Source organism: Rhinatrema bivittatum, chromosome 3 (genome assembly GCF_901001135.1).
Source record: "Rhinatrema bivittatum chromosome 3, aRhiBiv1.1, whole genome shotgun sequence".
Taxonomy (NCBI): domain Eukaryota; kingdom Metazoa; phylum Chordata; class Amphibia; order Gymnophiona; family Rhinatrematidae; genus Rhinatrema; species Rhinatrema bivittatum.
The window spans coordinates 394,316,546-395,469,978 of record NC_042617.1 but is presented as its reverse complement, the minus strand read 5'-3'; the positions used below and the strand labels follow the sequence as shown (position 1 = coordinate 395,469,978).

Sequence of the window (1,153,433 nt, the reverse complement as noted above, 5' to 3'; positions counted from 1 at the left end):
AGCAAAGCACTATGTATCCTCCATAAGAGAGAAATCCAAATGCAAGCTGTAACAATCTATAAGAAGAAATGCATCCCTCTGATTTGTTCTCTTGCTTTGTCAGTCTGATTTCCTTGACAACATATCCCAGTTTTTCTCTGACCTCAAACATTAGTCATAGCCATCAAGGCTGGTTGCTTTGGAAACTCCCACATTACCTGCCCAGCCTCAGTCTCTATCTTTCCAATGTAGCCAATGCTTTCCAATGGGAAATGTAAACAAATGAAACAAATGACATATGTTTAATTTCTAGGACTTGCTATTTTGTTTTTTGGGGAAAACAAATCAAATGAATCCAACATATTCATCATGGATCAGCCATTTGTTTTAAGCAAATGCACATCCCTAGTGTATATGTGAGTGAGAGATTAGGAACCTAGAGGTGTGAGAGAGGATTGGGTGTGTCTGTATGCCTGTGTGAGAGGGTGGGCCTATGTGCAGGGGTAAGTGTACGTTCAAGAGAGTGAGAGAGCCATGTATGTGTGTGTGTGAACGGGACAGAGAGAAAAGGAAAGAGAGAGAGAGAGAGCGAGTGCAAGAGAGAGGTACCCTGCATAAGGGTAGGTGAGTGTGTGTAATTTTTTTTGAAGGTGTAAATAAACATGTGCATAAAGGTGAGCCAGTTGATATAGTGTATCTGGATTTCCAGAAAGCATTTGACAAAGTCCTTCTGAGAGAATTCTTAGCAAATTACAATAGGATGGGGGTAATAGAGATGTGAATCGGAACCGGAATCCGAACCGATTCCGGTTCCGATTCACATGTGGGGGGTTTTTCATCGGGCCTGATCGCGGTTTTGTTTATCGGCTGCGCCCGAGCCGATAAACAAAAAACCCACCCGACCCTTTAAAACTAATCCCTTTGCTTCCTCCACTCTCCCGACCCCCAAAAACATTTTACAGGTACCTGGTGGTCCAGTGGGGGTCCCGGGAGCGATCTCCTGCTCTCGGGCCGTCGGCTGCCACTAATAAAAATGGTGCCAATGGCCTTTGCCCTTACCATGTGACAGGGTATCCGTGCCATTGGCCGGCCCCTGTCACATGGAGCGAGCACTGGATGGCCAGCGCCATCTTTAAAAATGGCGCGGGCCATCCAGTGCTCCTACCAGGTACCTGTAAAATGTTTTTTGGGGGGTCGGGAGGGTGGGGGAAGCAAAGGGATTAGTTTTAAAGGGTCGGGGTGGGTTTAGGGGTTATTTTTGTGTGCCACCCGCCCTCCCCCAAAACGATAAGAGAACCCCCACGATCAATATCGTGGGGTTTTTCTATCATTTCGGGGGAATCCCCGATTTCTGACGATTTTGAAAATATCGACGATATTTTCAATCGTCCGAAGCCCAATTCACATCCCTATTGGGTAGTGACCTATTGTGAATTGACAACTGGTTAAAAGATAGAAAACAGAGAGTAGGGTTAAATGTTAAATTTTCCCAATGTTAAAAGGTGAATAGTGGAGTGCCCCAAGGATCTGTTCTGGGACCACTGCTTTTTAATATATTTATAAATGACCTGGAAATGGGAACAAGTGAGATGATGAAATTTGCCAATGACACAAAATTATTTAAAGTTGTTAAATCACAAGTGAATTGTGAGAAATTGCAAGTTGTCCTTGCAAAACTGGGAGACTGGGCATGCAAATGGCAAATTAAATTTAATGTGGAAAAATGCAAAGTGATAAACTTAGGGAAGAGTAGCCCAAATTATAGCTATTCAATAAAAGGTTCCACATTAGGAGTTACCATTCAGGAAAAGGATCTATATGTCATCGTTGCTCATACATTGAAATCTTCTGCTTAGTGTACAGCAGCAGCAGCCAAGAAAGTAAATAGAATGTTAGGGATTATTAGGAAAGGAAAAGAGAATAAAACAGAGAATATCATAATGCCTCTGTATTGCTTCCCTGATATGACCTCATTTTGTGTGCAGTTCTGGTTACCACATCTCAAAAAAGATATAGCAGAATTAGAAAAGGGTCACGAAGGGCAACCAAAATGATAAAGGGGATGGAACAATTCCCTTATAAGGAATGGCTACAGAAGTTAGGACTCTTTAGCTTGGAGAAGAGATTGCTGAGGGGAGATATGATAGAGGTCTATTAAATAATGAGTAGAATGGAATGAGTAATCAGTTGTTTACTCTTTCAAAAAGTACCATGAGACACACAATGAAGGTACTAGGTAATACATTTAAAACTAATAAGTAAAAAATATATATATATTTTTTTACTCAACAAATAATTAAGCTCTGGAACTCATTGCTAAGGATATGGAGAAAGAAATTAGCATAGCTGTGTTTAAAATGGTTTGGACAAGTTCCTGGAGAAAAATTCCATAAATGATTATTACAGTGGAGTTGGAAATATCCACGGTTTATTTGTGTGATAAGCAGCATCATATCTATCTACCCCTTGGGATCTGGCCAGGTATTTTTGACATGGATTGGCTACTATTGAAAACAGGATACTGGGCTTGATGGACCCTTGATCTGAGACAGTATGGCAAGTTTTATGTTCTTATAATATGTATGTGTGAGAGAGCGAAGAAGCCTGTATAAGGGTGTGTTGTTGTGTGAGAGAAAAAGTGAGCCTATGTAAGGTGTGTGTGTGTGTGTGTGTGTGTGTAAAACAGAGAGAAAGAGAAGGAGCCTGTGTGAGGAGGTGTATTTGCGAGAGAGAGAGAGCCTATGTGAGAGTGGTGTGTGTGCGAGAAGAACAGAGGGAAACTGTGTTTGGGAGTATGTGTCTGTGTGTGTGTGCGTGTGTGTGAGATAGTGAGAGAGACAGAGGTATAATGGGCCAGATTTTCAAAGGGATATGCGCGTACCCCCCGAGAACCTGCCCAAAGTTCCCCCTGCACGTGCCAAGCCTATGTTGAGTAGGCTTGGCGGCGCGCACAAGCCCCGGAACGCACGTAAGTCCCAGGGCTTTCCTGGGGGGGGGGGGGGTGTCGGGGGGGTGTCGCAGCAGTGTGGCATTTGGGGGTGGGGCCGCGGGCATGGTTCCAGCCCGGGGCATTTCGGGGGGCATGGCCGAGGCCTCCAAAACGGCTCCTGGGCCTGGGAATCGCGAGCCAGCCGGCCCTGTGCGCACAAATTACACCTGCCTCGAGCAGGCGTAACTTGTGCAACAAAGGTAGGGGAGGTTTAGGTAGGGCTGGGGGGGTGGGTTAGGTAGGGAAGGGAGGGGAAGGTGTGGGGGGTGGAGGGAACGGAGGCAGGCTGCGCGGCTCGGCGCGTGCAGGCTGCCGATTTTGCACAGCTTTGCGTGCGCCATCCCGGATTTTAACAGATATGCGGAGCTACGCGCGTATCTATTAAAATCCTGCATACTCTTGTTTGCGCCTGGTGCGTGAACAAAAGTACACGTGTGCGCAAATTTGTAAAATCTACCCCAGTGTGAGTGTATGTGTGTGCAGCAGAGAGAGAGAGAGATCCAGTATGAGGGGCTGAATGAGAGAGTGGTCAATCTCTGGGAGCGGCAGGCTAAGGGGTGGAGATAAAATGAAGGGATTGTGTGTAGAGAGGATTGGGAGAGATAGTGGAACGTGTAGGCTTGAAGCCTGTGAGGGAAGAGAGAAAGGAGTCTGTCCAGGGGAATAAGGAAAGAGGTGAAAGGGATACTCTTAAATTATACTTTTAGAGAAATTCTGCATTTTGAATAATAATTTTTCTGCATTGGATTTTACATTTACTATTTTAACCAACATAATGGACTGGATTTTAAAAGCTCTACGCGTGTAAATCTAGTGGATTTACGCATGTAGAGTGGCTTATGCGCACAGGGCCTATTTTTATAAAGGCCCGGTGATGCACGTAAAGCCCCGGGACGCGTCTAAGTCCCGGGTATGTCTGAAAATCTACCCCAATGTATGCAGGTTTTTACATTTTTGTGTGCAGAATTCCCTAATATGAGGAGCATATTAAGATGGAGGGAGGGGGATGTGATAGCTGACAGGGTGCTGCTCATGCTCGCAATATTCTCTGTGATAGTAACACTTTCCTGCACTAAATCCACACTGTGCCTCTTTTCTATTGTTTGTGTTTTTGCACGCTACCACCAGTATCTCCTTCATGTAAATGGGATTCTAGGACCAGAGGGCAAGATGCCCTTTCACTTATGGATCACATTCTGTCAGTCTCTTGCACCTGCAGGAAGTTCACAAACTGCAACACCTCTACTTCCATTACCTCTTGCTCACAGAAACCCTCTAACTCCACCCCCCCCCCCTCACGAATAGGGTGGCATTTTTGGCACGCAGATCTTCTGTGCCGTCTTTGAAGGGCTTCAGAATTTCTATCAGCAGCCTCATCACTTACCCAATCATAATACCCCAGGGGATGATCCATACTTATCTTTTGTTTCCAGAGACAGATTAAGGGAGGAGGAATAGCCTAGTGGTTAGAGCAGTGGGCTACAAGCCAGGAGACCAGCGTTCAAGTCCCACTGTCTCTCCTTGTTACATTGGGTAAGTGACTTTACCCTCCATTGCCTCAGCTACAAAATCTTAGATTGTAAGCCCTCTGGGGATAGAGAAATACCTACAGTACCTGAATGTAAACCAATGTGATATCTCAGATTGAATGTTGGTATATAAAATAATAAATAAATAAAATCACAAAGAGATGTATGCTGCTCCCCACTATCCTCTGCATATCAGATAGGTGAAATTCCAGCAGGTGTCAACATCTTATAGAGAAGCTGCCACCTTTCACACTATGATGAAAAAGCCCTTCCATTTTCCTGCACCTCTCTATCATGTCCTTCAGGGCAGAATCCCTTTGTCCTTAAGCCCCTAAGGTGTTCCTCACTGCCAGGTGCAGCAAGTGGGCAAAGCAATGGATACTCTGATAGGTCCCATCTTCCACTGACCTTATCCTATTTTTCTACTATCTATCACACAAAAGTTTGCCTTAAGACTCCTGCCTCCTTGATCTAACTGCCAGCCCTCCAGCATCTGGCTGCTAGGATTTTGCATGCGACATGTGGGCTCTCTATCACCTGGTCTGCAGCACAGCCCTTCCTGCACCCTGATGCTTGGTCCCCAGTTGAGCTGCTGCCTGCCCCTGCTTTTAGTCAGCTCCCACTAGGGTGCCATCAGGGAGAGGTAAACATGTGTAGCATTTATGCTGGTCCAGATATCGCTGGTGAAATGCTCGCTATTCCCCTCTGCCTTGGCCAGCTGAGCCTGCATGTGACAATAGCATTGATTGTACAGGGTGGGGATAACCTTCTTATTAAATGTAGTCCTGGAGGGCACTTTGTAATTGAGGACTAATAAGTGCAGCAGATGCTTAAATCCTAGGTTCCCCTCTTTTCTGCAGGGGGGTGATCATCAAGGGCAATCTTTTCCTCGAAGCACCTCATCACTACTTTGGATGCTGCCTGCCTCTTGCCCCAGGGTAGTGATATAGAACCCTCTATAATGGTTTGCCTCTGCAGACACAGGGCAGGGAGCTCATGGCCTGCCACCTGACTGATGGAAGGGGACGTGAGGTTAGCTTGAGGAAAAGTCTTACCTTTTTTCCAACCCTTTGTTACCGTTTCAGCTTTGAGAGGCAATGGGCATTCCCAGGCTAGTTCTGCTGCCCTCCCCTTGTGCCAGTGCTAGTTGGTGGTGTTTCTCTAGGTGATGCTGCATAACAGCATTTGTCAGGTGCCCCAGTACCTTCCCTTGACTAATGGTATTATTGCAGTGAATACAATGAGGAAAATCCATGTCCTCCTGAACTCTAGGCCTTTCTTGTGCAATCACCTCTCTGCATCCTTGGAGTTGCTGCTGCTGGCACTGGAAATGAGATTGAGAGCTAACTGTGAATTAAAAAGAAGGAGGGCATCACTCACACTCTTTACCTGAACTCCCTGCTCTTCCTGGGAGTTGTTCTCATCACCATCAGTATCATCTACCTTCCCCACCTCCTCACCGGAGGTTAAGACACTACTGAATAAAGCTCCCAAATTATCTTTTGCTACTATCTCTATAATATCTACTTATTCAGAGGATCCCAGACATGATTCTTCCTTAGAATTAGTTCTTGAAAATATTGTTTCTATTACCTCAGAAGCAGGAACCATGGATGGGTATGCTGCTGGCTTTGGGCTTGAGCCAACTTCCAGTCCTGGCTTTCTGTGGCTAAAAAAGTATATTTTAAATTTAGGTGTAGGACTGCCTTTTCACTCATTGCTACTATTACTGCTTGTATTTCTCATAAGCTGGGCTGCTTCTGCAGCAATATCTAATCATTGGCCCCTGCCATTCCATCCTCTCCCCTTTCTTTGCAGCTGCATGATAGAATATTAGAATTTGAAGTGGTTGCTGGAGGTTTTGATATCATAATAGATTTTATGATACTGTACCAGCCCTCACAAGTACCACTCTAGTAATGAGTGTGTCTCTTCCACATACTCAATCAAGTTTACATATTGAGTTCACTTCAGTACTTAGCAAGTACTGCCAACTGCCAAACAGAGTTAGCAGCTTGCTAGTGTACAAAACAGGTCTTTGTCTCCTTGAGCTATCACTTAAAGTGTGTGCAAAAATGTCTCTGTCACACACAGACACATATACATTGTATGTCTGTGTACTGCTGATTGACTACTTTTGGAAACACAAAAAAAACTATTAGAAAGTTAACCAAGAAGGCTGACCATGCTGAGCTTTTCTTCAATCTGTATGCAGTGCACTCTGCTCATTTGTGCTGCATCAGACCATAAAGGTAATGATAGCACCACAAATTTATAGTAATTATTATTGGAACCTCCAACATTACATGCACAGTATTTATGAATCTATTAATTACTCAGTCTATAGTTGATCAGAGTTTATTTTAATCAGAGCATGGACTCATTCAGTTTGTCTAACAGAGGTTTTATTGAGAGTTTATCAATTAACATATAATTGATTGATATGATGATCATTTAGGTGACTTAGAAAGTTTAGAGGCAATTTCACAGTGTCTAAAGTAGCAATACAATTTATTGACTGCAAGTTTACATATATTTAATTCAGAGCAATCACAATTATCTATCCCAAACTAAATATAACTTCAGACTCAGCTAAAGTTGAAGTTTGTTCTGTTACTATTAGAGATGTGCAGCAGGGACGGATTCGTCCCATTCTTGTATTCATATTCGTTGGGACCCAAATCCGTTGTATCCATTCTCGGGGGACCCTGATCCATTCATTAGCTACATATGTATTTGTTTCCCCCCAAAAAAAGCCCATCCCAACCCTTTAAATTTAATTAACTACAACCCCCCACCCTCCTGACCCCCCCCCCAAGACTTGCCAAAGTCCCTGGTGGTCCAGCGTGGGTCCTGGAGTGATCTCCTGCACTCGGGCCGTTGGCTGCCAGTAGGAGCAATGGATGGCTGGCGCCATCTTGTGCTCCTACCATGTGACAGGGGCCGACCAATGGCACCGGTAGCCCCTGTGACATAGTAAGGGAAAAGGCTAACGGCTCCATTTTGAATACCATCAGCCAACGGCCCAAGTGCAGGAGATCACTCCAGGACCCCCGCTGGACCACCAGGGACTTTTGGCAAGTCTTGGGGGGTCAGGAGGGTGGGAGTTTATTCGTTAGTGATACATTGTATTTGTGGGGGTTTGCCATATGTTTCATGACCCCCACGAATACAACGAATATGGCATATACATTGTGGATTGCCAATACGTTGCAAACGAATGTACACCCCTAGTTTCTATGCTGGTAAATCACAGCTGAAGGAGATGGGTAGTTTCTATCTCTGTGAAGGCATCTATATCTGTACTCTTCTGTGCTGGTCTGGAGGCTTAGCTGAGTGCAAGCATCAGGTCAGCATCTCTTCACTCTAGAGATCAGGCAGGGATATAGGCAGATTTCTCCTGCTGTCAAGGGCATTGTCCTTGGCATTCGGGTGTGACTCCTCTAATGGTCAGGTCCCTGATGGACTTCTTGAAGGTGGGAATCTTAGTGGGACTCTTTTACTCTTTTGTTTCACTCACTTTTATGGCAGTGAATTTGCATAGTGCATGCACAGTTAATGCATATGGATGAAAGCCAAGCACAGCTCTCTGATTCGTATTTTTATACCTTTTGTCATTAGAAAGAAGAATCATCCAATCAGTATCAAAGCTCTTTGTTCCAAGCAGAGCTAAGGTAGACAGTGTGACGGAAGTGCCAAGGATATATATTACAATCTGGGCATTCATTTCTGCAGGCCTGTGTTCTAAACCTCAGTACATATAGGAGAATGTCCATAATGCTTTGTTGTTCTTCCACTTTCTTTTGTTTAGAGAGAATAAAGTCAAGATGTGTCCAGAAAATGTTGGTCTGAATTATCCCTACATCATCCCCCCTTTTAAGAAATTGATGTGTTGGCAAAGGAATGCATTGCTTTTTAAACTGATTAAGGTATATCTGTTCAAGTTTTAGTCAATCATCAACATCCAAGGAGATTCAAGTACAGTAATAAAGTCCCCAACTTTCAAGTGGTTTTTGAAGAAAATAACTTTTAATTTGACTTTTAAAATGGCAACTCCATTGCTCATCTATCAGAACAAACACAGTTCTCAATAGGATCCCCTCGTTACGGACCCGTGTTTCGCCAAACCCGGCTGCGTCGGGAGGGACAGTAAACATCTCCTTGGATGTTGATGATTTAATATTTGGACTGAAATCCTTGGCTCCTTTCTTTGTGTTTTGTATTTCTCAAGTTTTAGTTGAGCAATATTAACCCATTACGTCCCAGTGTCCTATTTAGAGGACTCCTTCTTATAAATTTGGACTTAATGGATTACCACTGTGCACCACAAATACTTGACTTCATATAAAATATGAAGTAAAATATTGTCAGTACTGAATATGAGGTAGGATATTCAAGTATAAACAATAGATAGACATAATCTCTTATGTAAGGCAGTACATAGATTTAACATACTAATGTATTCAAATTCCTAAGTATTAACTAAGATTATATATCATTAAATATTACCAAGAATCATTTAATTTAATGGAAATTAACTAAACACATGTGCATTCATGTGTCTCAAGTCAAAATATTAAACCTATTTTTGATGAGAATGATTATCATGATGAATAGAACAATCACCATAAAGATGAGAGGTGAAACATAAATGAAGATGATATTTTCATCTCTAAATTGTAATTGTAATCAGTTCAGTACTATCTTTTCAGTGACAGTTCACTGCTGTGAAAGTCTTTATAATTCTGAAGATACACCAAGTTTCAGTTAAGAAGATTTCATGTCTTTGGAACATATCTACATTTTTCAGCTCAGTAGGAAGACGATCTGGTTTCAAAGAATATAATGATGCCCCCCCACAGTACCTATAAAATCTCTTGCTGCTGTAATTAAGGAAATACTTCTCAGTAGAAGATCTTACTGAAACTGTGGGCCGGATTTTAAAATCCGTAAGGTGATTTACGCGCGTAACCGACCTTAACGAGCCGGGCCTATTTTTAAAAAGGCCCAGCGACGTGCTTAAAGCCCCGGGACACGTATAAGTCCTTTTGCGCCTGCCCAGAGGCAGGCGCAAAAGGTAAATAAAAATTTGGGGGGAGGCTAGAGTAGGGCTAGGGAGAAAAGATTAGGGGAAGGGGTGGGAAGGTGAGGTTAGGGGGAAGGGAACAGGGGAAGGCAGCGTGGCTTGGCGCACGGAAGGTGCACGATTGTGCACCCCCTTGCGCGCGCCGACCTGCAGGTTCACACAAGTTATAAAATTGGGTGTACATGTGTGCGTGCCAGGCAACACACGCACATGTACGCCCACTCGAGCCTTTTTTAAAATCTGCCTCATTATGTTTTAAGAAATTATAATCCTTTCGTGGGGTACTAATGTGTTATAAGGGTCTTTTGGGCTTTTATGCAGGATTTTCTGGTTGACACTACATCTGTTGCAGGTAAATATAATATACATGCTGTTGTGATATTCTTACTTCAAAAGACTGTACTTTGAGTGTGTTTTTTAAGGTAAAATCTTTTATTATAAATGTATAATTTGAAATTGTGTGTGGAGAGGGCCATGGTAGGGGGAAGGCTGTAAGATTCACTTAGGGTGTCTAATACCCTTGCATTGACCCTTATTAGTAAAAGAATACAAATTAAATGTTAAAAAAAAACAGAATAAGGAGGGGCCAGCCCAATAATTGTTTACACAGGGCTGCAGAAAAGTTACCATTGGCCCTGCATGGCAGTGCCATGTGGTGACGCATTGGCGGGGTTCCCATCCCTCCCTGGTGAAGAGACCTCATGCGGTGGTGTCATGTGGTGATGCACTGGTGGTTGATGGGGGGGGAGAAGTGGGGGAGAAAGAGGGGGGGCCCCACAGGGGAGACAACACTGAACACTTTGTGAAAGGAATATAAGATTTTCATAAATAAATAAATTGGCCCCCGGTTGCCAGAGACCCTCGCTACACCTCTGAACAAGGGAAAGCATGATTCTTGTAAACATGTAAGCACTGGTTCAGAGCCTCCTCGAAGGGCAAAAGCAGCTACAGGAAAGTGTCCTGAATACCAATATCTCTGGTCAAACCCCTGTGGAAAATAGGAAGAAGACAGGACTGTATAACTGCCAGTTTGGATACAGTAAAATCAGGACTGGATGCAGGACAGCTGGAAGTGGAGAAAGTGCTACAGCTAACCAAGTCACCTGTCTGTTCTACTCTTAAAGGGACAATGCTTCAGGGGAAGCTGGAAGCAGCATACCAACTGACATTAACCAGGTCCTGAAGGACAAGAGTCTCCTGAGAAGCATACAACAGGACAAGAGAGTGCCATAGGAACCAGATGATCCTGGAATCACACAGAACCCAGGTTACAGTCTGCCCAGTGGAGATAAAGAGGGAAGTAGAATGAGAACAATAGCTCATTAAGTCTTTTGACTACAACACTACCCTTCTGAGAGACTATTCCACAGAGAGCTCAAAGCAGCAGTGGGGCTGAAGCCCAAACATAGCCTGAATGGCAAGGGCCTGCAGATGAGTCCCAGAGGAACGATCTGGCAGTACCAGAGTTAAAAATACTGGGAAGCTCATGGTGGAGCTTCATGGCTGGCCCTGGGAGAAGGCGGCATGGACTGCCCAGAGGGGGGCAGTGCCAGGTGACCAGCTGCATACAGCACTGATTGGCCTGAGGGAGGTGCTCAGAGGAACCGGGTACAGGTGCTGCAGATGGAGGTGCCATCATGGGGCTGGATGTAGAAGTTACAAGGAGACCTGAGAGAGGAACTACAGGAAAACCTAGATGCCTGCATTGGGAAGGAGTGCCAGAGGTCAGGGAATCTACAGGAAATGACTAACCTACAAGAGAGCCCTGAGAAAGGAAATGTGGAGACCCCAGAGAGAGTGACCATGGAGATCCCAGCAAGATGGGCTGCCGAGGAGCCAGGACATGGCATTACAGAAAAGGATCTCAAAGTAGTACAAGAATTACAAACCCGAGTGGTTGGTTTACAGGCAAAGCTGGAAACAGAGAAACAATTGCACTACCAAGCAGAGGAGATCCTCAGGATGGACCTGGAAGTGATGGCATTAAAATTAAATAGCTGCCAGTAGACCAGAGATGACCATGCAGCACTCAAGGATCAGATCTCCATGTTGACCTCCTAGGACACAGTCGCTGGTCTGGAGGCACAGTTGGCAGATGTAACCAGGAAGCAAGAGAACAGCCAGTTGGAAAAGGAGCAGCTCTTACAGAATATAGGCCATTTGAAGGTGATCCTCATTGCACCAGAGCAGCATTAAAAGGAAACTGCTACCCTGGAAGTAACATGGTACAATTTCAGAGACACCTGAAGGATCTCGTATGGAGTTGTGGCCAAGAGCAAGCCAAGACATGGGATCTGGAGGTCGCCAATGCTGAGCTTCAGACCCATGAGCAGAAGGTAACCCTTATTGAGAATAGGGCTCAAAAGAGAGAAGAGGCAACCCAGCAGACGTGTGTATAGCTGGCAGAAACATATACAGTGCTGGCACAACAGCTAGCAGTCTTGCAGCACCAGACCACCACAGAGTACATAAATGTACAAGAACAAAAGGAGAAGCAGGCATCTTCAGGGTATGATGCTCTATCTGAAATAGAATAAAGAACTAGCACTCTGATCATTAGTGTCAATAACATCATGTGCAAAATCTTGATCCACAAACTTATTGGAATGGCAGGGTCTAAGCTGATTAATGTGGACTCCTTTTTGAATATCTTCAGCTTCAATAATTTTCTTAATTCGAATAAGATATGTAACAGGTGAAGCTTTATTCATAATAAAAGACAAACTTTTCCATCTTTCTTTCTTTTGCTTTATTTTTACCGAAATTGTAGTAAAAAAAAAAAAAGACTTTGTTATGAATTTCATATTCTTTAGCGTTGGTCCTTAAATCACAGTAGGCTTGTCTACCTCTATTGCTCACTTCTGCATTCTTTTGGACAAAAGCAAACATGATTTGCAAATGTTGTCTCAAAGGATTGACATATTCAAGTGCAATGGTTGCACTTGTCAAATTAGCATCATGTGCCCTGCAAAGCAGATGCATTGGCAAATCATTTTCTCTGCCTGTCATTATTTCAAAGGTGACCTGAAGAATGATGTGGGCTGGCTCTCATTGCCATAGCAATTTAATGCTCTAATTCTTACCTCAGGAAGACACACTTCTTTCACACAATGATGATGATGATGATGATTCTTTCTCTGTTTATTTGTCTTAAGGACTGAGAATAATAAGATACCAGAGTAACATCAATATCAGCATGTTGATTAGGCTTAGATCTTAGTCTACATCTAAGAGGATAAAATAGGTGTCTTCTCTCACACTATAAATTTACATCCCTCAACATATGGTTAGGATACTTTATTAATCTCTTCATCATATGCAAACTGACGGTGTAGCTCTTACATTTTTGGTTTTAAATCCAATTCAGAATTTAAATCAGATTTCTCAATAGCAATAATGATAAATAAATCAGCTAAATTGAGAATCAAAGTGTTTGAAACTCTGGTAATATCTCACATCAAGCATCCACTTTGAAGTATGAGTGTCCAGGATCTTATTTGGCAATTGAAAATAAATCTGGAGGGTTTTCTGTCACTTCCCAAACCAAGGGTCGGTGACATTTGTTAATGCCTAAAATATTAGAGTACTTCTGCTCTTAATAAAAGGATATTTCTTTTCAACCTCAGCTAGAATTTTGCATTTGTTATAACTTTTTTATCAGCATTTTTATACAACGTCACAACACTTATGCATTCCTGAGACTCAGTTTTAAGAAAAACTCCTTGTTGCCCTCTGAACAGGCAAAATAAAGGCCTTGTTCAGAATGTTCTTCATCTCATTCATAGCTATTTATTGGTCAGATTTCTCCTTGTCGTGCTACTTCCTTCCTGAGAAGCTTGACCAATGGACATGGGATCTCTGAATTCTGCATCTAAGCAATGCTTTGTGCAAATTATTAGAGTCATCAAAAGAATTTACAATCAAATTCAATTTACAAAATGTACGTTCCTTTCCAATTATGGAAGGTTAATTTCAATTATTGTTAAGCTATAACTAATCTCTATGCCCCCATTCCTTTCTTAAAAGATGGGCCATACAGGACTGTTATTGTTATTCTCTTTACTAATTCCACTGTCTACTAAACTTTTTTTTTTAGAATTTTTTGCCCTGATTCATAGGAAGCCAAAGACCTTAAAGCACCATATACAATTAACTTACCATTAGGATTTCTAGGCTCTTGAGTGATATGCAAATCAGTCAGTCCATATACTCAGTCAATGCATATGGTTGAGGGCTAAGCACAACTTGGAGTTTTGCACTTTTTTTTTTTTGTTTTAAAATAAAAGTGAAGGGTACATGTTAACATAGAGAACTGCATAATCTTAGACTGTTAGAAATAAGAGCCCACCAATCAGTATCAAAGCTCTTTGTTACAAGCAGAGCTAAGGTAGACAGTGTGGCAGCAGTGTCAGAGATATGTTTTACAATCTGGGCATTATTTCCTCCGGGCCTGTGTTCTCAATCCCAGCACATATAGGAGAATGTCTATAATGCTTGGCTGTTCTTCTTCCAGTTTTTTGGTTCAGAGTGAATAGGCTCTCTTAAGATACACTCAGAAAATGTTGGTCTGAATAATCCCTACAACAGATGGTGAGAAAAGAAATCAGTCTTCACTGGCTGGCTCTGCTTTAATCTCCAGTCCTACCCTGACCCAGTAAACAGACAGAAAGCTCTGCCTCTGTCTCGCTGTCACAATAACAGGGGGATTTTCAAAGCCCGGCGCGCACTAATAGCTAGAGATGTGAATCGTTTTCCATATCGTCTTAACGATAGAAATCGTGTGGCAGGAGAAGAAAATCGTGTTTGGCACGATTATTTCGTTGAAAAATCGTTAAAAATCGTTTTTTTCCGATTAGTGCGCACTAACTCAAAATGATACAAATAGACACTTTCCAGGTCACTGAAGGTCAGTTAGGAATGAATATGTGTTCCTATTGGCTGGCAGCCCTCTTATCTATTGATGTTTCCCGTCGATAGCAGGGCTGAATTAGCCATGCTGTCATGGGATCTGTCCATCAGGCCCAGAGGGCGGAGCTTGATAAAGCAGAGGTTAGACTTTTAGTCCCTCTGCGGCTGCGCGTGGGTTCCCGCGCAGGAAGTACAGATTCTCCTCAGTCTGTTCTTTCCGCGCGCCAGAACGCACGCGGAGCTTGTAATGTCTACAAAAATGTCGTCAAAATCGGGATTTAAACGCTGCCGATGCGGCAGAGTGATGGCAAAAACGGACGGTCATGACCGCTGCTATCGCTGCCTCGGCATTAACCATAAACCAAAAGAATGCGAATTTTGTGCAAAAATGTCGCCTCGGGCGCTACGACAAAGAGCTTACCGCATTCAAGAGTTAATTACTACCTCTGATCCTTCAGAGGTTCAGTCCTCACCGGGACCGGTGAAGACCAACCAACAAAAGAAGAAAAGACCCACTTCGTGTGATAACGTCTCGGATAACGGTCAGAGCCCAAAAAACCAAAGAGGCCGGTCACCTATCCGAAATCCGCAACCGTCCACTTCCAGGCATGCCAAACATGGCGCAGACCGCGCCACCCGACCAAGTAAGTCGGCACATGGCAATGTGCGCCATACTAAGGCGCAGGACAAGACAGCGTCAGCGGCTGCGGCGCAGGACAAGAAAAAATTAAAGGCGCATAGGCATTCTACGGCGCGGTCAGCGCCTCGAACCCTCACTGCGCAGCCGGTACCGTTTGTGGACCTAACGAAGACAGCGCATCATTCGGCACAGTCGGCGCACACTGCGCAGCAACCTCCTGCGCAGGCGCTGTTAACATCTGCGCAGACGGCGCCACAGACACCTTCTCCGGCGCAGTCCTCTTCACATTACACTTCGGCGCGACCGGCGCTGCATTTAGATTCGGCGCAGACGGCGCCCTGTCCATCTACTGCGCCATCAGCGTTACCTCCTGTTGGCTTAACGGCACAGCAGGATCTTTCTATTTCCACTGAATCTGACAAAATAATACGGGGGATGGATATTCCTGGGAAAGATTCCACCCGCAGACTAAGAGTAACAGAGAAGTCCCATAGGAGGGATTGGTACTCTCTTTCCGGAAAGTCCATATCTGAGGACACTACACATGGAGTAAAATCTCTCAAAGTCCATCGCAAACGGAAAGCGTCATTCATCTCATTCCGCTAACTCTTCTGGCTCTCATCCTCCTTCCAAAACTTCGTCTCATACACGGAAAAGAAGTCGTAGTCCAGTTCTTCGGACTCATCAACACCGTGCAGAAACTCATACTCATCATGCCCCTTCTGATATGAGAATCTCTGGAGCCAGTAAAGAAAAATTTTCTTCCTCGACTTCGTCATCTCGCTCTAAGTCTATTACCAAGTCAACAACTTCTGTTTCTGTTTCTCAACGCTCTCTCTCTAGAAGCAGATCTCTTACCCCGGTTTCTAAATCGCCTCCGAGCCAACCGGAAACCGTGCGAATCAAAGGCCGACAATGCCATCTCACGCTAAAGAAGCGTTTTTCCAGCTGTCACAGTCTTTGACTGGCTTCTATGAAACCATAGAATCCGCATTTATGATGCCTGCTCAGAATGAACCAGCACCGGCTATATCAGCATCTCCAGTAAAAACTGCTTCTCATCAGCGGCGATTACAGTCTCCAGTTTCAAGTCACAGTCTATCACCTTCGTCTAGACACCATACACATCGTGGTTCTCCTTCGCTGTCCCCATCTCTTTCACCGTCCTCTTCAACGGGGTTCCCTTCCGACCCATTGGATGTACCTTCTGAACCGTATTCTCCACCAGAGGATCTTACATATCCAAGGTTTTTGGAGAAGATAGGAAAGATTCTAAACTTACCATTGCAGAAGGAAGTGGACCCTCGGGCTGAAACCCTTGGTCTCCTTCGTATTTTTGAGACTCCCGGTGAACCTCTGGCTATACCGCCACATGAATTGCTTCACCAAGTTCTGTTAAAATCATGGGAAACTCCTCAATCCATTACATCTGTTTCGAGAAAATCGGACCTAAAATTTCGTATAAAGAAAGAACCACCTTATGCACTTCCACAGCTTCCACATGACTCCATTGTGGTAGAGTCCGCTATGCAGCGGTTTCGGAAAATGAGAACTCACGCTTCCTACCCGCCAAATAAAGATAACCGCTATCTAGATGAAGTTGGAAGAAAGCTTTTTCAAAATTCAATGTTGAGTACTAGGATATTGAACCACCAGTTTTACATGGTTCAATATCTTTATGAGTGTATCCAGGCGACTAAAGGTCTCTTGACCACTTCAGCCACTACTACCCCTCAGACCCTCCATGATATGGAGGAGTGCACCCGGCATTTATTACGCTCCATATATGAAGGCATGGAGACTTCCTCGAGAGCGTCCGCAATTTCCATAGCGGCTAGACGTACCGCATGGCTTCGCTCCAGTTCCATAAGAGAAGATGTCCATCACAAATTGGCGAATCTTCCGTGTGTTGGAGATAATCTATTTGGCACCAAACTCCAGGAAACGGTGGGGAAGCTAAAAGATGAGGCACTCGCGGTACAGTCTCTACAGTCTTCTGCTTCAACTCAGTACCCCAGGCGCAATTTTCAATCTAGTCGCCGTTCAAACTATAACCGCAGACCTTATAGGTCTTACCAACCCTATAGACCTCCTACCTATCCGGCCTACCAGAGGCCACAGCAACAGTCTCAACAACCTCAACAGCCACGACGAGGACGCCCTCGTAACCAACGTTCTCAACCACAATCTTCCACTACAACTACGAAACCTGCACAGGCTTTTTGATTTGGCAGCCACCACTTTCCCTCCATGCTCCTCCGGGCAGGATTCAAACTTGTTTTCCCAAATGGCAATCCATTACATCCGACCAATGGGTATTGCAGATAGTACAAACCGGTTATCAGTTACAATTTCAACACAGACCGAACCTCCCGGTTCTTCCCCTACCTCGGTCTCCGAGTTCAGAAACTCAACTGCAGTTAGAAATCTCCTCTCTCCTTCAAATGCGAGCCATCAACAAACTTTCACAAGCACAGATCAACCAGGGATTTATTCCCCATATTTCCTTGTGCCAAAGAAGACGGGAGGACATCGCCCCATTCTAGACTTGAGAGAGCTCAACAAATTTCTTGTGAAAGAGAAGTTCAAGATGGTATCCTTAAAGACCATTCTCCCCTTACTGCAACCCAACGATTGGATGTGTTCCATCGACCTCAAAGATGCTTACACTCACATTCCAATCCATCCAGAGTCCTGGAAATACCTATGTTTCAAACATCGGAGCATACATTATCAATACAAAGTACTCCCCTTCGGCCTTTCAGCGGCCCCCAGAGTATTCACCAAGTGCATGGTGGTAGTGGTGGCTCATCTTCGAAAGCGTGGAATAACGATTTTTCCATATCTAGACGACTGGCTCGTAGTAGCCTCTTCCAAGGACGCTTTACTCAGTCAGCTTCAAGTGATAATACCCTTTCTACAGGAACTCGGACTGGTAGTGAATTTTTCAAAGTCCCATCTCCAGCCGACACAGAAATTAACTTTCATAGGGGCGCAACTCGACACCACTCGTTGCAGAGCTTATCTTCCACAGGAGAGGCAACTTCTCTTCAAACCTCTCCTCCTCCATCTCTGCGGGATTCGTTCATCGACAGCGAGACAATTGTTAGTAGTCTTGGGTCATATGGCGGCAGCCAACTTCATGGTGCCCAACACCAGGCTCCACATGCGCCATCTTCAGTGGGGGTTGAAGCGTCAATGGAAACAACACGCCCAACCACTTACACGCATGATCACAATTACTGCAGCCATGCGACAAGACATTTTATGGTGGATGAAACCCACTGTTCTAAACAAAGGGGCGTTATTTCGCACGCACACTCACGACTTAGTTCTAACTACAGACGCCTCAAGAAAAGGTTGGGGAGCGCATCTGGACATATACGAGACACAAGGTCTCTGGACTCCGTCCGAACGCGAACTTCAAATCAATTTGTTGGAACTCAGAGCCATCAGGAAAGCGCTTTTAGCATTTCAGAGTTACTTACAAGGCCACAGAGTAATGATTTATACGGACAATCAGGTGGCCATGTTTTATATCAACAAACAGGGAGGGACGGGATCCTGGACCCTTTGCAGAGAAACGTTGTTGATATTTCAGCATGCTCATCTCCATTGCATTCATCTACAAGCAACATATCTACCGGGAGTGGACAACACGAGAGCCGACAGATTGAGCCGAGTATTCCACCCTCACGAGTGGACTCTGCATATGGAAGTCGCCCGACATGTATTCACACAGTGGGGAACCCCCACAATAGACCTCTTCGCTACGGAAACCAATACACGGGTTCCACGTTTTTTGCTCCCTTCGGCCAAGCCACTACAGGGAAGCGCAGGATGCGTTCCTGCTGTCATGGTCGCACGGTCTCCTGTACGCATTTCCGCCCATCCCTCTCATTTCCAAGACCATTCAGAAATGTATAGAGGACAAGGCCTTTCTGATACTAATAGCTCCTGCGTGGCCTCGTCAACCGTGGTACAGTTTTCTACTCCACCTGTCGCAGCAGCCTCCCATTCATCTCCCACAACGTTCCGATCTTCTAGCTCAAGATCAGGGAACATTGCTACACCCCATGCATGCCTCTCTGCATTTGACAGCATGGCTATTGAACGGAGCTATTTCACCGATTACAACGTCTCTGAACGAGCACAACTCATTCTTTTAGAATCCAGGAGGCTATCGACCAGACGTAATTATAATTATAAATGGAAACGTTATGCTGTTTGGTGTACAAACAATGGGTTACATCCAAAAGATTGCCCTCCAGACAAACTGCTGGACTATTTATGTACGCTTTTTGACACTGGGCTTGCTGCCTCTTCAATTCGGGTACATCTCAGTGCCATAGCAGCTTACCATACGTTGTGTAACAACGCAAGTATCTCCACTCACCCACTCCTTTCACGTTTCATCAGGGGACTCTATCGCATACGTCCACCTACATCCAAACCACTCATACCATGGGACATTAACACGGTTTTGGAACGTCTAATGCTTCCCCCATTTGAACCAATGGAATTAGCACATCCCAAATACTTAACCTGGAAGGTAGTCTTTCTTGTAGCCGTAACATCGGCGAGAAGGGTGAGTGAGTTACAAGCATTGGTACACTACTTTCCTTACTTTCAGTCTCATCCACACAAAGTAGTGCTCAGGACACACCCCTCCTTTTTACCAAAAGTGGTCTTGTCTTTTCACCTTAACCAAACCATTGAGCTTCCAACCTTTTTTTCCACCACCTCATACCAATGATAGGGAAAAGCTGCTTCATACCCTGGACTGCAAACGAGTACTACAGTGTTATCTTTCCAGAACACAAGCAGTATCGAGACCTTCACAATTGTTCCTTTCCTTTGACCCTAAAGCACCGGGTCTGCCGGTCTCTAAGCGGACCATTTCTAGTTGGATTGTACAGTGCATTCAGTTTTGCTATAGATCTAGCAATATACCACTGTCCTCCACTCCTAACGCTCATCAAGTCAGAGCTTGGTCCACCTCATGGGCTCATCTTAACAATGTCCACCCAACGGATATCTGCAAAGCAGCAACGTGGACTACTCTCCACACATTCACTGCTCATTACTGCCTCCATCAGCAAACCACTCAGGACGCAAAGCTGGGGCAGGCTGTACTCCATTCCTTATCATCTGATCCTCAAGGACTGCCACTATGATCTGATCACGAACAGTTACCACTTATATCAACCGTGATCGGGAGCTTTGGACTCCCATGACAGCATGGCTAATTCAGCCCTGCTATCGACGGGAAAAGCAAGTTTGCTTACCGTAAACGGTGTTTCCGTAGATAGCAGGATGAATTAGCCATGCTGACCCACCCTCCTCCCTGGCAGTCCATGTGTCTTCAACTACCTTAGCTTAATCACAGACTGAGGAGAATCTGTACTTCCTGCGCGGGAACCCACGCGCAGCCGCAGAGGGACTAAAAGTCTAACCTCTGCTTTATCAAGCTCCGCCCTCTGGGCCTGATGGACAGATCCCATGACAGCATGGCTAATTCATCCTGCTATCTACGGAAACACCGTTTACGGTAAGCAAACTTGCTTTACCAAGGTTACCACTGAGGTGATGGTTGGGGGGATGGGAAATGGAACTGGAAACTAACGAACACCAACAGAAAATGAAACAAAGTGTTCACACTTCCCAGGTCAGTAAAGGTCACTTAGGAATGAATATGTATTCCTATTGGCTGGCTGTGCTCTTATCTATTGATGTTACCAAGGCTAACACTGAGGTAATGGTTGGGGGGATGTGAAATGGAAACAGTTGGAAGCTTGACAAAAAAAGTAATGTAATGATCAGCACTCACGTGACTAGAACTTGTTTGTTTATTATTTTTGTTAGCAGGCACCTGAAATGCTAGTGCATGTTGAATTTGCCAATCACTGTGCATTTTAGAAAGGTGGTCCTGGCTGGAACTGTACACAGTTCAAATATATGTAATGGATTGTTGGTAAGTGTATTTTTTAAGTAGCCACACTGGCACAAGTATGTTTACTTTTCCTCCTACTTAACTCACTAGCTCAGCTTTGTAAGAAGGGCTTCTCTGCTTGAGTGAGGGTCAGGCAGCTCCCCCCTGTCTGTGAAGCCAGCCTCTCACTAGTAATGCAGGGAGGGAGCTGTCTCAGACTTCACCATCCTCCCACCCCCCCCCCCCCTCACCCACACACCATTCACTAGCTGGGACATGGGGGAAGTCAGGAGTGAGGGTCAGGCAGCTCCCCCCTGTCTGTGAAGCCAGCCTCTCACTAGTAATGCAGGGAGGGAGCTGTCTCAGACTTCACCATCCCCCCCCCCCCCCTCACCCACACACCATTCACTAGCTGGGACATGGGGGAAGTCAGGAGTGAGGGTCAGGCAGCTCCCCCCTGTCTGTGAAGCCAGCCTCTCACTAGTAATGCAGGGAGGGAGCTGTCTCAGACTTCACCATCCTCCTCCCCCCCCCCTCACCCACACACCATTCACAAGCTGGGACATGGGGGAAGTCAGGAGTGAGGGTCAGGCAGCTCCCCCCTGTCTGTGAAGCCAGCCTCTCACTAGTAATGCAGGGAGGGAGCTGTCTCAGACTTCACCATCCTCCCCCCCCCCCTCACCCACACACCATTCACTAGCTGGGACATGGGGGAAGTCAGGAGTGAGGGTCAGGCAGCTCCCCCCTGTCTGTGAAGCCAGCCTCTCACTAGTAATGCAGGGAGGGAGCTGTCTCAGACTGGTATCAGGGTTAGGGCACTGTGTGCAGGAAGATCACAACACTCCTGGTATTAATAGGGATAGGGCACTGTAAGAGATGACTGTAGTAGATTGAATAAAGATCTGATGTTTCTGCTCTCCTCACACCAAACAAAAACAACACACAAGCAGAGAAGCCCTTCTTAGAAAGCTGAGCTAGTGAGTTAAGTAGGAGGAAAAGTAAACATACTTGTGCCAGTGTGGCTACTTAAAAAATACACTTACCAACAATCAATCTACCTTATAAATGGCCTGTGACCGACGGCCCGCAAATGCGCAGTAGAGCGCAGCTCTACTGCGCATGTGCGGGCAAGGATGTCGATCAGAAAAAAAAAATGGCGGTGGGGCCGCAGGAGCGGGAGGAGAAGCAGCGGCGCCGCGCGCGCGCGGTGCCGCTGCTTCTCCTCCCCAGATCTGCCGGCAGATCTCGGGGGGGGGGGTGTCACTCCCGCGCCCCCCCCACCGAGATCTGCCGGCAGATCTCGGGGGGGGGGGTGTCACTCCCGCGTCCCCCCCCCCCGAGATCTGCCGGCAGGAGCGGGAGGAGTTAATGGAGCCGGGTGAGGGTTGCGGGAAGTCGCGCTTACGGCGCCGGGAGGAAATGGAGGTGGGTGAAGGGAGGGAGAGGGGGACTGAGTGAGTGGGAGGGAGGGAGGGAGAGGGGGACTGAGTGAGTGGGAGGGAGGGAGAGGGGGGACTGAGTGGGAGGGAGTGAGGGAGAGGGGGGACTGAGTGAGAGGAGAGGGAGGGTGGAGAGGAGTGGGTGGGGGAGGGGGGTGGTGAAGAGTGAGGGGAGAGAGAATGAGGGGGAGGTGAGAGACAGAGGGATGTAGCCCGTTTTAACGGGCTTTACGGCTTGTTACATATATTTGAACTGTGTACAGTTCCAGCCAGGACCACCTTTCTAAAATGCACAGTGATTGGCAAATTCAACATGCACTAGCATTTCAGGTGCCTGCTAACAAAAATAATAAACAAACAAGTTCTAGTCACGTGAGTGCTGATCATTACATTACTTTTTTGTCAAGCTTCCAACTGTTTCCATTTCACATCCCCCCAACCATTACCTCAGTGTTAGCCTTGGTAACATCAATAGATAAGAGCACAGCCAGCCAATAGGAATACATACATACATATTCATTCCTAAGTGACCTTTACTGACCTGGGAAGTGTGAACACTTTGTTTCATTTTCTGTTGGTGTTCGTTAGTTTCCAGTTCCATTTCCCATCCCCCCAACCATCACCTCAGTGGTAACCTTGGTAACATCAATAGATAAGAGGGCAGCCAGCCAATAGGAACACACATTCATTCCTAACTGACCTTCAGTGACCTGGAAAGTGTTTATTTGTATCATTTTCAGTTAGTGCGCACTAAATCGAGTTAGTGCACACTAACACGATTTAACGATTTTTAACGATAAATCGTTAGAATTTCTATTGTATCGTGTTCTATAACGATTTAAGACGATATTAACATTATCGGACGATAATTTTAATCGTTGAAAAACGATTCACATCCCTACTAATAGCCATTTTGCGCCGTCCCAGTGAAGCGCGTGCCGGCAGCCAGCCAGCACGCGCAACTTACTTCTGCTCAAAGGAGCAGGTAAGCTTTGAAACAAAAAAAAAATAGGGTAGGTAGGGTCAGTTTAGGGGTCAGGATGGAGAGGGGGAAAGGGAGGAAGGTGAGTTAGGGGAATAGGGACATTCCCTCCCAGTCCTCTCCTTAATTGGACTGGGAGGGAACTGGGCAAAGGCCCGATCGCATCATCGCGCGTGAGTTAAAATATCCGCCCCCCCCATGTGCTCGAGTGGGCACGTGCGTGCTCTGATACAAAATCGGGTACACATGTGCATGCAGCAACGCGCGCATATTATAAAATCGGTGCGTCCATGGGCGTGCGCCAGAAACCGCACGCCCATGGACGCCTGTGCAGGCCTTAAAAATGTACCCCCTAAGTAAGAGCTCTTAACTGCAGTAGTGAAGATTTGAAAAAGCCCTTTTCCAATGCCAATGCCTTCTTTTTAAATGCTTAGCTTTTCTTCCACTCTAAGAGACCTTTTGTGTGCACAATCAGTCTGGACAAAATCCAACAGAGCAAATAGAGTTTCTTTGTGGGAAGACATTGGTTTAACTTATCCAGATGACTATTCTAGTTAAAAAAAAAAATGCTTCACTTTAACTGGTCCTCCATCCTGTGAGTTTCCCTAAGTCTCCTGCCCTGGCACCAGCCTGACTCCTATGTTGCTATAGTTATAGTTTATCACTGCATCTTTCTGACTAGAGAAGTTCTGAATATTCCATAGTCTTGAATGGTAAACAAAAGTGAATGAGACAATATTTTTTGTTTAAAATTTGTGGGGACCCTCCATTCATTTTATGGGTCCACAAATGAAAAAATATATATATAATTTATGCATTTTATTCATTTGTTTCAAATCAGTGCCCATCCCTAATAAATTGACTAGTGTAGATAATAGATAAGAATGTTTAAAAATCAGTCTAAATCTTTCTGTAACTGGGTGAGTATAAGATATGTGTTTCTCTACCAATCATTTCCTGAAGGGACACCTAATTGGTATGGTTATCAGGATATCTTAAATGAATATGCCTGAAACAGATTGGCATACACTGGGGGGTAGATTTTAAAAAAGTGCACCTTCGCGTACTTTTGTTGGCGCATCAGGCGCAAACAAAAGTACGCTGGATTTTAGTAGATACGCGCGTAGCCGCGCGTATCCACTAAAATCCTGGATCGGCGCGCGCAAGGCTGCCGATTTCGTGTAGCCGGCGAGCGCCGAGCCGCGCAGCTTGCCGCCATTCCCTCCAAGGCCGCTCTGAAATCGGAGCGGCCTCGGAGGGAACTCGCTTTCACCCTCCCCTCACCTTCCCCTCCCTTCCTCTATCTAACCCACCCCCCCGGCCCTATCTAGACCCCCCCTACCTTTGTCGGGGGATTTACGCCTCCCGGAGGGAGAAGTAAATCCCCGCGCGCCAGCGGGCCGCTAGCGTGCCGAGACGCAACCTGGGGGCGGTTCCGAAGGGCGCAGCCACGCCCCCAGACTGCCCCAGGCTGAAACCACGCCCCCGGCCCCCCCCCCCCCCCAAACGCCGCGTCCCGCCCCCAAAACGCTGCGCCGATCTAGAGTCCCCAGTAGAGACATGCTTCGGGTTGGTATATCGTGTCGGGTTTTGTTTTGGGGCCCCCCGCGGGAATTTCTTTTTTTCCGCGGTTCGGGGGTTTTTTTTCGGGGCCCCGATTTTTGGGTTAGTGCGCACTAATGGGAGTTAGTGCATGCTAACTCCCCATTAGTGCGCACTAACTATGCCACTATGCTAACGGAAGTTAGCGCACACTAACCCGAAAATGAATTATTTCTGAAATTTCGGAAAAAATGCAATCGCTTTTTTTGGTTCTCCCGAACCATTCCAAATTAGGCAATTTTGTTGAAATCGCCTAATTTGGGAAAAACGATTGCACATCCCTAGTTCCCAGGAGGACAGGTATCCCTTGGTTGGGCAGAACACCCCTTCTAAATGGCCAAAAATATTAGGCTACTGTTTCTGCACAGAGAGATAAATTCTCTCTCTCTCTCCCCAGGAATTTTGAAGCACAGGATTTCTTCCAGAATGTTAGACTTTGCTGTTATGCACAGTTAGTTGATTTCCCGGTCTTTATTGTTTCTGATACATTTCTTTTATCTTCTGTTTTGATCACCGATGGGAGAGATCCCCTGAACCAGGACTTTCTGTGCTTCGGTCAGGAAGGAAGGAAGGGCAGTCAGAACCTCCTCCTGGTGCTTCCTTGCTGCAGGTGACCACCTCTTCAGAGGGAGGTCTTCCCTAACCTGCACAACCCCAGGCACAGAGTTCCCCATTCCCTGGGCCCAAGAGGTACACAGGCTCTCGTAAGGATCCTACTACTTAAAATATTAAATTCCAATAAATGTACCCAGGGGGGAAAAAAATCCAAAACTGTTAGGGAGTGGACTGGAAAGGAAAAAACCCCTTCTGACCCTGATCAGGCCCACCAAGCAGGGCTTGCCTGTCTTTTTGTTGCCCTGTAAAGCAACAAAAGCTAAGCACCTTATCTACTCCTGAGCTCTTGCAAACTGAAAGGTACTGCCTGCCCAGTTCTAGCCAGAGCACTGTTTATCAGGGGGCCAGCCATTTCAGACCACGTGGAGGGAGGAGCTGTATTTGAATGGAAACTCCCTCATATACCATTCTGTGCTGAGCTGGCTGACATCTAAGAACCCAGAGCTCACTGGTAGCATGACAGTGGTGTCTGCTATATTTATATTCTGCTTTTTCAGGTACTTCAGAGTGGTTCTATAGTGGCTGTATTGCGACAGAAATGTTATCACTTAAAAACATGTGACAAAAAATTGCACCACATAGGGGACTTTTAATAGTATGTAAAACTCAACACTAACTGGCATAAGTAGGTGCACTTAAAGTTATGACTGTATTTTCAAAACTGTGCAGTGGAAGCTACACTGTTTAAATAATAGCATGTATCTCTGCCACAAAAGTATACATGAATATTTTAATATGTACACATATTTTATGCAGGGACATACATAGTTTGTATATCTATTTTATAAAAATATATACATATATTTTATGCCCAAAATAATTTTCATATGTGAAATGAATAACTCAATTTATGCATGGAGGCAGACATTTTATAAAGTAGTCTGATGTATATGCATATCTCACTTATAAAAATATTTATTTGTACATGCACCATCAAGTACCAGTTGACCCAGACCCCACCACCAGTTCACCCACATCCTCCATCACTTGCTCCATACTCCGACCCAAAAATTGCAGCCATAAGAGACTTCCCCCTAGATTCATCATTCTGCTATAGCTATTCACCAACCAACCTCATTCCCTTTGCGTAGAAAGTCTTCAACACCCACTCTTCAAGGGAACCCCTTGATATGTGGTAATGTGTGGTGGCTATATTTAAGAACAACCACTTTGTGATTGTCCCATCCAATAGCCCCATGTTTTACTCTTTATTTTTTACTCAATATATTTTATTCTTTTTGAATGTCCAATTTTTTGCTTCATACTTCTCCCCGGCTGCCTATCCGACCCACCCTGTATTTTTTCTTTTTTTTTGTACTTATCTAGAATACCGCCATTGCTGCCGCTTCTATGGGTTCGAATCCGCCTGCCCGACATTGGCCATGTTTCGGCAATGCGTTGCCTGCTCACTTTAAGAGAATTGGTCGCACACAAATAGTAAGCATTATAAGCTTGAATAGTGGTATGAATATAGTTTTATTACACAGTGAATTGAACTGAATTTTATTTTATTCTTTTAAGACAAAAGAGGTGCTTCTTTAGTTGTGGACCAGTTTTACGGACACAGTAGAAATCTCTCCTGCAGTCTCTGAAGCAGGCAACGCATTGCCGAAACATGGCCAATGTTGGGCAGGCGGATCCGAACCCATAGAAGCGGCAGCAATGGCGGTATTCTAGATAAGTACAAAAAAAGAAAAAATACAGGGTGGGTCGAATAGGCCGCCGGGGAGAAGTATGAAGCAAAAAAACAGACATACAAAAAGTATAAAATAAATTGAGTAAAAAATAAAGAGTAAAACACGGGCTATTGGATGGGATAATCACAAAGTGGTTGCTCTTAAATTACCACATAGCTATAGCTATAAATATGCACCTACCACATTACCACATACCTATAGCTATAGCAGAATGATTTGTCGTAAAAAATAGGGGGCAGAGAAGCGATAGCGGGCAGCCAGCTGCATCATCGTGGTGTGGTTTTGCCTGCTGCAGTGTGGCTGGCCACAGTGCACACTATCACCCCCATAGCACCATGGGAAAAGCTGTAGTTATTTCCTGCAGTGCTACTGGCAATAATGTGAAAAACATTATCGCCCTCAGCTTTGCCAGGAGAGAACGCTGCCCAAACTCCGCCCATACTCCTCCTTTTCCCCTAATTTGAATAATACCACCACGATACCTGCACATCGTAAAATAATGAATGATCCTGTAAAAGCATTTGAGCATGTTTGATGATGTATGCACATACTCATCTTACAAAGCACAGGAGTCTGCTCCAGAATAGTTTTGAATTGCCCTCTTTCTCCAAGCATACTTTTCTGCATTGCGGTATAAATATGCACCTACTTACCACCTTCTGAGAATTTGCTTACATAAGAACATAAGAAAATGCCATACTGGGTCAGACCAAGGGTCCATCAAGCCAAGCATCCTGTTTCCAACAGTGGCCAATCCAGGCCATAAGAACCTGGCAACTACCCAAAAACTAATGGGCGGATTTTAAAAGCCCTGCTCGCGTAAATCCGGGCGGATTTACGCGAGCAGGGCCTTGCGCGCCGGCACGCCTATTTTCCATAGGCCGCCGGCGCGCGCAGAACCCTGGGATGCGCGTAGGTCCCGGGGTTTTTGGAAGGGGGCGTGTCGGGGGCGGGACCCGATGACGCAGCGTTTTGGGGCGGGGCGCGGCATTTCGGGGGCGGGACCGGGGGCATGGTGCCGGCCCGGGGGCATGGTCCAGGCCTTCGGACCAGCCCCCGGGTCGGAGCACGGCGCGCCAGCAGTCCGCTGCCGTGCGTAGATTTACGTCTGCTTCTCGCAGGCGTAAATCTACGGACAAAGGTAAGGGGGGGGTTTAGATAGGGCTGGGGGGGTGGGTTAGGTAGAGGAAAGGAGGGGAAGGTGAGGGGAGGGCGAAAGAGAGTTCCCTCCGAGGACGCTCCGATTTTGGAGCGGCCTCGTAGGGAACGGAGGCAGGCTGCGCGGCTCGGCGCATGCCAGCTGCCCAAAATCGGCAGCCTTGCGCGCGCCGATCCAGGATTTTAGAGGATACGCGCGGCTATGCGCGTATCTTATAAAATCCAGCATACTTTTGTTTGCTCCTGCTGCGCAAACAAAAGTACGCGATCGAGCTTTCTTTAAAAATCTACCCCTCAGTCTATTCCATGTTACCATTGCTAATGGCAGTGGCTATTCTCTAAGTGAACTTAATAGCAGGTAATGGACTTCTCCCCCAAGAACTTATCCAATCCTTTTTTAAACACAGCTATACTAACTGCACTAACCACATCCTCTGGCAACAAATTCCAGAGTTTAATTGTGCGTTGAGTAAAAAAGAACTTTCTCCGATTAGTTTTAAATGTGCCCCATGCTAACTTCATGGAGTGCCCCCTAGTCTTTCTACTATCCGAAAGAGTAAATAACCGATTCACATCTACCCGTTCTAGACCTCTCATGATTTTAAACACCTCTATCATATCCCCCCTCAGTCGTCTCTTCTCCAAGCTGAAAAGTCCTAACCTCTTTAGTCTTTCCTCATAGGGGAGCTGTTCCATTCCCCTTATCATTTTGGTAGCCCTTCTCTGTACCTTCTCCATCGCAATTATATCTTTTTTGAGATGCGGCGACCAGAATTGTATACAGTATTCAAGGTGCGGTCTCACCATGGAGCGATACAGAGGCATTGACATTTTCCGTTTTATTCACCATTCCCTTTCTAATAATTCCCAACATTCTGTTTGCTTTTTTGACTGCCGCAGCACACTGTACCGACGATTTCAATGTGTTATCCACTATGACACCTAGATCTCTTTCTTGGGTTGTAGCACCTAATATGGAACCCAACATTGTGTAATTATAGCATGGGTTATTTTTCCCTATATGCATCACCTTGCACTTATCCACATTAAATTTCATCTGCCATTTGGATGCCCAATTTTCTAGTCTCACAAGGTCTTCCTGCAATTTATCACAATCTGCTTGTGATTTAGCTACTCTGAACAATTTTGTGTCATCTGCAAATTTGATTATCTCACTCGTCGTATTTCTTTCCAGATCATTTATAAATATATTGAAAAGTAAGGGTCCCAATACAGATCCCTGAGGCACTCCACTGTCCACTCCCTTCCACTGAGAAAATTGCCCATTTAATCCTACTCTCTGTTTCCTGTCTTTTAGCCAGTTTGCAATCCACGAAAGGACATCGCCACCTATCCCATGACTTTTTACTTTTCCTAGAAGCCTGGTCATGCAAAGGCAACATATATTTTCCTAGATGCTTGGTCATGCAAAGGCAACATATATTTGTATATGGTGATTTCAAACACATAAACCCCACGTACGTCCTTGAAAATTCACCCCTCAGACTTCACCACTATGTGGGGTAATTGAAAATTACCTTCATACTGTCCAAGATAGTCTTTTAGGAATGATCCAAAAAAATATCCAGCATATAATAAAGAGCACAATACTAACTATGAATAAGCCATGTGAAAATCTAGTGTCACAATGAAATGTATGATTGTTGAAATCCGCACGGCTTTGATGAGTTTATATAATGTGAACAGTGAAGTTTCTGAATGTTCATTATTTTGATTTTTTTACTTTGACTTTTTCAGAAATGTATAAAAAGCATTGAAGGCAACTCCCAGAGGCAGCAGGTCTGGGTGAAACACTCAGCATCGGAACAATACAAAATCAATTTGGGATTCCACAAAAATTGATTGTGATAAAGCCAAGTGTACTTTCTTAACAAGTTTATTTGACATTTGAGTAAATCATTTGGCAGAGTCTAACTAGTAGCATTTGTTTCTCAATTTATGGATATACAAACAAGTAGATTTTAAAAGCATGGCTCATGCAAAAATGGCCCCATACATGCTTATAGGGGCCACGAGCGAGCAACGTGAATTTTAAGGAATTGGGAAGTACACTTGTATGTAGCTGTGTACATTTCAAGAATAAGGAGGCAGAAAATGGGCAGGGCAAAGACTTAGATGCGTAACCCCAAATTTTTACATTGGCTGAACATGGCAACATGTGCCATGTTACCTGTATAACTTTACCACTGGTCCTGATGAGGTGCAAGTCTGGATATTTTGAGCCAGAGGGGTCCTGAACATCAGGGAGAGAGAGGGAGAGGGAGAAGGAGAGAGAATCTGACACTCTATATATCTCTCACTGTAAGAGGGGTATTTTCAACTCAGGTTGGGTATTGGGGGGAGCAGTGTTGCATTGGTCTGCCTAGGGCACAACCACACCCCCCAAAACCCACCCTGAGTTGAATGTGTCCCTTTTACAGTGGGAGATATATAGAGTGTCAGATTGTTTCTCTGTCTCTCACTCCCTCTCCCCTCCCATTATGGTCTAATGTGCGATTACCCGCAGAAAAGCTGCATACATATGTGCAGCAGGGATATTTTAAATGATACAAGTGTACTTATATACACGATATAAAATTAAGCAATATCTTCACTCGCATGCCTAATAAGTGTGTTTATGGGTGCACGCTCGCTCCTTTTAAAATTTACCTGAAACTGCCAAGCAGCAAAATAGCTATATAAACAAAAATTATAAAAACCATAAAAATTAAAACAAAAAATGCTGCTTTTATTAAATATGAACTAATGATTTTACACCTTGTAACCATTTTAAAAGTGGTACTGCTTGCAATCTAGCATCTGAAGTCTTTTTCCTTTGCATTTAAAAGCACAAGTTATATGAACATGGATAGAATTTTTCACATGGTTTATTCAGAATGGGCCGGATTTTCAGCCTGGCGTGCACAAATCTATGCCCGATCTTACAACATGCGCACGCAGCCGTGCGCATGTTATAAAATCCAAGGTTGGTGCACACAAGGGAATGCACATTTGTGCACACCGAGCCCTAGGGGAACCCCGATGGCTTTCTCTGTTCCCTCCGAGGCCACTCCAAAATCCGAGCGGCCTCGGAGGATACTTTCCATCCGCCCCCCACCTTCCCCTACCTAACCCACCCCCCAGCCCTACCTAAACCACCCTGACCTTTGTTTTTAAAGTTGCACCTGCCTCTGGGCAGGAGTAGATTGTGCGCGCCGGCCAAGTGCCAGCACGCGATCCCCCGGCACGGCCGCTGTGCCAGAGGTCTCAGTCCCTCTCCCACCCCGCCCACACCCCGCCCCTTTTTTCAAGTCCCAGGACATACACATGTCCCGGAGCTTGCGCGCATCGCCGGGCCTATGCAAAATAAGCTCGGTGCGCGTATGAGCGAGTATTCGCGGTTGCGAGCATAACCATTTTAAAATCTGCCCCAATTAGAATTGTGCTTTTTATTATATGCTGGGTATTTTTTTGGATCATTCTCAAATATATCTCGGCTTTTGTTTCTGAGATTTTTTAGGAACCACATAGAAAGCTGGTGTTTATATGGTATTATTCAGCAAGATTCCAACAAGCATAACCTATGATCCTGGGAACTCCCTAACACATATACACAAGATGCCTGCAGCATTAAAAGCAGACTTCTCCTATCACAGAGGATTCCACTTATGCATACGAGCAGATTCTCTGTCTCCAGCAAATGAGAAGAGTTTAAAAAATAGTCCTTTGACTTGGGGCAAGAACAAAGATAAAAATTCCAAGTTACCCATCTCTTAATTACGTCTCCAATTCAAATTTGTTAAACAAAACAAAAATTAAAATAAGGTGGACATCCCATTCAATTTATTTCTTCTATACCACTAAACCAGGCATCAGGGCCTGCTTAAACATGGACAGTTTTCTCAAATTGAGAACTTAGAAAATGTTCATAGCAAAATGTATTGGGCAAATTCAATAAATACAGATGGTGATACCTACTACTACTACTACTACTACTTAACAATTCTATAGTTCTACATGACATACACAGTGCTTTACAAACATGCAAAAAGACAATCCCTGCTCAATAGAGCTTACAATCTAATAAGACAAACATACAGGACAAGAGAATTGGAGTATAAAGCAAGACAATGCTTAAAAAGAAAAGAAAGTTAGTTAACAAAACTAAAAGCAGACAATCGGGCATAAGATTTAAAAGCGGTTTTAAAAAGGTGGGTCTTTAGATGGGATTTAAACATGGCAAGAGAGGGAGCATGATGCATCCAGCTCAGGAAGACTATTTTAAGCACACGGCGCAGCCAGGTGGAAAGCACGGAGTGTGGAATTGGCAGTAGAGGAGAAGTGCACAGATAGGAGTTCACGAGGAAGGGTGTAGAAAGAGATAAGAGAGGAGAGTAGTGAGATGCTGCAGAGTGAAGGCATATGTAGGTGAAAAAGAGGAGCTTGAATTGTATGTGGGAGTGGATAGGGAGCCAATGCAGTGACTTCAGAAGAGGAGTTATGTGCGCATAGCAACTTTGGCGAAAGATAAGTCATGCAGTTGAATTTAGGACAGATTACAGAGGAGAGATATGGGTTACCAGGAGACCTGTGAGGAGCAAGTTGCAATAATCTACGAGGGAGGAGATGAGTGGGTAAGGGTTCTGGTAGTGTGTTTAGAAAGGAAAGGATGGATTTTGGCAATTTTATAAAGAAAGAAACAACACGTATTAGCAGTGTTTTGGGTATGCGTAGAGAAGGAGAGAGAGAGAGAGAGGAGTCGAAGAAGATTCCAAAGTAATGGGCTGATAGGATTGGGATGATCTCAGTGTTATGCACAGAAACAAAGAAAGGAGGAAGTGGGGAGGTGGGTTTGGGGGGAAAGATAAGGAGCTCCATCTTTGCCATGTTGAATTCAAGGTGTCGGCGGGACATCTAGGCAGCAATATCAGTCAAGCAGGCCAAGATCTGAGACTGGATTTTTGGTGAAATTTCTGGTGTACAAAAGTAGATCTGGGAGTTGTCAACATAAAAATGGAATTAAACGTCATGAGAGGAAATTAGAGAACCAAGGAAATTAATAGATAGTGAGAAGAGAATAGGGCCCAGGATGGAGCCCTTAGGCACCCCAGTTGATAGTGGAATGGTAGTAGAGGAGGAACCACCAGGGGGAAAAGTGTGATTGGAGAGGTAAGAAGAGAACCAAAACAGGACAGAGTCCTGAAATCCAAGCGAGGACAAAGTATCAAGGAGTAGAGGCTGATCAACTGTATCAAAAGTAGCAAACAGGTCAAAGAGGGTAAAGACAGAGTAAAGACCTTTGGCTTTAGCCAAAATCAGGTCATTGTAAACTCTGGCAAGGGCTGTTTCAGTTGAATGTAGAGGGAGAAAACCAGACTGGAAAGTATCAAGAATGGCTTGAGATGTAAGAAAGTCAAGGCATCAGCAGTGAACAGCATTTTCAAGTAGTTTGGAGGAAAAGGCAAATGGGAGATGGGATGATAATTGGGAGGACAAGTAGGAACCAGTGAGGGTTTTTTTAAGGAGTGGTATGATTACAGCTCAGTAGAAGAGGACCAGAAGGATCATCTGCATACTATTGCCAGCATGCCCTGGGAGAGGAGTCCAGAAGTCACTGCAAGCGATCCAGGGATTGAATTCCACAGCCCCAGCTTCCAGAGGCCCCGCACCTTTGCGGTATAAGAGGACTGGAAGGCTCATCGACATACTGCTCCCAGCATCCCCTGGGAGAGGATTCCAGAGGTCACCGCAAGCAATCCAGGGATTGAATTCCACAGCCCCAGCTTCCAGAGGTCCCACACCCTTTACGGTAGAAGAGGTCCAGAAGCGTGTACTGTTTTCTCAAATCCTTCAATTCTTTGAGTGAAGATCAATTTAATGGTGGTTAAAGAGGATTGGTAAGTATTAGAGATGTGCTTCGTGTTTTGCTACCGGATCGTTTTTTGACTCGGATACTTCGTGGTAAAGTTCGGTTTTTATCGTTTAGATTTTTTGAAAAAAAAAAAATAAATAAACGGGGAAAACCGAAACCGGGCCAAAAAACGACGCGGGAAAACAAAGCTAAAAAAAAAACCCACCTCACACATTTAAATTAATTTTAATACATTAAATACACCCCCCCATCCCGATCCCTCCCCAAGACTTACCAACATCCCTGGTGGTCCAGCGGGGTCCCGGGTGCCATTTGTCCCTTCGTGGCATGCCCAGTGTGCTAGTGCTAGCCACACTCAAAATGGTGCCGAATAGCCTCTGAACTACTATGTCACAGGGGCTACCGGCGCCATTGCTCAGCCCCTGTCACATGGTAGGAGAACCGACCAATGCGCCGAAAGCCCCTGTGACATAGTATGGGCAAAGGCTATCGGCGCCATTTTGATTATTGGCAGCCGACGACGACATCGCTCCAGGACCCCCGCTGGACCCCCAGGGATTATTGGCAAGCCTTGGGGGGGTCAGGAGGCCCCCCCAAGCTGGCCAAAAAGCTTTCCAATAATCCCAAACCGCTGCTTTGGCACTGACAGTCGGCAGCGCAAAAATGTTGGGTTTTGAAGCTGCACTAACCCAGCGTTTTTGCGCCACCGACTGTCAGTGCCAAAGCAGCGGTATGAATAGATCACTATCGCGCATGTAAGTACGTCTTTTTAAACTATTTGTCACAACTTCAAGTTAGATATTTAGCTCGAGAGTTTTCATGGGCAAATTTTTCATTTCATGCAATGTTAGCCTGAGAGAGGAAGAAGCATTCTGACCAAGAAGAAATAATTATTGCTACATTTTCAGCGTTAGCACAACACTCAAGTGAAGGAGCAAATCTTGCCATCACCTTTGGAGTGAGTCTTTGATTATCTATACGATGCCATTCCAAACATAGATGTATTTTTACATCATGATAAAGACTGTATGACTTTGAATATCGTTCAAAGTCATACAGTCGTTCCAAAGTCATACAGTCGTTCAAAGTCATACAGTCGTTCCAAAGTCATACAGTCGTTCCAAGTATATTTTTCACAGCTGAGACATACAGGTACATTCCATGCTTAAAAGTTACTCCCTGATGAAGAGGATTTACTCGAAACACTGCACTGTTGGGATTACAACACTTATCACATGAAGTTTTGTATACAGCATCTTGGTGTCGCAACTGTGAGTCCTGATTGGTATAACATTTGATTTTGTATACCATTGCAGCTGATCTTCACCGGACTACCAAGTTAGCCATTAGAATTATAGACTGAGCATCTTGTACACTCTGGGGTTTACCAATGATTACAACCTTTCTCTAACAACCACTAAGTTGGAGCTAGAGTCTTGTGAGTAGCCTATTAGGCATTTCGATATAACCTACTATTGGCACTCTATGAGGTTTCCCCAGTTCAAACATATACAATCTACTCATAATTAAGCTAGACTTTGAATATATTTTTGTTGATTACATAAGTGTCTGGCACTATCTGGATCATTTTTTTGAGTATTAATACAAACCATTCCTGAAGCATGTCTTTCACATCCATGGTCTCCCGAAAGAGATTATACCAAACCAAGGACCACAGTTTGTCGCAAGATACTGGCCCTCCTTATGTAAGAAGTTTGACATCACATGGAATTTCACGTCAGCCTATCAGCCCCAGGCCATCGAACAAGCAGAAAGAACCAGTCAGACCCTGAAGACCTTCCTCCGTTCATATGTGAATGATCAACAGAACAATTGGTCCGATCTGCTGCCCTGGGCCGAGTTGTCGCATAATACTCATATCTCTGCTGCTACTGAAATATCGCCATTGTCCATGGTGTTTGGCCGACAACCACGTTTACTGCTGCCAGTACCCCTCTCTGTTCCATCACCAGCTGCTCAATTCACAGCTCACACTATTCATCATGTGTGGAACCAAGTGAAGGAACGTCTCAACCAGGCTGCTGAACGTTCCAAGCACACCTCAGATGCCTTCAGATGACCCGCTCCACTCTTCCAACCTGGCCAGAAAGTGTGGCTAAGCACCCGACACATAAGGCTGCGACTCCCTTCACATTGTCTGTCACTGAAGTACATTGGTTCATTCCCGGTACTCCGAAGAATGGGAGTGGTTTCTTACCAGCTGCAATTTCCACGTGCCATGGGTATTCACAATACCTTCCACATCTCCCTGCTGAAGCCACTAGTCCTCTCCTGACCCTCTCGCAGAGATCCCTTGCCTCCTCAGATCTCCACAGAACCAGACTCCACCCTCCAGGTAAGAGAAGTCCTTGACATCCGTCGGCGTCGCGGTTGATGGGAATAGCTCTTAGCCTGGGAGTGTTAAGGGGCCGAGGAGAATTCATGGGAGCCGTCCCATAACATCCTGGACAAAGAGCTCCTCAGGGCCTTCCACAGGGTTCACCCTCAGAAACCTCGCCCGCGGAGAGGAAGGCCTAGAAGAGGGGGTACTGTTGAACGCCCCTTCCGAGCTTGGCCTGCACACCAGTCTGCTCACCTTTCCAACTCCTCAGCAGGTCCCGGGTCGGCCTCCCCAGCAGCAGCTGCAAGATCCTCCAGGCCTCGGCGTTCCGCGGCGGTGGTCATCGGGCCTTCCTCATCGCACCAGGCCTCACGGCGGGGCTCGGCGTCCTCCATGGCATCAGCCCCACCCCATGGCATTTGCGTGGACCGCACGGTGCTTTATAGGGCCAGGGGCGAGACCTAGCTCCATGGCGCGCCCTCATTGAACGCAGTACTAAAGGATAAACACTGTGGATCCATAAATTCATGAGGCCGCCAATGAAGAGTGGGGGACTCGCCAGAATGATGGCTACTGCCTGGAAACAATACCCTTATTCAATAAACATATACATGGTTACTGTGACTCCAACATCACTCTAAGCTTCAACAGCAAGAGGAAATATGGGAAAAAGGATTTGCTCTCACAAAGAGGGGAGTAGCTGGCTTGTTACGGCGGTTACTACCCCAAACCAAATAAGCCTGATACTTCACTTTCAATGCATATCCAGCATAGTTCTCTGCTTCAACGGCAGGGCTGAAGAAAAACTGATACTTCACACATCCAGCAGAGCTCTCTACTTCAACGGCAGGGGAGAAGAAAAAAGGGTTCGCAGTCACAAAGCGGGGAGTAGCTGGCTTGTTACGGTGGTTACTACCCCAAACCAAATGTGCCTGATACTTCACTTTCGATGCATATCCAGCATGGCTCTCTGCTTCAACGGCATGGGAGAAAGACTGATACATCACGCATTTCCAGCATAGCTCTCTGCTTCAACGGCAGGGGAAAAGAAAAACAACCAATAAGGGCTGTATAACATAGTCTGGGTAAAACAAATAAGCATGGGTGTAGCTTGCTTATTGCGGCGGTTACTACCCCTACTACCCCTAACTAATCAAGCTAGACATTTCACTTGGATGCAGCTCCATCACTGCTCTCTACATTAATGGTGGGGGTGGAAGGGAAATAGAACCAAGAGCTAAGAGAAACAGATAAGTATGAGAGAAAAAATGTGTGAGGCTTGCTGGGCAGACTGGATGGGCCGTTTGGTCTTCTTCTGCCGTCATTTCTATGTTTCTATATGTTTCTAAGTGCCTCCCTGCACTTCCTTGCCTTGGCAATTGGGTCAACACTGTGTGTGTACTAATTTGCCTCCATGTCTCATCGCCTGTTCCAGTCTCGTTCCAGTCTTGTTCCCGTGTCCTTCTGTTCCAGCGACCTCCTGTTCCAGCATCCGTCCGTTCCTACTTTCCCCCAGGTAGTACCTCTTGGACTGACTCTCTGGTACTGACCTCTGCCTGTTTGTGACTATGCGGATTGCTGCCCGGATACTGACCTCTGCCTGTCTACTCGACCACATCTGACCTCTGGGACGTTACCTCTGCTTTGGCTGACTACTCTCGGAATGACCTTTGGAACTTGACTTTTGCTTTGGCTGACTACTCTCAGACTGACCTTTGGAACTTGACCTCTGCTATTCCTGACCATGCCTCCTAGCCTTGTCATCTCAGACACTGTTCTGGCCCTCTCTGGTCCTCCAGACCTCCAGTCTTGATGTCGACCGTGCACCATTGATCTTGGTGGGCATACCATTGAAATTCCTTTCTGGGAGACCCTGTGAGGCCCACCTAAGTCCAAGCGGCCCGGGTCCCCAAGGGCTCCACCCGGAGGGACCGCGGGCTTCCAGTGGTGAAGCTCCAGCTAGCCTCTGTCTCCTCCTGTGCTCCACCTCCTGGTGGCAGGTGCTTCTGGGTCCGACCAGGGAGCTTATCAACACTGCTTCAGAACAAGGGTCCACCTCCAGGCACAACATTATCTTCCCTAAGAGCCCCTTTAACCCCTCGGTCATCTAATGTCCAACCAACTCCCTCACAGGTTTCTTGCTTCGAATATATTTTAAAAAGTTTTTATTATGAATTTTTGCCTTTATGGCCAACTTCATTTCAAATTCTCTCTTCGCCTGTCTTATCAATGTTTTACACTTAACTTGACAATGCTTATGTTTTATCCTCTTTTCTTCAGATGGATCCTTCTTCCAGTTTTTGAAGGATGTTTTTTTGGCTAAAATAGCCTCTTTAGCATTTAACATACAATGATCTGAAACACACAGCAGCAAAAGAGGGATATTACAGCTTGCACAATAAAACAGATAGAAATGCACTCCATCTCACATTCAAACTAGATATCTGAGGTCAACATTTTCACTGTTCCCAACCTCATAACTAACTGGTCAGACTCATCTTCAGTATTAAATTACAATTCATCCTCTTTGAGATAGACCTACTATACCACAAGTTTCATGTCTTGTTCTACCTCTTGTGATTTCCACTCGTTGGCTTCCACATGTTCTTTGTGCAGTTAAGGCAGTTGAATGAAGCACACATGTGAAGCATGCAGCACACCTAAAAAAAGCACTTTTATCACTTGCAGAGGAATCTGGAACAAATGCTTCCTGTATGATTCACATGTTGAAAATATGAAAGTATGTTATCAGGAAACAACTTCCCTGATTTTAGCGCTCTTCAGAGCAGGCAAACAGATGCAGAAATTAAATGAACAATCAGAGCAAAATAGGAACAGACTTTATCACCCACAATACAAATACAAGATGGATAAAACATAATTTGCATAATGACTTACTTCCCTAACAACTATTCATGTAAGCACACATTCACTCCCATGCTTACCAGGCAGAACTCTGTAATCCACCTTTACTAATGCACTTATCTAGCTAGTTCTGTGGCTGAATATCTGGCTAAAAATACCATTCAAAATCTAAGTTGGTAGATGTAGGTCTGGTATTTGCCTGGTTGGGAATACCCAGCTCAATTTAGCCAGTTAGAATTGAATATTGCACTAACCAGATAAAATTAAAATACTTCCCCAAGGCGATGGCCTTCTTTTTAGTTGGCTAAATTTATGCAACTTGTAATTTTACCTGCACAAATTCATCAAAACAGGATAACTACTGCATCACAATTTTAACATTTAAATGTGAGAAAGGGGAGGGGTTAAGGCGAGGTAAAAAAACTTTTTGATGCCAGTACCACTGCATATTATTGCCAGCAGTAGTGCTGGAATTAATTAATTAATTAATTAATTAATTACACCTTTCCCATTGGCGCTATGGAGGGTGAAAATGCACTGCTGCGATGCATCCGCCAGCTCACTATTGCCCATCCACCCACTTTTTTTTTGCAACTCATCATGGCGCCGGCCATCCAGTGCTCCTACCATGTGACAGGGACCGGCCAATGGCACGGATACCCTCTCACATGGTAAGGGCAAAGGGCCATTGGCGCCATTTTTTTTTAGTGCAGCTGATGGCCTGGGAACGGGAGATCGCTCCCCGCGGCCCCCCTGGACCACCAGGTATGTGTAAAAAGTTTTGGGGGGGGGGGGTTGGGAGAGTGGGGGAGGCTAAGGGGGTAATTTTAAAGGGTCGGGGTGGGTTGGTTTTTTTTTTTAATCGGCGCGGGCCTCACTAAAACAAAATTAGTGATGTGAATCGGAACCGATCCCAATTCACATCTCTAACGATCAGATTCCCCCCCCCCCCCCCCGAACCCGATCGTTAAAACGATCGGGCACACAATTCACATCCCTAGTAATAGCAGTGGCTATTTTCTAAGTCAATTTAATTAATAGCAGGTAATGGACTTCTCCTCCAAGAACTTATCCAATCCTTTTTGAACCCAGCTACACTAACTGCACTAACCACATCCTCTGGCAACAAATTCCAGAGCTTTATTGTGCATTGAGTGAAAAAGAATTTTCTCCGATTAGTCTTAAATGTGCTACTTGCTAACTTCATGGAATGTTCCCTAGTCCTTCTATTATTCGAAAGTGTAAATAACCGATTCACATCTACTCATTCAAGACCTCTCATGATCTTAAAGACCTCTATCATATCCCCCCCCTCAGCTGTCTCTTCTCCAAGCTGAACAGCCCTAACCTCTTCAGCCTTTCCTCATAAGGGAGCTGTTCCATCCCCTTTATCATTTTGGTTGCCCTTCTCTGTACCTTCTCCATCGCAACTATATCTTTTTTGAGATGCGGCGACCAGAATTGTACACAGTATTCCTGGTGCAGTCTCACAAGGCCTGTATGTGGCTTTTGAGAACTGGAGTTGGCCACCATTAGATTAATGCATCAAGGACAAATCTGTCTTAGGTCTTGCTGAAGAAAGTCTCATCCAGCCTTCTGGTTTTCTTACACAGGCTAGTCACTGAAAAGTAAATCCTAATATGAGCATCAGCTGTCTGAAATAGTCAAGGGCTTTTAAAGTACTGTACTCTATTGTGGAACACTTATGTTCTTTTTGAAGTCTCTCATAATACTGCCATCATTGTTGTTTTACTAATTGCCTGACTGCTTAATTGAGAAGACAGCTTCAACACAGCAGGAGCACTGCAGGGTTCATATTACTGGGGTATAAAAGATGTACCCTGGCGATCCCCCACCCTATCTCAGTTTACTCAGTCTGTTTTATGTATTCCTTATTCTAACTTTGTGATAATTATAGTGGAGGGAGAATAGAACAGGATATGATCATAATATAGTCGATGTGGCCTATCTGTTAAGCTAGCAAGTGTCTCATGACTTTAAGGTTTGTAAGTTCAGGTAATTTAACAGCTCTTTTATTATTTGCATTTACATATACTAGTGAAAGATCAACCAAAGGCTGTCTTATGGTGGAGGGCACCGACCGACCAGTTTCTATCCCACATACTAGAAATAATAGGTAATGGATGCATGGCTGCCTTAGGGGTTGAAGGAGTGCCCAATTAAGTTCTCTGCCTCAGGCAAACAGCTATAGCAGGTGCTTTTTTAACTACTAGGTATATTATTTTCATTTCTAGTATTGCACATGCTTTGCATGGCAACATCTTTTATACTTAATTTTTTTTCAGCCTTAAAATCTTGAAGCCAGGTGGGTGTCATATATTTGAATAGAAAAGTTGAGACCATTTCAATAATAGCCTACTTATCAGGATAATTCTCTGTGGGTCATGCAAGAGATATCTGTACAGATTCCTTTTCATAAATAATTGTTGCTTGTAAAATTAAATGTTTTCACCAGTGGTGAAACCCCTATCCTGAAATAGCAAGCTAAACATGCTGCAGATCAGGTGATTCTTTGCAAATTTAGCTCATAGCTAATCCATCTTATTTTCGAGACAATAAAAATAAATTTTCTCAATCCAGATTCTTTCCAGCTATTTGTTAAGAAGTGAGGAGCACAGGTGCAGTCGTGGACTTTAAGGGAATCTAAATCATATCATGACCAGCAATTTAGTATTGTGTCTGAAGAGAAAGGTTTCCAATCAGTATGTCCTTCCTGCAATGATTCATGGATTAGAAAAACAGATTGTGGAAAAAAAAAAAGCAGTAAACTCAAGATGAATAAAACCAGTAGCTGTATGAAGAGTTAGAACATAGAGATAGGAAAACAGATAAACATCTTTGGCAGGAAAACAGATTGCAAGACATGTTAGAAAAACAAAAGTGTGCTGGTCACAGGTCAGTCCTTGCAAGGCAAAATGACATGAGATAGATGAAGTGCATGGCTTGGGAGGAGATGTAGACATTTAGGGGTGAATTTTCAAAGCCATTTATGTGCATAAAAGACAGTTTTATGTGAATAAATGGCTGTTAGAAAATAGCCTAGAGTTCTTTGCATATAAAGGTATAGACATTACCCCAATTTTGTGCATTCTTTTATATACATTGGGAGAAGGCATTCGGAGGTGAGGGAGGAGAAACAGAGTTGACACTTCCCGCATACCTTTTTATTTTCAAAAGCATGCACTTAATAGACACAAATTACATCCTAGATAGCACAGGCACAACTCTGTGCAGGTGATTTTATGCACATAAGTTAGCTTTGAAAATTTGTAATGATGTTTTAATGCAAAAGTTACACACAGACTTTACACCTGCACAGTTATAAAATTGCCCTCATAAAGTTATACACAATACAAGATAAATGTTTTCAATGAGGTATAATGGTTTATATTATTCATTTAAAAGCAAGATTGGGGCTGAACTTACCGTAACTTCTTTAAGAATTGCACTATTCCATTTGCTATTACAAATCCTAATAGATGTTTACTTATTTTTCCAATACAAATTTTATAGCCACTTGCAATTGTACAAAATACATGTAGGCAATTTTCTTTAAAAAGGGAACATTTGCACACAGAAAAGTAATATAAAAACTCCTAACAAATGACAACAAAATGCAAGCTATATAAATAGAACAATAAAAGTAAAGACATATTTTTATTTTATGTTTTTACTTCGGCATTTATACAGTATTCTATATCAAATTACATAGAGGTACATGAAGTCCATGACCCAAAAAGGTTACAGTTCAAGTGGGCTCACTATCACAAACAGTATCATTCTAATACATGCTTTATTTTCTCATGTTCATAACTGGCTTTCATTTTAGATGTAGCACAGTTTAGGGCACATACAATTTCACCGGTTACTGCCAAAGGGATGTCCCAGCTTTTTCATAGGCTACTGGGTTCTGTAGAAAGTTGGTTGAGCAGTTGTACTGGACTGTGCTCATGGTGATTTCTTTATTGGAAAGGGAGAGATTATTATTGTTATCATCATTATTTATATTGTGCATATCAGATATATGCAGCACTGTACAGAGAAATATAAGAGACAGTCTCTTCTTCATGGAGCTTACATTCTACTTCCTTCTTTGGCTGAATAATTTTAAGTCCCTAAGTGTCGGGTTTCTACTCTGGATTATGAGGCAATTGATTAACTTCACATCAGATGAATCTAAACCCTGCAAATGTGCTCAATCCAAACTGGATTGGTAGTTCCAACATAAAAAATAGGGTTTCTTCAACAAAAGTCAAACCTAGGCAAAATTCACAAACAGATTACACATTGTTAGCAACAAACACATCTTATCACAAAGAGTTCATCTCCTGGCAAAAGCAGTACAGGTCATGAAAACAGCATTTTCCAAATAGTACCATTATTAGGGTACAACAACAGATGAGATTTTCCATGAACTAGATTATTCTGTTACATTACATTACATACTGCATTTATATGTCACCATATTCCAATAAGGACTAAGTGCAGCTTACAGCATCAGTAAAATGTATACAATAAAAACAGCTTAACAAAATTCAAACCTTAATCAAATTCAGTAAAAATGTAATGTTATGAATGTCCAACAAATAATAATCTCAATCCCCACCTGCTTAATCACAAGGCATAGGAGTATTTATTATTATTTCTTAATCGCTTATCTTGGGGCTCTAGGTAATATTCAATAAAACTGTGGAATTTTAACACAAGAACATAATTATACAAAATCAAATAAAAAAGGACCAATACCCCATAATTAATAACCCTCATCCAAAGCACCCTCACCTGACAAAGCCTTTGAACCTTTGCTATTCCAGTTACCAGTTGGGCAATCCCCTATAAGTCACCCCTTTGGGAGTGACCCACTTAAATGTAACCCATCCTTAACACAGGTTCAACTCTTCTACCTTGCCCCAATTTTTACATTGCTGGGAGGTGGGGGGTGGTGGGTAGGGCCATCAGGACCAGGGGTAGACTACCCAAAAATGAAGGGCTTATCTGAAGGAAGCAGAGGAGGATGATGCTAGCTGGAAACTGGCATCGCTTCATGAGAATATCTGCTGCTTAGATGGTCATTGTAGGAGCCCAAGAATACACTGACTCTTCTATACCACTGTTGGTTCTGATATTGCCAGGGGGTGGTGCCAATAGGACGAGATCCTGAACTGCATGAGGAAGGAAGAGCTTGACTGTATGGGATCTGCTTTGAAATGCCAAAAAGATAAATTAAATAAGTAAATAAATGGCATGGATTAAAAATTCATAAATAAATACATTTGTGATTGCAGGTCAAAATGTTGCCTGTAAACTGGTTATTTCTTGGCAGATGAAATTTGTTAGTCTGTAATGACAGATAATAATACCATGCTCATCTCTGTTCCTATTATTCAGGGGCAGGAGAAGGTGAATCAGGGGAGGATGGTATCAGCCAGGGAGGGCCAGGGGCACTAGAAGTAGAGCACCCAAAAGCAGCACAGTGCTACTCCCTTATTCCCTCTGAGCAGTGTTTTTAGTAGATATCTGGAAAAAGTACCAATTCAAAGCTGCGCTACTCCTGGAGCTGCAAGGGAGGGAGGGCAAGCTGTGATGTGGCTGAGTAGGCAGTACTCGGGCTGGAGGGGAGGGCAATTCATAAGGCCTCTGGGGAATTTACACAGATGACAGCTAATAAATCACATAAGGCTGTGAGTGGAATAATCAAGGGTTAAGATTTAAAAGCAGCCTCAAAAGGATGGGTTTTTAGAATGGATTTCAACATGGTTAGGGAGGGAGTATGACAAAATAATTCAGCAAGACTATTCTAAGCATTCGGTGCAGCAAGTTAGAAAGCTCAGAGTTTGGAGCTGGTGATGAAGGAGAAGGGCATAGATATGAGTGACTTGTCCAATGAGCAGAAATCACAAGGAAGGGTATACAAAGAGATAATAGAAGAAAGATAGCGAGGAGCTTCAAAGTGAAGGCTTTTGTAAGTGAGAAAGAAGAGCTTGAAGTATGTGAAAGTAGATAGAGAGTCAATGTCGTGGCTTGAGAAGAAGGTGTAGCAACATTGGTGAAAGATAAGTCTTGCAGCTCAATTTTAGATAGATTATAGTGAAGAGAAATGGTTCACTAGGAGACTTGAGAAGCAAGTTGCAGTTGTCTAAGCAGGATAAGATGGGAAAATAGATAAGGGATCTAGTAATGTGTTCAGAAAGAAATGGACAGATTTTGATGATGTTATAGAGAAAGACATGACAAATTTTATCATTGTTAGGATGTGGGTAGAGAAGGAGAGCGAGGAGTTGAAAATGATCCAAAGTTGATAGGCTGAGGAGAGTGGGAGGATGACAGTGTTAACAATAAAAATATAAAAAGAGAAATTGGTTTTGAGGAAAGATAAAGAGTTATGTATTGGCTAAGTTGAGTTTAAGGTAGCAGTGGGACATCCTGACACCAATGTCAGACAAGCAGGCTGAGATCTAGGACCAGATTCGTTATTACATTTCTGCTGTAGAGAGGTAGATCTGGAAGTCATCAGTATACAAAGTTACCAAAAACCAAGGGAATTAGTCCACAGAGAAAAGAGGGTTCAGAACAGAACTCGGAGGTACACCAGTTCATAGTGGGATGGCAGTAGAAGAGTATCCACTAGAGGATACATTAAAAGGGTGATGGGAGAAGTAACAAGAGAGCCAAGATAGAACAGAGTCCTGAAATCCACATGAAAACAGAGTATCAATGTGTAGGTGGTAATCAACAGTCTCAAAAGCAGCAGATAGGTCAAGGAGGATAAGGATTAAGTAAAGGCATTTGGTTTTTTTCAAAAATGGGTCATTGGAAATTTTGATAAGGGCTATTTCTATGGAATGTAGAGATAGCAAAAACCAAACTGAAGTGAATGCTTTAAGATTAAAGAAAGTCAAAAGAGTAGAAGTGAACAAAACATTTGAGTAGTTTTGATGTGAATGGGAAGAGGGAGATGGGATGATAGCAGGACAGGTATGGTCCAGTGAGAGCTTTTTTTAAGGAGCCATGTAATCATAGCATGTATGAAGGTAGCGAGAACAGTTGCAGTAGAAGGTAATGTATTAAAAATGTGAAAGATGGAAGGGATGATTGTAGGGGAAACAGAAATGAGAAGCTAGGTGGGAATGGGATCAGTGGAACAAGCAGTGGGTTTGGAAGAGGAGGGAAGATGATCACTTTCCTCAACTATGATTTCAGAAAAGGATGAGAGGGTGGCAGGGACCAGAGGAAGGTGAGAGGAATGAGGTGGAGGAGAGAGACAGGGAGATGAAAATGAATTTTGTGAATTTAGTCATGGAAGTATTCAGTCATACTCTGGGTAGAGATGGGGTGTGAGTGGTAAAGGCAGTTTGAGGAAGGAATTGAGTGTGGCAAAGAGACAGCAAGGGTTGGGAGCAAGAGTGTTTCTCAGATGATCATAGTAATCTTGCTGTGCAAGAGTAATAGCAGACTGGAAGGAGGTCTGCATGAATTTTAAATATATAAAGTTGACTTAGGCGCATGATTTTAGCCAAAGACCCTTTGAAGAGTGGGCAAAGGAACATAGGAGTTAAATTCTCTGGATAGGACAAGGCTGGGGTTTTGGTGCCTTATAGTACAGCAAGGGGAGGGGCAAGAATGTTTAAAGCAGAAGAGAGTATAATGTTGCCAGAAGAAAGTGGGAAGAGGAGGTAGCCTGTGACTGGAAGTGTTTGCAGCAGCCTTCCCAAGATACAGTTCCCTTTTTCAGCCGATCAGATGCTCCCAGGGATGTTAATGCAACCACTTTGTTGGACAAAAAAATCAAGGACACAAATCTGGGGTTCTTTTAATTTAGTTTACAGCTAGCAAAGTGGGCCTTCACTAGTGATCCACTGTGCTGGAAACTCTTTCCCATTGTGAATCTAATTGTGAATACAGGGAGTCGAATGAAATAGTACACTGCATGAAAAGAGAGATTTCAAAACTGCCTGACTATATTTCTCTACATCTCCTTTCACTAATTAGAGAGTGTTACCTTCCAACTTCAATATACACACTTGAACTGTTTGTTACCATATTTACAAGGAAACGTATCAGGCAACGACTGTGGTGAATTTTCTGGATTTCAGGCTTGAAATCCTTAATTAGATTATGCTAACTGCCATTATAAGGATTGAGATTGTAGATTTTAGGCCTAGCTAGTAACAGTTAAAATGCAGAAGTACTGAAAATGATGTAGCTACAGCATGCTAGGAATTATATATTAATATAATCTTTAGTAGCAAAAGCCTAACCATATATGGAGGAAGTTAAAGTAATTTATTCCAAAAAGTAATGATAATTTCTTAGGAAAAATGTAAGCTTATGCATAGGTATTAGTTGCATGGAATTGTGTATACGATTCTTGGGAATTAGTGAACATTGATGAAATATCGTACATATTCATGTAGCGTTTGATAGGCTGAACATTGATTTGTTCAGTGCTTATTATTACTGTCTTAAGGTCATTTATAAGATGTGAAATATTAATGTGTCACTCAGCGCTCTGGATACGTATACTGTCTAAACATGCATAATCATATAATAAAATAAGGAAGCATGCTAATTGCCTTATGTTCTTTAGTGATGAAAGATTTGTCTTTATAGCTATTGAATGGGTACAAAGAGAGGTGCACAAGGCCAGGCCTCAGGTAAGTCCTGTTCAAGGGATTTTCCACACTACACCAGAATTCAATTTCTTCCATGGAGACTAGAGTTCAAGTTCTATCTTTCACTTCCTTAATGAGAGGAGTTTCATGAGCACTCAATATGAAGGCATTTGTACAGTGATCCTCCTGGATGTTTTGTCCAACAGAGTGGTTGCATTTGCCTCCCTGGCAGCATTTGAACAGCTTAAAAAGGGAGATGGATTTTGAGAAGACTGCCTCAAACCCTTCAACAAACTGCTGCAATACTTCCATTCACAGACTACTGTCTCTTCCCACTTTCTGGAGCATGATCAGTTCACGTGTCACCAGTATCTGTCCCTACACAGTTCACTGCAACATGTCAGAATAGCCAGCAACAGGAATTTACATATGTATTCTAAATTGGCAGAGAATGCTGATCTAACATAGGAAGGTACTCACTGGTATAGAACTGGGAGGGCATGATAGCAAACATTCTTGATAGAGTAAGAAAATGGACTGATTAAGTAGTACAATGAAACCTTATTATACTGAACCTGTTATGGTAAATTACTGGATAAAAGCTTTTTTGGAAGTGCCTTATCCATTCAGTGTTTTAGTGGAGGAAAAAGCCTTGTTACTGTGTACAATTTCATTCCTATAATGAATATTCTCTGGAGAGAACAGGCTAATTTTAGTAGAAATGATTCTAAATTCAAGTTTCATTTGGTCTTGTTCCAAATACAGGGTTTATTTCCCAATAAAATCATAAAAGGATATAAAAATGTGATTTTAGGAATATTACTTTACATTATTCACTCCAACATTTATCAGACATGCTATGGTCATGATGGAGACATAAAATAAAGGGAGAACCTGCATCCCTTCTTTAATGAATTTTAGATAGCATTTTACTCCCACACTATGCATTTCTGTTGCACTGTGAAGGAAGGGAGCGCTAGGGGTGCTCCCCGGTGCGGGATGAGGAGTGTGTGCAAAGGGCCATCCCGATGGCCCTTTGCCCTTATCATATGACAGGGTATCCGTGCCATTGGCCGGTCCCTGTCACATGGTAGGAGCAATGGATGGCCGGCACCATCTTTAAAAATGGCGCGGGCCATCCAGTGCACCTACCATGTGACAGGGGCCGACCAATGGCACCGATAGCCCCTGTCACATGGTAAGAGAAAAGGGCCATCGGCGCCATTTTGATTAGTGGCAGCCGACAACCTGAGCATGGGAGAATGCTCCTGGGACCCCCGCTGGACCACCAGGTATTTAAAAATTGGGGGGGGGGGGGGTCCGGAGGGTGGGGGGATACTAACAAACTCATTTTAAAGAGTCGGCTGTATTTTTTGGTTATCGGCTTGGGCGCAGCAGATAAAAAATACCCGATCAGACTGCAAGATAAAAATTTCACGATGTGAATTGGCCCTTTGCCCTTAGCATATGACAGGGTATCCGTGCCATTGGCCGGTCCCTGTCACATGGTAGGAGCAATGGATGGCCGGCGCCATCTTTAAAAATGGCGCGGGCCATCCAGTGCACCTACCATGTGACAGGGGCCGACCAATGGCACCGATAGCCCCTGTCACATGGTAAGAGCAAAGGGCCATCGGTGCCATTTTGATTAGTGGCAGCCGACAGCCTGAGCATGGGAGAATGCTCCTGGGACCCCCGCTGGACCACCAGGTATTTAAAAATTTGGGGGGGGTCCGGACAGTGGGGGGATACTAACAAACTCATTTTAAAGGGTCAGGTTGTGTTTTTAGGTTGTGTCCTTTCTTCCCACCTCACCCCCCCACCCCCATAACGATAAGAAAACCCACTAAATTAATCGTGGGGTTTCCTTTTGCTATCGGGGACCCCCAGATATCTGACGATATTAGATATATTGGACGATATTTTCAATCGTCAGATAAACGATTCACATCCCTATTACTTTGCATACAAATTGCTAAGATCAATAAAAGAGGAAGTACAACTGGCTTCAGCTGATTGCACAGTATTACACATTTTTCTTGTAAGATTTTAACACAGAATTCAGCAGAGGTATATAAAGCTAAATTAGAGGCCTCCGGGAAATCCCTTTACGGCCTTTCCCTTAGGATTTTCTACAGGGTTCATAGGGAAGGTGTGGAGATTTGCATTAGTTGTAATGTGGCTTGATGTTTACTTTTTGATCTTTACTTTTTATTTTAATTTTTTCTTCTTTCAGTTTTTTTTATATGTCTGCAGTTCCATTCTCCAGTAAAGCTTCTTTGTTGTTTTGTGCAGGTTTATTACTGGAATATGAATAATGCTTTGAATGTTGTAACTTGTTCTCCACTTAGAATGCTAGATAATTGTAGGTAACAAATGTTTTGCATAAATAAATAAACATAGTGGCAGATCCAGGCTGTGGAGCCACCTTTATATGATTGCCACTGGGGCCAGCTAAGCTGTAGTATTTTACCACCGAGGAAATACTGTGGAATTCAAAAAAGCTGCAGTACAGAATATTACAGCTTAGTGAATCCCCCAGTATTTACTAGACAATGACCTCTACCAGACAGAATGATCCATTGAATATGGAGTAAATAGAGTTAGCTTCAGAGTATGATTAGTTCCTCCATGTGGGGGCAGTAAATGGTGAGCCTCTAGCCAATATAAATCCATTCCACCATTTTACTGTGTGGAATTTTCATTTGACCCTCCTAGGAAGCATGTCCCAGTGCTGCTCCCTTTATGGTTGTTTTCCCTAGGAAAGGACTCTGGGTTCTCAGGGACTGAGATCTTAGCAAAGATAGGAGACAATGAACCTTTGCCTACGTTTTACCATGATTTTGGAAACCTGTTTGTAAGGAAGAAGTTTTTCCACCCTTTCTGCATCTTGTTTGGTTTTCCTTTTCTCGAGCAAGATATGTATTTTTTTTATGTTAATTCAGTACCCTAGGGCAGGGGTGACCAAACTGGGGGGGCAGACCCCCCTGAAGGAGGAGTCTTGAATAATCCTAATGGGAGGCACACTGGCTGTCCAATCAGGGAAGGAAATAAATGGCTGCAGTGCAAGCTCAGGAGGGAAGAAGCTGCTAGAATGTATTCCATGTCTTAGCCATGTGTTGTTGTAGGTTAAGCAGAAACAACAAAAAAAAACAATTTACCAGTCAATACTAATAGTACAAGTTTCTGGGTAGTGTACAGGTTACATATGAAATCTCAGGATCTTCACTTCTTATCAAACAAGAACAGCACAATAATCTCTCTCAGATAAGTATCTAATATCAACATAAGAACATAAGAAAATGCCATACTGGGTCAGACCAAGGGTCCATCAAGCCCAGCATCCTGTTTCCAACAGTGGCCAATCCAGGCCATAAGAACCTGGCAAGTACCCAAAAACTAAGTCTATTCCATGTAACCACTGCTAATGGCAGTGGCTATTCTCTAAGTGAACTTAATAGCAGGTAATGGACTTCTCTTCCAAGAACTTATCCAATATCTACAGTATTCAACCAATAACCATCCTTTACAGTTTACTGAAGTATTGGCAAAAGTGTATGAATTAATGTGAACCCAAGGATTTGATATTTTTATATTTTTCCTTCTCAGTTTCCACCAAACAAAATCAATGTTACCAAATTTCAACCAATGTAAAGATAGTGCTCACTGCAAGAACAGTAAGCAATTTTCCTTTGTCCTTTCTTTCTATGGCTTACTTATATGCTTGTTTTCTTCGTTAATGTCTGTCATTTTCCTCTCTTTCTCTATGCTTTGTGTTTTTGTGTCCCAGTGAGTGCACCCATGTATCTATTTCAGACAAAAGCGTAGTCCTTTCCTTCCAGTGGCTTGGAAGCCATTGGTTAGCAGTTAAAGCTGGTGCTGCTGAACTCCTGAGGGTGACCTTTGTCTCCACTGCCTCTTGCTTCCTGCGGCGCTCAGTAGCCTTGGAGCACACGGTCCTCAGATCATGTTCCTCTTCTGCAGAAAGAAAATTCTTCCCTATGCTTTAAATATAAAACAACAACATGTAACTGGCTGTACCATCAATGAAATCTTCCATAAGTGCTAATATTTTTCTCAGTGTGTGACTTCACCATCTAATTGAAATTGCTTGTCATAGGGAGAAAATAAAAAAAATAATTTCAGCAAGTCCTATCTACTTGATGCAGAGGGATCAGCAAACTGGATCAGTGAAGCTCTTGAAAGGAAACACATCACGGTCTCTTATTCCTTCAAATCCAGCTCCAATATCATGGACACTACTAGAGCTGCAGTGCTGCTTACTCAATTAATAAAGTCTTAAATTCAGAGCACTGGGTAGCAATGTCTCAGTTTACACAGTGACTCGGAGGAGAAATATTATTGTGTCTGAGTCCCAAATGTCTTCACTTTACCTGGACTCAATATAAAGTCTGATAACTCCTCACTCGTTCACTTGGTACTGGTAAAACAGATCAGCAAACTGTTTTACCTTTCTCAGGCAGAATATCGTCAGATTGATTCTCACTTCCAACTGCTTATCGACATTCATATACAGTTTTCCTTTTGTGCTTGGCTATGCTGGGACTAAAAATCTATGTTCCCAGCAGTTCTTATACTTTTAACTATCACCCTTCAATGCTTTAAAACTAAGTTTTCACTATACCTTATTCCAATTTTTAAAACATTCTCTTTAAGCTCTCGCCAAACACATATAAGTGCCCCATACTGCAAACTCCTCCTGGCAAATAGCAGCCTCTCTAGTCAGCAGCATAACAAGTCTCTGCATCTGAACTGTGTCCTTGAGGCTCTCTCTTTTTTTCCTTCTAGAGGTCTCAACATACCTCTGACATCATAGAAGAGTCTCAGATTTAAAACCGTTCATCCTCTCCAATGTTATCACTGTCCAGCTTCCCCATAGCATGGCACAGGTGCCAGCCACCGGTGTTAAATTCAGATTGCTTTTCAAAATAAGAGTGCTGCCCAGAAATCCTAGAAGCTGGTCACTGTACCTCCCTTAATGGTAACCCTCCATTGCTTGTTCATCTCTAAAAGACCATGAGGAAAGCCCGTGATGTTTTGAAAGGCTGTAATTGATCACAGCACTTTATAGGGCAAAACCAGAACTGGATCCCTGTTGCATCTGGAGTGCTGTCTCATGGAATTATCTGGAAACCAAAACCTTACAAAACCCACCCTGGCACAGTTTGGGGAACATGTCCAGTATCACTCCTGCCTGAAACAAGTAGTTTAAAATACTTTTTCAGAAGCTACTCTATTGTGGGGTTTCCATGTCTCCCAATGTATCCCCCAGCAGTCTCCTACTTGCCTATCCTAAGTACTGCTGAGCCATCCCAGAATCCCATGCATGCCCCAATGCAACCCAGAATCCCATGCATGCCCCAATGCAGCCCAGTGTATCCAAGGAAGCTTTCAATCCAGTAAACAATGTTCTTAAATGCTAGCATCCTCTCTACTCTGGAATCTTATCTTAATTTCCTGCTGGTTGTTGACAACTGAAAAGAAATGCTGGATAATTCTCTTGCACTGACATTCAGTCTTACAGCAAATAAATATTTTCTTTTTTTTTTTCTATTTCTATTTGTGGTCCTGTCCACATAGAACATTTTTTTTTTAATTTCCAGCCATTAACATTGTGATGTATGGCCTAGGTTGATATGGAGTGTATATCTCTGTGGTTTTTCTGGTGTGCTTTGGTCTTGGTCTACTCTAATCTGCTTTTGTCTCACTCTGTGTCTGGGTGTGGTGTATCTGCTGGTGTTTGGGTGTATTGAGCCTATGCCTCTCTCTGTGTGTCTGTGGTGTGCGTGGGTCTGTCTTCTGTCTGGTAGTGGTGTGTCTTTGTTTTTTGTCTACGTGTGGTATGTCTACATCACTGTTCCTGTCTGGATGTTGGGTTTCTATTGCTCTGTGGCGTATCTATATCTCTTTGTGTCTGTGAGGGTATGGGGTAATCGTGTTCGTCTGTGTGTGGGGTCTCCTGTCTAGGTATCTGTTTCACTTTCTGTTAGTCTGGGTATGGGTCTGTATGGGTCTGGGTCTGTATTTGTCTAAGTATGAGGTATATGATTCTTTTTGTGTCCATCTGCATATGGAGTGTCTGCCTCTCTGTGCCAGTGTGTGTGTGGGTGTATATATATATGTATGTGTGTGTGTGAGATTACTCCTTTAAACAACTTGAAGAAAACCAAACTGGAAGCTTTGAGCCACTGATTGGCAAGGTGACTGCTTAGTGAATACCCTTAACATATGTGTGTGTGTGTGTGCGCGCGTGTATATGTGTATGTATTAGGTGCGTGCATTCGTTTTGAACTTATATGTAAAACGCTACTTTTTTTTTTTTTTAAACTTAAAAAAGTGATGAGGCGAAAACGATCGGATTTCCAACTTATTCAACATAGCTATGTTGAATACGTTGGAAATCGCGATCGTTGATCCTAAATAAAAATTTAAACCCCTCACCCTCCTTAATCCCCCCCAAGACTTACCAAAACTCCCTGGTGGTCCAGCGGGGAGTCAGGAAGCCATTCCTCTATTCCTTTGCGAGGAGCACGTGACGTCCGCGTCACGTCGGAGTGACGCGGCCATCACGTGGTCCACCGCGGTTCCGCTCCCGGACCCCTCGTTGGACACAAACGAAACTTTTGGCCAGCTTGGGGGGGCCTCCTGACCTCCCCAAGCTGTCCAAAAGTTCCTCAAGAAGGAATAAATCTACATTAATTCCCAGGGAGGAGGAGTATGAACATAGAGAACAAAACCAGTGGAACCACTAATGGAGACCACAACAATCTCAAGGAATAGACTTAGTTTTTGGGTACTTGTCAGGTTCTTATGGCCTGGATTGGCCACTGTTGGAAACAGGATGCTGGGCTTGATGGACCCTTGGTCTGACCCAGTATGACATGTTCTTATGTTCTTAAGGAGATTTACATAGTTAAAGAAGGAGTCGGAAGAGTGCCTTTCAGCTACTGCAATACAATCAAGAGGAGTAATGCAGAGCAACAGGAATAAAAGGTTTGAAATTGGGACTTAACAATGACATTTAGATTGGGACACACTCTATCAACCATTTCAAAGGAATCTTAAAGCTGCTACTTATATAAAAACAGATTAGATCTAAATGATGAGAATTAGCTTTAATCATCCAAATAAGTGACTTATTAGAGAAGAGTCACACATTTATTATAAGCCTAAATTGTTTAGCTGGACAATGTAACTATTACAAGCTGTAAAGAAACTATCAATTTATAGCAACCATCAGTACAACTGGGTTGAAAACTTCCTCTCGAGTCCAGCATGATTGCTGGACTCGAGATGATTATTACTGCTGTGGAAACGAGGGCAAGTCAATGTGTGAGAAAGATCTACACAACTCTAAGGGCCTAGGAAGAGATCATCCTCCCTCCCCCAATCAAGGAATCATGGACACTCGGTTTGCAGAACTTGAGAAACAAATAGAAACATTTTAAACTTGAGTTAAGGTGTGGCCCTTGGGGTCTTCTGGTGGGACCCTTCCAAGGGTTAACATTTGTTATTAACAACAAATGAAGACATTTTCAGATTGCTATGAATGAAGCTAACCAAAAATAGTCTCCTACGAAAATACCCAAAATTATTATTATTTTCTATTCATTGCATTTTAAAAAAAAAAGATAACAAAAAATGAACCTCTGATGGGACCAATCCTCAGTATTGGGCCCAGTACTGAGGTCCGGTCCTGTTACCAAGACCTAGGAGGGTGCTAGGGCCCGCAATGAGGGCTGGTCCTGGGCCTAAGCCTGGCCCTCAGTGATGGTCCAAGTAACGTGGCCTGGTGCTAAGGCCAGGGACTGGCTCTGGGTCCAGCACCGCTGGGAGCTCAGCCATGAGGCCTGGTCTCTGATCCAAGTACTAGGTCTGGGGTTTAGCCCTAAGGCCTGATCCATTCACTGAGACCTAGGCCTAGTGCAGATACATGATCCCATTGAGGAGACCTGGCCCTGATACCAGGGCCTAGGACCTATGCTGGGTCCTGACCCTGAGGCCAGGTGCCATTGCTGAAGCCTAGGCCAGGGCTCAAGGCTGAATTCTGGTCCTTTTGCTGAGGCCTAGCCCTGAGACATGGTTTTATCACTGACATCAGGGACTTGTGCTAGGACCTGACCCTGAGGCCTGGTCTCATCACCTAAGTATGTGACAGGCCTGGCTCTGAAGTCTGGTCTCAGCCCAAGACCTAGGTCCAGGCCTCCTGATATTTTCTTCAGAAATAATGCTGTCAGCTTGAAGGAAGGTACCAGAATGAAGTCAAAGCAGGATCTTCCTCTGGAGTAAAAGGCACCATTTAGAAGTAGAGCCATAGAAATGTATAGGTCTTTGGACTGGGCCCCAGTACTGCAAACAGGCTTCAGTGCCAGGCCTCAGTATTGGGATCTGGCCTCAGTTCTAGATCCCGGCACCAGGACCAGGCCTCAGCATCAGGACCAGACAGCAGTTCTGGCCTGGCCTATGTCTTGGCACCAGGACTAAGTCTCTGACCTGGGCCCTGTCCATTTTTGGCTCAGGATGGCCCATCCAGAATTGCCAGAAGCCTGTTTGTTTCTGTTTTGGTTTTTTTTTAGCGGTTCAGATTTATTTTGTTTTGTGGCTGGGGGTTCTAGTTTAATTTTTTTTTTCAGTTTAGTGAATGAACAGAACTGAAAAACATTAAACAAACCAAATATAAACACAAAACAGGAAACCAAATATGAATCAAACTGAAAGTTTTGGGCCTGCACATCTGAATTATTTCCCTTTCTGGAATAAATATCACAGCTTAGTACATACCTACAGTATCTCAATTTAATTTACTTTGAACTGTCACAAAAGGCAAAATATAAATTAAAAAATATTTAATGCTGCTTCAGTCATTTCCCTCAATGTCTTCTCTTCAGTGATTATGTTATATTTGATTATGTTATGTTTACTATTGCCAAGTGACCCCACCACCATAACCCTTGCATAAGATCCTGCATCTCTAGAATAGCCTTCCTTCTCATTGATCCCATTACCCGCTGCTCCATGAAGCACTCATTTATGGTATCTAGAAACTTTACCTCCTTAGCATGTCCCATGCTAATTGTAATTTCCAATTATTATTATATTACCTAATTTGTTAGTTTTTCTAATTTCTGTTAGCATTTCACTGTCTGTTGTTCTCTTCATCCTAGCATGGCAGATGGTAGTATACCCCTAGTACAATGTAACAAAGCAGAAAAATAAAAGCCGCATGCCAATAAATCTGAATCACAATCATAGGTACTAGATCTTTAAGTTCCATTCACTAGATTTATTCAATCATTCAGTGCATGAACAATTTATATGTATTTTCATTTTGTTATGATAACATTCCATTTTAGTAAAAGGAATCAGAAAATGTTAATTGATTCACTTCCCAAAACAATTCTAAGCCTTTGGGGATTACCATTATGATTTTTTGTTGTTAGCTTTAGTGAACAGTGGGCAATCCAAGTCACAACTACCTGGCAAGAACTGATTTCTCTCTATGGTAGATCTCTAAAATGTGTTAGCTGCATATCCTCATGTTTCTAAAATTATTTGTTTATTTATAAGCATATGATATTCCACTTTTTTAAAGGTAGGCCCAAGGCAGATCACATAAAGTAACAGGTATTGAGTACATAAGTAATGGATACATACAGATATGATAGTCAGATATGAGGCAATTGCAGATAAATATATAAGAAGTGAGGTACATTGGGCAGAAATAAGAGTGCATTGGTTATAAATTGCGTATACATATTTAAGAAGTAAGTTAAACACCAGCAATGTGAGTGATATTAAGAACCAGCTGGACAGAGGTAGCCTAGAAACATGTGAACCATGTGGTTAGGAAGACTTCCGGTGGTCAGGAATGAAAGGATGGAGTCAAGGGGAAGGCCTGGTTACACAGACAAGCTTTGACTTTTTAATTTGTTCAAAGGGGCAGAGTAACTGAATACACAAAGTCTTGTGCATGTTAGTCTAGCTGAATCCAGTGGAAACGAGAAAAGAAAGACCTACTGGGATGATTGAAGTTCCCTTATGGGAGTGTAGAAGAGAGACGTTAGGAAAGAGATTCAGGGACCAGTTGATTCACACATTTGAAGACAAAGAAAAGTGTTTAACATTTTTGTCAGGGGTTCCAGATTCCGGGAAACCAACATGGGGAGCAGCATGGGACTACAAGGCACGACTTGGGGCAAGACAAGGACTGGTCTTCGGCTTAGCCAATCCCCCCCCCTGCAGGTTGACCTCTCGGGTTCTAGGGGCTGGTAAGTCTCTGCAGTGGCAGTACATCATGGTAATGAGTCCACACAGGCTGGAACTTGCTTAGGCACAGCAAGGCCAGACAGGCAAGGCTTGAAGAAGGCAAGGCCTAAATGAGGCAAGGCTGAAAGCAAGGCTTGGACGAGGCAGGCAAGGCTCAGCAGGTGGGACAAGGCAGGCAAGGTTGGGCAGACAAGGCAAGACTTGGTACTGGACAGGTTCTGGAATTAGACAAGACACAAGGTGAGACAAGTAAAGGACAGGACTCTGGTATAGGCAGGATTGGACAGCATACTGGAACAAACAGGACAAGACCGACAAGACAGGCTAGAGCAGGATTTGGACATGGCAGACAAGGATAACAAGGAACAAAGAACATACAAACCCAAAGGCAGGAAACATTCAAGCCCAAAGGCAGGATTACAGACAGAGTAGGCCCAAAGGCCTCAAGGCAAGATGCAAGACAGGATAGGCCTGAGGGTCTCAAAGCAAGGCAAAGAGCTAGAAGGCCACAAGGTAAGAAGTTATGAAGGCCAAAAGGCAAGGCAATAATGTCATCTATTTAACTGAAGACTGGAAAGTTGTCAATGTAATGCCAATTTTTAAAAAGGGATCAAGGGGTGATCCAGGAAACTACAGACCAGTGAGTCTGACATCTGTGCCAGGCAAAATGGTAGAAACTATCATAAAGAACACAATTGCTGAACACATAGATAATCATAGTTTAATGGGACAAACCAACATGTATTTAGCCAAGGGAAATCTTGCCTCACAAATTTGCCTCATATTTTGAAGACATAAATAAATATGTGGATAAAGGTGAGCCAGTTGATATAGTGTATCTGGATTTCCAGAAAGCATTTGACAAAGTCCCTTCTGAGAGACTTCTTAGGAATTTAGAAAGTCATGGGATAAGTGGCAGTGTCCTATTGTGGATTGCCAACTAGTTAAAAGATAGAAAACAGAGAATAGGGCTAAATGATAAATTTTCCGAAAGGAAAAAGGTGAATAGTGGAGTGTCCCACGGATCTGTTCTGGGACCGATGCCTTTTAATATATTTATAAATGACATGGAAATGGGAAAAACAAATGAGGTGATCAGATTTGCCGATGACACAATATTATTCGAAGTTGTCAAATCACAAGAGGATTGTGAGAAATTGTAAGAGGACATTGCAAAACTGGAGACTGAACATGCAAATGGCAAATGAAATTTAATGTTTTGCACTTAGAGTAACCCAAATTATAGCTATAAAATGCAAGGTTCCAGTTAGTAATCACTACTCAGGAGAAATATCTAGATGTCATCATTGAAAATACATTGAAATCTTCTGCTCAGTGTGCAGCAGCAGCCAAGAAAGCAAATAGAATGCTTGGGATTTTTAGGAAAGGAATGGAGAATAAAATAAAGAATATCATAATGTCTCTGTATCATTCCGTGCTGTGACCTCATCTTGAGTATTGCATTCAATTCTGGTCACCACATCTCAAGAAAGATATAGCAGAATTAGAAAAGGTACAGAGAAGGGTGACTAAGATGCTACAGGTGATGGAACAATTCCCCTATGAAGAAAGGCTAAAGAGGTTAGGGCTATTCAGCTTGGAGAAGAGATACTGAGAGGAGATACGCTAGAGGGCTATCAAATAATGAGTAGAATGGAACGAGTAAACATTAATAGATTTTTTACTCTTCCGAAAAGTACAAAGACCAGGAGACACACAATGAAGTTACTGGGTGATACATTTAAAATTAATAAGAGAAAATATTTTTTTACTCAATGCATAATTAAGCTCTGGAATTCATTGCCAGAGGATGTGGTGAAAGCTATTAGTATAGATGAGCTTAAAAAAGGTTTGGACAAGTTACATAAGAATATAATATATGCCATACTGGGTCAGATGAAGGGTCCATCAAACCTAGTATCCTGTTTCCAACAGTGGCCAATCCAAGTCACAAGTACCTGGCAAGAACCTAATTACCGTAATACAGTTTATGGATTTTTCTTGGAGGAAAAGTTCATTAACAATTATTAAGGGAGAGTTGCAGAAATCCACTGCTTATTCTTGGGATAAGTAGCTTGAAATCTATCTACCCCTTGGGATCCTGCCAGGTACTTGAGACCTGTCTTGACCACTTTTAGAAACAGGATACTGGGCTTGATGGACCCTTGGTCTGACCCAGTAAGGCAAGCCTTATGTTCTTATGTACTTAAGAATGAAGGTTGGGTCAGAGAACCAAGTGAGACACCATGAGAAGACAAGGCTACTATGGCAAGACAGGTTTATATAGGGCAGAGAGGAGGTGTTTAGTAAGACTAGAGGTGAGGCTTACTGAGGGCCTCTGCTGGTGGGGAGGCATCACTGCAGGCTACTCAGCAAGTGAAATCCTAACAATTTTATCGTGCTCTCAACCAGATGCAAGTATAACTGATGAAAAATTGGCATAACATGGTCAGTGGATTTGGCCCCTACCAAAAATTGAACTTCCATGTTCTGTAAAACTTGGAGTTATTTTTCTAAAATGGAATGGAGCTGCCTAACTCCCCAAACAAGTAATCTTTACACTATTTCCTCGTCGCTGTCTGAGAAGAAAGAAAATCCTAACCTGATTAGTAGACCCTGAAATGATTGAGTGATAAGAAAAGTACTGCATCTATTTTACAGACTCCCTACTTCGAATAAGGAAATTGACCTTTACAAATGTTATTTTACCATTCAATTTTAAGTCAGTTGAAATAATTACAATTTGCTTCCTGCATGAAGAAACCAAACTCTTTCATGTATATTAGAATTTTTCATTACTGTTGAACTGATTTACAGGCATATTGCCATGGAACAAACATTATGCAAACTCATAGCTTAAATATATATAGAAAACTTACTCCAATTTTTAAAACAATTAAAAAATATAGTTTGTACAAAAACACTTCTATTGAATGCTTATTTTAATGCAATTGAGTGAAAAAGCAGGAGAATATTTACTAGCAATACAGTCTGTTTAATTTGTAAGAATTGTTCCTCCATTAGACTGCCACAGAGAAGTTACTTATTACTGCAATTGTCTTGACTTTGTTATGCAAGCTGTGTTTAGCTTTTTTTTCATTCCATTGCTTAAATGCTTACACACCCCTGCTAGCATCAATGGATTAGAATAGCTACTTGAGTCAGTGTGGTTGTTTTGCTTTCTGAGCAACATATTCAAGGGATTTTTAGGGTTTTTGTTTTTTTTTTAGAAATCCAGAAAACTGCAACTTTCTACTTTAGAACATCTCCACATTTCCCGTTATGTCTTTTCTCCCAGTACAAATTAATACTACAAATTAGATTTATGATTACTGATCATGCATCTCATCTAAACAGACAGTGAAACACTTCTGACTGAGATTTCTTTATACCTTTCTAACCTCTTAAATATTCATGTCTGACTGCTGCAGCTATTAACCTGTGGGCCTTCATCTTGAAAGGTAGAATACCAACACAGATCTTGTCCCTATTGTTTTCCCCAAATATACCATATTTGCCGGCGTATAGGACGCAGTGGCATATAAGACGCACCCCCTTTTTTATACATATTTTTAAGGAAAAAAATAATTTTCTATATAATTTTATGTTAAACTGACTTATAATCAGACCTTTGGGGCACTAAATCAACAACGTCCGGTGGGGGGGAGTGATGTGCCACCCGATTCGGAGAGCGGTTCTGCAGGTCCTATGCGCCTGTAATCAAAATTACTAACAGCGTCCGGTGGGGGTGGGTGGGAGTGTTGCGGTGGCGTCGGGGAGCGAGGGTGCGCCGCCCGATTGGCTGGTGCTGGGCAAAAGGGGTTTGCCAAAGCGCAGCTTCCCCAATCAAAATCAACAGCATCAGCTGAGAGGAGGGTGGGGTGGGGAGGAGCAGCTCAGGTCAGGAGCAGTCCTCTCTCAATCTCTCCTTCCAGTTACTGATTGGACCTCTCTTTCTCTCTCTCTCTCTCTCTCTCATTATTCCCCAGTTTGTTCTCCAGTTCTCTCTCTCTCTCTCTCTCCCTCCTTTCCCCGTTTGACTGCTGGACCAGCCCTTCCTCTATCATGTTTGATCCCTGATTCTCTTTCCTGCTCCCATTCTTTTAATCACTCATTTCATGGATCTAACCAAATCTGATTCTCCCAAAGGCAGCAGGTTTGGCCCTCGCTTCCCGCCCGATTGGCCGGTTTAGGGCAAAAGGGGTTGGCCGAAGCGCGGCTTCCCCAATCAAAATCAGCAGCATCAGCTGGGGAAGCCGCGCTTCGGCCAACCCCTTTTGCCCTGCACCGGCCAATTGGGTGGCGCGCCCTCGCTTCCCGACACCACCACGTCATCACTCCCCCCCCCACAAGATGCTGTAAATTTTGATTACTGGCGCATAGGACGCACTCCTTATTTTTCACCTATTTTCAGGGGAAAAAAGTGTGTCCTATATACCGGCAAATACGGTACATATTAGAGATGTGCATGCACTTGAAACAAATAGTAATCTGAAACAAAACAGGGCATTTTCATTTTGTTTCATTTAAAACAAAAGAAATAGACAGTGCCCCTAAACATAATGGGGCAGATTTTTAAAAAATACGCGAGCGTGTACTTTTGTTCGTGCACCAGGCGCGAACAAAAGTATGCTGGATTTTATAAGATACGCGCATAGCCGCGCGTATCTTATAAAATCTGAGGTCGGCGCGCGCAAGGGGGTGCACATTTGTTCAACCTGCGCACGCTGAGCCCAGCGTGAGCTGCATGTTCCCTCCGAGGCCGCTCCGATTTTGGAGCGGCCTCGGAGGGAACTTTTCTTCGCCCTCCCCCCACCTTCCCCTCCCTTCCCCTACCTAACCCACCCCCCCCCCCCCCGGTCCTATCTAAACCCCCCTTAACTTTGCACGCATCGCCGGCAGCCCCGCTCCGTCCTCCGGTCCCGAGGGCTGGTCCGGAGGCCTCGACAACGCCCCCGGGCCGGCGCCATGCCCCCGGGCCCACCCCCGAAACGCCGGGGCATGCTCCCGAAACGCTACGTCGTTTCGGGAACGCCTCCGGACATGTCCCTCCCTCCCCTTTTCGAAAGCCCCGGGACTTACGCACGTCCCGGGGCTTTAGGCGCGCCGGTGCGCAAGGGCCCTGCACGCGTAAATCCGGAAGGATTTACGCGTGCGGGCCTTTTAAAATCCGCCCCAATGAATATTTTAGTTAGCATTCAATTTTGGATCCAATTCAACTCTATGGCGCAGTAAAATTTCAGAGGTGGTAGGTTTTACTAAAGGTAAGTCACTGAAGCCAGACAGAATGGAGTCAGAGAGGGAATGGACAAGGAAGGAGCAGTACAAATCAAGATCAGGCATTTTTTTTTCAAGCATCCTATCTCATCTGACACCTGCATGGATTGACAATCTTTAACTTGAAGTAAGCAAACTGCAACTATGAAGTCATCATTTTGTTCCCTCATTTCTTTACTGAATTTTAGACACAGAGATTGAGTTTCTAAAGTTCTTTATCAGAGACAAAAAAAAGTTAAAAAATAGATTTAGAAAGAAAAGGAAAGAAAATAAAGCATGATGGACTATGCTGTTAACTGTTGTCACAGGGTACTGTATAAGAGAAGATACTGCAATTTGATATATCTGTTCACTATTTCGGAGTTACTGCAACATTGAACAGACATAAGTAAGAGTATGTCTCTCTCTATGTGCACATTGCAGCACAGAGAAAGATCTGTTTTTATTTTAACAGCTACAGTGTGTATCTGACCAGTAACCACCACTGCATTGACCATGAAGAATACCAGCCTTTCTTTTCTTTATTCTCTCTGACTTTCTGTGTGAGGTAGAAGGAGTTAGTCTACATTAACTACAATGTATGTGTGTGTGTGTCTTTTTGCTCAACCTAATCATTTTCTAGTGTAATTCAACATAGTCATAGACAGCAAGTAGATTGCATGTGGCACATTTTGTAACAAAAAGAGTCTAAGAGCTATTATGATGTATGTCTGTACACCACACTAGTACTTGTGTACAGTACTACAGTAAATTCATTTTACTGTAACTAATATATATTTACTGTAACACCAAAAAGAACTCTAGCCATATTAGGGAATGAGCGACTGTGTCAAATCACATCAAGCCACAGGGAACCAAAGGAAAACATGACGCAATTAGTAACAATAATGGTAACGTGAACAAATGTTCCTCGAAAAGGAACAAGAATTAGCACAATTAACACTACTGATGATGATAGCAGTAAGAAGACTGGAATGCCTCTGCCCAAGATACTTTTTTTTTAAGCAGGAAGAAACAACAGACAGTTGAGAATTAGCTCAGACATCTGCCACCTACTATTAAAAATGTGCAGGAAAAATAAATGTGATTTTGTTTTTTTGGAGCAGGGGAGTCCCCGGGTATCAGTTTAATGTTTATTTTTTTTCTGTCCTCAAGACTGGACAAATTTGCCTAACAAGAACCTGGGAAAACTAAATCAAAAAGAACCAATCAATATCTTCATTTAAACCCCTATGGCTAAATTGGAAATGCATCATACAGTGGGAAATTGTATTGGTATTGCTTTATTAAAAAACAAATATACAATATATTTGTTCACACACAACAAAAAAAGAAAACTGTGCAAAAATTCACCATACTATACCATATAGACAATATTGTCTGAATTATAAAAAGATTTCTATGGATATTATGTTTTATTGTATTTTTTTTATTTTATTGATATTTTATTTTATATTAACATTCAATAAAAAATTGAATGAAAAAGCTAGCTCATACACATCTGCATCACTGGCATCAAGGCAAATAGGGTTTTTAATCATTACTAGCAAAGAAACATCCACAGGAGACCGAGAAGGGGAGAGAGTGAGCGTCCTGTGTGTGTGTCTGGAGGAGTCTGGAGGCCTGTCGGGGCTGGAGCATTTTGGGAGCACCGATGAGGTGGGCCGAGGACACACCCCCGACTGACAGCACCAGCGTGCGACATCAGAGGAGGCTCAAAAACCGCCTCCCAAAGTCCCTTCCCCAGGAGACCAGGAAGGGGAGAGAGTGAGTGTCCTGTGTGCGTGTCTGGAGAAGGAGTCTGGAGGCCTGTCGGGGCTGGAGTGTTTTAGGAGCACCAACGAGGTGGGCCGAGGACACACCCCCGAGTGACGCCACCGGCATGTGACATCAGAGGAGGCTCAAAAACGTTCTCCCTGCAGCGTGTTGTCACCGCCGGTGCAGCTTTGGTTTTGACATCTTTGGTTTTGTTACATCTAAGAAGCTCCTGTACTCTTCTCGTCTCCACCAGGGGGAATTCAAGAAAAAGATGATCCAACTCAGCTAAGTACCTTTGTTTTATGGATTTATTTATTTCTTAAAGTTATGCCTCACTCGGGCCACAAATGTAGTGCTAAAGAGAGGCCTACAGTGGAAGGTACTGTAGTGAGTCCAGTGTCGGGACCAATGGATGCCACATTTGGAAGGGGAGTCTTAATTCCGGGTGAAACATCACTTGAAGGGTTACAGGAAGGCATGGTACCCCTTCGTGACTTAGAGATCTCATTTTCCCCGGATCAAAGAGCACCCCCCTGAAAATCCTGCAATGGTAAGATCAGAATCATTTAAGGACACTCCGTCGCTTCTTGATGAGAGTAGCGAACGAGGTGGTGGACTAGGAACAACTTTGATTCCAATTGCAGGAGAGACCAATGTGGTTACTATTTCAGAGGGAAATGTTATAGAGGGTTTGATGTCGCCCCAGGAAGCTATTCAAGGTTGTGATGATGCTGGAATTTTGAATTGGGTCTTACAATTGGCAAATGGAATATTGCCAATTGTAAGACCCCCTGTATTTTCTCTAGAAGTTATATGGGAAACCCTAGTGGTTTTAAATAAGAATGTTACTTTGCAATTGAAACCTATGGTTAACAATATAGAAAAATTGGAATCCAGGGTTAATAAGATAATTTTTGATGATAAAAAGAGTGATCAGGCAATAGAGACTACTTCTTGTGAATTAAAAAGGTTAAGTAACCAAAATGAGTTGATAATAAAAGAAAATCAATATTTGTCTAGGAAGATGGAGAATCTTGAAAACCAAATGTGAAGTAGAAACTTGAGGCTGTAAACTTTCCAAAGTTTCAAAAGAAATGTGGAACAAATTTGCTTAAGAATTTCTGAAAATTCCCCAACAAGCGCTGCCTCCTCTTACTCGAATTTACTATATTCCTGCTTGGAAAATTACGTCTGAGAAAAAACAAGAATTTCAGTCAATAACACCATTAAATGTTACTGAAATTTTGGAGTCCACAAACTTAGAAATGGCTCAGAAAGCCACTTTGATTATTTCCTTTTTACTAAATTCAGATAAAGAGTGGGTCCAAAAGCTATTTTTCAGAAATATTAAAAAGAAATTCTGTCAGTTGAATGTTAGAATTTTTCCTGATGTCACTAAAGACACTCAAAGGAGAAGGAAAGAATTTTTTAATTTAAAACCTAAACTTTTGCAAATGGGAGCATTGTTTAAATTAAAATTTCCATGCAAATGTTGTATTACATATCAGACTGTAAAGTATTGTGATAAAGTTTATCACAGATAAGGATATTGAACAAAATTTAGGAGCTGCAACTCCTCAAAAATATAACTCGAAATAGCTCTAAAAGATGGAAATAGGCTATCCTAGTAACATCGTCTGTTATTTCTTAAGAATATTGTGTGAATAATAGGCCTTTAAAATGTTACCTTTTGAATTTCCCCCTATTTAGAGGACTTGGAACCTAAATATGGTATTGACAATGATTCTTATTGTTAACTCTCTATATACATATTTCTGTATGGCCTAGATGTCTATCAAGGTATTCTTGATTATATTGTTAAAAATTTGAGAAATAAAAAATGAAAAAAAAAAAAAAAGAAACACCCAAAAAAGTGATCATCAAAAAACATACTTCCAGGCTGTGAATCATTTTTACTAAAATATACAACTAAAAGTGAATTTTAAGAGTTGTGCCTATAAAAATTAGCACATGCAAGTTCCGCATATTGGCATAAGTGCTCTTGTATAAACCTCAAACATATAAAAAAGGGGCAAGCTAGGGGTGGGCCATGGCCAACATTAATACATATTAGTTGCTATTTTATAACCCGTGAAAGTGATGCACGTATGGCTATTGCCTGCATGTATTTACAACTGCTAATTATTTGGGGTAAGTGAGATAAAAAATCTTTATGGACAAATACTGACTGGGTGTCAGGTGTGTATAAACTAAGGGGGGAGTTCAGGCTGAAGAACCAAGGAGATCTTGATGACCTAGAAACAGACTGGGTAAACTGATAGACTAATTAGTTTAATTTGTAAATTCCTTCATGTCATGTGCACATGTTATAAAATGTAATTTAAAAATAAACATGAGTTACTTTTCTTCATGTAAATGATTAAAATTAGGAACACAAATACGCACACATAGCAGATGTCAGCCACATACCCGAATAAATCTTAAAAACACTTCTTAGATGGATAAGTAAGATTGAGAAATTACTACTTACTGGATTATTTCCTTTTCTTTAGACCAGCCAGATGAATTCAGAACCAGTGGGTTATACACTTACCAACAGATGGACCAAAGCTGACATCACAGTATATATACTAGAGATGTGCATTCTTTTATCAAGAATTAGGCAAGTTCAACGAAATTGCCTAATTCTTGGGCCTCTCAGGCCATTGGGCCTGCCAGGAATCAAAATGGCGCTGGTGGCCCTTTGCCCTTACCATGTGACAGGGGCTACCAGTGCCATTGGTCGGCCCCTGTCACATGGAAGGAGCAATGAATGGCCCACACCATTTTCTAAGATGCTGTACAAACATAGTTGTAATGGAGAAGGTACAAAGAAGGGCAACCAAAATGATGAAGGGCAACCAAAATGATAAAGGGGATGGAACAACTCCCCTATGAGGAAAGGCTGAAGAGGTTAGGGCTGTTCAGCTTGGAGAAGAGATGGCTGAGGGGGGATATGATAGAGGTCTTTAAGATCATGAGAGGTCTTGAACGAGTAGATGTGACTCGGTTATTTACACTTTCAAATAATAGAAGGACTAGGGGGCATTCCATGAAGTTAGCAAGTAGCACATTTAAGACTAATCGGAGAAAATTCTTTTTCACTCAACGCACAATAAAGCTCTGGAATTTGTTGCCAGAGGATGTGGTTAGTGCAGTTAGTGTAGCTGGTTTCAAAAAAGGTTTGGATAAGTTCTTGGAGGAGAAGTCCATTAACGGTTATTAATCAAGTTTACTTAGGGAATAGCCACTGCTATTAATTGCATCAGTAGCATGGGATCTTCTTAGTATTTGGATAATTGCCAGGTTCTTGTGGCCTGGTTTGGCTTCTGTTGGAAACAGGATGCTGGGCTTGATGGACCCTTGGTCTGACCCAGCATGGCAATTTCTTATGTTCTTAAACATGCCCAATCTGTCCAGGAAACTAGCAGACCTAAGTCCTGTGGGAGGACTCTTCTTAGGTCTAACTGCACCCTCTCCTCCACTCTCTCTTCCAGTCTCCTTGATATGCGGACCACTTGAATTTCAGATTCTTGCTCTAGTGGACTCCGGGGCAGGAGGAAATTTTATACTAAAACGTCTAGTGGAACATCTGAGGATCCCCACCACTACCATGACGTCTCCGCTACTACTATTCTCTATCAATGGAGAGCCTTTACCGGGTGAAGTAACCCTACTTTCTGAACCAGTAAGCTTAAGGACAGGCACTCTTCATACAGAGACCATTTTCTTCTTTGTGCTAGAGAAGGCTATGCAAACCCTAGTTTTGGGGTTACCGTGGCTGCAAAAGCACATGCCCCAATTCAACTGGGCTACTCTGGAGCTTTCATGTTTGGGTCCAGATTGTCATGGCAAATGCCTGAAGGAAGTCTCTCCTATACCCTGCATGCCATTGACCCCATTGTTGCCTGGGATGCCGCCTCAATACGCATCTTTTCAGGATGTATTTTCTAAAGAAGCCGCTGATGTACTACCTCCACACAGATCCTATGACTGTGCTATCAACTTGAAACCGAATACTGAACCATCCAAGGGAAGGGTCTATCCCCTCTCTGTGGTAGAAAATAAAGCGATGTCTGAATATATCCAAGAAAATCTTCAAAAGGGTTTCATAAGGCCATCCAAGTCACCTGCTGGGGCAGGCTTCTTCTTTGTGGGGAAAAAGGATGGAACCTTACGTCCATGCATTGATTATCATGGCCTAAACGAGATCACAGTCAAAGACCGCTATCCCTTACCACTCATTTCAGAACTATTTGACAGACTACAGCGGGCCAAGATATTCTCCAAACTTGATCTTAAAGGAGCATACAACCTTGTTCATATTCATTCAGTCTCTCTGCTTCAACGGCAGGGGAGAAAGACCGATACTTCACGCATATCCAGCATAGCTCTCTGCTTCAACAACAGGGGGAATGAAGAAAAGTGGATCTATATACAGACAACAACCAATAAGGACTGAATTACATAGTCTGGGTAAACAAATAAGCATGGGTGTAGCTTGCTTATTGCAGCAGTTACTACCCCTAACTAATTAAGCTAGATATTTCACTTAGATGTAGTTCCAACACTGCTCTCTACTTTAATTTATTTATTTAACATTTTTTATATACCAAGGTTCTAGAGACAAAATCACTAAGCACTTCGGTTTACAGACAACAGTTGAAATGACTGATGTGAGTCTTACAGAGAACAGGAGATAAGAACTGGGATATAAAACAATTAACTCGTAATGACAAAATCCTTAAGTAACAGAGTTAGTAAAGATTGGTAGTAAAACATGTAACAGGTGATTAAGTGCGACTAGAATATTATAAGATTAAATCTATGGTTGTTTGGCAGTGAAATAAATAAATAAATAAATAAACAAACAAGATAATTTGCATCAGAAGTGTAGGAAGGATTACGACTGAATTAGGCGTAGGCTAGGGTGAAGAGCCAAGTCTTTAGTCTTTTTTTGAAAGTAATTGGACAATGTTCAAGTCTAAGTTCTGAAGGGAGAGAGTTCCAATGATTCGGGCCGACTGTGGAGAAGGCTCTTTTATTTGAGAATGATTTGATTGGAGGTACTTTTAGAGAGCCTTTTTGGGCAGCTCTCAATGGGCGGGAAGATGAATATAATTGTAAAGGGAATCTGAGTTCAAGAGGGGATGATTTGTAGATGGATTTGTGTATGATAGAACAAGATTTATAGAGAATTCTATATTTTATAGGGAGCCAGTGGAGATACTTTAAAATTGGCGTGATGTGGTCTCTTTTGTTTGCTTTTGTTAGAATCCTGGCTGTGGCATTTTGTAGCATTTGTAGAGGTTTAAGGGAAGTCACTGGGAGACCAATTAAAAGGACATTGCAATAGTTAATTTTAGAAAATATAAAAAATTTAATGGTGGGGGTGGAAGGGAAATAGAACCAAATAGTTACTAAGTACCAAGAGAAACAGATAAGTATGAGAAAAAAAAAGCGTGAAGCTTGCTGGGCAGACTGGATGGGCCGTTTGGTCTTCTTCTGCCGTCATTTCTATGTTTCTATGAATGGAAGACAGTGTTTAATACCAGGGATGGACACTTTGAGTACTTAGTGATGCCCTTCGGCTTGTGCAACACCCAGTTGTCTTCCAAACCATGATGAACAACATCTTGCGTGACCTACTCTACCAATGTGTCATTGTATACCTAGATGACATCCTGATATTCTCTCAAGACCTGAATACCTACAAGGAGGATGTCAAGAAGGTTTTACAGAGCCTGTGGGAGAATCGTCTATACGCAAAGCTGTCCAAATGCGAATTCCACAAGGAATCTGTACCTTTCTTAGGGTACATAGTATCTAACAAAGGGTTCCAGATGGATCCTCAAAAGCTTGAGATCATTCAGAAATGGACTGAACCCACTGGTCTAAAGGCTCTTAGACGATTTCTGGGATTCACTAATTATTACAGAACCTTCATTAAGAATTACTCCTCACTAACTGTGCCATTAACAGCTCTGACAAAGAAAGGTGCCAATGTTGCCAATTAGTCTGTAGAGGCTATCACCGCATTTCAAAAGCTGAAGGATGCTTTCTCTACAAAGCCATGTCTCCACATCCAGATCCTGCACACCCCTTCATCGTGGAGGATGACACCTCAGATATTGGCGTAGGGGCTGTGCTAAGTCAGACCAGTGACTCCAAGATCCTCCGCCCATGTTCCTTTTTCTCCAGACGCTTCACGCCAGCAGAAAGAAATTATGGAATTGGGGATAAAGAGCTACTGGCGATAAAGATGGCGTTCGAGGAGCGGCGTCCCTGGCTTGAAGGCACTCAACATCAAATCACAGTTTTTACAGATCATAAAAACCTAGAATACCTTTGCCATGCCCAGCGCCTCAACCATAGACAGGTGAGATGGTCCCTATTCTTTAACAGGTTTGATTTAGTCTTGAAATATCGACCTGGAGATAAAAACATCAGAGCGGATGCCCTATCACACTCCTTCATATCTGAAGATGTATCTGATGCTCCGCAACACATCATTGACCCAGAGAGTCAATTCTTTCTGCTACTCACCCAGTGCCCTTGGGCAAGACTATTGTGCCTAACAACCTAAGGAAGAAACTATTAGCATGGGCTCATGACTCTAAATTGGCTGGATATCCCAGTCAACGGAGAACGCTGGCAAAGCTTCAACAATACTACTGGTGGCTGTCTATGAAGGAAGACACCTTTGCCTACGTAGCAGCCTGTACCAACTGTGCCAGACAGAAACCTCCGCCCGGACGTCATTGGGGCCAGCTTCAACCTCTGCCAGTGCCAGATGAGCCATGGACTCACATCACCACGGACTTTGTGGTGGACTTACCACTCTCTGGAGGCAATAATACCATCTGGGTAACAGTGGATCATTTCTCAAAGATGGCTCTCTTTGTAGCGCTTCCTGGCTTACAACTGCTAGTGAACTTGCAAAGCTTTTCAGCAGTCACATTTTTCGCCTGTACAGCATGCCGAAACACATCATTTCAGATAGAGGTGTACAATTCACAGCCAAATTCTGGAAGGCTCTGTATAAAAAGTGTGATATCACTCTCGACTTTACTTCATCTTACCATCCTCAATCAAATGGCCAAACTGAGAGGATGAACCGTACCCTCAAGCAGTTCCTCCATGCCTACGTTAGTTCACGTCAGAATGACTGGGCTGAACTGTTACCATGGGCCGAGTTTTCCATCAACTCCCATCCAGCAACATCTACTGGATCAACACCATTCGAAGTGGTATATTTATTTATTTATTTAGTAGTTTTTTATACCGACATTCATGATACAGATCATATCATATCGGTTTACAAGGAACATGGGGTAGTAACAATAACCTTAACATAGAAGAAGAAGAGGCAAAAAAGTTACAATAAAACAAGGGTAATGGAACTGAGAGAATGAAGAGGCCAGAAGAAGAAAGGTAACTCGGACGACTATGGACTATAGACGACTACCTTCACCACCTTTGCCACTTCCACTATCAGTGTCATCCCCGGCAGCTCAAGCTACTGCCGATGCGATTCAACAACTTTGGAAGAAGACCAAGGAGATGCTCATCAAAGCTGGAACCCTAGCTTTGATTAGCATAAAAGGGGTTATAAAGCCCATCACTGCAAGGCTCCTGATTTCAAGCCTGGTGATAAAGTCTGGCTGTCTACAAAACACCTTAGACTTAAACTACCATCAGCTCACTTCGCTCCATGCTATGTCGGACCATTTCCCATCCTCCGACGTCTGGGCAATCTCTCCTACAGTCTCAGACTTCCCCCAGCAATGAAGATCCATAATGTGTTTCACGTCTCTCTATTGAAACCGCTCATTCTCAACAAATTCAGCACCAAGACACCAGATCCCCCTCCTGTTGACGCAGAAGAGGACCTCCGTGCGGAAAAACGATTCACGGTAGGAGATCGTTCTGGACCCCCGCTGGACTTTTGGCAAGTCTTGTGGGGGTCAGGAGGCCCCCCAAGCTGGCCAAAAGTCCCTGGGGGTCCAGCGGGGGTCCGGGAGCGATCTCCTATGCTCCTGACATCGGGGGACAAAAAAACAAAATGGCGCCAGTGGGAGAGATCCAGAGATGCCCAGTCAAATTGGGATTAGTGCACTTGCAGCCAAGGTAACCCCAGGACGATAGGGTGCATAGCCCTCTCTAGTACAAAGAAGGAAATTGATTCTGTGTGGAGAGCCCCCATGCGAAGAGTGACTGGTGCAGTTTCGCAAGCCACGTTCCCTGGTAAGGGCTCCCCTCGAATGGAGGATAGCAGTAGTGGATCTTTCAACTTGATGAGGAGAATTTTCAAGTCTTCCACTAGACGTCAGAGAATGAAGGTGCCTCCTCCCCCTGAGTCCACTAGGGTAGGAGTCTGAACCGTGATCGGTCCATAGGTCAAAGAGACTGGAGGAGAGAGCGGAGGACATGTCGCACTATGGCCTAAGAACAGTCCTCCTGCAGGACTTAGGCCCGTCCGTTTTCCGGACGAATGGAGCATGTAGAAACATTATGGCCGGGTTGACCACAGTACTTACAAAGTCCGCGCTTCTTCCGAAATCTTCTCTCCTTTGAAGTCAAGCATCCATGACCAAGTTGCATAGGTTCATCTGAATCAACAGCAGGGATTACTGGAACCATCCGAGGTGTAGGGACAGCACTGGCCTGTTTCAACCTGGGTAACATCCTAGGCCGGAGTTCCTTCACCTTGACCCGGAGTCGTTGATCAATACGAGTAGCTAAGGCTATTAATTCATCCAGTGAGTCAGGTGTTTGGTAAATGGCCAGCTCGTCTTTCAAATGGTTATCCAGGCCCCTGCAGCAGAGAGTCTTGAGACTTCTGGGGTCCCAGCAAAGTTCTGACACAAGAGCTTTGAACTCTATGGCAAATTCAGCAAATGATCTGCTGCCTTGCTTCAAGTCCACTAAAGCAGAACTGGCTACAGTCATTCGAGCAGGGTCATTGAAAACGGATTTAAACAAGTCCATAAATCCTTCTATGTCCTGCAAAATAGAATCCTTGCGTTCCCACAAGGTAGATGCCCACGACAAAGCCCTACCATCCAAGTATGAGAGGATATAGGTAGTCTTGGAGAGAGCTGTTGGGAATAAAGACGGCTGTAAGGCAAAGAGCATGCAGCACTGGTTCAAAAAGCCCCGGGTCTTCTGGATTTCTCCGGAAAAGCGAATTGGAGCCGCCAGTGGTACAGCAGTCTTCAAAGTTACCTCTGGTGACTGACCTTCTTGGTTGGAGGTTGTGCCTTGAACCTTGTGTGTGTAGTTGATGAAACGCTGAAGTAAGCTTCTCAAAAGCGTCTTGCTGCTCCACAATGCGTTGGGCCAGGCCCAGTATGGCCTGCAAAGCACTGAGTTTTGCCGGATCCATGGAGTTAGCAATCTGTTCAGGATCTGATGCTAGGAGTTAGCAATCTGTTATTTTCTGTTATTTATTTAGGAGAGTAGTGGGTGGATCCTTCGGCCAGTGGCAGATGACCACGCCCCCGGGACCACGGGTCAGGCTCAAAGTTAGGAGACAAACACACACTAGTTATTTTATTTAGACAGAATACTGAACTACCAGAGATGGCAGTAGTGAGCTGGTAAGCCCAGCTGGGCTATAGTCCTTCAGATACTGGAACAGCGATCCCTGGAGGCTGGGCTGAAGAGAGACTGAAAATATAGTGAGTAGGCAGGGTATGCAGAAGGTAACACTCACACAACGTCCCAATGAAGCCCAGGAGCTGGAAAGTATAGGCCCTCGAGGAGCGAGTACCTGGTTCCAGGGAAAGCTCAGAGAGAAAGATGGTAACTCACTGATGTAGCTGATATAGTTGGTAGTGATGACTTCCAGGCAGAAGAGTATACGAAGCAAGTCTGGGATCAGGGCCCTCAAGAAGCGAGTACCGGTTCCAGACTGTCGCCTGAAAAAAACAAAGAGAGAGCGAGGCACCCAAGGAGCGGGTACCTCTGGTAAGTCCGAGGAGGCAGAGTAGCTTAGGTAGCGAAACCCTTGCTAACTCGATGTGTTAGCAAATTCTGAGACCTTAAATACCGTCTGGGTGAAGTCATCTTCGGGGGACGCCCCCGAGGTTCGCGCCAATGCCGGTACTTCAATCTTGGCCATGCCGCGCGCGCCCCTAGGCCTCCTGGAAATATGGCGGTTGCAGTGTTGAGCCAGTCTGGGAATGCCCGAGGACAAGTGGCAGGAGAAGTCTGCGGCAGCCAATCTTCCCGCGGAGGGAGAGGGAGGCGCCAGAGAGGTAAGGAGGGTGGAGAGAGGGCGTCGGCCACCAATGGACACAACACTGGGCCAATCTGGTGCCACCAAAAGCACCATCCTTCTGTGACTCTCAACCCTCCGAACCATTCTGCCTAACAGAGGCTATAGGGGAAATGTATGCAGCAATTTGTCCTCCGGTCATTCCTGCACAAAAGCATTGATGCCTATTGTCGTTGGATCTTTCCTGTGCCTGAAGAATTGAGGAACCTTTGCATTGTGCAAAGTTGCCAGCAGGTCCAGAAACATAAGGCCCTAACAATCCACTATCAGCTGAAATGCCTCGTCTGACAGTACCCATTCTCCTGGGTCTAGTCTGTGCCTGCGAGAAAGTCTGCTCTTATACTGTCTTTTCCTGCAATGTGCGAGGCTGAGATCTTCTGAAGATGCACTTCTGCCCATTACATAAGTTGGTCTATTTCCTGTGAACTTTACTGGCTCTTGTTTCCTCCCTGCCAATTGATGTAAGCCACTGTCATTGCATTTTCCAACATTATTCAGGCCACTCAACCCTACAACCTGTCGCCGAACTGTAAGCATGTCAACCGGACCACCCAGGCTTCCAGCTGATTGATGCTCAAGAGAGCCTCTTCTGCACTCCAGCATCCTTGCGCTGTCAGCTCCTGACAGTGAACACTCCAACCCAGGAGGCTCACATCAGTCATGAGTTCTAGCCAGTCCAGTGATTTTAGGGAAACCCCCTTTCTTAGCGATCCGCTTGTAACCACCACTATAGTTGAGAGCAGATCTCCATCAGCAGGTTGTGCTGAATCAAATAGTCCTGAGACTGTGGGTTCCAATGAGACAGCAGAGAGTGCTGAAGAGGACACATATGCACCCTTGCCCATGGCACCACTTCCAGAGTTGCCGCTATCAAATCGAGCACCTGTAAATAGGACCACACTGTCAGGCATATTAGGTTCATCAACATTCACACCTGTGCCAACAACTTCTGAATATGACCCTCTGGCAGGAAAGTGCTTCCCTGCTTCGTGTCAAAACAAATATGCTTGTATATATGTGGATGTCTCTTCGTGTGTGTGTGTGTGTGTGGAGGATCCTTTGTATGTGTCTGGGTGCCAGTGCCTATGTGTGTCTGCCTGATTGTGTGTGTGTGTGTGTGTGTGTGTATGTGTGTATATTTAGGAAACCCTTGCTTTCCCTAACTAAAAGGAGTGTACCATTAAGCTGGGGAGGATTCTGTACATAAATAAGTGAGAGAGGTTTGGATTTTACTCCCCTATGTGGGAACATGCAGAAAGTGTGTGCTAGCTGCTTATCATCCCAAAGCACCTGCTATCCTTATGGATTTTAATTTGGAGTTTGTTGAGTACGAGCTATAAGGCTCCTGTCTTCTAATTTTTCTTTCTAAGTTATGGAGAAGGAATAAGGAAGTTCCCATTTAGGGCCAGCTCCCTGTTTGGCCTGTCACCAGTAATTAAGATGTTTTTGGATGCTTTTGTTGTGCTCGGGGGTGGACCCTTGTCCTGGAGCAGTGGAGAATGGCTCCCTGATAGGGACCAGGAAGCACCTGCCCCCAGGGGGTGGAGCACTGGAGGAGACAGAGGCTAGGATGAGCTTCACCACTGGAAGCCCGAGGTCCCCCCGGGAGAAGCCCATAGGGACCTGGGCCACTTGGACTTAGGTGGGCCTCGCAGGGTCTCCTGGAGAGATGGAAGTCCGGCGTGCCCACAGACAGGAGAAGAGCGTGGTCAGGTTTGAGAATGGAGGTCAGATGGAGCAGGAAGGACCAGAACAGCATAGGTGACGACAAGGCTAGGAACAGAGCCAGAATCCGGAGATGTGGTCAAGCAGGCAGAGGTCAGAATCCAGGAGTCAGTCCGAGGAGTGGTCAACAAAGCAGGGGTCAGGTTCTGGAGGTCAGATGAGGTCACAGGCAGGCCAAGAAGGTCAGAAGGCAGGCAGCAAGCAGGCAGGTCAAGGAACAGGCCGAGGTCAGAAGGCAGGCTGCAGGCAGGCAGGTCAAGGAGCAAGCCGAGGTCAGTACCAGTGAGACAGTCCGGAGGTACTACCTGGGGAGGCGGACAGATGAACAGGAACAGGAGGACGCTGGAGAACTAGGATGCAGGAACAAGGCAGGAACAAGACTGGAAAGAAGGATCCTGGAACGAGACTTGGAACAAGACTGGAACAAGGTTCAGACGCAGTGACAATCTAGCAAGACACTAACCCGATTGCCAAGGCAAGGAAGTACAGGCAGGGACTTCCTTATATCAGGGAATCAATCAGGGTGCGCCACAGAGCTAGGACCCACCTCTGGCCCTACAAGAGGCTGGGCGGTCCGCGCACGCGTGTAGGGGCATGGCCAACGCCACCGAGGTAGCCAAGCTCCAGCATGAGGCCTGGTGTGCAGTGGAAGGCCCAGCGACCACCGCTGCAGAATGCCAAGGCCTTGAAGAGCTTGCAGATGCCGCTAGGGAGGCGAACCCGGGACCTCCCGTGGAACCAGAGAAGTGAGCAGGCCCGTGTACGGGCTGGATGCGGATGGAGTGCGTAACAGCTTTTAAGCCAATTTTTGAGAATTCCCTGTGAGAGCCCATCCCCCTTGTCGCAGTAGATTGGGGCATACTTGTATTCAAGGCTGGATGTGGAGGAAGGAAGACCTGTTTGTGCTATGTCTCCTAACAAGCATACACCGTGATAGTGGTCTGCTGCAGAGGAAAAATATTTTTGCATTATCTGTTTTGAACTATCTCCTCTCTTGTGAGGCTTGGAAGTTTTCACACCCTTTCAGCTTCTTGCTTCATTTTTCCCCTTTGGGTTTCAAATAATATTTTTGTCCTCTTGGTGCTGATAACCCAAGGTACCTGGAGTCAGTATCCTAAACATATTGAAGAGAGAGCCTTTCCCTCAGAGAGACACAGAAGAGGTAAAAAGAACATTTAAAGAAAGGGATCCCAGTAAAGAGGACAGCTAGAGGAAATAAAGAAGATAAAAACTGAAGGTAACAAGAACTTTGTTTCTACTGGGGGTAGTCAATTACAGGAGAGAGAAGTGCCCGCCTGGCGTGACATAAGTAAAAAGAATTCTGGAAAATACAAGGGAAAGTAAAGTGACCTTCAGGAGCTGCGTAGGGAGTTAAAAGGATTTGTAAAAGGATTTCTGGAAGAGTATTAAATCTGGGACTGAGTTCTGATTCAATATTGGAACTGTGAAAGCATTCTAACCACCTCCAGTGGGAAGAGTCGAGTAGAAACAAATTGGGAAGTCAAAGAAGGTTAAACTACCCTTAATCTGCATAATCTGAGGTGTTTAAGGAATTGGATACAAGGAGGAATTCAGTGTAAATATAGAGACTACCAAGAAGTGGAGACACAAGTTTATTCTATCTATCTGCTGTCTTATTATTTATTGCTGCTAAAGAAGCAAATGAGAGAAATGTAAATATTATTAATTCATCTGAATAAACCTTCAGTAAAGAAGTTGGAAACCACCAATCCTCTGCTGTGTGTTTATTGCATGCTGGGACTGTATAATTATTTATGCTGTGAAGTAAGGGACAGAGATAGGACTTGAATTGCAAAAGGAACTGGGTATAAGAGCTATTATTTGACCTCAAAAATTGGAAGTCTTAGGTTAAAGCTATCAGGTAGGGAGAAGGAGATGAATATAGAAGAAGAGGTGTTGTGTAGAAAGGGTCCAGAGCACATAGAAAGACATGGTTTGATGGAACACAGTCAACATGGATTTACCCAAGGGAAGTCTTGCCTCACAAATCTGCTTCATTTTTTTGAAGGGGTTAATAAACTCTTGGATAAAGGTGAACCGGTAGATGTAGTGTATTTGGATTTTCAGAAGGCGTTTGACAAAGTCCCTCATGAAAGGCTTCTACGAAAACTAAAAAGTCATGGGATAGGAGACTATGTCCTTTCATGGATTACAAACTGGTTAAAAGACAGGAAACAGAGAGTAGGATTAAATGGACAATTTTCTCAGTGGAAGGGAGTGGGCAGTGCAGTGCCTCAGGGATCTGTATTGGGACCCTTACATTTCAATATATTTATAAATGATCTGGAAAGGAATATGATGAGTGAGGTTATCACATTTGCAGATGATAAAAAAATTATTCAAAGTAGTTAAATCACAAGCAGATTATGATACATCGTAAAAGGACCTTGCAAGACTGGAAGATTGGGCATCCAAATGGCAGATGAAATTTAATGTGGAAAACTGCAAGGTGTTGCATATAGGGAAAAATAACCCTTGCTGTAGTTACACAATGTTAGGTTCCATATTAGGAGCTATCACCCAGGAAAAAGATCTAGGAATCATAGTGGATAATACTTTGAAATCGTCAGCTCAGTGTGCTGCAGCAGTCAAAAAATCAAACAGAATGTTTGGAATTATTAGGAAGGGAATGGTTAACAAAATGGAAAATGTCATAATGCCTCTGTATCATTCCATGGTGAGACCGCACTTTGAGTACTGTGTACAATTCTGGTCACCACATCTCAAAAAAGATATAGTTGCGATGGAGAAGGGCGACCAAAAAGATAAAGGGGATGGAACAGCTCCCCTATGAGGAAAGGCTAAGAAGGTTAGGGCTGTTCAGCTTGGAGAAGAGACAGCTGAGGGTGGAAATGACAGAGGTCTTTAAAATCATGAGTGGTCTTGAATGAGTAGATGTGAATCGCTTATTTACACTTTCGGATAATAGGAAGACTAACAGTCACTCCATGAAGTTAGCAAATAACACATTTAAGACTAATCAGAGAAAATTCTTTTTCACTCAATGCACAATTATGCTCTGGAATTTGTTGCCAGAGGATGTGGTTAGTGCAGTTAGTATAGCTGGGTTTAAAAATGGTTTGAATAAGTTCTTGGAGGAGAAGTCCATTAACTGCTATTAATCAAGTTGACCTAGGGAATGGCCTCTGCTATTACTGGCATCATTAGCATGGCATCGTCTTGGTGTTTGGGTACTTACCAGGTTCTTGTGGCCTGGTTTGGCCTCTGTTGGAAACAGGATGCTGGGCTTGATGGACCCTTGGTTTGACCCAGCATAGCAATGTCTTATGTTCTTATGTTCTCCATTTTCTATGTGCCCCTGGGTACCAAGTAAAAGGATCAGTCCCACCCAGGGCTTACATGTACATTTGGGGGAGCCTGTGTGTGGGTGTCTGTGGATGTGTGTGTGTGTGTGTGTGTGTGTGAGTGTATGTGTGTATGTGTGTGCCTGGCTTCCTGTGTGTGTGTGTGTGTGTGTATGTGTGTGCCTGCCTTCCTGTGTGTGTGTGTGTGTTTGCGTGTGTGTTTTGCAGAGCTCCTGTACAGGGGCGGATTCCCGCTTACGACCGGCCCGGGGATTCACTGCCCAGGCCGGCCCAGGAGATACCACGTGGTCTGCCGTGGACGGCTCTTGTCACAGCCGCACTCAGCAGACCATGTGACTAGAGCGACCGGACCACTGGGGGATGCCCGATCCTCAAATAGGACAATCCGCCCCTGCCCCTGTAAGTATATGTGTGTGTGTGTGTGTGTGTGTGTGTGTATCTATCTGTATATTTGTTATGTGTGTGTGTGTCTGCCTCTTATTGGCTTCCTCTGTGTGTGTTTGTGGTTTGCAGAACCCCCATATGTATATGTGTGCACCAGACTGTGCTTGTATCTGGAATCCTGAGACACAGGTTTTAGCAGACAGAGCAGATTGTCTTTGTGCAGTGTAACTTCCACTATTCAGGGCACTATCTGGTGTCCACAGACAGACACAAAAGTGTAACAAGCACAAGCCTTGTAATTATTATTATTAAAAAGAAAATGAAAAACAAAAATAAAGCCTATCAAATACAACAACATATCAATAAATGAAAAACAGACACCACGAGAAAATCGCCGTCTACAATTTGCCCAAATGTTGTTATCTCTGTGTACAGTCTTCATTTAGCAATCCTTGTTGACAGATTTCATTTCAATTTTTTCAATAAATAAATAGCAAAATATGAAACATAGAAAGAGAAATATGAGTCATAGAAGCATAAACAAAAAATAACCCAAATTGTAAACCTTAGTACAAACGTTTACAAAATCCCCATCTTTCTACATTGCCTGGTTATTGATGTAGGTGGTGGAGGGCAGGACACTTTTTTAGCCATGAATCCCATCCCCAAATATGTTATAGGCAGTGCTACTATCATTTTATAATTTCTGTGGGAATTTCTTTATTTCATGTTGAGATTTTTTTTTTCAATGAGTCATTGCACTTGATTATCAAGAGGGTTATTTGGTGTTAGCATTTAGCACTTTATAATTACAATACTTAAGAAATATCATGTACAAGAGATTTTATGTCTCATATCCTAGCCTAATGATTTAGAAGGTTAAATTAAATTTGAAGCAGCATATTAGTTTATGGATGTATCCGTTCAGCAAACAGCCTGATTGTAGGGGCAGATGGGGACGGGTTCCTGGCTGCCTGAGATAACCTGAGTGCCTGGCCTAGTCTTGCACTGTCACAGTGATGTGCAGTGGGTGACAGTTAGAGGTAGGCTCATTATGGATGTGGGGAGGGAGTCTCCCTGGTTCTGTGTAGATTCAAGCCATGCTAGGGAGCTTTCTGGATTCCTGATTGGCCTGGGCATCCAGGGGGAGCATGGAGTGGATTGATCCCTTGGAGGATATATTAAAGCATAGGGAGACTGTTTTCACTGTTTTGTCACTGGTTCAGGCTGCGACCCCCCTATCGTACTCATAATTTGATTTTGGGGTATATTGCTGTCATAGCTGATGGGGTCTGGTAGATTACCTGAAAGGAGCTAGTTTACAGAGTGGTGTCGGTGGTCCATGTTTGGAAACCCTGGATGGGTTGGGGGATTTGCGAGTAGTTGCACCCTGGGGGGATTCTTGCTCGGCTGTGGCAGTGGCCATGCATGGAGGTGGCTTAGAGCTGCCAGATGTGGCAAATGCCTTTTGGGCCAGGATGAATTAAGGTGACATGCGTCCATAGGCAGAGTGGGGGATGGAAATTTCTCTTCCCTCTCCTCCCTGCGGGGAGGATGATTCCTTCTGCCAAAATCACCTTCTCCTTCCTTCCTCACCTCCAAGTCAGCACATAAAGATGAAGAAAATGCAATGCAGAGCCTTCAGCAGCCCTTGCACGCTGATGGAACCTGCGGTGCTCTGTCCCTTGCACAGGCTTCTATGGTAATAGGAAGTTCGTGCAAGAGGAGGGTGTGGGGCTCTGAAGGATCTGTCAACAAGCAAGAGCTGTTGAAGTCTCCTTCTTTAGGCACACTAGAGAGATAGAGTGTCGCAGCTTCAGGCTCCAATTAAAGCATACCAGTGGCAGTGACACTCCAGTGCCTATAAGAATTTGGTGCCAGAGGCAGTTGCCTATATTGCCTATACTTATAGCTTTGCCTGACTGGGGTACAGGTGAAGGTTTCAGTTGTTGTTAATGCTTGGATACCAGTTATATATCATTGGTCAATAATCCTACAGAGTTTGGATTCCCTTACCGTTTTGTCAGTCTGTTATTTAGTGCTAATGGTTTTTGTAAAGGGTGTGGAAAAAGCCAGAGAGTCCTGGCTGCCCATATTATGATTGTATTAACATGGACAATCAGGACTGTCTGGTAGTTACACAATTTGAGACAAGTCAATGGAGAACTCCAAAGCATACAATTTTGGATAGCAAGGGCCATACCTTTATTTGACAATGATAAAAACACATAACAGAAACTGCCACAATTTGGGCCACTGACACGTCCCAGCTGGGGTCCTCATTCACGTGCGATGGCTCTCATTACACCCACACCACTGTTATCCAAGGAAACAACACCCACATTGTACAGGTGGCTTACCAAGGTATCAGTGTTGTCTGCTGCCAACGAGCCAAGAGAGATCCACAATAATTAATGGCTCATGTAACCTGCTCCCTTTATAAAGCTATGATATTCAATAATAGTATGAAGGAATAATAAAATAATAAGCAAAGTAAGAGGCTAAGTGGGAAGGATTGGAAAGTGCTTTAGAAAGTAAAAGAAGGGGGAGCACCATCGCTCTTACTTCATCCCCCACATCGAGAGCACATACTCCCAAACAAGACTCTCTACAACTAACAACCAACCAGAGTGGGAATCCATTCACTGCATGGTTTAACCATGCAGGACAATAGGCACCACACAGTGCCTTCCTTCTTCCTCTAGCCACCTAGCAGGGGCCTAGGGGGCAGAGGCCTGGCCAAGCGCCATGTTATCTCTGTCAGCTGCAGATCCAGCCAGACTGTCACACAAAATTGAACAGTTACATGGAGATTTTTGAAATGAAATTTGAATGTGCACATTAGATGCATTGTAGAGTGACAACAAATAGCTGGGCATGGTTTATATTAATGTTGGTCAAATCCAGGGCCGGTGCAAGGTATTAGGCACCGTAGGTGAATCTTCTGTTTTGCGCCCGCCCAGGCCCCAGCTCTGGCCCTGACTTCATTCACTCAGACAGGCCCCTCCTCTCTTACACACACTTGGGGTCCTTGTCTCATTTACATATGTACACAGGCTCCCTCCCTCTCTCTCACTAATATCATTGCTCTCTCATACACACACAATCCCTCTTACTCACATACACAAATAGAGGCACCACTCGGGGCCCGCCTTGACTCTGCTTCACTTGGCTGTAAGTGGAATAGACTGTTGTGGAGATGGAATCTTGGCCCGAGGTGGTTTTGGCGCCACTCATGGGGGAAACCCCTATGGGTTCCCACCATTGGGAGGTAAGTCCAAACAGGAAGCGGAGGCCAACTGGAGCTTCGTCAATACCAGTCCTCGTTCCCCGCAGGTTGAGCTCTTGGGAACCGGGGCCGGCTGGAGTTAGGTGGGCATCCACGTGGTTGATCCCGGCGAGAGAGTCCAAGGCAGGGTGCCAGGAAGCAGCAGAGATGCAGGATTCAAAGGGAAAAGCTGGATCCAAAATCTGGACAGACTGGAGCAGAGGCAATGCAGTTGGAGACAGGATCAAGTCCAGACTGCAAGTCAGGCAGAGCTGAAGACGAGGCCATGTTCCAAAGTCTGGACAGACTAAAGCAGGCAGTTGGGAACAAGGTTAAGTCCGGACTACAAGTTAGGCAGAAGTCTAAGACAAGGCCAGGTTCAAGCAAGGGTCAGAGCATGCGGCCAAAGACAAGGTCAGGTTCAAGCAGAAGTTAGGGCAGGTGGCTGAAGACAAGGTCAGGTTCAAGCAGAAGCCAGGGCAGGCAGCTGAAGACAAGGTCAGGTACGAGCGAGAGTCAAAGCCAGGGAGATCCATCCAAAGGGTAGAAGGAACAGGAAGTTGGAACAGGTACTGGAGCAGGAACAGAAACACGTAATGGAACAGGAACACACAGCAATGAAGCACACAACAGGAAGTGTGGAGACCTGTTGCCAAGGGAAAGTCTGAGTGGCAGGAACCGCCTTATATATGGAGGCTGAATAACGTCAACATCCGGAACCATGGGAGGCTTTCCCATCGCGGTCCCTTTAAAACCAGGGAAGGCGGACACGCCAAAAACTAAGAGGTGGCAGCGTCTCCCCGCGATGCACATGGGGAGACCCGACCGGTACCAGAGGAGACTGCAGTAACATTGTAGGGGCCTGGGAGCACAGGCGGAGCATGAGCGCATAGGTGGCTGCCTACTGCTGCCAGGGAAGACGGGCCAGGTCCGGGACCCAGGCGTCGGGAGTGAGTGAAGTCAGCCACAGGCCTGCCACGGCTGGGAATCGCAACATAGACTCCACTTGTGGCCCACCATGTCTCTACTCCTGTCAGACATGAGTGGGATGGGCTCTGCTCACAGCCCCACATGGCTGCTCTATGCCAACTCCTAAAGTTTGGTGCCCTAGGCAACCACCTAGTTTGCCTATTGGGACATGCTGGGCCCTGGTCAAATCCATATTTAAATAGAAATCCAAGCATCTTTCTCAATCTGAACTTATAAAATCTGCAAAATAATAAATAAATAAAATAAACTTCATAGAGGCAGAAGAACTTCATGAGACAGAATTTGGAGCATGCTGGATAAGTAAAAAAAAAATTCTATTACATGAGCAATTTAAGATGAAGGGTTAATGCATTTTTCATGCCAAAAGCAGGAACAATAATCTAGAACAGCAGCAACTCTCAGGCCCTAATATGGCTTACATTTCTTTCGTAGTTTATCCAGTTCTGTAAGAGACAGGTATCAAGATTTTTTTTCACACTTGCAGCTAACTTTGGATTTGGTCTGCCCTTTTGTTTTTCTAAAGATTAGCTTATCATGGCAAATTCTTTTTTCAAGATTCATGCTTATGGCTGTTTTCTCTAATTCTTTATATGCTTACTGTATTTTTTGGTAATATTTTGCTTCTTTGGTTTATTGTTTGCACAGTTTTTGTTGCTTCTAGATTTGCTAGCAGGGAATTGCAAACATCTACTATCCTCTCATTAAAGACGTTTTTGCCACTGAATCTTCTATCTTCCAGCTTCATAACATGACACCTTGACCTTGACTTTCTTTCTCTATAGAAAATGCTACAATCTTGTGTTTTATTGAGACCTATTAAATAACTTAATTTTTCTATCATATCCCTTTCTTCTTATTATTATTCACCAATCACAATAACTGCAAAATCAATCTCTCTCACAAAATATTACCATGGTCTGATCACTAGCTAATAAAGGCCGAAGTATCTCTCCTCACCACACAACAAACAAACACTCACAATAATTAATCTTTTAAGTATCGAAAAAGATAGAACCTGAAACATTCAAAGAAACCATTGAGTTTGAACATGATATCACTTCCTCATCTTTTGACTCCTGGGACAAAATCATCAATGACATAGCCGATACCCTATGCCCAATCCAGGAAAAAATGTTCCAAAACGTTGGCTACACAACTAAACAAAATAAACCTTGGTATAGCGAAAAACTAAGACATGCTAAACATGAGAAAATCTGAAAAGCAATGGAGAGAAAAACCACTTGATGGTAGGTCTAGAAAAATACTCAATGCACAATTAAACTCTGGAATTTGTTGCCAGAGGATGTGGTTAGTGCAGTTAGTGTAGCTGGGTTTAAAAAAGGTTTGCATAAGTTCTTGGAGGAGAAGTCCATTACCTGCTATTAATCAAGTTGACTTAGAAAATAGCCACTGCTATTACTAGCATCAGTAGTGTGGAATATACTACGTTTTTGGGTTCTTGCTAGGTACTTGAGGCCTGGATTGGCCACTGTTGGAAACATGATGCTGGGCTTGATGGACTCTTGGTCTGACCCAGTATGGCAATTTCTTATGTTCTTATGTACTGTGTGGTGAAATACTGCTTGTTTACATGATGAAACTTTTAAATATGTGATTTGATCATGACCTAAACATGACTGTTCATTTGTATAAGGTCAACAACAAAACAGTGGCCCTTCCTGGAGCACATCTTTTGTATTGTGGAGTCTATCACCACAAGTGTCCCACCTACCCTCCCTGCTTTAACAGGACTCTGCCCAGTTGTTATTATGGAGGAGGTAGTGATTCAGTGCATTCCATTCATCAGTTGTGCCCTATTGAAGCCAAAAACCCCATCTGAGGGACATGTTCCACCCGTTATGGGCACAACCTCCAATGTGCTGGTAATTACACTCATGATGAGTATATTCCTTCCCCCATGTTCCTTCTTGCCAAGCACAGGGCTGCTCAGTGTTGGGCCTCCCTGTTGTCACCAGGGGAAGCATCTCCAAAAATGTACTTTGCCACTTCTAAGGTAATAGTAAATGACAGCAGGTTATCTGTTTATAACACTGGGGAGCAGTAAAGACTATTTCCTTCAATACTACCACTCAACTTTCCTTTCAATATGTTGTTTCTCTGTTTTCCATGAACAAACATCCTCAGAATTGGCTTACTTCTAAGAGAAGATGGCAGGCTTTGCTGGACTTTCAAGTGGATGACAACCCCTTTCATTGCATTTGAAGGACATTTTTTCCTGGTTTAGGAATTTTTGAGCTTGAAAATACTTTAAAAAATCTTTCTGCCACTAAGGAAGTCACTATGAATGAGACAATGAAAATTGTAGGATTAATGCAACAAGTAATCAAGTATCTTAAAGAAGTAGTTCTACATAATTGAATGGCTTTAGAAATGTTACTTTCTGACAAAGGCGGGGTCTGTCAATGTATTAACTCTTCTTGCTGCTCCTATATTAATAATGATGAGAGCATTAGAAACCACATGCAGGCCATAGATTCTTTACTATCACGTTTAACTCACTTTACTAACACTGAAAACCCCTCCTGGGACTTAGGGAGACTCTTGGGAATCTGGGGTCAAAGATTATTAATGATGCTTAACACTGCGATTATATTTCTTCTCGTCTTGTGTATATCAGTTTAATGTATATTAATGCTATGTAAAAGAAGAATCCATAAAATAATGATCTCAGCAACTCTTGCAGTGCCCCAGAACATTTCCCTAGATGAACAGTTTGGTAAAGTATGGACTATTAGTGACCATATGTTTGATGCCCTTTAGTCCTAAATTCACCTTTCACTATTCTGGGCCCCAAGGAGTGACTGAAGTAGTTAAAATGGTTAAGATCCTTTTTCAATAGAAAAAAATATCAATGTAAAATAAAATGTTGACTCAAGCATTTACAAATTGTGGTATCCAGAAAACATCAATAACATGGTACAAAGATAAGAACAAATTTATCATTTCCTCTGTGTGATTAAGGAAGGCTATGAACCTAACCTCCCTGTAAATGTTTTCAAGGTATGTTTAGTTTTACCAGAGTGGAGTTAAAAATGTACACATCATCAGCCTTTTCATCTTTAATTAAAATGTTTATCTTAATATTTTATCTTGGTAAGAAAGTATATTTAAATGTTGCAATTACCAGGTCAATTCGGAGTCAGCCAGTATTGCTTGCTGGCTTCCCATGCGTTTATGAATCAATAAAAGATTAATTTAAAAGAACTTCCAGTCTCTTGCTCATTGTGGTGTTTGTAACTTTTTTTTATAACATCAGCTATGGTAGCAGAAGTAAGAGCATGATTTTAAACAATTTTTGTGGGTGTTATGACAGAAAGTTTTAGACCGGCTTTCTAAATCTTGTAAACATTATAGCTCACCAACAGATCTTTGCTGACTGGAAAAAACAAAGATGTGGGAGATCCACCAGTGATCAAAGTGTCCTGCACTTGCAACAAAGATGTGGAAGGTAAACACAGAAGTTGCAAATGGGCTTTAAGACAAGAGGATGTGGGAGATTTGAGATGGAGGCATGAACTGTGGCTTTGGAAATAAACACGCACACACACATTCTTTATCATAAAGGTATATTCAATTCGCTCATATGTTCAATAGTGCACTGTGTTATTAAAAAGTTGGCAAGGCAGAAACTAAGAAGTGTTTGAGATAGACTGTGTCTCGAGTGGGTCATAAGCGTATTGGTGTTGGCAGGGTATAACATAGAGATATTGGGGCTTTGTAAGAGGATATAAATATGGTTATGAATCTGATCAAGTCTGTCAAAAATGCAGACCTCCAGATGGCTCTATGCCAACTATTTAGGCCCAATGTCGATAAGTATCAAATGAGGATTATTGATTGCATAATCTGTAAAGTAGAACACACCTCATTTTTTAAAACAGTGCAGTGATGTTCTTGTATCTTTTTGCAGAAAAGAAAACTTTTGTAGACATTTGAAGCGACACAAGATGTATTTTGAGAAAACAACAATACTATGAATATATAGAACTCCATAAGCAGTTTTTGTAATTTGTGTGTGTGTTTTGAAATTATCCCTTATAAAGAATGATATAAACATGTTTAACAAAATCTGTGGGCAGCATGCTCCTTACTTTTTTTTTTTTTTGTAAAAGATGTAAATAGAAAACAAATTAGACTTTTCCTTGACTCTGTTACTAAAGATAAAACATGCTTACAGATGGAAAAATAGACTAATATTCTCTGTGTATTTTTTTTTATAAAAAATGTGTATTTTATGTGATAAGCAATAAATATAACAATTTAATTCTCTGACTTCATTACAAAATATTATAATTTGTGTTAAGATTCGTAAGTGTGCGGACCCATGGCCCGAGATGCGAGTTGTTGCTACCTGTGGGGAGGAGCCCCACAGGTCCGCACCATCGGGAGGCAAGGTATAGGCATAGCAGGGAGCTCTGGGCACAGTGATGGAGAGGTCCCCAGGAATCAGGAGGTTACCCCAGCAGGATGGCTGGCTGGAGGCAATACCTGGGCTGAGACCAGGTATTGCTGGAGGCAATACCTGGTCTCAGGTATTGCTGGAGGCAATACCTGAGACCAGGCACCTCCCTGGAGGAGGTGCCAGTAGTCTGGAGACTACTGGCACCTCCCTGGAGACTACGGGCACCTCCCTGGAGGAGGTGCCAGTAGTCTGGCACCTCCTCCAGGGAGGAGGTGCCAGACTACTGAGCGGAAGGCACAAGACTAGCCATGCAGGAGGTTCCCCGGGAAGGCAGCCCTGAGGGGCAGAGATTGTGTAGCTTAGAGAGCATTTATGCAAACACACAGGCCAACCCGCGGGGCAGGAAAGCCTGAGCCAGATCTCTGCTGCAGATGTAGGCAGTGTGCTGGAGTGTGGGAAAATACCGGCAGTCTAGAGTAGACGTAACCCCGAGGAGCAGCGGCTGAGAGCACAACCCCAAGGAGCAGGGGAAGTTCTGAGAGTCTCTTGATACTTGTAGGCATGGCCCCGAGGAGCGGGGAGGCACAGACAGTCTTATGTAGAACACAGGCGCAGCCCCGAGGAACGGGGAAGCCCTGTCATGGAACTCACAGGTTGCCGCGGTGCTCCAGGGAGAATTCCGTGCAGTAGAAAGCTTTGCAGGATAGAACCCAGGAGCCACAGAGCCAGCCCGAGGAGTGGGGTAGGCCAGGGGAGCGATTCCCCATAGGGGCACACACTGACCCTCGAGGAGCGGGTGCCAGACAGGGTCCAGGAGCAAAGGCTAGGCAGTATAGTCTCAGGAACACAAAGGCAGGAGATGCAGACACGTACGGAACTTGCTGCCAAGTTGGCTAGCTGGGGGCGAAGTTGGAACTTAAATTCAGTAGTCCCGTGATGTCATCAAACAGGGACGCCCCAAGGTTCTAGCCGAATAAGCTTCAAAGGCAAGGCCGGTGATGTGCGCACGCACCTAGGAAGGCCCAAAGTTGTAGAGGGTGGTAGTGGCATCCATGCCACCATGAGGAGTCCCGGGGAACGCAGCGGTGTAGACTTGCCCATGCCGCGAGCAGACCAGAGGAGGGTAGGAGAGAGTGGTGCAAGAATTAACTACATGCGGTCGCAGCCGTCTGTGACCAACAGGCATAACAATTTGGCTCTCTATGTCTTACACAATTCAGTTTGTTGCAAAAGATGTGAATAGAAAACTAATGGGCGAAAGCACGCAAAACAGGCAGTGTAAACAGCACACACAAATTAAATATACAACAAAGAAATAATGTGTGGCAAACTATTTACTGGTCAATATCATTTACAGTACATTTTTTAATAAGTGCATACAATCACAGATATGTCACAAGGTTTTTGAATTGGATATACATTTATAAAACAATGGTACTCACATGCTGTCTCACACACATATACACACACTGACACGCACACACAGGATCTCAAACACATTTGCTTGCTCACTCACTCTCCCTCTTCCCCCACCAAACTAGCAATAGCAGCAGTCTCCTTCAATTCCTGCCTTAGCAACGGCAGCAGCAGCCTCCTCCACTTCCAGCCCTTGCGGCCTAGAGAAAAGAATCCCATCCGCCACGGGGGCTGACGCTCCTCTTATGCTCTGCGCTGCACTGCTCTTCTTTAGGCCCTGCCTCTCTTCTTTGAGCCGATGCTGCACGCACTAGCATGGTCTCTTCTTCCCATGTGCATGACGGTGGCACACCACTTCCTCTTCTGGGCTGTGGGGGGCAGGAAGAAGAGACCATGCTGGCGCCGCTGACTTCAGCTGTCCTGCCGGATTCCACCCGGGATATCAGCATTTTAAGCCCGAGTGGAAGATGATTCCCTATTTTGCTGGGGCAAGGGGAACAGCTGGGTCAGCGGGAGATGGGGAAGTGTAGTGACACACCTGCATGTGCTTGGTGACACACTGGTGTTTCGCAACATACCAGTTGAAAACCGCCGGTCTGGAGTTCCTGGTCTTTGATCATATAAATCATCAGCATGAATTAACTGGGAGAATTATCACACTGGAGCATGTTGTTGCATCTTTGAAATCTGTCAATGCTTCTCCCAGAATCTATAAAAGATTTTAGCTATTCTGGGGGGAAAAAATGTAGTTAACTTTCATTATAGCATTTAATTAAGCACTTGTTTGGGCATGTCAGCAGAAAAGTAGCTTCTAGGGCCCAGGCCTCGTGGCACAAAGTCAGAAACTCCTTTCTTCTCTTTTGAGTAGCTCTGTATGGGTCACAGACCCATAAACTGAGTCTTGAAGATCCCAATGTAGCTCTTCCTAAGAAAGCTTAAATCATATTCAGAAAGAGAGAGAGAGACAATACCAATGCCACCCTTTCTGAAATTTCTGAGTTGAAGTTTCCAAAAAAGCTGACAAATCTAAGGTTTCTGTAAGGGGTTGTCTATTACCAGAAGTTTAAAAGCGGGAACTGAGTCTGATGGAAATGACAATATTTCTAGGAAATCTCCTCTGAAAGTGGGGAAATTAAGGAACCGAAGATTTAAATGTCTCAGTCTTTTCTCAATAAATTCCACCCTCCTGTCTTCAAGCGTCCATATTTTGTGTCCTGGTTAGGTGTCAGTATGAATGTAAGCAGGGTTTTTCATGCTTTTGTAGTTTCTTTCTACTGTTATCTTATGTTTTTGTATATCGCCTTTTACTTTTATCTTCTCCCTTCTAAATTAGTGCACATATGAGATGATTATTTGTTTCCTCATAAGTTTAAAAATGTTTCTTTTTGTAACATAATTCATCATGTTTCTGCACAAACTTCATGCTTTGTAGAATATCTGTATAAAATTCAATACATATAAAGTAAAAAAAAACCTAACAAAACTGGAACAACTGGAAATGATTTCTAGTAGAAAATCAGCCTCCTGAGTCGTTAGATAACCACCCGTGTCAGCCACATTTATGAATACTGCCATTACATGTTTTGAAGTCCCTCTAGTGGCACACTGGCGACAAGCAGAATATGAGATTACTGATTTACATTTTTTATTTATGAGAAGGTCTTTTGGTAGCCATGAGGTGGCAACCATAATAGTTTGCTGCTCCAGTGTGAGCAGCCCTGGATTTTTAGATTGCAGTCTCTTTATCCTGATGTTCTAAATCATGATATTCAATGGTTTCCTGTTTTTCTTTTTATTATTAGCAGGTGTAACTGGACGACAAACCTCAGAGTGTGTGTTTATGGTTATATTTTCCAAAAATACTTTTTTGTGATTTCAAATAATATGTCCTTGTTGTACTGTGTGCAGTCAGAATGGCTAGAGAATAGACGCAAGCTAGGCTCTGGCTGGATATTCATGAACTTTTATTAATTCATAACTGAAAACCAACTCTGCATGCAATATCTTCATAGCTTACAAACAAAGAAGCAGTATCACAAATTACAATCTCTTGGTCTGGGCCTTTCTTAAGATTCCTCCTGTTTTCCTGGGGGCCTCCTGTTTTCTCCTGGGCCTGACTAGATATACACCTTCCCAGGGGTCTCCTCCCAGTCCAGGATTCGCTGGTGTCTGGGGCTTAAATCGGATCCGGGCCCTTGAGATATTCTGGGATTTTCTTGTGATCACCCCTTCACATATCCTCCCACTCAGCTCAAACTTCTTAGGTTGGGTGCTTCTCCTTACTAACAGGCCGATACAGTACAGTGCGCTCCGGTGGAGCCACTGTTAACCCACATTTGGACGCGCGTTTTCGACGCACTAGCTTTACCCCTTATTCAGTAAGGGGTAATAGCGTGTCGAAAATGCGCTTCCAACCCCCCGAGACTAATAGCACCCGCAACATGCAATATATAATGTAGATAACACGGCACTGGACAATGTCATTCAGATACACAGAGCACAACGGACAACCAGAACAGCAAGTAAAGTAAATCTAGTCATTCATTCACTCTCAGTCGCCAAATTATCCGCAACAAGAAACAGAGCCATATCTATTGCTGGGCCAAAATTATGGAACTCTCTACCAGAACACCTGAGCTCTCAAAGCAACTTTAAATCCTTCAAAAAAAGAGCTCAAAACATGGTTATTCCCGCAAACACGCAAGGATGGCATTGGCTAACATCAATCAACAAATATAATATAATTACATACCTCATCGGGTATGCAATTAGCTATCTTAAAGATAGAACTATGAACACATTAATAGAATCTTGCAGAATACATATAACACACTGAGCTCTACCCTGATTCGATCCCACCCATTTGCCCCCTACCCTGGATAATGTATAATGTCGATCACATCTTTCAATCAGATAGAGGAATTTTGTTTAGTCGTTTAAGTTAATTTAATTGAAAAACTTTTCCCCTTCTTTGCTTGTTGTTTTTCTTTTTTCATCAGATCAGATTCTGTTAGATGTTATATTTTGGTGTTTTTATTTGTAACAAGGAATACGCATGTCTTTCTCACGTTTTTCGAGTTCACACACTGTACTATGTAATGGTTGTTGATGATGTAAACCGGAGTGAAGGCAACTAGCTATACTTCGGTATAAAAAAAAAGCGTAAATAAATAAAATAAATAAATATCAAAAGCTTTGCTGAAATCCAAGTAGATAACATTGAGCCCTCTTCCTCAATTGTATTCTTTAGTCACCCAATCAAAAAAAAAAACCAATTAGATTTGTCTGACAGGATCTTCCCCTGGTGAATCCATGCTGCCTGGGGTCCATAAATCCTCCTGACTGTAGATAGTTCATAATCCTTTCCTTCAGCAGAGTCTCCATTAATTTTTCCACCACTGAAGTAAGGCTAACCATTCTCTAGTTTCCAGCCTCCTCTCTGCTCCCACTCTTGTGAAGCGGGACCACCACCATTCTTCTCCAATCTTGCGGTTTCCAGAGATCTATTGAATAGGTCCTTTAGCAGACCTGCCAGCACATTCCTGAGCTACCTCAGCATCCTGGTATGTATTTCATCTTGCCCCATTGCTTTGTCCACTTTCAGTTTTCCTAGCTCCTAGACATTCTCTTCTGTAAATGGAGTTTCTTCTACCCCAGTCCCATTTACAGTCTTGCTAACTATCGATGGTCCTTCTCGAAGGTCTTCTTTAGTGAACACTGAACTGAAGTATTTGTTTAATATTTCAGCCATTTCTTTGTCTCTCTCCTCACTTTGATCATTGTCACCTTGCAATTTCACTATACCACTTTGGACCTTTCTCCTTTCTCTGTATCTGAAAAATGTTTTGTCACCTCGCTTTATCTCTTTGGCAATCCTTTCTTCTGCCTGACTTTTTGCTTTCTTGATTTCTTTCTTCAACTCCCTCAGTTTCACCAGATATTCTTCCCTGAGTTCCTTTTTTTAGATCCTTTATATTTCCTAAAAAGCTGTTCTTTTTGCTTTTATTTTATCAGCTACCTTCGTTGAGAACCAAATTGGTTTCTTATTTCTCTTGCTTTTGTTTACTTTTCTAATGTATAGATTTGTTGCCTTTGTAATAGCTCCTTTTAGTTTGTCCCACTGTTGTTCCACCTCTTTCATTTTCTCCCAGTCTTCTAGTTCTACCTGCAGGTACATCCTCATTTTGACAAAGTCTGTATTTTTTAGGGATGTGAATCGTTTTCCATATCGTCTTAACGATAGAAATCGTGTGGCAGGGCAAGAAAATCGTGTTAGGCACGATTTTTTAGTTAAAAAATCGTTAAAAATCGTTTTTTCCGATTAGTGCGCACTAACTCGAGTTAGTGCGCACTAACGGGAGTTAGTGCGCACTAACGGAGAGTTAGTGCGCACTAACTGAAAATGATACAATTTGACACTTTTCAGGTCAGTTAAGGTCAGTTTAGGAATGAATATGTATTCCTATTGGCTGCCCTCTTATTTATTCATGTTACCAAGCTTCCCACTGACAGTATATGGGGGATGGGAAATGGAAACAGTTGGTAGCTTGACAAAACAAGTAATGTGATCAGTCAATGTGACTAGAACTTGTGCCCTAACCCTGATACCAGGGGTATTGTGATCTTCCTGCACACAGTGCCCTATTCCTGATACCGGGGGTGTTGGGATCTTCTTGCACACATCCCGGTATCAGGGATAGGGCACTGCATGCAGGAAGATCACAACACCCCTGGTATTAGGGATAGGGCACTGCGTGCAGGAAGATCACAACACTCCTGGTATTAATAGGGATAGGGCACTGCATGCAGGAAGATCACAACACCCCTGGTATCAGGGATAGGGCACTGTGTGCAGGAAGATCACCCCGGAGGAGTGAGGGTCAGGCAGCTCCCCCCTGTCTGTGAAGCCAGCCTCTCACTAGTAATGCAGGGAGGGAGCTGTCTCAGACTTCACCATCCTCCTCCCCCCCCCCCCTCACCCACACACCATTCACTAGCTGGGACATGGGGGAAGTCAGGAGTGAGGGTCAGGCAGCTCCCCCCTGTCTGTGAAGCCAGCCTCTCACTAGTAATGCAGGGAGGGAGCTGTCTCAGACTTCACCATCCTCCCCCCCCTCACCCACACACCATTCACTAGCTGGGACATGGGGGAAGTCAGGAGTGAGAGTCAGGCAGCTCCCCCCTGTCTGTGAAGCCAGCCTCTCACTAGTAATGCAGGGAGGGAGCTGTCTCAGACTTCACCATCCTCCCCCCCCTCACCCACACACCATTCACTAGCTGGGACATGGGGGAAGTCAGGAGTGAGGGTCAGGCAGCTCCCCCCTGTCTGTGAAGCCAGCCTCTCACTAGTAATGCAGGGAGGGAGCTGTCTCAGACTTCACCATCCTCCCCCCCCCCCCCACCCCCACACCCTTCACTAGCTGGGACATGGGGGAAGTCAGGAGTGAGGGTCAGGCAGCTCCCCCCTGTCTGTGAAGCCAGCCTCTCACTAGTAATGCAGGGAGGGAGCTGTCTCAGACTTCACCATCCTCCTCCCCCCCCCCTCACCCACACACCATTCACTAGCTGGGACATGGGGGAAGTCAGGAGTGAGGGTCCGGCAGCTCCCCCCCTGTCTGTGAAGCCAGCCTCTCACTAGTAATGCAGGGAGGGAGCTGTCTCAGACTTCACCATCCTCCCCCCCCTCACCCACACACCATTCACTAGCTGGGACATGGGGGAAGTCAGGAGTGAGGGTCAGGCAGCTCCCCCCTGTCTGTGAAGCCAGCCTCTCACTAGTAATGCAGGGAGGGAGCTGTCTCAGACTTCACCATCCTCCCCCCCCCCCCTCACCCACACACCATTCACTAGCTGGGACATGGGGGAAGTCAGGAGTGAGGGTCAGGCAGCTCCCCCCTGTCTGTGAAGCCAGCCTCTCACTAGTAATGCAGGGAGGGAGCTGTCTCAGACTTCACCATCCTCCCCCCCCCTCACCCACACACCATTCACTAGCTGGGACATGGGGGAAGTCAGGAGTGAGGGTCAGGCAGCTCCCCCCTGTCTGTGAAGCCAGCCTCTCACTAGTAATGCAGGGAGGGAGCTGTCTCAGACTTCACCATCCTCCCCCCCCCCCTCACCCACACACCATTCACTAGCTGGGACATGGGGGAAGTCAGGAGTGAGGGTCAGGCAGCTCCCCCCTGTCTGTGAAGCCAGCCTCTCACTAGTAATGCAGGGAGGGAGCTGTCTCAGACTTCACCATCCCCCCCCCCTCACCCACACACCATTCACTAGCTGGGACATGTGGGAAGTCAGGAGTGAGGGTCAGGCAGCTCCCCCCTGTCTGTGAAGCCAGCCTCTCACTAGTAATGCAGGGAGGGAGCTGTCTCAGACTGGTATCAGGGTTAGGGCACTGTGTGCAGGAAGATCACAACACCCCTGGTGCCAGGGTTAGGGCACTGTGTGCAGGAAAATCACTTAAAATCTACACTTACCAACAATCAATTACATATATTTGAACTGTGTACAGTTCCAGCCAGGACCACCTTTCTAAAATGCACAGTGATTGGCAAATTCAACATGCACTAGCATTTCAGGTGCCTGCTAACAAAAATAATAAACAAACAAGTTCTAGTCACGTGAGTGCTGATCATTACATTACTTTTTTTGTCAAGCTTCCAGCTGTTTCCATTTCACATCCCCTCAACCATTACCTCAGTGTTAGCCTTGGTAACATCAATAGATAAGAGCACAGCCAGCCAATAGGAATACATATTCATTCCTAAGTGACCTTTACTGACCTGGGAAGTGTGAACACTTTGTTTCATTTTCTGTTGGTGTTCGTTAGTTTCCAGTTCCATTTCCCATCCCCCCAACCATCACCTCAGTGGTAACCTTGGTAACATCAATAGATAAGAGGGCAGCCAGCCAATAGGAACACATATTCATTCCTAACTGACCTTCAGTGACCTGGAAAGTGTTTATTTGTATCATTTTCAGTTAGTGCGCACTAAATCGAGTTAGTGCGCACTAACTGGGAGTTAGTGCGCACTAACTCCCCTTAGTGCGCACTAACACGATTTAACGATTTTTAACGATAAATCGTTAGAATTTCTATTGTATCGTGTTCTATAACGATTTAAGACGATATTAACATTATCGGACGATAATTTTAATCGTTGAAAAACGATTCACATCCCTAGTATTTTTTAAATTCAAAACTCGGGTCTTTGTGTGACTTCTCTGTAACCTATTTGTGATATCAAACCATATTGTTTGATGATCACTGGTGCTGAGGTGGGCACCCTCCTGGACATTAGAGACATTATCCCTGGTAGTGAGCACTAGGTCGAGTATAACTCCCTCCCTCATGGGTTCCATTATCATTTGTTTGAACAGAACTCCCTGCAGAACATCCACTATCTCTCTACTTCTGGTAGTTTTGCAAAAGGAATTCTCCAGTCTACATCTGACAGATTAAAATCTCCAATAATCAATACTTCTCCTTCTTTCCCACCTTTTGGATGTCTTTGACCAGATCTCTGTCTAGTTCTTCCGTTTGAGTCAGAGGCCTGTAAACTACTCCAGAAAAACTGGATATGCCATCATCTTGTTTTAGGATGGCCCATAATGCTTCTTCTCTACCCCACCTTCCTTGCAGTTCAGTTGCTTGTATATTGCTTTTAATGTAAAGAGCTACTCCTTCCCCTTTTCTGTCCTCTCTGTCCTTCCTTAACAAGTTTTAGCCATGTATGGCCATATCCCAATCATGAGAATTCATGAACCATGTCTCCGAAACCGCAACAATGTCCAAGTCCTCCTCTATCATAAGGGCCTGCAGGTATGGGATTTTATTGTCCAAGCTCTGAGCATTAGTAGTCATAGCTTTCTCATTTTTTCCCTTGATTTGTTATACTTCTTAGATACCTTTTCTGCTTTTTTGAGCTGATTGATTTTATTTTCTCCTCCCACTTCTTGTATTGCTTAGGAGTGACATGTTAATTTCATTGAGTATCTCCTGTTACCCCCATTCTTTAGTTTAAATGTCTAATATATGATCTAATTTCTCCCTTAGCATCCTCCTTTCTGCTACAGACAAATGCAGGCCATCCTTACCATATAGCCTTTTACTGCTCCATACATGACCTCAGCCTTTAATGTATTCAAAACCACTTAGGGGCAGATTTTATAAATCTGAGTACGCGGGATTTCAATAGATACGCGCGTAGCCGCGTGTATCCATTAAAATCCGGGGTCGGTGTGCACAAGGCTGCCCAAAATCGGCAGCCTGCGCGCGCTGAGCCACGCAGCCTACCTCCGTTCCTTCCGAGGCCGCTCCGAAATCGGAGCGGCCTCGGAGGGAACTTTCCTTCGCCCTCCCCTCACCTTCCCCTCACCTTCCCCTCCCTTCCCCTACCTAACCCCCCCCCCCCCCCGGCCCTATCTAAACCTCCCCCCTACCTCTATCCCGAAAGTTACGCCTGCTTCCAGCAGGCATAACTTTACGCACACCGGGCCGGCTGCCTCGCTCCATGTTCCGGTCCGGGGGCTGGTCCAGGGCCGCTGTCACGCCCCCGGAATGCCCCGGGCTGGAACCACACCCCCGGACATGCCCCCAAAACGCTGCATCGCTCCCAACACGCTCCCGACACGCCCCTCCATGCAAGTCCCGGGACTTACGCGCACCACCGAGCCTATGCAAAATAGGCTCGGCGCGCGCAGGGGGGGTTTGGGGTAGGTTTTCAGGGGGTACGCACATATCTTACACACGTACCCCTTTGAAAATCTACCCTTTTCTGTATACCAGGTTTTGAGCCAGAAATTGAAATTATCTATATGGCATAGCTTCTCATTTCCCTTTCCATGAACAGGTAATACTTCTGAAAAAGCAATAGTCTTTGCAGGGTGTCTAATCATGTTTCTTAGATTTTGGAAATCTTTTTGTACTTCAGGGATACCATTTCTATTGAGGTCATTGGTCCCCAGATGGATAATAACACTGATATCAAAGTTCCTACTTTCCTCTTCAATGACTTGGTCTATCGGTTTGCATTTCTACTTGCTGAGGAACCTAGAAGGCATTTAACAGTTTCACCATCAAAATGTTCTTAACTGTGACACCATCAAAATGTGCTCCCAAATTGGTTCTTCTCCTGTGTGTTTTTTAAATGTAAAGACAGTATAAATTGGCAGTGCTGTGAACCAAAGGATGGAGACAGGGCTTAATTGCAAAGAAGCAGGGTATAAGAGCTATTGTTTGTCCCTACAACTGGGAGCCTGGCCTCAGAGACTAAAGTTATCCATGAAGCAAGGGAAAGGTATATAGAGACTATAAAGTACATATTTTATTCTTTCTATGTGCCCCTGGGTGCCAAGTAAAGGATCCATCTTGCCCAGAGGTTATACCTGCATTAAATACTTAACGTGAGTAAATGGCTTTTGAAAATGTCTACAATAGTATGTTACATTTACATATGTAACTCCTTTGAAAACTCACTTGAAATTATTGTATTTTGTAGAATACAGGCTGAAATACATTTCTGTTTTTACTGTATTTCTTTGGTGTTGCACTGCATGCATCACCAGAAAAATAAAAACAAAAAAGCATTTTCTCTTGTATTATACAAAATACAACGATATCAGAGTCGCACATTCCCAAAGTTGACATACTCCATTTAATAAGCTGGCTTCTTGGGGGTCTCCATTTCAGTTTTTGCTTGCATGTTTAATTTACTTATTCCATATTTGTTGAGGATATGTCTGTGCTCTGTGTGTGTATGACACAGGGCAGATGTTCTACTAGTGTGTGGTTTCTTAAAAAGGATCTGTAGCAAACCATATTTTGTTTTTCCAGTAGCATATGGATTCTTTTCTAGTACATGTTGCCTTTTCATAGGTAGAATTGTCACCCTTTGTGTCCTGGGATTTAGTGCTATTTTGGTAAGGCAGGTTTGCTATATTGGTTCTGAATGGCAGGGTTTTGTGCTGCATCACAAAGTGCCTGGTAGTAAAGAGAGTATGTTTGATGTTATTGAGATGACACCAAAATTTGAATATTTTGTTTTATATGGTGAGTTGTAGGGAAAACCTTCTAATTCTATTCTGCACTCATTGTTGGAGGAGTTTCTGGGACATGAAGTATGTTTACTGAGCTCAAGTTGCAGGGTTTACACTGGGGTTTTTCCCATCCTATATAGACCCCAGACTTCATTAGTACTGCCTGATGTAATCGGGGGAGGGAAAGCAGAAAGGCAGTGTGATGGCACCAGCAGTACCTGGGAGTAGCAAAAATCTAAATTTGTCACTAGGAGGGGGAAGGTTTAGGAGAATGATCAGCTAGGGATCCAAGGGGTGTGGGTAGGAGTGAACCCTTAAAAGGCTATGGACAGTGAAGTGAAGTCAGAATTTTCACTGGGGGAGGTAGCACCAATTTCACTTTTTGCACAAGAAACCCATTAGTCTAGAGCCAGTCCTGACAGAGAAGCTCCCTTCAGAGCAGTTAAAAAAAATATTAGGACTTAGCACCCATATTGATTGTGTGTTCTTAACTCCTGGGAAAGGCCTGAGATGAAGTTACATTCTTTTGTTCCCTTTGTTATAGTATTCCTTGATCAGTTTGCAGAGCTCTTTGTGAACATTTGATCAAATGCTGCATTAATCTAGTTTTCACTTTACTTGATAACAATAGGATTCTTTTGTAAAGCTTTATTTCAATTCCAGTTTGTTTCCTAGACTGTCTTTTTATGACCTTGTATCCATTAAGGATGTTTAGCTATTGCTAAAATATGTTTTGTTACTTTAATTGCCTCACTTCACTTTTCATCTTTTCTTTAAAATGAACTTAGTTTTTCAAGTTTCCTCTGGATGCATGCTGTCTCAGTGTATTTTAGCAGGCATCATGCCTGATAAACAGAATAGGGAGGGTTTTTTTTTTTTTTTATAGCTTTACATTATGTTGTTCTCTTAACTAATCAATGTTTGCCCACTTACTGAGATTGAAAAATCTCCAGTGGTGATTAAAACTTGTTTTCAACATAAACTGCTTTGACTGAGAGGACATTTTATTCTCATATCCATGAACTTCAGTGCTACATAGATTCATGCTAGTAGGCTTACTTTTATTTTGGTTGATGCTAATTGCTACAAACTTATCTGGTGCTTGATGTATTTGTCCAGCAATGCATTCCTAGGCAACAAAACTCTATTACAAATTACAAAATGGCAGCAGTAAGTACCTGCCATAGTGATTGACATACTTGAGAAAAAACTGCAATGGCTTGCTGTTACTTTCTGCAGCCCAGAGCACCTGATCTTCCCTGGAGTTTGCCACCCAGGTAACAGCCAGGCCTATCCCTGCTTCCAAGATCTGACAAGTTCAGGCTCTTCCAGGGCAGTGCTTCTGGGGAAAAGGGTAGTATATATGTTAACATTCTTTTACAATATAAAATAGGTCCAAAATGGTGCAATCGATTAATAACATCTTTTGCACTGATAGCTTGCATAAGAGTTATACTGCTTATGAATAGGGATGTGCATTGGGTACCCAATCATTTGCGTTTTCGGGTTCGTGTGGCCGCGGGAAAATCTCGTTTTCCCGCGGATCGGCATTTTTTTTTTTGTAAAAATCATTTTTCGGCTTAGTGCGCGCTAACGGGAGTTATTTTTTGTTACTTTTTGTTATTTTTGTTAGTGTGCGCTAACTCCCGTTAGTGCCCTAACCCTGATACTGGGAGTGTTGTGATCTTCCTGCATGCAGTGCCCTATCCCTGATACCGGGGGTGTTGTGATCTTCCTGCACGCAGTGCCGTATCCCTGATACCGGGAGTGTTGTGATCTTCCTGCACGCAGTGCCCTAACCCTGATACCGGGAGTGTATCTTGTGCTTTATGGCTTCGTGAAGCCAGCCCACATTTTCAGAAATCCCACCCCAGACTCCTCCCCAATCCCTTCCCTTTCAAAAATTTGCATTGCACCATGTGTTATGATGCTTAGGGGTAGATTTTCTAAATCTACGCACACGCGAACAAATGTACGCCGGATTTTATAAGATACGCGTGTAGCTGCACGTATCTTATAAAATCTGGGGTCGGCACGCGCAAGGGGAGTGGCCTTGTAGGGAAATTTCCTTCTACCCTACCCCCGCACCTTCCCCTCCCTTCCCCTACCTAACCACCTCCCCCGGCCCTATCTAAACCTTCCCCCTACCTTTGTTGCTAAAGTTACGCCGGCTGGAGGCAGGTGTAACTCTGCGTGCGCCAGCGGGCTGCTGGCGCGCCATCACCCGACCCAGGGGCTGGTCCGGAGGCCTCGACCACACCCCGAGCCGGTGCCACACCCCTGACACGCCCCCGGAACGCCCCAAAATTTGCACCGCCCACCCAACACACCCCGACACGCCCCCTTGCGAAGCCCCGGGACTTACGCACATCCCGGGGCTTGTGCGTGCTGCTGAGCCTATGCAAAATAGGCTCAGCACACACAGGGGGGTTTTAAAAGGGTTACGTGTGTACCTTTTGCACGTAACCCTTTTAAAATCTGGCCCTTAGCTCATGCGTTAAGGCATTTTCACACGCAAAAATGCTAAAATCATGGAAAAACTGGTAAACACCCAACTATCCAACTACCTAGAGGACCACAGTATTCTGTCCCCAAACCAATATGGTTTTCGCAAAGCCGCAAGCACCGAAACGCTACTAATTTCACTCATGGACTACCTACTCTCTGGTATTGATAAAGGCCAAGCATATTTACTAATCCTCCTTGACTTCTCGGCGGCCTTTGACACCGTCAACCAAGCCCTTCTTCTAAAACAGCTGGCTAACATTGGTTTAACAGGTGCCACACTAAACTGGTTCAAAACATTTCTAGAAAACAGAGGATACAGAGTCAAAATTCATAATAAAGAATCCCAATACCACCCTTCTAATAGAGGAGTGCCGCAAGGATCATCACTTTCACCCACCCTTTTCAATGTCTACCTGCTACCACTCTGCCAACTACTTACAAAATTAAGCCTGAAACATTTCCTTTTTGCAGATGACGTACAGATCGTAATCCCTATAAAAGAATCAATCTAAAAAACAATGGAATACTGGGACAGCTGCCTATTAGAAATTAAACTTCTCCTCAACAGTCTAAACCTTGTACTCAATGCTTCGAAAACAGAATTCCTGCTCATATCACCGGAAAACAATAACACACTTCCTAAACCACCCACACTCCTTCAAACAACCCACGTAAGAGACTTAGGAGCCATCCTAGACAATCGTCTCAACCTCAAAACATTCATTAACCAAACCACCAAAGATTGCTTCTACAAATTACATATCCTGAAAAGAATAAAACCGCTGTTTCACACTCAGGACTTCAGAACAATCTTGCAAGCAATAATCTTTTCCAAACTAGATTATTGCAACTCATTACTATTAGGCCTCCCAGCTTCTTACACCAAACCTTTACAAATGGTTCAGAACTCTGCAGCCAGAGTCCTTACAAATTCCAGGAAAATTGACCACATTTCACCTATTCTCAAAAACCTTCATTGGCTTCCGATCCACTATAGAATCATGTACAAAACCATTAACATCATTTACAAAACTATCAACCAACACACGCAACTCGACCTACAAATAGCACTTAAAAAATTCACCTCCGCCAGGCCTATCAGGGAACACTACAAAGAGTCACTCCAAATTCCAAAGGCCAAAACCTACCAACATAAATCCTTGAGTCTCAGAGCCTTCTCATCAGCAGGTCCAGCTCTCTGGAACTCGATCCCACCTGATTTGAGACAAGAGCCATGCTCTTTAACATTTAGGAAAAGACTAAAAACTTGGCTTTTCAAAAAAGCATTTCCAAGCCTTGAATAAAACCTCCTCTCACTAGCACTAACTCGTATGCAATAATGGAATGTAAACACGAATCAACCAACCTCAAACCCTCTCTCACTAATTCCTGCTGAATATTTATCATACTATTACCATTCACAACTGTGTCATATTTATTCATTTGATTACCTATGTACCGTTTTATAGTCTTATTTTTTCACTTGCTATTTGATTTCACTATGTACCTTTTTATAGTCTTATTTTTTCACTTGCTATTCTAATGTATCAATAGGCTGAAATGTAAATATTGTGCTGTTCAATTTCTCCCCTTCCATCCCAAGTTTATTTTCCTTGTTTTTTGTAACTTTCCCTCTCCCTTTTTCTGATTCACTGTATTTAAAGTTCAAGGTTCTTATTGAAAATATTGTTTTTTACGTTACGTTATGCTTTACACTCCTTGTTATTTGTAAACCGGGTTGATGTGATGCCTATCATGAAACTCGGTATAACAAAAACAATAAATAAATAAATAAATAAATAAATAAATAATGCATGCAAAAATACCATAACGTGATTTGATAAATTACCCTTAAACTTTAGTAGTGAAAGCTCTTCCATAAGCATTTCAGGCAAAATTTTCCAAAGCTGAGGTCCTTGTACACAAAGCAATTTTTCCCAAAATTCATCTAAATGAATTTGCTTAAATGTTTACACCATATCTTTTAAAAGATTTTTTTTTAATTGACTTACCATATTTCTCCTGTCATAAAAAATCAAAACATAGTGAAATACATCTTGACATACTCTGCTCCCTTTTCAAGGGGGTGGGAGCAACTTGATAGAGGAAACCCATCTCTTTTTCAAAAAATCTTGTCCAATCAAAAAATGACACATCATTTACATTTATTAAATGGAGAGCACTGGCAAATCAGAAGTCATAGTTGCAATCTTTAGGTAGTGCAAGATGATTCACAAAAAATGTCCCCTCTCAATACAAAATGGGTTCTAAACATTTTAAAATATGTATCCATTTTTGTTCTCTCTGAACCAACAATTTCCCTTGGTCAACTCCACATGGATGTTTAGAGACCTTATCTACTGCAAAAAATTGAAAATCTACAAACTTGTGATTTATTGCAAGACCAGGTTTAATTAATGGTGCTGCCACTCGTCTAGTTTTGTAACAGTTCCAATGCTCCAATATGCGTATGTGCAAACGTCTAACAGTTTTGCCAACATACATTTTTTTCGCAAGGGCATGTTGTTATGTATATAATATAGGTGAAAATATAGTTAGTGAAATCTTTTAAGACATACTTATTTCCTGTGAAGGGATTAATGAACTCCTTTTTGGTAGCAGTTACTTCACATGCGCATTTCTTTTTTAATATATTATTTACTTAATTTGTACTGTGTCTATCCTCCCTTCTCCTTGTGGACTTAGTTATGGGATTTTGTGAGTTATTTGTTTTATAGTTATTTTTTTCCTTGGTAACAATCTTAACATTTTCCCTTTGTTTCTGTAAGCATTTATTGCTTGTAAAAGTTTTGAAAAATGAATAAAGGGTAAAATAAAGTTCTTTAACAAAAAAATATCTCAATTTGAAATTGGAAATGTGCATGGACCTCTTTCTTAGCTGATTTTTAAGAAACTCAGCTTTTATCCACATGAATTTAAGCTAACCTAATGAAGACTATTTCTCAGTCATAGCCAATGATATTCAATCTCACTATTAACATCGATCTTAAATTTCAATGCACACTCTAAAGTAAAAAATCAGAAATTCTCTTATCTAATCAATACTCCAGTACCAATAGTACCAAACTTGCTCAGATCCAGATATCCCATCTCTAACCAGCAATCCAACAATAGTGACTGACAACTAAATTACTCCAGATTTCTTTATTTAATAGCATTTAGCAATCGCTTTACAGATGAAAATTGCTCAAAGTGATATACAAATTAAAATTCAAAAAATACAGTAAAACACAATTTCCAACACATATCTTCCAACACAGTCTCACATTCTGAAGCCTATCCATTGTTCTTACATCTTCCCTCGGATGTTAAAAAAACATACCTGAAGTTGACATCTCATGTTTTCAGTTTCTTACAGAACTTTAACAAGTCACATTCCTTTCTCAACTCCAAGACTTGGAATAGCTGCTGAAAAAGATCTATTTTTGTAGACGAAGCTGACAAAACCTTTTTACAGAAGGTAGTTGCAATTGGTGTTTCCCCACTTACCACAGATTCCTCCCTGCTTCATACCACTTTAATCTGTTCTTCAATTGAGAAGGACAATTACCTCTTAAGGTCTTCAATACCATCATCAAGCTTTTAAATTTACAATGAGCCATGATAGGTAACCAATGTATTCTTGCAAGCATTCATTGAGAACTACCTGTAATGATATAGGCCACCATATTCTGGATCAACTGAAACTTGTGAATCTCCCTGCCTGGCAATCCTAAATAAACTGCACTACAGTAGTCAACATGGAAAAGCACCAAGGCATATGTAACTGTTTTTAAAGCTGAAAATTCCAAATATGGTTTCAATTGTTTCACCATTTTCAATTTAAAATAAACATTTTGAGCCACTTGTGCAACTTGCTTTTCCATATTCAACTTGGTATCAAGACTACATCTAGTGATTTCACTACTTCTTTAGGAATCAAAGTAATCCCATTCAACTATGCCACCTGCTAAGAGTTCCCTTCCCTGATTGCAACAAGTTAGTCTTAGAAGAGTTAAAAACCAGATTATTTTCCTGCAACCAGTTCACAATAGTTTGCAAGCAAAAATTTACATTAAAAAAAAATAACCAGGTTTCTATGGCTCTTCAAAAAGCCATGAAGACAACTATATGGGATCTACCTGGCTTTGATATTTTGTTATTATAAGCAGAATATAAATGTTTAAAAAAATATAAACATGGTATTTAAAGGGCCTTAAAACCCTGATTATTTTCCAATCTGTTGTAATGTAGTTCCCAGTCACTATTGTTGGATTATGCTAAATATTGATTGAATATCAAACAAATAGAGCAGTCTCACTTCAAGTCTGGCAGCTCCATGGAAGAGCAAGCACACCTAGATGGAAAGCCTCAGTCTGGAATGGCAGAAATGATCTTGTAGCTAAGACCATGTGTTGCAGTATCTTCTCGCACTGAGGATGTGTCTCCAAGGGTCTGTGCCCAGGAGGGAAGAGTTAGTACGGCAATTGTAGATGGTGAATCAATCATTAGGAATGTAGATAGCTGTATGGCTGGTGGGCATGAGAATTGCTTGCTAACTTGTCTGGCCTGGTGTGAAGGTGATAGACCTCACTCATCACTTAAATAGGATTTTAAAAGGTGCTGGGGCAGAGCTGGCTGTCATGGTAAATGTGGACATCAATGACACAGGAAGGCTCTGAAACTCAAATTTAGACTTTTAGGTAAAAAGTTTAAATCCTGAACCTTCAGGGTAGCATTCTCAGAAATATTTTCCATTCCATGCACAGTACTCCAAAGGCAGACAGATTTCTGGAGTCTCAATGCATGGAAGAGGAGACGGCAAAGGGCAGAGGCTTTAGATTTGTTAGGAAAAGGGCAACACTTTGGGCAAGGGGAAAATCTATTCTGAAAGGCTGGGCTCTACCTTAACCATGTTAGTGCTGCTGGCACTAACATTTAAAAAGGAGATAGAGCTGCTTTTATACTAAACCCTGGAGAAAGCTGACAGTCACTCATGAGTGAATGGCTCAGAGTGAAGAATCTTCAAAGCATAGAGGTATAATGGGGAAGTTAGAAAAAAAAAAAAAAGTTCTGATAGAACCTGGTATATTTAAGTAAGAGCAGATAGTGCTGAATGATTCCAAACTATTCATCTCAAGTGCCAGACAGGTTGTGAATAACAATAAAAATCACACTTTGAATTGTCTGTATGCAAATGCCAGAAGTCTAAAAAATAAGATTGGAGAGTTGGAATGTGTGGTGCTGAAGAAAGATTTAAACAAAATAAGCATCTTAGAGACCTAGGAGAAGGAGAATAACTAATGGAAAACTGTAATATCAGGGTAAAAATTAATCAAATTGATAGATCAGCTAAAATTGGTGGAGGATAGAAAATTAGAAAAGTGAACAAATTAGGCAAGACAATAATAATGGGAGATTTCAACTACTCCAGTACTGATTGGGTAAATGTGTCATTGAGACATTTACGGGACCAAAAGTTAAAACAGATGTTCAAGGAATTAAAGCTAAATTAATTATTTGATATTTACTGAGGAGGGTGTTCGGGACCTACCTATGCCATAAAAATTCTTTGCAGATGATGATTCAGAGGAAGGTGAACTGAGAAGATGTATTTGAGTTAACTGACAAACTAAAGAGTAGCAACTCACTGGGACCAGATGGGAAGTCAAAAATTAAATTACAGACTTATTACTAGCAATCTCAAAATCAGCTATGGTATCTGAGGACTGGAGGGTGGTTAACCTAATGCCCAATTTTAAAAAGGCGTAATCCAGGAAATTACAGACCAGTGAGACTTACACTGGTGCTGGGCAAAATGATAAAAATTATTCAGAAGAACAAAATTATTGGCCATGTAGATACATACAGACTAATGGGCAACATAGATTTGGCAAAGGGAAATCTTGCCATTCAAATCTGTTAAATTCTTTTGAAGGGGTTAACAAGCATGTTGAAAAGCTCAAATCAGTTGATATAATGTATCTGGATTTTCCAATTTTCTGAAGGCATTTGACAAATGGGTAGATTTTAAAATGGCCACACATGTACCTACAAACACACATATTTTGCTGTGTGAAAAATACGTGCTATTTTATAACCCATTGGGCAGATTTTAAACCCCTGCACGCATAAAAAATGGGGGTTATGCATGTGGCCGGGCCCCTTTGAAAATGCGCACAGTGCGTGTAAGGCCTAGCCATATGCATAACCCCCATTATGCGCCGAAGTGCTGGGCCCAAAGAAAGAGGTGGTCTGGGGGGGGGGGTGGGGAGGGGTGAGACTGGAGGCGGCCGGTGCAGTAGCCATTTGCCGCAGTGCCAGGGAAGTGAGCACCGGCAGCCTGCCGGCATGCGCAAGTTGCTACTGCTCTTGAAGGGAGCAAAAGGTAAATTAAAAATTGGGGATTACTAGGATAGGGATGGGGGCAGGGAGGAGAGGAAAAGAGGAAGGAAGGTCAGTTAGGTAGATTGGAAAGTTCCCTCCCAGTCCGCTCCTTAATTGGAGCGGACTGGGAGCACCTGGGAGCAGCCCGATCTTGTTGCCGCACATACGTTTATAAAATTAGGCAACCCTGTGTGTGCCAACCATGGATTTTATAACATGTGCATGCATGTTATAAAACTGGCACGCCCATGTGTGCATGCACCTTTTAAAATCTACTCCTATGCATGTAGGTTATAAAATACTATTTATCTGCAAAGCTGTACACATGCTGCAGCTCCTTGTTAGGTGCAGGAGTCTGGGAGGGAGAGAAAGAGAGGCAGGCTCTTACTAGGGCTCAGTCTGATACTCTTTATATGGAACATTGTAAAGGGGCACTTTGATTTGGAGTGGGTTTTCAGGAGGTGGGTTGGGTTTAGAGGGTGGTGTTACAGACACATTCAGAGGTATCTGTTGTAAAATTGACATCATTAAAGAATTTTTGACCTTATAAGTGATGAAAATTCTAAAAAGAGAAGTTGATTTGCACACTATAGTCTCTGCTAGCTGCATTATACAAATCAAATCCTTTTCATCACTTATAAGGACAAAATTTCTTTAATGAGTCAATTTTACAATGGATACTTCTGAATGTGCCTATAGCACCACTCCCCTAAGCCCAACCTACTGTTGCGCTGGAGGTGGACCCTTGGCCTGGCGCAGGATTGGTACGGCCCTCAGGGAGGTCCCTGAGGGTGCTTGCCGCCAGGAGGTGGCCAATGCTTCGAGAAATTGTTGCTGCTCCTGGACACATGTAGCCAGGCCTGGTATAGCCTGCAAGGCAGAGGACTCCGCCAGAGTCTGGAGGTGGACCCTTGGCCTGGCACAGGATTGGTACGGCCCTCAGGGAGGTCCCCGAGGGCGCCTGCCGCCAGAAGGCAGAGCACATGAGGAGACAAAGGCAAGCTGGAGCTTCACCAATAACAGTCCGGGAGTTCTGCAGGTTGAGCCCTTGGGTACCCAGACCGCCTGGGCTTAGGTGGGCCTCAGAGGGTCTCCTGGATAGGTAGCAGAGAGGTGTGCCCACCAAGAGCAAGGATGCGTGGCTAGTGAAGAACAGCTGAGCTAGGCCGGAACAGAGGGTACCGGAGATCACTGGAAGGGAACAGGAAATGAAGGTCCTCCAGACAGGAAAGGCAGCACCTAGTGGGCTAGCTTGTAGAAGGCTGTGGGCAGCGTCAGAGCAGGCAGACCTGGTGGTCACAGGGGAAGCGAAGAGAGTGTCCGATTGAAGTGCAAGTGTCAAAGCCAGGGTATCTGTCCGAGGGTGGTCAGCCAAAGCAAGGGTCAGTTCCAGGTGTCAGTTCGAGCGTGGTCAGTGGCGAGCAGAGGTCAGTTCCAGGTATCAGTCCGAGTGTGGTCAGTAGCAAGAAGAGTTCAGGTCCAGGTATCAGTCCGAGCATGTTCAATGGTGAGCAGAGGTCAGTTCCAGGCAGCGGTCTAAATGTGGTCAGTGGCGAGCAGACATCAATACCGGGTATCAGTCCAAACGTGGTCAGAGGCAAGCTGAGGTCAGCACTGTGAATCAGTCCGAGAAGGTACAACCTGGGAAGCGGAGTAGGAATCAGGAACAGATGCTGGCACACAGGAAGGACCATGGGAACACAGATGCAGGAACACTTGAACAAGCACAGGAACAAACACTGGAACACAGGAACGCAGTAACACTGGAACAAGGACAGGAATACTGGAACAAGCACAGGATCAAGGAAGCAGCAACACAGGATGGCAACTAGCTTCTCACGAATGAGACGACCCCTTTGCCAAGGCAAGGAACTGGAGCCTGAGTCCTGCCTTTTATGCAGGGCTCAGATGACGTCATCATCGCGCGCCGCGGAAGAGTTTCCTGCGTTTGGCCCTTTAAAGGGCCGGGTGATCCACGCACATTCCTAGTGGCGAACCTGACGCCGACCAGGATGCCGAGCCCTACCGTGAGGAGCAGTGCGAGGTCGAAGGCCCCGAGGGGCCTGGAGACATCGTGGGATGGCTGCTGCTGCGAGGGAGGAAGGACCAGGCCTCACGGAGGGGAGCCCGAGGTGAGCAGGCTCAGCTGTGGCACCAGCGCGGCCGGGATGCACAACACCTACCTCCCAAAAACTCACCCCAAATAAAAGTGCCCCCTTACAATGGTCCATATATAAAGTATCAGACTGAGCCCTAGAAAGAGTCTCTCTCTCTCTCCTGCAACTAATATTGTGGTGTGTATAACACGTGCTAGTCCTGCCTCTGGAATTCCCTTTTCCATCTACTTTTTCAGGATTTTTGGAGTAAGGCTTGAAAATAAGCCCTACTCCAAAAATAAGCCTTAGTTATAGGTGGATGCGCGGTTGCACCCCAAGACTTGCCTGACACACCCCCCCCCAAAGACTTACCGAAAGTCCTTGGGGGTAGACTGAAACCCAGGGGGGGGGGGGGTAGATGGGGCATGTAAAAAAAAAAACCCAAAAAACCCCAAACCCACCCCAACCCTTCAAATTTAATTCATTGCAACCCTCCCAACCCCCCTTCCCCCCAAAAAAAAAAAAACTGGCCGAAATTCCCTGGTGGTCCAGCGGGGGTCCCGGGAATGATCTCCCGCTCTCGGGCCATTGACTGCCAGTAATCAAAATGGCACCGATAGCCCTTTGCCCTTCCCATATGACAGGCTATCTGTGCCATTGGTGCCATTGGCCGGCCTCTGTCACATGGTAGGAGCATGGTAGGATGAAATTTCCTGTGGCGGGCTGATAACGAAGGCCGAACCAAAAGGTTCGGCTGAAAACTGAATCTGATTGGTGAATGAAAGAGGAGGCGGGCTTAGCCTTGTCCTCATTCACCAATCATGGAAAAAAAATAAGACATCCCTTGAAAATAAGCCCTAACCATTTTTTCGGAGCTAAAAAAGAATATAAGACCTGTCTTATTATCAGAGAAACACGGTACTAAAGGATAGGAAAAAGAGGATTAAATGGTCGTTTCTCTCAATGAAGAAACGTACTGGGTCCAATGCTTTTTTATATTTAAATAAATGATCTGGAAAAAGGAGTGAAGAGTGAGGTGATCAGATTCACAGATGACACCAAATTATTCAAACTTCTTTGATCACAAGCCAATTGTGTGAAATTGTAAGAGGACCTTGTGAGACTGGGGGATTGGGCATCTAAATAACAGATGAAATTTAATATGGATAAGTGCACACGATGCATATAGGGCAGAATAATCCAAACTATGCATACACAATGCTGGGTTCCATATTAGATTTCACCACACAGGAAAAAAATCTTGGAATTATTGTGGACAATAATATGAAATCCTTTGTCCAGTGCACAGTGGCCAAAAAAGCAAATAGAATGTTAAGTATTACTGGGAAAGTAATGGAACATAAAACAGAGGATATCACATTGCCTCTGTATCGATCTATTTAACTGCATCTTGAGTATCGTGTGCTGTTCTGCTCTCCCTATCTCAATAGCAGAGCTAGAAAAGATAGAGAAGAGTAACCAGAAGGATTAAAGGGGATGGAACACCACCATTAAAAGGAAAAGCAAACCAGATTAGGGTTTTTCAGCCTGAAGAGGAGATGGCTGAAAGTAGATATGATAGAAGACTATAAAATCTTGAGTAGGGTGGAACAGGTAAACAAGAATCAGTTATTTACCCCTTTAAATTGTACTAGGACTAGGTGATACTCCATGAAGCTAAAAGATTGCACATTTAAACAAATCGGAGAAAGTTGTTTTTTGGTTTTTTTTTTACTGCATGCACAAACTGTAAAACTTGTTGCCAGAGAATGCATTGACAGTAGTTAGAGTAGCTGGATTTAAAAAGAGTTTAGACAGATTCCTGGTGAAAAAGTCCATTACAAGAAAAATCACTCAATCATTTTATTCGTTTCTTGCCTGTCATTCATTTTTATATTATGGAAAAGTCCATAAACCATTATTAGACATGTACACTCAGGAAAGTCACTGCTTAAGCCTGGTTATGAGCAAGGATTGGAACTCTTCTTTCAGATCCTAATTGGGTAGTTCTGATCTGAATGGCTACTGTCAGAGACAGGATGCTGAGCTTGATCCATGTTCTTACTTTCTCATCTCCATCCTGATCCTTTATTGGACTCACTCTCTGATAGAAATGTGAATCGTATCCTCGATAGTCTTAACGATCGATTTCGGCTGGGAGGGGGAGGGAATCGTATCATCGCCGTTTGGGTGTTTAGAGTATCGTTAAAATCGTGACCCGGCACACTAAAACCCCCTAAAACCCACCCCCGACCCTTTAAATTAAATCCCCCACCCTCCCGAACCCCCCCCCCCCCCCAAAATGCCTTAAATTACCTGGGGGTCCAGCGGCACACTAAAACACCCTAAAACCCACCCCCGGCACACTAAAACCCCCTAAAACCCACCCCGACTCTTTAAATTAAATCCCCCACCCCAAATGCCTTAAATTACCTGGGGGTCCGTAGCGGCGGTCCGTAGTTTAAATTATCCCCGGGTCCGTAGCTAAATCGGGGGAAGGGGGAGAGCAGGAAATCCGGCACACTAAATCGTGGTGTCTTCAGCCGGCGCCATTTTGCAAAATGGCCGCCGCAAAATGGCGGCAGCCATAGACCAATACGATTCGACGCAGGAGGTCATTCCGGACCCCCGCTGGACTTTTGGCAAGTCTTGTGGGGGTCAGGAGGCCCCCCCCCCAAGCTGGCCAAACTTTCCTGGGGGTCCAGCGGGGGCCCTGGAGCGATCTCCTGCCGCGAATCGTTTCCGTACGGAAAATGGCGCCGGCAGGAGATCGACTGCAGGAGGTCGTTCAGCGAGGGTTCCCGCTGAACGACCTCCTGCAGTCGATCTCCTGTCAGCGCCATTTTCCGTACGGAAACGATTCGCGGCAGGAGATCGCTCCAGGGCCCCCGCTGGACCCCCAGGAAATTTTGGCCAGCTTGGGGGGGCCTCCTGACCCCCACAAGACTTGCCAAAAGTCCAGCGGGGGTCCGGAACGACCTCCTGCGTCGAATCGTATTGGTCTATGGCCGCCGCCATTTTGCGGCAGCCATTTTGCAAAATGGCGCCGGCTGAAGACACCACGATTTAGTGCGCCGGATTTCCTGCTCTCCCCCTTCCCCCGATTTAGCTACGGACCCGGGGGTAATTTAAGCTACGGACCCCCAGGTAATTTAAGGCATTTGGGGTGGGGGATTTAATTTAAAGGGTCGGGGTGGGTTTTAGGGGGTTTTAGTGTGCCGGGGGTGGGTTTTAGGGTGTTTTAGTGTGCCGCTGGACCCCCAGGTAATTTAAGGCATTTGGGGGGGGGGGTTCGGGAGGGTGGGGGATTTAATTTAAAGGGTTGGGGGTGGGTTTTAGGGGGTTTTAGTGTGCCGGTTTTCCTGCCCTCCCCCTTCCCCTGATTTACGATTTTTTGACGATAAATCGGGGGAATTGGTATTGTATCGTGGCCCTAACGATTTTTGACGATTTAAAATATATCGGACGATATTTTAAATCGTCAAAAAACGATTCACATCCCTACTCTCTGATCCTATCTGGCCTTACAGAACTCCTCCTGGCTCTCCAGAACCCCCCAATCATTCTTTTATGAGATTTTTCTCTAGTCAATCTCCTGCAGAAAAACCATTCTGCTTCTTAAACTTGTAGCCATGCCCATCAGGCATATAATTACATTTCAGATGCTGCAGGCCAGGTTATTAAATAATCTTGATTTGGCAAGCTCTACCTAAATTATCTAAAAATGTATTAGTGAAGTTGCTAGAAAAGGCAGGATGGTGATAGTCTAGCTTGTCAAGAGAAAGCATTACAGCAGCCAAAGAGTGACAAGAACATATAATTAAACCTGCAAGCATAGGGGAGTTAAAGTTTTACAAAATCATAATGACTATAGAAGTGAAGTAATGATATAGCTTTCAGATAGGAACTGCTATAAGACATTGGACACTTATAAGAAACTGTGAGATTCAATTATAACCACTATATGAAGTAATTGGACTGAAGAAGATACAGCAGAATTTCTTGCTCAGAGTCATCCATAAAGACCTAAATAGCCAAGGCTTGGCTATTCACCCAGGCCTTTCCCTACGGTAGCTGGCTCATTAAGAATATTAATGTTTTTCCCATTCTTGCTCCTTATGCCATACAATGGCACTCTGTGCTAACTATATTATCCATGAGACCAAACCTGGTACAAAATAGATTATCAAATGTTCATAAATAAGCAAATAACAAGCCACATGAAATACTAGTTTCAGCTGTAAATTCAATTTGCCAACTATTTTCATGATTTCTAGCTTTTTTTTTTTTTTTTTTTTAATTAAAAAGTGTATTGTTATTCCATTAAATGGCTGTCTGTGATAATTGTCTATTAATGTGAAGTGCTATACTTGGAAGTGGAAGATGAGGGGAGGGATTTCATAATTGCCTGTTTTAGAAAAAGACCCTGGATCAGAAATGCCCCAAAAGGTTCATTTTCTTGTCCCTTCCCCCAATAACCCAATCCCCAAGGACAGCCTTGCTGGGGATTGTGGTGAGGGGGTAGGGCCAGATAGGGACAATAAGTGAGAAGAGCAAGTAGGTGCTCACTTTCTTGCCTCTCATCACTGTGGAATACCAAGCTGCCTGCTGGAGATAGGGGGATAGACAAGGGAAGTCCAAGTATGTTTCTTCCTTTTAGATACCATAGTTTGGGAGCAGGCAGGGTGCACATGGCAAGGATGTTTTAGGTGCTGCTGGGACCTCCTTCCTTGGGAAACAGATGTAACTGCTGTAATGGTTCAACCCAGATTCTAGTTCCAGAGGCCATATCTCAATTTACAGGTTTAAGCAGCTCACTTTCAGATGGTTAAAGATATTATTGCAGGATTCCCTTTGCATTGAACATTTTTAATTCCCAGTTACAAGTTCTTGTATATAGTAGAGATGTGAATCGTGTCCTCGATCGTCTTAACGATCAATTTCGGCTGGGAGGGGGAGGGAATCGTATTGTTGCCGTTTGGGGGGGTAAAATATCGTGAAAAATCGTGAAAAATCGTAAAAAATCGAAAAAACGTAAAATCACAAAACCGGCACATTAAAACCCCCTAAAACCCACCCCCGACCCTTTAAATTAAATCCCCCACCCTCCCGAACCCCCCCCCAAATGACTTAAATAACCTGCGGGTCCAGCGGCGGTCCGGAACGGCAGCGGTCCGGAACGGGCTCCTGCTACTGAATCTTGTTGTCTTCGGCCGGCGCCATTTTCCAAAATGGCGCCGAAAAATGGCGGCGGCCATAGATGAACACGATTGGACGGCAGGAGGTCCTTCCGGACCCCCGCTGGACTTTTGGCAAGTCTTGTGGGGGTCAGGAGGCCCCCCCCCCAGCTGGCCAAAAGTTCCTGGAGGTCCAGCGGGGGTCAGGGAGCGATTTCCCGCCGCGAATCGTTTTTGTACGGAAAATGGCGCCGGCAGGAGATCGACTGCAGGAGGTCGTTCAGCGAGGCGCCGGAACCCTCGCTGAACGACCTCCTGCAGTCGATCTCCTGCCGGCGCCATTTTCCGTACGAAAACGATTCGCGGCGGGAAATCACTCCCTGACCCCCGCTGGACCTCCAGGAACTTTTGGCCAGCTTGGGGGGGGGCCTCCTGACCCCCACAAGACTTGCCAAAAGTCGAGCGGGGGTCCGGAAGGACCTCCTGCCGTCCAATCGTGTTCGTCTATGGCCGCCGCCATTTTTCGGCGCCATTTTGGAAAATGGCGCCGGCCGAAGACAACAAGATTCAGTAGCAGGAGCCCGTTCCGGACCGCTGCCGTTCCGGACCGCCGCTGGACCCGCAGGTTATTTAAGTCATTTGGGGGGGGGTTCGGGAGGGTGGGGGATTTAATTTAAAGGGTCGGGGGTGGGTTTTAGGGGGTTTTAGTGTGCCGGCTCACGATTCTAACGATTTATAACGATAAATCGTTAGAATCTCTATTGTATTGTGTTCCATAACGGTTTAAGACGATATTAAAATTATCGGACGATAATTTTAATCGTCCTAAAACGATTCACATCCCTAGTATATAGCAGTGTTGATAACAGCACAGACAAGCATTGAAGTCACTATGCAAGGAAAACCCTGAAGGCTTTGATGGTTTCCAACAATAATTTTACTGATAAGTTGTAAAATGATGAAATAAAGTTCTTTACAGCTGATTGGTTCACTTTTAGATGGCTTAAGTGCTTTTAAATAAATGTGTGGCTTCTTTAAAGTCTTGTGAAAGTTCAAGATGTTAAAACCAATTAATACTGTCTTTAAGTTTGGAATTTCTTCTCTCATATGGGAGGTGAAGAATGGAATTTCTTCCCTCATATGGGAAGTGAAGTATCGAAGATAGTATTCATTTCATCAGCAGAGCACAACTACGGATTCGGGAACAGAGAACTTCTTGCAATCAAGCTTGTCCTAGAAGAGTGGCGTCATTGACTAGACGATGCTTAGCAAAGTGTTACTATATATATGGATCATAAGAATCTGGAGCACCTTCATCACACTTAACGACTAAATGCATGACAGGCTCATTGGTCTCTGTTTTTTGCATATTTTGATTTTGAGCTAAGGTATGGCATCTGGGATTCAATACCAAGAAATGCAGAGACATTCACTGTATTTGATGGGGGGCAAAGGGCTGATGTGCATGGAGCTGGAGAGAGACCTTGGGGTGATAGTGTCTAGGGATGTGCAGACTAAAAGTTTATGTTCATAAGTCCATAAGTCGAAAGGGGGGGGGTCAATTTCGGTCAATATGGACATATGGAGAATTCCATAAGTTGAGTCTATGTCCATACGTGCAAATAAAAATTTAAACCCCTCACCCTCCTTAATCCCCCCCCCCCCAAGACTTACCAAAACTCCCTGGTGGTCCAGCGGGGAGTCAGGACGCCATTTCTGAACTCCTTTGCGAGGAGCACGTGACGTCAGCGTCACGTGATTCCCCGCGCGTTCGCTCCGGGACCCTGGTTGCAGCCAAAAGAGGCCACCCTCCATTCTGGGCCCCCGCAAGAAGTGAACACCATCTTAAATAATAAAAAAAGAAACGGAACTATCATCAGGAGGTGAGGGGAAATGGGTGACTGCGCTGTGTGACCATGCCCCTCCCCCGACGTCAACTCTTTGTGCTTCATTTACTATTTTTTCTTTTACGTTTTCTGTTAAGTAAACTTTTTTCAAGTTCCTACCTTATGCCTTTGTTAACAATTTTATTATAAATGTTCTCTGTATTTGACTATGGAAATATTTTTTCCTGCTTTTTCTGTTTTATGTAAACCAGTATGATTTGCATTTTAATGTAAGAATGTCGGTATATAAAAATTATAAATAAATAAATAAATAAATAAATAAATAAAAAAGGTTTTATTATGAGTTTTTGCCTCTATGGCCAACTTCATTTCAAATTCTTTCTTCGCCTGTCTTATCAATGTTTTACACTTAACTTGACAATGCTTATATTTTATCCTATTTTCTTCAGATGGATCTTTCTTCCAGTTTTTGAAGATTTTTTTTGGCTAAAATAACCTCTTTCCCCTCACCCTTTAACCATGACGGTAATCATTTTGCCTTCCTTCCACCTTTCTTAATGTGTGGAATACATATGGACTGCGCCTCTAGGATTGTATTTTTAAACAATGTCCAAGCCTGTTGAACACTTTTAACCTTTGCAGCTGCACCTTTCAGTTTTTTTCTAACTATTTTCCTCATTTTATCAAAGTTTCCCTTTTGAAAGTTTAGTGTTAGAGCTGCAGATTTACTTATTGTCCCCTCTTCCAGTTATTTGTTTAAATTTGATCATGTTATGATCACTGTTGCCAAGTGGCCCCACCACAGTTACTTCTCTCACCAAATCCTGCATTCCACTAAGAATTAAATCTAAAATAGCTCCCTCTCTTGTTGGTTCCTGAACCAATTGCTCCATGAAGCAATCATTTATTACATCTAGGAACATTATGTCTCTAGAAAGTCCTGATGTTTCATTTACCCAGTCAATATTTGGGTAATTGAAATCTCCCATTATTATTGCACTGCCAAATTGGTTTGCTTCCCTGATTTCTCTTAGCATTTCATCATCTGTCTGGCCATTTTGTCCAGGTGGACGGTAGTATACTCCTATCACTATACTCTTACCCAACACACATGGGATATCTACCCATATAGATTCTACTGAGCATTTAGTCTCTTGTATGATCTTTATCCTGTTGGTCTCTATACCCTCCCGGACATAAAGTGCCACACCCCCACCAAGTTGATCCACCCTATCATTGTGATATAATTTGTACCCTGATATAGCACTGTCCCATTGATTATCCTCATTCCACCAAGTCTCTGTGATGTCAATTATGTAAATCTCATCATTTATTGATTAAAGAGAGGAATCAATCCTTGGTGTGCATTTAGTGTACTGCACACTGAGTGCATATATAGGAATATTTTTTTAAAGACTCAGAGAGGTCCATCAAATATAGTGCATTTAAATCAGAAGCTAACATGCATTATGTGCCAAGTACCCTGACCATCTTACCCCACAGTGTAATGCAGTATCCACCACACTTCTGAGATGAAGATCATGGCAATTTAAAATGGCCACATTAAACAGAACATTTTATTTACTTCTACCTCACATTTTGTACTGCTCATCTTTAGCAGCTCCAAGTTATGTACAACAAGATAAAACAACAAATATTACCTGTTAAAGAGCAATTAAATGCCAAAAGTTAAAACACAAACAAACACATTAATGAATTAAAAAGGTTTTAAACTTTAAAAAACAGTAAAGAATATTGGGGAATCAGCAAATAAATACAGGATTAGACAGAAATTATTAGGGATGTGCAGAGCAAAAGTTTAAGTTCATATGTCCATATGTCCAAAGGGGGTCCCATTTGCGGTCAATATGGACATAAACAGAATTCAATGAGTTGAGTATATGTCCATATGTGCAAATAAAAATTTAAACCCCTCACCCTCCTTAATCCCCCCCCCCCCCAAGACTTACCACAACTCCCTGGTGGTCCAGCGGGGTCAGGACGCCATTTCTGACCAACTTTGCAAGGAGCACGTGATGTCGGCGTCACGTCGGAGTGACGCGGCGTCACGTGATTCCCCGCGGGTTCGCGCCGGAACGCTCGTTCGGCCCAAAAGGAACTTTTGGTCAGCTTGGGGGGGCCTCCTGACACCCCCAAGCTGGCCAAAAGTTCCTTTTGGGCCGAACGAGGGTGCCGGAGGGAACTCGCGGGGAATCACGTGACGTCGGCGTGACGCGGCGTCACGTGATTCCCCGTGAGTTCCCTCCGGCACCCTCGTTCGGCGTGAACCCGCGGGGAATCACGTGACGCCGCGTCACTCCGACGTGGCGCCGATGTCACGTGCTCCTCGGAAAGGCTTTCAGAAATGGCGTCCTCACTCCTCGCTGGATCACCAGGGAGTTGTGGTAAGTCTTTGGGGGGGGATTAAGGAAGGTGAGGGGTTTAAATTTTTATTTTGGATCAACAATCGCGATTTCCAACTTATTCAACATAGCTATGTTGAATAAGTTGGAAATCCGATCGTTTATGTCTTATCACTTTTTTAAGTTAAAAAAAAAAATAAGTAGCGTTTTACATTTATGTTCAATACGAATGCACACCCCTAGAAATTATACTAATAGGCATCTCAGGATGAAAATGCTGTGGAAAATAACCATGTTTTACAGTGTTTCTGGAATATCAGATAATCTGAAATTAATCTAAGGTATTTAGTATGGGATTCCAAATTTTTTGAATTACTGCTGAAAAAACCTCTTGCAAGTCTCAGCTAGTTTAATCTCAGTAGCAGACAGGAGATCTTTGCTCAAATGCAACAATCTCCTGGGAACGTAAATGGGCAAGTGTCCAACCAAGGAAGATATTGTTTTTCTGGTAAATAGCTTTATGAACTAAAGCCAGAGCTTTGAACATACGTCTAGACTATATAGGCAGCCAATGAAGATTTTGCAAAACAGGGCTAATGTGATCTCTGGTTTTAGTCCCAGACAGCAAACGAGCTGCAGTATTCTGTAGCAGTTGAAACCTCTGCAGCTGCTGTTTCGGCAAGCCCGGTGCTGCATAATACAGGCAAAAGTACCTCAGAGATGAAGGTGAATGAAGCATGGGAGTAGCAGGCTGTACTGGAGGGGCCAGAACAGGTGCCATGGAGATTGGATAGATGGCCATATCCTGAAGATAGTTGTCCATCTTGTTAAGTTGATCTTGCTGCTTTTGGCATTAGTAAGCTAACCTGGCAATGGCAGAAGACTGGGATGAGTCTGCCGAGCTCATGACCACAGCAAACTGTGATGAGCGGCATGAGAGTGAGCCCTTGTTGCAGTGGGATAGTTGATGCAGCCTCATAAGCAAACCTATGAGGCTTACGCTGACAGCTGGTGAATGCACCCTGGTGCAGGATAGACTGGATCTTTCCCTATACCAGTCACCTCCCCACAGGTTGGGCCCTTGGGTTCTGATGGCCGGCAGGACAGTTGTGTCCCTAGGGTAGTGGAGTGAGCAAGAGTCCAGAGACTCACCGGGGTCAGGACAGGCAGCAGACTGGAGAGACCAGGAATAGGCCAATGGTCGGGGCAGGCAGCAAACAACTGTAGAGAGAGTACGATGCAAGAGGTCAGGTCTAGGCAGCAGGCAAGAGTAGTCAGGTCCAATGCAAGAGGTCAGGTCCAGGGGGTCAGGCCAAGGATGGACAAATACACACAGTAGACACTGGACGAGGCAGACTGGGTAAGCCAAGGCTGGATGAGAGAGGCTAGAGCACAAGAACACAGAAACAAACAGGTACTCAAGACAACCAGAAACACAGGAGTCTAGAAGCATTGCTACTAGGAAGGATACCTATTGTTGAGGCGAGGTAATGCTGCGGGGCCTCTGCTTAAATAGCTGGTCAGGGTTGTTGTCATCAGGAGGTGTCACTCAGTGTTTCCCACTGTGGGGGTCTGTTTTATATGCATACACACCTAAGGGGAGGCGGTGGCCTGGATGGAATGGCAGTATCAGCTGAATTCTGCCATGAATGGAGAGCTGCGGCAGCATTGGGCAGCAATTGGGGTGAGTGTGGTGGCTCATGGGGCAATCCTATGAGCCTCCAAACATAATAGCAGGCTTTGAAGCATGCATGTATCTTTGCAGTTAGGAAAATGTATCCCATTATGTATATGTGAATTTATAATAGTTGGCTAGTGTTTAAAGCAGCAGGCTGCAAACTATAGAAGCCAGGTTTCAAATCCAACTGACACGCCTTGCAACCTTAGACAATTTGCTTTATCCTCCATTGCCTCAGGTACAAACTTAAATTGAAAGCCTTTTCAGTTAAGGGAAAATATCTACAGTACCTATCTCCCTAATGTTTGATGCCTGGCATGTGTAAAATCCTGGGGATATGCGCGTGGCTGGGCCATGCGCACACCAAGAGTATTTTAGAAATGGCCCAGCCACGTGCGTATCCCCCTTACGTGCAGAAGTGCTGGGACAGCGAAAAAGGGTGGGTCGGGGTGGGGGAGTAACGGGACGGGGTGGGGAACAACTGGGACAGCGGCCATTAGACCCTGTCCTGGGGAAGCATGCGCTGGCAGCTGGCTGGTGCGCCAAAGTTACTTCAGCTCAGACGGAGCAGAAAATAACAAAACAAAAAAATGTTGCCTAGCTAGGTAGGGATTAGGGGTCAGAGAGGAGAGGAGAAGAGAAGAGAGGAGAGGGGAAAAGGTAGGAAGGTTAGGTAGGGGGCTAGGAAAGTTCTCTCCCAGTCCGCTTCTTAATTGGAGTGTACTAGTAGGGAAATGGGGGTAGGCCTACCCGTGTCGCTGCACGTTGTTTTTTTAAATGCTCCCCCCCCCCCGCACGCGAGTTACGACCCACCCGCATATGCGCACACAGATATTAAAATTTGTTGCACATGTGCGTGGGGAACCACTTTTTATAACATGCGTGCATGTTATAAAATCGGTGCATCCATGGATGTGCGCCGGGAACTGCGCACACATGGACGCCCACACGGACTTTAGAAAATTGACCCCTATATTTATATCTTTAATTCGTTTTGAAGTGCCTGAAAGGCAGAATATAAATCAAACATATAAATAAACACTGCCCTCAATAAATGTTTTCTCAGAAGCCAGAATTTCATGAACTTCCACTGCAGAAAAATCATTTGGGTACATATTTTAAACCTGCACCTCCAACTAATCCTACTATTGAAGCAGCAAGAACTGAAAACAGAGACAAGTAAAAATGTTCACATTTAAGAAATGTCAAAAGTAAAATGAAATCCTTCTGTGAAATAAATGCCATGCATCAACAGTTATAAATTGTTTAAGCATAACACAAAGTATGATGCTCAAACTTAATCCAAACTACAGTTTTATATTCAAGAAATCATATTCTTTCACATCTTAGGTTGCCACACAACATATTGCTTTTGTCAATAGATCTAGCACTCACATAACTCTATTGATATATGATGGACATTGTCTGACATCTGCCACTTCCTCACCTCCCTGTAGCCCATCAACTATGAGTGCTGCTCTGGTGGCTCACCGTTATTCCCAGCCCTCCAGTGTTTGAGCTAGGAAATAAAGCAAAGCATTGGACATAGAAGAAGAAACAAAGGGTCTCCAAATATCATTCTAACAGCACCAGTAAGGATATTTAGTAAAAGAGAAGTGGGGCATTTTAGAAGAGATAAGAGCTGAGGAATAAATATACAGTATTTCTAATGATAATATAAAAGTAAAAAAAAAAGGAATAAAGAGAAAAAAGAAATTGGCAGCAAAGTAGGTAAGGTACAGGAAAATTATCTTAGGGAGATGAAGAACCAAAAGTGGGGAAGAGGATAGAGCAAGAAGAGAGAAAAAGGAAATGGCCAGAAAGGAATAGGAAGATAAATGAATCTGAGATAAAGAGGGTGGCCAGGAAGAATTTGTGAAGACCAAAATAGCAAGAAGGGGGGAAAAAAAAAAGAGAAATAGGAGAGGTCAGAGAACAATGCAGATAAAGTCAAAGACTTGAGAGAAAGTCAAAGATTTTCTGGTGAATATATTTTCCTTTCCATTATAAATAAAAAAATATGAGGAAAGGTCTATAAAAACTTCTGACAGTCTACACTGATTGCCAAAATAAACCCTTTTCAAATTATTTCAATCACAAAGAGAGAGTAGTGACCAATATTTTCGTCAATTTTAGTATGTAAAATTTTGAAGGGAGGACAGGGCTCACTTTCCTTGTGTCCATACACTGGCAGACTTTTTTTCTGTGCTCATCAGTTGGTCTCAGCAAGATCCCGCACTGTGCAGAGACTGTCCTCAAGCAATGGGCAGACTAACAAGTGTTGCCTCACACAGGGGCCAATGCAAAAACAAAGCGCGGAAAGTGGGCACTGAAAAGTCAGCACCCGCTTTCTTAACGTGTGCATGGTGCCCGCAAGGGGGGCACCATGCTATATTATAATTAGGGGGTCGTGTTAGCAAGGAGGCACTAGGGTCGCTTACAACCCTGCAGTTACCAGCGGTCTGCCAGTTATGAACACCGACGTCGATAAACTCGGCATCGTTTTTCATAACTGCAGTCCACCAGTTATGAAAACCGACACAGAGTTTTTCGGCTCCAGGATCCAGGCAGGTGTTAATAACTGAGCGATAAATGTGTATCTGAGACGCACATTTATTTTTTTGCATTTGGAATGAATAATAGTCTCATTCACATGCATTTGCATGAGAAGAGCGCTATCCCATTCACTCCGCGTCAGATGCGCGTTAAATATGCGCTAATCCCCTTATTGTATTAGGGGGTGGATTAGCGCTTATTTAACCCATGTCCGACTGCGGGTTATACAGTGCACTCGGCTGAGCGCACTGTATTGCACTGGACCCACAGTGATTACAGGTGTCAGGTCTGGTAGAGCATGCTCATTTTGCCAGACTGGATCTTGGGTATGAAAGTGATTTAGGGCATTCCAGGAAGTCCACTCTTCCTCTGTCCTTGCATGAAGGTGCTCAGTTGCTCTAATACCCATGTTAATCCTAGCAGCAAGATATCCAAGTCACACCTGTCAAATTTCATGGGCAGTCCCAGGTGTAGTGCTAATTACTTCTGATGTCACAGAAACAGTTTTTGCACAACTTCAGTCTTTTTTTTTTGGTCATTGTGTTATTGCACAAAAGAAGTCTAGTATTCTGTTTGCCTAGCCACAACTCTTTGCATATTGGGCAGCACTATTCTGGCAAGATTGTTTGGTTTAAGGCAGTCAGGACTTGCTTGAGACATAAAGTTCCTGGATGTAATAAATGACTGCTTCATGGAGCAATTGGTTCAGGAACCTACAAGAGAGGGAGCTATTTAGATTTAATTCTAAGTGGAACGCAAGATTTGGTGAAAAGAAGTAACTGTGGTGGGGCCACTTGGCAACAGTGATCATAACATGATCAAATTTAAACTAATAACTGGAAGGGGGACAATAAGTAAATCTGCAGCTCTAACACTAATTTTAAAAGGGAAACTTTGATAAAATGAGGAAAATAGTTAGAAAAAAAACTGAAAGGTGCAGCTGCAAAGGTTAAAAGTGTTCAACAGGCTTGGACATTGTTTAAAAATACAATCCTAGAGGCGCAGTCCATATGTATTCCGCGCATTAAGAAAGGTGGAAGGAAGGCAAAACGATTACCGTCATGGTTAAAAGGTGAGGTGAAAGAGGCTATTTTAGCCAAAAAAACATCCTTCAAAAATTGGAAGAAGGATCCATCTGAAGAAAATAGGATAAAACATAAGCATTGTCAAGGTAAGTGTAAAACATTGATAAGACAGGCAAAGAGGAGAATTTGAAATGAAGTTGGCCATAGAGGCAAAAACTCATAATAAAAACTTTTTAAAATATATCCAAAGCAAGAAACCTGTGAGGGAGTCGGTTGGACCATTAGATGACAGAGGGGTTAAAGGGGCTCTTAGGGAAGATAAGGCCATTGCAGAAAGACTAAATGAATTCTTTGCCTCCGTGTTTACTAATGAGGATGTTGGGGAGATACCAGTTCCGGAGATGGTTTTCAGGGGTGATGAGTCAGACAAACTGAACGAAATCACTGTGAACCTGGAAGATGTAGTAGGCCAGATTGACAAACTAAAGAGTAGCAAATCACCTGGACCGGATGGTATGCATCCTAGGGTTCTGAAGGAACTAAAAAATGAAATTTCTGATCTATTAGTTAAAATTTGTAACCTATCATTAAAATCATCCATTGTACCTGAAGACTGGAGGGTGGCCAATGTAACCCCAATAATTAAAAAAGGCTCCAGGGGCGATCCGGGTAATTATAGACCAGTGAGCCTGACTTCAGTGCCGGGAAAAATAGTGGAAACTATTCTCAAGATCAAAATTGTAGAGCATATAGAAAGACATGATTTAATGGGACACAGTCAACATGGATTTACCCAAGGGAAGTCTTGCCTAGCAAATCTGCTTCATTTTTTTGAAGGGGTTAATAAACATGTGGATAAAGGTGAACCGATAGATGTAGTGTATTTGGATGTTCAGAAGGCGTTTGACAAATTCCCTCATGAGAGGCTTCTACGAAAACTAAAAAGTCATGGGATAGGAGGCGATGTCCTTTCGTGGATTACAAACTGGTTAAAAGACAGGAAACAGAGAGTAGGATTAAATGGTCAATATTCTCAGTGGAAAAGGGTAAACAGTGGAGTACCTCAGGGATCTGTATTGGGACCGGTGCTTTTCAACATATATATAAATGATCTGGAAAGGAATACGACGAGTGAGGTTATCAAATTTGCGGATGATACAAAATTATTCAGAGTAGTTAAATCACAGGCAGACTGTGATATATTACAGGAGGACCTTGCAAGACTGGAAGATTGGGCATCCAAATGGCAGATGAAATTTAATGTGGACAAGTGCAAGGTGATGCCCATAGGGAAAAATAACCCTTGCTGTAGTTACACGATGTTAGGTTCCATGTTAGGAGCTACAATCCAGGAAAAAGATCTAGGCATCATAGTAGATAATACTTTAAAATCATCGGCTCAGTGTGCTGCAGCAGTCAAAAAAGCAAACAGAATGTTAGGAATTATTAGGAAGGGAATGGTTAATAGAACGGAAAATGTCATAATGCCTCTGTATCGCTCCATGGTGAGACCGCACCTTGAATACTGTGTACAATTCTGGTCGCCGCATCTCAAAAAAGATATAGTTGCGATGGAGAAGGTACAGAGAAGGGCAACCAGAATGATAAAGGGGATGGAACAGCTCCCCTATGAGGAAAGGCTGAAGAGGTTAGGGCTGTTCAGCTTGGAGAAGAGACGGCTGAGGGGGGATACGATAGAGATCTTTAAGATCATGAGAGGTCTTGGACGAGTAGATGTGACTCGGTTATTTACACTTTCGAATAATAGAAGGACTAGGGGGTATTCCATGAAGTTAGCAAGTAACACATTTAAGACTAATCGGAGAAAATTCTTTTTCACTCAACGCACAATAAAGCTCTGGAATTTGTTGCCAGAGAAGGTTGTTAGTGCAGTTAGTGTAGCTGGGTTCAAAAAAGGTTTGGATAAGTTCTTGGAGGAGAAGTCCATTAATGGCTATTAATCAATTATACTTAGGGAATAGCCACTGCTATTAATTGCATCAGTAGCATGGGTTCTTCTTAGTGTTTGGGTAATTGCCAGGTTCTTGTGGCCTGGTTTTTGGCCTCTGTTGGAAACAGGATGCTGGGCTTGATGGACCCTTGGTCTGTCCCAGCATGGCAATTTCTTATGTTCTTATGTTCTTAACTGTCATTCAGAACCAAGTTGCATGGGTACAGCATTCCTGTACTGGGGAAACATATGCAGCACTACAGTAACAAAGGCACTACAGTAACAGGGCAAGCACATCTGTTCTGATCATAGCTGAGTGTATTCCCCATTTTGAGTTTGGAAGCTTGTAGATATTATTGTTTTGCTGCTGCTGCTACTACTACCTATCACTTCTATAGCACTACTTGACATATACAGCACTGTGCAAATACACAACAGACACAGTCCATTCTCAGCGGAGCTTACAGTCTAATCAAGACAAATATACAGGGCAAAAGACACTATGGGAATTTCATTTATTAAGAAAAGCCTTAAATCAATCAGGCTGTAAGAATGATAACTATAATGCTGACCTAGCTTCTTTTTTTTCTATGTAGATTTTGAAGAAAGTATGCAATCCAGAGTCACTCCAGGTGTACTGAATTTGTGAATCAGATGTATGCCATTCCAGTTGATGTTCCAGTTCCTTATTTGAATCACGATTGTGCAGGTGCAAGAGTCTAACCTGTATGCAAAGTTGATTAATGAGAGAAGTAAAACAGTCTGGCTAATGCAACTGTTACAGTTTGACCCTGGGTGAAGTCCCCTATTTCCAGGTCATCTGCATAAATAAATATGCTAGTCTTCAAATAAATTAGTTGAACATTATAAGGTGAATTTTAAAAGTCCAGCACGCACATCAATTGGGGGATGCGCACACTAGTCAGGCTGGTGCATGCCAACTGAATTTTAAAAGCCGCCAAGATGCGCGCTTATCTCCTGCAGTGTGCACATCAAACGTTTTCAAAAAGGGGCATGGCTTGGGCTTGGTCTGGGTGAAGCATGGGCATTTGGTGGCATAGCCAAGAGATGTGTGTGTAAATACTTATGCTCCTGGGTGTCCACCCAGGTCCAGTAAAGAGTAAGTATATTTCTGCTAGGGACAAGGTGTAAGTTAAAAATAAACAGAGCCATTTCTCAGGGGTTTAAAGGGGCTGGAGTAACTGGGGGGAGTGCAGACTATCAAACCGGGGGGGGGGGGGGGGGTTGGAGGACCTAGCTGTTAACTAGGTGAACTGGTGGGTGACTTGGTGAAACTGGCAATGACGTGGAAAGGCACCCCTTTTAAAATTCTCTGACTTACGCAGTAGAAGCAGGATTTATGTGCCTACTCAAATGCCCACTTAAAATTGAGCATACATATGAGTGCCATTAGATTATTTTATAACATGTGCACATATACTCACACAAATTATAAAATGGCCACATTTCTGGGTGTGCCAATGTACGTGCCAAAGAACGCCCAGGGGCCAATTTGAACATTACCTTCCTTGTGCATATTAAAAAATGAGTGGTGCCAATGCATTTTCATTTTATAGGCCATTCCATTGTAGAAGCTAGTTTTCCTCCACATTCAGCTTAGAAGCAGTGTATTTTTGGTAATTGGATCATACAGACCAGCTGATAGTTCTTTATCATGTCATTGATTTGACAATGAAAATGACACATGTGATTTGGTATTTCTCAAAGCCATCTTCAGTGTACTTGCCTGCACTTTGACTTGCTTGGCCAAAGGTTAGCTTGTTCAGGGATGAGTTGCTTTTGTAAAATGGATACAAGCTTATTCAAAATGAGGCACTCAAAGTTTGTAGAGGTAGCAAAGTAAGGAAGTAAACCAAAAGCTCACTGGTTCCACGGAGTCCATTTATAAAAACACAACAATGTGCTTGTCTTCAGACTTTCGGTAGATGATCTTGCACAGTATTCTTTCACAGTGATGAAAACATTTCAGAAACCAGTTGATTCTTGCTGGTCCATGTGTTTTAATTTGTTCAGTGTGGATGTTGACAAGGTCTTTGGAAGGGCTCTTGTGACACAGTCTTTGCCATTTTCTGTGTAATCACAACAGTCTACTGTTTGTTCTTGCCAGCCTTGCCAGTCCTTCCGATCACCCATCCAGCTAGGTGCCACTGCCTCCTCCACTGTTCTTATTACTAGTAGCTGTTGCAGCTATTTGCTTGCTAATTGATAGTGTTGCCCCTGCAGTCTCATACCTCTCCCTGCCTTCTTTGCCAATAGCAACAATGATAACATAATAGATGATAGACGATAAAGACAAATTGGCCCAGCATCCAGTCTGCTTAGTTGTCCTTCTTCTCTGTTCATTATCTACCACTTTAACATAGTAACATACTATTGAGGGCAGAAAAAGATCAAATAGTCCATCCAGTCTGCCCAGCAAGTTTCTTATGGTAGTAAATGCCGCTCTGTGCAGGTTATCCCCATGTGTTTGTTAAAGGTAATAACTGCCTCTCCATGCAGGCTTCTCTGCATGCATACATTTCCATATACTAACCAACAGCAGCTCTTTCTCCAAGTGTTTTATACAAAATGTTAACCCTGTTTTACTATTGCCCTCTCTATCTGTCCCAAGCATGTATAAATTCAATTTCAGTGCTGGTCTCTACCACATAGTATTGCTATTAGAATTGCAACAATATCTGCAGCCTTCTTGCATCCCAGAGTGACCATTCTGTCACTCTCTGCCCATTGATTTGTATTCTCCCTCTTTGATCATACCCTCATTCCCCCTCCCTCATTTCTTCTACTTATTACTTCCTACCTGTTCATATCACTGCACTCTGGGGCTGATGCAATACAATGTCCTCAGCTGTGTGCACTGTTTAACTCGTAGTTGGATGCGGGTTGTATAGGTGCTACCTACTCCCCTTATGCAAGGGGATTAGCGCCAACACAACATGTGTCCAATGCGCAGCAAAACTAATAGCGCTCATCACAGTCTAACTTCTGTTTGTTCACTGCCTTACTGATTAGGGATGTGAATCGTTTTTTGACGATTTAAAATATCGTCCGATATATTTTAAATCGTCAAAAAATCGTTAGGGCCACGATACAATACCAATTCCCCCGATTTATCGTTAAAAAATCGTAAATCGGGGGAAGGGGGAGGGCAGGAAAACCGGCACACTAAAATCCCCTAAAACCCACCCCGACCCTTTAAATTAAATCCCCCACCCTCCCGAACCCCCCCCCCCCAATGCTTTAAATTACCTGGGGATCCGGCGGTGGTCCAGAACGGCGGCGGTCCGGAACGGCCCCCTCAATAGAATCGTGTTGTCTTCAGCCGGCGCCATTTTTCAAAATGGCCGCCGCAAAATGGCGGCGGCCATAGACAAAAACGATTCGACGGAGGAGGTCGTTCCGGACCCCCGCTGGACTTTTGGCAAGTCTTGTGGGGGTCAGGAGGCCCCCCCAAGCTGGCCAAAAGTTTCCTGGGAGTCCAGCGGGGTTCCGGGAGCGATTTCTTGCCGCAAATCGTTTTCGTACGGAAAATGGCGCCGGCAGGAGATCGACTGCAGGAGGTCGTTCAGCGGGGGTTCCGGACCACCGCTGAACGACCTCCTGCACTCGATCTCCTGCCGGCGCCATTTTCTGTACGAAAACGATTCGCGGCAAGAAATCGCTCCCGGAACCCCGCTGGACTCCCAGGAAACTTTTGGCCAGCTTGGGGGGGCCTCCTGACCCCCACGAGACTTGCCAAAAGTCCAGCGGGGGTCTGGAACGACCTCCTCCGTCGAATCGTTTTTGTCTATGGCCGCCGCCATTTTGCGGCGGCCATTTTGAAAAATGGCGCCGGCTGAAGACAACACGATTCTATTGAGGGGGCCGTTCCAGACCGCCGCCGTTCTGGACCACCGCCGGATCCCCAGGTAATTTAAAGCATTTGGGGGGGGGTTCGGGAGGGTGGGGGATTTAATTTAAAGGGTCGGGGTGGGTTTTAGGGGGGTTTAGTGTGCCGGCTCACGATTTTAACGATTTTTCACGATAGTTTACACACCCAAACGGCAACAATACGATTCCCTCCCCCTCCCAGCCGAAATCGATCGTTAAGACGATCGAGGACACGATTCACATCTCTATTACTGATTATTAAAAGCACAAATACACAAACACACTAAATAATATTCCCTAATAGTTAACTTCACCCCATTACTTTTAAAAAATAAAATGTCCCAAGCAAAACTTACTGATTCCTTTCAGCCACCAGCAAGGTAATCCTCTTCTCTAAGTGCTCCCACTGGATTGTGGGTTACTGAGCTCTTCCCTTGCAATATACATTGTGCTTCTAAGGTAAATTAATGCAAAACAATCCCTTTGGAGATTTACACTATAGTTAGTTGTCCTGAGAGTCTCACTGCTGTTCTCATTAACAAATGATGGTACCTATATGCATCACCTTGCACTTGTCCACATTAAATTTCATCTGCCATTTGGATGCCCAGTCTTCCAGCCTCACAAGGTTCTCCTGCAGTTTATCACAATCCGCTTGAAATTTAACTCTTCATAATTTTGTGTCATTCACAAATTTGATCACTTCACTCACCATACCCCTTTCCAGACCATTTATAAATATATTAAAAAGCACCAGTCCAAGTACAGATCCCTGAGGCACTCCACTATTTAACTTTTTTCACTGTGAAATCAGACCATTTAATCCTATTCTCTGTTTCCTGTCTTTTCCCCAGTTTGCAATAGGGATGTGAATCGTTTTCCATATCGTCTTAACGATAGAAATCGTGTGGCAGGGCAAGAAAATCGTGTTAGGCACGATTTTTTAGTTAAAAAATCGTTAAAAATCGTTTTTTCCGATTAGTGCGCACTAACCCGAGTTAGTGCGCACTAACGGGAGTTAGTGCGCACTAACGGAGAGTTAGTGCGCACTAACTGAAAATGATACAATTTGACACTTTTCAGGTCAGTTAAGGTCAGTTTAGGAATGAATATGTATTCCTATTGGCTGCCCTCTTATTTATTCATGTTACCAAGCTTCCCACTGACAGTATATGGGGGATGAGAAATGGAAACAGTTGGTAGCTTGACAAAACAAGTAATGTGATCAGTCAATGTGACTAGAACTTGTGCCCTAACCCTGATACCAGGGGTATTGTGATCTTCCTGCACACAGTGCCCTATTCCTGATACCGGGGGTGTTGGGATCTTCTTGCACACATCCCGGTATCAGGGATAGGGCACTGCATGCAGGAAGATCACAACACTCCTAGTATCAGGAATAGGGCACTGTGTGCAGGAAGATCACAACACCCCTGGTATTAGGGATAGGGCACTGGTGCAGGAAGATCACAACACTCCTGGTATTAATAGGGATAGGGCACTGCATGCAGGAAGATCACAACACCCCTGGTATCAGGGATAGGGCACTGTGTGCAGGAAGATCATAATACCCCGGAGGAGTGAGGGTCAGGCAGCTCCCCCCCTGTCTGTGAAGCCAGCCTCTCACTAGTAATGCAGGGAGGGAGCTGTCTCAGACTTCACCATCCTCCTCCCCCCCCCCTTTACCCACACACCATTCACTAGCTGGGACATGGGGGAAGTCAGGAGTGAGGGTCAGGCAGCTCCCCCCTGTCTGTGAAGCCAGCCTCTCACTAGTAATGCAGGGAGGGAGCTGTCTCAGACTTCACCATCCTCCCCCCCCCCCCTCACCCACACACCATTCACTAGCTGGGACATGGGGGAAGTCAGGAGTGAGGGTCCGGCAGCTCCCCCCTGTCTGTGAAGCCAGCCTCTCACTAGTAATGCAGGGAGGGAGCTGTCTCAGACTTCACCATCCTCCCCCCCCCTCACCCACACACCATTCACTAGCTGGGACATGGGGGAAGTCAGGAGTGAGGGTCCGGCAGCTCCCCCCTGTCTGTGAAGCCAGCCTCTCACTAGTAATGCAGGGAGGGAGCTGTCTCAGACTTCACCATCCTCCCCCCCCCCCTCACCCACACACCATTCACTAGCTGGGACATGGGGGAAGTCAGGAGTGAGGGTCAGGCAGCTCCCCCCTGTCTGTGAAGCCAGCCTCTCACTAGTAATGCAGGGAGGGAGCTGTCTCAGACTTCACCATCCTCCTCCCCCTCCCTCACCCACACACCATTCACTAGCTGGGACATGGGGGAAGTCAGGAGTGAGGGTCAGGCAGCTCCCCCCTGTCTGTGAAGCCAGCCTCTCACTAGTAATGCAGGGAGGGAGCTGTCTCAGACTTCACCATCCTCCTCCCCCCCCCCCCCTCACCCACACACCATTCACTAGCTGGGACATGGGGGAAGTCAGGAGTGAGGGTCAGGCAGCTCCCCCCTGTCTGTGAAGCCAGCCTCTCACTAGCAATGCAGGGAGGGAGCTGTCTCAGACTTCACCATCCTCCCCCCCCCCCCTCACCCACACACCATTCACTAGCTGGGACATGGGGGAAGTCAGGAGTGAGGGTCAGGCAGCTCCCCCCTGTCTGTGAAGCCAGCCTCTCACTAGTAATGCAGGGAGGGAGCTGTCTCAGACTTCACCATCCTCCCCCCCCCCTCACCCACACACCATTCACTAGCTGGGACATGGGGGAAGTCAGGAGTGAGGGTCAGGCAGCTCCCCCCTGTCTGTGAAGCCAGCCTCTCACTAGTAATGCAGGGAGGGAGCTGTCTCAGACTTCACCATCCTCCCCCCCCCTCACCCACACACCATTCACTAGCTGGGACATGGGGGAAGTCAGGAGTGAGGGTCAGGCAGCTCCCCCCTGTCTGTGAAGCCAGCCTCTCACTAGTAATGCAGGGAGGGAGCTGTCTCAGACTGGTATCAGGGTTAGGGCACTGTGTGCAGGAAGATCACAACACCCCTGGTGCCAGGGTTAGGGCACTGTGTGCAGGAAAATCACTTAAAATCTACACTTACCAACAATCAATTACATATATTTGAACTGTGTACAGTTCCAGCCAGGACCACCTTTCTAAAATGCACAGTGATTGGCAAATTCAACATGCACTAGCATTTCAGGTGCCTGCTAACAAAAATAATAAACAAACAAGTTCTAGTCACGTGAGTGCTGATCATTACATTACTTTTTTTGTCAAGCTTCCAACTGTTTCCATTTCACATCCCCCCAACCATTACCTCAGTGTTAGCCTTGGTAACATCAATAGATAAGAGCACAGCCAGCCAATAGGAATACATATTCATTCCTAAGTGACCTTTACTGACCTGGGAAGTGTGAACACTTTGTTTCATTTTCTGTTGGTGTTCGTTAGTTTCCAGTTCCATTTCCCATCCCCCCAACCATCACCTCAGTGGTAACCTTGGTAACATCAATAGATAAGAGGGCAGCCAGCCAATAGGAACACATATTCATTCCTAACTGACCTTCAGTGACCTGGAAAGTGTTTATTTGTATCATTTTCAGTTAGTGCGTACTAAATCGAGTTAGTGCGCACTAACAGGGAGTTAGTGCGCACTAACACGATTTAACGATTTTTAACGATAAATCGTTAGAATTTCTATTGTATCGTGTTCTATAATGATTTAAGACGATATTAACATTATCGGACGATAATTTTAATCGTTGAAAAACGATTCACATCCCTAGTTTGCAATCCACAAAAAGACATCGCCTCGTATCCCCTGACATTTTAGCTTTCTTAGAAGCTTTTCATGAGGGACTTTGTTGAATGCTTATGAAAATCCAAATACTAGGGGTGTGCATTCGTTTTGAACTTAAATGTAAAACACAACTTTTTTTTTTTTTAACTTAAAAAAGTGATGAGGCGAAAATGATCGGATTTCCAACTTATTCAACATAGCTATGTTGAATATGTTGGAAATCGCGATTGTTGATCCTAAATAAAAATTTAAACCCCTCACCCTCCTTAATCCCCCCCCCCCCAAGACTTACCAAAACTCCCTGGTGGTCCAGCGGGGAGTCAGGACGCCATTTCTGAACTCCTTTCCTTTTGGGTGCAATGAGGGTCCCGGAGCGAACGCGCGGGGAATCACGTGACGCCGCGTCACTCCGATGTGACGCCGACGTCACGTGCTCCTCGCAAAGGAGTTCAGAAATGGCATCCTGACTCCCCGCTGGACCACCAGGGAGTTTAGGTAAGTCTTGGGGGGGGGGATTAAGGAGGGTGAGGGGTTTAAATTTTTATTTGCACGTATGGACATAGACTCAACTTATGGAATTCTCCATATGTCCATATTGACCGAAATTGACCCCCCCTTTCGACTTATGGACTTATGAACATAAACTTTTGGTCTGCACATCCCTACCAAATACACCACAGCTACTGGTTCACCTTTATCCACATGTTTACTCACCCCTTCAAAAAAATGTAGGAGAATTTTGAAGCAAGACTTCCTTTGGGTAAATCTATGATGCCTGTCTCCCATTAAACCATGTCTATCTAAATGTTCTGTGATTTTATTCTTTATGTTTTCTAAAATTTAATTTATACTCATTTTATTATATGTTCCAAAATCAACCTATACCGCTTAACATTTTTAAATTGTACCACTATTTTATTTGTGATTATTAATTTGCTCATGTAAACTGATGTGATGGCTCCCCCAAATGACAGTATATAAAATAAATAAATAAATAAATAAATATTACAGTCTCCATGATTTTTCCCAGCACTGAAGTCAGGTTCACCAGCTATAGTTTCCTGGATCAACCCTGGAGCCTTTTTTAAATATCAGGATTACATTGGCTACCTTCCAGTCTTCAGGTACAATGGATGATGTAAAGGATAAGTTACAAATTAATTGCAATAGGTCTGAAATTTCATTTTTTAGTTCTTTCAGAACCCTGGAGTGTATACCATCCAATCCAGGTGATTTACTATTTTTCAGTTTGTCAATATGGCCCACTACATATTCCAGGTTCACCATAATTTTGTTGTGCCCATCGGGCGCAGACGGCTGCGACCTCTATCGCTCACCCTTCTTCTGACCAACCGTGTGCCTTTTAGGAAGATGGCTGCCTCCACTTCTTCACACCAACCCCTCCGGCATCCCTGGTCCAGCATGGGCGATTGCGTTTGCCATCTTTCTCCAAGAGTCACCTAGGGCACGTGCGCGCAGCCCTGTCTTTTATGTGCGTCATGGCAGGAACCTTGGGGGCGTCCCCACCGCATGACATCACAAGCTCAGGATATTTAAACCCATTTCACAATTCCAGCTACAAATTAGCAAGGAATACTCCATGTTGATCTCTCTATGTTACCAGACGCTTCCGCTCCGTGTACCTCCACCTCTGTACAACTTAGGTACCCGCTTCTTAGGGGCCTTGCCTTGATCCTGTCTACCCTTCGGGGTCATCTACCAACAAGGACGCCTAAGGTACCTGCTCCTAGGGGGCCTTGCTCTGCTCTGGTCTACCCTTCGGGGTTCTCTACCTACTACTAGGACACCTAAGGTACCCGCTTCTTGGAGGCCTGATTCCGTCCCGGACCTCCACTCCTTGGGGGTTCCCTTCTACTGCAATTACCAGCATCAGAGTGAGTACTTCCGCTTCTATTCTATCGTTGCGCTGTCTCAGCTCTCTCTCTATACAGATCCTCAGTCTCCGCATCATACCGGCCTTTCCATCCAGGCCTAGACTCACGGCCTACCCCGCTTCACGGAACATCGCCGGACCCATCTCCCTCTCAGGACCTGATGAGACTGTATATTGCCTATCCACTCTGCAGTTCGCAGACGGAGCATCACCATCAGAGATCTCCTCTTCTGGCTGGGATAATTACCCATTCCTCGGGTTACCATCTACGTTGCAGTATAATAAAGTTCTATCTCCTCTGTGTACATCTCTGCCTGGAGCTAGCCTATCGCTGCAAGTCCCCGCAGAGCTCCACCATGTGGGAGGAGTCACCTCTTACAGCGACCAAGAGCCCATGCCTTTATATCCAAAATACAACAGATTTGGTTCAGTTCATATGAATTGTCACCCTTTAAACTGTCTCTGGCATGGATATCTCCCCAACATCCTCTTCAGTAAACACCGAAGCAAATAATTTATTTAGTCTTTCCGCAATGGTCTTACCTTCCCTAAGTGCTCATTTAACTCTTCTATCATCTAACCATCCAACCGACTCCCTCACAGGCTTTCTGCTTCAGATATATTTTTAAAAGTTTTTATTATGAATTTTTGCCTTTACAGCCAACTTCTTTTCAAATTCTCTCTTAGTCTGTCTTATCAATGTCTTACAATTAACTTGCCAATGCTTATGCTTTATCTTATTTTCTTCAGATGGATCCTTCTTCCAAGTTTTGAATGAAGATCTTTTGGCTAAAATGGCTTCTTTCACCTCACTTTTTAACCATGCTGGCAATCGTTTGACCTCCTTCCACCTTTCTTAATGAAAGGAATACATCTGGACAGTGCTTTTATGATGGTATTTTTTAACAATGTCCATGCCTATTGCACATTCTTAGCCTTTGTAGCTGTACCTTTCAGTTTTTTTTTAAACTCATTTTCTCATTTGATCAAAGTTTATTTTTGGAAATTTAGTGTTAGAGCCATGAATGTACTTACTGACTCCCTTCCAGTCATTAATTCAAATGTGATCATGTTATGATCACCATTGCCAAGTGGCCCCATCACTTATCTCTCTCACCAAATCCTGTGGTCCACTGATAATTAGATATAAAATTGTTCCCTCTCTTGTCAGTTCCTGAACCAGTTTCTCCGTAAAACTGTCATTTATTGCATCCAGGAACTTCATCTCTCTAGCATGACCTGATGTTACATTTACCCAGTCAATTTTGCGATAATTGAAATCTCCCATTATTAATGTACTACCAATTTGGTTAGCTTCTCTAATTGCTCTTACTATTTCACTGTCCATCTCATCATTTTCACCAGGTGGACAGTAGTATTCTCCTATTGCTGTATTCTTCCATAACACACAAGGGATTTCTACCCATAAAGATTTAATTGTGCATTTAGTCAACTGCAGGATCTTTATCCTATTGGAATTTATGCCATCCCGGATATAAAGCGCCACCCTGCCACCAAGTTGCTCCTCTCTATCATTGCGATATAATTTGTACCCCAGTATAGTACTATCCCATTGGTTATCCTCCTTCCACCATGTCTCTGAGATGCCAATTAAGTCTATGTCATCATTCACTGCTATATACTCTAACACTCCCATCTTACTTCTCAGACTTCTGGCTTTAGCATACAAACATTTCAAAGTGTGTTTTTTGTTTGTGTTAACATTCTTCTTTTCAGTTGTCAGGGATAATTTGGAATCTTTTAGCTCAGGTGATTCCTTACTTATAGGCACTTGGACTACTTTTCTTATTATTGGAACCTCACTGTTGGGATGCCCCAACTCTAATGCTTCATTAGTATCCTTTGAAGATACCTCCCTCCAAACCATGCGCTGCTGAGTGACTGTTGGCTTTTCCCTTTGTTCTAGTTTAAAAGCTGCTCTATCTCTTTTTTAAAAGTTAGCCCCAGCAGCCTGGCTCCACCCTGGTTAAGGTGGTGCCAATCCCTTTGGAAAAGACTCCTCCTTCCCCAAAAGATTCCCCAGTTATTTACAAAACTGAATCCCTCTTCCTTGCACCATCGTCTCATTCATGCATTGAGACTCCGGAGCTCTGCCTGCCTCAGGGGACCTGTGCATGGAACAGGGAACATTTCAGAGAATGCTACCCTGGAGGTTCTGGATTTAAGCTTTCTACCTAAGAGCCTAAATTTGGCTTCCAGAACCTCCCTCCCACATTTCCCAATGTCATTGGTGCCCACATGTACCACGACAGTCGGCTCCTCCCCAGCACTGCCTAAATCCTATCTAGGTAACAGTCCCTAAGAACCTCCCCTATCTTCAAGGACAGGTTAAATAGAGTTACAAGGAGTTTGATCAGCACATTCTTAAACAGTTTAAATATCCTGGGATGTACACCATCAGGCCCTGTGTCTTTTTCCAGCCTCACTTGTATAGAATCTTAAATTATCTCCTCCTCTTTAATTTAGTTTGCAATAAGTTCACATTTATCAATGCCGTTTCCTGTCTTAATTCCTTTGCCTTCCCTTTCTTCCATAAATACTGAAAAACATGCCAAGGATTTTTTCATTTTGTTGGCCCTCATCTTCACAAATCCCACTTTATCTTTTTACCTTACCTTCTCCCTTATATGGGCACTTTTTAAAATGTCTGCATTGCTTTTAGGCCCACTAATACTTTATACCTACAGAGCTGCATCTGATGCTTCCCTCTGAAAATGTGATGGTGGGGTGGGTGTGCGCCCTTTATGCTGTGGCACAGTTGACATAGCCTCATAGGTAAACCAATGAGGCCTATGCCGACAGCTGACAAATGTGCCAGGAAGTGGTACAGGCTGGAGCTTTGCCTATAATAGCTACCTCTCCCACAGGTTGAGCCTTGGGTTCTGGCAGCTGGAAGAATTTAGGTAAGTCCCAAGGGCGATACAGAGAGCAAGAGTCTAAGGGCATGCCTTGGTCAGGATAGGCCAAGGATCAGGGAAGGTAGCAAGCAAGCGTAGTCAGGTGCAATACAAAAGGTCAGGTCCAGGTGGCAGGCAAATGAGATCAGGTCCAAAGCAAGTGATTAGTATCAGGAAGTCATGCCAAGGATGGACAAAGACACACAAGAGACATTGGATGCGACAGCTGGGCAGGATAAGGCTAGGTGAGACGGGCAAGGCAGGACAAGACTGGATGAGATAGACTGGGCTAGGCAAGGCAGGCTGGGCAAGACTGAAGGACAGGAATGCAAGAACAAGGACCAGGAATGAAGTTACCTGAGGAAATCATTTGAAAAATGTCCTCTGTATCTCTAAAGAAGTTTATCTCCTCCTTTTCTTCATTGGGCAATGCTCTTATCTATTTATTTTGAAAAAGTATATACTACATTATCACCCTTTCTAGATAGTTTGTCTTCAGTTTGGGCCTTTTGTTTTCTAGCCAACTTTCCTGCCTCCATTTCTTTTCACTGATAAAACTGCCTGTGGATTTCTATTTTCATTCTATGAATGATGACCTCTTTGCTCTTATCAATTTTAGAACCTCTTTAGAGAATCATACAAGCCTTTCTCCTTTTCCCTTTGTAATCCCACCTTGCACAGAAATGTGTTACTTTTTTAATGTATCCTTTTATTACTGATTAAAATTCCTCAAACCCTTCAGTTTTCAGATTTCCAATTGGACCTAGCCAACATTATGACTTATCATCAAGTCACCCTCCTGAAGTCCAAAACCTATTTTAGTATGGTTTACTTTAAATTAGGTTTAATACTGAATCACACAGTAAAGTGAAAACTAGTACTAAATTTTCCCTTAACTTGCACTCAATGTAATTTTCCCTATCTGACACTATCCGATCCAACACAGAATGCCTTCAAGTGGGCTTTTCCACTTGTTGCCTGAGGAGTGTCCCTCGTATGGCTTCTTAGACTTCCCCACTCCTAGTTGACATTGCAGTGGTTAGGTTCCAGTCCACATCAGGTAAACTGAAGTTACCTACAAGGGGACCTCCCCTTTCCAGGTAATCCCGATGATGCCTGTTATATCTGAAACTACTTCCTTTCTCTGTGCTGAAGGTCTGTTTAATACCCTGTCTCACTCAGAATTTCTTGCAGTTCTTTCCAGGGCAAACCCAAAGTAATTTGGCTTCTCCCTTACCTTCTATATTTTAGTGGCTATTATTGTATTCCTAATAGAGCTACTCCTACCTACCTTTTATCTACTCTGTCTCTTCTCAAGCGATTATAGCCAGGGATGGCCACATCTGAGGTCAATATTCAGAAATGCAATGTGTAGACAAGCTATCTAGCTAAAGTTAGTCAGATAACTTATGATAAATATTCAATGGGACAAGTCTCCTGCTGAATTTACTTAGTTAAATTTATATGTGTAAGTTTGCCCAGATAACTTTAAACCTAACCGGCTATATTTGAAAATAATTATTTAGGTTTAAAGTTTAGCTGTTAAGTACAAAAGAAAACCCTTAAGGGCCAGCAGGTCCAATCCCTACCCTCCCAAACTCCCAAAGTAAGTAAAAATTATATTGTGGTATAGCATCCAATGGCCTTCAGCCCCCCAAAAAAATGAAAACAAACTGCAGGATTGCAGGCCATAGCAACCATAGCACCCCCCTCCCCCGCATATGAAAATCCTAGGCCTGCCTCTCTGCCCTCTCCTAATCCCCACAGCATGAATCCTACCCACCCGCAACTTCCAAAATCCCCATGGCTGCTGGGAGCATTTTACATTCATTATGGGACAGATTTTCAAACCTGCACGCAGGCGCAGATTTGTTCGCGCAACCCGGCGCAAACAAATCTGCGCCTGATTTTATAACATGCGCGCGCGCAGCCTTGCGCATGTTATAAAATCCAGGGTCGGCGCGCGCAAGGGAGTACACAATTGTGCAACTTGCGCACGCCGAGCCGCACAGCCTGCCTCCGTTCCCTCCGAGGCCACTCCAAAATCGGAGCGGCCTCGGAGGGAACTTTCCTTCTGCCCCCCCCCCCCGCATCTTCCCCTCCCTTCCCATACCTAACCCGCCCCCCAGCCCTACTTAGAACCCCCCCTTACCTTTGTTGGTGTGCGTTACGCCTGCCAGGAGGCAGGCGTAACGCACACCGGTCGACGGCCGGCCCGCGATCCCGGGCACAGCGACAAATGGCCACTATGCCTGGAGGCTCAGGCCATGCCCCACCCCCTAGATCGCCCCGGACCGCCCACGTCCCACCCCTTTTGGCAAGCCCCAGGACATACACGCGTCCTGGGGCTTGCGCGTGCCGCCGAACCTATGCAAAATAGGCTCGGTGCGCGCAGGGGGAGTTTTTAAGGGTTACGCACATAACCCTTTTAAAATCCACCCCACTGCTCTCAACGGCATCCAGTGCTGTTTTGTTATCTATAAATTTGATCACCTCATTCATAGTTCCCTTTTCCATCATTTGATTGATATTGCACTCTGCATAAATGTCAAACCCTAAGAGTTCTGAGCTATGATGAAAAGATGCATCACTTATTTTTAAAATCTCCATTTTATGTATTTAATAATTTATTTATTTATTTGAGTTTTTTCTATACCGGCATTCGTGATAAGTATCACATCATGCCGGTTTACAATAAACGGGTGTGTGATAATAAGTTACAATAAAAAAGAACAAATAACAAGTGCTGAGCAAAAATAATTGCAGTTACAATAAAACAGGGAAATGTACAACTAGGAGCAGAGAAAGGCGATGGGAATTTAACAGAATACATTTACCAAACTTTAACAAAAACATTTACAGAATTTATGGCAATTGCAGGGTTGTGTCATTTGCAATGTTATAATTTTCTGCATAAGGGTAGTGACTGTAAATTGGTTAGTAGTGAGTTAAGAATTCATTCATTGTCCGGATATCATATCATATCATATCATTGCAATAATAATATTGCACTAGGTCACTAGGATACTGTATTGAGTTTATAACAAATGTACATATGGTTATATCTGAGGCAAACTTCAACAGGAAATCAGCCAAGCAGTTGACATGGACAGGGGATTATGTGGCAGGGAAGGAGAAAAATTGATAGAGGGACTGGAGGAATGCATGGCAGACAGGGAGAAAGAGTGAAAGCACCAAAACCTGAAGATCAATTAGCTGTTATTTTAAGGCAGCAAATGCAAGAATAGCTCTGCACCAAGTAACTGGTTGAGACCCTGGCATAATCCCTAGTTGTAACTATACTTTTCCTTATACATGGGCCAATGTCAAGGTGAGACCACTAACTACACTAACATTTTATTTTATTTGTAAAACACTTTATTAATTCAATTCCAATAAAAAATATTCATAAACTTGCATCCCATATCAAGCTTAATTTAAAGTGCATAATAGATCAAGCTTCAATATATAAATGTCAAGTGCAATTCAAAAAATGTTAATACAAGTGGATCAAATTACCTAAGAAAATTAATAAATCCATAAGTACATGAATAAAACTAATCATTCTTACCATACAATCTCCTCTATCCCATTATAACTGAAACTGTGCACCCCTATTGTGCATTAATCTCTCATGTGTAATATAATGAGCGATAAATCTAATCATTTTACTTCTCGATAGAATACTAATCTATGATCCTTGATCTATCATTACAACATCTCATCTATATTCTTACCGTTACTTTCCCAAGGTCACATAATACTGCAGCTTCTACTATTGCTTAAGCATTATAATCTTGCTGTAAAAAGACTTGGAGTATTTTATTCTTACCTAAACAAACCTATAACTTCCATCTTGTTTCTTTCTAAAATATATAAAAGCTTCTTCAGGACATAAGCCGTCAGAATTTAGCATACTATTCATACAACTAAAATGGTTTCTCTTAACACTCCAAATATCAAAATGCCTTTTTTAGTCAAAGTTACATAAATGGACCCTTTCTACTAAATAGTTTTCACAAAAGGGAGAAAAGCTTTAGTGCATAGACACCATTTTGATGTTAGCATTTTCTGAAATGAAGGGGTGGTTAATAGGAATTAAACAGTCAAGAATGAACATGTTAGAGATTCAACCCACCTTTTTTCTGTCATCTACCTTATAAATGGCCTGTGACCGACGGCCCGCAAATGCGCAGTAGAGCGCAGCTCTACTGCGCATGTGCGGGCAAGGACGTCGGTCAGAAAAAAAAAATGGCGGTGGGGCCGCAGGAGCGGGAGGAGAAGCAGCAGCGGCGCCGCGCGCGCGCGGTGCCGCTACTTCTCCTCCCCAGATCTGCCGGCAGATCTCGGGGGGGTCACTGCCGCGCGCGCGGGAGTGACCCCCCCCCCCCCCCCGAGATCTGCCGGCAGGAGCGGGAGGAGTTAATGGAGCCGGGTGAGGGTTGCGGGAAGTCGCGCTTACGGCGCCGGGAGGAAATGGAGGTGGGTGAAGGGAGGGACTGAGTGGGAGGGAGGGAGAGGGGGGACTGAGTGAGTGGGAGGGAGGGGGGACTGAGTGGGAGGGAGTGAGGGAGAGGAGGGAGTGAGGGAGAGGGGGGACTGAGTGAGAGGAGAGGGAGGGTGGAGAGGAGTGGGTGGGGGAGGGGGGTGGTGAAGAGTGAGGGGAGAGAGAATGAGGGGGGAGGTGAGAGACAGAGGGATGTAGCCTGTTTTAACGGGCTTTACGGCTTGTTATTATATATATTGGATGTTTACCAACCTGGTTTTCACAGGAAGCATAGCACAAAACATTTTAGTGTCATTGCTTGATGATCTCTGTAGAGAGCTAGATAGAAAGAAATGTATAATTGTTATTCTTTTAGATTTGTCCGCCACCTTCGATATTATCAAGCATAAATTATGGTTAGACTAGTTGAAAATAGTACCCTTTGATGGTAAGGTGCTGCATTGGTTTCACTCTTTTTTAACTGTTTGAACCAAAAAGTGTCTTTGGGTAAATTCCATACATCTCCAAGGTTATCATCCTAGGGTTTCCACCAAGCCTCAATACTATACCCATATCGTTGTAAATACATATCTGACTCCACTTTCTCAAGTGTCTTGTGTGTAATATTTTATTTTTGCAAATGATAATCAGATCTTCTTTCTTTTACCAATAAGTGTTTAGAAGAAAAAGAAAGGAATAATTTCTGTTTAAAAAGGATCAGTGATTGGTGTTTACACTGGAAGTTAAAAATGAATACCAGGAAAATTGAGTTTTGGTGAGTGGAAACAAAGATCCAGACCCAGAGCTAGATATATGTTTGGATGGTGACCATTTTACTGTAACAAGAATACATAAGTTAGGGGTACTGCTAGAATTCTATTGAAGTTCGAAATCCCATGTTTCAGCAACTATACAGTCAAAGTTTATTCAGGTCCATAAAATATATCAATTGAGATCTTTTCTGTCTCCCCACATTCTGGCTACAATGGTCCAACCTACAGTCATTTCTAGACTGGACTATTGTAATGCAGGGTTGGTAGGGATTCAAATGAAGCTGTCAAAGAGAGTATAGCTGATTCAAAATATAGCAGAAAAAATGGTGGCAGGTTTGTGCTATACTGATTATGATAAAGAAAAGTTGGAAAAATGATATTGGCTTCCAATAAAATTTGTGTTATATTTAATATTCTCATGCTAGTTTTTAAATCATTGCATGTTGGGACCTAGTTATTTGGCTGACAGATTGCCAAGCTAAATCTAGGATATATGCGAAGGTTATCCCCAAAACAGTTGCTACATATTCCTGGGAAATGTGATGTCCAGCAGGAATTTACCAGTAAGACTAGCTGCTTCCTGTCTATGGAACAGTCAGCAGATGAGATTTGAACATAAAGACTCTAACTTTTAATCCAGCGTGCGAGCACACATGTGAGCATTCACCTGCCCATGCCGAGGGACACGGCTATTTTATAACATACGCACATATATACGTGTATGTTATAAAATAGCCTGGCTGCTTGCACAATTGTGCCTAATTTTAAGTGGACGTGCACCTGTGTGTGCAAAAGCCATTTCTACCGCGTAAGTGGGGAAATTTTAAAAGGGACGTGCGCTGACACCATTGCCTGCTTTACCAGTTCCTCCCCAGTTTGCACAGTTACCAGATAGGTCCTCCAAACTCCCCTGGTTTGATAGACTGTACACCACCCAGTTCCCCAGACCCTTTTCGCCTCTCCAAAATTGCTTGTTAGGTTTTTTTTTTTTTTTTACTTATACATCATCCATAGCAGAAGTAAAGTTATGCGGCAGGGGATCTCAGTGCACATCAGATCATGTAAGTATTTACATGCAAATTTCTAGGTCAAGTCTTGAAAAGCCCATGTACTGCCCCTTTTGAGAAGTTCTGAAATGTGCACACTGCAGGAGATACACACATATCTGGATGGCTTTTAAAATCTGTTTGGCTCGTGCCAGCCTGACATATTCTCACATTCCCTAATTTCAACACGTGGCAGGCTTTTAAAATTCAGCTTTAAATGACCTTGACTATGTCAAATATTGGAAAAAGGTTTAAACCTGTTTATTCTATGCTGTATTTAAATAGAAACACAGCGGTCACTGGTGAAAGCTATGAGTTATGTGCATAAAACCCAAGCTTTAAATATTCTGTAGGCAATTTTCAAAAGTTTTAAATGTGCTCCATAAAGCTGAATTTTCAAAACAGTTTCCACACATAAATAGGCTTTTGAAAATTGCTAGAATTTATGCACTCAACTCCTTTGAAAACTAGGGGTGTGAATCGTGTGATCGATCGTCTTAATGATCGATTTTGGCTGGGTGGGGGGGGGGACGACGTAAATCTTATCGTCGTGTTTTGGTTTTTTTTTTTTTAAATCGTTAAAAATCGTAAATTGGGGGAGGGTGGGAAAACCGGCACACCAAAAAAACCCTAAAACTCACCCCAAACCTTTAAAACAAATCCCCCACCCTCACGAACCTCCCCAAAATGTGTTAAATTACCTGGGGTCCAGTGGGGGGTCCCGACGCGATCTCCAGCTCTCTGGCCACTGCTGCATTGAGAAATGGCGCCGGTGGCCCTTTGCCCTTATGTGACAGGGCAAAGGTAGCGCCGGCGCCATTTTGGTTCCAGATTCCCGACGTCACGCATGCAGGAGATCACCCCCGGACCCCCGCTGGACCCCCACAAGACTTGCCAAAAGTCCAGTCGCCCGTATGACATAGTGAGGGCAAAGGTAGCGCCGGCGCCATTTTGAAGATTGGCAATACGGCCCGCGTGCAGGAGGTCGCTCCCAGACCCCCGCTGGACTTTTGGCAAGTCTTGTGGGGGTCAGGAGACCCCCACAAGTTGGCCAAATGTCCCTGGGGGTCCAGCGGGTGTCCAGGGGCGATCTCCTGCATGCGTGACGTCAGGAGATGTGAGTGGAGGTAGAATTGACAGGCAGGCATGTTAGTAAGTTATACATTTTGCTGTGGAAAAAAATTGCCAATTCATTTGCCTTTGCTTGTGCCTGTTTGTCTGGGATGCATGGGGTAGTGGTTTTAGTGAGCTCTGATACATAGGAGAATAGAGCCTTAGGATCAAAGATGAAGTCATGTATTCTGTGACCGTAGAAATCTTTTTTTGCTCGGTGAGTGGCGTTTCTGTAAATTTGTAAGGTAGATTTGTAAGCATTTAGTGTGCTCGGGCACAGGGTCTTGCACCATTTGTTTTCTCTTTGTCTGAGGTTTCGCTTAAGTTCTCTGAGTTCGTCAGAGAACCATGGTTATTTCCTGTTAGGCGTCTGTTTGATTCTTCTGGTTGCCTGAGGGCATACTTTGTTCACTATTGATTCTGTGATACTAAACCATGAGCGGAGTGCCGAGTTGGGGTCAGAGACTTCTAGATTGTGGAGTTCCTTTGTTAGATGCTCGCTGAGGACTTCTGAGGAGCAGGATCTCCTGTAGTGAACTGTTGATTGAGTGGGTTGTGTTTTGGGATTTTCCTTGCTTGTGAGGGAGATGGTAATCAGAGAGTGGTCGGACCAGGGAACTGGAGTGCATTCGGGGGGGGGGGGGGGGGGGGGGGGGGGGGGGGGGGTAGAAGGTGAAAAACTGGAGTTGATGAAGATCAGATCAAGAATATGCCCTGCTTTGTGGGTGGGTTTGTTGATGATTTGTGTGAAGCCCATAGCCTTGAGAGAGGTGAGGAATGCTTCACAGTTAGTAGAGAGTGGGATCGAATCGACATGGAGGTTGAAGTCCCCTAATATCAAAGCGGGGGCATCTAGGTTGATATGTTTGGCAATGATTTCAACTATGGGAGAGGCATCTGAGTGTAGAAGACCAGGTGGGGTGTATATAAGGAGGATTTGCAGATGGTCAGATTTAAACAGGCCTAGTTCTAATTTAGAGGCTAACTTAATTGGTTGGAGGGAAAGTTTAAGTTCCTTTTTGGCTCCTAGGAGCAATCTGCCGCCTCTTTTTTTCTGTCTGGGAAGAGAGAAGATGTCATATTGATGAGTGGGTAGTTGGTTTGTCAGGGCTGCATCTGTCTGTTTAAGCCAGGTTTCTGTTATGGCGCAGATGTCTGGGTTTGCTTCGAGGAGATAATCATTTAGAATGTGTGATTTTTTTGTGATTGATTGAGCATTAAAAAGAGATACTGAGAATAGTGCAAGACCCAGTAGTTGGGTTAAAGGTGAGACCATGATCGGTGCGTGTCCGGAGTAGTGTGAGAGATTTTTCCCTGGTAATGGTGCTGTGGTGGAGGATGGGAATTGGGTATCCTTGAGTCATGTTCTGCTTGTGTTCAGGCTAGTCTGGGCTTTGGATGAGCTTCTGTTTGTTGGAACGGAGGGGTTAGGGCGAGAATCCTGTGGGGTTGAAATTGGAGGTGTAAGGAACTGGGTGTCCTGGTGGACTGGGCGAGGCTACGAGATGATAGAGTGTCCTTGGTCTGAAGTAGACTGGATAACTGCGGGGCATCCTTCTGCTGAGAAGGGGCGATGGATGAATAATGGTGGAGTTTTCGAATGCTGAAGGGTGAGCGCCTGTCTGCTGAGTGAGGGAGGTGAGTGATAGGTGGGTGTCCGTCAGTCTATGTTATCTGTCAGTCTGTAGAATGAGTCCGCTGAGTGCTGGTCTGTAGAGTGAGTCCATTGAGTGCTGGTCTGTAGAGTGAGTCCGCTGAGTGCTGGTCTGTAGAGTGAGTCCGCTGAGTGCTGGTCTGTAGAGTGAATCCGCTGAGTGAGTCTGCTAAGTGTTGATCTGCTGAATGAAGGAGCAAGGATGAATGAATGCAGAATGGTTGTTTGATGGTGAGATATGGAGTGGCTAAGCCTGGGTGCAAGACTGTGCTGCCGGTTTGAAGAGATAGGTGCCTTGCTAGGTAAACATGTGGTTCGTTTATCACCAGAAAATCGGAAACAACAACGAAATTTCCTAATTCGTTGTGGTTTCGGAGACCCCGAAACCCGAAAAGAATTTTCCCCGAATTTCGGGGAAATTTCGTTTTTCGGGTTTGCATGGGGAGAGGGACACTTTTTATTTTTTTTTTAAATTAAAAACCACCCCAAACATTTAAATAAACTATAATACAACACCCCCCCCCCCAAATCCCGATCCCTCCCCAAGACTTACTAAGTACATCCCTGGTGGTCCAGCGCGGTCCCCGGGTTCCATTTGCCCTCCGTGCCCGTGCTAATTCAAGCCGTGCTCTTTAAAATGGTGCCGAATAGCCTCTGAACCACCATGTCACAGGGGCTACCGGCGCCATTGGTCAGCCCCTGTCACATGGCCATCGGCGCCATCTTGTGCTCCTGTCATGTGACTGGAGCTGACCAATGGCGCCGAAAGCCTCTGTGACATAGTATGGGCAAAGGCTATCGGCGCCATTTTGATTACTGGCAGCCGACAACGAAATCTCTTTCGGACCCCCGCTGGACCCCCAGGGATTATTGGCAAGCCTTGGGGACCCCCAGGGATTATTGGCAAGCCCCTGGACTCCCAGGGATTATTGGCAAGCCAGGGGACCCCCGCTGGACCCCCAATAATCCCTGGGGGTTCAGCGGGGGTCCGAAAGCGATTTCGTTGTCGGCTGCCAGTAATCAAAATGGCACTGATAGCCTTTGCCCATACTATGTCACAGAGGCTTTCGGCGCCATTGGTCAGCTCCAGTCACATGACAGGAGCACAAGATGGCGCCGATGGCCATGTGACAGGGGCTGACTAATGGCGCCGGTAGCCCCTGTGACATGGTAGTTCAGAGGCTATTCGGCACCATTTTAAAGAGCACGGCTTGAATTAGCACGGGCACGGAGGGCAAATGGAACCCGGGGACCGCGCTGGACCACCAGGGATGTACTTAGTAAGTCTTGGGGAGGGATCGGGATGGGGGTAGTTTGTATTTATGTAGAAAACGGATTTTAAATGCTTGGGGTGGGTTTTTTTTTAAGTTTCCTTTGCCGTTTCGTTTTTTGGCCCGGTTTCGGGTTTCCTCGTTTCGTTTTTCAAAAAACGGAACGAGAAAACCCAAAATTTACCACGAGGTATCCGAGTCAAAAAACGACCCGGCAGAAAAAAATGAACCACATCTCTATTGCTAGGTGGTGTTCTGGTGCGCACGAAAGGGCGCACAAAGGGGAAGGCCCCTTTGTGCGCCCCTTCGTTTTCACAGTGGAGATAGGTAAATGATGGAGTGCTTCATGTATCTGTACTTGGACTTGTGCTTTTTAATATATTTATAAATGATTTGGAAAGGGGAATGATGAGTGAGGTGATCAAATCTGCAGATGACAAAATTATTCAAAGTTAAATCACAAGCGGATAGTGATAAATTACAGGAAGACCTTGTGAGATTGGAAGATTGGGCGTCCAAATGGCAGATGAAAGTTAATGCAAACAAATGCAAGATGATACATTTAGGGAAAAATAACCCATGCTGTAGTTACACAATGTTAGGCTTTATTTCAGGAGTTACCATCCAGGAAAAATATGTAGTTGTCATAGTGGACAATACATTGAAATCGTCTGCTCAGTGAACTGTGGTGGTCAAAAAAGTAAACAGAATGTTAGGAATTATTAGGAAGGGAATGGTGAATAAAATGAGAATGTCATAATGCCTCTCTCTCCAAGGTGAGGCCACATGATGAGTACTGTGTTCAATTCTGGATGCAGCATCTCAAAAAATATATGGATGTACTGGAGAAGTAAAGGGGAAGGGCAACCAAAATGTTAAAGGGGATGAACAGTTCCCCTGTGAGAAAAGGTTAAAAAAGGTTAGGGCTGTTCAGCTTGGAGAAGATATAGCTGAAGGGGGATATGATGGAAGTCTACAAAATAATGAGGACTAGAATGGGTAAATGTGAATTGGTTGTTAACTCTTTCAGATAATAGAAGGATTAAGGGGCAATCCATGAAGTTAACAAGTAGCAAATTTAAAAGAAATTGGAGAAAATTCTTTTTCACTCAATGCACAATTAAGCTCTGGAATTTGTTGCAAAAGGATGTAGTTATGGCAGTTAGCATAGCTGGGTTTAAAAAAAAAAGTTTGGACAATTTCCTGGAGGGGAAGTCCATAAACTATTAAATTAATTTAGAGAATAGTCATAGCTTATTACCTGCATTAGTAGCATGGGTTCTAGTTATTTGTTATTATGTAAACTGATATGATGTGTATTTTAATGTCGGTATAGAAAAGCTGTTAAATAAATAAATGTTTGGGTACTTGACAGGTACTTGTATCCTGGATTGACCACTGTTAGAAACAGGTTGCTGGTCTTGATGGACCCTTTGTCTGACCCAGTAAGGCAATGTCTTATGTTCTTAACCTTTGGATCACTTGATACCATTTTGGATTCTGGTGCCAGTAGGACAGGAGAGTCTGGATATTGCTCCTACCCAATTCAGAATCAGGAGCACCAGCAGGGTTAGGGGCATGGGGGGGGGGGGGGGGTGGTAGCAGAGGTGAGCTTTTTTGTATCTTGAATGGAGGACAAGATTTTAAAGCCGAGGGTTGGAGCTACCTGAAGCGGGGAAACAGTAATATGCTGGAGGTGTGAAGGGGGAAATAGGAAAATGCTTTTTCAGTGTTATTTGGTGCTGGGGTTTTTTTTTATCATCTGTGGTGGTAGGGGAATTGACTCAGGTAAACTACACAGAGAGTGTACTATACTCCCCACATAATATCAACATCCAAATACATACATATAGTGGTAGATCAATATTATCAAAATTACTATCAACTAACTTCTAAAATTATTTTTTAATATTCAGACTATTTAATATCAAATTATTCCAATACAAATTACTTTTATTAATCAGTATATATTGTTTTGAATACAAAAATTTTATATAATCAATGTTACTAAACAAATATATATTGTTACATAATCTTAAATCCATACTATCACTCATACAGAAGATATAAACATTTTATAAACATTTTATTCTTCACATATCAAATCACTCATACAACACACCACATTCACACATCACCATACAACCACTACTCAAAACATCATTAAAATGATAATAAAAATCCCCCACTAATATTCTTATATCCCCACAATTGGTCTTCTATACCAAATATTATAATATTCTTTCTCATTGCATATATCCCTCCTTTTCACTCCTTACTGCGTCCCAAAAAGGTCCCTTGTTTCACCCCACAGGCTTCAAGGGATATCAATCCAAACTTTCAGACAATTCAAAAATTCAAGGGGATAACACAAACAAAATCACAATGCAACACAAGGATCATGCTCTTCAACAGCACATAACCGAGTGATTGATAATTACCAAATGAACCGTATCGATAACACATTTTTTCAATGTTCTTCATATACTAACTGATAGCCATTTCACAGGCCTATTTTAACTCCATGCTCTTCATCCATGTTGGTGGAGCCTGAACTGAACCTCTTCATGTGCTTGTTTGGAGTGAAGAATAGAGAAAAATGCATAAGGAGATAGATGGATATTTGATCCTTTTGGTGTTGTAAAATTGGGGGAATGTATGTGTTTAGTTAGAAGACCGTTTCGGATAAGAAGGAATAATGGAGGACAAAGTGAATAGGAAATAGAGCATGGAGTTAAAATCGGCCTGTGAAATGGTTATCAGATAGATTATGAAGAACATTGAAAAAATTTGTGTTATCAATATGGTTCATTTGGTAATTAGTCACACGGTTATGTGCTTTTGAAGAAAATGATCCTTGTATCGCATTGAAGATTTTGATTGAGTTATCCCCTTGAATTTTTGAATTGTCTGAAAGTTTGGATTGATAGCTCCTGAAGAAGCCCATGGGGTGAAACAAGGGACCATGTCAGGACACAATAAGGAGTGAAAAGTTGGAATATAATAAGGAGTGTGTTAGGAGCGCGGAGGCACGGTCCTATCTCAAGGGGAGTTGTGAGCCCTTGAATCTCGGCACAACTCAGGGAGGAGCCCCAAGACACACTGCGAGAGGTGAGCAGGTACGAGTATGGGCAGAGCAAGAACAAGGCTGGCTCAGCCCTCCACTGGACCTACATGCACCAATGAGACCCAGCAATGCAATGCTGGTCTCTGGAGTAGCCCTCCAGCCACGGTAGCCCTTCCGAACCTGACGCTTAGGAACGATGAGTGCATGAGACCAGACGGAGGCTGAGGACAGGAACTAGATGAGACATAGATACTTGGAACTTGGATGAGATGAGGATACTTGGAACTCAGACGAGATGAGGACTCTTGGAACTTGGAACACGAGGACACTTGGAACTTGAACTTGGAAGGCACTGCCCCTCAGGGTGCCCTACACAGCCCAATGTGGGCTGGTCACGGAACACCCTTTCCCACTGCGTGCCCTACACAATCTGCAAAGGCAGATCGCGGACCACGCGGAGAGTGGAATATGTGCAGGACTGAGGCTCAGGATGAAAGGGGAACCCAGGCAGCTCTCAGAGAACGGTCCAGCCGGAACAAGGCTCCAATGACCGGAAATGGACACCGGATCAATATGGATTTACTCCCAACTGGAGGCGAGGTCTGTTGGGAGAGACTAGGCTTGAACCCAGAGCTAGGCACTAGTGGTTACATCAGGATCAGGACTTGGAATTCAGAACTTGGAAACAATAGGTTTAGGACTCAGAACTTGGATTCATGAGGATCCAGACTGGAACATAGAACATCAGGGCATTTGGACATGGAAGATCAGATACCTCTGGACTAGGAACAACTGGCCTTGGAACATCAGGACTTGGACGAGGCACATATAGACTTCTAGACATCAGGACTTCTGGACAAAGAACTTCAGGACTCCTGGACGAGGAACATCAGGACGAGGAACTTACAATGAAGGAGCTCCAATGAGGGTTGAGACCAGGAACATCAGACAGAGAAAATCAAGAACATCAAGAACATGGAACACGAAGCCATCTGGACAGAAGCAGACCACGGAGTTGACCGGAGAAGAGGAGACATGGACAGCCATGGAATCTGATTTGAAGGCCCCAAGAAACAGGAACTGAGCCCTTTTAAAGGACTGAAGCAAGAAATTGACTGGAGCTGACATCTGGTGGGGCCATGGACTTTTCCTGCTGCTGGCCCTTTAAATAAGTTGAAGAGGCTCACACTGGTGCCTAGGGGAGCCCAGAAGTGAGGCAGCAACCTGCTGCAAAGGCAGGCAATGATGGCGGCATCCTGCCGCATGAAGAGCAGGGCCCGGTGGCGGAACTAGGCTGCAAAGAGAAAACTCGTTGACTGCTTTCTTTTGCATGATGTGGGATCAGTGGCAGTGGCTTCTTGCCTCTAAGGTGGAGGCTTCCTGGTGGCGGCACTAGGCCGCGAAGGTGGAGTCAGCAGCAGCTTCAGGGCCGCACAGAACGTTGGTGCTCTCCTTGCTGCGAAGAGCGTCATCGTCGGGTGGAACAGTGGTGATGTCAGCTGGGCTGCAAGGAGCAGTGCCGTCAGGCAATGGTGAGTGGAGGGCCTGCTTGTGGAATGGGCTCCGTGAGCAGGATCATAACAGAGTGAAGGATGATTATAACATTTGGGATAGAAGACCAATTGTGGGGATAGAAAAATATTAGTGGGGGATTTTTATCATCATTTTAATGATGTTTTGAGTGGTGGTTGTATGGTGATGTGTGAATGTGGTGTGTTGTATGAGTGATTTGATATGTGAAGAATAATATGTTTATAAAATGTTTATATCTTCTATATTAGTGTGACAGTATGGATTTGGTATGTATTTGTTTAGTAACATTGATTATATAACAAATTTTATTGAAAACATAATATATATGATTAATAAAAAGTATTTTGGATTGGAATAATTTGATATTCAATAATTAGTCTGAATGTTAAAAAATATTTTTAGAATTTAGATGACAGCAATTTTGATAATCTTGATCTACCCCTATATGTATGTATTTGGACATAGGGGAACTGATACATAGCACTTGAGACAAGTGCCCTTCTGGAAGGTTTATGGACACAAGGGATCTGAGAGCATTGGTAGGCATATTATCCTGTGAATGGTCTCTGGGAAAGTTAACTACACATTTTATGAAGTAAGGAAACATGTGGATTGCAAAGTGTATCACTATGTGCTTTATTCTGCTGTAATATTCATTTCTATTTTGTATGCATTGGGCCAGCTTTTATTTTTAAGATTAGCAATGCTTATGTGAGTGCTGTTGATATTTTGCACTATTGCGGTTTGAATGAATATTAAACATCAAATTTGGAGATTAATGTGCATTACTTGTTGTTGTGGCTTAGTAAAGAGGCAGTGTTCTTATCAGAACTTTTAAATAAAATTGTAATCACAAAAGAAGATATATAATTACTAATAGAGCTGTGTGAAAAATTCAGGATTAAACTCAAACCAAGAAAACAAACCGGTAGCCGATCCAAGATGGCTGTCAGCAATGAAACACGTAGATGGATCGGTGTAAAAGATTTTTATTGAAGCTTGCCCGACTCTGGCCGAGTTTCGCTCAAAGAGCTGCCTCAGGGGCTTACAAGCCACATGAATTGGCTTAAAACAACGCAGAGTGAAATCAAGAGGAGGTTCCTTAGGTTTCAAAGCAGAGCTTTAAAGAGATCAGTATTGTATACCAAATAATGAAGACATACTGAAGAAAAAAGCTCGCAACATCAGCGCTCAACAGCAGGTTCTCACAAATTTGCACCAATCCATCTACGTGTTTAAACTCAAACCAGGCAGAATTCAGATTGTTTCAAGTTTGTAAGATTTTTCAAAATTTCTCTGGAATTATAGGAGCAATTAATTTGTTAAACTATAAGATACAGATTTTTCAACAGATCTGAAGAAATTTATCAAAATTTTGATGCCCTGTATTTGATACCCTTTCAAAAAAGTGTTAATCATTTAGAGAAAATCATTAATTGGCTAATGGGAATTCACCAAATTTTGCTATTCTCTGATAGAATCACTTACCCTAACTGGTGTCCATGCTGCTGAGAGGTTAAAGACTTCATAAATAGCTACTGAGCAGAGGTCTCAGTCATCTGTACATTATCACTGGTAGTTTGGTTACTGGTCACATAGTCAAAACTGCATGCTTATTCAGTCTTTTTCATAATAGTACACATACATTGAATAGATTTATTGGAGCACAATCATTTGTTTCTCGTAGTTTTCTTAATGTGTGATCACTATGGCCTAGTGTAGTGAGTTATTAGTTAGAAAGGAAAATTAGTTCTTACCTGTTAATTTTCGTTCCTGTAGTACCACGGATCAGTCCAGACAGTGGGTTGAGCCTCCTTTCCAGCAGGTGGAGACAGACTAAAACGTGCAGGATGCCCTATATCAGGACAGAGCCTATCCTCTCACCCTTCAGTATAACGTATGTCAAAGCATAAAACAATAAACCCAAGAATAGGATCAAGCAAGTAACCAAAAAGCTCAACGGAGCAACCATAGACTAATGTAGAAGCATGGTATACCTATACGCTCTTGCATAAACTTGGTATAAAATAACCACCAAGGCTTCCAGTGTAAATGCTCAGTAATCTTGCACCAAGGAAAATATGAAAATCTGCAGACCTGCAAGAAAACAAGCTTCAAGAGGACAGAAGACAGACAGGGAAGGTGGTACTACAGGAACGAAAATTAACAGGTAAGAACTAATTTTCCTTTCCTGTACGTACCCGGATCAGTCCAGACAGTGGGATGTACCAAAGCTTCCCTAAACTGGGTGGGACCGAGACAGTCCTGCTCAAAGCATTTGCCGCCCAAATGAACCGAACACCAGGGCGTGGACATCCAGACGGTAATGCCGAGCAAAAGTGTGCAGAGACGTCCAAGTGGCAGCCCTGCAAATCTCCTGCGGGGAGACAGACTGACTCTCCGCCCACGAAGTAGCCTGAGAATGGAGAGAATGGGCTTTCAGACCCTCAGGAAGTGGACGACCCTGACAAAGATATGCCGAGGAAATGGCTTCTTTCAACCACCGCGCAATCGTGGTCTTAGAAGCCTGTTTACCCCGGTTGGGACCACTCCAAAGGACGAAGAGATGGTCTGATATGTGGAAGTCATTGGTGACTTGAAGATAATGAAGCAAGACTTGCTTGACATCCAGCTGATGGAGGGCGCCCCCAGCCGTACCCGCAATCTCCTCCGTAGAGAACGCGGGGAGTTCTACCGACTGGTTGATGTGAAAGGCGGAGACAACCTTAGGCAAGAAGGAAGGAACTGTCCTGAGAGAGACCCCGGAATCAGAAAAACGCAAGAAGGGCTCCCGACAGGACAGCGCCTGAAGCTCGGAAATACGACGAGCAGAGGAAATAGAGACTAGAAAGACAGTCTTAAGAGTAAGATCCTTGAGCATAGCGTAGCAAAGAGGCTCAAAGGGAGCCGCACAGAGAGCATGAAGGACCAGGTTGAGACTCCAAGATGGATACGTGGCCCGGGAGGGGGGGCGGAGGTGTCTAACACCCCTCAGGAAATGAATCACGTCCGGGTGAGCAGCTAAGGCATGACCGTCCACCCTACCCAGGAGAGAGCCGAGTGCAGAGACTTGAACGCGTAAGGAACTGATGGAGATACCCTTAGAAAGACCCTTCTGAAGAAAAGAAAGAACTAAAGGGATCGAGGCAGAGCGCGCCGGGACACCCACCTCTGTACATGCGGACTCAAAGACCTTCCAGATGTGCACATAGGCCAGAGAAGTCGACTGCTTCCGGGCTCGCAGCAGGGTGGAGATGACCTCCTCCCTATAACCTTTGCACCTCAGGCAACGCCGTTCAAAAGCCAGGCCGCTAGACAGAAGCGATCGGCCTGGTCGAAAAATACAGGCCCCTGCCGGAGGAGATGAGGGAGATGATTGAGGCGCAGGGGCCCGTCCACCGCTAGATTGATGAGATCCACGAACCACGGCCTTCACGGCCACTCGGGAGCGACGAGAATCACCGGACCCCGGTGGAGTTCGATTCTCCTGAGAATCTTTCCTACCAGAGGCCACGGGGGAAACACGTACAGAAGGACATCCGCTGGCCAAGGGAGAGCCAGAGCATCCACGCCCTCTGCGCCGTGCTCCCGCTAGCGGCTGAAGAACAGATTGGCCTTGGCATTGCGCAGAGTTGCCATGAGGTCGAGATGAGGAGGACCCCACCTGTCCACTATCAGAGCCATGGCCGTGTCCGAGAGCTCCCACTCTCCCAGATCGAGCGACTGCCGGCTGAGGAAGTCGGCTTGAACATTGTCTTTTCCGGCGATGTGAGAGGCCGCAAGGCACTGTAGGTGACGCTCCGCCCAGGCGAAGAGGCGGCTGGCTTCTAAGGCTACCAGGGGACTGCGAGTGCCCCCTTGGCGATTGATGTAGGCGACTGTGGTGGAGTTGTCGGACAGGACTCGTACCGCCTTGCCGCGGATCCGGGGAAGGAACTCCTGAAGGGCCAGGCGGACCGCCAAAGTTTCTAGTCGATTGATGTGCCAGCACGACTGAGTCTGGGACCATGTTCCCTGGGTGGACTGAGAAAGGCAGACTGCACCCCAGCCCAACAGGCTGGCGTCCGTGGTTACTATCATCCACTGTGGAGCTTGAAGAGGCATCCCTTGCAGGAGATGAGGAAGAGACAGCCACCACTGTAATTTGTCGGTAGTAGACTCCAAGAACGGAAGGACTACGTGGAACTGCTCCGACATTGGTTGCCAATGAGACAGCAAAGCTTTCTGTAACAGATGCATATGAGCAAAGGCCCAGGGGACCAGATCTATGGTAGAAGTCATGGAGCCCAGGACTTGGAGATAATCCCAGGCTGTCGGGGAAGATAGCGCAATCAGATCCTGGACCTGATCGAACAGCTTGAGGGCTCGCGCCCGAGGTAAGAATACCTTGCCTACTCGGGTGTCGAAGTGTGCTCCCAGAAATTCCAACTCATGGGAAGGCTGAAGCTTGCTCTTGGAAAAGTTCACTATCCACCCGAGAGAGGCAAGGAGCTCTAAGACGCGATCTACCGCCCGCCGGCAAGAGGTCTCCGACTTGGCCCTGATGAGCCAATCATCCAGATAGGGATAAACGAGAATCCCCTCCCGGCGCAAGGCCGCTGCCACTACTACCATAACCTTTGTGAAGGTGCGAGGAGCGGTCGCGAGGCCGAAGGGGAGAGCTCAAAACTGGAAGTCCTGGTTGAGAATGTGGAATCGGAGATACTTCTGGTAGTCGCGGTGGATGGGAATATGAAAATATTCTTCTGCGAGATCGAGGGAAGCAAGGAACTCTCCGGGACAGACCGCCGCAATGACAGCCCATAGGGTTTCCATGCGGAAGTGGGGGATCTTGAGGGCCCGATTGACCCTCTTGAGGTCCAGGATTGGGCGGAAGGACCAGTCCTTTTTTGGCACGGTGAAGTAAATAGAATACTGGCCGGTGCCAATTTCCCTTTTTGGGACTGGGACCACCAGATCCAGAAGCTTGGAGAGAGTCTGGACCACCACGTTCCTCTTGGCCCGGCCGCAAGGGGAGAACAGAAAGATCTGGAAGTTCCCTGACAAGGTCGAAAGCGTACCCATCTCTGATAATGTCGAGGACCCACTGATCCGACGTGATTTTGACCCATTCCTCGAAAAACAGGGAGAGGCGTCCGCCGAGGTAAGGGACTGAGGAGTGGGTCGGCTGAACTTCATTGCGTGGCAGGTTTAGCAGTGGTACGCACGGGCTGGCCCTCGCGAAAAGGCCGCCTGCCACGAAAGGACTGCGACCAGGACTGCGCATGAGAAGACCCCCTCGCAGCACCACCCCGCCCGCGAGAAGCGGAGCAACATTGACCCCTGAAGCAAAAGCGATAGTCCGCGAAGGACTGAGAAGACTTAGGGCGGTCCTCTGGAAGCTTATGGACCTTGTCGTCAGCCAAGGAGTGCATAAGCTTGTCGAGGTCCTCGCCAAAGAGCATCTTACCTTTGAAGGAAAGCGTGCCCAGCTGGGTCTTCGAGGACTGATCAGCCGACCAGTGGCGTAGCCAAAGGAGCCTCCGGGCAGCCACTGCCGAAACCATCACCTTCGCCTGCACACGGACCAAATCGTAGAGGGCGTCTGACACGTAAGCGATTACCGCCTCCAGACGTTCGGCTTGTTCTGCCTCACCTGGCGGAAGCTCCCGGGCGCAGAGTAACTGTTGGACCCACTGGAGGCCCGCCCGCATCATGAGACTGCTACAGCAAGACACCCGAACCCCGAGGGCTAGGACGACAAAGATGCGCTTCAGGTGAGCCTCCAGCTTACGATCTTGTGAATCTTTCAAGGCCGTGGAACCTTCCACTGGAATCGTGGTGTGCTTGGCCACTGCAGAAACATAAGAATCCACCGATGGATATCGCAACAGCTCCAAGCCCTCTTCCGGGAGGGGATAGAGCTTATCCATCGCACGCCCCACCCGGAGCGCACCCTCAGGAGCCTCCCATTCCCGCAGGATAAGGAGCATGGGGTGGAAGGGAAAGGCCGAGGCCTGAGCCTAGAGCCCTCCCAAAACCGGGTTCATATCCTTAGGGAGTGAGGCCATGAGATTATCCATGGAGGGACTTTCCAGACCCAGCTCCTCCAAAACAAAAGGGAGGAGGGGCTTTAACTCCTCCTTACGAAAAAGACGAAGGGCTCTGGGGTCATCCCCCTCTGGGGGGGGGGGGGGCAACCGCTGAATCCAAGGAAGCAGCGGGGTCCGAGGACTCGGGAGACACCAGGGGGGGGGGGGGGGGGAGGGGGGCACCCCCAGGACCACCCGCACTCGAACTGGTCCCTGAGGCTCTGCGGCCAGTCCAGTGGTCAACGGCGCTGAACGAGGGATTTTTTGGTGGGGGGGGGGCAAGGGGGGGCTTTCATCCAGCTCATGCAGGCTAGCTAGATAAGATTTGTGCATGAGGAGGATGAAATTCACGGAAAAAGGGACCCTGGATTTGCCGGGGGGGGGGGGGGTGAGGGAAGGTCAGGACCCCCTTCCTGGGGACCCGTGGGGGCCAAATCAGGGGTTAAATCAAAAAGATCTGGCCCCCCAGCCCCAGGGAGCACTGAAATCGGCCCCGATGAAAAATCCAAGATGGCGGCCGTTGCCGGGCTCTGCCGACCCGGGAAAGGCCTAGCCATGCCGGGAGGAGTGGAGCCCCGAGCTAAATTTGCTTGTCCTGCCGAGGAGGGACCTTCCCCACCCGGCAGGCAAGCAGTGCAGAAGCCCTGAGGCGAAAAACGCGAAGAGGACAGCCCACAAGAAAGACAGGCTGTCAGCCGGGACATAGCTAAACCTCAGCTGAAAAAAAAAAAAAGTTGAAAAAAAGCTTGACAGCCTGCACAGCAGGAGAGAGCAGGCGGGAAACCTGATGCCTTCTGCTTCTCTGACTGCCGGTTCTAGCCCTACTCTGACCAGAAAAAAATAAAAAAAGCTGGTCAACTGCTGCAAATAAGTTAGAGGTAGGTGAGTACCTGCAACTTATTGAAAGTTTAACATTTTAACTCTTTTTTTTTTTTTTTTTTACTGAGCGCAGCAGCGGTTTCAAAACCCTCTCGGCAGCCAGAGGGGGAACGAGGCCCAGAGAGCGTCGGTCCCCACACCTGGAAGCATCCATGGACTCAGGACTACGCAGGGAACCCCCTCCAGCAAAAGGGGACAAGCCCCCCTGAGTCGGGCAAGAGCTGGGAGACGGACGTCTCCCACACAAAAAACAGAAAAGCACTAAAGGCGGCAGAAATTTCCTTCAGAGATCCTTTTTTTTTTTTTTTTTTTTTTTAAACAAGAACCAAAAGAAGTACTTGCTTGAGCCTAAAGAGAAAGAAGAGGTTGACTAGCCTACAGCAGAGAACCGAAGGGGAGATGCTGCACCTGCTGGAGACAGACGAATACTGAAGGGTGAGAGGATAGGCTCTGTCCTGATATAGGGCATCCTGCAAGTTTTAGTCTGTCTCCACCTGCTGGAAAGGAGGCTCAACCCACTGTCTGGACTGATCCGGGTATGTACAGGAAATAAGTAATCATCAGATCTGCATTTACTGTTCACTCTAATTTTGCATAGAGAATTATTTTTGCTATTGTTGGGTATAGTTTAGCCCATTAATATATGCTATTGTAATGGCTACCAGAAATAATTTGGTCCTGAGTACATGCTAAGCAGAGACCATAGGAACTGGATACAAATCTTGTAGGCATGGATCAATGGCACACAGTTGATTCAGAATCTTCTTTTACACTAACAGTAGATCATGAAGTGTCGTGGAGAACCTCAAGAAGATGACTGCAGCAGGGTAGCAATACTGCCATTGCCTTTTTCATGAAAAATAAATGCACAAAGACTGACGGATACTATACTTAATTCTAAAGCTATGGTTTTGGATTTTGGGAAGCCCAAATCCAAGATGAAGAATGACAGCATTGAGAATTTGAAGAGCTGAAGGGTATGGAAGAATTTTGGGTCAGCAACAAAATGGAGCATTGGAAATGTATCAAATCACTGTGAAAGGCAGAGTAACAAACATAAAAATAGAACAAGACTGATATGGTTCCCTGAGGATGTTTTGGAAATGGTAAGAACAAAGAGGCTAGCATTCAAAAATTATAAAACACATAAGGAGGACAAACAGAATTATTAGGAAAAACAAAGGAAAGCAGGGAGTGCAGTTAGAAAAACAGAGACCTAAAAGGAAGGGAAAATTGTCAAATTGACAAAAAGAGATAAATCCTTTAGATACAGTATATAACAGTGAGGTGAAAAACAAAAAGGGGGATAGATAAAAAAGGGAGAAAAGGGGATTTGCAAAGGAGGGGACTTGAACAAGACAGAAATCTTAGCTTTTGCTTAGTCTTTACAGAAGAAGGAGAAGTCGATGGATCTAAGGTGGAAAACAACATTGATAAATGTGATACAGTTACAAACCAAATTACAGAGGATAAGGAACATACACAAACAAAAGTGAAAGGACACACAACTCATTGGTGAATACCATAGAAGCTCAGGAATATACTCATTACACATCTTGCAGCTCTATTTAACTTTTCCTAGAAGACGAGGGAGGATTAAAGGGAGCAGATGAAGTCCAACAACAGAGGACAGGGAGGAGGCGAGCAACTACAAATTTATTAGTCTAACTTCAGTAGAGGGCAAAACTAACATAAAAGATAAGACACCCCCTTTATGCAAGTAGATTACAGATCATCAGGCAGCATAGTTTCACAAAGGGAAGATCCTGTCAGACAAATCTGAATGGGTTCTTTAATGAGGCAAAAAAACAGTGATGGATTAGGGAGGTGCAGGGTACATTGCTTATCTCTAAGGCTTTTGACACTGTTCCACATAGAAGACTGGTAAGCAAGCCAGTATGCAAATAGACCAAAACGTTGTAAATTAGGCGAGAAAGTGATTGAGAAACAGGGTGCAAAGAATGGTAATAAATTGTGAAGGCAAAGATCAGTGAGGCACCGCAGCCTTTAGTACTAGGACCAATTCCTTTCAATATCTTTATTAATGACATTACTGAGGAACCGATTGGAAAAATATGCAAGTTTATAAATTAACAGAATAGACACAGGGAAAAGCTGGAAAAAAAAATGAAAGGATCTGATAAAAACTAGAAGAATGGTCAAGGGTCAATTTACTCAAAAAGAGTAAATTTATACATTTGGGACATAAAATTGTCTATTATCAGGATGACAACTGTCAAACGAAAAAGATCTAGAAGTGATAATTTTTTGACCACCAAGTAGCCAGTTAATGTAATAAAGCAACTGAGAAAGCTAATAGTATGCATGTAGCATATATATATATAAAATCAGCAAGAAAAAGGAGGCAATATTGCTACTTCGAGTACTGTGTTCAGTTCTGGAAGCCAATCATACGTCCCTAAGGACATTGAGAGTTTGAAAGCAGTTCAGAAAAAGGCTACTATAATGACAAGGCCTACAATACAAGTGCTACAAAGATTTATGACACTGAAAATATACATGCTAAAGGAAAGGAGGAGATATGACAGAAATATTTAAATATTTGTCAGGCTTCAACAAAATAAAGGATATTTAAATTTTCCATAGAAAAGGAAAGTCAAGGTCAAAGGTTAATGATCAGAAGTTGTAAGGAGGAAGGTTCAAAAGAAAATGAGAAAATACTTCTTTACTGAAAAGATAGTAGATATTGACACCAACCTACGAGCAGAGATGGTGCAAACCAGTTCTGTGGCAGAATTCAAGCATGCTTGAGAGAGATACAGAACAGTGGCTATGAGGTTGTATTACAAACAACACACCCTTCTCTATCTCCAAGGTGATAAGGAGAAAATAATTTACGGATGAAGGAAACATTAGATAATGACATTATATGGAGCATTCGAGTGGAAACTAGTAGACTATAATTCTCCAAAAAACCCCAGTGGGTCAAAGCCAGCAGATTGGTGGTGGCGGGTAATAACTAGCTAGAGCCTAAGCAACTGGATGTGTGTGTATGAGCCTCAGTTTTGTTTGCTGTAAGACAAGGAAAAAAGTGGAAAGTCTGGGGTTAAGTGGAAATGTGTACAGTTGTCTACCCAGGATAAGAAACAACAAAAAGTGACTTGGATAAGGAATGAAATCTAACAAGCTGTCAAGCTTCTACTGCAGGCAGTTGTGATATACACATAGCTATGTGGACAGGAATAAATGGGCAGACTGGATGGGTCAATTGGTCTTTAAACTACATAGGAGATGTTGGAAGATTTCTTACTGTGTTATGAAATATCAGACTCACAAACCAGAATGGCTGCTGAACAGCACTTTTTCTAGAAATCCCACTATTAACTCTGACTTTATGGGTGCTGAACAGGTTTTAAGCAAAAAGAAGACAGAAACTAACAGCACATTTAAATCAAATTGGAAAAAAAATATAGTTCTTGGAGAAGTTCATTAACTGCTATTAATCAAGTTTACTTAGGGAATAGCCACTGCTATTAATTGCATCAGTAGCATGGGATCTTCTTGGTGTTTGGGTACTTGCCAGGTTCTTGTGGCCCGATTTGGCCTCTGTTGGAAACAGGATGCTGGACTTGATGGACCCTTCGTCTGACCCAGCATGGCAATTTCTTATGTTCTTATTTTTTTTACTTAACTTGTAGAATTTGTTGCTGGAGGATATGGTAAAGGCATCTAGCATAGTATGGTTTAAGAGGAGATTCAATAAGTTTCTGGAGGAAAAGTCCATATACCATTATTAATCAGATATACTTTTGTAAGAAACAGCTTATCCTGAAAAGTTGTTGCTTTCCTAAGTCTATCTAGCTAATAAACAAGCTCTTCAAGGAACTTCTCCAATATTCTTCTAAACTGAACTATACTGTTTGACCAGCAACAAATTCCACAGCTTGAGTAAAAAAAATATGTTTTTCCAATTTGATTTAAATATGCTGTAAGTTTCATGAAGTGTTCCTTAGTATTTGAAGGTAAATAAACATCCCCTATTTACCGGTTCCACCACACTCTTAATTTAATAAACCTTTATCATATTACCTCTCAGTTGACTTCTCCATTCTAAAGAGCTCTAACTGATTAGCTTTTCTTCATAAAGGAGCCATTCCATATGCTCTGGTATTTTTGTTACCCTTTTCTGTTTCTTTTCTATCTCTGCTTTATTTTCCTTGATATGTGACAACCAGAACTATATAGAGTAACAAAGGTGTAGTTGCACCATTAATTGATAAAGAGGAATTATGATATCCTCTCTTTATTCTCCATTCCTTTCTGAATCATTTCTAACATTATATTTGCCTGTGACTACTGCACACATTGAGCTGAGGACTTGAATGTATTGTCCTCAATGACTCCAAGATTCTTTCCTTGGGTGGTTATTCCTAATATGAAGCTCAGTATTGTGTACCTATTGTTAGGATTAGGTTTTCCAATTTACATCTCTTTACATTTGTCCATATAAAATTTAATCTGCCATTCAGATGCTCAGTTCTTTAGTCGCACAGGTTCCATCTGCAGTTTCTCACAATCCAGTCATGTTTTAATAATATTAAATAATTCTCTGTCATCTGAAAATTTGATCAACTCACTAATTGCTCTCTTTTTCAGATATTTTATGAATATGTTGAATAGCACACATCCCAAAACAGACCCTGTACCTTAACTGATAATGGCAATAAACTCTTTATGAATATTTGGACATTCTCTATTATCCTGTAATTAAGGATATACATAGAAACATTTTTCAGTTTGGTTCATTCATTTGGTTTGGATCCCACAATTTTATTTGATCAGTCATTCATAAGAACATAAGAAAATGCCATACTGGGTCAGACCAAGGGTCCATCAAGCCCAGCATCCTGTTTCCAACAGTGGCCAATCCAGGCCATAAGAACCTGGCAAGTACCCAAAAACTAAGTCTATTCCATGTTACCATTGCTAATGTCAGTGGCTATTCTCTAGGTGAACTTAATAGCAGGTAATGGACTTCTCCTCCAAGAACTTATCCAATCCTTTTTTAAACACAGCTATACTAACTGCACTGACCACATCCTCTGGTAACAAATTCCAGAGTTTAATTGTGCGTTGAGTAAAAAAGAACTTTCTCCGATTAGTTTTAAATGTGCCCCATGCTAACTTCATGGAGTGCCCCCTAGTCTTTCTACTGTCCGAAAGAATAAATAACCGATTCACATCTACCCGTTCTAGACCTCTCATGATTTTAAACACCTCTATTATATCCCCCCTCAGTCATCTCTTCTCCAAGCTGAAAAGTCCTAACCTCTTTAGTCTTTCCTCGTAGGGAAGTTGTTCCATTCCCCTTATCATTTTGGTAGCCCTTCTCTGTACCTTCTCCATCACAATTATATCTTTTTTGAGATGCGGCGACCAGAATTGTACACAGTATTCAAGGTGCGGTCTCACCATGGAGGGATACAGCGATTCATTTTTCATTAAAGTGAATTGGGTAAGCAATGCATCTTATTTTGGCTCTAAAATAGGGTTTCTGTCCATGTTTAATGAAATTTACAGGTAGGTGTCTACAGCAGAGGTAACAGTGCTACAAGACACCAACAGTGGGGAAAAGTGAGACAAACAGAGGCATGAATACCCCATGGCATTGTGAGAGGGGCATAGCAGTTACAAAAACACACCAAGACTCCAAAATAAGGGCAAAGGGCACTTAAAATAGTAGCATGAGGAATCAGAGGCATCAAACAAGAGATAAAGGGCACCAATAATAGTGGCATATAGAACCCAAGGCACTAAAAGAGGGACAAAGGGCACCAATAACAGTGGTATCAACACTCCAAAGCACTAAAAGAAAAGTAAAACAGCAACAATAGTGGTATGTACACCCCAAGGCACCATAAGAACACATAATCATCATTTTCCACTGCTCTGGTCATGTTCCTGCCATCTATAACAAAAAACCCAGTGTTGGTTATGTGTTTCCAGGCTAGGCACCAGCACTCCATCACCACCCTTATCACCATTAAAATATAGTTTGAGTTATGGCTCTCATTTATCACTAGGATGAGTACAGACCACTTGCATCTTGCTGGACCTCCCCCTCCCCATTGCTGATGCCTGCTCTTGCCTCATCTAGCTGCCAGCAATGTACCATCAGGGGAGGTAAGCATATGCAGAGTTCTTCCTTCCATCTTGGCCAGCTACACCTATACCTAAGATTTGCACTGAAAATATAGTGTGGTGATCATCTCCCTATTGAATGTTGTCCTGGAGGGTATTTTGTAATTGATGGCTATGAGATGCAGCAGCTGCTTAAATCTCATGTTTTCCACCATATGAAGTTGTTTCGCCATCCAGAGCAATCATTTCCCTCATGCACCACCTTTGAGGCTGGTTGACTTTTACGCTTAGTACAGTGACGTGAAACATCATCTCATCCACTCCACGGTAGCTTGCTACTGCTGAAGTAGACATGGGTCTCCTTGCTTGCCACTTCATTTGGGGGAGAGGCCAATAGTCAGCTTGGGGGATGGACGTATGCTTTTCTGTGGCTTTACTATTGCTTCCCAGATTGGAAGATGAGGTCTCTAGACTAGTACCAACAGCGTCCCTTAAAACCAGTAATAATGGATGCTGTTTTTCAAATGATACTTCAGACCATTGTTTGAAAGATGGCCTAGTACTTTCCTGATAGCTTTTTGACAGTGAATGATAGGTTACAGATTTTTATTAATAGATCTGAAATTACTCAAAGTTGTTAAATCACAAGAGGATTGTGAGAAATTGCAAGAGGACCTAGCAAAACTGGGAGACTGGACATACAGATGGCAAATTCAGTTTAATATGGACAAGTGCAAAGTGATGCACTCAGGGAAGACTAACCTAAATTATAGCTACAGAATGCAAGGTTCCACATTAGGAGTCACCATTCAGGAAAAGGATCTAGGCATCATCATTGATGATATGTTGAAATCTTCTGTTCAGTGTGCGGCAGCAGCCAAGAAAGCTAATAAAATGCTAGGAATTATTTGGAAAGAAATGGAGAATAAAACACAGAATATCATAATGCCTCTGCATTGCTCCATGGTGCAACCTCATCTTGAGTTTTGTGTTTAGTTCTGGTCACCACAATTCAAAAAAGATATAGCAAAATTAGAAAAGGTACAGAGAAGGGTGACCAAAATGATAAAGGGGATGAAACAATTCCCCTGTGAGGAAAGACTAAAGAGATTAGGATTCTTCAAGCCTGGAGAAAAGACAGCTGAGGGGAATGAATGAGTATACAGTCAGTTGTTTACTCTTTCGAAGAGTACAAAGTCTAGGAGACATACAATGAAGTTATTAGATGATACACTTAAAACTAATAAGAGAAAATAGTTTTTTTACTCAATACATAATTTAGCCCTGGAATTCATTTCCAGAGGATGTGGTGAAAGCTATTAGTGTAGATACATTTAAAAAAGGTTTGGACAAGTTCCTTGAGAAAAAGTCTATAAACCATAATTAAGGTGGAGTTGCAAAAATCCATTTCTTTATCCTTGGGATAAGCAGCATTGAATCTATCTACCCCTGGATTGTCCACTGTTGAAAACAGGATACTGGGCTCAATGTCCTTTGGTCTGACCCAGTATGGCAAATCTTATTTACTTATGAACCAATAGTAACTAGGCTCCCCAAAGTTTTAGGAAGACTAGTTGCTAGTGTACTATCCACTGAGCGGCTGCAGAAGTCAGCAAATGATACTGTTGGAGCCAAGAGTACCCCCTAGAAAGAGCAGGAAGTTGATATTGTGAAAAATGCCCCTGCATTTTCCTTCCTGGTGCACCTTAAACCCCAGCTCCAGCAGGAAGTACCCAAGGATCCTGAGAGAGTGGAATTCCACAATACATCAAAAGTGTGGAGGGAACGTTACAATCCTGGACCATCAACATTTTATTAGCTTTCTTGGCTGCTGCCGCACACTGAACAGAAGATTTCAACATATCATCAACGATGATGCCTAGATCCTTTTCCTGAATGGTGACTCCTAATGTGGAAACTTGCATTGTGTAGCTATAATTTAGGTTAGTCTTCCCTGAGTGCATCACTTTGCACTTGTCCATATTAAACTGAATTTGCCATCTGCATGTCCAGTCTCCCAGTTTTGCTAGGTCCTCTTGCAATTTTTCACAATCCTCTTGTGATTTAACAACTTTGAGTAATTTCAGATCTATTAATAAAAATCTGTAACCTATCATTAAAATCATCCATTGTACCTGAAGACTGAAGGGTGGCTATTGTAGGCCCTTTTTAAATATCAACATAGCGTAATCCTGAAAGTTATCAATGATGGTTTAATTGTGAAGCATTATTATATGAGCAGTATATAAAATAATTGGAAAGGACAGAACATAGAGCCTGTTGAGAGAATCTAATTGTTGCATGGAGTCATGGGATTTCACCAGAAACAGCTGATATGCAATGACTAATTCCACCTGGCTAAAGTGAGGACTATATTTCAAAAATGCCCATTTTGTAAGACTGTCAACTAGAATCAAATGAGAAGAGAAGAGTGACAGAATGGAAATGGAACGTGTTCAACAGCAAATTGTCTCTGCAAGGCTTATTTGTGGCAACCCAGTAATAATTGTAACATAAGCAATAAAAAAAATCTAACAAACTGAAAAATATCATTAAAAAAAAAGAAATATGCAATTTATCTGTTATGAGGTTTTAACGAATGCTTAAAGAGTGAATGTAGAAATGTAAAAATATGACTAACAAGAACTATAAAGATTATATGGCATTAAAAACTCATAGCTGTAACATTTTATATTAGTTTAATATAAAAAGGAAAATGATTCAACAATTATACCAATGATTCACTTCATATAATCATTTTAAGAACCTTGATAAACAAAATAACAATGGCTATTTTGATTATATTTTGTGTAGGAAAGAAAATTATTAGTTACAAATCCCACAAATATGTAGCACTTTTTCAGGAGTAGAAACAATTACAATAAATGTAATTAGTGCTTTGTTGTTACTAGCACTTACATGATTCAGATTTATAAATGCCATATCCCAAGTGACCAACTAATCTATGTTATTACAAATAAGGGCACATGCAATAAAAACTCCCAGTGGTTTTAGGATTCATCTCTAGCAGAAATAAAAGATCAGGGTCTGTGATAGTACCAAGCAATTACATGACTATCAAAGAAATAGAAAAGACAATTTTTCAGTCTATAACCTGCATAGCTATGGACAAAAGAGGCTGAATGGGGGTCTCATGAGTTCTCCTTTAATCTGGTGCTGCCCAATGCAGAGGAAATGGAACAAATGCTACAAATTTAATCCATCAGAAAACTGGATGCATTCCATATATATCACTGATATTAACAGAAAATCTTAGTGAATGGATAGCCAACATCATATTTCTGGGTGCGAGAGTATAAAAGAGCAGGTGTTGATGGGTAATGGATGAGGCATTTCTCTGCAGCTATAAAATGTAACAATTTGTTTTTGAACTTTGTGCTGAGTATGTAGAAGTCCATACTATTTATTGAAAAGGTACATAAAAGTTTATAACGCCGAGGATAACAGCTTCTATATGAGTACTAGAATATTCAATATTTAGATATTGTGGTTGCTCCTGTTGTAATTTTTGATAAATTTAATACAAATATGTGGAGAAAAAAGTCTATAATGCACTGTACTGATTTAAACTTGTTAACATTCAACACAAGTCAAGACAACACAAAGAACATACAAGAAACAAACCCTAAAATTAGGTATCTTACTAAAGTTAGGAAAAATAAACAGTGATATTAAAGCTCAAGAAACAGAATAGATATACTTTTAGATTTTGTTTTTTTTTAGAAAGACTTGTAATCACTCATGCTGCGAGGTTCAACTGGCAATTCATTCCAAAGACCTAGGTTTGTCACTGAGAAAGCTCAGCAACAACTTAGAGATGTATTTTCTTAAATGAAAGTAAGTACAACAACTGTTTATCGGTGGACTAAGGTGACTGAATAAGGGTATACATAAGGACATCAGATTTACCATAATGAGTCAGACCAAGGGTCCATCTAGCTCAGTATCCTGTTTCCAACAGTGGCCAATCCATGTCACAAATACTTAACAGGATCTCAAAAGGTAACTAGATTCCTTGATGCTTATCCCAGGGATAACACTGGATTTCCCAGAGTCCACCTTAATAATGGTTTATGGACTTTTCTTACTGGAACTTGTCTAAACCTTTTTTAAACCCAGCAACACGCACAGCTTTCACCACAAGCTCTGGCAACAAATTCCAGAGATTATAGGGGTAGATTTTCAGACGAGCGCGAACAGCCTACTTTTGTTTGCGCTCCAGGCGCAAACAAAAGTACGCTGGATTTTAGTAGATACGCGCGTAGTCGCGCGTATCGGCTAAAATCCTGGATCGGCGCGCGCAAGGCTATCGATTTCGTATAGCCTGCGCGCGCCGAGCCGCGCTGCCTACCCCCGTTCCCTCCTAGGCCGCTCCGAAATCGGAGCGGCCTAGAAGGGAACTTTCCTTTGCCCTCCCCTCACCTTCCCCTCCCTTCCCCTACCTAACCCACCCGCCCGGCCCTGTCTAAACCCCCATCCTACCTTTGTCGGGGGATTTACGCCTCCCGGAGGGAGGCGTAAATCCCCGCGCGCCAGCGGGCCTCCTGCGCGCCGGGCCGCCCCCAAAACGCTGCGCGCTCCGGCCCCGCCTCCCGACACGCCCACTCCGAAAACCCCGGGACTTACGCGAGTCCCGGGGTTCTGCGCGCGCCGGTGAGCCTATGTAAAATAGGCTCACTGGCGCGCAGGGCCCTGCTCGCGTAAATCCGCCCGGTTTGGGGCGGATTTACGCGAGCAGGGCTCTGAAAATCCGCCCCTATATGTTGAGTAAAAAATATTTTCTCTATTTGTTTTAAATGTACTACCTAGTAACTGCATTGTATGTCCCCTAGTCTTTGCACTTTTTAAAAGAGCAAACAACCGATTTGTGTTCACCCATTCTATCCCACTCATTATTTTATAGACCTTTATCATATCTCCCCTCAGACATCTCTTCTCAAAGCTGAAGAGCTTTAACCTCTTTACCCTTTAACTCAAAGGGGAATCATTCCATCACTTTTATCATGTTGGTCATCCTCTGTATCTTTTCTAATTCTGCTATATCCTTTTTGGGTTAGGATGACCAGTACTGTAACTCAATACTCAAGATGAGATTGCACCATTAAGTGATGTAGAGTCATTAAGATATTCTATTATTTTCCATTCCTTTCCTAATAATTCCAAGCACTCTATTTGCTTTCTTGGCTGAGCAGAGAATTTCAACATCTGACCCATGATGACACCTAGATCTTTTTCTTGACTGGTGACTCCTAATGTGGAATCTTGCATTGTGTAGCTTTACTTTGGGTGCTCTTCCTCCCAAGTGCATCACTTTGCACTTGTCCACATTAAATGTAATCTGTCATTTGCATGCCCAGTCTGCCAATCTTGTAACGTCCTCTTACAATTTTTCATAATTCTCTGGTGATTTAACAAATTTGAATAACTGTCATCTGCAAATCTGATAATCTCATTTGTTCCCAGTTCCAAGTCATTTATAAATATGTTAAAAAGCAGTGGTCCCAGAATAGATCCCTAGAGCATTACTATTCACCTTTCTCCATTGAGAAAATTTGCCATTTAGCCCTATTCTCTGTTTTCTATCTTTTAACCAATTTCCAATCCACAATAGGACATTGCCTCCTAACCTATGATAATTTAATTTCCTCAGAAGTCTCTTATGAGGGACTTCGTGACATGCTTTTTGGAAATCTAGATATACTATAAACTGGCTTACTTTTATCCTTTTATCCACTTTTATTCATGACTTCATAAAATATAGCAGATTGTGAAGCAAGACTTCCCTTGGCTAAATCCATGTTGAATTTATCCTTTTAAATTATGACTATATGTTAGTAATTTATATGTTATATGTAATTTAGTAATTTATATGTTAGTAACTATATGTTAGTAAAGAGAATCTCATTCAGCACACAAGGGCATCCCTGGGTGAGCTGCAGGGTGCATACACATCGCCTTTCAAGGGAAGCCATGCAGGTAAAGATATGGGCAGGGGAGGGAGAAAGAATACAATTTGGGGCGAGGGAGAGACTCCTTTCCTCCCCCTCCCCCACACCACAGTAACTCATGGTACTGTAGTCCTAGTTGGGGAAGAGTCTGACTGAGCAGGAAACCCAAAGGGGCAAGAAAAAGCTGCCAGAACTGATCCCCCTCCCTCCCCCCCCCCCCATGACCTTCTCTGTAATTCCAGTCCCAAGACTGAAAGAATCTGATTGGTTGGAATATAGAATGGCAAGCCCACAGAAACTAATTTAAGAGAGAATGTGATGGGAAACATACAGAAAAGGAATGATGGCCTGGTGACACTGGGCATGAAAGTTGTAATGCAAGCTTCTGCACTCCAGCGACCATGAGCGGTGCCTTTGAAATACTCTCTCATAAAATTCACTCTGGAGGTTTACATCCCCATTCATGAATAGCAGGGTCTGCATGAACCCACGCTCCCTTCTGCTTGAAACAATCCCCTCCCTGCAAAGGCAGAAAATGCCCAGAACAGCTGGAGGCGATTATTACTGATTGATAATAAATATTAAAATAGCATTGATAGAGCTCTTGTGCATCATTTTCCATATTACAGAATTCCTTCCACTGGACCGACATAAGAACTATTCAGCCAGGATAGCATAAGAGCTTTTCAGACCACTTATCAGTCAAAAAGACCTACAAAAGTTATCTGCAAAATTAGGTAAAGGTAATAAAACAAAGCAAGGTTCGGCAGGTCGGGCCTTGAACTGGTGCCCTGCCTCTCAAGCCAACTGGTACCATAAACTGAACCCATGGAGCTGAAATCCCTGAGCTGTTGTGAGCCTCTTGAAGGAAATTGGACTTGTTATAAAGAACCTGAGGACTGTCTTACTAGCAACGGTAACATGGGATCTTCTTGGTTTTTGGGTACTTGCCAGGTTCTTATGGCCTGGATTGGCCACTGTTGGAAACAGGATGCTGGGCTTGATCTGACCCAGTATGGCATGTTCCCCTGCCCCCCTCGTCCATGCCTCTAGCCCCTTGACCCCCCCCCTCCCTTTTAGCATCACCTCCATCTCCATTAATCAGTTGCCTTAAAACACTGCTTTGGTTTGATCACCTACTAATTGATTTAAAAACTGCTGGTTCGCTTGTTCGTTTGTTTGTTGATCACCTACCAAGTCGTTCACCTAGTCACTATTTACTAGTTTTCTACTCTGTAGCAGCGCTATGTTTAAGCTATTTCCATTTCTTACAGTTGTCCTGAATTCATCACCTTGTTTTATGTAACTTTTTCTCCTTATATCGTTGGTTTTCCCTTGTTTTGCTGTAAACCGGTACGATAAGATATTTATCTTGAGTATCGGTATATTAAAAGATTCTAAATAAATAAATAAATAAATAATTTTGTTCTTTATGATAGTTTCTACCATTTTACCCAGTACTAATATCAAGCTCACGGGTCTGTAGTTTCCTGGACCACTTCGGAACCCTTTAAAAATTGGCGTTACATTAAGAATCCTCCAATCTTCAAGTACTGTAGATAATTCTAAATATAGTTTACAAATGACTAATAGTATGTCTGCTATTTCATTTTTCAGTTCTTTCAACACCATTTGGTACAGATGATTTGCTTCTTTTTAGTTTGTCAATTTGCCTTATTACATTTTCCAGGTTCATCGAGATTTGTTTCAGTGAATTGTCACCTTTAAATATCATTTCTGGCAAGGGTACCTCCCTTATATCTTCCTCAGTACGGACTGAAGCAAATAATTTATTTAGTCTCTCCCCTAAAGCCGTGTCTTCCCTAAATGCCCCTTTTACTTCTTAATCATCTATTGGTCCAACTAACTCCCTCACAGGCTTTTTGCTTTGAATGAACATGAAATGGTTTTTATTATGAGTTTTAGCTTTCATGGCAAGCGTCTTTTCAAATTCTTTCTTTGCCTTTCTTATCAGTGCTTTGCATCTAATTTGCCAGTACTTATGCTATTTCCTGTATTCTTCATGTGGATCCCCTTTCCAGGTTTTAAAATATGTTCTTTTACTTATAATAAGTCTGCCTCACCTCAGTTTTTCACAATGTCGGTAGTTGTTTAGTCTTATTTCCAGTTGTTGTAATGCATGGAATACATCAGGTCTAGGCTTCTAAGATGGTATTTTTAAACAAGGTCCATGTCTGCTGGACTTAGGCATCATCGTTGATAATATATTAAAATCTTCTGTTCAGTGTGTGGCAGCAGCCAAGAAAGCTAATAAAATGCTAGGAATTATTCAGAAAGAAATGGAGAATAAAACAGAGAATATAATAATGCCTCTGTACTGCTCCATGGTGTAACCTCATCTTGCATTTTGTGTGCAGTTCTGGTCACCACATCTCAAAAAAGATATAGAAGAATTAGAAAAGGTACAGAGAAGGGCAACCAAAATGATAAAGGGTATGGAACAATTCCCCTATGAGAAAAGGCTAAAGAGGTTAGGATTCTTCAGCCTGAAGAAGATTCTGCTGAGGGGAGATATGATAGAGGTCCATAAAATAATGAGTGGAGTGGAATGAGTATACATTAATACAATTATTTACTCTTTCATAGAGTACAACGGCTAGGGGACACACAATGAAGTTATTAGGTGATACACTTAAAACTAATAAGAGAAAATATTTTTTTACTCAACATATAATTTAGCTCTAGAATTCGTTGTCAGAGGATGTGGTGAAAGCTATTAGTGTAGTTGCATTTAAAAAAGGTTTGAACAAGTTCCTGGAGGAAAAGTCCATAAACGTTTATTAAGGTGATGTTGCAGAAATCCACTTCTTATCCCTTGGATAAGCAGCATGGAATCTATCTACCCCTGGATTGGCCACTATTGAAAACAGGATACTAGACTTGATGGACCTTTGGTCTGACCAAGTATGGCATATCTTATGTATTTATGAACGAAGAGTGTGAAAAATGTCCCTGGCCTTTTCTTTCCTATTGCACCTTAAACCCCAATCCCAGCTCTAGCAGAAGCACCCAAGGATCCTGAGAGGGAGAGTTGAAACTCACAAAACATCAAAGGTGTGGAGGCACTTTACAATCCTGGAGCACCAACATTTTCAGAATACATTCACTGTCAAAAAGCTATAAGGAAAACACTAGGCCATCTTTCAAACAGTGGTATGCAGTATCATTTGAAAACAGCATCCATTAGTATTGGTTTTAGGGTAGGCTGTTGGTACTAGTTTGGACACCTCATCTGTCAGAGAAGCAGTAGGAAAGCCTCAGAAAAGAGGAAGTCCATCTTCCAAGCTAAGTCTTGGCCTCTTCCCCAAATAAAGTGTCAGGCAAGCAGACCCATGCCTACATCAGCAGCAGCAAACTACTATGGAGTAGATGAGATGATGCTCCACATAATTGTACTAAGGGTAAGAGGACTTTTAACCTTTTAACACCTTACAGTTTTTATTAAGCATTTTCCTCATTTTATCAGTCTTCCCTTTTGAAAGTTAAATGTTATTGCAGGAAATATCTTTAGTGTCCAGCCTCCAGTTATTCAGTGAAATTTGATCATGTTATGACTACATTGGCTCCAAAACTGTTCTCTCATATTTGTGTTCCATTAAGGACTAGGTCTAAAATAACCCCCTCTCTTGTTGGTCATTTCTTTCATCTAGGAACATCATCTTCTTAGCATGTCCTGATGTGACATTTATCCAATCAATCCTGGGGTAATTGAAGTCACCCATTATTACTGTTCTGATTTGTGTTAGCTTCCTTAATTTCTGTTAGCATTTCATTGGCTGTCTATTCGTTCTGGCCAGGCAGACAATACACCCCCAATGCTATTTTATTCCTCTTTTCACATGAAATTTCTATCCATAGGGATTCTACAGTGCATGTTGCTTCCTGCAGAACTTTTGTCCTGTTTGAATATCTTCTTTAATATATAGCGTCACCCTTCCATCAATTTGATCCATCATATCATTCTCTTTTAATAGTTTTCCTGTATACTTGTGTTAATGTATTCTGCCTTGAGGCGACTGTTTTAATGTATTTCCGCCCTGGAGGCGACTGTTCAGTTCCTTGTAAACCGGTGCGATATGTATTCTTTACAGGAACATCGGTATATAAAAATGAAAAATAAATAAATAAATAAATATCATTATGGTATAATTTGTACCTTGGTACCATAGTGTTCCATTGGTTATCTTCCTTCCACTAGGTCTCTGAGATGGCAATTGTGGCGAAACAGGGATTTTGCATGCTTTGTAATTTATTGTTCTGCCCTGTGACACTTTTCCCCGGAGAGCACATTTCCAGTATGCTGGCCTGCAAGTGGTATTTGACCTCTGCACTATAGTTCAAGCATAGGCTTTGGATGCTGCCTTGACTGAAAGAAGCTTGATTAGCATACACATCCCAGCAGCTTTGAGTACATGTAACACTGAAACACCCTGCAGTGCTATTGGGTAGAATACTGTTAATACTGTGTGCTCTCATTGGCCCTCAGAGAACGCACCCTGGGGGTTCTGGAACTCTTCAGTCTTGGCTGGGAATACAGAAGGAACATCTGTTTGCTGAGGTCCTGTTCAGCTTTTGTGGATAGCCTTTTTCTTGACCACACCAGGCATCAGTGTAGTGAAAAGTTTTTGGCTAGTTTCTACTGTTTAATCCTTGTTTTACCTGTTTCTGTTTGCTGGTTAAATCTTTTATCCATTCACTGTTCCCAGTTTTTCTTAAAAAGCTTATTAGTTTGATAGCTCTGCCTATCTTGGACTAATAATCCTAGAATCATGTGTATTTGGTCTGCTGGTGTTTTTCTAGGAACTGTATGATGCTCGTGTTGTGTGGGGTTCCAGTGTCCCTAGAAATCACCAGGGGATAGCTCATATGCGGGCAACTCTCGTAGAGGCAAGCAGGAATCCAGGTGGCAAGTGAGAGGTTGCCAATGTAGGAGCATTTGTGCAGGTGGGCCTGTGCGGTACTTGGCAGGACCTTCCAAGTGGCCACAGGGTTACCTGCATGGATTTTAGGGGTGGTGCTGCATCATTACATGATAGATCTCTGTTCTTTTCTGCTGAGAACAGTGGGATTATCAGGCTCAGTGCGCAGGGTGATTAGATCTATGACCATCCTGATTCAGAAAACATACAAATAACCAAATCTTGGCATTGCTGGAAAGAACTGTAAATGTACCACTAATGGAGGGGATGGGGATGGGGGATGGGGGATCCCCCCCCCCCCGCCATCTAAAACACACCATTATTCAACCAGTTATTTTAAAGCAATCTTACCTGGATCCCAAATGTTGTGGTAGCTATTGTTCATATTTAACACTATCGTTTCTTGGAAAGCTGACTGATAGGATAGTTTCCTCTAAGCTTCAGAGTTTCCTTGAAAGAGATGGAGGTCTCAAATCTTTCCAAATGAAATTCTGGGTGGGTTTCAGCATTGAGATAGCACAAAACATCTAATAAACCAAGGAGGACTAAGTAGATCAGGATTTGTAATTATTGATGACTGTCTTGAATTTGTTGAGTGCTTTTAACACCATAGGCTACACAATTCTATTTAAGAGATGTCTGTATTTGGGAATTGATGGTGCAGTCCTTCAGTGGTTCAGATTCTTATCTGAGCAATTGCAGAAATGACCTGCTTAGGCAGATTAATAGTCCATTCAGCCCAACATCCTGTCTCTAATACTGGCCAGTTAGGGTAAATTGGATGTTGTAACTCTGCTTGTAAAATTTCAAAGTGTTTTCCAGAAGGACTAGAGATCATTTTGCTGACCGGTAGGTATCTCCTAACTTGGATCCAGCATTGTGTCCCCATAATTAGGAAATTTTTTTACCTGTGTTCACCACTTTGAATTTATACAAATTAAATTTCATCTGCTATTTAAATGCCAAGTCCCCCAGAAATTCTTCACAATTTGTGTTTTAACAACTTTAATAATTTAGTGTCATCTACAAATCTGACCATTTCATTCATTGATCTCTTTTCCACATCATTTATGTAATATTAATAAGTACTGATCCCAGAACAGATCCTTGGGACACTCCACTATTTACCTCTCACCATTGGGAAAACTGACCATTTAGTCCAACTCTATTTCATTTTAACTAGCTACTAATCCAAATTAGGACATTAAACCTATCCCATTACTTTTTAATTTCCTATGGAGTCTCATGAGTGATTGATATATAAAAGTCTTTTGAAAATCCAGATATACTTGCCCTTATCTACATGTTTATTTAAAATTTTAAAACATTTAATAGATGGTAAGGCAAAACCTCATTTATTTGCTCAATCCATGTTGGTTCTTCCTGATTAAATCATGTTAATCCTTATATCCTCTAATTCTGTTTGAGAGAATAGCATTTATCATTTTGCCTGGCACCAATGTCAAGTTTGTTGATCTATAGTTTCCCAGATCATCCCTGAAACTTTTTTTTTTTTAAACTGGCATTAAATTGACCACTCTCCAGTCTTCAGGCACACTAGTAGATTTTAATGATAGCTTATAGATTGCTAATAACAGGTCTGCAATTTCATATTTGAATTCTTTTGAACTCTTGGGTGAATACTATCAGGTCCTGGTGATTTTTTAATGTTTAGTTTGACAAGTTGCTCTATTATATCTTCTGGTTTCTCAGTTATTTGCTTCAATTCGTCTGGACAATCATTTTCAAAAATTGTTTCTGGTGATCTCCAACATCCTCATCAATATAGACTGAAACATAACATTCATTTAGATTTCCTGCTATGGTCTTATCTTCCCTGAGTGCCCCTTTTACCTTCAGTCTATCTAGTGGTCCATTTGACCATCTCACAGGTTTCTTGCTTTTGAAGTACTTGGAAAAGATTTTTATTATTTTTGCCTCAAGTTTTTTCTCAAATACTTTATTGGCCTGCCTTATTAATCTTATATATATCTAATTTATGAGCATTCCCCTTTTCCTCATTTGTATAGATCTTCCATTTTTTAAAAGACATTTTTGCTTTTGTCTTTAATAGTTTTTCTTCTCACCATTTTACCATATTTGTAGTCATTTGATCTTCCTTTGACCTTTTGTTTTAATGTGTGGAGTACATTTTATATGGGCTTCCAAGATGCTATTTTTAAGCAATGACCTGCTAATTATAATCGCAAGATAGAGAAAAATATAAATATGCAATTTTATAAAAACACCTCCTGAAATATGCAGATACCAATACTGTTCCCAGGATATAAACAATCTTGAAAGGTGATACTGAATGCTCATAGGAAATTATTCAATACAGAGCAGGACCTTCATATGTTTGGGCAAAGTAAATCGCTATTAGTTTGATGGCAACCTCTGTTAGCTCAATGTGTAATCATTGGTCCCCCTTTCATTTTTTTTTAATTTAAGAGCTTTTCCATTTCTTATAACAAGAACTTTGTAATCTGGTACTTTTATGCAATTTTAAAGTTGAAATCATGTTGATTACCAATTTAAATTTTACAGGTAATACATTTAATATCAAATAAGGTAATTATTAATCCACATAATTAACCATGTACCAAAAATATAGGAAATATAGGTAATATGGGCTAACCAGAAATTTGAGCGCCAAATAAGAAAATAGTTTATTCCAAACAAATGGTAATGCCGATGGGATATATTGCTTTTCCCTTTACGCTGAGCCAGCAATGGAATCACCTTGGTGGTGGCTTTCTACAAAAACTCTTAGCTGGTCAGGGTCGAAAAATACATATTTTTCATTCTGGTAAATTAAACATTTACAAGGGTATCGAAGATCACATTTTGCACCCAATTGTATCACAGCAGGTCTCATAGAGAGAAATATATTTCTCCTTATCTGTGAATCTTTTACTAAATCTGGGTATATGCACACTTTCTGGCCGAAGAATAATACTTGCCAATTTCTAAAAAATTGCTTCAAAACATTATTTCGGTCTATTAAGAAGGCAAATGATACCAACAAAGGCCGTCTTTGTGTAATATTCTCTTCATCGTGAGATAACTCAAGAATCCTTGAAATATCTAAGGGAAGAGACACCTGTGCTGGCTCTTCCTGTGGAACAATATTTCCTTGAGTGGACAGAGGGAGATAATAAATCTTCGTTATTACCGGCAATGCGGCCTCGGGGATTTTTAACACTTGCAACATGTATTTCTTAAATAGATCCAATGGAGGTATATAATTTACCAGTGGAAAATTAAGGACTCTCAAATTATGTACCCTCATAGTGTTTTCCAATTTCTTGCTGTGCATTGACTCAGTCTTTACTAAGTTCTGTTGAACTTTTCAACTGTTGTAACTCTCTGTCCCATATCTTCCAATTTTAGATTAAAGGTTGTAATCAAGTTAGTATTTACCAGTACTTGGTTTTTTATCTCAAGTACTGTCTGAGATAGGGATTGTAAAGAACTCTCAATAGATTTTAATACAGCCCAGGTACCTTCATATGTTTTATAATCCAAACTACTTTGACCTCTTCCAGCTCCCAGAGAATTAAGTGAGGCCCTCTCCACCCTCTTACTACTGCCTGCTCCTTGCCTCTGTACCTGGTCAGATTTTATTTTAAACTCAGTAGATCTTACCACAACTGGTGTGACACGGTCGACTTTCTCCTCTGCTTTCAGAGGGCACATCACTCCCAGAATTTGAGGCTCCTCATTCCCTCCTGAGAACATCTGCCATTGTGACTGGTCCGGTGCTCCCATCATTTCACCCGGGGGTCCTCCTTCCTGTGCTGGTCTCTCGAAGCTCTCAAAGCGTGGAGCAGCTGGTCTGCTCGGCTCGCCAGGACTGAGGGAGGTATCCAAAGCCAAAGGGGAGGGTGCTCGCTCCAACTCATCTCCCCCAGCAGCTACGTCCCGTGGCATTGAAGCATTATCCGCAGTGAAGAAGCTCTCGATATTTAATTGCAAAGGGTCCAAAATGGGAGAACAGTCATCCTGCAAGTTTTGCCTCTCTCTTCATATGAGGCATCGAGGTAATTATAATTTGTGAAGAAAAATAAATGCAATTCTAAGGTAAATTCCAAAGAGAGCGACCCAACTGCTTCCTACAAGGCAGCCATCTTGGATCAGCCCATAACATGTGGAGGCTTAGAAAGGATAGGCAACAGAACCTATAGCATATCAGAGATGGAAGTGTCTTGGATAAGTTCCAGGTTGCTGTGAAGTCAAAACAAAACCGCATGCCCTTTTGGCACGCATGGCTTCGGCGATGCGCCAGTGGCTGTGCCATGTCGTGGGAGGGCCGGTTTTAAGGCCCCACGCTGGTCCCTCCCTGATGACGTCAGGACCAGGAAACGCCTGCAGAAGTCACATCGGGGCCGGGATTCGCTCCTCACCCCCTCGGATTGGCCTCCGCTGCAGCTGTCAGACTCTTTCTTTTCTCCACCTCCTTTTGGTCCCCCTTTCATTGTCACTTTTTGCTTTTTTATGCAATTAAAAATGAGTACTTTTCTCTCAATGTGCCATGAAAATCAATTTCTTTTCAAACAGTGTCAATGAATTCTTGGCATCAAAACTTGAAAACAGCTGGATAGACAGTTACTACATTAATACTACTATTGCCAACCAAAACTATACTGTATAACCCTGGCAAGGACCACATTTCAGAACCAAAATTCCTGTATCAGGGAGATATGGATACAGTGTGTTATAATCCAATATGTTTAAAGAAAATAAGCAATTCACAGTCAAGAGGATTAGCATTTTAAATAAATGCTCCCAAGACTTCATGTTATTACTATTAGAACAAATTCAAGTGGAGACAATTACTATACAAGAGGCTATTTCATCATTATTTCATCAACAGAGACAAAAATCTAATCTTTAGAATCAAGTGAAAAGTATGATACATCTTTGCAGTTGGCAGGTGAAATTACAGAGCAATTCGAAATAAAACAAATGCAAGATGAATAAATTTCACAGAGATGAGGCAGATTACAAGAATAATATGATTTACCTATAGCTAGGCAATGAGACCGCACAGTCCATATGGGAAAAAATATTTTTTTATGAAGATTCTTTCAGCAGTGATGATGAAAGAGATAATAACAGAAGTCTTTTGTTTAGACTGTGATCGGCCAATGAGAGGCCAATACAGATCATGCAGCAGAAAATCATCCATGAACAACATCTCCAAGATCTTGGAGCACATCTGAATCAAAGACATGGGAAGGCCCACAGACATGGACCAGAACAAAACCACTCCTTCAATCATAAATTAATCTGGTGGGTTTTTGTCTAATACTCAAATATCAGTGTTAAACAAAGGTCTGGGATTTGTTCCCACATAGCACAGATAGGGGTAGATTTTTTAAAAAAGCGCGTTCGCGTACTTTTGTTGGCGCACCAGGCGCAAACAAAAGTACGCTGGATTTTATAAGATACGCACGTATCTTATAAAATCCTGGATCGGCGCGCGCAAGGCTGCCGATTTTGGGCAGCCGGCGTGCGCTGAGCCGCGCAGCCTGCCTCCGTTTCCTCCGAGGCCGCTCCAAAATCGGAGCGTCCTTGGAGGGAACTTTCTTTCGCCCTCCCCTCACCTTCCCCTACCTAACCCACCCCCTCGGCCCTATCTAAACCCCCCCTACCTTTATCCATGGATTTACGCCTCCCAGAGGGAGACGAAAATCCACAAGCGCCGAGACCCAACCCGGGGGCAGTTCCGGAGGGCGAGGCCACTCCCCCGGAACGCCCCGGGCCGAAACCACGCCCCCAGGCCCGCCCCCCGAAACACCACATCCCGCCCCCAAAACGCCGCCTCGTTCGGCCCTGCCCCCGACACGCCCCCTTCAGAAAACCTCGGGACCTACGCGCGTCCCGGGGCTCTGCGCGCGCCGGCGGCCTATGCAAAATAGGCGCGCCGGCGCGCAAGGCCCTGCTCGTGTAAATCCGGGCGGATTTACACGAGCAGGGCTTTTAAAATCCGCCCGATATATTTTTTCAGTTTTTTTTGTATAATACAGCTCAAGTTAATTTTCATTGGACACCCTGCTGCAGCAGATGCTTTGATGACCATACACATATTTTTAGAACCTGGTGCTGGGAGATTTGGAGATTTAGAGATTTTGGAATGAAAATCCACATGCTTATTTTCTAATGTAACTAGAGGAACAAATTGCTATTAAATAATCAACCACAAATTCAAAAATAGTAATCAAACAGGCTGAAAAGGGTGGGGCCGTTGTCATGACAAAGTTACACTGAAGAAGCACAGAGGCAATTATCAGATTCCAAATACTGTAAAAAATTACAAAATGACTCTACAGTTGAAATACGAAAGGAGATACAAGAATTGTTACACACTACTTTAAAATTTCTTACTAAGAGTTGACTTTTTTACAAAGCAGTCAACCCATGGTTCCACACCTGTATTTAGTTCTCAAAGTTCACAAACCCAATGACAGCACCACAAAGCAGACCAATGGTGTCAGCTCATGGGTCACTTTTTGAACCCATAGCCATTTTCATGGACATTTTTTTTAATATTATGCTTAAATATCTTTATTATTATTAGCAACAAACATAACTGTGAACAAGGAACTGCATATAGACAATATGCACACTGGGAAAACAAAATAACGCCTACAAACTACAAACAAGACTAACAATGTACATTGCAACAAACTTTCAGCACTCCCCCCCCCCCCTACATACTCTATTGTGATACATAAGACAAAGATCCTCACTAAATAGGTCATGCATAATTTTGACCAATCATCCTTACACCTTGAGGAGTGTGCTGGGGTTTCCGTATGTGTGTGAGTTCAGTCCCAGCCCTGCCCACCTCATTTTTCTTTCTGCCTTTTCCTCACCGCATGCAGATTTTATCTTTATCCCTTAGCAGGCCAACCTTTAAAGCACTAATTTCTTGGTCTGATCTGTTCTCGCCTTGGCCTAGCCTGGTCACTGAGGTGTTTGGAGTATCAAGGGCTATTGGTTTGATTCAGCTATATATATATATATATATAAAATGTTTTTAAACTATAAATATTCTAAAATTCATTACATTTTTTTTCCCTTTCCTCTCCTCTTTATTTTAAGGTCGGGGGTCCGTGTTGCTGAGTGATTGCACCCAATAACTATTTTTACATTTTACAGCTCTAGCAGTCGTATCCAGTCAAGTGCCGCTTGGAACACTCACTCCACTATACAGGATGGCGCCAAGAAGATCGGGAAGAAAAAGCAGACCAAGCCACCCGAGCGGAAGGGTAGGCTACACTAACGGTGTTGCTGGGGATGCTCAAGCCTTACAGGAGGAACAGCACAAAACCATACAACACAGAATTCGTACATGAAGCACAGTAAGAAGCCGAAGTAGAGGAAGAAACCAAAGTAGAGAAAGAAGCCGAGCGGTCATGGGAGTTAATCGTAATGAGGCAGAAAAACAGCAGGTTGTTACATTACAACCACAGGACGTGGTGGAAACACCTTCGTCCGTCACTGCTGCTGACACCACTGTCTCGGTACCGCAGCCCCTCACTGTGGGGACAGGAACCGCTACTGCTTCACTGCACGGTGCTCATAAAATCGTTCAACCTCGGGCTGGCAGGAGTGAAGAAGTGCTTCCTGCAGCCATTCATTCCTTGCACAAATGGAGTCTACTTTGGATCGAGAAACACACAGACACAGATACAGAAGATATTCGCCATGGGACAAAGAAGATGAAGGCTGGTATACGAGGTCACCATGGGATAGCGACATCCAGTACATGCTTCCAGATTGGGACTATGAAGACAGGTGGCGGGAAGGAAGCCATCTATGAGGCAGGAGCAGACGACGCTTTGACCAGCCTCCTTGGTGGTATTGGCAGGCGTCACAGAAGGCACCATCACGAGAGGGAGTTTACCCGCCGGCTGTCTCTGTCTCCCGATCACTACCCATTAAGAAGAACAACTGAGTGCTACATCGGCGACATACCTACAGCCCATACCTTACAGCCCTACTATTGCAGCTTAGGCAGCGGAAGGAGTCGACTCGACCTAACATTCACAATGATGCATCAGGAGGTTGGGGTTTTGGAGCCATTTATCAAAATGCATGGTGCGCGGAGAGATGGCCCGAAACTTGGATATCACAAGGCCTTACAAAGAATATAACCTTTCTGGAACTCTTTCCTATCTGGGTGACACTGGTTCTCTGGAGCAAAATGTTACGAAATAAACACATTATTTTTTGGTGTGATAACCAGGCAGTTGTGCAGGTTTTAAATTCACAATCAGTCAAGTGCCCGATGGTGGTCAATCTACTAAGGGAAATAGTTTTAGAAGCCTTACATAATAACACCATGCTGCGCGCTAGACATGTGCCGGGAATATGTAATGTCGCTGCGGATTCCCTATCCCGTGCTAAATTTCCTTTGTTTCGTAAGCAGGTACCAACAGCGGACGAACTGGGAACTCCAATGCCAGTGTGCTTATGGAACCATTGGACAGCAACTACACAGGACTTAATTCGCAGATCTGTAGCACCATCCACTTGGAACTCGTACTGCTGAGGCTACGAGGTCATGGCCTCCTTCTTAAGGGAGATCAGGTAGCATCAAGGCCCAATAAGCGAGGACCTGATGGTTAGATACATCACCTCTTCAAAGGACGCCGGAGTAACAAAAAACACAGTAAAACAACGCATGGCCGGTTTGGCTTTCTTTACAAAAGCACGTGGTTGGGGCGATCCCACCAAATCATTCATTATCAAGGAAATGATGACCGGATGGGCACGAAAATCTGGTACAACCAAGGACAGCAGGCATCCCATCACACACAGCATGCTCCGGACATTATGGACACAGTTATCATCTATCTGCTGTTCTGCATTCGAAACAGTACTTTTTCGCCTAGCATTCTCATTGGCATTCTTTGGGGCATTCGGGGGGGGGGGGGGGGGGTGCCCACAGCATCAGGCTGCCTTGCTTGGTCCATGCGGCGGGCAGCAGCATAAGTACACTGCCGGCTCGGGTATCCTATAAAGTTATAATGTTATGTTTAAAAAACTAAAAGCTGCGGCCATTTAATACCAAGGACAGAGTCTGCGTGATTACGACCGAAAATAGGTATTAGGGTATGGGTCAGGTAAATGGAGTTTGTACGACGAACAAAGGAGCAAGTGGCAGCTGCTAACGTTATATTACAACCTAACAAGTTGTTAAAATAAAATGTGATCCTAGTCCAAAAATGAGAGATTGGGGCAACTCCAATATGTATGAGTAAGGGAACCCTTATCCAATGTACATTTCAAACAATTTGCAGTGGGAGCGAGATCAGCTTTAAAAGCCATTTATCGGTAGAAGAATGCCCTATGCAAAAATTTAAATTGCATTACCTGTAAATAATTATTAGTAGACAAACTATTCACTGCCCTATAAACAAGCCAACAGATTGTTGCATGTTAATTGAAAACCACTCTCCAATCTCCACCAGTCCAAAACTTAGTGACCCACCCTTCCTGATCCAGTTGCTGTAGACCCTTATTAATTAGTGAAAGAGAAATCTTCCTATGTTCAGAGTGAAAAAAAAGTTCTATTTTATCTATCACCAGATCTTCGGTACTTAAGGAATGGATATAATAGCATAATTGCAGGTACCAAAAAAAGTCTGAATCCCTTAACCCAAAACAGGTTTGTAATATTTGAAAAGATAAAATATTACTTTCGCCTGTCAACAGACATTGGAGCTGTGTTATACCCCTCTGTTTCCAGTATAAAAAACATCTGGAGAAAGACCCTGGATGGAAGCTCAAATTCCCCTGAATAGGTAAGAAAGGGGTAGAAGTTACAGAAATCTTCAACTTCTTCATAAAGGATTTCCATGCCCAACGCAAAGGAGTCACCAACACATGTTTGGCCAAATCAGAAGGAAGGCGGGCTGTGGGAGCATCTAAAGCATATCTCCAATATAGATTATGTGCGAGCATTTATTACTTGCAATACATTTGAAAATTGAACCAACATATAGCTAATCCCTAACCACTCGTAACAGACTAGCCAAATTGTAACCCATCATATCAGGGAGACCTAAAACACCCTACCTCCAAATTCTTCAACCTTGGAAGTGCTATTCTAGATGTTTTCCCTGCCCAGATAAAGTTAATGAGTATCCTATCCAAGGCTTTTACATTGGCAAGAGATGGACAGGTAAAATTTACAATACATTCAACTATTTAGGGAACACAACCATCTTAAAAAGATTCACCCCCCCCCCCCAAAGATAATGGAAGATTCTGCCAAACAACTAATTTATCTTTGGTGCCAGTAAGAAGGGGGAGGATGTTAAAAGCATGCAATTGATTCAATTGTAAAGGGATAATAATTCCCACATAGCAAAAGGAACCTTTGGTCAAATATTTTGCAGCTGGTATTCAATGTCAAAGAGTGCAGAAGTGCTTCTGGGGTACATTAAGCCAAAAGAGCTGTATGTTATGGTGAAAGACTAATGTACATGGACTAGGAGAGGGACCTTGGGGTAATAGTGTCTGGTGATCTGAAGACAGCAAAGCAATGCGACAAGGCAATAGTTAAAGCCAGAAGAATGCTGTGCTGCAGAAAGAGGAATAACCAGTAGGGAAAAAGGAGGTAATAATGCCTTGTACAGGATCTTTATGAGTCCTCACCTGGAGTACTGTGTTTAGTTCTGGATCCCGTATCTAAAAAAAGATAAGGACAGGTATGGATGTGGTCGAGAAAAGAGCGATCACAATGGTGTGGGGTCTGTAAAGGATCTAAATGTGTATACCCTCGAAGAGAGGATGTGCAAGGGAGATATGACACAGACCTTCAGATACCTGAAAGATTTTAATGATGTATGAACTTCAAACCTTTTCCATTGGAAAGAAAACTGTAGAATTAGGGTCACAATACAAAACTCCAGGGGAGACAACTCAGAGCAAGCATTAGGAAATATTTCTACACAAAGAGTATGGTACATGCCTGGAATGCATTCTGGAAGAGGTGGTGAAAATAAAAATAGTACATGAATTCAAAAGGGCCCTTAACAGAAGGCACAGAGATTACTACCCTTAAGCAATTGATGCTTGCGATGAAATGCAACATTGCTGTTTGCTTTGGCAGTGGAAAAAGGGAAATTGATTCAGATGACAGCCAACACTGAGCTCCGACTTTTATGGTCTGGGGTACTGATACACAGACATTAAGGGATTTACAGAACTGCTTCTACAGCCAAGTCGAAAAGCAAAGCATGTTCAAGCAACATTGTATGAATTATCAAGAAGGCTGCTCACCCCATAAATATGTTGCTAGCAGTAATTTTGTTATAGATATGATCGTTGCTTGGTTTTGATTGTAAATATTACTACTCTTAACATAAGGCTTGGGGGTAAACTACACGGAGTGTCAATTACTACCATATGAAACTTGTGGGTCTTTTTCTGCTGTCATTACTATGTTACTATAAAGAACAGATAAGAACATAAGAAATTGCCATGCTGGGTCAGACCAAGGGTCTATCAAGCCCAGCATCCTGTTTCCAATAGAGGCCAAACCAGGCCACAAGAACCTGGCAATTACCCAAACACTAAGAAGATCCCATGCTACTGATGCAATTAATAGGAGGGGCTATTACCTAAGTAAACTTGATTAATAGCCCTTAATGGACTTCTCCTCCAAGAACTTATCCAAACCTTTTTTGAATCCAGCTACACTAACTGCACTAACCACATCCTCTGGCAATAAAATTCCAGAGCTTTATTGTGTTGAGTGAAAAATGTTTTTCTCCGATTAGTCTTAAATGTGCTACTTGCTAACTTCACGGAATGCCCACTAGTCCTTCTATTATTTGAAAGTGTAAATAACCGATTAACATCTACTCGTTCAAGACCTCTCATGATCTTAAAGACCTCTATCATATCCCCCCTCAGCCATCTCTTCTCCAAGCTTAACAGCCCTAACCTCTTCAGCCTTTCCTCAAAGGGGAGCTGTTCCATCCCCTTTATCATTTTGGTTGCCCTTCTCTGTACCTTCTCCATTGCAACTATATCTTTTTTGAGATGCGGTGACCAGAACTGTACACAGTATTCAAGGTGCGGTCTCACCATGGAGCGATATAGAGGCATTATGACATTTTCCATTTTATTAACCATTCCCTTCCTAAGAATTCCTAACATTGTTTGCTTTTTTGACTGCTGCAACCCACTGAGCTGACTATTTTAAAGTATTATCCACTATGATGCCTAGATTTTTTCCTGGGTGGTAGCTCGTAATATGGAACCTAACATCATGTAACTATAGCAAGGGTTATTTTTCCCTATATGCAACACTTTGCACTTATCCACATTAAATTTCATCTGCCATTTGGTTGCCCAATCTTCCAGTCTTGCATGGTCCTCCTGTAATGTATCACAATCTGCTTGTGATTTAACTACTCTGAATAATTTTGTATCATCCGCAAATTTGATAACCTCACTCGTCGTATTCCTTTCCAGATCATTTATATATATATTGAAAAGGACCGGTCGAAGTACAGATCCCTGAGGCACTCCACTGTTTACCCTTTTCCACTGAGAAAATTGACCATTTAATCCTACTCTCTGTTTCCTGTCTTTTAACCAGTTTGTAATCCACGAAAGGGCATCGCCTCCTAACCCATGACTTTTTAGTTTTCTTAGAAGCCTCTCATGAGGGACTTTGTCAAAAGCCTTCTGAAAATCCAAATATGCTACATCTACCGGTTCACCTTTATCCATGTTTATTAACCCCTTCAAAAAAATGAAGCAAATTTGTTAAGCAAGACTTCCCTTGGGTAAATCCATGTTGACTGTGTTCCATTAAACCATGTCTATGGTTTAATAGTTTCCACTATTTTTCCCGGCACTGAAGTCAGGCTCACTGGTCTATATTTAGATTTAGATTTTTTTTTATATTCCACTTTTCAAACTTTTTTCAGCATTTCAAAGCGGATTACATTCAGGTACTGTAGGTATTTCCCTATCCCCAGAGGGCTTACAATCTAAGTTTCTACCTGAGGCAATGGAGGGTAAAGTGACTTGCCCAAGGTCACAAGGAGTGAGAATAGGACTTGAACCCTGGTCTCCTGGTTCATAGCCTGCTACTCGAACCACTAGGCTACTCCTCCTCTAGTTACATTGGCCAGGTACAATGGATAAACTGCCAAATTTAGACAAGTAAATCTCTTATAAACTAGCAACTTACATGCGTAAATGTTGGCCTCTTCTGTGCTGCCCTTTTATTTTACACACATAGACTTACTTGTGCACCCTTATGTATGTTGTAGGTTTCTAAAATGGCATATATGTAACTATATGATATTTACACGTGTATTTGCTGACTTTTATGTGCACAACTTTTAAAAATTTAGGTTTAAGAGATGTTGGCCTTTGGAATTTCAAAGACTTATTTGAAGTGGTTTGCCCCAGGAAGAGCTATGATATCTGCTCAACAAGCATAGTTAAAAATTCCTTCCTTCCTCAAAAGTCTTAGACCTCACTAAATCCAGGATTAGAGCTTTTTATTCAGTAACCTGCCCCCCCCCTGGAACTCTTTGTCGTTATATGTCACAAAAGATAATTATTTAGTCTTTAAAAGATGCTTGAAAAAAGGATATTCACTTTCTTGAAATTGTTTCTTCTTTTATTGTATCCTGCTGTTATAGTTAAGACCATTTATTACTTGATATTGTCTTTGAAGTTACTGACTGATTTTGAGGTAACTGATGGATTAAAACTTAAGATTGTATTTTTATTAATATACTCATTGTTATGGAGCCTGTTCTATTTATCAGGTTAGTGATTTGATTAAAATCTTTTAGGTTTTTATATTTATTAATATACTACTGCTACTCATCTGCTATTACTTCTGTTTGTATTGTGAATGGGAGTTTGTTTTGTCTATTTTTACTGCATTATTTTAAAATCAGATTTAATGTTGCTTATGCTATATTAATTTTATGTACATTTTATGTGATTCTGATTTACTATAGCAGCAAAGTATTTATTTATGCTACTTTATGTTCTGTTTTTATATTATACACCATTCTTGAGCGTCGCCACAGAAAAAGCACTGAAAAAATTCATAAATTAAATTCTTTTTTAACCCTGCAGTTTATAATACACTATTCTCCACAAATGTCATTACCTAAAGCATCAATACTTTTTGGCAGCCTTAAGGTTTAAGGGCATCTTCTCTTAAGGACACTCTCAGTATTTTCTCATTGGATGAGAGGGACCAGAATAGCAGCAGAAATTATCTTTTTGCTTTCCCTAGGCCTGAACACCTCTGTAACCACACCAAAGCCCAACTGGTTCCAACCAATGGGTAATCCAAATCTTGAACCCACATACCATAACACTACAAGCTGAGCCATGGGGCTACTGCATTTCCTTTTTTTTTTTTTTTTTTTTTTTAAATACAGATGTTGAACTATATAAAGAGGAAGATCAGTGATGTAATTTTGATCACAATTAATTTCACTTCTTATAAGCAATGTTATATTTTTAATTTGAAAATGACTTTACAGACTCAAATGTTATCAATAGCTTAAAAAATAAACACCAGGTTGAAAAATTGTTAGTCATTGCAATAAGAATATTAGATTCTGTTACATGCAAGTTTCTACCTCACAACGAAAGACCTTATTTACATGAGAAACAAATGTAATTTAACTTCAAAGAAAAAATATTCTGAATATTTTTACTTTGAATCATTGTATATATCAGAAAGCTGTAGTGTTTGTAAGAAATTTTCCATACAACCAGTATATTTATATATATATATATATATATATATATATATATATATATATATATATATATATATATACAGCATATTATTTAAAATCCTTATTGCAATAAACTATTACTATAGTTGAAATTCTTCAATTATCTGATTTTTTTAAATCAGCATTCTTAATCAAATCTGAAAGTAAGCAAATGTGCAAGGTATTTAAATATAATTGGTACTTATACATGAAATACAATTTAAAGTTTATTTTGAACTCTTAGAACAAACGCCTGCCAGTTATAACAGATATAAGGTTACACATATGGAAGCTCCTCATCACTTATGTCTGAATCATCTTCGTTCAACTCTCCTTCAATGACTGATTTCTTTCCTTTGCAACAGGATACAATTAATCCGATTAAGAAGATCTGTGAATTCAAATCATTAGGATACATGTTAGATCTGTTATATAAAAATAAATAAAAAAAGTAGACAGAACATTCAGTCCAACACATATGAAGAGGTGGTAGCAAAATGAAGAGGTTTATCAATATCAGCAGAATTCCTCAATCATTACAGGCCACACTTTGGATATTTTTGTAAAGAAAAGATTGTAGCAATCTCTGAATAACAGTTCCAAAGATTGTGTGTTAATAATACACATTTTAGATGAGGAAAAAAGCAGAAACTCATAATATGTAACACATTGTTTTTGGCTAATATAGACAATTCCAAAAAGATTCATTAAAAATAAAACTGTACTCACTAAGGTGAATTATAAAAGCCCAATGTGTGCCAAAACTGGAAGATATGCAAATTATGTTGGGCCGAGTGGATTTTAAAAGCCGCCCGAGTACATGCATATTTCCCGCTGAGCACACAAATGAAAAGTTCCAAAAAAAGGGTGGAGGCGTGGGTATGGTCTGGGTGGGGTATGGGCATTCCCGGATTTTAACTTCAAATTAGGGCGTAAATACATAAGTGCACAGGTGCATGCTGGGGTATCCTGCCATGTAACTTTACTTCAGCTGGCAAGTTAAGTTGTAAAACAAAAAAACATTAACACATCGGCAGGATTTTAAGTGTCCGGGCAAACAGGGGAGAAGAGAGGCTATTAAACTAGGGGGCTTTGGAAGTCCTATTCCTTAGCTAGGCAAACTGGGAATGGACTGGTATAACTGGTAATGGCGTTGGCACATGTGTCTTTTAAAATCCCACATGTAGTAGAAGTGACATTTGTGCATGTCCATTTAAAAATTGTGCACACAGGTGCATGCTTTCAGGCTATTTTACAACATGCGTGCATATACACTTAATTGTATTAAGTGTATATGCACGCATTAATCTACCCACGATCACAATCCTGCCAAACCATGCTTGATGATCTATCCTCTCTAAAACTCACCCAGCAAGTATCAAACCCAACTCACAAAGCTGGTCACACCCTGGATCTGATATTCACAAATGACTTCCTATCAAACACATCAATATCTTACACTCCAGTCCCATGGTCAGACCACTACCTACTACATTGCAAGACTCAAGCAAACCTTAACAACATGGAGAAAATGAATCAAAGATGCACCTTTAAATACCAACCACCCTTCCAACCAGAAACATTACTACAAGAACTCGGAAAACAGCTCACAAATCTTGATCTTTCCAACATAAACAATGCCATCCAATCATGGCACCAACTCACAGATGATACCGCCAACAACATAAACCCGGAAAGAACAAAACAGATCAACAACAAAAGAGAAAGAGCAAACCCATGGTTCAACAATCAACTGAAAGACACCAAATCCATACCAAGGAAAAAAGAAAAAGAATGGAGAAAAAACAAATGCCCACTAACACTGGAAAGATACCGCACATAGCTGGCGATTTACAAAAAAATGATTAACAAAACCAAACGAGACTACTATAGTAAAAAAATTAAAAACTCAGCAAACACCACCAAATCACTCTTCAACATAGTAAACAACCTTATATCAAACAACAACAGTTCCATACCTCAAACCAAAAACCTAAGCCAAGATCTTGCTCTGTTTTTCAAAATCAAAATAAGCAAGATAACCAAAAACTTCAACAGTAACACAAACCTGGATGACCAACTAACCTATAAAAACCTGATTCCATGGCCAACATTCGATCCCATCTCAACAACCGAAATAGAGAAACTTCTCAGAAACCTAAACCCAGCACGCCATGAACTCGACTCAATACAGATTCGTACCCTCAAGGAAATAGCACATATCATTTCCCCACCCATTACTGCCATAATAAATAAATCTCTCGAAGAAGGCAAACTTCCAGATAAATTAAAAGTGGCAACAATCAGACCCATAATTAAGAAAAAACACCTCAGCCCAGATGACCTCAACAACTACCCCTCCTCGCCAAACTAACTGAGAAAGCTGCACTCAAACAGCTCAATGACCACCTCAAAACCAACAACATCTTACACCCTTCTCAACACGGTTTCAGAAAAAATCGTAGCACAGAAACCTTACTACTCAACCTGACTCATATTCAACAGCCAAGACTATTGCAACTCCCTACTGATAGGACTACCCAAGTACACCATTCGGCCACTCCAACTGCTACAGAACGCAGCAGCTAGAATCTTAACCGATCACAAAAGATCTGATCATATAACTCCACTACTAAAAAGCCTACACTGGCTACCAATAGAAAAGAGAATAGACTATAAAACTCTAGCCGTATTACACAGCTCAATCCACAACAATGAAAACACAAGCCTAAATAACATCATCCAGAAACTCGTCTCCCAACGCAACACAAGAGCAACAAATTACATCTCGACATACCATCAATTTCAACTGCCAAACACACCCTAGTAAGAAACAGAGCCATATTCATAGCAGGCCCTCACCTCTGGAACTCACTTCCAGAAAACCTGAGACTACAAAATAACACGAAAACATTTTAAAAAGATCTCAAAACATGGCTCTTCAGACAAGTCTTCAAAGATGGAATTGGCTAGTCACCCATACCACACTAATCACCACTTACAACAAGTATCACCCATTCTGTTACAGACAATTGAACTTTATAAATATTTAATTAAACCATCCATTACAAATATCTAATCCTTATAACGGACTGACAAACACTTCCCCACCAACGATGGAATTAACTTGACACTAGGACAACAGATAACATGAACACATAAGCATCTGTTGTTTTACCCTAAGCCATATTATGCCTCAATCAGTTATTCATCAGATCATGCTGTTGTATAAGTGATCAAATCATGCTGTAATATAAGTTATTCCATTTTTATGTAACGCAAAGCGCAAAGTTATACCAGTTGACTATTCATGTTTTTTTTCTGTTTTACATCTAAAATTGTAATATGTTGTTTCAAATGTAAACCGGAGTGAAGGCAGCTAGCTAAACTTCGGTATATAAAAATGTACAAATAAATAAATAAAATAAATAAAATAATTGCTATAAAATGGCTGCATCCAGGCGCACACCTCTTTAAAAGTTACCATCACTGTTGCTGCGCAGTGCTTCAAAAGCATATATCAAGAGTCCCCAAACTTGGTGCTCCTGGGCCGCAACCTAGTCGGGTTTTCAGGATTTTATCAATGAATATGTGTGAGTTCTATCTGCATGTATTGTAGCTGTTGTATGCAGATAGATCTAATACATATTCAATGCAGAAATCACAAGACAGCAACTGAGTTGTGGCCATTGAGGACGGAACTTCGATACCCTTGGTATATACTATGAGAAATGGGAATGCTATGAAAATAGCATTCATATCCTACCCTCATCCCCTGTAGGAGGAAATCAAAATCACTCCACAAAAGTGACACAAATGGGTGGGATTTATGGTGCATGCATACTGGGTTTGGATGGGAAAGCCACCTTCTGTTGTCCTCCTACAACAGAGATAGGAAACATCAGTGCTGGGGTGCCACAAACAGGTCTGGTGTTCTGGATATCCAAAATGATTATGAATGAGATTTGTTGGTATGCAAATATATCTCATGCATATTCACTGTGGATGACCTGAAAACCAGGCCTGTCTATGACACTCCAGGATCAGCACTGCCTAAGACTGCCCTACAGTGAACTGACACTATGAGGTCTGCGGTATAGCTGGACATGGGGGAAAGAATAAAAATGGGGGAACTTCTGGACAGTTGTAAATAGCAGAGTTGCTTACCTGTAACAGGTGTTCTCCCAGGACATCAGGATGTTAGTCCTCATAGATGGGTGACATCATCAGATGGAGCCCTGTCATGGAACACTTTTGCCAAAGTTTCTAGAACTTTGACTGGCACACTGAGCATGCCCAGCATGCCACCAACCTCATGGCCAGACGGGGACCCCCTTCAGTCTTGTTTTATAGCAGAAAAGTACGAGCGAAAAATAAAAACAAAATGTAGACGAACCCAACCTCGCTGGGTGGCGGGTGGGTTTCATGAGGACTAACATCCTGCTGTCCTGGGAGAACACCTGTTACAGGTAAGCAACTCTGCTTTCTTCCAGGACAAGCAGGATGGTAGTCCTCACAGATGGGTGAAGAGCAAGCTGCAGGCTGCTCCCGGAACATCATGGGAAAACAGATACCCAATAACGTGCAACAAGCACAACAACAGGGGTGCTGTTGGCAACAACGGGGGAAGCCTGATCATACTGGGCCCTAGGTGGGAAGAGTTGGGTTCTAACACTGGAAACAGATTATGGAGGACAAACTGGTCAAAGACACTGTCCTGTCGACAATTCTTGTCCAGACAGTAATGGGCTGCTAAGGTGTGGAGGGAGCACCACGTCGCGGCCCTGCAGATTTCGGCAATAGGGACTGCCTGGACATCTGCTATTGACGTTGTCATGGCCCTCACTGAATGCGCTTTCACTCAGCCCTCGAGCGGAAGGCCTGCTTGCTGGTAGCAGAAAGCAATACAATCTGCCAACCAGTTAGACAAGGTCTGCTTGCCTAACCGCAAGTCCGAGTCTATTTTTTTCAAAGGAGTCAAAGAGCTGGGTGGACTGCCTGTGGGCTGTGGTGTGGTCTAGATAAAAAGCGAGAGCATGCTTGCAGTCCAAGGTATGCAGAGTCCGCTCACCTGGATGAGGAGTGTGGCCTCGGGAAAAAGGTGGGCAATACGATGGATTGATTTAGGTGGAAGTCAGCCACTACCTAAGGCAGGAACTTAGGGTGAGTGCGTAGTACCACCCTGTCATGGAAGAATCTCGTGTAAGGCCACCAGGGCCTGCAGCTCACTGACTGCGAGCAGAAGTAACCGCCACTAGGAAGATGTCCTTCCAGGTGAGGTGCTTCAACTTGCAGGAGCACAGGGGCTCAAACGTAGACCGCATGAGCCACGCCAGCACTATGCTGAGGTCCCAGGCCACAACCTGGGGATGTAGTGAAGGCTTCAGTTGTAGTAAGCCTCTCATGAAGCGCCCCACTAAAAGCTGCAGCGATATTGGAGTGTCGCCCACTCTATAATAGTAGTAGGCGCGAATGGCACTCAGATGTACCCAGATTGAGGTAGTCTGTAAACTAGACTCCGAGAGGCACCAGAGGTAGTCCACAAGTCTAGGAGTGGGGCAAGAGAAGGAGTCAAGACCCTCCTCCATGCACCAGGATGAGAACTGCCTCTTCTTTGCTTGGTATGACTTCCGTGTGGGAAGTTTACACGAAGCTACTAGGACTGCGAGACATCACCAAAAAGGTTGAGGGACCATATTATTAGCCTTTCAACATCCATGCTGTTAGGGACAGTGACTGGAGGTTCTGGTGGTGTAGCCTGCCCTGATCCTGCATGATGAGGTCGGGCAAGGTGCCCAGGTGAATGTGCTCCTGGACAGCGGTCACAGAGAATGGGAAACCAGACCTGACATGCCAATGCGGGGCTATGAGGATCATGGAACCTCGGTCCTGCTGTAGCTTCACGAGAGTTTTGCCTATTAGTGGAATTGGAGGGTACGCATATAGGAGGCCCGCACTCCAGGAGTGGGTGAAGGCATCTGCGGTTGGTCTCCTTTGGTCCCCATGTAGAGAGCAGAATCTTTCCACCTTGTGGTTCTGCGAGGACGCAAAGAGATCTACATCCAACTGACCCCACTGGCGGAAGATCCTGTCCATTACACAGGGGTTCAGAGACCATTTGGGCTGGAATGTCCAGCTGAGGCGGTCTGCTACCACATTCTCGGTGCCCGCCAGGTAGATGGCCTGCAGCAGCATGGAAGCGACAGGGCCCAGGCCCAAATCTGCGCCGCCTCTTGGCAGAGGAGATAAGAGCCTGTGCCCCCTTTTGTTCACATACCATATAGTTAACCTGGTTGTCCATCTGGATCAAGATGACCTTGTTGGACAGGCAATCCTGGAATGCATAGCGGGCATATTACATCGCCCAGATTTCCAGGAAGTTTATCTAGCAGGCCGCCTCGGCTCTCGACCATACCCTCTGTAATTGGAGGCCATTGACATGGGTTCCCCAGCCTAGGTTGGAGGCGTCCGTGGTCAAGGCTACCTGATCTGGGGGCTGAAAGGGATGTCCCTTGCTCAAACTGGATTCCTGCAGCCACCAGGCGAGGGAGAGCTGGAGTGGGTTGGTTATATGGACTATTGTCGAGAATTTCTGAGTGGCTCAGGGTCCATTGCGTGACCCTCATGGCTAAGCGGGCCACTGGGGTGATGTGCACTGATGATGGCATATGACCCAACAACTTCAGAAGCAGGTGGGCAGAGGCTGTCCGCCGGCAATGGATGGATCCGGCCAGCTTGGCCAGGATGGCTATGCATTCGCTGGGAAGGAATGCCTTGGCCACCGTGGTGTCCAGGTCTGCTCCTATGAAGGTCAGTCGCTGGGACGACATCAGCTGGGATTTTGGGTAGTTTACGAGGTAATCCAGTGACTGGAGGAGGCTTAACGCCACATTGAGGGACTGAAGAGCTCCCTCTTTCGACGAACTCTTGATGAGCCAATCATCCAGATATGGGAACACATGTACCCTATTCCAGCACAAACGTGCTCCCACCACCGCCAGGCACTTTTTGAAGACCCGGGGCGCGGAGGCTAGACTGAAGGGGAGAACCCTGTACTGGAAGTGTCGATGGCCTACTACAAAGCACAGATATTTGCGATGAGGTGGAAAAATCGTAATGTACACGTAAGCGTCCTGTAGATCCAGAGAGCAGAGCCATTCCCCTTGATTCAGAAGCGGAAGTATATTGTTAAGGGCCCTATATCACCACATGCATTTATTTGAAAGTTATCCTCAATGTGTTATTGGGTCACAGAACTGCAATGTTTCCTGATGTATCAAAACCTACCCAGGTAAAAAGCAGGATGAGACGTCTTTGGTAAGATTTCCTTATAAATGTGAAATAAAGTTAGAAGTTAACAAGTATATGTTCTATGACACCAATCAGTTAAATTTATTTCTACAAGCAAGGACTAGATCCATAGAGGTAAATCTGATTTATGTATATAGTCTTACAGATTTATATTTTCTTGGTTTTTTTTTCTATCTGAAATAAATTTTGGGTCTCTATGGGAGTGAGGGATTTTGTTTCTCTTTTCATTTTTGATCTGTTTTTGTATTTTTTCCCACTAGTACCAAATATGCTTCTTGCACAAACTATTGTGTTTTTGCATTTTTGTAAAGTTATGAATAAAAAACAGAAAGAAAATATCTTGAACACATCTATTTTGTGCTGGAATCTGGGAGTGCTTGTATCTGATGATCTTAAGGTGATCAAAAAGGTGGATATAGTGTTTGCAAAAACCAAAAATATGCTTGGCTGTACAGGGAGAGGAAAGGGCAGCAGACAAAGGGAAGTGATATTTCCTCTGTATATGTGATGATGAGATCTCATTTGGAATAATGTGTACAATTCTGGAAACTGCACCTTCAAAAGGATATACAGTAAACCAGCTGGAGCTGAAGGTGGCTACTAAAAGGGTCAGTGATCTTCATTCTAAAGTCTATGGAGACAGACAAAGATCTACACATGTATACCCTAGAGGAAAGATGAGATAAGACAGATAGCGACATTTAAATATTTCAAAGATTTCCAAGCATAGGAGGCTAGCCTCTTTCAACAGAAAAGGAGGCTCTAGAACAAGAGGGTAGACACAGGAGTAAATCTTAGGAAATATTTCTTTACAGAAAGGGTAGTAGAAGCATGGCACAGCTTCCTAGTGCAGGTGGTGGAGACAAAAATGGTATCAGACTTCATAAAAGCATGGGATAAATATAAGAAATTGTAACAGCGTGAGCAGTCTTTAGCTTGCTGGAGGGCAGAGTAGGCTGAACTCTGGCTATTTTTCTACAGACGTTTATTATTTACAGGCAAATTAAACAAGCAAAAGCCTGTTTACATCAGCAGTGCTGGCAAGAAAAATGTAGTAGTTTACAGAAACATAATTTCATCAGAGTTCTAGCCTTTTTCTCCTCTCATCTGGGTTCTTTTTTTTTCTTCTGGGCCCTGGCATCTTATCCCTCTCCCTAGAGGAAACACACTGCAACCAGAATTCCCTTTTGGCTTTCTTAAGGTGGACCAGACTAAATGCTCAGTCCTGGGCTTTTTAAGGATGGTCTAACATACACTTCTTTACAAGATCTCTGAGGGAGTGATAATTGTAAGCTAAATTAGTTGGGTGGATAGGCAGACTAGATAGGCCATACAGTTTTTTTCTGACATTATGTTTCTATGTCACCAGTTCGGAAGTTTTTTGGTCCAACATCATCTGTGGAAGAAGTACAAAAGAAGTAGATTGTTTATTGTGCTTCTCAGGCTCTTAGCAGCAGTACCTGCGTCACATGGCTGGGCTGGAATGCAAAAGCTGCCATTGCAGCAGGAGGGAGGAGGAAGCTGGGTTGACTGCAGCCTGTCTCCCACCACTGGGAGCTTGGAGTCAGCTGGCCTGATGCTCAACAATAGAAAAGCAAGAGCAGGGCGATTGCAGCCTGCTCCCTAGGGAGCCTGTACCTCCACTGCAGCAGTAGAGAGAAAAGGCAGTGATCATAACCCTGGGACCCACTGCACCACTACCAGATCAGGGAAGAGGAACCAGGCCCATCTTGGACCTAGAAGCTAATGCACTGCTGCTGGAGTAGGAAAGAGAAAATCCAGCCAATGGTGGCCCTGGGAAGCCTGCACCCCTGCTGCCAAAGGGAAAGAAGTAAAGCTGGGGTGGGGGTGGGGGGGGAGGGGAACGGGACGGGACAGCACTAATATCATCAGGCTGGTAGGGATCCTGTTAGGAGGAAAAGAGACAGGTAGCCAGAGGCTTTGGCAGGAGAAGGGAGGAGGGGGCAGAGGAGGGAGGAGAGAGAGAGAGAGAAAGAGAGAGAGAACGCAGGTAGATACTGTTATTATTCCTGTTTTCCTTGCCCTCCCCCACTCCTTTTATTTTAGACAATCACCCCCAGTTTGGAATCTCCAACCATCAATCTTAGAAGATGTTCTATCCACATAGCCACAGAGTTCCACTCTTATAATAGATGTATTGAATTAAATTACATTATGTTGTCTTATACTTAAAATTTAATTCATGCTTTCACAAGTTTTTTTTTTTAACCTTACTATCATTATATAAAATTAATATGCATCTCAGTAATTGTGGTGGATCCTCCTCAACTCTGCATCTACAGTACAGACTTTGAAGGAAGTCACCTATTCTAAACAACTGTCAGTTTATTATCTCTATTAATTGGTTTCTTTCTATTTCACTCTTATTAGCCACTGCTTGATCATAAACAATTATATTTCAGACATTCTGGCAGCATTCTGGCAGGAAAAGCCTTTTGAACTGGATTAGGCATAGCAATTATACTACTGATAGAAGCAGCAAGCCACTGAATCTTTAGTGCAGGAGCATCTTCATTGGCTACTTTACCCCCTAGGATTTTAATGAGACTGAAGCAGTCTCTCCATAAGAGAGAATACTATCCCTTCTTTCCCCTTATATTTTGCCTTTTGTTTTTTTTTTTTTAATAAACAGCTACATCTGTTCTAGAACATATCTAGTTAAAATAAGAGCTATAAAACCATGGGTTTCCCTATTTTGGCAAATGAAATCTAACTATAGATTATATTTTATACCATAAATATTTTTTTGTCTTTTGGCAAATGAAATCTAACTATAGATTATATTTTATACCATAAATATTTTTTTGTCTTTTCATAAATTTAAAGCATTTCTGGCAGCTTGTGAACGCTCTGGAGTCTCTTTGGCAGCTGCCATTTTGGAGAAAGGTGGAAGATCTGGCTTTGAACTTTTTGCGCCACTGGAAATTGCGAAGACCGTATCAATCTTGTGCTACTTGCTGTCTGATGTGATAAAGACAATATAGGAAACAAAATCTACAAAAAAAAAATAGCCAAATAAAAATCAAACAAGGACTCTGATCTAGAAATAGTAACTGGAGTAGAGTATCTATGTGGCCATCCATCTATGCCCTAGCCATGCCCCTACTGTGACCATTTTTACATTATTATAGTTTACATCTATTTATTAATCATGTATTTGGTATGAATTTTATTTTATTGATATTAATGTATTATACTCTATTCATATGTAATACCAACAACTGTCTTTTGGTTTACTTAAATCCTGCTGCCAATACTGGCACACTCTTGCATTTTCTGTTGTGGTTTTGCCTCTCGCTCATGTGGTCTTCAATATGAGAAATGCTACAGAAAAATAAATAAAATTGTATGATCTAATTTTCATTTGTAAGTATAGTACCTTCTATTTAAGTGGAAGATATGTACTCAGGGCAAGGTCGAGGTTTGATTTTCAGTTGTTTAGAATGTGTGACCATGTTGGCAATTTGACATTTTTCAAAAGATTAGAGGTTCTAGAATGCTGTCAGGTTCTGTACTCAGATTGGATGATTTTTTCTTCATTAAACACCATTAAAATCTATAACAATCAGCAATATACAGAAATAGTTATTTTCCAAATTATTGCAAGGGCAGAAACAAAATTAAATCTGCTTGCAGGCATTTTCAAATCTGGTGATATCAGAGATATAAATGATTAAAGCAGTATTTAGTTTAACAAACTTTCAAGATCCTTAGAAAAGGTCACATTCACTTTCATTTTATAAATGAGTAAAATCAAAATTAAATGCTTGGTATTAATCAAATAGGCTTAAAAAGTTTCCAGTTTATTAATGTAACATTAAAAAATTCTAACAATTATGTTAAAAATAATGAAATAGGATAGGTTAACAGCAGCAGCTTTTCTGAACCTCTTTGAAGTCTACAATATCAGTAACAAAACTTGCTTAGTGCAAAGTATACATTATTTTATTTTTACTTTAAAGTGAGGATACAACTAATGGCCATTTGTTAATGCAACTATTTTCTTCTCCTGGAAGTTTCCCCCTGCTCTTTTGGACTTCCAGGTCAGTTGCAACAGTCTCTGCTGTGCTACGTAACATGAACCTTCATCACAACAATTCACATTTTTGTTTGCCCTGTTTTATATCACCTGCAATGTATTTAGCCAAGTCACTGCACAGCAGTCCATGGCCTGGGGGCCTCACACTACCAGAGCATTGTTGGAACCCAGCAAAAGTGGCCTCTACATCTGACCAATAAGTGTTTCTCTTAAATGATCAGTAGAACTCCCTTCCTGCAGGGGTTGTGAACACTTTGCAGCATTCCCAGCTGACCCGGGGAATGGAAGATCTGATTCAGAAACTGAACCTAAGTCCTAAAGGAGTTGATGTTGACGCAAGAACAGCTGACAGTGAAATCTGGCACCGACTAAAAACTGGGGTCTGTCTAAATTGCTTATTTAAACTATTGCTTGCTGAGAGGAAAATGTGTTTGCTTAGAAGTCTATTTTCTGTGTATGAATTTTGCTTCATTGAGTATGCTTTGAGATTATTTTCTTTTGTGTTTCTTTGTTTGTTTTTTCCCCCATCTACCTACCCACTCCATCCCAAATCTATACTTACTTATAAGGATTGCCTACTTAGGAAGCATGTAAAAAATTAAATAATTGGGACCAACTAGTACTTTGGACAAATAAATATAAAATAAATCACTCAAACTTGGTATATTGAATACTGCCCATATAAGAGATTTTGGGAAAGTAATTGTTCACAATAGAAATGAGTCAGTGACATCACACAGAGCAGAATATTATAGCAACAGAATAGCAGGGCTTATGAAGTAAGGAGGAGATACGATGGCTTAGTCTGGAAAGAAGGAAGAAGAAATGGATAGATTTAAACAAACATCCAAACAGAAATAGTATCAACTTACACACCACAATTGTATCTCACTTATTCAACGATGATGACCATCATACAGGGCACATCTTTGTCAAAGTTGAGAGATGAAATCTTCAATAAATCTAACTACTTCCAGGCCTTCCATTCCCTCTGGCAGGCCCAGCAGGTGAACATTATTTCTTCTTCTCAAATAATTGGCGCATTACAGCTCAGCAATGGGCTTACGGTCTCTCTCAGCAGCAAGCATTTCATCCTCCAAAAGAGAAACTCTATTCTCCACCTCCTCCACATGCTGATGAAAAGAGGTAAGTTGAGTCAATATTGAACAGATCCTGTTTAAATGTATGAACTGCCTCATTATTAACCTTTGGAATTTCCTTTAAACTGAGAAACTCGGCCATGATATGGGCTAAGAGCTCTGGAGCTCTTAGCCCATACCATGGCAGCTGCCATTTTGGAGAGAGATGGAAGATCTGGCTTTGAACATTTTACGCCACTGGTCAAACATATGCTCTGTATGATGGTCATCATCGTTGAATAAGTGAGATACAATTGTGGTGTGTAAGTTGATACTATTTCTGTTTGGATGTTCATTGATTAACTACCGCCTTTTGATTTTTAGAGTCACGTAGTTTTTGATACATCTAGATTTAATTAAAGACATTCATAAAATTACTATGAAAGGGAAGTGCTATTGCTAGGGGATTTTAATTTTCTGGATGTTGATTGCGACATCTTGGCAGAGGAGTCATTTAGAAGCAGGGAGATCCTGGATTGCCTGCAGGAAGAACTGTTTAGGGAACTAATAATTGAACCAACATGCAAGGGGACTATACTAGCCCTGGTACTTACAAATGGGGAAAGTGTTTCTGATGTCATAGCTGAGTATCACCTAGGATCCAGTGATCACTAGATGGAGCAGTTCAGCATTAAAACATAGGCAGAGGTGATTTATTAAATGATGAGGGTCCTATAATTCAGGAAAACTAACATTTAAGATGGAGGAGTATCTCACTGAGTCATTAACTGAATTGGTTAAATTAGGAGAAGCAGAAGAACAGTTTGCAAAACTGAAAGGAAATGCTATAAGGGCAACAAAGTTTTAGGTTAGGAAATTAACTAAAGATAAGAGGGGAAAAAAGGCCACTGTAGATTTCTACTGTAAAGAACAATTGGTTTCCTTACCAGAAACAATATACCATATTTTTCGCTCCATAAGACGCACTTTTTTTCCCCCAAAGGTGGGGGGAAAATGTATGTGCGTCTTATGGAGCGAATATAAAAAAAAAACCAAACAAAAATCTAACAAACACCCCTCCCCCCCCCAACTCCCCCAAGACCTGCCGACTTAATTTCCTACAACCCCCCCCCCCAAGACCTGACAAATTAATTTCCTGCAACCCCCCACCCTCCTGACCCCCCAAGACCTGCCAAACGTCCCTGGTGGTCCAGCGGGGGTCCGGGAATGCTCTCCTGGGCGTGGGCCGTCGGCTGCCAGTAAACAAAATGGCGCCGACGGCCCTATGCCCTCACTAGGTCACTGAGACCGACCGCTGCTATTGGTCGGTCTCAGTGACATAGTGAGGGCATAGGGCCGTCGGCGCCATTTTGTTTACTGGCAGCCGACGGCCCTATGCCCTCACTATGTCACTGAGACCGATCGCTGCTATTGGTCGGTCTCAGTGACATAGAGAGGGCATAGGGCCGTCGGCTGCCAGTAAACAAAATGGCGCCGACGGCCCTATGCCCTCACTATGTCACTGAGACCGACCAATAGCAGCGGTCGGTCTCAGTGACATAGTGAGGGCATAGGGCCGTCGGCGCCATTTTGTTTACTGGCAGCCGACGGCTCACGCCCAGGAGATCGTTCCCGGACCGCTCCTGGACCCCCGCTGGACCACCAGGGACGTTTGGCAGGTCTTGGGGGGGTCAGGAGGGTGGGGGGTTGCAGGAAATTAATTCGGCAGGTCTTGGGGGGGTCAGGGGGGTGGAGGTTGTTAATTTAAAGGGTTGGGATGGGGGGGGGGGGGTTTGGGGGTTCCCACAGAAAGAAAAATTTTCTGATCTGGGGAGTGGACCGAAATGGCCCTCCCCAGACCCGAAAACAAAATGGGGAGAAAAAAAAAAACTATGCACTCCCCTAATTTGCTCCATAAGACGCCCAGACGCAGAGCCGGTTTAGCACAATTTTATTTTTTTTAAATTTTCCCCCTCTGAATCCTAGGTGCGTCTTATGGTCAGGTGCGTCTTATGGAGCGAAAAATACGGTATTAACAAATATGAGGAAGTTTAAAAAGAGTGTTAGTGAAAAGAGATTTGGGATTTATTCCCCCATGTGGGGAGTCATAGATGGTGTATTCTAGCTGTTTATTATACTCAAACACCATCAATCCTTGGAGATTTTAGTTTGGCTTTCCTGAAGGCAGGAGCTCTCTTGTCCCCTGTTCTTTATTTTTTCTAATGTATTGTATATTTTCCCTTTTGGTGGGTGAGCTGTTCAACCTGACTTGCTTGTAGCTGTATTACTCCTGTTAATCCATTTTTGGGAGGCTTCTATTTATTTATGAGACTCTTGAGTGAACGGTGCGCACAGAGGATTAGAGTATCCCTGGGTATGGTTAAATCAAGAGAAGGGAAGATTCAGACTGTATGCTAAAACTTCTCCAGGATTTGGACCTGTTGCAATGAAGTCTCATGCTTTAGTTGATTTTTCTGCCAGTAACTATCTCCTTATTTGGAGGCAAGGAAGTTTTTCCAGCTTTCTTGCTCATTTTCCCAGTTTTAGAGTTAAAGATTATGGTTTTCCCACTTGGAGCTGATTGAGCTAAGTAACAGGGATTCAATTTCCTTTATATTGGGAAGAGGAGTTTTTCACATAGGAAAAGCCAGAAGACTTCACTTTTTTCAACTAAAAAGTGAAGTCCTGTCCCTGGTAGAGGGAAGGAGCTGAAGGAATTAAGAACTGTATATGCTGCTGACTCAAGTGAGAGGTACTTGAGGAGAGTGATCAACTCGTATATAAATAGAGATAAAGTCATTAAGAATACTTGAGGAACGATATGAGAATTGGGACCTACGTTCTGATAAAGCATTTGGGATTTTGTTCTAACTACTCCACAGTGGGGAGAAAGCAGCAATAATAATGGAAATTGAGAGGAGGATTGTACTATCTTCAGTCTGAGTAAGTAGAGTAAGTGGAGTAACCGGGAAGAGAAAAATATCAAGCGTTAAGAAGTGTGCTTCCAAGGAATTAAGAGACTTTGCTAGAAGAGTGAGGTCTCAAGTTTATTCTTCTTCTTTCTGCTGTCCGATTTTTTGACTTTAAATGCTAAATTGAGTACTGTAATTATTCTTCAGTCATCAAATCAACTATCAGTAATGAAGTTGGAAACCGGACTGCTTCTTCATGTGCTTTTTGGATTTAAAAGACTGTGATTATTGTTAGTGATGTTTACAAGGATGGAAAGGGGCTTGTATTGGGACTACTGTAAAAAGAACACAGGAGCTCTGGAACTCAGAATGTAATTGCTATCCATGGAGAAACAGACAGCTGAGTGCAGAAAGGGTTCATCTTGCTGAGGTAACCCTAAAAACGTAGCAGAAAAGGTTAGAGAACAAAGGAAAGGGAAAATAGGTTAGTGTTCATAAGCCACAAGAGATCACAGAAAGAGGAAGCCAGGCAACACTATCTAGAGAAGCTGGTAAAGTAGTAAGAAGAGTGAAGAAAAATAGGAGAAAAAATAGCTAATACAGTAAGTGTAACAAGACTTTAAAAAAAATATATTAATGATAGGAGGAAGTGTAAAAATGGAAATGCAAGACTCAAAGATGAAGGGGTAATATGTAGAGGTTGATAAGGGGAAAATGGAATTGCTTAACAAAAATTTCTGCTTAGTGTTCACTGAGGAAGGGCTTGGAGTAGGACAACAGATATCTGCCACAAGTACAAACAGAATTGCGGTGGAACTCAAACAATTTCTGAAGGCTGTGTTCAAAAACTATAATGCTTTTTAACATTTATATTGCTCCTCTCTGCAAGCTGTTAGCAAGTCCGGACATCAGTGTCAGGTTATATGTGAATGACATCTAGTTTTTTATTCCAATCAATAAATCTTTTGACAAAGCTCTAAACTAGGGATCCTCAGATCTGAAGAGCTTAGGATCTCGGTTAACTGAGCATAAACTCTACTCCTGGGGGAATTCTGCGCTACTGCGGAATGTAGAATTTGCGCAGAATTCCTCCTTCACGCAGATTTCTTCCCTCACCGCAGTTCCCACAGATTTTAGCGCTGCTGCGCAGATTTTGGCGCCGCCACACAGTTCCTCCCTCGCTGCCTTCACCGGAAATGGATAAAAAAGAACCGGAAGCATGCTGCGCACGGACATCGGCCAATCCGGGACAGCGACGTCAGGTGGCACATGGAGAGTGGGGGCATTGCATCACAGCATGGCACCGGCAGCTCGAGGTAAGCAAGCAAGGAGGAGAAGAGGGAGAGAGAGAAGGGAGGGGAACAGAGGAGAGGGGGAAAGAGAAAGAGAGAAGGGAGAAGAGAGAAGAGAGAAGGGAAAAGAAAAGGGGAAGAGAAGGGGAAGGGGGAAGAGAAAGAAGGGGAAAAGAGGAGGAGAAGAGGAAGAGAGAGAGAAGGGAGGGGAAGTCAGGTGGCGCACGGAGAGTGGGGGCATCGCAGCACGGCACCAGTGGTTCGAGGTAAGCAAGGAGGAGAAGAGGGAGGGAGAGAGAGAAGGGTGGGGAACAGAGGGGGAGGGTGGAAGGGAGAAGGGGAAAGGAAAGAGGGGAAGAAAGGAGAGGGGAAAAGAGAGGGGAAAAAGAAGGAGAGAGAGAGAGAAGGGAGGGGAAGTCAGGTGGAGATGGGCGGGTGTGTGTGTGTGTGTGTGTGAGTGTGTGTGCGTGAGAGAGAGAGAAAGAGAGTTGTATGTGGGGAGACAGAACATGTGTGTGACAGATGGCATGTGAGAGAAAGAATATATCTGATATCATGTAAGAGAGACAGTGAGCATGGATACGCAGGTGGAGAGGTTAGCAACAACTGCAGCAGTCCCTGCCAGCTTGGCTCATCTGCCAGCAGCAGGAATTGGCTCTTCTGCCAGCAGTATCAAGTTGCCAGGGACTGGACTGCACTGAAATGCAGAAGAACTTGCAAAAAATATTGTGTTATTTTGAAAAATAAATGTGCAGAATTTTGCAGAATTCAGAAAATGTGTGCGCAGAATTTTCAGGTGATATAAGGAGATATTCCGTTTCCGACGCATTGAGGACTAGGTTTAGGCTGGTGAGGAGGTGTTTGATTTCTAATAAGCAACTATCCCAGTATTCCATTATTATCGAGATTGATTCTTTTATAGGGATCACAATCTGTATGTCGTCTGCGAAGAGGAAGTTTTTCAGGCTTAATTTTGTGAGTAGTTGACAAAGTGGTAGAAGGTAGACATTAAAAAGCGTGGGTGAAAGCGATGAACCTTGCGGCACCCCTCTGGTGGAGGGGTGATATTGGGATTCTGTATTATGAATTTTGACCCTATATCCTTTGTTTTCCAGGAAGGTTTTGAACCATGTTAGTGAAGCACCTGTCACTCCTATATTTGCCAGCTGTTTTAGAAAGAGGTAATGGTTGACGGTGTCAAAGGCCGCCGAGAAGTCGAGGAGGATTAGTAAAAATGCTTTGCCTTTATCGATTCCGGAGAGAAGGAAGTCTGTGAGGGAGAGAAGTAGTGTTTCTGTGCTTGCAGCTTTGCGAAAACCATATTGGTTTGGTCTTTAAAACAACATATTCAGGGTGATTGGTGATCACCTTAAATAAGGCAAGGTATGATAGTAGTTTACTTCTATTATAACTTTTGCTAGCCTGATCTCATTCTCACCCCTAGATAATTATCGCACTATGCGCTCTGCATAGGTAGCGTATCGTGGGGTGTGTCAAAGTTTTTGCACCCTGCGATACTTACAATTCGCTTCTCGCAAAGTGCCCTGCAGGCTATTATGGGGGGGGGGGGGGGGGGGGAGGGAGAGAGAGACTCTTTATAAGATCTTCATAGTCAAGTATTTATATAACTATAGAAGGGCCACCTAATAACTCGAGGTGAGGTTTTGGTGGCTGTTTTGGGCCAATTTGACATGCAGAGTGAGACATATAAACAGCACAGTACACCTCGGTGAAGATTTGACGTCTTTTGGAGTGAGTAAAGTCTCACAAAGATGAGATTTCTACAATGTTCTCTCGCCCTAGCTTGATGGACGTCAAATGTACTGTGCTGTTCGTAGGTCTCACTATCAGGTCGATCCAGTAAAGTGTGCTCCGTCGGAGCGCACTGTCACCCTGCTCTGGACGCATGTTTTCCCTTACCCCTTATTCAGTAAGGGGAGGAAAACACGCGGCCCACCCGCGGCACCTAATAGCGCCCTCAACATGCAAATGCATGTTGATGGCCCTATTAGGTATTCCCGAGCGATCCAGTAAGTAAAATGTGCAGCCAAGCCGCACATTTTACTCTAAGAAATTAGCGCCGCCCAAAGGTCGGCGCTAATTTCTTCCGGCGCCAGGGAAGTGCACAGAAAAGCAGTAAAAACTGCTTTTCTGTGCACCCTCCGACTTAATATCATAGCGATATTAAGTCGGAGGTCCCCAAAAGTAAAAAAAAAAATAAAAAAATTTTGAATTCGGCCCGCGGCTGTCGGGCCGAAAACCGGACGCTCAATTTTGCCGGCGTCCGGTTTCCGAGCCCGTGGCTGTCAGCGGGCTCGAGAACAGACGCCGGCAAAATTGAGCGTCGGCTGTCAAACCCGCTGACAGCCGCCGCTCCAGGCCAAAAGGAGGCGCTAGGGACGCGCTAGTGTCCCTAGCGCCTCCTTTTCCTCGTTTGCACCGCGTGGCCTAATTTAAATACTGGATCGCGCGCACCGGCGAGGGGCCGGTGCGCGCGCCGGGAGAGCGGGCGTTAGTCCGCTCTCCCACGGACTTTACTGGATCGGGCTGTATGAAAGTCAAACTGGCCCCAAAACAACCACCAAAGCCTCACCTCGAGTTATTAGCTGGCTCTCCTATAGTGAGTTGAATACTGTGAAGGCATCCCAAGAGGCTCTCTCTCTCTGCTCCACTCCTCTCCCCTCTCCAAGTCCAGAAATGGCCGAAATGCAATTTGCAATCTTTATCACAAATTGCGTTACAGCCGTTTTGGGCATATTGCACAGCTTAACGCCAGGGAAAAAGGTGTAGTTATTTCCGGCATTAAAAACGTGCAGTAGCATGCATTATGCTATCGCAGTGTGTGATACTGCCCCTCATTTTCATTAATCCCACCCAAACCTCTCCCCCAATCCCACCCCGATGAAAAAGTTACATTTGAGCAATGTGATATCATTAATATCACATGCGTTATGGCATTATCCTGGGCGTTAATGCCACAATGCATCTTGAATAATGACTTTATTAGTTAGTACATTACTAAGAAAAGCTGCACAATGAGTTCTGAGAAACAAGAGCAACATCAGATTTCTATACATTTTAAAGAATAAGAGATGGGAACAATTTTGTAGTCCAGACTATATGTACATTTCCTGTGTAACTATTAAATATTGGTAATCTGTTCAAGTTCTGAACTTGTCTACTAAAATCAGTAAAACTCGATCTTCCCATCCATTGCTTTCTATACTTGAAGCTTTAGTATTGCATAAATTATAGGAATTTTTTCTCCAAACTTCTTCTAACTCAATGTAACACAATCCAGCTTTCCTGCGACCCACTGAAATGACTTTGAAAATAAAGGGTAAATAATGGACTCATTTTCTAAGAGACACAAAATAGAGAAATCCCCTTCTAGTCCCAAGGGCTTTAAATAGATGTATAAGGCCCGATTTTAAAAGGGCCATGCACGTAAATTTTGAGGATTTTACAATGGGCCCGGCCACGTAACTCTTGCTACTGGTTGAAGAGCCAGGCCTGCTGAAAGGGGCGGGGCCAGGGGGCATGGTCTGGCGGGGAGGGCTGGGACAGTACCATTAGACGTTGTCCTGGGGAAGCGCGTGCTGGCAGCCAGCTGGCACGCGGGCTTTAATTCTTCTCTCGAGGAGTAGTAAGTATAAAAATAAAAAAATTGGGGCTACGTAGGGTTAGGTTAGGGGTTGGGGAGGAGAGGGGAAGAAGGAGGAAGGATAGGATTAGGGTTAGGGAAGTTCCCTCCTAGTCCGCTACTTATTTGGAGAGGACTGGGAGGGAACTGGGGACTGGCTGATCACGTCTCATGCGTAGGTTATAAAATGCCCCCCCCATGCGTGCATGAGTCGCAGGCTGCCCGCACATGCCCACGCGGATTTAAAAATCCGGAACGCATGTGCGCGTGGCCATCAAATTTTAGAACATGCGTGGGCTTAGGTTTTTAGTATCCTCTTATTTAATATCCATATAGTGCTCTGGTGGAAGTTAAATACAAATTACTTTGATCTCATTTGAAAAACACCTCTATTGGCCCAAAGTGCTTATACAAACAAAATCTTTAAATAAAAAATACTCACGCCAATAAAAATCCAGTTACCAAAATAATAGGCAGCACTGAAGAACCAAAATTTATGAAGGAACAAGTACGTCCGAGTAATAGTGCACTGATCTAAAACAGAAAGTAAAGGATTGTTAGGGATCTACCAAAATGGAAACTTGATATAATTGTTTGCTAAACAATCAATAAGCAATCCAAATACATTTATTATGGAACAGTAAGAAAAAGTCAGATATGGGGTGTGCTATAATAATGAAATCACACTTCATAAAAATAAAATTTTTAAAAATAATGTAATAATCACATATTCCTCTTAGGGACTGTCAGAACAGAAAGTCAGTCACAACCCACACAAATTAAATACTAAAGAATAAATCAAGTGACATTCATTCTTTGTTATTTATTAACTCAAATTAAGAAAGTTTCAAATCTCTGCTTAGTTAAATTGTCCTCCCTATAACTTTAAATATACAAATATTTCCCATTTCATTCTGTGGTTATATGATTAGCACTATCCTATTAAACCTAAATAGCATCAAACTCTTAAAAGTCTAGTTGTACTGAATACCTATTAATAAATTCCACATTAACTTCTAAAGGCCATACAGTTTAGCAGTTTAAGGAATTTGTCAAACAAGCCTCTCTCCCTTTAATAATTAAAATAAAATGCAGACAGCAATCCAGCAGCGGGATGAGGGTATTCAGTCTTTTGCACTGGTTGCAAAGAGCTCCTCGCTCTCAGAGGATCAGTAAGGTTAATTGTGACTAATGGCAGACCTGGAAAAGCTGAGGCAGTCAGAAATGTATATAGAGGACATCAGAAACAAATTAGAGTGGTCCAATCTGCACTCGGACAGTTCAGGTGCTGCTTTGTAGAAGCAAGGCCACCAGGAAGGAGAACATCATTTGGAGTGGCAGGATGTGATACTGTAGCTGGGACCTGCATTCAAGGTGATGTGTACCTTCTTGCATTGAGGATGCATTACCAGGTATATATGTCCAGGAGGGAATGGATTGGAGAATTTTATCATTAGAAATGTAAATAGCTGAGTGGCTGAGGAGGGAGATGAGCTCAATCATAACCAGAATGGAACTCAGCTGCTGGCCCTAACAATTAAAAAGGAGATAGGCTACCTTTACACCATATCATGGGGGGAAAGCTGACAGACAATTAGAAACACAAGGTTCAGAGTGAGGTATTCTCAAAGGATACTGTTAAAATAGGGCAAGTAGAGTATCCGGATAGAAAGCATATTGAAAAAGCTGAGGCAGCTCAGGTGAATTTAAAGAGCAGACAAACATGAATGATCCCAAATGATGTGAATCCATTGCTTATAAGCAAGTTTTAATTAGGAATAAAAAGAATCCATTTAGGTGCCTATATATGCAAATGCAAAAAGTCTAAAAAATAAGATTACAGCATTAAAATATACAGCATTAAATGAAGATATAAACATAGGCATCTCAGAGTCCAGGTAGAAAGAGGATAACTAGGGGGATCCACTGATACCAGGGAACAAAATATATTGAAATCACAGAGCAGATCAAACTGGTGGAAGGGTGAAATATGTTAAGGATGGCATAGAATCAAGTAACAAAAATTTTGCAGAAAATTAATTTCACTCTGGAATCTCTCTAGATACAAACTCTATGAATGATGGAAAAGTATATCAGTGGGGATATGCCATCCTTCACCTAAACAAGCTGGTGAAAAAGACAGTGAAAAAGTAACAGAGATTAGACAGTCTACCAAAATTAGAAACCTACTAATAATGAGGGATTTCAATTACCTACATATTGACTGCATGCATATTTAATCAGATCATGCTAAGGAGATTAAATTTATAGAAGCCGTAAGGTGACATTATTTCATACTTATTTCCTTTCCTTGAGTCCTGCCAGACCAGTCAAGACGTTGTAGGTTACAGTCTCCTACCAGGAAACGGAAGCAGACAAGTAGTTTCATTTTTTTATTGAATTTTTCAATATTTACAAAATAGTAAACATTATACAGTGCATAGATTAATAAAGCAAAATTGACAAATAACTTTTCCATTCAATATGGATTAATAAAGCAAATTTAAATATATAACTTTTCCATACAATATGGAATTACATCATAGACTCATATCTACTGTTCCAAGAAATCCTGAGGGGATTTCTTGCCAGGTTCTTATGGCCTGGATTGGCCACTGTTGGAAACAGGATGCTGGGCTTGATGGACCCTTGGTCTGACCCAGTATGGCATTTTCTTATGTTCTTATGTTCTTATAAAGGCGGTGTTAGAAGAAAAATTTTACATTTATTTTCAAAATAATGGTACGTCACATGAATGTAGCAAGACTCTTTTAATCTGCAACGATGTACACCAGGACACTAGGGGTTAGCTGGTTCTAGAAACTTCTGCAATTGAATGGGTTCAAGAAAAATATACTTTGCATTTTGGTGTCTTATAATGCATTTACTAGGATACCTAAGGCTAAAACTAGCCCCCCTCGCCATTACTTCGGGCCTGAAAGACAAGAACTTCTTTCACCTTTCTTGGGTTATGCAAGAGATATCTGGAATAATCCAGATCTTTTTCCCATAATATGATTCTGTTTGATTCCACAAAAACCTCTTCATGATCATATCTCTATCGGTAACAAAAGTAGAAGAAAAAAATGTCTTTTTTAACTTCAGATTCCAGCGATAGTTCCAAGATTTGAGTCAAATTCAATTGATTATCTTCCTCTTGAGCCATATTTTCTTTAAGTTTTCCTCCTTTTTCTGGCAAATAATAAACTCTGGAAATCACAAGGAGCCCTTCCATTGGTATTTTTTTTTTTAACATTCCACCATCTATGACATTTCAAAGTGGATTACATTCTGGTACTGTAGGCATTCCCTGTTCCCAGAAAGCATACTGTCTATGTTTATATTTGAAGCAATGGAGGGGGAAGTGAACTGCCCAAGGTCACAGGAAGTGTCAGAGGGATTTGAATCGTAGCTTCCCTGGTTTGAAACATGCTGCTCTAATCATTATATAATCTGGTGCAGATTTGGAATTAATCAGTAGACTCTTGCCAAAGCTAATAAAAACTAATAAACGTATCAAAAACACATTTACTTTACCTTCCGTTAGGCAATATATCACTTTGCTCATGCCCAATAATCACTAACATGAAACACTCCTAATGGAGTGGAGTACAAGCACAAATCAATCTCTCCCAAACAATTTTATTATGATTTAGAAAAATATCAAAAAAAAGCATTCATATTACATCAACCATTCAAAAAAATATACATTATATACTCAAGTATTTTTCACCCCAAGTATTATTTAAAAACATTCCCAATCATACTCATACACCCAAACACACTCTGTTCATTCATAAAACATGTTCAAAATTAAACAATCCTTAAGTTGATGTATAATACTGCTCCTCCTTGGATCAATTCTCATGTTTATAAATATTTAAGATTACTCAGATCTGCAAATTGTGGTTTGATAAGAGATACCTTCACCAAAACTAGTACACCTGTCTGAGACACTTGGTAGGGCTATTTCAGTCACAGGTCCATATGTAATCCTTTGCCTGAATCTCTTCATTTTTTATTGGACTTATCACTATTTAAGAAAGCACACAAAATCATCTCTTTTGTTAAGTATTTAAAGTGACAGAATAATGCTTCTCTTCAAGGTTAGACCTTCTGGGTCACTCTTGTACATTCTTTGCTGGTAATGGAATTTTACATCTGCAGCTACATCATGTTTCTCTTTTATTTTACTACTGTTTACCATTTATCTTATTTGTATGTAAGAAATATTATTCATGATTTAGTGTACCTTGCTTCAACCCTCAGAGAATGCAAGTAATACATTTTTTAAATAAGTTTGTACCTGAGGCAATGGAATGTAAAGTGACTTGTGCTAGGAAATAAGGAGTGACAGTAGGACTTTAACCCTAGCTTCCTTGGGTCACAGCCTGCTCATCTAACCATTAGGATATTCCTCCATTTGATAGATGCTTTGGAAGCCACTTCTCCCTTCTGAATTCCATTGAACGAGCTGACTTCCGGAAAGGATAAGTGATGTTCAGGAAGTGTAAAAGTGATGGACAAACATCTAAAAAGTGCAGGTCCTCTTTCAGCCTTGCACATTCTGAAGATTAAAATGAAGGCAGGAAAATTGACTAGTGCGGATGAAATTCCAAAACTAAATTAGGTAAGAAGGATGGAACTTGACATATCATGACCTTTTCCTTAAAAACAGCAAATATGATAGTGCCCAACTCTCTGAAATTCTTCTGGCTGAACAGATAGCCAGGCTCACTGCCTTCAGAGACAGATCCTTTATGGAAGCGGTTTTCATGGGCTCAAAAGGTAACAATGATATGGCCTGCAGGATCAAATCAAGATTCCATGGAGAAATGAATGGATGCCGAGGAGGTTGGACATGCTTCACTTACTTGAAGAGACAAACTGCATCTGGGTGAGCCAGAATCCCTCATACTAACCCTTGATAACAGGATAATGCTGCCACCTGAATCTTAAGGGGATTTAGGGCAAATCATTTTCCAAACCTTCCTGCAGAAATTCAAGGACAGTAAACATGGTGCCTTGAATAGGGAAGACCCCTTATCCTGGAATCAAGGCATCATTTTTTCTTCAAACTCTAATATAAGCTAGGGGCATAGAATCACATTTTTTCCTTCTTCCTCAGGTATAGTTTAATGGGACAAAACCAACATGGATATGGCAAAAGGAACTCTTACCTCACAAATTTGCTACATTGTTTTGAGGGTGCAAATAAACATGTGGCTAAAGGTGAAATAGTTGATATAGTGTATCTAGATTTCCAGCAAACATTTTACAAAGTCCCTCATGAGAGACTACTTAGGAAATTAAAAAGTCATGGGATTGGGGGCAATGTCCTATTGTGAATTATAACTGGTTTAAAGAGAGAAACCAGACAGTAGAGCTAAATGGTACTTTTTACCACTGGAGAAAGCTGAATAGTGGAGTGAGCCAGGTTTTGGGACCATGCTTTTTAATATAATTATGAATGACTTAGAAATGGAAACAATAACTGAGGTGATCAAATTTGCAGATGACACAAAATTATTCAAATTTGTTAAATCACAAGAGGACTGTGAGAAATTGCAAGAGAACCTTGCAAAACTGGGAGAATGGGCATGTAAATGGAAAATGAAATTTAATGTGGACAAGGGCCCAGTAATACACTTAGGGGCGGATTTTCAGAGCCCTGCTCGCGTAAATCCGCCCAAAACCGGGCGGATTTACGCGAGCAGGGCCCTGCGCGCCGGGAAGCCTATTTTACATAGGCCTCCTGGCGCACGCAGAGCCCCGGGACTCGCGTAAGTCCCGGGGTTCTCGGAGGGGGCGTGTCGGGGGCGGGGCCCGGTCGTCGCGGCGTTTCGGGGGCGTGTCGGCAGCGTTTTGGGGGCGGGTACGGGGGCGTGGCTACGGCCCGGGGGCGTGGCCGCGCCCTCCGTACCCGCCCCCAGGTCGCGGCCCAGCGCGCAGGAGGCCCGCTGGCGCGCGGGGATTTACGTCTCCCTCCGGGAGGCGTAAATCCCCCGACAAAGGTAAGGGGGGGTTTAGACAGGGCCGGGCGGGTGGGTTAGGTAGGGGAAGGGAGGGAAGGTGAGGGGAGGGCAAAGGAAAGTTCCCTCCGAGGCCGCTCCGATTTCGGAGCGGCCTTGGAGGGAACGGGGTAGGCAGCGCGGCTCGGCGCGCGCCGGCTATACAAAATCAATAGCCTTGCGCGCGCCGATCCAGGGATTTTAGTGGATACGCGCGGCTCCGCGCGTATCTACTAAAATCAGGCGTACTTTTGCTTGAGTCTGATGCGCAAGCAAAAGTAGGCCTATTCGCGCTTTTTGAAAATCTACCCCTTAGGGAAGAGTAACCCAAATAATGGTTCCACATTGTAAGGTTCCACATTATGAGTCATCACTCAGGAAAAGGATCCAGGTATCATTGATGAAAATATGTAGCAATCTTCTGCTCATTGTGCAGTAGCAGCCAACAAAGAAAATAGAATGCTAGGGATTATTAGGAAAGGAATGGAGAATAAAACAGAGGATATCATAATGCCACTGTATCGCTCCATGGTGTGACCTCATCGAGAGTACTGTGTGCAGTTCTGGTCACATCTCAAAAAAGATATAGCAGAATTGGAAAAGGAACAGAGAAGGCCAACCAAAAAGATAAAGGGGATGGAACAATTCCCCAGTGAAGAAAGGCTAAAGAGGTTAGGACTCTTCAGCTTTAAGAAGAGACAGCTGATGGGAGATATGATAGAGGTCTATAAAATAATGAATGGAATGGAACGAGTAAATGTTAATGAGTTGTCTACTCTTTCAAAAAGTATAAAGACCAGAGGACACACAATGAAGTTACTAGGTAATAAATTTAAAACTAATAGGAGAAAATATTTTTTTTACTCAATGCATAACTAAGATCTGGAATTCGCTGCCAGAGGATATGGTGAAAGTTATTAGTGTAGCTGTGTTTATAAAAGGTTTGGACAAGTTCCTAGAGGAAAAGTCAATTAAACATAGATATGGAAATTAAGATAGATTTGCAGAAATCCGCTGCTTAATCTTGGATAAGAAGCTTGCAATCTATCTACCCCTTGAGATCCTGCCAGGTACTTGTGACCTGGATTGGCCACTGTTGGAAACAGACTTGATGGACCCTTTGGTCTGACCCAGATTGGCAACTCTTATATTGTTATGAGCCCAAGGACTCCAAGACCTGAGGCAACCTTTGAGTTTCTTCCTAACTCTCCTCCATGAACTTTGCTCTGATCAGCCCATCATCCAGACAGGGGTAAAGTAACTTCCTTCCCTGTGGAGAAAGGCTGCCACAACCACTATGATCTTGGTGAAGATCCATGAAGTAGTGACCAGACTAGAAGTCAATACTGCTCCAGAATTACAACTCTTAAAAACTTCTGGCGTTCTTCTGTGATAGACATGTGCAGGTATACTTTTGACAGACCCAAAGCAGTCAGAAATTCTCTCTTTTTTACTGTTATAATTACTAAATGCAGAGTTTCTATGCAAAAATGGGAAACTTCAGAGGCTGACTTCCATATTTTAAATTCTGAGTCTGAAGGATGGCGCCTTCCGTCTTTGGAACCATGTAGCAGATAGAGTAACAACCTCTATCTGCCCAGGAGGGCACTGGGACCAGCTGAACAGGTCAAGCATTTCCTTGATTGGGCTATCTGAATCTATGTTAGGAAGCCTCTGAGACTTGGAACCTTCAAAGTCCTTCATTCATGTTTTCATATCCTTACTAAACCATGGATGTCCCTTAAGGGCAACATGCTAAGATGAACCTTGGATGCTGAATCTAGTTCCTTCACTATAATCACCTTCTGTAGCCCTGTTTTTAGCAGAGGCCCATATAAAATTATATAAGGCATCCACTAGGAGGGCTGATCCAGACTTCCCTTCTCGCTATTTCTCAAAAGAAAGCTGAGACAACTCCTCCTCAGATCCTACATGCATTGCTGAATCCACTTAATCAGTGCCCTATCCATGTAACAGCCACATATTACCATCTGCAGAAAGAGGCTGGCAATAACAAAAGATTGCTTCAACCTAAATTCAATCTTCCTATCCTGAGAGTCTTTAGCACTGAAACACCTTCCACTGAGTTTGTAGTCTTATGGATCACTGTCGCAACTGGGGCATTCACTCTGGGCATACGGGACTAATGATACTTCTCTACCTGTTGCAGAGGATACAGCTTACCCACGACTGTCTTTCCCATTGTCAATACTGCACCTGGTATCTCCCACTCTTCCTTAATCATATTCTGAATGGCAGAATGAAATGGAAACACCTTAAGTGACATTATCTTTCCTGTGTCACTTCATTTATCGGTTCCTGTGAGAGTTTCAGGGATTCCTTTACCTGAAAAGTATAAGAACCAAGCTTTCCTTCCTAAAAACCTCTCTGAAAAGTTCTTTCTCTGAATCAGTTCTCCTCTTCTGGGAGGACACTGGGATAATTTTGTGTGTGAGTGGATGGGGGGTGGGTGGGAACTGAGATACAGCTAGAGCTCCTGGTCCAGAAACAATTTGGGCTTTTTTGGCATAAGCACTGACCAGGATGGGACTGCAAGGAAACTAAGGAAGGTCAGACAAAGATTCCCCTCCCTGCCAACTTGTTTCTTCTTGGCCCAAAAGAACTGATAAGTCACTGACAAACGCAGGCAAAAGTTCTTGTTCCTCAGGAGGCACTGCTGCAGAGTCAACAGGCTGCAATGGCCCTAGAGGAGCTGGCAGGAAATCACTGAGGCAGTGGAAATCATGGCAGAAGCAGTCTGATGAAAAAGAGAACAGCTTGGGAAACATGGTTGTTGGCCCCCATCCAATAGATTACTTTCTGCTCCTGCTGGCCCATCACAAGACTCACCTTCATACCTAAGAGTGGAGTCTTTCCACTCTTAGTAGGCATCAGGGAAGAGCCTCCTCTTAGTCACAGACTGTGCAAAAGAAGCCAGCTCTGGCACCAGCTCCCATACAGCCAGCTTTCCTCCATCTATATGACTTACTTTGCAGCTTCCAGAAGGCAACAGAATCACTGTTAAGGGCAAAGGAGTTTGTTAAAGGCAGGCTGGTTAACTGGAGCTCTGCACAACTTCCTCTCTCTCTCTTTTTTTTTTTTTTTTAAAACAAGCTTATGTTGCAGCACTCAAATGCTAAGGAGAGGGGGAGAAAAGAAAGGAATTTACTGCCTGAATCCAATTTTCTGGAACTCTAAACCCAGAACCAAGGGTTAGTTCCTAGAGGGCAGGAAGAACATCCAGACTTGACTGTTGTCCAAATGAAAACACTAAACTCAGGCCCTTGCTCAACTAAAAGAAGAACAGCCCGAAAGCCATCGCTTTAGGTGCACCACTGTTTCTTGCTCCACCAGAACAGCTCTCCTTTCATCTGCTGGAGGCAGAGAATCACTAACTAAATCCATTGCTGTACCAGATTATACAAGGAAGGATGAGCTCAGAGTGAAACTTTGTTCTCTGTCTCCATCTGCTGGTAGGAGAGCACAATCCATACATCTGAACTTGTCTGGCAAGTTGAAGAGGAAATTATATGGAGCAGCTGCTCCTGAAACTGATGAAAGAGGGAGTTATTTTAGATTTAGGGGCGGATTTTAAAAGGGTTACATGTGTAATATACGTGCGTAACCCTTTTAAACCGCTCCTGCGCGCGCTAAGCCTATTTTGCATAGGCTCAGTGACGGGCGCATGTCCAGGGGCTCGAAAAAAGGGGTGGGGCATGGGCAGTCCGGGGGCATGGCCAGAGGCCTCCAAAGCAAGGTCATAATAGTAGAGCAGCCACTTGGAAATAGAAATCATGATGCAAACAAATTGGCATTATCACAGGAGGAAAAATAAGCAATAAGACTTCTGTATTAAAATTTAACTTAAAAAAAGATAAGACTATGATAAAATAAAGAAAGCAATTAGAAGGAAACTAAAAAGAGCAGTTGCAAGGATAAAACATCTTTACAAAGCATGGAGATTGATTTAAAACTTAGATAATGGTTTTAAAGCTCAGATAAAATGTAGTCCACAACTTTAAAAAAGTTGAAAAATAAGCAGAATGGCTAAGTGGTGCTGTGGAAGAGGCTATTAAAATCAAACAGGCATCCTAAAAAATGAAAAGCAGGGCCTAATGAGGAAAATAAGAATGAACAAAAGCCCTAGTGAGTGAGATGTAAAACACTAAGGCAAACACTAAGGCATGCCATTAGAAATGTTGAGGTGAAACTTGTCAAAGAGGCAAATGCTAACACCACAAATGCCTATGAGGAAGTAAGGTGAACTATTATATAACCAAAGGGCAATAAGGGCACTCAGGGAGAATAAAACCATAGCAGAAAAATAAAATGAATTGTTTGCTTTGGTCACCATTGCAGAGGATGTTGAGAAAATATCCATGCAGGAACCATGCTTTGTAGGTGACTATTCAGAGAAATTAAAATAAATCTCTACCAATCTGGAGGTGGTAATAGATGAAAATAACAAATTACCAGGTCCTGATGATGTTCACTTTAGAGTTCTGAAGGAACTTAGAGAACTGTGGACATGTTACTGGGAATCTGTAAACTATCATTAAAACCTGTCACTGTACCTGATGACTAGAGGGTAGTCAATGCAATGCCAATTTTTTTAAAAGCACTCTGGGGCGATTTAGGAAACTACAAACAAGAAAGCCTGATGTCAGTACTAGGTAAAATCAAGGAAGCTACTGTTAATAAAAAACATTACTAGACATATAGATAAGCATGATTTAATGGGGAAAACCAGCATGGATTCAGTGGAAAAAAAATTCATCAAAAATATATAACAATCAATAAGTAAAGGTAAGCCATTCCTTACTAACTTACTAAAAGGTTTTAAAGTTATAAACAAGCATATGGATTATGGAAAACCAGTTTTTATTATTATAGTATATATGGATTTTCAGAAGGCATTTGATGGAGTTCTTCGTGAGAATCTCATTGGGAAATTAAAATGTTATAGGATAGGTAGCAATGTATTAATTGTAGATTGGTAACTGGTTAAACGATGGAAACTGAAGAGTAGGCCTACATTTTCCTAATGGGAGAGGTAAATAGCAAAGTGCATCAGGGATCTATAGTAAGACCAACATTGTTTAAGTTATTCATTAGTGATCTGGAGAAGGAATCAATGAGGACATCAAATTTGCAGCTGACACAAAATTCCTCCTAGTCTGCTTATATTTTAATTATTTTATTAAAACATAAAATAACTGAGGAATTACAGGGGACCCCCGTGAGACTGGGACATTAGGCATTTAAATGGCACTGAAATGTAATCTCAACAAATACAAATTGATAACAGGGAAATAAATACATATATACAATACTGATTTTCACAGAAATCATTACTTAGGAAAAGAATTGAGTCACTATTGATAGTACATTGAAATACTCAGCCCAATATGTAGCGCATCAAGGAAAAAATAATATTAGGAATAATTTGGAATAAAACAGATTATAATAATTACTCTTTATAAATCTTTGGGTGCTATTATGCCTAGAGTACCATGTGCAGTTCTGATCACCACATCTCAAAAAGAATATTGGAGAACTAGAAAAGATTCACAGAAAGGTTACAAAAAGATTAGAAGTAAGGTCTCTTCAGCTGGTGAAGTGATAACAGAGGAGATCAGATACAGGTTTATAAATTATGAGTGGTGTGGCATAAGGTAATAGGAAATGGTATTTACCCTTTTATGTAGTACTAGGACTGAGGGACAGTCTATGAAACTGACTGACAGCAGATTTAAAACAAAGTTAAGTCAATGCACAATTAAGCTGTAGAATTTTCTATTGGAAGATGTGGTCAAAGTTAATATAAGCTGAGTTTAAAAAGAGTTTGGAAAGGTTTCTGGAGGAGAGAGTTATTAATACTTATTAGCCAGATAGACTTGGGGAATCACTATCTCTTATTTCTGGGAGCAAACAAGAAATAAACTTCTCCATTAAGGTCTACAAAGAACTTCCTAGTGACCCAAACAGACCACTGTTAGAGACAGGGTGTTCGGCTCATGAACCACTGGTCTGACCTAGCAAGGCACTTATGTTTGTTTTTTTTTAATTTGTGGTGTAAAAGAGAAACACACAAGATCAGTAAAGCCATGCAGGACAATGATTGGCAGAAGGTAAGATATTATGCTGAATAAGCACAATAATTTCTATTTATGTGGCCCCCTTGGTCTGGACTATGAAGTATTTGATGTTAATTATATTGATGCTGTAAACCGTTATGATTGTTATGCAGAATATCGGTATAATATAAATAATATAAATAAATAAATACCCCTAAACTTGGGCGGGGGTATCACATGAGAAATTATATCTACTAATATGATTTATCTTCGGGTTCGTAGCCTGAGTGGGGGATAAGTCAGGGTTTTGGTATCCCTGCTTTAGAGGGTAAGGGACTTATTGTAAGTCTGAGATCTTCCAAATGTAATGAAGTGGGCTTCAAATGGATATGACTATCTTCTTCATCTGAAAACGGCATGAAATCAATCACGTCCCGAGCAGCAATTTAAAAGTGGTGTTTCGGTTTTCCCTCCTTTAGGGAAAACCGAAACATTGGCTGATGTCGGGGTTTTGTTCTGTGCACCACAGAGCATTTTTGTTACATCTATATGGGACATGATAGTGAACACTGTTGTTTCTCCCAATTATTGATTTTTTAAATGCAAAGGTTAAAAATATAAAAAGAATATTTTCTACCATAGTTTCTTACTTTCTCTTCAAAACGTTTCCTTGGGTGGATGATAGAGTTGACCGGGCAACCAGCCCAGAGGTGGTCTTACACTGGCTTCCCGGCTTGCTTTTTAGATATTTGGTGTTCTTATATCCTGTTTGTGTTTTGATGTGTTGGCCATAAAACATGAGTCGTCCCAAGTTGATGGTTGCCTTGAAAGCAACTATTTAACAGGAAACCTGCATTCTACCAGAGGAGAGTAGACTATGGTGTGAATAGGCTGCACAGAACTGCTTCTCCAAAGTTACTCTCTCCCCAGGACATGCTGTCCTGACAATAATGGGATGTAAAGGTATGCACAGTTGACCAAGGAGCAGCTTTGCATATGTTTTAAATGGAAGTGGCCCACTAATGAGCCACTAAAGTTGCCTTGGCCGATGACTTGACAGAGTTTGTAATCTGTAAGCCAGCTGGAACATAACAGAACACTATATAGTCCACTAGTCAATTAGACAGATTTCTTCTGGCAATCTATTGGTATCAAAGAACATGAATAGCTGAGAAAGTTGATGGTGAGGCCAAGTCTCCTCAAGTAATAAGCTGGGACTTTCCTACAATCCAATGAATGAAGAGCCTGTTCTCCTTTGTGTGCATGTGGTCTCAAAGATGTTAGTAGCACAATAGCATGGCTAATGTGGAATGCAGAAACCACGTTCATGAAGGAATTTAGAGTATGTTCATAAAGCAACCCTATTGTGAAAAAAACTGTAGACATGGTGAATACGAAAGCAGAGTCTGCAATTCGTTTACTTTTTGTGCCAATGTGTCTGCCACAAGATACAACACTTTCCAGTTTAGAAACTTCAAATTCATTGACTCAAAAGTTTCAAAGAGAGGTTTCTTTAGTTGAGCCAGGACCATGCTGAGGTCCCAAGATAATGGAAGTTTACTGACTGGAGCTATGGAATGCAACATTCTCTTTATGAATTTAGATACTAAAGATTGGAGCATTGTCCATTTGCTGATAATTCACAATGATGCAGACATGCACTGAAAATGTGCTAAGGCCTGAGGACAAGAGAAAGTATTTCTCTTGGGTCACAGGAGAAAGGATCCAGTTGGCTGATCCCTCATGTAAAGAAGTTCTTCTACTTGAAATTATAGGATTTTCTGTTTAAAAGTTTCCTGGCTGAAGTCAGCACATCCTTCACCCTACTTAGGAAAAAGAGAGGAGGAGACTACTATATGTTCAACATCCATGCTGTGAGGGCCAGTGGTGGTAGATTTGATGGCAGAATCTGCAGGCCTCCTGGGGGATTTGAGTCAAACCCTCTCATGGGAATTAGAGGCAGAAATGATAAATGGAGGAGGTATGACTACTATTATCTTGGCCAGGTCAGGGCTATGAAGATCACATTTTCCCTTGTCCTGAAGGATGTTCTGGACAGTCCTAGCAATGGGAGGAATTGGCAGGTATGCATAGAGTAGACTTATGATCCAGTTTAGCACAAAAGCCTCGGAAACTAGTCTGAAATTGCTTGGATGCATAGTGATAAGCTTCTTGACCTGCCAGGTGTCCTCTTGAGACACACTAGTCAATTACTAGTATTCTCTAATGATGGAATAAGTCGTTCATGACCTTTTCATTCAAGTACTATTCATGTAGTTGTACAACTCTGCTGTGATGGTCTACCATGCTCTGTAGATAGATCGCCTGGAGATGTGCATTATCATGACCAGCCAATGACTAGATTCAGAGAGCCTCCTTGCATCAGGCATACAAAGCGTGTACCTCCTTGTTTAATATAGAACATGTCCTCTTGATTTTCTGTCTGGATCAAGATTCTCTTGCCTGAGAGTTTATGGGAGAAAGCCCTTGGTGCATATTGGATGGCTCGTAGCTCTAGAAGTTTGATTTCCAGGTGATACTTCACTCAAATTCATGTCTCTTGGATCCATGCATTAGTGTGCACTCCCCAAGCACTGGAAGTATTGTTAGACTGGGTCACTTTATGCAGGGTGATGTGTGGAGAGAGACTTGGTACCAGAATCACCACTGGAGGAATGTTTACATCTCAGAAGTTACTAATATTTGGTGGGAAAATGGCTGGAACAGTTGATCCCACTGGCAGAGGTCCCACTGAAGACCACACACATGAAGATGAGTCATAGGAACCACATTTACCACCATTGCCATGTGACCTAGGTCGACAAGGACTGACATTGCTGATGTCCAGTTCTGTTGTAGAAGGGACTTCATGAGGCCTTTCAAAACCCCGGCTTTTTTTTTTACAGGTAAAAATGTCTTCTCCTGAAGATCTTTCTAGGCACCATGAATTGGATCCTCTAGGATGGGATCAAGTTGGACTTTGAGAAACTGACCAGAAATTCCAGGCAATGGAGAAACTGGACTGCCATTTATTTATTTTAGATTTTTAAATTCATGTGGAAGGACTCGAGTATGCACATCCCCTCCCTCCTCAGAGACAGACTCATCACCAACTAGTCAAGAGGGATTGCTTATTGCTGAACCTTCATCTGCTGGTTAAGTTTAATTGCTGAGAAAGAACACTTAAATATGGAGAAAAAATGTCTTAAAGGGTTATATAATTACTGTCTGTATATATTGTTTGCTTATTTTTAAGGTTACATTTTATTTATTTGCTAGTTTTAATTGTGTTAGAGAAAAACCGTGGATTAATTCTGTGAGCAGGCAGGAGACTATTACCTTGGTGTGACAGGAGGTGATCCTGTAGCTAAGACATGCCCTCTAGGTGATGCTTTATCCTCTCACACAGAGGATGTGTTTCTAGGGGTCCATGACAAGGATGCTGCTGCTGTAGATTATTTATCATTAGAAAAGTAGACAGCTGGGTGGCTGGGGGGCATGAGGATCTCTTGATAACTTGCCCACCTAGTGTGAAGGTGGCTGACCACATAAGCCACCTAGATAAGCTTTTAGACAGTGCTGGGAAGGAACAAACTATCATAGTACAAATGGGTACCAATGACATAGGAAGGTGCAGGAGAGAGTTTTAAGAGGCTATAGACTCTTAGGAAACTGAAATCCACATCAGAAGTGCTCTCTATTCTACACATAGAACCTCAGAGGCATGCTGAGATCTAGCATCAAAATGCATGGACGTAACATGCAGGGAAGAGGGCATTAGAATTTTTAGGAACTGGGAAAAATTTTGGGGAAGAAGAAGTCTAATACAATGGGACAGGCCCCACTTAATCAGAGTAGAACCAAGCTACTGGTGCTAACTTTAAAAAGGAAATGGAGCAGCTTTTAAACTAGAATGTGGGAGAAAGCAGACAGTCACTCAGCAATACATGGTTCAGTCGGAGGTATCTTCAAAGGATATTAGTAAATCAAGTAAGTTATAATGCCCTGACAGAGATGAAGTTGTAAAAACTGACCAAGCCCACATGCATTTAAAAACAGAGTATACAGATAAAAACAATTTCAGACCGCTCGTCTTTTCTGACAAGTAGGTTGCAGGTATAAATAAAACCAGAAATACAAATAAACCTACTTTAAAATGTCTGCATGAGAACATTAGAAATCTGACAAACAAGATGAGAGAATGTATGGCATTAAAGAAGGATATAGACATAATAGGCATCTCAGAGCCCTGGTGGAAGGAAGATAACCAATGGGGCACTGTGATACCAGAATACAAATTATATTGGCATGATAGGGCACTTAAAATAGGTGGAGGTATGACACTATGTGTTAAGGATGATAGAGTCAAGCAGGATACAAGTATCGCAGGAAAGAAATTGCATTCTGGAATCCTTATACATAGAAATTGAAAGGGTAAAACGGAAGAGAATAGTAGTGGCAATATACTACCGTCTGTCAGGCTAGGATGAGGAAACAAATTAAAAATGCTAACAGATTAGTCTGGCCAGTAAATAAGCAATACAATAATAATAGGAGACTTCAATTACTCAAGTACTGATTGGGTAAATGTCACATTAGGACATGCAAGGGAGGTAACGTTTCTACATGTCTTCAATGACTGCTTCATGCAGCAGCTGGTCACAGAATAAACATTAGAGCTAGTCTTCCATGTAATGCAGAATGTGGTGCAAAAGATAAGATGGTGGATCTGGTAACAGTGACTGAAGTGTAATTGAGGTGTGAATTCTAAGGAGGTGTAATACTAAGGAATACATAATCACTGGGGTATGAATACTAAGGAAAACAACTTCAGTAACATTAAAAAAATACAATAAGGGAGACTATGATAAAAAGAGGAAATCTTAGAAAAAATCTGAAAGGAGTAATTCACAATGTTAAAAAAAACTGCAGGAGGTGTGGATACTGTTTACAATTACCATCTTGAGGCTCAGAAAAAGTGTATTGCATGCATTAAAATGGTAAAAAGAAAGCCAAAAAACTGTCAGAGTGATTTAATAGTGAGGTAAAAAAGGCAATTAAGGCCGAAAGAACAACTTCCAAAAAATGGAAAGCAGACCCAAATGAGGAAAATAGGGAAGGAGCATTAGCATTTGTAAAGTTAGATGTAAAATTATAATAAAACATCAAGAGAAAATTTGGAAAGAAGCTTGCAATAGAGATAAAGCCAAGTAATAAAAACGTTTTCAAGTATATTCAAAGCAAAAAGCCAGCAAGAGAGTCAGTTGGACTGCTAGATGACTGGGGGGTAAAAAGGAAGCTCATGGAGGACAAGGAAATAGCAGAAAAACTACATTAATTCTTTGCTGCTGTCTTTACTGAGAAGAATGTTGGGGCCATACCCACACTGGATGGTGATGACTTTTTGCGACAAATAATCATTGTGAAGTGGGAAGATTTAAAAATTTTGCGGGCATAAAAGAGACTTTTATGCCCGCAAAATTCATAATTTCTCCTTTGACGCCAAAGCATTGTTCTCCTACATCTAAGAGCTCACAAAACCCACTTCTTCAGTCATCCCCGATGATCAAGCCCAATCTAGGTGCTCAGAACTTGCACAATTTTTCAAAAATAAAATCCTCGATCTAATAGCCCCTCTGGCATCCTCAAATTCAGAACCATCTTCACACTACACTCCCTCCTTAAGCCAGAAAGTAAACCTAGAATCTTTCGAACCGACCACTTCGCTTGAAATTGAATCTATTCTCAAAAAGATGAAACCCTCCACTCATCCGATGGACTCCATTCCTTCTAAACTACTGCTCACCATCCCAAACACCATCTCTAAGCCACTAGCAGAGATTATCAACTGCTCGCTAGCTCAAGGATTAGTACCGGATGCGCTGAAACTAGCCACCCTCAAACCACTACTCAAGAAACCCAACCTGAACCCAATGGACCCGGCCAATTTTCGCCCCATTGCTAACCTACCGTTTGTCGCCAAACTCATGGAGAAAATAGTTAAACAACTCTTGGAATACCTAGAGGAAAACAAGATTCTAACACCAGCCCAATTCAGATTCCGCAAATCTCTCAATACGGAATCCCTTCTAATCTCGCTGACAGACAGCACCCTCACAGGCCTTGAAAAAAAGACCCCCTACCTTTTGGCACTTCTCGATATATCTGCAGCATTTGACATGGTGAAGCACTCCATCCTCATCAACTGGCTCTCAGACATAGATATATCAGGAACAGCCCTTTACTGGTTCAAGTCATTCCTCGACAATAGGAATTTCAAGGTTAGAATAAGCAATAAAGATTCTCACCCTGTCAAATCCACACTGGGAGTCCCTCAAGGATCCTCTCTCTCCCCCACCTTATTTAACATTTATCTTCTCCCCCTCTGTCAACTTCTCACAAGTCTAAAGGTTACGCACTTCATCTACGCTGATGACGTCCAGATTCTGATACCAGTCACAGAATCAATCTCTAACACCCTCAATTTCTGGAATAGTTGTCTATAGTCCATAAACACCCTCCTCACCAGCCTTAATTTAGTACTCAATACTTCAAAAACTGAACTTATGCTTATCACTCATGATGACAATGCTCAGGCGGTCAACAACCTCAACTCACCCCAAACGACCTCCACCACTCAAGTAAGAGTCCTTGGCGTAATTATAGACAACCGGCTGAACTTAAAAAAATTCATCAATAATACAACAAAAGAATGTTTCCACAAACTACATATATTAAAAAAAGCTGAAACCTCTCCTCCATTTTCAAGACTTTCGAACAGTTCTCCAAGCAATCTTATTCTCAAAAATAGATTACTGCAACTCCCTGCTAATCGGCCTTCCAGGTATCACCACCAAACCATTACAAATGTTACAGAATTCCGCTGCCAGGATCTTAACCAATTCCAGCAGAGTAGAACACATCACACCTATTCTTAAGAACCTACACTGGCTCCCCATTAAATCTAGAATCCTGTACAAAGTTCTAACCATGATCCATAAGACCATTCACTCCCAAACCTCGCTAGAACTAAACTGCCCTCTTCGTCATCACTCATCATCCAGACCGATCAGAACCAGGTATTTAGGCACCCTTTATGCACCACCCGCAAAGTCATTGCTCAAGAAACGTGCATTCTCGACAGCCGGTCCCATACACTGGAACACTCTCCCCACGGACCTTCACCTAGAACCTTGTCTGCAGACGTTTAAGAAAAAGCTTAAGACTTGGCTTTTCACAAAAGCCTTCACAACCCCAATACCTCAGCTTTGATTGCTACCCTCAGTTATTCATTCATTTCTTTATCTTGTGCTAGATTACTCTCGGACCATGGTCTCGGGTTAGAATTTCTGTGGCAAATGCCCAATTGTCTATCTGTTTACTGGTATAATCTTATGCTCTTATGTTTTCATATAATGCTTTTACTATGTTCGATGTAATGCTAACTTTGGTTCTCTACAATCCTTATTATGTACTCCATGTTCCATATATATCCCTTATGTTCATTGTAATTTCTAACATTAGTTCTCTGTAAACCGACGTGATATGTACTATTACATGAACATAAGTATATAAAAGCCTTTAAATAAACAAACAAATAAATAAATAAATCAAATTGCAGACTAAAAAAATGAATATACCTGCCTGACATTAGAGGGAGGCTCCACTCCCTGTCAGAAGAGGTGCCCTACTCGAAGCCCGCAGGAATGCTATGTTAGCACTGCTGTCTCTGCCCTTGCCTGTGCTGCTTCCTCACGCTGACTCTGCTTGCCTGCTTTGCTTCTGTACTAAGTGCGCTCCATTTTGTTTCATCAGGTCAGTGCTGTGATTTAGCTGAGATAATCTGCGTTCCCTGCCTGACGGTGCGCGGCTAGTACCCTACTAAAAAGGGGCGTGCCTCTCAAAAGAACATGACTAAGTAGAATGCTCCTTTGTGTGTGCTTGGGCAGTTCGTGATTTATTGGATTTTCCAGGCTTGGCTTATTCGCTTATTTGTTTAGCTCTGCCTTTTTGTAGCCCTTTCTATGAAGTGAGTTTTGTATTTAATCTCAATATATGGAGCTTTTTGGATAATGGGTTTAAATCCTCTCTGGTTTTAATTAAAAATCTGCTTTTTTACTTCTGGAGTCCTGCGAGTCCTCTTTTTGTGATCATTCATGGGAGGGGGGAATGTATTCCTGTGGTGTTGGGAAGAGGACAGTATGAGTCTCTCCCTGCCTGCTTTTCCAGCTTTGGGAACATACTCAAACATAGCTCAGCAGTTATTCAGGTGCCACTGAATAATCTTAACCCCAGAAGAACTAGTATTGGTAGCCTTTCACTATGTCACATTAATGGACAAGCTATTCACTGCAAAATTCCAATACTGATTGATCTAATCCAAGACTATTCTTTGGATCTTCTATGCATTACTAGGTCTTAGTTCCTTCCCTCAGATACTGTTTTACTAAATTCTTTAAGCTTACCAGATTATGAGGTCTTTTCCAAACCATGAATTAATAGATGGGGAGGTGTTCTTTTGGTGGAAACCAAAGAATCATTGGGGCTAAGGGTCTCAGCACTTGAGATTGCGGTTCCTCTAGAACTGCTTTATTTAGCTTCATCAAAAAAATGGGGCATTTGTCTTACTAATTGCTCTCTAGGATTTTTACTGTCCAAATGTTCCCCTTTTTTCGACTTTTTGCTTGCAGCAAATTTAGATACAAAAAATGTTATAATCTTTGGGAACTTCAATGTTCATGGTGATGCCACCTCCCTCTTGTCAGAGTGTGACTACTGTTTTCCATTTATACAATCTTTGGACTGGTCGCAATTAATTCACTCACAAGTTAGGATATATGTTAGGTCTGACTTTTACAAAGGAAGAATGGATTACAAGCAGCCCTTACAAATGTCATATCTAGTCATGCAACCCAGTTCCCTGGTCAGAAAACTATTAGATTTTTCTTTTGTGATTTTTCTGTTCCAAGCCATGATTTGCACATTGCAGTCCGGACTTTAGTGTTACTTGACATCCACATATTGAAGCAGGCCATTTATGTGAACAATAGGTTCCACTGTTTCATATACAAGCCCATGCTGATGTGCGGAGATTAGTAGATGACTGACGGTCGTCTTCATATTCGGTTCTTGACACCCTGGCTCCAAAGAAACTGTATCATTTTTCTTGTAGGAACAAAGTTCCTTGGTATTCTCTTGAGTTAAGTTTAAAAAGAGAGGTAATGTGTACAGAATGTATCTGGAGGAAAAAAGTTCGCTAAAAATCTGAACCTTTACTAGTCTAAACTGGCTGCCTCTAGAAGTTCCACTGATTATGATAAGAAAGGTATTTCACGTACAATCTTGGCTTCAGGCTCCACCCTCATGAATTGTTCTCAGTAGTTCACTCTTTTGTGCAAATACCAAAGGGGGGCCCTCTTATTTTGAGTCCTCAAATTTCAGTGAAGATCTAGCACTTTTTTCCCCACCAAAAAATAAAACCAAATCTGTATCACTATCTTCACTGGATCATAGATGGAGTACGTTTTTCCTTCCTCCCACAGCAGAAATCTTTTCTATTCTGGCCTCACTGAAGGATAATCTATGCCTGTTTAATACATGTTCGACTGCTCTAATTAAGATACTGAGATCAGATCTAGGGGACTATATTAATTCTATAGTACATGCTTCCTTGCCTGAAGGCTTCTTACCATCAGTATTAAAGTCTGTAGTTGTCCATCCTATCATTAAGAAATCAGGCACTGATCTTTCAGGCTTTAATAATTATTGGCTCGTCTTTTTAGTTCTAGCTCATTACCGTTGGATACAGGTGTTCCTCAGGGTTCCTCTCTTTTCCCTGCTCTTTATAATTTTATGTTACCTCTGTACTGTTCGTTTCAGCTTGATATTAATTTTAAATTGTTTGCGGACATCATACAGTTTTTCTTCCCCATAAGGATTTCCTTAGTGCAGTATTTGATAAGGTTCCATTTGCTTTTCTCACATTAGTAGATAGCTTTCTGATAATAATGTAGCCCTGAATTTTAATAAGTCGGAGATTTTGTTACTCTCTCATTTGAAACTGGACAATTTTCCAGATAGATAGTTATTTAATGGTATTACTATTCCTATCAGATCTGATGCTAGAGACCTGGGTATTTTGATAGACTCCATGCTTTCTTTACATTCCCATATACAATCTTTGGTTAGGGTTTCTTTCCATAAACTCCACCTTTTATGCTCCACTAAGCCATTCTTAAGTGTCTCAGATTTTCACTGATTTTTTAAGCCATTAAGGGTCTTGCTCCCTCTTGTTTTCTGCAACCAGTTTTCTACCATCCTCCTCGCGATTTGTGCTCGGAAGATCGTAGATTGATGATCCCTACACATAAGTCCATTCGTTTAGCTGAGTCATGTTCTCATATTTCCAGCATCACAGGAATAGTCTCCCAGAACCACTAAAAATGGAATATGACCTATTATATTTTAGAAAGATGTTAAAAATGTATCTTTTCTCTAAAGCTTTCCCTACCTAGTTATCTCAAGGAATTATAGCATGCCTTACTATGGTTGATGACTAGCAATATTTTGCTGTTGTGTTTAAGATTCTGTAATCTATTTGCTTTTTTAATTAAATTTTTGTTTAGTCTAGTCACTGTATTAGTTTGTATTGTTTTTAATTTTACTGTGTATTTATTATGTATGTAATTATTGTTACCCACTAAAGTCTGAGGATTAGCGGACTACAAATTTGTAAAGTAAATAAATAAATCACTGAGACCTTATATTATTCACCTCAAAGTTTGGAAGGAACTCAAACATGAAATTGCAGATTTGTTTGTGGTGATTTGCAACCTATCATTTAAAACTGCCAAGATACCTGAAGATTGGAGGGAAGCCAATGTGATGCCAGTTTTTAAAGGGCTTGAGGGTTTTTCTGAGAAATTATAGGCTGAGGAGCCTGATGTCAGTGCCGGGCAAAATGGTCAAAGCTTTTCTTAAAACCAAAATTATTGACCACATAAATAGACATGATTTAATAGAAAAGAATCAAAGTTTTTGGAAAGGGAAGTCTAGCCTTACCAATTTACTAGATATTTTGAGGGTGTAAATAAACATGCAGGCAAAGGTAAGCCAGTTGATATAATGCATTTGGATATTCAGAAGGCATTTGATGAAGTCCCTTATCAGAGATTCCTTAAGAAATTTGGAGGTTGCCCAAGTTTTTAACCTGGTATATTGCACTTTTCAGTTTTTTTTCTAATGTCCTTATTTTAGCATAGTCTTTTTATTTTAATAATTAAATACTACTGCAATAGTTTTCCTTAGTATTCACCCTCTAGTGATATCAAATGTTATTGCAACATGATCATGTTGCCAAGTGAATTCACCACCAGGTCCTAATACTCAGGTAATTAAAGTCTCCCATTAATATTATTGACCATTTTACTAGCCAAGCTAATCTCTGTTAGCATTTTGCAGTCTGTTTCTTCATCTTGGCCAGCTGGGCAGTAAAGCATCCCCACTGCTATACTCTTTCCTTTTATCCTTGGAATTTCTATCCTTAAGGATTCCAGAATGCAATTTTTTTCCTGCAAAACTTTTAGCCTGCTTGACTTTAGGCCATCCTCAAGATATAGTGCCACTTCTCCAGCAATTTTATCTGCCCTGTCATGTCAATATAATTTACACCCTGGTATCAGTGTCCCATTGGTTATCCTCCTTCTACCAGGTCTCCAAGATACTTATTTTCCATTATCTTCCTTTAGTGCCATATATTATAGCTCTCCAGTTTTATTTTGCAGATTTCTGGCATTTGCATACAAATATTTTAAAGTAGTTTTATTTGTATTTCTATTTTTATATGTACCCACAACCTGCTTATTAACAGAAGATACAGGCAGTTTGGAGTTATTTTTATTTGCGTGCTCTGTATTTAAATACATCTGAAATTTTCAGCTTTTATAACCACCTATCAAGACATTCTAACTTACTTGATTTACCAGTATCCTTTGAAGATACAGTAACTGCCTTTGAACCATGCACTGCTGAGTGACTGCTGGTTTTTTCCCCATATTCTAGTTTAAAAGCTGCTCTTTCTCCTTTTTGAAACTTATTGCCAGTAGCCTGGTTCCACTTTGGTTAAGGTGGAACTCATCCCTGCGAAGGCTGATTGGAAATGAAATGCAACCAATGCAGGATATGTATGGGCAGGCTCCTATCTAGGGTATGCTGTTACAACTTGCTACCAGACAAGAAGACACTAGATGATATCTCCAGATTCAAGAGTTCAGGGTTCATCAGCTGGACAACAGAGAAACAGTCACATGTTTGATTTGGAACATAAAAAAATACATTTCTGTGATACCAAGGGGTGAACAACAACACTTGGTATACTATAACTCCCATAAAGGCTGGTACAGACAACAGCAGAGTCCGGCTGACTACTAGGGAAGTACCTATACTGGCGCCCTTAATTACGGAGCTAGAGGAAATAATGTTTTTTCAATTATTTTGAAGTGTTTTCCCTTACAAAGTTTTACTGTCTGGGTTCTTTTAGTTCTCCTCCTTCTTTTACTGCAGCATAAAACTTAAAGATGCACCTACATTATGGTTCAGTGAATCACATACAGCAATAGATCAACAAACTATAAAGATGCAAATGTGCAAGTTGTATAAATGTACAGGACTATATCATATAAGCAGGACTTCATAAAACACTGTTCAACTGTTCTCAATATAAAACAATTCTTAACACACCAATAAAACTAAGAATATTTTACATAGTTCAGTTGAGAGCTAAAATTATTAAGATCTGACTTTTTTGATTAGATTTTTATTGATTTAATATATGCATTTATAGCTTAATACATTAACAGAAAAGATTATTCATATATTTGGAGTACATCATCATTATCAGGCAGTTGTCAGAAAATATCTAGTTCAGAATTTTAATTCTGAATCTGAGGAGAATATTTTTTAACTCATTAGTCTTTTTTACTACTGTGATATTATGTAATTAAATTGGAAATTGTTGTGGTAACCCTTACTAGAATCTCATAGAAATATGAGTCAAAGAATAAATACTAATAATACAAAACAAATATGGAGTGTGAAGGATGACTACAGGCCAGAAATCTAGGTCCGAGGAAAGTGCCTGCTGCCAGCTGGGCCCGAGCCCTTCTCTCAACCATGATGCCAGAGACTCCACCCACTTTATCAACGGGGTGGGATTATTTAAGATGCTGTGCTACTGTACCTGATTTCATCTACAAGTTGATCATTAACCGAGCTGGAGAAGAGTGAGTGTGTGTTTGGGGGGGGGGGGGGGGGGGGGGGGGGGGAGGGGCTCCTGGAGTGTGAAGGACTGCTGGCCAAAAATCTGGGTCCAAGGAGAGTGCCCGAAGCTAACTGGATCCGAGCCCCTCCCTTGATCGTGATGCCAGAGACTCCTCCCACTTTACCAATGATGTGGGACTATTTCAGATGCTATGCTACTTGATAGTGGCATGCTGCTGTGGCATGCTGAAGGGGTACACTAAAGGGAAACTCCCCTCAATGAACTCCTTGGTGAGATTTGGTGTGTTTTATGCTTTATTTGAGCCATCTATTTTAAAAATTTTGGGAGAAAGCTAGAATGTGTTTGGGGGAATATGGGTTATTTACTATCACTGGGATGGGAGGTATAAGAATAATTATAAGATTGTAGAGGTAAAGGTGAGGAAATAGAAAAAGTGGATGAGGGAGGTTCATGTGGATAAGGGCCTGTGGAAGATAGGAGGACAATGTGGACAGGAGTAGGAGGTGAATATGTTGCTGAATGTAAGATTTCTGGGAAGGAAAACCCTTTATTTACATGATTTGATTCTAGAAAAGGCACTGGTTTTGTTTTTGCTACTGAACCTTGGTTTTCTGAGGATTCTAATGCTCTTTTAGCTGAGGTTTGTCCGCCTGGTTATCAGATATAGGTAGAGGTAGGAAGTAGGTAGAGGTGGTGGGATAGCTGCTATAGTATGATGAAAGTGGGTTATTGAACAGTTATTTTTATGATCTATTTTAGATTGTGAATACGTATTAGTTATAGGAAGGAGGGATCAGGTGGGAATTTTGTAGATATATTCTCCACTGGGTTTTAATATGAGTAAGAAAGAGGATCTTATTGAATTTATAAGGGAGGTAGACTACATTTTTCAAATGTAGTTGATGTGGGTGATTTTAACTTACACACAAATGGTAAGTCTTGTAGGCTTACAGTTCGTGCATTTTCCAACTATAAGCGGGGTCCATGTTTTGGATTTAGTTATTGTTCCAGGTAATATGATAAAGATAGGAAACTCAGTAGTAAAGATGGGGGGAAGAATTATATAGTCAGATCATAAAGTTATTGAATTTTGGATTAATGTAGGGGGAGAGTATTTCAGATGAAGGGGTTTATGGTTTATTGGTTTTTTATATACCGTCACATCAGTAAAACCTTCACAACAGTGTACAATAGAATAAAAGCAAGGAAATACAATAAATAGTAATAATAGCTAAAATAATAACAAGGATTGTAGGAGGATGGGTGGGTAAAAATAGATACTGATTATTTTTTGTTAGATGGAGGGAATCTGGGTTTAATGGGGAGGAGGGGTCAGTTTGAACATTAGATAGAAAGATTCATTAAATGAAGTTCATTAGGTAAGGGTTTTGGTAAGATATCAAAACATTCTGCCCCTTGGTTTTCTAAAACGTTATGGTCATTTCGGAGAGGCGCTCAGAAGTTGGAAAACATTTGAATAAAATCATATCCCCCTCAGCTATCTCCAAGTTGAACATCCCTAACTTCTTTAACCTTTCCTCATAGGAAAAATGTTCCTTCCCCTTTTTTATTTTGGTCACCTTTTCTCTGTACCTTTTTCAGTTTAACTATATGATTTTTGAGATGCAGCGATCAGAATTGCACACAGTACTCTAGGTATGGTCAGAGAGGTATTATAACATTTTCCGTTTTATTCTCCATTCCTTTCCTAATAATTAACATAGTGTTTGCTTTTTTGATTGCTGCCACACTATGAGTCAAGATTTTCAAAGTATTCTTTTCACGATGAATCCCAGAACCTTTTTCTCGGTGGTAACTCCTAATATGGAGGCTAACATTAGGGTGGATTTTAATCTGCCCGCGTGTGTAAAATCTGGAAATTATGTGCGTGGCTGGGCAAATTTTCCAAGAGGCCCAGCCATGCGCATAAAGGCTGGTACACACACAAGTGCCGGGCTTTCTGGAAGGGGCGGGCCCGGGGCAAGCCAGGACAGTGCTATTTATGGCTGTCCCAAAGATTCGTGTACTTACTGCAGCTCGGGAGCTGAAGTTGTCAAAGTTAAAAAAAAAAAAATAAAAAAAAAGGAAAAAGGTAGGGTTTAGGGGGTGGGGAGGAGAGGAGAGAAGAGGGGAAGAGAGAGGGAGTATAAGGTAGGGAAGTTCCCTCCCAGTCCGTTCCTTATTGGGGAAGGCCTGAATGCATTGCCACATGGTAATTGCAAAAATCCCCCCTCTCCCCAGCGCGTGCCATTCGCCCATATGCACACGGATTATAAAATCCGGCACGTGGCCCATGTATTTTCCACCATTCGCGCGCCGGCATGCTTATGGTAGAAAGTTGACGCGTCCATGTGCATGCGCCAGGAAGCGTGCTCACATGGATGTGGTGTGCACATGTGGAAAATCTAACCCCATTGTGTACCTACAGTTTGGGTTAGTTTTCTCCATGTGCTTCACTTTGCACTTGTCCACAATAAACTTCATCTGCCATATGGATGCCCAATTTTCCAGTCTTGCAAGGTCTTCCTGCAATTTCTCCAAATCCGCTTGTGATTTCACTAGAAAATAATTTTGTATCATCTGCAAATTTGATCACCTCGCTTGTTTCATTTTAAAGGTAATTTATAAATAAATATATTAAAAAGCACTGATCCCAGTATAGATCACTGAGGTACTAAATTGTCTACTTTTCTCCAGTGAGAAAAATGATCATTTATTCCTACATTGTTTTGTATCTTTTAAGCAGTTTTAAACCAGGACATTGCCAACTATGCCATACTTTTTTTTTCTCAGGAGAGTTTGATAAACGTCTTCTGAAAATCCAAATACACTATATTCACATTTATTAATCCCTTTAAAAAAAAGGTAGTAGATTTTGTGAGGCAAAGCTTCCCATGTGTAATTCCATGCTGTTTGTTTCTACTGGGCAGGCTCCAGGCCTCAATGTGGTCTGTGCATATTTGCTTAATGTGGGCAGCATGACTCTGTAGTCGTTTCTGGGGGTTTGACTGTTGGCTCCAAAGTGCGCTATACGCAAGTCTTGGCCATGTTACAGCTGCTTTTGGTATATGTATGCTCCAGTTGCCTCTCGCTTCCTCTATATATGAGCTTGTGCCCGCAGCATTGATAGGCAGCACCAGCAACGTGCAGAGTCAATTCTGTGCTCTAGCTAAATGCTGTTGCTGTGAGAGGGCTTACGGCCTGATTTCAAAAGCTTGCGTGCTTAAGATTGGGGGGTTATGTGTATGGCTGGGCCTTGCACACACTGCACACATTTTACAAAGGACCCGGCCACATATGTAACCCCCCGTTACGCGCCAAAGTGCACAGTCCAAAGAAAGGGGTGGGCCAGTGGGTGTGGTCTGGGTGGGGAGGGGCGAGGCGGGGGTGGGGTGGGGGGGAAGCATGCGCCGGCAGTCGGCTGGCAAGTGGAAGTTACGTCTTCTCTAGAGGAGCAATAAGTACAAAAATAAAAAATTTGAAAATAGTTAGGGTAGGTTTAGGGGGCGAGGCGGAAAGGGAGAAAAGATAGGGTTAGGCTTAGGGAAGTTCTCTCCCAGTCTACTCCTTGTTTGGAGTGGACTGGGAAGGAATTGGGGACCGGCCAATCGCATCACCATATGTAGGTTATAAAATTCCCCCTCCCTGCACGAGCAAGTCGCCTGCACCTGTACTCGCGGATTTTAAAATTGGCGTGCCCATGCTCGCGATGCAGGCGCACTCCTCTTAAAATCAACTTTTTATTGAGCAAATGCATGGGTGCTCTCGGCAAAGCCTATAATGATTTTTTGGGAATTTTATTGCAAAAAAACTTTTGGTTGCCTGGTTAATCCAAGTGTATATGTGGAATTAAAGGTTAATAAGCGCTATAAGCAAGGATTTTTTATTGGTCTAATTTATTATATCTATGATAGGCTTCATCGGGAATTTTTGCACATTGCTGAAATTTTTCTTTTCTATCCAGAAATATAGCTGGGATGGCATAAGATGAATTAGCAGATATTATAAAAAGATGAGAGAAAGATGATTTTGAAGTGTGACTGAGAGGCAGGAACCAGACTCTGCAAATTATACATATAAAATTTTTTTTACAGGCATCAAACAGCAGGGCAAATTAAAGTAAATCTTTGATAAAAAGCTCCTACAGAAAATTTGGTAAATTAGCAGAAGTTCAAAAGTTGTGAACAGCTATGCCTATCATCATAGCTTCAGCCTCAGGATATTGCTACATATACTCATTTCATAATGTGTCACCCTGCCTGCTGTCTTATCTTTTCAATGCTTATTTACAGTTGAGAGTGTTTACAAAAGGACTGGAGATAGGCAGATGTGGGTTCTCATCACAAAAATGAAAGTAGGATGACTTTGGGAACTACAGACCAATTAGATTGACCTCTGTGGAAACTAATTAATTGAACTGGTACAAAAACAGAAAGCAGTGCAGTTTTTAGAATTCTATGATTACAGGATCAGAGTAGCATGCTTTTACAAGATGTAGGTCTTGGCAGACAAATCTAATCAATTTCTTTAAGTAGGTGACCATAGAGTTAGATCAAGGTTGGGGGCTAGATATAATAGACTTGGATTTCAACAAAGCCTTTGATATGGTTTTGCATAGACGACTTATAAACATTTTAGGTATAGGTCCTAAAATGACTTACAAGATAGAAACTGATTGAGTGGGAAGAACAAAAAGCTAGTGGTAAACGGAGCTCATTCTAAGTGGTGTGCTGCACTGAATCAGCCCTCGGTCTGACTCTCTTCAACATTTTTGTTAGTGATATTGAGGAAGGGCTATTGGAAAAGTTTGCCTTTTATTGAATGATAGTAAAATCTTCAACAGGGTAGACTTTACTAGATTTCAGATCATATTGTTCATACCTTCCAGAGTAAACAACCTGGAAGATGTAGAAAACATGAGGCGGGATCTAGTGAAACTTGAACAATGATCTAGAGTCTAGCAGTTAAGATTTAATGCTATAAGATCCAGGGATGTACATTTGGATTGCAAAAATCCAAGAAGCAATACAATATAAGGGGTGACGTTCTTCTGTAAATCTGATGTTCTTAAGATGTCCAAACAAGTAGACCAAGGTGACAGCAAAAGCAAAGAGAATGCTGGATGCATATGAAGAGGAATAGCCAAGAGGAAAAAGGAGATAATATTGCCTCTTGATAAGTCTCTGGTAAGACCTCATTTAGAGTACTATGTACAATTCAGGAGGGATACAAACTGATTACAGTTGGTCCAGAGAACAGCTACTAAAATGGTCAGAGGGCTTTATCACAAAGCATATGGGGCAGATTTAAAGATCTAAATATATATGTCCAGGAGAAAAGGAGGGAAAGGGAAGTTATGACAGACACATTCAAAATGTATGTGCGAGGAAAAATATTTGTTTCGTGGGCAACAATTAATTTCATTAGTTTCAAAATGAAAATAAAAATTTGCCATTAAAGTAAATGGGGGAAGCACTCATCAATTCTAATGAAGCTTTGTGGAAAGATATCAGAAGGTGGAAAGAATTCAAAGGCACCTAGACTACAGCAAGATCCTCAAGGTACCAAATACTGGGTATAGCAGTAATGCTGAGTGGAACACAGGTTCCTAAGGTGAAGGATAAGGGGTATAACAGAAAGACAGAGTGGTATGGGAGATGTTATCTATCTTCCTGTTAAATAAACAATAAGAGGAGGAAGGACATAAAAGGTTTCATAACATCCAAATGGTTCAAAAACCAAGGTTTTATTAAATGTAAGCAAGCAAATTATTCAGTGTGTCAGCATCGAGCTAGAATGTTCATGGCAAAAAATCAAAGACCCCCGACATGGGCTGTGTTTCATGAAGACTGTTTTGGGAGGGAGCCTAATAAAACAATAAAGGTCAAAATACAAACAGTCTCATAAATGGATATATATATATATATATATATATATATATATATATATATATATCTCTGAAATACAGGCAAACAACATGTGAAAATTATTCTTCAGCTTAAAGCTTACTCAAGAGGTTGTAAGACACTGGAATGAAATTAAGAGTTAAAATGAAGCAGCATTAAAATCTGAAATAAGAGACAATATAATGTAAGTATCCTAGAAACATATAGGGGCAGATTTTAAAAGGTACGCGCGGGTGTCCATGTGCACGTGCTACCTGGCACACAAACATGGATGCCTGATTTTATAGCATGCGCGCGCATGTTATAAAATTGGGAGTCGGTGCGGGCAAGGGGGTGCACATTAAGTGCAACTTGCGAGTGCGACGCCGGCGGCCTTTCCCGTTCCCTTCCAGGCTACTCCAATATCAGAGCGGCCTGGGAGGGAACTTCCCAACCCTCTAATCTAACCTTCCTACCCCTTCTCCTAAACTTCCTATCCCCTAGCCCTATCCTAAACACCCCCCCCCCCCCCCCCCCCACGACCTTTATCTTATCTTTTGTGCCTGCCTCTGGGCAGGAGCAGGTTGCGCGTCAGCAGGCTGCCAGCATGCGATTCCCTGGCACAGCAGCAAATGGCCGCTGTACCAGGACCCTCTGACCCCACCCTGCCCCCCCGGACCGCCATGCCCTACCCCCTCCCCTTTTCCGAAGCCCCGGGATTTACTCGCATCCTGAGGCTTTATGCGCATGGCCGGGCCTTTTAAAAATAGACCCGTCGCGCATAAACCCGGAGGATTTACGCACGTAGGGTTTTTAAAATCCGGGCCATAGTGTAAATGCCTAAAAATCACATATTTGACTATTAAAATATCTATATTATATGGCCTTTCATAGAAAAAAGGTTATAAGGCTTACCCCCAATTGCATGGTTCACCCAGGGAAGGTAAGAATCACTAACAATCTCATAGAGACCTAACCGACTCTAAAAAGAAGAGAGGAAACGTCAGTTAAACCAGTCTTCTAAAGGTATTTACAAGAGTGTCCATAAATGCACTAAGCTTACCAAGAATCAAAACTGGGTGGACGAGATGACACTGACAGAATTTGCAAAGGGATAGAAGACAAAGAAAATGTTTTATAGGAAAAAAAATGGCACGAAACAAAGATCATATGATGAATGACATGAACTGCCACATTCCCAAAGATCCGCCCCATAGGATGACATCAGCAGAGAGTTCCCTTAGGGGGAATAATCAACAATGTAAGCTTGTGGGCAAGCCACTAAAGAAAGCACGGTATAGCACATGTAAAGACATAGCAGTTCAATTTTATCAAATCGGGTCCAAAAGAGAAACACCCAGGAAAAGAGAAAGGATTCTAGACCCGGTTAAAAGCAGTGTTTAAATGGAATGGTTAAGAATGGATTTCTTTCTTTAATGATGAAAAAATATAAATGCAAAAGTAGGAGACCCGATCAAAAAAGGTTAAGATTAAAAAACAAAAAATAAAAAAACAAAAATATGTATAGAAAGACCCCAAAAATGAATCACTGTGCAAAAAATTACATACAAACATTTTTCAATAAATGTGTTTCAAAAAAGTGCAGACCAATCAATGCTCACATTTAAACCATAAGGGAAAATGGTGTTGAGCATATTAATCCATTTTTGCTCCCGTTGAAGAAGTGTTCAGGAAAAGTTACCACCATGGGGAGAGGGGTGACAAATGTCTGCCACAAAAAAAAAAAATACAGATCCTCAAAAGAATGATGGAAATCGTGCCATGTTTGACAAGGAGGGCATTCTCTTTTTGATGTCTTAGATATGAGCAGTTTTCAAAAATGTGTGTCGATCTTACATAAGGTTTTACCTACATATAAAAGTAGACATAATGATATACACAAACATATACATTAAAATCATCCATTGTACCTGAAGACTGGAGGGTGGCCAATGTAACCCCAATATTTAAAAAAGGCTCCAGGGGCGATCCGGGGTAACTATAGACCAGTGAGCCTGACTTCTTAAGATCAAAATCGAAGAGCATATAGAAAGACATGGTGTAATGGAACTCAGTCAACATAGATTTACCCAAGGGAAGTCTTGCCTAACAAATCTGCTCCATTTTTTTGAAGGGGTTAATAAACATGTGGATAAAGGTGAACCGGTAGATGTAGTGTATTTGGATTTTCAGAAGGCGTTTGACAAAGTCCCTCATAAGAGGCTTCTAAGAAAATGAAAAAGTCATGGGATAGGAGGCGATGTCCTTTCGTGGATTACAAAATGGTTAAAGACAGGAAACAGACAGTAGGATTAAATGGTAAATTTTCTCAGTGGAAAAGTGTAAACAGTGGAGTGCCTCAGAGATCTGTACTTGGACCGGTGCTTTTCAACAAAGATATAAATGATCTGGAAAGGAATACGATGAGTGAGGTTATCAAATTTGCAGATGATACAAAATTATTCAGAGTAGTTAAATCACAAGCGGATTGTGATACATTACAGGAGGACCTTGCAAGACTGGAAGATTGGGTATCCAAATCGCAGATGAAATTTAATGTGGACAAGTGCAAAGTGTTGCATATAGGGAAAAATAACCCTTGCTGTAGTTACACGATGTTAGGTTCCATATTAGGAGCTACCACCTAGGAAAAAGATCTAGGCATCATAGTGGATAATACTTTAAAATCGTCGGCTCAGTGTGCTGCAGCAGTCAAAAAAGCAAACCATGTTAGGGATTATTAGGAAAGGAATGGTTAATAAAACGGAAAATGTCATAATATCGCTCCATGGTGAGACCGCACCTGGAATACTGTGTACAATTCTGGTCGCCGCATCTCAAAAAAGATATAGTTGCAATGGAGTAGGTACAGAGAAGGGCAACTGAAATGATAAAGGGGAAGGAACAGCTCCCCTATGAGGAAAGGCTGAAGAGGTTAGGGCTGTTCAGCTTGGAGAAGAGACGGCTGAGGGGGATATGATAGAGGTCTTTAAGATCATGAGAGGTCTTGAACGAGCAGATGTGAATTGGTTATTTACACTTTCGAATAATAGAATGACTAGGGGGCATTCCATGAAGGTAGCAAGTAGCATATTTAAGACTAATTTGAGAAAAAACTTTTTCACTCAATGCACAATAAAGCTCTGGAATTTGTTGCCAGAGGATGTGGTTAGTACAGTTAGTGTAGCTGGGTTTAAAAAAGGTTTGGATAAGTTCTTGGAGAAGTCCATTAACGGTTATTAATTAAATTTACTTAGGGAATAGCCACTGCTTTAATTGCATCAGTAGCATGGGATTTTCTTAGTGTTTGGGTAATTGTCAGGTTCTTGTGGCCTGGTTGGCCTCTGTTGGAAACAGGATGCTGGGCTTGATGGACCCTTGGTCTGACCCAGCAAGGCAATTTCTTATGATCTTATGTTCTAATCAGAGTTAAACCGTAAAGAAAACAGTCACTGGAGTTTGGATCTGTAAATACAGTCAAAGTGAGTGAATATGGAATAATGACACAAACATGTTGGCTAGCTGGGGAGTAGGACATCACACAGGTGACCACATCATAAGTGGACAGAGGGGATTAACAAACAGTAAGTCACGATTGACATGGAGCACACGTTTGAAAGCCCTCTTGATGGATTTAGCAGAGTTACCTCATTGTAGAAAATTTTAGGACACGGTATGTGCTTGGGTGATGTCTTCTGCACAGGTGGAGAATCGCCAATGTAGACAGAAAAACTGTCCAATGGGAACATTATCCAGTATATGACAGGGGTGACAGCTGCTGTACATGGGTAGCGTGTTCCTATCTGTCAGTTTCCTGTAGATGGAAGTAGAAAAACTTCCTCGTGGAATGAAACTTTGAGATCCAAGAAAGATACACTATGAGGGTAGATAATGGCTGAAAACTGAAGGTGTTGATTCTGTGAAATGAGCCAATTTAAAAACATGTAGAATTGAATCTCAGTGCCTTCCCAAATGAGAAAAGTATCAATATATTGCAGCCATAAATTGATCAGTGACCAAAAAGGGGAGGGATATAAAACAGTCTCTAAGTCAGTGACGTAAAGACACATAGTGGATCCCATAGCTCTACCCTTCACCTGTTGGTACATAGTACAGTCAAAAGAAAAAAGTTTAGAATAAGAGCAATGTGAGTGAAAGTCACCAAAAAGGGTATCAAAGGTGGCGGAACATCTGCACAGGTAGCAAGGGCAGATTGGATGATTGCAATAGCCTCAGTTTGTGGGATATTAGTGTATATTAGTTCCCTTAGCCAAATCATAGCTACATGATTCGGCTCACTTCATCACTTTAATTGATCATTACCAAACTTTACTACTCTGCTTTTACTGGTTACTATGGACGTTGAACCTTTATACACTAATCCTTTATAAAGCAAATAATGTCAAGGCAAGAGAAAGAGAATTAGTGGGAAAAAAATGACCTGTAATTTTCCAGGTAAATATCAGGTTTGATCTTGTTAAGAACATAAGAACGCAAGAAATTGCCATGCTGGGTCAGACCAAGGGTCCATCAAGCCTAGCATCCTGTTTCCAACAGAGGCCAAACCAGGCCACAAGAACCTGGCAATTACCCAAACACTAAGATCATCCCATGCTACTGATGCAATTAAAGCAGTGGCTATTCCCTAAGTAAATTTGATTAATAACCGTTAATGGACTTCTCCAATAACTTATCCAAACCTTTTTTGAACCCAGCTACACTAACTGTACTAACCACATCCTCTGGCAACAAATTCCAGAGCTTTATTGTGCATTTTCCTGGGGAAAAAATAAACTAAAAACAAAAAATGAAGTTTGCTTTATATTCCTGTGGTTCCAGGTATGATCTGAAGGGATGGGAGTACTGGGATAGACTTGGGAGTAATCTAAGGAAATATTTATTTACAGATATGGTGGTAGACACATGGAACTGTCTCCTTGTGGAAGATGTGGAGACCAGGATAATATCAGAATTCAAGAGAGCATAGGATAAACACAGAGGATCTCTGAGGATAAGAAAGTGATTATAAAGCTAAGAAAGATGTGGATGAGCAGACTAGATGGCCTATATGGTCTATCTGCCATCATATTCCACTTTTCTACATTCAGCTGAGCGGTATGGAAGAAGACAGCGCATTCGCTTAGCCTTTGTGTGTTACCTTAAGAACATAAGATTGACCATACTGGGTCACAGCAAAGATCCATCAAGCTGATTAATCTGTTTCCAACAGTGGCCAAAAGAGGTCACAAGTACATGGCAGGATCCCAAATAGGTCGATAGAATCCACCTTAATAATAGTTTATGGACTTTTCTTCTAGGAACTTGTCCAAACCTTTTTTAAACCCAGCAACAAATTTTAATTATGCGCTGAGTAAAAAAATATTCTATTTATCTTAAATGTATTATCTAGTAACTTCACTGAATTTCCCTTAGTCTTTGTACTTTTAGAAATTTGTATTTACCCATTCCACTCCACTCATTTTATAGACTTCTATCACATCTCCCTTCAGCTGTCTCTTCTCCAAGCTGAAGAGCCCTAACTTCTTCAATCTTTTCTCATAAGGGAATTGTTCCATCCCCTTTACCATTTTGGTCACCCTTGTCTGTATCTTTTATAATTCTGTTATATCTTTTTTGAGATGTGGTGGCCAGAATTGCACACAGTATTCATGGTGTAGTCTCACCTTATCCAGTGACAGCCTGTATCTTTTGCATACAGCTGGTTTTGGTCAGTTCCTTCGGCTAGGGCTGGCTGGTAATGTTGATGGAAGCCCTGATACTGAATCACCTGCCTGAGTTAAGATTAAGAATATACCTGTGAGGAAAAGGGTGGTGGGGGTGTAGCAATGTCTAGTCCCCTTTGATTGATATGCTGGAGTATTATTAGTATTTTAGAAGCCTGTCTAATATGCTTGCCTTATACATAATAAACACAGATGAGCTATTACAAGGATACAGCAAACTCACCATCCAACTTAATTATAAAATTCATAGCCCACTTATCACTAGTCCCAAGCAGAGTACAACTTCATATATATAATAAAACACAACATAAACATAACCAAAACCAAATACTAAAAAGTAATCAAAAAAACTGCTAAAATCAACAGATACAAACCTATAATTATATTCTGTTAGTACTGAGCTTAAAAATGCTGCTATAAAAGCTACCCACTAAAGGTTTGTTTGAATAAAAATCCCTTAATCTTTTTACTGAATGCTTTAATACGGACTTCAGATCACATGTTGTCCGGTAAGGTATTCCATAATTCTGGCCCAGCAACCACAAAGATTCATTCCCCTGTCTCACACAATCATAATTGTCTTAGTGACAGAACCTCAAGCAAATGTTTCCTTTATCTCAAAGGGCATAAGGGAGTGTGTATACCTTCACAGAAGCACTAATCCAAGCTGGAACTGTAGAGTATAAAATCTTAAAAACTAAAATGAGAAGCTTAAACTTCATGCACCATATCACTGGTAGCCAACATAAAAATAATAGAACTGGGTTGATATGTTGACCGTTTTGGGCTTTTTAACAGTAAGGCGATTAATAAATGTAATAAATAAATAAATGCCTAACACTGACTATGAAATTTGCAGCTGTATTTCAAGCTATTTGAAGGGCACATATAATAGAAGACCAAGAAGGACCGAACTGCGATAATCAAGACTATTTAGTATTGCTGCATGAATAACTGCTCAAAAATCATCTGTTCAAATGGACTTAATCTCCACATGATACACAATTTACAGAAAATATTCTGTTAAACTTTTGATATATGTGGTTTGAAAGTTAAAGCCGTATCAAATACATCTCTGAGGTTCCTTACTTGGGCCTTCACTTGACCTTCAATTTCAATTCTCCTAGGAATATACATTTTTTAAAAACTTGCTAATATCATAATTTCCATTTTTTTAAGATTTAATGCCAACTTGCTCACGGTTAACTAATTCCTTATCTTACTGATTACCATCTGTATCCTAGAAATAAACACTATTGAGTCTTCAATAGGCAAAACAAATTGGATGTTGTTTGCATGTAATTTAAAGTCAAGGTCCATATCAGCAGATGATAAATAGGCTTCAAATAAAAGTTAAAAGTGTAGACAACAGGGCTGCTCCCTGCAGTTCACCAGTTGAGAGTGGAAACCATATAGAAAAACTATCAGCAATAATCACTTCGCTGGAATCTATCATTTAGAAATGATCAACACCAATTATAAACCTTTCCCTGTATCCTGAGATTGGCCAGCCATGCCAACATTCTCTCATAATCTGTATTAAGGCTCCTGAGAGATCTAAAATAAATAAATAAATAAATAAATGGGAGGCATGATGGCCACGGAGTAGGTCAGCACGGATCGCTCGAGGAGAGGCATTTACCTTTATACTTAATTTACTAGAAAAAAAAAAGCCTCACATTAAAAGAAAGGGAAGGTTAAGAGGGGTAAATGGCAACTCACCCTCTACGGACCCCCGACAGCCCCATATCGAGCGATTCTTTGCGGGAGCTATAACCTCATCACCAGAGAGTTTGGTCGCTGGGGGAGTGGCGTTGGAGTGCACGTCATCCCCTCTGACCTATGACACCACCTTGAGCCCTGGAGAGCCGAGCAGGCCCGCGCACCCAGGGAACATCGACGTACCTTCCTGCGTCTCGGAAGCAGCAACAAGGATTTTTCTGGTGATGGCTCAGAGTGAAGGAGGCACTGCTGCCCGAAATGAGAGCCTGGGAGAGATCTGTGGGCTGGAAGAAGCAAGAAGCTTGCGCCCTGGAAGAGCCATGGAAGGGACAACTCCGGATCTTTCATTGAAAGAACAGCTAGCAACAGGAATAACATCTTCTGTGCAAGGTACTGTGAGGAGTGTGAGCGACTGTAAATAAGCAGGAGAAAGCCATTTAAGGGCCTTAACTGCGGGCTTTACAATAGAAAAACCGGGAAATATAACTCTAGAGGGGATATGGTCAGTCCTGAAATCGACAGAGCATTCTATTAAAGCACTATCTCAAGTTACGCTAGAAACAAGGAACCAATCAATATTGAATAATAATCTGATTTCAACCTTTGGTAAACAAGTAGAAGATTTGAAGAAGATTACCAATTCTGAAAATATTCAACAAAAATTAATTGTTTCTGAGAAGATTACGAATAGAAGACTAGAAGGTGTGGAAAACGCTCTTAGGGCACACAACTTAAGATGTTAAATTTTCCAGTGGCAAGACTGATTTCTCGACTAGAACTCTTTAAATCTTATATGCAACAAGTATTAAAGATCCCAGACACAGCCTTGCCAGTAATTGTCAAAGTTTATTACTTACAACAGAGAGTCCAGGTAAAAGAACAGGAACCTGTGGGGATTCAAACACCAACTCTGGATATAACCAATTTATTGGAAATGACTTTGGACACAGAGATAATTCAAAGAAAACCTTTACTGATTTCCTTTGCTTTCCTCTCTGACCGTAACAATATCATGAGACTTTTCTTTAGAAATAAACAGGCAGTTTTCTACGGTTGCCTAATTTAGATTTATCCTGATGTCATTAAAGTGACTCAAAGAGGGGCAAGATGGCTGCCGGGACGTAAGACCGCAAGAAACGCTGGAGGGAAAGCTGCCGAAATTTTTCCTTTTACTTCCTAATTCTTCTTAAAAAGAATAATGCCACATACCAAACGAAAGGGCTGCCTAAGAGATGAGAATATTGGCTCACCATCAGAAGACCCGCGACAGCCACATATCTCCGGATTCTTTGCGGGTGCACAACTGACAATCCCGGAAAGCCTGGTCACTGGGGGTACGGCTCTGAAGCATGAACTGTCCCCCTTGACCCTGGATCACTGCGGAAACCCGCTCACCCTGGGGACATCGTAATACCTAGCCCGGCCTTGGCGAAGGCAGGAGCAGCCATGGCAATGGCCTGGGACAGAACATCTGAAGCCAAATGGGTAGGAGCCATGAGTGCCAGTGAGGTACAACTGCTGGGGGAAGTAAGCCCAGGAGAAGGAGAAATGGAGAGTCCTGCATTGGCTTCCTCGCCATTTGTGCCAGAGATTGCTATCCTACCATTGACTTCAGGAATCGGGGTGAGTGGGGGAACTGTGGAAGATGAGGGGATGAAACAGCTGAGAGTGCTCTCTCTTTCCCCATTAACTGTTAGACCTGATGCAATATCCTTGGACGGGATCTAGACAATGCTTAGCGCTATTGAGAGTTCCATTAAATACCATCTGTGGCAACAGTGGAGATTAAAAATCAAGCAATTAAAAATAATAATTTAATAACTACTTTCATGACTAAAATGGAAGAAGTGGATAAACGAATGACATCCATTGAAAATAAACAAGTTAAATTGATAGAATCTGAATCTGTTACTGCTAAAAGGTTGGAATCAATAGAAAACTCTTTAAGAGCCCATAATCTCCGGATCTTGAACTTCCCTGTTGTGAGATTGATTTCTCCATTGGAACTGTTTAAAACATATATGAAGCAAGTTCTAAAGATTCCGGAGTCTGCCTTGCCAGTTGTTGTAAAAGCTTTTTACCTTCAGCAAAATGTACAAAATGAAGAACAAGATTACCCTTTGGATGTGTCGAATATATTAGAAATGTCATCAGAACTACAGGTTAATCTAAGAAAGCCTATGCTAGTGTCTTTTGCTTTTCTTTCTGAAAGAAATCATGTAATGCATTTGTTCTTTAGGAACAGACAATCTTCCTTTTATGGTAATCCCATATGGATATTTCCTGATGTTATTAAATCCACCCAGGCAAGCAGAAAGGAATTTCTCAGGTTGCGACCTGAGGTCTTGAAATTGGGAGCTCGGTTTGTCATGAAGTACCCCTGCAAGGCATGAATCAGATATCTGAATGTAAATTATGTTTTTCCTGACCCTAAGCAATTGAGAACATTTTTAGCAGGGCGGTCCCCTATTATAACTTCCACAGGCCCGGTGTGAAATAGTATAAGAAGTGGTAGCAACTCGGCGAGCTTATCATTATGTTTAATATAAATATATATTGAATGTAAAGCTCCTTTCTGCCCCCTAATTACTATTGTTTTTCTTATAATTAAATGTCATACCATATGAAATGAATAATATTTACTTTATTGTGTTTTTTTTTTTCTTTTATGACTGATTTTTCTGTGTAGGAAGTTTTTTTTCCTGGTAAAATTTCAAAATAAAGAATTTAAAGTGACCTAAACATGTCGTAAAGATTTTCTTAGGGTGCGTGCTGAGGTTCTTCAACTAGGAGCTAAGGTAGTTTTATTTTAAAATATCCATGCAAGTGTTGTGTGAGACATCTAAATGTTAATTATATATTTCAGGAGCCCGAGCAGCTTAGAGCTTTCTTAGTGGCATGTACCCAAGAAGCTTCCAATACAGGCCCGGCATAAGATATAAGTTTGGTTATAGCACCACTCGACGTACATAATTTTCCGTTATATATTACTATTAATTTTTGGCACCCCTATTACTGCCTCCCTAAAATTTTTATAATTTAGAAGTTGAAAATATATTCATATTGGATTATTGATATATTCCATTTACTTTGTTTTATTCTTCTGTAAAACATCGAATTTACTGTACAAGAGATGTATTCTTGGGAAAATTTTCAAAATTTGAAAATAAAGAATTAAAAATAAATAAATAGATAAATAAATATCTGCCCAATATCAAACCTCTAAAACATTTATCAACACTTGCTAATAAAAAGGTTTTGGTGCTATGACCCTAACCTAACCCAAACTGAAGTTGCTCAAGCAGCTCATGATTGGATAAATATCTTTCAACTGCTTTAATCACTTTAGTTAAAATAGGTAAAGAGAAAAGAGGGCGGTAGTTAGCAAGATTTGCTGGATTTAAAGAAGATTTTTTTCAACAGTGGTCTGATATTTTCAAGCTTCAAATTTGCTGGCAAATGTCCTTCTATTAATGAGAAAATTACTTCTGAGGCTAAAGCACCCCCTAGCTCATTACAGATATATTTCAAAATAGCTGTAGGACAAGGATTTAAAGAACAGGATGAGGTGTTGAACTGAGTAGCATTTTGAAGAATCTCTAAGTGAGACACTACCTCAAATTCATTCCATTTTGCATGTGTGTCATACTGAGCCTCTTTCTTAGTTATTAGATGGAAAGCTTGGTGAAATCATTTTACTTTCTCACAAAAGAAGCTAGGAAATTACTCACATGTAATCTTTGGATCTATATGCTTATTTCTCCATAATGTGTCTGCGGCTGAATTAACATATTTACAATAAAAGAAATAGCAAGTTTCCAGCTTTTCTAATGTAAAGTAATCTTTCTTTACCAAGACTATCAAATTGCGGAATTCAGTGATCTGGTAAGAATACACCACCACATCAGTATCAGACCACAATTTCCTCCAATGTCTCTCCGCTTTGCATAATTGATTTTTTTTTTCTTGATTTCATTAAACTATGTCACTACCTGAGTTCATACCATTTCCTTCTCCTTAAGAAGTACTACTATTTCTTATGCTTGTAGCAGGGTATTTTGCCAGGCCAGAACTATGGCCTTAACAGGAATGGAAACATAGGGAACAGGACTGAGTAGAGAGCTTCCAATGAGGACCTTGTGGCATGCATTGTCTTATTTCTTCTACTGTTATGGCAGCTAAAGATTCTAGTAGGTGTGGGGGTAGGAGAGGGATTCTGAGCAAATACAATTCACACACTGATCAGTCCCCATGATGGGGTACCTAAGCCATTGGAGGAGTGGGAGATTAGTAGGGGAGGAAAGCCAGTTGTGCTTAAGTAAAAGAGGTTAGGGGGAGCTCCTTCACCCTTTTCATGGCTGGGGAATAGATCTATGATCATAGTGCCATGGCCAGGGTTATGTGTCATCTAGGTTGCAAGGCCATGATGTGGAGATAGGCTGATTACTTCCCCTGCGTGTCCTAGAGGATTGGCAGTATTGGTTGAATAGAGTAAGCTGCCCAGTGATATGGGCTAAGTTGTATCCCAGTAGGAAAGAAGCCTTGCCTGCACGAGTTGGACACATGGAGTCTGGAGATTCACTTCCTTGATTAAGGAATAGATGCCCCTTGTGAGACCTGAGGCCTTGCTTGTTTAGGGCAGGCTAACAGATCCATAACATCACCACTCCCCTCACCCAAATGCTATTGTGGTTGTGCACATGCATAAGTTGGGAGGCTTTGGATATGTAGACTAGATTCCATTGTCAAGGCTTCAATAAAGTTGTTTCCATATAATTTTTGACTCAGATTCAGCAGTCTCTGTATTTATTGTATGTTCAGCCAAGTGTATTGGGTGGGAAGGCTCAAACAGGTCATGGTTGCCCTGGTTACTACAAATAATTGCCATTGTAAATATAGTTAGTCTTTAGCAGCACAAAATGTCACCTGCAGAACATTAAAATAAGAATGGAAATTAGCAGATTTAAAATGAATCTATAGTATGCTTTCATATCAGTGTAATAGAAATGATTTAAGCAATGTCAAAATGATTTAAGCTATACTAATTTTAATTATGACTCATACTATACCTACAGTCGCCTAGCAACTAATGATAAAACGGTCTATGGATGGATTGACTGAGTTCTTCATTTGAAAGGGCATTAGATTTTTTTTTTTTCTAAGAGAAGATGACAACATTCCTAGATACATTTTACCTCCTTTAATACAATTATGATTATAATTAAGCAAAGTGCTGGACTGATTTAATTGTTGTAATGCATGTCATTATGCTTTTTCTTTAACAATTACAAAACTAGCCATGAGAATATTAGATAACAGTGTTGGGCTATAACTAAATTTCAAGCATTATTTTCATACACTATATTGATTGAGATCAAAATACAAAATTCTAAGACAATAGTACATTAATGTAAATGTGAACCACAACAGAGTACATTCAGCCACAGAAACTTCTGAAAATTTTTGACTTCAGTACAATATACACAGACAAGCAAGTTCATACAACAATACTGAAAATAATAATGTTTATTTTTTTTTTTATGTTCAAAAAGAATATGCAAGATTTTCAGGCATGGATGAATCTTTTACAAAGCAGCATTCTTCTTCCAGGCTATAGAGTTTATTTGAGTTCAGTAACTGTGTCAATAAGTTCTGGATTCTAACAATGGTATTTCAAACTTACTATTAAACTTGTTTTGTTTCAAACTTACTATTAAACTTGTTTTGTCACTCTCACTTAAGATGTATCCTGTATTTAATTAGCGTTAGTCATGCAGGCCTTTCTGAAAATCTGATCAGAAAATATTCCATTATAAATTAAAAGCATCCTTATGTCTTCAGTTTACTGTTATTGATACATTAGTTAATTTGTTGCATTCAACCTATAAGACATTAAGAGGTCAATATTCAAAGGCATATACGTGGTAACTCATAAGTTATCTGACTAAATGGCAATTATTTGAATACTGAGCCACTTATCTGGCAAAATTTTAGCCATGTAAGTTATTATCCAGTTAAAATTTAGCTGGATAAAGAGAGATGCTATGGGGTGCGGTAACGTTATCCAGCTAAGTTAGCCAAACAATTTTAGAACTCCTTTAGGGGCCAATGCAATACAGTGCGCTCAGCCAAGCGCACTGTTAACTTGCAGTCGGTCACAGGTATAATAGGTGCTAATCAATCCCCTAATGTAATAAGGAGATTAGCTCATATTCAAGATTAGCTCATATTCAACGTGCGTCCAATGCGGAGTGAATCTAATAGCACTCGTCACATGCAAAATCCATGTGAATGAGGCTATTAGGAATTCACTCCAGATGCAAAAAAAATAATATGCATCTCGGACGCACATTTAACTGTCATCTATTAACACCTGCCTGGAGCAGGCGTTAAAAGCTGAGTGCATCAAAAACAAGTACAGAAAAGCAGAAAAAACTGCTTTTCTGTACAGCCTCCTACTTAATATCATTGTGATATTAATATTGTTGTTATATTAAGTAGAATGAAAAATTAAAGAAACAAAAAAAGTAAAAAAAAAAAAAAAAGACAGTCGGGATCAGGAAACAGCGGTCGACTGACAAGCGTTTGCTTCCTGAACCCTCGGTGTCGGTTTTCCTTACCGGTGGATAGCAGAGTCATGAAAACCGACGCTGATAAACCCAGTGTCAATTTTCGTGACTGCCGTCCGTCGGTAAGGAAAATCGACGCAAAGTCGGTGTCTGTTTTCCTTGCTGGCAGACGGCCGAATCACGAAAACTGCTTGGGTTCTCATTAGCAAGGAAGCACAAGCGACCCTAGCGCCTTCTTGCTAACGCAACCCCCTAAAATTTAAATATTGCATGGCGCCCACCTGGGGCGCATTAAGAGAGCGGGCGCTGACTGTTCAGCGCCCGTTTTCTACGCCAATTTATTGCATCGGCCCCTTAGAGTGGGCCTAACATTACCCAGCCTCATGTGTGAATCTCAGAAGTTTAAGATGTAAGGACAGGGCCATCCCCACCCTGGTTCCATCAAAATGTTACAGATTAACACCTTGTACCTCCCCCACCCCAACCCTAGCCCTCCCACTCTCCAGATACCTTTTACATTCAAAATCTTCTTTCCGGATTGCAATACGCTGATACAATGATCCTGGGCCGATACTTTCTTCGTTGCTATACAGCAATGCAGAAAGCAGAAGCCAGCATTGCTATATAATAAAAAAAAAAAAAAAGTGTCGCCCAGGATCACAATAGCAGCCTATCACAATCTGGGTTGAACATTTTTAATTTATATGGTACTGGGAGGGTAGAAGGGTTAGGATTGGGGTGGAGTTAGCAAGTAGCACATTTAAGACTAATCAGAGTTAGCAGGTAGCACATTTAAGACTAAGCAGAGAAAATTGTTCTTCACTCAATGCACAATTAAGCTCTGAAATTTGTTGCCAGAGGATGTGGTTAGTGCAGTTAGTGTAGCTGGGTTTAAAAAAGGTTTGGATAAGTTCTTGGAGGAGAAGTCCATTAACTGCTATTAATCAAGTTGACTTAGGGAATGGCTCTGCTATTACTGGCATCAGTAGAATGGGATTTTCTTGGTGATTGTTTCCCCTAGTTGTCCTATTATCCGAAAGTGTAAATAACCGATTCACATCTATTAAACGCCCACAATATCCACTGCCCAGGAAATAAAAGGGCAACTGATACTTACAAAAGGAAATATGCTGCACAGAGAAAACAAAAGGACAGAAAGAAACACTAATAAAAGGATACACAACGATAAGAAAAGATAGTCTGAATAGTTTTCGGAAAAGACAAACAACTGTCTTTTGCTCCAAAATCAGAGGACAAAAAAAGAAAATGACCTCTCTCTGGTTTTAGTTAATTTAATCTTGAATGGAGAGGTAACTGCTAACAATGCTTCCTTAGTAGTGCATAAACTCAAGTAGGAGCATAAACCTGGTTCCTCAAATGGGCAAGGTATCATGTTATTTAACAATTTAATAACAATGGTTCAGGTTTTAAAGAGAGACCGCTGACAGGTACCCAATGAAGACTTTTTCAAATCATGGTGATCAAAAGGTTTAGACCCCAATAAGATGTGGGCTGCCACATTCTGGACTAATTGCATTTTTTAAAGATTCTTTGTTCTTGATAGGCCTACATAAAGAGAGTTACAATAATCTAGACATGAGGACAGAAAGTTATGGATAACAGATTTCACTAGATACTTCAGAAATGGACAAATTTGTCACACTTGATGTAATAGAAAAGATAGTTGAAAACCAGGAAAGAGTAGCAATATAAACGTGTTTTCAGTGAACCTAAGGAAAGATAATTGTTGAGGATGAATCATGTGTAACAGCAGATTTGCTGGTTATGGAGTAAAATTTTATAGTTCTGCAGAGAAGGGGAGTAAGCAGTAGAATGAGATTAGAAGTACAGATCTGCTGCTGATGTTAAACAAGGGGTAGAAATTATGACAGAAATAAGACAAGAGTGTGCACTCGAAGAGTCAGCCTAAATAAGGAGGACTCGAAGGAGACACTTGGTGACAGAACTGATAAGGAGAGAGCCTTCAGAAGAAAATTTGGAGGATAGATACAATAGTAGAATGTTGAAGATTTGGGGTCTGGAATTGGATGGGAAGTCACAATTTCAATACTCCTAGGGAATAACATTCACTTGGTTTCAATAATCTCTGAAAGGCAGAAGAGGACTGGACCAAGCAATTTTGTCCTCTAGTGATATGTGTTTTGGGATTCCCCAGGTGTCCATTCTGTCCCCCATTTCATTTAATATTTTTATGCCACCTCTGGGGAAGATCCTTTTAAGATTTGAATAAAAAGGAATATATATATATGTGTGTAAAGTGGCATCATTGTTCTGATCCAAAGAACCTCAGTTTTGTAGCTTTTAAGTTTGAGTTTATTCCTTTTTATTCAAGTAAAAATCTCACAAAGGTCCTGATTCAGAAAAACAACAGCATATCGGTCATCTGGACAAAATGAATATGCCAACTGGATGTGATCGGTAGAAATTTGATAATGAAACTGTTGTATAATGGAACTGCAGTTGTCCCTCTTACAGGTACTGAATGCAGGTTTGAGGAAGGGGGGAAGGGAGTAGAGCAGTGATTGAGAAATTGGTTTGGGAGAGGACAAGAGCAGGAGAATAAGAGGAAGAGCAAGGGAGGACCAGGGACTGGGCAGGAGAGCCCAGTCTGTTGAGAGAATTTCTATGGATGCAGAACTGGTGGTGCAGTATATTTGTTGACTTTCTGTCTTCCTCCTTAGATTCCAGTCGTCACTCCCATATCTACATAGAAGAATTGATTGAATGATACTATCAAATAATTTTGATATTTGATTTATATTCTGCCATTCAAAAACTTCAAAGTGGATTACAATCAGGAACGGTAGGTATTTCTCTGTCTCCAGAGGGCTTTTTATCATAGTTAATTATCAAAATCATGGGGGTGGGGGAACAGAATAAACCTATGGGCCCATGCTCCGGATCTTTTAAATACTTAGCAACCCCACTGGTGTCAGCTGACTATGAGAGCCCTTTCCACTTTTTTTATATGACATCTTTGAACAATAATTGTTTTTGAATATTTTATTTTGTGTAAGTTTCTTTTGGACACCCTACTCTATGTTTATGTAAGCCTGCAAATGCCATTTTCTAAAATGGTCAGCAATCATCTTTCTGCAGCACCTAATTCATTAAGTATGGCACCCATTGCATTAAAATGTATGTCAAACAATACTTTTGGGGCATAACATATGTAAGTAACATAACATAAGCATAAGAAAGCCAATGGTAACATTCCCAAAGTTGCATCTGTGAAATATTTAATGCTATACAAAAAGGAAACAAAACATGTGAATAAGAAAGAAAACAGCATCCAAAATGACATTAGATATTTAGATGGTATTTTCAAAGGCATTTTCTTGGGTAAAACTGTTTTTCATCTCAAAATGGGCACTTTGAAAACAGTTTACCCTCTCTATGCCAAAAGGTACACACATGGGAGTAATTTTCAAAAGGAGTTACGAGAGTAAATGTAACTACTATTGTAGCAATTTTGAAAAGCCATTTAACTTGAGTAAAGTGTACTTACATGAGTAAATCCTACGGACAAGTCAATAGCAAATATTGTAGCAATTTTCAAACACTCACTTACTTGACTAAAGTGCATTTACTCTAATAAATCCAGTTTTACTCAAGTGCCTGTACATGAGTACTTTTAAGCACAGAGAAAGGAGGTCTTTCTGGTGATGGAGTCAGGGAATGTTTAGCATATGTGTGTGTATGTGTATAAAGTTTCCATGGAAAAAGTATCCCTACAAACAGGTGCAGGTCTGTGCATACACTTTTTCCAACCTAATTTTCCTTTCAAAATTTATGTAAATACTACAAATAAAAAGAACCAAAACACTTTACATTTCTTTATAGTTTGAAAGTTGCCCATTCAGTGGTGACTTTGGTTCCTGACTAGTTTAACTATTTTCTTTTTTTTCTGTTTCACACCTATGGTCATTGGGCTTGATCAAGTACAAGTTGAAGCCTTGAATTTCCCCACTTAAGATGCTGTTATAGGGCCAATTTACAGATGTATATCCCGCTGAGTTGGTAGAGTTGCTCCCTCTGAATCGCAAGACCCCATGACGACAAATTTCCTCTGCATCATACACATTATCTGCCTCTGATCTTTTACCTCCCAGTAAGGCCCTGCATTACTGTGTACAGGCAGCAAACCTGAAGAAGCAGTATCAGAAACTGAGAAAGCAACTACAGATTCCCTAACTGGTGTCTGCAGGAGACACGAAACCCATAAAGGTCCAAGATTCTTTGAGTTTCTTAACATTTGGGTGAGTTCCTAATGATGATTCTATTGCTATAACTTCGGTGGAGGCTTTTTTTTTTGTAGAGGTCATTGCACTTTCTATATTTGAAGGCAGCACTTGTTCCCAATGTCATACTCAAGGAGATGGTGGGAGGCTTAGAAGCAAAAGTGGATGCCTGACAAGCATCGAGATTATTCGAGAAAACATGGTTAAGCTGGAAAAGTAAATTGAGGACATAAAGACATTCAAAGCAGTATTAAAAAATAATTTGGCTACTATAATAAGATTGTAAAGTATATAAAATGCTTTTTTAAAGTGCAAACTATTTTGGGTCTGGACCGGTTTAAATACTCTTTTGATGAATGCCTGAAAATCCCCAAGAAAGGGCTGCCATCCATTGCTAAAGTTTATTATCTTTCACTACAGAATTTCCCTTAAGTGGAAAAAAACACCTTCTGTGACACAACGCTTAGAAACTTCTCTGAAGAGTGCTTCAAAAAGCAACACTTATGATATCTTTTGTATTAGAACTTGATAAGGACTGGATGATGTATCTTTTTTCACAATTTTAACTAAAACATTTATGGGTTTTAAAGTAAGACTGTACCCAAATGTTTCTCATCTAACACAATAATAAAGAAAAAAAAAGACTCTGGTCCTATTCCTGGATTAATAAAATTGGGACAAATGTAAGATCAAGCACAATGGTTTATAATGTATGTTTTGGGATCCACAGCCATTTTCTGATTTTGTTTCTAGAACAAATCATAACTGTTTTATCTGAGTGATACTCGTGAGATTAGTTCTCTGCATGTAGCAGGAGCAAAAGGGCTTAAACATTCTCTCTTTTCTATATGGCATTTTAGCCTAGCAACATGAGATGGTGGCTGTAATATTGGTTAATTAAAGAATAAGGTTTTTTTTCCCTTTATCATGGCTTTTCTTCCCTCCATTTAAGGATTTATTCTTAGACCTCAGTAAACATAATCTTTATTTGCTTTGACTTGTCTCTGTTGGTGTAACGTCCTGTCCATAGCAGACCCCAGAGGCGACACTTACCTTCCCTTCATTCTAACATGGCTTCCAGCACCATGCTCCATTCTGTGGACCTGATTTAAGACAAGTCAGCTACTCCTGAGCCTTCCTGTGGCACCCACTGATGACATCACCAGGCATATAAGGCAGCTCAGTGCAACAGACCAATGCCTCAATAGGTCCCCTTTTGGTTCCCTCTGCCTAGGTGCTTTCAGCATCCTAGACTCCTGTTCCTGCTTGCCTGCCTATCTTCCTCTTCGTATTCCTGCTCCCACTCCTTTCTTCAGCTCCTGCCTCATCTGCCCTGCTCCTTGCCTGTCCAGTTTCCTTTTACCCTTGGACTGACTTCCTAGTGCTGACCTGGCCTGACCTTCATCTCTGCTCTGATTGCTGTCTGCCCTGACCTTGGCCCATTCTTCACCTCTGCTTGTACTCAGCCTGCCCTGACATCAGCTTGCTTTTGTCTTTGTCTGCTCACCACGAGCCCTGAACTCACTTGGTACCCTGCAGTCTGACCTCTATTGTCCCAGATCACAGCTTGAGTTATGTCAGCCACTGCCAGTTGAGGTCTAATCTGTCCCTGTATCTGCTGGGCCATGGCTAGCCAGCAGTCCGTGGGCTCACTTTACTGGAATATGACAGTTATTTCTGTAGTTTGCCGATTTCTCATATGGATGAATAATAGTTTTGTATATGGATACTGAAAACTGAATATACATAAAATATAATTATTTGATAAAGCTTATATTCTACAGCTGCCAATAAAATTGTCCAGTGTGAATCACAATATAAAACATACAAAATACAACATATTAAACAAATACTCATAAAAGCATACAGGAGGAATAGTATTCAGTATAACAAAGGTATTCCATGCTGATTAGCTAATATATTCAGAAGTTTTGTAGTATACGTATGAAATACATATATTTTTAAAATACTACTAAATAGATTTCATAGAAAATGCCTTTTGCTATTCAGGCCTCAATACAAAGGCAAAACAGTAATGAGGAGATGATTTTTTTCATCTCAGATGCAGAACATGGTAACAACATAGCAACTGAGTGGCATTCATTTGGAGTAAAAGGGCTGCATTAAGGACATTACCATTCTCTTCGGAAGTACTTTTATGTATTCCAAATGTGTCAGAGGCCAGGTTGCTGGGTACTGGAGAAAGGGCTTTTTCCATTATTGCCTACTGTCTGTGAAATGCATTGAGGAGAATCACTCCTACCAAAATTTAAGAGATTTCAAAAAAGGCTTAAATTCAAGTTTTTTTTAAGAAGGAATTTGAGCCTGGTTAATTCAAGTTTATATATATATATTTTTTATGATGTACATTGCCTTGGGCAACAGTTTCATTGTTAGTGCGACTTATAAATACTGAAATAAATAAATACTGCCTTCTGCATTTTATGTCAGAAAATTCTGTCTGGTGTGAAAACAGTCAAACTGGTAGTAAAAGAATTCAGGAGGGTCCCGACATTTGGAAGGGCGTTATTACCATAGTAACAGCAAATACTACAGATAAAGACAAAATGCCTAGTAAGTGACTTATGGTAGTAGCTGCCATGCTGTGCAAGTTACTCATATGCAAAGATGTTATACCTAAAGTTAACATAGGTTACCCATTTTCTTCATTATCAACCTCAAGCCTTTAGGGATCCACAATGTTTATCCCACACCCTTTTAAAATAAATTTACTGTTCTCATTCTTAACACCCTCTTTTGAGAAGGAATTCCAGGTGACCATCACCTTCTCTGTGAAGAAATATTTCCTGGTGTTGGTTCTTAGTTGTCCCCCTTGGAGTTTCATATCATTTATTTATTTTATTTATTTAGGAAATTTATATACCGATGAACGTTGGGAACATCTCATCGGTTTACATTAAAACAAAATTATAGCCAACTGAGCTTTACATAGAAGTTGGAACTTGGAACCAAATGTAAATGGTAACAGAACAGATAATTATATACAAAACAGGATCAACAGTTAACTTATGGGGGGCATTAACTGAGATGGGAGCAATAAAGTATAAATTATGTATAAATTATAAATTATAAGTATAAATTATATATCATGACCCCCTCGTTGTATGCTTTCTTTTCCAATGGAAAACGTTTGATGTTTGCGCATCAATACCTTTCAGGTATCTGAAGGTCTACATCATATCTCCCCTGCTCTGCTTCTCCTCTAAGGTATAGATATATAGATCCTTCAGTCTCTTCTCATAGATATTCTAAAACAGATTCCACTTCTTTTGCACCTTTTCTATCTTGTCTCGAGCCCCTTTCTGATACAGTCTCCAGAAATGAACACAGTACTCCAGATGAGGCCTCACCAAGGACCTGTACAAGGGCAATATAACCTCCTTTTTCCTGCTGATTATTCCTCTCTCTATGCAGTCCAACATCCTTCTGACTTTAGCTACCACCTTGTCACATTGCTTTGCTGCCTTCAGATTACCAAACACAATCAACCCAAGGTCACTCTTCCAGTCCATACACAATCTTTTGCCCCCATCACATACATCTCTTTTGGATTACTGTATCCCAACTGCACGACTTTGCACTTCTCGACATTGAATCTCAGCTGCCAAATCTTTGACCACTCTTCAAGTTTACTTAAATCGCTTTTCGTTCTATCCCAACTGGGTTAAATTAATAGAAAGTATACTGTTTGTCTACTGTATTAATAACTAGTGTCACAAAATATATAATTTCAGGACCTCCCCATCCCACATAACTACTAGGACTTGCCACAGGGAAGAAAAAAATCAATAAAATGATAGCTAGATCCCAGCAGCCTCTTTCTTCCCATTTCTTCATCTAGACCTGAGGGATCATAGAGCTAATTACCTGCGGTACAAATAGGGGTGGGGCTTGATGTCATTTTTGGGATATCTCAATAACTACTGGGACCTGTTACAGAAGTGAGCCCAGAGGGATCTCTTCCGTAGTCTCTAGAAAGTTACATTTCTTCCTATATTCTATAGTATTTGACTGGGTTACATACTGTGATATGTGCAATTAACATAGATGGGATGAGGTCACAAAATCATCTAGGGTAACATGCTATTGAACGATATGGAGAAACAGGAGATAGAAAGTTAAAAAGATGCCTTGGCACCATAGAACTAAATGGCCTGCTCATTGCAATCATACCTCAGAATAAACCCTAGCCTCTGCGACTTATCCTATAGTGTTCTCTAAGGATGCCTACCTCCTTTAAACGTATTTTTGTTAAACATTATTAATGGTAAAATCCCTATGGTCTAAGGCAGCGATTCTGAACCGGCGTGTTGCGGCTCCCGATATCCCACTGCCCCACTTGTGCTTCCCTTCTCCCCAGGGGCGAGGCCGAAGAGCGGAGAGATGCTGTGCGCCGCTGCCGGAGGCGAGGCCAGCGGGGCTGAAGAGTGGAAAAACCCTGCGTGCCGCTGGAGGCAGCTGGAGAGATGTTCCATGCCACTGGAGGCCAGGCCAGCGGCAGCTAATAAGCCGAGGCCAGGATTATTGTGCCAAATAATGAGAAGAGGCTCCATGTGAGCTTGTGTGTGTATGAGTGGCAGCTTTGTATACCTGTGTGCTTGAGTAAGAGCTTGTGTGAGTGTGGTACAATGGGTGCGTGAGTGGCAGCTTTGTGGGTTGTGGTAGAATGGGAGCAAGAGCATGTGTGAGTGAATGAGAGCTTGTACATAAGAACATGCCATACTGGGTCAGACCAAGGGTCCATCAAGCCCAGCATCCTGTTTCCAACAGTGGCCAACGCAAGTCATAAGAACCTGGCAAGTACCCCAAAACTAGTCTATTCCATGTTACTGTTGCTAGTAATAGCAGTGGCTATTTTCTTAGTCAAATTATTTAATAGCAGATAATGGACTTCTCCTCCAAGAAATTATCCAATCCTTTTTTTAAACACAGCTATACTAACTGCACTAACCACATCCTCTGGCAACACATTCCAGAGTTTAATTGTGCGTTGAGTGAAAAAGAACTTTCTCCAATTAGTTTTAAATGTGCCACATGCTAACTTCATGGAGTGCCCCCTAGACTTTCTATTATCTGAAAGAGTAAATAACCGATTCACATCTACCTGTTCTAGAACTCTCATGATTTTAAACACCTCTATCATATCCCCCCCCCTCAGCCGTCTCTTCTCCTAGCTGAAAAGTCCTAACCTCTTTAGTCTTTTCTCATAGGGGAGCTGTTCCATTCCCCTTATCATTTTGGTTGCCCTTCTCTGAACCTTCTCCATCGCAATTATATCTTTTTTGAGATGCGGCGACCAGAATTGTACACAGTATTCAAGGTGTGGTCTCACCATGGAGCGATACAGAGGCATTATGACATTTTCGGTTTTATTCACCATTCCCTTTCTAATAATTCCCAACATTCTGTTTACTTTTTTGATTGCCGCAGCACACTGAACCGATGATTTCAATGTGTTATCCACTATGACGCCTAGATCTCTTTCTTGGGTGGTAGCACCTAATATGGAACCTAACATTGTGTAACTATAGCATGGGTTATTTTTCCCTCTATGCATCACCTTACACTTATCCACATTAAAATTTCATCTGCCATTTCGATGCCCAATTTTCCAGTCTCACAAGGTCTTCCTGCAATTTATCACAATCTGCTTGTGATTTAACTACTCTGAACAATTTTGTATCATCTGCAAATTCGATTACCTCACTCGTCGTATTTCTTTCCAGATCATTTATAAATATATTGAAAAGTAAGGGGCCCAATATAGATCCCTGAGGCACTCCACTGCCCACTCCCTTCCACTGAGAAAATTGTTCATTTAATCCTAATCTCTGTTTCCTATCTTTTAGCCTCTCATGAGAAGCCTCTCATGAGAAGCTTCTCATGAGGAACTTTGTCAAATGCCTTCTGAAAATCCAAGTACACTACATCTACCGGTTCACCTTTATCCACGTTTATTAACTCCTTCAAAAAAGTGAAGCAGATTTGTGAGGCAAGACTTGCCTTGGGTAAAGCCATGCTGACTTTATTCCATTAAACCATGTCTTTCTATATGTTCTGTGATTTTGATATTTAGAACATTTTCCACTATTTTTTCCTGGCACTGAAGTCAGGCTAACCAGTCTGTAGTTTCCCAGATCCCCCCTGGAGCCTTTTTTAAATATTGGGGTTACATTAGCTATCCTCCAGTCTTCAGGTACAATGGATGATTTTAATGATAGGTTACAAATTTTTACTAATAGGTCTGAAATTTCATTTTTAGTTCCTTCAGAACTCTGGGGTGTATACCATCTGGTCCAGGTGATTTACTATTCTTCAGTTTGTCAATCAGGCCTACCACATCTTCTAGGTTCACTGTATTTTTGTTCAGTCCATCTGAATCATTACCCGTGAAAAACCATCTCCAGTATGGGTACCCTCCCCAACATCCTCTTCAGCAAAGCAAAGAAATCATTTAATCTTTCTGCGATGGCCTTATCTTCTCTAAGTGCCCCTTTAACCCCTCGATCATCTACCCGGTCCAACTGACTCCCTCACAGCTTTTTTTCTTCGGATATATTTTAAAAAGTTTTACTGTGAGTTTTTGCATCTACGGCCAACTTCTTTTCAAATTCTCTCTTAGCCTGGCTTATCAATGTCTTACATTTAACTTGCCAACACTTATGCATTATCCTATTTTCTTCTGTTGGATCCTTCTTCCAATTTTTGAATGAAGATCTTTTGGATAAAATAGCTACTTTCACCTCCTCTTTTAACCATGCCGGTAATCATTTTGCCTTCTTTCCACCTCTCTTAATGTGTGGAATACATCTGGACTGTGCTTCTAGGATGGTATATTTTAAAAATGACCACGCCTCTTGCACACTTTTTACCTTTGTAGCTGCTCCTTTCAGTTTTTTTCTAACTATTTTTCTCATTTTCTCAAAGTTTCCTTTTGAAAGTTTAGCACGAGAGCCATGGATTTGCTTACTGTCCCCCTTCCAGTCATCAATTCAAATTTGATCATATTATGATTACTACTGCCAAGCGGCCCCACCACCGTTACCTCTCTCACCAAATCCTGTGCTCCACTGAGAATTAGATCTAAAATTGCTCCCTCTCTTGTCGGTTCCTAAACCAATTGCTCCATAAAAATGTAATTTATATTCCATCCAGGAACTTTATATCTTTAGCATGTCCCGATGAAACATTACCCAGTCAATATTGGGGTAATTGAAATCTCCTATTACCCGCACTACCAATTTGGTTAGCTTCCCTAATTTCAATTAGCATTTCACTGTCAGTCTCACCATCTTGACCAGGTGGACGGTAGTATCTCCCTATCACTATAGTCTTCCCCAACACACAAGGGATTTCTACTCATAAAGATTCAATTGTGCATTCAGTCTCAAGTAGGATGTTTATCCTGTTGGACTCTATGCCATCCCAGACATAAAGCACTACACTGCCTCCCGGTTGCTCCTCTCTGTCATTGCAATATAATTTGTACCCCGGTATAGCACTGTCCCATTGGTTGTCCTCCTTCCACCATGTCTCTGAGATGCTAATTAAGTCTATGTCATCATTCACTGCTATACATTCTAATTCTCCCATCTTACTTCTAAGACTTCTGGAATTAGCATACAAACATTTCAAAGTGTGTTTTTTGTTTGAATTTTCATTCTGCTTTTTAATTGATAGGGATAAGTTAGAATTTTTTTCAGCTCAGGTGAATTTTTAGTTACAAGCATTTGGACTACTTTTCTTATTGGAACCTGTCGGGATGCCCTAATTCTAATGCATCATTAGTATCTTTTGAAGATACCTCTCTCCAAACCATGCGCTGCTGAGCGACTGTCTGCTTTCCCCTTTATTCTAGTTTAAAAGCTGCTCTATCCCCTTTTTAAAGGTTAGAGCCAGCAGTCTGGTTACACCCTGGTTAAGGTGGAGCCCATCCCTTCGGAAGAGACTCCCCCTTCCCCAAAACGTTCCCCGGTTCCTTACAAAACTGAATCCCTCTTCCTTGTACCATCGTCTCATCCACACATTGAGACTCCAGAGCTCTGCCTGCCTCTGGGGACCTGCGTGTGGAACAGGGAACATTTTAGAGAATGCTACCCTGGAGGTTCTGGATTTAAGCTTTTTACCTAAGAGCCTAAATTTGGCTTTCAGAACTTCCCTCCCACATTTTCTTATGTCGTTGGTACCCACATGTACCACGACAGCCGGCTCCTCCCCAGCACTGTCTAAAATCCTATCTAGAAGACTCATGATATCCGCCTCCTTCACACCAGTTAGGCATGCTACCAGGCGATCCTCAAGCCCACCAGCTACTCAGTTGTCTACATTCCTAATGATCGATTTATGACGGCTGACCTAACCCTTCCCTCCTGGGCAGTAGACCTTGGGGAGATATCCTCAGTGTGAAAGGACAATGCACCACCTGGAGAGCAGGTCCTTGCTACAGGATCCTTTCCTGCTGCACCAGGTTGATGCTCTCCAACCGTGAGACCTTTTTCCTCCAAGGCAGCACCAAGGCTGCCAGTCTAAGTTGGGACTTGGCTACTATGTCCCTGAAGGTCTCTTTTATAAAGCTCTCTCTGAGAGAGCATGTATGTGATCGAGAGAGAGAGACAGACTGGTCAGCGAGGTGATTGGTTTGTTTGTGTGGGAGAGACAGCGGACTGGGTCAGGGAGGGTGACTGGTGTGTGTGTGGGAGAGACAGAGACTGGTCAGGGAGGTGACTGGTATGAGTGTGGGAGAGACAGAGTCTGGTCAGGGAGGTGACGTGGGGGAGAGACAGAGACTGGTCAGGGAGGTGACTGGTGTGTGTGTGTGTGTGGGAGACAGAGACTGGTCAGGGAGGTGACTGGTATGAGTGTGGGAGAGGCAGAGTCTGGTCAGGGAGGTGACTGGTGTGTGTGTGGGAGAGACAGAGTCTGGTCAGGGAGGTGACTGGGGTGTGAGTGAGGAAGAGAGACGAGTTACAGAAGTTACTGGTCTGTGTGAGACTGAGACTGTGTGTGAGTGACTGTTTGTGGGCCCTAAGAAAGAGGACTGTGAGGACAGAGTTTCAGCAGCCACTGCTGCTTCTGGTGAGTTCTATTGGCCTGCAAGGGAAAGGAGTAGGAGAGTTTGCTGGAGGGTAAATAAAGGTGGCTTTTTAAGTGTATTTTCTTGATTGACTGCCATTTTAATATTGGGTATTATGTGATGTGTCTGCTGTTTAAGTATTTTATTGATATTTTTACATATTTTATAACTTTTATGAGTTTTTAATTTTTGAATGCTATTCTGTTCATTAGCTGTTTCTTAACATTTATTAGTATAGTTTTACAATTATTTCTGAGTGGGGGATATGTAGCAGCTTGGCTTGCTCTGTTTTCCTAATAGGAGGTGTATTAGTGTTTGGGGTCTGGTAAAATATTTATAGTGTTGCCTTTTCATAGACAGGGTTGTTACGTTTGAGTGTGTTCCATAATACAGGTTTAACTTTGTGCGGGTTACTTGGGTGCATTATTATGTTAGGTGCTATATTTCTCTTTCCATTTCTTCAGGTTTGCACTGCATGCAGAGTGGCTGTTTTGGTTTTCCATTCCAGTTTGTCTCCATAATTCAAATTTTTGGTCTTTCTGTACTTGGTGAAGGTCAGTTCTGAGTGTGTGACTGAGGGTGAAGTATTTTACTAGCATGCAGGCACTTGTATCAATCTTATTTGTTATGTTTTCTCAATAGGACATGCATTAGTGGTAAATTACTGGCCGGCACAATGCTCCTCCTTATGAAAAGACAGTAAAGAGAGTTTGTTTTGCTTTTACTGAGATGTCATCAGAACCAGAATATCTTTTTTTGTATGGGTGAGTTGTACGGGTAATGCCCTAGTTCTGTTCTGTACCCATTGTTGGGGGTCGAGGGGGTTCCTGAGGATGCAGAATGTGTATTTACATTTTGCCCTGTTGATGGTCACATGTTCAGTATGTCATGCATGTGAGAACCATCTGTCAGGTATGTCCCAGCTGAAAATGGTTGAGGTCAGTAAACCAAATGTCAGTCCAGCGGCAATGGAAAAATGGGCAAGGCTGGTAGGAGGCAAGGACTGGAACAGAAGAAGGAACGTGGCTAAGCAGGTAGGTAGAAAGACAAACAGGAACAGGAGGCAGGATCAAGAATGATGAAAACACCTTGGCAGAGGAATCCACCATAGGACCTGTTGCTAAAGCACTGGTCTGTTGCACTGAGCTCCTTACATGCCTGGGAGGTGCTGATGTCAGCGGGTACCACAGGACCAGGTATGTCATGTGACCAGCTGAGGAAGGAGCTTCAGCAGTATCGGTGATGTAGGCAAAATAAAGTTGATAATTGTTCTTCTTTGACAGTTGAGATTTTGTATAAATTTTGAACCTTTCCAGTAAAATGAGGGAGTTCTTCAACAATCCAAGGTATGAAGAGTTTGTTTAGTTTTCCTGGAATGAGGTTTTAGAAAAAATGTTGGTAGTACTATTCAAATGTTGGACTGATTGAAATGAAACTAAGGAACTTAGAATAAGTTCTCAATGCTATCATATTTTTGAAAACTGGGTATATAGGGTTCATGTACAATAAAGTCTAATGATAGCTCATTTTGGGAGCTGAGATTACTGCTATTAAAAACAAGCAATTTCCAGGAAAGTTAATTTACCATCAATCAGAGGTTCAAAATGGAGGGCACATTTGAGAAAATACCATGTTGAGATCCATTAAGCAAGGAAGTCTTAATAAGAGGAGGAAGATAGATACATTTAATGATTTCTCTCTACTATGGGACGGTGAAAGGCAGACAGACTTTCTAAATATTAGTGGTACACTTTAATAGCACTTAAGTGAACTCTGACAGAATTAGTCTTTAATCTTGATATAGAGAGACTGGGCAGATACTTAAGTATTGTTGTAGTCAAGCATTTGAACAGAACCTCTTTCTGAGATGTACACTAAATAGAAAACTTTCTCCATTTAAAGTTGCAGAAATGTCTGGTACCTTCTTGCTGCTCAAATTAACTCTCTTACCTCTAAAGATAAGGGCATCACCTGCACTAATTCACTTTCAATTGACTGAAGATTGGTGTGAAGAAGAAACTTGACACCGAATTGTGTCCAGATAGTTGGGAATATTTGTAGTCAAATTGGTTGAGAAATTGCTAGTCTTTGAAGCTACAGAAATTAAACCTAACATAGCCAAAAAGGGGCTATTAGAATCATCTCCCCTTTGTCTTTTCTTAATTTGAATAATGTTTTGGATATGAGAAATTTTGGTGGAAAAGCAAATTATCTTAAGAAGCTAACAACCTGTAATGATGAGAGTCCACTGCTGTGTAAAAATTGAAGCCTTCCAGTCACTGGAAGAGCTGCTAGGGAAAAGGAGGGATGATAACTAGTAGGCAAAATTACACCTCGACTTTTGCAAGGACTGTTGAAATAGATCTCTGTTGAGTACTACCCCTCACATAAGGTCTGCTTTTTTCCTGTTATTGGAGCTACTGGTGCTGGGCTCATTGCCTGTGAAAGGCTAGATTTGGAACCTCCTGTAGTGAATTAGTATTGTTCTTCTGGTTCTGCAGTGATCCTTAATAAGTCCACTGACTATCTTTGTTCCCAAATAAGTTACATCCAAAACAAAGGGCAATCACCATATCATAACACATCTTTCAGAGACCTGAGGCTTTCAGCAAAAAGTGAGTCACCTGATTATCTTGATGCTATATAAAAAATGTCATAAAGCTAATCTAATGACATATTTTGTATATTGTCTGCTTCATGGAGATGAGACACAAACTTGTATGTCTGAGTGAGGACTATCTGCATCTCAACTTTTGTATAATGTTTGTACAGATAATAGCCATTTGGAATTGATATGTCAAAATTCTGCACTGTATATTGCTGATTGAACATTCTTTCTCCCAGTAACATTTAGTTGTTTAGCTCTTTTTCCAGTGGAGTACTAGCATGTGTTCTAGATGTCATTGCTTTCTTTAAGGCAGATTCCACCACTATAGATTCATGGGAAAGAGGACCTGGACTTAGCTGAGACCTTATTTTTGGGTGTATTTTTCTGCTATGTGAGGTGTGGAGAAAAGGTGTCTACCATATTTTAGTTTGGAGACTGTCGCGCCAGAGGAATCACACTCAGACTCTGCTGTAACTTCAGTTTGTTTATTTATACACTGAACACAATCAACACAGTCAGGATTAGCAAACACAGTTGCAAAACACAGACTAACTTCTCTAGTCTCAGCTAACCAGGGCCCTTCCAGAAGTCTGCCTGTTCTCCACTCCTCACATTTTTGGAGCAGAAAGACAGTGATCTAAAACACCGCAGTACCCTTCCCACCCCTGAAGAAGCCATCGAAACACACATCATGTCGGGTTGGGCTGGGTGTTCTCCTCAAACTGTCAAGATAAGTGCAAATTAACTCTGCCTTCTGCATAATTAAGATTGCTTCAAATAACGTGGTTACCGATTATAAATGATGGTGAAGCATAGTCGCTAAATGTTTCCGAATGACATGCAAAACACTATACAAACATACTGCACACCCTAATCTTGAGGCATTCTAAATAAAGCCCAAGTGAAATATATGAGGTATCCACAACAAAGCATACTCATACATTCAAGCTTCTTTTATGGGGTGTTTTCTTATTAATAATTATTTGAACATACAACCGCTTTAAAACACAGTTTTGGTTGTTTAGTGTTCTCCACTCTCAGCAAGTTACACACTAAGCACTTCCCAGAAGTCTGCCCACCTTCACAATCTCTCTTAGCACTTCCAGAAGTCTGCCTATCTGCTCCCAAGAGAGGTCTGGAGCTCCCACTCTCAGACAGGACCTGGAGCTCTTGAATCCCAGATCCATGGAGGCCTATCCTCTCCCCACTGGCTCAGCACTTATCCTCCATTGTACTGGGCATGCCCTCTAAGCACCGCCTGCCCAGTAGGGTCCCACCCATAGCCATTCTCCTTCTAGGGGATTTAAAGGGGCCAAGCTCCCAGCCTGGTCCTGCACATGCTCACAAGGGGACACTAGGGTGCTGCCTCACAGAGAGCTTGAAATGTTTTATATGTTGGGACAATAATAGCTTGCTTAAGTGCCTATATATATATTTCAAAATGTCTGGGAAGTCTTCATTTGGTAGTACTTCTACCTCTAACTTGACCGGAATAGTTCTCCTAGCAGGCTTTGGGGAAGAGTCTGATAGCAGCTTTATTGACTTCTCAAAAGAATAGTAGGATTCCTAAAAGAAATAAGAATCAATGTCAGAATTGGAGATTTAAGAGACTGTTCCCTTGATAAGAGTTTATCCCTTGAGGATTTAAAACTGTGAAACTTTTCCTGATGGCTCTTAAGGAATTTTCTGATATGGTGGAATAGGAGATTGTGATTCCAATTTCGTACAAAACTATTCTAAAACAGGCCCCTTGAGAGAAGGAGGTGGAGGAGTGGATGGAATCTTTAATAAATTATGAATAAACTCCTATTATAATTTCTGCATGAAAGGATTGTATTCACATGCAGGAGGCTGAAGAGTCACTAAAGAGGTGTTGACTCTGGTAACAAGACTGGCGGAGTATGCTTACTAGTAAAAGGATGTGGTGTGGTTCCACCACTGTGTATCATAGTTTTGACACTGAAATGTTTCAGGGTCATAATCTTCGGCACTGAGGCAATTGATGTCAATGTTGCAGAGATGCCAGTAGAGGTGCTACGTTTCCTCGACATTCTTGGTGCTGAAGGGTATATTTCTTTCATTTTTCTACTTTGTTTGTGAGCCTGGGGCATTGTGGCTTCAGCACTAGAGAGACTATGAGCTTTTCTTTTCGGTACTGGTCTCTCAGAACATTTCCTTCCTTTAAAGTCAGACAGAGAGGATAGCTGACACTTCAGTTTGAGTTCCCCATAGGATAGTGCTTGAAAGGACATCATTCTGCACACTTGTTCATATCATCAGGGGAGTGCAGGTAGCAAAGACATATCTCATGTAAATCAAGGTTAGATATCTTATGTTTTAACTTTGAGCATAATTTGATGAATTTCTTCCTTGACATGATGGACAATAGCAAAAAATAAACTATTCATTTTTTTTAAGCAGTTCACTAACAAAATAAAACCCTAAAAAGCAACAAAGAAAACAAAATGCAAGACAAAAAATACAGATAGTGGCTGAACTGAGATGAAGAAAAATGACTGAGACTTGTACATCAGCAACAGTAGTATGGGAATGCACATGAATGTTCAGAATGATTTCTGGGTCTTCTTGAGCTCTGAGAAACCACATTTCATGTCAGCACCATCCAGTGATGTCAAAAACTTATGTGACTGAATTTAGCCCTGCTTGTCCATGAAGAACAGCAATAATGAGAACAAGAGGCTGGAGAGCCCTGATCCAGGTTGTTTTAGTCCTGAGGAGCTCAGCTAAAGTACAATGCACAGGAAGTGCAGGCAAGCAGACAGTATCTTTGTTAAAATGGCAGCCAATAGGGCACATGACCAGCTAAGCAAAGAGCATGAGACTAAACATGAATATGTTCATGTATATTCCATAAACACAGGTTTTGAGTTTACATCATTAGATAGTAGCCACTTTGCAACAGAAACACATCTTAGCAAGGAATAAGAAAAAAGTAGGTTGTCGCCTTGGTTCGAAGGATGCTTAATGACTGCTAAGCAGCTAATTTGGCTATGTATTTACCATCTTAGCTTCTTTGGGCATCTAGCTCATTCGAAACCAGTGCTGAGACCTGGACCAAGTGTCTTCCTTTGTAATTACCTCAAGAACCCTTTGTCCAGCCACTAAGGTATTGCCACTGTCTGACTGACTCCCTTCCACCAGGGGCTGTGAACACTGCCTCTAATGCATTCCAGTCTGAGATGACCCATGAACATAAGATATGCCATAATGGGTCAGGAAAAGGAAGATCAGAACTGGAAATCAAATTCCGGTGTCTCCATATATGATACTACAGAGCATTCCACTGAGTCTGACCACAGCTCCTCTAAGGCCCAGGCTGGTGACTCCAGGTGCCACTTTATGGGCACCTAGGATTTTTGCAACTTTGGTTATGGCAACGTGAAGGACTGGATAATGTGAAATTAATGAGAAATTACAACTTATCTAATAATTTCCTTTTCTTTAGGATAGACAGTGGAATCTAGAACCAGTGGGTTATGCACTTCTACCAGCGGATGGAGATGGAACAAAGCTGACATCACAGTATATATACCCCTGCCGTGACATTAGCCTGCCAGTATTCTCTAAAAAGCCAACTGTGGACAGACTAACAAAAACTTGATTAATAACAGACAACCACTCTGGTATTCAGTCAACAGGAAACATGAAGCTCAGACAAGGAATTTATTAACACTAATCTAGGGACCGGATTAACACTTAACAGTAACCTCTGGAACACATATCCACACAGGATGACCATAGCGCGTTCATTCAGCAGCCAAGGGTGGGAAACTAGATTCATATGTCTATTGTAAAGAAAAGGAATTTATCAGGTAAGTAGTAATTTCTCATTTCTTAGTGTTAAGACAAATGAATCCAGAACCAGTAGGATGTACCCAAGTTACTCCCAAATAGGGCGGGAGGCTGCCTGCGGTCCAGTCAAAGTGCATGTGCAAAGGCTGCATCCTCCCGGGCCTGCACATCCAGATGATAATACCTGGAGTGGGTGTATAAGGAGGACCATGTCGCAGCTCAGCAAATGATGAGACAACAATCTAATCTCTGCCCATGACACTGCCTGAGCCCTAACCTGACTAGGCAATGGCTGTTCAGCATCCCCATATGCAGCTGTGACTACCTCCTTAATCCAACGAGCTACTGTAGCCTGCAAAGCCAGCTCTCCCTGTTTAATACCACCATGGAGAACAAACAGGCAATCAATTTTCCTGAGAGGTCTAGAAACCTCCAGATACCTCACGATATGCCTTTTAACATCTAAGGGCCACAACAGGCGACATTCCTCTGCATCTCTTTCTCTATCCAGAGAAGGCAGGGAAATGGACTGATTTAAATGAAAATCTGAGACCACTTTTGCCAAAAAGGAAAGAATAATACACAGCTGAATCACCCCTGGAGTCACTCAGAGGAATGGCTCCCAGCAAGACAAGGCCTGCAGCTCAGATATTCTACATAAGAACATAAGAAAATGCCATACTGGGTCAGACCAAGGGTCCATCAAGCCCAGCATCCTGTTTCCAACAGTGGCCAATCCAGGCCATAAGAACCTGGCAAGTACCCAAAAACTAAGTCTATTCCATGTAACCATTGCTAATGGCAGTGGCTATTCTCTAAGTGAACTTAATAGCAGGTAATGGACTTCTCCTCCAAGAACTTATCCAATCCTTTTTTAAACACAGCTATACTAACTGCACGAACCACATTCTCTGGCAACAAATTCCAGAGTTTAATTGTGCGTTGAGTAAAAAAGAACTTTCTCCGATTAGTTTTAAATGTGCCCCATGCTAACTTCATGGAGTGTCCCCTAGTCTTTCTACTATCCGAAAGAGTAAATAACCGATTCACATCTACCCGTTCTAGACCTCTCATGATTTTAAACACCTCTATCATATCCCCCCCTCAGTCGTCTCTTCTCCAAGCTGAAAAGTCCTAACCTCTTTAGTCTTTCCTCATAGGGGAGTTGTTCCATTCTCCTTATCATTTTGGTAGCCCTTCTCTGTACCTTCTCCATCGCAATTATATCTTTTTTGAGATGCGGCGACCAGAATTGTACACAGTATTCAAGGTGTGGTCTCACCATGGAGCGATACAGAGGCATTATGACATTTTCCGTTTTATTCATCATTCCTTTTCTAATAATTCCCAACATTCTGTTTGCTTTTTTGACTGCCGCAGCACACTGAACCGACGATTTCAATGTGTTATCCACTATGACACCTAGATCTCTTTCTTGGGTTGTAGCACCTAATATGGAACCCAACATCGTGTAATTATAGCATGGGTTATTTTTCCCTATATGCATCACCTTGCACTTATCCACATTAAATTTCATCTGCCATTTGGATGCCCAATTTTCCAGTCTCACAAGGTCTTCCTGCAATTTATCACAATCTGCTTGTGATTTAACTACTCTGAACAATTTTGTGTCATCTGCAAATTTGATTATCTCACTCGTCGCATTTCTTTCCAGATCATTTATAAATATATTGAACAGTAAGGGTCCCAATACAGATCCCTGAGGCACTCCACTGTCCACTCCCTTCCACTGAGAAAATTGCCCATTTAATCCTATTCTCTGTTTCCTGTCTTTTAGCCAGTTTGCAATCCACGAAAGGACATCGCCACCTATCCCATGACTTTTTACTTTTCCTAGAAGCCTCTCATGAGGAACTTTGTCAAACGCCTTCTGAAAATCCAAGTATACTATATCTACCGGTTCACCTTTATCCACATGTTTATTAACTCCTTCAAAAAAGTGAAGCAGATTTGTGAGGCAAGACTTGCCCTAGGTAAAGCCATGCTGACTTTGTTCCATTAAACCATGTCTTTCTATATGTTCTGTGATTTGATGTTTAGAACACTTTCCACTATTTTTCCTGGCACTGAAGTCAGGCTAACCGGTCTGTAGTTTCCCGGATCGCCCCTGGAGCCCTTTTTAAATATTGGGGTTACATTTGCTATCCTCCAGTCTTCAGGTACAATGGATGATTTTAATGATAAGTTACAAATTTTTACTAATAGGTCTGAAATTTCATTTTTTAGTTCCTTCAGAACTCTGAGGTGTATACCATCCGGTCCAGGTGATTTACTACTCTTCAGTTTGTCAATCAGGCCTACCACATCTTCTAGGTTCACCGTGATTTGATTCAGTCCATCTGAATCATTACCCATGAAAACCTTCTCCATTACGGGTACCTCCCCAACATCCTCTTCAGTAAACACCGAAGCAAAGAAATCATTTAATCTTTCCGCGATGGCCTTATCTTCTCTAAGTGCCCCTTTAACCCCTCGATCATCTAACGGTCCAACTGACTCCCTCACAGGCTTTCTGCTTCGGATATATTTAAAAAAGTTTTTACTGTGAGTTTTTGCCTCTACAGCCAACTTCTTTTCAAATTCTCTCTTAGCCTGTCTTATCAATGTCTTACATTTAACTTGCCAATGTTTATGCTTTGTCCTATTTTCTTCTGTTGGATCCTTCTTCCAATTTTTGAATGAAGATCTTTTGGCTAAAATAGCTTCTTTCACCTCCCCTTTTAACCATGCCGGTAATCGTTTTGCCTTCTTTCCACCTTTCTTAATGTGTGGAATACATCTGGACTGTGCTTCTAGAATGGTATTTTTTAACAATGACCATGCATCTTGGACATTTTTTACTTTTGTAGCTGCTCCTTTCAGTTTTTTTCTAACAATTTTTCTCATTTTATCAAAGTTTCCCTTTTGAAAGTTTAGCACGAGAGCCTTGGATTTGCACACTGTTCCTTTTCCAGTCATTAAATCAAATTTGATCATATTATGATCACTATTGCCAAGCGGCCCCACCACCATTACCTCTCTCACCAAGTCCTGTGCTCCACTGAGAATTAGATCTAAAATTGCTCCCTCTCTCGTCGGTTCCTGAACCAATTGCTCCATAAAGCTATCATTTATTCCATCCAGGAACGTTATCTCTCTAGCGTGACCCGATGATACATTTACCCAGTCTATATTGGGGTAATTGAAGTCTCCCATTATTACTGCACTACCAATTTGGTTAGCTTCCCTAATTTCTCTTAGCATTTCACTGTCCATCTCACCATCTTGACCAGGTGGACGGTAGTATACCCCTATCACTGTAGTCTTCCCTGATACACAAGGGATTTCTACCCATAAAGATTCAATTTTGTATTTAGTCTCATGCAGGATGTTTATCCTGTTGGACTCTATGCCATCCCGGACATAAAGCGCCACACCTCCTCCCGACTGCTCCTCTCTGTCATTGCGATATAATTTGTACCCCGGTATAGCACTGTCCCATTGGTTATCCTCTTTCCACCATGTCTCTGAGATGCCAATTAAGTCTATGTCATCATTTACTGCTATACATTCTAATTCTCCCATCTTACTTCTTAGACTTCTGGCATTAGCATACAAACATTTCAAAGTTTGTTTTTTGTTTGTATTTTTATTCTGCTTTTTAATTGATAGGGATAAGTTATAATTTTTTAGCTCAGGTGAGTTTTTAGTTACAGGCACTTGGACTACTTTTCTAATTATTGGAACCTCACTTTCAGGATGCCCTAATTCTAATGCATCATTAGTATCCTTTAAAGATACATGTCTCCGAACCATGCACTGCTGAGCGACTGTCGGCTTTCCCCTTTGTTCTAGTTTAAAAGCTGCTCTATCTCCACTAGAAACACCGTTTTCAAGGTCAGTAACCAAAAGGTGAGGCTACGCATCAGACAAAACGTTGGGCCCGTTAAGAAATCCAAAACCAGATTAAGACTCCACAAAGAAACTGGTAACTGCAAGGAAGGATGAAGATGTTTCACTCCTTTCAGAAAGCAGGCCACATCTGGATGAGCCAAGAAGGGTCCACTATTCACCTGACCCCTGAAACAGGCAAGAGCCACTACCTGCACCTTTAAGGAATTAAGGGCCAACTTTTTATTCAACCTACTCTGCAAGAATTCCAAAATGAGCCGTATCTTAACCGAATGAGGAAGAACCCCATGATCTTCATAGCAAGACTCAAAAACAGGCCAAACCTGCATATAGGCTAAGGAACTGGAGAACTTTCTTGCTCGTAGCAAGGTGGCAATCATTGCAGTAGAATATCCACGCTTCAGCTGAGGGGGGAGAGGGCACATACCGTCACTGCTGCATTCAGCTTCCTGCACCCATTGCCTTTCAGCTGTTTAAACAGCTAAGTCCATGCTGGCTGAAAAAAACAGCAACTGGACTAAGGCACTCATCTGAGGGACCATGGAAATCACTTCAGAAATTCTCAACTGAGGAGGGACCATTTGGCATCACCGCAGGAGAGCAGGGCAAACTAATTTTTATTCTTTTTTTGCCTTCTGAAACTTAAAGTAATACCCAATAGGGAGATGTATGTCCACCATCTGCTGAAGACAGAGAATACTAGCAGGCTGATGTAACTGCAAAAATATAAATATATATATATATATATGTGTGTGTGTGTGTCCAAAATTATATAAATCTGTGCTCAGGTCAGTATATATATATATACTGTGATGTCAGCTTAGCTCTGTCTCCATCTTCTGGTAGAGGTGCATAACCCACTCGTTCTGGATCCATCTGTCTAGAAACTGAAAATTACAATGGATGTTCCTATTATCAAAATTCTGCAAGGTAATGCTGCTTTATCCAGAGGCAACAGAGATATGGAAAAGTGGTGGCAGTAGAAAAGCATATTAAAAAATTAGACTAGGCTTATAGTTTATGAGGGAAAAAACACTAGTATCAAGTGCTGAGACAGAAGGGAAACTGACAGTGGAATTTATACCTGCTTCCATCCATGAACAGCTAAGTAACTGTATGTAGTTTAGTTTTTAGCTGATTGAAATCACTATCTAAATAAATATACAGTACTGCATCTCCAATAACATTTAGGATGATTTTTAAAGGGTTTAGAAGCCTAACTTTGGGAGCTAGAAGTCTAAATTTGCACCTTCTAAAACTGATTAGTGCTGGGTGCCTAAATGTAGATGCCTACTTTTACTAGGAGACTAAAAATGGTTGGCTATAGAGGCAGATTTAATGGAAGGGGGGGGGGGGGGGGGAGTTAGGACCTGAGCACACATTTTTCAACACTAAGCATCTTATTTAGGATCCTAAATTTAAGAACATGAATTACAATCCTAAATTTAGGACTCTAAGTATTAGGGTCTTACATTTAGGTACTTTTTCAGCTGAAAACTTAGGCCCTGAGTTCAGCTAAAATAGGCACCTAATAGGCTCAGCTTTTTTATATATATATATCTGCTTCGTCATTTTTAATCATCACATGCCATCTTAACAATCTGCTTTTGCTTAAGCATTAAAAACCATGAAAAATAAGGTTTTCAAGCAAAGTGAAAAATACCAAACTTCTATGTCTTCCAATGCAGGCTATATTGAATAATGAGTCTCTGATGCCCTAGCAACAGATAATGAGCCTTTACTGCAGAGCAGCAAGCACCTGCTTGCCAAGATGTTACTATCCTTGGTTTCTTCCTAGCTACAAATGTATCATTCACCCGCCTTCCAACAAAATAGTTGAGTATCCTGAATACTAAAAGTGAAAATAAATCCCCAAATGCAATTTTCACTAAGCTGAAGTTCACCATAAACAGTAATACACTGTTTATAATGTATGCTTTCTTTAAAGAAAAATGAAAAATAAAAAAAAATCTGAAATGCAGAGCTCTATGTTAATGTATGAAAGCAGTAAAAAAAAATATAGTTTTAACTGTCATATCTTCTATTGTGCCAGCTGTGGGAAAGATCAAAACAAATTTGCAGAGTGTGTTTTATATATTCTTTGAGCAACATTATCAATATTGGGCAGAATTTGCCTAGTATGTATTACTACTCATGTTTCCTTCTTTTAAAATTGATGACAATTTTTCATAAAGATGAAAAAAGAACAGATATGAAAGCTTCAGGTTTACTATGTTATGTTGTACTATTTCTTTTCAATAAATGTATCACAGGCCCTGATAGGACTTGAAATTTTGGTCTGGGCTATATTGGATATAAACAGGGTGAAACTAATGGCTACACAACCAAACCCTGTTAATACAAAGTAGTGAAAAATGGGAAGAATGCAAAATTATATAGTAACATAGTAATGACAGCAGATAAAGACCAATTGGTCCATCCAGTCTGCCCAGAAATTTGCTTATGGTAGAGTAAGTGCTACTCTGTGCAGGTTACGCCCATGCATTCTTTAAGAGTACCGTAGCAACTTCCACTTCCTCATGCAGAAATATTGCACTACTTCCCTTTCTTCATTTCCAATCTCAAACATTTAGGGATCTGCAGTGTTGTCCCATGCCCTTTTGAATTAATTTACTATTCTTGTCTTCACCACCTCTTTTAGGAGGGCATTCCAGGCATTTACTACCCTCTCCATGAAGAATATTTACTAGAGCATCTTTCCTATCAGAATTTTCCAAAATATTTATTATTTGTACATATAACGTTCAAACCTATAGTTACTCAGGTTCAGAACCATTTGTCAGTTGCTCTATATTTCTATGCTTTTCTCTGCGTGCCCCTGACCCTCACCTTATTAATCCCTGTTAAATGTAATTTCCAAGCTTTTGTTATGATGTAAACAGATGTGATGTACACACTAACACCGGTATAGAAAAGGTTGTAAATAAATAAATAAATAATTTTTAAAAAAAGCACAGAGTGAGAAAAAAGGCTGACATAGAAAAATAGAGTCGCTTACCTGTTCGAGGACAGCAGGATGTCAATCCTTACACGAGTCCTCACACATGGGTGACATCATCGGGTAGAGCCCAGTATGGAACTTCGATCTCAAAGATTCTAGAGCTTTCAAACATGCTCTACTGAATATGAGCAGCAGTAGTTATCACCCTGCTCCCTAGGCAGAGACCCTTGGTTCATGATATAACTAATACAAGGAAAACCAACTCCCAATGGAGGCGGATGGATTTTGTTCAGGGTGACAACCTCTTGTCCTCTGAGAACACCTGTTACAGGTAAGCAACTCTGCTTTCCCAGAGATCAAGCAGGATGGCAATCCTCACATAAGGGTGATTCCCAATCTATAGGCTTCCCATGCAGAACAAAGCAGGGAACCCTACAGTGCTGAAAGTTCCACTTTTCTCCCTTTTACCTGTAAGCAAACAACTCCAAAATGGAAAACGTTGGGTTCTAAAAAAGAAAACCATAGAACAGACAGGCATAAAACCCTGATTCATAGCAAAGGCACCTAAGGCAGGGGCATGATACAAATACAGGAAGAAGCATAATTTGCCTCACGGAAATATTACAGTCAGGGTTTCGGATCAGTGAACCATGAGAAGCAAAGTAGGTCTAGATCCTCTTATATACAGGAAAAGGCCTAGAGAATCAACCAAGAGAAAAACTCTTGGACAAATACTGCACAATTCCTTTGGTGTCACAAGACAACCGAAAAAAAATCAACTGGCACCAGAGAGCCTTCCAGAAAGAAATTGTGGTCCACTAGTATCTGAAGGACAGAATGCATTTGCAGAATCATGCCCATTGATTGGCTGAGAGGTACAATGGGCAGAAATCCCAAGCAACTATTGAAAGAAGCAGCAACAGCATCAGGGACTGTAGCATACCTGCCAAAGTACCAGACTGATCTGACCACCCAGGTCAGACATCAAGAGTGTCAGGGGATGAAAAGCAATCCCTGAAATGGGATCTCTAGTCCAAACCCCTGAGCAAGGAATTAAGCTAGGACTGAAGCTCACCCACACAGTCAAGGGTAGGCCTATCCATCCTGTCAGCAGGAAGGAACTTTGGTCAACCCAGTGAAGTATGAAAAGCTAAAGACAGTACTGGCCAGAAACTGGTGAAATAACAGGGAAAAGGTGGTGAACTGTTCCCTGCTGGTGTACACTAAAATATATCACAAATGCCCTAACTTTTCTTCCCCACCTCCCGACATTAGGACTGGAAGTTGGAAGGAGCGAAGAACACAAGGAGACAGTCTCCACGGCTACAGGGATAAGAGAAGCTGCTAGGCTGTATATCCCAACCCCAACTCAACAATTCACTGCTGAGTCCAGTAGGGCATTGTCCCCCGAGGTAGACCTCTCAGCTTGATAGGAACAGACAAAACAGAGCTAATCTCCTGAGGAAGAAATCCAGAAATTCTTCATTAATAGATAGAAAACAGGGATGCCGCGCAGTGCAAACCCTGTAGAAACAAGATTTCTTCAGTGTCCTGGAAGCCCGAAGGGTAATAGAGCAGGATCAGTCTGATCTGGAAAAGACTGCCCATGAACCTAAACCTAAGGCCATGATTACATTATATGCCCCCAGGAATCACGCAGTCCAGGAAGTGGGAATGATGGTTGTGTAAACCAGGAACCCCCTGCCCGAGACAGGGTTATCCCGATGAGGGAAGTATAGCTTGCAAGCCACACACAACAAAAGTGTAGGCACACTCCATTGCGGGGTCCATCATTCCCTAACACATGCAACTCTAGATATGGGGCGAGAGCTTGAAAGGTATATTCTGCCAAGCGGGGATGCAAATGGACCAGAACCCAACTTCGATGAATAGGATTCCACATGCAGAGTGACTTGCAAGAGAGCATCCATGAAAACGCACATTTTGCTCAGCAGATATCAAAAAGGTGACTCCTTCCTGCATGGGAGAAACTTCTACTTTTCAGCAGGGAGCTGTCCAGAAGGGGAAACCCTGAGTACAATGGGGAAATCGAATCTGGAATAGCTCCCTTGCGAAATAAACCTGCTGTGCCTTAAGATGACCTAGGAAGAGTGGTATCCGCTCGACTTGCTCGCAGATCCCATGGAGAACAGAAAGTGATGTTGCCAGCAGAAACAGTGAAATCCCTTTTTCCTGGAAACAGAACGAGGGCTGCCCCTTGTAGGGGTGGACAACCAGGCATCCAAGGCGGGGAACCCATAATGATCACCTCTGGAAATTAGATTAGGCAGGACAATGGTATGGAGAGTTGTGTTGTAAACCAACATGTCCTCCCTAATCCAATACCTTCTCTCTGTTCTGTATATATTTTATCCATCTCTTGTACATTATTTGATGCATCTGATGAAGTGGACTCTTTCCTCGAAAGCTCATGCTTTAATAAATTGTCTATAAGGTGCTACTCGACTCCTGTCATTTTGCTCCTACACCACTCAGCTACTCAGCTAATCCCTCTGAAGATTTGCAAGAAAACAGAACTAGAAATTTGCCATGAATGAATGAAAAGTAAACAACCATAGTTGGAGTGGTGGGAGCTTTCAATGCTGGGGAAGTCCACAGCTGATCTGGATTATAGCTCCTTAAAGGTTTCAGGCACCAGATATGAACAGCAAAGTCCTACAATGTTGAGCTCCCTATCGCAATTAAGATGGGACACCAGGGAATCCAAAAGCAAACACTCCATTGCCATCACAATCAATGTCATGAGTCCAGTGGGTCTCAATGCACACACATAGTGACAGCAGCTAGCAATATATCTGTGGTAATAGGATAGCATAGCAATCTGGGCTGAGAGGCAGATGAGCCTGCCCAGCATAATGCTGTTCATCACACCAGCTATCCTTAGACCAATATAATCTACTTGCTGTCATCAGCACCCATGCTATACAAGACTACAATCATAAATGAGGTTGCTTTGTGAGGCCAACGATGGTGATCCATATTACCTCAACCAATGTTAGTGTCCCTTTTGGCAAAAGGAACACACCAAAGAAAAAATTAATGCATGTACCTTTAACAATTCAGAAAGCAACCCCCTCAAGTGCCGGCTGGCCTTCCTTAGGACCTGGATCTCACACACAAATGTCTTTTTTTGCACGCGCCAGCTAGACCAACAGCAGCTCTAGTTCATGAGAATCAGAGACGTAGCAGGTACTCAAACAACAGTTAGCTAAGGTAGTAAATAATATAAGGTCTCCCTTGGTGTCAAGTGGCATCCAGTACTGGAAGTTCTAAATGTGGAACAGGCCCAAAGCAGGCATATGCTAAGATAGAATGCACCCTCAAACAAGAAAACCTACCAACTGAAGACAGCTTGAATTTTTTCAGCATGACCAGAGTGCTGGCAAACAGGAATAAACTAGGCAGTGAACAATGCAAGAGGTCCCTAGGCATTTAGAAGTCTCTCATATAAGAACATATGAAGAACATTCCACAACACACATGCACTGAAATATAATGCAGTTCAAACTGGGAACCAACCAGCAGAAAGTGATCAGTAAGCTCCAGGAGCATCCATGCTCCCAATCTCAATCTGCCTTGGTCATCAGGTGCCCCACAGGATCAGTCACATTGCCAAATAAGAATTGCATCAGAGAACTGTCTGCCAGTATGAAGTTATGTACTAATGACTCATTGGGCAGGAGAGAATATGAACCAGCCTGAACCTAAGTGCCCTCCACTAAGGCATGAAAGCCATGCTGCAGAAGAATGGAGCAGAGTGGAGGATAGCAGGCTTTGAACCAGGGTTCAAATCCCACTACTGCTCCTTGAGGCCTTGGGCAAGTCACTTTACCCTCTGTTGCAACCCCGGAGGTTCTGGATTTCAATTTCCTATACAAGAGCCTAAATTTAAGTTTATAGAAACTTCCTCCTGCACCTTACTATGTCATTGGTACCCTCATGCATCATTACAACCAGCTCCTCTCTATGTCGGCGTGCACCTTTCTATGTAATTGACAGCACTTTTTAAAAATCTTATCTAGGTGGTGCATGATGTCCCCTACCTTCGCACTAGGCAGGCAAATTACCAAGCAATCCTCATGCCCAACAGCCACCCTATCTACTTTCCTAATGATTGAATCATCCACAACGGCTGTCCTAACCTTTCCCTCCTAGATACAGATCCCTGGAGAGACATCCTTGGTATGTGAGGATAAAGCATCACTTGAAGGGCAGGTCCTAGCTACAGGATCACTTCCTGTCACATCAAGGTGATGATCTCCTGTCAAGAAACTTTGCTCCTCCAAAGTAGCAGAAGGGCTGCTAGACTGGAGTTGGGATCGATCTACTATACCTCTGAAGGTCTCCTCTATATACTTCTCTATCTGACTTAGCTCCTCCAGGTCTGCCACTCTGGCCTCCTAAGATCAGATTGCATCTCAGAGTCAAGAGCTCTTTCCACTGGGTATACATATATGACAAACACCCAAATGGAAGGAGTCCTCCAACAGCACACTAGTGCAGTCCAATTGGTTCCTATGTGATCCAGAGCCTTCTTTCCAATGTAAGAGACTCATTTCATCTGTATTTATTCCTTGGAGGCAACAAGGGTAGGGTTGGGGGTATGCAACAACCTGCATAATCTGTCAGAGCAGTGCTGCAATGGATACCCACCTGCATGTGGAATAGTACAGCCAAACAACACTGGGTCTAGATGCCCTGAGCAACACAGAGCCCATGTGGCTAAACAAAGTCAACCAATGTTTCCTATAGAACAGCAACCCTAAGATAATCCAAGATGGCAACATGCTAGATCTTGATCACTACCTCTCCTATTTGTTGTTTCCTTTTTTTTTAAATTTTGGAGTCTCTTTTTTCTTATCTGGTTCATTGGAAAGAAGAGGAAGGTTAGATCCTGGGTTGTTCCACCTAGACCCATAGGTCCATGGGCTATTGGTCCTATCCATTCCTTTGTAGTTGCAGCATTAACTCAGACGTCTACACCCCGACTCCCTGTGGCTGGGCAGCCTAGATGAGAGGACTCCTTGGCAGGTTCAGCTTTGATTCATCACCAGACTTTGACTTGTCATCCATTATGAAGGGGTATTTCACACTGGAGCAGAATGCATCAAAGGGCTCTGGGTGTTATGGTGCATTTTAATTATTCTGGCCAGCAGATGCAAGGTGGAAGAGAGTGGCCTGGAGCCAACTTGGCAATGGAGAAAGATCATTGTTGTTAGGTAATATAAGGAACAAGGGGATGGCTATATAGGCAGTTAACAAAATACTTCAGAGGCTGAAGTTTTACCTAAGATTCATTATTCCCTCAGGTATGGGTTCAAATTTGGATTTTCCTGGAACTTCTGAGTTGGAGAAACCTCCTATATTTACTGTGGATGAACTCTGGAAGGTCATCCCCACAATGGGAAAAGAGTTATCAGGACAGACTTCTCAATTTGTGGGATAGAATGATGATTTAAAAAATAGAGGAGACATTTCAAAACCAGTATAAACAATATCAGGCTAAGATGGAAGAAGCAGAGAAGAGCTGTAAGAAAGTTGAAGAGCTTGTAACAGCTGCTATTAAAGAAATTCAGTAGTTGCGTAAGAAGGTTAAGAACTTGGAAAACTTGGTACAGAGAAAAACCTTAAGGTTTTTAAATTTTCTCAAGCTTTCCTCAATGACTCCAATAAATACATTTAGGTAGTATCTCAAGGATTGCTTATAATTTTCTGTTGAATTTATTCCACTAGTTTATAGGATTTTTTCATGTCCCTCCATTTTGGAAAGCTGAAGCTCCTTTTGAGGACTTGGCTATTCTTGAGTACACACTGGAAAGCCTGAATTTTTCCTTTGATTAAAAGAGATGAGTATCATCCTACTCTACTTTGGTTGTTAATTTTGCTTTGGAATCTGATGCAGAGCTTGTCCTTCAATTATTCTTTAGGTTTAAAGATAAGCTACTTTACAGTTCTAGAAGTAAGTTCTTTCCGGATTTATCTAGAAAAACCCAGAAGAGGCAGGCTTTTTTGATGTATTAGCTGAAGGTATTACAGATTGGTACTATTTTTTTTTTTTTTTTAAATATCCATGCAAATGCCTTCTAAATTATCAGGTGGTGAGATGCATACTTTTTGAATCATGTCAGCTTACCATGTTTGTCTGTCATAGGCTGCTATCAAACAGCTCTGATATAACTTGCCTGTGATGAATATACTATGAATAGAGTCTTTTTGTTTCGCCTTTATTTCCTTATGTATCTCCTTTTAGATGAAGTAATCGGATCCTATGATGCGGATTATAGCACTCTTAACAATAGCAATGTTTGGTTTAGAGGTTTTCTCTTTTTCCTTATTTACATTGGTTAAGTTCTGCTTTTATGTACAAGATTATTTTCGTGCATATTTTGCAAATATTAGTAAACAAACAAAAAAAAAAAAAAAAAGGAAGGGCTACCCCTGCATCACCCTAGCTAACTGCTGTTGCTCCGTGCTAACAGTCCCATGGGAGGACCCCAAGCAGCGACAGCCAGAGAGTCACAACAAAGAACAACTCATCCTCTTCTAATATTCCATGCAAGAAAAAAACAGTAAAATAGGTGCATTGCTGCTGGGCTGGGGGGCAGGAGGTTGGATGGGGAAGCAGGAACCCAAAGACCAAGAAAGCAGAGGGTGGTGGCTAGAAGACATCAATAAAGGGAGTGCAGCAATCCACTCCATATCACACCCAAGCTAGAACAAGGTCAGAGCCAATCCTGCAGAAATCCAACAAAACTCATCTCTTTATTCAATTTTTTTGGGATCCAGTCCAGCCACAGAATGCACTCCAGCAGTAGCTCCATTAGCAGATAATGCACAAGAATGGCTTCAGGAGCCAAACAGTTTACAGCACCTGAAAGCAATATCACCTACCTCAAGAATGAACTGTAGTGACCAGGAACACTAACCTAACCCAGCATCAATGTTCAGAATACAAGCAGGGGGAGGGAGAGGGGAGAAAGCCAAAATTGGGCCTGGTGCCAGAGAGGCAGCAACAAAGACCCCCACACTTCCATGGCCAGAGACTTACGGTGACAGAATCATCCCTGCCCGGCAAGGCACACATCTGGGCCTGGGACATCAGGCAGTGTTGCATCTGGTGACAGCACCAATGGAAGGAGTACAAAGAACAATATCAGGCCATTCCCCACAAACAGTTGAAGTAGCAGTAGAGGATCCCTTTCCACTTTCAAACTGGACTTCCCCCATACCCAAAGAAAATATCATGGTGGTGGCAGAGCTGGCCCAATAGGGACAGTCCTGCTCTCCACTAACAGCCACAGCCGCAGCTGCAGCAGAAGCCCCAACTCCTTTTAGTCTGGTCTCCCAATGTCCCGGGATAGGTCATAGCAGTGGAAGACAATGACTATGACTTTGGAGGTACTCACCAAGCCAGAAACTTGCAGACTCTCACTTTTGGAAGCGCCACCACAGTGGCATCTTGCTCTGCATCTCTGCCATAACAGTGTTGCTTCATTATTTCTGGATAGGAGCTTTGGCGTCGGTGAAGGGGTGTTAGTGGATTGATAAACTGGACTGGATCCAAACAGGAAGAGTATGGTGTGCCCATGTTATTATACACCTCAGAGAAAACTGAAAAGGACTTGAAGCATTCTGCGATAGAAGAGGAAATTAGAGCAATTTCTTTGCTAGGGAAAATAATCCATTATGGCAGATGGAGTAGATATGGAAAGAATAGAGGTTTATGTGCTTAAAACATTTCTTTACATTATATTGCTATCATTTCTGCATATAAAGAGTTGGTTTTCAGTTTATATCTATAGTCGCCTGCAATTCACTGGTTTCCAAGTATAACACAAATGGCTGCAAACCTTCTTCCTGTAGTATCCCAAAATAACTCAGCAATCTAGTTTTCATTTATCAGTTACACTTACAGTGGGTATAATTTCATGTGCCAGACTCTCAACACTGCCTGATCTTATAGGTAGAAGCAATTTTTTTTTCATCCCACTATCAGCAATATCTCAAGTCTTAGAAAAGTTCCCAAGCTAACGTCACTGCATTTTGTTCCTTCCGCAGCTGCACAGGCCAAGTACACTTATACTGTTTAAAATATTTGCAATTATGTAGTTTATATAGTTTTAAAGAACAGACTGTATACCCACCAACTAATAACTGTAGCTTAATTGAGTATTTAATGTAAACTAAATACCAATTACTTATTCCTTCAAAGTATTATATATCATTTTGCAGGATAAGGTCCTGGATGCGAAATATAAGTGGAATAAAATAGGGTAGGAGAAAATATAATAGTATTTGTTCATGACCATCTACTGTCTGGTTTAAATAATGATCTCTCTCTTGTAAAGTATTCTGGGAAGACATATCTTACTCAGCAAGGATCTTTTAGATTTGAAAGGTAACAACTCATATACACCGTCATTTATTATTTTGTATTAGTGCCCTAACACATGCAATAAATAACGTAATGCGCATTAGTATGCAAAAGCAATATTTGATATGCAAGTGGGAGGAGTTTGGGCAGAGTTAATGGAAATAAGCTATTCCTAATGTCAAATGTGATAGAGTAACGCACAGCAACGCGGGTTTTAATGCCAGAAATAACTACACCTTTTATCTGTACGTTGTACCTGCAATAGCTGTGCGTTACCAGGAAAAGTTTTTTTTTTATTGCATATGCTGAGAGAGAAAGAGAGAGAGACTTTGCACAGGCATCAATGTCATTTTATTTATACCACTGTAGGAGGGGGCACTTTTAACTCAGAGTGGGGTTTGGGGGGTGGGGTAGTTTTTTTTTTTTGGGGGGGGGGGGTTACATACATAGGAGGTACGAACAAGAAAGTACACATCACTGATGATTTTCTGTCATTTCAATGGATGAAAGGTACAAGAAGAGTTGATTTGTACAATGTACTCTCTACCTAGCTTGTTGCACTCTCTACCTAGATAGCTTGAATAGGAAAGTACACATCACTGATGATATTCTGTCATTTCAATTGATGAAAGGTACAAGAGGAGTTGTGTGACTTTCCTCACTCCAAATCATGTAAAATCTTCACTGATGTGTACTCTTCTGTTCGAACATCTCGCTGTGCATGTAAAACTGGCCCCAAAACCCTAGACCACCACCAAAAACTCACCTCAAGTTCCCAGCTGGCCCTCCTATAATAGTTGACCACTGTGTGTGCCACCCCAGAGGCTCTCTCTCTACTCCACTCCTCTCCCTGCCCAAAAATTTCCAAAATGGAATTTGTGATCAATATCACAAATTCTGTTTCAAGCATATCGCACAGCTTAACGCCAGGAAAAAAAAGTGTAATTATTTCTGGCGTTAAAAACATGCGATAGCGTGCATTACACTATCGCACGCTGCAATAATGCCCCTTATTTTCATTGATCCTGCCCAAACCCCAACCCAATCCCTCCCCTTTTGACTAACTTACAAAAATTTGCATTTGCGCCGCGTATTGCGATAAATATCGCATGCGTTATGGTGTTATCGCAAGTGTTAGAGCCCTAACACCCGCAATAATGCATTTTGATAAATGACCCTGTTAGTTTGGACTTTGAAGTTTATTATCCTTTACTGACTTTTGTAAGAAGTGAACAGGATTTCTCTCGCTTCACACATCTTTCTGGTTTATTGCTTTATATGTGAATTATTTACTCCACCCATCTTTTGCATTCTTAAATGAATGAATTAAATAAATGAACCTGTAAAGTCTTTAGAAAGAAAATGGCTTCTAATCTTTCATTCATCCATTGTTCTGTTCTTCTCCTATGCCCTGTATTTGGTCTTCCTGCACTTGCTTTGTTAATCCATATAGGTTTGGTCCTGAAAAATAACTATTTACAGAATTATCCAAAGATGTTGTACATGGAGTTAGAAATAGAAAGCCTTGATTCTCTCTTTAGATTTGATTTATGTAGTTTCAAAAGCTCATTATCTTTGGATAATTCTTCTGTAGTGGCAATAAAAATACCACAGCCCATTCCATGTGTTATTTTACATTCCATGATTTCCTACTGTGTAACTTTCTGCAAATGTAAATATATAGCTTTTGATAACATTTACTCCTTTAATGATGCCAAAATAATTCTGTTAAAATTTTGAAAAGTCAGAATTTTTGGGAGTCTTTTCATAGTGTGTTTTGCCCAAGCCTCACTGAAGAGCACCCTTGAGACTGACTTCTACATAGCTTAGCTGGTACTTCTAAAATGCTTTTCTTATGATCCACTTTCTTGAGTTCTATGTATTCCAGTGAGTTCTTTATATTGCAGTGAGTTCTTTGTAATTTAGTGAATTCTATGTATTTCCGTGAGTTCTCTGTAAACAGATATGATGTACCTATGAATACCGGTATAAAAAAAGCCTTTAAATAAATAAATAAATCATTCACAAGCAGCACTTCAACTTCTTATGCAAGGTCTTGAAACACAAAAAGGGTTATATGTAGAATATTAGCAACATTAGAAGCACTTTAAAATATACCGTAAAGGTCTTTGACATCAAAGCCACTGTCGGCATGCTGAAATGCACAGGCAAAAAAATTATAGAAACATTTTTTTCCCATTATTTTTGCTCAGTAGAATGGATTATTGCAATGAGTATAACTAGAAACATAATATAATACTACAGGCTCTTTTATCATAACTACATGGTGAGTTAATCATTATTCAGCAACCTCGTCTCACAAAATGAATTTATTCCTGGAAAGAAGAAAAGAATAAGAGGCGGAGGAATGGTACCCTATCATGCATGCAACCCCTGTGAGCCCAGGGGTATTTCTCATTCTCACCACTGCCAGTTAGCAGCAACCCCTCCCTGGCAGGAGTTTCAGGCAGCCATGAGCAGGGGATCGTATCTGTAGGATCAGTTTGTTAACTTGGTGAAACATTCACAGTGGGGTATTGACTTCTTGGAAAGATAAGTAAAATTTGTAAAAGAGAACAGATATTGAGCATAACTATGTACAATTGAGAAAACAGTTTTATGAGTGAAATAACAGAAGGATTGTGGGGAAATGTTTATCTTTTTGCTGATGATACCAAAATCTCTAACATGTTGGACATCCAGGAATGTGTGGAAAACATGAGGAGGAATCTAGCGATGCTTGTCCCCCGACATCACGAGAGCAGGAGATCGCTCCCGGACCCCTGCTGGACCCCCAGGGACTTTTGGCCAGCTTGGGGGGGCGTCCTGACCCTCACAAGACTTGCCAAAAGTCCAGCGGGGGTCCGGGAGCGATCTCCTGCGCTCGTGACGTCGGGGGGCAGGAACCAAAATGGCGCCGGCGCTATTTTGCAATACGGCTATACGACTGGCGCCATTTTGCAATACGGCAACGAGTGCAGGAGGTCGCTCCCGGACCCCCGCTGAACTTTTGGCAAGTCTTGTGGGGGGGTCAGGAGGCCCCCCCAAGCTGGCCAAAAGTCCCTGGGGGTCCGGGAGCGATCTCCTGCGCTCGTGACGTCGGGGGACAGGAACCAAAATGGCGCCGGCGCTACCTTTGCCCTGTCATATGACAAGGCAAAGGTAGCGCCGGCGCCATTTCTATTAACGCAGCCGTGGCCAGAGAGTGGAAGATCACACCGGGGACCCCCCCACTGGATCCCAGGTAATTTAAAACATTTTGGGGGGGTTTGGGAGGGTGAGGGATTTATTTTAAAGGGTCGGGGTGGGTTTTAGGGTTGTTTTAGTGTGCCGGTTTTCCCGCCCTCCCCCTTCCCCCGATTTACGATTTTTGATGATAAATCGGGGGAATTCCTATTGTATCGCGCCTCTAACGATTTTTTACGATTTAAAATATATCGGACGATATTTTAAATCGTCAAAAAATGATTCACATCCCTAACCTTCTCCATCACAACTATATCTTTCTTGAGATACGGCGACCAGAATTGTACACAGTATGCAAAGTGCAGTCTTCACCATGGAGCGATACAGAGGCATTATGATATTTTCCGTTTTATTAACCATTCCCTTCCTAATAATTCCTAACATTTTACTTGCTTTTTTGGCTGCTGCAGCACACTGAGCCGACGCTTTCAAAGTATTATCCACTATGATGCCTAGATCTTTTTCCTGGGTGGTAGCTCTTAATATGGAACCTAACAAAGTGTAACTACAGCAAGGACGATTTTTCCCTACATGCAACACCTTGCACTTGTCCACATTAAATTTCATTTGCCATTTGGATGTTCAATCTTCCAGTCTTGCAAGGTCCTCCTGTAATGTATCACAATCCACTTGTGATTTAACTACTCTGAATAATTTTGTACCATCTGCAAATTTAATAACCTCACTTGTCGAATTCCTTTCCAGATCATTTATATATATATATTGAAAAGCACCAGTCAAAGTACAGATCCCTGAGGCACTCCACTGTTTACCCTTTTCCACTGAGAAAATTGACCATTTAATCCTACTCTGTTTCCTGCCTTTTAACCAGTTTGTAATCCATGAAAGGACATCACTTCCTATCCCATGATTTTTTAGTTTTCTTAGAAGCCTCTCATGAGGGACTTTGTGAAACACCTTCTGAAAATCCAAATACACTACATCTACCAGTTCACCTTTATCCACGTTTATTAACCCCTTCAAAAAAGTGAAGCAGATTTGTGAGGCAAGTCTTCCCTTGGGTAAATCCATGTTGACTGTGTTCCATTAAACCATGTCTTTCTATATACTCTACAATTTTGATCTTTAGAACTCTTTCTACTATTTTTCCTGGCACTGAAGTCAGGCTAACTGGTCTGTAGTTTCCCGGATCACCCCTGGAGCCCTTTTTAAATATTGGTGTTACATTAGCTACCCTCCAGTCTTCAGGTACAATGGATGATTTTAATGATAGGTTACAAATTTTAACTAATAGATCAGAAATTTCGTTTTTGAGTTCCTTCAGAACCCTGGGGTGTATACCATCCGGTTCAGGTGATTTGCTACTCTTTAGTTTGTCAATCTGGCCTACTACATCTTCCAGGTTCACAGTGATTTGGTTCAGTTCGTCTGACTCATTACCCTTGAAAACCATCTCCGGAACTGGTATAGCAAATGTTGCTTACCTGTAACAGGTGTTCTCACAGGACAGCAGGATGTTAGTCCTCACATATGGGTATCATCATCAGGATGGAGCCCAATCAAGGAAAACTTCTGTCAAAGTTTCCAGAACTTTGACTGGCCCCTACTGGGCATGCCCAGCATGGCACTAACCCTGCAGCCAGCAGGGGTCCCCCTTCAGTCTTATTTGAAAGCTACAGGCAGTGCCGAAAAATAAAATAATAAAATGTTACGAACCCAACACTGCGGGGCGGCGGGCGGGTTTCGTGAGGACTAACATCCTGCTGTCCTGTGAGAACACCTGTTACAGGTAAGCAACATTTGCTTTCTCATAGGACAAGCAGGATGGTAGTCCTCACATATGGGTGAGTACTGAGCTGAGGATGTCCGAACATGCACCAATTGTACCCAAAGAACCGGGGTGGAATTTGGTAGAGGGCATCCTGAACCCCAAAGGGCAGACGGAAGGGTGTTGGTTCATCACGTTGTAAACAGGTTACGAAGGACAGACTGGCCAAAGATGGAATCTTGTCTTCCGGCTTTGTCCAAGCAATAGTGGGCTGCAAAGGTGTGGAGAGAACTCCAGGTGGCAGCCCTGCAAATGTCAGGAAGTGGCACCGATCGTAGGTATACTACTGAAGTCGCCATGGCCCTCACAGAGTGTGCTTTAACACGGTCTTGAAATGGAATGCCCGCTTGCTGATAGCAGAAGGATATGCAGTCCGCCAACCAGGAGGAGAGAGTCTGCTTACCCACAGGCTTCCCCAACTTGTTAGGATGGAAAGAGATGAACAATTGAGTGCTTTCCCTGTGGGCAGCTGTATGGTCTAGGTAGAACGCTAGAGCCCGTTTAGTGTCAAGGGTATGCAGAGCCTGTTCTCCTGGATTGGCATGGGGCCTGGGGAAAAAGGTAGGTAGTATGATGGATTGATTGAGATGAAAATCCGAAACTACCTTAGGTAAGAATTTAGGGTGAGTGCGGAGTACCGCCTGGTCCTGCAGAAGTTTAGTGTAAGACGGATAGGTAACTATAGCCTGCAATTCACTAAATCTGCGAGCTGAAGTGATAGCCAAAAGGAAAATTACTTTCCATGTGAGATATCAAAGTTCACAAGAGCGAAGAGGCTCGAATGGTGGTTTCATGAGCCGACCCAGAACGAGATTAAGGTCCCAAGAAGGGGCCGGAGGATGTAGTGGAGGCTTGATGTGGAGCATGCCCTTCAAAAAACGTGTTACAAGGGGGTTGTACTGATATAGGGACAACCCCAACACCTTTATGGAAGGCGGCTTCTGCACTGACATGCATTCTGATGGAAGAAGTCCTGACTCTGATAGATGCCAGAGATAGTCCAGAAACTTCGGGATTGGATAGGAAAAGGGGTCAAGGGACCGAGAAGAGCACCATGACGTGAACCTTTTCCATTTTTAAGAGTAAGCTTTTCTCGTGGAAGGCTTCCATGAAGCAATCAAGACACGAGAAACTGGTTCAGAAAGGTTAAGTGGCTGAAGGATTAACCTTTCAACATCCATGTTGTCAGGGACAAGGCTTGAAGATTAGGATGGCGTAGGCACCCGTCGTTTTGAGTGATCAGAAGCGGGTCCTTTCCCAAGGGAATGTACTTGCGGATGGAGAGATCCTGAAGTATTGGAAACCACACTTGGCGAGGCCAGTGAGGTGCTGTCAGGATCATGGTTCTCTTGTCCTGGCGTAACTTCACGAGAGTCTTCGAGAGAAGAGGAAGTGGAGGGAATGCGTAGAGCAGACCGGATGCCCATGAGAGGGAGAATGCGTTTCTGGGTTGAGAGTGTTTGCTGCGAATGATAGAGCAGTAGTTCTCCACTTTACGGTTTTGTGGGGACGCAAAGAGGTCTATCCGAGGATATCCACATTGTTGGAAGATGGAGTTCGCAACTGAGGGGTTGAGAGACCACTCGTGTGGTTGAAAGACACGACTCTTCTTGTCTGCCAGCACATTGTCCACTCCCGGCAAGTAGGTGGCCCTGAGGTACATCAAATGGCAGAGAGCTTCCGCCCAAATATGCGCAGCTTCCTGACACAGAAGGAAGGAGCCCGTGCCTCCCCGCTTGTTGATGTACCACATGGCCACCTGGTTGTCCGTCTGAATCAGGATAACTTGATTTGAGAGGCGATCCTGAAATGCCCTGAGAGCATATCTGATTGCTCGAAGTTCCAGGAAATTTATTTGGTGTTTGACTTCCTCTGGAGACCAAGATCCTTGTATCTGCAGATCGGCCACGTAGGCTCCCCATCCGAGGTTGGAAGCGACGGTGGTGAGAGTCATTTGAGGGTCTGGAGCCTGGAAGGGCAAGCCCTGGAGGAGATTGATCTGATTTTTCCACCAGGCGAGAGACAGACGGAGTGAGTCGGTGACATGGACAACGGTCGACAGGGGCTGAAAGGATTGAGTCCACTGAGACCTCAGAGTCCAGTGCATGAGCCTCATGGCCAAGCGGGCCATTGGTGTGACATGGACTGAAGACGCCATGTGTCCCAGGAGGACGAGAAATTGGTGTGCAGTCATGGAGTGCTGAGACTGCACCTGGTGAGCAAGAGACACAAGATTCAGTGCTCGTTGTCAAGGCAGGAAAGCATTTGCCTGCAAGGTGTCTAAGTCTGCCCCAATGGACGATAAGGTTTGAGATGGGACTAAGTAGGATTTGTCGTAGTTGACGAGAAATCCTAATGAAATTAGAGTGTGTAAGGTTGGATTGAAGGACGACAGAGCAGCTTGCTGAGTGGGAGCCCTGATTAACCAATCATCCAGGTAGGGGTAGACGTGAACACCTTGGGTTCTGAGGAAGGCTGCGACGACTACGAGGCATTTTGTAAAGACTCGTGGCGCAGACGCTAGGCCGAATGGAAGCACTTGATATTGATAGTGCTTGGGGCCTACTAAAAACCTCAGGTATTTGCGATGAGCTGGAGTTATCACAATATGAGTGTATGCTTCCTGGAGGTCCAAAGAGCAGAGTCAGTCTCCTCTTTGTAGAAGCGTGCCCAAGGTGACCATCTTGAACTTTTCTCGCTGGAGGTACTTGTTGAGGGCACGTAGGTCTAGAATAGGATGAATGCCTCCCGATTTTTTAGGGATTAGAAAGTACCGGGAATAGAACCCTAGGCAGAGCTGAGAGTACGGTATGGGTTCTATTGCTTTGGACTGGAGAAGGAGGGAGACCTCTTGATCCAGAAGAATGGTGTTATCAGATGTTCTCCATGTCGGTAGAGGTGGGGAGTCCGGAGGCACGGAGAGAAAGTTCAGATGGTAACCCTGAGCAATTATTGCCAATACCCATTGGTCTGAGGTGATTGAGTGCCATATGTTGAGGAAGTGGCACAATAGACCTCCTACTGGTATGTGAGGCAGAGGAATCTGGCTGCTGCTCTCTAGGTGGAAGTCAAAAACCTGAAGCAGGCCCTGGTTGAGGAGCTGCTTGTGGTTTTTGTTTATGTGTTTGATGACACTGCGATTTTTGATAAGGTCTCGTGGCACGGGATCTGGTTGGTGGTGGGTAGGACTTCTTCGGGCAGAAGGACGACTTCTTAGAGTCCTTCCTGAAGGGCTGTTTTGAAGAGAAGTCGGAAGGCATCAGAGAGAGCTGTCTTAGGGTCTCATGATGGTCCTTTAGTTCTGCCACCGTCCATTGAATCTGTTCACCAAACAGATTATCTCCGACACAAGGCAGGACAGATAACCTGTCTTGAACTTCCGGGTGAAGGTCAGAAGACTTGAGCCAGGCCCACCTTCTCATCGAAATAGCAGCTGCAGATACTCTAGTAGAATTATCAAAGATGTCATAAGATGTTCTGATCTCATGTTTGCCTGCCTTAAAACCCTTATTTACTAGGGTTTGAAATTGTTCTTGAAATTTCTGAGGCAGGGAGTCCGAGGAGTCCGAGAAGTCCTGTATCTGCTTAAAAATGACTGTGTTATATTGGGTCATATAAAGCTGATAGGCGGCAATCTGAGAGATGAGCATGGACCCTTGGAAGACTAGGTGACCGATAGCATCTAGGAACTTCTGTTCCTTGCCAGGTGGAACAGAAGAGTGAGGACTCGACCTTTTTGCTCTCTTCTGTGCAGACTCCACCACTACAGAGTGGTGATGTAATTGTGATTTCTGAAAGCCTGGAGCTGACTGCACCAAATAGGTAGTGTCAGCTACCTGTGGACTGGAGGAATGGAACCAGGATGTTCCCAGTTGTTCTTCAGGAAATCCAGAAGAACCTGGTGGATAGGGATAGAGGTGATTACTTTAGGGGCATCCAGGAATTGGAGCAACTCCATCATCTGGTGCCTATCATCTTGTTCAGTCTGTAATTGGAAGGGAACCAATTCAGACATTTCCTTCACAAAATTTATAAAGGAGAGGTCCTCTGAAGGAGAACACTTTCTATATTCAGTGGGTGAAGGTGGTGAAGGTAAATCATTGGTGTCTGGAGAGGAATCATCAGTCCAGGTATCATAAGGATCAGCACCTGTCCCTCTAGGAACTAGAGGGGGACGGGATGGTGGGATACCTGAAGGTCCTGGTCTAGGCTCCGAAGGAATTGAAGGAATTATCGGAGGCACCGATGAAGGCATCGAAGGCACTGGCATAGGCATGGAGGGCATCGATGGATGGCTTGATGGCACCGATGGTTGAATTGGTGGCGAGGGACATATTGGCATCGATGGCTGAGGCAGAACTCCTGATGGAGGAATGCAGAATGGTGTTTCTCCTCCCGATGGCACTGGAGCCATCGGAGACCCGGGATCCATCAGTGGAAAAGCGGCCATGAGCGGTGCCAGCACTGCCGGAATCGGGTCGATGATCGGTTCCGCAATCGGTACCCGTTGTCGTGCCGGAGGAACCCAAAGTCGTTGCATCACCTTGTCGATGGCCTCCTGAACCATCCAGTCCACTTCTTCTCGGAGACCTGGAGCAAGCAGCCCCGGCTCCGGAACAGAAGAGGGAGGCAGAGGCATAGCCGGAGGGACCACTATTAAATGCGGAGGCGCGGCTCCCGATCCCCTGTCGGGTGAGGGTTGCCTCAGTGACCCGGTCGCAGAAACGGTCGGTGCCATTTCTGGACAGGATTTCTTCGACAGTGGCTTGGACAATGGCGAGGTCAATGATTTCGCTCCCTCGATGGTCCGAGACTTAGGTGTCTGTGATGTTTGTCCCTGTGATCCCCTCAATCTTGAAGAGGAGTAGAGGGTGTCGATGGCAGAGAAGTCGTCGATGCCGGGCGGTCACCGGCCAGTGGTCGATGCTGGCACGAAGTTGACGGTGCCGGGTCTGACGACATCGATGCAATGGACGGAGTCAGGGTTTGAGCACCGAAGAGAAGTTCCATCTTCTCCATTCTGGCCTTGCGACCTTTTGGTGTCATTAGGGCATATTTGGTGCAGGTCAAGACATCGTGCTCGCGTCCTAGACACATTACACAGACTTTATGGGGGTCTGCGATAGACATGGTGCGGGTACAGTCCGGGCACTGATGGAACCCCGACGCCATGGAAAAAATCGAGCCGCGGTATGGTCGACGGACAGTAGGCCGCGAGGGCCAAACTCGACGGAAAACGGGTAAAAACTTACCGGAGTACCGCGGTCTGAAAAAAGTTAGAAGAGGGACCTCTGTGGGGCAAATTAACTTTTAGTAATTCCGTGAGGAAAATTCCTGTCAGGAATCTCTTCAGAGCTCCTTTACCGTGAGGCTACTGCTGCGCGGAAAAAAGAAGACTGAAGGGGGACCCCTGCTGGCTGCAGGGTTAGTGCCTTGCTGGGCATGCCCAGTAGGGGGCCAGACAAAGTTCTGGAAACTTTGACAGAAGTTTTCCGTGATTGGGCTCCATCCTGATGTCACCCTTATGTGAGGACTACCATCCTGCTTATCCTGTGAGAATCATCATTCAATTTAGACTCAGTCAATTCTTTTACCAATTTCCCTTTATACTCCTTGTTCAGCTCTTATAACAGTGTGAAGATTTATCTTGTCTGGTGGTGTACCAGCTGAAGTAGACACTTCAAACTTCTCTCCAAGAGGCTCGGAGTTCATTTGACTAATACTGGCTTTTTTTGTACTTGTATTTACAAATTTCTTCAAAATTTTATCTGTGAAGTTCAACAAGCTGAAGTAGTAGTTGGATGATCCGCAGAACCAGAGGGAAGAGAGCTCTTCTCTCAGGGCAATCTGAACAAGTCTGATAAAATATTATGGGATAAATTTTCAAAGAGATATACGTTTAAGTAACCTTAACTCACATACCTGCTATTTTATAAACATATGCACATATTTTTGCTTTCGCGTGCATATCTACATATGTAAAAAAAGGGGCAGTCTAGGGATATTCCAGGGCAGGGCCAATATTTACACGTGTAAGATGCTATTTTATAAGAGATTTAAGTGAGTATATGTGGTAAAATACTTAGGAAAAGTATGCACATTCAATACATTAAGAACATAAGAACATTGAAATATGTTCTTTCAATGCATTGCATATATTCATGCATACATATATATGTGTATATGTTGGGGGTGAAGATGTGCATGTTTTATAATCTGTGCATACATGATACTTGCAGGATATAAAATACTGTAGTACTCTGCACGGCCAGATACACACGTATACGAGGCCGCACGGAGTTGTTTGAAAGTTATCTCCTTCCAATGCCTCCAAGGTTGTCTGCACAAGCAGCTCTGACCAGTCTAATGCAGAGCTGTGGATGTGGTCAGTGTGACTAATGTTGGCAGCAGTGACCTCAGTGCTGAGATCATGGTTTCTTGCTCATATGTGTCTTCTGAAGCCATGTGCTCTGCTTCAAATTCAATATTCACTGACGTGGGCTTCAACAGATGCGACATAATGTATATTACTTGTTATCAAGCTGTTATCGGGGTCTCCATTGACTTTCCCTAACAAAGCTCCCATTAACCTTCATCATGTTTTCACTTGCAAATCCAAGGGAATTATATATTTCATTCAATGCCCCCTGTTCACTACTTTATATTCGGAAGAGTTTTTGTTCTGACAGAGGATGATTGAACACCGGAGCTGTATCAATAACAAACACATTGAAGCCCTAATTGTTGAACCTTGTATCAATTTTCAACATTCTACTGAGTCCTTGACATGGGCATTTTGGACATTGTATTACCATTGATTCGACGGGTAACTTAGAATTACAGTTACTGCACCATGAACAAAAATGGATCTTCATGTTAAAAACCGTTGTTCCACAGGGTTTAAATCACTTTTTTAGAGATTCATACAAATTACTTAGTGTGGTCATCACTTGCTTGATTATTCATCTCACGTCATGTGTTTATTTCTGCGAATTTGCTCATTTATGTTTTGTCAGTCCTTGTTGCAAGTCTCCTGAAGAAGATTTAATTTGAAACATCGATGTCTGAATTTGCTTTTTTGATAAAAGTCTACATGTCAAGTCGAATCATCTATAGGATAAAAGCATTTTTGCGACTGACAATGGCGGCATGTTTTGTTTAACTTGATTTAAAAAGTTGTATGACACTAGCAGCACTTTTTTGGACACCTTGTTTTAAAAAAGAAAAAAAAAAAACAGTGGCAAATGATGACAGGGGTGGAGTAGTTCACTTTTTAAAAAAATCATGATAGTGAAGCTCCATGTTTGATACTCCTAAAAATATTTATTTTTGTCTCGTTAAATATTTGCTGAATTAGTTTCTCGCTTATTTATTTGATATTATTGATATGTTGTTCAGACACCACTTATTACAATTATAAAATATTCAGTAACAGTTTCCAGTACTTACCTATAGTAAATCTAGCTGCTAGCAGCATCTGCATAATCAATTATTTAGCAGTGGAGACCACAACATCCGACAAGCTCAAAATACATCATTCTAGAGTTTATTCAATTCTGAGTATCACTATTTTTATATTTCGATTACTTCTCTCTCAAAATAGTGAAAATATTGGCAAATCCATCACATATAAATGTGCATCCCTCATAGCTCACAACTTCTCTACAACATATGCATGAGGGCTAAGTTAAAAAAAAAAAAAAAGATATATGTTTGATGCAATAGCCTAACCATTAATTCTGTTCTCTTTCAGCACATCAACACGTTATACACTTCTTACCTGATATAGACTCAGTCCATGTCTGTTAAGTGTATTAAGCGCAATGCAATCTATTTCTGTAACAACATTTTAAGCTGCATTCACCTGAAGTAGCAGACATAATGCATTGTTAAGTTGAGGAAATTATTGCCTGTTTTTATCACAATTGCAGAGAGAATTTTCTACCAAGTTTGCTCAGCACCCTACCCACTGCTTTTAAACACATTAAAATATTATCTAACTGCTCATATAGCATGCAAATCTCTCAAAATTCCATATAAAGTAATTAAATGTTCAAAAGGATAGGGACCATACCCACCATAGGTATTTTATTCCAATTTTGCACCAATGCATTGTACTGGCTCAAACAGTACAAGCCAGTATTTCAGAATTGTTCTTTGTAGGCGAGATGGAAGTTGACTTTGGAAAATGCCCATAGTAATCTTTACCATGTTCTAAATAGAAATGAATAAAATGCCTCAATCATGACTTCCTATTCACCACACTAACAGATTAGAAGAACTATATGTATGCAGTAGCTAGAGTCATCACCAACACACAGAAATCCTCCCATATAACCCCTATTCTCAAAGACCTCCACTGGCTCCCCATCCCCTCACGGATCCTTTATAAAACCTTATCTATCATACATATATCCATACACTGCCATAATACCAATTGGCTTGACGAACCTTTCCACCTCACACACTCCAATCGCCCAACGAGGACCATTAATAAAGGTTCCCTCTCTCAAAAAGGCTCATCTCACCACAAGAGATCGTGCTATTTCCATTGCTGGCCCTAAGCACTGGAACTCACTCCCTACAACACTGAGCGACTGGAACCCTGCACCTCCAAATTCAAGAAGAAACTAAAGACATGGCTTTTCAGACAGGCCTACCCGGAGTAGACCCTGCCCCCCCCCCCACCCACAGGCAACCCATTTATCTACCTCTGAGTACGATTCTGATATGAGCCTCGACCTTCAAACTTGCATATAATATTGTATATAAGTTGATTCTTTTATATCGCATATTATATTGTATATACCTTGGTACAAAGCTTTTTCTCCTTATACCCTAATGTATTATTTTATTAGTTGTGTTATATTTTCCACTCTGCCTTGCGTTAAATCTTGTTGTCTCCCTCTTCCCCGTCCCCGCTTCTGTTTTTTGTATTTTCCATCTGGCAGTTCCAATGTAAACCGGTATGATGTTGTACACTAATGTCGGTATATAAAAGCTATAAATAAATAAATAAATATGTAAAAACATAGGAGGCTTTTCAGTCTTTCAAATAAGGAAAGCTCAGTTGCTTTTCAATCTTAAGCAAACAAGCCTTGCTGCATAGTAGTAACAATTATGACTGGGAAACATCATCCCTCCTTTGTTTCTGGGCATCCACAAAGAATTTTGTTTAATCTGAGGAACTTTACTTTTGCAAATAAAATTGATTACAGCATTAATTTCTTTTAATACTATTCTGAGCTTTTTATTTTTATTTTTTGAAGAGGTAAGAGGGGCAGAACATTAATTTTTCTACATATTAACCTTGCCAGAGATCATCATTGACAAATCTGAAGTCATTAAATTGGTTTTAATTTGGGTAATTACTGGCACATAATTAAGTCTGTCTAACTCCTTCAAACATCTAGTGATGTTGATTCAGATATGCAAGCCAAGACTCTGAATACAGCTATAAAAATTTGAAGATAGGAGAACAGTACTCTAAATTGGAGGTGGGTGGGTAACGTGATTGATTGTTCTGCTGTTATTAGAGAATGGCAATTACATGTAAACAATTTAATTTTATATAATAGCAAACAGTGAGCATACACATGGGACTAGCTATATAAGGGTAAACTTCAAATAAAAAGGAGAAAGGCAAGGAAGCTGTCAAAGCACAAAAACACAGAAAAATATGTTTTATAGAATGAAAATTCGATTTCTGCAAAACCATACATTTGGAGTGGAGAAATTCAAGGGAGCATTGCACAATATAGTGGGGATAAGAGGGGAGCACAAATGTTGACATGAGGGCCTTCATCTTCACCATGAACAGTGTGCTGGGGGCCTTCATCTTCATGCATGCCGGGGTCTCCTCTGCCATTTTTGTGCGGAATTTGGCATTTCTGCGCAGAAAATGGCAATTCTGTGGGGGGAATTCTGCGCTCCGCAGTAGCACAGAATTCCACCAGGACTATATGCATCAGAACTCCTTCTCTTGAGCAATAACCACTATTCCTTCCCCATCTAGGAGCTGTTAAATACTGACTCCACAGCATCCCCAGCTGAAGTAGGGAGTAGAAGACCTGTCTTGAGGATTGAACTAGGGACTTTCCACATAGTGGTGTACAGCACTGCCTCTGAATTAAAAGGCTGGCTCCATGTTCCATATTTTTATTCAAAAGTTTACATTTAGTGGGATATCTGAGGGCAAAAATGATCCTCAACTTATAAACCCCTGTACACAAAAACATTTTCAAGGGAGGTGAGAAGTTGGGTGCTTGAGGAAGGCTCCTGATAACTGAGGTCTGTGTTTTGACTATATTACTATTTCTAATTTTTTTTTCTGCTTTATAGGGAACAAAAATGGTATAACCAGGAAGAAAACCACAGAGACTTGTGCTGTTGGGCAGCTGCGACAGGCTTCAATTCTAGAGATTTTGTTGGCTCTGTCCCTAAATTCATCAGGAGTCTATTGCCAGGGCGGATGAAGTAATGACTGATCGGCTGGACTTTGAGGCTTCATTGAGCTTTGGTGAGCAATCTGCACTGTTGCTTCCTTTCTGCAATACCGGGCTGTTGATGTGTGAGTGAACCTGTGAATCTCTGGATCTGAGAGCCAGGCATGATGACTGGGGATGCACACGTTCTAAGCATTGTGAAAAAAGAATTTTATTGGCTTGGAGCAGCCATTGCAGAACATTATTGGTGGTGTGGGAAACTAGGGCTGTTTTCTCACTGGGTGCTACAATTGCTTTGGAGACCATAGATTGAGTAACGGGGGTGAAGAGTTCTATTCCTTTTGAGGTATACTATCTGTAGCTATCTTTGGGGTATTGGTGAGGGCTTCTTTGGTGAAACATTCCAAAATTACTTTGGATACTATATGGAATGCATTGAGTTCTTATACAGCAATCCAATTACTAGCTGATACTACTTTAGACCAGTACTTTCTAACCTTTTCAAGTCCAAGGCATATCTACATTTACAAAAATGTTGTGTGGCACATTCACCACACAACAGGCAGTAGGGCTGAGAGGACATGGAGATGACGTATATGGCCAAAAGACAACCTAGGGAAGCACTGAAAGCGCCATTAGTCTCTTAAAAATTGTAAAACAAAGGGAGAAAGGGGGCAAAGATGTATGTGACCCTATCACAATGGACCAACTCCCTCTATAAACAAGTACAGGATAAGGGAGAAGTCAGTGTGGTGTGGGCAGCTGGCTAAGTTAGTTACCTTGGCTGTCGCTTGTGGCTACTACAGCTCTTTCACTGCTCTTGCTCCCAGCATCCAGAGTAAATCACATCCAGTGCCCATTGCATGCTTTCCCTACCTCTCTCAGCCTGGGGATTGGACAGAGTCTGTAAGGACTCAAAGGAGGAAGTTCAAAATGGGGAAGATGAGAAAGCGCTGCACAAAGCACTCCAGAATCAAGCTGTAGCAAGGAAGAGGCATGCATTATTAAACATGCACTCAGAAAGGAGCTCCTATATATTTAAATGCTACTATCTGTGTCTCTTGTTGCTGCAAGGTGCTAAAGAACAGAGTCCAGGTGCTGGCCTAGATCTGAGCATAAGGTAATGATGAGCTTTCTGTGGCACACCTGATTAGGTCTGAAGGCACACTGGTTGGGAAACACTGCTTTAGACATTCATTCTAGAATGCAGTCCCAGGAGAAAAAAATCTGATTCTTAATGGGAAGGTTGGAGAAGTATGAACAGACTGTTGAGCAAGTAATATCTATGCAAGCAAGTTTCATTCGGGAAAAAAATGCAATATATCAGAGATTGTAAAAAGTATAAAGTTCTAAGTTTTTAAATCTGAGCATTTTGAATTTTCAAAAGTCACCTCTATCTCAAAGGGAATTATTTGAAACATATATGAAAGATACTGAAGATTCCTGAAGGTAAGTTACCATCAGCCAGCAAAATCATTTTTTTAATGTTTTTTAATGTTGATGGGGCAGTAGGTAGTTTTAAAAGTGCTCCTGCAAACTTTTCCCTTGATAGTTTAGATTTGCCAAATCTAAGGAGGGGGAATCTAGTGACATGTTTCATTCTAGGATTATCAATTGATACTGAGACAATCTTTTGAATTGTCAAGCTGCATTTTTTGGTTCCAGATTTTGGATTTTTCCAGACCTGTGTCATAACACATAGGAGCGAAGAAAACAATTTCTGAACATATGCCAAGAGATCGTGATTTTAGGTGCTGAGGAGATAATTTTCAAAAGATTTTAATCACAGAACTCCTTTGAAATTTCAATGAATTTTCAAATGGTTTTATGTGTATCAATGTACTTTAAGTGCATAAATGGTCTTTTGAAAATTGCTACAATATATGCTACTTTTACGCATGTAAGTAACTCTTTTGAAAATTCACTCCTAAGTGTATTATTAAAGTTTTCTTGCAAATGTACCATTTTATATTCTGGAGTTAGATGTAGTTTTGAGCCCTCACAACTGAGGGATTTGTTTGGATAAGAAGAAATTGGATGTTCCTACTGAATCTTATGTGTTTCATCTTAAATAGCCTTGAGTTTGGCAGATTATATCTCTCCATTTTAGTTTACTTATTTGGGTTTTTCCTTATTACTTGTCCCATAGTTTTCTCTTGGTTTTTTTGCCTCCTTTTGTGGATCTCTATATAATGAAGAAATTACTTACCTAATAATTTTGTTTTCCTTAGTGTAGACTGATGGACTCATGACTAGTGGATTTATGCTCCCCTGCCAGCAGATGGAGATGGAGCAAGCTGACCTCACAGTATATATAGCCCTGCAGTGACCCCAGCCTGCCAGTATTCTCTTCAAAAGCAACTGTGGACAGACTAGCAAAAACTTGATTAAAAATATGATTAAAAACTGGTAACCAGAACTGTATTCAACCAACCATAAACACCGAACTCATGTAAGAATCTAGGCACCTCAAGCTAGGGACTGAATGAACACTTACCAGAATTTTTTGGGATCCAGAGCCCCACACAGGAGGACCATTGACACACTCATGCAGCAGCCAAGGTCAGGAAACTGAGACCATCTGTCTACACTAAGGAAAACAAAATTATCAGGTAAGTAATTTCTCCATTTCCTAGTGTGTAGTCAGATGGACTCAGGATCAATGGGATTTATTTATTTATTTATTTATTTATTTATTTATTTAGGGTTTTTATATACCGACTTTCTTGATATATATATGTCAAATCAAGTCGGTTTCCATATAACACAACTATCGCCGGGGGGCGTTACATTAAACAATAAACATAGTATTGAACAGAGAACGTGTATCGTTACATTAAACAATCAATAAGGTCGTTATATTAAACAGTAAACATAGTATTGAACAGAGAACGTGTAGGGTTACTTTAAACAATCAATAAGGTCCTGATGGTCCTGAGGGTATTAGGTTGGCGGTGGACTTTATATTGTGCTATTTTGTTCTTTGTCCTGTGTCGAAGTGTTCCTGCGATTCCGGAAAGGCTTGCCGGAAGAGCCATGTTTTAAGGTTTTTCTTAAAGGTTAAATGGCAAGTTTCGAGTCGAAGATCTGGCGGACGTGAGTTCCAAAGGGTGGGCCCGGCTGTGGAGAGTGCTCGTTTGGCTAGCGAGGTTTTAATCGGGGGAGTGTGTAGAGAACCTTTGTAGTTATATCTGATAGGTCTTTTTGATGTGCGAAGGCGGAATTGCGAGGTAAGATTTAGGTGGGCGATTCCCATAATATCTTTGTGGATCATTGATAGTGTCTTGAAGGTGATTCTAGCTTTTATTGGAAGCCAGTGAAGGTAGTGCAGAATTGGAGTGATGTGGTCTCTTCTGTAGGAGTTGGTGAGTAGCCTCGCCGCAGCGTTTTGTACCATCTGTAGAGGTTTTATGGATGATAGCGGAAGACCTAACAGGAGGGAACTGCAGTAGTCTAACTTGGACAATATTAAAGACTGGACTACTAAGCGGAAGTCATAGAAGTGAAGGAGTGGTTTAAGATTTTTTAATACTTGTAATTTGAAGTAACATTCCTTAGTTGTGTTGTGGATGAAAGATTTAAGGTTGAATTGATTGTCAAAGCGCACCCCTAAGTCTCTGACTGAAAGTGAGTGGTTGATAGGTGGATTTATGGATTGTGTAGAGCTTTGGACGTTGAAGAGTGTGTGGTTTTCGTCGGGCGAGATGAGGATTTCTGTTTTATTTGTGTTGAGTATAAGGTTGAGGCTGGATAACAAGGAATTGATGGATAGTAGGCAATTGTTCCAATGCGCCCAGGTTTTTTGGAGAGATTCTGTGATGGGAAGAAGTATCTGAATGTCGTCGGCGAAGATATAGTGTTTTAGCTTGAGGCTGGAGAGTAGGTGGCAGAGCGGAAGCAGGTAGATGTTAAAAAGGGTAGGGGAGAGTGAAGAACCTTGAGGTACTCCTCTGATTGATTTGATAGGAAGTGATTCTACATTATTTATCTTGACTTTGTAGTATCTATTTTCTAGGAATGAGTGAAACCAACTGTGAGCTTCTCCTTGGATTCCTATGTCCGAAAGCCGCTCGAGGAGGATTTCATGATTTACGGTGTCAAATGCGGCGGATAAGTCAAGAAGAGCGAGGAGGTACGATTGTTTTCTTTCAAGGTTGAGGAGGATAGTGTCAGATAGTGAAGTTAATAGAGCTTTTGTGTTTTGTGATTTCCTGAATCCAAATTGTAAGGGGGAGAGGATGTTATTCTCCTCTAGGTAATCAGACAGTTGTTTGACGACAAATCTCTCCATTACTCTTGAGATTAGAGGCAGGTTGGCTATCGGGCGGAAGTTAGCAGGGTCTGTTGTTGGCAAGTTAGGTTTTTTTAGTAATGGTTTAAGAATGGCTATTTTCAGTTGTTCTGGGACCTTTCCTTGGGTTAAAAAACAATTAATGATGTTTGCTAATGCTTTGGAGATGGTGTTGGGAGTCGATAATAATAGATTGGAAGGAATAGTGTCCAGTGGGTGAGAAGATGGTTTAAGTTTATTGAGGATGATTTCAATTTCCAGGGATGATGGGGTCTCGAATGATGATAAGCTGCATTTTTTGTTGTGAGTCGGAGTGCTGGTGGGTGTAAAAGTCCGAGGTTGGGAAGAAATTTACCTAGCGGTGCTATAGGGAGTTGTTGTTGTCAGCTGTTGGGTGGTGATTGGTTTGAGGAGATTTGTGATCTTGTTGTCGAAGTAGATTGCTAATTCCAATGCTTTGTCAGCTGCTTGTTCGTCCGGGATGGTTGGAGGAGAGGGTTTTGTAAGGGATGATACAAATGAGAATAAGGCTTTAGAGTCGAATACGAAGTTGTGGATTTTTTTTGCAAAAAAGTCTTTTTTTGCCTTGAGAATTGCTAGTCTGTATGTGTTGAGGTGGGATTTGTAGATTAGACTCGTGTTGGTGGATGGAGATTTGCGCCAGGTGTTTTCCTTTTTCCTAAGTTCTTGTTTAAGAGTTTTTAGAGTCGGAGTGTATCACGGGTGTCTATTGGCTTGCGGTGGTTTCAGAGTTTTGGTGATGGTAGGGCAGGATAGATCTGCGACCTCCTTTGTTATCTTAAGCCAGGAGTTGATCGCTGATGAGGCGTCTGAGAGGTCCAGGCGGTCAAGTTCTTTAGAGAGCACTTTGTTAAGAATGTCAATGGTGCAAGGTTTCCTGTAGTGAATAGTAGTTGCTAGGAAGCTAAGACGAGGCTGGTCTTTGATTTGAAGTTCCGCAGAGATGAAATAATGGTCAGACCAAGGAACTGGGACACAAGTGGGGTTGTTTGTCGAAGTTATGCCATTGTTGAGAAAGATAAGGTCTAGCGTGTGACCCGCTTTGTGCGTGGGATCTTTGATGATCTGGTTAAAGCCAAGGTGTTTAAGTGCTGTGAGGAGGATGTCGCAATTATGGGTTAAACTAGTGCTGTTTACATGTAGGTTGAAGTCACCCAAAAGTATAGCTGGTTTGCCCTGTTTGAAGTGTTTGGTAGTGAGTTCAATTAATGGTGAGGGGTCAGTATCTAAAGTACCTGGAGGTGAATATACTAGAGCTATTTGTAGATAGTCTGAATTGAAAAAGGCGATTTCAGTATTGTTTATTGTGATGGAAAATTGTAGTGAGATCCCTAGGCTCTTTTTGGAGGCAAGCAGGATCCCTCCACCTTTTTTTTGATTCTGGGGATAGAATGTAAGTCATAGAGGTTGTTAGGGAGTTGGTTCAATAGGACTGAGTCAGTGGGTCTCAGCCATGTTTCTGTAATGGCACAAATGTCGGGGTTGTCATCAGACAGGTGATCGTTGAGAAGGTGGATTTTTTTTGTGATTGATTGTGCGTTGAACAATGTGAGCGTAAAAAGGGCTAGTCCCAGTGTTTGGGAGATGGGAGAGATCATGATTGGAATCAATCTCTGTTGCCGGATGCCTAGAGTCCTGGGTTTATTGGGTATATGTTGGTGATTGTATAGGATAGTAGGTATAGAAAAAGGGGGCATGATGCGTTGTTAGTGAGTGATATAGAATCCTTGTGAAAGTTCAGTGGATGATGAAGGTAAGGTAGTGTCTGGTATGTTACGGCTTAGGAGCCTGTAGGCAAGTTTGTTAGCTATAACAATAATAGGAGTGTTGCTTGAAGAGAATGGGTGAGGTAGGTGCCTGATCAAAGATGGTTGCGTGGTTGCTGGATGGAATATGAATGAGAGGTTGCCATATCAAGGAGGATTGGGTGGCTTGTTTGAAAAGAGCTAGATTATGGCTGTTTGATGAAGGACGAAAGAGTGGCTACGTGAAGTTGTTGGAAGACAGGTGATTGGGTGGTTGTTAGATGACGATGAATGATTGGCTGCGGGAGGAAGAAGAATTAGTGGCTGCTGGGTGACGAATAAAAGGGTGGTTTCCGTGTGGCGGTGGAGAGCTTTACTTGGACCTGCGATTTTATTAGTAAGAGTGTATATCGGTGACTGCAGGCGTTTGTAGTAATAAATACGTACCCAAGCTATTCCCCAACAGGGTGGGAGGCTGCCTGTGCTCCAGTCAACACCACAAGTGCAAAGATTGCATCCTCCTGGGCCTGCACATCCAGATGATAAAACCTGAAAAAGTGTGTAAGGAGGTCTATGTCACAGCTCGGCAGATATTGACAGGAGACAACAGACTAACCTCCACTTATGACTCTGCCTGAGCCCTAGTGGAAAAATCCCTGAGTAGGCAACAGCTTTTCAGCATCCACATAATTAGCTGTGATCACCTCCATAATTCAACGAGCTATGGTAGCCTGTGAAGCTGGAGCGCCCTGCTTACTCCCGCCATGGAGAACAAACAGGAGATCCATCTTTCAAAAAGACTCAGACCTCCAGATACTGCACGACAAGTAGCTTGACATCCAAGGAGCGCAAGAGACAAAACTCCTCTGCATCCTGGACCTTTATCCAGGGATGACAAAGAGATGGACTGATTCAAATGAAAGTCCAAGACTACCTTGGGCAAGAAGGATGGAACAGTACACAGCAGTAACGCCCCCAGAGTCACCCAAAGAAATGGCTCCCAGCAAGACAAGGCCTGCAGCCCAGAAATTTGATGTGCAGAACATATAGCCTCCAGGAATACAGTCTTCAAGGTCAACAACAGTAAGGAAAGGCTACACAGAGGTTGGAACGTAGAGTCCGCCAAAAAATCCAGCACTAAATTAAGACTCTACAATGGAACCAGTAACCTCAAGGGAGGCCTAAGATGCTACAATCCCTTCAAAAAATGGGCCACATCAGGATGAGACAACAATGAAATACCATTCACCGGGACTCTGAAACAGGCAAGAGCTGCAACCAGCACCTTCAAGGAATTAAGGGCCAATCCTTTATTGAATTCATCCTGCAAAAAATCCAGAATGAGAGGGATCTTAACTGAACGAGGAAGAACAGCCCGTTCCTCACACCAGGCCTCAATAACTCTCCAAACCCACACATAAGCCAAGGAAATGGAGAATCTGTGAGCGCGGAGTAAAGTAGTAATCACCGCAGAGCAATAACCATGTTTTAACAGGCGAGTCCTCTCAAGGGCCAAACCGTAAGACAGAATAGAGTCGGATCCTTATAAAGAACCTGTTCTTGCTGTAACAGATCCATGTGCAGTGGAAGACGAAGAGGGGCCTCCACCAGGAGTCATCGCAAATCCACATACCATGGATGCCTGGGCCGGGCCAGACCAGCACCATCAGGAGTATTAGCTCCCTGAGGCCTTTGATCTTGCAAATTATCTTGCCCAGAAAGGGTCATGGAGGAAAGGCATAAAGCAATCTGTCTTCTGGCTAGACCTGTACAAGAGCTTCTATTCCCAGGGGCCATGGATCTCTCCTGCAACTGTACAATTCAAGGAACCTTCACATTTTGAGAAGTCGCCAGCAAATCTAGAAACGTAAGGCCCTAGAAATCCACAATCAGCTGAAACGCCTTAGCTGACAACACCCAGGCTCTCCCTGCTAAAAAAAAGCCCACTCTTACAATGGCTTTTCCTACAATGGGAGAGGCCAAGATCATCTCCAGATGACCTTCCACTCATTCCATCAGCTGGTCTATTTTCCTGCGACACTTGCTGACTCTTGGTTCCTCCCTGGCGATTGATATAGGCAACTGTCGTTACATTATCTGACATCACGCGGATCGCTTGATCCCACAGCCTGTGGCTGAACTGCAAGCATGCCAGCCGTACTGCCTGGTCTTCCAGGCTATTTATGTTCAGTATGATTCTTTGGCATTCCAACGCCCCTGGGACGTTAATTCCAGACAGTGAGCCCCCCACTACCATGGAGACTCAAATCTGCTGTGAGTACCAACCAGGTAAGAGAGGACAAGGGAATGCCCTTTCTTATAAGATCCTCCTGCAACCACCACTGGAGGCGGGAGCAAATTTCCATTGGCAAGTGGAGCCAAACCGCATAGTCCTGAGACTGTGGTTCCAACAAGACAGCAGACAGCGCTGAAGAGGTCGCATATGCGCCCTTGCCCATGGCACCACTTGCAGGGTAGCCATCAAACTGAATACCTGTAGGTAGGAACATACCATCAACATATTTTGTTCATCAACTGACACAACTGAGACCTCGATTTCTGGATCCAAACTTCCGGTAGGAAAACTCTGTCCAGTTCCGTGTTGAATTGGACCCCCAGATACTTCAAGGCCTGGGAGGGCGGAAGATTGCTCTTGGTAAAGTTCATCATCCAACCGAGCTCCTGCAATAAGGAGATCACCTTGTGTGTCACCAGGCAGCTCTCTTCCTGAGACTTGGCTAAAATCAGCCAGTTGTCCAAATATGGGTGCACCAGGACTCCTTATTTTTGCAAGGCCGCCACTACTACCACCATAACCTTGGAAAATGTTCTGGGAGCAGTGGCTAGACCAAAGGCAGAACCCGAAACTGATAATGGCATCCCAAAACTGCAAAGTATAGAAAGGTTTGGTGTTCCAATCAATTGGGAATATGAAGGTAAACCTCTGACAGATCCAAGGAGGTCAGAAATTCCAGCGACTGCACCGCCATTATCACAGAACATAAGGTTCCTATGCAAAAATGAGTCACCTTCAAATGACAGTTGACCCTCTTGATATTCAGGATGGAACATAAGGAGACCTCCTCCTTGGGTACAACAAAATAAATGGAATATTGCCCCATACTTTCTTAAGATGTGGGCACTGGAACCCCACAGCCCTCAGTCTGAGGAGCCTGTGAAGCTTGAACTCCACTGCCTGCTTCTTCTGCAGGGGGGACACCATGAACACATTCCTGAGGAATACTGCAAAACTCCAGGGCATACCCTTCTCGAATCACATCCATGACCCACTGGTCTGATGTGATCTCGACCTACCTCTGATAGGAGAGAGAGAAATGTCCCCATATTTCCTGTTCCACTGCTCTCTTGGACAGTGAGAGACCAAAGAACTGAGACCTACTGAAAGGCTGAGTTCACTGAAAATTCATCCCTCTGTAGGGATGAAAATGCCTGGAACCCCGGAGATGACCCCTCATAACAAAGGGGCACTATAACTGCTTTTTATCCTCTGGCAAGTGAGGCACCGGAGACTCACCCCACTTACTGACCAGTTTCTCCAACTCACTCCCAAACAAGAATGAGCCTTTAAAGGGCAACTTGGTAAAAGTTCTTTGGAGGCTGCATCAGCTGACCAATTTTGCGACCGAAGCCACTCCTCTGGCCAAGGTCTGGACCAAATCACAGCCTGCATCTGCTAAAATGGCAGTAGCGGGCTCCATAACCACTCTGGAATTCCCTCCAGACTCAACCTCCTGAGAGAAAAGCAGACAAGACCTCGCCACTAGTGCACAACAGGAGGCAATCTGTAAATTCATTGCCACTGCCTCAAAGGCTTGCTAAGAATAGCCTCAATCCTTCTATTATGTACATCCTTTAAGACTGCTCCACCCACTACGGGAATAATTGTCCGCTTAGAGATGGTACATACCAGTGCATCCACTTTGAAAAACCACAAACGCTCTCTCACAGCCAGATCCAGGAGGTATAGGCCTTCCAATGTCCGACCCCCTTTAAAATTTGCCTGTGGGGCATCCCATTCCAGAGCAATTCCTGTATGGTTTACATCACAGGGAAAAAACAAGAGGCTTTACACAAGGAAACCAAAATGGAATTCTTTCTCGGCTCTGACATAGCATCCAAACCAGGTACACCCAGTTGCTTCAATGTCTGGGAAATCATCTCTATGAAAGAACCGCAATATGGTTCAACACAGTTCCAGCTCTAGAGGAATATCCCCATCTTCCAGTGAATCATGATCAACCTCATAATCAGTGCCATCCGGATTCCTGTTGGGAACACCCACAGGCGTCGAGGCGAGTCTCTGAGCTTAAGCATAGGACTGGAAGAGGGAGGAGCAACTGGCTGAGGGTCCGACTGGATAAGAATGTGGGAAATGAAGGTCTGTGCCTGAAGAAAGAATTGTAAGCCTTGAAAAAATTCCACTCAAGAAAAATTACTTTCTAAGGCATCAGACTTGCTTCTGTTTGTCCCCCCAGCAATGTTCCCTCTAAGCTGCGCAATTGCGCGGCCGCGCATAAGTTAAATTCCTGCCGCGCAAATGTTTTTATCTGCCGCGCAAAAAAAAATAAAGTATAAATTTACGGATTTCAAAATTGTAACGAGTTTCAGTAAGAATAAACGTGTAATGGTGCTACAAAAAATTTCTTAGCGACAGCGCATTAGTCATACTTTCGTTGATTTCCGTTTCCTGTTGATTGTGTGGTGAACGGCGTTCACGAGAAAGGGTATAGGCAGACAGAAGATAGCGGAAAATTATGTCAAAACGTGAATTCAAAGACGGAAGAAACGATAAACGTTTTACTAAGAAAGCGAGATTGAACTTTAAAGTCGAATGGCTCAAAGAATATGTAGAAGCCGATATGCTGGAGTACGCCGGCAAACAGCGAACGATTCTTGGAAATATTTTTAAGTTCAACTCTGAGAACTCTGTGGTCTGCGACATCTGCAAACAGGCGAATGCCCATTGTGCTTTCGCCCAAGGAAAACAGTGGGACGAATGGAAACTGGATTATTTAAAGCAACATCTACTCCAGAAAGCTCACGTTCAGTCTGTCGATTTGCTAAGAAGTCAGCGTCGGGGAACACTTCGGGCATTGCTGAAGGAAACTACTGAAGAAAAGAAGACAAAAACTGAAATTTCTGAAAGAAAGTCTGCTTCCAGTGAGGAGGTAAAAATTCTAATTGATAATGTCCTCCTTGCCATAAAATTGAATTCTTCGATGCTATCTGTTCAGGAAATTCACAATCACATTGGAAAATATGTAAAAATACCAGAATCTTGGAGAAGTAAAAATTATGCGTTTGAATTTCTAGAGTGCATAAACTCAGTAATACAAAGAGATATGATAAATGATTGGCGCCAGTCGTCATGCCACACTCATAATTGATGAGAGTACAGACATTACCGTGACAAAAATGTTAATTCTTTATGTAAAATTTCGAAAAGAAGATGAATCTGCTTACTGTACTTATTTTGCTGGAATTCTGAAGCTGACAGAATGTAACAATGCAGCTATTGTGACAGCCATTACCAATTTCTACCAAGAGAACAATCTTGACTTGAGCAAAATGGTAATGTTCACATCAGACGGGGCTTCTGTGATGCTCGGGAAATATAATGGTGTTGCTGCAATACTTCGATGATCTAACAAACATTTGCTTGAGCAACATTGCGTGGCACACAGAGAGGATTTAGGGCTTGATGATGCTTGGAAGCATGACGCTGTGTTGAAAGATATAGAAACTCTAATGCGAACAGTTTACACGATTTTTAGTCGGTCATCTGTGAAGAAGTCCAGGTTTGACGAACTTTGTCAGGCATCAGAACATGATGCAGTTGCATTCAGGCCCCTTAATGAAGTCAGGTGGTTGTCTCGACATTTTGCTGTGAATGCCTTAGTCAAGAACTACGATATGCTGATTCAATATTGCAGAGAACGGATAGAAGAAGACGATGACCCAATACACAGATACTGCTTAGACAAGTTGACAAAACCTGAGTATCATGTTACCATCTTTACTTTAAATGATGTATTAGGAGAGTTGGCAGAGTTGTGTAGACATCTTCAGAGGAGCAATCTAACAACTGCAGAGGCGTTCCAGATGACAAAAGCCAAAATAATGAAACTTCGATTACAGTATCTTGGTGACACCATTCATTTCTCAGGGGAAGTTCGTAATGTTATAGCAACGTATCCTTCTGTCAACACCACTGCTGTCATCCATTTCATAGAACGTGTCTGTGATCACTTTAGCAGTAGATTTCCTGAAGATGAACTTGGCGAATGGTCAGTGTTTGATAAAGATTCCTTTGCATCTGTTGAAAATGTTAAGAATTTTTTATTTGGTTCTGACAAAATTGAAATACTGGCAGCTAGATACTGCACCTTGCTAAACAAGCCAGAAGTTGTTCTTAAGAAGAATTTTGTTGCTCAGTATGTGGACTTTAAATTCATCATGAGTGAAAAATTGGCACAAGGTGCACTGAAGAATTTTGAGGACATGATTGTTTATATTAGGCAGCAGGATGGGTTTTCTGACTTAGGCCAATTGCTTGACATTTGTGGAACTTTCCAGGCATCTAGCGCAGATTGTGAGAGAGGTTTCAGTCTCATGAATCAGATTAAAACAAAGACCAGAAATCGGCTAGAAGTCAGCCATCTGGACAACCTCATTAGGATAAAACTATATTTAATGTCAGGACAAGCAGTTAATTTGGACGATGTGTATTCATTTTGGAAGAACTGCAAAGGACGACAAAATACTTCTACAGTTGATGTAATGTAATGTTTTCTCTTTCAGCTTTCTGCAAGGATCATAGGTTGAGAAATTTTGCACAATAAAATTGACATGTGAAAGTTTTGCACATTTGTTTCAATTTTTGCACACATGCCACCAAACCTTAGAGGGAACATTGCTAGCAGCAGGTATAAAATTGCTCAAAAAAACTGCCTAATGTACTTGCGTGATTCTCTCATAAAATAGCAATTTCCGCATGTACAACAGCACCGGGACCATCACCACGCCGTTTCCCTCCTTGGCAGCTGACCACACCCTCAGCGCGACGTCAGCAGGGGAGCCAAGGAGGCCATTAGTGCAGGCACCAGACCAGATAGTGAGGTCAGAACCGCGAATGGGACCTTGCTCTCCTGCTGCCCAACCCCCAAAGAAGGAGACACAGCGCTCCCCAGCTCACTAGCATTACTCGATGGCTCTCTCCACCCTGCTCAACAGCACCGGGACCATCACTACGCCGCTTCCCTCCTCGGCAGCTGACCTCGCCCTCAGCATGACGTCAGCAGGAGAGCCGAGGAGGCCATTAGCGCAGGTGCCAGACCGAAGGTGCACGATAAAGGGGCACCCCCTTTGTGCACCTTTCAGTGCAAACCTTATGAACAAACCCCAACCCTCTCTAGTTGTCATCCAGAATACTATCAGAAATGGCAAATCACCTGATCCCAATTTGCCACAGCAATGGCATCTATAAAAAAAAAATCAAGACACACGAACTCCTCTCAAAGCTGAACCACAAAAACCAAAGATAAGACTTGAACGCCACCTCATAAACCTTACACACAACTCGTCAAGTTTTTATAGTAACTACATATTACTTTCTTTCCTACTTTTTAATGCACAATCCATCGTAAAAACAAAATCCCAATACTCAAATTAATTGATGATTCAAAACCAGATTTCATAGCAATCACAGAAACATGGATCAAAAACACAGACTCTGTTTTAATCAACCAAAGTGACAACCCAAAATATACAACTTTCTCAATACCCAGAACAAAAAAGGTGGAGGTCTACTGCTAATCGCAAAAAAACCCCAAAACAACCTATAGCTGAAACTACTTCCAACAAACTTATACCCACCTTACGAAATCACACTATTCGACTCTCCAAAGATGCAAATCTGCCTCATCTACTGCCCCCCTGGTTTACTGGACCTTAACTGCTCTCCACTAATAGAATTATTTCTGTCCAATATTACACTAAACAAACCAATTATAATTCTAGGCGACTTCAACATCCACACAGACACTCTCCCCCATTCACACATGTGTGAGACAATCATTGATGCACTGTCAACTTTAGGACTTAAGCAAATCATCACTGGACCAACACACAAAGCTGGTCACACCCTCGACCTGGTCTTTATTAACACCAAACACATGGTCAACATACAATACAAATGTAACTAAAATTCCTTGGTCAGATCACTACCTGATCCACTCATACATGACCTGAAACTTTAACCCTACAACGAAAAAAATGACTCAATAATACTCACCTACCGCCTCCCTTTCAATATCAAAACTCTTCAACAAAAACTACAACTTGAACTATCAAACATAGATCTATCCAATGCTGAAAATGACACAACCTCCTGGCTCCATATTACCAAATCAATTTCCAATGAGATAAACCCCACCATCAAAAAGACAAAGAAAAACCCACAACATCAGAATCAATGGTACAACCAAAATATTAGAAATGCCAAACGGGAACTCAGGAAAAAAGAGAAAGCATGGCACAAGAATAAATTAACATTTCTAACTGCTTACCGAACCCACTTAGCACACTATAAAAAACTCATTAACAATACAAAAAAAGAATTCTACTCAAACAAAATCAACAATTTCCAACACAATCCCAAAATGCTATTCTCCATTGTTCAAAACCTTACTAAAACCCCAAATGAACAGAAAACATCATTTACCGGAAACAAATGCAATGAGTTTGTGGAATTCTTCAATGAGAAAATTAATAAACTAATCAGAAACAACCTCAATAATACTCACAATATCAAGATGCAAAAGAAAGATAGACCGAACTGGCTGAACTTCGACCCAGCCTCATCACTGGAAATTCAGTCAATCATCAAAAAAATGAATCTAGTCAACCCACCCCCTTGACACCATCCCAATAACAACGTTAAAAACCATTGAAACTAGCGTAAGCAAATTGGTAACCGAGATCGTTAACCTATCACTCACAGAAGGAACGTACCCAGACTGCTTAAAATCAGCAGTAATTAAACCCATCATAAAAAAGAAAAACCTTGATCCGGACAACCCACTAAACTATCACCCTATATCTAACTTATCATTCACTGCCAAGATCATCGAAAAGGTTGACCACTCACAACTTACCAAAAACCTAGAAAAGAACATCATCCTATATCCAGCCCAGTTTGGTTTCAGGAAATACCTAAGCAGTGAATCACTACTCCTGTCACTAAATGACACCAAAGAAACAAAACAGAAACCGATCCAATATTGGAAATAGCGAGCAAACGAAGAGGAAGATCGGTAAACACCAAGGAGTTTATTATTGTAATAAAAAGTCCGACTCAGGCCGAGTTTCGCTCTATTTGGAGCTGCTTCAGGGGCTACATAGAAACAAATAAAACCACTATAAAAAAACAAACATATATAAACAGATATAAACATACACATATACAACCATGCTGAAAAATAATTAAAAAATAAGAAAAAATATATAAAGAATGTTGAATAAAACTGAACAACAAAGGACAACCTTTGAATTAACAGGTGTGATAGGATAAATGGTACAGAATTGATTCAAATTTAGCCAATGACTGAAAGACTAAATATAAACTGGTCAACTAGTGACCATATATTTAAAAGAACAGCAGTTTGTCAAAACAGGGGTGGTATATTTCTTAGCCAATCTATTTGACTGGTGTGATAAGCCAAGTGATGCAGAATTGATTTTAACTTTGCTTTTGATTGGATGGTCATCTAGAAGTCCTGTATTTTGAAAACAGCTTACTGTATATATTGTTGAGCTCTTAAAAAACAAAGCAGGATTTGGTGTATTAGTGTTAAGACATGACCTCCCATTATTCAACATTAATCTCCCATTTAAAAAAATTCCAAAAACAAAACAAAACCAAAAAACAACAATATCTATAATTGATACCTATATAAAATATATCATAATGAAATAAAAATAAAAATAAGGACCATGATTCAGCAATATAAAAATCTTTAATTTAACTACCTGTTAAATAATGAAAGCGATGTTTGCAGCACTCATGTGGATGCAATGTCCTTAAAATCCATGTGTTATGTTTTTTTCTTTGTTTTTTTAAGAGCTTTTTAACATAACACATGGATTTTAAGGACATGGTCCTTATTTCTATTTTTATTTTATTATGATATATTTTATATAGGTATTAATTATAGATATTGTTTTTAATTTTATTTTTAAATGTTTATATATGTTACTAAATGACACCATCCTCAGAGGTTTTGAAAATGGACGACAAAGCTACCTACTAATCCTCCTAGACCTATCAGCAGCATTTGACACGGTAAACCACACAATACTTCTTGACTGTCTAACGGAGATAGGATTAACTGAAAAAATGCTACTATGGTTCTCATCTTACCTATCAAACAGATGTTACCAGGTAATAACGAATAATACTCTTTCTAAAAAAATAAATCTAAACTCTGGAGTCCCCCAAGGCTCCGCCCTGCCCGCAACCCTTTTTAACATTTACCTACTTCCAATATACCACTTCCTAGCTGGACTTGGCCTGACTCACTTTCTCTATGCGGATGGCATCCAAATACTAATCCCAAATTCAAAATACATTGGATGAAACCTATAAAAAAACCAGCCATAAATCTCTCTGAAATCAAACAACTGTTAACACACATGAAACTCATAATTAACTTCGAAAAGACAAATAATATTCCTGGAAAGAAATCTAACCAATCACCTTTACCACCTCTTAATCTTGAGAAACATAAGACATCAATTTCCCCGGTCACGCATGCTCGCAACCTTGGAATCATCATTGACACAGAATCACATCACAACTAAAATAAGACACGGATACCACAAATTATTAACGTTGATATGTTTAAAACCATTTCTAACACCAAATGACTTCAGATCGGTACTACAATTACTCATATTCTCCAACTTGGACTATTGTAACTCCTTACTATTTGGACTACCGCTTTCCAGCATTCATCCACTCCAAATCCTACAAAACACAGCTGCCAGAATCTTAACAGGCACAAACGAACATATAACGCCAATTCTCATATCCCTACACTGGCTTCCAATAAAATTCCAAATAGAATACAAAATCCTGAGCATTATACACAAACTAATACATGATGAACAAACCGACTGGCTAAATGCAAATCTCAGACTCCATACAACACAGCGAAATCTCCGCTCAACCAACAAAGGCCTCCTGACAATTCCAGTGGTTCGAACCACACAACTAACCTCAACTTGAGAAAGGGCCACCTCTCTCGCCAGCCCCAAACTGTGGAACACACTTCCAACCGAATTGAGACTACAACCCGACCTGAAAACATTCAAGAAAGATTTAAAAACCTGGTTATTCACCAAAGCCTATCAAAACACCCAATGACATTCAAGCATCCCCCTCACAATATACCCCACTAAAGGACCTCACCAGCATCATTTCTCTCAGCCAGGACAATAGCTATTACCACCCTTATCATATTCTTACTACAATGCATACATCTAATTATAACTTGTATTTCATCGCTATTATACTGCCTTGATTACTTCCAATTATAACTGCTATCTTACGTGTATTATAATGTCTGTATCACTTCTCCAACATGTTCTACTCCTGTTCTACTCCGATCGAAACTTGTAAACCGTTATGATGGCGAAAATGAATGACGGTATATAAAACTCAATAAATAAATAAATAAACCTCTTGGCCCTGCCCCAGAATATCCCAGACTGACTCTTTTTACGCAAATAAATGTGTACATGAAACTGAAAATGTGTGTATTTTTATATTTACAAAATAGAATGCAAGCTATTTATGAGCCTAACTCCTCTCCTCAGCAGAAAAAGGGAGATATTGCATCTGTATAGGTCCCTGGTGAGACCTCACTTGGAAAACTGTGTCAATTCTGGAGGCTGCACTTTCAAAAGGATCACAGTGAGACCCGTCCCCTTGTGATGTCATCCAGCCCAGCGTCGAGCCCTTTGTGCACCCCTTCGTGCAACCCTTGGTGCTACCTTTTTTCGTTTTTTTTTCTTTTTAACTTCTATGTTTCTTCCACTTTTGTTTACTTTTCTCTTTTTTCATAGTTGTTATCCCTTGTTAACAATTTTCATTGTTTTTTTTTTTTCATTTTTTATTTTTCTTTTATTTCATTACAAATTTAACAGAATTTATAACATATACAAACAAAGAACCATTACCAATGATAATCATTTTATAAACTCTCTTGTATAAATCAAAAATTTAAAAAGCAATTTAGAACCTCAGGAGCTGAAAACAGAGCATACTAAGAAAAAAAAAATTTATGATTAATGCAGTTTCTATCTTTTATAGTCCTCAAAAAGAATTTAAACATTATCCATCTCACTCTTACATTTATCTATAAATGCTCTTAACTGGATCGGCTCATAGAAAATGTACTTGTTATCTTTATATGTAAACATACATTTACATGGATATCTAATGGCTAATTGAATCCCCAATACTTTAACTTCTTGTATCTTACCCACAAATTGTTTTCTTCTAATCTGAGTGTCTTTTGTGACATCTGGATAAATCCATATTTTATGTCCTAAATATTTTTTTTCACGATTACGAAGAAACAATTTCAAAATTAAATCCCTATCTATTTCATGAACAAAGGACACTAACAGAGTTCCCGTGTATTCAATTTGATCTTCATAAGGAGTCTCTAAAAATACTGTCAGCTCCGATTCTAAGTTTACTTCTAGGCCTCTAGTGCCTATCTTATTCTCTTTATTAGGAGCATAGTAGATCTTTGAAAAAGAAGGAACTGTCTCAGGTGAAATTAGAAGTATATCTATTAAATATTTCTTGAATTGTTCCCTCGGCGAAATTAATTTCACACAGGGGAAATTCAATATTCTCAAATTGAGATATCGCAATTTGTTTTCAATTTTTTCATAATTTCTTCTCATTAATTCATCTGATTTTATTAGATTTACCTGAACTTCTTTAACTGTTACCAATTGATCTGTAATCTCATTCAATTTTTTCTCATGTAAATTTGCCCGGGAATCAATGCTGTGTACTTTGTTTTGAGACAGATTAATAGCTTTTGTTAAAGATGATATTGATTTTTCCATTGTCATCAGAGCTTTCCATATAGAATCTAGTGTTATCACATCTGGTTGAACAATTTTCTCTACAGTGAGATCAGGTAACGCTACTCCTTCTTGGCAAACCTCTGAAATCTTTTGGATTTCCTTTGCCAAGTTACCTTCAGACTCTTCTGATGATACCCCAATTCCCATGGAAGTCTTTTCAGGTTCTCCTTCTGCGTTCAGAGACCCACTAGCATTTAGCTGTTTCCCCTGAACAGTTCCTTGAAAATATCCCAAGGTAGGGTGCAAAGGCGTTTGAGGAGCTCCGGGGCTTAAGGAGGTCTGATTGTCCTGGAGAGTAAGGTTATGCTCCTCACCTATACCCTCAGCGGACTTAGCACCCGGTGTTGAAACTGCGGCCGGGGTAAAAAAACCTTCAATTAATTGCTGCATGGGGACTGCCTGCGTAGGAGCAGAGGAATCCACACGCAGGCGTCCCTTGCGCTTAGTATGCGGCATATCAAACTTAAGAAAAAAAAAAGGACCTACCAACCAAGCCTCAAGAAGCTCCTTTGGTCCTATGGAGACCGGATTCATGAGGAAATGTTATAAGATCTTCTTTTCCTCTCCACCAACTCGAAACCAAGTCGAAATTAAGTCAAGCACCCCTTTAACGGCATGTGGCTTAAACGACGCGCCGGCGGACGCTCGCGCCGCAGCAGCATCGTTTTTATACAGCAGTCAGGTCCCTGAGAAGTGACATCAGCAGAAGTGGGGGAGGGTCCGTTGGGGCCGGGAACCTCACCCCCGGCAAGAAGGTCTTTTTTCCTCTCCTCTCCAGTCTCAAAATAATCACAGCAGCAGCATTTTTATACAGCAGTCAGGTCCCTGAGAAGTGACGTCAGGTCTGTTGGGGCCGGGAACCTCACCCCCGGTAAGAAGGTCTTTTTTCCTCTCCTCTCTAGTCTCCATTTTCATAGTTATTAATGTTAAATGTATTTGACAAAGGTAACGTTTTTCCTGTATCTCCTGTTTTAATGTAAACCGGTATGATTTGTATATTATACAAGAATGTCAGTATATAAAAATTAAAAATAAATAAATAAACAAAATAAATAAATAAAAATTTACCTAACAACCGTCCCCGACTCTGCTCAACATCCTCCAAATACATTTACCTTTGATGGACAATCCATACCTATAAAAAAACCACGCAAGAAACCTTGGCATAACTGTAGACTCTAAACTATCTTTATCAAAACACATTTCAGAAACTGTTAAAAAATCATTTTTCAAAATACACATGCTTAAAAAACTCAAACCATTACTATCATCTGATTTTCGAACTGTAACACAAGCCTTAATACTATCGAACCTAGACTACTGCAATGAATTATACATCAGACTACCTTTATCCTCACTACACCCACTCCAGCTTATTCAAAATGCCACTGCCAGATTAATATTCAACCTGCCAAAAAAAGAACACATTACTCCCATATTGCAACACTTACACTGGCTTCCCATAACTCATCGCATAAAATACAAAATCTTGACCACTATTCATAATTTGCTTTACAACCCCAATTCTGTATGGATCTGCTCTATGTTACATATATACAAACCGACAAGACAACTCCGATCAACAGACAAATGTTTATTGGAAATTCCGTCAGTCAGGACAACCAGTTTAGCACTGACAAGGAAAAGAGCTTTCTCAGTCATTGGCCCAACTTTGTGAAACTCCATACCAGACTTTATCCGGATGACATCCAACCGAAATGACTTTAAAAAGATGCTCAAAACCTTTTTATTTAACGACGCCTACAAATACAGTATTTGAACCTAACTCAACACAATTTTGAACCTAACCTAACATTTCTTTGACACCTGCTATTCTTAACAAGTATTATTGTTTTATTTTGTATGTAAATCCCTTTTGTTTTTATTATGTATGTAAGTCTGTAAACCGCCTAGACGGACACGTAAGTGCCCTTATGTGCGGTATATAAAAAACTTTTAAATAAATAAATAAAAATAAGTAACTGTACTTCCTCTTAATTTTTTAAATATTGGATAGTAATGGTTTTTTTTTTCAAATCAAACTGCATACCACAATATCTCAATAGCAACATTTGTATAGACCACACAAACCTTGTCAGTCACTCCTACAATAGTAATTCCTCAAAAGCCACTGTAGCCCCAGATTCTACAAAGTAAGCTCCAGAGTCTGTACACCTATGGTGATTTTCTCATTGCTTCCACAAACGGCTCAGTATTTAGGGAAATGTCAACAATACAAGGGAGCCTTAGCAGAGAGAGATGCTCCTAATCCCACTGAACTCATTGACAGCTCAGTGGTGATGTCTGCTGCTATAGAGGGATTTCACACACACAGATCACAGCTATTCTCATCAAGTACCATAGGCCCTGCTATTACTGCTGAACTTGCTGATCAGAGTATTTGCCTCTAGTCTTTTCTGCTAATGACTTCTGAAAGAAGAAGCTATCCATTGGGCTGAGAGCATACTCAGAAAGATCCATGGTCCATGTTTGCATTTGGAGATAATGTCCACAAAGAAAAGCAAGAGAGTCAATCTCCTAGACAAGAAGAGAATGAAAAAAAGAGAGAATGGAATACCAAATGGACCTCTGAAGGTATGACCTTCTGTTATATGCCCGCAGTCTTCTTGTTTCCCCTTTCTTATGTAACTAATAATGTACTCAATCTGCCACTTGAATAAAGTGTATAGAAAGAATTAACACAAAATATATTGTACTATTCAGGCAACAAATACCAAAATTAAATAATTTAATTCTATATGTAAAGGTCTTATACATCTCCAGTTCTAATTTTTTTTATTCACTGCAGAAAATTTAAAAAATGCTTCTGAAATTTGGGCAAAAATAGTACTCACTTATCTACATCTGAGTGTGTGGTCCAATTGAATAGTAGGGATATGCTTTTCATTTTCAAACATGAAAATATCAATGAAACAAGTAGTTTCATATTTGAAAACAAAAGAAAAAAATGCTAATAGAATTTTGTATTAGTTTTGCTTTCTTTTCTGTGCATTAAATCTGTGTAAACTCCTTCTCTCCCACCTCTAAATGACATGAATAAGTTTTTGGGGCCCATAAACCTCTACTGCATAGATTCTTAGACTAATGCATAGAATAATTAATAGAGTTGTGCATCAATTATCATGTGTTTCTGTAAATTCTTTATGTGCATATAATTTGATTTTATACATATTAAATATAATCTACATGTATAAAATTCAATTTTATATATGCTGTCAGCTAGTGCCCCTAGTATTCCACTATTTACTTATGTGGCCCAGGCTAGACATCTGGTCCATCTTAAATTCCTCAAGGAGAGTAGGCTCTATGGGTGGGATCCTGTGGGGCAGGTGGGACTCAGAGAGCAGAACCAGAGACTGGGGAATAAGAGCTGGGGATCCAGGTGGGGATTACCAGACCAGGCTCAGGTCTCCAGGAGGAAGGCAAATTCTGTACGTAATACTGTCCAAACACTGAGCTGAGATGAAGCAGTACAAACTGTAAATAGAAAGAGTACACTGCCTGAAGGAAAAGGCAGTCTACTGTTGTGTATATGATTGAAGCCTTAAATAAAAATTATGTTTTAAGAAAGGCTGGAGTCAGACTTGCTTTGACTCCAGGCCTGTGGGTATCACCGCTCATTCCCAAATATGGTGTCATGCACAGATTTTTTTTCTAAAGATGTGACACCCCTCCCCAAGAAAATGTCTGTCTGGAGTAAAGAAATAGTTATAAAGAAGACCTGTGTTTCTAAACATGGTGACCCAGGGTCCTGTGGCTCTAAAACAAGGCACCGAAGGAAAACCAAAAATGTAAAGTTTCAAGTAGAGAGGAAACTGAATGGGCCTGGTTGCAGGAACAGCTAAGGAAGTGGTAGGTTTGTACCGGCTAACAGGAGAAGCCCCGCTGGAGGAAGATAGGGATTAAAAGTAATTTAGTTAATGTTGGTTATGCATGTTTTTTTTTTGTTTTTACTTTTTGGCCTTGAAAAAAAGAAAAGAGTGTGGAACACTGGTGCAGCAAGGCTTTGCTGAACAGGGTGTGGCCCTGGAAAGGCTGACAGAGTGGGCTGTGAGTGCGGTGAATGGAAACAGGACGGTACCTTCTTCCAGCAAACAAGCTACTCTGCAGGGAAAGAGTGCAACCATGTACATCTGGCTGGTAGGATTTTCCAGCTCTCCAGAGCCAGAGGGAAGAAAGAACTTGAGGCTGGAGGTATGAGTACTTGAGAGGTAAGCCGAGGATGGAAAACCAGAAAGCCTGCACCCAGGTGCTCTGGCTGGGCAGGGATATGGATGGGTGCAGATGGTGGCAGAGATAAGTGATTGCAGCAGAGATTGACCAGGTGCTCAGTGAGTTCTGGCAATGCACCCTAGGAGGAGAGGCTAAGGTGAGCCCAGAAGGGGGTAGCACTGAGAAACCAGACGATGGCACTATAGGTGGTCCTGATCATGCCCAAACACTACCAGGAGTCCCGAAACACCTCCCTTAGAAAGCCCCGAGAAGGGGGCAGAGAGCCTTAGGGAGGGCGACACAGACTGCCCAGAAGGAGACAGTATTGAATGGCCAGTTGGCAACAGCGCCGATCGGCCAGAAGGAGGTGCTACAGGAGGGTCTGGAGGAAGACAATGTAGGGTGCCCAAACACTGCTGGGAGCAGACAGCCAACTCCCATGAGAAGCCCAGAGAGAGAGAGAGAGGGCATGGAAATGCAAGAAATGCCATGGAGAGCCCACAGGATGGTGCTATGGAGAACTCAGAGAGTGAGGCTGCAGAGGAGCCAGCGACCGGCATGGGTGAGTGGCCAGAATGTACAAAGGTGGAAATTGTGGAGAGCCCAGGGAGAGGTGCTTCAGAATATACAGAGGAGGAAACTGTGGAGAGCCCAGAGGGAGGTGCTTCAGAGAACCTGGAGGAAGAGACCACGTAGAGCCCAAGGGATGCTCTGTGGAGATTCCAGCAATTGAATACAGAGGAGCTAAGGAGAGGCTCTACATCAGAGATACAAGTTGCCAGAAAGAATCAGCACTTGTGGTTCCCTAGTCAATCCATAAAGCTCTATTGGGGTGGAATTCAAACTCGGAGCCAGCAAAGGACTGGGGATGTGTATTGTGTGAACAGCACACTGGGTGGTGGTCGTGATGTTGTCGAGGGTAACCCTAAGGAGATAGGTGTGAACTAGGTCCCAGTTCCCAAGCACAGCTGGTGGGAATCCAGAGAAAGGTAATGGAATGTCATGGACTCTACTAGATGGGATCCATGAGGGAGAAGGGACACTTGGTTAGCCAGGTCCAAGCTGAATGGAGGGGTATGTGAGAAAGTGCCCCTAGTGTTCCCTATTTACTTGTGCAGAACCAGGCTAGACACCTGGTCTACCTTAAATTTCTTAAGGAGAGTACGCTCTATGGGTGAGATCCTGCAGGGTAGGTGGGGCTCAGAGGGTGTAACCAGATACTGGAGAATAAGAGTTGGGATCCAGGTGGGGATAACCAGACCAGAACACTGAGCTGAGATGAAGCAGTACAAACTGTGAGTATGAAGTTAAAGGCAGACTACTGTTATGTATATAATGGAAGCTGTGAATTAAGATTATGTTTTAAGAAAGGCTAGAGTAAGACTAGTTTTGTCTTAAGGCCTTTGGGAATCACTGCTTGTTCCCACATATGCACAATTCAGTATATGCATTAACTACTAATCAAATGAAATGAACAGAAAAAATGTAACAAAAATGGACACATTGAAAGAATAAACTGAACCGAAAATGTTTTATGTGCACATACCTAATAATTAATATGTTAAGTCTAATTATCTAAATATATTTGCTTGTCTATATGCTAATACTCTATGGCATATCCGCAAGTGGAGTTAACAAAATAATGTTGATTGTGAGTATTCTGATTAGGAAAAGGTAGGCTGAATGAAGATAATACTTGCATTTACAAAGCTAAAAAGAATCTATATGGAAAAAGTAGAGTTAACTAAAATTGTTACTGAAAGTGCTTAGTGGGAAAAATATAATTTAAACAAAAAAAACTATACAATAAGGGAAAATGCTATTAGTAGTAGCTAAACTCGTAAGATAAACAAATTCAGCAGTTTTTAAAAACTGCATTGCTAAACCTGAAAAATATCTTGTAAGCTAAAGTCACTGTACTGAATCATTATTTAGATCAATATAGTGTAAACCAAATCTTGCTTGCTTCAGTAAACTGGAATATCTATTATGGAAATAAAGTTAATGAGAGTTTGACTGTAACCTTATTCTTCAAAGCACAGTGATATGGACAAAACATCAGAGATGTGAACAGGAATAAAAATACAACTCTACTTTCAGAGTTAATCAGGAACAAGTGATGGCTAAAGTCACCAAGCAATGTTATGTTATTTTTAAAATATATTATGATCTGTGAAACAGACATAAAACTGCCATTATGAAAACAATCATGATGCATATACACACATTCATTCATATTTGCAAACGCGCATAAGTTGCTTCACAATACTATAAACCAACAGGTATTTAGAATGAGAAACTCTATTTACAATATTTTTTGACTGCCTATCAAAAATTCCTAAGTGGTTTACATCAAATACAAAAAAGCAAAGAAGGAGCGCTACTGCATGCAATCAATCAAATCAATCAGGCAAATGTGGGGGACCCGTTCTGAACCTTTCCATTGTACAACACTGTGGAGTTTGCCATCTTAAAATAACAACACTTATCTAAAATTATGTGTGGACATTGAATTTTTCTGCACATTTACATCAAATACATCCATAAATGAATTAAAAACATTACAACACATTGAATATTTCATATAGATACATTTTGGCCTTCATGTACTTATATTTAATTATTTCTTGCCCATTATTTTAATAATACTGATGTAAGCTGTTGAATGTATATGCACAAGGTCAAAATTAGGAAGGGTCAATTGCCAGGTAGCCTGAAGCCAATATTTTCTTTGTAGGACCAAAGTGTTAGGCAGATCTGCTGGCTCAAAGGAACATTGATCTTTTCTTTCAGATCTGGCAATACACAGAATATTCTTTGTGCCTTCTACTGCTTTTCTTTTAGTTCACTTATTCTTTTCCTACTATTAATTAGTGGAGTTAAAGCTGGACTGTTAACTATTGGCACTGTGACATTATATGTGCTGCTCTGGACCAAAATGTTTAGTTTTTCATTAGGCCAATACGGCAACCTCATCTTCTGGCTTAAAGAAAAAGTAGTTTCCCCACAAAAAAAAACAAAACCTTGCAAAACTAAGTAAAGATGTTTAAAGATAATTAATTGGTTTATATTCAGTAAATTTACAATCCATTACATTATAATGAATTACTTTATAATTACCATTTTTACAATTTAGATTATATGCATTTTAATTTCTCTTCACAGTCTGAAGAAGTAAAGGTTTTTTTTCTTCTAACTCATCATGCCTTAATGTAGCACTACCATTATACTTCATATCTCATGAAATGGATTTTCCTATTTGATCATATTCAAATACACACTCACTCATACTTACCATTCACATGGCAGATTGTTACTCAGAATCAGAATAGGTCAGCAGTGAGTAGGGGAGAGTAAATGAGGTGTGGTTAATTATTCTGTATCTTGTGTTAACATAATGGAATGGACAAACGATATGAAAATAAGTTAATCTTTTCTTGGACTGGCAGTGTCAACAATGGCATTTGGAGGCAGAAGATGCTGACATTAGTTCTCTGTGGCTCCTTTCTTCTTCTTGTGAACTACCCACATGTTGCATTGAGATTGCTTAGCAACAATTTCACTGTTCACAAGTACTGAACTTTTGATCATTCAACCATTCTTTTCTATGTTATCAAATGTCCAGTAGAGGTGAGTATAAATTTCTCTAACTGATCCACACCACCATAAATTAGGAATACATGAAATTCTCTAATCTCAATCAGATGTGTGATGGATATTTTTGGATTCTGTGAAATTTTAAGTTTCTGTTATTTTGATAAAAGAGGCAAAAGCATGCTAAAATTATTTGGTGATAGAGGTTACCTAAAATAATTGTGGTAGTAACATTTCCAAAATGATTTGAGATATAATGGTATTCAAAGGGGCTGTGGGGCTTATGTATGCCATAGTTGCACTCTTTAATAAAGACAAAGGTCACTAATGTGTTTGCCATCTTGAAGAAAAAAAATTACTTTAAATCTTAATTTCCATCATGTAACATACATTTAACCTAGAATGGCATCTTAAGGAGATCCAAGAAAATATGATACTCTTCAAGAATTGTTTAAAACATTTTGGTAAACCATTTTAAAGCAAATTTCAATCAGAAATGAGCAAACCATAAGACTATGAGAGATTCTTCATGTTTATAAAAAGGGCTTTGAGTCCGTCAATTACTATGGTAACTAATTTTTAGAGAAGTTCATATCTGAGGCATTCCCAAAAAACTCATAGATGGATCTATGAAAATATCCATATGTTTTTAAAGGAAATATGAATGTAGATACATATTTTGAGTTTGTTTATTGGGTAAAGGTAGATAGTGCTATACATTACCTATATTTTAACTTTTAAAATATATATAAGAGCTATACATTGTCAGAGAAGAACTTGAACAGAGGCAACTTCTAAGTCTGGTACAATATCTTGTCTTGCAGCTTTAATGCAAAAATGTGTTAAAAAAAATTCTACTCTTGTAGTGCTAGTTAAATATTAAGCTAAATACATTTTTCTTATAACCAAAAAATAATCTGAACTGCAACATGAGTAACATTAAAGATTCATCAGTTGATGGTATTCTATTAAGTAGAGATGGTTCGCATAAATACTCCAGCCTACATTAGGCCCCATAACTCTTACTTTATGTTGTTAACCCCAGTTACTTTTATCCAAGTTCATTCTACCTGTTTATTGTAAGACATCCTCTTGTCATGGTTATTGTTTAGAATGTAAACTGATTTGATTAGTAATTCTGTTACTGGAAAATCGGTATATAAAAGTGCTAAATAAATAAATAAAAATAAATCACTGTCTTAATTCCAAATTATTTATTTGTTTTGTGATGCAATTTCATTCTGGTGCTGGAATTCGCCGTAAAGCAGCACTTGGAAAAAACCTGAAGCAACTGACCTTCTTTTCAGACAAGACATTCAAAATCATTGATGCAAAATCAAAGTACAAGAAATTTTTGTCACAATTAAAGATAATCTGAAGAACAAAATGTGACCAAATGGTTCATCAAAGAATAGAAATGACAGACTCACAGGGGATTTGAAGAGAAAACAAAATAAAATTACTGCAAATCTAATGAAACCTGGAGGATCAGAAAGGTTATGAGACACAAGACAGCTGAAATATTAGGGAAAAAAAATCTGCCATAAAAATCTTCTGAAGATTAGCAGGGCACCACTATTCTTTATTATTTTAAATAATTTCTATACCACCTTCCCGCACCAAACTGGAACACCCGAAACACCAGGAAGGTCTATTTTAGCTGAATGAAAGAGAGTCATCTTTGTAGGGTCACAACAGGGCAGACACAACTTTATGTGCTCAAATTGTTTTAATAATCTGAAGAAAGTTCTGGGAAGCATTCTATCGTCACCAAGCTTGATGATACCCACACAAATCATTGGTCATTCCACTTGATTTTAGAGACTTTGAAAATCTTACCAAAATAACAGAGCTGTTGACTAATTGCAACAATTTAAGATCAACACTATGGATGCTAAAGGGTCTCAGCTTAAATGTGTAACTCTCATTGAAGAAAATGGTTTCTATTAATTACTTTGAAATGGGTGATTTCTCAGTGATGTTACAGTATTTTGTGTCTCAGACCTGGGCAGTTTTATCCTCATTTACTGATTTAAGTTAAGAATGTTTTTCATTAGTAAAATCTTTAGTTAACGAAAAAAAAAAAAGTCTTTATCTTATGCCACTCAAAAATCAAAAAAGCAAATGGTCCAAAAATCTGGAATATAGTAACAAGCTATCAATCATCATATCATAACACAGAACAGATAAGGGAGACTTTCATACTCAATTTACTCAAAAGTAAGTCGTGAAGCATTAATATGAGGGTACGTGCCAAGTGTACAGTCCTTCAACATCAGGTCGAGTGCCTGGAGTATCCCTTACCCCAGAGTGTATGCAGTGGTTGGGTGCCCTCACCCCTTCTTCCCCTTCTCCCACGGTGGGGGAAATTACGCAGGAAGTAGGTTGCCTGATGACAAAGTCAGTTCAGCTTCTTAAAGGAATGCTTTCCCTGTGCTCCTCCTTTTCCTGGGAGCCGGCGTTTGAGAGTAGAACGACGGGATTCACGATGCAGGTGACCTAATTCTTTGCTGTGTCTTGCCCATTTAGGTTTTTGCGCTGTTGGAGAGATGTAGTGGTTGCTGCATGTGGTGTGTTGGATTGGTGCGGCTCTGCATGCAGGAGTATCCCCCTGTTTCTGTGGCCGGGGCAATCTGCTTCGGCGGTTAGTCTTGGAGGCGATTCGTCAAAAAGCATATCACTCAACAAGATCACTTCGGGTGGCTTCATTGTGCAATCAAGGTGTGTCATGTCAGAAGAGCCAGCTGTTACATGGGGGCGGCATCCGGTATCACAGCAAATACACAGCATGGCAGATTCCTAGCCCCGTCGACTTCATTTCAGCGTGAGGAGCCAACTGAGGAAAAGGAAAAGAGGAGGTAAGTGGCACGCCACTAGGGATTCCCCGTCACATGTTCCCGAGGGGATGCGAGAGCCTTTGAAGACACAAATTCAGCCTTGCTCGGAGTTATAGCGTCAGTTGCAGGCAGCTTTGGTCATCCCAGTCCAGGCAAACTACCACAGAGTCCATACTCTGGGTGAGGCTTCATCTCAGGGCATTCATTGGGCGAAGTGTTCAACCTGGCATCCTATCCTACCCATGCAACAGATGCCACAGCCGACTGGCACCTGGAGTATGACCATCCATCCCAGCAAGGTCTCCTTGGTCATACCAGGGAATCCACAGCATTGGGGCCTCATCATGCATCCTGGCTACTTTTTTGCTGGTCCATACTCTGACCCTCCTCAATCCTGGGTTTACTGGTCATCTCTCATGCCTGGGCAATATCAACCTGTCACCAATGGGACTCTTCAAGTAAGTGGGTCCATTCCAGTAGCTTAGGTCACAAGCGGTCGAGGGATGGCACCACCACAGGATGAAACAGAGCATCAGTTGCTTGCATCTATGTGATCTTCAACACACAATGAAGCCCCACAGTCACAAAGTGAAGAGGGTCAGTTGGCAGCAAACACAGAAGCTGGCACTGTGTCAGGAGACAACATGAATGATACAGGCGCTGGAGCAAAACGGGATGAATCACAGATGGTGATGCCAATTCTAATACGGGGATGGCTGATGCAAAGTCATGCAATCAGAAAGTAAAGTTTAAGTGCAAAAATAGGTCCAAATCAAGTTCTGACAGCTCTTCTAATTCCTCTGACTCTGAGCGTTCATCCAATGATGAAGCAAACAAGTCTTCAGAAAACAGAACCGAGGCATCTAGGGGCCTCCCTGCATTAACGACTATCTTAGCTGTGGGAAAGCGTACCTAGGGCCCAGCGGAAGAACATTAGGAAGAGAACATATATTGTTTAAAAATATGGAAAGGAGAAGGAGAGGGGAAAGAAGAAGAGCAATAAAAAGAGATGAACCGCAGGAATCAGGATAAGGGGGTCCATGGTAATATAATTAATTGGGCACAGGCTTTTTTTGTGGAGGACCAATGTTATTGATTAGGACATTCCCACGTAGAACAGTCCAATGTTGAGTTATTTTGATATTATTCTTAAGACCTACAAGGAATACGATGGTTGGGCTTGGTTAAACTATGACATATGTTTCAGGGACAAAATGGAAGAGAATTTTGTCATGTCATGGGGTGCCCAGGACACAGGACTATGGCTGAAACAGATGACAGGAATGGCTGCAGATATGGGAGCCTCTACAAGGTCTACCATAGGCCAGGCCAGGCCAGCAAGCATTACAGGTAATGGGGCAGACATCTAGGGGTAGCAATAACAATACTTGCTGGAGATACAATAAATCTTCTTGCAATTTCGAGGATTGTAAGTTTAAATGTGCCTGTTCGATATGCTCTGCTCCACACTCAGAAAGTAGATCTCAAAAGAAAGAACACTGCAAGGAGTACTGCCAAGTTGAGATGAGTCTTTTCAATTTGCAAGGATCACCATCCCTGGTAATTCTCAATGCCATAAGGGCTTGGCCTGAAAGTTATCCAAAAGAAGCAGGCACAAAAATGGAGAGATGGTTTTGGAGATAGGTTCATCACCCCTTTTCAAGAGCCCATCGGCAGCAGAGCATACGGCAGTGCTCCTTCTGTGGGGAGGCATGCGGATATTATTCAACAAAACTTCAACATTGAATTGGCAATGGGTGGGATAGCAGGCCCTTTCAAGGTCCCACTATTCAGAGAAATGATGCTGTTGCCTTTGGCAGTGGTCCCTAAAAAGAACTTGGTTAATTCAGGCTCATACAGTGTCATACCTACAAGGCACATTTGTTAATGACCATTTTGCCTGCTAATGAACGTACAGTTCAATATGCTTTTATGATGGCATGATAGCAATATTGCAGAAGTGAGGTCAAGGGGCACAGACGGCAACCCCCAGAGATTGAATCTGCTTTCCGACTATTGCCTATACATCCATGCAGATTCCCTTTCTTGGGATGTCGTTTTTGGTCACATGTAGTATTTCAACAAATGTATGCCCATTAGCTGTGCCCGTTTCATGTGACCACTTTGAGTTCCTTATTTCCTTTTGCACTGGTTGCAGTAAAGAAAACACGATTAAAGAATATCATACAATATGTAGATGACTTTTGGTTCATTGGGACCATGCAATTCCCGGGCATGCTCCCTATTGCTATGCTCATTCCAGGAGGTAGCAGGGGAGTTTGGCAATGCTGCTGGCTCATGACAGTATCGAATGCCCAACTACATTGATTACATTTTGGGAATTGAGCGCGACTCAGTGGGGACAGTGTTAAGGCTTCCTCTCGACAGGTGGCAGAAGTTATGATCCATGTGGCATCAGGCACTGTTGGTCACAAAGTTGAAGTTAGCCAGTGTACAGTCCCGGGCGGATTTTAAAAGCCCTGCTCGCGTAAATCTCGCGTAAAGATGAACATGCCATACTGGGTCAGTCCAAGGGTCCATCAAGCCCAGCATCCTGTTTCCAACAGTGGCCAATCCAGGCCATAAGAACCTGGCAAGTACCCAAAAACTAAGTCTATTCCATGTTACCATTGCTAGTAATAGCAGTGGCTATTTTCTAAGTCAACTTAATTAATAGCAGGTAATGGACTTCTCCTCCAAGAACTTATCCAATCCTTTATTAAACACAGCTATACTAACTGCACTAACCACAATCTCTGGCAACAAATTCCAGAGTTTAATTGTGCGTTGAGTGAAAAAGAACTTTCTCCAATTAGTTTTAAATGTGCCTCACGTTAACTTCATGGAGTGACCCCTAGTCTTTCTATTACCCAAAAGAGTAAATAACCAATTCACATCTATCCGTTCTAGACCTCTCATGATTTTAAACACCTCTATCATATCCCCCCTCAGCCGTCTCTTCTCCAAGCTGAAAAGTCCTAACCTCTTTAGTCTTTCCTCATAGGGGAGCTGTTCCATTCCCCTTATTTTGGTAGCCCTTCTCTGTACCTTCTTCATCGCAATTATATCGTTTTTGAGATTCGGCGACCAGAATTGTACACAGTATTTAAGGTGCGGTCTCACCATGGAGCGATACAGAGGCATTATGATATTTTCCGTTTTATTCACCATTCCCTTTGTAATAATTCCCAACATTCTGTTTGCTTTTTTGACTGCCGCAGTACACTGAACCGACGATTTCAAGGTGTTATCCACTATGACGCCTAGATCTCTTTCTTGGATTGTAGCACCTAATATGGAACCTAACATTGTATAAGTATAGCATGGGCTATTTTTCCCTATATGCATCACCTTGCACTTATCCACATTAAATTTCATCTGCCATGTGGATGCCCAATTTTCCAGTCTCACAAGGTCTTCCTGCAATTTATCACAATCTGCTTGTGATTTAACCACTCTGAACAATTTTGCGTCATCTGCAAATTTCATTATCTCACTCGTCGTATTTCTTTCCAGATCATTTATAAATATATTGAAAAGTAAGGGTCCCAATACAGATCCCTGAAGCACTCCACTGCCCACTCCCTTCCACTGAGAAAATTGTCCATTTAATCCTACTCTCTGTTTCCTGTCTTTTAGCCAGTTTGTAATCCACGAAAGGTCATCACCTCCTATCCCATGACTTTTTACTTTTCCTAGAAGTCTCTCATGAGGAACTTTGTCAAACGCCTTCTGAAAATCCAAGTACATGAAGGAATTAACTTCCTTGTTTCCAAAAATGTTTGCTTTGGTCTAAACTTATTCCTTGGGTAACAGTGGGGCCATAAAAAAGGTGAACTGTCAGGTCGGCATTTGGGTGCAAAAGTTGGGGGGGGGGGGGGGGGTGTCGCAAGATCTTGCACAAATGGGCGGACAATCCATGCGAAGTTCATAATTAGTCACTCAGAATATATTTGCCTGACAGGTTATATTTTCAATAATACGCTGCAGGAAGTTTTGAAAATCCTTTTTGCTAGAGTCTGAGGCCACAGCTAGAGGCTGAGGGGCATAAAGCAAGTGCTATTACCTCATGCAGTGGCAAGCTACACGAGCCAGTGGGCTGATTTACAATAGCCCGGGTGGCTCCCTTCCTTGAAAAAAAAAAAAACAAAGCAGGGTCGGGCAGGATGGCTGTCTTGCTTGGCTAATGGCGGACACCATGGGGTTTGATAAGGTTTGTGTCTGAGGTAATTAGATGGCTCATGTATTGAGGAGGCTTGTTTATAATGTTTTTAATAAAGCTGCAGCCTTATAAATCTAGCTGTCTCTACAATCGTTTGTGGGAGTTGGGTCTTGAAGTCGGGGATGGAGCTGGGCATTTATAGCGGCTCCCAATGTTATTGAGCTTTTTTCATGATAATCAGTCTCCACATAAGATAGGGTTTTGTTTTGTTTTTTTTAGGAATTTTCCAAAAATTGCATTTAAAAATAGTACTTAAAAGAAAGTGTACAACACCTGACACTGGCCGTGCTTCATGATCTGCCTCAGGGGTGTAATAACACAGATTACTGGTGTTTTTTTTCACCCAAACTGGCTGTTGGATGAAAAGAATGTCAATACATTTAAAGAATATACAATTTTTCAAAATATTTCTTGTTTAAATAAAACCTAATTTGGCAAAACAATAAAAAAAATTACAAACATGACTGAACAGTGGAAATTTATGGAAAGTTTAGTGTAATATTTAATTGCTAAGAAAATAACCTAATTTTATGCTGGATCGCAATCTCAGACAAATTTGGGAAGGTTTTGAAAGGTCTGTTGACTCTTCATATCCATATGGTCGCCACCTTAAAAGGATTATATTTTAACTTATGCTGTTTTAGCCATATAGCAATTGCAGTTAAATAAGAATTTAATGAGGATCAGTCTTCTGGTTTATCAAGCTTAGTGAAAGCAATGAGCTGGATGTCATCTGCATATAAACTACTAATAGCATGCTTCTGAATTACAGTGGTTAGTGCTGCCAGATACAGATTAAAATTGTAGCTAAAACAGAGCTCCACAGAACACCAAAAAGCAATGGTTTAAAAGCAAATTTAATTTGATTGAATTTACCTTGAAGTTCTGATTTGTTAAATAAGAATGAAACCATTTTATTTATTTATTTAAAAAAAATACAAATCCATTGTTCATGACAATCCCTCCATAGCCCAAATCTTGTAAGCACTGCAGCATTAAAGTCAGATTGATCAAATTGAAAGCTGCATGCATGACAAGAAAGTGGATCAACAATGGAGTTTTCTTGCACTATAGGTTAGCAAATAAAGTTAGGTTGTATGGAAGGGAGCATAAACAGATGACATTCTATTTAGATCCAAATAATAACAAACATTCACAGAGGGCCCGCTTTACTAAGTCTAATATTCTAAGAGAAAAAAAAATCTTAGAAAATTTAGAATAAAAGGGGAAGGCACTCAGATTAGACTGTAATTCAGTCAAATACAGCAGTTGTACTCTATACTTGTTATTCTTTGTTCACTCAGCAGAGTTGGTGGAGTAATTTTGTATCACTACAGATAAGAATTTCAGAAATAATGAACTCACTCTTATTAATTTTTAAAAATTATGTGGACTTACCTTCAGGAGCATCTGCATCACAGACTTTGGGCAAAAAAATTGTGGCATTCCTCTGCTGGGCGTTTGCAAGTGTCTCATTGCTCTAATAGAAAAAAAGAGCAGATGCAATGGTAAAAATTCAATTTTAAAGAAACTGATACAATTTTAAGAAACATACAAAAGGATCAAATGGTCCATCTAGTCTGCCCAGCAAGATTATGGTAGTATCTGCTGCGCCGTGCAGGTTACCCCCATGCTTATTAGTTTCCCAAACCGAAAAAATCAGGGCCCTCAGTTACTGTGTGAATCCAATTCCCTTTTTCCCCTGGCACTGAAGCAGAGAGCACTGATGGAGTTGCATTAACAGTGCGTAGGCTTATTGGTTAAGGGTAGTAAATGCCGCAACAGCAAGTTACCTCTATGCACTCTTTTCTTCATTTCTATTCTCTAGTTTTAGGGATCCACAGTGTTCGTCCCATGCCCCTTTGAATTCTTGCACTTTTTCATCTTCACCACCTGCTCTGGAAGGGCATTCCAGACATCCACCACCCTCTCCGTGAAGAAATATTTCCTGATATTGGTTCTGAGTCGCCCTCCCTGAAGTTTCATTTTGTGATCCATAGTTCTATTGATTGCTTTCCAATGGAAAAGGTTTGATGATTGTGCGTTATTAAAACCTTTCAGGTATCTGAAGGTCTGTATCATATCTCCCATGCACCTCCTCTCTTGCAGGGTATACATATTCAGATCCTTCAGCCTCTCCTCATAGTTCTTGCCATGCAGACCCCACATCATTCTGGTCGCTTTTCTCTGGATTGCCTCCATCCTGTCTATCTCCCCTTCAGATATGGACTCCAGAACCGAAAACAGTATTCCAAATGAGGCCTACCTAAGGACCTGTACAAGGGCATTATTCACCTCCTTTTTCATACTGGTTATTCCTCTCTGTCTATGCAGCCCAGCATTCTTCTGGCTTTAGGTATCACCTTGTATAATTGTTTCACCATCTTCAGATCTCCAGACACTGTTACCCAAAGATCTTTCTCTTGATCTGTGCACTTCAGTCTTACATCCCCCATCACATATGTCTCTTTTGGATTACCGCACCCCAGATGCATGACTCTGCACGTCTTGGCTTTGAATACCAGCTGCCAAATCTTCGACCACTCTTCCAGCTTTCTTAAATCACTTTTCATTCTCTCTACTCCTTCAGGTATGTGCACTATTTCAGATCTTAATATCATCCGCAAATAGGCAAATTTTACCTTCTATCCCTTCCGCAATGTCACTCACAAAGATATTGAACAGAACCGGTCCCAACACCAATCCCTGTGGCACTCCACTTAACATGGTTCTCTCTTCAGATTAGGTTCCATTTACCATAACTCTGTCTCCTATCAGTCAACCAGTTTATAATCCATGCCACTACCTTGGCGCTCACTCCCAAACTTCTTGTTTTATTCACAAGTCTCCTATGCGGGACTATATCAAAAGCTTTGCTGAAATCCAAATAGATCACATCTAGTATTCTCTCTCAATCCAATTCTCTAATCACCCAATCAAAGAAATCAAATAGATTTATCTGACAGGCCCTTCCCCTGGTGAATCCATGCTGCCTGGGGTCCATCAATCCTCCTGTCTGTAGATAGTTCACTATCCTTTCCTTCAACAGAGTCTCCATTAATTTTCCCACCACTGAAGTGAGGCTAACTGGTCTATATTTTCCAGCCTCCTCTCTGCTACTATTCTTGTGAAGCGGGACCACCACTGCTCTTCTCCAATCCCACAGCACCACTCCTGTTTCCAGGGATCTATTGAATAGATTTATTTATTTATGCGACTTTTATATACCGTGTCACAGAATACAAAATTGTTTCTTTACGGTTTACATGATAAAATTCAATAAAAAGCAATTAGAAACAGGAATAAATTCAGTAAAAATTCAATAAAAATTAAAGATAGTATGATAATTAAAATCTATACATTAAAACAAGATAAAATATAGTTAAGAAAATAAAAAGAATCCTCGGATAATTTCTGTCTTAGCTAAAACTCTCTAGTTTCGATTTCAAATGCTTGCTGAAAGCACCATGTTTTTAGATCTTTCTTGAATTTTTTCAGGTTGTCCTGCACTCTAAGTTCTACTGGTAAACTGTTCCACAGTTTTGGCCCTGCAATCGAAATAGCCCAGTCCCTCACTTCGCTAAAATGTGCAGATCTTACTGTAGGCACTGACAATAATCCTTTGTTTGCTGACCTTAGTTCTCGTTGGGGCACGTGAAGTTTGATAGTTGAGTTCAGCCAGTCAGTTTTTTCTCCGTAAATAATCTTGTGAATCATACATAAAGTTTTATGTTTGATTCTATACTCAATTGGTAACCAATGTAATGATTTTAGGACTGGCGTAATATGATCTCTTTTTCTTGTATTTGTTAAAATTCTTGCTGCAACATTCTGAATCACCTGTAGGGGTCACATAGTTGTTTTTGGAAGTCCTAACATAGTCAAGTTGCAATAATCAAGCCCTGAGAACAATAACATTTGTACAACATATCTAAAATTATTTTGAGAGAGAAGCGGTTTTAAACGTTTCAACAATCTTAATTTATTAAAACCTTCCTTAACTTTTTTGGATATGTGGGTTTTAAAATTTAATTCATAGTCAACAATAAGACCTAGGTTTCTAGTAGTATCTGTTAATTTATAACAAGTCAAATCATCGAGGTTGATTATTTTTTCTCTTGACTGACATTTTTTCTGTCAAGCACCATAAAAACAGACTTGTCTAAGTTTAAAACCAATTTCATTTGTACAAGCAGTTGGCCAATAATATTTAAGTACATATCTATCAATTTGAAAGTAGATTCGATATTGCATTCTATCGGATCCTTTAGCGGACCCACCAGTACATCTCTGAGCTCTGTCAGTATCCTGGGGTGTATCTCATCCTGCCCCAGGTAACTGAGAAAATACAGCTGGAAAAAGCAGAGTTGCTTACCTGTAACAGGTGTTCTCCAAGGACAGCAGCATGTTAGTCCTCACATATGGGTGATATCATCAGGATGGAGCCCTATCATGGAACACTTTTGTCAAAGTTTCTAGAACTTTGACTGGCACACTCAGCATGCCCAGCATGCCACTAACCCTGCATCCAGCAGGGGTCCCCCTTCAGTCTCATTTGTAGCAAAAAGTATGAGCGGAAAATAAAATAAGAAAACGTAAGCGAATCCAACTCCGTGGGGTGGCGGGTGGGTTTCATGAGGACTAACATCCTGCTGTCCTGGGAGAACACCTGTTACAGGTAAGCAACTCTGCTTTCTCCCAGAACAAGCAGGATGGTAGTCCTCACATACGGGTGAATAGCGAGCTACAGGATGCACGAGTAGAGTGAACCAAAAGCACCCAATGACGTGCAACAGGCATAACAACAGGGGTGGTTTTGGGTATGAGAGCAGCCAGAATTTCACAGTGGGTCGCAGGAAGGAAGTTGGGTTATTAGACTGGAAACAAATTATGTAGGACAGACTGGCCAAAGATGGAATCCTGCCTGCCAGCCTTGTCGAGACAATGATGAGCTGCAAAGGTGTGGAAAGAACACCAACTGACAGCTCTACAGGTGTCAGCAAGAGGTACAGAATGGAGATGGGCTACTGACGTTGCCACGGTACTTACGGAATGCGCTTTCACGCGTCCCTGGTAGCAGAAGGTAATACAGTCCGCCAGCCAGGTGGAAAGGGTCTGCTTGTCCACCGGAACTCCCAGTTTAGTCTTATCAAAGGAGATAAAAAGTTGGGTGGATTTCCTATGGGCTGTAGTGCGGTCCAAATAAAAAGCGAGTGCATGTTTACAGTCCCAGGAAGGCAGGGCCCGCTCATCTGGGTGTGAGTGAGGTTTTGGATAAAATGTGGGTAGTAGTATGGATTGATTTAAATGGAAATCGGACATTACCTTTGGCAAAAATTTAGGGTGAGTGCAGAGTACCACACGATCGAGGAGAAAGTTTGTATAAGGTTGGTATGTTACCAGTGCCTGTAGCTCACAGACTGGGAGCTGATGTCAAAGCAAGTGAAAAGAGCACTTTCCAAGTGAGATGACGTAGCTCGCAGGAGTGCAGGGGCTCGAGCGGAGGTCGCATGAGCCGTGCTGGTCCATGCCAGAACCAGAAGACACAGTGGAGTGCTTCAGTTGTAGCAAGCCTCTTAAAGCACCCTACAAGGCGTTGCACCGAGATCGGGGCATCTCCTATACCTTTGTGGTAGGCGGCTATGGCGCTGACATGCATTCGGATGGAGGAAGTTTGTAGGCCAGACTCCGAGCGGTACCAGAGGTAGTCCAGAAAGTTTGTTGTGGGGCAGGAAAAGGGATCTATTTCCTTTGTCATGCATCATAAGGAGAATCTTTTCCATTTGGAACAATAAGATTTCCTAGTAGAAGGCTTTCGTGAGGCTATGAGGACATGGGACACGTTGTCAGAAAGGTTAAGGGATTGTAGTATCAACCTCTCAACATCCATGCTGTCAGAGACAGGGAATGGAGATTCAGATTACGCAACAGCCCGTTGTTCTGTGTTATTAGAGTTGGATCTGTGCCCAGGCGAATTGGTTGCTGTAGTGAGAGGTCGCATAGGATGGGAAACCAAACTTGACGCAGCCAGTGAGGGGCAATGAGGATCATTGTGCCCCGGTCCTGCCGCAACTTCACGAGAGTCTTGCTGATGAGTGGAAGTGGAGGGTAGGCATATAGAAAACCCGTTATCCATGAGTGGGCGAAGGTATCCCTTGGTGGTGTCTTGTGCTGCGGTGTAGAGAGTAGAAATTGTCCACTTTGCGGTTGTGAATTGATGCAAAGAGGTCTATGTGCGGACCCCACTGGTGGAAAATTCGGTTCGCTACAGTGGGATCTAGGGACCATTCGTGGGGATGAAAGGTCCAGCTGAGATTCTCCACGTCTGCCAGTAGGTTGCTCTCAGCAGCATGGAGTGGGAGAGAGCTCAGGCCCAGTCCTGCACAGACTCCCGGCATAGCAGGTAAGAGCCTGTGCCTCCTTGCTTGTTGAGGTACCAAATCGCTACCTGGTTGTCTGTTTGAATTAGGATTACCTTGTTGGACAGGCAATCCTGAAAAGCGAATAGGGCATACCATATCGCCCAGAGCGCCAGAAAATTTATCCGGTGCTTTGCTTCCGCTATGGGAGCCCATGCTGACATGGGCTCCCCAACTGAGGTTGGAAGCATCTGTTGTCAGTGTAATCTGAGGTTCCAGAGATTGAAAAGGAAGTCCTATCTGAAGACTGGACTCCTGTATCCACCAAGCTAGTTAGAAACGAAGCTGGCTGGTGACGTGGACAATGTTGGACACATGTTGATATGATTGGGACCACTGGGACTTTAAAGTCCATTGTGTTATTCTCATGGCTAGACGAGCCATTGGAGTAACGTAAACCAAGGACGCTTTGTGATCTAGTAAGGTTAGTAGATGACTAGCTGTGGTGGTTCGGCGAGTTTTTACTGCTTTGGCCAAGTTTGATAATGTGAGTGCTCGGTCCTTTGGGAGGAATGCTTTGGCTTGAATGATGTTTAAATCTGCTCCGATGAAGGAGAGGGTACATGATGGAGTCAGATTTGACTTGGGATAAGAACATAAGAACATGCCATACTGGGTCAGACCAAGGGTCCATCAAGCCCAGCATCCTGTTTCCAACAGTGGCCAATCCAGGCCATAAGAACTTGGCAAGTACCCAAAAACTAAGTCTATTCCATGTTACCATTGCTAGTAATAGCAGTGGCTATTTTCTAAGTCAACTTAATTAATAACAGGTAATGGACTTCTCCTGCTCCACTCCCCCACTCCCTGTTTTTTGTAATTTCCTCCTTTCTCAAGTTTATTGTAAACCGGTGTGATGTGCTTGCACGAACACCGGTATATTAAAAGCTGTTAAAATAAGAACTTATCCAATCCTTTTTTAAACACAGCTATACTAACTGCACTAAACACATCCTCTGGCAACAAATTCCAGAGTTTAATTGTGCGTTGAGTAAAAAAGAACTTTCTCCGATTAGTTTTAAATGTGCTACATGCTAAATTCATGGAGTGCTCCCTAGTCTTTCTATTATCCGAAAGAGTAAATAACCGATTCACATCTACCCGTTCTAGACCTCTCATGATTTTAAACACCTCTATCATACCCCCCCCTCCCCCAGCCATCTCTTCTCCAAGCTGAAAAGTCCTAACCTCTTTAGTCTTTCATCATAGGGGAGCTGTTCCATTCCCCTTATCATTTTGGTAGCCCTTCTCTGTACTTTCTCCATCACAACTATATCTGTTTTGAGATGCGGCGACCAGAATTGTACACAGTATTCAAGGTGCGGTCTCACCATGGAGCGATACAGAGGCATTGACATTTTCCGTTTTATTCCTATTCACTTTCTAATAATTCCCAACATTCTGTTTGCTTTTTTGACTGCCGCAGCACACTGAACCGACGATTTCAATGTATTATCCACTATGACGCCTAGATCTCTTTCTTGGGTTGTAGCACCTAATATGGAACCCAACATTGTGTAATTATAGCATGGGTTATTTTTCCCTATATGCATCACCTTGCACTTATCCACATTAAATTTCATCTGCCATTTGGATGCCCAATTTTCCAGTCTCACAAGGTCTTCCTGCAATTTATCACAATCTGTTTGTGATTTAACTACTCTGAACAATTTTGTGTCATCTGCAAATTTGATTATCTCACTCGTCATATTTCTTTCCAGATCATTTATAAATATATTGAAAAGTAAGGGTCCCAATACAGATTCCTGAGGCACTCCATTGCCCACTCCCTTCTACTGAGAAAATTGTCCATTTAATCCTACTCTCTGTTTCCTGTCTTTTAGCCAGTTTGCAATCCATGAAAGGACATCGCCACCTATCCCATGACCTTTTACTTTTCCTAGAAGGCTCTCATGAGGAACTTTGTCAAACGCCTTCTGAAAATCCATGTATACTACATCTACCGGTTTACCTTTATCCACATATTTATTAACTCCTTCAAAAAAGTGAAGCAGATTTGTGAGGCAAGACTTGCTTTGGGTAAAGCCATGCTGACTTTGTTCCATTAAACCATGTCTTTCTGTGTGTTCTGTGATTTTGATGTTTAGAACACTTTCCACTATTTTTCCTGGCACTGAAGTCAGGCTAACCGGTCTGTAGTTTCCTGGATTGCCCCTGGAGCCCTTTTTAAATATTGGGGTAACATTTGCTATCCTCCAGTCTTGGCTCCCGGCACCGTTGTAGTTGGTGAATGCCTCAGTGTCCCGAGTCCAGAGGAGGATGGGGGATCCTCTCCCCGGAACTTTTTGGTCGGTGGTTCCATCGATGTCGATAGTTTGTTGGTGCCCATTCCTAAAAACGGGTCTCGTTGATGTCGATGCTTTTCTCGGTGCTCGGCCCGGTCATTCTCCGGTGCCAAGGACGACGATGTGGAGGCCTTTGAACGAGACAATGCCGGTGACGGCCGTTCACTGATGTCCCGATGCTGAGACGTCGATGGAGATGGAATTGATGATGACGAAGGCTTCCAGCTCGGAGCACTTTTGGTCGACGTAGAGGGAGATGAGCGCTTAGTTTTGAAAGGTGTTCCATTTTTTCTAACCGGGTGCGGCACCCTTTCAGTGTCATTTGGGCACAATTGGTACACAGATGGACGTCGTGGGAAGGCCCCAAGCATAAGACGCAAACATCATGGGGGTCTGTAAAGGACATAGTCCTTTACAGACCCCCATGATGTTCCGAAAACTGGTTGCCATTTTTAAAAAAAAATAAATGTGGCGTGCGTCGGTGTATGTCGGGCACCAGTAGGAGCACCGTAGGGAACCGACCGCGAAGAACGAGGTAAAAAAAACTTACCGGCGTCAGTGGTGGTCGACGGTCGATGGGGGACCCTGGGATGGGAAAAATATTTTGAAATTTTAAAGAAATTCCGTGAGGAAAAAAGTTGTGATAAATTCTCACAGAGCTCCTGAGAGCCGCGAGGCAACTGCTGTGCGGAAAAAAAAGAGACTGCTGGATGCAGAGTTAGTGACATGTTCGGCATGTTCAGGGTGCCAGTCAAAGTTCTAGAAACTTTGACAAAAGTTCCATGATAGGGTTCCATCCTGATTATGTCACCCATACGTGAGGACTACAATCCTGCTTGTCCTGGGAGAATGTGGGCATTGATCCCACTGCCTCTCGCATGCAAAGTGAGTGCTCTGTCATTTGAGCTAATTCCACTCAGAGCTGTTTGTATAAATTAACATGTAAAGAGCTGCTCGTACAAATTAACATGTCTCAAGAGAAAAAGTTTTCATTTTCTTTTTACCATCACAATCTCATTTTAGACATTCAGACATGAACTATATTTTTTTCAAGGAACTCCCCTCCCCCTTTGCAAACACCACCAAGATAGATGACTTTTATAGCATGGATCTTTTAATCCCTATATTCCAAGGCAGAAACTAAATTATGTAGTCACTATCAAAGTTATTTTTGATATGAAGCAGTATAAACAATTATTACAAACTAACAAAGTATTATAATTTCATAGCAAAAAAGCTACTCAATATCAAAATCATCTTAGAAATTTTGCCTCTTTTAAACTAAACAAAAGCTAAACTATATAGTACAAAATATGCATGAAAGACAATACAGTTAAAGCTACTACAATCACAATAAAGCTATGGAATTTGCTCTCAGAGGATATAGTTGAAGCATTTACCATAGCTTAATTTTAAAAGAGTTTGAACAAGTTCCTGGGAGAAAAGTCTAGAAAGAATTATTAGCCAAGTATACTTGGGGAAAGCCACTGCTTATTACAGGCAGTGAGCAACAAGAAATAGATTTACTCATTGGGATCTGCTGGGTGATTTCAAGAGATTCAGTTTGATCACCATCAGAAACAGGATACAGGCCTTGATGGATCTTTGATCTGACCCAGCATGGCAATTTTTATGTTCTTAAGTAGTACATATCAGAGCTTCCCAAACCTATCGTGGGGACCCCACAGCCAGTTGGATTTTCAGGAGATCCACAATGAATTTGCAAGAGATAAATTTGCAAATCATGGAGACTTAGTATATGCAAATTTATCTCATGCATATTCATTGTGGATCTCCTGAAAATCCGACTGGCTGTGGGGTCCCCAAGACAGGTTTTGGAAGTCCTAGTATAGATGCAATGGCTTACAGAATTCAAGCAGCAATGCTTTTGCATTGTTCTGTTGATTGGTATATACAGTTTCATGGAATATGGCAATATATTACATTAAAAAATCATTTCTCTCTAACTATTCCAGTATGAAAAGTCAGTAAGGAGATTGATCGCCATTTCCTCCTCACAAAAGAGCTGGAATAACTTGTGAGTAATACTTTTCAAATTCAGTTTCAGATTACAATTTTGAAACAAAGCGACTTGCATTGCTTGGTAGTTAGAGTATCAAACAGAGCATTCGGGATCCTTCTGCCATGACTCCACCGCAAGAATTACAGGCAATCCATTAAATTGCTTTGAATAAATAGGCTGCAGCTTTATTATAGTCAATAAAGATAACATAAACCCAGTGCTGAGCCTCAACCTAACATGTCACCCCTCACCCTCGTGGGGAAGGTCCTGTAACTGGCCTATACCAGGTGCAGTCACCAGTACTGTCCATACGACGTATCCTCCCTGGCCACTTTTGTGGCTTTTACTCTGAGCTATATGTGAGTATCATCTAATTTCTACCAATGCAGTTCTTTTCCAAGGCCTTGCCCCTATTGCCCTGGGCCGCTAAGCTGCAGGATGCTCATTGCACACTGGCCACCAAGACTGCCTCCCCTTTTACATTCTCCAGAGGCTCAGATACCCAAGGCAATCCCCTTTTTTAGGGGGGGGGGGGGGGGCGGCACACGCTTCCTGGAAAATGGCACACCCCCAAACAATTTGTTACGACCTAATTAAACGTGAGGCCCCCAAAAAACCTTTCATACAGCATTCAGAAATAACAGCTTGCCCAGTTCTGACAGAATTACCCCATTCCCTTTTGGAGAGGTTGGTACAGGAAACTACCACCTACTTATGCCGCAAGCAGCGCCCACCCAGCAGAATCACCACTTTGTGAACCTGTCTAGAACGGATTGCGGCATCCAGGGAGAAATCAGTGCCAAGTAGCATAATCACTGATTTTAAAAGTTGCTGGCACGTGGCATCTTTACCCACATCATTCCTACCAAGCTGAATCACTAGTTCGTCAAGGTAGTCTGCCAGTCACTGCTGAAAAAATTGAACCAGCTCTGCCCACCACATCCCAGCTTGCCAAATCACAGAGTCCTTGATGTCTGCTCGTCACTCGAACTGCGACCCTGCAGCCAACTGAGTTATTCAGTTTCTTTGCCCTGCACATGGAGTGTCCAAGAAACCATACAGTCCGATATTTTTCTCGGCATCTGGGAAAAGGAAACACAAAACCATTAACAATAGGCCTTGGGTTGGTCACGTATGCCGATGTCCTAGGGAGAACGTGCTCTCTCTTAGCTCTGGGTGCTGTGCCCCTGCATCTACCGTCATCGCTTACCTTTTAATGTGAACCCAAGCACCGAACTTGTTGGACAAACCCGGTTCATGACGATTGCTCATTTTATGAACAAGACTTCGCCATCGATGGCTTCCCGGGGAGGTAAAAAAGAAAAAGAGAAGGACAAGCTGAAGGCTGCGGATCCTAAAATGGCAGTGAGCATCGGCGAGGCAGGGCCTTCTCCGGGGACACCCCTCACTGTGGATGTTTTAAAACAAACTTTAGATGCAAAGCTGGATGACAAGTTGGCCGGGATAGTCCAACAATTAACAGAGGTAAAATTGGCGCTGTTAGAAATTGGACCGAGAATCAACCAGTTAGAAGGGAGGGTGGCAGAAATGGAGGATCGGGCGACCGTGATGGATGGAACTGTTAGCACTCACTTGATAACTTTAAAAAACTGCCAAGAAAAGCTGGAAGATATAGAAAACCGGCTTCGGAGGGACAATCTCTACTTTCTGGGATTGCTGGAGGTACTGGATGAAAAAGGCCTAGGGGCTTTTTTAGAGGACTGGCTACCGGAGGCGGTAGGGCTGGCAGATCTGAATGGGGAAATACATGTTGAAAGGGCGCACAGATTGGGGATTCGCCACCCCTCGGACCTGAGGCCGAGAATCGCGATTGGAAAGATATTGAACTCAGCAGTCAAGCAACGTATATGGCTTGCCTATCGGAAATGTCCAGAGGTCCTCTATCAAGGCCACAAGATAAGGATCACACAGGACTACTCGGTCCTTGTGTCGTAGCAGCGCAGAAAATTCTCTTCAGCGTGTTCTAAATTGTTTGAGCAGAAGATCAAATTCGCCCTTCAGTTCCCCGCTGTACTAAAAATCTGGCGAGAAGGTAAACTCCAAAGCTTCACGGACCCGGAGGAAGCACAGAAGTTTCTACAGGCCCCAGCTGTCTGATTACTCCAGCTTTATAAGAAGGCTTGGATTTTTTTTTTTTTTTTTTTTTTTTTTTTTTTTTTTTTTTTACAGTGGGGGTTGCCGGCATCTTGTTTCAAGCCACTATCTTTTGCCCGGACTAGGGGTGCTGGATTACCCAAAGGACTGTGTTCTCGATTTTCTTTTCTTCCTTTAATGGGAGAATTCCTAACGGAACAGCTGGCCTAACTGCACTGGGCTCCAGCTCTTCTGGAGGTCGGACGGGTAGGCACATGGACTATTCAGGGTATTAATGGATGGGCTATGTAATCTGCTATGGGGCCGCCCTGGCATCCGTAGGAACCTACAAGTGGGACACAAGCCTGCACACGTGTGAATTCTTGCCTCCCTCCCAGGCGTCGGGCGATGTTGTTTAGACTCGGGAAGGCTGGAGAGTGGAACTGCACCTTGGATCCTTAGTAACCTCTAAATAAAGACACAAACCTTGACTGCTGCAGGGGAAGAGCACCCAAGCGCTCTGTAAGGGTGACCTCTCGATTTGTTCCTCTAACCCGTGGAGGAGGGACAGGTCGCTTGTCAATAGTTAAGTTGGTCTTAGGGAAAACAGGAAAGGGGGGAGGGGCTGAGGGAGGGATGAGGGGAAGATAGGGAGGGGGGGTCAACTGTGATGGGATATGGTGGTATGTTTGGTGTGTGTGGATGGCTGCGGAAGCGAGGGTGTCTGTGACATTGGGAGGTGAGAATCGGGTTCATGAACCTGACTTGACAAAAGGCGGAATACAACACATTCAGGGGGAGGGGACGCTGGGACCTCCTTCCTCTTAGACACATTCCATTGTTTATTGGCTGTATAACACTATTTCTACTTAGATGACGAAGCTTATATCCTGGAATGTCCGCGGGTTGGGTTCCCCTATTAAATGTAAAAAGGTTCTTACCCATTTAAGAAGATTGCGGGGAGATATAGTGTGTCTTCAAGAAACCCATCTGAATGATAAGAAAAACCTTAAATTAAAGTGCTACTGGGTAGCATAATGCCCAGCATGTTACTGATCCTCAACTGTATTGGGAAGCGGGGAAGGCTGATCTTAGAGGCGAGATTATAGGCTATACTAGTGCATGGTACAAGCATATAAATAAGGAGGTTCTACACCTGGACTCCCTTATAAACCAGGCACGTCGTACCATGTTACAATCCCCCTACAGATGAGAATAAGAAGTCCTATTCTAGCATCCTCAATCAGCTTAATACTGTGCTTCATTTACGGGCAGGTACAGTGTTACAGGTTGCCCAACATAATTACTTTAAATTTGGTAATAAAGTTGGAAGACCACTAGCCAATTTGGTCCAGCCGCTAGATCCCGGTCCACGATACATCATATGCGTACCCGACAAGGGCAACAAGTGTCTAATATCACTGATGTTTGTAAGGTATTTCACACCTTCTATGGTACCCTATACAAAGCGGATCCTGAGCCGCCCCCTAGCAATAAGCAGGAATTCTTTGCGGACCTTTCATTACCAAAAATTACCTCCTCCCAGAGAGAATTTTTAAATTGCCCTATACAATCCTATGAGGTGGTACAAACTATTAATAAAATGCCATTTGGAAAATCACCTGGACCAGTCGGGTTCTCCTATGATTTTTACAAGATGCTCCGAGTACAAGTCGCTGCTCCATTAACAGATTTCTATATTGATGGTCTGACTAAGGACTCCTTCCTGAAGACATTTAATAGCGCTCACATTATAGTACTTCCTAAACCCGGAAAAAAAGACTCGGAGAAACCCGAATCCTACAGACCGATATCCTTCCTCAATAGTGATCTTAAAATATTAGCTAAGGTCTTAGCAAATAGACTCAATCTAATCCTCCCCAATTAACTTTGGCCCAACAAGTAGGTTTTGTTAAAGGACGTACCGCCACGAGTCACATACTGAAACTAATATCAGCAATGCGGTTTTGTCAACAACAGGGAACCCCAGCAATGGCCATCGGATTCGACTCTGAGAAGGCTTTCGACAGGGTATCATGGCCATACACGTTCTCAGTGTTGTACAAATATGGTTTTGAGGGTGCATTTCTACAGTATATTCAGCTAAGTCCAGTATAATAGTGAACAATGTATGTTCTGACGTGGTTTCTATCCAGCGAGGAGTCTGTCAAGGTTGCCCGCTGTCTCCACTCCTGTATATCCTTACTATAGACCCATTATTATGCAAGATCATGGCGGATGAGGAGGTGCAGGGGTTCGAGAGAGCACAATATCGGTTTAAAGTGGCAGCCTTTCCTGATGATGTTCTTGTGTTTTTGACGAATCCCGCTACATCACTGGTGCCCCTACTGTCTATCCAGGAGAGGTTTGGCTCTTTTACAGAGCTCAAAATTAACAGGGAAAAATCTGAGGCCATGGATATTATGAATAATGTTCAATCTACCTGGAGAGGCGGGTTCCCACTTAGATGGGCTACTAATGACATTAAATATTTGGGGGTTAGAATCCCGGTTTCACTTGACACTCTATACCACATAAATATTACACCGAAAGTTAAATACACCCAAGAGGTTCTGACGCAATGGCAAAAATTACAGCTATCCCTGAAAGGCCGAATACACCTATAATCATCCTGCCTAAATGGCTATATATTTTACAGATGCTGCCCATCCGTCTCTCTCCCAGCGATCTTCAATGTATTGATAAAACCCTTAGACAGTTTTTATGGGGAGGTAAGAAGGCCCGCATTCCTCTCCGATTATTAAAAACAACTATTAAAGCAGGAGGATTAGGTTGCCCCAATTTAACTCAATATAATTTAGCATGTAACTTATGTTTTATTCTTGACTGGATTTTTGACACCTCCCATTACGTACCTAACCACCTTCCCTACTGCCTGGTACGGGTTACAATCTCTAAATTCCCTCTTGCATATGGACATGTGGAAACTCCCTTTATACTTAAAAGATCACATCCTAGTAGTGACTTGCAGAAAAACATGGACCCAACTCTGCAAAATACTTAAACAACCCTTAGGTGTGACACCTTTGCTACCCATGGTTAACAAACCACTTTTTCCACGGGGGGGCATCCCCTTTTTAGCGGTGGCGGGGCAGGGGCCTTCGGTACTTATACCAACTGCTTCACCCTCAAACGGGGGAACTATATAGTTTCGCTGATTTGCAAAGCCAATTCTCGATACCCCATGAGGCTTTCTATGCCTTCTTGCAAATTAGACATTTTATGCAGAACCACTCCGCACACTGGTGGACGCTTAGTAGTACTAATGCTTTAGGGTCACTGTTTTCATGCACCTCCCCGAAAGGACTGAAGATATCCTTTTTTTTTTTTTTTTTTACAGGGAATTGGAGGTTTGCTGTTCAGAGGACCAACCCTTGAAGGCGCTCTTTACTAAATGGACTCAGTGGTCTGCGTTTACGCTAATATATGAGGTTTTCATGCGGGCTCTCTCTTATGTCCAGTCCATTACAACCAATGAAGACCTCAGGGAAACCCAGTACAAATTTTTATGGCAAGGGTTTATCTCCCCAGCGCTTGCTTACAAACTTCAGATTTGTGGAGAGTCCCCGGGTTCATATCATCATGTTTTTTGGGAATGTAAACACATACACCAATTCTGGCAAGATATACAAGAGTTTTGCATATCTCTCTAGAAATGTAATATTACTCTGGACCCCACTTTGTGGCTGTTTGGTACTCAGACATCTCTGTATGTCACCAAAATCGCTCACCTGTCCCTGTTTATAGCTAAAGCGACAGTGGTGGGAAAAAAAGCAATTTTAACTCATTGGCTGGAGGATCAAGCCCCGACTAAAGACCTTTGGTTTAAACAGATGTTGTGCCTTTGTACGCATGAGCTCTATATCTTATACCACCAACAGCCTTGCAAAACAGCAGATGACGCAAAGGTTTGGGCCCCCTTTTTACAATATCTACAACCCAGTCCTTTGGTCTCTGGAGGGGAGCCCTGAGGGAGCAGCAATAAAACCCAAATTAACCTATTTCGGTGAGTTTGATCACCCTTATGTCACCCTACACCATGCATCACATGACCCGCCTTGCGGTAGTTTACCGAAATTCACCAGTCTATTACCACTGGCTTGTAGCTGATACCTTGTTGGTACTTTGCTTCTATTATTAGCCTGCTAAGTTAACCTCAGCACCACTTCCAATTTTTATGCCAGCATTACTCTTACTCATCCATGGGGGGGGGGGGAAGGGGGGATGGGGGAGTTCTTGTATGGTATTTTATTGAGTTTTATTGCACTGTGTTTTATTTTATTATTATATAGTGTTTTCTTATTTTATTTTCTGATAACCTTACCGGGTTATTTGGTTAGCAGTCCCTACCACTCACATGGGAGCGTTTGCTATAGGTAGATCAGCATGGTAGTTTGGTTCTACTTCAGTGTTCTCGATAGAAATTTATGTTACAAGCTTCCATGATAATTCACGGATAACATGTTTGTTCCCATTCTTATGTTGGATTGAAGTATTATTGTACTGTCATACAGTGTAACATATTCTTTTTATGTTCAAGTTATTTATGGAAAATTCAAATAAAAATAACAAAAAAACAAAAAACCCCCCAAAAAACAATAGGTCTTGGGGCCTCTGTGCACGTCATCCTCGCACCTTATATAAGAGATGTATGCAGTGAACCATCATTGTCCAAATGCTGAATTACCTTGACAGTTAAGCCAGAGGCTATGGCACTGCTGGGTGCTCCGATTCGAAAGATTTGAGTGCCATATTGACTAGGCTGCAAACCCACAACCTCCAGGATCTGCTTATGGACAGCCATGAACTGGAAGCTGCTGAGACTACATAAATTTTCATGCACTAGGAAGTTATGCCCTTTGACAGGTCGCAGTGAGAGATAAGCCACCACATTGACAACTGGGCATGTTGACAGATCCTGAAACGCCATCAGGAAGAGGCGCTGATCCCTACCACTCTAGTCTGTCTTAGAATGCTGAATTCATAAGCTCAAAACATTACCAGTGACTTATTCTATGAAAAGGGGCAAGCCCCCTAAGTCGGTGACTCTGGAGGTGCTTGCTACGAGCTCTCCCAGCTACAAGGGCACAAAAAATGCTATAGTGGACGTCATCTGGAAAATCACCACCTTGTATAATGAGCCCACAACTCCCTAGAGTATATGTCAAATACGGGTGAGCAAAGTGTGAGTAATTGGATGTGGCCCATCAATTCAGGGACCTTCCTCATGCAACCACCCAATCATTGCACACTGACACCATAAATGAGGCTGTAAGAATAGGCCAATTTCTAACTTTCACAAAGAAGGTTAAACTCCAGAAGGGATTTCACGTTACTCCTAAAGACATGGGCTCTCATCCTCCAGGATATATTGCATGCCCCAAACTCTACCAGTTACGATGGAGGTCACAGCTTCAAATCCCCAAGTATAGGTAGAAAGGGTGATGGACCACCGCAGCATGTCCCATGCATCCTCACTTCAAAGGCCCACAGATATTCCAGTATGGGCTTTCCTCTCTGATCCACTTCTGGTGCCAGTTCCTGGAACTTGGACCACTGACAACGGGAAAGAGAATCAGAAATCTCATTATGAGTACCAGGCAAATGATGCACCCTGTCAGTAATATTCAATCGCAAATAAACAAGCATAAATTCATGGAGAAGTTCACACACCATGGGCATTTCGAAGACTGTGATTGAACTGTCCCAACAATTGTGGCATTGTCGCTCCAGAACATCAATCTCCTATTGCTTAAATAGTTACTCCAAATGTGTAGAGCTACCATGACTGGAAGTAACTCCAGGAAAGTGATGTTCCATGTGACATCACATTCAGCCCAATCTAGAGGCTACTTATCGGTGCACAAGGCCCCACAAATACATATAGCAAATCCAATGGCCACAGCCATATCTAAGAAGAGTCTCAGTCACTGTTGGTGTTGCGACCGTCGCTGCCCGACGTCTCCACTCCGCCAACCTTTCCTCTTTGGAGACTCCCTCTTTGCTTGATGGAAGTTTGGCTGCCGCGGCGTCATTTTGCCAACCTCCTCCAGCGTTACCGGACCGGCTAGACGCTGCCTTCCGCCATGTTCTCCTGAGGCCTAAGGGTGAGGCCCCGACTCAAGTACCAGCTGTGGCGCGAACCTCAGGGGCGTCCTCCTGAGATGACATCATCATCACCAGATATTTAAGGTCTCTTGTTTTGCTAGCTATTCGAGTTAGCAAAGGGATTCCTACCTAGCTGCTTCCAGGTATCACTGCGGATGGGATTCGCTCTCTGCATACCCTGCTACTCTGCCTCCTTGGACTTTACCAGGGGTACCCGCTCCTTGGAGGCCTTGCTCTCTCTCTTGCTTTTCAGGTCGCAGTCTGGAACCGGTACTCGCTCCTCGGGGCCCACGTTCCCGGACCTACTACTGAATATAACTTCTGCCAGGAAGTCACCGCTGCCTACAACACCAGTGAGTTACCATCTCTCTCTCAGAGCTTTCCCTGGAACCAGGTACTCGCTCCTCGAGGGCCTACTTCATTCCAGCTCCTGGGCTGTTCCAAGAGACTATTGTGTGAGTGTTACCATCAAGGTTCGGTTCCTGAACTTTGCCTACTCACTATCTCAGTTTCTCCACAGCTCGGCCATCCTGGGATCGCTGTTCCAGTGCCTGAGGGACTACAGCCCAGCCAGGCTCTTCCAGCTCACTACTGCCACCTCTGGTCAACCTCTAAAACAGTTTAATAAAAGAACTAAGTGTGTATCTGTCTCCCAACTCTGACCCTGACCGGTGGTCCCTCTCAGGATCTTCCCCCGTGGGCATGGTCATCTGCCACAGGCCCAAGGATCCACCCACAATTATCACAAATAATAACAGTTGGACACCAGTAGGGGTAGCCAAATTGCCACTCCACTGAAACTCCCAAGAAACAAGACTAGATCCTTTCTAATGGCCCTGCCAATGTGAATGTTGTAATGGGTCTTCCTGAACACCAGACTTGGACAAAATGAAACACCTAAGAAAAACCCACCCCATCATGATCACCCTGATGGCAAAGGCCAAGCTGCCTATCAGAGACTACATTTGCTTCAGTGTGGCCTTAAGCCTCTGAAGGACATCCTCCAAAGTGGGCAGGGCCTCGAGGTAACAGACACTTTCAACCTCTTTAAAATTTGGGAGCACCACTCGGATCCACCAGGGCCCATGAAGAGGAAATCATCAAGATAATGAATTACATTGTTCAGTCCGGCACGCTGCTCAATTATCCAGGGCAGGAATGTGCTGAACATTTTGAAGCAAACACATGAGACAGAGAAACCAATCGGCATGCACCTATCAAAATAGTAAACTGCTTCGAAATGAAACCTCAATGGAGGAAGCAATTTGGATGCACTGGCAAAAGGCTGATTCGATGTCTGCCTTCACCATGAGTGCGACTCGGCCGCAGTTCCTTAGCAGCGACAAAGTGCAATCAAAGGAGGCGTACTGAACCATGAATTCTTTCTGTGGGATAAAGGAATTCAGAAACGCCACTTCTGAATAAGATAGGCCGTGAATCAACCTATATTTTTTCAGTTCCTTTTTAGGGATTATTAGCTACGGGGAAGCAATCATGAAAGGGAAGGTCCTGGCACAGATTGGGCCACACATGCAGCCTTCTGAATTTCATTTTGCAATTTGACCCTTATTTATTTATTACATCTTTTATTCTGCATAATCCTTTACAATTAGTGTGGGTGACAGCTGCCAGGCGGCACATCTAACTGGGCTTTGGGGGGATGGGGCTATTGACTGGCCTGCCATAAGAAATCTTAAAGTCATCACAAAACCCTTCCAACAACATGGTGGTGTAGGCCTCCAGATATTTGGAAAGCCATGTTTCCATGACTTCCCATCTAACCAGTGTAGGGGCCCTCAGGATTAGTTGACTACTTTCTGGCACTGTTCCCGCCCTTCCACAGGCATTTAGCAAATTGGTGAGAAGTCGCACACCTTGTACACATCTGAATGAAACGGCAGTTGGTGAGTTGTTTGATTGTATCACCAGCAAATATTCAAAGGTGCTGTGTTTCCTTTAACCTGTGGATACAGCTGGCTGCACCCTGTAAGGGGCACTTCTCCTGCCCCATCTATGGGCTTTAAGGTCTTGAGCATGCCTAGCTCTGTGAGTCAGACACAAATTGGTATCCAGAGTCTTCCAAATGGCTTAAGGATTACCGGCCATTTTTCCTTAAGGACTTAATCACAATTAAGCTATGTATAGCCCTCATATTGTTTGGTAGGCACCAAGTATTGCATCCATATATGATCATAAAGTTAAACTCTGAGAGATATCAACTCTGCAGACCATGGTAGCTAACGTGCGGAGGACCGGATCCAGTTAACCATGTCCAGTTAAAGCTGGCCTCATAGATTCCTCTTCTCACCTTCTCTAGTGGCATGTTTGGCCCTGCTTCCTATGGCCCTAAAGCAGACAGAACATATCTATGTAATGGTGCCTCCTAACTCTGTGGTGCAGGGATCTGGGAATGGTATCCCACAGCCTGGGATAATCGGATGGACCGATTTGCTCATCTGAACACTGCCCCTGAAGAGAAGATCCCCGTGTTGAACAAGAACTAGAGGAGCTACGAGTACAAGATCTGGAGGAGCACATCCTAGCCCTCCGCCTGTGTTGACTCAAGAGTCTCGGGCACACTGTTACATAGAAACATAGAAATGACGGCAGAAGAAGACCAAATGGCCCATCCAGTCTGCCCAGCAAGCTTCACACATTTTTTCTCTCATACTTATCTATTTCTCTTAGCTCTTGGTTCTATTTCCCTTCCTCCCCCACCATTAATGTAGAGAGCAGTGATGGAGCTGCATCCAAGTGAAATATCTAGCTTGATTAGTTAGGGGTAGTAGGGGTAGTAACTGCCGCAATAAGCAAGCTACACCCATGCTCATTTGTTTTTTCCAAGATTATGTTATACAGCCCTTATTGGTTGTTTTTCTTCTCCCCTGCCGTTGAAGCAGAGAGCTATGCTGGATATGCATCGAAAGTGAAGTATCAGGCACATTTGGTTTGGGGTAGTAACCGCCGTAACAAGCCAGCTACTCCCCGCTTTGTGAGTGCGAACCCTTTTTTTTCTTCTCCCCTGCCGTTGAAGCGGAGAGCTCTGCTGGATGTGTGAAGTATCAGTTTTTCTTCTCCCCTGCCGTTGAAGCAGAGAACTATGCTGGATATGCATTGAAAGTGAAGTATCAGGCTTATTTGGTTTGGGGTAGTAACCGCCGTAACAAGCCAGCTACTCCCGTCTTTGTGAGTGCAAATCCTTTTTTCCACATTTCCTCTTGCTGTTGAAGCTTAGAGCGATGTTGGAGTCACAGTAACCATGTGTATGTTTATTGAATAAAGGTATTGTCTCCAGGCAGTAGCCATCATTCTGGCGAGTCACCCACACTTCATTGGCGGCCTCTTGACTTTATGGATCCACAGTGTTTATCCCACGCCCCTTTGAAGTCCTTTACAGTTCTGGTTTTCACCACTTCCTCCGGAAGGGCATTCCAGGCATCCACCACCCTCTCCGTGAAGAAATACTTCCTGACATTGGTTCTGAATCTTCCTCCCTGGAGCTTCAAATCGTGACCCCTGGTTCTGCTGATTTTTTTCTTATGGTAAAGGTTTGTCGTTGCCTTTGGATCATTAAAACCTTTCAAGTATCTGAAAGTCTGTATCATATCACCTCTGCTCCTCCTTTCCTCCAGGGTGTACATATTTAGATTCTTCAATCTCTCCTCGTACGTCATCCGATGAAGATCCTCCACCTTCCTGGTCGCCCTTCTCTGTACCGCTTCCATCTTGTCTTTGTCTTTTTGTAGATACGGTCTCCAGAACTGAACACAGTACTCCAGGTGAGGCCTCACCAAGGACCTGTACAAGGGAATAATCACTTCCCTTTTCTTACTCGATATTCCTCTCTCTATGCAGCCCAGCATTCTTCTGGCTTTTGCTATCGCCTTGTCGCATTGTTTCGCAGACTTCATATCATTAGACACTATCACCCCAAGGTCCCTCTCCTGCTCCGTGCACATCAGCCTTTCCCCCCCCATCGAATACAGTTCATTCGGATTTCCACTCCCCATATGCATGACTTTGCACTTCTTGGCATTGAATCTCAGCTGCCATATCTTCGACCACTCTTCCAGTTTCCTTAGATCCCGTCTCATTCTCTCCACTCCTTCCGGCGTGTCCACTCTGTTGCAGAGGACTGGCCATTCGACACTTGAACTCCTGGGTTGCTGGCCGCAGGTGAATCCACGGGTGGTCCAGAGTTCCTCTCCAGTGGGGGAGGGGTAGCTTGCAGACCTACTTGCAACAATGCCGGTGTCATGGCAGAGTTGTATGGGCACCTGCTGTGCTCTTCCCCACCAACATGGGACCGTTCCCTTTTCGCTGTCGACAATGGAGCCAGCATTGAAAAGGAAGGAGAGAGAATTGAGGCCGGGGTAGCTCCATGATGGGACTAGGAGTCGCTCCCACTCTGGTCTCCAGACACCAGTCAGGACTGCCTCGAGCAATTGTCCAGAAAGGCATGGCGATCGTGATAAATCCTGTGAGCACAGCAACGGCAGCTATGCTTCTCCCCATGTCTGAGGTGTTGTCAATAATCACAATCCCAGCATGCCCTCGGAGAGGTGTGCCACCCATGGGCATGGGAGTCGGAGTACCGGTTGTAACAGTGCCACCTCCTTTCATTGTACCTGGAACAATGCCCCCCCCCCCCCCCCCCCATGTCATTTGGAATGAGTCCATAGAGAATGGTGTTCATATTCGTCCGGAGAACAGGAGTTGCTATACCGCCAGGGCTGGGCAGGACATTGAACTAGACCCTATCTGCTGCCTTGACAATCGAAGCCTATATAGGGTCTCCTAGACTACCTGGGGAAGTCATCTGTGGAGGTGTGTAGGACCTCTGTCATGTAACTGTCCACTGATGTACCCCTTTCTAGCGGGAACATCAGCTAGTGACCTATCCCGCCAGGTGGGGGCCCTCCCGGTGAGCACTGACTAGAAGAGATGATTCCATGCTGCTCACACTGAGATTGCTGTCTCCCTGCTGAGCCACAGTTTGATTACTAAAGTGGGGGATAAGAGGCATTAGGCACCAACCCACCCTTTGGAGGCTGTCCCCTGAGATGCTAATGGTTGCTAGACAATTGCCTGTCCGTGAAGGCACGCTTCTCACTCCCGGCCTATGCTGCCCCCACTTGCTCCAGAGGCTGTGTCCCTGCCCTACCTCGCCAACACGTGCATTAGGCCACTGATGGTCAGAAGCACCCACTCGCTTTGCAGGGTTAGGGTTGGGACATTCCTAGCTCACATCTACCCCACTGCGAGGGCAGGCCACTCTAACGGAGCTGCCAAGTCTTGTGTGGGGGCAAGACAGGCCCAAACTATGGCAATTGACCCATGAGACATTCGCAAGGAGCTGCAATGGCAGAGGAAAGAGATACCTATGTCTGCACTCCAACCTCCTTTGACCAAGGTCCTCTACTGATGAAGATCTACTCAACCAGTGAAGGACAGCTCCTGCATTATGTATATATATGTGTATTGATAATGTACCCACACATTTTCTGTCTCTTTCTCTCTCTCCCCCCTTTTAATTTTTTTTAATATATAAAAGCCCTGTACTGCCTAGAGCAGGCCCAGGGTCCTCCCAGTCGATCCCTGCTTTGATTATAAATCTTGTCCCTTTTTTTATTTTTTTGAGTAGCCATATGCAACTGGAGACACTCAGTGCCTTTAAGAGGCCTGGCACAGAAGCTCCATGCTGTTGCAACATATGGTCAAAACTCTTGCAGAGCGAGGACGCAAAGATGCCGCTGCTGGCTGGGACAAGAGACAGTGATCAAAAAGGGGAGGACAGAGTTCCTCTCCCTTTAATCGCTGCTCTGGCACCTCTTCCTCCACCCAGGCAAATGGCCAATCATGTGCATTTGTCAGCCAGCCTGCTATGGCATCACATATGGCAGCACGGCATGCCAGGATCGACCCAGAAGTCACCCTGTGGTCTGGATGCCATGTGCATGAGGGGAAGGAAGGAGGAGAGCTCCCCCCCACTGCATGCCCCAAAGAGCCACCTCACTCCCTGCCCTATCGACCCTGGGGATCTCATTGAGTGGGCACAGGGAAGGGAGGAGGGTGTGGGGAAAGAGGTGGTGTAATGTTATCAGCGGCATCCGTGCACCACGGCTGCCTCTATATATTCCTAATTGGAGAATATGGTCCTTGGTAGCTAATCACTAGAGGGCTCACTCCTGTCACCAAGAGATCAGAGTTACTTCCCCACCCAAATGGGGCCAGGCATGAAAGGACAGACTGAGAAGGGGGAAGAGGAAATAGGAGACTGGGAGAAAGAATCCCACAGAGAAGTTGTACCAAAATGTTTTTGAAACTAACAAGCTTAGCTTAACTCATTGCAGTGAGGGAACTGGCAATGCAAAAATCAGAGTTACTTACCTGTAACAGATTCTCCAAGAACAGCAAGATGTCAGTTCTCACAAAAGCGTGACATCATCCAAAGGAGCCCAGCTCAAAACATTTATGTCTAAACTTTCTCAAACTTGGACTGTGACCTACTGGACATGTGCAGCATGCCATGATACCACGAGTCCATGCGGGGGGTCCCTTGAGTCTAGCATAAATTAGGAGAGGTCAACTCCAAGGGCAAGCAGGTGGGTATATCGTGAGGAACATCATCTTGCAGTCCTCGGAGAACACCTGTTAAATGTATGCAATTCTGCTTTCTCTAAGGACAAGCAGAATGGCAATCCTTACAAGTGAAGAACCTTTAGCTACAGAGTGCCCCAAATGAAAAAGGGGAAACCAAAACAGTGCCAATGTGTACAACATGTATGTTTTTTTGGTGGCAATAGGCCTTTTGTCTTTAAAGCTTTCTTGTAAAAGGGTAGCCTGGAACAAAAACAATGGGACCTAGGAGGCATGGAGTTGGATCCCACACCTCAAAGATTTTCTGCAGAACAGACTGCCCGAACTTACTGATGCATCCATCAGGAATCCCTATCTAAGAAATAGTATTTATTTATTTTAAAGCATTTATAACCTGTAGTTCAAAGCCACTTGCTTCCTGCAAGGAACATGAAAACATTCATAATAATCAAACATTCAGTTACATAAAAAATGCACAACAGATAGCATGAGACCTTAAAATCACATTAAAACACATATAATCAAAATTCCTAGCTTTTTATATTCCACTTTTCAGCACTTTTATATTCCACTTTTCAGCACTTCAAAGTGGATTATATCTAAAATTATGAAGTTCCAAAGGCCCCGTGAAGAACATTTTCAATTTCTTCCTCAAAGTCAGGGATTCTTACCTCAATTTGTCTGGAAGTGTATTCCAGAGAGTCAATTCAGAAACTGAAAAAGGCAGAGACCTTTGCTTAAATGTGCTTGTCTCACTGATGGAACCTGTAGCCTAATGGCCCCTAATGAGTGAAAATTACAAGAAGGAACATAAACCTAATTTAGCTTTCTCAAAAGCTCAAGGCCTTGATTGTGTATTGCATGATGGATTATACACAAATTTTAAATTTCACACACCAAGGTATTGGTAGCCAATAAAGAGTTTTAAGAACAGGCACAACATGTGCTTGGTACAGGATTTGCAAGACTAGCCTTGCAGCCACATTTTGAGTTACTTTCAGTACATAAAATAAGAGAACTAGAGCTATCACAGTATAAAGCATTACAGTAATCAAGATCTGGCATTACCAAGGCGTGTATCACTGCTTAAAAATCATTAGTGGACAGCAGTGATCTCAATCTCTTCACAATTTTTAAATTGAAGAAAGCCGTGTAAGCAATAGCTCCCGCCTGTGTTTTCATAGTAAGGTTTTGATCAAGCATTATACTCAGTTTTCATACTACACTCTGCAATGGGGAGCATACATTCACCCAATTTAATCAGGCCACTGTTGAGGTTTATGGCTGTCTGACTTATATGTATTGTCTCTGTGTTAGTGATGTTAAATAAATTATCTTTGAACCATTCCAGAATTCTAACCAAACAAGTTGCTGCCTTTAAGGAAGCAAGTTGCCCAAAGGATCAAACTTAGGCAAGAATAGCTGAATGTTATCAGCATATACTATAAAACCAATAACTAGAGAAGTTAACAGCTGGCAGACTGGAAGCAAAAAAATATTAAATAGAACCACTTAAAGACAATCCCTGCTGCACTCTGGGTGTCAAGGGCCCTTTGTGACAACTGTGAGCCACTTTTACTTGCTGTGTACAAGCAGCTAAAAAAATATAATCCACTTGACTATCATAGGATCAATTCCTATCTTATGAAGGTGTTGGAGGATCAGCATATGGTTAGCTATATCGAATTCTGAAGAAACATCAAGAGAAATCACTAGCATTGCGTACCCCTTACTCAAATGGACCATGTACGTATTTAATAAAGAGACTAGAAGTGTCTTAGTTCTGTGGTTTTTCTGAAAGCCAATTGGCACTTGCTGCACATCTGGACTGTCTCCTGACATAGAAGGTATAATCCTGTTCCCCCCTGCTTGTTGTTGTAGAATATTGCAAATTAATTGTCCATCTGGACCGGGATAACTTTGTTGGCCAACCAATCTCTGAAAGCCTTCAGAGCATACCAGTGCCCATAACACTAGCAAATATGTCAGAGGAAGCTTTTCTAAGCAGACCAAATTCCCTGAGTGCAGAGCCCCACCCCAGTTTAGAAAGATTCATGGTTAGAACAATTTAGACTGGAGGAATCTGAAAGTGAATGCTCCTAGCCAGATTGCAATTGATCCGCCACCAGGACAGGGATCCCATGAGAAACTGCATAATACAAATGCTTCTCAGAGATCCTGAGTGTTTTGAAGCCACTGTGATCTGAGGATCCATTAGGCTCTCCTAATATGGAAAGTGTCTAACCACTTCAACATGCTCCATGCTGATGCCTACTGACTCACTTGAATCCCTTCCACTGCACATATCAACACAACAACCCTCTGTTTTGAAAGGGAGGCTCATGCCTGAGTCATGTCTAGCAGTGCTCTAATAAATTCCAATTGAGATGACAGGCTTAAGTGGGACTCGGAGTAGTTTATGATGAACCATAGTAACTCCAAAGCCCGGATGGTTCTGCGTATTGATTCTGTAGCACCAGCCTAAGTCGTGCTCTGACCCACTCAATCATCAGACAGAGTAACAGATGAACCCCGAGTTTGCACAGATGCACGGCCTCCACAGCAAGACATTTTGTGAAGACATTTGGAGTTCATGCTTGGCTGAAAGGCAGCACATGATACTGAAGGTGACAATCCCCTACAACTCAGAGCTATTTTCTGTGACCTGGAAATCTCTCTACTTGGGTGCAAGCATCCTTGAGATTGGTAAAACATAGCCAGTCCCCTTTTTACAAAAGGAGAATTACGGTGCCCGGGGACAACCATTTTGAACTTTTCCTTTTTCAGAAAATTTCTCAAAGCTCTTAGGTCTAAGATTGAGCAGAGTCTTCCTATTTTCTAAGGAAGCAGGAAATACTTGGAGTAGAATCTTTGCCCTCTTTCCCTTAGTGGAACAGAATCAACCACATTGGTCTCTAAGAGGGAGGAAAATTCCTTTTGTAACAATTCCTGATGCAGAAACGTCCCACAAGCAATGTCTGGAGGGCAAGTTGGAGGGACACCCAAGAGATGTAATTTGAACTCTTTTTTGCTGCTGCGGACCCACAAATCTGAAGTTACACTGGGACAATGATTACATAAAACATCAGCTAGCCTTCAACAGAAGATCATTTGGTACAGATACCAAGATCTGGGTTATGCTCTGTGTTCCAATCAGAACCCCATCCCAGATTTTGACTGTGTTACTGGGAGTGGCTTCAGGGTCATCTGTTGCCTTAGATGGGTGCAAAAGGCCTGCTGTGTATGGGATTGAGGAGGTAGAGAAAAATGCTTCCTCAGATGGAAGGAGTGTCTCATTGGCCCCCATATTTAGGTACCTCCAGACAGAGGAAGGCAGATCTGGCATGACTGTGGAGAGACATTGAAGCATTGTACAGTGCTCATGGATCTGCACCACTACTTTCTTCATTTAAAGCCCCAGTTATTTAAACATTAATCAAACACAACTTGAAAACTAGAAGCAATAATGTAAGAAGTTGAGAACAATGTAAGTAACTTTTCTTTAAACAGAACTGGTGACAGACAAAATGATAAAATGACACTTAAAAAAAAGACAAATCATTAAGTTGGTGATCCCAATATTTCAAATCTCAGACTTCATATTAATTTCAGATATACATAACTTGAAGCATTTCAACTAAAGATTTAAATGATTTATTTCAAACAAAAATGGTCTCACCTGTACTAAGTACTTCTGACTTCCATACATCACATACTGAGGTGCAAGACTATAGATCATATAATTAGTATGTAGAACAATCAACAGAAGTATCATGCAGAGAAAAAGAAGTGCTTGGGGACGAGTTCGACCTCTTCTAATCTTGTATAACTACAAATGTAAAAAAAAAAAAAAAAAATACATATAAAAATATTAACAGATGACAATTTTGTGCATGACAGCAAATCTGAGTTCTCCATCAAAGATAAAACATTTTTACTATATGACTTTATTAGTGTCCATTTTACAGATTAGTGTCAAAAATCTCTCATTCAGTGAAGAATTTTATTTTTATTTATTTTATTTAAGGTTTTTTTATACCGGCATTCAAGAACTCGTTCTCATCATGTCGGTTTACAGAAAACAGGGGTGCAAAAATATAACCAAAAACATAAATAAACATGGAGAAGAGAAGCAGTTACAATTAACAAGGGTTCATGAACTGGGACTATAAGAAATAAAAGAGATAGATGAGGATAATTATATACAAGTGTACAATGTAAATAAGGAGTCCTCTATAAATACAAGAGAACAAAATAAATATGGAGTCCACTATTATTATTATATATTATATATATTATTATTATATATTATTATATTATTATTATTATATTATTATATTATATAAATATTATATAAATATATTATTATATTATATAATTATATAAATATATTATTATATTATTATTATTATTATATTATTAGTATATATTATTATTATATACTAAGAATGCCATAGTATAAGCAAAGTACACCCTTTTTTGAAATGCAGTAATATCATATTTTCTTTATTGGATACGACTTTAAACCAGGAAGGCCCTACACTCTTGGCTATAGGTAGGTGTTTCTTGGAAAAAATCAATTCCTTAGATTTTTTTTTTTTTAATTTACTGGGAGTTTTGATAAATTTGACATCATCTGCTGGAGTCTAAACATCTCTGATATTAGTTGGCCCTAAAAAATATCCAGCAGGAATTTCTTGATTCAACAAACTTAACTTTCATGAATCTTGGAGAAAACAATTTATTGAATGATAAACTTCTAAACTAAGAGTATCAAAATTCAGTCATATATTACTTAATCTGAAAGACCTGTTGCATCAAGTTCAATTAATTTCTTCCTTAAAACCTAGGAAAAATCAGAAGAAAACTCCAAATCTGAAATAAGCTGAAAATCTATGTGATCTGATTTCAATCTTAGATGATTCCTTCATCCTTACTCCTTGGCTTTTGTACCAAAACATGTACATGTTGAGCATTTGTATTTTTTTTTTTTTATTGTTATGTAACCCCCTTTTTAGGTGAAATACTCCTAGGGGCACACAATCTTATTTATATTTTCTGGGGCTGCTCCAGCTAGCTATTCATTCCCACACTGACTCTTGCTTATGGCCTAGATCAGCGATTCTCAACCGGTGTGTCGCGACACACTAGTGTGTCGCCAACCACCGGCTGGTGTGTCGCGTGCTCCCGGTCTCTCCCGCTGCTTTTTCTTCCCTGCTGCAGTTGCCGCCGGGCTATCAGAACGTTCAAGCCCAGCGGGAACGGCAGCGGTGCTAGAAGAAGCTCTGGCACCCGTGGCTGACCTTTTTATCTTCCCGTGCCCCCCCCCCCCCCCCCCGTGACCTGGAATAGGAAGTGATACGCGGTGCGCGGGAAGGAGAAAGAGCCGGCCCGTGCCGCGTGGAAAAGTAGCAACGGCGGCAGCAGCAGCAGCAGCATTTGAAGCAGCCGGAAAGGAGACAGCAGCATGAGCCTCCCGCGGCCGATGGGATTCTTCTTTCTTGGCCTGCGGGGGCTGGAGGAGGAGGCTGCTGCAGCTACCATTTGTGCTCGGGGGGGAGGAGGAAGTGAATGAGAGAAAGAGAGAGAAGCAGCCAGCCAGCTTGTGTGTAAGTGAGAGAATGTATTTGATTGAGAGACTGTGTGTGATTGAAACTGGTCAGAGAGCTGATGTGTGTGCATATGTGAGAAACAATGAAAGTGACTGCTCAAGGAGATGACTGATGTGTATGTGAGAGTGTGAGACAGTCAGGGATGTGACTGATGTGTGTGTGTGAGAGAGAGAAAAAGCATGGAAGTGAGAAATCTGGGTATGTGAGAAAGCATGGGAGTAAGAAGCCTGATTATGTGAGAGCGAGCATGGGAGTGGGAAGCCTGTGTGTGTGTGCATGCATGAGCGAGAGACTGGTTGGTAAGGTGACTGTGTGTGAGAGAAAGAGACTGGTGTGTGTGAATGTGAGAGAAAGCATGTGTGATTCAGGGAATGAGAAGCCTGTGCAGTGGAGAGCGAGCATGGAAATGAGAGAGAGACTGGTGTGTGTGTGTGTATGTGTGTGTAACAGAGAGAAATTGATTATGGGAATGAGAAGCCTGTGCATGTGAAGAGAGTGAGCATGGGAGTGAGAAACCTGGGTGTGTGTGAGACACAGCCTGGGAGGGAGAAGCCTGTATATGTAAGACAGAACATGGAAATGGGAAGCCTGTGTGTGTGTATGCATGAAAGAGATCAGGTGACTGGTGTGTGTGTGTGTGTGTGAGAGAGAGAGAGAAAGAAAGTGATTATGGGAATGAGAAGCCTGTGCATGTGAAGAGTGAGCATGGGAGTGAGAAACCTGGGTGTGTGTGAGACAGCATGGGAGTGAGAAGCCTGTATATCTGAAAGAGAACATGGGAGTGGGAAGCCTGTGTGTGTGTATGCATGAGAAAGATCAGGTGACTGGTGTGTGTCTGTGAGAGAAATAAAGTGATTATGAGAGTGATAAGCCCGTACATGTAAGTAGAACACAGGAGTGGGAAGCCTGTGTGTGTGTATGGCATGAGAGAAACTGTTCAGGAAGGTGACTGGTGTGTGTGTCAAAGACTGTTTGGGAGATGATTGGTGTGTGAGAGACAGAAACTGGTCATGGGGGCATGACTAGTATGGTGTGTGTGTGAGAGACATGGGACTAAGGAAGAGGACCATGAGTATAGAGCTTAGCCTCTACTGCTGCTTCTGCTGTGTGCTATGGCCTGCATGGAAGAGGAGTAGGAGAGCTGCTGGAGGGAGTAAGTAAAGGTGGCTTTTTAAGTTTATTTTTCTTGATTGACTGCCATTTTAATTATTTAATATTATGTGATGTGTCTGCTTTTTTCGAAATATTTTATTGGTGTTTGGAGAATTTTTAATAGTTTTTATGAGTTTTTAATTGTTGGATGTTATTCTGTTCATAGCTGTTTTGAAACATTTATTCTGCTTATTAGTATAGTTTTACAATTATTTCTGTGTGGGGATCTATAGCTGCTTGCTAGTTCTGTTTTCCTAATAAGAGGTGTATTGGTTTTTAGGGCCTGATTTAATATTTGTAGTGTTGCCTTTTCATAGATAGGGTTGCTCCTGTTTGAGTGTATTCCATAATACAGGTGTAACTGTGTGCAGATTAGTTTATGTGCATTACTACAGATCCTGGGAGTATGTTAGGTCGGTTCTGTGTCTGTTACCGAGATGATATATTTTACTAGCATGTAAGCGTTTTATCAGTCTTTGTTGTGTTTTCTCAAGAGGACATGCATTGGTGGTAAACTGCTGTCTTTTCATAAGTAGGGCTATTGAGCCTGGAAGTAGAAGGAGTTTGAGTTGCTGTTACTGCGATGACACCAGAACATCTTTTTTGTAGGGTGAGTTGTACGGGGAATGTCATAATTTTGCTTTACATCCATTATTGTGGGTCAGGGGGGTTCCCGTGGATGCAAACTGTACTTTTACATCTAGCCCCGTGACGATCATGGGTCAGTGTGTCAAGCATGTGAGAACCATCTGTCAGGTGTGTCCCGACAGAAAAAAGGTTGAGAACCACTGGCCTAGATGATGAAAGATGGTTGCCAGTGTGTATGTTGTACTTTAGATGCTTTCCATGAGGTGAGAGACTGAAAGAATTAGACAGGACCAAGTCTAGATGTTAAAATAAAGTTTACCGATTCTTAACATCAAATTAAAGTCTATTGTATAAAATGATTTGTGTACATCTGACTGTAGTTACAGGGTTTCTGTGTAGGTAGATGTCCTTATTACAGATCTCTGGGAAGAGCCCATTGTGATTTTAAATGCTCTTACTCTTCAACGGCTGGGCTGTGGGACAAATCCCATATTAAGAAACCTTCTCTCCCGTGGACACCCAGCCTGTCTTATTTCCTTGGGGGGAAATTTGGATGGGATCTCCTTCTCTCCCTCTTCCTTGGATTCAGTTTTTCATTTTTCTTCTAGGCTACGCCCAGCACTGAAATCCTTGTGGAGAAGGGGGATCCAAAAAACCTTTCTACTACTCTTGTTACCAAAATTACTATAAGTCTTTATTTGGATAGCTTCTCTGCCTTCATTGTCTCTCGCAGCAGGATCCATCACTGGTGTAGTGAGTGGAGTAGGCTACAGTCGTTGGTCTCTTGAAGACAGCCCCTTGCCCCAAAGGGGTATCAGGCTTAAAAGGTCTATCTCCTTCTGGCAGGGAGTGCGGTATCTCTTCTAAAAGAAAACTCTTTTGGGCAAGGCTGGGAGGCCCTACCAGAGTATGGAAAAAATACATGTCTCTGCAGCTGCTCTCTCTAACTGACCCCCCAAGTGTTAAAATGGCTGGGCTAAACAGCACTTAGTTATCCAAACAGAATCTCCAGGTGGCAGGGTCTGAAGGATGTGGATGGCTCCCTTTCTATGTGTGTTCTAAAGACAGGTTATACAGGGATAGTGGCCAGATCAGATAGGGGTGCCAGTTATATCACATGAAGTGGTGAGTTTGACATATACTATTTTTTCTTTTAAGGTAGCTTATAAAATGCAGTTACTTACTTGTTCTTCAGGGGCAGAAGGGTGAGAGTCCATACACACAAAGCTCTTAAAAGCTTTGAGCATGCCCTACTGGGCATGTGCAGTCCTGACCATTCTCCTACATCCTATGTAGGGGTCCCCTCAGTCCATGATAAAGATAAGACTTGGAGAAACCAACTCCAAGGGAAGGCAGGAGAAGATATTCTCCTGTCCTCAAAGAATACCTACTATGGGTAAGTAGATTTATTTTCTCTTAGCAGTCATTACACATGGCAAATCCCAAGTTGTAGGCTGCCCCAAACAATTAAAAGAAAAAACAAAACTCAAGACAATGCCAACGGTCAGACTATTTTTGGTGGCAACAGGCCATCTTAACACTTTTTTTTTTAATGGTAGACAGCATCCAAATAACAGCACTAAAAGAGATGGAGTTGGGTTTTACACCACAAAGACTCCATAGGACAGACTGGCAAAATGCCATCATGTTGGAAGCCAGTGCTGAAAAAGAAGTAAGATGCAAACATGCAAAAAGAATTCCGTGCAACAGCTTTTCAGACCTCCTCGATGGAAGCAGATCTCAGGTGGGCTATCAACACTGGCATGGCTCTAAAACTTGGTCTATCAGATCCAGACTTACCTGTAAATAACATACATATATGTAATCTATTAGCCAAACAGAAGTAAAGTGCTTGGCTATAGCCAATCCAAACTTATTGAAGTCAAACAAAACAAAAAGCTGGGTGGACTATCTGATGGCTTTCCTTCACACCATAGAAGGCTACATTTCCCTTATAATCTAGACCACACTGCTCATTTACATTTATGGACTCCGACATAAATGTAGGCAGAAAACAGGATACATGTTTAGAAATGCTATCATGAAAAAATCTGTATAAAAGCAAATATGCTATTAGGGCCTAGAGCTCACCAACTCTGCAAGCCATAGTGACTGCATTAAATATATTTATTTATTTAGGAACACAAATCACCTTACAGATTACATTAAATCTCTCAAAGTGATGTACATCGGACTGGAAGAACTATTTAATGAGCCATTAAACTGTTAGAAACAGGGCAAACCAGTGGTGTAGTCAGAAATGAATTTTTTAAGGTCCCAAGGTTAACATGGGTGGGCAGTTGACATTAGGTCTATGCACTACTAGTAGTATTCTTATCGATAAATAATGCCTTACAGTGCACCTGACAATGGATTTCTTTTCTTTTTTTTTTGACAAAATCATTTTTATTTCCAGGATCTGCAAATCAGGACCACTGAGTAAACAATAAGGCAACTACAACAACATTACAACTACAACCAGTACTCAGGTGCCACGACCCGCATGTACCCTTCATTTTTATTTTCTACAACTGCAAGACTTTGGCAGCAACCACACAGTCCCACCTTCATTTATAACCACCACATGCATCAACAGTCAACACCCCTTTAGCCCCTTCCCCCCCCCCCCCCACTCGGGAGTCCAGATAATGGAGACCTGTGCAGGCCCCAGACAAAGTGCACCAGTAGTGTCCATCTACAACCGGAAAAAGGGAGAGGGTGCAGCAATCGATGACGGAAATCATTGCCAGGCTTTCTGGTATCCAGTGGATAATAGGTAGTTTTGTACAACCTTGGGTAGTAAAGAGAAACAGGCGGACCAATATTCGCAATAGGGATTAACATGTGGGCGAGTAGTTGTAAGAACGGCTAACCTCTCCATTTCCATAGCTGAGGCAAGTCGAAAGTACCAGGCTTGAAGTGTGGGACATGTAGCAGTCTCGATCCACGTAGGTAATATCGTGTGGCATGCAAGAAGGATGGCGGTTCACTCAAATTTGTCCATTGCCACGTCAGACACAGTCACATTTCCCCATACGCCAGACAAGAGAAGGCGGCCAGACCGTCTGAGATTGACCTTGAGACACTGCAATGATTGCGAGGACCCCGTCCCAGAATACCTTCTGAAGGGGATACCATAATCACTAGTCAGAGAGGCAAAGTCAACCACTGTAGGTGAGTCCTTTTGGTAGAAGTGGAAAAGAAATGGTAATCCTCTTTGTAGCCAATCAAATATTGCTTGGTAATCCTGTCCTGGTACAAAGTTCCTGTTGCCTAGGAGCAGAAGCAGTAGGGAGGTCGTCCCGACAAGTCGCCCCTGAGCCCGAAGCCATCTCCAAGCTAAACGGCAGGGCCGTACAAGTCTCATGGAAACGTCCAGGTTGCGAAGCGCTGCGGTGTCATCTTGTAACAGAAATAAGGGGGCCCAGGGGGCGGTCATATTAGTTATCAGTCCATCCTCACAGTAGGCGTATTGATCAAGTATCCACTCCCCCACAAACTGGAGTTGGCAAGCTACATTCTACAGGCGGAAGTCAGGCAAACCCAGTCCCCACGTATCCCTGGAATACATCATAATTGGATATCTCAACTGAGTCTTTCCCCCCGCCCAAAGAAACTTCTGAAAAGTTTGCTGTAACCAAATGACATCACTGTTTTTCAGCCAACAGGGGAGCATATGGAGTTTATAGAGCAATTTGGGTACAATTGCCATCTTAAGGAGGGCACACCGTCCAAAGAACGAAAGGGGCAGAGGGTGCCAAGCCTTTAATTGGGCTCCCAGGCTGGTCAAGGTGCTTTTTATGTTGAGGGAATAAAACTCCGTCAAATCTCTTGGGATTCATACCCCCAGATATTTGATTTTACCGGGCGCCCAAGTAAAGGGAAACTCACCAGGCCATGTACGCGGCAGCTGGGAGTCAAGCGAAAGGGCCTCTGATTTGGAAAAGTTTATAGTGAGCCCTGCAAGCTCCTTGAAGTGAGCAAAACTTTGAAGGATAGCTGGAACACTCAGTCGAGGCTTGCCCACAAACAACAGAATATCTTCTGCGAACATCGCTAATTTCATTTGATGTTTCCCAATACGGAGTCCCCAAAACTCTCTGTCCTGTCGAAGATGAATAGCTAGGTGTTCCAGGGCTAGTACAAACAAAAGGGGGGGACAAGGGACAGCCCTGGTGCACCCCACAGTGGAGAGAAACTATTCTGTCAATGTACCATTAATAAGGATCTTGGCACTGGGAGCAGCATATATAAGGCCTTTAACCAGGTAAGAAAGTTCCCCTGCAAGCCAGTTGTGCAGACTCCAGAAGAGATACTCCCAGGAGAGAGTCGAAAGCCTTTTTGGCATCAAGATTCAAAATGAGGGCTTCGACTTGTGAGTGGTAGCTCAGGGCCGCAATCAGTCTCCAGACGTTTTTAACCCCCTAGTCCCCGCACAAAACCGGTTTGATCAGAGTGTATAAGGGTAGGGAGAATCACGTTCAGCCGGGCTGCTAACACGGCCGCAAATATTTTTAAAGCATTATTTATCAGGGAGATGGGGCGATAGGATCCCACTTCTTGGAGATCTTTCCCGGGCTTAGGGAGAAGTATAATGGTGGACTGATTTTCTACTGCATTTATCGCATGCCCCGAAAGTAAACCATTTAGGTATTGCCCTAGAACTGGGAGCACTGGGAACTTCAGAATCTTATAAAATTCGGGGCCCAAGCCATCATTTCCCGCCACCTTTCCAGGCTTCAGTCCATGAATAATCGCATGGAGTTCACTATCTCAAATAGGTCGTTTCAACAACAGCTGGTGGTCTCTTGTTAGTTTGGGCCAGGAAAAGTTTTGAAAAAACAGTGAGGATGCTTCTAAATTGCTAGGTTTTGCCCCATACAAGCCCCAGTAGTATTTTAAAAATCTCTCAGCAATGGCTGACACCATAGTTTTAGGAACTCTCCCCTTGTCCTTTATACTGGTAATAATTGTCTTTTGTCCCCTCGCTTTAATTAACCATGCCAGAAGCTTACTGGGCTGGTTACCGTGTTGGTAAAGTTGAAATTTATAGTAACAGAGGGACTTGGAGGCCCTCTGGTGCAACAGTATGTTCAGTGTCTCCCTAATGCCATCAACTATCTGTTTGGTGGAGGCCGACAAGGATTACATGTGCTGTAATTGGGCCTGTTTAAGTTCTGCAGTTAGGGTCAATATATCGTTATGTTTTTTGTTTTGGGTTGCTACATAAGCAATAATGGCTCCCCTCATAACCGCCTTCTCAGCATCCCAACGCACAGACGGAGACACACCCGGTTGCGAGTTATTATGTACATATTCTTCCCATTGCTCTTTTAAATATTGATGAAACCCTCTATCCAACATGAGGCCCAGGGGCATGTGCCAAGAGAAGGGCAGTTTAGGCAGAGGTCTAATACCAATGCTTACCGAAACCGGTGCATGATCTGATAAGGCTACCGCGCCGATGGTAGCTGCTTTCGCTCTGGGGAAGAGGGAGTCAGATCTCAAGAAGTAATCTAACCAGGAGTAGGAATTGTGAGGGTGTGAAAAAAAGGTATAGTCCCACTCCCCCGGGTGGAGGGCCCTCCAAATATCCATCAAGCCCAATTTTTTACAGACAAAGTTGACTCCCAGATTGTGATCATGACGGTCTATAACCTTGGGGGGGAGATTACAATCCTCCTGCTTATTCGGCACAATGTTAAAGTCGCCTCCGAGTAACAGGGCGTAATGAGAAAGCTCGGCCAAGATCCATATCAAGAGAGCATAAAAGTCATGGGAGTATACATTTGGCGCATATATGTTGTAAAGAGCTATCCATTGTTGATGGCACGTCCTTGTGACAATAATATACCTGCCTTCATCATCATGCCACACTTTGTCCACTTGAAAGGGTAATTGTTTGTGGAGCAGAATAGCCACACCCCGCTTCCGTGAAGAGTAGGAGGAAAAAAAACATTGTCCTACCCACTCTCTGCACAGCTTAGCGTGTTCTGTGCTTGTCAGGTGAGTCTCCTGGAGAAACACCACCTGAGAACCAAGTCTCTTAAAGGCCATTAATAATTTCTCTCTCTTAATAGGGGAGTGGATACCATCCACATTCAAGGAAGTAAATTTTATAGTAGCCATCAAAGTCAATCAGGCAGGGAGAGGTCTCCCCGAGGCAGATTGTGGGAAAAATTTTAACCAAAATGTCCCTGCGGCTCCCCAGCCTGAGCCGCCAGGATCAAAAGGGGTAGTAAGCACAGGCGGGGATGAAAATTCAAGCACAAATGCATTGCAAAACATTACAGTATGTACTCCTCCCAAGCCCCCCTGCCCCCCACTTCCCATCCCGTCCCCCACAGCCATATACACATGTACCACACATACATCCTCTCAAACCAGCCATACATACCAGTCAGCTCCAAGAGGCACAGGCCACAAGCACTCCCCACTTAATAGGAAGCGCCGACCGCTTTCTCTGACCCCCTGCCATGACAGATCATAGGCAACAGAAAAGGCACAATAACATAAGAGTGTAACCATTGAGTCCTGATAGACAACTGAGAAGTGGGTGATGTACTCCAGTACACCCCTGCAAATAATAAAGGCCCATGCCTTAACAAGCGAGGTCCTGACCAATTCCCTGGGCCTTATGAGTCTCGGTCGCTCTCCGTCCCCGGGCTCAGGGGGGAAAAAACCCCAAAATTATTCCCCTTGGCCGGGGGGAGGAGATTCAAAAGCCAGTTAAAGGAACCAGAGCTACATCTGTTATGTAACAGAGCAGTAGGGACCCCATTCCAACTTTGCTTGTTTGGGCTGTTGTGAATCATAGGTTCTGCACCCTGCGCTTTCAGCATCTCCAGACCGGAGAAGTAAGAATCTCATTGTGGGGCCTTCGGTGGCAGAATGGACAGAAAGTAAGTAGCTTGCTGGTGAAGAACAGTGTCCGATTTGCGTGTTGTATGTGCAGCTTAGCCGGTTAAAGCAGTGTGAAGGTGATGCCGCGTTTATGGAGTTCCATGCACGCCGGGGCCATTGTTTTGCATTGTGCAGTTACCGCGGCTGAGAAATCATTGAAGAGAAGTATTCTGCTGCCCAGGCACTCAAGGGCAGGATGTTTCCTGTATTCTCTCATGAGCTGGACCTTGTGAAGCCAATTAAGGATGCGGGCCATTACAGGGCGTGGTCACCCGCCAACTTCGCGTGACTGTCCCATCCTGTGGGCCCGCTTGCACTGCAGCGGTCCCATTAGCTGCGCCAGACCCAATTTATTTGGGAGCCATTCCTCCAAAAACACATAAATTTCACTGTCAGACACAGATTCCGGCAGTCCCACTATTCTGATGTTATTGCAGCGATTCCTATTTTCTTGATCCTTGATCAGCTCTAACAAGGTAGCTTGTTGGCTAATCAAAAACTGTACCTGTTATTCCGTGGCCACGAGGCGATCATCCTGCTCCCTCACATGCTGCTCCACTCTGTCCAGCCGTTTTGCCTGGCCTTCCACCGCAGCCTTAACGTAGTCCATGGCGGTTTGTATCTTGATTAATCTTTCGTCAAGAGCCGTGGAGACTCTCGACGAGATCTGAAGCAGCATGTCCTCAGAGATGATGCCAGCTGTTTCAGGTTGTCAGCCCTAGTCGCCATCTTAGGTGCGTGGCTTCGCCGCTCCGTGATGGTGCTGGCGTGCCGAGGGCGCATACCGCGCTCCCCGGCATCAAATTAGCCCACAAATATGGCGTTTTGGATCTACGGGTAAGAGGACCATGGTAGGCTGCGATTGGGGAGCTAAAATTTTGCTGAGATGAGAGGGGATTTGGGGACAGGGGCCACGGAGCTCGCTTTTCAAGCTTCCACAGCGGATGACGTCATCCCTGGAAGTCCAACACAATGGATTTCTAAGTAGCTTTATCATGAGTAAAGCTTCAAAATATTTTAATTCTATTAAGAGCACTTACCAGCATTAAAAATACCTTATTAATCTATATTAATTTATTTTATATTTATTTCAGTTTAGAAATACATATCATGTAAAAAGCAAACAAAGAACACTGAACAGAAATATCAGTTCCAATCATGTAATAAAACAAAGTGTATTCTTTTATGAATCCTTTTTCAAAAAATACAGAGCATATCGTAACTACAATAGAACAGCACTAATCATAATCATCATCATAAGAACTTAAGATTGGTAATAGGTGTAGCACAGAACTAGGACATGCAAAAAAAAATACATTAAATTCTGGTGCCACCTCAGGGAGAGCAAAACAAACTCCCTTCAATGCTAAACATTTTGTGAAGACAGACAAATCCTTACAAAAAAATAAAATAAAATAAAAACCAGTCATGTCTAGAACCTTGCCATACCATACCATGCCAGCAGTACCTCTCAGGATTCAAACAGCAGCAACCTTATCTATAGAAAGGCAGCAAAGGCAAGCATTACACCATGCCCTACAACACTAATATACCACCTAGTGGGTAAACAGAACAAGTATAACAGCTACAAATCCCTACAGAGAAACTGCACGCTAGCCAAAATACTGCACTTCTGTCACACATGGACAACACAGACAGACCCTTACTCAATATAGAATAAGGGACTACAAATTAGAAACAAGCACACAGACAAAACTGAAACAGAAGGCCTGAGAGACCAGACCAAACATTGAAGAAACAGCATAATAAAAATGATACGAAATCCATTCCCAAAGATGGTATATGTCAATAAATTATTTTTTTTATCTTTGTTATATGATCTTATTTTTCTAATCGGTTGGTCCCAGGCTCTTGGTTACCCCTTGTTTGTCTTTTCCTAATTCCTTTTTCATGGTCTCTTTTATTGTATTTCTTCTGTCTCCTCTTGTCTTCTTTCCTTCCTCCTTCATATTTATTTATTTATTTAAAGTTTTTCTATACCGGCATTCGTGATACAATCACATCATGCCAGTTTACATATAACAGGGGGTATAAAAACAGAAACAAAGAACATGTGCATAGAAAACTGTAAAGTTACATTAAAACAGGGTTTATCAAACTGGGGGAAGAAAGAGTAAGATGAACTGTACAATAATGGGATTAGTTATTTACATTATATTGTAGTGTCTCATTGAAGTTAAAGCTGTGCTTCAGTTAGGATCTGGGAAGGTTTGTTTAAACAGCCAAGTCTTAAGCCTTTTTCTGAAAGTTAGTAGGCAAGGTTCTTGTCTCAGATCTGAGGGAATAGAATTCCATATCGAGGGACCGGCTGTGGAGAAAGCCCGGTCTCTAAAAGTTAGATGGTGTGTGGATTTGGTTTGGGGAACGATTAGTGATCCTCATACACACACACAGACTCTCTCTCTCACATGCTTCCACTCTTGTATGCTCTCTCACATGTAGGTTCCCACTCCTCCCCCCCTCCACACAGACTCTTGCTCTCACATGCTGTTTTTCTCATGCAGGCTCCAATTCCTGCTCACAGACGCCCACAATCTCTATTACATTGTCTCACACACAGGTTCACATTCCCACACAAACACACAGGCACTCACAAGCTCTCTCTCATATACACAGGGTCTCACTCCCACACACACAGAGGCTCCCAATCTCAATGCTCTCTTTCCAATGCAGGCTCCCACTTTCACACACATATACACACACACACACAGGGTCTCACACCCACATGCTGTCTCTCTCTCTCAAAAACATTTTCTCCACTCCCACATGCTGTCTCATACACACATATCACTTCCCCCCCAGAAAGCCTCCCATTCACTCACAAACACAAAACCCAGGCAGTCTTGCCATCGGGAGCAGAAGGGGAAGTTGTACTGCTGCTCCTCCTCGTGTGCCGGCCTCTGCGCTATACAAAACTCTTGCGTCTAGCACTTTCTCTTTGCTAATCTTGTGCATTGCGAGATTAGCATAGAGCATGTGCTAGATACAAGAGCTTTGAATTCTGTAGTGCCAGCGTATGTGGTGACGCAGTCAAACCCATTCTCGGCGTTCTCTTTTCGGCCATTGGGGAGATGGGGTCCAGCAGCTGCCTCTCAGGCCTCATTCTCTTCCCAGATGCTGGGGGATGGGAACCACTGGTGGCCTCGTGGGCCTCCTTCTCTCCATCGCAAGTGGGACAGGGTCCACCAGATGCTTCCCAGGCCACCTCCCCACTTTCGCCGCTGCTCTGCTGACTCTCCACACCTGGAAGCACAGGGGCCCTGTGACAAGGGCCTCTCTTCTCAGGCCACAGGGTAATGCTAAGTGGGTGGGCTTGAACTCAAAGCGGGTGGGTCATGGCCCACCCAGACCCACCCATGGCTATGCCACTGGGACAAACAAAACAATGCAGTCATGTTGGTTAGCACTGTGACAGAGTAGGTGGACACCTGAGTTCTGATGCCTTTTATTCAAGTTTCAGTTGATATTTCATCAACATAGACAGGTCACCAATCAGAAATAGATTATAGAGTGATTGGGGTAATACCAAACCAAACAAAATCATGGAAGCTACATAACATTCTGGTGAATGGATTTGCTGGTCAAACAGAGTGAATGAGACTAAATTCCCTATGATAAGGGTCCTAGCTGTAGGATTGGAGTTTTTGATTGGACTGAAGGAAGGACTGGTTGAACAGTCATGAAGGGCTCTAGCTGATAAGATTGGTGTTATTTTGGATCAGACTGAAGGAAGGTCTGATTGAACAATCATATTTTAGATTTCTTCCAGAAGGTGGGGTAGCATGTTTCAAGGCGAATGGGCTGTGGAATCTCATTCCAGAGTTTGAGAGCATTATAGCTAAAGGTTTTCTGTCTAGTGCTGGACAGTTCTGCAGTAGTCAAAGGAGGGAAGACAAGAAGGGCCATCTGTGAAGAGCATAATTCTCTAGAAGGGGTGTAGGGCATCAGGAGCTGTGAGAGATATTCTGGGTCAAGTTTGTTCACATATTTGAAGGTGAAGCAGAGAATCTTAAATTTTAGCCTGGCTTTCAAGGGGAGTCAAAATAGTCATATAGGATGGCCTTAAGTTTTGGCACCCATCAAGAGTCTGGCAGAGGTGTTTTGTATGTACTGTAAACATTGCATGTTGGTCTTTGAGATACCAATTAATAGGGCACTGCAATAATCTAGTTGACGGGCAATTAAAGTATGGATGATTGAAACTAAGTTATTGCAATTGAGGTAATGGTGTAGTTGTCTAATCTGGCAGAGATGCAGGTCAGCTGCTTTTCTTTCTAGAGTCCAGAGGCTTGAAAGGTGCTTTTAGGTACCACAACGAGGTCCCATAACACAGCAGGAGATGGAAGGCTTCAGCTGAATCAAACCTGCATATAGTGGACAACTAAAGGCTGTACGGAGATGGATTTACCTTCTATATGGCGGTGATTAATGCCAATCGCTTGGAGATGAAAACTTATTAGCTGGTTCACAAACCCAACTAAGAGAGAAGTAGAAGGTCCTCAAAGCTTTTAAAAAGGAGATAGAGCAGCTTTTAAACTAGAACAAGGGGGAAAACAGACAGTCACTCAACAATGCATGGTTCGGAGGAATGTAACTTTAAAGGATACTAATGAAACAGGAGAGTTAGGGTATCCAGACAGAGAGTTTCCAATAAAAGCAAACATGGTCCATGTGCCTATATGTCAAAAATTCACCTGAGCTAAAGATTTCCAAATTATCCCTAACAACTGAAGAGCAGGCTGTTAATACAAACAAAAAAAACACACTTTGAAATGTCTGTATGCCAATGCCAAAAGTCTAAGAAGTAAGATGGGAGAGTTAGAGTGTTAAGTAGTAAATGATGAGATTGACATACTTGGCATCACAGAGACCTGGTGGAAGGAGGATAACCAATGGGACAGTGCTATATCAGGGTACAAATTATATCGCAATGACAGGGAGGATCAACTTGATTGGGGTGGGCAAAGACATTAATAAAAAATAAAAAGTAAGAATATGGATATTTTTTAAGAAAAATGGCTAATTGAAATTAAGAGAAGAAAAATAAAGGTTTTTTGCCACCCTCTTTTTTGAATACTATGTTAATGAAGGTGAATGACTGAGAAGATCAGTTGGTTCTCTTCCATATACAACATCTGGTTTGCTGACACCTTAATTTAGGCTTTTCGATTTGTGGATCATGTGATTTTCTAGATTCCCCCTTTTTTGGAAGATTTCAATTACCCCAATATTGTCTGGGTAAATGTAACATCAGGACTTGCTAGAGACAAAGTTGCTGGATGTAATAAATGACTGCTTCATGGGGCAATTGGTTCAGACACCAACGAGAGGGGGAACTATTTTAGATTTAATTCTTAGTGGAACACAGGATTTGGTGAGAGAGGAAACTTGGCAATAGTGATCATAACATGATCAAATTTAAACTAATAACTGAAAGGGGAACAATAGGTAAATCTACTCTAACACTAAATTTTCAAAAGGGAAATTTTGATAAAATGAAGAAAAAAGTTAGAAAAAAACTGAAAAGTGCAGGTGCAAAGGTTAAAAATATTCAACAGCCATGGACATTGTTTAAAACTACATTCCTAGATGCGCAGACCAGATGTATTCCATGCTTTAAGAAAGGTGGAAGGAAGGCAAAATGATTACCGGCATGGTTAAAAGGTGAGGTGAAAGAGGCTATTTTAGCCAAAAAAACATCCTTCAAAAACTGGAAGAAGGATCCATTTGAAGAATATAGGATAAAGAATAAGCATTGTCAAGTTAAGTGTAAAACATTGATAAGACAGGCAACGAGAGAATTTGAAATGAAGTTGGCTGTAAAGGAAAAAACTCATAAGAAAAACTTTAAATATATCCGAAGCAAGAAACCTGTGAGGGAGTCGGTTGGACCGTTAGATGACTGAGGGGTTAAAGGGGATCTTAGGGAAGATAAGGCCATTGCAGAAAGACTAAATTATTTCTTTGCTTCCGTGTTTACTAATGAGGGTGTTGGAGAGATACCAGTTCCGGAGATGGTTTTCAATGGTGAGAGTCAGACAAACTGAACCAAATCACTATAAACCTGGAAGATGTAGTAGGCCAGATTGACAAATTAAAGAGTAACAAATCACCTGGACCAGATGGTATGCATCCTAGGGTACTTAAGGAACTCAAAAATGAAATTTCTGATCAATTAGTTAAAATATGTAACCTATCATTAAAATCATCCATTGTACCTGAAGACTGGAGGGAGGCCAATGTAACACCAATATTTAAAAAGGGCTCCAGGGGCATCCGGGAAACTATAGACCAGTGAGCCTGACTTCAATGCTGGGAAAAATAGTGGAAACTATTCTAAAGATCAAAATTGTAGATCATATAGAAAGACATGGTTTAACTGAACTCAGCCAACATGGATTTACCCAAGGGAAGTCTTGCCTAACAAATCTGCTTCATTTTTTTGAAGGGGTTAATAAACATTTACATAAAGGTGAACCAGTAGATGTAGTGTATTTGGATTTTCAGAAGGCGTTTGACAAAGTCCCTCATGAGAGGCTTCTAAGAAAACTAAAAAGTCATGGGTAGGAGGTGATGTCCTTTTGTGGATCACAAACTGGTTAAAAGACAGGAAACAGAGTAGGATTTATTGGTCAATTTTCTCAGTGGAAAAGGGTAAACAGTGGAGTACCTCAGGGATCTGCACTTGGACCGGTGCTTTTCAATATATTTATAAATGATCTGGAAAAGAATGACGAGTGAGGTTATCAAATTTGCAGATGATACAAAATTATTCAGAGTAGTTAAATCACAAGCGGTTTGTGATATATTACAGGAGGACCTTGCAAGACTGGAAGACTGAGCATCCAAATGGCAGATAAAATTTAATGTGGACAAGTGCAAGGTGCTGCATATAGGGAAAAATAACCCTTGCTGTAGTTACACAATGTTAGGTTCCATATTAGGAGCTACCATCCAGGAAAAAGATCTAGGCATCATAGTGGAAAATATTTTGAAATAGTCAGCTCAGTATCCTGCAGAGGTCAAAAAAGCAAACAATGTTAGGAATTATTAGGAAGGGAATGGTTAATAAAACGGAAAATGTCATACTGCCTCTTTATCGCTCCATGGTGAGACCGCATCTTGAATACTGTGTACAATTCTGGTCACCGCATCTCAAAAAAGATATAGTTGCAATCGGGAAGGTAAAGAGAAGGGCGACCAAAATGATAAAGGGGATGGAACAGCTCCCCTGTGAGGAAAGGCTGAAGAGATTAGGGCTATTCAGCTTGGAGAAGAGACGGCTGAGGGGGGATATGATAGAGGTCTTTAAGATCATGAGAGGTCTTGAACGAGTAGATGTGACTTGGTTATTTACACTTTCGGATAATAGAAGGACTAGGGGGCATTCCATGAAGTTAGCAAGTAGCACATTTAAGACGAATCGGAGAAAATTATTTTTCACTCAATGCACAATTAAGCTCTGGAATTTGTTGCCAGAGGATGTGGTTAGTGCAGTTAGTGTAGCTGGGTTCAAAAAAGGTTTGGATAGGTTCTTGCATGAGAAGTCCAATAACTGCTATTAATCAAGTTGACTTAGAAAATAGCCACTGCTATTACTAGCATCAGTAGATTGGGATAGAGTTAGTTTTTGGCTACTTGCCAGGTACTTATAGCCTGGATTGGCCACTGTTGGAAACAGTATGCTGGGCTTGATGGACCCTTGGTCTGACCCAGTATGGCATGTTCTTATGTTTTTAGACAAAAACAATATTCAGAGTGATGAGAAGGGTTTTCTTCTGAATCTGGTCCTGGGGTAGTTAACTAGATTTTGTGTTTCAGCAAAATTCCAAGCAAGTCCAAGCTAATGTGAGGTGTTATGTTTGTTCCTAATCTGTTAAACTCTAATCATCATAAGCATATTGTATGGTAAGGATTTTAATATAAACTCCTTGTCTGAGATGGCTAAATTGTTAGTATTCCTAATGGTAAATCTAAATGCCTTACAATAAGTTTTCTTATCTGAGACAAACAGTACTTTTAGAATCTCTGGCCTATTCGGGTCACATGTAAAGGTAAAATAAGTGATAACTTTCTGTAACATTCTCTGGCCAGGGCAGAAGAGAAAAAATGTCAGCACATAAGTTGCAGCTTAAGCTTACAAACCCTTACCAGATGAATTTGATCAATTTCTTTGACTGGGTGATCAGAGAGTCGGAACAATGGATAGTGTTAGACGTAGTGTACTTGTATGTCAGTAAGGCCTTAGACATGGATCATACAGAAGACTTACAAATAAATTTAACGCCCTTGGTATGGAACCTAGAGTGACTAGGTTAGAAATTGGATGAGTGGAAGACAACAAAAGGTAGTGGTAAATGGAATTTACTTGGAGGAGAGGGTATTTCTAATGGCGTGTGTCAGAGATTAGTCCTGGGACCAGTTATTTTCAACAGTTGGTCCTTTTGCCAATAATATCAAAATCTGCAACAGGGCAGACAGCAGGAAAGTATGGGAAAACAAAGCTCGAGTCATGGTCGAGAGACTGGCAGCTAAAATTTAGTGCTAAAAATGCAGTTATGCATTTAGGATGCAAAAATTCAAGTGAGAAGAATAGTATTGAAGATGAAATTCTTCTAAGCACAAAAGAGTGGGATCTGGGGGTGATTGCATTTGATGATTTTAAGGTAGCCAAACAGGTGGATAAAGTGACATCAAAAGCCAGAAAGAAGCTTGGATGCAAAGGGAAAAAGAATGGTCAGCAGAAAAAGGGAAATGATATTGCCCCTGTATAGGTCCATACTGTGAATATTTCTAAGACCGTAACTTCAAAAGAATATAAACTGATTGGAGTTGATACTGTCTGTGGCTACTAAAATGATGAGTGTGGCCTTTGCCCTAAAGCTTATGAAGACAGACAAAGATCTAAACATGTATACCTTGGAAGAAAGGCAAGATAGGCAACCTATGATAGAGACATTTAAATATCACAAAGGCTTCCATGCACAGGAGACTAACCTCTTTGAACAGGATGGAGGCTCTAGAATGAGGGCTCATGGAATGAGGGTGAAAGGAGTAATCTTTAAAAAATGTCATACACAGAGAGTAGTTGATGCATGAAACAGCCTTCCAGTGGAGGTGGAAGAGATAAAAACAGTATCTAAATGCAAGAAAGCATGGGATAAATATAGGAGATCTTTGGGGAGTAATGAGAATTATAAGGGCTACATGAATTGGATGGATGGGCAGGCTAGATGGGCCATATGGACATTTTCTGCTGTCATGTTTCTATGTTGCTAAGAAACCAAACATTTAGTCAAGAAATAAGATCACTATCCTAAATAGCTGTGATATCTTAGCTCATTATCCCATTACCTCAACTACCCTTAAACAAGAAAAAAAGAATCAAGAAATTATATCCCTCAAAAGGTTTTCCAACTGAGAAGAGCTAAAACAAGTGCGCTTGTTTCTGTGAAAATTGACTAAACATTTGCATGATAATTTCAAAAAGAAAGTGGCATCAATTGCCATCACTTGAGCTCCCCTCTCATGAAAAATCTTCCTCCTACATGGAGTAGCCTGTGCCAGACCAGGGAACATCATCACCTTTTGACCACAAACATTTTTAAACTTAAAATATAGCCACAGAACCAGTTTTTTGTCCATTTTGGAGCAGGAGGAAACAAATAGATATGCCCTAATAGCAATCTCATCCAGCAAGGATTCCAAATAAGGTGACACATACAAGATACCCATAGTTGAAATACTGTCTAATGCCCTGTCTTCCAAATTCTCATTCAACACTTCAAATTGCATTATATTGTATCTGGATACCTGAGTGGCATCCACATTTGCAATTTGGAAAACTTCCCTCAGATATTTATTGGAAAGTTCTAGAGGTGACAACAGTCTAGTCTTAGGAAAGTTAAAGCAGTATAGCTTCTTGGCCCTGGAACATTTTCCAATGCTTCTAATTTGATGTTAAATACCAAATTATCCTTAATGTGTGTCAAGCTCTTCCTATTGGCTCAGATTCTGGTTCATGCCTACTGGGAGGTTTTCAGTGAGAGGCTTTCTGAGAGAAAGAAGAAAGTTGCCTCTCATCTAACCCGTTCCTTCAAAAGGCATTTCCTTTTTACCATACATATAGATACAATAAGTGCACACAATAAGTGTACTTAAATTTTCCAGTACAATTCCTACAACAGCTATTTCAACTCTAGAGTTAGTGCTCTGAACCTGAGATCAATCTCTCTTCCCTCTCACTCAAGACTGAAATCAGTAAGTTATATGTTTTGATTACCTGTCTGAATAAAACACTGTTGGAATTTAGCGAAGGTATCTTCATTGAAGATTCACTACCTATTTTAGTTGAATGATTAGTAGTGCATGAGTGCTGTGAGATCATTGACTAATGCTACCTCTAAAGCACTCCCAGCTCTGGCTGGCCTGGGAAGCAGAAAGCCTAATCTGGAAATCAAATACAACCAAAAAGTAGTTGAACTTGGAAGCTGGGTTAGGTCAGAGGCGGGGGTGGGGGATAATGTACATTTTTGCATTTTCATAACTACAAATATTTTCAAGGTAAAAAGCAGCCACAGTATTAGGTGGTAAAAATCTGTTCAGGAACATTTTCCCTATGCAATTTTCAGAAGGAAACTATGCTTGTATTTTCTCTTTGAGAACTATAACAAACTTAATGGAGGGTTTTTTAGAAAAATGCCCTTATAAATCTGAGATCAACTATTATATGCTCTGGTCACAGGAATGCAGTTATTTTCTACTAAGTTGGATTCTGCATGTCATTTTCTACCAAGTTGGATTCTGCCATGTCAGCACATACTGGGCAAGTTGATCACAGGAACTTACATTTCTTACCCAGATTGCTATTCAAAGTTCACATTTTAATTTGTGTTTTTTGTAGCTATGTTACAGTTGGTTTCTCAAAAGCAGGACAAAGACACAAGTTCCTATTGAAATGAACCCAGGAGCAGTGAGAATGAGAAGCAACATAAGAAAGCATGAGGAGTGGTCAAAGGCTTTCCAGCTAGCAATCAATGCCAAGAAGTGCAGGGTTATGAATATGGGATACAGTAATCCAAAGGAGCTATATATATGATTAGAAGCAGAAAACTGATGTGCATGGACCAGAAGAGACCCTTTGGGGTGATGGTGTCTGATGATCTGAAGATAGCAAAGCAATGTGACAAGGCAGTGACTAAGGCCAGAGGTATGACAGGCTGCTTAGAGAGGAGCATAGCCAGCAGGAAAAAGGAAGTGCTAGGTCATTGGTGATCATATCTCAAAAAGGATAGGGGCAGGATGGAAGTGGTCCAGAGAAAGACAACCAAAATAGTGTAGGGTCTACACCGAATGTCTTGAGATGAGATTTTAGGACCTAAATATGTATATGCTGGAGGAGAAGAGAGACAGGGAAAATAGGATGCTAACTTTTAAATACCTGAAAGGTATTAAGATGTACAACAATCAGACCTCTTCTGATAGAAAGGATGCTGAAGAAAATGGAGTGATATGAAATTTCAAGGGGTTAGAACTCAGGAAAATTGTCAGAAAATATTCTCTCATAGAAAGGGTAGTGGATTCATTGAATGCCCTCCCAAAAGGGAAGAGAATGGTAATGGAATTCAAAAGGGCATGGGATAAACACAGAGTGTCCCTAGTAGTTAGCAGATGGAAATGAATAGAGTATTTTTGTTGACTTTAGATGTAACATTTCTGTATGGGGGCACAGAGCAGCCATTACTACCCTTAACTAAAGACATGGGGATAACCTGCATGGAAAAGCAGTCATTACCCTTAACTTGCTAGACAGACTGGCTGGATTGTAGGGAGATATCCCATGTTTTACCACTGAAAACACCACATATGAATCATAAGAACCAAAGAAGTATGCAGTCAAATACTGACAGGTCCCAAAAGCACTGTCACAGCTCAAGGAAATAAACTTTAGCCAGATGAACTTAAAAAAAAAAAACAAAAACAAACAAAAAACCCCCAAAAAACAACTTTACACTGAAGAATACTTTATCCAGATCTGCCTGTTTGTAAGTGCCTGTGTAAATAAAAAGACGACAGAGAGACAATGTAACAGCTTAAGCTCATAAGCAGGAGTCATGGACTGGCCAAGCAAGTTCAGAGGTCAGAAAGATCCCCACCCTTGGAAGAAGAGGGGCCAGTCTGAGATGGAGAAAAACACTCTGGCATAACAGCTTGGCACACAGACGTGGCAGTACCTCCCCCCCCACGAAGAAATAGGGAGGGGGAAGAGACCTGCAACGAGTGACCCCTGAGAGCGAAATCAGAAAAGTGATCCTGAAACCAGAGAAGGGACCCCTGAAAGAAAGGGAACCAGAAGAGTGAAAAGGGGAGTCTGAAGCAGACAAGCACCCCCTGCTATCGAGGAGGGAGAAGACTAGGTGTGGCCAGGAGACTGGGGAGAGGAGACTAGAGAGAGACGACACCCTGCTCAGGTGTGATGAGTAACACAGAGTCTGAGATGGTGAGGAGCAAGAGCAAGCCCCAGACAGCTCGGCAAGTGCCAGAGCCTGAACAAGTCTCCTTCCCAAATCACTACCAGCTCTGCTGGGTACCAAGCCCAGGAAGCAAGTCTCCTTCCCTGCACATATTCTCCAGACCTTCATCCAGCATCTGCTTCAGAGATGAACAGAGGGATATCGCCTGAAATTGGGATCAGGAGTAAGTTAGCCATATCTATTACTATATCAAGCAGACTAAGGTTTATGGCATGTTGGTACTACCCATGGTACAGAACTTTCTTTAGGCATAACTGGTGCTTAGTGGCCAGGATGTTTGAGATGGGAATTGTTATTTTAAGAAATGCTAAATCCTGACAAATCTGATAAATAAAAGTCTATTTCTGAGGAGAACATGTTTTTTTTTCCTGAGCTTAGGACTGTGAAGTGGCGGGTGAACTGGAAGTGTCCAGTAGCAGACAGGTCCCTGCACCCTAAACTTGCTTACAGGACCATTTGGTTCTTTATCTGTCAACATTAATATGTTACTATATTGGGCTTCCATTTGCATGGACATTTATAATCTACATAGTCGTTACACTAACAGTCCTTTTCCAGGTGACAGAAGGCGATTCACTCTGGAATCTAGTATACTGCATCCTAGATCTGGCCAATAGGTGTCATTATTTAGCAACAGCTAAGATTCAGGTAACTTGGGGCTTTAAAGGCTGCTTTCACAGCATCCCCACCCCCAGTTGGCCTGGAAAGATAGGCAGGCCTGGGAATCAAATGCAGGTTTTCTGCATCATAGTAAACAGCAATGCTACAGAGTCATTAAAAAACAATTTTTGATTGTTAGCGAAAAGAAAAAGAAGATAATTTAAGTGGTCATCTTTGCTGGTGACAACACTTCTACCATATGTTTTGACATAATATGGAACTTTATGTTAGTATATTATTCATATTATGCAATTCATTAATCTTCTGCACCAGTACTTATATCTAGAATAAAGGAACATGTATGTTTCTATAAAATGCTATATAAATAAAAAAAAAACACACAAAATTAATGTACATACCCTTATCCAAAAGAACCATATTCCCATGTTTCGAATCCCTGCCATTGAAGTGAAGATGAAATATATTATAATTGTTGTAATTAAGACACAATCGAGAGGAAAAATCTGAAAGACAATATACATATTAAAATACTTGTTTGAAAAGGAAATGAAAAAATCAATTTGTAAAAGAGATATTAAGTAATGACAATGCATGTTAGCACACTGAGCTTAACTTAAAGTTTGTGAATTAAAAATATTTAGTTAAAATTTATATGTTTGTGAATAGAAATATTTAATTATGTAAAAAACAATTGTAGCTCAAATACCCTATTGTATTAGGAGAAAGCTTTATATCTCAACTTTCTGTTCCTTTTTAGAATTATCTTGCATCAAAACTACATATGCATGATCATCATTATCTCTTTCCCAGTAAGTAGAATAGTTTCCCTTATTAGCACCCTGAAATGGACAGATGAACTTCTGCATCCTAGCAAATGAACTAAAGGAAATAAACCAAAAATGTTTCCCCACATTGGCTCATTTAAACATGTTCAAAAGTGCTTACATATACCATCACTATTAGAAGTCCATGCGAAGCATGACAGGATTAAAGAAAATAAAAAATCTCTATTATCTGGATGAGAAAAAAATTAGTACAGTTAAGTTCTAGAGGTTGTTCTGCAGGATTTTGAAAAGAATAAGCATTTTTTCCTATGAATCTGTGTATATAAACTGTTGGGTGTATATATGAGGTAAGATGATTGTAATGTAGACAAATGGTTTGGGGTTCTTGTCCTTAGTTCAAGCTATCATACAATAAGCATGCTCTGTTCAAATCTGAATGCTCTTGATATCAGGAGAATGACTCTGCATATCAGTATGGGGATAATGGGCAGCATGGATATTATAATGAAGCTGATAATGCAATTCCAAGTAGAGGTGGACATAACTCTCACTCAAAAGGAGTTTATTTCGTTTTACTAGGGTACCCAGGGCTTTCAAACTGTCTTACATATTTTAAACAATTATTTTTATTTGCTGAAGCTAATATATAGAAACACAGAAATATAGAAAGAGTGGCAGAAAAAGACCAAATGGTGCATCCATTCTGCCCAGCAAGTGTATGGTAGTATCTGTTGTGCCATGCAGATTACTCCCATACTTATCAGTTTCCCCAGACAGGAAAAGTCAGGGCTCTTGTTGGTCGTTGTCGGAATCCAATTCCCCATTATTTCTTGCTGTTGAAGCAGAGAGCAATGTTGGAGTTGCATCAAAAGTTTAAGGTTATTGGTTAAGGGACGTAACAGCTGCATTAGCAAGTTACCCCCATGCTTGTTTCCCAGACCGTAAAAGTTGGGGTCCTTGTTGGTTGCTCTCTGAATCCAATTCCCCCTTTCCCCCTGCCGTTGAAGCAGAGAGCAATGATGGAATTGTATCAACAGTATGAAGGCTTATTGATTAAGGGTAGTAACTACCGTACCAGCAAATTACCCCACCCAAGCACTGTTTCCTTCTTTTCTATTCTCTAGCCTTTAGGGATCCACAGTGCTCCTTTGAATTCTTTCACTATTTTTGTCTTCATCACCTCCTCTGGAAGGGCATTCCAGGCATCCCTCATCATCTCTGTGAAGAAATATTTCCTGACATTGGTTCAGAGTCGTCCTCCCTGGAGTTTCATTTTGTGACCCCTAGTTCTACTGATTTCTTTCCAATGGAAAAGGTTTGTGGATTATGCATCATTAAAACCTTTCAGGTATCAAAGTCTGTATCATATTTCCCCTGCACCTCCTCTCTTCAAGGGTATACATATGTAGATCTTTCAACCTCTCCTCATAACTCATTTGATGGAGACCCCCCCCCCCCACCATTTTTGTTGCCCTTCTCTGGACCGCCTCCATCCTGCCTCTCTGTCCCATTTTAGATACAGTCTGCAGAAATGAATATCTTTCTGTCTGAAATTTTTCTGAGTCCCTAATAGGTAAACCAAGCCCTTAAGTTATCAAAAATGGCATCTCACATATTGTATTACCTGTATCATTCTCTATGGACATACTAGATATGTCAAATAATATGTGATCCCTTGGGCCCTACTGATTACAGGGTCCTCTACTACACAAAAGAAAACCAAACACTGCTGCAATTGTTTTCTGCTATTCCTGATTCTAGTTCTGTGGCTTTTTTGAATGAAACTTGATCCCAATAAGGAAAACAAACTAATTTGACTTAGAAATGGAGACAAAATGTTGCTGCTTAGCTTCATAGAGAGGAAAGCAATTTGTAAACTCTTATTTATTATTTGAATAAGAAATTCACACAAGGTGAGCTACAACATATTGGAATGCCAGTATACAAGCAGAGATCAGTAGCGCTTAGCAATATTGGTCTGAAGAAGGTGCATAGTAAGGACTAAACTTGAAATAAAGAAACAATGACCAACAAAAGGTTGTTGCATCAAGTTCAGGACACTCAAAATGGTGCCTGGCATTTTATCACAGTCAGTTTAATTCAGTGCATGTGGGGGGGGGGGGGGGGCAGGATTCAGCTGCTTTCTAGGGTTGAGGAAAACATGGTATGGCATTAAAGGCCTAGTTGGAAGAGTCAGGCTTTTACTTGATTCCTGAAGTGTGAATTAGACATGTATTTGGTAAATCTATTCTAGGAGAAAGTTCCTTACTCCCCAAAAAGATGTATTCTATTTATGTCTTCTGTGGACAAAGTTATGGATGCTCCAAATAAGGATCTCAATAGCTGAAAGCAGTCTTTCTTTCAAGTCAATAAGTTTGCTTCCTCTAAGTACTTTGTAAATCAGTGTTGAGGTCTTGGATTTGGAAATTTGTTTTTTTATTTACCCACCTTTTCCAAATACAAGCTCACACAGATTATAGTTCAGGTACCATAGTTATTTCCCTATCTAAGTGGACTTACAACCTAAGGTGTACTTGAGGCACTGGAGGTGAAGTTACTTGCCCAAGGAACATCTATGGAAGAATCAATATTTGAACCATGTCTTCTATGGTTCTAAGCCCACTGGTCTAACCACAAGGCTTCTCCTTCACCTTGTTTTTTTTTTGTTTCCATTACTTGAATTTGGATCTATTGCCAGAGTATTTTGTGAAGAACAGGTGTGATATGATCATGCAGCCTGCATCATTCTACAGGTCATGTAGTATAATTTTATATTATCTGGAGTTTGTAGAGGACCTTATCGGTTAGACCCTTATATAGTATGCTAAAGTAATCCAGCTGTGAAATGACTGTAGCATGGAATACTGAGATTAGGTTCATCTTCTTGATGAGGGTATAGTCTTCGTATGTTACATAATTGAAAGAGACAGCTCTGTTGTTGGCACTAGTGAGAGAGCATGGTTAATTCTGAGTCCAGCAAGAATTTGAGTCTCTTTGCCTTTTTTAGCGGGATCTCATATGTTCTGAATAGGATTGTCAAATCAGGATCTTATCCATGCAGGATTTTTATCCAGAGAACCTCCATTTTCTAGAGATTCAGATGGAATTTCTTGTTAATCCATTCTTGGATAGCTGTGAGGCATGTATTTAGTTTTCTTTTCTTTTTATAACTGTTGATGGATCCATTTCTATTGGTAGTACAAGCTGGACATCATCTACATAGATGTAGGCTTTTATATCAAAGATTCAGATCAACTGTGCTAGAGATCACAGGTATATGTTGAAAACTACTGGTGACAGTATGGAGCCCTGAAAAACCCCACATTTTAACATACAGGATGCTGAAGAAGTGTCAGCTAAAAGTAGATTGCTATCTGTCAGACAGAAATGAGTAGAAAGCAAAATTGCTTACCTTGTAATAGGTGTTATCCCAGGACAGCAGGATGTAGTCCTCACATATGGGTGACATCACTAACTGAGCCCTAGTGTGGGAAAACTTTCTGTCAAAGTTTCTAGAAACTTTTGACTGGCCCAGTGAGGCCACTGAGCATGCCCAGCATGCTATGATATTCTCTGCTACAGGTGTCTCTCTTCAGTCTCGTATTGTAGCAATGAGCTTTAGCAAAAAATAAAATAATAAATTATGAGGCCCAACTCCGCAGGGTGGCAGGTGAGTTCTGTGAGGACTACATCTGCTGTCCTGGGATAACACCTATTACAAGGTAAGCAATTTTGCTTTATCCCAGGACAAGCAGGATGCTAGTCCTCACATATGGGTGATTAGCAAGCTATAGGCTGAGTCATTTTGTAGTAAATAACTACTGAAGCATTATTGTTGAAATGAGTCAGCCGAAGATCACAGCAGGTCGGATGTAGAAGGAGTTGAGTTTAAACTGGAAACAAGTTTTTTAAGACAGATTGTCCAGAGGTTGAATCTTGTCGTCCTTGTTTATCTAAACAGTAATGAGCTGCAAAGGTGTGAAGAGAACTCCATGTTGCTGCTTTACATATGTCAAGTATTGGCACTGAGCGATAGTGTGCCACTGAGGTTGACATTGCTCTTACTGAATGTGCTTTTACTCGCCCTTGGAGAGGAAGGCCTGCCTTCTCATAACAAAATTGTATGCAATCTGCTAGCCAGTTGGATAGAGTATGTTTACCCACTGCTTTGCCTGGCTTGTTTGGGTCATAAGATACAAAGAGTTGATTGGATTTCCTGTGGACTGCAGTGCAGTTTAAGTAGAAAGATAGAGCACGCTTGCAATCCAAGGTATGTAAGGCCCTTTTTCTCCTTGATGAGAATGAGGCCTTGGAAAGAATGTCGGTAAAACAATGGATTGGTTCAAGTGGAATTCCATAACTACCTTGGGAAGGAATTTTAGATGTGTACGAAGTACCACTCTATCATGTAGAAAATTTGTATAGGGTGAGTATGTAACAAGTGCTTGTAACTCACTAACCCTTCTAGCTGATGTAATGGCTATGAGGAAGATAGTCTTCCATGTGAGAAATTTAATATCACAGGAATCTATGAGTTCAAAGAGAGAACGCATGAGTCTTGATAAAACCAAATTTAGATCCCATTGTGTGACTGGAGGTCTAATTGGTGGGAGGAGGATAACTAATAGGACAGTGTTAAACTTGGGTTTAAATTATATTGCAATGATGGAAATCATCTAATTGGTGCTGATGGAGGTGGGGGTGGGAAGTGGTGACTATTATAAGGATGCCATAGAGTCCAACAGGATAAAGATTTTGCAAGAATCTAAATGCAAAGTACAATCTTTATAGAAGTAAATACCATAGGAAAGAGTATAGCAGTAGGGATATATTACTGTCCACCTGGCCAAAATGAACAGATGAATGATGAAATGCAAATGGAAATTAAGGAAGCTAACAAATTTGGCAGCATAGTAATAATAACAGATTTCATTTATCCCAATATTGATTGGGTAAATGTGACATCAGGACATGATAGGCAGGTAAAGTTTCTAGATGAAATTTGTAACCTATCATTAAAATCATCTATTGTATCTGAAGACTGGAGGATGGCCAATGTGACGCCGATCTATAGAAATGTCTCCAGGAGTGATCGGAAAACTATGGACTGGTGATCCTCACTTCAGTGCTGGGAAAATTATTCTATTTATTATTATTATTATTATTAAATTATTATTTATGTTTATTTATGTTTATTTATGTTTTCTCAAATTAACTATGTTCAATGTAAACCGCCAAATGTTCAATGTAAACCGTTAAATGAAGCGATAGTTACGGTTCCTTAGCGATAGTTTTGGTTCCTTGTAAACCGGGGTGATATATATACTATACAGGAACCCCGGTATATAAATTCTTTAAATAAATAAATAAAATAAAGAATAAAATCACAGAACATATAGAAAGGCATGGTTTAACAGGATACAGCCAGAATGAATTTACAGAAGGGAAGTCTTGCCTCACCTATCTGCCCATATTTTTTTTTTTATGGGGTTAATGAACATGTGGATAATGGTGAGTCGGTGGATATAGTGTATTTGGATTTTCAGAAGGCATTTGACAAGTTCACCAGTCAGACACTCCTAAGAAAAATAAAAAGTCATGGGATAGGAGGCAATGTCCTGTGAAGTAATGCAAACAGATTTAAAAAAGGAAACGAGAATAGAAACAAATAGTCATTTTTCTCAGTGGAGAAAGGTAAATAGTGGAATACTTCAGGGATTTGTTCTGGAACTGGTGATTTTTTAATGTATTTAAAAATGATCCAGAAAAGGGACCATGAGTGAGATGATCAAACTTCCAAGTAGGACAAAATTATTTCAAATAGTGAATTCGTAGGAAGACCTTGCAAGTCTGGTACACTGGGTAACCAAATGGCAGATGAAATTTAATGTGGACAAATGCGAAGCAATGCAAATAGGGAAAAGTAACCCACACTGTAGTTACATGATGTTAGGTTCCAAATTAGGAGCTACAACTCAGGAAAAGGATCTGGGCATCATCATAGGCACAACCGTCTCAGGTGCGACTGCCTCTTCTTGCTTACCTATAATTAAGCCCATCCCTCTCCAATTTTTTGTTGTATTTGTAAGAGGCAACAGTCGGTCCATTATTCGAAAAGAAGATCTTTTTTAGATGGATATGGCCACAGATTAGGTCACTGCATACAATTAAATTACTAAACAATTAGTAACATTCATTCAATTACAAAAACATCAATTTATTTTTATTTATTTATTTATTTTATATTCCACTTTTCGGAACCTCAAAGTGTACATCAAGGTGGATTACATTCAGGTACTATTACTAATATATTCTTAATCCCCTGGGGTGACCACACCCTTGCCTGCTGAATTTTCAGAAAATACTCCATAAAATCCTGCTATTGCAATATAGCGCCACTGTGGACTCGGGGCCATTGAAGCCGTGCTCCAACTCACAAGTGCTCTATAGTATCATGCTACAGCAATGCAGTGCCATTGGGGGACACAGTGCCATCAAAGCCTTGCCCCTCATGTTATCCAGCAATTCAGTCCCGATTACCGACGAACTTCTCTGCGATGCAACAAAGACCTGCTCTGTAAAAGAGTAGGTATCACTCATTAAACATGGGTGATGCAATTTTGGGTGATATGCAGGCCCATCCAGGACGTCGAACCTGAGGACTTGACAGGCAACTCATCTCGTTGTCACCTACCGATGCAACGTAGAAGCAAGAATACCATGCTACTTGGTAATCTCTACCCAGTCAGCTTTCAAGACTGGCACATGTTTTGCGCATCCCGAATCGTGGTCAAGCTCCACCACAAGCCCATGGTAGTGACACCTAACTTGCCATGGGCACACACCAACCTAGCTGTGGCCATTTCTTACAACTACTAATGTTGCCTACAGTTTTAACAACCCTAGATGCTCGTTCAATAACTTGCAGGCCGATACAGAAAAACCCATGGGAGAGCCGGCGAGCGCCCGCACTCCTGGGTGCGGGATTCAGAAAAAAAAAATGTAAATGAGGGCCCGCGGTAAAAGGAGGCACTAGGGACACTAGTGCGTCCCTAGCGCCTCCTTTCTGACAGAAGTGGCAGCTGTCAGTGGGTTTGACAGCCGACGCTCAATTTTACCGATGTCTGTTTTCGAATCCGCTGACAGCCATGGGTTCGGAAAACGGACACCAGCAAAATTGAGCGTCTGTCTTCCAACCCATGGGCCCCTGGCAGATTTTTTAATTTTTTTTTTAATTTTAAATGTTTTTATTTTTATTTTAGGGGCCTCTGACTTAATATCGCTATGATATTAAGTTGGAGGGTGTACAGAAAAGCAGTTTTTTCTGCTTTTCTGTACACTGTCCCAGTGTTGGGCGAAATTAACGCCTGCCTTTGGCGTTAATTTCTGAAAGTAAAATGTGCAGCTTTTTTTTTTTTAATTCTTTATCTCGTTTAACAAATTACATACTATAATTTGTGTATAGGAAATACATGGATATAAAAGGAAAAGAAAAAAAAAAGAGTATTTAACATAGCTAGAACACAATACTATATTACAAACTTTATATCCATTTAACCAAAAATCATTTTAAACAAGGAGAGATCCTATGTAAATAATGAGAGAGAATTATCACTAACATTAAATTCAAGGAAAAGCCCCAACACATAATTCCAGCATTTACATTTAATTTGACACTGTTATAGGGGTTAGAATCGTGGACTTTTTCGCCTCAAGAAAAACTCTTAGTTGCTCTGCTGAGAAAAATATATAAAATTCTGGTCCCTTTTTCAATACACATTTACAGGGAAACTTTAACGTGTAGGAAAAACCTAAATCAATCGCAGCTTAACGTAGGGTTAAAAAACTTCTACGTTTTGCTTGCGTTGTAGGGGCCAGATCTAGAAAAATTTTTACTGTCGCACTCATAAATTGCACAGGAAATAATTGAAAATACTTTTTCATAATAGTTTGAATATCCAACCTAGTAATAAAAGACACTAGTAAAGTAGCTCTATCCATTATTTCAATAGATGAGCTTTCTAGAATTTCAGTCAGGTTTTCTTGCAAATTCAGCCTAATAGATGGTGTCCTAGATTTAGGTAAAAAGTAACATTATTGATAGAAGGCATATTTTCCTGGGTGAAGCCTAATATTTCTTGAAAGAATGTCTTTAATGTTGTGAACGGTATTTCTCCCAATCCCTTGGGGAAATTTAAAATCCTTAGGTTTAAATGTCTATTGCTGTTCTCCAGGGTCTCCAGCCTTCTATCTAGTGCTTCCCTGTCTTTGACTGTTACAGCCTTAAAATTCATGTTTTCAGTGTCTTTTCCTTCCAGAACAGAAACCTTATGAGTTAATACATTTACTTGAGTTTGAATTTCTGTTGTAACTTGATTATTTTGAGAGATCGAGTGGTCCAGTTTCATATTTAACGTATTAACTGCAGTCATAAGTCCAGCTATTAAATCCCATATAGTGTCAAGCGTGACTACTTCAGGGCGTATCGGGACTGCTAGGGGTGTGAATTCAGGGGGGTTTCCTCGTAGCAGCTGCAGGTTTTCTGCTGGGAGTCTCCCCCCCACAGCTCCTATCTCCAACCGAGTACCTGATGTTGCAGCGTTGTTATTCACTTCACCCGGTGCCGTTCCTCCTTGCACCGGAGCTTCAGTCACAGATCCCTTCTCTGCAGGTGACCCGGATGTGGTGCTCTCGAACTGTGGTCCGGGGTAGGACAGCAACCCAGCTCTGGAGGTGGGCGCTTGCCTCAGGTCTGGGCTCAACAAAGTCCCCTCTGGCATCAGCAGTCCTCTCTCCCCTGCTGATACAATGGGCTCCTCAACTCGCGGGGTTTCTGCTGGTGAGCTCAGAAACAGTGTTATCTCCTGCTGCATTATCCATGATACTTCTAAGGCTGTCAAGTACATACGCTAGAGACTAGACCAGAGGTATGTACAAAATACCCTTTAAAATCACTTGCAGGAATGAGAAGATTAATCTCGAGCTAACCCCATGCTGCACAAGTTATGTCGTCATTCTGTGAACAATACTGACCCGATTTTAAAAGAGCCACGCGTGTGGCTGGGCCTTGCGCCTGCTGCACGCATTTTAGAATGGGCCTGGCCACACGCATAACCCCCCATTACACGCAGAAGTGCTGGCCATGAAAAAGGGACAGGCCGGGGGGCATGGTATGGGTAGGGAGGGATAGGGAGGGGTGGGGCAGAGGGCGGGCCAGGACAGTGCTATTAGCCGCAGACCCAGGGAAGTGCGTGCTAGCAGTTAGCCGGCGCATGGAACTTACTACTGTTCAAAGGAGCAAGGTAAGTTAAAAAAAAAAAAAAAAAGGTTACTTAGGGTAAGTTTAGGAGTCAGGGAGGAGAGGAGAAGAGGAGGGAAGGGTAGGATTACGGATAGGAAAGTTCCCTCCCAGTCTGCTCCTTAATTGGAAAATGGGAGAGGCCTGACTGCATCGCCACCTATATATATATTTTTTTTTTTAAAGTCGACACTTGCATGTTATAAAATAGCCGTGTCCATATGTGCAGGCCAGGAACACAGCGTACCATGGATGCGCACACATTTTTTTAAATCTATCTTTATATGAAATATCATACTTGGACAACACTGGTCATTTACTGAGGTAAGAGAAAAGAAAATCCAGCATGTAAAAGCTACTATTACTATAGGCCTTCACAAAATACCCTTATAGGGAAATACTATATGCGCCAGTTCTGGGCAGGTACAATGCTATCCTGAGAAACACCTGACCAGCTAGCATTTCCCTGTCCTCCTCCATAGCAATACCCACCTAAGATAGAGGCACAAGAATATGCAATCTTCTTTCGGCCAGGATAGGTCATGAGGCTAGTCAAGTCACACATACTGCCAATAGGACTAGTGCGGGAGCCTGAAGACCCAAATGCCCAAAATCCAATAAAATAACTAACTGCTCATCTCATACCCTTGCCAGAGCCCCAGCCAATATATGAATAAAGGCTAGTGGGGTGGGGGGGGGGGTGTCCTATATAACTGCCAGGGGTGAATCACAGTGGGTTACAGATTTCTAGATGCCCTAGATAATCTGCTAAAAAAAAGGAAAGCACACAATGAAAAAATGTTGACATGCAAGTCCTGGAGCGTAGAAGGTATCAGGGATAGTAAGGATCACCTATACCCAGCAACTCAGATCATCAAGCATATATGAAGGCAGGGTATCAAGTCAAGGTATTTGACTGCAAGTGCATGCCTATCTAAATCTAGCAAAGAACAAGGTAATTGGACAACTCTTAACGATAGGACCCAAATGCGCTGTCAAAGAACAGCCCAGCCACAGGCGCACCAATGCTGGGCCCGCTGTAGGAACCTTTTCTTACAGATTTCCTGCAGACTAAAGGTCATTCTAAGGGGGCCTGATTAAGAAGCATTGCCATGCATGCTATGATATGTTTGTATACATTATATCATGAGAACTCAAAAGGAATATAAATAAGGACATTAACTAGCAAGAAGAGCTGCCAACCAATGAATGCTCTCTCAGCCCCCAGCATGGTTACTTGCAGATTGAAGTGAATGCAAAGTCCATAATGAGCTTTAATAGTGACCTGTGGTTATTCTTTCTCTTGCTATGTTCTATATAAGCCACTAATGCAGAGCTTTCCAAACTTTTCATGTTGGTGACACACTTTTTAGACAAACATAATTTCACAACACGGTAATTCAGTCTACTAGTAAACCAGAGGTTAAAGGTTAAACGAACGAAACATATTTTGACATTTTATGTATGTTTCCTTAAATATATACATAAATAAAATGTTTCACGACACAACCTATCTCATGAAAACCTTAAATTTATATTAAAAATATATATTCCAAGATTCATGTTATTGTTATAATTTATGAGAAACAATAATAAAACAAATTGTCTGTCCCCCACACACTCATCTCTCTCCTCCCCCCAGCACATGTCTGGCCCCCACACACTCATATCTCTCCCCCTCAAGCACATGTCTGTCCCCCCAGCACTTTTGCCCCCCACTCACTCATCTCTCTCCCCCCAGCACATGTCTGGCCCCCACACTCATGTACCTCGTCTTTTTGATTGTTGCCAGTTAAGTGCTTCACTCCCTTCCATGATCACCAGACACTGCTGCTTGCAGTCAGTACTCCTCATGGCCAGGCCTCATCGGCAGCAGCAGCCAATGCAAGGATGGCTGGGCTCGTTCCACCCACCAAGCCCCCCCAAAAAACGCGATTGACAGCAAAAATCACCCAATAATAAGCAACCCATAAACTGAAAAAAAAAAGTGAATCTCTTGGAAAAAAAAAGCCCAAACTCGCATCAGAGTTGACCAGGCTTGCGCGACACACCTGCACACTGCAGGCGACACACTAACGTGTCCCGACACACAGTTTGGAAAGCTCTGCACTAATGAGTCAGTATTTGCAGATACATACCAATAATACAATACAGATCAGTTAAGACTTTTTCAGAATCGTAGACATTTTAGTTGTGGGGGTTTCTGAAGATACACAGACAATTAAAACTAGCTGTGACAAACAGAACTAATGAGAGGAAGGTGTGGAGGCCATTGTCTAGACCAATTTTTAAAAACACTTTTGACCTCTAATAGTTTGATAGCTTTCTGAACACTTCATATGGGAGGGGGAATAGCCTAGTGTTTAGAGCAGTGGACTGTGAACCAGGAGACCAGGGTTCGAGTCCTGCTGTCGCTCCTTGTGACCTTGGGCAAGTCACTTTACCCTCCATTGCCTCAGGTACAAAACTTAAGATTGTAAGTTCTCTGGGGATAGGGAAATACCTACAGTACCTGAATGTAAACCGGTGTGATATCTCAATTGAGATCGAATGTCGGTATAAAAAATAATAAATAAATAAAATAAATAAATATGCAAGGCAATTTCAATAATATTTTCCTGAAAAAACAATGAAGTTGAATGAAAAGACAAAAAAAAAAAAGCTTTTCAAAGCAAAATTAATGGTGGCATGGCCATATTTAAGATACTGGATCTCATTAACCTCCATTTGCTACCAGTGACCTGTCAAATTAATATTGATAAGCTTCTAGAACATAACCATAAGTGGTTTCAGTTTCTCAAATATTTAAAGAAAACCTTAACTCAGATACTGTAATACAAATATAAATACAATTCATGGATTATAATACCCTTTTTTCTCATCTCTTTAAAATAATTTTTTATTACAGAAAAGTTTTTGTTATATTAAAAATAATTTTTGGATTGCATGACACATACACACCCATCTAATTATTCAAAATTACTTGAATACTAACCGTCTGTAGAACAGGTAAAAGCATATTCAATGGGTTTGTCAAGTTGGTCCCAAAGATTATAAATCCAGAACGCATGCCAGTTGAGTGAAGAGCTTTATCCAGGCTGTAAGAAATTAGGAGGACAAACCAAGTTAAATGTGGTATATTAATATTCTGTACAATTTACATTACAGTTTAAGTTTCTAGCAATGGAAATAAACGATCTATGTAAATAATGAAAGCCTACTTTTAATAGACATTCAAATAACAATGTGGCTTTAATTTAATGCCTAACTCAAGCTTAAAGTGATTAAATAGGCAGTTTTAACAATTTGGGGCAGGAAGAATGCAGACTGGTAGGAAAAGGGCTAGGTAGGAGTTCTTTAGGTTCACTTGAATAAAGGGAGATCTAAAGTTTAAAAGAAGGGCAAAAACTTTATCCTATGAGTTAGGTATCCAACAGGTAGCCCCATTCACCTTACCTTGATTACAGGAAGATACCAAATACTGGAAGCCCTTGTAAACTAATTTGCAAGAAATATTAAGTAGTCTTTACAATGGAAATATATTAGAGGCTGACAAATGAATACAAGCCAAGTAATCTGAAGAAAGGGAAACACAGGCAAAATGTACCCAGGTAAAAGACAGGTAGATTGTCACAGTGAGAAGTAGCACAGTGAAGGGGTAATGTAAGTGAAAACAAAATTAATTTGCTAAGTTTAGTAAAAAAAAAAAAAAAAAAAAAAAAGAGGTTCTGGATATTTGGGAAAAGCTGTATCCAAAATATAGTTCAGACCCGTAAAAGATATGAAAGAGCCTGCATAGTATTGATCCTGGAGTAGGTAAATACAATTGGAAGTTAAAGTAGGCAACTAGCAGGAACAGCAGTTGTCTACAGTTGCAAGCTCACTACCATACACAGGAGGATGAAGCTTAATTTAAAACTTTTTCAAAGGAAAATCTAGAATTGATACAAACCTTTAACTTGGTACTGAAAAGGTTTAATCTTGTGAGCAATGTTTAGTTTTCATGAGCTGTATCTTAGCCAGTGGGATTTTTTTTTAAAGCCCTTAAAAGTAAAGAACGAATCAGCCAAATATCTTATGCCGACACGCCCAAATCCTTCAGTAGGGCAGAAAAACTCTGAGATTGTGCATGTGGCCGGGCCCTGCGCGCACCGTACACTTTTTCAAAAGTGCTCAGCCTCACATGTAACTCCCGATATGTGCCGGGCCAACTAAAAGGGGCGGGGACCGGCTGGGACACTGGCCATTAGGAAGATATTTCTGCTCCAAAGGAGCAGTAAAGCAGAGTTGCTTACCTGTAACAGGTGTTCTCCCAGGACAGCAGGATGTAGTCCTCACATATGGGTGATATCAGCAGAAGAAGCCCTGTCATGGAACACTTTTGTCAGTTTCTAGAACTTTGACTAGCACACTGAGCATGCCCAGTATGCCACTAACCCTGCAGCCAGCAGGGGTCCCCCTTCAGTCTTGTTTGTAGCAAAAGTATGAGCAAAAAATAAAATAATAAAACGTAAGTGAACCCAAATCCACGGGGTGGCGGGCGGGTTTCGTGAGAACTAAATCCTGCTCTCCTGGGAGAACAACTGTTACAGGTAAGCAACTCTGCTTTCTCCCAGGACAAGCAGGATGGAAGTCCTCACATATGGATGAATAGCAAGCTACAGGCTGAGTCATATGTATGAGGCCAAACAGCATCGAACATCTGCAATAGGCATAACAACTGGGGTGCTGTTGGCAAGGATGAGGCAGCCTGAAATTCACAGCGGGTCGAGGTAGGAGGAGTTGGGTTCCTACACTGGGAACAAATTTCTTAGGACGGACTGGCCAAAGACGGAATCCTGTCGCCCAGCCTTGTCCAGGCAGTAGTGAGCTGCGAAGGTGTGGTGAGTGCTCCATGTCGCAGCTCTGCAGATGTCAGCAATTGGTACTGTAAGGTACTGTGCTACTGACGTTGCCATTGCTCTGACTGAGTGTGCCTTCACTCGTCCCTGTAGTAGAAGGTCTGCTTGCAGGTAACAGAATGCGATGCAGTATGCCAACCAATTTGCTTGCACACCGCATTCCCAAGTTTGTTCTTATCAAAAGAGACAAAGAGTTGGGTGGACTTCCAGTGGGCTGTAGTGTGGTCTAAGTAAAATGCAAGAGCACGCTTACAGTCCAAGGTGTGGAGAGCTCGCTCACCTGGGTGAGCGTGAGGTCTTGGAAAGAAAGTGGGCAAGACTATGGACTGATTTAAATGGAAATCAGTTACCACCTTGGGAAGGAATTTAGGGTGAGTGCAGAGAACCACCCGGTCATGGAGGAACCTTGTGTAGGGTGAGTAGGTCACAAGGGCCTGTAACTCATCCACTCTGTGAGCAGATGTGATGGCTACTAGGAAAACAACTTTCCATGTAAGGTATCTGAGTTTGCAGGCGTGCAAGGGCTCAAAAGGAGTGTGCATGAGCCATGCAAGTAAGACATTGAGGTCCCATGCCACGACTGGTGTAGAGGAGGTTTAAGCTGTACTAAGCCTCTTAAGAACACGGGGGCCCATGGAGGCTTGGTGCCCAGCAGCGGTGGGGAACGCCTAGAGATCCTGGGGTCCAGAGGAGTATGGGGTTTCCTCTCCCAGGGCCCTCTTCGCAGGCAGCTCGACTGAAGTCGATGCCACTGCGGTATCGGTGCCAGCACCGGTAAAGGACGCCTGGTGCCGGTGTCTATGTTTCCCTCGGTGCTCGGTCCAGTCTTTCCCCAGCACCGAGGACGATGACGCCGATGTCCTTGATGGAGTCTGTGATGGACGGTCACCCTGTCCACGGTACTCCTGGCGAATCATCTCAGAGGTCGATGGACCCTCCACCGTCAGTGGCGTTTGAACTGGCGTCGATGGAGCAGTCTGTTTTTAAGCAAACAACTGCTTCATTTTGTCCAGTTGAGCATGATGGCCTTTGGGGGTCATTTGTGCACAACTAGGGTATCGAGGAACGCCGTGCAAGGGGCCTAAGCACAAAACACATACTTCATGCGGGTCCGTTATAGACATGATCCTCAGATACTCGGGACATTTTCTAAACCTGGTCGCCATGTTAAAATTTGGCGGGCACGTGGTCGATGACCATCGGGCACCAAAGCGGTAAGCCACCAGGAACAGTCCACAAGAACCAGAAAAAACACTTACCTAGTGTTGGAGGGAACGGAGCGCAATGGGGGACCTCGCTGAGGGATTTTTTTGAGAAGAAACTTCAGATAGTTCCATGAGGAAAGTTGTGAGAAATTTCTCACAGAGCTCCTAAACCGCGAGGCAACTGCGGCATGGAAAAAAAAAGAGACTGAAGGGGGACCCCTGCTGGCTGCAGGGTTAGTGGCATGCTAGGCATGCTCAGAGTGCCAGTCAAAGTTCTAGAAACTTTGACAAAATTGTTCCGTGACAGGGCTCCATCTGATGATGTCACCCATATGTGAGGACTACCATCCTGCTTGTCCTGGGAGAAAGATGAAAACAAAAAAACAGGGGATAGTTAAGTTTAGTTTAGCAGTCGAGGAGGAGAGAGGAAAAGGGAGGAATGGTAGGTAGGATTATAAGAAAGTTCCCTCCCAGTCCGCTCCTTAATTGGCATGGACTGCGAGGAAACTGGGCAAAGGCCCGATTGCGTTGCTGCGCATACTTTAGAAAACTCCCCCCACACTTGAGTCGTGGGCCGTCCGCACATGCGTGCGCATATATTAAAATCTGGCGCCCATGTGTGCATGGATATCATATTTTAAAACATGCTATAAAATAGCATGTCCGTGTGTGTGCGCCGGGAACTGCGCACACATGGATGCGTGTGCCTTTTACAATCGACCCCTTAGAGTTTTCGTGTGTGTTTCTTTACCTCCATCCCACTCACTCGGAGCTCATCTTTTAATTTATAGGCAGGAAACACTCACATTGAAAATCAATCAGCCTTTTATCTAAAACACAGGATTGCCCCTAGCCTTATCAAGAGTTTATTCCATTGCAGGTCACTACCAGATTAATAGTGAATATAACAAATTTAAAGGACTTATTTTCTCATTTCTACTCCCTTAGCAATCTAAACTTAAGAACTTAACAAAATTAAGATGAAGGCAGCAATCCAGCAGTAAGAGAAGGACCTTCCAGTCTTCTGTATCAAATGTCACATGTACGATTTTTCTTCTTCCCCAACAGTGAGCGGTTGTGTATTTGTATATGGTAAATTGAGTTCCTGGCTTTCAGAGAACAAGTCTGATCTCTGGAGGCTAGAGTGGCGGAGATAAGGCAGAGAAGTTTATAGATGAGGCTTTCAGGGACTTAGTAGCCAAGTCTAACTCATCGGCAAGCCCTGGAGCTGACTTGGAAGAGGAAGGTCTCACAGTCGGAGAACATTAACCTGGTGTAGCAGGAAGTGATCCTGTAGAAAGGCCCTGTTCTCCAGGTGACAATGTCCTCGCGCACCAAGGATGTGTCTCCCAGGGCTACTGCCCAGGAGGGAAGGGTTAGGTCAACTGTCATAATGTTAAGATTACTTACCTGGTAACCTCCTTTTCCCTTAGTCTATGCAGATGGACTCAAAACAAATGGGTATAGTGTGCTCGTGCTAGCAGTTGGAGACGGATCTGACGTCAGCACGGGTACATATACCCCCACAGGAAGTGAAGCAATTCAGTAATCTTCCTTGCAAAGCTATTATAGCTATATGTGTACTGACCGATCGATTAATCAACAGGATTACCCTGACCAATTGATGGTAGCTGGAGACCGCCAGTGTTCTCAACCGGAAGGCGTCGACACTCGGCAGGGTGGAAGCACTATTATAAACAAAACATGGCTTACCGTGAGTCAGCGAATCCCCATGTATACTGGCAGCCGGGCAGGATGCTGAGTCCATCTGCATACACTAAGGAAAAGGAGATTACCAGGTAAGTAATCTTAACATTTCCTAGTGTGTAGCAGATAGACTCAAAACAAATGGGATGTACAAAAGCTACTCCCGGACTGGGCGGGAGGCTGCCCGAGGACCGTGTAGGATCGCCCTCACAAATGCTGTGTCCTCCCTGGCCTGAACGTCCAGACGGTAGAATCTGGAGAAGGTATGGAGGGAGGACCATGTCGCCGCTTTACATATCTCTGCAGGCGACAGCAGCTTAGCTTCTGCCCAAGAGGCTGATTGTGCTCTGGTAGAGTGAGCCTTGACCAGTAGAGGTGGTGGTTTTCCTGCCTCTACGTAGGCTGCCTTGATAACTTCTTTAATCCAGCGGGCGATGGTCGGCCGTGAGGCCGCTTCCCCTTGCTTCTTCCCGCTGTGCAGGACGAACAGGTGGTCCGTCTTTTGTACTGCTTCTGACATTTCCAGGTATCTGGACAGTAGTCTGCCGATGTCGAGATGGCGTAGTATTCGACCTTCTTCCGATTTCTTCAAACCTTCCGTGGTAGGCAAGGATATGGTTTGGTTGAGGTGAAAGTGTGAGACCACCTTAGGTAAAAAGGAGGGAACTGTGCGAAGATGGATAGCCTCTGGAGTGATTCTGAGAAATGGATCACGACAGGATAGTGCTTGTAGCTCTGAGATGCGACACGCTGAACACACAGCCAAGCAAGAACACCATCTTCAAGGTCAATAACCGGAGCGACAGGCCTCGAAGTGGCCTGAAGGCTGATCCCACTAGAAATTCCAACACTAGGTTGAGGTTCCACAAGGGCACTGGCCACTTCAGTGGCGGGCGAATGTGCTTGACTCCTTTCAGGAAACGTGAAACGTCTGGGTGCTGGGCAATGGATTTGCCGTCACGTCTGGGACCGTAGCAAGACAGCGCTGCTACCTGTACCTTGATGGAGCTGAGGGACAGACCCTTCTGAAGTCCATCTTGTAGAAAGTCCAGGATGAGAGGAATCTTAGCGGCATGTTAATTGGTGCCGTGAGAATCGCACCAGGCTTCAAAAACTCTCCAGATCCTGATATATGTAAGTGATGTGGAGAACTTGCGTGCTCGGAGGAGTGTATCTATCACCGGCTCCGAGTATCCCCTTTTCTTCAGTCTAGCCCTCTCAATGGCCAGACCGTAAGAGAGAATTGAGCTGGATCCTTGTGGAGAATGGGGCCTTGCTGTAGCAGGTCCCGGTATGGAGGCAGAGGAAGAGGATTCCCTGCCAGTAGTCTTCTCGGCCAGTCCGGGGCCACTAGACGAACTAGGCCTCTGTGTCGCTGAATCCTGTGAACAATGGCGCCCAGCAGGGGCCATGGAGGAAAGGCGTATAGCAGGATCCCCTGAGGCCACGGCTGTACCAGGGCATCGATCCCCTGAGCCCGAGGATCTCGCCTGCGGCTGAAATATCTGGGAACTTGAGCGTTGGACCTGTCTGCAAGTAGGTCCATGGCTGGCGTCCCCCATCGATCCACAATTATCTGAAACACTGTGGGTGACAGTTGCCACTCCCAGGGTTTAGGCTTTCTCTGCTGAGGAAGTCTGCCGTCGTGTTGTCCTTCCCGGCAATGTGGACGGCGGAGATGTCCTGGAGATTTGCTTCTGCCCAAATCATCAGGGGAGTTATTTCCAGGGACACTTGTTGGCTTCTGGTTCTGCCCTGTTGGTTGATGTATGCCACCGTGGTGGCGTTGTCTGACATCACTCTGACTGCTCTGTTGCGAAGTCTGTGGGCAAATCGCAGGCATGCTAGCCTGACTGCCCGTGCCTCTAGTCGGTTGATATTCCACCTTGACACTTCTCTGGTCCACCGTCCCTGGGCGGTGAGCTCCTCGCAGTGCGCTCCCCATCCGTTCAGGCTGGCATCTGTGGTGAGCAGAATCCAGGTTGGGGAGGACATTCTTGACCCCCGGCTCAAATGGCCAGGCCGTAACCACCAGCGTAGTTGATTCCGCACTCTGGCTGGTAGAGGCAGGTGTATGGTGTAGTCCTGTGATCGCGGACTCCATCGAGATAGAAGGGCGCGTTGCAATGGTCTCATATGAGCCCGCGCCCATGGCACCACCTGCAGCGTGGATGCCGTGAGGCCGAGGACTTGTAGATAATCCCGAGCCGTGGGCTGGCTGGCGCTCAGCAGGACTTGCAGATGATTCCGGAGTTTTGACTGTCTCTTGGAGGTCAGGCTGACCTTGTCTTCTTGGGTGATGAATTGGACCCCAGGGTATTCCAGCAACTGAGATGGCTGTAGGGAACTCTTCTTTATGTTGGCTACCCACCCTAGGCTTTCCAGAAGAGCTATAACTCTGTTGTTTGCCCGGTGACTCTCCTCCGGCGACTTTGCCCTGATCAGCCAATTGTCCAGGTAGGGATGGACGAGGATTCCTTCCTTCCTGAGTGCCGCTGCCACTACTACTATTACCTTGGTAAAGATCCACGGCACGGTGGCTAACCCGAAGGGTAAAGCCCGAAACTGGAAGTGCTGATTTAGGACTTTGAAGCGTAACTAGCGCTGGTGATCCTGATGGATTGGGATATGCAGGTAGGCTTCTGACAGATCTAGGGAGGTGAGGAACTCCCCTGGCTATACTGAGTTCTTGACAGACCGTAGAGTTTCCATGCGAAAGCTGGGGACCCGTAGGTGTCGATTGACTGACTTGAGGTCCAAGACGGGCCTGAAGGTGCCCTCTTTCTTAAATAAATGGAATAATGCCCAGAAGTTACCTCTTCCACAGGTACTGGGAATATGGCTTTTAGGGCCAGGAGCCTCTGTAAGGTCACTTCTAGTGCCGCTGTCTTGAGTGGTGAACAAGGAGATTCCACAAACTTGTTCGGCGGAAGCCGAAAGAAATCCAGGTAATATCCTTCCCGGATGATAGCGAGGACCCACTGGTCCGAAGTGATCTCGACCCACCTGCGGTAGAAGAGGGTTAGCCTGCCCCCTATGACTGCTACCCTCGGATGGGTCGGCTGATTGTCATTGTGGGTTACGGCCAGGGCCAGAACCTGGGCCGGTTCTCTTCTTGGTGTGCTTAGCCCGAAAGGGCTGATTCCTGGCCTGAGAACGAGGTGCTTGATAGCGAGACCTGTAAGGGTTGAAGCGCTGCGAGTTTCTACCTCTGGATGGTCTGGAAACAGGACGCTGGCTCCTCCTTGACCTGTCTTCTGGTAGACGGGGTAACGGAGAGGCACCCCATTTAGTAGCCCAATTCTCAAGTTCGCTGCCGAACAGTAGTGAACCCTTAAAGGGCATTCTTGTGAGTCGAGTCTTGGAGGACGAGTCGGCAGCCCAATTACGTAGCCAAAGCTGTCTCCTGGCTGCCACGGAGGAGGACACTCCCTTTGCTGCCTCGGACGAGGTCGGAGGCTGCGTCTGTGAGAAATGCGAGAGCCGATTCCATGTCTTCTCCCGGAGTGTTGTTTCTTGCCTGTGATAAACAGGAGCGCGTCACCACGGTGCAGCAAGTCGCGATTCGAAGGGACATGGCTGCTACCCTCAAAAGCTTGTTTCAAAATGGTGTCCATGCGTCAGTCATGTGCATCCTTGAGGGCCGCTCCCCCCTCCACCGGAATGGTGGTGCATTTCACGATTGCATTAATTATGGAGTCTACCTTGGGGCACGTCAGCAATTCCTTGGATGTCTGATCTAGAGGGTACATGCCTGACAAGGCCCGACCCCCTTTGAATGAGGCCTCCGGTGGCTTCCATTCTAGCTCGATTAGCTGCTGTGCTGCTTGTAGGAGGGGAAAGTGGTGAGCTGTTTGGCGCAGGCCCTCTAGCAGAGGGCTCTGTACAGGAATCCCTGAGGGGTCCTGGCCCAGAATGGCCAGCTCCAATAAGCATTGTGAGACCAGGCCTGGCAGATCTTCTCTCCGAAAGAAGCGTCTCATGGTCCAATATGGTTCTATCTCCGAGGGAAGTTCATTCTCTTCGGGGGGCTCCTCACTTACCTGTGAATAATCTGAATCCTCATGATTGGGGCTGTCGGGTGGTGAGTGACTGCTCCTAGGTCTCGAGGGTCCAGGGGCTGGATCAACCGGGACGGAAAGACCCATCCGAGGAGCAGACTGCATCTGGACAAAGGCGTGAATCCCCTTGAATAATTCCACCCAGGAAAGCGAAGCCAGATCTGGCCGCAGGGGTACCAGGTCTCTCGGATTCCCTGGCTGCTCGCCGCAGCCTGCGAAGTCCGGTGTGGTCCCCGAGGAACCGCTAGGCTGGGACCGGTCTTGTCCTGGAACCGCCATGGCTTCCTCACATTGGGCACATAGGGAGTCTGCCTCCTCGCTCTGTGTAGCTCTAAGGTTGCATGCTGAGCAGAGGCTTAGAGCGTTCATGCCTGATTCTGGGGGTGCCGGCTCTGCAGACGCAGAGGCATTCTTATGCTCCATTTGCTTTAAATGCGGTGGCGTCCTACAATTTGTGCCTAACACGGGCGCTCAACAGCATGCGCCTAGAACGGGCGTCTTATCGATGTGCGCCTACAATGGGCGTCTTATAAACAGTGCGCCTGTGAACGGGCGTCTTATAAACAGTGCGCCTATAAACGGGGGTCTTATACACAGTGCGCCTATAGCAGGCGTCGTATAAACAGTGCGCCTATGAACGGGCGTCTTATAAATGTGCGCCTATGAACGGGCGTCTTATAAGCAGTGCGCCTATGAACGGGTGTCTTATAAATGTGCGCCTATGAACGGGGCGTCTACTAAATGTGCGCCTATAGCAGGAGTCTTATAAACGTGCGCCTATAGCGGGCGTCTTATAAACGTGCGCCTATAAACGGGAGTCTCAGCCTAACAATATGCGCCTATCGCGTGCGCCAACAACATGCGCCTATCGCGTGCGCCAACAACATGCGCCTATCGCGTGCGCCAACAACATGCGCCTATCGCGTGCGCCAACAACATGCGCCTATCACGTGAGCACTTAATTAGAAAAGAGAAGTAGGCAGGCAAAAATGGCGACCCTCCCAGGCGGGCGGCCTCGTAGGCAGGCCCAGTCAGTCCACACTTCCTCGGAGACCAAGTAAAGATGTTCGCCTTACCTTGTCTTCGGCGCTTCCCGGCTGCGACCCGGGCGATCTCCGGCTGCGGGGGGAGAGGGGAATACCTTCACCGCCGCGCTTAAGGAAGTGCACCCGCTGCCTCTAGGCTGCGCCCGAACTGCTCGGGGGCAAAGTCGACGCCGAGACCGAGGCTGCCTCTAGGCCACGCCCGAACCGCTCGGGGGCCAAGCCGCACCCGAGCCCTTCTCACTCGGGGGCTGGATCCCTGCTGCGAACCGGCCACCGGACCGAGGTTCCTACCTCTGAGGGACCACGGAAGTCAGCTCGGGAAACTCAACTGGGCGAGTGACCGCCTGGTATCACCACAGGAGTGCGGGGCTCGTCTTCAGTAGATTTCTTCTATGAATTTAGTCGATAGAATTTGGAAACACGCTCAGCGAGCGTGGGTAGCTCCAAACTGCTTTGGAGACGGAAATTACTGAATTGCTTCACTTCCTGTGGGGGTATATGTACCCGTGCTGACGTCAGATCCGTCTCCAACTGCTAGCACAAGCACACTATACCCATTTGTTTTGAGTCCATCTGCTACACGTTAGGAAATTGGTGATTTGATTATTAGGAACACCGATAGCTGGGTGCTGGTGGGCACAAGGATCACCTAGTAACATGCCTGCCTGGGTCGAAGGTGGCAGACCTCACATGCCACCAATATACGAGTTTAGACAGTGCTGGAGAGTAGCCATCTGTCGTGGTACATATGGGCACCAACGACATAGGAAAATGTGGTAGGGAGGTTCCGGAAGCCAAATGTAGGCTCTTAAGTTGAAAGCTTTTAAACTAGAACAAAGGGGAAAGCTGACAGTCGATTAGTAGTGCATGGTTCGGAGGAAGGTATTTTTGAGGGTACTAATGAAGCAGGAAAATTAGGACATCCCAACAGAGATGTTCCAATAAAAGCAAAAGTAGTTCATGTGTCTTTAAGTAAAGAATCACCTGAGCTAAAAACTTCCAAATTATGCTTGTCAACTGAAAAGCAGGTTAATGCAAAAAAAACAAAAACAAAACAAAAAAAAAAACCACACACTTTGAAATGTCTGTATGCCAATGCCAGAAGTCGAAGAAGTAAGATGGGAGAGTTAGAGTGTATAGCAGTGAATGAGAGAGACTTAATTGGCATCTCAGAGACATGGTGGAAAGAGAGTAACCAAAAGGATAGAGAGGATCATCTTGATGGGATGGTGGCATTTTATGTCTGGGATGGCAGAGTACAACAGGATAAGGATTCTGCAAGAGACTAAATGCACAATAGAATTTTTATGGATAGAAATCCCATGTGTGTTATGGAAGAGAATAACGATAGGAATATACTACCATCCACTTGGCCAAAATGATGATACGGCGAGTGAAATGCGAAGAGAAATTAGGGCAACTAACCAAATTGGTAGTGCAGTAATAATGGGAGATTTCAATTACCTAGTAATCAAACAATGGGAACACAACTATCAATATTATAAATAGCCTCCATGAAGGTGTCAGCAAGCCAGTCGCTGTGTTCATAATCAAAACCAGCTGGTCTTCTCTATCATCCACCTTCACACAAATTTATTTCAAAACTATTTTTTTCTAAGTTTTTTTGTATATTTTTTGCTTTTTATATAAAAAAAAATCCCAATCCAGGAATTTTCAAACACAGCGACTGGCTTGCTGACACCTTCATGGAGGATATTTATAATATTGATAGTTGTGTTCCCATTGTTTGATTACTAGATTATTGCTTGGGTAACCTAGCTGACTATTTTCTATTGTTGATTTCAATTATGCCAATATTGACTGGGTAAATGTAACAGCACATACTGGAGAGATAAAGTTCCTGGATGGAATAAATGACAGCTTTATGTAGCAATTATTTCAGGCATCAATGAGAGAGGGAGTTATATAAGATCTAATTCTTAGTGGAGCACAGGATTTGGTGAGATGGGCAGTGGCAGTGGGGGTTGCTTGGCAATAGTGATCATAACATGATCAAATTTGAATTAATGCCTGGAAGGGGATAGAAAACACTACACTTTCATAAGGGAAACTTTGAGAAAATGAGAAAAAAGGTAAAAAACTGAAAGGTGTAGCTACAAAGTTTAAGAGTGTACAACAAACGTGGACATTGTTAAAAAATACAATCTTAGAAGTGCAGTCCAGAAGTATTCCATGCCTTAAGAAAGGAATGACTAAAAGGTTAGGTGTAAAGGCTGTTTTAGCCAAAAGACCTTCCTTCAAAATTGAAGAAGGATCCATCTGAATAAAATAGAGAAAAAGCATAAGCCCTGGCAAGTTAAATGTAAAACATTGATAAGACAAGCTAAAAAAGAATTTGAAAAGAAGTTGGCTATATAGACATCATATAATAAAAGATTTTCTAAATATATCCGAAGTAGGAAGTCTGTTAAGGGAGTTGGTTGGACAGTTAGATGATCAAGGGATTAAAGGGGTATTTAGGGAAGATAAGGCCATTGTGAATAGACTAAAGGAAATCTTTGGTGCTTACTGAAGAGGATGTTGGGGACATACCATTCCAGAGATGGTTTTCAAGGGTGACTATTCAGATGAACTGACCCAAATATGGTGAACCTGGGAGATGTAGTAGACCAGATTGGTAATCTGAAAAATAGCAAACCACCTAGACTGGATGGTATGAATGACATTTCAGACCTATTATAAGCAATTTGTAACCCATCATTAAAATCATCCATAATACCTGAAGACTGGAGGGTGGCCCATGTAACAGCTATGCAAAAAGGGCTCCAGAGATGATCCGGGAAACTATGAACTGCTGAGTCTGACCTTCAGTGTTGGGTAAAATCGTGAAAACTATTCTAAACATCAAAATCACAGAACATATAGATAGACATGATTTAATGGGACACAGGTAGCATGGATTTACCCAAGAGAAGTCTTGCCTCACAAATTTGCTACATTTTTTTTTTGAAGGGGTGAATAAGCATGTGGATAAAGATGAACTGGTAGATGTGGTTTATTTAGATTTTCAGAAGGCGTATCACAAAGTTCCTCATGAGAGGCTTCTAAAAAAGCTAAAAGTCATGGGATAGGAGAAGAAGTCCTTTTGTGGATTGCAAACTAATTAAAAGACAAGAACCAGAGAGCAGGATTAAATGGTCTGTTTTCAAAATGGAGAAATGTAAACAGTGGAGTGCCTCTGGGATCTGCATTTGGACTGATGCTTTTTAACAATATAAATTATCTGGAAAGAAGTACAATGGAGTGAGGTGTTCAAATTTGCAGATAGCACAAAATTATTTAGAGTCGTTAAATTGCAAGCAGATTTGAGATTCATTGCAGGAGGACTTTGCGAGACTGGAAGATTGGGTGCCCAAATGGCAGGTGAAATATAATGTTGACAAGTGCAAGGTGATGCATGTAGGCAAAAATAAACCATGCTGTAACTACATGGTTTTAGGTTCCATTTTAGGAATTACCACCTGGGAAAAAGATCTGAGTGTCAGTTGATATTTCATTGAAATCATTGGCTCTGTGAGCAGTGGCAGACAGAAAAGCAAAGAACATTAGGAATTATTAAGAAGGGAAAGGCAAATAAAATGGAGGATGTCATAATGCCTCTATCATTCAATGATCAGACCGCACCTTGAATATGTGTGTGAAGTTCTGGTCGCTGCATCTCAAAAAAGATATAGTTGCACTGGAGAAGGTAGGGAGTAGGGTGGTCAAAATGATGAAGGACATGGCATGCCTCTCCTATGAGGAAACGCTAAAGAGCTTAGAGATGTTCAGCCTGGAGAAGAGATGGCTAAGGCGGGATATAAAAAAGGTCTACAAAATAATGAAAGGACTTGAATAGATAAATGTGAAATGGTTATTTACTCTTTCAGTTAATACAAGGACTATGGGCACTCCCATAAAGTTAGCAAATAGCATATTGAAAACAAATTAATCGATAGGGAATAACCATTGCTTGTTGCCGGCATTAGCAGCATGGGATCTATTTAATGTTTGAGTATTTGCCAGGTAGTTGTGACTTGTATTGGCCACTGTTGGAGACAGGATACTGGGTTTGATGGACCCTTGGTCTGACCCAGTATAGCATGTTATGTTCTTATGATGGGGACTAGGTATACCATTTTCCAATTGAGGAACTTTAAGCAAGCTGATGGTTCAAAGGGCCATTTCTTTTGTTGTGCAAATTGAGGTCCCATGGCACCAGTGGCTTGGTGACCAGAGGTCTTGTATGCTATAAGCTTTTCATGAAATTTGACACTATATGATGTGTGGATATCAGGTTGCTATCCACATGAATATTTTAACTTGCAATGGCACTGAGATGTACTTTGACTGATGAACTGAGACCCAAGGGGAAAAGGAAGAATACGTACTGAAGCAACTCCCTCGGCTCGGAAGCAAACGAGTCTAACGAACTTGCTTAACATCAAGATGAAAATCTTTTTCATTTAAAAATAAGCTCTTCTTGTTGAAGGCTTTCTGATGGAGTTTACAATATCCTCATTGTTTGGATAATGAACTGATATGATTAGCAAGCATTCAATAACCATGTTATCAAGCTGAGAGAGGAAAGATTTGAATGATATAGATAACCCTCCTCCTGAGTTAAAGTCGGATTGGATTAGAGAGGGACTGGTGGACCTACTTACAACCAGTCTAGGTACAAGAATATTTTATTGGGCCATGCTCTAGAAATGAGGATCAAGTGTGCCCGATCCTTGAGCACTTTGTGCACTGTTCTGGACACCAATGGAAGTGGTACACAGTAGATTAACATCCCATTTTAGAAGAAAATCATCTGGAGCTGATCTGAACTTTCTTTGAAGAATGCAGCAGAATCTTTCTACTTTCCTGTTGTCCTTTAATATGAACAAATCGATCAACGGATGACTGCAGAGAGTAAACATCTTGTTTGATCTTGTGACCACTCATGGGGACAAAACGCTCTGCTGAGGCGATACACCAGCGTGTTGGAGATTCCTGTAAGGTAAGTTGCTTATAACAAGGTTTTGTGACTGCAGACCTATTCCCAAATTCTCATGGATTCTTGGTAGCAAATTCATGACTCTATTCTCTCTGAACATTGCTATTTGATTGTCAGTTTGGGTTATAATTCTCTTTCCCTGAAATGTAAAAAAGCTGTCATTGATTGTCCAATCGCTTGTAGTTCTAGAAGATTGATTTGAAACAGACATTCTGTTGATGACCAGGTTCCATGTGTATGCCCAACCCAACAGACACAGCAGTTTCTAGTGTCACTTGATGAGGTAAAAGCTGAAGAGGGCTCCCATATACCAGATATCTGGATCTAGCTACCACTGGAGAGACCCCTTCATTTCTGCTGATGCCTTCACTGGGAACAAGGGCTGAAACAACTGATCCCACTGATTGAACAGTTCCTACTGGAGAATCTGCATGGTCAGGTGGGTCATTGGTATCACATATACTGTCGCCATGTGACCCAGAACAACCAACATCTATTTGGCTAGAACTTGATCCTTGTGTAGAATACTTTGAATCAAAGCTTGATAGCAGCATGCTCGCTCCGACAAAAGGAATACTCTCTCTTCCAGAATGTCTCTCCATATCCCTATGAATTTGATTCTTTGAGAAAGGACAAGGCTTGATTTGGTGAAGAACTGCAGAAAATGAAGAAGCTGGATTGTCTTCTGCAGGAAATCCAACTCCCTTGCTTGGGAAAGCCTGGTCACTAGCCAGTCCGGGTAGGCTAAGATAAATCCCCCCCTAACGATAAAGTTAAGGTAGTAGCAGCGCAGGCATTTGGTGAGTATGCTGGGGGGTGCTGAAAGTGAAGGACCTTATATTGGTAATGACAGATCCCTGAGGCACTCCACTGTTTACCCTTTGCCACTGAGAAAATTGACCATTTAATCCTACTCTGTGTTTCCTGTCTTTTAACTAGTTTGTAATCCACAAAAGGAGATCGGCTCCTATCCCATGACTTTTTAAGTTTTCTTAGAAGCCTCTCATGAGGGACTTTGTCAAACGCCTTCTGAAAATCCAAATACACTACATCTACTGGTTCACTTTTATTCACATGTTTATTAACCCCTTCAAAAAAATGAAGATTTGTTAGGCAAGACCTCCCTTGGGTAAATCCATGTTGGCTGAGTTCAATTAAACCATATCTTTCTATATGATCTATGAGTTTGATCTTTAGAATAGTTTCCACTATTTTTCCCAGCACTGAAGTCAGGCTCACTGGTCTATAGTTTCCCGGATCGCCTGTGGAGCCCTTTTTAAATATTGGGGTTACATTGGCCACCCTCCAATCTTCAGGTACAATGGATGATTTTAATGATAGGTTACAAATTTTAATTAATAGATCAGAAATTTCATTTTTTAGTTCCTTCAGTACCCCAGGATACATACCATCTGATCCAGGTGATTTGCTACTCTTTAGTTTGTCAATCTGGCCTACTACGTTTTCCAGTAGCAGAGATATATAGGTATGAGAGTATATGCAGTCTTCAGATCCAAGGCACAAATCCTTTAATGAAAAAGCAGGATCAAGTGGAAGGAGTTAATTTTGAACTTGTGTTAACAAGCTCTTGTTCAGACTTTATAAATTCAGGATAGGTTTAAATCTCTCTGACTTTTTAGGGACAAGGAAATAGGACTAGAACTCCTTGCCATGTTGATTGGGAGGGAAAGGTTCTCTCTCTCACTGAGAAGTGACTTCACTTCGATATGGAGCTGGGTCAAGTGAGATGGATCGGGATTGAAGGTCTAAAAATGGTACAGCAGAATCCACAATTCTGTAGAGTCAACAGCCCTTGGTAATCTTCTACCACTTCTCCAGGTAAAGGTGAATCTTCCTCCCTACTGGAGGGGGTCAAAGCTAGAGGATCAAGGCCTGTGAAAAACTAGGCCCAGGCTTTTACTGGGCTGGTTGCATCTTTGGCTGTCAACTGTCATGATTATGTCCACTAGCTGGAAGCTGTCACTGTGGAAGCACATATACCACTAAAATTGGAAGAAGCATTTCTATAAGTAGGAGTGCTTAAAAGCAAAAGGATGCCTTAAAGACGACAGTTGGTGAGGAACCCATCGAGAGAAGCTGGATAGCAACATGCTGCTCCTTAACTTGGGCAATTGTTTCTGAGCTTTTCTCCATAGAGATTCTCCCCAGAACGAGGTACATCAGCTAACTTGTCCTACATGTCCTCTCACAGACTACCGACTCTTAACCAAGCCATTTGGTATACTCCTATGGACGTTGCCAAGGAATGAATGCAGAGCAGAGATAAGTACATTCACGCTTCTCTGAGTCTCAAAAGGATTTTAGCTTCTTGACACTATGTAGAATTGGTGGGCTGCAAGGCAGATAACTAAGCATAGAGCTCTGAAAAACTTGTAACCAAAGTCGAGGGTCCTTACATGATGGGGTGTTGGAGAAAATCCTCATATTCTTTGCCTATTTTAATGCCGATTCTATTACCACTGACTTGTGCGGTAGTTGGACCATGCCAAACCTCGGGGTTTGCTAAACTTTGTATTTATGTTTCAGCTTCCTGGCTACTGGGGGGGGGGGGGTGTGGGAGGTGGCAGGATGCTCCCTCATTCTTATTTACATAGGATTAAATCCACCAGGATAACTCTGGGCTTGGAAATAGTTTCAAGGATTCTGAGAAACTATGAGTTCAGCACAGGGGTCCTTACCCTTGCGGATATTGATTCCTAAAGCCTTTCCCAACTAGTCCAAGAATTTGGAATATGAGAGTTCCTTCTCTGGAAGGGTATCTCCCCAACATCCTCTTCAGCTAAGCAAAGCAAAGCAAAGAAATCATTTAATCTTTCTGCGATGCCCTTATCTTCTCTCTAAGTACCCCTTTAACCCTTTCATCATCTAACAGTCCAAATGACTCCCTTGCAGGCTTTCTGCTTCGGATATATTTTTTAAAGATTTTACTGTGAGTTTTTGCCTTTACGGCCAACTTCTTTTCAAATTCTCTTAGCCTGTCTTATCAATGTCTTACATTTAACTTAGCAACGCTTATGTTTTATCCTATTTTCTTCTGTTGGATCCTTCTTTCAATTTTTGAATGAAGGTCTTTTGGCTAAAATAGCCTTTTTCACCTCACTGTTTAACCATGCCAGTAATCGTTTTGCCTTCCTTTCACCTTTCATAATGTGTAGAACATATCTGGACTGTGCTTCAAGGATGGTATTTTTTTTTTTTTTCACAGTGTCCAAGCCTCTTGCCCACTTTTTACCTTTGTTGTTGTTCCTTTCAGTTTTTTTCTATTTTTCTCATTTAATCAAAGTTTCCCTTTTGAAGGTTTAGCACGAGAGCCATGGATTTGCTTACTGTCCCTCTTTCTAGTCATTAATTCAAATTTGATCGTATTATGATCACTATTGCCAAGTGGCCCCACCACCGTTAGTTCTCTCACCAAATCTCGTGCTCCACTGAGAATTAGATCTAAAATTGCTCCCTCTCTCTTTGGATCCTGAATCAATTGCTCTATAAAACTGTTATTTATTCCATCCAGGAACTTTATCTCTCTAGCATGTCCCGATATTACATTTACCCAGTCAATACTTTTCTCTTGCTTTTCTTTACTTTTCTAACATATAGATTAGTTGTGTTGGTAAATGCTCCTTTTAGTTTGGCCCACTGCTGCTCTACATCTCATTTTCTCCCAGCCTTCTAGTTCTTCCTCCAGAACTGCAAAACTCTGGTCTTCATGCAACTTCTCTATGTCCAATAACATTTCCACAATAGTGAAAAAATAATTTTATAAAATACATGTTAAAGAAACAAACTGTTACCATTTCCAAATGATTTTTGCATAGTTCTCCAAACACTGATTTTAAGAGGACTTGATTACTGTAACTCCCTGCTTCTAGGTCTTCCTGACATTGCCATCCATCTGTTACAAATAGTTCAAAATACTGCCGTCCGTCTTATTTCCAACACAATGCACAGAGACCATATTACCCCCATTCTCCAGACTCTTCACTGGCTTCCAATAAAACAATGTATCAATTTTAAAGTGTTAATTATCCATAATCTAATCTACAATCCTTCTGTTTGGCTTTGTTCTACCCTAAGATTATACCAACTGTCACGACAATTACGATCCCAAATAGATGTCTCCTAGAAATCCCCTCAATCAAAACAGCCAGAATGGATTTAATGAGAAAACGAGCTCTCTCAGTGGCAAGTCCCATTCTTTGGAACTTACTTCCCGACTTTCTCTGTTTAATATCCAACATAACCGAATTTTAAAAAGCTGAAAAAACCTACTTATGTTCCTCCGTCTACAATGCATCAACGAACTTTTCACTGCACTTAAGTTTATTTCAATTACTGTCAACTATTTTTTGTTTTATTTGTTCATTTTTTATAACTATTTGATTTGTAAAGTTTATATTGTGTATAAAGTTTTTTAATTATTACTTTGGTTAGATTAAATCAATGTATTTTTCACTGTTTTTAATGTGAACCTCTTAGACCTTATGAATATTTGTATAAGCAGTATAAAAAACAATTTAAATAAATAAAATAAAATCAAAACAAACAAGATTCAAATAAATGCATGATGGCATCAGCAACATCAGGCATTGTATGTCATTGAAAGCTGAGCATCTTTAAGACCACCAATTGTTTGAGAACTATATTTTTCTGAAAGCCAACAGACCTTAACAACATTGAGATTTGACAGGGTGCATTCAAGGAATTTGAAAGTCAGTCTTCCTGTGAGCTAATTTGTAAGGTTAAGACATGTATGTACATCTAGGGTGGAATTTCAGAATTTGGCCTGTACTATGGATGACCCCTTAGCCACCAGAGGTTATCTGAGAGCTGTCATTCAGAAAGCATATTTATCTGCAAAATATTGCTATCAAGATCAGTTATTTTTACCATGATAATTAGGTGAAATATGGGCAGCTATATTACACCATTACCATATATATTATAACTTTATCCTGAACTCTCTGAATCCTCCAGGTTAGCCTATAAGCATGGAATCAATTTTAGAGATAGACTTATTAGATCAGAGTTCAGTCAACATGGAGGAGATGTGGTGGTTTCTGGACAACATCATTCTGTGACACTTGCACAGTGTGTTGTGTATATCTTTGCAAACAGCATTAGTTTCTGTACCTTTGGTGAGATACAATATTAAATTATACTACAACTCTGATTTTAAGACATCAGGGTAGTTTATATTATTTTATGTGCAATGTAAGCACAGGAGTTGTATCAAGAATCAGTGCAACACAGCTCCTTTAGTATCCCACTGCATGGAATTTAGCTACTCTTTTAATGAGTTAAGATTCTGCGTTCTAGATATTTTATTTCCTAATTGCCATGGTGGTGATTTTTCAGCTAAATGTTTCAGGAGAAACAATTTTGGATACATCGATTAAAAACTATAACTCCAGTGGGTTTATATCTGGAATCTGACATCCTGCTTTTTATGAATATATGCTGATGGGTGAATTTTTTGGACTCACCAATGTTAGGAATTATTAAGAAAGGAATGATTAACAAAATGGAAAATGTCATAATGTCTCTTTCGCTCCATGGCGATACCGCACCTTGACTACTGTGTACAATTCTAGTCACCACATCTCAAAAAAGATATAGCTGCGATAGAAAAGGTACAGAGAAGGGCGACCAAAATGATAAAGGGGATGAAACAGCTCCCCCATGAGGAAAGGCTGAAGAGGTTAGGGCTGTTCAGCTTGGAGAAGAAATGGCTGAGGGGGATAAGATAGAGGTCTTTAAAATAAAGAGAGGTCTTGAATGAGTAGATGTGAATCAGTTATTTACACTTTCGGTAATAGAAGGACTAGGGAGCACTCCATGAAGTTAGCAAGTAGCACATTTAAGACTAATCGGAGAAAATTCATTTTCACTCAACGCACAATTGAACTCTGGAATTTGTTGCCAGAGGATGTGGTTACTGCAGTTAGTGTAGCTGGGTTTAAAAAAAGGTTTGGATAAGTTCTTGGAGGAGAAGTCCATTAACTGCTATTAATCAAATTGACTTAGGGAATGGCCTCTACTATTACTGGCATCAGTAGCATGGGATCTTCTTAGTGTTGGGGTACTTGCTAGGTTCTTGTGGCCTGGTTTGGCCTCTGTTGGAAACAGGATGCTGGGCTTGATGGAACTCTTGGTCTGTCCCAGCATGGCAATTTCTTATGTTCTTATGTTCCAGTGTGTTTAAATGTGGAATTGGATTTACTCTGTTTCTATGAACAAATGACTGACAGATGATTCTTTTTGAATTTAACATTTGATGTATTTTTCAGCTTTCAATGATATACAACGCTGGACATCAATGATCTTACCATGCACTTATTTGAACCCTGAGTTTGTTGATGTGGAATATAAACTCTGAACGATGTAGAGTGAGATGCTGCTGTCAAATTTGAGCACCATATCCAGATAATTTTTTTTTTAAATTTAATCTCCTGATGCAATTATGTACACAAAACATCGGCTGATGTTGGGAATTGTCTTTGAAGTTTGAAGATTCAATTATTTAGGAATATTTGCTCTGAAGTTTGAGGAGTCATTCATTTTTATTGTTACACTTAATTGCATTAAAAAGAAACCCTAAAATAGGCTTGCTGACACCTTTTTCTAAAACTCTAGAGACCAATGCTGATGCATTGAAATGATTAATTTTGTATACCTTTCTCTGGTTTGTTTGGATAGAGTCACTAATTTTACATCAGCTGTGGCATCCTCGTATCTTAACAAGTTACTGATTTGTGAAGGGGCAGTTGGTTTTCCATATACTAGCAATAAAAATCTGCAGCTGGAGGTACTAGGTGCACGTGACTGAATTAAGAGCTAGAATTTTTAAAATATCTCGTTTTTAATAACTAAGCTGAAAAGAAAGCTAATTTTTGTTTTTCCTTCCTCTTCTGCTTTCATCATATCTATCTTCTTGTTCTTTTCCCATTTCTATTTTCCCATTCCATTTTTTGTCTCCAAACTAGACATGTCAGAGTCCTGGTAGAAGAAGGGTAACCAACGAGACACTGATACCAGGGAACAAATTATATCAATATGACAGGGTAGATAAAATTGGTGGAACCATGTCACTATATCTGAAGGATGGGATAGATCAAGCAGGATAAAACTTTTGCGGGAAAACAAACTGCTCTCTTGAATTCATATGGATGGAAATTCCAAGGGTAACAGGAAAGAATATAGAAGTGGGAATACTTTGTCAGCCTGGCCAAGATGAAGAGACAGACTGTAAAATACTAAAATATTAGACTGGCTAGTAAAATAGGCAATACAATAATAATGGAAGACTTCAATTTCCCAAGTTCTGATTGGATGAATGTCACATTGGGACATGCAAGAGAGGATTAGGATTGAGGGAGTAGGGCTCTGGCATTGGCACCAATGGGGCTGGTGGTCTGATACCCCTGAGGGCTCAGAGCACAGCCAATTGAACCCTGTGATCCAGTTCCTCCTCAACAGTTGCCATGGGTAAAGCAGGGTGGAGGAGGGGCAAGCGCTTCCAGATCGCCCTCGAAACGAGGGGGATTGGTGCCTGAGAACAGACATGGGCATCGGTGGGGAGTGACTCAGACTCCTGGGCTCGATCGAGGGTGAAGCCTCGTCTCTGCGGGGCCGCTTTGGGGGCAACACAGCCGATGCTGGTGCCTTCCCAGAACTGTTGCCATGCACCAATGGCGACCAATGATGGTGCTTCCTCAATCTCCCACGGTGCTCGGCCCGGTCTTTTTCCCCAGCGCCGAGGAGGGTCAGGAATCTGACGTACTGGAACGTGAGGACACAGACAACGGTCGATCCCCGGCACCACTCTCTGGAGTGGGGATGGACACTGATGGCTTGGTATCCAAGGGATCCCTCCAACCCCATGGCATCCGGTCGCAGAACAGGCAACCCTGGATATTGTGTGATGCCCCAGACAAAGAATATAAACTTTATGCGGATCAGTCAAAGACACGGCCTGCAGGCATTGAGTGAAACTCTGAGAAAAAGAGAAGAGCTCCACAACTGTGAGGCAACAGCACAGCAGAAAGAAACAGAAGGGGAACCCTGCATGGCGGCACGGATCATGGCATGCTGGGCATGCTCAGTGTGCCAGTCAAAGTTCTAGAAACTTTGACCAAAGTTTTCCATACCTGGCTCCATCTGATGAAGTCACCCATGTGAGAGGTTTACCATCCTGCTTGTCCTAGGAGAATGGGCCATTCCTTCATCACTCAAGTGGAAAGTCGGGCCAAGTAAGGAAAATTTGGCCAAGACTTAGGAATATCTGAAAGAGGATGGACAGTCAGATGGTTAGGGCAAGAAGGCATGCGTTGGCATCAATTATTGCCCTTGCTGCAGTCACAGAAGGAAATCCGTGTTTCACCGGCCCTCATTATTGTCCATTTAGGAATTAATGACCTTGGTAAAGGTACTGAATTGTCATTATTGAACATCATCAGTGACGATCTGGGTCATTTGTCTGCAAATTGGCCTGGCATGGTTATATGCTGGTCTGAGATCATTCACTGCGATAGGAAGGCAGGAAGCGGTTGGTGAGGGTATTACCATGGTAAACAACCGTCAGGCAGCCAAGGCGGTGTGCACAAAAGGGGGCTATCACAGTCACGAACGAGCAGATGTTCAATGCCAGGACCTATACCACAAGGACGGTGTCGATCTATCCAACCTGGGTAACAATTTATTCCTACAAACGTTACGGAGGGAGGTTCTTTATTTGGTTGAAAAGCCAAAGCATGTTTGGGGGAGGTTTTCGCCTAATGCAGTCATCTCATAATATGATCGTCCTGCATCCAGTGAAAAGCTGCTATGGTGGGTGGTCGAGTCCAGAATTATAGGACAAATGGGGTGGAGATAGGTAGCAAGGAAGTTGACAATATAATGGTGGCTTCGGTCACTGACCACAGAAACTGACCAGATGCCAAAAGAAAGATGTGGGCCTTGAGATTGGCCAGGCCCTAACATTTACAGTGGCAACTTACAAAGGCCTTTCTGGGGAGATAACATCCAACAAGGCTTGCAGGGACATGAGACCTTGGAGAGATCTGTTAGGGAGGATGTGAAGGCGCATAGCAGTGGGCACCTACTCTACAAGGAGTGTAGACAGGCTAGCAGGACTCAGCTCCCAATTAGATCTCCATGTTAGGGTATGCAATAAATGTCTATTGCCATTACATCCAATTCAGTAATGTTATGGTTATTTGTGTTATGTTATGTTAATGTTTCATGAGAAGGCAGGAGAAGGGGAGGGAATCCCGGGGGGGGGGGGGGGGGGGGGGGGTATCGACTACCCCAGTTAATGCCAATGTAGCCATGTTTCACAGAACAGTAGCTGTTTAGGGCATATTTGCACAGACTGCAAACTTTCAAGCGTCTTCCTGGCACATAATCTATTTAGGATGATTTAAGATACAAACACGTTTAAATTAGAAATTAATTTTAAAAATATTTTTTTTCCCACAGTGATGGCAGCTAAAGCCCATTTTTTAAACAGTTTAAAATTACCATCCTTGAAGCCCAGACAAAATGTATTCTGAGCATTAAAAATGTTGAAAGAAAACCAAACAACTGCTGGTATGATTTAATTGTGAAAAAGGCAGTTAAAATCAAAAGGGCATCATTCAAAAAATGGAAAACAGATCCAAATGAGGAAAATAGGAAACAGCATAAGCACTGGCCAGTTAAATGTAAAAAAGTAATTATGGACAAGAGAGAGATAAAAAGAAACTTGTCCATAGAGGTAAAAGCAAGTAATACAATGTTTTCAAGTACATTTGGTCAGTTGGACCACTAGATAACTGAAGGGTAAAAGAAGTGGTCAGGGAGGACAAGGCAACAGAAAATAATTTAAATAAATTATTTTCCTCTATCTTTACTGAGGAGGATGTCAGGGTCATATCCACATCAAATACACTTTTTTTTTTTTATGATGACGATGACTAAGCGACAAGATGGAATTATTGTAAAACTGGAAGATGTAATAACTCAATTTGGCAGACTCAAGAATAACAAATCACCGGGACTGGATGGTATTCATCCCAGAGTTCAGAAACAACTAAAAAATAAAATTGTAGACATTTTTTATGGCGATTTGCAATCTATCATTTAAAACAGCCACAGTGCCAGAAGACTGGAAGGTAGCCAAGGTGACAACTTTTAAAAACGGTTCCAAGGGTGATCTGGAAAACTTCAGAATGGCAAGCCTGATATCTGTGCCAGGCAAAATGGTCAAAACTATACTTAAAACAAAATTACTGACCACATAGACAGAAATGTTTTAATGAGAGAGAGTGTCAACAGGATTTTTTCAATAGGAAGCCATGCCTTACCAACTTACTAGATTTATTTTTTTGAGAGTGCAGAAAAAGGTAAGCTGTTTGAAATAGAATATTTGGATTTTCAGAAGGCATTTGACAAAGCCCCTCATGAGGGACTCCTCAAAAAATTGGGAGGGCATGGGATCAGAAACAATGTTCTATTGTGGATTTGTAACTGGATAAAAGACAGGAAATAGAGGGTAGGACTTAATGGTCAGTTTTCAGAATGGAAAAGGGTTGTTAGTAGAGTGCCCCGGGGTGTGTTTTGGGACCTGTGCTATTTAGGATATTCATAAATGATCTAGATAAATGGACGAGTGAGGTGACCAAATTTGCAGATGACAAAATTGTTTTGAGTTGTTAAAACCACAGCGGATTATGAAGAACTGCAGAAAAGAAAATTACTTCTTACCTGCTAATTTTCGTTCCTGTAGTACTAGGATCAGTCCAGACGGTGGGTTATGTCCCCCGTCCAGCAGATGGAGTCAGAGTAAAACCTCGAGGGTGCTGGTATATAAGCTGGTGCACCCTCCTAGATCCTCAATATCGAGAATATCAAAGCCAAGCCAGAAAACTGGACAGACCAAGGATGATGGATCAAGCATAAACTCAACAAAAAGATTGAAACTGTGAACAAATTTATGCAACATGCAATGAGAACTGTCAAACATAACACCACACAAAAGACAACTGCCCCCGAGAGGGAAGGAGCAGCGAACAGAAGGACAGTAGAGAATAGTCGAGCAGGTTCACACCGGGTGGGCGTCTGGACTGATCCTAGTACTACAGGAACGAAAATTAGCAGGTAAGAAGTAATTTTCTTTTCCCTGTACGTACAGGATCAGTCCAGACGGTGGGATGTACCAAAACTTCCCTACACCGGGTGGGTCCCTGAGAACCCTGCTCGAAGTACCCTGTCCCCAAAAGAACCAGACTCCGTCACCGGTACATGGAGTCGGTAGTGTCTGGAAAAAGTGTGGAGAGACTTCCAAGTTGCCGCCCGGCAGATTTCTTGTATGGAGACGAGCTGAGACTCTGCATGGGAAGTGGCCTGGGCTCGCAACGAATGCGCCTTGAGACCCACCGGAGGATCCTTCCCGGAACCAATGTAAGCAGCAGCCACCGCCTCCTTGAGCCAGCGCGCGATGGTAGTCTTGGACGCCTGTCGGCCCTTTCTAGCTCCAGACCAGAGGACAAAGAGATGGTCGAAGAGTCGAAAGTCATTCGTCACCTCCAAATAGCGAAGAAGCGCTCGTTTGACGTCCAGGCACCGAAGCGCCGCAGGGGCGTCCCCTGGGAAGGCTGGAAGTTCCACCACCTGGTTCATGTGAAACGAGGAAACCGTCCGCAGAGAAATCCCAGAGTCCGTGAACCGCAGGAAGGGCTCCCTGCACGACAGCGCCTGAAGCTCTGAGATACGCCTCGCCGAGGCTATTGCAACCAGGAAAATCACTTTAAGGTGACGTCCTTGATGGAAGCGTGACGCAAAGGCTCGAAGGGGAGCCCACCCAGGGCTCTCAGCACCAAGTTGAGATTCCAGGAGGAACAGAGAGGACGCACCGGCGGCCGCAAGTGCTTAACTCCCCTGAGGAACCGGGATATATCCGGATGAGACTATGGATCCGGCCTGCCGGAGGCGCGAGCCAAGGACGCACTCGGAGCGAATTGTAGGAAAGACCCTTTTCCAGCCCGTCCTGCAAAAACGCCAGGATGTGATGGCGGGAAGCTGCGGTCGCAAGGGCCCCCCGCGCCGAGCACCAAACTTCAAAGACCTTCCAGACCCTCACATAGGCGACCGACGTTGAAGCCTTACGCGCCTTGAGGAGTCTGTCCACCACGGGAATAGCGTAGCCCTTGTTCAGGAGAGCCCTCCTCTCAAAAGCCACGCCGCAAGACAGAAGGGTTCCGCCTGTTCCAAAAATACTGGGCCCTGATGCAGAAGACGTGGAAGGTGCGCGAGTCAGAGTGGACTGTCCACCGACACGCCGAGCAGATCTGCGAACCATGGACGCCGCGGCCATTCCGGAGCCACTATGATGACCTGACCGTGGTGCCGCTCCACCCTCCGTATCACCTTTCCCACCAGTGGCCAGGGGGGAAAGACAAAGTAGAATCTGAGTGGGCCAGGGGAGAGCCAGAGCATAGACGCCTTCCGCGCCGCGCTCCCTTCTGCGGCTGAAGAAACGAGGAGCTTTTGCGTTGGCGGCGGACGCCATGAGATCCATCGCCGGCGTCCCCCACCGGCGGGAGATGAGCGACATCGCCTCGTCGGAGAGAGACCACTCCCCCGGATCCAACGCTTGACGACTCAGAAAGTCTGCTTGAATGTTGTCCACCCCGGCAATGTGGGATGCCGCCAGTTGATCCAGGAAACGCTCCGCCCACGCCATCAGGCGCGCGGCCTCCCACGCGACAAGGCGGCTCCTGGTGCCCCCTTGTCGGTTGATGTACGCCACCGTCGTCGCATTGTCTGAGAGGACTCGAATCGCTCGCCCCCTGATCAGAGGCAGGAACTGCACAAGGGCTAGATGAACCGCCCTGGTCTCCAGGCGGTTGATTGACCAGGTAGACTGATCCCCTGTCCACCTGCCCTGAGCCGAGCTCCGGAGACACACTGCTCCCCAACCGGACAGACTGGCATCGGTAGTGACCACTACCCAGTCCGGCGTTTCCAGGGAACATCCTTGAGCTAGGTTTCTGGGGTCCAGCCACCACCTCAGGCTGGACCTGGCGGCCGGGGGAAGCGGGAGAATCGCCTGGTAGTCCTGAGAGACTGGTTTCCATCTCGAGAGCAAGGACATTTGCAGAGGCCGCAGGTGTGCAAAGGCCCAGGGCACCAAGCTGATCGCAAACGCCATGGAACCCAGGACTTGGAGATAATCCCACGCCGTGTGTGTCTGAAGAGAAGCAAACCGGATGATTTGATCCCGCAGAGATTGAGCCTTGTCCTGACGCAGGAAGACCTTGCCCAGAGCCGTGTCGAACCGCGCTCCCAGGAAATCCAACTGTTGGGCTGGCCGCAGGCTGCTCTTGCTGAAGTTCACCACCCAGCCAAGGGACTGAAGGAAAGACACCACTCTGTCGACCGCCGCCCGTCCCTGCGACAGAGACTTCGCACGAATGAGCCAGTCGTCCAAGTAAGGGTGAACCAAAATGCCTTCCTTCCGAGCGCGGCCGCTACCACCACCATAATCTTCGTGAAGGTTCTGGGCGTGGTCGCCAGGCCGAAGGGCAGCGCCTGGAACTGAAAATGTTGACCCAAGATTTTGAAACGAAGGAATCTGTGATGGGCCGGATGGATAGGGATATGTAGATAAGCTTCCGTGAGGTCGAGGGAAGCTAAGAACTCCCCTTGATGCACCGCCACAATGACAGAGCGGAGTGTTTCCATGCGAAACTTGGAGACCCGGAGCACCTTGTTGATTTCCTTGAGGTCCAGAATGGGACGAAAGGCTCCGTCCTTTTTGGGAACCATGAAGTAAATCGAATAATGCCCCGAGCCCACCTCTCCTAAGGGGACGGGCGAGATGGCTCTCAGGGTCAGCAGCCTGTCCAGCGTGTGCTGCACCCCCTGGCGCTTGAGACTTGACCCGCAGGGGGAGAAGACGAACCGATCCCTGGGAGCCCGCACAAATTCCAACACGTAACCGTCTCTTAGGATATCCAGGACCCATTGGTCCGTGGTGATGTTGGTCCATTCCTCGCGAAACAAAGCGATGCGACCTCCAATCCGGGGCAGCGAGGAGTGGACTGGCCTGGCATCATTGTGAAGGCTTGCCTGAGGCTCCCTGTGCCGAGGAGTCCCTGGCAGGTCTGCGACCCCGAAAGGGCCGCGTCCACGTTTGCGACCTGGTGGAAGGTGTCCTAGGGCTCTGCGTCCTGGAGCCTCGGTAACGCCTCTGGGCGCGGTAGCGATTCCTGGAAGTTCCAGAGTACGAACGAAAACCACGCTGCCGGTCCTCAGGCAACCTGTGGACCGAATTTTCCCCAGGGTCTTGATGATCTGATCGAGGTCTTCTCCAAAGAGAAACCTGCCCTTGAAGGGCAGAGCTCCCAGACTCGCCTTGGAGGAGGCGTCCACCGCCCAGTTCCTGAGCCACAGGAGTCTCCTGGCCGAGACGGCCGAGGCCATGGTCCTTGCCAGGACCCTCAGCAGGTCGTGCAGAGTATTCGCCCCGTAAGCAATGACCGCCTCCAGACGGTCCGCCTGGGCTGCCTCCTCGGGCGGTAACTGTTGAGAGGTGAGGAGCTGTTGAACCCATCGAAGCCCGGCTCTCTGAGTCAGCGAACCGCAGATAGCCACCCGGACCCCCAGCGCCGAGACTTCGAAGATCTTCTTGAGGGCGACCTCCAGCTTTCTATCCAAAATATCTCGCAGCGCGGTGCCCCCTGTGACCGGGATGGTAGTTCTCTTGGTGACGGCGGACACCGCTGAATCAACCTTGGGGACCCTGAGGAGGTCCAGGAAGTCCCCCGGTAGAGGATAGAGCTTGTCCATCGCCCTGCCGACCCGAAGGGACGCCTCCGGGTTATCCCACTCTCTCACCAGAAGATGGAGAAATGAATCATGAATGGGAAATGTCTTCGCTATGGGGCGCAGGCCTGCCAAGACAGGGTCACCCTTGGAGGTAGCCGAGGCTACGGAAGGAGCCGGGGGTCCCGGGGGTTCCACGGGAGGGTCGAGGTCCAACTCCTTGAGAACGTGGGGAATGAGATCCGCCAATTCTTCTTTGCGAAAGATGCGAAGGACCCGCGGATCATCGCATTCCAGGTGCGCTGTTAAGCCCAAATCGTCATCCACCTGTGACACTGGGTCGCCCCCCAGGTTCGGCGAGGGTGACGGGCCCCCCAGGGAGAGAGAGGTATACTCAGAGGCAACCTGGTGCCGCCGCATACGGTCCCCGGTACCGAAGTCATAGCGCCCGAGGGCCTGGGGGCCTTGGCGGGGGGAGGAGAGAGAACTGCCCCCCCCTGAGGGCTCAGGCTCTGTAAATAAGCCTGGTGCATAAGCACCACAAAGTCCGCTGAAAAACTGAGCGGACCCGCCGAGGGAGGGGGCAGGGGGTCTCTGGGGAGTCCGGACGTGGAAGGCAGAGGCCCCGAATCTGAGGTCGGGGGGGCGGACGGCAAGAAATCTTCAGTGGGCTCCTCCGCGTCCGAGTCCGCGCTGCATTCCAGGTCTAAGATGGCCGCCGCTCCCGCCAAAGACGGGGGCGGGGCTAGCCCTCGAGGCCCGCGGCGTTCCGGGCGCGGCGGCGAGATTGTCGGCGGGGCGGCGCTTGTCTCCCCCCCAGGGAGACAACGGCCGCATGGACCGTCCCTCGAGGTGCCCTGGCCCGGGCCGCCGCAGGACGGACAGCGCGCGTGTTGCATCGTGCGAGGCCGAAGTCGGGCGCAGCACGCCGGGAGAAGCCCCCCCCCTGGGAAAGCCTGAGATTGCGGCGCGGGAAGAGCGGGCTCGCCGTGCCCTCAGAAACCCGTCCAAAAACCCTCAACCAAAGGGGCGGCAGGGGAATGGGACCTCCGTGCCGCCTGCGGCCCCGGGGAATGAAGCGTCGCAGGGCCGCGGGGGAGGTGAGACGCCGCAAAGGGAAGGAGGGGAGAGGCTGGCCCCACCAGCATCCACCTCTGAATGCGCCCAAACCTGCGCTGAAAGAAAAGGAACACAAGCAAAGAAAACTACCCCCAAGCTTACCCCTGAAGATCACAAGAAGAGGAGGTAACTAAACGAGGTAAGAGGCAGTCCTGATGGCAGGATGATCAGGGGAGCCAAGAAAAAAACCCGGCTCCCTTCTGACAGGAACAAATTTTTTTATTTTTTTTTTTTAAATAACTTGATCCATCAATGAAAGAGAGAAGAATAAAAAGTATATATATAGCGTAATAAACACTAATTAGGGGAAACAACGAGATCCCCTCCTCACATCTGCTGGAGTCAGAGAGATACTGAGGATCTAGGAGGGTGCACCAGCTTATATACCAGCACCCTCGAAGTTTTACTCTGACTCCATCTGCTGGACGGGGGACATAACCCACCGTCTGGACTGATCCTGTACGTACAGGGAAGGACCTTTGAAACCAGACTTCTAAATTGCAGATGCCATTTAAAGCGGACAAGTGAAAAGTATTGGATGTAGGAAAAAATAATTCCAAATACAGGTACACAATACTGGATTATGTATTAGGAGTCACCACTCAGGAAAAGGACCTCTGAATCCTTATGGACTATACCTTGAACTATTCTGCTTATTCTGCAGCAGTGATGAAAAAGATAAATGAAGTGTTAGGAATAATCTGGAAATGAATAGAGAACAAAACTGAGAATATCATAATGCTCTTGTATAAATTCATGGTGTGACTGCATCTTGAGTATTGTGTGCAGTTCTTATCACCCCATCTCAAAAAAAGATATAGGAGACATAGAAAAAGTACAAAAAGTGATGAAAAGGGAAGAGTTCCCTTAGGAAGAAAGGCTAAGCAGATTAGGACTCTTTAATTTTGAAGAGAGACAACAGAGGGAATATGATAGGGAATTATAAAATCCTGAGTAGGAAGGAACTGGTAAATAGTGAATGGTTATTTACCTTTCAAAAAACAGTAGGACTAGGGAACATTCCATGAAACTAGCAACCAGCAGAATTAAAACAAATTGTAGGAAGTATTTCTTCACTCAAGCTATGGAATCTGTTTCCAAAGGATGTGTGTGTGGGGGGGTGGGGGGGGGGGCGGGCGGTTTCAAAAGAGGATTGGACAAGTCCCTGAAGGAAAAGTCCATAAACAGTTATTAGCTAGGTAGACTTGGGAAAACCAGCACTTACTGCTGGGAGTGAGATACAAGAAACAGATCAATTATTGGGGTTCTGATAGGTACTTGTGACCTGGACTGGCCACTTTAGGAGACGGAATGATGGGCTTGATGGAACTTGGTCTTACCCAGCATGGCATTTCTTAAGTTCTTATCTTTCTCAATAACTGTATCCCCTGTTTCAGCCACATCTAAACTTCTCCTGCTTTTCCCCACTCTTGCTTTTCTCATTTGTCACTCCTTCTACCATATCTCCATCTCTCCTTTTGTCTCAGTCTTCAGCTATTGCTTAGCCCAGTTCTCCATTCCAATCTCTCAATCCCAAAAGTCTTACTTACCCTTCTTTGCCTCTATAATACTCCCATCACTCTTCAACTCCACATCACCCTCTCTTACCTACCCATCCCAACCTCTTTCCATCATGTCCAAGTATGAATCTTTTTGAGGTGGGGGCAGAAAGAATAAAGGGATAAACATTATTAAGGGAGAAGGCATTTGCTACCTATATTAAAATCTAGAAAATGCCACAATATGAAAGTATTCTTATGTGAATCGCCTGCTATGGCAGAGGAAAAGCACTGTCCTTCCCCATTATTACTATTCTTGTCTCCTCATCTTTACCACTTCCATGACTGCTATCCTCTATGGTGCACCATTCTAAGTTTTACAGAATAAAACAGTTCTTGGGGGGGGGGGGGGAGGGAGAGCTCACTGTAATAAGACATGCTTACAGCAAGAGAAGTTCCACAGGCTTAGTTATTCACTTGATACAAATGAAGAAATGCAGAGTAACTACACTGAATTACAAAAACAACAAAAGCAAAACATCTTCTGTTTTTTTGCTTTCCTTGTTTCCTTTAGTTTATTTGTTAAACCATATTTTATGCGATTTAAGAGAAGAGAGAATTATGCTCTTTCATAGCAAATACTACTCCTGCTGAGCCCTGGGAATTGCCCTATATTACTACAGAGTGCACATTTATGCTCAATTACAAATGTGTGCATATATAGAAGGGGGCAGCTGTCACATATGAGTGATATGCTAAAAGTCTCAATGGCAGCATTAGTTCAGCATATGCTGAGGAGTACACAAAAGAGAATTTAGCTGATATTTATTCTTTAAGATTAAAATAAAGAGAGAGCCTTGCCATGAATCTCCTGCTACAAATCAATATATTGCATTTTAAGACCTACTGGTTAAATTGGAAAGGCAGAACGTCATCTCAGAAAAATGTTGCTCAGTTATCCATTCACTACTCAGCTTCATCTTTATTCGATCTAGGGTTATTACATTAAAATAAATAGCAAAGGCATTTAGCAAATTTTCATTTTTATTAGGAAAATTATACTACAGAACATCTTATAAGCAAAACAGGCAACTACTAAGATGAACAGATAATAATAGGTTTTATCTCAGAAAATATATAAGCTACAATATTTGGGCAACTGATTAAGAAAACAGATATTGCAGTGTACTTACTTTGACAGGAAGAGAGAAACCGTGAACAGCAGTGCCACAAGAATGAAAAATATTCCCCATACAATCTGAAACACAAATTACAATACAGTGGCCAAAAAATGCTATATAAAGGTAATATAGGTACACACCCTGCCTACAAACCATTAAGCCTGATTTTTCCATACTTATCTTTTAATTCTTTATCTACAGAAAAAGAATGTTAACCAGACCTATCATATATAATTCTGACAAATTAATTTTCAGCTAAACTAATCTATGGACTTCCCACTGATTAATAATTTATGAAAAATAGTATATTCTTGAATATAATGGGGGAGATAACATGCTGCCTCTTTTGGACAATAGGATGACTGGGCTATACTCCACAACAAATGGTAAAAATGATTGAAGGGGTCAAACTTCAAAAGCTAGTAGCTGGGAAATCTAACAAAAAGGATGGTGGTATGAGCAAGAATAGGTGAAAACAGCTTCAGTAGAGAAGGTTGGGGCAACTGGGCAGGCAAATAGTCTTAATCCTTTGATAGCTACTATTGTTATTATTTTTTTTAATTATATTAATTTTAATGACGGCGCTGCGCCAAAAGCACTTCCCCTTTTACACTTAAGGGGAAGAATTGACAGCCGATTTAAACACTTGTGGTAGGCACAGATCTAACAAAATGAGGAGATATTCAATGGGAAAGCTAAATTATAATATCCCACAGCAGACTTAGTGCGAGCTAAACCCAAAATGAATTTTCCCCGAAATTTCAGGAAAAACTCATTCGAGTTTCAGGCTCCCCGAACTGGGACAGATTAGACAATTTTGTTGAAATTGCCTAATTCGTCCTAGACGAAAGCACATCCCTATTTAACTATTTTTGGTGGTAAAAATGTTTTTATCACCGCTCTCGGGCAGCATAACTGAAAACAACTCACTATACAAATTTCTTAGGATGTGTCACTTAAGAGGCATATGAAGACTTCAGATACAGACACAGTCATTTTTCAAATTGCGTTAGGGCCTCAATGAGCGATAATAGGCTGTAATGCATGTTATATCGTGTATATGGTGCAATATCGCCCGATAGTGCACTATTGCAGCAATATTGCAAACTATACACGATATTTTGCATGTCCCTGTCCAGATACCCTCCCCTATTACAACTGTTTTCTTTGCATGCAATTTGCATGAATGAATATTACAAACGCATGTAATGAAGGTCATTATTTATTTATTTATTTATTTGAGTCTTTTCTATACCGGCATTCGCGAAGGGAATCGCATCATGCCGGTTTACAAATAACAAGGAGTGAACAACAATAAAGTGATAAAAAACATTAACAAGTGCTAAAAGAAGGGAAAATTGCAGTTACAATAAAACAGGGACATATTTCAACTTGGAAAAGAAGAAAAGGAGATAGTAATTTAACAGTGAAGAATAACTGGGAAAGCCTGCCAGTTTAAAAGGGATTGTACCATTGATGGGATTGTCAAAACTGTTTATTATCCTGAAGGGTGTTCTGAGTTAATTATATTGATTTTGGGTTTGATTGTTGTCTGGAAAGGCTTTCATAAACTAGGCAATTCTATGCAAATATAAATAATATATATAATATAAACTAGGCAATTCTATGCAAATATCTTATCACAGCCGCGATTCTATGCAAATATCTTATCACAGCCGCGATAAAATAACATCACCTCCCTGGCATGTGTTAGATGTGCGATGGGAGGCCTGGACCCTAACATAGGTCCCAAGGTTCCAGCCGCACATTTAACGCGGCAAGGAAAAAAAAATTAAAAAACACAGCCAAATGGGAGGGTTGAGCGAGGGGTCATTCCTGACCGCCATTCAAGGCGGCCCCAACTACACAAAAAGAAAAAGTAGACAGTAAGCGCATGGTAGGTGACAGCTCCCCTCCCCCGATACCTCTCAATATTCATCTTCAAACCCCTCTCCCCAGCCCATGTGAGCTGAGTCCGATCCCTGGACCTTACCCCTGTCAAATAGTTGGGGTAAGGTGAGGTGGGTGCCAGTTTGGAAAATGGCAATGACCGGGATGGGTGGTTATCAGGAGGGTCAGAGGGGAGTTGGTCTTTGGCAATCAGGGGGTCAGGACGAGGGGGGATTTGTTTTGGCTATCAGGGGGTCAGGGGGAAGGAGAACTGGTCTTTGGTTATCAGGGGGAAGGGGGCTGAGGATGTAAGGGGTTGGGGAAGTGGTCTTTGGCTATTGGGGGTCACTGGGTGGAGGGATTGGTCTTTGGCTTTTGGGGGAGTCAGGAGTGGGGGGGCTTAGTATATTGGGGAGTCAGGGGGAGGGGGGATTGGTCTTTGGCTTTCGTGGGTCTGGGGAGGGGAGAGGGAGAGGGAGGGAGCTGAGGATATCGGGAGTAAGGGGGAGGTAGGCTGAGGATATCAGGGGTCAGGAGGAGGGGGCTAAGGATATCGGGGGTCAGGGGGAGGGGTGATTTGTAGATGGATATCAGTGGGGACAGGGGAATGGGGTGCCATCAGCCCCATCATGTGCTTACTATCAATGTTAGTTTTCTTTTCGGGGAGTCTGTGCTGACTTGACTGGTGGCCCCAGGTTGAAACAGGGTCAGGAATGACCTCCACTCAACCTCCCCATTTGGCCACTTTTCTTTTTTTTTTTCAGTGGACAGTGACCCTTTAAAACTATGATGGTCCCATGAGGTTGGGGCCGCCATCACATTAAAGGGCCACTTTAATTTTGTGTCACAGTGTTTGGCCGCGACACAAAAGAACAAGCCATGGAGCCACGATGCGTTTTCGAAGGAGGGGCCTCACTATCATAGTGACAACCCCCCCCCTCCCCCGATAGTGGGACGCCTCCTGCAAAGACACATAGCAATTTGATTAATCTAGGCCTTAGACTGTAAGCTCTCTGAGGATAGGGAAATACCTACAGAACCTGAATATAATCCACTGTGAAGTACTGAAAAGCAGACTTCAACTAAATAAGATGAAAAATAAAACAGCCTTGCACCCAATCAACTTTTGGCTTAGGATCACATTTTTCTACATAAAAAAAAACATACTTGTGTTTAACAATCATAAAGATACATTATATATCAAAATATATAATCATGGATCAGAAAGGTTGGATAAAATCTCTAAGTTATATTTTTTATGCAAAGCTCCTGATCTCCTGCAGTAGCTCAAGAGTAGATTCTGCAGCATACTTGAAAGTGATTTACTACATTTTCTAAATTATATATTTTCTGTTCAAAAATACATTTGCCATTCTTTGTGTGCTCCTGGAAAGTGTGTCCTTTCTTCAATATATCTATCCTTTATTAATTTCAATTCTCACTTTTTTCTCTCTTTACTATATATGTATTCTTTCTTCTCTAGCTTACTGCAATGTTAAGCACTATAAATTACAACCTCTCTCTCTTGCTCATGTACCATTTTCATCTCTCACCTTCCTGTTTCTCCTCCACTTTTTGGCACTTCAGTTTTGATTCTTCTCCATCCCTGCATCAGTTTCCTCTTTTCCCCTTATAGTTTCTTTTCTGAGCTCCTTACCTAGTCTATCCTGTTGAACTTTTTCCACAGTTTAGCATATCCTGCGCTCTTTCTTCTCTTTTTCCTTCCCACGACTTTCCTCTCATTTTACCCACACCCCAGTCTTTCATCATCCAGATTTCACACTACCTCCCATATTACCTGGTGGCGATCATAGGAGCTGTAAACCCCGCTTCAGCACCCACCCAATGGTAGCACTATGGCACATAACATGCATACATGTATTAGAAGCTTAATATTCAGTGATGCACAAAGAATTTACCAAAAAAACACCAAAGTAAGCAATTGTTAATGAGACAGTCATAGAAATAATGAGCTTGCTAACTAACATTCACTTAGTAGCGGTTACCCAGTGTTTAATCATAGGTCTCAAACAATATAATCTTTTTCATTTTTATATAATTGTCATCATTTTTATGTAAGTTTTTGCATATAAAATCTTCTTGCGTCAATAAGAGAAGTAGACACATCTTTACAGTTTTTACAGCAAGAGTCCATTAGAAGAGTCATTCAGAAGCATGCTGTGTGCATGGAGTCTGTGAAGCTGTGCTGCTCTGTGAGAAAATTATTAGACTGTTAATTTTTTTTAGCCTAATGGCTATCTGAACAAGTCACCACTGCAAAAGAAGGCAAAACGAAACATGAATCATGTCGGGCTTGTAGTGGGCTGTTTCTGCATGGTTCTTCTAATGGACTCTTGCTGTAAAACTATGAAGATAAGTGTCAACGTCTCTTACTGACACAAGAAGATTTCATATGCAAAAACTTACATAAAAATGAAAAAAAATTATGATTAAAAAGTTGAGCTAGGGACGTACTCTCAACCTAGGTGCTACCAAGCTAGGGCAAGAGTATATTGTAGAAATCTCATCTTTGTGTACCGTTTCTCATTCCAAATCATATCAAATCTTCACTGATGTGTACTGTGCTGTTTGATCATCTGACTATGCATAGAAATCTGCCCCACAAACCCTAGACCACCACCAAAACCTCACCTCGAGTTACTAGATGACCGTCCTATAGTGGTATAAATAGATGACTAATATGTGTAATAAATATCACAAATCCCATTTCAGGCATATCACACAGCTTAACACCAGGAAAAAAAGGTGTAATTTCTGGCTTTAAAATGTGCAATTACATGCATTACGCTATCACATGCAATGTTAAACATCCCTCATTTTCATAAATCCCACCCAAACTCCTCCCCTTTGACTAAATTTTCAGAATTTGCATGCGCATTGCGAAAAATAACGTATGCATTATGGCGTTATTGCCCTAACACATTTTGATGAATGACCCTGTTGGTTAGATATAGATAGGCAAGGTTTAATGTGACAAAGTCAACATGGATTTAGCCAAGGGAAGTCTTGCCTCACCAATCTGTTACTTTTTTGGAGAGCATAAATAAACATGTGGATAAAGGTGAGCCAGCTGATATAGTGTACCTCGATTTCCTGAAAGCGATTGACAAATTCCCTCATGACAGCCTTCTCAGGAAATTAAAAAGTCATAGGATGGGGGCAGTGCTCTATTGTGGATCGCAAACTGGTAAAAAATAGAAAACAGAGAGTAGGGCTAAACAGTAAATTTTACAATGGAGAAAGGTGAAAAGTGCAGTGCCCCAGGGATCTATTCTGGGACCACTGCTTTTTAATATATTAACAAATGACCTGGAAATGGGGACATCGGGTGAAGTGAACAAACTTGCCGATGACACCAAATTATTCAAGAGGTCTGTGAGAAATTGCAAGAGAATTTTGAAAAACTGGGAGACTGGGCATGCAAAGGGAAAATAAAATTTAGTATGGGCAAGTGCAAAGTGATGCACTTAGGGAAGAGTAACCCAAATTATAGCTATATAATGTAAGGTTCCAAATTAGGATTCACCATTCAGGAAAAAGGATCTAGGTGTCATCATTGATAATACGTTGAAATTTTCTCCTCCGTGTGTAGCAGCAGCCAAGAAAGCAAATGGAATGCTAGAAATTATTAGAAAATGAATGGAAAATAAAATAGAGACTATCATAATGTCTCTGTATTGCTTCATGGTATGATCTCATCTTGAATATTGTGTGCGCAGTTCTCTTCACCACATCTCAAAAAAGATATAGCAGAATTAGAAAAGGTACAGAGAAAGGCAACCAGAATGATAAAGGTGATGGAACAATTCCCCTATGAAGAAGAGACAGCTGAGGGGAGATATGATAGATGTCTATAAAATAATTAGCGGACTGGAATGAGTTAGTGTTAATCGGTTTACTCTTTCAAAAAGTACAAAAACTAGGGGACACAAAGAAGTTACTAGGTGATACATTTAAAACTTATTAGAGAAAATATTTTGTACTCAATGCATAATTAAGCTCTGGAATTTGTTGCCAGAGGATGTGGTGGCAGCTCTTAGTGTAGCTGCATTTAAAAAAGGTTTGGACAAGTTTCTGGAGGAAAAGTCCATAAACAATTATTAAGGTGGACCTGGGGAAATACACTGCTTATCCTTGGGATACGTAGCATGGAGTCTTATCTACCCCCTGGGTTCCTGCCAGGTATTTGTGACCTGGATTGACCACTGTTGGAAACAGGATCCTGGCCGAGTCCGACAGTATGGAGAGGAAGTTTAGATGGTAACCTTGAGCTACGACCGACTGGACCCACTGATCCGTGGTGATCTTGAACCACATGGTGGTGAAGTGGCAGAGTCGGCCGCCGACCGGCAGGGATGGTAGAGGGGGAAGATGACAATCGCTCTCTAGCGGGGAGTCAAAACCCCGAGGCAGGACCAGGTTGCGCAGGTGGCTGTGCCTTCTGAGGCCTGGGTTGTCGAGGTGGAGGCTTTTGATAGCGTCTAGATGGACTAGACCGAGCTGGTGAATGGTGGTATCTTCGTGCTTTGTAAGCAGTTCTTTTCGCCTCTCTCCTGAATGGCCATTTAGAAGAGGTAGAGAAGTCAGTATGTACAGCAGAAAGCTGCCACAGCGTCTCATTATGATCCTTGAGTTGAGCGACAGTTTCTTGGATCGTCTCAAACAGATTATCCCCCGGTCAGGGGAGGTCTGCTAAGTGGTCTTGTACCTCTGGGCGCAAATCCAAGGATTTCAACCAGGCCCACCTCCTTGCACTTATCCCGGCCGCTGATAACCTGGAAGCTGTATCAAAGATGTCATAAGCTGATCAAACCTCATGCTTACCTGCATCGAAGCCCTTTATTTATTTATTTTATTGTGGAGTTCAGTTGGTCTTGGAACTGATCCCGGAGAGACTCAGAAAATTCCTGTAATTGCTTGAACAAATTCCTGTTGTATTGGGTCATATAAAGTTGATAGGACGCAATACGAGAGATTAACATAGTGCCATGGAACACTCTACGTCCAGAAGCATCGAGGAATTTTTGTTCCTTCCCAAGAGGTGCCAAAGAATTAGGCCGTGTTCTCCTGGCCTTCTTCTGGGCAGATTCCACCACCACCATCGAATGATGGGATAACTGAGTTTTTTGGAAACCAGGTGCCGACTGGACCAAATAGGTAGCATCAGTCTTACGGTTGACCGGAGGGACCGTACCTGGGTACTCCCAGTTGCGCTGCACAAGATCAAGCAGGACATCATGAACCGGGATGGACATTATTTCTTTCGGTGCGTCGGCGAACTGAAAGACTTCCAGCATTTTGTGCCTGGAGATTTCTTCAGTTTGAAGGGAAAAAGGTATAGTCTCTGACATTTCCTTAATAAAATTAATGAAGGAGAGGTCCTTTGGTAGAGACCTGCATCTTTCGTCGGGCGGAGAAGGCTCAGACAGGATATCACCAGTATCTTGGGAATCGGAAGAGTCATCGAACCACGGTTGGTAAGGTCGATCTCCAGGACCCAATGGTGGCTCAGATGGCAGAAAAGGACCTTCTCCGGCTGGAGGAGGTCAGGGCACCGAAGGGTATGTGTGCCGGCATCGGTGGCCTTGGGGCTGGCATCGATGAAGAACGAAGGGGCCCCTGAAGGCATCAGTGACCTCGGGGGCGCCTCGGTGGGAATGCTTCAGAAGGCCCTGGAACTGGGTCCGGCATCGATGGATCCTCCTCGTCCGAAGAGAGATGAATGGGTGTCGAAGGATCGAGCAGTATCAGTGTTTTCCTCGGTGCTGATGGCAGAGTACCGATGAGGACATCCAGCCTGTCGAGGAGTGGAGCAAGCATCGGTGGCATCGGTTCCGGAGTTGGCGCGGGAACCGGCATTGGCGTTGATGGCTTCCATCGACGCCAACTGCACCATCCGGTGCAAATCCTCATGGAATGCTGGTGCAGCTAACACCAGGTCCAGAGTAGGAGGCATGGATGGCATCGCTGGAGGGTTCACCGGTCCCAGTGGAGTCTCATTTGCCATTTCCCTCATGGCTTCTATGGTTCCCCCCACCCATTTAGTTAGACTAAAGATGTAAGCTGTGTTGCATTTTTGGAGTATTGTATTTTCTTCATAGTAATCTTTTCTTGTATCAAGGTATCATTGTAAAAGTTGAAATAAATTAAAAATTAAATTGAAAAATAGAAAAAAGCAAACACATACTCAGAGGGTACTATAGCCAGTGGAAAAAGGCTTTGTGAGCTGACAAAACTAAATTTGAAGCTTTTGGCCTAAATGCAAAGCATTACATTCGGCACAAATCCAACATAGCATATCGCCACAGAGAATATAATTCCTACAGTAAAGATTGGTGGTGTTGGCAGCATCATGTTATGGGGAAACTTATCAACAGGGATTGGGGCACTTGGTAGCATAGAATAAGCAATGAATTGCAAAATGTACAGAAAAGGCCTTGAGAAAAAAAATCTGCTGTCCTCTGCAAGAAACCTGAAACTGGGATGAAGTACACAGTCAAAATTACACTGGAGTAGCTATGGAACAAAAAAGGTATATGTCTGAGTGGCCCAATCAGAGCTGCAACCTCAATTCAATCAAAAAGCTGAGGTATAATTTGAAGATTCCTATCTATCAAAGATCCACATGGAAGTTGACAGAGTTTGAATAGTTTTGTAAAGAAAGGTGGTCTCATATTGACCAATCAAAGTGTGTAAAGCTAGTAGAGATCTATCCCAACAGATTCACAGTTGTAATTGCTGCCAAATGTGATTCTGCCAAGTACTGACACAAGGAAGTGGAAACTTATACAATTGATGGATTTCAATTTTATATTTTAGATACGTATATGTTTTGTCCACCAATAAAACATTTTTGGCCCTGAAAGACATGTTAATGAGAGGAAAAAAATCCTCATTTAAACACAGCAAGTCTGATGCACTGATACAATGCGATGTGAAAAATGTTCAAGGAGATGTAGACTTTTGATAGTCGCTGTATGCCAGGAGATATTTACTGCTTATAAAGCTACATGATTAGTTGGAAGCAACAATGCTGCATTAACATTTCACTTTCTATTGGTATCAAGGATGTATGCTGTTTTCAGAGAAGAAACCTAATAACTATTTAAAACATTAAAAAAAAATCATCTGTCAAGTTGCTGATCTAGTGGTCATTGCCCGTGTAAATTAAACATCTAAAGGGTATATTTTGTTTTCACTGTTTTAGGCTTTCTGCACAGTGAGGTTTAAGTTTCTGTTACAGCCACATCTCAAAGATGGTTTTGAAGCATACCGTGCAGTAAAATATTTTATAATTGCATTCTAAAGCTTGATCAATGTTATATTAAAATAAAATCCCAGATGCTTTATGAAGTTTCAGGTCAAGCTGAGTAACTTCAATCACTTGAAAAGTAATACTGCAGAACAACAAGACATGCCCTCAGGTGCAGGAATATAGCTATAAAACTGGACAGTGTTTCTTACATATTTTAGCATACATTTCAACAGCCATTCAAAAACCTGAGTTCCATTGTGTTTCAAATTAACGTCATAATGGGGCTTTTTCTGTAACCCCATACCAAACAAAATTGAAAATGTAAAATTAACACTGTTTGATTTAAATATGAAATTTACAATTAGGCAACTTGATCTGAGATGGTGTTTTTTCATGCAACTAAACAAAAAACAGCTATCAAACAGTAAGATATAACAAAGTACTGTACTAAGAAATCTAAATACATATATCTATTCATTAATAATCATTGGGTCATGCTGTACCATTATTGGATGAATACCTGTTTATTTATTTTATTTATTTAAATTCTTTTACTATACCGATACTCAAGAATTGTTGAAGAATTGTCCAATTCTGACACTAAAGTCAGCATGCATTTCATAAATCAGATATTTTAGAGTTTTCTGCACAGAGTTCTGTTTCTTTGCACAGAGAAGTAGCTGTGCCAAGAAAGACAGAAATTCCTTGCTGGTTGTCGATGCCAGGGAGGCTTCAGAAGTGATGGGATTGCAACATTCTGTACCAAGATGGTATCATTGCAGGCTAAACTGATGTCAATGCCAAGGATGCTTTTGTGCCAAAGTGGATCTCTTTTTTCCCTTGAAAGAGACTTGTGCTTCATAGCAGTGAGTTTGTATTTAGGGACTGGTTCTTCAGCTCAACATTTTCTCTTCTGCACAGGTGGAGTTTGAGGAAAACAAATACTGCTTAAGTTTAAACTCCCTGTACTTTATGGCCCTAGGGGATATATGAGCACAGGGAACAAAACTAGGTACCTTATAGGATGGTCCTAAGCAACAGTCATGAAGGCCCAAAACACATTTTAAAAGAACACGAGGCATCTCCTTATCTCCTTAAGTCTGGCATCTTTGCTAGCCATGGAAAAAAGGGATGATGTGAAATCAAACTCAGTTTTGGATTTTTATAGCTTTATTTATTTATTTATTTATTTAATGTCTTTTTTATACCGATAGCCGTTCACACATCGTATCGGTTTACAATTAAACAGGAACCATTGGGCAGAACCCTTACATATAACATTGCAAACAGGTTAACTTTTGGGCAGGGCCCTTACATAAAACTGAGAACAGCAAAATCACTATATACATATCATCAAAACTATATACAATAGATAAGTACATAAATAGCCGAGTCAAAGTACAAAATCGATAGGCATACAACGTAATCCGAGAATTAAATCATAAGTCGCGTATCAGATTCTAGGAGAATCACTTCTTATTTAATCAGTAGGGATTTATGTAATGGGAGGTGATGTGTGGTAAGCTTGCTGGAAGAGCCATGTTTTCAGTTTTTTTTTTTTAAAGTGGGTGTGTATGATTCCAGGCGTATATCAGGAGGCAGGGAGTTCCATATAGAGGGGCCGGCTAGGGAGAAAGCTCTGTTTATAGTGGATGATAATTTGAAAGATTTGATAGGTTGTGCACGTAGGGTTCCTTGGAGGGCAGTACGTGTGGGTCTATTCGAGGTACGGGATACTTTCTTAACTAAAACAATTTTTTTTTTAACTCGCAAAACAAATGAACTGAAGAGGATAACGAAAGGACTAGAAAAAAAATGAATAAACCATTCCCCAAAACAGTGAAAAGCAGCTGTGAGTGACAGTAAATCACATCCTTTAACCCAAGTAGAAAAAGGAAGATTAAGACGAATCGTGACAGACATTGTGTGGAAATCCCCGTGCATACTCAAAGATCTTCACAATCTTCCTGAGCTCTGAGAGAGCTCTTTCAGGCACAGTGCCATCAGATGTCATCACCCACTTGTAGAACTGATTATGTCCTGCTTGTCCATAGAGAAAATATGGTCTGTGACAGAAAAGTTGGATAAATGTCACCCATGTGTATAACCATAGTGAACTGCTTACTTTTAAAGTGAGCTTAGCTACCAACTTCAAATAAATTGTCCCTCATTACTACACCAGAGAACTAGTGATTTTTTTATTTTTTTTTTTGCTTGTAAACTGAAGGAGCGTTACTGCTGTTGAACACTGTATATAAAGATGCAGTGCTGTAAGAGAGGAAGGAATTAGCTATGAGATTATAATAAAGACCATGGGGGAATCCAGTTGTCACTCACAAACAAAAATGCCTGTAAGGGATTTAGTTGAACCATTAGATGACTGAGGAGTAAAATGGGCAATAGGGGATAACAAGCCATAGCAGACAGACTAAATTAATTCTCTGCTTCAGTCTTGACTGAGGAAGATGTAAGGGAGATACCTATGCCAGAAATTATATTTAAAGGTGGCAATTCAGATTAACTGAAACAAATCTCAGTGAAATTGGAAGTAATATGCAAACTGGCAAACCAAAGAGTAGAAATCACCTAGACCAGATATCATACATCCCAGTGTACTGAAAGAACTAAGAAATGAAATTGCAGACCTGCTATTAATTTGTAAACCATCATTAAAATTTGTCTATGGACCTGAAGATTGGAGGGTGGACAAGGTAACAATTTTTAAAAAGAGTTCAAGGGGTGATTTTCAATTTTCATTAAAACTTAATATCCCGCTTGATCAAACATGATACCCAAGCAAATCCAGGAAACTTACAGACCAATGAACCTGATGTCAATGTTGAGGAAAAATAGTTGAAACTATTAAAATGAATAACATTAAGAAAATATAGCTAGTCATAGTTTAATGGGGAAATCCAACATGCATTCAGCCAAGAGAAGACTTTCCTCACCAATGTGCTACATTTTTTTTGAAGGCATGAACAAATAGATTAATAAATGTGAGGCAATTGATATAATATATATGGATTTTCAGAAAGCGTTAGACAAAGTACCTCATGAGAGGCTCTTGAGAAAATTAAAGTCAGGGGATAGGAGGAAACATCCTATTGTGGACTAGTTACTGGATAAAGGACAGAAAACAGAGAGAAGGGCTAAATGGACAATTATCCCAATGGAGAATGGTGAATAATGTATTATTACAGGAATCTGTTCTGAGGACCACAGCTTTTTTCCATATTTAAAAATGACCTGGAAATGGTTACAAATGAGGTGATTAAATTTGCAGATGACATAAAATTATTCAAAGTAATTACAATTCTCACAAGAGGATTGCATAAAATTACAAGAGGAAGTTGTGAGACTGGGCATCCAAATGGCAGTTGAAAATTAATGTGGACAAGGGCAAAGTGATGCACACAGGGAAGAGCAATCCAAATTATAGCTACACAATGCAAAAAAGATTCATCATCCAGGGATAGAATCCAGGCATCATCATGGATAATATGTTGAAATCCTCTGCTAGGTGTGCAGCAGAGGCAAAAAAAGCAAACAGAATACTAGGAATTATTATAATAGGAAAGGAGAATAAGAACATAAGAAATTGCCATACAGGGTCAGACCAAGGGTCCATCAAGCCCAGCATCCTGTTTCCAGGATGTTGGGGAAGTACCCTTACTGGAGAAGGTTTTCATGGGAAATGATTCAGATGGACTAAACCAAATCATGGTGAACCTAGAAGATGTGGTAGACCTGATTGACAAACTTAAGAGTAGTAAATCACCTGGACCGGATGGTATACACCCCAGCGTTCTGAAGGAACTAAAAAATGAAATTTCAGACCTATTAGTAAAAATTTGTAACTTATCATTAAAATCATCCATTGTACCTGAAGACTGGAGGACAGCTAATGTAACCCCAATATTTAAAAAGGTCTCCAGGGGTGATCTAGGAAGCTACAGACCGGTTAGCCTGACTTCAGTGCCAGGAAAAATAGTGGAAAGTGTTCTAAACATCAAAATCACAGAACATATAGAAAGACATGGTTTAATTAAACAAATTCAGCATGGCTTTACCCAAGGCAAGTCTTGCTTCACAAATCTGCTTCACTTTTTTGAAGGAGTTAATAAACATGTGGATAAAGGTTAACCTGTAGATGTAGTGTACTTGGATTTTCAGAAGGCATTTGACAAAGTTCCTCATGAGAGGCTTCTAGGAAAAATAAAAAGTCATGGGATAGGTGGCAATGTCCTTTCGTGGATTACAAACTGGCTAAAAGACAGGAAACAGAGTAGGATTAAATGGACAATTTTCTCAGTGGAAGGGTGTGGGCAGTGGAGTGCCTCAGGGATCTGTACTGGGACCCTTACTTTTCAATCTATATAAATAAAAATGTTAAATAGTTTGTACGTCGTCGCTAATCTCGCCAACCGCTTAACCGAATGCATTCAAATTTGCACACAACATTCACTTCCGATACGGGAAGGATCTTATACACTTACATTACATATAGGTCACACCTGTGACAGGTAATATAAGTTTAAAAACTGCTTACACAAAACAGCGATATCTGGTGGCCATCAGCGCAAGCGCAACCTCTTACACCTTTCACACACCACACCCCATCCCCACACAGGGCTATTGTCTTTCATTCACACTCCCTCATAACACACAGAAATCCACACTCATCACACCACTCACCCCCACCCACACGCCTGCCAATGTCACTTTCTTCACCCACACTCCCAAAACGCACCAAAACACAAATTCCTGCCCTCTACATTGGGAAGCCACGCATTTCACATACAATCCGAATTTAAATTAAAGTACCCTCTTCCACCCACTGCACTCCGATCACACACTACACCTGAAACAAGTCCGTGCTTCTCCGCCGGCACCACAGGAATAGTCCGGGACACATCGCATTCAGTAGGGCCGTCGGATGCCAGCAACCAAAATGGCGCCGGCGGACCTTGCCCTTACTATGCTGTACAGAGACAACAATGACGTCGGTACACCATGTGACATAGTAAGGACAAGAGCCCGTCGGCGCCATATCCTCAGCGGACATTTGCCCTTACTAGGTCAGGAATCCTGACGCACCACTTTCACCGGTGAAGTTTTGCGACATGGCAGCCGGCGAAACAAACCCTAGCACACACCCTCGCCACCGGCTGGCAGTTTACACAGGTAGCCGGGGAGGAGCATGGTGGGGGACCGTTCTTATTTTCCGCCGCACGTTTTTCACAGGGGGGGGCACTCATTTTCCACATCTCCCGAGAGGGGGGCTGTAGCGTGGGTTGCTCTATTTCGCCGGGTTGGGGGGGGGGGGGGCAGGAAGATGTGCTTGCATAAACTATTCTTTGCTGGTGCTGTTCATTTGGGGTTAAAAAAAAAAAAAAACACTAACTGTAACCTTTACTGCTCTGTTCTGTTTTTTCAACTTAACCAGGCTCAGCCACAGCAACGCGTGGCAGGGTTCAGCTAGTATATTTATAAATGATCTGGAAAGAAATACGACAAGTGAGGTAATCAAATTTGCAGATGATACAAAATTGTTCAGAGTAGTTAAATCACAAGCAGATTGTGATAAATTGCAGGAAGATCTTGTGAGGCTGAAAAATTGGGCATCAAAATGGCAGATGAAATTTAATGTGGACAAGTGCAAGGTGATGCATATAGGGAAAAATAACCTATGCTATAGTTACACAATGATGGTTCCATATTAGATGCTACAACCCAAGAAAGAGATCTAGGCGTCATAGTGGATAACACACTGAAATCGTCGGTTCAGTGTGCTGCAGCTGTCAAAAAAGCAAATAGAATGTTGGGAATTACTAGAAAGGGAATGGTGAATAAAATGGAGAATGTTATAATGCCTCTGTATCGCTCCATGGTGAGACCGCACCTTGAATACTGTGTACAATTTTGGTCGCCGTATCTAAAAAAAGATATAACTGCGATGGAGAAGGTACAGAGAAGGGCGACCAAAATGATAAAGGGGATGGAACAGCTCCCCTATGAGGAAAGACTAAAGAGGTTAGGACTTTTCAGCTTGGAGAAGAGACGGCTGAGTGGGGATATGATAGAGGTGTTTAAAATCATGAGAGGTCTAGAACAGGTAGATGTGAATCTTTTTTTACTCTTTCGGATAATAGAAAGACTAGGGGGCACTCCATGAAGTTAGCATGTGGCACATTTAAAACTAATCGGAGAAATTTCTTTTCCACTCAACGCACAATTAAATTCTGGAATTTGTTGCCAGAAGATGTGGATAGTCCAGTTAGTATAGCTGTGTTTAAAAAAGTATTGGATAAGTTATTGGAGAAGAGGTCCATTACCTGCTATTAATTAAGTTGAATTGGATAGTAGCCACTGCTAGGAGGTAGCATGGAATAGACTTGGTTTTTGGGTGCTTGCCAGGTTCTTGTGGCCTGGATTGGCCACTGTTGGAAACAGGATGCTGGGCTTAATGGACTCTTGGTCTGACCCAGTATGGCATGTTCTTATGTTCTTATACCAACAAATTTAAAGAACTCATGTTTACACATTTCTACTCCCTTAGCAACCTAAACTTAACTAAGAAATCAACAAAATTAAGATGAAGGCAGCAATCCAGCAAAAAGAGGAGGGGCCTTCCAATTGTCTGCATCGTAAGTCAATTGGGACATTCCGTAAGAAGTAGACCAATTTAGAAAATCATCCATGCTTGACCTCCTTCAAACTGAATACAATTTTGTGTGGATGTTTGCTAGGGCCTCAAACAAAACTATGCAAAACTTTTCAGCTGGATTTCTACTGGTTCAAGAGCTAGAGGCAGCTGAACGAAGGTCACTCAGAGTACTGAGCTCCGCGCAACACAAAATGGCCACTTTGTCTGGACACTGCAGCCAAACAACCCATTAGGAGCCTGAAAATTCATTGTTTATTACAACCTCTGGTGATAATTTCCTATGCAAAGTTTGGAACCTACCATGAGCTTGTCATCCTTTTTATGGAACAGCAAACCACATGAAAAATATTACAAAAGAAATTTAAGGCCTAATTTGACTCCCCATTGCTCCTGATATATACTTTAATTCAGGCCATAACTGGATCAGAAATCACGGCCCATGACGAAAATCTAGGTTTTGCAGCCAACTGGAAGCAAAGACATAGTTACATAATATATGATGTCAACATTTTATGCAAATTTGACAATTTTTGGGTGGAAATATCTGTAGTTTTATTTCTTTTCTTTCTAAAGGCATTTGAAAGAGTACCCTTTTTCCTACAAAAGTCACCCTGTTTCATCTTGGACACAGCATTGCTTTGGTCAGAATTGCAGTCCCAAAGACAAGTAACATTTGCATGTGTGAATGCACTATGTTAAAAAGAGCCATCTTTGGCACCCTACTGTGAAACATGCAAATGAGCTAGAGATGTGAAATTTTACAATGCAGCTCAGTTACGATCCATGCTAGGAGTTACCACTCAGGGAAAAGATCTAGGATCATAGTGAATAATACATTGAAACTGTCAGCTCAGTGTGCTACAATAGTCAAATAAGCAAACAGAATGTTAGGAATCATTAGGAAGGGAATGGTGAATAAAACAGAAAATTTCATAATGCCTCTGTGTCACTCCATTGTGAGACCACACCTTAAGTACTGTGTACAATTCTGGTCGAGCATCTCAAAAAAGGTATAGTTGCACTGGAGAAGGTACAGAGAAGGATGACCAAAATGATAAAGGGGCTGGAACAGCTCCCCTATGAGGAAACACTAAAGAGGTTAGGGCTGTTCGGCTTGGAGAAGAGATGGCTGAGGGGAGATATGATAGAGGTGTTTAAAATCATGAGGGGTCTAGAACGAGTAAATGTGAATCGATTATTTACTCTTTCAGATAATAGAAAGACTAGGGAACACTCCATGAAATTAGCATCTGGCACATTTAAAACTAATCGGAGAAAGTTCTTTTTCAAACACCACACAATTAAAGTCTGGAATTTGTTGCCAGAGGATGTGGTTAGTGCAGTTAGTGTAGCTATGTTTAAAAAAGGATTGGATAAGTTCTTGGAGAAGTCCATTACCTGCTATTAATTAAGTTGACTTAGAAAATAGACACTGCTATTACTAGCAACAGGAATATGGAATAGACTTAGTTTTTGGGTATGTGCCAGGTTCTTATGGCCTGGATTGACCGCAGTTGGAAACAGGATGCTGGGCTTGATGGACCCTTGGTCTGACCCATGGCATGTTCTTATTCCCTATTGATTAACAGCAGCTCCCCCAGTAACTTATCCAAATCTTTTTTAAACTCAGCTACACTAGCTGTCTTAACCACATAAGACATACCATACTGAATCAGACCAAGATAATACGTTTATGTAAAAAAGTGAATAAAAGAGAAGAAGGGAAATAGACATGGTTCTTTAAAGAGGTGACAAAAATTAAAGACAAAGATCAGCATTGAAAAAGTACAAAGGAACACAAAGAGGCTCACAAAGAAGAATATCTGGTAGAGCTGAAAAAGGACAAGAAAAGTAATAAGGCTGGAAAAAGCTGAAGGGGGAGGGGAAGAGTCAAAATGGCAGACTGACTCTGGCTGTGTTTGCTTGACCTGTGCACTCTAGAGAATTTCTACTTTTTCTAGTGTTTTTCAGCCTTTTTTTCTTCTACTATGCCTCTTATAACACAAAGGCAAACTTCATGTTTTTCACAAAGTTACCTCAACTTTGTTGGTATTGCAGAAGCTGCACACATATCTGGCAGCAGAGATGGGTCCCTCCGTTGTCGAGGGTGGCTTGAGAGAGGACTCCTTGGCTGTATAAGATGTTTCACTCTCTCCTAACTCTGTTCTACCTTTCTTAAGTGGAATTCCGGTTCATATGGTAACCTCTGCACTTTGATTACACAGAGGATCAGACCAAGGAGACTGTGGAAGGTGTGATTGGAGTTTCAGAGTGTTCCATTTCTGAGAGGAATGTTGAGAGGCTGGAGGTGATGAATATTTCAGTGTTATATGAAGAACATTTTTCTGTATTGTTGTTCTTGGAACCTAAATTTCCTTCAATTTCTCAGAAGCATAGTTACCAATCTCCCCCTCCCCCACCGGGTTAAACTACCCATCATAACTCTAGACTTTATATGGACAGTTTTGGCTCAATTAAACTCTATTACTAACACCAATTATGATGATAATAAATTGAACGATTACATTAAAAATCTCCAAAGAAGCTGGGAAATATGCAACATTTACCAATTTAAAGAAAGATTTGAGGGGGGGCGCTCTTGAGCAGCGAGAAGATGGCTGCCTAATCTCTCAACTCCATGGGATTCTCTTAAGTTGATTTCTAAATATTATTAAATTATCGATGTAATTCGCTTGGAGAAGTTTTTCCCCCGACTCGAGAATGGCTACAGCTAAATCTGGGAAAATCGAGGCGGCATTCGCTGCTTCTGCCGGCACCAAATGATCAAAGCAGGATCTGCCGTCGCCTGACAAAGTCCCATTACCAAAAATGATGGCGTTGGCAGATCTAGTCTTAGCGGAATTGAAGCAGCTAAAAGATTTAATTCAACTCAACACTGAATCGACTACCACCATTCGCACTGATCTACAATCGATGGCCTCTCAAATGTCCTCATTTCAGATGAGATTGGACGACGTGGAATCTCAAATTTCTTCCTTGCTAATAACTACTGCGCCATTACCGCGCCTAACCCAAGATATAGAAGGCCGTCAATTCGCCGTGGAGGACTTGTCGAATCGAAACCGGAGGAACAATATTCGAATTTTGGGTATATCAGAAGGAGCAGAAGGTACCAACATAATGGAATTTGTTACTAAATTGATTCCGTCTGCTCTTCAACTCACCTTTGCTCAGCCTCTTGAGATCGAGAGGGCTCATAGAGTCCCTTCTCATCTTCTTCGGAATTCCAAATACCCCCTGGCCTATAGTTCTCAAAATTCCACGATACGCTCAAGTTCTGGATATTTTGTCCGTGGCGCGCTCTCAAGCTCCGATTAAATACCAGAGCTCCACGATCCTCTACGTGCCGGATCTCGCTAAGTCAACAGCAGAGAGAAGGAAGGCTTTTTTGGCGCTTAGGCCCCGACTGCAAGCTCTTGGAGCGCAGTATGGCATTCTCTATCCAGCCCAAATGAAAATCACATGTAATAACCAAACCAAACTTTTCCATCAGCTAAAGGATGCCGAGGCTTTCATTCTCTTACAAGAGGAAAATTCTGGTATGGTTACGTGACTATACTATACAAATATATTTGGTATTTTACTTTATATGGTACTGATAATGCCTGATCTCTCTCGATATCGATCCTATGCCTCATCATACGGTTCAGACTTAATATTTTCCCAAGATACTTATTTTTCCCCGAGGACTTGCATGCTTAAGGGATATATTTCTCCGTTAATGTATAGTTCACCGAAGTTTGATGATTTATCCTCATGTTATGTGTTATGCATATACTGATATCTCATGTATGCTGAGAATCTGGAGCCACTTGTCTTTCTAGAGGCTCTTGATATCCCAGACCAGACTTGCAGGTCTTGTTTGGCTTCGGCTCAGTAGGTTTTTCTCTCTCTCTGATTCACTTATATATTGTTCTGGTATGTATTCACTCTTCTTTCTTTTGGCTTTCTCTCTCTTCTCTTTTCTACTTTCTATTTCTGTGGCCGCTACGCTTCATTATGGTGTTACCTCTCTAGAGACATGTGTTGAGGTTACGATTGCAGATCTTTTTTTTTTTTTTACAATATCTCTCATGGCTAATATTACTGCTAATTTAATACTGGTCTCATTGAAAGTCAATGGCTTTTCTCATCCAATCAAGCGTAGGAAAGTACTTACATATTTACAATCGCTGCATGCGGATATTGCTCTTATACAAGAGACCCACCTCAGTGCCACAGAATCTCAAACTGAAACAGCAATGGGTTGGTCAGGTTTTCTTTAGCCCTGCGATTCACAAGAAGCGTGATACTGCTATTCTACTGCATAAGAAATTAAATGCTCAGATTCTACAACAATCTGCTGATCCAGAAGGGAGATGGAATCTTCTTCAAATTTCTTTGCAAGAGGACAATCTCACTATTCTCAATTAATATGCACCTAACCAGGATGATCCAGGCTTCTTTCACTCTACATTTGCACATCTGCTTTCTACAGATTATTCATCATGTGTCATAAAAGGAGACTTCAACCAAACACTTGATCCTCTTTTGGATACAAAATCTTCATGTAAGCCTTATCTCTCTAAATCAACCTTGGCTCTGAGACATCTGATTAGCTCCTTCGGTCTCACTGATGCATGGAGAGTGCTACATCCCACTACTTTGGATTATACTTTCTACTCGCAATCTCACTCCTCCTATTCGAGGATTGACTATTTTTTGACCTCTAATAATGTGGTATCTCGGATACAAAAGGCAACCATTTGTCCCATTCTTATCTCAGATCACGCGGCTACAGATCAGCATTACGACCACATCCACCACCAACCCTTAGTGGAGTTTCAACTCCTCATTATTAACTGATCCGGCATCTGTTCCATTTCTACAAACCAAAATTCAGGAATATTTTCAGTTCAACAAGACTCCAGACATTTCCTCCGCCATGCTGTGGGCGGCCTTTAAAGCCACCATTTGTGGTGAAGTACTTAGTTATGCTATCCGTTCTAAAAAGCAACAAAAAGCGAATCTTCAATCCCTATCCCAGGAAGTTGTATCTCTGGAAACCATGCATATCAAGAACCCTACTCCGCTCACGTATAATGCTCTTATCAAAGCCAGATATAACTACAACCAGCTTTTGAGTTCCCAAGTGAAGGTGGCTCTTTTTCGTACCAAGGCCTTATATTACGCTGAAAATAACAAGAGTGGCCACCTGCTATCTACATTGCTTAAAAAACGACAAGAAAAAAAGCGCATAACCAAGATATCCACTGATCATGGGGACAATGTTGACTAAAGACACAGACATATTACAGGCCTTCCGAGCTTTCTATGCTGCTCTTTATCAATCGGAAACCACTCAACCCTCAGAAGCCATTCTACAGTTTCTGTCCACCCTGCCTCAAATCACCACTTCAGATACTCAAAAAGCTCAGCGGAATGCTTCAATCACCACTTCTGAAATCAACTCAGCTATCTCATCTCTATCCTCTGGTAAAGCACCCGGCCCTGATGGCTTCATAACAGACTTTTATCAAGCTTTCAAACAGGATATTACCCCACAATTGCAAGATTTTTATTCTTCTCTCATTATTTCCAGAAGCCTCTTCAACCTTTACTGAACCTGTGTGGTGGTGATTCCTAAGCCAGGGAAAGATGATACCAAAATTGCCAATTACCATCCCATTTCTCTTTTCAATACTGACTACAAGATTTTTGCAAAAATTCTAGCCAACAGTCTCTCTCATATTATGCCTTCTCTTATACACAATGACCAATCTGGTTTTATCAAAAACCGATTGATATCCAATAATTCCCGACTCTTCCTCCATTTATACCACACTGTATGCTCTGCTGAAATCCCTGCTGTGGCTGTAGTCCCGGACGCTGAAAAAGCCTTCGATCGTGTCGAATGGCCTTTATTTCAGGTTCTACAGTGGTATGGCATTGACTCCCTTTTTCTTTCATGGATCCAATATATATAATATTACTCTCAGACAGTATTTTTATATGTTAATAACTGTTCCTCTCAGCCTTTTTCATTATTTAGAAGAACTAGACAAGGTTGCCCCCTTTCGCCACTTCTTTTCAACCTGGCTTTGGAACCACTACTATCAGCGCTCAGAAAAGACCCTACTATTAATGGTATTACAATTGGCTCGAATACTTTTAAACTTTCGGCACATGCCGATGATGTTCTCTCCCTAATCTTTTTAACCTTCTCTCTCGCTATACAAAATTAACTGGCACAAAACAGAACTTCTTCCTCTTAACTATAGAGGTGCTTTGATTGATACCTCTCAGTATCAGATCCAGAAAGTAACCAATGGGCTTAAATACCTGGGTGTCCATTTTTACACTTGTCCAGCAGACACTATTACTCACAATGAAATTAAGATATTAAATCTTCTGAGGTCCATCACACTTCAATGGTCTCCCCTACATCTCACTTCGTGGGGAAGATTAGACACCATCAAAATGGTACTTGCCCCCAAAATTACTTATATTCTCTCCATGCTTCCCACTCTTTTTTCTAAGGATTTTTACGTTCATGTGGATAGGCTCCTTACAGTATTTCTCTGGAAGGGAAAGACTCCTAAGATATCCTTAAAAAAACTTAAAGCAAATAAACAAGGAGGTATTAATTTCCCTGATTTCTATACATATCATAGAGTCTTTATTTTACAACAAGGATATCACTATTTTCCTCTGCCTCACAGCAACTCTGATCCCCCAAGATGGATCACTATAGAACACCATTTACTACATCCATATCCATTGGAAGTATTTCCTGGTTTATTACTGAAACCCTCTCATTCTGAATCCCCGATTCTGAGTTCCTTACATATAGTGTTAAAAGATCTAGAAGCGCTGCTGGAGATTATCTAAACTGGCCCCCTTATGGCAAAATCCCTCCATTTGCATAGCTAATAAGGTCATTAACTGGCCTATTTGGCAAAATAGAAATATTTGGACTATACAAGATGTGACTCATGCCGACTCTATTCTATCATTTGAACAACTGCAGGAATGGTACGTCTTACCCCCCACCCAATTTTATGCCTGGTTACAACTATGTAAAGTTCTTCATACTATGGGATTTATTAATAACACTTCCAATAACTCTCCTTATCTTTTGGATGTTTATTTAGAATTTGGTCCAAAAGGTCATTTAGCATCGTATTTTTATAAGCTATTTCAACATCTCAATGGTTCTAATCTCCTCCAAGCACTTCATAATGTCTGGATATCTGAACTGGATGAAATTCCATTTAGAGAAGCTTGACAACACATCTGGAAAGTTTCTGTTCGTATCTCCCTATCCAGCTTAACTCAATCCTCCTTCTTTATCATGCATAGGGCTGTTTGGACCCCATGGAAACTGCTTAGAGCGGGTCTTACCCCTTCGCATGCATGTTGGACCTGCTCTCTGCCTAAGGCTACCCTGCATCATCATCTTTTTTCATGTCCATGCCTTTTGGCAACAAATATGGTCTACTACATTAAAAATTCTACCTATCACCTTACCTATATCGTATGCAATTGTTATTTTAAAAGGAGCCTCTCCACATCTTTCACTTACGGTTTCCCAATGCAAAAATCTGGATTTTTTTTTATTTTTTTTTTTACTGACGGTTGCCCAATTTAATATCTTATCTAACTGGAAACATGGTGACCTGTTATCAGAACTAAAATGTTAATATTCTTTCTTTAATTTCCTCCCCTTTCAGTTCCTAGTTATTTTTCCTTGTTTTTTGTAACTTTCTCACATCCTAAATATTGTTATAATGTTTTTATTTGTTAAGTTTCTTATTATATTTGATGTCAAATTGGGAAATGTTTCTACCATGTTACTCTCTGCGGTTATTCACATTGTTAATTGTAAACCGGGTTGATGTGATTCATATCATGAAACTCGGTATAATAAAAATAATAAATAAATAAATAAATAAATAACCTTTGGAAGAACTCAGTTAATTTATACTGCAAATACGAAAAGGCTATGGCTATTAAATATAATAGACTTTCTTCTTGGTCTCAAGTTTGGAAGCCCTTGACTAATTATATCATTTCCTTATAATATATTCCTCTTAAGCAGATCATCTCTACACCTTGTTATAGGCCCTCTCTTTGTCTTTTCTTTTTCTCCTCTTATTTTCTGCTCTTTCTTCTCTGATCTCTCTTCTTTCCTCTTTTTCCCCTCCTCATTTCTTACTCTTCTCACCTTTTTCTTTTGTTTATGAATCTGTACAACTTGATGGCAACATATCTTTTAACCAATGTTACCGTTTACTTTTTGTATTATGCAAGTTGGATATTCTGTATTTATTGGTGTTTTTGTCACAAGTTGTATTGTATATTGCATTGCTCTCCATTGTACTTTTCTGTTTAATCTCTCTTAACACATTAATAAAAAAATAGAAACAAAAAAAAAGAAAAGAAAGATTTGAAACAGGTTGATAGAGGCCTTAAAGAGATTAAAATGTGTAATCTCTCTCTGCTTAAAGATAAAATGATAGCACATAGGGTGTATGGAATTTTTAGAGAATGCGGTATATTTGTTAAATCTGTGTTCCTTAATTTCTCCAAAATGTCTTCATTATACTGGTCTACAGCCAAAATGCTTCCGAAATGAATGTAGTGAAACTTTATTAAATTTGGATCACTAAGAATGAAAATGATGCTTAAAAATGTTGACTGGCTTAGTTTTCAAAATATGCCACTGGGTCAGTATAAACTACCTTTGACTTGGGAATTGTGGAGGATATGTGAGTTAAGAAGAGAAAGGATCTCAAATTAAACCAGAAATGACTAATATACATTTTTGACTGAATCTGTGAATAAATCGAAGACTGGGTTTGCATGGCAAGGAAAAGACAGCATGGAAAGCCTTCATTTAGTGAAAATAAATTTTCTCGGAAACAGAAAACCTCTTCAAGGCATAGAAAAGCTTTCACTACAACATGTCACTTAAAGATACATTTTTTGCACTTTCATCTAGATTTTTTTCCACCAAACTATAGAGCAGCGACAGTAATGAGCACGGTGAGCAATTTCACTAGGACATTGCAGCAATGGAAAGAAGGGCAAATGGAGTCCATCAATGCTTGTAGACTATTGCTGGACAGTGACAAGAGATGTTCCATTTAATGAATACAAGAAACACGCCAAGAAGAGCCAAGTAGCCAATGAATACATATACATACACAATAGTTTTTTGCCTTTTGTTTCATAGTACACTTTAAAAAATTAAATCAGCAGAAGGATTATAGAAATAAAGTGTTACATAAACAGGACAGGTGAAATATTATGCAGCCATAAATACACGGAAAGTTCTACATTTACAATTTATGATTAAAGCTATCATCTAAGCACTATCTATGCAATAGACAGAAGTAAAATGTAAAATTTAAATATCATGGCAATAGTAGACAATCAGCTGATTTAATTGTCATATTTGAATTCAGCACATCAGCATCAATAATAAACGGTACATTTTATCGCTGAAGCAGATGATTTCTAAAAATGTGTATACCAGTGTTATCTCCTTTGGAGATTTTTTGAGAAGTATTTATCTGACATGCAGTTAAAGTCTTCAGAAGAAAGTCCTGCTGTGAATGAGATTTACTTTTTGCCTATGAAGAAGAGCTCCTTATTTGATGTTGAAACCTCTCATGCCCTGTATGGGGCTAATGTGGATATGGATTTTTTTTGTTCGAGATCCAGGAGAATGTGGAATCCATAAGAATTATTCTGTTGGTTTTTTTCATATTTAGGAAGGACGTAATGTGCTATTCTCAAAGGGATAACAAAATATTTATGAGGAAATGTATCTGGATTTATCCAAATATGACTAAAAATACTTAAGAAAGATGAAAAATGTTTTGTCTGTGCAGCAGAAAACTAGATCTCTTGGGTCCTCTTTCCTCTTATGTTATATCCCTAATAAATGCTTGGCTTGCTATGTTCAAGTTAATTATGTCTTTTTTGTTCCCATACAATTGTGATCCTCCTTGGATATGAAGAAAATTAGTAGTGGCTCTATGGGTGGGGACAGGAATGGTTGCTTTCGCTGATGCATTCTCTTCTTTTTTCCTTATTCCATGTCCCGTCCCCCCCCCCCCCCCCAAACATGTTCTCCCATATATATTTTCCTCCTTTCTTATGATTTGTGGGCTACGTTGAGATTTTTTTACTTTTTCTGTTTATAAATTTTCATAAGATTTATTTTTCAAAATCTTGCCTTTCTTTTATCAAGTTTTTACGTGATGAAATATTTTGAAATGAAATAAATATAAAGTATTAAAGTTAAAAAAAAAAAAAAAGCTTGAGTGGAAGAAAGTGTCACCAAAGAGGTAACGCGAGGTGACAACATATTTTTCACATATATCAAAAAGAGGAGGAAGGCCAGAGGTAGTATAAGTGTGAAAGAAGAAAAGGGTCATTGTGTGGAGAAAGATGAAGAAAGCAGAAACATTAAACAAAAAATTTCATTTTGGTGTTCACTAAAGACCTTGAGGAAGGACCATTGTTGGTTGGTAAGAGCATAAATGGGCTTGAGGTAGATACCACTCTATTTAAGGAAGAGTATGTTTAGGTGGAACTAGAGCAATAAGGCCATGGGATGAGATACATCTCAGGATACTAAAATATCTCAGGATGTGCAGAAGGTGCTCTTTGGAAATAAGAGTGGTTCTGCAAGCTTGGAGAAGGGTGGTTGTATTCCCAACTTCACAAAAAAATGATAGCAGGGAAGAGCCTGGAAACTACAGGTCAGTTATCCTTTCCTCAATGGTGGAAAAATAATGGAGATGCTTCTAAAAGAAGGATACTGAACTATCTTCAATGCAATAGGTTGCATGATCTAAGACAACATTGTTTTACTAGAGGAAAATTATGTCAGACATATCTGAATGACTTTTTTAATTGGGTGACTAGAAAATTAGACCAAGGAAGAGTATTTGATCTGATTTATCTGGATTTCAGTAAAGCTTTTGATACTGTTTCACACAGGAAGCTCATGAATAAAATGGGAAGCCTAGAAGTGGGTCCCAAGATGGTGGAGTGGATCAGAAACTGGTTGACTGACAGATGACAGTGAGTAGTCCAAAATCGAACCTACTCTGAAGAGGAAAAAGTGATATACAGAGTGCCTCAGGGATCAGTTCTGGGACCAGTTCTGTTCAATATCTTTGTGAGCGGTATTGCAGAAAGGTTAGAAGGAAATTTTTCTCTTTTTTCAGATGACTAAGATCTGCAACAGAATGGACACACCTGAAGAAGCAGAAAAAACGAACAGTGATCTAAGCAAGGTTGAGGCATGGTCGAAGGTTTAGCAGTTGGGATTCAATGCCAAGAATAGGAAAATTAGTTTCTTACCTGATAATTTTTGTTCCTGTAGTACCAAGGATCAGTCCAGACTGCTGGGTTATGCCTCCCCTCCAGCAGATGGAGTCAGAGAAAAGCTGAAAAGCACCCCCTAGATATACTGGTGTGCCACCTGCTATCCCTCAGTATATGCGATATCAAAGCAGAAGGAACTAAATAAACACCCTTCTTTTTTTTTTTTTAAACCCACTGACCTGATCAAGCAGTAACATCCTTGAAAGACAGAAAACAACCCTGTCACCCTATACAGTAGATTAGAACCCAACTCAAAACAACTTACCGTTAAAACTGTCTAAACACTTGTAAGTATAACCTGTAAGAGTAGATCACTGCCACAGAAAAACACGAGTGGACTCTCAGAAATCAGACTTGGGCAGGCGTCTGGACTGATCCTTAGTACTACAGGAACGAAAATTATCAGGTAAGAAACTAATTTTCCTTTCCCTGTACGTACCAGGATCAGTCCAAACTGCTGGGTTGTACCCGAGCCGCCTTAAATGGGGTGGGACCCCAAGAGTCCTGCTCAAATTACTCTGCTCCCAAAGGACTCAGTCGACGGACCACGAACAACCAAGCTATAATGCCTCGCAAAAGTATGCAAGGATTTCCAGGTGGCCGCCCTGCAAATCTCCTGGGAAGAAACAAACTGGCTATCAGCCCACGAAGTCGCCTGAGAACGTAGAGAGTGAGCCTTCAGTCCCATCAGGAACAGCCTTACCGCAACCAATGTATGTGAATGCGATTGCGTTCTTCAACCATCGGGTGATAGTTGCCTTGGATGCCTGAAGGCCCTTTTTGGGGCCATTCCACAAGACAAACAGGTGATCCGATCTCCGAAACTCATTAGTCACCTCCAAATACCTCAGGAGTACATGACGGACATCCAAACGCCTCAAGTCCCGACCTTGAGTAGACTGGAGCTCCTCCTCCGAAAAAGAAGGCAATTCCACCATCTGATTAACATGAAAGGCCGAAACCACCTTTAGCAAGAAGGAAGGTACTGTGCGTAAGGAGACTCCCGACTCAGAAATAGGTAAGAAAGGTTCCCTGCATGAAAGAGCCTGCAGTTCCGAAACACGACGCGCTGACGAAATGGCCACTGGGAATACAGTCTTGAGAGTTAAATCCTTCAACGAGGTCCTCTTAAGAGGCTCAAAAGGGGCCGCGCATAGACCACGGAGTACTAAGTTCAAGTTCCAGGAAGGACAGGGAACCCTCACAGGAGGACGCAAGTTCCTAACTCCACGCAAAAAACGAGCAACATCCGGGTGACACGCAAGAGAGAAACCTTCAACCTTACCTCTCAAGCAACCCAGAGCCGCTACTTGAACCCTAAGCGAACTGTAGGCCAACCCTTTCTTCAAACCCTCCTGCAAAAACTTAAGAATATGTCCCACAGAAGACCGTCGTGGCGAGATCTGTAAGTCACCACACCATGAGTCAAAAACCTTCCATACTCTAGCATACGTAAGCGTAGTCGAAGATCTGCGCGCCTGAAGGAGAGTGGAAATGATCGCGTCCAGATAACCTTTCTTCCTCAACTGCCTCCGCTCATAAGCCAAGCCGCCAGACAAAAGCGATCCGCCAGATTGAAAAATACCGGACCCTGACGAAGGAGATTCGGAAGATGACCTAGCCGCAATGGCCCGTCCACTGCCAGATTGACGAGATCCGCGAACCACGGACGCCGCGGCCACTCCGGAGCCACGAGAATCACTGGCCCCCGATGGGATTCTATGCACCTTAACACTTTTCCCACTAGGGGCCACGGAGGAAACACATATAGGAGGATGTGAAGAGGCCATGGAAGCACCAGTGCATCCACGCCTTCCGAACCATGCTCTCGCCTTCAGCTGAAGAAATGCGCCGCCTTTGCATTTAGCCAAGTCGGCATCAAGTCCAAGTGCGGAACCCCCCAACGCTGGGTTATAAGATACATCGCCTCGGCCGACAGCTCCCACTCCCCTGGGTCTAGGTGTTGCCGACTGAGGTAATCTGCCTGAACGTTGTCCACGCCCGCAATATGGGTGGCCGCTATGCGGGATAAATGACGTTCCGCCCAGGCCATCAACAATGCCGCCTCGGCCGCCACCGGACAACTTCTTATGCCTCCTTGCCGATTTATATAAGCCACCGTGGTTGCGTTGTCCGACAGAACTTGCACCGCTTGACCGCGTAACATCGTGAGGAGGTGACGCAAAGCCAGACATATCGCTCTGGTCTCCAGACGATTGATGGACCAAGTGGCCTGGTGAGTATACCATGTCCCCTGCACCGCACGGGACTGACAAACCGCCCCCCAGCCGGATAGGCTGGCATCCGTCGTTACTACTATCCAAGACGGAGGCTCTATGTCCACTCCTTGCAGAAGATGGTCCGGGGTTAGCCACCAAGTGAGACTGGACCGGGCCGGCTCCAGCAATGGTAACCCCAGGTCGTAATCCTCAGACCTGGGATCCCAACGAGATAGAAGCGCTCTTTGTAAAGGCCGCATATGCACAAGAGCCCACGGTACCATCTCCAGAGTAGATACCATATGTCCAATGACCTGTAAATAATCCCAGGCCGTAGGTAACGGGAGATCCATCAAGTTCCGCACCTGTGTCATTAGATTGACCATTCGTTGACGTGGCAGAAATACCTTGCCCACCAAGGTATCAAATTGGGCGCCCAAGAACTCCAACTGTTGGGTCGGTTCTAGCCGGCTCTTCGTGAAGTTGACTACCCAACCTAACGACTGAAGTTGCTGCACTACCAACCGAACCGTCCGCTTGCACAATGCTTCCGACTTCGCCCAGATGAGCCAATCGTCGAAATAGGGATGGACCAGTACTCCTTGACGGCGTAGGAAAGCAGCTACGACCACGAGAACCTTGGTGAACACCCTTGGAGCAGTCGCTAACCCGAACGAAAGGGCACAAAACTGGTAATGGTTTCCCAGCACCATGAACCTCAGGTATCTCTGATGACCCTCTCGGATTCCAATGTGAAGATACGCCTCGGTCAGATCCAAAGAAGCCAAAAATTCTCCCTTGTGGACGGCCGCAATAACAGACCGCAGCGTCTCCATGCGAAAATGAGGAAAGCGTAAAGCCTTGTTTACGCGCTTCAAATCCAAGATTGGCCTAAACGCGCCTTCCTTCTTTGGAACCACGAAATATATGAAATACCGACCAGTCCTGTGCTCGGCCGGTGGAACCGGCAATACCGCCCCCAGTATCCGCAATCGGTCCAAGGTTTGGGCGATAACCCGCTGCTTTTCCGGAGGACCACATGGCGATGTCATAAAAAGATCCCGGAGGGGACGAGCAAAATCCAACTCGTAACCGTGCCGAACCACGTCGAGGACCCATTGATCTGAAGTTATCTTGACCCATTCCTCCCAAAACCGGGACAATCGTCCCCCCGATGAACGGAAAGGAGGAATGGGTCTGCGCGCCTTCATTGAGCAATCTTGTTGGGGACAAAACCTTGCGAGGATCCCAAATGCTGAGGCCGCCTGCCGCGAAAGGAAGGAGTCCAGGACTGGGACCTTGTCGCCTGCTGTTTTTGGGAAAAGGAACCACCCCTCCCCATATGGAACCATCGCTGACCCCGAAACCGAGCTCTGGAATTCCCGAAGGATCTAGGACTGACGGGGCTTATCCTCCGGCAACTTATAAACTTTATTGTCGCCCAGGTCCTTAATGAGCTGATCCAGCTCGTCTCCAAACAACAACTTACCCTTGAAGGGAAAAGAACCTAAACGTGCCTTAGAGGAGGCATCCGCCGACCAGCGACGGAGCCAAAGCAGCCGTCTGGCGGAAACTGCAGAAGACATAATGCGAGCAGAGGTCCGCAGCAAATCATATAAAGCATCCGCTATATAGGCGACCGCAGCCTCCACGCAGTTGGCCTGTTCCGCTTCGCCCAGTTGAAGCTCCTGTGTTGTAAGCAGTTGCTGGACCCAACGCAGATTGGCCCTCTGCACGAGACTGCTACAAGCCGCCGCCCGGACCCCTAATGCCGCAACATCAAAGATGCGCTTCAATAAGATCTCCAACTTCCGATCTTGGAGATCCTTCAACGCTATCCCCACCGTGACGGGGATGGTAGTGTGCTTAACCACGGCCGTGACCGCCGAATCCACCGAGGGGGTCCTGAGAAGATCCAAGGATTCCGCCGGCAAGGGATACAGCTTGTCCATAGCCCTAACCTCCAATGAGGCTTCTGGAAGCTCCCATTCCTTAGACACAATCTGAAACACCTTGGGATGGAAGGGAAAAGTTTGTGGGGGGGCCCGTAGGCCCACCATAGCTACATCCCCTGTGGAAGTGTCAGCTTCCTGGTGCGGAGCCGTGATTTCCAACTCCTTCAAGACATGAAGGATTAAGAAGCTTAACTCGTCCTTACCGAACAATCTAAGGACCTGGGGGTCATCTCCTTCCACAGGTCCCTGCCCGTCAGCAACATCCACTCCGGGCGCACCCAGAGAACCCGGAGCGAGGTCCGGCGCCTCTGGCACCCCCCTGCAGACGAGGGCAACGAGCCACAGCTTTCCCCCGATCCAAAACTGCCTTGGGAATCTTTGGTGGAGAGGGACCTTCCGCCTCCCAACCTGCTTCTGCCTCTAAAAAAGCTTTGTGCATTAGCAGCACAAACTTAAGAGGAAAAAGGGACCGATCTTTTCAAATTGTCCCCCGCGGGCCGGGAGGGAGGGGGGGCCCGATGAGACTCCGAATCGGGCATGCTCTGCGGGCTTAAATCAGGTGGCGAAGGAGGAGGGGAGACTTCCTCCTCCGATGCTGATTCCTCTGTCTGCCGCGTGTCCAAGATGGCCGCCGCCCCCCTCTCTATGGGAGGTGGGGCTGAAGATCGGGAGCCCGGCACTCTTCTTTGCCGCGCCGAAGAGGGGAGAGAAGACCCGCTGCGAGCAGCGCTCGGCCCCCGAGAGGGTCCCTCACCCCGGGAAGACATCGGGAGCAGAGACCCTCTCGGGAGAGTCGCGCCCCCGCCCCCCCACAGGCCGTGCAGGCCGAAGATCACGGCATCCAGAGACCGGCCGATGCAGCAGCAGAAAAAAGCGCGCCAAAAATGAGCAGGTAAGTTCCCTTACAGCAGTCACGTGCCAGGTGAACCAGCCACCCCCTCCGGAGTCCTCAGTATCAGGCATGGCAGGCCGGGGCTGCAATACAAAGCTCACTGCCTGTCCCCAACAGGGTTTAAGTGGCCCTGTTTTATTTCCTCCTTTTTTTTTTTTTTTACAAGAGAAAAAATCCAAGCCCCCCCTTCAGAGAATTAACCTCTGGAATAGTGGGGGGAGGGTGACCGGCCCACCGGTAAGCTCTCCCCCAGCCTACTGGGACACACTAATTCCGGGAAAGTCAGCAGGCAATGCCCTCTATGCCTGCCAACAAACTTGCCTCCACGCTGCGCTGAGAATACACACACATAAATTAAACATACATCTTATTTTTTTTTTTTTTTTACATGAACAATCCCAAATAAGGGAGAAACCAGTTGATCTAGTCAGCGAAAAATTAAATAGGTAAAAACCTGGAGATTCCCAGAAAACAAACCTAACCAGAAGAGGACCGCAGGTTATGCCTCTCAATCTGCTGGAGTCAGAGAAAATACTGAGGGATCGCAGGTGGCACACCAGTATATCTAAGGGGTGCTTTTCAGCTTTTCTCTGACTCCATCTGCTGGAGGGGAGGCACAACCCAGGAGTCTGGACTGATCCTGGTACGTACAGGGAATGCAGTGTTATGCATTTAGGGTATAGAAATCCAAAGGAGCTGTATGTAATGAGGAGGTGGAAAAAGTCTGGTGTGTATAGACAATGAGAGAACTCTGGGTGAGAGGGTCTGGTAATCTGAAGGTGGTAAGCAATGTGACAAGGCAATGGCTAAGGCCAGAAGAATGCTGGGCTGCAAAGAGAGAGCATAACCAGCAGGTAAAAGGATGTGATAATCCCCTCTGTACAGGTTTTGATGAGGCCTCATCTGGAGTACTGTATTCAGTTCTGGAGACCATATGTCAAAAAGGTTAGACACAGGATGGAAGCAGTCCAGAGAAAGGCAACCAAAATGGGGTGGGGTCTGAATCAAAAGGGTTATGAGATGAGATTGAAGGACTAAATATGTATACAATGGAGGAGAAGAGAGACAGGAGTGATATGGATACAGACTCTTAAATATATGAAAGGTGTTAATAATGTACAAGAATAAAATTACTTTTGATGGAAAGAAAACTGTAGAACAAGGGATCATAATATGAAGCTCCAAGGGGGGGGTGGGGTGGGGGGTTGAGTCAAGACCAATATCAGGAAGAATTTTTTCCACAGAAATGGTAGTAGATGCATGGAATACCTTCCCAGAAGAGCTACTGAGGACAAGGACAGTAATGGAAATCAAAAGAGCATGGGTTAAATAGAGAAGATTCCTAGTGGCTAAGTGATGGAGATGAAGAAAAGGGTAACCCATGTCGACTGAGGTAATCTATACAGAGCAATAATTATCCTAACAGGGAAAAAAAAAGATTGCTGGACAGACTGGATGGTCCACTTGGGACTTTTTCTGCCAAAATTTACTATGTTATTATGTATATTACCTCATCTGTTTAAACCAGTACACATACTGCACCATTCACACAAGCCTTCTAACGGCATTCATGTGCTATTTCACCACTGTCAACCTAAGCAGTTTGAACTGGCAAACTAGATTTAAAAAGCTCTATTGTCCAATCCACTGAGCATTTCCATTCCCTCTCCTAGATTTCTTTCATTAATTATATTTTAGACTAACCCACATTTTCACCCATCATCAAACTGAATCTTAAAATATCTTATCATACAGAGGAGAAAATATAAATGCAATAAAAAACCAAACATGATAGGTAAGTTTCCAAGAAAAATGATATTTTACAAAAAAAAAAAATGTGAATTATAAATCCAAACTAATATTTAATAGAATAACATAATTCAGGTTTATTTGACTTTATAATCAGCAGTCATTTGTGGCATAATTTGCTTAATAACAGCTTCTACATTTCATTATGACCAACAGTGTAGTGTGGTTGCTGATTGAAGTGGCTGCCCTCTCTTTAACAATACAAGTAATCTGGAATAATGCCTAGCATTTGTAGACTTTTGAGCTGCAAAATCTATTTAAAAAATTGAAAAAAGGTTTAGTACCAAATAGCTAAGAAGGAAGGAAAGAAATCACAATTAAAATTACTTCTATTACCTTTAGAGGTCGCATGGCACCACAGAGTTTGGTCCAACAGCTTTTCTCAAAATTGCCTAGGTGTCGATCCCTCCTTTGAAGTATCCTCAACTTTTCTTCTAACTGGAATAAGGTACGTCTGTCCCTGGTTGGAAGTGGCCGACCATCTCTGCACTATTACACCAAAAAAAGGCGGCATTAGAATATTAAATGAAAACATGCACTTAGCTTGTCCAAGGAAATTAGATTTTCAGGATTCCTATCATAAATATACATGAATTATAATTGTAAACATCTATATCCCATGCAAATTCATGGTGAATATCCTTAAAACCAAAATGATTAGGGGGAGGGGGGTCCCTGAGAACTCATGTCCCGATTAGCTGGGGATCGCTGAGGAAACTTTTGGGAACTATTGCTTTGTTTAGATTTAGCTCATACCTTCTTCATTGATAGCTCAAGTTAAGTTACATTCAGGTACAAGTAGGCAGTTCTTTGTCCCCAGAGGGCTTACAATCCAAGAGGGTTATTTTCTAAGCACTTATCACATGCGTTAGGGTCCAACATTAAAATTAGGGGGAGGGGAGGAGTCGGGGCGGAGTTAGGGAGGAGGAGGAGGCGGCGGTGGCACCGCTGCCGGCGATAATGTTTTGAACATTAACGCCAGCAGTAGCACAGGGAATAGCACCAGCTTTTACGGAATGATGAATCCTGGCCTAAATTTATACCTGAGACAATGGAGAGTGACGTGAGTTGTCCAAGGTCACAATGAGCATCACTAGGATTTGAACCCTGGCTTCCCTGATTCTCAGCCCTTTGCTCTAATCAGTAAGCCATCCCTCCACTTTTTCTTGCATTTATGTAAGAAAAAAGTGCCACACAGTTTAAAAACCTAAAACCTCTCCAATGCAGACAATGGTTTTGCAAGATGATCATTTTGCATATTATAAAGCTAGCTACTGATTTTTTTCATCTTTCTTTACTTTCTTTCTATGAGTCTGCATCTCCTGCTGTTCTGGCCCCTTTACTATTCCAGCTCTGGCCCAGAAGCATGATGTTTTTGGCCCCTCCCCTTTGATATCAGCAGGGCCCAAATTTACATCATAGCTCACAGAATGTTCTGGGTGGAGAGAAAAATGTGATTACTAGGTTCTGCCAGTAGATAGTAGAGCAGAGTTTTAGTGAGGAAGGGTGTTAGTGCTGAGATTGTCCTTTGTGATGGAGGAAGCAAGCTCCATTCTTTAAGTAGAAAACTGGGGGGGGGGGGGGGGGGGGGGGGAAACATCTCCATGGCCTCACCACTATGCCAGAAGAATCAGGAAGGAGTTTGTAAACTTGTAAATATAAACAAATAAATAGAATTTCTTCCTTTTCCCTGCAGAAGCAGTGCTCCCTAATTTGAGTTTCTCATCCAGTGAAGGACATGCCTTTGAGGACCACCACGTAAAATAGACAAATGTTGGTGCTTCAATCAAAGGTGAACTACCATCAAGGTCTTCCAAGAATCCCTAGAGAACTAGAATCAACCATCAGACAACACCATTCCTCAAACTTTCTCTTTTGGGCAAATCTACTTGGGCTCTATTAACTCTGACCCCCAAGCTATCTTTCCTACCAAACTGAAAGTCTGATCACAGCAACAGTGGTGATGAAGATTGTTTTTGTAACCAATACAAGAGGAGAAGAGTGATTAATTATTGGTGTCAAATGAAAATTTACTATCCACAAAAAAATTGCACATGAATTTGTAACTTATCTATCTTTTTGAAGAACCTGTAATTAAACTACATTCTTATTTTTATCAGTAAAGAGACTATGGAATCACATGTATATGTGATGTGTTGGCAAGGAATGCACCACACAGACTATATAGATGGAAGTAAAGTCCAAAGGGTATCAAAAAGGTGGGATTATCATTTCATATTGTATAGCACTAACCAGTCAAATTAATCCTTTTACATCAGAGGAAAAACAAACCTTGTTTCACTTTGTACATAAAAAAAGGCAACATTGAAGTAGTCTGAGGCTACTGTGTGTTCATAAATCAAATATGCATAATAGCAAACCCCCAACTCCACTATTGGTTGATATTCTGGTGTCACCTGCATCAGGGAGAAAACATTTTAAAGTCCACTTAGCTTTTCTTAGGCAGAAAACGATGTCAAACCAAGGAGAAAGGTGTAAGAGTAGATAGCTCAACCAACTGCAAAGTCTAGTTACGTGGGATCTACTACTTGCAAAAAGATAATTTCTAATCTATCACGGGTTGAACAGCAGGCCCTCTGTGAATTACAATCTTTACTTTATACAGTCATTAAGCTTGCTGACCCTACACCGGCCCTGCAGATGGTGATTCACACAGAGATTGAAGATATTTCAGCATCAGGTTATCTCACACGCTAAGAGGTTGTCTTCTTGATCTTGCAGCATAATTTATATTAGTCTTTTATATTCTTCACAAGATGTAAAAAAACATCTGACTAACCCTCCTGGGAGATCAATAGTCTTGCGCAGAGACTCCTTAGTGGAAAGGCTTTCAGGCTTTGATGATTTATTTCTGTCATCTTTTGTCTCCTGGTGGATATGTATGTCACAGATTCACAAGACATGATCACTCAACTTGATTCTCTGCACTGTGACTCTTCAGGCTTGTTAGTCACATTGGATGTTGAAGATCTATATACATATATTCCCCAACATCAAACTCTAGAGATGGTGATAGGTATCGAAAAATGTGCCCTCCTCAAGTACCAGCTCAATTTTTGGTTCAGTTCATCAAAATAGCTATAAACAAAAATGTTTTTGCATTCAACCATGTGTTATTAATCAGCAGATTTGTGCCACTATGTTTTGTTCAACTATGAGTTTTATCGAAATGGGTGCCACTATGACACCCGATAGCACTAATTTATACATGAGAACCTTTGAAAAATCACAGTGTGGCTTGCATCCCCCTACAGTAACAACTTGTCTGGAAGTATTATATTTGAAAACATCTCTCTGTTATGGCAAGGGTCTTGAACCCTTCTGGATTCCTTAGTAGCATGGTTTCATCATTTATATTCACTGCTAAAGTTTACATTTCCACCTGAGTGGATTTCCTTGCTTGATCAATGGATTATTAAGATCCCTAATGTGTTTAACTTTTTTTTTTTTTAATTTCCTTTTAGGAAACCAACAGATCACAATGGTCTCCTCCAATCTGTTAGTGCTCATCCATGGCTTTTCAAAGTCTTCCCACAGGATGGTTTCTTTATCTCTGAGGATTGACCATAGCTGATTTTTTTTTATGCAATCAAAAGAGGGGTTTACTCATGCTCTTGAATCCACAAAGCTTTTTTGCATGTGAAGTACTACCATTAAGAATGACACTTTTTAACATCTACTCCTTCTGAAGATACATGAATTACCGTAATTGCATTTTCTTTTTCTCCAAATGAGAAGATGTCTGTGCTTCTATTTTTAGATAGCATGTTCTACAACTTCACTCAATCTTCAATGTTTCATCCCTTATTTCTTATACCCACAGTCCTAATTTGACAGATAGGGTTATTCACTCAGATTTTGTCACATCAGTGACATCTACGGACAGGTTAGTAGTATGCCATCAGCTTTTGGTCACTGTTCAATCTATGATATTTTATTGCAGACCCAATTTTTGGAGGTCCATCACCTTAATATCACTATTAGACTTTATTTTAACACTGACTGACAGTCTTTGAGTGTGGTGTATGTGATCAAATGCATATGTGATAAACTATATGTTGCTAAAACTACAGTGTCAGTGAATATGAGATTTATCAATGACATGAACTGTTTAAAAACTACTCTGATCACGTCCCCTTTAGTAGCTCACTATCTTTTGGTGATTTATGGTTCTGTGTGATTGACTGGGTCACCTTTGATTGATGTGTTTGTATGGGAGGGGGGGGAGTATTTCCAAAAATCTTCTCAGTTAGACCACCACTGGATTCATCATCTATGTATTTTGAGTCCTACAGGACTTATTCTGAGGAAGTCAGTGGGTCACCAGACGGCCGAGGTACAAAAGAGGTTGTCAAGGAGGACAAGGAAATAAAGAAAAACTAAATTAAGTTTTTGCCTGTCTTTAGTGAGGAAGCTGTTGGGGTCCTATCCACACTGGAAAAATGTTTAATGACAACTCTGGAGGACATAACTCAGATTGATAGATTAAAGAAAAACAAGTCAATAGGACCAGTGGTATTCACCCCAGAGGTCTGAAGGAACTAAAAAGTTGAAACTGTATACCAGTTTGCAGAGATTTTCAACCTTTCATTTCAAATAACCATGAGAGCAGAATACTGGAGGGTGGCCAATGTTGAGATTACTTACCTCATAATCTCCTTTTCCTTAGTGTAGACAGATGGACTCAGAACGAATGGTATAGTATGCTCGTGCTAGCAGTTGGAGACGGATCTGACGTCAGCACGGGTATATATACCCCCACAGGAAGCGTAGCAACTCAGTAATCTTCCTTGCAAAGGATGTTATGGATATATGTGTACTGACGATCAATGAATTAGTGAAACAGGATTCCCCTGACCGATTGATAGGAGCTGGAGACCACCAGCATTCACAACCGGAAGGCGTCGACACCTGGCAAAGGGGACGCTCTTATGTAAGCAAAATGACATGGCCTACCTTGAATCGGTGAAACCCATGTATACTGGCAGCCTGGGCGGGATGCTGAGTCCATCTGTCTACACTAAGGAAAAGGAGATTATCAGGTAAGTAATCTCAACATTTCCTAGCTTGTAGCCAGATGGGACTCAGAACGAATGGGATGTACAAAAACTTTACTCCCAGCCTGGGTGGGAGGCTGCCTGAGGACCGCTTAGGCCTGCCCTCGCAAATGCTGTGTCCTCCCTGGCCTGGACATCCAGACGGTAGAACCTGGAGAAGGTATGGAGGGAGGTATGTCGCCGCTTTACATATTTCTGCAGGCGACAGCATCCTGGATTCCACCCAAGATGCTGCTTGGGCTCTGGTAGAATGAGCCTTGACTTGTAGAGGCGGCGACTTCCTGGCCTCTACGTAAGCTGCTCTGATAACTTCTTTAATCCAGCGGGCGATGGTGGGCCGAGAGGCTGCTTCTCCTTGTTTCTTCCCGCTGTGCAGGACGAACAGATGGTCCTTCTTTCATACTTCTTGTGTCAATTCCAGATATCTGGGCAGCAATCTGCCGATGTCGAGATGGCGTAGTAAACGCCCTTCTTCTGATTTCTTCAAACCCACCGTGGTATGCAAGGATATGGTTTGGTTGAGGTGAAATTGTGAAACTACTTTAGGTAGAAAGGAGGGAACCGTGCGAAGATGGATTGCCTCCGGAGTGATTCTGAGAAAGGGATCACGGCAGGACAGCGCTTGTAGCTCTGAGATGCGGCGTGCTGAACAAACTGCCAGCAGAAACACCATCTTCAAAGTTAGAGAATGGAGAGACAGGCCCCAAAGGGGTCTGAAGGTGGATCCCACAAGGAAATCCAAAACTAGGTTGAGGTTCCACAGGGGCACTGGCCACTTGAGTGGCGGACGAATGTGCTTGACTCCTTTCAGGAAGCGAGAAACATCTGGATGCGTGGCAATGGTCTTGCCATCCCTCCTGGGACCGTAGCAAGACAGCGCAGCCACCTGAACCTTGATGGAGCTTAGGGAGAGACCCTTCTGAAGCCCATCCTGTAGAAAATCCAGAACAATAGGAATTGTGGTCGCATGTGGATTGGTGCCATGAGTGTCACACCAGGCTTCAAACACTCTCCAGATCCTTATGTAGGTGAGGGATGTGGAAAACTTGCGAGCTTGGAGGAGTGTATCTATCACGGGCTCCGAGTAACCTCTTTTCTTCAGTCTAGCCCTCTCAAACGCCTTGGGCAGGCGTAACTTTTGGAATAAAGGTAGAGGGGGGAATTAGTTAGGGCTGGAGGGGGGTGGGTTAGGTTGGGAGCTTTTTCTTTCTCTATCTTTTTTGAGATGCGATGACTAGAACTGCACACAGTTCTCAAAGCATAGGGAACGGAGGCAGGCTGCGCGGCTCGGCGCGTGCAGGCTGCCGATTTTGCACAGCCTTGTGCGCGCCGACCCCGGATTTTATCTATTAAAATCCAGCGTACTTTTGTTTGCGCCTGGTGCGCGAAAAAAAGTACGTGCGGGCGTAGTTTTTTAAAAAATCTACCCCATACCTTTGTATAGATTCATGGTGAGACTACACTTTGAGAACTGTGTGCAGTTCTAGTCATCCATCTCAAAAAAGATAGAAAAAGGTAACAAAAATGATAAAGAGGATGAAAAAGCTCCCTTATGGAGATAGCCTGAACTGATTAGAGCTCCTTAGCTAGGAAAAGAGGCAGAGGGGATATTTATTTATTCAAATATTTTATATACCAACGGTCGTTGGGAACATCTCATCAGTTTACATGAAACAAAAACAAAAAAACCAGCGAACAAGCTTTACAGAAAACAAGGAACTGAAGTAACAAAATAAGGGCTAACATGGCACCGAGAAGGTGAAGAACTAAGTAATTATATGATTGGGATTTATAAGATTGATTGGGTATGACTGCTTATGATTGGGATTGGTTATGATTGGGATTTATAAGATTATAATAGGGTGGAACAGGTAAATAGGGAATGGTTATTTACCTTAACACTAGAACTAGAAGACATTCCATAAAACTTTCAACTGGCAGATTTAAAACAAATTGTAGGAAGTATTTTTCTACTCAGATCATAATCAAGCTATGGAATCTGTTGCCAGAGAACATGGGGGTTCAAGAGAAGATAAACTGTTATTAGCCTGGTAGACTTGGAAAAGCCAGTGCTTATCCCTGGAAATGAGATGCATGAAACAGATTAAGAATATATCAATAACTAGAGATCTGTTGGGTACTTGTGGCCACTGTCTGATGCAAATTGTTGGGCTTTATAGGCCTTACCCAGCATAGAACTTATGTACTTATAGATTTGTGACACTTATGATTTTTTTTATCTCTATTTTTTCTCCGATTCCTGTTTTGCCTCTTCTAGAAGCAGCATTATTTTCTGTCAGTCAGTGCATGTTCTCTTGATGTCAGATAACACTAATACTCTTTAAATGGTTGGGTTCCAAGCTTATAACTTTGTCTAGCTTGACAATGAGACCCTTTTATGCTTAATGAAAAAACAATACCAACTAAGCAGACTTTAAAAATATTTCCTCTCTATTGCAAGCAACACCAAAACATCAGCCAATGTCTGAGCTGAGGTTTTGCTATTATGCATATTTGATATATTTATTTATTTTACATTTTCTATACCAACCTTCATGAAAAGATTCATATCAAACCGGTTTACATGGAACTTAGGGACTAACTAAATAACCATATAACAAGAAGGCTGAACTTGGGGGCTAGAGTAGCCAGGAAGTAGAAGGACAGCAAAAACTAGAGGTTAAATACATATGTATATACTGGGACTGGTCCGAGAGTCTAGTCAATTGGGCTGAGTCTGTTTGAGAAGTATGTTGACATTTTAGAAATTAAGGGAAGGCTTGGAGGAAAAGCCAAGTCTTAAGTTTTCTTTGGAAGGTTAGAAGGCAGGGTTCCAATCTTAGGTCAGTCGGCAAGTTGTACCAAATGTCGGGGCCCGCTGTGGAGAATGTACGTTCTTTGGTGGAAGCTAGGCGCATGGATTTAGTTGGTGGGACTTGTAGGGTTCCTTTATATGCTTCTCTGATGGGTCTTGCAGATGAGTATAGTTTGAATGGGATCTGAAGGTCTAGTGGTAGATTGTGGATGGTTTTGTGTATTATGGTAGTGCCTTGTGCAAGATTCTGTATTTTATTGGCAGCCAGTGCAGGTTTCGGAGTATGGGAGTGATATGAGCTCCACAGTTAGTGTTGGTTAAGATTCTAGCTGCTGCGTTCTGGAGCATCTGTAGTGGTCTGGTGGCGGAGATGGGGAGCCCCAAGAGGAGAGTGTTGCAATAGTCAGTTTTAGAGAACAGCGTTGACTGGAGGACAGTTCTGAAGTCCTGGAAATGAAGAAGGGGTTTGAGACTTTTCAGAACTTGAAGCTTATAGAAACAGTCCTTGGTGATATTGTTGATTGATTTTTTTAAATTCAGATGGTTATCAAGGATTACTCCTAAGTCTCTTACTTGAGTGGTCTGGGAGTTGGGGAATGTCTGATCGGTGCTGGCCGAGTGGTCGGGGGAGATAAGAAGGATTTCTGTCTTGGCTGCATTGAGAACCAGGTTCAGGCTGGTGAGTAGGCAGTTAATGGACTTAAGGCAATTTTCCCAGTAGGTAAGCGTTTTTGGAAGGGATTATTTTATAGGGATCAAGATCTGAACGTCATCTGCATAGAGGTAGTGTATTAAGTTTAGGTTTGTGAGCAGCTGACAGAGGGGCAGTAAGTAGATATTGAAGAGGGTAGGGGATAAAGAAGAGCCTTGAGGGACGCCTAGAGTTGATTTGAAATTAGGGGATTCGTTATTGATTCTAACCTTGAAGCTTCTGTTGTTGAGGAAGGAGTTGAACCATCTGAGGGCGTATCCTGATAATCCAATGTCTGAGAGGCGATTTAGAAAGATGGTGTGGTTCACGGTGTCGAACGCCGCAGAGATGTCTAAGAGGACAAGCAGGAAAGAAAGCCCTTTGTCTAGGCCCATGAGGATGTGGTCTGATAGGGAGATGAGGAGGGTTTCTGTACTGGATGATTTACGGAAGCTGTACTGGGAAGGGTATAGGATTTTGTGTTCCTCCAGGTAGTCTGAGAGCTGTGTGTTCACCACTTTCTCTGTGAGTTTCGCTAGAAAAGGGAGGTTGGATATAGGTCAGAAATTGGAGAGTTCTTTTGTGTCCAGGTTGGGTTTCTTCAAGAGGGGTTTGAAGGATGCTGGGTTTTAGCTCATCCGGGTAGATTCCTTGGGCTAGGGAGCAGTTTATGATGTTAGCCAGTGATCTGGAGATAGTGCCCGGGATGAGGAGCAGAAGTTTAGTTGGGATGTGGTCCATCGGATGGCTGGATGGTTTCAACTTCTTGAGGGTGGATTCAATCGCCAGAGGGGTAGTGGGCTCGAAGGAGTCGAGGGTGGCTCCAGGGTAAGATGTGGTGTTGGAGTTTAGGGCGGGGGGATTGAGTTGGAGGGGAGAAGCGCCAGTGTGTTTGCAATTTTATCCTGAAAGAAGAGTGCTAGCTCATTTGCTTTGGATTGAGCCTGGTCGTCTGGGATGGTAGGGGCAGAGGGTTTTGTGAGTTGGGATACATAGGAGAACAGGGCCCTGGCATCATATTGTATATCATGAATTCTGCTGGCATAAAAGTATTTTTCTTGTCTGTAAAAGAGAGATCGTGTAGAGATGGACAGTGGCCACAAGTTCTCTCATATGCATGAGAGAAAATTTGCATGCACTGCCTCCATAACATGCAAATTTTCTCTCATGCATATTCATTGTGGATATCCTGAAAATCCGACTGGCTGGTGGGCCCCCAGGACAGGATTGGGGACCACTGCTATATAAGATTTATGTTGCAACCTCATCACAGTTTTGCTTACTTTGCAGTCTCCCTGTGCCAAGGTTTCACCTGCTGTGCAATCTTCCTTCCAGCAGGGGTCCTCAGCGAGCCTCGCACATGGCACTGCCAGTTTACCTCCTCATTGGTCACACCACACTTCAGCCTCAGCCCTATTTAACCCAGCCTGCTCGATACCTCAGTGCCTCTTCATTGAGTAACCGTGGCTTTCTGACCTGGCCACTCTTATTTGGTTATCTTGTCTTGCTGCCTACACAAGCCTCCTGCTTTGCCTTGTGGCCTCCCAATCTCCCTTGCCTTGTTCTGTGGCCTCTCAAACTTCCTTGCCTTCCTCTGTGGCCCCCTGAGCCTCTCTGCCTTACCTTACGGCCTCCAGGCCTGCTAGGATCTCCTAGCCATTCTTGTGTCTGACTGGGCTTCCCTGTTTATTGTTACCTCTTCTGTCTAGTCCAGTCCTTGTTTAAGCCTTGAACTTGTCCAGTCCTTGTTCTGTCTTATGCTACTCAGTCCAGTTGCATGTCTATTTGCCCATGACCCTGGTTCAGCCCTGTCTGTATCCAGACCCTGCCCGCCCTCAGTACTAGGTGCCAGCCCCCAGCCTGTGCTCTGTATCCAGCTAGTGCCTGCACTTAGCTTCCAGCCAGCACCATGATGTTCTGCTGGAGATAAGTCTTACCAGTCCCCAAAACCCAAGAGCTCAACCTGCAGGGAAGGGGGTTGGTTAGGTAGAAGACCAGCCCTAGTCTAGCCTTACAGTTATGCAGTGGCTTTGCAGGGGTGTTCCCTGATACCAGCTCGCTGCCATGTGACACCTCTTTTTAAAGTTTTGCATTTTTTTTGGTACAAGGTTATGGTCACTCTGCTCTTTGTTGTTCTTGTGTTGGAAAGTACCATACAAAGGCAAAGAGAACAAACAATTCACCCAAGGTTCTATTCTGTCCTCTATGAGAAAGAAACCTGGATACAAAAATGTATGTTTTATATGACTTAAACCAGATTACAGTTTTAGAAATTTTGAGATTTTGCATTTTTTTTTAATTCAATTTTTTTTTTTAACAAGATGGAAGAAAAGGACATGAAACAATTACCAAACCTTTGATTTAATCCTCTCTATGTGTTGTTCCACTTCTTCAATATCTTCAGCATTTTCCAGTCGCTCATAAGTTGCACTTTTGGTGCCTTTTATCAGGTTTAAAGGTAGGGCAGACATACCATAAGCCTAAACATAAAGAAAAAATAAAACAAAAAAGACAAACCATAGAAGTTATAAGCATTTTTAATTACAAAGTATGCCCCTCATTCTCCTTTCCAATTAGTCTGTTTCTTCATAGTGCTGATGAACTCAGGTACAGTATGTTTATTATGGAGGAATACCATTTTGGTGTTTCTACAGTCGACTAAGTATTGTCATTTGTTCCTACCACATAAATGTCATTGACAAAATCTGTATCTTTTTGGTGTCATATACCCATAATACAGAGCTGAAAGGACATTCTCAGAGAGAAACCATGTTTTCTTCCTATGGTACTGACTCAACATAGTGCATATATAGTGATTTTAGTTTCAGATTTTTGTTTTACTTTAACATCTTAAAGTTTATTTCTAGTTTTTGTGCAACAAAAGTTTAACTACACTTTTAAATTAATTATGCTTGTAGTATTATCCATTCCATTTGATGCACAAATAGCCATTGAGTAGAACAGGCATCATATTCACTAAGAGGAGGAATTAATAAGAGGAAGGTAGCAGGAAATTCTAAGTACTACACCTTAAAAAAAACTGGCAGGGCTAAGCATGATATGAGTGAATATTTTTCCACCAATATCCATCTTCTTCATGCAAATTAAAACAGTAAATATATTTATGGTTCCCATTTTAGCTTTCATTTAGCAAAATGCATTTAATGTAACTAAAGTGCTTTTGAATTTGTGCCATTTTCAGCTAAAACCCCAACGTATGGTGATATTGCCACTTATTGGAGAGAATGAGACGGGATTTAAGGAAGCTGGAAGAGTGGTCGAAGATATGGAAGAGGAGATTCAGTGCCAAGAAGTACAGAGTCATGCATATGGGGAGTGGAAATCCGAAAGAACTGTATTCGATGGGGGTGAAGGGCTGATGTGCATGGAGCAGGAGAGACACCTTGGGGTGAAGGTATTTAACCATCTCAAGTCGGCGAAACAATGTGACAAGGCGATAGCTAAAGCCAGAAGAATGCTGGGCTGCATAGAGAGAGAAATATCGAGTAAGAAAAGGGAAGTGATTATTCCCTTGTACAGGTCCTTGGGCGAGGCCTCACTTGGAGTACTGTGCTCAGTTCTGGAGACCGTATCTCCGAAGGGCCAGAGACAAGATGGAGGCGGTCCAGAGAAGGGCGACCAAAAAGGTGGATAGTCTTCATCGAATGACTTATGAGGAGAGATTGAAGAATCTAAATATGTACACCCTGGAGGAAAGGAGGAGCAGGGGTGATATGATACAGACTTTCAGATACTTGAAAGGTTTTAATGATCCAAAGACAACGACGAACCTTTTCCGTTGGAAAAAAATCAGCAGAACCAGGGGTCACAATTTGAAGCTCCAGGGAGGAAGACTCAGAACCAATGTCAGGAAGTATTTCTTCACAGAGAGTGTAGTGGATGCCTGGAACGCCCTTCCAGAGGACATGGTGAGGACTAAAACTGTGAAGGATTTCAAAGGGGCATGGGATAAACACTTTGGATCCATAAGTCTAGAGGATGTGAATGAAGAGAAGAGGCATGGGGTGGTTTGCGGCAATGGCAGCTACTACCTGGAGATTAATACCCTTATTCAATAAACATACACATGGTTAATGCGACTCCAACATTGCTTTATGCTTCAATGGCAAGAGGAAATGTGGAAAAAAGGATTTGCATTCACAAAAAAGCAGGGGGGGGAGTAGCTGCATTCACAAAAAAGTGGGGAAGTAGCTTGCTTATTACGGCGTTACTACCCCGAATCAATTAAGCCTGATACTTCACTTGGAATACATATCCAGCGCAGCTCACTGCTTCAATGGCAGGGGGAAATGAAGAAAAGAGGATTTATATTCAGACAACAACCAACAAGGACTGAATTGCACAGGCTGGGTAAACAAATAAGCGTGGGAGTAGCTTGCTTATTGCGGCAGTTACTACCCCTAACCAATTAAGCTAGATACTTCACTTAGATGCAGCTCCAGCACTGCTCTCTACATCAATGCAGGGGTGGAAGGTAAATAGAACCAAAAAGTTACTAATAAAGGCCAAGAATATCAGATAAGTATGAGAAAAAAGTGTGAAAGCTTGCTGGGCATACTGGATGGGCTGTTTGGTCTTCTTCTGCCGTCATTTCTTTTTTTTTTTTTTTTTTTTTTAATTTACTCTTTATTAATTTTTTTTAAAGCATTACAAATAAGGATTCAATTCCTTACCATAAGGTATAGCATACATAGCATTACTTACAAATAAAATAATAACATTTATCAGAACTTTCTCTTATGCTACTACCTTATTATTACCATGAAATCAGAGAGATCCAATTAAGTAATTAAGGAGCAATAACATCAATAACAATTATTTATAATTACTAGGAAGTGGTCGAACTAATTTATATTACCTGAAACTAACAGAACTCAAGCTGTTATTTCTTTGGAGATCAGGAACTTTTCTAAGTTCTCCGGTTCAAAAAAAACATAACGTTCATTCTCAAACGTCATAACACATTTACAAGGAAACTTGATCAGGATTTGTGCTCCAAGAGCACGCGCTCTAGAACATAAACTCAAAAAAAATTTTCTACGCATCTGCGTTGATCTAACTACATCTGGATACACCCATATTTTTTCTCCCAAATACAATTTCTCTCTATTCCTTAGGAAACTCCTCAGGACATTATCTCTTTCACTAGATGTTACAAATGAGACAAACAAAACACCTCTTGACTATCTGATCCTCTTGTGAGGTTTCTAAAAACCCCGATAGGTCTTCTATGGGTGACAGTGTCCCTACATTGCCCCTAATAAGATTATTGTCTCTTATAGATATACCTTCCCCTTCTTGTCTTTTTAATGTATCGGATATGAAATATACTTTAGTAGTATTAGGGATACTAGTAGAGGGAAATGATAACACCTCTCTCATATCTATTTAATTGTTCTTTAGGGGATATAAGTTTGCATTTAGGGAAATTTACCATTCTCAGATTTTTATATCTGAGATTGTTTTCCAGATTTTCTATCCTTTTTTCTGTTCTAGTATCTCCCTGAATCAAATTTGCTTGAACTTCTTTAATCTTAACTATCTGAGAGTCTAATTCTTGAACTTTGATAGAGTTAGATAAAACTACTGGATTTACTATAGAAGATTGTTCCTGGAAATTTTGGAAAGCTTGTGTTAAAGAAATAATTGTTTTCTCGAATACCGAAACAGCATTCCACAGTACGTCCAGAGTTACAATTTCAGGTTTCTGTAATAAAGTAATCTCAGGTATTTTAAACGGAGACTTATGAGAAATTTCCCCTGAATTCCCCTTGTCTGTTACAGATTCCCCTCCTGTGGTTCTTGGTGAAGTTTTCCCAAGACCACTAACTGTCCCGATATTAACTTCTTTCAAGGCGCTCAGAATGTCCTCGCCTTGAAGTTGACCAAATATAGAACCAGCTGAAGCTCCCTCGATCGCATTCCTCTCCTGTGACATCTTTGGTCTCAGAGGGTCTGTAGTTTCGGCTGCACTATAATGGTCTGGGGGTGGGGGGGTTTCAGGAGCCCCCGGGCTCAAAGATGTCTCATCGAAGGGTTGCAGAGTATGCTCCTGTTCCTGTAACCCAGCCGACGCACCTGGGGCTACTACGACCGCAGGGTAGAACTCCTTAATCTTGGTTTGTACTGGGGAAGGTTGAAGTGGGGTCGAGGTTCCCTCCCTCACCTTCCCTTTTCTTTTCGTATGTGGCATAGTTGGAAGGAAATAAATTTAAGTTCAAGAAAAAAGGAGTTCTGCTTACCGACTTCTTCCTAATGGTGCAATTGGATCTCTCTGTGGGAGCTGAATAGTATGAGAGGGAAGAAAGAAGAAAAATCTTCAATTAGGCAATTTCTTCTCCAGCACTAGGATAGATTCCCCAGCCAAAGCCGCGCGCCCCTTCGGCGCGCGCGGCTTAGGCAGCGCGCCGGCGTCGGCTGCGCGCCGCTGTACGCCGAGTTTTAAGGGCAGGGTCCCGGTTCCTCCAGGAAGTGACGTCACGCCTCGCCATGCCCCCTTCCCTGCCGGGACTCACAGTCTGGTTGTATTTGACTTGTTAGCGGCGGGAAAAGCCTCCTTGGCCAGGTCAGTCCTTCGCCTCCTCTCTCAGACGGATCAGCTCCGTCTCTCACCGCTGCACGCCGAGTTTTAAGGGCAGGGTCCCGGTTCCTCCAGGAAGTGACATCACGCCTCGCCACGCCCCCTTCCCTGCCGGGACTCACAGTCTGGTTGTATTTGACTTGTTAGCGGCGGGAAAAGCCTCCTTGGCCAGGTCAGTCCTTCGCCTCCTCTCTCAGACGGATCAGCTCCGTCTCTCACCGCTGCACGCCGAGTTTTAAGGGCAGGGTCCCGGTTCCTCCAGGAAGTGACGTCACGCCTCGCCACGCCCCCTTCCCTGCCGGGACTCACAGTCTGGTTGTATTTGACTTGTTAGCGGCGGGAAAAGCCTCCTTGGCCAGGTCAGTCCTTCGCCTCCTCTCTCAGACGGATCAGCTCCTTCTGCCGTCATTTCTATGTTTCTATAAGTCTTCTAATGAATATGTATCTTTGTTCACTGTATGAAATGAAACAGGCTATGTGATTAAATTTTCAGTGATATCATTATCTCTCTTTTACTACTTTTCCATGAAATTCCACAATATATTCTTGCTGCAACTGGTCAAAAGAAATTTACGTGGGTTCTGAATTCCTAACAGAGTCAGTAGTAAATGAAGACTAATGCATTTAATGTCAATATATTTGTTACTGAAGAAGAAAATATTGTAGAGGCAAAAAGTATATCCAATAATAAAAGAAATCCTTCCTGTACCCCAAAGAAAAAAAAATTCATTTTCACCTCAGGATTGCATCCATTTTGTTACCACATACTGAAAGACACTGATTGAATGTATGGAAATAATATAGGAAAACCAGTCAAGAAACATACCAAATTTTGTTTTATTATTTAATACTAACAAAGTACTCCTCACTGACAGTTTCTCTTTCGCATCCATGTTTTTAATCTACAAATAAGCTTCTACAAACTTCCTTCTAACTTTCTATATACAGGAAAAACTAAATCACAGAACACTAATTTTGGAGAAAATAATTTCCTGGTTCTTTGTATGTGTTGCTTAAAGGTTTATAAGTGGCCCTCTCAAGACTGGGGTGGTGCCATTAAAGCCTGGGAGGAGATTTCAACTTCAGATGGGGCCACTTTGGAGAGGGTGGAATTTTCCTGATCATCTGTATATAGCAGGCATTTGGATTTCTGAGTCACTTAGTTGTAGTTTTGCAGCTGAGGATCTCTCCAGTCCTCTGGGGAGGTCATTGATGTAGATATTGAAACAGGTGGGGCTCAAGTTACATCCCTGTAACATCACTAGTTCCTGTCTGAACCGGTCTGCCGGTCAGGTGATGGAGGAATACATGGATTTAAATATATCACAGGGTTTCCCCACCCAGTTCCAGTTTTAAGTAGTTTAAGGTTGACTCCAGGATTCCAGATAGAAACAAAAGCTCTTGCAAAATCAACAAACTTGCAAATGTTCTCCCTGAGGTTTTTGTTTTTTTTTCTTTTTACACATTTTGTTGATTAACATCTATAAACTAAAGATGTAATAAGTCATTTCTGGGCTTTGGAGGGAACCCAATCTAACTTCTGTGCAGAAAAAATTTCATTAAAGGGGTTTTTATTTACACCCTGTTCAAATGCTGCTATGGATGCAAACATCTTATTACTCACAATACCACCCAATCTCACCCTTATAGCCCTTAGGAATATGTTTCCCTTCTAGGTGCATACAGCCTTCAACTTTTTTTTTTCCTTCCCTCTCCTTTTCACTGCCTCTCTGGGGTGTGGAATGGAATCCTTGCCCTTGTGAAGATTTTTTTTTTTATATTTTTCTCCCTTTACCCAGGTCGCCAACTCCCAGAATCCCTTGCTTTCTTTAAAATATATGTCCAGTTAATGTACTTCTCTATCAGTTAAAGCTACCAAAGTGCATACATTCCAACAAATAATGACTAGTTAGAAGTCAAAAAAGAAGCTAGAGGGAACCTTTATAAGCCCATCTTTTCTTGGGCCTTTCACATTGGGGCAAGAAAACCACCACTTATCTAGGGCATGTTTAACATCTGAACCACTACCAAATGCTTAGATCCTTCCCCACCAGGATACGTGATCATCAAGCATAGATTTTCAATGTGCATACCTTGGCAGAATTACAGAAGGAAGGGATTGAAATGAGCCTGCCAGCAGAACTCCATTGGCAAAATGAAGATAAAGTTAATTGGTAAAGGACTGCCTTAGAATCTAGTCAGAATGTTATTCCAAAACGGGGAAGTTATGCCTTATCACACCTATAACTGTGTCTTTTTCTAGATGGGTATAGCCCCAATATTGCTACTAACATTGGTTCACAAAAAATCTAGCTCTTCTACTTTTCTGGGGACATTTCTTTCACCTAGGTGGGTTCCTCGACCCCAATGATAGGAATTTTCAAAGGTATTAGGGCAACATAAGGGAAAGGAGCTTTTAACTGTCATATCTTTCTTACCATTATGTTGCTGGCTGCACTATTTATGCAACTGCTGGTAAATCCTAGTCAGGCCTAGTCAGACAAGCAAATACCAAGACCCTCTAAAGGTTTTTAACATAAAAAAATAAGTACATGGCTAGACTAGGATAGACTAAGAAAAGTCTACATTTAGGGAAGAGGTCTGTAGCTGCTGTGGAGCAAGTAAGGGCAAATGAGAGGTCAGTGTCTATTAGTGGCAGAAATATTAAGACCTGGATCAGTGAATTATTCATTTAATAAACAAAGGAACACTGCAGCTTTGTGCTCGATAAAAAGGTTGGGATTTACCAGTTGAAATAAAAAGGTGAGAGGCACCAATGTTTTTGTACAACTAGGGATTAGAGTGAAAGCTGGGGACATAGTTGAGGTGTTTATGGCACACCAAGAAACAAGCTAGGAACCACTCTTACCACCACTGGTCCCCAACCCCATTTGATTCCTACTTTAGTTACCACTAGCCCCTCCCCCGGCTCCTGCACTTTTGACTGTGCTGACTCCCTTATTGGTCATCTGTGTTAACCACAGATGAATGTCCTGAGTCCCCCAGGACATGAACATGTTCCCCGCCATTTTGTCACAAAACTTTTCATCATAGTTGAACCAAGCCCAACCTTCGTAGTCCTTGAATGCACAGAGGATGCTGTCCGCATAGGACAGCAATGCTCATTACTGGGTCGTATCAAAGTGTCCTACCACTCTCGCTAGCCTTAATAAACCCCTCACCCAATTAACAATATTTTTTGAAATCTTAGGCCCTGAACCCTCCCCTTTGTTCTTTTTCTTGGCCTTCATTTTATTCTTCTTCCCTCCAATAATTTAAAAATATTCACAAATTTGCGTTTGCGAATCCACCTGACTAGTCTCTTCGGCACCTCCTCCCACAATTCCATTAACGATGCCAAAGCCAGATGCCCCATGTCATGTTTTGGACCCTCGGCTAATACCGCCCTCTGGAATGGCCCTGACTCATCCGAGCTAGAAGATGATGAAGAAGAACTGGAAGAACTAGAAACCCTCGACCGCTTCTTCTTCTTTGCCGCCCCCCCCCGAGCATCTTTCTCCTCACTTCCGGCTGTCTTACCTGTCCCCGCTCACGCAGCATATCCCAAAACTTTTGCTAGCTAAACCGCCTCTGCCACTAGTCTTGGGAAATGGACCTCCTGACCCTGCTGCCACGCTTGCTCTCTCAAAGCCTCCTGCCTTGACGTTCCTGAAAATGCCTCCTCCTCCTGATCTGCAAAAGAAATTGCCTCCCTTTCGACAGCCCTATAGCCTGTCACACCTACTCCACCATACCCCTTACCCATCGTACCTGGCACCATGAAATGACTCTCCTGACCCTTGCCCCCATATCTTAACTCTGCCCCTCTGGATGTTATCGCCTAGGCTGAAAAAACATAACCCCATGCTCTCCCCCGAACTTCAGTGGCCAACCACCTACGCCGCACCTGGTCCAAAATTCTGCCCCACCTCGGGATTGGGAGCTTATCCCTAAGTGTGTATCCATATATTGGCCTACAATATCTGCTATCCATTTGGCTGTTGGCCCTCCCAGAAGCCTCGGCTTAATTGGAGCAGAAGTGGGTGCGGGGCCATCCGCAAAACCACTCGGTTAGGCCCCTGGATTTATCCGCTGCTTTAGCCTGCCCTTTAACAGATCTTTTTCCCCTGCCTCTCCTGATGCTAACTTTATTACCCCGTATCGGACCTTTCGGGTGGGAGGAGGTCTTAAGGCCAGGAACCTCCCCCTGGACTGACATTTCTCCGCCCTTATTGTGCACGCTCCACCCACCGCGCGGAGGCCAGCTGACCCTGCTGCTGCGCACTCCGAGAAGGCCCCACTCGCTTCCCCTTCGGTGCCTTGCCTAAGGTTCAGAGCTGGAGGGGAGAGTATGATGCGCGTGGATGGGGTGCGCGCCGCACCAAGGGGGAGCAGGGCCGACGGGAAGGATGGGTTGAGGAACAAAAACGCCGCCAGAGGCATCAAGGGAGATCTCAGCCTCCCAGCATAACGAGGTGGACAACGGTGACGGGGAACCAGGGGGAAGTGGCAGGCACAAAAACTGGAGGGCCAGCTGACTCCGGGCCGCTCTCCCCCAAATCCGAAAAGGGGGCTAACAAGGGGAACCGGGGAGGGCGGAAGGGGGGCAGGCAGGCAAGGAGGCCATCGACGGGGGAGCCACCAGATGTGGACCGCTTACTGTGGGGGGCCGGCCTGAGGAGGCAGCTGCCGCCCCCCTGGAGGCCTCGCTGCCGGCCGCCTTGGGTAGACCATCAGGCGTCTCGGGTCTGGTATGCGCTGGGCAGACCCTCGCATGCTTCATACACAAAATTAGGCCGGAAACTACAAAAAGAAAAACCGGATCAACACTGCAAAAAACCCAGAAATAGCCGTGGAACAATCGCAGAAAACCTGCTGCTTGCTTCGCTGATACTTGCTGACTGAAGTCAGCCCCTGTGCCAAAACCCCCTAATCCTTCGGGGCAACCCATGGCGAGGCAGCAATTCAAATTGTTGCCATTGCCATTGGTTACTCGCATCCCCCCCCAGAGCCTCGAACGCTCCCTACTTCTTGCCCTGCAAATAATAGAAGGACTAGGGGCATTCCATGAAGTTAGCAAGTAGCACATTTAAGACTAATTGGAGAAAATTATTTTTCACTCAACGCACAATAAAGCTCTGGAATTTGTTGCCAGAGGATGTGGTTAGTGCAGTTAGTGTAGCTGGGTTCAAAAAAGGTTTGGATACGTTCTTGGTGGAGAAGTTCATTATCGGCTATTAGTCAAGTTTTCTTAGGGAATAGCCACTGCTATTAATTGCATTAGTAGCATGGGATCTTCTTAGTGTTTGGGTAATTGCCAGGTTCTTGCGGCCTGGTTTGGCCTCTGTTGGAAACAGGATGCTGGGCTTGATGGATCCTTGGACTGACCCAGCATGGCAATGTCTTATGTTCTTATCTGCAGCAGCACGAGGCAAGCTCGTGCTTCCTTCACTAATATTGTCATTTGAAGAAAGTGTGAACAATTTCATTGCTTTTAAATCTTTGAAAAGATTAGAACAGATTCTTAATTTCTCCAATAAAATATTTTCAATAGAACAAATACATTTACCGGTAATTGAGTTGGTCATTTTGGAACTGTACTAACACCACCTGAAATGTTTTAAAGTATGACACCCAATATTGGATACTATGGCCTTAGGGCACAACAGGAAAAACATGTTCCCATTCCTTTATATTTATAATTTATCTTTTTGTCATCTGACAATTCACCTAAGCATGCCATGTGCCTTTTTCATAAAGCTATACATGTGGCTACACGTTTTAAGGATTTTCACCATAACAGTTCTGGAATTGCTTCCAAGTTGGTATGTTGCACTGTATCTTCATTTGTCAGTCAGTATCAAGGACTCATTATTCTAAACATATTAATACTGGAATACATTAGTTATCTATCAGCCCAGGTACTGCATTTAAATTATCTAGATTCTTTTATGTCATATTGCTTGTACCACTTAATTTACTGTTTTTGTAAGCATATTCAGACACCGAATTTAAAAGTTTTGCTCTCAACATTACCAACATTTTATATACAGTAGATATGAAAAACTATTAAAGACATAGCAGTATTTCTACATATTCCACTGGCAACATCTTTAAATTTTAAAAAGGTTTTACCTACGGCCTATTTTTATTCTCTTACTATAAGTGCCAAATGTTTCTCAGTATATGCAGGGATTCTAAAATTCCTCCAAGATTTACTTACTAGGGACAAAATACACTAACCATGTAGTATCCCCTCTCCACCCCTCCCCAGTAACCTCTTCCTGTGTGTCTTCTGGTAGACAAGGGTAGTAGGAGTATAGAAGTGCATTTCCTCCCCAGTGCAGTCTATTTTCTCCTGCAACACTCTCTCCCCTCTTTCTATCACCTCAGCCATTTCATTGTCCCTTTCTCCTTAGTCCCCCGTCACTCATTTCATTCCTCTCCCAGACCTCCATCAGGCTGAAAACACCTCTTCCTCTCTCCCTTTGGCTCCAAATTATGCCTTCTCCCAGGATCCTGATCAGGTTGAATACACCACTGCCTTGCCTTCAGCAAAAATCAACTTGCCCCAGAGGAGTGGATGAATGGATTTTCTAATCTCTGAATATGTGAAATGTACATTCTGATTGTAATCTGCCTTTGCAGTACCACCAGAGAAAATCAGAAGAGAAATATTTTTAAATTAAATACTAGAATTTTTGCTTTTCCAATTTCATTCAAACCTTTCTCCCACCAAACCAAATGCTGCTGGGCTATTACACTACATGCCTAACCCTGAGATGTTTCTTTTGTTTTGGTGGGAGGCAGGGGCTGGCAAAATATAAAACAGTAGTACAAAGTTAAAGGCTTAGGAACTCTGAGATCACTTAGGTCCCCAGAAGCTTTACAATTTTACATACTTTGAAATGGAATCTGAATACATTTCTGATATGTTTTCTACCTAAAAATGTGCAGGATTGTGTTTCACTGTGATATAGCAAATGTTGCTTACCTGTAACAGGTGTTCTCACAGGACAGCAGGATGTTAGTCCTCACATATGGGTGACATCACAGGATGGAACCCAATCAAGGAACACTTTTATCAAAGTTTCTAGAACTTTGACTGGCACCTACTGGGCATGCCCAGCATGGCACTAAACCTGCAGCCAGCAGGGGTCCCCCTTCAGTCTTGTTTATAGCTATAGGAAGTACCAAAAATAAAATAAAACATAATGAACCCAACACCGCGGAGTGGCGGGCGGGTTTCGTGAGGTCTAACATCCTGCTGTCCTGTGAGAACACCTGTTACAGGTAAGCAACATTTGCTTTCTCACAGGACAAGCAGGATGGTATTCCTCACATATGGGTGAGCACCGAGCTGAGGATGTCCGAGTATGCACCAAATGTACCCAAAGACATGCAACAGGCATAACAACTGGGGTGGAACTTGGTAGAGGGCATCCTGAACCCTAACGTGCAGGCGGAAGGGTGTTGGTACATCAAGTTGCAAAAAGGTTGCGCAAGACAGATTGGCCGAAGATGGAATCTTGTCTTCCAGCCTTTTCTAAACAATAGTGGGCTGTGAAGGTATGGAGAGAACTCCAGGTAGCAACCCTACAAATATCAGGAAGCAGCACCAAGCATAGGTGCACTACTGAAGTTGCCATGGCCTTGATAGAGTGTGCTTTAACACGGTCTTGAAGTGGAATGCCTGCTTGCTGATAGCAAAAGGATATGCAGTCCGCTAACCAGGAGGAGAGAGTCTGCTTACCCACAGGCTGCCCTAATTTGATGGAATGGAAAGAGACAAACAATTGAGTGCTTTTCCTGTGGGCAGCTTTACGGTCTAGAGAGAATGCTAGAGCCTGTTTACAGTCAAGGGTATGCAGAGCCTGCTCTCCTGGATTGGAATGGGGCCTGGGAAAGAAGGTAGGATGTAAATTGGATTGATTAAGATGAAACTCAGATACTAACTTAGGCAAGAACTTAGGGTGAGTGCGGAGTACTGCCCGGTCGTGCAGAAGTTTAGTGTAAAGCAGATGGGTAACTAGGGCCTGTAACTCACTAACTCTGCGAGCGGATGTGATCGCCAAAAGAAAAATCACATTCCATGTGAGATAACGAAGATCACAGGATTGGCGAGGCTCGAATGGTGGTTTCATGAGCCGACCCAAAACCAAATTGAGGTCCCAAGAAGGGGCCGGAGGGTGCAGTGGAGAGGCTTGAGGTGGAGCAAGCCCTTCAGAAATCATGTTACAAGGGGTTGTACTGAAATAGGAACATCCCCGACACCTTTATGGAAGGCAGCTACGGCACTGACATGCATTCTGATGGAAGAAGTTTTAAGAACTGATTCTGACAAGTGCCAGAGATAGTCCAGAAACTTCGTGGTGGAACAGGTAAAAGGATCAAGGGATTGAGCAGAACACCATGATTTAAATCTGTTCCATTTATAAAGGTAAGATTTTCTCGTGGAAGGCTTTTGTGAAGCAATCAGGACACAGGAAACAGGCTCCGAAAGGTTGAGTGGCTGAAGAATTAACCTTTCAACATCCAGGCCATCAGGGCTAAGGCCTGAAGATTGGGGTGGCGCAAGCACCTGTCGTTCTGAGTGATCAGAAGCAGGTCCTTTCCCAAGGGAATATGCCTGCCAATGGAGAGGTCCTGAAGGATCGTAAACCACGCTTGGCATGGCCAGTGAGGTGCCATCAGGATCATGGTTCCCTTTTCCTGATGTAGCTTCACGAGAGTCTTTGAGAGAAGCGGTAGTGGAGGGAATGCATATAGGAGACCGGATGCCCATGAGAGGGAGGACACATCTCTTGGCTGTGAGTGAGAGCGCAAAAGTTCTCTACTTTGCGGTTTTGAGGTGACACAAAGAGGTCTATGTGGGGATAATCCCAACGTTGGAATATTGAGTCCGCTACTGTGAGGTCGAGGGACAACTCGTGCTGTTGAAAGTCGCGACTCAGCTTGTCCGCCAACACACTGTCCACTCCCGGCAAGTAGGTAGCCCTGAGGTACATCGAGTGGGAGAGGGCCTCCGCCCATATCTGTGCCGCTTCCTGACACAGTAGTTGGGAGCCCGTCCCTCCCTGTTTGTTGATGTACCACATGGCCACCTGGTTGTCCGTCTGAATCAGGATGACCTGGTTGGAAAGGCGATCCTGAAACACCTTGAGAACATATCTGATTGCTCGTAGCTCCAGGAAATTGATTTGGTGTTTGGCTTCCTCTGGAGACCAAGATCCATGTGTCTGCAAATTGGCAACATGTGCTCCCCAGCAGAGGTTGGAAGCATCGGTGGTGAAAATTATTTGAGGGTCTGAAGCCTGGAAGGGTAGGCCTTGGAGGAGATTGATCTGATTTTTCCACCAAGCTAGAGACTGACGAAGTGGGTCAGTGATGTGGACAATGGTCTATAGTGGATGGACGGATTGAGTCCATTGTGACCTTAGAGTCCACCGCATGGCCAAGCGGGCCATTGGGGTAACCAGTACTGAGGACGCCATGTGTCCCATCAGGATGAGGAAGCAGCGTGCAGTCGAGTGGTGCTCAGATTGTAGCTGGTGTGCGAGAGAAATGAGAGTGAGAACTCGCTGTCAAGGCAGAAATGCCTTTGCTTGAAAGGTGTCCAAGTCTGCCCCTATGAAGGACAAAGTTTGAGATGGGACTAAGCAGGATTTCGCATAGCTGACGAGAAATCCTAGCGAAATCAGAGTGTGTAAGGTGAGATTTTGGGACGACAGAGCAGCTTGCTGAGTGGGGGCCCTGATCAACCAATTGTCGAGATAGGGGTAGACGTGAACACCTTAAGTCCAGAGGAAGGCTGCTACTACCATGAGGCACTTGGTGAAGACTTGTGGTGCAGATGCCAGGCCGAATGCTAGCACTCGGTACTGGTAGTGCCTGGGGACTACCACAAATCTCAGAAATCTGCAATAAGATGGAGTTATCATAATGTGTGTGTACACGTCCTGGAGGTCTAGAGAGAAGAGCCAGTCTTCTCTTTGCAGAAGAGGAAGGAGGGAACCCAAGGTTACCATCTTGAACTTTTCTCGTTGGAGGTACTTGTTGAGGGCACGTAGGTCCAGAATTGGATAAACGCCGTCTGATTTTTGGGGGATTAGAAAGTACCGGGAATAGAATCCTAGGCCTTGTTGGGAGTAGGGCACTGGTTCTATTGCTCTGGACTGGAGGAGGAGGGAAACCTCCTGTTCCAGGAGTGGTGTGTGGTCAGATGTTCCCCATGTCAGCCGAGGTGGGGAATCCGGTAGGATGGAGAGAAAGTTCAGGTGATAACCTTGAGAGATTATGGCAAGGATCCACTGGTCTGAGGTGATTGTGTGCCATCTGTTGTTGAAATGGCACAATCGACCTCCCACTGGTATCTGAGGCAGTGGAAGCTGGCTGCTGCTCTCTATGCAGGAGTCAAAAGCTGGAAGCAGGGCCTAGCTGAGGAGCTGCTTACGGCTTTTGTTTCTGAGGTTGACGAGACTGGGCCTTCAGGAAAGGTCTCGTGGAACGACTTCTAGACGATGGTGGATAGGACTTCTTTGGATGGAAGAATGACTTTTTAGTATCCTTCCTGAATGGCTATTTGGAGGAATACTCAGAAGGCATCAGAGAGAGTTGGCATCTCATGATGCTCCTTGAGTTCAGCCACAGTCTGCTGGATCTGTTCGCCAAACAGATGTCTCCTATGCAAGGTAGATCGGACAATCTGTCTTGTACTTCAGGGCGCAAGTCCGAAGATTTAAGCCAGGCCCATCTTCTTGCAGAAATGGCAGCTGCAGATACCCTGGAAGCGGTGTCGAAGATATCATAAGAGGATCTTATTTCATGCTTCCCTTCTTCAAAACCCTTGTGTACCAGGGTTTGAAGCTGTTCCTGGAATTGCTGAGGCAGGGACTCTGCAAAGTCCTGTATCTGCTTTAATAAGACCCTATTATCCTGGGTCATATACAGCTGGTAAGAGGCAATCCAAGAGATGAGCATTGATCCTTGGAAGACTCGCCAGCCAATGGCATCCAAGAATTTCTGCTCCTTACCTGGGGGGAAGGAAGAGTGGGGTTTTGAGCGTCGTGCCCTCTTTTGGACAGATTCTACAACCACAGATTGGTGATCCAACTGAAGTGTATGGAACGCTGGGGCTGACTGGACAAAGTAAGTGGTGGATGCCTGGAATGCCCTTCCGGAGGATGTGGTGAAGACCAGAACTGTGAAGGACTTCAAAGGGGCATGGGATAAACACTGTGAATCCATAAAGTCAAGAGGCTGCCAATGAAGAGTGGGTGACTCGCCAGAATGACGGCTACTGCCTGGAGTCAATACCCTTATTAAATAAACATACACAGGCTTACTGTGACTCCAAAATCGCTCTAAGCTTCAACAGCAAGAGGAAATGTGGAAAAAAGGATTCACACTCACAAAGAGGGGAGTAGCTGGCTTGTTACGGCGGTTACTACCCCAAATCAAATAAGCCTGATACTTCACTTTCAATGCATATACAGCATAGTTCTCTGATTCAACGGCAGGGGAGAAGAAAAACTGATACTTCACACATCCAGAAAAGAGGGTTCGCACTCGCAAAGCAGGGAGTAGCTGGCTTGTTACGGCGGTTACTACCCCAAACCAAATGTGCCTGATACTTCACTTTCGATGCATATCCAGCATAGCTCTCTGCTTCAACGGCATGGGAGAAGAAAATCAACCAATAAGGGCTGTATAACAGTCTGGGTAAAACAAATAAACATGGGTGCAGATTGCTTATTGCGGCGGCTTCTACCCCTAACTAATCAAGCTAGATATTTCACTTGGATGCAGCTCCATCACTGCTCTCTACATTAAAGGTGGGGGTGGAAGGGAAATAGAACCAAGAGCTAAGAGAAACAGATAAGTATGAGAGAGAAAATTTGCGGGGCAGACTAGATGGGCCATTTGGTCTCCTTCTGCCGTCATTTCTATGTTTCTATGTTTCTAAGTTGACTGGAGCTACCAAACCAGGGTGTTCCCAGTTCTTTTTGAGAAGATCCAAAAGAACCTGATGAATAGAGATGGAGGTTATTTCCTTGGGCGCATCCAGGAATTGTACCAGCTCCATCACTTGGTGCCTATCATCTTGCTCAGTCTGTAATTGGAAGGGAACCAACTCAGACGTTTCCTTCACAAAATATGTGAAGGACAAGTCCTCTGGAAGAGAACGCTTCCTGCTTTCAGTAGGAGAAGGAGGCATGGTAAATCATCCGTGTCTTGAGAAGAATCGTCAGTCCAGGTGTCATTGGGATCAGCACCTGTCCCTCTAGGAACCTGAGAAGGACGGGAAGATGGTATTCCTTAAGGTCCTGGTCTAGGCTCTGAAGGCATCAAGAGAAGTACTGGAGGCACCGATGAAGGCATTGAGGGCACCGGTGCAGGCATAGAGGGCATCGATGGATGGATCGGTGGCGCCGATGGCCAGATTGGCATCGATGGCTGACGCATCGGCAGGACTCCCGATGGAGGGATATGGACCTGTGTTTCTCCTCCCGATGAAAGAGGAAGTGGGGAAGGCACCGGCGCAATCGATGATCCGGGATCCATTGGTGGAAAAGCGGCTATAAGTGCTTCCATCTTCGAAAGCAGTGGTGCCAATGCTGCCGAAATGGGATCTGTGGTCGGTTCCGCAATCGGCACCGGTTTCCACGCTGGGGGAACTTGAAATCTGTGCATCGCCTTATCGATGGCCTCCTGAACCATCCGGTCCAGCTCTTCACAGAGACCTGGAAGCAAGCAGCCCCGGATCCGGAAGGGGAGAAGGAGGCAGAGGCATAGACGGAGGGACCACCATTAAAGGCGGAGTTGCGGCTCCTTATACCCGTCCGGGTGAGGGTTGCCTCGGTGACCCGGTCCCAGAAAGGGTCGATGCCTTTTCTGGATGGGGTTTCTTCGATGGTGGCTCGGATGATGGCGAAGTCTATTTTCCTTCATCAATGGTCAGAGGCTTTCGGTGTCGATGCCGATGTTTCTCTCTATGATCCCCTCGGTACTTAGGGGGAGTAGAGGTAGTCGTTGGCCGGGAAGTCGTCGATGCCGGCCCGAAGTGGACGGCGCCGGTTCGGACGATGTTGATGCAATAGACGGCATCGGAGTTTGGGAACGAGAGAGAAGTTCCATTTTCTCCATTCTGGCTTTGCGACCTTTTGGTGTCATTAAGGCACATTTGGTGCAAGTCAGGACATCATGCTCGCACCCAAGGCACATTACATAGACTTTATGAGGGACTTTTATGGACATGGTGCGAGTACAGTCCGGGCACCGACGGAACCCCAATGCCATGGCCTTTGAAAAATTGACCCGCGATGCGGTCAATGGCCAGTAGGCCACAAGGGCCAAACTTGATGGGAATCGACCGAAAGCGGGTAAAAGACTTACTGGAGTACCGCGGAAGCAAAAATTCGATAGAGGGACCCCTGTGGGGTATGAAAGTTTTTAGTAATTCTGTGAGGAAAATCCTGTCAGGAATCTCTGTGGAGCTCCTTAACCCGTGTGGCTACTGCTGCGCGGAAAAAAAGAAGACTGAAGGGGGCCCCCTGCTGGCTGCAGGTTCAGTGCCATGCTGGGCATGCCCAGTAGGTAGGTGCCAGTCAAAGTTCTAGAAACTTTGACAAAAGTGTTCCGTGATTGGGCTCCATCCTGGACGAGAGCCGGAGTCAGGAACCAATGGAGCGAAGCCGGAATCAAAAGCTGTGGATGAGCAGAGGTCAGAAGCCAGTAGTCAGAAGCCGAAGACAGAAGCCAGGATTGAAAACCAGAAGACGAAGATAGCAACTAGTAGCTCTCAGAGAGAGTGAACCTTGTTGCAAGGCAACGTCTGTGCCAAGCTGCAGGGTTTAAATATCCCTGCAGCGTCTGACATCATCCAAGGGCTGTACTCAATGTTCCCGCGCTGGCCCCTTTAAAGCAGGAACCCCCGCACGCGCGCGCCTAGGGTCGGGGCCAAGCATGTCTGATCGACGGCATCTCCCTCACAGAGGTCCGGATCGGGCCTCGAAGGGCAGGAAGGCAGTTCAGCGGCCCGGGCCGGCCCGAGGTAAGTGGAGGTACCGGGTCACGGCCCGGGACCGTAACAAATGCTTCTCAAAATAGCATTTGAAAGTTGACCATTCTAGTGAAACTATTTTTTTTTTCATATTAAACCAGTAGTAATGTCTATCTTAAAATCTTTTATTTCCCTTTAATGCTAGCAGCTACCACTATAACCCATGTGGCAGTCGTCCCTCCACTCTTACCCTTGCAGCACATTGAACATATTTATGCATCCACCATCCAATAACAAAGAAACACCGAAGACAGTCATTGGTATACTAAGGCCTCAGCTTTATTTAACACATTATTAAAAACCTAACAATTGGTACCCGAACCGGTATGATGTCTCTGCTGCTGCTGCCTGCCATAGTGACCAAGCAGGGCAGCCTTGCTCCATGGGCCCCCCACCTTGTCCCCAAGCAAGGGGGCCCCAACCATCGGCGCGTGCCGCGCCCCCTCTTTTTGCGCCACCCAAGGCGCTGATCAGCTACCATGCCATCCTGTAATGCCACCGGCACCACTTGCAATATGCCTAACCGGTCCTTGCCTTGTGTCCCTCCCTCTAACCAACTAGCTGCGGCCTGTGTCTTTTTTCTTTGTAAATCCATACCTCTATGGCATTTTGGAGAGCATTATTAAAGATATCGTAACCAATGTCATACAGGTGTAGTCTATCCAGTCTGAACAACCCTTGGCAAAGATTATCTGCCCACTGGTGTCTTATCTGTTGACCGCCCAGCTTTTTTATCCATACACCGATCTGCCGGTTCACTTTCTTGCAACCCCTATTCCATAGTCAGGAGTCTTTCCACTTAGGCTGCAGGATAATGTCTAACCAGAAGAGGGTGGCATTCGGGTTCAAGTCAGATAGCTTGGCTAAGTCTTTTTTTGCCTTCTTTATCAGTTGCTTGCATGTCAATGAGCACAGGTCATTGCTCCCCAGATGTATTATTATTGCATCCGGAGCAACCCTCGAGTCCCTCAAGCACCATAGAAGGGGCAATAACTGGTCCCATCTCATGCCAGGCTTTCCAATCCATGTGACAACACACCCGTGTGGTGCCAATCCTAAATGTGGTCCATAAGTTTGTTTCTGTGCTCTCCTAGCCACCTAATGTATATAAGAGTGACCAATGATCCAAGCTACGCGTTGGACCCGCGGCAGATCTGCAAGATAGAATAATTAAGAGTTTTGGTTAGAGGTGCTCACTTTATCCAATCGAACATATGTATTAACTGCATCAGATCACCATCGTCCAATTCTCTTTATCGTGGCTGCTTGTGCCACGCTTGTAGCAGCACCGATTCTGAATGAGTGGTGAATTTTTGTGTGTCCAGATTCATTTTCTTAACTGCTGTTTTGAGTACAGCGGCAAATTCGTATCTGGTTAGGGGGGTCCTGTCGGCATGAACTAACAGGTGCACTTCCCCCCGTTTGTCCGCACTGCCAAGTACTTCTTTGTATTGTGCATCGGGCAGGTGTCACATGCCTCAACATGCTTTAGCGACAAAGTGGCTCCTTTTCCGGACTGGTCTGTTTTGGACTTTTGTATCGTGATGGTTAACGTATCGGGAGTCTACAACAAGTTCCTTATAAGTATGCCACTATTGCCTGTGTCATTTTTGTTGGCAGCGGCCAGTTCGTTCACTCATAATGCTCGTAGTGTTCCGTGACAGGGCTCCATCTGATAATGTTACCCATATGTGAGGACTACCATCCTGCTTGTCCTGGGAGAAAGGACCAGCCATCCTTCCGGGTGCCAATTCAATATCGAGCTTCTTTTGCACTATGTCAGCATGATGGGTCGCTGATGATGTGTTGCTAGTCTTTGTTCCTTTTATGTGGCCTTGGAATGGAATGATGAATCCTTTCCGAAATCCTTGCCAAATCCTCTGTGCGTTTTTGCAGCAGGGGTAGTGTTCCAACCATGGTATCATTGCTTCTAATTTGATCGGTGATGGCGCTTTTTCAAACTGCAGAGTTTCAAAGTGTTTTAAAGAGTTGGAAGAAGAGGCAAGCAAAGAGTCAAATTCATGGGAAAACTGTAAAAATGCAGAATAATCTCTATCCATCCACCCAAACTAATCAAAGAAATAAAAAGCAAATAAAAAAACAAAAAGCAAAAATGTCCCTGATTTCTACAGTGTCCTAAGTAATTTCAACTCCTGCAAAAATGTAACATTACATATATACTACAAAACTACGTGGATACATTCAACAAATGTCTGATATTAATTTGTAATCTCCCCATTTAACTGTAAATACTTTAATAAATCTACTTTGAAAAAATGCTAAAAACAAATGTCATTCAAATAATTAGCAAGCTTAAATCATCAGAAGAGCTGAGAAACTTGGTCAACAGTTCAAAACACTAGAGGACATATAGTCAATACATTGTACAGAAAAGAAATGAACGTAAAATTACATTTTATTAAATATTTGGGAAAAATTATAAATCCAATTATATTCATCCTTCAAGGACATATTAAATGAAATACACATGATCCCTCAAAAATTAATTTATCTTAGTGTAAATTATTCAGCCTTCAATCCACACTGCATTTAAATGGAAGTTTAGTGATGATGTGACTACTGGATTAATACCTGAGGCAATATAAAATCATTGCAATGAAACACACACAAATACAAGCATGGTTTGAAACTATACCATCTGCAAAATAGATTCAAACAAAACACTTCAGGTTCTATGTTTACAGACCTACTTGTCAATATAAATCAAGAGTAGGCAACTCCGGTCCTCGTTGCTACAAACAGATCAGGTTTTCAGGATATTCACAATCAGGCCGACTCAGCAAAGATCGCGGTAGAACAGGCGCTCCGTGTTGAGCACCCGATCTCCTGACGCACGCCCAGCCACCTCTCTTGGGCACGCAATCTTATATTTAAATGAGGGGTCATGCTTAAAGGAGGCGCTGGGGATGATTATGCGCCCCTAGCGCCTCCTTGGCTCAGGAGAGGGTGGCTCTGTCAGTGGGTTCAAGAAACAGATGCTCGATTTTACAAGCATCCATTCTCCTAACCGGATGACACTTTTTTTTTTCTTTTTTTTTTTTGACATTTTTGGTTCCTCCTACTTAATATCACTAGGATATTTTCTACTTTTCTGTACACTTTTCTGGGCTGGCTGCACATTTTGCTTTCTGAATCCTGGGTGACTAATAGCCTCATCAATGAATATGCATCAGAGAGGCTTGCATGCAATGCCTTCACTGTGTGCAAACATAACATATGCATATTCATTGTTGATACCTTGAAACCTGACCTGTTTGTAGCACTTCTCTGCCTCCATCTGCTGGTGGTAATGCATGAGCCATTTGTCTGCAATGACCTGTGATATTCCAGGAACGAAAATTAGCAGGTAAGAACCAATTTTCCTTTACATAACTACTCCTCTAGACCGCAAACACACAATTAAGACATGGAATTCAATGCCTGAGATGTTACGTATTTTACCAATTAGAGATTTAAATGGGAATTGAAAACACGGCTATTCAAAAACGAATATAATGTAACTTAAAAACATTAGAATATACAAAACATCAAAAACAAGGACTTAATCAATGCTAATATGGCCTAGAAATTTTGACTTGATAGATAAATGCCTGCCTCTGCATACCACCTCTGTAACCAATCCCTTTTGTCTATTCGTTGACTTACGATTATGAATGTCACTTTGTAAACTGTTGTGATATATAAAAGGAACGACGGTATATAAAACGTCTAAGTAAATAAATATATTTAAAGCCAGTAGATTAAGATAGATAAGAACCTTATAAGCCTTGAGAATTATTTTAAACTATGCTCTTTCCAATGAGAGTACTATTTAAATATTACACTTGGGGAAAATTTATCAGGATATAAAAGTAGGCAAGTGCATGTGGGCAGTTGTTCCAGTAAAGCAGCTATCCTGCTGTGTGGTAAGTCACTTCTTTTACATCATCAGCTGCAGTATTCCAACATCTGGTAGAGAGGTGGGAAGCCAGCTATCCAAGTTATGCCTTATTCACTAAACTGCTTACCACTGATTTGATCCTTTCACTGACAGTGAAAAAAACAATCCCCCATTCAGAACTCTACTTCTGCATGGAAACTGGTCCTTTCAGTGTCAGTGAAAGGATCATTGGCCAGCAGTGAAGTAAAAAGCAAGTTTGCTTACCATAAACGGTGTTTTCCATAGATAGCAGGATGAATTAGCCATGCTGTCTGGGACGTTACCCTGGTAGCTAGAGGTGGAAACTCTCTACACAGACACAGAGCTGTGCTTTGTGCGCCTGCACAGGCATTCCCACGCGATTACCTGAGCTGCTCAGTTGATAGAAAAACATGTATGAGCAGCAAACAGAGAAAAAACAGAGGCAGAGGCAGAATGAGTAGAGAGCTGTTCCGGGAGGAGGGTGGGATTGCATGGCTAATTCAACCTGCTACCTACATAAAACACTGTATACAGTAAGCAAAACTTGTTTTTTTCCCTTTGATAAGCAGGCTGAATTAGACATGCTGTCTGGAGTTCCCAGTTAATCGTCTCTTGAACACACTTTTAATTGTATGTCCTTGGAGGTGACCCTTGTCTCTGGCATGGGTTAGGAAGCTTCGTGTGCGAGAAACCCCTCTTCATTGGTGGACAGCTCTACGTGCGAGTAGCATAGTGCAACAAAACAGTAGCAGATAGCAAATGTTGCTTACCTGTAACAGGTGTTCTCACAGGACAGCAGGATGTTAGTCCTCACATATGGGTGACATCATCAGGATGGAGCACAATCACAGAAAACTTCTGTCAAAGTTTCCAGAACTTTGACAGGCCCCTACTGGGCATGCCCAGCATGGCACTAACCCTGCAGCCAACAGCGGTCCCCCTTCAGTCTTATTTGAAAGCTACAGGCAGTCCCGAAAAATAAAACAAAACGTTACGAACCCAACACCGCGGGGCGGCGAGCGGGTTTCGTGAGGACTAACATCCTGCTATCCTGTGAGAACACCTGTTACAGGTAAGCAACATTTGCTTTCTCACAGGACAAGCAGGATGGCAGTCCTCACATATGGGTGAGTACCGAGCTGAGGATGACCGAACATGCACCAAATGTACCCAACGGCGTGCAACAGGCACAACAACTGGGGGGAAATTTGGTAGAGGGCATCCTGAGCCCCACCGAGCAGGCGGAAGGGTGTTGGTACGTCACATTGGAAACAGGTTACTCAGGACAGACTGGCTGAAGATGGAATCTTGTCTTCCGGCTTTGTCCAAGCAATAATGGGCTGCAAAGGTATGGAGAGAACTCCAGGTGGCAGCCCTGCAAATGTCAGGAAGCGGCACTGATCGCAGGTGTACTACTGAAGTCGCCATGGCCCTCACAGAGTGTGCTTTAACACGGTCTTGAAAAGGAATGCCCGCTTGCTGATAGCAAAAGGATATGCAGTCCGCCAACAAGGAGGAGAGAGTCTGCTTACCCACAGGCTGCCCTAATTTGTTAGGGTGGAAAGAGACGAACAATTGAGTGCTCTTCCTGTGGGCAACTGAGTGATCAGAAGCGGGTCCTTTCCCAAGGGAATGTGCCTGCAGATGGAGGAATCCTGAAGAATGGGAAACCACACTTGGCGTGGATAGTGAGGTGCTATCAGGATCATTATTCCCTTGTCCTGACGTAACTTCACAAGAGTCTTCAAGAGAAGCGGAAGTGGAGGGAATGCATAAAGCAGACTGGTTGCCCATGAGAGGGAGAATGCATCTCTGGGCTGAGAGAGTTCGCTGCGAATGAGGGAACAGTAATTGTCCACTTTGTGGTTCTGAGGGGACACATGGAGGTCTATCTGAGGATATCCCCATTGTTGGAAGATGGAGTTTGCTACCAAGGGGTTGAGTGACCACCCGTGCTGTTGAAAGACGCGACTCAGCTTGTCTGCTAGCACATTGTCCACGCCCGGCAAGTAGGTGGCCCTGAGGTACATTGAATGGGAGAGGGCTTCCGCCCATAACTGCGCAGCTTCCTGACACAGAAGGAAGGAGCCTGTGCCTCCCTGTTTGTTGATGTACCACGTGGCCACCTAGTTGTCCATCTGAATTAGGATGACCTGATTTGACAGGCGATCCTGAAAAACCCTGAGAGCATATCTTATTGCTCGAAGCTCCAGGAAATTTATTTGATGTTTGGCTTCCTCTGGAGACCAAAAGCCTTGTGTCTGCAGATAGGCTACGTGGGTTCCCACCCGAGGTTGGAAGCGTCGGTGGTGAGAATGACTTGAGGATTCTGAGTCTGAAAAGGCAATCCCTGGAGGAGATTAGTCTGATTTTTCCACCAGGTGAGAGGCAGACGGAGTGAGTCGGTGATGTGGACAATGGCTGACAGAAGCTGAATAGCTTGAATCCATTGAGACCTCAGAGTCCAATTCATGAGTCTCATGGCTAAGCAGGCCATTGGTGTGACATGGACTGAGGATGCCATGTGTCCCAGAAGGTCGAGAAATTGGCGAGCGGTCGCAGCATGCTGAGACTGCAACTGGTGAGCGAGAGACACAAGAGTTAGTGCTCGTTGCCGAGGCAGGAAAGCCTTTGCCTGCAAGGTGTCCAAGTCTGCCCCAATGAAACACAAGGTTTGAGATGGGACTAAATAGGATTTTCTGAAATTGACGAGAAATCCTAACGAAACTAGAGTGTGTAGGGTTAGATTGAGGGACGACAGAGCAGCTTGCTGAATCGGAGCCCTGATTAACCAGTTGTCCAGATAGGGGTAGACGTGAACACCTTGTTTCCTGAAGAAAGCTGCAATGACCACGAGGCATTTTGTAAAGACTCGTGGTGCAGATGCTAGGCCGAACGGAAGCACTCAGTATTTATAGTGCTTGGGGCCTACTAAAAACCTCAGGTACTTGCAATGAGCTGGACTTATTGCAATATGTGTGTATGCGTCCTGGAGGTCGAGAGAGCAGAGCCAGTCTCCTCTTTGTAAAAGAGGTAGAAGCATTCCCAAGGTTACCATCTTGAACTTTTCCCGCTGGAGGTACTTGTTGAGAGCATGTAGGTCCAGAATTGGACGAACACCCCCTGATTTTTGGGGGATTAGAAAGTACCATGAATAGAACAGTAGGCCTTGCTGAGAGTGTGGAATGGGTTCTATTGCTCTTGACTGGAGAAGGAGGGAGACCTCTTGATCCAGAAGAATGGAGTGATTGGATGTTCTCCATGTCTGTAGAAGTGGGGAGTCCGGTGGTAGGGCAAGAAAGTTCAGATGGTAACCCTGAGCAATGATTGTCAATACCCATTGGTTGGTTGTAACAATGCCATATATTGTGAAAGTGGCACAGTCGACATCCCACTGGTATGTGCGACAGAGGAATCTGGCTGCTGCTCTCTAAGCGGAAGTCAAAAATCTGAAGCAGGCCCTGGCTGGGGAGCTGCTTGTGATTTTTGTTTTCGGGTTTGGCGAGACTGAGGTTTTTGATAAGGTCTCGTAGCACGGGATCTGGCTGGTGGCGGGTAGGACTTCCTTGGACGGTAGAACGACTTCTTAGAGTCCTTTCTAAAGGGCTGCTTTGAAGAGAAGTCGGAAGGCATTGAAGAGAGCTGTTTTAGGGTCTCATGATGGTCTTAATTCAGGCACCGTGTGTTGGATCTGTTCACTGAACAGATTATCTCCTACACATGGTAGGTTGGACAACTGGTCTTGCACTTCTGGGCGAAGGTCAGAAGACTTGAGCCAGGCCCACCGTCTCGCCAAAATAGCCGTTGCAGACACTCTGGTAGAAGTGTCAAAAATGTCATAAGATGTTCTGATCTCATGCTTGCCTGCCTCAAAACCTTTGCTTACAAGGGTTGTATTTGGTCTTGGAATTGCTGAGGCAGGGAGTCTGAGAAGTCCTGTATCTGCTTAAATATGACCCTGTTATATTGGGTCATATAAAGCTGATAGGCAGCAATTTGGGAGATGAGCATGGCCCCTTGGAATACTCGTCAACCAATGTTGTCCAGGAATTTCTGTTCCTTACCAGGAGGGGTAGACGAGTGAGGTTTTGACTTTTTTGCCCTCTTTTGTGCAGACTCTACCACAAACAAGTGGTGGTCAAGCTGTGATTTTTGAAAGCCTGGGGCTGACTGAACTAAATAAGTGGTGTCAGCCTGTGTACTGGAGTAATTGATCCAGGATTTTCCCAGTTCTTTTTTAGGAGACCAAGAAGGACCTGATGGATGGGAATGGAGGTGATCACCTTGGGGGCATCCAGGAACTGGAGTAACTCCATCATCTGGTGCCTATCATCTTGTTCCATCTGTAGTTGAAAAGGAACCAATTCAGACATTTCCTTCACAAAATTTATTAATGAGAGGTCCTCTGGAGGAGAACGCTTTCTACTCTCAGTGGGTGAAGGTGGTGAAGGTAAGTCATCGGTGTCCGAGGTATCATCACCCCAAATATCAAAAGGATCAGCAGACTTCCCTCTAGGAAGTAGAGGAGGTTGGATACCTGAGGATCCCATTCTAGGCTCCGAAAGAATTGGAGGAATTAACGGAGGCACCGATGAAGACATCAAAGGCACCATTGCAGGCATTGATGGACGACTCGGTGGCGCCGACAGACGTATCGGCACAGATGGCTGAGGCAAAACTCCCGATGGAGGGATGCGGAACGCTGTTTCTCCTCCCGATGATGCTGTCAACAGGGAGGGCATCGGAGCCATGGGAGACCAGGGATCCATTGATGGAAAGGCGGCCAGCAGCGCCTTCATCTGGATAGCAGCGGTGCCAGCGCTGCCGGAATCGGGTCGATGGTGGGTTCCACATTCGGTGCCGGTGGAACATGAAGACGTTGCAACGCCTTGTCAATGCCCTCCTGAACCAGCCGGTCCAGTTCTTCTCGGAGACCTGGGGCAAGCAGCCCCGGCTCCAGAAAAGAAGGCGGTGGCAGAGGCATAGCTGGAGGGACCACCGTTACAGGCGGAGTCATGGCTCCCGAACCCCGATCGGGTGTGGGTTGCCTCGGTGACCCGGTCACAGGAATGGATGGTGCCTTTCCTGGATGGGGCTTCTTCGACATTGGCTCGGACGATGGCGAGGTCAATGATTTCGCTCCCTCGATGGTCCAAGTCTTACGGTGTCGATGGCGATGTTTCTCCCTGCGATTCCCTTGATCCTGAGGGGGAGTAGAGGGTGTCGATGGCCGTGAAGTCGTCGATGGCAGTCGGTCACCGGTCAGTGGACGATGCTGGCATGAAGTAGACTGTGCCGGTTCAGACAACATCGATGCAATGGATGGAGTCGGGGTTTGAGCATGAAAGAGGAGTTCCATCTTCTTCATTCTGGCCTTGCGACCTTTTGGTGCCATTAGGGCACATTTGGTGCAAGTCAGGACATCATGCTCACGGCCTAAACACATTACACAGACTTTATGGGGATCTGTGATAGACATGGTGCAAGTACAGTCCGGGCACCGACGGAATCCAGACGCCATTGCCATTGAAAAAAAATCAAGCTGCAGTACAGTCGACGGCCAGTAGGCCGCGAGGGCCAAATTCGATAGTAATAGACGGAAAAACGGGTAAACACTTACCGAAGTACCGTGGTCAGAGAAAGTTAGAGAAGGGACCCCTGTGGGGCAGTTTTAACTTTTAATAATTCCGTGAGGAAAATTCCTGTCAGGAATCTCTTCAGAGCTCCTTTACCGCGAGGCTACTGCTGGGCGGAAAAAATAAGACTGATGGGGGACCCCTGCTGGCTTCAGGGTTAGTGCCATGCTGGGCATGCCCAGTAGGGGCCAGTCAAAGTTCTGGAAACTTTGAAAGAAGTTTTCCGCGATTGGGCTCCATCCTGATGTCACCCATATGTGAGGACTGCCATCCTGCTTGTCCTGTGAGAAAAGATAAACCCCATGATAAAGAAAACAATAAAAAACCCAAAACATCAGAATCAATGGTACAATGAAAACATCAGATCAGCCAAACGAGAACTCAGAAAAAAAGAGAAAACCTGGAGAAACAACAATAAATCATCCACGCTACTTAATGCATACAAAGCACATAAGAATTTGCCATGCTGGGTCAGACCAAGGGTCCATCAAGCCCAGCATCCTGTTTCCAATAGAGGCCAAACCAGGCCACAAGAACCTGGCAATTATCCAACTAGCAGATTACAAAAAACTCATCCACAAAACAAAAAAAAAGACTTCTACTCAAATAAAATAAACAAATACCAACATAACCCAAAGATGCTTTTCACTATAGTAAAAAGCCTAACCAAACCTATCAATGATGACCAGCTATCTTCAACATCCAAGATCACAAGTAATGAATTCGCAGAATTTGTTAATGAAAAAATAAAACCCATCATAAATAACAACCCCAACATCAACACCATCTCACAAAACCAGAAAAAACAAAAAATACAAATCTCTCAAGTTGGCCCAATTTTGAAACTGCATCATCACTGGAAATCCAAACAATCATCAAAAATATGAACCCAGCAAAACACCCTATGGACTCCATTCCCATAATGACATTAAAAAATATTGAACCTTCAATAACTACAATTTTAACTGACATCATACACCTATCCCTCACTGAAGGAAACTACCCTGAATGTCTAAAATATTTTGATGTTATGATTTGACTATTAACTTGTCTGATTAGATTACCATATTATTGTATACAACTGTATTTTATGTACACCGTTGTGATGTCTGAATAACTGATGTGACGGTATATAAAACCAAATAAACTATAAAATCTGCAGTTATTAAACCCATTCTGAAAAAGAACAACTTTGATCCAGATAATCCACTGAACTACTGACCCATATCAAACCTAACCTTCATTGCCAAAATCATTGAGAAAATCGTACACTCCTGTCTCAGCGACCACCTTGAAGAAAACATCATCCTACTTCCCAACTCAATTTGGCTTCAGAAAACAATTGAACACAGAAACATTACTATCTTTGAATGACACCATAGTCAAAGGTTTTGAAAATGGCCACAGCTACCTTCTGGTACTACTCGATCTATCAGCAGCATTTGACACGGTAAACCACTCCATTATGATTGAACGACTATCTGAAATTGGTGCAAAAGAAGAAACCCTACAATGGTTCACATCATATCTTTCACAAAGAACATACCAAGGATGCGTTAATAAAGCAAAATTGCTTACCTTGTAATAGATGTTATCCCAGGATAGCAGCATGTAGTCCTCACATATGGGTGACATCGATAGTGGAGCCCTATACGGAAAAACATCTGTCAAAGTTTCTATAAACTTTTGACTGGCACAGTGTGCCCACTGAACATGCTCAGCAAGCTATGATATTCTCAGCCACAGGGGTCTCCCTTCAGTCGCTTTTGTAGCAATCAGCGTTAGCCAAAAATAAAATAAGAAAATGTAACGGACCCAACTCCGCGGGGTGGCGGGTGGGTTTCATGAGGACTACATCCTGCTGTCCTGGGATAACACCTATTACAAGGTAAGCAATTTTGCTTTATCCCAGGACAAGCAGGATGCTAGTCCTCACATGTGGGTGAATAGCAAGCTAGAGGCTGAATCATTTTGAAGTGAAGCAACAGTGAAGTATTGTTGTTGAAATGAATCAGCCGAAGATCACAGCAGATTGGATGTAGAATGAGTTGGATTATGCTGGAAACAAGTTCTTTAAGACAGATTGTCCATAGGCTGAATCTTGTCGTCCTTCTTTATCCAGACAGTAATGAGCTGCAAAGGTGTGAATAGAACTCCATGTTGCTGCTTTACATATGTCAAGAATTGGCACTGAACTATAGTGTGCTACTGAGCTTGACATTGCTCTTACTGAGTGTGCCTTTACTCGCCCTTGGAGAGGAAGGCCTGCTTTTTCATAGCAAAACTGTATGCAATCTGCTAGCCAATTGGATAGAGTATGTTTACCCACTGCTTTACCCTGTTTATTTGGGTCATAAGAAACAAAAAGTTGGCTGGATTTCCTGTGCTCTACAGTGCGGTTTAAGTAAAAAGATAATGCACGTTTACAGTCCAAGGTATGTAAGGCTGTTTCTGCTGGATGGGAATGAGGCCTTGGGAAGAATGTGGGTAAAACTATGGATTGGTTCAAGTGGAATTCCGTAACTACTTTGGGAAGGAATTTTGGATGTGTACGGAGAACCACTCTGTCATGTAGGAACTTCGTATAAGGCGCGTACGTGACAAGTGCTTGTAACTCACTAACTCTTCTAGCCGAGGTAATGGCTATGAGGAAGATAGTCTTCCATGTGAGAAATTTAAGAACACAGGAATCTATGGGTTCAAAAGGAGAACGCATAAGCCTTGTTAGGACCAGATTCAGGTCCCATTCTGTGACAGGGGGCCAAATTGGTGGCTTAAGTTGAGTTAAACCTCTCATAAATCTACTGACGAGAGGTTGTGTTGAGATTGATGCATCTCCCATCTTGTTATGGTAAGCAGAGATTGCACTTAAGTGTACTCGTACAGATGAAGTCTGGAGACCAGATTCTGAAAGATGGTATAAATAGTTTAGAAGAGAGGATGTGGAGCAAGTGAAAGGATCAGTATTGTTTTGTTTGCACCACAAGGTGAATCGCTTCCATTTGGAAGAATAATTCTTCCGGGTGGAGGGTTTATGTGAAGCTACAAGCACTTGGGATACATCAGCTGAAAGACTGAAGGGTTGCAGGATCAAGCTTTCAACATCCATGCTGTCAGGGATAGGAAGTGCAGGTTGGGATGACGCAACCGGCCCTGATCCTGAGTTATGAGAGTGGGGGCTATCCCTAGGCGAATTGGTTCTTTGATCGAGAGATCTAGAAGTATGGGAAACCAAACTTGTCGAGACCAATACGGGGCTATGAGTATCATGGACCCCTTGTCTTGTCGTAGCTTCATTAGAGTTCTGGTTATGAGCGGTATCGGGGGATACGCGTATCCAAGGCCTAAGTTCCAGTGACTAGCAAAGGCGTCCCTGGGTAAGTGGTTTGTCTGCTTGAACAGGGAACAGTAATTGCTCACTTTGTAATTCAGTTGAGATGCAAAGAGGTCTATTGTTGGTTGGCCCCAACGGTGAAATATTTTGGTCGCCACTTCTGGATCCAGAGACCATTCGTGAGGCTAGAAAGGACGGCTGAGGCGATCCGCCACTACATTGTGAATGCCTGCCAGATAAGTGGCCCGTAGAAACATTGAGTGTGCTAGGGCCCAGTCCCAAATCTGTGCTGCTTCTTGACAAAGGAGATACGAGCCTGTACCCCCCTGTTTGTTGATGTACCACATGGCTACTGTGTTGTCCGTTTGGATTAAAACAGTCTTGTGTGACAGGCAGTCCTTGAACGCATGCAGCGCATAACGTATAGCTCAAAGCTCTAGGAAGTTTATCTGAAATGTAGCTTCGAGGTGTGTCCAAGTACCTTGAGTTTGCAGTTGACCAATGTGTGCTCCCCAGCCCAAGGTGGATGCATCTGTAGTTAATGTCATTTGCACAACCGGTTGCTGGAAAGGCAGGCCTTTGAGAAAATTGTCCATGGTTGTCCACCAGAGGAGTGAGTAACGTAGTTGCTGAGTTATTTGAATTGGAGAAGACAGTGGCTGAATGGCTTGTATCCATTGTTTTGAGAGACCACTGCATGAGCCTCATGGCTAATCGGGCCATGGGAGTGATGTGAACTGTAGAGGCCATATGACCGAGAAGAATAAGGCACTGATGAGCCGTTACTTGTGACTGAGCACGTAGGGCATTTGCTAAGGAAACGAGTGTGCGTGCACGGTCTCGTGGAAGAAAAGCTTTTGCTGTCATGGTGTTTAATTCTGCTCCGATGAATTGTAACAGGTGAGATGGTATGAAGTGGGATTTCTGGTAGTTGATGAGAAATCCCAAGGAATGGAGTAGATTGATTGTGAGCTTGAGAGAATTGAGAGCTCCTTCTTTCGTTTGGCTCTTGATAAGCCAATCATCGAGATAAGGAAACACGTGCACTCCTTGCTTGTGTAAGTGGGCCACTGCTAGACACTTTGTGAATACGCGGGGTGCTGAGGCAAGGCCGAATGGAAGCACCCTGTACTGGAAATGTTGAGTTCCTACTAGGAATCATAGATACTTGTGATGAGGAGGGAATATGGGAATATGAGCATAAGCGTCTTGAAGATCCAGAGAACAGAGCCAATCTCCTTTTTGAAGTAGAGGTAACATTGTGCCTAATGATACCATCCTGAATTTCTCCTTTTTTAAGAATTTGTTGAGATTTCTGAGGTCTAGGATGGGACGTAGGCCTCCTGTTTTCTTTGGAATGAGGAAATAACGGGAATAGAATCCTCTGCCCTGCTGAGGTCGAGGAACTGGTTCCATGGCCCTGGCTCTCAGAAGGTTGGATAATTCTGTTTGTAAGAGTGTGGACTGATTGTTTACTGTCCAAGACAAAGTGGGTGGAGTGTCGCTTGGTATAGTGAGGAAGTCCAAGTGGTACCCTTGAGTTGTGATGGAGAGTACCCATTGGTCTGTGGTAATGGGTTTCCAATTTTGTTGAAAGAAAGTAATTTGACCTCCTACCGGTAAGCTTGGGATTGGATTGGAGGAGAGGCTGCTGTTCTCTGGTAGAGTCTCAAAACCCCGAAGTAGATCCAGTTTGAGGAGGGGTTTGAGGTCTGGCTGTTCTTGGCTGCCTAGGCTGTGATTTTGAGGCACCCTAGACGAGCGTCCACGTGTAGTAGGTAGATAGTAACGCCTTTGTCTATAATATGGGCGTTTGGAATCCTTTCTTGGGATTCTTCTGGATGATGGTTGAGACTCTTGAGGTATCGAAGATAGTTGTTTTAGAGTTTCTGAATGTTCCTTTAACAAGGAAACTGCTTCCTTCACCTTATCCCCGAAGAGGTTGTCTCCGAGACAAGGGAGATCAGCTAGTTGAGCCATGCCCATCTTCGAGCACTGATATCCGTTGCCGATAGTCGAGATGCTGTTTCAAAACTATCAAACTCTGCACAAACCTCGTATTTACCAGCTTCTAAACCTTTGTGAATTATGTTGGAAAAAGGTTCTTGAAGCTATCAGGGTATGATTGAGTGATCTCTTGCATTTGTTTCCATAAATTGCGCTGGTATTGTGTCATGAATAGCTGGTATGGGCCCAAAAAGCAACAAGTTAGGCGATACGAGTGGAGACGTCTTGTGCTGACAAGTAGTTGAAAGATATATGTGCACTACGGACGTTAATTTGGATTTCCAATTTTTCATTACTCTCATATTAAAGCCCCTGAGGCAGCCACTAATTGTGGCGAAACTCTGCCAGAGTCGGGCAACTTTTAAATAATTTTACACGTCTCCTTTATTAAAGAATTGAAAAAGACTTCTCTGTGGCATCCACTTCTTTGTTGTTTCCACATGAATAGCTGGTAGGCAGCAATCCTGGAGAACAGCATAGATCCTTGAAACATTTTCTTTCCTAGAGTATCTAGGAATCTGTTATCCCTTCCTGGTGGAACTGAAGAATGTGTCTAATCTCTTGGCCTTCTTTTGTGCCAACTCAACTATCACTGATTGATGAGGCAGTTGAGCCCTCTGGAAACCTGGGATGGGTTGAACCAGGTATGTCACATCAATCCTTTTGTTAACAGGAGGAATTGAACCAGGATGTTCCCATAGTCTATACATCAGTTCCTGAAGAACTTCGTGGACTGGTATGGCTAAAACCTCCTTCAGTGGGTCCACAAACTGTAACACTTCTAGTGTTTTTTGTCTGACATCTTCTTCTGACTGTAGCTGGAATGGTATCCGCCATTTCCTTTATGAAATTAGAAAAAGACAGATCCTCTGGAGGGGATTTTCTACCCTCCTCCGGGGGAGAAGGCTCCGAGAGGACTTCTTCGTCTGTGGAGACATCGATATCTGTGTCTGTCCATGTGTCAGGTGTATGAGTTGTTTTGACTTTTGAAGGCATCGATGGATGAGTCTTAGGCATCGATGGAAACAGTGGAGATTTTGAGGGAATCGGACAGGGAATCCCCGACGGGACAGGAATGGGATCAGGCATCGGTAATTCCGGAGGAACAACTGGTGTCCTCGGTGGCAACGGTGGTTCCTGAGGTTTTGAAGGAAGAGCATCAATCAGAGCATCCAATTTTGCTAGAATAGGTGCCAAAATGGATAAATCAGGTGACAGCAGAGGAATTTCCGGTGGAACCGATATTGGCACCGTAATCGGTACCAAAGGCATCAGTGACGGTATTGGTAACGGCATCGAAGGAGTCTCTGATGGAGCCGGGAATGGCATCGGCGTCGATGGAAGAATTGGAGATATCGGTGGTGATGTCGATGGCGCTGGCCTCGAAGGTTGAGCCGGTCCTGGTATGGCGTCAAGGAGCGCATTCCTGACTGCCTGGCAGATATATCCGTCCAGTTCCGCCCGCATAGCTGGTGAAACCAGAGCAGCTATGGGGGGAGGCAGCGATGGCGATTCAGATTCCTCCGCAGAGCCCTGGGGAGGAACGGTTCCCAACACTGATATCGGTGGGGATCGCCGTGGAGTCGAAGGCCTCATAGAAACCTCTTCCATCCGAGGTTTCTTAGATGGAGATCCAGAATCCTTCGATGGTTGACCGGTTACCGGATCAATACCGGAACCGTGAGGCCTTCGATGACGATGCTTCTCTTTACCCTTTTCGATGCCAGATGCCGATTTCATCGAAGAAGCTGAGGGGGACGATAAGGATCTATCTCCCGCTTCATCCGGAACTCGGTTTTTAAGGAATACTTTACGAATCGTTCCCTTAGGTAGGGCTTTTGATTTTAGGTTTTAAACGCCGATTAAAAAAACCAGATATGGAAAAAAAAAAAGTAAAATAGGTGTTTATTAGATAAACACTAGAAAAACACTATTCCCCTAACATACTCACTTCTTTTACCTACCTTGAATCCTCAGCTTTGTTTTTGTGCCTTTTCCATGCTGACAACTCCTCAGCTGTACAAATGTATGTATTTGATTCAATCAGAAAAGGTAACAAACAATAATAGTACCTACACCACAAAAAACCCCCCGCCGATAAACACCTATTTTTGGTACCCACATAGAACCCCTAATTAGATGGAAAACAAACACCTAAATTTACAATTTATTTACACCTAAAATCAGAAGCCATACTTATGGGTTATTTGCATGCATTAGCTTACTGCATTTCACAGTGTCGCAGATGTTTACCACACTAAAATGTAACCAATTTTAACACATGTTTTATTACATTATCCACATAACAAGCTTCTCCATATAAGCCTACTTCTCCTGGTTGCTAATATTTTGTGATGATGCCCAAATATGAAAACAATCAAAAGGAAGGTTGAAAGGAGAAATTTTCTTCAAAAAGAGAAACTCCACAAAGAAGAAAAACTCCAAAAGGCTCATGGACCTATCTTGCCACAGGTCAGAGAAGCAAAGACTATCTATACTTAAAGAGTAATTAATAAGGCAATACTAAAATACCTAACGTTGTGATGAAAATCAAAATTAAGAATAAGTAGGAAAATGATATCTTGGCATAGGACAGTAAAAACAAAAATTAAAAGATCTAGTGAGATGTTCCTCTTCAAACAGAAAATCAAAACTCAGTGGGGCAACTAGTCCAATGCAGTGAAGCTACCTTTTAACACATGCTCAGAAACATTCCTGAAAGCTCTCCAGACATTCCAACAAAAATTCTGATCCATCTGACTCCCAAATGAAGCTATTTATCAGAAATTGTTTTTCAACAGAAAAGTATTTAGAGCACCCAGATTATTTCCTAATTAAAAAAAAAACAAAACTATTCAAGGAAAGCAAAAGAGATGATTATTGGGGAAAAAGACCTCTCCTTGATTTTAGCTATTGACTTGCATGGTTTAAATACACTGTCTCTACAGTAGAAACTAGAGTGAAATTAGCACAAATAGTATTGTGTTTTGCTTTTATAGAAACAAAAACAGCAACAAAATATTTGGGCAATATATTAGAATCATTATCTCAGATGTCCATTTGTTAAGTAATTTATATTTCTTCTTCAACATCTATGTTATTAAATGAGATGTACATAAAAGTAGCATGACTTAGGCAGAATATACATGTAATTTGCCAAAGATTTATGATTGTACATGGCTTTGTTACTCTTTATTATACACAGAACTGGCTGTTCTTATAGTTCGATAAGTATGAATCTGGATAGATATTGGTTGTGCTAGCGTATATTTTTAAATTTGTGTACCTTTATTGTATGGAAGTTCTCCCCCTTCACTTTTTTCTATTTTCTTCCCTTTTAATTTTGTTATATTAAAAAAAAAACAACCTTCAATAAAGATTTGAACTAAAAACAGAAAAGAATATGAGCTGGGCTCACTAAGCATACTATCTAACGCATACATTTCAATGAAATTGGATGAATGGTACACAATTATTTATGGTGATGGGGGGAGGGGGGCAGAATAGTAGGACAACAACACTGATGCACATGCATAGACAAGATTTTGTAGGAAACTAGGCTAACAGTGTAAAATTGGTGAACCAGCCAAAAGACCAATAATGAAAAAGCAAGTTTGTATACATTGAATGGAGTTCTCCACTCACAGCAGGATGCATTAGTTATTACATGTGAGTGCCATCATCCGACACTGATGAAAAGCCCCATCTCTTTAGCTCAATAAAGTTTACCACTTAGTATGCTCAGGTGTTCCCTTGTGGTACCTCATGAGCACCTCAGTCTATTGTAGAGCTTAGCTTTAGCAAACTAGTTGACTCTCCAGAGAGGCAAGTGGACATAAAGAATGGCTAATTCATGCTGCTATTTGGGGAGAAACACGTTTATGGTAAGCAAACTTGATTTTCTCTATTGATAAGCAAGGCTGAATTAGCCATGACATGGAGGGAGTTCCAAGCTGAGGGTTGCAAGTGAATCACTTAATCAAGCTTCATCCCCCATGAAGTATGGAATTATGGCTGCACAAAACAGCTTGCCCAAACCTACTGTCACTTCTTGAGAGATTATCCAGACAGTAGTGGGACATTTTTAATTGAGAAGGCTCTTAGGTGAGCCACTGAGATAGCCATGGTTCTTGCTTGATGAGCCTTAACAGAATTTGCGATTTCAAGGCCAGTCAACACATAGCAATGATTGATACAGTCTGCTAGAAAGTTAGACAAAATATGCTTGGTACCAGCCACACTCAGACTGTTAGGGTTGTTGGATATGTACAGTTGAAAAGGCCAACGATATAGCTGAGTTCTCCCTCAGGAAACTGGGCAAAATATGTTTATGGTCATAACAAATAGAGGGCCTTCTCTCCTTTGTGCACATATAGTCTTGGAAAGAATGTGGGCAAAACAATAGCATAACAAATGAAATACAGAAACCACTTTAGGTAGAAACTGTTAGGTAGAAACTACTGTGAAAAGACTGCAGTTACAGAGAGTATGAAACTAATGATTGCAGCTTGCTGACTCTTAATTTATGTGATAGCAACCAGGAACACTATTATACACGTAATACTTTAAGAAAGCAGCCTCTAGTGGCCCGAAGGGAGGTTTCATCAGTTATGCCAAGATGACATTGTAATCCCATGGCACAAGTAGTTTCAAATCAAGCTACCTATTCCAAAAGTTATTCATGAATTTGAATACCAGGGGATTTTTCCATACACATGAGGATAGTAAGCAGCAATAGCACTGAGATATACTTTCACTGATGATGTAATGAGACCCAATGAGGAGAAGAAGAAAAAGTACTGAAGCAGATTGTAATGCATTCTGAAAACGTAATTGGAAGTAGCATAATATAAAATATTTTAAATAAATAATTTTTTTGGAGCACAAGCAAACTGGCATAGAGAGCATGCTAAATACCAAGATGAGAAACATTTCCATTTCAAGTCATATGCTTTTCTGGTGGATGGCTTTCTAGCTGAAATCACAATGTCCTCAACCTCCTTGGATAGGAAAAATGAGTGAAGTACCTAGTGCTCAACATCCATGTCATCAAGTTGATGAATTAGATCTACACCTGCCTGGGCCAAGCCAGGGTAATGAGGATAAGGCATGCCCAGTCATTGAGTACCTTTTGCCCCATCTTCGATATTAATGAAAGTGGAGGAAATGCACAGAGCAGATTTGCATCCCACTTCAGCAGAAGTGTGTCTGGAGCAGATCTGAACTTGCTTGTAAGAATTTGGTGACTTTCCTATTGCTTTTTGATTCAAATTGATTGCTATGTGACTGCCAGAGATTGAAAAGCCTGTCTGTCATACCTTGGTCCAGAGACCACTTATGAAGTTGAAAAAGTCTGCCATCGGCCAGCATGTTAAACATTCTGGAAAAGTAAGTTGGATGGAGAAAAGCTCTGTGTCTGGGAGTCCACTCCCAAATCCTCATATTCCTGGCAGACGTTCTGAACTTTGTGCCTCCTGGTTTGTTCATGTACAACATTGCAACTTGGTTATCAGTTTGGATCAGTATTCTCTTTCCCAGAATAAGATTTATTTATTTATTTATTTTTAATTTTTATATACCGAAGTTCTTGTGGGAATTACAAATCACTCCGGTTTACATAAAACGATGAACTGCCCAACAGCGGATGGGGGCTTTACATAGAACTGTAGAACATAAGGAACAATAAAACCGGATGTCAATTTAACATAGTAATAATAAATATAATATAATATAATATGTACATACAATTTAACTATTTAACGTAGTAGAGATGACCTGTCAAATCTACCATATAGATACAATAAGAGTAATATAGTGAACTTATGGATTCAAAAATTGATTGAGCAGTTGTGGAGTCCTGATAGTAGGAATTGGTGAGATGTCGATAATTTAGGGATACTATTATTTAGGAAGTCCTCTTGTCTAAGTATCATTGAGAATCTGGGAAGGCTTGTTGGAAAAGCCAGGTCTTCAGTCTTTTTTTGAACTCTTGATGACTGGGTTCTAGTCTTAGATCTGGGGGGAGAGCGTTCCACTGGTGGGGTCCAGCTGAAGATAATGCTCGTTTGCTCAATGCTGATTTTACTTGTGTGACATGCAGTGTTCCTTTGTATGCGCTTCTAATTGGTCTGGAAGATGTATGCGGTTGAAGTTGAGTGCTTAGCATGATAGGAGCCAGATTGTATATTGCTTTGTGTACTATTGTGAGTATCTTATAGAGTATCCTATATTTGATGGGAAGCCAATGTAAGTTATGAAGGATTGGGGTGATATGGTCTTTTTTGTTAGAACTTGTGAGGATTCTAGCAGCGGAATTCTGTACCATCTGTAATGGTTTGATGGTGTTGAAGGGTAGACCTAGCAGAAGGGAGTTGCAATAGTCGAGCTTTGATAGTATGATGGATTGCAGTACGAGCCTGAAGTCCGAGAAGTAGAGGAGGGGTTTAAGTTTAAGGACTTGCAGTTTGTAAAAGCAGTCCTTAGTGGTAGTGTTTACGAACTTTTTTAGGTTTAGATGGTTGTCTAGCCAGGCTCCAAGGTCTCTGACGTCGGGTGAGAACTTGCTATTTGAGTTATGAGAGAGGTTTGATGAGATTGTAAGGGGATCCTGGGAGACAATGAGCATTTCGGTTTTATTGTCATTCAATATTAGGTTGAGGTTTGAGAGGATGTTTTTAATCGGCTGTAGGCATTCGTTCCAGTATGTGATGGTTTTTTCAAGGGATTCTGAGATCGGGAGAAGGATTTGTATGTCGTCTGCATAGAGGTAGTGTGTAAGCTTGAGGTTTGAGAGTAGGTGGCAGAGAGGGAGGAGGTAGATATTGAAGAGGGTGGGTGAAAGTGAGGAACCTTGTGGGACTCCTAGATCTGTGAGGACTGGATGCGATTCTTTGTTTATTCTAACTTTGTAGAATCTGTTGCTTAAGAAGGACTGGAACCATCTTAGAGCTGTGCCTTTGATCCCTATATTGGCAAGTTGGTCTATAAGTATCGTGTGTTTTAAAGATGCAAAAATACTCTAAGCGAATGTTCAATGCTTCTAAGCAGTACCCCCAACACCATATATTTGAAAACTGGTTGTATTCTTCCACAGAAAGAGAAGGACGTTCTAACTATTCTCCATTGCCAGGATTTCTGATGGGAATTTCTGAGGCATAGAGACAAATCCAGCATCCTAGATGTGCCTGTCCATCAGCCAAGCTGACCCTCCATCAACTTGATGACAAGGCTGTCCTTCTTGTCACTGGTCAAGTCTTTTCATGTGACATCTTGAGACTGTGACCATTCCTGGTTGAGCATGACATTTCTCAGATAAGTTCTTGTCTAAAATTATCCCCCTGAAGCAGTCGAGGAAGTCAGCTGATCTCAGGGCATTTCCTCTTTTTCTCTAAACTGATTGTGGTCTTAGTATAATATACATAAGTTTATATTAAGGGGTATTTTTTGGGTTTAGTGAAAAACTAAAACAAGTACTTAACCAACAGCTATTTTGCATCATATTTTTCTCACTTGCACATTTTGACAGATGGATGATAGATGAGATCGGGTGGTTGACAAAAGATCCAAACACTGACTGGCTTGCTGACACCTTGTTCTCCTTTAAGGATATTAATACAGAAATGTGCTCCTAAGAAACTTTTGACACAGGGGAATATAACAATAAAAGACGACACTTGTAACTGTGTATAAAAATTTAGATTTATTCCAATTATGAAAGTTTAGAAAAATGATTAATTTGGATATCAGATAATATATTGTTAAACTTGATAACATATGACAAGTAAGCAAACCTTAGATTATTAATTATAGTTTACATAATGTATACTGTATAAGTAGCTTCTCTCATAATACTGTCTAGAGGTCTTTAAGGTTAAATAGTAGTAATGTGGTGCAATTCTAAATTCCTATCTTACATCTCTGCATTGACACTTACTCCAAATCATCCTGATGGTCTATATACGGGTAAGTGGTGAGTCAGAATACGGAGATGTCTTCTTCTTTTCATATTCTCTTTGTCTCTGATGATGCAAAAGGAACAGTGCCTTTTATAATTTCTCAATGCCTTGAAAATGCAGTTGAGAACAAGTCTCTCTTTTGATTGGATGTATGTTTCAATTCTTTCTCTTATAAAAGGACTACAATGTACAACATCCTATAAGAAGAGCCAGGTTATATAATATTGGCCACAGTCATGGCTATAGGCAAGGCTAGTTTGTAGCATATAGCAACAGATGTCCCATTTGCAGTATTTTTTAACAAATACTAACAGAATCAGACTATAATCCACTTTGAAGGGCTGAAAAGTAGTGTGTGTATATATATATATATATATATATATATATATATATATATATATATATAAAATAAATAAACCCACTCAATAACTGCATAATGATATCTTGGCGTTTTTGCAATTCAATAAGTGCTTGTCTTTCAGTATGGTAATATTAATATATTTCCTAGAAGAGTAATCAAAAACACACTGACCTTCCTCCTATTTGTGTTACCAAATTTGTGCCACATGCTCTGAAATTTAGAATTTAATGTGCAACCTCAATAAACTTATTGTGCTTATACTGTACCGTTCATGGCTTCCTTATGTTCAAATGGCTTCCTTATGTTCAAACGACCGGTGTGTTTATGATTATATAAAAGGACGGGGCACAACCTGGATGGTTCCCGCTACAATATTGTATGAAACCATCAACTTTCACCTTAAACATTTTTTTTTTAAGTACACAATTTATAGGTTAATATAATGGCTGCCTTCTGCAGTGAAATTTAATAAAAATACAGGTTGGGTTTATAATGTATATGATTGATGTTTTCATAATTGGACCCATACCAACGATCTTGAAAGTTTTTGTTTTGTTACATGATTGAAAACCTAATAGCGACAATTGTGGAATGGGGATTTGAGGTTGGTTTTCTAACAGAAAAAGAAAAATTGTTTTTGATTAAAGGATACCTTGCGTTCCCATCCTGTACATTTTGCCCAAGATACATAAACTGTTATGTGACCCTCCTGGATGACTGATTGTCTATGCACGTGACTCTGTTCTAGAACTCATATATATTTTTCTTGATCATCTTTTAAAACCATTGATACCTATGGTTAAAGACAGCACTCAGATGTTACAATTTTTCAGAGAAATATAAGTTTATCTTTACTGTTTACTTGTGACACTTGACATCGAATCACTGTTATTCCCCAAGATCAAGCTCTTGAGGAAATTTATACAACGTTATCTTAATGGCCCTCACCACAACGGATTCCCACTGAATTCATTATTAAACTAGCACAAGTTGTTCTCGCCAAAAAATCTTTTGCCGTCAAAGGTCAATTCTACATGCAGGTTACGGGCACTGCTAAGGCTCCTGACATTGCCAACATCTATTTAGCTGCTCTTGAGCCTACCTACATCTACACCAGTACTTGGGACAATTGCTAGAAATGCTATATTGACGATACCTTTGTTTTACGGAAAAAAATCGGTTGAGTCACTTCTACATTTTCACCAATGGTTAAATTCCTGTAATACCAATTTGAAGTTCTCTAAATTATTCTATAAACCAGATTGCCTTTATTGACATCCTAATTATGAAACATGACTCATCTTTACAAACTACTTTGTATAGAAAGCCTCAAGAAAGAAATCTCTTATCCTATCAGAGTTTTTATCCCACTCATCTCAGACAGAACCTGCCTTTTGGCCAATTTTTCCACATTTGAAGAATTTGTTTAATGTACCTTAGTTTAAACGGCAAGCAGGGATCATGGCTACATGTTTTACCCTAAGAGGTTATCCTGCAGCCAAACAAGACTGAAATAGGGCTCTTTATAACAATTGAGATCTTTTATTGACCTTTAACATTAAACAAAACGATGATCTTCCAACCTGTGCTCTTACATATACACCATTATCGGCCAAAATTTGCTGGACTATTTGTCAACATTGGTCCATCTTGGACACTTTTGCAAGTACCTGTTCTCTGTTCTCCCGTACGCTTTGCCTTCTCTCAAAAGCACAACATATGAGACTGAGTAATGCGATCCAGTATCCCATATGACGAATCATCATGTGATGTCAACATCTCCACTGTATATTCACAATTTACTATTTGTAACATGGAACTAAACAGCCATATTAGATCTCCGGATGGTAAGATGATTCCAGTTTGTTTAGTATCTACATGTATGATCAACTTCATGGTATATTTACTACAATGCTCTAGTGGCTTATGGTACTATTTGAAAAACATGATCACACCAGTCCTAAAGCACCCAATTAAAAGGGGGGAATGGCTGCCCAGTAATACAGAAATTAATATCAGCCAAGGACCCAAATTCTAAGCTCAATAATGGTGTAAGTACACAATATAGTCTTATATATAGCAGACCTCATACAAGATATACGTATTTCATGCTAATTAGCATAAGTATACCGCAGTATAATCATTGGTCATATAGTGTCCAGAATTTTTTCAAGAATTTTCTTCTGCATACGTGAACATTAAAGCCCGTTGGCATATTGTGAGAAAAGTAACATTGCAAATTTTGCATAGCATTTCAAGTAAAGCACTTAGCTTAGTAGTTCCGAGGAGTAAGCAGAGACATGGAGGTGAGGACGTGCAACCTAGCAACCATGTGCGTCATTTCCTGGGCGGAGCCTGAATTTTGATTGGTTGCAGTTCATTGAAAAATGGCGCGAGAGCGTCCTCTCCGGCAGAGGAGAAACAATATCACTGCTTAAGATGCTGTCATTCTACTTACACGTTGGTACCACTGCTACACAATATTTATATGTGCATGATCCATGATGTGATGTTCTTTTACTTATAATGCGTTTGACTTGCAGATACTATTTGCCCTTGAAGAAGGCTTTTGAAGCCGAAACACGGTCCGTGTCGGGCTTGCCATCGTGCACGTCCTCACCTCCATGTCTCTGCTTACTCCTCGGAACTACTAAGCTAAGTGCTTTACTTGAAATGCTATGCAAAATTTGCAATGTTACTTTTCTCACAATATGCCAACGGGCTTTAATGTTCACGTATGCAGAAGAAAATTCTTGAAAAAATTCTGGACACTATATGACCAATGATTATACTGCGGTATACTTATGCTAATTAGCAATACGTATATCTTGTATGAGGTCTGCTATATATAAGACTATATTGTGTACTTACACCATTATTGAGCTTAGAATTTGGGTCCTTGACTATTTGAAAAACTACATGTTCAATACGCATTCGTCTGTTGGAACATAAAAGTTGTCTTAAAACTCTTAAAAATTGATACTCTGATTGTATCACATTTTGGAGAAATCACATACTTCTTAAGATATCCATTGGGCCAAACTAGACAGCATTGAGAATTGGGGGTGGGGGTAATCAGGCTAAACGTTTGTTAAGACGTGAGACTGAACGTTGATGTAGATTGCAGTGTTTTCTTTAAATTTCACCTCAACGCCATTGCTATCGTTCACTTTTTTGAATTTGTAACATCTGTCTTCTTGATGAATGACAGCTGTCATTGATTGAGCGCACACAGCAGTGACATCATTGCATCCATTCTTGCTATGTGCGCAGCTTTTGATTCATCTTGAGCTTTCCCTTGCATGGGTCCTCATAGCGCTTGAAGCCATTTCACTTATGCCTTACTAATGACAAATAATTGTAAGTGTTATACTATTGTACTGTTTGCTTTTCCTTTCGGGTCTTCTAAATACTATTTGTTCTTTACCTAGCTATAATGTGACACCGTGGCACTTTTGAACCCCTGATGCATGCCTCGAAACATGAAGTTGTGTCAGGTTAACTACAGCCGCTGAACCGAGGAATCTACTTTTCAGGAAAGTGCTGTTTTTATTTGCATTCTTAAAAATCAAAACAAAAAGTACTATATTTTGGATTGATGTTTACATATGACCTACCAAAAAGATGTAACCCATTTCACCAGTGTGAGTGTTATGATGGTCCTTTAGTAACTGCTTTTCATTGCATTGTGTGCCACGGTTATAATTTATCAAGGAATTCTAAACAATTGCTTGAAATATAAACATTGACCAGCTTCCAAAAAGAAATGAGACATATCTAGTACTCCCTAAACATTTGTACCTTCTCTCTAATTTTTCCAGTAATATAAGAAGAAACGCATATGCCCAATATCCATACACCCTTCTAGATATATCTAGTATTTAGATTATTTTGCTTACCTAGAACTTTATCAAATTTTCTCTACGGATGATTTAAAATATATATATATATATATATATATATATAATCAAGCTGAAAAATCAGGAAAGTAAAATGTATAATTTAAAAAAATGAACTGTTGATAAGTACTAGGCATATTCTACTGATGTGCATAGTGCTCAGATAAGAAATTGCAGTAACAATTAACTATAAGATTCCAACTATATTATACAGTTATTGAGGTAAGTTTTAACACATTTTCTTGAAATTAATCTTTCCTACTAATTTTGCTTTAAGATATTTTTGTTGTAGGATTATTTTCTCTTTATTTCAATATATAACCTAAAGTTCTTTTTAAAATGTAAGATATGGCAAATTGGACATTTTTTGTTTTCAGTTTAAATTGTTTCAAATATAGACGTCAAAAACATTTGCTATGAGGAAAGTGTGAACTACATGTCTAGAAGCAGAGCAATAAGACAAAGTAAGGAAGAAAACTATTTGTCTGAAAGACACAAGCCATCCAAGCATGTTATGAAAGTGTTAGTGAAGCATAATAAACGAGTTGTCCTAAAACCAATTTTATTATACAGTGTTTAAGACACACTTTCAGAGCAACTCTTAACTTGTTTTACTAGCAGGCATTAAATAACTTCTACTTAACTTTACTGCTTTAGTTACTATCCCTGGTTAGTATTACATATAGTAGCTATGCTCATTATTTTATTTTATAATTCAACCACCTGGACATCATGAAATTATTTTGGCATGATTCCAATGGGAAGCAAGCAGCACTGCCAATGAACGCCTGGAACAAGGGGCAGCAGGAGGATACAAAGTCAACAACTTTCATTGCCAATTACAGCTCATTAGTGCAGAAGAAATAGTTGGAACATAAACAGTAGTGCGTAGTACTAAAATCTGCTCAACCAAATGGATCTAAGTTAGATACAAAAAGTTTGAAATTTCAGGATGCTAAGTAAGTAACATGCATACGTATCATATAATCAAATCAAATTCCAAAGTACATATAACAATCTAGCAAATGTGTTAGTACTGTTTAAGACATGAAAGAAAAACATTAAACAAACTAGACATGATACTACTTTATAAAGATTTGGGAGCAATGTACAAAAACATTTCGTCATAGAACAAGTGGTGGCTGTATGAAAAAAATCTAGTCTTGGAACTCAAAAAGTATGGTACAAGCACAGAAGATGCTTAGTGGCAGAAAAATGAGGGTAAAGCCACAGATGAGGCTTAAATTGAGCTTGTTGGCCTGCCCATTATCCTCTGCCCCTCTCCCCTCGGAGGCAGAGCACCCCCCCACAGTTGTGCCTCCCCTTCTAATAGGGAATGGAGTAGTTTCCTTAGTTATGAAAAACACTAGTACCTCTTGATCCGCAAACAATGGTAATAACTATTTTGATTTAATTCACTAAAAATAAATATGTAATCTGATTTTCTTTCTAGTTCATAAGTATAATTAAGAAACATATTTGTACATGGACAATGCCTGCAAATATCATTCTTATGTAGGGCTTCCCCTGCTACAGTCTTTCAGAGCTGCAATCAAGCCTGGTTTTTCAGGATAGATTCAATGACGATTTATTAGATATATTTGCATATCTTTGGTACAACAACATGTTAATCTGCCTAATGGGTTACTCCGAAAACCAGCCCTGTTAGTAGCCTTCAACAACCAAAGATGAGAGTACTTGTCTTTGTTTCTGTTAATGGGGAGCTTTCTCCAGGTCACATTCCAACATTACTTACTTACTCCATTTTATAAGTTATCCTCCTACTTCCTCCTTCTTCCCATTCAACATTTTACAGAATTATGGTATGTTATTAAAGCCATTAGTGATATCTGTGATATTAGAACAGTGCAAAAAAGTGCCAAGAAACAGATGCTGCAACAGATAACACTGAATTTCCTGATTATTTGTCAAAACTATATTGCAAGTACAGTAAGAGCTTTCTTTAAATCAATCCTGAGAAATTTTAAAGGTGTTTTGTTTCTATTTTATCAATCTTATTTCTCATCAATGTGGTCATGGTCCTAACCTTGAAAACTAGAGTGTGGACTAATCTATATTGTCCTGAGTGAAGGACTTGATGAATGGCTGTGAGTTTGTTACAGTCCTTTAACTCTTTAGTCTGGGAAGTAAAAGAGCCAACACAGAAGTTTGTTGACACCCTTGAATTCCTGCAAATCCTAGTAGCAAATGTCCTAATGCAGATCAGCAGAAATCAAAGGGTGCCCTGAAGCCAAGATGACAATATGAGCATTGGAGGAGTATGGAGACATTGTTGAGCTGTATTATTTCCTCCCTTATTACTTGCTTTTTTTTCTTTGTTCAACCATGTTGGCAAAGAGTATCTTGAAGGCCTATCTGTATTTTAAATCTTTCTCAAGCTTTATGGAAAGTAGCAATGAGTTCCAAAAACTAAGGGCTAAAGAAGAAAAAAATCTCCCTGATTCTCTCAAAACATGCCTTCCTGGATGAGGGTAGCAGTAAACCTTTGCTGGGACTATCATAGAGAGTGTGCTGGTATGTAAGGAGAAATGAGCATGAAGAGATATGAAGGTGCTCCCCAAAGCAGAGCTTTCAAATTCAAATATCCAATCTTAAATTGAATTTGCAGGGAAATAGGTAACCAATGCAATTTGAAGAAAAGAGGGATAAAAACATGATCAAATTTAGATTTTCTAAAGAACAACTTTGCCGCAATGTTTTATTTATTTGAAGTTTGTATATACCACATAAGCTAAATATATTGTTCTCTACACGGTTTACATGAGCACATATATCATTAAAATCAAGACTACAAAAAGCAGCTAAAAAAAATAAAACATAATAAATAATTTCTTAAAAACCTCACTAACAAAAAAAAAATCACTGCTAGAATTCTGAACATTACTAAAAGCTTCTTAAAACAAGGTGGCTTTAAGCTGCTTACCAAACACTTAATATATGAAATGGATTGGAATTCCTTTGACAAAGAGTTCCATAAAGTCAGTCCAATAATAGAGAAGGCCCATGAGCATCTTCTGAACAACAGATGCACCTTTACTGAGGGAATATTTAGCAAATATTCATTTTGAGATCTCAAAGTTTTAGTATGGGAATAAAATAACAACTCTGACAAATAAGGGGGACCTTGATCTGAAATAGCCTTATAAACCAGAACCAAAACTTTAAATTTGATTCTCTGAACTGATAACAAATATTGCCAATTCAGCAATTATCTGAAACATTTGAATGTTTCTCAGTTGAGAAGAAAGACCATAATAATACGACATTGCAATAGTTTAATCTAGACAGAAAAAGTGAGTATTTTCAGGTCAACAGAATCCAAGAAAGTTTGGAGTCCACACAGAAAACTTAAGAAAAAGTAAAAACTTTGTATCAGGGACGTGATATGATTGGTAATTTTTAATAAGGAGTCAATTTTAATGCCTAGTGTGGGAATAACAGCTTTTGTCTGAATGTTAACAACAGCGTTGGAGGGAAGTTAAACAGAAGTATGTTTCTATAAGATCCAGATTGCTTCTGATTTGTCAGGATTGACTGAGTTTGAACAGTTTAAGTCAATCAGAGACCTTGGTTAAGCACCTATTGAAATGAGAGAGTGAATGAGAAAAGTCTTCATAGTTTACAGAGGATTATAACAGTAGGTGTTTAGTATTGTCCATCTGACTAGGATGATGAATCAGATTCTGAAATGTTAACAGATTAGACAGGCTACCAAACAGAAACACAATAATAAAGCAGAGTTGCTTACCTGTAAAAGGTGTTCTCCTAGGACAGCAGGATGTTAGTCCTCACACATGGGTGACATCATCGGAAGAAGCCAGGCATGGAAATCTTATGTCAAAGTTTCTGAAACTTTGTATATGCGACCACGTGAGGTCATTCTTCAGTCTCATAACATACAATTACGATAAAAATAAAAAAAATAAAAAAAGCGAGACCCAACTCCACAAGGTGGCTAGCAGGTTTCATGAGGACTAATATCCAGGCTGTATTGTTGTTACAGGTAAGCAACTCTGCTTTCTCCTAGGAAAAACAGGATGGCATTCCTCACACATGGGTGAATCCCTAGCTACATGCTGCTCCATAACACAAAAGGGGACCAACAAGCATCAAACTGGTGTCAACGGGCACAACCACCACATTGCTGTTGGTAACAGAAGGGGAGATAGTCTGAACCCAAACAATGGGCCCTAAGCAGGGAGAGTTGGATTCTATACCTCAATGAGATTCCAAAAGGCAGACAGGCTGTACCTACTATCATCCCTATCCAGACAGCAGTGAGATGCAAATGTGTGAGGAGAACTCCACATCGCAGCCCTGCAGATTTCCTCCACAAGAACTGCTTGCAAGTGGGCCACCAACATTGCCATGGCTCTGACAAAATGAGCCTTGACATAACCCCCAAGATGCAGTCCTGCCTGGGTATAACAGAAGGAGATACAGTCTGCTAGCCAACTGGATGATCTCTGTTTGGCAACTGCAACTCCCAATCTATTCCCGTCAAAAGAAATAAAAAGCTGGGTGGACTATCAATGGGCTTCTGTCCGCTCCAGATAGAAGGCTAAGGCTCTCTTAGAATCCAGAATGTGCAGTGCTCGTTCGCCTTGATACAAATGGGGTCTGGGAAAGAATGTTGGCAGGACAACTGATTAAGATTGAAATCCACCACCACTTTAGGCAGGAACTTAGGGTGCATCGCAAGACCACCCTGTCATGATAAAATTTTGTATAAGGCGGATAAGTCACTAAGGCCTGAAGCTCATTGACCCTGTGCGCTGAAGTGACCACCACCAAAAATATGACCTTCCAGGTCAGGTACTTCAAGTAACAGGAGCATAGCGGCTCAAAAGGAGCTTTCATCAGTTGAGCTAGCACCAAGCTGAGGTCACAAGACACAGCAGGCCCTGCGCAGGAACCATACAACTATCGGCTGTAAGATGGGCACACTATCTATACCTTGGTGGTATGCACCAATTGCAAGGAAATGAACTCTAACGGAGTTGGTCTTCAAGCCAGCCTCCGATATGTGTAAGAAGTAGTCAAGCAGTTTTTGTGTGAGGCAGAAGAATGGATCCAGGGCCTTTGCTCACCCCACACAGAAAACCTTCCCCACTTCAGTCCACAGGACTTTCTAGTGGAAAGCTTTACAGAAGCTGCCAGGTCCGAAGACATAGCCTCAGAGAGTTCAAGCGGCTACAGAATTAACCTCTCAACATCTAGGCTATGAGCAACAGGGCCAGAAGTTGGGATGCCGCAGACTGCCCTGATCTTGCATGATGAGATCCGGGGAAGTCCCCAGACTGATCGGCCTCCAGATGGTCAACTCCCGAAGGAGTGGAAACCAGATCTGCGTCAGCCAATGAAGAGCTATGAGAATCATAGTCACTTGGTCCTCGCAAAGCTTCAAAAGAGTCTTCAAAACTACAAGAATAAGAGGATATGTGTACAGAAGGCCCCTGTCCCAATAGCGGGCAAAGGCATCCAAGGCTGGTTTGCCATAAGACCTGAGTCGCATTCCTGTTGCAGGAGGATGCGAACAAGTCCACATCCGGGTTTTCACAGAAATGGAAGACTCCATTTGCTACCCCCCTCCCCAAGAGACCACTTGAGGGGTCTGAAGGCCTGACTCAGTCTGTCCGCTATTACATTCCCCATTCCAGCCAGATACATGGCCCTGAGTAACATCCCATGGGACAAGCCCCAGGACCAGATATGGACAGCTTCCAACACAGGAGGTACGACCCTGTGCCTCCCTGCTTGTTGACATACCAAATTACAACTTGGTTGTCTGTTTGGATCAAGACAATTTTGATGAGCAGCCAATCTCTGATTGCCAGGAGACAAGAAAATTGAATTGACATCGTGCTTCCTAGGCGGACCACAGGCAGAGTCCCTCTACATGAGCTCCTCACCCCAAGGTGGACGCAATCAAGACAAAGAGTCCTGGAAAGAGAGTGTGTCTTCGATGCGAGCCTGGAGGCTCTGCATGGTCTGGCACTATTGCGACCTCACGGTCCATTGGGCTTTGCACATGTGTAAACACGCCAATACAGTTAACATGGACAGTTGCGGCTATGTGGCCTAACAGCCTCAACATGTGCCGAGCTGAAACCTGCAGGCTCTGTTGAATCACTGCCACTCTGGACGCCAAGGGGACCACCCAGGATCGTGGCAGAAAGGCTCTTGCTTGAGCTGTCTAGCAGGGCTCCTATGATGTCCAATCAAAGTGACGGGTTGAGATAGGACTTTGGGTAGTTGATGACGAATCCTAGTGACTCCAACACCCAAATGGTCAAGCGCAAGGACCGATCGGTTCCTGTCTGAGAGGTGCTCTTGACCAACCAATCGTCCAAGGGAAACCAACAAGCATAGGAGAAACCCAACTCCACGGGATGGTGGGCGGATTTCATGAGGACCAACATCCTGCTGTCCTAGGAGAACACCTGTTCCAGATCAGCAACTATGTTTTCTCCAGGGACAAGCAGGATGGTAGTCCTCACACATGGGTGAATATGCAGTTAAAGGCTGCTCCCGAACTCTATTAACCCACAGGCACCTAACCTGGTGCCAACGGGCACAACTGTGGTGCTGTGAAGAACAGAGGGAGACAGCCTGAATCTGAAAAAGGGTTCTAGGCAGGAAGAGTTGGGTTTTACAGCTGAAAGAGATTCCGAAAAACAGACTGGCCGAAGCTGTGTCATGTCAGCCATCTCTGTTCAAACAGTAATGGGCAGCGAAAATATGGCAAGAACTACAAAATGCAGTCTTTCAGACCTTGGCCTCAGGAACCACTCGCAAGTGGGCCACCAAAGCCGTCATCGCTGTGATGGACTGAGTCTTGACGTGGCCTCCAAGCTGAAGACCCTCCTGCACATAGCAGAAGGAAATGCAATTCGCCAGCCAGTTCGACAATGTTTGCTTGGTAACCGCAACTCCCAATCTATTCTTGTCGAAGGAGATGAAGAACTGCCTGGACTGCCTGTAGTCTGCTGTCTTCTCAAGGTAGAAATCCAAGGCCCTCTTGCAATCCAAGCTGTGCAGAGCCCGTTCACCCTGATACGAATGAAGCCTGGGAAAAAAAGGTGGGCAGGATGATTGACTGGTTAAGATGAAAATCAGTCACCATCTTAGGTAGGAACTTAGGGTGAGTACAGAGAACCACTATATCATGAAAGAACTTTGTGTAGGGCAGATACATCACCAACGCCTGAAGCTCGCGTACCCTGCATGCCGAAGTGACTGCAATCAAGATGACAACCTTCCAGATCAGGAACTTCAGATCACAGGAGGGCAGTGGCTCAAAAGGGTCTCGTATGAGTCAAGCCAGCACCACGTTGAGGTCCAAGAACACAACAGGAAGCCGTAGGGGATGCTTCAGCTGAAACAGGCCCCACATGAATCGGCCCACTATGGGCTGCACAGAGACAGGTGAACAGTTAACACCTTGTTGGTAGGCCACAATAGCACTGAAGTGTACTCTGACCAAACTGGTCTTCAGACTAGCATTCAAAAGGTGCCTCTGAGTGGGACAAGAGAACAGATCCAAGCCGTGACTCTTACACCAGATGGAAAACCTCTTCCACTTCATGTTATAAGGCTTCCTGGTGGAAGGTTTCCTGGAAGCTACAAGAACCCGAAACATGCTGTCAGAGAGGTTAAGGGGCTGCAAAACTAGCCTTTCAACATCCAGGCAGTCAGACTATGCCCTGAGGTTGGGATGGCGCAACCTATCCTGATCCTGTGAGATCACACTGGAGGAGGTCCCAAGACCAACTGATACTCTGACAGAGAGATCCCGCAGGAGCGGGAACCAGACCTGTCTTGTACAGCGAGGGGCAATGAAAATCATGGTCCCCCTGTCCTGCCAGAGCTTCAGGAGCGTCCTCAAAACCAGAGGAAGCAAAGGATATGTATACAGAAGGCCCTTGCCCCAATGGAAGGCAACGGCGTCTGAGGCTGGCTTTCCATCCCCCTGTACAGGGAGCAGAAGTAGCTCACCTTATTGTTACAGGAGGCAAAGAGGTCCACGTCTGGGATCTCCCAGCAGCAGCAAATGTGATCCGCCACTGCTTGATCCAGGGATTACATGTGGGGTTGGAACGCTCGACCCAGTTGGTCCATCACCACATTCTCCATTCCGGCCAGGAATATGGCCTAGAGCAGCATGCCCTGGGCCTGAGCCAAGCCCAGAACTAAATTTGGACAGCCTCCTAACACAGGAGGAACGATACTGTATTTCCCTGCTTGTTGATGTAACCACATCATCATTTGATTGTCATTCTCAGCCAGGACCGCCCGGCTGGACAACTGATCTCAGAAAGTTCAAAGCACATATCTGATCACCCAAAGCTCCACAAAGTTGATCTGGCATTGAGCTTCCTGAGCAGATCACTGACCTTGTGGGTGGAAGTCGACCACATACACACCCCAACCCAAGGTGGAAGCATCTGTGGTAAGCACAGCCTGGGTCTGGGGGGATGGGGGGGCTGAAAAGGAACCCCCGATCTCTTTGGAATCAGGAAATAGCAGAAATAGAACCCCTGCCTTTGCTCGCGAAGCAGTACAGGTTCTACTGCTCTAGCCATTACAAGCACGGAGAGCTCCATCCAGAGAATTTCCTGATACAGGGACTGGCCCCATGATGGTCAGGGAGGGAGAGAGTCCACGGGGACATCTAGGAAGTTCAATAGATACCCACGACGAATGATGGACAGGACCCATTGGTATGAGCTGACCTGAGGCCAGTGGTCCAAAAAAGACCATAGCCAACGTCCGACCAGGGGCCCCAATGTCAAGGGTATGGTCACAGTGGCTTACGCTCCTTCGCAGCCAGCCAAAACCCAATAGCGGGGCTCTAGTGGGGTGCCGACTGAGGTGTGGGGGTCCGCTGCTGTCTAGAGCGATCCCTACACCTCATGGTGTAGAGGCATGTCATGCCAGAAGGTACTATTTCCTCTGGCAGTAGAAAGACCACCTGGTGTTCTGACACAAGGACTTTCTGGCAGAGGACAGAGGGTCTGAAGTACTGGCCAAGAGATGCTGGAGAGTCTCATGATGATCCCTTAAGTAACAGATTCTCGCCAGTACAAGGCAGGTCCACAAGCTTCTCTTGGACCTCTGGTCGGAGATCAAATATCATCCTACGGGCGCCAATGCCCACTGCCACCACCCTAGCTGCTGTTTAAACACATCATAGGTAGAATGCACCTTGTGTTTGTTACACTCCAAGCCTTGCAGGGCAACTGCCAAGGTGGCTTCCTGCTGTTGCTGGAGGAGGCACTCTGACAACTCCTGAATCTGCTTCCAGAGGTTCCGAGTGTAATGGGTTATGTTCAGCTAGTAGGAAGCAATTCGGGTGAACAGAATAGCACCTTGGTACACCTTCCTACCTAAAGCATCCAATGCCCTGTGCTCCCACTCCGGAGGCGCAGAAGCATGGGTGCAAGAACGTTTGGCCTTCTTGAGGGCAGACTCCACAACCACTGACTAATGCCGGAGTTGACACTTCTCAAATCCCAAGGTCTGCTGCACCAAGTAGACTGCATCTGCCTTCCAGTTCACCAGAGGGACAGAGATGGGATGTTCCCAAATCCAAAGGAGTAATTTCTTAAAGATATCATGGACAGGAACAGCTACTACCTGGGGCACCTAGGACCTGGAGACCTTCCAGCATTTTGTGATGGACATCATCCTCCATTAGAAGCTGGAAAGGACTGGCCTCTGCCATAGCCCGCACAAAGCCCGAAAATCCTCCAGTGGGGACCAGCACCTCTCATCTGGAGGGGACGGGTCCAAGACAGGATCCCCGGAGTCATCTGAAGATGACTCTGAGGTATCATCCACCCAGGGATCATATGGGGCTTCCTCCTCACTGAAGTCACCTAAGGACCCTTGTGGAGGATCCCTGCCCAAGCCCATCAGTTTTGGCACAGAGGGCACTGATAGCAGCAAGGTCCCTGAGGAACCGAGGATTGGACCGGGCGCAGTACCAAGGTCCCCAACGGTGCCCCCGACAGTAATACATTGTTCTCCTCGGAGGATCCCACAATGGGTTGATTATGGAGGGAGGAGGACCTAGTGACCACTGGTGAATTGAGGGACCCCAGGCGCCAGTAGCTGCTGCATAGGCAAGACGGCTAGGAAGATGTCAAGGCACGCCAGCAGCGGTGCCTACATTGCAGAGGCGGGCTCTGACACTGAGGGAGGCACCGGTGGAGCCAGCAATTCGATGCCATGAAGGGCTTGGAGTACCACCCGTTGCACCCTGTGATCCAGCTCCTCTTGAAAATCCACCGAAGACAGGATGGACAGAGGAGGAGGAGGAGGAAGAGGCGTCACGGTAACTTCCTTGGAGTCCCAAGGAAGCTTGGTTCCTAGCACAGATATCGGTGGGGGAACACCTGGGATTCCCGGGTTCAACAGAGGACGATGTCTCCTCTCCACAGAGTCACTTCAGGAGCATCACGGTGGTCAGCAGTGCCGACTGTGACCAGTGGCAATGTTTCCCACAGTGCTTGGCCCAGTTTTTCCCTGGTGCAGAGGACGGAGACAGTCCTGATGTCCTGGAGTGCGACGATGCTGATGAAGGCCTATCTCTGGCCCCTCTTTCCCAAGAAGGCCCCGGCAGAGGAGTGGACAACGAAGTATTGACATCCATCGGTTCCCCCCAGACTAAGTGTTGACGCACCCAATGCTGGAGTCGAAGGATCAGAATTTTTAGATCCAAAGAGCTTCTCCATCTTGTCTAAATGGGCCCGACGAACCGTGGGGTTCATTTGATCACAAAATCGACACCCCTAGGCAGAGGATACAGAACTTGTGCAAATACGTAATAGACATGGTCTGTGGGCACTGACGACATTCCGAAGCCATAAAAAAGAGCCGGCGAGTGGTCGATGACCAACAGTCACCGAAGAGTGACATGATCGGAAATTGACCACAAAGAAAAAAAATCTTACCACGCTGCTCTATAGAAGCACCGAAGGGAAAGAAGGGGGACCCGGTGCAGATAAGTCGCAAAAATGACCGGAAAAAAATCCGAAGAGAGAGCTCCACACAACAGTGAGGCGAAAGTTGCGCAAAAAAGAAGAAACTGAAGGGGGACCCCCATGTGGATGCGTGGATAGTGGCATGCTGGGCATGCTCAGTGTGTCAGTCAAAAGTTCTAGAAACTTTGACAAATGTTTTCCATGCCAGGTTCCATTTAATGTCACCCATGTGTGAGGACTACCATCCTGCTTGCCCTAGGAGAAATAAACTTACCAAACTGCAAAAAAACCTGACTGAGAAGCTAAGGGGAACTGAAGAGGGACCCATTGAAGAACTACATGCAAAAAACCTGAAAAATATTGGTGGAAAAGTTTTCCAAGGCAATTTCAAAAGAAAAGCCACAAGCTTACTTCACCACGAGGCAAAAGCTCTGCGTAAAAAAAAAAGATTGAACAGGATGTGTGGCATAGAGCATGCTCACTATGCAGAGTCAAAGTTCCAGAACCTTTGACCTAAGTTTTCCGTGCTGGGTTCCATCCAATGTCACCCATGTGTGAGGATTACTATCCTGCTTGTCCTAGGAGAATGGGAGATTTCAAATACCCCTATATACATTTGGTTAATACCTCATCCAGGCATATCACGGAAGTTATGTCCTAGATGTCATGACTAATTCATGGTCCTGGAACCAACAGAGGTGGGAGACACTACTTTAGGTCTACTTCTCAGTGAAACACAGGATTATGGTGCAAGGATAACTGTGGTGAACTTGGCAATAGTAACCACAGTGCTGTCAAATTTGAGATGATTAATGGAGGGAGAAAAATAAATTCAACTACTGCAGTAACATATAACATTAAAAACAGAAGGCTGATAAAATGAGGAAACTAGTTAGATGAGCTAAAAGTATCAGATACAAGAGTTAAAAGTATGCATGAGGTGTGTAGACTGTCACTTGAAAGCTTTCATCCTACTAATTTCAAAAGGAATTTACCTGTGGGACAATTTCTGCAGTTATGAAGACTCTGCTCTGACTTGGAGGAGTTCAAGTTTCAAGCTAAAGTCATAGCTGATAGGTTTTAGAGAGAGGGTATCTGTTCTGTGTCAAGATGGCATATTGTAGAGTCTTGTACAACAACTGGGAGCTATTCCTGCAACCAATTCTTTGGTTAAAGTCAGACCAGAAAACATTTGTCTAAGACATTCAAAAGCTTCAGCATGAATATGTACATCTATTCACAAGCATTGTTCAATATTTTAGTGAACTCACACTATTTTTTAAGCTCCTCTGCGCTTTGCTTTTTCAGGATTTCCTAACATTTGAGATCAGGTGATTAGATCTTCTCGTTTTTACTTCCTCATAGAAAATGCTACTATTGAATGCTATAATTGCAATTTGTGCACTTTGAAGGTTCAAGCAAAATATGTGACATCGACTATGGGTACTGTTTACCCTATCGAAAACATTTTTTCATGTAAATCAACTTTCGAGGTGTACATCATTGAGCATAAAAGTTGCTTGAATACTGGCAAGATTGAAGCTCCACTTGTGTCCCACTTTATAGAACTCATTCTTTCACAGACATGTGATGGGCAGTATTAGAGACAGTGCCGGCACATTGGAGAGTGGGGGGATAGGGTGCTTAATTTGGAACGAGGAGAACAATTGTGGACCCATCATATACGTACTGTTGCTCCTTTTGGTTTGAACGAAGAAATAGAATGGGGAATAATGGTTGACTGACAGGTTTTAGGTTATTCAATATCCCTCTCCGCTTGTGATGAGAAATCAAAAATATATAAATGTCTTCCCAAAATCCCGTGCTCTCATCAACCAAAAATATTCTAAATAAACTATCTTTTTAATTTTGATATCATTTAAAAAATATATATATTGGAGAAAGAGGTAAGTTTCATATTTCTAGTGCATGCCTCCACGGCCTTGCGCCTGTTCGTATGATATAATCATTAACTTGCCTCCTTCCCCCTTTTTTTTGTGTGTGTTATATTATTTATCGTGTGAAAAATATTTTTTGAATATAGCAATTTTTATCAAACACTTTTGTTATAAAAATCATGCTCTCCACTATGCATAGATAAGATATTGTCACATATTTTTTCTTTCAATTTTTGTAAAGCGACTAAATGCTTATATCCCTATGCTCGTGGAAAGTTGTATTTCAATACATGCTGTTTATACGCCCTCTGTCTTAATCAACCCTAAAAAGGATTTCATGAACGCCAAGTTCTTAATATTAGACTGCCATTGCTTCGATTTAACTACTAACGACTTATCTCCCGACACAGCTGCGTTTCGTTCTTCCTTCGTCAGGGGAGTGTGTCCATTCCTATTTTCATTTGTTCCTCTGTTAATCCGTTAATCCATCATGGCTCTCTATTCCAGCTGTCCGTTCTCTCTCTCAGGCTTACAAGCTCCGAGTGGCGGCGTTATTTCTTAGCGTCTTCTCTGTGCTTTAAAAACTAGTCAGCAGATCTCAAATCATCCAATGGTGTGGATACGTGTTTGCGTACTACGTCATATTCACCAAACAACTGGTGATTGGTTGTCTCAAAATTAAAGGGCCGCTCGTCCAAAGTAGACACATATCCGGTCGCTTTCTGTCTCAAATTAGACTCGCCCACTCCACTTCTTCATTTAATCCTTTTGGTGCTACCGTATTTAGTTTGAAAATCCATTGCTGTTCAATGTAATTCAATTTCTTCTTTTCATCTCCACCTTCGACCTTATCTATGACCGTCCAAAAACATGTGAGGGAGACCCCTGGGCTACTAGATGAACTTGGGGATAAAAGGGGTGCTAAGAGAGGTTAAAGCAATAGCAGAAAAACAAAATGAATGTTTTGCTTAAGTCTGTGGAGAATTTTAGGGCGATACCCTAAGCATGGCATATCATATGTTCAAAAGTAGAATATATTTATTGTTTAAAAACCCAGGTTTTAAAACAATCATAAAAAGTAGTTTCCCTACAGAGGATCCATGGTATGTACATTCCAAATATAATAAACTGTGCCAGATAATGGATTATCTGACATAGAAAAAAATTATTCACCCTTGCAGTTAGGATATCCTCTATTCCATGCCCTACACAGAAACACCTAGTAGGAGATGTGAGAATGCAGGTGGGACAAGGAAAAACTCCCTTTTAGTTTTAATTGACTTCTCTACTGCATCACAGATTACTTTTACAGCATCTTAAGGAGATTGGATTTAGAGGACTCATTCTCAATAGGCTTACCTCATTTTTGTCTAAGAGGACACAGAGTACATATTGGGATGGCAAAACTTCATAAACCTAGGCATTAAACTGTGGAATTCATCAGAGCTCAATATTGCTGCTTCTTTTTGTTTACTTAGCTCCACTGGTGGAAGTAATTAGCAAAGATGGCACTGAATACCACTTAGCTGCAGATCACATCCAGCAGGTAACCTATATAGATAATGCCAAGTGCCTTCAATGTTCAATTTAATTTATACCTGGAGATCATTTCAGTCTGGTTGGATTGACCACAAGCTCAGGATGAATCCTGAGAAGTCAGAGGTACTGTGGATTAGCAGAAAGGATAGGCCACGGGAAATAATTTGTGTGTCAGGTATTGAGATTGATGTAAGGGACACGTTCTTATCTTGGGTGGTAAGTTGCACTCCAAATTATCTAGAATAGCACAAGGGTCCTCAGTAGCTCGAGCCACATTATTTTTTTTTATGGCAACTCTGTTAGCTGTGACCCTATGAGGATAATAAAGACTTTGTAAATATAAAATACTCAGATACAAATACAAATGGCTATTGTAATGCTCGGCACCAAAGGCTGTTGACAGCTAATCATCAATCCTTTCAGTTATATTCCACATATGGAATATGGTGGCTAGGATTGGTGGCTGGGGTAAAGGAGGGATCACCTTTTTTTGATCTTTCATGACTTATATTGGCTTCTCAGTGAAGCCCAAATAAAGTTCAAAGTTCTCATCCTGATCTTCACATGTTTAAATCTGGATGAACTTAAAACACTTGGCTGATTTTCTGGCATGTTATGCCTGAAAGCACCGTAAAGACTTTGCAGCAATCATTGTTAGTTGTACCACCTTTGAATGCTGCTAGATTATCCATTACAAGAACCTGAGCATTTATCTGCCTTGTACCATTAAACTGGAATACTATCCCAAATGAGCTGCATATTTATACACTACTGGAAGTTCAGAAGGTGGTCAGTTTGTGGATTTGTTTTTAATTTACTCTTTATTAAATTATTTTAACAATATATGACATACACTGTCAATCAAGATAATGGATATTAATCTCCAAAAAGCAAGGAGGAAATATAAAATATATTGATCAGAGGAAAGGGCAAATAGACAATTGTTACTATCACAATTTCTGTTCAAACAACATTTCACAATATCCTTTACCTTTTTCCCTCCTCTCCCATACCATTACATGATTCAATATCCAAATACTATACAATTGGAGAGACCAAGAATCAAATTAGGAGCAATTCACTTTCAAAGCTCAATATTAAGGAAAATCAAGAGGGTCCCAGTCTCACTTATTGTGTGATAACACTAGTTGACAGTATTTCCAATCAATGACTTGGCTTCCAAGAATGATCTAAGATCATCTGGTTCAAAATCTACATATTTAAGATTATTAATTTTCATGATGCATTTGTATGGATATCATATTAATCTGGGCTCCAGCTTGCTCAGCTTGTTTGTTTTAATTTTTCCTTTGAGTTACTTTCACAATATCTGGGAAAATCCATATTTTTTGTCCATGATAATGAACCTGTCTGTTCTTCAGAAACAGCTTAAGAACCAAATCTCTATCAGAAGGAAATATAAACTTAAACACTGTTCCTCGCCTTTCAATGGAATCTTCACCCAAAGCTTCCAGTATTGCTGAGATATTAACGGTAGACTGATCTTCTTTTCTCTTATCAAAGGATACAAAATAAATCTTAGCCAAAGATGGCACTGCCTCAGCTGGAATTTTTAAAATTTCCTGAAGATATCTCTTGAACTGAAACATACTGAATTTGAGGAAAATTCAATATTTTCAAGTTCATATATCTTGCTTCATTTTCTATCTTTTCCAGCTTTTTAATTGATCCATTTCTCCCTGTACCAAGTTTCCTTGCACCTTCTGAATTTGAACCACTTTTTGTTCCAGGTCTTCTATTTTAATAACATGTACTCCAGCTTGTTATTCTAGAACTTGTAAACGTCTGTTTGCCTCAGCTGTAGCTGATGTCAATAAAGATATCTATCTTTCTAGCGATATTATAGCTGACAAAACACTGTCCAAAGTTATTACAAAGGGTTTCTGGAAAGTCTTCTCAGGAATATCAGCAACTATATCTCCCCTGCCAGTCGTTTCCACACCTGTGTTAACTGGCGGTTCCTCCCTTCCCCCTAGGAGCTGCCGCCGATGCTGTTTCTTGCTGATCAAACTTGTTATCTACCAAACATTTCTCTACCAAAGAGGTTCCAAGGTTCACATTTTCACTTACTTCAAAGTTCTTAGCCACTTTCAGTTGGTTTCCTTCAGCATCTGGTCTAGGAAGGATTTCCACTCCCGCAGAATCTTTTATCCGCTGCAGCTCCAAGATGTTGACGGTATGGGGGGGAGGGTGTTGGCGCTCATGGACGAGGCAAGTGACACTGCATTTAGCTCCTCAGCAGTGTTCACAACACCTCCGATTCTTGGAGAAATCCTGGGTCCCGCAGAGAAAAAGCTCTGAATTCTCTGTTGAGTCAGGCTTACTGGAGATGATACACAAGGTATCTCTCTCAGTTTGCACTTTTTTTTGTATGCAGCATGTTTTCAAACAAGCGCAAGGAGAGGAAATTATTCAACCCAGAGCAGACCATGTCCGACGTGTCTCTCCTTCAGGCAGCCATCTTGGTCTCGATGTCATCTGTGGATTTATCACCAATTGTTTTCTGGATATTAGTATGACAATTATATGCCTCTAAGAAAAGAAGGGCTTAGGTTGTTCTAGAGGGTTTTAATGTAATTTATGTGACCCTCAGAAAAAGATTTTTTGAGTAGTGCTATTTGGATATAGATAATTTAACAAATTTGTTCTATTCTTTTTAAATTTCTCTTTTGAAAGGATAGTTTGCATGCAATGTCTTGCATTGTATGTTGGGTGTATTTTTTATTTTTTAACATTGCAACCCACTTTGAAGTGCATGGGTAATTACATTTTAAAAAACAAAATGTCCAACATCTGGTCTTAGCTAATCTCTTCTTTTTTTTTCATAGACAAAGAGATGAGCCTTCTCACTAGATATAAGATTTCATAAGAACATAAGAACATGCCATACTGGGTCAGACTAAGGGTCCATCAAGCCCAGCATCCTGTTTCCAACAGTGGCCAATCCAGGCCATAAGAACCTGGCAAGTACTCAAAAACTAAGTCAATTTCATGTTATTTTTGCTAGTAATATAGCAGTGGCTATTTTCTAAGTCAACTTAATTAATAGCAGGTAATGGACTTCTCCTCCAAGAACTTATCCAATCCTTTTTTAAACACAGCTATAGTAATTGAACTAACCACGTCCTCTGGCAACAAATTCCAGAGTTTAATTGTGCGTTGAGTGAAGAACTTTCTCTGATTAGTTTTAAATGTGCCACATGCTAACTTCATGGAGTACACCCTAGTCTATTAACCGAAAGAGTAAATAACCGATTCACATCACCCGTTCTAGACCTCTCAATTTTAAACATCTCTATCATATCCCCCCTCAGCCGTCTCTTCTCCAAGCTGAAAAGTCCTAACCTCTTTAGTCTCTCCTCATAGGGGAGCTGTTCCATTCCCCTTAACATTTTGGTAGCCCTTCTTGTACCTTCTCCATCGCAATTATATCTTTTTTGAGATGCGGCGACCAGAATTGTACACAGTATTCAAGGTGCGGTCTCACCATGGAGCGATACAGAGGCATTATGATATTTTCTGTTTTATTCACCATGCCCTTTCTAATAATTCTCAACATTCTGTTTGCTTTTTTGACTGCCGCAGCACACTGAACTGACTATTTCAATGTGTTATCCACTATGACGCCTAGATCTCTTTCTTGGGTTGTAGCATCTAATATGGAACCCAACATTGTGTAATTATAGCATGGGTTATTTTTCCCTATATGCATCACCTTGCACTTATCCACATTAAATTTCATCTGCCATATGGATGCCCAATTTTCCAGTCTCACAAGGTCTTCCTGCAATTTGTTACAATCTGCTTGTGATTTAACTACTCTGAACAATTTTGTGCCATCTGCAAATTTGATTATCTCACTCGTCGTATTTCTTTCCAGATCATTTTCAAATATATTGAAAAGTAAGGGTCCCAATACAGATCCCTGAGGCACTCCACTGGCCACTCCCTTCCACTGAGAAAATTGTCCATTTAATCCTACTCTCTGTTTCCTGTCTTTTAGCCAGATTGCAATCCACGAAAGGACATCACCACCTATTCCATGACTTTTTACTTTTCCTAAAAGCCTCTCATGAGGAAATTTGTCAAACTCCTTCTGAAAATCCAAGTATACTACATCTACCAGTTCACCTTTATCCACATGTTTATTAACTCCTTCAAAAAAGTGAAGCAGATTTGTGAGGCAAGACTTGCCTTGGGTAAAGCCATGCTGACTTTGTTCCATTAAACCATGTCTTTCTATATTTTCTGTGATTTTGATGTTTAGAACACTTTCCACTATTTTTCCTGGCACTGAAGTCAGGCTAACCGGTCTGTAGGTTACAAAATTTTACTAATAGGTCTGAAATTTCATTTTTTAGTTCCTTCAGAACTCTGGGGTGTATACCATCCGGTCCAGGTGATTTACTACTCTTCAGTTTGTCAATCAGGTCTACCACATCTTCTAGGTTCACCGTGATTTGATTCAGTCCATCTGAATCATTACCCACGAAAACCTTCTCCATTACGGGTACCTCCCCAACATCCTCTTCAGTAAACACCGAAGCAAAGAAATCATTTAATCTTTCCGTGATGGCCTTATCTTCTCTAAGTGCCCCTTTAACCCCTTGATCATCTAACGGTCCAACTGACTCCCTCACAGGCTTTCTGCTTCTGATATATTTTAAAAAGTTTTTACTGTGAGTTTTTGCCTCTACGGCCAACTTCTTTTCAAATTCTCTCTTAGCCTGTCTTATCAATGTCTTACATTTAACTTGCCAATGTTTATGCTTTATCCTATTTTCTTCTGTTGGATCTTTCTTCCAATATTTGAATGAAGATCTTTTGGCTAAAATAGCTTCTTTCACCTCCCCTTTTAACCATGCCGGTAATCGTTTTGCCTTCTTTCCACCTTTCTTAATGTGTGGAATACATCTGGACTGTGCTTCTAGAATGGTATTTTTTTTTTAACAATGAGCACGCCTCTTGGATATTTTTTTTACTTTTGTAGCTGCTCCTTTCAGTTTTTTTCTAACAATTTTTCTAATTTTATCAAAGTTTCCCTTTTGAAAGTTTAGAACGAGAGCCATGGATTTGCACACTGTTCCTCTTCCAGTCATTAAATCAAATTTGATCATATTATGATCACTATTGCCAAGTGGCCCCACCACCGTTACCTCTCTCACCAAGTCCTGTTCTCCACTGAGAATTAGATCTAAAATTGTTCCCTCTCTCGTCGGTTCTTGAACCAATTGCTCCATAAAGCTATCATTTATTCCATCCAGGAACGTTATTCTCTAGCGTGTCCCGATGATACATTTACCCAGTCAATATTGGGGTAATTGAAGTCTCCCATTATTACTGCAATACCAATTTGGTTAGCTTCCCTAATTTCTCTTAGCATTTCACTGTCCGTCTCACCATCTTGACCAGGTGGACAGTAGTATACTCCTATCACTATAGTCTTCACCAACACACAAGGGATTTCTACCCATAAAGATTCAATTTTGTATTTAGTCTTATGCAGGATGTTTATCCTGTTGGACTCTATGCCATCCCGTACATAAAGTGCCACACCTCCTCCCGGGTGCTCCTCTCTGCCATTGCGATATAATTTGTACCCCGGTAGTGCGCCTTCCCATTGGTTATCCTCTTTCCACCATGTCTCTGAGATGCCAATTAAGTCTATATCATTCACTGCTATACATTCTAATTCTCCCATCTTACTTCTTAGACTTCTGGCATTAGCATACAAACATTTCAAAGTTTGTTTTTTGTTTGTATTTTCATTCTGCTTTTTAATTGATAGGGATAAGTTAGAATTTTTTAGCTCAGGTGAGTTATTAGTTACAGGCACTTGGACTACTTTTCTTATTATTGGAACCTCACTGTCAGGATGCCCTAATTCTAATGCATCATTAGTATCCTTTGAAGATACTTCTCTCCGAACCATGCGCTGCTGAGAGACTGTTGGCTTTCCCCTTTGTTCTAGTTTAAAAGCTGCTCCATCTCCTTTTTAAAGGTTAGCGCCAGCAGTCTGGTTCCACCCTGGTTAAGGTGGAGCCCATCCCTTCGGAAGAGACTCCCCCTTCCCCAAAAGGTTCCCCAGTTCCTAACAAAACTGAATCCCTCTTCCTTGCACCATCGTCTCATCCACGCATTGAGACTCCGGAGCGCTGCCTGCCTCTGGTGACCTGCGCGTGGAACAGGGAGCATTTCAGAGAATGCTACCCTGGAGGTTCTGGATTTAAGTGGGATTTAAATGGGAGAATACCAGAATAATTGATTTTTCACATTTGTTGTTCTGCTCTTCCTTAATATTCAAAGCCAAAGTTAAGATTTTACAGTCAATTCAATAGCTAACAGGCAAGCAATGAAGATCTATCAGAAACAGCTGAGCACAAATTCTTCTAGTTTTAGAAACTTTCATAAAGCAGAGATTTCTCCAGATTTGAACAGACAATGTACTACATAAACAAGTAGAGATTGGGGTGTCAAACAATATGTCAAGAAGCTCTTAAAATATGGACTTGGGCAATAAAAAGGAAAATACATGTTATCTCCATTCAAATACCAAAGAACTCCAACTTTGTAGCAGATTCCTTAAGTTGTGGACTACAATTTCACAAATGGGAGCTTCAGTGACACTTTCTTGAACATTTTTCAGAGATGGGGAGTTCCTCAAGTGGATCTACTTGTGGCTCCATTCAACCACAAAAGTCCGGTCTGTGCTTCAAAAGACCAGATCCTATGGCTTTAGTGTCAGATGCACTGAATTTTGTGCTCACTAGGCCTAATTTACACTATTCCACCGATATCTCTTCATAGCCAAAAAACTCAAATATACCTATAATAAGCTACAAAGTGAAAGAGAAAGTCATATTATTTTCTACAAAAAAGATCACTATTCCTCCGAAAATAATAAGAATGGAAGATTGTTGGCCAACTACTTGAAGCCAGGTACCCGGCACTATAGCATCTAAGCTCTCAAAATGAGAAATTCTACCATATTATGCAAGGACACTGATATTTTAGAACAATTTTGGTCTTTTTTCCTCTTTATACAAATTAGAGACCTCGTCATCGTTATCGAATATCTTTTTTTTTTTTTGTGAACTTACCCCATCAGGTTTTATCCAATGCTGATCGAGAGCGATCCATGTACCCATCACTGCTATGGAAGTATGACGAACCTTGCACTTTTTACCCATTTGCAAAGCTCCAGGTCCAAATGGCTATCTAGCAGAATTTTATCTTTGTGTTGATAATTTAACCGCACATGCATTCTTATTTTTCAAATATTCAGTCAGAAGGTCTGCGAGATGGATCCTTTTCCACAGGCCAGATTTATTGTGTTACCCAAGCCCAGAAGATATCCTTTTCTGGTTTCCAAATTATAGACGTATCTCTTTATTAAATACAGATTATACAATTTTTGCTAAGATTCTCTCTTTGCGTTTATCCTCTGTCATTACTACCCTGCTTCATCTGGATCAAACTAGTTTTATAAAGGGCAGGAACATATCTCCAATGCCTGCCTTTTTCATAAACTAATTTACATAGCTAAACAATTCTATGTCCCTGTCATTGCTCTTTCACTGGATGCTGAGAAGGCATTTGATCGAGTCAGATGGCATCATATGCTTCACATAATACATTGGTTTGGCCTTGGAGAAGCTTTTACCCAGTGCAGTTAACTTCTCATATCAGTCTCCTCAAACTAGGATTTTTGTTAACAATTGTATGTCATCTCCTTTCACCCTAGGACATAGAACCAGACAGAGGTGTCCCTTCTCACCTTTCCATTTTAATTTAGCCTCAGAAACTCTGCTAATTGCTATTCACCAACACCCGGCAATTCAGGGAATAATATTTCATAAATGAATTTAAATTAGCTGCATATGCAAATTATGTTTTACGTTCTCTCTCTAACTCGGATACTTCACTCCCAGCTTTATGAATGCTCATTTTCACTTATTCCACCTTTTCTGGTTATAAAATTGGCAAAAATCTGAAATGATGGCCTTGAATGCCCTAGCCACCCAAGTGGATTTAAGCCATTATGATATTAAACTTTACCTGAAAGGAATGAAATACCTAGGCATCACTTTTCAGTCTGATACATAGTAACATAGTAAAGACGGCAGATGCTCCATCCAGTCTACCAAGCAAGCTTTTGATATATCTGCTGTTCCATGCAGGTTACCCCCATGCTTATCAGTTCCCTGCAAAAATCAGTGCCCTCATTGCGTGTTGTCTGAATCCAACTCCCCTTTTCCCCTGCAGCTACATCAAAACTATTAAGGATTCTTGGTTAAGAGTAGTAACTGCCACATTAAAAAGTTGCCCACATTCACCTTTTTCTTCATTTCCATCCTCTAGCCTTTAGAGATCCACAGTGTTTATCCTATGCCACTTTGAATTCTTTGATTGTTTTCATCTTCACCATCTCCTTTGGAAGGGCATTCCAGGCATGCACAATCCTCTCCATGAAGAAATATTTTCTGGTGTTGGTTCTGAGTCTTCCCTCCTGGAGTTTTCTTTCATGACCCCTAGGTTCTACTGATTTCTTTACAATGGAAAAGGTTTGAAGGTTGTGCATTATCAAACCCTTCCAGGTATCTGAAGGTTTGCATCATACCCCCACTGCACCTCAAGTCTTCCAGGGTATACATATTTAGATCCTTCAGCCTCTCCTCAAAACTCTTCAGATGTTGACCCTGCACCATTTTGATCGCTCTTCTCTGGACTGTCTCCATCCTCTCTCTATACTTTTTCATATATGGCCTCCAGAACTGACCACAATACTCCAGGTGAGGGCTTACTAAGGACCTGTACAAGAGCATTATCACCTCCTTTTACTTTCTGGTTATTCCTCTATGCATCCCAGCATTCTTCTGGCTTTAGCTATTGCCCTGTCACATTGTTTTGCCACCTTCAAATCATCAGACACTATCACCCCAAGATCCCTCTCTTGGTCCCTGCACAAGTCTTTCACCCTCCCTCCCCCCATCACATATAGCTCTTTTGGATTACGCCATCCCAGATGCATAACTCTGCATTTCTTGGCATTGACTCCCAGCTGCCAAACCTTCAACCACTCTTCAAGCTTTTTTAAATCACTTTTCATTTTCTCTACTCCTTCAAGCATGTTCACTCTGTTGTAGATATTAGTATCATCAGCAAATAGACAAACTTTACCTTCTAACCCTTCTGCAATGTCACTCACAAAGATAATGAACAGAGCCGATCCCAATACTGATCCTTGAGGCACTCCACTTAAGACCATTTTCTTTTCAGAATAGGTTCCATTTATATTACCCGCTGTTTTCTGTCAGTCAACCAATTTGGAATCCACTCCACCACACCTTGACACTGACTGCCAAGCTTCTCATTTTATTCACAAGCCTCCTAAGCAAGACCATATCAAAAGCTTTCCTAAAATCCAAGTAAATCACAGAGGGCTCTTCCTTGATCCAATTTTCTGGTCACCTAATCAAAAAAATAAATCAGATTTGTATAACAGTACTTTCCCCTCCTGAATCCATTCTTCAATCCAGCAACCTACTGGATAGTAGATAGTTCACTATTCTTTCTTTCAGTAGAATTCTTTCTTTCAGTAGAATTTTCTCATCACCAAGGTGAGACTAACCAGCCTGTAGTTTCCAGCCTCTTTTCTGCTACCAGTCTTCTTAAACACAACCAGAACCGCTCTTTCCCAATCTCCAGCACCACGCCCATTTCTAGGGATCTACGGAACAGGTCTTTCGGCAGACCCGCTAGGACATCTCTAAGTTCCAGTAGCATCCTAGGATGTATCTCATCCAGTCAATGGCTTTGTTCACGTTCAGTTTTCCTAGCTCTACCCATACATTTTCTTCTGTAAAAGAAGTTGTCTCTACCTCATTCCCATTTATGGTCTTGTCAACCAGTAATAGACCTTCCTCCAGGGTCTTCATTAATAAACACAGAACCAAAGTATGTATTTAATATTTCACCTATTTCTTCTTCTGTCTCTAATTCCTTACTTTGTTTCACCTTTCAATTTCACTATACCACTTCGGGCCTTCCTTTTTTCTCCAATATATGTGAAAAATGTTTTGTCACCTCTCTATCACTTTGGCAATCCTTTCTTCCACTAGATCGTTTGCTTTCCTGATTTCTTTCTTTGTCTCCCTCAGTCTTCACCAGGTGTACTTATTTTTTGGAAATCTCTATACTTCCTAAACACTGATTTTTGTCTTCATATTTTCAGGCACCTCCTTTGTGAACCAAATTGATTTCTTATTCCTTGCACATTTGTTTACTTTTCTTTTTTTTTTTTTTAAACTTAAATTGTATTATGTTTTTGGAAAACAATTATCCTTAAAACCTTGGTTACAGAAAATAGTGCTTTAGTCACAACAAATGTCAGAAAGGCTGAGTGATCTAAGGTGCTGGACTCAAGTGCTCCTTCTTCCATATGCTGGGTGTTCTGGTCTCCTTATAAAGACAGGAGTTCAAATCCTACTTCTCACATTGTCTTCCTTTAATTAAAAAAAAACCTCAGGCTTAATCTTTCAATACATTTTTTTCAGACCTATTAGTAAAAATTTGTAACCTATCATTAAAATCATCCACTGTACCTGAAGACTGGAGGGTAGCCAATGGAACCCCAATACTTAAAAAGGGCTCTGGGGGATATTCAGGAAACTATAGACCAGTGAGCCTGACTTTGGTACTAAGAAACATCATGGAAACTGTTACAAAGAAAAATGTCACAGAACATTTAGATAGACATGGTTTAATGGGTAACAGATAGCATGGATTTACCCAAGGGAAGTCGTGCCTCACAAACCTCTTACATTTTTATGAATGGGTAAATAAACATGTGGTAGATGTGGTGTATTTGGATTTTCAGAAGGCGTTCAAAGTAGTCCCTCATAAGAGACGTCTAAGAAATTAAAAAGTCATGCGATAGGAGGTGATGTCCTTTTATGGATAGTAAACTGGTTAAAAGACAGGAAACAGAGAGTAGGATTAAATAGTCTGTTTTCACAGAAGAAAAAGATAAACAGTGGAGTGCTTCAGGAATCTGTACTAGGACCGGTGCTTTTTATTAAAAGCCTTTCCAGACACCAACTAAACCGCAAGTCAATGACATCCACAATCAGACGTTCCTAGAACTTTGTAAATAATTGCTCTTTATGTTAATTTTCCTATAGACTTTCCTCCTCCCAGTTCGAATCTCCCCTGTTTTATTGTAACTGCAGAGTTTTTTTCTTTTCACTTGCTACAATTTGTTAATATATTCTCTTATGTATTTTTTCACCCCCTGTTAAATGTAAACCAGCATGATGAGATTTTATCTTGAATGCCGGTATAGAAAAGCGCTAAATAAATAAATAAATATTTATACATGATCTGAAAAGGGGAACGACGAGTGAGGTGCTTAAATTTGCAGATGACACAAAATTATACAGAGTAGTTAAATCTCAAGTGGAATGTGATAAATTGCAGGAGTACCTCATGAGACACGAAGACTGGGCGATGGTAGCGAGATGGTTTAGTTTGCTAAGAAATCCAGGACAAGGTTGAGGCTCCAAAGAGTTATCGGCCATTTTAGGGGTGGTCGGATGTACTTGACTCCTTTCAGGAAGCGAGAAACATCCAGGTGAGAGGCTATGCTGTCGCTCTCGTTCATGGTTCCGTAGCATGACAATGCGGCCACCTGTACCTTGATGGAGTTGAGGGACAATCCCTTCTGTAGGCCGTTCTGTAGGAATTCCAAGACCGCAGGAATTTTGACTGAGCGTGGTATGTCGTCGTGGTCCTCGCACCAGGCTTCGAATACTCTCCAAATACTTATTTATGTTAGCGATGTGGAGAACTTGCGTGCTCGGAGTAGGGTGTCGATTACAGCCCCCGAGTATTCGTTCTCTCTCAGGTGAGCCCTCTCAATCGCCAGACCGTAAGAGAGAATCGAGCTGGATCCTCGTGGAGGATCGGCCCTTGTTGGAGCAGGACTCTGTGTGGAGGTAGTGGCAGGGGGGTCTCTGTCAGTAGTCTTCACATGTCTGCATACCACAGTCTTCTTGGCCACTTCGGGACCACAAGAAGTACTGGTCCCCTGTGTAGTTCTATCTTGTGAATGATTGCACCTAATAGGGGCCACGATGGGAAGGCGTATAACAGTCTCCTGTGGCCAGGTCTGTACCAGGGTATCGATCCCCTGGGACAGAGGTTCCTGCCTGCGGCCGAAGTAACTGGGCACTTGGGCGTTGGACCGGTTTGCCAGAAGGTCCATGGTTGGTGCTCCCCAATGGTTCACTATCAGTTGTGGAACGCTGCGGTCAACAGCTTCCATTCTCCTGGGTCTAGTCTTTCTCTGCTGAGGTAATCCGCCGTGATGTTGTCTTTCCCAGCGATGTGGACGGTCGAGATCTCCTGGAGATTCACTTCTGCCCACGACATTAGGGGGTCTATTTCCAGAGACACCTGTTGGCTTCTGGTTCCTCCCTGACAGTTGATGTAGGCCACTGTTGTGGTGTTGTCCGACATTACTCTGACCGCTTTGTCTCGGAGTCTGTGACCGAACTGTAGGCAGGCTAGTCTGACTGACCGGGCTTTAGGCGATGTTCCATCCCGACTCTTCTGTGTTCCACTGCCCTTGGGTGGTTAGCTCTTCGCAGTGTGCTCCCCATCCTCGTAGGCCCCAGTTTGGTGAGGATAGTCTTGTTCCCTGGCTCTGGTGGCCGTCTTGTAGCCACCATCATAGTTGAGTCCAAACTCTGCCCGGGAGCTGTAGACATACGGCATAGTTCTGGGACAGTGGATTCCATCGCAATAGAAGTAAGTGCTGTAGGGGTCTCATGTGAGCTCATGCCCATGGCACTACCTCCAGTGTGGATGCCATGAGACAGAGGACTTGTAGGTAATCCCATGCTGTGGGGCGAGGTTCGCTCAGCAGGGTTTGCAACTGGTTCATCAGTTTTGATCTCCTTGTCGGTGTCAGGATGACCTTGTCTTCTTTGGTGTCGAATAAGACTCCTAAGTATTCTAGAGACTGTGAGGGCTGCAGACAGCTCTTGTTCCAATTCTTTATTTTACTTTTCTTAATTATAACAGGCAAATGGATACAATACATATAATATACTTATACATTTGCTGTGGAAACTAAATCTCAATCTTTACCCATATAATCAGATAATAGTAATATTTAAAGCAAAAGTGGACCGTTGAAAAATTAAACAGAGCGAAAAATATAAGGTAAATATGGTTTCACCCATAATACTAGGCAATAAGAGAAAACAACAATTTAAATAATTTTTTTGCCCTCAACCTTTTTCTGCACTTTGGGGGTGTGAGTCCAGGAAAGCCTGTAATGCTGCAACTTCAAAATAAACATACTTTTGATCTTTAAACCAAATTTCACACTTGCAAGGGTATCTTAAAAGAAATCTGGCACCCCTGGCCAGGGTGGCAGACTTCAATTTAAGAAACTCTTGTCTCCTTACCTGAGTTGGTCTAGATAGATCTGGATAAATCCAGATCTGTTGACCATGGAAATTTAACATTCTATTACGTAAAAATAAACGTAATATTGTATCTCTTTCTTGTGGAAATGTAAAGGAGACAAAAAGATACCTGAACAAGCGATACCAACTATTGCAAAAATTTATTATATCTTTAAAAAATCCTCTATAAGAGAAGAACAACCAGAGCAATCCATTGATATATCAGATGTCTTAGAAACTACTTTAGACACTGTTATAACTTCTAGGCAGACAGCTCTTGTTTGTGTTGACCACCCATCCGAGGCTCTCCAGTAGAGTTTTGACTCTGTTGGTTGCCTGGTGACTTTCCTCTGGGGATTTCGTCCTGATCAGCCAATCATCTAGGTAAAGGTGTACGAGGATTCCTTCCTTCCTTCCTCAGTGTTGCCGCCACCACCACTATGATCTTGGTGAGCGTCTGGGGTACTGTGGCTAACCCGAAGGGTAGTGCCCGGAACTGGTAGTGACAGTCCAGGATTTTGAAGTGTAGGAAGCGCTGATGTTCTTGATGGATCGGAATGTGTAGGTAGGCTTCAGACATATCCAGGGATGTGAGAAACTCTCCCAGTTGTATCACCCTTATTACAGAGCGTAGGGTTTCCATGCGGAAGCGAGGAATCCTCACGTGACGGTTGACCGATTTGAGGTCCAGGATGGGCCTGAACGTTCCCTCTTTCTTGGGGACGATAAAATAAATGGAATAATGCCCAGTATGTATTTGTTGTAGAGGCACTGGGGTTATGGCCTCTAGGGCCAGTAATCTGGTCAGTGTAGCTTCCACTGCAACCCTCTTGGAGGGGTCGTGGCAGGGGGATTCCACAAACTTGTCTGGAGAGGTTCAGAAGAAATCCAGGAAGTACCCCTCTCGAATGATGGTTAGGACCCACTTGTCCAAAGTTATCTCGACCCATCTTTGGTAGAATAGGGCAAGTCTGCCCCCTATGGCTTCTTCCTTTGGACAGGTCGGCTGATTCTCATTGTGGGGTGTGGCTGGGACCTGGACCCGAACCGGTTCCCCTTTTGTTGTGCTTGTTCTGAAAGGACTGGTTCCTGCCTATAGTGTTTCTGTAGGGATTGAAGCACTGTGACCCTCTGCCCCTGAAGGATTGGGGGGGAAGGGTCGCTGGTTTCTCTTATTCCTGTCCTCTGGTAGCCACGGCAGTGGGGACTCCATTTGTTAGCCAGTTTCTCTAGTTCACTGCCGAACAGGAGGGATCCCTTGAAGGGCATCCTTGTGAGTCTCGTTTTGGAAGATGCGTCGGCTGACCAGCTTCGGAACCAGAGTTGCCTCCTGGCTGCCACAGCTGATGACAGTCCTCTAGCTGCAGTGCACACCAGATCGGAAGCAGCATCCACGAGGAATGATACTGGTGGTTCCATGGCTTCCCGAGGAGGGTTGCTCCTGGTCTGTGATAGACAGGCACGTGTCACCACGGTGCAGCAGGCCGCTATTTGTAGGGACATAGCTGCGACGTCAAAGGACTGTTTAAGGATGGATTCCAGACGTTTGTTTTGAGCATCTTTGAGTGCTGCACCTCTCTCCACTGGCATAGTAGTGCGCTTCGAGACCGCACAGACCATGGCATCCACTTTTGGGCATGTCAGAAGGTCTTTGGCCGCTGGGTCCAGAGGATACATGGCTGCCATAGCCCGTCCCTCTTTGAATGTAGACTCTGGAGCAATCCATTCCAGGTCAATTAGCTGTTGGACGGCTTGTAACAGAGGGAAATGGCAGGAGGTCTGACAGAGTCCTTCTAGCAGGGGATTCATCTTAGACTCCCCCGAGACATTTGTGCCCGGGATAGCAAGCTCCTTCAGGCTGTGGGTGACCAGGTCTGGAAGCTCGTCCTTGGTGAAGAAGCGTGTCATGGTCTGGTGAGGCTCTGTCCTCGGAGGGAGTTCCCCCTCCTCCAAGGGCTCTGATTCATCCTCAGAGTTGTCCGTGTCCCCGTAGGTGGGGCTTCTGGGCGGTGGATTCACTTCTCTGGGCCTAGAGGGGGTCGGGACGTAAAAGTCCTCTGGTGAAGGCTGTGGCCATGTTATTGGAGGCTCCGTCTGCATTGAACGAAGGTGTGCAGGCCTTTGAAGAATTCCACCCAGGAGATAGATGCTGGGTCCAAGCTAGGAGGCGCTGTGTCCCTGGGGGGCCCGTTTGAGGGGGGGGTCCTGCTGGGATTTGCTAGGTCCGGGGTACTTATTGAGAAGCTAGCACTCAGTCCCGGATAGGGCTGGCCCTGGGCTGGATCCCCCAGGGCCCTCCTTGCACTGGATACACAGGGTGTTGGCCTCTTCGTGTTGTGCGGCTCTGATGTGCCATGCTGGGCAGAGGCCCTGAGCTCCTTTTCCGGTAGTGCCATGGATGTAGGGGTGTAAAATCTGTATGCGCTCCGGTGCATCGAATATGTGAGCATGGATTGGGTGTGCGCTCAGTATGTGCGCGCTGGTGTGCGCACAAGTCGCAGTTATGCACCCTGCACAGTAAGCGCGTGTTGCACGCGTAATTTGTGCATATGGTACTTGAGTGTGCGACGTTGTGCACACAAGTAATTTGTGCGCATGGCTCGCCCTGTGCGCCGGGTCGAGACGGCGGACAAGGTGGCGAACAGGGCCAAAATGGCGACGGCGACCACGCGGACAATATAACTACCACCTCGGAGGGTCTCCACATGGGAGGACCCTTGGATCTAACCGGGGACTAGCCCTGCTAGGGCAGATCAACCCGGTGGCACTGGTCCCGGCCGGCGACCTGTGCGACTCCTCGAGCTTCGAAGACCGGAGTCTTTAAAAAAGATTTCTACCTTACCTTGTCTCATCGCTTCCCGGTTTCGTTCCGGGCGGTCTCCGGCTGCGGGAGGAGAGGGCAAATATCTTCACCGCTGCGCTTGAGGTTGCACCCGCTGCCTCTCAGCCGCGGAAACTGCCTCGGGAATTCTCAACTGGGGGAGGGACCCGAAGGTGTCACCGCAGAAGAGCGGGGCTCGTTTGTAGAGGTAAGATTTCTTCTTGTTTCGGGTTTTCTCCATTAAATTTACTCTAACGCTGTGAGAGCGTGCAGGTAGTCCCTAACTGCTATGGAGATGGAAAATACTGAAGAGCTGCACTTCCTCCAGGGGTATACGTACTAGGGCTGACATCAGACTGAAATCTCATCCGTCTCCAACTGCTATCAGGAGTACACTATACCCATTGGTCCTGAGTCCATCTGCTACACGCTAGGAAATATATTACTGAAGCACTGTTCAATAAACCCAGCTGACTAGGGCTCCTAACCCTGGGAGGTATAGGTCCATTGGGTTAAGGGAGACTGATGCCTCCAAAGGAAAAGAACCATCAAGTCCAAGTTTATAAATACCCTATATTCTTTGGGTAGTAAATTGAAAAACCTCTAAAGTGGGCTGTGATAAAGAGGAAGCTGAGGAAGGACTTGGTGGGAAGGTCCAAACAGAGCCTTTCCTGTTCTTACTCATCTATTTAGAAGTAAAACAAATTTACGTTGGGAGTCAGACTGCAAAGTCATGCTAAGGGCGTGTCCCTTTGACGGCAGCAGTGCACTGTTGCATGCTGCGCTTTAAAGATGATATCAGTGAGTGTGGCTCTCCCTTTCCCAACAACTCACAATGTTATTCAGCAGCAGCAGAGGCACAAGATGAAAAAGCCTTGCAGGAGGACAACCAGCGCTCGCTCCCACCACAATTAACGCATGCTGTGATTAAGTCCAAGGAAGATGATGTCAGCGATGGAGGATCTCCCTCTCCCAGCAACTCATGATGCTATTCAGCGGCGGCAGAGGCATAAAATGAGGACACAACAACAACCAGCACTCTCCCCCCACATTTGTTTACTTTTCTAGCATATAGATTTGTTGCCTTTGTAATAGCTCCTTTTAATTTGGCTCACTGGTGTTCCATCTCACCCACTTTATCCCAGTCTTCTAGTTCTTCCACCAGGTACTTTGCAGCATCATGAGACTTTGCAGCATCAGGGCCTCGACAGCTTGCCATCATTGATGGAACCATGAAGTCTGCTTTATATCAGATAATTCAGACATAATACAGACATTTTGTCAAAGTCTGTATTTTTTAAATTCAGAACTCAGGTCTTCATGAGACTTCTCTGTATCTTATTTGTGATATTAAACTATAAATGTCTGATGATTATTGGTGCTCAGCTGGGCACCTTTCTGGACATTAGACACATTATCCCCATTAGTGAGAGCTAGGTCAAATACTACACCCTCCCTCATGGGTTTCATTACTATTTGTTTGAGCATAGCTTCTTGAAGGGCATCTGCTCTCTCTCTACTTCTTGTACACTCCGCAGAAGGGATATTTGTTTGTAGTGACCAATATCATAGCAGATCTTGTAACAAAACTCAAAATCTTATGAAGGACAACTCTGCAATAATCCCTAAAAAACCAAACTACTGTTGGCATCAGTGAACTGAAGTCAAAAAATTACTCATACGGGAAATCCCACATTCCCAGTCTTTTGTAGTGATAACCCATGCACAGTAATTTGTTGCTGTTTCGCATTCTGAATAATGTGTTCTACTTTATAATGGAAATTAAAAAGGTACTCTGATAATGAACCTGTTTAAAAATGTAAAGAAAATAGATTGTAAAATGTTTTACATTTTAAGGATTAAAACACTCATTACATTCATCATTTGGACTTTCAGTAGATTTGACTGCTACAGGATAGCAATTCACCACCCACATTCTATAACAGATAGGCTTCCAGGAAATGTGAAGTCAAATATTATTTAGGTGATGAATTTTGTGACATCAACAAGATCTATTTCTTATTCAAATGTCCTCTAATGTTTGCTCTTAATAGGTAGATCTAATCAAAGCAGTCTTTGAAGAAGTATATGCAAATCAGTCTTAATAAAAGCACCAAGAGACATTGATTACATGGGAAATAAAACTTACTGTGTACATGATAGCTGCTACCATTCCTATCAATGTCAAGGAGCTAATGGAGAATGACAGGGCAGCCAAACCATCTGCAAAATAAAATGGAGAACAGCCTACTAAAAATTCATGTATAAAATACATCTGCTCAAAGCAGAACAGCTAACCATTTGGTTTCAACATTTCACTTTCTAATAGTAATTTCTAAATTTTTTTGGTGGTGAGGGTGGAGGGGGGAAGCCCAGCAGATTCCTCCTGCTCCCTTTGAACTTCTGGCTCTATTGGGACAGGGGCTAGGATCTGGCACCATCACAAAAAAAAAAAAAATGCAATAAAGGATAAAAATCTAACTTCTTGTGACTATTCTCCAAGAGACAATTTTTTCAATTTTTAAAATCTACCTTACTTTTGAGTCCTGGCAATCTTAAGCATGCAGAATTAGTAACATGTAGAAAGAAATTAAAAGCTTGTAAACAAAGATATTGAAATATTAGCAGCTATAACATCAAATAATTTAGTATTGATGCCACATGTTTCTATTGTCTGGATTTTGATGATCCTGTTTCTTATTTTGGTTGATTTAACAATTTGGATATCATTTAACTCTGACATTACAGATCATTTAGTACCCCTATTTCACTATGAATATGTGCTGCATATATATATATATTTATGACTGGTCCTATATATAAATCTTAAATAAAGAAAAAGAAAAGAACCCTTGACATTCTTAAATTTGTTTTAAGCCATCCTTTCATTAAGTTTGGCCTATCTGTTCTTTGGTTAGGAAGGGATTGTGTCTTCTTCCCAACCCCTCTCCTGCATCCCTGCCAGCCTCTTTTCTCAGCCTGTTAAGAGGATCAAGGAATTCTCACCAGCCTACCAGCTCAAGATGTAGCCTCAGTGCCACTCATTGACTGATAGGCGATACAACATCATGGCAACAGTTATCTTTCTTTCCCTACACCAGAATGTATCACTTCTGTGGTGTGACCAGGTCTAACTGGATCTAACAGATGGGGGATCTGAAGCATGCAGCAACATAAAGCACTATGACCTGAGCTATGGAGCTTGCCACCTGACCATCAGGTTTAAAGTAAAACACTTTAATGTTTCCATACTAATTTCTGAACCTCTTAAGGGCCTTTTACACAATGTTACCAGGAAATTTGAAAAAAAAAAAACTGGCAGATATTTTACCAAACAAAATCCTACTTGACCAATTTTCATACTTTTCCTAAAGAGTACAAGGTCTCATAATATTTTGATTCTAGTACTTCTATGTAATCTGCTTTGAAGTACCTGAAAGGCAGAATATAATTCAAATGCATAATAGATATGAAACAACTACAATCACTCAAGTGATTTAGTAAGAATCAGTTTTGCATGCTCCAAGGAGAGTTTAGATGGAGCTTTTAGATAATGATGTACTATCCCAAAAAGTTACATTGAACTTAAAGTTATTTCTTTCCTCTCCTAGCATAAAGTTTGCTTTTCTTAAACTCTTCTGTATAGCTTTAACAAAAAAGCATTTTATTTTAAACAGTAGCAATATATTAGCAGAGTAAAAAGTAATGTTTTGAAGGCCAGAAAAGGCACCATTCAGGAAGTTAATACACAGGAATTTTTGCAAATAATTTTGGTATGTATATAAAATCATAAACAGCTCTGAAAAAAGCAAAAAAAGATACAAGAGCCCAGCTTTTAATTTTCCAAATAAAAGTAGTATATTATTAAAAAAAAAAAAAAAAGCAAAAATACATACAGAAACTGGGTCAGGTAATTTTTTCTACCTCCACCCAGCATAGAGACTGGAACCTAAGCAAGCCATCACATGAGCTCAGGGTTCTTAAACACAGCAGAGAAGTTTGTAAAATAATGAGAATTACAAGTTTTTACCATGATACCCTTGTTTAATGGAAATCAGCGTTCTTATGGAAAAAAAAAGTGCATAAATTAAACAATTCCATGTTTGAGACAATTTACAAAATAGGAACAATAAATCTAATTCAGAACCAGTGTGTGAGAAATAGCAACTGAACCCCTGGTTTCCTTAGCACAATTAAAAGGATAATTGGATTCAGGTGTTAAATATTTAGATAACTAAACCACTCTGCAGAGTAAAACTGTATGACAAGAGTTTGGGCATCCTGTCCAAATGGTTTTGAGTTTGGTCTTCAAAAGACAGGTTAGTAGAAACTCATAATGCCACAATCAAAAACTATTTCAGAGGACCTAAGAAAAAAAAAAAAAAAGAGTAGTTGATTCTCATTTGTCTGCATGGGGTTAACAAGACCATTTCAGAATATTTGGGGCTCCATACAACCACTGTCACAGTCTACAAGTGGAAAAAGTTGAAGACTACAATAACTCTATCCGGCCAAGATCATTCCAAGAACAAACGAAAAAAGCTACCCATAAAGTCACAAAGAAACCCAGACGAGCATCTGGAATTCTGCAGGCCTTTAACTGCAGCTGATGTGAAGTTTCATGCATCGAGAATCTGGAAAATTATATTAATGGGAATGGTGTTCATGGGAGAATAGCTAGGAAGAAACCAATGCCTCCAAACATTTCTCAGTCTCAGTTTCATCAAACAGCATCTGGATGATCCACAAGTCTTCTGTAATTATATTCTCTGTACAGAAGTCAAAACTTGGACATTCTGGCAACAATAAACATTTGTGGCTCAAACTAAACACTTTCTTCCAAAGAAAGCACCTCATCCCAACTGTCCAGCATATGATGGTGATATCGTGGGATAGGGCTGATTTGCAGCATCAGGGCCTCTACAGCTTGCGTTCATTGATGGAACCACGAAGTCTGCTTTATATCAGATAATTCAAGGAACACGTCAACCCTAATGTCTGTTACCGGAAGCAAAGTCAAACATGGGTCATGCAACAAGACAGCTACTTTAAAATATTTAAGTAAATCTGCTACAGAATGGCTGAAGAGGAGATTTCATATTTTGGATTGCCCAAGTCAAAGTCTCAGTCTGAATCCTATTGAAATACTGTTGCAAGACGAAGTAAGCTATTATAAAAAAAGCATTTATAATCCACTGTTCAAGGTGGCATACAATAAAAACATAAGTCACCAAGCACAGCAAAGCACTCTAAATCTAATTCCACACCCAGGTGAGTGCTAAGATCAAGTTGTACAGTCCCAAGGAACTCAAAACAATTTGTAAGTCCAAAGGTAATATTTATTCATAACGGCAACTCCACTGTGTATATAAGATCATGCTTTAAGCAAAAGGGTCCCCGACACGGACCCGTGTTTCGCCAGGGGCTGCATCGGGGGGGACGCACAAGAGGATTCAGAGCTATCTGTAATCAAAGGTAAAAACACAGGACTGTAACTAAATGTCGCTGACAGTGCCATATATACAATCAAACATAATATTCACTTACCAAGTTGAAGGGTATACACACGTAACAGGGAGCGCATTTGAGTGTCATTCAACATGGAGTTTTAAACACGTAAAAGGCGCCAAAACCTTCACAGACCAATCAGCTGAGGCAAACAACCCACCAATCAGAGCAAGATATTGCTATCCAATGAGCTATCAGATAAAATGTACCCATTCAATCTCTTTGTTGAGACCTACGGGGGTAACGGTGTTCAACCGGTAAATCCAACGCTGTTCGCATCGAATCAGATGGGCGTCAAAATCTCCCCCTCTAGGAAGGGGAGATAGCACCTCCAAAACAAAAAAGAAAATATCAGAAATCGAATGAGATAAGGCCACCCAGTGATCAACCAAGGGAGCTAGTAGACGTGAATGTTTGATATTGGATCGATGTTCTATTATACGAGTACGGATTTGTCTGTTGTCTGTTGGTCTTACCGATGTAGAGTTTCTCATTTATTAGTGTTTAGATTAGGATCTAATATTTTGAATATAAATTGTGCTAAAATAAGACCATCCCAGAGTAGACCGCAAACTTTCTCAGTACTGTACCCTGCATGGGGGCTTCCCAGCATACCTCACTTAATATGGAGATTTTTTTATTATTATTTTAAATATAAAAAAAACACACATTCGAGTCATTTATTTTTTTTTGATTCTCCATGACCTGTAAATGCTGATAATGCAAATTTATGTATTGGATAAATTCATGAAGTTGCCATGTAAATTCAACTGCATGCGCAGAAATAAAAATAAAAAGATATATATATCGAATACCTTTTTATCTGTTTTGATCTAATGCAGGAAGTTAAAACTCCTGAAAGCCAATCCAGATATGTATCATTCAATAAAATGTATCATCTTTTGGGGGGTTTTTGTTGACTTATTTCCAAACTTTATACATGTGAAAAGTATATTTTATTTCAATTTCTCTATTTTCTGATACCTACCATCTGACCCCCAATGAACTTCCTTAATTTTCCCTGCAGTTTGGCTATGAAATGGTTTGTTTTTACCAGGTTTGCAGGGGAAGTACCTTAGATTTGTGTTACTAGAGGGGCAAGCAATTCAACAGCTCATAGCAGATGCTACTTTCTTTCTTTTAAAGTTTGCAAGCATTGAAAACTGAGATGTGTGTATTTACAATTGCATCTTTTAGAGCCAAAACAGCTTTTAAGGATACACAAGGAAAGAGAATACAGCTGGGTAACTGTAGCCAGACCATAATTAACTAGTACTTTCTATCAAAAGTAGAACATTTATGCCTTTAGCTGTCCAAGAAAAGAAAGAGAAAGAAAAGTAGTGGGGGAAGAGCACAAGTAGACTGGTCTACTGCCAAAATGCTTCCAAAATTAATGTAGTCAAACTTTACTAAATTTGGGTCTCTGAAAATGAAAAAGATGCATACAATTATTGATTGGCTTTAGTTTTTAAGTTATGTTTCTGGGTCAGTATTTACAACTGACTTAGGAATTGCGGAGGATAAGTGAGTTAAAAAGTGAAAGGATCTCAAACTAAACCAGAAATGACTAATATACAGTAAATGTGACTGAATTTATGAATAGATCTATGATTGGGTTTGGTCAGTGTTTAATTTTTGGGCACGATAATCTGAATCTCATATTGCAATTTGAATGCAATCTGAAGTTGTATTGTATTATACATTATATGAATTCATTTATTCCTCGAAGTGAAGGATGATGCAATCATACTCAGTTTATATCCCTCTGTTGAACAAATTGCCCTAGATCAGATCTAGAAATCATACAGAGTCCACCAAACTATAGAACAGTGAGCAATGAGCATGTCGACTGATTTCATCAGGATATTGCAGCAACAGAAAAATGGTATCAAGACAAAAGAAGTCCATCAATGCTTGCAGACAACTGCTGGACAGTGACAAGATATTGTAGAGATTACTTACCTGATAATCTCCTTTTCCTTAGTGTATGCAGATGGACTCAAAACAAGTGGGTATAGTGTGCTCGTGCTAGCAGTTGGAGATGGATCTGACGTCAGCACGGGTACATATACCCCCACAGGAAGTGAAGCAATTCAGTAATCTTCCTTGCAAAGCTGTTATAGCTATATGAGTACTGACCGATCGATTAATTAAACAGGATTACCCTGACCGGTTGATAGTAGCTGGAGACCACCAGGATTCCCAACCGGAAGGCGTCGACACCCGGCAGGGTGGATGCCCTATGTAGTAAAACAGGGCTTACCTTGAGCCTGTGAAATCCCATGAATATTGGCAGCCGGGCGGGATGCTGAGTCCATCTGCATACACTAAGGAAAAGGAGATTATCAGGTAAGTAATCTCTACATTTCCTAGCGTGTAGCAGATGGACTCAAAACAAGTGGGATGTACAAAAGCTACTCCTGGACTGGGCGGGAGGCTGCCCGAGGTCCGTTCAGGATTGCCCTCGCAAATGCTGTGTCCTCCCTGGCCTGGACATCCAGACGGTAGAATCTGGAGAAGGTATGGAGGGAGGACCACGTCGCCGCCTTACAGATCTCAGCAGGTGACAGCATCCGAGTTTCTGCCCAAGAGTGAGCCTTCACCTGTAGAGGCGGTGATTTTCCCGCGTCTACGTAGGCTGCCTTGATAACTTCTTTGACCCAGCGGGCGATAGTTGCCCTTGAGGCCGCTTCCCCTTGCTTCTTCCCGCTATGTATAAAGAACAGATGGTCCGTCTTTCGTATTGCTTCGGACACTTCCAGGTATCTGGACAGTAGCCTGCCGATGTCGAGATGGCATAGAATTCGACCTTCTTCCGACTTCTTCAAACCTTCTGTGGTAGGTAAAGAGATGGTTTGGTTGAGGTGGAAGTGTGAGACTACTTTGGGTAAGAAGGAAGGAACTGTGCGAAGATGGATGGCTTCTGGCGTGATTCGGAGAAACGGATCACGGCAAGACAGTGCTTGTAGCTCTGAGACGCGGCGTGCGGAGCAAACAGCCAGCAGGAACACCATCTTCAAGGTTAACAAACGGAGGGACAGGCCTCGAAGTGGACGGAAGGCGTGGCCCGCTAGAAAGTCCAAAACTAGGTTGAGGTTCCACAGAGGTATGGGCCACTTCAGTGGCGGACGAATGTGTTTGACTCCTTTCAGAAAACGTGAAACGTCTGGGTGTGTGGGGATGCTATTGCTGTCACTCTGTGGAACGTAGCAGGAAAGTGCTGCCACTTGGACCTTGATGGAATTGAGGGTCAGACCCTTCTGAAGACCATCTTGCAGGAAGTCCAAAATGATAGGAATCTTAGCAGCATGTGGATTGGTGCTATGAGCGTCGCACCAAGCTTCAAATACTCTCCAGATCCTTATATAAGTTAGCGATGTGGAGAACTTGCGTGCTCTGAGGAGTGTATCTATTACCGGTCCTGAATATCCTTGTGTCTTCAGTCTAGCCCTCTCAATGGCCAGACCGCAAGAGAGAATTGAGCCGGATCCTTGTGGTGTATGGGACCTTGTCGCAGCAGGTCCCTGTGTGGAGGCAGGGGTAGTGGAGTCCCTGCCAGTAATCTTCTCATGTCTGCGTACCAGGGTCTTCTTGGCCAGTCCGGGGCCACTAGAAGAACTAGGCCTCTGTGCCGTTGAATCCTGTGTATGATGGCGCCCAGCAGGGGCCATGGCGGAAAAGCGTACAGCAGGATCCCCTGGGGCCATGGTTGTACCAGTGCATCGATCCCCTGAGACAGAGGATCCCGCCTGCGGCTGAAATATCGGGATACTTGAGCGTTGGACCTGTCCGCTAGGAGGTCCATGCCCGGAGTCCCCCACAGATTCACAAATCTGGAACGCCGTGGGTGACAGTTGCCAATCCCCGGGATGTATTTATTTATTTAAAATCTTTTATATACCGAAGAATAGCAATCTGCCTTCTCTCCGGTTTACAGTATAACAACTTGATACAGGTAAATAACTTGAAACAGACAACGAACAATAAAACGGGTATCATGTTAACTAGATATAACGGAAACATTGTAGAAAGATTTGAGGGAAACAATTCTAACTATGTATAAATATTGTCTAATCAGGGTATAACGGGTGCTGATGCATAATTCCATGAAAAACAGAAAAGTAAACTTTCCATGATAAATAACTTTTCCATGATAAAATAATTCCATGAAAAACAGAAAAGTAGACTTTCTCTGCTGAGGAAGTCCGCAGCGGTGTTGTCCTTTCCGGCGATGTGGACGGCAGAGATGTCCTGGAGATTTGCTTCTGCCCAAGTCATCAGGGGAGCTATTTACAGTGATACCTGTTGGCTTCTGGTTCCGCCCTGTCGCTTGATGTATGCCACCATGGTGGCGTTGTCTGACATCATTCTGACTGCTCTGTGTCGCAAATCGCAGGCACGCTAGCCTGACTGCCCGTGCCTCTAGTCGGTTGATGTTTCATCCCGACTCTTCTCTGCTCCACCGCCCTTGGGCGGTGAGTCCTTCGCAATGTGCGCCCCAGCCGCACAGGCTGGCGTCTTGTGAGCAGGGTCCAGGTCGCAGAGGACATCCTGGACCCCCGGCTCCAGTGGCTTTGCCGCAGCCATCATCGTAGCTGATTCCGTACCCTGGCTGGTAGAGGAAGGTGTACGGTGTAAGTCTGTGATCATGGGCTCCACCGAGATAAGAGGGCGCGTTGTAACGGCCTCATATGCACCCGTGCCCATGGTATCACCTCCAGAGTGGACGCCATCAGGCCGAGGACTTGTAGGTAATCCCACGCTGTGGGCCGGATGGCGTGCAGCAGGGCCTGCAGTCGATTCTTGAGCTTTTCTCTTCTTTTGGGAGTCAGGCTGACTCTGCCTGAGTGTCGAATAGGACTCCTAAGTATTCCCTTGACTGAGACGGCTGTAGGGAACTCTTGCTTAAGTTTACTACCCAGCCTAGGCTCTCTAGGAGAGCAATCACTCGGCTGGTTGCTCGATGGCTCTCTTCTGGTGATTTTGCCCTGATCAACCAGTCGTCCAGGTAGGGATGGACGAGAATCCCCTCCTTCCTGAGGGCCGCCGCCACTACTACTATGACCTTGGTAAAGATCCGTGGTGCTGTGGCTAACCCGAAGGGTAACGCCCGAAACTGAAAGTGTTGGTCCAATACTTTGAAACGTAGGTAGCGCTGGTGATCCCGATGGATTGGGATATGCAGGTAGGCTTCTGACAGATCTAGGGATGTGAGAAACTCCCCTGGCTGTACTGAATTTTTGACAGATCGCAGAGTTTCCATGTGAAAGCTGGGTACCCGTAGGTAGCGGTTGACGGACTTGAGGTCCAGGATGGGCCGGAACGTGCCCTCCTTCTTGGGCACTATGAAATAAATGGAATAATGCCCAGAATTTATCTCCCCTGCAGGCACTGGAATTATGGCCTTGAGGGAGAGAAGCCTCTGTAAGGTAACATCCAGTGCTGTCCTCTTGAGGGGTGAACAAGGAGATTCCACAAACTTGTCTGGCGGGAGTGGAAGAAAGTTCAGGTAGTACCCCTCTCGGATGATGGTGAGGACCCACTGGTCCGAGGTAATCTCGGCCCACCTGCGGTAAAAGAGGGTCAGCCTGCCCCCTATGACTGCTACCCCCAGATGGGCCGGCTGATTGTCATTGTGGGGTACGGCCGGGGCCGGAGCCCGAGCCGGCTCCCCTCTTATTGTGCTTCGGCCGAAAGGACTGGTTCCTGGCCTGCGACCGAGGTGCCTGGTAGCGAGTCCCGTAAGGGTTGAAGCGCTGAGAGGTCCTACCTTTGGATGGTCTAGAAGACGGGTGCTGCCTCCTGCGTGGCCTGTCTTCTGGTAGATGAGGTAAAGGAGAGGCGTCCCATTTATTGGCCAGCTTCTCCAGGTTGCTGCCGAACAGGAGAGATCCCTCGAAGGGCATTCTCGTGAGACGTGTCTTGGAAGCGGAGGTGGCCAACCAGTTACGTAGCCAGAGCTGCCTCCTGGCTGCCACTGAGGATGACACTCCCTTGGCTGCCGTACGGACTAGATCGGAGGCCGCGTCAGTGAGGAATGAGAAAGCTGATTCCATCCCTTCTCCCGGGGCGTTGTTCCGAGCCTGAGATAAGCAGGAACGCGTCACCACCGTGCAGCAAGTCGCAATTCGTAGGGACATGGCTGCCACCTCAAAGGCCTGTTTCAGGATGGCGTCCATACGCCGGTCATGTGTATCCTTGAGGGCCGTCCCCCCTTTCACCAGGATGATGGTGCGCTTCACAATTGCGCTGACCATGGCGTCTACCTGCGGGCATGCCAACATGTCCTTAGTTGCCGGGGCTAAGGGGTACATGCCAGCCAAGGCCCGACCCCCCTTGAATGGAGCCTCTGGTGCAGCCCATTCCAGATCAATTAGCTGCTGTGCCACTTGTAGGAGAGGAAAGTGGTGAGAAGTTTGGCGCAGGCCCTCTAACAGGGGGTTCACTCTAGGTTCCCCTGGGGCGTCATGGCCCGGAAGGGCCAGTTCCGACAGGCATTGTAAGATGAGGTCCGGGAGATCCGCTCTGGAAAAGAAGCGCCGCATGGTCCGATAAGGTTCTACCCCCGAGGGAAGATCTCCCTCCTCGGGGGGCTCATCTTCTTCTGCCGGGGAGTCTGAATCCCCATAATTGGGGCTATCAGGTGGCGAGTGGCCGCGCCTAGGCCGCGAGGGTCCAGGGGCCGGGTCACTCTGGACGTATGGACCAGGTCGGGGAGCTGACTGCATCGTGACAAAGGTATGAATCCCTTTGAATAATTCCACCCAGGAGACCGAAGCCATATCTGGCCGCATGGGAACCAGGGCCCCCTGGTTCACTGGCTGCTCCCCGCTGCTTGCGGGCCCCGGAGTGTACCCTGAGGAACCGGCCAGAACACTGGGCTGTGATTGGCCCTGGCCCGGGACTCCCAAGGCCTCTTCACATTGGGCACATAGGGAGTCTGCATCCTCATTCTGTGTGGCCCTGAGGTTGCATGCAGAGCAGAGATTGATGCCTGATTCTGGAGGTGCCGGCACTGCCGAAGCCTGGTCACTCTTATGCTCCATGCCGCCGGTGAATCCAATACGAGTCTGCGCTGTGCGCGAAAAGCAGGCGCCTGAAACCAGCGATCAGCAACGCGCGCCGAACAATGTGCGCCTATAGCCTCGCGCTTATAACGGGCGCCTATAACAGGCGCCTAAGAACTTGCGCCTAGTAATGTGCGCCTATGAACGGGTGCCTATCTCTGAACGTGCGCCTATCGCCGTGCGCGTAGCAATAGGCGGGACGCTTCAGGTAGAAGATGATGGCGAGCAGGCAGACGAAATGGCAGCCTACTCAACTGGCCGCCCCAGGGGCACACTCTGCTTCTCCTCGGAGACCAACAAGTAAAGATATACGCCTTACCTTGTCTTCGGCACTTCCCGACTGCAACCCGGGCGGTCTCCGGCTGCGGGGGGAGAGGGTGAGTACCTTCACCGTCGCGCTCGAGGAGGTGCACCTACTGCCTCTAGGCCGCGGCCGAGCCCTTCTCGCTCGGGGGCCGGGTCCCTGCCGCGAGTCGGCCACCGGACCGAGGCACTTACCTCCGAGGGACCACGGAAATCACCTCGGGAAACAACTGGGGGAGGGACCGACTGGTATCACCGCAGGAGTGCGGGGCTCGTCGCTAGTAGATATCGTCTAGAAATTTAGTCGTTGGAATTTGGAAGAACGCTCAGCGAGCGTTCTGGAGCTCCAAACTGCTTTGGAGACGGAAATTATTGAATTGCTTCACTTCCTGTGGGGGTATATGTACCCGTGCTGACGTCAGATCCGTCTCCAACTGCTAGCACGAGCACACTATACCCACTTGTTTTGAGTCCATCTGCTACACGCTAGGAAAGTTCCATTTAATGAATATAAGAGACAAGCCAAGAAGAGCCGAATAGACACTGAATAAGGACTACTATATACATACACACATAGATAGATAGATAGATAGATAGATAGACATAATAGTTTATGGCCTTTTTGTTTCAAAATAAATTTAATTTCTATAATCCTTTTGCTGATTTACATAAACAGGACAGATGAGGACTTCTGGTGATGTCATAGGGCTGAGAAGTCGCATGTAAGAAGGGTTCCGTATCGGGCATACATAACTATGGCTTAAAATATCTTGATTTGGCTCCCCAATGTGCAAAAAATATTACTCAGCTAGAGTCCATTTTTTTTATTGTGAGATTTCAGCTTTCTGGGTTGGAATGACCATGAAGACAGAGGGTAAGCAAAGACAAAACTAAGACATCTGATTTGTAAATGGTGTCTTAGATCAGAGATGAAAGCTGAGCTGAACAACAAAATTTCAAAGAATGGCTCAGCAGCTCTCCAGGACAAGATGAACAAATTATAATCCTCAATTGATGATCTTAAAAATAGTATAGAAACAAAAAAACAGGTTCATGGCCTAGAGGAGAACCGTATCGTTTCCCAGGAAATGGGAGGGGGATCCAATCACAATTTCAAGAAAAATATATCAAGCATTATAACAAGGGCTTTTAGTATATTGGATTCAAAAATCTGTCAAATTTATGGAATTTGAGGAACCAGTGGAGAAAAGTCTGCTCTAAAGGTTTCTTGTCAGCCAGAAACAGGGATAATTGTGAAGGCTGAAAAAAGATATAAGAAGCAACCTTATATTTTACACATGACTTCTCCCTTTCCATACGTGCCAAGGTCAAAAATGTTAAGATTGCATTCTTCTAACTTTGTTTGCTATGTAGTTTCAAAACTTACTTACCGTTGAAGACTTTTTTCCCTCAATTTATTTTATTGAAGTACTATATATTTTTTTTTAATATTCTAATTTTCACACACTTTAAAGTGGATTACATTCATAAAAAAGTACAAGTGTAATACAGATCAAATGACAGTATCAGTTTCCTTGTTCTGTGCAGACATTTCATAACTAGAGGTAAGAGATCCCAGTGCAAGGAGCTTTACCTGACATATTTAAACATTTTAAAAGTTACCCTGCCTATTACCTCCCTCCTATTCCCATTCCTTCCACTCTGATGACTGGGAAAGCTTCTTTAAGGATGTCAAATAACCAATTATAATTTCTATCATGAACATATATTGATCTAAGATTTTCTTATTCATCATATCAGAAACATGTTTGTTCCTGTCTGTTCCAGAACTCACTCCTTTCTGGGACAACTCACATTACTTGATTTGATAAGGCACCTATAATTTGCCTGCTCGTTCATTGTGGTAATTTACATGAGTCCCAGATTTGAGGAAAAATCTTTACAGCTTTCTCATCCTCTCTCTTGGTGGATAGCAACTCCATATTCATTAAATGGTGCATCTGAATCCTCCAAAGTGTCAATTCAGGACGTAAGGTTTTTACCCACTGTAACATTATATATTTCCTAGCAATTAATCATACCTTCCAAGTGAACAGGCTCACATATTTCCCTGTAGAAAACTTATTATCAAACACATCTAATATTCATAGTTCAGCACATTTACCAATCTTTTGATTTATCATCCTTCCTACATCTGCCATAACTATCCCAGAAGGCAGCTATTTTGCTGCAGGCCCAGAGACAATGGATTAGTTTACCTCTGTCTTCATCACACTTACCGCAATTACTTGACTGCATTAAATTCACTTTGTGTGCCCACACTTGGTTTCTATAAATCCTGTGGAGGATTCTGAATTGTATCTCTCTCAAGGAGACACATTTTACTAGCTTCTCAGCTTGTGTGAATCCTTCTAATAGAGTTTCTATTTGCAAACCTAACCCCACATCACTCTACCATTTCCACAGGAGCTTCTCAATGTGATCCAGAGAAGCTGTTTCCATAATCCTGTGTGTATAATTGTTACATTGTCATCTGAAGAATAGGCAAAATAATGATCATACTGGGAAACAGCAAAAACACACAGAGACCTTTGTAGTAAGCCTTGTAGATAATGCCTTATCTGTAGAAAGGCAAATAAATATTTGTTTCTATGCCAAATCGGTCTTTCAGTTACTGAAAGCTCATAACAGTTTGTCTGTCCTCTGCCATTAAACTATCCATTTGATTCTCCTCCTTAAGCTCCCATCTGCAGAAAATTTCTGATTAGAGCCCAGGCATTAAATCTGAGTTACCTCTGATAAGTAAGAAGACAAACAGTATAAGGAGCCTTGAGCAGCTACCTTCTGGTCCAAATAAAAAATGTGTCTTTACTTCTACCAGGAGAACAAGTACCTGAGCATATAATGTAAATTGTAAACTAAGCGGTAAGGCTATCTATTATTAGATATCTAATGCACAATAGCAGTTGGTATGCATCAAAGAGTCATGAATCTGCCTAAGAAAGCATGCCATATTATATTTCTTAATATCTGGAAAAGCCAATCCTCCTTCCAAAATTAGCAGAATTGATTTCCTGGATGGCAGTCTAGGCTTCTTTCCCCTCCAAATGAAATGTGGAAAAGGCTTTATTGATCCTAAGAGTATCCTTTCTTAAAATTATTAGTTGTAGTATTTGAAGGAGATAGATCCATTTGGGGAGAATGAGTATTTTGAAAAAATTAGATATAATTATTAGTGATATGGCAAGATTCTGCCAGCTTGTAAGAGATGTTTCCACATTTTCTATCAGTGACCTGTTGTTTAAGGTACTGTATAAGCCATAATAAAATCCTATGGTATTTTCATTCCCAAATATTTGTTCTAGCAGCCCATTTTAAAGGGAAGGTCCTCTGCCATATATTTGTCTGTTCTTCACACAAGTTTAAGCTTCTGAGTTGTCTAGGTTTATTTTAAACACATAGAAGTGGTTAAAATCTTGGCATATTTGCATGACAAATGGGAAAGATGTCTCTGTGTCACCAAGAAATAGCAAAATGTTATCCACAAACAGTGCAGCCTTGGTCACCACTGCTCTTAGGAAATCCCTTTCACATCCTGAGAGATTTTCAACTTTTTGATTAAGGGTTTCAAATTGAGAATAAATAAAATTGATGAAACAAGGCAGCCTTGCCTGGTACCCCCTTTGCAGGGAAAATTATATAATACCACTGGCTAACACTGCAGCCAGTTGGAAGACTATAGATCAGTTTTAAAAGCTCTTGTGACCTCCTATGTTTACTTTGGGCTGCAAGCCATGACTGTTAAGGCACTGCAAATTGTACAACGTGCTGGTGCTAGGATTTTAACTCATACTGCAACGCAAGAGCATATTTCTCCAAACTTAGCATTCCTACATTGGCTCCCCATTCAAGTTCATATTAAATATAAGTCCTTGCATCACATTCATAAGGCAATGAACACTTTACTTAAGATGTATAAATCATCTTGTGCTGTTCATTCTGCAGGTAAAACCTTTTAGAATGTGCATCCAGTTAAAATGGTGCACTTGGCAGAGACACGCAATAGGACCTTTTCTATCCCCAGCCTGGTGGAATATACCCCCTGAAAAGTTACATGCTGAAGCATCACTGACAGAATGTATAAAACAATTGAAAGTATTCCTGTTTGCCCAGGCCTTCAAATTATAAAGCTGAAGGTTAAGCTGCTACTTAAACATCGAAGGTTGACTGGTATAAGCTGCATGTTTACTGGTGTGGTTAGTTCTATTTGCTGCTTCATTTGTTTCTCCAACTTCCACATTGGTTCGTTTTATTTAAGCATCTCTTATTAAAGTATGTTTTTACCTTGTTATTTTATGACCATTAATTGTATTCTGTAAATAAATAAAAATCAAATTAGATCTAATGTAGTTCCTCTCTTGTTGGTTCCATGACTAACTGCTCCATGATGAAGCAGTCTGTTGTGAGCAACATTGAGCCCCTCCTGCCAAGGTGCAACTGATGCAACCTCATGGGCAGAGCCCTAAGGTCTGCGCAGACAGCGAGAGAACAAGTCTTTGCACAAGCCAGACCATGATAAGTCCAAGAGGCTGTGACAACAATCAGATCCAAAGAGCAGGACAAAGCTAGAGAGCAGACAAGGCTGAGGCTAAGCTGAAGGCGGACATGGAGCAAGGCTGAGGCTTAGTCTGAAGCTGGATGTGGAGCAAAGCTAAGGCTGAAGGCAACCTGGAGCAAGGCTGAGGCTAAAGCTGAAGGCGGATGTGAAGCAAGGCTGAAGACAGCAGAAAGGATTGAAGAATGACAGGCAACCTTTGCTAAGGCAATCCTGTGTTGCAAGGCCGGGATTTAAATACCTGGCCGTATGACATCATCAGAGTGCGCTGAGAGCATGGGTTTCCACTGCGAGACCTTTATAGCTAAGAAAGCATGCCTAGGAAGGGAGCAGGAGCAATGGCATTTCCCTGCCGCATGGGAAGGCAGTCTTCAGCTGATGGCATCAAGGTGAATGAAGTTGCTCATGGGGCCTTCCAACAAGTGGTAAATGTAATAATACCCCCTCCTCTAAGCCCTCTCCCCAAGCCTCTTTTCTTCGGCTTCTGGGGAGACATTGAAGGTATATCTCTACATCAGAAAACTCGGGGGTCTTGACATGATGTCCAGGGATTCTCATATCTCTAAGTTGAACTGAAGAAGTATTCATATTCTGATCCTGTTCTACAGACAAGGATCTTTAGACAGAGGAAAGGTATGACTTATAAATTCCTGCTGACATGGTAGTGGCTTCTACCTCCATGAATATGGACTTCTGAGATTTGGAACGGTCAGCAGAATTGCAAGTCACTAGGGCCCCTAGTCATGTCTCATAATATAAGCTGGAACAGAGCAGCAGATCTGGTGTTTCAGGCAAGGGAGTCTGGAGCGGAGCACACGGAAATGAAGTGGCACAATGCCCCTGACAGGATGGACCCCAGTGGTTGATCTGTAAGGTGCTCCAGTCGATGGATGGTTGATGGAGTCCCAGCAGGGTAGTCCAAGTACAAGAGGACTTGATGCCTTACGTAATGCATGGAACTGAAGATTTTCTTGTAAGACCCTATCTGCATAGTGATGGGCAAGGTGGCTGCGGTAATGTGACCAGGTAAGGGGTCTCCGAAAATGGAAGAAATAACACGAGAAGTAGTCATGTTGATGACAGGGCAGCCATATTGGTGTAACAATGAATCGAATCAATTTTCCCCCAGTTCCACTACCTATGAAAGCTTCAGTTTTAACTATTTCACAAAGGTGAGGGACACTGGTACTATCAATTCTCAGGAGAATCAGAATGGTGAAGAACTGCCCTCCCAACTATTACTTTGGAATTTCCAGGTCTCTCAGGGCACCAAATGACAAAATGTCCCTGGGTTGTGCAGTAGAACAGAGATTCTGCCATCTTTGTTTTTCATCAACTGAAAGTTGGATATTATCCAATTGCATGGGCTCTTTGAAGGCAACAACCCTCAACGGGTATGGGGTGGACTCCATGTGACTTGGGAGCTATGGGAGTAGCTCAAATGAGATCTCTTCCTCTCTCAAGCTTCTTCCTGAAATCTCAAATCTATTCAAATAGTCAAAGCAACTAGTTCTTCCAGGCTCGGGAAGGTCTTGAACTGCTAGTTCGTCTTTTATTCTCCCAGATAAACCTTGCAAAAAAAATTGCAGTTGGGCTCCCTTCACCCCAACCGAGTTTAGAAGCTAGGGTACAATATTCTACTGCATATTCATCGACTGAGTGAGTGCCTTAATAAATACAAGAAGTTCTGTGGCAGCATACGAGACATGCCCAGGTTGGTCAAAGATCAGGTGAAATTGTTGTGTGAAGTTATCCAAGTTCCTGAGGATTAAGTCATCTTGTTCACACAAGGACAAAACCCATTTCTTGACATGATCATAAAAAAAAAGTACCAGCTGTAACTCAAAATGCATCTTACATACATTGAGGATCCCTCTGTTCCCCTTGGGTGCACCTCACTATACCTCAGAGGTATCGCTGAATCATGGCTTCCACATTCTGGATGGGTGCTGGTGCAAGGGTCACCAAAGCTGGTACTAGGACTGAGGCCGGACGTTGGGCTTGTAGCACATCTAAGCACTGAGAAAAGGTCAGTAGTAACTCACTTACATGATCAAGTTGCTGCTGGGACCATTGCATGAACCTGTTCAGGAGACCATTCAATTCAGTGTTTTGTTCCTGCATTTGGGTGGTCAACGCAGTGATGGCCTATCACGGGAACGTGTTCACCGAACTCACTGCCTCAGCAACATGTTGCGAGCGACATGAGCTTGAGCCCTTAGGTTTGCACCGACAGCAGACGAACAAGTCTTTTCACGAGCCAGGTGATAAGTCCAAGAGGCTGTGACAACTGTCACATCCGAAGAGCTGGATAAGTCTAGAGATAAGACAAGGCTGAGGCTGAAGTTGAAGGTGGACGTGGAGCAAGGCTGAGGCTGAGGCTGAAGCTGAAGGTGGACATGGAGCAAGGCTGAGGCTGAAGCTGAAAGCGAATGTGGAGCAAGGCTTGAAGACCAACAGAAGACCTTTGCTGAGGCAATCCTTTATTGCATGGCAGGGGTTTAAATTCCCAGCTGTGTGACATCAGAGGGCATTAAGAGCATGGGTTCCCACCATGGGACCTTTATAGCTTGGTGTGCACGTGTGCACCTAGGAGGGGACCAAGAGCGGCAGCATTTCTTTGCCATGTGGGACAACAGTCTTCAGCTGGCAGTGTCGTGGTTAGTGAAGCAGCTCTCAAGGCTGTCCAGCGAGCAGCAAATGTAACAGTCATTGATTGCATCTAAGATCTTTACCTCCCTTGCATGTCCTGATGTGATATTTACCCAATGCATGTCTGAATGAATGAAGTCTCCCATTATTATTCAGCTGCCCATTTTACTAGCCTGTCTAATATCTGTTAGCAATTTACAATGCTTCCTAATCCTGGCCATGTGGGTAGATGGTATACCCCCTATTTCTTTTTATGCTTGGAATTTCTATCCATATGAATTATAGAACATAACATAAGAACATAAGAAATGCCATACTGGGTCAGACCAAGGGTCCATCAAGCCCAGTATCCTGTTTCCAACAGTGGTGAATCCAAGTCACATGTACCTGGCAAGTACCTAAACATTAGAGGGATCACAAGCTACTATTGCTTATTAATTACCGTAATGGCAGTTTATGGATTTAACCTCTAGTAACTTATCCAAACCTTTTTTAAACCTTTTTTAAACCCAGTAATACTAACTGCTGAAACCACATCCCCTGGCAATGAATTCCAGAGTTTAACTATGCGCTGAGTGAAAAAGAATTTTGGTTTATTTTAAATGAGCTACTTGCTAACTTCAAGGAGTGCCCCCTGGTCCTATTACCTGCAAAAGAAAATAACCGATTTACATTAACTTGTTCAAGTCCTTTCATGATTTTGTAGACTTCTATCATATCCCCCCTCAGTCATCTCTTCTCCAAACTGAACAGCCCTAACTTCTTTAGCCTTTCTTCAAAGGGCAGCCGTTCCATTCTCCATATCATTTTGGTCGCCTTTCTCTTCACTTTCTCCAGTGCAACTATATCCTTTTTGAGATGCAGTGACCAGAATTACACAGAGTATTCAAGGTGCGGATTCACTATGGAGCGATAGAGAGGCATTATGACATCCTCCTTTTTATTTTCCATTCCCTTCCTAATAATTCCTAACATTGTTTGCTTTTTTGATCGCCACAGCACACTGAGCCAACAATTTCAATGTATTATCCACTAAAACGCCTAGATCTCTTTCTTGGGTGGTAACTCCTAAGATAGAACCTAACATTGTGAAACTACAGCAAGTGTTTTTTCCCTAAATACATTACTTTGCACTTGTCCACGTTAAATTTCATCTGCCATTTGGAAGCCCAATCTTCCAAGATCGCAAGGTCCTCCTGCGATTCATCACAATCCACTTATTCTGCATAATTTTGTGTCGTCCACAAATTTGATCACCTCACTCATCATACCCCTTTTCCAGATCATTTATAAATATATTAAAAAGCACCAGTCCACGTAGAGATTCCTGAGACACTCCACTGTTTACCTTTTTCCCTGTGAAAAATGATCATTTAATCCTACTCTATTTCCTGTCTTTTAACCAATTTGAAATCCACAAAAGAATATCGCCTCCTATCCCATGACTTTTTAATTTTCTTAGAAGACTCTCATGCAGGACTTTGTTGAATACCTTCTGGAAATCCAAATATACCACACCTACTGGTTCACTTTGTCCACATGTTTATTCACCCCTTCAAAAAAATGTAGGTGGTTTGTGAGGCAAGACTTCTCTTGGATAAATCCATGTTGGCTGTGTCCCATCAAACCATGTTTATCTAAATGTTTTGTGATTTTATTTTTTACAACAGTTTCCACGATTTTTCCCAGCACTAAAGTCAGGCTCACCAGTCTCTAGTTTCCCGGATGACCCCTGGATCCCTTTTTAAATATAGGAGTTACATTGGCCATCTTCCAATCTTCGGTTACATCGGATGATTATAATGATAGGTTACAAATTTTTACTAATAGTTCTGAAATTTCATTTTTTTAGCTCTTTTAGAACGCTGGGGTGTATACCTTCTGGTCCACGTGATTTACTACTCTTCAGTTTGTCAATCAGGCCTACCACATTTTTCAGGTTCACAGTGATTTGGTTCAGTTTATCAGAATCATCACCCATGAAAACCTTCTTCTGTAACATTTAAGTTTGACTTTATGCCAATTTTTAACATATAGTGCCACTCTTCCAACAAATTTCACTGTCAGTAAAATTTGTATCCTGGTATCACAGTGTCCCATTGGTTATTCTACCACATTTCTAAGATGCAAGTTATGTCCATTCCTTCTTTTAGTGCCATACATTCTAACTCTCCATTTAATTTTCAGACCTCTGGCATTCAAATATAGACTTTTTAAAGTAAGTTTATTTGTATATCTACTTTTATATGTACCCACAACCTTATATGATATAGGCAGTTTGGAGTCATTTTTTCTACATGCTCTCTATTTAAATAGATCTGGGGTTTTATCAGCTTTACAGCCATCTCTCTATTGGGACATTCTAACTTACTTAGTTTGCCAGTATTCTTTGAAGAAGCCTCCATCTGAACCAGCAGGCTGGCGTAATATCCACGAAGGAAAATCAGGTGCTCATGATTAAGTGCCCACTTTCCTAACGTGTACCCATCCAGCTCTCCCAGGCACGCGATGTAGTAAACCAATGAGCCGCTGTATTAAAAAGTAGGTGGGAGCACAGCAGGATGTTAGTTCTCACATGAGTGATATCATCAGATGAAGCCCGGCTCGAAAAGCTGCTGTCAAAATTTCTAGAACTTTAACTAGGCACAGTGAGCATGGCCAGCATGCCACTATCCACATGGAGTCCCCCTTCGGTCTCATAACATAGAATTATGAAAAAATAAAACAAACCTAGTAGAAACCCAACTCTGCAGGGTGGTGGTCAGGTTTCCTAAGGACTCTCATTCTGCTGTCCTAGTAAAACACCTGTGACAGGTAAGCAACTCTGTTTTCTCCTAGCACAAGCAGGATGGTAGTCCTCACACATGGGTGAATACTAAGCTGCAGGCTGCTCCCAAACCTATACAGATCCATAGACGCCAAACCTGGCACTCACAGGCACAACAACTGCAGTTGTGTGGAAAACCTAGGGAGAAGCCTGCTTTGAAAAAGTGGGCTCTAGGCAGGAACAGTTGGGTTGCTTCTTACTGAAAGATGCTCCACAGGACAGATTGACCAAAGCTGCTGTCCCTACAGCCATCTCTATCCAAACAGTAATGGGTTTCGAACGTATGGAGGGAACTCCATGTCACAGCAGATGTCGGCCACGGGAACCACATGCAAATGGGCTACCAAAACCACCATGGCACGGACAGAATGAGTCTTGACATGGCCCCCAAGTTGAAAGCCCGCCTGCGCATAGCAGAAGTAAATACAATCCACCAGTCATTTGGATAATGTGTGCTTGGTGACCGCAACTCCCAATCTGTTCTTATTGAAGGAGATGCAGAGCTGCACGGACTGTCTGTGGCCTGCTGTTCTCTCCAGATAGAAAGCCAAGGCTCTTTTGCAGTCCAGGCTATGTAGAGACCACTCACCGTTGTGAGAATGCAGCCTGGGAAAACAGGTAGGCAAGACAATTGACTGGGTGAGATGAAAATCAGTCATCACCTTAGGCAGGAACTTAGGGTGGGTGCGAAGCAACACCCTGTCATGTTACCAGCACCTCAAGTTCACTGACTGCGTGCCAAAGTAACTGCAATCAAGAAGATAAACCTCCACGTCAGGTACTTCAACTCACAGGAACGCAGTGACTCGAAGAGATCTCACAAGAGACGAGCCAGAACTACATTAAGATCCCGGACACAATATGAGGACATAGGGGAGGTTTCAGCTGAAACAAACCCAGGTTGAACTGGCTCACGACAGGATGCATGGAAATAAGCGAACCATCCATCGCATGATGGTAGGCCCCAATAGCACTGAGATGCACTCTGACCGAGTTGGTTTTCAGACCAGCATCGGAAACAGATAGCAAGTAGTCCAAGAACTTGAGTAGGACAAGAGAATGGATCCAAGCCATTACTCTTACACCAAATGGAGAACCTCCTCCACTTCAGAGCACATGATTTCCTGGTGGACGAGTTTCGAGAAGCTACCAGAACCCGAGACACGTCCTCAGAGAGGTCAAGGGACAGCATAACTAACTTCTCAACATCCGGGCCATCAGACACAGTGCCTGGAGGTTGGGATGGTGCAGCCTGACTCAATCCTTTGTGATCAGGTCGGGGGAGGTCCCTAGATCGATTGGTTCCCTGACAGAGAGGACCCAAAGGATTGGGAACCTAACCTGTCGCGGCCACCGTGGGGCAACGAAAATCATGGTCCCCCTGTCCTGCCGGAGCTTCAGGAGAGTCAACACCAGCAGAAGCAGAGGATATGCATACAGAAGGCCCTTGCCCCATTGGTAGGCAAAGGTATCTGAGGTTGGTTTCCTTGTTCCCTAGTGAAGGGAGCAGAAATTGCTCAATTTGTTGTTGTAGGGGGAGGTGAAGATATCTATGTCCCCAGAGGCAGAAAAGGTGATTTTACACCGCCTAGTTCAGGGACCACTTGTGAAAGTGGAATGCTCGACTCAGGCGATCCACAACCACATTCTTTGACCCCTCTAGGTATACAGCCTGGAGCAGAATTCCCTGTGACTGAGCCCAGGACCAAATATGGACAGCCTCCTGATAAAGGAGGAGTGATCCGGTACCTCCATGCTTGTTGATGCACCACACCGCCACCTGGTTGTCAGTCTGGATCAGGACTGCATAGACGATCCAGAAACACCCAGAGTGCATACCTTATCAACTAAGTTCCAGGACGTTGATCTGGCATGAAGCCTGTTGGGCCGACCAATGACCATGTGTGCAGAGGTTGTCCATTTGTACCACTCCCCCCTCCCCCAGAGCAGGGTGGAACCATCCGTAGAGAGCACAAACTGGCATGGAGGGGTCTGAAAGGGAACCCCCCGCTCCAGGCTAGGGAGAATTTCCCACCAGGACAAGGAGTCCATTGGGCTCTCCGCATGGGCAAGCAAGCCAAGGGGGTGACATGGACAAAGGCAGCCATGTGACATAACAACTGAAGCATAAGGCGGGCTGGCACCCATCAGCTGCAACGGAGCAAGCTCACCAAAGCACTCTATTGTTAGGAAGGAAAGCCCGGCCTTTGGTCGTATCCAGGTGGGCCCCGATGAAGTCCAACTAAGTCGATGGAAAAAGATGGGACTTTAGGTAGTTAATCACAAACTCGAGGGATTCCAGCACCTATATGGTCAAGGTGAGGGAATGAAGCACTCCTTCACGTGTGGCTGCCATGACCAGCCAATCATCCAAGAAGGGGAAGATGTGAAACCCTAGACAATGAAGCTGTGCACCCATGACTGTTAAGCACTTGATGAAGACGCATGGGGCCGCTGAGGCCAGGCTGAACGGCAACACCTTGTACTGGAAGTGATTGTTGCCTACCAAAAATTGTAGGAATTTCCTGTGACTGGGAGAGATTCCAATGTGGGCATAGGCGTCCTTTAAGTCGAGGGAGCAAAGCCAGTCCCCCACTTTGCAGGAGGGGAATCAGGGTGCCCAGCGAGACCATCTTGAACTTTTCTCTTCGTAGATGTTTGTTCAAGGCTCTCAGGTCTAACATGGGGCGTAACCCCCTTGTTTTCTTTTGAATCAGAAAGTATTTGGAGTAGAATCCCAGAACTTGTTCACCTTGTGGAACGGATTCTACTCCTCCCACCATTAACAGGGCAGAGAGCTCTGTCCAAAGAAACTTCTGATGTGGGGTATGGCCCTACGACAAACAGGGGGGAGAGTCCTCCGGGATACTAAGGAAATTTAACCTATACCCTTGATGATGGACAGGATGAAGGATGATGATGATGATGGACAGGCCCACTGGTGCGAGGTGATCTATGGCCAGCAGTCCTGAAAGGACTGCAGCTGAACTCCGACCGGGGGCACCAAGGCAGAGGATACGGGTACAGCGCTTATGCTCCCTCGGGACCAGTCAAAACCCCATAGCAGGGCTTTGCTGGAGAGCCATGCCAACTTCATTTTATAATGAAAGGGAGGGAGGGGGCTTGGAGGACAAACCCAGACCTGCACCTGCCGGCAAGACTTTATTTTAATATGAAAGGAAGGACTTGCTGGACCTACCCACTAGACCAGCCCTGCCCATCTTTAGCAAGGTTTGGTGCCCCCTCTTTACCACAGGAAGTTTAACTCTTACCTCTGAATAGGTGCTAGATTGCCTGCAGTAAAAGGAGACTACTAGGCGGCCTTCCCACTAGCTCGCCTCCTTGTATTGCAGAGTAATGGCTAAAAACTTATTACCCAGAAATTTGCATCAGACATTCTAAGCTTGCCATGGATTTTTTCGGTGCCAAACGTCTTATTACGTACCTAGGAAAACTTAAGTGTCAAAAACCCTGCACTAAAGCACAAGTAAAAACCTGAGGTAGGCTCAGCACAGCTTTTTACATCAGCCACAATGAGCATTGTTCTAGAACAGTGCCTCTCAATCCAGACCTCGGGGCACACCTAGCCAGTCAGATTTTCGGGATATCCACAATGAATATGCATAAGATAGATTTGCCTACAATAGAAGCAGTGCATTCAGATCTATCTCATGCATATTCACTATGGATATCCTGAAACTATGACTGATTAAGTATACCCCAAGGACTGAGTTGAGAAGCACTGATCTAGAAATCCATCTGAGAAAACAGATTGGAAAAATTACTAACCTGATAATGTCGTTTTCCTTAGTGTACACAGATGGTCTCAGGACCAATGGGTATAGTGTACTCCTGATAGCAGTTGGAGATTGATCAGATTTCAATCTGACGTCAGCCCCTGGTACATATACTCCTGCAGGAAGTGCAGCTCTTCAGTATTCTCCTCAAAGCATTGTGGATATATGTGTGACTGACTAATTTGATTAACTTGAATAACTTTATAACTTGGTTAAACTTTATAACTTGATTAACTTGATCTGGTTGAATTGGTTACAGCTGGAGACTGCCAGTATACTCAACCGGAAAGCGTTGACACCCGGTAGGGTGGGTGTCCTAGGTGAATGAAATTATGGTTTACCCTTGAATCATTCGAAATTCCATGTGTAACGGCAGCCAAGGGTGGGATGCTGAGTCCATCTGTCTACACTAAGAAAAACGAAATTATCAGGTAAGTAATTTCTCCATTTCCTAGCATGTAGCAGATGGACTCAGGACCAATGGGATGTATAAAAGCTACTCCCGAACTGGGTGGGAGGCTGCCCGTGACCCACTTAGTACTGCCGTTGCAAATGCAGTGTCCTCCCGAGCCTGGACATCCAGGCGATAGAATCTGGAGAAGGTGTGGATGGAGGTCCATGTCGCCGCCCTGCAAATCTCGGCGGGTGACAGCATTCTGGTTTCTGCCCAGGACACTGCCTGGGCTCTAGTAAAATGGGCCTTTACCTGTAAAGGCGGTGGCTTGCCTGCTTCTACGTAGGCCGCCTTGATGACTTCCTTGATCCAGCAGGCTATGGTTGCCGGCGAGGCCGCTTCCCCTTGTCTCTTTCCACTGTGAAGGACAAATAGGTAGTCTGTTTTTCGTACGGGCTCAGACATTTCCAGATATCTGGATAGGAGTCTGCCGATGTTGAGGTGGCGTAGACTACGAACCTCTTCTGAATTCTTCAACTTATCCGGCGATGGTAACGAGATGGTTTGGTTAAGATGGAAGTGTGACACCACTTTGGGAACGAAGGGACCGTGCATAGCTGGATGGTTCCCGGGATGAGCCTGAGGAACGGCTCATGGCAGGACAGCGCTTGTAGTTCCGAAATGCGGCGGGCTGAACAAACTGCCAGCAGGAATGCTGTCTTTAAGGTTAACAGGCAGAGGAACAGACCTCGGAGGGGCCTGAAGGAGGCTCCTGCTAGGAAATCCAAGACCAGGTTGAGATTCCAAAGAGGTACCGGCCCACTTTAGTGCTGGGCAGATGTGTTTGACTCCTTTCAGGAAGCGTGAAACGTCCGGGTGAGATGCTATGCTGTCGCCCTCGCTCTTGGAGCCGTAGCATGACAATGCAGCTACCTGTACCTTGATGGAGTTGAGGGATAGACCCTTCTGTAGTCCATCCTGCAGGAATTCCAGGATCAAGGGAACTTTAATTGAGCGTGGTATGATGTTGTGGTCTTCGCATCAGGCTTCAAATACTCGCCAAATCCTTATGTACGTTAAAGATGTGGAGAACTTGCGTGCTCGGAGTAGTGTGTCGATTACAGCCCCCAAGTATCCGCTCTTTCTCAGGCGAGCCCTCTCAATGGCCAGGCCGTAAGAGAGAATTGAGTTGGATCCTCGTGGAGGATCAGGCTTTGTTGCAGCAGGTCTTTGTGTGGAGGTAGTGGCAGGAGGGTTCCTGCTAGCAGTCTTCTCATGTCTGCGTACCACGGTCTTCTTGGCCAGTCCGGGGCCACTTGAAATACTAGTCCCCTGTGTAGCTGTATCTTGTAGATGATTGCGCCCAATAGGGGCCACGGCGGGAAGGCATATAATAGGGTCCCCTGTGGCCAGGTCTGTACCAGGGTATCGATCCCCTGGGACTGAGGTTCCAGCCTGCAGCTGAAGTACCTGTGTACTTGGGCGTTGGACCGGTTTGCCAGAAGGTCCATGTCTGGTGTCCCCCACCGGTTCATTAACATTTGGAATGCTGCGGACGACAGCTTCCATTCTCCTAGGTCTAGTCTTTCTCTGCTGAGGTAGTCTGCCATGATGTTGTCTTTCCCGGCGATTTGGACAGCCGAGATCTCCTGGAGGTTTATTTCTGCCCACAACATTAGAGGGTCGATTTCCAGAGAAACCTGTTGCCTTCTGGTTCCCCCCTGACGATTGATGTAGGCCACTTTTGTGGCGTTGTCCGACATTACTCTGACTACTTTGTCTCGAAGTCTGTGAGCGAATCATAGGCAGGCTAGTCTGACCGCCCGCGCTTCTAGGCGGTTGATGTTCCATCCTGACTCTGCTGTGTTCCACTGCCAAGGGCGGTTAGCTCCTCACAGTGTGCTCCCCCATCCTCATAGGCTGGCGTCTGTGGTGAGCAGAGTCCAGGTTAGTGAGGATAGCCTTGCCGCCACCATCGTAACTGGGTCCGGACCCTGCCCGGGAGCGATAGACGAAAGGCGTAGTTCTGAGACAGTGGATTCCATCGCGATAGGAGTGAGCGCTGTAGGGGTCTCATGTGAGCTCACGCCCATGGCACTACTTCCAGGGTGGATGCCATCAGACCGAGGACTTGTAGGTAATCCCATGCTGTGGGGCGAGGTTCGCTCAGCAGGATTTGTAACCGGTTCCTCATTTTTTATCTCCTTGTGGGAATCAGGCTGACCTTGTCTTCTTTGGTGCTGAATCGGCCTCCTAGATATTCTAGCAACTGTGTGGGCTGCAAACAACTTTTGTTTGTGTTGTCCACCCATCTGAGGCTCTCCAGTAGTGTTTTGACTCTGTTGGTTGCTTGATGGCTTTCCTCTGGGGATTTCGCCCTGATCAGCCAATCGTCTAGGTAAGGGTGAACAAGGATTCCTTCCTTCCTCAGTGTTGCCGCCACCACTACTAAGATGTTGGTGAATGTCCGGGGTGCTGTGGCTAACCCGAAGGGTAGTGCCCGCAACTGGTAGTGACGGTCCAGGATTTTGAAGTGTAAGAAGCGCTGATGCTCCTGATGAATTGGTATGTGAAGGTAGGCCTCCGAAAAATCCAGGGATGTGAGGAACTCTCCCGGTTGTATCGCCCTTATTACAGAGCATAGGGTTTCCATGCGGAAGCGGGGAATCCTCAGGTGGCGGTTGACCGACTTGAGGTCCAGGATGGGCCTGAACATCCCCTCTTTCTTGGGGACAATAAAATAAATGGAATAATGCCCAGTATTTATTTCTTGTAGAGGCACTGGGGTTATGGCCTCGAGGGCCAGTAGTCTGGTCAGTGTAGCTTCCACTGCTACCCTCTTGGATAGGTCGTGGCAGGGGGATTCCACGAACTTGTCTGGAGGGGCTCATAGGAAATCCAGGTAGTACCCCTCTCGAATGATGGTTAGGACCCACTTGTCCGAAATTATCTCGACCCACATAAGGCTAGTCTGCCCCCTATGGCTTCTTCCCTTGGATGGGTCGGCTGAATCTCATTGTGGGTTCCCCTCTTGTTGTGCTTGTTCCGAAAGGTTCCTGCCCATAGGGCGGGGCGCTTGATAGTTGCTTCTGTATGGGTTGAAGCGTTGTGAACCTCTGCCCCTGGAGGCCCGGGGAAAGGGCCGCTGGTTTCTCTTATTCCTGTCCTCTGGTAGGTGCGGCAATAGGGATTTGCCCCATTTGTTGGCCAGTTTCTCTAGTTCGCTGCCGAACAGAAGGGATCCTTTGAAGGGCATCCTTGTGAGACGCGTTTTGGAAGAAGTGTCTGCCGACCAGCTTCGGAGCCAGAGTTGTCTCCTGGCAGCCACATCTGATGACACTTCTCTGGCCGCCGTGCGCACCAGATCGGAGGCGGCGACCTCAAGGAATGATTCTGCTGGTTCCATGGTCTCTCCAGGGGTGTTGCTCCTGGTCTGAGATAGGCAGGCACGTGTCACTACAGTGCAGCAGGCCGCTATTTGTAGAGACATAGCGGCGACGTCAAAGGACTGTTTAATGATAGATTCCAGACGTTGGTCCTGAGCATCTTTGAGCGCTGCTCCTCCCTCCACTGGGATAGTAGTGCGCTTCGAGACCGCGCAGACCATGGCATCCATTTTTGGGCATGTCAGAAGGTCTTTGGCCGCCGGGTCCAGGGGGTACATGGCTGCCATAGCTCGTCCCCCTTTGAATGTGGACTCTGGAGCACGCCATTCCAGGTCAATTAGCTGCTGGACGGCTTGTAAGAGAGGGAAATGGCAAGAGGTCTAATGGAGTCCCTCTAAGTAGGGAATTCATCTTAGGCTCCCCCGAAGCACTTGCGCTCGGGATAGCGAGGTCCTTCAGGCTGTGGATGACCAGGTCTGGGAGCTTGTCCTTGGTGAAAAAGCGTCTCATGGTTCGGTGAGGCTCTGTTCCCAGGGGGAGTTCCCCTTCTTCTAGGGGCTCTGCTTCCTCTTCAGAGTTGTCCGTGTCCCCATAGGTGGGGCTTCTGGGCGGTGGAAACATCTGTCTAGGCCTAGCGTGGCCTGAGGGATAAAGGTCTTCTGGTGGAGACTATGGCTGTTTAGCCGGAGGCTTCGTATGCATGTGGACGAAGGTGTGTAGCCCTTTGGAAAAATTCCACCCATGAGATAGACGCTGGGTCCAAGCTAAGGGGCGTTGAGTCTCTAGAGGTCCCCGTCTAAGGGGGTGTCCCGCTGGAATTTTCTACGTCCGAGGTACTCACTGAGGAGCTAGTACTCTGTCCTGGGTGGGACTGGCCCTGGCCTGGATCTCCCAGGACCTCCTCGCACTGGGCGCACAGGGTGTTGGCCTCTTCACTTTGTGCGGCTCTGATATGGCATGCTGGGCAGAGGCCTTGAGCCTTGAGCTCCTTTCCCAGTGGTGCCATGGCTATAGGTGCTTAAACCCTTATGTGCTCAGGCGCGTCTAAGATGTGCGTGCGGGTTTGTGCGCGTAGATGTGCATCTAAGTCGCAGATATGCGCACATGTCCCTTGTGCGTGTAACTTTATGCGCACATGTATTTTGTGCGCCTAGCTGGCCTTGTGCGCCCGGATCGAGACGAAGGACAGGGCGGCGAATAGGGCCAATATGGCGACAGTGACCACGCGGGAAATATGGCAACCACCTTGGCAAGTATCCACGTGGGAGGACCCTTGAAACTAATCGAGGCCTGGCCCTGCTAGGGCAAATCAACCCGGCGGCACAGGTCCCAGCCAGTGACCTGTGCGACTCCTCGAACTTCGGAGACCGGAGTCTATGCTGAAGATTTCTACCTTACCTTGTCTTCGGCGCTTCCCGGTTTCATCCCGGGCGGTCTCCGGCTGCCGCGCTCAAGGGTGCACCCGCTGCCTCTCAGCCGCACCAGAGATCAGGAGCTAGGTCCTCACCGCGATTCGGCCACCGGACCGAGGCTCACCTCCAAGGGACCATGGAAATCACCTCGGGTATTGGCCACTGTTGGAAACAGGATGCTGGGCTTGATGGACCCTTGGTCTGACCCAGTATGGCATTTTCTTATGTTCTTATGTTCTTAATTCTCAACTGGGGGAGGGACCCGAGAGTATCACCGCAGGAGAGCGGGGCTAGTCTTCAGAGGTAAGTTTTCTTCCAAATTTGGGTTTTCTCCGTTGAATTTTGTTCTAACGCTGTGAGAGCGTGCAGATAGTCCCTAACTGCTATGAAGACGGAAAATACTGAAGAGCTGCATTTCCTGCAGGGGTATATGTACTAGGGACTGACGTCAGATTGAAATCTGATCCGTCTCCAACTGCTATCAGGAGTACACTATACCCATTGGTCCTGAGTCCATTTACTACACGCTAGGAAATTTCACTTTATAGATAAGCTCAAGCCACTCACTTCTTCATAGTACCTACAGAACCTGAATGTAATCCACTTTGAAGTGCTGAAAAGTGAAAATTAATAAATAAAAATAAAATAAATGTTGCCTGATATACCGGGGGGGGGGGGTCTCATTCTGTAAATCTTGTGCTAATACACTTGCATTTCATACTTACTGGATTAATACATTTTCTATAATAAATTCTGGCCCAATGACTATAATAGTTAAACTGACTTGAACCTTATCACCTGCAACCTATATCTAATAATCCATCTGTGTTGAAAAAGGTAGTTCTCCATCACCCACAAACTTCATGGCTATGGAGGGTGAATCTGGAGTGGCAGAGAAGAGGGTCTGAAGCATAACACAGTGGTTCTTTAATTAAGCCATCACTTCTTTGATCTTAGCTCTGAAAAGATTCTCTCCATTGCATAGCACATCAATCCATTGCATAGCAATGGATTGATGTGCATCATCCATAGCACATCAATTATGTTATTAACCCCATATATCTTTTCTCTCCTCTCTTCTTCCTTCTCCAAGTTCGGCTACCCTTGTTAAATGTAACTGTACTTTCGGACACCACAGTTCTAGTTTTTTGTTTATAATGCACTCCTGTTCGATGTAAACCAGCAAGATATGTTTTCATGATTGCCGGTATATAAAAACTCTAAATAAATAAATAAATAAAATATATCTTAATCCAAGTTAATTCGACCTGTTCATTGTAAGACATTCACTTGTCATTGTTATTGTTGAGAATGTAAACCGAATTGATCAATAATTCTGTTATTGGAAAGTCGGTATAGAAAAATGCTAAATAAATAAATAAATAAATCTATCCTGAGCATCCTGTTGTAGGTCTAAGACCTGCAGCCAGATAAATCTGTGGATGTCAATGCCCACTTTAGAGACTCTTGATGCTAATTCAAAGACATCAAAAGGTAGAATGGACCATGTTTTTTCCCCACAATCTATACCCTAGTCCATCAGTGACTGCAATGTGTCTCACTGCTTTTCAAGAAGCTGATTTGACAATCCTCTTGATGTCTTTCAGAATGTTTTAAATATAAATTGCTCATAGAAGGCTATGTAGGCATTAAGTACAATCCTCTGATAAACATTTCTCCCAAAAATGTCAAGGGTATAAGAATCCCCTTCCCTATAGGCACTGAGGAGTGGATCCTAGACCTCTGGGTCTTTATTAGAGCAGATTTAACCATCACAGATTGATGTGGTAGCTGTTGCTTCTTGAATCCATAAATTGTTTTTGAATATAACAAACCATGCTCATCTTCTTGTTAATGTAAGCCACAGACAGGGAAGTCTCAAATATTCACATCTGTGTCTCCTGAAGGATCTAATTGACTGGCATTGTCACAATATCCTTGAGAGAGTCCACGAACTGGAGGATGTCAAGCAACTTGACTTTGGATTCTTCCTCCTCCAGCAACTCATACAGTATGGCATCACGAAATTCTCTTCACAAAGTTAGAGAAAGATAGGTCCTTTATGGAAGACTTGCTCCATTGCTGAGGAGGAGAGGGGTCGAATGGGAGATCCATTGACTCTTCCTGCTCACAGTCATGCTTGAATGCATAAATGTTTTCTTAAAAATACTCTGAGTCTGAGCTTGACTGGTATGGTGGGGCATGGACAATGATTTCATTTAAATGGCAGCCAAGGCCTCAAAGGACTTTAACATATGATATACATTCCAATAGAGTTATATATGTAATTAATACTGTTAAACGCAGAAAAAGGACAAAATTTACAACATTCAGCAAATAGTCCTTATTTTGAAACTATGTTACCGGACTTTAATGGCACTTCCAATAGTTAGTATTAACATATGCAATTACCAAATTTCTATATTTATTTATTTAAAGGTTTTTCTATACCGACGTTTGCAGAGCATGACATCTGTGCCTTTCTGTGAACCTCTGTGATGGTATATAACTTGACGGTATAGAAAAGATTTTAAATAAATAGACTGTTGACTCTGTAAATTAAAAAAAGAAAAAACATCGGCAATCCAGGGAATCTTCCTCCCTCGCTGCGCTGGAACTCAGCATTAGTGTGGCAGCATCCAATGCCAATTTCCCTCTTACAATCCAGGCCTCCTGGATCTTCCTGTCCATTTTCTCCTCAAAAATTGAAGATGCCAGCACAGTCAGAGGCAGGAAGAGAAGTCATGTCTTCCTAGGACACCAAGGATGAAAGTGGTGGCTGACATCTGCACCCTTGAAGATCAGCATGATTTTTAGGGCTGTGTTGAGGATGAGCTCAATTCCCATGGGAACGCATCAGGGAATTCATGGCTGCTGCAAAAGTTTCCCTGCTCCTAGCATTGCACATCGTGAAGACTGATATCGCCTTCACTCAATGCATGCTATCGGAGTTCCTCAATACCAGAACTGAAGAAATATGAACCTGAGCATTCTTTGGGTGGCAGGCAATAGATCATGATTAGGTTGGCTTATGGTTGTTGAGTTATCTGCTACACTTGCTTCACTATGTATTATGATTTTAGATGTATTTGTTTTTTATTATGTTTCAATATATCTGATTGTATGTTTATGTTTTATTATGGATGTCTTTTGTTAATTGCTTAGAATAGATAATGTGATATAAAAATATATTAAAGAATAATAAATGCCAATGATCAATGACACATTGAGTCTAATATTACTCTTCAACAGTGGTCAGTCCAGGTCACATGAAAGTACCTGACAAATAACACGAATATCTGTTTCAGATAGCTCTCCACAAGAATTAAAGATGAAGAAATTAAAGTAAATGGTTATTTAAGGACATGTCCTTCAGAAACTTGTCCAAACCTTTTTGAAACTTTGTTAAACTACTAGCCTCAAAGCTAATTATTTTAGTAAAACCACAATAAATATAAACTTACGACTGCTTCCAAGTTCTTGGAACAAGAGCTTCACTTTCTCCCACTCTGTGGTATTTTTATTACTAGGAATATCCAACGGAACAAATGCACTGTAAAATAAAGTAACAATTTGTTTAATTTTGTAGCTTCTGAACAGATTTTAAAACGTTTGAAATAAATGCTATAGGACAGATTTCACTCATATTTCACTTTTCCATTTACAAATTTTGAGCTTTTATTTCATTATACAAATAACACAGAAAAAAAGGCCATACGATGTACCTTGTCTTCTCATCCTAGAGAATTAAAAGTTAAATACAATAGAATAATTATTACATTTGCAAAGAAAATTCCTTTAATTTGCTCTCATTCTTATTAGTAATAATTTAGTAGCTGATATGTTATACTTGAAAATCACAAGTATGCATGTGTTTAGTCATTGTCTTGCTGAAAGGTAAATTTCCATGCTATTTTCATCTTTCTTGAACAGGGAAGCAGAAATTTCTCAAGGACTTTTCTGCAAAATGGGTGTGCAGACAAACTTTTTTTCTTTATTTCATTTTTTTGGGGGGGGGGGTTTCTTGTCAGTTTTTTTTTTCTTAACATTTAATTTTGCTTTAGTTCACACTATTTCAATTTAGTGCATACACATGTTGGCACATACTAATCAAAACAAAATGAAATGATAGCACATCCCTACTATTTATAGTCCCCTTTATACCACAAGTATCTCAGTCCCTGTCAATGATGCTGCCACAACCATGCTTCATAGCTGGTATGGTGACTGGGAGATGTGTTGTACTGGGTTTGTGACAATGTTTCAAATTCAGGACAAAAATGTATATTTTAATTTTGTCAGACCACAAAACTTTTTGTAACATGGCTATAGTATCCACTGAGTGCTCCTTCACATATTTCAAACTAGAATCAAGCTGGGCTTTCCTCAGAAGTAGCTTTCTTTTTGCCACCCTATGAAGGTTAGATCTGAACTGCTTGGGATATTGTTGTCACATGCACCCTTAGGTATAGTAACATTTAAAATAGGGCCCACAATACAAAAAAAAGGTTTTTTAAATATGCAAAACAAAAGAAGCAAGTGTATTCTAGCAGTATATGTGAATTCTATTATACGCCTCTAAAGCAGAAAATATGTATTCAAATGTAAAAATGTGTGCATACAGCCTCAGTGCATGTCATAAAATTATGGGTGCATAGGGAATAACAGATTATAATCATGATGAATCAAAAAATATTTATCAAAAGCTTTAAACAAAATCATGACAACAAAAATGTGTTCTACTTTTAAAAAAAATGTTTATAATACATGTGTATACAGTTTGTCATTTTCATTTGCTTATATATGCCCCAGATTGTATATACGTCATAAATATATATATACATATGCATATACACACGCGCACACGCACACACACACAGCGGCTTGCAAAAGTATTCAACCCCCTAAAAAGTCAGCAGATTTGTGTGGATTACAAATGACATTATACAGATTGTTCCAGACAGTATGTTTATTGCAAACCAGTATGCTCTTAAAGTACATTTCCAAAGTCATTATTTCTCTGCAATTTTTGTAAAATAAAATTTAAAACTGAAAAATGCTGCTTGCATAATTACAAAAAATGCAAAGAAATAATGAATTGGGCCTTTGAAAATTTACTTTAAGAGTATATTGGTTTGCAATAAACATTGTATGGAACAATCTGTGTGTCATTTGTAATCTATACAAATCTGCTGACTTTTTAGGGGATCAAATACTTTTGCAAGTCATTGTATATAAAGCTTTATGATATAGATATATATGATATAGTGTCACAGAGCACGAGCGATCTATGGCTGGCTGGAGGACAGAATTACAGTCTGGACTCCAGTGTTTCCTCTTGCACAACTTTATTCTTTACACTCAAAACAGAATACAAGCCTGCTTACCTTGCAGTATGTCAGCAAAAAAACTTCAGTAGGTCAGCTATGTTTAAGGAGCTGCCTTCTCCTTCTCTCCGGGGTCTATCTTGCTCTCCTCTGAGCCTACACTTTACTCCTGCTCAGAAGACACTCTCTGTACCCAGAATGTCCTATGCTAAAGATGGACCGGGCCCAGACTGCTGGGACTGGTCTATTTAGGTGTTCTGAGGGTTTCTATGGGACACTCTGTCACTTACACTCCCTCTCAGTTCACTTCTACCCAATTAAGCAACTGCTCCTACTAGGGCTATGACTCTCCGTAGTACACCACTACCCTTGCCATTGGGTCCTCTCTCAATCTGGGGCAACCTCTTTCCCCATTCTCACCCTCGCCTGCTTTAGAATACTATAGGGAGATACCCCACGTTTGACCACTGAAAGCACCCAATATGAATCATAATAATCAAAGAGGAATGCAGACAAGTATGCTGACATGCCAAAAACACTGTCGCAGTGGAAGAAGAAACTTTGCCCAGCTGAAAATTTAAACCAGAACTAAAGGATACCGATCAAAATCTGCTGATTTGAAAGTTCCTGTGTAAATAAAACCAAGGCAGAGTGGCAAAGCGCAACTTTAGCTCAAAAAGCTGTTTGGCCAAGGGAAGTTCATAGGTCAGAGGGGCCCCCACCCTTGGACAAGGGGGAGCACTCTGAAATGGAGAAAAGCTGACATGGCCGATAGCACTGGTTCAAATCAGCAGGACCCCACCCCAGATGAAATGGGGAGGGGGGAAAAACTTGCAATGCGGCAAAGACACGCCACCCACTACATGATTATGCATGAGCTGATGCATATTTATCAGTTGGAAAGTATAAGATGGGGGCAAATAAGGAGAAAGGGAGAGCTGACCCGAAGCAGCCCCAGCACTCCCTGCTATCGAGGAGGGCAAAGACTAGATGTGGCCGAGACTGGAGAGAGGAAATGCCCTGGCCTGGGGTCTGATGGTGACATGGAGTCTGAGACGGTGAAAAACCGAGAAAAGCCCAGCAGCTCTGCTAGTACCAGACCCAGAAGCAAGCCTCCTCCCTAGATGGTTCTCCAGACCTCCAGCCAGAGCCTGCTTCAGAGGTAAACAGAGGGAAATCGCCTGAAATAGAGACAGGGGTGAGTAAGTTAGCCCTAAGTATTAATATATTAGGCAGGCTAAGGTTTATGGAATGTTTTAAACAACCTATAGTACAGAACTTTCTTTAGGGTAAACTGGTGCTCAGTAGCAAGGATGTTAGATATGAGTTATCTTCTAAATGTTGATCCTGCCACATCTGATAAATAAAAGTCTAATTCGGTGGAGAAAACATTGTCTTTTCCTGAATTTATTTATTTATTTATTAAAGGCTTTTATATACCGACTTTCTTGATACAAATCAAATCAACTCGCTTTACATTGAACTAAGTAGTAACTATAACCAACCAATCAACAAGAGACAATTTAAAGGAGCATAAAAGTTATATTATAACAAGGATGCCTTAACTGGGAGTAGGAAATAAAGAAAGGGTGAACGAAGATAAGTACTATATACAAGGGAGGGAGGCAAGGAGCCGACCTCTTGATAGGTAGTAAGCGTGATTTGGCGTTTGTTTATTAACATAAGTGAGTGATGGAACAATTCTAAGTCAGACTGTGGAGCTTGTAGTGGGGAAGGTTTGGCAGAACAGCCATGTCTTTAGTTTCTTTTTAAAAGTTAGTACACAGTTAGGATCATAAGGTAAGGAGGGAGGGGAACCGGAAGTGTCCTGTAGCAGACAGGTTCCTGCACACCTAAAACAGACCTACAATACAGGATTCCAAACCTTTGAATACCCAGCACTTTACCCACTGAGGATTCTCTATATCAAGGATAGTTTCCTCTTCTCCCAAGGTAGCCCCTTCCCCAACCTTCTGGGCTTTTAAATCATGCTTATTTATTGACCCTCAAGTCCTCCTGGTTCTCTGGTTAACCCCAAAGTCCAATTCCCCGGAATGTCCATTTCACCAGTCTCTACTGTCATCTTGAACTCCCCATGGCTGGATTTCCAAAAACTCCATTTCGTTGCCAGTCCCGACTTCCTCAATCTCTTTCTTTTGCTGACAGGTAGTGGCCCAATTTTCCCCAAACTGGTCTGGCATTGCCTTCATCTTTTGGACCTCTGGGCACCAGACCTCAAGTACAGCATCAGTGCTGACCTCTTGTTCTGGCTTTATCTCCTTGGCTACCTGGGTCACAATGTCCTCGATGAGTGGGACACCCATACTAGAAAGGTGCTGTTCTCCTGTTTGCAACAGTGCGTAGGACTCCTGTCCTTCTGGCTTTTGCTCTATTATCGGTTCCAGCAGAGCAGTCTCTGAACTCTATTTCTCTTTTGGTTATACTGGGTGCTTTTTTCCCAAAAAAACAGAATAAAAAAAAGAAAAAGAATCAATGTAACATCCTTCTCCTCCAACCCTGCGCCTCTTTCCTGATTCAGCACCTTATTGTGTTATTCTGCTACTATTATTGGCAGCCCTGCCCCTAACCCTCTCATGTTGCCTTGAAAAGTTTTGCCACTAATGATACTGTTTTCCTCCTCTTAAGGCACCCTGTGGTTTTCATACCAATGTTGCAGTTGCCCTTGTAGATCTGTCTTGAGATACTGATGTCAATATTTGCTGTTACAACCATTCATTTGAAGCATTTGGGTATTTATGTCAATATGCTGTCTTGCCTATCACTGTATGTCTTAGGGCTTTGATACCACTTTTCTTTTTGCCATACCCCTTACTCTATGATTTGGGGTTTTGATGATGATGTGCTTTTGCAATACTCCTCACTCGATGCCTTGGCAATTTGTTGTCACTGTGATATTTTCCATATCCCTCAACTCTTTGGTGTGTTCATTCTACTGTTGATATTGCTTGCTACTTTTTCGGTGTCTTGGAATCTCTATGCCACTGGCATGGGTGGCTTTTGCCATATTGTCAGTGTCTTGCAATGCTGGACATGTTCTTGAAGGAAAAGTCCATTAACCATTATTAAGACAGAGTTGCAGAAGTCCACTGTTTATTCTTCACATAGGCAGCTGGGACTATCTATCCCTTAGTATCCTGCCAGGTACTTGTAACCTGGATTGGCCATTGTTAGAAACAGGATACTGGGCTTCATGGACCTTTGATCTTACCCAGTATGGCACGTTTTATGCTCTTATTGGTGCTCCTTGCCCCTCTGTGGATGCATTATGGAGATTACATTAAATTAAATTAATTACCTAGTTATTTATACTTACCCCATTAAGTAACTTCCCCATGTTAGGCTTGTCTCAATTGTATTATATGTTTGTACTATTTTTCATTGATTTCTTTTGATACATGTTTGTTCTATGGTCAATTGATTGTAAAGCTTGTTGCTGAATTATGGTTTATTATAAACCGAGGTGATGTTCATAACGTGCCGCAGTATATAAAAAATCTCTAAATAAATAAATGTTAGTGCCCTGAAGTGTCCATGCCACTTTTGTCGGTGCTCTTTTCTCCTCATCTAATGCCTTTCAGTGTTCATGCCACTGTTGACGCCTTGTGCCTGTCTTTTGGTGTTTTGTGGTTTCATGCCATAGATGTTGGTATGTTTGTGCCCCTACGTTACCCTCCACAAAAAGCCATTGGATGCTGATGACACCCTTCTTTCTGCTTTGTTCTACATCTACGGTTTCTGATTTTACACCAAAGTGCTCTTGAACTTGGTGCTCAAGCATCTCTGGTGCTTTTAGGTCATGGATATTTCTGCTTTTGATTCAGCTGTCTTGAGAGTTATTTTCAAAATTCCTTATGGCACTTAGGATCTATAAGTCTTGCCATGCCAATCCAAAGCTTTGCACATTTGCTACACCTCTCATACTCCCTTGGAATCAAGTTTATACCCCTGTTAGAACTGCTCTTTAGATGCCTTGGGCTGTTTATGCCTCTTTAAGCTACTTTGCCTTCTCAGTATAACAAAGTCATTGCTGCTGCTGCTGCTGCTTTGCTCCTTTTCTGATGCATTAGGATCTTTATGGTGATGTTTTTTGCTCCTGTTTTAGTGCTTTAGAGTGTTCTCGCCATTCTTGGGGCTGCTTTGCTTCTCTCACAGTGCCTTCGCAAGCTGATGTCTAATTTGTCTAGTTTGCACTGTCATGATTTCTTAGGCTATTTACTGCAATAAATAGTACAAGCCAACTGAAAAAAATGTGACTTTTCTTTTTAAAGGACTGTTTAGTAAAAATATTAAAAAAAAAAAACATTTCCCCTGAAAACACATTTAATTTTTTTTTTATAAACTAAGGCTAAAAAGACATTTTTGCAGACGAGAACTAAGTAAAAAGATATCAACTTTTTTTTTTTTTTTAAATAGACCACAGCTTTTTGGTAGTTAAGTGCTCTCCATACACAAACCTTTTAAAATCCTCATGTCATCTTCGTGATTTGTCATCTACTGTTCTTGGAACTCCAGCACTCTGTGACTTTTTTCCCCTCAGCAAGAACAGTAGTAGATACGGGAATTTTGTAGTCCAGTGCAATCTATGCATTTCTGATTGGCCTGGTCAGATTATTGGTATTTTATAGTCTTTCTTTGATCAATCCATCAATCAAGTGTTCTCTAAGCTGTTTAAGGAAACAGGTGCCAATTCTCTCAAGGTAATCTGCTGTTCCAAATAGGATGATTTCTAATTCAAGCAACAAAGCTAGCAATTACACCAATGTTAATAAAACTGAAATCATCATCATTGGCTACCTGTTTTTGTGTTTACAAGTAGTCACATGTACTAATGATCCAGATTTTGGTTTTGTTACAGTCAATCTATTTTCTTTCCTCTCCAACTACTGTCATCTCATAGTGCATTGTTGACAGAAATATTACTGCTTTAAACTTCATACACACATATGAAACAGAGGTGAAATCCCCAACAAGAGCAAATAAGGATCAGAATTTCTCTGTTTTGGGATCAGGCTGCATTTAATTTGTAATGACAGCTATATTTCTCCTGTAGGTGTCGAGATAGGTCAGGTTTTTGCTTAGCAATTGTACTAGTAGGTCTGGGCTGGTGAAAAATGTATCACCTATAACAGTGGTTCTCAACCTTTTTTTGGCCAGGACACACCTGACAGATGATTCTCACATGCGTGACACTGAGCATGTGACCATCACGGGGCTATATGTAAATATACAGTCTGCATCCACGGGAGCCCCCTCGATCCCCGACAATGGGTCAGAACAGAACTAGGTCATTACCCATACAACTCACCATACAACAAAGATATTCTGGTTCTGGTGACATCTCAGTAAAAGCAAAACAAACTCCCTGTACTACTAGGTACAATAGCCTTCCTTATGAAAAGACAGTAATTTACCACTAATGCATATTCTATTGAGAAAACACAACAAATAAGATTGATACAAATGCCTGCATGCTAGTAAAATACCTCACCTCGGTCACACAGAAAGCCTTCCTTCACTAAGGACAGAAAGACCACAAATTATAAATTTGGAGACAGAAACTGGAATGGAAAACCAAAAAAGCTACTCTGCATGCACAAATATAGCACCTAACATAGTCCCAGGATCTGCAATAATACACACAAATTAATATGCACAAAGTTACACCTGCATTATGGTATGCACTCTAACAGTAACAACCCTATCTATGAAAAGGTAACACTACAAATATTAAACCAGGCCCTAAACACCAATATACTTCCTATTAGGATAACAGAATAAGCCAAGCTGCTATAAAACCCCATGCAGAAATAAATGTAAAACTATACTAATAAATGTTTCAAAACAGCTGATGAACAGAATAACATCCAACAATTAAAAACTCATAAAAACTATTTAAAAATTGTCCAAATACCAATTAAATATTTCAAAACAGACAGCTTACACAATACCCAATAATTAAAATGGCAGTCAATCCCATCTCCAGCAACTCTCCTACTCCTTTATCTTGCAGGCCAAAAGCACACACCAGAAACAGCAGCGGCTGAAGAAGCTCTGTCCTCACAATCCTCTTCTTACGGCCCACAACCAGTCACTCACTCACGCACACACCAGTCATCTTCCTGATCAGTCTTCTCTCTCTCACCCAGAAACACATCACCTCCCTGACCAGTCTCTCTCTCAATCACACACAAATGCTCTCGCACCCATCCACACCTACACTCAGGCTCCCATTCACACCCACACACACCAGCCCTCAACCAGGCTCCCATTCACACCCACACACACCAGCCCTCACCCAGGCACCCATTCACACCCACACACACCAGCCCTCACACCCAGGCACCCATTCACACCCACACACAGGCTCCCATTCACACCCATACTTCCATTCTCACATGCATGCACCGGGCCTCACCGCCAAACTTCTTCTTCTTTCACTGCAGATATGGGCTCCAGTTCCATCGTGGCTTTACTCCAGCTGGACTTTTTTTTCACCGCCACAGGGATGGGCTCCTGTGCCAGCCTTGCTTGGCCAATGTCAGGCTTCCTTTTTGCCACCACAGGGATAAGCTCCCATGGCAGCCTCGCTTCACTGGGAACGGGTTTCTTCTTTGCCACCATGGAGGATGAGCTCCTATGGCAGCCTCGCTTCGACACTGCCACTCCTCCCAAACCCCCACCCTATGCCATGTCCCTTCTTCCTGCCTCACTGGCCAATCAGAAGCTTTCTCCCTTCTTCCTACTCCCACTGGTAAGTAAGAAGGAGGAGGCTTCCGATTGGCCTGCAGGAAGAATGGGAGGCGGCTTGCCATTGGTCCCGCAGGGGCAGGGAATGGGGAAGCACAACCGGGGAAGTGGAACACCGAGAGCCGACACACATCTGCCAGTGCTTGGTGACACACCGGTTGAGAATCGCTGACCAATAAAACTGTTTCCTGATTTGTATCAGGGCCAAACAGGTTTTTGTACAACATGGCTGTCCAACTCTGCTGTTCTTCTCCAGTTTTTTCCAAGTAGATATTCCCATTCCAGAGGGATGATGTTGCCACATCATAGCACTACTAAATCTAGATGCAATATTTTGACAATTTGCGAGGTATATATTACCTAAAGTGACTGAAACCACCAAAAGCTATTAGGTGCTTGTGCACAGTCAGGAGTATCCCTAGCATATAACATTTTCAAAGTTCTTGCACAAATAGCAGCCACGCATCATGACAGACAAACTTGTTCATAGTTCTCCTTTTCTCCAGAATAACTTTATTAGCGAAGTACATATGCACTACTATTTGTTGGAATCTTTCCAGACTCTTTGCGGCACAAAAACCAAGGACACCCTGTACATGCAGATCACAACTCATTCAGGGTTTCCTGGCCTCCATATAACAAGTCACTCAAAACGAGGTGGCTTATCTAGTCTTTTTGTTCAGCTTCATCCAGCTGCTTACAGCCTCCCTATTTGTTTCTGTCAAAATATTGTCAGACATAAAAAGAGAACATTTCTGAAATATTGTTCTCCAACTTACATGTGTTGGGCCATCTTGTTTAGCATAATGTCCTTGGCTGCCATTTTGCTACCTACCTGCCGTGGAGCTTTTTGTCCCAACCTGCCATTTATGCCTTTCATGGGGATAGTGGCTGTGGTTACCTGGATTATGAAGCCCTAAGCCTGCCTCTTAACATGTCAGCCATGCAATGATTCTCTTTCCCATACCACAGGAGAATTTGGCATCTTGAATGCTAGCACAGCCAGCTCCCCATCACTGCTGAATTAATTTTCAAGGAAAATGAGATCTTCAGGTTAGAGCAGTCATTATCCCTGAAAGAACATCTGGATCATCATCATACTGTTCAAATGATGACTCACTATCATCCATGAAAAATTGTCTGATCATTTCATCAGAAATGCAAGTCTATTTCCTTGATTCTCTGGACTGAAGAAATAAACACCAGAAACAGGATACCATCACTACCCCCCACCCCCAATATGAAAAACTTCAATGACGACAAAGCTTTGCCGAGCCATAAATAGGACATGATTCTCACTCAACTGCTGGGAAGTGCAGGCAGAAACAGGCTACATTATGCTCTTTGCTTCTCTGCAATGAGTTAATCACACAAATTTACTGTTAAGACAGAATCCAGTGTGTCCAAAACCAATCCTCTTTCTATATAAGATCTTTTCTCCCGTGTACTACTGGGGAAAGTCATCCATATTTATATGCAAAAGGAAAGAATGCATGTATCTTTTTTTGAGTTGTCAAAGATGACGACAACTTGGTCTCCTAGAATTAGGAAGGTCACAATGAACCTATGCATATCTTCCAAGATTTTCACACACACATGGAGTTTTTCAAAGATAGCCAAACGATTTTGAAAAAACAAACTACCTGGTAATATTGTGTACTGAGGAATCAGCAACGTATCTAAAAGGACAAAACCATATTCACCTTATAGGTTTTCTTTGGGGTCCAAATTTTCCCCATAACCGGCAGTTAGGAACAATGTAAACGGTTTAAAAAAAAAAAAAAAAAAAAGACTTCATATAGCAAAGGATGTGAAACATTATGCACATTCTCCAGATAATTTCCAGATTTTTAAAAAATCTGCCACAGGTAAATGGGGGCTGTGATCATGTTGTTGTTGTTATTGGTCAGAAGTGGTCAGCCACATATTTTAGCTACTTTTCATAGAATAAAAAACAAAAAAGTCAGAACTTTCTCTTTTGTTTCTAGCTGCAAACAGGCATTTCCTATCTTTAAACCACAACAGAAACTCGATATATGGGGAGGGGATATATGGGCAGTACGGTTTTGAATTTACAATATTATGCCAAAATAGCAGACCAGGTTGTGAGTCAACAGCATGAGGTGCTCACAAGCTAGACACTGAGTAGACCAAGCTTAGCACATTGCAGTTAAGATGTCTGGAAAATTAAATCATCAGTACAGATCTATGGAAAGTACCACTGACTTTTTCTCAACAGGCCATCACAACCAAATAATGTCTGACACTGATCCAACTACATAAGCAAGTTGTTCTTACCATTTAATCAGACCTAAAATGAAATCTAGACAACTGGCAATGTACTCCAAAAAGCAGGGCACCCTCCTATCAAGAGTTTTGTCCAACAAGAAATCCTTAGCAACAATCCACCAGCCACTAATGAGCCAAATTATATTTATTTAACAGCTTTTAATATACCGGTGTTCGTGCGAGCACATCACGCCGGTTTACAATAAACTTGAAAGGATGAAAGTTACAAAAAACAGGGGGTGGGTAATGGAGCAGGAGCGAAAATAAAAGGGGGGGAGAGGGGGGAGAAAGTAAAGGAGGAAGGATAGCAGCTGAGAAAGTAGAGGAACGTAACAGTATAACGGTTAAAGGAAATATAGTGTATAAAGAAGAGTATATATATAGAAACTTATTTACAACGGTTATAGCAGGTTATAAAGATAACTTATTGAGCAGTTAACATAGGTTGCCCACAATGTTAACAGATGTTAACACAATGTTAACAGATGCCCACAATGTTAGGCTAAGTTCCACCCTTTGACCACTACAAATAAAACTATGAGTACAAGAATTCAAAACAGAAAGATTGCAATAAGTCCTGATACACATCCTGCTAAAGACGTCAACTGGCCAATGACTTCTGAAGCAGCTGAACTTTGGGTGACATAAATCCTAAACAGGGGTTAGTATTTCTGTTGAAGGACAACTAATCAGCCTCAAGTTCAGTGACTTTCGGGGCAACAGGAATTCTATCTGAAACCTGATTTAGTATGCAATAATTAAAATAGCCAAGAAATCCAACACAATAGGAGATTACCAGAAAAAATGTGCTAGCCAAGGTAACTAAAACAAGGGAAAAAAACATTATAAGACATTTTTTTCAAGCAATCAGCAAACAGGTTAATTTTAAAACTAGTTATACATTTAGGGCTTATGAATACTGTTTTCTTCTTTAATTTAACAATGCTATTTTAACAAGAAATGAATACTAATCATCGCTAGATTGCTACATTATCACACTAGAACTTCAGTAATATAAGTTAGCAGGATAGTTCACATATTTCCGAGACTAGTGCTGTGACGCCCAGCGATCTCCATCCTGCAATAGTTCACACTTTATGCAATAGTTCACACTGGTCTTTTTTTATCCTCTTACTTTTATATACTACTAGCTGTTAAGCCCGTAACAACGGGCTACATTAACATTTTTTTTTCAGTCCATTTCCTTACCCCTCTCATTCTCCCTCACCTTCTAGTCTGCCTTCCCCCTCCCCTCCCCCTCACTCTCCTTCCACCCCACTCTTCCCCCTCCCCCTCTCCTCACTCCCCTCCCCCTTCCCCTAGTCACTCTCTCCCCCCTCCCTCCCCTCAGTCACTCCCCCTCTCTCAGCTCATTCAGAACCCCTTCAGATTGCACAGACGGAAGATCTCTGGGAGAGGTCCCTCCCTACCTCGCGCACGCCGCCGCTGCTGCCACTGCTCCTCACTGCCGCCGCCGCTATTGCTACTGCTCCTCGCCATTTTTGTTACAGGCAAGCTCTGACCAACGTGCTGCCTGCTCATGCGCGGTAGAGTTGCTCTCTACTGCACATTTGCGGCACGACTGTCAAGCTTCATTTATCTAGTAGATACTAACTCGAAGATCTGAGGCTCTCCTTACTTTAGCTTACTGTTCATCTACTTCATCTAGACCTTCCCTTCCTACCATTGCCTTCCTAAGTTACTCCTCAAGTCAAAGATACTTACCTTTGTGTGACCCATCTCTGACTTTGCTATTCTCATTGAACCCAGGTAACCACCTACTTGACATTAGAAACATTTTCCCCATGTTCTATATTCTTCCAAGTTTCAATTTTCTCCCCGCCCATCTGGATTTTATAACCTATTGCTAAAGGAGCATCCCTTGAAAGATCAGGATTGCCCTCTTAGTGGCAAAAAGGTATTAGCAAAAGATGAAATAAAAATGTGGGTGTACTGCTTGATGAGTACTGGAGCTTGGAACGACCAATTTTGAGGGTTGGATGGTGCTTATACATTTGAGGCCTTAAGTGGACAGGCACTGAAATTAGTAGTACATGCACTGGTAATGAGCATAGTAGAGTACTGCAATGGTATCTATTGGGGGCTTTAATGGATTTTATTTATTTATTTATTTAGATTTATATTCCACTTTTCGCACTTTTTTCAGCGTTTCAAAGTGGATTACATTCAGGTACTGTAGGTATTTCCCTATCCCCAGAGGGCTTACAGTCTAAGTTTGTACCTGAGACAATGGAGGGTAAAGTGACTTGCCCAAGATCACAAGGAGCAACAGTCGGACTTGGTCTCCTGGTTCTTAGCCCACTGCTCTAACCACTAGGCTAGTCCCTTCACTCCACTAATGTTGAGATTACTTACCTGATAATCTCCTTTTCCTTAGTGTATGCAGATGGACTCAAAACAAGTGGGTATAGTGTGCTCGTGCTAGCAGTTGGAGACGGATCTGACGTCAGCACGGGTACATATACCCCCGCAGGAAGTGCAGCAATTCAGTAATCTTCCTTGCAAAAGCTGTAGCTGACCGATCGATTAAATGAACAGGATTACCCTGACCGATTGATAGTAGCTGGAGACCACCAGTGTTCTCAACCGGAAGGCGTCGACACCCGGTAAGGTGGATGCCCTATTATAAGAAAAAAAATGGCTTACCGTGAGTCGGTGAATTCCCATGTATACCAGCAGCCGGGCGGGATGCTGAGTACATCTGCATACACTAAGGAAAAGGAGATTATCAGGTAAGTAATCTCAACATTTCCTAGCATGTAGCAGATGGACACAAAACAAGTGGGATGTACAAAAGCTACTCCCGGACTGGGCGGGAGGCTGCCCGAGGTCCGTTCAGGATTGTCCTCTCAAATGCTGTGTCCTCCCTGGCCTGGACGTCCAGACGGTAGAATATGGAGAAGGTATGGAGGGAGGACCACGTCGCCGCTTTACATATCTCTGCAGGCGACAGCATCCTAGTTTCTGCCCAAGAGGCTGCTTGCGCTCTGGTAGAGTGAGCCTTGACCCGTAGAGGCGGTGGTTTCCCTGCTTCTACATAGGCTGCCTTGATAACTTCTTTGATCCAGCGGGAGATGGTTGCCCATGAGGCCGCTTCCCCTTGCTTCTTCCCGCTGTGAAGGACGAACAGGTGGTCCGTCTTTCGTACTGCTTCTGACATTTCCAGGTATCTAGACAGTAGCCTGCCGATGTCGAGATGGCGTAGTATTCGATCTTCTTCCAACTTCTTCAACCCTTCCGTGGTAGGCAAGGATATGGTTTGGTTGAGGTGGAAGTGTGAGACCACTTTGGGTAAGAAGGAAGGAACCGTGCGAAGATGGATAGCCTCTGGAGTGATTCTGAGAAACGGATCACTGCAGGACAGAGCTTGTAGCTCTGAGATGCGGCGTGCTGAGCATACAGCCAGCCGGAATACCATATTCAAGGTTAACAAACGGAGGGACAGGCCTCGAAGGGGTCTGAAGGCGTGTCCCGCTAGAAATTCCAAAACTAGGTTGAGGTTCCACAGGGGTACAGGCCACTTCAGTGGCAGGCGAATGTGTTTGACTCCTTTCAGGAAACGTGAAACGTCTGGGTGTGTGGCGATGCTGTTGCCGTCACTCCGGGGACCGTAGCAGGATAGCGCTGCTACTTGGACCTTGATGGAATTGAGGGATAGACCCTTCTGAAGTCCATCTTGTAGGAAATCCAAAATGATAGGGATCTTCGCGGCATGTGGATTGGTGCTGTGAGTTTCGCACCAGGCTTCAAATACTCTCCAGTTCCTTACATATGTTAGTGATGTGGAGAACTTCCGTGCTCGGAGGAGTGTATCTATTACCGGCCCCGAGTATCCTCTTTTCTTCAGTCTAGCCCTCTCAATGGCCAGACCGTAAGAGAGAATTGAGCTGGATCCTCGTGTAGGATGGGACCTTGCCGCAGCAGGTCCCTGTGTGGAGGCAGGGGAAATGGAGTCCCTGCCAGCAATCTTCTCATGTCTGCGTACCAGGGTCTTTTTGGCCAGTCCGGGGCCACTAGAAGAACTAGGCCTCTGTGCCGCTGAATCTTGTGTACGATGGCGCCCAGCATGGGCAACGGAGGAAAGGCATATAGCAGGATCCCCTGCGGCCATGGCTGTACCAGGGCATTGATCCCCTGGGATAGCGGATCCCACCTGCGACTGAAATATCTGGGTACTTGAGCGTTGGACCTGTCTGCTAGTAGGTCCATGCCCGGCGTCCCCCACTAATCCATAATCATCTGGAAAGCTGTGGGCGACAACTGCCATTCCCCTGGATTTAGGCTTTCTCTGCTGAGGAAGTCTGCCGTGGTATTGTCCTTCCCGGCGATGTGGACGGCGGAGATGTCCTGGAGATTTGCTTCCGCCCAAGTCATCAGGGGGACTATTTCTAGGGATACCTGTTGGCTTCTGGTTCCGCCCTGTTGGTTGATGTATGCCACCGTGGTGGCGTTGTCCGACATCACTGATTGCTCTGTTTCGAAGCCTGTGGGCAAATCGCAGGCACGCTAGCCTGACTGCCCGTGCCTCTAGTTGGTTGATGTTCCACCCCGACTCTTCTCTGTTCCACCGCCCTTGGGCAGTGAGTTCTTCGCAATGTGCTCCCCATCCGTTCAGGCTGGCATCTGTAGTGAGCAGGATCCAGGTTGGGGAGGACATTCTTGACCCCCGGCTCAGGTGGCCGGGTTGCAACCACCACCGTATCTGATTCCGCACTCTGGCTGGTAGAGGTAAGTGTACGGTGTAGTTCTGTGATCGTGGGCTCCACCGAGATAGGAGGGCACGTTGTAATGGTCTCATATGAGCCCGCGCCCATAGTATCACCTCCAGAGTAGATGCCATAAGGCCGAGGACCTTTAAGTAATCCCAAGCTGTGGGCCGGGTGGCGCTCAGCAGGGCTTGCAGACGATTCCGGAGCTTTGATCGTCTCTTGGAGGTCAGACTGACCTTGTCTTCCTGGGTGTCGAATTGGACTCCTAGGTATTCCAGCGACTGAGAAGGCTGTAGGGAACTCTTGTTCAGGTTTACTACCCATCCTAGGCTTTCCAGAAGAGATATAACTCTGTTGGTTGCCTGGTGGCTCTCCTCCGGGGACTTTGCCCTGATCAGCCAATCGTCCAGGTAGGGATGGACGAGAATTCCTTCCTTCCTGAGTGACGCCGCCGCTACTACTATGACCTTGGTAAAGGTTCGAATGGTAAAGCTCGGAACTGGAAATGTTGATTCAGGACTTGGAAGCGTAAATAGCGCTGGTGATCCCGATGAATTGGGATATGCAAGTAGGCTTCCCACAGATCTAGGGATGTGAAAAACTCCCCTGGCTGTACTGAATTTTTGACAGACCGCAGCGTTTCCATGCGAAAGCTGGGGACCCGTAGGTGCCGTTTGACCAACTTGAGGTCCAGGACGGGCCTGAAAGTGTCCTCCTTCTTGGGCACTATGAAATAAATGGAATAATGCCCAGAATGTATCTCCCCTGCAGGCACTGGGATTATGGCTTTTAGGGACAGGAGCCTCTGCAAGGTAACTTCTAGTGCCGCCCTCTTGAGGGGTGAACAAGGAGATTCCACAAACTTGTCCACTCTGAGCCGAAGAAAGTGCAGGTACTACCCCTCTCGGATGATGGCGAGGACCTACTGGTCCTAGGTAATCTCGACCCACCTGTGGTAGAAGAGGGTTAGCCTGCCCCCTATGGCTGCTACCCCCGCATGGGTCAGCTGATTGTCATTGTGGGGTGCACCCGGGGCCCGAACCCGAGCCGGTTCCCCTATTGTTGTGCTTAGTTCGAAAGAACTGGTTCCTGGCCTGTGGACGAGGTGCTTGGTAGCGAGTCCTGTATGGGTTGAAGCGCTGAGAGTTTCTACCTCTGAATGGTCTAGGAAACGGGCGCTGGCTCCTCCTTGGCCTGTCTTCTGGTAGACGGGGTAATGGAGAAGCGCCCCATTTATTGGCCAGTTTCTCGAGGTCGCTGCCGAACAGGAGGGATCCCTTAAAGGGCATTTTCATGAGACGTGTCTTGGAAGAGGAGTTGGCCGACCAATTACGTATCCAGAGCTGCCTCCTGGCTGCCACTGCGGATGATACTCCCTTGGCTGCCGTACGGACTAGTTCGGAGGCTGCGTCAGTGAGAAACGAGAGAGCTGATTCCATCTCTTCTCCAGGGGTGTTGTTCCTGGCCTGTGATAAACAGGAACGCGTCACCACAGTGCAGCAGGTCGCAATTCGTAGGGACATGGCTGCCACCTCAAAGGCTTGTTTCAAAATGGCGTCCATGCGCCGGTCATGTGTATCCTTGAGGGCCGTCCCCCCTTCCACCAGAATGGTGGTGCGCTTTTCAATTGCGCTTACTATGGCGTCTACCTGAGGGCATGCCAGCATTTCCTTAGCTGCCGGGTCTAAGGGATACATGCCAGCCAAGGCCCGACCCCCTTTGAATGAGGCCTCCAGCGCATTCCATTCCAGATCGATTAGCTGCTGTGCTGCTTGTAGGAGGGGAAAATGGTGAGTCATTTGACGCAGGCCCTCTAACAGGGGAGGGGGTTCATTCTCGGTTCCCCCGGGGTGTCATGGCCCGGAAGGGCCAGTTCCGACAGGCATTGAGAAATCAGGCCTGGAAGATCCTCTTTCAGAAAGAAGCGCCTCATGGTTCGGTATGGTTCAATCCCCGAGGGAAATTCTCCCTCCTCGGGGGGCTCTTCGTCTTCCTCAGGGCAATCTGAATCCCCATAAGTGGGGCTTCTGGGTGGCGAGCGGCCGTGTCTAGGCCTTGAGGGTCCAGGGGCCGGGTCATCCGGTACATATGGACCCGTTCGGGGCACAGCCTGCATTGTGACAAAGGCAAGAATCCCCTTAAATAGTTCCACCCAGGAAAGCGAGGCCGAATCTGGCCTTAGGGGCACCAGGTATCTCGGGTTCCCTGGCAGCTCCCCACTGCCTGCTAGGTCCGGGGTGGTCCCTGAGGAACTGGCAAGTACGTTGGGTTGCGACCGGTCCTGGCCGGGAGCTCCCAGGGCCTCTTTACATTGGGCACATAAGGAGTCTGCTTCCTCGCTCTGTGTGGATCTGAGGTTGCATGCAGAGCAGAGGCTTATGCCTGATACTAGAGGTGCCGGCTCCGCTGACGCATGGGCTCTGTTACGCTCCATCTCGTCCATTAACCCAGCTAGAGTCTGCGCTTTGTAATATGCGCGAAAGATGTGCGCCGAACAATGTGCGCCTATCCACTGGCACATATGAACGGGCACGTTATTATGAACGGGCGCTTATCAACATGCGCTTATTATGAACGGGGTGAACGGGCGCTTATTATGAACGGGCGCCTAGCAACGGGCGCCTAGCAACTTGTGTGTATCAACGTGCGTCTCTCAACGTGCGCTTAGCAACTGGCGCCTATGCGCATAGCAGCGGGCGCCTAACAGTATGCGCTTAGCAACGGGCGCCTATCAACGTGTGCTTATTGCAAACCAAAACAGGCAAATGGCAACCTCTGTGGCGGGCTGCCACGTAGGCAGACTCTGCTACTCAGTTCCTCGGAGACCAACAAGTAAAGATGTACGCCTTACCTTGTCTTCGGCGCTTCCCGGCTGTGACCCGGGAGGTCTCCGGCTGCGGGGGGAGAGGGTGATTACCGTCACCGCCACGCTCAAGGAGGTGCCCCCCCCCCCCGCCTCTAGGCCGCGCCCGAACTCGTCTCGCTCGGGGGCCAAGTCCACGCCAAGACCAAGGCTGCCTCTAGGCCGCGCCCGAACTAGTCTCGCTCGGGGGCCAAGCCGCGCCCGAGCCCTTCTCACTCGGGGGCTAGGTCCCTGCCGCGAACCAGCCACCGGACCGAGGCACTCACCTCCAAGGGACCACAGAAATCACCTCGGGAAACTCAACTGGGGAAGTGACCAAATGGTATCACCGCAGGAGTGCGGGGCTCGTCTTCAGGTAGGTTTCTTCTAAGAATTTAGTCGTTAGAATTTGGAAAAACGCTCAGCGAGCGTGTGGTAGCTCCAAACTGCTTTGGAGACCGAAATTACTGAATTGCTGCACTTCCTGCGGGGGTATATGTACCCGTGCTGACGTCAGATCCGTCTCCAACTGCTAGCACGAGCACACTATACCCACTTGTTTTGAGTCCATCTGCTACACGCTAGGAAATAAGGTGTTTACAAATCATTCAGAACATGGTAGCTAGGGCAGTAATAGGCCATTCAAGATGTTACTCTGCAGCCCCTTTACTGGAAAAGTTACATTGGCTTCCCATAAGATCTAAGTGTAAATTTAAGGTGTTGGTCTTAGCTTTCAAAATATTGAAGGGAAAGATCAACCACACTTATGAGAGCAATTGACTGGGTTAACAGCAAGTAGGCTACAAAGATCACAATAGCAATAACAGGAGCAATTGCCACCAGTTAAGGCTTTTCACCATGCTAAGCTATACATTAGGGAGTTCTCTATGGTCATCCCAACGATGTAAAATGAGCTGCTTTTAGCACATAGGGGAGAAGGGGTTCTGTTAAAATTTCATAAGAGATTAAAGACTTGGCTAATGACTAAAAGTGGCAAATAAAGAAGGGTCTTTAGAGATAATCAGGCTCAGATATTCTGTATTTTATTTTTATCTTATGTGTATTACAGATGTTGAATGTTTTGACTGTTGTACATCTCCTTGGACAATTTATTTAAATCAGTAAGGTGGTTTATAAATAACTTTTAAATAAAATAAATACAAAAATAAAACAATGTAAGATATAATGAACAGACTGGAAGGGCCATATGGACTTTATCTACCATTATGATGTGTGTTTCTAAGTTTCTGTTTCAGAACAATATGCCTACTGCTATTTATATAAAAAATTGCAGAGAAACATAAAACATGACGAAGATAAAGACCATACGGCCTATCTAACCTGCCCATCCATTCTCCTCACTTTACATTCTTTTCCACCTCTTCAGAGATCCTCTGTTCGTGTCCCACATATTATTGAATTTGGATACTGTTCTCATCTCCATTACCTCCTTATGGAGGTTGTTCTTTACAGAAATATTTCCTTAGGATACTCCTGAGTCTACCCCCTCTACGGGTACTGATCTTGTGTTGACTATTTTTGAAACTTTGTTGAGACACTATCGTAAAATATTATCTACTGTTATGCATTTTGTATCTACAAACATTACCTTAAATAACATGTTAGATTGGAGGCTAATAGAACAAAAGTCCATCTTTATGTATTTTTCACTGGAATATGTTTGTATATCTCTTGACAAAAATACAAAGGTATTAAAAAATGAAGAACTGTATTCCATATACATTTATCATTACTTACCCAATTACAAGAAGCCCTGAACAAACCACCATAAATCCAAAGGTATACTTGAGTGCAGTTTTCACTTGCTACATAAGACAGAAAAACATTTTCAGTACTTTTGCAGCAGAAAATCATTATATAATATTCAGCATATTATTCTATTTCTAAAAACAAAAAAAACAAGAACAGGTTTTCTATTTTATCAATGCAAGGATATATATTCCTACCCTCAAATAAACTGAATACTAGAGTGTTTTTGACTGACAGCAAACTTTCTAAATCAAGGCTGCAATTGAGACATAGTATTCTGGTTTTTATGGAAGGTCATCACAGACAAGATTTTAAATATATAATGAATAGAAAGACATACATTTTGTTACAGAAATGTCAACTACTTATTTATTGACAATTTCTGTCTCGCATAATGCTAGGTTCTTGACTGGTTGTAGCATACATACATAATGAATGAATGAATAAAAGTCAAAATGACAAACACAAATAAAATCAGACATTAAATTTAAAATTTTGTAACAAACTAAAACAGAATACAAAACATACAATGTACAAAAAAAAATGTTTTCTTAAAATTTCAATCATTGCCTGCATTTAAAAAGAAAATAGTATAACTTTTTGAACTTAATGAAAACCCTGATCGAAAGCCAATCCAAAATAGTCTTCTATCTGCTTTCTAAAAGAGTAATAGTATCAAAATGATACATCTCAGCTGGTAAAATATTCCACAAAGCAGGACTTGCTACAGAATTCTTTTTTCCCTGGTTTCATCTAGGCAAGTGTGATGAATTGAGGGTATATGTCAAGTACATTTTGGCTCATAGATCTTAATGCACAGGTAGGTTTATAAATTTTAAGGAACAAGCTAACACACAATGGTGTTTCCCTGCTGAAAGCAAATGTATTAATGTTACAACTGTAAATTGTATTCTCCACTGAATTAGGATCCAACATTATGGGCTAGATTTTAAAAGCCCTGCGTGCCTATTTTGCATTTATTTATTTTAGAAATTTATTTTAGAAATTTGTATATACCGCGGCACGTTAAGAACATCACCTCAGTTTACAATAAACAATAATTCAGCAACAGGCTTTACATTCTTAAAGACCATAGAACAAAACATGTATCCAAATAATTCAATGTATGATAGAAACATATAATACAAATTAAACAAGCCTAATACAAAATTAAGCAAGCCTAACTTGGGCAGTTATATAAAAGGAAAGTAAAATAACTAGGTATTTTCAAACAATAGTAGTAAGGTGAGTCAATCTTGAATTCTATTTGTAGAATGGTGTTGTATTTTAGGAGAAACATATATAGATTACAAGGAGTTGCCGGTGGGAGTAGTTATTGCGGTAAAGTAGTTAACAGAGAAGGGATGGAGTGATTGGCAGTTCAGGAAAAGAAAAATTCCAGTTAAGGGTAAGCTTGTTTGAATAGCCAGGTTTTGAGGTTTTGTTTAAACTTCTTATGGCAGGGCTCCTGGCGAAGGTCAGTGGGCATTTTGTTCCAAAAGTTGGTTCCTGCAATAGTAACTGAACGTTCTCTCATCGGAACATGTTTGATATGCTTGAGAGAGGGAGTTTGGCTTGGTGGATAGTTCTTGTTGGTCTATTTGATTTGTGAAATGATCAGAGAACCATTGCATTTCTTGGTTATAGATAGACTTGCGAATGAGGTTAAGTACTTTGTCCAATATCCTGGATGCTACAGGTAGCCGGTGCAGGGATTGTAGAGCAGGAGTGATGTGTTCGTGGCGGTGTGCATTGGTTAGTATGCGGGCAGCTGCATTTTGTAGCATCTGTAAAGGTTGTAGCGAATTTTTTGGCAGTCCTAGGAGGATCGAGTTGCAGTAGTCGAGTTTTGATAGTATTGTGGCTTGGAGGACTGTACGGAAGTCGTTAGGGTGTAGGAGCAATTTAATTCTTTTTAGCGTATGTAGTTTGAAGAATCCATTTTTGACTGTGGCCGATATGAATTTTTTTTAAAGAGAAATGGTTGTCAATGATTATGCCGAGGCTGCGTACCTGCTGTACCATGGGAGGGCTGGATTGTGAAGTGTGAGAATAGTTGAGGGAAGAATTGTTCTGTGGTGTGATGAGTAGTTCTGTTTTCGCAGTGTTTATTGCCAGGAAGTTTTCCGTGAATAGATTCTTTATTTCTGTAAGTGCAGAATCCCAGATTTTCATGGCATTATGTAGGGAGTCATTGATGGGGATGAGGATTTGCACATCATCTGCGTATATGAAGTGCAGGAAACCCAGTTTATTCAAAAGTTGACAGAGAGGGGTGAGGTAGATATTGAATAGAGTCGAAGAAAGAGAGGAACCTTGAGGTACTCCTTGTTGCAGATTTTTAGGTTTAGATTCGTGGCGGCCAATTTTTACACTGTATTTCCTATCACTCAAAGGATTGGAGCCAGCATAGGGCGGAGCCAGCAATGCCAATCTGAGCAAGGCAGGTGATGAGAGTATTGTGGATAACAGTATCAAATGCAGAAGAAATGTCAAGTAGCGCTAGTATGTAGGAGTGTCCAGTGTCTAGGGCTTTTAGTATAGTTTCTGAGAGTGATAGGAGGGTTTCTGTGCTATGGTACTTGCGGAATCCATACTGCGATGGGTAGAGTTGTTGATTCTCATCTAGAAATTCTGTAAGTTGCTTGTTGATGATTTTTTCTATTATTTTAGATAGAAAAGGGAGGTTTGATACTGGGCAGTAGTTAGAGGGTTCAGTAGGGTCCAAATTAAATTTCTTGAGAGTCGGCTTTATTATGGCATGTTTAAGTTGTGTAGGTACCAGACCAGTGGTGATAGATTTATTGATAAATGTCCGTGATCGGTTTGGCTATCATTGTAGGAATAGAGAGGAGAGTTTTAGTTGGCATTATATCAAAGGGGTGCATTGCAGGTTTGATCTTTTTTAGAATTGCTTCTATTTCTATTACACTCGTGGTTTCAAAGTTTGTAAGGGTAGCTGAGTGATGTAGTGTTTGATGAAGATTTTGTGTGGGAGAATAGTGGGTGGGGGACTTGATGTGTGTGTTAGAATTAGTAGCAATGGTGGTAGAGGGCGAAGTATCAAAGCGTGCCATGAGTGTATCAATTTTGTCATGAAAGTAAGCGGCTATAAAATCCGGCGTACTTTTGTTCGCGCCGGTTGTGCAAACAAAAGTATGCATAGGCCGCCGACGCGCGCAAGTCCCGGGGCTTGGTAAAAGGGGCGGGAGGGCAGTGTCCAAGGGCGTGGCGACGGTTTGGGGGTGGGCCGGGAGGGCGGTCCTGAGTCCCCCGGCACTGTGGCCTGTGCCGGGGGATGTGAGGCGGCGCGCGCAAGTTATGCCTGCTTCAAGCAGGCGTAACTTGCCCAACTAAGGTGGGGGGGGGGATTTAGGTAGGGCTGGGGGGTGGGTTAGGTAGGGGAAGGTGGGGGGGATGCGGAAGGAAAGTTCCCTCCGAGGCCGCTCCAATTTTGGAGCGGCCTCAGAGAGAACGGAGGCAGGCTGCGCGGCTCAGCGCACACACGCTGCCGATTTTGCGCAGCCTTGCGCGCGCCGACCCCGGATTTTATAAGATACGCGTGGTTACGCGCATATCTGATAAAATCCGGCATACTTTTGTTCGCGCCGGTTGTGCAAACAAAAGTACGCGCACGCGTACTTTTTAAAGATCTACCTCAGCGAGCGTAAGATTGAAGTAACGTGATTTATTTTTTTCACAAATTTATAGTCCACAATTCACAGAGTATCAATGCAGATTACAACCAAAATACACAATAAAACATACAGTACAACAAAACAAACAATACATGGTCAATTAAAACAAAATATAACAAACATTAATTAAAAACTTCAGAGAACAAATAAGTTTCCAATGCCATTCAAAAAACTATATAATCCGTATCACCACAAATGTTGAGATTACTTACCTGATAATCTCCTTTTCCTTAGTGTATGCAGATGGACTCAAAACAAGTGGGTATAGTGTGCTCGTGCTAGCAGTTGGAGACGGATCTGATGTCAGCACGGGTACATATACCCCCGCAGGAAGTGCAGCAATTCAGTAATCTTCCTTGCAAAAGCTGTAGCTGACTGATCGATTAAATGAACAGGATTACCCTGACAGATTGATAGTAGCTGGAGACCGTCAATGTTCTCAACTGCATACACCAAGGAAAAGGAGATTATCAGGTAAGTAATCTCAACATTTCCTAGCGTGTAGCAGATGGACTCAAAACAAGTGGGATGTACAAAAGCTACTCCCGGACTGGGCGGGAGGCTGCCCGAGATCCGTTCAGGATTGCCCTCGCAAATGCTGTGTCCTCCCTGGCCTGGACGTCCAAACGGTAGAATCTGGAGAAGGTATGGAGGGAGGACCATGTCGCCGCTTTACATATCTCTGCAGGCGACAGCATCCTAGTTTCTACCCAAGAGGCTGCTTGCGCTCTGGTACAGTGAGCCTTGACTCGTAGAGGCGGTGGTTTCCCTGCTTCTACGTAGGCTGCCTTGATAACTTCTTTGATCCCGCGGGCGATGGTTGCCCGTGAGGCCGCTTCCCCTTGCTTCTTCCCGCTGTGAAGTACGAACAGGTGGTCCGTCTTTCGTACTGCTTCTGACATTTCCAGGTATCTGGACAGTAGCCTGCCAATGTCGAGATGGCGTAGTATTTGACCTTATTCAGACTTCTTCAAACCTTCCATGGTAGGCAAGGATATGGTTTGGTTGAGGTGGAAGTGTGAGACCACTTTGGGTAAGAAGGAAGGAACCGTACGAAGATGGATAGTCTCTGGAGTGATTCTGAGAAACGGATCACAGCAGGACAGCGCTTGTAGCTCTGAGATGCGGCGTGCTGAGCATACAGCCAGCAGGAATACCATCTTCAAGGTTAACAAATGGAGGGACAGGCCTCGAAGGGGTCTGAAGGCATGTCCCGCTAGAAATTCCAAAACTAGGTTGAGGTTCCACAGGTGTACTGGCCACTTCAGTGGCGAGCGAATGTGCTTGACTCCTTTCAGGAAACGTGAAACGTCTGGGTGTGTGGCGATGCTGTTGCCGTCACTCCGGGGACCGTAGCAGGATAGCACTGCAACTTGAACCTTGATGGAATTGAGGGACAGACCCTTCTGAAGTCCATCTTGTAGGAAATCCAAAATGATAGGGATCTTAGCGGCATGTGGATTGGTGCTGTGAGTTTCGCACCAGGCTTCAAATACTCTCCAGATCCTTATATATGTTAGTGATGTGGAGAACTTGCGTGCTCGGAGGAGTTTATCTATTACCGGCCCCAAGTATCCTCTTTTCTTCAGTCTAGCCCTCTCAATGGCCAGACCGTAAGAGAGAATTGAGCTGGATCCTCGTGGAGGATGGGACCTTGCCACAGCAGGTCCCTGTGTGGAGGCAGGAGAAATGGAGTCCCTGCCAGTAATCTTCTCATGTCTGCGTACCAGGGTCTTCTTGGCCAGACCGGGGCCACTAGAGTAACTAGGCCTCTGTGCTGCTGAATCTTGTGTATGATGGTGCCCAGCATGGGCCATGGAGGAAAGGCATATAGCAGGATTCCCTGCGGCCATGGCTGTACCAGGGCATCGATCCCCTGGGATAGCGGATCCCGCCTGCGGCTGAAATATCTGGGTACTTGAGCGTTGGACCTGTCCGCTAGTAGGTCCATGCCCGGCATCCCCCACTGATCCACAATCATCTGGAAAGCTGTGGGCGACAGCTGCCATTCCCCTGGATTTAGGCTCTCTCTGCTGAGGAAGTCTGCCATGGTGTCGTCCTTCCCGGCGATGTGAACGGCGGAGATGTCCTGGAGATCTGCTTCCGCCCAAGTCATCAGGGGGCTATTTCTAGGGATACCTGTTGGCTTCTGGTTCCGCCCTGTCGGTTGATGTATGCCACCGTGGTGGCGTTGTCTGACATCACACTGACCGCTCTGTTGCGAAGTCTGTGGGCAAATCGCAGGCACGCTAGCCTGACTGCCCATGCCTCTAGTCGGTTGATGTTCCACCCCGACTCTTCTCTGTTCCACCGCCCTTGGGTGGTGAGTTCTTCGCAATGTGTCCCCATCCATTCAGGCTGGCTTCTGTAGTGAGCAGGATCCAGGTTGGGGAGGACATTCTTGACCCCCGGCTCAGGTGGCCGGGTTGCAACCACAACCGTATCTGATTCCGCACTCTGGCTGGTAGAGGTAAGTGTACAGTGTAGTTCTGTGATCGTGGGCTCCACCGAGATAGGAGGGCGCGTTGTAATGGTCTCATATGAGCCCACGCCCATGGTATCACCTCCAGAGTGGATGCCATAAGGCCGAGGACCTGTAAGTAATCCCAAGCTGTGGGCCGGGTGGCGCTCAGCAGGGCTTGCAGACGATCCCGGAGCTTTGATCTTCTCTTGGAGGTCAGACTGACCTTGCCTTCCTGGGTGTCGAATTGGACTCCTAGGTATTCCAACGACTGAGAAGGCTGTAGGGAACTCTTGTTCAGGTTTACTACCCATCCTAGGCTTTCCAGAAGAGATATAACTCTGTTGGTTGCCTGGTGGCTCTCCTCCGGGGACTTCGCCCTGATCAGCCAATCGTCCAGGTAGGGATGGACGAGAATTCCTTCCTTCCTAAGTGACACCGCCACTACTACTATGACCTTGGTAAAGGTTCGTGGCGTGGTGGCTAACCCGAAGGGTAAAGCTCGGAACTGGAAGTGTTGATTCAGGACTTGGAAGTGTAAATAGCGCTGGTGATCCCGATGAATTGGGATATGCAAGTAGGCTTCCGACAGATCTAGGGATGTGAGAAACTCCCCTGGCTGAACTGAATGTTTGACAGACCGTAGAGTTTCATGCGAAAGCTGGGGATCCGTAGGTGAAGGTTGACCAACTTGAGGTCCAGGACGGGCCTGAAAGTGCCCTCTCCTTCTTGGGCACTATGAAATAAATGGAATAATGCCCAGAATGTATCTCCCCTGCAGGCACTGGGATTATGGCTTTTAGGCGTCGGCGAGCAGACAGGCAAAATGGCGACCCCCTTGGCGGGTTGCCACGTAGGCAGACTCTGCTACTCCTCGGTTCCTCGGAGACCAACAAGAAAATATACGCCTTACCTTGTCTTCGGCGCTTCCCGGCTGTGACCCGGGCGGTCTCCGGCTGCGGGGGGAGAGGGTGATTACCGTCACCGCCACGCTTGAGGAGGTGCACCCACTGCCTCTACGCCTCGCCCGAACTCGTCTCGCTCAAGGGCCAAGTCCACGCCGGGACCGAGGCTGCCTCTAGGCCGCACCTGAACTAGTCTCGCTCGAGGGCCAAGCCGTACCTGAGCCCTTCTCACTCGGGGGCCTAGGTCCCTGCCGCGAACCGGCCATCGGACCAAGGCACTCACCTCCGAGGGACCACGGAAATCACCTCGGGGAACTCAACTGGGGGAGTGACTGAATGGTATCACCGCAGGAGTGCGGGGCTCGTCTTCAGGTAGGTGTCTTCTAAGAATTTAGTCGTTAGAATTTGGAAAATGCTCAGCGAGCGTGAGGTAGCTCCAAACTGCTTTGGAGACGGAAATTACTGAATTGCTGCACTTCCTGCGGGGGTATATGTACCCGTGCTGACGTCAGATCCGTCTCCAACTGCTAGCACGAGCACACTATACCCACTCCAGTCCATCTGCTACACGCTAGGAAAGCTCATTTGGCATAGTATTCCACAATTCAGGACCCAAGACAGAAAGTTTAACTGGCATTCATCATAAAGCCTAACAGATGTATGAGATCGGACTATTAAAATGCTGAGAAACAGAACACAGTGCGTGAGTAGGTACATAAGGAATTATATATTGCTTTAAAGAAAAACAATCAGCATACAGAGATTTATGTACCAAAGACAATATTTTGAACTTCAGCCTCTACTTTATTGGAAGCCAGTGTAGTTTTACTAAATAAGGAGAAAGCAAACTTGCTACCTGTAACAGATGTTCTCCGAAGACAGCAGGATATTAGTCCTCACACATGGATGACATCATCAGATGGAGCCCCAATGCGTAAAATTTATGTCAGCTTCTAGAACTTTATCAATCACAACCTTTCACCCGCAAACCACTGTATTCCAGTGTACCCTAATGTGTACCCACAAATTCAAATCAATGGTACCACCGGTCAATTTTAACTAATATGAAATCTTTAGCCAAATGTATATGTGGGCCCCTTACTCTAAGGGTCTGTATTGTGACACAGACTCTAATACGGTGTGGGGTCACCTTACTTTAATTACAACATCATTTTTTTGTTAAGATTTTTGTTTATATGTTAAAACTTATTATTTCTTTCCAGTCTCAGTCAATTGTTCATTCTCGCTTTTACCACAATATTCAGAGATACAAGAGGAACAATACTACTCATCCACTCCAATCTTGGTTGGTCTCCCGACACGAACGTGTTTCTAACAAAAAGTCCTGCTTCAGGGGGTTTCTGCTTAACTGCAGACGCGTCTCAAAGGGGCTGGCGTGGAATTAAGACGAACATGAAAGCCAGGAGGATAAGAAGGTGAAATTCTCATCATTCAATACGGGAAGACGCTTTTAGAAGTAGATACTGAAGGAAACCCCCTGAAGCAGGACTTTTTGTTCGAAACAAAACAGGAGTACCGCAGGGATCAGCCCTGTCTGCAACCCTCTTTAACATATACATGCTGCCCTTATGCCATCTGCTTGCAGAACTAGGAATCACACATTACATTTATGCAGACGATATTCAACTAATTCTACCTATAGAAGACACATTAGAGAAAACACTAAACCTAGCTAACATGTACCTAGACATTTATAAGACAACTACTAAACCAAATGGAACTTGTGATTAATATTGATAAAACAGAATTTCTTCACTTAGAACGGAAAAATACCGAAATCAGCCAAACGCCAATAACCCTCAATAAAAACCAGACAATTGAACTAGCTGAAAAAGTACGAAACCTTGGAATAATAATGGACCCTGAAATCAATCTAAAACAGCACATATCACTGAAAGTAAAGGAAGACTATGCTAAACTCATGGTACTCAGAAAACTAAAACCACTACTAACACTAACTAATTTCCGAACAGTTCTACAGGAGCTACTTTTCTCCAGCACAGACTACTGTAATGCCCTTCTACTAGGGCTCCCAAACACAACATTAAGACCATTTCAAATACTTCAAAACACAGCAGCTAAAATACTAACCGGAAAAAGGAGGAGGGACCATATAACTGAAACCCTGGCGGAACTACATTGGTTACCTATCGAACACAGAATTATTTATTTATTTAAGAACTTTTTTATGCTAGCATTAGTATGGACATCATGCCGGTTTACATTTGAACAGAAAGATTGAAAAATACATTATAACAAGGTCTATAATAAACAGGGAGGGGAAAACAACACGGGATACATATGAAGAACAGATCAACTGTGAAACATAAGGCAATATAAGGCAAGATAAATACAGTGCAGCACAAAAACGTAGTGCAAAATTAAATTTAAAAAGGTATTAATAATATTGTCAGTAATGCAAAGTAGTATGTACAGGGACTTAAGTGTAAAGTGAAGTTGTGACAGAAGGGGGGAGGCTGAGGAAGATGGGGAGAATTAGTCTGGATAGGCTTGTCTAAATAGCCAGGTTTTGAGTTTCTTTTTGAATTTGAATGAACAAGGTTCTAGGCGCAGACTGGTGGGCAGGGCATTCCATCGTGATGGGCCAGCAATTGAGAAGGCACGGGCTCTGGTGGAAGAGAGGTGTGCAGTTTTAAGGGAAGGCACGAGTAGGATCCCTTTATTCATTGTTCTTATGGGTCGGTTTGACTGCACCAGATTAAACGGGTTTTCAAGCCAATTGGAATTGTGGGAGTAAATGGCTTTGTGAATGATGGATAGGGTTTTGTAGAGAATTCTGGAGGGGATTGGGAGCCAATGGAGATCTTTCAGTATAGGGGTGATGTGCTGGTTTTGCGTGTGTTGGTGATTATTCTAGCTGCTGCATTTTGGAGCATTTGCAGCGGCCTAAGAAGAGGGAATTGCAATAGTCTAATTTTGTGGAGAGAATACAAAACCCTATGTACCGTACATAAACTAATACATGATGAGAAATCGGATTGGCTAAACACAGCATTAACAGTACATGTCCCACACAGAAACCTTCGATCTGCAAATCAAGCACTCTTAACCATTCCTTCAGTAAAAACGGCAAGACTAACCCAAGTGAGAGAAAGGGCCTTATCACTAGCAGGCCCCATACTTTGAAACACAATGCCTCTAGAGATCAGATTGCAAAGAGATCTCAAAACATTTAAGAAAAGTTTAAAAACATGGCTTTTCAAACAAGCATTTTATAAAGAGATGGGAGAATAGAAAATATTTAGAAACAGGCAGAAGAACACTGGCGCACAGTACTTAGGAGTGTACAGTAGAGTGGTCCACGAACTCTACATCACTATAAACATAATTGTAACACTTTGAATAGTGAATTTTACCAGAGAACAGTAGCTTACTGGTACAATTGGTCATGACCTACTCCACTAAACAATTGATTGTCTTTAATATATTGTAACTGAACCTTTATTGGCACCTGTTAGAATATACTAATGTATACCCTCACCTACATTAATTTATGTGCCTACATGATAACCGTTGAGATGGTATTTGACTTAGCGACGGTATAGAAAAGATTTTAAATAAGTCATTTGTTAAATGTATATGTTCACTGATATTTTTTATGCCTAGTTTACTTCATTACTCGTTTGTGTTTATTGTTAAATTTTTAACACTTGTTATTGTTTCTGATTTATTGGCCTTACGTTTTTATAGTTGTGTACTTTGTGGGGGGGGGGGGGGGTTATGTATTAGGTGCTCTTTTTTTTTCTATTTGTCTACTTTGTTTTGTTCCTTCCTTAAATAGCTTTTGATTTGGTGGGTAACATTTTTTAAATAACTAAAAATAGACAGATATGAGATTTCAGTTTGAAACGTTGCAGCCTTATAAAATAAAAATCTCTTACAACATTCTTTTTCCTTTAGTGTAAAATGGCAATCCAGCAAAACAGACATGATTGATACCAAAACAATCAAATAAAGACTTTGGGCACTTGTGCTGAATAAATCCAAATATCCATTTTTTATCCTATTTCTTTTAAAACACTTGTATGGATTGTAATTGGGGCTTTACCTGGTCTTGCATAAAAGAAACATTAAAAAAAAAACAATGTCCTACCTGAAATGAACTCTTTTAGATATGAAGAATGCCCTTAAAACCACTGAATTTATTGGAATATCTTATGTATCTCTGAATAGTATGCAATCATTAGTTTTGACAATTAATGCACCAACGTGATTTTTAACTAAAAAAAATGTTAAAAAGTGTCTCATGTTTTGGCAATAAGGAAAACTATTCCTTTTAACCCGATTACAGTTGTATAAACTAAAATACAAGAAGATTAAATAATATGCCCAAATTAACAGTCTGTGAGAAAGCAAGAAATTAAATTTATTCCCAGATCTAATCAGATCATCGCCTTCTAATCAGGTCATCCACTTTCTTTAATGAGAAAACAAGTAATAATGAACAAGATGAAGAATTTCTTATTTCTGCACTAGCCAAAATAAGTGTCTTCTACAAATAATTAGGTACAATTGGTTAATCTGTAGCAGACATACCTGTCAACATCTTAGATAAGTTTAAGACTCAATGTACAGACCTGTCATGTTAGTACATGTGCTTGATTTCAAGAAAAGTACACCATAATTCAGAAACAAGTCAAAAATATCTTTTATATAGACAGCTGGAACCACAGTTGGCTGATTTCATAAATATGAGCGTAGTGTATTGCTTAATCTAATTAAGAGGTCACAGGATGCCATATTTCATGTAAATAAACTTACTGCACAACTGCTTCCATCATCTTCATCCTTCTCCTCATAAAAAAAATAGACGAAAGGAATCCACAAAAACACGCAAAACAAGATGATAGAATACAAAGCTGTGGGAGCAAAAGAAAAATGACTTAATGTAAGTTTCACTTTAACAATGCTAAACACAGAAAGAATATATTAGGAACTAATATATATATATATACACACACACATTCATTATCACATACATACACACCCACAGATATATATCTGTTGTGTATAATACACATACAAGAAATATTTGTTAAATGGTATAGCAGCAAAACAAACAAGCTCCAAACAAAAAAAAATATTTTGAAGTACTTAATGCTTAATGCTATCATACTTTTCTATTATATATGTGAAGTGAGAGAGAAATAGAAGTCTGAGAATAAAAGGAATGAAAATAGAGAAGTGTCCTATCAAAATGCAGTTTTCCTTAGTTTTTGTAAAAATATGTAAAACATGATCTTTAGTTTACAAAAAACTTTCAAATGCCTCAACTTATTTACTATGTTTATAATTACACTACTGCTATGGCAACATTTCTTCACACCCAACATACTAGCAATTAACTGGAATATTAAAATTACAAAAATTAAAATTACAGAAATTATAACTAGAGAAACAGGAGGAAGGAATGAGAACAAAGAAAAAGAGAAAACAGCACTGTGTGTCCATCAAAAGATAATGTTTAAATTCATTTTTTCCATGGATTCAGGGCTTGCTTTTGGCTGCCTCATGCTGACTAACCATCCTGTAGACAGCAAAGAGCAGCTGGTGTCAGAGCAGGGATTCTCAACCCAGTTCTTGAGATATACCCAGTCAGTCTGGTTTTCAAGCTATCCACAATCAATATGCATGAAAGAGTTACATACAATAAAGGAAGGGCATGTAAATACACCTCACGCATATTTATTGTGGATATTCTGAAAACCCAAATGACAAGGTACATCTGAAGGATTGGGTACAGAACCATTGCCATAGTGCTTAGCTCAAACAGGATCCACAAGAGTTTGTAGAACTGCATGGCTGGACTGGTGGCTCACTAGACATGCTGGGTTTGATTCCAGTTCAAGTCTTTCACACCTTATCTCGGCCTTGGCTGGAAAAGCCGTGGAGGCAGGATTCACAATCCCTGTGGAGAGAAGGGAGTTTGACGCTATATAACGGCAATAACTAGTTCTCATGTGTGTCTGTGTGTGACTGAGAGCTGGTATAGGTGCCAGAGTATATGGGTATGTGATTGAGAGACAATCACATCAAAATGTAGCCAAAGTTACCCATACAATATATTCAAAAGAAAGGGGGAAACCAAAAATCTTAAAAAATGAAGGGTAATAATACAATGAAAAATAATTTCAATTTTAATTTTCATTAATTAAAATTTAAGAATTAAAAAAATATTGAAATTATTTTTCATTGAATTACTAGCGGTACCCAGCAACGCGTTGCAGTGGCAGAGTCAGGTTCTTTACCCTCCCTCCCCCTTCCTCATTTACCTCAGTCACTCATCCTCCTCCCCCTTGGTCATTCACTCCCCCCCCTTCCCTCCCCTGTCTCCACTCCAACTCTCTCCCCTCACACTCACCTCTCCCCTCATTCTCCCTCCCCTCACCTACTGCCTACCCTTCAGATCAGAAAACAGTTGTCTTTCTATTTCTGTGGGAACCCCCCACCCCCCAAAAAAAACCCCAATCCCAACCCTTTAAATCAAATAATAACCCCTCACCCTCCTGCCCCCTCCCAAGACCTGGGAAATTAAAATATTTGGTGCTACATGTGGTCTTGTCCCTGGGCGTCTGTACGCGTTATGTAGCCAAATAGGGGAGTGCCTAACCAAATTTGCACTTCCAAATTTGTTTTGTGGTCTGGGGAGGGATATTTTGGTGCGTTCCCGAGATCGTGCAAGTTTAGTGTATGTATTTGTGTGTGAACCTCCCCCTTCCCCCAAAAAACAACCCTATGAGAAAAGTTCTCTTAAGCTAACCACCCCGCACTCTCCAGCCCCCCTCCCCCAGCCCTGCGAAAAACAGTAGCCCCCCCCTGCCTCCCCAGAGTTGCTGAATGAATGAAACCTGCCCCCCCTCATGACCCCTCCCCAAGATGTTCACAATAAATTCATCACCACCCCCCACGAGACCTGATAAAAATGTCAGTCGGTGGAGCGGGCGCTCAGGAGCGGCCTGGGAGCGATGTATTGGCGTTGGTCCGTCGGCTGCGAGCACTGAAATGGGTTCCAACGGCCCTTTGCCCTTACTATGTCAGTGGGGTTGAGCAATGGCAGCGGTAGATCCTCTGACATAGTAAAGGCAAAGGTCCGCCGGCTGCCAGTCCTGAAAATGGCGCCGAGGGGCCCTCGCCCTTACTATGTCACATGGGCTACTGCCGCCATTAGTGTCCCCGAGTGGCATACTAAGGGAAAGGTCTGTCGGCGCCATGTTGATTGCTGGCAGCCAACAGCCGTAGGGCAGGAGATGTATCCCGGACCAGTCCTGGCCCCCCGCTGGAGCCTCCTGGACTTCTGTCAGGTTTTGTGTGTGTTGGGAGGCTGTGGGAAGTAAATCAATTTGGCATGTGTGTGGGGGGTGTTAGGAGGGTGGTGGGTGTATTTTATCTGTAAAGGAATTAGTTATCTTCTGGTGAAAAAAGTGCGCGAATGTGTTAAAATGGAAGTGAAACGTGGACCTGGACTGGCGAAATGATTAGTGTAGCGTGTGTTAGTGTAAGGTGTAACAGATGGCGCTTATGTCCAACACATGTCACTGTTTTCTCAAAAAAATGTTTAAACCTATTTTACCTGTCATAGGTGTGCCATATCTGTAATTTAAGTAAAGAAGAACCTTCCTGTATGCGAAATGAAGGTTGTGTCCAAATTTGAAAGCAATCGGTTCAGTGGTTTCTGAGATTAGCGATTTTGTCCAAACTATTTAACATTTTTATTTATATAGATTAGCCTTCATTTTTTTTTTTTTTTAAAGATTTTTGGTTTCCCCCTTTCTTTTGAACATATGATTGAGAGGCCATGTGTAAGTGAGAGAAAGATAGCATGTATGTAAGTGTGTAATTGAAAGCCTGTATGTGTGTAAATGTGAAAACCCAGACAGCATGTGTGTAAATGTGTGATTAAGAGCCCATATAAGTGAGAGAGAAACAGCATGTGCATATGTGAGCGATTGAGAGCTAAGTGAGAGAGCATCTGTAATATGTATGTGATTGAGAGCCAGTGTGAGAGAGCTTGTGTGTGACTAAGAGAGGAGAAAGTTGCAAGCAAACTCTGGGCACCAGGATATCAAACGTTCCCTGGTATGCAGAGCAGAGCATTTTTTTTATCCTTATTTTTCATTATTGGGTCTTGTGTCTGCTATTTTGAAATGGAGAAATTACTTACCTGATAATTTCATTTTCCTTAGTGTAGACAGATAGACTCAGGATCAGTGGGTTATGTGCTCTTCTGCTAGCAGATGGGAGACTGAGTCAGATTTCAAAGCTGACGTCACCCTAGATATACCCCTGCAGTGACCTCAGCTCTTCAGTATTCTCTTCAAAAAGCCATTGTGGATATATATTTTGCTTAAACAACTTGATTAAAATTGATTAAACTTGATTGAATTGATTCCAAAAACTGAAGACTGCCATTGCACTCAACCAATTAACGCCGACACCGGACAAACTGCGGGTGTCTTGAACTAGGGGTAGGCATCGGCTTTCCCGTATTTGCTTAATCTCGAGGTTCATTTTCCGATGTACTCCTTCTCTGGGAGCAGCCATGGGCGGGATGCTGAGTCCATCTGTCTACACTAAGGAAAACTAAATTATCAGGTAAGTAATTTCTCCATTTCCTAACGTGTAGCCAGATGGACTCAGGACCAGTGGGATGTACAAAAGCTACTCCCAGACAGGGCGGAAGCTGCCTGTGGCCCACTTAGTACTGCCCTTATGAAGGCTGCGTCTTCGTGGGCCTGAACATCTAGGCAGTAGAACATGGAGAAGTTGTGCAGGGAGGACCATGTCGCCACCAGACAGATCTCGGCGGGCAACAGCAGCTTGGTTTCTGCCCAAGATACTGCTCGGGCCCTCGTAGAATGAGCCTTAACCTGTAGGGGTAAGGGCTTTCCTGCCTCTATGTAGGTAGCCTTGATTACTTCCTTGATCCAGCGAGCTATGGTCGCTCGCGAAGCAGTTTCTCTTTGATTCTTCCCACTGTGGAGAACAAACAAGCAATCCGTTTTGCCCACCGGTTCCGATCTTTCCAGGTATCGTATCAGGAGTCTGCAGACATTTAGTTGGCGAAAAAGTTGGGAGTCTTCCGTGTCCTTATGTTCATCCGGATATGGTAGGGAGATTGCTTGGTTCAGATGAAACTCGGAGTCCACCTTCGATAGGAAGGAGGGGACGGTGCAAAGCTGTATCATTCTAGGAGTGAGCCTAAGGAACGGTTCCCGACAGGATAGTGCCTGTAGCTCGGAGATGCGTCGGGCTGAACATATTGCCACCAGGAATAGTCTTCAATTTAAGAGGCATAGTGACAGACTGCACTTCGGCCTGAAGTACGCCCCCACTAGGAAGTCAAATACCAGACTGAGGCTCCATAGGGGCACCAGCCACTTTAGGAGTGGTCGAAGTTACTTAACCCCTTTTAGGAAACGGGCCAAAAATAGATGAGCTGATAGAAGGATTCCGTTCACTTCGGCTCTGAAGCAGGAGAGGGCTGCTACTTGGACCTTATTTATTTATTTAGGTTTTTTATATACCGGCATTCATGATAAAATCACATCATGCTGGTTTACATTCGAACAAGGTGTGCAAAAAATACAATAACTGAATCTAGTGCAGAGGAGTTGCAGTTACAATGAACAGGGGTAATGGAACTGGGACAAGAGAGAAAAAAGCAGAAGAAGGTTAACATCATAAATTAATAATTATTTGCAGAACCAGAGTGGCTACATTCTTTGAATATATAGGTTATGATTCAGGTGTGGTCAGGGAAGGCTTGTTTGAATAGCCAAGTTTTTAATCTTTTTCGGAAGGTTGGCAGTCAAGGCTCCTGGCGAAGGTTCGTGGGGATGGAGTTCCAGAGTGATGGTTCGGCTGTCGAGAAAGCCCGTTCTCTTGAGGTTATGTGCCGCGTGAATTTCGTATTAGGTACCTGGAGGGATCCTCTGTAGGCTTCTCTGGTCGGTCTAAGGGAGTTGGGTGGGCTGAGCGGGTGTTGAAAGTCAAGTGACATACGGTGGTGGATGGACTTATATATGATGGTGACGGATTTGTAGATGATTCTGAAGTGAATAGGGAGCCAATGGAGATCTTTTAAGATGGGTGAGATGTGGTCTCTTCTTCTGGTATTCGTGAGTATTCTTGCCGCCGCGTTTTGGACCATCTGCAGAGGTTTAGTGTATGAGGATGGGATTCCTAGTAGGATAGTGTTGCAGTAATCTAACTTTGCAAAGATTATTGCTTGTAGTATTGTTCTAAAGTCATGGAAATGGAAAAGCGGTTTTATCCTTTTCAACACTTGGAGTTTGTGGAAACAGTCCTTTATAGTGCGGCTAACAAATGCTTTCAGATTCATCTTGTTATCAATTATAGCTCCTAAGTCTCTGACTTGAGGGGAGAGAGGAATGTTTGGAGGGGTGCTGGAGTTATCGTTGTTTTCTGGGGAAATTAGCATGAGTTCCGTTTTGGTGGAGTTTAAAATGAGGTTTAGGCTAGCAAGCAGGTCATTGATTTTTGAGCAGCATGATTCCCAGTATTCGAGAGTTTTGACTAGAGATTCTTTAAGTGGGATCACTATCTGAATGTCGTCAGCGTAGACTAAGTGTTTGAGTTTTAGGTTGGTTAGAAGCTGGGACAGCGGGAGTAGGTAAATGTTAAACAGGGTGGGTGATAGGGAGGATCCCTGTGGGACTCCTACTGGCGCGTCATGGCGGGGAGATTCTTTGTTCTGGATTTTCACTTTGTAGCCTCTATTGTTAAGGAACGTTTTTGAACCAGGCTAGCGCTGCACCTGTTATTCCAATGGATGAGAGTTGGTTTATGAGGATGGCGTGGTTGACGGTGTCGAAAGCTGCAGAAAGGTCTAACAGAATCAGTAGGAATGATTGTCCTTTGTCGAGGCCCAGAATTAGGTAGTCTGTCAGCGAAACAAGGAGGGATTCTGTGCTGGAAGCTTTGCGGAACCCGTATTGGGATGGAAAGAGGAATTTGTCTTCAATGTATTCAAAGATTTGAATGTTAACTAGTTTTTCCATGATCTTGGCTATGAGTGGTAGGTTGGTGATCGGGCGGAAGTTGTTCGGGTCAGCGGGGTCTAAGTTTGGCTTCTTTAGGAGAGGTTTGAGAGATGCCAGTTTGAGATCGTCTGGGTAAAAGCCTTGAGATAGAGAGCAGTTGATGATGTCCGCCAGCGTTTGCGATATGGTGTCTGGGATTGTCAAGAGTAGTTTGGAAAGGATGTGGTCTGCAGGATGTGAGGATGGCTTCATTTTCTTCATGAGTGATTGGATCTCTTTGGCTGAGGTAGGTTCGAATGTTTCAAGGTATATGGATTTGTAGTTTGAAGGTTGTAGTGAACTCAGGTGCAGAGGGGTGGAGTTGGGCAGCTGAGTTAGGAGCTTTATGATTTTGTTGCGGAAGAACAGGGCCAGCTCTTCGGCTTTTGATTGTGCTTGATTGATAGGGATGAATGGTGCGTTGATTTGTGTTAAGTTGGAAACGAAAGCGAAGAGAGCTTTGGCGAAGACGAGATTGTGAATCTTATGCGCGTAGAAATCCCTTTTGGATCTGGAGGTGGAAGTTTTGTACTGGTGGAGTGCCTGTTTGTAGGCAGAGAGTGTGCTTGTGGATGGGGCTTTGCGCCATTTGCTCTCCTCCTTTCTTACGTTTTGTTTCAGTTTTCTGAGCTCAAGAGTAAACCATGGGTGTTTTTTGGGTGGGTTGGTATTAGGTTTTTTTGTTACAAGGGGGCAAAGCCTGTTAGCTTTGGATTCAGTGATTTTGTTCCAGGAAAGGAGAGCTGAATTGGGGTTGTTGAGATCTATGTGAGTAAGTTGTGAGCTTAGGTGGTTGCTGAGGTCTTCCGATGAGCATGCTCTTCTATATTGGAAGGAAGGTTGGGGGTTCATGAACCGGGATGGTTTCGTTTATAGTGAACCTGGTGGAGATTACTGAATGGTCTGACCAGGGGATCTTCTCGTAATTTAGATGAGCGGAATGCTTGATGCCTGAGTTGATGAAGATTAAATTCAGCGTGTGTCCTGCCTTGTGTGTGGGTTCATTGACTAACTGGTTGAATCCCAAGGCTGATAGGGCAGTGAGGAAAGCTTCACAGCTGGGTGAGAGAATGCGATCGTCTACGTGTAGATTGAAGTCCCCCAGAATTATAGTTGGGGCGTCCAGATTGATGGTGGTTGTGATTAGTTCGATGATTGGAGAAGTGTCTTTTTCCAAGAGCCCGGGGGGGGGGGGGGGGGGGGGGGGGGGGGGGGCGTAGACTAACAGGATTTGAAGATGTTCTGAGGTGAATAAACCGATTTCTAGTTTCGGGTCTGATATGACCGAGCATTGCGTGAATCCGAGGCCTTTTTTTGCTGCTAGTAAGATGCCCCTGCCTCTTTTTTTCAGTCTGGGAAGGGAAAGATGTTGTAGTTCTGAGTTGGTAGTTGATTTATTATTGCAGTGTCTGTGGGTTTTAGCCAAGTTTCAGTTATAGCACATATGTCAGGTTTGGTGTCTAGAAGGTAATCATTGAGTATCAGGGATTTTTTGATAAGGGATTGAGCATTGAAAAGAGTAAGGGAGAAAAGGGTGAAGCCTAGAAGTTGAGTGATTGGTGCAATTAAGATAGGCGTGAGGGTTATTAATGAGCGCTGTCGGGCTTGCTTGGTTGGAATTTTTGTTAAGGGTGTGAGGCGTTGAAGTATAGGGATAGAGTCAGCTGGGCGCATTTTGGCTTGCTGTGTCTGGAAGTAGTGCACTGGCTGTGAGGTTCGATGGAGCGCTGGGTTGAGCATAGTAATTTAAGGTTGTTAGGGCGAGAGGGAGACTGGCATGAATGCTTACGAGTGGCAATTGAGTGCGGTCAAGCAAGGGATGGGGTGGCACTGCGGGGCTGTATGAAGGTCTCTTCCAGACATTTTTTCAGAACTAGTATTTCCTTGCGATCTCTCTTCAAGGGTGGCTCCTCATCTGATGTTTCATTGAAATGGGGAGTATTCTTCACATGTTTAGCAGTGCTAGCAAAGGTTGAGGGTAGAATTTTAGAAGTAGCTGTCTCCTTCGTCAGGCTATTTGATCAGGTCTAGTCTAGTCCAAGTTCGGCGTTTCTCTTATATTCAGGGGGAGGGGTGCACGAAGGGGTGCACGAAGGGGCACACAAAGGGGCAGGCGCCCCACACTTCCTTCCGCGCGGGGCCGGAAGGAAGTGCTGGGGTTTAAAACCCCCGCTCGCCACTGGAGTGTGTCGTGCGGCCTCCCTGATAGGCTATTGCAGTGGGGAGGAGGAGTCTTCGGAAGCCTTGTGGACGGTGCCTGAGCTGTCTGGGGTAAGTGTTAGCAATTGCGAGGCCTTACCCCGACGGGCCTGGGCGCTGGTTGCGCAGGCCCTCGCAGTGCCCTCCCTCAGATGGGGGCCGCAGGACAGACGATCGCAGCTGAAGAGGATCGCTGGAAGGAAGTGCTGGGGTTTAAAACCCCCGCTCGCCACTGGAGTGTGTCGTGCGGCCTCCCTGATAGGCTATTGCAGTGGGGAGGAGGAGTCTTCGGAAGCCTTGTGGACGGTGCCTGAGCTGTCTGGGGTAAGTGTTAGCAATCGCGAAGCCTTACCCCGACGGGCCTGGGCACCGGTTGCACAGGCCCTCGCAGTGCCCTCCCTCCGATGGGGCCGCGGAACAACCTTGATGGAGTTGAGCGACAACCCTTTCTTCATACCGTCCTGTAGAAATTCTAGAATCATGGGGATCTTGGCCATCCGTGGGAGTATCCCACGGTCCTTGTACCAGGCTTCGAATGTTCTCCAGATCCGTGTGTAAGCCAGAGATGTTGAGAACTTGCGCGAGCAGAGCAGGGTGTCAATCACGGCCTTCAAATAACATCGCTTCTTCAGGCGCGTCCTCTTAAGGGCCAGACCATAAGCGAGAATAGAGATGGACCTTCATGAAGAATCGGGCCTTGCTAGAGAAGATCCCTGTGTGGCGGTAGGCACAGAGGGCTCCCCACAAGGAGTCTTTGTATGTCTGCATTACCATGGGCGTCTTGGCCAATCCGGGGCCGCTAGTAGAACTAGTCCCCTGTGGTGATCTAGTTTGCGGATGATTTTGCCCAGTAGTGGCCATGGGGGGGGAAGGCGTACAGTAAGTCTTCCTCTGGCCAGGTCTGGACGAGAGCATCAATCCCTTGGGAGTGTGGCTCTCGTCTGCAGTTGAAGAACCTGGGGACTTGGGCAATGAGAGAGGTGGCCAGTAGGTCATTGGCTGGGAGGCCCCAGTGATTTACTATCAATTGGAAGGCTGTGGTCAACAGCGTCCATTCCCCTGGGTCCAGGTTCTCTCTGCTGAAGAAATCTGCTGAGGCGTTGTCTTTTCCTGCGATGTGGGAGGCCGAGATCCCTTGTAGGTTTACCTCCGCCCATGCCATGAGAGGGTCTATTTCCAGAGACACCTGCTGGCTCCTGGTTCCTCCCTAGCGGTTGATATAGGCAACCGTTGTAGCGTTGTCAGACATTACTCGAATCGCTTGGCCTCGGAGTCTGTGGCTGAATCGCAGACACGCTAGTCTGACTGCTCGAACTTTCAGGCGGTTTATGTTCCATCCAGCCTCTTCCTTGCTCCATTGTCCCTGGGCCGTCAGTTCCAGACAGTGGGCTCCCCCCCGCGTAGGCTCGCATCCGTTGTGAGCACGATCCAATTCGGCGGGGATAGGCTTACCCCTCTGCTTAGGTGGTCTTCCTGTAGCCACCACTGAAGCTGAGAACGTACCTCTGCTGGTAGTTTGAGGTGAATTAAGTAGTCCTGGGACAGTGGGTTCCAGCGTTACAGTGAGGTGCACTGGAGTGGTCTCATGTGAGCCCTTGCCCATGGAACAACCTTCAGAGTTGATGCCATGAGCCCGAGGACTTGAAGACAGTCCCATACCTTGGGGTGTGCACTGGTCATTAATTGTTGTAATTGTTCCATCAGCTTCCTCCTCCTCGGGGGAGGGAGGAAGACTTTGTTCTGATTGGTGTCGAAACAGGCCCTAGGTACTCTAGAGACTGAGAGGGCTGCACACTGCTCTTGACCGTGTTCACGACTCAACTGAGTTCCTGCAGTAGGTTCTTGACTTTGCTGGTCACTTGCTGGCTCTCTTCCGAAGACTTTGCCCTGATCAGCCAGTCGTCCAAGTAAGGGTATACCAAGATCCCTTCCTTCCTTAGTGTTGCCGCCATGACCACCATAATTTTGGATAATATTCTGGGGGCGGTTGTTAGGCCGAAGGGTAGTGCTCGGAACTGGTAATGGTGTCCCAGAACCACAAAGCATAGAAAACGCTGGTGATCTTGATGGACTGGGATGTGAAGGTAGACTTCGGAGAGGTCCAGGGAGGTTAGGAACTCTCCCGGTTGAACTGCCATTATTATGGAGCGGAGAGTTTCCAAGCGGAAGTGTAGTACCTGCAGATGACTGTTGACATTCTTGAGGTCCAAGATGGGTAGGAATAATCCTTCTTTCTTGGGAACTATAAAATAGATGGAATAAGGCCCCGTAATTTTCTGGGGCGTAGGTACCAGAGTTATAGCCTTCAGACTGAGTAGTCTTGCCAGAGTGGATTCCATTGCCAGTCTCTTGGTGTGGGAGTGGCAGGGTGATATAAATTTGTCGCAAGGGATGCTGCAAAACTCCAGAGAGTAACCTTCTCGAATGATGTTTAGTACCCATCAGTCCGAAGTGATTTCGACCCATCGTTGGTAGAAAAGGGAAAGCTGACCCCTTATTTCCTCTTCCTGTGGATGGGTCTGTCCATTCTTATTGGGAAGCACGATTCAAACCTGCCCCTGGCCTGTTCCTCTCTTGGTTTGTCGGTTCCAAAAGGGCTGGGACCTTCCGGAAGGATGAGGTACATGGAACGATGAGTTCCTGTAGGGTCGAAAATGTTGGGAGCCTCTGCCTCTAGTTCTTCTGGGGGAGGGGCGCTGGGATCTTTTACCTCTGTCTTCCGGTAGCCGAGGCACTGGGGATTCGCCCCACTTGCTGACTAACTTCTCTAATTCGCTTCTGAATAGGAGAGATCCCTTAAAGGGCATTCTTGTGAGATTTGCCTTAGAAGTCGCGTCTGCCGAACAGTTCCACAACCATAACTGCCTTCTAGCCACCACTACGGAGGCTACTCCTCTGGCTGAGGTACACACCAGGTCTCAGCTTGCGTCCGTCAGGAAGGCTGCTGCAGGTTCGATCGTTTCACCTGAATACGTTCCGGCATTATCTGCCTCTCTCAATAGGAGCAGGCAGGAACGTGCCACCAGCGCACAGCAGGAAGCAATCTGCAGTGTCATGGCTGTTGCATCGAATGCTTGCTTAAGGATGGATTCTAATCATCTATCCTGAGTATCCTTCAATGCCGCCCCCCTCCCTCCACGGGGATGGTTGTTCGCTTCGAGATGGCGCAGACCATGGCATCCACTTTCGGTAAACGCAGGCGTTTCTTGGTCGCTGATTCCAGAGGGTACATGGCTTCCAAGGCCCAACCTCCTTTAAAACTTGCCTCCGTGGCATCCAACTCCAGGTCAATCAGTTCTTGGATGGCTTCCTCCCATCATTGGGAAATAGCATGATGCCTTATGAAGGGATACAAAGATGGGGTTCTTCTTTGGTTCCGCCATAGGGTCCCGTACTTGGGATCCCCAGAGTCTTCAGGGTCTGTGAAGCAAAGGCTGGTAATTCATCCCTGTGGAAGAAGTGAAGCATTGTTCTGTATGGTTCCAGGCCTGGAGGGATTTTCCCTTCCCTCAGTGAGACACCAGCATCATCTGAAGTGTCCGGGTCCCTGTTGGTAAAATTCTTGGTGAGGCGAGGCATGTCTCGAGGCACCTGAGCAGGGCCGGGAGGGTCAGGTGCTCCTGGCTGGGATTGGACCTGGGTCGCAGCTGGGGCTGATTGTGCCTGAACAAAGGCTTGCGGTCCCTGGAAAAATTCTAACCAGGAGAAGGCCCCTGGATCCATGCTAGCCTCAGAGGAAGTTGGAGTAGGGACCCCTGAAATGCCCTCTTGTGGAGATGCCACTTCGGAGTTGCATAGATCCGGGGTGCTATCATATGGAGTAGTTCCAGACCCATCTTCCGATTGTGAGGGACCAGGCTTTGGTATCCCCTGGGCTTCTTCGTAATGATGGCAAAGGCAGGACTCCAGTTCAGGCTGTGCGGCTCTAATGTAGCAGGCTATGCAAAGAGAGTCCCCTTCTGAGCTTCTTGGACGATGGTGCCATTGCCTCTGTGTATAGACGCACGGGTAACATACTTCAATATGTGCACGGTTATGTGCGTGTGGTTTAAGCGCGGTTGTGCGCATGTCTATATTGGAGGCACACAAGTTGGGCGCATTGGCCGTCCGGCCTGCCCCATGCATGCCGCCGGACTAGAAGGGAAGATGGCGTCGACGCCCCCCGTGTTTAAATGGTGCCTCCAAGGGTCTCCACATGGCTAGACCCCTGCACCAGATCGGGGCCTAGCCCAACCAAGGCTGCTCAACCCAATCGGTGCTCCCTTTTACCTCACTGGATGAACAAAGGAATTGGTACAGCACTCTGAGCCCCGGAGACCTAAATTTAAAGCTCTCTGCTTACCTGGTCTCGGCGCTTCCCGATTGTGTGCTGAGACGGTCTCCAGCTGTGGGAGAGATGGCTTTACCTTCACCGCTGCGCACAGTTAAGCACCCGCTGCCTTTCAGCCTCTCTGGGGGCTATGTCCACGCCGGGAACCGGCTACCGGACCAAGAAACACCGTTGAGGGATATAAAAAATCACCTCAGGAATTCTCAACTGGGGAAGGGACCCTTAGGTATCACTGCAGAAGAGCGGGGCTCGATCTTCTTAAAGGTTAAATTTCTCTTCTTTGCTGTAATTATTAACACTGTTCTAGTGTCCGCATCTGCTAGGAGACAGAGACACTGAAGAGCTGAGGTCATTGCAGGGGTATATCTAGGGTGCCATCAGCTTTGAAATCTGACTCAGTCTCCCATCTGCTACCAGAAGAGCACATAACCCAATGATCCTGAGTCCATCTGTCTACATGCTAGGAAATATTTTATTGGTACCTAGAAATTTTTAATATGAGTTTTTAATTATTGGATATTCCATTCATCAGCTATTTTGAAAGAATCTGTTTTTTTTATTAGTATGGTTTACTGCTATTGATTTTATATTTCTTGATTTATTTTATGAGGGCTGGTGATTTCTTTTTTTCCTTTATTGTACTGCATACAGAGACTCTGGCTTATTGCAGTTTCCAGTTCAGATTTTGTCTGCATGTTTCTATTTATGCTTTATGGTCTCTTTATTCTTTGTTAGGTGAGGGTCTGCACATGTGACTGAGGTGAGATGTTCTGCAGGCATGTAGTTTCAATGTAGGGCTCTATAGCAGCCTAGTTTGGTCTGTTTTCCTAAGCAGAGGGGTACTGGTGTCTTAAGGCCTGGTCTAATATTTTCAGTGTTGCCTTTTCTTAGGTAAGGTGGTTACTGTTTGAGTGCTGGAAATTAGTGCTGTTTTAGTATAAGATGTCTACTATATATGCAATTTCTATTCAGACAGAGTACTTATCTTTCCCTTGAGTCATTCTTAACAATAAAAATAATACTTGGCCTTTATTTTTTATTTCCACCATGAATTGTAATGAGCAGTGTGTCACACATGTAAGCGTGATCTGTCAGGTGGGTCACGATAGGAAAAAGGTTGAGAACCACTGCAGTAAAGAACAGACAACTCTGGCTCACCTATGAAATTCAACATGGTAGTTTATCACCCTTTTAACCCTGAACATATATTTTTTACTGAAGAAAACAAAGATGGATTTCAGTAAATTAGTTTTTTTGCTCTTGCATTTAATTTCAAAGACATACTGCAGGTCACACATTAGCTGTAATCAGAATTGAACGCTGGTACTTATCTATCTTCTTCAAGGATTTTCAAAGTAATTTAAAAGAATTCACTCAATTTAATAACGGATTATAAAAACAAGATTACTAAGATCTTTAATATGAAAATGAATTTTAGCTTTATAATCAAACAAAAAGATAATAAAGATGGCACTGTGACAGAATAAAATTGACTTATCTTATACAAATTTTCCAGAATGCTCAAAAATAAAATAGACAAACTGTTTTTGTAACTTGAGCTTATAGAAGTATCAAGTAAGATGACAAAGGGTCAATGATTTTGCATCAACTGTCTTATTAAAATGCAGTTTTGGCAGCAAGTCAGCACACCAAATGTGCTAATCAATACTGTTCATCGTAAATACCATTAATATGACTTGTTGGCCATAAACTATCAAATGATAATGCAGCATACATTCACCGCAATCTATTACTTGAATTTTCCTGAGACTATAAGTTTTCCAGGTTATTATAAATAGATATCAGAAATAAATAATATATTTAAATTAATACAATGCAGTGATGTAGCTATCATGTTATTCTACCTAAACAGAAAGAAGGTCAGCAAACAAGTTGAAGTTAGTACCTTTTTACTGGACTAAGCTTAATACATTTGTGATTCACTTCCATGAGTATGGGGGTCACTGTAGCACAGCAATGGAGATTGGAAAGTGGGGTGCCCCAAGACTCCGTTAACCCCCGCCTCCCCCCAGTATGTTTAATATTGATATACAACCTCTGGGGAAGTAAATTAGCGCTTCTGGCCTTAATTTCCATAGCTATGCTGATGATCTGCAATTATACTGAGAGCTCAGCCCAAAATGAGAGGAAGCCCTTCAGAACCTATCCAGTGGTCTTAAAGTTATTGTTTCTTGGATATGCCTTAATAAACTGAAGGTGAACCCTGCTACAACTGAAGTACTTTGAATTAAAACCTTCCATTTGTTTTGTCCCTCAGACAGTATTTGAGGGAATGGAAATTCCTCTCTAGCAAGCAGGTTGGATTTTAGGAGCGATTTTGGATTCCAATTTAACCAGATTCAAATCATTAGTGAGGATTAAGCTTTCCACCCCCAGTTGCACCCCTATTTGTCAGGGGACAATCTGGCGACTGTGATGAGCCACTTGCATTACTGTAATTCCCTAAATGTGGGTCTGACCTGCTCAAATGCATAGAACACGGTAGATTCAAAATGCTGATTAATATATATTGCTCAATTTGCAGCTTGTTGACTCTCACTCTCCAGCACTGAGATCACTCCATTAGTTTCCTGTTCACTTCAAGGTTTTGTGGTTTCTTTTTCAGTCATTGAACAGTAGCAGTCCGCAATATTTAGAGGACAGACCATCATATATCATCTGCTGTGTTTTCTCCAATCCGTGCAGGATCTCTTCTTGGCTCCAAAGGAGGTGTGCATTGCAAAGATTAGGAGGAAAGCATTTTCTTGTACTGTGTTTAGTTTTTTATATCATGATACTATGGAAATGTGGACCATTAAATATATACTCATATTAAGCAAAAAATGGTACAATTAGATCTTGCCTGCTAATTTCCTTTCCTCTAGTCCTGACAGACCAGTCTTCACAGTGGGTTTTGTCACTCTACCAGCTGATGCAGAGTTCAGCAAGGAAGGAGTCAATAGATCCTTAATCAAGCTGGTTCTTAAGACATTTCATCCTCCTTTACAGTATATTCCTGCCCAACACACACTGGAAAGACTGGTCTAGCAGAATGAAGAGGAAATAAGGACTGCCGATTAGTGGCTGCTTTTGACAGAGAAGTGATAATACTGTTGAATTCAGCTGCTGATGCTATTGCATTTTGTTATTCAGCTGGTTTTAGTGTTTATTATTCTGTTTTGTTTTGAATTTTTTGTTGTCTTGTCTATGCATATTTTTCCTATTTTAAATTTTTATTCAAAGTTTTGTTCCAGTCTAGAGCATAGTTAAGGTAGGAAGTTTATAAAATGAAGTTATGAATAAATCAAATCAATGAAGTGAGTACAGCACTCTATAGCTAGGCACAATTAACTGTCTTAATAGAATCTTAAAATACAATGAAGAATAGAAAATGCAAGTATAAAGTATTTCAAACATCAACCAGCCTCATTTGCTGCTGCAGGACTCAAAATAATATTAGTAAGGAAATACACATGCTAGCATACAAAGCAAAATAGCCCTAAAGGGACATAAAGAAAGCAAGCCTTAAACAGCAGATCAAAAATTGCTGAAATCCAAGCCAAAGAAGAAACTAAAATCTTAATACCATCATGCACTGTGCATGAGGAAAAAAAGAATAAGAGGAAAAAAAGTTTAGAAAATAAATTCTCATCCCATTGATTCAAAAATTAAAATATGAAAAATGGGAACCAACTTCAGAGAAGCAAAATTTTACTAAGAAATCCTGCTCATGACAAACAATAGAACCATTCTGGTCACTCCAGTTGCAGAAAAAACACAAATTTCTTGGCTATCTTCTAACACATTTTCTACTGTGAAAAACAAAAGCAGAACATAAAAATAATGAAATTCTAAATAATTTATAATTTATATTATGCTATTTATATATGCAGATGCCCTAAATGACACACTAAAGCAAATCTTTTGAGCACCAAAATCTAAATAGGATTTGTTCTATGCCTGTAAAATCACAGAACACCAAATCAATAGCATTCCTCTCATACTAATTGCAGAAAGCTACATATTTTCTTTATGCAATGTTATAATTTCAATTGTACACAAAAAGAATCAAATACTTGACACCACTGGAGGAGTAGCCTAATGCTTACAGCAGCACACTGGGAACCAGGAAAGCCAAGGTTCAAATCCCACCGATGCTCCTTGTGAGCTTAGGCAAGTCACTTCACACTCCATTGCCACAGGTACAAATTAGGGGGACTCGTTTAGTACACAGCAGTATTTTACCACAAAGTAGCAAGGGCAGTGGAATAACACAGGGGTGTTGCTGAGATATTTTCCCCTATGCAGGAAATGCCACGGCAGTTTCCATGTGGGATATTTTCTCATGAAGAAAAAAAAAAAAAAGAAAAAAAAATGCCACGGGGAAAGTAAAAAAAAAATTGCACAATAACAGTTCGCTTCGTCCAGGGCTACCATCTTATTAAAGGGTCACAACGGCCATAATGATCCAACTACAAATGGGTATAATCCTACACACACACAGGAATCTGGCTAGACTAGCGCCCACCACTGTCTTCCCCCAACCTATTGCTTGTAGAAGCAGCCCAGCAGGGGAAAAATAAAATAAAATATAAATACATAATAAGACCACCTGAAAGGATGCAGGGTCATGATCTACAAGGACAATCAAGTCGCGATGTTTTACATCAACAAACAAGGAGGGTCCGGTTCATGGTCCCTTTGCAAGGAGACCCTGACAATCTTCGAGCATGCTCACCGAAATTGCATACATCTCCAAGCAACTTATCTACCAGGAGTTGCAAACAAGAGCGGACAGGCTAAGTCGCATCTTTCTTCCTCACGAATGGGCACTCAATACAGAAATAGCCCAGCACATATTCACGCAGTGGGGGACACCATCAATAGATCTCTTTGCAACGGAGATCAATGCTCAAGTTCCCAAATTCTGCTCGTTAAGACCAAGCCAATTCAGGATCGCTCAAGATGCCTTCCTCATCCCGTGGACAACATGCCTCCTGTACACCTTTCCTCCCATTCCACTCATAACAAGGACAAATCAGAAGTGCAACTGATACTCAACTGATACTCATAGCCCCGGCCTGGCCGAGGCAACCATGGTACAGTTTCCTTCTCTGGCTATCCATCATGGACCCAATTCAGCTACCAAATCGCCAGGATCTTCTCTGCCAAGATCAAGGGACGCTTCTACACCCGCTACACTCATCTCTCCACTTGACAGCATGGAGATTGAGTGGCTCCTTCTAACAGAACAAGGAGTTTCCAACTCGGCACAATTTGTCTTGTTGGAATCAAGGAAACTCTCCACAAGGAAGAATTACAGTTATAAATGGAAACATTACTCTACCTGGTGCACCTCCAAAGGTGTACCACCATTGGACTGCTCACCTGAGTTGCTCATGGATTATCTTCATACACTATATGTAGCTGGTCTAGCAACATCATCCATCAGAGTTCAACTCAGCGCCATAGGCGCCTATCATAGACCAGGAAACAATATTCCTATATCCAATCACCCATTACTGTCATTTCATCAAGGGATTAACTCACATTCGTCCTCCGGTATCTAAACCTCCAGTTCCATGGAACCTCAACATAGTCCTGGAACAACTCATGCTTTCCCCATTTGAACGCATGGACTCAGCACACATTAAATACCTCACATGGAAAGTGGTATTCCTAGTGGCAGTATCATCAGCACGAAGAGTTAGTGAGTTGCAGGCCTTGGTCCATTACCCTCCATATTTGCAATTTCATCACCAGAAGGTAGTTCTCCGAACTCACCCATCCTTCCTACCAAAAGTAGTTACTCAATTCTATCTCAATCAGACCATGGAATTACCAACTTTTTTCCCTAAACCTCACACAAATGATAGGGAAAAACTACTGCACACACTAGATTGTAAAAGAGCTTTAACACACTACAAAAAAAGAACAAACTCAGACTCCCGTGTTTCTCAACTGTTTGTCTCCTTCGACCCGAAGCACCTGGATTACCAGTGGCTAAACGCACCATCTCCAGCTGGATAGTTCAGTGCATCAAATTCTGCTATGATAAACAGAATTTACAATTACATTCTACTCCTAAAGCTCACCAAGTCCGAGCAGTAGCAGCCTCCTTGGCACACCTGAAGAATGTACAACCCATAGACATTTGCAAGGCAGCTACATGGTCATTGCTTCATACCTTCACATCTCACTACTGCCTTGACCAACAAGCAGCCACTGATGCGAAGATAGGGCAAGCAATACTGCAATCTCTATCCTCCGGTCCACGGTGACTACCACATTGTCAAAGATCACATACAAACATGTATATCATAAATGACATGATCGGGAGCTTGGGACTCCCATGACAGCATGGCTAATTCAGCCCTGCTATCGACGGGAAAAAGCAAGTTTCCGTAGATAGCAGGATGAATTAGCCATGCTGACCCACCCTCCTCCCTGGCAGTCACCAAGTCTTCGACTACAATAATGCTTAATCACAGACTGAGGAGATTCTGTTACTTTCCTGCGCGGGAACACACGCGCAGCCACAGACAGCAAAGCTCTGTTCTCTGCTTTGACAAGCTCCGCCTCCCGGGCCTGATTGACAGATCCCATGACAGCATGGCTAATTCATCCTATCTATGGAAACATCGTTTACGGTAAGCAAACTTGCTTTTACTTCAGCTATTTTTTCTTCCACTCGCATCTTTTCCATCCATCTTTCACACTTTTCAGCTTGACCTTCTATTCTTCATTGTGTTATTCTTTCTGAAATCCCTGGTATGATTTGAATGCTATTTTTTCTTTTGAAAACCAAATCTGTCTCTTTATCTTCTTAATTATATTTAATTTTTTTTTTTAAAGGAGTTGTTTTTTTCTATAGCTCCATTTAATGTACCCACTGTTCTTCCAAGTCACCTAAATCCTTCCATCCTATCAGAATCTCCCTTAAGGAAATTTGACACTTTAACAGTCAGTGCTTTTGAAATCCAGGACTTTGAATTTTGTGTGGCTGTGATATCAAGCCATATTGTCTGTTGGTCACTGCTGCTAATTAAACATTAGAAATGTTTTCTCCATTCTTATATTACAGGTCCAGTATCATCCCTTCCTTCATAGGTTCCAAGCAAAAAAAAAATTAAATCAGTAGCCCAGAGTGGGTTCAAACCCACCACACAGATTAAGAGTTTCAGACTCCCAACTGTAAATTTTAACCGAGGCCCCAATGTAATAAGGCATGCTGGGCTGTGTGTACATGTTATCACACATTTTTGTGTACACAACTTCACTTCCAATGGAACAAAGAATTTTGTGCACACTTGTCAGTAAAAAGGACCAATCGGGAACAGCCCTGCTGGGGAGGGAGCTTTGGCCAGGCTGTTGTGGATGCACAGCCACTTCTCCTGGGCGCCCGATGCATAGCGCCAGGGATGCATAAATTACCCATTGCATGTTCCTTTTAGCGTGGCAGCTCATTTGCATATTGCACTGAGCGAACAGGAGAAGTGGATGCGCGCTCATTCAAAAAACATGCGTTCACTTTGGACACATGTATTTTACGCGCATGATATTGCATTGGCCTAATAATGTTTTGGGCACATTAACCATGATTTGTGCATGCAAAACACTGCATGCATAAATCATGTTTTGTGAGCAGAGAATACTATTTGTGTGATAGTATATTTTCTGTGTAGAAAACAAGTTTTAGGCACATAAATTATATTTTATGCATGCTAAGCATTTCTTCTGTACCCATTTTTGGGTTAGCAAGCTTTTTTTTTTAAACTCCTAATGCATTAGCATTTAGCATACCATTAGTTTAATGCACCAGGCACTAAATTATTTTTAGCATGTGCACTGAGGAATAGCCTAATGGTTAAAGCAGCAGGCTATGAAGCAGAATTCAAATTCCACTGCTGCTCCTTATGACATTGGGCAAGTCACTACACCTTCCACTGCCTCAGGTACAAACTAGATTGTAAGCTCTCTAGAGAGAGGGAAATATTTACAGTACCTAAATGTAATCCACTTTGATGTGCTGAAAAGTGGAATATAAAACAAACTGTGCATTGTATTTCAGCACACCCTTTGATACACAGCTTATTGCATTGGCACCCACCCAAGTGAGGAAGGGAGAGGAAGTTTCCCATATCCAAGTCAACTTTTTCTCACGGGAAACAGCTTTTTGTACCAGGCTCTGGGTTTTGTGATGTTTAATCAGTATCACAATAAAATCAGATCCCTACTGATGTCAAACTAACAGGTCAGGTGCCATCAAAATGTAAGGTAAAGGTAAAAGAAAAAGACTCAACCTTGTTGGTTGTATCTACCTGATAAGTGTGCATCAGAATTAACATAGTGATCTTTGGCACTACTATATATATCTATATCTATATATATATGCTGACAACCTACCTACTCCCCTCCCCTCTCAGGATGAGCAAAACCCACCATATATCCCAGGTATGCCCAGATCCTCCTCCCCACCACCTTCTGCTTTTGCATTGTCTTTTCACTTTCACCCCATTTGGTTGTTCCACCTCTCTTCCACCTGCACCCTTTTGCTTTTTCTCCTCCTTCAAACCTAAGACACGTTGCTTTCTTCTATTTCGATCCCATCTACCTCTTGATCTATCCCACCCCAATCTCTCTGATCTCTCCTTTCCTCCATCTGCTACCCCCTTTTTCTCTCTTTTCTTCCCTCAGCCCCCACTCCCCATCTCTTTTTTCTATCTCTTCTTTCATATACCATTTAGCCTGGCACCATTACAGCATAAGCAAGTCATAGGGGAAGAAGTATGTGATCCTTTCCCTCAAGAGACACTGCCTATTCATTTTCCATTTCTCATACTAATGCTCAATAGGCTATGGGAAGAGACAGGAATCGCAACATTTTCAAGAAGTGTTTGATTCCCTGTAGGGCCAATGCCCTGTAAAACTTTGTGTATGTAGCATACAAAATGGAGTCCCTGGAAACAAGATGGACACGTGGCCTGTTTTTCTTTGCACGTAAGCTGACAAGGTGGGCCTTTCTGACCAGACAGGCAAATGCCTGATGTGAGACCACATAAACCTATTGGCAGAGATGTCCTGAAACAAAAAAAGGACTATGTAGCTACAAAAACAAAGTCACCAAGGTGCCTCTATGTCTGGGGTTCACAGCTTTATTGCCCAACCCCCCCCCCCAAATCAGCATTTATAGGTTTATCAGAAAAGAGGTTTGCTTTACAAAAACTGTTCAGTATCAAGCTGACCAAGAAGGACCTGCTATATTTGAAAAAAACACAGATGTGCTAGATCAATCAAATGGCCACACTGAAGAATTTCTGTTCTGTTAATGAGCTAAGAATGGAAGAGGAATACTTATAAAAAAAAAAAAAAAAAAAAAGAGAAAAACAGTTTCACTTTTGGGCCACATGGAAATCAGGCAAACACTCGAAATACCTCTCTGTCCACTCCTAGCATGGGAAAGAAACATTTGCAGTTTATCTCACTGAATTTGAATTGTCTCCCAGATATGCTAGTTTAATATTAGATGTAGTGGACACCTCTCACGCTGTGGAACAGCCACAGATAATCCTCCAGCTACCAAGAGAAGAGCTTAACACAGAGACTGCATGGAAGGTATGGGCACCAGGGTTCAATTAGAATGCCACATTGCTACTTTAAGATATTTTTCTATTTCTAATCCTTTCTGAATCCCTGAATCCTGTAACTTCTGATATGTAATCAGTTGTAGCAGTAAGATTGTATTAGCTCTAAAGAAATCCCTAATAAAATTTCCATTATCTAAGCCAAACAGTATGGTAAATTTTCTCAATTTTGGACAAATTATAAAGGAATAGTCATACACATGAGTCATTATATAAGCACCATACCATACATTTCTCCTACAGTAGGCTCAAGCTCTGGTGGCCATATCAGGGAGTCACATGCCAAATGGGAATTTCTGCTCACTAGCAGCAGACAACCAGAAATCTTGAATGCTAAATTAAAAATGCTGAGATTTGCTAATCAAGATGAACTTTTAACAACTTTAAACACTATTTCCTCAGGAATGAAAAGAACAAAACTGAAAGTATTTAATCCGTTTTAACTGAAAGTGTGTCTATACATGTTTGCCACCTCTAATGCTCTGAGATCTTTTTGTATAAGTTAGTCCAAGTGTATACTCATATTTTAATGAGTATAATTCAGAAAACTGCACACAAGTTGAGTACCCAAATGACTTCAAAAAAGGACTTTCCACCAGCCCTCAGGTACTTTATGTGATTATCAAGAGTAAGAAAACAATATTCTCTCTCAAAATTTGCCATGGTATTTTATTAGATGATTTATGCATTATTTGGTTTTATTGCACACCTTTTTGAATAAGGAAATCACCCAAGGCTGGGTACAGCAAGAAAAGTGGCAACATATAATCCAGGATTGTTAGTTTCTATAGCAGAGCTCAAATATATACACAAAAAACCTCCAAATGCCAATACAAACAGTATGCACACATTTCTAAGCATAATTATGATAAGAAATTGGGGAGGAAGAAAAGTTGTTTAAAATCACCAGAAGAAAAAAAAACTGATTTATTCTAAAGTGACAGCAGCCCAAACCAAAAATGGCAAATGCCAGTTGTCAACTGTTGGAAATAGGTTTGGTTTTCATTACAACCTAAATAATGCAACTTAATACAGTTCTTGGAACAGACATATGTAAATATATCTTTTGCTTACTCACTGTAGGAATCTTAAAAACCAAACCTGTTTTGTAGCACCCAAATATCGGAGTCTGCCATCTCTGGTCTAAACAATAACAGAGATCTTGCTCTGCTCTGTAGGCAGTAAATTGTCTTTGGCACCTAGAAAATACTGTTTCTTTGGAAAAGTAAGAGCATAATACATGATGCTATCCATCTTCATAGTGTGCGAGAGAATATGGGTTGCCCTAATTTGTTGCAGTTATGTAAACACCTATTAGCTTTCCTGAACATGTTGTGTCAACCACACAGTGATTTACAGAGCGCTTAAAACAATTCAGTGGCTTCTCTAGAAAAGAAGCTAGCAGTTAGAATACAAAAAAATTGCAGAGGATAGAACTGTGGTAATTAGCTAGACATCAGGTTCAGTGGCAACTGCTGTCTACTGCCATGCAGAGGATTCTAGTTTCAGTTCTTGGACCAAAACTCTGCTATGTATGTTGGATGGCAACACTGAAGATGCTGTGAAGGCCACACTGTCAACTGTTGCTCAGTGGTGACACAGAGACCAAACCTCGGGTCCAGTTAATCAGAGGGAGGCAAAGTTTAAGGTCCATGACTGAGGATTATTGTTGCAATAGCTGGGCAAACTTGGGAGGAAGATTCAAAAATCATAAGAAAAAGAAAAAACAAACAAACCCTGGATAGTTATGAATGAAGGCAGATGCCCATATTCCCCAACAAAAAAAAAGAAAAGTCCCTAAAGAGTGGGAGAAAACAGTTAGGTCAAACACAATATGGTCATTTATTTTAAATATTCAAAATTCTTCTGCTAATGCCCTTTTAACTGAATAACAAGTCCCCATCTGTGAGAAAAATATAAAAGGCAAAAAAAAATAGAAGAATACAACACATTATAAACAGTACTATCGAAGTATACTCACCAACCCCAGAGCGAACCTGAACATTATGGCCTATCACCAAAGAAAGCCTTTAGATGAGGAGGATATAGAAAAACATGTATTCCTCCAATATACTACCTCACACATAAAGGAAAGCTTGAGGAAAAAGGAAGCACCAAGATCAACTCGTTTTCCTGAGTTTCCTTAGCAATATCAGGAAAAATTTTAATCTTCTGCCCACAAAATAGGTTACCCCTTATATTTAAAATATTGCCAAAATATAAGATCTTTATCTGATTCTGAAACAAACGAAACAATAAGGGTTGCACGAAGTGGAATAATGTCCTGAGAATTCTGCAAAAATAGAAGACAGGTCAGAACTTGTAAAAGAAGCTAACAGGTCAAAAGAGACATCACTAGGATTAGGGACATTTTTCAAATCAGGTGCACAGTAGCAATTAGAAAGTAAAATCACTTTTCTAAGAAAAACTAAATACCTTAGTTACATATTTCTTGAATAGCTCAAGTCCAAAAAAAAGTAATCTTTGGAAAGTTCAAAAAATGAAGGGTCTCTGATCTCATCTTATTTTCCAACAATTCTTGTTTATAATATAAACTTGAGCTATCTTTAACCACAGATGTCATGTGAGATTGAAACACAGGTATTATTTCCAAAAAAGGATTTACACCTAAGATTCAATGTTCCTAAATCTTTGATCAATCTCAAAAAAACATAGAAGAAGCTTCGGTGGAAAAAACACATAATTGAGAAGAGTCTGCTTTAAGGAGGCTTCCATACGGGTCACTACTCTCCAAATGTCTTTCAAAGAGATATCACAGCTCTGGAAGTCTCTCTCCTATATCAGACCCAGTCACCCCAATGGCAGAAGAAACTGGTTGCAGAATCACAATCCTACTATCCAAGACGACTAGCTGGAGAACAGGCACAGCAGAGACAAACTCCAGTCAGCCAAACAGATCTCAGGAATAGGAGTATCAATGAATGGCAAAACTTCCATTGCAGCATGTGGTTGCGACCCCAAAACGTCCTCATGGGATCAAGCCTGGTCATGGAGCTCTCCTCAATCACCACAGATTACTGATACTGGGTCAAAATAGGTGAGGGCAAACACCAGGACTCAAAGAGGTTAATCCTCACTCAACCAAAGAAGTTACCTGAAAGGATGAAATATGAAGAACATGCGAGTCCATGGGTCCTCTGGGTCAATACCATTGGGGAAGCAATTATCCTCCCTTTTCTTTTCCTTCCCATAATGGATCTCACCATTGGTGATAAGGGGCGCATCTCAAGCTAATGTACTAGTATCAGTCAATATACTTGTTGATTCTTTAAATTCCCCCTTACTACTCACCATGGAGGAAGTTGCTCCATTAAAATGATGAAAATTAGCACAACCCAATGGCTCAGTCCCCTGGTTCAATAAAGAATTGAGGCAAAACAACTCGTTCCTCAAGCCAAACAGAAATGGTTGAAACACAAGACATCATGCTGAACAATTTCGATATGCCCATAAAGTATATAAAGGTTCATTTTATTGTAAAAGGAAGGAATTTTATTCTAGCTAATTAAAAAAACCTCTTAATAGGCCTCATGAATTATTCTATCTGGTCGATTCCTTTATAAAACCATAAAAATCTGGGACCAATAATGTGAAACTCCCAAATTGCCAACCCTTTGCAAAACATTGCATAAGTAAGATAACTGCTCTGCTTTCCAAGATTAGAGCTGAGAACCCCATTATTCTAGATCAGACCTGGGCAAGGGGCGGCCCGCGGGCTGAATCCGGCCCGCCTACGGTCTGTGACCGGCCCGCCCACTGCTGAGAGCAGACGGGAATGAGGCACACTGCCTTCCCTTGCAGAGGGAAGGCAGCAGTTCATTCTCCGCTCCCTCGCTCCCCGACTGGCTGGCCAATCGGGGAGCGAAGGGAGCGGGGAACGAAGAATGAACTTTTTTTTTTGTTTTTTTTTGTTTTTTTTACAGCGTCCGGTGGGGGGGAGGGAGTGACTCAAGCGAAGGCACGCTGCCTGATTGGCCGGTGCTGGGCAAGGCTTGCCCAGCACCGGCCAATCGGACAGCGTGCCTTCGCTCAAGTTTCTTTCCTACATATGTCACAGTTCCACCTTTCGTGGTCTTTTTTCAGGGGTCCCCAACCACCGGTCCGCGGCACACGCTCCCGGTCTCTCCCGCTGCCGTTGCCGCTGGGCTGTCAGCACGTTCAAGCCCAGTGGTAACGGCAGCAGTGTTAGAAGACGACGTAGCCACGGGTGGGCAGGTGCCCACCCAACTTAGACCCAGGCCCACCCAACTGGCACCGGAACTGCAAGGCTGTCGCGGGATCCCATCCCCGCGACAGCGAACAAGAGAACCCACGCCTCGCGCGCCATCACGGCACACATGGGGAAGCGCTGCTGCGGCCGTATGGCCAACCGGTCTTCCTGTTGAGGGGAGGGGGGGGAGCGGAAGCGCCGCGCGCAGCTTCCGCTTCCTCCCACCCAATGCAGGAAGATCAGCTGCCTCTCCTGCTGCCACCCGTTCTCCGGCTATCTTCGGGCCCGCCGAACTTCCTGTTTGGGGGTGGGGAGCGGAAGCGCCGCGCACAGCTTCCACTTTCTCCCCCAAAACAGGAAGATCAGCTGCCTCTCCTGCTGCCACCGGCCTCCTGCTATCTTCGGGCGTCGGGCCGATCTTCCTGCTTGGGGGGGGGGAGGAAGCGGACGTTGTACGCTGCGCTTCCGCTCCCCCCCCCCCCCCCCGACAGGAAGTTCGGCGGGCCATACCGCCCGACGCCTGAAGATAGCAGGAGACCGGTGGCAGCAGGAGAGACAGCTGATCTTCCTGCTTTGGGGGGAGGAAGCGGAAGCTGTGCACGTGCTTGAATGTGTATGTGTGGATGAGAATGGGAGTGTGTGTTGGTGAAAACTGGAGCCTGGGTGTGTATGTGGGTGAGAATGGAAGCTTGAATATGTGGGTGAATGGGAGCTTGAATGTGTGTATGTGTGGGTGAGAATGAGAGCCTGGGTTTGTGTGGGTGGGTGAGAATGGAAGCTTGAATATGTGGATAAGAATGGGTGCTTGAATGTGTGTATGTGTGGGTGAGAATAGGACCTTAAATGTGTATATGTATGGATGAGAATGGGAGCTTGAATATGTGTGGGTGAGACTGGGAGCCTGGGTTTATGTGTGTGGGTGAGAATGGGTGCCTGGATGTGCGTCTGTGTGTGCATAAGAATATAAGCCTGGGGAGGGGTGAGAAAGTGAGAACTTGTATGTGTGTCTGCAGAGAATGTGAGCTTGGGGGGGGAGAGCATATGAGAGAGAGCTTGAGTGTGTGAGAGGGAGTCTGTGAGAGAAAGTGTGTGTGTGTGTGTGTGGAAGGGAAGAAGACAGTAATAGAAGAAAGACACTGAAAAGGAATTAGGAAATGAGTTATAAGGGAAAAAATGGGAAAAAGAGACCAGGACCAACTGATTAGAAACATACAAAGATCAGACAACAAAGGTAAAAATATATATCTATATTTTGAGATGTTAGCAATTTAAATATAAGCAACACAACCGCTCTCTCAAAATTTATGGACAGGTAGGAGCCGTGTATAAAATCGTAATAATAAGAAGGCTAAAGTACCACAAATCACCGTGAATTATGTTTGTATCATTATGTAAACCTCATACTTAGGCGTAGATGTGAATGCTATGCTGCATAATTTGGCATTATTTATCAGTAAAAAAAACAACTAGTAGACCTGCATGCCTACAGCCCACCCATGTTAACCTTGTGCCCACCCAAAAAATCAATTCTGGCTACACCACTGATGTGAAGAGAGTGAGCATGAGAGTGAGAAACCTGGGTGTGTGTGAGACACAGCATGGGAGGGAGAAGCCTGTATATCTGAAAGAGAACTTGGGAGTGGGAAGCCTGTGTGTGTGTATGCATGAGTGAGATCAGGTGACTGGTGTGTGTGTGTGTGTGTGAGAGAGAGAAAGAAAGTGATTATGGGAATGAGAAGCCTGTGCATGTGGAGAGAACAAGCATGGGAGTGAGAGACTGGTGAGTGAGTGTGTGTGTGAGAGAGAGAGACAGAGAAAGTGATTATGAGAGTGAGAAGCCCATATATGTAAGTAGAACACGGGAGTGGGAAGCCTGTGTGTATGTGTGTATGGCATGAGAGAAACTGTTCAGGAAGGTGACTGGTGTGTGTGTGCCAAAGACTGTTTGGGAGATGATTGGTGTGTGAGAGACAGAAACTGGTCATGAGGGCATGACTGGTATGGTGTGTGTGTGAGAGACATGGGTACTAAGGAAGAGGACCATAAGTATAGAACTTAGCTTCTACTGCTGCTTCTGGTGTGTGCCACGGCCTGCAGGGAAGGGGAGTGGGAGAGCTGCTGGAGGGGGTATGTAAAGGTGGCTTTAAGTTTATTTTTCTTGACTGCCATTTTAATTGTATGATGTCTGCTTTTTTGAAATATTTTATTGGTGTTTGGAGAATGTTTACTAGTTTTTATGAGTTTTTAATTGTTGGATGTTATTCTGTTCATAGCTGTTTTGAAACATTTATTCTGCTTATTAGTATAGTTTTACAATTATTTCTGTGTGGGGATCTATAGTGCTTGCTAGTTCTGTTTTCCTAATAAGAGGTGTATTGGTTTTTAGGACCTGATTTAATATTTGTAGTGTTGCCTTTTCATAGATAGGGTTGCTCCTGTTTGAGTGTATTCCATAATACAGGTGTAACTGTGTGTGGATTAGTTTATGTGCATTACTACGGATCCTGGGAGTATGTTAGGTCGGTTCTGTGTCTGTTACCGAGATGAGATATTTTGCTAGCATGTAAGCGTTTGTATCTGTCTTATTTGTTGTGTTTTCTCAGAGGACATGCATTGGTGGTGAACTGCTGTCTTTTCATAAGTAGGGCTATTGAGAACTGAGTTAATTATATTAGTCCGGCCCTCTAAAACCATCCCAATTTCTCATGCGGCCCCATGGGAAAATTAATTGCCCACCCCTGTTCTAGATAGTCAACTTAATGTGTCTTCCTTCACTTGGACTAATTTTAAACTAGCATCCTCCAAAGAAACTGAAAGTAACCGAGACACAGACATTTTGTACATTGAATCCCTGCCAAATTATTTAACATTTTTATATACCGGGATTCATGTAAAATATTACATATCATCTCGGTTTACATTGTAACTGAAAACAAGCATGTAAGAATGTGAATACATTGAACAGGGCGTAAAACTTGGATCTGAATAAATGGGGAAAATGCATAAATGTTATTAAAGACATGAAAAAAGACATGTTTATGAGCCAGGTTTAGTCTGGCTGAAGATCTAGGTACATACTGGAATTATTTAATGACCGGGTAACTGAGTAAACTTTGGAGATGGGTTGCTAAATTATAAGGGTAGTATGAATGGCTAGTCTAAATTTTTAAATTCACATAGATGACAAAAATTTTTCCACCATTAACAGTGTAGGTATTTACTTTATCAAAAATAATTTCAACACACATGTTATTCATCAAAAAGTTTATTGAACAGCTTAGCGACAGAGCGGCGCTCTTGATTGTTTTTGTCTAGTATAGCAGTTCGCAGCAAAGGTGTATCTTTTGATATAGATTTAGTCTAAATTTTAGCCTGTTGGCTAGTATGGTGACGCCAAACGTATGTCATTAGCATAACTGAAACGCTTGCTCAAATAGCCAAGTTTTTAGTCTCTTTTTAAAATTGATTGGGCATTGTTCCAACTGGAGTTCTGGCGGTAGAGAGTTCCATTGTGCAGGACCTGCTGCGGACATGGCTCGTTTGCTTAGAGAGGTTTTGATGTATGGTGTAAGGAGAGTTTTTCTCTATATGCTGTTCTCGGTCTGGCTGGTAGATGTGGTCGAAGTGGAATGTTGAGTTCCAGTGGAATGAGCTTGTGGATGGTTTTGTGTATGATCGTTAGTGTTTTGTATAAGATTCTGAACTTGATTGGGAGCCAATGCAGGTTCCTTAAGATAGGGGTAATATGGTCTCTCTTGTTGGTCTTAGTCAGAATCCTGGCTGAGGCGTTTTGCAGCATTTGTAGGGGTTTAATGGTGTTAGTTGGAAGGCCAAATAGCAGAGAATTGCAATAATCGATTTTTGAGAAAATGATTTTTGAGAAATGATTTTTTTAATGATTTGAGAAATTAGTATTTTTTTTAACTGAAAAGAAATGCTTTTTGAAGATTCTACATGAATTTGTGAATATATCACTCCAGAAGGTTATCTATTCAAATGCCTATCAAATGGCTATAGTTTGACCAGTCCCAAAAAGAGATACACCACTGGATGAAGTTTGTGCTATCTACAAATTTCTAACCTACCAACTCTTGGTAAAATTCTTGAGAAAGTAGTACTACTAATCTAGCTTACAGAATTTTTGACTTAAAATGTTCATAAACCTCATCAATGTGGTTTTCACAGTGGCCATAATACGGAGACACTCCTTGTCTCTGTATCTGATTTTCTTTCACAGGAAATAGATGTAAAAAGGTCAGTGATAGCTCTATTTTTAGACCTGTCCACAGCATTTGATACTGTGTCTCATTCACTTTGACTTTCCATATTACGTGTGCTAGAGGTTCAGGGCCATGTTTTATCTTGGTTTACTTTACTTTCAGGAAAGACAGCTTCAAGTTAGTTCAAACGAACAAACATCAGAACTGTATGATTTACAAGTGGATACTCCTCAGGGATTAGTTTTGTCTGCATTATTTAATGGATATCTTTCTCCTTTGTATCAGATTTTAGAATGTCTTTTTTTTTTATTATGCAAATAACATTCCATTTTTCCCCCCTATTATTGACACCCAGACAATAATGTCATAGATTAACTACTGTCTAGCCCAAATTAAAGCCTGGATATTAGTAAACCAATTAGTATTGAATATTCACAAAACTGAAGCTATATGGATATCAGCAAATATACCCCCTGATGCATGACCCAGAAACAGAAGCATGACAGTAGAAAAAGATCATATGGCCCATCCAGCCAATTAATTTAACATTATAAATTCTTATCAGAATAGCGGATGGTAACTATCCCTTTTTCAGATACTATATGAAACCTGGGTTTCCAGTTTGATTCTTTGATGTCCTATATAGTCCATATTCATCCTTTACTGTGGTCAGGGATTTTTAAATGAAGGTTACTAAAGTATATTAGGTATTTGACAATTATACAAGCCTCTCTTAACTGCCGTTGATTACAGAAATTCCTTGCTCCTCTGTCTTCCGAAACGGTGACTTCACACAATTAAGTTACTTCAAAATGCCATGGCCGGACTGATTACAAACAGTCATATTAAAGAGCATATTTCCCCAATTTTAATTCAGCTTCATTGGTTGCCAGCAGTACAACAAATTACACTCAAAATTTTAGTACTTATTTTTAAATCAATTTCAGGTGAGGGACTTGTCTCGCTTGATTTCAGTTTACCATTCATTTCAAAGTCTACGCTCTCAATAAGAGCATACATTGAGTGTTCTCTCTTTTAAGCAATATTCATCAGTCGCAACATGTGCCTGTGCCTTTTCAGTCACTGGGCCAATATTATGGAATTCACCACCTCACGATTTGCATATTGATGACATCAGGGTTTTCTACAAACAACTAAAAGCTTTGTTTACTGAACCCTTTTCCAATATATGAATTTATATAATTTACCTTTTATTTTACAAATGTCTGTTTTGATGTGTTTTATTTTTTAAAAAAATATTAATGCTAATCTTGTGAACCACTTAGTATGATTGTATCTATTAAGCAGCCTATTAGCATTTTTTAATTAAATAAACTAGGCTTATAGGCTATAGGTGCTGTGTCTTCTCTCAGCAGTGGCAATAGTGCAAGCAGCTTGGGCTGTATTAGATGGAGGTAATATGGGACCCAAGAAGTGGCAGCAGCAGTGTAAGCTACCTGAGAGGGAGCAGCAATGGGACAAGTTGAGAGGAGAAAGGTAGACGAACAATAGTATGAGGACAGGAAGAGGAAACAGAACTCAATGAATACAAACTAAAGCTTTTGTATAATATATTTGGATATTTTTTCATTTCAATTTAACAAAAGGTATCACAATCGTAAAATCTCACATAACTTTTGTAATATTTCAACCCTATAACTTAATTGTAAAATAATTCTATTCTAATCTGCTCTGAAGAGGCAGAAAAACCACAAAAGGCAGAACAGAAATCTAAAGTTAAATTAAGTTAAATTCAAGGGGATAAATCATTTTCTCCCAGTGGACCTTTTTAATCTACCACAACAAAAAACTCTCTCTCTCCTCTCAAAGGTGCTCTGTTCTCCTGCTGAGCCTATTAAGATACTAACTTTCCATGAACAGCTTCTTAATAGACCTCAATAGGGAATCAGAGGACACCAAGACGACAAAATTAGAACTAGCTAGAAAATCGGAACGCATATAATTTGTTTTAAATGCCATTTGCACATTTCAGTAATGTATAGCACTTTATTCTAGGGAGTATTTCAACTTGTCTATTTGGTCCACTAGCTTAAAATACTGCTTTAATGAGTCCAAGCTCAAAAAGGAACAATATTTTCATGCCATTCTTTTGAACAAGATATAAAACATGTTTTTCTTGTTGCAACAGTTCAAAAAATGGGAATAGATTCATATTACAGCACAATCTAAAGACAATCACATTAAAATATACAGGGTTAATCCCCTTCACATAGTAAATTATGCCAGCGAGGATACAAGTTAATGGACAGAAACAATCGATCTGGTTACAGAACAAGAGAGAAGAAAAGTGAAGCAGAAATTAGGTAATTAGCAAATGATTTCTGTGTAACTAATTAAATATGTTCAAGGTAGAAGGATCTTTTGGGGACTTGATCCAAATGGCTAAATGCAGCAGCAAAAACAGCAAGCCAAACATTTCAAAATGTAAACCAAAGATTCAATACATACAGCTGATCAAAAAAAATTCATAAACTATGTAATAAATGTCTGAAGTGCATTTTGAAGTAAATAGCTTACTATTTTTTATATGATTTATTCACGGTCTTGGGACCTCTGTGTTTTGCATCCATATTTACTTTTTGCACAATACTTAAAAAGATGCTCTCGCCTTTTCTGATGAGTAAATCTAGTCGTAGACACACTCTCTCATCAAAATCTAAACTGATTGGTTCCTGTAGATAAAAGGTAATGTCAGGGGCAGTCATGAGATAGCAGCAAATGGTCCACACAAACCAGCTAAAGGAGAATACATCTGTTCTCAAATGCTGCTGATTTCAGAGTATACCACAATCTAGAGTCCTGTGATCAGCAAAAGGTCTTTGATTAATTCATAAGGAATCTGGCTGGGCTTATGAATGGCTGTTGAGTAACCTGAACTTTGAGTCCTTATTTATGACTCTACCACCATCTGCAGGGAATATTCTGCATTACACCATTAACAATCTATATTAAGGTTTTTGAAACAGCATGGAATTTGTAACTCGCTATCATTTCAAACTTGTTAATGACAGCTGACTAAAAATAAAGAAAAAATTACTAAGAAGAACAAACTCATACCAAGCCATCCTTTTGAGGCAGTTTTTTTTTTAAGTGATATGCCTGATTAAACTTCAATTCAAAATAACAGATTAAGTAGCTTTATCTCAACTTCAATATCTATCTATATTTTGATGAAGTCAAAGGAGGACCACATAGTGTGCTAGTGGTATCTTGATTCCAAACTCCTGCATGGTACCTTACCAGTTTCATCATCACAAGTCGCAAAGAAATAACCTAAGTAGTGCACTATGTTTACCAGAAGCATACATGCTTGTAACTGAAGCAGCAACTCAAACAGTTGCCTTAATCTACTATTTCAAAATATTACAACAATGATTTCAGGTGATATATTCTTAATACCAAAAGAATATTACACCATTATAAGAAAACACAAATAAAAATCCCTTGGAAGTAGACTCTGAAATACCAACCTCATAGCAATAAACAGCCACATATATTATAATGCATTAAAATATATCATGCTGGTTTAATACATTGCTGTGAGAATGATTTTCTTACCCCACTTTATGACTGGAGCCATAATCAGAATAAAAGACAATATGGCAAAGCAGGCCTATATTTTCTGTGACAGGAAAACAAGTCCTAAGTGAGAAATTCAGATCACATGTTGGCAGGCATTTAAACTAGAGGACAGGGCTGACAAACAGAAGCTGATGGATTTGGATATCACTCTTGTAAGCCCTAATGGTAGAGGAAATCTTAGATATTGTTGCTATTATGGAAACATGGTTCAATAAGTTTTAAAAATGGAAGGAATGAAAGATGACAAAAGAAGAAGAAACATTTCTTCATATCAAAATTAATTTCAATGCAACTGAAAGAGGCAATGGCACTTCCATATACACCAAAGACCTCCCACTCAGATACAGGAACTTATATATACGTATATATATTATATATATAGCAAAATTGCTTACCTTGTAATAGGTGTTATCCCAGGACAGCAGGATGTAGTCCTCACATATGGGTTTCATCAGTAATGGAGCCCTATGTACGGAAAACTTCTGTAAATGTTTCTATGAAACTTTTGACTGGCACCAGAGTGCCTACTGAGCATGCCCAGCATGCCATGATATTCCCTACCACAAGGGTCTCCCTTCAGTCTGGTTTTGTAGCAATTAGCGTTAGCCAAAAATAAAATAATAAAACGTATCGGACCCAACTCCGCGGGGTGGCGGGTGGGTTTCGCGAGGACTACATCCTGCTGTCCTGGGATAACACCTATTACAAGGTAAGCAATTTTGCTTTATCCCAGGACAAGCAGGATGCTAGTCCTCACATATGGGTGATTAGCAAGCTAGAGGCTGAGTCATTTGGTAGTGAAACAACTGTAAAGTATTGTTGTTGAAATGAATCAGCCGAAGATCACAGCAGGTTGGTTGTAGAAGGAGTTGGGATTACACTGGAAACAAGTTCTTTAAGACGGATTGTCCATAGGCTGAATCTTGTCTTCCTTCTTTGTCTAAACAGTAGTGAGCTGTAAAAGTGTGAAGAGAACTCCATGTTGCTGCTTTACAAATGTCCAGAATAGGCACAGAGCGAAGGTGTGCTACTGAGGTTGACATTGCTCTGATTGAGTGTGCTTTTACTTGTCCTTGAAGCGTAAGGCCTGCTTTTTCATAACAAAATTGTATGCAATCTGCTAGCCAGTTTGACAGAGTATGCTTACCCACTGCTTTACCTGGTTTGTTTGGATCATAGGATACAAACAGCTGACTGGATTTCCTTTGGGCTGTTGTGCGGTTTAAATAGAAGGATAACGCACGCTTACAGTCCAAAGTGTGTAAGGCTCTTTCACCCTGATGGGAATGAGGCCTAGGAAAGAATGTTGGTAAAACTATTGATTGGTTCAAGTGAAATTCCGTGACAACCTTAGGAAGGAATTTTGGATGTGTACGGAGGACTACCCTGTCATGTAGAAACTTTGTAAAAGGTTCGTATGTGACTAGCGCTTGTAGTTCGCTGACCCTTCTAGCTGATGTAATGGCTATGAGAAATACCATTTTCCAAGTAAGGTATTTAAGGTCACAGGTATTTATGGGTTCAAATGGAGAACGCATAAGCTTGGTTAATACTACGTTCAGATCCCATTGTATGCTTGGGGAATGAACTGGAGGTTTAATGTGAGTTAGGCCTCTCATGAATTTACTGACGAGAGGCTGTGTGGAGATAGGTGTGTCTCCCAGCTTGTTATGGTAAGCTGAGATTGCACTTAAGTGTACCCATACAGATGACGTCTTAAGACCAGAGTCTGAGAGATGGTAAAGGTAATCTAGTAGCGAGGTAGTGGGGCAAGTGAAAGGATATAAATCTTTCTGAGTGCACCACAGAGTAAACCGTTTCCATTTGTAGGAATAATTCTTTCTAGTGGAAGGTTTACGTGAGGCTATCAGCACTTGAGATATAGTGGTTGGAAGGTTGAGTGGTTGTAAGATCAAGCTTTCAACATCCATGCTGTCAGGGACAGGGATTGAAGGTTGGGATGGCGCAGCTGACCCTGTTCCTGAATTATGAGATTGGGAGCTACTCCCAGGCGAATTGGATCCCTGCCTGAGAGATCTAGAAGTGTGGGGAACCATACTTGTCGAGGCCAGTATGGGGCTATGAGTATCACGGTTCCCTTGTCCTGTTGAAGCTTCACTATAGTTTTGGTTATGAGCGGTATCGGTGGATACACATATAACAGGCCTGAGTTCCAATGGCGAGCAAAGGCGTCCTTTGGCAGGCTGTTTTGCTGCCAGAGGAGAGAGCAGTAATTGTTCACTTTGTAGTTGAGATGGGATGCAAAGAGATCTATCGCCGGTTGACCCCAGCGTTGGAAGATCTTGGATGCTATTGCTGGATCCAAGGACCATTCGTGCGGTTGGAACTGATGACTGAGGCGATCTGCTACTGTGTTGTGGATGCCTGCTAGGTAGGTGGCCCGTAGTAGAATTGAGTGTGCTAGGGCCCAGTCCCAAATTTGAGCTGCTTCCTGACAAAGGAGGTAGGAACCTGTTCCCCCTTGCTTGTTGATGTACCACATGGCTACTGTGTTGTCCGTTTGGATCAGAACAGTCTTGTGTGCAAGGCAGTCCTTGAACGCATGTAGTGCATAGCGTATAGCTCGAAGCTCCAGAAAGTTTATTTGAAAGGAGGCTTCTTGCTTTGTCCACGAGCCCTGCGTCTTTAGATGACCAATGTGCGCTCCCCAACCTAAGGTGGATGCATCTGTAGTTAAAGTCACTTGTGGAACTGGTTGCTGGAAAGGTAGGCCTTTTAGCAAGTTGATCTTTGATGTCCACCAGAGAAGGGAAGATCTCAGATCTTGTGTTATCTGAATGGGAGTGGACAATGGTTGAATGGCTTGAATCCATTGAGATTTGAGTGTCCATTGCATTAGTCGCATGGTCAGTCTGGCCATGGGAGTGACATGAACTGTTGAGGCCATGTGTCCAAGTAGGGTGAGGCACTGATGAGCTGTAACTCTAGACTGATTGCGAATAGAGTGCACTAGGAGAACGAGCGTTGAGCACGGTCTCTTGGAAGAAAAGCTTTTGCTGTGATGGTGTTGAGATCTGCACCTATGAACTGCAACTGGTGAGATGGTGTGAGATGGGATTTCTCGTAGTTGATGAGAAAACCCAAGGAGTGAAGCAACTTTATTGTGAGCTGGAGAGAAGTAAGAGCTCCGCTTTGTGTTTGACTCCTGATGAGCCAGTCGTCCAAGTAAGGAAACACATGCACTCTTTGTTTGTGAAGATGTGCGACTGCTACTGCAAGACACTTTGTGAATACTCGAGGTGCTGACGCTAGGCCGAATGGTAGTACTCGATATTGGAAGTGTTGTCCTTCCACCAGAAATCGCAGGTACTGTCGATGAGGAGGAAAGATGGGAATGTGAGCGTAAGCGTCTTGAAGATCCAGAGAGCAGAGCCAATCTCCTTTTTGAAGAAGAGGTAACATGGTGCCCAACAATACCATCCTGAATTTCTCTTTCTTTAGAAATTTGTTGAGATTTCTGAGGTCCAGAATAGGACGTAGGCCCCCAGTTTTCTTTGGAATGAGGAAATATCGGGAGTAGAATCCTCTGCCCCACTGAGGCCTGGGTACTTGTTCTATGGCCCTGGCATTCAGAAGGGTGGATAATTCTGCTTGTAGAATTGTGGAGTGATGAGACACTGTCCAAGATGAAAGAGGAGGATTTTCGTTTGGTACAGTGAGAAAATCCAAGCGGTACCCTTGAGATGTAATTGAGAGTACCCATTGGTCTGTTGTGATGGAGGTCCAAGTGTGATGATAATAAGCTATTCGACCTCCGACTGGTAAGTGTGGAAGAGGATTTTGAGAGGGGCTTCTGCTCTCTGGCTGGTTTTCAAAAGCCTGATGTGGATGCAGTAGGCACAGGCTGCTGGGGCCTAGCAGGCCTCTGTCGAGTTTGGGAACGCTGTGTAGGGTGTTGCTGTCTGGCTCTGGTAGCAGGAGGATAATATCGTCGAGGGCGATAGTATGGTTTCCTGACTTCTCTTCTAGGAGGCCTCCTAGAAGGTTGATGTGTCTCTTGAGGAAGTTGAGACAACTGTTTCAGGGTTTCCATGTGGTCCTTTATGGTTGCCACTGCCTCTTTGACCTTGTCCCCAAAAATGTTTTCCCCTAGACAAGGTAATTCTGCTAACCTTTCTTGCACTTCTGGCCTGAGTTCAGAAGATTTCAACCAGGCCCATCTTCGAGCTGTTATACCTGAAGCCGATAACCGGGAGGCTGTCTCGAAGGAATCGTAAGTGGCTCTCACCTCGTGCTTGCCTGCTTCTAGGCCCTTATGCACGAGGCGGAGGAAACCTTCTTGAAATTGGTCTGGTAAATGTTGGGAAAGAGTTTCAACCTGTTTCCACAGGTCACGTTGATACTGGTTCATGAATAATTGGTACGAGTTTATCCGTGAAACCAGCATTGCTCCTTGGAAGATCTTCCTTCCTAAACTGTCAAGGAAACGACTGTCTTTACCTGGAGGTGTGGAAGCATGTTGTTTCAACCTCTTAGCCTTTTTCTGGGCTGATTCAACCACTACAGATTGGTGTGGCAATTGAGACTTTTGGAACCCTGGAATGGGTTGTACAAGATATGTGGCATCAGCTCGTTTATTAACTGCTGCCACATCCGGTACATTAGCTCTTGCAGGACCTCGTGCACTGGAATAGCTAGTATTTCTTTAGGAGGATCCACGAACTGAAGGACCTCCAAGGTCTTCTGCCTAGTGTCTATTTCCGAGAGGAGAGAGAATGGGATAGTGTCCGACATCTCCTTTATGAAATTAGAGAAGGAAAGATCTTCTGGTGGTGATTTCCTTCTGTCCTCTGGTGGTGAAGGTTCAGATAGGATATCTTCTTCAGAAGATAGATCATTCTCTGAGTCTGTACCAGTATCCAGTGGATGTCCAGATGGTCTAAGTGGCTTAAATGGGACCTCAGACATTGGTGTACGTGGTCTGACAGGCGGAATAACTCCTGATGGCCCAGGCAGTGGTTCTTGATGTGGATCCGAATCGAAATCCTGAGGTGATGTAGAAAAAGCCTGAATTAGAGAATCCAATTTATCCATTAATGGTTGAAAAATGGAGGATTCTTGAACTGTCATCGATGGTGGCATCGGTGCCGATGGCAGAGTAGGAATCGACAGCATCGTTGGCACAGACGCCGGAACCAGCGGCATCGGCATCGACGGCATCTATGGTTGCGGTGGAATCGGCATAGAGGGCACCGGTGTTGGAACCGGCGATGTCATCGGGATCGGTGTCGAGGGCATCGCTGGCGTAGACGGCTGAGGTCGTGGCATCGCCTCGATGAAAGCATCTCTGACCGCTTGACGTATATATACATCAAGTTCTGCCCGCATGGATGGTGAGAACAGAGCACCCATGGGGGGAGGCGGTGACGGCGATGCCAGTACCTCCTCAGAGCCCAGAGGAGGCACGGTTCCCTGCGCCGGAATCGGCGGGGATCGCCCTGTCGATGGCTCTGAAGCCTGATCCTGGAGCCGAGGTTTCTTAGTCGGGTATCGAGGTCACGGATGCCGTATGCGGCCTACGGTGCCGATGGCAATGCTTATCTTTTTCGCAGGCTTTTTCACTGCCCGATGTCGAAGCCCTGGACAATGGTGAGGGAGAGGAAAAGGGAGAGTCTCCCGACTCACCTGGTAGACGCTTTTTAAATACGACTTTTCGAATCGACCCAGCCGGAGACGATTGTGATTGTGCTGAGGTGGATGGAGCTGATACAAGCTGTATTTTAAACAATTGCTCCATTTTCTCTAGTCGAGACGACGGCCCTTTGATGTCATCGTGGCACACAAGGGACAAGTTTTTACATCATGCCCTTCACCGAGACAGAGGACACAGTCCTGGTGAGGGTCATGTTCCTGGCGCATTTGGGACACTTTTTGAAGCCTGAAGCCATTTTGGGGCCGGACAGCCTTCGACGGCCAACGACTCAGGACAAAAAATCTGGAAAAACGGAACGGAACCGCGAAAATGGAAAACTTACTGCGATCGGTGATTATTAAGGGGAGACCCTTTGCGGATAGAAGTTTTCTAACTTTTCCTTTAAGTTAAAGTTGTGGAGAATTCCACAGGACTCCTAGAGATCGCGAGGCTAACTGCTTCGCGGAAAAAAGAAGACTGAAGGGAGACCCTTGTGGTAGGGAATATCATGGCATGCTGGGCATGCTCAGTAGGCACTCTGGTGCCAGTCAAAAGTTTCATAGAAACTTTTACAGAAGTTTTCCGTACATAGGGCTCCATTACTGATGTCACCCATATGTGAGGACTAGCATCCTGCTTGTCCTGGGATAAACTCAGATACAGGAACTTCCATATACACTACCGACCTCCTACTCAGATACAGGAACAGAACAGAGGTCTGGCCAAAGCCATCCAATAGGTGGGAATGAAAGGGAAGGTGTTGGTGGATGACTAACCTGCCAGATGTGGAGTGGAGTATCCCATCTGCAGAATCCGGAAGAAGTAGAGCAATAGTGGATGGCCTTCCAAGAGTTTTGCTCAAACAAATAGTGATGAAACCCACGAGAAGAGGAATGCTACTGGACTTGATACTTACAAAAGCAATTAGTGTATCCAATGTCCAAGTGCCCACCTCAGCACCAGTGATCATCATAGAGATGGCATGATTGTTTTAATGGCCAAAACAGAGAGGACACAAAGTTCTGAACTTCAAAAATACTGACAATGATAAAATGGAGAAGTACCTTGAGGAAAAGCTTGCAAACTGGGAAAAGAAAAGTGGAATGGAAGAACAATGGGCTAAACTAAAAGAAGCTAATAATGGCAAAAAATCTTTATGTAAGTAAATAAAAAGAAGAAGAAAATGAAACCAGTATTTTCTCCAAAGAGGTGGCTGAAAGAATTAAAGCATAACACATATGAACACAGGAGAGATTATTTGATAACGCTGAAAGAAACAAAGAAAGAGCAGGATGGCAAAAGCATAAGAAAAGATTGCTAAAAAGTTAAAGCAATGTGATAAACGCTGTTCAGGTATATCAGAGAAAGGAGGGAGGCCAGAGATGGAAATAGAAAGGATAAGAGGAGCAATGTGTGGAGAGAGACAAGAAAAAAAACCAGAAATGCTAAACACTTTTGTTTGGTATTTAATGAAGATGATCTAGGAGAAGGACTGCCACTAGATGACAAGAGTATATATGGGAGGGGGGTAGATACCACACCATTTGTAGAAGAGAGAGTTTGTAAAGAATTAGTATAAATGAAAGTGGACAAAGCCTTGGAGCAAGAGGATGCTAAGGGAACACAGAAAGGTTCTGGATGATCCATTAAAGGACCTATTCAACAGACCCTTGCAAACAGGAATGATGCTTAAAGATTGAATAGGGGTTGTTGTCCCAAGGTGGTGGAATGGATTAGAAATTGGTTTACTGACAAAATGACTATCAGGAATTCTCTCAGAAGAAAGAAAGATAATTAGTGATGTGCTCCTGGAATCTGTTCTGCGGCCAGTTATGTTCAATATCTTTCTAAGTGATATTGTGTTTTGTAGATGACACTTATGATCAGCAACAGAATGGACACTACTGAAGTAGTAGAGTCAGTAACAGTCTCTCTGTGGGCCATTGTTGGTCGCATGGGTGAGTGGCCAAGAGCAGAAAGGCCGCAATTCTAGCTGCAGGAGCCAAGGAAAGCTCCTGTGGTGCAGAGGCTGCAGGGATAAGGGGCTGAGAATAGCGGCTGTAGGCCGCAGATGTGCAGAGCACCGGGAAGCCAAAGACAGGCTCCCCTCAGTATGAGGAGGCTGCATTTTGAACTGCAGGAGCCAGTTGCAGGCTCCCCGCAGCCTGAGGAGAGGCAGGAAGTGTTCCCAAGGGGAAGGGCTAGAGCAGATAGCTGCATGTCGAGCCACTGCACCTGCCAGCCCTCCCACAATGAACTTGGCCGCAGTCGTGAGTCTCTGAGCCTAGTGCCGCCAGGAGAAGGAGAGAGGGAAGCTGCAGAAGGCATTTTGGGCCTTACAATTTAGGCCACAATCCTGCTGACGCCGATGATGTCATCACTGAGACCCACAGGTCTGGAGCAGGGGCCATATAAAAAATGGTAAATGCTGCAGACTTGGGGCAGCTAATCGATGGATTTCCCAAACACATCTGCAGGAGGAAATCCTTGCGGCCACATTCTCAGCTGACTGCTCTGTGCCGTGATGATCGCAGCACAAACAGCCATGTGCTGCCTTCTTACCGCTGCAGGGCCAGGGGGAGTCTTGGGAGCCTTGGGTCATGACTTCTGCAGCAGCAGCATGGCCCTTTCTTCTTCCCGCATGCCAGGTAAACATCACTTCCTCTTATGGGCTGCAGAGGCAGGAAGAAGAAAAGGCCATGTTACTGTTGCTGGCTTCCACAAGCACTGCTGCTGTTCCACGCCAGGCTTGAATGTGCTGACAGCACGGGCAGGAATGGCAGCAGTGTTCAATGAAGAATTGTGTGCGTCTCGCTGGGGTGAAGAGAGGGAGGCGAAGAGCAGCTGGTGACCAGGAAATGTGCAACACACCTGCCGGTGCTTGGCGAAACACACCGGTGTGTTGCGACATACCAGTTAAGAACCGCTGCCCTAGAGGACAGAAGATACAGGCAGATATGATACAGGCTTTTAAATATCTGAAAAGTATCAAAAATGCACATGAAACAAACCTTTTCTAAATGAAAGGAAACTGTAGAACTAGGGATCATGATATGACACTCAGAGGATTAAATTTAGGAATATCAGGAAATATATTTTTTCATGGAAATGCCATATGCCTAGAATGCCCTCTGAGACGAAGTTTTGAAGACAAAAATAGTGATGGAATTCAAAAAGGCATCTAACTACAGAGGATACCTTATGGCAAGAGAATGGAACTGAAGCATGGAGGTAAATTGTGATATCTTTTCTGCTTGGGGGTAAATCTGTTAAAAAAATTGGCAATTACAAAGTTAAAAAGGTGGCGAAGTGGTAACCTACAACTGCATCCCTCTAAACACCTTCCAAAGCAGACTGAATAAGGCATTTTGGGTTTTATCTGCCATCATTTACTATATTACTTTGAAAAACGTAGTACACAATGGGGGCAAAGACACTGATTATGCTCCCAACAAGGTCACCAACAAGGTAGTGAGGCAGTTTGTTAAGGCAATGATCAGCGCCAGAGGGATGTTACATTGCACAGGAACGAGTATGAACAGTTTAAAAAATAAATAAATAAATAAAAGAGGTGGTAATGATGCTTCTGTACAGATCATTAGCAAGACCTCACTTGGAATATTATACCCAGTTCTGGAAACATACTACTAAAAAGATACAGATAGGTTGAAGGAAGTCCACACGAAGACTACCAAAATGCTACAGGGTTTCCACCAAAATCCATATGAGATTGAAGGACTTTAATAAGTAGAAAATGCAAAAGAGGAGAAGAGGGAGTGATAGATATTTAAATATCTCATAAGTATGAATAATGCATAAGAAGCAAACCTTTTTCAGGGGAACGAATGCTCTAAAACAAGAGATCACAGTTTGAGGCTTCAAATGGATAAACTCAAGAGTAATATCAGAAAACATTTCTTCATGGAAAAGGTGGTGGATGATTAGAATAATCCCCCAACACAGGATAAGCACAGAGGATCTCTAGTAGAGAAGAAGTAAATCAAGTGTCAGATATTAACTGGGGTCTATGGCATTGCACCAAGAATGATACTGGACATAGTAGATGGGCCTTATAGTTCTTATCTGCCATCATATTCTGTATTTCTATGGATAACAGCATGGTTTAAGCTGGTTTGTGAAGAGTTGTTCAAGTCAGCCAAATGGATTGCTTCTCCGTCTCAATTTGCCTAAGATTAAATGTAAATTATAAAGTAAGAATTGTCCCTTTATAGCCTTTCCGCTGATATTGAGAACCTGTGTAATATGAAAGGTTAACGCCCTACCACCCAACCCCACTAGACACAAAAATGGCCCCTGGACAGAATAGGCAGGATTAAACCTACTGTTAATAAATAAAAATTGAATGTACATAAAGGTCCAAACATTATCTAGATGAGAGACAATTATGCTAAATATCCAGTAGAGATACAAATATTTAAAAAACACTCCCCAACTGGTTATGAGAAATTGCATATGATTAAGAGGTCAGGACCTACATTAGTAAGGGAGAATTTAAGAATATGTTAATTGTGGGAACTGCTTTGCTTTTTGCTCATACCTTTAATTTACATGGATTAACATTTTGTTAATAGTCAATCATAATCTGGGCTGATGCCTAATCTGCTCCTGAGCATCTTATTTTAAGCATTTCGTTATTGGTTAATGCTGGATACTTCATTTCATGTATCATTTTATTACGATGTAATTTATTTTTTAATCATATTTGTTTTATTGTAAACCACTTTGATATATATTTTATGGAAAAGTGGTCTATTAATTTTACAAAGAAAATTGCTGCAAACCTGCCACTGAGACAGAGTTGATTGTTTATGAACAAGTTTCTGATAAATCATTTCCTCAAGAGTGTGCGTGTGTTTCTCTCCAACAAAAGAAATTGAACTCTGAAAAAACACTTGTGCTTCCAAAACTGGTATATATTTAATGATCAAAACTAGGATCCTTCATGTTTGAATGAGGAGAGATTTCTCTGTATACGCTTAGTAAACTGTTGCAATAAACTCCATTGTCTCGTTTTATTCCCCAGTTGAGGAATTAAATAAACCCTAATATCATACAGACAAAGTGAGATCAATAAATCAATAATCTCCATAAAAACCTCAGTGAATACATAATGAAACTCATCTGAGAAATCCCTCTATTAACTGACAAAGTAGCTTTCATTATACAAATATTCATTTAATGTATTTGAATGAGATTTAATATTATCTGCAATGGTACACTGAAAAATGGGAAACAATTATTTTCTTTTTCCATTCTGTGGCTAAAGGGAAGGAGGTGCTATTTGTCACTACTGCACCATTAAAACCAAGTTTGGGAGCCACCTCAGTGGCAGTGCTGTGTGCTGCCATGCAGAATGCCCCTGTTTTAATTCTCAAGTTGAATCTTCTGCCTTCCAGCTCAGCAAGGGATGCTGTGGAGGCAGCATTCACAATTCCCATGGAAGAAATGATGGTCATTACTTAAAGGGAATTGTGGGCACAAAATTTTAAAATGGTGTGCAAAAATGTAAAATTCTGCATACTTTACATTGGTCAGAATAACAATATACATCACAGTCTAAGCAATTAATTTAAAAAGTAATACAGAAAAAAATTACTTAAAGATGCAGAGTTTCCTTAGAAGTACACTGTAAGAGTATCCCATCCATCCTCTCTCACTACTCCCCTGGCCAATCTCCTTTCACTTTGCCTTCTCAAACCCCAGCTCCTCCACCCTCCACTCTCTCTCTCCCCTCGCCCTCTAGGCTCAGCCCTTCCACTCTATTTTTACTCCCAGAGTTTGACCCCTTTCTCAGTACTGCCTCTCACATAGGCTCCCTTCTGTCCTCTCTTTAACACACATACACAGGCTCCCTTCTCTCTTGTGCACATACCCCTCCCCCCCAATATAGGCTCCCTCTCTCTCTCTCGCAAAAAAACACTCATACAGGCTTCCTCTCACTCTCTTGCACGCACACACACACCATCACACAGGCTCCCTTCTCTCTCTTGCACATACACCCACAGACTTCCTTTCTATCTCACACATACATCCTCACACAGACTACCTTCTCTATCTTTCACACACCCCTGCACACTGGCTCCCTCATTCTCACTCACACCACTACACACATGCTCTCTCTCTCTCTCACACACATTCCGTCACACAGGCTCCCTCTCCCACAAACAAGCACCCTCACGCCCTCACATTCACACCAACCCTTTTTCACATACACCAGCTCGAAATCTCTTGTGCATACACACTCCTTCACAATCTCTTCACACAGGCTCCCTCTCTCTGGCACACACATCCAGGCACCCTCACACATGCTCTCACACCCACACAACCCCTACACACAGGCTTGCACACACACACACACACACACACATACCTCTACACATAGCCTCGCAGTCTCTCACACACAGATTTTCTCACTGGGATTTTCACTGCTTTTGCTGTTAGTGGGATGGGCTCCACCATTTTTGCCACAAGCAGGATGGGCTCGAGTCATGGCTGCCAGGTCTTGCTCCATCTTCGCCACAAGCGGGACGGGTTCCACTTGTGGCCGCAGGGGCCTGCTCCATCTTCACCATGAGCAGGATGGGTTCCACTTGTGGCCTGCTCCATCTTCACCATGAGCGGGATGGGTTCCACTTGTGGCCGCAGGGGCCTGCTCCATCTTCGCCACGAGTGGGATGGGTTCTGCTCACGGCACTCCAGGGCCTGTTTCAAATTCTGTGCAGAAAATGTTAATTCTGCACAGGAGGAGAATTCTGCGCAAATTCTGCACTACACAGAATTCCCCCAGGAGTAAAAGATGCAGAATTGTAAATATTTTGAGCAGAATTTCCCTAGAAATACACTGTAAGAGTATCCCCTTCCACCCTCTCCTACACCCCATGGGCAAACCCCTTTCAATGTATCCTCTCAGGCCCCAACTCCTCCACCCTCCACTATTTTCCCCCTCCCCGAGTTTGACCCCTCTCTCATACTCCTCCCCCCCTGATACAGGCTCCCTCTTTCTATTTATATCTTTAACAAAAGCCGACATGAGAAGCCACATTATTTGTGTTTCTCAGTTAATTCTGGAATATATGGACTGCACTGGGTCAGTCCATGCAGAACTGATGGTTCTTATCTGAATTTATTAGACAGGTATCAACGAAATCTGTGTTTATATTTTTTGTGAGAAAGACATAAAAATTGCATACTAAATCTATTTTAAACAACAAAGGCCTTGCGTCACTATATCATTTAATTTTATTTCTAGTACAGATACTGAATTTTCTCTCCACCAGCATATCAATCACACTCACACAAAAACCAATGATCCTGACAAACCATAGCACTACAGGACAAATGTCTAATGGAGGGAGAATTGCTTAACTTCATTACAGATACCAATATAAAAATGCATTATAAGAATGTATCAAAAGACTTACTGATGAAGAAATGTTAATTCTCAAATTATGTTTTAATCATTACAATTATTAATCTCGCCATTTTCATCCCATTAGCTGAAAGTATAAATGTTTTGACTTGTTTCTTTTCACTTAAAAATGTTTAGTTATATAAGAGGCAGTATCTTCCATTTAACACCACATATACTATTATTATTATGTGCCAAAACCAAGAATTCAGGAAACAAAGATGTAAAATGAGAAAGGCATTTAAAATAACAAAAAAGGAAAGATCAGAGAAAGTCCTACTAAATTTCATAGCATGTAAGAGTGTAAAGAATAAAACAAGCTAAAATTAACAATGAAATAGGTTTGTTTTCTTTAGTAAAAATTAATAGCAAACGGCCTTTAAAGATGGACAAAAGAAGCTGTAGGTTCTTGCATATAAAATGGGAAATAATTGCCAGGAATGAAGGAAAAATTATACTAAACATTCTTCTCTTTATTTTTGCAAATGACAAATTGTCATACTGTAAATATTCAGCAGGATTCACTGGCTTAAATATTTGTGGTAAATGGGCAGACTACTGGTTGGTAAGATTTAATGTGGATAAGTGTACGTTTTGGAACACAAAGCATTCAGCAAACAGTTTTGGGTTGGGGACTCAATCGCTCTTCCCTTTCTAGACATGAGAAGTAAAACATCAGTACGGTCTCCATTTTCAATGTTATTTACAGGTCACAATTCAGTACTTCAATCCAAATCAAGGCATTCCAATTGATCTATCTTTACATTAAATATCCCCACAGGATAGCCAACTCCGGTCTTCAAGAGCCACAAACAGATTTGCATGGAGGCAGAGCATGCAAATCTATCTCAGGTATACTCATTATGAATATCCTGAAAAACAGGCCTGTTTGGTGGATCGAGGACTGGAGTTAACCATCCCTCATGTAGATCATAAAAACAAAACAAAACAGTACAAGGAAGATAATACAATAAGTGACTACCAAAGATAATTATAAATACTGCACTACAATCCCATACATCAAATATTAAAACCTAAACCAAGAGTACAATAAATAAATACAATACATAAATGGCATGATAGTCTACAATTCAAAATCAGAAATTACCTAGAGAGGTATTAGCTATAAGTAGATCCAAAAACACAGTTAGACCCATGGAGTAACTAAACACTCTGTCCTCATCTAAAAACATTATTAATAAAATTAAGGTAAAGCAAATAAAACTAAGCATAAACTCCCATAATATAAATATAAATCAAAGAAAAATAATTAATATGACACTACTTAATAGTCTGTGAGAAACCCTTTTAAATCTAAAGTAAAAAGCAATGTTCCAGAGATGAAGAGCTTCATATATAAAAGCTCAGCTACAAGTTCTTATCAGTCTCAAACATGAGACCACCAAAAATGCCTCAGAAAATGTAAGGGTTTTAAGAGACAATAATGGAATAATCGAGTAAGTGGAAACCAGGCCTCTGATCATGTAATGACAAATGTTTATAAACAAAATCTTAAAATACACCTGCCATTTAATAGGGAACCTATGAAGCTTCCTAAGAACAGGAGTGATATGGTCATGCTACATCCTGAAATAATTCATGCCACTAAATTCTGAACTAGTTGCACCCAACTGATTTGCTTCACTGATAAGTTAACATAAAGGCTATTACAACACTCAGAGATGTTATCAATGCATGAGTCAGTGTAGTTAGGTCTATCTTCCCCCCAAATACACTTAAATTTCTCTTTCCTTGGTTTACTTGTGTACCTGTCAATTTCCTTTCTTTAAGTCCCAACAGACCAGTCCAGACAAATGGATTATACTTCTACACCAGCAGATGGAGGCAGAAAACACCAGCCTTTTTCTGATGTTATGCATACCTATTTAGCCTGGGTTAGCAGGAACAGCTGCCAGCAGGCCTTATGTAAGACCTTGTATTCCTTTAAACCATTATCTTTCCCTCCTTATCTGCCATTTACAATAGATGGGAAGGTCTAGAAAGAGAAATAGGGGGAGGGGAAAAGAAATGTAAAAGAATATCTCTCCCATTCAAGCACCCCAAACAGGGTCTACTGGTTGCTCTTCTCTGGATCATTCCTCTGCTCCCTTCTTCAGAGAAACAGTAAGGGAACTCCCTTAAGGTTACTTACCTTAGGCTACCCATTCAATCCCCCCTATCCCCCCCCCCAACAAAGCAAAAAAGAAAAAAGGTAGAGAGGAGAAAATAATTCTGATTTGCATTTTTTTTTCCATTATGGCCCTGAGAAGGTTCTGGACTAGTATGTCAGGACTCAAGGAATGGAAATGAAATTATCAGATATGCTTAAATTTCTACTTACTTATCATCCTGCCAGACTAGTCCAAATAAGTGGGACATGTGAAAGTAGTGCCTACCCTAGATGGGGTAAGTCCACAATAGCCTCCAGGACTGTGTGTTCTGCACTAGAGTCTTCCATCTGGATATCCAATTTGTATTGCTTAACAAAGCCATGTGGCTGCCCTACAAATGTCCTGCAGCAGGATCCATCTGTACTCTGCCTACACCAAGGCATGTGCCTGCTTACAGTATTCTCTATGTCGCTTGAGTACTGGGTCTGCCTTGAGCAATGCAAGCTGAAGCAATACCTTCCTTGATCCATACTGTGAGGACACCTTTGAGGTTTCTTCACCTTTCCTGTTACCTGAACAGGACAACTTGTCCATCCTTCAGAAAGGCATCCATGATCTTCAGGAAATACCACAGCATTTTTCTTTTGGCTAGGAAGTGCAAAGACTTCCTGGAACCTGCACATTATTTTTTTCTCAACGCAAGCAGGGAAATTGCCTGGTTTAAATGGAAGTCAAAGTACTTTAGGCAAAAAGGAAGGGACTGGCCGAAGCTTTGAAATTCTTCTGGCCAAACAAATGTCCACTAGAAATAGTGTCTTTAGTGTCAGGTCTTTGAGTGTCACTTCCTTCAGTGGCTAATAGAGGGCTACTGCCATGGATCTAAGTACCCTATTTATGTCCCATGCGGTGGTCACATGCGATTCACCCCCCCTAAAAATCACGCTACATTTGGGTGTAAGGTCATTGACCTCCACCCCCACTACCCTTTTTACTTCCCCTTACAGCATAACAAGGCTGACATTTGTACTTGCAATCAATTTCATGCTAATCTTTTGTCCAACCTTCTTGCAGGGACTCCAGAATGGAAGAAACTTGAGATTGAAAGAGAGAAATACCTTTGTCCCTACACCAGGCTCCAAAGGTTCTCCATACTCTGATACTTGCTAGGGAGGTGGATTTCTCTCTTGCTTTCAGCATCATCCTTAATACTGCTTCGAGTAATCACATTTTCTCAACCTTCACCTTTCAATAGCCAGACTGTAAAATAAAATTGAGCTGGGTCTTCCATTATCACCAATCTCTGCTTCAAGAGACCTCTGCCTATGTAGAGCCTGAGCTGCTCCTTCCTTTATAGTCTGATTAGATCTGCAGACCAAGAATGTCTTGCCCAGTCCAGAACTAGTAGGATCAATCATCTGGGGTGGGATGCAATCTTTTATAGGACTTACCCTATCATTGGAAAGGTAGAGAATACATACAGTAATTCCTGCTGCCTCCTTTCAGCTGAATACATTTCTGGCCTTGGCATTCCTACAAGTTGCCATTAAATTTTAGGAAATCAGTTGAAACATGGTTTTCAATAAGGTATTTGACAAAATTTAAGTCATTTTTGCAGAGTGGAAGATTGAAATTTGGTGATGCTATAACTATTAATATGTTGAATTCTTTGTTAATTTATTTAATTTGTATTTTTATTTTGATTGTATATAGTTGGACTATTTTTTCCTTTTTTATGTTATTTTATGTTACTTGAAGTTTATGATTGTTTAAAATTTTGTACCATCGCTTGGTTACAAAGTTTTAATAAATGAAATCACCACCACAGGGGACCCTCATCTGGCCACAATCTATGCAAAGGCCAAGTCCAATAGTTCCCATTCCCTTTGATCTAAGGTGTGCAGATTCTGTAAGTCAGTGCGCATCTTCTACACCCTTGCTATATGCATCGCCAAGAGTACATGGGGATGAATATACATGAGACAGATTTCTATGCACTGCCTTCACACGTGCATGTTCATTGTGAATATCCTAAAGACCTGACTGGCTGACTGTGTCCCAAGAACAGAGTACATAAGAACATAAGTTGCCATAAGGTCTGACAAAGGGTCCATCAAGTCCAAAATCCTGTTTCCAACCAAGCCAAATACCCAAATATTAAATAGATCCCATGCAACAAATGCCGGTAATAAGCTGTGACTATTCCCCAAGTCAGCTTGATTAATAGCAGGTTATGGACTTCTCCTCCAGGAACTTGTCCAAACCTTTCTTAAACCCAGCTATGCTAGCTGCCTTTACCACATCCTCTGGCATTGAATTCCAGAACTTAATTGTGTGTTAAGTGAATAAGCAGAGATGCTTACCTGTAACAGGTATTCTCCTAGGATAGCAGAATGTTAGTCCTCACACATGGGTGACATCATCAGATGGAGCCCAGCATGGAAAACCTGTGTCAAAGTTTCTAGAACTTTGACTGGCACACTGAGCATGCTCAGCATGACACTATCCATGCGGGGTCCCCCTTCAGTCTCAAAACACATAATTACGAAAAAATAAAATAACAAACGAAGGAGAAACCAAATTCCGCAGGGTGGCATGCGGGTTTCCTGAGGACTAACATCCTGCTGTCCTAGGAGAACACCTGTTACAGGCACACGATTCTTTCTCCTAGGACAAGCAGGATGTTAGTCCTCACACATGGGTGACTACCAAGCTACAGGCTGTTCCCGAACTGTAGTAAAATCACAGACACTGAACCTGGTGCCAAAGGGCATAACAACTGCCGTGATGTGGAAAACAGAAGGAGGCAGCCTGACCCGAAAAAGGGCCCTAGGCAGGAAGAGTTGGGTTTTTTCACTTAAAGAGGTTCCGCAGGACAGCCTGTCCATAACTGCTGTCATTGCGACCATCTCTATCCAAACAGTATTTGGCAGCGAATGTGTGGCGAGAACTCCACGTCACAGCCCTGCAGATCTCGGCCACAGGAACCATGGCCCTGATGGAAAGAGCCTTGATGTGGCCTCCCAGCTGAAGGCCCAGCTGCACATAGCAGAAGGAAATACAATCCACCAGCCAATTGGACAATGTGTGCTCGGTAACCGCAACTCCCAGTCTATTATTATTGAAAGAAATGAAGAGCTGCGTGGATTGCCTGTGGCCTGCTTTGCGCTCGATGTAGAAAGCCAAGGCCCTCTTGCAGTCCAGGCTGCGCAGAACCCGTTCGCCCTGGAGAGAATGCTGCTTTGGGAAAAAAGATAGGCAGGACAATGGACTAGCTGAGATGAAAATCAGTCACCACCTTAGGCAGAAACTTAGGGTGATTGCCTAGCACCATTCTGTCATGGAAGAATTTTTTTTTTTTTTAAATTTTATTTTTATCCATTTTCATCTACATTTAAGTAATCATTCTTACTTCCAGAAAGAACAGAGTTACACAGGATATATATCTTAACAAATATAAAGAAAAAAGGTAATATCGAAGAAGCAACATATAAAATGTTTTACATACTTTTTTGTAGTAAATATTTTCCATGTCCCCCCACAGTAAAGGTAATGAAGAAACAGAAGGGGGGGGGGGGGGGGGGAGTAAGAAATTCAATGGGAGATGCAAAAACAAATAGAATAAGAAAACAAGCTGCGTATCCAACCCTTAACTTACTAAGTACTTTCAGGGACTAGCTTGTAACTAAGGATGGGGTAGTTATATTCCTAGCATTTATGAAGGATTTTAATTGCTCTGGTATGAAAAAAAATGAATGATTCATCCTGCGATCTAACCATACATTTACATGGATATCTCAATAGGAAAGCATAGCCTAGAGATATTACTTGTGGCTTTAGCATTAGAAATTCACGGCGTCTCTCCTGTGTAACACGAGTGAAGTCAGGATAAATCCTGACTTGCTGAGAAAAGAAACTAGCTGAGATATTTTTAAAATATCGCTGCATTATTAGACTTAAATCAGCCTCATTGAAAAAAGTTACTAACAGGGTTCCTCGTTCGTAAACTTCTTCTGCTGAGCTTTCTAAAAACTGCGTTAAGTTTTCTAAAGCCTCTGACTGAATTTGATTATTCCTTGAATTTATTAATAAAGGTAAAAAATTCAACTTGTTTACTACAGGAATTTTTTGTTCTTCAAACTTTGAAAAAGTATATGTTAAAAATTCTAAAGTTGTAAGGAGATCCTGTCCTAAAACTTTAGGAAAATTTAACATTCGTAAATGTAATCTCTATTATAATTTTCTAGTTGTTCTATCCTCCTATTCATATAAATTGAAATCCCTTATAAGTTTTATTACACAGAGGTTTTAGCCATTGAAGATTCCACTTTTCCAATTCTTTCAGTTCAATAGGTTGTTTCTCCATTTTTTCCTCCAGTGTTTCAACTTTTTTCTTCAGATGCTTCAATTCTGTCCCTTGTTCCTTATGGCATTGGCCTAAACCGACCATTAAATCCCTTAAAGCTTCAAGCGTTACCACCTCAGGTCTAGATGGAATATGGGAAGACTCACCCATTTCTTCCACTTGAGCTAAGTCTTTTCCCACCGTTGCTGTCCCAGGCATTCTCACGACTCTATCCAATTGACCGGATTCACCATCCGGCGTTGAGGTCAGAAAGCACGCCCCCGCTCCAGCGCCATTCGGATCCTCCGGGCGTTGAGATACAGCGCTTGAACCAGGCAAATCCTCTCTCTGGCCCCCACCATCTGGAGTCACACGACAGACGTCATCTTTCGGTGCCCCGAGCGAGGGAGAGATACCAGACAGTCCCGGGGCCTGAGGCAGTTGAAGGTACGGAGGGCTTAAGGTCACCTCCCCTGGTGATTCCCTCACTCCCTCGAGGTTGATCACCCTCCTTTTCTAGATTTGGAGTAGACCGGTAAGCCATTATCAATCTCTGGGTTGAGGGCATAGCTGCTTCGGAAGGGTATAAGCGCACTTTACCCTTTCTTTTGGCAGGCATCTTACAAGAAATTTTCCCAGAGGGAGAGCGTTCCTCCAGTCTTTCTTACGCTGCCGCAGTCTTGTCCCCCCTGTCATGGAAGAATTTCATGTAAGGTGGATGTGTCACCAACGCCTAAAGCTCACTGACTCTGCGTTCCGAAGTAACTGCCACCAGGAAGATAACTGTCCATGTCAGATACTTCAGATCACAGGAGCGCAGTGGCAGGAAAATATCTTGCATGAGATGAGCTCAGTACCACGTTGAGATCCAAGACACAACAGGAGGCCGCAGGGGAGGCTTCAGCTGAATCAGACACTATATAAACCATCTCACCACAGGTTGCATGGAGATAGGCAAACCATCAATTAAGTGGTGGTAAGCTCCGATAGCACTGAGGTTTACTCTGACTGAGTTGGTCTTCAGCCCAGTGTGAGAAAGATATAACAAGTAGTCTACCAATTTCAGAGTGAGACAAGAGAATGGATCCAAGCCATGACTCTCACACCAGACAGAAAACCTCCTCCACTTCACAGTGTATGACTTCCTGGTGGAAGGCTTTCAAGAAGCTACCAGGACCAGAGATACGTCATCAGACAGGTTGAGGGGCCACAGAACTAACCTTTCAACATCCAGGCAGTCAGAGACAGCGCCCAGAGGTTGGGATGGGACAGCTTGTCCCAATCCTGTGTGATCAGTTCTGGGGAGATCCCCAGACCAATCGAGAGATCCCAAAGGATCAGGAACCAAATCTGTCTTGGCCACCATGGGGCAATGAGAATCGTGATCCCCCCGTCCTGGCGGAGCTTCAGGAGAGTCTTCAACACCAGTGGAAGCGGAGGATTTGATACAGAAGGCCCCTGCCACAAAGGCGGGCAAAGGCATCCGACACTGGCCTTCCAGATTCCCTGTACAGGGAACAAAAGTTGCTCACCTTGTTGTTGCAAGGGGAGACAAAGAGGTCCACCTCTGGAGTCCCCCACAAGTGGAAAATGTGATCCACCACTGCCTGATCCAGGGACTACTCATGGGGGTTAAACGCTCAACTCACCTGATCCGCCACTACATTCTCCACTCCTGCCATGTATATGGCCCAGAGCTGGATTCCCTGGGTCTGAGCCCAGACCCAAATCTGGATAGCCTCCTGACAGAGAAGTGATCCGGTACATCCCTGTTTATTGATAAGAACATAAGATATGCCATACTGGGTCAGACTAAGGGTCCATCAAGCCCAGCACCTTGTTTCCCATAGTGGCCAGTGCGAGTCACAAGTACCTAGCAAATCCCCAATAGCTGATCCATTTCTTGTATCTCACGCCCAGAGATAAGCGCTGGCTTTTATAATCCCTTTTGGGCCACATCAAATTTGATGTACCACACCCGCAACCTGATTGTCAGTCTAGATCAGGACCGCTCGATTGGATAAACGATCCTGAAATGCCCAGAGCACACACCTGATAGCTCGAAGCTCCAGGAAGTTGATCTGGTATGGAGCCTCCCGAGCATACCAGCTACCCTGCATGCGGAGACCATCCACGTGTGCCCCCTAGCCCATGGTAGAAGCATCTGTAGTGACCACAATCTGGTATGGGAGGGCCTGAAATGGAACCCCTTGCTCCAGGTTGGGGAGACTCTCCCACCATGACAAGGAGGTCGGGAGAGAGGACATGACTACTACCTGCACGCTGAGCTCCTGGGAGGCCTGCCGCTACAGCGATCGCAATCGGGTGAAGTGGGTAACAAACTGATGCGGCCACGTGGCCCAGTAAACAAATCAGCAGTCAGGCCAAAACCCTTCGGCTGTGGCAGACCACCCTCGCCAGAGACACAAGAGCAAGCGCTCAATCGCGAGGAAGAAAGACCCAAGCCTGAGTCGTATCCAGGCGGGCTCCTATAAAGTCCAATTGATTCAACGGGGTAAGATGGGATTTCAGGTAGTTGACGACAAACTCGAGGGATTCCAGCACCTGAATGCTTATGCGCAGGGAGCAAAGCGCCCCTCCGTGCATGGTGCTCTTGATCAGCCCGTCATCCAAGTTGGAGAAGACGTGCACCCCCCCGGTGGAGGTGTGCACCCACTACTGCCAGGCACCCGGTGAAGACCTATGGGGCTGAAGCAAGGCCGAGCAGCAACACTTTGTATTGGAAGTGATTGTCACCCAACCAGGAACCGAAGATACTTCCTTTGTCCTGGAAAAATCCCTATGTGGGTTTACGCATCCTTTAAGTCGAGGGAGCAAAGCCAGTCCCCTGTTTGCAGGAGAAGAATAAGGGTGCCCAGCGAGACCAACTTTAACTTTTCCCCTCGCAGAAATTTGTTCAAGGCTGTCAGAACTAGATGGGGTGTAGCCCCCTTGTTTTCTTTGGAATCAGGAAATATTTGGAATCCCAGTCCCTGCTGATGTAGTGGGATGGGCTCCACAGGGCCCCCCGCCCCCCCATTACAAGGACGGAGAGCTCTGTCCAAAGGACTTTCTTATAAGGGGTCAAGACCCCACAGGAATAAACTGAAAGGTTAACCGATATCCTCGACAGATGACGGACAGGACCCATGGTCTGAGGTGATCTATGGCCACTGGTCCTGAAAGGACCGTAGCCGATGTTGAGGGTACAGTTACAGGGCTTATGCTCCCTTGGGGCCAGTCAAAACCCCGTAGCGGGACTTTGCTGGGGAGGTGGCTGAGTCCTGGAGGTCCACTGCTGCCTAGAGCAACCCCCTAGAACCCCCTTACGGCATAAGAGCACTCAAGGCTAGAGGATATTTCCTCCAGCGATAAAAGGACCTCCTCCTGCTCTGCCGTGAGGATTTCCTGGCAGAGAATGGAGGGTCCGAAGTACTGGTAGAAAGATGTTGGAGGGTCTCATGATGGCCTGTCAATTGAGCTACAGCATCTCGTACCTTGTCGCCAAATAGGTTCTCTCCAGTACAGGGCATGTCTATGAGATTATCCTGGACTTCTAGCCAAAGCTTTGATGCTTGGAGTCCCAATTCCCACCGCCACCAACCTAGCCACTGTTTCAAACACATCATAGGTGGAACGCACCTCGTGTTTGCCACACTCCAAGCCTTGCTGGTCAACTGCCAGGAAGGGTTCCCTGCTGCTGCTGGAGGCGGCGGTTGGCCAACTTCTGGACCTTCTTCCAGAGGTTATGAGTATATTGGGTTATGACTAGTTGGAAGGCGGCAATCCAGGCGATCAACATTACTCCCTGGTACACTTTCCTACCTAGAGCATCCGATTCCCAGTGTTCCCGGCCCGAAGTGGCAGATGCATGCATACGGAATCATTTGGCTTTCTTGAAGGCAGACTCCACCACCACTGACTGGTGCAGGAGCTAACGCCTATCAAATCCCAAAGCCAGTTGAACCAAGTAGACTGCATCCGTCTTATGGTTTACCGGAGCCACTGATACAGGGTGCTCCCTCATCCTAAGGAGTAATTCTTAAACATATCATGGATGGGGATAGCCAAGACCTCCTTTGGGATATCAACGAACTGAAGAACCTCCAGCATCTTATGGTGGGCATCCTCCGAAATAAGGAGCTAAAAAAGGGATGGACTCAGCCATAGCCTGCACAAAAGCCGCAAAGGTTAGATCCTCCAGTGGGGGATCAGCACCTCATCTGAAGGAGACAGATCCGAGGGAAGGTATCCAGAGTCCTGTGAAGACGACTGATGTATCGTTCCCCCCCCCCCCCAAGGATCATTTGGAGCATCCTCCTCACTGAAGTCCCCTAAGGCCCCTCGAGGAGGAGCCCTGTCCAAGCCCCTTGGCCCCAGTGCCAAAAGCACCGATGAGACTGGGGGCACCAAGGTCCCCGAAGGACCGGAGATCAAAAAGGGTAAAACTGGCACAGTACTAGAGCCCCCGGACAGTGCCCTCAGTCAGGAGACATAGTCCTCCTCCGAGGACCCCACAATCGGGATGACTCCGGAGGGAGGAGGACTCTGTGGCCGTTGGGGCAGAGGGATCCCCAGGGACCGGGAGCAGCTGCATGGGCAGAACACCCATGAGAATGTCAAGATGATGCAGCAGTGGCACTAGCATCACAGGGGCAGGCTCAGACACCGGGGGAGGCACCGGTGGAGCCAGCAGTTCGATACCTGAAGGGCTTGGAGCACTGCCTGTTGCACCCTGCAGTCCAGTTGCTCCTGGAAGTCCGCCGAAGCGAGGACCAATGGAGGAGGAAGAGGAAGACGTGTCACCAGAGCCTCCCGAGGAGCTTCAGGGAAGCTCAGTGTGCAGCACCGATATCGGTGGGGAACGTCTAGGACTCCCGGGTATGATGGAGGTCAATGCCTCCACTCTGCGGGGTCTCTTTGGGGGCAACTCATGGCCACCAGTGCTGTCCCGATTCTGGCATCATGCGCAGACAGTGACCAGTGTTGATGTTTTTGAGGCTTTCCATGGTGCTCCGCCCAGTCTTTCACAAGCACAGAGGATGGAGAAGAACCTGAGGTCCTGGAACTTGATGCCGATGAGGGCCAATCCCCAGCCCCTTGTTCCTGTGAGGGTCCCGAAGGTGAAGTAGACATCAATGTCTATCATTCTATCATCACGTAAGGCATTTATTAGACAACATTTGCAGTACAAGATTCAACTTTGGGCACTCATCCTGAAAGACAGTATTCAAATTTTAAAATAGGTATAAAGAAAAGTCATTAACTAATCAAGGGAACCATGGCCCTGGGGAGTTGAGGCGCCTGATGCCGGAGTTGAGGGATCAGATTTTCTGGAGCCAAAGAGCTTTTCCATTTTGTCTAAATGAGCCTGACAGCTCTTGGGGGTCATTTGATCGCATAGACAACACCCCCAGACATTGTGCGACACCCCCAAGCAGAGGATAGAACTTGTGTATCCATAATAGACATGGGTCCTGGGCCCTGGGGGCATTGGCAAAAACCCGATAACGCCATGAAAAAAAAACAGCCGGCGAGCAGTCGATGACCATCAGTCACCGATAAACGGTACTGTTGGGAATCAATCACAAAGAAGGATAAGAAACTTACCATGCCACCTTATGAAACACCGACAGGGAGGAGAAGAACCCGGCATAGAAAATCTACTGGGAACAAACACTAGAAGAGCAGAAGACCACAACCGTAGGGCAAATTCTCCACAGAAAGAGAGACTGAAGGGGGTCCCTGTGTCAATAGTGGCACACTGGGCACACTCAGTGTGCCAGTCAAAGTTCTAGAAACTTTGACAAAAGTTTTCTGTGCCAGGCTCCATGTAATGTCACCCATGTATGAGGACTACCATCCTGCTTGTCCTAGGAGAAAGAATTTTCTCCAATTTGTTTTAAATATGCTACTTGCTAGCTTCATGGAGTGCACCCTACTCCATGTATTATCTAAAAGAGTAAATAACCAATTCACATTTACCTGTTCTAGTCCTTGCATGATTTTTATAGACTTTAATCATATTCCTCCCCTCCCCTCTGTCTCTTCTCCAAGCTGAACAGCCCTAACCTCTTTAGCCTTTCCTCATAGGGAAGCCATTCCACCCCCTTTATCATTTTGATCACCCTTCTCTGTACCTTCTCCAGTGCAACTATATCTTTTTTGAGATGTGGTGACCAAAATTGCACACAGTACTCAAGGTGTGGTCTCACCATGATGCAGAGGCATTATGTCATTCTCCATTTTATTCATCATTCTCTTCCTAATAATTCCTAACATTGTTTGCTTTTTGACCATCGCAGCACATCGAGCCGATGATTTCAATGTATTGTCCACCATGATGCATAGATCTTTATTCTGGGTGGTATCTCCTAATATGAAACGTAACATCGTGTAAGTACAGCATGTGTTATTTTTTTCCTATATTCATCACCTTGCACTCGTTCACATTAAATTTAGTTTGCCATTTAGAGACCCAATTTTCTCCTATAATTTATCACAATCCGCTTGTGATTTATCTACTCTGAATAATTGTGTGTCTTCTGCACATTTGATCACCTCACTTGTTCCCATTTCCAGTATCACTTGGTAATATACTTGGGTTACAAGTATAGGCAGGTGCAATACCATTTGAATGGAATAATTTATGTTAACACTCACCACCGAAAAAGACTGAGGTGTATTAGCAAGTAAACCGGAAATGAGTGTGCAAACTGATGCAGCAGCAGCCAAAGATGGGTACATGTTGCCATGCATTAATCAAGTCTATAAGCACAGAAGATGATATTCTATCATCATGTAAGGCATTTATTAGACAACATTTGCAGTACAGGATTCAACTTTGGGCACTCATCCTCAAAGACAGTATTCAAATTTTAAAATAGGTATAAAGAAAAGCCACTAACTAATCAAGGGAACACAGGAACTTAGGCATGCAGATTTATCATTCAAATGGGGATTGCTTGCAAAAGAAAAAAAATATTTAAAAGCAGGTCTAATTGCACGACACAATTATATCAAAGGACCCAAGAGTGCATTGCAAGTGATCTGCATATAAAAGCAGCTAAAAATTGTTAAATTCTCGATTAAGGGGTAATAAATGCTATCGCCTCAAACATTTTTGGAGGGGGTTTTGCTTTTTTTTTTTAAGCACATTCTAGGGCTAAAATGAGGAAAAATTTTGTCAGCAGTAGCAGCAAGACATGCAAATTGTACAAAGCTTTAGAGAAAAAGCTATTGGTGGGTATAGTTATACAGCTGCAAACTACAGAAGAATGCTAATTCAGCAAATGTGCTAATCACCATATTTTAAAATGAGAAATATGTGTTTTCACTATTGCAAAAATGGCTAAAGCTGAACAATTATTTCCATCTTTCCCTGGATTATCATATACAAAGAGTTGTTAGAGCAATCAGAAGAACCTTGGACTTGATGGGCATCTGTTTTGTTTTTTTTCAAGCTATGACAGAAAAAAGGGGCCCAAGAGCAATCTCAATGTAAATCTGCAAACGAGGTGACAGATATGTCAATATATGAAAAAGCCAACAGTTGAAATGTCAAATGCTATGAATGCTAAAAAAATGTTTTACAATCTGGGCACAAAAATTTGTTATAAAAATTTGATATATAGTGAGGTACCAGAGCCATGCGTTTTCAGCATGATACAAAACCTAACCAATTATGTAATGGAGAAATTACTTACCTGATAATTTCGTTTTCCTTAGTGTAGACAGACTCAGGGCCAATGGGTATAGTGTGCTCCTGATAGCAGTTGGAGACGGAGTCAGATTTCAATCTGACATCAGCACTACATATACCCCTGCAGGAAGCTCTGCTCTTCGGTATTCTCCTTGAAAAGCAATTGTGGATATGTGTTTGAATAACTTGATTAACTTGAACTGGTTGACGTGAATTTTAGCTGGAGACTGCCAGTGCACTCAACCAAGAAACGCCAACACCCGGTAACTATGGGTGTCCTAACTAGAGGTAAAGCGTGGCTTACCCATGCTTGTCTTGCTCTCAGGGATTGTCACCCAAGGTTTTTGTATTCTGAGGCAGCCGTGGGCAGGATACCGAGTCCATCTGTCTACACTAAGGAAAACAAAATTATCAGGTAAGTAATTTCTCCATTTCCTAGCATGTAGCAGATGGACTCAGGACCAATGGGATGTACAAAAGCTACTCCCAAACCGGGCAGGAGGCTGCCCCTGGCCCACTTAGTACTGCCCTTGGAAATGCTGTGTCCTCCCAGGCCTGAACATCCAGGCGGTAGAACCTCGAGAAGGTGTGAATGGAGGACCATGTCGCCGCCCTACAGATCTCGGCAGGTGACAGCATCTTGGTTTCTGCCCAGGACACTGCCTGAGCTCTGGTGGAATGGGCCTCGACATGTACAGGTGGAGGCTTGCCTGCCTCTACGTAGGCCGCCTTGATTACTTCTTTGATCCAGCAGGCTATGGTTGCCCGCGAGACTGCTTCCCCTTGTTTCTTCCCACTGTGAAGGACGAATAGGTGGTCCGTCTTTCGTAAGGATTCCGATCTTTCCAGGTATCGGACTTGGAGTCTGCTGATGTTAAGATGGCAAAGAAGGCGCGAGTCTTTCGAGTCCTTATGCTCGTCTGGAGATGGCAGTGAGATGCTTTGGTTTAGATGGAAATGAGAAACCACCTTTAGAAGGAAGGAGGGTGCAGTGCATAGCTGTATGGATCCCGGTGTGAATCTGAGGAACGGTTCCAGACAGGATAATGCTTGAAGTTAGGAGATGCGACGGGCATATTGCCACTAGGAATGCAGTCTTCAAAGTCAGGAGCCGTAAGGACAGACTGTGTGAAGGTCTAAAGGAAGCTCCTGCTAGGAAGTCGAGTACTAGATTGAGATTCCATAGGGGTACTGGCCACTTTAGAAGTGGTCGGATTTGCTTGACCCCTCTCAGGAAGCGGGAGAAGTCTGGATGGGAAGATAGATTGATGCCGTCCACTTTGGCTCTGAAGCAGGTCAGCGCGGCCAGTTGAACCTTGATGGAGTTGAGAGAGAACCCCTTCTTCAAGCCGTCCTACAGAAATTCCAGGATCATGGGAATTTTGACTGTCCGCGGAAGGATGTCATGGCCTTCACACCAGGCTTCAAATATTCTCCATATTCTATGTAGGTTAAAGATATGGAAAACTTGCGTGCTCAGAGCAAGGTGTCAATCACTGCCCCTGAGTATCCGCTCTTCTTCAGGCGAGTCTTCTCAATGGCCAGACCGTAAGCGAGAATAGATTTGGGTCTTCGTGGAGGATCAGACCTTGCTGGAGCAGGTCCCTGTGTGGAGTTATTTATTTAAAAATGTTTATATACCGCTTTTACAATTCGAAAGAATTAATCAAAACGGTTTACAACCAAACATACATAATGAGTAAACTTAACAAATAAAAACAAATTAAAACTAACATTAAAATAATAACACAAAACATTCATGACCAGCAGCTTTTAAACAATAAAATTACAAACGGTGTGAATGAAAAGGAATTATTACTTATGTGTATTGTATGACTTGAAGGAGATGCTGCTGTTGTAACAGATGAATGAATGTTTATTTTATGAGTTAGGAGATAAGGTGTATGCTTTCTGAAATAGATAGGTTTTCAGTGATTTTTTGAACTGTTGAGTAGAGGAAGTAAGGCGAAGATAATCTGGGAGTGAATTCCATAAAACAGGACCTGCTACTGAAAATGCTCTTTTTCTGGTTAATTCAAGTTTTGCCAATTTGACGGTGGGAATGTCTAATAGATTTTTTGAAAAAGATCTGAGATGTCTGGAAGGTTTATATATACGGAGATTAGTGCATAGCCAAGTAGAAGAGGTGTTATAGATAAGAGAGTGAATGATTGATAATACTTTGAATTGAATTTGATATTTAATCGGTAACCAATGAAGAGAAAGTAAGACGGGTGTAATATGAGTTCGACGTGAGGTACCTACAAGCAACCGAGCGGCAGAATTCTGAATCAATTGTAAAGGGTATAAAGCAGTGTCAGATAATCCTAAGAATAAGGCATTACAATAATCCATACCCGAAAAAATTAAGGACTGTAAGACTGTACGATAATCATTGAAAAAAAGAAGAGGTCGAATTCTTTTCAGTAAATGCAATTTATAAAAAGATTTTTTTGTGATGTTAGAAATATGATTAGCCATAGAAAGGTTGGAATTAATTGTAATACCTAGGCTGATAGAAGAGGTACTAACAGGGATTAGAATACCTTTGAAGTTTAAATGAGAAGGAGGGCCTATGGTAGATTCTAAAATAGATGAAAGATGTGTAATCGTGGTTTTTGAAGGGTTCAATTTTAGACGGTTGTGGTCTAACCATGTATTAATAGTAGAAAGGACCAAAGATATTAAAGAAAAAGTTTCTGACCATGAATTTTTGAATTAGACACAGAGGGTTCCCCTCCAGAAGTCTTTACATGTCTGCATACCACGGCCTTCTTGGCCAGTCCGGGACCACTTGAAGTACTAGCCCTCTGTGGTGTTCTATCTTGTGGCCATGGAGAAAAGGCGTACAAGCAGGTCTTCCTGTGGCCAGGTCTGGACCAGGGCATCGATTCCCTGGGATTGTGGTTCTCGTCTGCGGCTCAAGAACTTGGGCATTGGACCGGGTTGCCAGAAGATCCATGGTTGGAGTTCCCCAGTGGTCTATTATTAACTGGACGGCTGTGGTTGACAGTCTCCACTCCCCTGGGTCTAGACTTTCCCTGCTGAGGTAATCCGTAGTGACGTTGTCTTTTCCCGTGATGTGGGCAGCCGAGATCCCTTGTAGGTTTGCTTCTGCCCACGCCATTAGGGGGTCTATTTCCAGGGACACCTGTTAGCTTCTGGTTCCTCCCTGTCGATTGATGTAGGCCAATGCTGTGGCGTTGTCAGACATGACTCTGACAGATTCGCCCCGGAGTCTGAATGCCCAGGTTTCCTTACTGTTGTCAGTTCTTGACAGTGGGCTCCCCACCCTTGTAGGTTCGCATCTGTGGTGAACAAGACCCAGGTCGGTGGTGATAGGCTTACTCCCTTGCTCAGGTGGTCTTCTTGTAGCCACCATAGGAGCTGGATCCGTAACTCTGCCCATAACTGGAGGCGGACGATGTAGTCCTGGGACATCGGGTTCCATCGTGCCAGTAGGGAACGTTGTAGTGGTCGCATGTGGGCCCTTGCCCATGGTACGACTTCTAGGGTTGAAGTCATGAGTCAGAGGACTTTGAGGTAGTCCCATACCGTGGGGCGAGCACCGTTCAACAGTTTTCTCAACTGGTCCATCAATTTCCTTCTCCTTGTAGGGGGAAGAATGACCTTGTCCTGTTGGGTGTCGAACTGGACTCCCAGGTATTTCAGAGATTGGGAGGGCTGCAGACAGCTCTTGGTTGCGTTGACGACCCATCCGAGGTTCTCCAGGAGATTCTTGACTCTGGTAGTCGTCTGATGACTTTCCTATGGAGATTTTGCCCTGATCAGCCAATCGTCCAGATATGGGTGAACAAGGATTCCTTCTTTCCTCAGTGTCGCAACCACTACGACCATGATTTTGGTGAACGTCCGAGGGGCTGTAGCTAGCCCAAAGGGTGGCGCTCAGAACTGATAGCTGTGGCATCGGTGGCTCAGATTGTGCCTGGACGAAGGTTTGCAGACCTTTAAAGAATTCCACCCAGGAAAAGGTTCCTGGGTCTATATTGAACCCAGCGGCATTCCCAGAGGGCCCCGACTGGAGGGCCGAGCTGGGGATAGAGAGGTCCGGGATACTATCAGTGGATCCGGATTCCTGTACTGGCTGGGGGGGACCTTGCCCTGGTTCTCCCACAGCCATCTCACACTGTAGGCACAGGGCAGTAGCCTCTTCATGCTGCGCAGCTCTTATGTGGCAGGCTGGCAGAGGGCTTGTGCTTTGGCTTTCTTGGCCAGTGGTGCCATGGTTTGTACGCGCAGGGGCATTCAAACCCGGTCTGTGTGTTTATATGTGCGCACCGGGAGGCTTAGATATGCGCTCTGGGTGTGCATGCAGGCTGCAAAGATATGCGTGCAGGCCGGTCTGTGCGCTTACGGGGATGCGCGCAGCCGAACTTGTGCACCCGGCACTGTTGAGCGTGGTGCTATGCGCCCGGCACCCTCGTGCGCCTCGCTGTGTGCATGGCACCTATGTGCTCGCTACTGTGCGCACACGTATGTTATGCACCCGGCTTGCCGCTGTGCGCACGGCTCAGTTAGGCGGACAGTACGGCGATCAAGGGGAGGAAATGGCGCCGGCAACCATGCGATTAAAATGGCGACCCCCCCAGAGGGTCTCCACATGGGAGGACCCTCGAGCCGGATCGGGGTCTAACCTGGACAGGGCTGCTCAACCCGATGGGACAGATGCCGATGGGTGATCTGTGCAGCTATCCAAGCCTTGGAGACCAGAGACTTAAGAAAGTTTTCTACCTTACCTTGTCTCGGCACTTCCCGGTCTCTTGCCGGGCGGTCTCTGGCTGCGGGGGGGGGGGGTGGGGGAGGGAAATACCTTCACTGCCGCGCTCGGTCTTGCACCCGCTGCCTCTCAGCCGCTCCCTACTGGGGGCTAAGTCCACGCCGGGAACTGGCTGCCGGACCAAGGCTTACCTCTGAGGGATCTCTGAAATCACCTCAGGAATTCTCAACTGGGGGAGGGACCCTTAGGTATCACTGCAGGAGAATGGGGCTCATCTTGTAGAGGTAAGATTTTGAATTTTCTTTCTTCTTTGGTTTGGATTTCCTAATGTTGAGCAAGCGTTAGGAGACTGAGAAATACTAATACTAATACTGCAAAGGAGACTGAGAAATACTGAAGAGCAGAGCTTCCTGCAAGGTTATATGTAGTGCTGACGTCAGATTGAAATCTGACTCAGTCTCCAACTAATATCAGGAACACACTATACCCATTGGTCCTGAGTCCATCTGCTACACACTAGGAAATTATAGTTTATCCACCAGGTAACTGATTTGATGGATAAATTATAGGTACGTAGTTGGTTATAGCCTTCTCCTTTCTTCCAGTTTTGTACGCCTATAGCCACCCAGATACAGGTAAACAGAAATCAAGAGATATCTACCATGTCAACATAGTAAAATCTATGCTAATGGATTCACTAAAAAGGAAAATCGTGAATCCAACAGATTATAAGGTGCTTGATTTTACCAGGAGATAATACCAAACAAATCTAATAAATGTGACATGAACAAAGAACTAGATCAGGAGCATCCACTAACTTATTTTTGTTTCAGTAATAATTTGGCACAGATTCAAGTGGGGGGGGGTTTATAAATAAACTTGAACTACCTAGAGGTAGACCCTAAGTTTATTAAATGAGTTATTAAAGGGGGAAAGATAGTGGTAAAGAGTGTCACTCTAAGGAAAGTAGGGGTTAATATGTGGTGTGCCTTAGAGATCATTCTTTAATCCATTTCTGTTCAAAACTGCTGTACATGATATTATAGAAGGGTTAATAGAAATGCTATGCTTCCGCAAATGATAGATTTGTAACAAGGCAGACATTCCAGATAGCATGCACAATGTAACACATGACCTAAGAAAACTTGAGTAGTTATCAATAGTTTAGCAACTAAGACTCAATGAAAAAACATGCAGAGTCATGCAATAGTGGCACAGAAATGTTGGAGATAGGGTGATGAGGAAAATAAATACTGATGTGCATTGAACAGGAAAGAAATCTCAGATGACTATGTTTTATAATCTCAAGGCTGCAAACCGTGCTAGAAGACAATAGCAAAAGGCAGGAGAATGCTAGTATACATAAAGAGAGGTATTATCAGTAGAAAAGTAGGTTATAATGCCTCGGTAAAAATCATTGGTGAGACCTCATCTGGAATATTATATCCAATACTGGAGGCTGTATCTGCCAAAGGTATATAAACTGAGGAAAGGCAATCCAAAGAAGGGCTAACAAAACAATAGCCTTAAACATGAATATATGTACACTCTAGAAGAAAGGAGGGAGGAAGAGATGTGATAGAGACATTCAAATATCTCAAAAGGCAAGCACATTTAAGTGGAAAAGAAAATCTAGAGCAAGGAGACCTGATATGAGGATAGTGGGGGTTAGATTAAGGAGTAACACAAATAAGTATTTTTCATAGAACAGGTGATGGATACTTGAAACAGATTCCTAGAGGAAGTAGCGGAATTAAGAATAGTATCAGAATCCAAGAAACCATGGAACAAGCACAGATGTTTCTTGATACACGAAATGAAAATAAAATTAGAGATCAAATAAGAGTATATGATATTACAAAAAGAAAGAAAAATGGGCAAACAAGTTGGACCTTGTGGTCTTTATATTACATCAAATTCTATACTTATATATTTATTTTACTTAACTTTTTTTTTTTTTTTAACTTATGTCCCATTTTATTGAACACAATGAGAACATCCAAAGTGGCTTACAAATAGATTAATAAAATACAATTAAGACAAAATCATAATTTCCTATAATATAGTAAATACAATTTTAACTGTATTGCAAGAATTTTTTGAATACAGAGCCTCCAGATGCAACTACACTGAAGAATGAATTTACATATGAAGACATCAGCCAAATGCCTTCAAAATGGTTTACTGCATATTTTTTCTCAATACTACTTTATTTATTTAGAAGCTTTTATATACCGATGAACGTTGGGAACATCTCATCGGTTCACAATAAACAAAATGCAGCTAAAAGAGCTTTACAGTGAAACAGAGAACAATATGCATAAAATTACATTAAAATTAAAATTACAACAACAGAGAACTGAGGGTCGAAATGTACAAGAATAAAAACTGCACGATTACAATAATATGGCACAAATGATGCCAATTACAATAAAGTATTTACAAGAATAGAGTCATATAATTCAGAAAGTCATAAGTCATAAGAATGAGGAGAGTACTTGACTAAATACTTATTGTACCTGAATATAACTCACCTTGATGAATGAAGAGTCATAAAATAAATACAAAATACACAAATAACTGTTCTTTTTTCCTGAGTTATATTAATACACTATTCTACGCTAAGAGCTTTACAATACAAAGTTGCAACAATTATAATGAAACACCCTTATACAAAAATGTTCAATAACATTGCTAGATCAATCTCCATTTGTGTCTGCACATGAACGTGTTTTAGTTTTAACATTTGGCTAATGCTAGAGCAGTAATTACTAAACTGCTAATGCCTTTGGAAACAGACATCCCTCTAAGCCCCTGGACAATGTGTGCACGCAGTGAATACTCTATGTCAGAGTTACAAGTCAGAACAATTTAATCTCTTACCGTTTCAGGAGGCTAGAACACTAGGTAAAAAAAATATAAGTTCTTCAAATATAAAGCACTGTTTTAAGTTACTAAAGGTTATAATAGACAATGAAAGAAACAGATACATTTTTGCTTATAGCAACACTTAAAAAATAACAATTTAAAAAACAATTAACACTTAGAAGTATATAGTTTTGTTTTCATATGCTAAGATCACTTAATAAGTTACACTTTATTTTTATTATAATTTTAAGGATTCATCTAATACCAAACTGAAAATAAACAGGTCAGATCTCCACATTAAAACATACACAAAAATCAAATAATAAATCTAAATTAATTTTCTAAATTTATAAAATAGTAAATTTAACATAAGACCACTAACTCAGAGAAGGGATTAGAGAGGACTAAAGAAATCTTTGAAAAGTTTACTTGAATTAAGGCCATGAAAAAGCTTCCCAATACACTCAAATGAGGGTCTACAGATGAATTCCTTAGAACGACAACTCTCCTCTCTGACGTTATCATAGATCTTTTGAATTGAAAATCCTACACACCAGCACATCCAATGGAAATGCACAATCTCCTTTCCTGGGCAGGAAGGTGGGCAAAACTTCCTCCCCAAAAAGAACAACAAAATCTTCTCAATTACAATACTTCTCTTGTGGTGAGTCCCTGCTGTACCTCCCCATGTGACAGGATGGGTATGACAGGTCTTCTCTACCCTGACCTCCTCTAGGTAGGATGTATATCCCCTCCCAGAGCCAGGAACAAGGGTTCACAAACAGCGCCACAAATGACTCTCCAAAAATTACACAAACTGAGACAAATCCTTCCAGACAGGTTACATACTGAACAGGTAGAGCATTTCCCTTTATTATGTACCCTGACCTTATGGCTTAGGCTCAGAGAGAGGGGAATGTAAACGTTTAGCCACTCCTTCTTCAAAACCCAACTCAAAATGCCACACTGCTCTTCACACCCAACTGCAGTTATACACTCCCAGCATCATCAGAGGAGATGCTAGTTAAGAATGGTATGCTCTTAATTCTTAGCCTTATATTTAGCAAGACACTGTAATTCATGGAACTAATTGAAATGGTTTAGTCAACCACCATTATGTGGGAGTTGTGGATAGTTTGATCTTTTTTTCTTGTTCTGAGCATGTTCAGATTTTTTCATCTCCTAAGAGAGAGCTCATGGATGGGAAGGAATGTTTTTCCAGCATGCAACCCGAAAAGATCCTGCTCCCTGTAGAGTATTTGCAAGCTCTAGGGAGGCAATAGCTTTTAATCAGACAGGATTCTTAATTGGCTTTTTATATCAAGCCATTTCTGTAATGTGTACCATGATTTGCACTAGTCTAGCAATAAGAACCTTAGTGAGAGTAATGCCTTAGTTGGATAGTGAAATGCATCAGAATTACATTTACTACCTCATGATGCACTTCCACTTCAAGACTTGATCAATAAATAAACAAGACAGCTGGACTCAATGAGTGTATTCTGTGGAAACAGAGAGTAGGATTAAATGGTCAATTTTCTCAGTGGAAAAGGGTAAACAGTGGAGTGCCTCAGGGATCTGTACTTGGATCGGTGCTTTTCAATATATTTATAAATGATCTGGAAAGGAATACGACGAGTGAGGTTATCAAATTCGCGGATCATACAAAATTATTCAGAGTAGTTAAATCACAAGCACACTGTGATACATTACAGGAGGACCTTGCAAGACTGGAAGATTGGGCATCCAAATGGCAGATGAAATTTAATGTGGACAAGTGCAAGGTGTTGCATATAGGGAAAAATAACCCTTGCTGTAGTTACACGATGTTAGGTTCCATATTAGGAGCTACCACCCAGGAAAAAGATCTAGGCATCATAGTAGATAATACTTTAAAATCGTCGGCTTAGTGTGCTGCAGCAGTCAAAAAAGCAAATAGAATGTTAGGAATTATTAGGAAGGGAATGGTTAATAGAACGGAAAATGTCATAATGCCTCTATCGCTTCATGGTGAGACCGCACCTTGAATACTGTATACAGTTCTGGTCACCACATCTCAAAAAAGATATAGTTGCAATGGAGAAGGTACAGAGAAGGGCAACCAAAATGATAAAGAGGATGGAACAGCTCCCCTATAAGGAAAGGCTGAAGAGGTTAGGGCTGTTCAGCTTGGAGATGAGACGACTGAGGGGGGATATGATAGAGGTCTTTAAGATCATGAGAGGTCTTGAACGAGTAGATGTGACTCGGTTATTTACACTTTCGTATAACAGAAGGACTAGGGGGCATTCCATGAAGTTGGCAAGTAACACATTTAAGACTAATCAGAGAAAATTCTTTTTTACTCAACATACAATAAAGCTCTGGAATTTGTTGCCAGAGGAGGTGGTTAGTGCAGTTAGTGTAGCTGGGTTCAAAAAAGGTTTGGATAAGTTCTTGGAGGAGAAGTACATTAACGGCTATTAATCAAGTTTACTTAGGGAATAGCCACTGTTATTAATTGCATCAGTAGCATGGGATCATCTTAGTTTATGGATAATTGCCAGGTTCTTGTGGCCTGGTTTGACCTCTGTTGGAAACAGGATGCTGGGCTTGACGGACCCTTGGTCTGACCCAGCATGGCAATTTCTTATGTTCATTTGAAGTATACAAGAACACTGAATACAACAATACCTTAGGGCCTACTTCCTCAGGGATCCTGCAAACTCTATGGAAGATAGGATAATACAGGTTAAAACATGTTAAAAAGAAATCCACTTCCTTTAGTAGAGGTAGGTTTTTTTCCTCCTTCAGTCAAGTATGCAACATAGAGATCAAGTCAATCCCTGTGGAAAAAAAATGTTTTTATAAAAATAAGAAAAAAAAAAAGACATGACCCCATCCTTGGCAAATTCCAAAATAAAAGTCAGCAGCAGCAGCAAAGCTTTATCTCCCAAAGTTTCAAAGAGGTCTCCAATTCTAGCATCAGGGATAGAGATTTTTCTTCTAAAGCAACTACTAAGATTGGAAGGTAGTTTATTTTTGCAAGCAGTAAAAACATTTCTCTAGGAATAACTATGTATTCAACAAGATAGCTTTTAAACAGCTGCAAACCTGATGCAGACTGCTATTACTTTTTCTAGTTAATCCTGTCAATCTTTATATTCACATTAAGACCATCTTTAATAGAAACCAAATTAAAAGTCTGCAAACTGTCCAATTGCTGTTCCAATGCTTCAACAATCTGGTTCACATATTCCAAAATCACCAACTTCCTTCTGAAACTAATTTAAACCAGGGACCAAAACCATTCAGGGTTTTACATGGACCAAAGCCTTACAGTCCCCATCTGCTCTCATATTATATGTTTCCATGATTACAGAAACAAGTAACTTGAAAAAAATGTTTTGCTAATATAATGTAAAAGAATTTAAATATAAAATAGCATTAACTATCCAAAGGAGTACAATTCAAGATAGGTATCAAAGTAAGGCTTTAACTTTGTAGGCTACTTTGAAGACTGCAGCATCTTTTATTGGATGAACTAAAGACATACACAGAGAACATTCTTTTATCTTTTTTTCCAAACTCATTTTTGTCTTGATTTCCCCATAATTTACAATGGTGATGTAGATCTTGAAATTAAATTACCGTATTTTTCGCTCCATAAGACGCACTTTTTTTCCCCCAAAAGGGGGGGGGGGGGGGGAATGTCTGTGCATCTTATGGGCGAATATTAAAAAAAAAACAAAAAAACCCCACCTATCCCAACCCTTTAAATTTAATTAACTACAATCCCCCACCCTCCTGACCTCCCCCCCCCCCAAGACTTGCCAAACGTCCCTGGTGGTCCAGCTGGGATCTGGAGCGATCTCCTGCACTCGGGCCGTCGGTTGCCAGTATTCAAAATGGCGCCGATGGCCTTTGCCCTTACTTATGTCACAGGGGTTACCGGTACCATTAGTTGGCCCCTGTCACGTGGTAGGAGCAATGGACAGCCCACAAGATGGCGCTGGCCATCCATTGCTCCTACCATGTCACAGGGGCTGAGGAGATCACTCCAGAACCCAGCTGGACCACCAGGGACGTTTGGCAAGTCTTGGGAGGGGGGGGGGAGGTCAGGAGGGTGGGGGGTTGTAGTTAATTAACTTTAAAGGGTTGGGATGGGACTTTTTGTTTTGTTTTTATTCCCAAAGAGAACGATAAATGTTTTCTGATCTGGGGAGTGGGCAGAAATGGCCCTCCCCAGACCCGAAAATGAAATGGGGATCAAAAACAATTTTATGCCCTCCCCTATAATTTGCTCCATAAAACGCACAGATGCCCAGGAACAGAGCTGGTTTAGCACACCATTATTTTTTTTTTCCCGCTCTGAATCCTAGGTGCGTCTTATGGAGCGAAAAATACGGTATATATCTTTAAAAAAGAAATAAATTAATTTCAAGAGCTACACAAGCATTGGCATTACCAAATATAGATTATTGCAATGCCCTTTATTGTGGAATTCCTGCTAAACTTTTGTGAGTATTCCAAATTATCCAGAATGCAGCAACTAGGTTAATTTCATGTGCACCATGTCATGCACATTTTTCCCCAGTGATCCATGACTTTTACTGGCTTTCTGTTCTATGGCGAGCTAAGATCAAATTGATAATGTTACCTGTTCACGCCATACAAAACATGGGTCCACCTTATTAGAGTAAGTTAATTCTAACATATTCCCTCCAGAAATTCCAAAAATTAAATGAAGCTTCAATAGCCATCAGTTAGCTATGTCTGTTTCAGTAGTACCTGGGCACAAGTATTTTCTATTGCTTCTCTTTACCAACTGGAATTTGCTCCCCCTTGCCCTGCGGTTAGAGGAGGATTATTTAACTTTTAAGAAAAAGAAAAAGCCTTTTTCCCCATAGGAGTTTAGATCTGAATAAATGTTGAAATTAGGACTTTTATTTTTTATACTTATATTTATAGATTTAATGTTTGCCTTATTTTATATATACCCCTTTTATAACCTGTGATTGATTTAAGAGACGGCTGAGGTGAGATATGATAGAGGTCTATAAAATAGTGAGTGGAGTGGAACAAGAAAACGTTAATCGGTAGTTTACTCTTTCAAAGAGTACAAAGACTAGGGGACACACAATGAAATTACTAGTTGATACATTTAGAACTACCGTAATAAGAGAAAATATTTTTTTTATTCAATGCATAATTAAGCTCTGGAATTCATTGCAGAGGGTTTGGTGAAAGCTATTAGTGTAGCTGTGCTTAAAAAAGGTTTAGACAAGTTACTGGAGAAAAAGTCCATAAACCACTATTAAAGTAAAGTTGCAGAAATCTACTTCTTATCCCTTGGATAAGCAGCATGAAATGTGTCTACCCCTTGGGATCCTGCCAAGGACTTGTGACCTGGATTGGCCACTGTTGGAAAAAGGATATTGGGCTTTATGGACCTTTTGTCTGAACCAGTAAGGCAAATCTTATGTGCTTATTTATTTATAGATATTTGACATGCTGCTTTTTAATCAAAAAAGGCCTTAAGGCAGATTACAACAAAATTTTTAAAAGACAATCTCTCTAATATTCAGAGTTAACTTCACAGTTTGCTATACTTCATTGTACTCTTAATGATATGCGAAGTCCTTCTTCAAGTTAGGTAATTAGTTTGGCAGTCTCAAGGTTTCTGAAGGGAAGACCTGGGTGAAGTACCATGCATTAGAATTTTTTCATACAATCTAAACTAAGCACTCAGTATGCTGTCACATTAACGACCTAACTATCCACAAGAACACAACAAACTTCTATTAGCCTCTATACATATTCCGCCAGCTTCAACTGAACTAGACATATCAATATATATACCTGTCTTTTTGGATAACTGTACAGTGCATACAATTGAACAGGATAAGAGTTCCAGTCTTATCATCAGAAGAACATTAGTATAAGCTAAGTTATGTTTCGGGAACTTTTTTCCAGTAATCTACAGAACAGTTAAAACAGTTTTTACAACACTCAGATTTGTTTTTCACTCTACTATTGCTTTTAGAGGTTAAAGATGTATAAGATAGGTTTTTTTGTAATACTGAGTAGGATGATGCCAGATTATTATATAGGCAGTGTGCATGTAAGTGAGTGTGATGGAGTTGCAACATAATATGGGATGGTTGGAGGTGTGTTTGAGAGGAGGGCTAAAATTTTGAGATAGTAATTGTTTTGAAGTAAGAGTTAGATTTCATCTCACAATGACATAAGTAATGTTTTAACATTTGTTTCACTGTTGTAAAAAGGAGATATGAATAAAATTTGAATGAGAACATTTAAGAATCACTGACACTTTAGTGTTTGTAAGAATAAACTGTTCTATTTTTAGTTTGTGTTTTTGAATTTACCTCCAAGCCATTCATCAGAATTTGAGTATATCCAGAAGAAATGGAATAAAAAAAATAAGACCAAATTTCCCATTTTGTTTCTGATCGATTTTAAACAGAACAAGTTAAATTCCCATGAAATTTTATCGGAATTTGGTTTCATTTTGAAAACCTATTAAAAATAAAGTCACCGGTCAGACCTCGGCCCAAAGTTATGGCCTCGCCTAGAGGCCGATGCAATATGCCAAGCGCACTCTTAACGTGCAGTTAGACATGGGTAAAATAGGCGCTAATCAATCCCCTAATGCAATAAGGAGATTAGCGCCTATTTATCGCGCGTCTAACACAGAGTTTAATTAACTCCGGTGCATTCTCCCCAGTGAAGGATGCCATTTTGATGTATAGCAACTAAATGAATCTGGAGACCGGGTTCCAACATCATGACCAGGCCTGGGTTTTGCCTAGGGCGAGATCACCATGACCTACCATTGCCTAAGGCATACGCAAGGCTGAGTTTTTGGGACCAGCTGCCCTGACACCTAAGGTCAGGCTGAAGTCTCAGCCTTGCATATGCTTAGGCCATAGTAGATCGCTGTGACCTCAGCCTAGGTCCCATGCAAGGCCATGGCTTGGGCCAGTGCCTAGGCCTCTCTGTGGATCTCCCCAAGACCGGGTAAGTGGGAGCCAGGGGGGATCTTGGCCCCAGCATCATCCTGGGTGCGAGGGGTGGGTGGAAAACATGAGAGGCCGTGCAAAACAAAATTCATGGGGAAAAAGCCCACAAAAACAAAACACCCCCCCTTCCCACCCCTAATATCCAGTACAGCAGAGTTTCCACTTACTAAATACAAAGCGCTATTTACCAAAGAAATATAGAAATGACAGCAGAAAAGGACCAATGGTCCATCCAGTCTGCCCAGCAAGCTTCCTATGGTAGTATTTGCTGCATCATGCAGGTTACCCCCAAGTATCACTCAGTGCTACTTGTCATGCTTTGCTTATGGACTTGGCCGTAGAAGCAGTCCTGTGTTTTTACCTAATGTCTGCCCATCAGTACCCTAGACTGAAAAAAAAAATGTCATGGCTGGTGTTGGTTGTCTCTGAATCCAAATTCCTCTTTTCCTCCACCCTCCCCCCCCCCCCCCCCCACCACCACCAACACCCTCTGTCGAAGTAGTTACCCATTACATTTCTTCCCACTTTGAAGCATCGGTGCCATATCAGTGAATACAGAGTCTCTGGTAAATTAAGGTAAGAGCTATGTTGGTTTAAACAAGGAGTAAGTCTGGTTTAATAATTTCCAGTAACTACAAGTTAACAGGAAACGTTTGCATCCAATTAGACACAAAAAGGTTTACTCATATGCTGGTTGTGAACAACATAGGAACATAAGAAAATGCCATACTGGGTCAGACCAAGGGTCCATCAAGCCCAGCATCCTGCTTCCAACAGTGGCCAATCCAGGCCACAAGAACCTGGCAAGTACCCAAAAACTAAGTCTATTCCATGCTACCATTGCTAATGGCAGTGGCTATTCTCTAGGTGAACTTAATAGCAGGTAATGGACTTCTCCTCCAAGAACTTATCCAATCCTTTTTTAAACACAGCTATACTAACTGCACTAACCACATCCTCTGGCAACAAATTCCAGAGTTTAATTGTGCATTGAGTAAAAAAGAACTTTCTCCGATTAGTTTTAAATGTGCCACATGCTAACTTCATGGAGTGCCCCCTAGTCTTTCTACTATCCGAAAGAGTAAATAACCGATTCACATCTACCCGTTCTAGACCTCTCATGATTTTAAACACCTCTATCATATCCCCCCCTCAGTCGTCTCTTCTCCAAGCTGAAAAGTCCTAACCTCTTTAGTCTTTCCTCATAGGGGAGTTGTTCCATTCCCCTTATCATTTGGTAGCCGTTCTCTGTACCTTCGCCATCGCAATTATATCTTTTTTGAGATGCGGCGACCAGAATTGTACACAGTATTCAAGGTGCAGTCTCACCAGGGAGCGATACAGAGGCATTATGACATTTTCCGTTTTATTCACCATTCCCTTTCTAATAATTCCCAACATTGTTTGCTTTTTTGACTGCCGCAGCACACTGAACAGACGATTTCAATGTGTTATCCACTATGACACCTAGATCTCTTTCTTGGGTTGTAGCACCTAATATGGAACCCAACATTGTGTAATTATAGCATGGGTTATTTTTCCCTATATGTATCACCTTGCACTTATCCACATTAAATTTCATCTGCCATTTGGATGCCCAATTTTCCAGTCTCACAAGGTCTTCCTGCAATTTATCACAATCTGCTTGTGATTTAATTACTCTGAACAATTTTGTGTCATCTGCAAATTTGATTACCTCACTCGTCGTATTTCTTTGCAGATCATTTATAAATATATTGAAAAGTAAGGGTCCCAATACAGATCCCTGAGGCACTCCACTGTCCACTCCCTTCCACTGAGAAAATTGTCCATTTAATCCTACTCTCTGTTTCCTGTCTTTTAGCCAGTTTCCAATCCATGAAAGGACATCGCCACCTATCCCATGACTTTTTACTTTTCCTAGAAGCCTCTCATGAGGAACTTTGTCAAACGCCTTCTGAAAATCCAAGTATACTATATCTACCGGTTCACCTTTATCCACATGTTTATTAACTCCCTCAAAAAAGTGAAGCAGATTTGTGAGGCAAGACTTGCCCTGGGTAAAGCCATGCTGACTTTGTTCCATTAAACCATGTCTTTCTATATGTTCTGTGATTTTGATGTTTAGAACACTTTCCACTATTTTTCCTGGCACTGAAGTCAGACTAACCGGTCTGTAATTTCCCGGATCGCCCCTGGAGCCCTTTTTAAATATTGGGGTTACATTTGCTATCCTCCAGTCTTCAGGTACAATGGATGATTTTAATGATAAGTTACAAATTTTTACTAATAGGTCTGAAATTTCATTTTTTTTAGTTCCTTCAGAACTCTGGGGTGTATATTATCCGGTCCGGGTGATTTACTACTCTTCGGTTTGTCAATCAAGCCTACCACATCTTCTAGGTTCACCGTGATTTGATTCAGTCCATCTGAATCATTACCCATGAAAACCTTCTCCATTACGGGTACCTCCCCAACATCCTCTTCAGTAAACACCGAAGCTAAAAAATAATTTAATCTTTCCGCGATGGCCTTATCTTCTCTAAGTGCCCCTTTAACCCCTCGATCATCTAACGGTCCAACTGACTCCCTCACAGGCTTTCTGCTTCGGATATATTTAAAAATGTTTTTACTGTGAGTTTTTGCCTCTACAGCCAACTTCTTTTCAAATTCTCTCTTAGCCTGTCTTATCAATGTCTTACATTTAACTTGCCAATGTTTATGCTTTATCCTATTTTCTTCTGTTGGATCCTTCTTCCAATTTTTGAATGAAGATCTTTTGGCTAAAATAGCTTCTTTCACCTCCCCTTTTAACCATGTCGGTAATCGTTTTGCCTTCTTTCCACCTTTCTTAATGTGTGGAATACATCTGGACTGTGCTTCTAGAATGGTATTTTTTAACAATGACCACGCCTCTTGAACATTTTTTTTTTTTTTTACTTTCGTAGCTGCTCCTTTCAGTTTTTTTCTAACAATTTTTCTCATTTTATCAAAGTTTCCCTTTTGAAAGTTTAGCACGAGAGCCTTGGATTTGCACACTGTTCCTCTTCCAGTCATTAAATCAAATTTGATCATATTATGATCACTATTGCCAAGCGGCCCCACCACCGTTACCTTTCTCACCAAGTCCTGTGCTCCACTGAGAATTAGATCTAAAATTGCTCCCTCTCTCGTCTGTTCCTGAACCAATTGCTCCATAAAGCTATCATTTATTCCATTCAGGAACGTTATCTCTCTAGCGTGACCCTATGATATATTTACCCAGTCAATATTGGGGCAATTGAAGAACAAACTGAGCTGCTGAATCTAGTTTATCATGCATCAAAGGGAAAGATTTCTAAGTTTTTCTTTCAAGGATCATTAATATTCTGTGTTTTTCTTTAGTTGTCCTTAAACTGAAAACAGTATCTTTGGCTCCTGTATTGCCTTCCATGTTAAGATGTGTTCTCTCTGGCTCCTCCTCTCCCCTAGTTTACCCCATCCAAATTAATAAGATACCTGAGCAAAGTCTTTAATAACATAAATAGTATACACTGAGGATAGAAGAAAAATACTGAATTGCAGTACCATATTCAAAACTGTCATGTGAAGATATTCAGCAAAATCCTTCCTGAATTATGAGTATCCCTTGGTAAGAGCCCAGATTATTATTCCATACAGCTTCACTTTTATTAAAAAGTACAAGAGCTTTGTCCTTCTGGTTTCAGAGGAACACTGTGCATTTTTCTTAATGATCCCTCTTGAAATAGACTTTTCATTTTCAATTTGACAGTAAGAGACAAGCTTCAGTAAAGAGATGAGAGTTTGATATGTTGAGGTGAGAAATATTTTGGCATATGGCTCTATGGTGGGCCCCCTCTTCTGCACTCTCTAGATTTCTTCCCTTGGCACTCCAATCTCCTCGCATGGATTTCATGTAACATTTTCATGCTGACTCCCCCCCCCCCCCAGGACCTAGCTTTCCACACCAGACATTTCTCAAGAATCCAGGTCTTAATCTCAGCCTGCTTGTCTGACATTGTTGAATTGGTGTTCCCGCCACCTTAAACTTAATATGTCCAAGACAGAACTCCCCCCCCCTCACCCCCCAAAAAAACCACTTTTCTCTCTCTTTCTTTAGGGATGGCAACACATCCTTCCACTCCTCTCAGCCCATAATCTTAGGATCATCCTTGATGCCTCTCTCCTCCACAGATATTCAAAATGCTGCTAAACTATCACCTCTAAAATCCAGCCCTTCCATTCTGAGCATGCTACCAAATGCTCAGCCAGTCTTACCACCTCCCATTTAGATTACTTCAACTTGCTCCTCACAGGTCCCCGTCCCCCCCCCCCCCCCCCCACTGAACCATCTTGCTCCACTGCAATCTTTCAGCATGACATCTTCCTTCAGTGTTGCTATGATCACAACTCCTCTTCTCAAGTGACTATATTTTTCCCCACAAAAGCTTTTTTTTTTTTTTTTTACTCATCTACAAAGGCATTCATTCTGCAGATCCACATTACTTATTTTCTCTCACCCTACAACCTTCTTTGTGAACTCTGTATATCAATTAAATAATGCTTATCTATGCCCTTCTGTTCCACCACCAATTCCAGACTACTTGTTTTTCATCTTGCTGTACTATATGCTTGCAACAGACTTCCTGAATTGACACCATCATGTTTCCTCCCTACACATATTCAAACCCAGTCTAAAAACTCATCTTTTTAAGGCTGTTTTAAAATCAATTTTTTTTATAATAAATTTCCTGTCTGTCATGTACTTTCAAAACATTTTATATGTTTGTCTTGACTAGATTACAAGCCCACCAAGCAGGGACCCTCTCATATCTATTTGTACAGCATTGTGCATATCTAGTAAAGCTTTAGAAATAAGGGGTAGTAGTAGCAGTAGCAGCAGTAACAGTAATGTGAACCATTCAGTATAAAAATTCATGGCATTATAAAAATGTCTGTGTAAAGATCTTTCGATTCTAAACTGTTTTGTTTCTTATCTAATTATTACATGAATAATACAGGATTTGAGAAATGGTCTACTTTAGCAGCAACAAACACTAAAAATTTAGTTAAAACCACCAAAATAAGAAATTAATTTTCACATACACTATGTTTATTGCATATTCTAAAAACAAATTCCTACCTAACTGGCCCCAGCTGAGCAAGTCTGCTTTATGTACAGCTTTATAAAGCAATTAATCATACATTACTATACAATAAGATGTCCATTTTATTGATATAATTACTGATGCAAAAAAAAATATCCTGGCATTTGAAAGGGAGCTCAGGGCTATATGCAAAAGTGAACAGGTTCTGCACGCTTCCAGGAAACCTTGAATACCACCCTATGTAAAGAAAAAAAGTCCCAAATAAACACCACGAATCCTTCACACCCAAGTGTTTTTATCCTTCTGTTATGGCGGTCATAATAGGCACTCCCAGCAAGTAAAATACATTCTTTGCCTTATACTTAATGATAGGCCAGTGATCAATCTTTTTTCTTCTTTTTTTGAATTTATGCACTTAAAAATGAATTTATCTTAGTAATGAATAAGTGAAATGATGTTCCCTGACACAGATCCGTGTTTCGAAAGCCAGAATCAGGGGGTGCACTCTGCTCAAAAAACTACTTCTTATGGATTATTTGAATGTTGAAACGTTACACTACATGAGACGTCCACATTGTCTTCTGCATAGTAATTCTTGTATGATAGCTGAGCGCTCCATCTCTCACCGGCCAAGGAGGACAAACCATGCACAACCAGAGTCAGAACAGCCATCTGCTGGCTGGAATCTGGTGAATAAATGTGCCTCCAGTCACTGTGATTCTGAGAGAAGGCCTCCTGGATTGCTGGAGTCAGGGGCAGTTCGATAATGAGGCAGAGTGAGGTGGCCACTTCAGGAGGCAAAATTTGGAGGTGGCAAAAACGGCCACACCAAACTCCTCTAGCGGCCGCCTCACCCTGCCGCCAAAACAAAGGACCTGTGGGCTTCCGGTGGCAGTGGCATACCAAGGGGGGGCAAGGGGGCCAATGCCCCCAGGCGCAGGGATATGGGGGAGCTCATCCCACCACGGCTCAAAGAAAGAGATCATGTCCAAACCTCCAGGTGCTGCTCCTCCTTCCTGCCTGTGCGGCACCCAGAAGAAAAACATTGCCGGAGCCATGCGGGTGGGCAGGAAGGAGGACCAGCATCGGCCACCTGCAGAAGCAGAGCAGCATTTGTGGCTGGGCTGCCACAGATCCCACCTCGGGGCGGCCCACGAAGTGGAGGCCTGGCAACAGGGCCACGCGGATCCCACCTTGCGGCAGCCCGAAAAAATCAGGACCGGAGAGCCCATCACGTGATGACCCATGAAGAGGAGGCCCAGAGGCGAGAGAGTGGCCGAGGCCCCATACAGTGTGTGTGTGTATATATGTGTGTGTGTGTGTGTGTGTGTGTGTGTGAGAGAGTATGTTGAGAGAATGTGTGGGAGTGAGAGCCTGAATGTTCGGAGAGACAGCATATGAGAGAGAGAGCATGTGACAGTGAAAGCCTGTGTGTTTGAGTGAGACAGCATGTGAGTGAGAGAGCCTGTGTGTATAAGAGAGTGAGGCAGCATGTGAAAGAGAGCCTGTGTGCCTGTGGGAAAGACATAGCAAGTGAGTGAGAACCTGTGCCTGTGTGCATGTGTGAGAGACACAGCATGTGAGGATGAGAGCCATGTGTGAGAGACAGCGTGTGAGAAGAGTCTGAGTGTGTGTGAGAGAGAAAGCATGTAAGAATGATAATCTGAGTGTGTGTGACAGAAGAAAGGAAGACAACAGATGGAAAGAAAAAAAAAGGCCCTGTAAAAGGAAATGGCAAAAAAAAACAAGAAAGGGAAGGTGGGGAAAAAAGCCTGTGACCAACCAATTAGAAAATTAGGATCAGACAGCAAAGGTAAGGTAAAAAAAAAAAATTAATTTTTAGTGATTAGCATATGTTATCTTTGGGAATGTGCAAGAGCAGCACATTGACTATGCCGATCTCGCAATGTATGAGATCAGCATGGAGAAACTGGAAACCTCAAAAATTTTCAATACCACAGGGCCTGTTCAGAGGAGGCAGCAGAACTGGCTTCAGTGCCAGTAGCAGCAATCAGCACCTCCCCAATAGCCACATGACAGCAGTGACAGTGGTAGCAGAAGAACAAAAGAGGCTATGAGGTTGTTGGCAAAAGAAAGAGGGGGTCTGCCTTCAGTGTGTTCATGAGAGTGAATGGGAGTCTGCCTGGGGGTGTATGTGTGTGAATGCATGGGTGCCTGCCTGGGGCTCAGTGTGTGTGTGTGTGTGAGGGACCTTGCCTGGGGATCTGTGTGTGCGAAAATGACTAGGACCTTGCCTGTGTGAGTGAGTATGTGAGAAAGCAAGTAAGAGTGAGAGTATATGTGTGTATGAGAGAAACCAGGGTTGGAACAGCTTGTATGTAGGGGGAAACAGAGGGTCTTAGCCTGATGGTGTGTGTGTGTGCATCTGTGAGAGAGAGAGGTTGTGGGTATGTATAAGAGCATGTATGTGAGAGAGAGAATGGACATGCGAGTATGTGTGAAAAAGAGAGGACATGCGAGTAGGTGTGAAAAAGAGAAAGGATAAAGTGTGTGGGCCCCCTCTAACCCCCTAATCCTCAATAACCTCAGAGTGACTGGAAATCAAGAGTTCCCAGGTATGGCAGGCAAGGGCATTTTTATCCTTATTAGTTTTAATTATTGGGGGTTATTTGATATATATGCTATTTTGAAATATTGCATTGGTGCTTGGAAAATTTTTAAAAATTGTATACGATTTTAATTAATAGAAGTTATTCTATTTATCAGTAGTTTTAAAATATTCTTTTATTAGTATGGTTTTACTATTATAATTGATACTTTATGTTTCTTGATTTTATTTGTTTTATGAGGAATGGTGGTTCTGTTTTTCCATTGTTACACAGAGTCTGGCTTCCTGGGTTTCCATTTCAGTTTTTGTCTGCATATTGCTAGTTCAAATTTGTGATCCTTTATTCTGTACTTGGTGAGGGTCTGTCTCTGCTCTGTGCATGTATCCAAGATAAGAGATTCTGCTAGCATATAGTGTCTGTGTAGGGATCTACAGCAATCAGGTTTGCTTTGTTTCCCCAGTAGGTGGTGTATTGGTATTCTGGGACCCCATGTAATATTTACCTGTGCTTTTTCACAGGTAGGGTTCTTGTTGTTTGAGTCCTTGGCGTTACTAATGTTACGCTATGATAGGTTTGCTCTATAGATTTTGAGTATCTTTTTTGTGGGGTTTTGTGTTAGTTCACAACATGTCTGGCGTGGAAGGTGTTTGTGCTACTATTAGTGTGAGGTGACACCAGAATTTGAAAATACTTTTTTGTATGATGAGCTGTGAGGGAAACATCCAAGCTCCATTGTAGGGGGAATTTCTGTAGATGCACAGAGTTACAGAACTGGAGGTACGGATTTATATTAACATTCTTTTCCTTCCTGTATAAATTCCACACTTTACTCTCATAGCCATATAAAATTAGTTGAATGAGGCTATCAATTTTAATAGTAGTTTTACTAGAAGTGTGAAACTAGCCAGTTTCAAGATCCTTTGGACTCTCTTATAAAGACTGTTTTTATAGCCAATTTTAAAGCAGGGGGCCATGCTATGCAGGTGGGTGTGATGAGGAAATGTAATTTTGGCTCCCCCCCCCCCCCAAATTCTTCTGTCTAGAGATACCACTGATTTTCTGTGACCTTAAGCATTAGTACAAGAAGGATGGGGGGGGGAGCGCTGGAGAGGCACAAAAATGCATTGGCCCCCAGGTACCGGAGACCCTCGGTACACCACTGGCTGGTGGAATCCAATCTGCCCGGCAGCAAAGAAAAGAAGAGGCTCAGCGGACACCAGCAGAACTTAACCTGCTGACAGCCAAAAAATAAGCAAAGGCACTGGCATATCCCAATCTGCCCAGCTGCAAAAATAAAAAAAAAATAATAAGATTTTAATTATTGGTTGTTACACTATTTAACTGTTTTGAAATATTTTTTTTCTTTTTATTAGTATGGTTTTACTATTATGATTGTTTCATATTTCTTGATTTTATTGTTTTGAGGAATGGCATTTCTGTTTTTCCATTGTTGCACTGCATACAGTGAGGCTTGTTGCAGTTTTCAGTTCAGTTTTTATGCACATGTTCCTGTTTATATTGTATGGTCTCTTTATTCTGTATTTAGTGAAGGTCTGTATGTGTAACTGAGGTGAAGTATCCTGCTAGTGTGAAGTTTCTATTTTAGGATCTATAGCAGGCTGGCTTTTTCCGTTTTCCTAATAAGAGATGTATTGGTTTTTAGGACCTGATGTAATATCTGCAGTGTTGCCTTTTCATAGTTAAGGTTTTTACTGTTTCAGTGATGGTAGTTAGTTTTTTTTTTTTGTTTTCTTTTAAATTTTTTATTTATGCATTTACATGTTACAAATATGACAAACAAATTAATACAGATCCATCTCATCAAGGTATATAATTAACCACAGTGATTATCCAATATTCATAGTTATTGTAAATAAGAAGTGGCAATATTATTCACATGAAGATTATGTAATTGAGCATTATTAGAGGAAAAAAGGGCAGGTTAACCCTTACCCAAAAAACAATTGAAATATTGAGAGCTAACAGATAACATTCTTTTACACCCCAAGATCTACTGCGACATTTACTTGGGGTATAGAATCTAAAAATACACGTAACTGAGAAACCTCAAAAAATACTTTTTTTTGTTGCTGTATTTCAACCTTACATTTGCAAGGAAATGTTATCAGCATTTTTCCTCCTTTTCTTTCTACATCTGGTCTAAGATCTAGGAATTTTCTTCTTCTATCCTGAGTTTGTTTGGAAAGATCTGGGTAGATCCAAATTCTGCTACCATGAAACATACTCATTCTATTCCTCATATATAATCTAAAGATATTATCTGTATCTATAGCAAAAGAGAATGATACATGTAATATAGATCTGGTAGATATAACTGTATCTATATTTGACTCAATCACCCCAGTTAAATTTAAAGAGGATTCTATATTATGATTTTGCTGTGCTACTAATCCTTTTGATTCAACATAATATATCTTTGATACAGTGGGGGTAGCTTGTTGAGGGATTTTCAATATTTCTATCAAATATTCTTTAAACATTTCATAAGGGGAAATAAGATTATGTTTGGGGAAATTTAATATTCTCAAATTCAAATATTTGAATGAGTTTTCCAAAATTTCCAGTTTCTTATCATACACTATTTCCGCTCTGGCAAATTTCTGCTGCCACGCTTCCAAATTCTCAAATCTTTTCTCCACTCGTTCCGATTCTGTATTCAACTTTGATATTGCTGTTTCCACATTATTGAACCGCTGATTAGAGTCAATAGTAATCTTGGTCAAATTTAACACTGCTTTTTCTAATGCTTTGATAGCTTCCCACAGACTTTCCATTGTTATTGGAGATGATTTATCCAGATGTAGAGATAGTTTCTCAGGTATTTCAGATTCCAACTCCCCTGATGTGGCAGACGCTCCTTCTCCTAACCCATAACTAGCAGGTTGTAATTGTAAAGATTCTGTGGAAATCTGTAATGGTGGAGGAGGAGTACTTGGAGCTCCGGGGCTTAAAGTTGTTTCGGCCAGGGAGGCAGGTATTTGCTCTATACCAACGCCTCCAGCGGCCCATTCTCCCGGTTCTACTCCTGTTATAGGGGCAAAGAAGACAGGTATCCGAGATTGGGAAGCAGGCAGTACAGGGGATGAAGTAGTCGTCATCTCCCTGACTCTTGCCTTTCGCTTAGTATGAGGCATCACAGTCAAAAGAAAATTTTCCTTGAATATATATGTCTCTTAACCCTTCTTCTCAATATAAACAGTTCTTCATGCGAAAAGAGGCAGGTGAAGTGACTGAAAACAATTTGTTTACTCACTGTTTGGAGTTGAGGCTTTTTCTCACTTTGTGGCTTCCTCCAGGTCTAAGCCGCGCGCGCCAAAGGGCATCGATTTTTATACGCTTTGTTAGTCCCTCCTCCTGACGTCAGGCACCCGGAAGTCCCTCGCGGTTATCCACTCGCGAGGCAAAGTCAGCTGAAACAGTCAATTCTCCGCTCACAGCTCTCAGAGGAAATAATTCTCAGGAAATTGCAGGTGAGTAGATATTTCTCCAACAATGTTATCCTCCACCTCTAGTTAGTATTCTTAGTATAGGAGGTATACTACTGTAAAAGCAAGTTTGCTTACCGTAAACGGTGTTTCCGTAGATAGCAGGATGAATTAGCTATGCTGTTGATGGGAGTCCCAAGCTCCTGGGCACGTCATGGATGACTGTTAGTTCTTTAGAATATGGCGTGATCGAATGTGGACAGTCAATTGCTGTTTATGGATCCGTCAAAGTTTGTAAGACTGCTTGACCAATCTTGGCATCTGCAACAGCTTGATGTCCTAAAGCGGCAGTTTTCAAGATGATGTCCTTGTTAGAGCAGAATTAAAAAGAAGCTTCTTTCTCAGACCGCTTCCCTGTCTCCTATGAGGCTGGTGCCAGATCTGGTCAGGGTGATTGAGCTGATCACTTTTTCCTGTCCCTCCCTCCACTGGCTTCCAGTTTCTCCACTGAGGGGAGCGGTGCAGTAGGTGGGGAAGGGAAATGAGGTACTACAGATAAGACACAGCAACTCTGCATGTCAGCTGGTGCATTCTGCCTGGCTTGCATGGGCTCCTAGGGTGGAAAGCAGCACTATTGTGTACATGGAACAGGGCCAGATCTTCCTTGGAACCTCGAGGTGGATCAGCGACTGACACCAGGAATGGTGGAGACTATCATGGACCCCCCAGCATCGATGGAGGATAAGCTCCCCCTGCCACGGAGTCGCTTCGGGGTATCATGGTGAGCGCCGGTGCCAAACAGAGCTTGGCACCAAGCATCGAGGGCAACCGTGCCGATGTTCCCTTACTTGCCTCAGTGCTCAACCCGATCTTTCCCCAGTGCTGAGGTCGACAACGACGAACCCGATGTCCTCGACCTGGAGGAGACCAACAGCGGTCAGTCCCCTGAACCCCTATCCACCGGAGGCACAGACGGAATGAAGGGCCCCCCAGTATTGAGGGCTCAGTGTCAATCGGTGTGGCTCCTCAATCTTTCGGCGTCGATGTCACTGATGCTGATGTCGATGGCTTGGACTTGCTCATCCCAAAGAGCTTCTCCATCTTAGAGACCAGCTGGATGTCCCTTCGGGGTCATTTGGACCACATGCGGCACCCCCGAACATCATGCGATACCCCTAGGCAGAGGATGCACGCTTTGTATGGGTCCATGATGGACACAGTCCTTGGACACTTAGGGCATCGGCAGAAACCCAACGAGGCCATGAAGATACTAAATAAGAGACAAAAAAGGATACGGATGCAGTGGGCAACCAACGCACTACTGCCATGGAGGGACGATGCAAAAATAAACCTACCAAACCAGTGAAAAACCCATCTGGTAAGCATGGGGATTGAAAAAGGGACGTGAATTGAGAAAAACCGTGAAAAATACTTGTGAATCGGCAAAAGTTTTCCACCGATACTTTTTTTTTCCTAGCTTAAACAAAAGCTCACAAACCACTATGCAAAAGCTCTGCGAAAAAAAAAAAGACTGAAGAGGGACCTCGCACGACCACGTGGATTAGGGCATACTGGGCAGGAAAAAGTGATCAGCTCCTTCACCCTGACCAGATCTGGCACCAGCAACTTTGACTTAAGTTTTCCGTGCCGGGCTCCATCGGATGCTATCACCCATGGTGAAGACTACCCTCCTGCTTGTTCTAGGAGAACACAGAAAAAGGCAACTTGAACTCTAAGCTCCTCCAAACTCCCTTTATTTCTAAACCTTTGTAGTTAGCAGTCTAGCAATTCTACACCCTCACATCAGTATATATACTGCAATTATGTTCAGCGCTAAATCAGGGAAGACAGAAGCCTTTGCCTTAACATCTGGACTAAATGAATGAAACAATCCACTGACCACAGAGAAGCTCACTCAACCTAAAGCAACCCTATCCTCGCTGAATTGCACCAAAGAAATGTTCAAATTAAACATGGAGATGACCTGCACCATTAAACTGCAACTCACATTCTTGTCGACTAGTGTCACTGCCTTTCAACCATGTTTTGAAATGCTGAAATATTGGGTTGTTATTTGTAAAGATGCCATAACTGAGCTCTGGGTAACAAAATGGAATAGATGCCAGACATCTGATCAGAATGTTTTATTCAATGGAGATGAAGTACAGTAAACAAGCTTGGTACATTCAAATGAAATACTCCGACTCTATAGCTTTTTTAGGATTTGGAGCACAAATTCTTGCTTTATTGTATTCTTCAATGGCTACTGATCTAAAATGTTTTTCTTTTAATGTTAGCGGTTTGAACCATTGTATTAAACTGAAAAATGTTTTGACCTACATCAAATCACTTCTCCCAGATCTGTTTTTTCTACAGGAAACAGATCTATCATATCAGGAGTCCCTTAAATTAAAGAGAGATTGGGTTGGTCACATTATCTTTGCTTCAGCGTCACAGAAGAAGAGGGGTGTAGCTATCCTGGTTCACAAATCACTGCATATTCATAAAATTGAACAGGAAGATGACCCGAAGGCAGGTGGACTGCCGCTGTAGTGAAAATATATAATATGTCTTTATTGCTTTTTAACATCTATGCCACTAACTCAGTTTTCTCCTTTTTTAGGATATTTCCAAGATACTTTACAATTGTGCTATTTCTCTGTACTTTTACGAGGTGATTTTAATCTGTCATTCAACCTAGTTTTAGATCAACAATCCTCCTTGTCCAGGGAGAGTTTCTCCCTCTCATACAGCTATCCATGATATTATGGCTGCTCATGGTCTATTAGATCCCTGGAGAATTCTCCATCCAACTGGCAAAGATTTCACATTCTACTCCTTCCCACATCAATCTTATTTCCATATGGATTACTTTCGAATAGTTTGTTAGAGCCTACTTTCTCCACAGCAATATGTTCCATTCACATATCAGATCATGCAGCCATTTCCATACATAGGAAACTTCCTCCTCTTGACATGCCTTGTTGGAAATTTAAGTGAATTTTTAGAAAATCTTGTCTTCAACAGACAAATTTCTGATACTATTAATAATTATTTCTCCCTTATGAAATTCCAGAAGTCATAATCCAAATGCTATGGGATGCTTTTAAAGCTACTATTCAGGGCCAAATAATTAGCTATTCCATTAAGAAACCACGATTTTTTGGAAGAAAATTGCAGATCTGGAAAATCAAATTTTACTCTTGGAAATACAAATATTGCTTTCAATAAGGTTCAAATTTTTTTTTCCTCTTTGTGCAATCTTAAATATAAATATAACAAACTTAAGTAAACGTACAGGGAAATCCATATTTCTTCAAAAAACCTAGGTACTGAATAGAACATAATAAATCTGGCTGCTTACTTGTTAATTATTTACAAGGACAGACAAAACAGGAGGATTGTCGCATTGAAATCCTATGCTGTTAGTATCACCAAGCAAAAATGCAGATTTTCTCTCCTGCATATTCATAGTGGATATTCTGAAAACCTGGCTGGTGGGCCCCCAGGACAGGGTTGGGGACCACTGGTATAGAGGATAAGGCGCTTAGGTTTCTTAGCTATAGGTGCCATCAGTCTGTCAGTATGCTTAACAGGCGACTGAAAGGTGTGCATCGAGCTGAATTCACACTGTAAAAACAAAAATTAAACGTACAACCCTGTGCCTTGATGAGCGCACAAAAACTGAGCATCCGCAGTGCCGCCCAGATTGTGCATACAGGAAACGTGCACCTAAATTAGATGCTGCTACCAACTGCATGCCCAAGCAGGCATCCAACTAAGCATCCAAAAACTGGGCGCTCAACTGGACACACAGCCAGACACACTCGCACGAACCGATGGGCCTGAAGAGGGCAGCCTAACGCATGAAAATGCGTGAAACGCCACCGTGGCCTACCACGCAGCACACAGAGAAAAACCTAAGAGCAGGGCCTACCCAAAAGGGCTTCTCAACCCGCCAGGTTGCCCACCATCCCTTAAACTCCCTCAGAGGTGGGAACGAACATTGGATCAGCTCACCGAGCACGGAGACCAGAGGAAGGAGGAAGCCCTACAAAAAAACCGCTCTGTTATCTGTTTTTTTGTTGGGTTTTTTTAAGCTCTAACTGAGCTCAGTCCTTCCTGGCTGAGTACAGAGTCTGTCTCCAGCTACAGGGGAAAGGGCATGTAACATCACCACTGTACTCGACTTCCTGCACCCACTGCCTTTCAGCTGTTTCAACAGATAAGTCCATGACGGCTGAAAAACCAGCTACCGAACCAAGGCACTTATCTGAGGGACTAGAGAATTCTCAACTGGGGGAGGGACTAAGTGGTATCACCACAGGAGAGCGGGGAGAATTAAATTTCCTTTTTCTTTCTTCTTCTAAAACTTGAAACAATCCCCAGTAGGGAGATGCACGTTCACCATCTGCTGCAGATGGAGAATACTGGCAGGCTGATGTCACTGCAGGAGTATATACACTGTGCGTCAGCTTTGCTCCATCTCCATCTGCTGGTAGAAGTGCATAACCCACTGATTCTGGATTATTCTGTCTGGATGCTAAGAAATTAAGAGTTGAGAGACTGAAATAAGGTTGATAATATTGCTTATTGTTTCAAATGATAGCCCACTTCTCTAGTTTACAATGTAAAAATGATGATTCTATTGCTCTAATGTGAGCAATCCTAAAATGCAGCATAAAATCTATTTATATGAAAGTTTTGTGATATGCAGTCTCTCTCCCCCACCTCAGCAGACTTGAGATACAAATGTTTTAGTTGCCAAAGTCAACATACATTTTTCTAAATCATAACTGGGGTGAATCAAACCTCACATAAAAAATATAATTATAACAATTTACCACACTACAGTCTAAGTCTCCTTTCTTGCATCCTACCCATCATTCCCCTAAGGCCTTCTTCTCCTCTCTATACTCCATTACATTCTCTCTAGCTTATCTCCACTTTCTGGTGGGATTTGAGCCAAATGGTTCCATCACAGTAGCTAATGTATTCTCATAGTAAGGGCCATAGATACAAGTGGCAAGCCTAGCTCTCATCCAGGATATCAAGCTGGAGTGAGCCAGAGAAGGGCAAGTCACATCACCCAGCGCATCTCTGTATTTTCATCCTCTTCCTCCCTATTCCCCCACACTCTCAGACATGCATGAGCACTCCCAAAGTTGACCAAATTTATTCAAATTTGATTTTTTTATCCAATGTTCATTGAACCTCAATGCAAATCACATAAAATAAAATATCACATTATCAATAAAAGTCAGCCACAGCATAATAAAACTCAAAACAATAAAAATTCAAACATAATAAAAATACAACATCCAAAATAGCATCTCAGCCTGCCTCAATGTGGAGATGGGCAATGGAAGCCATGCAGTCAGTTGCGAGGGAGAAGCAGAAGGTGGCACAATCACTATTTGGGGCGCTATGTACCACCCAGTGACAATCCTGCTCATAATATTAAAAGTTGTCTGTCAAAAAGAAGATCAGTATGAATGATGCTAAAGATGCATAGCTTCAAAGGTACAGTTATGCAGGTACCCTGCACTTAAGAGAAACACAGCTTATAAAACTATCCCGTTTCTTTCTGGCACTCACTATGATGTCTTCCTTAAAGGCATGATATCAAATAAGACTACTCCCTAGAGGAAAAATCCATAAACTGCCATTAATTAATAAGCAATAGTAGCTTAAGTTTTTTTTAATGTTTGGTTACTTGCCAGGTACTTGTGACTCAGATTGGCCTCTGTTGGAAACAGGAGACTGGGCTTAATGGACCCTTTGGTCTGACCCAGTATGGCAATTCTTATGTTATGTTATGTTCTTTTCAGGCAAGCGCTATCAAACTATTATTTTATAAGTTTTTTGCACCCTTACATTTCACAAATCTTGTTCTATTTGAATACAATATTTAAATTATCATTTTTTTTCATATCTATGTCTACTGTTTACACATTGACCTTAAAAGAAACCAAATAATCCTAATACAAACACAGATGCTAAAAATATTTCAGAATTACAGTACTGAAATCATGCTATTTTTACACACACAAAAACTGAATACTCACTGTAATAGCCATATAAAACTGTGTTCTCGATGCTTAGTCTTGTATCATTACTTTCAGCCCATTCCTAGTATAATTGAAGTAAAAAAAAAAAAGACATTATTTAAGACACTGTATCATTTCTTTGTACTTACCAGAAAAATACTAAAGAAAGTTATTAACCTCTATTTTATGCTTTTGCATAAAAATATATATATATATGAAATTGACTTGGCAAGTAAAGCAAAATATTTTCAAAAATAAAATCTCCCTTGTCTGTTATGATATTTCTGAGGAGAAATTAAAACAAATTTTTAAAAGCTCCCATTATACATTTTAAATTAATTAAGATGTTGGTGATTAATATATTTTAGTTTCATATATCTACTCTTTTCAGTTACATATATTTTTAGTGAAATAAAAAGAACTACAGATGTCACAAGTAGAGAACACAAAGCCAAAAAAGAGAGACAATCTGATATGAGAAATCCTGATGTAAGAATGCACATCTCAATATGATGCAAAAGAGAACATGTTCTTGGTTTTGTCAGAATTAACTTTAAATAACTAAATAAAATCAAATTCTTCAACCGTAAAACAAAAGATATTCACAAAGTAAAAGCAGTTAAATTATTAGATAAGAAAAATGTATTTAAAGAATAAACGTCTGCCTAAGGTACAGAATGTTAATTTCAATAGGGTGCTACTCCATTTGGGTTAATAGAGTAAGATGGAAGGTTGCAGTACGCCAAATGTGTAAGACAAAAAGAATGAATAGCAACAAAAGGTTGAAAAAAATGTAAATTTTAAAGCAACCGCTCCTCCTCCATCATCCTTGCTCTCCTCTGTCCTAAATGTAACATCACAATATTATTTGAACCTCTAACTATAAGAAAAATTACAACAAAAAATACAGCAATATTTCTTACTTGCAATGTTTAAAGTGGACTATTAAAAACCTGTGTTCAAGAGATCATCATAAAGCACAAGGTTCAGTATATCTTATCTGGTGACCCGTGAGCACGAGCTTCTGTGTGCTTGAAAAATATATAATCAGTCACTTGAAAACTAGGTATTTATGTTTTTGCTATATTAAATATTATACGAATACACGTTTTTTGAGCAAAGACTGCACTTATCTGATTGCCACTGAAGCTGTGTGTTGATCAAAATGAACTCAACACTGCTGAAATTTGAAAGCTACATCCTTATTCCAATGCATGATGAGTGATATTCCTTCACCCGCTTAGGCTGTATGCTTGTTCCGATGATGTGTGCATGATTAATGGTGCTCCTTCAACCTTGATGTTGTCTGAACGCCCGACACTTCAGCGTTTTGGAGAATGCTCCTTCTTCAGGGGAAACAGCAGACTTCTCAAATCCTCACAGCATCAAAGGTGAAGATACACCATTAATCATGCACACATCATCGGAACAAGCATACAGCCTAAGCGGGTGAAGGAATATCACACATCATACATTCATAGTTGGAGTAAGTACATAGCTTTCAAATTTCAGCAGTGTTGAGTTCATTTTGATCAAAACACAGCTTCAGCGGCAACCATCAGATAAGTGCAATCTTTGCTCAAAAACGTGTATTCGTATAATATTTAATATAGCAAAAACAAAAAATACCTAGTTTTCAAGTGACTGATGATTATATATTTTTCAAGCACACAGAAGCTCACGCTCACGGGTCACCAGATAAGATATACTGGACCTTGTGCTTTATGATGGTCGCTTGAACACAGGTTTTTAATAGTCCACTTTAAACATTGCAAGTAAGAAACATCACTGTATTTTGAGTTGTAATTTTTCTAACAGTTAGAGGTTCAAATAATATTGTATTGTTACATTTATATCTAATATGGCTGCAAATAATTAAGAACATAAGAACATGCCATACTGGGTCAGACCAAGGGTCCATCAAGCCCAGCATCCTGTTTCTAACAGTGGCCAATCCAGGCCATAAGAACCTGGCAAATACCCAAAAACTAAATCTATTCCATGCTACCACTGCTAGCAATAGCAGTGGCCACCCTCCAAGTCAACTCAATCAACAGCAGGCAAAGGACCTCTCCCTCCAAGAACCCATTCAATCCCCCCTCAAACACAGCCACACAAACTGCACCAACCACATCCCCTGGCAACAAACTCCAGAGTCCAACTGTGCGCTGAGTGAAAAAGAACTTTCTCCGACCAGTCCCAAATGTGCCACACGCTAACCTCATGGAGTGCCCCCCAGTCCCTCCACCATCCGAAAGATATTTTCAGTTACACTTCAGAACATGTTGCTCATATAGTACAGGAATCATCTTTATTTTCAAAAACATCAATATTTGTCACAGCGACAGATTTGTTAGGGGACCTTACAAGATTACAGAAAAGATCTGCAAGGGCAGAGCTACATGGAGTTACCCTTATTGAATATGTAAAACAGATTACTCCTAGAGGGCTCCAGATTCAAAGAGAACCACTGATGTTCACCGATAGAGATGACTTTTTGTCCAAATGGGCCACTATTTTAAATAAATGCTCTCTAGACCTCATGCTTATCATCACTGAATATACCAGGATCACTACAGAGGAAATTAAAGCAGAAATAGTAATACTGGAAGAAGAACACAAACAAGAAGTTCCTTTAGAATCCGTCCAAACATCTTTAGAGGAGTTACAAACATCCATAGATAAATTCAAATCAGACGGAACAAAATTACTAAATTTGAGAGCGATAAGCAAGATTATGAAACATCTAATGTGTACCCCTTGGTTAAATCAAAAAAAAGAATCACATCATAAACAGAAATAGCTTTTACCTCATCTGATGAAACATCTAGTGGTTCAGATGACAATAATGAAGGTAAACAACATCCTCAAGGGAGGGTCTAATTTTTTTAGACAGACACAGACAACTTTTAAAAACTACACGCAGTTACAGCAAAAAGAATATCAATTAATATCCACCGGACAATAAGGCACAGTGGCACAAGCCATTTACCAGATCACAAATCCAGAACAATCATCTGTAATAAATTTGTCAAATTACAAACTTTCGTGGGAAGAAGAAAAGGTCCTAAATAGAGGGTTATCCTTTGTACCCAATTGTTTACATGACCCCTTTGGATGTAGGATTTTTACTACACTGTTTTTTCTGTACTTTACAGATTAAATTGTTTTTTGCACAAATAGGAGAATCCCCACAAGACATGTCAATAATGAAAACTAAATCTCAATGGATGTCACCAGGCCCTGTGGACACACAAATCAAAGCTTTTCAAAATCTAGTTCTACAGGAAGTATCAGACGTGGAACAACGTACACATCACACATTCTACAATGTATCTACTATAGAGAAGACTACATTGAAGACATTATCGGCCAATGAGCATATTGTCATCATATCAGCCGATAAAGGAGGAGCTGTCGTAATCATGAATACAAATGATCACATACTAGAGTTACATCATCAGTTAAGTAATCAAACTTAAAAAAAAAAAAAAAACTGGTGTAGACCTTTTTTTTTTTTTTTATTTACAACATAAAATACAAGAATTTTTGAAACAAGCAAAAGTATTTGTTTGTTTTTTTTGTTTTTTGGATGAGGTTTTTTTTTTGTTTTAACAACAAAGGAACTTGCATTTTTGCAGGTCAAGTTCCCACTGGCCCCGGTAATATATGGGGTGCCTAAAATACACAAAACACTCATCCAACCCCCAAGCAGACCTAGTATCTGCCAATGGTTCCATTTTCACAAATGGCTTAATCAAGCAAATGTAAATCTGAAATTCTCCATCACATACCATTGTGACACATTGGCCTTCTTAGATATTTTGATTAAGCATACAGACAATGGCCTACAAACTACCCTCTTTCGTAAACCCACAGACAGAAATAACTTGTTGAGATTCGAAAGTCATCATCCTAGACACTTCAAGAATGGGCTTCCTGTGGGCCAGTTCTTCCAAGTACGAAGGATTTGTTCTCAAGAGGAGGATATAATCAACCAGTCTCATCAGCTTTCCATGAGACTGCAACAAAGAGGTTATCCTAAAAAAGTAATCAAAAATGTTTTCACAAGAGCTCGTTTCTCAGATCAGGACTAACTTTTACAATACAAAGCAAAATCAGATCGGGGAGCCATAGTGTGTGTGTTAAAACATACAAATTATACCAAATGCATTAAAGAAATTATCCAGCGGAATTGATATGTTCTTATGACACATGAGATCTTCAGGACTCTACCCATGTTTTCATATGCAAGAGGAACCAACATCAAACAACATATAGTAAAAGCGGCATTGACAGAAAAATCACAGTCAAAACAGAAGGGGGACATACACTATTTATGAAATGATTTTTGTAATTTGAACGTAGCAGGGCCATTGTGGAAGGATCCAAACACTGGTTATACAATGATACAGAAACAGTACCAACTGCAATTCAGATCATGTAGTTTATGCACTTGTATGTCCATGTCCAAAATTGTACATTGGATGCACATCCCACAAAATGAAAACCCAGTTAATTGAACATCGCAGTCGGATCACTACCAGGGACCTTAAAGCGCCTTTGGTACCACACTGTATATCCAAAGGGCATTCCTTCATTGACTTTAAATGGACAATATTAGAGCACATTCCATTGCTCAAAAGAGGAGATCGCAATACCAAGCTAAATTTTCGTGAGAACTTTTGGATATACAGATTAGAGACTATAAAACCTAATGGCTTAAATGATAAAATAGAGTGCCATATGCTTAACCCACAGGCCATATGCATAATACCAAGAGCTACACTTTTTTGTGGGATATATGATTGAGACCAGTGTTTGGCACCCTACTGTTTCGCGGGCTTTTCAGGTACAAAATGGCGGCGCAAACATCGATCCGTGTCAGATGCTGAAAAGACACACAAGAAAAAGGACATCGCACAGAAATTAGCGCTGATCATTACAAAAGCAGAGGTGAGCATTTTTCTTATTTCTTTCCATAAACATCAAAAGCCTAAGTATATTGGACTATACATACTTTAAATATAAATAAAAAATTTAAAATTAAAGTAAAAAATTTGTCATTTTTGTACAAGAGCTGAGCCGCTTGCAAACATATTTACATTGAATATGTGAGGATTTGAGAAGTTGGCCGTTTCCCCTGAAGGAGAATTCTCCGAAACGCTGCAGTGCCGGGCGTTCAGACAGTATCAAGGGTGAAGGAGCACCATTAATCATGTACGCATCATCGGAACAAGCATACAGCCTAAGCGGGTGAAGGAATATCATACATCATGCATTCATCGTTGGAAGAAGTACATAGCTTTCAAATTTCAGCAGTGTTGAGTTCATTTTGATCAACACACAGCTTCAGCGGCAACCATCAGATAAGTGCAATCTTTGCTCAAAAACGTGTATTCGTATAATAATTAATATTGCAAAAAAAAAAAAAAAAAATCTAGTTTTCAAGTGACTGATGATTATATTTTTTCAAGCACACAGAAGCTCGCACTCATGGGTCACCAGATAAGAACTACTGGACCTTGTGCATTATGATGGTTGTTTGAACACAGGTTTTTAATAGTCCACGTTAAACATTGCAAGTAAGAAATATCACTGTATTTTCTAAATGTAACATCAGTATATTAAAGTTTAAATGTCTTACTCCCTTAGAACAAATTATCAACCTTAAAACGCTCTCCATCTGGAGAGTGTAAGAGAAAGAACTTGTTGGAGACAGCGTTTCTGCTGCCGTATGCTGGAAGTTCCCGGGGCGTGCGGTTCTCTGCTTCACCCGACGGATAGCCCACAGCTGAGCACCCGGTGACATCAAGAGGCGGACCCAGGAGGCGGAACTAGGAAGACCTATAACATCTGGTTGAGTGCGGCGCGTAGCAGAGCCGGTGCATCACCAAAGCCCCGCGCGCGCACTAAATCAGGCTTAGCCTGGCTTTGCCTGGATTTCGCCTGGAGTTGGCCTAGAATATCATATTCTTGACTGTTTCTTAAGGTACTGTTCTTATTTATTTTGTTTCTAACTTGTTAGGTCTCTACGGATTAGCTTGCGGTGGGTTTAGTTTTGCATAGCTTGGAGTGAAACGACTTAATATTTCCTGCTGAGTGGTCTATAGACCTCAATTATGCCTCCTAAACGGAAAGGAAAGGTGAGGGTTTTTCCAACCCTCCCCCTACCCTCTCCTATACAGCAAGAAATAAGTCGTTTCATGTTATTACCTGCATTACATAAGGAAGGAACAGAGGAGCCTGATGTCCCATTCAGTCAGGGAGGACTGCATGGGCCGGCAGAGGAGGCCTCCTTAAGTCCCAATGTGGGACTTCCACCAGCGCAGAGACTGAGTGAGAGTTATGATGGAGAAGCTCCTGTAGATGTTACATCTCTTAATCCTACAGCGGGAATGTTTAAAACCCGCAATAATGGATTAAGAGTACAGGAAGCTGTGGGTGTTAAAAATATGAACCCAGTAGGAGCGGAAGGAGGTTTAGAACCTACACTTTCCCCTACGGAGTTAAAAAGCCAACTGACAATCAAAACACCCCCATTATCACTCACTCGTCCTGCGGTAGTAACATTGGACAATTTATGGGAGATGATGGCAGGAGTTATGAATAATATTAAGATCTTGGAGACTAAAATGGATACTTTAAGGTTAGGGAGCCAACAGGAATATCATCAAATACAAAAACAATTTAAAGATACCACAGATAGAATTAAAATGTTGGAGAATAAAGATAAAAAGATTCAAGAATTCCAATCAGTAGTGGTTAAAGATAGGAAATTTATAACAAGACGGATAGAGACCCTTGAAAATAATGCTAAACGTTTGAACTTAAGATTTTTAAATTTTCCTAGATTAATTGGAGAAGTGCCAACGATTACTTTAAAAAAAAATTCTGATTGAAAATCTTGGGTTCCTTAGTGAAGAGTCTCCTTTGGTCATAAGTTGCCATTTCCTACCCAAACCAAGAAATGTTGTTTCAGAAGTTTCTAATGAAATGTTTCAGGGTGATTTAACAAATTTTCTCGAAGATTCCTCAGCACAGGTGATAGACAGAAGTACTTTACTTGCAACTTTTTCATCAATTAATGATATTAATTTGATAATGAAAAATATTTCAGTAAGTACCCTATCAATCACCTAGGGAAAGTAGTTAAAGTGTTCCCTGACCTAGCAGCATCCACTCAAATAAGGCGAAAATCCTTTTTGGTATTTCGCCAAGAAATTATTGCTTTAGGATTTTCTTTTACTTTAAGATTCCCTTGTAAATGTTTAATTAAAAAGCAAGATTAATTTTTTATTTTCTTTGTCCCTGAGCAACTCAAAAGTTTTCTTGAACAACGTAGAATAACAACCTCCTCTCCTATGTCCAATGTTTAAAAAGGTAAAGACAAGGAAAACAAATAAAAATATGCAGGATCTATGCAATTAATTTCTTGTATAAATAAATGTAAGTAATAATTCTCCCCTAGTTTCTCTCCCCCCCCCCCCCCCCCCCCCGCATACCTCTTTTGAATTGATATGTATGGTGTGGATATTCTAATTATAATTACTTACTAAGGACTATGTGTTATAGAAAGTTTCAATATTATCGAACCATGTATTTCCTTTTCATTGTGATCATGTTTTTGTGTGAACACTGGAAAAATCAATAAATAAAGAATTAAAAAAAAAAACAAAACACTCTCCATCTTACCCTGCCTTAACTTTTGGTGAGTTGAATGTAGTGACTATCGTATTTTTCGCTCCATAAGACACACCTAGGATTTAGAGGGGGAAAATTAAAAAAAAAAAAAAAATGGTGTGCTAAACCGGCTCTGTTCCCGGGCGTCTGTGGGTCTTATGGAGCAAATTAGGGGAGTGCATAAATTATTTTTTTTGTTCCCATTTCGTTTTCGGGTCTGGGGGGGGGGCCATTTCGGTCCACTCCCCAGATCAGAAAACTTTTATTGTTCTCTTTCTGTGGGGAAAAAAAAAAACAAAACAAAAAACCCCATCCCAACCCTTTAAATTTAATTAACTACAACCCCCACCCTCCTGATACCCCCCCCCCCCAAAGACCTGCCAGAAGTCCCTGGTGGTTCAGCGGGGGTCCGAGAGCAATCTCCTGCATGTGGGCCGTTGGCTGCCAGTAATCAAAATGGCGCCGACGGCCCTTTGCCCTTACTATGTCACAGGGGCTACCGGTGCCATTCGTCAGCCCTGTGACATAAGGGCAAAGGGCCGTCGGCGCCATTTTGATTACTGGCAGCCAACGGCCCACGTGCAGAAGATTGCTCCCGGACCCCCGCTGAACTACCAGGGACTTTTAGCAGCTCTTGGGGGGGGGGGGGTTGTAGTTTGTTTGTATTTTTATATTCGCTCCATAAGATACACAGACATTTTCCCCCCCACTTTTGGGGAAAAATACGATAAATGTTTGAGTGTAGAGAAACTGGACAGCAATAAGAGCCTTGACAATGGTAATACTGCTCACAAGTTCCCATTTAACCTATTTCTATCTTTTTGTATTAACACTATTCTTTGAATGAACTCCTTAAATTACTCTTTAATAAATTTCATTTAGGACCAGACTCACAACTGCGTTGAAGCACGCTCCAGTTCAAGTCTGCTGTCTGACAATTCAATCTTCCGATACAGAACCCACACCATTTTGGCTGCCCTTCTCTGGACCACCTCCATCCTGTGTCTATCCTTTCTGAGATACAGTTTCCAGAACTGAACAAAGTACTCTAGGTGAGGCCTCACCTATACAAGGCATTATCACCTCCTTTTTCTTACTGGGTATTCCTCTCTCTATGCAGCCCAGCATGTGTCTGGCTTTAGCTATCACCTTATCGCATTGCTTCACTGCCTTCAGATCACCAGACACTATCACCCTAAGGCCCCTCTCTCAGTCCACGAAGATTAGAATTTCACCCCAATCACATACAGCTCTTTTGGTCAAAGATAGAAGAGGGTGAGGTAGAGGGATAGAGGATAGAGAAAAGGTTGTGGAAGGAGAGAGAGAGGAAACAGAAGGAGAAAAAATGTTGCAGTGGTAGAGGACAACAGAAAATCGAAGGGATAACTGACAAAAAGTTATGGAGGAAAGTATTATAGATGAAGAGTTGTTGAAGAGGGCTAGGAGAGAAGTTCAGACAGAAAAGTTTCCTGAGAAATGAGGATGGGATAAGGTGGTGGTTATGGAGAACAAAGGGACTGAGGGGAAAGAAGAGTTCTAGAGAAATGAAGGGTCAGAGAGAACAGAATTGATTTAGGGACAAACTGAAGAAAAGAAAAACAGATGAGAGAGGAGACAGAAAATCGTTTGGAAAGAAAAAAGTGAGAAAAAAAAGGAAAAGGAAATGAAACTAAAATAGAGATGGAAAAATCCACAATACCCCATCAAACATATGAAGGGTTAGAAACATGTGTTTATTGAATTATAATAACATAAGGAAAGTACTGAACTACTAACCTTGAGAAGAGTTTGTTATGTTGCTGAGAGTATTGTGGACATCAGGACTAAATTTTCAAAAAATTGCATGGCAAATTACTTAAAGATGCATTTTGACAAGCATAGGGATTAATCAGACATAAAACATATTAAAAAAAAAACAAAACCCTGCTGCAAGACAAAGTATGCTTGGACGTCTAACTTTAAGCAGGTGTCCAAGTGGGCGGTCAGTAAACATGGTTTCATTCAGACAACCAGATGCATCTTCAAAACACAAAAAAAGAACTTAAAGATTTTTGCCTTTTACCAATCCTCCTCATTGCATATCCTATTTTCACCCTTTGTGTTATCCATTTCCCTTTTTACATATCAAATCGGCAATTTGCTTCTCCATTTAGGTGTTTGCTTTTCTAACTACCTTCCCTGTCTCTGATTTTTCTGATAATTCTACCTGTTCTGCCTCCTCTTCTCTGTTTTTTTGGGTTGTTTTTTTTAATTGTTCAATGGTAACTTCTTTGCTCTTCCCATTTCTGATATTCTTTCTCCATTCTTTCTCCTTTTCCCTTGGCAGAGGGAAAAACTACAAAAATAGGGAGAAAAAGACAGATAATACAGTATCTGGAAAAATGTAAATAGGACAGACAACATGGTTTCACAAAGGAAGAAACTGTCAGGGAAACCTGATTATGATGTGCCTATAAAGGAGTATATTTTCCTATCTGGAGCTCTCTTGTAACTCAAAGGGACTGTCAAGTTGCTTTCCCCACCCAGAAGGGCCAGGTACAAAGGACAAACCAAGAAAGAAAGTAGCAGATGTAGCCCAAGAGGAAGAAACCAAGAGAGAATGATACAAGGAAAGCCCAGAAGGGGGAAGGAAATTTAAAATTGTACTGTTTCTTAACATAATTTAAACCATACCAAGTATTTTGTTGGAGTTAACAAGCTTAGCTTGGCTCCCTGCAGTGAGGGAACTGCCAAAGTGTATACAGTTATTGCTCAGGTAAAGCCAGCTTTTCTGTTTATGATTGTTTGTTGGCTGTACATATTGTTTTTCCTTTGGGTACCCGCTGGTTTCCTGGGTTGTTTTTTTTTTTTTTGTGTTTTTTTTGTTTGCTTTTTAATAAATCCATTTGGAAAGAGACATAAGATTTGGAATTTTTTGTGTTTGTGCCAGATATCTATGGACCATGAGGAGCTATAGATGCCTAGTCATTAAGTCGGTCCCACTATAGTGACACGTGGTGAATCAGGGGGATGTGCATTAGACATTGCTTACCTGGAATTCAGTAAGGCTTGAAAGACGACTGATAAGCAAGTTGGTTGGTATGGGAGTATGTCAAGGTTGTAAATTGGGTGAGCATTTGATTTTAACATTGACACTTGCGACCAATGCAGGTGGCTGAGTGTTAAAACATTGTGCGCTTGATTTAAGCACATGGTTTTACGCTCAGTTTAAATATTTAACTCCCAATGCAGTAAGCTACTGCTATGCAAATGCATCAGAAGTTTAAAAAACAAGCATAAACTTTAAAATGTGCATACGGCACAGGTCAAATGCACATTTTAACTCAGGAAGGAGGGGAAGACATCTCTGATAGGCCCTATTTTAGTAAGTGGCAGCAGCCACCGCTGCCACATGGTCAGATAAATACTGATTTATCCGGCTATATGGCAGTGGGTAGCAGCTGCCAGAAACCAGATAAGTCAGTAGTTATCCGGGTAAATGCTGGCAGCTGCCACTTACCCAGATAAATCAGAACATATCCAGTTAAGCGGCAGAAGCTGCCAACACTTACCTGGTGTGTTCCAATTTTTCCAATTTTTTGTTTTGTTTTGTTTTAGTAGCACTGGAAACATAACTCTAGCTCTTACCCAGGAGTTAAGTTTCCAGTGCAAAAAAGGCCAAATCCAGTCTCTCTGAATCAAGCTGTATTGCTTAATGTCTTCATTTGCATAGGATTTCCATGCGAGGGCTAAGCAGTAATCCCATTTAGGAACACACATTTTCTGATGCACAACTCCTTGCTCATCAGTAGAAATCTTTGCGCACAGAATACATGCATTGAAATGCAGGCAGAAAGATGTGATTGGATGAGCACACCTTTCTGCATTGGCCTGACAGAGTGGTGGCAAATGGAGTGTGTTCGTTTGAAGGCAAAGTGACTACTGGAGAAACCCATGACTTGGGTAGTAGGAAAAGCAAGTTTGCTTATTATAAACGGTGTTTTCCATAAATAGCAGGATGAATTAGCCATGATGGCAAAACCGAATGGCAGTATATAAAACAAATAAATAAATAAATCTGTGGGTGACATCATCTGCCTGCAACAAATGGATTTCTCTCGCCAAGCTAGTAGAGCTTTGAAGTCTGAGCATATACGGGAATTCCCATGCAAGCATTGCTCCAATATCTCCTCAGTCTATAACATAGCTAACTAAGCAGAGTGTTCTCTCCAGGGAGATGGGTGGGTAGCTCATGGCTAATTCATCCTATCTATGGAAAACACTGTTTACAGTAAGCAAAATTGCTTTTTTCCCCATCGATAAGCAGGCTGATTTAGTCATGATCTGTGGGAAGTCTCAAGCTTAGGGTTGCAGCGGAGCATTCTTTTTACAGGCTACCTGGACCCCCTCATGTATGGAGAGGCGACACTTGTGTAATGATTTCAGTTAGTACTGCCTTTCCCACAACACTGTCTGATGTTGCTTACATATCCAGACAACAGTGGGAAACGAAGGTATGTACCGAAGACCATGTTGCAGCCTTGGAGATATCGTTCAGAGGTACTTCCTTTAAGAAGGCAAAGAAACAGGCGATAGCTCAGAGCCAATGTGCCTGCGCTTGGTTTTCTAGATTCAACTCTGCGGCAGCAAAGCAAGGGTGGATACAGTCTGTTATCCAGTTCGACATTGTTCATTTTACTACTGCAACTCCCATGCAATTGGGTTCATAGGCCACGAAGAGATATGAAGCTTTGCAGTGAGGTTGTGTCCTTTGTAATGGGCAAGAGCACGTTTATAACACAGAGGGTGCAACACCTTTTCTCCTTCATGTGGGGGAAAAGGTCAAAAGGGTAAGGGTAGAAAGTTGGAAGGACAACTGATTCATTGATTGATATGGAATGCTGACAATTTTGTAGAAATTTAGGATGAGTACAAAGAACCACCTTCTTATGGAAGGATTGTATGTGGGGTGAATAATCTAATGACGTCACCTACCTTATGTGGATACATCCACGTAAGGTAGGTGACGTCATTAGATTGATTGACAGGTAGGCACCCTAGGGTGCTAGCACCCAGGATCACAGGGAGATGAGGTGATTGGTCCATTAAGTGGGCTGGAGATACTATAAAAATGGTAGGATAGAGAGAGACGCCGGATAGAAGCATGAAGGCGCCGCTCACGTTGACGAGTGAAATCGAAAAATAGTAAGTACCAAAAGCTCGATAGTGGTATAATTTTAAATGTAAGCAATAGAAGTCAAGGAATTGGTTTTAAAATTGGGCATAAAGGTAATAGGCTATTTTAATTTTAGAAAGGACGCCAGTGCATTCTTGATGGAGGTTCCGCGACTAGAAATCCCTTCCCGTGGCCCCTGAAGCAGGCAGACAACTGCCGAAACATGGCCAGTGTCGGGCAAGCGGAGGCGGCCCCATAACAGCGGCGGCAATTTAACAACTCAAAGATAAGTGCATTTGCAAATGTACAAATAAAGAGGGATCGCACTGCACATCGGGGAACTAATGCACAAATTATCACATAGAAACTGAGCAGTACAAATAAGAAAAATGATGAAAATTATCAAAAAATAATGGTTTATTAATAAAACTTAAGAATAAAACACGGAAGCCATCTAAGTGGCCAGTCAAAATAAAGGGCTGGACCACAGAAGGCAACCGCACAAAAACCACAAAATCTGGAGGTTTCCTATTTTGCTTTGGAGGTTGAAGAATTATATATTCAAGGAAACGAGGTTGGTTATTGTACAGGATCAATACCAGCCAAGCTCCCGCAACAGGGAAATCACCTTGCGAGTCACCAGGCTGCTCTCTTCCTGTGACTTGGCACGAATCAGCCAGTCGTCCAAATATGGGTGTACTAGGGTTTCCTCCCTTCTCAACTCTGCCGCTTCAAGTACCATTACCTTGGAAAAGGTTCAGGGAGCAATGGCTAGACCAAAGGCAGCACCCAAAACTGAAAGTGTCAGCCCAGAACCGCAAACCACAAGAAGCGTTGGTGTTCTAGTCAGATAGGAATGTGGAGCTACGCCTTGGACAGATCCAGAGAGGTCGGAAATTCCCCCAACTGCACAGCCATTATCACCGAGCGCAAAGTTTCCATGCAAAAATACTTCACTTGCAGAGAACGGCTGATGCCTTTGAGGTTCAGGATGGAGAGAAAAAAGCCCTCCTCCTTTGGCACATTGAAATAAATGAATGGAATATCACCCCGAATTTCCTTAAGACTTGAGGAGCCTTGCCAATGTACCCTCCATTCCCTGCGTCTTCTGCGGGGAGTGGCAGGGAGACTCCATAAACATGTCCCGAGGAATATTGCGGAACTATCACATATCCTTCTCGTAGCACCTCTAGGACCATCTGATAAGATTTGATTTCGACACACCTCTGATAAGAGAGGCATCCCCCTAACTCCTGTTCCCAGGGGTGGGTCAGCAAATCTTCACTGGGAGGTTCCACTACCCGAGCCTGCGCCTCTTCTGGGTTATCGGGGATGAAAGTACTGGGACCTACTGAAGGGTTGAGTCCTCTGAAAGATCACTCCTTTATAGGGTTGATCCACTAGAACGACCTTTAATGTTAAAGGAGCACTGCGCCCACTTATCCTCTGGCAAACAAGGAACCGAAGATTCATCACACTCACCGGCCAGTTTCACCAACTTGCTCCAAACAAAGGCAAGCCGTTAAAGGGCAACTTGCTGAGGCTAGCCTTGGAGGTCGTATCGGCCAACCAATATATCAACCATAACTGACGCCTGGCCACTACTATTAAAGCCACCCCACTGGCTAATGTGCAGACCAGATCACAGTCCGCATCTGCCAAGGCGATAGCAGCAGGTTCCTTAACTGCCCTGGAATTTACCCCTAGGGACATCAAACTTCTGGGAGAGAACATAACATAAGAACATAAGAAAATGCCATACTGGGTCAGACCAAGGGTCCATCAAGCCCAGCATCCTGTTTCCAACAGTGGCCAATCCAGGCCATAAGAACCTGGCAAAGTACCCAAAAACTAAGTCTATTCCATGTAACCATTGCTAATGGCAGTGGCTATTCTCTAAGTGAACTTAATAGCAGGTAATGGACTTCTCCTCCAAGAACTTATCCAATCCTTTTTTAAACACAGCTATACTAACTGCACGAACCACATTCTCTGGCAACAAATTCCAGAGTTTAATTGTGCGTTGAGTAAAAAAGAACTTTCTCCGATTAGTTTTAAATGTGCCCCATGCTAACTTCATGGAGTGCCCCCTAGTCTTTCTACTATCCGAAAGAGTAAATAACCGATTCACATCTACCCGTTCTAGACCTCTCATGATTTTAAACACCTCTATCATATCCCCCCTCAGTCGTCTCTTCTCCAAGCTGAAAAGTCCTAACCTCTTTAGTCTTTCCTCATAGGGGAGTTGTTCCATTCCCCTTATCATTTTGGTAGCCCTTCTCTGTACCTTCTCCATCGCAATTATATCTTTTTTGAGATGCGGCGACCAGAATTGTACACAGTATTCAAGGTGCGGTCTCACCATGGAGCGATACAGAGGCATTATGACATTTTCTGTTTTATTCATTATTCCTTTTCTAATAATTCCCAACATTCTGTTTGCTTTTTTGACTGCCGCAGCACACTGCACCGACGATTTCAATGTGTTATCCACTATGACACCCAGATCTCTTTCTTGGGTTGTAGCACCTAATATGGAACCCAACATTGTGTAATTATAGCATGGGTTATTTTTCCCTATATGCATCACCTTGCACTTATCCACATTAAATTTCATCTGCCATTTGGATGCCCAATTTTCCAGTCTCACAAGGTCTTCCTGGAATTTATCACAATCTGCTTGTGATTTAACTACTCTGAACAATTTTGTGTCATCTGCAAATTTGATTATCTCACTCGTCATATTTCTTTCCAGATCATTTATAAATATATTGAACAGTAAGGGTCCCAATACAGATCCCTGAGGCACTCCACTGTCCACTCCCTTCCACTGAGAAAATTGTCCATTCAATCCTACTCTCTGTTTCCTGTCTTTTAGCCAGTTTGCAATCCACGAAAGGACATCGCCACCTATCCCATGACTTTTTACTTTTCCTAGAAGCCTCTCATGAGGAACTTTGTCAAACGCCTTCTGAAAATCCAAGAGCAAGCCAAGGAACAACAGGAAGTGATCTGCAAGGACATTGCCACTGCTTCAAATTCTTGCTGAAGGATAGTCTCAATCTTTTTATCATGATCATCCTTCAAGGCTGCTCCACCTTCCACGAGAATAGTGGACCGCTTGCAGAATGCACATACAAGTGCATCTACCTTCAGAAAACGTAAGCACTCTTTTACCACTGGATCCAAGGGGTACAGGCCTCCAAAACCCAACCCCCTTTGAAATTATCCTCTGGAGCGCCCCACTCAAGAAAAATCAATTATTGAATGGCTTCCATTACGGATTTCTCTTTGGCTTAGACACTGAATCTGTCACATTTTCAAGGTCTGGGAAATCAGAGCTGTAGGTACATCTCTATGAAAGAACCATAATATAGTTCCTATACAGTTCTAATCTAGGAGGAATTTCACCATCCTCAAGAGTCAGGATCGGAGTCATCATCCATGCCATCCGGATCTCAATTCAGAGGACCCGCTGCTGCTCTAGGAGTACTCCGGCACTTAACAGAAGGTCCAGGCATGGTTCCTACCTGCGCCTCTGCTATGGGAACATTGGACAGGGCTGTGGCCTGCACCTGAAGAAAGGATTGCAATCCCTGGAAAAAAATTCTACCCATGAAAAAGTAGAAGTAGCCAGACCAGAAGGTACCGGAGGAGTATTCACTGACCTAACTTCTCCTGCCGAGGAACCAGTTAGGGGAGTTCCAAAATCAGGCACCCCACCTGAACAGTCTTCACCCAAACCCACATCCGGCTGGGAAGAACCAGGCTTAGTGAAATTGGAGGAAGAAAAGTCTCCCTGAGCCTCTAAACAGTGCTGGCACAAATTAGCGGGCACTCCTGGCTGAGATGCCTGAATATATGACAAGCGGTGCAAGAGAAGGACACTAAACCCACAAAGTCACAGGCACTATTATGGCAGACAGTGCGCTGAGTTGCGGCCGGAAGCGTGCGCCTACCTGGGGGCTTTTTTGTTTTTTTTAAATAGGCGAGCTCAACTTGGGCACACAAACTTATGCGTGCAATACTTAGGCATCACACATCTAGGCGCTCAAAAATAAGAATCACAAAGAACTTAAGTACACAGTTCAAGTTGTGCTCAGAGGTAGACGTGCAACTTCTACAGCAGCGCTTAACGTGGACGCACAGACTACATGACCAACTGTGCATCCAAAAACTGGGCACACAACCTGGAAACAGCTAGAAGCACAGGCCAGACTGACAATCCTGTAGAGGGCAGCCTTTGAAAGTGTGCAAAATACCGTTGCGGCCCTCCATATGGCATGCAACGAAAAGCCTCAGAGCAGGGCCTGGCCTAAGGAGGCTGCTTAATCCACCAGGCTGCCCACAATCTTCAACCTCCCATGAAGCGGGACAAACGTCAGAACAGCATGGAGACCAGGGAAAGGAAGAAAGAAGTCCTACACAACAGAAAACCTCTTAAGTTTCTGTATATATTTTTTTTAAACCTACTGAAACTCAGCCTTACCTGGCTGATTACAGAGAAGGTCTCCAGCTGCAAAGGGAGAGGGCATGTGCCATCATGACTGCACTCTACTTCCTGCACCCGCTGCCTTTCAGCTACTTAAGCAGCTAAATCCACGCCAGCTGAAAAACCAGCTACTGGACCAAGGCACTCATCTGAGGGACCACAGAAATCACTTCAGAAATTCTCAATTGTGGGAGGGACCATTTGGTATCACCACAGGAGAGCAGGGCAAATTTCCTCCCTCAATTCTCCTTTTCTTTAAAGTGAAGCAATCCCCAATGGGGAAATGCACGTCCACCATATGCTGGAAACAGAGAATACTGGCAGGCTGTCACTGCAGGGGTATATGTACTGTGACGTCAATTTGCTCCACCTCCATCTGCTGGTAGAGGTGCATAACCCACTTGTTCTGGATTCATCTGATTGGACGCTAAGAAATTGGTTCATATTGAGTTGTCTACTTAATCGTGATTATGCTGCTATGGCACTTAAGTGAACTCGAAGAGAAAGGGGCTAAACCAGAGGTTGAGAGATGATGAAGGCATGTTAGTATTAGCCACAAGTCTCAGGAATAGGAATCCAGGTCATTTTGTTTTTGAGTACTAACTGGCATAATGCTTCCATTGTCTTGATGACAATTTTCAGGCCCAGAGGAGAATGTTTTCTGCCGCTGGACGAAGGGCAAATTTTGCTATCATTGTAAACTCAACATCCATGCCATCAAGCATAGCCATGTCAGATCATGATGAAGCAGCTGGACTCTTTGTGTAAGCAACATAGATCCTACTCCCAGTGGAACTGGGAGACATGACTAGAGTTGTACTACATATGTGTAACATATGTCTTTTGGCCATGCTGGTGCAACAAGGATCATCTGCACTCCATCACGAATAAGCTTCTGTACTGTCCATGCAATAAGTGGTAACAGTGGAAAAGCATATAAAAAGGTAAAGCATTACCAAGGTCTGATGCCAAATCGAGTAGTAGTGTGTCTTGAGCAACTCTTGAGAGGCTCCATAGGACTGAACAAAATAGGTCGACCTTTTCAATGACTTCTGGAGTGAAGAGGTCTACTTTGGGACAACCCCACATCCTGAAGAGTTTCTTGGCTGTGGACTGTCTGAGAGACCATTTGTGTCAATAGAATATTCAGCAGATACTGTGTGCCACTATGTTTTCCAGACCAGGCAGATACGTTGCTTAAAGGTTTGGCCATTTTCAAATTTGAAAGGTTTCCTGACATAGGCTCCAGGAACCCGTGTCCCCGTTTGTTGATATAAATCATGGTGACTTGGTTGTCAGTTTGTATCAAGATGCTCTTCTCTTTGAGGAAATGGGTAAATGTCTTCAGGGCATTTTTCATTGCTCTCAGTCTGAGTAAATAGATCTAGAGTTCTTTTTCTTGAACTGACCAAGTGTCCTGAGTTTGGAGAAAGTAGACATGGGCCCCCCAACCTTTCATAGAGGCATCTGTCACCAACGTTGTCTGATAAAGACAGTGGATGAAGAGGTGAGCCTGTTGATAGTACATGTTGCTGAAACCATCAGTACAGTTCCTATTTCATATCTGAGGTTATGTTCACCAGTGAATGTACTGACTGACATAGTTGATCCAACTGCGTTGTCTCCACTGTTGATGGCGCATATGTAGCAGTGTGATGAGAACTTCATGTATTAAGGCCACCATATGGACCAATGCTACTAAAACTTGATGAGCTGAGATGATCTCATTGGGTAGTATCTAATTGATATGGTAGTGAAATGTGATCTGCCTGTGATGTGGCAGGAATGCTCTTTTCTGAAAGGTGTCTATTTGTGTACCAATAAACTGCAGATTTAGAGTCAGGATAAGGTGGGATTTCTCGAAGTTGATAAAGAAACCAGATTCTGGAGAAGCTTGATTATCTGTTGCAGGGACTGCAGTACTTTCTCATAAGAGGTATCCATTATTAACCAGTCATTCAGATATGAGAAAACATGAATCCCCTGATGACATAGATGTGCATTTACCTCCGCAAGGCATTCTGTGAATACCATGGGGAAAGCTGAAATCTGAAAAGGGAACACCCCTTTATTGGTAGTAAATCTTGTCTACTTGAAAAAACATAGGTAGCACCAACAGGAGGTATGAATGGGAATATGTGCACATGCATTCTGAAGATCCAGGGAAAAAGCATAATATTAAAAAAATAATAATTCTAAAGCAAGGAACACATCCATTCTTCTTGTTGAATGTAGGGAAGGATAGAGCACAGGAAGTTCATTTTGAATATTTCTCATTGAAGATATACAGTGGCTTGCAAAAGTATTCAACTCCCTAAAACGTCAGGAGATTTGTGTGGATTACAAATGACACTTACACGGATTGCTCCAGACAGTTATATTTATTGCAAGCCAGCATGCTAAAGTAAATTTTTAGTCACAATTTATTATTTCTCTGCATTCTTTGTTAAATAAAATTAAAAACTGAAAAATGCTGCTTGAGTAAGTATTCAACTCCTTCAGACTAGTACTTGGTAGAACCACCTTTTGCTGCAATATCAGCTTTAATCTGGTGGGGTAAGATTCTACCAGCTTTGCACACTTTTTGGGAGTTATTTTTGCCCATTTTTCCTGGCAGATTTGCTCCAGCTTGTTCAGGTTGGTTGGATAATGCGTATGGACTGCAATTTTAAAATAGTGGCACAGATTCTCGATTGGCTTTAGATCTGGACTTTGACTTGGCTACTGTAGAACATTCACCTTTTTGTTGTTCAATCATTCATGTGTTGCTTTGGCCTTGTGCTTGGGATCATTGTTCTACTGAAAGGTGAACTTTCTCCTAAGTTTTAGTTTTTTTGGCAGACTGAAGCAAGTTATCTTGCTTCAGTCTGTTATATGCTTCAGTCTATATGTTGCACCATCCATCCGTCCTTCAATTTTAACAAGATGCCCAGTCCCCGCTGAGGAAAAGCATCGCCACAACATGATACTGCCACCCCCCATACTTTACTGTTAGAATGGTGTTTGCTGAGGAATGGGCAGTGTTAGGTTTGAGCCACACACAGCGTTTTGAATTTTGGCCAAAAAAATTTCATTTTTGTCTCATCTGTCCACAAAACCTTCTCCCACATTTTTAGCTGGATTACTCTGATGCTTTCTGGCAAACTCCAGATGTGGTATTTCTTCAGTAACAGCTTCTTTCTAGCCACCCTCCCATGCAGGTCAGTTGTATGCAGAGCTCTTCATATGATTGATGGGTGCATCTCCACTCCAGTGTCAGCCACTGAACTCTTTAGCTCCTTCAAAGTGATTGTTGGCCTCTTTGTAGCTTCCCTCACAAGTCTGCCCCTTGCTCTGACACTGAGATCTGAGGAACGGCCTTATCTAGGAAACGTCTCTGGGATATGATACTGCTTCAGTTTCCTCACAATTGATCCAACAAAGCTCACCGAGATATCCAAACACTTGGATATGATTTTGTAGCCTTTTCCTATCTTGTGCATGTCTATAACTATCTTTAATTTCCTTAGAAAGCTCTTTGGTCTTCATTTTCACAGCTTTCCTTCAGATTCACAGTCTGACAAATGGTACTAGAATTAGGGGATCTTTTATCCATGTTGCGTTGGTGCCTCTTCTCGCCCCTCGCTCCACCCTCTTTATCTGGGATGAGACTCCCTTCGGCTCTGACGGACAGTACAGCCACGGCTTCTCTCTGCCTCTTGGTCCTGGTTCCCCCGGGCTAGATTGACGCTACGGATCCGCCATGTTCCTGATGACGTAAGGGCGCGAAACTCAGGGGCGTCCCCCCATAGTGACGTCATCCATTTGCACTTTAAGAGGTCTTTGTTTGCTAACCTCTAACGAGTTAGCAAGGAACTTCAACGGGACTTGCTTCGGCAGTCCACGATACTTGCAACAACGATCCGAGTCAGCCGGGGAACCTGTCCCCACTGCTAGGCCTTTTCAAACTTACCAGGAGTACCCGCTCCACGGGGGCTCAGCTCTCTCTTCTTGATTTCAGATTGCCAGAACACTCGGAAGACTCCTCGTTTCCTGGAAGCGATCGCGGACATGAACACAGTGAGTTCTGTTACAGAGGAATTGGTACTCGCTCCACGAGGGCCTACATTCCTATTGCTCGAAAGACTCCCTTCCGTCCAAGATGTTATCGCAGGTACAGAGATTACAGATATGAAACGGTACTCGCTCCACAAGGGCCCATGTTCCTAGAATCTTATATAGACTCTCTTCTACTCTAGAAGCCATTTCATATACAGCAATTGTGAGTTCTTATTACAGACTGTTTGTGGGAACCAATGCTCGCCTACGGCTCCTGTTCCTGAATGTACTGAAGATTCTCTGTGGCATAGAGACCATTGCAGACATCTACTATTGTGAGTGTACCATCTTGTATCCAGTATACTCTATCTACTCACTACTTCTAGTCTCTCTCTACAGCTCAGCAACCCAGAGATTATATTCCAGTATCAGAAGGACTTCAGCCTTGCTGGACACAGCAACTCACTACTGCCAGCTCTGGTGGTCCAGCTTCCAGTCTAATAAAGAAGTATTGTGTTTATCTCATATTCTAGCCTAGCCGGTGGTTCCTCTCAGGATCTCCTCCTGAGGGCGCTGTCATCTGCCATCGGCCCAGGGAGTCACTATTTCCTCTAAGTGGTCATTCCTTTCACTAGTGTCACCTTGTGGGAGCCATCCACTACAGACCACCGACTCCGCTCACGCAAATATTATATAGACAGCTACTCCTCTTTCTTCGAGACTTGCCAGCAGCTTGCTTATATATAAGCTTATATATAAACTATTATATAGCTTATATATAAGCTTATATATAAGCTGCTGGCAAGTCTCAGAGAAAGGGGAGTAGCTGTTTATATAATATTTCCGTGAGCGGAGTCGGTGATCTGTAGTGGATGGCTCCCACAAGGTTACAATAGTGAAAGGAATGACCACTTAGAGGAAATGGTGAATCCCTGGGCCGATGGCAGATGACAGCGCCCTCAGGAGGAGATCCTGAGAGGAACCATCGGCTAGGCTAGAATATGAGATAAACACAATAGTTCTTTATTAGACTGGAAGCTGGACCACCAGAGGTGGCAGTAATGACCTTGTGAGCCTGGAAAATTCGGCATCCAAATGGCAGATGAAATTTAATGTGGATAAGTGTAAGGTGATGCATATAGGGAAAAAGAACCCATGCTATAGTTACACGATGTTAGGTTCCATAATAGGAGCTACCACCCAGGAAAAAGATCTAGGCATCATAGTGGATTATACATTGATAGTTCAGTGTGCTGCGACAGTCAAAAAAGCAAACAATGTTAAGAATTAATAGAAAGAGAATAGTGAATAAAATGGAAAATGTCATAATGCCTCTGTATCGCTCCATGGTAACATAATAATGATGGCAGAAAAAGACCAAAATGGTCCATCTAGTCTACCCAGCAAGCTTCCCAAGGTAGTATCTGCCGCTCCTTGCAGATTACCCCCATGTTTTATTTGTGTTTATTTATTTTATTTTATTTATTCAAGGTGAATACTGTGTACAATTCTGGTTGCCGCATCTCAAAAAAAGATATAGTTGCGATGGAGAAGGTACAGAGAAGGGTGACCAAAATGATAAAGGGGATGGAACAGCTCCCCTATGAGGAAAGACAAAAGAGGTTAGAACTGTTCAGCTTGGAGAAGAGATGGCTGAGGGGTGATATGATAGAGATGTTTAAAATCATGAGAGGTCTAGAACAGGTAAATGTGAATCGATTATTTACTCTTTCGGATAATAGAAGGACTAGGGAGCATGCCATGAAGTTAGTATTAGCACATTTAAAACTAATCGGAGAAAGTTCTTTTTTCACTCAACGCACAACTAAACTCTTGAATTTATTGCCAGGGGATGTAGTTAGTGCAGTTAGTGTAGCTGTGATTAAAAAAGATTTGGATTAGTTCTTGGAGGAGAAGTCCATTACCTGCTAGTAATCAGGTTAACTTAGAAAATAGCTACTGCTATTACTAGCAGAAGTAGCATGGGATAGACTTAGTTTTTGGGTACTTGCCAGGTTCTTATAGCCTGGATTGGCCACTGTTAGAAACAGAATGCTGGGCTTGATAGACCCTTGGTCTGACCCAGTATGGCATGTTCTTATATTCTGGAAGCCAAATTTAGGATTTTAGGTAGAAAGCTGAAATCCAGAACCTCCAGGGTGGCATTCTCTGAAATGCTTCCTGTTCCACGTGCAGGTCCCCAGAGGCAGGCAGAGCTCCAGAGTTTCAATGCATGGATGAGACAATGGTGTAGGGAAGAGGGATTCAGTTTTATAAGGAAATGGGGAAACGTTTGGGGAAGGGGGAGATTTTTCCCGAAAGGATGGGCTCCACCTTAACCAGAGTGGAACCAAGCTGCTGGCACTAACTTTTGAAAAGGAGATAGAGTAGCTTTTAAATTAGAACAAGGGGGAAAGCCGACAGTCACTCAGCAGTGCATGGTACGGAGAAATGTATCCTTGAAGGATACTAATGAAACAGGAGAGTTAGGGCATCCCAACAGAGAGGTTCCAATAAAAGCAAACGTAGTCCATGTGCCTATATGTAAAAAATCACCTGAGCTAAAGATTTCCAAATTATCTCTAATAACTGAAAAGCAGGTTGTTAATACAAACAAAAAACACACTTTGAAATGTCTGTATGCCAATGCCAGAAGTCTATGAAGTAAGATGGGAGAGTTAGAGTGTATAGCAATAAATGATAAGATTGACATAATTGGCATCACAGAGACCTGGTGGAAGGAGGATAACCAATGGGACAGTGATATATCAGGGTACAAATTATATCGCAATGATAGGGAGGATCAACTTGGTGGGGGTGTGACACTTTATGTCCGGGAGGGTATAGAGTCCAACAGGATACCAGAAACTAAATGCTCAGTAGAATCTATATGGGTAGAAATCCCATGTGTGTTGGGTAAGAGTTTAGTGATAGAAGTATACTAACGTCCACCTGGACAAAATGGTCAGACAGATGATGAAATGCTAAGAGAAATCAGAGAAGTTAACCAATTTGGCAATGCAATAATAATGGGCTTTTTAATTGCCCCAATATTGACTGGGTAAATGTAACATCAGGACTTGCTAGAGACAAAGTTCCTGGATGTAATAAATGACTGCTTCATGGAGCAATTGGTTCAGGAACCAACAAGAAAGGGAGCTATTTTAGATTTAATTCTTAGTGGAACACAGGATTTGGTGACAGAGGTAACTGGTGGGGCCACTTGCCAATAGTGATCATAACATGATCAAATTTAAACTAATAACTGGAAGGGGTACAATAAGTAAATCTACAGCTCTAACACTAAATTTTCAAAAGGAAACTTTGATAAAATGAGGAAAATAGTTAGAAAAAAACTGAAAGGTACAACTGCAAAGGTTAAAAGTGTTGAACAGGCATGGACAGCTCCCCCTATGAGGAAAGGCTGAAGAAGTTGGGGCTGTTCAGGTTGGAGAAGAGACGGCTGAGGGGGGAATATGATAGAAGTCTTTAAGATCATGAGAGGTCTTGAACGAGTAGATGTGAATCGGTTATTTACACTTTCAGATAATAAAAGGACCAGGGGGCATTCCATGAAATTAGCAAGTTGCACATTTAAGACTAATCAGAGAAAATTCTTTTTCACTCAATGCACAATTAAGCTCTGGAATGTGTTGCCAGAGAACATGGTTAGTGCAGTTAGTATAGCTGGGTTCAAAAAAGGTTTGGATAAGTTCTTGCAGGAGAAGTCCATTAACTGCTATTAATCAAGTTTACTTAGCTAATAGCCACTGCTATTAATTGCATCAGTAGCATGGGATCTTCTTGGTGTTTGGGTACTTGCCAGGTTCTTGTGACCTGGTTTGGCCTCTGTTGGAAACAGGATGCTGGATCCTTGGTCTGACCCAGCATGGCAATTTCTTATGTTCTTAAAGAAGAGGCTACCAACTACCTTGTTCAGGGATACGTTTGATTTCGCTGGCGTCACTGAGATTACAGTACAGTGAATTGTTCTTATCCAGTAACAGGTTTAAGTCAGACTGTGATCATTGAGAATGTCATAATGATGTATGATGATATATCTTGTCCGCTATTATGATAATATAATTTGTTTATTTTCGGGAAGCTTTGTTAATAAGCACAAACAGATACATCATCCAGGTTTAACAGTGTGATTTATTTGTTGTTGTATTTGGTGTAGGGTGGGGCTTTGAGGTAAACAAGAAATTTATCAGGATAATCTTACACCAAAATTAGTGGGGGGGGAAGGGGGGGGTTGAATTTAGGATAATTCATCAGGGTTTCTTCCCTAGTATTTTACAACCTCACTCACTATTGTAGGCTGTAGTTTGTCCATCTCTGCCCTATACCTAATGCAATATCACTAGAACTTAATGCCTTTAAAACTTTGTTCTCACACCCAATCCTCATAGATCCCAAAAACGTTGGATTTTCAGAATACACACAGTGAATACTTGTTACACATTTTTCATATACTGTGTCAGATTAGTTTGCAGATTTTAATTACTCTTAAAATTAGACCTGTTTTGGGAACTTCCAGTAAATTTCAGAAACATTTCCAACAAATAAAGGTAAAAAAAAAAAAAATCTGAAGTCTGCTTTAGAAGGCAAAATAATATTTTCTTTGAAAAGCTCTCACAATGCCTATGTCAGGTTTATTTGTGATCAGCCAGTATGTATGCAGCACAAGGCATATTCATCTGAATAAATACAAAGCATCACAAAGATCAGAAAAAAGTACTTTTCATGTAAATGTGCCTTTTAAAATTATTCACCAGGTGATTTGTTTTCTTACTTTACAGGGAAATGTAGAAGAAAGGCATTGTCTAAGGTCAGTGCCTAAATGCTGTACATAATTATTGTAGTACACCACATGCCTTGTATAATGATAAAATTATTTCCTTCTCCCTGCACAAAAGTACTTCCAACAGCAGTAACTACCGTAAATAGGTGATATCACCATCTGAAATCTCTCCAGGTGTAGGAGCTCTGTGCCTGTTGGTCTAGAAAAAGGGATGCATGAAGTACATTAGTGGTAACTGGAAAAGGACCTTTTACATAAATCTTCTGATTTTAGGTTTTAAGCAATTAACACTGATAAAACACCCCCAGCACAAAAAATAAATAAAATAGGTGTTTATTGGATAAACACAGGAAAAACACTACTTCCTTCTAGCACTCTCACCCCTCTCCTTGCTGCCATGGATGTTCCACTCTGATGATACCTCAGATACACAAATGTAAGTAAATGATTCATCCAGAAAAGGTACCCATCAACAGTGCCTCTGTCATGAACATACAAATGTAAAACCAATTTTCTGCCCTTAAAAGAACCAATAATTAGGTGGATAACGCCACCTACTCTTACAACTTATAAACACCTAAAACCAAAACCCTATGTGTAAGCATAAGGAGAACATTAAAAAAAAAAAAAAAAAAAAACCATCAGTAGCATTTAAACTTTAAAATAGGAAGACCATGATAAAATGAGGAAATTAGTAAGAAAAAACTAAAAGGAGTGGTTGCAAAGGTTAAACGTTTGCATGCAGGCACTGTTTAAAAATACTATCTTGGAAGCCCAGACTAGATATATTCTATGAATTTATAAAAAAGATAGAAAGACTAACAGTATGGCTAAATGATTAAGGTGAAAGAAGTTATTAAAGCCAGAAGAATGCCCTTCAAATACTGGAAGATAGATCCAAATGAAGAAAATAGGAGAGAGAGCATAATCAATGGCAAGTTAAATATAAAGCATTAATAAGTTGGGTCAAAAGAGAGAGAGGTAAAATCTTGAAACTTTTTCAAGTATATTCGAAGCAAAATCCAGTGAGAAAGTCAACTGGATCACCAGATAACTGAGGGGTAAAGGACATTCAGGGAAGCCAAAGCAACAGCAGAAAAACTAAATGAATTCTTTGCTTGAGTCTTTACTCAGGAGGGCATTTTGAAAAATACCCACATTGATAATACTCTGAGGATTCAGAAGAATTGAATCAAATCACAATGAACCAGGAAGTTTGTAATAGAGCAAACTAAAAGTAACAAATCACCAAAAACAGATTGTATACACCCCCAAAAGTTTCAAAGAACTCAAAAATAAAACTGAAGATTTACTAGTAATCTCTAACTTCTCATTCAACTTTGCAATGGTACCTGAGGATTGGAGGGCAGCCAACATAACACCCATTTTTTAAAAGGGCTCCTTAGGTGATCTAGAAAACCACACATGAGCCTAACAATGGTACCTAGCAAAATGGTACAAGCTAGTCTGAAAAAAGAAAAAATTACTGACCATCTGTATAAAGACAAAGCCAATATGGATTTAACAAAAGGAGTTGTCTTAAAATGTATTTATCAAGTTTTATATACCGGCGTTCGGTTTCGCCATCACAACGGTTTGCAAGGTTTCGATTTTTAACAGATTTCAAAAGATTCATTCATATGGTTAACATAGATATTATCATTTTACATAGATATTGTTTTATAAACTTAGTTTGTATGTTAGACTATACATGTTTCAGTTCATTGTTATGTTATTTTCTTACATTGGTTCCACCATTTTGCTTAGTGTCAATAGGAGGGGAGTGGTGTTTTAGAGTCATTGGGTGAGTTGGTAGGCTTTGGTAGACATCCAGGTTTTAGTTCCTTTTTGAAAGTTAAGTTTTCTTGTGTTCGGAGTTCGGTTGGGAGGGTGGTTCCAGAGTTTAGGGCTTCCTAGTGAAATTGCTCTCTTTTGAGTTGAGGTGTGTTGTTTAGAGCGAGCAGGTGGAATCTTTAGTAGTCCTTTATTTGCTGATATTAGATTTCTGTTTGGTGAATGCAGTTTTATGGATGAGCTTAGCCAGTTTGTTTGTTTTTCGTATATTATTTTGTCTAGTATGGATAGTATTTTGTATTCAATCCTGAATTTTATTGGGAGCCAGTGAAGTGATATAAGTGTAGGAGTAATGTGATCATGTTTTTTTGATCCAGTGAGTATTCTTGCAGTTGCGTTTTGTAGGATTTGGAGTGGTTGGATGGTGTTAAGGAGAAAGTTGAATAGTAGGGAGTTGCAGTAGTCCAGGTTGGAGAAGATGAGTATTTGAAGGACTGATCTGAAGTTGTTTGGGGAGAGGAAAGGTTTTAATTGACATAGTGTTAGGAGTTTGTGATATCCATCTTTGATTTTAGTTCTGATGTGGGTCTTGAAGGAAAGTTCCTTGTCAATTATGACTCCAAGGTTGCGGGCATGATTAACCGGAGAGATTGCCACTTTATGGTTCATTAGTTAGAGTGGTGGTAGTTGGGGAGCATTGTTCTTTCTATCCAGTATGATTATTTCAGTCTTATCGAAGTTTAGGATTAGTTTCATGTTGGTTAGAAGTTGTTTTATTTTGTTTAGGTAAGTGGCTTTTTTTTGTAGGTTTCTTCCACAGATTTTTGTATTTGGATTAGTATTTGAATGTCATCTGCATATTTGAAGTGGGTCAGCTTAAGGTTTGAGGGGAAGTGACATATCGGAAGCATGTAGATGTTGAAGAGTGTCAGTGAAAGAGCAGAGCCTTGGGGGAACTCCGGTGTCTAGGGTTTGTTTTGTTTTTTTTAAAGGGTGTCATTGATCCAGACTTGGTAGGTTCTTTGTGATAGGTATGATGTTAACCATTGTAGTGTTTTTTCTTTTGCACCAATTTCTGACAGGCGGTTAATCATGATAGAGTGGTTTACCATGTCAAAGGCTGCTGACAGGTCAAGAAGGACTAGGAGGTAGCTATGTCCGTTTTTGAAACCTTTAAGTATGGTGTCATTTAATGATAATAGTAGTGTCTCAGTGTTTAGTTGTTTTCTGAATCCAAATTGCATGGGTAGGAGGATGTTTTCTTCAAGGTGGTCGCCGAGTCATGAGTGGACGATTTTCTCAATTATTTTGGCGAAGAAGGGTAGGTAGTTCAGTGGGTTTTCTGGATCAAGGTTCTTTTTTAGTATGAGTTTTATAATTGCTGATTTTAGGCATTCTGGGTAGTTTCCTTCTGTGAGGGATAGGTTTACGATGTCAGTTATCGTTTTGGTTATTGATGGTTCGATATTTTTGATTGTCGCTATGGGTATTCAATCAATAGGGTGTTTAGCAATGTTCATTTTTTTGATGATCATTTCAATTTCCAGTGATGATGCTGTCTCAAAGTTGGTCCAACTTGATGTATGAATGTTCAGGTTTTGTGAGTTGTTGCTGAGGTTGTTAGTTATGAGGTTTTTTTTATTTTTTCATTAAAGAAATCTGCGAAATCGTTTCTTCTGATCTTGGATGTTGATGATGACTGGTCATCACTGGATGACTTGGTTAGATTTTTTACGATATTGAAGAGCATCTTTGGGTTATGTTGGTATTTATTTTGTTTGAGTAGAATTCTCTCTTTGCTTTGTGGATGAGTTTTTTGTATTCTGCTAGGTGTGCTCTGTATGCATTTAATAGTGTGGTTGTTTTGTTGTTGTTCCTCCATGTTCTCTTTTTTTTCTGAGTTAATGTTTGCCTGCTCTGATTTTGTCATTGTACCATTGGTTCTGATGTTTTGGGGGGGGGGGGGGGTTGTTTTTTTTATAGTTTTCTTGATCATGGGGTTTATCTTGTCTGCAATTGTTTTAGTGTTGGTGAGCCAGGACGAAGTTGCGTTCTCTGCATTAGATAGGTCTATGTTTGTTAGTTCTGTTTGTAACTTTTCTTGAAGTGTTTCTTTTTTTTTTATTTAAATTTTATTCAGATTTTAAAACAAATTTATAACATTTGCAAAAAAAAAATCAGGAAAATAACTTCAGTACTGGAAAATACATGAAGAAACACTACAATATGTTCTGTACTTCAGAAATAAAGTCCCCAATATTGGGAGGATAATCCGGAAATTTATAAACAAATTATATTATAGGAAATTGTATATGAATATACTAAACGAGACTATTACATTTTTACCTACAGTTTTCTCAGCCCTGCTCTTTAGCCACCAAAAATACCTCAAGGTGGGTAGGATCTAGAAATATAAATAAATACTTTCTGTTGCAACCTAAGTGTTTCTTCACCAATGTTTGTTCCTTTGTTGAATCTACGTCCACTGGTCTCAAACACACATATATAAAAACTGCACAACACTGCTATAAGCCTATTTGCTTCTCCACAGTGCTCACGCACAGACATCCATATATCTCATTCTATTTATTTATTTATTTGTAGGGTTTTATATACCGTTATTCAGTAGAGCCATCATAACGGTTTACAAATGGTGAGATTACTTACCTGATAATCTCCTTTTCCTTAGTGTAGACAGATGGACTCAGAACAAGTGGGTATAGTGTGCTCGTGCTAGCAGTTGGAGACGGATCTGACGTCAGCACGGGTACATATACCCCCACAGGAAGTGAAGCTCTTCAGTATTCTTCCTTGCAAAAGCTGTTATGGATATATGTGTATTTATTTATTTAAAACTTTTCTATATCGTCGTATAGTAGAGCACCATCACAACGGTTTACAGTCAGGCACAAATATGTGGTTTCTCAATTATCCATAGGGTGCCATTATTATACGGTTACATAGTTCAATCATATACTTTAAATGGGGAATGGGTGTGGTTACCATTTATGATTAGCTGTCTTTCTAATGTAATACTTGTGAGAAAATAATAAAAATAAGCAATTCTGCTTTTTTTCTCTTGTTGACTTCCTGCTTTGTTGTTATTCCGCTACCTCACTGTGAAATGCTTTTTTGAAGAGCCATGTTTTTAAGTCTTTTTTAAAGAGTTTTAAGTCCTTCATTAGCCTTAATTCCAGGGGTAATGTGTTCCATAATAATGGTCCTGCCAAAGATAGTGCTCTCTCTCTAACTTGGGTCAACTTTGCTGTTTTGACTGAGGGTATGGTTAGCAGAGCTTTATTGGCTGATCTGAGATTTCTTTGAGGGACATGTAATCGTAATGTGTACTGACAATCAATGAAATAGTGAAAACAGGATTCCCCTGACCGATTGTTAGTAGCTGGAGACCGCCAGCATTCCCAACCGGAAGGCGTCGACACCTGGTAGAGTGGACGTACTCATGTAAGAAGTGATAAGGCTTACCTTGAATCGGTGAAACCCAAGTATACAGGCAGCTGGGCGGGATGCTGAGTCCATCCGTCTACACTAAGGAAAACGAGATTATCAGGTAAGTAATCTCACCATTTCCTGTCGTGTAGCCAGATGGACTCAGAACAAGTGGGATGTACAAAAGCTTTACTCCCGGACTGGGCGGGAGGCTGTCTGAGGACCGTGTAAAACCGCCCTCACAAATGCTGTGTCCTCCCTGGCCTGGACATCCAGACGGTAAAATCTGGAGAAGGTATGGAGTGAGGACCACGTCGCCGCTTTACATATTTCTGCAGGCGACAGCATCCTAGATTCTGCCCAAGATGCTGCTTGGGCTCTGGTAGAATGGGCCTTGACTTGTAGAGGCGGTGACTTCCCGGCCTCTACGTAGGCCGCTCTGATGACTTCTTTAATCCAGCGGGCGATGGTGGGCCAAGAGGCCGCTTCTCCTTGTTTCTTCCCGCTGTGAAGGACGAACAGATGGTCAGTCTTTCGTACTGTTTCTGTCATGTCCAGATATCTGGGCAGCAATCTGCCGATGTCGAGATGGCGTAGCAAACGCCCTTCCTCTGATTTCTTCAAACCCGCCGTGGTAGGCAGGGATATGGTCTGGTTGAGGTGAAATTGTGAGACTACCTTAGGCAAGAAGGATGGAACTGTGCAAAGATGGATAGCCTCTGGAGTGATCCTGAGAAAGGGATCACGGCAAGACAGTGCTTGTAGCTCCGAGATGCGGCGTGCTGAACATACAACCAGCAAGAACACCATCTTCAAAGTGAGAGAACGGAGAGACAGGCCCCGAAGGGGGTCTGAAGGTGGATCCCGCGAGGAAATCCAAAACTACGTTGAGGTTCCACAAAGGCACTGGCCACTTCAGTGGCGAACGAATGTGCTTGACTCCTTTCAGGAAGCGAGAAACATCTGGGTGCGTGGCAATGGTCTTGCCATCCCTCCTGGGACCGTAGCAAGACAGCGCAGCCACCTGAACCTTGATGGAGCTGAGGGAGAGACTCTTCTGAAGCCCGTCCTGTAGAAAATCCAAAACAATAGGAATTGTGGTCGCATGTGGATTGGTGTCGTGAGTATCGCACCAGTCTTCAAATATTCTCCAGATCCTTACGTAGGTGAGGGAAGTGGAAAACTTGCGGGCTTGGAGGAGTGTATCTATCACTGGCTCAGAGTAACCTCTTTTCTTCAGTCTAGCCCTTTCAATGGCCAGACCGTAAGAGAGAATTGAGTTGGATGCTCGTGAAGGATGGGACCTTGACGTAGCAGGTCCCTGAGCGGAGGCAGGGGAAGGGGCTCCCCTGCCAGTAGTCTTCTCATGTCCGCGTACTAGGGTCTTCTTGGCCAGTCTGGTGCCACTAGAACTAGGCCCCGGTGCTTCTGAATCTTGTGGATAAGGGCGCCCAGCAGATGCCACGGAGGAAAAGCGTATAGCAGAGTCCCTGGAGGCCATGGCTGAACCAGGGCGTCGATCCCGTGAGAGAACGGATCTCGCTTTCGGCTGAAGTATCTGGGTACTTGAGCATTGGACCTGTCCGCTAATAAGTCCATGTCCGGAATCCCCCAGTGATCCACAATCATCTGGAAGGCTGTGGGCGACAGCTGCCATTCCCCCGGATTTAGGCTTTCTCTGCTGAGGAAGTCTGCCGTGGTGTTGTCCTTTCCGGCAATGTGGACGGCGGAGATGTCCTGAGATTCGCCTCTGCCCAAGCCATTAGCGGGGCTATCTCTAGAGACACCTGTCGGCTTCTGGTTCAGCCCTGACGGTTGATGTATGCCACTGTGGTGGCGTTGTCGGACATCACTCTGACTGCCCGATTCCGCAGGCTGTGAGCAAATTGCAGGCAGGCTAACCGGACTGCCCGTGCCTCGAGGCGATTGATGTTCCACCCCGCTTCTTCTCTGTTCCACCGCCCTTGGGCGGTGAGTTCTTCGCAGTGTGCTCCCCATCCGCTCAAGCTGGCATCTGTGGTGAGCAGAATCCACGTGGGGGAGGACATCTTCGATCCCCTGCTCGTGTGGTTGGGCTGCAACCACCACCGTAACTGTGTCCGCACTCTGGCCGGCAGAGATAGGTGCGTGGAATAATTCTGGAAGTGGGAGCTCCAGCGAGAGAGCAGGGAGTGTTGTAGAGGTCTCATATGGGCCCTTGCCCAAGGCACCACTTCCATGAGGCCGAGAACTTGCAGATAATCCCAAGCTATGGGCCGGCTGGCTCCCATCAAGGACCGGAGACGCGTCTGAAGTTTTAACCTTCTCTTGGTAGTGAGACTGACTGTGTCTGCCTGGGTGTCTAACTGTACTCCCAGGTATTCCAGTGATTGGGAAGGCTGTAGGCAACTCTTTTTGAGGTTGACTACCCATCCCAGGCTTTCCAGAAGGGCGATCACTCTGTTGGTTGCCCGATGGCTCTCCTCCCGTGATTTCGCCCTGATCAGCCAATCGTCCAAGTAGGGATGGACGAGGATTCCTTCCCGTCTGAGCACCGCTGCTACCACTACGACCACCTTGGTGAAGGTCCGCGGTGACGTGGCTAACCCGAAGGGCAGAGCCTGGAATTGGAAGTGGCGTCCCAGAACCTTGAAGCGTAGATAGCGCTGATGATCCGGATATGCAGGTAGGCTTCTGACAAGTCTAAGGCCGTGAGGAATTCTCCTGGCTGTACTGCGGTCTTGACCGAGCGCAGAGTTTCCATGCGAAACCTCGGGACCCTTAAGTATCGGTTGACTGACTTGAGGTCCAGTACGGGCCGGAAGGTGCCCTCTTTCTTGGGTACCATGAAATAAATGGAATAATGACCAGAATCCATTTCCCATGCAGGTACTGGGATTATGGCTTTCAAGGACAGGAGCCTCGCCAGGGTAACTTCTAATGCTGCCCTCTTGTGGCTTGGACACGGAGACTCTACAAACTTGTCCGGAGGGGTGTGATGGAAATCCAGATAATAACCCTCTCGGACGATGGCGAGGACCCACTGGTCCTACGTAATCTCGACCCATCTGGGGTAGAAGAGGGTTAACCTGCCCCCTATAGCTCCGTCCCTTGGATGGATCGGCTGACTCACTGGGAGGCACGGCCGGGCCCTGAACCCGAGCCGGCTCCCCTCTTCTGCTGTTTGGGCCGAAAGGACTGGTTCCTGGCCTGAGGACGAGGTGCCTGGTAGTGACCCCTATAGGGAATGAAGCGTTGGGAGCTTCTGCCTCTGGATGGCCTTGGAAAGGCGCGCTGGCTCCTTCTGAACCTGTCTTCCGGCAGTCGAGGTATTGGAGAGGCACCCCATGTGCTGCCCAGTTTATCGAGGTCGCTGCCGAACAGGAAAGAACCCCTAAAGGGCATTCTGGTGAGGCGTATCTTCGAAGGAGCATCGGCTGACCAATTCCGTATCCAGAGCTGCCTCCTGGCAGCCACAGAAGATGAAATCCCTTTGGCTGTTGTACGGACTAGGTCGGATGCGGCATCCGTGAGAAACGAGAGAGCGGACTCCATGTCCGCTGCTGGAGCATTGTTCCTGACCTGTGACAAACAGGAACGCGTCACCACTGTGCAGCAGGTTCGCAAAGATTCGCAAAGACAGAGCTGCCACCTCAAATGTCTGTTTCAGGACGGCGTCCAGTCACCGGTCGTGAGGCTCCTTGAGGGCCGCCCCCCCCTCCACTGGAATGGTAGTGTGCTTGACCACCGCGCTAACCAAGGCGTCCACCTGAGGGCACGCCAGCACCTCCTTGATTGCCGGATCCAGGGGGTACATGCCTATCAGGCCCCGACCCCCTCTGAATGAGGCTGCTGGTGCAGCCCATTCCAGATCTATCAGTTGTTGTGCGGCTTGCAAGAAGGGAAAATGGCGGGCTGTAGGACAAAGACCTTCCAGCAGAGGGTTCTGAGTAGATGGCCCCGTAGTGCTGGGGCCTGTAATATCCAACTCTGCCAGGCACTGAGATACTAGGTCGGAGAGATCGTCCTTGGGGAAGAACCTCCTCATGGCTCGATATGGCTCAATCCCAGAGGGAAGTTCCCCCTCCTCGGAGGGTTCTGATTCGTCCTCTGAGATAACCGGGTCTGCCTGAACCGGACTGCCCGGAGGCGGGTGTGCTTGCCCACGATAAGGGCGCGAAGGCCCAGGGGCAGGATCCGCTGGAGCAGCAGCAACAGCAGCAGGGCCTGGACGGGAAGCTGATTGCATTTGTACAAAGGCATGGATCCCCTTAAAGAGATCCACCCAGGAAATAGAAGTGGTCTCAAGTCGTCAGGGTACCAGGTCCCCCGGGATCCCAGGTTGTTCGAGACTGCCCGCGAGATCAGGGGTGGCCCCTGGGGAACTATCAACAAACCTCGGTTGAGACTGGCCCTGGCCCGAGGCTCCCAGTGCCTCCTCACATTGGGCACAAAGGGAGTCTGGCTCCTCGCTGTGCGTGGCCCTAAGCTGGCATGCTGAGCAGAGGCCGAGGGCTTTCACGCCGGAATCAGGAGGTGCTGCCGCCGGAGACGCCGGGGCGTCTGAATGTTCCATCGCTGAAAAATATGCGCTCAATATAATATGCGCACAATACAATATGCACTCAATAATAAGCGGCAGCTATATACGCTCAATACAATATGCGCTCAATAATAAGCGGCAGCTATATACGCTTAATACAATATGCGCTCAACAATATACGCTCAATACAATATATACTCAATAACATGCGGTCAGTAATATACAACATACACTACAAATATGCGCTCAATACGATACAGGCGCCTATCATGGGCGCTCAATACCTTAACAAGGCCGAAAAAATGGCGACCTCCGCGGCGTGCCGGACACAGGCAACGCCGCCGATCCTCGTACCTCGGAGACCAAAAGTAAGAGATGTACGCCTTACCTGATCCTCGGCGCTTCCCAGCTGAAACCCGGGAGGTCTCCGGCTGCGGGGGGAGAGAGGAAATACCGTCACCGCCGCGCTTGTGGAATGCACCCGCTGCCTCCCAAGTCCCACCGGGACAGAGGCGCCTCTTAGCCCACCCAAGCCTCACTCGGGGGCTGGGTCCCTGCCGCGATTCGGCCACCGGACCGAGGCCAAAACCTCCGAGGGATCACAGAAATCACCCCAGGAAACTCAACTGGGGGAGGGACCGAATGGTATCACTGCAGGAGTGCGGGGCTCGATGTTCCTGTAGAAATTTAGTAAGTAGAAAGTAGAAAATATAAAGTAGATTGGAAACACGCTCAGCGAGCGTGCAGGCTCTCCAAACTGCTTTGGAGACGGAAATTACTGAAGAGCTTCACTTCCTGTGGGGGTATATGTACCCGTGCTGACGTCAGATCCGTCTCCAACTGCTAGCACAAACACACTAGACCCACTTGTTCTGAGTCCATCTGGCTACACGACAGGAAATCCGCAATTATCATCCAACATGTGCAATTATCTTACAATCAAATGGAGTTAACATAGTAGTTGGGAACAGTAGGGTTTTGTGAACAATCAACATATTTTCTTAGTCGTTGAATAACAGAATATTGCGGAGAACATTTTCAAAGAACTTAACGGATCAAGGGAGTGAGCAGGGAGGGGTAGAAAAGGAGGGTACATCAGGAGAGCATGATGGAGGAGGATTATGCTTGCGAGTTCTGTTGAGTGCTGGGATGATCAGGTGTCAGATAGTTAGAATAGAGTTTGCGGAATAAAAATTGTTTTTAGGTCTTTTTTTTAAATGGTTTTTGGATGTGCTGGTCCTCAGTTCTATGGGTAGGGTGTTCCAAGATCTGGGGGAAGCAATGGAAAATGCTCTCTCTCGCGTAGTTGAAAGATGAGCGTCTCTTAAGGTGGGGATGTTTAGGAATCCTGTGTTGTTGGAGCGTAGGTTTCTTTGTGGGTTTTGGGGGGTAATGTTTAAGCCTTTTAGTCCATGAAGATCATCATTTAAGATTTTATGAATGATGGTCATAGATTTGTAGGTAATTCATAATTTCATAACTGCTTGTATTTTCTACATATTGTTAAATTATGCGCACACAACTGAATGGTTTTTACATTTTCTTAAATTTATTTTTATCTTTTTTTATAAGTTTGTGACACTTTACATGTATTGACATACATATATGTTAATTTGTTCCATGTATGTGTGGTTGTTTTCAATTTTTTAATATGTAATTTTTAATTAATATTTGTTTTGTAGCAGCCCCTGAGGCAGCTCCTGTGTGAGCGAAACTCGGCCAGAGTCAGGCAAGTTCCAATAAAGAATCCCTTGATACACCGATCACTGCCTTTTGTTCCACTTTCCAGCATTATTGATCGGCTTCCGCTATATTTCTTGAGTGTCAGGAAAGGGAATGATTGAGTTGGTAGGTGGGAGAGAAGGGAAATTAATTGAGCAGAAGGGGGTGAGAATGAGAAACAGAAGAAGGTGGAGTGAGCGGTGACAGAGGGAAGTAAATGGGAGGGAGTGACTGAGGGGTGAGTGGGAATGAGAAGAAAGTGGCAGAGGGAAGGTAAGGGGTTTGAGTGGGACAGTGAGTGGCAGAGGGGACGGGAAGAGGGTGTGGAGGTTGAGTGAGAATAAAGGAGAATAAATGATGAAGGTGAGTGAGATGGAAGGGAAAAACGGAGGAAATGGAAGAGGGGAGCAAGAAGAGAGGGTAGAAAAGTGCAAGTGAGTGTGTCATCCAAGTCTACAATCGCAGGGCTACTAGAAATGAAAAGTTTCTAGATATGGGGGGGGGGGGATTTATCATCATCATCCTTATTAGTTTTAATTATTGGGTGTTTGATATGTCTGCTGTTTTGAAATATTTGATTCATTTTGGGGAAATGTTTAAAGCCTTTTTTATTCTTATTCTTCTTAATTATTAGGTGTTTTGTCATCTGTTTTGAAATATGCTTTTTATTAGCATGGTTTCCTCACTGTTATGACTGATTTATATTTCTTAACATTATTTTATAAGGAATGGTGATATTTCAGTTTTTGATTTATTGTACCGCATACGAGTCTGCTTTTAGTGGTTTCCAGGCCAGTTTTTTCTACACCTTACTATTTATACTTTATAGCCTGGATTTGTGACTGAGGTGAGGACTGTTCGCTGTACCTGTTGGGTTGAAGGCTTTTCTGATTCTGGTAGAGGCGCCTGCTGGATACTGAAATGCCTGCAGCAAGTGGTAGAGATTTGATTGCTATGTCGAAGACCCACCGTGCCACGCCCTGCCCCACCCTCTGGCCCTTGTTACACTTGATAAATTGTAATGCGGTTCCAGCACAAAAAAAGTTTGCTCACCCCTATCAGAGGATTTGACATACTGCACAGTCTGTTTGCAAACAAATGTCATTATTCCTTTTATGGTAGTCTGCACATCAAAGGATAAACAAATGGCCAGCAACTGCTTCAGCCTGCAATAGAGTTCTTTCTTCCATTAATTCATGGTACACTCACTCCTTCCCTAGCAGTAGTCTGGCTGAATAAAATCAAAGTCACTCTGATGAAAGACTTACAACTCTTAAGCTATTAAGCTGGAAGAATTTGAAGGATCTTTTCAAGGAGGGGGGAGTGAGCTGGATTAATAGCTGCTTTAAATCTGCTGCACTGGCTATAGCTAGACATCTCAGATAATGAGGTAGAATGCCTGAAAACAACATGCAAATCATGAACTGGTATTAGACGTCAACAACTGCTTCTCATTCAAAAGGGCAGAATTTATATGTACATCCACCTTAGATGTTATGTGCATGCACAGTACTCCACTGAAGCATACACAGGTGCCACAGCAGAAGAGCAGAAAGCACTAACATCTGCTCCCCAATCATAACTGCACAGTTCCTGCAGCAAGCTCAGTCATACCATCAATGTGATAATAGAAGGTACTGCTCTAATTTTATTTCCAAACAGGTTGGAGCACTGGAAAATGGTAGACATATTCCCTGTTGTTCAAATAGAAGACTAAGCAGATGGTCTAAGTCAGAGCTTCCCAAACTATGGGTCGGGACCCCAAATGGGGTCACAAAACCTTCAGCTGGGGTCACAAGTTCCTGAAACAGCAGTGCTCTTCAGGTGCCAGCAACATTAATAGTAGAAGTTACCATGAGGCCTGTGAGCCAGCATACACTAACAGGCCCTGTAGTGATCCCACCCTCCCATGAATTTCCATGGTAATGGGAAAGGCCTGCTTGAGGAGGTATCAGAGCCTGTAAACTTGCACTGGCTCAGGCCTTGTGCTGATTTTCATTACTAATGCTGCTGCCACCTGCAGATCACCATTGGGCTTGGGAGCAGCTATGAGGGAGGACTGAATGTGCATAGGCCAGTGGAGGCTGCCACTGCTCCTCTCTTTCCACATAGCACAACCACTGAACTTACCCAAAAGAAAAATGTTGCCCCTTTCAGCTGCCTACCCTCTTTTCCCATCAGTTGTCATCCAACTGTGGCCCAGGACCAAAGAAAAATGTTGCTGCTGATTCAGGCAGGGAGGCTGTTTGGAGAAGGAGCTGCTTGAAGGGATGGATCAGATGCAGGAGGGTTTTGAGGGTTCAATCAGCTAGAGAGGGATTAGCATGGAGGATGAGATAAGAGGAATATCAGAAGATCAACTGGGGGAAGAGGAGTTGAGGGATGGGAGAAGGACTGGAAATGAGGCTGTAGATTTGAGAGAGAGGATGGGAGAGGGGATGACAGAGGGTCAGTAGGTGGTTAAAAAGGACTTGAGGGCAAGAGAGAAGCAGCTAGAGGGGGATATGAAAATGGCTGGAGAGGGTGAGAGGGGATGGGCTGGGGAGGTGAAAGAAGCTAGGAGATGTAAGAGGAGCTGAGGTTGAAAAAGGGGGTCCTGCTGGAGTGAAGGAGGTTAAAGCCCTCTGGAAGGGGTGGAGATTAAGAGAATGGATCGACTGGTGGGCGTGGAGGTTGAGAGGCAGAATCAGTTGGAGTGCAGGGAGCATGCAGTGACCATTGGAGGGGGGGACTGCATTCTTACTAATTTGTTTTGGTCATTTTTGGGGGTCATAGGAATTTAAGTGCTAAAATGGGGTCATATTGGCTAAACGTTTGGGAAACCCTGCAAGGCAGAGCTACCACCAACAGTGTTTTGGATACTAAATTTGTGTGTGTTAAATCAAAAATTCCAACTGAGATTCCAACTGTGGCTATACAAATGTTCAATTCTACTTTAAAGTAAAGAGAATAAGACACTGGATAGAAGGATGGGAAATCTTGAGAGCTTTAATTAATCTTGGAATGTGAGATGAATTAATTTTTCCCTCATTAAAAAATGCCCTACAATGAATCTATTTAAAACGGTAAGTGAGATTTTACAGATGCCAAAATAAGCTGCCAATTTCTGTGACATTTTTGTCCTGCTACAAGGATAAGATTTCTCCTAGGGTGGGGGACAATGCTGAGAAAACTAATAATCTGGTTAATTTAACTCAAGAATTAAAGTCTCTGAAAAAAATGTTATGGAGAAAGCTACTTAGTCATTACATTTGTGCAACAGCCTGAAAGAAATTGGGTTTTGAAAATTCTTTGAAAAAAAAAACAAAAAAAAAACAAAACAGGATATTCTGTTCTTTTAAGCATATAATCCAAATTTGTATAGATCTAGCTCATGCTACACAAGCTAGACAAAGTTTATTGATCTCAGACAAGAGATAACATTGGATACTGTTTTAATTAAGATATCCAGTTAAATAAAGAGTTATCAGGGCATCGCATAAGTGTTTTAAGCTTACAATTGCAAGATTTTCTTAAGGATAAGAATAAAAATCTAGAAATTGAACTCTAAGTACATTAATTTGACCAGTTCTCCAGTTAGCTGAATATATGAGAATTAGGGCCGGGTTTAAGATTTATGCGCGGGCATAGATTTGTGCACGTAAACTGGCGCGCACAAATCTACGCCCGAATTTAAAACATGCGCGCGCAGCCGCACGCATGTTATAAAACCCGGGGTTGGTGCGCGCAAGGGGGTGCACACCAAGCCGCACAGCCTTCCTCCCTTCCCTTCCACCCCCCCCCACCTTCCCCTCCCTAACCCGACCCCAGCCCTACCTAAACCCCCACCCCTTACCTTTAACTTAGAAGTTGCGCCTGCCGGCCAAAAGCCGGCCCACAATCCTGGGCACAGCGGCAAATGGCCGCTGTGCCTGGAGGCTCCGGCTCCGGCCCCGGCCCCGCCCCTGCCCTTTTTCAAGCCCCGGGACATACGTGCGTCGCCGGGCCTATGCAAAATAGGCTCGGCGCGCGCAGGAGGGGTTTAAAAGGGTTACGCACGTAACCCTTTTAAAATCCCCCCTTAATCTGCGACTCAGGTTGTCTCACTTGCTTTGCCTTTTTATGGTTTTATTTACTTAGATTTTATTCTGATTTATTGGGTACTGTCTACTTATTATGGACTTTAATGTTAAAGTAAAGGTCAGTTTCCTTTTTAGCCTATATTTGTGTTAATCATCTTAAATATGGATTCCTGAGGAACAACCACTATTTCAAGTGATAAAAATAATGTCAAAGAAAAATAAATTTACAAAAAAACAAAAACCTTAGTAAGGGTGCTACTGGAAAGAAGGGAAGATTAATTGAAAAGCCTTTTAGTATTTACAGTACTTAGGAAAAATTGCCTGAGCCAAACCAACTGTGCAGCAGTCCAGAGAATGACCTTTTTGGACAGAAAAAAAAAAATTCACAAAACTGAGTGGCTTTAGGTCCGAACAGCGCATACGAAGCTACCACATATACCTAAGAAAGCTCTGGAAACATCCTCCATACAAGCACGAGATGGAATCACATGGCCAGGCTGCGGTTCTGTTTCAGCTGCTTCTCATCGGAGAATCACAAAACATCTTAATATGTTAAGATCTGACACAAAATTCCACTTAGTGGAGTCTGTGGTAGATTAAAGTCATAAAAGGAACAGGTTAAAAAAAAAACAAGACATGACAAACATACAGTTAATCATGCCAGAACTTTGATATTTCAGAACACAATTTAATACCTTAAAAGTGCCATTTTGATATTTCATAAATGAAACTAGAAAGATATCCACTGGAAGAAGTGCAGAGGTGATAAGAGCAATCGCCAGGGCTGAAATAGCTGTTATTGTTGAGATCACTTCGCTTTCCTGCCGACTCTGATACCTGCGCACATATACCCAGCAGAAAGCCAGAATAGCCTGGAAAAAAAAAAAAAAGGCTTTACAGTGGGAAAAGGTTGGTCAGCTTAAAACAAACCTTCTCAGAACAGTTTTTGTAAGTTGATTATAGCTTTGTTTCAGATTTCTATTCTATAACTATTATTTTGCTCCAGACTTCATTGCATCTGCCTCGCCTGGAGAAGCATGTTTTTCATCACTTACTAGTGTCATATCTTTAGTTTCACACTGGTTATCTTTTATAATGTTACACTATAAAACAAATCACAACTGCTAAAAGTAAAAGAAGAAAAGTGTAAAGCAGGAATCTATATTTTTTCATTAACCAAAGTGTAAAGAAAACTGGATTCAAACAATTCCTAAAAACTTCTAAATAATCCTGTCCTGCATAAATACAGATAACCAAAGTCTGGAGGTTGGGGGGATTCATTATAAATCAAATGAAAAATTGTCCAACAATACATTTTCAAACCCTTTGTAACATAGCTTTTTGTGTTTCGAGATTTTCCTGCTAATAATAGATACTGAACTCAAATCAATGATTGAAATGTATAGACTTTTGAATATATTGTTCCTTCTATCTTTATTGCCTGATTTAGCATTAAAATTATTGCATCTCATTAAGCTGAGAACAGAACTCTGCAGTTTTCAGATGAAGGCATTTACCTGTTTCTATGATGCACAAAAAATTTTGCACATCTTCATGGCTCCAAACCCTTCTGCAGTTGAAAAATGTGTAACAAAAAAAAAAAAAAACCACATTTCAATAAATAAAAAATTACAATGTACTGACAAGAAATTGTGTAATGTAATATCATTTCAGGAAAAAATAGCATGAAATGGTCTGCTTTAATGGATTACTGGACAATTCTTGTTCTATCAGAGTATATTAAAAATGTGTTCTTCATGCATCTGGGAGAGAAGGAGCCCTGACAAATTTGTTGCCTGAAAATCCAAGTACAAGAACTGTACGCAGCCAACTAGGCCAAAGATAACTATAGAATAATGGAAGGAAAACATTTATTTTCACATAAATGAATCGTAAAAAAGAAAAAAAACAAATCCCCGTGAATGGGAAAACTGAAATTAAGGGCCCAATTTACTAAGCTTTTTTCTTACCCTTAGGCAGAGAATGGGACACCACACCTTAGTTGGACACTGAAAGTCAACTCCATAGAATTTACAATTAAGTTGAGACACATACAAGACAAAATATCTAGTAGTGATTTAAGTATTACAAAACTTGACTGAAGATATTATGCAGTACGCTAAAGGAGCAATCAAAACCAGAAACACTGGAATATATAGAAATATGGAATCTGGCAGCAGATACATATCACCAAGCCCATCTAGTCGGTTCATTATCCTTTTTTTACAATACTACTTGATTTCTGGCTTTGCCTTCACTTCCTCACAGTTAAAGATCCTTTCTGCTTATCCCACGTTTAACTGAATCTCTTATTGTATTTTTGGCTCCACTCATCACCCTTTCTCTGGCAAAAAATGTCCCTTATGTTTCTCCTCATTTTACCCCCTTGCAGCCTCATTTCAACAGTAAACTCCAGCTGCCCCTGCCGCAACCCACACTGCCAACAGGCGTCAGCACCATTGATAAGGCTACCCACTACCTCTCTGTCATACAGAAGAAGGAAGGCTGAAGTGAAGGGAAGAGGCTGGAGAAGAGGAGGGAAGCACAGGGATCCATGGAGGAGTGCCCGGAAGGATAGAGAAAGGAAGAAGATAGATGGAAGGAGGAATGAGCAAAAAAAAATAAAAGAAAAAGAAAGGTAAATTATAAGGCATAAAAAGGTTTCCTTCGATCTTAATCATTCTAGCTGGTGCTGAAGTTTCTGAATATTTCTCCACTTCTTGTAGTATTTATTTCCAATGGAAAATTTTGACTTGAGTAGGGGGTGTGAAAATATTTACAAAACTTAGACAGTCAAAATTCTTCGAAGCTGTATGGAAAAAATTTCAGGAGATTTTAATGTTTTTATTTTTTGCTCTCCCCTTTCCCTCACAGCCTTTTCTTCTTTTCCAACCTTTCCCTCCCACTTTCTCTCCTTCTGCAGCCCAGAGACAGCTCCTCCACCTAGCTACCCTGGCACCAAGTTTTAGGCACCTGAATAAACTAGTTCCTGAATGTTTTTTTCCTGTCCTGTTATGAATGTATGTAAATATATTTTATATATCTGCTCTTTCTTCTCTAGCAAATACATATTTAGGTCTCTGAGCCTCATTTCACAGGGCTCCTGGAATAAATTCTGAACTATTTTAGAAGCCCTTCTGTGGACTACCTTTACTCTACCCATATCATTTTGGAAATATTGTCAAATACTGTCTCCAGAATGGGACACAGAACTCCAAATGAGGTCTCACTAATGACTTGTACAGAGTCATTACCACTTCCTATTTTTCTACTGCTAATACCACACCTGTCTATCTTAGCATTCCTCTGGCTAGTGACATGTCACACTACATGTGAGGTACTGATGTGTATCAACATAACCTCGTGTTGGTGCACATCAGTACCTCACCCCCTATCATGTACTGCTCCTTGGACCACTGTGCCCCAAATGGACAACACTAAACTTTTTTGTATTAAATCTTAGTTACCACACTCCTGATCACAGTACCTCATTTTTTGCTATGCTATCTGGAGGTGTCCACTCTATTGCAGATCTTTTGTATTATCCACAAAAACACAAATCTTTCTAATGCCTCCACATTATCACTTATGAAAATACTGAATAGATTTAAACCCAGTACTAATCTGAGGCACTACACAGATAAATGGAATCTATATCAAAGAAAGTGGGGTTATCACTGCACCCATCCTTCAACCAATTTCTAACCCAGCCTAACATTTTAAGAACCACACCTTGGCTGCTCAATTTGCTCATCAGCCTTCTGTGAGACAGTGACAAAAGTCTTACTGAAATCTATGTACACCACATCCAGTGCTCACCCAATCAAATAAATTGATACAATTTGTTTGACATGATCTTCCACTAAAACCAAGCTGCCTCGCATTCTGTAACTTGCACAAACCAAGATATTTCACTATCTTTTCTTTAGTTGTGACTCCATTAATTTACCCACAACTGAGGTGTGGATTGCAGTTACAAACCTCAACACAACTCCCACTTTTCTGAAGGGTAACAACTGCCGGTCTCCAGTCATCTGGAATCAGCCCATCTCCCAAAAAAAAAAAAAAAAAAAAAAAAGATTCTACAGAACTATCTGTAGAGTTTCAAGAACCTCTCTAAGCTCCTTTAATATCTTGGGTTGTATCTCATCTGAACAATTGTCTTGCCCACTTTGAGTTTTGCTAGTTCAATGCAAAATATTTTCTGTAAATGGACAGGTATCAATTCCTTTACCATATGTATTCATGCCAAATCTGGTCTTTTTCCAATCCCTTTCTTGGTCTGCACATAAGACAAGTATTTGTCCACTATTTTTATTTTTAACTTGGCATGCTCCACACATTTCTCCTTTTTATGTCCGTTTCAACATTTACTTGATTTGTTTACTGCTGACAACAGCATGATTCAGTCACCTTCCATCTGACAAACCCCTCAGCTATTTTGAATCAATTTTTACTTAGGACTATTGTTTCCCTCTCAGTCCATGGCTACTGTAAAAGCAAGTATGCTTACCGTAAATTGTTTTTCGTAGATAGCAGGATGAATTAGCCATGCTATTTGGGTGATGTCATTCGACCGCGCTCTTGTGTACTCTCTCTCTTTAGGACAAAATTTTGATCTGCTGGGCAGCAAATCATCGGTCTCCTCAATGATTATTAAAGCTATAGACGCAGTGCCATGCTTGGAAAGGATTAGAACAGACATGTCCAGGGAGGAGGGAATATACACATGGCTAATTCATCCTGCTATCTATGGAAAACACAATTTAAGGTAAGAAAACTTGATTTTTTTCCATCATTAAGCATGCAGAATTAGCCATGCTATTTGGGAGTCCCAAGTTTCAAGTATAAAAAGAAAAAAAACGAAACGGAAGGGGCAAGGACAAGGGTGAAAGAACTCATTATCAACAGTGGAGTGCCTCAGGGATCTGTACTTGGACCGGTGCTTTTCAATACGAGTGAGGTTATCAAATTTGCAGATGATACAAAATTATCTAGAGTAGTTAAATCACAAGCAGACTGTGATACGTTGCAGGAGGACCTTGCAAGACTTGAAGATTGGGCATCCAAATGGCAGATGAAATTTAATGTGGACAAGTGCAAGGTGTTGCATATAGGGAAAAATAACCGTTGCTGTAGTTACACGATGTTAGGTTCCATATTAGGAGCTACCACCCAGGAAAAAGATCTAGGCATCATAGTGGATAATACTTTAAAATAGTCAGCTCAGTGTGCTGCAGCAGTCAAAAAAGCAAATAGAATATTAGGAATTATTAGGAAGGGAATGGTTAATAGAACAGAAAATGTCATAATGCCTCTATATCGCTCCATGGTGAGACCACACCTTGAATACTGTGTACAATTCTGGTCGCCGCATCTCAAAAAAGATATAGTTGCGATGGAGAAGGTACAGAGAAGGGCAACCAAAATGATAAAGGGGATGGAACAGCTTCCCTATGAGGATAGGCTGAAGAGATTAGGGCTGTTCAGCTTGGAGAAGAGACGGCTGAGTGGGGATATGATAGAGGTCTTTAAGATCATGAGAGGTCTTGAACGAGTAGATGTGACTAGGTTATTTACACTTTCGAATAATAGAAGGACTAGGGGGCATTCCATGAAGTTAGCAAGTAGCACATTTAAGACTAATCGGAGAAATTCTTTTTCACTCAAGGCACAATAAAGCTCTGGAATTTGTTGCCAGAGGATGTGGTTAGTGCAGTTAGTGTAGCTGGGTTCAAGAAAGGTTTGGATAAGTTCTTGGAGGAGAAGTCCATTAATGGCTATTAATCAATTTTACTTAGGGAATAGCCACTGCTATTAATTGCATCAGTAGCATGGGATCTTCTTCGTGTTTGGGTAATTGCCAGGTTCTTGTGGCCTGGTTTTGGCCTCTGTTGGAAACAGGATGCTGGGCTTGATGGACCCTTGGGTCTGACTCAGCATGGCAATTTCTTATGTTCTTAAGTCACCCTTCCCGTTCTATGCATTTTCCTTTGCAATTCCCCTCTTTTTTTCTCTCTCTCTTTTACAGCCTACTTCCCCATTGGACATGTCTGTATGGCTAACCACACTTGACAACACTGCATGCCCCAACCCGCTATCTGAAGCTGCCAGTTGTTCTAGGCAGTAGTGAGAGGTGAAGGTATGGATAGATGACCATGTAGTAGCTCTACAGATATCTTCAATCAGTACGTTGCGAAGATGAACAGTGGAGGACACTGTGGCTCGCACTTGATGCACCTTGACAGATCCCGCCAATGGTATATGAGTGGACTTATGGCAGAACTGAATGATCCAGTTGAAGATTGCTCTCTTGGAGACTGCCACGCCCAGTGAGTTGGGATCAAATGAGACAAACAACTGTGATGAGTGCCGGTGAGGCTGCATCCTTTGTTTATAGTACAAATAAACTCTTTTACAGACCAAAGAGTGAAGTAGTCTCTCCCGCTTATCATGCAGTTTAGGAAAGAAGATAGGAAGGGATATGGCTTGATTGATATGAAAAGCTGACACTATTTTCGGAAGGAATTTGGGATGCGTCCTGAGTACTACTTCATCTTTATAAAAAACTGTAAATAGGACGAGAAGTGTACCAAGGCTTGGAGCTCACCCACCCATTGAGCTGAGGTGATAGCTACAAGAAAAAACACTTTCCAATTGAGGAATTTCAGAGGGACCCCTCATCAGAGCAGACAAAACCTCATTCAAATCCCAAGGCACTGGAGGTTGTCTGATGGGAGGATGAAGGTGAAGAAGGCCTCTCAAACGATATACCAATGGATGGGAAGCCACCGAGGAATCTCGGTCTCTCTTATGGTAAGCAGCTATAGCACTTAAATGAACCCTTGAGGATGTAGCGAGACCAGATTCTGAAAGATGGAGCAAGTAATCAAGAAGGCCCCTTGGCGACAAAGAAAAAGAGCTAATTCAATGATCTTGACACCACTGCACATATCTTTTCCACTTGAAGGAATAATTCCGTGTGGTTGAGAGCTTCTTTGCCACTATGTGTTGAATGCCTGGTGAGAGAGCTAAACCTTGTAAGATTTTGCGTTCAACATCCAGGCCGTCAGGTGGCGTGAAGAATGGAGAGGGTGAAGAAGAAAGCCCCCTTGAGTTAGGAGATATGGGTCTTGACCGAAATATAAATCAGACGGGTCTCGGAATACTGCACCAGATACGCAAACCAGGGTTGCTTCGGCCATGCTGGTGCTATGAGAATCATATGAGCCTTGTCCTGGATCACCTTTTGAACTGTTCCTGAGATCAGAGAAAAGCGGGGGAAAGGCATATAGGTGGCCTGTCGACCAAGACAGGAGAAAGGCATCTTACAATTTCCTGAGTCAGCTGGGTCGGACCGAACAGAACTATGCTACTTTCCAATTTTGTTCAGTAGCAAAAAGATCCAACCAAAGCTGACCCCACTGCAGGAAGATCTTGTCAGCTACTGACTGGCTGAGGGATCATTCATGAGGGTGAAACACTCTGCCAACGCGATCTGCTAACGTATTTGCTATTCTGGGTAAATATGTCACACAAAGTTACTGAGTTTGATGGCCCACTCCCAGATCCATGCTCAGCAAAGGAGCCAGGAGCCCGAGCCTCCCTGTTTGTTCACATAGAACATGGTCACCTGATTGTCCATGTGAATTATAAGGGAATTGCTTCGTAATAGATGAGCAAACGCCCTTAAAGCGTATCTGACTGAGTTCTAGAAGGTTGATTTGGTAGGACTGTTCGTCTAACAACCATAGGCCCTGTGTTTTGTAGTACAGAAAATGAACACCCTAACCCTGCTGAGTGCACGTGTCTGTGGTGAGGATGAGATTGTGGGGCGGCTTCCGGAGGGGGAACTCCATTCCCAGCACTCCCGGCTCCAGCCACCAATGAATGTCTCTCAGCATGGAGTCCAACAAGGTTTGAAGAATAAGACCCAGATGCAGTTCCAATGGTCTCAGGAAAAAACCTGTATGCAAAGCCTTTGATTTTGTTTTACAGAACCTTTTTATCTTAAGCTTTACTATTTCCTATACATGGATTTAAGACCTTTTAACCCCAAATCACATCAAGAGGTTCTATATGTATACTAAGTAACACGTAAATACCAAAGCACTGTGGTGATGTATGCTCAAGGCTCAGGAATGTTAAAAGATACCAAAAAAAAACTGTGAGAAGTAATACCAAATAAGGGCAAAGGGCAAATGGGCATGACAGAGATAACTGTATAAAGTTTTGGTTAGAAGAAAAACATTTGACTGGCATCTTTTCTCTGCTACTTTACAGGCAGCTGGTGGAGATCTGATTCCAGTACCTTAGAAAATGACTGTGTAGTGTTTTAAGTTTACTTTTCTGAATTTCTTTTCCTTTACTCCTAGAAAAAGAAAACCTGCATTAATTAGCCCACAATTAAGGATCCAGAGTACCAAATTCCATAAACAGCAATAAGTTCTTTACTTTAAAGAAAACTGCCTAAGTTGTTTTGTAAGAAAATGCGAATTAACAGGTTATCGTCCCATCTTCTTTGTTATGGGTTGGCAGTATTGGGTCCATTGAGACTTTAAGCCCCACTGGAGGTGTCTGATGTAAAGGCAGGTGTGGGAGACTACCTGAATGGCTGATGTCATGTGTCCCAGGAGTACAAGCAACTGGCGCACCGTGATCACCAATCTGCGTAGCGAGTCTGTACAGAGATGAAGCCTTTTGATTCTTTCTTGAGGAAGGAAGGCACGAGATTGGATCGAGTCTATCCTGACTCCTATTAATTGCAGTATCTGGGTCAGTTTGAGTACAGACTTCTTATAGTTGATGAGGAATCCTAGAGACTATTGTCTTCAAATGTCCTTGCACTGACAACTGGCTGGTGGAGACTATCAGCAAGTCATCCATATAGAGAAAAAAATTCTGATTCCTTGGCATCTTAGATGAGCCACTGCCACAGCCAAACATTTGGTTAAAAAAAAACAAAAAACTCTGGGAGCTGAGAAAAGGATAGGACCCTTATATTGTTAGTGAGTCAAAGCTAACGGGAAGCATAGGAAACTGCCAGCCAGAAGGGTGCATCAGGATATGTGTAAGCATCTTTGAGATCCAGACAACAGATCCAATCGTTCTTCTGAATGAACAGAAGGACCAACTTAAGGGATGTCATCTTGAATTTCACCGTTCAAAAGGTGTTTGTTGAGGGAATGTAGGTCTAGAAAAGGCCTTTTCAGAAAAGGAAATACTGGGAGTAGTATCCTGTATTGATTTGGTGGTCTGCTGATGGGAGTAAGGTTTGGACCTCCTGCTCCAGTAGAGACAATTGAGAAACATCCTTCAAGTGGCCGGCATGACGGCAAAGGGAGGGTATGATGGTAAAACCCAGACAACCACCCTCACGCACTATCCTTAGGACCCACTGATCAGAGGTGATCCAACTCCACTCCAAGGAAAACTGGCATATCCTGCCTCCCACTGATAAGTGAGGCTGTGTCTGGGTTAGCCTCAAAAAGACTGAGGGGGCTTAGGAATTGTTAGCTGTGAGAGTTTCTGTTGTCTGCGATCCCTCTGGCACCCCCTAGGTTGAGTTGACAATGACTGCATACGAGGTTGTTTGAACAGTTGATATGTCTGAGGTCTGAATGGTTGAAAAGATGGTTGAAAAGATGATAATAAGGCTTGCGATAGGGATAGTAAAATCTTTTTGTTGCAGACTGAGAGTCCAACATTGACGACAAAGACTGCACCACTACATTTTGTTCTTTGATCTGGGACACTGTCCCCTTCAATCTGTTGCCAATCAGGTTGTTGCCCAAGCACAGCAGATTTGCCAGCTTATCATGCACGTCTTCCCTAAAAGAGCTGGAACAGAGCCAAGCTATCCGACGACCAGCAATGGTGGTGACAGAAGTTTGGGAAGAAGTTTTGAAGGACTCAGACTGCCCTCAGCAAATGTCACAACCTCTGTTCCATATCATACAGTTGAGGCGTAACTAGCTAACCCGTTTTGGAGCACAAGAACGGCTTCAATGACTGCAGGCATTCAAATAGATACTGGACCATATAAAACTGATGTGGGATCCTAGATGTTAACGTTGCACTTTGAAATGTTTTCTTAGTAAAGTCATCAAGAAGTCTGTGTTGCCTCAGAGGAGTAGACGCATGCAGTCTGGATTTTTTTAGTACATTTCATTGCTGATTCCACAACCACTGATGGGAGCTGAATGACTCCATAGGTCGCAGACTTTTGCAACCTAAATTTCAAATCCAATTTCCTGGAAACTGTGAGCTTAGAGGGGGACTCCCACATTTTTCAGAGCACCGCATCAAGAACTTTATAGGAAGGCAGGGCCAATGCTTAAGCTGGAATATCTAAAATCTTTAGAATTCTGAAAACCTCTTACAGAGGATCAAGGAGTTTCTGGACTTCCTCTCCCAGAACATTACCCAGCTTCTCCACAAACTGCAAACAGGTCAAATCTTCTGGGGGAGAAGAGTGGTCTGGTGGCTCTTCTGGCGGTGTCTGATGGAGTACCCATCAAGCTGGTGAGCGAAAGGTCTGGTGGAGAGTCCAGATGGACCGACTAAGGTGACAGCTGAGAGTCCTCCCCTTTATCTGGAGTCAGGAACATGGGTGCCTCCAGAGAGGCAAGGGCACAGTCAGGCCTTCGCCACTCAGACCCAGAATATGCGGGGACGGAATCCCTGGATACCAAGATGAGAATAGATTCCTTATGATAGTTGTTGAATTCTGATCCATAGCCTGTTAAGATGGGCCAGATGTGGATTTGAAGGGGGCCACTGTTTTTCCAGTGCTACGGGAGCTGAGGAACGCTTTCCATGAGGGTGTATGGCTACAGATAAGATGTCTGAGGAAGCTTGTGTCCAGACCCAGGAATCCTTGTCCCATGGAGCTGATTTGTCTCCTGGAGAAAGCTCCTCTTAAAAAATGAAGATTTAAGGTGAGAACATGTAGATAAATATGAATATGATACTTATACCATAAATTCAACAGCAAAAAACCTCACATAAAAGATCAAACGACTGAATTACCAACGAGGAAACAAATTTACTACTAGAATTAAAAATGGGAATTAGTATAAAAAAAGGATGTGCTCTTTACCAAATAATGCACAGGCTCTTGCCCGCAATGGGCTTCAACCAGCATCATACAGAATCGCACTCAGTTCACATCACATTTTTTCCCCATGTTTTCATAACTCAAATGATTTTTTTGTTTTTCTAATTCTTACCTATAACTTTTTCATTTTTATAATCTTAAAATCTTTCCCAAAAATAATTTTTTTAATTACTTATCTTTTGTTGAAAAATTCCTTTAGATTTCAGTTTGATGACTACGGTGCTTAAATCTCAGTCCCAAAACACTCCCAATATTGAGAAAGTTTCGGCACTAAGTGCCTTCTCTTAAGGAGCATGTTGCAGCTGAGCAAATCTAGACAGGAGATAACAATCAAAGCTCCACCCATGACACTGCCTGAGCCCTAGTGAAATGGTAACGGCTAGTCAGCACCACAAACACAGCCATGATAACCTCCTTAACCCAATGGGCTAACATAACCCAGGATGCCGACTCACCCTTTTTACCTCCACTGTGGAGAACAAACAGGCAGACAGTCTTCCTGAGAGGTTTAAATAACCTCCAATACCAATGTGTATGATAGAGGTCTACAAAATTACGAAAGAACTTAAACAGGCTATTGTAAATTGGTTATTTACTCTTTCAGATAATACAAGGACTGGGGGTTTCTCCATGAAGTTAGCAAGTAGGACATTTAAAACAAATCTGAGAAAATTCTTTTTTTACTCGCCCAGTTAAGCTCTGGAATTCATTGCCAGAGAATGTGGTTAAGGCAGTTAATATAGCTGGGCTTAAAGGAGATTTGAATACCGTATTTTATGCTCCATAAGACGCACTTTTTTCCCCCCAAAAGTGGGGAGAAAATGTCTGTGCGTCTTATGGAGCGAATGTAGCGTCTCTCCCTCTCGCGCGCTGTCCCCTTCCTCCTCCCCCCAACTCAGCTCAATCAGCATGGCGGCGCAGGTCAAATGCACACCGCCCCCATGACCCTCTGGTGCATCTGGACAGATGCGAGGGAGATGGGCCCACCATGGGCCCAGATGCTGTGTGTCGTCCTCCGCCGGCACAGCTCAAGCTCCCTGCCGATCTGCTGCTCCTGGGGTGCACCCCGCCGCAAGGGCCGGCGCGGCACAGGCCAGACATCAGCCACCCGAACCACGTGGGCTATGGAGGCCCCTCCAGTTCAGACGGCTGGCATTTGACCTGCGCTAAGCCAGCCTTCGCAGCAAGATGCACTCCGGGAACAGCAGACCAGCAGGGAGCTGTTTGAACTGAAGGGGCCTCCATAGCACACGCGGTTCTAACAGCTGATGTCCAAGCTGCGCCTCACCCATCTTCGCAGTGAGATGCACCCCGGGAACGGCAGACCAGCGGGGAACTTGGGCTCTGCCGGCGGAGGATGATACATGGCATCGGGGTTTGTAGTTGCTGCAGGCCATTTCCTTCTCATTTGCTTGGATGTATTGGAGGGTCATGGGGGTAGTATACTGCCTGGGATGGAGAATACATGACACAGACCTTTGCTTTTTTGGTTCTTTGTGTGTTTCAGTGATTTCTGATAAAATGTTTCTTGCATATGAAGCAATGTGGCTTTTCAGAACTGATTAGCAGTTTGACAACTGAAATTAATGGAAAGCAAATAGAATTACTGCCTGTGCTGATTAAGTGGCTACCTGTTGAACTATTAAGAGCAAATTGCTCTCCTAATCAATGTAATATAGCCCTGACTATTTATTACTGAACTTTGGAGCAGTCATGAAAGTTTAAAATAACTGGTGTGAGAGAGCTGTGTGTATGAAGGAGAGTCTGAGTGTGTGATTGTCTGTGGGTATGTGTACATGTGAGGGAGAGCCAGTGAGTGTGAAAGAGCCTATGTATCTATGTGAGGGAGAGAAAAACCAGTGAGTGTGAGTACCTGTGTGGATGTTCTCTGCCTTACTATAAAAAACAAAATCAAAAAAAAATATCCCACGGACAGCCACCAGGGGGGAGCTCTGTACAGAGCCCCTCATGGGAGCAGAATTTTTTTCTTCTTATTTTCCTCCTCTAAATCCTAGGTGTGTCTTATGGTCAGGTGCGTCTTATAGTGCGAAAAATACGGTAAGTTTCTAGAGGAAAAGTCCATAAATTGTTCTTACTCAAATTGACTTAGGAAATAGCCACTGCGTATTTCTGGCCTTAGTAGCATGAGATCTATGTAATGTTTGGGTACTCGCCAGGTACCTGTGGGCCTGGATTGGCCACTGTTGGAAACAGGATGCTGGGCTTGATGGACTCTCGGTCTGACCCAGTATGGCAACTTTATGTTCTTATGACATCCAAGGTCCTTAACAGACAATATTCATCCACAACTCTCTCCCTGTCCAACATTGGCAGGGAAATCGATTGGTTCAAATGAAAATCCAAGACCACTTTTGGCAAAAAAGGATGGAACAGTGCAAAGCAGGACCACCTGCAGGAATGGTTCCTGGCAAGAAGAGCCCGCAGCTCGGACCCGACACGCAAAACAATTCACTATGAGAAACACCATCTTCAAGAATTAACCTCAAGGAGAGACTACACAGTGTTCGAAAAGAGAAATTTGCCAAAATTTTAGAACCAGATTAAGACTCCATAAGGGCATTGGCATACTCAAGGGATGACGAAGAAACTTCAAAACTTTCAAAAACCAGCTATGTCTGGATGGGCCGACAAGGGTCCGCCATTCACCTGACCCTTGAAACTGGCAAGGGCTGCCACCTACACCTTCAAGAATTTAAGGGCCAAGCCCTTAATTGATCCATCCTGTAAAAATTAAAAAGTGAGCGGGATCTTAACCAAACGAGGAAGCACGCCTCGTTCCTCACACCAAGACTCAAACACTCTTCAATCCGAAAGTAAGCTAAAAAAAAACGGGAGAACATTTGTGCTTGATGATGGAACACAAAACAGTGGAAATTCCACGCTTCAGCAACTGAGCTACACGAAGAATAGGTCCGTCATAGCAGGTCCCTGTTGCCCATTAACAGGGAGGAGAGCCCATCAGGAGCCTCCGCAGATCTGCATACCACAGCCTCCTGGGCCAATTTGGAGCCATCAGAAGCACCAGCTCCGTGTGTTTTTCGATCTTCGGAATCACTCTGCCCATTATGGGCCACAGGGAAAAGCATTCAGAAGCTTGTACTCCAGCCACTCCTTCTCAAAAGCATCGATGCCCAAGGACTTCAGATCTCCCCTGCGACTGAAAAATGGAAGAACATTCACATTGTGCAATGTGACCAGCAAGTCTAGAAATGATAGGCCCCAGCAACCCACTATGAGCTGGAAAGCTTCATCCGACAATTCCCATTCTCTGATGAGAAAATTGACTCTTACATTGGCTTGTCCCCACAACGTGGAAGCAGAGATTTCCTGGAGATCTACTTCCGCCCATTCCAAGAGCTGGACTATTTCCTGCGACACTTGCTGGCTCTTGGTGCATTCCTAGCAAAAATATCAGATGATGACGTCCCCAAGACTGTGGGGCTGCCATGTGTTAAAGAAGACATTGGCCCTGAGCAAATACCCACCCCAAAGTGGAAAAAAAAAAAAAAAGCAGGGGTCTCCATACACCCATTCCCTTTCAGATAAAGCAGATTGATTTTTTTGATTGGGTGAAACAGAGAATTGGATAGAGGAAGAGCTCTCAAAGTGATTTACTTGGAATTCAGCAAAGATTTTGATACAGTCCTGCATAGGAGGCTTGTGAATAAAATGAGAAGCTTGGGAGTGGGTGCCAAGATGGTGGAGTGGATTACAAACTGGTTGACTGACAGGAGACAGCATGTAATCGTAAAATTCTCTGGGTCCTGTCTATTCTGTGTGTTGGGCTGAGATTGGATACACATAATGCAGCGAGACAGAGAGGAAAGCGAGACACAAAAGGGAAATATACACACATGGTGGGCATAGAAGGAGAAGACAGGAAAGCATGTAGTGAAAAACGAAGGCAAAGTGGAAGAAAAGGAGAAATAGAGGGATGAGATGAGGTAATGGAAGAAAGATTAAAAAAGAGTGGTGAAAAGTTAAAAAAATAGATAAAATACAATAGAATGAGATGAAGGATAGAGGAGAAATGGGAAGAAGTGGCATAGAGGGGAAATAATGTTAGTTGTGGGGGGAGAGGTGCTAGACGATTGGCCCCGATCCTGGTTTTCAAGGCTTTCAGGTGGGAAAAGATCTTCTGAAATTTTGAGTCAGGATCAGGTCATATATCTTATTTGTTACTTTTACATCTGTGTTTGTATAAGATCAATGAGAATGCTGTAGATATTTGTATTGCGCAAACATCATACATTTGTGACAACCTCTTCAGAGAAATGATTTGGTGGGTATTAGTCGGCATAGTAGAAGTGAAGTTCAAGAAGTTGGAGGAGGTTCTTCAAGAACCATTCAGCCCGATTTTAAAAGGCCCGTGCATGTAAAAAAAATGGGGGTTACGCACGCAGCCAGGCCCTGTGCATACTGCACACATTTTACAAAGGCCCATTACGCACCAAAGTGCCGGGCCCAAAGAAAGGAGCAGGCTGGGGTTAGCCGCTCTCCCGGGGAAGTAAACGCTGGCGCACAGAGTCTACTGCTGCTCCGGAGCAGTAAGGTGCAAAATTTAAAAAATTCAAATAATTAGGTAGGTGTCGGGGAGGAGAGGGGAAAAAGTAGGAAGGTTAGATAAGGGAATAGGGAAGTTCCCTCCCACTCTGCTCCTTAATTGGGAAGGAAGTGGAGAAGCCCTACTCGCGTCACTGTACGTTGCTTTTTAAAATCCCCCCCCCTCCATGCACGCTAGTCGCAGGCCGCCCGCACATGCATTCACGGATGTTAAAATCCGGTGCACATGTGCGTGCAGATATAGTATTTTATAACATGCATGTGGCAACAGATGCATGTTATAAAACTGGCACATCCAAGTGCACAAACCAGGAATCACACATGGGCACGCGCAGATCTTAAAATTGACCCCATAGTGTTTTTTAGGTGTTGCATGTAAAGGATAAAGTTAGGGTATGTTGCACCAGGAGCATCAATGCATGACTGCAGTGCTGTGGTAAGAGAGTCGTTTGATTTTATTGGAGTCTCTGGACCAATAAAATAATTTACAATAGCAATGGACTGAAAGGGAAATCATACTTCTAAGTAAAAAGTTAAGATCGTGCATTGTCAAAGATCGAAATTAGCTGAGGAGTTTGTTGGATGGAAGGGCAAAGGCCTGGTCCAGCCAGCCAGCACCATTTTAAAAAAAAATGCCCAGAGCTTAGGGGCCACTCCAGGACCCCACTACATCACCAGGTTTCACATGTAAATCCTGAAAGGCTGAATATTTACTTGGAGTTGGGGGTTGGGAACAGGGCCTTACCCAGACCTCAGCCCAGGGCTTAAACTAATTTTCTCTTTTTAGGGAGTCCACCACACTATTTTTAAACCCTTCTCACCCAGGTTGTCATTCAGTCCGAAGTTGACTCAGCACCTGAGAATGAGTACCACCTCTATCTGTCCTGTTCTTATTTTAAAAAACAAACAAAATATTTCAGAAAAATAAACACTAATTACTTGAATTTAAAAACAGTTTCCACAATTTCCCAGTGGTTTGGACTAGGTCCTTTCCACCTCTATAATTTTTACAACTCTGAAGAAGTAGTCACAAATGTATGATGTTATCTCAGTAAAAATATCATCTGCAATTTTAATACCGACCTTATATAAACTTAGATGTAAAAGTAACAAATAAGATATACGATCCGACCCCGAGTCTAAATTTCAAAAGATCTTTCCCCACCTGACAGCCTTGAAAACCAGAATCAGGGACAATCCAGTCTAGGCGAAACTAACTCATAACTAACAAACAAATAAATTCATTTGGAAACTGTGCATTAAGTACAGCTTTGCCATGGTTAGAGAAATTAATTACATATGCGTTAGAAACACTGTTTCTCTCTATCCACAACCAGCTTGGGAAGTGCAGGACTTGTTAAAACACACTAAGAAGGGCGTGGAGAAGGCGTGAGGAAGAGGAGGTGAAGGAGGAAGGAAAGGGATGGAACATGACAGGATAGGGGTAGCTTTTACTTAGAGCGGGGTGCGGGCAGGCTGCTGGTTGCTTTCCTTCCCACCGCAGCAGTGGGACAAGCACGGGTCGGACGTGACGGCACATCCTGCAAGCGGGGAGATAACTGGTTTCCGTAAGCAGAAAGTCAGCAGCGCCTGCCTACCAGTAACAGCACCCCGAAGATACACCACCCGACGACCACCTCTGAGAACACCGCCATCTTGGCTTCCGGACACGCGCACGCTGGATGCTGGTGTGCGCGGGGGCGTCTGTTGCCGCGTGACAGTGCCATGTGTGTTTACGTGCCTCAGGTGGGCGGGCTTTCCCCCACTGCGTCGGACCGTTCTATTTCGAGTCGGCTGCTGGGGCGGAGTCTGACCGGAGCCCTCTCCGCTGCCCTCAAGCTCAGTCGGGGTGCGAGAGTGTCTGCTCAGTTTCCGAGCGGGTTACTTGTTTTGAAATAGTTTTACGTGTATTGTTTGCTTGTGAAGAAATGGCCTGAGTCAAATTTGTTGATTCGACTTACGCAGACGCCACTTTTCTCTCAGATCAATGTTATTACTTTAGAACTATGTCATGTAGCTATTTATTTTCATTTATTAAGCCCCCCATCAATTTACCTGGCGTTAGGATAGCCAACTTTTTATTAAAAACTTTCCAGTCACTTAATCTGAAAATGAAAATAAAAAACAGTCCCCTCTTCTGTATCATACTGTTGTTTTTCCTGTTTTTATCTGCTATATTTTCTTGACTCCTTTCTCTGTTTTTCTTTGTATCTTTTTATCTCTTTTATCCAGCTCTCACCACCGCCCAGCTGACATTATTTCCCCTCAATGGCACTTCTTCCCATCTCTCTTCTATCCCTCACTTCACTCTTCTTATTCTATTTATCTCATCTATTTTTAAACTTTACACCACGCTGTTTCTTATCTTTTTTTTTCATTTCCCCATTTCATCCTTTTTTCTATCCCTTTCTTCCACTGTGCCCTCCTTACATGCCCCTCTTTGTCTCCTTCTCCCATGCCCTCCCATGTGTGCATATTTCCCTTTTAGGTATGGCTTAATTCTCTGTCTCTCTACCTGCTCCTCTTCTGTACCTGACTGTTTCTCCCTGCATTATGGTCCCCAGTCTCAGCCCAACACATAGAATAGACAGGACCCAGAAAAATGATGCTTTTGGAGATCTGCAGTCACAGGGCATTGTATAGGGCTAAACTGTGCCTCCACCTTTTTTCATGGCGTCCACTCAGCCCAGGACAGGAGATGGGGGTGGGGATACAGAAATGCAGATTCTGCAGGAAAGAACTGGAAACGGTTGCACATCTGGTTACTGGATGTGATGTGCTGATGTCAGAAGGGCTGTGTACAGAAAGGCACAACAAAATAGCATAGCTTATTCAATGGAATTTGTGTAAACATTATAATATCAACTTACCAAACAACCATTGGGAGCACATCCGTAATAGAATGGTGGAAAATGACAAAGTTGTACTCACCTGGAACATTCCTGTTCCCACAGACAGGAAAATAGATGCACAAAAAACAGATTTTGAGAAGGAGAAAAACACAAGACCAGCATTGCTGATAGAGGTGTTAGTACCCAGTGATTATTCTGTCTCATATGGAAATAACAAAGATCCTTAAGTACCAAGAGATACAATCAGAGACCAAGAAAATGTAGTAAAAAGATACAGAAATAGTCCCAATCATATAAGGTGCCACTGGTATGATTACGAGGAATTTTCAAGCGCATCTTGATATGTTGCCTGTTAAGATTACGCCCTATGAACTCCTGATGGGGGCTCTTTTTTGGTACAATGCAAATACTAAAAAGGACAATAGCAGTACATTTGATAGAATGAAATCATCCCCAATATGCCCTGGCTTATAAATGAGTTTCATTCCTGTCAAGGTATGTGCAAAAAAAACCTAATTGGAGAAAATGACCTCTGAGAAATGCTGGCTCTGCCCTCCCATAGTCTGTGAAGAAGGAAAGGAGCTGCCTGCACCAAGTGGAGTTTTAGCTTCCTCAGCGTTTGGACAGATCGGTCTCCAAGAGTGGGTTTTATACCTCTGCCAGTAGATGGAGATGGAGCAAAAGCTGACATCATGGCCATATTGTCCCACCCAACATCAGCTCACCAGTATTCTCCATCTCCAGCAGATGGTGGACATGCTTTTCCCTTCAGGGGGGGATTGCCTGTGAGTAAAAAAGAAAAAAAGAAGAAAGTCCAATTTTACCAAGCTACCCTTCAAGGGCTCACTTTTGTTTAGCAATGAATTGGAAAAATGGCAAGTAAATGGAGAGAGACCCAGGTCCCTCAGTTGTCAGAAGACAAGAAACCCATTGCTTGGTCTTTTCGGGCAAGTGCCACTCTCGAGACTACTGGCATTTTCGGCCTTATAGAGGAGGTTCTTCCCAGAGGTCACATCCCTTCCACTGGTCTCAGTCCTTTTGCCCCTGAGAGCCTCGAAAGTATGCAGGCTCCAGAGGTGGTCTTCCCAATTAAGGTTTGCCGGTTCATCTGGTGGTGCAGGAGATAAGTGGTTGCCTATTCACTTTTATCACAGGTGGGTCCAGATTACTTCAGATCAATGGGTTCTCGAAGTGTTTTGGGATGGGGTTGCTCTCAAATTTCTTTGCATTCCTTCGGATGCTTTTATTATCTCCATGCAACTCCCCTCAGAAGAGGGTGGAAGTGGAAGCAACGTTACAAAGGCTGTTGAACCTGAACGTGGTGATACTCATTCCCGAATCACAGAGAAATAGGGGCCGCTATTCCATTTATTTTGTCGTGCCCAAGAAGGAAGGGTCATTTCAGCCCATACTGGATCTAAAGGGTGTCAGCTGATATTTATGAGTCACGCATTTTAAGATGTAAACGGTAGGAGAGAAAACAAGATGGCGTCCGGAGCGGGAGCATAGTCGTGAGCTCCGCATTTCTCATTGCCTGTATTAAGCTTTTTAGCGATATTTCCATCCCAAATGCCTCACAAAAGAAAGGGCAAGGTCCGGGTATTTCCACCCGACCCAGACCTCGCAACCGGACAACGGCTAATGACAGACTTCGCCGCGGTCGCACCAGAAGCGGGGGAGGTCAGCCCCATTGGAGTTGTGGCGAGAGGAGAGCCATATTCTCCCGGGGAACTCTCACTAACCCCCCCGGATCCCAAAACGCCGGCGCGAGCTTTGCCCCTCGAGGGCGCCGGAGGCGCTGAGAAACATACCCAAGAGGTGAGGACAACTCAGCGGGGTGGCCCAGAAGACGTCCTCGAGGCCGGTGACCCCAGAGGAATCCTGCAGTCTCGCGTGGCTGAGACGCCAGGTGGTGAGGGGGAAATGGCGGCGTCCACCTCCAGGACAACGGGGGAGCCAGACGAAGAAGCAGGAAGTGGGGTAAGAAAATCTCTCACCCAGCAATTTACTAAGCCGGCGAAAATAACCCTGGAGAATATCTGGGATCTCATGAACGGAATGTCGGTTAAACTAGACAATCAAGCCCTACAACTTGAAAATATTTCCACTAAATTTGGGTTGCTCGAAAGAGAAACCCAACAGAAATTTACTGAACAAGGTAATTCCATTAAACAAATAACGGATGATATCAAAAGCCTCCAAAACACAAATGCTTCAATAATATCAGAAAGGATTTCCACACTGAGAAGGCTGGAGTCTATTGAGAATCATGTAAGACACTTAAATTTGAGATTCCTGAATTTCCCGATTATAATGGGGGAAATCCCTCTGCTATCATTCAAGAAATATATTTTGGAAGCCCTGAAGATCCCTCAGCAAGAGATACCACCTGTAAAAAAAATATTTTTTCTTCCAAATAGAACAAGCACTCCTCTAACAGTTCCCCAACAAGGGTCTGGATTTCAAAATCTGACCGATTACCTTGAAAATTCCAATATAGAAATAATAGATCGTGCTGTTCTTTTTGTCTCATTTTATGAAGAAAGTGATGTCTCTAAGATAATGAGGAATTATTTTAAAAATATTTCTACATTATTCTGTGGTGGACTCATTCGTGTTTATCCGGATTTGTCAAGATCTACTCAGCAGCGTAGAAAGGACTTCCTACAGATGAGACCTGAGACTATAGCACTGGGGGCTAGCTTCAAATTGAGGTACCCCTGCAAGTGCATTATCAAGCTGTCCAGGAACATATATATTTTCTTTCTACCAGATCAATTGAGGGCTTTTTTGTCTGGAAGGAGACTATCCGATGAGAACGTTGGGACAATGGAAAATTAGGTGCGAAGTAGGACATAATAATTTGATTGATATCGTGTGTACTCCTTGAATATTTCCTTTCTCTCCAATATTTCCTAAGTATTAAGAGACAGGATATTATGTTATTTTCATTGTATTTTGAAAAATTATCTTATTGTTATTTCCTAAATGTCTCTGAATTTCGGATACAAATGTTCTGTTTGTATATTCTTTAAAAAGATGATAAATAAAGAATTAAAAAAAAAAAAGATGTAAACGGTTCACTCTGTCATAATGGTAGTACAAGCAGGGGAGTACCTCACACCTCTGGATCTGACGGACGCATATCTTCATATTTGCATCCATCGGGAACATTAGCGGTTCCTTCGGTTTGCTATTCTGGATCATCATTACCAGTTTCAGGCCTTGCCTTTTGGGCTATCCACGGCGCTCAGGACCTTTTCCAAGGTCATGGTAGTGGATGCAGCAGCCTTCCTCAAGGAGGGCATTCTAATTCACCTCTATCTCAATGACTGGTTGATTCGAACCAAGGACATGAAAGAGAGTCTTTGGGCCCCCTGCAGGGTGGTTTCCTTGTTACAGGAACTAGGCTGGGTGGTGACTCTGGCCAAGAGCAATTTTCTGCCATCTCAGACCCTGGAGTATCTCGGGGTTTGCTTCTGTACAAGCCAGACCAGAATATTTCTGCCAGAGTCTCGGATGTATACGTTGATGGGGTGAGTTTGATCCATGTGGAACTCTGTTCGTGTTAGGGTTTGTGGGTATGTGGGCCCTGGACCGAGGTAAGAGATGGTACCACCCACGGGAAAGAGCCCTGTGAGCCTCACCGTCGGGAGGCAAGGTCTCAGCTGCTGGATGCGTGGAACAGCAGGTACTGGAGAGAGAGTAGAGAGAGAGCGACACTGCCCGCAGAGTGGGGAGTGTAACAGTAAAGTCACACAGACACAGAGGTGCCACAGGGTCTGTGAAGTGGGCTATACCCAAAGAGGATTCCTCTGTAGAAATGATACGCAATGGTCCGCAGAGCGGGGTACACCGATGAGGGTTCCTCAGTAGAGCTGATCGGGGGTCGGCACGCCCAAGGGGGTGCACAATTGTGCACCTTGCGCGCGCCGAGCCGCGCTGCCATCCCCCATTCCCTCCTAGGCCGCTCCGAAATTGGATTTACGTGCGTAACCCTTTGAAAATCCAGCCCATAAGATCTAAAACATAATAAATAAATGTATTAATTTGAAAGACTAAAAGCAGTAGTGCAGGACTTCCTTATGCAATCTTTCAAGACCATGCTAAGCTATATGCGATCGAAAACATTTCAAACAAATAAAAAATAAAAATATATTTTAAGAGGCTAAAAGTGGTTGTGAATGATATTTTTTTATAAAGGTGTTTACAATAAACAAGATCAAAGGGTTCAATGTATCACTTTGAAACAATGTACAATATAAGTATAAAATGAGAACAATAAAAATCCAAATAAAAATGTGTTTACCAAATTTGTGTTCTAAAAGATAGGAACAATCCTTTGTAAGCAAATTGTATGTAAACTATATGTATACCAAAAAAAATATTTTTTTAAAAACTTTTTGTATGGTGCAAGATAAAGGTAATTATATGAATAAATGCTAGAAATATACTGTCATATTTACTCTTAACATTGGCATACAGTTGAATTGTTAGCACTGCATTTCTACCCACTCTTATGAACCCAATACAAATTCTTCAAGAGAACATATTTCACAGATACACTGTATAATCAATTTCATTGTTCAGTCCATTCGGTATAAGAGTTTTAAAATCATAAATGAACTTTTGTTCTGATCTCAGGAGCATTTTATTCAGATCACCCCCTCTCCAACTTAAATGGATTTTTTTGATGACACAAAACCTATAATCATTGAATGTGTGCCCTACTAGAACAGAATGCTCCACTAATGGTTTACCCTCACTTTTCCTATTGATGGCACTCTTATGCTCTATAATTCTTTTATTAAAAGGTCTTGTTGTTTTACCCACATACATTTTTTTACAAGGACAAATAGCTATATACACAACCCCTGCACTTTTACAGTTTGTAGAACTGTCTAAATGAAATTTTTTATTGACAGAATGGATAAATATACTTTTGGGGGTAGATTTTAAAAGAAGCGTGTGTAGCCTACATATGCACGTGCTATCTGGTGCGCGCTCATTTACGCCTCATTTTATAACATGCGCGTGCAGGCACGCGCATGTTATAAAATCGGGGGTCAGTGCATAAATAAAAAAAAATAAAATTTAGATAGATAATGTAATAGTTATCTATCTAAATAACTTACTTGTCATTATTCAGTCCTTATCCAGCATTTCCAGGGCATTCCATGGAGGGGTTGAATTATCCGTGTAACCTAGCCAAATATCAGGTATATCCAGCTAGTTTAGATGGATAACTCGCTACTTACCCAGACATCTTCAGAGATATCTGGGTAAGTAGTGCATCTTTGAAAAAAAAAACAAATGTCACACGCCTTCCGGACCAATGTCCACCTCCACACCACATGAATCTATCCCCTCTCCCCTCCGCAATCCCAACAAGCTGCCATAAAATTTACAACTTTCAAAAGATATCACCATTAAACCATTGTAATCTTCTATTGGAACAACGCTATATAAAACACCAAAATAAATAAATAAATACATACATACATACATAGAAATACCAGGAATTTTCACCTCTCTCCCCAGGAACATAGGACATCACTAACTTCCCTCCTATCCCTGTCCCCCAGACACTTCCTGTCTCACTGCCCTCTCCTCCTGACACCATCAACATTCCGGGCTCAAGTCACCCTCCTTCCTGAAGCCTTTGCCAACTGAGTGGCCTGTACTGCAATGCTTTCTGAGTCGGTCTCCTCCAAGCTGCTGTCGCAGTAGAGCCTCTTGCTCTGTTTCAGTGCTCACTGCTGGATCAACTGGGCCCCCAGGGTTCCTCTTCGACACATCAGCCAACTGCAGCCACAGTACCTGATTTGTTCCTTACCGCTGCCTGCCCTGCGTCCATATCGCCTGTGTGGCTGCAAGTATCTCAGCACATCACACTTGTAGCACCGTTACTTATGGGAGGAAGGAATGTTGTGCAGGCACGGCACTAGCAGTGGCACAGAAGCCTTCCGTGTGGCTGGCGGTAGTGGTGCCAACTCAATGGGGCCCTTCAGGTCTCATCCTCCCTGTAGAGGTGGTGGAGACAAAGTATCTGAATTCAAGAAAGCATGGGATAATCCACGTTTGTGTGGTAGAGTCCAGAGAGAAATAAGCTTTATAACAACTTGGATTTTATTCTGAAAGACAAAAAGTAATTACAATCTTGCTACAGTGGCTGCTTCCTAACATTGACTGTTTCCTAGTTTGCCCTCTGATCTAATGTTGGCTTGCTAGAGGACTGCTATAGAGGATGTTACATTGCCTAGTTATCTGCAGGTTACTTTTGCATTTCCATCTAGTGGTGGGTCTGGGGGAGTCTGTCTATCATAACAGTAGTTCTCAGATAAATCATAGTTGAAAATAAAAGGTCTTAGTAATGGCAGATATATGACAGTACATTGTTAAATACATATCTAATATCACTCTAAGAATTTTGACTTACTATTTAAATTTAAATTTCTGTCCATAAACTTTATTTCTGGAGGAACAAAATTAAGAAGGTCCAATGAGCCATAAATCCTCTGTCTTTGATTATTTAAACTGTAATTTGTTTTGTAGCATTTGATTTTTTTATTCACCAAGCATTGCTTTAATTTTTCTTTGCATTTGACAGTTGGCACTCAGATCACAATAGATCTGAACGTCATCCGTAAATATCTGGTATTTCAGACCAGCAGCTTTAATAAGCTCTGTCAGTAGCCTGCTATATATTATAATTTGTGTCAATTGTCTTATATGTATTTCATCAAGTACAGTGCCCTACAATGAGACTATTGCTTTTAGAAATAGTGAAAACATTTAAGAAACATAAGAAATTGCCATACTGGGTCAGACCAAGGGTCCATCAAGCCTAGCATCCTGTTTCCAGCAGTGGCCAATCCAGTCTACAAGTACCTGGCAAGTACTCAAAAACTAAATTTATCCCATGCTATTGTTGCTAGTAATAGCAGTGGCTATTTTCTAAGTCAACTTGATTAATAGCAGGTAATGGACTTCTCTAAGAACTTGTTCAAATCTTTTTTTAACCCAGCTACACTAACTGCACTAACAACAACCCATGGCAACAAATTCCAGAGTTTAATTGTGTGTTGAGTGAAAAATAATTTTCTCCGATTAGTTTTAAATGTGATACATGCTAAATAGTCTTTCTTTTATCCGAAAAAGTAAATAGCTGATTCACATTTACCCGTTCTAGACTTCTCATGATTTTAAAGACCTCTATCAAATCCCCCCTCAGCCGTCTCTTCTCCAAGCTGAACAGCCCCAACTTCTTCAGCCTTTTCTCATAGGGGAGCTGTTTCATTCCCTTTATCATTTTGGTAGCCCTTCTCTGTACCTTCTCCTTCGCAACTATATCTTGTTTGAGATGCGGCAACCAGAATTGTACACAGTATTCAAGGTCTCACCATGGAGCGATACAGAGGCATTATGATATTTTCTGTTTTATTCACCTTTCCCTTCCTAATAATTCCTAACATTTCAAATGTATTTCTTAAAACTTCCATTTTGATACTAAATTTCACTATGTTTACATTTTCAGATAATGCTTATTAGATCTCATAGCCAGTCCACTGGCAAAAACTGGGTAGGAAAGTGTCCTGTATTATAAGAAACTAGCAAAAACTGCCTGGCATTGATCGGGTTGTCTGGTCCATAACAGCCATAATTTTCAAAATTGAACAAAAGTGAAAACAATAAATATAGTGTATTTTCTTAAATAATTAACAGAAAGAATATAAACATTTAGGAAACCTCTCTATAAATTGCATTGACAGTATACTAGACATCTCTTGCTGCCGAACTGTAGAGAGCGCTAAATAGTGATTGTCACGGAGGAAGATAAAAAAGCACTGGTTCGAGCATAGATCCCCGGAGCATTGCACTATTTACCATTCTCCATTAGAGAACTGACCAGTTAGTCTTACTCTCTGTTTCCTGTCTTTTAACCAGTTCACAATCCACAACAGTGGCATAGCCATGGGTGGGTCATAGCCCACCCACTTAAGGCTCAAGCTTACGCAGTCAGGGCTTCCTAACACCAGAAGAAGAGGTCTGCAAGATGGCCACAGCAGTTCTCATTCCATGGTGGCAAAAGAAGAAGAGGGCCACTGTAGACCCCATCCTGCGCCAGCTATAGAAGTGGTCTAGGGTACCTGAAGAAAATGCCCTGTGTGTGTATGTGTGGAGGGAAGCCTGTGTTCATGTATGTGTATGTGTATTTGTGTGTGTGTATGTGCTTGTGTCTACCTGTGTGCACCTGTGTATGGTATCCTAAGAGACAGGGTTTGGCACAGCATATTAGCGAAAAGTACTAAGGTGGTTTGGTTCACAAGTGATGTACATTTTCAAAACCAAACAAAAGTGGAAAAGATAAATATTCTTTTGATGTGTTTACAAATTAAGAGAGGAGCCTCTATGTGTGTGTGTGTGTGTGGGGGGGGGGGGGGGGGGGAGTGCCTGAGAGACAGAGCTTTGCAGATAGAGCATACTGTCTGCACATTGCACCGTTCACTGATCAGGGCACCACCTGGTAGCCACAGACAGACACAACAGTGTGACTGACCAACATAAGCCTTTTAGATATATATATATATATATATATATATATATATATATATATATATATATATATATCTCATATATATATATATATATATATATATACCTCATTTTACAGTAAGGACACAGGAGGGGGTTTACAGGAACATTATCTGTAGAAGAATATGTTTCAAAGAATGATTTTTTTTTAATAGGCAGCAAATATGATTAGAAGAAAATATATAGTAAGAAAAACAACTTTTTTGACTCACTATCACTTTTACAAATTCTGAATTACAGTTGTTTACTATTTCGTAAAACTATAAAGTTGACAATTATAGCACAGTTGAGAGAAAGTATTCTCTCCCGTATTTATGACAAAGAGTTTATTCTTAGTCTTTTTTGTGTCTAAAAATTGAGATGATTTTTGACAGAGGCCTCGGGGAGCTATCAGGATTTTATGGACACAAAAGGAAATGCTGATACTATAATTTCTTTATTTCCTTTTGCAGCAGCAAACATAAATAAATAATAAATAGCACCAGGCTATATAAACAATAAAATCCAACTCTAAAATTGTCAGAGCTTCCCAAAGAAAATACCTCATTATGTAAACAATGTCTTTTTTTATTAGAAGATTTCAGAATGCTGATGAGGCGTCATCACAAAATTAAATAATCATTGTTTCTGATGGCTATAATTTGCTGTTCTTTAGATTGCAAAGTTAGTGCTTGCTACTGTAATATGTAAAAAAAAAAACATTTTTTTTTTAAAGAGTGATGACATTAGCTTCGAAAAACGAATTACTGGCAATGGTAGAAAAAAGAAATTATTTTCAAAAATAATCTGTAGAACAAGGGGAGAATTTTTCAATGCACATTTATTACAAGGTCATCCTTCCAATATATTGATGGTTTTAGACTTAAAAGATGTCACTCATTTATATAAATACATACATATATAGTATTTTGGTTCTTCATTGGAACTCTGACAAGGGTGCGTTGCAAAAGGGGTTGATCAGAACTGCACCAAAATGCAGTAACTCTGAAATTATCATAGCCACACCCCTTTTCCTTATCGCGGGCATTATTCATGCGAAAATTATCGCATTTTGATAAATCTAGGCCTAAGCTTGTTAACAGTATGCTGTTATGTGCATCACATTGGAAAATTAAAGTACATCACATGGAGAAGGTACAGAGAAGGGTGACCAAAATGATAAGGGGAATGGAATAGCTCCCCTATGAGGAAAGACTAAAGAGGTTAGGACTTTTCAGCTTGGAGAAGAGATGGCTGAGGGGGGATATGATAGAGGTGTTTAAAATCATGAGAGGTCTAGAACAGGTAGATGTGAATTGGTTATTTAGTCTTTCAGATAATAGAAAGACTAGGGGGCACTCAATGAAGTTAGCATGTGGCACATTTAAAATGAATCTGAGAAAGTTCTTTTTCACTCAACGCACAATAAAGCTCTGGAATTTGTTGCCAGAGGATATGGTTAGTGCAGTTAGTGTAGTTGGGTTCAAAAAAGGTTTGGATAGGTTCTTGGAGTAGTCCATTAATGGCTATTAATCAAGTTTACTTAGGGAATAGCCACTGCTTTTAATTACATCAGTATCATGGGATCTTCTTAGTTTTTGGGTACTTGCCAGGTTCTTATGGCCTGGATTGGCCACTGTTGGAAACAGGATGCTGGGCTTGATGGACCCTTGGTCTGACCCAGTATGGCATGTTCTTATGTTCTTATGTACTTGCTTAGACAAATAAATAGAGATAGGCAACCAGTGGAATTGTCTTCATGGAATACGTATATTCGTAGGCAACCAGTTGAATTGTCTTCATAGAATACGTATATTCGTAGAATATAGCAAAATGTGAGGTAATTTATAGTCAGGGACATTCAGAAGAATATGAGATTGAGAACAAAGAGACCATGATTGTCAGTTATAAGCAAGAAAATATAGATGGGGGCAAGACAATGAATACACTTTTAGGCAAGAGGAGTGTTAACATTATGTGGTATCTAATAAGGAGCCAATAAAGACAAGTTGTGTGGATTAATACAGAAGACAGAAAATGGGCAGTAGAATTTTGAAGGAATTGGAATGGGCAAAGTCCAATATCTTTGTGGCACCATGAGCAGTCTTTTGGCTGCCAGATGACAGAGCCAGGTTGGACTCTGGTGATTCTCTCAGAAACTTTTATTGATTACAGAGAGAAAAATAAAAACATATAAACAGTCCTACTTATCTTAGCAGTTTTAAAGCAAAATTCACAATGCATTTCAAACCTAAGCAATGCTAGCCTTCCCTAGGATTCCTTCTCTCCTCTAGGCCTGACTAGTTATTCTCCTTCCTTAGGGTACTGCCCCAGGACCAGGATCCCCTGTTTTTCCTGGGTTTAAGGTGGACCGAGCCAGATTTCTGGAGCTGGTCCTTTAAGATGTTCTGGGGTTTTCTCCTGTATACCCCTTCACAGTCTTGGAGATTGGTGAGAAGATTTATTATAATCCATATCAAGAGTGAAAAACAACATGGAACAATAAATGGCAGGCCTTGAAAGTTAGAAATGAGTGACTTTGGAGATGTTTGATAGTTGAAAGTGAAGGAAAGAATAAGTGACAGAATATGGACATGCAGAGAAAAATTGATAGTGACACAAAAACTTCTTGCAGAGTTGGTTGGAGAGAGGAGGACAGAATCAACAGAAAGGAAACCAGGCAGCAGGGCTGGTGGAAGCACTAGGCGAACTAGGCCTGGGCATAGGGCGCCGAGCATTAGGGGGCGCCGAGCTGCTGATGGTCAACATGAAGGCTCATGCGTATGCCGGTGGACCTCATCCCACTGGCGGCTGAGCAGTGAACTACTGCTGAGCTGTGTGCCAGATACACACAGCAAGAAGATCGGCAGGGACATGGTGGAGCTTATGTCACCACAGCCCGAAGAAAAAGGTCACGTCCAAACCTGCAGGTGCTCCTCCTCCTTCCTGCCCGCCTGGCCCCGGAAGAAAAATGTTGCCGGAACCGCACGGCAAGAAAGGAGGAGGAGCATTAGCCGAATGCAGAAGAGGAGCAGCGCTTACGGGCCACCGCGAATCCCAAGTCAGGCAGCCCAAGAAGATCAGGACCGCTGCAGAGCCCATCCTGTGGCGACCCGTGAAGAGGAGGCCCAGAGGTGAGAGAGAAGCTGAGGGCCTGTAGAGTGTGTATGTGTGCATGTATGAGATGAGTTGAGAGATTGTGTGTGAGAGTGAGCTGAGAGACTGTGTGTGGGAGTGAGGACCTGAATGTATGCAGAGACAGCATGTGAGAGCCTCTGGGTGTGTAAGAGAGACCGCATGTGACAGTGAGAGCCTGTGCTTGAGCAAGACAGCATGTGGGAATGAGAGAGAGCCTGTGTGTGTGAGAGTCAGACAGCATGCGCCAGTGAGAGACTGTGTGTATGAATGATTGTATGAGAGAGAGCATGTGAGAGTGAGAGCCTGTGTGTGTGTGTGTGTGTGAGAGAGAGAGAGAGAGAGAAAGCATGTGAGAATGAGAACCTGACTGTCATCCCGATACTGTAAAACCGCAGGAGAGCGGACGAACCCCCGCTCTCCCGGCGCACGCACCGGCCCTTCGCCAGTGCGAGCTATCCAGTATGCTCCAGCATGCAAATTAGGCGACGCAGTGCAAACGAGGGAAAGGAGGCGCTAGGGACACTAGCGCGTCCCTAGCGCCTCCTTTTGGCCTGGAGCGGCGGCTGTCAGCGGGTTTGACAGCCGACGCTCAATTTTGCTGGCGTCGGTTCTCGAGCCCGCTGACAGCCACGGGCTCGGAAACCGGACGTCGGCAAAATTGAGCGTCCGGTTTTCGTCCCGACAGCTGCGGGCCGAATTCAAATTTTTATTTTTTTATTTTTTTTACTTTTTTTTACTTTTGGGGACCTCCGACTTAATATCGCTATGATATTAAGTTGGAGGGTGCACAGAAAAGCAGTTTTTACTGCTTTTCTGTGCACTTTCCTGGCGCCGGAAGAAATTAGCGCCGACCTTTGGGTCGGCGCTAATTTCTTAGAGTAAAATGTGCGGCTTGGCTGCACATTTTACTTACTGGATCCCGTGCGCATACCTAATAGGGCCATCAACATGCATTTGCATGTTGAGGGCGCTATTAGGTGCCGCGGGTGGGCCGCGTGTTTTCCTCCCCTTACTGAATAAGGGGTAAGGGAAAACACGCGTCCAGAGCAGGCTGACAGTGCGCTCCGACGGAGCACACTTTACTGTATCGACCTGTGTGTATTTTAGGGAAGAAGACAGATGGAGAGAAAAGAAATAGAAAAAAAGACAATATAAAAGGAATTGGAAAAAAAATAAGAAATGAAAGGTTGCAAAAAAAAGCCTGTGACCAACCGATTAGAAAACTAAGATCAGACAGTAAAGGTAAAACAAAAATAAATTACTTTTTACTGATTGGCACATGTAATCTTTGGAAATGTGCAAGAGTAGCACTTTCTCTATGTGGATCTCACAATATACGAGATCAGTATGGAGAACCACGGGGCCTGCACAGAGGAGGCAGCAGAATGGGCTTCAATGCCAGTAGCAGCAATCAGCACCTCCCCAATAACCACGCGGCAGCAGTGACAGTGGCAGCAGAAGAATGAGAGAGGCGCTGAGGTTGCTGGCAAAAGAAAGAGAGGGAGTCTGCCTTTAGTGTGTGCATGTGAATGCATGGGTGCCTGCCTGAGGGTGTGTCTGTGTATGAGAATGAATGGGTGTCTTCCTGGGGTTTGTATGTGTGAGAATAGGTGCCTGCCTGTGTGTGTTGTATATGTGTGTGAGAATGAATTAGTGCCTGCCTGGGGGTCTGTGTGTGTGAGAATGAATGTGTGCATGCCTGGGGGATGGGGAGGGAGTGGTGTGAAAATGAATGGGAGCTTGCCTGTGTGTGTGTGTGTGTGTGTGTGTTTGTGTGAGCATGATTGGGAGCTAGCCCGGGTGTGTGTGTTTGTGTGTATGTGAGGGAGCCAGTGAGAGTGAGAGCAAGGGAGAAGGCTCGCCTAGGGCGCCTAATCCCCTTGCACTGGCCCTGCCAGGCAGGAGTTTGGAAAACCCTGACTGAGACTGAAAAGTAGACAATTTCTGTTCTGGAGGTATTAAGCATCAAGAAGAGAGAAGGCATCTAGGCATGATGACAACTGAGATTAGACAGTAGGAGAAAAGAGGAAAATCTGAGTATCGTAGTATTATGATTTATACACATTTAGACACATCCCGGGGCTTTACGCGTGTCGCCGGGCCTTTATAAAATAGGCCCAGCGCGTGTACCCCCCCTACGCGCGTAAATCCTATGCATTTACACACGTAGGGCTTTTAAAATCTGGCCCATAAGGTGTTTTGTTCATTTATTTTATTATGTTTATATGATGAGTGTAAATCGCTGTGGGCTTGGAAGTATTAGTGAGCAATAAATGTAAATTATGAATAAATAAATCTTTATTCCTAAGCTTAGGAATCTGTAAAGTAGTTTTGAGAATGAAGGGAAGTCAGAAGGGAGCATCACAGAAACTGTAACTGCTGTATTGTAGAAACCTGACAAGATTCCCTTTCTGTTCAAAATCATAGACCTAAATCAATAAAGGAAACTGTAAAATATTTGCTAAAGTCCTGGCAAATAAATAAGATAAAGTGATTTGGACTCTCAGTTGAATTTCTTAAAGGCAGAAATATATAAGATAATGCTCATTTATTTTGTAATATCATTCACATACTTAAAACCAAGGACGGTAACTTTGATACTGGTGCATGGGCACACATGTACGAATGTATGATGGCTCTCACCAAAGGACGTTGCCATTTTATAACATACACACGTATATGCACATACATATGTGCATAATTTTCTATGGACACAACCATGTGCGTGCAAGTGCCACCTATATGACGTAAGTGGGGGGATTTTAGTAGACACATGCGTCAATGCAATTACTAGTTTCCCCAGTTCATTCCCAGTTCACCCTGGTAAGGGATAGAACTTCTTAACCCCCCTATTTAAATAGCCTCCCTTTTACCCTTTTAGCACCAACCCTTAAAACCCTGCTGACTAGCCTAGATTTATTTATTTTATTACTTACACACCATCCATAGCAGAGGTAAGGTTATGTGGCAGGGGACCCTGACGCACATTTCATGTTAAGGTCCAGGAACACCCATGATCCACCCATGCCCCGCCCAGACCCCATCCCTTTTTTGCAACTTATTTGTGCATATACTGAGAGATATGCGCATACATGGGCACCTTTTAAAATCCTCTTGGCACAGTGGAAAAGGGTAAACAGTGGAAAAGGGTAAACAGTGGAGTGCCTCAGGGATCTGTACTTGGTCCGGTGCTTTTCAATATATTTATAAATGATCTGGAAAGGAATATGACGAGTGAGGTTATCAAATTTGCGGATGATACAAAATTATTCAGAGTAGTTAAATCACAAGCGGATTGTGATACATTACAGGAGGACCTTGCAAGACTGGAAGATTGGGCATCCAAATGGCAGATGAAATTTAATGTGGACAAGTGCAAGGTGTTGCATATAGGGAAAAATAACCCTTGCTGTAGTTACACAATGTTAGGTTCCATATTAGAAACTACCACCCAGGAAAAAGATCTAGGCATCATAGTGGATAATACTTTAAAATCGTTGGCTCAGTGTGCTGCAGCAGTCAAAAGGCAAACACAATGTTAGGAATTATTTGGAAGGGAATGGTTAATAAAACGGAAAATGTCATAATGCCTCTATATCGCTCCATGGTGAGACCGCACCTTGAATACTGTGTACAATTCTGGTTGCCGCATCTCAAAAAAGATATTATTGCGATGGAGAAGGTACAGAGAAGGGCAACCAAAATGATAAAGGGGATGGAACAGTTCCTCTATGAGGAAAGGCTGAAGAGGTTAGGGCTGTTCAGTGTGGAGAAGAGACGGCTGAGAGGGTATATGATAGAGGTCTTTAAGATCATGAGAGGTCTTGAACTAGTAGATGTGAATTGGTTATTTACACTTTCAAATAATAGAAGGATTAGGAGGCATTCCATGAAGTTAGCAAGTAACACATTTAAGACTAATCGGAGAAAATTCTTTTTCACTCAAAGCACAATAAAGCTCTGGAATTTGTTGCCAGAGGATGTGGTTAGTGCAGTTAGTGTAGCTGGGTTCAAAAAAGGTTTGGATAAGTTCTTGGAGGAGAAGTCCATTAACGGCTATTAATCAAGTTTACTTAGGGAATAGCCACTGCTATTAATTGCATCAGTATCATGGGATCTTCTTAGTGTTTGGGTAATTACCAGGTTCTTGTGGCCTGGTTTGGCCTCTGTTGGAAACAGGATGCTGGGCTTGATGGACCCTTGGTCTGACCCAGTATGGCATGTTCTTATGTTTTTATGCCAGCCAGACATACTCGCTTATCTCCCAGTTTCGGTACGTGCCGGGCTTTTAAAATTCACCCCATACTGAATCCAGTCATGGCCTTATCCTTGGATATGAATAAGGTCTTTGATCCCATTGAATGGAGATTTGTTTAAAGTTTTGGTATGTAGTGGTCATTATTAACAAAGTTGGTGAATTACATAGTAGTTCAAAACTACAGATTATGATTCATAGTGTACTTGCCAAAAATGTACTCTTAGACAGAGGATATTGGCACAGATGCATGTTATGCCCCTTTTTATCTAATTTGGCTCTTGAACCTTTATTATTAGCAATTCTTCACAAGCAGGAAATAATGGGGACCCAATTAAAGGGATCTATATGTAAACTACACATGCCAATGATTGCTAATCAGAAGCTTGTATTTCTGCCATGTTGGCAGTGATTAATATTTTTTCCATTTTTTTCTAACTATATCTTGTCAGAAGATGTCTTTCTATGTTCGTCTTTATAGTGACTTTTTAAAATAAGTATATGTTTTAATGGGCCTTAAATAGATTAAAATGTCTTGATTTGGTTTCATAATGATATTGTATATACAATTTCCTCTAACTCTCTAATAAAATAAATATTTTAAGACACACTTTAATTAAATAGTTACCCATTTACCTTTCATGGTGGGGCCATTTAGAATCAATGTTTATTGCCCCTCAAACTAATTATGTATTAAATATGATTCTGGTTTACTTCCTGAAAGAATTTTATGTTAACTAGATTTCTGTAGGACTCTAAGAATTGTCCTCAGCAGACTTTAAGCAACTAAAGAAAAAAGAGGTGTGTGGAATTTGCAGATTTTTTGAATTAGTATCAAGATTTTCTCATCAAGATACCCTATGGATGAAAGATTCGGTAGCAGGAATTCATTATCCACAGTGGTTAGTGACAGAGTGCTGTAGTATCTCCATTTCTTTTTTTGGCATTAGTCGGGATGAAGTTGTCCAATGGTTTTAAAGCAATTCCTATAATATGTGATATTCACAAGGTAATGCTGAACGTAAATATGACATTGGATATCCCTGGGCAGGCTACTTCTCATGCTCCTATCTGGTCTAATCCTACTATCAAAATAAACAAATGTTATATTAATTGGCCTCTCTAGCAACCTCTGGGAATTTGGGATACAAATCCGGCTATATGAGGAAGGGAGAGTATAATCTTTCCCTAAGCTGGCTGCAAAATTAGATTTCCAGTTTCTCAGCATTTCAAATGCATTCAACTTCAACACTATTTGAAGTCAACACTATTTGAACCTGATTGTTCAGAAGTCTGTATCAGCGTGGTGTCCTTAGATCATGCTGCTTCTTTGCTTTTCTAAATTACTGAGGAAAGAATTATGCTCTAGGAAATAAGTGTCTTGGAAAAAACATGGGAGATCTCAAATTAGTATAGTTGAGGTTCTATGGGAAAATACTGAATGGTGACACTATCATCCTCACATTCTGTAAGATCAGCTCAATCAATATTTTTCATGGTATTTTGAATTCCTATGAAAAACTTTAATACAGGGTGAGTAAAATCAAAGGCATCATATTCCTGTAATGCAGATAAGGGATCCCTTTCACTTATGCTTTTCAATGCCGTATTTGTTTTTTTTGTTTGTGATTAACATGCTGTTTCTGGTTGCAGATCCTGTGTGCAATTCTGGTCGCCACATCTCAGAAAAGATATAGTTGCACTGGAGAAAGGGCAGAGAAGGGCATCTAAAATGATAAGGGGCATAGAATGACTCCCCTATGAAGAAAGGCTAAAGAAGTTAGGGCTGTTCAGTTTGCAGAAGAGATGACTGAAGGGGGAAATGATAGAGGTCTATCTGAGAGAGGTCTATCTGAGAGAGTAAATAACCAATATAAATTGGTTATTTACTCTCTCAGATAATAGGACTAGGGGGCACTACATGAATGTTGTGAATGTGAACACTTGAGCCAAGGTTGGCATTACCACCAGGAACAGGCCAAAGGTCAGGATGGGCAGCGGAGAGGCAAATGCGGAGGAACAGGCTGGAGGTCAGGGGAGGCGGAGATCAAGCAGAGTTGGGTTACCAGGCAGAGGTCAGGCAAGCGGAGGCCAGGCAGAGTTGGTGTACAAGGCAAATCCAAACCAGGAAGTCAATCTGAAGGGCTAGGAAAAGGAAGCAAGGAGCAAGGCAGGAAAGCAGGAACAGGAATCAGGACAGGGATGCTGGATCAGGAGGCAGGACTAGAATGTAGGATCAGAAGGCAAGATTGGAACACAGGATCTGAAGACAATGCAGAATACACACTCTGAAGCAGAGCAGGACCCGTTACTGAGGCAAAGTGCTGGAGTTAGGGCCAGGTATATATATACCTGCCCTGACTGACTTCATCTTCCCGGGCCACAGGGAAGTTGCCTGCCATGGGCCTTTTAAATTGCTGACAACGGCCCGTGTGAACACCTAGAGGGGCAGGCGCAGAGGCCGAGCCGGTGGCATGTTGTACCACGAGGGCAGGCCGCATTGGCGGGGATTGGCGTCAGCCACAGCGAGCAGAGAGGAGGGAGAGTCGGGGCTGGCCGCTTCCCGGTGTGAGTAAGAGGGCCCAGCCACGGATGGCCATGGCCGGGAATCCTAACAGTACCCCCTCCTTTACACCCCCTCTTAGAAGGACCAGTCTTACTGGGATGGATCAGGTGGAACTGCCGGAGGAGAATTTTGTCAAGGATGTCCAAGGCTGGTTCCCAGGTATTCTCGGGACCGAACCCTTCCCACTCAATCAAGCACTCCCAGCGCTTGTGATGGCATCTTACGTCCAGAACCTCCTTTACTTGGTATATCTGGTCTTCTTTGACTGCCACATCTTGTGGCTTGGGTAGCTTACGTTGAGGCCAGGACAAAACTAGCAGTTTCAGGAGGGAGACATGAAATGTGTTGTGGATATTTAGAGACAAAGAAGTTTGGTGATGGAAAAGGGGCCAATGTATTTGGGAGCCAACCTCATTGAGGGTATCCGGAGGCGGATGTGGCGGGTACTCAGCCATACTCAATCTCCTATCTTAAAGCGAGGAGGAAGGTAGCGATGTCTATTGGCCACCAATGGTTCCTTGGACACGAGCAAGGGTGCAGAAGGCCCCAGGGATACCTGGCATGAGTACTGGGGAATAAATTGCCTGTAGAATTTGGCGAAGCTGAGGAAGCGTTGTAGGGCACGGAGCCCAGAGGTTTGGGGCCAATTCCAGATACTGTTATTGTTTGAGACCTGGCAATTGGTACTGTTTTAGTATGGGAGATTTACTATATTGTAATTGAAATTGTTTATTCATGTCTTTCTGAGTACAAGCCCACATCCAACACACATTACAATAGGCCTAATGCTATATGAATTCCAAATGTCTTTTTTGCGTTTTTTGCAGGGTTTTCTGGTTGGCATCACAGCAGTGAGCCCAGATTTATACCGGAGACACAATGCCTGAAAAACTTCACTCTTTGATCTACAATCTCACTAGTTTAGGCGGTAAATCTCATTCTTTGGGAGGGACCTGTTATGGTTATGAGGTGTTGGAGTGGATTCTTGGGTACTGCGGTGATGGCCACTCCCACGGGGAGGAGCCCCATGAGGAACCGCAGTACTAGGCTAGATTCTATACACGCAGACACAGAGAAGTTGTATTTATTGTACAGCTCGATGGTACTGCCCAGGGAGCAGGCAGCAGTGAAGGTAACCCAGCAGAAGTAGTTTGTTTTATTTATTTAATTTTTTTTTTCAGGGGTCCTCAGCAGAGGAGACCAGTCTCACACTCAAGTAGGTGATAGGCAGCGTGGCGTAGCAGGGACAGGTCCCGGATGATGTCACAGAGCGCTGAAGCTGAAGGTGAGACAGACTGAAAGGGTTTGTACTCACTGAAGCAGAAAGCTGTATTGTTGAAGGTCTTGGCTGGTAGAAGTGGTTCAGTGGCAGGCACCAGATTAGAGACAGCAGGCCCTCAAGGAGCGAGTACCCGATATCCCAAGATAAGTACCTGAAATAGAGAAGGGCCCCCGAGGAGTGGGTATCCAGGTTAGTGAAGAAATACCTCGAAGGGCAGAGAGAGCTTCCTGCGGCAGCTGGGAAGCGGCAGAGCAGCTTAGACCAGAGGTAATCCAGTCCTTGCTAACTCAGGGCCTCATTTTCTGAAGTATCGCAGGCCTGTGATACTTTAGGTAATGAGGGGCGGGGGGCCAAAACTGGGGACGGTGCGATCGCTGCCAGTTTCACACCCAATAGCGCCACCATAGAAGGTTGTAGCTATTGGGCGCGAAATAGGACGTGAAAGGCCCTTACCTTTTCTTCATCCACGGCGTCTTCGTGGAGTCGGCGCTGGTGACGCCCTGACTCCTCCTCTTCCGGAGCTGACTCCACCCCCATCTTGGTATCGCACGCGATAAGGGACTTTTCACGTGCGAAACGCCCCTTATCGCGTGCGATCCGTCTGGTAAATGACCCCCTCAGTTTGTTAACAAAAGAAGGGCAGGCTAAATACCAGGATGTGATGATATCACTCGGAGGGGACGCCCCCGAGGTTCCCGCCATGTCATGGATGTAGACAGGGACACTGGAGAAAGCGGCATGAAGATGCGGCAGCAGCCATCTTCCCAAGGCTTGAGGAAAGAGAAGGAAGAAAGATGAGGCACAGAGGTCGAAGCCGTCTGATACTGAAGGACGCAACAGGACTACCCTTGGCATTTCTGTGATATATGATAGACAGGTATGTGCGGTCATCCTAGACTGTACTATGGCAAAAGCATGGGGGAACTTGTGGTACCTGTTCAGTTTCAGATTGGCTGAATGGTTTATGGGGATGCTCAGCTAAAAATATAGGGGTAGATTTTCAAACCCTGGGGCACATAGATCCTCTAGGCCCGCCCCTCCCTGCCCCCCAAACTGCCCTGCCCTGCCTCCTGGACCGGGGCGGGGCAGTTTGGGGGGGCGGGGAGGGGCGGGCCTAGAGGCGCCCAGCACAGTGGCCATTTGCCGCTGTGCCGGGGGATTGTGTGCTGGCGAGCGCAACTTTCTCCTGCTCCTTGGCAGGAGGAAAAGGTAAAATAGAAAAATTAGAGCTAGTTGGGATAGGGATAGGGGGAGGGCAGGATAGGGGAAGGGGAAGGGAGGTTAGCTAGGGTGTTGGGAAGTTCCCTCCCAGTCTGCTCCTTAATTGGAGCGGACTGGGAGGGAACTGGGGAAGGTAAAGATGTGTCACAGCACATAATTTCAAAAGTAGACCCCCCCCTGTTGCGCGCGCTGACCCAGTGCTTTATAACATGCGTGCGCCAGGTAGCGCGCACACATGGACACGCGTGTGTAGGTTTTGAAAATCTACCCCATAATGAGTGGCTTACTGAAATTGGATTGAGAGGTGGCTAAGGTAATAGCCTTATATTATATCATTAAAGCTGTGGCCTGTATTTTCTAATGAATGGTCTCTGAGATTACTGAGGATGGTATGGAAGATGAAGGGGAATCATTGCCAACTGCTCTCGTCAATGCTTTTCCATTGTAATAATTTTCGACTATTTTGAAGAAACAAATAAAATATATCAGGAATGTTAGGCACTGATTGACATATATGCCAACTTTAAAAACCTTGTGCTTTTCATAAGGACTTCTCATGTGAGAGAAAATTGTTGGATGTATTAACAATTGCTGTTAAAATGGTATTGAGTAACTAAAGAATACAGTCTTAAGTGTTTCCTATTGGTAGAATGCTGTTAACATGATACTTTACTCCTGGAGGATTCTGCATTTATTTATTTTGAATTTTTCTATAACGGCGTTCATGTGGCAAAGACATATCACGTCAGTTTACATTAAAACAGTTGTTGAATAATAGCATTACATATAACAGGGTTTTTGCAACTTGGAGCCAGGGAATAACTGGGTACATACAGTCTGAAACTTTAACAATCAAGTGTTGCAACAAACATTAATTTGCAATTACATTAAACTAAAAATAAGATTGCAATACAATCAAAAAATTTAACACTGGATTGAGCATTGCACAGATGTGCAGAATTCCCCTTCTGTGCAGAATTCTGCATTTGCCCCACAGAATTTGAAGCAGAGATTATGTATCATTTTGACCACTGCATATTTTCCTGTGGTTACTTAGTGCCATATTTTGTGTGGTCACTTGAATTCACTCTCATTGATGCTATTCATTAAGTTATATCTGTGAAAATAATATTAAACCTTGTTCTCACAGATTCAAGAATAGAAGGAAACACCAGATAAACATGCAAAGATGATAATCTAACTTTTTTAAAATACCATTATTAGTCTTCCTTTGTAAGAAGCTAGCCATAAAGGAAGCTTTTATTTTGGTCTTTTCATTCTATGATGTGTGCCTCTTTTCTTGCCTCCTCCCATACTGTGGAATCTTTCTAACCTCAACAGTGTATCCCATGCCCTCCTGCCAACACCATCACCTCTGGAGCTCCAGGTCTCTTATATTTGGCAACAAGGTAAAACAAATATAAAAGTAGACACAATGAAGTAATCCTCACACCAGTAGTTATACATCCATAACAGTCTTCACTAATTTGTTACAATATTTCACAAGTGACAAATCAAAACAAATATTAAATATTATTTTTAAATACTATTTGTATATACAAATGATTCTTTTCCTCCTCTTATAAAGAAGCACTTTAACCTGCAGAAAAAAGGGGCAGAAGCAGATGGATGCTGGGCCAGCATGTGTGGTGTGTGTGAGAGAGAAGTTTAACCCTACTTGGGGGTAGGGGGCTACCCAACTGAATAGATCAGTGATGGCCAACCTTTTGAGCTCAGTGTGTCAAAATTCATAAAAAAACCGAGCATAACTCGGGTGGTGTGTCACTTCTAGAAAAATCCATAATTTTGTGATATTTGTAGCTCTAATCAATAACAAAGTTATAATTTTAATATATATACTGTATTTATTAATAAAGCAAAAACAAATAATTCTTTACCTTACCTGCTTAGTGACTTTTTTGTTGCTGAATTTCATTGGCTAAATCTTCAATTGAAGGTTGGTATTTCGTACACCTCAAGTCCAAGCAAGCGTTACAAACTTCATCTGTCAGTTGATTTTTTATTGGCTCCCATTCATGTTCACAACACTCCCTCCCCATCTCCCAGGCATGCACACATTTATTCTCACACACACAGACCCCCAGGCAGGCACCCATGCATTCACACACATACACCCCCAGGCAGAGTCCCATTCATTCACATTCACACACTAAAGGCAGACCCCCCCCTCGCTTTCTTTTGCCAGCAACCTCAGAACCTCTCTCATTCCTCTGCTGCCACTGTCACTGATGCCGCGTGGCTATTGTAGAGGTGCCGTTTGCTGCTACTGACACTGAAGTCCATTCTGCTGCCTCCTCTGTGCAGGCCCCGTGGGCTTCCACTTTCTCCATGCTGATCTCGATCTGTAGAGAAAGTGCTATTCTTGCACATTCCCAAAGATTACATGTGCCAATCACTAAAAAGTAATTATTTTTTTTTTGCCTTTGCTGTCTGATCTTAGTTTTCTAATTGGTTGGTCACAGGCTTTTTTTTCACCTTCCCTTTCTTATTTTTTTGCCAATTCCTTTTATATTGTCTTTTTTTCTGTTTCTTTTTTCTCCATCTTCTTCCCTCAAACACACAGTCAGGTTCTCATTCTCACATGCATTTCTCTTTCTCACACACACAGGCTCTCACTGGCACATGCTCTCTCTCATACAATCATTCATACACACAGGCTCTCACTGGCACATGCTCTCTCTCATACAATCATTCATACACACAGGCTCTCACTGGCACATGCTCTCTCTCATACAATCATTCATACACACAGGCTCTCACTGGCACATGCTCTCTCTCATACAATCATTCATACACACAGGCTCTCACTGGCACAAGCTCTCTCTCTCTCACACACACACACACACACACACAGAGGCTCTCACATGCTGTCTCTGCAAACATTCAGGTCTTCACTCCCACACACAGTCTCTCAGCTCATCTCAAACACGCACACATGCACACTCTACGGGCCCTCAGCCTCTCTCTCACCTCTGGGCCTCCTCTTCGCGGGTCGCCGCAGGTTGGGCTTTGCAGCGGCCCTGATCTTCTCGAGCCGCGGCAGCCCTGCTACCGGGCCTCTTCCTCTTCTTGGGCCGCTGCGACTTGGGATTCGCAGCGACCCGCGGCGGCTCCTCCTCTTCTGCACGCGCTGATTCTCTTCCTCCTTCCTGCCCACGCGGCTCCGGCAACGTTTACTTCCGGGGCCGCACAGGCAGGAAGGAGGAAGAGAATCAGCGCGTTTGAACGCGATCTTTGTCTTGAGCCTCATCGCTGCGACGCATGAGCTTCCCTGCGCCCGGGGGCATTGGTGGAGGGTAGGGGGAAACTAAAAAACACATTTTAAAGGGTCGGCGCAGCTGAAAAAGAAAAGGCTCGGCGCAGCAGATAAAAAAAAATAAAAATTCCTGATAGTCCTTGAAACGCTGCGCGTGTCAGCCAAAACGACTCGGCGTGTCACCTCTGACACGCGTGTCATAGGTTAGCCATCACTGGAATAGATGGAAAGGGGATGGCAGCTCAGTTTGTTCACCCCTAGTCTCTGATGTGATCTGTGCACCCAAATATATTGTTTTTAGATGTTCTAAATATCATTATTTTTTTCAGTCAAATATCTGCATTTACTTCAATTGCTTTTTAGTTTTTTTTTCTGATGTTTAACAGTTTTTTCTGATGGTTAACAGCTGGAGGCCAAAATTAATTTGTGTGAATTGTGGCCTATTAGGATATGCCATTAGGTAGCTAAGCAGTAAGCATAGCCTTGACCGGCAAGGGAAATTCATGCATGAAAAAATAATCCTTGATTTGGAGGGGCATGTTGAATTAAGAACTGAAGTAAAATGCTTTAAAAACTTTTAGCAATCAGGTTACAAAGTAAGTAATCATATATAGTGGCCAACAGAGCAGCAAACAATGATTAATTTCTGGTTAAGTCAAATCGATCCCCATGATCTTGAAACAAGTCACTCTTCAAAGTTTCATAGAGTAACAGCATTGTATTCTTTCCTACCTTATTTGATTTAGCATACTTTAGTGTGTCCCAAAATACAAAGAACAGATTGTAGCTATAGAAAATAGAATAAAGCAGAAGGTACCATAAACTACATTTATCCTTCTTACAACATTGCAGCAGTGGAGCTTAAAACCATGGGTTTATAAAATATGACTATTATGTACAGGGAGATACAGCTGCCTTATCACTTAACCACCTGGAGTGTCTCTCTGATGTATGCATGCTACACTTGGTATTTTTCATATTCAAGCTGACAGTATAAACTTTATCAACACTGAATAGATTTATTTGATAAGCATATTTTGATAAAACAGCAAACTCATTTCTTTCACGGTTTATACCATAATAGTGAATAGCCTTGTTTGTCTACAATATGTTAGGTGATAGCAGAAGTAATCATGTGGAAAGTACTGTATGTTCTACACCATAGTTTTCAACATACAAACAAACTAAAATAGTTTTATAGAAACAATCTGTCTTGTATTTGGCAGCAAAATAAACAATCTGTTTGTCATTTTAACTTTATAAGCAGTAGCTAGTACCTGCTGGACATCTGCTGCCACAGCACACCCTTAGATGTGTACCTATGCTACTAGACATATTTTTAAAAGGGAAATAGCAAAAGCCCAATTTAAAGATTTCAAGAATTTTAAGAAAAAAGCTATCATTGATTATGATGGAGCAACCCTATATTTGCCATTCCTGAACTCCACTTTACCTCCAGCCCCATCTATAAAAGGTGTTTACCCACTTATTTACCTCTTATTTTCATTTTGGGCAGGATTGCTTACTGGGTTTTTTTTCTGTGGAAATTAAGTTAATATGACTTGTGTCTGGCTCTTGGCGCCAAACAAAACTTCTTAACTCAAATCAGGCTTGATCAGCTTGTCTATGAAATTTCTTGGTTTGTTTGCCTCGCATTAGTATTATTATTATTATTATTATTTAGCATTTAGTTAGCACCACAATCCAGGGAGTGGAGGAGTAGCCTAGTGGTTAGAGCAGTGGGCTACAAACCAGGGTTCAAATCCTTGTGACCTTGGGCAAGTCACTTTACTCTCCATTGCCTCAGGTACAAACTCAGATTATAAGTCTTCTGGGGATAGGGAAATACCTACAGTACCTGAATGTAATCTGTTTTGAAGCGCAGAATATAAAAATAAATACATTTTTCACAAAGTACTTACAGGTACCATGAGTCCCTTCCCAAGAAAGTTCACAATTTAAAAGGATACCTGAGACATTAGGGTTTCCCCAACTGGCAGAAGCACAATTTGAACCCAAGTCTCCTGATTCCCAGTTCATTATTCTAACCACAAGACCATCCATTCTTTCCCTCTAGCACTGAGCAGCAATTTTCAATATTATATCTGTATTTCTTCCCTAATGCAAATCATCAGGTTTCAAACCCAACATCATAATTCAAAGGCTATTAGGAATTTCAGTGTGGTGAAATCTGTATTCTTGGTTAGTTAACTTTGTGGAAAGGGACTCTACCTTGACTTTAAGAGCTCTCAGTTCTTTCAAAATATTCTGATCTACATCTTCTAGGACCTTGCTTTTTCTACCTGTCAATTTTGGTTTCTGACTTCTTTTAATTATGTAGAAAACTGTAGCCTTCACGTTTTCAGAAGCTGTAAATTAGTCTTTCCAGGCTGTGAAGCACCTAGCTCTGTCTGAAAGCAGCCCTGCTGTCCCAGACTTGTACTATATTTAGATCAGTGGTTCCCACACGTATTCTCAGGGACCACAAGCTGGTCCAGGTTATAGGATATCCATGATGAATATGCACTGGGTACATTATTATATACTGCTTCCTGATGGAATATCAGAAGGCAGGTTTAGAAACCACTGATCTAGGTAGTAATCTGTGATTTGGCCAGATTTTTCAGCCAAATTTCATGTGTGTCAACCTTTTGAAGCAAAAAGATTAGTACAGTGTGGAAAGAAGGAAAGAGCCAGACCTCAAAAGAAAACATCTAACAGCAATTGCACTCAAACTCATATTCATCTCCAAATAACTCTCTGTGTATTATCTATTTAACATATAACATATCAAAATATATTAGCTCAATAAACCAGGCATGGCAAGACAGGAACCCCTAATCAAACAAATAATAAATCTCAGAATAAACACAAAATGCCTGTATATCAGAACTCCATCTAAGAAAACCCAGAAAAAAATATAAAACAGGAATGCAAATGTGAAAAAAGAATTATATAATCCAAATATTCCATGTATTATTACATTAAAATAATGGTTCCCAAACCTCTTCTAGAAGACCCCCAGCCAGTCAGTTTTTCAAGATATCCACAATGAATATGCATGAGATAAATTTGCATATCTCAAAGACTCAATATATGCAAATTTATCTCATGCATATTCATTGCAGATATCCTGAAAATCTGACTGGCTGGGGGTCACCCAGGACAGATTTGGAATCTCTGCCCTATCATAAGGCCTAAAAAAGTTAAAACACTCCAGAAACAAAGAAGATACTTGTGAGTATTTCTGGTTAGACTGAATACATTCTAATTTATGAGACAAAATAGAACTCTTCAACTAGACATAATCAAAAACAATAAATTCTGAATCTTTATATCTAATCCTACACTTAGCAGTGTCATGGCTGTGCTGTGCAATTTGAAGGTACCCCCTAGGCTCAAGAGTAGGCAGGACAGGTGTAGGACTTCTGCCTGACTAACCACCTTCCCTTAAGGTTGGGCCTTCTGGTGCTTGGCTGTAAGGTTTTATGGAGGGTGATGCACAGAGTCAGGGACAGGACACCCACTGGAACTGTCAGGCAGAGAGAAGCAAGGAGATGGGAAGGTGCCCTAGCCATACTGAACATGAACAGGGGTGAGCACTGACAAGACAGGGGCTGACAAATAAGCCAAGGCAGGGTAGATCCAGAGGCCAAACAAGGAACCAGACAAAGCACAGAACAACAACAGATAGCACAAGGGAAACACATGGACAAGGGGCCACTGGGAGTCCTAACACAGGACAGCAGCAAAGCTAGGAACATGCAGGCAAGAAAGGCCTCTGGGAGGCCTTACACAGGTCAGAGCAAGGTTAGGAAAATGCAGGCAAGGAAGACCACTGGGAGGCCTAAACAAAAAACCAGGCAAGGCATACAAGAACAAGAACTCACAGAACAGGGACACTAGCAAGGAATACAAGGACAAGAGGTGACATGCAGAGAAGAGACTCCACGCTGAGGTGGGGCATAGCCTGTGAGAGAGAATTTTATAGGGCTGATTTTGCTGTGGCATGCAGTCTTCAAGGCAGAGGCTAGAATAGGCCCAAGAGTGGCCCAGTGAGAATATCTGCTGCCAGGGGGGCACCCAGACTTAAATCATAAACCTGTATAGTGAAAAAAGGTTTCTTTAAGCTTTAATAGGCCTATATACATCTGTGAAAATTACTACTTTCAAAAATAAAAAAAGATATTTCTTTTAGTTGAAAATATGATTTGAGAATCAAATTACTTTCATGAAAGGAAAAAAAAAACTAGTTCTACAATTAAAGTAGCTTTAGAAGGTGACAGACAGAAAGAAATTATCCTCAGATAACAGAAATATCACAGCTGGGAAAAGAAATATCAGGGGGCTCCTCCACCTGAGGCTCCTTTCTCAAACACTGATTTACTTCACTGAACAGGAACATAATAAACCATTAGAATGGAAGGTATCAAGGGATCTAGAACTTTAATATTTCAATTAAATGGTGGCAAATTAGGCCTCAAGGATTAATTATATAGTTTAGGGTCATTTATGATCTTCATATTTTTAATTTTCATTTTATTTTCAAAATTTTCTGTATCATGTCTCTAAGTTCTCAGCTGGACACATAGGGGGCCTATGCACTAAACATTTTCTCCATAGACACATAATGGGGAAAACCCTTTAGTACATCAGGCATCAGGTTTTTAATTCTGAAAGTGAATCCTCAGCCACCCAATTTTTCCTGTAATATTTGGGACATAAGATTCTTGTGAAGTAACTCAGATTTCAAGATCCCAATTCTAAACCACATCTTCAGGCCTACCGCATTAACATCTTCAATGCAAATAAGAGCTAGCCATAATGTTTGCATTGTTCTTTCTTATGGATGCACTTTTCTTCTTCATAATCCTCATGTTCTCTCCACTAGAGTTACCACTGTGCAATGAAGAGGAAACCAGCAAAGAAATACTAGTAACTGCAGCCACTAGATCCAATTGATCCTCCTCTGTTATCTCTATCAAAGAAATGCCACTGACAATGGAAATTTCTGTGTTCTTTCAATTAGCTACATGGTTTCTTTTGCCACCATGAGAAATGGAGAAGAAATAGCTACACAGCAAATACACTTTGCTGATGGCAGTCCTTTCAGATTTGGCATATTGCTCCTCTAAACAAGCTGAGAAACAGACAAACAAATTTGAGATGTTACTGCCCAGAGATGTGGCCCAGAGCTGAAAAACCAACAACTGGGTGAACACTAGATTTGCCTTTGTACTTTTCGATATGTATCAGCCACCACAGTTATCAAATTTAAAAGAAAGCAAAAGAGCAGGAGAGATACCAAACTCCTCAGACCACCTAAATGCTGGCCATGGCCATCTTGGATCAAAAAACTGGATGTGTGAGCTTTGTTTTTAAGATCTTCCCAGGGCAATTTTATCCATAGGGCAAATGGGGCACTTGCCCAGGGTTTTATTCTGTTAATGAATTGTTTTCTATACTGAAATGTTATTAATAAAACGGCTGCCTGAGGAAAATATATCTTGCAACTTTGAACAGCCTTTATAAGTTATCACACATTCCTCCTGACATTATTGTTTGCATGTGTGGTTTTATTACTCCACTACTCCTTTGTGCATTAGCAAACAACCTTAACATGACCTATTGCTCACTTTCGCTTTTCTTCAATATCTGAACAATAAAGTGGCCAAACATCAGAACGAAGAAGTAATTTCCTTGCTCTCCATCCCCGGATTACTTCACTGGGTTTTTCTTTTGTACTAAGTGTTGCGCTGGAGGTGGACCCTTGGGCTCAGGTGGGGTTGATGCAACCCGTAGGAGGGATCCTACGGGTCCCCACCATCGGCAGGCAGAGTGGGCTGAAGGATGGAGGCTGGCTGGTGCTTCACCAATACCAGTCCTCGTTCCCCGCGGGTTGAGCCTTTGGGTATCGAGGCTGGCTGGACTTAGGTGGGCCTCCGTATGTCATCGTCGATGAAAGAACGGAGAGGTCAGCCCAGAGGCAGCAACAGTGTCATGGAGAAGTCTGTACTGGACAAGGCAGAGTCCCGGAGACGCGGGTGCCAATAGAACCAAAGTCAGTCAGGGGGCGCCCAAGCAAGAAGAGGCCAAAGCCTGAATAGGTCAAGTTCAGGATGCAGACTGAAGAGGCATCATGGAGCAAGCTGGAGTCAGGGCAGGTGGCAATCAAGAAGCGGTGGCAAGAAAAGGCTGAGGTCTGGACGAAGAGAGAGTTGATACGTAGTCAGGCAATGCAGAGGTCCGGGCTTGGAGAGAGTCAGTTACATAGTCAGGCAATGCAGAAGTCCGGGCTTGGAGAGAGTCTGTGTTGCGTCCGTCAGTCTCAGATGACTTCGCCCGACATGCCTCACCTTTCTCTCAGCTTTCTCCAACAGCCTCGGGAGTATGGCGTCCGTGGCATCTCCTTGCCACACCCTCCGGCTTCCCCAGAGAGGTTCTGGTGCGGCATTCGGCCATCTTGACCCGAGGTCTCCTAGGACGCAAGCGCGTGCACGTCCCTACCTTTGTAGCAGTGTTGGCGCGAACCTCGGGGGCGTCCCCCTCGAGTGATGTCACTGGTTCCGCATTTTTAAGGTTGCCCATTTGCTGACTCTTGCCGAGTTAGCAAGGATCGGTATGCCCTGGTCTGAAGCTACTCTACCGCTTCTATCCACTGGAAGCTATCTTCACCCTTCGGGGTTCTCTAACCTGGGTACCCGCTCCTCAGGGGCCCTCTGCTTATTTACAGGTGCCTATCCTCTTACAGGTACTCGCTCCTTGAGGGCCTGTGTGTCTATCCTGGTGCCTGCTCCATTCTTCAACCTGCTGGAAATCCATCTATCAGCTACAGCGAGTGAGTACAACTTCTAACAGTCTGTCTCTCATCAGTTCCTTGCTAACTCTCTGCATCAGGCCCTACACCACTATTGTGGAACGGGTCTCCTCTGCCGAGGACCATGGACTGCTAACACTTATCCTCTCTACTGCTCATTGGGATTCTCTCTGCTCAGCTACGGGAGTGTGTTTAACATCTGCCAGTCTGTCTCTCCTACAGTGCCTTATTGGACATCTGCATCGGGGACTTACACCAACATTGTGGGACGGGTCTCCCTCGCTAAGGATTACAGACTGCTACCAGCTAACCTGCTCTCTACTGCCACCTCTGATGGTCACCCTAGCTGTACAATAAAAGAAACTATCTCTGTGTCTGTGCTATTGAGTCTAGCCCAGTGCATCAGTCTCCCTACGGGACTCCTCCTCATAGGAGATAACATCACTGTTGCCTCTGAGAATCCACCAAACACCTCAATATCATAACAGTCTGTAGCGTAGTCAGGCAATGCAGAGGTCGTGTCCGAGAAAGCAATCCTAGGAAAGGTTAGGAATCAGGAATGCAGGAATGAAGGAGAACAGGAACTTGAGAGGATCAGGAACAGGAACGCAGGAGGATCACCAGGAGGCAACGAGTACACGACTAGCATGGAGACCTGTTGCAAAGGCAATCATTGGAATCCGAGCCTGGCCTTAAGAACCGAAGTGCTAGTGACGTCATCATCCAGGGCCGCAGCCAAGTTCCCACTGCGGGCCCTTCATAAGAGTCAGTGATGCACGCATGCATGCCTAGGGAGGGGCACAGTGCTGGATGGTGGTGTCTTTCCGCGGGCTATGCAGAGAGGCCCGATGCAGAGCACAGGAATCTGTAGATGAAGATGAGGTACCGGGGGTGGCCTGAGGACGGAGCCGGTGGCCCACCGCCGGCAGGGATGAGGAACCAGGCATTGGATTAGCCATAGAGAGGTGAGGGGGCCGGGCCGCGGGTCTGCCACGGTCGGCACACATAACACTAAGGTATCCTTTTAAATGTATAATTCGTTCTTTGAACTAATGGTTTGTTTTTCTTTTTACAGAGCATCTCAAATCTTTTGTTAACTCCAGGATTATAGTGCCTTTTTCTCCTGGAGAAACTGGTCTACCTAGATCCAAGAAATTGTGCAGCCTTTTTTTCCCCACGTTAAGCATATTTCATTGTATATTTAATTCTTGTATTTCTCCCTTAATTCTGCCCCCCTTCTCTATTTGTTTTTCTTTTGTGAAAATGACATTATTATAAATAGGAATAATTTCTTGTAAATTGTTTCATTTTCTTTTCTTTGATAAGTCATTTGATTTTCTGAAGTAAGGTCTTGTCTTGCTTGAATTGATGAAATTAATAATAATACAAAAAAAGTAGCCAAACATCACATATATTTTCTGAAACCAAACAAAATACATGTAGCCCCTCTTCTTGTGGTAGATATGAAGGCAGGGTCCACACTCAATGAGACAAAGTCTCACTAGAACCCAGCATGGATTCTCTGAATAGGGGGAAGGATAGACTTCCAGGTCCCAAGGCATAATGTAAACATTTCTTTTGGTAGGTGACTGCATAAGCTCTTAGTTTCTGTACTGGTGAGAGACAATAAACAGACTGTACACATACATAGGGTGTTCTAAAATAAAAAGGTTACTATTGAACTTGTTCAAGGATAAATAATTGGTACCAGGTACATTTTCTTCATTGTATACATTATCCTTAAATAAATAAAATACAAATTGACCAATGTTTGTAGTCCCTTAGATTCTTCCCAGAGGTCTGCCTTTTTCCTGTGAATGGAATATAAGGCTGCCCAGGATGCAATGGAATGGGTTTTCCTTTCCCTCATGGATCTCCGCTTCCAAATACCTGGGATTCACAGTTTGACTCTGAAATCTCCAAACTTCTCCTTTTCTGTTTCTCGTTGGCAGAAGCTCCTGTGGGGAGCCTTAGCTTTTTCTTCTCTCCTCCAGTTTGTATTCTTTTACTCTCGAAAGAGAGATGGTAGAGAACAACAGGCACACCCTGTTCTTGAAGTAACAAGGAAGGAATGTGTATCTACTTCTTGACATCAGTCCAAACACACACCATGCACGAATCAAAAAATCCTATAATGCTTTAAAGAATCCATCATTGAAAATATAACAAACAAACCCCCATATTCATCAAGCCATGATAAAAATAGCAGAAATATGGCACATTAGTGTCCCACGATAAAAAGATGGGTGTGGTCAGGGAAATTAATGAAAAACTCCATCACATACATAACTATCGCATTGCATGATGCATTAATGTCATTTTATGTATGGTGCGTTATTTTCTTTGTTTATATATACCAGCTTCCTGCAGCTGCCTCTTTGAGGGTATGTCAGGAGTTAGAGGAGGAGAGGAGCTTGGGGGCGGATTTTAAATGCCCTGCGCGCTTAAATCCGGCCGGATTTACGCGCGCAGGGCCCTTGCGCGCCGGCGCGCCTATTTTGCATAGGCCGCCGTCGCGCGCAGAGCGACGGGGCTCTGCGCGCGACGGCGGCCTATGCAAAATAGGCGCGCCGGCGCGCAAGGGCCCTGCGCGCGTAAATCCGGCCGGATTTAAGCGCGCAGGGCATTTAAAATCCGCCCCCAAGCTCCTCTCCTCCTCTAACTCCTGACATACCCTCAAAGAGGCAGCTGCAGGAAGCTGGTATATATAAACAAAGAAAATAACGCACCATACATAAAATGACATTAATGCATCATGCAATGCGATAGTTATGTATGTGATGGAGTTTTTCATTAATTTCCCTGACCACACCCATCTTTTTATCGTGGGACACTAATGTGCCATATTTCTGCTATTTTTATCATGGCTTGATGAATATGGGGGTTTGTTTGTTATATTTTCAATGATGGATTCTTTAAAGCATTATAGGATTTTTTGATTCGTGCATGGTGTGTGTTTGGACTGATGTCAAGAAGTAGATACACATTCCTTCCTTGTTACTTCAAGAACAGGGTGTGCCTGTTGTTCTCTACCATCTCTCTTTCGAGAGTAAAAGAATACAAACTGGAGGAGAGAAGAAAGTCCCGTGGCATTTCGGGGGCGGGCCCTGGGGCATGGCGCGGGCCCAGGGGCGTGGTCGAAATTGGAGCGGCCTCGGAGGGAACAGGCAGCGCGCGCTGGGCTCGGCGCGTGCAGGTTGCACAAATGTGCACCCCCTTGTGCGCGCCGACCCCGGATTTTATAAGATACGCGCGGCTACGCGCGTATCTTATAAAATCCAGCGTACTTTTGTTCGCGCCTAGTGCGCGAACAAAAGTATGTGATCGTGCAATTTTTAAAAATCTACCCCTTGGAGAATAGTTGGAGATGTAAGTTAGAAGAGTTATTTATTTGACTACCTGATTGAATTGTCCTGTTTCTTGTGTTTCATTGTTTACCTTTACTTTTGTCTATTCTGTTTATCTGAATGTGAAAGAAGACTCTTAGTTTTTGTATGCTTGTCTTGTTTGTCTGTCTGACCCTTTATGTGGAGGAGTGGAGAGAAGTAGTGAAGAGTGGTAAGGCATGGAGAGGAATGGTGAGGTATGGAGAGGCATTGAGAGGAGTGGAGCAGCAGAGGATGGAGCATGCAAGGTGTGGGGAGAGAGGATAGGACAGGCATGAGGAGAAGGGAGGGCGGAGGAGGAGGGCAGAAGTGGTAGGAAGAGAAAGAAGAGAAGGAGTAAGGACAGTAGGTGTAGAGATAGGGAGGAGGGAAGGGATAGGAGGAGGCAGGAGGGGGAAGGGTCTAGGCAGGTGAGTGTAGAAGGAAGATGTTGGCAGGGTAGGGCTGGCCAGAGAGGATAGAGGGTGGGGGTTAGTCAGGGCAGGTGCAGGAGGGGAAAGGGAAAGAGGTGACTGGGGAGTGGGAACAAGAGTCAGGAGAGTGATACCACCTCTCTGGAAGTGGAAGTGGCAATCCAATACTCTGTCAACCAGGCAGCAGCTCGTCCACGTCTATGTGTCTACAAGTTCAGCATGGAGGATAACAAGCAGCTCATTGCTGGGGTCTGTGAGAATTAAAATATGCTGTTTAGCAATCTGGCTGTGACATCCTCCAGGGCTGCCAAGGGAAAGATATGGTGGACCACCTCCCAGGCCATATCCCGATGGAGGACTGTGGTGAAGGTGGCCCACCACTGCAGGACATCAAGGCACAATTGAAGAATAAGGTGGCCAGCAGGATCAAGTACATGCGCCAGATTGGAGGAGGAACCCCATGCCCAATCACCCTGATGCCAATGGAGGAGCGTCTCATTGAACGGCTGGAACTGGACATTTTTGAGAGCATGGACGAGGCCCTGGACATGATGCAAACCAGGGCAGGTAATTCACATCACCTGAAAATGTGAATTCTTCTACAGATGTCCACACTTTTTTGCATCGGATGCTCACATTGAATGATGCAAAGTGCACATCTTATGCAAAAAGAGTACATGTGCACGTTTTAGCATTCATACTTTTATCTTCTTTGTTTCCACAGCTCTTACCCAGGAAGCCCCATGTCCCAGCCGTGAAGCCCCAGGTACCAGCAGTACAGCCCCAGGTTTCAGTGGCCCCTTTCAGATGAATGCTGAGACTCAGTTGTTGAGAGCATGAACTCTTGGGTTGAGGCAGAGTTGATGCTACCTGCAGGGTGGAGCCTTTTAGGTCCCCACAATTGGCAGGCGGACCCAGATGAGGCAGAGGCCTAACTGTAGTTTCGCCTTTATCATCGCACGTTCTTCTCAGGTTGAGTCTTTGGTTTTCAGGACCGGTAGGTCTTAGGTGGGGGTCTCTGCTTGTCACAAGTTCTGGGTTGAAACAGGAGAAGGCAAGGTGTATCTGGTGGCAGGCTATTATTGAAGACAGGTGGCTATCAGGGAGGTCCCAGAATCAGGCCAAGGTCAATATCCACTATCAGTCCAAAGGGTACCAGAAACATGGATGAGCAGAGCAGGCAGGCAAGGGACAAAACAAGCAAGAGAAGCACACTGAAGAACTGAAGAGGCAACCAGAAAGACAGACAAGAAGTCAAGGACCCCAGGGGTCAAAAATGAAGACTGTTGGAGCTGAAGACTGAAGACTCAGGATCAGAAGCTGAAGACAAGAACTGGAACAGAGACAAGCTGGAGCTGGAGATGTAGACAAGCTGGAACTGTAGACACAGGAACAAAGATACTGGCAACTCACACTACTGGAAGCAGGTTAACCTGTTGCTGAGTCAAGGACTAAAGGCAGGCAAGGGCCTTTTATAGGCCAGGACTCGTGACATCATTTCCAGGGGCCACAGGGCTTTTCCCACCATGAACCCTTTAAATCATTTTATGTCATGCATGTGCACCTATGAAGCAGCAGAAAGAGAGTGCTGGAGCAGTGGTGTCTGCTGCGAATCGGCGGCATCTCACCACATTTGTAGAAGCGGGCCCTGGTGTTATCTCGGCATGCAGAGAAGCAGAGAAGCAGAGGGAGATTGTGGCAATGGCGGCCAGCTTGGTGCTGGAGGTAAACATGGCAGTCCAGGGCCTTACCTTGCAGACCACCAAATGCAACATTTGGGGACAGAGGAAGAAGAGAATGAACAGGTAAGGCACAGCAGCTGCTTGAAAACCTTGTGGCACCTATTCCCTTTGACACGAGCCTCAATCTGTCCTGCATCATGGAGGGCACTGCCCTGCCATGGAAAGAAGAAGAAGAAACACATTCCTCAGCTGCCTCCAGCACCCCACGTGTCCTGCAGAATCTCCCAGGTGACATCCAGCCAGCTCAGTCCATGAGTCCAACAATGCTAGCATTGCAACCGCAGACACCACCTCAGCAACTTACAACCCCACTACCAGCAGCACCAGCAGTCATGGATCCAACTGCACATGGAACACTTGACCGCATCGAGAGGAGGCATGGGCTGCAGTTAAAATATATACAGACAGAGCTGGTCCAAATGAGGAGGACTCAGCTCAACGACACCCATGCCATGCAGCAGCAAACAGCAGCTATTACAGAGGGCTTTACCACTATTTATTTATTTATTTTATTTAACACTTTTCTATACCGACCTTCATGGGCAAGCCATATCAGATCGGTTTACATCGAACAAGGGTAAACAACTGTAGTGACAACAAACTTAAAACAAAAGTGTGGAAGAGGCAAAGTTACATTGAACAAGGAAAATGGAACTTGGAAGCTTAATCAGCTGGAAAGATAGGTTATAGCATGCTGAAGTTTATAACTATAATACTATTATTAAGATAATGCTTAAGGCGCTTAGGAGAATCGGAGTCTATTGTCCAGGCAGGAGATAGGCTAAACATTCACTCATGTCCTTCAAGTCTAGAGTAAGGGCAGACTAATGAATGTCAGGGGGTTCAGGGAAGGCTTGACTGAAGAGCCATGTCTTGAGTATTTTCCTAAAAGTTAGGAGGCAGGGTTCCAATCTGAGGTCTGCGGGGATGTTATTCCAGATATCTGGGCCTGCTATCGAGAAGGCTCAGTCTTTTGTCGAGGTAAGGCGTGTGGCTTTGGTAGGGGGAAGTTGCAGTATTCCTTTGTGAATTTCTCTCGTTGGTCTGTTTTGAGAATGTAGTTTGAAAGGGATTTCGAGATCTAATTGAAGTTGGTGGTGGATGGATTTGTGTATTAGATTAATTGATTTGTGTAGGATTCTAAAATTCACTGGTAGCCAATGTAGGTTCCTGAGGATGGGTGATATGTGGTCTCCACGGATGGTATTGGTCAGTAGTCTTGCTGCGGCATTCTGTATCATCTGTGATGGCTTGGTGGTAGATTTAGGGAGGCCTAGAAGGAGGGCGCTGCAGTAATCAATTTTGGCGAACAACAAAGATTGGAGAACTGTCCTGAAATCTTGGAAAAATAGGAGGGGTTTGATGCGTTTTAGAACCTGGAGTCTGTAGAAGCAGTCTTTGGTTGTGGTATTGACCATTCTCTTCAGGTTTAGGCGGTTGTCAAGAAATACCCCGAGGTCTCTTACATATTGATGAGTGGAAAGAGTATTGTGGGTGGTCTGATGGTGGAAATTGTTTTGGTTTGAGGAGATGAAGAGGAGCTCCGTCTTAGAGGCATTAAGGACCAGGTTTAAGCTGTTGAGAAGGTTTGTAATAGATATAAGGCAGTTGTTCCAGTGAGTGAGGGCATTTGAGATGGAATCTGTTATAGGGATCAGGATCTGCACATCATCTGCATAGAGATAGTGGATTAGATTGAGGTCGGTAAGCAGCTGACAGAGGGGGAGGAGGTAGATGTTGAACAGCATGGGAGATAAGGAAGATCCTTGTGGTACACCCAATGGGGAATTTGTCAGGGATGATTCCTTATTGTTAATTTTGACTTTGAAGGTTCTATTGCAGAGGAAGGACTTGAACCAGTTGTGGGCTGAGTCGGAGATACCGATGTCTGTTAGGCGCTCCAGGAGGATGGAATGGGTGACGGTGTCAAACGCCGCAGAGATGTCAAGCAGGACTAGTGAAAAGGAATGTCCCTTGTCTAGTCCCATCATAATATGGTCTGAGGAGATTTCCGTGTTGCGTGATTTTCGGAAACCGTATTGTGAAGGGTATAAGATGTTGTGTTCTTCTAGATAGTCTGAAAGTTGGGTGTTTACCAGTTTCTCCGTTAGTTTGGCTAAGAATGGGAGGTTGGAGATGGGTCGGTAATTGGATAATTCGTTGGGGTCTAGATTGTGTTTTTTAAGGAGGGGTTTGAGGGAAGCGGTTTTTAGTCTGTCTGGGTAAGATCCTTGAGTTAGGAAACAGTTTATGATACTTGTCAAGGGTCCAGAGATAGTGTTTGGGATGAGAAGTAATAGTTTGGAAGGAATATTGTCTGCCGGGTGGTTGGTTGGTTTCTGTCTTTTTAGCAGGGAGTCGATCTCCTTGGAGGAGATTACTTCAAAGTGGTTGAGCTTGGCTTTTGTGATGGAGTGAGGATTCTTGGATGAGGTGAGAGGTGTAGTTGTAGATGGAAGGAGAGCGAGCGTATTTGAAATCTTCTGTAGGAAGAATGATGCGAGCTCATTAGCCTTGGAGAGTGCTTGTTCATCTGGTATTGAAGGGGGGGCTGATTTAGTGATTTGAGCAACATATGAGAAGAGGGCCTGAGCATCATAGTGAAGGTGGTGGATTTTATTGGCGTAGTATTCCTTTTTTGTTCTTAGAATAGAGGATCTGTAAAGATGAAAAGTTCCTTTGTATGCTGAGATGGTGGATGGATTAGGAGTTTTGCGCCATCGGTTTTCCTTGTGCCGTAGATCTTGTTTCATCCGTTTAAGTTCCGATGTGAACTATAGCTAGTTCCATAAATAATTTGACCACAGGGTTTCTAGGACTATCATAAGGGAACCTTATTGTGGGCTTCACAGTCCTACCTGTCCTTCTGGGCTCTCTGGGTTGCAGAGGAACCAATTCCTCAGCCTCTATAGTTTTCTGATTCTCTCTGGGGTGAATCTCTTCTGTGGCACCTCTTTCCATCTCTTATTCTAGGTTGTCCATTTCTCTCTTGCCAACTGTACCACCCTCAGTCCTATCATTATTATTGGGGGCTTCTTGGATTTTCCTCTCTTGGGTTTCCATCCCCGGTAACTGTCATTATAAGTCCCCATCATGTGCCGGTTGGTTAGGGGTACAATCTCTCCAATGTGGCTACCAGGTGAACCTCATATGTCCCCCACCTAACTCTCCTTCTGAATCCTCACTATCATATCCACTATGTCTGTCTTCCAGTGGATACTCAGGGGACCCTACCAGTTCCCAATGGAGATTCCTGTCAAACTCCCAATGAGGTAGGTTCACTTATTCCCCTTACTGTCTTACTGTTCCCCTTTGTTGGTGTTTGAGGTAGTTCTGGGTGGATCCTTGGGCCAGTGGCAGATGACCACACCCCCTGGGAAAGATCCCGAGAGGGACCACCAGAAAGGCTCAGAGTATGGAGACAGACACATACTAGTTCTTTTATTAAACAGTATATTGAACTACCAGAGGTGGCAGTAGTGAGCTGGAAGTGCCTGGCAGGGCTGTAGTCCCTCAGATACTGGAACAGTGATCCTGGGTAACTGAGCTGTAGAGAAACTGAATATAGTGAGTAGGCAGGGTATGCAGAGTTCAGGAACAGAACCTTGATGGTAACGCTCACACAATTGTCTCTAGAAGTAATCCAGGTGTTGGAATGAGTTAGGCCCTCAAGGAGCGAATACCTGGTTCCAGGGAAAGCTCTGAGAAAGAGAGAAGGTAACTCACTAGTGTAGTAGGCAGCGATGACTTCCAGGCAGAATAAGTATTCAGCAACCAGTCCGGGAACATAGGCCCTTGAGGAGCGAGTACCGGTTCCTGACTATGACCTGAAAAACAAAGAGCGAGGCCCCCAAGGAGCGGGTACCCCTGGTAAGTCCGAGGAGGAAGAGCAGCTTAGGTAGAGTAACCCTTGCTAACTCGATTAGTTATCGATTTCTGAGACCTTATATATCCAGTACGGATGATGTCATCTCAGGGGGATGCCCCTGAGGTTCGTGCCACTGCTGGTACATCAGTTGGGGCCATGGCGCACGCGCGCCCTTAGGCTCTTGTGAATCATGGCGGTTTGCAGCGTCGAGTCGCTCCGGGGACGCCGGAGGCAGTCGGCAGAATGATGCCACGGCAGCCAACCTTCCATTTGAGCAAGAGGGAGTTGCCAAGGAGGTAAGGATGGCAGAGTGGAGACGTCGAGCAGCGACGGTCGCAACACCCTTCTTCTTGGTTGGGTTGTAAGGGTTTAAGCTATAGCTTGGGGTTCCTCTAGGGGAAATACCAACTGTACAATGGGCAGGATATGGTTTCTGTGTATCGTTTTTAATAGTCCTTCACCCCATTCAGGCCTTACCTGTTAAACAGGTATTTTGATCAGTTTTTCCTCAACAACATAGGGGGTAAACCTCCACCTATTAGCAATTTTGTGTTTCCAAGTCAGCCCCCCATTCTCTAAGAGTACTCTGTCCCCTGCTGTCAAGTCATTCTGCCTCACCTACTGGTCATATCGGTGCTTGTTTCTCCGGCTCAGTTTATAGGCAGACTTCGCAGCCATCCCTTAGGCTGTCCTCAATTGTTCTTTTAGCTTCTTCACATAGCTTTGAAAAGTCTGAGATAATGACCCATCTACTGAAACCCCAAAACACAGATCAGTTGGTAACCGGACCTCTCACCCAAACATCAGAAAATAGGGTAAGCATGCACCAAATAGCTCACATTCTGGCTCCAGTTCCTCTTTTGAGCTGGCTTCAATGTCACCAACATGTTTAGAAGTAGCCTATTAAACCTCTCAGGCTGGGGGTTTCCCTGTTAGATGTGTGTGACTTCCTAACCCCAGCCACCTGCAACATCTTTTTATTGAGTCTGCTTTCAAAATCCCTTTCTTGATCAGAGTGTATCCGGGCTGAAAATCCATAGTTCACAAAGAATTTCTCCCATAATACTCGGGCAACAGTCTCTGCTCTCTGGTCCTCAGTGGGGTATGCCTGGTGAAATGGTCTGTCATAACCAGAATGTTCTCTTTATGCTGGAAGTCCATTTCTAAAGTCAAGAACTCTATAAACACCAAGTTCATAGGGCCATGACTAGTAATATTTACCATCTCTGCTATACTGTGCAGTAGGGTCTTTCTTTTTATACAACTAGGACATTGTCTACAATGTTTTTCAATGCCTTGTGCTTGTTTAGGTCAATAAAACCTGTCCCTCACCAGTTGTAGGACCCTCACTGCCCCCATATGCCCCATATCATCATGGAGAGAGTGTAGCACAGTTCTGTGGAATTTTTGTGGTAAACACAGTTGTTCGGGATGACCCGAATTGGTATCTTTCCTTTTTCTGTACAGTACCTGATTCTACACAAATAGATGGTTTACAGGGAGGCACGTAAATTTCCATTTGGTTAAATTCTTACTACCAGAGTGCCACAACATTTATCGGTAACAATTTTTCATAATATAAGGTATATGATGTGTGATCTGGATCCTGTCCTTTTATATGATTAATAGGCAAATCATACAAGAATTGAACTTTATATTGCATATCTCTTAAATTATTTTATATTAATGATGAATTAAAATAATAAAATATACAATTACAGTACTAGGTGACTTAGCTATGTGTAGATGTTCATTCGCATATCCATTTAAACTTCATGTTCCCCATTCTCATTGTAAAATGCTTTTTTAAAAAGCCATGTTTTTAAATTTTTTTAAAGAGTTTTAAATCACTTTGTAATCTTGTTTCGAGTGGCAATGAGTTCCATAATGCTGGTCCGGCTAGGAAAAGGGCTCGTTCTCTAACTTGGGTTAGTTTTGCTGTCCTGACTGAGGGGATGGTTAGTAGTAGGGATGTGAATCGTGTCCTCGATCGTCTTAACGATCGATTTCGGCTGGGAGGGGGAGGGAATCGTATTGTTGCCGTTTGGGGGGGTAAAATATCGTGAAAAATTGTGAAAAATCGTGAAAAATCTAAAAATCTAAAAATCGCAAAACCGGCACATTAAAACCCCCTAAAACCCACCCCCGACCCTTTAAATTAAATCCCCCACCCTCCCGAACCCCCCCCAAATGAGTTAAATAACCTGCGGGTCCAGCGGCGGTCCGGAACGGCAGCGGTCCGGAACGGGCTCCTGCTCCTGAATCTTGTTGTCTTCAGCCGGCGCCATTTTCCAAAATGGCGCCGAAAAATGGCGGCGGCCATAGACGAACACGATTGGACGGCAGGAGGTCCTTCCGGACCCCCGCTGGACTTTTGGCAAGTCTCGTGGGGGTCAGGAGGCCCCCCACAAGCTGGCCAAAAGTTCCTGGAGGTCCAGCGGGGGTCAGGGAGCGATTTCCCGCCGCGAATCGTTTTCGTACGGAAAATGGCGCCGGCAGGAGATCGACTGCAGGAGGTCGTTCAGCGAGGGTTCCGGCGCCTCGCTGAACGACCTCCTGCAGTCGTTCAGCGAGGGTTCCGGCGCCTCGCTGAACGACCTCCTGCAGTTGATCTCCTGCCGGCGCCATTTTCCGTACGAAAACGATTCGCGGCGGGAAATCGCTCCCTGACCCCCGCTGGACCTCCAGGAACTTTTGGCCAGCTTGTGGGGGGCCTCCTGACCCCCACGAGACTTGCCAAAAGTCCAGCGGGGGTCCGGAAGGACCTCCTGCCGTCCAATCGTGTTCGTCTATGGCCGCCGCCATTTTTCGGCGCCATTTTGGAAAATGGCGCCGGCTGAAGACAACAAGATTCAGGAGCAGGAGCCCGTTCCGGACCGCTGCCGTTCCGGACCGCCGCTGGACCCGCAGGTTATTTAACTCATTTGGGGGGGGTTCGGGAGGGTGGGGGATTTAATTTAAAGGGTCGGGGGTGGGTTTTAGGGGGTTTTAGTGTGTCGGCTCACGATTCTAACGATTTATAACGATAAATCGTTAGAATCTCTATTGTATTGTGTTCCATAACGGTTTAAGACGATATTAAAATTATCGGACGATAATTTTAATCGTCCTAAAACGATTCACATCCCTAGTTAGTAGAGCTCTACTGGCTGATCTAAGATTTCTTTGTGGGATGTGTAAGTGTAGTGCTGTGTTTAGCCAGTCTGCTTTTTCTTCCTTGATCAGTTTGTGAATTGTGCAGAGTGTTTTATATTGCACTCTTTGTTCTATCGCAGTCAGTGTAAATTGTCAAGTGTTTGAGTGATGTGTTCTCTTTTGCTTTTACCAGTAAGTATTTGTTCTAAAACAAGAGGTCATGATAAGAGGCTGTAACAGAGCATGAGTGGTTTTTGGCTTGCTGGAGGACAGAAAAGACTGGCTATTCTTCTACAAATTTTATTTAATTATAGGTAAATGAAATAAACAAAAGCTTGGTAACCTCAGCAGAGCTGGAAACAAACTCAGCAGTTTGCAGTTAAGTAGTTATAGTATATTTCTTGCTTTCTTCTATTTTTCTGTGAGGCCCCCTGCCCTCCCTGGGGCCTGTCTTATTATCCCTCTCCCCAGGGAAATGCCCTGCAACCAGGATTCCCTTGTGGGCTGTTTTAAGATGAACCAGGCTAAATGCTTGGACCTGGACTTTTAAGCAGGATCTAACATACCCTCCTTTACATACTCTCCCTCTCAGCTTGACCTTGTCAGGTCAAGCATCTGCCTCTATCCAGGTTAACACTTGGGGAAATGAATTACCATTCCTATTTCCTTTTGTCACTCTGAACTGGGGGTGGCCTTTCTTTTCCTATCAGAATGTAGGGTTGGTCTGGGGCTCCCTAGACCACAGAGTACCTTCGCCTCCAACATCTGTACATGCCTCCAGCCAAATTTAAGGGAACTACTCTCGAGTGAGGCTTGCTTAACTTCTCCCAGGTTATCCTCCCTCACCCTTTTCTGGAAATTAGTTAAGGGTTCCTGAAATACATGGAATTTCACAATGCCAAGTTGAAAAAGTGAATTTCCTGTCATGCTTTCTCACAGTCAAGCACACCACTTTTCCTTTTCTGTTCAGGAGAATTCTGTCCATTGCAGTCTTTAAGCACTGGAAAATCTCAGGCTTTCTTTTCTGGTGTTGCCTCTGTAGTCTGAGTATCTTTGATTCTGTGCTGTTTAAGTTTGCATCATCCTGTGGAGAGGCTTCTAGAGGAGGTGTTTCCATGCAGTCTGAGCTGGTCCAACTGGCCATAAGCTGCCCCACAGAGTCTCAAATTGGGGATAGTTGTTCCCCAGAATAATGGGGAATGAAAGTTCAGGAAGGAAGTATTTCCACTTTTATATTGGCTTGTCCTGCCAAAGACGTCAATAAAGTCTGACTGGTTGGATACTATTGCTGGTGACCATGTATGCAGGCAAATGTTGCTTTTTTCTTGTAAGCAATATATCGTCTCTGGACTAGCTCCTTCTGAATAAGAGATTTTCCACACCCTGAATCGACCAGAGCTTGGGTATGGAGTCTCATCCAACTTAACTGTAATCACAAAGTCCCTAAACCCATCCGAGGCATATCAGTGAAGTTACAGCTGTGGAACTTCGCTAGACTGCAATCCTACTCTTTATCTTCCGCCATGGACAATCTTTGACAATGTGATCTTTTGCTCCACAGTAATAGCATGCCTGTGGGGCCTGAATAGCATGCCCTCAAGTAAAAAAACTAGGAGTATGGCTAATTCCTAAAGTTTTCCTGCATGCAGATGCAAAATCCAAGGTTTAAAACTGTAGCTGCCCAGTAATTAATTTCACACAGTGTTCTAAGCACTTGTTTTGACTACCTTGAACTACTATAATTCCATGTAAATAGGGGTCCCAGAAAACATACTAAGGGCACTACAGATTGCACAAAACTCTGCTGCATGGTTATTGATTGAAACCTGTCTCCAGGAACATATTAAACCAATATTGCAATCACAATGTTGACTTCCAGACTTATGGCAAATTAAATACAAGGCAAACTATTAAGCAATGTTTCCCATGGATTTGTGCAACACTGTGCATTTATAATTCGCTCCATATCCTAGTTCTGCACATCATGGCCTTCTTGAGGTTCCATCTCTGCAGTTGGCCTAGCTGATAGAAACTCGCGAGAAGGCATTCTCAGTGGCTGGCCCTAACCTCTGGAATGATTTACCAGAGAATTTATGTTTGTAATCTTGAAGAAAATGCTCCCGTAAACAATTGAAGCTTTTCTGTTTAGACAGGCTTTTTAAATAGATGACTAATATCTCTGTCTGCCTTGACCATCGGTTTTTCTCTTATATATCAGGGCTTTAATCATCATGTATGATGCACCTGGCTCACTTATTAGTGTTATCTACGCCTATCAGTTTAACTGTTAATTATGTACATTTTTATGTGCTCCACTTTGAACAAAGGATAAAGCAGGTTACAAATCTTTTAAAAAAACATAAAGAAACAAAATAATATGAAAGAAATGTCTTGATAAAAGTCCAAACTTCAGTAGGGGCTTGCTAACCTTACCTTGGTACTAGTCGACACAAAACCCCTCTCTTATCTGCATGGTTCTAGGACTTGCCTCATGCAGGGACCCTATAATCACAGTGCCAAGCGGAAATGTTCATGGAAACTGACTGGGAGCTCACAGCCCTCCAGCACTCAGTGCTCATGAACCCCTGGCCTTCTCCAGTGAGGTTTCTTTGGCTTTTCTCCCAGTTTCCTTTAATTCTTTGTTTCCTCCCACAATAGCTTCTCTTTTCTGCAGCTTCCTCTCCCAACAGTCCAAGCAACTCTGTCCATGCTCTTTAAGGGCTGACCTGCTTTTAATTATCAATTTCTTTCAGCTGGCTATAGCTAGAAGGGGTTCTTGTTCTGCTCTCCTTCCTACAGCCCAGGCCCTAGGGACTCAGCATATGTACTGGTCAGATTTTGCTGACTTTTTTTGCTGTGGTATTGTCTCTGTCTCAAAGGCATTTAAATGTATGTGGATTAAACATGTGGCATATCAGAAGCCAAACAATACCAAGAGTCCTTCAGATACAGAAGGAACCATAAATAGTGAATAAAAACTCACTGAAAATTTTATTGACATTTATTTTTACGAGTGCCCTGGATGTTTTCAAGCAACTGAGAACTTTTTATTAGATCAAGGATGATATTATAATGTAAGTATAAAAATAAAAGTGAACTTAAAAAGAGTTAATGTTGCGTTTCCCGGCTGCGGCAGGCCCATGGCTGGCTGCACTCACCCCCGACGCCCGTGTTCCGGACCCGTCCCATCTTACCTGGCAGCGGTTAGCAGCTACCTATGTGCTCGTGCTCCGCCTGTGCTCCCAGGCCCATCCGGTGTTGCTGCAGTCTCCTCCGGTCCCGGCCAGGCCTCCCCACGTTCATCACGGGGAGACGCTGCCTCTTAGTTTCCAGCCTGTCTGCCTTAGGAGCGCGCGCACACGCCCTTCCTGGCTTTAAAGGGGCCGCAGCAGAAAAGCCACCCGCAGCCCCGGATGATGACGTCACTCAGCCCCTGCATATAAGGCAGCCCCTGCCGCCTAAATTTCGCCTTGGCAACAGGTCTCTACGCTTCCTGTCATGTGTTTCGTTGCTGTTTGCTCCAATTCCTGTTCCAGTGTCCCTGTACCTGTTCCTACATTCCTGTACCTGTTCCTTGTTCCAGTACCTGTTTCAGTGTTCCTGTACCTGACCCAGCTTCCTGCTCCTTCTATCCTTCGGACAGATCTCCCTGGCTTTGACCCTTGCTCAGACCTGATCTTGTCTCCAGCTGCCTGCCCTGACTTCTGCTTAAACCTGACCTTGTCTCCAGCCACCTGGCCTGACTTCTGCTTGAACCTGACCTTGTCTCCAGCTGCCTGCTCTGACTTCTGGTTGAACCTGACCTTGTCTCCAGCCGCCTGTTCTGACTTCTGGTTGAACCTGACCTTGTCTCCAGCCACCTGGCCTGACTTCTGCTTGATCCTTACCTTGTCTCCAGCCGCCTACCCTGACTTTGACATCAGTCGCCTGTCTTGATCCTTGCTTGGACGTGGTCCTGTCTTAGGCTTTGCCTAATTACAGTTTGGACTTAACCTTGTTCTTAACTGTACATCCTGCCGTACATCCTGCCAGGTTCCAAAGTCTGTCCGTACTTTGGAACCTGGCCTTGTCTTCAGCTCTGCCTGACTTGCAATCCAGACTTACTTCTGCCCCAGTCAGTTTGGCCTTGAATCCTGCCTCTCCACTGCTTCCTGGCACCCGCCTTGGGCACCTGCTCCGGGATCAACCCCGCAGAGGCCCACCTAAGTCCAGCTGGCTCCGGTACCCAAGGGCTCAACCTGCGTGGAACGAGGGCTGGTATTGGCGAAGCTCCAGTTGGCCTCCGCTTCCCGTTGGGCCTCGCCTCCCTACGGTGGGGACCCATGGGGGCTTCTCCAATGGGTAGCAGCAACACCACCTCGGGCCAATGGTCCACCTCCGCAACAGTTAAATCAGAAACTGTTGTTTAATAGTATGTAGCAGGGAGTGCTCAAGTTGTATAAAATGTTTAGGTTTCTGCTAGCTTCTTTCTTGGTTCCATATATTTTCTGTCTATGCAGCTTCCACCTAGTTGGATGCTGGTATACATATTAAACGTTGGTTAATATCTGTTGGCTCTATCTAATATTCTATACTCATTTTCTGGCAATGAAAATGTAATCCTATTGCTGTTGATATTAATGGGCAGCAGAATTGTGCAGCATGACCAACTACCTCTCAGAAGGAAAGATTGTGTTTGGAAATCAAATTAACACATTCATCTGCAGTTATGGCAACTGATGACCACCTTTAATAATTTGATGTGGAACAGCCTAATGTCTGGGACTTTTATGAAGAAGCCTTGCCAAACATTAAGACATGTGAGAAGATCATAGTGTTGCTAAAGTACTATTTCTCATCCCACTGTCCATCAAGGTGCAAAGGATTCAGTTCCACAAGCAGAATCAAGGTTGTAATGAAAACACTGGCACTTATGTGGCTGAGCTGTGCAGAATTGTGGAACAGTGTAAATTCGGCAACATCTTAAAGGATGTGCTTCATGACCATCTAGTCTGTGGGGTCTAGAATGAAGCACTTCAATGCAGTTTCCTTGCTCTGCCTAATCAGAGTCTTGCAGTAGCACAGGAAAAGGCTTGGGAAGCTGAAATGGCACTGTAGCACATGAAAGAAAATGCAATCACAGCAACAAATATGGGCATTGTCAGCCACAATAAGAAAGTCACTCAGCAGCCAGGCCAAGAGGCTGTGTTTCTAAATTCATGTTTTAGCTACAGAGGACAGCATCGATGCTCAGTATGCAGATTTAAAGGGGCTGAGTGTCTGTCTTTTTTTGTGAAAAGAAAGTCCACATTGAATGCAAATCAAAACTCGTGGTGAGAGGCATAGGGGAAACAACAGAGAACCTGATTCACAATAAATATACTGACTCAGCAATAAGTGATGAGTCTGGGAAACAATAGCACATCCAGACTGTACGGAACATGGAGTCAAATAATTCAGAAGTGTTAATAATAGTCCATATCAAAGGTCATGAATGTAAAATGTATTTATTTATTTATTTATTTATTTATTTATTTTGAGTTTTTCTATACCGGCATTCATGACACAATCACATCATGCTGATTTACAAATAACAGGGGGTGTAATAACTTTGAACCTTGAACAAGTGAAGAAAATCAATGCAGATACAATAAAACAAGGCTGTTCAACTGGGGGAAGAAGAAACAAAGCTATAGTAACTTAACAGACAGAGGTATAATTATTTTCAGTATTCTTAAGTGTCTTTCTATAGTTGATGCTGAGAATCAGTTAGGGTCTGGAAAGGCTTGTTTAAACAACCAAGTCTTAAGCCTTTTTCTAAATGTTAGAAGGCATGGTTCTTGTCTCAGATCAGGGGGGATGGAATTCCATATCGATGGTCCCGCTGTAGAGAAAGCCCGGTCTCTAAATGCTCGATAATGAGTTGATTTGGTTTGTGGTACATGTAGTGATCCTCTATAAGCTTCTCTAATGGGTCTGGAGGAGGTAGGTTGTCTGAGCGGGATTTGTAGGTTAAGAGGAGCATGATGATGAATGGCTTTATAGATAATGGTGATGGACTTATGAATAATTCTGAAATGTATTGGCAGCCAGTGTAAGTTTTTGAGAATGGGAGTGATGTGGTCTCTTGTCCTGGTGTTGGTCAGTATTCTAGCTGCTGCATTTTGGAGCATCTGAAGGGGTTTGGTGGAGGAGGTAGGGAGACCTAGTAAGATAGAATTACAATAGTCTATCTTCGAAAAGATTATTGCTTGAAAGACCGTCCTGAAATCTTGAAAGTGAAGGAGAGGTTTGATTCTTTTCAATACCTGTAGTTTATAAAAGCAGATTTTAAATTCAGGCAGTTATCTATGATTACTCCTAAGTCTCTTGCTTGGGTGATGAATGAGTTGGTTGGTGGGTTTAAAGTGATATTACTATTTTCCGTGGAGATGAGAAGGAGTTCAGTCTTAGAAGGATTTAGAATCAGGTTTAGGCTAGTGAGGAGGGAGCTGATTTCTCGAAGGCAATTTTCCCAATATTCAAGTGTTTTAGTAATAGATTCTTTAATGGGGATCAAAATTTGGACATCGTCGGCGTATAAGAAATGTGTTAGTTTCAGTTTAGTTAACAAGTGGCATAGTGGAAGAAGGTATATGTTAAAGAGCGTGGGGGATAGAGAGGAACCCTGAGGAACTCCTAGGGAGGAGTTGTAGCGGGGGGATTCTTTATTGTGAATTCTGACCTTGTAGCCTCTCTTACTGAGGAATGATTTGAACCAAGCAAATGCAGTTCCTGTTATTCCGATGACCGACAACTGGTTGAGGAGGATGGAATGGTTAACGGTGTCAAAAGCTGCTGAGAGGTCAAGGAGAATCAGTAAGAAGGATTGACCTTTATCAAGTCCCATGATGAGGTAGTCTGTCAGGGATATGAGTAGGGTTTCAGTGCTTAAAGCTTTACGGAACCCGAATTGAGTGGGGTACAGAATTTTGTGATCTTCGATGAAGTCAGATAGCTGCGCATGACTAATTTTTCCATGATCTTTGCTATAAATGGAAGGTTGGAGATCGGGCAGAAGTTGTTGGGATCTTTAGGATCCAAATTTGGTTTTTTTAGGGGGGGTTTGAGAGAGGCCAGTTTAAGGTCATCAGGAAAAATTCCCTGGGATAGTGAACAGTTTATGATGTCAGCCAATGTTTTGGAGATGGTGTCAGGAATTAGCAGGAGACGTTTAGTTGGGATTTGGTCGAATGGATGGGTGGAAGGTTTCATTTTCTTTAGTACCAATTGGATCTCTGAAGCAGTGATGGGATCAAACGATTCGAGAGACTGACTTTGAGTCTGAAATGTGATATCAATGAATATACTCTCAAGAAGTTGTTTCCTAGTCACATTCCTCCAAAGTTGTCTGCCCCACAGTGGAGCCTCTTCAGTTACAATGGACAGACTTTTGAGCTCGCAGGAAGCTGTATTGTAAGGGTTTGCTATGGAATCTTTCAGAGGATTTTGCTACTCATAGTTACACAGAATAAACACAAGAGCCTCTTAGGAAGATACCAGTTCACCTCTTTAGGAATCAGTATACATGGGATCTGTGTCATCACTAGTATCTCAAGGACATCATGGACACATTCTCTCAGCTGTTCTCTGAGAATTGGGAGATTACAAGTGACCAACAGTGTCATTCCACCAGGAATGAGTCATTGCATCCATTCACCTGAAGGCCAGGAATATGCCTTTTGTACTACATCCTAAGATCGAGGCAGAACCCGAGCATTTCAAAGCACAAGGTATCCTAGAACCAGTTACACACACAAAATGGGCCACACCCATTGTACTACTGGACATGATCATATCAGGCAACAGGTCTGTTTTCACATCTAATTTATGTCAAGGATTTTGTACAAAAGAACCCTCTTTAGGGCTGACACCAATGCACCTTGCTAACCTAGGCAAATGATCCAGTAAAGTGAATAGTACAGTCAAAAAAAGATACATTAAAGAGAATCATTGAAGGATATTGGCTTACTAGGCTTGCCAGATTCCTCATCATGCAACATTTCACATCTTGTTCATGTACAGAGGTCACTCCAGCAGAACTACTTATTGGATACCGTCAGAAGACTTGCATAAACCAAATCAATTTTGACCTCACTGTGGAATTACAACTCGAACAAGAACAGGAGCTAGTCTCCGCCCTTATCTTATTTACCTTGCATTTAGTTACATTTAACTGTGTTTGCTAGAGGTTATGGGGTAGATTTTAAAAGATTGTGCATGCATGTCCATGTGCATGCATGCTACCCGGCTTGCACACATGGACACGTGATTTTATAACATGTGTCCGCTGGCGCATGTATGTTATAAAATGCTGGCTCAGTACGCACAAGGAGGGGAGGATTTTCGCTGTTATGCGCAGCAACGCATCGGGGCCTTCTCCAGTTCCCTCCCAGTTCCTCCCAGTCCGCTCCAAAATCTACCCCTATGGGGATAGACCAAAGTAAGTCTTTATTTCCATAATCAGGATTAGTGGATCTCTGCCATACAAGGTCCAGCCCATTGATGAACATATCTGGCATTGCCATATTGATCAACTGAGAGGACATTTTTGCTCAAACACTGGAATACCTCATGAGGCTATGAAAGTTCCTACTGCTGAGCACACTGTAATCCCACAGGCACCTCTTTTAGCTCCAGACATGCTCAACAAGCTAGAGCCATCATTGAGTGAGAACAATGTTCTTACTCATCAAGGTCTGAGACTGACATAAAGCCAGGTAAGCACTGGGAGATTGTAGAGACCTTGGTGCATGTGTGGGAGGAAGGAGCAGTGTTATGTATGTAATCCCTGGGTGGGATGAATCCTTTGCTTGACACCCAAGGGCATATAGAAAAAAATATTTGGAAATGAACCCTTTCTGTACCACTGCTCCAAATCTCTATACAACTCCTTTTCTCTACCTGATAGTTTTAATCTGAGTTCAAGAGGTCCAATATATAGGGATGAACAATAGCTCTTATACCCTGTTTCTTTGCAACTAAGCCCTGATTATGTCCTTAGTTCACAGCATCAATAATTATATAGTCCCAGCATTAAATAAACACACAACTTCTGATAGTTTAGTTAGATAATTGGATAATAGTTATAGTTTAGATTCATTTTCTTCATCAATGTTAATAAATAGCAGATAGAATAAACTTGTTACTCTATTTCTTGATAAAGTCTCTAATTCTAGTGGAAGTTCTACATTTATACAGAATTTGTTAGGATTTTGCCTGCTACACAGTCTTATTCTACTTTCATGACACCTCCCCGCCAGCAGAGGCCCTCAGTATGCCTTATTACTAGTGGCGGGTCCGTCATTTTTTGAAAAGAGGAGCGTGGAGGAGCAGTGCTATGGCGAGCTCTCTATGAATTTGAAAGAGCAGATGTCATTGAACTGTAGTGGGCAGCGTTTGAGTGGCTTCCCCTGAAGAAGAGTATTCAAAACCGGGCCTTGTTGGGGCAAGTGCCGCCAAAGATGAATTTTGAGGATTTCAAGCGTTAAGATAAGTGCTTATGCTCCAGTTGAATGTATTGGCGACCTGTTATCCTCTGTTTGACATACAGTGTTTTCACACTTAGTTTTTAATAATATAAAAACAAGAAAGGTTTCTAAAAAAAAATACAAAATTATACAAAAAATTATACAAAAAGCTTTTGAAAATTAAATTAAAACAGTAGAGGGTGGACGGTGGTGCTCATGATTAAACACGGAAATTTAAGCAAGGCACTAATGCTAGGTCCTCTTGCAGTTTTATGAAGCATCACTATACACCTATAAAATTTTTTTAGAAAAACAACATTAGGAATTAATTCATTCTAAGTGTGAGTTATACACAATAAATTTAATCTAAAAAAAAATATATGAGTTAGTTGGGTTCTATGTGCGGGTTTGGACTGGTATAGAATTGGATATACCCCTACGGTTGTGGATTAACATTAGTGGATTATTACTAGTCATGTCAAGTTCGTCCTCACTGCCCTTGCCACACCCAAGTCCCAGCCCTATGTAAACCTGTCTTGCCATAGTAACCTTGTCTTCTCATGGTGTCACTTCTGCTCCATGATCTGACTCTTATTCCTGTTTTACCTTGTGGCCTACGGGCCTTCTGTCTTGCCTTGCCTTGCCTTGTGGCCTTTGGGCCTTCTTACATTGTTCTTGTCTTGTCTTGTGGCCTTTGGGCCTTCTTGCCTTGTTCTTGCCTTATCTTGCTGCCTTCAGGCCTTCTTACCTTGCCTTCAGGCCCTTGGTCCTATATTACCTTGTTCCCTGTCTTGAGGCCTCTGGTCTATTCTCTCTTGCATCCTGTCTTGGGGTCTTTGGCCTATTCTGTCTGTTCCAAGCCTTGCTTTGTTCAGTGTTTCCCTTGTCTGCCTTGTGTAAGTCCTGCCTTAATCTGACTTGTTGGTCTTAGCCTGTCTGTTCAGTCTCCAGTGTTGCCTGAACCAGAGTCCTGTCCTTGCCTTGTCTCACCCTTGTCTTGTCTAACTCCAAGTCTTGCATAGTATCCAGCCTTGCCTTGTTCTGCTAGCCAAGACTGCCTGGTGCAGCCTGCCAAGCTTGTGTGCCTTGTCCACTCTGCTAAGCCTGCACTGCCTTATCTTTCTTATCCACCCTGCCAAGCCTGCCCCACCTTGTCTGTCTTGTCCACCCTGCCAAGCCTGACCAGCTTTGTCCGCCTTTATCCAAGCCTTGCTCCAGCCTGCCTTGTCCTTGCCTGTGTGGACTCACCACTATGATGTACTGTCGCCGCACAGATTTACCTACCCTCAGAATCCAAGAGTTGAACCTGTGGGGGAGAGGGATGGCTAGGCAGAAGACCGGCCCTTGTCTTGTCCTGAGTCCTGCCCTGCAGTCCCGTGCCACTCCCTGGGTAGGTTTTCTGGACTCTGGGGCCCATAACAAAATTACTCCTTGCATCCAATTCCTTACTTTCCTTAGTTGTACAGATTAAAGTTAGTTTAATTTTCCTTTACCTCCCAATTTATTTTGTTTTTGCTCTTCCAACTGGAGTTAGTCAGAATATACAGTACTTTCCCAATATTTAATCAGAACTTAGTCCCAGATTTTATATCTTCCAATAAATCCTCTTTGTTTACTTTTAACTCCTTATGCAGCACTGAAGGGTACTTCACTCTCCCTTGTATTTCCCTGAATTCTTTCCACTCCTTAGGCCCTTCTCACACCCTTAAGTAACCTTTTCCACAATATCAACAAAGTCTTTCATACCTTTCTGTTGTATCTTACTTGTTTTTCCTATCAATGCACTTTACTGGGATCCCTTGCTTTAGCTGGAATCCTTAACTCTTCTGTATCTTTTTGGATGAAAGACTTCCCTCTTCCAAAGGTTTGGCATGCAGATTCCCAGTGACCACGGATTATCAGCTCCACATGGAAAAAATATTAGTTGAACTCAAAAGGGGAAAACTTAAGCAGGAAGCAGGAAGTATGGAATAAATCTTCTATGCCTCCAACATAAGAGGTAGCTCAGAACAATTAATGCAAAAATATTCTTCCTCTGCAGCAGGTCTCTGTCACTGTGTGTGCTTGTTAGGAGACATAGCACAAGAAGGTCTACCTTACCCCACATCCAGCCTCAAATACAGGGGCACTCCAATCCTCTGTGACAAGGGGGATAGGTTCACATAGGGAAATCTCAAAAATTGGTTTTAAATAGTCCAAAGTAATAAAGATAAGAAGATGATTCAACAGGAAGCTGACCCCAAATTGGGAACTTCTTTACTTCTTTCCCATAAATTAGAAGGAAAAATGAAAAGACAGGAGACAGAGAGCTCCTACTCCAATAAAATCCAAACTAAAATCCACGAGGGTAGCAGGTGCTTTGGGATGATAAGCAGCTAGGACACACCATCTACATGTTCCCACATGGGGGAGCAAAATCCAAACCTCTCTCACTTATTCTCATTGAAACTCCCTAGCTTAATGATACACTCCTTTAGTAAGGGGAAACTAAAGTTGTCTTACATCTATGAAACAGAGGAAACTCTAGTTATATAGAGTGTTCGGGTTCTGTTCTAGATGTGTTCCTAGTTCTTGTCCTGTCATATCTTTACGGGCTGTGCAGCTTCTAACTACGTAGGTGCTGGTGCACATAATAAAGTTGGTTAATATTTGCCTGCTCTACATAATATTCTACAGAAACAAAGTAAAAATAAATCAGCTCACCAATCCCAGAGCATTACTGAAATGTTGGCATACTAGATAGTATAATAAAAAAGTGTTCTTATCAAGTACACCATTTAAACTTTCAGGATGTCATATGTATTATACAAATCCACCTTTGTTACAGCACCATGAGCTCTTGATCACCATCACACTAATCAATGTGGGTCTTATCAGGAATAAAAGCTTTAATTCCTCAAAAATCTGATGAGAGTTCAGGCACTGTGCAAAGGCAACTGTGATGTTTAAGTATTGTTGATCTGAACATTTTCTTAATTCTACCCCTTTATTGTGTTTGAATCCATGGGTCCAAAAATATGCATATTTTTAATGCAATTGCAGTTAGGAATACTTTGCATATGTACCAAGAATATTGTCTTTACAGATCCAAGGAAGTGTATCCTCTGAGTGGTTAAAATTAAGGCTTGGCTGTGAAAGTGCCAGGAATACTTTAAATTGGAATTGGACATTATGAAAGTCTAAACAGAATTAAACTAACTTTGGTAAAGAAAACAATGAGGATTGTGGCAGAATCTTTGGTAATATATGATTCTTGCTATATTTTTTTGTGATTTTATCCACAATTCTCAAATCTTTGTCCGAGGTAGTTTTTTAAAAATGTGTTTCTCCTCTAGCCCCCAGTGTATCCTCCAGACTGTATCCTCCAGTCTAAAGCAGATTACTACACTCCGGCAGTTTGAAGCAAGTTAAAACATCAGGGTCAGGAACAAACATCAAGGAACATCATGAAACATCAGGACGTGCAAGACACCGGACTCCAAGCTGAGACAGAAACGGAGGCTTGACGGAGCGCTGGAAGAGGAAACATCCAGAGTCGTGTAACTCCAATGCAAGGTAAAGCATGAGTGCTGGAGCAAGGCTTTTATAGCCCAGAAGCAGGCAACTCCCTGGGAGGAGTCCAGATGGTCCGCCCCTCGCTGGCTCCATAAGAGTGGAGAGGAGCCGCAGGCCAGCCCCTTAGGAGAAGGGTGTGACCCATACCAGAGCATCCAGCCTGCAGTGGAACAGGTCTCGAGTAGGCCCCAAACAACACCAAAGGACTCCCAGGCCATGGAGCAGGATCGGGACAATTACTCAGGCAAGGCCCTGGCTTCGGAGCGGCCTCCAGAAAAAGGTGAGATGCCTCCTGTGGCACAGCTACAGGAGGAATCGTAAGACCTTGGACCACGACGCAACTGCAGAGGAGCTCTGGGGAAGCGCCGAGGCAGGTGAGACGTGTCCAAGCACGGCCAGGCAGGCTGGAGATTCAAAGCACTGGCCTCTGCCGAACCTGAACGCATCAAAGAGACCCAGCAATGCAATGTTGGTCTCTGGGGTAGCCCTCTGGCCACTCAAAAGCCCATTTGGACCTGCCATACGAGAATGGCAGATGCGACAGGATGGACAGAGGCTGAGGGCTGTAACAAACAAGTTCAGATGAAGACCCAGGATACTTGAAGGACTAAGATGAAGACTCAGGATACTTGAAGGACTAAGACGAAGATTCAGGTTGCTTGGAGATTCTACGAGGTTCAGGATCAAGGAGATTACTGGTAAGGTACTGCCACGCTGCACACCCTACGCAGCTAGTCAAGGCAGGTCATGGACCACGCAGATGGCGAAGCAGACTCCAGTCTCAGGACAAGACAAAGACTCTAGCGAAGCCCGCACTGAGATGTGCCCTCCACATCCAATCAAGGCAAGGCACGGGTCATGCAGGAACAGAACAGGTTCAGGCAGAGACTTAGGCAAGACAGAAGCTGATACAAGGAACTTTGGACACCAAGACAGGATACAGGATTCAGGGCAGGACTTCAGGAACAAAGACTCAGAGAAAGTAACACGGACTAAGGACTCGGTGCAGGGAACTCAGAGCTTGGGAGCTGACATTAAGAGTATTAAAAGCAAGGGCCTTCCGAAGACTTGCGCTGCTGTATAGAAGAGCATCTGGATATGGAAACATCAGGAGATATGAAGAGAAGGACCAGAGGAACATCAGGACATCTGGAACTTCAGGGGATCTGGAAGATAGGACATCTAGGACGTCGGAGCATCAGAGCTTGACAGGATGAAGACACGGGATCCAACAAGAGACCAAGATGAAGACAAGGAATTCCCATGAAGAACAGAATGCTTAGGAGAAGCCAAGATGACGAAGAGTCCAGGAGTGGACTGACTCCTTGCGAAGGCAATGAGGAAGTGAAGAAAGGCCCTTCTTATAGGGCTGAGGAGGAACACCCCCGATGACATCATCAGGAGGAGCCATGGGGCACTCCCACTTCAGGCCCTTTAAGAATTGAAGAGAGGCGCTGCCTCACGCCTAAGGCAGGACCCTGGAGAGCGGTGTCCTGCCGGCTCAGAGCAGGAGCAGAACTAGGCCGCAACCCCTGACCCAGCGACATTGGAGGCAGCTCCCTGCCACAGAGGAAGGACCAAACAGCGGCTCCAGCCGCAAAGGCGCAGGAAGGGATGGCCTCCGGACCGCGGGAAGACTGTGGGCAGCTCCCTGCCACCGGACAGCAGCAGGAATGTCGGCAGCCTTCGGGCTGCGCAGGGTCACCGTCGACGGCCTCCTGGCCGCAAAAGCTGCATCAGGGAGGCTCCAGCCGCACGGAGAAGGTTTTGGTGGCCTCTGGGCTGCAGAGGAGGGGAAAAAAGAGGTAAGAGGCTGCCCACGGCCCTAACCGCATGTAGAATCATAACAAATGGTAGAAGCAGGACATCATTTCTAGACCCTGTGATCTCCCTCAAGTGTTGGTGAGAGAGGAGAACATAATGGAGACAGAGACTAGTGAATCTGGATATTCTGGAGAGTAAGGGAGCTGAGGAGATTGGTGGAGTGATGCCAGGGTCTACCTATGCTCCTAACCCTTTGATATTAGGTCAGGAGTGAGTCAACAGCTTGACGAAGCCAGAGTTACTCACAATGGAAGAACTTTGGAAAGCTATTGTTACTATTGAAAAGACTTTAACGCTTCAGTTAGAAGGTCTGATTTCTATTTCCTCAAGTTTGAAAACTAAAATCTTGGTGCAAGAGACCACTTAAGTCCTCAGGTAAGTAAAATATTTGTAAATGAGAAAAAAAGGAAACACCAAGAAATCTATACTAATGCCCATAGTATGGGAAATAAAGTCCTGGATATAGAGGAGGTCAATGAAGAAGTTCACATGGATGTATTGGCTTCCACAGAGAACTGATATACAGAAAACAATAACTGGAATATAGTTATTAAGGGCTACAATCTATTCAGGAAGAACAGAGTAGGGGGATAGGGAGGAGGAGTGGCACTATATATAAAAAATCATATTAAAGCTACAGAACTGCAGGATTTAGGAGGTAAGGAAGAGGTTCTGTGGGTTAATCTCGAAAGAGGGAATGGAGCATAAGAACATAACAACATAAGATATGCCATAATGGGTCAGACCAAGGGTCCATCAAGCCCAGTATCCTGTCTCTCGCAGTGACTAATCCAAGTCACAAGTACCTGGCAAGTACCCAAACATTAAATAGATCCCATGCTACTAATGCTAGCAACAAACAGTGTCTATTCCTTATTGATTAATAACAGCTTATGCACTTATCTAGGAAATTATCCAAACCTTTTTATAAGCCCATCTACATTAGCTGCCTTAACCACATCCTCTGGCAATGAATTCCAGAGCTTAATTGTGTGTTGAGTAAAAAATAATTTTCTTTGATTCATTTTAAATGTGCTATTGGCTAACTTCATGGAGTGCCCCCTAGAACTTGTATTATCCGAAAGAATAAATAACTGTTTCACATTTACCTGTTCTAGTTGTTTCAAGATTTTGTAGAGTTCTATCATATAACCCCCCTCAGCTGTCTCTTCTCTGAGCTGAACAGCCCTCTCCTCTTTAGCCTTTCCTTAAAGGGGAGCTGTTCCATGCCATTTATCATTTTGGTTGCCCGTCTCTGTACTTTCTCCAGTGCAACTATATCTTTTTGAGATACAGTGATTAGAATTGCACACAGTATTCAAGGTGCAGTCTAAAGACTGAGCAATACAGAAGCATTATCACATCCTCTATTTTACTTGCCATTCCACCTAGAATTCCAGAAGCAGAGGTATTCGTATATTTTGGTTAATAAAAATCTTTCCCTGCAAGTTTATAGAACGTATTCTGATGTGGAAGGAAAATAAATACTGGTTTGTACATTACAGTCTGTGAGTTTTACCCTAGTTAATTTGTACGGGCCAAATTCTGAATGACATGTTTTTTATAGATACCTCACAGTTAAAATTGCTTCTTTTGGTTTTGATAGGCTATTTGTTGGAAGCGACTAGAATGTATACCTTTGGGTAGGCGCTAATTTCTTAAAGTAAAATGTGCGGCTTGGCTGCACATTTTACTTACTGAATCATGTGGGAATACCTAATAGGGCCATCAACATGCATTTGCATGTTGCGGGCACTATTAGGTTTGGGGGGGGGGGGGGGGTTGGACGCAAGTTTTCGACACACTATTACCCCTTACTGAATAAGGGGTAAAGCTAGCGCGTCGAAAACGCGAGTCCAATCGCGGGTTAACAGTGCACTTTTCCCTCAACACATCTTCCGCTTACACGGGCTCCCTCTCCATATTGCCTCAAACCGAGGCCCGCAGTTCACGGCTAAATATTGGAGAGCTCTCTGTAGGAAATCTGGGGTCCAAATAGATCTTATGTTGTTTTATCTGGGATCCCAAACACACAGATGTTGCAGTGCCATGATCTGTTCTCCAGATTATTGATTTTGTCTTACACACTGCAACATTCTGCTCTAATATTTCAAGTTTGGCACTGACCAAGATGTAGTAAGCTCAAGGTCTACAATTCTAACTTTCACTTCCTCAATCTGCGATGTATTTTCCTGCACCAACTGGACTAATGAAGCAACCTTTTCCATGATGATCCCCATCTGCTGATTTAACTTTCATAAAATTGTTTCAGCAAATTTTTCTAACCACTGATGCAAATAATCCTCATTCTCTCCAAGCCCCAGCATCACTTCCACCTCTTCTGAGGTAGTCATCAGTGTGTGCCATTTTCTCATCACGAGCGGGTTTACTCACAGTCTTATTTCTTCATTTTTTTGTCATGATCTGCCCACATGGGGGTAGAGACCAATTGCCAGTATCTTTCAACTGCAACATTTATGGAGGAGAAGTCCATTAATGGCTATTAATCAAGTTTACTTAGGTAATAGCCACTGTTATTAATTGCATCATAGCATGGGATCTTCTTAGTGTTTGGGTAATTGCCAGGTTCTTGTGGCCTGGTTTGGCCTCTGTTGGAAACAGGATGCTGGGCTTGATGGACCCTTGGTCTGACCCAGCATGGCAATTTCTTATGTTCTTATGTTCTTAGCAGAATTAAAAGTTAAAGGGGTCTGAAAAAAGTATGTTTAAAGATCCTGTGTGGGAGCTCGGCCAGTCAATAGCTCCTCAGGCCAGAGCATATTCAGAATTAAAATTTATATATTTTTAAAGTAGTTTTGCCTATAAACTTTAAATCTCCCCCCCAAATCCCCCAAAGCTATATTTCATTACTGCAGTTTGACTTTGTTTAGATTTGTGTTCACCATCCTAATTAGATTCTAATTGCCACTGTTGTTGGTAGTTTTAGCAGAATGACCAAAAGATGAACAGATATGCAGAATGAATTATCCTCTCAGTTCTAGAGAGGAAGATCCCTCTAGAACTGAGAGGGTAATTCAGTCTCCATCCTGTCAGGACAGAATGGAGAAGCTTTCAGTGGCATTGCCCATACTGTATCTTTTCTGTGGACAAATAGAGAACAATGATTTCATTCAGTAAAAAATTGAACCCACTCCCGAGACCAAACCCAGAGTGGCTTTCCCGGGGTCCATGTTGCGGTACAGAATTAACATTTTCAGCACTAGCTCATTCAGAATTTGGTTATATGGACATGATTATCAGTGAGAAAGAATAAAGCACAACAGAGCACAGGAAAAGAAGTTAGCCATGACAAGCAGGATACAGCTGAAACATGTTACAGATGGGGGAGCTCCATAACATAATTAACAACCTGCAAAGGCTTCTGCCAAGAGCTGAATGTCAGACATGCACATACAGGAAAAATTAGAAAAATAAGGAGTTCCTGCCTGTTGAACATAAAAACCTATATGAATCTGTTACCCATACAAATGAACAGTTTGTTTTCTTACATGTGAGTGAGCAGAGCCAACATCCTTGACCCCTTTTTCAATAGAAAGAAGTTCTAGGATAGGGGGCATGATAAGAAGCTCCAATAGGGTTTAGAGTGGGGTGGGGGAGATAGCATCAGGACCAATGCCAGAAAATATGTTTTCATGGAAAGGTTGGTAGGATACCCTCCCAGGGGAGGTGTTGGAGACAAAAATGGTATTGGAAAGCAAAAAGGCAAGGGATAAACACAAAGGATCTCTAGGATGATAATGAAGCCCTAGAGTGACTTGCATAGAGCGGCAGTTACAACCCTAAACAGAAGGTGGGGAGTAACCTGCATGGAGTGGCAGGTTCAACCTTAAAAACCACGGCAGGTAGATTAAATGTAAAATTTGTATTTTTTTTTTTGCCATTGTGAGGGAGCATATAAGAAGCTCCCTTGGAACATCTTAAACGACTGGCTACATTTATCTATAACCCAGCAAGGGATTCTGGACTAGGGTGGATCACTGCAAGCAGGGATAAGAGGCCAGGGTCCGAGGGATGAGGGAGGCCCCAGAGAGAGACGAACCTTTGATATAATGAACTGTAAGTTACTATTGTTTTGTTGAACTGCGCAAACTAGCTAAATTGTTCCCTTTATTAAGTTCACCAATAAAGAAGCTTATAAAGATTTCTGCTGGAGTCCATTCTCTGGCTAATCCTGACTGCTCAGCATCACAGCCATCATTTACGATGTTACTATGGGATAAATATTCTGCATGCTTATGCAGCTATGTTTGGGAGTTTGTTGGACAAATGCTGGGGTTTGAACATTTCTGCTGGAAGACTGCCTCTGAGATATCTGGATAAGTAATTAACTGAAAAAAAATTAGCAGAATAACTCAGGGGTTATTTGGGGTGCAGTTAAATTAATCAGATAAGTTATCTGGCTAGCTCTAGCTGTACCATAGAAAAGTCCTAAAGTTATCCAGATAAAAATCTAGCCAAGATTAAGATAGCTGGAAATATTCAGCAGCATAGGTGCACCACTGAATATCCCAGCTAAGTCACCAGGATACATTTATCCAGCTAGTTTTGCTGGTCAGATAGTCTCTGAAAAATGTCCCCATGTCACTATGAAATATCATTAGTTATAACCTAGGTGTATGTTTTTCTTATCTATTCCATGATCTATATTTTGTCTGTACTTAAATGGAACATTTTTTCCAATAACCAAGTGGCAATTATAAAACTGTAATTTGTCTGCACATTGAAAGAAAGAGTGAATAGTATCAACAGTCATGAGACTTTGCAGCTTATTTCCGTGGACCATATTTGTTCAGTCAACTTACTCTTCTAGTGCCTGTGTTATCAGAATAGCACTGGAGGTTACCTCGCTTTCCACAGGGGTTTTTGGGTCCAGGGGGTTAATGGTACTGAGGTTGCAGGAAGGTAGCATGTGGGGAGGGGGGTGAAAGGTGGACATTTTACAAAAAATTACAAATTGGGGAAGGAGGGGTGGAGGCAATCTGTAACCCCTAAAAATAAATGTCTCTGTTTGGCAGAGGTTTGATGGGGTGGGGACTGCTTAGCCTTTTAAAACATATTGGGGAGGAGGGTAGAAATCAGGCCATAGGTCTACAAACGCCCTTTTATTTATTTTTTAGCTTGGCAATGCAACTTAACTGTATATCTTTGAAGTTAAGGCCAGATAACTAAAACACTTAACTGGGTATGTTAAATGTAGATGGTTAGATTTTGAGGTTATCCGGCTACATGTAACCAGATAAATTTAGGTAACTATATTTAGCAGGCAGTTTATGCTCCTGAATATCCAGGACAAGTTATCTGGGTAACTTTAGCTGGATAACTTGTCCTTCGCCGATTCACTGAATATGAACCTTATTGTGATTTTGTATCATCACTGAAGTCTGTTGTCAGAGTGACTGGGAATGTATCAGAATAAAGCTGAGAATAATACATAATTTGAGGTTATACTGTACTTATTCCATTACTGGGGATATTCTATATTTATAGTAATATTTTGATTTTTTGGTTCTAATGCATGACTATGATATGTTTTGTAAGATAGGAACTTCATTTTTTTATTGTTGTCCTATTATACTGTTCTTTGATGTTGTAACTGAGAAAACAAATATCAAATTTAAACCTCTGCACAAATATGATTCCTTGTTTCTTAATGAATATAAAGAGGGGAAGTGTGGTGGTAAGGGTGGAAAATGGAAATGTGTATTTTGACTGACTCCAGGGAGCTAAAAATGAATCTTTCTAGTTGAAAAAAGACAATCTAGCTCTTTGAATTCCCATGTTCATGGATAAAAACATGACAAAGTAATAATTAGAAAAACACTTTTATGAAGTGTTTATATTATGTTTTATAACTGTGTCATATTTCTAAACATTCATTACTTTAAGTGATAATAACATTTTTACTTGACTTTAAGCCATTTTAAGCACTTTGTAAATTCTTTAAGCTGTAACAGAGTTATACAAATGATCATAAAATGGCATTAAAATAGGAATATGATCTGGTTTAATGATCCTTAACCTAGATCCCCCTTATTGATAGTGTTATAAACAAAGCTTCACATTAGTCTGAAGTTTCATTATCATATAAACCATTGCTGCACTCTTGATGTTTGATTAAACAAGAATTTAGACATCTCAGACTTCAGTGGTTACAGTATAGACATTGGCTACATCAAGTCCTATAATGTCATCAGATAAATCTAGAGAATGGCATATGATAATATATCATGAGAATACCAGCTTTTGAAACTGTAACTTCAGACTCTTTAACAAAGGCCAAATTAATAGCTATCTTTCCTTGGTTCCTACTGGAGGGAACCAAGACATGAAATAACATGACTACAAAAACTCAATTAAGTACCAGAAAGGCCTTCTCATTGCAGCAGAGCTGATAAAACCAGCACTTTTTCTTGAAAGAAAGGTGCCATCCTTTCGGCAGAGGGTAGGGGAAATCAGGGCAACCATCCAGTACCCCACACCCTCATGGTAGTCCCACTCCCTGCAACTGGCTGCAGGCAAGCAAAAGAGATGTGCTGGTGAGGGCAATCAGAGGTGTTGGTAATTTAGCAGCCTTATATAGGCTGTGCTAATGTAGGCCTCTGGGCCTGAACCCTCTCTAAACCAAAGCTGGATCTCAAGGACCCAAACCCTTCCCCCACCCAGGCTTTGCTCACCTCCTCCCTTGGTGAAACAGAAATCTTCACCAGCAGGAGAAAGCCAGTTTCCTTTCTGCCAGTATCAGGACCAAATTCAAAATAACTCTACAGACACTCTGACATGCATGTGCTTTTGACATCTAGGGAGTCAGCAGTGGCAGAGATCACTGGGAAGAGAAAAAAAGATGCAAAAGACAAAAAAGCTTTTGTAACCCTCTAGAATGAGGAAGAAAAAGATGAAGGGATGAGTGTTTTGATTTGATTTTAGGGATGTGAATCGTTTTTTGACGATTTAAAATATCGTCCGATATATTTTAAATCGTCAAAAATCGTTAGAGCCGCGATACAATAACAATTCCCCCGATTTATCGTCAAAAAATCATAAATCGGGGGAAGGGGGAGGGCGGGAAAACCGGCACACTAAAACAACCCTAAAACCCACCCAACCCTTTAAAATAAATCCCCCACCCTCCCGAAACCCCCCAAAATGCCTTAAATTACCTGGGGTCCAGAGGAAGGGTCCCGGTGTGATCTTTTACTCTCGGACCTCCGTGCGTTGTAGAAATGGCGCCGGCGCTACCTTTGACCTGTCATATGACAGGTCAAAGGTAGCGCCGGCGCCATTTTGTTTTTTTGTCCCCCGACGTCAGGAGCATAGGAGATCGCTCCCGGACCCCCGCTGGACCCCCAGGGACTTTTGGCCAGCTTGGGGGGGCCTCCTGACCCCCACAAGACTTGCCAAAAGTCCAGCGGGGGTCCGGGAGCGATCTCCTACCGTGAATCGTTTTTCCGTACGGTGTGATCTTTTACTCTCGGACCTCCGTGCGTTGTAGAAATGGCGCCGGCGCTACCTTTGACCTGTCATATGACAGGTCAAAGGTAGCGCCGGCGCCATTTTGTTTTTTTGTCCCCCGACGTCAGGAGCATAGGAGATCGCTCCTGGATCCCCGCTGGACCCCCAGGGACTTTTGGCCAGCTTGGAGGGGCCTCCTGACCTCCACAAGACTTGCCAAAAGTCCAGCGGGGGTCCGGAACGACCTCCTGCAGTCGAATCATGCTGCCGTACGGCCGGCGCCAGTGTGTAAGCATAAGAGAAAGAAGGTCAAATGACATGCCTGGACCAAGGTGAGAAGGAGTAAGAGTGAAAAGTTGGAGGTGATGTGTACTCTCTAGGCTTACTGCCTTTGACTGTAACAGGAAAGCTTATGCTATAAGATCTTATGTTACGATACAACAGTGTGACTTAACCACACCTTGGTCATTTGGCTGCTCTCAAACTTCTGTTCCAGGCCAGAAAGAATGAGAATGTACACATCGTGCCAGAAGCTGGGCTACATGGCTTGGATGTCTGTAATAATCTCTGGGTATTGTAGACAATTTGTGTATTCATGGTGGGAAAACTTTTCCTGTTCTTTAACGTTTTTCTTTCTCGTTTGGTCACTGAAGTGCCACATGTGTGCTGTCAATAGCTTCCAGCACAAAGGGAAATGAAGCTATGTTATAGAATTTGCTCCTTGTTTGGTCTTTCTCTGGGGAGAGGAAAGAAAATGTAGTCATGCATTCTTCAGAGAAGAGTTTGAATACATTGATGGATGCAATGGGATATGGTGTCCCCTGTTGTAGACTTAAAACTGCTTGTGCCCAAGAAATCCAAGGCTGTGGTGACCTTAATGTGCACTGGCAATGCATGACTACATTGGATATCACCCCCTGACCACAGAGTTCCAAAATGGACCATTAGTGAACCTATATATAGAAAATATCTGCTCCTCTGACTTTAACAACCGGATCAAAATAATTAATTCTAGATCTGTAAACCCTTTCTGCCTGGTACCTCACGGAAGCATTTGTTCTTTATGAACTGCAACAACCAGCTTAAATGTGGAAACTGGGATGGAAAATGCTAGCCAGCTGAATGAAAAGTCTGCTTCTTAAACCATCTAAATAGCAGTCCTAACATTGGCTGGATATACAGTAAATCATGCACTGTGCAGTACCACGTCACTGAAATCTTGACTTGTCTGGTTATGTTTTGGCCATGATCCTGATATATTCCGAAATGCAAAAATTCCACTATGCAACTATTATATCCAGTTAACACTTTTTCAAAGTTCTTTTTAACTGGCTAACTCAAAGTTAGCTGGCTAAGTACCTTGTTTAGCTGGATAAATGCTTCCTATGGTTTTGAATATTGATCTTACAGTGTCTGAAGTGTTGCAACCTTCGCTGCCCGATGGCTTCACTCCACCTGCCTTTCTTTTTCTGCAACTCCTCCTGCTTCTTGTGGACGTCTGGCTGCCGCAGCGTCTGCCCGCCGTCCTCTCCAGCGTCCCCGGACCAGCTTGGGCACTGCCTCCCACCATGCTCCTCAGGTATCTTAGGGCGCACGCGCCGCGCGGCCCTCGTTCTTATCTCCTCTATGGCGCGAACCTCAGGGGCGTCCCCCTGTGATGACGTCACGCTGCCCAGATATTTAAGCCTACTGTTTATTGCTAGCCGTTGAGTTAGCAAGGGATTTCCTTACGGATGGGATTCGCTCTCCGTACCCAGCTACTCTGCCTCCAACTTCTATTGGACTCTGTTCTGCTAACGGGTTTGGGTAATTGCCAGGTTCTTGTGGCCTGGTTTTTGGCCTCTGTTGGAAACAGGAAACAGGATGCTGGGCTTGATGGACCCTTGGTCTGTCCCAGCATGGCAATTTCTTATGTTCTTATGGGGTACCCGCTCCTCGGGGGCCTCTCTGCTTCTTTCAGGTCGCTATCAGGAACTGATACTCGCTCCTCGAGGGACCATGTTCCCTGACTCGCTGCCTGTGTCCATCTCCTCTTCTACTTGGAAGAATTCGCTACAGACAACATCTGTGAGTACTACTACCATCTACTCCTCAGAGCTGTTTCCCTGGAACCAGGTACTCGCTCCTCGAGGGCCTGCCTCCGTTCCAACACCAGTGCCATCTCCTACGTAGAACTGCTGCGTGAGTTCTTGCCAATGAGTCTCTGCTTCCAGGGATCTGGTACTCACTCCTCTAGGGCCAGCTCTCCCTATCTCGGGGCTTCTCCATACTGGGGACTCTGTGAATATCTTATTGAACTCATTCTCTCAGTTCTTTTCACTACAGCACTGCTACCAGAGGAACCGCTGTTCCAGTGCCCTGAGGAATACTAGCCCAGCTGCAAACTGTCTAAATAAAGATATAATCTGTGTTTGTGTGTCCAGAGCTGAGCCTGACCTGTGTCCCCTCAGGGGATTTCCCCCCCTGGGCGTGGTCAGCTGCCACAGTGTCCAAGGGTCCACCCAAACCTTACAAAACACAACATGAAGTAATGAATGGGATATCTCACAGAACATTTTATGGAAAAGAATAAAAATTTAGCTTGCTAACATTATCAAGTTTATGGAATGGAAAGCTTTAAAATAAAACCAAAATATTATGGGTTTTTAAATCTTATTTATTTATTATTTATTTATTATTTATTTGAAAAGAAGTTGACTTTAGAGGCAAAAACTCACAGTAAAAACTTTTTAAAATATATCTAAAGCAGAAAGAATGTGAGGGAGTCAGTTGGACTGTTAGATGATCGCGGGGTTAAAGGGGCACTTAAGAACATAAGAACATAAGAACATGCCATACTGGGTCAGACCAAGGTCCATTAAGCCCAGCATCCTGTTTCCAACAGTGGCCAATCCAGGCCATAAGAACCTGGCAAGTACCCAAAAACTAAGTCTATTCTGTGTTACTGTTGCTAGTAATAGCAGTGACTATTTTCTAAGTCAACTTAATTAATATCAGGTAATGGACTACTCCTCCAAGAACTTATCCAATCCTTTTTTAAACACAGCTATACTAACTGCACTAACCACATCCTCTGGCAACAAATTGCAGAGTTTAATTATGCGTTGAGTAAAAAAGAACTTTCTCTGATTAGTTTTAAATGTGCCACTTAGAGAAGATAAGGCCATTGCAGAAAGATTAAATGATTTCTTTGGTATTTACTGAAGAGGATAGCACCATATACAGCTTTAACTACACCTTTTTCAGTAGTGTTAAGCCATGTGATAGGTTGTGTTACAGCTGTATTACCTGTTACAATGTTTTTCATGGATGGTGGTTTGAAGCTCCCACCTAGCTATCAGGAACTTAGGGGAGAGAGAGAGAGAGAGACTAGCCATAGTGTCTGCATCCTAGATAGATATTTATATCTCTATGGGAGGCCCACCTAGTAACTCGAGGTGAGGTTTAGGTATTAGTGTAGGGGTTAGGGGCCACTTTGACATTCAAAGTGAGATGTATGAACAGAACAGTGCTCTCTAGTGAAGATTTAATGACCCTCAGATTGAGGACACTCACCCAAAGATGAGATTTGTGCAATGTTCTCTCAAACTAGCTTTATGTTACCCAGGGAGAGAGTCCATCAAGCTAGGTTGAGAGAACCAATTGTTAAGAAATCTGTTAGTTGATGAAGCACTATGGATTCTAATAATTTGACTAGAGATGTTAAAGAAGCAATAGGTCTGAGATTACTCACGTCATTATGATCTTTAGATTTGTTTTTCACTGTGGGAAGAACAGAAGTTTGTTTCAAGCTATTTGGAAATATCCCTGAAACCAGGGATTGATTGGCTAGAGCACACAAGAAGGAGCTAGCATACGGTTCTAATGCTTTAAAGAATGAACCCAAGCATGGATTTTGGGGTGAATTAGAAATATTTTGTTTCTGAATTACAGATTGTATGGTAGCTTCTGAAACTGCTGTAAATTCAGACCAGTTACAGAGAGCCTTGTTCAGAAAGGTGGGAAATGTTAAATCTTTAAATTCAAAAGATATGTTATCAACTTTTTCCATGAAGTATGTAGCAATTTTATTACACATGGGGGTATCGTAAGTAATAGAATGTGTGTTGTATGGAGTAGTTAAAGATCGAACAATGTTAAAGAGAATATTTGGATTGCCGTGTGCCTTTGAAATTTTTGGCTAGATTTAATTCTTTATTGTATTGTCTCAGAGTGTAATGAAACGTGTTTTTTGTCTCAGGAGTTATTTTTACATCGCCATGAGCGTTCTTTACATCTTAGTAGTGTCTTAAGGCTGTGCAAAGATTTAGTGTACCAGGGGGCTTTAGGTTTAGTTTTTTTTTTAATGAGAAATAGTGTTTAAAGGAGCTATGACATCTAGTGTTTTAATAATTGAGGAATTCCATTTAGCGACAGTGTCATGTATATTAGAATCTATATCAGTTGGCAATTTGGGCACCATAGCTTCTATGAAAGTGTCCGTATGAACAAATTTAGATATAACAATGAAGAAGAAAATGTTTCTGAAGATTTGGGATGCTTACCTATAAAGGTTATACACAAGGCACGAAGCTTGATAATGAATAATCTCTTTTACATTTGCCCACCAGAATGTTAGTATTAGTGCAAAAGAAGAACTGTCTTCTCCAGAATTTCTGTTTTGTTATCTGTGGAAAGGCAGGGATGGGAAGGACAGGATGGCAAGGATTAGGTTTAGAACTATTGTTCATAATGTATTTCTGTTATTGGAAGTGGTTGGTTTCATGTGGTGGTGTGCAGAATCCACTTATTACGGTATGGCTGATTTGGATTTTACTGAATATAAATGTAATTGGAAAAACTAAGTGAAAAGATTTCAATATAACAGCATGGAATAGGATACAACATGCAATCCCTACATTCTCTTACAGTTTTGGAATTTTAGTTTGGCCCCACAGAGATCCTAAATAGTTGGATTTAAGAACAAGAAAACTCCTCCATAGCCATTAAGTAATCTATAAAAATCAATGTATAACGAGATTTTACTTATGGGTTTTATTGAAATAGATTGCGCATACAGAGCTGCTATTATAGGCCTCCAAATATACCTAATAGTATCAACAGATTCAAATCTTCAAAAAATGCTGACGTATGAAAGTGAATGGCCAAAATCACTCTACATTCTTAAGCTTGGATAAGTGTTTTGACCAGTAGAAGAAATGAGCAAGAATCTACTAGCACACTTGAGAGAAAGAGGAAATACAATTTGCAAAATAAGAAAAGAGACCAACAAACAAAGAAAAGCAATTGACTAAAATACAAATATAGTGGGAAATACAAAGAGATACTTCTGCACCATGAGTAGATGAAAACCTGACACAAGAATGATGAAGGAGATGTGAATTTAAACTTAAAGCTTAGAGATTGATAATTGCAGCATGAGGCAATGGACTAGGGACAAACTGGTTCACAGCCTGCATAGAAAAAAATCCAATAAAATATAAAATAGAACTGGAAATCCTTAACACATCTCATCGTTGGGTTTGACATGCTGATGTCAGAAGGTCTGAATATGGAAAATCATAATAAGGTAGCACAGCTCATCCAGTGAAAACTATGTAATTATTATAACATCGCTGTACCAGAAAAGCACTAGTATCATGACCCTGACAAAATTGTAGAGAAGGAAGAAGTTGTGACCACCAGGGATATGCTCTTTCTAACTAAAAAAAAATCCTGTAGTAAAGAGAGAAACTGTCAGGCCTCAACAGCACCTACAGTACCCAGACACAGGAATGATGGTTGCAAGGGGTTTATTAGGAGATATAAACATTAAATGGCTCCTGTCTTACAGCATTGCAGGGAATATTAAGTAACAATGAGGAAAAGGCTTATACATAGTCAAAATATACAGTGCAGGATTTTTTACAGTAGCTTCCATCCAATGACAATGCAACCACAGTTTGTAGACAACACTTCTTATTTCACAGACAATCATATGACATACGTATACATTACTTGGTAACTCGCAGGTCTCCTCCGGGATCCCATACCTTGTAATGGCCACCTTGCCCTCTAATTGCTGGAAAGACCTGAGAGGTGTCCCAGCACTCCTTTTGAATCCCCTGAGGACCAATCTGGATCCTCAGGGGTGGGGCCATACAGGAGGCTACCTTTAGGATGAGAGTGCTGTTTTTTCCTGAGTCCTCCTGTGGCACAACACAGAGCACACCAGCCCTGAGCCAGGCAGACAGGGTTACTAACTGGCTCCATATTTTCAAGTAGGTTAATCCACTCCTGGTTTTTACTCCCTTGCATGCAGGTCTTAATGATAAAATTGATTGACATTTGTTATTTTTTTTTTAATCTTTCTGATTTTGGGTGGATTTTTGGGCGGCCTTTGTATTAATTTGATTATGAGAGGGCTTTCTTTTTTCCATGTTATTTTTCTCTATTCTTTTCTTTTTATCTGGTATAACTGTTTGCAGTCAGTATGAGTTATATAAATTTTATGGACAGAGTCTCTGGGGTGTTATTTCAATAATTTTTTTATTTTTCCAATATTTTGCTATTGATTCTTTTTTTTATTTATTTCTCTTCTTTTTTATTTCCTATTTGCTGTTTTTTGAATAACACCCATAGACTGTATCAATACCATGGACAGCAACTTTGACCTCAGTTTGGTGTTTCTTGTTTTTATTTTGCAATGTGGTGGAAGTAATTGCTTTTTTCTTCCCCCTCTTTATTAAATAGTACATGATCACTGCAGCAATTTGATAAAGAATTAGCATTTTTCATATATAAAAAAAGTTGTGGACACTGGAAGCTGTCACTGTGATTGATAGCTACTTTCGTGCCATTTCTCTTATTTAAAGCTTCAAGATGCTGCCCATGGCCGGTTAGCAGTTCTGCTGACTTGCAGGATGCTGGGATATACATGAGGAATGTTTCTATAACAGTAAGCTTGAAGTTGTTACAATTTGATATATTTTTTGAATTGCTTATATATATTTGTCATTTAGATTCATTTTTTTATAACTCTTGATGGTGGCAGCTCCTCTCTCGTTGCATCTTGTTACACTCTCCTTCACCAAAGGGGAGGAGCTAGCAATCTGTTATGCTCACCTCCTCCAGAGGGTAGGAGTTAGTAATCTGCTGTCGCTCACTCCACCAGGAAGGCAGAGTTGGCAAGCTGCTCTGCTGTGCTCCTGAAAGGGGAAGGAGTAGCGATATGACATGACCTGCTCCTCCAGAGGGAAGGAGTTAGCTATCTGTAATTCTGTTAGCGAACTGCTTTTAGATGCTCCTATAAGGAAAGAAAGTAACAAGCTGTATCAATCTGCTAAGTAGTAGCAATCTGTTATGGGTCAACTCTCCAAGGAAGAGGAATTGGCAATAGGTATATAGTACTTTGCTATTGAGATAGCAATCTATCATGCCCCCCGCTACGGAGTAGCAATCTGTATATATATATAGGCTGCTGGCAAGTCTGAGAGAAAGAGGAGTAGCTGTCTATAATACTTCCGTGAGCGGAGTCAGTGGACTGTAGTGACTGGCTCCCACAAGGTGACAATGGTGAAAGGAATGACCACTTAGAGGAAATGGTGAATCCCTGGGCCGATGGTAGATGACAGTGCCCCCAGGAGGAGATCCTGAGAGGAACCACCGACTAGGCTAGAAGATGAGATAAATACAATAGTTCTTTATTAGACTGGAAGCTGGACCACCAGAGGTGGCAGTAGTGAGACGCTGTGTCTGGCAAGGCTGAAGTCCTTCTGATACTGGAATATAATCTCCGGGTTGCTGAGCTGTAGAGAGAGACTAGAAGTCACAATTGATGTATATGAAATGGCTTCTAGAGTAGAAGAGAGTCTGTATAAGATTCTAGGAGCATGGGCCCTCATGGAGCGAATACCGGTAATGTAACTCTTGATCTCTGTACCTGCGATAACGTCTTGGACTGACGGGAGTCTTCAGAGCAATAGGAATGTAGGTCCTCATGGAGCGAGTACCGATTCCTATGTAATAGAACTCACTGTGTTCATGTCCGCGATCGCTTCCAGGAAACGAGGAGTCTTCCGAGTGTTCTGGCAATCTGAAATCAAGAAGAGAAAGCGGAGCCCCCATGGAGCAGGTACTCCTGGTAAGTTTGAAAAGGCTGAGCATTGGGGACGGGCTCCCCGGCTGACTCGGATCGTTGTTGCAAATATCGTCGACTGCCAAAGCAAGTCCCTTGGAGTTCCTTGCTAACTCGTTAGAGGTTAGCAAACAAAGACCTTTTAAAGTGCAAATGGATGATGTCACTGTGGGGGGACGCTCCCGAGGTTAGCGCCCTTGCTGGTACAAAGTCTGGAGCGCGCATGCACTCCCTTACGTCATCAGGAACATGGCGGATCCGTAGCGTCAGGCCAGCCCTGGGGAACCGGGACCAAGAGGCGGAGAGAAGCCGCGGCTGCACTGTCCATCAGAGCCGAAGGGAGTCGCATCCCAGGTAGAGAGGGTGGAGCGAGGGGCGAGAAGAGGCACAAATGCAACACATCTCAAGCAGTTTCTTTATTCATCTTTGTATTTTCCTCTCAAGACAGTGAGTATGTTCATATTTTTTGTTTTTCCTTTTTGCCTAATTTAATGGATGTGTGTTTAAATGCTTCACATGTTTTTTTTCTTCCCCTCAATATAGTAATTATTTTGATTTATTTTTGTTCTGTAGATATTGGGGTTCTGCTGACATTAATTTTGATTTTGTCTCCCTGAAGAAGGAAGACAAATTATCTTCTGAAACATTGCAATGTTGGGCAGTTCAATATTATATTATGGAACTAATAACATACAGCATCCCTCTGTCTTTGCAATAATCATTTCACAGATAAGTGTGTTTGGAGTTATATATACACTGAAAATAAGAATGTAATATTTTTTTTAATTTTTTGTTTTCATTCCAAAAAAAATGGGAAATATTGGACTGTACACTAGGTGGATCCTACTAAGTTCACTTAAATTTAGGTGATCTTAATCTGCTCACTTATTTCTAGAATGACTGATGATTAAAACTGAGGCACTTAAATGGGCAGCTTTTGGAGCCCTATATGATGTGTTCTTCATTGTGCAATATGATGGTCATTCTTTTCAATCAGAAGCCAATGTTCTGAGACATCCATATATGATTAAGTGAGATTTGTATTTTTTGTTGATTTATATTATTCTTATACTTTTTGTTTTTTTTATTCTTGCAGTTGTGTCAAAAGTATCAAGGTTATTTATTGAGGGTTGTAATCTTCATGCCTTCTGTTAAGGGTAATAAGTGCTGCTCTGGGCAGTACTCCCATGCACCCTCTTCTTCATTTCCATCCTCTAGCCTTTAGGGATCCATAATGTTTCTCCCATACCCCTTTGAATTTGTTGACTGTTTCCTTCTTTACTACCTCCTCTGGAAGGGCATTCTAAGCATCTGCCACTCTCTTCATGAAGAACTATTTCCTGATGTTGGTTCTGAGTCATCACCCCTAGAGTTTCATTTTGTGATCCCTATTTCTACTGTTTCCTTTTTGACAGAAAAGATTCAAAGTTTGTGTATCGTTAAAACTTTTCAGGTAACTGAAGGTCTGTATCATATCTTCCCTGCACGTCCTCACTTCCAGAGTATAAATATTTAGATCCTTAAGCCTCTTCTCATATATCTTCTGTAAACAGACCCCCAAACCACTTTGGTCGCCCTCCTCTGGACCTCCTCCATCCTGTCTCTATCCTTTTTGAGATATGGTCTCCAGAACTGAACATGGTATTCCGGGTGAGGCCTCACCAAGGACCTGGACAAGGGCATTGATGAGGCCTCCTTTTACCTGCTGGTTATTCTCTATGCAGGCCAGCATTATTCTGGCTTTAGCTCTCGCCTTGTCACATCGCTTCATCATTTTCAGATCGCCAGATACTATTACCCCAAGGTATCTCTCTCTTGGTCCATGCATATCAGTGTTTCATTCATCATCATATATAGCTCTTTCTGATTGCCACACCCCAAATGCTTGACTCTGCGCTTCTTGCCATTGAATATCAAGCTACCAAATTTTCAACCACTCTTCAAGCTTTGTTAAATCACTTTTCATTCTCTCTGCTCCTTAGGCATGTCCACACCATTGCAAATCTTAGCATCATCCACAAATTGACTAGCTTTACCTTCTATCCCTTCTCCATGTCAGTCACAAAGATATTGAAACCAATCCCTGTGGCACTCTGCTTAACACCGTTCTCTCTTTAGAGTAGGTTCCATTTAGCATTACACACTGTTTTCTATCAGTCAACCAGTTTATAATCCATGCCACCACCCTGGCGCTCATTCTCAAGATTCTCATTTTACAAGCCTCCTATGGGGAACCATATCAAAAGCTTTGCTGAAATCCAAGTAGATCACATCGAGCACATTTCCTTTATCCAATTTGCTAGTCACCCAACAAAAAAATCAATAAGCTTGGTCTGACAGGACCTTTGCCTGGTGAATCTATGCTGCCTTGAATCCAGCAAGCCACCTGCTTGTAGATTGTTCACTATTGTTTGCTTCATCAGAGTCTCCATTAATTTTCCCATCACCGAGGTGAGGCTAACAGGCCTGTAGTTTCCATCCTTCTCTCTGCTACTACCCTTGTGAAGAGGGACCACAATTGCACTTCTCCAATCTCATGGCACCACTCTTGTATGTAGGGATCTATTGAACAGGTCTTTCAGCAGACCCACCAGCATATCTCTTTGCTCCCTCATAATCCTAGGATGTACCTCATCTGACCCCGTGGCCTTGTCTACTTTCATTTTACTTAGCTCATCCCATACATTCTTCTCTGTAAATGGAGTTTCATCTACCCCATCCTCAACTATGGTCTTGTCAATCAGCAATAGTCCTTCTCCAGGGTCTTCTTTAGTGAACACTGAACTGAAGTATTTGTTTAATATTTCTGCCATTTCTTTGTCTCTCTCCACACATTGCTCCTCATCACCTTTCAGTTTCACTATACTAGTTTGGGCCTTCCTTCTTTTTCTGATATATCTGAAAAATGTTTTGTCTCCTCACTTTACTTCTTTGGACATTCTTTCCTCTGCTTGATATTTCACGTTCCTGATTTCTTTCTTTGTCTCCCTCAACTTTACCAGATATTCTTCTCTTTGTTCCTCTTTTTGGGATCCTTTATACTTCTTGAACACTGTTCTTTTGTCAGCCACCTCCTTTGAAAATTAGATTGGTTTCTTTTTCCTTTTACATATAGATTTGTTGCCATTGTAATAGCTCCTTTTAATTTGGCCTACTGTTCCACTTAACCCATTTTCTCTCAGTCTTCCAGTTCTTCTTCCAGGTACATCCCCATTTTGACAAAGTCTATATTTGTAAAATTCAAAACTCTGGTCTTTGTGTGACTTCTCTGTATCCTGTTCGCAATATCAAACTATACCGTCTGATGATCACTGGTGCTCAGGTGAGCACCTACCTGGACATTACAGACATTATCCCCATTAGTGAGCACTAGGTCGAGTATAACACCCTCCCTCATGGGTTCCATTACCATTTGTTTGAGCAGAGTCCCTTGAAGGGCATCCACTCTTTCTCTACTTTTGTAGATTCCGCAGAAGGGATACGCCAATCCATATCCTGCAGATTAAAATCTCCAATGAGTAACACTGCTCCTTCCTTTCCCACCTTTTGGATGTCTTCAATCAGATTTCTGTCCAGTTTTTCTGTTTGAGACAGTGTCCTGTGGATCCCACCAGTAAAAATGGAAGCACCATCTTCTTTTTTTAGGAAGGTTCATAATGCTTTTTCTCTACCCCACGTGCCTTGTAATTCAGTTGCTTGGACATTGTTTTTGACCTAAAGAGCTACTTCTCTACCTTTTCTGTCCTCTAAACAAATTACATCCTGGGATGGCTGATTTCAAATCATGAGAATCAGAAAACCATGTCTCTGTAACAGCATCAATGTCCAGGTCTGCCTTCACCATTAGGGCCTGCAGACTATAAGCATTAGTGGTCATAGTTTTTCAGCTGCTATTCCTAGTCACTTTTTCTGCTTGTTTGCACTGACTAATTTTATTATGCTCTCTTTCCACTTCCTGTATTTCTTGGGGGTGACTTGCCAATTTCACTGGCCACTTCCTGCCTCTCCCTCTCTTTTTTTAAATGCCTGATAATGAATGATATGAATTTCTCACTTACCATCCTCTTTCCTGCCACTGACAAATGAAGGCCATTCCTACCATATAACCTTTTACTGCTCCATACAGATCCCCAGCCTCCAATGTATCTAAAACCACTTTCTTTATACCAGGTTCAGAGCTTTCCTTTCCTTTTCTATAAACAGGCAATACTTCTGAAAAGGTAATAGTTTTTGCCATGTGTCTAATTTTCTTCCCTAGATTTTGGAAGTCATTCTGTACTTTATGGATACTATTTCTAGTGATGTCATTAGTCCCCAGATGGATGAGAACATTGATATCAGAGTCCCTACTTTCTTCCATAATTGCTTTGGCTGTCTGGTTGGTATTTCTACTGTCTGAAGATCCTGAAAGGCATTTAACTTTTGTGTCTCCATCAAAGTGAGTTCCCAAATTGGTTCCTCTGATAACTGAATGTCCCAGAATAAGCTTTCTTTTATGACATTTTGTCTTATTGGAGGGTTTCTGGATGTGTTGGGTGACTACTTGCCTTTCAGGCATCACTTCATATTCTATTGCTGGGGATTCTTCATTTTTCAAAGCAGAAAATGCATTATCAGGCCAATGCAATATTGGCATGCTTAAAAAGGGTGCTCATGACTGAGCACCCACTCTTCTAATGTACCGGTACTCTAATCCACCTCTCTGGGCATCTGTTTTAATATTTAAATTAGTTGCCATGGTAATAAGGAAGTGCTAGGGGAAATTGTGGATCCCTAGTGCCTCCTCAGCATTGGGTGCCCAGGAGAGGTGGCTGTCAGTGTGGGTTAGGAAAATGAACCCTCAATTTTACGAGCGTCCATTTTTCCTAACCTGTGTACAGCCATGGGTTAGGAAAACGGATGCTTTTTAATTGAGCATCCGTTTTCCTAACCTGATGCTGGCGACATTTTTTTTCCCCCTTACTCCTTTTTTTGGTTCCTCTGACTTAATATCACCACGATGTTAAGTCAGAGGAACTACAGAAATGCAGTATTTTCTCCTTTTCTGTTAACTTTAGGGGCTCCTCAAGAATTAACACGTGCTCCGGGGCATGTGTTAATTTTTGAAAGAAAAATGTGTGTCGGGTGCACATTTTTTTTTTTTTGCATCAGTGGGTAATAACGCTAATCCCCTTATTGCATAAAGGGTTTTGGATGTGCGCCCAAGCGCATGTAAAGCCTTGTGCTCAGCTGAGTGCACTATATTGCATCGGCCTGTATGTAAGGATAACAGCGTCTCTTCATCATTTTCTCACAGAGCCCACTGTTTTACAATTATTCCAGGGTTTCTGAATCCTGAATGCTTGACTTCCCTGTGGCAGTGGGGCAGATACACAGAATGCTTCAAAGATGGGGAAATTCGGTGCCTCAGAGTCACAGGTTGGCAATCCTAAGGGCAGATCTCGGATCAAGACTGGAAAATACATCCTTTCCCCTGTCAAAAATAGCATTGCTAATAGAAATATCAGTTCCAAGTAAATGTTCTGTGGAATGTTAAGTATTTAGGAATACTTGGAATCAGACTAAGAAAATGTGGCAGAAAGATACAAAAATGCTTCCACTTATACTGGGTGCCACTGGCCAGATTGAAAAGAACTTCCAAACAGCCTTACCAGCCTGTCTAAGCCTTGCTTCAGCCTTGTCATGCTGTCCTGCGCCACTCCGAGGGTGGTGTTCCCTATGCTCCAACTGATAGGGATGTGCATTCGTTTTCAACGCATGGGCAGTCCGAAACATATAAGTCCCTATTCGTTGTATTTGTGGGTTCGCGAAACGCATTGTGATCCCCCACGAATATAACATATCATATCTTTTGGCTCGCAGTGATTTCTTAGCAGCCGTTTGAAATAGGAGAAGGCCATGTGGGAGTATCCATAGCAAAAACCAGCCCTTTCCTGTGAATCATAAGTGACTTCACAGCCCTGTCATAGATTGGGTCAGACAGGTTGGCAAAGAGACGAGAATGCAACCTATCAGAGCTAAGCATTTTTCTAATGCAGCCAATCGCCGCTCTCACTCAGTGCTCTGTGACGCTATTCCTGATGCTGCTGCACTATTTATACCTTAAGCACGTGGCGTGCCATGCTCTTTCTTTGCGGGGGTGGTCAGGGGAGGTGGTCCGGGGATGGTGGCTTTACTCAGAGCTAGTCTGAGTGTCTGAAATCTGTATTCAATTGCTAGCTACTTTGATAGAATTTTCCATTGAAAAAGATATTTAGTTCTTCGATTTTGCTGTAGTGCTGCCAGCTACCCATGCGTTTTTTTGACCGCACTTTTTTTAAAAATTTATCTCAGACGGTCTCTCTGTCTGTCCCACTGAGACAAGCTGCTAGCAGTGGCATTTTGCTGCTTATTTTTATATTTTACCCCCTGGGGTAGGTTGCAAGCAGGATTTGGGTGTTGCAGGTGGGAGATATATTCAATTTCTAGCTAGTTTGATAGACTTTTCCATTGAAAAAGATATTTCTTCGTTTTTGCTGCTGTGCCAAGCAAGCCATGCTTTTTATTTAACTGCAGTTTTTTTTTATTGAACTCAGGCTGTCTCTTTGTGCTCTTTTAAGCCAAGAAAGCTGTGCACTCATTGGGCATCAGTGGGCACTGGGCAGTTTTACAGACTCACATAGATTGAGTCTGCAGTGCTCTCTGAAGCCAAATCCCCAGTAGGCCTCTTTTGTAGTTACAAGCTTGGTGTGTGCACATACATTAGTCCCAGTAGAAGTGTACATCCAGGCACTGCCACGTGGGCCTGTGGGCAGCTTTGCAGACTTACATATATTGGGACAGCGGTGATCTCTGAAGCCAAATCCCCAGTGGGCCTCTTTTGTAGTTACAAGCTTGGTGTGTGCACATATAGCAGTCCCAATAGAAGTGTACATCCAGGCACTGCCTCATGGGCATGTGGGCAGTTTTGCAGACTCACGTATATTGGGACAGCGGTGTTCTCTGAAGCCAAATCCCCAGTGGGCCTCTTTTGTAGTTACAAGCTTGGTGTGTGCACATACAGTGGTCCCAGTAGAAGTGTACATCTAGGTACTGCCTCATGCGCCTGTTTGCAGTTTTGCAGACTCACGTATATTGGGACAGCGGTGCTCTCTGAAGCCAAATCCCCAGTGGGCCACTTTTGTAGTTACAAGCTTGGTGTGTGCACATTCAGCGGTCCTAGTAGAAGTGTACATCCAGGCACTGCCTCATGCGCCTGTGGGCAGTTTTGCAGACTCACGTATATTGGGACAGCGGTGCTCTCTGAAGCCAAATCCCCAGTGGGCCACTTTTGTAGTTACAAGCTTGGTGTGTGCACATACAGCGGTCCTAGTAGAAGTGTACATCCAGGCACTGCCTCATGCGCCTGTGGGCAGTTTTGCAGACTCACGTATATTGGGACAGTGGTGCTCTCTGAAGCCAAATCCCCAGTGGGCCACTTTTGTAGTTACAAGCTTGGTGTGTGCACATTCAGCGGTCCTAGTAGAAGTGTACATCCAGGCATTGCCTCATGGGCCTGTGGGCAGTTTTGCAGACTCACGTATAGTGGGACAGCGGTGCTCTCTGAAGCCAAATCCCTAGTAGGCATCTTTTTTTTTTTTTTTTATTTTATATTTCTTCATTTTACAATCAATTCAAGCTTAAATTTTCTTAACTTTATCACAGGTTGTTAAAAGCATTTTAAAGTATACACTTATAAGAAAACGAAAGATATATATTACATTCCTCATTATAATTAATCACATTTTTACATAATCATATTTTCTTACACCATGTATTTTATTACACAATTTTCAAACAAAATATTTTTCCATATCTCTACACTCTTTCATTGATTTTATCTACCTGTGTCTAGCCCACATTTGAATCCAAGGTACATATTACCCAAACATTATCTAATTATTAACATTAAGTACACAACTAATTGGAATTACCCTTACTTTTACTGGAAAGATCACTTCATATCACATATGACTGGGTTAGACGGGTTTTGGGGTAGAGCTGGTGGTATGGATCATTTTACTTTGAATAAATTGTGTTAACTGATCAGGTTGTAAAAATACATAAGTATTGCCCTCAGACTTTATGAGGCATTTACATGGGTATTTCAAGATAAATAGCATTCCCATTTGAATTATTTGAGACTTCAGCGCAAGAAATTGTTTTCTACGTCATTGTGTTATTGGCGCTAGATCAGGGAATAATTGCACTTTGCACCCTATAAATTCCTTAAATCTATTCAAGAAGTATTTTTTTTAAATCCAATCTTTATCTGACTCTAGCATAAAGGATATTATTAGAGTTGATGGTACAACAGACTCTGTGTCTGTTCTAACATTTCTGACACATTTAAATTTAAATCTTTATTTTGAGGAGACACATTATGTATTAATTCCTCTATTTTTAAATTACCAATATCTCTAACAATTGTTGATTTTTTCATTGATGGTAAATAAAACAGTTTGGATATTATAAGTTGCTTCTGGAATATTTTCTCCATAAAAACAATGGAGTCAACATATGTGATTTAGGGAAATTTATACATCGTATGTTCTTTACTCTTGCTGCATTCTCCAACTTTTCTATTCTTAACTGTAATAACAAATTTTCCTTCATCCTCATAGTCTGAATTTCCCTAGATTTTCCAATCTCTTCCTTTACTTTCTTTAATTCATTTTTTACTGTTTTATTTTCAATTTCTATATCCTCCACATTTTTCTTTGTTGATAATACAATATTTAATATTGCTGACATTTGAACACCCATATTTTTGTTCACTTCGTTTATAGCCTCCCATATGTTTTCTAAGGAAAAATCTTGTGGTTTAACTAAGGGTTTAATCTGGATAATACAAACCCCATCCTCTCCATCCTCATTACCCTCATCCTCAGTGTCGATTGAAGCTTGGCCAGGTTCTACGATGTTACTTAAAGCTGAGAGATTTTCCATCTGACCTCTCTGCCCCAAGGGGGAGATACCTCCCGCTCCATCAGCAGAGTGTTGCTCCCTAGGGTCAGATGTAATCTCTCATCTGGGTTCCCCGGAGGAGATCTCTCACTAGGGGAGAATGATGTTACTAGATCAGAGAATGTGGAAGACTCCTCTTCTCCCCTCCTAACATTCAATGATCCTTCATCCCCTTTCTGTAATCCACGTTGCACATGCATATCCATTGGTCCAACTCTAGAGATGAACTCCGTGATGTCTGAGGCCTGGCGCTCCCTGGCCCTTCTCTTTCGCGCTGAGTGTGGCATTTATCACAATATAAAATTGGATATTGTACGAACTAATTAGTTGTTTTACCTTGGATCCAACGCAAGACGGTAGCACCAGTCCATGAGAGGTAATTCTTTAATCCAATATTTTAAAGAAATATCCAAAAAATCCAAAGAATCTGAAGAAGCTGAAAAAACTGCTTGCGCCTCTTTGGCAGCGCGCCGGCATCAGTTGCTCGCCGCCAAGGAGCAGGTTTTAAGCCCCTTCCGTCCCGTAATTGTGATGTCATAAGTCGTCTTAGCTGTGCTCCGTCAGGGCCATCCAAACGCCGCACTCCCGATAAGACAGCTGTGATCTCACTCTCAGTCTCTCTCACAGTTACCTGGCACTGAACACACCAGATCTAAGGAGCAGGTTTTAAGCCCCTTCCGTCCCACAATTGTGATGTCACAAGTCGGCTCAGCTGTGCTCCGTCGGGGCCGTCCAAAAGCCGCACCCCTGGTAAGACAGCTGCGATCTCACTCTCAGTCTCTCTCACAGTTACCTGGCGCTGAACACACCAGATCTAAGGAGCAGGTTTTAAGCCCCTTCCGTCCTGCAATTGTGATGTCACAAGTCGGCTCAGCTGTGCTCCGTCAGGGCCGTCCAAAAGCCGAACCCCGGTAAGACAGCTGCAATCTCACTCTCAGTCTCTCTCACAGTTACCTGGCGTCTTTTTTAGTTACAAGTTTGGTGTGTGCACAAGCACATACAGTGGTCTGTGGGACAGCGGTGCTCTCTGAAGCCAAATCCCCAGTGGGCCTCTTTTGGAAATAATTCTGTTAACTGAAATCCCTAGTAGGCAGTGACATTAAATCCATAATGTCAGGGAAAGCTAGACGTGGTTGAGTGATTGGAACTGGCAGAGGAGGCACGTCAAAAGGCAGTGCCAGTCCCCCATTAACGTTAAAAAGAGACCTGTTCCAATGTAAAATCTCTGGAGGGGCAGGCAGTTCCATCCGGAAAAAAATGAAATTTAAAGATGATGCATTGCCACCACCTGTTTCTGACCCTGTAGTTTTGGAGGTGAGGGAAGGGGAGGCTGAGTCAAGAAAGACATAATGGCGACACCCAAAAGCAGCAGTGTGATAGCAAACCCGACTTAGCATTGAAAATGTAGCACAGGCACTGTTTTCTTCTGATTCCAATGAAGACTCATCCTGTGTGGGATTCTCATCATCAGAAATGGAAGAAGTAATAGCAGAAGAAGGTTTAGGAGGATTAGTTAGTCCTGTCTTAGCCTCCATTTCAGTGCTGCAGGGGAGAGATGAAACTGATGATGATGATAATGAAGAGCAGTCAGCGCAGGCACAGAGTGTGACTGATGTCCCTGGCATTGCTTCTCAGAGTGCACCCACTACTTCAGTTCTATCAGTGCCAGCATCCACCCCAAAGGCTATAGAGAAGGGATCATGAAAGAAATCTGTGATCTGGAGCCACTTTAAAGTGATGGAGGACCCGCATTTTGCTCAGTGTAATTACTGTGCCAGGGCTATTAGCAGGGGCAAGCAAATGGGACATCTAACTAATTTTGGCATGATGCGTCATATGAAGAGGCAACACTCAACAGTACTGCCATCTGGGGATGGTGGCAGTACCAGTCAGGGGACCCCTTTTTCCAGGCAGCATAAAGTGGTTGAAAAGGAGCAGAGTCACCCCACACCCTCAGCCTCTTCTAGCAGTCAGGTGGCAGGCCAGCAGTCCCCTGCCATGTGGCAGAAGCGAAAACCCACCATGAAGGAAATGGGGTGGAGTGCGGTAACGCTATCCCAGGGTCGGAGGCAGGCAGCCTCAAAAGTTGTAACCAGGAGCATTGGGGGAATGTTTGCCCTTGATGACCAGCCCTTGCAGATAGTGGAGAATGTGGGTTTCAAGCATTTGCTGAAGGTCTTATTTCCAAATTACAAAGTCCCCTCCAGAACCACATTTAGCAGAAAGGTCATCCCCAACCTGTACAACCAGTGTCACAGTCGCATCCAAGTGCTGCTAGATAAGGCAGAGGGGAGTGTGCATTTCACCTGCGATATCTGGACTGCCATGAATGCTGCACACTCTTTCCTCTCCCTGACAGCACACTGGTGGGACCTGGCTGAGGCAGGGGCAGGCAGCAGCTCTATTAGTGAACAAGTATCAGGGTGGGCTTTACTGCACATCTATCTGACGGACGAGGCCCATACCTCAGCCAATATTCTAGCATGCATCAGACAGATGCTGGCGGGCTGGCAGCTACACCAGCGAGGTACAATACACTGAGGGTAAAGTATACACTAAGTTCTCTCTATATATACTCACATCAAAATAAGAGAACTCATGAATTCATATACATTCAATTACTGCAATGTTATTGTTTATTCATAAGATCACATATAAAAACAATCCTATCTAGACATTAAATGCTCTCTAGCTCTCTGGTTATTACATTGTATTTAATTCTGATTCTTTGGTTGCAGTGTTGGCTACCGGGACTAGCGGAATGATGTATTGGATGTGAAGTTGTCTTTTCCAGCAATTTGAACAATTGGTTGAATTAAAGATGATGTGATAAAAAAATGGTGGTTGAAGTTACCAGGCTGTGAAAAGCGAATAGCGCAGAAAGGTATAATCCGTAATTTTATGGGTTAAAGAAAGTAAATTTGTGGGTTTAGAACTACTATTGACGGTGTTCTTTTTCTCATGTGTAATGGATCAGAAACAGATTGTTGGCGAGAGTTTCCCTGATGAAGCCCGGATGGCACGGGTGAAACAAGGAGTCCTTGTCGGATAGGTCCAGTGGATGATGCCGACTTTTGATTTTGAATACCGGAATGAAAAAGCATTCATTGTGGGAATATGCTATGACAAGATTTTAAAGAGTTAAAAATGTTTGTGGTGTTCTAAAAACATATTTAAATGTTAAAGTGGATTATACACATTGTATTTCCAGTATAATTCAAATTATCACTTGGGGATGGTGCATTATATGGTGTGAAATTTTAATGTATATGAGTGAATGGTTGGGGTATGAATGGATGTTTGTGCTAGAGAGCATTTAATGTCTAGATAGGATTGTTTTTATATGTGATCTTATGAATAAACAATAACATTGCAGTAATTGAATGTATATGAATTCATGAGTTCTCTTATTTTGATGTGAGCTACACCAGTGAGACAGGAATCTTCAGGAAGGTTTCTTTGTCACAGACAATGGTGCAAACATGGTAAAGGCAATATGCAATGGGCGCTTTCAGAACATCTGATGTTTTGCACACACACTCTGCACCTGGTAGTGAAGTCAGCTCTGGGGTTGGAGTCCAATCACCAAGAGAATGAATACCTGCATATGTTAATACACAAGTGCAGGAACATAGCAGCGCACTTCCACAGAAGTGTAAAGGCGGGGCAGGTTCTCCGACAAAAGCAGACTGATTTGGAGATGCCTCACAAGCATCTCATTCAAGACATTTCCACCCAGTGGAATTCCACCTATATGATGCTGAAGAGGATAGTGGAGCAGCAAACACCCCTTCATGGTTCAATGGACATATGTGTGCAGAATCCCCTAGGGCATCATGATTGGTTAGTCATGAGTCAGCTGGTAAAAATCCTGCAGCCCTTCAAGGATGCCACGGAGGAGCTGAGTTCCAGAAGTGTCACCTTGGCTGACATCATCCCTATAGTTAATTTTCTGGAGGAAAATTTGGAGGGCTTTAAATAAGAAGAGGGAATGACAGCAGAGGTGCTGCATTGTCTGGACATTTTGCAGGAGCATGTGCAAGAGAGATTAAGGCCTTTCACAGAAGACCAGACATACATGCTCACCACAGTCTGTGATCCCTGTGTGAAAGGGAAACTTGCCCTACAGTCCAATTGTCTCACATTTGTGAATGACCTGCTGTTACTAAAAGTCCATGAACAGGAGCACCATAGACAGAGACAGATTAGGCATGAAGCAGAGGAGGAAACAGCGGGCACTTCAGAGAGTTGTGCTAGCCCAAGCAGGAGCAGCACTCTGTCAGCGACAGCTAGTACTTCCTCCTCCTCCACTTCAGTACGCCAAAGCCATGTTGCCCATAAAAAATCATCTGTTTTGCTATGGGCTAGAGAGAATGCAACTGGCATAAGTGACTCTCAGCCCACCCAAGCAAAGGAGACACCAGCACAAATGTCAGTGACACGGTATCTCTCAGAGCCAACAGAGGACATGCAGACAGATGTGCTGGCATATTGGGCACACAAGTCCATTGTCTGGCCATACCTAGCCAAATTGGCTTAGAGATATGTGTCATGTCCACCAACCAGTGTGCCCTGTGAACGTGTATTTTCAATGACAGGGGATATCATGAGCCCTCACCGCTCAAGGCTGGCACCAGAGTTGATGGAAATGCTAGTGTTTTTGAAAATAAACATGCCTTTGCTTGGGCTTCCAAATTTTCCCTGTGAATGGCAAGATGAATAAAAGCAATTTAAAGCCTTGCAGCAGCTCCAACTCCCTCATATGCTCCAGATAATATCAGCACATGTACCTGACCTCAAACGCTGTGCCTGTCTGTTCACTGTCCAGGCCGTACGTCCCTTCAAGAGCCTGAACTCAAATGCTGTGCCTGTCAGTCCACTGTCCAGGCTGTACTTCCTTACAAGGGCCTGACCTGAAAATCTGTGCCTGTCCGTCCACTGTCCAGGCTGTACATCCCTACAAGGACCTGACCTCAAACGCTGTGCCTGTCCGTCCAGGCCTTACGTCCCTACAAGGGCTTGACCTCTAATGCTGTGCCTATCCATCCAGGCCTTATGTCCCTACAAGGGCTTGACCTCTATCCTCTAATGCTGTGCTTGTCCTTCCAGTCCTTACGTCCCTACAAGGGCCTGACCTCTAATGCTGTGTCTATCTGTCCAGCTTGGAACTTGGATATTTCATATGCTCAATAGTTTTCATGACCGTCATAATACGGGCCATTTTCCCTAGATATTTCTTAGGTGCACACATTAATGTTTCTAGTGCTATAGAAAAATGGTGGTAGTTGCACTCTAGTTCATCCTCTGTGTTCCCATAGTTTACAGAGGCACTGTGTAAACTACAAAGTCAACATAGGTTTATATTGTAGATTTGGACTTGAGTAGCAGTTTTCTTATTTCTGAGAGCTCTTCAAGTTCCTTTGTCATCAGCAGAAGTGCATAAATACAGTTAATAGCTTCTGGGTATTCACTAGATGCCAACAGAACCACCACATTCTAGGGGCCAACCCATTCTAGGGAGCCCTTTCCTGCGCAAAGGAAAGGGAAATCTCCCCGGATGTAGCCAGCCTATCTCTTAGCATCCTCTGACCCATGTTGAACCGCTGTTCACATGAAAACCTCCCCACGTCGACTCGCCATGCTTGAAGGCTCGTGTTCCACTCCAGGGGCCAACTCATTCTAGGGAGCCCTTTCCTGCGCAAAGGAAAGGGAACTCTCCCGGGTGTAGCCAGCCTATCTCTTAGCATCCTCTGACCCATGTTGAACCGTTGTTCACATGGAAACCTCCTCCACGTCAACTCGCCATGCTTGAAGGCTTGTGCTCCACTATAGGGGCCAAACCATTCTAGGGAGCCCTTTCCTGCACAAAGGAAAGGGAACTCTCCCGGGTGTAGCCAGCCTATCTCTCTTAGCACCCTCTGACCCATGTTGAATCGCTGTCACATGGAAACCTCCTCCACATCGACTCGCCATGCTTGAAGACTCGTGCTCCACTCTAGGGGCCAACCCATTCTAGGGAGCCCTTTCCTGCGCAAAGGTAAGGGAACTCTCCCTGGGTGTAGTCAGCCTATCTCTTAGCACCCTCTGACCCATGTTGAACTGCTGTTCACATGGAAATCTCCTCCACCTCTGCCTTGAATATTCTCATTTATATAACTGCTTCAACCAGTGAGAGCTCACGAGACGCCAATGGAAACACCCCACACTAGGGTGAACCCATTCTAGGGAGCCCTTTCCTGTGCAAAGGAAAGGGAACTCTCACCAGGGCCAGCCTGTCTTGCCCCTATCAAAACCACAGGGACCTGACTACATCTGCTCTGCCAGCCTGTCTTGCTCCTATCAAAACCACAGGGACCAGACTACCTCCACTCTGCCAGTCTGTCTTGCCCCTATCAACTTTCTGCCACTCTGCCTTGCTGCCATACACCAGATGACTCACTCAACTCCTTGTGGTGTTCTTGCCACTATCATGGTTCCTCAGTGTGTTGGTGCTAGTCTTCCTGCTTGCTATGTTCCCTCTTCATTGTGCTGTAGAATGTTGATGCCACTTTTCTTGCCACTTTGCCTGTCATGCTGCCTTCGAGGGTTCATGCATCTGTTATCGGTGCTCTCTTTTGAAGCTGTGGTGTGTTTTTTACACTCTCGCTGCTGCTTTGCACTATTAAGGTGGCTCTTGTAGGAATATCATCAGTTGAAGCCTCTAAAAAAGATGTTACATTTGGGCTATTATTATTTAATGTATCTATCCCACCTTCAGGTGCTATGCATTCCCTCCTAAAATTAGATATATAATACATCTTTGAAATGAGTAAATCATTAGAAATGCACAATATCTCTTTTACATATTTTCTGAACAATTCCTGTGCTGACAATAACCTTGAATATGGAAAATTAAAAAAGTGTACGTTTTTACTACGCAGGTTATTTTCCAAACCCTCTAGATTGTTTATATTATCAAGGTATCTTTTATGAAGGTAGTCCCAGTCGCCTGTAAAGATGTTATCTGTGTGCCCAAAACTGTACTTGAGGCCTCAACTTGATCTATTCTTTTACCATAGTCCTCCATTTTCCTCTTTATCTTACTGGAAAATATTGTGGATTGGGTTATGGATTGGGATAACCTCCTCTCCATCTTTGTAATAGCTTTCCAGATATCTACTTGAGAGATATTCTCAAGCTCAGTCATTTCACTGTCCTCCACTCCCTTATCTGCTGCAGCCATCTCTAGAGACTTTTCCTCTTCCTCTTTAGCTGTTAACTCCTCTCTTAAGTTACCCCCTTCACTTCCAGGAGTACGTTTGTATTTCTGGTCCTGGGCAGGACTAGCAGTAGCCCCCGATGAAAAGGAGATATCTTGCACAACCTCCCTAGAGTTCTGGCTCACTCTTAGAACAATATGGGTGTCCATTGGGCCTTTCAGTTCTTTAACCACGGGTGTGGATGTTAAAACTTTCATCTTTCTCTTTTTCCCCATCGAGGAAACACAGCTGGCTTTCTTTTTAAAATTTTCCCTAGGGGCGCGCCCCTTTGGCGTGTGGCTTCAGCAGCACGCCAGCAGCTGCGTGCCACTGTGCAACTCTTTAAATTGGCACAGTGGCCATCAGATCTTAATGACGTCAATGGGGCGGGAGACAAGGTTTTCCGCTCACCAGCTCACAGTCCCGACTGCCCTCGCTCCTTCTGAAGCATCTCTCCTCAGGAAGGCTTCCCCTTAAAGGTAAACTCCCAGCAGAGTTTATTTTTGAAAATCAGGGTCTGGCAGGAATAAAATGTAAATACTTTTTTTCCCCTACCTGCATACTTTGCACCTGCTTTGAAGGAAATTGATACTCCCATGCATACTTTTACTTTTTTTACCCCCAACCCCATCCCAGGCCCTTCCCTTTTTCGGAAGCTATAAGTACATATCCTGTTGTAGAACAAATGTACTTTTAGCTCCACACATGGAAGGCAATTTTCAAAATGCTGTTTTAATTGTGAAAAGTTTTGAAAATTGTCCTATCCAAGGCTGTGATAATGGGTGCTTCATGTACAATATTTTCCTTCTGTACACAGAGCATGATTTCTAAGTCATAGAATATTTACAAATATATTATGTGCTAAACTACAAAAAATATTTAGAAGTCATAAACAGGAGACAGGTGTTAGAACTATATCCTGATATACCGAACATTAGGGGTGGGTTCCACAAATATGAATGAAACTTTTTGTCTCATTTGTTTGTTTCCCATTCAAGTATATAGCTGTATACTGCTGAGAAAATAAACAATTATATCTTGCCAAACTGAACATTAGGGATGAGTTCCACAAATGCATTTGTTTCCCAATCAAATCTTGCCAGTGTGATATCACAGCCTTGTCAGAGCCTCAACGGGCCAAGTTGCCAAGGAGATCAGACAGAGGCAAATTATGGTGCAGCAGACACATCCAGGCTCAGCTGGCTAAGACAGAGGGGAGTTGCATGCATTTCACCAATGATATCTGGACCAGTGTGAACACTATACATGGCATGCTTACCTCTCCCTGACAGCACACTGGTGGGATCAGGACAAGGCAGGAGCAAAATGCAGCTCTATCAGGGACCAAACCTCAGGGTGCAGGTGGGCTGGTGCATACCCAGGTGATAAATAGCCATCATACCTCATGCAATATTCTGTCAGCCATAAGAAAGATGCTGGGAGGTTGGCAACTAGACCAGAGAAGCAGGAGTCTTCTCGCAGCTCTCTGTGATAGACAGTGGGAAAATACAATTAAGGCAATAGACGATGGGGGCTTTCTGGGTATCCATTGCTGGGCACACTTGCTGCAGCTGGCAGTGAGGGATGCCCTGGTGGTGGGGGCCAAAGGACCACTGGAATCTATTCCTGATGGACCTGATAGAGGAGTACAGGATAATAGCACCCATCCTGCTTCCATTGAAGCATGAAAGGTGAACAGGAAGACTTTTGGGATGCCTCATAAGTGTTTAATTCAAGATATTGGCACCCACTGCAACTCCACCTGTCTGATGCTGCAAAGCTTAGTGGATCAGACACCGCTTTGTGATCTGTCTTTGGAAACAGAGATAGGTGTGGGTTGCTCCCAAGGCAACATGATTGGGTAGTGATGAGGCAGCTGGTAGAATTCCTGATGCCACAGAGGATCTGAGTTCCAGAAGCGCCACCCTGGGTGGGATCATCCCTGTACTAAATATTCTGGAGGAAAAATCAGAGGGTTTCCCTGAGCAAGAGGGAATGGAGGCAGAGATGTTGCAGTTTGTGGACTCCTTGCAGCAGCAGGTACAAGAGAGACTGAAACCTCTGCCAGAAAAGCGCATACATACATGTTTGCGACACTTTGTGATCCGTGAGTGAAAGGGAATCTCGTACTCCAATCCCAGCATCTCACAGATATGAAGGAGATGCTGGTAGTTAGAGTGTGTAAACAGGAGTGCAAAAGGCAGAGGCATAGTGGGGGATGTAGCACAGGAAAAAGTGCTCACCCCAGAGAATCATACAAGCAGGAGCAGCATCCTGTCCCCCATCTCAATATACCAAAGCCATGTTGGCTGCAAAGAATCATCTCTCCTGACACAGGCCAAAGCTAAATCAGCTGACAAGAGAGACTTTCGGATCACATCAGAAAAGGAGCCAGTAGCACAAATTTCTTATATATCGCCTATAAAGACAAATATGTTAGGTGGTTTAGAATAATAAGCACTTAAATAAAAATAGCTGACATCAAAATACACATAACATGATACATCTAATCATAACAAGGAAAATAAAATATTATAAAATCTTCCCATCACATAAAAATAAAACAGAGAGATACTTTAAGGTCAGGAAAAAGCCTGCATGAAAAGATGTTTTCAATATGTTCTTAAAGAGGCAGTAATCTAATCTCCTGCAACTCGTTAGGCAGACCATTCCATAAGGTGGGATCAATAAAACAAAAAGGCTTGCATATGGATAACCTGATAGTTCACACTTTTTTGGGGGGGGAGGGGAGGGGGTGGGACCACCAAAGATTTTTATCAGCAGAATGCAAACTGCGTGAGAGAGTATGTTTGCTGCTCAGTTTAGAGCTGGCTAGACTGGGTCATCTTCCTGAAGAGATTTAAAAACTAAGGAGAGAACTTTAAATTGTATCCTTTGAGGAATGGTGAGACAGTGGAGTTGCTGGCACAGTGGAGTAATGTGATGGGGAGCAAGGAACCAATAAACGTGATGCTGCGTTAACTGTGTTAACTACAGAGAGTTATCTTATATTTTGGCAGACCTATGAATAAAGGGTTACAGTAATCAGGTGTAGTTAGTATGAAGGCCTGATTAACCGATCGAAAATCTGAGGCTGAAAACAAGTGCTTTAGGGGACGAACTATTCTAAGTTTAAAGAAGACTGATTTAGCAATGGCCTGGTAACGGAGTCTTTAAAGAGCAGGCAAAATCAAACAAGAAGCCAAGATCTTGTACTACATTAGAAAAATTATGTGGAGAACCCTCAACAATAACCTGGCTCCAGCTGGACAGCAACGGCGACTTATTAATCCATACATCCTTAGCAAGATCTAGGCAGAAGCCATTCTGGGCTAAGCAAGATTTAATTGCGATAGGCATTTATTGCATTGCCTGCAAGAGAAGAAAAAGATTTAACCAGGAAAACCAACTGTACATCGCCTGCATAAATTCTAAATTCCTACTCATGGTCTGACAGGATGGAACATAATAGCAACATGTATAGGTTGAACAACATAGAGCAAAGGGCTGATCCTTGCTGTACTCCCTTAACAATTGTCTTCTATGCGGAGTGATTGGAGTTGGCCTTCACAGAGAATTGAAGTGATGATAAGAAAGACTGAAACCAGGACAACATTGTGCCTCCAGAGCCCAGTGTTTGCAAACTTTGTAGCAGAATAGAATGATCAATGCATTCAAAAGCTGCAGAGATATCAAGGGAAAACAAAATTAGGAACCTGCCCTGGTCCAGCTGAACCAAAATATAATCAGATAAGGACAATAACAGGGTTTCTGTACTATAACTGGCACGGAAACCATGCTGAGCAGCATGCAAAATTTTATTCTCATGAATAAAAATCAGTGAGCTGTGAGAGCACTAAAATTTCCATTAATTTAGCCATGAGAGAAAGTTTGGAAATAGGTCTATAACCTGAGACAGAGTCAGGAGGACATGAACACACATGCAGTGGCATACTGGACACACAAGTCAGTAGTTTGGCCAGACCTAGCCAAGGTGACTCATCACTATCCTTACTGCTCACCAAACACCGTGCTCAGTGAATTTGTCCTCTTAATAGCAGGAGACATCAGGAGCCCTTATCATTTAAGGTTTGTGCCAGACGATGGAAAAGTTGGTATTTTAAAAAATTAATATGCCTTTTCTGGGCTTTCCAGAATTTTCATGTGAGTGGCAAGTTGATTAAAAGCACCTTAGGGTCTTGTTGCCACATGCTGACCTGCCATGCCCTAGGTATACCACCTTAAGGATTTTGCTTCTGCTCTGCCTGCCAACCATGACCCTGATGTACCACCTTTGGGCTTTTGCTTCTGTTCTGCCTACCTGCCATTTCCCTGATGCTATACATTGCAGGATTTGATGCCTTCTTATTGTTTGCTGCTTGTATACCAGTCTAGGTTTCCCCCCTTCTTCTTTCTTGCTTATACTGGGGTGTTTTGTCTCCAGAAAAAAATAATTAAAAAAAAAAGAAAAAATACAAGGTTGTCCAACCACCCTATCTCTTTTCTGGTTCTTTGCCTTACTGTTTTGTTGTATATCTCTAGGATTAGAACATAAGAACATAAGAAATTGCCATACTTGGTCAGACCAAGGGTCCATCAAGCCCAGCATCCTGTTTCCTTCAGTGGCCAATCCAGGCTACAAGTACCTAGCAAGTACCTATTCACTAAGGGGCGGATTTTAAGAGCCCTGCTCGCCTAAATCCGCCCAAATCCGGGCGGATTTAGGCGAGCAGGGCCCTGCGCGCCGGTGAGCCTATTTTACATAGGCCTACCGGCGCGCGCAGAGCCCCGGGACTCGCGTAAGTCCCGGGGTTTTCTGAGGGGGGCGTGTCGGGGGCGGGCCCGAACCGCGCGGTGTTTTCGGGGCGTGTCGGGAGCGTTCCGGGGGCGGGCCCTGGGGCATGTCCACGCCCTCCGGACCCGCCCCCAGGTCGCGTCCCGGCGCGCTAGCGGCCCGCTGGCGCGCGGGGATTTACGTCTCCCTCTGGGAGGCGTAAATCCCCCGACAAAGGTAAGGGGGGGGTTTAGACAGGGCCGGGCGGGTGGGTTAGGTAGGGGAAGGGAGGGGAAGGTGAGGGGAGGGCAAAAGATAGCCTTGCGCGCGCCGATCCAGGATTTTAGTGGCTACGCGCGTATCTACTAAAATCCCGCGTACTTTTGCTTGCGCCTGATGCGCCAGCAAAAGTACGCCAAATCGCGCGGTTTGAAAATCTACCCCAGCGTAGATCCCATGCTACTGATGCCAGTAATAGCAGTGGCTATTCTCTAAATCAACTTGATTAATAGTAGTAAATGGACTTCTCCTCCAAGAACATATCCAAACTTTTTTTAAAACCCAGCTACACTAACTGCACTAAACACATCATCTGGCAACAAATTCCAGAGCTTAATTGTGTGTTGAGTGAAAAAGAATTTTCTCCTATTAGTTTTAAATGTGCTACTTGATAACTTCATGGAGTGCCCCCTAGTCCCTCTATTATTCAAAAGAGTAAATAACCCATTCACATTTATCCATTCTAGACCTCCCATGATTTTAAAGAACTCTATCATATCCTGCCTCAACTGTCTCTTCCCCAGGCTGAACAGTCCTAACCTCTTTAACCTTCCTCATAGGGCAGATGTTCCATCCCATTTTTCATTTTGGTGGCCCTTCTCTGTACCTTCTCTAGTGCAATTATATCTTTTTTGAGATGCGGCAACCAGAATTGTACACAGTACTCAAGGTGTGGTCTCACCATGGAGCAATACAGAGGCATTATGACATTTTCCATTTTATTCACCATTCCCTTTCTAATAATTTCTATCATTCTGTTTGCTTTTTTGACTGCCATAGCACACTGAGCCAACGATTTCAATATATTATCCACTATGACACCTAGATCGTTTTCCTGGGTAGTATCTCCTCATATGGTACCTAACATTGTGTAACTACAGCATAGGATATTTTTCCCTATATGCATCACCTTCTACTTGTCCACATTAAATTTCATCTACTATTTGGATGCCCAATCTTCCAGTCTTCCAAGGTTCTCTTGCAATATATTACAATCCACTTGTGATTCTGAATAATTTTGTATCATCTGCAAATTTGATTACTTCACTCCTCATATTCCTTTCCAGATCATTTATAAATATATTGAAAAGTATGGTCCAAGTACATATCCCTGGGGCACTCCACTGTTCACCCTCCTGCACTGAGAAAATTGACCATTTAATCCTACTCTGTTTCCTGTCTTTTAACCAGTTTGTAATCCACGAAAGGACATCACCTCCTATCCCATGACTTTTTAGTTTTCTTAGAAGCCTCTCATGAAGGATTTTGTCAAATGCCTTCTGAATATCCAAATACATTACATCTACCGTTCACCTATATCCACATGTTTATTAACCCCTTCAAGAAAATGAAACAGATTTGTGAGGCAAGAATTCCTTGGTTAAATTCATGCTGGGTGTTTCTTGCTTCTGATATATTTTAAAAAGTTTTTATTATGAAGTTTTGTCTCTACAGCCAAATTTATTTCAAATTCTCTCTTAGCCTGCCTTATCGATGTTTTACACTTAACTTGACAAAGTTTATGCTTTTTCCTATTTTCTTCAGATGGATCCTTCTTCCAATTTTGGAAGGATGTACTTTTGGCTAAATTAGCCTCTTTTACCTACCTTTTAACCATGCCAGTATTCATTTTGCCTTCCTTCCACCTTTCTTAATATGTGGCATACATCTGGATTGCACTTCTAAGATTGAATTTTAAACAATGTCCATGCCTTTTGTACATTTTTAACATTTGCAGCTGCACCTTTCAGTTTTTTTCTATTTAGCTCATTTTATCAAAGTTTCCCTTTTAAAAATTTAGGGGCAGATTATAAAAAAGTACGCGAGCACGGACTTTTGTTCACGCACACCCGGCGCAAACAAGAGTACACCGGATTTTAATAGATACGTGCGTAGCCATGTGTATCTTTTAAAATCCAGGGTTGGCGCGTGCAAGGCTGCGCAAAATCGGCAGCCTGCACGCACCGAGCCGTGCAACCTGCCTCCGTTCCCCTCCGAGGCCGCTCCAAAATCAGAGTGGCTTCGGAGGGAACTTTTTTTCCGGCACCCCCCACCTTCCCTTTCCTTCCCCTAACTAACTCGCCCCCCGGCCCTAACTAATTCCCCCCCTACCTTTATTTCAAAAGTTAACTTGCGCGAGTGGGCCGGCTGCAGGCACACCATGTTCTGGTCCAGGGGCTGGTCTGGAGGCCACAGCCATGCCCCCTGGAACACCCCCGATGATGGGCCAGCCGCAACATGCCCCCCAGAAGTCCCCCAATGATGCGCCGGCCGTGACATGCCCCCCAGGAAAGCCCCGGGACTTACGCGTGTCCTGGGGCTTGCGCATACCGCCGAGCCTATGCAACATAGGCTCGGTGCGTGCAGGGGGTGGAAGGGGCAGCTTTTCATGGGTTACTCGCGTATCTTATGCGCGTACCCCTTTGAAAATCTGCCCCTTAGTGTTAGAGCTGTACATTTACATATTATCCCCCTTCCAGTCATTAGTTCAAATTTGATCATGTTATGATAACTATTTCCAAGTGGCCCCACCACCGTTACCTCTCTCACCAAATCCTGTGCTCCACTAAGAATTAAAAGTAAAATAGCTCCCTCTCTAATTGATTCCTGAACCAATTGCTCCATGATGCAATTGTTTATTCCATCTAGGAACTTTTTGTCTCTAGCATATCCTGATATTACATTTTCCCAGTCAATATTAGGGTATATGAAATCTCCCATTATTACTGTGCTGCCAAATTGGTCAGCTTCCCTGATTTCTCTTAGCAATTCATCATCTGTCTGATCATTCTTGCCAGGTGGATTGTAGATACTCCTATCTCTATACTCTTACCCAACACACATTGGATTTCTACCCATATAGATTATACTGAGCATTTAGTCTCTTGTATGATCTTTATCCTGTTGGACTCTATATCCTCCTGGTCTTAAAGTGCCACTCCCCTACCAAGTTGATCCTCCCTATTATTGTGATATAATTCCAGCCAATTTCTCCCACTTCATTCTTTCTTGGTTACACTGTGGTGTTTTTCACCAAAAAATTCTTAGTCAGAATATTGCCTCCTCAACCCTCTCACCCAGCCATTGCCTGAATCGGGGCCCCCTTTTTCTACCTGGGATTGCAGTACATAGCAATCCTAGGCACTTCCAGCATTCCTGTAGTAGTAGTGCTGGAAGCATATATTAGCAGTGAAAATGTTCAGTGCTGAGCCACACCTCCAAACATGTTTTTGGATCACTTATGGCTTGGTCAAATTTTGACAGCTAGTGCCACCCAAAAAATGAGAGGCAATTAACTCCCCCCAATGGGATCCATAGATCATTCAGATTTAATGGAAGAACTCAATTCAACTTTATAGGCCATTCAATACTAGATGAAAACAATTCAGCAACAAGTAGATTCCTTGCAGTGCCTGGGGCAGAACCTTATTGAAATATCAGCTGTGAATAGCACATTTCTGAGGGAACCATGCCTGCCTTTGCTCAAAAGATTTAGAGGATAATGAGAAGACTTTTGGCAGTCAGTGCCACCTACTATTTAAATTTCAAATTAGAATCTTAATGAATTCTATTCTTTATCCTTTGAATTTAACAGTAACAATACCATTAGAGGAAATAGTATGTTAAACAGAATTTAAGTATACAATGCATTTTGCCTGTTTATAATATGTTATATTGTCTAAGACTGTTTTGTTGACAGTTTTAATATTAAATATTGGTACATGCACATTCCAGTGATATAGAAAAGAGCAGGAGAGAGGTTATGGAAGCCAAATTTAGGATTTTAGGTAGAAAGTTGAAATCCAGAACCTCGAGAGTGGCATTCTCAGAAATGCTCCCCATTTCCCATGCAGGTCCCCAGAGGCAAGCCAAGCTCCAGAGTTTCAATGTGTGGATGAGACAATGGTGCAGGAAAGAAGGTTTTAGGGTTGTTAGGAACTGGGCATCATTTTGGGAAAGGGGGGGGGGGGGGCAAGCCGCTGGCACTAACCTTTAAAAAAGAGATAGCACAGCCTTTAAACTAAATGATGGGGAAAAGCCGACAATCACTCAGAAGCACATGCTTCAGAATGATGTATCTTAGGAGGATACTAAGAGAATAGGGATGTTAGGGCATCTCAGTAGAGAGGTTGAAATAAATGCTAAAATGGCCCAGGTGCCTTTAAATAAAGAGCAGACAGAGCAGAAATTCCTCTTGTCAACAGATAATAAGGTTGTTAATACAAACAAGAACCATACTTTGAAATGTCTGTATACAAATTTCTAGGAGTCTAAAAAATAAGATGGAAGAATTAGAGTGTATAGCACTGAATGAAGAAGTAGGTATAACTAACATCACAGAGACCTGGTGGAAGGAGAATACCAATGGGACACTGTGATACCAGGGTATAAATTATATCAAAAAGATAAAATGAATCAAATTGGTGGTGGGGTGGCACTATATATTAAAAAGAGTATTAAGTCAATCAGAATACAAAATGCAATGTTGAATCATTATAGATAGAAATTCCAGGTGAAAAGGGGAATAAAATAGCAGTGAGGCTGTTTGACCATCCACCTGGGCAGAATGAACAAACAGACAATGGAATGCTAAAAGAAATTAGGAAAGCTAACAAAATCAGCAGCATAGCAATAATGGGTGATTTCAATTATCTCAGCATTGACTGGGTGAATTTCACATCAGGACTTGATAGAGAGGTAAAGATCTTAGGTGAAGTAAATGACTGTTTCATGGAGCAGCTGGTACAAGAACCAACAAGAGGGAAAACTATAGGAACATAGAAACATAATGGCAGAAAAAGAACATAACTACTAGGGATGTGAATCGTTTTTCTGACGATTGAAAATATCGTACGATATTTTCAAACTCGTCAAGTATCGGGGGGTACCCAAAAGCGATAGGAAAACCCCATGACATTTTCGTGGGGTTCTCTTATCGTTTTGGGGGGCAGGAAGAAAGGGCACACAAAAACAACCCCCAAACCCACCATGACCCTGTAAATCTCATTATTTAGAATCCCCCATCCTCCCGCCCCTCCCCCCAAAACCTTTCTAAAGTACCTGGTGGTCCAGCGGGGGTCCCGGGAGCGATCTCCCGCTCTCGGGCTGTCAGCTGCCACTAATCAAAATGGCACCGATGGCCCTTTGCCCTTACCATGTGACAGGGGCAATCAGTCACACACAGGAGCAAAAATTGCACTCAGCAACTATAGTTCAACAAATATAAGTGCAAAAATAGCTTTTCTGGTCACAACTTCCATATATTTTTATTCATCAATACGGTAACTCCTTCATAGTAATCACAAGTTTGTATAGCAGTCCCCCGACACGGACCGTGTTTCGCCCGTCTGGCTGCTTCGGGGGGAGGAGCAATTTTTACAACAAAACCATCTTTGTTAGTAAATCCAAATTTTAAGTACAGGAGCGCTCCTGTACTTAAAATTTGGATTTTTGTCTCCAGCTCTTCCATTGCACCTCCCCCCCCCCCCCCCCCCCCCATCCACCTTGGAAAAATGCTAGCGGTCACAGAAAACCACACAAATACAAACCCAGAAAAGAAATGAATTGACAAACTATTGTGAGCTGGCTATGAGGCAAAACCTTTCCTGCCTGAAGATAGGCTGCACCTTTCATGTGTAGTGCAAGCAAACAAAAACAGCCTCTGACAAAGAATGAGACCAAGAGCCAAGGACTGACATGTAAAATTTCTAAATTCTTCCAAAATTTCCAAATTGTCCCTGTACAGTAAAATAAAATAATATTATTCAGATACACATTTTCCAAATACGACACAGAGAAAATCAAATTCTTCCCGCTTCCCATCTCAGAGAATCAAAAGCAACAGCAGTCCTACTCTCCCAGCCCCCAGCAGTATTGCTCTGTCTCCCCTCCCAGTCCCCTCTAATCTTGCTCCCCTCTCTCCAGCACATAATCACATTTTCCTGATAATGATCTACCCAGTTCAGAAATGGCCTCCTATAATGCATTCAGTGTAATTCCAGGAGATTGCTCAGGGAGAGAGTTACTAGTGGACACTGAACGCCCATTCAAACTACCCCATTACACCCTCTTGACTTCCCATCTGCCAGAGACAGAGGAACTGACTCAACTCTACAATCCTATGGCATGGATCCAGATAAGGAATGGACCCTCAAACTGTTCTTTAAACTAAAAGAATGTTTCTTTTTGGATTCTAAAATAGCTTTCTTCCCTGATGTGGCTAAGGCCGCATAGCAGCCCTTAGCCACATCAGGGCTGTGAGACAGAAAGGTTTTTGGCTGTGAGACAGAAAGGTTAAAACGCTTAGTGCAAATTTTCCCTTAAGATTTCCTTACAAATGTCAGATTAGAACTGATGGGAATTGTTACCTTCTTTTATGAACCGGATTATTTGGAGGGCTTTCTGTGTAATAGAGGGTTGCCTAATATTTAGATCTCACCCTGTCTAGAATGTGCCTTTGTTTATACCTGGCGAGTAAACTGAAACAATATTTTTCTTGTTTTAGTTTCCTTGAATCCCCCCTTATTATTGTGGTCTGATGTTTTATTTCATGTTTCCACGCTGTTTGTATTTCTTATCATTTGTACCTCATTTGCTTATATAACAAGGTTTTTCTTATTAATTATTGAAAATATCAATAAAGATAAAATATATTAAAAAAAAAAAAAACCCCTCACAAATGAGAGGTATAGCAGCAATTCGGAGCATACAAATTATTTGCCAAACCAGAAAAATGTGTCTTTGATCAAAAGACAATCATTACATTATATTAAATTTTGGATTTATACATCATCGTCTTCCATGAAAGGATTCAGGACAGATTGCAACATTATATCAAAATACATTATCAAAAATAGAATAGAATAGAATAGAATAGAATAGTGGTGGATGCATGCAATGCCCTCCCAGAAGAGGTAGTGAAGACAAGTAAAAGCAATGGAATTTGAAACAGCATGGTTTAAACACAGAGGATCCGTTGTGGCTAAAGGATGGAAATAAAGAAAAAGGGTAACCTATGCTAATTGGGAGTAATTTGCATGGAGTGTAATTACTACCCTTAAGTAAAAAAATTAATGTTGCTGGACAGACTGGATAGACTGCTTTGGTCCTTTTCTGCCAACAGTTACTATGATACTATAGCATATAAATAGAACAGCATATATATACTAAAGGAGGGATGGCGAACTCCAGTCCTCAAGGACCGCAAACAGGCCAGGTTTTCAGGATATCCACAATGAGCATGCATGAGAAAGATTTGCATCCAACCGAGGCAGTGCATGCAGATCTTTCTCATGCATATTCATTGTGGATATCCTGAAAACATGGCCAGTTTGTGGTCCTCGAGGACTGGAGTTCGCCATCCCTTTACTAAAGCATTTAAATACAAAAAATAACTATCCTTTTCCTATCCCTCCTTTCATGAGATATCAGGAAATCCATCAAACACCCCCACTAAAAATACTAGCTAAAAAATAAAACGGAACCTTTCCACTCCCTCCCAGTCACTCTTGAAGGAGGGACCTCTGATATGCCCCCTTTGACAGTATCTCACTGCAGTAGTGCTGCTCCAAGTGGCAGGCTCTGAATTATTGTCCCCCTCCAAATGACATCTTGGGGGGGGGGGGGGGCGAGGACTGTAGCAAGCAGAATGGAACAGTGGCATCTCAGCTCTAGAGGGTAGCCTGATGGAACATTTCCCCCCCTCCATGCCTCCTGCTGGTCTCTCCTCCTTCTTTCCTCTAGTGGTGGACTTTGAATTATAATTTCTGCTGGATGCCATCATGAGAGGTGGGGCTCTGGGCGAAAACCAGGACCAAAAGCAAGCAAACAGGAACAGTGTCATCTCAGTTGCAGAAGTGAGGGAGGGGGAAAGGGCCTGATGGAACGTTTCACCTCTCCATTCCTCTTGTAGATTTATATCATATATTATAACCTCGTGTGGTTATATAATTTCATGAAGATGAAGTAGGGCAGATTGAGAAACTGAAGCATAACAAATATATTGGACCAGATGATATGCATCCCAGGTTTCTGAAAGAACTAAAAAATGAAATTTCAGATCTATTACTAGCAATTTGTACCCTATCATTAAAATCACCCATTGTACCTAAAAACTGGAGGGTGCCCAATGTAACCCTAATATTTAAAAAGGGCTCTGGGGTGATCTGGAAAACTATAGAACCATGAGTCTGACTTCAGTACAGGCAAAACTCGTGGAAACTATTCTAAATAACAAAATCACAAAATATTTAGATAGACATGGTTTAATGGGACACAGCCAGCATGGATTTACCCAAGGAAAGTCTTGCCTCACAAATCTGCCTCATTTTTTTCAAGAGGTTAATAAACATGTAGATAAAGGTGAGCCAGTAGATTTAGTTATTTAGATTTCCAGAAGGTGTTTGACAAAGTCTCACAAGAGAGACTCCTAAGAAAATTAAAATGTCATGGGATAGGAGGAAATGTCCTTTTGTGGATTGCAAAACCAATTAAAAGATAGGAAAAAAGAGTAGGATTAAATTGTCAGTTTTCTCAGTGGAAAAGGGTAAACAGTGGAGTGCCTCAGGGATCTGTAATATGACTGGTACTTTTTAATAGATTTATAAATTATCTGGAAAGAGGAAAGATGAATGAGGTCTTCAGATTTGTAGATGACACAAAATTATTCTGATCTGTTCTAGGACCCATGCTTTTCAATATATTTATAAATGATCTGGAAAGGAATACGACAAGTGAGATAATCAAATTTTCAGATACAAAATTATTCAGAGTGGTTAAATCACAAGTGGATTGTGATAAATTGCAGGACGACTTTGTGAGACTGGAAGACTGGGCATCAAAATGGCAGATGAAATTTAATGTAGACAAGTGCAAGGTGATGCATACAGGGAAAAGTAACTCATGCTGTAGTTACATGATATCAGGTTCTATAATAGGTGTTACCATCCAGGAAAAATATCTAGGCATCATAGTGGACAGTACATTGAAATCACCATCTCAGTGTGCTACGGTGGTAAAAAACCAAACAGAATATAAGGAATTATTAGAAAAGAATGGTGAATAAAAGGGAGAATTCCATAATATCTCTTTATTGCTCAATGGTGAGACCGCATCATGAATATTGTGTGCAATTCTGGTTGCTGCATCTCAAAAAAGATATAGTTACACTGGAAAAGGGCAACCAAAATGATAAAGGGGATGGAATGGCTCCCTTAGGGGGAAAGGCTAAAGAGGTTAGAGCTGTTCAGCTTGGAGAATAGACAACTGAGAGGGGATTTGATGGAAATATATAAAATTATGAGAGAACTAGAACTTTTAAATGTGAATCTGTTATATACTCTTTCAGATAATACAAGGACTAGGAAGAACTGCATGAAGTTAACAAGTAGCACATTTAAAACAAATTGGAGAAAATTATTTTTTACTCAATGCACAATTAAGTTCTGCATTTCATTGCCAGAAGATGTGGTTAAGGCAATTAGCATAGCTGGGTTTAAAAAAGGTTTGTATAAGTTCCTAGAGGAGAAGTCAATAAACTGCTATTAATCAGGTTGATTTAGGGAATAGCCACAACTTATTACCAGCATTAGTAGAAAGGGATTTATTTACTGTTTGGGTACTTGCCAGGTACTTGAAACATGGATTGGCCTCTGTTGGAAACAGGATTCTGGGCTTGATATAGTCTCAGTCTAAGTATGGAAATATCTTATGTTCTTATATCTTTATGAGAAGGTCTTCAATGGATCATAAAAAGTATCAGCAGCCACTAATAGATCGGCGCCCAGACCCGTCGGGGTAAGGCCTGTTGAATTTCCCTTCCCCCCGGCGGGCCTGATCGCCGACCTCACAGCCAGAGCAGCGGCCCCACGGCGCTAAGACCCGCCCACCAACCCGATCCGGCCAATCAGACTGCAGCAGAGGAAAGTTTAAAAATCCTCTCCCTCCGGCGCCGCGTCTGACTGCCTGCCTGCTGCCCTTACTAACCTGAAGCGGACACCGCTCTTTCATCGGAGGAGGGAGGCCTGCGCGATCGGCGCCCAGACCCGTCGGGGTAAGGCCTGTTGAATTTCCCTTCCCCCCGGCGGGCCTGATCGCCGACCTCACAGCCAGAGCAGCGGCCCCACGGCGCTAAGACCCGCCCACCAACCCGATCCGGCCAATCAGACTGCAGCAGAGGGAAGTTTAAAAATCCTCTCCCTCCGGCGCCGTGCGCCGGCGTCGCGCGCCAAAGGAGCGCGACAAAGGGGCCTGCCCCTTTGTGCGCCCCTTCGTGCAGCCTCCGAGGACAGAGCGGAACTAATCCGACTTCTACTTAAAGCTCCCTCCATACTCTGGGTATATTCCTGAGTCGCCTGTCAAGTCTAGAGGAAACCATCTCCCAGCCAGGTAACTTGTGCAAGGGAGACAGGAAGCTATTCTGAGCATTCTTTTTCATTTGGAATACAAAACTTTCACCAACCTCCTCCTGAACAAGACCAGCCTTCCTAACGCTCATCTTGCATCATCTTACCAACCTATATCCTCGATCATCTCACAACTTACAATCATCAGAATTCTTCCTACCCTTCCATCTGCTCCAGCAATCATCCAGCTATAACCATTCTACTTCCTTTCTCTAACTGATGTTCAATTGACTCTAATTAACATCCAACACTTCATATTGCTCATACTATTCTGTTTTACCATCTTTGTAGCTTCCTTTAGAAATCTTTCAACACTCTCCACCATACAACCTGATCAATATGCTACCTGGATTCCCAATCCACATACATCACCACTTTTGCAATAGTTCACACTTCATTCCAATCATCAGGAAACAACGTAAACCTCAAACTAAACCTCTCCCACAACATTACAACCGTCAGCAAAGGCTAATCCCAATAATGACCTCACCACTCACTCAATTCCTAGGCTTCTCTCTTCTATCTTTAACTCTATTCAATTCACAGTCGCTTTAAAAAAAACCACACATCTTAAATGACTACCTCACTGAAGCAAACCCTGACATCTGTGCAATCACAGAAACCTGGTTGAAATCATCGGATTTAGTGCTATTAAATCAATTACCTACTCAGCTATATGATTTGTTCTCCATCCCTAGACCCAAAAGAAGAGGAGGAGGTCTGCTCCTGGCAGCCAAGAAAGGTCTTGGAATAACATTACATCATTCATATACCACATTAAACATAGAGCTCTCTGTCTTCAAATCTGATCATTTACAAATTGGCCTAATCTATGCTCCTCCAGGAACTTTAGACTCTGACCCTTCACCTGTCATTGAATTCACTGCTAAATATTTCAACCCAGACATACCCGCCATTTTATTGGGAGACTTCAACTTACATGTTGATGCTTCCCCACAATCCCCAAACTGCGTTACCCTACTATCGGCTCTCAGCTATATGGGATTTACACAAATTATAAAAAACCCTACACACAAAGCAGGTCACACTCTGGACCTTATTTTCATTAATCAGTGCATCTTGCTCCCATCTACAATCTCATGCTCTCCTGTTCCTTGGACAGATCATCATATCATCAACACAACCCTCAAGATTTCAGAACACCCTCCTATTTCGTTTCCAAAAACCACTATTCAATACAGGAAACCTTGTTCTACAGATCTTCTCATCAACCAGCTCTCTAATGAATTTTCTCAACTTGATCTTTCTAATGCAACTACAGCCACCACTTCTTGGTGCAACATCACCAAAAAGATTGCAGACATAACCTGCCCTTCCTTCACAAAAGTAATACAACCCTCGCCAGACAACAGGAAACCCTGGTTCTCCTCAGAATTGAAGCTGCTTAAACATGAGCTAAGAAATAAAGAACATACATGGAGGAAAAACCCATCTCCCACTACATTAGCTACGTACAAAACCTCCCTCAATGCCTACAGGATCACCATTCTTAGAACCAAGAGAGATTTCTTCTCGAAAAAAATACATCATTTCATTTTTGATTCAAAAGCTCTTTTCTCCTACGTTTCAGCCCTCACTAAACCATCCCCTCCTACTATCCCAGATGATCAAGCGTTCAACAAAGCCTCTGAATTAGCTGACTATTTCAAGGAAAAAATTGATAAATTGATTGGCCCCTTCTCATCATCTAGTTCCTCTCTCCCACTCCCGCTCTCTACCCCACCTCAATTAAATACGACTTTGGAATCTTTCGAGACTACATCAGCTCTTGAGATAGAAAACATTCTCAAGAAAATGAAACCGTCCTCTCATCCATTAGACACAATTCCAACCAACCTACTCATTGCAATAAGGAACACCATTTCAAAGCCAATTGCAGACATCAATAATTGTTCTCTGTCCCAAGGTCTAGTTCCTGACCAACTTAAACTAGCTATTCTCAAACCTTTACTAAAAAAACCGAACCTTCCGACCACAGATCCAGCCAACTTCCGCCCAATAGCCAATTTGCCAATGATTGCCAAACTGATGGAAAAGATAGTCAATAAACAGCTATCCGAGTACCTGGAAGAAAACTCTATTCTTGCACCATCCCAATACGGCTTTCGTAAATCATTGAGTACGGAATCCCTACTTATCTCTCTTACTGACACTATTCTGGCTAATATGGACAAAAAACAACCACATCTCCTGATACTTTTAGATCTATCTGCAGCCTTTGACACTGTCAACCACTCATCTCTATTAAAAGGTCTGGCAGACATAGGCATTAAGGGTACAGTGCTTAGCTGGTTCAAGTCCTTCCTGGCAAATAGACATTTTAAGGTAAAAATTAACAACAAAGAATCCCATCTGGTCCCATCCAACCAGGGGTCCCCTCAAGGTTCCTCATTCTCCCCAACCCTTTTTAATATTTACCTCTTACCTCTCTGTCGACTACTTGCTAAACTAAATCTAACCCATTACCTTTACGCGGATGACATCCAAATACTCATCCCAATCACCAAATCTATACACAAAACCCTGATTCATTGGAACAATTGTTTGCAACAAATCAATCATCTTCTTGCTAGTCTTAATCTTATTCTCAACAACAACAAAACTGAGATCCTAATTATCAATCAGGACATCAACAACAAGTTGCTAAACCCAGCTAACCCACTCACTGCAACCATTCCTTTACTAAACAATTCACCACAGGTACGAGACCTAGGCGTCATTCTAGACGATCAGCTTAACCTTAAAAAATTTGTTAGCACCACCACTAAAGACTGTTTCTACAAGCTACAAGTCCTGAGAAAGCTGACACCTCTCCTTCATTTCAATGATTTCCGGTTGGTCCTTCAAGCCATTATACTAACAAAAATCGACTATTGCAATTCGCTTCTCTTCGGCCTCCCAATCTCATCCTTCAAACCCCTCCAAATGTTACAAAACTCTGCAGCTAGAATTCTTACAAATACGAATAAAAGAGATCACATCACCCCCATTCTCAAACTCCTCCATTGGCTTCCAATTAAGCAAAGGATTCTTTATAAAGTGCTCACAGTAATTCACAAATCAATTCATAATATATCCCCACTTCAGTTAAGCACCCAACTACGTCATCACTCTTCAGCTAGACCCATCAGAGGAGCTTACAAAGGCACTCTACATGTTCCCTCATCAAAATCCTCGCTCCAGAAACGTACCATATCTACTGCTGGCCCCACTCAATGGAACGCGCTCCCGCCAGATATCCGTCTAGAGATTTGCCACTCCACATTCAAAAAGAAACTGAAAACCTGGCTCTTTAAACAAGCCTTTACAGGACCATAAGCACTTTTTTTCCCTACAACCAGCAAGAGTTCCTCATCATATCATTCTCCAGGATCTACCTGACTCTATATCCATTCTCTTGCTGCAGGTCTTACATGACATCTACTGTTTTTTGTTTTTTGTTTTTTTTATTTATTTATACTGCTCTATGAGTTTTGTTAGCTAATTTGTTTACATTACAATGTTTATTTTGATCTAGTTTACCCTTTTCCAAGTTCCATAACCTTGTTCTATGTAATGCCTATTGGCAAAATTTATGTTTAGTTTCAATGTAAACCGATGTGATTTGTATTTCATACAGGAACACCGGTATATAAAAATCTAAAAATAAATAAAATAAATAATACTGAGAGAGTGCATCATTTTCCAAGGCAATTCATAAAAGTGTTCTCAAAGATAGTGAAACCTGTGACAACACATTTTATGAAGAATACCCCACTTAAATGGACAAGGGAAAAACCAAGAAGCATTTGAACATTTAAAGAAAACATTCACCTCAGCTTCAGTATGATTCACCCAGTTGCAATATAACATTTTGTAATGAAAACTGATGCATCTAATGATGTGCTGAGAGCAATTTCATTTCAGATAAAAGAGCCCAAGAACCTTCTACTTCCATATGCTTTCTTCTAATGAAAGCTAAATCCAGTGGAAAAAAAATTACAGTACAAGGGAAAAAGAACTATGGTCAAGGCAGTATTTGAAGAGTGGCACCTTATGCTGGAAGATGCACATTTTCCAGTCCTAGTAAGGACAGACTATAGGAAGCAGAATACCTAAAAACAGTTAGACACTTTAACCTGAGGATGGACATAATGGGCACTTTTTCATAATTCTAGATTTCTTTATATCCAGACTGAGGCCACAGAATGATAAAGCAGCTGCATTGTCACAACAAGATAAAGAAGAAAATGGGAGCAAGAATGAACCAGCCTGTTTATGTTTACTGAGACTTGAAAATTTTGCAATGCCCTCCATCACAAGGGACCTGACAACCCGAATCAAGGCAAAATCAGAATTGGATGTTTTTGATGATATGTAAGAAATAGCATAATGCAGAAAAAATTTGAAAGGATGAGGAACTATACCAGGAATGGAATCTATGCATATCTTAAGGCAGACTAAGTCTTAATGCTTATACTGGAAAGACTGTGAGAAATGATTTCTGTGGCCTTCATTGTAGAACTACCAATATCTTGAGGAAAATACACAATATTGGTAGTGGTGAAAGCCTTTTCCAAAATGGCATATTTCATATCCACCACAGGACAACCACTAGCAGTGCTTGCTTAACTGTTCTTGGATGAAAACTTGAGACTAAATGGACTTCCTACCAAGATTATTTCAGATATAGGGCCTCAATTTATAATAAGGTTCTGGTAGAAAATAATCTTCTGACTATAGATTCAGATTAGGCTATCCCTTACATATCACCCCCACAAATGGACAAATGGAAGTAGTAAACTAGATTGCAGAGCAGTAATTTTTGTGTTTTACAACTTTTATCAGGAGAATTGGATTGATCTTCTCCCCTCCACAGAATTTGCATACAGTAATTCAATTTAATCCATTACACAAAAGACCCTGTTCTTCATAAATTTTGTTTCATCCATGGCTTCAGTAAGACTATGCCAGACCACAGGAGTGTTCCTGGGCAAAGAGTGGATCACACATCTAAAAGAGGGTATCTCACTGAAGCAACTTCAAAAGCAACTTCAAAAGCAAAAGACAAATGTAAACAGAAAATCTGAGCAGACCTAAGACTGGAGGATAGCAAATGTACCTGACGACTGGAGGATAGCAAATGTAACCCCAATATTTAAAAAGGGCTCCAGGGGTGGCTTCAGTGCCAGGAAAAATAGTGGAAAGTGTTCTAAACATCAAAATCACAGAACATATAGAAAGACATGGTTTAATGGAACAAAGTCAGCATGGCTTTACCCAGGGCAAGTCTTGCCTCACAAATCTGCTTCACTTTTTTGAAGGAGTTAATAAACATGTGGATAAAGGTGAACCGGTAGATATAGTATACTTGGATTTTCAGAAGGCGTTTGACAAAGTTCCTCATGAGAGGCTTCTAGGAAAAGTAAAAAGTCATGGGATTGGTGGCGATGTCCTTTCATGGATTGCAAACTAGCTAAAAGACAGGAAACAGAGAGTAGGATTAAATGGACAATTTTCTCAGTGGAAGGGAGTGGACAGTGGAGTGCCTCAGGGATCTGTATTAGGACCCTTACTTTTCAATATATTTATAAATGATCTGGAAAGAAATACGACGAGTGAGATAATCAAATTTGCAGATGACACAAAGCTTGCTTATTGCGGCGGTTACTACCCCTACTACCCCTAACTAATCAAGCTAGATATTTCACTTGGATGCGTGGTTACGGCCCGGGGCGGTCCGGGGGCGTGGCTGCACCCTCCGTACCTGCCCCCAGGTCGCGTCCCGGCGCGCTAGCGGCCCGCTGGCGCGCGGGGATTTACGCCTCCCGGTGGGTTAGGTAGGGGAAGGGTGGGGAAGGTGAGGTTAGGTAGGGGAAGGGAGGGGAAGGTTAGGTTAGGTTAGGTAGGGGAAGGGAGGGGAAGGTGAGGGGAGGGCAAAAGAAAGTTCCCTCCGAGGCCGCTCCGATTTCGGAGCGGCCTCGGAGGGAACGGGGGTAGGCTGTGCGGCTCGGCGCGCGCCGGCTATACAGAATCGATAGCCTTGCGCGCGCCGATCCAGGATTTTAGCGGATACGCGTGGCTATGAGCGTATCTACTAAAATCCTGCGTACTTTTGCTTGCGCCTGATGCGCCAGCAAAAGTATGCCAATTCGCGCGGTTTGAAAATCTACCCCTTAGAGAATAGCCACTGACATTAGCAATGGTAACATGGAATAGACTTAGTTTTTGGGTACTTGCCAGGTTCTTATGGCCTGGATTGGCCACTGTTGGAAACAGGATGCTGGGCTTGATGGACCCTTGGTCTGACCCAGTATGGCATTTTCTTATGTTCTTAATGAGATGCAGCACCAATGGATGTAGGCAAGTTTTGGTCTCTGTACAGCATATACAACACTAAGATCTTCAGCAAAGCTTGATCAAAGATTCCTAGGACCTTTTGCCTCAAAAAAATAAATCCACAAATTTTTAAACTCAGGCCAGAGAGAAAAGAGACCACAGTAAATGTAAGAGCCTAATATTAGTGACTACAGATCTCACAAAACCTTAATTAAGTGAGCAGAAAGATAAAAGCAAAGGGGTTTATGTTTTCTTCTTTATTGGATATTAGTTATTGACTAAAAGTAGTTTTTCAGAAAGAAATTAAGACTAGGGGGCACTCCATGAAGTTAGCATATAGCTCATTTAAAACGAATTGACAAAAATTCACTCATCACCCAATTAAACTCTAGAATTTGTTTCCAGGGGATGTGGTTAGTGCAGTTAGTTCTTGGAGGAGAAGTCCATTACCTGCTATTAATCAAGTTGACTTACAAAATACAATAGTCACTGCTATTACTAGCATCAGTAGCATGGGATATACTTAGTTTTGGATACTTGAAGCCTGGCTTGGCCATTGTTGGAAACAGGATGCTGGGCTTGATGGACCCTTAGTCTGACACAGTATGGCAATTTCTTTCTTTCTAGGGATCCTGAGACAGACGTAAATCATAGGGAAAGTTGTCTTGGACTATGTTTCTGCTTGTATGAGTGATAATTGGTTGAGTTTTCTTCTGACACTTGTAACACTTTTGTTGTAGCTGAACTTACAAAATTTGGCTTTGTAAACTCTACAAATGTACATTTCAACCTAGAATGTACAGTGTCACTAATTAGCATTAACATCATATGTGTTGTGGAACGTGTGTTTAAACTTCAAGGCTGGAATCCTTGCTTTAACTGGGGCCATAGAAACTCTGGCATGGAATCTATTTAGTTTGTATATCTCAGCCCAAATTTAATAGGATTACTTAATGCTGTTTTTCTGTACTTGTGAGAAATGTATTTAAAAATTCAGGTGTAGAGTGTTGTGTCTTTAAGCATTTTTTAAAAGTGGTATGTGTCTTTAAGCATTTTTTAAAAGTGGTATTATAGCCACAGCTGAATATGAGGTAACATACAATAAATAAACTATGGCTGAGTGAGTCATTAAGGAGGGTCAAGAGCCCAACTACAAGGCTTCCTAAAGGGACAGATCCTAGAATTGTTACTAAAAGATTGAATGGATAGATACGTGGAGATGCTGCCTATGTCACAGGGTTAAAAGTACTGTCTCAGTGCAGTCTAGGCCCATTACACTTAGAATGAGCATTAAGAAGGGCGTGAGAAACCCAGTGATTTAAAGCAAAACTCTACCTCCTTGAATTTGTAATCCCCTAGAGTGTAGAAATTACTAAATTTGAATTTCCTCCCTTTTCCCCTATTAGCCCTGACCCTTAAAACCCTGCTGAGATGCCTAGATGTTTTTATTTTATTACTTATATACCATTCATAGCAGAAGTAAATTTACATGGTAGAGGACCCCCGGCGCACACTTGTGCACATAAGTACTTACCTGCTGGTTTCATTGTGAAATCCAGGGACACCCATGCTCTGCCCAGACCACGCTCATGCCCCACCTCTTTTTTGAAACTTTTTATTTGTGCACATAGTGGGAGATGTACACCTACATGGTTAGATTTTAAAATCCCTCGGCATGTACCAGACTGACTTGTGCACATATTGTTATGCATGCCATCCGCGGCAGACCCGTGGCACGGCCCACAGACCTTTTCTTAGCTGGGTAGACTTATCCGGCTAAGGCCTGGATTTTCAAAAGCCTACACCGTAAATCCGGTGGATTAATGCACGTAGGTGAGTTTACGCGTGCCGGGCCTATTTTAAAAAGGCCCGGCCACACGCGTAAAGTTCCGGAACGAGAGTAAGTCCTGGGGCTTCGGAAGTGGGGTGGTCCAAGGGCGGGGCAGGGTTAGAGGCTCCCGGCACAGTATCCATATGCCGCTGTGTTGGGGGATTGCTTGCCGGCAGGCTGCCGGCACGTGCCACCTGCGCCTACCCCGAGGCAGGCGCAAAAGGTAAGACAAAAGTCTGGGGGTTCCTAGGTTAGGGCTAGGGGGCAGGTAGTTTAGGAGAAGGGGAAGGGAGGTTAGCGAAGGGGGTTGGGAAGTTCCTTCCCAGGCCGCTTCGATTTTGGAGTGGCCTGGGAGGGAACGTGGGAAGGCCGTGGGCGTCGGCGCGCTCAAGTTGCACTAATGTGCACCCCCTTGTGCGCACCAACCCCTGATTTTATAACATGAGCGCATCTGCCTGCGCATGTTATAAAATCAGGCGTCCATGTGCACCCGCTACCCGGCACGCACACAGGTCTTAAAATCTACCCTTAAGTGCACATCTATATGTGTATATTCAGCGGCTTCACTGTGCCGCTGAATATACATCATGATTTGGCTGGATAAGTTCTAATCAGCTACGTTATTTACACTGCCAGTTTTGAATATCTACCCCATAATGTTTAAAAGGGGCTGCAGGGTCCTAGAAAAGCCTCCATTGGAGTGTTCCAAAAATCCCTGGGGGTCTAGCGGGAGCCCCTCTCCCAATCTTCTCCCTCATATTGACCCATTAAAAAAAATTAATAATAATTAAGAAACTCCTTTAGGCCCCACATCTAACCCCCTCCTAAAGCTAGCTTGAAATTCTGGTGGTCTAATGGGGGCAGGAACAATTCCTACTTGTTCCTGCCATGTTGGAGTTCCATTGGACCTGGGGAAAGTTAACTATGATTCTTGAGGTGCAGTTAATTTTCAACAAATAATGAGGGTTAAGTTTAACAAAACAACTAAGACACAACAAAAAGGCACACATCAACAAAAATAATTTTTAAAAACTCTTTTTACTACTATTTAGGAACTTGGCATCAGAGTTGCACCTTTTTGTTGTGTCTTAGTTGCGAAATTTTGTGATGCGTGCTTAAGATATATTTTTCTGAAGTTTAACACAAGCCGTCATTCGATTAGCATAATAAAGAGCTGCTTTGCATGCATTTTAATGCAATGTAATGCATTATCATACCAGCATTGTGCTGGGTTTACAGGTCAGAAAATAATGTGCGGAAATTGCACATTCCACGTTATGAATACTCTAACATTTTTTAATGTTCGATAAACACTGTTTACCACACATTAATGAAATAGGCTTTGGAAAAATCCTGGGTAATGCTCTTTGGGCCTGATTCACTAAGCTTTTTCCCCATAAACAAAAAAAAAAAAGTCTTACTGAATCAGGCCCTTAATGTCTGTTTCTGTAGCAGTACTATACTGGATATGTATGAGTACAGACATTGATATAGAACTCAGTCTGTACATATCATACCTTTACTATGCCAGAACTGTGCCATATTCATGAGAATGATGTCCCAAAAGTGCTGATATGCAGCTCATAAAAACTGTACTGTGCTATCGCTGCAAAAATGTTTAATGTACATGGACAGAACACAATTTTTTTTAACATAAATTTCTCAAAAATTTCATGACATTTAAAATAAAAAATACCAAAGGTGTCAGCCTGTGGTTAAGTTCCAACAGGACTTGAAAAATGTTTTTAAAGTTGCAAGCCACTTTTAAACTAGATGAGAAAAGTACATGAACATTTTCTAGGCTAAATATTTTTTTCCTTTATCTCAATCACAACTGAAACTAATTTTCTAAAATGAAACAGTAGAGCAACTTTTTTTTTTGGTTGATCTGTATTTTTATGTATCCAAGTGGAATAACGTGACAGCCAAACTACTTCATCTTAAACAGAGCAGAATCCTAAACTTTGGTCTTCCAAATTTCTCTAAATACTTGTTAAATGCCAAACAAGGGAAAAGTTTTCATCAGAAAGTTATTTGCTGCCCCAGGCAAACACGCTTATTTGTATCCTCTGTTTAGCAAAGACTGTCAAGGGATCACATGCAGCCTGGAAAACCCAAATAAACATCCTTTATTTATGATTTTAGCCTGGCTCCCTCTTTCCAGAGTGTGAAAGATGCATGAGGCTGATTATCCCTTTACAATCATATAAGTTCATACTGCTGAACAATTAGAAGAGGTTGGAGAAAAAGAACAGAGCAGGCTTACTGCATGATATGAGCAGAAGGAAGTAAAGAGCCAAACACTTGCTCACCTTTCAGTCCTCACTCAGCCTCTTTAAAATATCCTCTGAAAGATCTAGGTGCCCCTGCTCCATAGGAAAGAATATTGAAAAACCTTATCAGTGGACATATTTACTAGAGATGTGAATCGTGTCCTCGATCGTCTTAACGATTGATTTCGGCTGGGAGGGGGAGGGAATCGTATTGTTGCCATTTGGGTGTGTAAACTATCGTGAAAATCGTTAAAATCGTGAGCCGGCACACTAAAACCCCCTAAAACCCACCCCCGACCCTTTAAATTAAATCCCCCACCCTCCCGAACCCCCCCCTCCAAATGCTTTAAATTACCTGGGGATCCAGCAGTGGTCCAGAACGGCGGCGGTCCGGAACGGCCCCCTCAATTGAATCCTGTTGTCTTCAGCCGGCGCCATTTTGCAAAATGGCCGCCGCAAAATGGCGGCGGCCATAGACCAAAACGATTCGACGCAGGAGGTCGTTCCGGACCCCCGCTGGACTTTTGGCAAGTCTTGTGGGGGTCAGGAGGCCCCCCCAAGCTGGCCAAAAGTTCCTGGGAGTCCAGCGGGGTTCTGGGAGCGATTTCTTGCCGCGAATCGTTTTCCGTACGGAAAATGGCGCCGGCAGGAGATCGACTGCAGGAGGTCGTTCAGCGGGGGTTCCGCCGCTGAACGACCTCCTGCAGTCGATCTCCTGCCGGCGCCATTTTCCGTACGGAAAACGATTCGCGGCAAGAAATCGCTCCCAGAACCCCGCTGGACTCCCAGGAACTTTTGGCCAGCTTGGGGGGGCCTTCTGACCCCCACAAGACTTGCCAAAAGTCCAGCGGGGGTCCGGAACGACCTCCTGCGTTGAATCGTTTTGGTCTATGGCCGCCGCCATTTTGCGGCGGCCATTTTGCAAAATGGCGCCGGCTGAAGACAACAGGATTCAATTGAGGGGGCCGTTCCGGACCGCCGCCGTTCTGGACCACCGCTGGATCCCCAGGTAATTTAAAGCATTTGGGGGGGGGGGGTTCGGGAGGGTGGGGGATTTAATTTAAAGGGTCGGGGGTGGGTTTTAGGGGGTTTTAGTGTGCCGGTTTTCCTGCCCTCCCCCTTCCTCTGATTTACGATTTTTTAATGATAAATCGGGGGAATTGGTATTGTATCGTGGCCCTAACGATTTTTGACGATTTAAAATATATCGGACGATATTTTAAATCGTCAAAAAATGATTCACATCCCTAATATTTACAGCCTAATATCTCCTTTCTAAAAAGAAACTAGAATGCCTAGGATGGTTAAAAGCACTATGAAATCAGAGGCTTGAGAGGCAAGCATAAATCCAAACCAAACACATATTCTGCCTAACAAATAAAAACAATCACAATTTTTTTCCCAAGTCTGCATTTTATCTTTTCCTTAATTAACAGTTTTCCTGCCCATAAGGCAAAGTACGCCTTTCCGGTACTCAGAAGAATCAATAGTCAGGCCCTCTGATGCTTTCCTGCCCTGACTACTATTAACAGTATTACACAGAGTCTCTAAGGAGAAGAGGGGTAGGGGCAGTGGGAAATATAACTCATCTGCCCTATGCAAGAGCGTTATCTCTGTCAGCCATATGCCACCACCCGTGTACTGAAACTGGGGCTATAAGCGAAGCGGCAATAGCGGTTTGAGAACCTGTCTGCTACTGCGCACCTCGTTTCCCTCTCCCCCAAACCTATTAGGACCTGCAGTGCTACAGACAGTTCTCTCTATTTCCTCCTGTACCTATACAATCTGAATAGTTCAGAAAAAAACCTCATGTTTTATACATAGAATTATTCTTTCATTTCTCAGACTTTGCAGGATTAGCATTTAGAAGAAAATAAACAATACATGTCTCTAAAGTCCTTGCTATTTAGCATCGGTTTACACTAAATAAATCTCTGCATCATTAGTGGATTAAAATGCTCCAGAAACCATTGGGGTACATTTTCAAAAACCGCGCGCGAACAAAAGTACGCTGGATTTTATAAGATACGCGCGTAGCCGCGCGTATCTTATAAAATCCGGGGTCGGCGCGCGCAAGGGGGTGCCCATTTGTGCAACCTGCGTGCGCTGAGCCCGGCGCGCGCTGCCTGTTCCCTCCAAGGCTGTTCCGAAATCGGAGCAGCCTTGGAGGGAACTTTCCTTCCGCCTCCCCTCACCTTCCCCTACCTTCCCCTACCTAACCCACTCCCCCGGCCCTATCTAAACCCCCCCTACCTTTATCGGCAGATTTACGCCTACCCGAGGCAGGCGTAAATCTGCGCGCGCCAGCGAGCTGCTGGCGCGCCATTACCTGACCCAGGGTCTGGTCCATAGGCTTCGGCCACGCCCCCGGGACGGCGCCACGCCCCCAGACCCACCCCGAACCACCCCCTGATCCTGGGCACGCCCCCTCCCGCCCCTTTTACGAAGCCCCGGGACTTACGCGTGTCCCGGGGCTATGCGCACGCCGGCGGCCTATGCAAAATAGGCGTGCCGGCGCGCGTGTGCCCTGCGCGCGTAAATCCAGCTGGATTTACGTGCGCAGAGCTTTTAAAATCCGGCCCTTAGCCTGCATACAGTATTAATAAAGGTAACTAGCTGGCTAGCCCCACACAAATTTTGGAGATTCCCTTCTGTTTACTTCTAGAGCAGTCTGTGGCTGCAGATCTCGGGGACCATCTCGAGGTAAAAAGCTTGCTTTCTTGGTCCTGGTACTGGCTGGGCTGAGGAGGCGTCTCTCAGCTCTGGGGTCATTTCTGTCTTTGTGGCAGGCAGCCAAATATCAGGCAGGGCTTTCCTCTCTCCAGTCTCCCCAGGCACCCCCAATCCTCTACTTCATCGACACAGCGAGGGGCAAGGTTGATGCCCTCATTTTATAACAATCAGCTCATGAATACCCATTCCATCCGTAAAAACAGCAAGACTCACCCAGGTGAGGGGATCGCGCATTATCTCTAGCCGGACCCACAATATGGAACTCCATGCCCCTTGACCTCAGACTACAGAGCAATCATAAATTTTTCAAAATGCAACTCAAAACCTGGCTTTTCAAACAAGCCTTCAAGAAGGAGAACGAAGCAGGAAATTAATTAAATGAAGTTAAAGATAAGCGGCATAAAGCACCCAACAACTATTTTCCAGCCCCTAATGGAATTAGTTCAACCTATTTTAACTATAGTCAACCTTCAGAATGAAACTCTACTCAACACTCATCCACAGTAATGTCTTTTGATATAAACTCATATTTGTTACCGAATTCTAATGGCACCACCCATGTAAATTATGAGATATATTTTCCTTTGATATAGATGCCCTATTGTAAACCGTTATGATGGTGATTAACTTAATGACGGTATATAAAAACGTTTAAATAAATAAATATGAAAAAATGTCATGCATAGTCATACAGTGGGTGGATGGTGTCAACTCTGCATTTCAGATCACTGACCTCCCCCCTTTTCCATGGGGGTGGGGGGGTGGGGAGCCACTGCTTTTGCTGCAGGGATAATCTGGACCAGGTTAGGTCACATCTTGACCAGCTCTATCTTTCCATTGGGCGGATACAGTAAAAACGCGGGAGAGCGGGCGAACGCCCGCTCTCCCAGCGCGCGCACAGGTCACTCTCCTGTGCGTGCGATTCAGTATTTTAATTTATTTTAATTAGGGCCGGTGGTAAAAAGAGGCGCTAGGGACACCAGCACGTCACTAGCGTCTCTTTTTTGACAGGTGCGGCGGCTGTCAGTGGGTTTGACAGCCGACGCTCAATTTTGCCGGCTTCGGTTCTCGAGCCCGCTGACGCCGGCAAAATTGAGCGTCCGGTTTTCGACCCGTGAGCTGGGGGCCTATTTCAAAATTTTTTTCTATTTTTTTTACTTTTTTTAACTTTCGGGACTTCCGACTTAATATCGCCATGATGCACTTTCCCGGTGCCTGGAGAAATTAGCGCCTACCTTTGGGTAGGCGCTAATTTCTGAAAGTAAAATGTGCGGCTTGGCTGCACATTTTACTTTCTGTATCGTGCGGGAATACCTAATAGGGCCATCAACATGCATTTGCATGTTGCGGGCGCTATTAGGTTCGGGGGGAGGGGGGGGGGGGTTGGACGCGCGTTTTGGACGCGCTATTACCCCTTACTGAATAAGGGGTAAAGCTAGCGCGTCCAAAACGCGCATCCAATCACAGGGTAACTGTATCAGCCCGCATGTCAGCAATTCTCTTCATTTGATTGCTATCCCCCCTCTACCCCATTGGGAATCACTACTCCTGTCTTATATTGTTCATCAATAGGCTGTTTTTCTGGTCTGGGGGATTAAGTTATTATGACTTCATCAGTGAGCCCCCTTTTTGGATTAGTTATTTCTTGTTTTCAGGCAGACTTGTTTGTCTCAGTTTATTTCATTATTTGAGGAAAGACGTTTTTAGCTCTTAAATCTAATAAGCAGATCTGATAAGCTGGGTAGCATGGTTGTGCTGGTCAAAGTTCTTTATCTTGTTTTCCTCTGCTGAGACTTACATGTCAGCATCCATCTTTTACAGTCTGTGTCTCTCTGATGTCAATATGTATAGCAGGTAAAATTCATATTTTGTTGCATACAATGGTAGAACATCTGGTATTTCCCTTATAGGGGTGAGGGGTGGGGAATATTCTACCTTCATATACTATATACTAGTCAAGATTGGACTCAGGAAACTTGATCACCATATCTATCCCCACAAGGGGAATATGATCTATCTGATAAAAAGTAATTCCACATCTTGTTTCTTTTGATCAGAATACTGCGTGTAGTAAGACAACTATGTTATGCATATGGCACTTGATACATGAGCAGATAGAAGAGTGGTGGCTGTCAGATTTTTTTAACATATCGTGGATATGGTCTTTTCTGTGTGAAGATTGCCATGCAACATATGGGCTTTAAATAGTTGTGCAGTGCAACTCTTATGGAGGGCAATTTTCATATATCTACAGTAAGATGCAAAGTCCGTAGGTACTTTTCTCAACAGACTGTGCGCCAATTCTCCAAGGGAAAGTACTTGTGCATTTTTCTTTGTGAAAATTGCCTAGAGAAAAAGTACTGTAATGGGAAGTATGTCCTATTTTCTAAACCAGACCAGAGAAAGGCTCTAAAAGAAGCAGGTTTAACCAGGGCTGAAGAAGGGCCTATGACAATGCTCAGAGAACCCAGGCAAACAGCAGAGAGGAAAGTCATGAGGACCTGAACTCAGCTGCTAACCTAATCAGGGAGGAGGAGCCACACGATGGAAAAGGCTTGAAAAAACAGATGGTGGGGGAGAAGAGAGAGGCTGAGCAAGGCAGTTCCCCTTCTAATGGTAAGAGGCTTCTGTGGAGCCATTGTCCTCTGAAACAAGGGGGAATATAGGACTGTCAGGGGGAGGTGCAGGAAATCCTTTGCTGCAGTGATTAAGCAAACTCAGAAGATGCTTATTGCCTAATTGTCCTGTGAGCGGGTGGTGACAGTTCATCCCAGCACACAGATGTGCTGGGGAAAAGAATAGTAAGGCCCAGTGCACTGAGCTTAGAGCATGACAGTAATGTTTTGGGGCCTGAAGAAATAAAACTCCTGTTGAACTGTGCATAGCAGCAGCAGCAGCAGCTGTGCTGGGAGAAAGGAGAGCAAGGCCCTATGAACTGGGCCTAGAGCTTGAAATAGAATTTGGGGCCCTGGAGGAATAAAACCCCCTTTCTGAACTGTTTGTTGCAGCAGTTGTGCTGGGGAAAGGATGGCAAAGCCCTGGGAACTAAGGTGTGAACCTAAATTGGTGACTGAGACTGTGGAGAGCTATAAGCTTTGCCTTGGCAATGTTATCCGGGAGAAGCTGTCCTGATGAATGTTTTGTGTGCTCCTGTGGTGCAATGGAGTGTGCTGTTTGTGAAGTAGCATTCGGGTGGTGCAGGTGAGTGCCCTAAGATACTGCAGTGTGAATCTGCCCTTGGAAGTCTGGCTGTGGGTAAACCAAGGTACAAAGAGACAGAGCCTTGTGGTACCTGCAGAAATTTTGCACTTGCTTTTTCTGCAGATACTTTTTTCCAGAAAAAAATGATGCACACAGTTTTGAAAATGCAAAGCTGTGCATGTTGCTGCCTCCTCTGGGCTGATCCCACCAAGGAGCACCTCCACAAAAATGTGGGTAGTAGCAGATGTGTTGTAGAATAACATGCCTACTTTTACTTACATGTAGGGTTGTCAATTGTTTAAAAGGCCTTTAACCCAGGAATATAGTCATTTATATGCATCAATGACTTTTGAAAATCAACATCTCTAAAATTGCAGGGATCATGTACTCCTGTTCACTGTCTGAGGACAGAGGTGGTGACATCACTTTCCTAAAACTGGCCCTCCTGTATCAATATTTGCAGCCTTCAGTTTCTTTTGGAGGCTTCTCTTCCCAATTCCAGGAAGAATCAATGGGTTTTTCGATTCTCACATATTGTGCATAGGTTCAATGTGTGCTACAAGGGTGAGAGTGAGTAGAAGTTGGTTCATATTTTGACCAGACCTTTACTAGGCTCTGTGGCAAATGAGGTTGTGTTTTTGTTTTGTATTTGGCAACTTCTCAGGTTCCAGTGACCACTGTAGTCCTGGTCTATGGGTAAGCTGTGAGAATTCTCCTTCCTAACTACCAGAAGAATGAATCAAGTCCCAGGTGAAAATCAAATAAAAACTGTTAGATTCATAAGTATAGTGGTACCACTATATCTCCATAATATATCTAATATATATATTTATGTATCATATGTATTAACATAGTAAATGATGGCAGATAAAGACCATAAAGGTCCATCTAGTTTGCTCAGTAGTGATTTTATGAGAATTTAACTAAAGCAGATAAAATTCCCACATGGAATCCATCCCCCCAATCCCACTGTATTTCCTTTAGGGTTGCAACTGTTGCTCCGTGCAGGTTACCCCTTGCCACCAAGAAGTACAATGCAGCCGTATTGCTGCTGCCCTGGTCTGCAACCATTGCTCACTGAAAGTTGCCCAGTGGCCTCATTACCATGCTCTTGTCAGCAGGGATCCTCTGTGTTTATTCCATGCTCTTTTGAAGTCTGCCACTGTCCTTGTCATCACTACCTCCTCTGGAAGGATGTTCCAGGCATCCACCAACCTCTCAATGAATAAATACCTCCTAACATTACTCCTGAATCTACTTCATTGAAGCTTCATACTGAGACCACCTAGTTCTGCAGCTTCCTTTCCACTAGAAAAGTTTGGCTTCCTATGCAAAAATATTGTTCAGGTATTTAAATGTCTGTATCGTATTGCCCCATCTTGCCTCTCTTCTAGAGTATGCATATTAATTTCCTTCAGTCCCATTTTGTAGGGCTTTTGATATATAACCCATACCATTTTGGTTGCCCTTCTCTGTACCGTCTCCAGCCTCTCTATATCCTTTCTGAGATACGGCCCACACTACTCCAGGTGAGGCCTCACCAATGATCTGTAAAGAGGCATAAGTACCTATCTTCTTCTACTGGTAATGTCTTTTCCTGTGCATCTAAGCATCCTTCCAGCTTTGCCACCACCTTATCACAGTGTTTCACTATCTCATGATCATCCAACACTATCACACCAACATCCCTCTCCTGGTCGGTGCCCATCAGCTCTTTACCACCTACCACATACCGCTCCTGATTGTTTCTACACCCCAAGTGCAAAACACTGCACTTTTTGACATTAAATCTTAATTGCAAAATATTAGACCACTCCTTAAGCTTTTCTTAGGGGGTTATTTTACAAGTCCCATAATGCATGGTGCGATGCTAATTTAGAAAAGGGGAGGAGTTTGGGGTGGGATTTTGGGCCAAGTGGGTTGGCTTTGCAATGCCATATCGTACAGTTTTAACACGGGAAATAACTACACTTTTTTCATTTGCGTTAAGCTGTGCAACATGGCTTTATCACACTTTGTGATGTTTTTGCAAATAGTGTTTTTAGTATTTTAAGCTGGAGAGGGGAGAGAGAGAGAAACAGACAGACAGACACTAGCTATAGGCTCTCATAGTAGTTAGGTATTTATACCTCTATAGGAGGCCCACCTAGTAACTCGAGGTGAGGTTTAAGTAGTAGTGTAGGGGTTAGGGGCCACTTTGACATTCAGAGTGAGATGTATGAACAGAACAGTACACTCTTGTGAAGATTTAATGTCCTTCGGAGTGAGGAAACTCACACAAATATGAAATTTGTACAATGTTCTCTCAACCTAGCTTGATGTTAAAAAATACAAAGGATCACAGATGTTCAAGCTTGTGAGTTTCCTCACTCTGAAGGACATCAAATTTTCACAAGAGTGTACTGTTCTGTTCATACTATTGCGTCCGTCGGTCTCAGACTGCTTTGACCTCTGTGCCTCACCTTTCTTCCTTCTCTCTCCCCAAGCCTTGGGAAGATGGCTGCTGCGTGTCTTCATGCCGCTCTTTATGGCGTCCCCGGAATGGCAACGGCGTTCGCCATGGATTTCTTGAGGGCCTCCTAGGGTGCGCGTGCGCACGTCACTCACATCTTTAACCACGTCATGGTGGGAACCTCGGGGGCGTCTCCTCCGAGTGACGTCACGCCATCTGGGTATTTAGCCTGCCCTTCGTTTGCTAGCAATCTGAGTTAGCAAGGATTGGAATCGCTCCGGTCTAAGCTGCTCTGCCGCTCCCAGCAGCCACTGGAAGCTCTCTCTGCCCTTCGGGGTTAACTCTAACCTGGGAACCCACTCCTCGGGGGCCCTGTGCTTTCTTTCAGGTACCATCACTGGAGACTGGGTACTCGCTCCTCGAGGGCCTGCTCTCCTTACCTTGGTGCCTATAGTTCAACTATTTCTGCCTGCCAGGATTCTCATCAATACAGCTATCTACTGCAGTGAGTAACTAACATTGTCAGCTTGTCTCATCTTCAGCTGCAGCGCTGGAGTCTACATCCAGGACTCTCTCTTCCATCCTGCGCTGCCTACCATCTATATGAACGTGGAACTGGTCTCCTCTCCTGAGGACCCCTGGACTGACTCTACTGGGTTACCTCACTGCTGCCATCCCTGGAAGTACCACCAAGCTTCATAATAAATACGATTTCTCTGTGTCTGTGTGTATAGAGTCTAGCCTAGTACTGCGGTTCCTCACGAGGCTCCTCCCCGTGGGAGTATCCATCGCCGCAGTACCCAAGAATCCACTCCAACACCTCAAACACTAACACGTATGTCTCACTCTGAATATCATAGTGGCCCCTAACCCCCCCTACACTACTACTTAAACCTCACCTCGAGTTACTAGGTGGGCCCTTCTCAATTACAACAATTGTGGCATTTACCACAAAGTGTGAAAATGTTATTGCAGTAATACCTGTGCTAAGATAATGTACTTTACGATAAATAAGCTATTACCATAAAACGTGCCCCTCTTCCTATCGCATGCAATAGTTTGATGAATCCTGGCCTTAGATTTCTTTTCATTCTGTCTCCTCCTTCAAGGATGTCCACTCTGTTTCAAACCTTAGTATCATTGCAAAAAGGCAAATTTTCCCCTCTAAATCCTCCACAATATCGCTAACAAAAATATTGAACAGAACTGGCCCTAGGAAAGATGCCTGGGGCACTTCATGTCACCTTTCTCTCCTCAGAGTGAATTTCATTTACCATTACCCTCTGTCTTCTCTAGCTGCTATTTTGGGACCCACCCCTAGGCAATTCAATTTATTAATGAGCCTCTTTTGTGGGACTGTATCAAAAACCTTGCTGAAATTCAAGTAAACCACATCAAATGCATGCCCTTAATCTAATTCTCTAGCCACCGAATCAAAGAACTCAATAAGATTCATTTACACAATCTGCTTGGAATAAAACCATGCTGCCTTGGATCCTGCAATTCACTGGAATGTAAATAGTCTATTATCCTTTCCTTCTGAAGAGTCTCTATCAGTTTTCTCACCATCAAGCTAAGGCTAACTGGCCTGTAGTTTCTAACCTCCTCTCTGTTACCACTTTTGTGAGGAGGGACCACATCCTCCCTTCTCCATTTCTGTGGGATGATGCCTGACTGCAAAGATATATTGACTGATACTTCAGCGGACCCACCAGGACATCTCTGAGCTCCCTTAGTATCTTAGGGTGCATTAAATCTGACTTTGTGGCTTTGTTCTTTCATTTTTGTCAGTTGGACACAGACACTGTCCTCTGTAAATGGTATTGTATCTACCTTGTTCTCATGTGTAACTTTGGCAATTATCAGTGATACTTCTCCAACTTGTTCAGTGAAAAGTGATCAGACATACATAGCATTTTTGCTTTTTCCTCATTTCCTTTCAATCTTGCAAAACCACCTCTGGCCTTCCTTCTTTCTCTGACATATCTGAAGAAAATTTATCATCTCTCTTTACTACTTTTGATATCTTTTTTAATTCTGCTCATGCTTTGGCTATTATTGTTTAGATTATTTCAGCTTAACTAAATATTATTTCCTGTGTTCTTTATGTGATCCTTGAATTTTTGAAGGCTAATCTTATGGCCCTTACTTTTTCAGCCACTTCTTTGGAAAATCATACTTTTCTGCTTATGTTTATTAACTTTTCTGATACAAAGATCTGTTGCCTTTGCTATAGCTCCTTTTAGTTTAGCCCACAGTTCTCCTACTTCAGCCACCTCCTACCACCCTGCCAGTCTCATTTAGGTACTTCCCCATTGTACAAAATATAGTATTTTTAAAATTGAGAACTTTTAGCTATGTGTCTCCTTCCTGCTTTAGTGGTCATATCAAACTATACCATCTGGTGGTCACTGATACTAAGGTGTGTACCTACTAAACATTAGAGAAACTAGTTTAAATATTAAAACAAGTGGAAGTTGCATGATATTCCAAAGATTGACTTGCTATATCCTCTTCCACCTGAACCTCCGGAGTTCCCTCAACCACATCCATGATGGTGATCAAACTAGCCCCAGCTGAATTGGAGGGGGTCTGATGAAAGAACACCTCCAAGACTGAAATGTACAGCTGGTTGGCAAGGCGGTGAATTAACTTCCAGGCTCAAAGAGGCACCAGAAATGAATGCCACACCACACAAGTCACCCTGGGAATGCTCAAAAAGATGCTGCACATGGAGATCTTTAGGACCGAGAGCCCTGTTCAAACATGGAGAAGAAGTTGAAATCTTACTCTTCCATTTTCTGTCCACTTGAAACCAACATAAAGCAGCTTGCTAACAACCAACGCAAATCAACAAACACAAAGCAGCATGCTGGCAGCTGTCTGCCACAAGGCAGGAGATTTATAGGCACTTCAGCTCCTTAGAGGATGTCACCAGGAACCACCAGGATGGGGAAAGGGCAGATGCAGCAGTGTAGACCGCATATCAAATGGTCTTTAAATGCTTGTTACCTCCTCTTTAAAAATCTCAAAGGTTCCAATTCTATCATAAGTACATAAGATTTGCCATACTGGGTCAGACCAAAGGTCCACCAAGCCCAGCATCCTGTTTCCAACAGTGGCCAATATAGGTCACAAGTACTTGGCAGGATCTGATAGGTACCCTTAGTCTGACCCAGTATGGTAAATCAATGTCAATTTTGAAGGACTATAATTTTAGCAGTGACACAAAACCGGCTTTTTCATATATTGGACTACAAATATGGAATGCTCTTCCATATTTGTAAGCAGTTGAAAGCTTACTTGTTTACAGAAGCATTTGAGAATTGTTGATTGTTGTGATTGCATATACAGGAATTGATTATTTTAACATATTTTAAATGCCACTGTATTTGATTAATGTTTTAATATATGAATTGTTTTAATTGATGTTTTTATGTAAAGCTGTGTACCACCTAGAACACTTTGGTATATTTTCTGGTATATAAGCCTTTCAAATAAATACATAAATTATTAAAAGTACATTTATGTATTTATTCATATTCTGCTTTTTTCAGGCATTTTAAAGTGGATTGCATTCAGGTACTACAGATATTTCCCAGTCCCCAGTGGGCTCACAATATAATCAGTCATTTATCTTGCTGTGTTAGGGCATTATGGAGCATTAAATGGGGTCTATCACAAGATTAAGCGGCACTAAGGCGTGATTTGTATTGCAACATGCATTATTATTATAATATGATTATGCAAAATCATGAAAATTATGCAAATAAGGGGGGCTCCTGCCACACTGGATGATAAAATATTGCATATTGGATTTAATATGGGAAATAACAGCTCCTTTTTTTTATTTGCGGTAGGATGACAAAAAAGTTTTTATCAGGCCATAGCGGCCATTATTGCAGGATAGCGGTAATTATCACACACAATAATAAAATAAAATGAGGCCTTCTCTCTGAAATACCTACACAGCCCTGGTGAGCCAATAAAAACACCTTTTGTTACCTCCCCTGTCTTTGTAAAGCCAGAATGTTTGGTGGAATTGTACTAGTAGTGGGATACCGGATGCTTCAAGTTGCTCAACAACAACAAGAACAGGGAAGGAAAATTCAAACGCCTCCTAGGGAAGTACCTGCTCTGGGGCCCTATCTGCAAATCCCCTCAGTGGGGTGGAACGGCCCATGTCAAGGCTTTCTACATGGGAGGGCACACAGGCAGTACGGAGAGTGCATATTTCATCTCTGCACCACATTGCTGGGATACCAGAGGACCTCGTGGTTAAGAGATATTGCCTGAGCTCTCAGGCTATCATGGAATTATATCAAGAACTCGGAGGGGAGCTGGATCTAGTCCCAGAAAGGTTCCATGTTATACTAGGCCTTACCAAACTATTGTGTGCTTGGCATTAATGGGATCTGGCTCATTTCAAACAACAGTTGGGGGTCATCAGGGGAATGTTGCAAACATCAATTCTTTGCTGTTTGCGCTAGGTTCTAAGAGCTGTATGCAGCTACATTCATTATTACATAAGATTCCCTCATGAAAGGCAGAACTTGCTGGACCTGAAGACAGATTTTTATGCCATAGAGAATGTTCCACATGTTCAGGGAGCTATTGACGGCACTCGCATAACCATCATCCCACCATGTCACAGGGAGGAGATCTACCACAAAAGGAAGCTCTTGCACTCCATCAATGTGCAAGTGGTCTGTGATGATCAATTGAGCATCCTTGATGTGGTCGCCAGGTTCCCAGGAGCTGCACATGATTCCTTTATAATTAGGCAATCTGGACTGTTTGAACAATTTATAGATGGCCTCTATGGTGATGGCTGGCTAATAGGTAACAGCAGTGCTTTTATCATCCCTCTCAAGCTATGTGTTTACAGCAAACTGCAGTGGCATGGGGGCTGTCATGGATGTGACTGCATCAGTTAGATGAGAAGTTGCTTGCACATTTATGCCAACAAGCAATAGTTGCAGGACCCAGGTTTCTCTCACTATGCTGTAGAGGCCTGCTAAGCTTGCATGCCCATACAATGCTATTTCCACTGAGGACAGTATGTGACCGAGTACTACAGAGTTTCAACTTATCAACTTTAAGCAAGTGTTTGTTCAAATCCTTTCTCTTGGAGCTATTGAAATTTAACGGGTCAACCAAAACCTTTTTGGGTCCACAGGGCAGGGACTCCCAGGTGTGCCGTTAATGCTCTGTCAGCCCTCAGCTAACTATGCCTATATCAGTATCCAGTTTGCAGCGCTTTAGCCATGACAGCCAGGATGTCAGCCACAGTGTGTAAGGACCATCACAGGGGTACATGGGTTCAATTGAAGCTGTGGGATGTGCATTTTGGGCCAATTCTATATACTATGTCATGTCTGACAAATGTGTATCTCTGGAGGACATACTGCAGAACAACCAGGGACATGATCAGTCATACCTTGAGGTTGAAGGCTTTCTGCAATGAAGTGTGGGAGTTGCGATGTACAGCTTCAGTGTGATAGGAGTGCTAGAACTGGGAAGAGATTGCTTGGTTGTGAGTGACATGTGCACATTGGGAACGTTATTCAGCCACAGAGCAGTTAGCTATATCTGGTTAACTTAACTATCAGGCTAACTTAAGAGGATAATCAATGGTGCGGCCATGCCACTAAATATATCCAGCTATCTTAAAGTTAACCACATAAATATATCCAGATAACTTTAGGACAGCCCTACGACTAACTCTGGCCTATCCCGAAATGTCTCCCGCTCGCCCCCAGACTGCACCCAATTTATGTGGCTAAATTCTAGCCATATAAATCATTATGCAGCTAAAATTTAGCCACATACGGCTTTAAATATAGCCAGCTAGCCATTTAGATGGATACATTTTCAGTTATCTGATTAAATGGCTTTTGAATATTGACCTCTTTGTGTCGGAACCCCAGTGCAGTTTTCCATTCATGAAGATTTGACACAGCATGACAAAGTGCTATAGCGTACATATAATGTAAGAGTAAATGGTGGCATGGACTTTTGGTTCTCAAATAGCCTTTTAAGGCTCACGTCAAGTTATAGCTTAGATTCTTCTGTGTTATAGCATGCTGTGGGTTGGCAGTGATATAACAAAGTAATGTTGATGTGAGTGATGCAGCCATTATCTCTTTGCCACAGGAGATTTGAGATATGGTTGTGGGACCTGGCTTCTCACACCTGTCACTATTCCCAACATACCGGCAGAGACAGGTTACAACAAGCCTTTATGTTCTACCTGCTGTGTCATTAAACACACCTTTGGAGTTCTTAAAAGTAGATTTCACTGTTTGGACAAAACAGGAATAGCTTTAATATATGCCCCAGCTAATGTAGCAGAGATGGTGCTTGTCTGCTGTATATTTAATAATCTTGTTCTACATTATGGCATCCAAATCAACCTTGTTTCAGATCTATCTGAGGATCCGCCATATTCCCCCTACACAATCTGGGGAGAACACATGAACTGGCAGCCAGCTTCAGCAAAGTGATATCCAGTGCTACTTTGCCTGTTAGTCATCATCTAGTCCTTCTGATTGCATGGAAGAGAGCCCAGCAGAGTGGTTCCTGCTTCTCACATCTGTATCTTTCTTTTACTCACTGATCCTCTGTCTGGATCAGTTAGGCAACATCGTGAAAATATATCATTAGCTGTAATTAGCAATAGTATACAAAGTGGACACAAAATACACCTATCAGTAAAGAGAAGTAGCTGTCCTAATAAATTCATATTGAATGTCAGTCAAAAAGAGTCACATCTCGCCATTGCATTGGTGTAGGACTGCCTAAACAGTGTGCATAGTAGAGATGTGAATCGTGTGCCAGATCGTCTTAACGATCAGATTTGGCTGGGGGGGGGGGGGGGGAATCTGATCGTTAAGATATGTGAATTGGAATCGTTTCCGATTCCAATTCACATCGCTAATTTTTTTTTTAGGGAGGCCCGCGCCGCTAAAAAAAACAAACCCACCCGACCCTTTAAATCAACCCCACACTCCCGACCCCCCCAAAACCTTTTTAAATTACCTGGTGGTCCAGGGGGGCCTCGGGGAGAGGAGAGATCCAGGGGGGCCTCGGGGAGAGATTTCCCGTTCCCAGGCATCAGCTCTTCTAAAACAAAATGGCGCCGACGCCCCTTTGCCCTTACCATGTGACAGGGTATCCGTGCCATTGGCCGGCCCCTGTCACATGGTAGGAGCACTGGATGGCCGGCGCCATCTTTAAAGATGGCGCCGGCCATCTTTACTCATCAGCCCCTTTTATACTATACTCTATAATAGGGGCTGATGAGTAAAGATGGCCGGCGCCATCTTTAAAGATGGCGCCGGCCATCAGCCCCTATTATAGAGTATAGTATAATAGGGGCTGATGAGTAAAGATGGCCGGCGCCATCTTTAAAGATAGCGCCGACCATCCAGTGCTCCTACCATGTGACAGGGGCCGGCCAATGGCACGGATACCCTGTCACATGGTAAGGGCAAAGGGGCATCGGCGCCATTTCTTTTTAGAACAGCTGATGCCTGGGAACGGGAAATCTCTCCCCAAGGCCCCCCTGGACCACCAGGTAATTTTAAAAGGTTTTAGGGGGGGTCGGGAGGGTGGGGTCGATTTTAAAGGGTCGGGTGGATTTTTTTTTTTTAGCGGCGCGGGCCTCCCTAAAGAAAAAGGGTGGGGAGGGTGGGGGAGGCTAAGGGGGTCAATTTAAAGGGTCGGTGGGTTTTTTTTTTTATCGGGCCATCGGCGCCATTTTAATTAGTGGCAGCCAAAATGGCGCCGATGGCCCGAAAGCGGGAGATCAAGCCGGGACCCCCCCACTGGACCACCAGGTAATTTAACATTTTGGGGGTGTTCGGGAGGGTAAGGAATTGGTTTTAAAGGGTCGGGTGGGTTTAGGGGTTGTTTTGGTGTGCCGGTTTTCCCGCCCGCCCCCAAATAATTTCCGTGCCCTATTTAACGATGCAATACAAATGCCCCTGATGATAAATCGGGGGCATTTGTATTGTATCGTGCACTCTAACGATTTAGGACGATTTTAAAATTATCTGACGATAATTTTAATCGTTCAAAAACGATTCACATCCCTAGTGCATAGCATGGCATAGTTAGTGCCTTCATGCTAGCCTCAGCTACATCTTTTGACCCTGTCCTAACTCTCACATGTTGGCAAGATAGTTGCATATGTATGGAGAAAGTACAGCAGGTACATCTTGGAGCCAAATGCTCTATTTGTACAATAAAGCATAACTAACTCAACTGCTTAAAGGTATAGCCGGAAGCTAGAAGTTGACAGCTACAATAATCAATCACGGACTCTACATGTTACAGCCAGATTCCCTATCTGATATCCATGTATATCTGAATATATCCACATGTACCTCTGCATCATAGTCTCAGGTGGGCATGCAAAGACACAGGTATCAAAACCTCCTCATCAGTTTTTGAGGCAGCGCTGATATCTGAGTGCACACATAGCAAGCTTTCACTTATAGCCTTTTTGGAAACACATGTCCAATATCGTGGCAATCCCAGACTTCTCACAGGTCATTGCAATCTTACATATTTCATAGGGGATGCACATGACTATGCACAGCTGGGACCATCTACATTAATAAAAGCAAACTGTCATCTCTCATGTACAGATAGTGATGGCCTTGTCCCTTGGTCTGTCATGTTGGTAATGTGAGCTGCAGAAGGAGGCTATTGAAGGATGCTGGTCTGACTATTTGAAGGTTGGATTGGGAATAGGAGAGTATCATGCATTTACATGGTGTAGTTAGAAACCTCTGAAATGTATAGACCATAATTTCTTTTGTGATGACAATAACAGAACCCATATGTGACATAACAAAAGGTAAACCTCATTGAAGTAAAGGCAAATATGTATTAGATGCTATAATCCTACCCTGACAAGTCACAGGTAGCGATAGGGAAATATCGAGATATCAGGAACCAGCAAGGACCTTTGCCTGTTCAGCTCTGGGCTATTCATATTATCTTGCTTTATGTAGGTAAATTGAAAATCTGAAGAGTTGTTTGTTCTGATTGCTAGTATCAGTTACAGTCCTTATACTATGTGGCCACCCTTAAAACACATAAGCTGAGGACTCCAGGGGACACAATCTATCAAAATTGTCATATTACAAGCAAAGGTGCAACCTTTCAGGTATATACAGGTTTGAGGCCCTTGCGCAGAAGTTGAAGCAGGTCATGTTCTGACAGAACTTATTCCCAACATAGCAAAGTTTCAATCCTATTGGATGAGTTTCCTGTGCTGTTAGTGCTTTTTTGACTTTGTGGATACTGAGTCCAAGGCAGGTGTACTGATAGACTCAAAATCAATAGCTCTGTATATAGCAATAAGGCTAGAGAAAGTGTTGTCAGCTGATGACCTCATGAGCCTACAACAAGATTCTTTCTGAAGACTGCCACAGTGAAAACAACATAGCCAACCTGTTCCCAGAGGTATCATGTGGCAGGTATGATGTCCTCTGCAATTTCATTGATGTTTTGTTGAAATACATGCATCTTTTATTACCAGAGGCCTGGAGATGGCCATGTCTGTTACAAGGAAGAATCAGTGAGCATGCTTTGTACAGATGTCTTTCAGGCTGCCTGGTGTAGTAATGACTCTAACTACCTCACTAGTAGGTAGGGACAAACATCACTGATGTTTGATGATGAACAGGCAATGAACAGCAATTTATTGCCTCTGTAGGATACCAAAGTGCTGGAGGGAGTCTGTAAACAACAATTTCCTAATGTGTGTGTGTGTGTGTGTGTCTGGGTTAGTGATATGCTATGTAAGCCTCTGTCTATATCTGTGTCTGGGATATTGTTTTCTTCCTTAACTCACCAATGCATATACTAGAGCTTGCGCAGTGTGTGCACCCAATTGGCATATACTTCTTTAGCCACAAGCAATCCTGTGCTTCTGCTCTTTAGGATGGAAGCTACAGGTATGATAATTATAGGCAGTTAGAAAATGGCCTCACATATTGTAACCTAACATTCCCCCTTGGCCTAACCCTGTTTATTCATTCTGCTGAGAGGAGGTTGAGAGTATTTGCAGCATAAGAGCTCAGATATCCAGAGCCACTTTGCTGGATGAGTATGAAATAGTGTTGATTTCTGGCTGTAGTTGCAATTATGTAGCCAAATCTTGACAACTCCCACAATGTAGCTTGGGCACTGTGCCACACAGGCAGAGACCTACATACTTATAAGGCAAAGTGACAGCTGAGTGTGTAATGTAGTTGTCTAAAAGGTAGGGATGTGCAGACAAAGCAATTTGTTTTGGTTCATTCAATTTTTTATTGGGACCCATATTCGCTTCATTAGTTTCAATATAATTTTTTTTTTCATTTTATTCGTTTCATTGGTTCCATTTGTTTTCTATTAAAACATATGGGAGAATTATTACAGTTTATAATAGGCTCTAGGATATTATATTTTTATATCAATTGTAAAGAAACTTGGGAGAAGAAATCATCCAAAGGAGGAAAGAGCTGCACGATACTTTGCCACATTCTAAAGTGGCATAAAAAATGTGACATAAAGTAGCTTAAGGTTCTGCAAATGGGTATGAGGCTTACGGGATTGGCAGGAGTTCTTTAATGTAACGTAAGTAAAGCAAAGAAGCAGTAAGAGGAGAAATAACACCTCAAGGTTTAGAAAGAGGATGGCAACCCAGCCATAGTGTCATGAACAGTTGATGGCATCACGAGAGGCAAAGTGGCACCAAAAGTGATATCAGGACCCTAAGGTACCATGAAGGGGAATGAAGCAGAATAAATGGCAGAGAAAATCCCAAGATACAGATTAAGGGACCAAGAATCAGAAAGAGAGGTATCAAGATTAAGAATTTAAAAGCATGGGAGAGGTACACTGCAGCATCCCAGATTGACAAGAAGTCCTCAGTGTAAGAGCTGGAGAATGCCAGGAAGGTACAGGCAGAAATAAGTTAAGAACATCAAGGTGTAAAATCTGCGCATGGCAACAAGGCTGAGTGGCACAAGGATCTGAAGGTGTAGGATGAGGGGCATAGCATTAAGTCAGAGTGACATGGGAGATACCAGTCATTCCATTGGAGCACGCAGATAACCACAGAGAGGGGGGTGGCTATTCCTGTGAAAGTATGGCTGCACCTGGCTGATCCAAACTGTCCAGTAGGATATGTTTGTGTCACGGAGTAAATCACAGATGTCATAGGTAGGTAGTAGGTAGGTAGGTACCCAAATGCACAGTAAAGTGGAACTGCTAGTGGGCTATGAGATCAGTTTTTGTTCATAAAGTGGTGCCACAAGTGTGCAAAAGAATGGAGATCCATAGCAAGACCAAGAGATGGCAAGAAGTTGAGTACCATAGATGAAGAATGGTATTAAAATCCTGAGGAGTGTTTCAGTAAGTTTGTAATGCAATATATGGCTAGGGCCTCAGTGGTAATGTTTAGAACATGGCATGTTGTAGTTGTAAGTGTTAGGGTTGGAAAATGGCATGCCATAGCTGTAAGGGGTAGGCCTCATTGGTAATGGCTGAAACATAGCACACTGTAGCTGTAAATGACAGGCCTCGGTGGATAGGGTTGGAACATGGCATGCTGTAGCTATAAGTGACAGGCCTCATTGGTAATGACTAGAACATGGTATGCATAGCTGCTGTAAGTGACAGGCCTCAGTGGTTAGGGTTTGAAAATGGCATGTTGTAACTGTAAATGACAGGCCTCAGTGGTTAAGGTTTGAAAATGGCATACCGTAGCCTTAAGTGACAGGCCTCATTGGTATTGACTGGAACATGGTATGCATAGATGCTGTAAGTGACAGGCCTCAGTGGTTAGTGTTTGAAAATGGCATGCCATAGCTGTAAGTGACAGGCATCATTAGTAATGAATGGAACATGGTATGCCATAGCTGCTGTAAGTGATAGGCCTCATTGGTAATAGTTGGAACATAGCATGCCATAGCTGCTGTAAGGGATAGGCCTCATTTGTAATGGTTGGAACTGCACATCTTCTTCCCATGGCAGGACAGTGCCCTCCATGAAGGTGGATAGGTTGAGGCTCATATCAAGGGGTACAGGCAACACAAGCGGCCGGATTTTAAATGCCCTGCGCGCGTAAATCCGGCCAGATTTACGCGCGCAGGGCCCTAGCACGCCGGCGCGCCTATTTTGCATAGGCCTCCGGCGCGCGCAGAGCCCTGGGACGTGCGTAAGTCCCGGGGCTTCGTAAAAGGGGCGTGTCAGGGGCATTCCGTAAATGACGTGGCATTTCGGGGGCGTGACACAGCGTTTTGGGGGCGGGCCCGGGGGCGTGGCGCCGGTCCGGGGGCGTGGTGCCGGCCCGGGGGCGAGGTCGAGGCCTCCGGACCAGCCCCCGGGTCGGGTGATGGCGCGCCAGCAGCCTGCTGGCGCGCGCAGATTTACATCTGTTTTCAGCAGGCGTAAATCTGCCAACAAAGGTAAGGGGGGGGGGGTTTAGATAGGGCCGGGGGGGTGGGTTAGGTAGGGAAAGGGAGGGGAAGGTGGGGGGGAGGGCGAAGGAAAGTTCCCTCCGAGGCCGCATCGAAATCGGAGCGGCCTCGGAGGGAACAGGCAGCGCGCGCTGGGCTCGGCGCGCGCAGGTTGCACAAATGTGCACCCCGGATTTTATAAGATACGCGCGGCTACAAGCGTATCTTATGAAATCCAGCGTACTTTTGTTCGCGCCTGGTGTGCGAACAAAAGTACGCGCTCGCGCAAAATTATAAAATCCACCCCTAGGTGTTCAAGTAGCTGCTGCTCCTCCTCTTCTTCCACCCATTGTGTCTCAGCATTCATCTGAAAGGGCCACTGAGACCTGGTGCTGCACTGCTGGGACCTGGCGCTGCATGGCTGGGACTGGGGCATCCTGGGTGGCAGCTGTGCAAACAAAGAAGAAGACATACTTATGAATGCTAACATTTGCACATGTACGATTTACATAAGATGTGCACTTTGCATCATTCAATGTGAGCATCATATGCGAAAAAGTGTGGACATCTGTAGCAGAATTCACATTTATAGGCGATATGACTACCAGCCTTGGCTCATGTTGAGTCCAGGGCTTCATCCATGCCCTTAAAGACTTCAGGCCCCAGCTATTGAAAAAGCTGCTCCTCCATTGGTATGAAGATGATGGGGCATGGGGCCCCTCCTCCAGTCTGGAGCATGTACTTGTTCCTGCTGGCCACCTTATTCTTCAACTGCGCCTTGATGTTCCTGTAGCAGTTGGCCACCTTCTCTCTGGTCCTCTTGATGCCGCTCTGTTGGGATATGGCCTGCGGGACAGTCCACCATATCTGACTCTTGTCAGCCCTGGAGGTCTTCGCAGCCAGGTTGCTGAAGAGCAAGTTGTAATTCTGCCGGACCCCGGCGATGAACTGTTCATTATCCTCCACACTGAACATGTAGGCATGTAGCTGCTGTCTGGATTGGGTTTCCATTTTCACTTCTAGTCAGATGGTATCACTCTCCTAACTCTCGTTCCCTCTCCCCTCCCTTCCTCCTCCCCTCCTGCAACTGCCCTGGCAACTCCTTCATTCTCTGTCCTTTCTGTCTAGCCCTACCCTGTTGTCCTCCCTCTATATTCATCTGCCTAGACCATTCCACTTCCCGCCTCCTCCTATCCTTTCCATCTTCCCTATCTCTACTCCTACTGTCCCTATTCCTTCTCCTTCTACCACTCTGGCCCCTACCACTCCAGCCTTCCTCCTCCCTCCTCTCCTTCCTTTCCTCATGCTTGACCTCTCCCCTCTTCACTTGCTTTCCATGATCCATTCTGTCCCACTCCTCACCAATCCTCTCCACTCCCCTTCACTTCTCTACACTGCTCATGACTTCGTTCCACTCCATTCCTTTCCACTTCTCTCCACTCTTCTCCTCAACACAAACAGACAGACAGACAAACAAGACAAATGCAGAAAAACTAACACTCTTCTTTCAGACACAGATAAACACAATAGACAAAGGTAAAGGTAAACAATGATAAACAAGAAACATGACAACACAATCAGGTAATCGAATATACAATTCGATCAGACCTCGGTAGGCCACTACCAGACACATAGTGAATTCACTAATACATTTAAAGGAAGTTAGACACATTCCTACTCCCATAGCAACCTAAAACTTAACTAGGAACTGATCAAAATTGAGATGAAGGCAGCAGTCCAGCAGCAAGAGGGGGGCTTCCCAGTCTTTTGCATCGAGTGTCACATGTACAATTTTTTACCCACCGGTGAGAAGTTGTACATGTGCATGCGATGCAAAGAGCTCCTGGCTCTCAGAGAACGAGTCCGATCTCTGGAGGCTAGAGTGGCAGACCTGGAGGAGCTGAGGCAGACAGAGAGGTATATAGATGAGACCTTCAGGGACATAGTAGTCAAGTCCCAACTTCAGACTGGCAGCCCTAGTGCTGCCTTGGAGGAAGAAGGTCTCATGATGGGACAGCACCAACCAGGTGTAGCAGGAAAGGATCCTGTAGCAAGGACCTGCTCTCTAGGTGATGCATTATCCTTTCGCACTGAGGATATCTCCCCAAGGCCTACTGCCCAGGAGGGAAGGGTTAGGTCGGCCGTCATAGTTGGTGATTCGATTATTAGGAATGTAGATAGCTGGGTGGCTGGTGGGCGTGAGGATCGCCTGGTAACATGCCTACCTGGTGCGAAGGTGGCGGACCTCACGCGTCACCTAGATAGGATTTTAGACAGTGCTGGGGAGGAGCCGGCTGTCGTGGTACATGTGGGCACCAACAACATAGGAAAATGTGGGAGGGAGGTTCTGGAAGCCAAATTTAGGCTCTTAGGTAGAAAGATTAAATCCAGAACCTCCAGGGTAGCATTCTCTGAAATGCTCCCTGTTCCACGTGCAGGTCACCAGAGGCAGGCAGAGCTCCGGAGTCTCAATGTGTGGATGAGACGATGGTGCAAGGAAGAGGGATTCAGTTTTTTAGGAACTGGGGAACCTTTTGGGGAAGGGGGAGTCTCTTCCGAAGGGATGGGCTCCACCTTAACCAGGGTGGAACCAGACTGCTGGTGCTAACCTTTAAAAAGGAGATAGAGCAGCTTTTAAACTAGAACAAAGGGGAAAGCCGACAGTCGCTCAGCAGCGCATGGTTCGGAGAGAGGTATCTTTAAAGGATACTAAAATGCATTAGAATTAGGGCATCCCGACAGTGAGGTTCCAATAATTAGAAAAGTAGTCCAAGTGCCTGTAACTAAAAACTCACCTGAGCTAAAAAATTCTAACTTATCCCTATTAATTAAAAAGCAGAATGAAAATACAAACAAAAAACAAACTTTGAAATGTTTGTATGCTAATGCCAGAAGTCTAAGAAGTAAGATGGGAGAATTAGAATGTATAGCAGTAAATGATGACATAGACTTAATTGGCATCTCAGAGACATGGTGGAAAGAGGATAACCAATGGGACAGTGCTATACCAGGGTACAAATTATATCGCAATGACAGAGAGGAGCACTCGGGAGGAGGTGTGGCACTTTATGTCTGGGATGGCATAGATTCCAACAGGATAAACATCCTGCATGAGACTAAATACAAAATTGAATCTTTATGGGTAGAAATCCCTTGTGTGTCGGGGAAGACTATAGTGATAGGGGTATACTACCGTCCACCTGGTCAAGATGGTGAGATGGACAGTGAAATGCTAAGAGAAATTAGGGAAGCTAACCAAATTGGTAGTGCAGTAATAATGGGAGACTTCAATTACCCCAATATAGACTGGGTAAATGTATCTTTGGGTCACGCTAGAGAGATAACGTTCCTGGATGGAATAAATGATAGCTTTATGGAGCAATTGGTTCAGGAACCGACGAGAGAGGGAGCAATTTTAGATCTAATTCTCAGTGGAGCACAGGACTTGGTGAGAGAGGTAACGGTGGTGGGGCCGCTTGGCAATAGTGATCATAATATGATCAAATTTGATTTAATGACTGGAAAAGGAACAGTGTGCAAATCCAAGGCTCTCGTGCTAAACTTTCAAAAGGGAAACTTTGATAAAATGAGAAAAATTGTTAGAAAAAACTGAAAGGAGCAGCTACAAAAGTAAAAATGTCCAAGAGGCATGGTCATTGTTAAAAAATACCATTCTAGAAGCACAGTCCAGATGTATTCCACACATTAAGAAAGGTGGAAAGAAGGCAAAACAATTACCAGCATGGTTAAAAGGGGAGGTGAAAGAAGCTATTTTAGCCAAAAGATCTTCATTCAAAAATTGGAAGAAGGATCCAACAGAAGAAAATAGGGTAAAGCATAAACATTGGCAAGTTAAATGTAAGACATTGATAAGACAGGCTAAGAGAGAATTTGAAAAGAAGTTGGCTGTAGAGGCAAAAACTCACAGTAAAAACTTTTTTAAATATATCCGAAGCAGAAAACCTGTGAGGGAGTCAGTTGGACCGTTAGATGATCGAGGGGTTAAAGGGGCACTTAGAGAAGATAAGGCCATCGCGGAAAGATTAAATGATTTCTTTGCTTCGGTGTTTACTGAAGAGGATGTTGGGGAGGTACCCGTAATGGAGAAGGTTTTCATGGGTAATGATTCAGATGGACTGAATCAAATCACAGTGAACCTAGAAGATGTGGTAGGCCTGATTGACAAACTGAAGAGTAGTAAATCACCTGGACCGGATGGCATACACCCCAGAGTTCTGAAGGAACTAAAAAATGAAATTTCAGACCTATTAGTAAAAATTTGTAACTTATCATTAAAATCATCCATTGTACCTGAAGACTGGAGGATAGCAAATGTAACCCCAATATTTAAAAAGGGCTCCAGGGGCGATCCGGGAAAGTACAGACCGGTTAGCCTGACTTCAGTGCCAGGAAAAATAGTGGAAAGTGTTCTAAACATCAAAATCACAGAACATATAGAAAGACATGGTTTAATGGAACAAAGTCAGCATGGCTTTACCCAGGGCAAGTCTTGCCTCACAAATCTGCTTCACTTTTTTGAAGGAGTTAATAAACATGTGGATAAAGGTGAACCGGTAGATATAGTATACTTGGATTTTCAGAAGGCGTTTGACAAAATTCCTCATGAGAGGCTTCTAGGAAAAGTAAAAAGTCATGGGATAGGTGGCGATGTCCTTTCGTGGATTGCAAACTGGCTAAAAGACAGGAAACAGAGTAGGATTAAATGGGCAATTTTCTCAGTGGAAGGGAGTGGACAGTGGAGTGCCTCAGGGATCTGTTTTGGAACCCTTACTTTTCAATATATTTATAAATGACCTGGAAAGAAATACGACGAGTGAGATAATCAAATTTGCAGATGACACAAAGCTTGCTTATTGCGGCGGTTACTACCCCTACTACCCCTAACTAATCAAGCTAGATATTTCACTTGGATGCAGCTCCATCACTGCTCTCTACATTAATGGTGGGGGTGGAAGGGAAATAGAACCAAAGAGCTAAGAGAAACAGATAAGTATGAGAAAAAATGTATGAAGCTTGCTGGGCAGACTGGATGGGCCGTTTGGTCTTCTTCTGCCGTCATTTCTATGTTTCTATGTTTCTATATTGTTCAGAGTAGTTAAATCACAAGCAGATTGTGATAAATTGCAGGAAGACCTTGTGAGACTGGAAAATTGGGCATCCAAATGGCAGATGAAATTTAATGTGGATAAGTGCAAGGTGATGCATATAGGGAAAAATAACCCATGCTATAATTACACAATGTTGTGTTCCATATTAGGTGCTACAACCCAAGAAAGAGATCTAGGTGTCATAGTGGATAACACATTGAAATCGTCAGTACAGTGTGCTGCGGCAGTCAAAAAAGCAAACAGAATGTTGGGAATTATTAGAAAGGGAATGGTGAATAAAACGGAAAATGTCATAATGCCTCTGTATCGCTCCATGGTGAGACCGCACCTTGAATACTGTGTACAATTCCTCCAACTACTCCTCCAATTATTCACCAACACCAAACTTCTCTCCTCCTCTAACTTCTGACACACCCTCAAAGAAGCAGCTGCATGAAGCCAGTATACGTAAACAAAGAAAATAATGCACCATACGCAAAATGAGGTGTGATGCATAATATGATGTGCAATACAAAAATGCGACATGAAAGAATATCCTGCAATGTGATATTTACATATGTCATGCAGTATTTCGTTCATTTCTTTAACCACAACTATATTTTTATCGTGGGATGCTAATACGCCATGTTTCTGCTATTTTTACTGCAGCTTGATGAATCTAGGGGTAAGTTTGTACCTCAGACAATAGAGAGTGAAATGACTTGCCCAAGGTCACAATGAGTGGCAGTGGGTTTGAATCCTGGTTTCCTTGCAGCCCACAGCTCTAACCATTAACCTCCACTTGAGTACTTATCTATCAGTTATCTCTCGTCCCTTGTGAAGTTGTTGGGGATATGGAAGAACCTTGTAATGTCACCCTCCTTGATGTATGGAGGGTGATGACTAGATTGGAGAAGTCCTTATCTATTTCTGTTGCACAATTATGCAATTTTATTGGCGGTACATAGTCTAAGCTGGAAAAACATCATTCAAGGATTGTAGCACTGGAGATGTCCTTTTCAATATAGATGCTAGGATTACTTCATTGCAAAACTCCAATGTTTAATCATACTAAAGATACTGTGATTATTCATAGGCAATTGGAAGCTATGGCAAATAGCCTTAGAATAAAGAACTTGTGGTTGTTAAACTTTCCTATTTCTAGACTCTTGTCTAGAAGAAGCTGCTTGTCAAGTATCTTCATGAAAATGTAAGCTTTGCAGAAAAGAAACTTCCTACTGTTGAGTGCGGGGTGTTTTTGTGTGCCCTTGGGCCTCAGCCCGACCCCAGATGGATCCAGGACCGAACCGAGGGTTGACGGCATGTTCCAGCATGGCTGATGGTCTTACCCTCTGCCAGGCCTGCAAGCTCCCAAGGCCAACAACATGATGATGTTGGAATGTGAATGGTCCTCCGACCATTCCGAGCCCTTTCGGACCTGCTGCTTAGATCGGCATGGAGCAGCAGGCCTGGCCTGAGGATGAGGGCAGACGGGCCTTGACACGAAGGCATGACACCAAGGTCGATGCTTCGGCATCGCAGACGAAGACATGACACCAAGGCTGATGTGGACAGCATCAGAGACGAGGGCTGAAACAAGACATGATACCAAGGTAGTTGAGGACATGACACCAAGGCTGATGTGAGGACATCACGGACCAATGGTCGATGCGACGGCATCCCAGACCAGGGTCGATGCGATGACATCAGGAACAAGACGTTGACATGACACCAAGACTGATGCAACGGCATCCAGGACGAGACGAGGAACTTGATGAAGTCCAAACGAGATGAGAGATTGGGCAGAAGGACATTGGCACTGTCTCTCACAGCGCCCTACTCAGCCCACCCGTGGGGCTGGTCGCGGACCACCCTGTCCCACTGCACGCCCTACACAGCCCGGGGAGGCTGGTCACGGACCACGCTGAGAACGGGACAAGCGCAGGGAAGAATCCAGCCGAGGCAGAACGTCGACGACGGAGCCATGAGTCATCCGAGGCACCACGACGGCTGGCAGGACATGACGGCTCAGGAACACAGGACACCAGTCCACCTGCAGGCCACTCCAACCCGGGAAAGACGTCATCCGAGGGAGAAAGACCGACAGGACCAGAAGGCTCAGGAGCACTGACGACACAGGAGCAAGAGACCAAGGAACCAGGAACATCAGGAAGCGGAGGATCAAGACAAGATACCAGGACACCTGGATGAGGACCTCAGGCATGAAGACATGACTTGACATGGCGTGACATGACGAGAAGACAAAACGAAGAGGAGCTCCATGAAGAAGACCTGACGGAGCTCTGGCAGGCAGGAGCCTCCAGAGTGAAGTAACTCCGATGCAAGGTGAAGACTGAAGTGACGGAGCAGCCTTTTATAGGGCTGGAGCAGGAAGTCAGTCCTTAGGTGGGGGCCAGCACACTTCCTGTGTCTGGCCCTTTAAATTCTGAAGCGAGGCGCGCGCCGGCGCCTAAGGAAGGAAGCAGGAGCTTGTGCAGGACCGCGAACAGCGGCCTGCACGGAACGTCGGCATCAGAGGCAGCAGCGCTTGGCCTGGAGGCAGGCCCCGATGACAGCAGCGGCTCCAGCTGCTGCAGGAGACCCCGGGGGCGGTTCCAGCCGCCAATCGAGCCCGGGGCTTGCGGCCTCCGTGCCGCGAAGATGACGTGGACGTCGGGGGCAGCTCCAGCTGCGAAGAGGAACATGAAACGCGGCTTCCGGGCCGCAAGGGGAAATTAAGTCCGCGGCTCCGGCCATGTAGGCAGGCCTGACTTCGGCGGCATCCGGCTGCATTGGGTGAAGGCAGCATGGGGGAAGGTGAATGCAGCCTGCTCGCGGGGAGACCCGTGGGCAGCGTTCCATAACACCTACTTTATACCATGTGTCTAAGGCTAAAGTTATTACAGATGGGTTTGAGGGTGGTACTGAAGTTTTACAGTCAGATAGTCCGAATTTGTCTACTTTTATACCTGTGTGTGCAACTTTGTTGATTTCTTTTTGCTTAGAGCAGGATAAAGGCTTAGTACTTCAAAATTATTGTAAAAACAAAGATTTCCTTTTTGGTGGCTATGAGGTACAAATATTTCCTGATATATCCCCGGTTACCCAACCTCAGAGGAAGCAATTTCTTTAGCTAAGACAGAGAATTGTGGCTCTTGGAGCCACTTTCTTTCTCAAGTATCCTTGAAAATGAATAAGTCTATTTTTACCAATCCATTACACTTGGAAACCGTTTTATTAGATAAAAGTGCTGAGACTTAGTTAATTGGACTTCTGTTTATTAATATAGAGTAGGCTACCATGTTTAAGTAGTAATCTTAGCTGGTTAGGTTATTCTTTATTTATGTGATTTTTCTTTACTTTTTTTCTTCTTTATGCTCACTCCCTTGTTTCTTGATGATGGGGACTGGTATTTCACCTAATAAGTACATTCTTTTGTTGCGCTCTGGTGGCTGGGAGTGCTAGGGGTGAGATGTGTGCCCCTTGCAGTAAGATGGACCTTGTCTAGGGTTGGAGGTGACCAGGCCCCTGCCGACCTGCATGCCTGAATGAGGCCAACTACGCAAGGTTGGTCTCCAAATGGTCTTCCGACTACTCCCAGCCCTTTCAGACCTGCTGCAGGGAGCAGCACAGGCGGCAGGCCGGACAAGAGATGAGGGCGGACAAGGGCTGAAGCTTGAAGGCTGAGATGAAGGCTTCAGGACTCAGGAGAAGAACACAAGGCATCAAGAAGAGGAATGACAGACCTCCGGAAGGGTGAGCGGGTGGAAGCTCTCCCATGGAAGGTATCTGGAACTAGAGTAGATGGAGTCTCATGGCAACAGAAATGTCCGAGGCAAGGATGTCTCTTACAGACCTTGGGAAATCCAGATGAGACGGAAGGAACTGGGAAGACTTGGACGAAGACAAGGGCACTGTTCCTCAGGGCACCCTACACAGGCCACTACTCAGGGCGGACCCAATGGGCTGGTCACGGACCACCCTGTCCTCTATGCGCCCTACCCAGCCTAAGAAGGCTGGTCACGGACCATGCGGGAGCGGGGCAGACTCAGGAAAGGAATCTAGCTGACAGGGGCTTCAGTGACCGGAAACAGGAAACGACGGAATGGATTTACCCTCGGGGTGGCCACCTGGAGGACTAGGAGAGCTGGAACATTGCAGGAACAGACATCAGGAAGATCAGTTACATAAGGACCTCTAGCCATTGAGGACGTCAGGCCTTTTGGAACATCAGGAGGGCAGAGACGGAGGATAACAGGAACATCAGGACATCAGAGACCGGGATCAGGAACAGCAGAGACGAAATGAAGAGGGATCCCTTGGAATACTGGAACACCAAGCAAGAGCAGGACCATGGAGTCCAAAGGGAAGGAGAAAATCCCCAGACAACTGGCTCATTGTGAAGGCAAAGCTGACTGGAAGTTGAAGTCCTTTTATAGGGCTGAAGATGGGCAACCCCTGGGAGAGTTTTGATGGGCCACACCTAGCTGGCCCTATAACTGAGAAGAAGTGCTGCAGGCCAGCCCCTAGGGAGAAGGGCATGGCCCAAACCAGGAAGTCCATGCAGACCCAAGCAAGCCTCAGGAAGGCCCCAAGGACATCAAAGGCCTCCCAGGCCCTGGAGAAAATCCTGGATAGTTTGAGGGCGAGACCCCGGCTTTGGAGCAGCCTCTAGGAAAGAGGTAAGAAGCCTCCTGTAGCACCGCTACAGGGGGAGTCATAAACATCTTTCTTTAATATTTACTTGTGTTAATTCTGCATTGATCAAATAATTCATGTAAGTTTAGTGTTATTGGGAATGATTGAAACTTCAAAAAATTAAATTATTATATTAAAAATATTGGAAGTCTTGTACCCCAAGTAAATCTTACCTAGAAACTTCTATAGTAATTGATATAAATGTATTTGTTGACTGGAACACAATGTGCTATAAAGAGTCCATTATAATAAAGAAAAATTATTTGTTTGGGTTAGAGAATCCCATAAATAATGGTCTAGAAATCTATTTGTAATAACACACTGTAAGAAATGTTATTTTTGTTCATTTCTCAAATTAACATATATGAAAACCTAGAAATTGTATTCTTATATTAAATTCTTATGATGAGTAGTTATGAAAGTCTTATTTTTAGACATCAGTGCCTAGAAATTATATTATTTCTTATGAATTTATGTATCCCAAGTTCAAGGCATATTGAGGTACTGCGATAAGAATCATTGGTGCAATAAACTGAGAATTTGTAAAGTTTAGAATAAAGTCATTTAGAAAAAGTGAATTTTTAAACTTGATTTGAATGTAGTCAAATTCAGGAGTATAAGGGGGCATATAGCCCTTGCATGAATTTTGGTGGCAGCTGGCCACCAGAAGGAGCTCTAGAAACCAGAGAAGAGCAAATAGCATTCTGAAGCAAAGGCTGATGGGAGGTGAGGTTTTAAGGGAATCTGGCCTGGGGAGTCAAGTGAAGCTAATTAGGAAATTAGAATGTAGAAAGGCAGACAGCTGGTAGATAAGCAAGCAAAGAGAAACCAGAGATGTGATGCAACTGGAGAGAGAGAGAGAGACCAGGATCTGAACTGGATAGCCTACAAGGAGATATACTAATAGGGAGTTTCCATATAAATAGCCAGCTTTTAGGATTTTTAACCAATTACCAGCATATAGAAGCAGGGCTAGCATTTCACTGCATGTCTTTATGCAAACAGGTGTTTAAACTCTTATTTGTATTGCTAGAATGCTTTAATGATGTAGAACTTAGTTGGCAACTGTATTTAGAGAACTGTTTAGCCAGAGAGAAAAATCTACAGTTCATGCCCCATCTCTGGAAAAGGGAAGAAAAATCTGATTCCCAATCTGAGGAGTTTATTCAAGGCATGCTACTTGACAAATAGTAAGACCACCCCCCTCCCCCCACCTGTAGTACTGTGATTAGCCCTAAAGGACTATACATTTGTAAGGACATTAAAAAACTGAGGTAATTCAGAAAGGGTCATCAAAATGGTACAGACTTATAACACAAGTCTTGTACACACTGGAAAACAGAAGGGATATGATAAAACCATGCAAATATCTAGCAAGCTTCAATAAAATGCAAGAAAGTGGAATTTTCCATAGAAAAAGGAAACATAAGGAAGATGTGGGAGGGAGGTCCTTGAAGCCAAATTTAGGATTTTAGGTGGAAGATTGAAATCCAGAACCTCCAAGGTAGCATTCTCTGAAATGCTCCTTGTTCCATGCACAAGTCCTCACAGGCTGAGCTCTGGAATCTCAATGCATGGATGAGATGATGGTGCAGGGAAGAGAATTTCAGTTTTGTAAGGAACTGGCCAACCTTTGGGGGAAGGGGGAATCTTTTCTGAAAAGACGACTCCTCCTTAACCAGGGTTGAACCAGGTTGTGGGCACTAACCTTTAAAAAGGTAGTAGAGCAGCTATTAATGTAACACAAAAGGGAAAACCAACAGTTGCTCAGCAGTGCATCGTTTGGAGGGAGGCATCTTAAAGGATACTAACAAAACAGGAGAGACAGGGCATCCCAACAGAGAGGTTCCATAAAAGAAAAAGTAGTCCATCCAGAACAATCTGAGTTAAAAGATTCCAAATTATCCCTGTCAAATGGTCAACAGGTTGTTAATACCAAATAAAACCATACTTTGAAATGTCTGTATGCAAATGCCAGAAGTCTAAGAAGTAGGATATGAGAGTTAGAGTATATAGCACTGAATGAAGAGGTAGACATAATTAACCTCTCTGAGACCTGGTGAAAGGAGGATAATCAATGGGACAGTGCTATAATAGGGTCCAAATTATACCACAATGATAGGGTGGATCAGCATAGGAGTGAGAGGTACTTTTTGTTTGGGATGATATCAAGATCAACAGGATAAAGAAATCCAATGTGTGTTTGGGAAGTGTATAGCAATAGGAGTATACAACCATCCACCTGGCCAAAATAAGAAAGACAATGAAATGCTAATAGAAATTAGGGAAGCTAACCAATTTGACAATGTAGTAATGGGAGATTTCAATTACCCCAATATTGACTGGGAAATGTAACTTCAGGACATGCTAGAGAGGTAAAGTTCATGGATAGAATAAATGACTGCTTCATGGGGCAACTGGTTTAGGAACAGAGGAGCTATTTCAGATCAAATTCTTAACTGAGCACAGGATTTGGCGAGAGAAATAATGGTGGTGGAGTAAGTTGTCAATAGTGATCATAACATGATAACATTTGAATTAATGACTGGAAAGGGGACTATAAGTAAATTTATAGCTCTAGCACTAAACTTTCAAAAGGGAGAGACTGATAAAATGAGAAAGCTAGAAAAAACTGAAAGGTGCAAATACAAAAGTTAAGAATATACAACAGTTGTGGACATTGTTTAAAAATATCATCTTAGAAACGCATTCCAGATGTATTCCATGCAATAAGAAAGGTAGAAGGAAGGCCAAACAACTGCCAGCTTGGTTACACGGTGAAGTGAAAGAAGCTATTTAGCCAAAACAATTTGCCCTTCAAAAATTAGAAGAAGGTTTCATCTGAAGAAAATAGGGAAAAGCATAAGCATTGACAGTTTAAATTTAAAATATTTAAAGATAGACGAAGTACTTGATTCATAGACACAAAATTGGAGAAAAGCCTTAATTCATCTGGCCTTTATGACAGAATTTGAAAAGAAGTTGGCAGAAGAATCAAAAATTCATAATAACATTTTTTAAAAATATATCTGAAGGAGGAAGCCTGTGAGAGAGTCAGTTAGATGATTAAGGGGTTAAAGGGGCACTTAGGGAAGATGAGACCAATGCGGAAAGACCAACAGGTACATTTTAAAAGGAGCATGTGTGCACCCATAAACGAACATATTGGGCACACAAGCAAAAATATGCTTAATTTTATATCATGCATGCAAGTGCACACTTATCATTTGAACTATCCCTACTGTGCATGTGTGAAGCCTTTATGTACGTACTCACAGGTGACCATGGTGGGGGGGGGGGGGGGGGGGGGGAGGGGGGAAGTGAGAGAGAGAGTGAGAGATTGTGACACTCTATATATCTCCCACTGTAAGAGGGGCACTTTCAGCTCAGGGTGGGTTTTGGGGGGAGGGCAGTGTTACAAGGGTCTACAGACCTGTGCGCCCTAGGCAGACCAATGTAACACTGCCCCCCCCCCCCAAACCCACCCTGAGCTGAAAGTGCCCCTCCTACAGTGGGAGATATATAGAATGTCAGAATGTCTCTCAAAATCTCCATACTCGTGTCTCATTACCACCAGTAGTAAAGTTACTCAGGTAACATGGTATGCATGCAAAATTTGGGGATTACATATGGAATGCTCAACCCAGCCCCTTTTCTGCCTCGTTCTTTATGCGTGTACTTCTCAGCTTCTTAAAATTCACATTGCTCACGCGCAGCCACATACACATGTGTGGGGCCGTTTTTGCGCTATCAATGCTTTTAAAATCAACCTGAAATTGAATTCTTGACTTCAGTGTTTACTAATGAAGATGTTGGGGAGACACACCTGGAAGATGTAGTAGGCCAGATCGACAAACTGAAGAGTAGCAAATCACCTGGACCAGACAATATATGCTTCAGGATTCTGAAAGCCACAAACATGAAATTTCAGATCTATTACAAGTAATTTGTAATCTATCATTAAAATTGTTCATTGTGCCTGAAGATTGAAAGGTGGCCAATGTAACCCCGATATTTTAAAAGGGCTCCAGTGATGATTCAGGAAACTATAGACTAGTGAGCCTGACTTCAGTGCCAAGAAAAATCTTGCAAACTGTTCTAAAGAACAAAATCACATAACATATATTGAAGATAGATGTGGTTTAATGGGACACAGCCAACATAGATCTTACCAAGTAATGTTTTGCTTCACAAATCTGCAACATTTTTTGAAGGGGTTAATAAACATGTGGATAAAGGTAAGCCAGTAGATGTGGTGTCTTTGGATTTTCAGAAGGCATTTGACAAAGTCCCTCATGAAAGGTTTCTAGGAAGATTAAAAAAGTAATGGAATAGGAAGAAGTGTAGTTTTGTGCCTTGCAAACTAATTAAAAGACAGGAAATAGAGACCATGATTAAATGGTCAATTTTCTCAGTGGAGAGAGGTAAACAGTGGAGTGCTTCTGGGATCTATACTTGGACCAGTATTTTTTAATAAATTTGTAAATGATCTGGAAAGAGGAGCAATGAGTGAGGTGATCAAATTTGCAGATGACACAAAATTATTCAGAATACTTAAATCACATGAGGATAGTGATATATTGCAGGAGGACTTTGTGAGACTGGAAAATTTGGCATCCAAATGGTATATGAAATGTAATGTAGATAAGTGTAAAGTGATGCATATAGGGAAAAATAACCCTTGCTATAGTTATATGATGTTAGGCTTCATGTTAGGAGTTACAACCAGGAGCCAAATCTAGGCATCATTGTGGAAACTGAAATCATTGGCTCAGTGTGCTGCAGTGGTTAAAAAAGCAAACAGAATCTTAGGAATTATTAGGAAGAGAATGGTAAATTAAATAAAAATGTCATAATGCCTCTGTATCACTCCATTGTGAGACTGCACCTTGAGTTCTGTGTTCAGTTTTGGTCGCTGCATCTCAAGAAAGATATAAATGCACTGAAGAAAATACAGAGAAAGGTGAGCAAAAGGATAAAGGGGATGGAACAGCTCTCCAATGAGGAAAGGCTAAAGAGGTTAGGGCTGTTCAGCTTGGAGAAGAGACGGCTGAGGGGGATATGATGGAGGTCTACAAAATCATGAGAGCACTAGAATGGGCAAATGTGAATCAGTTGTTACTCATTTAGGTATTACAAGGATTAGGGGGCACTTCATGAATTTAGAAAGTAGCACATTTAAAACAAATCAGAGAAATTCTTTTTCACTCAACGTATATTTAAGCTCTGGAATTCATTGCTAGGGGTAGTTAAGTCAGTTATCTTACCTGGGTTTAAAAAAGGTTTGGACAAGCTCCTGGAGGAGAAGTCTATAAATTGCTATTAGTAAACCTGACTTAAGGAACAGCCACTGCTTATTACTGTCATTAGTAGCATGGCTACTTGCCAGGTACTTGTATCCTGGAATGGCCACAGTTAGAAAGAGGATGCTGGCTTGATGGACCCTCAGTATGACCCAATATGGCAACTTCTCATGTTCTAAAGGTGACATAAAATGAAGCTGGAGAAAGAAAAGATCATTCAAAATATGAGGAAATATTAAAATCATCTACCAATGGAACTAAATGTAACTAAAACCAAGACAGAATTCAAGCATTAGCCACTGTTGGATACAGGATACTGGGCTTGATGGACCCTTGGTCTGACACAGAATGTCAAATCTTTCATTCTATATTCATTTGTTCATGCTTGGGACAGATATAAGGGGTACTACTTTTGGCAGGAATGTGAGAGAGGTAGGGTTAAAAATTGGGGGGACGGGGACTTGAGTCTTGAATAAGGAATCGAAATGTATGTATCTATCTACTCATTAAAGCAGAGGACCAAAAATGTGTTGTGACAAAGCTGACTTGCTAAGAGCGCTGGTATGGTGGTTTTAAGGTTCCAGGGAGAGATGATAAACTCAACTAGTATGGAATTGAAATAGGGCTTTTCTATATTAACTTATAAAGTGATAAGTTATCCATTTTAGCTTTTTTTTAGAAAATAGCCCTCCTAATTTTTTAATTGTTAATGTCCAAGTCTATAGTTGTCAATAGTGGGAAGAACTCTGAGAAGAATAAAACAGTTATTTTATGACAAAGGGCTGAAGGTTGATGATCTTTTAGGGAATAACCTGAAAAGAGTGTTGAGTTTGAATTCTGTGAGAGAAATTAAGACTCCAATTGGAGAGCTATGTGATGATAGAGCAATCTGTGAAACTTTCAGAGAATATAACTCATAGTTATATGTTTCTGATTTAGAGGTCAGTGCAGAGGAAATAATATTTCCTGTAAATGCTTGGCCTGCCTATGTTGCCAAGAGATGCCTCTAAAGGTTTAGATTCTCTGATTTCCTTCCAAGAAGTTGTGGAAGCAATTAATGCCTTGAGTATGGAAAGAGCCCAGGGGAGGATGGTTTTCCCCTTTTGTTTTATAAGATCTTCTCTGAATTATTGGCCCCAAGGCTGGGGATATTCTGTTGGTCATTCTTTTATGGTTTCTATCTCTGTTATACATATATTGAGTAAAAATCTTGTGGCATATGGCTCTTATAGGCTAATATCAGAATTATGCTAATAAAATCTAAGATAAGATAAAGAAATCAGACTGGTTTCACCAAGGGGATCAGAAGAGGTTTACAATATCAGAGATAAGAACATAAGAAATTGCCATGCTGGTCAGACCAAGGGTCCATCAAGCCCAGCATCCTGTTTCCAACAGAGGCCAAACCAGGCCACAAGAACCTGGCAATTACCCAAAATACTTTAAATTTAATTCATAATGTTTGTTCTACTGATGATGAGGCAATTTTGGTTTCTTTGGATGCTGAAAAGGCATTCAGTAGAGTAGAATAGTATTATTTGTACCCAACCCTTCAACATTTTGGATTCAGGGTGAACTTTTGAAGTGGGTTTAGTGTTTTATCAGAATCCTGAAACTCAAACTAAGATGAATGGTATGTTATCTCAGAGGTTTCCTTTTAATAAGTGAAAAAGGCAAGGTTGCTCCCTCCCAGCTCATCTGTTAGCTTTACTTTTGGAGCCTTTTGCTGTCATATTTAGAAGACATGCATACTTTTGGGGTATTTTGGGTGCAGATAGAAGTGATTACAGAACAGCCAATTTGCTGACAATGTGCTTCTACATGTTTATGCTTTTTAAAAATGAATGTATCACCTGATGCATGGAGCTCTAGGCAATATACAAATAAAACATACATAATAAAACATATAAAAAAATAATACATAAACACCATAATAAATAAATACGAAGTCAGCCTCAAATCCATAGATAAGGAATTTCACAATTCCAGTGTAGCCACAGAGAAAGCCCTTTCTCAGATTTCATCTCAACAGGGCATTTTATTAGAGGGGACATCAATAAGACCCCTATGAGCAGACCGAGGAGACCTGATAGGGACGTAGATTCTCAAATGGGACTTAGCCCAAGGAAACAATTCAAGTCTTAGTAAATTAAAAATCAAGACTGCAACTTTGTACATAATTCACTTCTGAACAGGAAGCCAATGTAATGACATTCTCACAGGGGTGATATGTTCAAGTAGACCGGTATTCAGAATAATATGAGCAGCAGAATTCTGTGAAAGCTGCAAGGCTTTCAGTACACAAGCAGGTAAGCCTAACAGAAACACATTACAATAGTCTATTAGAGAAAGTATCAGTGCCTGTACAACCAATCTGAAATCCATAGCATTAAGTAATGGTTTCAAATCACAAATGACTCTCAATTTATAAAAAATATATCTAACCATTGACTTAATTTGTTGTTGTAAGGAAAGCCTAGAATGCACCCACATGCCTACACTTAACATGGAAAGAAATAAGCAAATTTACATTATCAATTCGAAGAGTAGAAGGAATGAAACAATTAGAGAGTGATGAACAACCAACAATTTTCAGACCTCTTAAGGTTTAGCAGCAACTGATTATAAGAAAGCCAAGCATTAATGGAAGATAAAAGCAAGTTTGCTTACCGTAAATGATGTTTCCGTAGATAGCAGGATGAATTAGCCATGCTGTCATGGGATCTGTCAATCAGGCCCGGGAGGCGGAGCTTGTCAAAGCAGAGAACAGAGCTTTGCTCTCTGCGGCTGTGCGTGTGTTCCCGCGCAGGAAAGTAACGGCATCTCCTCAGTCTGTGATTAAGCTGTAATGTAGTCGAAGACTAGGTGACTGCCAGGGAGGAGGGTGGGTCAGCATGGCTAATTCATCCTGCTATCTACGGAAACATCGTTTACAGTAAGCAAACTTGCTTTTTCCCGTCGATAGCAGGGCTGAATTAGCCATGCTGTCATGGGAGTCCAAAGCTCCCGATCACGTCATTTATGATATATATGGTTGGACGTGATCTTTGACAGTGTGGCAGTCACCGCGGACAGGAGGATAGAGATTGCAGTATTGCTTGCCCTATCTTCGCATCCATGGCTGCTTGTTGGTCAAGGCAGTAATGAGATGTGAAGGTATGCAGTGATGACCATGTAGCTGCCTTGCAAATGTTTATGGGTTGCGCATTCTTCAGATGCGCTAAGGATGTTGCTACTGCTCTGACTTGGTGAGCTCTAGGAGTAAACTGTAAATGTAAATTCTGTTTGTCGTAGCAGAATTTGATGCTTTGCGCTATCCAACTGGAGATGGTGCGTTTAGCCACTGGCAGTCCAGGTGCCTTCGGGTCGTAGGAAACAAAGAGTTGAGAAACACGGGAGTCCGAGTTGTTCTTTCTTTGTAGTGTGTTAAAGCTCTTTTGCAATCCAGTGTGTGCAGTAGTTTTTCCCTATCGTTTGCATGAGGTTTAGGGAAAAAAGTTGGTAATTCCATTGTCTGATTGAGATGGAATGGGGTAACTGCTTTCGGTAGGAAGGATGGGTGAGTTCGTAGAACTACCTTTTGTTGATGAAATTGCAAGTATGGAGGATAATGGACCAAAGCTTGTAACTCATTAACTCTTCGGGCTGATGTTACTGCAACCAGGAATACCACCTTCCAAGTGAGGTATTTAATGTGTGTTGAGTCCATGGGTTCAAATGGGGAAAGCATGAGCTGTTCCAGAACTATGTTGAGGTTCCATGGAACTGAAGGTTTGGATACCGGAGGACGAATGTGTGTTAACCCTTTCATGAAACGAGTCAGCAATGGGTGATTGGATATAGGAATGTCATTGATTGGTCTATGATAGGCGCCTATTGCGCTGAGGTGAACTCTGATGGATGATGTTGCTAGACCAGCTACATATAGTGTATGAAGATAATCAATGAGCAATTCCGGGGAGCAGTCCAATGGTGGTACACTGTTGGAAGTGCACCAGGCCGAGTAGCATTTCCATTTGTAGCTATAATTTTTCCTGGTGGAGAGTTTCCTTGATTGTAACAAAATGAATTGTGCTGAAGTGGAAACTCCTTGTTCTGTTAGAAGGAGCCTTTCAATCTCCAAGCTGTCAAGTGTAGAGATGAATGTAGCGGATATAGTAGTGTTCCTTGATCTTGGCTGAGAAGATCTTGACAATTCGGTAATAGAATTGGATCCTTGATGGATAGTCGAAGTAGGAAACTGTACCATGGTTGCCTCGGCCATGCCGGGGCTATGAGTATCAGTTGAGCTTTGTCCGCTATGCACTTCTGAATTGTTCTTGTTATGAGAGGTATGGGAGGAAAGGCATAGAGAAGGCCTGTCGTCCACGGTATGAGGAAGGCATCTTGAGCCATCCTGAATTGGCTTGGTCTTATTGAGCAGAATTTGGGAACTTGAGAATTGATCTCTGTTGCAAAGAGATCTATAGAAGGTGTCCCCCACTGCAGAAATATGTTCTGGACTACTTCTGTATTGAGTGTCCATTCGTGGGGATGAAAGATGCGGCTTAGTCTGTCCGCTCTTGTGTTTGCAACTCCCGGTAGGTAAGTTGCTTGTAGATGTATGCAATTTTTGTGAGCGTGTTCGAAGATTGTCAGGGTCTCTTTGCAGAGGGACCATGAACCGGACCCTCCTTGTTTGTTGATGTAAAACATTGCTACTTGGTTGTCCGTGTAGATCATGACCCTGCGTCCCTTCAGGTGGTCTTGGAAGACTCGCAATGCGATGCGAATTGCTCTGAGTTCCAATAGATTTATTTGTAAACTTTGTTCTGAGAGTGTCCATAACCCTTGGGTTTCGTAAATCTCGAGGTGAGCACCCTATCCCTTGCGAGACGCATCTGTGGTTAGGACTGCATTGTGAGGAGGGGGGCTGAACAACGCTCCCTTGGACAAGGTGGAGTCTAGGAGCCACCATGCTATATCTTTTTTCATTTCTGCGGTCAGCAATACCTTTTGCGTCAATGGTTGTGAATGCTGTTTCCATTGCTGTTTCAGACCCCATTGTAGGCGTCTCATGTGTAGCCTGGTGTTGGGAACCATGAAATTTGCCGCTGCCATGTGGCCCAGAATTACCAGGACTTGTCTTGCTGACGGTCTCTGAGTATGTTTCAAGGTGTGCAGAAGTTGACGGAAATGTGATATTCTGTCGTCTGGGAGGTATGCTCTGTTGCACGTCGTGTCCAGGCATGCGCCTATGAACTGTAACTGCTGTGTTGGTTGTAGATGTGATTTCTGAAAATTTATCACCAACCCTAGTTCTTGCAAGCAATGTATCACCCGATTGAGGTGATCCTGTAAGATGTTCGGAGTTGAGGCGATTATGAGCTAATCGTCCAGATATGGAAAGATGGTTATACCTTGTTTCCTGAGATGAGCCACCACCACTATCATGCATTTGGTGAAAACTCTGGGTGCAGCCGAAAGTCCAAAGGGAAGAACTTTGTACTGGTAGTGTTGATGTCTGCAGCGAAAGCACAGGTAACGCCACGATGAAGGATGGATTGGAATGTGCATGTAAGCATCCTTCAGATCGATGGAGCACATCCAATCGTTGGTTTGAATGAGAGGAAGAATTGACTTCAACGATACCATCTTGAATTTCTACTTGATGAGAAATTTGTTCAACTCCCTTAGGTCTAGTATGGGGCGAAGGCCCCCAGACTTCTTTGGTATGAGGAAGTACGGGGAATAAAATGCTGCTAAATTGGGATGTGGATGGATTTGTCGAATTGCTTGTTGTTTGTGAAGTGAAGCAATTTCCTCCCCCAGTTGTGGATGGGAATTGTAGATCTTGAGTGTGGAAAGATGAGGCAAGATGGGTTTTGTTACAAATTGGAGTTGGTAGCCTTGACGTACTATCTCCAGAACCGATTGATCTGATGTTATTGTTTCCCAGGCTTTCAGGCAAGCATGAATTCTGCCTGGAGGAGCTTGATGTTGTGGTGGCGGCTGAGTAACTAAAAAGATGACGTTGGTTTTGCTGCAGTCGTTGGCTGTTGTGCCTGTTGCCTCTGGTTACGTGGTTTACCTCTTCGTTGATTTGAGGTATTGTTTTGTGGAGCAGGACGCTGGTAGGCAGGGTATGGCTGCATACGAAAAGATTGATAAGATCTATAGGGTCTTCTGGCATATGATTGCCTACGGGTAGACCCCACATAGCGACGTGTAGTCGAATAAATAGGATGCGATGCTAGCGATTGTACTGCTAGAGCTTCGTCCTTTAATTTACTTACTGCTTCCTGGAATTTTTCTCCGAACAGGTTATCTCCTGTACATGGGAGGTTTGTTAGTTTCTCGTGCAAGTCTTCACGTATCGAACTTGAACGTAACCATGCTAGTCTGCGGGCTGCAATGGCTGTTGCAGATGCCCTGGATGATGTTTCATGTGCTTCGTAGATTGATCTCAAGAGGTGTCGAGAACATTCCTCCATGTCATGAAGAGTCTGAGGTATCTGTTCCTCCATTGAGGAATGAGTACCTTTCATAGCTTGCATGCATTCATAGAGGTACTGCACCATGTAGAACTGATGTTGCATAATTCTTGCAGTTAACATCGAGTTATGGAATATTTTCCTGCCAAACTCATCTAAATATTTGTTGTCTTTTACCGGTGGAAAATTGGTATGCAACTTTGTCTTTTTGAATCTTTGCATCGCCGACTCTACTACAAGTGATGCATGAGGCAATTGTGGTAGAGCGTATAGTGACGCTGTCTTCATACGAAATTTTATGTCTGTTTTCCTGGAAACGGCTGCTATTGTATACGGGGCCTCCCAGGATTTTTGTAAGACTGAATGCAGGATATCTTGTGGTGGAAGAGATGTTGGTTCCACCTGAGTATCAAAAATCTTTAGAAGACCAAGGGTTTCTGCCCTAGGGTCTGTTTCTTTTTGGACCTCTAGATGTAGAATGGTACCCATTTTTTCTAAGAATTTTGGGTATGTTAGGTCTTCAGGAGGAGAATACGGTTCTTGTATGTGGTCCTGCAGGTCTGAGAGACATCCCATCGATGATGATGGGGATGTTTGTATTGAAGGAGAATCTAAAGATGTCCCCTGGTTATGAGTTGGTGAGGTTGGTTGGTTGAACATGGGCGATGTCGGTGGGTTTGTCAACTGCTGTTCAGTAGTTTGTGCTGTATGTTGTGTAGCATTGTCATCAGCAGTATTAGCCATTTGAAATGATGATTGAAGCGTCTCGTAAAAGCCTGCTAAAGATTGAGATAGTTGGTAAAAAGCTTCTCTTGTATGAGAAGGCATTATCATACGACTGTCTGGTTGTTGAGCGATAACTGGTTGAGGTGAAGTTGTAGGAACTTCTCTATCTCCTTGTAGTCTATTGACTGAACTATTCCTTGAATATTCTGAATCTGAAGAAGTGCTCGAGGAAGAAATTTGTACTATTTTTCTCTTTGAGCAGGTATGAGCTTTACGAGGTGATATAGAAGTAGAAGGACTTATCTCCCATGTAGCACTCCTCTTTGGTAATTTAGTACGGTGGGAGTGACTTGAATACTCGTGATATTCATCAGATGATGTATCAGTATCTGTGGCTACAGTCTCTGGAGAAGAGCTGTGTGAAGGGTACCGTTTCCGCTTCAAGCTCGTCTTTAACTTTCCAGTTGCATAATTATGTTTTCCATGCGCAGATTTTGATCTATGCGTTGATTTAGATTTATGCGCGGTTTTATGCTTACGCGCAGATGTGGAGTTATGCGCAGATATGCGCGTATGCGTGACTGTAGACTTATGCGCACTTGTATATCTGTGCGCGGAAGTAGATTCATGCGCAGTTGTAGATATGTGCGCATAACTTTTTGATGCGGCGCGCACATGGGTCATCGGCGCCGATGTGTTCGGCGCCGTGCGCATAAGGTTCATTGTAGTCGGCGCCATACGCGCAAGTTTCTTCGGCGCCAAACGCGTAGGGTTCTCCAACGCCGTACGCGCAGGGTTCTCCGGTGCCGTGCGTTTCTTCTGCGCCATGCGTGCCGGAAGCTGTAAGCTGCGCGCAGACTCCTTTCTCGGCACCGGTATATCGGTCTGCTCAGACAGCGCGATAGGCGCAGAAGTCTTCGGCGCTGAGGATTCCACCTCCGATGAGGTTTGTTGCGGCTCTGTAGGCACAGGGGATTTTCGAGAACCCACTGGCCTTTGTCTTTTTTCCCTTCCCTTACCTCCTATAGTGGAGGACTTAGGATTCAACTTCAAATTTTTTCTTTTCGGTGGAGCCGATGAAGTGAGTGGGCCAGGCGATGAATGAGCCTCCGACGGATCTCGTGAGGCAAAAAGTTCCTGTAGCCTGTAGGCCCTTTGTTTTAATGCTCTAGGTGACATCTTAGAGCAATACTCACAATTGTCTTGATTATGACTTGGTCCGAGACATTTATAACAGCGGTCGTGTCCGTCCGTGACCGACATTCTTTTTCCACAGTTACAGGGTTTGAACCCCGGTTTTGACATTTTTTTTTTTTTAATTTCTGTTTTTAAACTGAGGAGAGATCAGCTCCGTGTGCGATCCCGCTCGCGGAAAAAACAGACTGAGGAGATGCCGTTACTTTCCTGCGCGGGAACACACGCGCAGCCGCAGAGAGCAAAGCTCTGTTTTCTGCTTTGACAAGCTCTGCCTCCCGGGCCTGATTGACAGATCCCATGACAGCATGGCTAATTCAGCCCTGCTATCGACGGGAAAACCGAGATTCAACATGATGGTGGTAATCTGTCCAGGAGAGTTGTAACTTGATGAAGAATTGAAGATTGTCTGCATAGAAACAGTAGAGTCCTGCAAGAATCCGATTGATAGGAGCAAGATAAAGATTAAATAGAATGGTAGATAATGCAGAACCCTAGGGCACATCAGTTTGCAACTTCTGCCATTGAGAGACTTTGTTCTTTACCCTCACTTGGTAGGCCCATCGGACAAATAAGACCTGAACCAATTCAAAACACTGCCAGAGATTCTGAGTTCACTGACTTAATAAGTCACTGAGGAGGAATAGCCTAGTGGTTAGAGCAGTAGGCTATGAACCAGGAGACTAGGGTTTGAGTCCTGCTGTAGCTCCTTGTGACCTTGGGCAAGTCACTTTACCCTCCATTGCCTCAGGTATAAACTTAGATTGTAAGCCCTCTGGGGATAGGGAAATACCTACAGTACCTGAATGTAAACTGATGTGATATCTCAGATTGAATGTTGGTATATAAAAAATAATAATAAAGTAAGATTTGTTGATTCAAAGAATTGAATGCTGATGAAATTCATAAAAAAAAACAAGCAGATATTCATGGTTATTGTCAAGACTTCTATGCAGAGTGTCAATTGTTGAAATCATCAAAATCTCTGATCCTAAGTCTTGCAGAAACCAAATTGAAATGGATCCAGAAAGGAATGACTATTAAGAAAGTCTATTAGCTGTTGTAAGACTAAAAATTCCCAAAGCTTAGCAATGTAGGAAATAGGTCTATAATTAGAGGGATCCTCTGATCAATGCCAGCCTTTTTTAAAAGGGGTCTTACTACTGCTTTTTTTCAAAACTGAATGGACCAAACCTTCCGACAGGAAAGGCTTATCAAACAGGCTAATGAGGGGGCTAGATTTTCCATAAGGACCCTGAAAATGGTCTAATCACATATATTCAAAGAACAAAATTCAGGGCTGATTTAGGACATGGCTAGAGAGACTTTCGGTGAGGCTACAACCTCAAAAGTGGACCAGAACACCTCAACATGATCTGGAGGAGTAAGAAACCAGGGAGAAGCCTGCTTGAATTTACTGGTTAGACTGGAAATTTTATTTGTATGGAAATTCAAAAAGACATTTGCAGAAAGAACAACAGAATAATTGAAGTACTATGAATATCACTTGTCAATCTTTGTACAATGTGTAACAACTCCTTTGGCCTGTTACTAGCTACATTTATTTGATGGTAAAATAAATGCATAGCATTATTAACTTCTTCTTTATAAACAATAAGTTGTATCTTTTAATTAGGAAATGTATCATAGGATCTGGACCATCAACAAGCTCATTCCAGCATCGTAAGGCCTGCCTCATTTCTCTTAAATTGGCATAAAACCATCCTGGTTTCTTAACAGAGGACAGTTGAACGTACTTAAATGAAGTAATGGTGTCAGCAACTCTGGAATTAACATTATTTATTTATTTATTTATCTATCTATTTATTTATTTATTTTTATATACCGATAACCATTTGCATATCGTATCGGTTTACATGGAACAGATAATAATTAGTGAAAAGTTACATGGAACGAATTGGTTGAATAAAATGGTAAGAAGAGAAAAAGGTAAGTAACATGATATGAAAAGAGTACATAACTGTTGATAACATGATATGACGAGAGTACATAACTGTTTATATATGTATATATATATATATATATATATATATATGTATATATATATATTAGTAACTATATACATAGTAGTCGAAGTAAAAGTGGATGGTAACTTTGTACAAAGTGTTAATTAGGTGCGGGGGAAATCGTATCTTCCTGGGCAGATAATTCACAGTTGTCATGGGGGGCGATGGGGGCAGTGTATGGATAAATTATGGCATGAAGGGGGAGGGAAGGGAAAGAAGGCATGTGGGGAGGGGGGAGGGAATATGATTGTGGGGGGTGGTGAGGAAGAGAGAGAAGGGGTGATAATGGGCATTAGGGGTAGGCCAGCTTGAAGAGCCATGTTTTTTTTTTCAATTTCTATGTGCAGGATTCTATGCGTAGGTCTGGCGGCATTGAGTTCTAGTTGATGGGACCTGCTATAGAGAGTGCTCTGTCCCTAGTGGAGGATCGTAGGGTGGTTTTAGAGGAGGGTGTATGAAGGGTTCCTTTATAGCTCGATCTGGTTGGTCTGTTGGAGGTATTGTAGTGGAGTGAGTCATTTAGCCAAGTGATATTCTGGTTGTGTAAGGTCTTGTGTAAAAGGGAGAGGGTTTTGTAGAGAATTCTTGAGGAGATTGGGAACCAGTGGAGGTCTCTTAGGATGGGCGTGATGTGATCTTTTTTACGAGTGTTGGTTAGGATTCTGGCAGTCGCATTCTGTAACAACTGGAGGGGTTTGATAGTAGTGGAGGGGAGCCCTAGGAGGAGTGAATTACAGTAGTCGATCTTGGCGAAAATTATGGTTTGTAGGACAGAGCGGAAGTCATGGAAATGTAAGAGGGGTCTTAGTTTCTTTAAAACATGAAGTTTAAAATAGCATTCCTTCAGAGTTGATTTTATGAAGGTTTTTAGGTTCAGTTGGCAGTCAATGGTGTCACCCAGGTTGCCTACATATTGGGCCAGATTTTAAGATTTACGCGCGGGCATAGATTTGTGTGCACAACCCGGCACGCACAAATCTACGCCCAATTTTATAACATGCACGTGCAGCGATCCCGGGCACAGCGGCAAATGGCCGCTGTGCCTGGAGGCTCCTCCCCGGACCACCCCATCCACTCCCCACCCCCTTTTTCAAGCCCCGGGACATATGCGTGTTCCAAGGCTTGCACGTATTGCCGGGCCTATGCAAAATAGGCTCGGTGTGTGCAGGAGTGGATTCTCGGGATTACGCATGTAACTTTTTGAAAATCTGCCCCATTGTGAGATGGGGGCAGGGAGAGGTATGGTGTCAGTGAGTGTGGGGTTAGAGGTGGGGGCATTGTGAGAAATGATGAGGAGTTCTGTTTTGGCGGTGCTGAGTGCGAGATTGAGGTTAGTGAGGAGGTGGTTGCCATAATGCCATGATGACCCAGTATCTTCAAAATTTGGTTGTGAATAATCATGTAATTCTGCACTTAACAATTCGACAAAATGGTCTGTATCGATATGTCCTCTTTTCAAAATATATTTAGGGAAATCCTGAGGTGGAATAGAGGCTCTAATAGGATAGTCTAAGGAGATAAGGGCATGGTCTGACCAAGAAATTGGGATAACAGATATGTTACAAGAATGGATAGCAGGCATTTAAGTATTCACAAAAATTAAATCTACTGTGTGACCTAACCTATGTGTAGAAATATTGACTAACTCAGCAGTTCTCAACTGGTGTGTAATGACACACCAGTATATCGCCAAGCACTGGCAGTTGTGTCACGCACTTCCTGGTTTCCAGCTGCTCTTCCTTCCCTCTCTTCACTCCAACAACAAGATGCACAGAATTCTTCAAGAAACACTGCTGCTGTTTATGTCCATGCTATCAGCACATTCATGCTCGGAGGGGAACAGCAGCAGTGCTTGTGGAAGCTGGCAACAGCAACATGGCCTTTTCTTCTTCCTGGCCCTGCAGCCCAGAAGAGGAAGTAATGTGTTTACTGGGCACATGGGAAGAAGAAAGGGAAATGCTGCTGCCAAAATCATGTCCCAATGTTCCCAAGATTCCCTGGTCCCGCAGTGGTAAGAAGGCAGCACTCAGCTGTTTACCTGTGCTGACATCATCATGGTGCAGATCAGTCAGCTGAGAATGTGGCCACCTGTCACAGACCAGGGGCAGCTAATCGACGGATTTCCCAAACAGCTGAGTGGCAGGAAATCCCTGCAGCCACATTCTCAGCTGATTTCTCTGCACCACAATGATCACAGCACAGGAAAATAGCTGAGAGCTGCCTTCTTACTGCTGTGGGGCCGGGGGCAGTCATTCCTGCTGCAATTCTCAGCCTGTCACAACTCAGATTTAATAGCAGCATGTCAGCTGTGTTGTGCTGTAGTTGCCATGTGTAATGGGGGTGGGGGTGAGTGAGTGAGACAGAGAAAGTGAGCCAGCATGTGTGAGAGAATGTGTGTGATTGAGACTGTATGTGTAAATAAGAGAGAGAAAACGTGTGAGAGCAAGAGACTGGTCAGGGAGGTGACTTGTATGTGTGTGTGTGTGTGTGTGAGAGAGAGATTGGTCAGGGAGGTGACTGGTATGTGAGTGAGAGAGATTAGTCAGGGAGGTGACTGGTGTGTGTGTGTGTGTCAGAGAAAAAGATGACTGGTGTGTGAGAGACAGAAAGTGTGTATGTGTGTATGTGAGACAGACTAGTCATGGGCCCTAAGGATGTGAGGACAGAGCTTCAGCAGCCATTGCTGCTTCTGTTGTGTGCTATTGGCCTAGAAAGGAAAGAATTAGGAGAGTTGCTGGAAAGGGTAAATAAAGGTAGCTTTTTAAGTTTAACTTTTTTGATTGACTGCCATTTTAATTATTGGGTGTTATGTGATGTGTCTACTGTTTGAAATATTTTATTGGTGTTTAGAGAATTGTTAATAATTTTGTAAGTTATTAATGATTGGATGTTATTCTATTTATAAGTTGTTTTGAAACATGTATTATATTTATTATTCTAGTCTTAGTATTATTATTTTATATTACTTGAGAAATGTATAAACAGAAATGTGAAAACAAAAACTGAACTGGAAACAGCAAGAAGCCAGATTGAGTGTATGCAGTGCAACAATGGAAAAACAAAATTATTAACTTAATGGTCACTTTATTCTGTATTTGGTGTGGGTTTGTCTGGGTTTTTAGTGTGTGACCCAGGTAAGGGTATTCTGCAAGTTTGTAGTTTCTGTGTAGGGATCTTTAGTAGCTTGGCTTGTTCTGTTTTCTTAATAGGGGGTGTATTGGTGTTTACAGCCAGATTAAATATTTGTAGTGTTGCCTTTTCATAGGTAGGGTTGTTACTGTTTGAATGAGTTCCATAATGCAGGTGTAACTTTTTACGTATTAGTTTGGGTGCATTATTGCAGATCCTGGGAGTCTGTTAGATGCTATATTTCTCTTTCCATTTCTCCAGGTTTATACTGCATACAGAGTGGCTTTTTTGGGCTTCCATTCCAGTTTCTGTCTCCATATTTGTAATTTGTGGTCTTTCTGTACATGGTGAAGGTCGATTCTATATGTGTGACCAAGGTGAGGTATTTTACTAGCATGTAGGCATTTGTATCAATTGTATTTGTTGTGTTTTCTCAATAGGACATGAATTGGTGGTAAATTACTGTTTTTTCATAATGAGGGCTATAGTGCCTGGTAGGAATGAGCGTTTATGTTGCTGTTACTGAGGTGACACCAGAAATATCTTTTTTGTGTGGTAAATTGAACAGGGAATGTCCTAGTTTTGTTCTGCACCCATTGTTGGGGGAGGGGGTGTGTGTCAGGATGGTTCCTGTAGATACAGAGTATATATTTACATTTAGCCCTATGATGATCATGTCTTCAGTGTGTCAGACATCTGAGAACAATCCGTCAGGTGTGTCCTGACAGAATAAAGGTTGAGAACCACCGAACTAACTGTTCCCACCCAAGATGATTCATAAGATCCAAGAATCACTCACAAGAAGGAGCGAGAAGTAAAATGTCAAGATGTAAGTTAAAATTGCTGAGCACCATCATATTAATTAAATTTGCCTTTGATTGCAGGAGTTCACAGAAAGGAGAAAGGTTTAGATGATATAAAGCCAGGTGGACAAAAAGCCAAGCAAATGCTAAAAGCATCTGAATAAAGAACATAAGAACATAAAATTCCCATTCTGTGTCAGACCAAGGGTCCCTCAAACCCAGCATCCTGTTTCCAACAGAGGCCAAACCAGGCCACAAGAACTTGGCAATTACCCAAACACTAAGAAGATCCCATGCTACTGATGCAATTAATAGCAGTGGCTATTCCCTAAGTAAACTTGATTAATAGCCATTAAAGGACTTCTCCTCCAAGAACTTATCCAAACCTTTTTTGAACCCAACTACACTAACTGCAACTACACTAACTGCAGAGCTTTATTGTGCATTGAGTGAAAAAGAATTTTCTCTGATTAGACTTAAATGTGCTACTTGCTAACTTCATGGAATGCCCCCTAGTCCTTCTATTATTCGAAAGTGTAAATAATCGATTCACATCTACTCATTCAAGACCTCTCATGATCTTAAAGACCTCTATCATATCCCCCCTCAGCCGTCTCTTCTCCAAGCTGAACAGCCCTAACCTCTTCAGCCTTTCCTCATAGGGGAGCTGTTCCATCCCCTTTATCATTTCGGTTGCCCTTCTCTGTACCTTCTCCATCACAACTATATCTCTTTTGAGATGCGGCGACCAGAATTGTACACAGTATTCAAGGTGCGGTCTCACCATGGAGTGTTATAGAGGCATTATGACATTTTCCGTTTTATTAACCATTCCCTTCCTAATAATTCCTAACATTCTGTTAGCTTTTTTGACTGCTGCAGCACGCTGAGCCAATGATTTTAAAGTATTATCCACTATGATGCCTAGATCTTTTTCCTGGGTGGTAGCTTCTAATATGGAACCTAACATCGTGTAACTACAGCAAGGGTTATTTTTCCCTATATGCAACATCTTGCACTTGTCCACATTAAATTTCATCTGCCATTTGGATGCCCAATCTTCCAGTCTTGCAAGGTCCTCCTGTAATGTATCACAATCCGCTTGTGATTTAACTACTCTGAATAATTTTGTATCATCCACAAATTTGATAACTTCACTCGTTGTATTCCTTTCCAGATCATTTATATATATATTGAAAAGTAAGGGTCCCAATACAGATCCCTGAGGCACTCCACTGCCCACTCCCTTCCACTGAGAAAATTGACCATTTAAACCTACTCTCTGTTTCCTGTCTTTTAATCAGTTTGTAATCCACAAAAGGACATTGCCTCCTATCCTATGGCTTTTTAGTTTTCTTAGAAGCCTCTCATTAGGGTCTTTGTCAAACGCCTTCTGAAAATCCAAAATAACTATTTATTTATTTTATTTATAATCTTTTATATACCGACGAACGTTGGGAACATCTCATCGGTTCACAGTAAACGAAATGCAGCAAACGAGCTTTACAGAAAACAATGAACAATCATTAAAAGGAAAATTAACTTAAAAGAGAACAAGCAAAAATATGGACATTATTTTAGAGAGAACTATAAACAATCATGAGAGGGGCAAAAACGAGGTAGGGAACAGGGGGCTGGTATCTTTACAGAGAACAATAAATAAAAGGAACTTTGTTATACAGAGAACTATAAACATTAGATAAATAGGGGGCAAAGGGCAGAAAAGGGGTGCTGGGAGTTAATGGGGGGACTAAACCGCGAGTAAAGAGAAAGGGATTAAGAAGTACAGGAAATAAGGTGGATTGCAGGGAAGATGGGGTTCAAAATATGGGGCATGAGGGCGGAGCATTAAGGTGAGGAGAGGCACTTATGAGTAGGCTTGGGTGAAGAGAGCAGTTTTTAGGTTCTGCTTAAATTTCTTGTGGCAGGGTTCCTGACGCAGGAAGGTGGGAAGTTTGTTCCACAAGACGGGTCCTGCCACAGATAGTGCCCGGGCTCTGGTGGAGCAGAGTTTATACTGCCTAGGGGAAGGGATGGGTAGTTTAGCTCTGTGTTGCTGCCTAATGGGTCTGTTAGAACTGTGAAAGGTAAGGTGCTCAGGGAACCAGTGCATGTCTTGGTTATGGAGGGCTTTGTGGATAAGTGTAAGGGTTTTGTATGTTATTCTTTCTGCAACAGGTAGCCAGTGGAGGTGTTTTAACACTGGGGTGATGTGATCATTACGGTGTGTGTTGGTAAGAATGTGTGCATCGGCATTTTGGAGAAGTTGCAGTGGTTGGATTGCATTTTTGGGTAGACCTAGGAGAAGAGCGTTGCAATAATCAATTTTGGAAAGTATGAATGCTTGCAGGATTGTGCGAAAATCGCTGAGGTGTAGTAAGGGTTTGATTTTTTTGAGGGTATGCAGTTTGAAATAACACGCTTTGAGGGTGTTGTTAATGAATTTATTGAAAGTCAGATGGTTGTCAATGATGACACCAAGGCTGCGTACCTGTTCACTGGGAGTCACGGGGGGAAGGGGTTGTGGCCTAGGTGCAAGGGGGGGGGGGGTAATGCCAGGGGGCGTGATGTGTAGTATCTCTGTTTTGGCGGTGTTTAGTGCTAGGAAGTTATTTGTCAATAAGGTGTTAATCAGCAATAGGGTGGAATTCCAGGTCTCAAAGGCTTTTTGTAGTGTGTCATTTATAGGAATGAGAATTTGCACATCATCAGCGTAAATGAAGTGCGGGAGACCTAGATTGGATAGAAGGTTGCAGAGCGGGAGGAGGTAAATGTTAAACAAAGTGGAGGATAGAGAGGAGCCTTGTGGTAGAGGGAAGGTTTTGGACGTGTGGTTGCCTATTTGTACACTGTATTGTCTGTCTTGTAAGTAGGATTGGAACCATTGAAGGCTGGACCTGAAATGCCAATGTCTGTGAGGCGATGGGCAAGTATTTTATGATTGACAGTGTCAAACGCAGCGGATATGTCAAGGAGGATCAAAATATGAGATACTCCTTTGTCAAGGCTTTTGAGTAAGTGATCGGAGAGAGCAGTTAGGAGTGTCTCAGTGCTGTGGTACTTCCGAAAGCCGAATTGTGATTGAAGGAGGATGTTGTGTTCATCTAAGTAATCAGTTAGTTGCCAGTTAACTGCCTTTTCAAGGACTTTGGCGAGAAAAGGTAAGTTGGAGATGGGGCGGAAATTGGAAAGGTCAGTAGGATCAAGGGTAGGTTTTTTTAAAATGGGTTTGATAATGGCGTGTTTAAGATTACCAGGAACGGTACCAAGAGATATGGATCTATTAATGATGTTGGAGATAGGCTTGGCGATGGTGCTGGGGATAGAGAGGAGGGTTTTAGTAGGAATGGTGTCGGAGGGGTGTGTGCAAGGTCTCATTTTTCTAATAATGGATTCAATTTCGACTGAAGAAATGGTGTTAAGAGCGGGGAGCCTTGCAACGGTGCTGTCAGAGAGGCGGGTGGGTGGTATTTGATTGGATTGGAAACGAGATATAATGTTGTTAATTTTTGTGTTAAAGAATAAGGCTAGGTCTTCACATTTTTTTGTTCTTCAGTGACATCTACCAGTTCACCTTTATCCACATGTTTATTAACCCCGTCAAAAAAAATGAAGCAGATTTGTTAGGCAAGACTTCCCTTGGGTAAATCCATGTTGACTGTGTTCCATTAAACCATGTCTTTCTATATGCTGTATGATTTTGATCTTGCGAATAATTCCCACTATTTTTCCCGGCACTGAAGTTGAACCACTCAGGTTCCCATAAGACATTCTCCAGGTCTTTTTCTAATACCTTGCTGTTAGAAGGCAAATGCTTAGGTGATAATTGCTTGAAAACAATGGGGTAGATTTTCAAAGGGTTACATGCGTAACTTATGCACCTAACCCCGAAAACTTGCCCCTGCATGCGCCGAGCCTATTTTGCATAGGCTAGGTGGCACGCGCAAGCCCCGGGACGTGCGTATGTCCCAGGATTTGAAAAAGGGGCAGGGTTGTGTGTGTGGGGCCGATCCGGAGGCGGTCCGGGGGCAGGACCAAGGCCTCTGGCACAGCAGCTGTGCCGGAGGTTGGCACACCGGCAGCTGACCGGCGCGCGCAAGATACGCCTGCAAGAGGCAGGCGTAAAAAATAAAATAAGGTGTGGGGGATTTAGGTAGGGTTGGGGGGTGGGTTAGATAGGGGAAGGGAGGGGAAGGTGGGGGGAGCGACAGAAAAGTTCCCTCTGATTTCAGAGTGGCCTTGGAGGGAATGGGGAAGGCCATCGGGGCTCCCCTAGGGCTCGGCGCCATGTGGCGCGCACAAATGTACCCCACGCATGTAGGATTAAAAATCTGCCCCAATGGGAATTAGAAAATATGGTCACCAAGAGGTGGAGGTGTAGTGTAAGGAAATCAGCTCATCATACCAAACCTGACTGATCAACACAGGAATATGCAGTCATTGGCAGAATACTGAGAAGAATCTGGTAGTGCCACATCAGCTCTCAGCATGCATAAAGGAACTCCATTGTCATGCTCCTTTATGCACTTGAGGGTAATTGCCAGGTTCTTGTGGCCTGGTTTGGCCTCTGTTGGAAACAGGATGCTGAGCTTGATGGACCCTTGGTCTGACCCAGGATGGCAATTTCTTATGTTCTTAAGGAGTGAGCACACCACCGGCTCATTGTGCCTCTAGCATCCCTCACCAGCTCTTCATTCCCCTCATGAATGACGTTATAGGGGGAGGTGAAGCTAGCATCCAAGGCTGTCATACTGGCCTTTGGAACATCCAAGACAGCAGACTTGTTCTGCTCACTGAGAGGGCTGCAGCTGGAAAACAGCCCGATGTTCCTGCAAGCTGGGAGCAGGAAGAAGTGCATCTGCTCTGTAGGCTATCATGGCAGGTGTCCCTCACCAGAACTTCATCTTGCCACATGGATGACATCAGCGGGGAGAGGGTGGGATTAGAGTCCTGGGCTGTCACACTGACTGGTGGGAAGTCCAAGGTAACAGAATTGGTTCTGCTTGCTGAGAGGGCTGCAGCTGGATTCCTAAATGTTTAGAATCCTAAATTTATATTGAAGATTTTGATTGGTGCTATCAATTTATTTGGGAGGACTTCAAAGTATAAAGTGAATCAACATAAAACTGAGATTCTTGGGATCTGGACAGAATCTTAGACTCAAAAGAGGTTAGAGTCTGTTTTTTGTTTTAAATGGTGTGATAATTCATTAAAATATGTAGGAGTGGTTATTCCGAGTAACTTTGATATTTTTTGCTTGCTTGGGACCACAGCCCTTCCATATCAGTTTTCTACTTGAACTTTCTTCCCTAATAAAGTGAAGTAAGACTTGAAAATCTGGAAACCATTCCAAATTTCTTGCCTCCATAAAACTGAATGTTCTCCCTTGATTTATTTTTCTTTTCGAAATGTTACCAATTGATATTCTAGATGCCATTTGTAGGATGCTGAAGAAAATTGTTTCTGACTTTATCTAGCAGGGCAAAAAAGCCTAGAGTAGGGTAAGCTGTTTTGACTGTTCCAAAAGGCAAGGGTGAATGGGGCTTGCATTACCAGACTTTATTAATTGGCCATGTTACTGAAAGTCATAGACTTTTAGCTGAATAAGTACCTAGTTATGCATTGGGTCTCAATGAAAAGAGAACTAAGTTATAAGATTTTTGCTATTCCCTTGTGGACCCAGACGAAAATAGAAATACATTTAGTCTCATCCTATTGTATCCTGGGAGTAATGTCTCTAAATGGGTTAATTTTGTGCATATCTTGACAGGAACAAACCTTACTCCTCAGCAAGATTATGTTCTCAATCTCCCTAATTTATTAGCAATGCCCTTCATAATTAGGATTGCCAACTGGCTCCAGATTTTCTGGACAGGTTGATCCTGGTTTTACCATACTATATTGCCTTTCTTAAGAAATCCATAGGTAAGTCAGAACTACAATTCTCTGCAGGTGTGAGGTAAAACTAGGACTGGATCAAACTGTCCTGAAAATCTGGAGCCAATTGGCAGCCCTTTCTTAATACTTGCATTGTGCCAAAGAGAGCTTTTTTTTGGAGTTTATATGGTGTTATAGGTACAAGCAAAGAAAAAAAGATGAAAATTACTGCAAAATGATGTCAAAAGGTGAACCCAGTGCTAAAGGAAGTAATAAATAGTAAATAATAAATCATACATAATCAATAATAAATTATTAAAATGAAACATTAAAAAATATGACAATAACACAATAGCACAATCCATATATCGTTAAAATACTCAACCCGATATATACTGCCATCCTCATAAAATCAGAGCATGTGGATGGTAGTGCATGAACAGCTAGCATAGTTCAACTGTAAATCTGGTATTGATCATCAGAAAACTGATATGCAAAGGGTTGTTGTCCCAAGTAAGCACAATATATCAACCAAGCACTGCTTCAAGGCTAGTCTGCAGATCTCATGTGTATTATAAACATGATGCTTCCATGGTACGCTCTGATTTTATGGCTTATGAGGTGTACCAGCTATTTTGACCTCATATTATATTTGTAGTTTCAATGTCATTTATCTCTGATACAGGAATTGTTGCTGAAACATGGCCATGTCAGTTTGTGTATTTCAGTGATATATGTGTTGTGTGTTTTAATTATATATTTCTTTTGTGTGTCACACTGTTTTATTTTGTTGTCTGCACAGACTACATGTCTAAATGCACCTGAAAGTTTTTTTAATCAGGCCAGTGGCAAACAATACAATTGGAACAATTTCTTTATCTTTCTACCACATTTTCTTGGTTTCTGATTACATCATCTCTTGAGGATCTTCTCTTTTTGCACACAATCCACAGAATAGTCGCAATATATTCACACTTTTATCAGTAATGTTGTTCTTCTGCTTTTCTCCTTTACCACAATATCAGGTTTTCTTACATCAAGCTTTTTCTCTTTTGGAATAGGATTGTTCCAGGTGATCTTCATTTTATAGAGTTCTCTCAGGGTCATTATCCCAGTTCTTTTCTAGTATAGTGATGTTATAGTGTTTACACAATTTCCAGTGGATGAGCTGTGCCACCTTGTTATGCCTTTCTGTATACAGGTTTTCTGTGTCTTTACTTGACTGTCAAAGAGTATGCAGGCGAAACCCTGAAAACGTCTTAAAGGACTGGATCCAGAGATATCTATGTCTACCTTAAGCCTAAATCAGCAGGAAATCCTGGAGTGGGCAGAGGTCCCTGGGAAGGTATATAACTAGCCAGGTCCAGAAGGGAATAGGAGGCCTAGGGAAGAGAAGGAAGCTTAGAGGAATTGAATATTGCTGATCTTTAAGTTGTAATAATACATTTGCATTGTTGAAATGTGAAGAATAACAGAGCTGTTTTTATTTGATTCCTTGTCACTAATAAAGAAGTTTATGAAAGATTTCTGTGAGAGTCCATCCTAAATCTGTTCTTTGGCTACCCTAATACTGCTTACAGTGCCACAAATGGGATTTCTGCGCTAAAGCCTTGTACATGCAGAGAAACCATTCCAAAAGAAGAAGGAAAAAGGGGGAATGTTTTTTCCTTCTATGAATTTCTCCTTTATTGGGTCTCACTGCAGCTGAAAGTTTAATTTACAAACAGGCTAAGAAGAATAGCATCCCCTGGAGTGAGGAACTTATATTTATAGTGAGTCAGAACTGAACAGGCAGGTTTTGTTTTATTTTTTCTGTAAGGAGAAAGGACATTGTGTTTCAGTGTTCCAAAATAGAGCAGAGCCCTTCAGCAAACTTTTGTAGTACCAGAGCTAGAGGACTAGCATAGAGTGAGCCATGCAGGCCCTTGCTAAGGAGCAGCAGAAAAACTGGGGGCAATTCACATCCTGACTGAACAAGTGGCCCAGCAGATGGCTTTGGTAAGCAGCCAGCAAATGGTATTGACCCAACTGGCACAAGCAATGCAAACCACAATGGTACAGGCACCTTCCACCTCCTGTTATGTTTTAGATGAAGGCATGACAGTGAAAGTCAGGATAAGTCTGCTCCTATCCTACCTTTTCATAAGACCCTCCAGCCTTTAGGGAAATAGTTTATTATTTAGAGATGAGGGTTCCCCAATAGAGTTGTTTAGAGAAATAATTCAGTCTGGATGTATGAAAATAAGTTTCTTTATTCAGATAACAGTTATAATCTTTTAAGGCATGTGATTAGCTTATGAAACATTGTACTTCTCTAATCTTATCTTAATCAAACAGTACATAGCTATAAGTATGTTAACAATAGTTACTGAAATTATAGCAATCAGATAAATATCTACTAAAGACATTTTTCTTATAAAATAAATTCTTTCTAGTACATGTCTTGCTAATTCTAGCTAGGGTTCATTGTAATAGCTAGGGTTCTCGTATGCAGAAATAACTTATAATCAGATGCTTACCAATATCATGAAGCGATTAGCCCTTTAATGTCTCTCTCATGTAGTCAGTCAGGGTTTATCTTGCTTCTCTCTCTGTACTGTCCTTATCAGGGGTTTAAATAGACAGAATAGCCAGGTGGGGGCTAAGAAAAGTTAATTTTTGTATCATTTTGAAGCCTCCCCAAGGACAAAGATAACAGGGTGGGGGCTAGTCTGTACTCCTAACTGTAAGAAAGGTAAGGGGCACATTTTCAAAGCCCTATGTGCGCCGGGCCTATTTTCTAAAGGCTCGGTGGCGAGCATAAAGCCCCAGGACGCATGTATGTCCCGGGGCTTGAAAAAAGGGGCGTGGGTGAGACCGAGGCCTCCGGCACAGCGGCCATTTGCTGCTGTGCTGGGGGATCGCATGCCAGCAGCTGGCTGGCACACCTAACTTAGAAAATAAAGGTAGGGGGGATTTAGGTAGGGCTGGGGGACGTGTTAGATAGGGAAAGGGAGGGGAAGGTGGGGGGGGGGGGGGCGAAGGAAAGTTCCCTCCGAGGCTGCTCCGATTTCGTAGCGGCCTCGGAGGGAATGGGGAAAGCCATTGCGGCTTTCCCCATTAGGGCTTGGCGCGTGCAAGGTGCACAAGTGTGCACCCCCTCGCACGCACCGACCCAGGATTTTATAATATGTGTGCGGCTGCGTGCGCATGTTGTAAAATCAGGCACACATTTGCGCACAAATGTAGGCCGCACGCATAGGTTTTAAAATCTGCCCCTAAGTTTCTTATACTTTTGAGCCTCCAAGGACACAGGTGTCTGAAGTTGGAAGGCATCCCAGTTGAGGCCCAATGTACAGGGAGTATGAAAAAAAAGCAATTCTTATGCTTCAATATTAACTTGATATGACTGACTACACTGTACATATATGCCTGAAAAGAACATAAGAACATAAGAAATTGCCATGCTGGGTCAGACCAAAGGTCCATCAAGCCCAGCATCCTGTTTCCAACAGAGGCCAAACCAGGCCACAAGAACCTGGCAATTACCCAAACACTAAGAAGATCCCATGCTAATGATGCAATTAATAACAGTGGCTATTCCCTAAGTAAACTTGATTAATAGCCCTTAATGGACTTCTCCTCCAAGAACTTATCCAAACCTTTTTTGAACCCAGCTACACTAACTGCACTAACCACATCCTCTGGCAACAAATTCCAGAGCTTTATTGTGTGTTGAGTGAAAAATAATTTTCTCCGATTAGTCATAAATGTGCTACTTGCTAACTTCATGGATGTCCCCTAGTCCTTCTATGTTTTGAAAGTGTAAATAACCGAGTCACATCTACTCATTCAAGACCTCTCATTATCTTAAAGACCTCTATCATATCCCCCCTCAGCCATCTCTTCTCCAAGCTGAACATCCCTAACCTCATCAGCCTTTCCTCATAGGGGATCTGTTCCATCCCCTTTATCATTTTGGTTGCCCTTCTCTGTACCTTCTCCATTGCAACTATATCTTTTTTGAGATGCGGCGTCCAGAATTGTACACAGTATTCAAGTTGTGGTCTCACCATGGAGCGATATAGAGGCATTATGACATTTTCTGTTCTATTAACCATTCCCTTCCTAATAATTCCTAACATTCTGTTTGTTGACTGCTGCAGCACACTGAGCCGACGATTTTAAAATATTATCCACTATGATGCCTAGATTCTATTTTCAAAAATTGATTACTGTAACTCTCTACTAATTGGCCTTCCAGCCATCACCACCAAACCAATACAAATGTTACAGAATTCGGACGCCAGGATCTTAACCAATTCTAGTAGAGGAGAACACATCACACCAATCTTAAAAAACCTACATTGGCTCCCTATCAAATCTAAAATCATGTTCAAAGTTCTAACCATAACCCACAAGACCATTCACTCCCAAACTTCGCTAGATCTAAACTGCCCACTTCGTCATCACGCATCATCCAGACCAAACAGAACCAGCTATTTAGGCACCCTCTATGCATCTCCAGCCAAGTCATTGCTCAAGAAACGTGCATTCTTGCCAGTCCCATTCACTGGAATGCCCTCCCCACGGACCTTCATCTAGAAACTTGTAGTCAAACGTTCAAAAAGAAGCTTAAAACTTGGCTTTTCACAAAAGCCTTCACTTAAAGGACTTAACGGTTTCAATAACCCCATCACATCAACTTCAGACTACTCTCTCCCACCCTTAACCACTCCATGCTAGGCCTTTTCCGGACCTTGATCCAGGGTTAGATTCACCCATTTCATATTCCAATACACTAGATGTTTGATGCTGTAACTATATAATGTTATACTTTATTCTCATGATTTACTTTGTTAGATGTGCATTATGCTCCACTCATGCTTACTAAGTCTCTGCAGATCTAAGTTTTTTTGGTTATCCATAACTATCTTTAATTGACTATTACTTGTAACAGTTGTAAGACAAGTTCCTTGCTTTATCTATAATTCATACAAAGTTTGCCTTGTTATTTGTACCCACATGTTCGATGTAATTTCCATCTTTAGTTCTCTGTAAACCAACGCGATATGTACTAGTACATGAACATCGGTATATAAAAGCCTTTAAATAAATAAATAAAATAGATCTTTTTCCTGGGTGGTAGCTCCTAATATGGAACCTAACATAATGTAACTACAGCAAGGGTTATTTTTCCCTATATGCAACACCTTGCACTTGTCCACATTAAATTTCATCTGCCATACAGATGAAATTTAATGTGGACATTGCAAGGTCCTCCTACAATGTATCACAGTCTGCTTGTGATTTAGCTACTCTGAATCATTTTGTATCATCTGCAAATTTGATAACCTCACTCGTCGTATTCCTTTCCAGATCATATATATATATATATATATATATATTCATATATATATATATATATATATATATATATATATATATATATATATATATATATATATATATATTTATATTGAAAAGCACCGGTCCACGTACAGATCCCTGAGGCACTCCACTGTTAACCCTTTTCCACTGAGAAAATTGACCATTTAATCCTAATCTCTGTTTCCTGTCTTTTAACCAGTTTGTAATCCACGAAAGGACATCTCCTCCTATCCCATGACTTTTTAGTTTTCATAGAAGCCTCTCATGAGAGACTTTGTCAAACACCTTCTGAAAATCCAAATACACTACATCTACTGGTTCACCTTTATCCACATGTTTATTAACACCTTCAAAAAATGAAGCAGATTTGTTAGGCAAGACTTCCCTTGGGTAAATCCATGTTGACTGTGTTCCATTAAATCATGTCTTTCTATATGCTCTACGATTTTGATCTTGAGAATAGTTTCCACTACTTTTCCCGGCACTGAAGTCAGGCTTGCGGGTCTATAGTTACCCGGATCGTCCCTGGAGCCTTTTTTAAATATAGTGGTTACATTGGCCACCCTCTAGTCTTCAGGTACAATGGATGATTTTAATGATAGGTTACAAATTTTAACGAATAGATCAGAAATTTCATTTTTGAGTTCCTTCAGTACCCTAGGATGCATACCATCTGGTCCAGGTGATTTGCTACTCTTTAGTTTGTCAATCTGGCTTACTACATCTTCCAGGTTCACAGTGATTTTGTTCAGTTCATCTGACTCATCACCCCTGAAAACCATCTCTGGAACTGGTATCTCCCCAACATCCTCATTAGTAAACATGGGTGCAAATAATTCATTTAGTCTTTCTGCAATGGCCTTATCTTCCCTAAGAGCCCCTTTAACCCCTTGGTCATCTAATGGTCCAACCGACACCCTCACAGGTTCCTTGCTTTGGATATACTTTAAAAAGTTTTTATTATGAGTTTTTGCCTCTATGGCCAACTTCATTTCAAATTCTCTCTTCGCCTGTCTTATCAATGTTTTACACTTAACTTGACAGTGCTTATGTTTTATCCTATTTTCTTCAGATGGATCCTTCTTCCAATTTTTGAAGGATGTTTTTTTGGCTAAAATAGCCTCTTTCACCTCACCTTTTAACCATGACGGTAATCGTTTTGCCTTCCTTCCACCTTTCTTAATGCGTGGATTACATATGGACTATGCCTCTAGGATTGTATTTTTAAACAAAGTCCAAGCCTGTTGAACACTTTTAACCTTTGCAGCTGCACCTTTCAGTTTTTTTCTATTTTCCTCATTTTATCAAAGTTTCCCTTTTGAAATTTTAGTGTTAGAGTTGCAGATTTACTTATTGTCCCCCTTCCAGTTATTAGTTTAAATCTGATCATGTTATGTTCACTGTCGCCAAGTGGCCCCATCACCGTTATCTCTCTCACCAAATCCTGCATTCCACTAAGAATTAAATCTAAAATAGCTCCCTCTCTTGTTGGTTCTTGAACCAATTGCTCCATGAAGCAGTCATTTATTACATCCAGGAACTTTATGTCTCTAGCAAGTCCTGATGTTACATTTACCTAGTCTATATTTGGGTAATTAAAATCTCCCATTATTATTGCACTGCCAAATTGGTTTGCTTCCCTGATTTCTCTTAGCATTTCATCATCTGTCTGACCACTTTTCTAACACATTTTCTAACAAAGAAACACTTTTTCTAACACATTTTCTGACAGGCAGGGGAAGACCGGATGAGTTCTTAAAAAATTTTGAAAGAGCTTCCCACCTGACAGGCTTGCCAAAGGCCAGTTGAATTAAATAAGCAAACCTACTCACCAGCAATAGTCAAACAGCTTTCCATGCGGCCAATCTCAAATGGGAGAACTGACTATTGCATGGACAAAACTGCCTCCTGGAAAGAGTGTGTTATTTGACAGAGACCTACCAGCAGCAGTTCTGAAGAAGCATCCTATACCCAGGGGAAAACCCACAAAGTTTTTTCTATCAGCTACAAGTTGCCAAATGCAAGTGGCTATAGCCTGAGGCAAAGAGAAGCCTAGGCATAGCCAATCCGGTCCTTTTGGAGCATTTCCTGGACAGGTTGGACCGACCCATGCGGAATTGGGCATGTTGACACTCAGGGCTCATCCTGAAGTAAGCCTTGGAAGTGGAAGATGCCATTAATCAGGCTCAGATGATGCCAGTAGTAGTACAGAGATTGAAGAGACAACCCACATAGGCTTCCTATCGTGGCAGTGAGAGCATAGTACTCCAACAACAGTCCCTAGAGCAGGACACCGCTGCCTCTATACTTAAAGCATAGCTATTTGGCCACTCTGCTTGTTTCAACTTTAGGAAGTGTGAACATTTGGCCAGAGACTGCCATACCAAGGAATTGAGGCCCTGGACATCAACCTGGAAACTCAGCCAACACCAGAGGCTAATACGTGCATTGACAAGAGAAGACCTTCAAAACAGAGATGACCAAAGAGTCAATGGAAAAAGAGAATCTCATAGATACCCACTTTCCTTACTAGTATAGGTCTGGATACTTTTTTCTCCTTTTGCTCAATTTGTGTTCAGAATGGACATGAAGAAGAGTGGTGCCCCATGACAAAGAAGAAAATGAAGAACTCTTGGTAGGAAGGGGTAAACATAAAAGTGAACAAGTGTCATGGCCATGTTCCTTCTGTAAGATGGACAACCTGGGCCTGGGTCTGGGCAGGAGCTTCACATTTACAAGTCCCTTTTCCCACAGGTTGAGCCCTTGGATTCCAGAGACTGGCAGGACTTAAGGGATGGTCCCACAGAACAATAAGTAAGAGACAGTCTGGGGCCAAGCTGAGGTCTGGGCAGACAGCAATCAGAGAGACACCAGGTAGAGGCCAAGGATTGGGAAGGCAGTGAGAAAAACATAGTCTGGTTCCATAGCAAGGGGCAGAACCAGGCATCAGGCAGAAGGGTAATCCAGGTCCAAAACACAGGTCATTGGTAGGTGGCAGGCAGTAGATTAGTCCAGGTCAGGCAGAGGTCAGATCCGAGAAGTCAGTCTGAGGCAGAAGGAGGAAGGAGACATGGATAGTGGAGCGGGAAGGCAGGGTGAGGCAGGTGGCTGGATGGGGCAAGGACAAGGCAGGCTGGATGAGGCAGGAAGCAGGAACAATTGGCAACATGTACTGCAAAGCAGGAGGTTCCCATGGAGTTTAAATGGTCTGGGCGGCCTAATGTCATCAGAGAGTGACCAAAGCAGTTTCCTGCCATGGGGCTTTGATAATGTGCGCCGACGTGCACATGCACACCCTAGAAGCAGGCAGCATGAAAAAGGCCTAATAGCGGCACAGGTTTTGGCAGTGTCGGGGTAAGTGTAGCTTGTTGCAAGGTCGCCCTGTGACTGATCAAATATGTAGACAGTTTAATTACAAGAGGAAGATGACCCTCGCCTGTCTACATGGTAAACAGCAGCAGTACCCAGCTAGTTGGGTTTTGCTGATGACTTCCAGTGAGGCAAACCATTATGGATGTGGAAATTCCTCCTGAGCTCCCATATCTGGTGGCTTTAGGGTGCAATTGTCCCCAGTTAAAAAACCTGTGAGGTCAGCTTATGGACAATCAAGCCAGGCTAGATGACTTGACACCAGGAACCCAAAGGCACTGTTGCCAAAGGGAACTGGGGTATTCCAGATACCCGGTAAATAAAGTAAAGAAACTTACTGGCAATGAACGAAGAACAGTGGGTACCCGCAAAACCTTGAATGGATTCCCAGATGGGATGGAGAAGAGAAACCTTCATTGGGTTAAACAGCTCCAGCACAGGGCTAGGAAGGAAAAGAGGAATGAGGGTTTTCTTAGGAGTATATCCCTAGTAAGGGCAAGCACTCAACCTATGAAGTTTCACCTAAGGGGGAGGGTATGTGTAGGAGTATGCAGGAGAAAACCCCCAAACACCTTAAAGAACTACATCCAGAGATCTGGCCTAATGTACCTTAAGCCAAAGACAGCAGAATCTTGATCTAAGCAGAGATCCGTGGGAAGATATATAACTAGTTAGGGCCAGGAAGTGACATGAGGCCCAGGGGAGAGAAGGAAGCCTAGAGAAAGAGAATACCGCTGAACTTAAGCTGTAATACTGCATTTGTGTTGCTGAACTGTGAAGAATAGCAGAGCTGCTTTTGTTTCCTTTCTTGTCACTAATAAAGAAGTTTATGCAAGATTTCTGCCAGAGTCCAGCCTGAATCAACTCTCACAATGCCACATTGCAAATTGTTTCCAGTTCAGTTTTACAGAATCTGCATGTATTTGTTTTACCATTTTATTTTCTATTCTGGCTATGAAACATCTTGCCTGTAATCCACTTTTCTGTGCTGCTATTACCAACCTCTCATCTTCAGGTTTAAGCCTACCTTTCCTTAGCTATTCATGAGTCAAGCTTTGATTTATGTGGGGTTTCTGATTCAACTCTCTGGATTTACCACTATATTTATACTTTTGCCAGTTGATTTTCAAAATCTATTTCTACTGGTCTTTTCTATCTCTATCTCTACTGGTCTTTTGTATCTTGTATCTTGTACCTTGTATCTACTGGTCTTTTCTCTTAGTAATTTATGCATAATTTATGCTCCTCCTCCCACTCCTAGATATTTGTATATGTCTTTTTGCTCAAGTTTTTTTTTCATGTTCCAGACCTCAAAGTGATTTTTTTTTTTTACAGTTTTGCTTAATTTTCCTTTACAGAAAATTGCCTTAGCATATTTATCCAAGCCAAATGCTTTCCTGATATAATCTGAAAAAATTGCACTATGCTGAGCTATTCCACTTTTGGGTAGGGCAAGCTGGGTGTTTGTCGGGTCATTGAGAGACAAGAGGCACCCTGATGCCACTGGTCAGCCTTGGACCAGGCAGCGACAGTGCTGGCTAGATAGGAACCTGATGCAAGGGAAGCAACTCAGGCAAATCTTAACTGCAGAGAGTCCACCCCCTGAAAGGCGCAGGTGTTCTCAGGTTGGCAGAGTGAAATTGCTATGGGCCTATGTGCCCCTGCACTTTTAAGAAGATTGTCTTGGACATTCCTCTTTGTTGTCGCCTGCCCCTCTCTTCTTCATCCAGTTCACCGATGAACTGTTTGAATCGCATGGGCACAGGAAAAAAGAGAAGAGATGTTGGCTAAGGCATGAAGGCAGAGAGCTGTCTTCCAAATTGTCATAAGTCTAATCATCTACAGGTACTGTGGAGCACATTACTATACCTTGTTATCATCTGTTGCTCTATGCTAGCTTATTGAGCAACAGGAGAGTGGATAATTAGGTATGCTGCTTGGTCCAATTTAGCAGCAAAGGTCTTTTGAGTTGCTCTCTTTAAAAGAAATCACCAAATGAAAAGCTTGTTAAAATGCACATTTATCAGTTATGGGGATCTTTTTGGTAAGTATAAATTATTTTTCACTTGTCTGAAGCACAGGAAAAAGCTTCCATGAATCTCTTTGTGGGAAGGAAAGGGAGAGTGGGGACTTAGAAATTAGGATGTAATGGAGACTGGGAGACTGAGTATGAAGGAGAACAGTACATAAGAACATAAGATATGCCATACTGGGTCAGAACAAGGGTCCATCAAGCCCAGTATCCTGTTTCCACCAGTGGCCAGTGCAAGTCACAAAGACCTGGCAAGTTCCAAACATTAAGTAAACCCCATGCTACTAATGCCGGCAACATGCGGTGTCTATGTCCTATTGATTAATACCAGTTATAGACATCTCCTCCAGGAACTTATCCAAACCTATTTAAAACCCATATATACGAACTGTCTTAACCACATCCTCTGGCAATGAATACCAGAGCTTAATTGTGCATTGAGTGAAAAAAAAATGCCTACGATTTGTTTTAAATGTGCTACTTGTTAATTTCATGGAGTGCCCCCTAATCCTTGCATTATCCAAAAGAGTAAATAACTGATTCACATTTACCTGTTCAAGTCCTTTCATGATTTTGTAGACTTCTATCATATCCCCCCTCAGCCATTTATTCTCCAAACCGAACAGCCCTAACCTCTTTAGTTTTTCCTCATAGGGAAGCTGTTCCATGCTTTGTATCATTTTGGTCACTCTTCTCTGTACTTTCTCCAGTGCAAATATATCTTTTTTGAGATGCAGCATCCAGAAATGCACACAGTCAAGGTGCATTCTCACCATGGAGCAATAGAGGCATTATGACATCCTCTGTTTTATTTGGCATTCCCTTCCTAATAGTTCCTAATATTCTGTTTGCTTTTTTTACCTCCACAGCACACTGAGTCAATGATTTCAATGTAATATCAACTATGATGCCCATAACTTTTTCCTGGATGAAAACTCCTAATATGGAACCTAACATTGAGTAACTACAGCATAGATTATTTTTCCCTATATCCATCACCTTGCACTTGTCCAGATTGAATTTCATCTGCCATATGGACACTCAATCTTCCAGTCTTGCACAGTCCTCCTGCATTTTAGCACAATCTGCTTGTGATTTTTTTTTTTATTTCTTTATTGGAAATTTTTTAAATAGAAGTTGAACAGTATACATCAGCATTCAATATCGTCACATTAAACATGAATGTGCAAGTGAAAGTCAAAATTCAAAATTACCAAACCCCCCCCCCCCCTTTTCCTCCCCTTTCCCCCACAGCAGGAATGAGAAATGGAAAAAGTACAGAACTGAGAACATGAGAATGAGAAAATGAAAAAGTCACCACCCACTAGGATGCAGATGACTCCTCCGCAGAGTTTTGGTATTTGTAATTGGTAGTGCTCTTGAGGTCTCTTTTGGAAGCTGGAAGTGACCACCAGAATTTGTTCCACACTGAAAAACAAGCAGATTGTCTCGCCGGAGGTTGTGATTGTGCCATCATAACCTTGTGGTATAGAACGCTACTAAAAGCGTATGCCATGTTATGTTGTGAAGAAAGTCAATAGTGGACCCTTGGGCCGGCTGATATGGACGACGTCCACAGTTGGTAATGAGCCGGGAGGCAGAGCTTAGCTGGAGCTGAAGGATGACGTCTTCACCCTGGAAACCCGAGACCCCCCCAGGAGGGGCCCGTAGGGGTCCGAGTCGCTGGGACTTAGGAGAATCGTGAAGAAATCCGAGGATCGCAGCTGGCTGAGGGTAAGGAGAATCGTGAAGAAGTCCGAGGATCGTGGCTGGCTGAAGGCAAGGAGAATCGTGAAGAAGTCCGAGGATCGTGGCTGGCTGAAGGCAAGGAGAATCGTGAAGAAGTCCGAGGGTCGTGGCTGGCTGAAGGCAAGGAGAATCGTGAAGTCGGAGCTGGAGTCAAGGCGCAGCAGGAACGAGCTGGAACCTGAGCTGGAAGCAAGGCACGGCTGGAACAAGCAGGAACCAGAGCTGGAAGCAAGGCACGGCTGGAACAAGCAGGAACCAGAGCTGGAAGCAAGGCACGGCTGGAACAAGCAGGAACCAGAGCTGGAAGCACGGCACGGCTGGAACAAGCAGGGACCAGAGCTGGAAGCAAGGCACGGCTGGAACAAGCAGGAACAAGGCAACTAACCACTCAAGGAGCGACCACGTTGCAAAGGCAAGGTAAGGCAGTCAGACGCTGGTTTAAATAGCCAGCCAGCGTCTGACGTCAGGAACGGGGCGTTTCAGCACTTCCGGGTGCTGGACCTTTAAGAGCCCCCTCCTCGCGCGCGTGCCCAGGCAGTGGGAGGAGTCAGGCTCGGCCTTCGGCGGCGTCTCCACGTGGAGGGAGACGCTGCCATGCGGCCCTACAGGCCCCAGACGCGGCGGATCGCGGCAGCCCCGGGGGAGCCGGCAGAAAGGTAAGGACCCGGTCGCTAGCCTGGCGACCGGGACCGCAACAGTACCCCCTCCTTTACGCCCCCTCTTCAAAGGGCTTGGCCTGTCAGGATGGTCTTGATGGTATTGTTGCAGAAGAGTCTTGTCCAAAATGTTGCGGGCAGGTTCCCACGTATTGTCTTCATTCCCACAACCTTCCCAAGCCAACAGATATTCCCAACGTCTGTTGGCGAAGCGCGCATCAAGGACCTCTCGTACCTGGAATGTAGGATCCTCAACCGTAGTGGTGGAACCATCATCGAGCGGTCTGGGGTGAAATCTGGAAAGAATTACTGGTTTCAAAAGAGAAACATGAAAGACATCATGAATGCGTAGAGAGGTAGGGAGTTGAAGGTGATACGAGACTAAACCTACCCTCTCTGCTACGCGGAAAGGCCCACAGAACTTGGGTGAGAGTTTTTTGGACGGTTGTCTCAAGTGAATGTTCTTTGTACTGAGCCACACTCGATCGCCTGGAAGGAAAGTGAATGCAGGTTTTCGATGACGATCGTAGTGGTGTTTAGCAGTGCGTGGGACTTTATGGAGTCGATGTTGAACAGAGGACCAAAGTTTACTCAATTGGTCTGCGGTAACCTGAGCGGCAGGTGAGGAGGTTGGTACTGGTAGAGGTAATGGTGGTTTGAGTTGTTTACCATACACGATTTGAAAAGGCGACTTCCCTGTCGCCGTATGTATTTGATTGTTATATGCGAATTCCGCCCAGGGCAAAAGTTCTACCCAATTGTCTTGCTTGTGATTAATGAACGCTCGTAGGAACAACTTCAATGAACGATTCATGCGTTCTGTTTGCCCATTACTTTGTGGGTGGAAAGCGGTAGAGAAACTCAACTGGATCTTGAACTTTTTGCATAAGGCTTTCCAGTACTTGGCTGTGAACTGAGGACCCCTGTCAGACACAATGTCCTGAGGCAGACCATGTATACGAAATACATGATGTGTGAATAGAGAGGCCAATTCAGTGGCGGAAGGTAATTTGGGCAAAGGCACAAAGTGAGCCATTTTAGAGAAGCGGTCCACTGTGACCCATACCACGGTTTTGCCTTGCGAAGGCGGAAGTTCCACCATAAAGTCCGTGGCAATATGGGTCCATGGTTCTGTGGGTATGGGTAATGGTTGCAAAAAACCTCTCGGAGAGCCGTTTAGTGGTTTTTGCAGGGCGCAAGTAGGACAAGAGTTGATGTAGGTGGAAACGTCACGGCGAAGGCCGGGCCACCAATAGTAACGATTTATAAGGTCCAAAGTTCGTAGCCTACCAGCATGCCCCCCGGTCAGCGAGTCATGTCCCCAAGACAAAACTTTCTTCCGTAGTCTTTTAGGAACAGTAATTTTATTTGCGGGGGCAATGGAGGTGATACTTAGTTGAATACAAGCAGGGTCCAGGATGGTCTGTGGTGAGTCCTCCTCCTCCTCCGGCTGAGAAGTGCGAGAGAGGGCATCGGCCCGCACATTCTTCTCTGCTGGTCGAAACTTGAGGAGGAAATTAAAACAACTGAAGAAAAGTGACCATCTTGCTTGCCGCGGGTTTAGCCATTGAGCTTGGGCTAAATACAATAAATTTTTGTGGTCCGTGTACACGGTTACCGGATGATTAGCCCCCTCTAGCCATTGCCTCCACTCCTCGAAGGCTAACTTGATGGCTAGGAGTTCCTTGTCCCCGATGCCGTAGTTACATTCGGCAGGTGAAAACTTTTTAGAAAAGTAGGAACATGGCATCAATTTGCCGGAAGCATCGTGTTGACTGAGAACGGCGCCGACAGCCAGATTCGAGGCATCGACCTCCACAATAAAGGGACGTTGTGGATCTGGGTGTCGTAGGCACGAGGCTGTTATGAAAGCTTGTTTTAACGCTTCAAAGGCCTCCGAGGCGGTAGTGGACCAGTCATGAGCGTTAACTCCTTTGCGTGTAAGCGCAGTGAGGGGAGCTACCTTCTGGGAATAATGCGGTATGAAATGTCTGTAAAAGTTGGCAAAGCCAAGAAATCTTTGTAGAGCCTTCAGGCCAGACGGGCGAGGCCAGTTGGTAATGGCTGCCACCTTTTCTGGATCCATCTGGAAACCGGACGAGGAAACTATGTAACCCAAGAACGGAAGGGACTCACACTCAAACTGGCATTTTCAAATTTAGCGTATAGATGATTGTCTCTTAACGCCTGCAAAACCCGTTTGACGTGTTGGCGATGGGAGGAGAGATCGTGGGAATAGATCAAGACATCATCGAGGTAAACAATGACAAAGGAATGAAGCATCTCCCGGAGAACCTCATTCATAAGATTCTGGAAGACAGCTGGGGCATTACATAAGCCGAAAGGCATTACCAGATATTCATAATGTCCATCTTGAGTGTTGAACGCTGTCTTCCATTCGTCACCCGGACGAATACGAACAAGGTTATAGGCCCCACGCAAGTCCAGCTTTGTAAAAATCTTAGCCCCTTGAAGTCTATCGAGTAACTCCGGGATTAGCGGCAAAGGATAGCGATCCTTCTTTGTGATGGAATTCAGGCCTCGATAGTCTATGCATGGCCTGAGGGAGCCGTCTTTCTTGGATACAAAAAAGAACCCAGCTCCTGCAGGGGAATGTGAAGGGCGAATGAAGCCCTTAGCAAGGTTTTCCGTGATGTAATCCGACATTGCACGGGTCTCTGGCAGTGACAGAGGGTACACCCTACCCCATGGTGGGGTGGAGCCTGGTAAGAGATCGATGGCACAGTCAAAAGGCCGATGGCATGGGAGGAGTTCGGCCTTTTGTTTAGAGAACACGTCAGAGTATTCTCGGTAAGGCTGAGGAAGTTCTAGGACTGAGTGAGAGAGTACTATCTCTGAACTTGGAAGAGGATCCAGGCAATTCTGGAAACAGTGAGAACTCCATTGCACAATCTGGAGGGAGTCCCAATGGATCACAGGAGCATGTTGTTGCAACCAGGGAAGTCCCAAGACCACAGGGTGCACAGATTTCTCAAGTAGTAAAAAAGAGATTGTCTCTGTGTGAAGCACACCAGTTCGTAAGGTGAGAGGCATCGTGATTTCAGAAATGTATCCCGGTAACGGGGTTCCCCGGATAGAGGTAACCCGTAATGGGGGTCTCCGGTGCTTAGTAGGTAGTCCGAGCTGGTGTACCAGTTCTTTCCAGATAAAATTCCCTCCGGCACCGGAATCAATCAAAGCTAGCGTCTGGAAGGAACCTCCAGGATACTCCAAGGTTATAGGAACTGTACATTGAGGAGCAGGATTAACACAGCCTAGGGGAATCTCCTCATTTCTCCCTAGACTCGACCATTTCCCGGTCTTGCAGGACATTGAGCAAGGAAATGACCCTTAGTACCGCAATATAGGCAAAGACCCTGGATGCGGCGTTGTTTCTTCTCTTCCTCGGTTAGAGGCGCCCTTCCAAGTTGCATAGGTTCCTCCGAGGAACTGCCGGTGGCCGATGATGTTTTGTGAGGTACTACCATAGACCTGGAGAAGGAAGGTGCCAAGGAAACGGGACGATGAAGCACTCGAGCCTCCTTGGTTCGTTGTTGCAATCGTCGGTCTATCCTCCCTGCTAAGTCTATTACCCCATTCAGGGTGAGGGGCAGGTCGCGAGCCATCAACTCGTCCTTGATACGACCTGCGAGTCCTTCCAGGAAAATACCCCGTAAGCAGTCATCCTGCCAACCGAGTTCCATTGCCAGAGTACGGAATTCAATAGCATATTCTGCTAGTGAGCGGGACCCTTGTCTTAGCTGCAGGATTTCAGTGGTAGCTGTAGCTGCACGAGCTGGCTCGTCAAAAGTCTGTTTGAAATGAGTCACGAAATCCTGTAAGTTGTGCAGCATGGCGTCTTGTTTCTCCCACATGGGAGAGGCCCACAGCATGGCCCTCCCATCGAGTAAAGACAAAATGTAAGCTACCTTGACGGCATCGGACGGGAACTGCCCCGGTAATAAGGTGAAATGGATGAAGCATTGGTTCAAAAACGCCCTGCACGATCTGGCATCCCCGGAATAACGTGTAGGCGCTGGAAGCTGAGTCTGAGCGGGAATTTGAACTGCCGGTGGAGGCAGAGGTTGTGCCACCGATGGAGGATTGGCGTCCAAGCGGCTGGCTAAACGATCCACTGTAGCAGCCAAGACTTCTAGGCATTGCTGTTGCTGCTGGATTCTTTGAGCCATGCCAGGGATGGCCTGCACAGGAGAGGAGTCCGCCGAGTCCATGGCCTTTGCAAACTGTTATGTTGTGAAGAAAGTCAATAGTGGACCCTTGGGCCGGCTGATATGGACGACGTCCACAGTTGGTAATGAGCCGGGAGGCGGAGCTTAGCTGGAGCTGAAGGATGACGTCTTCACCCTGGAAACCCGAGACCCCCCCAGGAGGGGCCCGTAGGGGTCCGAGTCGCTGGGACTTAGGAGAATCGTGAAGAAATCCGAGGATCGCAGCTGGCTGAGGGTAAGGAGAATCGTGAAGAAGTCCGAGGATCGTGGCTGGCTGAAGGCAAGGAGAATCGTGAAGAAGTCCGAGGATCGTGGCTGGCTGAAGGCAAGGAGAATCGTGAAGAAGTCCGAGGATCGTGGCTGGCTGAAGGCAAGGAGAATCGTGAGGTCGGAGCTGGAGTCAAGGCGCAGCAGGAACGAGCTGGAACCTGAGCTGGAAGCAAGGCACGGCTGGAACAAGCAGGAACCAGAGCTGGAAGCAAGGCACGGCTGGAACAAGCAGGAACCAGAGCTGGAAGCAAGGCACGGCTGGAACAAGCAGGAACAAGGCAACTAACCACTCAAGGAGCGACCACGTTGCAAAGGCAAGGTAAGGCAGTCAGACGCTGGTTTAAATAGCCAGCCAGCGTCTGACGTCAGGAACGGGGCGTTTCAGCACTTCCGGGTGCTGGACCTTTAAGAGCCCCCTCCTCGCGCGCGCGCATGCCCAGGCAGTGGGAGGAGTCAGGCTCGGCCTTCGGCGGCGTCTCCACGTGGAGGGAGACGCTGCCATGCGGCCCTACAGGCCCCAGACGCGGCGGATCGCGGCAGCCCCGGGGGAGCCGGCAGAAAGGTAAGGACCCGGTCGCTAGCCTGGCGACCGGGACCGCAACAGGCCATTGCCCTCCAGTCGGCCTTTCTTTTGTAATCCACATGGATATAATGGTTTGTAGCGCAATAAGCAGAACTTTTTGCAGAAACAGCAGATCGCAGTCTGGTATCCCAGTGAAAGCCTCCATAGGGAGGCGCAGGAAGCATAATTTAATGTCTTTGTGAAGCTGGCATTGTAAGATCCTTCCCAGCCTCCCCAACACTTCCCCCCAAAATAGATCCAACCGGTTACATTCCCACAATCCATGTAAATATGTCCCCGTTTCTGCAGACAAACATCTGACTCACAAAGTTTTGCTGCATATAACCCGGCTTGTGATATATACATACAATGTATATTGGTGTACTAACCGGTTAATACCAGCAATCTCCGTCTTAGTTAGCCATATGGGAAGTTGCTGAAGAATATAAAGCCAACGCGGTAGTTCAAGCATTTTGAGCAATGCTATCCTACCCTTCAGAGATAACGGTAATGCCCCCCATAGTTTCAGCTTTTTAGTCATATTCTGTATTAATGGACTTATATTCGTGTCATGAACCCTAGTGGTATCCCTAATCAACAGGATGCCTAGGTACTGCATGGTCTTATCCAGCCAACGTAGTGGGAACGTCCCCTCTCATTCTGACTTTACTGAAGCTCCAAGGTCCATGGCCTATGATTTATCAATATTGATTTTTAAGCTTGCAAAGGCCTCAAAAAGTCACTGATGAAGTAACACCCACTCCAGGGATGTTTGTGGGGAAGTCAGAAATACTAGCACATCGTCCGCGAAAGCAGAGATCTTAAATTCTTGACTTCCCCATGTAAATCTCCTAACCAAAGCGTCAGCCTCTATCTTCCGGAGAAAGGGATCTATGGAAGGGATGTATAGGAGGGGAGAAAGCGAGCAGCCTTGCCGTGTTCCCCGATATAACTGGAAATCTGCAGAGACCTGTTCATTCACCCATATCGCTGATTGGGGGTTGCTATAAAGTAGCACTATATTTTGTAATATCTCTCCCTTGAAACCGTAGCGCTTTAAAACTGAGAAAAGATATGCCTAAGACACCCGGTCGAAAGCTTTCTCAGAATCAAAGCCCACTACCATTGCCGCCGTCCCTTGTTTTTGACATTCCTCCATAGCTATAATCAGTTTAGTCATATTGGTACTTATAGCCCGTCCTTTGACAAACCCCACCTGATTGCTAGTAATATCTGGGAAGACCACACTAAGCCTATCTGCCATAATCTTTGCAAACAATTTGGCTTCAAAATTAAGCAGAGATATTGGCTGATAGGCAGCCGGAGAGGAAAGGACTTTACTGGGCTTCTCTAACACTGTAATATATGCCCGTGTGGTGTCGTCTGGGAACTGCCCCCGCATTTGAGCTTCCTGAAAAAAATGCAGGAGATCCTCTATTGCTTGTATAACCAAACATTTATAATATTCGGCACTAAGGCCATCGGGACTTGGTGCTTTGTTGGCTTTGCTAGCCATGATGGCTCTCCGTAGCTCTTCTAGCTGTATGGGCGTATTCAGGTTTTCCAACTGCTTAGCGGTAATTGTGGGAATCTGTAGCCTCAAAAGAATTCCTCTTCCTGAATGGGCCCCCATACCCTGTCTTCAGTATATAACCGTTCATAGAATTTTCAAAATTCTGCGCATATCTCCTCCCCGGTCACCAGAGTTTTCCCATCCCTCCCTCGTAATTTATCTATTATAGTATTCCCTTTTGACATTTGGACCAAGCTGGCTAATAAGCGGCCTGACTTATTTCCGTATTGGAAGAATTTATGCGCACCCCCCTGTAACCACCTCTGTGCCCACTCATGTAGTGGAGTATTTAACACCCTCAAAATGTCATTATATTCCGTTTGTACGAGGGGTGTGTTGTTTTGCGCCAGTCACCTCTTAGCTTGCCCCAGCTGCCTTTCCAAGCTTAATATATTTTTGACCATCGCTTTGGATTTAGCAATCATATGGGATGTAATTTCTTCTCTCATTACTGCCTTACTAGTTGCCTAGTATAGCCAGGGGTCCTCTTTGTGCTCATAGTTATGCCGTTCATACTCCTTCCATTTACTCTGTTGAAATTCTCGGAACTTAGAGTCCCCGCTCATATAACTAGGAAATCTCCAAATTCTAGACGAGCTCTCTCCTGTACCATCCCCAATTTCTACCCATAATAGCGCATGGTCAGATATTTCTATAGGACCAATTTTTACCTGTGAAATCTTGGAGAACAATGAAGTGGATACCAGCACATAGTCAATTCTTGACAGTGTAGAGTGGGCTTTCGAGACATGTGTATAGTCTCTTTCAGTCGGATTTAAAGTACTCCATATATATCAAGCAATTGGAGCACTGCACATATATAGGAGATCCCTTTACCAGACATATTGTGTAAGGTGGGAGCTGGGTGTGATCTGTCTACCTTTGGGTCATTCACACAATTGAAGTCGCCCAACAAAATTAATGGGCCTTTTTGAATTGGAAGGAGACGACCCACCAAGCCCTGGAAAAAAACATGAGAATAGGAGTTTGGGGCATATACATCGCATACTGTAACCTCTCTGCCTTGGACCCTGCCGACCAAAATGAGATATCTTCCTTGTTTGTCAGCCACTTGTTGCAACAGTTCAAATTTTATGTTCTTATGTATTAAGATTGTTACTCCTGCCTTGCGCCCCACTGCTGGAGCAGAGTAATATTGTCCTACCCACTGCCTTTTCAGTTTGAGGCTTTCTGCAGTCGATAAATGAGTTTCCTGAAGTGTGGCTATCCCCACCTTCTGTCTCTGAAGTGCATCCAACACTTTTTGCCGCTTAACGGGCGATCCAATACCTCCCACATTCCAGGAAATATAGCGTATTTTCCCTATCCTATAACTAAACAAGTGGCATAACAATCTGTACAGGAGATTGCTCCCGGACCCCCGCTGGACCACCAGGGGCTTTTGGCAAGTCTTGGGGGACCCTCCTGACCCCCACAAGACTTGCCAAAAGTCCAGCGGGGGTCCGGGAGTGACCTCCTGCACTCGGACCGTCGGCTGCCAGTATTCAAAATGGCGCCGATAGCCTTTGCCCTTACTATGTCACAGGGGCTACCGGTGCCATTGGTCAGCCCCTGTCACATGGTAGGAGCACAAGATGGCGCTGGCCATCCAGTGCTCCTACCATGTGACAGGATCCAGCCAATGGCACGGATACCCTGTCATATGGTAAGGGCAAAGGGCCATCGGCGCCATTTTGATTAGTGGCAGCCGACGGCCCGGGAGCGGGAGGACAGCCCGGAGCAGGAGATCACTCCCGGGACCCCCACTGGACCACCAGGTACCTGTAAAAAGTTTTTGGGGAGGTCGGGAGGGCGGGGGAAGCTAAGGGGCTACTTTTAAAGGGTCAGGGTGGGTTTTTTGTTTATTGGCTGGGGCGCAGCCGATTACTACACTACCAATTTGGTTAGCTTTTCTATTTTCTCTTAGCATTTTATTGAACAGCTTATCATTTTGGCCAGGTAGATGATAGTAGTCTCCTAACACTATATTCTTTCCTGACACAAATGGGATTTCTACACATAAAGATTCTATTGTACATTTAGTCACTTGCAGGATCTTTATCCTGTTGGAATCTTTGCCATCCTGGAAATAAAGCATTCCTGCCCCCCACCAAATTGCTTCTCTCTATCATTGTACCCTAATACTAAAAAACTATCCCATTGGTTATCATCCTTCCACTATGTTTCTGTGAAACCAATTAAGTCTATCTCATAATTCACTGTGATACACTCTAACTCTCCTCTCTTTCTTCTTAGACTTCTGGCATTGTCATACAGACATTTAAAAGTGTGTTTTTTGTTTGTATTAAAAACCTGCTTTTCAGTTGACAGGGATAATTTGGAATCTTTTAGCTCAGGTGATTCTTTACTTATAGGAACATGGTCTACTTTTGCTTTTATTTGAACCTCTCTTTTGGGATACCTTAACTCTCCTGCTTCATTAGTATCCTTTGTTCTAGTTTAAAAGCTATGCTACCTCTTTTTTAAAGGTTAATGCTGGCAACCTGGTTTCACCCTAGTCAAGGTGCAACCCATCCCTTTGGAAAAGACTCCCCTTTCCCCCAAAGGTTGCCCAATTCCTTGCAAGACTGAAATCTTCTTCCTTCAACCATCTCATCCATGGATTGAAACTCCAGAGTTTTGTCTGCCTCTGGGGACCTGCACATGGAACAGGGAACATTTCAGAGAGTGCTACCCTGGAGGTTCTTGATTTCAGCCTACATTTGGCTTCCAAAACTTCCCTCCCACATTTTCTTATGTATTTGGTGCCCTCATGTTCTGCAACAGCTGGTTTCTCCTCAGCACCGTCTAAAATCCTATCTAGGTGATAAATGAGAGCCACCAAGTATGCATGTTACCGGGCAATGTTCACTTGCATCAGCCAACCCAGCTATCTACATTCCTAATAATTGAATCAACAACTATGATGGTTGACCTAACCCTTCCCTCCTTGGAGACACATCCTTGGTGCGAGAGGTCAATGCATATCATGGAGAGCAAGTCCTTGCTACAGTATCACTTCCTGCTCCACCAGGATGAAGCTCTCCAACCAGGAGACCTGCATCCTTCAAGGCAGTACTAGGTCTGTCAGACTGGCATTGGAACTTGGCTACTATGTCCCTGAAGATTTCCTCTATATATCTCTCTGTCTGCCTCAGTTCTTGGAGGTCTACGACTCTACCCTCCATATATTGGACTCATTCTTTGTAATCCAGGAACTCTTTGCACCATGAGCACACATACAACCTCTCACTGGCGGGTAACAAAATCATACGTGGCACTTAATGCAAAAGACTCAAAGGTCCCCCTCTTGCTGATGGATAGTTGCCTTCATCTTAATTTTGCTGAGTTCTTAGTTAAGTTTAGGTTGCTTCATAAGCACAATGGCAAGTTCAGGGTATTCCCGGCGGACCCAGGTCTTGCGGTGGAGCAACGCTTAATAACTCAGTACACCGCCACTGCGCAGATACAGCCGGCGGTGAGCCCTATTGGCAGTTCAAGGAGAGAGGCCCCGATATCGCCCATGGATATCACCCTAAGCCTGCCGGATTCAAAACAGCGTCTAATAGCGTCCTCACCAAATCCTGCCGCTTCAGCACTGACAGACGGTGAAAGTCTCATCAGAAGGCCTGTGCTCACAGGGAGAACCAGCAGTGACCCGGAAGAACTCCCTACCTCTACTGTGTTGAAAGTTCCGGACCCCCTGGAGAGAGGATCATTTGGAGGAGTGACCACTCCAGTGGGAGAGGAGTTTGGCTCTGCAGGAGAAATCGGATTAAAAGATCTGGAGACAGAGGTTGTTTCAATGGACTCCCTTTGGGGAATGATGGCAGGCATGTCTAAACTAATAAAGAAACAAACCTCTCAAATAGTAAATTTGGGGTGAAAATTAGACTTAGTGTCTAAGGATAGTTTTCAAGCACAACAAGAGCAAGTGCAAGCGACTGAGTCATTAAAGCTGGAAGTGAAGAAATTACAGGACACATCTACAAGTCTAGTGTAGGACTCCTTAGTCTCTTCAAGGCATTTGGAAACTGTTGAAAATGTCCTCAGACACCTGAACATCAGACTCTTAAATTTCCCTAAGATTATGGGTGAAATACCTATTGTGACTTTCAAAAAATACCTTCAAGAGGCCTCAAAGATCCCATTTGAGCAGATACCACCTGTGAAAAAAATTAGTTTTTTGACACAAAGAACTGGTAATGTTTCATTAAGAGAAGGGAATAGGCCTGATTTTTCAAATCTCACTCAGTATTTGGAAAATTCAGAAGTAGAAGTAACAGAAAGAGCTGTATTGTTTATCTCATTATATTCGGAACAGGATTTCAGCTTTATAATGAGAGCTTATTTTAAGAATATGAAAGAGTTATATCAAGGTCAAATGGTCCGTTTATTCCCTGATCTATCTAGGCCGACAAAGTTGTGGCAAAAAGTTTTCTTAACTATGAGAGCGGAGGTGTTGGCACTAAGAGCGAGTTTTCATCTTCGCTATCCATTTAGATGTATGGTAAAAATTTCCAATAATGTATATGTTTTCTTTAACCCAGACCATTTGAGAGAATTCCTTGTTAATAAAAGTCAACCTCCTCACATTGATGAATAGTTAAGGCTGTGCAGGTAGTATGCCTATTTTCTTTTTTGTAAAAGCAGATATCTTCTCAATTATAGTAAATACACCCCCCCCCCCCCCCAAAGTTTTCTATATAGATTTATTGAGATACAAATGAGAAGGGTTATGTCTAAGATGTAGCCAGAATCATATGATTATCTATGTTTATTGATTTTCCTATTTCTTTTCCTGTATCTCATGAATGTGTTTCATATGAAGTCATTCTTTGTGAATTTTGTTTAAAATTGATAAATAAATAAACTAAAAAAAAAGTTTAGGTTGTTAAGGGAGTAGGAATGTGTAAATAAGAGTACTTTCAATTTATTGGTATATTCACTTTTGACCTGCAATGGGATAATTTGACTCTTGATAAGGGCTGGGGCAATCCTATGTGTTAGATAAAAGGCTGGAACAATTCTGTTATTTAGATAAAAGACTGATTGATTTTTAATGAGAAATTGTCTCTTGCCTATAAATCAAAGGATGAGCTAGGGTTGGATAGAAGAGGGGTGAGAGGGAGGGAAAGACAAACACACACAAACTCTAAGCTACATCCTACCATTTGGCTTGCTTTTTGTAATAACCATACAAACTCTAGGCCATTTCCTACCTTTTGGCTTGCATTTTACAATAATCACACAAACTCTAAGCTACTTCCTACCATTTGGCTTGCTTTTTATAACAACCACACTATCTCTAAGCTAATTCCTACCTTTTGGCTTGCTTTTTATAACAATCTCACAAATTCTAAGCTATTTCCTACATTTGCTACTTGGATTGAGGGGGAAAGAGGGGAGTATATCGATTTAGAGTGGGAGAGAGAAGAGCTGCAATTTAGAGATAAAAGGGGAGAGCAGGGACTTTGAGTTTGTGCAGAGACTGAGATGAGGAAACTCACTGACTGGAGTGGATAGGGAGAGTTTGATTGGAGTATGAGTGGGTGCTGTGAGATGGGGCAGTGAGTGGGGGGAATCAATCTGAAAAAAATAAAAAGTGGTCCATCCAGAAAAGTTTGCTCAGAGCTCCATAAGTGGTTAAAGCAGCTCTGGATCCAAGACAAGAGGAATGCTAGCCAAGGTAAGGCTAGATAAATTAGATGGATGGGCAGACTAAATGGGCCATATAGTCTTTTTCTACTCTCATGTTTCTATGAATGAAGAGGAGTGGGGCAGCTCAGCCTAAGTAGGCAGGATGGAGAGGAACACAATAACTGGAGGCAAGGAGAAGAGAATGCTATGAGGGATGGGAGGTGGGGGAAGGAGTATGCTTGAAGGAAATGAAAGAGGGAGGGGGAAAGAGTGAGTGACTGTTGAGGGAGAGAGAGGAATGAATGGATAGAAGAAGGGAGAATGCTGGGAGGGAGAGGAATAGAGAATATCTGAAGTGAGGATGACAATACTAATATTTTATTTTATAATTTATAACCCACCTGCCTACAATTCTAGGAAGAGTACAAATAAGAGTACAAATAACATACATAATAGTAAATAGTACATGTTAACATCATAAAAACTAATAAACAGAAAAAAACAATAAAAACATAAATACAATAAAATAACATAAAACTCCAGTCTCTGTTTGGAAAGTGACTATTTTAAAATATAGTGATGGTAATAAGCATGAAGTCTGTTATGCAATAATCATGTAGACTTTTGCTGAATAGGCACCTCTTTATAAACAGACTAGTGTTATTGCTCATGCAAGATGCTTGTTGGAAAAAATATACTTTCAAACTTTTGGAAAATTTGAGTAAATCAGGTTCTCTCCTGTGTAATGAGTTCTACAATGTAGGGCCAGAACATTAAAACTTCTCAAATGCCTCCATCATAGTAGCCTAGCAATGGCAGAAGTGGCAACAGAAGTGCCAGTCCCGGATTGAGGTAGGAGGCTACCAAAATCCAGAAGACCAACTAAAAAAAAAAAGTATGGGGTAGATGGCATAGAAGGAGAAGGGTTGGGGTTGGGATGGGATTCAGAGCACATGAGAGATACTGAAAAAAATGAACGTGAAAATGGGGGGAGGGGGGACTCCAAGACTCAACAATTTTATTTAAACATGAAATGGGCCATTTTGGGAAGGGGGTGGCAAGTTCAGCCCTAAGGGGCCTTTCCAACTGAGGTGGAAGGGAGGTAGAGGACAGGACGCGATGTGAGGTTGTTTTTTTTTTTTTAACTGGAATGTAATTTAACCGGCTATATGCTTTTGAATATAGCTAGTTAAGTCTAAAGTTATATGGACACATGAGGTTGGATAACTTTAGACCTGCTTCTGAGCAGGTCCACCAGCAAAATGCCCCTTTTATATCCGGCTTAATTATAGCTGGATAATAACATATCCGACTATAATTTAGCCAGATAAGAGGCTCAATATGCCATAAAACCCATTTAGATGGATAACTTTTGAGTTATCCATCTACATGGCTTCTCAGTATCTAGCTCGTTAAGGCAAACTGGCAAGCTAAGGAGTAGCAAATCATCTGTACCAGATGGTATACATCCTGGAGTATTGAAAGAACTGAAAAATGAAATTGCAGACTTACTAAAAGTAATTTGTAAACTATCTTTAAAATCATCTATGGTACCTGAAGATTGGAGGGTTGCCAATGAAACACCAATTTTTAAAAAAAGGTTCCAGGGGTGATCCAGGAAACTACAGACCAATGAGCCTAATGTATGTGCTGGGCAAAATGGTAGAAACTATCATAAAGAACAAAATTACTGAACATAGAGTCATAATTTTATGGGACAAAGCCAACATGGATTTAGGTAAGGGACATCTTGCCTTACCAATATGCTACATTTTTTGAAGGTGTAAATAAACTTGTGAATAAAGGTGAGACAGTTCATATATTGGGTCAATATTCAAAAGCCATTTAGATGGATAACTGAAAGGTTATCCATCTAAATGGCAAAATGGGTAGAATGTGGCCGCATAAATTGGGGGAATACCAGAGGTGGGTGGGAGATGTTTCTAGGTGGAATGGAGTTAGATGGTATTTGGAGTTAGCTGCATAAATTATGTGGGTAACTTTGGTTTCATTGTAGGGCTGTCCTAAAGTTAGCTGGATATGCTTAAGATAGCTGGCTATATTCAGCGTGGCTGCTACGCCACTGAATATCCCATTTAAATTATCCAGGTAAATGCATCTGGCTATATTAACTAGCTGCTCTACAGCTGTATATTGGCCCCAGTGTATCCGCATTTTCAGAAAGAATTTGACAGAGTCTCTTATGAGAAACTTCTGAAGAAGTTAAAAAGTCATGAGGCAGGAGACAATGTCCTATTGTGGATTGGGAATTGGTTAAAAGATAGAAAATAGAGTGGAGCTGAATGGTAATTTTTTTCATGGAGAAAGATAAATAGTGGAGTACCCCAAGGATCTGTTCTGGGATCACTACTTTTTAACATATTTATAAATGACCTTGAATATGGGAATAATGAGTGAGGTGATCAAATTTGCACATGACATAACATAACGTTGTTCATTTATAAAGGGATTTTGAGAAATTGCAAGAGGGCCTTGCAAGACTAGGAGACTGGGCAAGCAAATGGCAGAAACCATTTAATATGGACAAGTGGAAAGTGATGCACATAGGGAACAGAATCTAAACTATAGCAACAAAATGCAAACTTCCACATTAGGAGTCACCATTCAGGAAAAGGATCTAGATGTCTGAGTTTGTTCAATAATATCCAAATCTTGAAGGTTTGCAAATGAGGATTGTGGGGCCCCAGAAGATTCCTGGCAATTGACACGTCTACCTGTTCCTGTCAGTTATTTGAGAAAAATAAACACACACATGGCATTCTCAGAAATCTGTAAACTGCTATTCTGCTACTAAAAGGATCATGATATGTAGATGGCACAAAGAATAATCCATAATTTAGTTTCAACAATTTTTGTTATTGACAAAAGACAACATGACTTGGGACGCATGGACTGTTATGAAATCCCAAGTAAACACAGCAAGTACAGAGATTTTAGCAAACATTAGAACTTCTCCCCCCCCCCTTTTTTTTTCTTCATTTCCCCTCCCTCTCTACTGTAATCAACATAGTGTAACTCTGGGTCGCGTTGCATCAACATGCAGCCCCCAAAAAAATCAAAACTCAAAAAGTCCATCGCAATCAGTCATTTAGAATCAAACTCCTGGATTGGTGTGGCAATACCTGTATGTAGGCGTCCCAAATTTGCAAACATTTACGTCGGTGGAGAGGAGAGGTCCTGGATGCCAAATTCTCCATCTGCATCATTCAATGTAAAGAGGGTGTATTGTTTCCTTTCCAGAGGAGCAAGATTAGTCATTTCCCCACCGGACTTGCCTTTTTAATGAGCATATGAGTCCCCAGTCCCCTAATCAATAAGGGAGGAATGCAATCAAATAATAGTACCTTTGGAGAGAGAGGGATAGAAGCACCCGAAAGGTCAGCAAGATAGCTTATGATGTGACTCCAAAAGTGTCTAATGGGAGGGCAAGTCCAGAAAGAGTGAGATAGGGTACCAGTGGTCACATTGCATTTCTCACACTTCACTGAGTCCTTTAATTTAGCTTTAATCATAATTTGAGAAGACAAATATGCTCTCTGAAGAAATGTGTATTGCATTTTTTGATAGTACATATTAGAGGTTACCTTCAAAATCTGTTTAAAACAGGATTGAAGGATAGAGGGCAATACGTGTAAAACACACCATCTTTATTCCATCTCTTGGCCAAAATAGGATTGGTATCTATTTTCACAATTTAAAAAAAAAAAACTTTATAGCTTGTGGATAAAAACAATGGTTGTTGTTGTTTTTCTAACAGAAACATGTCATCCAAAGCTTGAAATGTGGCTGGCTGCCTAGTATCCATCGGCAGGGATTTTATATAATGCTGCATTTGCAAGTAGGAAAATAAATGGAACATTCGCAGGCCATAAAGATCCTTTAATCGTGGAAAAGTAAGGAGTGCCCCTTCCTCATCAAGAACATGGCCCAATTGAGTAATGCCTTCCTCTGCCCAAAAACGAAAAAACTGTGGATTGAACTGAGGGTTCCCCCGCAGAGGCAAAAGATAAGCACACAAACACGAGATTCCCATCTGCTTAGTTAAATGTGTCCACGCCTGTCTTATCGGGTCAATACATTGGGGTAGATTTTCAAAAAGCGCGCCTTCGCGTACTTTTGTTGGCGCATCAGGCGCCAACAAAAGTACGCTGGATTTTAGTAGATACGCGCGTAGCCGCTAAAATCCTGGATCGGCGCGCGCAAGGCTGCCAATTTCGTGTAGCTGGCGCGCGCCGAGCCGCGCAGCCTGCTGCCGTTCCCTCCAAGGCCGCTCCGAAATTGGAGCAGCCTCGGAGGGAACTTGCTTTCGCCCTCCCCTCACCTTCCCCTCCCTTCTCTATTTAAATCACCCCCCCCGCCCTATCTAGACCCCCCCTACCTTTGTCGGGGGATTTACGCCTCCCGGAGGGAGAAGTAAATCCCCGCGCGCCAGCGGGCCGCTAGCGCGCCGAGACGCAACCTGGGAGCGGTTCCGGAGGGCGCGGCCATGCCCCCGGGCCGAAATCACACCCCTGGGCCCGCCCCCGGAACGCCGCGTCCCGCCCCCCAAAACGCCGCGCCGATCTGACACGTCCCTGACACGCCCCTGACATGCCCCCCTCGAAAAACCCCGGGACTTATGTGAGTCCCGGGGCTCTGCGCGCGCCGGTAGGCCTATGGAACATAGGCGTACCGGCACGCAAGGCCCTGCTCGCGTAAATCCGGGCGGATTTACGCGAGCAGGGCTTTTAAAATCCGCCCCATTGTGTTGGAGTGCCTCCGGCAGATCAGCAAAAGGTGCCTGCATAATGAACCGTAAGTGCAGAGGGGCCACCAGTGCTTGGTCAGCAGAAATATTTATATAAAAGAGGTACCTAGGAGACACTCCCGCACAATACACAAATTACTGGCTAAATTATAAAGGGCCAGATCAGGAACCCCCATGCCTCCCCAACTCCATCTCTCTTTCAGCCATTTCAGAGGGATATGTGACTTTTTACCTCGCCAGAGAAAAAGGTGAAGAACTTTGTCTAAAACCAAGATATCTTTATGTCTAATGTTGAGGGGCAGATTCTGTAAAACATATAACCATTTGGGAAGGATAACCATTTTAAAGAGATTGATACGGCCCTCCAAGGACAGGTGGCAGATATTGCCATGCCTGCAGCTTATCTTGCGAGAGTTGTAACAAAGGGGAAATATTTAAAGTGTACAGGGCCGATAGATCAGTAGAAAAATAATCCATAATTTAACAAGCCTACTTGTGCATAAAAAAAAGAAAGAACTGAACTTTAGGTGATGAGGAGGTTTTGATGATTATAATGAGGCACCTTCACACTTTCAATTATGAATGGTAGTCATGTATGAAATATAACCCTTATCTTTTTATTTATTTTCTGCATGAGCAGATGTTGATTGTATTTTCTCAGTATGCATTGAAGTGAGAATGAGATACAGCCAACAGGAAAAAAGAGAGGGGAGAGAATCAATAGAGGGACGGGTAAGGAGAAGAATGCCTGGAAAGAAATGGGGAAAGAAAGGATTTTGGGAGAAGAGAGGATAATGCTGGAAAGGAGGGATGGATGGGGAGACACTGACAGAATAATTGGGGGGAGGAAGATAAAGGGAAGAGAATAGTATTTTTCCACAGTGTTGTAGTACTAAAAGAGGGACAGATTTTTGAGAAAAGCGAGAGAAAAAAAGTGATCCATCAGAATTTTATAGGACATGGGAGACTGCACTCCTGCAGCAGGATTTTGAAATACAGCTGTGTCGAATGCCATCTTCATAAAGTCCCACTTAAAAAAAAAAGGTACACTGCTTTTTAAAAAAATATTTTTGATTCACAAGTAGGGTGCCCTTCAAAAATTGAAAAAGACTGGGACTATGATTATAAGCAAATTGTTGTATCTCTGATGGAACATCATTTTTTTCCACATATGACTGTTCCAAAAATATATAAAAATATAAGAGTACTAGTGTTTATATTTGAGGATTTTAAAAAAATGTCCATGCCTGATGTAAATGCTCAAGCTTTGCATTTGCTCCTTTCAGTCTTTTCCTAATCATTTTTCTCATTTTATCATAGCATTTAACGTTCCAAAGGGGGACTATCACAATAGATTTCCTTAATGTCTTTGCCAACTTGACCCTACACTGTTACTTCTAACACGAAATCATGTATTCTACTAAGTATTAGGTCTAAAATAGCTCCTTTTCTTGTTGGTTCTTGTATCAGCAGTTCCATAAAAAAGCCTATGAAGCAGTGTCCCTGAAAACCCCCTTAACTAGAGCTGGGTAAGGCATCTAGCTTGGGCCACCTTAAACGTTAAAAACACAGGTAGCTTTGTGGGTAAGTCTCCTGAGAGTAAGAATAAGGGTGTAGGCTCAGTGGGCAACAGACAGGCCCTGCGTCTCTAGGAAAAGGCAGCTTCTGTCACATCTCTGTCCTGAAGGTGAATCCTGCATGTGAATGCTGAAGATACTGTTAATTGTGATTTACTGCTGAAGGTAAGCAGTTTATGCTGATGTTCCGTGTGCACTGTGAATAAAAGCATCTAAAGAAAGCTCTGACTGCTCATTACTATACCACATATGGTGTCAGCAGTGGGATTTCTGTGCTACACAAGGTACAACAAGAGATCCATGCCTCAGAACAGAACAGTAGTTTGTTTCAAAATCTGTTTTCTCTAAAAGAGTTGTACACAGTAAAGGCTTGTGTTATAGAAAATTGGTGAGCTATATAGCAGTACAGAGCAGAGCTCGAGGCAGGAAAAGAAGAAAAGAGGGAAAAACATTATCTTGCTAAGGAAGTTGGGCCTAAATCAAGACACAGGTCAAAAGAGTTTGGAGAACAGAATAAAAATTACTGCATGGTTCCTGCATAGAGAAGCAGAGTGGTACAGAAACAGTGCTACTAAGTGGGTGCATAGAGCACTGAAAAGAGTAAAGCTGTGTGGCTCAGGGAGAGCACAGCAGTAAAACAAACACACAGAGAAGAGAGTTTTTTGCAAGGGCCCGTCTGCAGGGCAGCTTGGAAGTTTAAACTTGTGACGGGCTAAATAAGTTAGTTTCACCCATGTACATGGTATTTAAAGTGAGGTGGTGCTGGATAAGCAGGGTATTGCTTGCCTTTTCTTGTCAGAAAAAAAGAATCATTTGTTCTTGTGTGTATTTAAACAGGAAGTGGCCCCTGAAGAAAAGATTCTGCTGCCAAATTGTTTCTGAAAGGAGTGTGAAACATTGGAACTGCAATGTACTTTTGTGTGGAAGCCGTTCCCCCCCCCCCCCCCCCCCCCCCCCCCCTCAAGAGCAGGAATGGCAAAAGAACCAATGTCTGCCCAAGACCAGAGAGGATATAATACATCCAAAAAAGCCAGCCAAGGTAGTGGAGCCAGAGAACCCACTCCCAGAATCCAGACCAAGCAGAGAAGTAAATTGTTACAGCTGGTGGTTAAGACACAAAGGATTGGGCACAGATGGCCCAAGTGGAGAGTGAGCTAAAGCAACTCGCAGAGAGAACACCATGTTAAAGAAAGAAAAATTTCAAAAAATGACTAGCCTGCCAGAAATGCCAGAGAGAGATGCTTAAGGCACCTCAAAGCCAAGGAAGACACTGCAGAAAGGCCAGAGGGAGGTGCTTCAGATGGAGACAGCGCAGAAGAATTGGAAAATAGTATGATAAAAACTGGAAAAGAAGAGGAACCTGTATCAGTGAAAAAGTAAGAAATATAGGTCTTGGAGCAAGTGGAAGAGAAGTCATATGTGGGGAGTACTGAGGGAAAACATAGAGCTTTCCAAAGGCAGTAGCAATTAGGGATGTGCAATTGTGTTTTAATGATTAGAAAATTCATATGATATTTCCTAAATCGTCATGGATATGGAAACTGATAAAACAATTGCATTTTCCCCGAATTTTCATTAAAAACTAATTTTTCACCTTAGTGCGTGCTAACAGGGTTAGTTTGCACTGTCTCCCGTTAGTGTGCGCTAACTCCCGTTGGTGTGCACTAACAAAAATAACAAAAAGTAACAAAAACAAACGTTTTTTTGTTAGTGCATGCTAACTGGAGTGTTACAGGTTCCACTTCTTTTCCAGTGCACGCTAACTCCCGTTAGCACGCACTAACAAAAAAAACGTTTGTTTTTGTTACTTATTGTTATTTTTGTTAATGCGCGCTAACGGGAGTTAGTGCACACTGGAAAAGAAGTGGAACCTGTAACACTCCTGTTAGCATGCACTAACAAAAAAACCATTTGTTTTTGTTACTTTTTGTTATTTTTGTTAATGCGCGCTAACGGGAGTTAGCGCGCACTGGAAAAGAAGTGGAACCTGTAACACTCCTGTTAGCGCGCACTAACAAAAAGCTGTTAGTTTTGTTACTTTTTGTTATTTTTGTTAGTGCGCGCTAACGGTGAACAGTAATACACACTCTGTTATTCTGTCTCCCTTCTCACATGGAATTTCTATTCATGAAGAATGTACATTGTATTTTATTTCCTGCAGAACTTTTATCCTGTTTGTCTTTATGCCCTCTTTAACATAAAGCTCCAACCTCCACCCTATCATAGTGAAATAATTTGTACTCTGGTATCACAGTGTCTCATTTTTTATTCTTCTTCCACCAGGTCTCTGAGATGCCAGTTATATCTACCTCTTCATTTAGTGCTATACATTCTAACTCACCTATCGTATTTTTTAGACTTCTAGTATTTGTATTCTAGCATTTGTCCCCGCTAATAGAATGCATTGCCAAATATATCAACACTAATGCCCCCACTATAATTTTGGGAGACTTCAATCTTCACGTCGATGCTACCCCTCGATCCTCTAATTGTGAAATGTTTCTCTCCAATCTCAGTTACATGGGATTTGAACAAATCATCAACAGCCTTACTCACAAAACAGGTCACACATTGGACCTAATTTTCTTAAACAAAGGAGTCACTCTTTCCTCCTCACCTATATTCTCCTCTGTCCCTTGGTCCGACCACATGATGATTACTACGGCTTTGGAGATCAATTAACCCTCTCCCCAACCATTCCCTAAAACCACAATTCAAATTAGGAAACCTTGTTCTATGGACAACCTCAGCTCCCATCTTTCCAAAGAATTAGTCCATCTCAATCTTTCAGATGCAGTTGCAGCTATTACTTCATGGTTCAAGATCACTAATAAAGTAGCAGATCAAACCTGTCCCATAATTTCGAAAGTTCTACACCCTAACCCAGATAACAGAAAACCTTGGTTCACTCCAGAACTGAAAAGGCTCAAGCAAGAACTAAGAAGCAAAGAACACATATGGCGGAAAAACCCTTCCTCAACGACTCAGGCTGCTTACAAATCCCTCATGCACTGTTACAGGAACTCTATCCTCTGAACTAAGAGAGATTTTTTCGCTCATAAAATACACCACTTCATCTTTGATTATAAAGCCCTGTTTTCGTACATTGCAGCCCTCACCAATCCATCCCCACCAACTATCCCAGATGATCAAGCACTAAGTAAAGCTTCAGAACTCACCAGTTACTTTGAGAAAAAGATCTCTAATCTAATATCCCCGCTTATCTCTAACAAGAGCCAGCCCCTCCCCCTTACTCCTCTATGATACAACAAAACACGAATCTAGAATCGTTTGAGCCCATATCATCTTTAGAGATAGAATCCCTGCTCAAGAAATTCAAACCATCCTCTCACCCTTTGGATTTGATATCTTCAAATGTACTCATCTCCATCCCTAAAACCATTGCTAAACCCATTGCTGAAATCATAAACTGCTCTCTAATTCAAGGTCTAGTTCCAGATACTCTAAATCTCGCCATTCTTAAGTCTCTTTTGAAAAAACCGAACTTGTCTTCAGCTGATCCCGCCAACTTCCGCCCTATAGCGGAAGTTGGCGGGATCATTGCTAAACTCTTGGAAAAAATTGTCAATAAGCAACTTACAGAATACCTTGAAGACAACAAAATCCTTGCCTCAACTCAATTCGGTTTCCGCAAGGCATTAAATACAGAAAACCTTTTAATTTCTCTTTCCGACACCATCCTCCTGAGCTTTGAAAATAGACAACCTTATCTCCTCACCTTACTAGATATATCCGCCGCCTTCGACATGGTGAACCACTCAATACTCATAGGTCATCTAGCAGACATAGGCATCACTGGTTCTGCACTCTCTTGGTTCAAGTCATTCCTCAACAACAGGTCTTATAAAGTCAAAATCAACAATAAAGAATCCCACTCTGTCAGCTCCACCCTTGGAGTCCCTCAAGGTTCATCTCTCTCCCCAACTCTGTTCAACATTTACCTTCTTCCGCTCTGCCAGTTACTTGCAAATTTGAAGTTAACTCACTACATATAGGCTGACGACGTGCAAATACTCATCCCAATTACGGAATCTCTCCCCAAAACCCTCGATTTCTGGAACAGCTGCCTTCAGTCAATTAATCATCTGCTCACCAGTCTCAACTTAGTCCTCAACACTTATAAGACAGAACTCCTCTTCATTTCACGGGATGACAACAAAGGAGCAACCAACAATCCTCTCACTTCTCAACCAAATCTCTCCTCCCACGTAAGAGACCTTGGAGTCATCCTGGACAACCACCTAAACCTAAAAAAATTTGTCAATAACACCACAAAGGACGGCTTCTTCAAACTACAAGTTCTGAAAAGGTTGAGACCCCTCCTCCACTTTCAAGACTACTGTACAGTTCTGCAATCCATCATTTTTTCTAAAATTGACTATTGCAACTCGCTCCTCCTTGGACTCCCTGCTAACATGATCAAACCGTTGCAGATGCTGCAAAATGCCACCGCCAGGATTCTGACCAATACCAACAAAAGAGAGCACCTTACACCTATACTCCGGAACCATCATTGGCTACCCATTAAATTTAGAATCCTCTTCAAAGTACTCACGATAATTCATAAAGCTTTGCATAATCTCACTCCGCTTGAGCTAAATATCCCGCTTCGCTTCCACGAGCCACCTAGACCAGTTAGAGCTGCCTACAGAGGCATCCTTTACGCCACCCCAGCCAAATCTTCGTTAAGGAAACGTGCACTTTCAACAGCCGGTCCTCCACAATGGAATGCTCTCCCCTCGGATCTCTGACAAGATCCATGCCCCTTGTCCTTCAAAAAAAAGCTCAAAACATGGCTATTCAGTCAAGCTTTTCCCTAATCAGATGAATCGTCTCTCTTGATCATGAGTGGTTTAGCTTAGCAATCTTAACTATCTGTTTTCCCCATTCAGAAGATCATTCCCCCTCAAGCCTTCCCGCAAGTCAAGACTGGACTTAAGTTTGGAATCTGAGCTAGGCATTCCCCCTTTCTTGCAAGATATGCTTTGTTATTTTCTACATGTTAGCATATATGCTATCGTCCCTTCACTGTTTAACTGCCTTGGTTTAATTGTTCTGGGTATATTGCCCACCCTTTCCCTCAGCCTTTGAAGTATCCTTTTGGTTCTGTTATCCAGTTGATAGTTTTTCGCATTCACCTACTAGCACCTTGTATTTATATATCCTTTATTTATTTTAATGTTTCCCAGTTCTATGTAATCCTTGTTCTCTGTAAAGCTTTATTGCTATATACGTTTCATTGTAAACCAATGTGATATGTAATTTTGCACATGAACCTCGGTATATAAAAGTTCAAAATAAATAAAATAAATAAATAAATATGTTTTGGATATTTTCTTTTCTATTTGCTCTTTACTTAAAGACATCTGGGCTATTTTAGCATTTATTGCAACCTCTCTATCCCTGTTTTGTTAGTATCATTCAAAAATACATCATTCTGAACCATGTGTTTCTGAGTGACTGTTGGCTTTCCCCCATTATCTAGTTTAAAAATATGTCCTTTTTAAAGGTTAGTGCCAGAAGCCTGGTTTCACTCTGGTTAAGGTAAAGCCCATCCCATGGAATAGGTTCCCTTTTCCCCAGAGTGTTCCCCAAGGCCTAAAACCCCTAAAACTCTCTTTCCTGCACCATCGTGTTATCCATGCATTGAGACTCTGGAGCCTGTCTCTGGATCCTGCACATGGAATGGGGAGCATGTCTGAGAATGCTACCCTGGAGGTTTGGATTTCAGTTTCCTACCTAATATCCTAAATTTAACCTCCAGATCCTGTACTTCCCTATGTCATAGGTGCTCACATGCACCAAGACAGCCAGCTCCTCTCAGAACTCTTTAAAATCTTATCTAGATGGCATGTGAGGTCCTCTACCTTCACACTAGGCAGTCAAGTTACCAAGCAATTTTCATTTCCACCAGCCACTCAGCTATCTATATTCCTAATGATTGAATCACCCATTACAACAGTCCTAATGCTTTCCTCCTGGTCTCGGACTTCTGAAGACACATTCATAGTGCGAGAGTATACGAATGAATTTAATCCATTCCCCCAGTCTCACCCCATGGAATATTTTTTTAGTGACATGTTCATGTACAGAGAGGCATTTTTTCTAAAAGCCAGTTTATTCAGATAAACACAGTTTTACCAGGGGGCTGACTTTCAAAATTACCCTCTTTATGTATTAGTTTAGCAACACATGTACAAACTGTTATGCCAATAAAGCTTTCTGAATCTAAATCTGATGGTTCAGTGCAAAGACGGCATTCAACAGGGAGACAGGGCCAAATAATCCACTGAGGGAAAAAAGGATTCAAACTGTTTAGGCTTGCCTATTAGTCACAAAACCTCTTCTTTTATTGATCTGCTGTTTGTTTGGGACATCTCAAACTTATGTTGTTGATTGCAATCTATTTCTAGAGGCTGCCTTTAAAGGCAGTGGTCCTCTTTGTAAACTCTGTGCTAAAAAGGATGTCATAGCCCTCGAAGACCATCTGCTTCAAAACTTCAGTCTCTTCAGAAGTGAAAGGTATGTGCCAAATCCTTATTCTGGGCTGGGAAATCCTGACATTATTATCTCTAACTGAGGCTACTTCAGTATCACCATGTTCAGTCTGCTGAGCCTTTCTCTGCCTGCTCTCTAATATGTATTCATACATCTTTCACATTCCATCACATCCCCTACTCTCCATATGGACCCACAAAGAACAGCACAGCAAAAACTAGGACTCATCTAGACTACCAGATACTTATATATACTCTTTTGTTATAATTCACTGAAAAAAACAAATATATGGGAAACAAAAATAAGACAAATAGCAAGACATCGTACTTGGACATCGCAGACTAGCCAGATGCTCTTTACTCACTTTTCATAATACTGCCAAAAACAGTTCCTGGAAAGACTCCTGTGTTGTTGTTCAAATTTTGAATGAGCTTTTAAGCACATGATAGATGTTTAGTGTACGTATTACTTTTGTTGTGCAAGCTGCAATAATGCGCAAAATGGTGTGGAAGTTTATCACATGCTGTTTTAGCACACATTTTCTTAGTACATAGTATGCAAACTCACCTTTAACACATGATAACTTTGGTCATTTACTGTATGAATATTTTCATAGTTTAATGAATAGACAACAAAGTGTCTGTTTCAAAATACACAACAATCGAAATGGCAGAAAAATGTCTCCCAATATCATAGGAATCTACGAACTGCCATACTAGGTCAGACCAAGGGTCCATCAAACCAGTAACCTGTTTTCAACAGTGGCCAATCCAGGTCACAAGTACCTGGCAGTATCCCAAATAGTCGATAGGTTTCATGCTGCTTCTGCCCAGGAATAACTAATGGCTTTCCCCAAGTCTACCTGGTTAATAATGGTTTAAGAACTTTTTCTTCAGGCATTTGTCCCAGAAGGTGTTATTGGAGGATCCAAATGTCTACCAGGTTCATTTGAAGATGACCCGAAGTTGTTCTTTTTCAGTTGCTGTGCCTAATGTATGGAATAAGTTACCTGAGACCTTACAGTTTATCACATGTTTAAAATGTTTAAAATTCAGCTAAAAGCCTTCCTTTTTCAGGAACCATATTTTAAATAGCATGACTTGACTGCTGTTTTAATATTTTTTGTTATGTATTACATCTATGTTCTTTTATAATTGTAAAGTTGTGAACATCTTTAAGTGTTCATTAGGAATCTTTGTATGAGTTCTTACGGAATTTTGTCATGCTTTTATTAGTTTATTTTAGCTATATTTTTGCATACTGAACTTTTATTATGAATATCCTTTACGTGAGCCACTTAGGAATTTTTGCTGGTTATAAATAAAGAAATCATAAACCAAAAATCTTTATTAAACCCGGCTTTGCTAACTACCTGTACCACACATCTTTTGAAGGCATAAACAACTAATCAGAGTTTACTTGTTCCACTTCACTCAAGATTTTAGAGACCTCTGTCATATCTTCCCTCAGCAGTCATTTCTCCAATTTGAAGAGTCCTAACCTGTTTAGCCGTTCCTCAAGTGGGAGCAGTTCCAATCAATAGTTGCCTCTAAGCTGAGCATGTGAGCAATTGCTTATACATTTTGAAACATCGCTCACATACATTTTTCTTTGTGCTGTATACAGAAATGCAATGCTAATACTGACTCTCAAAAGTTGTTGGTTTAAAAAAAATAGTTGTCCACATAAAAACAATTTGTACACACCTAATCACTCCTTGGATGGAGCATTGTTGTGCTCCGCGGCCGTGGCGCCCCACGACCGCGGCCCCCTACCTGATTTGCGGCGCCGCGGGAGCCCCGGGGGAGGGCTCTGACTCGGGCCATCGTGCCCGCGCGGCCTCCAACGCTGCCCGTTGCAGGGGAAGCCATCCTGCTTCCCCCAGCGGCGTCTCCCCTCCGCGGGAGAAATCCAAAATGGCCACCGCCATGCTTAAGCACTAGGCCACACCCCCTCCACAGAATTAAAGGGACCCATCCCTTTAAATGGCCTCACCTGTTCTCTATCAGCCAGGGCAGAGGAAGTATAAAAGGCAGCTTCCTCTGCTCATCCAGTGACTTGGCAACGTCCTCCAGCGCTGTCCAGTCTGCTTGCTTCAGTGAGTCCTTGAGCTTTGGATCCTGTTCCGTCTTGGTGTTCTTGGTTCCTGACTTCGGATTGGCTTACGGTGATTCTCTGGTTCCTGACTTCGGATTGGCAAGCGGTGATTCTCTGGTAGACGACTTCGGACTGGTGAGCGACAATCCTCTGGCATTCGACCTAGGACTCCTTCAAGACTCCGTCTCCAAGGGCCCACCTAAGTCCCAGCGGCCCGGGTCCCTACGGGCTCCTCCTGGGGGGAGCGCAGACCACCAGTGGTGAAGACACAGCGCCTTATCTCCTCTCTTCATCGTCTCCGTGTTCGCCTCAGTCTCCAGTGCCAAGGGTCAGCTGGTCCTGCCTACTGTTCTGCCTCACCACCCGACGAGAGAGCCTACGGACCCTCTAAACGGTATACCATCCTCTTGTCGGCCAAAGGTCCACAAGCCTGAGCATAACAAGCATTGAGTTCCATCCCTCATTTTGGTCACCATTCTCTAGTTCCGCTATATCTTTTTTGAGGTCCATTTCAGCATTTTTGTCCCTTGAAAAAAACACTTTGGGCTGAAATTGTAAAGCCATTTAAGTGCATAAAAAGATAGGTTGTAAGAAAGATGAGATCAGCTGATCCGAGACTAAGAGCTGGTTCTCTAACAAGCATGAAAAGATAAATCGCCTGATGCAGGGTCTCCTGAAACAATGGCTGTTGTCGGGGTTTTTCTGTTTGGATTTGGTTTGACTGATGGGGTGTAACATTCATGGGAACCTGTTGATCAACTGGGGTTTTCACAATACAGAGTGCACTTAAATTGTGGAGGTTATTTCACCTTTTGTGATCATTTTTATTTGCAAGAAAAGTACATTTAAAAAAGTGGGTTGCCATTGCTCTCCTGGGTACAAGATTGAGTGAGTGGTCTGGGCTACCTCCCAGCAGTTGCAGGAGGTCGAGCACTTGTCCCAGCTTTCTGACACCTGTTTTTTACAGCAAATTAGTGTCTGAATATCTCACTGCATACTTTAAGTGGGTCTGGTTGTCTGCCTTAATATTTTGTTTGTTTTGTGACAATCCCAACAGGCTCCTGTTTCAGTGTTAAAAAAAAATAGCCCAAGCTTCTCTGCACGTAAAAGTATGTGCGCAACCCAGTTACGCACATACTTTTTCACAAGCTGGGAAGTGACGTACCCAGCAAAGCACATACTTTTACACAAACCGGGAAGAGACGCGACCCAGTTACGCACATACTTTTACACAAACTGGGAAATGACGCGACCCAGTTACGCACATACTTTCACACAAACTGGGAAGCGACGCAACCCAGTTACGCACATATTTTTACACAAACCGGGAAGTGACGCGACCCGGTTACGCACATACTTTTACATAAACCGGAAAGTGATGCGCCCCAGTTACGCACATACTTTTACACAAACTGGGAAGAGATAAGAGCTTGGTCCTCAGAAATCCATATGTAAACTGAATTATAATTACAATTTAGTAAATCTCCTATACCAAAATCACACTTAAGGTCATTTATTTTATTTATTTATTTATTTATTATTTTTATATACCGACATTCATCTGAGATATCACATCAGTTTACATTCAGGTACTGTAGGAATTTTCCCTATCCCAAGAGGGCTTACAATCTAAGTTTTAAACCTAGCTACTCTAACTGCCTTAACCACATCCTCTGGCAATGAATTCCAGAGCTTAATTGTGCGTTGAGTGAAAAAGAATATGCTCCAATTTGTTTTAAATGTACCACTAGCTATCTTCATGGAGTGCCACCTTAGTCCTTGCATTATTTGAAAGAGTAAATAACTGTTCACATTTACCCATTCAAAACCTTTCATGATTTTTGTAGACCTCTATCATATCCCTCCTCAGCTGTCTTTTCTCCAAGATGAACAGCCCTAACCTCTTTAGCCTTTCTTCAAAGGGGAGTCATTCTATAACCTTTATCATTCTGTTCACCCTTCTCTGTACTTTCTCCAGTGGAACTAAATCTTTTTTTAGATACAACAACCAGAATTGCACACAGTTTTTAGGTGCGGACTAATCATTAAGCAATAAAGAGGCATTATGACATCTTCCATTTTATTTACCATTTCCTTCCTAATAGATCCTAACATTCTGTTGGATTTTTTGACTGCTGCAGCACACTGAGTTGACAATTTTAATGTGATATCAACTATGATGCCTAGATCTTTTTCCTGGGTGATAACTCCTATTATGGAACCTAACATCATGTAACCACAGCATGGGTTATTTTTCTCTACATGCATCACATTGTACTTGTCCACATTAAATTTCATCTGAGATATGGATGCCGATTCTTCCAGTCTCGCAAAGTCTTCCTGCATTTTATCACAATACGCTTGTGATTTAACTACTCTGAATAATTGTGTGTTATCTGTAAATTTGATCATCTTACTTGTCATACCCCTTTCTAGATCATTAATAAATATATTAAAAAAGCACTGGTCCAAGTTCAGATCCCTGAGGCATGCCATTGTTTACCTTTTCCTACTGTGAAAACAGACCATTTAATCCTACTCTCTGTTTCGAAGCAAGTTTAGGTGTGCAGGGATCTGTATGCTATAAGACATTGCCAGCTGCCCTCCCACCTTACTTGTGATTCTAAGTCAGGAAAAGACAACATATATTCTCCTCAGAAATAGACTTTTATTTATCAGATTTGGAAGGGTTCAGCATTTAGAAAATAACAACAATTCCTAACTCTAATATCCTGGCTACTAAGCATCAGTTTTCCCTAAAGAAAGTTCTGTATCATGGGTGGTGAGTGGTGACAGACATGACATAAACCTTAGCCTGCTTAATATAGTAACACTTATGGCTAACTTACTTATCCCTGATTCCAACTTCAGGCGATACCTCTGTTCACCTCTGAAGGAAGCTCTGGCTGGAGAGCTGGAGAATGTGTGCAGGGAAGGACTTGCTTCCTTGGCTTGGTACTGGCAGAGCAGGCAGGCGGTCTTGGAAGGAGATTTGCTTCTGGCCCTGGTACTGGCCGGTTGTCTGGGCTTGCTCATGCCCCTCACCATCTCAGACTCCGTGTCACTCTCTGCAGCTGAGCAAGCACCTCCTTTCTCTGATACTCCAGGCCACACCTAATCTTCTCCCTCCTCAACAGCAGGGAGTACTGGTCTGCTTCTAGCCCACCTTTCTCTTGCAGGATGCTTCAGCACAGCTTCTCAGTTTCTCAGGATTCGCTCTCTGTTTTTTTTTTCCACAGGATTTGTGCTCCTTTTCTCCTTTAGGGGGTCCTATGCTTCAGCCTTTCTCTTCTCTTTAGTTTAAGGGTCGCTCCTGGATCCGCTCTCCGGGTTTTCTCCCAGGGTTTTTCCTTTTTTCTTCCTCTTAGGTATTGTGCTCCTTTTCTCCTTTTCCTCCCTTCAGGGGTCCTTCACTTCAGCCCTTTCTTCTGTCTTTTGTTTCAGGGTTACTCTCTCCAGAGGGTCCGTTCCTTGCCCCTCTGTCTTATACTTCCCAGCTGGTGAATATGCATATTCTCATCCATAACCACATGATGGGTGGAGGGTCTTTGGCTGCATTGTAGGTCTTTCCCCCCTCCCCATTACTTCAGTAGGGTGCTGCCATATTGCAGGTCTTCTTCCCCCTCCCCATTTCTTTAGGTGGAGGGCTTCCATGTTTGTATGCCAAGCTGTCTGCCAGTGTCGGTGTTTTTCTCCATCTCCGACTGCCCCCCCCCCCCCCACCCCCACCCAAGGCCTAGCCTTGGCTCATCCTTGAAATTTGCTTAGGAGCTTAAGTCATTGTCTCTCTGTCTGCTTTGCTCCTGCTGACACAGGTACATGCAAACAGGCAGATCTGATAAGGTATCCTTCAGTGTAACAGGACAAAAGTTCATCATTTTCTACCGAGATAGTGCAGTTTTAAAGTTCACCTGAGTACAAATCTTTCTCTTGCTGTGATAGTACCTGGAGCTTGTCAGTTTCTTGGCTCTTATGATTCATATTTTATAATTGAATGATAAACATGAGATATCTCCCTACAATTTCCTGTTTTTTAATCAATTTTTGCAATCCACAGAAAGACATCGCATCCTATCCCATGACTTTTTAGTTTTCTTAGAAGCCTCTGAATAGGGACTTTTACAAACACTTTCTGAAAATCCAAATACACCACATCTGCTGGTTCACCTTTATCCACATGTTTATTCACCCCTTCAAAAAAAATGTAGCAGATTTGTGAGTCTTTGTCCCATTAAACATGTCTATTTATATGTTCTGTGATTTTATTCTTTAAATATATAGACTTTGACAAAATGGGGATGTACCTGGAGGAAGAACTAGAAGACTGGGAGAAAATGGGTGAGGTGAAACAGAAATGGGCTAAATTAAAATGAGCTTTTACAAAGGCAACAAATCTGTTTTGTTAGAAAAGTAAACAAAAGTTCAAGGAAATTTGGTTATCCAAGGAGGTGGCTGCAAAAATAAAGGCAAAATGATCAGCATTCAGGAAGTATAAAGGATCCCAAAAAGAACACAGGGAACAATACCTGGTGAAAATGAGGGAGACAAAGAAAGAAATCAGAAAAGCAAAAGATCAAGAAGAAGAAAGGACTGCCCAAAAATTAAAGAGAGGTGGCAAAACATTTTTCAGATATATAAGAGAAAGACGGAAAGCCCACAGTGGTATCATGAAATTGAAATGTGATAAGGAGCAATATGCTGAGACAAACAAGAAAATGGTGGAAATATTAAACAAATTCTTCAGTTCTGTGTTCACTAAAGAAGACCCTGGAGAAGGACCATTGCTGGTTGACAAGACTGTAGATGGGAAGGGGCTAGACACAACTTCTTTTACAGAAGAGTATGTATGGAAAGAGCTAGGAAAACTGAATGTGGACAAGTTCATGGGGCTGGATGAGGAACATCCCATGATACTATGAGAACTCAGAGATGTCCTGGCGGGTCCGCAAAATGACCTGTTCAATAGATCCCTGGAAGCGGGAGTGGTGTCGCGAGCTTGGAGAACAGAGGTTGAGGTCCCCGCTTCATAAGAGTGACAGCAGAGAGGAGGCTGGAAACTACTGGCCAGGTAGCCTCACCTTGGTGGTGGGAAAATTTATGGAAATGCTGCTGAAAGAAAGGATACTTAACTGTCTACAATCCAGAAAGTTGCTGGACCTGAGGCAGCATGCATTCATCAGAGGAAGGTCCTGTCAGAGAAATCTGATTTTTTTTTGATTGGGTGACTATAGAATTGGATCAAGGAAGAGCACTCAATGACATCTATTTGAATTTTAGCAAATCTTTTGATACCATTCCACATAGGAGGTTTTTGAACAAAATGAGAAATTTGGGGTGAGTGCCAAGGTGGTGGAGTGGATTACAAACTGGTTGACTGATAGGAGACAGCGTGTAATGGTAAATGGAACCTACTCTGAAGAGAGAGCCGTGTTAAATGGAGTACCACAGGGATCGGTATTGGGACTGGTTCTGTCAATATCTTTGTGAGCGATATTGCGGAAGGGATAGAAGGTAAAGTTTGTCTATTTGCTGATGATACCAACATAAGAACATAAGAAATTGCCATACTGGGTCAGACCAAGGATCCAACAAGCCCAGCATCCTGTTTCCAACAGTAGCCAATCCAGGCTACAAGTATCTGGCAAGTACTCAAATACTAAGTAGGTCCCATGCTACTAATGCCAGCAATAGCAGTAACTAATCCGTAAGTCAACTTAATTAATAACTGTTAATGGACTTCTCCTCCAATAATTTATCCAAACCTTTTTTTTTCCATTTAATCTTTATTGAATTTTCAATTGTTTAAACAAAGTATCAACTTTGCACTGTAATATGGTAGATCACTTGTAAATTACATTACATAAGGAAATAAAATAATACAAATAAGCAATATTTTCCCCCTTCAGCTTCCCATTAGACCTCAATTCTGGCGGGGAGGTAGCATTAAGCAAATAAGGAGAAATACAGGCAACTTTTAAAAGAAATGCTTAACCAATACAACAACGCATTATAATATAATGACCAGCTCTAGATATTGATAACCTGTAGCATGACCTTCTTGGATTCAATGAAATTTTTTAACTGTTTAGGTTGAAAAAAAGTATAACTATCTCTGTTGTATTTTATCACACATTTATAAGGAAATCTTAGGAAATAAGTCATTCCTAGAGCCAAGGCTTCCTGGTGCAAGGCCAGAAAATCTTTCCTTCTCGATTGTGTGGACTTAGTCAAATCGGGAAACATCCTGATTTTTTGACCCATACAAGGGGATTATATTTCTTGAAATAAGACCGCATAACAACACTCAGTTCTTTCTCGTTGTAAAATGAAATCAACAGAGTGGCTCTTTCTGCTATTTCATAATTCGATGTTTCCAAAAAGTCAGTTAAATTCTCTAAATCCATCGTAGCAGCCTGCAACTGTGCTCTAGCTCAAGTGGGCAAAAAATAAACTTTATGTAGGGGGGAGCCAATTCAGGCATATATTCCAACTCCTCAAGGAATATCTTTTAATTGTAACACATGGAAATTCTCCCACAACCCTAGGAAAGTTTAAGACAAGTAGATTTAAATGTCTCAGAGCATTTTCAATATTTTCCACTTTTCTATTAATCAAACCACAATCTTGTATAATAGTGGACTGCACAGTTTTAACCTGATGTAACTAACTTTCAATATTTTTTAATTTTTCCAAGGTTTCCTGTTGATTTAATTCACTGTTCTTATTCATTGACTCAATTTGAAGAGATAGTGAGTTAATCTTCAAAGAGCAGTCCGAAAATGTTCTCACCATTACTGACGTTAAATCCCAGAGGGAGTCCAGAGTAACCACTGCCGGTTCTGTGATAGCAAATTTACCATGGGAATTGAAGGAAGTTTACATTCAGGCCTCACTCCTCCTCCATTTTCCTGATGTCAAATCTTCACTGAGATGTAATGTGCTGTTCGTACGTCTCACTCTGCATGTAAAACTGGCCCCAAAACTCTAAACCACTAGGGATGTGAATCGTTTTCCATATCGTCTTAACGATAGAAATCGTGTGGCAGGGCAAGAAAATCGTCTTAGGCACGATTTTTTAGTTAAAAAATCGTTAAAAATCGTTTTTTCCGATTAGTGCGCACTAACTGGGAGTTAGTGCGCACTAACTTAAAATGATACAATTTGACACTTTTCAGGTCAGTTAAGGTCAGTTTAGGAATGAATATGTATTCCTATTGGCTGCCCTCTTATTTATTCATGTTACCAAGTTTCCTACTGACAGTATATGGGGGATGGGAAATGGAAACAGTTGGTAGCTTGACAAAACAAGTAATGTGATCAGTCAATGTGACTAGAACTTGTGCCCTAACCCTGATACCAGGGGTATTGTGATCTTCCTGCACACAGTGCCCTATCCCTATTAATACCAGGAGTGTTGTGATCTTCCTGCACACAGTGCCCTATCCCTAATACCAGGGGTGTTGTGATCTTCCTGCACACAGTGCCCTATTCCTGATACTGGGGGTGTTGTGATCTTCCTGCACGCAGTGCCCTATTCCTGATACCGGGGGAATTGTGATCTTCTTGCACACATCCCGGTATCAGGGATAGGGCACTGCATGCAGGAAGATCACAACACTCCTGGTATTAATAGGGATAGGGCACTGCATGCAGGAAGATCACAACACTCCTGGTATTAATAGGGATAGGGCACTGCATGCAGGAAGATCACAACACCCCTGGTATCAGGGATAGGGCACTGTGTGCAGGAAGATCACAATACCCCGGAGGAGTGAGGGTCAGGCAGCTCCCCCCTGTCTGTGAAGCCAGCCTCTCACTAGTAATGCAGGGAGGGAGCTGTCTCAGACTTCACCATCCTCCCCCCCCCCCTCACCCACACACCATTCACTAGCTGGGACATGGGGGAAGTCAGGAGTGAGGGTCAGGCAGCTCCCCCCTGTCTGTGAAGCCAGCCTCTCACTAGTAATGCAGGGAGGGAGCTGTCTCAGACTTCACCATCCTCCCCCCCCCCTCACCCACACACCATTCACTAGCTGGGACATGGGGGAAGTCAGGAGTGAGGGTCAGGCAGCTCCCCCCTGTCTGTGAAGCCAGCCTCTCATTAGTAATGCAGGGAGGGAGCTGTCTCAGACTTCACCATCCTCCCCCCCCCCCTCACCCACACACCATTCACTAGCTGGGACATGGGGGAAGTCAGGAGTGAGGGTCAGGCAGCTCCCCCCTGTCTGTGAAGCCAGCCTCTCACTAGTAATGCAGGGAGGGAGCTGTCTCAGACTTCACCATCCTCCCCCCCCCCCCTCACCCACACACCATTCACTAGCTGGGACATGGGGGAAGTCAGGAGTGAGGGTCAGGCAGCTCCCCCCTGTCTGTGAAGCCAGCCTCTCACTAGTAATGCAGGGAGGGAGCTGTCTCACACTGGTATCAGGGTTAGGGCACTGTGTGCAGGAAGATCACAACACTCCTGGTATTAATAGGGATAGGGCACTGTAAGAGATGACTGTAGTAGATTGAATAAAGATCTGATGTTTCTGCTCTCCTCACACCAAACAAAAACAACACACAAGCAGAGAAGCCCTTCTTACAAAGCTGAGCTAGTGAGTTAAGTAGGAGGAAAAGTAAACATACTTGTGCCAGTGTGGCTACTTAAAAAATACACTTACCAACAATCAATTACATATATTTGAACTGTGTACAGTTCCAGCCAGGACCACCTTTCTAAAATGCACAGTGATTGGCAAATTCAACATGCACTAGCATTTCAGGTGCCTGCTAACAAAAATAATAAACAAACAAGTTCTAGTCACGTGAGTGCTGATCATTACATTACTTTTTTGTCAAGCTTCCAACTGTTTCCATTTCACATCCCCCCAACCATTACCTCAGTATTAGCCTTGGTAACATCAATAGATAAGAGCACAGCCAGCCAATAGGAATACATACATACATATTCATTCCTAAGTGACCTTTACTGACCTGGGAAGTGTGAACACTTTGTTTCATTTTCTGTTGGTGTTCTTTAGTTTCCAGTTCCATTTCCCATCCCCCCAACCATCACCTCAGTGGTAACCTTGGTAACATCAATAGATAAGAGGGCAGCCAGCCAATAGGAACACATATTCATTCCTAACTGACCTTCAGTGACCTGGAAAGTGTTTATTTGTATCATTTTCAGTTAGTGCGCACTAACACGATTTAACGATTTTTAACGATAAATCGTTAGAATTTCTATTGTATCGTGTTCTATAACGATTTAAGACGATATAAACATTATCGGACGATAATTTTAATCGTTGAAAAACGATTCACATCCCTATAAACCACCACAAAACCTCACCTGGAGTTATTAGCTGGCCCTCTTATAGCGATATAAATAGTTGACTACTATGAAGCCCTTATAAAGAATCTTTCTCTCTCTCTCTCTTTTTCTCCATTAAAATTATAATAGACACACCCATTTTTCTTATCGCGGGTGTTATCCATGTGAAATTATACCATTTTTTATGAATCTAGGGGTTAGTTGGATAAGTAGCGATATTTAAACTTTACTAGTAAAGCTAACTATATAATTTAGACCTGGTCATTAGCAGGTCCATAATTATCTATATCTGGGATTTTATTTCCTTTCCTTTTTGTATATTATTGATTTATATAATTTTCATTCTTGAATTTCATATAGTTCTTTGGGTGTCTATAATTAATTAGCTGTTTGGCGCTCAGTTAATTTTAGATGATGACCATTTCCGTCTCTGGTTGCACCTTTAAGGGCAGCATATATTAAATCTTTTTTGTCCACTGTCCTTTTTCTGTTTGGGTTATTGTTTATTTTCCCCCTGATTTCATATACTAAATGTTTCTCAAGGTATTTGGTTATTTCTATATTGTAGGAATGTAGCAATGAGGTCTAGATGAATATCTGATAACTAAACATTTTTGCAACTGCTTAGGTTAGCTATTTATTTAACTGTTATATTGGAATTGTTGCTTTTAATATGTTCCATGCAGCCTGGGATCTGGTTGAAAACAAGACTTTTTGTCTTAATCTGATTTTCTGGTCAACAAGTTTAAATATAGAAAACATTCAGATTTTTTTATAAGCAAATTTTCCAAATGCTACTTCTTTCACAGAGACTAATGCAAACACTCATATTGGTTCTCATGCATTCATGACCTCTCATGCATTTTCTCAGAATGTCTTTTGATACTGTCACACAATCCTTGATTAGCATGTTCAGACACTCACATTCTAACCTATAGACTATCATATCCTGTTGTACATTCACATGAATGTTAGAAGGTGTCAAAGAGACTGAAGTGCTATGTCTATGACACAATTATAGTCTCATACACTTTTCTAGCGATGTTACGATACAAATGCCTTTATAACCTCTCATGCAACTGCTATTCTCACAAACACACTCAGTACATCCAATATAACTGCTTCTTCATTCTCTTAAAGGGATACTTGTGCAAGTTTAAATTCTGATATATACTATTATCATAGGTATGCTTCGAGAATATTTTTTTTTGTGTTTGTATTATTTTAATGTACCTTTTAGGACCTTGTTTACTGGCTCCAATAAATTTTGTATTGTGTGCTTCCATGGATTATCTGTTGCTGCTGATGATCACGAAGTGACATTGCTTCTAGTAAATACAGTGCCCAGTCCTGTGACTTCAGAACTATTCCACTTCAGCCCTTTCTACTTCCATTTCTAATCCTGCAGTAAGTCAGCTGTCTTCTAACTGCCATGAATATACTTTATCAAATTTGAATTATCAAAGAATGGTGTAGCATTCCTACATGGTCCTAGTCTATGCATCATTTCAGATTAAATAAATCTGCAAACTTTTGATTTATTAGAGCATAATTGCTTCCTGGTTTAGATATATTGATGAAGGAAGAACTCTGAGATTAACTTGATTTTGCTTATTGAATTTCTAAATGGTGTAGACATGCCAATGAAATTCCCAATTTATTGGAGTTACATAGATAAATTATCTGGGAGTTTCATTACATTTTGACAGTGATCACATTGCAAAAATGTTAAAGAGGAGCGTTTCTTGTTCTCAGTATCTCAATCACACGATAACATATGATTTGAAGTATGAAATTTGTATGTTAAAACATCCTTTTGTGGCTTGTTTTAAACATAGACTAAAAGAAAATGGAAAATTAGCATATTGGCACATATGTATATTGTCAAAAAAGGAGAATCAAACTTGTTGATATAAGCTTAATATTGAAGTGTTTTATTGGTTTGGATTTATTGTGAACTACAGCAACTTAGGCCTGGATTCTCTAAGATTGCAGACCTTAGATAATCCGGTGGTAAAGGGGGGCGGGGGGTGAAGTGGGGCGAAGTGGGGGGTGTAGTTATTTGGTGCGAAACTGGCGGCGATAAGGAATCTTACCTTTTGTCACCAGCGATGTGTCCGCAGCATCGGCCCCCGGTGCCGCCTCGACTCCTCCTCTTTCGGGGCTGACTCCGCCCCGAGCTAGCTATCGTGTGCGAAAAGTCCCTTTTCGCGTGCGATAGCATTAGAGAATGACCTCCTTAGTGATTTGGTGCAATACATTTTTTATTTTGATTGGCTGCTTCAAATGTATAATGCATGCATTGGATGAGAAAAGTGTATACTAATGTTCAATCTTGATTGCCTGCTCAAAATGTATCTTAGAAATTGGACAAGAAGAATACTCAGTAGCATTTAAATAATTGAGTTTCTCCATTTTGTTCCAGCTGGTAAAATATAACTGGGACAAGGCGCTGGCACACTGATAAGCAACACTGAAGAAGATGATGAAAGATGGCACACTATTGAGTGCATTTGGAAAAAGTTGGTGAAGGGAAGTAATTGATGTGTGCATAGAAACATATAAAAAAAATTTTAAAAAGTTTTAAAATGTCTAAAATTGAAAGGATTAAGATTATAATGAATAGTGGAGTATTTGAGATTTTGAACAGTCCCAGGATATGATTGTCCCATTAGATAATATACAGCTACAGATATTGTTGTTGGTGAATGTATGTTTAAATGCTATCAAAAAAGAAGATAAATCAATTACATTAATCAAATATTTCTGCACACACAGACATTTAGTATGTGCACAGAGGGAGGATAACTTTGAAATATCTAAGTGTGGAGGCATATACATGCATATATGGCCACACATAGGGCCTCATTTTCCATCTGGATCGCACGCGAAAAGTCCCTTATTGCGTGCGATACCAAAATGGGGGCGGAGTCGGCCCCAGAAGAGGAGGAGTCGGGTCGTCACCGGGGCCGACTCCGCGAAGACGCCGCGGACGACGAAAAGGTAATGCCCTTTTCGCGTCCGAGTTCGCTCCCATTAGCTACACCTTCTATGGTGGCACTATTGGGTGCAAAACCGGCAGCAATCACACTGTGGCGGTGCGATCACTGCCGGCTAGCGCAGGACCGCCCCCCATTTCGTCCCCCCGCCCCTCATTCCCTAAAGTATCGCAGGCCTGCGATACTTTAGAAAATGAGGCCCATAGATTTATTTATTTAAAATATTTATATGCTGCTGCTTTGAGTGGCTCACAAAATAAAACAGTCATAATAAAATACATACATTATAACCAAACATCAGAACAGACAAAACAACTAGTACAGAATTAACTATTTATGCCTCAATACGCTTCACAAAATTAAATCTCAGGGAAAGCCAGCTGAAACAAAAAGTCTTGTACTTTTTCTTAAATGGCTTCAGACTGGTTTGCCATATCAGCTCTGGCAGTGAGTTCCACAGTTCAGGGGCAGCTACAGAGAACAGCCTCTCTCCAGTCTCAGAAAGATGGCATGGTGTACAGATAGGTACTTCCAAGAGTCCTCTTTGAGAGAAACTGAAATCTCTAGATGAGTTGTGGATGCATAATACAAGATTCCTCCATGGATGACCCTCATATTTTAACATCGTATGCACTAATCAGCAACCTTATATTAAATTTATAAATTATATTTTGGCAGTAAGTCGTAGCCAATGCAGTTCTTTCAGTATTGGCGAAATATGCACTCTGTTACTGAGACCAGATCTACAATCTACGATAGTATTTTATAACCCACGATGATCATATATGATCATATGCATGCTTATGCACAAATGCATGCAATATATTGAAAGCATTTCAATGTATTGAATGCACATACTTTTCCTACCTATTAAAAAAATATATGCATATTTTATGCATGAAAATAAAGCAGGACTTGTATATAATACAATTATGTGTGCAAGTCAGCATATTTTAAAACATGCGCATATAATTGAATTTAAGCAGTTTGTCCTTGTTCTTATTGTTCTTAATGTCCTTGTTCTTATTGTAATGGTTCTAAATGTTGCTAAATAAATAAATAAATACTAATTACTCTATCAGTTCACCCAGTCCTTCTCCAGATCATTGAGATTCTCTTGGTTCTTCAGCCTGAACGTCCCCAGTTCACCCAGGCGTCTCACCCAGCCAATATTACACAATAAAGAAATCTGATATAAGAATATAAGAACATACAATATGGAATATGCCATACTAGGTCAGACATAGGGTCCATCAAGCCCAGCATCCTGTTTCCAACAGTGGCCAATCCAAGTCACAAGTACCTGGCAAGAACCCAAACATTAAATAAATCTCAAGCTACTATTGTTTATTAATTAATAGTAGTTTATGGATTTTTCCTCTAGGAACTTATCTAAACGTTATCATTTATGCCAGATAAGTAAGGTACCAAATGTATGCTTGTGCCTTTTAAAATTGCAGTTTACATTTGTAATTGTTTTGCCCAGCCCCAGAAAGCCACTAGACTGCCCTTTTTTATGCTCATAAACCATGCACATACTTTTCACTTTTATAAAATAAGGATTACATGAGTACAGGCTACTTACAGGCATATATGTTCATTTTTACATGTGTAACTCACTGAAAATTACCTCTCAGTTGGGGAATTGTTACACCTACTTAAGGACAAACCATGGGATAAAAGAAAGCTTTAATGTAAACAAGCATTTTAGATTCACAATGTCGTAAGGGCAATGTATCAAAAAATCTAAACAATGTTTTTGATTTTTTTGTTTCCTTTGAATTATTGACTGGTATTGTTGGAATATCAGTTTCTGCAGAGAATGATGCATACAATAAATTAAATAATAAAGAAAATGCTGTCTGTCAGTAATCATTTAAAAAAAAGGTGAATATTGGTCAGTTTTGGGTAAGTAGCCTTATGACCATAGGATGACAAAACTATTACTTACCTAGAATATCAAGTAACTTTTAGGAGTATGTTACATTATGAACACTAAACTCTCTAAAACTGCAGATATGTAATAAATGCGTACCACACAAAAATGCCAATGTGAGGGAGATGTAAATTTTGAAATTCGCTTAACCCTACAAATGACTTTAACCTTTCCCTGCACTTACAAGACCCTCTGCTGGTGTGCCATTATAGACTGAAGAGAAGAGGAGAATGTGGCTAAGAGAGAAGAGGAGCCTGGCCTCAAACTAAATACAGACACGAACAGCATGCAAGAATTGGGATGAGTTTCCAAGGAGTTAAGCATGAAAAAATTAGCATATGGGCACATAAGAAGCCTAGACATGCATAAGTCTAAAGTACACACATACTTTACATGCATAAGTCTAAAGTACACACATACTTTACATTTTGTACGCACATATACAGTATGGGCCAGATTTTATAACATGTGCGTGCGCGTAGATTTGTTCGTGCAACCTGGCACGAACAAATCTACGCCCGATTTTATAACATGCGCGTGCTGCCGTGTGCATGTTATAAAATCTAGGGCCGGTGCACGCAGGGGGGTGCACAGCGGAGCAGCCTGCCTCCGTTCCCTCCAAGGCTACTCTGAAATCGGAGCGGCCTCGGAGGGAACTTTCCTTCTGCCCCTCCGCACCTTCCCCTCCCTTCCCCTATCTAACCCGCCCCCCAGCCCTAACTAAACCCCCCTTGACCTTTATTGAAGAAGTTACGCCTGCGTCTGGACAGGCGTAACTTGCGCACGCCAGCTCTCCATCCCCCGGCCAGGTGGCTTTTCCGGAGACCTCAGTCTTGCCCCCGGGCTGGCGCCCCACCCATGGCCCCGACCCCGGAACGCCCATTTTTTCAAGCGCCGGGACTTATGCGCGTCCCGGGGCTTGCGCGCACCACTGAGCCTATGCAAGATAGGCTCGGCGCGCGCAGGGGGAGGTAGGGGTAGGTTTTCGGGGGTTGCGCTTATCTTACGCGCGCAACCCTTTGAAAATCTACCCCATGTGCATAAAAAGGAGGCAGTCTACAAGTATTCTGGAGTGATGCCAACAGTTATACACATAAGTAGCTATTTTAAAAGATACACTTGTACATTTGGCACATTACGCATTTAATTTTACACCTGCTAATTATCTCGCATAATTAATATTAAACCTGTTTATTGTGTACTATTGGCTGGATGGAAGGTTTAGGTGAACTGGGAGTTCAGGCTGAAGATCCAGGAGGGTCTCAATGATCTGGAGAAAGACTGGGCGAACTGGGGGAGTAATTGGTAAAAAACTGGTTAATTTCAATTATGCTCGCATCCTTTAAAATATGCTGAATTACGCAAGTAAATTGGGTTTTAGGCTAGAAAATCCAGCTTTATTTTTAGGTGTAAAATATATGGGGCGGATTTTAAGAGCCCTTCTCGCCTAAATCCGCCCAAATCCGGGCGGATTTAGGCGAGCAGGGCCCTGCGCGCCGGTGAGCCTATTTTACATAGGCCTACCGGCGCGCGCAGAGCCCTGGGACTCGCGTAAGTCCCGGGGTTTTCTGAGGGGGGTGTGTCGGGGGCGGGCCCGAACCGCGCGGCGTTTTCGGGGCGTGTCTGGAGCGTTCCGGGGGCGGGCCTGGGGGCGTGGTTACGGCCCGGGGCGGTCCGGGGTGTGGCCACGCCCTCCGTACCCGCCCCCAGGTCGCGTCCCGGTGCGCAAGAGGCCCACTGGCGCGCGGAGATTTACGCCTCCCTCTAGGAGGCGTAAATCCCCCGACAAAGGTAAGGGGGGGTTTAGACAGGGCCGGGTGGGTGGTTTAGGTAGAGGAAGGGAGGGGAAGGTGAGGGGAGGGCGTTAGAGGATTCCCTCCGAGGCCGCTCCGATTTCGGAGCGGCCTCGGAGGGAATGGGGGTAGGCTGCGCGGCTCGGCACGCGCCGGCTATACGAAATCGATAGCCTTGCGCGCGCCGATCCAGGATTTTAGTGGATACGCGCGGCTACGCGCGTATCTACTAAAATCCCGCGTACTTTTGCTTGCGCCTGATGCGCCAGCAAAAGTACGCCTATTCGCGGTATTTGAAAATCTACCCCAGAGTGTATATATTTTTTAAACAGGAAAAACATGCCCATTCTTTGCATTGAAATACTCGCTTTCAATGCAATGCATGTATTCACGCCCAAGTATATATCACGCGTATATTCCAGGTTAGAGATATGCATATTTTATAATCCATGCATATATGATACGTGTGGGTTATAAAATACTATTGTAGATCTACATGTGTCCATATATGCTTATATGTCTCTGCTCATAGTTGTTTGAAAGTTACCCTCATTGTGTTTTCTGCCTGCACTGTGTTGTTTGCCTCAGGACAAAGAAAAAAAGCAGCATTTACAGGGTTAATTAGCAGAGACTGATGATAAAATCCTGCTCCACAGACTTTGAGCATATCTGACTTTGTCAGCCAATGAAATTGGCCCTTCCTATTTTCTTTGTGCTAGCCCATGGAGCTGCCTGAGTTAGAGAGAGTGCACACCAGAAACCGTTTTCAGAGTTGAGCAGGCTATTAGAGCAGAGACAAAACCATTGGATGATAGAGGGAGAGAGCATCATCCCCTATCATCACTGGAAGGAGCTTGGGTGATCAAGAGGTTCCTGAGGTGAATTTCATCAATTTCCAGAGAGAAGGACAGTATGAGACAAAGGAGACTGGGGACTGAAAATTTTCCTGCTAGAGCTATTTCAGGAGCGAGATTGTAAATGTGTGGATGCTGCAGGAATCTGCCCTGGCCCAAGGTGGGAGAGGTTCCTGTCTATCAACAATTACTATGAGTTTTGATATGTTTTACTGACCAGTGGAGCATTGCAAATTAAGTAAAGAGAAGAGACACTTCACAAGCAGAGCACACATGGTCATTGGTCAGAAGTAATTCACAAAAGTTTTGGATCTCTGGGGAAAGGAATTATGCTTCTGGAATAGATTGCCTATTGAGTTTGAGATAAATAATCACCAGAGAGCTCTGTTTCATCATAGAGTGCATATTATATTTGGGGAAAATATCGCTAACTCCAGGATTTTTATACATTAAGGACACTTTCTTTAGTCTTAAAAGAAGAAAATTCTAAAGGGCTGTAGTTTACTTTTTTTGTTTTCCTTTTTCCCTGTTCTCTGGTTGGAACTATGGGTTGAGTAAGGGATAATCACATTTCCTGTGGTATTTACTTATTTTTCTATGTGGTAGAGTATACTGTTTTAGGAATATCTGATTTTCTCACAAGACAAGCAGGATGGTAGTCCTCACATAAGGGTGACATCACAGGATGGAGCCTAATTATGGAAAACTTCTGTCAAAGTTTCCAGAACTTTGACTGACCCCTTCTGGGCATGCCCAGCATGGCACTAACCCTGCAGCCAGCAGGGGCCCCCCTTCAGTCTTCTTTTTCCCGCGCAGCAGTAGCCTCGCGGAAAAGGATCTCTGCAGAGATTCCTGACAGGAATTTTCCTCACGGAATTACTAAAAGTCTATTTGCCCCACAGGGGTCCCTCCTTTAATTTTTTCAAGCCGCGGTACTCTGGTACGTTTTAACCCATTTTCCGTCGATTACCGTCGAGTTTGGCCCTCATGGTCTACTGGCCGTCGACCGTACTGCGGCTCAATTTTTTCTATGGCCATGGCGTTGGGGTTCTGTCGGTGCCCGGACTCTACTCGCACCATGTCTATCACAGACCCTCAGAAAGTCTGTGTAATGTGTCTTGGACGAGAGCACAATGTTCTAACCTGCACCAAATGTGCTTTAATGACACCAAAAGGTCACAAGGCCAGAATGGAGAAGATGGAACTTCTTTTCCGTGCTTAAACCCCGACTCCGTCCATTGCATTGACGTCATTGGAACCGGCACCGTCAACTTCACGCCAGTATCGACCACTGGCCGGTGACCATCCAGCATCAACGACATCTCGTCCTTAGACACCTTCTATTCCCCCTCAGGACCGAGGGGATCGCAGAGAGAAAAATCGCCATCGACCTCGTAAGCCTTGGACCATCGAGGGAGCGAAGTCATCGACCTCGCCATCGTCCAAGCCACCATCGAAAAAACCCCATCCAGAAAAGGCACCGACCTTTTCGGCGACCGGGTCACTGAGGCAACCCTCACCCGACAGGGGATTAGGAGCCGCGACACCACCTTTAATGGTGGTCCCTCCGGCTATGCCTCTGCCTCCTTCTTCTGTTCCAGAGCTGGGGCTGCTTGCTCCAGGTCTCCGAGAAGAACTGGACCGGATGATTCAGAAGGCCATCGACAAGGTGATGCAACGACTCCAGGTTTCTCCAGCACCGACACCGGTACCGATTGTGGAACCGAGCACTGACCCGATTCCAGCAGCATTGGCACCGCTGCTATCCAGGATGGAAGCGCTCATTTCTGCTTTTCCACCGATGGACCCCGGGTCACCGATGGCTCCGGTGCCCTCTCCACTTACTCTGTCATCGGGAGGAGAAACACCGTTCCGCATCCCTCCATCCGGAGTCCTGCCTCAGCCATCAATACCGATACGTCCCTCGACACCGATCCAACGTTCGGTGCCGATACATCTGTCAGCGGCACCGAACCATCCATCGATGCCCTCAATGCCTGCGCTGGTCCCTTGGATGCCTTCATCAGTGCCTCCGATAATTCCTCCGATTCCTTTGGAGCCTAGACCAGGGCCTTCAGGTATCCCACCACCCCGTCCCCCTCTAGTTCCTAGAGGGACAGGTGCTGATCCTTATGATACTTGGACTGATGATTCCTCACCATACACCGATGATTTACCTTCACCACCTTCACCCACTGAAAGTAGGAAGCATTCTCCTCCAGAGGACCTCTCCTTTATAAATTTTGTGAAGGAAATGTCTGAATTGGTTCCCTTCCAATTGCAGACTGAACAGGATGACAGACATCAGATGATGGAGTTACTCCAATTCCTGGATGCTCCCAAGGAAATAACCTCCAACCCTATTCACCAGGTTCTTCTGGATCTCCTCAAGAAGAACTGGGAACATCCTGGCTCCATTGCTCCAGTGCACAGAAAGGTTGACACTACCTATTTGGTGCAGTCAGCTCCAGGCTTTCAGAAAACTCAATTGGATCACCAATCTGTAGTTGTTGAATCTGCACAAAAAAGAGCAAAGAGATCAAAGCCTCATACCTCTTTTCCCCCTGGCAAAGAACAGAAGTTTTTAGATGCCATTGGCCACTGGGTATTCCAAGGCTCAATGCTCATCTCCCAGATTGCCGCCTATCAGCTCAATATGACCCAATATAATAGGGTAATTTTTAAGCAGATACAAGACTTCTCAGATACCCTGCCTCAACAATTCCAAGATCAGCTTCAAACCCTAGTAAACAAGGGTTTTGAGGCAGGCAAGCATGAGATCAGATCATCCTATGATATCTTTGACACTGCCACTAGGGTATCTGCAGCTGTTATTTCGGCAAGAAGATGGGCCTGGCTCAAGTCTTCCGACCTTCGCCCTGAAGTACAAGACAGGCTATCCAACCTGCCCTGTGTGGGGGACAATCTGTTTGGTGAACAGATTTAGCGAATGGTGGTGGAACTTAAGGACCATCATGAGACCCTAAGACAGCTTTCTCTGATGCCTTCTGACTATTCTTCTCAACAGCCCTTCAGAAAGGACTCTAAAAAGTCATTGTTCCGCCCGAAGAAGTCCTACCCGCCACCAACTAGATCCCGTGCCACGAGACCTTTTCAAAAAGCACAATCTCGTCAAACACATAAACAAAAACCACAAGCAGCTCCTCAGCCAGGGTCTGCTTCAGGTTTTTGACTTCCACCTAGAGAGCAGCAGCCAGATTCCACTGCCTCACATACCAGTGGGAGGTCAATTGTGCCACTTCCACAACATATGGCACTCAATCACCTCAGACCAATGGGTACTGGCGATAATTGCTCAGGGTTACCATCTGAACTTTCTCTCCATACCACTGGACTCCCCACCTCTACCGATGTGGAGAATATCCGATCACTCCATCCTTCTGGATCAAGAGGTCTTCCTACTTCTCCAGTCCAAGGCAATAGAACCCGTACCTTACTCTCAGCACGGCCTAGGGTTCTATTCCCGGTACTTTCTAATCCCCAAAAAATTGGGAGGCGTTCGTCCTATCCTGGACCTATGGGCCCTCGACAAGTACATCCAGTGAGAAAAGTTCAAGATGGTAACCTTTGGCTCGCTTCTTCCTCTTTTACAAAGAGGAGACTGGCTCTGCTCTCTGGACCTCCAGGACACATTCACTCATATTGCGATAACTCCATCTCATCGCAAATACCTGAGGTTTCTAGTAGGCCCCAAGCACTATCAATACCGAGTGCTTCTATTCAGCCTAGCATTTTTGCCACGAGTCTTCACAAAATGCCTCGTAGTAGTTGCAGCCTTCCTGAGGACCCAAGGTGTTCACATCTACCCCTATCTAGATGACTGGTTAATCAGGGCTCCCACTCAGCAAGCTGCTCTGTAGCCCTCAATCTAACCTTACACACTCTAATTTCATTAGGATTTCTCGTCAACTACAACAAATCCTATTGAGTCCCATCTCAAACCTTATTGTTCATTGGGGCAAACTTGGACACCTTGCAGGCAAAGGCTTTTCTGCCTCGGCAGCAAGCTCTCACACTCGTGTCTCTTGCACAACAGCTGCAGTCTCAGCAATCCGTGACTGCTCGTCACTTTTTAATCCTTCTGGGACCCATGGCGTCCTCAGTGCAAGTCACACCAATGGCACGATTGGCCATGAGAGTCATGCAGTGGACTCTACGGTCGCAATGGACTCAAAGCATTCAGCCCCTGTCGACCATGGTCCACATAACCATCTCACTCCGATGGTCTCTTGCCTGGTGGAGGCATCAGACCAATCTCCTCCAAGGCTTGCCTTTTCAGGCTCCAGACCCTCAAATAACTCTCACCACCGATGCTTCCAACCTCGGTTGGGGAGCCCATGGGCCAATCTGCAGACACAAGGCTCTTGGTCTCCAGAGGAAGCCAAACACCAAATACATTTCCTGGAGCTTCGAGCAATAAGATATGCTCTCAGGGCATTTCAGGATCGCCTCTCAAATCAAGTTATCCTGATTCATATGGACAACCAGGTGGCCATGTGGTACATCAACAAACAAGGAGGCATGGGCTCCTTCCTTCTGTGTCAGGAAGCTGCACAGATATGGGCGGAAGCTCTCTCCCATTCAATGTACCTCAGGGCCACCTACTTGCCGGGAGTGGACAATGTGTTGGCAGACAAGCTGAGTCGCATCTTTCAACCACATGAGTGGTCTCTCAACCCCTCGGTGACAAACTCCATCTTCCAACAATGGGGATATCCTCAGATGGACCTCTATTCATCTCCTCAAAACCGCAAAGTAGAGAACTTCTGCTCTCTTATTCACAACAAACACTCTCAGCCCAGAGACGCATTCTCCCTCTCGTGGGCAACCGGTCTGCTCTATGCATTCCCTCCACTTCCTCTTCTCTTGAAGGCTCTCATGAAATTACGTCAGGACAAGGGAACCGTGATCCTCTTAGCACCTCACTGGCCACGCCAAGTGTGGTTTCCAATACTGCAAGATCTCTCCATTCGCAGGCTCATTCCCTAAGGGACGGACCAGCTTCTGACCACTCAAAACGACGGGTGCCTCCGCCATCCCAATCTTCACGCCTTGTCCCTGATGGCATGGATGTTGAAAGATTAATCCTTCAGCCACTTAACCTTTCTGAACCAGTTTCCCATGTCTTGATTGCTTCACAGAAGCCTTCCACGAGAAAAGCTTACTCTTACAAATGGAAAAGGTGCACGTCATGTTGCTCTTCTCAGTCCCTTGACCCCTTTTCCTGTCCAATCATGAAGTTTTTGGACTATCTCTGGCATTTATCAGAATCAGGTCTAAAGACCTCTTCCATTAGAATGCATATCAGTGCGGTAGCCGCCTTCCATAAAGGTTTCGGGGATGTTCCTATATCAGTACAACCCCTTGTAACACGTTTTTTGAAGGGCTTGCTTCACCTCAAGCCTCCACTGCGTCCTCCGGCCCCTTCTTGGGACCGGGCAGTACTCCGCACTCACCCTAAATTCTTACCTAAGGTAGTTTCGGATTTTCACCTCAATCAATCCATCATACTACTTACCTTTTTTCCCAGGCCCCATTCCAATCTAGGAGAGCAGGCTCTGCATACCCTTGACTGTAAACGGGCTCTAGCATTTTATCTAGACTGTACAGTTGTCCACAGGAAGAGCACTCAATTATTCGTCTCTTTCCACCCTAACAAATTAGGGCAACCTGTGGGTAATCAGTCTCTCTCTTCCTGGTTGGCGGACTGCATATCCTTTTGCTATCAGCAAGCGGGCATTCCATTTCAAGACCGTGTTAAAGCACACTCGATCGGTGCCGCTTCCTGACATTTGCAGGGCTGCCACCTGGAGTGGGCTGCTTGGAGTTGTCCAAGTAGCCCACTATTGCTTGGACAAAGCCGGAAGACAAGATTCCATCATCGGCCAGTCTGTCCTTCGTAACCTGTTTACAACGTGACGTGCCAACACCCTTCCGCCTGTCCGGTGGGGTTCAGGATGCCCTCTACCAAATTCCACCCCAGTTGTTGTGCCTGTTGCATGCCGTTGGGTACATTTGGTGCATGTTCGGACATCCTCAGCTCGGTACTCATCCATATGTGAGGACCACCATCCTGCTTGTCCTGTAAGAAAGCAAATGTTGCTTACCTGTAACAGGTGTTCTCACAGAACAGCAGGATGTTAGCCCCTCATGAAACCCGCCCGCCACCCCGTGGTGTTGGGTTCGTAACATTTTATTATTTTATTTTTCGGCACTGCCTGTAGCTTTTAAATAAGACTGAAGGGGGACCCCTGCTGGCTGCAGGGTTAGTGCCATGCTGGGCATGCCCAGTAGGGGCCAGTCAAAGTTCTGGAAACTTTGACAGAAGTTTTCCGTGATTGGGCTCCATCCTGTGATGTCACCCATATGTGAGGACTAACATCCTGCTGTCCTGTGAGAACACCTGTTACAGGTAAGCAACATTTGCTATTTCTTTGGTACTTGATTATTGAAATTGTTACTCCTTGTATATACATATACATTTCTTTTTTTTTTTTTTTTTACATTACAAGTACTTTCTTGCCAATTTTTAATTTCTTTTCTTCTTATGCTTCATAAGTAAACTTGTTCAGAAAACTATGAAATAGTGTAGTATGACTTACTATGTAGTCTAAGGTTGAATTACTGCCTAGGAATTCTTTGAGGAGTGACCTTGGTATGATATTGGGGTTTCTTGGAAATCCTACATCACTCATAAGAACATAAAATTTGCTATAGTGTGTCAGACCAAGGATCCAACAAGCCCAGTATCCTGCTTCCAACAGTGGCCAATACAGGTCATAGGTACCTGGCATGATCCCAAACAGTAGATAAATATTATTAAATACTGCCCAAAAGTACTCACTGGGTTATCTGCTGCGTAACTTTATTTCTGCTATGGATGGCATGTAAGTCAGTAAACAAAAAAACTAAAAAGGTGATTGGGGTTTTAAAGGTCAGGGTTAACAGTGTAAAAGGGAGGCTATTTAACTAGGTGGATTAGGAAGTCCTATCCCCTACCTGGGCAAACTGGGAACGAACTGGGAAAACAGGTCATTGCGTCGGCATGCCTGGCTACTGAAATTCCCCACTTACAAGGTAGAAATGGTATTTACATGCAAAGGCATATGCCTACTTAAAATTGCGAGCACATGCGCTTCCGTTCAACCTATTTTCTGCCATGCGCACATATACATGCATATGTTACAAAAATGGCTGTGTCCCTTGGTTCAAACTGGAAAACATGTGCACATGTATGCCCACACGCCTGTTTAAAATGTACCGTCTTGGTATGCATTGCCCTGATTATTGTATCCTATCAGTGTATCATTATAAATTATTCATATTAAAATTTCTGTATGTAGGAAAATGTATCTGAGCTCAGCTTGTTTTTCAGAAAAAAATCTATATTAAAACTTTATTATTCATATATATGATTTTTGTTTTGCATTGAAGACAATTAGTTTACTAGAGATTACACTAAATTGTTAAATATTTCCTGCTTAGTAGGTCAAATAGCAAGCAAATTCAGTTTTAAACACAATAGACTCTTACAGGAAACCAGTTCACAATGATCATTATTTTAACAACGCTTTCCTGGGAATAGACAAAAGAAACACATTCCATACTAAGGACTTGGTTTACTAAGGTGTTTTCTCCATTCTGTGTCTATGGGAAAAAGCTTAGTAAATGAGAACCTAAGCTTGCTTGATGACACTTTTTCTTCAATATATGAAAGTGGACTGTTCTAATCAGCATCTATATAATGTGAACAGATAGTGATGATACATATAGGAATATATGGACTATTCAATTGCTAGAGTATCCATAGTATGTTATTGAAAAAACCCCCATGGACTGCAGTGGTGAAAGAAAAGAAGATTGATTTAACCAAAATCTTTAAAGTTTGGTCTATACTGTTGGAATGGAAAGGCTGCAACCTGTGAAAAACTATAGGAAATAATAGCTTGCTTATTAGACTTTGTGAACAAGATATCACAGAGTAGCTGTGAGAAGAAGCACCTGTTTAAATGCCACTTTTAAGTCTTCCATTGTGCTTCTAATTTCTAAAATTATCTCTTTAGATGTTATTGCTCAATGAGCACATGACATCAAGTTGAAAATTATGACAGGTTCCGAGGCAAAGGTTTGCAGATATGTATAGAACAATACCACTACTTGAGTATAACCCAGAAAAAGGTTCCTGTACTGTAGGGGGATTATAGCTATAGATGATTTACTGATTTAATAGATAACCTGTGATTTGAATTCAGTAGTTTAAGGGAACAGAAGCTTACACCTTTTGTGAGGTGTTTAATCAATTTTATTTTAGCATAAATATACAAGATTTAATATGATAGATATAGTTTTGCTTTAAGTTTTCAATTTAATTTTACAGAGGAATGCACAGTTATGAGATTAAACAAATATTCCTGTGTTATCTCAGTCAGCCTGCACTTCTCACTATGCAACGCCAAGCTAATTAACCCAGCTAAAAGATTAATTAAGCCAGTTTATCTCACCTTTATCTGTAGTTGGGTCAGTACTTCAGAGATACCTGACCTGTTTTAAGCACAGAGGGAATCCAGCAACCTCTGGCAAACAAATGACAGGTTACACCACAGTCTCAGAAAAACAGAACCCACAGGTCTCACAGATGTCTTTGTTAGGGATGTTGGCAGGAACAGGTAAAGAAGGAATTGGCTTCCCAAGGTTCCATCAGGGATAATGTTGGGATGTATGACAAGGCACTACTCCAAGATTAATGGAGCAGGCTGTGCTATGCAAGAAACTCAGTCTGAAAGCTTTCTAGTTACAGGTATAGTGAACTGCAACAATAAAACGTTCTGCAAAGATAGCAATAATATAACACAGTAGCTGAAGATCTGGGAAGTTCTGAAGAGAGCTTCCTTGAATCTGGGAAAAGGTTGCAGAGGAAAAGTTCCGCTGTCTGTGTAGTCCAGGGTGTTTACTGAAGAGGATGTTGGGGAGGTACCCGTACTGGAGAAGGTTTTCATGGGTAATGATTCAGATGAACTGAACCAAATCACAGTAAACCTAGAAGATGTGGTAGGCCTAACAGGATGGTATATACCCCAGGGTTCTGAAGGAACTCAAAAATGAAATTTCAGATCTAGTAGTAAAAATTTGTAACCTATCATTAAAATCATCCATTGTACCTGAAGACTGGAGGGTGGCTAATGTAACCCCAATATTTAGAAAGGGCTCCAGGGTGATCTGAGAAACTACAGACCAGTTAGCCTGACTTCAGTGCCAGAAAAAATAGTGGAAAGTGTTCTAAACATCAAAAATCACAGAACATATAGAAAAACATGGTTTAATGGAACAAAGTCAGCATGGCTTTACCCAAGGCAAGTCTTGCCTCACAAATCTGCTTCACTTTTTTGAAGGAGTTAATAAACATGTGAATAAAGGTGAACCAGTAGATGTAGTGTACTTGGATTTTCAGAAGGAGTTAGACAAAGTTCCTCATGAGAGGCTTCTAGGAAAAGTAAAAAGTCATGGGATAGGTGGTGATGTCCTTTCGTGGATTACAAACTGGCTAAAAGACAGGAAACGGAGAGGATTAAATGGATAATTTTCTCAGTGGAAGGGAGTGGGCAGTGGAGTGCCTCAGGGATCTGTATTGGGACCCTTACTTTTCAATATATTTATAAATGATCTGGAAAGAAATACGACAAGTGAGGTAATCAAATTTGCAGATGATACAAAATTGTTCAGAGTAGTTAAATCAAAAGCAGATTGTGATAAATTGCAGGAAGACCTTGTGAGACTGGAAAATTGAGCATCGAAATGGCAGTTGAAATTTAATGTGGATAAGTGCAAGATGATGCATATAGGGAGAAATAACCCATGCTATAGTTTCACAATGTTAGGGTCCATATTAGGTGCTACCACACAAGAAAGAGATCTAGGCATCATAGTGGATAACACATTGAAATTGTCAGTTCAGTGTGCTGCAGCAGTCAAAAAAGCAAACAGAATGTTGGGAATTATTAGAAAGGGAATGGTGAATAAAACGGAAAATGTCATAATGCCTCTGTATTGCTCCATGGTGAGACCGCACCTTGAATACTGTGTACAATTCTGGTTGCCACATCTCAAAAAAGATATAATTGCGATGAAGAAGGTACAGAGAAGGGCGACCAAAATGATAAGGGGAATAGAATAGCTCCCCTATGAGGAAAGACTAAAGAGGTTAGGACTTTTCAGCTTGGAGAAGAGACGGCTGAGGGGGGATATAGTAGAGGTGTTTAAAATCATGAGAGGTCTAGAACGGGTAGATGTAAATCGGTTATTTACTCTTTCAGATAATAGAAAGACTAGGGGGCACTCCATGAAGTTAGCATGTGGCACATTTAAAACTAAATGGAGAAAGTTCTTTTTCACTCAATGCACAATTAAACTCTGGAATTTGTTGCCAGAGGATGTGGTTAGTGCAGTTAGTATAGCTGTGTTTAAAAAAAGATTGGATAAGTTCTTGGAGGAGAAGTCCATTACCTGATATTAATTAAGTTGACTTTGAAAATAGCCACTGGTATTACTAGCAACAGGAACATGGAACAGATTTAGTTTTTGGGTACTTGCCAGGTTCTTATGGCTTGGATTGACCACTGTTGGAAACAGGATGCTGGGCTTGAAGGATCCTTGGTCTGACCCAGTGTGGCATGTTCTTTTGTTCTTATGTTTGGTTCCATATGTGTGCAAGACTGCAGGTTTGGGTTCAATTGTATGCTTCCTTTTAGGGTGCCTGGCTTCTTCTCTGGTGAAACAGTTATGAAAAGAAAACCAGTATTATGTTATATACTTAATAAACTACCTTCACATAGCTGTACTTCCTCATTATACTGTGAATATATGAATTAGTAGGAACAGGTGTTTTATGTGCAATGATCTACATCAAAACAGAATGTCTTTCTTCTTGGGTATTTGTTTGTGTGTATGTCACATTTTTACATCCAGAAATAAAGAGGCTTGCAATGCAATAAATAGTAATATTTAGCAAGAAAATATTTTGCACCCAAATATTCTCGACCACACCATCAAAACTATAATTTTTTTTTATTTCAGAGGAAAAACTTCAGGTACCAAATCTGTGATAATGTGCTGAAGGTGAGGGCCTTCCGTTACCTTCTCGGCGAGCCTACACCAGGATGCACATCCAGCTCTGTGAATGCAGGATAGGGAATCAGATGGTGTCCTGCCTTCACTTGTCTTTTCCAATGACCTCTAAGATGTCACATCACAGTATAGTTACTAATTACTCTTACAGCACCCACATGTGTCCTGAGCAAAGGTTGACATCATGGAAGCCAATGGTAAGGTGTGTTTGATCCTCCTGGATTCAACTCAGCTGTCACAGGTAGCTTTAATCAGATAAGGAGATGTTGGGGTGCTGCAAAGCCCTTGGCTTTTATGGGTCACTTTTACAATTAGTGGTGAGAGAGCAGGTGTGCTCCTGCTATATGAATGATGTGCTCTGTGTATAGCATTAAGGCTATACACTTTTACAGTAAACCTAATACAATGTCTACTTGCTGACTGTTGTAACAGAGTGTGAGCTGCTGTGTGACAACTAAGAAGGAAAAGTGAAAGAGTAGTGTGTTGTCGACAATGTGCACAGGCAAAGAGCACTGGGCCTATAGGGATGATACTGCTGCTGCTGCTGCTTGGAACTTGGCAGACTTCCACAGATGGACTGCCATCCCTGAAGTGGGCTGCCTTTGGGATCTGGATACTACCTGTAAGGTCATCCTTACCTTACATGTATTATACAGATCCCCAGTACAAAGGTGCCAGCCTGTCTGTGGAAGTCTGCCTGGTCCCAAGCAGCAGCAGCCCTATAGGTGTTGCGTTCGTGCCTATTCTCGCCGTCGCTCCACCCTCTCTACCTTTGTGGCGACTCCCTTCGGCTCAGATGGACAGATGCAGCCGCAGCTTCTCTTCACCTCTTGATCCCGGTGTCCCCGGGCTGGCTTGACGCTACGGATCCGCCATGTTCCTGATGACATAAGGACACGCGGGCACGCTCCAGACTTTGTACCAGCAAGGGCGTGAACATCGGGGGCGTCCCCCCGTACTGACGTCATCCATTTTCAATTTAAAAGGTCTTTGTTTGCTAACTACAAACGAGTTAGCAAGGAACTCCAATGGGACTTGCTTCGGCAGTCCACGCTACTTACAACTACGCTCCGAATCAGCTAGGGGAATTCTTCTCCACTGCTCAGCCTTTTCAAACTTACCAGGAGTACCCGCTCCTCGGTGGCTCCGCTCTCTCTATACTTGATTTCAGATTGTTGGACGGGATGCGGTACTCGCTCCTCGAGGGCCTATGTTCCCGAAGACTCAGAAGACTCCTACTGCCTGGAGGCGATCGCAGATGTGAACTCAGTGAGTCCTATTACAGACAGGAACCGGTACTCGCTCCACGAGGCCATTGTTCCTAATCGCTAAGGCTCTCTTCAGTCTAAGACATTATTGCAGGTATGGAGATTGTGAGTTACCATTGCAGATTGCGGATAGGAATCAGTACTCGTTCCACGAGGGCCTATGTTCCTAATTCCTTTCTCATGCTCTCTTCTTCCTCAGAAGAAATCGCATACCTATATTTTATGGATTATTATTACAGATTAACAGATAGGAACCAGTACTCGCTCCACGAGGACCTACGTTCCTAAATCTCTCCTAGCCTCTCTTCTATTCCAGAAGCCATCCCATACACAGTTATTGTGAGTTCTATTTCAGACTGCTTACAAGAACCAGTACTTGCCTGTGGCTCCTGTTCCTGAATACTGAAGATACTCTGTTGCATATAGAAGACACTATAGAGATCTACTATTGTGAGTATATCATCTATCATTGGTTATGCCCAGCATACCCTGTCTACTCACTATATATAGTCTCTCCTTACAGCTCAACAACTCAGATCGTGGTTCCAGTATCAGATGGACTTCAGCCCTGGCGGGCATATCAATTCACTACTGCCACCTCCGGTGGTTCTACGTCCAGTCTAATAAAGAACTATCTGTGTTTGTCTCAATACTCCAGCCTAGCCGGTAGTCCCTCTCAGGATCTCCACTTGAGGGCGCTGACAACTGCCATTGGCCCAGGGATTCACTTTTTCTACTAAGTGTTATTCCTACACTAATAAGCACGGTATCATCATCTACCACTCTGTGGGAGCCAACCCACATTAGACCATCATTCCTCTCTCTGCGGAAGCTGATCCATATCAGATGGCTATCTCCCCGTGGGAATCATACAGGTTGCTGGTTCATCTTCTACAGGAACAAGGCATAACAGTTGCTACTCCTTCCCTCTGGAAGAGCAGAGCACTAACAGATTGCTACTCCTTAGTAAGATCCATACAGAGTGCTACTTTGCCCCCTGGAGGAGTGATCATTTATAGCTTGTTAACCCCTCCTTCAACGGAGGTATCCAGCATCCAGATTCATAACAGATTACCAACTCCTCCCCTCTGGGGAGCTGGTCTCTATCATATTGCTAACTCCTCCCCCTTGGGGAGCTGGTCTCTATCAGATTGCTAACTCCTCCCCTTTGGGGAACAGATCTTTAACAATAGGCCCTGTGCTCTTCACCTCTGCACATTTTCGACAAGACACTACTCCCTCACTCCTCCTCCTAGTCGTCAAACAGCAGCTCACACACTGTTACAACAATCAACAAGTAGACATTGATTTAGGTTTACTGTGAAAGTGTCAAAGGGTTGGTTACAGATAGCCTTTCAGTCATGACATAAGTAAGGGGTCCAAAGATGAAGTCCTGTGTAATGATTACTCAAACTTCCCCTTAACATCACATAGGCTGTACATATACACAATAAACTGTGTGCGGCAGCCACCTACTGCCCATCTGACATACAGGCTTATGTAAGCAAGAGTATGCAGTATGAAGAAGGCAACGAGAGGCAATTCTGAAGGTCCCCAGTAATGAGCTTCTTCTTTACCTCTTGCTGTATTCCTTAGGATCATACACTGAGCATTCAGTTGTATGGCCTAGGCCTTATGGTCTTGCCTGCTAGATAAGTGTCAAGTTGGAATGTGCAAGGGCATTCTAGCATGCAAAGTCATGTGGAGGCCAAACTTGTACCTAGTGAACCATTAATACAAGAACCACACAATGAAATCAGCCAACCAGGAAGTGTAGTTTTCAAATCAGTGACCACTTTCTTAGTGAAGGGCCCACAAAACAAAAAGGTAGGCGATCTATAAAAGCCATGAGGAAGTAAAAAATAAATAGATGCCTGATGTCCATCAATTAAAATTTATTTCAAAGAAGACAATAAAACACTTTAAAAAGCCCTACTCAGGCCACGTTCTGCTTCTGTCTTGGAGCTGCTTCAGGGGCTTTATGTGCTTTATATGAGTTATTCTGTTCAGCTTGAGGGAATAGGATGGCACTTTTTCCTTAATCATATTTGCAGCGTCATTGAGTGCAATGTCTAGGAACAGCTGATATTAGAAAAAAAACCCCCATTAATAAGCATGGATCGTAATGTGCAGCTTAATGAAGTAGGATGACACTTTTTGTTCTTACTGTCAGTTCTATAGTATTGGATGAGCTGTGTAAAATGAGGTGATATATGCTGCTTCCAGATTTCCTTGACTGTGCATCGTGCTATGTTTAGTCTCCCAGAGGGAACTTATAGCAGCTGATACCTTGTTGGTTAAGAACACAAGAACATAAGAAATTGCCATACTGGGTCAGTCCAAGGGTCCAACAAGCCCAGCATCCTGTTTCCAACAGAGGCCAAACCAGGCCACAAGAACCTGGCAATTACCCAAACACTAGGAAGATCCCATGCTACTGATGCAATTAATAGCAGTGGCTATTCCCTATGTAAACTTGATTAATAGCCGTTAATGGACTTCTCCTCCAAGAACTTACCCATTCCTTTTTTGGACCCAGCTACACTAACTGCACTAACCATATCCTCTGGCAACAAATTCCAGAGCTTTATTGTGCGTTGAGTGAAAAAGAATTATCTCCAATTAGTCTTAAATGTGTTACTTGCTAACTTCATGGAGTGCCCCCTAGTCCTTCTATTATTCAAAAGTGTAAATAACCAATTCACATCTACTCATTCAAGACCTCTCATGATCTTAAAGACCTCTGTCATATCCCCCGCTCAGTCGTCTCTTCTCCAAGCTGAAAAGTCCTAACCTCTTTAGTTTTTCCTCTTAGGGGAGTTGTTCCATTCCCCTTATCATTTTGGTCGCCCTTCTCTGTACCTTCTCCATCACAATTATATCTTTTTTGAGATGCGGCAACCAGAATTGTACACAGTATTCAAGGTGCAGTCTCACCATGGAGCGATATAGAGGCATTATGACAATTTCCGTTTTATTAACCATTCCCTTCCTAATAATTCCTAACTTTCTGTTTGCTTTTTTGACTCCTGCAGCACACTGAGCCGATGATTTTTAAAGTATTATCCACTATGATGCCTGAATTTTTTTCCTGGGTAGTAGTTCCTAATATGGAACCTAACATCATGTAACTACAGCAAGGGTTATTTTTCCCTATATGCAACATCTTGCACTTGTCCACATTAAATTTCATCTGCCATTTGAATGCCCAATCTTCCAGACAATTCATCATTAGCATATAACCGGTTTTATTGAAAAAGCACCTTAAGCCCCTGAAGTAGCTCCAAGACAGGAGCGAAACTCGGCCTGAGTTAGGCTTTTTAAAGTGTTTTATTGTCTCCTTTGAAATAACTTTTAATTGACGGACGTCAGGCATTTATTTCTTTTTTACTTCCTTACTTTCTTAGCGAAGACATGTAGTGTACTGTTTGAAATAAAGTCAGTGTCTTAGGTAATCACAGTCTACAAGGGCAAGATAGCAAATAACACAAACCATTATAAATTTAATGAACAGCACATTCTGTGTAGACCTGAACATATATTGTTTGAAATGGGATCATTACATATACAGGCTTAGCATCTTATCCTTTTAGCACAATCATGATTACAACTAAGAACATCAAAAGCAGAAGTAGTACCCCAATAGCTACAGTACAGCTCTAATGTTATAGGTAAAAGCAGCACTAACCCGAGGCCCAGTCTGTCCATGTTGAAAAAGTGCACTCAGGGGGACAGCCTAAGTGCCAAGGCAGCAGAGTTCGGGTAACAGGCCCAGACAGTCCATGTTGAATGAGTGCACTCAAGTGGACAGCCTAAGGGCCAAGGCAGCAGAGTTCAGCCTGGAGGCAGCAGACTAGGACTGAAGAGCACAGCATGAAAGCAGCAGGAGCTGAGATGAGATGATATACCAGCAGCATGGAGGCAGCAGCAGCAGGAGCTGAGATGAGATGAGACACTAGCATCTAGAGCAGGAGATGAGACATGATGAAAAGGCAGCAGTTGGACCATGAATGGAGGCCACATCAAGGAGGATGGAATACAGGCAGAGCATCAAAGAGGGCTTTATAGTAAGGCTGCTGAACCACAATGGTTGACAGTAGACCATCCCTTCTGCATGCTGGCTCAGCAACTCTGTAGTGAGGACAGGCCCAGTAGACATCTTCCATCTAGATAGCACAGCAACTCTATAGTAAGGATGGGCCCAGCAGACGTCTTCCATCTAGATAGCACAGCAACTCTGTAGTGAGGACGAACCCAGCAGACTTCTTCCATCTAGATGGCACAGCAACTATTTAGTGAAGACAGGCCCAGCAGACTTCTTCTATCTAGCCGGCACAGGAACTCTGTACAGAGGCCTGGCCATACTTGTCCTACAAGTCTTGTTCTTCGGCCTTAGATGCCAGGTGTTTCAGGTGTCATGGCCCCTTGCCACATCATGGCTTGCCACTTAGGCGAGCATGTATTTTGGGGGCCTACCCCTCTGACATCTGTCAGCATGGGGACTGCTGTGGGGTATGGAGTCCATTGATGCTGGGAAAGACTCTGATGGCTGCTCGGGCATTCTTTGCAGCATCTAGGTGAGAGCATTTGCCATGCTGTTCATTGCAACAACAAGCATCATGACATTCTGGATGTTGGCAGTGGTTTGATCATGGAGGATCTGTTCTGCCTGTTTACAGCCCTTCTGAGGCTCTCCCCGTTTATGCCTCCTTTTGAACTGTTCCAGCTGCTCGTGCATGGACTCATCTGTTGGTGGCAGGGATGTTGGGGCTGGTGGTGGCACTGGTGCTGGCCTGGTATCGGTGCTGGAATTTGGGGCTCCAAATCTGGCATCACCGGGCTTGTTGACTGCTCCTGCCGAGGGCGTGGTGCTTTGGGCTGGCACTATGGTGTGCTGGCTCGAGGTTGTGCAGATTGTAGAGGGTCCCAGTCAAGGCTCTGTTCCTTCATTATACCAGAGAGGGTGAGGGACACATTGAGTGGGCTTGTTGAACCCAGAAGTGACAGCATTGCCAATTGATCCTGAGCCGGTGGCTGCTCCTCCTCCTCCTCCTCACTCACCTGGGTTTGTGCATCCATTAGGAAGGTCCTGTGGAAAGATAGTGATGTGTTACTGGTCCCTGGGGCTTCCTGGCTGGTCCCATGGCCTTCCTGACTGAGACCGGCAGCTTCGTGGGTGAGAGCTGTGTGGAAAAAAACATAAGTTCCAATGGCAGCTAGTAACCTTTTTTCATTTGGCATCAGAGTGCACTTTGTTTCTTTGCATTGTGAACATCTAATGCCAAATGATGTGTACACCCTTTGCTACCTTCCCATTTACAGGTGAGGTGAATTTACTGGTTGTGGCTCACTTGGTGTCCAGTTGCTCAACCATGCCCTCGAAGACATCCGGTCCCAGCCTTTCCACAAGGTGCTCCTCCATGGTAGTGTGGACAATGGGACAAGATGTTCCATCTCCGTCCACCTTTGATATTTATTTCTCACCACCACCTTGGCTTTCAGCTGCGCCTTGATGTCCTGGTACATGTACGCCACCTGCTCCCTGCTTTGTTGGACTCCACTGCAGGTGCTGATGCCCTGGGCCCTGGGCTATGTTGCGCCATATCTGGCCCTTGGCTGCCTTAGATGTCTTGGCTGCACGGTTGCTGAAGAGCATGGCATAATGGTGCAGGGCCCCTGCAATGACCATCTAGTTCTCCTGCACGCTAAACTTGATAGCCCTTAAATGAGGGTATCGTGCTGCCTGGCTGCAAGCAGGGGGGGTGCCACTTCTGCATTCGCAGACGTGTCCTCTCTTTCCTCGTTCTCTCTACTACTCCCCTCTTCCTCCCTTCATTCCCCCCCGCCCCTGCCCTGCCAGCTCCCTTCCCCTCTGCCCTCTCTCCCTATCCGTAGCCTGCCATCCTCCTCCCTCCATCCTTGCCTGCCTATCCTCTTTCCCCTCCTGCCTCCTCGTATCCCTTCCCTCCTGCCTCTCTCTCTCTGCTCCTGTCTCTGTCTCTACTCCTACTCCTCCTTTTTCTAGAACTACTGCCCTTGTCCTCCTGCCTCCTCTCCTCCCTCCTCCCCCTCCTCCCCCTCCTCCCCCTCTTCTCATCATGCCTCTCCTATCCTCTCTCCCCATGCCTCTCACACTCCTCCGCACTTACCTCCGCACTCCTCCATTCACCTCCTCACTCTTCCACACAGCTTCTTCACACACTTCCTCACTCCTCCACATACCTCCTTCACACTCCTCCAATCACCTCCTTGCTCCTCCACTCCTTCACATACCTCCTCTCTCCTCCACACAGCTCCTCATTTCTCCACAGAAAATGACAAACTGACAAACAAATACAAACTTTCACACACACAGATAGACAAAAGGTAAAGGTAAACAGAAGGAAAAACAGTAAAGGACAGGACAACACATTCAGAAATCACAGTACCAACTAACTCCTAATCCACTGACCACTACTAACCTTCTCTCCTCTAACCCACACCTCGACACACCATCAAAGAGACAGCTACAGGAAGCTGGTATATATAACCTGGAGAAAATAATGCACCACGTACTAATTAACGTGAGTTGCGTCAAATGACACCGCATGTGGTGACACAATGCGCCGCATAATGATGCAATGTGCTGTGTGGCGACGCAGCGTGCTGACGCAACACCGTGTGCACTGACACAGCACCATGTGTAGCATTTACCTACGCGATGCAGCAGGCTGCAAATTATAGCGATTTGATGAATCTAGGTCTAAGTTTGCTATTTTGCTCACTTTCACTTTGGGGTAGATTTTAAAAGAAGTGCCTGTGCGTCCATGTGAGCACAGTTCCCGGCTCGCATGTTATAAAATCCGTTGGCCACACGCACATACGCGCTGGCTTTTATAATCCGCATGCAGGGGGAGGGGTGGATTTTATCTAATTACGTGTGGCAACGCAATTTGACCTCCCCCATTTCCCTCCCAGGCCGCTCCAATGAGCGCGCGGATTATAAAATCCAGCGCATATGTGCGTGCGGCCAGTCTGTCTCTCTGAGTGTGTAGATGTCTGAGAGACAGGGCATCGCAGACAGAGCAGATTGTTGTTGCACCATGCACTTTCCATTGTTCAGGGCACTACCTGCTGGCCACAGACAGACATGACAGTGTGACTGACACGAGTCCTAACATATTTATAGCCCATAAGTTTAATATATATATATATATATATATATATATATATATATAAAATCTGACTTTTAAACAATACTCATTAACAATTAAATATAATTAAAACCAGTGTCCGTCTGTAACACTCTAGGAGGCTTCCTATTTGTCAGATTTTAGGAGCCTGGCTGTGTTACATTAGCTGAGCGCATGTTTGGCTGTGAGCAGCAGTTGACAAATGATCCCTCTCACACATACATCGATACAAATCAACAAAAATCCTACTCTGACCTCACTTCCTAACTTTCTTTCTTCCCTCCACCCCTCACCTCCCTATCTACCTCCACCTCCCCATTCTGGTCTCCCTCATAGCACTCTATTACTTATGGCTTCTGCCATCCAAATCTCAAGCTGTGCAGCTCTTGTGGCCAAAATCCCACTCCTGTAGCTTTATTCTATATTGATGCTATTACAGAATTACCCAGGGCACTCTTCCCCAATGCTGTTCCCCTGAACACCACCAGTTTTATCTCTACCCCTTTACCTCTTTTGACAACTCCCGCAGCATCTGTCTCCCTCCTTGAATGTGGTTTTATAACATGCTGTCTCCCTGGCCTAACACAGACCCTGCTGTATCCGAAAGCCACATCTTGCCTCTGCCTTCACAAGGACCCCCAAATGATGTCTTCCACTGTCACACAGAGTGGTCCAGCCTTGAACTCTACCACCTTCACACATCTCCTTCTCCTATCACGCTGTCTGCTGCCACTGTTACCACAGCCCAGCTCCTGATCCAAGCTGCCTGACCTCGGTCATGGGCTTTGCTTTGCCACAGCTGCAGTCTTGACCCTGATGCCGGACTTCCTAAAAGACCAGAAGCTCCAAAAGTAAAAAATACATGTAAAATGAACTTTAGCTTGATGGCTACATTTACCCTCACATCAAAAGTGAGATTGTGAGGAAGATGTAGTACATATTCAGTTGATTCTTTTTTACCTTTCCTTCTCTCCACCACTCCACTAGCTTACTCCCCAATACTACACTAGGAAATGTTTGGCACGTGAAATGCTTTCATTTTTTTTGACAAGCATTTCATCTAGTCATCCAATAACTACCAGCAGTCTACAATGCTGTAAATTATGAAATGCAGATTCAGTCTCTTGTTTGGTTCATACTATATATCCCATAAGTTTAATAACATGAGCTCACATTTAAATGGCAGGGATTTAAAAGTAGCCTGTGTACTAATGCCCAATGTGTTCAGCCTCTGCTGAGAAGACAAAAAGGCATACATAGACCCCATTAATTACAAAACGGAGTCACTTTATATGAAGTAGAAAGCTTTAGTGGTCTGCTGCTCCAGCAGCGGCAGGGCTGGTGGCTATTCGTGTGCTCCTGCTGTGAAAGCTGAGTGTGTGCTGGCTGGGGCTGTCCTGTCTTGCAGTATTTCCTCAGTGGGAGGGTCACTCTGTGTGAGACTAATAAGGGCAGAGCTGCCTCCCCCCTCTCCCACTCTTCGGGAGATACAGTCAAGTAACTCCTCAGAACTAAGCAGCTTTCCGTATCATTCATTACTTTGCTACTGAGGGACTTATTAAAGCAAAAATATAAAGGTAAGCTGTTCCTGCTAGTCTGGCATGCCCATGAATCTGTATGCTATGTTTGTATTTATAGGCAGTAAAGTTTGAATCTGTTTTTCGTACTATTAATATTCTCTGGCACACCACATGGTATGTATTTACACACAAACCTGCCTTGCAAACTTTTATATGTACAGAACTCATTGGGTGCAGAGAATATTTGGAATCATCATTGCTTGAGGTTTTACTGGAAATTGGTGGTGGAGGTTAGGGTGTAGGAGGGGGGACAAAGTTTGAAAGGAAAGAGAGAGGCTTATGGATTTGAGTAGTGTGTGCTGCATGCAGAAAAGATGGAAAGGTGTCTACAGTGTTGTGTGTGAATGCCTTTTGTACTTTTCTGGATGTATTGAAACAGAACACCTTTCCTCCTATGAGCTAAGATTGCAGTCAGCAGACTTCCTGCAGCATTTTATGGATGTTAAAGATAAAAAGTAAATTAGAACCATCTATGAGACTAAGTCATCCAGAATCTGTCAAATCCCCAGTCTCTGTTGCATATATGATGACCACCTTAGTGCCAAAAGGCAGAATATAAATAAATTAGATAAAATAAATAAGTAAAATAGCAGAGAGAGACTGGGGAAAATAATCTGCTTTTACTGTATTTTCAACGCCAGAATGATTGAAAACAAGTTTTGCAAACTCTTTGCCTGGCAGCTGTATCTTAATTCCTAGCTTACAATAAAATATGCTGCCCTTTCGAGGTGGTGATTCAAAAATTATTTGTTAGATCATGGGCTATTAAACAATTATTGCTTGAAGCTGATACTAAATTAATGTATTAATGGGAAGAACTAAGGTTGGTTGTGCATTGATCATCCTGAAGCTACGCTGGTAAAGCTTTTTCCAAATGTCTGGGATTACACAATTTCCTGGACACCTATGTGCATCTAGCTAGTCATTTAGAGAGAATGTTGCTATAACTGAAGGACAGAATATATAATTTATGTAAAAATGCAAATGCACATTTCCAGTAACCACATATACATACCACATAGATACCAAATGCATTTGCAAATGATGCTGATGGCTTTTGTGACTCCCTACACTTCGCTTGCCAATTTAATTCAACATTTTTTGTGGTTGAGTCTCAGTGACTATCACATTTCTAAAATGTTTGGCTCCTTTCTACATACAAATTCAGCCCTTTCTCTGGGTCCTCAAGCAATCTCTAATCATCATTTATTGTTGGCATAGAGTTTACGCCACATGCAGGGGATAGATTGAATCAAAGTCCATTCAGATTTCAGGTTCAAGTTCAGCATGTGGGTGAAGAACTTTTAGGAGGAGAAGGGAGCAAGGAGTAATGCATTGACACAGCAGGGACAGTAGGCACGATTAGGGACTGGACAAAATCAATGATAAGGGGAAGAGTCAGAGCAGGATCTGCTCAGGGCAGAATGGTGAAAAAGCCGTTGATAGATGAGCTTTTGATTCCTTCTGCCTTATTTGGGCATTATTTCATGATTCCCAAAAGCTATTTAGGAGGAAATCTGTTTCACCTTTTTTTTGAGTCAAGTATTACCTTAACTTTGTTGCATTTTCTTCATGAATGATGTATCTGATTAGGTCAGTTTGTCTTAATAATAAAGACCTGCAAAATTTCATGTTTTGGAGTTGACCTAACTAGACTCTTGCCTATAATACTACTATTTCTTGTGACATCTTGGGAGAACCTTGAATGATTGATGACTTTACACCTAGTTGTCTTGCCATCACATTTCAGAGATATTTATGGTAACAACGGATGCTGGAATACTTGGTGGAATTTACTGCTGCAAATGAGCTCTCCTCGAAGAGACTTGAGATTTTTCTTTTGTTGTGTTCAGTGCTCCATTACCTTCCTGTACAGGTCTTAGAGCTTTCATGTCCTCTTGAAAAGAAGGCAGGTGCACGCTCCAGGAAGACATTGCTAATTTTATAAGTAGATGATACCTACATAAATGCATATATGCATGCACACATACAGTAGATAAATCATCACCTCTGAGAATTAGCATAGGGTTCATATTTCTCAATCAGCCAGAACCAGTACCCATTGTTTCTAATAAAAATGTTTTTCTATGAATTTCTCAGCCACCTCATTATGCATTGACTGGTTCACTACTATGCATGAATGCACATTATTAGTGAATATAACCCATTAGAAATAATGGGAGCTGCAGTAAAGAACACACAACAGCATAATTTAGTGAATCTGGCTATCACCATTTTTTTTTTAATTTTCTGAGTGCTCTTTACAGAGCAGCTTTCCATAGATATCTGTGCTTCATACAAATTGATCACTATAACTGGAAGGTAATTCAGAGGAAAATCTTAGGAGGTTATTTTCCAAAGCATTTATGCATGTAAAACATGGTTTTTACACACATGTAAGTAGGCTTTTTGAAAATTACCTTGGGGATTGTACATGTAAAAGTACTCGCAGAAGCAATTTCATGCATACTTTAATGCATATCAGTAAGAGGCATTCCCAGGGGCGGAGTTGGGGCAAGGAAATCATTTACATGTGCACTTTTTTCATTTTCAAAAGTTTGCACATAAACGTCCCCATGGTCATTTACATCTACTCTCTATCAGGTGTAAATGTGTGCATCTAGGGGTAGATTTTATAACATGTGTGCGCGCTACCCGGCGTGTGCACATGTACGCCCGATTTTATAATATGCACGTGCATGTTATAAAATCCGGGGTCGGTGCGCGCAAGGGGGTGCACAATTGTGCACCTTGCACGCGCTGAGCCGTGCTGCCTTCCTCCATTCCCTCCCAGACCGCTCCAAAATCAGAGCGGCCTGTGAGGGAACTTCCTTTCCCCCCTAGCCCTACTCTAACCCCCCCAAACGTTTTATCCAACCTTTTGCGCCTGCCGGCAGGCTGTTAACACACAATCCCTCAACACAGCAGCAATGGCCACTGTGTTGCAAGCCTCTGGCCCCACCCTCGCCCCACCCCCATCCTGCCCCAGGACTGCCCCGCCCCTTTTGTAAAGCCTCGGGACTTACACGCGTCCCGGGGCTTTACACGCACCACCGGGCCTTTTTAAAATAGGCCTGGCGCGTGTAACCTTTTGAAAATCTGGCCCCTATTTTTCAAAGCAGACTTGTTCATGTATGCCGGTTGTGGGGTAAAGGGGAATTGGATTCAGATGACAACCAACATGGGCTTGATTTGTACCGTCTGGGGTGCTGATACACAGACATCAGGGGAAAAGCCCAGGACTGCTTCTATGGCCAAGACCAAAAGCAAAGCATTTCAAGCAATGCTGTCTGAATTTTCAAGAAGGCTCCTCACACAATAAAAATGTTTCTAGCAGTAATTATTTATGGGTTATCATAAGGCTTGGGGATTATTGCACAGTGCGGCATTTACTACCCTTAAGAGAAACATGGGGGTAACGTGTAAGGTGCAGCAGATATTACCATAAGAAGCTTGCTGGGAAGACTGGATGGACCATTAGGTCCTTTTCTGCCATCATTACTATATTACTACATGAAAGTCTGTTTCAAAATTGGGGCTCAAGTCTGAATGTAATTTGTGTGTATGGACTTCAGTCCCATGTGAGCTGTTTTAAAATGGGGTTCTGCATGTGTGTATGCCTTTTTAATAAAAATGTTACCTGTGAACAAAACAGGACAAACTCTAAACTAGGCTAAATAAAATAGAACTGGATGGGAAGAAGGGTGCAAAGGAAAATTTGTTTGGTTTATCTGTTCTTGCTCTTTAGAATAGTGTACAAAAAAATACAATTTCACTTTCTTTTCATAGCCACTTTTTTCAGTCATCATAATGGCAAAGCTAGTTGAACAGCAGAATTCAAAACTGAAAAGCAAATACACTATCCATTGATTTAAATGCTAGTGGTGCTTAGTCATTGTTCACTTAATTCATCACTAGTGCCTATTTAGTATTTAACTGCCGATGATTGGCTTGCATAAAAAGAGTTGCTCAGGAGGATGAAAAGAATACCTAATATAGAAGAATGTATTTTTAGCATTCAAGAAAGTTGAACCACATTCTATTGATGAGCCATCTTCTAGCCCAGTTTCAAACTTTGCAAAATCATTTGTCCCCTTTTTTGTCTATTACTTGATCATGAATAGTTTGAAATGATTCCTGTATATGTCTTATGATTTCCAATTTGTTGCAGAAGTGTCTGGATGTTAGGTCACATGACTCCTAGAAGACATGAAGCACACAGTAACCTGGATTGTCTTGCTTTGGATGGAAATCCAACTTCCTGCTTCTTATTTGATGGCAGTAACTAATCGCACAGGTATTTTATCCTGTAGAAAGCAAGCCTTTGCATCATTTTGTGATATCATTTACAGCACAGTGCCATAAATCCAATGCAAAAATTATGTATACTCCCTGGGGCCTATTCATGTTTTCTTTATTCTGGAGGTGTGCAAAGTAATTATGTCTTGCAATAAAATTTCCATGGGACACAACCAAATCCCACAACCAAAACGGTCCAGATTTTTTATTTTTTTTGCACAATGAGAAAACAATGCCACTAGATAAATATTTCCAATTATTTACATGATGCAGGGATTTAGGACCCAAATGATTAAAACTTATAAACTATGAAACATAGAAACATAGAAATGACGGCAGAAGAAGACCAAATGGCCCACCCCTGCCATTGATGTAATGCTTCCTTTAAGGTGAATTTTAAAAGCCCAGCACACATCAATTAGGGGATGCACAAACAAGTTGGGCATGCATGTGCCCACTGTATTTTAAAAGCTGCTCAGATTCGCACATATCTCCTGCTGTGCACACATCTCACTCTTATTCCAAAAGGGGTGTGGTCTAAGCAGAGTCTGGGTGGGGCATGGAAATTCGCAGGCGGGGCTGAGAGATGTGTGCAGAAATATCTGTGCACCTGGATGCTCGCCCAGGTCCAGTGCCACATAAGTTTACTTCTGCAAAGGAGGAGGTGTAAGTTTTAAATAAAAGAAAGCTAGCCATATCTGAGGGGTTTTAAGGGTCTGGGCTAACTGGAAGGAGCGAAGGCTATTAAACTAGGGGGGTTTGGAGGACCTTGTGTTTAACTGGGTGAACTGGTGGAAGAACTGGTGAAAGTGGCAATGATGTGGGTATGCACACCTTTTAAAATCACTCAACTTACATGGTAGAAGTGAGATTTGCGTGCCCATGCAGTACTCACTTAAAATTAGGTACACATGTGCGCGCAATCATTTTTTAATACTTAGGGTGCTGTGGATAAAGTAGTGTAGCTGCAGTATTAGTCCATTTGAATGCAAAGAAATGAAGATTAACACACAAAAAAACAAGGCTATATGCTGTTTCCTTTTTATTGGACTAAATACTTTTCTTTACTAAGTTTTGGAAGCTAATACCCTCTTCCTCAGGTTTGCTATGGTCATGTTCAGACAAGCTTTGACATCATTTTTTTCCTGCATCTTTAGAATTAAAGATCAAATAAGTTGTAGATGATATCTTTTTAATTTGACAAACTTAATATATTTGCAGCTAGCTTTCTAAAGCCATAGTCCCTTCAGCAAGTCACTGCTGCATGAGCTAAAGATTAGGTTGTTTGGATTTTAAAAACAAGCACCCCACAGCACCATAACAATCCAACCTGCCACGTCATAGGCCTAGATTCATCAAAATGCAGTAAATATTGCATGTGATAGGAAAAGGGGTGTGTTTTATGGTAATAGTGCACTTTGCGATAAATAGGCTATCTTAGCACATCGCATAGGTATTACAGCAGAGTGCGATAAAACTTTTTCACACTTGGCGGTAAATACTACAATTGTTGCAATTCTGAGAGAGAGAGCCTAGCTATAAGGCCCTTATAGTATTTAGGTATTTATACCTCTATAGGAGGCCCACCTAGTTACAAGAGTGTACTGTTCTGTTCGTACGTTTCACGCTGAATGTCAAAATGTCCCCTAACCCCTACACTCCTACCTAAACCTCACCTCGAGTAACTAGGTGGGCCTCCTATAGAGATATAAATACCTAAGTACTATAAGAGCCTTATAGCTAGGTTCTCTCTCTCTCCAGCTGAAAATGTTATTTGTGAAAACATTGCAAAGATAAAGCCATATCACACAGCTTAATGCAAATAAAAAAGGTGTAGTAGTTATTTCCCCCATTAAAACCAGCTCACTTGGCCAGAAATCCCGCCCCAAACTCCTCCCCTTTTTCCAAATTAGCATCATACCATGCGGTATGGTGCTTTTCGCTTGCGAAACACGCCTTAACGCATGCAAAAACGCCATAAAGCAATTTGATAAATGACCCCCATAGATTTGAGAGCTAATCACAAATTAAATCCAATAAAAATATATTACTTTCAACATGTTTGACTTTTATTTCTACAGATATAAGTGCATTATAAGTGCATTATAACAACAATCATTTCACTTTTCTTGTACACAAAAAATATACTGTTCAAATAGGGGTAGATTTTAAAAGAAGTGCACGCACACATGGTCGTACTGATTTTATAACACGCGTGCGCCGGCACGTGCATGTTATAAAATCCGTGGGCCGTGCGCACATGGGCGTCAGATTGTGTAATCCACATGCGCATGTGTGGGTGGCACACGCAGGGGGACCTAATTTTAGAAAAGTACGTGCAGCGATGAGATCGGGCCTCTCCCAGTTCCCTCCCAGTCCGCTCCAATTAAGGAGCGGACTAGGAGGGAACTTCCCTACCCATAATCTCTCCCTCTTTCCCTCTCCTCCCCACCCACTAAACCCATTCTCCTATCTTTTTTTGTTTGTTTTGTTGCTTACTGCTCCATTAGAGCAGAAGCAACTTGTGTGCACCAGCCAAATACTGGCGTGCGCTTCCCCGGCACAGTGGCAAATGGCCACTGTACCGACTGCCTTCAGCCTTGCCCCACCCCCAGGACCACCCCTTTCTCTGGGCCCGGCACTTCAGCATGTAACAGGGGTTATGCGCCTGGCCGGGCCCCTTTGAAAATGTCCATGCGAGTAACCCCTGTTTTTTACATATGTGGCATTTTAAAAATCTACATAATAGTGTATTATTATTATTATTATTATTAATAAAACATTAAAACATAATCAGCTCTCAGCAGCAAAGCGAACTACAGCTTAAATACACAATACAATCTAGCAAACAGAAATCAAATATAAAATAAGGGAAATAAAACAGCATTTAAAAAAATCAAATATGAACTAAACATTCAAATCCTAACAATAATAAAGTAAATTCTGTAACCAACTAACCATCATGAATAACAAATTAGCAAAACAGTATCATCAAACCTAAATGACATCAGTCTGAGCCACGTGGCAGGAAAATTGTGACATAAGAGCAAATGCAAATTCTGCCTCATTAGAACTACTTAGTTAAGGCTCACAAAAACAGGCAAAAGCTTCATGGAAGAGCCAGGATTTGACTAACCTACAAAAAAGCAAGTAGTCATCAATAAAGCTGTGATCTCATGGCACTGAATTCCACAGCCTAGGTCCTGCAAATGAAAAAGCCCTTTGGCAAATCCTTTCCAATCTGCAGGACCTAGGTGGTAGAAATTGACATAATGCTGCCGGAGAAGACTTCCAAGTGTGGCATGGAATATAGCCTTCAAAATAGCCAGTCAGATAAACTGGACCACCGGTGGTTCTCCCCTTTAGGTACCAAAGTTACCAATTCATGTTTATACATAAAGCAACTGGATATCTTAGTGACAGAATAGTCCTCCAAAATTAAAGAGAATTAGGTACTCCTATTGTATAAAAAAAATATTATTATTTATCTTTTCATTTATCAATGTTTTGGTTATGTGATAAAACCTATTGTTTCTTTTGCACATCACTTTAGGTATCCCAATGTTGGATTGGGGATGTAGTTTATAAGAAATTTTAAATAAATAAACTGAAACATTAGTAAGTGATACAATCAAAAGCACTTTATACAAAGGGAAGGTAACTTTCAATGCAGCGTGGGGGCGCACATGTGTGTGCATTTGTCGGCCTGTGCCCAGGGAAGCAGCCATTTTATAACATGTGCATGCATACGCGTGCTTGTTATAAAATAGTCTGACCACGCGCACATGTGCACACAATTTTAAGTGGGCATGTGCTTTTGTGCACAAATGCTGCTTCTTCCACATAAGTGGGGGGATTTTAAAAGCCACATGCGCTGATGCCATTTGCCATTTTCCTTGTTTGTTGCAATGCAGATTTTTGTGTTGGCTTTTTGTTCACTGTTTCTCTTTGTTAATAATTATTATTATTAACAAAGAGGAACAGTTAACAAAAAGCTAACATGCTGATTTGATATCCCAGGAAAGTCAGAAGCTGGGTGATCTTGGTGTTTTGCATACATGGTCTGTGATCTCTACCCTGGGAACTATGGGCCCTCAAGTTTGTGGAATCACAGTGTCCCCAGGGAAACTCTCAGGGAATAGCTTGGCAGCAGGGTAATTGTCAAAGCAAGCTGAACCACATTTGGTGGGTGGGTGGTTTGTCAGGAGAGAGCATATGCGCAGGTTCAGGTGAGACCTATGCAGAGCCTGCTGGGATTCCCAACTGTTCAAACCCTGGTGGGCGTTAGGGAAGTGCAAAGACATCACATGACACCAGGAAAGCCAGGGTTCAAATCTTATTTTGCCCACGGATGGCTCTAGTAACACTGGACAAGTCACTTTACCATCTATTTTTCCATGTACAAGCTAAAAGGTCAATTTTAAAACCGGCACTCAGGCATAATCTGGAACACTCTCCCGCCAGAACTCAAATCAGTGCAATGCCCCATTATTTTCAAAAAAAGACTTAAGACTTGGCTCTTCAACCAAGCTTTTCCATAACATCAGCCTGCTGAATTATCACTGCCAAGGACCTCTTTTATTTTATTTTTATTTATTTTTTTTTTAAACAACCTACAAGAGAACTATACAGGTCAGCTCTAGAACTTCGTTGAACTCCCCAAAGAATACCCCAAAGAATTCTTCAAACCAACTTCAACTCCTTGGCAGTCCAAAATTCAATACCCAGCCCTTTGTCTATGATTTACTACCTCTGCCTACATTAGGCTCTGTATCATGTACTTTTATGTACTTTTATGTTATTAACCCCATATATTTATTTCCAAGTTACTTCTAGCTGTTCCTTGTAAGACATTTACTTGTCACTGTTATTGTTCAGAATGTAAACCGAATTGATCAGTAATTCTGTTATTGGAAAGTCGGTATAGAAAAGTTCTAAATAAATAAAATAAATAAATATATGTGTGTGCATGTGTCGGCCCGTGCCAAGGGATGTAGCTATTTTATAGCATATGTGCTATAAAATATTGGGTGCACACACAAGTGCACCCAATTTTTTAAGTGTATGAATGCCTGTACTCGCAAAAGCCTCTTCTACTGCGTAATTGAGGACATTTTAAAAGGGACACGCAACGATTCCATTGCCAGTTTTAACAGTTCCTCCCAGGTCACCCTGTTAATTCCTGGGTCCTCCAAACCCCACCTGGTTTGATAGCCTGTACACCCCCCCCAGTTATCCTAGGCCCTTTACACTGCTTCGAAAGGGCTCGTTAGGTTTTTTTTTTAACTTACACGCCATCCATAGCAGACGTAAAGTTACGTGGCAGGGGACCTCGGCGTGCGTCAGATTGAGTAAGTATTGTGCAAATTTCTGGGTCAAGTCTCGAAAAGCCCATGTACTGCTCATGCCCCGCCCAGACCATGCCCACAGCCCGCCCCTTTTTGTGAAGTTCAGAGATGTGCGAACTGCGGGAGATACACGCGCATCTGGGTGGCCTTTAAAAGTGAGCGCCAGCCAAACATCTACCTGTATCCCCTAATTTATGTATGTGTCGAGCTTTTAAAATCCACCCTTTAGACTGTTAGCTCTCAGGGTAGGGAAATACGTTGTCGAACGTTCAAAAAGAAGCTCAAAACTTGGCTTTTCACAAAGGCATTCACTTAAAGGTCTCCGATTCACTCTTTTCTTACTCCATGCCAGATATATGATGCCGTAACCATAATTTCACCAGTTAATTGGACTAAAATATGCACCCTGGCTTAAGAAGGCTTTTGTTAATCCGAGCTTGACTGTTTTTTTTTGTAATAATAATTTTAAATCGTTCTCACCTTTTCTATAATCTCTTACAAGTTAGCCCTGTTATTTGCCCTGTTATTTGTAACCTCTTGTTCGATGTAATTTCCAACTTTGGTTCTATGTAAACCGACGTGATATGTACCAGTACAGGAACATCGGTATAAAAAAGCCTTTAAATAAATAAATAAATAAATAAATACCTACTGGTACCTGATTTGAAAATTGCCTTGAGCTTGGATTTGGAAAGATGAGTAATACAATCCAGCAGAGGTTTCTATTGCTTCTCAGCCTTCTGGCTAAGATTCAAGTGTAGTAAGTGAAAAAGAACCTGCCTGTCTCCTTTTCCCATCTCCTTCCCACTGCCAGGGCTGCTATTAGACATTGGGGCCCAGAGCAGAGTGCTAAGGAATGGGCCCAGCCAGTGGCAGATGCTCTGAAATCCTGACTCAGTGACATCACTGAGTGTCGCCTTGTGGTCCTGGGGCCCCAGGAAATAGACCGGCTTGTTCCCCCCCCCCCACCAAAAAAAAAAAATGCAGTCCTCCTCACTGCTGACACTCTTCCAATGTAATTCTAGGACAAGTCCTGTAATATTAACTCTTGCACACTTGAGACCAAAATAAAGAATCATAAATATTAATGGTGTAAAAATGGGGATTAGATTACTTGGCAGATTAAGAACAAATCTTGTGACCAGGCTTGGTTCCCCCGTGAAGGGACATTAGGATGGTCTCGTGAAGTGCCATGCTGAGTAAAAGTTTCCTGGCTATGTACACAAAGTTGATCGTAAAAACTCAAGTTTAGTTGCGGTGGTCCTTTCTTCCTCTGTTTGCCCCATTAAAACTAAAAGTAACACTCAGGTTTCACTTGCACAGAGTAGATGGTATAACAAGTAACTAACCACTTTACAGGAGGGAAGTGATTACGTCTAAAAATAAAAGTAGGAGATAGGGTTACAGCTCTGAGGCTGACAAGTGCCAGAAGCAATCTCTGTTAAACCAAGATGCACCGCAGATAGGTTTTCTTCACTAATTATTTTCAGTTCATCAAATTGTTGATTTCATCAACATTACGGTAAATTCATGAGGATATTTCCCTGGTCCTCCTTTGCCCGCTCTCTCTTTTTTTGGAAACGAATACATTCACTCGAGTAGAATGATGCAGGGGAAATAGGATTTCTGTATCTTGGCCAATTGTTCAAGGCTCTCTGCATTGTGGAAGGATGAAGATTTCAGGTACAATGAAGGGTGGAAACCTTTTCCATGAATGCGGAAACATGGTCCAATTTTTGGATCCTTTAAAGGTTTTGACACTTTTATTGGCTCGAAACTAAAAGAATGAAAATAAACTAGAAACAAACTGACATAAAAGCTATTGCTATGCACACCCCTAGACTGTAATAATGAACTACTACAATTCACCAGCTTAACTAAATAGATTTGTATTAATTAGCGTGTACATTGCCATGAGCTTTTGGTTAAGCAAGTAACAAATTTAAAAAACATAAATTCAATTGGGCAGACAAGGTGGGCATTAAGGTCCTCATCTGCTTTCAGGTTCTCTCTTTCTATGTTAGTTTTCTGTTATGTGACTTCTGCTTCTAGAACTGACTATTGGGCTATGCAGTCAGCTTTGAATTAGTCACTTTATATCTTGGGAGATATGTTAGTTGAGCATTGCATCTGAATAAGACTACAAAAAGACTAGTTATAATTGTAAGATATATATATATACTGAGTATAGTACATGTTAGCTAGGACCATACATATAATGCAAATATTTCAAGGTAACCGCCTATGGAGGAAACTGTTTTAGAACTCAGCACCAGCAAACTTTGCTTATCAGCAAATAGATGAAGAATGGCTGATTGCTTGTAGAAACTTTGAATATAGAACAAATGTTCTTATTGTGTTTCTGGCTTGGCTGCAAGCCATGAAAAGCTGATTGTCATAGTTTATACCACAAATAAAGAAGGCGAAATGGAAATTGTGCAAGAATGAAGACACAAAATAACTATGTCCCTCTCATTGATATTGCATTTTACTTTTTTGTTTAAATCCTTGACATCAGCTGGCAGTTTATAAATCTACGACTACAATTACTATGAAACATTTCTTTAGCAGTACTAGGTGGTCACGGCGCTGTACAGATAGAAAAATAAGACAGTCCCTGCTCAACAGAGCTTACGATCTAGTGAGATACACAAACAAAACAAATATAGCCAAAGTTTCAAAGGCCTGTGCCCATAAAATATGGGGCTTATGCGCATGGCTGGGCCTTGTGCGTGCCGCGCACATTTAAAAATGGGCCTGGCCACACGCGTAAACTCCGCTACACGCACAAGTGCCAGGCCTCTCCAGGGGGTTGGGCCGGGTGGCAAGGTCAGGTCAAGGAGATGGGCCTGAACAGTGCCATTGTACGCTGTCCCGGGGAAGTGTGTGCCGGCAGCTGGCCGGCGCATATAACTTGCTTCTGCTCTAGAGGATCAGTAAGTAGAAAAATAAAAAAAACTGGGGAAGCTGGGTAGGTGTTGGGGCTCGGGGTGGAGAAGGGAAGGGGAAGGAAGGTTAGGTAGGGTGTTAGGGAAGTTCCCTCCCAATCTGCTCCTTAACTGGGAGGGAACTGGTGGAGGCCCAATTGCATTGCCGCGCATATAAATGGAAAATTCGTCCCCCCAGCGCCCGCCTCCCACACATGCGTGCACAAATTTTAAAATTCGGCATGCATGCTTTTCCTCCTGCTCTCCCTGCTAGCTGCAACCCAGGTCGGCCCTCCCCGCGCTCTCGGCGCTGACCCGTCGGGGTCAGGGGAGGTGGACCTGAGGCAGGGAGAGTGGCCACACCGCGCCGGAACCCCGAGCCAGCAAGAATTCAAAAATAAGAAAAAATGCCGCGGTAAGCCTGCCCCCCTAGCCAACGTCAGCCAGGCGCCCGGAGCCCTTTAAGGGGCTCGACGGAGGGAGACGCGCCCTTTTCCTCCTGCTCTCCCTGCTAGCTGCAACCCAGGTCGGCCCTCCCCGCGCTCTTGGTGCTGACCCGTCGGGGTCAGGGGAGGTGGACCTGAGGCAGGGAGAGCGGCCACACCGCGCCGGAACCCCGAGCCGGCAAGAATTCAAAAAAAAGAAAAAACGCCGCGGTAAGGCCGCCCCCTAGCCAACGTCAGCCAGGCGCCCGAAGCCCTTTAAGGGGCTCGACGGCGCTAGGCGTCGCGCGCCTAAGGAGCGTGACAAAGGGGCCTGCCCCTTTGTGCGCCCCTTCGTGCGCACCGGAACTCCACCCAGCAAGGCACCCATTTCTTCTAACCGGCAGCACAGACTCAGCAGCTCCATATCCCACCATCAAACAACCATTCTGCATTCATTCTTCCTTGCTCCCTCATTCAGCTAATCAACACTCAGCAGACTCACTCAACGGACTCACTCTACAGACGGACACACAACGGACTCACTCTACAGACTGACAGATAACATAGTCTGACGGACAGCCACTCACCCTCAGGCACCATTCCAACAAACAGACGCTCATCCAAAGCGTCTTTCTTCCTTGCTCCTTCATTCAGCTTCCTTATTCAGCTTGCTTCCTCATTCTTCCTTGCTCCTTCATTCAGCTAATCAACACTCAGCAGACTCACTCAACGGACTCACTCTACCGATGGACACGCAACGGACTCACTCTACAGACGGACAGATAACATAGTCTGACGGACAGGCACTCACCCTTAGGCACCGTTCCAACAAACAGACGCTCATCCAAAGCCTGGACTACTCTGAACACAAGCAGAACATGACTCAAGGATACCCAATTTCCATCCTCCACCACAGCACCATTACCAGGGAAAAACCCCTCATACTACTCTGGACACGCACCACCAGATCCCTTATCCCGATCATGGTCTCACCTTTAACCCAACTACTGGGTCTTGCACTACTCTCAGTATCTCTTTTAACGCTCAATCGATCACAAAAAAATCACACATTCTAAATGATTACCTCCTCGACGCAAATCCAGACATCTGCACCATAAGAGAAACATGGCTTAAACCGACAGATGCAGCCCTGACAAACCAACTACCCACGCATCAATATGACATCTTCTCTCTTCCCAGACAGAAAAAAAGAGGCGGCGGACTGCTCCTAGCGGCCAAAAAGGAACTTAACCTTACCCTCCGACCAATTAAGTCAGCCTCCAAATTAGAATTAGGCCTGTTTAAATCTGACCATCTGCAAATCCTCCTTATATACGCCCCTCCTGGTCTGCTAGACTCAGATGCCTCTCCCATAGTTGAAATCATAGCCAAACATATCAACCTAGATGCCCCCACTTTGATACTAGGGGACTTCAACCTCCATGTCGATTCGATCCCGCTCTCTACTAACTGCGAAGCATTCCTCACATCTCTCAAGGCTATGGCCTTCACACAAATCATCAACAAACCCATCCATAAAGCGGGACATATTCTTGACCTGATCTTCATCAACTCTAGTTTTTCACCTTCTACCCCCCCAGAATGCACTCCAGTTCCCTGGTCCGACCATTCTCTGATTACCATCTCCCTCACAAGCAAGGAAAACCCCAAAACACAACCCACTCAATCAACAGTTCACTACAGGAGATCCTGCTCCTCAGAAGTCCTCAGCAAGCAACTAACAAAGAAACTCCACAATCTAGAAGTCTCTGACCCCAACTCGGCACTCCGTTCATGGTTTAGTATCACAGAATCAATAGCTAACAAAGTATGCCCTCAGGCAACCAGAAGAATCAAACAGACGTCTAACAGGAAACAACCATGGTTCTCTGACGAACTCAGAGAACTTAAGAGAAACCTCAGACAAAGAGAAAACAAATGGCGCAAAACCCCATGTCCGAGCACACTAAATGCTTACAAATCTTCCTTATACATTTACAGAAACGCCACTCAACGAGCAAAAAAAGAGTTCTACGGTCACAGAATACATGACCTCGTCTTTGATCCTAAGGCTGTATTCTCCTATGTATCGGAGCTCACTAAAACCGCTACCCCATGCATCCCAGACGAACAAGCACAAGCAAAGGCAAATGAATTGGCAACTTTTTTCCACAACAAAATTTCTAACTTACTAACAGGCCTGCCTGTCAACTCTACTTCCACACACATCTCCAGACCCCCTCCCTCAAATTCTGGACCCTCACTGGAGTCATTTGAACCCACCTCCTCCCTGGAAATTGAATCCATTATAAAGAAAATGAAACCTTCATACCATCCACTGGACCAAATCCCAACCAAGCTTCTTCTATCGGTGCCAGACTGCATCTCCAAGTACCTAGCTGACATAGTAAACTGCTCACTATCTCAAGGAATCTTCCCGGACATACTCAAAATTGCCACCCTCAAACCCCTTCTTAAGAAAGCAAATCTAGATCCTAGAGAACCCAACAACTTCTGAACTATTTCCAATTTACCTTTTCTAGCAAAGATCATAGAAAAAATAGTCAACACCCAATTATCAGAATACCTGGAAGATCACAACATTCTCCAGTCATCGCAATATGGATTTCGCAAAGCGCTAAGCACCGAATCCCTCCTCATCTCCCTCACAGACCATCTCATCATGGGTATGGACTCCGGGCGCTCCTTCCTTCTAATACTCCTCGACATCTCGGCAGCATTCGACACGGTGAATCATTCCACTCTCCTTAAACGAATTTCGGACATCGGGATAACAGGTACGGCTTTCAAATGGTTCGACTCCTTTCTCACGAACAGAGGCTACAAAGTAAAGATCAACAACAAGGAATCTCCGCTCATCAACACCACAAGAGGTGTTCCACAGGGCTCCTCTCTGTCTCCTACTCTATTCAACCTATACCTTCTCCCCCTCTGCCAGCTGCTTACGAATCTTAAACTCAAACACTATCTCTATGCCGACGATGTCCAAATCCTGATCCCTATAACCGAATCCCTCACAAAAACACTGAAATTCTGGGACAACTGCCTCCAAGTAATCAACGACCTCCTTACCACCTTAAACCTTGTGCTCAACACGTCCAAGACAGAAATGCTCCTAATATCTCTCAACCACAAAGATAGCCTACACTCAAATCACACCAACACCCTGGTCAACCAAGCAAGAGACCTCGGAGTTATAATTGATAACCAGCTAAATCTAAAAAAGTTCATCACCAACACAACCAAAGACTGCTTCTTCAAACTTCAGGTATTAAAAAGACTCAAACCGCTACTGTATTTTCAAGACTTCAGATCGGTACTCCAGGCTATTATATTCTCCAAATTAGATTACTGCAATTCCATTCTGCTAGGCCTTCCCGCTTCCTCCACCAAACCGCTTCAGATGCTACAAAATTCGGCCGCCAGAATTTTAACAAACTCCAATAGAAGAGACCACATCTCACCTATCTTGAAAAACCTACATTGGCTCCCAGTAAACTTCAGAATTCTACAGAAGTGTCTCACCATCATCCATAAAGCTATCTACAACAAAACACCCATCGATCTACACTACCCACTCACGCTACACTTCTCATCCAGACCCATCAGAGAAGCTTACAAGGGCACGCTACACACACCCCTAGCCAAATTCACACACCTCTCATCCACCAAAGATCGAGCCTTCTCGACAGCAGCACCAACCATCTGGAACAACATGCCCCCAGACCTTAGACAAGAACCTTGCACGCAGACATTCAGAAAGAAACTCAAGACTTGGCTATTTCTACAAGCCTTCCCTGATCTGTGACCTCCCCAACTGATACAACTCGCCTTGGTCCGCCAGTCGACACCCCCATCCCTGACATGGCTCCTGACGTTATATTAATCAGTCCTAAGTTTTATGAACTAATACTATTTTAGTCAGGAACATTAGATAGTCTACAGCCCTAAGTATAAGAGACTAAGTACACATTTGATAATATTCAGTCCTGAGTACAAGTGATTATTATAGTCCTAAGTATATGATTAGATATTATTTATTTCTGAGACTAGATATTAATTATTTCTTTGTTAGCCATGACTTTGGCTTTTCCTCCTCCCAGTTCTATTGCCCCTGTTTTATTGTAACTTTCATTCACTTTTTCTCTCTTCGCCTATTGTTCACATTGATGTTAATGTTATTGCACAGATGTTTATTGTAAACCGATACGATATGATTGGTATCATGAGTGTCGGTATAAAAAGCCCTAAATAAATAAAAATAAATGTATGCATGGCCATCCAATTTTATAGCATGCACGCACCGGCACACGCACTTCTTTGAAAATTGCATGCATGCTTCTTTGAAAATCTACCCCATAATGTTCTAGTAATAACTTGACCATTACAGCAAAACATGTTTAACATGAGAGGGCCAAGATCAGGAAGAGTCAGGATATTTTGAATTAAAGCAAGCTCCAAGAGATGGGAGTTGAACCCTCATCTTGTATTTTAATTTTATAATCATTACTCAACTTATGAGATAAGACTTGAGGACCTAAATATATATACCCTAGAGCAGAGGAGAGACTTTTAAATACCTGATAGATATTTAATATGAACAAGAAACAAACCCTTTCCAATGGAAATGAAGCTGTTGGCCTAGCTATCATCATATGAAGCTCCAAGGGTTAGACTCAGGAACAACATCAGGAAATATTTTTTCACGGAAAAGGTGATGGATGCCTGGAATGCTTTCCTGGAAGAGGGGGTGAAAACAAATACGGTGATGGAATTCAAAAGGGAGTAGGATAAACATAGAGCATCCCTCTTGGCAAGAGGAAGGGAAATAAAGCACTGGAGTAACCTGGATAACTTTACTGTATGGGGATAAACTGCATGGCATGGCTGTTACAATCCTAAACAGACGGCATAGGATAATCTGCATGGAGCAGAAGCTAAAACTCTAAATGCCTTGCTGGCAGACTGGATGAGCCATTTCGATCTTTATTTGCCATCATTTACTATTTTACTATGTACTGAGGGGTGATTCCATACCTAAAAAACTGCATTACTCATTTAATGGTACAAATATGTCCTCCAGTTACATGCACTATCATTATCCATTGATAATAATATCAATTGCATTTTAAAAAAAATTAAATATTCATAGCTGTATTAACAATGTATAGCATGAATAAATTAACTATAAAGTAAGGGTAAGAACTAAAACTTGAGAACTAAAAATATGTAAATTAAAAGTAAAGTATTTTTTTAAACATAAAACTTGAGAAATGCAAACTTCTGATGACATCAACAGTCTATGGAATCGCAGCCGTCAGAGTCCTCATGACTTTTACTTATCAAAGTTAATTGTTGTTCCCACATAGTATGAAGGATGTTGCATGCTGCATGCATACAAAACACCGACACTCATTACGTTTCTGCAGTTTTCTGTCTGTTGACCTGGGACAGGCAGTGAGGTATCCAGAAACACTTTCTGATGGGTTTCTTGGGTGATGTGGGATCTTATAATTCAGAGCCACCATTGCAGCTTGGATGGTCTTGTTTAGTTTCTGCAGGGTTTGTATATGTCTCCTAACATGAACATCAGTCGGTTACTCTGCTTTTTGGAACAACTGGCATCTTTTCAGGTGACTTCTCTCCTTCCATACAGGGTAGTATCCCCACCAAATGATCAGTCCTGTTCCCATCAAAACCAAAAAGAGAGGAGAGCTGCTCCCTTCTTGAATGGGGCAGCATCTTCTTTGGGATATCCAATTTTTTTTTTCCCGATGGTTCCCAAGTATGTTACATCCTTCTTGGCCGGTTCATTGGAGGTGAATAAGTTATCACCTACAGTATTCCATCTAATTTTGAACCAGGAAGAAACCATTTTTTCAAATTCTTGGGTCACAAGCTGTGCTTTCTTTTGGGCCTGGGGCCGCGTGCGTAGGTTTTAAAATCTGGCCCTAAGTGTCATAATGCATGGCGCGATGCACATTTTTAAAAGGGAAGGGATTGGGGAAGGGTCCGGGATGGGATTTCTGAAAAAGTGGGCTAGCTTCGCAAAGCCATAACGCTTGATATCACACAATTTTAATGCCAAAAATAACAGAGAGCGAGAGAGAAAGAGGTGAGGTTTAGGTAGTAGTGTAAGGGTTAGGGGCCACTTTTACATGCAGAGTGAGATGTATAAACCGAACAGTACACTCTTGATGTTACTCATGTTACAGTTCACGAGCACAGCGCCCGAAAGCCATGCCCGGGGCGGCAGACCCCGATGGGACCCCCCCTACGGGCTCCGTCACTCCTCTTCATGCTCCGCACCACAGCAGGCCTCCCAGAGCCTGCCTCATGGCCGCCGACGCTGTCCTGCTTCCCTCAGCAAGGGCTCCTCCTTGACACGCATGGGAAACTCTGCCCCTTTAAGGGGCAGTGACGTGACAGAGGATGATCTCATAAAGAAGGGAGTATTTAGACCTGGTAGCTGCTGTGGAGAGCTGCCTTAGCAACAGGATGTCTCCTGAAGGTTCAGTTGCTGTTCCTGCTCCATGCCTTGTTTCTGCTCCATGCCTTGTTCCTGCTCAGTGCCTTGTTCCTGCATCCGATCCTTGGCTTGTTCCCTCAGTTTGACCTCAGCTTCATCTCCTGACTTCCTTCTTGTCTGCCACCTGCCTTGAACCTCTGGACTGTCATTGACTCTTCTTGTCTTCCGCCTATCACAACTTGGACTGCTCACTACTTCTCTCATCTCCAAGAGATCTCTTAAGTCCTGCCGGCCCTCTCAGTACCTAAGGGCTCAACCCATGGGGAACGAGGGCTGGTATAGGTGAAGGCCCTGTCAGGTCTCCTGGTCTTGATCCACCTCCCGGCTACGAGCATCGCTACAGGCCTTCCTGCAGTAGTTACATCTCTCACTCTAGCCGGCCCAAGGGTCCACAAACTCAACAACTCAGATAGAGAGTCCTTCAAGCTAGGGTGAGAAAACATTGTACAAATCTTATCTCTGTGTGAGTTTCCTCACTCCAAAAGATATCAGATCTTCACAAGAGTGAACAGGCTTGGGGAGGGGTTTGCACTTCTGTGCATAATTTTGCATTCTCCAAAGTATGCATGTAAATTTTCTCTGAAAAAATCTACACACAATTAATAGGTGTAATTATGTGCAGTTAGTTTTGGTGGGATAATTTTTTAAAAGGAAATAGGTATGCACTTTCCCGTTGAAAATTGCTGTAAAATATGCATTGAAGTTTATGTAGGTTATAACAAAATTACTTTTTAAAATGCTGAAATACAGTATATGTGACCTCCTTTATTCTTTTATTGTTAAGACTAAGGGGTGCCCAAGGGATATTTTCAAATTTTTAAAGAAATTATATTTTGTCAGAATCAAGAAAGCACAATATATACTTTTGTCTACTGTAAGTTAATAGATGCTGGTGCCTTACTATTTAAGAATAACAACATTTAGAGGTTTGGGTATGGCGAGGCGACCGAAGTGTGAACAAAACAAGGCAAATACAAACCAAACTTATGGGCAGTCACATTTTTTTTTTGAAACCATGTTTTATTGGTGTTTTATGAAATAAGAATTACAGTATCAGTGCAATAAAATAACAGTGAAAAACACAGGAGGTCAACATTGTACATGTCTGATGGTACAAATACATAATAACGCTGAACATCAAAACAGTATACAGACTTATAAGGAAAGCAGCGTTGTTGTCTAACCATATTAAACATCTGAGACATGCGAACCGTCAGGTAATAAAATAAAGAAACATATATTAACAATTCCCTCCATGAAGTCCTAGTGGTTTTTGGCTTCTCCTTTCTTAGTTGCTTATAGATGCATATACCCCCCTCCTATCCCCCCTTCCTATCCCCCCTCCCCATCTCCCTCCTAGTTCCATTTCAATCTGAGGCTGATAATAACTAGCATATGAAGTTCTGCATTGGTCACATCAAACTCGAGATTATAATCAGAGTCCGAGTCATAATCAGAAACATATGCAGACAGACAGTAAGGTGAGAGAAAGCGAATTAATCGATAGGGTCCAATAAGCACTCTATTATGATTACAGTATAGTGTGATGGACCTGAATCGTGGGTGACAAGTAATCTGTTAACGGGGCCCAGATAAGCGGTATGAGAGTCGAAGTCTTTGCAGTTTTTGTCCGCGCTACTGCCAGTTCGATCGCACAGAGGTGCACCAACTGTTTGAACCACATATCTTGGGTTGGCAGGAGATGGGACGTCCAAGTCTGCAGTATAGATTTTTTCCCTATCAGGCCGGCTTTTTTTAAGAATGAGTGATGAGGGTCACTCAAGAAGGCAATCGTATTTGGCAGCGTTCCAAAAAGCCAAAGAGAGGGATCGAGAGGTAACGTTGTGTGTAGCAATTGCGAACAGAAGCTAGAAATCTGTGTCCAAAAGGATAGGATGTTTTGGCAGTCCCAAAAGCTATGGTAATAATCCCCAGCTGCTATCTGGCACTTAAGACATTTGTTGGTGGGAACAATTCGCATGTGGTAGGCTCGAGTGGGTGGAATATAGACTTGCCACATAAATTTGTAATGGGTTTCCCGAAGTAATACATTGTCCGAGAAGTCAGACGTAGCTACAACACTTCTTTTGAAGTCATCCAACGTAATTGTACAAGTAGGCCACTTCGTCCATTTATGGTATAGCTGATCTAGGTGTGGCAGGGGTGATACCTCTAGTAAGGACTTCGTCATTTTGGAAATGGAGAGTTTTTTTGCTGGACCCGGATGAAGTAGATCCTGTATACGCTGAGAAATTTGTAAGACCTGCATCGAGAAGTTTAAGCTGCGGATAAAATGTCTAACTTGTTGATAGGCAAAGTGGTCCAGGTTTGTAAGCTTATAGGCTGCTTGTAGTTCAGGAAACGTTAATGGTCGACCCGTAGCCACCTCGAACAGTTGGTAGACATAGGTGAGTCCCGCTGTTCGCCATCTGTGGAACGGGCCTTTGTAGTATCCAGGTTCAAAAGTTGGGTTACCTACTATCTGTAATAAGGGGGTCATGCGAGATGTTAGGTGATGTTTGGTGCAAAGCATAATCCAGGCTTTCCGGCAGGTGCGTAATAGTAAATAGTTTTTGAGATGGTTTGGGAGCCTGGTGAATGGTAAATGCAATAGTGGATTTAAAGCTGTAACACTGTACCACTCCAAAAGGTGGGCGTAAGGAACAAACTTTGATGTGGAGTATAGCCAATCAGATACATAACGCAGAGTGCACGCTAAGTTGTAAAGTAGCAGATCCGGGCACCCCATACCGCCCGCATCCACCGGAGCCATCAGTACTGCCATAGGTAGTCGTGCTTTTTTGCTCCGCCACAGAAAGAGACGTAGTGCCTTCAGAAATGTTTTGTAATCCTTTTTGGTAAGCCACAAAGGGGCCATTTGCAGAATGTAAAGCCACTTGGGGAGTAATATCATTTTGACCAGTTGAATCCGTCCAGAGAGCGATAGAGGCAGGGATGCCCATTGATGTAACTTTGTGGTGGTTTGGTCTAAGAGTGGTTGAATATTTACCTGATATAAGAGGTTAATATGAATGGGTATGCGAATTCCTAAGTACTTGAGTTCCTTAGCTACCCAACGCAGGGGAAAGTCCCCAGTCCATAGGTTGCGTACAGAACCCGTGACGTCGATGACCTCCGATTTATCCAGGTTGATTTTTAGACCTGCGAATTGACCGTACTGGTGCTGCAATCGTAGCACTTCAGGCAGTGAGGTAGCGGGTTGGGTAACAAAAACCAAGATGTCATCCGCGAAGGCCGCTATCTTGAAGACCTGCCGCGGCCCCCCAAAACCTTGGATGGTCGAAGTTTGGTCCAATTTACGCAGCAAGGGGTCGATGGCTAGGATATAAAGTAAAGGGGACAATGGACATCCTTGTCGCACCCCACGCCCCAGGCGAACATCGTTAGATAAAAAACCGTTGGCCAGTATGCGGGAAGTGGGAGCACAGTACAGCAGTTGAAGGTATTGCAGAAAATTCCCGCAAATTCCAAAGCGTTGAAGGGTGGAAAAAAGATATGACCAGGCTACCCTGTCAAATGCCTTTTCAGAGTCAAATCCTATAGCTAGAGCAGGGATTTGTTGAGATTGGCATATTTCCATGGCTGCCACCAGCTTTAGAATGTTGGCATGCGGGGACCTTCCTTTTACGAACCCCACCTGGTGATGTGATATTAAAAAGGGCAATAGAACGTTCAGGCGGTCTGTTAAGACCTTCGCTAGGAGCTTTAGGTCGCAGTTTAGTAACGATATTGGGCGATAGGACGAGGGTTGCAGAGAGTCTTTGCCAGGTTTTGGTAACACTGTGATGTGAGCTGTGTTAAAAGATGGAGGAAAATGGCCCTCTGCAAGACCAGCTGTGTAAAAGTTGGTAAGGGGGACAGCTAAGTGGCGGTGGAGTATTTTATAGAAATCATAGGGCAGGCCGTCAGGTCCCGGAGACTTCCCAGCCTGAGTGGAAGATATAGCCTGAGAGACCTCGTAAGTTTGGATCGGTCTGTTGAGAAAATCCTGTTGAGGGCCATTGAGGTGTGGCAGTGTCAGATTATGAAAGAAATCTCTCTCCTCTGCGTCCCCCTTCCCATGGTCTGGGGTGTAGAGATGTTCATAAAACGTGCGAAATGATTCGCAAATCTCCCGTGGATCAGTGGTGATGGTCCCAGCAGTGGTATGCATGCTAGTAATGAACGTTTTTTTCCTGGCAGCTCGGACTAGGTTCGCCATCAATTTACCTGATTTGTTTCCAAATCGAAATAGGTTCTGGTCTCCTTTCTGAAGGAAAGCTTGGGCTCTCATATGTAAGAGTGCGTTCAGGCTGCCAAGGATACTGTAGTATGCTTTTCTACGCTGAATGGATGGTGACATATTTAGGTCATGTTTGCTTTTTGCAAGCATTTGCTCATGATGCAGTATGTTCTTGTTTAGTTGTTTATTTCGCTGATGGACATAGGCGATGATGTCTCCTCTTAATACCGCCTTTCCTGCTTCCCAAAGAAGTTGGGGATCGGACATGTGTTGTTGGTTGTTATTCATATAATCCGTCCACTTAAGCTGTAGATAGTCCTTAAATTTAAGATCGTCCTTAAGATAACTCGGGAATCTCCAAATGCGGTCCCCTTGTAAAATATAGGGAGAGGATAAACAAAGCGATATCGGAGCATGATCCGAAATCACCTGCGTTTCAATGGATGCCTTCTGTATCCTGAAAAAGAGAGTTTGTGAGATGAGAATGTAATCAATCCTGGATAGTGACAGGTGAGAACGTGAAACATGGGTATAATCTAATTCGCCGGGATGTAGAACACGCCAGACGTCCAGAAGTCGAAGTTGATGACAGAGAAAAGCGATGCCCTTCCTATTCGTAGTGGATGGTCTCTGGTGCGGGGGGCTCCTGTCGATGGAGGCATCATGTACACAATTGAAGTCGCCTAAAAGAATAAGTTGCCCCTGAGCATGTGTATGGAGTAAATTACAAATGGATGTAAAAAAGGAGTGCGAATACTCGTTGGGAGCGTAGACGTTACAGAACGTGACCAACAAGTTATTCCAATGGCCAACCAGCAGGATGAAGCGACCCTCTGGATCCGCTATACTGGTAACAGTTTGGAAATTCGCCGTTTTATTGATCAAAATTGCAACGCCCGCCTTTCTGTTGACTGCAGCTGAAAAAAAACAAGATCCGACCCAGTCTCTTTGCAGTTTTTGGCTTTCGGTTGTAGTGAGATGAGTTTCTTGTAGTCCGGCAATGTCAGTATGGAGACGCTTGAGATGGTCCAGCACTTTTCGACGCTTGATGGGCGAGCCCAACCCATTAACGTTCCAAGATATCAAGTTAGGCATAAGACCGGTTAGACACTTGCTGAGACAGTTGGGAACATGCCCAAATGACGGCGGAGATGAGGACCCCCAGCCTGGCCCCCCCTCCAGTCAGATAGGGTTGGATTCTCTTCTGGGCGTGTACCTTCCGTCTGTGATGTTGTTGCAGAACAGTTGGTTGCAGTAGGTGGTAATACTGTTGGGTGTAAGAATTAGTGACTACCGAAAAGGAACTAGGTCTACTGAAAACAACCCTCCCCTCCCCCCTATACCTTTCCCCACCCCGTGGACTGTGATCCTGTATAGCAAAAAGCCTCAATCTTGGAGGCATGGAGGTCATTTGATTAGTGTACGAGTGCTGTGGCTCTATTTCGTGAGTCGTTGGTCCTCAGAAGACGAAATTTAAAGTTTAAGTGAGTGCAGAATGCTATGCGACAATTGATAGAAATTAGTAAAAGTACTGACTGGAGATCCAGAGCATTTTGGGTGAAGTCCAAGCCAAAAATAGAGTAACAACATGGGGGCTCAGTCCACCCCCTCCCCCACTGGGTGCGTGTAGTCCAACCTCTCTCGGTAGCCATCCATGATGGCAGCAAAAACATCAGGGAGACATAAACAATTCCGTGCCCCGATCAGTTTAGCTCTGGTCTGCTATGTCTGAAAGAGGAGTGACGGATTTCAAAAAAGCAGCCGCAGTATCGGGTGTTTGGAAAAGCTGTTGCTTATCATTGTGCCAGATCCTGAGCTTCGCTGGGTATTGGAGGGCAAATTTGATTTTTCGCTGAAAGAGCTGAGAGCATATGGGGGAGAAACCCTTGCGCAAGTCTGACACTCGTGCAGAATAATCCTGGAAAATCCGGATGTGATGTTTCCCATAGGAAACAGAAGACTTGCGCCGGTATGCTTTCCAGATTTCATTCTTATGGGTAAAGCTGAGAAACTTTGCTATGACTAGCCGTGGTCTGTTGATGTTTGTCTTTTTTGCCCCTAAACGATGAGCCCTTTCAATTTTAAGGGACTCTTTGAACTGTGGCAGATCTAATGCCTCCGGGAGCCATTGTTCTAAAAGTTCTCCGAGGGCAGAGTCCTCCAGATCTTCAGGGAACCCCAGAAAGCGCAGGTTGGTTCTTCTCTCCCTATTTTCTAAGTCATCTACTTTGTCTAGGAGCTGGGTTATTAATTTCCCCTGATTGTCAGCTTTAGTTTCAGCTCTAAGTGCGTCATCTTCTAGGACTGAAATTCTGCCCTCAGCCTGTTCCAGCCGTGGGGAAAATTCAGCGATTGCAGCTTGCACCTCTCCTATCTGAGCCTTTACCCCTGCAAGTTTTTCATCCAATGCTGCTTTAATAACCTGTTCGATAGCAGGCAGCGTGAGCCCTGCCGGTGCTGGATCCCCAGCTATTTCGCCGACGGCGGCGGCCATTTTGGCTTCAGAGCCCCGCGTTTTTTCTTTGTCTTTTTTAGTAGTTCTAGAGGCCATCGGGGGCGGCGTTTTATTCATATATTTTGCGATGGACATATGAACTCACTGTGTCTCCGTTTGGTTGAATTTTAGAGCCGGATTCGCTGGTTTATATCGCGCTGAGGGAGTCAGGCACTCGGAGCTCAGGGTTTCCCGTCCTCCCCGGCTCACCACATCACGTGACCTCCGGCAGTCACATTTTTAAATAGTAAGACATGGGCTGCAGCACCTGTTATCTTGTTCTAAAGTACTTATACATTTATATTTGAGAGAGCATCATAAAAAATGTTTTTTTGGGGTTTTTTTTTATTTTAAATATGCCAGGAGGAAATATTTTCCCAGAGCCTGCAGCAAAACAGTCCAACTACTATTTAACCTCATACAATGACACTGTAGCAGAGTTAGAGACAAGGGTCATGTCAGTCAATTGAGCAGCTTGATTGACTGAATGCCCCTGGTTCTTTTGAATGACAGCATAGTAAGGATATTCAACAATGTAGTTACTAGACTGCCAAAAATTGCTGTCTACCACTTGGTTTCCTGTTCAGCACATAACATAAATCTTAGAATAACAAATGATTCTTCTATATTGCATAAGGAATTTTATTGTCCCTATGGTTTTTCAGTTAAAAAGAGAGGACTATGAGGCACTGTTAAATATTCTTCCTACCAAACTTGCATGAAGCAATGCTCTCGGCTAGTGAGGAATACTATTATTTACCTTTAGTAGACCTTGTGACAAAGCAGCCCTTCTGCTCCCATCAGCATCTATTTCTTGGGTATTTGTCCATTTTCACACATTGCAGTCAGGAGTTCACATATGTATTTCCTTAAAAAGGATAGAGTTATTAATTTTCCATCATATGGGCGATGCCTTCTTAACAGAAGCCTTTACTAAAGCACCCCTCCCCTACAAACTCCTTGCCTGCATAGGTTCCTACTTAAATTTTGGTCATTGAACTTATTATAAAAACTTGGGGAAACTAGTGTTTCCCCAAAATGCATAAAAATGAAACAAGAGCTCTGCCTTTCTTACAGCCAGCACTAGCGAAAACACACAGGACCTACTCTGTCTTCCTTTGAGAGCTCTCGTCTTGCATGCCTGAGAGCTTTGGTTATATTCAGAAGCATCTCTAGACAGAAGTAATTGGGGAAGGGGGGCCAGCAATGTGGGGGGAAAACTGAGTAAGGAGAAGGACGAGCCAAAGTGACATTTCCACATATCATGCCTACCTCCACAAAAGACACAATGGGGCTGAAATCTACGCTAATTTTTCTGTGTGGATTTTTTGGGGGCAAGCGGCAAAAACCAGCAGAAGGGTGGAATGTAATAATGGCCAGGTATGCTAATAAGATATGCACATAAAATCCATGGAAACCAAACATAGGCGCCATAATGCATGCAGTAATGCATGCTAATAGCCCTATGTAGTAGGGATGTGCAGACCAAAAGTTTAAGTTCATAAGTCCATAAGTCGAAAGGGGGTCCCATTTGCGGTCAATATGGACATATGGAGAATTCCATAAGTTGAGTCTATGTCCATATGTGCAAATAAAAATTTAAACCCCTCACCCGCCTTAATCCTCCCCCCCCAAGACTTACCAAAACTCCCTGGTGGTCCAGCGGGGTCAGGACGCCATTCCTGAACTCCTTTGCAAGGAGCACGTGACGTCGGCGTCACGTCGGAGTGACGCGGCGTCACGTGATTCCCCTCGGGAATCCATATGTGCAAATATGGATTCCTGACCCCCCCAAGCTGGCCAAAAGTGCCTTTTGGGCCCAACGAGGGTTCCGGGAGCGAACCCGAGGGGAATCACGTGACGTCGGCGCCATGTCAGAGTGACACGGCATCACGTGGAACTTTTGAGCCCAACGAGGGGTCTGGGAGCAAACCCGAGGGGAATCACGTGACGCCGCGTCACTCCGACGTGACGCGGACGTCACGTGATTCCCCACGCGTCCGCTCCCGGACCCTCACGGAACTTTTGGCCAGCTTTGGTAAGTCTGGGGGGGGGGATTAAGGAGGGTGAGGGGTTTAAATTTTTATTTAGATCAACAATCGCGATTTCCAACTTATTCAACATAGCTATGTTGAATAAGTTGGAAATCCGATCGTTTAAGCCTCATCTTTTTTTTAAGTTAAAAAAAAAAATAAGTTGCGTTTTCCATTTAAGTTCAAAACGAATGCACACCCCTTCTATGTAGTAAAACGTGCAGAAACCTGCACGGATACCCTTTGGCGTGTGAATGCCTGTGATTGATTCTCGGGGTGAAAGCCTTTTTTTTTCAAAAAAATGAATAAATTAGTGGTCAAGAAGTTAATGTGAAGGTGGGTAGAGCAATATCTAACCCCTTCATGATCAGAATCCGAACACTGGCAAAATGTGAATTTCAGATTGGCGATTCTGCCTCATTGAGAAGCTGCCTTCTCTCAACCCATTCTGTCCACCGCTTGGCTGACCCGCAAAAGCATCAAAAAACCGGTTTCCACACCAGTGCTTTCACTTACCTCCTGCCCTGTCCCAGGTGCTAAAAATTCACATAAAAAAACCCACACTAACCCAATCTCCCTGCTAGCATGGCTTCCTGCATTGCCCATGAATAGATAATCGCCTATTTGCATACCTTTAGCATGCACTTACACAGAAAAACCATGGGCCTGTAAGCACACTTGTACGTGCTTTCTTCCCATGCACAAACCCTTATTACATACCCGTATAGGGCTTTGCGTGTACAAACGCACAAATAGGCACGCACAAACCCGCAGCAGCTTCAGTGCACCTTATTACATCGGTCCTAATAGGAGAGAATCCCAAACACCTTCTGTGTTATTTTTTTTTTTAATTCATTCTTAACATCCCAGTAAAACTACCATTAAAATTATTTCATAGCTTCATTCAACCAAGTTCTTCTAGGTGCATATGAGAGTGGTTTGGAGTCTATTCAGGAAGGGCAGAATCTCCATATAAATCCTGCGCTTCCAGTACTTTAACACACTCTGGATCCACAGAAATTCCCCAAACAACAGACCTAGGGCACTGACCCCTTGCAGCTCACCATACAAAAAAATAATACATTCATATTCTAGTATTACCTCAGTAACAGCAACACAAACATCTTCCGAAGCCAGATACTTTGCAAAGTAACACAAAACTCTGCAAATAAAAATCACCTAAATAAAAAACCTATCATGTCATAACAGCACCTACTCCAAGGTCTAAAACATCAACAACCCTGCCTCTGAACAGACAGGACTGTAAAAATTACACCAGGCCCTAGAACACCAATACACCACCTATCATGGAAACAAAATAAACCAGATTGTTACAGATCCCCTACAGAAAGGAACTTCATATTATCAGAATCCCTCACCTTGGTCACACATGCAGAGCGAGGACAGACCTTCACCTAATACAGATTAAGGGACAACGAACACATTAGACTAAAAAGCAGGCAGACAAAAACTGAAATGAAAACTCCAAGAAGCCTGGCTCTGAGCAGTGTAATAGTGCAGAAAAGGAAACTGAAATGCATTTTTTCCTGTACTTTACAAAAAAGCAAAAGAGATAATGTTTCAGTTTTGGGAAATGTACAATTTCTAAAATTTAAGAATAAAATCTTTTCTTTTTTACCTTTGTTGTTTGGGCATTGTTTTTCTAATTGGGTTAGTTCCAATCTCTCTTTTCTGCTTTCTTAATGTTGGTCTTCTCCTAAGTTCTTTTTCAGGATTTTCTATCCATTTTTCCTTTACTCTTCCTCCTCCTCTCTTCTTCCCTTCCTTCTCTAGACCTGTCTCTGGCATCAAATCTTTCCCTTTCATCTTTTTCTCCATTTTTCTTTTCTCTGCCCTCTATCCACTCATGGCTAGATTTTGGTCCTCTTCTACCCTTCACTCACCCTCTCCTTCACTCACCAGTCTAGCGTCTCCCTTTTTTCACCTCATACCTTCATACTTTCAGTGCTGGGCCTGGCTATGGCAGATCCCATAGCTACTTGCCCCCCCCCCCCCCCCCCCGGATCCTCCTCATTGCCCTGCCCTGTGCAAGCCAGCAGCAGGAGCAACATTTGAGCAAACTGCATCTCCTGCTATCTTGAGGCCAGTCTCACAGTAGGAGCTGCAAGATCAGATTGCTTCTATCATGAGACTGTCCTCATGGCAGCAGAAGATGACACTCACTTAAATACTGCTCCTCCTGCTGGCTTGCATGGAGGGGGAGGGGAGAATCGGCGAGTCACTATACGGCACTGCATCAAATCATGCAGGTTTTTAGGCTATCTCTGGCCCAATCTGATGCTTTCAACTAGGGTCACAATGGCATGGTAAACTTAATTTTTGGAGTGGCAGTTGTCACTCTATAGTGACATTTGTGATTGACACTGGAGTTGGACGAGAAGCCAGTCTGTCAGTTGTAGTCTGAGGATGCTACATCCTCCCAGGGTAGTCTAGTGGGGGGTTTTCTTCCACAGGAAAAGTTCCAGGAGTGGGACCATCTTACAACTGAAGAGTGTCTGGATAAGAAGAATTCCTGTCCAGTGAAGGGGATTGGGGCCTAAAGTTGTAGTGCCCAGTATTTCCAGGGAGAGAGAAGGTCCTGGGATTCAACAGGAAGAATTTGAAGGGATCCGAGAAGAAGAAGTTGTTGGGAAGCAGAGCTGTTTGAAATTCCTTATCTGTCCTGGGAGAACATTTAATGGCATGATCACCGAATGTGGATTTTGTCCTTGGTGGTAGTTTTGGAAAAAAAATGTGTCCAGCCCAGGAAGGAATCCTGAGGATTCCTGGCTGAAGTGGAGTCAGCCAGAAGCTCCCCAGAATTGTGAATCTGCTGAAAGGAGCAGGTACTCAGGAGGACCCAAGGGAAGAGGGTTCCTGTCCTGTAGAACTGCTCTATTTTGGGAGGGTGGTGTTTTGCTGCTGAAGGTGACAGACTTATTTTTTTGTGCTCTTTTGATCTTTTTGGTTCTCTATTGCATTAGCCAGCGATGCATCATTTTTTCTAACTTTTTTTTTTTTTTACCTGCCATCTGTGCCATTAAAGAACTTTTTTTAATGACAGTTTTGGAGTTTTTGGTACCTGGACTGGGCTGATGAGCAGAAGAGCCCCAATAAAGAGAAACCCTAAGGGCTTTGAAAGAGATATTTCTTTCCCCCTTGTGCTGGAATCCCATGAGGTCATGATGCCTGCTTTAGGACATGAGCCTCCCTGTGAGCCCCTGTGTCAGGACTGGAAAGGGGCAGGACTTATACATGTTTTAGTGTAGGGGTGGCCAACTTTGGTCCTCAAAAGCCACAAACAGGCCTGGTTTTCAGGATAGCCATAATTAATATGCATGAGGTAGATTTTCATGCATTGTCTCCACTGTATGGAAATCTATCTCATGCATATTCATTGTGGCTATCCTAAAAACTAGACCTGTATGTGGATCTTGAGGGCCAGAGTTGGCCATCCTGTTTTAGTGCTTTTCAACTTGCCTGAAAAAGTGTTTATGTGGTGATTTAGTCTGTGAGTCTGTCTTTCCATCTGGAGACACAATAACGTTCACTAAAATGGACCAATGAGGTACAGTCTTCTTGTGAAGGCCAACCATGAAACTAGTCCGCGAACATTGCAAGATATACAAATCTTCAACAATGGCACATTAGTGATACCTTCCTTTGTTGTGTTAAAGATAAACGTGAAAAGCTGAAAAATAATATATAATCCATGCAAATGCATGACTTCACTATCTTGTTTTAAAATAATTTCTTCTGAGAATTTAAAATATCTATCAGGATACAGCAGTGACTTGGTACAAATGAAATGTTTTCTGTGTCCTAAACATATTTGGATTTAAATTACAAAAGTTGATCCTTGCAGAATTGTTTTACTGAACATAATAGCAGTCCTTCTTTGCTTTGCAGACCTGTGTGTTTGTAAATATGTAATTTGCAACCAGTAAAGCAGCGTTTTGAGGAATTTTTCTCTGTTGTACAAAATAAAGGGCCTTTGAGTCCATAGACTTGTTTGATTCTCTATCTACAGAAAAAATAGCTTTAGAAAGTAAGATCCTAAGGGGTGAATTTTAAAAGCCATTTATATGAATAATACCTAGTTTTATGTGCATAAATGGCTGGTATAAAATAGTAGGGATGTGAATCGTTTTTTGACGATTTAAAAAATCGTCAGATAATTTTTAAATCGTCAAAAATCGTTAGAGTGCGTGATACAAATTCCCCCGATTTATCGTCAAAAATCGTTAAATCGGGCACGGGAATTATTTGGAGGGAGGGCGGGAAAACCGGCACACCAAAACAACCCCTAAACCCACCCCGACCCTTTAAAACCAATCCCTTACCCTCCCGAACCCCCCCAAAATGTTAAATTACCTGGTGGTCCAGTGGGGGGGGGGGGGGGGGTGGGTCCCGGTGCGATCTTCAGCTCTCAGGCCATCGGCGCCATTTTGGTTGCCACTAATATAAATGGCGCCGATGGCTCGATAAAAAAAAACCACACTCGACCCTTTAAACCGACCCCCTTAGCCTCCTCCACCCTCCCGACCCCCCCAAAACCTTTTAAAATTACCTGGTGGTCCGGGGGGGGGGCGCGGGGAGCGATCTCCTGCTCTCGGGCCATCGGTTGCCACTCATAAAGATGGTGCTGATGGCCCTTTGCCCTTACCATGTGACAGGGTATCCGTGCCATTGGCCGGCCCCTGTCACATGGTAGGAGCACTGGATGGCCAGCGCCATCTTTAAAGATGGCGGCGGCCATCTTTACGCCGATGCGCACATGTTATAAAATGATCGCGTCCATGTGCGCATGCCGGGCACTGTGCACATGGATGCACGCACACACCTTTTAAAATCCAGCCCTGTATATATATTCTAAACATTTGTCAGGTAAGCTGATAGTGAACAACAGGGAATAGATCAATTATTATCTACTGGATACTTCTTCCAATTGACCCAGACTGTTCACCGTCAGAGACAGAATGTAGGGGTCGATAGACCATTGGTCTGACCCAGTATGACATTTCTTATGTTGAAATAAAGGTGGGAACAGAGACCATATGGACACAATAGGTCAAAAGATATTAATTCTCAGTTATTCTGGACTATTATTCTTTAATGAGATGATTTGTTATGGAAATTGGTTCTTTTACACATTTAGTGACACTTATCCCTCAATACCAAGCCCAGCACATGCAGGATTCTACTTCTGCTCTATTCAGGAACGTTTTTTCCCCTTTGTTATCAGCATGGCTGCTCATTCACACCAAAGGAAGTTACAAATTCATGGTCCTTGATCTTGTGAAAAGTTGGAGTCTGTAACAGTATGGCAATTGCATCATGCCACTGGTAAAAATGTGCTCAGGTAAGGCCCTTTTCGTGTCCTAGTTCGCGCCCAATAGCCACACGTTCTATGGTGGCGCTATTGGGTGCGAAACCGGCAGCGATCGCACCGCGGCGGTGCGATTGCTGCCAGCTAGCGCAGGACTGCCCCTCGGGTCGACTCCCCACCCCTCATTACCTAAAGTATCGCAGGCCTGCGATACTTTAGAAAATGAGGCCCTAAGGCCAGGATTCATCATTCTTCGCAGAATGATTAATCCTGTGAAACCGGGGGGGCAGGGTGGTGAAGGGGGGGGGGGGGGGGCGGGCCTGCAAAAGGCCGCAGCTTTTGCACCACAGCGGTGCGCAGGCTGCCGGCTTTCGCACCGAATAGCACCACTGTGAAAGGTGGTGCTATTCGGTGCACTACTGCTGACGATAATGTTAGTAACATTAACGCCTGCAGCAAAGACACCGCTGACTCCACCCCTCCCCGCCCCGACTCCTCCCCTCCCCCTAATTTGCCTTATATCACAGGCAAAAAGGCCCTTTTTGCATGCGATATGGCCTTATCGCATGCATTAGGGCCCTAACGCACATGATAATGCTTTAGAAAATAACCCCCTAAATTAAGAAAAAGTAATCTGTAATCTGAGTCCTATTAGTCATCATTAAATCATAACACAGTAGCCCAAAAGCTATCTAAAGGTTGCACTGTGGCTGCCTTTTTGGAATCCAGGAAACATCTCAATTCAGATGGTTCAAATAAAATGTATTTAGCTGGGGCCAGCACACTAGTAAATGAATAAAGGAATAGCACCAAGTGCCAAAATCTGAGAGCACATAGAGAGAAATTTCTTCCTGAACTGGCCTGAACAAATCTGGAAACTCCTAATTTTTCTTTGAATAATAGGTGATAATTTCTAGAGTGCAAATGCAATAAAGAGTTCCGATCTTGGGGGAGCAGAAACATAACAAGCAAAGTTGACCTACCAGATACCTCATTTGTTGATCTCTCCAAGAAGCCAGATAGATACAAATTATCTACAGACACATCCATTAATCCCCCTTCTGCCACCATCCCAACCTCTGATTTCTTTTCAGTAAGATCAATTTATTTATTTATTGGTTTTTATATACCGATATTCATCAATGATATCACATCGGTTTACAGAATAACAAAAAAACATACGCATGTAAAGCGTTTGACAAAGAACAGGCATGAGTAACTAGATATCATAGACGGATACAAGATTTTACTAATAGGGAGCACATCCACCTTAGAAACATGCAATAGGTTCTGATGACAGGACTTGAAGAGCTTCGGGGGGAGAGAAGGGAGATAATAGAAAACTTGAGTGCACACAAATTCAAAAGTCTGGCTGAGTTTCCCAAATTTTCCAGTCTATGATTCACCACCATGTAATCCTGTATCAGCCCAACCTGGACGGATTTCATCCGTGTAATAGAAACCTCCAGTTTCTCAGCTCTGCTCTCATATGAAACTACCTTGGCCTCTTAGGCTTGAATCCAGGAAGGCATATTCACAGTAAGTACAGCTAATGTGAAACAATTTGTTCCAGTGAAGACATCACTTTCCACATACTCTGGAATGACAATGGAGGGTTTAATTAATGGCGTTCTCATCTTCAACTCAGCAATACAATGAAAACCTCTGGCCACAAATATTCTCCCCTTGCAGCAGCACTGAACTTCTATCAGCTACTCCATTCAGTCTCAGGGAATCAGCTTCCAGCTCTGTTCTCCTGGCCATTCCCTGCTCCTGATACGAACACTGCTCTTCTTTCCCCCCACCATTTCTCACAATGTCCGGTGCTTGGATGCACTACAATGAAGCAGGACATCCTCGTCTTACAACAGCAGATTCCTGAACCTCTAATCAAGCAACCACCACTTGCACCGGAGGCACTGGCACTGAATGACCACCAGGGCTCAAAGATGTATCAGCCACCAGCAAGATGTCTGCCCCATTGCCAGGACTGTTGGAATACTGTGGCAGTTGGACCTGGTCCAAATTATTCGTCTGAGAAAGCTGTGGTTTAGGGGGCTCTGGAAGCTTCCGCCTTATCGACCTTTTGTGCTTAACTATAACAGAAGGAACAAAAAGCTCTATCAATTGAAGTTAAGGCAAACACTGGGGCCGATGTAATAAACTGCACGGAGCCTACCTTGGGTTCTTCATCATATTTTAGCAAAGAGTTTTTTGGTGCTAACCTTACCCAGATAGATAATATGGGGTTTAGCTCTGGAAAAACCCACGTTAAAAAAGCTTGCAGTATGATTAGCACGGGTGCATGCAAATCTCTTGTAAAGGAAAGCATTAGCTCTTCCCAAGCAACACAGGGAGGTGCATTAAAGGGCAGACATCTTAAAGCACATTTTCTTAACACTGAAAATGTAACACTTGGGTCAGAGCAGGAGTAAAACTTAACTCACATTTCTGGTGGCCATGTTACACTATTGCTGTGCATTACTACAAACAAGTTCTCCATACACCTGAGATACCAGGGGAAAATGCCATAAAACACTCTCCAGATTGCTGGATACACAATAAACTGTTATTCAAAATTATATCTGTAAGAACGCTAATATCCAAGTCTAGGGAAAACCACCCATAAGCTAATGATAATTAAGGTCCATTTAATGTCAATTTCATTTTTTAATTTTTTGATTTAGTCATTTCCACATAAAATGTGAGCCTTGTAATCCAAAAAAGAATATGAATCTTGTATCCACACTTTTCGGCATTAGTATGGATTTTTCAGGCTAACTTGCATTTTGGCATGCTTTTTTCACTCCTGCTCGATTTGCAAGCTATTAGCTTACTGAATCCCAAGGGGACCCCTGTTTTTAATGTGTGCGTTTAAAATTTAACTCTAATTTTAGTGCATCCTTTATTACCTCGGCCCCTATTATTAGGAGCTCGTCCACACATCTACTCAGTTGTCACCATGTTGGGTCTCTGAAACAGGGTAATTTTTCAAAGTGAACTTAAGAACATAAGTTTGCTTTGACAATTGGTGTGATTTATGTATGCAACAGCCCACCAATTCATGCAAGCTGTTTCAAAATCACCCTATAGGTTCTACATAGTATAAAGACATTTGGAATTTAACTTTTCTGGAATTATTGCCTGTCATGCGCTTTGATTATTTCCCAACATTTTGCTCATCAAATAATGTTGCTTATTAGTTTAATGAAGTATAATGACTCTTTTGCCTGCATTTTTTTCCCCAGTTACTGTATTTTTGGACTTGTTCCAATGTGGACACCTTTTATATCTCAGCTTTGAGGACATTATGGGTAGTAATATTCCTAATCCTAACTTGTTACCCACAGCTCTGCACTAATTTTCAAAGTGATAGTACATGCATTGCTTCACTTTTCAATTTATCTCAGGAAAAGTAGCTGAAAACATTTACACCTGTTATTTTGTGCAGGTAGTTTTCCCGAGACAGAAAAATTCAAAAGTTTGTGCATAAGTGCCAGTCCTTCCCCCAGCCCTGCTCCTGGGAGCATCTTTTCTCACAGCTGGCCAATTTATGCCTGCACAGGGAAGGAAATTAAAAAAAAAAACCAACACATTGCTGCAGATAAAGCTCTGTTCTAACCATAGAAATGGTTTTCACAATTGCCCTCTGTACTATTTATTTGGGTTGTGGGACCTACATTTTTCTAACAGAAGGAATTTACTTTCTCAGGTTTCATATCACTTACTAAAAACAGTTTCTAGGTCTTTAAAATGGCTCATTGGTGCATTTAGCAAATCAGATGCAAATTGTCCAGGTCCCAGGCATCTCAGATCCTGATTAGTGTGGGCTCAGTCCTTCTTCCCCAGTGTAGAACTAGTGACTCTGAAAAAGTCTCTTTTCCCAGCAGGCTCAGCTGACACCCAGAGGTTTTCCTTCCCTCTTAAATCTAAGCTCCATAGGTCAAGCACCTTCTGCAGCCAGAGCTTATGGACGTGAATGTGTTCAAAAGGCAGCTCAGGTGAAGCATTACAAACATTTTTATTGTGAAGGGGTTGGCTCCAAATTAACTCCAAATTTTGTGCTTGAGAGTGTGAAATTAGATTTTAAGAAATTGAAATCTTCAATATTTACCTATGAGCTTTGGCTAATATTTTATTTAGTATAGCCTAGAATGGTTTTATATTTGTATAACTTTATTTTTTTTTTTAGGATTGGCATGAAGTACTTTCTGAATGTATTATTTCAAAATGTCACAATGTTCAGAATTCAAGAGAACAAACAATTGGATTTAGGGGCTGTCATAATGTATAAGACAATCAGGCAGTGGACAAGTAAGCCCATGCTGACATCAAGGGGCCAGTGTACTACTAACCAGTGCGATTTCCTACTGAGATGCAGTTATAGTTTTATAAAAACCAGGGTGTGAAGAGGCCTTCGCATACTGGTTTTTACTTGATTCTGAATTAAAGAGTTCCTTTGCATGGTATTGCATTGCAGCTGCTCATTAATTCAAGAGTTTTAGTAGTTTTTCCAATGTAGCAGACCACATGCAAAAGTTTACTATTTGTGAAAGGGCTATTTTGCACCAAAGGATACTTAGCAACATTTTTTTTTTCAAAATGAATCAATGCATGAAAAAAAAAAATCATGCAAAACTCCAAGAGGCCAATATTCAGTAAGCTGGCGAGCAGACAAGTTATCTGGCTAAACATCCACTGAATATATTCGCCTAAAGGTATCCAGCTGCATGTAGGCAGATAACTTTAAAACCTAACCGGCTATATCTGAATATATGCACCACATAACCAGTTAATTTCAAAAGATACCGACTGTGCCTGTGAACTGGAAGCCAAAAAAATCCCCTTTGGTGTCTTTAGGCCCAGTTCTCCAGTTCCCCCATTCGTGAAAGCAAGTAACAGTAATTGCTGGAGTAGCAAGTGATTCCCTCCTTCCCACACACACACACCTCATTCTCCCACTCCCCTGCAACGCACCAAATTTTAAAAAAATACAGCAGAACTCCTCCTTCCACTTTGTTTGTATAAAATTTACAGGGCCTCCTACCTCAATCCCCAACTTCCCTACCCACCCTCAAGCTCTATTCCCCTCTCCTCCCCAGATTTCCAAAACGCCAGCTGGGAGCAAGATATTGTCTTACCTGCTCCCGATAGTTCCAGCATTCCTCTGACAGCAATGCTGGAAACACTGGGAGCAAAGAGATTGCTATTTCTATTTAAAAAATAATAAATAAATAAACAGTGAGAGGGATGGGGGCAGCAGCCCAAGGAATCTAGCCACTGATGTTTTTCTGCAATGGTAAATTGCAGGGGTGTGGCTGATTGGCTATTTAACCAGATATCTTTTGAATATATCCAGTGAACTGGAAAGCTATCTGGCTACAAATAGCCGGAAAACTTTAGGAACGCCCTTGGAGCACCTCTTTTTTTAGCCATCTAAATTTTAGCTGGACAATGGGTTATCAGGTTATCAGGTGAGAATCTAGCTGGATAAGTACCCCAAAATGTAAAAAGTTGGCATTTAGCTGGATTACTCATGCATTATCTGGCTCAATGCCTTTAAATACTGACCCCAAAAACTTTAGCATGTTTGCATATTTTGGCCCATTTTGTTTATTTTTTCTCGTGTTGTTCCCTTTCAAAAACTTTTTGCAGTTTAGAATATCAGTCTCCCAAGTGCTTTAATAATCAAACACACACATGTATGATCTTTTAGCATAGCATATATTAAATATATCATGCACGTGCATTGATAAGTCTTATACATCATGAGAGCTGCTAACTCAATGTTTTTGTGCCTTTTAATTTTGAATATTTTGATACATGGTATAATGTGGGATATAAGTATTAGACTAAATAAAAATAAAATAAGATATGCCACTATAGTTTCTTATTCCTAGTTTGTGCGGTTGTGATAGCACTCTTTTGGAGTGTGGTTTGATTATTTTAAAACAGTAGAACAGGCTTTTTTGTAAAATCTATGGGCTGCCATTTAAACTGGCAGTCTATATCATCAGAACGATGTATGTGCTGATGTATATGTTCCTGAACTGGTTATTGGAGTGGAAGAAAAATGTAAAGTAAAATTGAATTATTTATCACCCTTAATCCATAAATAAAAGTATTTCAGATTCTATATTTGAAAATAGTAATCACTTTAGTTATATAACAAATCATCTAATCTCAGATTTCAATTACCAATAAAGCTGCTTAATCTATAATAGTATAATAGTATGTTCACTGCCCAAACATGGAAGGTTTTACCTACAGATAGAACTCACAAATGACCATCAGTCTGTCTCTGCCATCACACTTTTTGAGCACTTCCAGATATAATTTAGGGCTGAAATTCAGCAAACAAAGAAGATCATTATCATGGCCTGGAAAATTTTGAAATGTCAGAGAAAAGTGTCATTGCTTTTGTTTACCCTCCTGTAACCAAACAGACCTCGGGAGGGGGAGGAGATATTATGGTAGGGATGAGTTCGGGAAGGAGAGAGAGGGGTGGAGATGGACTGGGGGAGAAAGTGCTGGGAATGGTTGAAGAAAAGAGAGTAGTGGGGACAGGCTGGGGAGAGAAAGAATGGTCGGGATGTTATAGGTTGGGGTGAAGACAGAGTGGTAGGGATGAAATGGGGATACTAATTTAATCACAAATGGTTTGCAGGTCTCTTCAAGTTGGTTAATGATTCTGATAAATATTGTGATTATCATCATTAATCTAAATTGCACTGTTCGTTATAGTTAGTAACAAAGAAATAAATGGATACTGGGTAACCAAACAAATACAAGCTTCTTAGTCTCATTTTTGTTTTCCATATTTTACTATGTATTGTAATTTCTCCTTTCAAGAATTATCACCTTTTGACTCTGACCTTGATAAAGAACTTAAAATATGGGGTAATAATTTTAGTAGTATTTTAATTGGTAGAAAAAAGTTTCCATTGTAATACCCCTATTTTTCTTTGTGGGTATTTTACCCATTCAAATCACAGTTTATTGTACATGCAAATGAAAGTATTAGCATATAGTTGTTGCTAATTTATTTTGAATTATTATATAAGCAGCATGCTTTGCATACAAATTTGCAATTATGCTAGACTTAACAAGACAGTCAGCTCATTCCTTAATCTAAAAATATGTTCTCTGCCCTAACCTACTGCATAATACTAATAAGAGTTTAGGCATTAGTATAGTTGAGATTAGCACGTATGCCATTCATTGGATAGTAAACAGTTCCATGCTAATGTATTCATTTTTTCTGGCTTGAATAAATTTGCTACTCTTACATTGTGCTCCTTCCCTTACAGCTGCAATATGCCCGGTTATCAGACCTGATTGGTCTCAGCACAGACAGAATAACAAAGAAAGTTTTGAAATCTCAGGTAGGTTCAATAAGATAATTTCCTTAGCAAATAAAATATATGGGGCACTCTCAACTGCACTGCACTGGAAAACAGCAAGTATTGTGCAAATGAAACCTACTCTTTTTTTCTAAAAGAATTACGAGGAAGTTTTGATCGGAATGGATAATCCAATATTTACACAGTATTACCTTTTCTCTTCCATGGTTCTTGCTAGCACTGGAATACATTCAATGTACACATTTTTAAATACTGATTTGCTGTATAGTTGTTCTTGTCCTCTCACTTAGATGGTCAAAACAAATAACCAATACATACCTTAGAAGCGCCTAAGTCATGTTCAGTGGGAAATTCACGTTTTCGTGCTTCCACTGAGAAAATTCTTTCTGGAAATGTTTTGAGACTTGCTATTGGAAGAGGAAACAGACTGTCTATGAGTTGGAAAGCCATTAAAAATTCAGTAATGTTTTCTTAAACTGTTGACTGACATGAGGTACTTAACATTAAATACTAAGTCACAGTATCCCATTTGACAGGATATGAGCTGGCAGAACAGTTCTCCCTGAGGCAGATACCTTGTGGAGGTGAAAAAACATGCTTTAAACTTGGAAGCACCCTTCTCATGAGAGAGACACGGTAAGTAAAATATTGTCATTCACTAAATCTCAGTGGAGGGCTTTATTTAGATTTTCAAAAGGATGCAGTAAATGAACACATTACATATTTACACCTGCTCCCAAGCAGGCGTAAATGTGTGCGCATATAAAGGTGAATCTTAAAAGCCCGGCGTGCGTATTAATTAGGTTGTGTGTGGATAGGTCGGGCTCACACGGTCAGAGTGGATTTTAAAAGCTGTCTGGATATGCGTGTATCTCCTGCAGTGTGTGCTCATCTCCAAAGTTTTCTAAAAGGGGGGGCATGGGTGTTTTGGGGCATGAACCAGGGATGTGCGTGTACATACTTACTTGCCCCGGTGCGCTCCAAGGTCCCCTGCCACGTAACTTAACTTCTGCTATGGATGATGTGTAAGCTATAAAATAAAAAGACTGAGTCATTTCTGAGGGGTTTAAAGGAGGGTCTGGGGTTACTGGGGCGAGTGTAGGCTATCAAACCGAGGGAGGTTGGAGGACCTATCAGTTAACTGGGTTAACCAGGGGATGAATTGGTAAACTGGGAATGGTGTGGGCCCGTGCTCCTTTTTAAAATTCCCTAATTTATGTAGTAGAGGCGGGATTGGCACGCACATACGCGCACCCTCTTAAGAATTCAGCACATGTGCGAGCAGCTAGACTATTTTATAACACGCACGCACATGTTATAAAATCGGGGGTCGGCGCGCAAGGGGGTGCACATTTGTGCACCTTGTGGGCGCCGAGCCGCGCTGCCTTCCCCCTACCCCCCACCCCACCTTCCCTTCCCTTCCCCTACCTCCCCTGCCCTATCACCCCTACCTTTTTCTTTTGTTTTCTTTTATTTCAAAACTTCCTTCAGCCCTGGGGCTGAAGGAAGTTGCGCGTGCCGGCCGACTGAGGCATCCCCGGCACAGCGGCAAATGGCCGCTGTGCCGGGAGCCTCTGATCCCACCCCTCCCCATCCCAGCCCCACCCCTTTTTGCAAGCCCCGGGACTTACACGTGTCCCGGGGCTTTAGGCGCGTTGCCAGGCCTTTTGAAAATAGGCTCGGCACGCGTAACCTTTTGAAAATCCGACCCATACTGTGCAGAGTTCCATCTATGCCTATAATTTTCAGTAGAAACATAGAAACATGATGGCAGAAAAAGACCATTATGGTCTATCCAGTCTGCCCATCCATACCAGCTATCAGATTTTCGATCCTTACCATTCCCTTGGAGATCTTTTCTGTTTATCCCATGCCTTCTTGAATTCAGATACAGTCCTTGTCTCTACCAGCTCCACAGGGAGGTCCTTCCATGCATTCACTACCTTCTCTGTAATGAAATATTTCCATAGATTGCTCCTTACATGGCTAAGTCTGCTTTGACAATTAGGGCTGTAGGTCATGTGTACTTTCTACATGCAGATTTCAGCCCTAGGCAGGCTGTTATAAAATTACCTTCTGTATGTATTATGTGTCTGATTTATGCAGTATGAGGTCTTATATGCCAGTCGGAAGGCTGTAAAGTCATATTTACTTCTTAGATACTTTAATATTACTATTCTCTGTGAGATAGCAGTTCTTCTCTGGTGAAACATTTCTGCTGTTCAAACATTCTAAATGTTCATTTCTGCTGTTCAAACATTCTAAAATGAGCTGGGATCTTGTTTCAGATAAACATTCTATGCAAAAAATTATGATTCATTATTATCATTTATTTATTTGTTTTTTCTTGATTATCTGCTTTTTTTGTTAGCTCTGAAAGTGGATTACAATTCAATTCAAAATACTAGTAGGATAGTAATACAGCTATTAAAGTTTTCAGTTACTGTATTCTGGTTGATACTTAAAGAAGAAGGAGTCTCTGCTGGGCCTGGATAGCTGCAGCCTGGGCTGTTGCGGACAGCACCATTGAACATATGCCTGTCGCTTTTATGGGGTTGACCTTAATTATCCTGCACACTCTTCGGGCTTTTAAAGTGTACCTTAAGACTCGTCTTTCCTTTTTCACCCATCCTCCTTCCCCGCAAATGTCCATCACCATCAGAATATACATTTCTGCACACATGCACAATACATATGTTTCCCCTGTAACCATACCTCCAGGTGATGTTATAAGGAAACGTTTTAAAATGGAACTTTTCTATCAGAAATGAAGCCAGAAAAAAATGAGATGGTCAACTAAAACAGAAAATGGCTGTACCGCATAAGAATACACGAAGTGTCATGCTGAATCAGATCAAGGTCCATTGAGCCCAGCATCCTGACTCTGATAGTGAACAAATCTAGGTCACAGGTTATTAGGCAAATCCCAAAAAGTAGATCCATTTCTTGTTTCTCATTCCTAGAGATAAGTGCTGGATTTCCCAAATCTACCTGCCTAGAAATATTTTATGAACTTTTCTTCTAAGAACTTGCTCAAACCACTTTTAAACCCAGCTATGCTAGACTAAACCCTCTGGCAACAAATTCCACAGCTTGATTGTGAGCTGAGTGAAAAAATACTAGGGATATGCAGGCCCAATAATTTATTTTATTTTGTTTGATTTTCAGTTTTATTAACTTTTTCAGCCTGGTTTGTTTTCTAAAAAAAAACCCCATTAAAAATCCTATCCTTCCCTCAACTCCCTAAAAAAACCACAGGACTTTCAGAGGACTTCCAACCTCCCTCTCACTCCCCACAAAGCCTGGCGATAGGACCGAACCCAGCCGTGATCTGCCTGGTCCCCTCTGACCATCCTTCCTGCCCAGAAAAACTAGCCTCAGGGCCTGGGCCACCCTGACTGAGCTGAGCCAAGCCCAGTCAGAGCCTCCCTGAGGTCCCTCCAATCCCCTCTCCTTCTTGCTTGCTGGGGCCGAGGATTTGGGTTTGCCACTAACTTGACACTAAATGTCTTATTTTTAACTTGCTAGTGTCTTCTTGTCCCTGGGTTTTCATTTCAATTGAAACTGGCCTCTATTGGGCTACAGTGCCATAAAACTTCCATCACAACTCCTTTCTGTTGTTTTATCTAATTTTATAATCTCACTTTCAACTCAGCCTATCCATTGGAAGGACATTCTTCAGCCAGGGGGGCCTGTAGACAGCAGCTACCTTTGAAACCCAACTAATGTTGAATCCTAAGTTTGGATTCTAGGCTTTGTCACTCAGCAATGGCTGAGATATTCTCCTCCCAGTGTCTCTAAATGCTTCTCCCCAGCCCCAGTTAATCCAGGAAAAGGAAAGCCTAACCTAGGAAGTGATTCCAGGTTTCCTGCATGACATTGTGCATTACTACCATTGAGTAAATGGGCTGGCCTGAAGGCTGTGTACATTCAATTTATTTGGCTGTTGAAGGCCTAGGAAGTTACCATTTCAAATATGGCCCAAATATTTCTTAAGCCAAGAAACGAGAGATATGCCAGAATAATAATTTTGTAACTTTTGTAAGACTATTTCTGTAAGGCAGATTTACTTTGAATGTCTGATAATGGTGAAACCAAAGACAGCAACTTTGATACCAGAGTACAGACGCACATGTACATGTGTATGCCGGCTTGCGCCAAAGGACGTGGTCATTTCATAACAAACACGCGTATATACGCGCATGTTATAAAATAGCTTAGACATGCGTACATGTGCATATAATCTAAAATGGACGTGCGTGCAAATGCCGCTTCTATTGCGTAAGTGAGGGAATTTTACAAGGGATGTGCACCGACGCCATAGCTAATTTTCTCAGTTTGTTCCCAGTTCAACCAATTTAGGGATAGGCTTCCAATTTATTAGCCTCCATTTCCTCCTGTTAGCTCCAACCCTTAAAACCTCACTAATTAGATTACATTTTTTTTGTTTATATACGTACACGCCATACAGAGCAATAGTAAAGTTACTCGGCAGGGGACCCCAGAGTATGCCTATGCACATAAGAATTTATGTGCACATCTCTTGGCCTGCCCTGACATGCCCACACCCCGCTCAGACTAACCCACTCTCTGCTCCTTTTTCTAAACTTTTGACTTGTGAGCATAGCGGGAGATAAGCAACGTCCATGGGCGGCTTATAAAATCCTCTCAGCACACAAAGGGGTAGATTTTAAAAAATTGCGCGATCACGTACTTTTGTTCGTGCACCAGGCGCGAACAAAAGTACGCTGGATTTTATAAGATACGCATGTATCTTATAAAATCCGGGGTCGGCGTGCGCAAGGGGGTGCGCATTTGTGCGACCTGCGTGCGCCGAGCCCAGCGCGCACTGCCTGTTCCCTCCGAGGCCACTCCGATTTCGGAGCGGCCTCAGAGGGAACTTTCCTTCGCCCCCCCCCCCTTACCTTTGTTGGCAGATTTACGCCTGCTAAAAGCAGACGTAAATCTGCGCACGCCAGCGGGCTGCTGGCGCGCCATCACCTGATCTGGGGACTGGTCCGGAGGCCTCGACCACGCCCCCAGGCTGGCACCACACCCCCGGGCCCGCCCCCGAAATGCTGCGGCACGCCTCCGAAACGCCGCGTCGTTTCGGGAACGCCCCCGACATGCCCCCTCCCCGCCCCCTTTAGAAAGCCCTGGCACTTACGTGCGTCCCAGGGCTCTGCGCAAGCCGGTGGCCTATGCAAAATAGGCGCGCCGGCGCGCGAGGGCCCTGCGTGCGTAAATCCGGCCGTATTTACGCGTGCAGGGCATTTAAAATCCGCCCCAAAGTGCACATATCTCCCAGCTCTGGCACGCGTAGAGCTTTTAAAATTCACCTAAAAGGATAAAATGTAATCTCGTATTTAGTATGACATTCCTAACTACCATCAGAGATAGTGAATATTTATTTGATGCATAAACAAGAATAACTTAAGAACATAAGAACATAAGAAAATGCCATACTGGGTCAGACCAAGAGTCCATCAAGCCCAGCATCCTGTTTCCAACAGTGGCCAATCCAGGCCATAAGAACCTGGCAAGTACCCAAAAACTAAGTCTATTCCATGTTACCATTGCTAACGGCAGTGGCTATTCTCTAAGTGAACTTAATAGCAGGTTATGTTTAGTTAGCCCCTAAGTTCTATGTAAACTGGTCTGATATGAATCTTGTCATGAAATTCGGTATAGAAAAATGTTAAATAAATAAATAAAATACAAACCTCAGTCATACTCCATTCATAACAACAACCCCCCCCCCCCCCCCCCCAGAACTTATTCAGAATGGCGTTTTGAGTGTTCCAATATTGGTAGAGCCTAATATGGGCTGAAAGAAAACTGAGCTAATTTTGATTGTGGCATATATGACACCGTTGTTTCAGCAACAATGATTTTTTGAATTTGGACTTTGAAACTATGAGCTTTAAATGTAAAATTTATCAGAAGGTGAATGTAATGAAGAAAGTGGCATAATATGTCATGGTATTCATTTGCACAGGAGCGTACACTGATGAATTTCCGATTTTGGTGTTTGAGCTCCAAAGTTCTGAGTCACAAAGTCACAATTACAGGGAGCAAGCCATCTATAACTCAGTTTTATCTGCTTGTTTCTATCTAACCTGAGGTCATAATCCTCTTAATCTCACCTGGTGATAAATGCACAGATTATGGATAGTATTTTGACTTGTGATCAGACATCATGGAGATCTATATACAGCCCCTATGTGGCTCAACATGTTAGCCAGATAAACCTCGCCACTGAATATATCTGGCTATCCTAAAGTTAGTGAGACAAGTTTATCCAGCTAACTTTAGGACAGGTCTATTGGGCGACGAGAGCAAACTGTTCCTCGTTTTGCCCATTCCCCTCCTACCGCTTAGCTGGATAAATACTTAGCTGGCTAAGTGGCAGCCGCTGACTGCAGCTGAATGTTTAAAATGTACTACTTATTTTTGTGACAAAACTTTGTGTGACCCCTTTAGCAGAACATGATGGCATCAGTGGACAAGTAAATGTGCTGTATAGTATGTCAGGTTGGTAGGTTGTCAGTCATACGGCTTATGTAGGTGGTTAACATTTGGTACTTGTCATCTTCGGTTGCTTTGCCTCAGTTCCTCAGTAAGGAATGTGTTTAAAAATGTTCCTTTTATATAAAAAGTGTTTCACTCTGTGCAGTTATGATGTCCCAGCATGATCTAGTGCAATTTGAGTGACAACTTCATCTCTGAGGAAATGTAAATGGACCTTTTTGAGCTGTGGGTTGCAGGACACAGGTAGCTCTGCTACAGGAAATGATGGGTATCTAATTGAGCTGACCGAGCAAGTGTCAAGTGCTTATGCATATCTCTTGTTACATGTCATGTATCCAGTCAACCCACAGCTAACAGTAAGCTAAGCTGTCCCTCATCATCCCTGCAATGCCATTCTGACTTTCAGTGGGGGCAGGAGTAATGTTGCACCTCCTTAGCTGTTTGTCAATAAACTATCTTAGACTGGAGCATGGAGAAATGCAAGTGGTTCTTTTAGGATAAAATAGGAGCTATTTTTTTTATGGACAAATTCGATGGTGTTAATCTCCACCAGGACGAAATGCTCTCACAGTGTCACCAGAGGCAATTATCACTCAACTTAATTCCAAAGTGGAAAAAGTATGACATCTCTTAAATGCTTGCAAGTCATTTTATGGATTAATGGATCTAAGTGCATAGTATAGGATATCTATTTTAATAAATATGTGATTTTCATTTTTGGCAGCATAGCTCTGCTAGGAACACGTCCAACAATCATTTCCAATTTAGGATACAATCCAGTGGCAGGCACTGAGAGGATAATGGAAAGCTGTCAGACAGGTCCCAATGAATCTCCTATTTCCCAAAGCTAGAATAATTAAAACAAAGCCCTGACTAAAAACAAGCATCAGCCTACTGGATCAATATACGTTTTTTTTTCACCTCTAATATGTTATATTTCAACCTTTGTGGGATGCCTTTTGATATTGAGGGAAAAATGACTGTGCTTCTCCATTCCTTAATAACACCGACAGTGTTTCTTTATTTTCACAGTGCCCTTTTCACTAAAGCTTTCTGTCATACTTTCAGTGGACAAAGCCTTTCATTGCAAAGAACCTTTAATATAGAATGTGCTACCAGATTTCCTCATGAACTGGGAGCGACTGTTAGCTGTGTTTGTTCTCTGGCAGAATTCCTTGAGACTGTTTACAAAATAAATACTAAAGCACAGCAAATTATTGTGGTAAGATGAGAAATTTCACAGGGTGCCAACATGAACAGACTGACTAGCAGATATTTTTTGCAATAATTGTTGGGTGTGCAGGTTTGTCGTGCATTGGCTGTGTGGAGATGAGGAGCTATGCTTGTCTTTTGAAGTCTATATAACATTAAAGTTCTGTGCCATTACTTACATTTGAGGGTCCTCTAGGTTTGAAATGTTGTCAGCTAGGCTTAATAAAACTTAATACAAGTATCATAAAGCATACAATAACTGTGTCTGTTGTAAAAAAATGGATCTGCTAAGGAAAAGGTATATCAGGTACATTTGGGAAAAATGGAAGTAAAACCTAACATACTGTGGTATAGGGGTTCAGAGGGTTTATTGAAGCATACGTTTGCTATACATATGTTCTGGAAGTTGATTTAGATCAGGGGTGGGAAAACTACAGGTCAGAATCAGTCTGTGTCTCCATTCTTTAAAGCCCTCATACTTCGAACCTATTCTCTATTGTATCTGGCCTGCTGCCGTGACACTGCTGTCCTCCAGCAGCCTGCTTGATGTCATCAACAATGGCCCAGTGTCACACACGGCCCTTTTAATGATTTTTAGATGATGGCTGAGGACTGCAGAGGCACAACAGCAGAGTGGATGGGGGTGTGTGTGTGTGTGTGTGAGTGGGTGGGTGGGATGTGTCCACATCTGCATGTTTGATTAGTTCCTTTGATTCACTAGAGGCACCAATCAGAAAAATTAGCTCCTGCACTTGTCTTTATGCTCCAGCCTGGTTTGTAATGCTGGCTGGAAGAGTGGACCTTTGGTGCTGTGGTGTGATTGACGCCACCTAGCGAATAAGCCGACTAGGCTCACACTGACAGCTGGCAGAGAAGACCTTGGGCGGGACCAGCTGGAGCTTCACCTATACCAGCTGCTTCCTCCGCAGGTTGAGCCCATAGGTTCTAGTGGTCGGCAGATCTTAGGTGGGTCCCTCGGGCTATGTAGGAATGAGAGTCCAAAATCCAAACAAAGGCTGGGGTAGGCAGCAGATACAAATACCAAACTGGAGGTCGGGACGGGCAGCAGGCAAGGCAAAGTTGGATCAAAGCAAAGGGTCAAGTCCAGGCAGCGATCAAGGAAGATCAAAGTCCAAGCCAGAGTCAGAATCCAGGAAGTCAAGCCAAAGAGGAATAGGAAGACAAAGGACATGACAAACAAGACCAGGGCAAGGCATGGATAAGGTGAGAAACAGGCACAAACAAAAGCAAGGAACAAAATACTGACGACTAGGACGAGGCAAGGAACAAGGCACATGAAGATAGCAACACATATGGGAATACAAGGAACACCAGGGGACCTGTTGTCGATGCATCAAGGAAGTCTCCATGCAGGGCTTAAATAGGGGATGGCATCTGATGCCATCAAAGGGTGCCATGGAGGATTATCCACCATGTCCCCTTTAAATGCTGGGACGTTGGGTGCGCGCATGCGCTGGCAGAAGCTGAGTCCAGCGGTTGGCCATGCCACGCTGAGTGGCAGCAGTGGGAAGAGGCATATCCATGCTGTAATTGGTTCTGAGGCAGCATCAGGGGTGAGTGAGGTGGCTCGTGGGGGTGTCCCGCAAGCTGGCAACCAGAACCTTGTTTTTAATTGTCCTCAAGCTCATTATCTGATGGAAGAGCCCTGGGCTCAATTTAAAAACAGGATGCTGTGTTCAGGGAAATTAAGCTCAGCAGGCTTTCACCTGGATGAAATACTCCCTTTTGTATCTGTGAATCTTTAAGGAGCAGCTCTTATTATTGGGGTATTTTTGCCAATTTTGTTGCTGCTTTGGTCTTCCTTTTGTGCCCCCTCCTGTGGGTATTCTTGTCACTATTGATACTGATTTGGTCCTCCGTCTGAGCCTTTAGCTATTTTTTGCTACTGTTCATATTGCTTTGGTCCTCCGTGTGAGCTTTTGGGTGTTTTTACCACTGCTGGTGTTACTGTGGTCTTCCATCTGTGTCTTTGGTGTTCTTGCCACTGCTGGGGTTGATTCGGTCCTCTTGGGGGTTTATTTTGCACATACCTTGCACATGGACCCGTGCGCATATTTTTAAAAAAAAAATCTACCCCTTAGTGTATTTCAAAATCTTCTCTCTGTTTTCTGTTCTCTTCAATATGATTCACATTTACACAGGAGTATCACTCACTGGACAAGCAGAAGGAAAATCCTGAGATCTTTGTTTGCTGTTTGCAGTGGAGTGCAGAGAGATTTGATTTATTGTAAGATCTGCAGTGGCACTGGCAGTGTGTCTGTCTATTCCAAGCATTCAGTGACAAGAGAAAACAACCTTACAACTGAGCATGGCATCAATTTTTGTTTCTCTGTGAGTCTCTTCTTGAAGAGGAAAAAGGATTCACAATTTGTTGGGTTTTTTTTTTTTCCATAAAACTGTCATCTGTGGAAAATACTAGTAACAGCAGACAGCAGGCAGGCACTAAGCAGTATAACAGTGTGCACTTTTGAACACCAGTGTGTGCCTGTATGCTCTATAGTCTCTGACTGTATATGTGTGAATTCTGAGTATGAAGAGCATACACTATTATATATAGTGTTAAAAAAAAAGAAACCCCCTTTGTTAGGCATTTGCAGTGATTACATGACTGTGTAAAATTGAATTCCATCACATCACAGGGAATGAGATCGTAAGGCAGACACTGTGGTTCCAATAGTTGTCTGTTGGATTTTAAAAGCACTACACACATGCCAAAGCCGGGAGATATGTGCGTTACTCGGCCCGGCGTGTGCCCCGTGGATTTAAAAATCCGCACGAGTTCGCACGTATCTCCTGGTACGCGCACAAAATAAGTTCAGAAAAGGGGCATGGAATGGGCGGGCTCCGGGCTGGGTGTGGGCGGAGAATGGGTGGGCCGAGTCTGTACCATGAAGTCTATGTGTAAGTATTTACACACACAATCGCGCGCTGGGCTCCCCTACCATGTAACTTTACTTCTGCTACAGACGACGTGTATGTAATAAAATAACAAATACTAGGCAAATCAGGGGAGGGGGGTTAAGGGTCGGGGCTGATAGGGTAAAAGGGAGGCAAGTTAGCTAGGGGGTTTAGGAAGTCCTCTCCATTACTGGGAATGAACTGGGGAAACAAGTAATTGCATTAACATGCGTATCTACTAAAATCCTCCCCACTTACCTGCGCCAGTCAGCATTTGCGCACACATGCATGAATCAATATAAAGTCGTGCACACATGTATGGGCATATACCCAATTTTATAATATGCGCATGTATACACACATATTCGCGCATATGCTAGAAAATCGCTGTGTCCCTGTGTGCAAACCGTCAAATGCGTGAAAGACAGAGCTCTACCTGCATCTGGAACGGCAGTGGCAACACCACCTACAAGGGCAAATCCCACTACTTCTTCTGGTATCTCTAATAGTGGAAAGAACACCAGGACTCCCACACTCAAGCTCAAGAGAGGTCTTTCTAGCAAGGGGAAACTACACGCACGGGCAGTATCGGGCAAGAAGAAAACCTGGCTGAAAGAGCAGGCGCTGCACATTCCCACTGTTAGTTCTGTTCTTATGGTGCAGGGGTAAGTGAAGGCAGAGACAGTAGAAGGTGGCACTAGCAGTGGAGGGTCAACGGCAAGGGCAGTAGGAACAAAGTAGCTAAAAGCAGCACAGTGTTTCCTTGGAGGAATGTCTGCAGCAGCTCCTGCAAGAAAGTACTGATTCAGATGAATCATGTGAAGGCTTCTTAGATTCAAAGGACAGAGAATTTTTAATAGCTAAGGAGAAGGTGGACAGTTTCATTACTAGTTTGCTATACTCTAGTGAGCAATTAGAAGAGGCAGAAAGCATTACAATTCAACTGGGGCCAAGAACATCCCCCAGGAAGATGAAGTAGTGGAGGGCTTGAAAGATGCCCATGGCCTTTTCTCAATCTCAACCCCAGCAGCAGGATCCAAGGTGTTAGGGGCCAATGCAATACAGTGCACTCAGCCGAGCGCACTGTTTAACCCGCTGTCGGACGCGGGTTAGATAGGCACTAATCCACCCCATAATGCAATAGGGGGATTAGCGCCTATTTAACGCGCGTCCGACGCGGAGTGAGTTAGCGCTCATCACATGCAAATGCATGTGAATGAGGCTATTACTCATTCACTCCAAATGCAAAAAAATAAATGTGCGTCTCAGATGCACATTTATCGCTCAGCTATTACGCCTGCCTGGAGCAGGCGTTAATAGCTGAGCGCACTGAAAAAAAGTACAGAAAAGCAGAAAAAACTGCCTTTCTGTACTTTTTTAAAAGTTAAAAAAAAGAAAAAAAAAAGTTCTGCCGGCCGCTTTGAAGACTGATGCCGATATGCTCGGCATCGGTTTTCATAACTGGCCAGCTGCAGTAATGAAAACCGACGCCGATAAACTCGGCATCTGTGTTCATAACCGGCAGACCGCCGGTAACCGCGGGGTAAGTAGCGTGACCCCCCTAATTTGCGTATTGCATGGCGCTCCCGCTTGTGGGTGCCATGTGTACGTTAAGAAAGCGGGCGCTGAAAATTCAGTGCCCACTTTCCGCAAATAATATTGCATCAGCCCCATAGAGAGAGAGAAGCATTCCTCAAAGAAATCTGAGGTGTGGAGGCACTTGAGAGCTAAGAAAGACACATGTTATACAGAGTGCATTCACAACTGTAAGTTCATCAATAGAGGAAAGATACTGGGGCACCTTATAAACAGTGGAAGGCTGCATCATGTATAAAGGAAACACCAGTTAGCATTGGCTTCAAGGAAGGGGGCCAGCACTAGACTGGGGTCACCGTCTGCTAGTTGAAGGAGCAGTGGCTGCAGCAGGAGAACAATACTAGAACAGGGGAAGTAAGTTTTCCAAGCCAATCACCCAGGCTCTTCCTTCAGTTAGGTGGCACGGAAGCATCTCCTAGCACCACATTAATGGCAAGCCACCATGGAGTAGAAGAAATATTTTACCACATCACTGCCCTGTAATAGAAGGCAGGCAGCATCAAAGGTGGTCACTCACTACACTGGGGAAATAATTGTCCTGGATGACCAGCCCCTATAGATTTATTTATTTATTCATCAAGTTTTATTTACTGTCATTCGGCTTCATCATAAAGCCATCATAACGGTTACAAACATGAGAGAGTTACAAACATCTTAATATGACTGTTAACAATGAGAGACAACCATTACAAAGATTAACTAAAACTAGCACTACGGTTTGCACGAAGGGGTGCACAAAGGGGAATACCCCTTTGTCGCGCCCCTTCCGCGCGCGACGCACGGCACGCAACTCCTGGTGGTAAGGCGCCGTTTAACAGTCAGCGCTGCCCCCGATGACATCAGAGGGGCAGGTCTTCTGATCGGGGCTCTCTCTCCCATCGCCGTTCTCTCTCATCGCCCGAGGTTCTTTTCTCTTTCTCTCATGGCCGCGGAGCTGCGCCTGCAGGTCGCCCAGAGATGGTGGGTGGCCTCTGTGTTCGCGGGCGCCCGGTGGTAAGGCGCCGTTTAACGGTCGGCGCTGCCCCCGATGACGTCAGGGGGGCAGGTCTTCTGATCGGGGCTCTCTCTCCCATCGCCATTCTCTCTCATCACCCGAGGTTCTTTTCTCTTTCTCTCATGGCCACGGAGCTGCGCCTGCAGGTCGCCCAGAGATGGTGGGTGGCCTCTGTGTTCGCGGGCGCCCGGTGGTAAGGCGCCGTTTAACGGTCGGCGCTGCCCCCGATGACGTCAGGGGGGGCGGGTCTTCCGATCGGGGCTGATGGTAGAGAATGTGGGATTTAAGGGGCTGCTGCACCTGTTGGCCCTCAATTACAAACTTTCCTCCTGGACAACATTCACTAGACAGATTATCCCCGCCCTGTACCCTCAATGCCATGCTCCCATGCGGGCATATTACAAATAATAGAGTGAATTAACAAATAAAACATGTTTTTCAAACACAACCCTACTATATAGTATGTGCAAAACTTTATTCCACTCTTACCTACTGAGGTTATTTTCAAAGATCCACTTATGTACATAAAACCCAGTTTTATGGATGTAAATGCCGTTGAAAATTACACCCATTGAGGTCCTTAAATCTCACTTCACAGAGCATGCAGAACAAACTTCACCCTTTTGCAAGGCCTCTTTTACACTACTTGAAGTCCTGAGAAAGCTTGCAATCTATTTGCACTTTTTGGCAATGAAAGGTGAAGTGACTTTCCCAAAGTCACTAGGATCATCAATGGGAGAAGCAGGATCTGAATCTTGACTTCCCTGATTCTCCGCTCACTGCTTTAACCACTAGGCTACTCCTCCTATGTACTTTTGCTGTACAGAATCATAAACATTTCAGTTAAAAACAAGGAAATGTGTGATCATTTCATGAGCCCTAGTTTCCTCCTTTGATACAGAAATTTGCACATAATTCTGGCAATGCTTATATTATATGAATTTCTGTGTAATGATGAGTACATTATTAACATTAGAGATGGTGTTCCTTATAGGAAACTTGAAAGAAATGGAGTCAAGTGGTGACCATACACACAGCTTTAAAAATGCTCATTGAATTTGTAATGCATTGATTTGCATTCTGAGTTTTCAACTGAACCGCCTTATTTCCCTGTAGAAAATAAAAAGGAGAAGGGATTTTTGGTGTTGGGAGTATCAAAGGTACATGAAAAGTGAGAGCTAGGTATCACCGAGTGCTCTACTGTCTGTGGCACAAATCTGAATGAACTTGGATGAAGGCCTTTAGAGTGAATGGGGGTGGGGTGGCGAACGAAGCAGATACACTTAGGGGGGACAAACACAGAGATATGATGATCTTATAAGGCCAATCTCCCTGCAGGAAACTAAGCTAAAAATAGCCATGGGATAAACAAAGATGATTCTTGAGAGTAGGAAAGTGAGGGTACAGTCAGAAAGTAAATAATAAAGGCTTATGTAACAAGCATTTGTCCCATACACATAAAATGGGGGAAAAAACCCTTTAGTATATCAGGCCCTAAGTACAGTTTGCAATAATACAAAAAAATAGAATATTGCAGTGCACAGGGAAAATGAGCACATTGAGCCATTATCAGCTGTCAGTTTCTGCTTTTGTGTTTTAAAGTATCCACAGCTGTATTTTTGTTACAGTAATGATAGAATTAATTTTTTTTCATTCAGTTTGATGCATATGGATTCTATGGAAATGCAAAATTGAGAGCACTGATGCTATCAAGATACAGTTGAATAAATCTGTCTGCACAACCTATCACTGGGAACAACAAGAAAAACTGAAGGTTACGCATTTTATAGCAAATGACCCAAGGTAGAGTCGGAGAGGGTCTGCGAAATACAAGAGGAAATGGTGTCACAAACTGAAGCCCCTTTAAGCCGCTGTAGCTGGCAGATCATGAGCTGTCACTCTGCCAGTTCTCAAGGACCGGGTGTGGGGAGCTCAGGCTAATATGCAAAGCCTGGCAGCGCTGTGACTTTTGAAGCAGTGCTAAACCATAATGAATTCCCTTGGCTGAAGTGTTTCTGTCTTCTACCTTAGCTTATGCAAATGCATGTGTATCCCAAAAGGGAAAGGCTCTGCAGGACAGCTAAGTGGTAGGCTCATTATTTCAAGGTAAGAATTTTTTTGGGGGAAAAAAAAATTAAGTGCCAACAATAGCAAACTCTAATTTTCTAAAGGAACGCATCAGGGCAATAACATGGGGGCGGGGTTTAAAAAGTGGCAGCCGCACAGGATACAAAATCTTGGGAGGGGGAGGGTGGCGGTGCGGGATCATCAGCCGGTGCAGTTGCAACGTGTCTGGCCACAAGAGGAACGGACTGTGGTGAGCAGGGCCCCTTTCCCTCAGCTGCTTCAGAGACCAAGGTGGTTGGGTCTACAAGTGAGTGGTGGCGGCAGCAGCTGCAGCAGCAGCAGCGGGAGCCTGCTGTCATGTTTGCTTCCCCTTCTCCAGATTTGACATTCACATGCTGGCGTCCTGGCCCATCTCCAGTAAAGTCCAGTGGAAGCGGAGTGTGCTGGTCGTGGGGGCTGGCCCTGCCCCTGTCAACAAGAGCCGACTCGATCTCTCTGCTCACTCTAAAGCAGGGACCTGCTGCCATCGCCAGCCCTAGAACCTGCTGCGCTCTCCAGGCTGCTCCATAGGGAGAGGCAGCCTGGGAGTAAACCAGGCTGCAGAGGCAGTGTGTGAGGGTCCAAATCACTGCTCAGGGAGAGAGGGGAGAAAAAGCTGAATGGGGGGGGGGGGGGGTCTGTGGGGGTGGAGGAATAAATGAATGGAGGTTCCTTGGGAAGGAGAAGGAAGAATTGGGGGTGGAGAGGTGTCCATGGAGGGGAGGAGAGGGGGAAGGGGTGAACATAGGTCCATGAGGGGGAAGGAAGGAGTGAATGTGGGCCTATGAGGTGAAGAAGGGGGGAAAGGTGTGAATATGGGGGAAAAGGGGAAAGTTTGAATGATGGCATTATGTAGAATGAGTACCTGGGATCTGCTGCAGGGTAGATGGAGTGAAAGGGGTTCATGGGGGGTGCAATGAGTGGGGGTTTTATGCAGAAGGTGGGGGCTAAGGGAGGTAATGAAAAAAATAAGTTGAAAATGCAGAGGGAAAGGAGGAAAACAGGGGAGAAAGCAAATGTAGAGTAAATTTGAAGAAGGGAGGTTGGTTTGGTGATAAACAATGACAGTTCATGGTTAAACAAGGAGAAAGACCGTAGTTTCAAGAGAAAAAAAGATTGAAAGAAGAGATGAAAAACAGACAAAGATTGAGAGAAAAAAATGCTAAGGACAGGAAGGTTGGAAGTTTTTTTTTTAGTATTTTGACATCAATTTCTGCCATTTCATTTTTCATATAAGTTTTTAAAACACTGGTACAAAAATGTATTGAGTTATGTTAGGAAAAAACAACTAGGAAAAATTTAATCTCAAAACCCCGGAGTGAGGGCAAGGGAGATGGTTGGGAAATGTGCTTATGCTTCTTCAAGGCTCTGCCCTGGTGTGATTTTGGCTGGTTTTGGGTCTGGAATACATAATCCAACTTGATTTAAAAAAAAAAAAATACAAAGACTATTATTGCCCTTCTAGAGGTGGTGGAGGAGACAAAAATAGTAACTGAATTCAAAATGGAATGAGCAAAACAGAAGATCCCTCGTGGCAAGAGGATGGTAATGAAGCACTTGGGTAGCCTGCACCGAGTGGCATTTCAACCCTTAACGGTGAAAAGCCTGCATTGTGCCCCCAAGAGTGGCAGTCACACAACACTGAACAGAAAGTTTGGAGGCAACCTGCTCAGAGAACAGTCCTTAAACCCTGGGTCTTTACCATCATTTACTCTGTTACTCTGTGGACGGAATATCTGAGCAGGCTGGAGAGACCAAATAGTACTTTTCTGCGTTCGTTTATCATGTTACTATGTTTATTGCTACTACTATTTATCATTTCTAAAGCACACGCATTGCTGTACAGATGCACATTGCAGACAGTCCCTGCTCCAAGGAACATTCCAAGTAAGAAATCTGTATGGGCCTACCTCTTCTTCTTTCCATTAGAAAATTAGAGTTTGAAAAGGCCTGAAAATAATTTTTTCCCAAATACCCTTACGTTGAAATAGTGGGCCTGCCATTCGCCTATCCTGCGGAACCTTTTTCCTTGGTACATACATACATACATTCACCTAAACTAAAGTAGGAGGCTCCAGAAAACCTGTTGATGTGCCAGCTTAGCGATGCCATGTGAAGCCGCAGAGCACTTCAGATGTCTGCCCTGAAGTGAGACTGTTGAGAATGTTCTTTTCCCAGGGCTGCTGTCAACACCACAGCTTCGGTTCAGTGTGGGCTGGCGCATGCATCCATTATCAATGGCAGGCACTGCCACTGCTCCACCGAGGCGTTACATGCTTCGCCAGCCTCCCTGAATGCTCTCTTCCCCCTCTCAGTCTGCTGTTGGCATCTCATCAAAGGCTGAGGTTTAAATAGTAATGCATGGTAGTAGCATTGTGTTTTAAATAATCTATCAACCCAAACCACAAAAATGCATCCCATCATGAGCTAGCAATCAAGTTGTACTGAGATTTGCTGGACAACAGTGGTCTGAGCTTTAGTGAAATGTAGCATATCTAGAGAGACTTTTGTTTTTATTTTATTTTTCCTGGGAATTTATCAGGGTTTATTAGAATATAAAAAGAAAAAAATGGATGAGATCAATGGAAAAAAAAAATGACTTGTCATTTTTCCATATAAATATAATTGTTCTTGTTGTAATAAACACTGATAAATTCTCAGGAGAAATAAAATGAAATAAAGCTGAATACAAAGGTCCTTTCTCATACTGTATATATGGCTCATTATTATCTGCATTCTTAATTTTAATTTCTAATAGTAATATAACTCCTTGTTACAGTGCAGACTTTAGAGTTGTGGCAACAGACTGACATGTAGGGTATCCACACACATTACTTTCCTGAATATTTCTGTGTACACACATGTATCGTAGGAGAAAATTCCCATATAGTGTAAAACTGTTTTTGAGTCCCTCCTAAGGATTGTTTTAGGTTCCACCTCCAGATATTAGGTTTGTCTTTTTTTTTTTTTTAACTTATTAAAACTGGAAAGATTAGGGTAGAAAGAATACAATTTCCATCTGTATGCAGGGTTTGATTTATACATGGAAATTTTGGGCCTTCACTTCAAGGAAGATCTTGAACATCTATTTCTCAGCCATCCAGAGACTATTTTCCCATCTTAAATTAGTATTGAGTCCACAAAAAAACGGAAACCATTTGGCTGGGTAGGAAAACTATCATTAACTTTCTGTCGCAGATCACAGTGGGAACAAGTAAGGCTGAGATTACTGAGTATGCCAGAGATCTGGGCGTAGTAATAGATAAGAACTTAACTATGAAAAAACATATCACCAGGACCATTAAGGCAGGATACAATAAACTTTGTTTACTTAAAAGATTAAAACCTTTATTCAACTCAAATGAATTTTGGACAATTTTGCAAATGATGCTTTTTTTTCAGGTTTTGACTACTGTAATACCCTTTTATTGGGATTATAAACTACTACAACTAAGACCCATTCAGTTATTACAAAATGCTGTAGCACGAATAATATCAGGGTGTATAAGATATGATCATATTACCCCAGAGTTGAAGGCATTACACTGGTTACCAATTAACCAAAGAATCCAGTACAAGGCCTTAACCTTAATTCATAAATTATGATATAAGAAGAATTCGGAATGCTTAGGGGCAGCATTGCACGTTCACACCCCTGAAAGAAATCTGAGGTCTGCAGATTAAGGGCTTGCTCATCATCCCTTCAATACACACCACACATTTATCTGTTGTGAGAGAATGGGCTTTATCCATTGTGGGCCCCTCATTATGGAATAGTCTACCTGAAAAACTGAGGTTACAAAAGGACCTTGAGATCTTTAAAAAAGACTTAAAAACATGGGGGTAGATTTTCAAATAGCGCGAATTGGCCTACTTTTGCTGGCGCATCAGGCGCAAGCAAAAGTAAGCTGGATTTTAGTAGATACGCGCGGAGCCGCGCGTATCTGCTAAAAACCTGGATCGGCGCGCGCAAGGCTATTGATTTTGTATAGCTGGCGTGCGCCGAGCCGCGCAGCCTACCCCCGTTCCCTCCGAGGCCGCTCCAAAATCGGAGCGGCCTCGGAGGGAACTTCCTTTTGCCCTCCCCTCACCTTCCCCTCCCTTCCCCTACCTAACCCACCCACCCGGCCCTGTCTAAGCCCCCCCCCCTTACCTTTGTCGGGGGATTTACGCCTCCCAGAGGGAGGCGTAAATCCCCGCGCGCCAGCGGGCCTCTTGCACGCCGGGACGCGACCTGGGGCCGGGTACGGAGGGCGCGGCCACGCCCCCGGACCGCCCTGGGCCGTAGCCATGCCCCCGGACCCGCCCCCAAAACGCTCCCGACACAACCCCCGACACGCCCCCAACACGCCCCCTCCGAAAACCCCGGGACTTATGCGAGTCCCGGGGCTCTGCGCGCGCCGGTAGGCCTATGTAAAATAGGCCTACCGGCGCGCAGGGCCCTGCTCGCCTAAATCCGCCCGGATTTGGGCGGATTTAGGCGAGCAGGGCTCTTAAAATCCGCCCCATGGTTATTTAGGGCCTCTTTTGAAATAGGCTGAAATCAGGAGAACATAAGAACATAAGAAAATGCCATACTGGGTCAGACCAAGGGTCCATCAAGCCCAGCATCCTGTTTCCAACAGTGGCCAATCCAGGCCATAAGAACCTGGCAAGTACCCAAAAACTAAGTCTATTCCATGTAACCATTGCTAATGGCAGTGGCTATTCTCTAAGTGAACTTAATAGCAGGTAATGGACTTCTCCTCCAAGAACTTATCCAATCCTTTTTTAAACACAGCTATACTAACTGCACGAACCACATTCTCTGGCAACAAATTCCAGAGTTTAATTGTGCGTTGAGTAAAAAAGAACTTTCTCCGATTAGTTTTAAATGTGCCCCATGCTAACTTCATGGAGTGTCCCCTAGTCTTTCTACTATTCGAAAGAGTAAATAACCGATTCACATCTACCCGTTCTAGACCTCTCATGAGGTCTAGAACGGGTAGATGTCATGAGGAGAGCTTTACAAGTAGCACTGAATTAGAATTTTTTATGGAGAGCAGTTTTTCGTTCTTGTTTTTAAATTTATATACTTGTGCTGTCTATCAGATTTTATGAATGTTTTATTTTCTTGTAAACTGTTGTGATTGTATTTTATATAGAATGTTGGTATATAAATAAAAATAAATAAAAAACAAATAAAAGAATAAATAAATAAATATAGAGCTATTCAGGTTGACATCATTTTATTTGACAAGGCCTGAAAAGAGAAATTTGGGGGCGCACAGGAGGCAGAAGAATCAGACACTCCACTAATGTCTCTCACTTTTTCTGCAGTTTATAGAACATTTATTCATCTGCTAGAGCTATTCAACCTGAATATATTTACTCTTGCTTATAGCAAAAGTAACAGTTGGGGCTACCTTTTCTCCTGGGTAGTCCCCATCATTTTCTATGAGAGGAAAAATGTTATTTTCATTGGCTTAGGTCCTCACCTTCAGCAACAGAATCATGTCCTAACTCAACCAGCCCCTGAAAGGTACATAAGTTAGAGGGCACAGAGGCATAATTTCCATGATCTTTTGTGCCTTTATGGGAGCTAACTTGAATGGGGAAACACCACTGCACTTCGGATAGACATGTAAACGTATGAAGCCATCAAAACCTTTGTTTAATTTTAGCAGAATATTTATCATCCTCCCTCCTTTCAATCCCTTAAAAGTGTAGGAATGCTGGACTAGTAGATAGAAATCTATTTATATAATTGTTCTTCAGCAGCCTGAGATCTTAACCCTTGTATAAAATTAGCTGCCTTAACTATGGAGGGAGAGTGAAAAACAGCAGAGACAGGGCAGGGAGAGAATGAAGAAACAGGAGATACAGAGAATTGCCAGAAATTAAAAAGGTTTTTGTAGCCACTGCTGTGAAGACCCATATAAAATGGGGTGAGGGATGGGGTAGAATGGGTTGGGAGGCTGGCCACAGTGCCTACCCATGTTAACCCCACAACAATTCAGTTCTGGTATTTCCCTGGGATGAACAGACTGGCTTGTTTCAGGCTTTAAGTACAATCTTTCATAAAGATAACCTTGAAGTTTCTGTCAGGAGGTACAACTCCTGCCCTATTAACTTTCCAATTGTGACCAGTGCTCTGTCACTGGTTATATTCCAGAGATATTTGCTTGAAGTGCTGAAAATCCCCTATGATGCTTTGTCATTAAAGTATACTAGTTGAAGGGCCGTTCAAAAATAATGGATTGAAATGTGGTACAATCTGCTTCCTTTTTCCTCTCTTACAAGCCGATACAGTACAGTGCGCTCCGGTGGAGCACACTGTTAACCCACGATTGGACGTGTGTTTTCAACGTGCTAGCTTTACCCCTTATTTAGTAAGGGGTAATAGCGCGTCGAAAATGCATGTCCAACCCCCCCGAACCTAATAGCGCCCGCAACATGCAAATGCATGTTGATGGCCCTATTAGGTATTCCCGCGGATTCAGTAAGTAAAATGTGCAGCCAAGCTGCACATTTTACTTTAAGAAATTAGTGCCTACCCTTAATTTCTGCCGGCGCCAGGGAAGTGCTCACTAATCCTCCTGGACCAAGCATCCCAGATGACCAAGCTCTAAAAAAAGCCAGTGAACTTGCCGATTTTTTCGACAACAAAATCACAGCCCTCGTAGCCCCCCTCAAAGGGCCAACGCCACATGCTAGCCTCACAAGCAACCACAGCCAGCAACCAGATACAACAACCGCTTCTCAACCCAACACTCACACAGCAGTGCTTGAATCTCTCGAACCCACTTCCACCTTAGAAATAGCAAATATCCTTAAGAAGATAAAACCGTCCTCTCACCCCTTAGACCATATACCATCAAACCTGCTGAGTTCAATCCATGACACCATTGCCAAGCCAGTAGCTGATATCATTAACTGCTCCCTCGCCCAAGGCCAAGTTCCTGAACAACTCAAGTTAGCGCTTCTCAAACCTCTACTCAAAAAACCCAACCTTCCCACTACAGATCTGGCTAACTACAGACCTCCCTATGCTAGCTAAAATTATGGAGAAAATCGTCAACAGACAACTTTCTGAATTCCTTGACGACAACAATATCCTCACCAACAACCAATATGGATTCCGAAAGAAAAAGAGCACCAAATCCTTATTAGCCACACTAACAGACACCATTATCTTCAATCTCGAAAAAGGCCAACCTTGTCTTCTCGTGCTTCTGGATCTTTCCTCAGCTTTCGACACCGTGAACCACCCTAGCCTACTACAACAACTAACAGTCATCGGCATCACTGGAACAGCTCTCAACTGGTTTAAGTCCTTCCTAGAGAACAGAACATACAAAGTTAAGATAAACAACAAGGAATCTCACCCCATCCAAGTCAAGATGGGGGTACCACAAGGATCATCACTCTCACCCACCCTTTTCAACATTTACCTGCTCCCTCTCTGTCATCTACTTACTAACCTCAAGCTCACCCATTTCTTATACGCGGATGACATTCAAATTCTCATCCCTATCACGGAGACCATACATAAAACCATATCCTTCTGGAAAAAATGCCTCTCATCCATCAACGATCTGCTAACCAGCCTCAACCTGGTGCTAAACACCAAAAAAACGGAAATTCTCATCATAGCACCAGATCAATCTGCCCCGCCAACATCCAACATCTCTCCAGACACCTCAGGATATTCCACCGCACCTCAAGTCAGAGATCTGGGTGTACTACTTGACAACAAACTCAGCCTCAATAAATTCATAAATAACACCACAAAAGAATGCTTCTTTAAATTACAAGTGCTAAAGAAACTAAAGCCCCTTCTACTATATAGGGATTTCCGCACAGTACTCCAAGCCATCATTCTAACTAAATTAGACTACTGTAATTCACTCCTGCAGGGCCTTCCAGCATACACTACCAAGCCACTCCAGATGGTTCTGAATGCCACTGCAAGGATCCTTACCAATGCCAAAAAAAGGGACCATATCACCCCAATCCTACAGCATCTCCACTGGCTCCCCATCAAATATAGGATCCAGTTCAAGACCTGCATGATGGTTCACAAGGCACTACATAACATCTCCCCCCTCAACCTAACTTTCCAGCTTCAACTACACTCTTCTAACAAACCAACCAGAAGGGCATACCAGAACAGAATGATCACCCAACCTGCAAAATCTACCCTGAGGAAACGCGCTCTATCCACAGCGGGCCCGTCACTCTGGAACTCACTACCACCGGACCTCCGCCTAGAACCGTGCCATATTACGTTCAAGGTGAAACTCAAGACTTGGCTCTTCCTTCAAGCTTTCCCAGAGAGCTAAAGCAGGAAGAACAAACATCCAGCCTTGTCTTACCACAATAATGTAATGCTCACATTGAGTCAGTTTTGTTCCAAGTTGTTATCTAAGTTGATCTTAGTTGTTTCTAAATATAATATATATACTGTATTATAGTTCTTCTGTTCATTACTTTATATTTGATATGTTCCATGTAAACCGCCTACCCGGCGATAGTTATCTCTGTTAAATGTGAACCGGAGTGATATGTATTGTATACAGGAACTTCCGGTATATAAAAACCAATAAATAAATAAAATAAATAAAAGCAGTAAAAACTGCTTTTCTGTGCACCCTCCAACTTAATATCATGGCGATATTAAGTCGGAGGTCCCGAAAGTTAAAAAAAGTAAAAAGAAAAAAAATTGAAATAGGCCCGCGGATCGTGGGTTGACAATCGGACGCTCAATTTTGCCAGTGTCCGGTTTCAGAACCCGTGGCTGTCAGCGGGCTCGAGAACGAACGCCGGTAAAATTGAGCGTCAGCTGTCAAACCCGCTGACAGCTGCCGCTTCTGTCCGAAAAGAGGCGCTAGGGACACACTAGTGTCCCTAGAAATGTGGTGTGATATATAGATTGTGACAAATTATATATATGCAACAGCAAAAGATATGACTTTACCTCAACGCAAATCGTGTATTGATCAAAGAATCCAAGTCTTAAAAAAGACTGTACATTTAGTGGTCTGTAATATAAAATAACAAATATAAATCACTATAAAATGGTACTGTGTAAAGCTGGCATGTTAAAAAATACCAAATATAAATAACTATAAAATGGTACTGTGTAAAGCTGGCATGTTAAATAATAAAAAAATAAAAATGAAAAACCTGATGATAAATTAAAATATGACAAAATTAATAATCCAAAAAAAACCGTGTGTATCATTGAGAGACAGAAATATATGCTCAAATTAATTACAGAGTATACTCATTATTGGATTGGCTTGATAAACTCATGGAAGCGATATCTCTGTTTTTTTATCTACTCATCAACACAAGGGTATCGGATGTGCCGGTATCTTTTGGAAAAGATACCGGCACATCCGATACCATATAATTTGAGCATATATTTCTGTCTCTCAATGATACACATGGTTTTTTTTTGGATTATTAATTTTGTCATATTTTAATTTATCATCAGGTTTTTCATTTTTATTTTTTTATTTTTTAACATGCCAGCTTTACACAGTACCATTTTATAGTGATTTATATTTGTTATTTTATATTACAGACCACTAAATGTACAGTCTTTTTAAGACTTGGATTCTTTGATCAATACACGATTTGCGTTGAGGTAAAGGTCATATCTTTTGCTGTTGCATATATATAATTTGTCACAATCTATATATCACACCACATTTCTATGTTACCATTTTATTTGTGTCTATTAATTATGTTTTTATGATTTTTTATTATTTATTAATGTGTGTCATTTATATGTTGTAGCCCCTGATGTAGCCCCACTGTAAGAGGGCGAAACTCGGCCAGAGTTGGGCACTTTTCACACACTCGTGTTACCTTGCAATAAAGAAATCCAATTTTGGACATTTGGCTGCTGATCCTGTTTTGTCGCCCTCACGGCTTTGTTAGACAGCCTTCCTTGCTGTTTCTTCAGTCCTTCTTTTTACCACTGGCCCTAATTTAAATAAATTAAATTACTGTATCGCATGCACAGGAGAGTGTCCTGTGCTCGTGCTGAGAGAGCAGGCGCTCGCCCGCTCTCCCGCGATTTTTACTGTATCGGCCCGTTAGTCTCTTCTCTCATGCCTCAGTCTCTTCTGCTCATCCCTACATAGTTACAGAGCAGCTTCTGCTTTGCCCCAGCTCCCCACGCAGCAGGGTCGGGCCTCTCCACTGCCATCGCTTCTGTTCCAGGCAAACGAGGGCATGCTCCCCACTATCTATGCTGCTCATTGCTCCTCATTCTGCTGTGCCTTGAAACTTGGGGTTTACCGGCATTGTGGAAGACAACATATGCACAGCCCATCACATCATGAATAAGCCCCATAAGCGCGTATCAAGTTGATGCGCCTATGCCACACTGATATAATTGTGTGCGCACAGGCTGTCAGTACGTGCAGGGACAAGGGCAGAACTCTCTGCATGCACTGATGTAACTGTGCGCATTCCGATAGGCCCATGCATGCACCGTGTAGAGCCCCTGCCTTACCTATATACGCATAGTGGCGCCTGAGACAGATAAACTTCACCGCACACACACAACTGAGGAGTATCTTCTTCCAGGGAATTGTGGAAAAGAGTCTCAGAGAAGAGGCCAGAAGACATTATTTCCTTTAATAGTTTAGACTATTCTGAGTTTTTGGAGTCTTCTTGTGAGGGGCTACAGGATAGAGTAACCTGATAGCTTGTTTTACATTTCACTCTGATAAAGATATGGGTTCTGAACTGTATATTTTTTCTAAAATAGAGATTGTTCTTTTCTGGGTTTTAAGATTCATGTTCCCTGGCATTTGCAGAGTAACTTGGGTTATGTGTGCAAGTAGCTTTTGGTTTTGTGCCAACAAGTAGTTCCTTATAAAAATTTCTCTGCAAATATTTGGTAAAATATCTTGGGAATAACTACATTTTCTTAGACCTCTCTCATGTGAGAACATTTCTGTCTAATAAAAATGCCCCTAAGAATATTCTTACTCCTGTGGTCTTTTTGGGATCTTGATTTAGCAACCTATCTCTGTTTGTAATCAGAGAATGAAAAATAACTCTTATTTGTTATTCTTATTAAATAATATCGGGTCGGTCTACTTGATTTATGTTAATTTATTTAAATATTTCTGTGATCTCTCCTCCTGCCCATCCTAGACTAGAGGGCTGTAGAAGATTTGCATCTTTTCTTTTGCAGTATTTAATTTCCTAATATGAACTGGTGAAAGCCTTGTTTCTAGGGTTGCTTTTGTCTTTTTTTATGTATTTTTGAACTTCATTAATAAAAACGTTACGAAGAAGTTCTCACTGCCCCAGTACTGGTCCTGAAGGTCCAGCTGAAGAAGTGGGCTAGGGTAGTTGCCCTGGCCAGGGATGCCTTGCTCCTTTTCATTCAAACAAGGAGCACGTGATGGCAGCCCCTCTATAGCAATGTCAGAATAATGCCCACTACATCTGCACTAATTTTAAACAAAGCAGCCTCGTATCACACACATGCTCTTTTATAAAGGGACTTTCATAAATATGGAATCTCTTTATGTCCCTTGGTTATAATCATTAGGCTCATCAAGACTTATTTTTAGTTCAAGTTTTTAGATTTTGCAGGTAAAATTTTACTTATACTTGATGAGCCTAATGATTTTAATTAAGAGAATCTCATGCAATATGGACAATCCATTTCTGTAAAGATCCCTTTGTAGAAGAATACGTATATGTTATAAGGCTGTTTTGCTTAAAATAAAACAAATGATTACAAAAAAGAAAACACAATAATGCAAAGGCCATCAGTAATAATTGTATTAATATATACTGTATAACATATTCTTCCAGACTCAGTAAGGCAACTTCTAAATTACCTACTTATCAAATAATGTGGCAGAATCCAGACCTTATTGAACATCACAGATAAAAGCATGGCCCTGAGCTATGAAAATGCTCATAGATTTGTTGTTTTATATAGGTTTTCCAAGTATGTATTTAAAAACAGCAGACTAATACCATAGATGCAATGAATCTGTAATAATCCAGATGCAGTTGTGGTTCAGCAGAGAAAGTGCTTGCCTCTGGGGGAATCGTGTAAACTCAGAATGACTCTTCAGTGCTGCATAGAATCACCTGCAAGTTAATGATATCTTACAACATTTAAACAAAAAAAGAGTCACACCTTATGTGATCAAAAATAACCAATCTGGCATTCTGTTAGCAGACTTCAAACACACACTTAAACTCATTCACATATTCCCACATTGGCCTTCCTGTTTTAAGTCAAAGTCTCTTTGTTTTGTTGTGTGTCTTGTCTGTCTATCTTGAGTAGATTGTAAACTCAAAGAAGCAGAGTATATCCTTTGGGGCTATTTATTTCAATTCGATACATAAGTTACATCTGTTTTTCATGCAAAAGCTTCCTAGGTTTTAGAACATTTTAACAAGTTTCCACCCATCTTTGCTGCTATCTGCATTCAGTCATCTGCCTCAAAGACACAATCCTTTGCTTCTGTTTGGTTTGAATTTTCATCCACCTTGGCTTCTGAAGTAATTTCCATCTTAATATGATGGAAGATATCTTTTGTGTTATGCGTCCCAGCTGCGTGGGTGCCGCGACCGGGCCTGCTCACCTGGCATTACCATCCACTAGTGCAGGCTTACCCGCTGTCGCTAACCCCTGGCGTCCCTGTCGCTTACTGCGGCCTCCCTCGGTGACCCCTAGGCACGTGCGCAACTGACCTCACAACACTTAAAGGGCCCAGCGCGTGAAACCTTCTGGAGGCGTGTCCCAATGACGTCATCAGCCTTCTGTATATAAGGCAGGGCTCAAACCCCTGATCCCTGCCTTGGCAATCGGGTCGACACCGTTGGTGTAGTTAGTTTGCCTTTGTGTTCCAGTGTCTCCTGTTCCAGCATCTCCTGTTCAGGTAGTACTATCCACGATGTCCCAGTAAACAAGTCTACAGCATTTTCTATTACAGATTCAGAGACCTCTCGGTCCGCTTCATATCATCCTACTGTAAATCTCTCCTGGATCGGCTTCTGCGATCCCTCCGATTGTGCATAATTATATGAGAGAATCCATAAAAATGTTTTCAAACAGGAGAAAGTCTTTGCACTGCATAGTTCCAAGACTTGTTGAACGCTCTAGTGTCAAATTCACTGCCGCGTTTCTAGCTCTTTGATCTCCTGCCTTGAGCTGCTTGTTTAACATCAAGTTATCTGCAGACATCTTGTCCACATTGTTAACTTATACATTTTAGAAACTCTTGGTCCCCCTGACGCAGCCTGATGTGAAACACGGCCGTTTTGGGGTCGTTTAGTAACACAATAATAAAAAGTTGTTTTTGCTTGTTAAACTGTTATTGCTCAGTATAATTATTTGCCGTGCATTATTCTTTTGGATAGCTTAAGAATTTGACACCCCTATTGTAAACACTAGAAAAACAATTACTAAGGAAATTGCTTGAAGCTAATCACCAAGAGAGTAGCTTAGCATAGGGAAAGCATCAGCCATAAATGCAGACCCTTTGCAGTCCACTCTGATAGCTACAATTAAGGAGGAAACAACCTAACTGTGAAAAAGCTAAAAGGAGAAATATATTACCATTCCATAGACAATAAGTACTAAGATTTATTAAAGCATGACCTCTTCCTGAAAAGGTTATCTAGATCTGCCATAGTAATTTTTATGCATAGACCTAATTACAATAATACCAAGGTAAAGACATGACTTAATGACAAAAGAAACATTTCTCAAGTTGAAGTGTAACATAAAAGTTTTTTTAATGAAATAGTTATGCAATATTTATTATACAGTAGGAATATTTATTATAGGTTAATTTATAGATAATCTTTGGCTTAGTACTGGCCTAATACTTTATTTTGTAACTTAATTCCCTTTTAATGTCCTAATCAGTGGCCAATTTATCATTTCATTCTAGCCATTGCAAGTTAAAGAATCTTCCTCTTGCTATTTTAATTCTCAGTGATCATGGTGATTATGCCAGAGCCAATATAAGGCTACTTGAGGAGAGAAATAACCACCAAAATGAAAGTTGGTTGGTAATGCTTGGAGAGACCTCATTTGGGGTATTATGGTTGCATCTTTCAAAAAGTACAGACACAATCCAGAGAAATGCTAGCAAAATTGTAGGTTGCCCATGTGTTCTGGATGTATCAAAAGAGTCCTGGACTGCTTGCTCTCCATCCTACCTCCCAGATATGCTGGAATTATGGGCATTAGATCAACGGTAGCAAGTCACCCATCTTCCATTGATCTCTGCAATGGTTACATCAGCAGCATGCATGCAGATGCATTCATTCACTGTATGCATGGCTGCTGCCGCTCCCCTTCCTCTACCTTGCACAGCTGTATGCACTTCTTTGTTAAGAAGGAAACACATTACTGTGGGGAAGGGTGCAGAGGAGAAGAAGAAGGAGGAGGAGCCATGGGAACAGTGACTTAGTCAGTTCTCCCCCTATCTCTGTACGTGCACTACTGACACAGGGGGAGCAATAGGGAGAAGAGAGACAGAGGTAAGAAAGGGAGATGGAAGAAATGATGGGGTGGGGGGGAGACAGAGGGCTGAAAGGTAAACGATGGGTGAAAAGGAGAGAAAAGGACTGGAAGGGGTGAATGGTTGAGGCAAGAGATATAGAAGTAGGGAAATAAAAATGGAGAGATGTGACATCTGAGATAGAAGAGGTAAGAAGGAAAGAGATGGGAAAGATAGAAGAAAAGAGGGAGAGAGAGAAAAATGTCAGCAAAATAGTAAACGTTTATTTTAAATATTGTATTATGTTGTAAGTTTTAACTTAAGTATATTTTTAAATTGTTTTGAAAATATGTACAATAAATTACAAATGGTACTGTTTTACTCTTTTAATTTATTTGATTCTTTAGTTTGTGGCAGAAGTTTGTTTGCATGCAAGCTTTTATGATCTGTGACAGGGGCTTGTTAGTATTTAATAGGGTTTGACTCAGCCCAGTTCAATTGCTAACTGTCCCATGAATTGGTGGCAAGACTTCTGTCCATCCTCTCTCCCCATGGCTGAATAACCTGTGGCAGGTAGATGGAAAGAATAATATCCCTGCCTTTATGCTAAGAGATTCTTTAGTTTGTACTTTAAATCCCTCCTACTGACACCTTTTACTGTGATTCTGGAAGGGCCTATTGATGGAGTTAATGGCAACCAAAGCCATGACAGAATTTGGAAAACTTGTGTCAGACACATGGCATATGGTTAGGACTGATGGGGGTAACAGGTGGAAGAAATGACAGAGGAACATGATTGGGGCAGTTGAGAGTGGTATGAGTACAGGGTTGAAGGAAGATGGGAGGGAGGAATTGGTTTGGGCAATAGAAATCTATAGGGGTGTGCATTTGTTCCCTACGAATTGGGAATCCGCAACGTATAGGGCCCTATTCGTTGTATTCGTGGGGAAGCGAAACGTATCGCGATTCCCCACGAATACAACGAATCTTCGCTGAATTATTCGGTCGCCTAAAGGAGCCAATTTAAACAAACCCCCCACTCTCCTGACCCCCACAAGACTTGCCAAAAGTCCAGCGGGGGTCCGGAAGCAACCTCCTACACTCCGGCTGTCGGCTGCCAGTATTCAAATTGGCAGCCGATAGCCTTTGCCCTCACTATGTCACAGGGGCCAACGGTCGGACTTTTGGCAAGTCTTGTGGGGGTCAGAAGGGTCCCCCAAGACTTGCCAAAAGTCCCTGGTGGTCCAGCGGGGGTCCGGGAGCTACGGTGCCATTGGTCAGCCCCTGTCACATGGTAGGAGCACAAGATGGTGCCGATGGCCATGTGACAGGGGCTGACCAATGGCACCGGTAGCCCCTGTGACATAGTAGGTCAAAGGCTATTGGCGCCATTTTGAAACCGGCAGCTGAGGGTGTGAGTGCAGGGGATGGCTCCCTGACCCCCCGCTGGACCACCAGGGAATTTTGGTAAGTCTTGGGGGGGTCAGGAGGGTGGGGCTTGTAGTTAATTTAATTTTAGCGGGAAAATGAATAGGAATTAACGTTTAAACGTATCAGGGGGCCCCCTTGCCGAATGCAACGTATCTGCCCACCCCCGACGAATACGAATCCCGAATGCAACGTATGGCGTCCCTCGGCACATCCCTTGAAATCTATCTATCTATCTGTCCTTTATGTACCCATTTTACTCATCTCATGATTTTATAAACTTCTATCATGTCCCTTCTCAGCTATCTGTTTTTCAAACTGAAGGGCCCTAACCTGGGAATCTTGTCTTCATAGAGGAGCTGTTCCATCCCTTTTCTCATTTTTGTCACCCTCTTCTGTAACCTTTCTAGTTCCACTATGTCTGTTTTGAGATAGGGTGACCAGAACTGCACACAGTACTCAAGGTTCAGTTGCTCAATACAAAGGCAATATAATGTTTTGTGGATTTGTTTTTTGTCCATTCCTTTTTTGATTATTCCTAAATTCTAGTTGCTTTTTCTAACTGTTACCACACGCTGAACTGAGGATTTTAGTTTGTTTACAGGATCAGCGAGGATGTTTTCCTGAGTGGTGGCTTCCAATACAGAACTCAGCATTGTGCACCTGTAGTTGGGATTATGTTTACCTATGTACATCACTTTGCACGTTTCCACATTAAGTTTCATCTGCCATTCTGATGGTCTCCTAATCTTACTAGGGCCTTCTGTACATCCTCGCAGTCCAATACTGTTTCAACAATTTTGAATAATTATTTGTCATCTGCAAATTTGATCACCTCACTCATTGCTCTTTTTTTCAGATCCTTTTTGAATATCCAGCACAGGTACCAGTACCAATCTCTGTGGTACTCCACTAATTACCTTTCTCCATTTGGACAACTGAATATTTAGTCCTATCTACATTTCTTCGCATCCTCACATTCAATCTCTGGTCATGGGCTCTTTTCACAAATTCCATTTATTGCATTCTATTAAGCCTTTTCTAAGTTCTTTGGAATTAAAGCTGGTAACTCAGTCGTTATTCATGAATTCAATAGATTATTGTAATTCATTGTATTTGGGCCTGCCAAAATCCACAATTCATGTACAAAATCTATTCAGAACTCGGCGGCTGGTCTGGTCTCTGGTACACTGTTACATGCTCACATTTCCCCATTCTTGGCTGAACTCCATTGGTTACCAGATGATCGATAGATACAGTTTAAAATTCTTACATTGATTTTTAAAGACATTAATGGTCTCATTCCTCTTTCTTTATCAAAGCTAGTTTACTATTGCATTCACTTGCAAACAGATTACTGGGAATACCTGCTCACAAGCTGTTTAACCGAGTCACGTTCTTGCATTTCCAGCATTGTAGGCTACTCCCTCTGGAATAATCTTTCAGATTCATTAAAAATAGAGTCTGATTTGTTATGCTTCAGAAAAATGCTTAAAACTAATCTTTTCCTAAGGCCTTCTCTACTCTGTAACATCAAGTGGTCTCAGCAAGGAACAATGCTAAGGCATGGTATGGTGTGTTTATAGATATTTTAATTTGTGTTTATTTTTGGCTTGCTTATATTTTTAATCTATGTTTGTTAGGTAGTTTGTATTTGTTTTAATCTTACTGTTAGTTATTTGTATGTAAATTTTTGTATACATTATGTATGTAATCTTGTTATCCACTAAGGGGCAGATTTTTAATATTACACGGGGAAAGCCATCGGGCCTCCCCTAGGGCTCGGCGTGCAAGGGGGTGCACACTTGTGCACCTTGCGCGCACCACGCCCTAGGGGAGGCCCGATGGCTTTCCCCGTTCCCTCCAAGGCTGCTCTGAAATCAGAGCAGCCTTGGAGGGAATTTTGTTTTGGTCCCCACCACCTTTCCCTCCCTTCCCCTATCTAACCCACCCGCAGCCCTACCTAAATCCCCCCCTACCTTATTTCGTTGTTATGCCTGCCTCTGGCAGGCGTAACTTACACGCGCCAGCTGGCTGCTGGTGCGCCAGGCCCCGACACAGGCCGCTGTGTTGGGGCACTCGGCCATGCCCCTGGACCGCTGCCACGTCCCGGACATGCCCCCGGACTGCGGTCCTGCCCACGGTCCTGCCCCCGGGGGACCGCCCCTTTTTCGAAGCCCCGGGCCATATGCATGCGCCACCGAACCTATGCAAAATAGGCTCGGCACACACAGGGGTAGGTTTTCGGGGGTTATGCGCGTATCTTACCCGCGTAACCCTTTGAAAATCTGCCCCTAAGGTCTGTGGATTAGTGGACTACAAATTTGTCACATAAATAAATTCCTTTTGTTTCCTGTGTTTTAAGCAGTTACCGATACACAACAGGACATTGCCTGATATCATTTGACTTTTTAATTTTCTGACAAGTCTCTCATGGGAGAATTTGTCAAATGCTTTCTGAAAATCCAAATAAGCTGAATCAATCAGCTCACTTTTATCTACATGTTAATTTATATCTTCAAAAAAAATCCAATACATTTGTAAGGCAAGATGCTAAAACCATGTTGACTCTTCTCCATTAAACCATATCTGTCTAAATGTTCAGTCATTTTGTTTTTAAGTAGAAAGTTTACCATTTTGCTTGACACTGATGTCAGGCTCACTGATCTAAAGCTTTTCTGGATCACCCTGGAAAGCTTTTTAAAGAATGGTGTCACATTGGCCACCATCTAGTCTTCAGGTATTGTGGCTATTTTAAATGTGTTGCATTCGTGGGCCCTTGGCGCAAGGTGGTGTTGGCGCCACCTGTGGGGGAAACCCCCCACAGGTCCCCACCATCGGGACGGGTAGTGAGGCTGGATGGAAAGCAGAGGCGAGCTGGAGCTTTGCCACTACCAGCCCACGTTCCCCACCAATTGAGCACTTGGGTACCGGGGCTGGCTGGTCTTAGGTGAGCCTCTGCATGGATGATCCCAGGGAGCTCACGAGGGAGCACGGTGACAACCAGGAGACAGAAGTCCGAGGTTGGAGCGGTATCATATCCAGTACAATGGACCAGGCGAGAGGTGGAGAGCAAGGCCAGACCTTCTCCAGAAGGACAGAGGCATGAGGCGTAGGCCAATCTGGTCCAGATGTCTGAGGCAGGCAGCAGGATACATGGTCAGGTCCGGTCCAGAGGTCAGAAAGCAGACGGCAGATACAGGAGCACAGGAACTGGAGCAGCAACTCAGGAACTCGAGCAAACAAGAGCAAGAAGATCTGTTGCCAAGGCAAGCCCTATCTGTCGGAGCTTGTCTTATATACCCAGGGCTGGCAACATTATCACTAGGGGCTGTGGGAACTTTTCCCACAGCGGCCCCTTTAAATCCTGACCGGTGGTGCGCGCGCGCCTAGGAGCCTTCGCCGCGGCTGGGAGGCAGCCCGTGCGGAGGTTGGGATGGCGGTACCCCTCCGCCGGCGAGGGGGAGGTGAGGAGCAGTCCAGGACCAAGCCAGGGAGCCGGGAAGCGGCAGGACTGTGGTGGCGGCTGGCAGGTGCAGCCAGAGCGAGAAGGGCCACGGCCTAGGCCCAGTGCTGAGTGGTAGGAATAGGCTTCCTGAGACAAAATGATAGGCTACAGATTACTAGTAGCAGGTTTTCAATTTCTGTTTCAGTTCTTTCAGGAGTCTGGGATGGATACAATCTGGTCCTGATGATTTGTTATTATTTAGTTTGTCAGTTTAATCTGTTACATCCTCCATTATTACAGCGATTTGTTTTAGTTGCTGAGAATCATTATGTTCAAAGAATTTTTCAGAGTATGGTTATATTCTCAGCATTATCCTTAATAAAGACAGAGACAAAGAATTCATTCAGTCAGGGGTGTATAGTGACTGCTGAAGATGGTGGTGCACCTAAAATTTGCTTCTGTTATGTGCCTGAGAACACAGTACACCCTCCTACATTACCTTGTGAGCACTACTTTCTTTTGAAGTGAAAAGCCTATCAAATCTATGCTCACAGCAACCCAATCCTTAAAGGGAACATTAGCTAATCCCTTAAAATAATCACCTAATCTACAAACAGCAGTTACAATAAAATATGTGAATGAAAAATATTTTCTGCAAGAACATTCAAAACCACTTTCTGTATGCAAGTGAAATTAATAAAGAGCAAGCTTCTGTTTAAAATAGAAATGAGGAAGAGATAACCATAATACCTTAAAAGTCAATAATAAGTACCATCATTTTCACATCAAAAATTAAAGTTACACAAGAACTGGACCTTTAAAATACGGACAGACTCTCACCAAAAACAGAAAGGAAATGTGCCAACAAAAAACCGAACTGGAAACCACAAGCCCAACTGTGTTATGTAGCGCAACAATGGAAAAACAGAAACATCATCATTCCTCTCAAAACATCAAGCAATAAAATCAGAGATATAAAAAGCACTAATAATATTAAAAACCTTGCTAATAAAAATAATAAATGTCAAAACAGCCAACCAACATCCAATATTTTAAAAAAAAAACTTGTATAAATTTGTTCTAATATTTCCCAAAGACCAATACATTATTTCAAAACCTATGATGAATAAAACATCCAATAATTAAAAAATGTTATACATTTCCCAAAACACCAGTAAAATATTTCAAAACATCTGATGAATAAAATATCCAATAATTAATATTCTAATATTTAAAAAATATATTTAAAAACTATAGAAACAACAAATTACACCCAATAATTAAAATTAACAAGAATTTAAAAAATATCCTGCTTTCCATACCTGGGATCTTTTGATTTCTGGTCACTGTGAGATTATTGTGTATTTTGGGAGATAGGGTGCACACAAACTATGTTCTCTCTCTCTCTCACACACATATACTAATACATTCATCCTTTCAGAGACTCTGTCTCTCATATACATGCCAATGCTTTGACACACAATCCCTCTCTCTCACACACATAGGCTCTCAAAGGCACACGCTCACACACACACACACGCACACACGCACACATAAGCTCTCACAGACACACAGACTCTAAACACAGATACACACAGATACACACAGCTTCTCACACAGACATACATGCACCCAGGCTCTCACACATACAGGCTGTCGTTCAGACACATACACACACCCATAGGCTCTCACACAGACACACAATCTCTCACACAGACATACACACATAAGTACACAAGATCTTACACAGACATGCACACAGGCTTTCACATATATACGTTCTCGTACAGTCATATATATATATATATATATATACACTCACCAGCGCTCACTCAGATAAACACACACACATGCACACATACAGGCACACAAGATTTCACACAGACACACACATGCATACAGGCTCACACACACTGGCACACAGGTTCTCACACATACATGCTTTTGTACAGACATAAGCACATACCCACAGGCTCTCACACAAACAATCACACATATATGTACACAGACTCTCACACATAGAGGCTCTCATACAGACATAAAAGCACACACATACACAGACACAGCCTCCTCTGCAGTTCAGGCCGTGGCGAGATGGCCTGTGCCTCAGCCACACCAGCCTCCTCTGTACTTCAGGCCATGGCCTGATGGGCAACACCATGGCCCCTCTGGCCTCCTCTGCACTTTGGGCCATAGGGGGATGGGCACCACTATGGACCCAATAGGCTCTTATTTATTTCGGACCATGGTGGGATGGGCATCGCCATGGCCTAGCCAGGCTTCCTTCACTGGGAGGGGGGTGAGTTGTGCTCGCCTGCAGGAAAAGTTGTGCACAAGTGCATATATGCAGCTTAGAGCTGCACGCGTGTGCGAGCGTAGAAACTTTTCCGTTACAGAGGGAACATTAGTGGTGAGCAGCAGCATTTATAGTTCTAGGGGGAGAGCCAGAGAAGACGCGATGGCTTCACCTGGTTGGTGGTGCTTGGCACACCTATTTTAAAGTTGGTGGTGCCTGTGCACCACAGTGCACTATGGACGCTATGCCCCGCCAATCAGTTTTTCTTTTATTATCTTGTCTTTCCTGCACACCCTTTTTACCCTTCAATTATCTAGTGGCCCAACTGATTCTCTTTGTTTCAAATGTACTTGAAAAGGTTTTTACTAATTCTCCTTTGGCCTGTCCTATAACTGTTTTACATCTGACTTGCAGTAGTTATGCTCTTTCCTGTTTTCTTCATTTTGTTCTGTTTTCCATTTTTTGAATGATTCAGCCACTGTGTGGCTCTGCTAGATATCCAGATAAACTTATCCGGCTAACTAGTGCTGCTTATTCAGTGGCACAGCTACGCCGCTGAATAAACCTGGATATTCTTTCTCATTCATATTCATTGTAGATATCCTGAAAACCTGGCCTGTTTGTGGCACTCAAGGACGGGAGTTCGCCATCATAGGGTCTATATCATAAATCTCATGAAGTAAGACTTCAGAATCCCAAGTGCTGCGTAAGTCTAATAGCATTATAAAAATATTGCTACTATTATTCATAATTTCTAAAGTGCTGCTAGACATACACAGTATGTACAGATACACATAAAAACATTATTTCCTCCATGGAGCTTACAGTCTCGTCAAGACAAATATGCATGACAAAATTCTAAAGAAAGTGCATTTATTGTATAAAAATAGTTATGACTTCATCTTTCACTGTGAACTTAAATTAAACACATCTGGTTTTCTTATCTGCATGGATATAGCTAAAAGCCTCTTATCTTTTCACAACATGATAGATAAACTCATCTTAAAAGTTGAAATGGCTCAAACTCTAATTTTAATATTGTAATACTTCAGTTGCTGAGGGTAGGAGAATGGTGCAGCATGACACACTGTACAACTAACAATCCTTCACAGTGTGTCATTATTTTTCTACCAGACTCTCTGTTTTGGAGCCTAATGTCTGCTCATTTCAGATTTACAGAGCTTCAATTGTTCTTGATCCCAAGGTCTACCCAATGCCAACATTGTTCTCTGTTCTAGGTGACTGCACCTGAATAAAATATATATTCTGTGATAGAGACCCAAAACATAAAAGTGGTTCTAAAGCAACAGAAACAGCTTCTACTGACCTTCATATCTGTGCACTTTGGAACTCCTTTCCTAACAGGGAGACATGCTGACATATAAACGACTAAAGATATATGTGTACTTCCTACAAAAAACACTTGCGTGCAATTCTCAAACAGCAAGAGGCATATTTCATAGTTTGCATGCACTGTGTGCCAAACTGGCACTACTTCCAGCTGGCATAGCTTTCTCTTGTTTCTGTTGGCTTTAGCTGATAAATCAGGGTTTATCGTTTTTCTTCAGGGAAACACTTCACCCTAAAGTATCATCACATATTTGTGGTGTTAAATCATTTTCCAAATGAAAACAGTGTTAGACTGTAGGTGGCAAGGGAGGCCTGAGATCACAATATTTAAATTACTGATAAATCACGCAATGTGTGTCTTTGTTTAGATTCATTACACGGTATTTAAAATATATATATATATTAATCTTGCCTTGATAGAAAGGTAACTAAAACATTGTGAAGTGGCTTTTGACGCAGGTGCTGTCGAGCCTCTTGTCCGTGTTCATTGTAACCATCTCTTTTGTTGTACTTTGCACGTAAGCCTTGGCCCTTGTTATTTCTCTGTTTCACTGGCATGTGTTCTTTTTATCACAGTAGAAAAATTTAAAACAGTTGCTTGATGCCAAATGAAACCCAGAAAGCACAATGTTCACCTTAATTTATCAACATCCTGAAAACTCTTGTTTTATCTATGTGTCTCTTTTACTAGACTGCAAGGTCTCCGGACCAGGGACTGTCTCTTATGTATATCTGTACAGCATTGCGTATATCTAGAAGCACCGAGAAGTGATAAGCAATACCAAAGTAGTAATAATTACTGAAGTAGTAATGGAAGATACAGGATACATTGACAAACTATTTACAGAGCAATACTGATCTCCAAAAGCATTCTTAAAGCACATTCATCTTTCCTTTAAACTGGTTGAATTTAAAATTTGTTCTTGGTAGAACTTTAGTGAAGACTATCACATATTCTCAACAATAGCTATAGTGATTCTGAAATAACAACAGAACCAGATGTAGTGGACAAAGGGACTGATATACTAAAGTGCACTAAAATCAGCTGTTAGATAAAATTCATTGTGTGTTTTAATGGCTAATGTTAAAACTCTTTGTATGTGCAGCTACCATTTAAATCTATGGTCAAGTTACAGAACCTATGGTCAGCCACCAGAAAAAGACAATGGGAGCCAGCATCCCCTGTACTGAAAGACTTTCATTAGTTGCCAGTAGGGCTTTATATTAAGTTCATATTAATGGCCTCTAAAGCATTGAAACAGGTGGGCCTTGCATATTTTCCACAAAAAGTAAGATGGTATACACCAGCTAGGGCCCCGCATTCAATCAACAAGAAAAGATTGACCATCCCCTGGAGTAAAGTTATTCGAGGTTCCAGGATGTGGCACCCTTGTGGTGGAATCAGCTGCCGATTAAGATTAAAAGCATGCCAGAGTATGGAGGTTTCAGAAAAGCCTTGAAAACCTGGTTGTGAGGGCAGTCAGAGAACTGTTCTGTTTTTGATGATGTGAGAGTTCTGAGTGTACAGTGCAGGGCTAGATCATATTCAATGAGGGGCTTTGCGGTTGACAGGGAAAGATGGTTTGGTGTGGGTGTGGGTTGTTTGTAAATTTTATTATGTTTATTTTTATTTGATCTGCTGCATCCACATTTTTATTTTTATTTTCTTAAATGCAGAATATACATTTGGAAATTGAAAAAAATTAAAGCAACATTTAAATGACATAGATGGCAAAGTTCACAAATACTTTACCTATGGACATTATCAGAAAACTCAACTACACCTCAACAATATGGAGTTACATTTTGTTGTATTATTGCCTCTGCAAAGCAATTAGCATGTGTACTTATTCACTTTATTTATCTCGTTAACATAGTTTTTTAATTAAAACTCTTGCAAACTACCCTTCAGCTACATTCTATTTATTCTTTCTACCAGATCTAATGCTAACATTCTTCCTTTCTAAAGGATCTCCTTCTTTTTGGGGGAGATGATAGAGGATATATAGAGATAGATTAATTTGTTGCTAGTTTTTCTGGACTTTCTTATATTTCTGTATGTCTTATTCTAATTTCTTGTACAAAATTTGCTTGTAAGATTATTGTAAATAAAAAATTCAAAGAAAACCTCTTGCAAGCTAATTTACATACATTAACAGTGCTACTAATGCATGTCATCTAGATTGTGTGTGCTTGCAGCACTTTTAATCCACCTTGATGCTCGTGTGAAAGCATTAGCAAACTTTAGTACATTGGCAGCAAAGTTTCAAGCGTTCTAAGGTAGACAGACCTTTCCTGGCACAAGAGCGACTGGGACATTATGGACAAAGATGACATAATTTATGTGAAGGAAAACATTTCAGAATGAGTTTGATTAAAATTGAGAAACAACTTACACATAGATTCAAATCGGCAAACTACAAGCACCTGGCTTGTTGCTACGAGGGTTGGTTGCAGATAAGACAGTCCTGAAAATAGCAAGAAAATGTCTTCTTTCATATGGTTGGCATCCTCTTCCCCACAAGAACACTACAATGAAGATTCCTAATTTCCTTTGGGGCAGATTTTAAAAGGTTGCGCGCAGGCGTACATGTGCATGTGCTACCTGGCGCATGCACATGTAAACCCAATTTTATAACTTGCATGCGCCAGCCCTACTCTAACCCCACCAAAATTTTTGCTGTACCTTTTGCGCCTGCCTCCGGGCAGGTGCAAGTTGCACGTGCCAGCCAATTGCCGGCACATGATCTCTGACATAGCAGCAAATGGCCTCTGTGCCAGGAGCCACTGACCCCGCCCCCTCCCCACCCCTTTTTTGCAAGCCCCAGGACTTATGTGCATCCCGGATCTTTATGTGTGCCACCGGGCCTTTTGAAAATAGGCCCGGCGTACGCAACCTTAAATCCTTGTCCACATCCTCTGGCAATAGATTGCCTTTGGGGTAGATTTCATGACATGCACGCGTGGCCTAAATGTGCACGTGCTACCTGGCGTGCGCACATGTACTCCCGACTTTATAACATGCGCATGCAGGCACTCGCATGTTATAAAATCCAGGGTCGGCGTGCGCAAGGGGTTGCACAAATGTGCACCTTGAATGCGCCGAGCCGCGCTGCCTTCCTCCATTCCCTTCCCTCTAGCCTGACCTTCCCACCCCTTCCCCTAACCTTTCCCCCCCCTAGCCCTGCTCTAACCCCCCACCCAAAAGTTTTATCCTAACTTGCAAGCGCAAGTTGCACGTGCCGGCAGGCTGCAGACACGCGATCCCTCAACACAGCGGCAACGGCCTCTGTGTTGCAGGCCTCTGGGCCTGCCCCTTCCCTGCCCTGCCCCCAGACCACCCCTTCCCCGCCCCCACCCCGCCCCTTTTGTAAAACCCCGGGACTTACACGTGTCCCAGGGCTTTACGTGTGCTGCCGGGCCATTTGAAAATCCGGCCCTTTATGTTTAGGACTTGTTGAATTGGAAAAGGGGATATTGTGCATGCCTTTGGTTTGCACAGATAAGAATTATTTAGTGATGTTCACTTAATCCCTATATCACACTCAGAACATATTGGGTAGATAAACATTTTTAAGGGTCTGTCCATTTTCAGTGCCCCCAAACATTTATCTGAATTGGAAGTTTGGTCACCATACAAAGCCCAGCTGAATAGTTGTTATCTTTCCGACTGTAGAAATGCATCATAGCCTTATCTTATTTACAGTATTGCAATCCACTTTGTTTAGCCTTTGAGCTATAATAATGGAATATACACCCTCAAAATTAAAATAAATTAAATTATCTGGAGCACTGAAATAAAAGGATGGTCACTACTCAAAGTCCAAGTTCTCCCACAAGGATAGTTTGTTACCTTTCTGTCTGTAGAAAGGTTCTCACCTATAATAGGATGAATCTCTATCAATACCCTGCAATTTTTCAAACTCAGAGCACTATTTGAACTTCTTTACTGTGAAAGATAAGAAAATCCAATTGAAAAAAAAATAGAAAAGATTAAAAAATACACTCATTCTGTCCCTTCTGGGCAAGGAAAGAAAGTGGAAACCTGCTGGCACCTGTTCCCTCTGACATGCTAAAAACCTCCTATCTTTTTTTTTTTTTTGTTGTTTTCAAATTGTAATGTGCCCTTTTTCAGTGCTTTTTCTTTCTTTCTTCTTTCTTCTTAACTACAGTTACTGTATTCTCCCTGCTATGTCCAAACTACTTTGCTTCGAATACAATATTTTTAGATTTGTTTGGAATCAAGGACATGCACGTTTTATTTCCGCCATAGCTTCTGTCTTCAAAAGCATCCCCCCTCCGAAGCTGCTACCCATCTGTTCATGTGGCATTCTTACATTTTGTTTCAGCTTGATGAAGGAAGTTTAGCTCATAAAAGCTAGTCAGAAACTTAGGGGCCGATGCAATACAGTGCGCTCAGCCGAGCACACTGTATAACCCGCACTCCGAAGCGGGTTAAATAGGTGCTAATCCACCCCCTAATGCAATAGGGGGATTAGCGACTATTTAACCCGCGTCGGACGCAAAGTGAATGTAATAGCGCTCATCACATGCAAATGCATGTGAATGAGCCTATTACTCATTCACTCTGCATGCAATAAAATAAATGTGCGTCTCAGACACACATTTATCGCTCAGCTATTAACGCCTACCTGGAGCAGGCATTAATAGCTGAGCACAGGTAAAAGAAGTACAGAAAAGCAGAAAAAACTGCTTTTCTGTACTTCTTCACTTAAGTAAAAAAACAAAACAAACAACTCGGCACACTGCCGAGTTACGAAGACTGATGCCGGTAAACTCTGTGTCCGTTTTCATAACCGGCCATCTGCCGAGTTTATCGGCAGCCATTTTCATTACTGGCAGACGGCCGGTTATGAAAACCGATGCCGAGTTTACCGGCATTGGTCTTCATAACCAGCAGCCACGGCATGGTCAAATTAGCAAGAAGGCGCCAAGGTCGCGCAAGGTCCTTCCTAGCGCGATCCCCTAATTTGGATACTGCATGATGCCCCCCTTGCGGGCGCCATGTGCTCATTAGGAAAGCAGGCGCTGACTTTTCAGCACCCACTTTCCATGCTTTATATTGCACCGGCCCCTTACTGCACTAATCTTGTACAAAGGTGTCACCTACAACATGTTTGTTGATATTTATTTCTACTTGCTTTAAATAAATGAAGGTGAAGATAGCCTTCCCCACCCAATAAAAATACACAGCATCTTTAGATACAATACAATACGGATGAGAAAGTCAGTGAAATATGCGGACTCTTACGTATTTTTCCACTACTGCCCAAACCCTTTAAAATAATACTAAAACAAGGAGACACTCCATGAACGATATCGTAAAGAGTACTTTGTTACTCAGCGCGCAATCAAGCAGCAGAATCTATTGCCAGAGGATGTGGACAAGGCAACTAGCATAGCGGGGGTTTGGACAAGTTCCTAGAGGAATTGTCCATAAATCATGATTAGCCAGGTAGACTAACAAAAGGCATGAGTAACAGAGCACTACAAAGTTAATTTTTCAGTAGTGCACCTAATCACAAAGTTACAAAAGAATTTCACAAACATACAAAAGGACCCAATTTTCAAACCCAAGATCTACACAACTACACATAGACTAAGTCTGAATATCATGCTGTTGCTAAATATATGAGTGCAACTTTACCCACTGCAAACATAGGTCCTAAAATTATGCGCATAGTTGGCATGACCTTTGCGTGCATAGCTTTGGAAAATTCAAGTTGCGTGCCTGAATCCATAGCCCATATCTGATACACTTCCTGGAACGCCTCTTTTCAATGTAGCCAAATGTTTGCATATCATGACTCATGCATATATTTATAGGCAGCTGAAAATCCACCTAACCATATGCAGCTAACTTACACATGTAACTTCTTATTTTACATGTGGAATCCCTACTAAACTTTTGAAATTTCCCCTATATGATGGTTCAAGTTACTCAGCACTAGAAAGGTGTGGAAAATCTAATTTGAAGGAGGCAAATGTCGTTCGCTGAGACTCATTTCATGGAGTTTTCTGATGTTGCCCAGATTCACTGGGGATATTAGTTTAAATGTCTGGGGAAAATTCAAACTGATTAATTGCAGATTTGCAATAGACTGGTTCATTGGTTACTTTATATACTGAATTTACTGAACTTCATTAAAAAATGACGTACACTAGATGCAAGTGTGCATCTCCTTTATCTTTGCATGCCTGCAGTCCAAACTTTAGTTATTCATAACTTACAGGTCACTGCGTTCATTGTGAATCTTTCCATCTGCCAGAGTCTAGTTTAGCTGGTTTGTGCAGTTTGGAAATATGAAACAACTCTGAACTCAGTTTAGCAAACATTGTCATGCTGATTACAGCCAGCAGCATCCAGATTTCTTGAAAGGACCTTACACTGCCCCTTCAGGTTCATTGTACTGTGAGTGCTGGCTCTTTGCCACTCCCATTCCTGGTTTCCTAGAGGAATCACAGTACATTCTGAGAGCTGAATCCAGATCTCTGGCATGACTGTATGCTAAAATGTAAAAATGAATCCTTAGCCTTCAATGACGTGCACCCAGTTCTCTGCCTGTTACAGAGAAGTTTGGTGCATCTCTGCAGTTTTCAGACTGCTTTGGGTGAAAGGCAACAGCTATTTAGTCTTTTCTGACTAGTAACGGTAAGTAAAGGGTCTATTCAGAGTTGACAAAAAAATGTCTACAGTTTGTACGCTCCACTTCTCCAGTCCTTATTTACTTTCCTCTGCTCTCATTCTTTCTCCAGCCCCAGGCACTTTCCTGTCACTTACCCCCTCCCTGGCATTCAGTGTCTTTCTTCTGTCTCTTCCCAGGTACTCAGCATCTCGTTCCCCTTTGACTATGCTCCAAGTTCCTCCATTTTTACTCTCATTCCTTTCAGAGACCCTCTCCCTATCCTATGTCTCTCACATCCTCCACACCCCTTTGACCATTTCTACTACCTTAATCCTTCCCCAGTGCCTCCAGGTCCTTCATACCGTCTCTTTCCCCCCCATCTTACTGCACACTGTTTCACATCCCCCAGCCCATCTAACACACCCCTAACCTATCCTCTACTCAATAGCCTAGTCCACACTGCCCTCCTTCCAATTCCCGAGCCCCCATCCAGTTTCTAAATCCATACTTACTTACGTCTCGAACTTACGTCTCGAACTTAACTCAACCCAATTCTCCGGACATACCACTCAACCAAGCGCACGAAAAAGCTGAGGAGCTGGCCATCTTCTTCAGTAACAAAATTTCCAACCTGCAATCTCAACTAAAAACGAATACCCTAGCCCCACCCAGCACATTCAGCCATCACTGCAATGACATTGCTATACAAGCCTTCGAACCCATTGCAATATCAGAGACCAAGTTAGTATTGAAGAGAATGAAACCATCATCCCACCCATTTGACCAGATCCCTCCCAAACTACTGCTGCTAATTCCAGATACCATCGCCAAAACCCTAACTGACATTATCAATTGTTCCTTAGCCCAAGGAATTTATCCAGACGACCTGAAAGTTGCTTCTATCAAACCCCTATTAAAAAAACCGAACCTTAATCCTAAAGATCCATCCAACTTCCGCCCAATATCCAACCTTCCTTTTATAGCCAAGGTTACAGAAAAATTAGTCAACACCAGATTATCAGAATACCTCGAAGACAACAACATATTATTCCCCACTCAATACGGCTTCCGAAAATCTTTAAGTACAGAATCACTTCTCATATCTCTGACAGATTACATCATCATGGGCCTCGATAAAGGTCACGCATACTTGCTGATACTCCTCGACCTATCGGAGGCCTTTGACACCGTGAATCACTCCCTTCTCCTAAATCAACTAGCGAACATCGGAATTACAGGCTCTGCTCTTGCCTGGTTCAAATCATTCTTGGGAAACAGAGGATATAAAGTCAAAATACATAACAAAGAATCCCAGTTTTACCCTTCTTCGCTAGGTGTTCCACAGGGCTCCTCTCTCTCCCCCACGCTTTTTAACATTTACCTCCTACCCCTATGTCAACTATTAACTAATCTTAACCTCAAATACTTTCTATACGCAGATGACATCCAGATTGTCATCCCTATCAAAGAATCCCTTACAAAAACTATCAAAATCTGGGAATACTGTCTTCAAAATATTGACAACCTCCTCTCCAGCCTAAATCTAATCTTAAATTCCGCTAAAACCGAAGTCCTCATAATTTCCCCTGAAAACAGTAACCTCACCTCAAATCCTCCAACCGGCTTTCAAACTTCACATGTAAGAGACCTAGGAGCCATTATCGACAATCGGCTAAATCTAAAATCTTTTATTAATCAAACCACGAAGGACTGCTTTTATAAATTACACGTCTTAAAAAGAATCAAACCACTTTTCCATTTCCACGATTACAGAACAGTTTTGCAATCAATAATCTTCTCTAAGTTAGATTATTGCAATTCTATTCTATTAGGTCTCCCGTCTTCTCATACTAAACCTCTTCAGATGGTTCAGAACACGGCGGCCAGAATCTTGACAAACACAAGAAGAAGAGACCACATATCTCCGATTCTCAAAGACTTACATTGGCTGCCAGTGCACTATAGAATCTTATATAAATCCATTACTACCATCTACAAAGCATTCCATCAACTCTCTCCGCTTAACCTCCAAATACCATTTAAAAAACATACCTCCATTAGACCTATCAGAGAGTCCTACAGAGACTCATTACAGGCGCCTCCTGCAAAAACCTTTAACCATAGGACTCTCAGAGACAGGGCTTTCTCTACAGCAGGACCTACCTTGTGGAATTCTATACCACCAGAACTGAGACAGGAACCTTGCCTCCCCACTTTCAGAAAAAGACTTAAAACCTGGCTATTCTTGAAAGCCTTTCCAGACACCAACTGAACCCACTCTCAACTTAAGCAACCAAGAACTCCCGTCAGAGTAATCAACAACCTTTGACATCTCAATAATGTTCTCTCTTTTTTAATGAGGCAGGTTTATTTACCTTGGTTCTATTTACCTTGGTCATTCTTTTGTTATCTCAGTGTTAATCTCTCTTTTGCCTTCTCTTCATTCCAAGTTACATTTTATCCCTGTTTTATTGTAACTGCTACCTTATTCTTCTATCACATGTTAATGTTTTTAAGTTATTAAGTATTTATTCTGTTGTCACACCTTGTTATTTGTAAACCGGCATGATGCGACTCCCATCGCGAATGCCGGTATATAAGAAATTTAAATAAATAAATAAAATAAATAAATACTTAATCTGCAAATGCCTGTTCCTCCTTCGCTCATACCTGGGCCCCACTTCTGTCACCCCAAAAGCTTCTAGCTTGTTCCTCCTGCATCCAGGGTTCTCTGTCTCTTTCCCTCACCTCCTTCCTCTCTGTTCCGGTAGAGAGCAGGAGAGAGTCACCAGCAGTCGGCTGTGTCATGCAGAATGCTGATGTACAATTGCTGACTGGTACTAGGCTCAGGCTTCATATTACTCCCATTTTGCCATCTCTCCACTTTTACCTATACCGTGGAGAATTACATTCAGAGTTGCTATGATTATTCATAGGTCTTTGAATAATGATGCTCCCTCGTGTAACTTGGCAGTCATGAGAATTTATCACTTATCTCGGAATTATCAGTCTGCTAGTCAAGGCTTGTTGGATGGAGCCTCACCATGAGTAGCACACCTAGCAGAGACCCAGAACAGAGCTTTTTCTGTAGCTGGGTGATTGTTATGGAATTCCTTGTCAGAGAACTTACAGGCCATTGAATGTACCCTGATATCAAGAAGCAATTAAGTGTTTTCTTTAAGCAAGCATTTGGCTTCACTGCATAAGGATGTGTTTTCCTGTGATTTCTGACCTCGGTAGTGTAACACAGTTGGGTAGCAGAACTAAGACCTTAACTGGTTTCCTTATTATGTCATGCTGTCACCTGTTTGCTTATATGCTGATTTTGAATATAAGCAAACCCACCTAAAACTGAAGAATGTGGGTAATAAATCCTTCTAAATAAAAAAAACCAACAACTTATTGCTCTGCCATTGTGGGTGCTGCTTGCTCCCATGCGATTTAAGCAACCAGCTGTTGAATCACAAATGGCTCAGGAGGGCAAGGGAGCACCACGCCCTAGGGAGAAGGGAGCAGGTTACATTCACTCAGCCACTGGAACCTCTTTCCTGGACTGAAAGAGAAGGAGCAAGCCATTGTGACCTGTGGTCTGTACCCTGTGGTGATAGCACTGTTCTCTCTCACACTGCCAGGGCCTCACCCCAAGCTCAACCACTCTCTCGGGCTCACTACTTTTCTCTTTTCAATTCACTAACTGCCCCTCCCCCACTCACACACACTTCATCTTTTTAAATTTACTTGATGAATCATCAGAGCTAGCAGGAAGGGGACGGAGGGCTTCCTTAGGTCATCTTTTCCTCCTGTGCAGCCAGGAGTGGCCGTGGGTGCAGCCAAGTCAGAAGTAGCAGTGCTCCGTATTTCCAGCTTGGGTTGGTGGCAGGGGTGTTAATAGCAACTACAAAGGAAGAAGCAGGTCACAGTAGTTCTAGCCCAGACTTGTGGCCATGATAGCGACTGTGGTGGAAGCACAGGGGGGTGCCGAACATGGTGGTGATGATCACTAGTGGACATGGGAGGTCTGTAGTTCCATAACAAATTCTGCTCATGTTGGCAGTAGCATTAGCCCAGTGGGAGAGGGACATCAGATCTGCATCATTTCCTGCTCCGTTTGGCAGTGGAGAGGGGGAGCAGAGATGGAAGCTGCCAGCAGAGATTTAAAGTACCTGGCTATCTACCCTGTGCTCTCCTTGGCTAGTATGTGGCTCTTCTAGAAAGCATGGGCTTGCTGTTTATGTCAGGCAACACACCGCTCAGCTCTTGGTGGCATCGCAGTGCATTGCAATCCCCAGTTGAGAGCCACTGTTCTATTCAACCAGCTTAACATTTTCACTAACTACACGTGCCCCTCCCTTTCATTCTTATTTCATCTGTATATACAGTATCTACGGAATAGAAATGGGACCATAACCCTGCAATCATACCCATCAGTTATACTCACATACCATTCAATCTATCAGAAAAGATAGAAAAGAAATCTTGGAAATATCTAACTTTGCAAAGATGTTACTTATATTGTGCTGTTTACATACCATTAACAACATTTCTTTTAATTATTTTTTTTGCAATGTGCTGATAGGTAATGTTCTCTCATTTTTGTGTTTTGTGTTTTTCTTTTTGTTTTTTGTGGTTGGTTCTGGGATAATGGTAATAGAAAGTGGTCAGTTTCTTTATACATGCCTTGCTTGACTACATTTACAATGACATGTGTTACTCCTATATTGTAATAAAACATTTACATTTTATACGTTTACAACTAATAAGAGAAAATATTTTTTTTTTACTCAATGTATAATTAAGCTCTGGAATTCGTTGTCAGAGGAGGTGGTGAAAGCTGTTTGTGTAGCGGCATTTAAAAAAGGTTCAGAGAAGTTCCAGGAGGAAAAGTCCATTAACAGTAATTAAGGGAGATTTGCAGAAATCCATTGCTTATTCTTGGGATAAGCAGCTTGGAATCTATCTAACCCTTGGGATTCTTCCAGGTACTTGTGACCTGACTTGGCCACTGTTGGAAACAGGATACTGGGCTTGATGGACCCTTATGTTCTTATTGGGAGATAATCAGGATTTCTAATTATATAGGTCAGGTCACTTTCACAGAGTGGATAAAAGATTTACTATGGAAGGTTATGGGGCCTTAGCAGCGGCGGCATATATTAAAGTATGACTGCTGGACATGCCCTGTATGGAGACCTGGGTAGGCATAGTACAGATAGAGCCCTTCTATGGGACACACAAGCTTGTATTTTCTTCTACATCCTTTGCTGTCCTGTTTCAAATCCCATTTCTCCCACTGATGATGCTTGTAATTTTGCCTGCTAATTTATATGGGTAACTTTTTCAAGAAAAGAAATGTCTGTATTTTTCAATTTGCAAAAGCATGCACATAAATGTAAACCTCTCTCCAACCCTGTGCCTCAAGGTATGCATCTTGTCACTATGAGTAAGAGTACTCACATTAAGGGCCTGTGCACATACCTTTTACCTGCATATAGTCAGGGAATTTTGAAAAATCCCATTTCCACTGGATAAAGCACTATTTTTACTATGTAAATGGCTTTGAAAAGTGCCCTCTGAAAATTGACCACATTGAGGGCAATTTTCAAAGCTTTTTATGCAGGAAAAGTCATTCTTATCTTGTAAAAATGTATAATGAAAATTGCCTCTTGATTATGCAAATAAAATTATGTACATTTTATGACAGTGTGCATACTTACAAGGACAGAAAAAATTATTACAAATACATTAAAGAATACATTTTTAAAACATTATATGCATCCCCAATTTAGTTACTGCTGGAAAAGGACATTGTGCATGCATTTCCGCTAGCATTGTGGTTGGTAGTATTGCAAACCAGTAAGGATGCCTTTTCTGAATTGGAGCGGAGGTTATCCATTAATGGGGAATTTCCAGGATACATGTCTCTTTGGTTCACTCCACGCTTTCAAATTGATAATTCAGTTTTAAACTGGATCCAATGGCAAAATAAAGGGCTTTGGTATCCTAAGCAGTTAGATGGCTATTTGGGAGACAGGGTGAAGTCATTTCAGGACCTTTAGGAGGAATTTGCACTATCTTCTTCTCAGTTCAGTTGGGTGTGGCTTTGTCACTGCAATATATCTAGTAGGGTTTCATTGAAGGAATTAGCTAAGGATTTAAAGTTGGCCCAAGTATGTAAATCCATCTGGGCTTCCTTTAAGCAAGCTGCTGGTTTTTATAAGCTGTTGAGCATTAAATCAGGAAAGTGATGTGTGAGTATGGAAAGAGTATGGGAAGTGGAGTTGAATAAGTGTTCAGATATTCAACCATGGTCATATTTTTCAGATAAACCTTTGAGGGTTTCCTCCTCAGCCTCTTTTGTCAATCTATGCATTTTATTGCCCATAAAACAGTGTGGATACTGGTGAAGGTGGGTAAGCTATCAAGGGAGGGTTCAGACCTTTGTGGTCCTGGAATTTGACTAAGGGCACCTTATCACATATATTATTTTTGTGTTCAAATTTGTGGGTTTTCTGGGATATGGTGTGGAATTGGGTATGTGATCTGAAGAGCTTAAATGAAGACATATTTTACTCTACTGTCATTTGGAAGTTTCAGGCTGTATCGGCTATACTGATTATCCCTGAGCAGAAATTGCTTGATTTTCTTCTCATAGTTGCATTGCATCTAATACAGCTTCACTGGAAGGATAATGTTGTGTTATCTGTTAATACCTGGTAGAATGTAATATCATTGTATGGTAAATATTAGAGAAAGTGGCTAAAGAATATACAAATCAGATTTCTTCTTATTTGAAAATTTGGGATCCTGTTATGCAGTATGTCAACTTAAATTTTGGGGGGCAGTTATTCAAACGGCCATGTAAATAACTTAGCTGGTTAGAAGTAATCCAGCTAAGTTACGAAGTATATTCAGCAGCACGCAAAGCCATTGAATACACGTGTATATGTGTGCACTTCGCCTGATAAGTCTATCTGGCTACGTTTCGACCTGCTGTATGGATGTCTAAACTTAAACATAAACTTATCCAGCTAACTACGTATATTGGGAGTTAGCCATATAAGTTATACAGCTAACTTGCTCCGCCCAGGATCCGCCCACTTTTTGTGCATCTAACTTTTAGCCGTATAAGGGACTTGTATGGCTAAGCAGCAATGTTGAACTTAGGTCCATATTCAGCGACTGCTATTTAGCTATTTAGGCCCTGCTTATCCAGCTAAATAGTGAGGTGGTATGGGGAAGGTGGGGAGGGGATTTTGCATCTATTAGGTTCTTTAATTCATTGAAGTTTTCAATGGAAGAGTCAATGGAAAAAAAAACATTTTGGAGAGTTGTTTGTTTTGTTTTTAAATGAAATGAAATGCAAGTATTTCTTTTGTATTTTTCATTTTGTTTGAAAATGAATGCACACTTCTTTTAAAAATATTGAACCCAGGATTCAGGACAGATACCTGTGGCATTCTGCTAGCAACAGCTCTTTCCTTTGAGTGAAATAATTTTTACCACTACACTCTTTTTCCTATTACTCAACCAATTTTTAATCCAGTTTACCATCTCTGGGTCCGACTCGGCTGCTCATGTTGCTTAATTCAAATAACTTTCTTATATTGCTGGAGACCCATTTTAAGTTACATAAAGCAACAATTGAGAAATAACATAAATAAACATTATTGTAAAACATTTTTTAGAAAAGTTCCAGTTTCTATCTAATCAGACATTAGACCCTACAGGGTGTCTAAGGTAGTTTATGTTTGGGGGCATCATCATATTCCCTTTGATGACCTCAGTCTTGTCTGTCTTGGCCTTTAGCCTTCAGACAGGTATTTTATTCAAATTTGTAATCTGGGATTTAGTGTCTATTGTGTTTCACTCAGTAGTCAGTTTCACTCAGTAGTCAGTAGTCTAAGAGGTTGCTATTCAAACTTTTTGAATTACCCAAACAAAAGCTAAGATTTGAATGCTTTCCTCTTTCGTCCTGCTAAATTTTGTTCAGGAAATTCATTTCTCACACAAAATTTAAATGGATAAAACGAGGTGGTGGAACACTTACCTGGCTATATCTGCTGAATGTCTGGATAAAGATACTGGGGTAACTTTCCCACTTACTGCCCCTCTGAATATCAACCTCTAAGAGTCTTGGCATTCCCCCTCCTTTGCAGAAAGATTCATTCCTGAGCTTCAGTTGTATTCTTTGTTATGACCATCTGTCGCAGACGGCTGCGACCGCTCTTACTCACTTCATGTGCTGCCGACCTCTCTTCCTTGGGTGAGCTCGTGGCTGTGGCTAGCTGCTTCCAACACGTTGCTCTGTCCCAGGACCCCACATGGTGGCAGGGATGCTGCCAACCGCCATGTCTCCTCTGGGCCTTCCTAGGTGCGCATGCATGCTACATGGCCTTCCTTTAAGGATGCTAGGGCGAGAACCTCAGGGGCGTCTCCTCCTGATGACATCACTAGCCCTGGACTCTTTAGCACCACCGGGGCCTGGCTCTAATCGAGTAGGCAATGAGTTCCCTCATTGCTGATTCCTGCTGATCCCTCCTCAGACCGTGGTTCCTGTATTCTGCACTTCCTGGTGTGAGACCCACTTCTCGAGGGTTCATTCCTGTCTCTGGCTATCTGCTCCTCGGAGGGCTCTGCACCTTGGATGCTTGCTTGCCATTTTTGCCGCTTCTCGGGGTCAGTTCTGGAACTATTCTGTTTCATGGAGACTCAGCGTAGGTGTACCCAGCTCTGCGGGTCATTGCCTCTTTCTTCAGTGACTGTGCCACGCTTCCCTGCTCCTCGGGGCAGCGATCTATGTTCCTCAGTGACTGTGCCGTGCTCCCCGCTCCTCGGGGCAGCGCCTTGAGTACTTCAGTGCCTGTGCCGCGCTTCTCCGCTCCTTGGAGCAGTGCTTTGTGTACTTCAGTGACCGTGCCATGCTCCCCGTTCCTCGGGGCAGCGTTCTGCTTCAACATCAGAGACTGTGCTCGCACTTCCCCCGCTCCTTGGGGTAGTGCCTTGTGCATTGCCAGAGACCCCTGGGGCTTCCCCACTTCTCGGGTAAGCCTACGTCATTCCTCCCGTGCTGACTCACCCCGTGGCTCTGCCCCTTGGGGTTGTTTCCTCGGCACTACTCCATACCTTGCCTTGCATTCCCTGCTCCTCGGGGCCTGCTCTTCACTTCACCACTGGGAGTTCCTACTCTGGCATTTGTATCCACACCCGAATCCTGTTCTCTCTATACTCCCTGGGCTGTGTCAGCTGCTGCTACAGACCTTGCCCGATGGTGAAGCCCAGTGGGGCTCCTCCTTGTGGGCGGTACCAACTCTCACCTCAGGCCAATGGCCCACTAACTCACGAATCCTAACAAACTTTAGTAGGGCGTGTCCATTTTTCTCTCTGTAGCCCTTAAACTAACAGGTATCCATCTTTATTTTAATGATTTTAGTCTGTAGTTAAACCATGCCTGTATTTGTAGGCTCATGTACAGTCTCTAAATTTGATAACTGACTCCTTTAACTTAGCTGCAGAAAATTCATCCAAAAGGACTCCTTTTCTGTGACCATTGTGAAGATAAATTTGATCTTTTGGGAGTAATGCTTCAAATAGATTTTCTTTGTACATATCTTGAGAGGAATGAACCTCATTCATAAGCAAGGGCATGTTGGGAATGATCTCAATCTCACAAATTTGTTGCTAATGCTTTTCTTAATACTTGCAATGTGACAAAAAGCACCTCCTTCTGGAGTTCATAAGATGTAACATGTATCGGCAACGTATCAAAGTGCACTTGGAAATTCTTCTTTAACCAGCCACTGTCTATATAATTGAGAATAATTCTGTATCTTTCTGACATATTTTCTTGACTTCTGATTGCATCTCTTGGTATTTAAGGATCTTCATTTTCTCCATAAGATCTACAGAGTAGTCACTTCATACTGAAACCTCTATCAGTTATGGCATTCTTGTGTTTTTCTCCTTTACCACAATGTCCAGTTTTCTAGCATTGAGCTTCTTTTTGGTTGGAACTTCTCCATTCTCTTTAATTCTGTTAGGGTTGTAGTCCCAGTGTTTTCTGGTACAGTGTTGTAATAGTGTTTACAGTTTCCAATAGATGAGCCATGCCACCTTGTCGAGCATTTTTGTATACAGGCCTTCTGACATCAATACTTCATGTCCAGTGACAAGACATGTAGCCATTTCCAATTCTGTTTTACTGAATCTGCTTTTGTCTGTGTTACCATTTTTTTCTTTGCTGGCTATGAGCCATCTTGTCAGTAGTCCATTGTGCTATGCTGTAATCATCTTTAAGTCTATGTTTACCTCTCCTTAACGATTGTTGTGCTAAATTCCGATCTATCAGGGATATCCGAAGTAACTCCTTATACTTCCCACTGTATTTATGCTTCTGCTTGTTTGCTGGTCTGAATTTTTGAAGAGTTTTTTCTCTTTGTTTTACCAATTCTGTTACATTTTTATCCTCCTGCGCTGGTAGATTCTCGAACGACTGTCCAGGCTTAAGAACAGAGACTGAAGGTAGCTGTTCATTTTCGTACATTTGGGCCTGTTGATGCTATTAAGTATGTCTGAAGGTAGGGATGTGAGGGCTAGAGGGGGGGGGGGAGAAACTGACACACAGGGCTTCATCCTTTTCTCCCTTTCTCCTCTTCTTCCTTGAAAGTAGTTTCAACTTATTTAGTCACGGAAGGTAGGGCTCAGCCTTTGAGTTCTGGCCCTCCAATGTCACAGAACTCCCCCCCCCCCCCCCCCAGAGAAGGAACTCCTGGCTTTTTGCTTAAGCTGAGAGGATTCTTTTTCCTCTATTTTTTTTTCTGTTTTCTTTCCTGGGGCTAGACTGGAACATTCTTCACAGTACTGCCTGTTGGGCTCATGTTTATTTTCTGTTGGTCTTTTCTTTTTTTCATATGAGGGATGTAAACCTGTCTCTCTGTGTTTGTTAGCCATGAAATGAAAAGCCAGCTTGACTGATCTGGGAGTTGACTTGCGTATGAGAATATTTCTACGAGAGGTCATTCACTATGATTATGAAAGCTTTTATTCAAGGCAGTAAAGTGGTTCATACTTAGGTTTTGGGAAATTCATTAAAGCCAAATACTACAATCTGGTCCTCACCCTCAGCAAGAACAATCATTATTAGGAACTGGGCAACAAGAAGATGCACATAAGTTATACTTTTTTCCATTCTGCAGATGGAAATAAATGTTATCAAGTTATTAAAAATGATAATCTAGGCTAACAATGCAACCAAATTGTTAAAACACAAAACTAAGAAACCTGAAATTGTTTGGGTTGCCAGGTTCCAAACCTATCTGATCAACTTGCACTGTGCAACTTCCAGCTGTCACCTGACCTCCTTCTCTTGCTCATTGTTGTTGTGTTCTGCGCTCGTGGAAGGCCACGAGCATGGCCCCCTACCTCACCCGTGACGGCGACCTGCCACAGGAACTCCGGGGGAAACCCCTGACCCGATGCCTGCCGCTTCAGCGTGGGCTCCCGCCCTGGCCGCCGGGTGGGGAGCCGTCCCTGCTAATCCCTCGTGGCGTCTGGCTGCATTTCCTCCATGGAGAAAATCCAAGATGGCCGCCGCCATATTTAGGCGCGAGGCCGCGCCTCCTCATTAGCTTTAAAGGGACATGATCCCTTTAACCAGGTTCAGCTGATCCCAATGAGCTAGAGCAGAGGAAGTATAAAAGGAGACTTCATCTGCTCATTCCTCGACTTGGCAAAGTCCTTGTTTATGTATCACTAATATATTGTTTTGTTGATTATATTTATCACTCTCCAGTTGTTATAGTTTAAAATCTGTCCTGTCTTCCATCTCCCATGTTTTTACGCTCCCTGTTTAATGTAACTTTACCTTCTACCTAGATGTTAATTGGTTTCCCCCTGTTCCATTGTAAACCGGTACGATAAGACCTGGTCTTGAGTATCGGTATAGTAAAAGAAGTTAAATAAATAAAAATAAATCAGGTCTGCTTGCTTCGGTGAGTCTTCCTGTGCTTTGGATCCTCGTTCCTGTCTTGTCTTGGAGTTCCTGGTTCCTGACTTCGGATCAGCTAGCGGTGATTCCTGGTATTGACTTTGGATCGGCTAGTGGTGATTCCTGGTATTGACTTTGGATTGGCAAGCGGTGATTCTCTGGTGTGTGACTTCGGAATGGCAAGTGGTGATCCCTTGGTGTGTGACATCGGACTGGTAAGCGATGACCCTATGGCACTTGACCTCAGACTCCTTCTTGACCATCGTCTCCAAGGGCCTGCCTAAGTCCCAGCGGCCCGGGTCCCTACGGGCTCCTCCCAGGGGGACCGCGGGCTTCCAGGGGTGAAGCTCCAGTCAACCCTTGCACCGAACTTCTTGACCTCTCAAAGGTCCACCTAAGTCCCAGCAGTCCGGGTCCCTTCGGGCTCTTCCTGGGGGGCCGCGGACTTCCAGTGGCGAAGACACACTTCCTTTCTTCACCTCATGACTCTTTGTCTGCCTTCACAGTCACCTCTGTCTCCTGTGCCGAGGGTCAGCTGGTCACGTCTTCTGTTCCTGCCTCGCCACCTGACAGGAGAACCTACAGACCATCATCCCAAGGTATTCCATCCTCCCATCGGCCCAAGGGTTCACAAGCCTGAACATAACAATTGTTATGGGCTCATAGCAATCTGAGAAAGATTTATGTTAAGTGATGATACACTTTTTGGTTTAATAACATATTTAAGGGTAGATTTTAAAAAGAGCACATATATATCCATGTGCACGCGGTTCCCGGTGCTCACACATGGATGCGCCAATTTTATAACATGTGCGTGCCGGCACGTCATGTTATAAAATACATTTCCCGCACATACATGCGTGTCGGATTTTAATGTCTACGTGCACACATACAGGTGGGTGGCCTCCTCCACATGCAGTGAGGGGAATTTTAAAAAGCAACGCGCAGCAATACGAGTAGGGTTTCCCCAGTTCCTTTCCAGTCCATTCCTTCAGAGCAGCAGTAAACTCCACATGCCAGCTGGCTACCAGCATGCGCTTTCCCGGGAGAGCGGCCAATGGCACTGTCCCAGCCCATCCCCGCACCGCCCCTCCCTACCTAGACTACACCCACCGGCCCATCCCTTTCTTGAGGCCCGGCCCTTCGGCACATATTGGGAATTACATCAATGGCCGGGCTTGGAAAATGCACGCGGCACGCGCAGGGCCAGCCACATGGGTAACCCCTGATTTTTACATGCGCAGGCCTTTTAAAATTGGCCCGGCAATGTCTTTTCAAATGTCTATTTCAAAATTGGGTCTATCTTTTTGAAACACCTTGTATTTAAAAAGAAGATTCAGTTAACTTTATCTAAACTGAAGTATGTTTATTGTAATATGAACATATAGAACACAGTATTTACTGTCAGACTTGGACACTTACTTTTTCCCTAAGGCTGTGTTCATGTTTTAATACCCCTCTTAAAACTATATTTGGGTCTATGGGGTTCATACAATAAACTTTAATGTGCTTGCTAAAAATAATAAGCCCTAAATGTGCAAGATGTTAGCAAGATTGTACTAAAATTAGCACACCCTCATATGTAAATAAGAGGACATGAATTGTAAATTATTTTTTATCTGGCCCATGGTGAATATTATGGCGTGTTCTCCACACCCATTATTTTTGCTGTGCTCACTGTAGGGTAAACGTTTAACACCTGCTTCAGACTAGGTGTTAAATTTTTATAGTGCACAGAAAGTCTCAAAATCCCCCATGCTAATCAGGTCAAAGTGAACAGGCTGGTTAACAGGATGAATTTCCTGCCCCCAACTCTTTGGACAAGGGTAAAGGGGCTGACATGCCCCAATAATACCCCCACGAGATGAAAAAGCTTGGGGACCCAACTCAGCCCCTAACACATATGACAACATGGAGCTTGACAAAGCAAAAATTCCCACTGGCCTCACTCCCTTCTACCACCCCTCCCCCTTTAGCAAATGAAAGGTCCTTTTATGCCCTCCATCTTCATGCAACCTCTCCTCCCAGCATAGTGGAGCATCTCCTTGTCCCCTGCCCTCCTTTCTTCCACTCAGCCCCAGCAAAGCAGAAGAACCCACTTGCTCCTTAGACCTCCTCCCTCCCCCTTTATGAAGTGGACCATAACTGCCGGAGACAGGAGAGAGTATGAATCCTTCCCACCCTGCAACCCAGTAGTAGCTGAGTTCTCGTGCTACTTTGAGGCAAAGTGGTTTTGGTAAAATGTATTACATAGCATGTAAAGTAGGGTTTTTGCCTACATGTAAAATTATTGCCGACTGGCATGCAAAAACATTTTTCGCCTGGGTTTTTGCATAGGCTCCTCTGTTTAATACTGTCTGCAGTGGCTACCTTGCTAACTTTGGCAATTATAGCAAGTGAGATGGTTAGACAAGATGGTCTGTGTTATGTTTAATCATTAACAACTGGCCTTATTTTGAATCACCTAGGAAAACACAGCGTGACTTGGATTTTTGTGTCTCACTGGATGCAATACCGAATGCATCATCACCCACCATAGGAAAGGTGTTTCTAGCTTACCCGCTGAGCTCTAGTCATCAAATTATTTGTAACATGACAGGTGATGGTCTGTGTCAGCTGGAAAAGAAATGTCATCATAAACTCCAAACATCTCTCACTTCACTCTCAGGAAATGTAATCTAGATCATATTTCTCTTCCTGGAACATATTCAGCAAATCATAGGCCCCATTGATACTTGTAAATACGGAAGTTCATCCTACACTCTGACTTGCTCTTGTTCTGGCCTGGGTCTTAACATATAAAAATAGCATCATCTTTTTCCATCACCTTTGGTATAGAAGTACATTTAAAAAATAAATAACAAATTGAATTACATGAACACTTAAGTTATAAAAATTAACACTAGAAGACAGGGAAGATTTTGCTTAAAATATTTATGGCCTGAATTAACTAAATATGACCTCCAGTAACTATGCTTTCTGATTTTCCTAATTAATCACGGATAAAACTGCTTCTTCATTATGTGATTTGGGAGTAAGCTCATTCAGATGGATTCTAGTTATGAATTATGTATATTCTCTTCACAACATATCTATATTTTCTAAAATGTCAGAAGTCCTAATCATCAGAGGAGAGGGCCAAGATGGTGACCCACTGAGAAGACATTGATGTGAGCTCCTCTTCTATTCTTTTCCTTTTACCTAAAATGCCTCATACCAAGCAAAAAGGGAAGATCAGGGAAATTTCCCCAGTATCTCCCTCGATCGGCCCATCAAAAGATTGTTGGTTTTCTTACTCTAACATCACTGTGGCCATGTGGGTCCAGGGTTCCTTAGAGGGCTGCAAGTGGCTGTTACATGTGGTGGCTCATAGGAGTACCCCACAAGCAGCCGCACTCACCCCCACCACTAACTAATGCTGCCAGAGGCCTCCTGTCACAGCAGAATGTCACCGTTGCCACATACTGTCGACCGCTGCTGATGCCACCAGGCTGCCGCCTTACCTTAGGTGCACGCATAATATAGAGCCCCGGCTGGGAAACACCAAGTGGTGCCACCTGATGACATCAGCCAGACTGGGCTATTTAGAAAAAGGCCCTGAAGCATTACCTCACCTCAGCAATGGGTCTCCTGCCTTGCAGAGCATGTTAATTGCAATGTTCCTGGTTCCTTTTCTCCTGCATTCCTGAGTTCAGTTTTGCCTTAAGCCTTTCTTCATCCAGCCTTGTCTTTCAGCCTTGCCTTGTCCAGCCTTGTCTTCTCCAGCCTTCTTCGCCTACCCTTGGCTTGACTCTCTGGATCTCGATCCCTTGCTTGGATCAGACCACGATTGCCTGCCACCTGGTGAAGCTCCAGACTGTCCCACTACAGGGTGCATTCACCAGCTTCTGGCGTAGGCCTCATGGGTTCACCCTCAAAGCTACGTCAACTACGCTACAGCACAAGGAGCTCATGCACCCACTATCCTTCACACTCAGGAATGATGTAGTGGCAGGACCTCCACCTTGTGTCTTCTAAATAATCTGCATACTCTGCATATTGCGATGGCAGGCCTAGTAGTTCTGGGGTGACTGTCTGGGAAAATCACATGACAGGCAAGACCTTGGCATTCATTGCTCATGGCAGCGATAGCTCTGTCTGGCAATCTGTAGAGTACCCCAATTGATGTGGGGCTGGTACAACATGAATCAAGGTAGGCCTACAATCACCACGTTGACCACTTTGGGGAGCACATATAAGCTGATCTGATCTCTGTGCAGGTGGCTTGTCTGAATAGCGAGCACAATGGTGGCCTTCGTGACACATCCAGGCAAGGGTTCTCCATGAACTAATGAGATTGTAAGTGCAGATCTCACAGTGATGCACCAAGGACTCATGAAGGAAGCTGCCTCCAATGCTGGTATCAAGGAAAACTAGAATATCAACATGGGTGTCCCCATTTGAGAGACGTACTGGTAATAGAATTTGTGGAAAGGTACATATCTACCTAGGTTGGCCTTACTCACCAGACCTATGCCATGTAGTTTCCTTGCTTGGTCAAGCAGCAATTTCAAAGTGTCCAGGGGCTGTACAATAGAGGCACAAGTTGAGGCATTGGTGCCTCTGCTTCTCCTCAGTGGACAATTTGAGGTAATCTATCTGCATGGACTCTTCTTGTACTAGTCCGACTCAGGTGGTGATCAGGAAACCACTGGGGCTGGAAACTAGGCCCCCCCAGGATACAGAGCTAAGCCCCTCTCTTGACCTCTCTTAGGCAGATCCAGGCCAACCAGATCATCTTTGATGCACTCCGACAGCCCTTATCTGGAGATAGCTATTAGGCTATCACTGCCCCATTGCAGTTCAGATGCCAGCATATGAAAATGAACTGCGTACTCTCCAGTAGCCCAGGAACGTTTTCTGATCTGAAGAAGCTTAGTGGCCATGAATGACGTGCAGTCGGGGGTCATTAAAAATAATGCAAAATTCTCGCAGGAAGTTGTTCAGATTCCCTAGGAGTGGGTTGAATCTCAGAAGAGCAAAGCCCAGACTAGGACGGAATCACTGACCAAGGCAAGATATATGTAATCTTGACACAATCAGATGAAAAGAGAGGTGTTTACAATTCAAATTGCTTCCAGCATTGATTCAAGAAGCATCTATATTTGGTGGGATCCGCTAGGGATGTGCAGCAGGGACGGATTCATCCCATTCGATATTCGTATTCGTCGGGACCCAAATCCGTTGCATCCGTTCTCGGGGGACCCCGATCCGTTCATTAGTTACATATGTATTCGTTTCCCCCCCAAAAAAAACACCCCAACCCTTTACATTTAATTTACTACAACCCCCCACCCTCCTGAGCCCCCCTAAAGACTTGCCAAAAGTCCCTGGTGGTCCAGCGAGAGTCCTGGAGTGATCTCCCACACTCGGGCTGTCGGCTGCCGGTATTCAAAATGGCACCGATAGCCTTTGCCCTTACTATGTCACAGGGGCTACCGGTGCCATTGGTCGGCCCCTGTGACATAGTAAGGGCAATGGACGGCTGGCGCCATTTTAAATAATGGCAGCCGACGGCCCGAGTGCAGGAGATCACTCCAGGACCCCCGCTGGACCACCAGGGACTTTTGACAAGTCTTGGGGAGGTCAACCTGGAGCGATCTCCTGCACTCTGGCCGTCGGCTGCCAGTATTAAAAATGGCGCCAATAGCCTTTGTCCTTACTATGTCACAGGTGCTACCGGTGCCATTGGTCAGCCTCTGTGACATAGTAAGGGCAAAGGCTATCGGCGCCATTTTGAATACTGGCAGCCAACGGCCCGATTGCAGGAAATCGCTCCAGGACCCCTGCTGGACCACCAGGGACTTTTGGCAAGGACCTCCCCAATACTTGCCAAAAGTCCCTGGTGGTCCAGCAGGGGTCCTGGAGCGATCTCCTGCAATCGAGCCGTCGGCTGCCAGTATTCAAAATGGCGCCAATAGCCTTTGCCCTTACTATGTCACAGGGGCTATCGGCACCATTTTGAATACTGGCAGCCGACGGCCCGAGTGCAGGAGATCGCTTTGGGACCCCTGTTGGACTACCAAGGACTTTTGGCAAGTCTTGAGGGGTCAGGTGGGTGGGGGTTTATTCATTAGTGATACGTTGTATTCATGGGGGTTTGCCATATGTTTCGTGACCCCCACAAATTCAACGAATAGAGCATATACGTTGTGGATTGCCAGTATGTTGCAAACGAATGCACACCCCTAGGATCCACATTATTCTTTGGAGGTAGAAGGAAATGAACAGTGAGAGTAGACCACCATACTGGAGGTACCAGAGCAGGTGCCATGGAAGCTGGATGGGCTGCCATACCCTGAAGATAATTGGTCATCATACTTATCAGATTTCCTAAGTGGTTTATTCAGTTAGTGTTGCTGCTGTTGCAGCTGGTGAGCTAATCCGGCAATGGTGGAGGCCTGGGATGAGTCTGCCGAGCTCATGGCTTCAGAAAACGGTGATGACTGACGTGTAGGTATAAACCCTTTATGTGGTGGCACAGTTGATCCAGCTTCATAGGCAAACCTACAAGGCCTAAGTCGACAGCTGGCAAATGCGCCCTGATGTGCAACAGACTGGAACTTTACCTATAGCAGCAGCCTCCCCTGCAGGTTGACCACTTGGATTCTTGCAGCAGACAGGACTTAGGTGGTTCCCAAGACTAGTATAGAGAGCAAGAATCCAAGGGCACGCTGGGGTCAGGACAGGCAGCAGGCTGGAAATACTGGAACAGACCAAGGGTTTGGGGCAGGTGACAAGCAAGCACAGTCAAGGTCAAGGCAAGAAGTCAGGTCCAGGTTGCAGGCAAATGTGATTAGGTCCAAGCAAGAGGTCAGGTCTAGAGCAAGCAGGCTGGAGGTACTGGAATAGGCCAAGAGTTGGGGCAGGTGGCAAGCAAGCATATTCAGGTGCAAGGCAAGAGGTCAGGTCCAGGTGACAGACAATCGTGGTCAGGTCCAAAGCAAGAGGTCAGTATCAGGAAGTCAGGCTAAGGATGGATGAAGACACACAAGAGACACTGGATGGGACAGGCAGGGCAGGTCAAGGCTAGAAGAGACAGGCTGGACAAAGCAAGGAATAAAGAGACAAGCTGGGCAAGGCAAGGCTGGAAGAGACAGGCTGGGCAAAGCGAGGCCATTCAGGAATTCAGGAACAAGGAACCAGGAATACAGGTGCAACACGCACTGCTCTAGGCGAGAGACCCTTGCTGAAGTGAGGCAATGCTGTGGGGTCTTTGTTTAAATAGCCTGATAAGGTAGATGTCATCAAGAGGCACCACTCTGAGTTTCTCGCCATGGGACCTATATTATGTGTGCACATGAATGTGTGTGTGTGCACCTAAGTGAAGGCAGTGACCTGTCCAGGATGACAGCACCAGCAATGGTGGAATCCTGTCACGACAGGAGGCCTTTGGCAGCATCAGGCAGTAGCCGGGGTGAGTGCGGTAGCTCACAGGTCAGTCCCATAAGCCGCCAAATGTAACAGAAGGAAAACATTATTGGCTATGCGCCTGAAAGTCTTATGGCTTCAGATGTACAATTTATACTCTGCTATCCATGTAAATGTATCATGAAATATTTAAATGTGAAGTATATATTTTGAGCCATCTCAAATGATTTTCTTTTTAGATTCTTGGGCTAGTAATATTTAGATTTTTCCTTTTCCTCTGATATTTTCATTATAGTACATTTGATGCTTTTTTCTCAGTTTTCTTTTTTCTTCTCTTTTAGTATTTACACTCCCTATAGGATTTTGTGCCCCCCTTTTTTCCTAAATATGAGAGATTCAATAGTATTTATTTATATATTTATTTTTTTAAATATACCGACATTCATTGGGATATATCACATCGGTTTACATTATAACTCGTGAATAATATGACTAAGATGTCTTATTATTGCTACATTATAACATTATAAACATTACAACATTATAACAGGGAAACAGAGTAACTTAATTAGAGAACTTTAGACTGAGTGGAGAACATCCACTGTGGCGTCATAACATCTTAGTAGTAACATGTATCCAGGAAGCTTAGAAAACAAGATGGAATTTGAATCTGACAAGGGAAGCTACGTGGTGGGATAAAAAACTAAGTTGAAGATCTACAGGGTGATAGTAGGGCTTTGGAGGAGGTGCTTAAGTCGAGAGGATGAGGGGTTAGTTCATGTAGATCTGCAAAGAGACAATGGATGTTAGGGGGCGGAGCTGATTGGAGCTTAGTATGTATGATTTAACATACATGTTGGTAGGTTTTTTGGACTAACCAAGTTTTCAGGTACTTTTTGAATGACTGGGAGGGTTCCAGTCTGAGTTGAGCGGGAAGTTTGTTCCATAGGGAGGGACTCACTATTGAGATGGCGCGTTCCCTGGTTGTGGTGAGGTGGGCGCGTTTTGTGGAGGAGATGGATAACAGGCCGGTGTTCTTGGACCGAAGATTTCTTTGGGAGTCGTGATGGTGGAGAGTGTCCTTTAGCCATTCGACCTTTTCATTGTTGATGGTCCTGTGCAGAAGTGTTAGGGTTTTGTATTGTATTCTGTAGGTTACGGGGAGCCAATGGAGGTCTTTCAGAATGGGTGTGATGTGTGAGGATCGTTTGCTGTTTGTGAGAGATCTGGCTGCTGCATTTTGCAGAAGTTGGAGGGGTTTGAGGGAGGATGCTGGGAGCTCAAGGAGGAGGGAGTTGCAGTAGTCCAGCTTGGAAAATAAGAGGGACTGGTGTACTGTCCAGAAGTCATGATAGAAGAGGAGGGGTTTGAGGTTTTTGAGGACTTGTAGTTTGAAATAGCCCTTTTTGATTGTAGCGTTAATGTGTTGGGTTTTTTTTTATGGTTTAATTTGATCTTTCTGTATTGAAAAATTATTTCGTTCTTTGATGAATGTATCCTCTCAGCTTTTCTTCAACAAGTTCACTTGTATTATATTTTTTAAATGTCAATAAAAATAAAGAAAGCAAAAAAAAAAGAAATCCTTGTCACCTAGGAAAGACTTCTTTAGAGAAGGAACAGTATTTTTATGATTTGTATATGAGAGTACAGAAATATTTCTGCACCAATAAAGCATGGAAACAGCGTTGTGAGGATACACTTACTCCACAAGTCACAAAGTACTAGTCGAGGTTATTTCTATTATAACAGAAGTCAAGCATTAAACATGCTTCCAAGTTTTAATGTGTAGCTTAAAACGAAATCTGGAAAAGTTTTAAATTTTAGGCATTAGTAGCCAAGAGCTAATTTTGACCATAACAGTTATCAGTATCTATGTCCTGAGCATAGTATGGTGATATAACAAAAATATTGTTAGCTTAAATTGCAGACATGAGCTAAACAAAGATGACTAAAAAGACATTTAAATATTTGACATTTAGGGTAAACAAAGGAAAGGGAACATGCATGCAACTAAAAGCCCAGGTGGTTATGCCTTAGAAAGGAAACTAAATAGATTCCATTTTTCAATGTGGTATAAACCACAATTAAGTATTATGACTTACATAGGGAACATCTGTATTTTTTAATTTATTTCAGCATGACGCTGGACTTTTATTTCTGTATTACATTAACGAGTTACTAAAAGGGCACTTAGAAAGCTTATCAGTTAGGATCCAAAAATGTGTCTAATTGTTCTTTTCATTAAAAGAAATGTTTTTAGTCATAGGTAAGAAACATTGCATGGGAACATTTTATTGGATATATTGGTATTCTTCATCATCAACATCATCATCAGTGTTTACATCATGCTTTTCCAGTGAGAGAGTTCAAAGTGCATTAGTTAGAGCTGTTAGAGCATATGGGGATTAACAATCTGAGATTGAGGAGCAATAAGGCATTATACCATACATCACAATGGACCTGATTTTCAAACGCATTTACATGCTTAAAAAACTGGGTTTTACACTTGTAAATGAATCTACCCCTGTAAGTGGGCTTTTGAAAATTGCTACAATATATGCCATTGAATTGTCCAAAGGATATAATTGCTACAATTATATGTTATATTTATCCACATAACACCTTTGAAAATTAACCTGAATATGGCCTAGATTTTCTAACCTACCACGGCGTCGTGAATCACGCGGTACAGGGGGGTGGCGCACCCAATAGCGCCATCGTAAAAGGTGGTGCTATTGGGCGTGAAATTGGAAGTGAAAAGGCTCCTTACTTTTTCGCCATCCACGCTGTCTTCGCGGCGTCCGCCCCAGTGCCACCCCGACTCCTCCTGTTCTGCTCTTGACGCCGCCCCTTTTCGCGTGCGATCGCTTTGAAAAATGACCCCCTATGTTTGATATGTTACTATGTAGTGATATGCTGAACAAATAAAATACTTTTCAGAGTCAAAAAAGAGCACCTAGGACCTCTTTCAATTAAAATATTTCCCTTGGGGGAGGAAAAGTCCTTTTAGGAATGCCTCATGTGCCTGATGATTTGCCTGTGTTTGGCATTTTTCAACTGTGCAAGAGCAAAAACTTACGTGTGAAATCTTCCTGCTCATAAAAAGTTACACACATAAGTGTAAACCCTGCTACAGATGGACAACAGCAGGAGGCATGTGATGTTAGCAGCTGCATGGCTGGTGGGGTTCCCTAGGCTCCACCAGCCAAGGAGCAAGAAAAGAAGCCAACATCAGTAGCAGCATGTCTGGCAGGATTCCCATGGCTGCATTAGCCAAAGCTAAATTCTTGTCCTGCATCCCCATATAGCTGTGGAGGCAAAAAAAAAAAAAAAAGTCACTGCCTGGACCATTCTGCTTCTTGATGTGGCCGGGATTCCCAAAAGGTAGTTTGAGTATAGAAGAAGACTGAAAGGGGAAGGGGAAGGGAAACAAAAGAGAAGGAGAGTGAGAGTGAGGAGGAGCGTGCATGGTGGGAGATGGGCAGAGAGAAGGTATGTGAGCTGGGGGAGGTACAAAGACAGAAGTGAAGAGTTGCCAACTCTGAAGGGAAAAATCCTGCCACACACATTTTTCTGTCTTTACCCTATCCTATACCAACTTTTTTTTGCCTTTCTCCAGCATTCAGCATTCACCCACCTTCTTACCCATTCCCCCAGCATTCATCCCTCTTTGTACTCCCCTCACCTCTAACACTCACCTCTCCTCATTCTTTCCACCCATAAAATTCACCCCTCTTTATCTCACCTCCTAGCATTCACCCCTCTTGAACCCAACCAATCATTCATCTCTTCTTGTCAGACCCCCCCCCCCCCAGCATTTATCCCTCCTTGTCTCCTCCCAAACAATCTCTTCTCAACCCCCTCACCCTAATACATTGTCTGCTGCTGTGACTCCCTGCTTTCTTTCTCTGCCAGCAGAATGAATCAGGGGTCCCGGGAACTGTGAAAGCAATGTGCCTGCAGCCCTCCTCTCCTATCCGATCCCTGCAGCAACTGGGAGCCCTGTGGGGACAGGAGAAGAGGAGGTATAGCAAAGAGGGGGGCTGCTTCTCTGATCTGACTTGCTGTTGTCCCGTTGCCTGCCAGCTGTGTGCTCTATTAACAGACGATGAACACTGTGAGCTTTAACATTGCCAGTTTGAACTTTTGCCAGCCACTGGCTTGGCCTGATAAAGACCGATCAGCTTGTCTAATACCATCCAATTAGCAAACCTAGAAGAGCATGAGGGCAGGAATGAGGTAAGCAGAAAGGAGGTGAGAGGGAGACAGGACTGCATGGAGGGGGAGGGAGTGAATGTTGTGCACTTGCTAGGGAAGAAGTACACTCACCACGTAGTGGAGGGGTATCTCTAGAGGTTAGAGCAGCAGGCTGTGAACCAGGAAAGTCAAAGCTCAAATCCTGCTGACACTCCATGTGACCTTGGGCAAGTCACATCACTCTCCATTGTCTCAGATGGAAGCTTAAATTGTAAATCCTCTGGGGATGGAGAAGTACCTAAATGTAATCTGCTTTGAAGTGCCACAAAAGCAGAAATATAAAAAAAAAAAACAACCCTACTCCTTGAATAAGGTCCCAAACGTCTTATGTAAGCTCTGTTCACAAGCATCTAATTTGGGGTGGCCAACTTCAGTCCTCGAGAGGCACAAACAGGCCAGGTTTTCAGAAAATGCACAATGAATATGACTGAGATAGTTTTGCATGCACCGCCTCCATTGTTTGCAAATCTCATGCATATTCATTGTGGATTTCCTGAAAACCTGGCCTGTTTGTGGTTCTCGGGGACTGGAGTTGGCCACCCCTGGTCTAGTTGTATATTTTTTCTGTAGTGATATGTTCAGAAGTTCTGGAACTGCATTCTCCTCTTTCTTTTCCTTCTGCATTCAAAATGTTGATTTGTGGATTCAGATGAGCTCTCTTACAATTCTGTTTAATGAGCAATGGTCTGCTAACTAGGGGTCTCATTCATTGTAAAAATGCAGCTCCATTGTGCTGTTTAACAAAAGGAAAGGAATCACCAATAGTTTTCAGAAGTGTCCTTTATCTAATCATGCTCCACTCCATTACTCCCCCTCAAAAGCTGGAGTTAATTTTCCAGCGTAAAAATGTGTGCGTTGGGACAATTTCCTGCATTGAGCGGTAATAGATAATGTCTTAATTTCAGTTACACACATATTAGGGCATACGTTTCAGACGTGCTGATCTCCTTACTGTATCGCACCCAACCATGAGTAAACCCATGCACTAGATTGGGTGCACCTTATTGCATTAGCCTGTGACTGCAGGGAAATGCAATGTTGATTTGTGGATTCAGATGAGCTCTCTTACAATTCTGTTTAATGAGCAATGGTCTGCTAACTAGGGGGCTCATTGTAAAAATGCAGCTCCAGACAGAGAGAAGGCAAGATAAATCCTATGATTATGGGTAGGTTATGGCTAGGTGAATGATTGGATTTTGATGTAAGTTGCTTTGTTAAAATGAACTCTTAAAAAAAAAAAAAAAAAAAAAAAAAAAGAGGTGATCTGTCGAGATAGCAGGATAAGATAAATGACAGAGAAAGAGAAAGCCAGGATAAGAGAAACTCTAAACTACAATAAAGTGAAACATGTCTCAAGAATAAATTACTTGCCAGGGCAAAGGAGGGCAGCTTCTCTTGCAGTTAACTTGACGCAGTTTCAGTAAAACTTAATTTTAACAAAAGTCTAAGAAGACAAGATTTACTTTTTTTGCTTTATTTTAGATGAATCTGTCTTGCTTAGAGAGCCTTTAACCATTTCTGGAAAGGCAAACCTCATTTTGTCAGAAGAAACAGACATGTCAGCTTTTCTGATTGTAAAATACAGTGTGAGCAAAACTCCAGAAGTCATCTTGGACCACACCCTTATTTAAAAAATAGATCATGTGAGGGATGGCAGGATGGCCTGGATAACTGGGTGTAAAATATTTTTTCTTAAACCTATCCATCATTGATTTATGCTTCTTTAAATTAGAGGAATAAATAGCAGAGTCAAAAACAGATTTCAACTTACGCCATCTATGCTCATCATGTCTCGGACCTCTCTTTAAAGTTTTAAGATCTGCAGTGTATGAGGGCACTTCGTTAGCTCTACAGCTCACAAAGCTTTTCACTGGAGCGAGTTTCTCTAATATAGATTAAAGAGTTCAATGCCATCCTACAACAGCAATTGCTACATCAGTAAAAGGAATTTCATTTAAATTTAGCAATCAAAATGCTCTCTCATAAGATTACAAAAATCTTTTCCACCATTAATAGGTTTAGTAGCAGGAAGTACCGCTTTCATCCTAATCAAATGATGGTTAGTCCAAGGGACTTGTGTTAAAATTCTGCTCGCGGGCCTATCCGCGAGCAGCCTCGCACCCTTACCGCCAGCCTGCTCATCGCTCCGACGTTGCCTCTGCGGTCTGGAGACTGCCCAAGTGCCATGCCTCCATGCAGCCCGGAGGCCGCTGATGTTCTCCTCCTGCTGTGGTGGCAGGGAGCCACCACTGCTTTCCTCCTTACGGCTAGGCCGCTGCTGGTGTTTTTCCATGGCCCAGAGGCCGCTGTCAAACCAGGTCCTCTTCTGCGGCCAGGAGGCTGCCAACATTATCCCCTCCCCTGCGCGGGGAGTCTCTACCTCCAGTCTTCCTCCTGTGTGGTGTGGAGCCACCTCCGCCGTCTCGGGCCTGCTTCCTCTCTTTGGCATGGATGCTGCTGTCCCAGGTCCTGCCTCCTGCTTCCTTAGGCCCGAGGTCACGCCTTTCCTCCTGAGTTAAAGGGCCAGCGGTGGGAGTAGTCCCTGGTTCTTCCTAGTAATGTCATCCTGGGTGTTCCTCTTCAGCCCTAAAAAAGGGCTCAGTCTTCAGTTCCTTGTTGCCTTCACAAGGAGACACTCATTGAGTTGGACAGCTACTGGATCCTCCGTTCCAGATTTTTGGTCCAGGAGTTTCTGATGTCCTCCTCTGCTTCTTCAAGGCACTCTGTTCTTTATGAGAATTCTCTTGTCTTCATTTGTGGTTCCTGATCCTTCATCTTCATCTTTGTTCCATGTCCTGGTCTCTCATAGGATCTCATGTTTCTGTCCACTGATGTCTCTGTCTGATGTGTTTGTCCACAGATGTCTCCATCTTCAGATGACCTTGCTTCCAGATGTCCTGTCTTCCCTGATGCTCTGTCTCAGATGTTCCTGTTCGCAGATGTCTTCCTCTGAAGTAGTCCTTGTCCGTAGATGTCCAGTTGTCCTGTCCTTTGGGGCTTCCATGATGCTCTTGATTGAGTGCCTGGTAGGTCCAAATTCCAGAAGGCCTGGAGTTTGGATGTTCTGGCTTCTAGTGCCTCCTTGTTGCTCTTCACAGAGTGCCTTGGGGGTCCGAAGTCCTGATGTGCTTGTCCTGGATACCCCAGATGAATCTGCCTTCAGATGTCTTATCTTTGATGTCTCCAATGTCCTTGTCTCCAGATGACCATGCTGTCTAGTCTCCAGATGTTCCACCTTTCAGCTTCCACTATTTCCGGCTCCTCTCTTTGAAGCCTTATCCTCCGATGTCTTGGGCTCTGGCTTTGCCTAGCCTCCAGCATATAGTGCTGTCAAGGGATTGCCCGAGTGCTGTCCTGGCCACTGAAGCCTCCTCTCCGGCTGTATGAGTTAGCATGTTAACCGGATTCCACTCCATCCTGAGTTTTACCTTACAGTTGTCTTTCCATTCATCAAGAGTCCTCGTCTCACCTCAACCCTGCCTCAACCCTGATGTAGCCATGCCTGAACCTTGACATAACCGTGCCTGAATCTTGATGTAACCGTGCCCCAGCCTTGCCTTCTTGCCTCATGTTTAGCCCGACCATGTCTCCAAGTACCTTTACCCAACCATGTCTTCAAGTATCGTCTGATCATGTCTTCAAGCATCCTCATCTGATTATGTCTTCAAGCATCCTTGTCTGACCATGTCTTAGTCTTCGTCTTGTTCCAGTACCATCGCCTGTCCTCGACCTTTGTCCATCCTGACTTATTTGCCGTTCCCGTATGGCAGGTCCAAAAGGGCTATCAAATGGCCGGAGGGCTACCCCAGAGACCAGCATTGCGTTGTTGGGTCTCTTCTGATGCATCAGGTTCAGCAGATGTCAGAGTCCCTGGTCTTCAGCCTGTCCACCTGTGCCCGGACACGTCTCACCTGCCTCGGTGCTTCTATGCAGCTCTCTGCAGTTGCACCGTGGCCCAAGGGCACACAACTCTCCCCGGAATCGGGATCGCTCCCTAGCGCACCCACAACAACTTGTGCACTTATATATTCAAATGTCTCATAATTGAATGAATCATCTTTCAGAAAGACCAGACCTAAAGTATGCTCACTAGATTTTGCTGGTCCCCAAATAGATTACACAGATTCTAACATAGCTATGGCTATTAAGATGTTATCACAGGGGACAACAAGTGGTAAAACATCCACATGCAGGTTGAATGCACCTGAAAGTTTAATAGCTTGCAATGAGAATAATGATTCAATGATAGAAGAGTAATTAGCTGAGAAAAGGCCGGGTGGGGCATATATAAGACATATGTCCCAAGTTGGTGTTGTAAAAAAAAATAATTTTGTATTATGGATCAATTTTAACTTTGGTCTGAACCAAAAATAGCACTTTTTAAAAAATTATTAGCAAACCACCTCTCCATTTCTTCAAGTGAAACTTAGAAATGATGGAATAGGAGGCATAGTGTAATGGATTGATTAAGACTGCATTAGTCTCTGTGAGCCATGTTTCAGTGATACATCAAAAGTTGCATTTCTTATCCCTCAGCAGGTCAGCGATTATAATCATCTTATTGTGGGCTGACCTAGCATTAATGAGAAAGATGGATAAACTCAAATGACTGAATCCAGTGATATGGCTATATTCGGTCATCATAGATAACACACATATTAGTGCCTATTCTTCCCAAAGCAACATTAACACGTATCATTATATCAATCACAGCCACTAATCACAGGTACTAGGAGGCCTGGAAAGTCCTGGGCTAACACTTCTTCATTCATTTTCAAAGTGAATCCTATGTTTAGTAGTTAGTATTCTGTCCTCAGCACTCATTATCCAACAGGCACTTGGCGCACTAGAGAGAGTACATAGAGAAAATGATATCATCAGAGGTGAAGCAAAAGCATGTCTCTCTTGCAGGCTAAAAACACTCGAGCAGATGTCAGCAGTGATAGAAAACATCTGCAAAGGGGCAACAGCACTAAGGTGACAGAACAGTCAGGCAGAAAGACAAAACATGGGCTTTTGCACCCCAGCACCCTCAACATACACGGAGGAGTTGCTGCTTGGCTGTATTCCTTTGTGCAAGCAATGGAGTATGGTATGTAGCACTTCCGGCATCACCTCCAGCTCTTCGCCCATGCCCCTGATGATATTACAAGGATGGGGCTAGTCACTGTCACTCATGAAGGGCAAAAGAGATATATGCAATAGCAGAGGCAGAAGGAAATGC

At 42.9% G+C, this 1,153,433-nt stretch overlaps 2 protein-coding genes across 8 annotated transcripts in view; one reads left to right on the top strand and one right to left on the bottom strand.

Annotated features, from left to right (window-relative positions):
• Nucleotides 1-195,413: 195,413 nt before the first annotated feature.
• On the bottom strand, nt 195,414-786,529 carry LMBRD1 (LMBR1 domain containing 1). Of its 3 annotated transcripts, none has more exons than XM_029595663.1 (16): nt 786,373-786,529; nt 769,767-769,943; nt 727,372-727,435; nt 633,828-633,925; nt 621,949-622,016; nt 601,699-601,787; nt 568,462-568,535; nt 490,127-490,252; nt 479,525-479,677; nt 445,084-445,148; nt 411,520-411,622; nt 398,840-398,944; nt 374,691-374,840; nt 346,839-346,920; nt 215,939-216,030; nt 195,414-195,590 (listed from the first exon to the last, which is right to left on the bottom strand). In XM_029595663.1, exons 1-16 carry the CDS (start codon nt 786,499-786,501, stop codon nt 195,477-195,479), a joined length of 1,689 nt encoding a protein of 562 aa, XP_029451523.1. In that variant the 5' UTR covers nt 786,502-786,529; the 3' UTR covers nt 195,414-195,476. The 3 variants fall into 3 exon arrangements, with proteins under 3 accessions (XP_029451523.1, XP_029451522.1, XP_029451524.1); XM_029595662.1 differs by lacking the exon at nt 195,414-195,590 and adding an exon at nt 294,862-295,087; XM_029595664.1 differs by lacking the exons at nt 195,414-195,590; nt 215,939-216,030 and adding an exon at nt 345,749-345,792.
• A 251,907-nt stretch (nt 786,530-1,038,436) lies between these two features.
• The window catches only part of COL19A1 (collagen type XIX alpha 1 chain), a 1,176,857-nt gene continuing 1,061,860 nt past the window's right edge, over nt 1,038,437-1,153,433 (top strand). For all 5 annotated transcript variants that reach the window (XM_029595659.1, XM_029595658.1, XM_029595657.1 and 2 more), the window contains exons 1-4: nt 1,038,437-1,038,531; nt 1,042,706-1,042,831; nt 1,079,493-1,079,567; nt 1,080,083-1,080,182. In XM_029595659.1, coding sequence (XP_029451519.1) covers nt 1,042,744-1,042,831; nt 1,079,493-1,079,567; nt 1,080,083-1,080,182 — 263 coding nt within the window. In that variant the 5' untranslated portion in view covers nt 1,038,437-1,038,531; nt 1,042,706-1,042,743. The remainder of the gene's footprint in view (nt 1,038,532-1,042,705; nt 1,042,832-1,079,492; nt 1,079,568-1,080,082; nt 1,080,183-1,153,433) is intronic.

Excerpts from the sequence above, each read along its gene's own strand:
- LMBRD1 (XM_029595662.1), bottom strand. The coding sequence starts at position 786,501 with ATGGCACTGTCACGCGGCAACAGACGCCCCCGCGCACACCAGCATCCA. Across the intron at positions 633,926-727,371 it reads AGTTTTATATGGCTATTACA|CTTTGTATTCTATCATCTTG; the intron begins GTGAGTATTCAG and ends TTGCTCCCACAG. Across the intron at positions 568,536-601,698 it reads CCAAGAACTTGGAAGCAGTC|ATGGTTTGGCTGCCCTGTCA; the intron begins GTAAGTTTATAT and ends TTTATTTTGCAG.